The sequence below is a fragment of the Plectropomus leopardus genome, chromosome 18 (genome assembly GCF_026936395.1).
Source record: "Plectropomus leopardus strain MGB_pleo_1.0 chromosome 18, ASM2693639v1, whole genome shotgun sequence".
NCBI classification, from domain to species: Eukaryota; Metazoa; Chordata; class Actinopteri; order Perciformes; family Serranidae; genus Plectropomus; species Plectropomus leopardus.
In genome coordinates, this window is record NC_142193.1 from 12,214,706 (window position 1) to 13,359,148 (window position 1,144,443).

At 40.0% G+C, this 1,144,443-nt stretch overlaps 42 protein-coding genes, 5 long non-coding RNA genes and 3 other non-coding genes across 83 annotated transcripts; 21 read left to right on the forward strand and 29 right to left on the reverse strand.

The window, feature by feature from the left end:
• Positions 1-1,904: 1,904 nt before the first annotated feature.
• On the reverse strand, positions 1,905-11,742 carry kat2a (K(lysine) acetyltransferase 2A). Its single transcript, XM_042505468.2, has 18 exons — positions 11,465-11,742; positions 11,023-11,146; positions 10,700-10,845; positions 10,462-10,551; positions 9,557-9,738; positions 9,254-9,445; positions 8,365-8,471; positions 7,559-7,663; positions 7,184-7,320; positions 6,880-7,088; positions 6,683-6,809; positions 5,951-6,061; positions 5,721-5,864; positions 5,506-5,620; positions 5,389-5,425; positions 5,038-5,101; positions 4,875-4,959; positions 1,905-4,006 (listed from the first exon to the last, which is right to left on the reverse strand). The coding sequence occupies exons 1-18, from the start codon at positions 11,687-11,689 to the stop codon at positions 3,813-3,815; spliced, it is 2,394 nt and encodes a 797-aa protein (XP_042361402.1). The 5' UTR covers positions 11,690-11,742; the 3' UTR covers positions 1,905-3,812.
• A 1,842-nt stretch (positions 11,743-13,584) lies between these two features.
• On the reverse strand, positions 13,585-27,708 carry rab5c (RAB5C, member RAS oncogene family). Its single transcript, XM_042505002.2, has 6 exons — positions 27,556-27,708; positions 19,642-19,980; positions 16,486-16,637; positions 16,146-16,268; positions 15,908-16,001; positions 13,585-14,868 (listed from the first exon to the last, which is right to left on the reverse strand). Exons 2-6 carry the CDS (start codon positions 19,805-19,807, stop codon positions 14,741-14,743), a joined length of 663 nt encoding a protein of 220 aa, XP_042360936.1. The 5' UTR covers positions 19,808-19,980; positions 27,556-27,708; the 3' UTR covers positions 13,585-14,740.
• A 3,300-nt stretch (positions 27,709-31,008) lies between these two features.
• kcnh4a (potassium voltage-gated channel, subfamily H (eag-related), member 4a) lies at positions 31,009-59,357 on the reverse strand. Of its 2 annotated transcripts, none has more exons than XM_088069357.1 (16): positions 59,132-59,357; positions 46,282-46,515; positions 45,887-46,018; positions 45,627-45,760; positions 43,155-43,407; positions 41,295-41,452; positions 39,241-39,448; positions 38,662-38,856; positions 38,373-38,572; positions 37,013-37,262; positions 36,700-36,914; positions 36,489-36,527; positions 34,642-35,009; positions 34,469-34,548; positions 33,033-33,109; positions 31,009-32,880 (listed from the first exon to the last, which is right to left on the reverse strand). In XM_088069357.1, exons 2-16 carry the CDS (start codon positions 46,409-46,411, stop codon positions 31,897-31,899), a joined length of 3,423 nt encoding a protein of 1,140 aa, XP_087925483.1. In that variant the 5' UTR covers positions 46,412-46,515; positions 59,132-59,357; the 3' UTR covers positions 31,009-31,896. The 2 variants fall into 2 exon arrangements, with proteins under 2 accessions (XP_087925483.1, XP_042361170.2); XM_042505236.2 differs by lacking the exon at positions 59,132-59,357 and adding an exon at positions 54,751-55,082.
• Positions 59,358-60,341: 984 nt separating this feature from the next.
• hcrt (hypocretin (orexin) neuropeptide precursor) lies at positions 60,342-62,474 on the reverse strand. Its single transcript, XM_042504727.2, has 2 exons — positions 62,376-62,474; positions 60,342-60,833 (listed from the first exon to the last, which is right to left on the reverse strand). Exons 1-2 carry the CDS (start codon positions 62,457-62,459, stop codon positions 60,465-60,467), a joined length of 453 nt encoding a protein of 150 aa, XP_042360661.2. The 5' UTR covers positions 62,460-62,474; the 3' UTR covers positions 60,342-60,464.
• A 2,237-nt stretch (positions 62,475-64,711) lies between these two features.
• Positions 64,712-147,051, reverse strand: LOC121956483 (inactive phospholipase C-like protein 2). Its single transcript, XM_042504726.2, has 6 exons — positions 146,261-147,051; positions 98,407-100,893; positions 88,433-88,636; positions 84,030-84,105; positions 72,284-72,393; positions 64,712-66,579 (listed from the first exon to the last, which is right to left on the reverse strand). Exons 1-6 carry the CDS (start codon positions 146,561-146,563, stop codon positions 66,127-66,129), a joined length of 3,633 nt encoding a protein of 1,210 aa, XP_042360660.1. The 5' UTR covers positions 146,564-147,051; the 3' UTR covers positions 64,712-66,126.
• Positions 147,052-158,184: 11,133 nt separating this feature from the next.
• stat5a (signal transducer and activator of transcription 5a) lies at positions 158,185-222,127 on the reverse strand. Of its 3 annotated transcripts, XM_088069537.1 has the most exons (21): positions 221,972-222,127; positions 181,228-181,291; positions 177,707-177,720; positions 176,444-176,578; positions 176,024-176,180; positions 174,310-174,399; positions 173,218-173,392; positions 171,648-171,778; positions 171,412-171,563; positions 170,834-170,989; positions 167,676-167,855; positions 166,823-166,910; positions 165,637-165,759; positions 165,417-165,509; positions 163,773-163,979; positions 163,011-163,105; positions 162,582-162,724; positions 161,262-161,417; positions 161,058-161,109; positions 160,510-160,620; positions 158,185-160,312 (listed from the first exon to the last, which is right to left on the reverse strand). In XM_088069537.1, the coding sequence occupies exons 3-21, from the start codon at positions 177,718-177,720 to the stop codon at positions 160,189-160,191; spliced, it is 2,382 nt and encodes a 793-aa protein (XP_087925663.1). In that variant the 5' UTR covers positions 181,228-181,291; positions 221,972-222,127; the 3' UTR covers positions 158,185-160,188. The 3 variants fall into 3 exon arrangements, with proteins under 3 accessions (XP_087925663.1, XP_042360119.1, XP_042360121.1); XM_042504185.2 differs by lacking the exon at positions 177,707-177,720 and having other exon boundaries at positions 221,972-222,126; XM_042504187.2 differs by lacking the exons at positions 177,707-177,720; positions 181,228-181,291 and having other exon boundaries at positions 221,972-222,126.
• A 4,794-nt stretch (positions 222,128-226,921) lies between these two features.
• On the reverse strand, positions 226,922-245,204 carry stat3 (signal transducer and activator of transcription 3 (acute-phase response factor)). Of its 3 annotated transcripts, none has more exons than XM_042504189.2 (24): positions 245,098-245,204; positions 240,939-241,088; positions 239,556-239,799; positions 239,271-239,363; positions 239,088-239,169; positions 237,555-237,655; positions 237,070-237,221; positions 236,102-236,260; positions 235,696-235,788; positions 235,489-235,548; positions 235,345-235,374; positions 235,144-235,237; positions 235,003-235,050; positions 234,707-234,790; positions 233,093-233,191; positions 232,291-232,426; positions 232,143-232,195; positions 231,961-232,055; positions 231,680-231,819; positions 231,360-231,581; positions 231,164-231,206; positions 230,537-230,596; positions 228,751-228,848; positions 226,922-228,070 (listed from the first exon to the last, which is right to left on the reverse strand). In XM_042504189.2, exons 2-24 carry the CDS (start codon positions 241,064-241,066, stop codon positions 228,030-228,032), a joined length of 2,355 nt encoding a protein of 784 aa, XP_042360123.1. In that variant the 5' UTR covers positions 241,067-241,088; positions 245,098-245,204; the 3' UTR covers positions 226,922-228,029. The 3 variants fall into 3 exon arrangements, with proteins under 3 accessions (XP_042360123.1, XP_042360122.1, XP_042360124.1); XM_042504188.2 differs by having other exon boundaries at positions 244,968-245,203; XM_042504190.2 differs by lacking the exon at positions 230,537-230,596 and having other exon boundaries at positions 244,968-245,203.
• Positions 245,205-245,644: 440 nt separating this feature from the next.
• On the reverse strand, positions 245,645-270,198 carry cavin1a (caveolae associated protein 1a). Its single transcript, XM_042505677.2, has 2 exons — positions 269,373-270,198; positions 245,645-249,974 (listed from the first exon to the last, which is right to left on the reverse strand). The coding sequence occupies exons 1-2, from the start codon at positions 269,871-269,873 to the stop codon at positions 249,213-249,215; spliced, it is 1,263 nt and encodes a 420-aa protein (XP_042361611.1). The 5' UTR covers positions 269,874-270,198; the 3' UTR covers positions 245,645-249,212.
• A 1,320-nt stretch (positions 270,199-271,518) lies between these two features.
• LOC148186444 (uncharacterized) lies at positions 271,519-272,858 on the reverse strand. Its single transcript, XR_015779677.1, has 3 exons — positions 272,462-272,858; positions 271,668-271,737; positions 271,519-271,585 (listed from the first exon to the last, which is right to left on the reverse strand). It is a non-coding gene; the product is annotated as an uncharacterized LOC148186444 (long non-coding RNA).
• Positions 272,859-272,986: 128 nt separating this feature from the next.
• atp6v0a1a (ATPase H+ transporting V0 subunit a1a) lies at positions 272,987-290,089 on the forward strand. 4 transcript variants are annotated; one of them, XM_042504296.2, is made up of 22 exons: positions 272,987-273,120; positions 274,888-275,060; positions 275,756-275,834; positions 276,062-276,159; positions 276,248-276,376; positions 277,294-277,376; positions 277,857-277,983; positions 278,078-278,160; positions 278,251-278,344; positions 280,935-281,147; positions 282,497-282,647; positions 282,860-282,999; positions 283,156-283,322; positions 283,427-283,517; positions 284,033-284,151; positions 284,257-284,473; positions 284,580-284,687; positions 284,778-284,885; positions 285,810-285,854; positions 286,366-286,483; positions 286,613-286,784; positions 289,117-290,089. In XM_042504296.2, the coding sequence occupies exons 2-22, from the start codon at positions 274,944-274,946 to the stop codon at positions 289,208-289,210; spliced, it is 2,553 nt and encodes an 850-aa protein (XP_042360230.1). In that variant the 5' UTR covers positions 272,987-273,120; positions 274,888-274,943; the 3' UTR covers positions 289,211-290,089. The 4 variants fall into 4 exon arrangements, with proteins under 4 accessions (XP_042360230.1, XP_087947424.1, XP_042360232.1 ...); XM_088091298.1 differs by having other exon boundaries at positions 285,837-285,854; XM_088091297.1 differs by having other exon boundaries at positions 273,018-273,120; positions 274,897-275,060.
• A 13,606-nt stretch (positions 290,090-303,695) lies between these two features.
• Positions 303,696-317,210, reverse strand: stk17al (serine/threonine kinase 17a like). Its single transcript, XM_042504882.2, has 7 exons — positions 316,860-317,210; positions 313,477-313,689; positions 308,567-308,711; positions 307,374-307,500; positions 307,231-307,279; positions 306,741-306,920; positions 303,696-305,385 (listed from the first exon to the last, which is right to left on the reverse strand). The coding sequence occupies exons 1-7, from the start codon at positions 316,970-316,972 to the stop codon at positions 305,094-305,096; spliced, it is 1,119 nt and encodes a 372-aa protein (XP_042360816.1). The 5' UTR covers positions 316,973-317,210; the 3' UTR covers positions 303,696-305,093.
• A 28,069-nt stretch (positions 317,211-345,279) lies between these two features.
• On the forward strand, positions 345,280-351,281 carry hsd17b1 (hydroxysteroid (17-beta) dehydrogenase 1). Of its 2 annotated transcripts, none has more exons than XM_042505461.2 (6): positions 345,280-345,455; positions 346,098-346,259; positions 346,337-346,516; positions 346,681-346,774; positions 346,879-347,062; positions 351,146-351,281. In XM_042505461.2, the coding sequence occupies exons 1-6, from the start codon at positions 345,359-345,361 to the stop codon at positions 351,155-351,157; spliced, it is 729 nt and encodes a 242-aa protein (XP_042361395.2). In that variant the 5' UTR covers positions 345,280-345,358; the 3' UTR covers positions 351,158-351,281. The 2 variants fall into 2 exon arrangements, with proteins under 2 accessions (XP_042361395.2, XP_042361394.2); XM_042505460.2 differs by lacking the exon at positions 351,146-351,281 and adding an exon at positions 347,321-348,110 and having other exon boundaries at positions 345,281-345,455.
• LOC121956997 (coenzyme Q-binding protein COQ10 homolog, mitochondrial) lies at positions 351,262-355,840 on the forward strand. The gene is made up of 5 exons (XM_042505462.2): positions 351,262-351,403; positions 352,605-352,760; positions 353,261-353,453; positions 353,574-353,675; positions 355,306-355,840. Exons 1-5 carry the CDS (start codon positions 351,300-351,302, stop codon positions 355,456-355,458), a joined length of 708 nt encoding a protein of 235 aa, XP_042361396.1. The 5' UTR covers positions 351,262-351,299; the 3' UTR covers positions 355,459-355,840.
• A 1,317-nt stretch (positions 355,841-357,157) lies between these two features.
• LOC121956705 (complement C1q-like protein 2) lies at positions 357,158-359,110 on the forward strand. The gene is made up of 3 exons (XM_042505069.2): positions 357,158-357,509; positions 357,598-357,732; positions 357,817-359,110. The coding sequence occupies exons 1-3, from the start codon at positions 357,254-357,256 to the stop codon at positions 358,095-358,097; spliced, it is 672 nt and encodes a 223-aa protein (XP_042361003.2). The 5' UTR covers positions 357,158-357,253; the 3' UTR covers positions 358,098-359,110.
• A 648-nt stretch (positions 359,111-359,758) lies between these two features.
• On the reverse strand, positions 359,759-370,463 carry mylk5 (myosin, light chain kinase 5). Its single transcript, XM_042505067.2, has 17 exons — positions 369,961-370,463; positions 367,948-368,097; positions 367,221-367,373; positions 366,257-366,430; positions 365,777-365,812; positions 364,648-364,775; positions 364,054-364,207; positions 363,652-363,963; positions 363,457-363,559; positions 362,867-363,070; positions 362,532-362,749; positions 362,218-362,341; positions 361,507-361,659; positions 360,902-361,028; positions 360,729-360,816; positions 360,516-360,656; positions 359,759-360,274 (listed from the first exon to the last, which is right to left on the reverse strand). The coding sequence occupies exons 1-17, from the start codon at positions 370,082-370,084 to the stop codon at positions 360,069-360,071; spliced, it is 2,595 nt and encodes an 864-aa protein (XP_042361001.1). The 5' UTR covers positions 370,085-370,463; the 3' UTR covers positions 359,759-360,068.
• Positions 370,464-376,861: 6,398 nt separating this feature from the next.
• Positions 376,862-396,693, forward strand: meioc (meiosis specific with coiled-coil domain). Of its 2 annotated transcripts, none has more exons than XM_088090986.1 (9): positions 376,862-377,365; positions 379,700-379,792; positions 389,617-389,694; positions 391,056-391,228; positions 391,975-392,079; positions 392,280-393,807; positions 393,998-394,132; positions 394,990-395,167; positions 395,242-396,693. In XM_088090986.1, exons 2-9 carry the CDS (start codon positions 379,712-379,714, stop codon positions 395,460-395,462), a joined length of 2,499 nt encoding a protein of 832 aa, XP_087947112.1. In that variant the 5' UTR covers positions 376,862-377,365; positions 379,700-379,711; the 3' UTR covers positions 395,463-396,693. The 2 variants fall into 2 exon arrangements, with proteins under 2 accessions (XP_087947112.1, XP_042360293.2); XM_042504359.2 differs by lacking the exon at positions 376,862-377,365 and adding an exon at positions 377,399-377,550.
• Positions 385,260-387,675, reverse strand: LOC121956756 (frizzled-2). Its single transcript, XM_042505129.2, has one exon. It carries the CDS (start codon positions 387,468-387,470, stop codon positions 385,836-385,838), a length of 1,635 nt encoding a protein of 544 aa, XP_042361063.1. The 5' UTR covers positions 387,471-387,675; the 3' UTR covers positions 385,260-385,835.
• Positions 396,694-396,788: 95 nt separating the features above from the next.
• Positions 396,789-401,845, reverse strand: ccdc43 (coiled-coil domain containing 43). 2 transcript variants are annotated; one of them, XM_088090987.1, is made up of 5 exons: positions 401,618-401,845; positions 399,717-399,810; positions 398,810-398,945; positions 397,861-397,916; positions 396,789-397,705 (listed from the first exon to the last, which is right to left on the reverse strand). In XM_088090987.1, exons 1-5 carry the CDS (start codon positions 401,840-401,842, stop codon positions 397,512-397,514), a joined length of 705 nt encoding a protein of 234 aa, XP_087947113.1. In that variant the 5' UTR covers positions 401,843-401,845; the 3' UTR covers positions 396,789-397,511. The 2 variants fall into 2 exon arrangements, with proteins under 2 accessions (XP_087947113.1, XP_042361064.2); XM_042505130.2 differs by having other exon boundaries at positions 396,789-397,699; positions 401,618-401,842.
• A 73-nt stretch (positions 401,846-401,918) lies between these two features.
• Positions 401,919-587,486, forward strand: LOC148186445 (uncharacterized). The gene is made up of 13 exons (XR_015779608.1): positions 401,919-402,059; positions 407,652-407,730; positions 433,485-433,544; positions 433,848-434,057; positions 472,447-472,531; positions 525,237-525,307; positions 525,417-525,576; positions 526,934-527,131; positions 528,563-528,707; positions 534,528-534,784; positions 575,909-576,064; positions 578,372-578,589; positions 587,403-587,486. It is a non-coding gene; the product is annotated as an uncharacterized LOC148186445 (long non-coding RNA).
• On the reverse strand, positions 498,841-518,460 carry c1ql1l2 (complement component 1, q subcomponent-like 1-like 2). Its single transcript, XM_042505414.2, has 2 exons — positions 517,334-518,460; positions 498,841-500,730 (listed from the first exon to the last, which is right to left on the reverse strand). Exons 1-2 carry the CDS (start codon positions 517,940-517,942, stop codon positions 500,551-500,553), a joined length of 789 nt encoding a protein of 262 aa, XP_042361348.1. The 5' UTR covers positions 517,943-518,460; the 3' UTR covers positions 498,841-500,550.
• LOC121957095 (uncharacterized) lies at positions 565,559-567,912 on the forward strand. The gene is made up of 3 exons (XM_042505607.2): positions 565,559-565,719; positions 566,076-566,184; positions 567,218-567,912. Exons 2-3 carry the CDS (start codon positions 566,081-566,083, stop codon positions 567,642-567,644), a joined length of 531 nt encoding a protein of 176 aa, XP_042361541.1. The 5' UTR covers positions 565,559-565,719; positions 566,076-566,080; the 3' UTR covers positions 567,645-567,912.
• On the forward strand, positions 569,046-570,828 carry apnl (actinoporin-like protein). Of its 2 annotated transcripts, none has more exons than XM_042505505.2 (3): positions 569,046-569,197; positions 569,734-569,857; positions 569,962-570,828. In XM_042505505.2, exons 1-3 carry the CDS (start codon positions 569,086-569,088, stop codon positions 570,416-570,418), a joined length of 693 nt encoding a protein of 230 aa, XP_042361439.2. In that variant the 5' UTR covers positions 569,046-569,085; the 3' UTR covers positions 570,419-570,828. The 2 variants fall into 2 exon arrangements, with proteins under 2 accessions (XP_042361439.2, XP_042361438.2); XM_042505504.2 differs by having other exon boundaries at positions 569,053-569,197; positions 569,731-569,857.
• Positions 580,355-585,909, reverse strand: ramp2 (receptor (G protein-coupled) activity modifying protein 2). Of its 2 annotated transcripts, none has more exons than XM_042505368.2 (6): positions 585,735-585,909; positions 585,087-585,149; positions 584,985-585,014; positions 583,109-583,141; positions 582,803-582,980; positions 580,355-582,696 (listed from the first exon to the last, which is right to left on the reverse strand). In XM_042505368.2, exons 1-6 carry the CDS (start codon positions 585,892-585,894, stop codon positions 582,447-582,449), a joined length of 714 nt encoding a protein of 237 aa, XP_042361302.2. In that variant the 5' UTR covers positions 585,895-585,909; the 3' UTR covers positions 580,355-582,446. The 2 variants fall into 2 exon arrangements, with proteins under 2 accessions (XP_042361302.2, XP_042361301.2); XM_042505367.2 differs by having other exon boundaries at positions 585,087-585,152.
• Positions 587,487-590,777: 3,291 nt separating the features above from the next.
• Positions 590,778-607,962, forward strand: ezh1 (enhancer of zeste 1 polycomb repressive complex 2 subunit). 4 transcript variants are annotated; one of them, XM_042505241.2, is made up of 20 exons: positions 590,778-590,926; positions 593,532-593,715; positions 593,887-594,012; positions 594,592-594,714; positions 595,243-595,360; positions 596,230-596,466; positions 597,042-597,144; positions 597,442-597,605; positions 597,766-597,857; positions 598,389-598,545; positions 599,740-599,924; positions 601,959-602,050; positions 603,298-603,326; positions 603,428-603,553; positions 604,721-604,899; positions 605,772-605,867; positions 605,973-606,054; positions 606,143-606,226; positions 606,328-606,412; positions 606,544-607,962. In XM_042505241.2, exons 2-20 carry the CDS (start codon positions 593,536-593,538, stop codon positions 606,602-606,604), a joined length of 2,319 nt encoding a protein of 772 aa, XP_042361175.1. In that variant the 5' UTR covers positions 590,778-590,926; positions 593,532-593,535; the 3' UTR covers positions 606,605-607,962. The 4 variants fall into 4 exon arrangements, with proteins under 4 accessions (XP_042361175.1, XP_042361177.1, XP_042361174.1 ...); XM_042505243.2 differs by lacking the exon at positions 590,778-590,926 and adding an exon at positions 591,070-591,507 and having other exon boundaries at positions 606,328-606,454; XM_042505240.2 differs by lacking the exon at positions 590,778-590,926 and adding an exon at positions 591,071-591,507.
• Positions 607,963-608,851: 889 nt separating this feature from the next.
• cntnap1 (contactin associated protein 1) lies at positions 608,852-634,372 on the reverse strand. Its single transcript, XM_042505239.2, has 24 exons — positions 633,505-634,372; positions 628,280-628,381; positions 626,523-626,716; positions 626,079-626,232; positions 625,517-625,720; positions 625,019-625,203; positions 624,591-624,740; positions 624,185-624,446; positions 622,972-623,121; positions 622,702-622,876; positions 622,187-622,293; positions 621,945-622,067; positions 621,384-621,587; positions 621,134-621,290; positions 620,924-621,051; positions 619,800-619,973; positions 619,485-619,703; positions 619,133-619,372; positions 618,798-619,037; positions 618,473-618,600; positions 618,215-618,308; positions 616,848-617,078; positions 616,716-616,760; positions 608,852-613,778 (listed from the first exon to the last, which is right to left on the reverse strand). The coding sequence occupies exons 1-24, from the start codon at positions 633,563-633,565 to the stop codon at positions 613,579-613,581; spliced, it is 3,927 nt and encodes a 1,308-aa protein (XP_042361173.1). The 5' UTR covers positions 633,566-634,372; the 3' UTR covers positions 608,852-613,578.
• A 345-nt stretch (positions 634,373-634,717) lies between these two features.
• On the forward strand, positions 634,718-688,777 carry plekhh3 (pleckstrin homology, MyTH4 and FERM domain containing H3). Of its 2 annotated transcripts, XM_088091024.1 has the most exons (14): positions 634,718-634,833; positions 645,875-645,996; positions 655,795-655,850; positions 666,967-667,061; positions 672,350-672,532; positions 673,749-673,906; positions 676,877-677,000; positions 677,575-677,872; positions 680,588-680,795; positions 681,503-681,630; positions 682,231-682,351; positions 682,795-683,283; positions 683,431-683,622; positions 685,485-688,777. In XM_088091024.1, the coding sequence occupies exons 4-14, from the start codon at positions 666,995-666,997 to the stop codon at positions 685,653-685,655; spliced, it is 2,139 nt and encodes a 712-aa protein (XP_087947150.1). In that variant the 5' UTR covers positions 634,718-634,833; positions 645,875-645,996; positions 655,795-655,850; positions 666,967-666,994; the 3' UTR covers positions 685,656-688,777. The 2 variants fall into 2 exon arrangements, with proteins under 2 accessions (XP_087947150.1, XP_042360753.2); XM_042504819.2 differs by lacking the exons at positions 634,718-634,833; positions 645,875-645,996 and adding an exon at positions 649,709-650,365.
• A 395-nt stretch (positions 688,778-689,172) lies between these two features.
• tubg1 (tubulin, gamma 1) lies at positions 689,173-699,205 on the reverse strand. The gene is made up of 11 exons (XM_042505732.2): positions 698,999-699,205; positions 698,528-698,640; positions 697,875-698,042; positions 697,709-697,777; positions 696,356-696,435; positions 696,134-696,260; positions 694,413-694,499; positions 693,436-693,585; positions 692,042-692,194; positions 691,782-691,943; positions 689,173-690,417 (listed from the first exon to the last, which is right to left on the reverse strand). The coding sequence occupies exons 1-11, from the start codon at positions 699,045-699,047 to the stop codon at positions 690,220-690,222; spliced, it is 1,356 nt and encodes a 451-aa protein (XP_042361666.1). The 5' UTR covers positions 699,048-699,205; the 3' UTR covers positions 689,173-690,219.
• Positions 690,340-691,905, forward strand: LOC148186446 (uncharacterized). The gene is made up of 3 exons (XR_015779627.1): positions 690,340-690,474; positions 690,749-691,132; positions 691,784-691,905. It is a non-coding gene; the product is annotated as an uncharacterized LOC148186446 (long non-coding RNA).
• On the forward strand, positions 692,384-697,983 carry LOC148186447 (uncharacterized). The gene is made up of 4 exons (XR_015779626.1): positions 692,384-692,447; positions 696,059-696,232; positions 696,337-696,451; positions 697,847-697,983. It is a non-coding gene; the product is annotated as an uncharacterized LOC148186447 (long non-coding RNA).
• An 810-nt stretch (positions 699,206-700,015) lies between the features above and the next one.
• retreg3 (reticulophagy regulator family member 3) lies at positions 700,016-709,240 on the forward strand. Its single transcript, XM_042505569.2, has 10 exons — positions 700,016-700,135; positions 700,364-700,639; positions 702,808-702,914; positions 703,914-703,944; positions 704,038-704,164; positions 704,457-704,541; positions 705,052-705,189; positions 705,856-705,935; positions 706,610-706,742; positions 706,833-709,240. Exons 2-10 carry the CDS (start codon positions 700,392-700,394, stop codon positions 707,384-707,386), a joined length of 1,503 nt encoding a protein of 500 aa, XP_042361503.1. The 5' UTR covers positions 700,016-700,135; positions 700,364-700,391; the 3' UTR covers positions 707,387-709,240.
• A 775-nt stretch (positions 709,241-710,015) lies between these two features.
• psmc3ip (PSMC3 interacting protein) lies at positions 710,016-714,677 on the forward strand. The gene is made up of 8 exons (XM_042505664.2): positions 710,016-710,173; positions 711,468-711,568; positions 711,910-711,999; positions 712,521-712,632; positions 712,791-712,936; positions 713,043-713,096; positions 713,871-713,930; positions 714,068-714,677. The coding sequence occupies exons 1-8, from the start codon at positions 710,155-710,157 to the stop codon at positions 714,122-714,124; spliced, it is 639 nt and encodes a 212-aa protein (XP_042361598.2). The 5' UTR covers positions 710,016-710,154; the 3' UTR covers positions 714,125-714,677.
• A 3,683-nt stretch (positions 714,678-718,360) lies between these two features.
• On the reverse strand, positions 718,361-755,287 carry mlx (MAX dimerization protein MLX). Of its 3 annotated transcripts, XR_006106725.2 has the most exons (9): positions 755,170-755,276; positions 753,708-753,747; positions 753,475-753,564; positions 752,522-752,631; positions 752,297-752,399; positions 751,001-751,100; positions 750,369-750,570; positions 750,075-750,268; positions 718,361-719,103 (listed from the first exon to the last, which is right to left on the reverse strand). XR_006106725.2 is itself a non-coding variant. In XM_042505360.2 (8 exons), exons 1-8 carry the CDS (start codon positions 755,206-755,208, stop codon positions 750,212-750,214), a joined length of 738 nt encoding a protein of 245 aa, XP_042361294.1. In that variant the 5' UTR covers positions 755,209-755,287; the 3' UTR covers positions 747,523-750,211. The 3 variants fall into 3 exon arrangements, 2 of the variants coding, with proteins under 2 accessions (XP_042361294.1, XP_042361293.1); XM_042505360.2 differs by lacking the exon at positions 718,361-719,103 and having other exon boundaries at positions 747,523-750,268; positions 753,708-753,744; positions 755,170-755,287; XM_042505359.2 differs by lacking the exon at positions 718,361-719,103 and having other exon boundaries at positions 747,523-750,268.
• A 1,683-nt stretch (positions 755,288-756,970) lies between these two features.
• fmnl1a (formin-like 1a) lies at positions 756,971-773,365 on the forward strand. Its single transcript, XM_042504264.2, has 25 exons — positions 756,971-757,388; positions 761,245-761,328; positions 761,713-761,799; positions 761,894-761,967; positions 763,235-763,318; positions 763,420-763,563; positions 764,363-764,471; positions 764,763-764,839; positions 764,922-765,015; positions 765,375-765,449; positions 765,534-765,644; positions 766,873-767,022; positions 767,109-767,210; positions 768,383-769,058; positions 769,171-769,295; positions 769,433-769,635; positions 769,742-769,976; positions 770,065-770,133; positions 770,221-770,301; positions 771,092-771,221; positions 771,313-771,476; positions 772,246-772,347; positions 772,433-772,528; positions 772,732-772,846; positions 772,955-773,365. The coding sequence occupies exons 1-25, from the start codon at positions 757,203-757,205 to the stop codon at positions 773,017-773,019; spliced, it is 3,438 nt and encodes a 1,145-aa protein (XP_042360198.2). The 5' UTR covers positions 756,971-757,202; the 3' UTR covers positions 773,020-773,365.
• A 1,218-nt stretch (positions 773,366-774,583) lies between these two features.
• srcin1a (SRC kinase signaling inhibitor 1a) lies at positions 774,584-856,747 on the reverse strand. 2 transcript variants are annotated; one of them, XM_088091227.1, is made up of 23 exons: positions 856,488-856,747; positions 830,896-830,925; positions 829,655-830,001; positions 822,970-822,996; positions 811,941-812,136; positions 809,881-810,176; positions 806,538-807,361; positions 805,374-805,475; positions 804,831-804,958; positions 802,777-802,797; positions 801,918-802,078; positions 798,823-798,998; positions 797,725-797,855; positions 797,246-797,393; positions 795,302-795,608; positions 794,917-795,178; positions 794,438-794,577; positions 794,130-794,275; positions 791,941-792,034; positions 790,791-791,723; positions 788,040-788,177; positions 782,797-782,841; positions 774,584-779,960 (listed from the first exon to the last, which is right to left on the reverse strand). In XM_088091227.1, the coding sequence occupies exons 1-23, from the start codon at positions 856,510-856,512 to the stop codon at positions 779,442-779,444; spliced, it is 5,196 nt and encodes a 1,731-aa protein (XP_087947353.1). In that variant the 5' UTR covers positions 856,513-856,747; the 3' UTR covers positions 774,584-779,441. The 2 variants fall into 2 exon arrangements, with proteins under 2 accessions (XP_087947353.1, XP_087947352.1); XM_088091226.1 differs by lacking the exons at positions 790,791-791,723; positions 791,941-792,034 and having other exon boundaries at positions 794,123-794,275; positions 856,488-856,727.
• A 59,633-nt stretch (positions 856,748-916,380) lies between these two features.
• arf2a (ARF GTPase 2a) lies at positions 916,381-924,967 on the reverse strand. The gene is made up of 5 exons (XM_042504300.2): positions 924,833-924,967; positions 921,315-921,469; positions 921,112-921,222; positions 920,849-920,973; positions 916,381-918,549 (listed from the first exon to the last, which is right to left on the reverse strand). The coding sequence occupies exons 2-5, from the start codon at positions 921,457-921,459 to the stop codon at positions 918,388-918,390; spliced, it is 543 nt and encodes a 180-aa protein (XP_042360234.1). The 5' UTR covers positions 921,460-921,469; positions 924,833-924,967; the 3' UTR covers positions 916,381-918,387.
• Positions 924,968-927,113: 2,146 nt separating this feature from the next.
• wnt9b (wingless-type MMTV integration site family, member 9B) lies at positions 927,114-933,345 on the forward strand. Its single transcript, XM_042505420.2, has 4 exons — positions 927,114-927,344; positions 927,801-928,054; positions 929,751-930,016; positions 931,381-933,345. Exons 1-4 carry the CDS (start codon positions 927,259-927,261, stop codon positions 931,840-931,842), a joined length of 1,068 nt encoding a protein of 355 aa, XP_042361354.1. The 5' UTR covers positions 927,114-927,258; the 3' UTR covers positions 931,843-933,345.
• LOC121956072 (uncharacterized) lies at positions 931,684-943,590 on the reverse strand. 2 transcript variants are annotated; one of them, XR_015774842.1, is made up of 5 exons: positions 943,327-943,590; positions 942,762-942,892; positions 941,973-942,091; positions 937,000-937,142; positions 931,684-931,826 (listed from the first exon to the last, which is right to left on the reverse strand). It is a non-coding gene; the product is annotated as an uncharacterized LOC121956072 (long non-coding RNA). The 2 variants fall into 2 exon arrangements; XR_015774843.1 differs by lacking the exon at positions 931,684-931,826 and adding an exon at positions 936,525-936,790.
• Positions 943,591-944,069: 479 nt separating this feature from the next.
• gosr2 (golgi SNAP receptor complex member 2) lies at positions 944,070-949,355 on the forward strand. Its single transcript, XM_042505820.2, has 6 exons — positions 944,070-944,259; positions 944,486-944,550; positions 945,329-945,437; positions 945,940-946,072; positions 946,314-946,454; positions 947,898-949,355. The coding sequence occupies exons 1-6, from the start codon at positions 944,231-944,233 to the stop codon at positions 948,057-948,059; spliced, it is 639 nt and encodes a 212-aa protein (XP_042361754.1). The 5' UTR covers positions 944,070-944,230; the 3' UTR covers positions 948,060-949,355.
• A 484-nt stretch (positions 949,356-949,839) lies between these two features.
• On the reverse strand, positions 949,840-984,719 carry gpatch8 (G patch domain containing 8). 7 transcript variants are annotated; one of them, XM_088069100.1, is made up of 11 exons: positions 984,568-984,618; positions 979,653-979,730; positions 978,701-978,736; positions 974,590-974,608; positions 970,841-970,913; positions 964,161-964,202; positions 960,960-961,027; positions 957,343-957,429; positions 956,999-957,142; positions 956,735-956,865; positions 949,840-954,712 (listed from the first exon to the last, which is right to left on the reverse strand). In XM_088069100.1, the coding sequence occupies exons 7-11, from the start codon at positions 960,984-960,986 to the stop codon at positions 950,854-950,856; spliced, it is 4,248 nt and encodes a 1,415-aa protein (XP_087925226.1). In that variant the 5' UTR covers positions 960,987-961,027; positions 964,161-964,202; positions 970,841-970,913; positions 974,590-974,608; positions 978,701-978,736; positions 979,653-979,730; positions 984,568-984,618; the 3' UTR covers positions 949,840-950,853. The 7 variants fall into 7 exon arrangements, with proteins under 7 accessions (XP_087925226.1, XP_087925225.1, XP_042361750.2 ...); XM_088069099.1 differs by lacking the exon at positions 964,161-964,202; XM_042505816.2 differs by lacking the exons at positions 964,161-964,202; positions 974,590-974,608; positions 978,701-978,736 and having other exon boundaries at positions 984,568-984,719.
• Positions 984,720-987,248: 2,529 nt separating this feature from the next.
• On the forward strand, positions 987,249-1,003,652 carry map3k14a (mitogen-activated protein kinase kinase kinase 14a). Of its 3 annotated transcripts, none has more exons than XM_042505189.2 (16): positions 987,249-987,373; positions 994,920-995,189; positions 995,276-995,357; positions 995,478-995,697; positions 996,026-996,415; positions 996,498-996,632; positions 996,717-996,846; positions 997,219-997,347; positions 1,000,360-1,000,464; positions 1,000,557-1,000,714; positions 1,000,806-1,000,956; positions 1,001,422-1,001,715; positions 1,001,796-1,001,905; positions 1,002,756-1,002,894; positions 1,002,984-1,003,084; positions 1,003,183-1,003,652. In XM_042505189.2, exons 2-16 carry the CDS (start codon positions 994,934-994,936, stop codon positions 1,003,342-1,003,344), a joined length of 2,562 nt encoding a protein of 853 aa, XP_042361123.2. In that variant the 5' UTR covers positions 987,249-987,373; positions 994,920-994,933; the 3' UTR covers positions 1,003,345-1,003,652. The 3 variants fall into 3 exon arrangements, with proteins under 3 accessions (XP_042361123.2, XP_042361121.2, XP_042361122.2); XM_042505187.2 differs by lacking the exon at positions 987,249-987,373 and adding an exon at positions 992,448-992,603; XM_042505188.2 differs by lacking the exon at positions 987,249-987,373 and adding an exon at positions 992,677-992,820.
• Positions 1,003,653-1,005,032: 1,380 nt separating this feature from the next.
• LOC121956673 (apoptosis regulator BAX-like) lies at positions 1,005,033-1,008,723 on the reverse strand. Its single transcript, XM_042505027.2, has 6 exons — positions 1,008,618-1,008,723; positions 1,007,675-1,007,723; positions 1,007,422-1,007,580; positions 1,007,161-1,007,296; positions 1,006,535-1,006,639; positions 1,005,033-1,006,424 (listed from the first exon to the last, which is right to left on the reverse strand). The coding sequence occupies exons 1-6, from the start codon at positions 1,008,688-1,008,690 to the stop codon at positions 1,006,326-1,006,328; spliced, it is 621 nt and encodes a 206-aa protein (XP_042360961.2). The 5' UTR covers positions 1,008,691-1,008,723; the 3' UTR covers positions 1,005,033-1,006,325.
• Positions 1,008,724-1,012,167: 3,444 nt separating this feature from the next.
• Positions 1,012,168-1,014,588, reverse strand: rps11 (ribosomal protein S11). The gene is made up of 5 exons (XM_042505028.2): positions 1,014,485-1,014,588; positions 1,013,849-1,013,989; positions 1,013,548-1,013,623; positions 1,012,774-1,012,903; positions 1,012,168-1,012,362 (listed from the first exon to the last, which is right to left on the reverse strand). Exons 1-5 carry the CDS (start codon positions 1,014,497-1,014,499, stop codon positions 1,012,239-1,012,241), a joined length of 486 nt encoding a protein of 161 aa, XP_042360962.1. The 5' UTR covers positions 1,014,500-1,014,588; the 3' UTR covers positions 1,012,168-1,012,238.
• On the reverse strand, positions 1,012,467-1,012,551 carry LOC121957347 (small nucleolar RNA SNORD35). The gene has a single exon (XR_006106764.1). It is a non-coding gene; the product is annotated as a small nucleolar RNA SNORD35 (small nucleolar RNA).
• On the reverse strand, positions 1,013,012-1,013,095 carry LOC121957329 (small nucleolar RNA SNORD35). Its single transcript, XR_006106747.1, has one exon. It is a non-coding gene; the product is annotated as a small nucleolar RNA SNORD35 (small nucleolar RNA).
• On the reverse strand, positions 1,013,692-1,013,776 carry LOC121957346 (small nucleolar RNA SNORD35). Its single transcript, XR_006106763.1, has one exon. It is a non-coding gene; the product is annotated as a small nucleolar RNA SNORD35 (small nucleolar RNA).
• A 35,641-nt stretch (positions 1,014,589-1,050,229) lies between the features above and the next one.
• On the forward strand, positions 1,050,230-1,058,504 carry lfng (LFNG O-fucosylpeptide 3-beta-N-acetylglucosaminyltransferase). The gene is made up of 8 exons (XM_042504977.2): positions 1,050,230-1,050,771; positions 1,054,827-1,054,875; positions 1,055,088-1,055,190; positions 1,055,270-1,055,423; positions 1,055,528-1,055,613; positions 1,055,713-1,055,878; positions 1,056,705-1,056,790; positions 1,056,884-1,058,504. The coding sequence occupies exons 1-8, from the start codon at positions 1,050,358-1,050,360 to the stop codon at positions 1,056,948-1,056,950; spliced, it is 1,125 nt and encodes a 374-aa protein (XP_042360911.1). The 5' UTR covers positions 1,050,230-1,050,357; the 3' UTR covers positions 1,056,951-1,058,504.
• Positions 1,058,505-1,069,147: 10,643 nt separating this feature from the next.
• Positions 1,069,148-1,097,526, reverse strand: ttyh3a (tweety family member 3a). Of its 2 annotated transcripts, XM_088091337.1 has the most exons (16): positions 1,097,189-1,097,526; positions 1,096,541-1,096,723; positions 1,092,109-1,092,278; positions 1,089,719-1,089,830; positions 1,089,347-1,089,567; positions 1,087,966-1,088,061; positions 1,086,948-1,087,020; positions 1,085,960-1,086,035; positions 1,080,256-1,080,311; positions 1,079,499-1,079,591; positions 1,078,540-1,078,632; positions 1,077,624-1,077,760; positions 1,075,586-1,075,759; positions 1,075,044-1,075,119; positions 1,073,327-1,073,428; positions 1,069,148-1,071,402 (listed from the first exon to the last, which is right to left on the reverse strand). In XM_088091337.1, exons 2-15 carry the CDS (start codon positions 1,096,664-1,096,666, stop codon positions 1,073,348-1,073,350), a joined length of 1,584 nt encoding a protein of 527 aa, XP_087947463.1. In that variant the 5' UTR covers positions 1,096,667-1,096,723; positions 1,097,189-1,097,526; the 3' UTR covers positions 1,069,148-1,071,402; positions 1,073,327-1,073,347. The 2 variants fall into 2 exon arrangements, with proteins under 2 accessions (XP_087947463.1, XP_042360406.1); XM_042504472.2 differs by lacking the exon at positions 1,073,327-1,073,428 and having other exon boundaries at positions 1,097,189-1,097,523.
• A 2,123-nt stretch (positions 1,097,527-1,099,649) lies between these two features.
• On the forward strand, positions 1,099,650-1,113,642 carry snx8a (sorting nexin 8a). Of its 4 annotated transcripts, none has more exons than XM_042504691.2 (14): positions 1,099,650-1,099,918; positions 1,100,017-1,100,083; positions 1,100,767-1,100,894; positions 1,102,918-1,103,047; positions 1,103,893-1,104,083; positions 1,104,954-1,105,074; positions 1,106,750-1,106,886; positions 1,107,047-1,107,127; positions 1,107,223-1,107,383; positions 1,107,580-1,107,709; positions 1,107,806-1,107,874; positions 1,108,769-1,108,918; positions 1,111,047-1,111,196; positions 1,112,151-1,113,642. In XM_042504691.2, exons 2-14 carry the CDS (start codon positions 1,100,047-1,100,049, stop codon positions 1,112,229-1,112,231), a joined length of 1,566 nt encoding a protein of 521 aa, XP_042360625.1. In that variant the 5' UTR covers positions 1,099,650-1,099,918; positions 1,100,017-1,100,046; the 3' UTR covers positions 1,112,232-1,113,642. The 4 variants fall into 4 exon arrangements, with proteins under 4 accessions (XP_042360625.1, XP_042360626.1, XP_087925176.1 ...); XM_088069050.1 differs by having other exon boundaries at positions 1,099,736-1,099,792; XM_042504692.2 differs by lacking the exon at positions 1,100,767-1,100,894 and having other exon boundaries at positions 1,099,651-1,099,918.
• A 1,090-nt stretch (positions 1,113,643-1,114,732) lies between these two features.
• Positions 1,114,733-1,119,059, reverse strand: nudt1 (nudix (nucleoside diphosphate linked moiety X)-type motif 1). The gene is made up of 4 exons (XM_042504693.2): positions 1,118,872-1,119,059; positions 1,118,593-1,118,749; positions 1,117,314-1,117,459; positions 1,114,733-1,115,553 (listed from the first exon to the last, which is right to left on the reverse strand). Exons 2-4 carry the CDS (start codon positions 1,118,742-1,118,744, stop codon positions 1,115,381-1,115,383), a joined length of 471 nt encoding a protein of 156 aa, XP_042360627.1. The 5' UTR covers positions 1,118,745-1,118,749; positions 1,118,872-1,119,059; the 3' UTR covers positions 1,114,733-1,115,380.
• Positions 1,119,060-1,119,999: 940 nt separating this feature from the next.
• On the forward strand, positions 1,120,000-1,124,093 carry mrm2 (mitochondrial rRNA methyltransferase 2). The gene is made up of 2 exons (XM_042505613.2): positions 1,120,000-1,120,344; positions 1,122,883-1,124,093. Exons 1-2 carry the CDS (start codon positions 1,120,056-1,120,058, stop codon positions 1,123,311-1,123,313), a joined length of 720 nt encoding a protein of 239 aa, XP_042361547.1. The 5' UTR covers positions 1,120,000-1,120,055; the 3' UTR covers positions 1,123,314-1,124,093.
• Positions 1,124,094-1,144,443: the final 20,350 nt, after the last annotated feature.

The window sequence follows — 1,144,443 nt, forward strand, 5'->3', positions numbered from 1 at the left end:
CTTTCACAAACCCTCTCTATTCTAGTTACATGCAATCTCATATTTATCTTGTGGTGTTGTATTGAAACTGAAATGGAGAGGCCACTACAAACATTATCGGCTTTTGAGCACAGTGCACCCCCAATGGGCCCTGCTTGTGTGTTTTTGTAACATCACTTAGGAAAACGAAACCTAACACCGGCTGCTACAAACTAAAGGAGAAGCACTTTTTGGCACTAAAAATTTCATGCAGATGCATCATATAAGAAGCACCCGTTTAGATAATACTTAGTATTATCATATTACTTACTCACTTACAGGTACCAGTAATCCTCTGAGGTAGCCTACACATGTAGCTGCTCAAACTTCATACCGAAAGCAGTTTTTATGGGGTACTGGGGAACAGGGGTTTCATGGGAGAACCTGTAATACTGTAACACGGGTTTTCTCCATCCATCCATCCATCCATTTTCTTCCGCTTATCCGTGGTCAGGTCGCGGGGGCAGCAGCCTAAGCAGGGAAGCCCAGACTTCCCTCTCCCCGGCCACTTCGTCCAGCTCTTCCTGGGGGACCCCAGGCGTTCCTAGGCCAGCTGTGAGACATAGTCTCTCCAGCGTGTCCTAGGTCTTCCCCGGGGCCTCCTACCGGTGGGACATGCCCTGAACACCTCACCAGGGAGGCGTCCTGGAGGCATCCTAATTAGATGCCCGAGCCACCTCATCTGGCTCTTCTCAACGCGGAGGAGCAGCGGCTCTACTCCGAGCTCCTCCCGGATGACTGAGCTTCTCACCCTATCTCTAAGGGAGAGCCCAGCCACCCTACGGAGGAAGCTCATTTCGGCCGCTTGTACCCACGATCTTGTTCTTTCTGTCACTACCCAAAGCTCGTGACCATAGATGAGGGTAGGAACGAAGATCGACCGGTAAATCGAGAGCTTTGCCTTTCGGCTCAGCTCCTTCTTCACCACGACAGATCGGTGCAGCGTCCGCATTACTGCAGACGCTGCACCGATCGGCCTGTTGATCTCCCGCTCCATCCTTCCCTCACTCGTGAACAAGACCCCGAGGTACTTAAACTCCTCCACTTGGGGCAGGATCTTGTCCCCGATCTGGAGGGGGCACTCCACCCTTTTCTGGCTGAGAACCATGGCCTTGGATTTGGAGGTGCTGATTCTCATCCCGGCCGCTTCACACTCGGCTGCAAACCGATCCAGTGAGAGCTGGAGGTCATGGCCTGATGAAGCCAAGAGCAGAGACCCAATCCTGAGGTCACCAAACCGGACCCCCTCAACAACCTGGCTGCGCCTAGAAATTCTGTCCATAAAAGTTATGAACAGAATCGGTGACAAAGGGCAGCCCTGTGAGAGTCCAACCCTCACTGGAAACAAGTTCGACTTACTGTCAGCAATGCGGACCAAGCTCTGGCACCGGTTATACTGGCTTGTGGTGGCCGAGCGTTCATAGCGACACCGCTTTTTGATCCTTCGATGTCAGTCACCAGGGTCATTAACAAAAGATGTTCACACTTTATGGATCAAGAAAACAAGCAATAATATTGACCACAAGTTAGACGTATTTACAATTTAGAAGTAAAATTTAATTAATGCAGAGCTCAGATGGTGAGGCTTCCAATAGGCAAAACCATATTTTGACATCATTTAATAGTTTTGGAAATATGTCCAGACATATATAGTTGTTGTGTTTGCAGATATGCATATCATAGAAGACTGGACTACTAGCGGAGGTCTGTGTTCGCAGAGTGCCTCTCTAGTTACACATGAAATGAGGTAGAAATGGTTTTATTATTATTTTATTATTATTACGTATTACCTTAAAGCAAAAGTGAAAACTCGTCGTCTTATGTCATCATTTCTAAAATCCCCAAAGTCTTTACTAAGTTACAACTGCAGTCCCAAGTCAAGTGACTCATGTTCACACCCATTGTTTATTTTTAAAAAAAAAAAAAAAAAAACCAAACCTTTATTGTCATGAACAGTATTACAGTTACAGCCGATGGCATTTATACCATAACTAGAGACAGTAGCCATCCTCAAACAGGTGGAAAGTTCACTCAGACTGACCTTTTTAAGAAAATCTGAAATGCAGCATAGGTAGATTGAGGGAGAAGTACGCAATAGACAACCCTGAATAATGCAACACTGACATCACTTCAGTAATTCAAAGCTAGTCATGATTCAAGTACAAAATAAACACACGCTCACACACACATATTCACAAGTCATGGAACATTCAACAAGCAGGCTCAACCAGCAGCAGACAGTTAACTTCTGATAAAAGAAGTGGATGCATCTCAGGAAGCACTCCGTTTGACACTGACCGCTGAACAGTACAATGTGTGTAACACTGTAAAAAAAAAACAAAAAAACAAACAACTGCAACAACAGTGGCTTAGAGCTCGATGGTTTCTCTGAATTTAAATTCAGTAACTGTCCGCCATGCATTATAACACGCACTACAGCTTGTGTACGGTGTGATAAATAAACCGGTTATCTTCTCTCCACACAGAATCACTATGAGGACTGCTGATTAGCTTCCTCCCAACATATTTATATCTTACCAACATAAACTATCCAGTAAACCTGTGAACACCACAAACAAATGTGGCTGTGCACTAAATAGACTACTTAGCATATGTGTGCAGAAGTGACTGAACTACAGAGTCTAGCAACATAACAAATCAATGCCAACAACTACAGTATCACCTGCAAGCGTGGTACAAGCTATACTAATGTGACCTCATCCGAAACGGTTTGGAATAAAACCCTGCCGGTGGAAAATGTATAAACAGCATGTATCATATTTACTGTATAAATAAGTATCTACTATGTTGTTGTCAACATGAAAACAACAGTTTTCTTGAAGGCAACGATGGGGGAAATTATTTTGTTTAGCACGCATGTGCTGGAAATATTTGATGCCCAGTCCATCACTAGCAGTGTGTCCAACTACTCAAGAGGAGGGCTGAAAACAGTGATTTTTATTATTGGTTGATCGGCGATGTTTACCATTATTTGTTAAGAATATAGAATGTTAAACAATTGCTGCAGCCTAAATGATAAATCATTTCCTCTTTTCTGAATCTGAATCTGAAAAAAATACTCCAACACTGGAGCTAAAATCAGCAAATGTTCTGTATTTGCACTCCATTAACAACTTTAACAATCGCATTTGATTAATTTGTCACCAATCACCTGATCAAATCATTTCAAGACTACCCAAGAGTCAAAGTACTACCCACTTTCAGTCAAGTGTTTTGAGGACTTCACCCCTCAAAGAGTGTATTTCTTTTTATCCATGAAGATGGCTGGGATGTTCAAGTGTCTGTCAGTAACGGAAGGCAACGTGGCTTTAGGTCCCGAGGTCCAGTTTTCTGTGAAAGAACTCTACACTACGTAAATGTCCGCTCGGAGTTTTAAGCAAACTGGAATGAACAAATGTAATTAAATGCAACAAAACCAGGTATACAATAAATAAAGGTGAGAAATTGTTATAACTTGGACCTATAACTTTGGTACACTTAATGAGACATGTAAATGCAGAGTATTGACCCAATGAGTATTGGAGAAGAGAAAATGACAACTTAAAGGGGAAAGGTTAATGCCATTTTTACACTTTGTGATGCTCAACATGATCTGATATTTCCAAACAAACTTCTTATGTTTGTTCACGCCGAACAATCCCTTGTATATTGTTTCAGTCATGTACATACCCCTTCATTAACACAGATAAGACAACAGCTAGTGATGTTTTCCTTGTCCTCTTTGTGTCAAAGTCACCCCCTGTCTGTTAAGAAATCGGTAACCATTTCTGAGTTCATTTCTCGATCAGGCCTCCATCTTTTAATTTGAAGTAGAAGAACTTTTCCAAGGTGTTGGCACTCTTGCAGTACTCGCTGTCTGGAGGGTTGTACTCGCGACAGTTGGTGATGATTCGCTGCAGGTCGGCAATGAAAAGCTTCTTGGTCACATAGTATCTATTTTTCAGTCTTTCTGTCATGGTCTTCAGGTCTTTGGAAACGAAAAAAGGAAAAAAAAAGTGCTCAATGTAAAATAATAATACAGTGTTTCCTCTGTTATCGTACAGTCATGGAAGGAACCCCCGTGGGACTAAAAACAATCTTTTTTTAAAAGTCATAAATTGTGCCACATATCTATTCCAGTGTTTCCCCCGTATTCATTCAGCAACGGCAAAATGCCGTGAACTGTGGCAGCACACCCCCGTGAGTCCATGATTGAGGCCTTTGAGTCGGTGTGGTTAGTTCACGTCAGTGGTCACAGCAGGACAGTCGGGGTCTGTTATCTTTACCTTTAAAGTCAGTGGAACGGTTGTTGTGGAGATAACGTTGGTAGGCTTTAGGTTACAAACAGGTCTGGTGGTTAAGATTAATTTGGCGTGCAGCACACACAAGTCATAATTTTGTTTTAAAGAAAAATCAGTTCCTGGCAATTTCTCCTGGTGTTCTTAACCAGTAACAGGTGAACCAGCATGAAAAGTGTTGTATCTTCCCTTTAGGTAGGTGCTGTGCCATAGATCCATGAAGAGAGGTTCATGTGAACTTCGAAAAGTAACTGATAAATATTGAACGAAAATTGAAAGAAATGAGTTTGATTTGAGAACGGAATTTGGTGGGGGTTTTTTTTCAGTGAATTTTGGTGTTTAATTGTGTCAATAATTTTTCAGCCTCCTTTTAAACCTCATATGAATCTAATTATAACTTAACCCCTCCCCACCTTCTTCCCAGTGACCTGAGTTGTTATGTTTTTTCAGTCTATAAAATCCTAATTAGATCTTATAGATACGTAAGAATAGTATCTATGAATCGCATGTGTGACAATAACCGCAACTAAATGTAATCAGGAAGACATGCTGACTCACCGATGGGAAAGCGGATGATCTCGTAGTAATCTGGAGCCTCTGACTTTTTCACTGGTTCCATGAAGGGCCAGGCGTCAGGATGAGTCTGGTGAAGAGATAACGTCCTAGTTAGTCTCTGTTCTTGTTACCACTGTGGTGTCCCGTGTCAACAGGTGAGCCTTACCTTAATCTGGGCCAGGAGGTTCTTCAACATGTTATATAACACATCAGGATCCTTCACCTCTTTCCTGCAAAATGTGGAATGATAGATGAGTGAAGTATTGACTAAACCAACATTCAGGTGCGTGTATTGAGACTGTGCTTTGAGATCAGGGCAAACTGTGTAACCTGTTAACGGCCAAGTGTCCATGTGACACAGAAACAGAAATAACATTGAATCCATTATGTGTGAAAATTATAAATGTCTTGATTTACTGACGCTCCCCAGTGGTCGTATCAAAACAGACACATCATCAAAAGCACAAGCATCTAAACACTACAATAATGAGTTATATTGTATATGCTAAAAGCTTACCCTTTGTCCTTATTACTGGGTTTCCAGCCGGTCTCTCCTGGAAAAAAAGACATGTAAGTAATATGATAATACTAATATTACAAATATGTTTCCATCTAACACAAAAAAAACACTCACTTATGCCTGGGATGCTCTCCACTGGGATCTGTCGTACGCCCTCTTTGAAGCAGGTGAGACCTGGATAAACCTTTCTGATCTGACTCTGTTTCCTCTCAATCAGCTTCTTAATTATCTGTTATGACATTTAAGATTATGTAATTATCAACAACACAAAGATTCACAAAAGAAAACATGGTTTGGCTTTTATGTGAGGTTGGCTGAGCCTCACATACCTCCTTCTGTCTTTTAATGATGTGAGAGAGCTCGGTGTAGGGGATTCTCGGGTTGAGCTCACACTCCATGAGGGTCGCTCCCTCGTAGTCTTTGATGTATCCAAGGTATCGACTCTTCGGCACTTTGATGTCTTTGGAAAAGCCCTGGGAGGAGAGACCAAATTACTGAAAGGACGCAGTGGGGGGAGAGGACAGGGCCAGAGCGAATGCACAGGTCATGCCTGCAGTACCTGCTTTTTGAAGTAGCCAATGGCATACTCGTCAGCGTAAGTGAGGAAATACAGGATGCTGTGTTTGATGTGGTACTCCTTCAGGTGGTTCATCAGGTGGGTACCGTAGCCCTGACATTAAAAAGAGCAGTGAAAAGACAACGTCACGAAGGGCATCTCAGTACTGCTATGATCTTTTTATATGATTATGCTTTTTATGATTAAAGGTAAGGTGGATGAAAAAAAGGCTGATTTGGAAACAGGATCTTATAGCTGTTTCTTTCTTATGGAAATCAATACATTTTTTAAGAAAAGATGAAAAGGATATTATATTTTCTATGAGCCAGGCAACCTACATACAGAAAATCCCCTCCAAGCACAAAATACTCAGTCGTGTGTGTGTCCCTCTGTCCGCAGCTAAGCTTGCCGACTTCTGGACCAGTCAGCCTAATACTCTAGTGCACATTTATGACTCTGTGCTCGAGGACCTGTTGCAATTGCATTCATTCACAATTGTTTAAAAACCTGTTTTATTAACTTTTAACGTCATTGACTGTTGAGTCCTCAATCTTTCTAATCGGCTGGTAGAGGCTGCAAGTGATCAACAAACCACATAATTCCTAACTAGGAGTCTTCTCTTTCGACAATTTTATACCAGAAGAAAAAGTATGCTATGAAGAAGCTACTACAAATGAAAAAATGTGGTCATCTGGACCACTACAACTTTCAAGAGAGTAGATGATCATTCTGTACCTTAACTTGCTCGTTGGATGTGACGGCACAGAAGACGATCTCTGTGAAGCCCTGAGTGGGAAACATCCTAAAACAGATGCCTCCGATGACGCGGCCATCTTTGATAAGGGCTAGGGTCTTGTGCTTCCTGTGAAAGTTGGAGATGTTAGAGCAGTGTGCAGGCATCCCGTGTGACATGTGATATGGCATCTACTTACGGGTCGAACACCAGTCGTGTGATGTACTCTTTGGGCATGCGAGGTAATTGATGAGAGAAGACATTCTGCAGGCCAACCAGCCACATCAAGATCTTTTTGTTGGACTTTTGGGAAAGCGAGTTTCCAATGACGTGAAACTCTATGATTCCCCGCCTCTCCTCCAGTCTGGCAGTCTCATCACGGGCAGCGTTTGGCGTCAGCAGATTAGTCTAGCAATGCAGACATGAAACTGTGAGAACTACGGCTTAAATTTGCAGTTTAATAAGGCCTTTTCCATGAAGAAATCACCAGACATTGAATTTACCTCTGGTCCGAGCATGGCAGCAGGGTCAGTGATTGTCATCATGACTTCATTGACCAGCTCCATAGGAATGTCTCCCATCACACGGATACGCTTGGCATCCTCCAGGGTCAACGCCTCCGGAAGTTTACGTTTCTCTCCTGAACAGACAGGGACATTATTTAACACAAAGCAATGACACGACACAACTAACTGCTGATCTCAGAGCCATCAGACAATTGTGTTAGCCGCTGCAGCGTGTGGGGTAAAACCCTTTGGACTGTAGTTTGGTAGGGTTTATTACTATTAGAAACCATTAATGTATGTATATGTATGTGGTCACAGGTGTGTGTTGGGTGCTCTCTACTTTCAATACACTCCAAATAGTAGCCGACAGACCTGTGATGGGCTCTGCACCTCCAGTGTCCATGCTGCCCAGAGAGGAGATGCTGCTCAGACCTTTGGGCAGTGCAGGGGAGCCAGAAACTGCAGCAGGACTGATCACTGCAACAAGAGATACCAACATGCAGGTAACTAAAAGCACCAATATTTACATATGTTTTTATGTGCTGTATATTTATCATCATACCCATAAAATATATGTGTAGATGCTGCCCTTTATATGATGTACGATATATATACTGAAGAAACCCATTTATGACTCTTAAATTATAATACTACCGATTTAGAGTTGCACTATCAGACTAGATTATTTCACATCAGGCGTTTTTAAACTGGACAAACTTTTTCAGAATTCAAAGAAACGCTTTTTTTAATATGTCCGCATCGCCAAAACAGCATTGTTTTGAGGGACTTTTTTGGCCTTTACTTCAGATTAAGTACTCTCCAAGCACAAGAGAAACCTTAAGTAATGTAAACGCACAGAGATTAGGCAATCACATGAGCCAATGTGGCACTGGCAACTGCATTTTTAAAAACCTGTTAGCCAACACAACACAAAACACAAACAACAGCTCGTGCCAAAAAAATAAAATAAAAGTCATAGTTAATTCCTGCTTGAGAATAGCTTTTTTTTTGCCACCATCAAGTGACCTGATGATGATTTAAAGAACAAAACTTATTGTTAAAAGCATTTATACAGTCAAAAAGCTAAGGCACAGGACGCTGTGTTTTTTTTTCAGTTTGGTCCCATCCAACTAAAAACATCGTAGCGAACTGACCAAAACACTGAACATCTGTCTCACCTGTCTGATGTCCCAGCTGTGTGCCATCAGAGGCGGGCATGGTGAAGTCCGCCTCCCAGATTGGGGAATTCTCACCATAGATTTCCTCCTCCAGCATGGACAAGAACCTGATGACATTCAGCATAAAATGTTTTATTTTTTATTTTATCATCTCAGTTTACTACTTTTGTTTTTTCAAATAGATATCTCATTCTATGTAAAACATCTTTGAGGACTTTGAAAAGCGCTATAAAATGTGATTATTATTATGAATTTTATTTAAATGGCTAATATTAACGGGAGCAGATGGATACAGGCAAAGCTAGAGCACCCTGGGTATGAGACAGAAACTACAGTAACAAAAACCCCCCCCATTTTTTCGCATAACTTAATGCAAACTGTAATGTATTGTCAAAAGAGACCTATTTTATATATGCTATGGAATCCTACTGCGTTTTTTTCCACTGCAGTGCGACTGGTTATTATCCATCTATTGAAATGATTTGTGAGCATTTCTCAATATTTTTGAGAAATTCAGTTCAATTTTTGATAATAATGAAAGCATGCAACATGACCTTTTATCCAGGGATGTGCTGTTTGATTACTGCCCATTATGCTCATGTGCACAAATGCAAATCCACAATAACCTTGTAAAGCAGTGCAGTGACCTTTTCAAACACATTATCTGAGGCAGATATTCTGTTTGCACCAGAATTTCTACAAATACAGGTGCAAGACCAGTGAAAAGCGTGGTATTTTGATTTTTTTTTTCCTATCTGAAAGAAGTACCGACACCAAGGATTGGAATAAAAGATAAAAAGGGATTCATGCTCTATTGAATCTAAACATTTTTCAGCTATCATTAAAGCTCTGACACACACACACACTATTTCAAACAGCCTGCCCTTACTTGGGAAAGTGTGTGAGGATGAGTGTGCGTTTCTCTGGCAGCAGTTTGTCCTTCTCCACTCTGAACTTCTCCAGGAGTTGGCGTCGGGTCACAGTGAAGATGGACTTGAGCAAACTGCGGCCAAACACATGAGTGGTTTCATAGCGCGGTAGGCTGTCGTTACTCTGGGGGACGTGGCAGTAGCACAGCCACCTGGGAGTCATAAGAAAAACAACTTACTGTAGACACTGATATCAGCATCCAACACAGAAATCTAACAAATAAAATGACCTGTTTTCTGAAACAATAAACACACCCACACACCTGGTATAGTCCACTTTGTATGCTGTCCCATCGTCTTTCTGGGTCCGCTGGCGGTACTGCGTTGGTGTCTCCAGCTTCCAGTAATTTAGGCACAAGAGGAACATCTTTGACAGCTCAAACATGGTCTGCCTTTCCTTTGGTGCAAGGTGGCTGAACTTATACTGAACAAAATTCAAAACACCCTTTGGAGGAAAGGGAAACAAAAGATTAAGAATAAGAGGAAGAGGGGAAAAAAATGATTAAATTAATGCATCTCTGATGGAGACACAGTGGTGCCGAAATACGATTCTGTTTGCACAATTAGAGGCTGTAAATAGATCACTGTGCTCTAGTCCTTTCTTCTCCCTTTAAAAATGTGAAATGGGAGATTTCAGCATCCTGGCATAAGTTTGTTTGTCCTCACAAATTATTTTCCATTGGTTGCGCACACGGGGCAACACCTGCTGTCACAATACAAAAGTATGGCATGTGTAATAAGAACAGGGAGCAGAATCATGTTGCTGTTTCAAAGTCAAAGTAAAAAATACAGAGACCAGTAAAAAATAAGATAACTGATCTAAAATAATAAATACAAGAATTACATAAATTAAAAGACAGACTAAATGCATATATTTTCAGTTGTTATTTAAAAATGTTAACAGAGCCTGCTTATCTTATAGCTTTTGGAAGAGTATGCCATAATTTTGGAGCATAGCTCACGAAAGCCGCGCTGTTTTCTTGTGTGTGTAACTGCATGTAATTAAAAACCCAGGAGCAGAAAATCTGAGAGCTTGTGAAGAATAATAGAACGACTGATAGTCTGCAATGTAGGTCGGTCCAAAACTATTAAAAGCTTTAGAAACAGGTGAGAGAATCTTAAAATCTATTCTAATATATGACCTGCAGCTTATTTCAGTCATGTTCACCTGCTCGATGTTGGGCTTTTCAAATGGCGGACTTCCAAGGGACCCCTCTACGACTGGCTGGCTCATCTGCAAGATGCATTTCCTCAGCAGCTACAGGAAATAGGGTGGAAAATAAAAACAATATTGATTTATGAATGATAACATATGTTATACTATAAAAATATACTACATGTGGACTCCTGAGTATTGATAGGACTGCTTTACTTGTCATGCTGATGTGAGATACACTTTTGCTTACCTTAAACAGGTAGAAGTAGACCTGTTTGGTGTCAGTGTCCTCCTCTTTGTGTACGGACATAAAAAGATTCTCCACGTCCACCACCATCCCCAGCAGCCTGTTAATCTCATCCTCAGACACATTTTCCAGGTGGGACACATGATCAGCTGCAAAACACCAAGTCCCATAATAATAATGTCAATAACATAATGTGTTAAACAACAGTGGATAAGAATGAGTCCCTGGAATACAGCTTTAGTTGGTGTTAGGAGAAAGGCTGGTGTGTGTGTGTGTGTGTGTGTGTGTGTGTGTGTGTGTGTGTGTGGAGGCTGGTTAGTTTGTACCCAGAGCATGTCCACAGCTGCGGCACGGCTCGCTCAGGCTGGCTGCTTGCTGCTGCAGGTCCATACGTGTGGCTGATGGTGGATTTGGGTTTTTCCATCCATTGCACTTGCATGTGTCACTAGCCTGAAAATAAGCAAGAAATATCCTGAAATAAAGCGACTTTAATAGTGACAGACGTGCAGTTTATGCTCGCCAATGAATGACTAACCAGTTATATTAAGCTAGCTGATAATGCATGTATCTTCAAAAAACATCACTGTGAATAATACAAGTATCCGGGAGTAAAGCTAGCTAGCTGCAGAAGTTAACAAATACGTCAGGTCATTACGCTATTTGTTCATGTTTTTGTGTGAGGTGCCTGAGCTGAGCCCTCATATACTAATGCTAACAGTACCGAGGTGTGCTTTGTTGTGGTGAACTTTGGCTAGCTAAGCTAGCTACCTTGCATGCGGAGAATACGCCAAGTTTCTCGAGCTTTTTCGCCCGTGGGAAAGCTCGGACTTGGGCTTTCTTCTGGCTCGCACGTTGTTGCTGGCTTAGTCCCGGTCTGGCCGGGTCACTATTCCCGGTCCCGGAGCCGGTCGAGGCAGTACTGGACCCAGCTGACCCAGCAGACTGAGCTTGAAGAAGCCGGGGTTGTAAGGCCTGCGCCGCCGGGTCCGACATGTCCACGCTGCTGCTCTCTTCCTCTGCTCCCGTTTACCTCATCTGCTGCCTTCACGGACTGTCGGAAAATGTTGATTTAAGAGGACCGCGTTTGTGTTTACAAGTGGAAATTACTTGTTTATTTTTTTTTTTTAGATTTTCACATGAACGCAGGTGTTAAGAGCATACATAGTATACATCAGTTATTTTAGGTCAAGTCATGTTTATTTATATAGCACATTTCATACGACAGGCTAAGATTCCGATGGTCCAGGCAGGGTTTAGTCATAACGTATGTACATTTATTTATATATAAAAAAAAAACTTCCCCAGTGACAAGACAATATTGAAAACAAAGTCCATCATCTTTGTCTTCAACACAAACACTACAGTTACATCTTTCCAATCCATCATGACAACACAATCTCCCTGCACTGTAGCCAGCGCTGCATATCACTTTAGAAGGACTGCACTGAATCAAAATAGAAAAACACGTGTTTCTAACTTCCAATTTCCCTTACAGACAAAATGCATAATTATTTGCATCAAAATGAAATCTCCCCCCCTTCCTTAAATCTCATGTGGCTGGTGCGGGCAACTGTCTTCATGAGTGTTCAGTGCCCTCCAGTGGTCACAGTGCGTTACTTCATCTCTGACTACAGTACTTTATATTTAAAGATATTAACCAGTATATCCCACTATAATTGTGTACTATGGTGGAGATATCATGAAGACGTTTATAGTCGTGAATATTCACTAAAAGTCGGCACGGCTCGGTGGAGGTGACAGTAGACTTGATGCTATTCTTACGCATACTGCATATTTACTGTCCTCTTGCGGACAAAGTCATGAGCTGCAACATCATTAAAAATACATACTACCACTTCCGGTTGTGAGTTTTCAAAATGACTCAGAATACAAGCTTCTTTTTCTTTTGTGTTTTTTGCCAGACTACAATTATAACTTTGTGTATAAGAGCAGGAGTGATATCGATATTTATTGTGATTATTAATATTCTTTATAGAAATTAGTAATTGTGTTATGTCGTGTTATATGTCAGTATATCTGCATTATTGGTTTATTCTGTTATAAAACAAAACTCTACTCCATGTCACGGATTCCGATTAATAGCCCCGCAACAAATACTGCCTTGCTAACTTACCAATAGGATGCATATTAAAAACACTACCGTCATTTTAACCCTTTTTTTTTTTTTTTTTTTAAAAAAAAAAGCTAATTAGGAATGTCAATTAAGCCTGTCTTGAATAGATTTGAATAGATAAATTCAAGTACCATGAACTGACTTGCAATACAGATAATTTGTAATTAAATAAATTTTCAGGCGGAGCAATATTCCTAGTGGACATGAAAGCAACATGCCTGGCCTGTTGTGGGGATTATGGGTAATGTAGTTTATGGACAAGTAGTAAAACTCGAATATACCGGCGTAAACAAATGCCTTTTAATGTTTTCACACTGGTTAAATCTAAACATAAGTAAAATTATGCCACTTAATTTATATATTATATAGATCTAATTATAATATTTTATGTTTTCTGAAACTTGTTTGAATAAAAGATTATCAATCGTTTCACTGTTAGCTGACAAATGATTATTATTTGGATAAGGTGAAATGATTAAACAGGCATACAGAAAAGATACCTTCCCCTTGTTTATTGGTAAAATTACATTTTGTTTTTTCTCTTCTGTCTCCACCCATGATCCCACCCTCCCCACCCACCCCCACCCACCTAACAGCAGCGGCTGCTGTGCAGGTACTGTTGTGCTAGTTGTTGATGCCATAACAGGATGACAACACAGTTGAAAGCAATCCCTCCCTGATATGAAGAGTAAAAACAAAGAGAGAGAAAAGAAAAAGGAAAGGAAGCTGATGATAACATCTCAATTCACAAAGATGATGAGACAGAACCAGTGCATTTAATACCATAGATCTTCAGAGAAAAAAAAAAGATTAAGACATAAAAAAAAAAAAAAATTCATCACAAAATAATTAAGGTTGACAAAACATCCTGTAGAGATTGGGAAGATATTGTTTCGACAATAACTACTGATTGATTATAAACTTGAAAAGTCTGATACAAATACAGCAATGTTGTCAATACACAGTTGTGATTTTGGTCAAGAAATCTTGCTTTATGTTTTTATCATTGTACACTGATGATTCCAAAACATTACATTAATGCTAAAATTACTTATGGGTGACAATGTTAAAGTACTATTCACTGTATATGGTTTTATAACATAGATGGATGATTGTAAAACCTTGAAGGCTTTAAAATCATACAGAACAGCCTGTGTCAAAAGAAGTAATAATAATAGTGATAACAATAACAATGTAATAATTCAATCTACACAGCTCTATTAAGAAGGAAATATCTGTCCATTCCCGTTCTCCTGTTAGGAACCTTCTCTCTTTTCATCTTTTCCAGGAAGCTCACCAGGAACAAGACAGAAAAGTGAAGGACTGCTGCATGCACCTGGAGTTTAAACAGCCTCATAAGACCACGATGGACATACTTATGAATTGTAAGGTGCATGAGAAAGCAGGGGGCAGAAGAGAAAGGACAGGGCCAACAAGCCTCTTTTTATTCCTTCCTGTTGCTTTCATTTTTTTTTCTCTCTACACAAACACAGAAACAAAAAGGTGAGCAAGATGGCCCTATAAAGTGCCATTGGTAATGACCGATTTTTTTTTTCCTTCTTCCACGAATGGGACCTTTTTTTTTTCCCCTCTAAAGTGATGTCAAGTGTCCATCATCATTAGAGAGGTCATGGATTGGCAAGTCCAGGGGTTAAAACATGATTCTGTAAATAAGCCTGTGGGTGGATTTCTTGGTCTGTTGGTTGGTTCAACCGTCAGAGGGGGTCTGGCAGTTTACTGGCCAGTGGACTCGTTTGCCAAACAGTTAATTGGTGCTGTTGTTGCTCATAGGGTGGTTGGTCCGACCGTGGTTTGGTTTGACCAATGGGGCATTGTTTGACAGCTGGCTAATATCTGGTCTGGTTGATCGAAGCTGTAGATTGGTTGGATCAGCTGACTCGTCGTGTTAGTTAGTTCCCGCCCCCACAGCACTGGCCGCTTCTGCCCTGTGGTGCAGCTTCCTGTAGGTCCACGCCGCCTCTGGCTCGCCCACCTGGGCCCGCTCCGCCCTGAGGCTCGTTCTTAGGAAGCTTCTTGGCTGTTTTGGGTTAGAAGAAGAACTTATCAATTTCTGCACTTAGGCAACAAATAACTCTTTTCATTATTGATGATTCTGATAATTACTGTTAAATTTTGACTCTTAAAGTGCAGAAAATAGTGAATATGCAAAGATATTCAATTCACTGTACTGCAAGACAAGAAAAAGCAGTAAGTTCTATCGTCTGTAACAAGGGTTGGACGATACGCAATTATAAAAATGCGTCCAGTTAAAATTTGGCAATACAATTTCTACAGCAGAAGATATATGGGGCAGGCCATGTAGCAGGTCAGGGCTGGTATCTCACATTTTCAAAGAACTTTATTTGTATGAGTCCTTGTTTTTAACTTAAAGTGTCGTCAAATGTGTTTCTTTATTTCATTGTTTACATGAAAAGAGTCAAATGTGATATGTCTGACAGACAGTGTGGTATGTTTTTTTCAAACTATTTCCTAATTGAGTTCCCACAACAATTACTGTATATGGATATTTACCGTTATCGTGACAGAAGATTTTGGCCTAATTACCTACCCGTATATCAAACTATTAAACATTTGTCATTTTACCTTTGATATTCTTAAAAAGAGCTGAAATTTAAAACAGAAAAATAATTGTTAACTATTTTAAAAATCGTCATTTCAATCAAAATCTATCAAAATCAATCATTTAAGTAATTTTTTAAGCAAACACTCTGGTTCCTGTGTCTGAAGTGCGAAGATTTCCTGTTTTTTCTTGTCTTGCATTACAATGAAGTGAATTTTAGGAGGTTTTGAGTGACGGTCAATTAAAACTGAATTTGAAGACTGCACCTTGAGCTCTGGCAAATAACATTCCCAGCATTTGACACGCACACACGCATGCACTTTTAATAAATAAATCATAAACATAAATTGTCATAATCAACGATGAAAATAACCTTTAGTTGCTGCCTAAAGTTTAACATTAACAGACTGACTGATAATTGCAGTTTTTTTTCTGTTGATCTACAGATCAATGAATACTGATCATCGTGTCCCTGTCAGTTTTGGGGAGCACTTACCTATAGCCATAAAAATCTCATTGACATTCATAGCAGTCTTGGCTGAAGTCTCCATGAAGAGCAAACTGTTGTCATCTGCATATGCTTGTGCTTCCTAAAGAAATAAATACAAACGGCAACAAATACATTCTCAGCTTATTTGAATTTATTCAAGAATTAATTTTAATAAATTTATTTTTAATTTATTTGTAAACTCTGACATCAGTCTGTAAAAAAAAAAAAAAAAATCCCGTTTTACCTGGAAATCTATGGCTCTCTTGTTGGCCAGGTCTGCTTTGTTTCCTGCCAGTGCAATAACAATATTTGGGCTGGCTTGTCGCTGGAGCTCCTTCACCCAGTTCTTTGCACGTGTGAATGTATCCTTAAAAAAAAAAACAAAGCATAAACATATAATGCTGTGCTTTTAAAGTTTAAATCCCTGACGTAACTTCTACATGTTACATATGACTGTCAGAGCAAAGGTCTGGAGTTGTCTCTTGAATTAAGCAATCATCAACCCAAACTGGAAGACAAGGGTTAGCAAACAAATGACGTAAGACAGTCATGGCAGATGTCCTGTCCTTGGCCATGTGACTTACTGTGTTGGTGATATCGTAGACCACGATGGCGGCCTGGGCTCCCCTGTAGTACATGGGCGCCAAGCTGTGATACCGTTCCTGTCCTGCAGTGTCCCAGATCTCAAACTTGACTGTTGTATCGTCCAAACAAACCGTCTGTGTGAGAAAGGCAGCTGGAAAGAAAATGACTCAAATCAGAAAGCTGATAGCAAATATTCAAGTTTAACAACTTAAATGAAATACAGGGGGCTATGGTGCATGGCACAGCACTATTCTGGCTGGTACTGCCTAGAATTACAAAAACAAGTAAGAAAACATGTCAGGAAAGGGTAATAATGCAGAGTCATGGAAATATACCACAGAGAAAAAAGAAATAATGTGTATAGTAAAAACATACTGCAGCACATAATGAGCAGGCACAAGTGCATACAACCTGCTTACTCAGCCGACTGTCACATGACAGAAACTGAGCACTCGCACATACTTTAAAGCTTTGTAATCTTTGACCAGGCATGTAGCTGACCACAAGGCTCAGTAGAATATAAAACATGCTGACTCGTTTGGTGAGTGCAAGCACTGAGCATCCTGTCCCCACATCCTACAGCCACATTACTCATAAAACATCGGAAACGTGGAAATGAAATGTTGCTTCGAAATAAGGCAAAAAGGAAATGAGACAAAAAGTTCTGCTGCTACTTCAAATATAAATGTCTTCATAGCATTAAACCAGACACATAATCTCAGTTTACCAGATTAAAGCTGTACTTGGTAACTTTTATTTTTTTAAAACACCATATTTGCTGAAACTGTTACTATATCTACAAAGCACAAAGTGAGACAGAAAATCTGTGAAAAAAAAAATTGCCCTGCCGACTCTACTGTCTTGTAGCACTTCAATTGGCCTTACCACTAAATGAAAACAACCAATGAGAGCGGAGGAATCTGTAATGCAGCTGTAAGTTACTGCTAGTGAGCTGCAGTCAAACTGTCAAACTAGATAGTGCTGAGCAAACATCAAGCAAACTGCACTGCCTATTTCTTGCTACAAATGTTTTCTGAAACATATTTTAGTGTACTGTTACGCTGTAAAACGAGAAAGTGTGCGACCCGGCCGCCATGTTGGAAACAGTTAAACGAAGTGCCGAGCCATGCAGTCAAAGACTTTTCCTTCACATCTGATCAGGGCTGCCTACTTTGACAGTTTGACTGCATTTCATGGAGCGACTGAAATGATTGTTTTTGATGGTTTGTTTTTGGTGCGCTGTGATAGCTTCTCGTTAGCACCATTAGAGGCAGTTGTAAGAGGCACTTTTCTTTTTTCGCAAACTATCTGTCTTGCTTACTTCTTTAAGAAAAAAGTGATAGTTCCAACAAATAGGGTACATAATTATTTTCATAAAAATTACCAACTGTAGCTTGAAGTCTACCATTACAGCTGAAATAATTAGCAGATTATTTAATTTGTTAATTCATTATCCATGACTGCTTATCCTGTTAAGGGTTGCATGGAGGCTGGAGCCTATCCCAGCTGACATTGGATGAGGGGCGGGGTGCACCCTGGGCAGGTCACCAGAGAATCACAGGGCTGACACATAGCGACAGACAACTACTCAGGCTCACATTCACACCTATGAGCAGCGTCAGAGTCACCAACTAACCTAAGGTTAGATTAGGTTAGTTGATTAATATCAACAAAAATGTAACCGATCCAGTTATTTTTCAAGTCAAGAATGTCAAACGTTCACTAGTTCTTGCTCTTCCATCTGCTGTTTTCCTTTGTTTTACATCAATGTTCATTAATTATCTGTCAGATTTAGACTGTTGTTCAGTCAAAACAAGCAACTTGAAGACGTCATCTTGGGCTCTGTAATCAGCAGATTAATCATTAATGAAAAGTTGGATGCAGCCCAAGATCCTAGGGACACAAATAATAAGCAATTTCCTCAACTGATCATAAACCACATTAATGATCAATAATAAGTTCATCAATAAGTGTTTGTAAGGGTTTTAGACTTCACACTTATATTTCAAGTCAACTTTGAAAAAAGGCTGCACTGATCCAAACCACAGCCTAAGTGTTTCAGCGTCTTTATGTAAAAATATGAGTATACTGTATGTACATGGTAAAACATATTAAATGCAGCATGTTGAAAAAAAAAGAGCAAATTATCATTTACGGCAATAAGCTGAAGGACTCAGACACTTCTGAGAGTTGAGACTGTAGGAGGTCAGTGGGCGAGAAGCAACGAGCGCAGTCTCAGAAGTCAGCAGCCCCACTTTAAATCTGTCACTGTTGTTTTCCCAGCTGGAAAGAGCACATACACTCAACATCCCAGTTAAAAGTTTACTCCTGAAGCCCTCTAGCTGCAATCACCATAAAGCAGAAAAACAAACACATGTAACCACCACACTGCAAAACGTCAAAGATACAGATTATTATATTCTTGTTTTAAAATGTAACAATACTCTTTCACCAGCTTCAGTGATCTAAAGGAGGTCCAGGAAATCCCCATTGTTGTCTCAATTCCTTCCTGTTTCAATTCACCTCGCTCCTCCGCTGAAGAACCGGTGTTTACAGACGACAACCTAAAGTCATTTTCTGTCCATTTGCAGCTCTTTATTGTCTAAAAATATTAAGAAATTCAATTTGTGTCTGCAAATCAATATTTATGTCTGCCATGTGTGAGGAGCTCGGTGGCTTAAGGGGGAGTCAGGTGATCAGCTGCAAAGAACTGGTTCTGCCACTCCTTCCCCTGCACAGGCTCTGACAACAGAAAAGATTAAGACCTGCAAGCAAGCAGTTCCTCTGTACTGGCAGAGACATGTTTTTTTCTGCTTCAGCATTCATGCTTTGTCCATTGACATGCTGAAATCGTTTTAGAGTGAATACAAGAAAGTAGAGTAGTTCTGTAGAGCCACAAGATACACTTATGAAAGTAATACTTTCTTCACAAAACAGAATGAAAACTGGACGGGTCGTGTAATAATTCTGTTATCATTGTTTGGGTGTGAAAATTCATATGAAAGTTTTGTAATATAAGTTTCAAATCATTTAATTTCTACCCTTTCATCCCTTTGAGCCATGAATTACAGCTGAAAAGATGTACAGCTATGATGCTGTTAAAGCATAACAGAGAGCAGATGCAATCCTGGTAATCAAAACACAAAACCCCTCACCTCCAATGGTGCTCTCCTGGTACTCGTGGAACTGGCCTTTGACAAAGCGCAGCACCAAGCTGGACTTCCCCACCGCTGATTCCCCCAACAGCACGAGCTTAAACTGGCAAATCTTGTTGCTTGCTGCAGTGCCGTTGGTTCGTGCTGGTCCGCCTCGCCCTGCCATCGTGCTGTGTTGAAAATCTGTAGAAAGAAGAAGCTGGAAGAAGAGGGAGGATGTCTGGTTGACTTTAGGCTGGGGCTTGGTGCAGGGAATGGGTGAGGCTGAGCTAGACAGGGGGCAAGTTCGGATCAGGCAGGTAGATGTGCCAAAGGAAGAGGAGACCTCACCAGTGGGAGCTGGAAAACACAAAGCATGCAGAATGTTAAGTTTAACTCCGTTAAAACAATCACGTTATCTGCTGAATATTATAGTCAGTGTTGCCTTAGAAAAACAAACAAAGCTGAATTCTTTGATTTCCTGTGTCAGTGGTCAATAACAGTAATAAATCAAGTAAAAATATAGGTTACCTGTAAAATATGTCTGCACTAAAGCTTTTGTTTTAGCTAAGATTACCATCTGACGATTAAGAGTTTAAATTGTTGACATGCATCACACTGGGGCTGGGCCTCCACTTAAAGAGTTTATTATTTAACCGTGTTTAGAATAAACAAGTGCTAGAAAAGAGCACCCAAGTGTTATGTATAACTGAGCTTGTCCTAATAGAGTATGTTTTTTGACATGTGAATTAAATTCTTACTTTTTGCTTTGCTTTAGCTGCTTAAAAGAACTGTATATACCGAATAAACAAGCATGTCTAAAAAATCAAATATATAAATTATAAAAAGAAGGTGTCGGAAGCATGTGTACATTAAACAAAAGTAAAATTAAAGAAATTGAAAAGCTATATAAACTATACAAAAGAGAATTAAATATTGCCCAAACACTCCCGCCATGCCTAAGCCTCCACACACTTGTTCCTATGAGTCATCTCTGACAGATATCTGGCCACAGTCAGAAACCCTGACTACACGCTGTTAAGATCTTTGTGGCGGTTTCTAAGCAGCGATACCAAAACCAGGTAATGAAACATTAATCAGTGAGTCAAAAATAAAACATTTTTAACATTGCAACCTCTGGCAACCACATTTTTTTGCAAGGATTTAGTCTTCTTGTGGATTTTAGGTACTTAACAATCAGTACAAAGAGGAACCTGCGCCACAGGTTGTCTTCAAAGTTTCCACGGTATTTCATTCATTGTAACTTGTCCCACAAAAGTCACATATCTTCACATGATAACAGCATTCAAAGCCAACGCTTTCTTCTCTTAACTTGGGTCTGTTTTGCATACATGAAATCTTGCCCAATCTTTTTTTTCAGTTGGATGATACTCATGAGGTCAGCTAGCTTCTGCTTGGTCAAAGGACAGGAAACACAACTCAGCTCAAAGCAGGAAGTGAAGATTGCAGAAGACTTTTTACTGCTGAGCATGTAAAAACTTGGGATAGCCTTTGTGTTGTCACTTGGACAACTTAATGCAGAAACACAATGCATACTGAAGATAAGAGGAGGTGAGACTATTCCTGAGGGAGAAGGGAAATGTCGAGAATGAGGAAAACTGAAGTTAAGACGTCACCAGGGATAGTCTTAAGAGTTTGGTTGTACTTTTTCTCAGCTCGTAGCTTAGCCGGACTTAAGCTTCAGCATGTGACAGGAGATAATGGCTCTGACCATAAAATATTCAGAACTGCCATATTTCATTTGACGGTATACCAACCATGCTGCATATGTTCATTATGTGACCAAATTTCTGCTCTGCAGGTCTCCCATTATGTTTTGCAGTTTAAGTTGAGAAATCACTGTCACATAGCATTATGGGAAATAAAAACAAATACCAGCAGCCTGCTGCACAAACTGTATGTAAGTTCAAGCTTAGCCTAGTTATACCGTAAATTGTAACCAAGTTTTGATTCATGCATTTTAAAAATAAAACTGGTTGCATCACAAAGATAAATGACAACACAAGTCTGAGTAACAACTCATTAAACATGCCCGTAGGGTACATGTAAAGCATAAAATGTCACATAATTAGACTCAATAATCGTAAAACTGAAGTTCTTCTGCCACAAAGCATCTTTTTTTTTCATTACCTGCATGCTATTTTGCAACACATTATATGACACATTACATTTCAATATTGATCTAGCTTACTACTATGTGCAACAATGCCGAGTGGCTCATGTCAGTTTGAAATGTGATGCACACTTGCCTTTGTTATGACTTTATGTCGATAATAGTTAAGCTGTACCCAAAGTAGTCCTGGTGCAACTAATACTAGTAGCTGGATTAGTAACTAACTGGTGCACCTCGAGTGTCAACTTTTTGTCTTAACTTATTAGAGAACTTACACATAGCTGCAGCAACCCAGAGCAGTTCCTTTACCGTTTTCCCTTTTTACCAAATGAAAAACCAAGTTGGCTTTACATGTTGTGATTTAAGAAGTATTCTCCAAATTCAGCATGTTACTAAATCTGTTAACTTTTGATAAAGATTTTACGTAGGGTACATGCAAGTACTCCTTACACAACTAGAGCAGACATCATCAGCCGGGCACTTAAGGTCTCACTGGACTCTTTAACTAGCAGACACACACTGTCACAAGGCCTGGGAGAGCAGAGGGAATCCTTCACAGCCGCAGCCGTTGGAGAAGGAATAAAGGCACTCTGTTCACTGGGTCGCACAGTTAGTCTGAACTCATTTGATTGCAAGCAGCAGAGCCGGGCTCTCACCTGTTAAATTCCTCAATAGAGAAAGAAAAAAATAGAAGAGGGTAATTGAATGGGTCTTTGGAAACAGACCTCCAAAACACACTGACAAGCAAATGCCGAGAATGTGGCCTAATTGCTTTTCTTGAACAGAAGATGTGAAAAGAATGACATTTTGTAAACAGTTAGCCGGAATTTTATTATAAATAAGATATGCAAGTCATGCATGTACATTTTTGCAGAAAAGTAAGCCTTCATCACACTGACAACTTTAAAAATTGTTAATTTTGCTCAGTGAAATTGCTAAGGACAGTTGGGACAAAACAGATGGGTAATATAGACCTAGAGCAACAACGGGCCAACAAGGTTTCGTTATGAAGCACAATAATTTTATATTTGTGGTCACTGTTTTCAGTTTTGGCCAGCACAAATATATTGTACTGCAGCCATTCATGGAAGGAATACAGTGCAGGGGGGTTTAACTGACAGAAAGAGTCGCCTATAGAAGATAAAGCAGAATATGTGTCCTGTGTTGATGATTTGTTTTTGCTACTAATACACTATTAATAGAAAAATAAACATTTGCTGTGTCCTAATCCATACCCACACTACTCACATACTAACTGATGTTGTCAACTGTTAAGTGCCAAAATATCAACATTGATCAAAAAGTTAAAGTGGCTGTCTATCATGCAATCAGAGGCTCTTTGTTGCACTGAGACAGACCTGCACACATCTTAAACAGCCTGCGACAGTCGCTTTGATGGCATCCCTAATGGGCTCTGAAGACCTCCACAGGGAAGTGGGTCACAGAGAGACGGTGGCACATGGGTCAGTGAAAGGGGGAGGAGAAAAGGCAAGAGGAGGGAGCAGACTAGAGGGAGAGCCTGTGAAATATTCATCGTGGCCTCCTGTATACTTTGCTGCAAGCATGATATCCAAGCACTTAGCAGAGATTGCAGCACATTTAACACCTAAATATGAGAACAGGTGCACAAATTAAATGACTACACAGGTACACACAACTTATGGCAGTGTTATTCAAATTCAAAACCTGTTTCAAAGACTGTTTTTAAAAAAGCCAGGCTATTTGAAATATAAAGATGCTTAATCAAGACCTTTGTTGCTATTTTCAGTTGGGTTGTATACTGCCTGCTGTTGTCTGCCTGTTGTCTCTTTGGGTGCTGCTGGACTTGATATTCACGATTATCCTAATAATGGAAATTCACCATGACTAACTTATTGTGAGTGCTTTTTTTTTTTACCACGACCTGCAATAGAATTGCATTTGTTTCATCTTTATTAATGATAGTAATAATGAGTCCTAATTTTTTATTTTGGCACTTCTGGTTCCGTCATCTTGAAGTCAGTGGGTTTTTTGAACAGGTTTTTGGTTAGGTACCTGAAATAATGTCAAAGGTTAACACAGGCTTAAGTGACTTTTAAGTTTTGTTCTATGACATAAAGAACATCAGTAAATACCCTACTCGTGAATATTGAAGCCTTGATGGTTCTTTAAAAAGGCTGTTGCTAGCATGTGGTTAAATGAGACTGTGGAACGACATCATGGTGAGCACGGCTTTACAGCCTTATTGTGGTTGGTGACATTAAGTCATGCAACTGCAGTGTAGTTTGTTGATTGCCTAGCATTAGCTTTTTACTTCTGGTGATTGCATTTAGGCTTCAAAAATCCTAAAATGGAAATCCTTCTAAACGAGTGCACTCATCAGTAATCCAATGGAAAGATCCCATTGGATTACTGATGAGTGCACTCGTTTAGAAGCTTCCTTTTTTTGCAATATTTAAAGAAGAAAAATATCTAGTTATTTTTTCCTTTGCAGCAGGCCACTCAATATAAAATCTATTGCAGGATAAGTTCTTTGCAAGGAACTTAGGTAGCTATTGATTACAAAAATAGGCTCAACATATAATTTGCAAGCTTAAGAGAGCACATGTAATGAAAAATATGAACTCAGTCACACATTCCTTTTAAGTAGCTTTCAAACAACCTTTGCAGCTGGCGTCACTATTCCAGTTTTAAGAACACAGGCTGGGACTTGTGCTGCTCACTTAATTTTAAGGGTGGGGTCCTGGAGGAACTGCTGGTGTCTGATATGAGGGGCTGTATCACCATCCTCCTTTTGTCTATTACACCAAATGGTCAGGCACTTGCATGAAAGCAGCAGATTTCCATGTAACTGCAACCAATGAAACAATATATTTAAGACCTAGACATTACTGGTGAAAAGCTTTCATGTGTGACATTTTGCCCCCCAGACAACAACAACAAAGACACTGTAACAGAACAATCCTTGGGATCTCTAATGAAACAGGAAATGCTCCTGATCTAAGGTAAGCCATTCACCAATTTAAGTTTCTAATAAAGAATGGCTTTGGAAGCAGTGACAGGGAAACTGGGGACGCAACACAGGAAAAGCAAACATGATACTCATCTAGCAGTTAGCCAGGCCAATAGGAAATCACAGGGACTTCCTTTTCTTGTGACTTATGTGTGAAACACTCCGTACCCAAGCAGACAAATATAGCAAATTCATAGGTTCAACCAAATCCTGTACCTCCCTGTGAAATAACAGCAAAACATTCAAAACTAAAACTGTTTACAAACTGAAAAATAAATTAACAATAGTAGTTTAAGGTATCAAGTTACATAATTGCTCACCAAATTACCTTACAGTATAGACTAAGTCTTGCAAAGTTTTCCTATCTAAACATGGCATTTGAAAATCCAAAGGAAGAGATTATCTTACAATATCTTCCTTTATGCATTAAAATCTAGTTAAAATTAACACAAAATCCCAACTGCACACATGCATGCACTCTAAGATATGGTCCCACAACTTGCCTTTGTGCCCATCTTGTTTTTTTCAATGAACACCTTTAATGAATCATAAAAAAATGTGCTCCTTTCTGCAGATACAGAAAATGTATGGATGGCAGCTCACCGCCACGGTCTTAAATACATATATGCAAGACCATAATACACTTTAGAAAACTAAAATACATCACTAGGCCCTTGTTTTCAGTTCAACAGTACTGACCTACAATGTCAGACAGTGCTGAGACATAGCCTGAATAAAAAAAAAAAAGATGAAGGGTGTCCTCAAGAAACAAAAACACAAATATTATGTATACAGATGGGGGACAAATTCATAGTCCTTCTCAGGGCGTAAGGCTGGTTCTTCGTGATGCGTCACCACTTTAGAAGGACAAGGTCCATATGCCATAAACCTGGCGAGAGCTCAAGCAAGTAACAGTAAATCCCTTCTCTGTCTCAAAGGTCCAGGCTCTGTTCCCCTTGTTCCCCCATAAATAGGAGCTATGAAGACACATACATGTGCGAATATATTCCCTGTTAAATGTAAGGAGACACACGTGCAGACACATTATAACATATGCAATGCAAACTGGCAGAATTACAACACAGATGCTGTCAGCAGTAATGACATCTTTATGACACTTAATGTGTGAAAGTACAAGCTTGCTGGCATTTACTGGCCTGACTGTGAGAAACTGTGAACCCATGAACTACCTCAGATGAGTGCCTAAGTTAAAGCATCAAGGTAAACTTGTAAATTCCAACATTACAATGATAGCAATTCAAAAGAAAGTTAAAAGCTGTCAAACAACATTTTTTAATGTATACCTTTTGAAAAAAAAAAACAAGTAGCTTGAAAGTTACCTGTGACTTCAGGGTAAAAGCAAAATATTAGCAACTGGATGGACTCAAAATGAGCATAGCAATGTCCTACTAAACGTGTGCATGCCACAAATGTTGTCATTTATGGTTAAGTTTAGATTAGATTTAAATTTTAAAAGTCAGTATGTTAAAAATGTTTACCTTTATCTGGTTGAGACAATGTTAGCTTTAGCAGAGTGATAAACTGACTTAATTTGTTGGAGACAGGTTTGCTGTTTGATGATATGAAAATCATTTATCAGCTAATGCATAACCTTACTAACCCAAATATGGACCTTCTCAAGTGTGTACATTTCCTTTCAACATTAGGGGAAAACACATAAAAGGGTGGGTTTGGGTGTCGTCTGCCAGAATATTTTGAGCATCAAACACAAATTTGTGAATTTTGGTGGATTTTCATGCACTAATTTGTTCCTTTCCTGCATCAATTGTTGATGTAAATGTATTTTTTTTTCAAAATAAAATTCCACTGCTACTTTCATGAGGGAGGACACATATAAAAATGGGTGGTGTGGAGTCCTCTACCAGAAATTTTTTAGAATCAAACATTGAACTTTGTGAATTCCTGTGGAAATACGGGCAACAATTTGTACCTTTTCTGTATTAATTTATGGTGTAAACGTAACTAATTTTGTCAACACACAAATCCTTCTTTCATGTTGTATTGTGGAAATAATTCCTACTTCCAATCCAGATGCACTGGAAGAGTAGAGGAGCATCAGGTGACAGTATTTTAGCTTTTTAAAATTATTTTCACATTTTAAAACCTGCACCTATGCTGGTTAACAAGGGTAACATAAAGTTATCGTTAGCAAAGGTTAGCCGGCCAAAATAAAGCGAACGCAGTCAATTACTTAGCGTGAGAAAGCAAAATAGTGACTATTGTTATTAGCACTTTGCCAACTAACGTCGACAAGCTAACGTCAGTAATAGACGTTATCGGTTGCTTTAGCATTAGCACTAGCTTGCTAGCATGAATTTTCGACAGAAAAACTAATGCTAAACTCTGGAAATTGAAAGTTGAGTCCTGATACCGTGAGCTAACGTTAGGTTAGCAGCTATAGCCCAGTGTCGAAAACGTCATTGGACAACTTTCCTTTTCTCGGCCCCACGTCGTCAGCTGTTTGACATTTGACAAAGTCGGACACTCAGGTTTGTTATTGTGTCTGCTGCTGGCTTAAACATAATGGCATATGCTTCTCAGTCATTTTCGCGATGAGGCTTTTTGGATATGTTAGGTTGTCTCACAGGGCTAGAAACTCGTAGCCTCTGTCGATCCTGTCTGATGGACATTTCGACTGAACCCGGACTTACTGCTTGGCTGATCGTTTGACCAAAATTTGACAACGCGTGTATAAATACGGTTAACAGCTCGTCGACAGAAAAGTGCAGCATGCGACCAGTGTTCCTCTTTACCCCCATGTTCTCTTATTTCAACTGGTTGGACTTACAGTACTTTTTCTTCTTTCGCTGGTCTCATCGGCGGCGGCTGTCTTCTTCTTCTGAGGCTCCGGCCTTCCTTTCCGGTTAGCGATTTTTCCGGGAACGTCCCACTTTTTGTCAGCGGCTGTCTGACCAATGACAACAGCAGTCTGCACGAGACACCACTTTCTGCTGCAGAGGGGAGGCGTGCAGGGACTCCCAGTGACTGTCTGAAATTACAAATGTACAAATATTGCACCTAGGCAAATATTAATCCACAAGGTTAATTTTAACTATTATTTATATGAGTTATGATTAAAAATGAAAGCCTTTACAAGCATCAGAGCCTAAATAGGCTTCTAATAGTCAGCTACATTTTAAGTTGTATTGTAGTAAGTAAGCAAGGTAAATACACCTAGAAATTCTGGAGGGACAGGTACATTCAATTGTATACTGGATTCTGGGTAAACTCTGTTGTAAATAAATAATGGAGAAAAGTGGTGAAATATAACTAGATACATTTATCCAACCGTACTCAAAGGTACAGTTCATCCCCCACTCAAAATTACATAGGCTATCTTTCCTCATCTTATTCTTGCATATTGATTGTGATGTTACTGTAATTTATATTTTGTATCAATATGCAGCCAGCCAGTAAGGTTACATTTGGCTTGATTGTTGATGTCTGTTTTCATTTTTTCATGAGTTCTGGCCTTTGCTTTGTCTGTCAAAGCCCTTTGTAGACAGCTGTTTTTAAAGGTGCTCAATGAATAAAGTTATATTATAATTATGATAATAATAATAATGATAATTATTATTATTTCTGAAAAATCTTTCTGGACCAAATAATACATTGTGTATGAAACTGCTCACAACAAGGTCCGTGGAATACTTGTGGTATTCAAAGTATCTTTTGATACTAACACTTTTACTTGAGAAAGACTTTGAGTGTGTGACTTTTAACTTGTAATGCAAGATGTTTACACTGTTGCCACTTTTACTTAGATAAAAGATCTGAGTAGGCCTACTTCTTTCACCTTTGCTCGAATAAGATGGCACAGTTTTATCTAACACCCAGATCCCTTTCCAGTTGTCTTTTCTTACCTACCAGTTTCTTCAATTCAGCTTAATCAGTTATTCCTGGATGGATGCACTCACCTTGCTTCTCTTTTCCTCACTTTGTCGCTGCTGTACATGGTTTTGCCAGTAGCTCTTTGCTGCTAGACTACGATGCTGATAAACATGCAGAAAAAACAGATCAGACTGAAGGAGGGATCTATAATTCACTTTAATGAATCAAATTACAATAAAAAAAAAACATTTCCAAAAACGAACAACTAAACAGACATTATAATCATGCTTTAAGTCTGGAAATCTTTCACTCTGGCAAGACGACACAATGACGCAATGCAGTTTTAAAATATTGTCGTTAATGAAGTGATAATTTAACAGACCTCCTCTTCTTTATCATTATGTCTCTGATGAACATTATGTTCCACAGGATGTTCTCACCTGATTTTAATAGCTGTGTGAGAGCTGGTTAGAAGAGGTCATAGAAGGTTAAAACACTGCTAGATCTTTAAAGCTATAATCTATCTCGGATACTTTGATTTCTTCAACCAAGTTCAGCCAAAACAAATAGAAAACTTGACTGAATGGCCTGTTTTGTTTGTTTGTACAGATGACACACTAATGCTACTGTGCACATCAGAATTATAAATAACAAGCCACAACACAACATTCAAAGATTCAATGTTCAGTGCTACAGGGATGCATGTGTTGCAGAAGACCAGTCGCCTACGTCATGAGCTATTCCAAATATCCTCTGAAGTTGAAATAAAAACAGACTCTTGTTCTTATTTTTCAGAGTGTTTGAATGTCCTCTTGTGTTCAAAAGTTACAGTAAATTGTTCATCATTGTTAACATGGGAAAAAAGATGTTGAGCTTAAAAATAAAGAATAAAGAATGTCAATCCCCCAGGAAAGAGGAGGTCTGCTTTAAAAAAATTAAGTGGCAACTACTCTCAGCCTTATAAGCCTACTTTGCACGCATTTTGATTCACCACAATTAAATCTATATTTTATGTGAGTGCAATATATTTCCGCTTCCAATATAATAATATCTACAATCACTATGAGTGTAGCTCCTGGAGGGACATTTCCATGTAGTAAAAGGGAATCTTTTATTCCCTTAAGAAAGTCCCTTTGGAGTATGTTTCAGCTTGTGTGTGCTGTAAAGAATATGCATACATGGGTGCAGGACAATTAATTGCTACATGAATGCATGACAATTTGTGAGCATGTCTTCCAAAAATGAAATGAAAAAAACAAACAAAAAAAACCCCAACCCAATGCCCACAGTCACGCTGTTTGTTTTGTTTTGTTTTGTTTTTGTAAATGTGGGCTAAAATAAAAATATAGAAAAGATCAAATCAAAATAACGACTGGTAAATATCTAGTGCAAAATATTCTGATTTTCACTATCAACTGTACAGTTGTATTTTTGCTTGTCAGAGTTTTACCTCAGTTTCAAGATGAATCATCGGATGAGCATCATATTGAGGTTTGTTCCACCTGTGCTGGGTGCAATGAAATGTCAGCCTTTGTAGTTGGAACCACATGTCACCACTGAGTGGCACTGCTTACCCATTGCAACTTGCACCTCAGCCCAGGCACACTGAACTGGTATAATAAGTGTGATGACGGCAGTGAAATCATATACAGTAAATTTCCAATATGCTAATGCTTTTCAGTGTACCTGAGAACTTTAAGAAATATCCAGATAATCCTTATAGAATGCTATAATACAGGGGCAGAGCCAGACTAAGCTATTTAAGACAATGCCTAAAATTCTGTACATAGTTTGGGAAATACACGACAGATGCCAAAGCAAAAGCAAAACAACACCAAAAAAAACATACTATAGAGACTTTATCCTATTTTGTATCTAATTGTTCTCCAACCATCTTCATTATTGTGAAACCATAACACCACACATGTTCAGGATGACTTAACTGTATTCCTGTCACCTTAAATAAGGCAAAAATAGTCTGTTGTTAATGTTAGTTACATTATGTAGAGTGGGAACTTGAAGTAAACGGCATCATTAATCTTGAAACCTATGTTTGTTGCTGGTGCAGAATTCACAGAGTGAATGTTTAACTGACATATCTGCTACATTTGAGATCATACCACAATAAGCTGGGCTAGAGCTGTGATAAGGACCAAAAATCCCCAGGCTCTACCCTTCATGAACCCGACAGTTTCGATTTAAGCCTGACCTGAGGCCAGACCAAGGCACCAAGTTAAGGTCCATTAAAAAATAAATAGATGAATTAAAAAAAAATGAATATGTATATATATATATATATATATATATATATATATATATATATATATATATATATATATATATATATATATATATATATATATATATATATATATATATATATATATATATATATATAAATAATAAAAAAATTTATTACAAACTTGGGGCTGATGTGTTTCCTTGCACCACTTCTTCTAATATCAATAGTCTGTTGTGTCATGCACAACAGGTTCTGCAGAGCAGGCTGTGCCCCTTGTTGCACACCTCTTTTATCTCTTTTTTCTTCCCCTCTCTCTCCCCTGGTTCTCCACTACGTTGCTAAAGTGTTCTGTTACTTTGCCTCTCTAAGCCACAGTCCCCCCCTCCCCTAGTCTGTTTTCTTGTCAATTACAGACAAGAGACGAACTGCTCATTTAAGAATAATAATAATTATAATAACAACAACAAAAAACACTGGTAAAGCCTGAGGGAATATTGATAACTTACAGCACTGCCTGGCCTGAATCTAGCAGGTCGCATTGGACTCAATTGGGCTCAGGCAGATATTAAAGCTCTAATGTGGGCTGATCTCATTGTAAATCAAGGATCTGCAACAGTGGCAGGTAAATTTATTCTTTAATACTCTAAATATGAGGCTAAAAGAAGAAAAGTTCCTAAACTGTATGAGATTTCTTTAGGGGATTGCATAGAATAAAACATTCAAGACTGGAGCCCCAAAGGCCACGCCACGCTCCGCCCCTGCTATGAGAGAGTGTATGGTGCACATCTTGGTGGATATTACAGCTTTTGCCAAACAACAGTCTCAAGACAGGAAAGCAATCTCAACCAATTTAACAAATAATGCCATTATCCTATAAAAACACGAGTACAATCATTTACAAAATGTTCATATAGTCGTGGCAGAAGAATTTCAGCAATTGTTCGTGCATTTGGGCAAAGAAAACTTTTTGATGGACACTTTACACTAAAAGTCTTAAACGGAACAATTAAGTCATAATTATTATACAATACGATACAGAGGTCATCAGTTTGGTCCCTATATTCGTTCTACGTCCAAGAGAGGAGGTTTAACTTCTACAGTTGGAGTAATGCCGCTCGTATCCTGAGATTCAGTACTGTTTGTCCTCTCTTGATAGAGTGAATCTCTACAGTCTGTGTCTGCTACCTGCTCCAGTAGAGAATATGCACGGCCCTGTGTGTGGTGCACAGGGCTGGATCCTACAAGGTCATTTTGCCTGGGGCCAATGGGAGAGCCCTGTTGGCCCTGGCTGTGTCCTGTGCATGTTGAAGTGTGAATTGCTGGAGGGGTGAGAGAGCTGAAGGTAGTATGATACTGCAGCTGGCCAGCATAAGTGATGGAGGAATGAATTGGCGTCTGGGAGCTGGTCTGGTTATGTGTGGGATCAGACTTGGTTCGAACACTCAGAGGTGGATGGGAGTAGCTGGAATTTACTGGGGAACATAAAGGGTGAGAGTTGCTCATTGTGGGAATAGAAGCGTTGTATGCCACCTGTGGGGCCTGACAAATCACTGGGAAGCCACTATAGGCAGGACTGACACCCAGGAGGGATGGACCTCCTTGGGCACGCGAGTGGATCATGTAGGGGGAGTTTGGGGTTGTTCTGGAGGTTTGGAAGGGGCTACACTGGCTCTGTAACCTATGTGCTGTGGCCCCTTCTCTGTCAGAGCAGCACAGGTGTAAACAGGATGACACAGGGCTTGAAGAGTGCAGCAAGGTGGGACTTCTGCCCTGGGAGGGCATCCCACTGCAGCCCCACACATTTCTGGCAGGGTGGCTAATTGCTTCATGGTGAAGGTGCAGCCCGGTAGCAATTTTTAAAGGTACATGGGGCTGCCAGCTGCTGGAGACAGTTACACTAGGATTGGGGACCATCTGTATGCCACAGGAATATGAGGAGACTGGAGGGGCATGGAGCGTGGCCATATGAGACTGTAAGAAATGCATTATATTGTGGAGCTCCTTGGCTAAGTTGGATACTTCTTGGTTCAAGTTGTTCACCTGTAAAAAAAATGAGTATGAATGAGTATTCTGGAAAAAAAGATAAAAGCAATTACAAACTGGAGCACATAGTTTCTTTAAAGGTCAAAAATGAATGCACTGATATACTCTATAGCCAACTGATTCATATTTGGGTCTAGTATAGATGATACCTCTTTGTTTAGTTTGCTGATGTTTTGTCTCACTTCCTCTGTCTCCAGAAGCAGGTTAGCACTCACCTGGAACCGGTCTGAAAATGGATTAAAAAAAAGAGCTATGTAACATAGCTTATCTGAGATAACCCCCTATATGTCCTATATAAGTATGAAATCTAACCTTTAATGAGCAGGATTATAAGTAATGCTTGAGTAGAGGGAATCAAAATGAGTCACAAAGTGTTAAAATCTGATATTTTTCTATGTTTATTTAATCTTGCATAATTTAAAGGTAAAGCTGGGGTACGCAGTTTTATTTTGGCTCTGGGCAAAAATGCCATAACAAACATGGAGCATATTGTAATTCAAGTGGACTGTGGGAGCACTAGACCTCTGCACCTCCTCTTGTCTCTGTTCGCAAGCTTGGAAAATTTAGCCCGTGATGGGAGACTTTGGCCAATCACAGGCCATTTCAGAGAGCAGGCGTTCCTATTGGCTATACTACAAATATTGCAGACTGTCTACATGATTAATAATTGTCTACACAGCAAAGCATAAAAAAGGAAGAAAGACTTATCAAAAAGTCAGTCTAAAAGAGAGTCTGACAATAAACAAAATAAAACCTGTAAAAATTGGCAAAGCATTTCAGATATGCATAGAAAATGTTGCTGATGGTTTAGCCATCTTCATGTTGTGTAGCTAACATTAGTGAGAGCCTCAAATTAGTGTGTCCTCACTCCCCACACCACCTCATTGGGAGGGCGGACCCCTAGCCAAAGGCCACAACAACCCAAATTCAGACAGTGCAAACCACAGCTGCGGGGAACCTGACAGCCTTGACCCCTCGCCAGATCAGCAAACTTTCTGTTGCTGTCTTTACACAGGTTAGACTTGTGGCTATTGCCCTGACACTTGGCCCTGTTGCTGTGATACCTGTCTCCGTGGTATTTGCTCTGGCTGAATTTGAGCCACTACAGCTGCCGTCAGAATGTCAGTCTCCTAATCTGCTGCCCGCCCTCCTCCCTGGAAAGCAGTCCACATCCGTGGGGAGTGAGGTAGAGAGACGGTGGAGTATCTAGTTAGCTAATTCTTGTCTCTTTGCTTTCTGATGAAGAGAGGGACAGCGAGGGGCTGAGCAAATTAGCTTTGTGCAACTGTACAATTAAAAAGGATTAAATAAATCAATCTATGAGTTACTGTATAAAACGCAAGCATATACCTGTGATCAATGGTGGGAGGGACAGAACAGAGAGGGGAGAAGAAGGAGCTGCAGCAGTTCTGGAGTCTGGAGGTCAGGAGTCTTTTTTTTTTGGTTTGTGTGTCTCTACTCTGGATTTCTACCTACCCCAGCTTTAAGCAATCACTCCTGAAAGGTGTTTTTAAATCAAGATTTTTGCTGGCCCAATCCCACATAGTTCACTTTTCATCCATTGCGCAGCTTGCAAAGACTTTACCTGTTACATTAGTCTTTGTCTCACTCTGCTCTACATTAAAATGAAATGAGTGACCATTGTCCTCAATTCCGTCCACGACCCTATCAGAGACACAAATCAGTGTTACATCATTTTAAATAATAGAAAAAATGATTACTGAATTATACTTGGGTAAAGCAGGATGAGCAGAATACCTGGGACTGAGGCTCAGTGGACTAACACAAGGCAAGGATGGCATGAGTAGATTGGCAGGCCGATGGTTTAAGCCTTGGTCACTGGTAAGACTGGGCATAGGAGAAGGAGTGAGCTCCTGATTGGAGAATGGCTGAGGGGAGGGGCTGCAGCCTCTACTGCCTTGGACAGGTGACCGACAGAGTTGGAGTGCATTGATGTGGCGGAGCTCCTCTCCTAACAGGCTGCTGAGGCAGGGCTGTCGAACAGGGCTGCCCATTCCATGTAACAGAGGCACTCTCCTGTGCTGAGAGTGTCTAGTGTCTTCACCACGATCAGCGTCATCTGCCTCAACAATATAAGGCAGATTACGGTCCATAGAGCCACGACCCTGATGAGATGGGAGACGGAAAATAAGATGTTTTTTTTATAAGTGGAAATTGATGGAAGCTGCAAGAGTCTTAAATATTTTGTTTCTTTTAACAACACACCCATCATATCAGTGCATAATAAGGGATTAAACATACAGTAGTGGAGCATCCTATTTAATGAAAAAAATCATATTGGAATCCATTTTAATTTCTGGTGTCAAATATGATAAAATAACACATATCTGCATACAGAAAGTGCTGAGTGGATATATAAAAGCAAAGCTGCCTCCTCTGCAACAGATGGAAAAAAAAATAGAAAACAAACAGCCACAGTCTTGCTACACAAGTAAGTGAACTGTAGAAATTATTTTCATTCCTACTTTTTATCAACATGCAAGCAGACAGACAGGTTACATTTCTGAAAACAATCTTTCAAGGGCAAACAAAACATTGTGTGCACACAAGCTTGAATTAATGAATGAAGCAAAGTCTTCTTAACTTCTTAGTACAAAAGTGTTATGATATGTATTTTAACAGTTTTATACAGTACAGGCTTCTTTTAGGCTCCCCTTGTAAAATCTTTTAGTTAACCTGCATACTTGTAGGGATAGTTAACCCATTAATCAAAATATACATAATTTTATCCTTACCTGTAATGCTATTTATCAATTTAGATTCTTTTTGTGTCAGTAACCGAGTGTGAGGAACTATTTTCTTTTTACCTAACTACACCCACTAACTGTATCACCTCACCTAGCTTCACTGAGATAGCTAATGTTACAGCTCATCCGAGGACGACGTCATTAATGTTTACATTTTTCACTATCACAAGTTGAGCCGCTCGTTCATGAGTAGATGCAGGCTTCCTTCTGCATGGTAATACTGTTAGCGGGTGTAATTTGGTAGAAAGGAAATGGTTCCTACAATAAGTTGCTAACAAAAAGCTCTGTGGATTATCTGGAGTTACTGGGCCATTCTGTAAAGACACATTGCTGTTGAGCTTTTCAATAGTATTTTTTGGGAGCTTTGAGCACCACAAGCCAAGTGCCATCTAGTTCCATTATATTGCAGAGAAGGCAGGCATCTCTATGGCTGATATCTTAACACTCAGCAACTCACACCACATCATTCTAAAATTATAAATAGCACTACAGGTAAGAGGAAAAATATGTGTTTTTGATTTTGGGGTGAACTGTCCCTTTTAAGTTTAATCTTGAGTATCTAATTCATCTCACCTGTGTTGTCAACATATAAGCTGTTTCCTTCACTTTTCCTGTCTTTTAATTAGCAGCATCATAATCTATAAGCATCTTTATCTCAGCTATAAATTCAAGCAGTTAATGTGACATTTCCCCCAGTTACTGTGACAGTTTTAAAAATTTTCAGTAAAGCAGACTGATGCCTCATGATGTAAACACAGATTGTGCAGTAATAGGCCGCCAGACATATCAAGCAAATGAAGTAATGAGGCAGTAATTACCTTAGTGAGGCACACATACCTGAGACAGCCTGGAGGACGATGGAAACTTGGTTACTCCCTGGAGATATTAAAGTGAAAATTAACAAGGCTTTACATACACATTCTCTGTTTGATGACAAAGCATGGATATGCTGCTGTTAGTGAGCAGGAGTAAAGGAATAAAACACTGGTACATTTCTGTCTGTCTCTGCGGTGTTTTGGCTCTTTAAATGTGTTAAAAAATGTCTTACATCAGAGTCATTGCCCTCCCTCAGATTGTAAGTGAGGTTGTGGTGGATGTCGGAGCTGAACCGGCTGCCGTACTCTGGGTACAGCCCAAGGACTTCCCTCAAGGCCCTAACACTGATGTACTGCAAGTCACAGTAGGTCAGCGCCTTCACGTCTGCATTGGTCTTGATCACTTGGTCATTTTCTGGGAGATCAGCCCCAATGAGGTCACCTTTGCCTGTAGATGAAAACAGAGGGGCTACAACAAGGAGCAACACATCTCAAAGGTGCAGAATGAGTAAGAGAGGACATGTTTCACATTTGGTGCACACTGACCCAGGATGGCCAGGACCATGCCATCTTTCAGAACCTCCAGGGAGCCAGAGCAGACAAAATAATTGGCTTGAAGGGCATCTCCATGGCGTATAAGGTATTCTCCAGGTGCACAGAAAGAAGTCTTGATGTGCAGGGAGAGGGAGCGCAGACACCCTCTGCTGGCTCGCTCAAATACAGGCAGCTGCAGGATATCTTTGTTCAGGTGCATGGCGATGTCAGCTCGCAGTTCATCTGGGAAGTCATGCAGCAGCTAAGAAAGAGGACAAAAAAACAAACAAAAAAAACCCCACTAAATGCTAAAACTCAGTTAATGGTTTTACACAAAACTGTTGAACAGAAATCTTACATAAAAAATATACTCCAAACAACCCAAAAATGTTTTTAAAAAAAACCAACAGATTCATACTGCATACTGGTTTCAGGTTATAGTTTTGTCACAGTGCGATCGATGCAAATTTTTCCCCAAAACACATTAACTGAAGTTAATTCAACTTTACAGAAGTAACGTTAATTTTCATAGGCCATCAGTTTTTAAGACCAATGTTATAAGATTTTTAATCGTATTGACATTTTAAAGCCTAAAATTGAAACTTTCTAAAGATTCACAGAAACCTTGTAGGGGGAAGAACAAGAGCTACTGTGAAAGACACATGACTACATCAGGTGCCCATAAACAAAACTACAGTGGATACTGATGTTGCACTATTTAAAACTTAATTCTCTCCATTTCTTGTAAAAAATCAGCTCAAAAAAGCTGCCCATAAATAAGACTTCTACTTGAAATTAGACATATTTACCTCAAGGTACTAAGAGAGAAAAGATTAAAAAGTATAGATTGTGTTAATAAAGGTTGATGCACGATGTGACGTGCCAAGCTGTGTGGTAAAAACAGACAGGAGGTGTTAAAGCCATATTCTCAGAAACCAGTGGCTGTGTCTGTTACCTTCAACAGTGAATTAATTATCAACAGATGGTGGCAGTGAGGGTGTTAATGAATATTCTCTCTGTTTCAACTCCTACTCTTGTAATTACAGTGAACTTCTCCTAGATCAGTTCTGGCATTGTTACAGAAGTTCTATTTGCAACAAAGTGCCGTCTACTTAAGGAAATGGAATAAGACACCAGAGACTTCGAGGTGACCCACATTTTAAGGATGACGTTACTGAATCTGGAATCCAGCACCCACACAAAATGTATTATTTCTTCATGAAAAATACATTTCTGCAGCCCACACATTCAAAATTTCACATAGTGTACAGCAACTTATTAAAAAGAGATTCACTTTTACAGGAGAAACATCTTGATAAGGATTAAGTGCTTAAAAAATGACAAATGGTTGCTAATATGAGTCTTCACCCACCTCATTGGCGTTAATGCCATTGTTGACAGACCATGTGGCCTGAAAGTACTCCAGCATCCTCTGCTTCAGCAGCTGAGGCAGCCGATGCACACGAATAAAGTCTTTGAGATCCTTCATGCGGGTGTGGTAGAGAGAACGCCGTGAGTACATGCGCTGGATGATGGCTGTTACATTGCCGAAGACCACAGCATGCATCAGGGCTGGAGGTGGGAGAGGGATGTAATATTAAGATATTCCCACAGCACTTATTTAAATTCTGAAAATTGTCTGTGATCACCAGTAAACTCACCACCCATGAGCATAATGCAGATGGAGAAGATTTTCTCGGCGTCTGTGTTGGCGCACACGTTGCCAAAACCGACACTGGTGAGGCTACTGAGAGTGAAATAAAGAGAGGCGATGTAGGCGCTAGGGATAGAGGGGCCACCTGTAGTGCGGTTGATATACGGTGTCTCCAGGCGCTTTCCCAACTCCTGAAGCCAGCCTGGTGGATGAGGTCAGGATAAGGTTGTATAAGATGTAACCAATAGAAGAAAATTAGCGTTTTCATGTCTCCTCCAATGAATAGGCCTTTGTCCTTAGGTCGATTATATGATGGGTGATATAATGTAGAATGATATAATGCATTACTGGTGACATAATGGGATTATTCTGTGAACTACACTTCCTCTGGCCTGAGAGGAGGCAGGCTTGAGGTTATAATGATGCTGAGGCATTCAGGCATGACTAGAGATGTGCAGTGCTGGCCCTTTGGGGTTTCCAATAGAGATACTAAAAATGTCTCAGCAAAACTTAATGAGTGAGGAAAAACATTATAGTCTTGATTCAGTGGTGTTGGAGCTGTCACACACACACACAGTGTGCTCACCTATGTCCCAGGTAACGGGGTCAATGCTTTCTATCTCCTGGCGTCCGATGACGTACCAGACACAAGCCATCCAGTGAGCCAGCAGAGCAAACACAGACATGAGCAGGGTCAGGACCACGGCGCTGTACTGGGAGTAGCGATCCAGTTTCTGCAACAGGCGCAGCAAACGCAGCAGACGTACAGTCTTCAACAAGTGCACCAGTGAGGTCTGGGCGAAGAGAGGAAAACCAGAGAGTACAAGATGGATCATTTTGTATCACTTTTGCTGTGTTTTCTATCACTTCTTTAAGAGTATGTAGTTTTATTCCCCTCTTGTTCTATTAAACAGATTTGTTGGTATAACCTGTGACCCATCCTCTTTTCTTTTCTAACCTTGATTCAGAGTCTTTTATTAGTCTCTACTGAATAAGAACTTTTGTGCCACACTTGAAAAAATACCTTGAGGTGTTCTTGAGGTATCACCTTCATAACAACGAGACCAACCCAAGGTTATAGTGACCTTGAACTTTGACCACCAAAATCTAACCACTTCATTGTTGAGTTCAAGTGAATGTTTGTGCCAATTGTGAAGAAATTCTCTCAAATTCTCTCTTCTTCTCAATATCGTGTGTACGAGAATGGGACAGATTAGTGGACAACCAGAAAATATGATGCTTTCAAGCCATGGCTGTTGCCGGCGCAGAGGCATAACAAAACCATGACCATAGTTGGAGGGAAGGAGAAACGAAGCATGTTAATTTGTATAGGATCTTTACACAAGGACAGCATGAAAAGACATACATAAAAGGGTTTGAAAAAGCGTCAGACAATATAAAGACTTACAATAAGACAAATCAAACAGTAAAAAATGATTAGCGCAGCAACAGTACTGTGAGAATGATACAGGCTTGCCAACATGCACATAACAGCTATGAAGGTTAGAGGTAGGAAAGAGTATGAGCCCTAACAGAGACTGTACGAGCAGGCAGTCATGGAACAAACAGCAGCGGACTCTCAACATCCTCTCCTCTCTGAATATGAACCTCTCCCATTAGACAGAAGATTGCGTGCCAAAGTGCAAATCAAAGTGCTTGAAGCTATCGTTTTTAAAGCCTCCATCAAGCTGCTGAACCTAAATGCTAAATCTCAGTGTAATAGAGTAATGTTTCTCTCCATCTCTAATAGGGCTGACCCAAATGCTTTGCAGCTTAAACTGTTACCATGGTAATCAACTTCTAATTCAGTATTTGAATGCTTCATTTTTGTTAAGTTTCTTCACCAGTGTACTAGTGGAGGAAACTGAAAGGAGGGGGTCAGTGACCTCGGCAGTGTCACTGAACCCAACTTCAATTTTAAATCGGTTGTCTGATGAGGAAAATGAACAGGTGAGACGAATTGCAGAGGTTATGTGCAACTGGCAGCTGAATCAAAGTGCTTGCTTTTTATTGAGTGATGTGACCCTACCCAAGTTGTTCAAAGTTATCAATATCTTACATAAACATTGCATGCAGTAGTTCACTTTATATTCGCTCTTTCCATCACTCTTCCTCACACACGCAGCAATGCTAAGTCCTGCTGAAGTCAAGTTGCGTTTGGCTGGTTGATTAGCGTATATGAATATCACTTACTGATTACTATATCTCCTCACCCCCTGAGTCCCGTTGAAGGCTTGAATATATTTCAGGTAATTATCACTGAAGCTTCAAAGCCCCAACAACGGATTTTGAGGCAGCCCTCATCTCTAAGTAAAAGTTTAACTTAACAAAATGCCGAAGTTTAAAGCCCTAATAGAGGGACGTCTTTGTGTGTCATCTGAGGCCTGTGGCAGAGTAAGACTGATCCATGACAAGCACTTGTGTTTATCTGGAGGGTAAAACTGAAGCGAGCAGACAAACGAGAATGCTCAGTGAAGTGGTTGAATGTAGAGAGATAATCATCTCCAGTCCAGCGCTCAGGGAGAACAATACTAAATCATTAGTGACTGGTCTAAAAGTTAGTGCACTTAAAAGAGACAGGAAAGTATAAAATCCTCAGGCACACCATGCTTTGAGATATGCGATAAAACTTCATCTTACCACTGTGATGTTGAAAGCATAGAGGAGGTCAAAAGGCAACGCTGCTATCAGATCCACAAAGAACCAAGTGGTGCAGTAATGGAGGTAGATGGAGCGGGCGTCATACACGACTTGGCCTGACTGACTGACATAGGTGGTACGGAAATTCAGGATAATATCTGAAAAGGAGAGAAGTACAGTCAATGAGTCACAGAACAGAAACAAAACACACACACACACACACACACAAACAAATCTTCCATTGGCCTAAGACAGGCAGTTTGTGAGTTTACTTAGACTATAGCTCAGGCACATATAAAACAATTAAGTATTACATTAAATTAACAAGTCATTTGTAGCTCACTGGGGAAAATAATAAACTGTAATACACCTAACATAATTTTATCTGGTTCTACAGCTACAGTTGGACATTTTTATGAAAATAACTTTGTGTCACATTTTCTGAAACTGTCACTATATTCAGAGAAGGACACGAGACAGCTAACTGTGAAAAAAATAATGTCATTACTCTTCTGAACCAAACAAACAAAAAAAACAACCAACAGCTGTCAATCATGTTAACCTCAGAGGTTTCTAGAAACACATCTTGGTGTAGCATTTAGCTGTAACATGAGAAAGTTTGTAACCTATGCCACTATGTTGGATACAGTTGACTGAAGTACCAACCAAGTACCAGCTTTTTTCAATTCACAGTTAAACAGTGCACTTAACTATGTTTTTAAAAACACACCTGCAATGCAGTAATAGAATCTTTATTCATATTTGATCACCAATGCAGTTCATAGAGCAATAGACATGATTGACAGATGAGTCAAAGACTCCTCAGCTCTGGTTGTTTTTGTTCATATTTAGTAAGAAAATTAGAAATGCTGTGAGGCAATAGAGTAGGCAGAAGACTATATGATTTTTCCATAGATTATTTGACTTATTTAGTGCTGTGTGAATATTGTGAGAGAGAGGTTCAGCTAATATGACAAAAGTTATTTCTTATAAAACAACTGTTTCTTAAAAAATAGCTACAGTAACTATAATGGATATTTGAAAACTGAAACATTATGTATATATATATATACACACACACACATATATGAAATGGATATTGAAAGCAGAATAAGTAGCTGGAAGAGGTGAGTTAAATGAAAAAAGCAAGTGTTTATTTGAAAAAACAAAAAACTCATCAGTATTATTTCTTAGCAAAAACATGGCCCAATTAATGCTATAAACCCCTGACATCCCTGTACATAGCTTCTGAAAAGACAAGCTCTTCTCATGTTTATTACAAAACAACTGAAAAGTGAGTGTTCATGAATGTACATGAAGCTGGTTCAAGGACAAGCATCTATAGCACTACTCCACAACATCTTCACCCCAAATGATTTACTTTCAGAGAAAGATAATATATAGCAATAGCACATACCAGGCACGCTAATTTTGACCTGACAGAAAATCACAGAGCCTCGTGACAGATGTGCTATCACACTTCGTTTGAAGGAAAAGTGGGGCGAAGTGAGAGAAACCTAATTATGATTCGTAACCTGGGGCAACAGAGACACCCTGAGTGGGTGAGGAAAGGTAGGAGTTGTAGCTGTGTTTTAGCTATTGCCAGGGAAACAGCTGCACTGAGAAGTTTAGTTGATTGTATTTTAAACTGCACACTGCTGTCTATTCATAACTCTACTCAAGATGCTTCAACAGGAAGGTCAGCGGGTGTGCAGCATGCAGTCATATAGTGGTACAAGCTACCAATTATTTTACAGAAAGAAGAGTACACCCGCCTACCATCCGGAGGCTTTACTGACATGAATGCAAACATATACAGTGATAGCAAAAATACTTTATTCAAATATAAACATATCATACCGAGTATAAACAGCATCTCCACTGCGATGTCACTGCCCATAGTACTGCGGCTGACAAGTGAGTGATAGTCACTGCCCTCCTCATGACTGACAAAGCAGATGTCATAAGGCACAGCCACAGCAACATAGAAGGTAGCCAATAGAATGAGCCAGTCCCACAGTGCCTTAGAGATGCTGTAGTGTAGCAGGATGAATCTTGACTTCTTAACAGCTGCCACCTTGTACTCCGGTAGAGAGGGTTTCTGAAACACACTCTGAAAGACAAAGGTACATATAAATCACATGAAATTGCGGAAGAAAATATCTGCACACCTGAATGCTTGACAGGTGCGTCGGAGAAGGGAGCAACACAGAAACAAAGAGAGAAACTCCTGCAAGCTGTCCCGGTTACTGCTGACATATTTATTGAGTGAAAAAGTCGACGTTTCGGACTAATGGACCCTGCTAGAACACAACTTTTTCAGCGTGTGTGGGAGTGGGATATTGTGCAGGAGTTTCTCTCTTTGTTTTTTACATATGAATCACATGAGAATCCTTAAAAAAACTGTATAAAATTTAAAAATGTGAGATTTTAATGTGCAGAGCTCTTAAGGACATCCCAGTGCTGATGGTGCAGCACCGCCATTAATCAGTTCAGCATGAAACATCGAGGATATTGAGTGCACCTGCCTATCATCATCACTACAACAGCTTGACTTAATTTTGAATAACCTTGAATAAACAATTTATGCTGATGAGACAGCAGTAGTTTAAAGCTTCTGTATGTGACAATCAAAGCATTACTGTAGCAGCCAATAGATATATGTTTAGTAAAGATATTTAGTAAAGATATATATGGAGTAATGGCGTCCTGAGCAGAGAATGAGGTAACCCAACCACTGCAATCCAAGCTTCTCTGTTCCACGGCTTCATCGCAGAGGCATGGTGCTGTTTCCATATTCCATACATTAAGTACCTGCAGTGAATTATAACTGAGTACTCGCAGAAAAATGCCCCATAAGAATAGGGTCTGGAATGGATACACAAGCAAAAATGCTAGCAGGGATTCGGTTTGGCCTAACTTTCTGAACAGCACAGACTAAAGAGATAAGCTATATATATGAGAGTTCAACATTACACTTTTTACACTGTGCATTCATATCATTTATTTTGTCCAAATACTTGCAAACATCACTCCTATGCTGAGTCGCCATTCTGTCTGTAACATTAGATTGCGTGATGTCAGACAAAAACATGAAAAACATTATCTGTGGCTGCACAAATCTATCAAGGTTGTCAATAAATCAAAGCAAAACACAGGAAAAAAGTATTTCAAAAAGTGGGATTTTTTTTCACTTTTGGGACTTCAACACTAAAATATATACCGGAATAAATATATCTAAATTTACTGTAGATTAACTGATTCAGCTGGGAGGACATTAAGGTCTGTTGTCATAAATTTAATGTATCTCACGGATTTTACTTACCAACTACTTTATGATGCAGGTGTCTGCCCGTATTGTATAATGCTTCAGAGATATGGGATTCAAAGAATGTGAAGTAGCAGACTCTAGAGAGCAGAGCTGCTTGCTGTTGTGTGTTTATAAGTTTGCAGCTACTTTGTTATTCAGGGTAATATGGGTTGGATTCTTGGATCAATAAGGTGAATATGTAAAATGAAACGACTGTGGAATTATTTGTTTAATGTGTCAGAAAACAGGGTCAATAAGAGGGTTTTTCTTTGGAGTTAATTGCATAATTCTCTATGGACTACAGACCCTCAGGCTGTTTTTGAGGAAGCTGATGTACAATATATATGTCTAGGAATTATTTATCATGCAGTGTTAACACAGCAAGAAGACAGTTTTTAGCTATATTTGAAGACCAAATGTTAAAAGAGATCTTGTTACAACCAAAATTATAAACATATATTCAAATCAAGTTACACACAGCTACACATTTTGTTACACAGCTGGTAAGAGAAGTCTTTCCTCTGGCCCTTGAAACTAGCAGATTTAAAAACATCCAGGAGTAAAACAGGTTGTGTGAATTACACAAACGAGAAGAGGCTGGATCACATTTTCTTCTGCATTGTTGTTATTATGGTAATTTAAGAATAGCTCCTGATATTTATGTTAAAAACCCTAAAATGTTCTGGTACCCTAATGATGATGACAATTTGTTGGGTATTTAATCTTAATGTTTATAAGTTGGCAACATTTGTCTTTAAAGCTTGTAAAATATCAGGATAGTGTATTATTTTAGTGTTATTATTAATTTATGTCTGTTTCTGGTGTCTATTTTGTTTTTAATTTTTTGTCTGTCATGTTTTTGAAAGACATCAAGTCAATTTGCTCAAGTTTCAAAGGTTTAAAGACAGCAAATGCTTTGATTCTAAGGAAAAATAGCCAAACATTGGCTCAGCAATGTCATAAACTAATAAGACTCATTCTGTATGTATATATTGTGGGTTTAATGAGGGTTTTGCACTCACATTAGTTAGTTTCCTTTTCCCCCTCTTGCTGAAAAGGTTGGTCAGGTGGTGCAGAATAGTCCTCCCTCGTTTTCGAGCTTGGGAAAAGTGCGATCGATTGCTTTTCCTGCTCTGGTGAGCAGCCTCTGACACACCTGTGAGCAAAATCACCACACTCACTGAATTAATACAAGTGCCATATTCCATTTAACTTTAAATTGTATAAATAAATATGGCAGCATAACATTTTCAAGATGAATTAGTCTAAAGCCAGGCCTCACCGCCTCCTTGGCTGTAGTGATGACTTTTCCCGTATGATTCACTGATGTCTTTGAAGGACAAGAGGAACAGCACCACCTCACCTTTCTCATTTTTAATTGGCACAATATCCAGGAGGCACCAAAATTGATTTCCTAAGGATATTAAAAAAATTATTACACTGAGATTATTACTGTAGTTCTCCCATAAAATGGTGATTGGATTTCTATTAATGCTGGAATAACAACGTTTTTTCCCCTTCATCACCTCACTGTCCCCACAATTAAAAAAGGTTTAAATACAGCATATAATCATCACTTCTGACATGTAGAAATACTTTTTTGGTTAGGTTTAAATACAATATTAAAAAGTGTGTGTTTCAGAGTGCATGACCAACTCAACTTTGGGGTATCCTCACCATTTTTCCGATAGAAGCAGACTTCTCCCTGGTACTCCTGCTGGCCCTCCAGAGCTTTGTCAACCTGCTGGATTACACTTTCGTTGGTCTCACCTCCATGGAGGAAGCTGCAGGTGCAAGTTTTCTGCATCACCTCAGTCCGAACAAAGCCGGTCAGCTCACAAAACCCATCAGAGCAGTACACAATGGGGTAGCCATGACGACCCTGAGCATTTCCCAGCAGGAAGTTACTGTCTGCAATAGAAATAAAGGTAGGAGGTAAAGCTTCTGCGTGACCCTGAGGATGAAAAAAAGACTGATTGAACAACAGGCAATATTTTGTGCTTTTCCATCTGCACAGCTTGAGATAGCTACAGCTCTGAAAGAAAGCTCTGAAACATTCAGACAAGGCGACCAGGTTGTCTTCTCTTTCCACAATTCCTCCACAGATTTCACTCCAGATTTGTTTTGTTTGTTGATGCACCAACAGAAAACAACTTTTTTTTCCTTTTTCTGAGTCACTCCATCTGCCTTCAGCTCCGAGCCCTGAAATCATCGAATGTACATCAGAGAGGGCTTTGAAATAAGCTGGTGGTGTGTATGAAGTCTAAGGATACATGTGGGGGTCCAGCTGGCTCCATAGGGGACCCGTGTCTCAGTGAGGCTTTGGCCCTTAATTAGCATGCAGGGCATGTTTTCATCTCTCCACCAGTTGTGCAGTGGATGTTAGTATTTACACAACTACACACACACACACACACATGCACACAGTTTCTTAACATAAAATATTCATCCATTCATCCCTTTCCGGCTGATTGCGCGGGTCTTGTTGCGGTGGCAGTAGGCTAAACAAGGTCCAGCCATCCCTCTCCGCAGCAATGTTCTCCAGCCTCTGGACTAAGGCAGGAATACTCCACTTGTTTACTTAGGAGCTACATTGGAAAATGGAATGCCAGTCACAGCAGCCCCATACGTGTGTAGGATTTTAGGACGTTTCTAGGATTTTATGTTGTTCCTAGGACTTAATGACGTTTCTAGGATTTGAGGAAAATTATTTTTGTTTGTTGTTTAAAACATTTTAGAAATTTTCTCAGATTTTAGGATGTTTCTAGGATTTTAGGTGATTTTTAGGATTTTAGAAAGTTTCTAGGATTCTGGACATTTCTAAGGTTTTAAGACATCGGGGGCTTAGCAAGGACTTCTGCCAGGGAATGCAGGAGATCCTCCACTGGCACTTTTTAAAAAAAAATATATATATATAAATAAGCTCTATTTTACTGCTGTTTTATGCACTCTGGCACCTCATGAATACTAAAAGTGCAAAAATTACCTGTGTGTATCACTTTACTATTACTGTGAATTAGATAATGCTATGAAGGCCAACCGGCACCCTATCGGGGGACCAAATCTGCTGGGGTGGTCTCCTTATTATATAATATATTATTTATCATAAGCATAAAGAACAGTTAACAAATATGCAGTACATAAAAGGCTACTGCTGTCTACATAAACTATACATGCAGTGCAACATAAATGATTACACTTCATAAATGATTCAGACTTCACTTGAGCTATTTGACAAATATAACAGAATATGGGCATTAATGTAAGTTAAATAAGCCCACAAGCCTTTTTCTAGGCACAGTGACACAGATTGGACAAACCACATACAGAACTGCAGAACACCATTAACCTGGCTGCCATGAGGAAATGGTTGACTGAGGTACCAACAAAGAACCAAGTGTCTCATTTTACAGCTAAACAGTAAACTAAAATATGTTTCTGGGAACATTTGAGGTGAGAAATAATTAAATAATAAATAATTAAATAATTAAATTAACTGTCGTGTACTTTTTTATAGTGACATTTTAAGAAGCTCTGACACAAAGTAATTTTTATAAAAATGTCCACCTGTAGCTGTAAGACCACCAAAATTATGTGTATTACAATTTACTATTTTCCTGAGTGAGCCACAAATGATTTAGCAGTTTTATAAAACTGAAGTCTTTATTTTTAGTCAGTTTAATTTAATTTGCTTCACTTAATTCATATTTGATCAACGCTGCCTAGCTGACAGTTTTACTGCAGTTCACCAACAGTGACTGACATAATTGAAAGTTACGTCAAGGACTCCTTATCTCTGATTGGTTGTTTTTGTTCATGTGCAGTATGGCCATTAGGAATGCTACAAGACAATAGAGAAGCGAAAGGAATATGACAGATTTTTTTCCACAAATTGTAAATGGACTATACTTGTATAGCGCTTTTCTAGTCTTATTGACCACTCAAAGCATTTTAACACTACATTGTCACATTCACCCATTCACACACACATTCACACACTGGTGGCCGATCTACCATACAAGGTGCCACCTGCTACTCAGTAATCATTCACACACACTCACACTCCGATGACGCAGCATCAGGAACAATTTGGGGTTCAGTATCTTGCCCAAGGATACTTCGACATGTTGTCCAGAGGAGCTGGGGATCAAACCGCTGACCTTCTGATTCGAGGACGACCCACTCTACCTCTGAGCCACAGCCGCCCCGCCAGTCTTGTGAATACAGAGGCAGTGTCAGCAAATATAAAAAAAGGGATTTTTTAAATTAAAGTTACCAACTGTAGCTTTAAAATGTTCTAAAGTATGTATCTATGTATTAGTATGTGTGGGGAATTAAATAAGCTGAAGATGCTTGTTGCTGTTAAATTTGTTTGCATTAAAAAAGCTATATTTATTTCGAAGATTGATACTTTATTCTGGCAATACTCTTGATAAAAAAAATCATGTAGGCCAAGGAAACATTTTCTTTTTCACACAGCCAAGAAGCATACTATTACTAAAAGTTCAATTTCACATATTATATAACAGCACAAGGTCCTATAAGGCAAGCGAGAGAAAGCGAATACTTCATTGATACTTGAAAATGAAAGTTTAGTTTAAAAAAGAAAGATATATTGTTGCTAACTGCTGGAGCATTAAGGAGTCATTGCAGGTCAGGAAGCGTAGGTGGTGAAGCAGAAGAAAATGATAATGAAACTGCAACTAGAAAAATGACTGAACGTATTCTGCAAGATGCTGTAAAACGGAGCTGTTCCATACCATGAGTTTCTTCATTTCTTCATGTATCTATTAGGAGGATTTGACAGACTGCCATGTGAACAGAAAATGGGTCAACCATGATGCTATTGTTAATGTAGGCTATTATAAGACTGTTACATACACAAACACAAAAAAATTATTTGCATGCTTTCTGTCCATGGAAACCTGACAAAAGATACCTCCTTTTTGATGAGCTATCATATAAGGAATTTAGAGCTTGAAAGGAACCTGCCTAATATAATCCTTTATTTATGTGATGTAAGAGTAAATAATATAGGGCCATGCACTATAGGGTTTATTGTCAACAAATATAAGCAAAATCTCATTCACTGCTATCTGCTTTCACTCACTTACACATAACCTTAAATAATTGTTCAATATTTAGACAGATGGACTGAGTGTCTACTTTCATTTATATGCTCATTTTCACTGAATGCCAGCTGATTCAATTTCAAACAAACATCTTTGTTTAACTATTTTTTTCAAGCACTAAAATGATAATACTGCACAGTCAACACCTGTACAGCAGCCCATTTTCATGTGAGTGTTGCTTTGTTTTGTCCCTAACACTGAGGAAATAAACACAGGCTGATAATACCACATGCATCTGTTGATTCACCTGATCCTTTTCAGATTATTTTATACTGGAACATAATTACCGAGCAGAGGCAGCACGGAGGGGGGTGTTAACAACTGTTTGTTCCAGAGGAAAAGACATGCAATTAGTGATGTGTGTGGATATTATACCTGATAAGTGTGCAGTTAATCTCACAAGAAACTAAATTAAGATCTTTCCACGCACATGTTGCCATAGCAATTTGTGTAGGAAAGACAGAAAACATATGCCAACGCTGCACTTTGCATCTGCAGGGACACCAGAAACTGATCCCTCTGAAACGCGATTGTAGCCAATAAAGAATCTGCATTATTGGCTCCACTCTGATTCATACTCAACACATTTAACAGTTTGATAGACTCTAATTGTTCAAGTGCTTACAAGTGAGGATTTAGTACCAATAAATTACTACTTAGCTAAAACTAAAGCCTTTTGCACAGATTTTGCTAAATTAACTGATCTTCTACATATAGTAAGCTATATAATGTACTATTTATCATATTATAGCTGTTGCTCTGATTTCCGTATTTTTGTTTTGCCTCCCATCCATGTCACCACTGCAGACACAAAGACTATACAAGCAGATCAAGAGCCCGACCCAGCTCCTCTTTGTCTCAAACTAGGACCAAAATCCAATCAAGTAGTAAAACTAGGGGGTGCTGATCAAATATATATCACATGTTGATGCACCGCCCTTTTTTTGCCTGAAATGTTTTTATTAACATATTTTCACTGCAGTGTTTAATTGTAGACTAATAGCTGAATTTTGCGAACAGGAAAAGAGATCACTCTCAGGGCTAGTGCCAGCCAATCTCGAATATTCTCGAAGATTACAGTAGTAAATTTACAAGAAAAAATCACAAAGTTACTGGCAGAAACTGCATAAAGAATAATAGTTCATAGAGGAAGTACGATGTGTTGGGTGAATTGGTCAAGCACAGACTGGTGTGAGTCACTGATGGCTTATTACTTTTAGACTTAGATGACTCATTATTTTTAGTCTTAAGAATGTATAAAGCTGCCAAATGCACACAGTGTACATAAACTTCAGCAGAAAAGCTGAACAGACCCTTTAGTGTCAACGTCATTTTTGTCATTTTTGCTAGGTCGCCCAAGATATAAATGCAGAATGCAAATATAGCATTGTTGGCTACAGATACTTAGGTACTACTAGCATGTGCCTTTATTATATTTAAATTGATGCTGTGACCTTCCCAAACAAATGATATCTTGCTCAGATGCCTTACCACTATTTGGCAAGTGCTGTCTCTAAAATCAAAGTCTTCCACATCTCTCCTGTCTTTTTTTTCTTTTTCAGCCTGTTTTAATGGCTTCATGTTCACGGCTGAGTGGCCAAAGAAATTGTTTATCTGTGAAACTTACTCAGAGTAAATTCTTGTCAGTAAATGTTTCATGTCTATGCTAGATGGAACACAATGTAAAATAATTTTAAATGTCTTATTCATCTGTACATCTCCAGTTCCACTCAGCATATTCACCTAATGCTTCTCTTCAGTTCAACTGCAGTCACTCAAACGCAGTGATTATCACTGATTATCCATGACAGCACTACAAGGAGGACAAAGATGTAATTGTCAATACACGCAATTAGCAGAAGAGACTGTTGAGGAAGGGTTTAAAAAAAAAAAAGCTACAACTTTCTATGGCTGCTACTCTACAATTATATCAATTACTATGATACTCCACAGTTTTCGAAGAAAAATTAGATAACATAAATGTTACCCTAAAAAACTGATTTAATTTTGTCTTTAGCTGACTATAATTACCAATATTTGGAGGTGACAACTGATATGAATAATTTAAGTATTTTTTTTCTGCTTTCATAGACGATGAGCAAAACCTCTGATGATGTTTGACTGGCTTTTTGCCTCTGCATTATTCATTTTAATTAATTTCCCTTCCAACATCAGGGCCGTGTGAATACCACCTCTATTCTCCTGAGCCTAGCCTCTAATTACATTCACACTGTGGATATTTGTATTATTCCTCCTGCAAAGAGATAGGAGTTGAAATAGTTTAATCCCCGTGTCCTCATAGAGATGTCATCACACAGAAAAGCTTCCAATTAAAGTGAGACAGATTCAAGGCAGTTCCTCAGACTGAATATTGCTCTGCTCTGAAGACATCTCTTGTCAGTTGGCCCCTTCACCTCCCACTCGGCTCCTTGGTCAATCCGCCCACTTTCAAATCTGATGCAGAGGTACTGTAGCAGCTAAGACTGAGAAAATGTCTGCTCCTTCATGTGTGATTCTATGTATACATGTGCATGTACAGAGAGCGAGGGCGAGACAGCATGAAGACAAGGTGGAAGATCTGTTTGTGTGTGTGTTTGTGTGTGTGATACAGACAGAGATAGTGCCATCACACTGAATTCATGAATCTGATAAGTTGTAAGGACATGGACAGTCTGACCCAAACACATGCTGTCACACTTTTCATCATGTTCTGGAAAAAGCTGACAAGTGCTTGCTGACTTTCTACTCTGCTGATTCTGAGGCATGGTGCACACTAACAGATGTGAACTTAACAAACATAAAACAACAAAGCAGGGGTCAAAATTAATGAACAGTGGGTGAACATCATTACTGTCCAAACCACTATCTAATTGTTAGACTACTCAAACATAGCAATAGCACTGACTGGTATGGTTCATGTGTAGGTCTCTGAGGGAGCACCTAGGTACGTCAGCTAATATATATATTCAGGTACAGCATGTTCTGTGCAAAGCTATGGTGCTGAGTAAAACACTGCATAAAACAAGAAGCATGGAATTTTCAAACAGGGAATAAATATTACTATCTGAGAGGTCCAGAGTTCCAGCGCAAGAGAAGAACCAATTTGCAATTGTGTTTTATTTAAAAGTTGAATTTACTCCTGTGGAGATATTGAAAGCCCTGCCATGTCAAGTTTGATGCACTAAAACAGTAGCCTACACAGCTGCACTGTGCAGCCACAGGCAACTGTTGTTTTAGAGCAGCAAAAAAGAATTGATTCCTGGTAAACACTTGTCCATTAGCAAAAAAATTTCAACAATTCGGCAACATTTTACACAAAAAGATCCACCAGTTTGAGGTTTAACCTGTGCCATGCCAAACAACGATTGTAATCATTTTCTATCCATACAGGGTTCACCGTATACAGGTATTCATTTTTTAAATTTTCTTATTAATGCAGTGTATTGGATCGGTACACAAGTTCAAGTATCAGAATCAGAATTGCGAGAAAAATAGTTTCAAACATACCTAGTTCTTGATGCATAATCTTGGTTAAAAAATTAAACAATAATGCTCAAATAAATGGTACAGATAAAAGTAAAAATATATTTTTTTTTTACATCTTGTAAATATTACTTTGTTTCTTTGGGTCTAAAATTTCTTGCCATTGTAGTGTTTAACTGCAAGTTTACAGATAATTCTGTAAAAACTGTCATACATTTCAATTAAGTTTTTTGTGTCCTGTAATGACCTATTCTAGTTACATAAAGGTCAAATAATTTTTTTAGAAATGTGCTTGCTTGTAGAATCACAAAGGCACTAAATGACTGATGCTGTGCTGAAAGAGATCTGGTCCTGATTTAGACTGATCTATTTTCAGCCGCAAAAGCCAATTTTCACCAGTTAACACCTCCGTGGCCTCATTGTCATGGACAATCCATTTTGTTGTGCCTCTCCCAGGGTGTCTGCAGATAATTAGATAATTTAGATCAAAATAGATCAGATATTTGTAATAACCAAATTTAAGACAAACTTTTGGACAAATCATCTTTATCTTATTCAAGCAATGCAGGTAAGTATAATATGTGGCCCTGTGCAGAATATAAGTGGTATAAAGTAAAAAGGGAAACATCAGAAATGTAAGCTTTCCCACAGAAGGGCTTGACTGATTTTGACAAAAGAAAAAAAATGGATACATGGCATTAAATCAAATGTTTTTGGCAATTACGACCTTGCAATTCAAATGTAATTATATATATATATATATATACACACACACAAACTAAGATCCTAACGCATGAAGCAAAACACCAAGCAAAAAAAAAACCACACAGACATCTTAAGACAAATGTATAGTTATAGCATAATTTGTAAAATAAAATAAAATAAAAAGTTAGATAGCTATGTTGCTGTTGAAGTATTTGTTTGAAAAAAAGACTGAAACATGCATGAATCTCAAGAGTGAACATTCCTAATAAGCAGCTCTGTCACTCAACAAGTGGCTCCTCAGTCCCAATTCATCACCCTGGACTGCACCGTCCATCTCCATTTCTACTGTAGTTCTGCTTTACTGTCACAGCTTGCAGTCTTATAATTGGATCTCACTGCTGTTGGACACATTTGTCGACAGCGGTGATTTTCAGCGCCAGTCACTCACAATTCTGAACTGGGTTACAAAAGTGCCAAAGGCTAAACTCCTAAAAGCTTTGAACGAAGAGCAACCTATTTGCACACATCACAATTTTAATTTGATTATGTGTATCTCTGGAGAAAAAGTGTGAAAGACACTGACTGCAGTATTGTGACCATATGATATGCCAAAAGAACCAGCAAAGGCAATGATGTCCATCACCCAAAAGGATGCACTTAATTTGTTGTTCGTCCCACACATTACAGTTAAATTGTAAGCTTGGAATACTACCAGTTGGCATACGCAAGAATTATTCACCGTGACAAGCCGCACAGATAAAAGTCATAAATATCCAAGGACAACAGTGGGGCAGCATGGAAATCTCTTCCCCAAAAATATACTCACGAGTGCCATCAAAGTGGTTTGCGATGGTGTCCAAGAAGGTGTTTTGTGGAGCGAGAAGGCCTTTCATCACAGGCATCTTGTAAAAGATTAGGAAGAGACTGCAGACTCTCAAACAGCACTTTCCAGCAGTTCCTCACCATTCCCCAAAGACAACCTGAAAGAAAACCCAATGCCTCTCCTTGGGCTTGCTTCAAACTCTTCCAGAATGTTTCAATGAGAGTTGTTTCTATTTTACATTGAAACCATTAACTTGCATTATTTCTTCTTCTTTGGAGGAGGAGAGCTCGGAAGCGTTGCAGTTCCCTAAAGCTTCTCTCTCAGTATTGAGTCGGTTGCGCATCCCTCTGCTCTCAGCACAGCTCCAGTATCACTGTGAAACCTCAGCTTCTCTTCAGTCAGTGTAACTCTGCTCACCATGGTTCCTGCTATCTCAGAGTCCCCTGCCTCTCTCTCTCTCTCTTTCTCTCTCTGTCATATAAAAAGATTGTACCATCCCCCTGTCCACACAGTGAATTTATGAGTTGTACCTCTATCATTTTTGAAACCACAAGATGCTGTGCTTTTCCTCAGGCTGCTGGTTTCTAATTGTTGATTATTATACAGTATATATCCAAAGCCTCAGCACATGTTGGTTGCCATGGATACTCTGCAACACATAGGACAAGATGTCGTGAAAGTCTGTATTAACATATAACCTTTTCTTTCACTCATGGGCATTTGGAGGTCAGAGGTCAGGGTGAATAAAGCGCAGTAATGGATGATGATACACAGTCTGGCTCAATTAAACTACAGCACATTAGTAGTAGATGTCTGTCAGCAGCTTAAATGATCTATCAGCCTGCTGTCTGTATCGCCATCACATTTTCTTTGCTGCCTATACTGCACATAAACAAACACCCACACACACAGCCGCTAACGCACGGAGTGCAAGCCTACATGCACACACACAAACCCACTGATGGCATTTCTAAATAACAGCACACACTGGTTCTTTACTAGCATCCTCGGCAATTACTGCCTTCCTTCAATGTTTCACGTGGAGAGGGAGGGGAGAGGGAAGCTGTTGTGCACAATCACACATCCACTTAGATATGACATTTCATTAATGCATTGGTGATCTTCACTTATTCATGGAAAGGTCAAAAACTCAGCCTATTAAAATACATTTTCATTAAAAAAAAAAACGTTGTTAAATACTATCTAGTTTTTTTGTAGTTTTTTAAAAAAATTTACAGTACTTTTTCTGCACTTATCAGTGGCTAATGGCTTTCCGTAACATGTAGCTGAACAGCAGTCCTTAAATGTTGCACATGTAGCTTACATGTTAGTCTAGCTTACTGTTTGCTAGTGGTCCAGTGTGCAGGATTTAGGGGGAATATATTGGCAGAAATGGAATTTAATAAAGTAGTATGTATGTTTTCTTCAGTGAAATTATAATATAATATTAATATTATTAATGGTGATTTTTATCTAAAAAAAAAAACTCAAATAATTTAGTACTTTATTTTACCTTTTATATTTTATCTCTTTACTCTTTCATTGTAAATCTGCATCCTTAATTATGTTTTTATATTTTGAATGAGCGGTATTGCACCAAAATGCTTATACAGTAGCCCAAAACAGAAAAACCACACAGTGGCTCTAGGGCATTCCCATTTTTGCATCGGCATCTGAGAAAAACTGACTTGTAATATGAAACTGCTTAACTTAGTTTTTGTTTTGTTTTTTGTCATTGTTTTTCCTTTTACTGGTTTGAATCACCTGGGTCTTTTTTTTTTTTGAGAGGAAGAGACCTCTGCGGATGAATAAAAACCTTCCTAACAATGAAAACCGAAGGAATTCTAACCAGGAGAAGTTTCAGCTGGTTGCAATCCGCAATCCTCACCGCTAGATCCCATTAAATCCATCTACACTAAATCCATCCAAACTTCACCTTAAACTCCAAGTCTATTTGCTTGGTCAATAAAGCTGCTGCTTTAACTGCTGCAACTCAATTCAAGAACATTTCTACAATAGCAACAGCCTCTCACTATTTTTCTATAATACTCCTCAGTCAAAAAAGGCTGAACGCTGATAAAGTGATCAAACATTGTTTACCTTAGATTGTGAATAGAAAACCCAAGTATCGTTCAGCATCATAAAGAATCTCTCAGCAAAAACAAGCCAAAGCCAATGGTCTCAACCAGGGTCAGGACTTTGAGTCTACTAAGCAAACAAACAATGAAAAAGAAATATGATTATATCTAACATTTTTAATTCAAAATGAAAAATTCACAGGGGTTATTTTAACATCTGAGAGTTGCTTCGTAAAGTTCAGTTCAATTCGTTTAAAAAAAAACAAATATAGGCTAAAAAGTAAAGAAGTAGTGTGATGGAGAGAGGGCATGTAAAAAACAAGGTAAATGAGGAATACCTACAGAATAATGGTAATACTTTTATTGCAGAGTTCTGAAGTATTGAACCTGCAGGATTATCTATGTAAGGCTTACACAAAAATCATTCATTCATTAGGTGTAAATACAAAGACGCTATTGTACTGATAGATCTGCACTACCACAACAGGTCACAGCAAAGCAACAGGTCAAAGCATGCACAGGGCATTCGATTGGACAATCTATCATCTGTATCACTACACTTCTCCTTCTTATCATATCATATGCCATCTTGTGTTCCAATTTATTCCCACTCCTACTGTGTGTGCAAGCTGTACTAAATCAAAATAGAAGTCCAGGCATGAGCTGAGATGCTGGCTTTCATTCAGTCTCAGGGACTGGGCAAATAGTAGTGGGGTGGGGATATGGGTAGGGGATAATTCAAGGAACAGTTCACCCAAAATATAAACTACCTCCCTTGGTTCTCTCTCTCTATGGTCAATTGAATGGAGTAAATAAGAGCAAAGCTTTAGAAAAATGGCAGAAATCAGTGCAAATAGACTTTGACAGAATCACAATGAAAGACAGAGAAAAGGTACAAAACATCCCCATCCCCATTTTGCTAAAGTATTGCAAAACAAAGCATTTCCAAAGCATAATCTGGAAATTCTTCCCTTAATGCCATTCGAAAAACATTCTGGGAGCCATAGAAGAGCCTCGGGAGGTGAAATCAAGGGGCAGAGTTCTGCTCAGGACTTCTGCATTGCACAGGCCCTGGGCATGAGCAAAAAATTTAACACTAATACCGTTTTTGGTATAATTGTGTCTTGGAAAAAATATTCAATGTAAATGTATATGAGTGTCATCGTGTATTACAATAGTAACTGTATGAATGTCTGATTCATCTATGGCCATGATTTAGTATTTTCAAAGGCCTCAGTATGTCTGCATGCAGGATGTCAGGAGGCTCTGATGGTTGAAGACGATCTTTCAGATCTTCAGACTCTTGTGTTAAACAGTAGGGGTAGACAGATTATAGACCTGGCCGATTATTGGGGCCGACATCTGGCATTTTGCTGATTATCTGTATCAGCATTTTATTTTAATAATCAACAATAAAATTGATTAATTAAAGAGTGCAAAGAAAGTGTCAGCATGGGAGGAACTTAAACTTTGTTTATATTTTTATTTAAATTTTAAAAAAAAAGTTGCTGGGAACTTGCTGTATACGATGTTGAACGTATCAGTTTTGATCAAACATTTTCTAAAGGCATTTAAGCAAAGTTTTGTGTTGAAGTTTGTCATATTCCAAATTCTAAATATTGACATAAAGATTTCCATTTTTATTGTAAATACATAGCAGTTCCAAGTATCAGTTATTGGTCTCACTGATAACTAATAATCTGTATCAGTCCTGAAAAAAACCCCAATATTGATCAACCCATTAAACAGGTTGGACCAAGGGTTGCACATGCTTCTGTGTGGCGTATGAAATACACGTCAAACATCTGTTCTTCAAGTTTTTAGTATGTGTCCATGTACACATTCTAAGATCTTCTCTGACGCCAGATGTGTATTGTATTAAACATATATTCGAGTAACATCAACCGTGGCTCATTGTTTGTATTTTATTATTTATTAAAATTGAAAATCGAAGTTTTCAACACCAAAAGAAAATCCGATGATTCTGAAGACCAAAGACGCATCATCTGCATTGAATCAAAACAATGTTAGGCCAGGAAAGCCTGTATACTGCCAACCACAGTATATGGCGTGCAAAATACTCGTGCTCACACATGTATGCACATTTAGATACTCGGTGTTTTTCAAAATATCATCAATAATTGCAGTACCATTAAAAAATAGTAAAGTGTGTGTGCGTGTGTGTCACAATAGTTAAAAACAAGCAGATTATTAACAGCAAAGCAACTATTTGGAGACAGAAAATCAACCTCCACTATGCAATATAAACCTACTATCAAACCCCAAAACAAACTGAGACTGCCTACCTCACGTCAGCAGCAAGTACTCTCGCAGTCCAACAGTCATCAGTGTCCATCTGGCTCCTCCATCACGGAACAGACATGTCACCTCGGCGCAGATAGCTGCATCTTGCACCAACATATTTTGCTTTGTAGAACATCTTTTTTTCCTGCACCATACACTGATTCTTCAGCGCCCGTCTTCTTTCTTTCTCACCGTTTTTTCTAAGTGCCTTCACCATAAAAATAGAAATAAAACTTTGCACAGGTGGAAACTTATCAACATGAAAATGACTGAGCCAATCAGATTTCAACAGAACAAGGCTCAGTCCAAAATGGGAGGGGCCTGTGGCTTAGGTCAATAAAGTTACTGACATCAAAAACTGAAAAAAATGGGGGTCATCCCGAAATTCCTTAGGGACAGTTCGCCCAAGATGAATACTAGGCTATTTCCTTTTTTTATATTATCGTGTTAAATGAACAACATTATTTACACAACACATATTGCACAATAAAAGTGGACTCTTCAGTGCGAGAGACATATAAAGTTTCTCAGACATCAAACGAACAGATTGATAGATAGACAGATATATAAATAGATATTTTATTTGAGCTTCTACTAACTAGTTAATTAAGTGAAGCAGAAAAACAGATATGATTATTCTCTGCATATTGTTAAACTGTTATGGTCCATAGTAGTTTTTATGTAACTATTTTGATCTTTATTTCAGTTAATTTTGCAATGATAAATAGACCTATATGAATCTCTGGAAAAGAAAGAAAAATCCAATGACGCTCCCTTCTATAATGAACATTAGGCGATAAATAATTAATTCTGTGTTTTCATCCTTCTCCTATATATTTTTGATTAGGCTCTGCTTTAAGTTTTTTAAACCACAGCCTTTTAAAAGGATGAATAGATACATACGTAAGATAGAATTAACATAAGTTACATGATGCAAGTTATCTGGCTCATGCAAGGCTAGCTTTAGCCATGATAGAATCATTACTGCATTTTATTTTTGTCAAATGTTTCAGTCAACAGAGTTTGAGCACTTTCTTTAGCTATAGAAAATGTAAGAAATATTTAGTTCTAACCCTAAACACCCACCCAAGAATGATTTTTTGTCAGCTTTAGATTTTTTATTACACCAAGGCCTTTTTCATATATGTACAGTGTCTTTAATCTGATAGGTCAGTGCACAGTGCATCACATTCATAAAGGTACAATAAAGAAAACAACACAAACATTTTGTATATGAGCAAAGAAATGTACACTTTGTTTACTAATGGTCACCAAATAGGTGCATTTTTTTCCACCTAGATTTGAACAGAGTCTCATATTTATACCATGAGGTATTTAGCTTAAAACAGGCAGTGGTGTTGTGATGGTTCCAGACTGAGACATCCAGTCCATGAAGTGCTCTCCAGCCATCTCCTCAGTCCTCTTCCCCATCGTCAGGATCCCTGCTGCCTGGTTCCTGGAGCCTTGGAGGAGCTGGTGGAGTCGGCTCTGTAAACGATGCTCATCCTCTCTCCGTTTACCCAGAGTGAGGATGCCAGCAGCGGCGTCTCCTGTGAGCACCCTCCCCAAGTTCTTGCTGCCAGAGCGGCACAGCAACACATGGAGGCGACAGAAGCGTGGTGGTTGTCTGCAGCACTCAGACACGCTGTGGGCATCACAGGCCAGTTGAGAGAGCAGCAACATCAAAACCAGAACCAGGACTTTCTGCTGGGCAAAAAAGAGTAGTTTACACCCAAAAGAACTGATACAAGAGTACTATCTGAAGGCATAAAACATAGTGATTATGAATCACTTATTTTCCAATGAGAGGATGCTGACATTTAGTCTTTAATTACAAAATAAAACCCTGACCTCTAGTCAAGGATTTAAAGAGTGTCCCCATGAGAAACTGGGATAATCCGTGCATAAAGGATATGAGTAACTAAGGAGCCAACAATATCATACTGACATTTATTTTACATACGCATGCTCAACCGTTAATCTCTATAGTCAACGGGATTTTACATAAACAAAATCACATCAGTCTAACAGAATGCAGTTTACTTTGTAAAGTTTGTATCATTGATAATATGCAACCCTAAATGATTATCCGCATGCACTATTTTATTATTTATTTATTTATTTATTTATTTTATTATATAGAAGCAGATACATAAAAATAGAGTGACATGTGGCACCTTTAGTCATTTGCAAGCCTTGCCCTGATATACATAAAAGATGATATAGAAAAAAAAAAGATATAGAAACCAGGGGCAGATGTTGTAAACATTCAGGGCTTAGCCCAAATCTAGTTGGATCTGGGACATGCTTTTCCCTATTTACAGCAGCTAAGAACTATTTTTCAAGCTATTTGAGATATAAGAATGCTTTAAATATTTGCATCATTTGGTAAAAACATAATAACAGTCAAGTGGGAAAAAAATTGTGCTGTAAAACCTTCATCCTATTTTGTATCAACATTTTCTTAGACTAATTTTATCATTCTGAAACCATAACACAACAACTATTAGGGATGACTAGTTTTCACTCCTGTCACCTAGAAAAACTGTCTGATGTTTTTCTGAGTTACATAATATAGGTAGGGTTGAAATTTGGAGTAAAGTTGTTATATTATGCTGGAGCCGAGATAATGTTTAGCTGACAAGTCTGCTACATGTCATTCAGTGCTATAGAAATTTGCAAATTGCACAGGATCCTCAATAATGTCAAAACATTTATTTAATAATATTATATAGATTTTGGTAATAAAATTTGGGAATGTCAGAAGCCATCCCCGCTTTGGCCCTGAAAGAAAATAGGCTACAAAATACATTGTAATAACACTGATTGACTGTTTACCCCTCAGAGAGTGTTCCAAAATGTTCCAGTTATGATCCATATCGAGCCCCTGACAGAGAAAAAACTCTGTCCAAAAGACCTTCTTACTAGGATGCCCTAACATGTCCCCATAAATGCAACACAAGTTGTGTTCTTACTAAGTGAACTTGCAACTTAGGATCTCAGTGACATGGTGAAGCAATGTCAGGCATAAAACAAATGCAAACTTGCACATATTCTTCAAGTAGTTTATAAAACTTAACATAATAAATGTAACAAAATGCCTTGAAGTCTGCTGCCTCTGTCTGGGTGAGGAACTGAAAGGATATGAAAATGAATTGTAAGTGGAAAGACCATAAATCACAAACAAACTCATAAATGAGTAACCATCCTGATTGAACTTTGTGAAATACAAATTTGCTGCCTCACCCTGTTATGCGTGTCCATCCCAGCAGCTCTCTGTAAGTTGGCAGGGAACCACAGTATCCTCTGACTTGTGTGAGTGGCTGTCATCTTCTTATCTGCTCAGGGGAAGAACAAATGTCTTTTATATTGTTCTGTGGAGTCCACGCCGATGGACGTCATTCAGGCCAACCACAAACATGACATGAAACTACTCACTTGCTCATTTGAAAGGTTGATGTCACGCTCGCTGCCATTAATTAGTCTTTTGCGGTGGATCATCTCCAAGACTCTTCTATGGTTCTTTGATGAACTACAAGTATGTCTTTGTGGATGCATGCCGAAGGTCTATGAAGACATACCTTTATGATGAGTGGTGACTGACGGAAGTCAATTAGCTAATGTGTCCTATGAATTCTAATATATAAATAAATAAAAAAAGCAGAGATGCCCTTTTCTCTGTGCTAATGGCATTCAAAAGTCATGCTAATGAGGTTCTAGAGGCTTTATTCTCTAATACAAAGGTGTGACATATCAAGAACAGTTTTGTCTTGCTGTTAACTAGTGGGGTAAATAGTGTTGATCACTCCATAGGCCCACAGATGAAAAGGATCCCCAAAACTTCAAGTAGGATTATTTTAAATAGAAAAAAAGAGAAAGTTTTAGCAATATTCCTTTGGGAGGCTGGTAACCACTGCCCTCATATGACCTGCTTTATAAACTGGACATTACTGGCACTGTAAACATGACAAAAATCACTTGAAAGCAATTATTGACTTTTAGATTGTTGTTTTTCACCTTTTCATCCTCGCATCCTCACTTTCTTTAATATCTGTTGCCATCTTATGGACAACAGGAAGCATTGCTTTAAATAGACTAATTTATTTATGTTAAAATTAATGGCCTCCTTTTTGTTTATCAATAAGAAGAGAATTTCACATCAAGAAGAATTAACAGTGCATCATAGTGCATCAAAAGCAATCAATAAAGCCTTTGGAAGGCTTTATTGATTGTTCACTGCAAGAGCTGCTTTCAAAATGCTCTGAAGAGCTGCCGATGTCAGTTTGAATGCAATCCAAAAAAGTCACTTCACTCACAGTTATTCTCTGACATCAGTTTCAATGTTATATCAGTTCAGGCGCTAGCTGATACATTGTGGAAATTCCAGTCTAATAACAGAGAATAAACAAATTTAACATTCTTGTAGACCTGTACTACCTCTGTACATTCACTCCACTAAACCTCAGAATGGGATATTGCCCTTTTTACTCCGCTTCAATTATTTTATTTATTTATTTAATTTGGTCACCGGTTTCTTCTTCTTCTTTGATAAAAACTATTTTGAGTCATTTTTCATGCAAAATATTTCATGCTTTCAGCTTCTCAAATATGAGGACTTGCTGATTTTCTTTTAAATTATTTTAATGTATGAAAGAGATTAAAAATGCTTCTGCATTGTGTACTTTTACTTTTAATACTTAGAGGAAGTGTGTAGGATTTATCGATATCTAGTGGTGAGGATTGAAGATTGCAACCGGCTGAAACCTCTCACGTGCCAAGCATCAACTCCTAGTTAAAATTCCTTTATGGTTCATTATTCGGGGGGTTTATACCAGGAGCTGAATTATCTGCAGAAGTCTTTTCCATTTCACAAGAAACTGACCATGCATTTAAAAATTTGTGAAAACACTGAATGAAGCAATTTCATGTTAAAAAACAGTGTTTCTCTGATGCTGTTTTGTCTGCAAGCCCAGCACCTGCCAATATGTGCTCACCCTTGTTTTCTGATAACTTTATATCCAGACGCTCAGGAGGTTTTCACAGGAAAGCCAATCTGCAGAGGTCTCTTCCTCTCCAAAACAAACATACTGGTTGATTTATACAGGTAAAAAAACTCTGAAAAAAGCAATTTCATATTAAAAATCTGCGTATTTCCAATGCTGTTTGGCTCATTGTGGAAGGACTGGTAACTACATTGGCTGGACAAAAGTCTTGTCTATCTAAAATCAGTGTTTGGTTTGTCCGTTGTGGGCTACTGTAGAGACATGGCAGACTCCGTGGATAAGATCCCGATCCCTTTTTAGATATAAACGGCTCCTTCTAATGTAACAAAAACACAACAAACAATTCTTATTCTCTGGTGATTATACACCAAAGAAAACATATCCGTTATATTCCATTTCTGCCTAAATCCTACACACGGGACCTTTAACCACTGTTACATTGAACAATTTTACAGCGTGGTATTAGTTTTTTTAGCCTGCTTAAGAAAAGGATCTGTATACTTCATCCTTGACTGCTTCTAAATCACACTTGCAGGTTTGAAAATCTTAAAAGACAAATGAATGAGAGGAGGCAGGATAAACAATGAAGCCAGTTTTAATGGGCCACTTAAAGGAGCTCTTACAGAATCCACACTCACTTTGCAGTGAAACACACATCAGGTTATTGTTTAACCCCGTGTTGTGGTGCTAACCAGTGATCCTGCAACTTGTTTCAGTCCCACGTGCACTGGTTGTCCTGATCTGCACCACAGAACAACAGGTGTCAAATCACTGTATATGTGGAAGTAATGTTAAAAAAGAATCAAAATATCAATAGAACTAACAACATTTATTATAATATCAATCATTAATATCTGTGTCTGCAAGATTTATTGTAGCAATATAATATATGTTCCCTTCGTACATTTTACATACACTTTACATCTATTCATTTGTGGTTTCATTGACAGCAGTACCATGTTCCTGTTGACCTCCAACAAGTCAAATATTCCAGTTGTGACTGGCGGGTGAGCTTACAGATGTGGGCAAGCTCCACCCTGGGGACCAAAACACTGACTCACGTGACGTCACACACACAGCCCCTGGGGAGGAGACAAGGAGACCCTGTGGGGAGAGTGCAGGAACGCCGAAGAAATTAATTCCTGTGGAATGACGCTGGAGATGTGTGGGGGGGCTCGACACCAGCAGAGGATGCAAAAAGGGCATCAATGTGACATCAACAGCAGTGGTTTGTTTTCCTATTTTGGCTCTACGGCTTCCTGGTTTGTGCTGAAATGGGCATCTGTGAGTGACGCCTACAGAGCGCAGCCAAGTCTACATTGTGCACTTAAAATGAAAATGACACCCTCTTCACTGAAAGGATTTGCACTTAGCTTTATGTCTAAGATGGAAGAGGAAGAGTGTGGATAAAAAATAAAATTCAAATTAAAAAAACCCTCAAAGACATGCAGAGGAGTCTCTGGAAATGAAAAGGCAAATTTGTGGCAGAAAACGCCAATGTGAGGTAAAGCCTGTACCCACAGAGCTAGAGTACATAATGGAGGGGCGCGTTATTAGCACTGCCCAGAGAGAGACAGGGACATCTAACTTATTCATCTAGCAGAAACACACACCAGAGGTTTGTTTCCAGGTGTTACCCTTTTGGCTTTTCACAAGAGAGAAGACAGAAGAGACCTAAACTACCTGGCTCAGATGGAAGATTATCTTCCAAATCCATTACAGAGAAGAGTAAGCATCATTTTTCCAGTTTTCCATTCAGTTAAGAAATTATTTAAGAGTGAGGTCTTTTCTCCTTCAGCCCTTGGACCAAAACAAACCTCTCAGACTTGGGTCTCACTGCGAACACGACGAGTCTTTCTCGCCATCATCATTTCTTTAATTCTCTCGGCCAATTGCTCCATTTCCCTTTCGTTATTGGCCTCCTGCTTTTCTTCCCACTTCTCCATCTCTCTGTCTCTCTTTGGGTAGGATTCTCTGTGGGCACAGGCTGCGGGTCAGCAGGATCCCGCCGGGTCGCCACTAACCGTCTCTGTCTCAGGGATGGCATCCAGAGGTCCTGCTGCCCTCTGCTGCTGGCTCTGGAACTGAAACTGGAGCTGTGGGAGAGGCGGGGGTTGAGTGTAAGCGGGCGGTTGTGAAACAGTTTGAACCAGAGGGAGAGCTGGGAGAGGGGGATGTTGCTGTGGAAGGGGATGGAGGTAAGCCTGAGGTGCTGTCTGGGACTGGGGCTGAGTTTGGGACTGGTGCAGTGGTGCAGGTGGTGGGTGGGCCCTGGTCTGCGGCTGCTGCTGCAGCTGGACCTGCTGTGGCTGGTGGTGAGGATGGTGCTGAAGCTGTGGGGAAGTTGCTCCATTCTTACTGAGGCCGCAGGACTGAGCTGCACAGTGGATCTGACGCAGTGTGTCCAGTGCCTCGCTCTTAGCGTGCTTCAGCAGGTCTGCCTGGCCCTGAGATTGAGACAGAGAGGAGACAGGAAGAGAGGCCGCTTTGTGAACAACACATAATCATATCAGATTTTAAGGCAATAAAAGTAGCAGGAAACATATTTGATATCCATTCCCTCTGGGCTGCTTTAACTTACTGTATCTGGGGGCTTGACAATGGTCAAGCAAAAAAAGCAAAAAAAAAAAAAAAGCAGCCTTGTATTAGCATTTTACATTTACATTTTACATTTTTTATTTCTTATTTTTGTACATACATACATTACATTTATTTAAATTTATATTATTATATTAATTAATACATTTTAAAATAAGATCTAAATCACTTGTTTTACACAAATACTGCAGTTAATTGCATTCATTTGTTAGGCTGATTGCACACAATTAAAAATTAGAAATAAAAATTAAATAAGGGAGAAAAAAATCAGGTAAAAGTGGTGCAGAACATCTCCTTCTTAGTGCATTAGCTTATAAGATGCAGAAGGGGGCAGTATAAAGCCACTGAATGAGGGCCTTTGGTTGCCTGCCAGCCCATCATACTGCTCCTCTCAGCTGGTGAATAGTGCTGTCATATGGTGATAATGTTATACTACATTTCTGCTCTTTATTTGGGAGCACCCCAGAGATGAATCCCTGCCATATGTGGAGGAAGTGGTCAGGGCAGGCATCCTGCTTTACAGCACTGTCAAGTCAATCTGGGCCACTGCCATGGCTGCCTGCCACTTTAAGCTAGCCATCTCTGCCATGTGGAAATGTGGTGGAGTCTTCTCCACAGGCGGTTATTTGTGTGTTTGAGAGGTGCTTATATTATTAGAACTGGCTAAAAGAAAAAAAGAAAGGAAATATCTGACCACATGCTTTAACACACTCTCTCCACTTCTACAGTCTTTAAACTCTTCCCCTCAGGCCTCGCAGCCTTGCCACACACACCGCTTTCTTTCAGTGTGTCTGGTCCAACACTTTCTTTACTCCTCCAACATCTGCTCACAAGCAAGTTGAAAGCAGTACTTATCTGCGAATCTGTGTATTTTCACTCCCTCTCACTGGACCTCACTCTGGAGTCCGACTGACCCGCTGTGACAGCTCGTTAAGTTAACATCCCTGTGAAGAGGCACAGGCTGACCCATTCTGCACCAGACCCAAGTGCACTGTAAATGGTGAAAGGCAGGCACGGCACAGTCTGACATATTGCACAATGAATAAAGGTGCTGCCCTGCACACAACTCCCCAACGTTCGACTCCCAGGTGACGTTGATACGCTGCAAGAGACCTTTTTACCTGAGCCACTCCAGCACGCAAAACATGAGCATGAATAAGTCATATGTCTGGAAAAAAAAAAGAAATTATGTAAGTCATGACTCACCAGGCATAAAATAAGACAGCGAGAAGACGATTCTGTGCTGCCAGAGCCAAATCACGACAGGACTTGTATTCGGGTACATTTACCCCTACAGCTGGCCAAAAGCTATCCACGGGGGGCTAAGCCTCAGCAAGGGCAGTCACCAAATCCCACCACTACATCCTCATTAAATTCTCTCCTGATCCCATATTTACCAAAATCAGTCTGTCCCTTTGATAGAAATTAGGCAGTCAATAGGCAGCCTTTGTTTAATGTATATTGTTTTAAGGTTGTAGACCTAGATATAATGTGTATGAAAGCGGAGCACGAGCAGGAATAAAGGCCATGCATCTTTAACTTCACTTTAACTGTCATTTATGGACTCAATAAATGCCCACGTGAAGCATCATATACATAGAACAAACAAATCTACAAGCTCAGCAATGAACAGTGCCAGACTAAGCAGATTCAGTGCCCTGGGCAAGCTTCCCCTGGTGCCCCCTTGGATTAGTTGCACAAGGTATGTGCAAATTTGTATCTACAATTTTATCTCCTTGTTTTTGTACTATGCCCTGGATGGATTTTTCTATCCATCCATCCATCCATCCATCCATCCATCCATCCATCCATCCAGGGCCAGGTAGCAGGGGCAGCAGGCTGAGCAAAGTATTCAAGGCATCAATCTCCTGAGCAATGCTTTCCAACACTCTTTGGGGCACCCTGAGGTGTTCCCAGGCCAGTTGAGATATTTAATCCCTCCAGCATGTTCTGGGTCTGCCCCTACCAGTTGGACGTGCCCGGTAAACCTCTAACGGGAGGGGCCCAGGAGGCATCCTGATCGGATGACAGAACCACCTCAACTGGCCCCTTTCAACGCAAAGGAGCAGCGGCTCCACTCTGAGCTCCCTCTGGATGTCTGAGCTCTTCACCCTTTCTCTAAGGCTCAGCCCAGCTATCCTCCAAAGGAAACTAATTTTGGCTGCTTGTATCCGGAGTCTCATTCTTTTGTTCACTACCCAAAGCTCATGACCATAGGTGAGGATCGGAACGTAGATGGACCAGTACATCCAAAGCTTTGCCTTGTGGCTCAGCTCAGTCTTCACCAGTCTGGCAGATGCTGTGGTTGGCTTTTTGGCTTCTTATTTTCTCTTACTCTAATTTGCTCCACACACACTCCACTTAGAAATTTTCCCTTATGGTGCAGGGTGGATGGGGAGGGGGTAGGAGGAAGGGGATATTGGGCACCCCATATGCGGCTTTCTATGTCGCCTATAGGAAGATCCGCTACTGAGAGTGAAACAGCATAAAATGTGTGCTGGCAAGAAAAAAGGCAGTCAGCGTTGCAATGCTAAGGTGAAAATCTGAGCTACTTTAGCAAGGGCGTGATGAGTTATGTAATGCAGTGCTTAAAACAACAGTTAATTACAGTGAAGCTGACAATGGTGAGTGATTTGAACGACAACAAGAATCAACATGTTTTTGGAGCTTGTTATTCTTCCTAAAAAGCAGCTACAACATGCGTGACACTTGTCTTTCTGTCTCTCTGGTTTTGCTTTTCTCTTGACAGCGAGGTACGATGAGTGACAGGGTGGTATCACCGGTAGAAATGGGGCAAACATCCACATTCACAATGACAGCTCTGATGTGACTGTAACTGTCAAAGTGAGGGCGTTGGGGAGTTGGGAAACGGAGAGAATACACAACGCTTTCTCTGTCTCACTCTTACTTCCTTGCAGCCTCCCCACCATCTACCAGCGAGCGCTTCCAGGCCTGCTGAGAATCTGTAGAGGATGACAGGTGAAATAACTGTGCATGGCTGCCAGCCTTGGCAAACATGCACCAGGCTCTCACCAAATGTTCAGTATGAGACACAGCTTTACAACTGAAGAATGGGAGGAGGAAGAGGAGGAGGAGTCATGTGCATGCCAAGAAGCCTTCATGTTGAGATTGTGGTTCATCAAAGAAATTAGAGGACTGGGGAAGAACGAAAGAGGGTAGTATGTGTTTGGAGAGACAAGGCAAGGATAGGAGGAGTTCAGGGTGTGTGGGTGAGAAAGGGATTATGTTTGGGCGCCCACCTGTTATGCTGTTTAAGCCAATGCGTTTCCCAAATCTACAGAGTGTAATGAAGCTTAATTAAGATAAATCCGGCTGTTGCACATACGGCTGCTGTATCAGCGCAAGAAACAAAGCAAGAACACATATACTCTAAACACTGGTCTATAAGTGCTACAGCTATTACCTCCACTCGTGCTGAAACGTTTAGTTATTCTGTAACGTATCCCAATTTCCCCCCGAGGATCAATAAAGTATATCTGATTCTGTTTATCAACCTTTTTGTTTCCTGCATCCTAAATTTAAGGATTTGCTGCTTTTATTATTAAATGTTTTATATCATCTCCACTAGGCTTAGCCTTGAAAGTATCATTCGTTTGGTCGTATGTTTGTGTGCAAGAGTGTTTGTATTTTTCTGTCCACAGCTAATCTTGCAAACTACTGGACCAACCAGCCTAATATTTTTGTGTGTATTAATTACCGTATGCCCACGGACCTTGCAAGGTTACAGTGATTCACAATTGTTTAAAAACATATTTAAGTGACTGTTTCAACCTCACCACTCTTAACCAACTGGAAGTGTCCAGATGAAACAACAAGCCTTTTTGTCAGTCAAAGGCCATATTTTTGGACTTTGTGGCTCAAAAACTAAATGATAACTTTAAAAAAGTTTGGTCTTAATTTAAACTAGAGCATATCCAGATTAATTCCACACCTGAGATGTTTTGATCTAATGAAGTGAAGAATGTCATAAAAGAAATAACCATGTTTGTTATCCTCATTGCCATTTTGACTTCAGGAGCCGAGAGGGGCAATACCAACAGACGCTGCCGTGATGAAGTTTTGTACCGGCTATTGCACAGTATCACACTACACAGGGAGTATTTCAGAAGTGGAGCCTTTTGCCTGCCCCATTTTGTAGACTTTGCAGATCATCATATTATACACCCTGGTAAGTAAGTAGGCTGGAGATAAATGTTTTTTTCTTTGTCTGTTTTAATTGTGTTAATTGTTGTTGTTCCTTATTTTGTTATGCTGTAGCCTACCAATGCCGTTAATACCATTAATAGTCCAGTTAATAAGGATGTGGATCAAAGATTTCTGGCCGTTTTAGTTATTAAAAATACATTCAATCTTTCAATCTCAGGAAATCTCAATCTGCTCTGTGCAATGCACCGTGGCTCTGTCAAAAATAGATGAGGCTGAATTTTTTTTGGCTTCAAAGATGCTTCTGAAACATGCTGGGGTGTGTCTGTTGAAATTACAGGAATTGTCTAGAGTGGCTATGATCAGCTCAGGTAGCCACCTGGCGGAGATCTGCACTCTACTGAGTGCACTTCTAGTGATTAACTTTCTTATATCATTTTAAATTAATCTATTCAGACACTAAGACAGAAAAAAACAAGCAATGTAAAGATGATTTCAGAATACTTGTAATTTTTTTCTATTCTTTTTTTCTTGTTGAAATTTTATACATTGATCCGTTATAATCACTTCTTTAAAAAATGATTGGTAGATCTATTTTTAATAAACTAATTGTCATCATTATTGTATTCCTTTCTGAAAGACAGGTATGAAAAGGCAAAGAATAATCAAAGCAATCAAACATCTACCTAACCTGACACTCCAGTAAAAAGCTCAGCCAAAGGAGCTTCTTCAGTCAATACTAACTGATTTCAGGGCGATGAGATGAGATAAAAATATCCTGGCTCCTCGGTCCTTACTGAGCAAAACAGGCCCACTGTGCTGAGCACAGTTTGAGCAGCATGTGGTGTTTTATCAGTGCTGGTATTACCACTGGTGCTTATAGAGGCAGTGAGATGAGGGTGATGGGCAACCTTATCTCTCTGTGTCATGTGGCAGTCAGAGACAAGAAAGCATTTTGCAGAGCATCATCTTCAAGGCATGTCCAAGGGACCCAATGTACCCTTTTGGGGAATGATAGCACAGCATGTGTGTGTGTCTACAAACAAGTGTGAACAATCCTATCATGTCTCGTCAAAATAGTTACATGAGCAAATAAATAAAACAGTGTTTAGCATCAACAGTAATTAATTATGAGATTAAGGGATTAGAGAGGAGGCAAATACAATTAGCCCCAAGAGCTTTCTTAAGACACCATGTAGTTTAATCATGGCAACAGATTCTGGGAATGCTTATCCAGCTGATGATAGTCTCTAAAATAATCTCACATGTTGACATCAACTAAAGCTATCAGCCAGTTCTTTACACAAACTAGAGGTCTATAATACAATTATCAGGGTCTTTATTATGCTGAAGGCCACATGCCACCAGGTGCGGTTCAGTCTATCTCACCTTGAGGACAGTGATGTTCCAGGCGTAGCTCTCCATCGCCTTCTGAAGTTTGCGGCCTTTCAGACCCTCCTTTGCTCCAATGCGATGCAGGTCCTCATGGAAGTCCAGACCTGGACACAGACAGATGAAATGTAAATTATATATAAAAAAAAACCACACATCATAAAGTTTATATCAGCAGTGCCTTGCAAAAATTAAGTTTTAGCAATTCATGGTCGGTCTTAGAGTTGAATTTATATACAGACTTAACTGTGTACAATGTACAACTTGTTTAGACACAAAGAAATGTATCTATGTATTATTTCTACTACTGTACTATTCTACTATTGTATATTGCTTGCCCCAGACCTCCCTTTATTTACTTTATATAAGGATGCACAATACATTGTTTTTTTTTAAATCGTCATCACAATGTCAACTTGTGTGATAAACACATTGCAAAAAAAAACTGCGTTAACACACTCATGTTTTTTCTGGACAATTTTTCTCAAGTTAGTTGAAAGAGAGTAGGCCCGTAAATATAAAACTGCACTTCAAAAGGGTTTGAAATAATTTCCTTTAATTTTTAAAAATTGCCTTTAAGCCAGAACTACACTTTATATCTATTTATACATTGCAAGTAACATCACAATTGCAATATTTAATAATGTGTGTGTCTATGTGCAATTCTGACTGTGTGCATGCAAATACTGTACATATGTATATCCTCTATACATACTGCAGAGACATGACAGGGTACATCACAAATATTTGTATTTCTTGTTTATGATGGCACATTTTTTGAGCATTTTTACATTTTAACAGGAGTTAAAGGAATAGTTTGGATTTTCTGAAGTGGGGTTGTATGGGCTTCTTATCCATAGTTAGTGTGTTACATGCAGTAGATGTTTTCTTTTTTATTTTTTAGGAGAGACCTTTTTTTAGCTGGCCAAAATACATTTTGTTGCAGACCCATCCACAGCAGTAGATTACTTAGCTTCCATGTTGGACTCCAGTCTGCCTCTCCAAACTGAGAAGTGTGCGGATAGACATCTACAGTTTGTAATATACAATCTATGAATAATTACTTCATACAACCCCACTTCGAAAAATCTGAACTTTCCCTTTAAGAAGAAAGTGCATATCTCCGACAATGATGGACAGTCTCTTCTTTTATAAGATATAACCCAGACATCAAAATACCTTTTTAACCTCCAGAACATTAACAGAGAGTAAGAATAAAATATCAAAATATTTTCAATAATGAAAAAAGTTCAATTAAAATCTGTTAACCTCTATGTGTTAACTAAAAAATAGTCAGAGAAAACAGAGAACATAATATCCTTAATGAATGGAATAATACAATTATGTCCTTGTTCTTAGGATAATTTTTCTCTTTTGCAGTGTGCAACACATAGTCTGCAAAACAAACGACATCTAGCCAGCTCTTCGCACACACCCTAAAGGCCACAATAGCAGTTCACCTTACAATGTGCTGCATTGCTAATGGGGGTAAAATTGAAGAAGTGCAACGCAGACTAACCTTTAATTAGTCTATCAGATGGTCTGGCTTAATTTAGCCCAAGCAGACCATTACTAATCCTCTGGGCTTTAAGAACAAACTCCACCTAGAGTTGTATGTCTCAGCCTGCTTGTCAGTCTGTCCCTGACAACTGACCTTCTGCCACTCCAGCTTTGATTCACCGCAAAGACACGTAATACCGCCATAATGCACAAAAGCCCATCATCAAAAGGCATTCATTCCTTAGTCATCTGCTTTTTCAGTATCTAGTAAGCAGATACTTCCGCTGTTGTCAAGAGAAGTCTTTAATTAAACTGATTTTCATTGGAAAGCAGGAGAATAATCTCAGCCCAGTGGCAAACTCTTTGTTTGTGTGATTTTTATTTTTTAATTCTAGACTCCAATCCTTGTTCCAAGAATACAGATACATGTAACAGAGCTATATCATATCAAATAATAAAACAATTTGGTCTAATATTCAATGCTGTCCTTATAACTGGCATTATAAAAGCATCTAGTCATGCAGTCACATTGTCTCCCACTACACAAAACCATTATGTTGCTCTTAGAGAGCATGATGCATGCATCAGGGCTCAAATGCACAAATGCCTCCAAACATGTTCACATGTACACACATATAAACGGGCCTCCTCATCTGATTCAAAGCATCGAGGGAAGCTCGGTGTAGTGAACAAATGATAAAGAAGAATTTCACCGATATAAAGAAGGTCCTCACATAAAAATGGGTCATCTATGCAGAGGTAGGCGTCAGTATTGTGGAAACTGGTGCTATATGACCAGAGAAAACAGAGAATTAGGACTCTGGCATTCGCTTTTGCTCAACAGGTTGAAAACTACAACTGCCAGAATGCACAGACCAGAAATGCTCCTGCTGGTGACATAATGTGGGATGGTTTGTGTGGAAAAAAAAATGGCAGCTGGCCGGATCTCATATTATAGTTTAAAGCTAAGCTAAATCATGCAAACATGACAACATTTAAGGCGAGAATTAGGCAATGCAGTTACAGAATCTTGTTTCATATTTGATCAGTGCTTCTTAGTTTTTCTGTTTTTCTGGCTTCTGGTTTCACTGTGCAGGAACCAGTATGACACCCACTTCCTGTTCATGAACTGTCACTATCACAGACAAACAGGGCATCAAAATATGTTGAAAACATTTTAGGAGAGAAATTGGCAGTGCAGAGCATAGTTACCATTTATAGTAAACTTTAGTTTAGTTGTACCGTTTAAATGGATTTTTGATTTTTGTTTTTTTTGGGCTACTAGGTCTCCTAATTCAGGCCTATACTATTTGTGACTGCGGTGGTGGCATGGGTAGTAAACAGTAGAAAATGCGGAAGTACAGTATGTAGTTTGAGCAACAGCCCAAGAGCAAGTGAAAACAGTGAGTTTCACTGGAGGGGGAGGAGGGATATCTAGACACTGGTTAGACAGAGGAAAGTTAATCATAGTTAACACACACGTACTAACCACATTGTTGTGATACAGAGATGGATGAAAATCAGTGAAATATCCCTTCAAACATGTAAAGGTACTACAAACCCATGTTTCTCCAAACCCCTGTAAAAAAAACCCAAAAAACAAACCTGTATTTTAGGCTATATCTCACTTTACTCACATCATCTACTGTGTCACATGTCGACCCAGTCTAATTTGAACCACACCAAACATATAAATAAATAAATAATCTGCAACACACTTAAAACAGATCAAGAGGTCAAGATGTGAAGACAAGAAATATGATCTCTGGCCTTCAGTGCACAAGAGACTCAACCTCTCATAAAAAAGAGCCAGGACCCCTGTTGTGCTTTAATTTCCATATAATTGCTGATGTGGAGCCAATGTGGAATATCTCTCTCTGAGCCTGAAAGTTGTGTTAACAGGGTTTAGGGCTGATTTGATCTTGTAATCTGGTGTAGTTAATGGGCTGCTGCTGGTGCAGAGCTGAGCCATGGTGATCGCAGGACTTGTGGAGAAAAGCAGACAGAGAGTTGAATAAGAGATGAAATTAGCTGGAGGCGGCTCGTCACAACACAGACTCTTCAAGCATTTAATTTCCCAATTATTAAGCATTTCCTTCCCCCAACAGTCACACAGTTGCTGTTCCTTACTGTCACTTAAACTAATAATAATAAACAAAACGTGGCCCCCTGGCACACACTCTGATGAGACGGGATCCTATGCTTTGCTCCCCCACTGCAAAGAGGAAGAGAAAGAGTGCTCAGACAGACAGGAGGGACAACATGTCTTTTCTGAGGAGACACACACGAAGAATCAAAAACACTGACACACACACACACACACACACACACACACACACACACACACACACACACATCAGTAAAAGCTTACAGTCTTTCCATAGAGCGTTTTTTTGCCTTTGTAATGAGTACTGCAGCAGCCCCTCTTATGCTCCAAATATGCACACAAAAAGAGACAGAGAGAGAGAAAGAGAGAGAGAGATAGAAGGTAAGTAAATAATAAAATCAAACAGACTCTGATGAAAAGAAGTGATGAAAACAAAGATGGGAACGGGGCTGAGGAGGAGATGCACACAGTCAGATCAGTGTGTCATTAATTTATCACGTCGTCCACACTGCAGAGCCCAGGCAGAATATCATCATTGCAAACAGAGGACGGGATTTTCCAGCTGCTGATGAGGCGGGAAAACAATGACAGTACAAAGCCACAGAAGATAAAGGACAGGGAGATGCCTTTATTCCTTGGATTTCCATGGTAATGGAGTCCACACGGAGTCAAACAATGTTCCAAAGTCGGAGTGGTCAGTTCGAGCAGGGAGTCATGAATAAATAAGCACAGTCGGGCTTGTAGAAAAAAGGTAGCAGCTCCCTAACTCATTCAGTAAGCGTGCACCTGTTCAGGGCATGATGCAGGGCTAAATTCAAACCAGACACCTGAACGCCTCACAACCTAGATACAGAATACACAGAGATGCATGGTGTATCTATAAATTAATTAAGCCCCTGCTGCTGTTCTACTAGCATCTATAACTCAAAAGGATTTCTCAGTCCATCAGATACTTTGTTGATTTTCAACCAGCTCTGTATCATAACTACTGTATGTGTTTAACTGAGCTATGGTAAACTTCCCTCCATCTTACCAGCACCGAGATCTCCCTGCTCATCTCTCAGCTCAAATGTTCTGCCTTAGGGCTGCCGTTCCAACTATAGATAATACTTCTCCATTTTTGTAAATACTATACAACAAAAGATGACGCATTACAGACTGCATCAAGTGCTAGGCTATACACTTCCAGTTCACTCCAGTGAGTGTAGTTGTCTCCTCCCTACGTACCTCCATCTTTGTTTTGTGTTGTGAATGTCTTGAGGATGGATGAAAGCAGATTCAAAACAATACCCCATTATAGAAAGTATTTAAGCTTTGTTCCTTACCTCAATTTTAGCTGCTGGCTCTATAGGCTATCTGATATTAACCCACATCACATGTTGCTAAAACAGAGACATGTCTCCAACAAAGGTCATTTTATCCTAATTTGTGTGTCTGAAAAATGCAATTTTAGTATCAGAATGCTTCCAAGTATTAGGACTTATGAAAGAATGGGTCAAATATTTACTTCAGTGATTTAGGGTGAAAGAATCAGTTTAAATACATGCTCACTTTGCCCACTGGAAGTAATAGACTCAGGACCTGCTGCTAGAATGGAGTGGTGGCAAAGCCCGTCTGACACAGATACAGGAAATGACTTTAAAGTGAGCTGTCTGCCTGTCACCATAAACATAAAGACTGGTCCCGCTCACACTGAATAAATCTTCATGTTGAAAGGCGTCGTGGTACTAACTTTATGCTAATGAGCCGGGTACTTCAGAATAAAAGAATCAGTGGTCCTGCTTTGGTTTATTTCATGATAACAATACTTTATTTAACTTGATTATAACTGTATAATATCTAACATTATTACAGATAGATAGATAGATAGATAGATAGATAAACACTTTATTGTAATTGCAGGTCATTAAATAATTTTCTATTTTAATAGTCCCTAGTAGTTCTGAGAAGATTTCAAAATATTGAGATATAAATTGTGTATCAAGACATAACCTTAAAATATTGTGTTATTTTTTTAAACCATGTTGCTCAGCCCTATTTGTAATTTCACATAATTTGTTTTCAGCCGGCTGCCATATTGTTGTTGGTCAAAACAGCTAAGCTGCATTACATCACACACCGAGTGCATTTATTGGTCCGATGTGAGGCACTGCATTCTGGAAGTTGTAGATTTTCTACCTTTAAAGCAAAAACAAATGTCACAGCCATTTAGCTAAATCTAGTTAAGAGAAGGAGTGGGAGTTGTGCTCTCATACACAAACAGATTAGATATGCATGCAGACATATGAGATAGTGTACAGAGTACACGCATGCACACAAACACACTGTGGTAGCATCTGGAGGTGCCAGAGTGTGCATCCCAGCTGTCTATCTGGTCCCCCATTAGCGGTGTGTGTGAATGCGAGCCATCAATAGTGCCCAGGGGGGATCATCCAGCACCTCTCCATCCTCATCAACACGTCAGCTTCACTGCCCAAATTAAACTGATTAGCTGCAATAATGACTGGGCATAAACTGCACACAGGAAGGAAAGAGGAGAGGGAGGAGGGAAGGAAGAGTCACAGCAACCTAAAACTGTCCCGCATTCTCGTTTGTCATCCCTTACACTGTGTGAGAAGTGAATCTGCCAGCATGCCACTCATTCCACGTTGCTTAAATTCAAATTGAAAGGCAATTTAGGAGGTAAGAGGTTAGCTCAGGTTGCTCGTTTCAGATCACAGCCAGTGTGTCATTGTGATTATGGCTTTGTCACAACAGTGTTTTGCTGATGAGCAGAGCATACTTCTAATAGCTGGGGCAAATGTGTCAGGTCCAATCAAAGGCCTTAAATTAAGCTTAGATGCAGCGTGCACACACACCCAACCCCATCCAATATTCTCTCTCCCATCCTGACAGCCTGTCCTCTAATAGCACCTTTTTACACTTCCCACACAGCCATTACACCAAAATTATACCTTTGGCTTCCGGATCGATCATAGGGACAAAACCTTCAATTTCATGCAAATCCACCATTTTGCTTTTCCACTCTCTGACTCTCTGTCTATGTTCAGGCTGTTGCTATTGTCATCCTTAGTCTCTACATAATCATGTGGCGTATGAGATGGCTTCTGAAGGGTGCATTCAGTGCCTGTAAGTCAATCAAAAGAGATGCTTTGCCAGTCATCACAAAGAAGCAGCGTTTTGTTGGGGAGTCGTGAGCTCATCCCCAGTGTCCTCCCTGGATTTTCTGCTCTCCACAGGATAAAAATGTTCATAATGAACGGAGACACGGGACAAACAAGACAAAGATGACAGGAAGAGGGAAAGCCCATTTAGGATGGAGGAGAATTGGTTGTTGTTGCATTTGTCAGGGAGACAGGTGAGTCTGTGCGGCATTTCATTAGATCCACTGATTGCAAAATTAGATTGAAGTAGCTTCGCTCAACCCCTCTCAACCTTTCTATTTGTCATATATTCAGCTTGATGAAGGTCAAGTTCAAGCACATTTTAGAGCAGTTTAACACTGAATGGTACAAGTTCCCCAGCAGCTCAACAATTTTTAAGAATGACAGAACACTATCACTTTAGTGCTCCTTATTGGGCTAATTTTAGCCTATGCATTTAATTTTCCAGTTGCACTGTACCATTCAGCTACTTCAATGAGCAATATGCAATTTTCGACCACTAGGAGTCCTTCAATAAAAAGAATTAGAATTACTGTGAACCAGTCAAGTTACAGTTAAAGTTTACATTCATGTCTGTCTAGACTCACATGTAGTCATAACAGCTGATAATGCTTCAAATCTGAATGTTTCTGCAGAGAAGCTACAAATTCTATGACATGGATGTTTCACAAACATCTTCAACCTGGCAGCACAGTACATCGATATAATCAGCGCAGTTTTAAGGGGGTCCCTGATTATTGTCACCAACTCAGTATCTGACCAAATGTCTTCCTTCTGCTGCTTACTTACAGTGTGGAATAATTGCCAGAAAAGAGTTTTTTTTAGAACATTTTGATGTTGCAGTGAGGTTGACATTTGACCTTTTAGGTATAAAATGTCAGCAAATAATTTTTTAGATATTTGTGTGATATTCGGCATAATAACAGTGTGAATTATAATAAAAATGACACATTTCTCTGGGTTTGAACATACCTAGAAACATTTGGGATAATGTAAGCACACAACTAAAAAAAGAGTCATTTTTAGGCATTTTAATGCTCAAAAGTTACATACACTATATCTAAAATGTGATGGTCTATTATGAAACAATTCTAGTTATATCTGAGCAACAACAGGGACCTAATAAGTCAGGAAGCAGATGGAGGGGACAAAGAGCATTCCGAGAGGAGGGGCGGGACAGAAGTGTCGGAATTAATATGAGAAAGTAATTACTTTATTAATGCAGAGGGGAGATTATTATAGTAGATCTAAAAATGTTGACTCACAGAGGCAGCACAAAGCATCATAATTTCTCCATCAAGCCCCATTATTTCCCCATATTGAAACGCTCTTGATATTCAAGCATAGCAAGCACAGACACAAATTCATATTTGCTTCTGTAATCATAAATGGACAATATTTTTTTACTTTGTGCTTACTTGTGCAATGTTGTGTGTAATGGAAAGGGGATATTATAAGAATTTTGAGTAGAAATAATTGCACATGTACTTTAATAATTTGAGGAAATATTGCTGTTCGACTCACTCGGTTCTATATTCTAAACTAATCTTACTTTATATTCCCTTAGGCCAACAAGGTTAAACTTTATTAAAGTTATTAGAAATATTAGAACTGTTATTCCCAATTTTGATTAGCGGCAGTGGGTTATGTAATGTACTCTTTTACAAATAAAAGCTGAGTAATTTCAATTTTTTAAACAGTGTTGGGGCATTTGTTTTTTTGGCAGCCTGCTGGAAAACTGCACTTTGCTATTTGTACATTAACATTCACAAATAAAACTTCAACAACTTCACTCAATGTGTGGAAGCATGAATGAACAGACCTGGCAGTTATGTGTGTCTGAGAATGGCGTTGGTTTGGATTGAGGCGTGTGTGTTAGTGCTGGGGGCAGGAGAGTGAGAGTAGGCGATAGGGAAAGAGCTATGTTTGGCATGCAGCTGAGGCCCCTCAGGGCTGTTGCTCCAACCCTCTGCCTCATTGTATCATTCTTACATAATGCTACACTTATGTGAAGAACCCTGTAATTCTAAAATTTAGATATGACCGTGTTTTCACTTTCCTGGCTCTTTAGCAGCTGGAAAATCCCGTCCTCCATTTGCAATGGTGATATTCTGCCTGGACTCTGCAGTGAGGCCCTTTCTAAATTAATTACTTTAAACAAGCACACTTGCTAGGCACAAAACAAGGTGGATTTTCTGAATGTAACCTCTGTAAATGTGACATTTTGGAAGTACAAGGTTTTCACCAGACAGCAGCAGCTGCTGCATCAGCCTCCGGTATCCAGCTACTGACACCGTTGTGAGTGTGGCTGTGGCTGTGTGGGGTTTAAGCTCTGCTTAACTTCACAGTCATCGCCTTTGAAGATGCTTCCAGCTCCGGGCTGGGGAACCTCGAAGCCAGGGGACAGCTCTGTGATTGAAGCCCCGGCGTTCAACCTACATCCCTGGGTAATTGCACAGCAAGAGTATAAGCTTGGCTTGTTGTGGTGGGGTGAGTGAAGCATATGCCTGCATCTGTGTGACACCAGGGAGTAATGCTGGGCATAGCAGGCTTAAATTGGCTTATCGGCCTCAGGATATTTCAGTTGGCATGTGCCAGTGAGTGAACATTCCCTGTCTACTCTGGGTTTTCACACAAAAGCACACAAACAACAAATGACTTTCCATGTTTACACCAGCTATTACAAGCTCTTTAATAGGTCTGGATCTGTAGCAAGACAGTAATTAAAATGTATGCTCCCCATACCCCCATATACCCCCTGGATATTAATAAAAAATATTACTGAACAAGGCTTCCTGCCCCAAGGTTATATAACTCCATGACCTAGTCAGGTTGCAGTTACAGTTTACATCAGTGTTGGGCCTCGAGGCTGAAAAACCTTACTTAAGACTTAAAAACTGGAATCAACAAACCAGTTGGTGATGTTACTATCGCTACATCCAATATTTTAGGCAGTCTTCAGCTGTCTTCAACACAGTTTCAAGGTGGACACCCAAGAGAGTGTCACCAATTCAGTATATGACCAAACGTCTCCCCTTCTGAACTTATATTATGACATTAAATAAAGGCCACAAACGTGTATTTTAGAACATAAGGATGTTGCAGTAAAGTTGACCTTTGACCTTTTGGATATAAAATGTCATAGCATCATCTTTTTATTATATTGGACATTTGTGTGAAATTTTAATGATTAGTGTATGAATTCTAAAATTATGGCCGAAAAATGTTTCAGGCCTTGATGTTCGACAACCAAAATCTAATTGGCACATTATTGAGTCTAAGTGCACGTTTGTGCCAAATTTGTAGGAATTCCTTCAAGGCACTCTTGGGATATCATGTTCTTGAGAATGGGATGGATGGACAGATGTAAAGACGGAGGGCAGACGTACAACCCGAAAACACATTGCCTCCATCCACAGCTGTCACTGGTGCACAGATATAAAAATGAAGCACCATGCTATGAAAGGCAACGCTGCACTGCTGACTGAGATAATTATGAGCAAATGTAAATATAATCTAAAATAAACTACATGTTGTAATTACTACTACCAGTTTTAGTATTATGATTTACAGCAGCTCTGCATGTGGACTCTTGTGGGTAATTGTAGTCTATGTCAAACACTGTAGTGTCTCTATATTTTATTACTAACAAATGCATAAAAAATGGAAAACTAGAATGCAATATGAGTATTAAAGCATCAATCATTTATGCTGCACTGCATGTGTAATTTCTGTAAACAGTAGAATCTTTCATTTATTGCATATTCATTTAGTAAACTTTAAAGTTGTACATGCATGTGATAAATAGAAAACCCCTAATAGGACATAATTTTTTTAAGTTTTTTTTTCTCCCCATTGTTGCTTGACCATCTTATGTTTTTACATTTGTTTCAGTTATGTCTTTGTCTGCCACAGAAAGGATGTGAGGTATAAATATTCAAAATGAAGATGTCAGCATTCAAACTATGAGGAGCTCTTCAGCAGAGGCACTGTTGCGTAGCAGAGAGGCAAAGCAAATGAGGATCAATTAGCGCCACTGAATGTAAAAGAGGCTGGAGAGGACAAGACACAGGATTTCTTGATTTGAAGCCAATTCTCTCCTAATGATCGCATTATGGTTAATTTTATCCTCTCCCCTTGAAAGGCCGGGCCTCTTCCATCGAGCACCCTCCTTAAAAATGCCGCACCGATGAAACACTTCTTTAGTTCCATCCTTTTTCTGTCTGTTTTGCCATCTCTCCTCCTCTCACTCCACACTCTGTCAAACCTTCTCTCTCCTTCTCTCAAAGGATGTTGATGCCCTGTATCCTCTCTCTCCTGTAGCCCTTTGTTTGTGTGGCTGGCTGATTGTTTTCACCTGCCCACTGACATGATAACTACTCGGTGCTGACTCACTGATGATGGCCTGTTCCATCGACAGCAGCTACTGCTGTTGATTTTGATGGAGATGCTGTAGCGGCAGACACACTACGCTCATTCTATTAGGCAGGAGGACACGACACATAATACGTTTGGAGGCTGCAGATGTCTGTTCTTGCAGGACATGATTCATCTGGACCGTAGGGCCGAGTAGCTGAAAACATTCAACTCCTCAAATGAATTTATGTTGCTTTGTTTCTTACGATCTTATTTCTCTTAATGGAATCAAAGTAATATGCCAGTAAGATAATTTAATTTGTGCCCAATGCAGTCATTTTCCTTAAAGTAGCACACATACCTCATTCTGCCTTGTTTCAAAGTGCTGCTCCTTATTTTTTTTAAATGTCACGAAATAAGAGAATCTTCATCTAATAAAGCATATATCATGTAATGATATGTGTGTGTGTGTGTGTGTGTGTGTGTGTGTGTGTATGTATGTATGGATGTATGTACAAAGACAAAATCTAAACTTTGATTGAGCTGTGATTAACATGTCCTGTAGAGTAGAAAATGTAGAGGATGAACAAGGATCTTATCCCATAATGCAGCGTACCTGCTCGTTGTGCTTGCGTGAGCTTGGAGTAGACGACATCAGCCGACTCGATCAGTGTTCTGCTGGTTTGGATCATCTGGAAGACAAAGAAGATGTGTCGTTAATTTGCGTCACATCTCAGCATCACACCTGAGAGGCATTCAGCAGAGCCAAACAGAGGAAACAAAGATAAACACAAAGAGGAAAACACTTCATATAAATTGCTGAGCTGTGTTTATCTTGCCAGCTTTGTTCCAGTCAACAGCCAGGGTTCATTTCTAAAGTATTTGGGCTCTTAGTCACTATGTCTGCAAGCACACTAACAATTCAGTCTTAACCCCATCAGTGCAATGCAGCTGTCATGTAAATGTCTTTATCTGATTACTCCACTGTTTAATTCTATTATACTTGAAAAAAGTACAGCAGTCCTTAAGATTTGCTTTTCAAACAATCTGAAACACATGGCTAACACTGGACCTGTCTTCCACTGTGGCATCTCACCCAATTTAATTAACTATGTAAACTGTACTTATACTCTCCATATGCACATAAAATCCCCTCTGTATAAAGAGTAACTCATTATTTACAGTGACTTTATTAAAAGATGGACAGCATAACAAATCCTCTCAAGTGAACCAAACATCTTGATTGCTCCCTGGTGGCTGTCTACAGTACAGATCATAAACCCTGCTCACTCTTTGTTAAGCAGATTCGACATGAGCCAAACTAACAACTAAAAGTATGTCTAAAATATGTCTAATCATTTTTTTCTCAAAGATGGTGTCTGTCTCACACTGGTGCACGTTCAAGTGTTCATTTTTTAAATTTGGTTACAACATGTAATTTGATGCTTTTAAAAGGGTCTGTGATGTCATGATTGATGGCTGTGTGAGCCAATCACTGTGCTCGTGATCAACTGCATTGTTCATGATTGGGTCAGGATATTGAATGGGCGGAAACTTTCCAGTCATGACTGCGCAGAATCTGGCTCCAAATGACACCACCAGTGCAAGATGGCAGCAGGATCCACGGTATTTTAGCTTCATTTTTATACAGTGTGAGGCAGTGGAGACGGATCGCCGACCTTTATATTTAGTTTATGATTTTTTATTAGAGCTGCTTCATTTAGAGTCGATTAGTCAATCATAAGAAAATTACACTGAGGGCTACTAAGAATCTGAGGTAAATCAATCATATGTGTCAATGTACAGTCGATTCTGAATCCAAATATCTGTACCACAAAGAAACAAAGAGCGGCTGGGATGCAACCTCCTATTATCATCTCTACTTTTACATCTGAACAAAAACAAAATCTGACAGTGCTGTGTAGTTTGAGCTCTAAACATCATCCCACAGGCTGAGGAGGAGCAGCTGGAGCAGTCCTGCAGCACTGAGGAGGAAGCTAATGAAGTTTCACACTCCTTGTTAACAGAGAGACAGGAAGTGCACTCTCACACAGTGTGTGCGTTTGCTATATCCTTATGAGAACTGGTTTGAGTTCTGTAAAGTGAGCTCATTTTGGATGGCCCCTTTTTAGTACATTTTAAATTGTTTGTTTAATGACTTCATTCATTGTCTATTTTGGCAGTAAAGTTTGGCGTCTAAAACATGGGGGTCTGCAGGGATTGGCTTGGTTTTGGAGCCAGCCTCAATTTTTTATGCAGTTCTGTGTTGGCTTAATTTTTTAGTCCTCAAGGTTGCCCCTGGGTATGCATAGGCGACAGTGAAAGTAACACAAAGGTATACAGAAATGATAAGCAACAGTCTTGAAGCTGCACTGCATTCTGGTTTTGAAAGTAGCACCTCTGCCTCTACGGATTTCTTCCTGTATGACTGTTGGTGGGTGTGAGTGTTGGGACACACATGGGTTGAAAACAAAGCTCTGAATCTCACTTACCTGACATCAGCTTCTCATTTAGACAATTTTGACTATTTTTTCCTCTAAGTGCCATTTTAACTGCACTGTGACTATATCAACACACTGTTGCATTGTACATATTTTGCAAATAATTCATAAAAAACACAACACTAATATGGACACAGAATACATGTACCTACACTATGGCTGTTTTATTTTCAAGAAATTTCCTTAACCCTTTAAAAACTGAGAAAATTGGCATGTGTTTTTTCAAAAACAAGAAAAAACAAAAAGGCAATGAGCAAAGACGAAATCACCCAGAAATTAGCAAGAAATTACAAGTACATAAAAAACCCAAAAAACAAACAAACAGAAGGAAAATGACCTGGACAAAAATGCTTAAAAAGTATACTTACTTAATTCTTTTAAATTTGCAATTATTATTTTTTTTTTTAATAAGAATTGTAGTTTCTTGGAAAATTTTGCTCCAGCTTTAGAATTTTTTTTTTCTAAATCTAATAATTTCTTACAATTTGGAAGACAATTCTTGTTAAGATGCTCATTGCCTTTTTTCCAATGTTGTTAAAATAAATCAAACCAATCAGCTCAGGGTTAAAAGTGTTATTGATCCTGGTTTCAAAGGGTTTTACTGGTTATGGATCAAGTCTTGTCAATGAAAAAAATATATCTGTGTGCATAATATTAATGTACATATAGTTTGAGTATATATGTGTGTATAAATGAGCTTGACTGTCCTCTGGAAACAGAGAGTCCAGTGTGCTGACGCTTTGTTCAGCTCAGGGTTACAAAATTGACTGGCAGCAGCCCACATGGGGGTAACTGAGGACACACACTGCACACTGATATCATACAGTAAATGGCCGGGGGTTGGCAGCCATGAAGTCACATGCATTTACACACATGCGCACACACACATATACACTGGGCCCTCTGTTCTGGAGCAGAATGTGTGCCAACTGCCATCTGACCGGGCCCATGCCTCAGGATAAGACCTTAGGTTAATGTACATAGATCATTTCATTAACTCCTCAGACCAGGAATACTCAGCTTGCTTTGCTTGAGGGCTGATTTGTAAAATGACAGGAGCCAGTTGCAGCAGTCCTATACATATTTTTAGGATTTTAGGACATTTCAAGGATTTTAGGACATTTCAGAGACTTTAGGATGTTTCCAGGATTTTAGGACATTTTTCATATTATATCACAATTCTGGCATTAAAGGATGTTTTCAGGATTTGGGAATGTGTCTAGAACTTAAGGACATTTCTCAGATTTCAGGACATTTCTAGGATTTCAGGACATCGCTCAGATTTTAAGACGTTTCTAGGATTTAGGACATTAAGGGCTCAGCTAGGACCTCTGTTGGGGGGTGCAGGGGATCCTCCACCAGCACTTTTTAAAAAAAAAACAAACTATTTCTATTTTAACTGCCTTAGACCATAATATCTTCCTTAAAAAATGCCAACAACTGTTATGGTTCAACACACAAGAGTATTTGTACGTGCTGAGCAATTAAGAGTTTGGGAAAACTGACGGGACTATCACGGTAATTTCATCAAACTCATTTTGGCGTTAAAATCCTGAAAATGCATGTTCTTATCTCTAAAAGTCTAAAATATGGATTCTGGGTCTCTGCCTGTCCCCAGAAAGGTATTTTGTGGACTGGAGCGTGAGAGTCGCTCTGACAGTGCCAAACCTCCCGCCTGGTGCAAGGCCTCATAAAAGTCCAAACAGATTCTATTTGGAGCCTCTCACGGCTTCGCTCGTGATGTCATCGCACTCCTGTAGGTGTCAGCAGCAGAAGCACAGATGACCCGAGCAGTGTGAACGCAACAACCTTGCTCTTCGTTCATGACCCACTTCACTAGCTCCCACCAAGCCTCACAGGAGGGGAGAGGAAGCAGCGGGTGATAACTAATTACAGACGGAGTCCTCCAGCCCCCTTTTGGGCCGTGCCAATGTCAAGTGGTGAAAAATGCAGTGTTCTTGTAGAGAGGAGGCTGGATGGAGAAGAACATGTGAAACTATACAATGAGGAGCTTGCAGCCTGACAATCTGACTGGTCAAATAGGTGGTTTTAGCCATGTGGAGAAGCCTTGTAAAACAAACCCTGCTGTGTGAATCAAATGATAAGCAAACAAGCATTAAGAGAGGAAGCCAGCTAATTCCCTCTTTGTTTTTTCCTGTTTTATTTTAGTAAGTGCAGCACCTATGAGGATCTGCACAGAGCAGGAAGTGCACACTGTTATCGCACTTAATATGCCTGAGTGCTTTGAAATTGTATCTTTAGCTCAAGTAGATCTTTAATGAGATATAGCACACTATAATAACAGTGTTGTTGTCACACGAACACTGTATAAGATGCATATCAGTGTGTATGTGTGTGTGCTGAATTGCACTCCAATACTGATTTTTAAAATGTCTTTGTTTGAAAAAATTGCTCATATGTGTGATAACACATTCAGTCTTTCACAGCAGCTGTATTAACATTTCTGTTTCTCACATGCTGGTACATGCACTCATTTGTACGTGTGTGTTTTATTTACCATGTCGTAGGCATTGAGCACTTTGCGCAGCAGCTCGGGGACTGGACCCTGAGCTTCCATGGTGGGGTAGGTCTCGCTCAGGTCCACTGTCACTCTCAGTGACCGCTCGCTGTTCATCAGCCAAGTTGACACTGTCAGGATACACTGCTTCATGTTGGCCGCTGGGGTCAGGCCACACAGCTCTTTAAAGGACACCATGGCATTCTGGGAAAGAAAACACCAACAATGAAGGAAAGCAACTCAGGTAGGAACACATGAAAAAGCAATAAATAAAAATAGTCAACTCTCTACACCACACGTGTCAAATTTTTCTCTACTCAAAGGATGGTCATTTTAAGTTGCTCTGGGAAACAGCATCAATTAAAAGTATGTAAGTGTATAAATACACAGAAATATCCCTGCGCTTAACCACTCAGGGCATAATTATTCATGCTCAATATTAGATATGATTACAGTAGTGATTCTCAGGTCAACCACAGCTGGCGGGTCCCAGAGGTTGGGTGGTTTGGTTGAGCTTGTTAGAAAATATTGCGGGTTTCAGGCAGGGCATGTTATAAAATGACATAACAGCATTCTGTGTAAGATTTTATAATTTAAAGAATCATAGTGCAATAATCTGGTTCACATCGTCTTGCATCTTCTTATCCTCTCTGTCTCTCTCACACAGCAAGCAGCTTTCTCACCAGCAATGCTGAGCTCAGACATATCTCTCCGGTCATAATGTCCTGTTAAAATATTTTCCTCTGCAAATATGTGTTCTTACCGCAAGCCAGAGTCTCTGTTCACACTGTCTCTGTTAAATATGCACCTCTGTAACCTCATGTTAAAAACCACTGTACTGATCAGCTGTGAGCTGATGTAAACAAACCACGCAGGTTATCAGCCGTGCACTTGAGATCAAAGGCTTAAGACATATACATATATTAGACATAGCCACTTAGATGGGTGAGCACTTTCTGTCATTTGTACTTTTTTAAACAGAAAAACACATTTTAACTTGGTATGTTCATGTGGGCGGGTCGGGTCGGCTCTCATGGCGAGCAGGGCTGGGTCAGGTTTTAAAACACTCTGACCCACGCATCACTAGTTTACAGACATGGACAGAGCCCGCTGTTAATACTCTGCATTCATTTTCATGAAATGGAGTAGTAGCACTGGAAATTGCGAGAGAAGTGTAGCATGTTCAAGCGAGACACAACCATAGGACAAAAACAGTGAGAAGACTCAAAGACCACAGACGCCTATAATGCTGCCTCTGATAAAAGGTAGATCATTACAACCTCCTCCAACGTCACCATGTTTGTCTGAAATTTGCATTTGAAATGAACGTATCTTTTTTCATATGTAAAGAGAGTATAAATAAACCTTTAGCTGTCACTTCAGTGCCAAAATAACCAAAGCAGCTAATGCTCATGACTTTCTGGGCAATTTCCCATGAAGGCCTGTGGTGAGTTAAAGCAACAAAATCAAATGTTTATCTTTATGGATTATATTGATGCGGAATTATAATGTCAACATATGATGCCTTTTATCTTGAATTTGTAGAGTTATATGTCTTTACAGACACAAAGGAACTGTTAATATGCACATTTCTTAAGGTGGTTTGGATAGGAAATAATCTCAAAAGGAATCTACCTGTAGTCTTGCCAACAGTAAGTGTGTAAGATCCCCAGTCTTTGCAAAATCTTAAAGTCTTTGAATTGAAAAATCACATTTTCTTTAGATGGAAGAGGGGTCAGACATAAAAGTGTTGTGTATGGTAGGCATCAGACAAATTACTGTAGAGTTATTGTGCTTGCCAAATGAAGAGCCTGTGTTCCTAATGGTATGGCAACTATTGCTCCCACTTTTTGAATATGGCCTTGAGCGAAGAGATTTAATAAGAGGGATTGTTATACTCCCCTCAGACCAGAAACTAGATAAGATAGCAGTGAATGTTTGTCTTGGTGACAGTAAGACTATCGGTTTCCCATAATGTCAGGCTGCTTACTCAACAGCCCAGAGTTTTTGGAGCCAATCTTCTGGCTACAGCATGAAAGTGCTAAGTATGTTCAGCCACTCATCCCTTTCTCTCTCGATTTCTTCTCTTTTCACACATTTTTCTATACATATCTGTGTATTTATCTTTCCTCTCTCACTGCAAAATATCCATCTTGATTATCAAAAATTAAGTCATCACCAAAGCATTCTCTGTTTCTACATGAACTGTGGACCCTTCTAAATCACTGCTGTAAGATAAATAAAGAAATCCAACGTGTCCCGTTTATTTAATCTAGTACTGATAGCAAATCTTATTTTTCATCAGGCACAGCTGCAGCTCAGTTAGTAGAGCGGGTCTGTCATCAATCACAAAGTTAGTGATTCGAACCTTGAGCTCCTCCTCAACACATGTTGAAGTGTCCTTGAGTAAGACACTGAACTCCAAACTGATCACAAAATGTGTCAAAAGCATCTACCAAACTAATTAACTAACTAATGTAGTTTTAGCACTAAAAGTGACAGTGAGGCTGTGAGACTCATGAACTCCTAACCTAAAGTCTGTCCTCTGCATTCTGCTTCACTGCTGCTATGTATTAACATGATGCTTGGTTTTTACTGGTGTTTTATTTTATATAGTTTTTTTGGTTATGTATTACTATTTATTTATAAGGTATATTTTAGCTAATAATATTTATTCTGTATGCCGCTGGGAACCTGGGAAACGAATTTCGTTCCTTAATGTTTTGAATGACAATAAACTGATAAACTGAATCTGAAAAGCTCTGCGGGCTAATTTCTCTTGTTTCGTCAGTTGAACCTGTAAGAAGAATTTGTTTATCACACCTTCAGTTTACAAAAGCCTAATTTGGCATTTCTGACAGGTGAAATTCAGAGCCAAAGCAGAGAACAGAACACAGTTTTTAATTTATTTCACAACCACTGATGATGCCTTAAATCAGCTAGGGCTGTGGACCCTTTTAGTTGCGGTTATGTTGAATATCTAGATAATCATATTACTTGTGATAAACAGTTATTTAAGTGAACTCAGGTCTGTTTTTCTGCTGTTTTCAGTAAAATACAACAAACTGCTTGTTCAATAAAAAAAAGTTAGGATATTAGAAGTTTACTGCAGCTTTTTACTGATACTCTCTCAGGCTGTTCTCATGCACAGTTCTACGTACCTACGTATTTTGGAAGGCTGTAATCATCAAACCTGTATAAATGTGAATTTCAATGTAAATATCAATATATATCTTGCACTCCAAACATTCTTGTATATAACTTTAACTCCATGGTTCTGTTTCTTGCACTGTTACACTGTTACTTGTGTTACTTGTTTTGTTTTGCACTGTAAGACTCGTACTTTTTATATTTTATATTTTATATTTGTATCTTCTATTTTATCTGTTTTCTTTTTCTATATTTATGTTGCACCAACCCACCAGAACAAATTCCTCGTATTGTGTTAACTATACCTGGCAATAAATCTTTTTCTGATTCTGATTCTGATTCTGATGTGACCAATATGTTGATGGTAACACAGAAGAAGGCTTTCCTTACAGGCCCAAAATGCGGAACTTTCCCAGAGAGAGAGAGATGTGCAGAACCGTGTGAACTTTTAGTGAACTCTTGAGTCATTTTTAGTTACCTCCTTACCATGTTTCTTTACCTAAACCCTTACTACACTAACTTTACCAGCCTAAACCTGACCTCTGTAACTTTGCGTTAATTATGTAACTCTATGTTTGGTACGTAATGTAATTCGTGGGGTTCTATGTTGTGGGATATCATCCAAACTCTTGTGTGTGCATTTTCAGAGAATATTATACAAACTTTATGTGGATATGTTGACTCTCTTCCAACCTGCTCAAAAAATCTCTCTGTGCTATATCGCAGTCTGTTGCAACGTGTCTATCGAGTAAGTTAACATTTTCATTAGGGCTGTACCAAACTCAGAATTATTTCAGTTGAATCAAATTTGGCTTTTCAATATGCTGTGCAATTCATTTCTTTTCTCCATAAAGGGTCTGAATTGGGGCAGGACATTCAGGGTGATAGTGCAGTTCATGTAATATAGTAAAGAAGCCAAGTTAGCCCTCCGGGCGTGGTAACTACACTAGTGACAGATCAAAAATACCAAACATTTTTTTGCTGAAACAAGATATCAAACAAAAACAATAGAGACTATCATATTAAGTTGCTGTGAGCTGTGAATTCACCACTTCTAAGCAGAAGGCAGAAGATAATGAAGATAATGTTATCTCAGAGTCTGACCAGGAAAAGCCTCTCTTCTTTGGGGCAGCTGCCTCTGTCTTACTGAGACTCACCCTGGGTCTGGGTCTGCAGCTGCCTGTACCAGAGAGCAGAGTGAAACATCTGAGGACTGAAACATCCCCAGTAAGCTGCATGCTGACTGACAAAAACCTGACTGCTCCACGTGAAGATTATCAGTGGACTTAGAGGTCTCCTGAATGTTGATGATACAAATCATCTACATTTGGGTTGCAGTCTGTATTGCAATGACAATAAAAAAACACAAAAACAAACAACAACTATATACTGTTCAGTCTTAATAGGAATCTGAATCTGTTCTCTAGTCCGCTGAAGCTTAAGTTTCTGCATGTCTGGGTTCAAAGGTTTTGCAGTCCAAGCAACTGGGCAACTGCCTCTTAAGGCATTCATTCTTCTGCCAGCATGGGAATTTAAGCAGCCAAGCCAGGCCCACTGTTTTTCACAAGGCACTTCATCAGTTAGCTTGGCTAAAAGGCAGCCAAAAAAAGGAGAGCGTGACAGAGTGAGGTGAGAGAATAGTGAGGGACAGTGAAAGAGACAGAGTGAAAAAGAGCAGTCTAGGCTGAGGAACGAATAACAGAGTCTGGAAAGAGACAAGAAGAGTGAGGGTGACTGGAGACAGGTAAGTGTAAGAGAGGATAAAAGTGCCATTGTTGGTATTGGGAATCCATCCACACACTCGGCACTCTGCAGTGTGGGAACCAGCTGTCTCCCTGGGCTAGCCCTCTAGGCCTGCAGAAAAATCCCCAACACCACCCGCCTCCCCCAGAGGATGTGCTGTCACTGCGGGGCCCGACCTTCCTCTAGACAGAGAGGGTGGCCAGGGGACGCAGTCGGCATCTGTATGCGGAGCCTCAGCCATGGTTTCCACCTCACGGGGCCAGTGAGCACAGCCACGAGAAGAAACACAATAGAGGAAAAGGGGCAGCTCTGAGGCTCTGGATTAAAACCCAGTGTGTGACTGTGTGTGCGTGTGTGTGTGAACTATGAGCATGTGTGACTGCATGTGTTTTTGTCTCAGTGTGGTCTGAGCCGAAGCTATTAGCATTCATTATGCTTTGTGTAACTCCACGCATGTGTGTACAGGACCACATGCGTCAGTGTTTTTACCATAATTGTTGTGCAATAAAAGCTATACCATTTCCAAGCTATGGTGTTAAAAAAACCAATGAGAGGCTTGTGTTTTTAATTACTCCCTCCCCCGACTTTACTCCCCCTCCAGCATTCCCCAAATGAATGTGCGGGTCTGGTTACAACACTGCTTTTGTTTCTGTTTGCTCCTCTCTCAATCAGTGTATCTTTCTTCCGTTCTCTCTGGCCCATGGTATTGAGTGGTGGTGCATGTGCCTGTGATCACACACACACACACACACACACACACACACACACACACACACACACACACACACACACACACACACACACACACACACACACACACACACACACACACACACACACACACACACACACACACACACAGGCCACACATACTTTTCAGCAAATAAAAAGAAGCTCCAGGCTGGCAGCTCTCCTCCACCTCTATCAACACTTAAAGTTCATAGGCAGCAGCACTCCAGAAACGACTTCATTCAAGTCTCCAACTGAAGTAATAGCTGATTTGCTGCCTAGATCCACATAAAAAACAACAACCTATCATATGTGTCCACTGGTCAATGTTCATGGATCTCTTTGTGGTCCTTGTAACAGTCGAACACACTTGTCTTCCTGTTATTATTCAAAGCAGACCACCTGAGAGCTTTGCTGTTTGAGGATAAAGGAGTCCTGTAATAGCTCAGTAAATTGAAGGGATGCTTTTGACAGTGACATCTGAAGTGTGCTTTAATGACTGAAGTTGTATGCCATGATATGTTGGATTTTGAGTGCAAAAGGTATGTTTTTCTCACATTAATCTTGGCTTCAAGTCAGACAGCTTCCAGAGCTGCCCCGTTGTTGGCCACCGGCCCTGCTTCTGCCCTCCAGATCAAAGGCATCAGACAGCACACAGCTGGCTTCAACAAAGCTTTAACGACTGTCCATTTTTTACATTTAAAAGGCAAAAGCCTTATTCTTCATTTATCCTCTTTAAAGCTTTCCTCTCAACTTCACCTCTTTAATTTATTTCATCAACTTTTATCTCTTCATTTCAAAAAGAAAAATTTACATTTCAAACCCGAGGATGTTGTGGTTCGGGGAGCGGTCGTGGTGCCAGTGTTGTTTGATCAGGTTAAAAGGCACCGATTCAAATCCAATCATATGCTGCCCTTTTTCAATATAAGTCTATAGACTCATTTTCAAAGCCATTTGTCATGGGAGATGACTCAAAGCTTCAGAGCAGATGAAAGTGTCTGCTTTGACACATGACATGCCTGTGATTATTTCATATGTAGTGTGAGTTAGTTGATTTTAGTTTTAGAAAAGTTAGGATTTACATGGCTGTCTACACAGTGATCCATGTTTCATGTGTAATTCATGAAACATTCCCATGCTGACTCACATACAAAGATTGGGACCTAATCACGACAAACTGTTGAGGTATTTGCCACTAATTCAGATTATTCAAACAAGCAACACTTTGATTGAGTCAAATATTCGTATCTTTTTCTTGCTGTGAAAACACATTTCGGTCAGGATTGTTCATTATTTGCTTGTATTAACACTTTTATTTTCAGTGATTTTTCTGAAATTACCTTCCTTCCTCCTGTCCCATTGAGGCAGTAATTTGCTAATGCTACTACCTCTAGAATTACAGGATCAATTTCACCTCCCAAACATAAACATATTTCTTTGTGTTGGTGTCTCGGAGAGGAAAATGATGTTCTCTTTGAGAACACTGCTTGTTTCCACAACTGAAAAATGCATGACAGCATGCCACAGGATCTCTAATCACATCTCTGCTTATTTAGTTTGGTCTGGTCTTTTGTTTGCTGTGCCATTAGAGTGAGGTTACTGCTTACTGAAGACAGATGGACAGAACTTGGTATTTATGACATTGATACATAAAGAGGACTGTGCTTCATTAGCTTCTGGAGGAATGCAAAAGAGTCATGTAGCTGAATGTTTTTTTTATACAAGGATTAAGCGTATTTTTGATTTTTATAAGCAACACAGGCTATTCGTGCAAAAAACACCAGGTTTAACTGGCAATATCAGGTTAAGGCAGGAAATCAGAGAAGATAATCAGTAATAAGGTTTGTCAACTACCAAAGTTTGAGTAAGTAAGTAATCTTTGTTTGGTTACTTGATTGCCAAAGCACTTTTGGAAGAACAATAAAAGTAATTTGCATTTTAATACTAACCAGCTTTTTATGAGGGCTTATTTGGATCATTGTGGTTAAAACAAAAAATTACAGAGCCAGTGGAGGGAGTTGATTTCCTGAGAAAAATAGGAGTTGTGGCACAGCAGGAAACAATATGACAGGTCATCAAATGAATCAATCCTAAAGATGTGGAGCTTCAAAGAGCACAGTTTCTTAGGTGCAGTGTAACTCTAAATTGAACTGTCTGTAGATGTAACCAGTGATATCCTTTCATCTGTTCATCATGTTGTAGTTCCGGATGCACAAAAGTTTTCACTTCATCCAAATCAGTACATTATTTTGTTCAAATAGTCAAATTCATGGCAATATCTCTTTGAAGTCCAGATGATTATAATTACATAGTGATTCTTGACTAAAATCGAAGCAAGGCAAGTTAAAGCAATGTGGTTCCTTAGCAAAATAACAACACAAAACGTAAATTTATGATTTCAATTAAAGAACATTTCTGAATTTTTGTTTTTATTGAGAGAAGGTTTTTTCTTGCAAACTTCTGACTTATGATCTCAGAGAAAATTCACATTTTTTTCTTGTATGTTTATCACTTAAATGTAAGAGACTATCAGATTATTTTTCTTGTAAATGTATGACTTTAATATCGGAAATAATTTTTTTTGTCAGATTATCACTCTTCTCCCCGGCTCTGTATTTTTTTTTTTTTTTTTTACCTACAATGGCCTTAATATGCCACTGTAACATTTTAACAACATTCACACTTTTTTAAGTTGACAAAAACATTGCTGGTAGAATCACTTCAGTGGTTTGAACATGATTTAATTTTTTGTGTTTTTTAGCTGTAAGAAAAGACAGGAGCCTGCCACTCCACACTGGCAACCAAACAACACGAGGTGGCATTTAAAGGCTCACTGGCTCTCCCTGTGTTGTAATTTGTAGACTGAGCAAATGAGACAAGCTTCATATCACAACTTCAGTCATCACAAACAAAATGACTAAAAGGCTTCTGGCTACTGGTCATCAGCCAAATGCACTGTGGTTACTAATATTCATTTTCTCATCGAGAAGAGTTTTAAAGAAGTGCACTAAGTGCCTAGCAACCCAGCCCTCTCCCCTGGGCAGTAATTGTCCCTCATTAATGACTACACTATTCATAAACTTCATAATTGTACAGCAATGACACTTTACTACTGTTTTCCTCTTAAACATTAATGGAGCACAATTAGAAAAAAGCCTCTGTCCACAACAGCAAGTGAAATTGGTCCAGTAACACTTTGGACCTACTGAAGCAATACAGTAAATTAATAAGATTATGCAGTTTGTTTTTTTGTGGAAAAAGCTTGTCTGTCTTTTAATATCTCAAGGGACAGTTCACCTCAAAATAAAAATATACTCTTTTAATGGTAATTCTATTTACCAACCAGTCTAGGTGATATTGGCTGCAGAGATCCTTCCTTTTCTTGAAGATACTGGAACTAGAAGGCACTTGACCCACCAACTGCATCACCACACTGCAGGAAGCATGCATCTACTGCTAGCATCACCCAACACTACTGAGCTATCTAACATTACAATTAAGCCCAGGAGGACACCACCAGTGTCTACATCTTGCTGCCACAACCACAAGCCTCTCAGCCATGAGTAGATGCATGTTTGTGCTGTGGGTCGGTTGGTGGATCGAGCACCATCCAGTTCCATCATATTCAAGAGAACAGATACCTCCAGCACTCGGCAACATGCACCAAAACAATCTAAACTGATAAACAGTACTACAGGTATGAGAAAAAAATATGTATTTATATTTTGTGGTGAACTGTCCCTTTAAAATCCAATCGTACATACCTATGGAAGTTACTGTGTAAACTGCTAAGCATGTTTGAGATCTGCAGATTATGAACATCTATGATACTGATGATCCAGCTGTCTTTACTCTGGCACTGCATTTACACCAAAACATCTGTTGTACTTGCAAGGACTTAAAGATGTTGGATTTAGTTCTGTGAGCATATCCAGCAAAGCTTCAGTGGTTGATCATGCTGTGTAATTAAAAAGTTTTGTTACGTTTTCTTAGGAACAGATCTTTAGTATTGCCTTATCTAAGCCATTTACAACATCCACTCCACTTGGATCAAGTGCTGAGTCTAAAATAAAGTAGTTAAAAGAAACAGAGTGAAGTAAATGGTGGGAACCAAATAATCAAAACTGAAGGCAAGGAGTGCAACCAAAAATGTTGCAGTGCAATGGGTCTAAAGTGTTACCATTGCTTTCAATATGAATGCCATTGCTCTATAGGATAACATTTTTTGAACATTTGGACTACAACACATGAAATGAAAAGACGTGATTTTTTTTCATTATCAACATCATAAACACCATGGTTGTTGTTTTGAGATTTTGTTAAACAAATACTTTAAATATGTAACTACGTACCTGCCAATTTTCTCTGAGGTCTGTGGCCTCCCTGAGGGGCTGGGTCGAAGCTCTGAAGAGCTCATCCACTACTTTGATCCCTGTGGTCTTGGTGGTGGTGTATTCCCGGGCCTTCCTACCCTTTCTGACAGACAGACCCCTTTTATGAGCCTTTCCTCCACCCCGCCTGTTGGTGATGGCTACATGAACAAACAGGGTGGTGTTGGGTAGGAACTCTCCCGTCAGAGATTGCAAGGGGACATGTCTATAGCCTGGCTGTAGGCACTCAAATGGGATGGTGTACTGGCCAATGAACTCGTCTCCGATGTAGTCGTCATCCAGCACCACAAAGCGCAACACTGCAAGTTCTGGCAAGTTGATCTGGAATTCAAAACTCTCATCAAAAATGGGGTTGTCACCATTCTGGGAGACAGTTTTGGTTCTTTGCTCAGCACAGTCAGCAGGGATGCCGTGGATCTCAACATATATGTAGGGCTCCACCACATCACCCTTGGCTGCAGAGCCACGTGGCTTAGGTAGATTCTGTCCACTGATGACCTTGATGTGAAGAAGCTGTGCAGACACCCCTGGCAGGGAGTCCCGAGCATTGGCACTGAAGTAGGACACCTCCTCTCTCATGATAGCTGGCCGCAAAACATACCCGCAGTTGCCATTCTGCCTGAACCAACCTAGGTTGAGATCCATCATCAGGCCTGGTGTTTGGTAATTCATGGCCACAATCTGGCAGCCACATTTCCAGAAATCCTGGGGATTCATGTTGCTGGCATCAATTCTCATCGGTGTGGGATATATCCGGGAGATAAAGCGCTTGTTATAACAGACAAATTCCTCTGGGAACTCATTGGCAAACCTGTTTGCATCTATCTCATTGAAGGAGCAAATCTCCCAGTATTTCTGGTCCCTCTTAGAGGTCTCAAAGTCCCTAAACTGGACAGACTTGCAGAGAGATACAAGATCAGAGAGCTCCCTGCACAGTCTGAGTCTCTTGTAGCCTAAGCCATTTATCTGGTCCTTCTCATCAGCTCCCACTCTTCGGGACATTTCCAGACCCTCCTCTTCATCTGTCACATCTCCCTCGGGGTCAGTGCAGTTGGGTGGTAGCCTCTTACCCTTGACGAGGATTTTACCTTTGAGTTTCTCAGGGGAAGGTAGGTAGTTGTCCTCCTTGTTGGGGGGTTCAACGTACAGCTTGTCCCCAAGAATCTTTTTCATGTGCTGTGCCATGACCCTCTGCTGGGGGATACAGCAGTGGGTCACTAAGCATAGAATCAGGGGATACTCTGAACTCTCAAAAGCATATTGGTTTATAATGTCCAGGACTTTAGAGAAAGCTAGGTGTGAGGCAACAGAACTACCCACATATACCACGGGTTCATTATCAGGGCCATCCCATACAATGACCTCAATGCTGCGGCAGCCCATTCTTAGAGCTCGGATGTAGCTGCTGATGTCTGACGAACCCCAGAAATGGTCTTCCAGAAGGGAGGCATTATGCGATGAGTTGATGTAGTAGTGGGACAGAGGCTGGGTCATATCCTGGCACACACGTTTGTGCTGGGGGTCAAAGATGTGGCATTCAGAGGAGAGGAGGTAGTGTGTAAAACCATCAATGGAGAGGTAAGCCCTCTCCCTGCCTTCGGCAGATGGCTCAAATTTCTGAACAATATCCCTGCACATGTCCTCCGTTACACCTTCAACACCTTGCTCCACCTCCACAAATAGCATCAGATCTTTACTGTCAAGATACTCCTTGTTACTGGAGAACTGCACCAGTAGGAAGAAGATCTCTGGTCGTGTGCAGAGCTCACAGTAGGCCTCCACAAAGGTGTCCATATTAATTGCCTCTCCATATTGGTCTTTAGCTTTCTGGAGCTCCTTAAACTTCAGCTCTATCCTAGACTCTTTCATTCCAGGGTTGAGCCCTTTGATGATCTGGGTGGCCCTGAACAGGTCTATGTGTCCTTCCTTTTCCATATCTGCTAGCTCAAACACTGAACCAATCCAGGATGTTCTTAGACTCGGTTGACTGGGTTCCACCATGTCTACAGGGTGCCGGCCATAAGACACCAGATACCTCAGGCCCATCACCCAGGTGCTGACAACATCTGCTGTGCTGGCTACCAAATCTAATGACTCATAGTTATCCCCATAGATGATTGAGAAGGCGCATTCATCAGGGAACTGATCTGAGAGACCATTGCTGCGCAGAACTGGAGTCTTCTTTCCTAAACGGACCTCTTTAATGCCCTTGATTTCCAGTTTGGCCTTCTCTGAATCCTTCTTGGATGGTTCCCAACGGAGCCAGTGCATGTCTGGATCCAGCAGGAAGTAGCGGTTATACATGCGTGAGTTGGAGCGCACCTTCTTCATCTCACAACCCTCCATCATGAAGGCCATGCAAGCAGCTGTGCTGTTGATCTTGCGGTCACTTGGCATTGAGCTGAAGGACACCGTTTTCTTCCTCACCTGCCTCTGTTTGGAACCATCCTGGAAACAGAATGGGGTGGGGGAGGAGAAGGATTTCTTGGTTACACTTTGTATTAGAATTCAGGAAAAAACAGTGAATATTATAGTGGGATGTACAGAAAAGGAGAGGGGAGAGAAAAAGCCGAGTTAGCCATTTCATCACAGAGTGGCTTCAGACTTATATGCACATTGAATCCTAAAAGAAAAAACCTAAATCTAAACACAAGCTGCTATACTACTTAAATGTTGTAGTGGGCACGATGTACTATTACCATCAGTTAATTTTGGTGAGCTGCTGAAGGCATAAATGTGTAACTAAAACTGCATTAACAGGCTGTCATTACACACCCAGTTATCAACTCAGTGGAAATCCTTCTTTCTCTCTCCCCAGCAGTGAGCCAACATGCTAGGGCCCATCGTATGGAGAGGGGACACAGTGGTGAATGGGCACAACAGGGGTCTACTTTGACATTTCACTGATCAAAAGGCAAAAACAATCAGTAATTTTTATTATATATCTATTACAGGCCAATAGCCTCAGAGATAATTATATGCTTATTTAAAATGCACATCCCCTTGGCTAATTATTCTGCTCGTGTTTTTAAACTACATAACGTCATGTGGAGGGCAGAGTAACTTCTGGGGTTTTCCCTTGAGACAAATTGTAATACACTGTAATGCATGCCGCATGAGGTCTGTTTCTTTTTTAAAACAGGACTGCTTGCTGTAATGATAGGATACGAAGCTGGAAATACGATTTCGGCTTGGCTCAAGTCACAATGGTTTCATCTCTCAAACAAAGTTAAGTGCTTTAAATTCAGTTTCAAGTTACCTTATGAGATGAATATTTATCCTGTGGGAAACCTTTCATAAATACATTTCTTGCCAGCCAAATACACCAAAATATCTTTGAAAGCTTTAGTCTGAGGAGACTGTCACTCTACAACCAAGACTAATACCAAACTTTTGAAAGTAGTAAAACAGATGTGCAACACACCACCTGCCATGACATGGTTGAACTTCTGCAGCTTTTTTGGTCGTGAGCTTAGCTGGCAGAAAGCAGACCGACAGCGCTGCCCTACTTCCACACAAGGCTGTGGTTAGCTAGATAGCCTGAATGCAGATGGCCTGGTTAAGGGCTTGGAAAATAGGCTTGTTGAATAATGCATATCACATAGTACAGTACATCAAAATCAAAACTAAACCAATACTCAAATTGCTGTTACATATTAAAGATTTTACATAAAGCCTTGAGACTCCTTGTTAAAACAGAAGACAAACACTCTTTAAAAATAAGAAATTATTAAACCATGTCAGTGGTGATGTTTCATTACTTGTAACACCTCCAATATGAAATAAATGTAACCAAAGCCTTCAAATCTCACTTTCCCTCCTGTTTTTTGCCTTTCGATCGTTTTTAGAAAGAAAGCTTGAAATGGTAGAGGACCCCAGGGCAACACAGAGGTGAGTATGTCTTTCCCCAAAGACAGTGACTGCATGTACACGTCTGATGGATCTTCCCTGAGCATGGTTCAACTCCAGTCACAGTGAAATCCCTCAGGGCCATCCATCTTCCACCTGACGGTCAGAGGCAGATGACACCCAGCACCTCATCACGATTAATGAGCACCACTTGATGCAAAGCTAAAGAAATGACGTGATCATCACTCTCGGGTTTTGCCCTTGTTTTACGACCTCCATTTTTCTCAATATCATAATTTACAAATCTGCAATCTGTAATAGAGGTACAAATCATTCCTTAATGTGGATTAAAGTACCTTTTGGACATTCTAGTCCATAGTCTTACACCAGATGGCGTGTTGGGGCCCGACAATGCTGGGACCACCCAGGCCAAAAGGGTTGCTCACTATGTGTTAAAATAGAGTTATTCAAGCATTTACTTTCTCCCCCTCCAGAAGAACTTGCATACAATTGTTATGAGAGTCACTGCCAAGACCCACAGGCACATGGTAATGCATGTACCCTTGCCAAGACTGTGAGGGTAAGGAGGGTGCTGTCGGTTCATCTGGGGGATAATACAATTCCAACTCTTCCGCAGAGGTAACCTTGGAGTGAAAATAACTTGTCAACCACTTCTCATGAGAGGCAGACAGACTGCAGCATGGATTCTTACCCTATCTTTGTCTCATTTTGTCAAGCTTTTGCTTTTGTTATGTTCTCGATTCCTATAACAAATCATCTGCCCCCGACCCATTATAGTGCTGGTAGAGGGAGATAAATCTGGACGCCGTAATCAAGAGATCACATTTCAACCTAAATGTCATGCTCTTTGATTTCACCAGCCTGTTTCTTTCCCCTCAGAGATAGAAAAATACAATTAACAACTCTACCCTATTTTTTTAAAATCCAAAAACACACTTGCTCTCTCATCTGATTTGCTCTTTTGCTATTTGGGAAAAATCAGCCAGACGGACATTTAGTAGAGTACGGGAGATCTGTGAAGTAAGCTCTGTGAGACACAGAGCAGACTGAGCAAGTGGCAAGAGGGGGAGATGTGTTCAGGTCTGATTGTTTCCAGGCCTTCTTTAGGAAAGTGCTGTAGCCACAGAGGGTCAAAGAATGCCAGGCTAATCTTGTGTCTCATTAATATGCTGTTACAATTAGCGGGACAGCCAGGTTGGATGTTCACCTCTCAATCAAAAACAAGTAGGCATAATGTTTCTGTCAGGGGTCATTTCACACATTATTGAAACTGAATTCTATTTTTTGAAATTAAATGCAAAATCATAGGGCTGTTGAACTAAAGGCGAAGGGATTATTCTCTGCATGAATTATATGTGCTGTGGATGTAGAGCTGCTCAATTTTGGCAAAAATCCTAACTATGATTACCCATTAAACTGGCAACACTGAGGGCACTGCTGTAAAGGAAACGGTGTGCGCTGGATTTATAACAGCAGACAAAACAAGAGCAAATTGTAATTGAAAAAAATAATAATAATTGCCTACTCTGCCTATGTGCATGTATACATGAATAACAAAGGGTTAAAGAGGAGAGAGAAAAAACATTTTCAATAATAATTTTGTGAAAATCTAAACTCCCTATTTTTTTTAAACCATTTTTTACAAATTCTCCCTTTGTATTTTCCTACATTCAGCTGTCTTTTTCCCTTGATCAATCGCACTTCTATCACACTTTCTCACCATTTATTCACAGCCCCTGGGGATTTTCCTGGTAGAGATGTCAGTATTTCTGTTTATGTGTGTGTGCTCAAGTGCTTCTGGCATGACTCCCTGTTGCCAGTGATGTGGAGGTATTTCAGTAGTCCTCCACACCTCCCCCATCCCCTTTCCTGTGGTGAGGCTGGTTGCCCTGGGCTGGGTCAAACACTCCCTGATGGAAGGGTGAAGCTGCTTGGGGTGTCGACGGCTGCGAACCGAGTCCCCTCAACATCCTATGAAAGGCGGCAGCATGTCACACTCGCTCTACCTCCCGTCACTGTTGTCACACCCTGACGCTTGGCGCCATAAGCAGTAAGACATGGGGAACTTAACTCCAGGGAGGCAATTAATGCAACATGAGCTCTCAGGTTGCCTGTTACACTGCAGTGCCCCACTGAGGGGAGTATGCCAAAACAATAAGTCTTTAAAATGGTACTTTAGGGCACAATGGACAAGCTATTTTCATAGACTCCCTGTCTTTGTATATTTTATAATCATTATATTTCCAATGTTATGGTTATATCATCTCGAAAACCTATATACATCTAGTTGGCCTTGCTGTACTCCCTCAGTCTGCTGTGTATCCTGGAGTGCAGCTCCATCTGACAAGCTAATGCCTGCGTCATCTCTGGAGAGTGTGTATGTTTGTGTGGGTGCAACACAAGCACCCCAACAAAAAACCCCAAGGGCTTCCTTTACAGCATGAACTCTTGTTATGTGAGAAAGCAGAAAACTAAAGTCTACTTACTCAGACTGAAAAAAAATACAACACTGCTGTGAATCAACATTTGAAGGCTATATGTGGAAAAAAAAAGAAAAAAAGGCACATGTTTCAACCACTGGACTGTCAAATGCTCAACCTGTTTTTGAACACATGGAGGATGAATCTCTCTCCTAAAGGTCTTCCTGTGGGACATACTGCCTCTCTCACTACCCACTTCCTCCCCATCCCACCAAACCTCAAACCATCCCACCTCCTTGTCACGGCTGGGTTGGCTGCCTTCCACTCGCTACTCCCTGCTCCTATCATATCTCAATGCTAAAAAGGGGTTCTGCACAAAGTAGTCAGGCACGGCTCAGTTCCTCTCGCCCACAGAGCCACTGTGTCACTTGTGTGTGTGCGCAATGTGAATCGGTGAATAAGGCAACTGGGGAGCGTGGGTAATGGGGAATGAAGACAGAACAGAGTGGAGCAGACTGGAGCCCTCTTGATGCAGGCTCTCCAATATGTGAGTCACAGTATGTATCATGTGTTTGCATGTGTGCAGGGGGGATCATAGGATCAGTGTCTACATACATATAGAGCAGCATGACAGACAACTAGTCACAACTGCGCCACATTACACATCAAATGCACAGGCTTTGCAAAACACTGAGGAATCAAACAGATTCAAACAGACAGACATCACAAAGACACATGCCTCCTGCATACTGATGGTGAAGCGTTACCATTTAAGTGCTCTATGTTAATTTGTGTAACTAATTACTTTTTCAGTCTCTGATAATATTACAGCCAAGGCAAAAATATCTTCCCCTCTAATTAACAGATTAATGATTTTCATCATAGTGGCTGTCGTTCTATTAAGTGTTGCCTGTCTGAATGAAAAATGAAGCAATAATTCACTGTCTACAGGTCAAATTATTCTCACCATCTGAATTTTTATACAAATCTTGTACATTTGAACATCTTTAGTTAAAGGTCTATTACAATGGTTCCCAACCAGTGGGTCGCTGGTCCATTCTGAATGGACAGCAAATGACTCGAGAATGTGTCAAATTTGTGAAAAACACACTTTTGAAGTAAGGTATATTTCCAGCACAGTGCATTTATTTTGAAGCATCATTTATGTTTATTCTTGCAATATGTTTTATATCTTTTCTCTGAGCAAACTTGTTGTTTGCATTTTGTGAAATAAAATTGAATATGTGGCAATTTATAATGTTTGGACCTTGAACCAATGACTGTGGAGAAATCTGGACCCTGTGACTGGACCTGTTGGGTGCCACTGGTATAGTGCATTGGATTTAGTGGCATCTAGCTTTAAGGTTGCAAAACTGAAATTATTCCTGTGTGCTAAGAATGTAGTCGAACTACAGTGGTCAAAGCAAAAAAACCTGCAAAAACGCAGAAACACAAAAATGGGAATGGCTCCATGGTTCATACCAGCTTGGTGTGTAAATATACACTGCTCATTTTAAGGTCACGGAAAATTATTATAAACAAATGAAAACATAGTTATGGTTTATTTTATTAGGGCTGACACTCTGTGGTCGATTGGTCAATTGGTTGGTCAATATGCCCTTGTTCGAGCATATTCTCATTGGCCAGACAGTTGCTGGTGTTATTTTCAAAAGGATGTATTTCACTTAAAGGTTTTAACTCACAGCTGAACACATATCAGAAGGTATTCTAATGAATTATCTGGGTATTTCTGAGAACACACATAACTGAATCGATATCGAAGCAACTGGATCAATATCAAATCGATTCGAAATCAAGCAGCAACACTGTTCCCTGCAGAAGCAGCAGACCCGACCTGGCTTTTGCCTTGAAGGATTTCACAGCTCAGTAAGCCCCAGCGTGCTTGGATGAGGTAGGTGGGAGGTCATCTTTTGGAGCACTCCCCTCCCTTCCCCTCCTTGAGTCTGGGCTGCCCACCATTACCCCAAGGCACCACACTTCCACGAGACAAGATGGTTACACAAACTGACATCTGAATCCTGCCACACAGAGCTTAGGGCAGACATAATTCAGCCTCTAACAGACTCCTACTCCCTAAAACTGGGAAGAAAGAGGCATCCACAGAGAGTGAAGAAGATGGAAGGAGAGGTTAAGTGGATATAAGACCGTGTATATGCAAGAAAGAGAGACAGAAGGAGAAACTGACAGAAATTGAGAAAGAGAGCAAGTTTAATGAGCTTAATCTTAACTTAATTTGTTTAGATGTTTCACTGGCGCTGTGCTACCTCAACGCCAATAAAGCAAATTAAATCAAATTGCAAAACTAAATCCTCATAGGGGGAAAAAGACAGAGAAAAGAAGAGGGATGGAGAGATAAATACAATGCCAGTAACATTTTGCCTAGGCAACACGGCATTGTTATCTGTCATGCTCATAATGCATCTCCGAATTGAACACAGATTTTGGAAATAGGAGAGGCGAGGGAGGAATGGAGAGAATAAAGAGAGACAGATGAGGGAAAGAGAGTCGGGGGAGTAGGGCCTGTCACCGTTTGTCACTGTAATCTCATGTGGGCGACTGCTTTAATTCTTACAGCGGCACCCTCAGCCGCACATCATGCAACTCATCGCACCATCTTTGTGCAAGTTTCGCACAACACAAACATAATGTGTGAGTAGGCGAGAAAAATCAAAGGTCTGAGAGGGGACGTGAGATGCTAGTGCGTGTGTTTGTCCGGGTGCAAGAATGGATTTACATTTTCATCCAGGTGGTCCTTCTGTATATGCTGCTACCTTGAATGTAAAGCCCAGTTCTGCTGTTAACACTCTTCTCGTGCTTGGATAATAAGTTGAAATCCCCCCAGAGGACTCTGAACAAGCTAAAGAGCCCCAAACAGTCTTACTAATTACTGGCCCACAGAGAGAGTGGAGGTCAATGCTATCGAGCTGTGGAACCAGAGGGAAAAAAGTCCTGCCGCCCAGCTTAGATAATTCAGCCTCAAAGAGTTTGTGTTTAAGAGTCAATTTATTTCCACTATCAGTCATGAGACTGCTCAATACATTTAGTATGACCCGTCTACAGGTTTGGTCATAAATCGTGTGGTACTTTTCTGAGTTCACCACACATTTGATTGCACGAACGCACACACGCACGCGCGCACACACACACGCGCGCACACACACACACACACACACACACACACACACACACAAGCACACCGATGTCATGCTCTCCTGTGGCTTCTCCATCACGCCACCCTCGTTCTCCCCAGCTGTTTTCCTCATGCTTTCCATTGCCTCCCGTCACCAATGGGGCCAATTATTTTGTGCAGAACCTATTTCATAAGCTCAGTTCAGGTGAGTTAGTGTGTGTTCATGCGTACATGCTTGTTGCTAAGCATGTGGGAGATAGACAGACAGCTGAAGAGACCCAGAGAGTCTTGATTTTTTCACAGGGTCAAGTCACATCCAACTCAAGATTCCCTCATGGTCAGCTTCCTGTCTTATCAGTCTGTGGTTGTCCGCAAGATGTCCGCTGTCAATCTCTCGCTCACTCTAAGCGATTGTGTGTGTCTGTTAGGTCATGTAAGTAATTCTGTAGAAGCTGTGTTAAATAATAACACAATAATCCTTGTCTACAGGTGTGGGGGGGGGCACAGGAAATGGTTGTTTGTCCCTGGATTCCCTTACAATCTGCCGGACATATTCCCTGCGTTAGTGGACGATGTTTGAAGGTTGTTTTATCACACACCTCCTCCATTGACTGTGCCGACTCTGTACAAGCTCTGTGCCCCCATTCAACTAATGTGTTTGAGTGTCCCAGAACAAAATCTGTCAAGATTACAGGGTTCAGTTCTCAGTGGAGACACCCATACATCTAAAAATGCATGCACCCATGGCACTGTCAGGAACTTTGGATAAAACTATTCATCAAATGGCATGCTGTTGCTGTCAGAGGAAAATCCTTATCTCCTAAAGCATCCAAACCTTTTTTTACTGGTAAAAGCTGCACTTGGGACCTTTGGTGAATGACAAGAAGTAGACAGTGACAAGAAATAGTTTTAGAGTTTTGAAAGAACTTTAAATTTTAATACTGAAGCCGCAAAAGGGACAAGAGAGATCTGGTGAATATTTGGCTTGGCCTCTATGTAATTGGTTTACTATATTGCTTTAAAGCTTTGATTAGTTACTTCCTCTGCATAAAAATACTAGAAAAACTACTTAATTTTATCCGGGGCAAACAAGCTGAGACTATGTCCTCTCAGTTAGGAGTAGGTTGCTCTTGTCCTTTGCAGCACTTCTTAGGGTGAGTGGAATCAGTCATGTTAGTCTGAGTTTGTACAGTCCACTGTCACAGTACAGGGGACACAGTTCTTTGCAAGCTGAATACACAGCATGTACACCAATGAGCCACAACATTACAGGCAACATACATTACATACATGTGAATAACTTTGGTTGTCTTGTTAGAGTGCTATGTTTTGATGGAAAACCTGGCGTTCATGTGGATGCCACTTGACACACAACACCCACCCAGTTGCAAACCAAGTACACGTCCTTGTGGCACGAGCAACATGACAAGTGCTCAACATATCACCCTGGCTTCCAAATTCCCCAGATCCCAAACTGATGGAGCATTTGTGGGACCTGCCAGTACCCAAATTCGCAACCCACAGGACTCAAAGGATCTGCCCTGGTGCCAGACACCACACGACTCCCCCAGAGGTCCTGAATCCATGCTTCGACTGGTCAGAAGCATCACCGTGGATCTGATTTGCCTGTGAACAGGGACACATCTCATGCCTGTACATAATGCAGATTGAAAGTTCAAGAATGTGAATTCCACCAGAAACTTTTAGCTGTACGCCATTTGCAACACGTGCTGATGCTAGTTGGACTGTCAATTCAAATCAGTTGACTGAGATTGGTTCAAGTTGAGCAGTCTTTTTTTTGGCTAGTCAGTGTGCTTTGCAGTGTACCTTTTGGGAAATTTTGGACCCAAGATTTTGGGGTGAATGCAACTCTTTGGTACAAGCAGCTGCAGAAATGCAGACACTGGCACTGAGGGAGAGACAGACAGGACCATAAGGTGAAGAAGTGGTGAATTTCTCTCTGCAAGTTAATATGATACAGCTTCTGGCTTGCTTGTTGTAGCACATTTGCGATCTGTTGTTAGCACCGTTATCTTGATTATCCATATTACATGAAATCCACTGTCACACTGAGCCCCGTTCAAACATTTTATGGCTTTTCAGTTTTATAGCCTGTTGTGACCTGTTGTCTTTTGGGAAAGTGTTTGTTCGGTGTTTACACAATGTAACACAAATGTGTTTGAAAGGTTTCTTATTTTTGTAATGAAAATTGCTTACCAAAGTTACCACAATGTTACCTCAGTCCTGAGCAGGAAGATTGTGTCTGTCTTTAACATTTACACTACTGCTTGTTCAAAATAAATGAAAAGTAAAATATAAGTAAAATATCTATGCATTTTTTTTCTTTAGCTTTACCAAACTTGACTGCTAAACCAGGTCTTTTGTGTACCATTATACCCCTATTCATGAGGCTTGGTAATCATTTCACAAGCCAAACACTCGAATTGAATTTTGCAGCACATGGACAACTGTGCCTTCTTCCAACTCCAATAAAATCATGAGAGTCAATAAAAATGGGGGTTGCAGGGTTTTTATCTGACAACAGCCTAATGCTGACAAACTTATAGCTGTGCGCCAAGTCCCTCACAGCTATCCCTACTGGACGCACTCATCGACTCCTATCAGATAAAACTATGTGTAATACTCCCTCATGGTCTGCATTGCTTTAATTAAACAGTGTTGTCTGATCTCAAAGCATTCCTCTCATTGCATTCATTACCGCAGTGTTTTCTCATTTCCCCAAATGGTTCTCAGCCACAGGCTCCAGATCTGTTTGCGAAAGATGTGGGGGATGTGACATGAAAGTGTGTTTGCCCAAATCCTGCTGATGACCAATGAAAGGATAGTAGCTGACATTGGTACTTTGACACCTGGGTCTTGTCATCAGTCCTCTGCTTTCTTTCTATTGCTTGTCCTTTCAGTCTCTCACTACTGTTTGCTCTCCCACTGTGTTTCTCTCAGTCTTTGCAACTCTTGGTTCTTAAATTAATTCTTTTTTTCATGCCTCAGTATCTCTGACTGTTTCTCTACATATATCCCTGTATATAGCGCCAATGAAGAGATGCGATTGCTACTGGGAAACAATTAAGGTCAGACTGGCGGTGTGCTGAATGTTTCTACCCTGTGGGAAATGATCTATCACTTCCTCAATAACATCTGACAGAGGCAGCTGTTTTGAACCGGCTCACAATGACTTGTCTGCTTGAGCCTTGGGCGCAACTAAAAGGGGAAGCCAGAGGAATTCTTATGGGTACATGCGCACACACACACGCAGGATGTGGACATTTGGCTATCCTCTCCTCTGTGTGTCTATGTAAGCCTCACTTTGAACAGGAAGTGAGAATGTTGCAGTGGCTGTTATGCACAACGCTACCAGATGTGGCCTTCCTCTGATCCACTTCCAAAAAAACTTTGCACAGGACCTCTGTGAAGCGCTGACCAAATACACCCTTTAGTCCTCAGCGTTGTAGCGTGGCTGAGAATGACATGTTTATCACAGCCAGACAGCAGAAACTGAGGAGGCTGATTAACAACAAATGTCACCCTGCCAGTCCATGCGCCACACATCTCCTCGGCATTTACCCTCCACCTCAGACACAATGCTGGCATGAAATGACAGCCTGCCAAAAGATTTCAGTCAATTGTGTAAGAACGAGCAAAAAAAGAGAGATGTTATCTGCAAAAGGCAAAAAGGCGGTCTTTTAAAGCCCCAGAAACATCAAGTGCTATTGAAAGAGTCGATATGGGATTTGCAAGTCTGAGCATGAAGGTTCTATAAATAAAACCATTTCAGGACAACGAGGCTGCAAGTTTCCCGAAGCTCAATCTTTGTCTCTCGGACTGCACGACCCGGCATCCTCAATACTTCAGTTTGTCAATGCAGCCACGCAGGCATAACCTTGACTGCCGTCTGCAATGCAGCGAATGGCGGGGAGAGAAAAGTGCCCCTGCCTGCCACCAGAGAGCTGTGCTGCTGCAGTACAGGACACCTCTGCTACACTCCCCTCCTCCACCCTCCCTACACCTCACCTCGCTTTTTCTCTATTCCCTGAACAGGACCAGAGTGGAGAAACATCCTGCACTGTTCTCTCACAGATGTGCCACACACACTCACACCACTACAGGCTGTTCTTGATAGCTTTTCTGTGTTTGTCTCCGTTGCTTTTGAGGTGTTCATTGAAGGGAAATTCACAAAGGGACACTAAATCTGAAACCAATGCCTGCAATTGTTGTGGCACAATCCTAAAAAGATGCTCTGTTTTCCCTTCTACACCTCCTCATTTACACCTACACACACCTACACACACACACAGAGACACAGCTTCATTGTAAAGCCCACACATTTTTGTGGAGGTACACACCTACCTCCAGGTGCAGCACACTCACTCTCCAGACGCCCACCATGTATGTATTTTAAACATCCAGGGCCTCGCAGCTATTTAGATGCCACAGTGGAGCAAGAGGAGATAAAGGCTAAAATTGGCAAGTGTTCAATGAAGTCCAGTCACCTGTGTAGGTGCTGAGGACTCTGTGTGGGTAGATGAGCAGGCAAGCTTACTATAGCTCAGCACACATTGAGCCTTTGGTAAAAGGCTATTGTTTTCTTCCAAACCCCCCTTTTTGCTCGGTGTTTGGCAAAAATAAGACTACATCTCTGAGCAGGCTTTGATCAATGATGCATTTTCTCTCTGACACATTCCACGCCTGCGTCCGTGAAGCCCACTCAACTCTATAAATAATCCCCGTGAGCCTGATCCTTGGCTGGGCTCCTTCTGTCTCGTCAAGAGGCTGGCAAACCAACTCATGGACTGTTCCTGTGCCAGTGGAAAAAACAAGAACTCTGGTTTGGTATCTGCACTCGCTTCTATTTGATCTGCTGGACGATGAGCCTTATTACACAGCTCCTTCCTTCTCCTTTGCCCTCTACTGCACGTAATTGGTTAAGCATACTTGGACTGTGCCTTGAATGTTTTACATTTACTCTTAAATGATATTATACCAATTTACTCCAGTTCTTCACTTCTGACGTACATTACATGCACCTTACTTGAGTATTTGACTTCATACTACAGCCAACCAGCTACACAAAATTGCTGCTTTCACATTAACACATCAGTATTCATAATCCAATTATGTAATATGTAATAATGCAGTTAACACTGCCTCACTCTGAACAATGAGGTATTTGACTGTAGGATTTGAATAATTTATCTCTGTGATGTGTAATTGCTACTTTTAAGTAAAGCATACCACCACTGGTTAGGGTAGACTGGGGATAACTGGTAAGAGCTGGGAGCAGATCTCTGCTGAATAGCTGTTGAGATGAATAACAGTTTCATTAGCTTTTTCTCTCAGTAGTAGGGAGACAAATGTAGGACATGAGAGGAAGTGGGTGTGTTTGTGAAAATGTACAGTGAAGGGAGGGTGGAGGACACGGGAGCAGAATGGTTCAACGTGCCCACTTTGCAGAGGAGCTCTATGTGAAGGTGACCTTTGTGTTTGAGCCTGAGTGACATGAATACAGCGAGGAGAATCAGGACCATCCTGCAATGAGTGGTAGATTGATGCTAGTGTTTGGATTGGCAGAGGTAAAGGATGCTAGAGAAGGGGTCTCTTTAGGAAGGAAGAAGGTGGTTGGCATGTGAGGGAAGAGCAGGTAGAACAACGGTTCCTATTTTTAGGTCTGGCCTCACTCCTCTACTGAGAAAAGAGGGAGTTAGGATTCCCTTGGAGAGAACTGAACAGCAGGAGGGGAGGTGAATTTGACGAGGATGCATAAGAAAGCCAAGCTAATATTCAGGCCTTGATACAAGCTGACCCAGTTTCACTATAAAGCCCTGGCCGCCACTTTAAACTGAACTCATCTCTCACAGCAAGGACGTGCTTTTGTGGCTAAAGGTCGTGTGAAAGTGATGGAGAGAAAGAAAACAAGGACAAAGTCCTACATCTCCTGAGCTGTTTACTCATATGAACTCCAGACAATGACTGGAAAATCAGGCCTGGCATTGTCCAATTTCCTTTTCAAACATGCAGCACACAACAGGAGATTGTCTGTCAGAGGCATCCTGCCCAAACGAAAAAACTCAACTATTCTGTAATCTTGATCTAAAGTAAGTTCTCTGTAGCATCACCTCATCTCCGTAGCACAGTTGCAGCAGGGCCAAAACAATCAACATACTATATGTAACCTCCTGCAACATAATCCTCAGTTCTTAGGTATAAACTGCTGTTTGAGGGGATGTACCTGGAACCCAATATGCTGCATTAAAAGGAACATCTAGTAGTGACATGAGTACCTCAGCCAGGGCTTCTCAAAGTATCAGAAAATCTCCAGGTTTACTTTACTTAATCACAAAGTCTCTTTTGTCTTTTGGAAAAAAAAACAACAACTTTGAGCCACTCCTTCTGGCTGCCTCAAATGGAGTCAAATTCACTTTGAGATTATTTGTAACCCCTTTGTGTTTGTATGACTTGTGCTGCAGCCTTACAAAGATCTTGTTAGCACTACTACACTTCACAGTAGATCTACTTATATCCCAACTGCACCCACAGCTTCAGAGAGAAACTTAAATCCAAGTGAAGGAGGCACCAAATGAGTTTGATAAGAGAGTGAAGCAAGGATGGGCTGTTTTGGTTCTCTGTTTTGTTATCTCCTCATGCGGTTGACTTTACTGCTCCCTGTGGAGCACAAAAAAACCTTGTAAGCCTTCAACCAGCAGCTACAGAAGCAGTAGTTCCGGCAGCAGAACCACATCAGTGTTTAAAGGAAGGACGTGACAGGGCTGGGCTCTCAGCCCTGTCATTAGCGCTCTCAGTGGGGAGCTATAAGGCCCAGTTCCTGAAGACTTGCCCCAACCAGCATCACTTCAGCAAACACTTCCCAGCTTCCCTGCACCTTTCTCCCATTCTATGAGCAACATTTGTGTTAACACTCTTTAGAGGTGGAACACAAAACCCAAAACTGCACATAAGCAGAGACAGGGGCCTTGTTTTCAATGGTAGGAACTATGCCCAGAGTCAAAGCATTACTCACATCTCTCCAAGGACAATAAAGGCTTTTGTTGGGCATTTGCTTAATTAATTATGGAGAGAGAAAAAAGTGCAGCGTGCGGTACTCAATGTCCTTCAAAAAGGAAAAATAAAAATCCCACTGTGGAGTGGCTGCTTTGACATAGCAGGCTGGAGTGTGTGGGTGTTACAAGGGCATGGAGGGAGGGGGACCAGGGTCAGAACAGCTGTTGAGGGCTTTGGGGGGGTGGGGAGTGGGGGGTGCAGCAAGAGGGAAAAAACACACAACAAAGCCCCATTAATTCAAATAAACAATCTGCCCCTGCAGGGACGAATCAACCACAGCTTAGAATAAAGTTTATGCATTTAACAATGGAAGACCCTGTAATTCTTCCACCCCGAGCAAGAAATACAGTGTATCTTTGCTGTATGCTAACACACGTGGTTTAAAAATCAATACTCTCACAGTGCAGATGGTTTTGGTGAACTCAGCAGCATTTGAGGCGGCTCCACCGGACGGTCACAGGCAATTGGGATCCTACAGGGCACTCCTATCCTCATCCATCTGCTGCCCCCCCTCCCCCTCCTTCCTTCCCTTCTATTGGCATCTATTTCGCAGGTCTCAACAGACTCATCTGCAGGATGCATCCTCATCAGTGCTAAATATGACCATTATTTGAATGGTGTCCTTGTTTTTTTCCCTCCGCCTGCGTTGTTTACCAGGAGTTGTTCAATCACTGGGCCATCCGAGTTGAAGCTCCTTTGTCACTTCCTGTACAAAAGGCTTATTGTGATTTAACGTGCTGCATCTGCGAGCATCCTGGCTGATTTAATACACTCATTAAGGACAACAGCTATGCCAGCTCTGCCCCGCTCCACTGTATGGGCTTAGTGTGCAAGTGGGACTTAACAGTATTGTAACACTGCAGCAAGGTGATAATGATGCTGAAAGTTTTATTACATGCTTGCAGTGGATGATAGGAAGAAGTATGTGAGCCCACTGCTTTTCATCTCTACATTATGTTCTATGAATATATGTTAGTCTCCTCCCTTTAGATATATTTGCATTGTGAGGGCACCTGAAGGACAATAGGTGCCACACACTTACTTTAGCACACATTGCACACAAAACATAATGCAAATGCTCAGCAGCTAATCTAATCAAACATAACGTAGGTAGAAAAAAAAACATCTCGCTGCATAATCCTATGAGATTGTCATCAGTGAGCAAACATAATGCTTCTGGGGAGCTTTGCAAAATATCACATACATATACATACATTTCATACAACACTTCCACCAGAGAGTAGCAGAGGGTACGTGCTCGCAAAACACAGAGCTCTGCATTCTATTGATTTCACAAATGCTCCTGAGCTGTGCCCACACCCCAACCGGCTCCATCTGCATCCCGTCCTTCACACACAGACATTTTCCTGCGCTGTGTTGTCAATCAAAATGCAGTAGACTACGTTTGAACCAAGATTACAATCGACTGCCAATTTCTGGCGTGCAAGTAATTGAAATTCATCAGTGGTGACCTTTTTTTCCCAGGGAAGTTAGCTGCGTCCAGCATTTTTATTTTATTCACAAACCCGTCTGTAACAGATAACAGTGAAATGACGAGCAGGAAAAGGGAGCAACATACAAAAAGTGACTGTCCTTTTGCATACTGTCAACACATTAATTAAATGATAATTCATAGATAGATTGTGACATGATATGCCAGGCTAATGGAGTTCAGCAGAGGTACTGCAGATAGCAGAGCTCATCAGGTGATGAACGAACAAGCTTTGTTACACATGATAATGCAAGTATGTTGGCAGGCAGTGTGCTGGACTGATAAGTCTTCATTTACATCTAATTGCAAAGTGAAAATTTAGACAAGAGACGACATTTTGCAAGACAGGAAACTTTATAACACACTCTGAATAAAGGGGGCTTTCCTCTGGCTGCTGCTGATCTTGTCCTCTCCAGATTACAAGGTCATGTAACAGAAGGGAGCCTCGATTTGGGGAATCCCTGCATCTCATTAAACCTATCAAAGCCCATTTTAAGGCCTCACATGAGTGTATACCACAACAAAATGACAACTGGCCATGACCCTTTAGGAAATTGAACACAAGTACATTTTCAAGATTAAATAAAGGGTGAGTAGAGCGCTGAGATGGAGTGATCTGCTTTCCTCTGTCATGAGAAAAGAGAAGCCTTTAGAGATAAAGTGTTTTGTTGTTTCTTTCTTGCAGAAGCTTAGCCTATTGGCATTCATACAACTATTCAATGTAACAGCTTAAGAGCTTACATGTTTTGTGCAGACTAAGAAGCCTGCATACCCCCACCCACCCCCCGCCTGCCTCCCCAAATTCTGTGAGACTGAACTCAATACCTTTTTTTTCCACCTATAGTACATTGTTTTTCTCTCAGAGTTTTAACAGCATGCAGATCATACAACGATAAAGGATTATTGGTCTAAAATTAAGCTCATTTGTCTAAATAACAGAATCAATTATAAGATTTTTAAGTCAGAACGGCAAATATTTTGACTTACAGGTGTATCTGATAACATGAATAATAGCTCTGGTGCATTTTCAGAGACATAAACAGCAGCAGCAGACAGCATTAAGAAAATTGAGAGTCAGCACTAGTAAACCATGCTTCCAGTAAAGAAGAAGGAATGGGAAGTTGAAACCCAATTTGCAATATAGTTCTACAAGCAGTCCTGTATTTGATTAGCTCACAAAATTAATGAGACTGCTCATCAAGATAAGACAAGAGCTAAGACATGGATGACAGAACCTGCAGTGTGCCTTGCTGCTTTACAATCTGGCTATATCTTTTAGCAGCTAATTTGCTTTACTTGCATCTGAAAGCATCAGTGCTGCAGCAGTCGCAACAATTACATAAGATGAACCAAATGGCAGATGCAGTGCTACAGTATAGGCGGTTTATGGGAACAATTTCAAAAAACAAAAACACTGCTGTCACGGCAAGGCTGAGAGGTTTTAATTGTCCAAACTGATGGCTTTTCTAAAGCAGGAAAAATAAATGTTTGAGCAGCAAAGTAGGGGCTGATCCACTAACTGTGGGAACATGGGAAGTGGCCTTTCCCAAGGACACAATTAAAAAAAGATCCAGTAAAAATAATCAAATCACAACACTTGCGAGAAAGGAATATTATTGTCAACAGCACTGTTAAACACAAAAAAAGAACTAGGTCTGTTTCCTGATAAAAAAAAAAAAATTAAAACAAATGCCAGCTGTGTGGACTTTAAAGGTGCTTGTATGCAGATTTTCTTTACCTGTGGTCATAGTCAGACTAACCATTTCCTCCTGTTTCTAGTCTTTATCTTAAGATGAGCTAACTGTCTTTTGGTTAGCTTAATGTTTGCATTACAGACATGAGATTGGTATCCAGTTTAAAAAAAAAACAAAAAGCCATTAAAATTACCCATTGACTTTGAGACCAGGTACTAGCCAGAGGTGCTGAAATGCTAAATTATTTCTAGGTTTTAGGAATCATATCTGGGGATCTCTATGATGTCACGCCCAAGTTGACCACTTTCCAGTACAAATCAGAGCAATACCTGTTCATGTCAGATTAGCCATTTTTAGCAATACCAATTGATAACAAGGCATTACGCTGTGTTTTGTGCACACCAAACTGTCTTTTTGCTAGCAATAGAGCAACATTTCTACAGACAGAGGTTGGGAAGGACTGTGTATGACTATCTTAGTAGGACAAATAAGACAGATGTGCTAATAAGCATTAAAATCAGCTTGCTGTTAATAAGGGGAGCAGCCATATTAGACTTTGAGGTCGACGTTGGTGAGCTTCCTCTAACTTTTCGAGTTGGAAATCCGACTTCATTGGGTGTCTCAGTTGAAAATTTTTGTTGTTTTTGTAATAATTTTTTTTTTCAGATTTGTTATCACTACAATTAAATTTGTTGCAATACTTTTTTTCCCCACAGTTTCTTCAGGTAAAAACTCCAGGTTTTTTAGCTTGCTGCATAGCTGTGTGTAGTTTCTAGCGCTGTTGAATTCTGTTGCATAATATGTTTATGTGTTCGTCCAGCATTCCTGGTATAATTCATTAATTTGAGATGAGGAGAAATGTACAAAGAGGTTAATAGAGTGGCCGGGTTGCCTAGCAACTCAGGGATGCCTTTCATGTGTTAATTTACACTCAAAGAAGGTCAGCAAATCAAGGGCCAACAGAAGAAGGAATAACTTCGATGTGACACAAAAGCACAAGCAGAGTCTAGAGTTGCTGAAACACACAGTCAGCCAGAAAGCATTCCCTAACTCTTTGTACCTTACCTTATATCACCTGCAATCTTTAAATACATATTTAATATTCTTATATAACCTTTATTTCACCAGTTTAAAGTATCGCTGAGATTGAAATCCTCTCTGATGTATATTACATATATCTGAATATATATATATCTGAATATTTGACACAGGCCTTGAAACTTATCATTGATTTAATATGGAATAGTTATGTAACGTTTTGGCACATTCAGCTGCATATTTTCAATGAGCATTATGTTTACATGCAACACCTGACTCTACAGGGGAATAAAATTGATTCTACGGAGATATATAGCTGCATATGATGAGCAGCATCCAGGAAAAAAAGATGTGGGTGAGAGACAGAAGCCCAGCTCACTAACACTGGGGAAGAGAGGCGAGAGCTGCTGTGCACCACTCACTGAGCCTGGAACATGCAGTTCCTGAGCTGTGCAGAGGTGGTCTGAAGGACACCAATCTCAGTGTATACCGTCGGTGCATGAGGTAAACAATGGACACGGTGAAATGAGTCATCCTGTTTTAACTCTGTCCAAACAATGTGAAAATGCAGAGGGGAATCAATACACAGGTTGATGGGAGTGTGAGAGGAGGTGAGTGAGGCTGTGGGTGTTTGCTTCTGCATTTTCCAGCACGGTAGCTAATTTTGACAGCGTCGAAAAGGGCAGATGCCAGAAATATTGAAATGTTAAAAAGAAGAGGGGGTGGGGGATGGGGCAGAGTTACAAAAAAAAAGCCAAAATAAAACATAAATGAAATCTCACTTTTATTCCCCCTTCACTCTCTTGATGTGCTCATCAATCTGTCAGGATTCATTTCAGTTTGCACTCACGCAGTTCTTTCATATCGTATTACATCAGTGAGGATGCAGGGAGGACAGGGTGATGGAAAGCTGTCTTTAGAATAGTTCAGCAAGGACATTAGTGCACTTACAGACTCTGTCTCTCCCGCTCTGCTTCTTTCTGTCTGAGTGCTGAGTCAGCATGATGCAAGCATGCAAAGCATAAATATCACATCAGCCGGTCAAAAAATATTGACCATCAGCCTCAGAGCATTAGTGTTTAGTTGTTGTTGTTTTATTTTGTTGGTCTTAGTCCTGTGTCAAATGTCCTTATCAGTTTTTATCATATTTTTTTTTACCTCAAAGTATTAGTTGATTAAAGTTGGGTTTCTATTCAAATGCTGTGCATGTTTTGACCAAATTTTCAGAAAATCAGCAAAAGAAAATGCAAATTTATTAACCTTGCTATCTGCTATCAGTAGTCAAACTTACTTCATATAAGATTTTATTTATCATTATCTGATGAAAAACATAGACTGAATGATTGAGAATGCAGCTTTGCAGAAAGTGTCTGACGTAGTGGTCTGATGGTATCAATTAAAGGAATAAATCCACACATGGATAATACTCTGATTTGCATTTTGTTTTTGATGCAATTCAACAACTGGTCTAGGGCCCTTAAAAACTACTAGTATTATTATTATTTTACTGCATTCTTGTTAACAATAATGCATGCTATAATCAGTGTTGTTGGTTTGTCGTCTTTGTCATGGAAAAAAGTGGTTGTTTCCAAGTATATTTTTTGTTAAAAGAAATTAACACTGCAGAGGATGCACATTTTTAACCTTATTTGCCTTTGGGTTGTTGTTTGTCATTTCAACCAAGGTCCAGCTGTTTTGTTTGTCTCTTCCTCTGCAGGCCCTCCTCCCTACAACATTCCTCATCCCTCCAAAACAAAGCCAGACGCGCAGAGAAAACCTTATGAGGCATTACTTCACAGATGTCTTGCCTTCTCCACGTCTCTCTATCACACACACAAACACGCGCACACAGATAAAGCCGACTCGCCACTTTTTCCGGCTGATTGTTCAGCTTTCAGCTTCTGCTTTTTTAAAGTGAAGAGAAAACAATTTCCAGCGGTACATCCTCTTTCACTTTCTGTCATGCTCTTAAACCAGACAAAGCTCTAACTAGACACAAATAAACAACCAAAAATATGCCTGAACTGGAAACAACGAGCTGACATCATGACTCCAATGTGAGCATTTTAACTGTTTGAGGCTCAACATTTTTGTATCACCAAGGTGTCAACTGATCCAGACGTTTTCAGTTTTGTCAGGGATATCAACAAGTCATTTTTACATTTTTTTTTAATATAATAACACATACCACTATTACAAGACACGATTACCTTAGTTTGCTCTAGTTTCAAGAGGACCTCATACTTGTACATTTATGAATCGAATGGCCTTCTCCTTGTCATAAAGAGCATGCAGGAGTTGCTCTACTCAAATGACTGTCTGAAACTCGACAAGGCTTCCGTGTGTCTAATGGGATCATTTTCCCCACAGATAACATTAATGACACAACAGCACACACCACAGCTGGCTTGATACAGATGAGCTTTAATCAACAGCAGAATGAATTTTGATGGATGACTAAAGTGGAGAGTCACAGTCAGGTGGCACTGCCAGTCTTCCATCAAGGAATAAATCAAATTTCTGGGGGAATTGATGAGAACATTGACACACAATAGATGTTTGACTAGAGGTGTGAAATTACATCTCTCCTTCATCAAACATTTGCAAATGTAAGGAAATTTAGGAGAGATATTTCTCATTCATATACAAGCATGCAAGCAATCTCTAAGAGCAGACGAGGCTATAAATGGTTTGGGAAATTTACCTTTAGTTGCAAATCAGACCTGCTCCATATCTCCAGCTGCTTTCACAGCACTACTATTTAAGACCCCCTTTAAGATTCTCATTTTAAGATGCATTAGCTGGAAACAACAATCAACCAAAGTCAGCCAATTTTAACAAACTTAGGGAGCTAACATTAGATAAAGTAGCAAGCAAGCTAATGAATGTTGTGCCGGGCCATTGTTCCGAAGGATGGAAATTCTTAAGCCCAATTCGTCAGATAAATGTCCCATACATGTCCCAAACATCCATTGCTCCAAATACACACTCCATGTAGTTAGTTTCAGTTTCCCAGCTACGTTTAAGCCACCAATCCCAGGTGTTTTTACCATCATTGGAAATGCTTCCCAGCGACATTTGATCCACCAATCCAGGGTGTATTTACTGTCACTTAACAATGTTTCCTGTCAGCGTTTGAGCCACCAAACCTGGGTTTCTCTCACTGACCCCTCCCTGCTTTTCCAGTGACTTTTTAACCAACAAACATAGGTGCTTTTAGCCAAAGCATCATATTTTCTCAACCATAACCAGGTGTTTTTTGTGCCTAAACCTAAGCACAATTTCATCACAGCATTGTTGACAAATGTAACATATCGTGGTTTACAGAATCATACAATGTGAACATTTTTTCTCGAAATCGGGTTGTCTAATCACAAGAAAAGCTTGAATTCATAGAGATGGTTGTTTCGTTTTGTATAATGGGCTGTCTCAGAAATGGGCTGTAGAAGCTTCAGAATTTGGGCTGTAGAAACAATGGACAGTCCCCTTTAATTCTGCTCCCAACAGCTGTCATTTCAGCATGTAAAATCAACAACTGTTGGGTCAAAATGAGAAGCCTGCTTTTGTTGATGTCTGTCTGACATTTAAGGACCCATTGCTTCACAAATTTTTACGAATTTTGTGGCAAGTCTGTGACCATTGAATTACTGTATGTGCCATATGAGAGCAGAGAGCTGACAGATGTATCATTATAGTAAGGGGAGCAAACAGTACAGCTGTTGGACAACAGTTTGCACATCTTTTCTTTTTAAGATGTTAAGGACACAGTTTTTGCTGCAGGAACTGTGACTACAACTGTCTGACAGCGTCTGAATCACAACAAGTCAATGCTGCACGGAGAACTGATCTAAACTAATTTTATGTTCCGCCATCGGTGAGCTATTAAGTTAATACCTGCTTTCTCTGATGGGCTGCAATTTTCACAGCTGACAGGACGTGCCGTTCCAAACATTGCTGTTATTTTAGGAAGTTTGCCAGTAAATTCTACAGTTTCGTGCTTGTCGTGTCATTGCTCTATTTTCTTTTCATCATGGTTGGCTCATCTGTTGCCAACATACATTACACATTTGCCACCTGATGTGTCAAATAAACTGAAGGACACAAATATGATTCACATAAATTTGTCTCTTTAAAAACATTATTATAGAGTGCAGCCTATTTATTCCTCATATAAATCATACAGGGTCTGTGGCCCTCTTATTCGGCACTGCTGAGAGCTGGGGGCCTGTGGGCGTGCATGGCCCCTCCACCTTGTGTGGGCTGCAGAGATATACTTTATGTGACGGCCCAGGCTACATCAATTCCAACACATTTCCACAGCCTCTATTTCAATTTATTTCCAGTCAAGAGCTTCATCAATAAGGGATGTAGCAATTGACCTGATACGACAAGCACACTAATGGCCCTACATACATGACAGCCATAACATACAGGCAGGCCAGGCAAACAGTGCCACATCTATGCTGGCGATCACTACTCCTGTCAGTCTGAAATCAATACTAGAAGTGGGGGAGGAGATTGTGGAGGTTCTTGGCTTGAAGATTCTTATGACTGATAGCTGGCTGCCAGGTTTCTATATCACCTCTGCAGCATTGACTCTGGGAAATGCGATCCTCCTTCCTCCCCTCTTCTATCTCCCTCTCGTCTGACAGGGAGCTGGGACATGCGGAGGGAGGGGCAGAGCGGGAGAGGAGAGAGGAGAGAGGAGGAGTAGCCCATCCTCTTACAAGGACAAACCCTGGTGTGGACAGGAAAGCATTTAACAACATTAGCAAACAGTGCACGTGTGTGTGTGTGTGTGTGTGTGTGTGTGTGTGTGTGTGTGTGGAGGGGTTGAATGTATGTTTGTGCTTTGAGTCTGCAGGCGCCCTGGGATGTGCAGTTTGGCCTTCACCTGTGTTCCACTCCAGTGCACCTAGCATCACCGTTTAATAAACTAGCCTTTAATCGGATTGCTGCGCAGTTATCTGCTAATCGAATGGCGCCTGGCCAGCCTCAAGATTTACCTGACCATCACGTCAACCCTTCCAACCTGAAGTTCTCCTCCGCCTCCTTCCCATTTTTCTTCCTTTGCTCTCCAACTGTATAGCTGCCTGCCTTGTAAACACCCCTCACTCCCTCCAGCTTTCACCTTGACCTCACCAAACTCGAGCCAATTCACTCTTTTTTTTCAGTGATACCTGCATTTTTCTGTCTCATCCCCTTTAAGGTGTTTGTTTTCCTCGTTTCTGGAACATGAAAATGCATCCCACCACAAAAACAATACTGCTTTTCTTTCTCTCTCACTGTCCCTGCATTCTCGGCCAGACCTGCTTCTTTCATCCTTTCATCTCCTCTCTTCTCCTCCCATCTCTCTGCTCTGTGATAGCTGGCTGCTCCATTATGTGGGCTGGCAGTGGTGTTTTGAAACAACACAAACACACACACACATTGTGGGTCTCTGGAGTCTGTAGTGTAAGTGGCAGGTAGGAGAGGGGCTGCACCGCAGGGGCTTACGTTGTCGCCAGCACCATGGATTCTTCCTCCATAGTATACACAATAATGCACACACAAACACACACACACTGTCTCCTCCTCACAGCCACAAGCAATGTAAACAAATGAAAATGCGCACCTGTTTCCCACACTTAAACACACACGCACACATATGCAAGACCTGAGGGAGTTTTATCAGTCTCAGCAGGAGGTAAGCACAGTGTGAATACTAATTACATGAAGTGATGGAGATGACAGACATGAATTCTTTTTAAATCCCATACTTCCTCCTGACCTGACCACTGTCACCTGACCGCCGTCACCCAGCTGCTCACTTCTTCCCACTTTGAACTGCTTTACTTTTCCGGTCTGATCTCTGGGTATTTATTTTATGTATTTATTTAAAAGAATCTCTCCCTTAGCTGATGCCAGTGACAACAGCTAATCTTCCTGGGGTCCAAAATTCAGTATGTCACATTTATATCACCATATCATATACACATTAATCAGAATGGACACTGTATACATCCTTGCATCTGTGTTTCCCTAATAACATCACATATGCACCTCAGTTTATGTTATCGTAGGACTTCACTGATGCATCCATACTGATACACATTCAATAACATTCACATTCATTAGTCTTGTGATCAGTCCATGATTTAGCTTCTAGGGCCAACATTAGAGAATAAGAACAAGTTGTGACAAATGCTGGATTACTGATCAGCTGCTTAGGTAATGCAACTATAAATGACATCTAAATCATTGGTGGCTAGTCTGATGATTAATGGCACAATAAATGTCTTTTTTAAAGCATTAGATTTTGGGCAAGGTAATATTATTCACTTGCTGTTCGGGTCAAGTTATCATATTTGGTATTTTGACTGTGAAAAAGTTGGGTCCTGTGGAATAAATGCTATTACTATAGAATGTGGCTGCGCTTAGGGCAAGCCTTTGTTTCTAATGGTAGCCATAAGAGTTTATGATGCATGTTATCTTATCTCTTATGGGACAATGTAGGACAACTCTACCTGCTCTGTTTAGGGCAATCTGGGTGCAAACTTAGTAATACTGAGCTATTACAGATTCAGCGGTTTCCTGAAATATTTCCTACATTTCTCAGAAACCGAACTTCAGTTTGTCACAACACTTGTGATCTTTGCTCATCTGCAGTCACACCACTGAAAACACACACACACACACACACACACACACACACACACACACACACACACACACACACACACACTCCGGAGGTGACAAAAATAAATGTTATCAGATAACATCAAGTGAAGCACCTATTCTTTCACTATTGAAGCCTTAGACAATGGTAGATTTAGAGAGACGAGGGTCTTCTATTTACCTTTAGTAGGCATGCATGGCATACTTTACTCACACTGGCCGGCCCTCTGTTTATAATGTCCTTGATGAGTCATTCAAGATTCAAAGCTTTATTGTCACAGGTAACACACACACTGTTATAAAACTGTACAATATCAGTTAACTGTAACTGTTAACTGTGCGTGTGCTCAGCTGAGAAAAAAAGGAGCTCTGCTGATATAATAACAATAACTTTATACATATAGCACCTTTTGAAGAAAAAGCGGGAACTCGGGGAATAATAAAAATAGACATCAACAATCAAGCCAAACAGAGAAAGCAAAAAGGCCATATGATTCATAATTGGTCGTGGATCATTCTGCATATTAGGTAAACTATTAGGGTAAATTGTGTGACTTGGATAACATTTTGAAAACTAAATGAGGAAAGAAAGAGAAGTGAAATTGGGCACAGAGACAAGATTCCTAAAAGCACAAGCAGACAGTCAACCGCCACCCGGTTTCTTCATCAGCAAGTCTTTCAAATATGAAACTAAGAAAAACAAAGAAGAAATATAAATAAAACTACTACTGATGTCAAATATTTGAGGGTTTTTAGCAAACTTGTAAACAGATTACTTTGCTGATCAAACTCAACCACAGTTGACTGTCATAGGAGGAATCTGTTTTATTTATCCAGTCATTGTTTTATGTAATTTCTTCCCAGTAAAAATGTAAAAAAAATTGTCTGGTTTCAGCTTTTCAAATAGGTAGATTTGTCTTTACTTGTCTTATATTAAACTAATTTAAATATCTTTGCATTTTTGAAGGTTGGTACAAAACATAAGCATAACAGTATATTGAAGCTTCTGATAGGCTACAATTACATGGCCAAACAAGAAAGATAAAACAATAAATTTGGGCTGCAGATCAGTAGTTTGTTGCAGGTCTAAACAAGTCTCAACACAGATTCATATGACATGTTCTAACCCCACTGTAGAAATAATGTATCGAATATGAATCCTAAAACAAAGTCTTAATCCTAAAACAGGCCATTAAAGAAGTGAGGACTGGCGAAAATTTCCTCACTTTTCAAAAATGTCCCCATTCTGTTGGTCAAGAAATGTTTCCGTCCTCACCATGTAGCAAGTACAAATACACAAGCACACACACATACTCACTCACATACACATACACATTCAATCCCTGTGACTGACTATCCCAATCTGCCAGACACACACACTTTTGTTTTGTCTCAACAACCACCTATTACATTTTATTTCAAAGTGGAGCCTTACAACTGCCAAATAACTCACACATTTGTGACAGTCTCGAAGCAAACAGGGCCTGCCCAGTCCTCACACAAGCAACATTTTTCAGTTGGAAACAATTGTCAGAGGGAGCTGCCTTTGTCATCTCAAACCTCTTGTGGACGGGAGAGACAGGGCCTATACTCAGGTGAAGTGACAGGAGGAGCACCCTCATGGCTCCACTGAAGCAGGTACATGCAAAATGTATGGCTTTGCACCATCATACTGTCTGTGTCTCTCTGCATCCTCCTGCTTCGTGACTGGGCTGCTGGGAGAAGACTGCAGTCCTCACAGCTCAGGATGACTGCCAACTGAAGGTGCTAATGGCCTATAGCTGTAGAACACACAGTGCCCTCCCAGTTTTTCTATTTCTCTATCTCTATCCCTTCTGCCTTTTCATACTTCTTTCATCGCTCACTGACTTTCTCCTTCTCCCTCCCCCTTTTCTTCTATTTCCATTGGTGAGCAACATTCAACAGAGCAGCCCGATTACAAATCATTATCTTATTACAACATTTAACATCCAACAAAGTGCTACTTTTAAACAGAGCAGGCTAGGTGTTTGCTCGTGCTTCCAGTTCTTATGTTAAGCTGAGCTAACCAAAAGCAGGAGGTAGCTTCATATTTAGAGTGGTACGAATTTTCTTTTCTAAAGGCCTTTGCACACCAAGTCTGTATTTTTATCCAAAATTGTTGGTTGTTTAAAGCTAGCTACTACCTAATATTGTGTCAATCATATCTACCCATCAACTCCCAAACCTTCGTCTGGATTAAAATTTTTGGAAGAAGTGGGCAGAGAGTAGTGACAGCAAGGAATTGTGTCTTTATATTGTGTTGTGTATTGTAAATTTAGGCTATGCAACGACTCAGTGTAGAAAAGCATGCAAAAACTAAGGACTTAGTGAGAAAATGCCTTAACTTACAGCAATAAAGCAATAAACAACCTTTTCCTAAAATATCAAACTATTCCTTAAAACCTGGGTCATCAAAAGGGGGTCCAGGGGGGACCTCTAGGGCAGGGGTGTCCAATTTTTTTGAATGAGGGCCAGCTGCTTCTTGCATGGGTTAAAAAAAGGGTGAGAATGTATTCAACTTCCCACCACTCCTGATGCCGTCTTGCCCTTCTGTATATAATGTCTGATCGCAGAGAGGGGGGGCAGAGTGGTCGTAACAGTAACCGTTACGGGGTCTGTGTAAAACGTAAAGGCGGAAAGACGTGACCGTGGGCAGCACGGCGGTGACGTTCTGACAACATGTTTAGGTGTGCGACCCACCACGGGAGATCTAAAAAACAGCTGTTAGCTTGGCAGCAAACTCAAAGATGAAGAACAGCAGCCATAAATGTCTGCAAACTGGGAAAACAATAAGATTCAGGAGCTCCATACCCTCCTAGAGGACAAGATCAGCCACCTCACAACAGAGAAGGTAACTGATTGTTATTAACATGTAGAAAGCACTGCAGATGAATATATTATGTGTCACACTGGGGGCGGATGCTCATGTGTTAAACGTCCTGCCTCTTTTGATCATGTGTACAGTGAATAATCACACGCTAGAGCGGAATGATGGTTCTGTTTAAAAATGCACAGGAAGTGTAAAGGGGGGACTTCGTTGTAGCCCTATAGCGTGATCTCCATCTTAAAGATGCCACTTTTGACTTAATGCTTCTTTGCTGTGGCCATGTCTGCTACCTAGCAGGAAATATTTGCTGTTAGGTAATCGCCATTATGAGGTGAAGGGAAAAATGCAAAGTGATCATGCTTAATTAACCAATAATGTGTGGTGGGCCACATATAGAAAGTCAAGCCAAGGGCTGTGTAAAATTGGTCCATGGGACATGATTGGCTCTTGGGCTGGACTTTGGACATGCCTGCTCTAGGAGGTCCTCAGATTTACTATAGAAGGGCCCCCACTTTACAAATCAAAATTTAACTGGAAATACATGATAACATGAATCCAACATATCTTGCCTTTGGCAGTTTCCTTCCTTACCTACCGGAAGAGCAAATACAAGCTAAGACTGCAGCCTCAGGCTGATCTGGCCTCCTGCCTGACAACCTCCATCTGCACAGTTTATTATGCAAAGCAATTTTACACTATATATGCAGCAGGGGGTCCCTGCTTCATTTCTTTTCCACCTAAGGGGCACTTAAGCTGAAAAACACTTAAGACTCCTGCCTAAAGAGATACCTTCCGTGTTTTATTTCTCTTATTAAGTTCTGTTCTTTATAAAATACTTTAATAAAGTGTTCTTATCCCCTAAAGGGAATAACCTTCAAAATAATCAAGTTTTCACTGTAAATTACTGTGATCAGTGCCCTCTTGCAACAGGAGATTTAGATGTGCAGGAAAGTTAAATCCACTTGAAAAACAATCTGTCAAAAATTATTCTCCTTTTAAATGATCTGGTTACATTCAAATCTTTCAAAACCAAAATTATGACCTTCACTCATAAACCAGCGATGCCAAGCATGAAGTTAATTATTGTCATTCAGAGTTTCTAACTCATGCATCACTGTTATTTGAAAACTGTAATAGCTTTAAATGTGTCAGACATGATGCTTTAAGACACTTGTATCCTTTGTACGGATCAATGCTGAGCTCTCAATTAATTAGACTGAGATTCTCATGTTTATTTTTGGCCCATGCCACCCACACCCATCAGCATCCAGCAACCCGCTGACAATCAGAGCCACACACTGACCCTAATTCTGCCTGATTACCAAACAGACTTTCCTGTTGCATGAGTGTCTGACCTTTTCAAACAATCATACAATCATGCACTCAAAATTTAACTTGCTCATGTGTGTGCATCCAACCCTGTACAAGCATTCAAATAAAATTAGATTCCTGCTACCATGGGTAAACTGTCTTTCCTCCACTGCTCCCATCTAAAGAAGGCACATGACAACAAGTGCTCCTCTCACACACATTGTCAAGGCTGTTGACAAATGGGTCACCCTGTGCTGAGAATTTGTACCCACTTACGCTGACTGACCTGCTCTGTTCAGGCTAATTGGAATCTGACATTATGTAATGGCATTAACAAGGTGCCCACATAAAAAGTACGCATTGGCAATAGAAATTAATTCAAAGGCCAAGCTGGTTATTTGGCATGTTTTTGCCCATTAACTGCAAATTGCATGCACTTTTCAGATTTTAGATTCATTCGCCTCCAAGCAGCCATTAGTTTTTTGTTTTTTTTCCATTTCACCACAGTATGAATATCTAATATAAAAAAAATGGTCTATTTAAATGTTAAAAGTCCCATTTTTGATGTTAAAAGTCCCATTTTTGACATGTTACTGTTGTTATAAGCATAAGTGGTTTTAATACTATTCCTTGATGATGCATTTAAGTACTTTAGGATTTTATTTTAAATTTTAAGACTTCAAAGTTAGCTGCAAAAACAGCAATGTTTTTGTTGGAGGGACAAATCAAACCCTGGTCATCATATTCACAGCATCCGTTTGTTTAATGTTGATCTTCCGGTGATGATTTTCAGACAACAGAGCTCATGAATGATTAGTTTTATTAGTAGTAGTTTTATTTTATTTTCAGGACTGTCAAAATCAGAGTTTCCTTGAATGGACCATAAAGGAGAGTTGCTGCTCCCAACCACATTACCTCGCAATGACAACCAAAATTTTGACAAAAAGTGGAGTCAATATATAATGGATTCAGGTCTATGAATGCAAAGTGCAACTAATGGCTTTATGGAAGATTGGAAATCCATTGAGTGCCCCAGTGATGACACGGAAGTTAGCTTCACCCGGGTTCCTCGTCAAAAAGTCTATGGGATTTTTCCATTGGCTTCTGGATTACTCTAAAAAATAAGGTTTTTGGCAAACAAATGTTTATGATACTTACATGTTTTGTACAGCAAGATAATCTTCACAAACAAATGCTACTTTTCAGAATTTTGAAGCCTAAATGTAATTGCCAGATGCTAATATTAGGCTATAAATGAACTTCACTACAGTTGCATAATTTAAAGCCGCCAACACAACAAGACTGTAAAGCTGTTTGCCACAGATCAGGGTGATGACGTTCTGTATTCTCATTTAGCCACTTGTCAGCTACTGCCTTTTTAAAGACACAAAAAAGCTTCAGAGTCTGCGAGTGGGGTATTTAAAGACATATTTCAGGCATCTAACCAAAAAAACATTTTAAAAAAACCCACTGACTTTGAGATGAGGGAACTGGAACTGGAACTGGAAGCGATAATGAATTTCCTGGTTTTGGGATGGATTCCTGGGTTTCTCTAAAGGTTGGGCAAGTGGACAATTACATAGGCTATTGGCAATTAGCTGAGCACATTGTTGGTTGTTTGTTTTGGGTGATTTTTGGGGAATTTTGGTCATGTTATTTTGCTTATTTAATGGTCTGCTTCCAAATAATGAGAGAGACCTGCTGTGTGTGTACAAATACAGTGTGTGTGAGAGAGACAGCAAGGAAAATAACCTCTAAAGCCAGCATATGTTCTCATCTACTCTGGTGAATTAAGGGTTTATTTCAACCAAACCAGAATCAGAGACACAATGCGTTAACAAGGCAATTAAGCAAGTATTGCCCAACACAACTTACATTAGGCCTTTACTATTAAAAATGGTTTCTAGTGAAGTCTAGTTAGAGCTCAAATATGGAAGACTTGGTTGTTTTTTGGGGGGAGGAATATGAGAGGGTGGGGTGGGGGGTAAACCACAGGGATTCTGCTGTTCTGAAAGGATGTGGGTTTTTCACCACTTGTTTAGTCACTGTTCTGTGACTTTTATCGACCCTTTCCTGACTCATTTTTCCTCTTGCTGTGAGGGAAAAAAGGTGTTTGCTCCTCGCTGAGAGGCTCAGCAGGAAGTACAGCAGCCGAAGAAGCAGAGATAAACACAAGTTGGTGGAAATAAAATTCATTCCAGTTTAGCATTGCAGCGTCAATTGTCAAAACGTGTTGCACGTATGCAAAAATGTTGGTTGCAGCAGCATTTGCAAGTAGTGTTGGAGTCCTATAGTTCTTTGACTTTGGTGCAAATCTTGAATTTTCTTTCTTTAGTGAAGTGTAACCACACTTCCCACACGCTTTTTATTTTGCTCTTTACAAGATGAAAATTTAATGAGGGAATGAGGGACAAACAAATCTAAAATGTTAAAACGTACCTTCTTTTGACTATGCTTCTTCATTTTTGTCAAGAAAACCAACATCAGTGAACTTTCTCGCTGTCATCACCCACTTTTCTTCCTCTCTTATTTTCCCAGCTTCAGGGGAGAGCTCACCCTACAGTATCAGATTTCACACTGTAAAGTCCCGATCTATCTCTCTTAAGACCCCTACACATGCAGTGCAAAGAACACACATGAAATCACTCACTCCAAAGTCACAGCAAAGCCCAGCCCACTCCCCGTACACACACAAACTGTATACTGTTAAAGAAAACATACATATACAAATTGATAGGCAGAACATTGAGCGGCCAAGGCCTGGTGGACCAGAGGCCCAGAGCAGATGGAAAGCTGGGATCGCATGTGAACGCATGTGAACGCATGAGATCGCATGAGACCGCTGAACATAAACCTCCAATCCCCAAACTCATTTCTTACTTATTCTCAAAGATGACTGAAGGCTTCCTCTCTCAGCAACACATACTGTTCACTATTGCAAACATACATAAACCATCTAGATGCATGTGTAATACACAAGAGATGAACACACACACACACACACACACATACACAGAGCCTTCCCTCACTGTGCTGAAAACACAATTGTAGATTGTGAAAAGAAGTGATTTAGTAAAGCCCTGAAGAAGAAACCGTAAATAATGTATTCAGTATAAGCTGCAGAGAAACAAACTGACGCTGCAAAGGAAATGCTAGTACTGTGTGCATGTGTGAGCGTGTGTGTGTGCGTGTCTGCTTAGAGCGTAAGTGGAATGTGTGAGTGACATGCCCGTGCTTGCAGTGTAACCTCTGGAAAAATGCTCCAGGGTAACACAGGTTCAGGTCACAGGCATCATGAACAAGGACACGAAAGGAACAAGAAGCAGCCAGTTCAACATCTTTTTTTTAAAAAAAAAAAAAAAACAAGCAGATGGTCTCAGTCACATCTGTGCAAGAGTTGGGATGAACAGTAATTATTAAAAATATAAAACTGTAGTGCCAACCAAAAAAAAAATTGTGTTTAGAATATTAAAAAACTGGCCTAATAACCTGCGCCCTGATGATTCTAATGTGATGGAAGGAGCCTCAAGCTCCTACACTGAATATGTGGAGAGTTCAAATTATGGAAACTACTACATGCAAAAAGATGTTGGTAAGACTGGACTTGAAAACTTACAAGTTTAAGGAACAGTGGGACAGTTTCATATATGTCTGGAGGGAATAATCTGACCATGTAAAGATACTGATGACGAGGTATAGTACACTTATGTGTGACATGTTGCACTAACACCTGGCACATGATTGTGACTAAATCTGCCTTTTTTGTATCAGTGTCTGTCACCTTTTAGTTTACCTGCCTGCTTGTTTGTTTTTGTGTTTGTTTCACATTTCTCATTCTGTTTCTGATTTTCTTGTTAAAATTTAGCATCTCTTGCGGAAGAGGAACATCTAATGTGAGAGATTTGTGGTACATTTGATTTCATCTCGTGTTCAGCCTGTGTAGGTGTTGCAGTTTAAGAATAGCTCATCAATAAAGGCACATGCGATTTCTTCTAATGTGTGGGCAGCCACCACAACTACCGGTAAATTATAACAAAACATTAAACAAAAACACAAATGCATGAACGGAAGAGCTTAACCAATAGCATTTTTCCTCTTATACTTTTGTTATACAGGCAAATACTAAGGTTGAAAAAAAAACCCTGTCAGTTATCAAATCAAACAAGACAATTAAATTGCACTTCATATCCCTTTCCAATCAAAAACCCACTCAGATCCTGTGCTTAAAGCCCCAAAATGTCCTTATCTTGTGCCATCTGTACTAGGACAAAGAGAAAAATGGCACCATCTGTGAATCCCTGGCAAAGTCTGTGTACCAGTGGCTGGTTATCATCAACCAGAGTGGTAAAAAGACGTCAGAATACAACAAGCATCTCCGCTATTGTTCATGAGCATCACTATTCATCAAAAAGCCCAAAAGCTAGAACACGGTATTGAACACTGAGATGTTCCTCTCATAGCCGTGTCACCTCAGTGCTACAATTTAAATAAACCTGATCACAAGTTTTTCACAGGTAAAAGATTTCTATGGTGTGCTTTCAGTATCATGCATAATCTTTGCATCTGGCTTTTGCAATGCATTGAGATGTATTGCGTTGTGATACGGGGAGATACACAAATTATTTTTCACTTGCTTTAACATTGCAAGATAAGACATTCGCCTTGGCAGAGCTATGAGCGCTCGGAGAGCTCTTGTTGTTTGCGCATGTATTTGTACATGTACACACAATGTATTTGGTTTAAAAATTGAAATGGTGGCCTGTTGGTGGTGGTAGGGGAGTTATTAGGATTCATCTATAGCATTAGCAAAGCTCTATATTATTTGTGCATTTATATGCACAAATATAAAAACACTGAAGTCTAAAGTAGCACAATGATTTCATGTTGAAATAATAAGAAAACAAAACTTTGCTCCAGAGCTTTCAGTATTTGACAGTTTTGATATGCCAACAACACATTTCAGTCAGTTCCAGTAAAAGGATTGAGGTTTGACACCCACCACGCCAAGTTACATGACTGAAACCTGCAAACTGATCAGAGGATAATCTTGTTATGATGTCTATCAATAACACCTTGAAAACACAGCAGCCTGCTTCACTTTGTAGACCTCAAAAACAAAAATAAAAAAGCACTTTGTGCTGTTCAGCTTTCAGAATAGATGACTATAAGATCAAACCCACGATTACAAATCTATAAATAAACTGAGGTCTGTGGTCTGCTGCTGCTTGACATGGCGCGAGGTTAGACAGAATGCAAGGGTGGAGGAACGCAAAGTTAAAAAAATAATAAAATAAGAAATAAGAAAGCAAATATAGCACCGCAGAGTAGACAGAACCCAGGAACGACACTGGCACCCACACTGACAAGGGAGAGAAAATACAGAAACCAGACAGCAAAAGAAAGCCAGAGGGTTTTTTCAGTAGCTCCACAAGAGAAGTCTCCACTCATATCTGTGGAAGTTCAAACCTCCTAACACAACCTTACACTCTTGCATAACCACTGTATTTGACCAGTGGTGAAACTACCAAAAAGTGCAGCAGAATGTGCCTTCAGTTAAATTCGAGATAACTGTGGTGAGCGATCAATATTTGTTGCCCACAATGAGGTCTGACACACACTGATGATAACCTGCATGTCTACATATATGTATGGAAAAAGCTGTTAGACAGCTTGACTTGTATATGACTCAGACTACACACACACACACACACACACACACACACACACACACACACACACACACACACACAGCATACTGAAACACCTAATAATATCCATGATGTCCTAACATCTCAACCGCTCTGGAATGCCTTAATGCACATCCACCCACAAGGTCATATGGCCAAGTTGCATCACTTCCTTCCTCAATTCTCTCTTCTTCCTCAGTCATTCGTTTCTCCTCATCTTATTGCATTCTCTCAGGAAGCAGGTCTGAAACATTTAGTTTTCTGTTACGATTAACTATGCGTGAGGTATTTCCTCCCTCCTTTGCAAGAGTCCTGTAACATTCACCATTAACGTCCACTGCTGTCACTTAAAATACTGGACTGCAACTGAAAATGACCACACACATGCACAGAGGCGCACAGGTCCTAATTCATCCATCACACCGTTCATTCTACTAATCGTCCTCTCTCTGTTCTGATGTCAGGCACAGAGATAGCGGCACCAGACCACCTTGAGCAGCAGCAGGAGGAGGAGGAGGAGGAGGGGGAACAGAAGAATGAAATGGTGCGGACGTGAAGACAGTGCGCTCCCTCCGGCAGGCCAAACCAACAGATTGACTGTCTGAGTAAATAAAGCCAGGCCATTGAGGACTTGGCGCTGGTCTTACCTGTTACCCTCCTTTTCTGCTCTTTTTAATTAAGTTGCGTACTGAAAGAAACCCTAAGAAAAAGAACCGCCTTCATCTCCTGTGTTGCCCTCCCATCAGCGGGATTACCTGGGGAAAGCTTCGGATTCACACATAAATCTGTAATATAAACAGATGTGAGACTTGAAGCACGTATGCTACACGTCGTGACCGAAAAAAAATAAAAGAACGAGAGTAGCACAAAATTAAACATGATTCTTGTGAATAGTCTTGAGTGTTGAACAGGATGCAATAAAGCAATGCATTCTCGGGTAATAACAGATTTGATATTGCTGTCAGACGTTAAAAAATGAACAACTTTTTATTTTGGTGGGCTGTTTTGACTATTGCAAACTGTTTCATCACCCTCAGTCACACAGTACTCTTCAGATGGTACATTCCCTTCCTGTCTTACTGCACATTAACAAGAGGAAAAAATGTGACTGAGAGGATGTGCCACATGTTCCAATACAGGCTGTAAAAAACATGTCAGAGCAAAGCCAGGTGGAGCATCTTTCACAGACATGTTGTACCTTTCATCCATCAGACTCTTCTAGTGCAGATGAACCTGGAAAACATCCAGCCTGACAAATCTGAATATTACTTATCCTTACTTATGTCCTTGAACAGCTATCCTGGGAGACCCTTCAGGTTTCATCTCCCGATGTGTCCTGCCCAGAGATTTTTCTCTGTCACGAGGTCGGACCACACGTACAATAAAACGCCCGGCACCCTGCCCCCGCTGTGGTGTCATCACTGTCACACGCGTCCCGCAAGCATTATCAAGATAAGGCATCACCCTAAACACACCCTGGCGGTGTCCAATCAAATCAATTGTTCTTGTTTGAGAGAGTTGTCTTTGTCTGGGGCCCAATTTGACACATGGGTAATTGAGGTTCCAGCTCAAGTCATTATCCTTTAAGGGAATAAAGGCAGAGGACGGATTAAGAGGCAACTTTAAACAACCCAACCCCCTTTAAACAAGAGGTGGAAGGCCACAAGGGCAAGAGGAACTCTACTGGTCGGCGACGTCTCTCAGCAAGGGGAAGAGTTCAAGGAAAGTTAAACACATCAAATCCTTGTCAGGGCAGTTAGTCTAGTCTAGTGTTTGCTAATTAGCATTACTAATCTGAAACTGTAGCTACCGGTTAGAGATGTCATTTTGGGTTCATTTTGCTTTCAATAGGTTGACACCCATTAACCAGTAACTAACCAGTTACTTTTGTAGAAAAAAAGAAGACATAAATACAAGAGGCCTTTCCTTGTAGTCTGGCATACCCACTTTTTTAACGCTGCATTTCAAAGTGCTATCTATTTAGAGGCAGTGAAAGTTTAATGTTTTGCAATATAAATGATTATTTTTATGGACAAAAATTCAAAACCTTTCCATGACCCTTTCCATTATCTGCTTTAAAAATGAGTTTCTACCCTAGTTGTCCAGCTTTTTTCAAACATAAAATTAAACTCAATTCAAACATAATTTCATCTAGTGGGCATACATAAAGGGAGAGATGGAGCATGGGAGAAAATGAAGAAACACAAGTGATGGTAAAAAAAAAACTTGTCACATACTAACTCATTTTCAGGCCACATTATGTCATCAGCTCCAAAAAATAAATTTAGAGTTATTTTAGAGTACGTGGAAGGTTATCCAAAGAAGATTACTACCACAATTTCATTACACAAAAAAAAAAATTCCATTACTTTTTCAGATCTTTGGATTATTTTTTACTATTTCCATGACTTTTACAGACCTGGAAAACATAATTGTGGAATTTCACGACTTTTCCTGGTTTTCCATAACCCTACTTATAAATGTCTTGCCTTTTAGCCTGTTTTATTTTTCCGTTGACTTTGCTGATAGACAGCCAGTCAGCTGTGTTATCACGTGGAAGCCTGCCCACTGCCAAACCTCTGGTCTCAACTCCTCGGCTGCTCTGCACTATGCACCAGCCAGGTCAGTCAGAAGCTAACATTTACTCACTTATGGTGCTGCTCATTCAGTGATTACAGCCAGTAATGCTGTCCCAGTAGAGAAACGCATTAGTGGGGAAACACTGTACTCACCCTCCAGCTTTCCCCTGGTCCCAGTGAGCAGCTTCATCTTGAGCTGAAAAAATCCTTTAACATTGTGAACTATGTTAGCACCATAAGCTGTGCTGACACTGCTAATGGCACTAACAGAGCTAACAGTGATAATATAGTCAACAATGCTAAAGCTCAAATTTGATCCACCATATCGGAGGGAGTGCATATTGTTTTCATAGCAATGCTGTTGGGTCAGGACGGCATCACTAGCGGTAATCCTTGAATTGCTAGCTATGTAGCTCCTTCCAGACCTGGAGGGTGCGCAGTGCAGTAAACTGAGTAGTAGGAAAATTAACCTATAGATCAACATATGTAACCAGTCAGAAATATGCTCTGCGGTTAACCGATTTATTGGTTAATGGTTGACCGTTAACCAGTAAATCAAGGGTCCTGGTTCCTATCCCAAACAGAAGTTGGAGAGATGACACATTTCAGTGCCAGGGGTTTTTTCAAAGTCTGACACAAATTACAGTTGTAAAAGGTGTTCGAAACCAAGCTTAAATATGTCTCAATAGAAACTCAGAGTGTGACTGATCTATTTGATTTTCCCCTTCTTCCAGATTCCTCGTCTTTTCCCTACTTTCATCTGATAAATAACAGCGATGCAGCTTGAAGAGATAACATATTTTGGAGAGACAAGAGAAACTTACAAGGTCTATCAAATAATCTTGAACTAACAAACCAAACAAAAACATAAAACTAATACTGTAAATCACAGCTCCATCTGGCTCAACTGAGAAGATAATCACTCTTGTTAATGTATTTGGGCTCCTGAGTTCAGTGTTTCTTAGTGTTTTAGTGACCTTTATAAAACTTGCTCCCCATTTGACATGAAACCGTGGATTCAGATGCAAAGAGGCCTATTTGAGATGTTTGTATTTTGCAGATTGCTGCTTTGAGAAAGGCAGCCAAGAGAGCAAGCGATGATTCAGCAGTCCCAGACGTCTGTAATCACCACTTCACATCTTCTGCTGCCTCCTTCCCAATGCAGTGCAGATCTCTGTTTTCCAAAAATATCTAAGCGTTCAGCATGGGGTGCTGCTGCAGGAGACATGGGAATTACTTTAAAATCCTTAGACACATGCATTTTATTCCACATTTTTGGATGTCTTTCCATATTTCATTACTTTGAATTAATTTTTTTGGATGAAGCTCTTAATCTACGTAAGCCTGTGACATGAGCAGTGAGGCGTGGACACGCTCTTATTCCAGTTCTCATCATCATCATCTCAGATCATCCCACTAAATGTAATCAGTGTTATAAGTTCAGGCTTGTACTGAGGTGTCCTAAGTCCTCGACAGGATCAACCAAATCTCACATTAGCCAAACAATAGTCAGGGGCAGAGGCAGCCTGATGGGATCCATCATAGGGCAGAAATAAAAAAACAGGGGTCTGTGTTGGCAAGAATATGGAGATCTGATACATATCACAATACAGGGGTACGATTCAATATAAAAAAAATCTTAATTGGAAAACTTCACTGTATTAAGAACACACTTAAAAAAAAATCATTAAGTTGCCGTGAACTGTTAATTCTTTTACGCAGAAGGTAGAAGGTACTGTTATCACCTAGCCTGACCAGGAAGCAGCCTCTGTGTCTGCAGCTGTCTGTATCACAGAGCAACATGGAAGCATGGAACTAAATGAGGGGACTGAAACATCCTTAGTAGTAAACTGCACACTGACCGACAAAAAATAAATAAATAAAAACAAAAGCACAACTGCTCAACTTTAAGAAATCTAACTTGTTTACTTTTTTATGCTACCAGAACACTGGAATCTTCATGAGTATTTATCACAGTCTCTAACACGCTAGCGACATGCTGTTACATTGGATTGGAAGAGTCAGATGGCTTAAGATATATTACATCACTGAAGGATCTTACAGTTTGGGGATATATGCAACACAAAATTATACAAATGCATCAAAAAACATAATATCGTGGTACTTGAAAGTATCAATATTTTTCTACACCCATTGTTAAGATGCTCCTGTCTCACAGATCCCAGACAGCTACATCATAAAACAGGTTTTTGAGTAAATTTTTGAAATGTCACAAAGAAAAACACACTTGAGTTTCCTTCACTGGGAGGCTTTCTGAAAATATAATACACTGCAGCTAAATACAAAAGTAGAAAAATAATTACTATTGAGCACTGCTTTTGACTGTCCGCTGGCACTACTGACATAAGGCAATTTACATATACTGAGAATGTTGATAATATTCACTTTGTTGCTGCTGCGAGAAGATAAAACAAAGACATGCACTTGTAATTGATAAATGCATTGATAAATAAGTGAATGGCCATACAATCACACCTGCCTTAAACATATAAAACAACAATATGTCAGTACCTAAAAGCAACAGTCGATAAATATTTTGGAACATCAGCAGTCACTTGTTGCAACTACTGAGCAATTATCAAGCTGAGCTTGCCAGCAAACAAACTGAAAATTATTGACAAAATAATTTCTAATTTAAGTGAGTTTAAATGCTTTGGGTGATACTGAGGAAATAACATCATCATTTGGTTACAAATACCAGTTTATGAGATGTGTGCAAACTCAAGGATGCACGGGGAGCCGATGTGGTTGAGTAAGAATCTATATTCCAGTGGAAACAACATGTTGTGCTGAGGGAGTGGGGCCACCCTTTCTATTTGCATAAGTCTATGCATTAATAAATAAACAAATGCATGCATCAGCAGCTTCATCTCCACACTTGTTTTGCATGTGAAGCGGTATCTGACAATTTGCAGAGAAGTGTAAAAGAAACAGATAAAGTAATATCTGTGGATGCCTCAACTAATTTCCATCACAGAGGACAGTATCCAACTCTTTTCACAGGGTCTATAGAATCAATGACTTGATACCAGAGTACAGCTTCACATTATAACATGATCCACTTTTATTAAGCCCCAGACGACAGATTTTTTTAAAACAGTAATCTAGTTTATTATAATGAAGAGATCCTCCAGATTCTAGAAATATTAACATAAAATGACTAAGCGGCCATCCATGATATCAATATCAGTGAACCCATGTGGGATGAACTCAGATGCACCATAATAAAGAATCCTCTATCCATCAAGTTTGGGCAGTTATGAAAGACACTCATGTCTGCATGGCCAGCTTTAAGACTGGGATACTACAGGTCCTCTGTTGAGTCTGTGGCATGATGCATGGGAGCTGTTATCAGGGCCAGAGGTGGTCAAACACAGCACTGAACTGCTTTTTCTATTTATACTGTATAGTCAGTGAATAAAAGGAGGGTTGGAAGGATAGTGGCAGAATGCATCACTTCACAAGAGGCAGGTTTGGATATCAAGTTACACCTCAAGTTTCTTGCTTTCAACCCCGGAATTGTCTGTGCTTTGAAAAACAATAACAAGGTATTCTCAGAAAACACTTTTAAAGCTGGTGGAGGCAGAAACCTGGAAAATGAAACAAGCAAAAAAAAAAACTGCAGATTATGAAAATACACCCTCTTCCTGCAACCTTCCCTTTTCTATCCTAAGTCCCTCCCACCAGATATTCATGGGCATATGCATGCACTTCATACAGAAAACCAGTGTTTCCCATACATTAATTTATTAAGTCTTATTTCATTAAAATAAAAAAAGAAAGAAAAAGAAGAAAATGTGGTCATTTCAGTGTTTTGTATGCAGCTACAAGCTACCTTGCATTTCTGCCAGTGATGTTCACTGAAGCACCTGCTTGTCACTGCATTACTAGCAGCCGCTTTTAAAAATGCTTTGCTTTTTGGGGGGATGTTCTTGCAGGGCAGCTGCCACACATCGGTGTGAAAGCAGCTTTAGATTGATTGAAAATCAAAGTATCACCTCCTCCTCTAGGATGTTCTCTTTCTCACTCATTCTGAAAGGCTTTAGCTCTCAGTCGACAGGATTGACCCCTCCATAAGTCTATCATTCATGCCCCTTATTGAGCATCCCGGTACACTCTTGAGCTGATGAGGGGCTCACTGGGTCATGCTGGCACTCAAATCTATTATATGAGGTCATGTATGAGAAGATGAATTGATATCCTGCCACTCATGGAGGCTGAGAGCAGAGGTGGATGGGAGAGAGGACCTTATGCAAGACAGACTGATAACTGTGTCTGATCTTTATTGATCTTTATTCCAGATAGACATTAACAATGTTACATCATTGATGTCTTTCCCTTGTTTTGTTTTTTTGGATTCCTTTTAACCTGACCATGAACTGTTGTCTTTTTAGATCTCTGCAAATATATATTTGACCTTTAATCTGCTGCTAAGGTTAAGAGCTCTTCGGATTGCTGGGAATACAGGGAGAAAAGAGTGAATAAAGGAAGGAAAGATATGGCAAATATTTGGGATAGGTGCAGTTATGAGAGATACAACAACATCATCCTTAAATTCTTAGTAAAATCATGCTCCGTCTCTTGTCGTGTTGGCTGTCAGTTCCATCCACCCAGCAGCCAGGCTGGAGCCGGCCTTGCAGCTGTCCACAGTCCAGCATTACATAACAAGGCTGCATCACAAACCCCCCTCTAGACACTTTGCAGCCTCTCCAACATGACTCTGTCACCTCGCTGAGGAAATGGCAAGAGGACAAAGTTGCATTCCCGCTGAAGGGATGGACGCAGAAACTCCTCTCTTCTAAAGATTTGCTTGTCAAGGGGCCAAGTTAATGAGGTAATGCAGTGCAGTAATTGCTCATTTGCTTCCCTATTCCCATGGACCGATGGCCCCTTCACCTTTTAAACCTCCACTCAAACACACACACACACATAAAGCGAAGAGTTGCTCAAGTGTGGGCGGCTGTGCTGAAGCTATACATGAACCAAGTCTACAGAATGACTGACCCAGTTTCCCGCCATACTCTGCTCGAACAGTGCGAATCAATTCGTGACTATAATGTGCGATGCATCATTCTGGAGGTGCTTGAGCAAATCAAACCCTACTTAGACACACCTGGTGAACATGAAGCAGTATCAAATGGTACAAGACATATTTCAGGCTGTGCGACAGGAGTGTTTCACCTTGAATATCTTAAATGCTCAAACCTGTTCTACAGGGCCGTGTGACCAGCATAAGACAAGTAACTGAGGTAATATTTGCTAACAAGATATACCTGAGGGACTTTGTCAACTTGAAATGTTCCTGAGAAGAAGAAGCATCAGACCGGTAAAATGTTTGGGAAACGATCTGTTGAAGTCTACTGATATTCTATTTAAAAAAAAAAACGCAGTTTAATAATTGTTTAATCTCTGCAGAAGTGTCTGAAGTGCAGCTGAGACATAAAAGAAGGGAATTCCTCAAGCTGTGCACACTTTAACAGTGCAGTTTCCCTGTTATTCAGCTGATCAGCGTAAAATACAAATATGAAGAAGAAGCCTTGGAAATGTCAGTGCACTGAGGGAGAGTATAATTGATCTCTACTGGGGTCATAACAAGCCACCGTCGAGAGTCATTCAAGGGACAAGAGTCCACCAACTATTCATGTCATTCCAGTATGCTGATTCTCCTGAATTCAAACTATACCACAGAGGCCGTTTCATTCCAGCGCAGTGAGCTCAGGCCTCGGTTACATCGACACAGCCTCAGGTACAGTTAATGGGTTTGTGCATCACCACTGATGAACTCATTTTCAGAGCTGTCCCTGGTTATTTTAGGAGACAATGCATGAGAATTCGCCATTCTTCATCACACCATGCAGGCGAAGTCCAGCAGGATCACTTTCTGACACCGTGTGAACATGATATTCACAGAATCGACCTTTGAAGATTTGTTATCAATCACATTCAGACAGCACAATCCCCTCCAGCTTCCCTGTCATGTTTTGCTCATGAGTTTCAAATCTACGGACTTATTGTTTTGGAGGCAGAGGAGGGATTTAGGGCTTTCGGGATGTGATATTTCAAGATTTTTTGTTTTTGTTGTAAATACCAAGGAAAAGCCTCAGGATGAAAAATTCTACCTTTATTTTTATTCCACTGCGTTGACAACAGTCGACATGAATGTCAGAGTCTGTGTCCATACAAACATACATATTGTTTGTGGAAGAGCGCACTGTAAGGCCCACATCCAAAGGGAATCCAATAATGGGGGTAACAAACAATTAGCCAATGTTTTGTGTCAGTTGCTAAGCAAGCAAGGTCTGATATGACAGCACGCAACTCTCCAGTGTGTCCCACCTACGCAATACTTGTATCTCCACCAAGGACCCCATGCAGTCTGTCATGCCAACTGCTTGCACTCGGTGTTGTAAAAACAATGCATGCGTATGCACTAAAAGCATAGCATGAGGTAAAATATGAGAGCAGTTGCCATTCTGCCTATCTCAGAGTGTGGAAGACCAGTTGATTAACCTCCAGTAATGGGAGCACTTATTAGGGCTGGGCAACCATTAAAAATATTAACATCATATCGTCCATTTACTGAAAGAGCTGTTTAGGAGAGAGATGCCCCACAAATCAGATTTTTATTAGGCAAAAAAATCAAAGTGTACCAAATTACGTGCACCATCTGTTTCAACAAAACCTGCTATAACTTCTGCATTGCCAAGTGTTAAAAAATTACCCCAGGTGTACAGCAACTCCTCCAAAAACTTTATTATTCTTGGAATGTATTCTAACCCAGATACCATAGCAGAATATTAGGTATCCTACACTCGGGATGCACGATATTAGATTTTTTTTGCCAATATACAACAACTCATTTGGCCAATAACTAATACCAATATCGATATATCAACTTTTTTCCCACCTAATTCTAGTGCTTTTAGTGGAGTGGAATTAACATCATATTATGCATAGTCTTATCGTAATGGCCGACTGGCAGATAGAGACAAAAAACACTGCTTTTTAGTGTATGTAATAGTCATTCATTGTGCAAAATAAGAAAAGTACTTCAACTTAGGGTCGATGTTTTGTACATGTTCGCTTTGTTGTTAAAAAACACAAAAAATCACGTTGCTGACGACATCCTGATATTATCGTGCATCTCTATGTTACACATAAATCCAAGGGTGTAAGTTGTTGTATATGCCACCCCAATGTTGGGGTGGCAAATACAACATGGCATGGCATGACCTAGCTCATTTTGCTTCTGTTTGAAGTGACTGTTAAGATGCAACCTGCATGTCTAAAGAGTTTAGGACCTCAATAAAAATATTAGTTTTTCAAGATGATGATAGCACAGCTGACTTCATGTCAAAATGTTCACTTCATCAGTAGGTTTGACACACAACATGCAGGGACAACACAGAAACGAAATCCTTTGTTCCCTCTGCAATGAACACCCTGAACAATCTATCATAGACACTGCAAGTTAATCTGCTTTTATCTGTTGCTGTTTTAACACTCCCTTTTTTAAGTGTTTTTACTGTGTGTTTTAAATTTGTTCTTGTATGTTTAAAATGTGAATTGTGTTTATTGTTGAGCCCTGTCAAATGAGATTTTCCCTCATTGTTGGGACAAACAATAAAGTTTATCTATTCTATTCTATTTACATGCTAAGAAAATATAGAGGAGCCTAAGTGAAGATTTTGAACCATTGTATTGTATATCTGCTGTTGGTTTGAGTGTGGTGTATAAGGTGGGGTCATTCCCTTATGCATCTGGTTGTGTTAAACTTCTAAAGAGATTTACTAAAACAAATCCATCTTAATCCTGATTTTTCATGGGTGAACTCTAAGGACTCCTGGAAAATGTGTGGACCACTCTTGTGTGTCTTTTCTCACACTGTTATGTAGTGCTGCCACTTAGCAGATTCCCCTTGTGTCACCTTGACAGTGGTTGACAAGGAGAATTAAGTGTTTCAATCAACCAACCTTCATGATGCCGCAAGGTGTGTTTCCAGCTCCCTGACTTCTCTCGGCGGAATTATCACGGCTGCCACTCCCGATCCGTGGACTGCCGTGCTCCCTGTACCGTCCATTGGTGTAAACTCCTTCGGCCCCGTAGCCCTGGGCAGCGGCCGACACCTCCAAGTACGCCCGGGTACCGGTCAGAGTGACCGCCGCCGCATCGCCGGTGATCCCCGCTGTGTTAGTCGCGCCCTGGGCTGGCGGGGCGCCGATGGTAGGCTCCAGAAAATGTCCCGACACAACATCTGAAGCGTGTACCCCTGCCATGATCCGCCGGTGTTACAGCAAAGCCCTCCCCTCCACGGTGGAAAAACAGCCCATTTTCTCAAAGCACGGTGGACTTGTTGACGTCCAGGGCGGCTGTGCTCCGGATCACCAGAGCTGGTCCATCATCAGGGCGCACCGTAGCGTCTGAAGCCGGGCAGCGGATGGTCACACTGAGCAGTCCTGGTCAAACACTGAGCAGACGGCGAACACCGCACGAGACCTCCTCCGATTAGCTTTCTGGAGGCGTCTACTGAAAAACACTGAAGATACTGACTTATACTGGGAGATTTTCTGCTGCCGTTATGTTTGCAGCTTGCACTTTCGTCTCCTTGTCCTCAAAAAACTGTTTCGCTCACCACGTCCGCTTCTGTGGACTCTCCTCTGTGCGCACCGCCTCGCGTCCTGCTCACTTTTGCAGAGCTTGCAGACGGCAGAGAGCTTCCCCTCACATGCATCCGCGGGACAAATTCAAGACTGCCAGAGCGCAATCGCAATAAGCCCCAAAACGCAAGCACACAGGAGCGCGTGCGCGTACAATTAAAGCCAGCATCTCCTGCGCGCGCAATCTCAGTTTGATTCCACTGACGTGCGCGCGCATCATCTCCTCGCTGTTAAGGCGAACAGGCTATATTGAATGTTTGTGCGCTCAAGGCCAAACATTGGCTCGTTACTCATTCTCTGTAGGCTCAACAGTTTTATTACAGAAAATAGCAAAATTATCTTTGATGTAAAAAACAATGTTTAGCTCTAAACTCACTCTCAAACTCACTCTCTACCGTTTAACATGCTCTCCATAGGAGGGCGCTACAGGAAAAGATAGTTAAACATATGATTTAAAAGTCTTTAACCCTTGAAAAACAATGGATTTTTTTGTTTGAATTTTTTGAAGCACTTGGAGTAGTATATATATATGTATATGTATATATATATGTATGTGTCTGTGTGTGTGTGTGTGTGTGTGTGTGTGTGTGTGTGTGTGTGTGTTTTATTTAAACATATCCATTTTTTAAAATTTTAATACAGGCATCTACCAAATGATTGAGATGGCCATTCATGATAATGGTAAAACAGTAAGAAAAAAAAAATCAAACAAACTGAAAAGGCATGCTGTGTAAAGAAAAAGGGACATACCCAGACCGAATAGTAGAGATGGCTTAATCACATTGAGTTGAATTGAAGATATAGTGACTGAAAATGTGCTCTTGCAATAAGTTTAGCAGGAAGTTATAATACAAACATCTACATGAAAATTATTATATCCAGGTTGTTTTTTTTTTTTTCTTATTCTTTTTCAGGTCCTGATCATCCAGATTTACTTAAAAGCTACAATTTTCTCTTGGAAAATGAATCACCACCACTTCAGTGCTTAATAAATCACAGATAAAAATCAATATAACTCTGCTTCTGCTAAAATTATGGCAAAAGAAATACAAAACAACTAGTCTTGTAGGCAAGTAAATAGTTCTTTAGTCTGTCAGTCACCTACAGCCAGGTCAAGTAACTACTGCTGCAGTAATAGGTGTAGATTGAGGGGGGCACACAGGGGACAAGTCCCTCTCATTATTTAGAACATGTGCATTTGTCCCCCTCAGTAAATACATTAAATTTTCAGAGGAATTTTGTTATGAAAAAAATCACAGACATCTACACCATGAACTGATGCATATAAGGCACAAATTGGTGCATAGAAAAAACAATATGCAGGAAATTAAGTATTTGATTCTCTAATCTTTTTAAGAACCAAACCTGCCATTTAATATAGTGTACGTCCCTTAAGCGGCAACCTCTTGGGCTAAAAAATGAAGCCAATGCAGCAATGTCAAACTACAGTTCCTCTGATGGCTAACTCCAAAAGATAGTCAATAGACTTGCATGTGATAATGTCCAACTTTATAGCAGGAATAAAAATGTTTACAGTCTGGAACAAAAATGGTTCTGGTCTCTATAGCCTTTTTCAACATTTATGACAATTGCACTTGTGTGAATTTTTATATAACTCACCCATTTACATTTTACAAACTCTTAAGGATGCACAGGATTAAGAGTGGGGCTTCTTGGGTGACAGGACGGCTGTGAGGCATCACAACAGTCTGAGCGTCAAATCTGCACCTCGCTTCTCTAAAGCTTCACCTACTCGCCCAAATAGTCACAGTAGCTTCATCCGTCATGGTTAAGGTTACAAATACATATGTGAATTATTTGACCAGCACACACATTTATAGTTTAGATATTTGCTTTGTTTGGTTTCTGCTTCCCTCTTTTTCCTTTCCACAAAGAAAGTCTCGCTCGGACCCCCTCTCTTCAGTCATCAGGAGGCAGTGATATATTAAGGACAGTTCACTTGTGGGTGAACTTGATACTCTTCTGTTAACAAACTTCTTTCATTTTATAGGTTTAAATTGCAAAAATGTACAACCTGAAACAGCAACAACCCCATAACCACAAATAAACACTATGGAAGAAAACCCAGTTGCAAGAGTCAGCTGTTTTTGTCCTTGCCCATAGGTGGTGCAGGTTGGATTGAAACAAGCTCCATAATTGCAGGTCTGAAAATTGCTGGTGCTGCAACTCTGCAACTAGATGATACTGACTGAGCCAATAGGTTAGATTAAGCCCAGTATTTATAGTCCATGTTTGTAATGCTGGTGAGACAACTGTAAACTTTCTAAAAAGCTACTGCATCTCTTTCACCCTCTGTTTGTTGACCTACAAGCACATGGGTATCCGAGCTGTGACTCCTCTCTGTTTTCTCCCTGTCCTGTCTGCTCACTCAGCCCTCTCTGTGCGGGATCATCAGCTGTCCTGGGACCTCTCTCTCCCCTCAGGCTATTGGCGCCTCATTCCAGATGTTTCAGCTCTTGATCCCCATCCTTCAGGACATTCAGACTCTCCTCTTATCTCTCTTTGCCTATGTTTGTTGCCCTTTTCATATCTGTGTCTGAATGGTGTGCTTGGGTTTTGTCCTTGTTAGTTTGTGTTGTCGGTCCTCTTTCCAGGTCTCGGTGGTGCAGAGGAGGGCATTTGGCTCAGGTCCTGTCTGTGTTGTTTCTGCCATTTTTCACTGTTAGATGTTTTTTGGGGTTGTTTTTTTCTTGTCTGAAATAAAGGGATAGTTAAGGGATAGTTAAATTTTTTGAAGTGGGGTTGTATGGGGTGCTTATCCTCAGACAGTATTTCTGTCAGTCAGCACAGCCCCAGTTTGGAGAGGCATTCTGACGTCCGATATAAAAGATAAGCAATGTACTGCTGTGGGTGGCAGTCAGCAACAAAATGTATTTTAGCCACCTAAAAAAAGATTCAACTAATAAAGTCAGTATCACTTTAAGTGCATTGAGAGTATTTTCACCACTTAACCTTTCTGTCAGACAGCCCACTCTGACAGGGAAACCATTACTGCTTCAGTTCCCAATATAGGCTCTCATCAAAACCACCAAACTCCACAGACAGTGTTTTTGTGTGACTTTGGAGAATTCAAACTAATCTTTTTAAATGTCAAAGTCACATAATAACAGAATAACTATTTAAGGCAGCAGTAGACCAGCAGCTTCTGTGTTCAGAGATGTTAAATCACTGTTTTTCTCAATGGAGTCTGGTTTTAAAGAGAGCGATGTAACGGCTTCATTTTACTATCAGAAATCACTGTCTGTCGTTATGGTAAAGGAATAGAAATATTCTAATATAATAGACAATCAAACTGTTTTTTTTTTGAGATGGTCCTTTTTTATGTAGCTAAAAATATGTTATTGTTGGTGATGTCATATCCATGTTGGACTCCAACTGGGGGTTTTTCCAAACTGGGGGTGTGCCAACTGGCATCTACTGTATGTAATATACTGTTATGGAGTTTTTTAAGAACTCCATACAACCCCACTTCAAAAAATCTGGAGTATCACTTTAAGGGTCAAAGATCAGAGAGTGTCACATACTGTACAGATTGTAAAGCGCCTTTACTCAAACTTGTGATACTGAGCTATATAAACTTGACTCAAGCCTAGCTTCAGGTGTGTCACGTCAATGACACAGTGTGTCCTTGTTTGATCAAGGCAAAGTTCTGCAGTGCAGTACAGAGAAAAGACTCACCAGCTATCTCTCATCATTTAACTGCAATTGTAGCTTTATGATGGTAATCCTGCTCACAATGCACTTCAAATACTGTTTTCACCCACCTAATGTACCAAGGAGAATATTAATGGTTAACCTGAGAAAATTTGTCTAATTTCTTTCAAAAACATTAGGAGAAGACAATGAGCAACTTAACAAGACATGGCCCAAATATTAGCAAAGAAATAGTAAGAAAGTTACTATAAAATTACCACAAAATAACCAAAAAAATAAAAACATGAAAATGAAATAAAATGTATTTATTTCATGTATTTTACTTTATTTGTTATGTAACATAATTTTAATATGATATAATTATAAATATAAATATAGTTTTCAGAGTATTATTTTTGATAGCTCTCTAAAAAATAATTTTTAGGTTATTTTCTTGTCACCTTTAACTAATTTCTTGAAAGTTGTGGTACATTTCCTGCCCTGTTGCCCAGTCAAATGGCTTGTAAAAGGTGTCTGAATGCAAAAAAACTGACAGCGAACCAGGTTTCCAGGGGTTAATACAAAACACATGCACTGACACTCCTCCTTAATTTCACAGAATCACTCTTCATCAAAGATGCAAAGACACTCTTCCTCCACTTCCCCTCTTCTTGGGTATCGATTTGAAGACAATCATCAAGAGGAAACAACAGAGTGGAGACTGTAAATATTAGTCCCACTCATTTACACTCAGAGTAAATTGGAAGGACTGCAGTTGTGCAACATCACTGCATGCAGTGACCTTGTGACCTTGGCACCCCTGTTTCACATAAAACCGGGCATCTGCTGACGCCTCTGAGGCCTGGACAACATAAACTACAACAATGGTGCAACACTCAAAGTCAGGCCAACTCGCATCATCAGACAAGACATGACCAGTAAGCTGGGATAATGCAGCCCCATTTATAACCCACTGAGGAGGGAAATCAAATCACAGTCAATTTGTATGAAAGGAGTCATGTGCAGCAGAGAGCGGGAGCTCAGCATCTGTTCATAATTGTCAGATATGGCTGGACTAATCAAAGCCAAAGCAACGTCTTTACATCATGGACAGACTTGATTCTATATTGGGATTGTTATTCTTTGTGTAAATGCTGCCAACAATAGGGAAATTTTTTCTGGCAAACAGCAACACCCACATGACACATAGCGGATTGCTGTACATAATATGTTGTAATCATCCAGTATGTTTTGTCAGAGGGTGAGGCTCTCTGAAGAAGCTGAGGGTCTTATTCAAGGGTGTTTCCACGTGGATGTTTGCACAGACCTTGGCGGTGATAAGTGGCTTAATCTGCAGCCAAAACACAGCCTCTCTAATCACATTCAGCCCTATGAATGAGGATGATTTACAGAAACATGAGCCGGGCTTCATCTTAAGGCTGGGAAGGACAGTGAGAGGGAGAAGTGAACAACCTCTGTGAATGTATGATGTGACAGAGTGAAGGAATGGAAGGCTTGCTGGGAGACAGTAAACGTCTAGGAAGAGGAGGAGGGGGGCTGGAGAGATCTCATACCCCCCTGTGCCTTTCCCTCGTGATCTCTCACAGGGTCATGTATTATGCATTCTCAGAAATAATTTAACAAAAGTTCTGCTTTTAAAAGCCTCCCCGCCTGGCCCAGCTGTCTCGCTTTAATGTGAAAAGTCTGACGGCCAGTCTCCAAACTTCAGCTCCACGTGGATTCAAACCGAGGAGGAGGGGGTTGGTTGGAGTAGTTCACATGAGTCCACATGATGTGACCACTGTGGGTCTTGTGAGAGAGGCCTCTCAATGATCCACCCACAAATACTGTATGTTCAGTGCTCTGTAAAGCATTGCATTACTCGGTGAAAACATCAGGGCCTGATGAATGACCAGATCAGGAATGATGGAAAGAGCAAAACATATTTTAGGTTCGTCTGAGGCTAAAAAGAAAAAGCAAGCAAGAAAGAAAGTGAAATGCAGAGTGAGCTGTATCAGCACTCTTAAACACTGAAATGTCACTCTGAAATAGCATTCTTGTTGTTTTCCATTGAGGTTTGCTATAGTTTCCTGCGGCAGGATGTCAGCCATGGCTATGTACGGTTAGGCACCGCTCCCTCTTGCTGCAGCTTCTGTCAGATTCAGACCAATGGCCCTCCATCACCATACCTTTAGGCCTCTAACGGCCCCCTCCTCCCACCAGGGCCCATCAGTAGAAGCCAGGCCATCTTATTGATGACAACAGGCTATTGATCAAGCCTCTTAATCCCAGCTGGCTGCTGAGGGAAAGAAGCAAGGGTCACTTGGTCAAACGTTCAGGATTTATTGCCTCGTGAGATTTTTGTAGAAAGCCATGTGTTTGACAGTTTATCACCTCCTACCTTTTCTCATTTACAGCATCTAGGTCAAAAGTCCAGCCCGGGTGCTTATTGTGGCCCTCGAACCATTTCTGAATGCCCCTTGGCTTGATTTTCAAAATATGCTATATGTGGCCCGCCACTCAATATTAGTCAATCAAACAATATCAATTTGCATTTTTCTCTTCACCTCATGATGGCAAGACTATCATACAATTTGTGGATATGCACCAAGTAGGAACAATGCAGGCAGAACTGATGTGTTTTCATAAATAATTTTCATTTTGAAAGTGCATCTACATATTGTTGTTCCTTGTTGATCCTTGACCAGTCACAACCCCTCAACTTACACTTACAAAAAAAAAATCAATGGGGCCACATGGGCCAACCCCCAGGGGACCCAGACTGTTATTAGTGAAGGTTTGTCTCTGTCCACACTGTTACACCATATCACATATATACATTGACTGGGTGTGAAAAGTACATTTAAATGATGACATCTATAGAGGAAGTTCCTTCTGCTCACAGCTGGGGAGCACAGGGTGTGTCTTCCTGAGCTTTGCCACTGTACTTCCTGTGCCTGCTCATGTGATCATCAGCCCAACGGGAACAGAAATTTTGTATAAAATCGTTCCTACCAAGACTTTTCGTGCAGCCTAGTTTTTAAAGTTTAATTCCACATTTATGGTTACTCTCTAAATCCAAACAAAAGGACAACCCCACCACTAAAGATGAAAACACAATTATGTAGATTATGTTGATTTCTTCACAGCGTCTGTTTAGAAAACAAGCCTATATTTTGAATGATTTATTTTAAAAGATACAAATTGCTAATTTTACATTTATAACTCAAACATGTCCAATTGTATGTAACTTTACCCCAATTTACAGTATATGGTCAAACAGCAATTGGAAGTGTGTAGATTTCAGTCGGAGAACAAAGTGACAGTCACATATACAGTTAGGACAGACAGCCATGAACATCCAATTATTTATTATCTAAATGTCAAGGATTTTCATCATTTCCGTGATAAGGCTAGAAATATAGGTGATTTATTAAAGCAGAAAGCAAGAATGTTGTTTACAAATACACATTCTGTTTCTTTAATTAATTTCCAGGAGGACATGCTTGGCCGGTCACACCTGTCCATTTTGGTAGCACCAGCGGTGTCACGTATGTATAGAGCTGCATTCCAGTAATGAAGAGGTGAAGAAAAGCAGGAGGCCACACTACACTGCCATCTTTGCTGTGCCAATCAAAGTGGTGCATTTCTTTTTATTTATGCAAAATTATATCTAAAACAGATTAAAATATATATATTATATATTTTGACATGTTGAAGCTTTTTGCTCTCAAGTACAAATCACGTTTTGTGTTAAATCATCACTGCGATTTCAGCCCATGTCTGCCCAGTCAGTGCATGACTCCCTATCTGATCCATTGATCTTTACTGACACCTGGTGGTGACATGGCATAGTTCAAATATCTATATGCTCCTTTCAATACCTGCTGTAAAGATTACCCTGTCAGCTAGTAAAATCCAGTTGCGAACTAGTCAAGTGATGGATGTGATATGAATTTCATACTGGGCTGGCCATATCTGGTAGATTTATGATGTCAGTCTTCAAAACAGCTTCATTTGACAAGAAAATTATATTTTAAGACACTTGTCTGATACCACATCAGCCGTGAAATAGTTACCATCAGTATTCAGATCACATAATTATGGCTGTTAGACTTATGATATTATAACTATTACATAACAGCCGGGTCCTACAACCAAGGAAAGGCAGTGAGGCTTATTCTATTTTGAATTAAATGATCAAATTGAGCAATACGAACTCTCTCTCTCTCTCTCTCTCTATATATATATATATATATATATATATGTATATAATTGTACTTTGACCCAAACAACCACAGCAATCCAACTGCCAATGGCAACCCAAGACTATGAGAAAAATGATAAGTACACAACTGAAACTGCGCAAACTGATGAGAACACCCTCAAGTGAGCTACTTTTCATTAGTACAAAAAAAGAGACATAAAATTCTGCAAAAACCTTAAACTAGTGAGTCCAGCTGCTGCTGTCTTCAGCTCCCAGTCCACGCTGTGTACTGTGGTACAACATGCACTGAACACAAATTTAAATGCAGCACTTTTAGTTTTTTCACCCATTTTTTACATGTTTATTTAAAGATCTATGAGGGTTTTTTCATGAACTGATCATGAAAGATGGATTTCTCTCAAACTGTGGATGCTCATTTGTTAAAGTCTGTTTTAATAAGCACTTCTACTTTTCCAAGGTCCATCCACCTAACAGGTGTGGCATATCAAGATGCTGATTAAACCATTAGTGCATGTGTGCTGTGGGAAGGTCACAATAAAAGGTTGCTTCTTCATAAAGAAGAAGAAAGAACTACTCATTAACACTGATTTTAATACATTTGTGACCAAATTTTAAGAGAATTATATCTATTGAACGCATAAAAAAATCTAAGATCTTTAACTTGAACCTGTGAAAAATGGATGGATTTGTGTACAGTATACATAATAAAAGACTCAGGAATGCACATCAAATCGTGTATATCTTTAACAAAACTAAATGTAAACTGATACTGTGTGGGCACTACAAAATGAGAAACATAATATCCAGTAGACTGATATACCAAAGCTTAGATTAGTCTAGACAGATAATAGCAACACTTTTGGCAACAATGCAAAATAAATAAATAAATAAATAGATGAAATAAAATACAATTCCAAGAGACAAACAAAGCCCTATGCTTACCTGAAGAAAACAAAACAAACAAACAAACAAAAAAACACGTATTCCAAAGCTTGTCACAGCCTTACTACATGAAAACTGTTTCATGTTACAAATAGTTGTGTACAAATGTTACTATAGCTGTTATAAATTACTTATATGTCTCATTTAGTATTCTGTATTTTTATGTTTTAACCTTCTAAAATATTAAATTCAAATGAAAGACTTCTGCTTTTGCAGTTCTGCACTTTGTTATGGTAATGCTAATTAAGTGAGATTGAATTTGAAATTATGTTTTCATTTCATGCTGATAAATCCACTACATTCTTTTAACAGCAGAGCTTTTGTTGCAGAGAAATCTCCCCATGAGTCTTTTATCACTTCAGGTATTAATCACAGAGCTCATGCTCTGCCTTTATTTAAAAGTCCTTGTAATGGATGCAGGTTGGGTATCTACGCAACAACCCTCCACCAACCTCCAGGCATCCTTTACATTGGATTACAATCACTGACCTGCACACATTCTCAGCCTTTGACACAGCAGCCTGTAGGTAATGTATGAATGATTAAGAAACAATAAGCATTCAGGACACAATCAACCATAATAATTAGTTTTTCTCTTCAAGACACAGCCAATGAATTTCTAAAGGTACAACCTGATAATAAAAATAATTTAAGCAATAAGTGGTCACATTTTATTAAATTCCATGCAAATTAGATTTTCTTATCAGCTTTCCCAGGCATGACACATGGGCAGGCAATTAACATTTGGGCTTCAGCTCAAAAAAACACACATAAATAAACTTTAAAAACTGTTATGTTACTTATATCCACCAGATGGCAGAAATGGGCTCATTCATGACCAAGACAAGAGCGGTGCTATTATGGGCTGTGCTGCAATGTATTTGAATACTGCGGTAAAGCACAAGTATGCATATAATCCAGCTGTACTATAATCTTTTACAGTTGGCTTCCTCTCACTTATGCACACATTCTTGGGCGACCACATTTGACGGAACATTAAATTTTGAATGTTGAGCTCATTTTACTATGAAGTTTAATATGACCTCCATTTACTTTGACCAAATATACCAAACTGTATATCTTCTATATATACATTTTTTAGCAACATCTTGGCACAAACATTAGTTTACATTCATTATAAAGTAAGTTAACTTAGAAAGTCCAATATGTTTCTACCTATTGCCCATAATAAACAATCTGCAGTTGATATTCATATTGTATTAAAAAGGAAGGTAACAATACCATTCTTTATACAAAAGTCTGCAGTGGGGAAAGGTCTACTACTGTTGTACTTTGGATATCAACAAGTTAATTAAAGTAATCATTTATCTTTTATCACCTCTCAATATTTGGGGTTCTCAAGATGATCAAAATAACTTTGTTTTGCAGGAAAAAAAAATGGGCAAAATGCTCAAGTATAAATGAATATGAGATCCTGACAATCTCAAAAATGCTAGACTTCGAGTTATCATTAATTTATATCATAACTTAGTAATATTTGCCCCTTTATGTTTCCTACTTTAAGACAAAATATTTAATTTGAACCGATGTCGAAGTGTTGTTGTTGCATTACATTTACATAGTTCTTTACATGTATGTACATGTATAGTATATGTGTATTTTCTGTTTTGAAATTGAATATTGGTTAATTATATATGATGCAGGTTGTATCTGCCATTTCTTTTGTGTAAATACTAAATGAAAACTAGAATTTATATTATGCTGTAATAAGCATTTGAATTCTAGGGTTATGGCCAAAAACATGTTTCATGAGACTAGAGTTACCTTTGACCACCAAAATTGAATCACTTTATTGGTGAGTCGAAATGGATGTTTGTACCAAATTTGAAGAAATTCCCTCAAAGTATTCATGAGCTTTTGCATTGATGAGATTGGAAACAATGGACAACCTGCCAACATAATGCGTCTGGCCACAGCTATCACTGCCACGGAGGATTAAAAATATATTGCTTTCATATCAAGTATCAGAAAGTCTTCAGCGGTCTAGATGAAGGGTCTTTGCAAAATAAGTGACATTTCCATGTGAAACACCTGCAGAAGACATTTGGCTCCACTGAAAGCCAAGTTTGTTTACTGGTAAACAAAACAGCTTGTTGTATGTTTAAATATGAAATCCTTTTCCACTTAACTGCAGAGGAAGTCATTTCACATGATGCAGAGAATTAATAATGTAGCAGTGTACATTAGCTCTTTTGCATAAAACATATGTGCCTATAGAGGAATTCCCATAATATAGGAATATACAGTACGTCTCTACACACTCCTGTCAGATCCATATGAGCTTCAAAACTTTTGACTCTGTTGCTCAGGGATCAAATTGTTGGTGTTGACTGCCCACATTAAAAAAAAGCATTTCTTTATTAGTGACATCAAAACTGTCTGCACGTCTACAGGCTGAGTTAAAATTATTTATAAAACTTTATTTTCCTCTTTTCAACTCAACAGCTGTTTCTCTTGGAAAACCTCCAAGTGATAAACCCAAACCACAAACATGGTACATACATCGAACAGCACACAGCGCCATCTACATCATCATAAGAAAAAAGAAAAAAAAAAAAAAACAGTCTACAGTGAAACAAAGCTTTAAAAATGATGAGAATACCGGTAATGAAGGACATATCACAAGACGGCCCATTAAAGCTTGAGATCTCAAAAACAGGAAATAAAGCAAGATACAAAAAGATGTTTGCTGAAGAAATGAAAAGATAGACGAGGGAATATATTTAATACTGTCATGTCTGTCGGACCAAAACAAAAGCACGTCATAAATTCGTGTTTGATTTCCAGTTGCTATGTACTTTTACTTTTTAACTGGTGCGTGTGGTGATGGGAGACTTGAAACACTTACTGAGGAGGTATGTAAGTACAAATCCTCAACAGGGTCATGCAAAGGGGTTACATTCAACAGGGGAGTGCCAGAGAAACAATATTAAAATAGAATTATGATAGAGAAAATAAATTCATATACTCTGTATACAATGATCATTTTCTATTTGGCTTATACATCAGCTAAGCAAAGCGATTCATTCCTGAGGTGCAAGGCTGTTGACATATTTTTACTATTCTGCATTGTGTGTTTGGTGTGTAAGCAGAGAGAGTGGGTTAATAGTTTCAACCTTTTTCTATTTATCTGATGTATTTGTGTGTATGTGTAGCAAATAACGGATGCACAATGACAAACAAGACACAACATCCTTGAGTTCTATACGTGGCCCACTGGCTGGTGAGTCTGTGCAAGCATTCAAGGCGTGCATGGTTCTATCTATGCCCTGCAACTTCAGCTGCTGGTGAGGTCATGTTGTCATACAAGGACTTGCACATGCCGATTATGCCACAGTGTCATGACACAGCTACAGGGAGAAGTGGACGGAGAGGCAGAGAAGGAGCAGGATATTTAGAAATACCGACACTTAAGGTCTTCAAGCATAAAAAAGCCAACAGAGTTAGCCATCGGACAGAGAGGAGATCTTCACACATAAGAACAAAAATCACAAGAACAAAAATCCAATAGCCGTACCTACTAGTGTGAATGTGGTGCAGAAACAACAACAGAACCAATAGTAACGACTGTCAGTAGAATAATGCGAGGTAGCATTGATGAGGAGAACAGAGGGACCTGAAAGGACAAGCAGGCAGCGCTGGGTAGATGCTTAGATTTGCATTTCTGTGTACAAACAGAAGACAAATAGCCCTGTGAGAGCGAGGAAGGTGCATGAACCCCCCTCTTCTGGGTTTCAGCTGGTGAACAAATCAGAACAAATACATCGTACAACTGCATGTGTGTACTGTGTGCTGATGTGTGAGCTGTCAGTTGCAGAGTTACTCTGCCTTTACGTTAGTGTATAAGGATTTGAAGAAAAAAAACTGTAACTGCAGAGCAATGACTGAGATTATGTAAAGAGCAAAAGCAAAAACTCTTCATAACAGTTTCTTCTTTTTGACAAAGGGCAAACTGAAAGTCACTTTCAAAATACTGATAACCCATTTACAAAGCAGAAAATATAACAAAATAAAAACATCCAACTGTTAAAATGACTTCATACAGTAGCATTTTTTTAAAAATCTGTTCAAAATCAATTGGAAATGCATGCACAATTTGAATGAACATGACCTTTTCTTTTCTTTTACACAATACTGTAACATTGTAGGTTTTGCATTATACCTAGTCTGTTTTTACAAACACTTATGGACACAAATAAAACTAAGAGAAGTCACTGACATGCATGCTCTCATGCTGAACAGAAAAATAAAATCACAATCATTATTAACATTTCACATTATAGCTATCTGAAAAAAAAAGAAAAATAAATGGAATTAAACCATCAGAAATGTCAATGCAAGCTGGATAGGTTGGGAGGCAGGGGTTGTTTGGTGTTGTCACAGGTTACAAGGTGAAGGGTCAGGACTGCTGGCCGCCCCACTGGCTCTCTACAGGCCGTCGGAGGAGCTCCTCTACGTGCCTCGCCACGTCCATGGTGTCGTCCAGGTCAAAGTCTCCGTCAGTGTCTAACATAGAGTCACTCCTGCGACAGGACACAGAGTGGGGTCAGACCACACTCAGATTAGCTGGCAGCACACTTCAAAACCAAACAAACAAACAACAACAAGCAGGAGCAACAATACACTCTTTCCACACACACACACACACACACACACACACACACACACACACACACACACACTCATACAGAGTATATGTTGAAAGGACTTGTTGACTTACATTGGTGGGTATATGCCATAGGTATGGGGGTGATTGACAGGTGCTGGTGAGGCACCGTGATCCATATAGGTTGGATTCCCACTTGCTGGGTCTGGATTGGCTGTAGTAAACCTGCACACACACACACATACACACACCCACACCCAAGATAAAAGCCTATGAGTCTGTGTTCAGCAGTTGCCTAAGCAACTACCCTCAGCATGTTTTCCAGGCCTCGCTGCATCATTATGGCTATTCTCTGTGCTGCCGGTGCACCAGCCGTGGACACAAGCAGGGAGCGGGGCTGCCTAACTAACAAGCCCTAACTCTAATGATGAGCGGAGGACAAGCTCGCTCAGGAACCCTGGCCATCTTTGATTGGCCTCCTCCAACTGTAACAGCTACTTAATAGCTGATCTGAATTCAGGGTCCAATATTTGGTGATTAATGCTAAATGTTGCAGCAGAGGAAAAACTGGTGGGTGGACGGCAAGAAAGAAAGAAATGAGAGGCAGATCAGGAATGAATTGAGGAAGAGGAGGAAGGGCAAACAGGAAGCTTGGTACTTACTCGGGCACAACTTGTTTGATTTGCGGTTTCACGTAGCCATCCACTGCTTTGGCTTTAAAACAAACAAACACAGGGAGAGAAAGAGAATCGGCTCAGTGTGCTCGTCACACAGCAATCAATACATCCGTTCACTAAGAAACTTTTGTGGGTGTGATATTCGATTTTTAAAGCAACAGCAGCTTTTGCAAACAGAAGGCTACTTACAGAGTGGAGGGGTGTAGTATTTTGAGAAAACCTCGTCCTTGGGTCTGTCGGGGTAGAGGAACAGGAGGTGATTGAGATCGCTGATGCGGTCAGCCAGAGAGCGAATGGAGAAGTCTTTGGTTGTGTAGGGCATGAGGTTCCAGACCATTCTCTCACCTGGAGAAACGGAGCACGCCACAGCATCAGCAAGAAGAGCGACAAAATCAGTAAATGACAGACAGCAGAAGTTGCAAACTTGCAAGAACAGCAAAACATGCTCTGAACATGATCTGCAATGTGGTCATTCATTTGCGGTTGTGTTTCTGGCCACTTGATGAATGCAAGTCAGACACAGTTTGACTTTCTGCCCCCTTGTGGCCAGTAATTACTATATGCAGCTTTAATTAAATAACTTAAAAATTACAGGAGCCTTAAAATGTATCTAGCTTGATTCACACTTCACACTTCACAGGAGCCAGCTCAAGGTTCAGTTTAACACAGATTGAAATGAACTAGTTCATGTTCATAGTTTACAATTTAAATTTTGAACTAACTTTGCAGTCCCAAAAATGAACTAGTTCAGTTTAATTCTTCTGGGTTTGTTTTTTATTTAAATAAAATATAATTTTGTGATCATTGCTCACTTCCAGATGTTTCCTAAAACTCACACGGTATAAGTCCAGGCATTGTTTGAAATTAGTTGCTAACGTGGCTGACATTCAGACTTGTTTTTTAAGAACCAGCTGGCATACTTTGCATAAAAATGTGTTCCCCCTCCCCTATTAGAATCTGTACTGATATGGTAAAAAACTAAAGAATAATTCCTTAATTCCTCCTTCCTCCTCCTTGTTAAAGGCATACTATGCAGGAATTTCTGTTGAGTGTTTTTGAACAATATATTTGTATTTTAGGTATTGTATCTGTGATTTTTGTAGCTTCCCTTTTGGATACATGCTGCTTACAGTCTGACACCTGGTCTCTATGTTTTAATTAAGTCCTGATCTGACCTGCATGCTGTACCCAGCAAAATAAGAAGAAAATGAGAAAATACAGACAGAGACTCTGCCAAAAAAAAAAGCTCAGTGCACGGTTAGCAACACCGGGGTGAGTGGCGTTGCAGGTGCAATTTGAGAGACCACGGAAAGTGCATTAAGTTCACAGGGGTTCACGTAAGGCCTGGTTCCTTTATTGATGTTGGCAATCAAAGCAATCAGAATACGATGTGGCTGGCTAATAGCTGGTACATCAATATAGCTTAGCTGTGATTAAATCCCTTCGACCTTAAAACAAAACATTTTACCAGTACTATCTGTACCAGTAACACGCATTTACATGTCATACCTGCTTTGTTAGGATTTTCTGCTACCCAGGCGATAGTAATTCCTCCGATCTCAGAGTCACTAAAGCGTAGAAGGAAAGTACCGTTGGGTTTGGACATTAGCATGTCCTGAGCCTGCTGCTTGTTCACAAAGCCCAATATGGCTCTGAGAAAGAGGAGAAGGATAATTAAAAATTGTCATTTGTATTCCAGCACCACCCCCCGCTTTTCTATTTCAATGCTAGTTTAATGGGGAGTGCAGGTCGAGCTCTTGAGGTTAACATGGAAAATAATAAAAGTGAAGCATTGCCTGAGTTGACTGACAAAACTGGGACAGTAAGCATTTACTTTCACAGAATTGAATAAATAAATGTATTGTTTATATTTTTCCATTCTGACACATTTTTTCAGTCAAAAATTGAAACTGACAAAAACCAGAGCAGTTTCCTTACCCGTCATTCCAGTGAGGTTTGAGATGCTTTTTTGTGAGTTCCATCACACCATCAAACCACTGCCAAAATGTGAAGTTCCTCACTGGCAAGCTCTCCTGTATGCAAAAAAAGGTGGAAAAAATTAAAAAGCACACAGAATATGTACATCTTTTCAAAGGTTTTCCCATCCCCTCATCCAGTCCATAAATGCAGAGAACATCATGTCCTCATCCCAGTTGTTTATGATTTAACCAAGTGTGCAGCTGTGTGTGTATATATGTTGTGTGTAAAAAAGCGGGTGAAACTGTGCGTATGTGTGTACACCAGTCTGTGAAGCGGCTGAAACTTGATGTTCCTGTAATCTAATGAGACTGATGGTGTGTGGTGAATGTGAGTGCGCTTTCTGCCATGGCCAGCTGCTTTGAGCCAGAAAATGAGGCCTCCAGCCTTTCACTGTGTGGACAAACAGGCCCATTAAGATGAAGACCTGGCCACCAATGAGGCGCTCTCACTCAAGTCGATTACAGAATAGGGCTGTAGGAGCGCTGCAAATGGAGCACGAAATATTTCTGTGTATGAATAACCAATAGTAGATGACTCTGTGGAGAACAAGTCTGACACCTCCACGCAAACTGGCCTGCAGGCATTTTAAAGATGCAAAGGAGGAAAACCTCTCTAATTATAATAGAAATGCACACATTTACACACATGATTTTAGATGAATATAATCTTCTTTATGTAAACAGCAAACAATGGAGAGAATCACAAGAGACTGGGGCTGACCCTGTTAAACTGTGACCAAGTCATAGTCATGTTGCGGTAGTCGTCAGGGTTGTTGCTGGAGCTGCTGAAGGCCTTCTGAGCCAGGAAGACCAGGTTCTCCTCAGACAGTCCTCTGTTACTCTGCACCTCAGCTTTGTACTTCATGTTGATGGCATCACACAGCTGAGGCCAGAGCACCTTATCTGGTACGAGAAAAGGCACCCGTCCCTGTGGACGCAGAAGAGACAGCAGAGGATTTACATAAGCTCTATCGACACGAGCGAGGCTGCAGCAGCTGAATACAAAACACAGTCAAATATAAAATGTGCAAACGTGAGCAAATAAACAAAAACACTTGAAGCTATTTCTGAGAAGTGGAGTTTATATATGGCAGCACCTTTTCTGCAAGGATTACAATTTTTCATGAATTGAATTTGTATAAAAAAACTTGTTACCACATGGAGAGACGAAACATACAGTGCACAGAAATTAACCTAATTTGTAAATCCACCTTGTACAGGGTTATTTATATGCATTCATATTTATACATGGGGGAGCAACTATTGATTATTTTTATTATTGTTTAATCTACTAAGTAGCTTTTTTGATTTATTGATTTATGGTTTATAAAATTTCAGAAAACAAGAACAAAACGCCATTGAAGGGTCTTCAAACCCACAGTATCATTCTTCCAATTGCCAGCAACTTTCAATTTTTTTTGATCAAATATTTATTTAGTTTCTGTGCAGAGTATAATAATAAATCATATATACATAGTCACATCTCATCCATATGTGTCTTTATGTTTTACAAATTCTGCAGGTACTCCAGATGGAAAATAACTTTTCGGCCTACGGTTCTTACCAATCTGAGCCTGTCAGTGACAAAAACGAGCATTTTTATTGGATGTACAATAATGGTGTGATATTGCTCTGAGGGACTAGTGTTTTTTGGCTGCCAGACAAATTTCAAAAAGTGTTATTCCCATTAGTCATTTAGATACAAAACACTGGTAAATAGGCTTCAGGTAAAAAAAAAAAACCAAAGTTATCCTTTTAACCCTTGGCTTGATTTCTCTCAAGAACATGGGAAGAGGGTGATGAGCAACTCAACAAGAAATTAACCATAAAATAGCAAGAAATTAGTAAAAGGTCACAAGAGAATTACTTGAAAATAGGCCAAAAAAAGGTAAAAGACAAACAAGAACAAGAAAATTACTTTAAGCAAATGCTTAAAATGTGTAATATATTTTTTCTTTTTCTGTATATTTTCTTCTTTTTCCTGTAACATAATTTTAGATATAGAATTAAAAGAATTATAACGTTTTTCAGCATTTTTTAAATAATATGTATCCAATAATCCCCCTCCAGCTAACTTTCAGGTCAATTCCATGTCACTTTTAACTATGTTTTTGCAGTTTGCAGGACATTTCTTGCCAAGTTGCTCATTATTTTTCTCTGTGTTTTTGAAGGAACTCAAACAGAGGTTTACATGCTCGTGAAAGGTGCCAAGATTCAGCATAAAAAACTGATGTTGATAGAGGTTTTAATGGCTTAATCATCTTTAAATAAAATTTTGAACACACTCACTTATGCACACACACACACACACACGCACGCACGCACACACACACACACACACACACACACACAAACATTTACTCACTGGCTCTGCAAAAGCGTTGTCCCACAACACTGTTGCTGTGGCGTTATTGTCTTGGCTACCGTGAACTATCACCACTACAGGAAGTGATAACGTCTGTTCCGATAAAGAGGAGAGACCATGATTATAATAAAGCTGTGACAATAAATACTGCAAAACATGATTATTGTATTTCTAATTGCAAAATATCATAAAACCACTGGGACCACTGCCCCACTCTTACCTTAACTTGGAAAACGAGCTCATTCCCTCCGACACTAAACTGGGACTCGAATAGAATGGTGAACTTCTCTTCTGTGACAGATTCTGCTCCTCGCCTGTCCGATCGCTTGATCCTCTTCAAAGACTACATGATAGACAATGTGACCAATGGTGGGTACATGGTACAGTTAGGCTGACAGTGCACACATCATACATACAGTACATGCAAGAATAATTAACTTCAGAGTCAGACTACAGGGCTGACATAAATAATCCATGTATGTCTCTGAGGATTGTTGCCAACAACATGTGATGTAGAGAGAGGCTCCACTGAAGCTGCAATGTGATCGACTGATCCCCCCAAACACTGCTGAGTTGCAGTCATTACAGTACATACTGTACTGTAAAATCCACACTGCACAGTCACTAGCAGTGGCAGTTCTCCCTATAGGCGACATGGGTGGCTGCCTAGGGTGCGACCCAGAGAGGGGGGAGGAGGTTACAGTTATTATAGGAAATTATTGTTTTAAGCATAGCTAACATACATCCACTTTTGCCAGAGATTCCCATTCTAGTGATGGACATTGTGTTTAAACACATCTTTTAATCATCAATAGGTTCACTTCACCCTTTAAAGCCCAATGCAAAATTTGGCTTGATTTCTTTCAAAAACATGGGAGGAAGGCAACAAGCAACTTAACAAGAAATAACACAAAGTGTAGCAATAATTTAACAAGTTAGGAAAAGTTAGAAAATTACCTTCAAATTATCTAACGAAAGAAAGGTAAAATAACAAAAGCAAACAAGAAAATTTAAAAAAAATGTGGTAAAAATTATTAAGTTTTCAACATTTTCCTTTAATACATTTAAAAATTAAATTTTTATTTATTGATAATTTAAAAAAACAACAACAAAAAGAATAGTAACTAATTTTCAGGTTGTTTTCTTGTTACCTTTTACCAATTTCCTGCAGTTTGCATGTCTTTTGTTGCCAAGTCACTTACTGCCTTTTCCTCCATGTTTTGGAAATAAATCAAGTGTTTCAGTGATTGTGAAACGTGTCTAAATGCAGCACAAGAAAACTGATGTTATTTCAGGTTTCAAAAGGTTAATAGCGACCTGTGTCGCATGCCAGGATGAGCTGCAGTCTGGCACAGATCCTTGGTCACAGATAAATCCAGCTCAGTGTAGACTTCAGGAGCACTCACCATGTTCCTAAAGTGGGCGCTGAGAGTGCCTGTAGTCTGGTGGTACTCCATCACACAGTTATTGTTGAGAATTTCTCCACTGCTGTCACTGAAAGAGAGAGAGACAATCGAGAAGAGAGTCAATTAGCTGTTATGTCTTCCTTCCACTCAAGTGCTTAGAATTATATCATTCCCAGAACAAATTTAGACCAAATGATGCTTGTTTGGATGACAGCAGCTGAGTTAAACATGCAGGGTGTAGGAATGATGCTCATACGTACTTTCTATATAACTGGACAGTTTAACTGCCACTATTTTCTCTACATGTAAACAAAACACCAAGCAGATGTCTCCGGGCCATGGGCTGGGCACTGCACTGAGTACCTCAGATGAGAAATAGCAGATGATGGCTGAGCTGTTGAATTGCTCACCCATATAACCACTGGCTGCCTGGCTGACCTACAGTCTTGGAAGGTTTCTATTTGTCAGGAGGAATGTGGAACGAGGCTGGGGAACAGGCTAAATGTGGATTCTGCATCCACACCATAGATTCCTCTGAGGCATTGTTCAAGTTCCAGCCATGTCTCTGTGGTGAGGGCTGGAAACACACTAGGCCAGAGTTCACCCTGGGATCATGTAATTCCTGTAGAAAACTAACAATCTGTAACTTAATGGCGCCAGGGGAGTTTATGGCAGTGGCCCACTATATGAAGCAGGGACATTTTTTTTTTTTAAAAATGTGTATACTTCATAATTTCTTAAAATAAACCATGTTGCTAAAGTCTAAATCTCCAGAAAAAAAACTTTTTGTATTTGTTTTCTAGTTTCCTCTGTATTTAAATCTAAAATGACATGCATGGGACACCTGACTTACTTCCTCGTGTTCTCGTTCTTCAGCAGAGCCTTGGCTTGCTGCTCGCTTATGATGGTGGCTTTGACTTGCGGAGGGTTCATGTGCACATTCAATTTTCCACCCACAAGGAGTCGGACTGTAGCGGCAAACTTGGTTTGGGTTTTTAGCACCTGTGGAGGCTGCTTCTCAATGATGAAGGTGCTGTGGAGACAAAAAAAAGAAGTAACACTCAGTGACAGAACAAAGCTCATTGGATGACTCAGTTAATTTAATTGCAAAATGTCCGTTCTGTCTTTACTGTCTTTTAACAGTCAGAATCTTTTAGCTACATTTAAGTTTTTTTCCTCACTGTGTCTCAAACTACATTTGGATTGTTTTGTTTTATACAGAAATGTATTATTATATTTTGTCAGATGCAAGTATTGGTAACTTTTCATTATGGAAATATAGTTGTGATAGTTACACCAACAGATCATAATGGTTTCTAAATAATCTGCACGTTCTTCTCTAAAATCATAATAAACACTTGCATCATAAACCCAAGAAAGCCAGCCATTTTTATTTGAAAATGTCTTCATGTAGTTTGCAGTAAAACATCTGGGTCATGATCCAGCTGACTGTCAGTAGGCGTGCCCTGTTGTAGGTTTATGCTTGAGGACTTTTTCCAATGACGACAGTTCCAAATATGAATTAAGGCAGCTTCAAAGAACAAAAAAATCCAGCCTCGTGTCCAGCCATCAACACTTTTATCTGGATAACTCGGTTATCCACGTATGAAGAAGCTGAACTAAGTGGTGATGAGAAGACAGCACTCTCCTTTTCTCAGCCTGAAACCTCCTGGGGCTTCAGTGCATTACTGTGTGGGTGCAGGCTTGTCTGTGGCCAATCAGAAATCGCTGTGACAGAGACACAGCTTCTCAATGTGTTTTAGGTCCCTGCAGGGACAATCCTTAAGAAAAATGGAAGAAGATACTGTCAAGAACTTCAGGTTGTTCCTGTTCAGAGATGCTGTAGGGCTAAAAGACCTTGGCAGAGGTGCCTTCAGGGCCAGAAAGAATGTACCGCAATGAACTGCATGTGCCCTCACTTTCCTTTAATCTTTCGTACACAGCACTCTCTTTGTCTCTGCAGGTCTCTCTAGATGCATTTAACTTCTGTCCTTTGCCTCTGGGACATTTGCATTCAGTCTTAACTCTCTGTCATCTCCGTCTTCTTCTCTCCCCTATGAACACTGTCTTTCTCATATGAGGGCTACTTCCCTCCTCTGTTTATGTCTCATTCTGCACTGACGGGGTTTGAGTCGGAGCTGTGTGTGATGATATCATGTGTTAAATGTGATCTCTAGTTGACCAGAGGCATCAGAGGGAATTTTGCCTTGGCTCAGACTTTAACACGTGCAGACATATGGCTTGGCAGTGTACGGAGACAATAAATTTGGGGGAAATGTCTCAAGTATTATATCTAAAAATATTGACCAAATGGTTCCCAACTCACAGTGTTAGCTATTATTAATGACACCTCCTATTTGGGACCAGCTACGATTCATGACAGCCTCATGTTAGCTAACCTTACAGCTGCTAAAAGAATGATAGGATGTCTCTGGAAACCACCACATGCACTGTCGGAGAGGGAATGGCTCTCTTTCTATGAGGATGTTGCACAACTGGAGCTTTCTACAACTTGATTATATTTTGCCAAAGCACAAAATATTATCTGCTGGTTAAATCTATATGAGCAAGTACAAATATCTGCAGTTAACTGTCTTTATCAGTTATGTTTTCATGTATTTTGCTTGTTTGTTTACTTGTTGATAATACCATTCATACATACACATACATAATATAGCCTACTACAGTATGAGCTTATTCTTTGTTTACTTCACATACATACGTGTACATATGCTGTGTATACTCTTAGCTATTTCTATGGATACCATCATGGTTGAAGGAGGAAACTGATATAATCAGAGGAAATTGATGTAATTAATTAATGTCTGTTGGTCTATTTCCATAATGGTCATGGGATTCCTGGGTAGCAGTGGGATGGAGTTGGGAGGAATGGCTTGGTTGTACTGTTTTTTGTGTGTTTGTTTGTTACTCCTCTCTATGTTCACAGCCTTTGGTTCATCATTTCAGCGATTAGTGGGCGGGGTTGAGAAAGTTGGCTGAAGAAAAACAAGGAAAGGGGGGCAAAAGAAAGTGTGGTATTACACTTTCCCCTTGTGTGTCACTTTTATGACTGCAATGGTGATTCCCTTCCCTTAAACAATTAATAGACTCATAATTAATCACAAAAATAAAACACATACAGATAGGACACACACTAGTAAAGTCTACATAGTTTTTTTGATTGTTAGTGGCGGAGTCTGCCTTGCCTGCGCTCAATAAAAATTGCATTCACATGCACAAGAAGAATTTTATCTCGTTATCATCAGTCTTACTGTTTACTGTTAACTTTTTTACCTTATATCAGAGCTGCATTAAGTCACAGCTGGTGATCAAGCAAACTTAACATTTCCTACTGCTGCTGCGTCACATTAAAATGAGAAATGAATCTACAAAACAACAGTTTTTCAGAATTTTTTGACAGCAAATCAATTATAAATATAACAGGGAGTAATAGGCTGACTTCATCATGAAAATAATTTCAGCTTGTTTGGCAGGACTGTAAACGGATAAACCATTTGCTGGGTTATACTTCTGACAATGCTGAGTGAATGTTTTCTGCAATATTAAACTGCACTTGCTGTTAAGTACCCATACAATAAAATAAATACATATTATACATATATTCTCTACAGTGTACAGTAGCTTCACTCAAGTGGATTAACTGAATGCCTGAGTAATTTAATTTTAGTAGAGATGATATCTCGCACTCTGTTGGCTACAACAGCAACTGAAGCTGTTCAAGTAGGACTTGCTTACATAAAGGCCAACAGTGAGCACAGGAAATGGCGATGCCTCAATGTACATAATCCCCCTTGTACATACATGCTGGGGTGGATATACTTGTATTGACACAATACTGACCTACATTCATGTCCTTGAAATGGCTTTTTTAGATGAGATTCAGCCTTTAGGGTTGTAGATAAACCTAAGAACACACACACACACACACACACACACACACACACACACACACACACACACACACACACACAAACACATACACACACACACCTTGTGACCAATGCTGAGATGATATCTGTGATAGTACTGTTGAGTTCGTTGAGGAGCTCTTCAATGGGGCCGGGAATGGGCAGCTGTTGTCTGAGGTGCTCTGCCCTCCGAATCTGCTGCCTGTTTTGCCAGATGGTTTCTGCCAGCTTCTCACACCTGACACAGACACACACACACAGACACACGCACCCCATAAGTACGCATTTAGGCCTAGGCACAGACATGGTCAGAGGTATTATCCTTCAACATTTCTTACAGACAATTGGACCGCAGAAGGTTTTACTCCAGCAGAACATTAGCAATTATAATTGAAACAAGATAGTTCAAAAACAACTATGAATTTTTTGACTGGATACGCCAAAAAAGGAAAAGGGAGCACAGCCAGTGTGCAAATAAGGGACTGAGAGTCTAAAAAAGAGACATGTCAGACTGGTCTGCCTATGCCTCTGCTGTTAGGAGCCATAAACTTTGGAAATAAACCCCGCAGTAGTCAATTGAAAGCTTGTAAACCTGTGACCCTTTGCTTTGTGAGGGAGTCCAGTGGCTGTGATCCTGGTGGGAGGTGGAAGAGAACTCACCAGGACTGCAGGATGTCCAGGCCCCCCTCTGGTGGGCCCCCGTTGCCAGCCAGCTGTTGCCGTCTCTTCCACTGAATCAGCTCGTCATCCAGAATGATGGTCTGCTGCTTCCTCAACAGCTGCAGTGTTTTCTGATGCTTCTCTGCAAGGTCCTGCACAGAAACAGTGAACTTGCAGTCACACAGAAGCACTCTTGCACATGCAGTTTTCTTCAAGTGTGCATGTTCACGTCTTACCAGTCTATATTTCTGTAGTGTGTTGGCCTCTCTGGTCAGCCATGCCTCCACTGTGGCTCTCTTGCTGAGAAGGGCGGGCTCCCGTAGCTGTCGGTCAGCAGGGGGCAGCGTGGCCAGGCTGGTCAGCTGAGCTGAGGAGGGGTGGGGTTGTTGCCATCCAAATGGGGGAGGGGTGGGGAAGAGTGAGAGAGGCAGAGAGGAAAAGAGAGAGGAGGTGAAAATCTTTAACCTGTACACATACAGTGTACATACACGTATACTCAAAAGAAATAATGATTTACTCAGGATAACCTGCTTTAAGCTAGACGTCACAACAGCAGTGTTGTTTTCTGAATGGTGCAACATACTGTATAAGCAAAGGTTGCTGGGTTATGGAAGCTGTTTGTTTTCCATTGCTGATCTACAGCATCCAGAACATTTCAGACAGCTGTGACGTGCATTTTCAGGCCTTGATATTTCAAAGCTATTACATATAGTGGACTCAAACCATTCTTTAAAACCTTTATAACTTTGATTCAACATGAAGCGGCACTGCAGCATCACAACTGGGAACAGTCCAGTTTAATCAAGCTGCACAGCAAACATCTCAAGGCTTTAACTCATGATTAATCTAATTCATCATTCATTTCATTTCTTCATTGATTTTGAATTTTCAAAATATTAGAAAAATAGTGAAAAACTGAACTTCAAAAATCAAAATGTACTACAATAAAGAGAAGAAAACTTAAGTGATCCAGGTCCGGCCACTAAAAATGGTTTAAAGAATATAAAAGGCCTTTATTTCAACGAGTTGGGAACTTTGAAAAATACCAACGTGAATCAGCTTGCGCCTTCCTCAGGGAGTAGTGACACACAAAAAACGTAAAATAAAATACTTTTTTGTTAGTTTCTGCATGTAACTACACCCCAAGGAAGGCACAAGCTGGTTTCGCATTTGTGTATTTTTTAAGCTTTTTTTAAAGGTTTCTTTTATATTCTTTAGCCCAGTGGTTCCCAACTGGTCCAGCCAGGGGGTCCAAATTCTCCTCAGTCATTAGTTTACGGTCCACACATCAGATAAATTAACACATATCCATTTTTCCCCCCACAAAAAAACACAAAGAAACAAAACATACTGCAAGAATAAATATAAACAGCACTTCAAAATCAAAGCTCTACTCTGAAAATTCACTGTGCCTTCAAGTAAAGTGTCTTTTACAACCTTGACATGTTCACAAGGCACTTGTGGTCCATTAAGAATAGACCCGGGATCCACTTTTGGACTGTGACCCACCAGTTGGGAACCACTGCTTGGAACCACTTTGAGCACCTGGACCTGATCCTTCTAATGGCAGTAAGTTTGGAGCTGGACCTGGATGTGGATTGTTTTTTGGCAATCAGCCTTCCTCTGTTTTTTTTGTATTATATTTAGAATGAAATAAAACAGAAACGCACCAAACAAATTTGGCATGTATGACGAATGGTTGTCGAATAACTAATTATCAAAATTGTTGACAATTAATTTTCTGTCTCCTCATAGCCAAAACATTTGCATTAATTTAAAGCAGCGACAACAAGGTGTGAGCCTCACCCTGGATGCGGAGGCTCTCCTGGTACTGGATGATGAAGTACTCCTGGTTGTGCTGGAGCTTGCGCAGATCATTCTCAGTGTCCTGGGTGAGCAGGCGCAGCTCCTCAAAAGCTTGGTTTATCTGTTGGTATTTCTGAGACATGCTGTCCATCATCCCACCCACCGGAGAGCTTGACTGTCAGCGACAAAGCGTGATTGAGAAACAGAGAGAGAGGGAAGAAATGGGAGGTGTGGGAACAGTAATTGGTGAGCTTGCATGGCTTCTATATTGTCTGTCACTGGGTTGTTTATGACAGTTGTCGGGTGAAATGGCCGGCCACTGGTGAGGTGAGCTGCTGGAGATATCTGTGGGGGATGGCGCAGAGGTTTGAAACCAAGCTGCATTTGATCTATTGACCTCTGTATGTGGCAGTTTGGTTATTTTGACTGTAAAATCACCAATGACCAAAACTGTGATGACAACACAGCAAATGGAGAAGGAAGCAATGCATTTGCTTATCACACTCCAGCACTCGTGGTCAGTTAAGGTCTGAACGAGAGCACTATGGCGCCTAGAGGTTCAGAACAAACAGGGTGAAATTCAATCAGTCCAAATATGCATTCCACTAATAGAAACGGCATGTAGTGACTGGAAATCAATTCACCGCAGGAGTTGCTGAGAGTCACATGTTTTACGCACTGCTGGCTTTATGGTTTTTAGAAACCATGAAATATTTCCCTCCATGGAGCCTGCGTTGCAGTAACGAAATACCAAAATGTTTACTTCTTCATAACTATTTTCCAGCATGATTATGGCGGTGTGAGTCTCCGTAGGTATCACATTCATAAAAATGCAAAGGAAGTGGCAGAGCTTGGGAGGATAAATGGAGGAAAACAGAGAGTAGTTACACAATTACCCAACCTCTGAATCAGTCACCATTATGTAGTTGAGCTTCTGTTTGCTTTCAGGCTTTGTATAGGCTATGAAATGAATAATGCATGGAGAAGCCACAGGTGTTTGTCTATGCAAGTTTACATTTCAGTGGGGATGTCTGTATGTGTAGACCAATAAGCAGCGCATGCAGGTACAGCACATGCATGCATTCTACTCACATTTGTGGCCTCTCTGACGAGCCTCTGCTCTGTGTAGAGGATATGTTTGATGCATCGGACCAACTCCAGAGGACAGCGGTCATACGTGCTCTGAAAGACAAGGAGCACATGTGCTGTGTTAAGGCCTGTTAGCCCCTGACGAGCAGAGCAACCGCTGCACACAGGACTCTTCAATTTAGTCGCATCAAGGAAGCTCGCTAAGTTCTGGAGCCAATGCGGCGTACACTCTAAGACCCATTAGATGAGCCTAATGAGACCCATCTCTGGAGCACGGCACACTTCATATAGAGACATGATTCATTAGCATACGCACATAACATCAAGCTCACCCCAGAGTTGAGTGGTTTATGTGCTATAGTAATATTTTTTTTCCCTCTGATAAGAAGTGTAACAAACTGCGGTTTCACTTTCAGTTTGCTGTGAGTCAGTTTGTGATATTCTTGTTGTTTCCTGTTTTGCGTTAAAGAGTGACATTGCATTTACAGTTGAACCAAGTTAAGTTTATGAAAATGATTTTCATGTATGACAATCATCCACATCAACACATGTACGCACACACTCACAAAAGGGAAAACAGAGCGGAAGGAATTCGGGATTGCAGTTTGATGTTGCACAGCCAGCTCCCTTCACCCTGTTTCTCTGCCTGGTTTCAGGGAGGGGAGAAGACAAACAGAAAAACAAATCTGTGAGCAGGGAGCTCAATCATAAATAGCAGAGCTGGCTGGCTACCAAGGCCCTCACTTGGGCTGTCCTCTTGTTTTCCTCTTGGTGGATACAACCTGTTCTTAAAAACATATTATGCACAGTGTGGTCTAAAAACCATAGCAAACACATGTATTTTCCAACCATTTGCTCATCATTTTCTCACACTGTTTTGATGAAAACAATTTATTTTAAATTTGTTCTGGGTTGTTTTTGATCACATTAATGGCAGTTCATGCTCCATTCATTATTTGTTTTCAGGACTTTTAATAAAGTATGAAAGTAAATTTTAGGACAAAGAATATTATGGTGTCTTTCACTGATAAATCTAAAACTAGAATTATCATCTCATTGTTGTATGCCTCAGCCAAACCTTTTCAAGTTGCAGTTTATATCCATGTCTGTCCAGACTAATGTGTTGCCATGACAGAAGACCATGCTTCAAATATGAATGTTGCTCCAAACAGAGCTACAAATTCAAAAAGCTTAAGGCTCATCTTCAATCAGACAGCACAGAGGATCTATACAATCAGCACAGTTTCCAGGTGAACACCCAAGTTTAGTGTCACCAATTGAGTATCTGACCAAATGTCTCCCCTTCTGTTCCTGAGTTATATTATTTAATGGCAAGAAAAGAGGTTTTGTAGAACATAATGATGTCACCATGAAACACACCTTTTAGATATAAAATGCCATCACTTTATAATTTTATCCTATTAGACATTTGAGTGAATTCTGGAGTTGTGTCTAAAAACCTGATGTCACAGTGAATTTTGACTACCAAATTCTAATCAATTCATCCTTAAGTCTAAGTGGAGATTTGTGCCTAATTTGAGGAAATTCACTCAAGGCGTTCTTAAGGAAAGAATAAAAATAGAAGATTTAAATAGAATTGGACATATGGACGTATAGACTGACCCAAATGCAATTGCTCTCTCTCTGCAAAGGAAAGACAAAAAAACTGTCAATCAGACAGGCTGTTTGAACGGGAAAAGTTGGCACTTAGGTTTACCTTGAGCTGGCTGGCGTAGTGTCCCAGTTTGATTTTGAGTAGGAAGCCATCTTCTCCCACCTGGTGCTCGGCCTTGTTCTGCAGCTCCTGTATCAGACTGTCCAGCAGCCGTTTGGCCTTGAACTCCTCCTGTGGGTTTTCCAGGTCTATGGCATCCCTAATAACACACAGAAAAAAACACACATGCACGCATGCCAGACACATACAAAAAATGAAGACACGTATAAATTTGCACATGGTTAATAAATGACGTTGAAAATAGCAAACAAAAAGCAACTGTTCAAATGTGCTCTCACAGACAAACATACAGCACAAACATTTGTGCAAGCATACATGTTGGCATAACCGTACACACAAATACACACACACACACACACACACATACAAACTCAATCACTCACTCACTGCAGAGGGACTCACCAGAGCTGGCCCTCGATCCACTGGGACAGATAATGTCGCACCTCAATGGGAAAGTGCTGACCGTAAAGAGACTGCATCTGGTGCAGAGCATCTCCCTGGAGCTGCTGGGCCTGGATCCACACTGCCATCTTCACCCTGAGGTTGAAAAGGAGAGCCAGTTATTAATTTTTATAGTGAGGAAAAAAGCTAAAAGAAAAGAGCAACGTGACCAGGCAAAGAGATCATTTGAGTTAACATTACGTTGTGCATGGGGCCATGGTAAGACTGATGCTTGGTATTCAAAGAGATGAGTCTATTTTTAGATACAAAAGTAAAGGGAATGGTTAAAAATTGTTTTTATCTTGTATAATTTAAATGGCAGTTGTTAGCTTTTTCAGTTAAGGGTCACATAATTAACTAAACATTAGTTTGTCGGTGAACATATTATATAAATTGTGCATAGAGGTCAGTCCTGAATGCTATCAGAGTTTAGGGTAACATTAGCGGCTCTGTCCTGACCTTCATTAAACTGGGGTAGGTTTACACTCCAGAAACCCCAGACAGTGTTTTAAGCTACTTGAGATTGCACTTCTCTCCACACACCTAACGAACACATTGGTGTACTCTTGTAGCTATAAACATTTAAACACTGAACATCATGATTGAAAATTAGAGACAAGCTAAGCAACCAAACAGGGTTATGTCACAAAATAAATCTGATCTTGCATTTTTTTTAATCATCAAGACTAACTGCCAGGGCCAGCTCTGGTCTAAATCTCTTAGTGTCACATTATACATATAGCCATCATGTGTATATCAGGGTTTCTGCAGATGCTTAAAAGTTTTAAAATGCACAGATTAATTAATCTAAAAACGAGGCCATACTTGGTATTAAAATATCTCAAATCAATCAATGAAAAGTCTTACAAATGCAGAGACATTAAAAGTATGATCTTATGTTTTTTTCTGATGCTGCATTGTAAAATCTCAAAATAAGCGGTGACTTAAAAAAACTCGACCAAATGCCTCTTGCATTAATGTCACCAAAGAATTATGTTTTGTCTTACAATAAATATGAGATTCTCTGTCACCTCGTGTAATTGATATTTGTATGTATATATATATATATATATATATATATATATATATCTGCCTACAATTGATAAAATCTGTTACCAACAGTTTCCTTCTCTGCTAGTAAGAGGTTGCCAGTTAAAAATAAAAAGACTGATTTTGTCTACTTCTGTATGAAATCAAGAACCAATTGTTTCAAAAGTAACTAACCTCAAGTGGTACATCTGCACCAATATCATCAGAAAATGCATGTTTGGAGCAAAAAACAGGATCAGTAATAAAAAAAAACCATCAACTTTCTGACTTAATGAAATGTCAAAAGCATAATTTTTTAATTTTTAAGGAAATGCAAAATTTGAATTCACTAAATCCTCACTGAACTGAACCAAACTCCATGACATAACCAGCTCAGAGTAGGTTCAGTGAAAGGAAACCTACAGTAAACAGATGCTTCTGGTTTCCCTCTAAGGCTCCAAGCCTTAGTGGTTGAGCTGGTCGTGTGTCTCTTCTTTGATCATATTGAGGGTTTTAACTGCCTCTGCTGTGGAGCCAGCAGCTCCAGGATGAGTGTAACTGTGTCTTGGTTTAAAGAATTTGTGTGTTGGGTCACTGCTACTTCTTCCAGTCAACACACCCACTCACCCTTCTCAAAAGTGGTGCAGTCACTGTCAGTAAAAGACTGAGTGATATGAGTACACTGGAAGTTTGCGGTGCTTGTATGTGTGCATGTGTGTGTGTGTGTGTGTGTGTGTGTGTGTGTGTATTTGTAGGTGCCTGTGGTGTCAGTGGTTCTGCCTAACTGTGTGTGCATCTTAATGTATCAATGTATATGTAATTGATACAACAGAAATATCTTAATCATATTTCCATAATCATACCTTTAGTTTAAATTGTAAACAAGGTTGTGCTGCTGCTAAACTTAACTTTTCCCATTCTAAGCCTTTATTTCCTCTTGAGGAACACAAACTATACTCTGTATTTGGACTATAAAGTCATTTTACACATTGCATGTAAAAACAGGAAGCCACTTCCCTGCACAAAAAGAAACTGCTTCAAATTTAAGAGGTTCCCATGACTTGCACAACTGACCTTCAGTCATCCGTCTGATGACGCCACATGCTGGATAATAAATCACTTGCGCATGTGTGTACATATCATGGCATAAATTATTCCTCATAGCTGTGTCTATATGCGTGCTTGTCCACCTAGTGTGTATAGGTAAGATGAGCTTCGAAAGATCATTCCACTCTGATATTTGTGCCTGTAGACACTAATCCCATTGGCCCATGATAATACTCCTGCGCTCATATTGCTCTGAACGTGACCTGCACTTTGACTTTCCAGTTTGTTGGAGACTTTACACTATAGAGCACAGACTTCAGAAAGAAGGCACACTCATGCTGTTACCATAAAGTGTTCTTTGAGTAGTTCTATGAGCCACTCAGCTCTCTGCAGACAAAAGCCATGATCCATAAATTTAGACAGACGGTGTCAGTCAACTGTGTGCTGAAATTACAACAGCTACACTTGGCAGAAGATTTTAAGGGACTCAAAAAATGTTATGACGATAGGAACTTCGCCTGTAGTGATCAAATAAAAGGCACAAAGAACTTGGTTAGAAATATCAGACAAAAAGTTTGCAAAATTACTTTAGAACTTCAACATGAATCAACATAAGGGAAGAATAAAAATAGAGAATTTAAATAGAATAGGACATAAGATAAAAAAATATAGAACCTATTTAATAATATGAAATGAAAAATTGAATGTACAGAACACAAATGGATGTTCAAAGGTGCAATGGAGAGATTGTACAGTTTTGCAGAAGTAAAGTTACAGTGCAAATATCTACAGTCTACATAAATAAGTTAACTACAGTGTGCAGTGTAAAGAAATCCAGTCCAGTGTGCTTTAATGTAACACATAAAAACTGATTTAGCCTAACAGTGTCATGTTTTCATGACTCTGGGGCTGGGTTGGAGGGGATAGCACCAGAGAATTCATGATGTTGACAGCAGAGGGAAAGACTTTGGTCCTGATGGACCACAGCCTCTTAGGGGGGTCTCAAAAAGTCTGTGTCATTGCTTTAAAGCTATTTTTTAATATAAATAATATATGATTATAATATTTATCTGTAGAGCTGAATATAGAGAAAATCAAATATTAAGACTTCCCCCCTGAAAATCAAAGATTTTAATATGTTGGACACTCCTCTGTCGACTGAGATTCAAGTTGAGCAGCCGTTTATTATTTTTTTTGTCATTCAATGAACACTGTACTTCAGATTCAGCTGCAGGGTTCTTGCTTTCACACTGCTCTCAGAGGGCTAACTTGGCTTGTTTGCGATAGCCTATTAGCTGAACGTCACTGTCACCCTAAAAGGCCTGCCGAATCCCGCTCACACTCTCAAACTTTCTATGTAAAAAAAAAAAGACACTAATGGATAAATATTCTTATTTGATAGCCAATTTATTTCAGAATTATTTGATTCAACTGACATAATTCAGAGTCAGGTAAAGCCCTAACATTATCACAATAGTTTTGACTAAATACCTACAATATATGTCGCTATATTGTAGGGTTGACTATTAGTACTTTCACAAAATATTTACACAATGCAGTCTTTGATAAATAATCATCAGTAATGTGGATTTAATGACTAAGTAAGTAAAAGCAAATTATAGAACAACTAAAACAACCTGGTAAGTTCAAAAAATTAAATCACTTTACTGTAATGTAGCCTTTAAAACCCAGAAATAACAACAGTTCCAATAATATGATTACAAAAATTGAAGATGATATCTAGTCGCATATCCAAATATCTAAATAATATTGTTATATTACCCAGCTCGATTTATGCGTATGGTTTAAAAGGGATAAAGGATTGGAGATGCTCTTTATCCTCTGTTACGACTGTGTGCTGATCAGTTGTACTGTGTTGCATCTGTCCAGATAAACAAAGACAGTAATGTATAAATAAATCATATCTGTTAATATGTCACGCAGCTGTTTGATGAAACTTTTGCCACCTGGAACAATGAGGTTAAAACACAAACATGACACCAAATGCTGCTTTAGTTTGAATATGCAGATTGCTGACAAACTGTGTGTATGAACACATTTTCAGAGCGTATTTTCAAAAGACAATAAAATGCTTCTCAAATGAGTAACATCCATATGTTTTATCTGTGAGGGCATCAGCAGCGAGCATCAGCACTCGCTCACTCAGCTGATTGGAGGAGGAACCGAACAGGAAGCACCCAAAACCTTTTCTAGCACCTTTTTCTATAACACCCATTGTGGGTACACTACTGTCTCTCTGTACCATCCTGTATTACAGAGACACATAAAACAGGCTCAACAGAGCATGCTGGGAGCTAAAACTTTAAACAGTGTTTGTTGTGCTGCCAAAGACAGAGGGACAAATTGGGGTTTAATGGTGAGTCTGTCTCTTTAACAGCTCTTTGAGGTAGAGGCTCCAGGGGCTGTTTGCCCACCATTAGCGCCTCTATTCTCACTTCCAACCAGAGAATGAGATGCTTCCCAGCAGTTGTTTGACTCTAACCACAACATCCAAATGTCCTGACGTGAACTTGAGATGTGCTGTAAAAACCGAAAGATCTCTTGTCTCGGTTCTCTCTTGACAATAAATGATCAAAACTGTAACATGTTACTTATTTTACCACCAACATCACTGCAGAATAGAAAAAAAGAACTAAAATACACCTTACCTCTTTCCTTCAGCTCTGTGTTACCATGTAACAGCAGGAAACTCTAAAGAGGAGCACCACAAACCTGAGACAGCCAGAGAGAGAGAAAGAGAGAGAGAGAGAGAGAGAGAGAGAGAGAGAGAGAGAGAGAGAGAGAGAGAGAGAGAGAGAGAGACACACACACACACACACAGAGAGTCAGAGAGAGAGAAAGCAAAAGGAGGAAGTGAGTCAACCTTGGGTGCTTCTGAGGAAGCTATCATTTTTTTTCACAAGGACCGGAGCATTAACAAAAAAGCATGAAAGGTTTTGAGAGAGCTGAAAGGGTGAGAGGGAAAGTCCACTGAACAGATTTCTATTTATTCCAGTTGTGTTGGACACGTCAACATCATGACAAACTTTATGAAATGTCCTAAGGCTGAGCATTAAAACAAAGGCTCTTAGTAATGTTATGTGCAGATTTCAAAGATGCTGCAATTAAAAAGACATTTGAGATGTGGCCAGAAAGCAATTTTAAATGGAACTGCATGAACAGATATTCTCCAGTCTTACATATTTAAGTCTGATATATAAAACCACAACAACAACAAAATAATATTGTTAATGAAAACTCTAGTTCCTTATTTTATTGGTTTTATCCTATCGATAAAGTATTTGATAGTTCTCAAAAAATGTTGATATAAAAATTTAGTCATCTGGGGGAGGAAACAGTCAATCAGACAAGTTGACCATCATCACAGAGAACAGTATGGCCAAATTAGCTACTGCTTTACTTGGAGATAGAAGCGAAAGTGTGTCCCTCATAGCACAGAAAACCTTTGAGTGTGCACAAATACAGCAAGTACAGTAGTTAAAAAAGTTTATCCACATTAGGCTGGTTACATTTAAAAACACAATAAAAACACAATTTTCTCTCAGTCCTCACTGAACGATACGACTTCATACGACTTGACTCGAGTCAGACAGCGCAAATTTAAAGACTTAAGACCTGCTCGCCTAACAGTGATAAAAGATTTGACTTGGCTTTCACATTTCTAGTTATTCAGAAGTTGTGTTTTGTTTTTGAAACATCAAGGTTTTCCAACACATTCATTTATTTGTGGTGGCCGTCTAGGATAACAGCATCTGCTGCCATGTATAGATTTTATATTTTTAGAGCTTGACCATTCATTAAGAGCACTTTTGGAATAAATTTAGGCTACTGTTCAATTATTCATTGCACCATACTCTCAGAGTGCAGAGCGTATTCTGGGCACAGGTGGAGCAGTAGAATTCCAGGCGCAGTGAAAGTAAAACTTGACCATTCATCATGCTGGGTCTAAAAGTTTGCATTTGCTCACCGCTGCAGTAGCGGCTCTTCTCATCCATAAATCTGACCTGATCAGCTCTGATCTTATCAGCTTATTAGTTGTCCACCCTGCGACTCAAACTCTACAAACGGCTGGTGAGGAAAAAAAGAACTCATGAAGCATTCCGCCCACGCTTCATTCAAAGATCCACAAAAACCTTAAAAATTTGGAGAGGGGACCAGATTGATACAATATAGTCCACCCCACCACAACAGTGAACATGATTGGTCAGTTTCTGGAGCAAAGCCTGCACACCTGACAAGGCTGAAGGCTGAGACTTTAGACTTGCATATGTGTGATTTCCACCTCGGCAAAACTGATGTTTTTCTTAACATTTCTGAAACAGTCTCCGAAGTGAAAATATATCAGTCACTACGTTGTGAGATATGACCAATAAACTTGGTGAGTAGCCCACAACCAAAAGAACCAATGGCCACTACAGAAATAAAACCCATGTTGTAATATGCAGTGTTCCTTTAGGTCTTGTCTGTTGAAGATAAGTCAAAGCCTTGTTTTTTGTCTCTTTCTCAGAATTCATCTTAGGAAAAAAAAAGATCAATGTGTGCATATGTGGAGTAACAGGACAGTCCAATTGAAAACAGACATCTTTAGAGATACAGAGAGTATTTGGCCCGATCAAGAGCCTAGAAAGCTTTGAACTACAGCCTGAAAGACGGTCATGACCGCCATCATGATGCACACAGAGCCAGAGACTCTGACGTTCGGCTTATTGTGATCGAAAGGGGCTCTCTCTCTTGGCTGGACTCTGAAGACGCAGAGCAGCAGGAACCCACATGCTGGCATAACTCTCCAGACAAATATGTGAGTATCGTTATTTTACTGTCTGGATCTGTCTGCCTTGGCTCGACTCTTCTTAGCTTCTCTACCATCCGGCTAATTTGTTTGAGTTAACCCTCTTGTTACTTAATAAATTCTCTTCCAGTTGAGACTGACTGAATTTAATCACTTGGGAGGACCTTTGACCTTTTTAGCAGGTCTGCATGCTCTGCTCACACTGAGAACCTGTTTAGATATCTTTCCTTGATCAGTGATTGAAGTGACATGTCTTTGTACTAGCAGTGAGAGTAAAAATGTATGAATTAGCCAAAGTAATGACACACACAGCCCAGAGGTTTACTCAACCAATTATCACATGTTCACAGTAGGTCAAGATGAAGTCTCATATTAATGTTCACTAATATGTTTCTCTTCCCATAACAGAAGAAGAAGCACTGTTAGCTCTGTTTTCTGGAAACAGAATGACGCTACTTGAAAGGAAGAGCCTCCTGACTCTACACAGGAGGTTATCATGTCAGCTGAACAACTCACACGTCTTCACCATGTCTCAGAAGACAAGGATGGGCACATTAATAGTACAATATACTGCAATCAAACACAACAGACTGGCAATAAACACTCCAGCTGTGAAGTGTGGATTTAACTCCATCGTCATTTTTCAGACCTTGGTTTGTGGTGTTATATTTGGATGGCAGCACAAGTGTCCCTTGTATTTTGCACTCTCCCTGTATCTATGAGCATAAACACACACAGGGTGGGTGATATGGCCACAATCCTCTATCTGGCAAACTGTGGATATATGCAATTTTATATCAGGATAATGATATATATCAGGATAGAGTAATTGCTCTGCAAAATTCAATTGAGAAATTTGATCATTTTATGAAAATACAAGCTTTAAGGTCTCTGAGGATAATAATTTCGAGTGGTTTGTGTATTTACAACTCTTGTCTTCTATGTCTGCCAAAATTACATGAACTTGCGAGTAGGGCCGCAACAGTATGAGATTTTCATGGTACGATAACCGTCTCAGCATACAGTTTACACAATTATTATTATCAGTTCAGTTCAGTTGAACAAATGCTTGATTACTAAAAGTGAAACTTGAAACCATTTTCAAAGGAGGAACGTGTAAAAGTCTCTCTTTTAAAAATAACTAAAATAAAGATGAGATTCTCCCGATGTAATTTTCTTAACAATACCGTAGAAAAGCAAATGTACATGATATAATAACCAACAATTTTTCATACTACAGCAGGCATGACCATGGTTGACCGATTTTTAGAGGGCCATGGCTTATCTTTCACATTTTGCTGTTCATCTCATGATGGCAGGACTATAGTACAGTTTGTACATATGCACCAAGTAGGAAGTATGCAACTGATGTGTTTTCATAAACAGACATCAAACAAGCAGACAAGCTAGCAGCAGACATTTCCTGCTAGATAGGTATAGCCACTGAAAAGAAGCATCAAGTCATCAGCTAGTGTCGCCTCTTTCAGGAGCAAAGGAATGTTGAATATTTTTTCGAGGAATAGTTGTGTTTGTCTCATTTTAATGTGATTTTATTTTTTAAAATTACTCATATGTTGCGAGAAGTCACTGGTCTCCAGGCCTAGCACCCATTAAAAAAGGTTTGGACACCCCTGTCCTACAGTATGCCCTGAAGTTGTATACCGCTGCAACTTTACTAGCGAGGAAACTGGATTCGTCAGATCACATCAAAATCATGAGATCATGGGAAAATTCGCCCCTGATTTGCTGCAGCCTGCCCCAAACAGCTTGCATGGTACAAATGCTACTTCCAAATCTCTACCAGATGACAAATTTCTACTATAACAAGGCATAAACCATCATACATCTCAACCCTAAAGCATACACACCTGCACTTATATGCCTGTTAAGACACTCATTGTCATAATGCATTCCCTTGCCTCTCACCCTAACCTTATTTCAACCTGAACTTTAAAAACTAATTCTGCCCCTCAAATAGGCCTTTGAAGGTCTGTCTGAAGGTGAGGACTGACCAAAATGTCACCACTGTCCAAAAATGTCCTCAGTCTCAAGGTATAAAACTCAAATTGGTTCTTACTAAAAGTAGACACAGACAGAAGCAAACACACACACACACGCACACACACACACTCACACTCGCACAGACTCGCACACACGTGACTTCTACATTGGCTCAACTTTCAAAGATCCTTGCTTGTTGTGCTCTTTTACCTTTATTGCCATTATTTTCCAACTGAGGGAAAGAGACCACCATCTCGAAAGCCGTTCTCACACTCACACATACTTTTGTCGTCCATATTTGAACTGACTGCCAACAGATTATTCTCTGTCTCTCTTTCTTTCTCTCTCTCTCTCTCTCTGTCAGACAAACACAAATGCTGCACTTAAACCAATTCAACACCATGGTAACACCAGGCACTCACTTTGCTCAACTGATGAATTGCCAGTTAAATGAATGAATCCACATTGGCTTCCACTGTCTGATTCCTCTCTCTCAGATACCAAACAACGCACACTTCGACATAAAGTCCAAGCAAAACCAGTCCTCTCCCTCAGTTCCTTTACAGAACATTGGCAAAGATGCAAGGAACAGTGGTTTTCTTTTTCACCCACTGTGCAGAATCGTGGCATATTTATGAGTTGAGAGTCACTGGATGAGAAACCAGGAGAATTGGTTCCAGCTAGCATTACGCAACTAAATACAAATCAAAACCCTGTCCTAGCACAGCCGCAAAGGATTCTCCATAAAGCAAAAGATGTCTGCTTCATTTTCACTCTCAGATTATTTATCTCTTTTTAAGTGCACAGGTAGAAATCTTACCATACTGAACAAAACTATGTTATTCAGAGGAGTTAAAATAAAGGTGCTTGCTATTTGAAACAACGTGAGATGATGCAACAGCAGCCACTTCGCCACTAGTTCTTTATTCAATACTAGTTGCCTCAAAGGTGAGTTATCCTGCGAAGAATGTGTATACCTCGGACAAATTCTTGCAAACACACACTATCTGTCAAAACAGTGCATATATCCATGCCAACAACAGCATTTGGCCACACACAGTTCCTGTGTTCAGTTCAGTTCCTGCAGCAAATGAAATACAAAATGAGTCAATCAATAGAAAAGAAAGAAAATGAGAAAAGGATAAGTCAACAAAAATAAAATTGTTTTTTTTTTCAGCCAAACCTTCACTGTTCTGTTCTGCCAGAGAGTCTTCAGTACACCATGCACTTCAAAACAGGGAGAGGTTCTGGGTGAGTGTGCTTGTGTGAGGAGAGGCCAAACAATCTAAGTAGCAGACTTCCTCCTCTGCTGACTGATATGTTCCTATGATTTTCACTTGTGAGCAATAAATTACAACTTTAGCCATCCAGGCAACAGGAACAACACTACAATCCCCCGTGTACTAGCCCTGAATCATCATCAGCGTCTGTCGTCCTCAGTTGGCTTGCAACAATCAAAGCGCAGCATTTGCAGCGTGTGGCGTGTGTATTTAAAGCCCAGCTGAGATGTGTTTTTTTAAAATTCCCAAACTGCATGTTGACTTAACCGGCTCTAATGTGAACAAAGTAAAATTAAACACGCAGTTGTGTCACCCACTCTTTCCTTTGAGGAAAAACTGCCATTCATCAGCGTAAGCACTTCCTGTTAGAAAAGTGAAGTGCCACCCACAATTCAAAGCAATCTTACCACTCTCCTTTACACCAAAGCTCTGTGAACGCTAGAATCGAAAGGGCACACACAAACATCATGCCATCTGATGCTGCAGCTAGTTTTTTGGGGTTTTAAAGTATTTAGTATTTAATATGTTAATAATATTAACATATTTAAAAAGATGGTTCACTCTGAAATCAATAATATATATTTTTCTCGTCTTACCTGAATTGCTGTTTATCAGTCTAGATTGTTTTCGTGTGAGTTGCCAAGGGTTAAAGATACTGGACCAAGAGATGTCTGCCTTCTCTCAAATATAAGGGAACTAGATGGCACTTGGCTTGTGGTGCTCAAAGCACCAAAAAATACATTTGAAAAAGTCAACAGCAGAGATCATCATTTCTTTCTAGAAATCATGACCTGCTTATTAAAAACGACCCACAGACCTTGTTGTGCGTAGTTTAAAGGGAACTTTTTTCTTTCAACCAAACGACATCTGCAACCTTTAATACTGCACAGAAGGAACATTACTGACTATTAGCCACATCAGCCTATTGGACTGATGGATGAAGTTTCCTCACATCTCCAAGTAGGTGATGGTTTCAGTTCTTGTCAGTACAGAATTAAAATGAAATTACAGTCACCCAATTAGTATATTTTTACCGTATGAATAGCAAGAATACAATTTTTACACAGAATTGAAGACTGTGATTTACGATAAAAAAATAAGCCTTATTAAACTGATTGAAAACCTTCTCTTTTGTTACATAAACATTAAAGCACAATCAATATATCAGTCAGCTGATAAAATCAGCCTTTATAATGGCCTGTCACACATATCAGTATTGGAATATATGTTGTCCTCTATGCACCAATATAAAACTGAAAAAAAGATTTAAACAAAAAGTAATGCAAAAAAGATGCTTGGGATAATTTCTAATCATTAGGTTTTTCATTTTTAAGATTTCCTGCCTCTATTATATATCTTTGTCACAAGTGTTTGACTGCAAAAACAGTAAAGTCCGTCTCTGTATATATATATATATATAGGTAGATAGATAGATAGATTCAAGTGAGACGGGATGGGAGGGATGGGACGGGACGGAACGGGACAGGATAGATATAACTTATCATATCAAATTTGAAATTTTGGCAATAAATTGCACATAATCAAAACTGCACATGCAAAAAAATTCATATTCATTGCACATAACACATATTGCACACACCCCCTTGTTAAAACATCATGGAACTATTGTACAATCCCTGCAGCATTGTTGAAAAGTTTGATGGAGGTAGGAACAAATGAGTTTTTAAAATGGTTGCATTTGCTGTGGGGAACTCTGTATTGTCTGCCAGAGGGCAAGAGCTGGTATTGTGAAGGGAGGATATGTAATTGGTTAGTCATTATCCTCTGAGCTTGCCTGAGAACAGACTGCTCATACATCAACCGGAGGGGCTGGCATTTATTCCTTCCCATCACTTTCATGGCTTTTAGATGTACAGTGAGGTTTCAATACCCTGCTTCCATAACCAAGCACTCTAAAACAGCCCGATAAAATAAAAACATAATCCTCTGGTCGATACCAAGCACTCTGAGTATCAGTCGGGCTCTAGTTAGCATACCTTTTTAGGCTAAGAAAAGTTACAACAATCAAACACATCAAAATACCTTATCAATTTGACGTGATAGTGAAAGCAGGTTTTAAATTCTTTTTCTGCATTTACAACTAGAAATAGACAATCCATCCCATCCACACAGAGAGCATTTTCCTGTCTAAGTATGTCTATCAAGGCCATGCAGTGCTACATTTCAAAGTACAGACTCATCTGGATGGTTGTCAAAAAGCTCCAGTTGAGATTTTGACTTAGCTGTGTCACAGTTTGATAAAGGAATCTGCCAAATCATAATATCAATTTCACAGTGTTGATGTATAAATATTTTGTCTGGGTCTGATTTACACATTTCATACAGTAGCATATGAATGGGATGCTGTTCAGAAACTGGCTCTCAGATCTTACATGTTGGAACTTGCCATCGTCATATGCGTAAACCACCTGGAAGAATCAGCGCTTTACACTTTATTTCATGAGAAAAGCACAGAACTCAAGTCTGTGCAAGCTGATTTTCATTCTTTACTGACATGACACATTTCTATTATTTGGCCAAGTATCAAATATGTTGTAGTTACAATAAATCAGTTATTATTAGCTTTTATTGAGACACAACAACTTACTGGACATAGTTGGAGGATTCTATTCCAGTCTGGGCCAGTTGCTGTTGACAGTCAAAAGGTAAAATTATACAGTGTGTTGTGTTTCAAAGTTTATCTACTGATTTAGTTACCGCCTGTTGTTCTTGCTAAAATTGTATCACTGGAAAAGGGACTATCTTGAAAACGGCAGCCGGATGAAAAAATAATACAGTGTGCATAATCCAGTTCACTCAGGTTTCATCAGCAAAAGTTCACTAACCTACAGCTCTTTGAGCTCTTTGTCCTCATCTCTTCATTTACCATTTCAGCTAAATTTGCTTTTTTCCTTTCTTTTCCATGAATCGCTTGACACTAAAAGAAACTTTTTTTTTTCCACACATAGCCTCACAGGAGGTTGGCTGCACGACATGATCCTAATGATATGATTATTTTGCATTCACTTTGTTGTCCATTGCATTTACTCACTCATTAAATACTTGCATGTTGGTTGAAAAAGGTTGATATGGAGGGTATAGTCATCTAGTCATAGGTTTTGAAAATAGTCAGAAGAAGTGGTTATACAACATGATAAAATATAAAATATAATGTCATGATTAAACTGGCAATAACATGCAAAACACAGTATGGTCCTTTGAAATGAATGTTTGAAGTGCTGACATGGGTAAGTTGTATTGTATCCTGGTCTGAGCAGACTTACTGACTTTCTCGATTTGACTTGTCTTAAATATATTGCTGAATGGAAGCCAAATAAATCCTGGTACCTGGACACCGAAAAGCATCTTGACTGGTTGACAATGGTCATGATCAGGGTTTCAAGCTGAGCAGATTTGTTGTTGTACTATGAACAATTTACTCTGAAAACCAGTTTTCAAAGAAACAAGAAATTGAACAGTAATGTGATAATATAATGACTAAGTAGGCGAAGGTAAATAATAGAACAGCTAGAACAGTTCAGAAAGATCACAAAATTACAACACTTTATTGTAATGCAGCCTTCATAACCAGTAAAAGACAACACATATGATATAACAAAGTCCATAATTTAAGACGATATCAAGTCTCATACTGCAATATCGATTAGGATTTGACAAAAATTAAAACATTTTCATAGAATTTAAGCTCCTGTGATTTTGATACTCCACTTGGCCGTTTTGCAATTTTGCTAATAATTCGATTATGTGTGCAGTCCTAATATTGAACAACTGTAATACTGATAAACCCTACTCCTGACTCTTCATGTTGCCCTGTGAGAAGAGATGGACAGCTGCAGCAAAAAATACATTTCTGTAACTATGACAGATCTGTCTTTAAAAGACGTCCTAAATAAATAACTGTCTTGCTGTGTGTCTTCTGCTCTGCCTCTGTGCTCCTCTATTCTCCTCCCTCCATCTCTCCCACAGTCCAGCTGCTCCATGACAGAGGCTATGCATTAACACACCCACCCTGAGCCAGCATTTATAAATAACACCACAGAGTAAATCTGCCGAGAATAAATTAAGCCCATAACTTACTTCCGGTGTTGTGTCCACTGCATGTGGTTGCATCTATTTCCAAAGCAACTTAGGCCCATTCAGGGATATTTTTAAAGAGACACAAAAGCAGCTTTAAATGCTGGTCAAACATGTCATGTGACTGCAGGTGCTGGACACACTAACCCCCAGAGCAGCAAGAATGTGAAAAAGGACAATGTTTGTGAATAGTTTAAACAGAGGGATTGTTTATTAAAAGATTGAGGGTGGTGGCGGTGGGGTCAAGGGGCAGGTAGAAACAGACCTGGCTCACTAGTCTCCTGGATGCAAACACTACAGGCTGCCCAATTCACGTCTTGTCAACCCATTAACTTTTACAGCAGACTAACAGAAAACCCAATAATTGTTGTTAATCATCTCATGTTTGAATTCCCTAATTATGTTAGATTTAACGAGGTTTGATTTTAAATTAGCTGCTGGACCTGTTCAGTGAAATGTGACTCCACTTCAGTCTGACAGCGTCTGTCTGAAGCACATGAGGGCTGGAACCTTTAATGACTTGCACCTCCATCTAATCTGTGGGCATGGAAAACATGCTGGTGCAGCTGAGAGGGGGAAGTGAAGAATGAGTCTGACATACACAAACCTGACCACACACAGTGACTACATGAAAATTTCATGTCATGATTATCCTGGCCAAAATAATTGTGATTCATGATATCCCAATAAACATCAAAAATGCTTAAAACTCTTAAATGGCATTAAAATATAATGGCATTACTTAAAATTACATTTCATCAAGAAACAAATATTTTTATATGACCTACATCTTATTTTTAGTGGCATCCTCTTTAGTGCAAAACAATGACATAATCTTAAAAAGCAAGGCATTTCAACTATTTGAAATGGCATCATATTTTTTATCATGAAAAACATAAAAGATTAATTCTTAGGGCTTTATTGCATTTATTATAAAGCAAATGGAGAGTTAAAGGAAAAGTGGGAGAGAGGCAGAGACAGGATAACACAAAGTAGAGGGCCACATGTCTCTCTAATAAAAGCAACAAAAGCCCTGAAAAATCTTAAAAAGAAGCATTATGTGGCCTGTCTTTTGATTGTTTGTATGTTTTTAAAATTCTTTTTTTAGGGCTTTTAATTGCTATTATAGAGTAACTGGTGAGTGACAAGAATGGGGGGGGGGGCAGAGGGAAAGGGGATGACACACAGCAAAGGGCCGCAGGTGGGAATATATATATATATAAAAAAAAACAGGCTTAACAGCCTTTTTTGTGGAGAGTCACTCAGCAGTCTCTTTGGGTACTGCTGAACATGATATTTAAGGTTATCCCAATAATGTAGATTCACCAGAATCAACTTATTGTGGTTGTTTTTTAACGTAGTCTGCAATAACATCGTCCCATCCCTAACCAAAGGTCAAACAAATGTGAGTCGCCTCATGTTGAAGAATGATAGAAGAAGAGGATGTGGATCTGTGGGAGACTTGTTGTCACAGAGGAGCACATGACAAGCAAAAAGCACCAGGAGCTAAAAGAGAGGGACAGAAGACTACAAGAGTGTCTTTGTGTCGTCCAACCTGCCCTGAGGTCCTGTTGCTATGCTCCAACCCACATCCCATCACGCTGTCAACATGAGGAAGATCACTTATTAGCTCAGTAATGTGCGCACACACATTACTGGGGGTGGGGGTGGGGGGTGCAGATGCTTTCACGTGGCTCATGTATTGTCTCACATTTGATTGTTGACAAACTTTAATTAAATATGGCTCATAAAACTAAATTAACACTAAGTGTCAGCTCCCGCTGTTATTTCTTCATGCAACAAGTTAAACAAGGACCTGAGCTGGAATATGGCTGTCACTGTCACATCCTCATAATAGTAAGATTGGCTTTTTTTGTTTAGCTGTTACTGACGTGATGGACCAAACAACTGTGCAAATGCGTGCACCATTTGGAAGCAGTTGGGGGCATGTTTTGTGTGTCTGTTTATGTGGCAATAATAGCTACAGCTTGTATTAGGGCTGGGTGATAAATCAATTTTACTGATTAATGCAAATTTGTGGTTCAGGACTATTTTTAAAATGAAAATCTAGATTTTCTTTTTCACTTCCTTCGCCTCTCTCTTTGGGCTTCAGCAGTTCATGGTGAGCTACACCCTCCGCCTGCGCTTACCTCCTAGAGACACACATGGCAACTTGACAGCAAGCATTAATGAGAATGAAAGAGTCTCGTCAGTTGTTTGGAACTGGTTCGGTTTTTGGGCATCAGATCTCAAACAAACCACAGTCCACTGCAAATTTGTTTAAAGCTGTTGCAACAAAAGGCAGCAGCACAACCAATTTATTTCATCATCTCAAACAAAGGCATGAAGCCGACTGTGTCAGCCCATAACTACGCGGTAAAAAGCAGCCGACATTCGTGGAATAATTTTCCCACAATGTCCTGTTTGACAGGAAAGCGAGTTACTGATGCTGTATATCACTAAAGATACAGTGCCCATATATACAGTGGAAAAGTCTGGGTTTATCCTCATGCTGAACACTATTGACCCCAGGTATGTGCTACCAAGCTGCAAGTATTTTGCTGAAGTTGCCCTGCCTCATATGTACACCGGTACATATGAGGCACCGGAAAAGATCGCTAGAGAGCTGGAGGGGATGTCGTTTTACTCCACAACAACAGACCTATAGTCCAGTAATTTGAAAACAATGAATGACATCATTTGTTAAAATAGACCTAATACTGAACAGTAGATTTCAGGATTGATCATGTTCAATACTCTACAGTTTCAACTGCAAAACTGTACAATATGCAATACTGACTTGAAGCCCTCTACATCTTTCAGTTTGTCTTTGTTCATTCTTATTGCTGAAATTGAAGTAAAACTTGTTTTGAGTAATTCCGTTGTCATTTGTGGTTTGCTTTATGAGGGCAAAAGATCCATTAGGAGGCTACATGGCTAACATGTGAGACAGTTTAGGAGCCTGACTGAGTCATTCTTTAAAGGAAATATTACACCCTATGACACAGAAGCACTGCTGTATAACAGATACTGTTCCTAGCTGATCTGTTCAGGGGTTGCTAACTGAGGATCATAATTGTATAAATTTTGTTCAATTAAATCACATTTTTTGAAAAGATACTTAAGAAATAATAATATACAATACAAGATGAGAACTCTGCATACAGCTAGAAATAATCTCTAAAGACCACACACACACACACACACACACACACACACACAACAATTAGACTGGAAAACAAACCATGAGGAATAAAGAACACTGCTACTGGCATGGATAAATGAAAATGAACTACAAGGCACTTTTCAAGCAGCCTGCAGCCACAGTATTATGTGTTCGAGCTTATTTCTTATTGTGAATGATTTCTGAATACTCAACAGTGAGATGTGTCAAAAACACTTGTTACAGGGCCAGAAGGGTAATGGAATAAAAAGGACAGAAAATGTTGCATGTCAGTATAATGCAGCAAGGAGCTCCTTGTTGAGGTTCTGCTGCAACATTTGGTGTAAGAGCCTGTGTTAACCTGACAGAAGACACTCCCACTACATCAAATATTATAGTCTTTAATTTCTGCAGAAGCATATTAGGTACCTATACGAAAAATATACTTTGGTAGCAGTCCAAATCGTATTTAATTGAAATAAACACACATTCTAAATTGTGTTGATTGTGTCTAACGCATTGTAAACATTGTCAACAGCTGACAAAGTTAAATAAAGGACTTGACATAAAAATAATCACTGACTGCTTCATGGATCAGACGAAACAGACGGCAGAGCAACCCGCTGTTATCATGTCCAAACACAAGCACTTCTGTACTTGACAGCTGACATTCTGCCTTTTGTATTGTGTCCTCTTAGACACACACTTCTGACCAACAGACCAGCTGTAATTGTGTAAAGAAGAAAAAGAAGCCAACACATGCCCCCAGGTAGCCAGTTACCCACAGTGCTGCAGCGGAGCCTTGAGGATACGCTTCGTGTGCTTACTGTGATGATGAGCCGCCAGAAATAAAAGAAGATAGACTCTGACAGACCACTATCACACAGGTGATCAATGGCCCAAGGGGGGGTATTACGTAGATATCACTGACACTGAGACATAAACTAATTAAGTCTTGCCAACAAGTGAGTATTTCTTTTCACTTAAATAACAATTACTGAGCACAAATACGCTGCATCTGACAAGTTTAACAAGGAAATCTGGATCGTTTTCAAACCAGGTGGTGTGAATTGTTTGCATGGATGAATGCACCCCAAACCTCAACTTACTCTTGTCTACCATCTTTATAGATGTAAACATGATGTACAACGTTGCCATGCATGTAGTCAGCTGCGTGCTACAACATGAGCCATCTTTTTTTTGTAGCCTGTATTTGTTTACATTTTGTCAAAAAGCATGCTGAATCAGCTCTGAGCACTTCTGTCTGCAAGGCACTTGCACAAATATCACTGGATTACTTTGATATGGAAATTCTGTAGTTATAACAACAGTCTATTTCTTATGATTTCTAAGCTGCATTTTATGTTTACTTGCCATAAAGATAGCAGATAATGAAAAGTGTAAGTTAGATTGAATCCGAAAATGTGTGTATCGTATCTGTGTTTCTGTATAGGTCATATTTTGAAACCGTAACCAGAATCTGACAAATATGGTAAGATGGAGAGGACTAAATCACACATGAATTTATGACCATAGACAGAATTATCGCTGCAGTCTCAATTATTGCATTTCAACAGTAAACACATGTGTACACACATGAAAGCAGATTTTCACTGACTATGAGAGCAACCTCTGTAAAGCCAGTGCAGAAGCTCATTCCTGAGAGACAATAAAGTTATTACCCGCGAGCTTACAGAACCTCCCCTGGGGTTGTGGGACCGATACATTATTATGGTGTGATTGCTAAAACTCTCAGAGGGGGCAGATCAGCCAAGGCTAAAAGAGATACACTGTCCTAAGAGAGAAGATGAAATCCTCCTTCAATTTATTTTCTTGAACACAACAAGAAATGAAAACGAGAAAAAGGTGCATCTCCATGTCACTGTAAGCCACACAATGCCAAGAATAAATGTATAAAATGTGCTTTTGTGCTTAAAAAGTTACTGAGGCAAGACCAAATAAAAATATGATGAATATTATGTTTTCATTATTCCTTGATTATCATTTCAAATGTGTAGCCCACTAATGGTGTGACACTGGTTGCAACTTCAAGAGGAATGTTCTTCCCACATCCAACTACCAGAAGACCACAGACAAACAGTCGGAGGAACTCTCATTTCCCAGAACATTAACTTTCTAAACTCTGGCTGTTAAATGATCGTCAAGAGGTCATTGTTGATGGGTGGTATTTGAATGCTGTTGTATGATTGATTGTGCTCTTGATCAATCATGTTTTGTGTCATGTGCTACAATTTATGTTCTATGTACTTCAGTATATCTGTTAAGGTTAATGAGATGTCTGTTATGTATGAAGAATTTAGCACCAGACAAGCATGGGGAGAATATATCAACTGTACACAGAAACAAATGGGGTTGAAAAATGAATAGAAAGTTGAACTGCAGTGACAATACTGAAGGCAAAGTGAAAAAAACCCCCTGCAAAATCAATACCTGTCTCAGTCAAAGCGGACCTACTTCTTCGCTGCTCCTACTTGCTCCTCTCTTGCCTCCCTAATGAACCACCAGATCTGAGCAATCTGTTATTTCTGTGTGACCGGCTAGAGCCATGACTGAGCAGGGTAGCCTGCAGGGTGAGTGATGGAGCAGCAGTCACTATGAAGTGGGATCAATCAGGGAGCCATAATATACTGCAGGTGACAGCCCCCTGCCGGACTCCAGCCTGGAAAATAACGTGTGTCATTGCCTTACGTGGACAAGCAAACTGGTACATTGCTGCATTGTATACGACTCTAATACGTGTAGCAAGTCAAGCATTTTGGCACGAGGTCGTGATAAACTTTATAAAGAAGTACATTTGACGAGCCTTTTTTTGGTAACAGAGAAGCCTTACTTCACTGGTGATGACATGTTGCAATGGTGGCCTTTTGCAACCTTGTGAGAGCAGTGGACTATTTAAAGGCCTGGCAGATAGAGGCAGTGATATCTTTTTATTCTATTGTGATCACCAGTTTAAGATCCCCAAGTGACTTTTTTAAGTCTACAATGAGTGCTGTGAAACACAAAGTGTTCCTATGCATTAATGAAAACTGCAAATTTTCAGTAAATATTTTTGAATGAATCGCTTTTTACACTTAACCAAAGTTGTTTTGGATAAAACAGTATCCTATAAATACTGGCATCCAATTAGTATAGCTATATTTAACATAGTTACAGATGCACACACCATGTGTTGCCACTCAGTGCTTCATGGGGAGGGAAATGAGTGGCTCTTACAGATCTCTATTGCTGTACTCTCTGTACTCGCTGTGTGACCTCATTGTGCTCAGCTGGCCTGCTGGCCTCTGAAACACCCGCCCTAAACCCCTTCCAGCCAGAGCTCGACCAGCCAATGATCTGCTTTGTTCCCCCAGCTCATGCTCTCCAACCATCTGCACAGACGCCTAAGAGCAAGTCAGGGTATTTGAGGTAAGAAAGGCTGCAGCCTATATATGAAAAGGAAACTGTGCAGCTTTAAAAACACTTTCACATGTAAGAACGAATCTATTGTTTGTTAAAGTGCAGCACAAAGTCCATATTGTACAGTAGGTGCAAAGTAGAACAGCTGTACTGGGGCAAAATAAACTGCCTCAAAGCATAAAAATATTTAACATCATGAAAGCTGAATACATGGAGTGCACACTGACCATTTCACCTCCATTTCTAGTAGCTGTAAACTTTGTTTCGGAGCATAATTTGGCACCGTGTGTCCTGCAGATAGAGATCTGTTAATGTACTAATATAAACATAGAGTCGTGCAGAGTTGACCCAGCAACCACTTACTGTGTGTTTGTGTGCATTTTTGTTTACCATAAAGCAACAGATGCAGACATGCAAACAGGTGAACAAATTAACAGCTGAGCTCTGTTGTGCTGTCATTTCTTTCTCCTCTGCAGGACCTCCATGCATGCATCCCCCAAGTGTTTGCATTTAAGGCAGCGCTCAAGTAACTACAAAAAGCATGTACTTAGAATTACTGCTGAACATTTTCTACAGCTTATCATAATTTTTAAGATGATTTCTTGTCACCCAGACATCCACTGTAATCCAAATATATTGATATTATACTGTATGAAAATCAAATTGCAGACTGAAAACGCTTGATTGAGTATTTCGTCATCTTTCTGTGGATTTTTCCCAATAGAGTCCTTGAATGCACCACAATAAGAGTTTTTAAACAGTTCTTCCTTACCAATGCATGGACTTATGAAGATTTTTTAATTAGGCACAATGACAAATTGTTTCAGATCAGCCTGTTGATTTTCATTTTGTATGAATGGAAAAAAAAAGGCTGCCGACCAGTTCTTTGAAAAGTAGTTGTCATTTGTACAAAGTTCACACGTTCTCTACTCTAAGCATAAAATACTAGAAAAAAAAGCCCACCAGTTTAACTTCCTTTTTTTAAACAATTGAAGCCACAAAATTAATAGGTGCATATATCAAGGGGAATTATCTGTCATTATTGTCTGATATCATTCAGTCCTATATTTATCTGTAAGTGTATACATTTAATAAGTCAGTTTAAAGTCACTTTCCCACCTTTGAATCTTGTTACAAAAACTGTAAAACCTGAACAATAAAAACTACACTGTACATAAGTGATGAGTCATGCTTGACATTACTTCTGTATTTGTCTTCTTAGTCTCTGTCTTGTCTGCAACAGTGACAACCCACTGATCTTTGCCTTGTCTCTTCTGGACATTGAAAGCTCCATTTCTACACTTATAAGTCTCCATATGCAATTGTGTCTGCGCATCTGAGTGCATTCATGCGCATTGGTGTCAACTACAGAGAACCAGTGGGTGACATTATATAATCGGAGCCCCAGAGAGAGTGTTATATGTGGACCTGGCTTGAAGCTCAAGTCCAAGGCAGCAGGAATGCCAGCTTGCTGGAGTGGAGCCACTTTTGGAGCAGAATCCTGTGGCCAGAAAACCACTGAGCAGACACAGACAGCAGGACAACCAGCTAGCCAGTTGTCACTGTCTAGCAGTCTGCTATAATGAGACATCAGCACAGGATAGTGTTAGTCCTCTTGTAAAAACAGACAGGAATTCTAAGCCTGGCTGCAACCCTTTAAGCTGCCACTATGCTTCATCAGAAATGCTTGTCGGATGACCGAATAGCTTCAAAACCCCCCTCCTTCCACACCTTTTAGATGTCATAATTGGAGGGGGCTTGTTTCTGATAAATTCTGTAACTTTTCAAAACACACAATATGACAATGATACCCATTCCATGCTGTGATTAGCCAGCTTAAAAAGGAGCAAGGGTCTGAACAACTCTCTCGAACTCCCTCCTATTTTCATTTTTCACTATTTGAGATTCACTTTTCATGTGAACAGACAAACAATGCCTTCAAGGGGAGACTGAAAATGTGCGCCATTATCCTCATATATTGCATGTAATGTGAGAGGTCAAGAAGCACATGAATTAAATCAAGAGAGAAATTGGACTACGTTGAAAAAAATACAAATTAGATGGATAAAGGAGCTAAAAACAAAAAAGAGGTAGAGATGAAAAGGTCAGTGACCAGTGGAATAAAGTACTCAAGGCCGATGCAGAAATCTTGGCTGCATTTTGACAAATTGCCACAATCCTTTAAGAAGGAAAATTACACTTCAACACACATTCACAAGTGTGGCGAAGCCAGCCCACAAATTTTGGTTTTGCTCATCGCAGTCAGGCAAGCTTTAAGAGGTATTTGGTAATCTGGGCTGCTCAGTGGATGATTTATTGTCATGGAAATATCACTCATCAGGCTATTCCTTTTGACCGTCTTTGTTTCCAAATTTCATTTTCTTTGGAAAACTGCTCACCCCCTTGAATATGAGTGGAGAAAGAATAGAAATAACTGTAGCCCAATATCCAAATTATATAATTTAGCAAAAATCCAAGCAACCATTCTAAATTGTCAATTCTCACTACAAACTCCATTCTGAGCCCATGTCAATCTGGGTTCAGGTCTCTGCACAGCACTGTTTCTGCCATCACCTTGGCTTTGAATTACAATGTCAGTGCCTTGGATCCAAGAAAATGTTGTGCTACCATCTTTATGGATCATCCAAGGCATTTGACATGGTCAGTCATTCCTTACTTGTACATACTTCAGGGGTTGCACAAGGTTCAACCCTAGGTCCAGATCTTTTAACAATTTTTACATCATTCTATTTTGAACTAACTGTCATGCACATTTGTATGCTGATGATACTATAATCTACTGTATTGCTGACTTGGCTCAGCTAGCTGTGCAATGTTTTCCAAGTTCATTTAATGATCTTCAGCTCATTAAATGTACATAAAACAAAGGTATGTTGTTCTCTAGAGCTTGTGGTAGTTGGAACTTTCATATAATCACTTTGCAAGAGAATAAGAAAATATAAATACCTGGATTGATTGCAAACTCACATTTAAATAGATAATGTTGTTAATAAATTACAACAAAGAATTCTACTTCTATAGAAGAAAATTCCCAATGATTTGCAGGAAAAGGATAGTTGAAGCTCATTTTCCCTATGGTGATGTGATTAATAAGACTGTTTCTGCCTCTACTTTTAAGCCCTTGGATGTTGTTTATTATTCTCCACTTAGGTTTATTACTACTGATGTTTATATCAATCATCATTACATCCTGTATGACAATGTTAGTTAGAATTCCCTGGAAGAGTGGCATAATAAACATGGCACTGGTTTATCTATCAAGCCCTCTTTGGTAAGCTTGGTAGCTTACCAAAAAAGGCTTGATAGATAAATCAATAAACCAATAACCTTACATCACAGCGATGCTGGTTTGGAACTCTTAACGTTATCTAACGCACTCTCATGACAGTCTTGTGCTTAAGTCTCATGAACATGTTTGGCTCTTTGAATGTTTTTTCAATCAGTGCTGCCAACTCATGGAACGACCTCCAGCGGATTGGTACTCTCCCAATATGGACAATTCACAGCCATGGTCAGTGCCAAATGTGTGTCCGTGTGTAACCATTTTAGCTCATTTTACTGTTTTTATCGGTTTTTATATTTGTATACAGTGTTTTAACTGATTTCTTTGTTTTGGTTCTACCAACTAATTTGCGTTAGTTTTTAATTGAAAACTCTGCATCATTATAAATGAGGTCTGCCTTCAGTGTTTTCTCCATGCTATAAATCAAGGGTGATTGATTGATCCAAACTTTACAGACAAGGAACAAGTGGTTCTGCCAAACTTCTCATATCAAATTCTGATTAGAATTTTGTTACAGAGGAAATCGAGAAGGGACAAATCGCATCATCATGTCCAGACATTCCCAACATATCACTGATCCATCTGGCTTCCTGCTGTTGGGCTCAGCTGACTCTCTGTGCATGTTTTCCAGACTAAAAACTTGTCAAAATTTGCTTCAATTCATGTCCTACAAAATCCAGCTCACTGCCTTCCATTAACAAATGGGCTGTTGACATCTTTTGTTATTCATTGTTCTGCAATAGATAACCAACAGGAGGGCTTTTCCATCTGAATACCCCACACTCTGGGATGACAACATGCATGGAGCAGAAGGCTTCAGACTGACTGGTAGGAAAGAAAAGCGCTTTCCAAAATAATCACCCAACAAGAAGCTTAACCTACATACAGCATGAATTGGAAACAAAGAACATGCAACAGATCCAGACAAATAAGATCACTGGTCCATGTGTTAGCTCAGGGCATTTGGGGTAATTGTAATAACGTCCCTTCCCTTCTCTTCTTCACCAAACACGTGTTGGGAGCTCTAATCTGCAAACACAGACCTTCAGCATCATAGTGGTTTGACACCCGAACTGCTGTGTCACTTCCACATGCATGCAGCATGACTGGCTGTTTCTGCCTGCTTTCTGTTTCAAAGGCATGTAAAAAATTAATGGTTAGATGATCTATTAATTTGCTGATATAGTGCCAAATATATTAATTTGCTGATATAAAGCCAAATATTACCCTTTAATTCAAGTCACTGCTGTTCAATCTCAGCAAAATCGATAATAACGTACGGCTGTTACATAAAAACAGTCTGCAAGTTGATTTATAATTATTTGTGGGGAATTCTTGTTGGGTTTTTTTATTTGGCTTTATATTATTTGAATCTTCACAGAAGAGCAAAACTATTTTAATTATCCTGCTGAGGTAGTGGAGCAGAGCGAAGCATTAGCGTTAAAGCTATTGTTCAGAGTCAGGATCTGCCACAGGGGCCCCCTCCTGCCACCATCGTTTTTTCAGGCCTGGTAAGAGGGGCCCCTGAAGAGAAGACCAAGCCAAATTAGTACCTGGCACAACCACAGAGAGAGAGACTTACATTTCAGTTCAGTTCACAGCACATGTCCCCACAGGAGCAAAGTTAATACTGAAAAAGAGCTCTTTTGTTCCTTTGCCATATTATTATATTCTCTGATTCATACTGACAAATAGCTCCGACTTTGTATGACTCATTAACAGGAAAGACTTATAGGCCATTTATGTAAAAGGTTCTATGTCTAATATATCCAATAGTATGCTTTTAAGAAATAAGCCTGATACTTTTTTGAGCAATATGAAAGCTACATTTTATAGTACGTATTTTCTATATTATACAACATCACAATATCCACTCTTCGAAGACCAGAACACAAGATGTAAACTGTACCCAATAAAATGGAAAAAAATCCATTATAGCACAAATTACAGTAATAAATGATGTCTATTAACTTCATTTTAAAATAGAGTGTTGCTTTTTTTAAAAAGGGTAGGTGCAGTTTTTTTTTTCACCTGGACCCTATTTTACTATGTTTTTTGAGCCTAAGGGCCTGCAATCCTGAACAACAATTTTTAAAATTGGTCAAGTAAATTGTGCAGCAGGGGGGCTGCAGCCAGCAGCCTCAAAACAGGATGCAATGTAACCACTTACGTTCATTAAGTGTTTTTTGTTTTTACCACTGACAAGCTCAGATTGTTAAGTGTCTAACAACCAAATGGGAGGTCTTTCCTACAGAATTCAACCTGTTTGTTAAGAGTAAGATATAGAGTCAAATAATTTCTGTTCTACCCAAAATCACTATCGGCAAAGCCACCAGACTCCATTTAAATAAACAGTAATTTTATCATCGTAAAAAGCACTTCATTCAGATTTGACAGAAACAAAATAAACTCTCAAGACTGTTTTGGTTTTTCTTTCCATTGTTCCAAAAATCAACAACTCTGGTCTGACTGAAATAAAACCTTACTTCACTCAGTTAGATGTAAAAATAGACTGCTATATAGAATTACTGTATATTGATATGGAGTCTGGTGGGTTGGGCACTAGCAACTTCTGGGCTCTTTTTGGTGAAACAAGTTGAATTTAAAAAAGACCTAAAAGGTCTAAAAGCCATCCTTTCTGTAATGTTGCAGCCTGTTTTACAGCTGCTTGCTGCAGCGCTCTCGCTCAATACTGGACAAATTTCCAAATTTTTTGTTCCCATTAGTCACTTAAACACATAAGAAAAGGGGATCCAGGTTGAAAATTACAGAAGTTATCCTTTAAAGAAACTGTTTCGGGATTGCACTGACCCTTATCAATGTATAAATGGAATGGAATCTATAGTGAAATGTACAAATGTAAGAAAAATATTGATATTAGGTTTGATCCAGCATAGAGACTTGACACGTGACATAAACATCACATTCCTTTATAACAGTTGGCCTTTATCGACAATACTTGGACCTTGCCCTACAGAAGTGTCCATTTCTGGAGAATCACTTAATGACCAGAAAAAACATGTTTGTCATGAGCAGCACCTGGCCTTCCTGTGCAGCACCTCTGCCACACTCTGCCGTTTATCTGGGTTCTGACGTAGTGATAGGGAACATAAATAACCAATTCTGGCTCTTGGTCTGCTGTTCCTCTATCTGCCAGTTCACACATTGTTTGTCCAACAGTGTAAATAAGTGGACAGCTTCAATCTTACAAAAATGTATAAACTATACTCTTGTAGTTCAAAAAGTATTCTGGTTGGCTGGATGAAAATACGTAAAGCACTACAGATTGATTGGTAGTTGCAAATGTTTAAAAAGATGTGATATTGATAAAATAATAACTTATGCACTGATGATTATATGAGACAATTTGTGTTTGCTTACCTACATGACATTTCTGTTAATACTTAAAGCATATGTACAAGTGCTTTTACTGGATTACATGACAGAGTCATTTTATTTTGTATACAGTTTTCATTCCCATCAGACCTCCCTGAACACCTCTGTTAGTCGACCCCCTTCCTCTTTGTCGTCTTCCCAAACACTGTGTTAAATGCCATCTGACAAGTGAATAAACATCACAGGGGCCCTCCACGCTTCACTGAGACCAGGGAGCTGGGGATGCCCCAGACAGGACCGTGGTGACAGTCAATGAGGGGTTGTGATGAGGCCCCAGATGAGGGTGTTGTTTACATATTTCTGCGGTAGGGCAACTGCCGAGGTCCAACCGTAAAACCCCCGGGCTTACAGAATGCTGAGACTGGATTTTCAGAAGCTACTGTCTGATCATGAAATAAAACCCAGGAGGAAATGAAACACTGAGGTAAATCTCAGAAAATGGTATTTTGTCATTATTTGAACTGGATTTAAAGTGAGCAGGAAGCACATTCAGGTATGGGAATGGGGAATTCTTTACAACTGACATGTTCAATATGTGCACATTTTAGTTTAGGTATGTACAGCGGTACAGAGATGACATTTCTTATAGGCCGACGTGGAAGTCATCATCGCTTAAGCTTCCTAATCCAAAAAACAATGGGATTTTGAATTATTGCAGAAAATAAGCTCTGGGGGAAAAAAGTATGATACTCACATTTTATTCAGCGAGACTATCTTTACAAATTAATACTATTATATGATTTATGCAGCATATATGCAATTGCCGGAGGAAAAAAGCTAACATTAGCATATAAAGAAACAACATACGGTTGCATCCCTTCTATGATGAGGCTGCAAAGCCGTGTTCAGTGCATGTTCGCTCTTATTTAGCCACTTGTTAGCAACTGCCTTTTTTGAGACACATAAAAGTTTCAAAATTGACAAGTCAGGGTATTTATTGACATATTTTATGTCATAGAACAAAACGTTAAAGTCTCTTAAGCTTGTGTTAATCACAGACCTGAGCTCAAGCATCTTACCAAAAACCCTTTCAAAAAAATCAATTTACTTCAAGAAGAGGGAACCAGGAGCACTAAAATGCCAACTCATTTCTGGGTTTTATGACTCAATTCTGCACCACTCTATCATATGTCATATATATATCCAAATAAATATCATAACAAACTCTGTGATTACTTTGGGAAAATAGGCAAAAGCCAAAACATGGAGTCAGAAATCTTTCCAAAGAAGATGCTCCTGTGGGATTAAATCAACAGCATTATGTTGACATATGTTGCTGCTTATATCACTAGAGTGGCTGAATGAACCATGACTCGGTAACAATGACTCACAAATGCAGTTTTACACACACACACACACACACACACACACACACACACACACACACACACACACACACACACTTGACTTAGTTTGTTAATTTATAACGTAATGTTTTTCCACTGACATGTTGCTTATCAAGAGGTCAGCCTGTTCATTATCTCCAATATTTTATATCAAAGGCCTTTTCTATCCTCTCTACTCTGCTGAATAGCATATAACTGTCAGAGAGCCCAACCTGACTAAATGTGAAACGTATAGTAAGACAATCGCCGCACAACCCTGGCTGGATAGCTGTCCTGCTGTGTGAGGAGCATGGAGGAGACGGCTATGCTCTGCACGAGCTCACATCCATATGCCTGATTCAGGCAGTCAAATCAATGCTTTTCAGCTGGAATAAAGAGTGTGCTGCCGAAATTAGTTAATAAGAGCCAATCACTTGATATGTACATGTGATTGGATACTCACTTTAACAAAGTCAACCTGAGAAATTCTATTCAAAGTTCATTTACTTGTGTTTGAATGCCATAACTCTATTAACCCTTATCCCAGGGGCTCTTTTCTTTTTTTTCTGTCACGCATGGTCAATCTGTGTGACACTTTGCTCGGACTGGGAGGCACATCGTGCTGTAAGAATCGAGGAGAGAGTGTGTGTGCATATGTGTGTTTGTGTGTGTGTGTGTGTGTGTGTGTGTGTGTGTGTGTGTGTGTGTGTGTGTGTGGCAGGGGGAGCAAGGGCAAATATGGGTTATGTACTGTTTCAACATCTTCAAACTGGTCTGGCAGCACCAGTGACAAGCAGTTTTTGTTGATATAAAATGGAAACAATTCCACTGTGAAATAAGTTTGTATTGAAAATATTATAATTAAAAATATTTTAAATATTATAAAATATTACTTTATATTTAACACAACCTCTTTTAAGTTTAAATCTCCTCTTTCTACTTGCCATCAGTGTTCCTGTAAACACCAGTGCAGGCAGCTTTTGAGAGCTCTGCCCCTTGATCTTCCCAGCTTGTCATGTGTCAGAGGTCAGATGGCTGCATTTTCTCACATACAGTATCTGAGCAAGTCACACCCCCCTCTCCCCCCGCGTTGGTGCTCCCCTTACCGTGTCTCCCCTCCCTTCATGGCAAGCTCAGAGCTTTCAGTAAAGGTCAACCCCACCTTTACGCCACACAGTGAGGACAGCACCGCTTCACATTCAGACAGGACTGAGTTCAAGAACTAAACAGGGCCCAGAGCTGAGCACTGGGATCCTGTGCATAACCCATACTTAAAGGTGATTTGCAAAATTCAGAGTCTGGACCGTGATTGCAGAGATGGCGACAGCTAGCAATGCTAATGGCGCTGGCACCAGTGCTGGCAATGCCAGCAGTGTTGGGGGGGGGGGGCAAAAGTGGTTCAGCGACAACGCTATCCCCCCACAGTGGGTCCAGGGGTATTCAATCATTTTTGCCAGGAAAATCTGCTGAAGTCTCGAATATTTAAATCCTCTCTCTTTCCCCTTTCACGTTCATAATCTGTCCTGTCACATAAAGGCAAAAAAATGCCCCAAAAAATATTCACTATGCTTAGAAGACACAGAGGTTTCTTAACTGCAACTTAATTGCTAAATTCTACTGGGTAAACATTTTTTGCAGGAAGCTGTCTCGAACCACAGGGCTTACAGAGCTTCCATTTATTTAGCATTATCTTTACTTAAATCTTGACAATAAGCTTGTGTCAAGTCGCTGGAGGCATAGCCACGAGCTACCCGGGTGAGCAGGCGGGCGCACCAACATTTGAACATGAACACAAGCACCGTACACATAACTATGTCAACGCAGTTTTTACATGTTTATGTATGAGAATTGTGCTCGAAGCTGTGGCACTTGTTTGACAAGAGTAGCATACACAGTGTGGGCTCTGAGGGGAGCGACGCCACATTAACATACCAGAGATGTATACGGTATCCTGACGCCTCAGCATTTCAAGCTGTTACTTAATATCCTCCCTGACATCAACAGATCATTGTTGAATGCCACAAATTATCTTCCTTCATATCCATTGGATTCAAAAAGCATGTGTAGACATCATGACCAGAGGCGGACCACCACCAGACAATGGCGTCCACATCCCAATGCCGCAACCAGGTCTGAACTTGGTTTGGCATTGTGGGACACCAAAATGCTCACAGCCCACTGTGGTTGTCCCTAAATTGCCAAAGCAATCTCCTCTTGATGAAGAGAAATTTTAACACAAACTCTGCCTTGTTGACAATCAGAAGCAGCTATCAGTCATGTCTAAGACATGAACCAACTCAGTCAGTCCTCTAGTTTTAGGACACCCCTGTCTCAGATGAATCCAGACTCCAATTATGAATGAAAGAGCAGAGGTAGGTCAACAGCTAAAGGGGCCTATCAGTCCATCATCATGTCTTGACATCACTGGCTTGTGTCTCCTTTAAATAGTCACACCCAAGATAACATATTATTACCTTAGCCATGGAAGTCAAGTATTCGGCCCAGGCTGTGCATTTGTCTCTCTGTTTGTCGGCAGGATTATAAAAAAAAACCCTAGCATAATTTTCAGGAATTTTTCTGGAAGGGTGTATGGGCCAAAGAGGGATTTTGAAGCAGATCCAAATTACAGGGCAGATATGCGGATCATTTTTTGCTCTGCAACATGACATTCTGCGCTGGGATTGGGAACGGCTCTCACCTCGGACATCAAAAGCTAACATGGAGATGGCTAAGCCATAACCAGTGACAGTTAGCAGTGCAGTGCTACAATAGCAATAGTGCTGACAGAGCTAACAGTGTGATCGTGCAGGTACTCTAACTGTCCCATATGAGCACCGTTTGTGCTAAGCTAGGGCTGAACAATTGGTTGAAATATTATCAACATTGCAATATGGCATAGTGTATAATTTAAATCGCAGGTGCTAAAATGTTTTGATTAAGCTAACATGTGTCACAACATAGCATTATAAATGGAACATTTTGGTGCTAGAGATAAACCACAAATCATGTTCCAGATGTAAAGGAACATGCTTGTTTGACAAAGGCACTAGCTAAAATCACATTATTATCATTTTTTTCAGTGAAAATGAAATGCAAAAATTAGCATCCCCACTTCACTCACAACTAATTTCTCAATGTCTATCAAAGTAATTGAACTATTACTTTTATTGAACATTATGCAGCCCTAGTACGAGTACCGCTTTCCCTTGCATGGCTAGCCCAGGTATTGTGCAGTGCAGAGTGGCAGCGATTAGCTGACCCATGGGGACATGGATAATAGTACTCTGCGGTTAAATTAATGCTCTGGATGTTGGATGTTGCACCTATAACATTGCTAAATGGGCATTTAGCCTGTAGGTGTACGCTCTCCGAGTGCCCCTCGAGTTGGAGCTGAGACACAAAACACACCCCCCATGTTCTTTTTTTTTTTTACAGTGACTCACAGGCAACGTCTCCACAAATACAAAACTCATCATTCAGTGATCCAAATGCCTTGCAATTGCTATGCTGCATTGCTAGTCCAAAGTGTGGTGGAGATGCTTGTGATAGGAGGACAACCAGAAAAACAGAGAGAGATCTCACTCTTCTACATTTAAGAAGGAAAACAAAGGCATCAACCTTATGGTGCTGTATGCATGGTAGTGTCTGGGTGATTATGGTAGTGGCACAGGGATAATCTGGATAAGCTGAGCATGGACACTGAAGTAACACAGAGTGCCACAGCCACCCCCCTCTCACCCTCATTCCCCTGCTTTCCCTACATGAGATTATTTCCTGATTTACTCCATATTCATGCTAAATCTATGCATTGCTACAGTGCTCTTGGGTCAGGTAACGCATAATGAAAACGCTCCTGTATCTGCCTGCCTACTCAATGCATCCTTCCTGAATGCATGTATGGTCATCAATAACAGTCGCGCACATTTAATTAAAAATCTGTGAATTCAGAAAATGTAATATCCAAGTATCAGAAAAACAGAAAAGAAAGGAAGGAATTCAATCATCTGTATACAGGAGATAGGGATGGAAATGTATTTAAAGACATCCGTATATTGGGGGGAAAAAGGTACCTTGCATTGCAAATAAAGCTTTATTCATTTTCCTGTTATTGTCCTATTTGACTATTCAGTGATGTTGGAGGCCATATTTCTAAATAGCTAAACTCTCTTGTTAGCTTTCACATTTGCATTTATGAGAGGACTTTCATGGCATTTTATTTTGCATATCAACAAATTTAAGAATAGATGTTCCACAGTTCAAAGTCTTTTCTGTAAGTAACCCTATTAAATTGAACATTGACGAGAACAATACACACCCTCCAGTGCTGGGCTAACTATTTATTTACACCTCTATACACATGCTTCCTCGTGGCTCTGCTGTGTGCAAAACAAAGAGCAGGGATAACACATCTTGTGATGATGGAAAATGTGTTTAATGAGCTTTGATGGTCATGCCACACACCATGATAGCCATGGTTAGATATGTATTTACACAACCCCCACACCTCAAACGAGGCATAGGGGTCAGTGAAGACAGCAACAGATCGGATCTAATGATCAAAGATGTTAAGTAGGTTGGAATAATTGATGTTTCTGAAAGTTCTAGTCTGCACCTCCATAGATATATTTGAAAACATAGCTTTTTGTCTGCATTTTGGCCACACCAGACTGAGTTATAGGTCATTGGAAAGTGACCTTTTGTATTACTCCTTCTAGGGTGAAGACTTTCAGAAACTCGGTTTTCAGTGTTGACATGTGGACAGGGAAAACAGACTTCTTGGCATGTGACATTGGCATGTGCATGGTTTTATCCTTTGTGAGATACCAAGTGAGCCATAATTTCATGCAATGGTGGATGTGACCAAAATAGTGCTAGTTAGTTATTCCACTGTTCCAACAATCACCAGCTCGGGTTTGGTTGAAACTACCCCCTTGGTCACTGAGTTATGTGTGAAAATATTATGTTTTTCCCAACTCTCTGATGTTGCCAACTATTTCGTTATAACGTTATCCCCAGTCGCCATGTCTATCAGCGCAGCTACCTGTTCCCTCTGTAAAAACTGACCTCTAGCGGTCCTTGATGTGCACTATAGACATTCCGCCATCATTTTTTCAGGCTTCTGATTGGCCAATATCTTCTTCTTTGGTTGGCTTTAGGGTTCAGGTTATATCACCACCTGTTGGTTTGGCATGCTCTTAACAGTGCTTTAATTGCACTTTTGCCTTTTCATTTGGACAAAAAATAATTGATTTTTTTTAAGAAAGGTAAACATGGGGGCCAATCAGATCTCCAGCAGCTTTATAGTGAATAAGAAACTTAAATTTCTTGGACTTAAATAGTTAACATTGATTATTTGTTCCTTAGAGGGCACTATTAAACAATGTATTGTTTTATTATAGTTCTTGAGTAGATGGGATTTTTTTGTTGAGGAGAAACCCTTATTCCAAATACCCATGTTTTGTTTCGGACTAGACCTAAAGATGACTGTGCTTTTGCCATCAGGGCTCCTCGGTTTTGGGACCACCTGCCTGAGGAGATAAGGCTCGCAGAATGACTTCTTTTATATCACTTCTTAAAAAACATTTTTATAGACTTGCTTTTATGTGTTGTCATCTTTTATTTTTATTTATTTATTTATTTATTTATTTATTTATTTATTTATTTATTTATTTATTTATTTATTTATTTATTTATTTATTTATTTATTCATTTATTTTATTCCCTTTTATTTGTGGTTTTATTGCTTTATTATTATCAACATTATAATTTTTATCATTATAGGTGAAAACTAAACTTGCACAAAGTCGAACATATTTATGAATAATTACACATTGACCTCATCAGAGACCACTCAGTTTGTGTTACTGTAGCAACTGAAACTTGACACTACAAACATGTGCACACATTTGCAATGAGACACTTAGCCTATAATGCATCCGCAAGTGCAAAAAAGAGAGAATCAGCATATTGTATACCATCTAATAAACTGAATCTAGATTGTTAAAATCATATTACTTTCTAATAAATAATTTTACAGAAAACAAAAATAAACTTTTTTTTGTGGGAGTGGCAGGGTGGCTGTAAATGCCGTGCACAGCTCATCTGAGAGCCTTGTTAGCCACGCTGCCGCGGGCACAGATGAGCTCACAGAATCGATATAACAGCTCCACAAATCCAAACACTGACTTTGAATTATATTGCACCAGTGTCTCTACAATCAAGACAGACAGAGATAGAAAGCATTTGCTATCCTGTGATGCTGGTTTATGAAAGATCATGACGTGTATGTGCAAAAAAGGGAAGAAAATGCTGAAAATAACACACTTCTAAAATAACAACACTGAAAGGAATAAGGTAATGGTTTTTGTCAAAGAAGACACTATTTGTATTCAACCATCCAGCTCTATTTATTCTCTAATCCAGCACACTTTAATCCAAAGTACATGACCCCACAAACCACATATCAATTAGATATAAGCATTAATAATGGAGATATTTTTTTCTCTAGTATGGCATAATATTTTTTTAATCAAATGCTCCTTACAGTAATCTTACACAGATGTTGGCTCTTTCCCCAGACACATGGAGCATCCATGACCTAAATCTAGTCGAACAAAACACGTGCATACGTCACACACATACACACACACACACACACACACACACACACACACACACGCACACACACACACATTCATTCTATCAAAGGTCATGAATAATGACGGCACAACTGAGCTAAACTGTCCCTCCCGTGTGCATTGATGTGTTACTTGCATTGCCACTGCAGACAAATTTAGTAACATTATTTTATTTACCAACAACATGCTTTCCATTTATAGAACCTCAGACTGTTTTTATCCACCATCCTTCCCTGCAAACATAGGTGTTTATTTGTGTATGAGAGATGCATTGGTTTTCCAGTCTGTCTCATTTGCTGTAAGCCTGTAATAGGCTTGAACATGGCAGTGACAGCAGCAGCAGCAGCTACCTCTCATCCTGTTCAATTAGGACACAAGTGTCTCTGTGCAGACCCTACAGCAGAAAAACTATTGCTGTTATGAAAAAATCTCAGCAGGACTGGTGTTTCTTTAAAAAATAATTAAAAAAGCTATCACTGAACTTATATCTACATTCAGTATGTTAAAGTTTCAATATGTCTATCTCATGTTAGAGTAACAATAAATAAAACATATTACTCATGGCTAGTTTGCAACCCTATATGACTTCTGACCATTTGTTTGAATTTGCCATGGTGAGGCCTACATAATTTCCATCTTCTTTCTCCTAAGCCTCACACTCAAACAATTCTCCAAATGCTATCAATAATCTAAAGGACACTGCAGTACTGATATGCCAAAGATATGCTTGAGGTTATTTAGAAACAGCATCACCATTTTCAGCCAAAGGATTGACTGCCGGTTATCTGTCCTCCTGATCTGATAACCTGCCTGATTCTAAATGCCTGTTGATAACTAAGTCTGGACATTGACCTAGTGAACTTCCTTAACCCCACTGCTGAGTTTTGAAGGCTGCATTTTGGATCTGTTACCTGAACTGTTGTAGAAACTGGCCAGTAATGAGCGAGCTCATGGAAAAAGTTATTGTCAACTAGAATTACTGCCTCACGGTTGAAAGCCTCCACCAACCAGTCAAGTTGCAGTTTACATCCATGTCTGTTCAGACTCATATGTAGCCATGACAGTAGAAAATGCTCCAAGTATGGCTGAAACTAAAAAGACGCTACAAATTTTACATGGATGCTTTACAAACATCTTTAACCCAGCCACACAGAAGATCTATACAATTACGGTTTCAAAATTAGTGTAACAAATTCATCCATTCATTTTCTTCTGCTTATCCGGGGCCGGAGCAGAGCATTCCAGCCGTCCCTCTCCTCAGCAACACTTTCTAGCTCCTCCTGGGGGGCCCCAAGGCGTTCCCAGGCCAGACGTGATATGTAATCCCTCCAGCGTGTTCTGGGTCTGCCCTGGGACCTCGTACCAGTTGGACATGCCCAGAACAACTCAAACAGGAGGCGCCCAGGAGGCATCCTGATCAGATGCCTGAAACAAAACAAAGATGCACTGAATGCCTTTCGATTTAAAGGAGCAGTGTCTCTACTTCGAGCTCCCCCCAGATGTCCGAGCTCCTCACCCTATCTCTAAGGCTGAGCCCAACCACCCTCCGGCGGAAACTCATTTCAGCCGCTTGAATCCACGATGTCATTCTTTTGGTCACTACCCAGAGCTCACGACCATAGGTGAGGGTTGGAACATACATTTGTAGATGGACTGGTAAATCAAGAGCTTCACCTTCCTGCTCAACTCCTTCTTCACCACAACGGTCTGGTGGAAAGCCCGCATCACTGCAGATGCTGCGCCAAACCCCCTGTCCTTCTCACACTCCATTCTACCATCACTTGTGAACAGACCCCGAGATACTCCGATAACTCCTTCGCTTGGGGCAGCATCTCCCTCCCCACCCAGAGGGGACAATTCACAGTTTTATGGCAGAGAACCATGGCCTCAGATTTGGAGGTGCTGACCCTCATCCCGACCTCTTCACAGTCGGCTGCAAACCGCTCCAGTGCATGCTGGAGGTCATGGTGTAATGAAGCCAACAGAACCACATCATCTGCAAAGAGTAGGGATGCAATTCTGAGATCTCCAAACCAGACCTCTTTGTCCCCCCGGCTGTGCCTTGAGATCCTGTCCATGAATATCATAAACAGGATCAGAGACAAGGGGCAACCCTGGCGGAGGCCAACACCCACCGTGAATGTGTTTGGCTTCACACCAAGTATGCAGACACAGCTTTTACTTGGGTTATACAGGGACCGGATGGCAAACAGCAGCAACCCCGCTACCCCATATTCTTCCCTTTTCAAGTCCACAAAACACCGTAGGATCAAACTCCGATCTACATATGTGTAACAAATTCAATACCAAGCCAAATGTCTCCCCTTCTGTTCCTCAAGTTACTACTTTGAATAACGGCCAGAAGTGTTTTTGTAGAACATTATGATGTTTTCACTGAAGTTGAGAAGTTGACCTTTGACCTTTTGGATATAAAATATCACCAATCTTTCATTTTATCCTATTAGAATTTGTGTGAATTTTTGTCATAATAAGCATAAACTCTTGAATCATTGCCAAAAACATATATTGTGAGGTTGCAATGACCTTCGACCACTAAATTCTAATCAGTTCATTCTTGAATCTAAGTGGACATTTGACAGATAGAACTGAAATCCCTCCAAACATTCCTGAGATATTTGTGATTATAAGAACATGGACAAACACACATATGGATAGACAACCTAAAAACATAATGCCTCCAGCCACAGCTATTGCCAGCACAAATCCATATAAAACATGATTTAAAAAGCCTGACAATGTCCTCTTTTCCTGTGGTGACGGTCGGATGCAGTTACTTCAGCCTCAGGTAACACTGCAGATCAGAATGGACACCTCATTAAAGTGGCAAGTGTTGAGGTGTGAAAATGAACATCTACCGATGAGGAGAGCAGGATCAGCCTGCGCTTTTTGCCTCACAGTGATAAGTTGCACATTGCAGCTTTAAAATGGACTCAGCAAAATACTTTCACCAACTACAACCTGATATGGTGAGCAGAAGATTCGAACAGATGGAGAATAAATAATTGAGCTCCCTTGTCTCCCTGCTGCTTCTGTTTTTTTCTGTATCAGGACACAGTGTCTCAGTAAGTCAATGCTTGGGTCAATCCTAGCATCCACAAAAACAGCCTTTTCCTTCAGATCTGAGAGACCCCCCATACCTATGCAAATGCACATCAACAATGCAGCGCAAAACAAAGATGCACTGGCAATAACTTGCTGTTGATTCTATCTTGACTGGCTCTAAGTTTGGGAATTGAGTCACACTCTCAAAAAAAAGTTTAAAAGTGTGAAAGTCTCAGATTCTATCAGCATTGGCTACCTCATTTAAAGAAATACATCACCCTCAAAATGATCATTTGTATGTTTTGATTGGTATGTCAAACTGCATTACCTTGAATTCATGAATGAAACTCCGTCTTGCATGCCTCCATGGCAGATGAAGAATCAAAAAACAATTCTTGAAGAGGGACAGGAGCTCCATTTAAGCAAAACTATATCAAAATTTAAAGGGATACTTTGCTGATCTTCAACCAGCTTTGTATAAAACAATGTGGGTAGTATGTGCAGATGAGACATGGTATTAGAACGTTAGTCCTCCAGATGATCATTTTTTGGATGGAGTATAAGTGAGGGATGAGTGTTTGGGTGTGAACATGATCAAATGAGACTGAAGAGGGTGTGAGGATATGGGATGAGGCTACAGTTCTGTTTCAAAGCGAGGACATTGACCTGAAATAGTCTGCAGAATATCTGAAAGGTGGATCATTGTGGCAGAATTTGTGAGGACTGAAAAGTCGTCTGCAAATCCCAGCAATGCAGAAGAACCAAATACGTAGTTTGCACTGCATATTATACTTGGGAACAGACATTAATGTCTTTGCTTAAATAACAGCACTCCAAACTTCTGTGTGTATAAATGAGTTTGCAGTTTTATTATGCCAAGTAATGTTGGCATTAACAGTATCACATTCCTTAATCCATTTCAAGAGCCTATAAAAGGTTCACCGGGAGCATTTAAGGACAAGTGAATTGTGTTTTTTTTCCACCACTAAGCCTGAGACTTAACTGCTCTCAGAAGCTTTTCTTAACAGCTGTGAAGTGTACTGTATGGTCCTATAAGACACTTCAGACTTAGTTTATTTCATGAAGTCAGCATCACAGAATGCTTCACTTTAACTTGACACATACTGTCAGATGGCTGCATGCTTAATACAGCTTCCTGGTCACTTCATGGGTGAAAAACTACACTGCCATCTAAAGTAGGCCAGCAGGTCAGGCTATATAAGGTTACGGCCTGTGTGAATAGTGTGAGTGTGAAAAGAGAAAATAAACTGTGAACACTGCAAACAGAGATTAAGTAAAAAATGTGATGCCACACAGAGACGTAACACTATACTTTAAGTATAAATATGAAAAGGATTTTGGTATATTCCTGCATTTACAGGTGTATTTTTAGTCTGCAGCACTTGTCAGAACTCATGTAAAGTTAGATCCCACAAATATAAATTGATACAAGATAACTGCAGTAATTCACTTAACAATATGTCTTATGTGTTTGACAACTTAAAAAACGGTCTTTCCCCCTTTTAGATTCAAGACTTCACATGATACACTTTCCTTTAGGGCACAGATGAAGCAATTCATTCACATAATGCATGCATGAGATAAAACATAAAGCATGACACAGGGCCCAAAGGCACTCATAAAACACACAAGAGTTTGTACAGTGTTACTTTCCAAAAACACTAAAGAAGTGTCAGAGATTGATAACTCACCATAAGACAAATCAAAGATTCTAGCATAAACCATCCCTTTATATTCAACTCTAATTTAATGAAACCATTTAACTCAGGCACATGTGCAGCAAAAGTCTGAGAAGATGTAGTATTTCAATGACATTCATATTTCCGAGCTTCAAGGCACAGCCAAAATTGTGTGCTGTTAGTCACTAAGTTTGTCCTGCAGTGATTCTGAGGTTAAGATTATAACTGAAAGAGCACACTGATGCTAGTTTTGGAAGAAAAAGACCTTGCTTTTCTCAGTTTCCCAAACAGCTCTAGGGGGAATCTAGAGAAAAAGGGCAACTTGCCAGTCGCTCACAAGCTGGCTTTCGCTAACCTCTGAGCTACTGACTCTCAGCTGGGTGTGTGTCTCTACTGAAGCGTAACGCCTTGGATCGAGCCACGGGATGAGATATTCTTTAAGACTTGCAACATATTGTAATACACAGAAATCTAAATAACAAAGTGAGCATCTGAATGATGAACTGCAGTCTTTGTATACACAAGATAGTGTTTTCCAGATAATACGTCACTGCATTTGTCACTAGGCTTCTAACCCAGTCAGAGTCAGAAGAGATATAAAAAGATTTCAATGCAACAGAAAAGTTTAAAACTGAAACACAATAACCTCACTAAAAACAGAAAATTACCTCAAAGAGGCACAAAACGACCACAAAAAGACACAAAACAACCACAAGGAAACACAAAATGACTACAATGTGACAAAACAATCAAAAAAGGCAAAAAATTACTTCAATAAAACACAAAATTACCAAGAGAGGCAAAACAACTACAAAAAGACATAAGACAATCAAAAAGGACCCAAAAACACCTCAAAGAGACATCAAATAATTACTGAAAGACACAAAACATAGGAGTAACAAAATGACTAATCAGAATTCCATCAATAAAAAACAAAACAACCTAAGAAACACAAATTAACCTTAAAGAGACCTAAAACGACTAAAAAATACACCTTAATACACCAAAGAGACAAAGAGTACAAAAAACTCCACAAAGTTTGTGTGTCTTGCTCCTATAAAGGAGAGGTGGGAGGACCCTTTGCATGTCTGTGCCCAGGGGTCCACTGTCTCTTTATTCGCCCATGCTCAAGGCATGACAGAAAGGGTGATATTGAGCCTTGTAGGCTAGGCCAGCAAGTAGCAACAACCTTTTTGCTCCTGTGTGTTTAGGCTTGCAGAGGGGTATTGTGTAAACATGGGAAAATGATTAATCCAGACCATGTATATCCATTCAAAGTCTTTTCTGGGATGACCTCTGTCTGACGACACTTTACACAATTCATGGGAATTCAAGCGCACACTCTCTCTTCCTGATTTCCGACTTTCTTCATATGGCAAACTCGCCTTTGAGCGTTCTCTGTTGTGTCACTGAGATAATAACCCAAGGCCTTATCATGCTCCTCAGTGTTTTGACTGTCATCCTCCTCCCACTTACTCACTGCACTGAAAAGAGGAATTCAATGCAAGCCGGACAAAGAGAGTGATAGAGGGAGAGTACAGGATAATGGCAAAGTTGGTGTCACAGAGAGAAACTGCTGATAACACCATGCTGAAGTGGCTCGCTGATGGCAATCAAATTTGAGTCTTGTGTGGGGCAGGCAGCGATCATGGGACGGACATACACGCTGCGGATGCCAACAATCAGCAACACTATTCGACAGATGGATCAGAGCGCTCCTGGTCTAGACCAAGCTAAAAGCTCATGGTCACGTGACCATTGGATTAGCGTTAGCCCAACTGAAAGGGGGAGGAGGGTAGGGTGCATGTCGCCACATGCTTCCTGATCACTTCCCTTTGAATGTGTTTCTCTTTCACTCTGCATCTCCCCTCATCCCCCTCTATGTCTTTATGTTAAATTAGTCACAAGATCATTTTGACCACAAGATTTCAGCAGAGAAATTCTTGGTCTCATTCCCGTTATCTTCCATCCTCTTCTCCTCTGTCTACGGGCCTAAGCACATTCATTAGGGCGCAAGTGATTCTAACACCTTTGACTCCTGGCTCAGTCAGATCAAAACCACTACTCTAATCGGCTCACTTCCAGCTACTCATGATGTCAATGCTGAAGAACATATCTTACCTAACTAACCTCACTCCCCGCCCCTATTTAGAGTACTCATCAGCCTTCCCAAACTTGCTGAACCCTACACTTGTCTAGCAGTGGGGAGTGAGAAAGTGAGATGTGCTGAAGGACATGCCATGTACTGAGCACATGGCACACTGGGATGACACACTGGGTTTCCCTGTCCCTCCTGCTGCTCCTCCAACATCTGGGTTCTCTGTCAGGGACACGGTGTGCCAGCCAATTCATGCCTGACCAGCATGCAATGTTCCCACACCGACCCTAAACACACGTGTTTTCACAGAAACCTGGGAAAACCCTGCCTTCCTGACAGTGCACCACGCACGGCAGTGACAGAGGGAGCATGCAGGGTAACATTGTGTCTGCCAACCAGGTTAAATGTAAAAAGGCACTGACCGCTATTTCCTGCAGATTACAGCTTGACTGAGGTGTTTTATTGATTGAGAGAGCAGACATGCAGAAATGAGCAATTGCAGAATGGGAACTGACAAGGAAGATCTTGAGTCATACACTAAGAAGCTGAAAATTCAGCTCCTAAAATGTCAAAAGGTGAATTGTGTCCCTCACAACGAAAACATTTCCAAAGATATAAAGCAGAAAATGTAGCAACCGTAAATGTCAAAATGATTAATCTAACATCAGAATTGTTGATTGATTAATTGACTCATTTCAGCACGACTAAAATAACATCCCAAAGCCAAACAGGAAGGTGTCAGCAAACTAACCATTCCTATTGCTGTGCCAAAGGGGAAGGACTTGGAGAGTAATGATACAGGGCTCATCCAAAGTTTTCACACAGTAACCGAAAGGGGGAACATTATCACAGCGGGCAGAGGGCGTTATATCACAACAAGTAATTCTCAATTACCAGAAGCCACAGGGGACAGAGTCAATGCCAACTAGAAGAAATGTTGCCCAAAAGAAAACACAGAATCTAATTGCTGCAACTCAGCATTCAGCGCAGCAACAAAACGACAAAAGATGCATATCAGGTAAACGGAGGTACAAACACACGAGGACACATGACACACACAGCACACGGAAATATCAAAGCAACCGTGACATTTCAGTTCTGTTTGGAAGTAAACACTAAGGTCTGGACTCAGGAGTGGCGCCTTTAAGCTTTGACTGTCAGCTTTGTATAGTGACCTTTATGAATGATTTATTTCATGCTTTTCAGAGCACATATCGACAAGCAATTGCAGAGAAACCATAGATCACATTTACAGTGACACTCAATTAGAATAGCTAATATGAATGGCACAGACCTGATTGGAATAAACCAAACTTACTCAATTTCAATCAAATTCAGAAATCAGCTTTTGTGAGAATGGAGTATTGGACACATGAACAGAGCTGACATTTACAAAAGCCTACTGAGCTTCTGCAGATATAGTAATTTCTTTACTCTTAAGTGACTACTGTATGAACTAGGCCTAAGCAATAAATGAATATTGTATCAATATTATGATATGAGACAATATATTGATTTTGGATGTTTTTATTTATGTTGTTGCTGTTTTTAGCTTGACAGTGTATACTATTTTATTGTCCTGAGGCACTTTGTTACTATTTTTTCAAAAATGCTACACAAATACATTTATTATTATTATTATTATTATTATTATTATTATTATTATTATTATTGTTATATTAGCATTTGCCCTCACAGTCATTATATTCAGATTACTGATGATTATTTATCAAATATTTTATTGTGTCAACATTTTGTGAAAGCACCAATACTTAACCCTATCATTGGGTCACAATATTGATATTGAGGTGTCTGGTCCAAAATATTGTGATGTTCGATTTTTTTATTTTATTATTTTTTTAATTTTATTACTTAGTTCTAATATAAAGATGTTCTGTGTGTCTGTGTGGAGCTCTAGCTCTGTGATAGTGAACTTTTTGTGATTTCGAGGATGGAAATCTTCCCACATTGCCATAGGGACTGCAACTCCTCATAATAATCAATACTGAGTGACCTTATTGTTCTTTAAGGTTGTTTTTAGTTTCATTTACACAACAATGTTCTAATTTTTTAATGCTTTTTTTAATTAGGATTTTGCATATTATCTTCCTAAAATGTACTATTATTATATTATTATTAAGATATTTGATGTGGTATTTGTTACATCCAAATCAGTGGTGTAAAAATGTCTATTTTACTTAAATAGTAAAAATAAAATAAAAACAAATTGGTACTAGAAGTTGAAAAAGTATCAACAGAAAACTGTAGCAATTTGTTGATGTGTTGACATATAAGCAGCAGCCTATTTCATGTTACAGCTGGTGGCAAAACTACTAAACTGTTTAAACTATAATAATGCATCCATTTTATGATGACTTTTTTAAAAAGTCTTAATCTGCAAGAAACTGCAGCAGTCAGGCAATTTGTCATGGAGTTCAAAGTAACAATATTTCTCTCTGGAGATGTGAAGTAAAAGCAATTCCACAAAGCGGATATCCTCAATTAAAGTACCTCAAAACTGCACTTGAATAGAGCAGAATGGAAAGCAGAGAGGCAGTCCCAGAGTGACGGAACAAAAGCTCTCAGTCCTGCTGTCAAACTTGTGAAGCATGCCCATTACACCATCATTGGACTCATGAGGGCTGTATAACGCTCATTACAGCAGCAGGTTATCTTTATGGTCCTGTTCCACCTCAGCTGACACTTAATATCACATGTAAGTTACATTAGAGTGACAGGAGGAAGGCTACAGAAAACCACAGACATATAACAGTGAGTGAGTGATTGTTTTTCTGCTACAGCAGTGACAATGCAATAAGGTGACAGTAAACTCATAGCTGTCAGCTGAAGCTTAGTGCAGAAACAAAACCTGCCTGTTGATTCAGCCGCGCCACGAAAACCACAAAGAAGCGAGAAAGTAAAACAGAAATTCTACAGAAATGTTGCCACTTGCGTCCAGACAGGTTTGCACACACACGGAGCAGCGCTGCCAACGCTCGCAGTTTGTTTACAAAGCGCTGTCAGAATGTTGTTTCGCAACGCGGACAGTCAGCCGGGACGAAACGAGGACGTCCACGCTGACACCAAACACATTTTAAAGACATTAGAAACTGTCGCACTCACCTCTGCGGAGAGACTCGCTGTCCGTTTTCATAAAATGTGGGGACGCGGCTGCAGCGACGAGGGCAACATACGACAGTAATCTCTCAGTCAGTCAGTCAGGCAGGCAGGCAGGCAGCGGTGTAGTTTCAACAGTTCGCCCCACAGTTCACCGCTCGCTCGCGCTCTCTCTCTCTCTCTCTCTCTGACAAACCGCCCACTTCCGGTGGCTCTTACACGCCTGTGAGTGGGAAACAGTTTCTGTTGATTTGTGTCCTGCTCATGATGACTGATGTCAGACTAAAACTGGACTCAGACTAAGTGAGGGGGTAATGTTTGACACAGTACATCTATTATCATTTGTTGTTATTTGCTCAAATATCATGCCATACATAATTAAATTTATATTATATATTATTATATATAGGCTATTTTTAAAATTCATCGGCTATTTTTTTTTTTTTTTAATTATTGCACATTTCTTATTATTATTTATTTTTTTTGCCCAGAACAATACAAATTACTAAAGAGTGACATTTACAGATACATTCATTAAGAAATGCATAGAGCAAAATTACTACTACATCATCAACAACATCATCACAACAATACTAGTAACAATAATACATATTGTGTTAATTGATATAAGATTTTTTTCCCCTCTTTTTTCTCTTTCTTTTTTTTCCTTTTTGTAAAACAATTGATGTCTTTAATTTTGTATTCATAGATTGTTGTCAATAGTGCGTTGAATGACCATAGCCCTTTGGAACCTGAGGAAATTGGTTTGATATCTTTCATAAAGATGGAAAGACGGCAATGAGCAACAAAAGAAGAAAATACCCCCAAATTGCAAGATTAGTAAAAGATGTAGGAGCAAAGTACCCGAAAATTAGAAAAAAGGCACACAAAAAACTGGAAAACCTGCTTAAAGAATTGTAATAATTCTGTGACATTATTTTATTATTATTATTTTATTTATTTACGAGAATTATAAATATAGTTTTCCATAGTTTTTTTGTTTTTGTTTTTCCCCTTTGACATTTTTTCCCTAGCTTTTATCTTTTTACTTTGACATTTTTCACCAGATTTTTTTTTTTTTTTTACCAGCTTTAAAAAAAAGATTTTTCCAAATAAAACTACTTGCGATTTTTGAAACATTTCTTACCAAGTTGGAGAGAGGTGAATATGCAGCATATGCGGGCTATAACGAAAAACAAAGAGAGATATGTTACTGTTTATATATTAATTATATTTAATCTTATTTTGATACTAGGTAATTTTTCGTGAAACTTTCATGCCATTAAAGCCCTTTGAATTGAACTGAATGGAGTTGCTCTCTCATTGCTGTAGGTCATTAAACTCGGACTCACTTTTCTCTGACTGGCTGTGATCAAAGCTGTTCTCAGCAGCGCAGAGTTATCAGCACACCGGTTGATTAGATTAAGTCTAATCTGCTGCACAGTTCATCTTCCATCCAACTCATCATGTCCCTCCCAAATCTGTCGCCTCGATGTGGACAACAGCGACGCATTGTGGTACAAAATGGAACTACATAAATGGGAAATAAACGTGTCATCGTTGCGTTTGTATACCATTTTAATTTTAGATAAATTAATTAGGAGAGAGAGAGAGATATGAGGTATCCGGGACCATACATAAACCTTCAAAAAAATAATTACAATGTGCACCTGAAGCAAATATCTATCTATATCTGCTATAAGTAAAACAGAACATACAAGTTCCCCTGAATTTCCAGTGAAAATTAATTTTCTTGACCTTCACTCATCTACAACGTTAAAACATGTAAAAGTCTCCTTTTTTTTAGTGAGGGAACATTTCAGTTTTATAGGATCAAAAATTAAAATAAAAAGTGATCTGTGGAGTAAACTACAAAACTGCGTTAGATAAATGTACTAGAAATGTGTTAGTTCTAGTAAATAGACAAAGGAATCAGCAACACTTTGATATAAGATTTAAAAGTCTGCGATGGTAGCTAGCAAACAGAATTTCATCACAAATCTGGGTTAAATGTAAGCGGCGTATCGTGGCATGCTACCTTTGGGTTTGGGTGACCCATTTGAATGTGACAAGTTAATTAAAGAAATATTTTTGTTGGGGTATTTTGAGAGATTATTAAAAATAAGAAGATTTTTAATTAATTAGATATATTTTTTTAATTTTGTCAATGGCAAAGACAAGTGGACATTCCAAATGATGAATTGCTTTAAAATGTTTTGTGTTAAAAATGGGCACATATTCAATTAAATGTACAATTGACTTCTATTAGTTACTTGTATTGTATTGTATACTATTGGTTACTCCTTTTTTGTAGATTTCTTAACACTTGTGTTGGGCCTCATTCATCCATTATGTGTAAGCACTTATCCTGTCCAGGGTTGCCGGTGTGCTGGAGCCTATCCCAGCTGTTATTGGATGAGGGGCGATGTAGCCTACACCCTAGACAGACCTATCCTGGTAACCAGACTATCACAAGGTTGACACATAGAGACAGACAACCATTAACGTTCACATTCATTCCTACGGGCAATTTAAACTCATCAGTTAAACTACCCTGCGTCTCTTTGGACAGGGGGAAGCTGCAGAACCTGAAGAACACCCACGCTGACACGAGGAGAGCATGCAAACTCCACACAGAAGGACCAAAGGGTTTCGAACCTGGAAGTCTCCTGCTGTGAGGCAACAGTGGTAGCCGCTGTACCACCAGGCCACCCCATGATGGTGCTGGTTGGCACAAATACACAACATGACTTAGATCACGAATAACCTCATTCAAGAAAACATTTGTGTGTATTTAAGCATATTTTTTTATAGCCGAGACCTTAACCTTTCATTTGCTACTGGTTATTTTAACATGAACTGTGCCAGAGAAAGAGTAAAAGTGTGCCAACCAACCCCAGTCTCCCCTACTTTAAAATTGTAGAAATATACTTTGTTACAGCAGGGTTCAACTGTGTTTAAAGAAACAAAACAGTTTCTGAAATCTGTAATCTGAAAAGTCCCCTTTCATTCTGCAAAAATAAATGACTTCATTTCCCCACATCCATGTAAAAAAGATATCATTTACATTAACAGTCTCTCTCTCTCGCTCTCAAACACACACACACACAACCAGCCGAGCCAATCACCACACTGCACCCTGTTGAAGTTTCATTGATCCTCCAAATTGATTGGCTGCTAGCCAGAACTGTAAGGATGACAGTTGCTTCCTCAGACAGCTGAGTCAGCAGCTGCTGACTGACGGTAATAGCTGTTCATCACACCCCCTCTTCCTCTCCTCAAACCAGTCTGGGTTCACTTCCCATCAAGACAAACGAGGCATGCGTGAGACACAGAAAGAGAGAGAGCGAGATAGCACTGTAGAGAGAACCAGAGGCCCAGTGATGCAGCAACTGCTTCCTGTCTCTGCTTGTTTATAGCTGCTTCATCTTAACTGTCACATGCTCTCCATAGGACTTGTGGGAATCCTGGCAGTCACACTGCTGCTGTTCACATCAGTAGCACGTTATCGGCTGTAGACATGCAGCATGGGGTTTTCAGGTGGGGAAGTCTAGTGATCCTGTGTCAAGAATCAGTGCTTATTGGGCTTAAATTGAAAAAAAGGAAGCATGACATCATTCTGTGTATAATTAAACCCCAGTATGTACTGTGTAAAAGCAATTCTACATTATTATCACATGATTTCACAGAACTGGGTATTTCAAATCAGCAGCAATTTTACCTCTGCAGGGTCCTGGATGATTCAGCTATACTGACTTTCTGCACATGGAAGGACCACCAAAAGCACTATTACCACAATTTCAATGTGAAAATACCCGAGATCATCTTATGAACTCAGTTTTATTTAGAATTTAGAGAGGCCTCTGGGTTACAAGTTAGCTATGGGGTTAGATAGGGACAAAAGTTGAAAATTACCTGTGCAGCACATCAGTTTCATGCTCCGTGTAGGAACTAGTGCATCATCATTATCAAATAAAATCAAATTCAAAATTATTTTCTATTCACCTCCAGCAGGAAGTGCCACACCAACACTGACCCATATATTTAAATGGTTTACTGCTTGCATTTTGTTTATCGCATATTGCTTGTCTTAAATCTTTGGACTTCCTCCTTGTCTGTCGTCTGGTTTTCCCATCTACAACACTGCATTTCAGCAGATTTCCAGTCATGAACTATTTGTTGATGTTGCAGCCTCAGCCAGTTCCTCCAACATTGCGTCATCAGCCCTCGGTTTACTCTCAGAATTAAGCTCTCTCCAGTGAAACCTGTTTTACACTTCCTCTAGCTTGATGAGAAGAGTACTGAGGGCTGAAAAAAAAACTTCAGCTTGTCACCTCTTGTCCAGTTTAGCAGCCTTACAGTGTCCAGATCAAAAATAGTAATGTCCTCATGCAGCACTATGTGATCTGGTATCTGTTTCTCTTTACACACGTCATCTTTGTCTTTATCTGCTTTATATCTGAAAGGACAAGCTGTCCTTACATAAATCACTAAATGATACATAAGTGAAAGAAAAAACAACCTTGAGTCTTTGCATAAACACTAAACTGAGCATTGACCCAAGTTACACATTTAAGAATCATTTCAGCTTCACTTTCTTCTATTATGTTGAATCTTAATTTGCTCTTCTCACCACTTTGGAGCATAAAGGTCAGTCAAGACTGCTGTTTTTTTACTGCCTGTTTTAGAAGTTATTAACCTTGCAGGTGTTGCCAATCCTCTATGTTTTCAGTTTGTATGAATCCTTATATAATTCACAGATTCATCTGGTCCTCCTGTTAAAGCAGTTACATGGTAATATAATGTTGTATATACTGCACACATCATCTCTGTCACGTTCTTCGACTGTTCTAACTCCTATTGTTCAGATATTGTTACATTTACATTTTTTCATTCTTGAACACATTTGACATAAGTTACATGCATGTCACCAATTACACAGATTACTATACAATGTTTAGTGCTAACTTGTTTTTATTGCCTTTCGTCAAACAAATAGTGACAGCGTATTTTACAGAAATCCTCGACATTTTATGGCATGGCAGACAAATGTGGCCTGCATGAAACTCTACTGATGGGTTTTACTGAACTGAAAGGTTAAAATTTAACTGCAGCCCACCTTACTGTGTGCACTCTGTTAGAGTGGAATATTTCACTTACAAAGCATCCATGGTTATTTTGATAACAAGTTTGTCTTAAAACAATTCATAAAGTGATTCATTTTATCTGATATCTGAAAAAAATGAAAACTGCTAATTTCAAAAGCAAGTGCAATTCACATGATCACAAATGACGATATTTAAGTGGGAGGGACAAAAAGCATTTTCAGAGCACCACTTTTGAAGGTTTCTCACAACACTTTGCTGGGAAAATTGTTTGTACAAGAAAATAACCTCAGCAGTGTCTTAAACAAGTCAAATAGCTCAAAGAAATAATAGAAATATTCTATTTTGAGTAAAATCTACAATCAAACAGAAACTGTTTTAAATGAAACCAAGGTATTGAGGAACACCTGTGACAAAACATTTGGCAGGGATTCAAAATACGGCAAAACATACTTAAAAAGGACCATTAAATGCATCAAAAAGTACAATTACAAAGCGGCATAGCTTATACAACAATTATTCTTTTTACATTTTTCTCATTCGAAGAAAAGAACATGAATTCATAACCATTTAAAAAGTCAATAACACAAAAATACAATGTTCTCAAAAATATAATTCCAAATACTTAAAAGGTACACGAGTCATGTACTAAGATGAGGAAGTACTGAACAGGATAGGATGCTGCTTACAATACAACAGGTTGGTATTAATTAACAGTTTCACACACTGAGCAACAAGTGGACAGTCAAAAGTTAAATGAGTGGGAATGCTCTTTTTAAGAACATTTTTAAAAATCAATCCGTTTCCTCTGGTGTGAAAGTGAATCATTTTTACGTAGGAACAAGAAATGAACTATACAGACAGATTTTGTGATCAAAAGGAGAAAATAAATCACAAATTCCCCTGTCTCAACACAATATCCAATTCCAACAAAGAGAAAGAAGAAACTTGACACGTGTTCACATTGGTGATGCTACATCCATGTCCAAAGTGAGTGACTCTGTGGAAAAAATCCAAATACAGGCTATTAATACTAGTTATTGATCAAGCTATTTCTATGAGTGCCCTATGAAAAGTACAAGTAGTGTGTGTATGTGCACTAGGGCTGCTTAATTATGACAAAAATTATAATAAAAAAAAACTTGCATCAAATAAGAATGGTGCAACAGTGCATCTCCTACAAAAAAAAAATATATATATAAAATTGTATCTAACACATAAGCTAAATAAAAATAAACATGATGAAATATAAGTGGTTTAACAAGTTAAGTTGTGTTGTGGTGCAGAAATGTATTATGCACTCTTCCCATATTATTTGTCCTACCCTAAATCCAAAAAGCTCAGTAACGGGTAATGATGGTGATGAACGAATTATTTTCATATTGCCCGTATGCAGTTTCAACATTTGGGAAGGTTTTTCACAGGCTGCAGCTACGGGGTGCACGGGCAGCGACATGAGAGCTGTCATGTCGCTGCGCATCAAGAGGAGATTGATTGTCACTTTAGAAGGCGCTAGATTTTGATATGCAGCAGAGTTTTTAATAAGCAGAGCACACAATTTTAACATCATTATTGCAGTCAATCAAGTTCATTTAATTTTGGGAAACCAAAATTGTGATCATGATAAATATTTGATTTATTGTGCAGCCAGAACGTAGACCGTGTGTGTGACTGACTCACCCAAATGTGCTGGATTGGCTTCAGCTTCATTGTGCATCAGGGAGTCGAGGGTGCGGGGCGACATGGGGAACAGGTCACTGGTGTTTCCAGAGTTTGTGCTGTGAAAAAAAACAAACAAGAAGAGACAAATAATTAAATATTAGACACTGAAATGCCCACACATACACTTACACGTGGATTCCTGACATACTGTTTGTGAATTAGTCAAAATATTTTCAATATAACTAGAGTGACAACATCTTCGTCATCCCACTTTACCACAGGTGATAAGCTTAACTAGTAACTTGTGTACATCAGTTTTGTCGTCATCACACTGACCACAGGGCTACTACAAGTAAAAGGGCTGTGGTGAAGCTGCTTTGATGGAGTAATGTTTTTACTCAGTAACCACCGATATGTGAATTAAACAGACTCCTCACAGAAAGATAATTCAACATTTGTGTCAGCGTGCACAGAAGATATAAAATGGGAGGGATCTGTGGTAAAATACTGATACATATACAGATATTAATAATACAATCCATGAATTAGATCAGGAAACAGAGGGCAGATGAGTAGATTTCAGGCAGTGCTGAGCATACTAACACAAAATGCTTAACATTAAATTGATGTTAATACAATGTGACAACAGATGTTGGTTAGTTAGCTGGTGGATCGAAACAGGCCGTTACTCAGGCGTAACCATGTACAATATTATTTTGTTTTTGTCTTTGTTGAAATTGACATGGCTTTGCCTCATCTATTTCATGGAATAGAGGACAAAGTCAACAAAGTTGGGATTTTACAATGCAACATCAGAAAAACATGATTCATAAAATCCTGCTTCCATTATCTTAACATTTTAGACTACTGAAAGATGTATTTATTTAAGACGTCAATCAAGGTCTTATTTTATGATTAATTAATTCAATGACTTTTAAGACTTTTTAAGGATGCGCAGAAACCCTGAATATATCCCATGAATTATACATGTGATGTCAATTTAAAAAACAATTTTGCAAATCAAGATAGTCGCAGTTTGTCGTAATACTACTTAGTTTTGTGTGAAACTGCTCAGTAAACCACATCTCTCGTCTTGCACAATATACTTCACAAACATGGCTGTTATGTTTGCAAAAATGTAACATTATCTTATTGGATATGTTTTATTCATCATCCCCTGATCTTTATACAAGACTCATTGCTAGTGTGAGTACATCCTACTGTGAAACACACGGCCATCCTAGCTTCAGCAAGAGAAAGAATTATGACATCACGTGCAATGTTTTGATGTGTAGTCTTTCTAATTATGGAAAACAATCATTTAAATTGTCAATCACCATATATGTAATTTATGTCATATTTCAAACAGAATCAAAAAATTGTTCGTCTCTCATTGTTGACAACTGTACATATTTTTTTCTAAAATAAAGTCCTGTGGTGGTACATGGGAAGAGGAGAAACTTCTCTCTTTTACGCATCAATTATTTTCCATTAATGATATTATTCTCTGAACAATCCGGTCAATCAATTTTCCTCAAAACCATCAAAAAGAATGTCGTTGACAAATTATGACACATATGTTTGGGAAACGGTGCGACCTGAACCAAATGAAAACTGATGAATGGCAGGTAGATGCTCTTGTATTAGGACAAGAAAAAAGTGGTGGTGGGTTTTGAGAAACAAACAAGGAATAATGAAGGTGGGCGTACTGCACCTATGTCCTTGACACCCACCAAACACACAAACAAAAGTGACAAGATGCACAAACAAAGCCCTACATGCCACCCCCACCCCGAGCGCCTACCCTGGGAATCCGTTCCCAAGCAGCTCACTGTCCGGCAAGTCCATGAACACGGAGGGACACCTACGGAGACAGGTCAGGATCTCACTGAGAAACCTCACAACCCACCAGCACACCATCAAACCCATGACCAACCAAAGCACACATGGCTGACTGGCCTGCGGATACACTCCTCTGATTCACTCCTCCCAGCTCCTTTATTTTGTTGGTTTAGCTCAGATAGCCAATACAAATAACAGTTTGCATAAGAAGCATGGAAGTGAACTCTGGTCAGAAACGCTTGGTGAAGACACAACCTGATGAAGTGTGAACTGAAGTCTGTCTGAATTGAATCTACACATAATCGGGGTTCACAAACCCAGGTGATAGCTCTTCCAGTAACAGAGGTGACTCACAGTGAGAGTTAAAACAGCTTTGTTCTCTTTTCTTTGAACACCTCGCATTGCTTTCTTTATATTTAAAAAGAAATTTTAGAAAAGGAGGTGCAGATCTTTAATAGGAACACTGACAGGGAATCGCTTCTTTTCTTAAATATTTGCTAGAAAGAAGAGCCAGCATAACAGGAGGTCACCGGGTGGCATGAGATTTTCCCCGAAATACTGTCGACTTAAAAATAAGACAGTTACTTACGGAGTAACGCAGATGAACTTTGTCTTCAAGTATGGCTGAATAGCTGTCAGGGAAAAATAAAATGTTAGCACTAAAAAAGGATGACCACAATAAAAAACAAAACAAGATATAACATGCATACTAAGCATTATTTGTTCTTATTGTTATTTATTATTATTCTCTTAAATGATGCATAAAGAACATGGTGGTGACTTACAGCTTGTAGAGTCTCCTCCCATCTCCGGTTCAGGAGCCGCTTCTGGCCTGCAGTACTTTCCAAAAGCTTCATCTTTGGGGATATCAGGGTAAAGGTACACTAGAGGTGAAACCAGGATGTTGGTGGCGTCCATGATCTTGTAGCCCATGATGATGTCGGCAAAAGACATGCTGTTGAGCTGCTGCTTGGTGTAGGGCTCCACTGACTGCATCTGGGTCTTTCCTAGAAACATACAAGAAAGCTTAGTTATCACAAGAGGAAATAAAGTAGATATTGGGAGATTAATTACACAGTAAAAAAAACAAACAAAAAAAACTTACCACTGATGTCTTTCTCCACCCATGTAAATGTAATGCCGCCCTCCTTGCTGCTCTCACTGAAGCGCAACAGAAAAGTGCCAGGAGGTTTAGGACTAAGAATGGCCCTCTCCCTCTCCTTACTGATAAAGCCCATGATATACCTGCAGAAAAGCAAAAGGAAGTTATATGAATAGAGGGTAAATTTTAAAATAGTAAGCCTATTTTAAAGCTGTTGACTACAGCATGTCAAAACACTTAGAGGCGATGCTCGGGGATTTGTACAACAAAGGGCGACCTCTCACCCTTCATTCCACAGTGCCAGGATGTACTTCTTCACCAGGTCAATGATGTTGTCCAGCCACACCCAGAAGGAGAAGCCTTTGCCAGCCATGTTTTCCTGGGAAGAGGAAGGAGAAAAATAACTCGCACTGCAACACAATGGCAAGACAGCAGATTGATCCATATGTGTTTTTTAGTTCAGTACCTTACAGAACTTGGCCCATGTGATCTGACAGCCAGAGTAGTTGACACAGGGTCCTAAATGGACAATAACAGAAAATAAAATCATACATCACTTTATAACACAGTGTTAAGTTAAACATTTTTGGAGATTTTAAGGAATGACACCCAACCTAGTAATTTCTCAGCCAGTGTGGTGAGCTGTTCAATGGTCAGGCCTCTCTTGGTGGTGGAGGAGAATTGCCAGCTTAGGACCTCAGCCACCTGGTCCCATGTCCCCACAGGAGGCTTGGTGAAGAAGTTTACATTCTGTACAGAGACACCCAAGCCAACATAGTTTAAAAACAGCTCTTTTTTTCCCCCACCATTAACAGATATAAAACTGTGAGCCTGTCTGGACCCAATATTAGAATGAATTTCTGTGATCAGAACTCAAGTGGACAGCTGAGAAACATTGCCGTTCAAACCTATCATGTGTCTCCAGCTGAGCACTTGTGTTCAGATTTTTTTTACTGCCCCCTGAAAAGTTATTACGTCCACAGTTTTGTTAGCTGCACTGTAGCACGCTTGCTGCTCATGTTAGCAGTTGTGTTGGTACAGCTGGAGATGTCACTGTCTGCAGAAATTAAAATCATCTCTGTCTATAAGGAAAAAAGAAGGATGGTCACAGAATACTTTGTCCAACTCAACATAAAACAGGTAAGTTAAATAGCACAAACAACCATCACATCCTGCATTGATGACGTTGTTTACACTACAAAACATATGTGGTCAAATGCGTCCCAGAGTACCCCGCCAAGTGGTGTCATTAGTCGGAAATGCCTCTTGGTGGCTGTTCACACCTGTATTAAGTGCTATCCAGTTGTGATCGGATAACCCGAGACACATGCTGATAGCAGGTCTTTACAGGGTGTTTGATGTGGAAACATTCCCCCTCAGAGTTCAGCCCCTTACCACTAGAGTGTGCTGTCTTACCTTTGGGTGATTTGTCAGCATGTTGTACCACAGGATGGAAGCCCAGGCGTTGGGCATCTGGCAGATGTTCGAAATAACTACCACAGGCAGTGAATGAGTCTGCAAAAAAATGTATACATATTATATATAAGCATATAACATTAAGTTATATCATGGCTTGTCAACATTGACTCTTGCACAAATTAAAAAAACCCTCTGCTTCTATTTCAGTACACAGGGCCTAATGCAGGAAGCAATATAAGACAGATTCTTCTTGGTTTTGTTCGTATCTATAGCAGCTCTTACCCTTTGGCAGACGACACGGAGTTCCCCACTACAAATTCAAACTTTTTAAAAACTCATTGGTTCCTACCTCCATCAAACTTTTAAACAACACTTAAGGCTGCAGGTATTGTGCAGTGGATTCCATGATGTTCTAACAGCACAGTTTGTGCAACATGTGTTATGTGCAATGTATGTGCAGTTTGGTACAGCTAGTGCTGTTTTGTTCATATGGGGTGTGTTTTATTGTGACTGTAAAGGCATTTATGGACGCAGCATCTAAGTCCAAGACAAATTTGCCTACGCAGACATTAAAGTATATCATATCGTATCGAATCATATCATATCGTATCGCATCTCATCGTACAAGTTGGGCCTATCTTTCTGGTACCACACTACTTTCTGAATTTCACCAGTGATTTTAGAGTGGTCAAGAGTCCTGTTACCAAGTTACAGAAAACACTCCTTATCATGACAATCCACAAATTGTTCGTTAAGTGTAAAGAAACCAACATAAAAGAGACACAAGAATATCATGTTATCAAAAATAGATTATTTTATGTCAAGAGTAATGACTATGAATAGATTATTAAATTTGTGGGCTAAAGAAACATTATTCAGCTGAATGACATACATACTGCTCTAAGATGCTTTGGACAGGCCTCCTGTCATCCTTCAGTTGTTGAGTGCTTGGCTTGGGCAATGAATTTTTGTTTCAATTTTCATGTCAAACCACTGTATTCTAATTTCAGTAACTGTGCGTTCCTGTGCTGACACAGCATTTACAGCACCACAGATGCTTTGAATTGCTGGGTATTTGGTTTTCCTGTCACACCACTACTGATGCTCTGGAAAATCATGTTTACTTTGTTTAAGTTTATTAAACCGTACGTCGATTTCACTACTGCAGATGCATAATACTACTTTTACAGCCAGAGGACATGCTGTTGTTCTTAGCATAAGATATTATGATAGTGTAAGGTTTGTACTTTCTCTAGAGACCCAAACAGACATTTCACACCAAGATCTGGGCTGGATTTGTGAATATGATGAATGATAATATGTCTAATGGCCACATAAGATGCATGTTTTAGTGTTGTTAGTTGTAGTGTTAGTTGTTTTGGCTAAATGTTTAAGTTCTTGCTTAGTTTCTTACATCTTGGTCAAAATAAACAAGAATAAATGCAGATTAACTAGTTTGTATAATAATCCTGGGTCAGGTCAATGACTCATTTGTATACAGGTGTCAAAGAACAAGGCTGCTGTATCTTTACATTTTCGTCCACTTCTGGTGTTATATGAAAATGAGAATCCGGAAACAAGTTCATGACAGAGATAGTGACTAATACTGACCTCCAAATCGATCTTCAGGCCTTGATGATAGACTTCTGTCTCAAACGTGATAAGATGGAGCTCCTCTGTGACGATCAAAGAGGCCTAGAGAAAACAGATTATTCAAACCTCTACAGGACGAAACATTAACTGTATGGATACACTGCTCATGTGTATCAAATTTCAAGAAAACTGTTTACTGTAGATGTTAAACCACAAAATGTATCATCCCCACAAATATAGGCTGAATATAATGCAGATTATTTAACAGCATTAATTTACATTATTCTCGTGAAATGTGTCAAAATAGTACTTACATCACTATTGGTCCGACCACCATTACCACACCTCTGCTCTCTCAGGGTCTGTAACAAACAGGAAATTAGTGCTCTACAGCAAGCTTTTATCGGAGAGCTTCATCACAGTCATGCTGTAAGAGCTGTGCCTCTATATCTCACCAAGTGTTTAAACTCTGCTGACAGGCTGCCATTGTTGGATTCTTCCATGTTCATAACTTTTGTGTTGGTGCCGAGGATGTTAAACTTTCGTGACCTAAGAAATTAAAAATAGAGCAGAGAGTGAGACTCTTTTCTAATATAACACAAAATAAATGCTCTGGACAAAAAAAGTGTTGTTAAAAAGTGTTATCAAATTCATACCCTCGAATTGCAGCCACATCCCCAGATTCCCTGAAAAACAAATACTTAAAATCAGTCAGTATTTCCTAAAATCTTTATCCATATCAGTGTCTTATCCATAAACACTTCATATAGATGTTAGAAAGGCAGATAAATACAACTCACTTGTCAATGCAAACTTTAATTTTCAGCTGGTAATTGAGTTCAGGAAACTTTACGAGTAACCTAGAAAAAAGAAAAAAGATTTCACAAGAATATACTGAATATATTTTGCACTCTCCATCATATAGGATACACAAAATGTTGCCATTAAAATGTGTAAAAATACGTATGCTCTTTGTGATGCTTAAGCGATGCAAGCTTGCATCTTACCTGACTTTATTTGTGAACTGCACGCCTGTTTTTATAACCAGAGGCCTGTCTGGATGCATGGGCATACAGGGCTGTCTTTCAACCACAAAAGCACTAAAAGACAGAATAGATTGTGTTAGAAAGACAAATTCCAGTAAATATCCCAACAACAACCTATGGTGGAGAAACCTGAAAGTTGATTTACAATTAATTGCAACTTTTAAGAACGTCTCACAGACTCCCTTCAGAGAATTGAGATGGCTCAGATGTCATCACAGTTGCTGAATGAAGACAGTAAGATGCGACTAAAAGCTCAGGATCAGTAATAAGTGTGACTTTTATTGTTCCTTGTTCCTATGTGACCACAATAATGCTTGCAAAAAAAGGACTGTATGGCGGCACGGTACATTTTTGTTTCATACGGTACCTCTTCATCAGGTTTCTGAACAAATCCACTATCTTCTCCTCCAGGGCGGGCCGGTGCTGGATGATGGGGTCTCCTTTGTAGGACACCTTCTGCTGAAGCTCCTCCAGCTTCTTGATCTGCTGACGGATTTGAAGCTGGGACTCAGCCAAAGATGTGATCCTGGTTGGAAAATTATACCCAGTTTAACATAAAACATAAAATAGAGAAGAGCAGAGCCCAAACTCCAGAGTCAGTGTTAAGCAAAATATTATTTTTATGGTACAAAAGCCCAACAATACTTATTAGATACTTTGATCAGAACTGTACTTATACTACTTCTTATAATGACTTGATGATTTGGCCATGAAAAGATTACTGCCCTTCTTAAAGTTTGTATAAACATCTCGACCATTTGTGCTCAAAAGATATTTTTCATATATTTTAATGTATTCCATCTGACTACAGTCATCAAAATGAACATTTAAACATGTTTACTTAAGCAGGAAAAGGAAATGCACATGCAGAATGAAAAAATTAATCCCTGAGGGGAAATTCCATTTTTTTTCACTTTGTCATTTTTACACAGGCCCGAAATACACACACACACAAACAGGACAAATTCAAATTAATTAAATTAATTAAAAGGAGGGATCGCAGAGTGAGAAGGCTGCCTTTCGTTCCCAGGCCAAGTCATTTAATGATATTTAAGAACTGAGCTACTGTCGCCCCAAGAAAAGGAAAAAAAAATAAGGGAAATGTTCTCTTCCAGCAAAGCATTATATTACTGGTGCATCCAAAGACAACAGTTGCATCTGCTCGTATGTTATCAGACACTTCACAGGCAGAATGATAGTATTTGAACTAACTTGTTTAAATACAGTTATAATTATCAGAAAACACATATTTTGTTTTTTTAAAGGCATTTTAATATAATCGATTGATTACTCATGTGACCAATGATTGATTTAGCAAATTGCAAAAGTGGTTACCATGTTTCGAGGCGGTCCAGGCAGATGTTAGGTGGACCTCCAATACAGGCAATTTGCTGCCTTCTCTTCCAGTCGGCTAATTCTTCATCCGTCAGGTTCTTCTGTACATAATCCATGGCGGTCAACAAGCCTCCCATCTCTGTCACAATTTGCTACAAGATAAGAAGCACAGAACATATTAAACAGTTAATTACACATTGAGGCAGATGTAAATGGTAGCTGCACCACTGCACGGTATGTTACTGTTTCTCAAACGTAACTAAATTTTTAGCATGTAAAATGCAGAATGGAAGACAGCAGTACTTCCAGTTTCACGGCGGTAACGGCATACAACTCTACAGCAGAGTTTCTTCTGCCATTTGTGCTAGTTGACAACCCCAAGGTAGGTGTGAACCTGAAACACACCACCATGAAACTGAAGGTGTTGTTCCATTTGCCAAAAGAAACTCTTCATTAAGTAACAACCTGGTAAAGCAGACACCCACCCTCCTGAGCTGGTCCAGGGCGCTGAGCATCTGCTCGAGCTGAGCCATCTTCTGTCTGGTGGCAGCTGCTTGACTATTTCCATTTAGGTCCTGGGACAACTCTGGACAGAGAGTGGACATGTCTTAGGATTGTCACATGTCATTGCATGTGATTAATTTAACTATTTAGAAAGTGTGCAAATTGGCTTGATTTCTTTGAAAAAAATGGAAAAAGGCAATGAGAGAATTATCAAGAAATGACTCAAATATTAGCAGAAAGTTAGTAAAAAGTTACAGGAAGATTAAGTGAAATTATCCAAAAACCAAAAGAACAAAAACAAGAAATGACCTTTAAAAAGTGCTAAAATAAATAAAAAGAACAAATATAAATGATCATATTTTTCTGTACCTTGATTTTAAATATATAATTATAATAATTCTACATTTAGTTTTCTTGATTTTTTCTTGTTATTTGATAATAATCTAGTAATTCTCTCTATTAGCAAATTTTCCGTTAATTTTCTTTTCACCTTTTACATTTTTTTTTTGCAATGTTCCAGACATTTCATGCCTAGTTACTCATTGCCTTTCTCCCCATGTTTTCGAAAGAAATCAAACCAATCTGCTCACGTTTCAGAGGCTTGAATGCTTATGAAAAGTGTCTGCATGCAGCACGAGAAAACTGATATCAATGCAGGTTTCAAAGGGTTAATCTGTACCAAAAAGCCTTAAGAGTTCATCTGAGACAGGGTTGACCTGAGTTACAGTTTTTCTGGATTGCTGAAACACGCTATATGAAACTGGCACAGCAGAAGTCTGCTCTGCTAAATGCGCTGACACTTTTTAATTTGGTTTCACACATTTTTCACACATTTTTCACACATTTTTCAAGAAGGTTAACAGAGATCTCATGCGAAGACCCAAAACTCTGTATTGGATTGACTGCGTAAAACAAAAATAAAACATTTACTCACAGGTCATAGAAATCACTTGCATTTTTATTGCATAATGATGAATCTCTAATAGACCTGCATGGAACTCGTTTGCACACCTCTTTTATCAACAAACAAAAGAAAAGATGCCACAGCGAAAATGTCTTTTTTATGTAAAGTTTATAAAGTGCAGAGCGCTGCAGGGTTTTATTATCTCTACCAAAATCATCTTTGAAGAGAAAAAAATATAGCTCATGCTATTACAAGCTTGCTTGCCTCTTTTGGCCAAGTATTAACAAATATCATAGGCATACAGCACAAAATCAGGTTGAAGTGGTTCATATTGATGTATTTTTTAATTTTGCTGTCCATTGTGTAATTATTGATTGAAAGAATACTTTAATTGGACAAGTTGTGTTGTTTGATAAAAATATCTGCTTCTGTTGCATGTTTTTACTGTTTTTTTATGTGTTAGGGGACATTTTGCAAACAACATGTATCAACAGTTTTCAAAATTTAACTTCTGAATAGAAAAATGTGTTCAAACAAGTAAGAAAAACTATAGAATGTTACCAACAAATCAATATCACTGTTAAAGCTGAGAACAAAAATTATAACATACCTCCTTGGCTTTTCAGTGTCTTATAATTGAAGTCAAAGTCATCCTGCAAGTTCTCAAGCATTTTCATCTTCTGCTCCATATCCTGAATAAAAACAAGACCGAGTCATGTGGCACAAATCAGTGTTCAGAATCTTTATAATGCATATCTAAATACTTATCGGGAATTCTCTGACGGAAACTCACCTGCACCCGCTTCCTGATGTCTTGGAGGTTGTGCTCCAGGATCTGCTGCTTCTCTGTCACTACTGTCCCAGTGGGATGTGCTGCCTGACCATCCTGCAAGAAGATAAAACACACATTAACATTTAGAACCATGGAGCCAACCCTTTTATGACTGACATGTATCTATAATTTGATTCAAAAGGTATAATATATCACTGCTGTAGTGCCTAAAATTCCTGAAGTAAAGCTATTTGATGTAAGATGAAGATGAAGATGATGCTACATGTTGGTGTAGCTCTTCTTTACCTGTGCAGCAGAGGTGGCAGTCTGCAGCAGTCTTTGCTCCTCCCACAGACAGCGGGCAACAATGCGGGCAATATCCATTGGCTTCTCCAAGTACTTGCTCTGCAGATGCTGTTTAATCCTGCGCAGGTTATGCTGGTAGAGGACATTGTTCTCCTGCAGGAAACGGCTATACTGCTGGTCTATTTCTCCCAAGAGGTTGTGGAAAACAAGTGTGGCATGTGACTCCTTATTGGCAGCATAAGCCCTGATGAACAACAGGATAAGATAATAAGGATTTGATCATTTCTAGTTCCTTCTAACAGCCAAACCCCACTGAAAGTATTTTTAGAAGCATTTTTGAAATCCCTCACTTGTGCCTCTCATCAAACAGATTTTTTAAATATTATTTTATTTTACATTTATATAATGTTATATTATTAAGTGAAACAATCCACAGTAATTACACTTAAAGACTAGTTTTGTTGCACTGAGTGAAGCACAGATAGCTTGTCACAAGTCACATAAATATCCCACTGTATATATTCTGGACCTATTATCTACATTACGTGATCAAGGCTCCCAGTGTGAGCCTTTTTCACTACAGGCAGGATTCCCCCAAGGTGGGAGGGTTAATAAAATCGATGTATCAGTACATAAAATTGCAGTTGATTTCTTCCCATGAAGCCAACATCAAACCTATTCTGTTTCAGTAAATTTCTGCTCCTAGTCAGCCTGGTGAGGGCAGGTTAGCACTGTCACTCAGCTTCCTAAGAGCTGCTGCTTACAGATGGCTGCAGAAGATGGAGTCGGTATTGATTGAATGGCAAGAGGCTTACATTCTGCTCATTTTTAATGTCTTGCTTCAAATGTTGATTCCCCTTAACAGGAGGTAAAAGGAGAATATGCAGTTTGTCACATTCACAGATGCTTTTTGTCTCATAAAAACATTCTGTATCAAATTTGTGGGAGATCACTTCGAGGGAAATTTTTTTTTTTTTCATGATAATTTAAATACAAAATGGAGAGAAAACACTCTTCTGCAGTGCAACTACTTCTGCGATTCAGCCCTCAAAACATACATACACATATCTAAAAAACATCTTAGAAGAAAGCGTCATCACTCCACCCAGAATTGTTCAAGAGCATAATATGTGATACATAATATGCATGGGCTCCCTGTAATGGTGTCAAAAGTGAGGGAGAAGTCATGATAAGGGAGAGGGTAACAGTGAAAGCTAAAACACAATAGCTTTCTACGTGACAAGCTATCAGCAAGTCATGGTAAGTGGCCAACTGCCAAACTGGAGAGAGTGGAGGATAAGAGCAATTTCATGTCAAACGTTAGCAGAGAGAAGAGACAAATTAGTTTTCATAAGAGAGCCCAGGAATTTAATTATTTCTCACCAGTCTTGACTCTCAATCCAAGGGGCCAGGAACTGCCGTAGCTCCATGGGGAAGCTGTCGCTGTACAAGTGGTAGAGCTGCTCCAGATACCTGGTCTCCAGCTGCTGTAACTGGTTCCACTGGGCCATCCTGACTTATACCTCCTCAAACCTACACAAAAAAGATGGGGTGACAATAAATAAAGCCAAGAACATCTTGGAGAAGGCACACCTTTGATAATTATTTTTAAATAAGCGTCAAATGTCATATCTGAATATCACACTCACACTGACCTCAGAGAAATAGCTAAATGTCAGATTTTCTCTGAAAATGATGACAGGCTCTTGGGAGGCCTCCTGTTCAGCACAGCCACTTCCTGTTCACTGAAACACAACGCCTCCACCAAGAAATATAGGCCAACATGAACAGCTGTCAACTCCCTAAGCAGATAGGAACTAATGATCTTTGGCTGAGGATTTGCCCCAACTGCTTTTGCTAAAAACAATGAAAACCACACTTCCTTTTCCCAGCTATATTAGATACAGATATGAAACCAGAGAGACATATCCTTCTATGGTATACAAGACATTTTCATCATACACATTTTCTGAGAAGCAGCTTAGACAATAAATTCAGCTTTCTGCAGGGACACCTATTATTACTGATCAGATCCACATTGTAGGTTCTGCTAGCCGTCTCATCTTACCAACAGCAGGCTACAGTGTCCCCTGGAGAGCTCTAGACTGGACACTAACAATAACCAGACACTCAAATAATCCAACAGAAAGTTGTCTCCCCTTTAGCATCATCCATATTAAATGACCTACTGAGGCATTTGTTTAAACCTCTTACATAACTTCTGAATACTGCTGCATTTTCATCTTTAGTCTCATTAGTCACTAGTTAGGTGCCAAGTGACACTGCTCAACAATGGACAGAATCCCGATTCGACAACAGAAGTGTAGCAAAGCACTGATGACCCTTGACAGCTGATGACTCAGACCTGTTCTTGAACTCTAGTTCTTAGTTCTGTTTCCAGGAGCTGAGGTACTGCTCTTGCTGTCAGAAAGATAGTACTGATAACAAACTCATACAAAAAGTTAAAACAAGTACCTAAATTTGAATTTGACATCTCTCCATGTTTCTGATTCCTGTATAGTGAATTTGATAAACCCCTTTATCATTAGTTTAAGCTTTTCCCGCCTCATTTATATAAATGCGGGAAAAGAGAATTTAAAGCAGCTCTCAATTTAATAAATTTCAAGGTAGCACCACCGTGAACTACAGCCTCAAAATTACAAAGGAGTTATTCACTTTTTATCTAACATAACCTCAACAAAAACTCAACATTATTACATTTACAAAAGATCAAAGTTTTAAAAAAGATGATATCTAGTCTCATAACAGAATAATGATAGAATATTGGGTTATGAGACTAGATATCATCTTAGATTTTGGATATTGTAGTGTCTTTTCTTGGTTTTAAAGGTTACATTACAGTAAAGTAATTTTCTACCAGAATATTCTAGTCGTTTTATTTGACTTGCCCTTATCCACATTACTGATGAATATTCATGAAGAATACGATTGTGTAAATATTTCTGAAAGCACAAACGGTCAACTCTACAGTATTATTGCAATACAGATATTAAGGTATTTTGCTCAAAAATATTGTGATATTCTCCATATCCACCAGCCCTGCACCACAGCAGACACTGTAGCAAGCTTTACCCCAAAGAGCATAGGTGTTACTAATAATATTGGTGTTGGTCTCACACCATTTAGGTGTGAGGCTTAAAATGGCCACTGTGGAAATGTATTACCTAATGTAATGGCCTGTATAATTTTGTACAGATATACCTAATAAACTGGTAACTCAGTGTAAGGTTCAATCTCATACAGATTTGGATTTAGGGCACCCTGAAACAAAAGTATACTTTCTCTCTTTTACCTTTTTTTTGTCCCATGTGGGCAATTTGCAAGGTTCAAAATCAGCATCATCCACTTGCCAAATGCTGATAAAATATGTAAGTGGATGGTACATATGCCTCTCTCACCAGCCTAAAAACAATGGTAATCTATTGGGTGTCAAAGTGTAAAATTTGAACATTCGCTATCCAATTCTATTGATGGAAAAAAAAGTTAATTGTGACCCCTGGAGAGTGAAAAACAAAGCGAAAGAGAGACTAGGAGGGAGAGAGTGAGTATATAAGTTTTACCTATATTAAGTCAATGCCGTGGGAAAACCACAAGAATTCAGTTGCAAAAGTTATTCTCGCTGAAATCATAGGTAAGGGGTTTTATAATATGTAAGAACCATAACACAAATTGTCCTTCAAATGTTACAGTTTCTTTATGACCCATGTTCCTCTTTCAGCGAAATGTGAAAAAGGTGCATCTACTTGGTAAGAATTTCTGGGCATGTGAAAACCCTGAGAGGATCACATCAAAGAGCAGCTGAGTCACTGTCAATGATATGAGGATACACTTCATTTTCTCATCATTTAAATTAGTATTTCCTGCTTTCAAGTGTTGGTGAATATGGGTTAAAAGGAAAAAACAATCTCAAGCTGGTATTTCATTTTCTCTTTCCTTCTCAAGAAACCAGACAAGCCAAGGAAGGAGGAAACTGGGATGCTCACGAGGTTCAATTTACAAACCTCTTCACATAGTGAGATTTTTACCGAATCATCTACTTCCTTAATCATGACTTTCCATGTCTTTCATTTAATAAAGAGTTAATAATAAACTCACCACCTACTGTAAAATAAGTCTCCTCTCTAGGATCCATGCAGGATTACCCATGACCCAGTACAGTTACAGAAGTGGCACAACACTTTTTAATTATTGATTAATAATTATTTAAAACAATGTTTGGTACGAAGTTTATGTCCCATTATTACTGGCTGCTCAATATCAACCACATAATATCAAATGAAAGGGGACAAATATTTAGACAACAAGCTCAAAATGGATCCACAAACTATTTACACATTTTGTCTGGATTACATCAATCTTTAAAAAAGGCATTAGGGAACTTTAGAACAATTAGAAATACTCTAATTTTGCCAAAAACATTGATCCAAATGCCAAGATTAGGTGTTTGCGCAAACATCTCATCTTAAACATCTCTGTCTGAGTTTTGATAGTCAGTGTCTTCGTATACAAGCAGACTTGACCAGTAATTTGCCAGGCCACCTAAACATGTGCTTTTTGTCCAACTTCCAAAGCTTGGTATCACATGACGTGGCCCAAACTTTAAAGGATAATGTGATTCCTTAAATCATGTCACTGAGATTCCAGGAAGTATTTACTTGTGCAAACAAAGAAATCATTAACCATGAATGGCCTCTGTGCACACAGGGGACAACAAAAGTACTACTGTACATGTCATTAAGCAAACTCCTAATGTGTTGCAATACAATCACACTTTGACTCTAATAAAGATTACAGTCAATAGTGTACCAGCCTATCTGACGCACTGTATCACAAAGACTCCATCCCAGTGCAAGTTGTCAGACATGTTGCCCTGCAGATGGATGGGATGGGATGGGCGTGACAACTTAAGGCAAAGACAACAATGACCTGAATTTCATTGGTTCCAAACATGCATCTTAGGCAAGTTTGAGCTATTTTTCAGTCCTGTTTAACGACAAATGACGCATATATGACCATTACTAGACTAGGCCAAATCATACGAGGAAAAAAAAAGAAAGAAAGAACACACAGAACAACCAAAAAAGACGTCCAGTCTTAGTTATAATATAATCAGCCCCATTAGGAGCGAGCAGAACTCAGAAGCTGCAGTTAAAACGCAGTAAGACTTTAACAACTTATGTAACATAGTGGACACAGAATGGCTTCCCCAGCATGAATAACTCATAAGCTACTCACAATGCTGCAATTGTAGCTCAATAGCGTTATGGCAAATAGAGCTTGCCATGCTTTAATGTGGTCTGCAGTAACTTTTTAATGACACTCCCGCCTCAGGTGTAGAAAATTCAGCTTAATTAAATGCCAAAAGCAGAAGTCGCTTTAATATTCGCTTACCTGGCTCGTGGTTAGCTTACTCCTTTGGAAAGTTTCTCCGAAAAAAATAAAAGCTGTAACCCTTTAAACGTTACTTAAAAACACTGACAATATCAGCCAGTGACGACTTTTACGAAAATTTAACACTCACACGCGGGGGAGACCACTGAGGAAAAGGTCGTTACTGTGTTGCTTTTCTTGCCACCACGGGAAACACTTCTACCCTCTCAACGAGCCCATCTCCTACATTGCAGTCTTTCCAGCCAGACAAACCCCACAAACTACTTAAATGGCAGCTCCAACGGCCAATGTGAATCTGTGATTCTGTATTAGCCAATCAGAATACATCTTATACTCACGAGAGGCGGGACTTCACGGTAAGGTTGGTTGAGAACGTCGTGTTTATCGCTGTCGCAACTGCGCTGTTCCCGCCTGTAAACCCTCCCCCTGGGTGGACAACAGAGTGAACCCGTGAGCGCATTTAGTGCGGTGGGAGGACAAGCAATTCGACAGAACAGCCAGCCTGGAAGTCATCTGAGTTACTGGCAGTGTCGACGTCATCATGAGTTTAATAACACCAGCGCTGGATGTCCACTACCCCTTCTAACCTTAATTCAGTGTTTGATTTACACAGAACACTTTACACTTATATTGAATGTTCATAAAATTCGACAAATATTAAAAAAAAGGACAGAATGTAAATTTCAGTAAGCTTTTATTAATACTGAAGTGGCAAAAGGGCCTTAAACACATCAGAAAGCTCCATTAGTTGAATATGAATCCATAACACCAAGAGCAATTATGTGTAACATTGTGTTGCAGCATTTCCAAAAATGACAATGTCTCTAAGCTATGCATGACCCACCTCATGCTTGCAGCAGGCTGGTTCTATTAAGGTAAAAACAAGGCAAAATATACATGTTAACAAAATCACACTTAGAAAAAGGGACCAATATCTTACAAGTGTTTTAATGTTTAATGTGCAAAACAATGTAGATCACTAAAAAGATCGTACATCTAAAATCATAAGCCTGTGTGAAGTCACAGGCCCATAATTGATTTCTTTGTTTCTTTGAAATTTGCACTTGATGCTGACATAAACTTTGATAATGATATCACTGCGGGTATATGGTATGCACATACCAAATCTTCACAATCACACAATCACAAACACACAGTTTTTCTCTGTCCTTCTCATTGTTCTCTACCCTCCTCTGTGCTCCGAGGGAGCACTCTCCTTAATTACATTCCCTAGCCCATTGATTATTTTAATGGTGCTGCTCCATGCTACACAGTGGGCGTCTGCCTGCCTGCACCATGTCAAGATCAAACACAGTCTCTAGGGAGGAAAATGGAAGCCGTACATTCACCTTCTCCCTGTCCGGAGCCCTTGTGTGTTTGCCTTACATGATCAAAATGACATTGGTAATGATAATGACAATGGCATAGGTAACATCAGACTGAATAATTACAATTCAATTATTAAGGTCGTCTCTAATGATGGTCAGCCAGCTTTTTTTCCCCATGACATTTCTTTTACAATTCAGAGGATGTACACCAGATTGCACCTGCAAAAACATTTGTTGACTAGATCATGTTGTTCTAACATTTATTAAAGAGCCATGCCATTCCTAATATTTGGCATTGCACGGTGTCACTTTCACTGCATTTAGGATGACATTTGCATCTCCACGTGTTACGTAGTCAGTCATTAAACTGTCGTCTTGCTCTTCGGGCCATAATTTTTCCGCCTGCAATTACCTTGTGAAAATTTTATGGAGACGTGGAAATGTACTGTGATGAGCCGTGACCATGGTGACTCAGTCATTTTTCTTTTCCTCTGTGCAGAGGTGTGCTATGTGGCATTTGGTAAGTAGAACATGTCCAGATGCAACAAATGTAGCATGGTGAATACACAACAAAACATTAAAGTAAATGACAAAGTGTTTTTCAAGCATGCATTGGAAAGATAGAAAAAGGCTACATTTTAAATTTCACTGCAGCTATGAGATATTATGTAGCTGACATTTTGAATGAGTGACCCAGAAGAGAGCAGACAGACATTTTGCCACATAATCCTACTTAAAACTCAGGGGCGTTGGCGCACCTGGTGGCTCAGTGGATAGCATGGCGCCTAATATTCAGAGCTTGTATCCTCGCCGCAGCGGCCGTAGTTTCAACTCTGGCCTTGGCCCTTTGCTGCATGTCACCCCCCCCCCTCCCCCCATACAGGATATTCCCTTGCAGGCTTGTTTTCAAAAAGATAAAAACTTCAGAACTTGAAATTATTTCTTATAACACTAACTTTAGCTTTAGGTAACTGTAAATGCTTAAATCTTCTACAAGTAGAATTTGTTGGTTTTTTATTATTTTCGATATAACTGATTAGTCTTTCTACTTCTACATCTTATACATTTCTAATCTAAGCTGAGAAACATTATATTGCCTGAGTGCCTGGCCCTAATACTTTTTGTATGTCACGGGTGAAGTTTTTGTAAACTCTTTAGTTACGAAGAAGATTTTCTAATGATGTGTGCACATGGAATCAGCAGATGGTAGACGGCAGATGAAAAACACACTCTGAGCATCACAGGAAAAACAAACACAGCCCGATGGAATGGCAGGACGGCAAACATGAAACATGCTTGGCGATATGATGCAATGGTGTTACCATATTGTTGACAAAGAATGTACTAAAATATGTTAGATAAAATTATTTTGTGTTTATTACTTTATATCATTGCTAGTACTGTCCAGTAATAGTGCATTCAGTTTGTACTGGGAAGATGAAATATCCCAGTTCCCAGTTCCCAGTTGGAAATTTCAAGTGGAATGCTTCCTGAAGTTGGATTTCAAACGCAAAGTACAGCTTAGTAAGTGTTAATTAACTAGTAATGCTAACAGTGGCTAACCTGACTTGAATAGGTATTGCTAACAGCATTTTGGTTTTCTGACTTGTTGTATTGGAAGGCAATCAACTCAAGTGTAATGTCATTCTCCGTCAACGTCAACTCCGACTTCTGAGGTGAATTGAATCAAGTGCATCGCCCATGTTTGAGGGAACAATGTAACATCCAGTAGTAAATTTCATTGTGAATGGTGGTAACAAGTAAAAATATTTTAAACTGAATGGCAATGCCATCTACCATTACTGTTGCCTTTATTCACCGCCAGCCTCTCCTAATTTAACTGTCCCTATCCTTATCTCTCTAGTTAGCTGTCTACCATCCCTTTAATTCCATGTGAACGCAGCATTAGGCAGTTCCCTTTCTTTCTTCTGTAGGCCTAAACCTTGCCTACTTGTTCGTTATCTGTATCCCTCATGCACATAACATCACTCAAACCATCAATCTAAGCAAGGGTGTTTGGTGGGGGGGGGTTATAAATGGAAGGTTTGAGAGACTATTGGAATAATTTGAGCGTCAAACACTTAAAGGTTCAGTGTAAATGTATAATTGATCAATAATTACTGATCAATAATTACCTGAAACTAAGAATCAGGTTTTTGTGACCTTAGAATGAGTCATTTGTATCTACATAGGGTGTAAACCAAACACTGGCTTGAGATCTCCTACAAGCTTTGTAAATGGAAGAAGTTTCAGTTCAACAACCTCACCACTAGATGTCACTAAATCCCCCACTGGACCTTTATTTTTTTTATTGTTGCGATTTTTTTGTATTAATTTGTGTCTTTTTGCATCCATTTATGCTGCAAATGCCTTTCATTTTGATTAATTAAAAGTCCTTTGCATGTTTCATGTTTTTATTGAGAGAGACAAATGCACATATTCTAATTACTGTATCCACCCCAGTAAATCTACGCCTATGCATTTAAGCATATATCCTGCCATCAACTTCCTGTTACCATACCTATTAATGTGCATATCATACATGGCAAATAGTAGATAAAAGATAACATCTCAATGGCAAAAACTATTTATATCTTTTTTCATTCTTATAGCCACTCATTTTATCAAACCAACAACAAACAACATACAGGTCTAAATTAACCAGTCAGCCTGCAGCATGTTTCAAAAGCGAGCTTTGTTTTTGTTTTTTTCTTATTTGTATGCTAAAGAGGAGCAAATATGAAAGTCATCCCAGTTGGGTATAATAAAAAGAGAACAGAAAACAAATTCGATGTCATAGATTGTGATCACGACTAGAAAGTCCCTACGACTAAAATTGTGTCCTTATGATTAGACTCCATTCCCCTCTTCATCCTTTGGATCTCTCCCGTCATGGTTTGGCAGAGGCTGGGACGTTCTATTCGGTTTGGGCCTTCTTTAGGTGGTCTGGCTCCACCATGACCAGCTGGGAGTCCTCAGTCACCTCCAACAGAGTCTCCATCTCTGGGCTGTCTACACTCACCAGCTCCCCTTCTTCCACCTCCACGTGCACACCACCCAGCCCATTCTCCTCTCCCCCTGGCTGACCCTCGGCCTCGGCCACCTCCACCATCTCAGTGTTGTGTACAACCTCCTCCTCCCCTTCTCGGAACTTCTTGACATGGAAGGTGAAAGGGGGCACGCGGTACACAGTGGTCTTGTTGCGAGCGTAGATCGTGTGGTCAGGAGTGAGGGACTTCTTCACCTTGTCTTTGGAGCTCTTGATCTTCGCCCTGCGCTCCATGTTGGGGGTCATGCGGGTCCCAAGCTTGCCCATCTTCTTTTCCAGGTTGTGCTTCGTTTTCTCCAGGTTGTCACGGGTTCTCTGTCTTGTCTTTTCCAGGTTCTCGCGGGTTCTCTGCTTGGTCTTCTCCAGGTTCTCCCTTGTCTTTACTTTGGTCTTCTCCATTTTCTCCTTGGAGAAGGCTTTCTTTATGTTGTCCACTTGCTGCTTGGTGGTGCGTTGGAGGCGCTTGGTACGAGACTCCTCAATAATCTCCTCAATCTCCACCTCCTCATCTGAATTGAGGTGTTCTGGGTGTCCCTCTTGTCCCTCAGGTATCTGCTCAAGGCCCTCCACAGCTTTGCCTTCAACTACAGTCTCTCCTGTCTTGGATTTGGATGGCAGCTTCACTTTGTCCTGTGTGAGCAAAATAGAATGGAGAAGGAAAACAGAATAGCATTATGTTAATAAATCACAACATGTGAACTGAATGAAATTTTCAATTGGACATTAACTACAATATTAAATGTGATGCTACACTGATTGTATTGTATGACTCATGTAAATTATGGCTTTCCATTTGATGTTGTGAAAATTATTAGCCAGAGAAGAGTTAATGGCCTTTAGGTGAGAAATTAAATTAAAAAATATGGGCATGATTATTCACAGATGCATGTGCCATCTACACACATCTGCACACAGCATTTCACTGCTTGGAGCTGGTGCAGAGTGCCATCTAGTGGTGTCAATCATATGCCAACAATCAAGTACCAGCATGACTGCACCCAGTTATCTTATACTTCCAGCTGGTGTGGTCGGCTGGTGTGGTCACATATACCATCCATCTTAAATACTCATAAAACTTTGTGTCTACAAGAAATGATCCACAACTCCTCAGTCAGAGTGAAACCTAAGACAACAGACTGTCACAACTAACCACAGGTGGGTTTCCTGCCCTTTTGCTAGCATTTCTCCAGAAATGCTTCAACTTGTACACTTTCCATGTTGTCACTTTAAGGCCTTAATTTTAAATCTAACAGAAAACAACAAAAGTGATTTTACACATAGAAATGTTCGTAAAATTATAGATGATCTATTATTTATAGATTTTTTTTCAAGTTAATAATGCTGCTTTCGATTCACTAGAAATACTTGGTGGGTTGTACAGTTTCAGTTTAGCGATATAATATACAGCACAGTAAGGCAACAGTTTCGCACTTGGTCAAAAACATATCGATACGCGTAAACCTCTATGTAGGGTTCTGCATACAGCAATACAGAAAAAGTGTCCCTAAGTTGTAAAACCAATTGCACAAGTTTACATTTACACTTGTCTTTTACTTTACTTTGTGGAAAAAAGTTTGCAATTCCGTTATGGACACAGTGGAGTTATGGAGTTAATCCTGACAGCTGCCAATCAGTCAGCACTGCAGCAACTATATTTTCATGCCCACACTGTCAGTGTGGTACCAGATATCCACACAGGGAGAAGCACTACTATGCTATGAATGTTAACGCCCTATGAGCATGTCTGTGGCCCCGAGAGGGATTAGAAATCCCACCCTGCTGCACCTCAGTACCACACCTCACTGCTTCACCACTGCCATCTTTGTAGATACACTTAATGCTGTTACAAAAAGCCCTTTCTCTTTCTTCACTCCTCTAAAATCAATTCTTCATCTCACTTCAGTCATTTTCATTGCAGCAAAATGTAACTATTGGACTGAAAAAGCAGACTGAAAAATTAATCTTATTAGATATAAGATGTTCTTTGAGGATAAGAATTGTAGTCGCAAAAAGGTATCAGATAATAATATACAGCAATATGCAGTATTGCAATATTCAGCATATCCCTAAACTTTTAAAATCACAATAATATTTGTACAGCATACCACTGGACATTTCAATCATTTATTTAAATTCTATTTTTATAAGGATAGGAATGTTTAAAAAACAGCTTTTAGACTTGCATGCAATGTAAAGTCTTTGACTAAAATATTTAAGGGTAAGAAGCTATTTTCTGCAAAGAACTTCAAATATGAAAAGTGAAATGAAATAAAATGAAAGCTTCCTTTGCTTTATGCCTGCACCTTAACCATGTTATTAAGTTTGTCTGTGACTGCGCTCACAGTGCAGATAATTCACACATTTGCAGGTTTGAAAAGAATGTTCACAATCAGAATTTTACCCTAAAGTTAAAATACATGTGGTTATTGCCACATGCAGACTGAATCTCCTGCAGAAACAAATTCAACAGATCTAGTGTACAGCATGGCTGAGTGACAGCAAAGGGCAAGACATAAGGACATGGCACGTCAGAGTGTGTTTGATGGCTATTAATGTGAAGTATAAATGAGACACGTCTTAGTGTGTCACTGTCAATATCAATGTTGTCAAGTAAAATAGGAGTTTAAAAACTGATACTGGGCCAAACAACTTGAGAAGGTTGGTTTTGTAATGTCATGTGATTAGTTACTTTTAATATTGACAGTCAAATTTCAATGTTAATGTCAAACTTGTGAAAGACAAACACCTGTCAGATCATGTGACTGCCACATCTTCCCGGGCAATTCAAATATTGCCATATGATCCTATCATAAAACGGTCATTGCGTCCTTATCTAGTGCTGTGTATGGTGTGGGCCCGGCCGACCCGCTCTGTATGGGTTTATTTTGAGCTGGCCTTTCCCTCTCTCTGGATTCCATCTGCCATTCTCTGGCTGTGGGCCACTGCAGCCTTCAGTGCTACCGACAAGCCCCCACCACACGCCCTCCTCTTCGGCACGGCAACAGATAAACACAGCCCTCTGTCCCCATGGCAACCACCTGCTCATGTTATCTCCGGTGGTTGGTGACGTTTAGCTGGATAAACAGCTGACATCTCTACAACAATATACCAACAAGAGAGTGTTAAAATTAAACTAAGTATAGAGCAGCTGCTTTGCAGAAATGCATACTGAGTCAAGTACTTCAATAACATAATTGAAAGATATTTTTGAATGTATGAGCACATAGCTCTGCCACTCCGTTAGAATGATGTGATATGATGAACTAAACCGAATAGGAAAAATATAAAAAGTCCTGAAATGTGACCAGGTTTGTGATTAAAAACCACAACTAGTAAATAGTGTACGCACAGTAACATTAAGTACACACAAATACTGACTAACTGTCTAAGAGGCTGTTCAGTTGACCTCATATGTCTCCAGTGAAACTTGTTTGCTGCTGTCGTGTGAGTTTGGCTGGTGGACTAAAGTTGAAAGCCACTGTGTTAAGCTTATACATAAGTCCATCTCTTGTGTTCCTGAAGTAAACAGCCCTCATGAAAGACAACCTCTGTGTACTATAAAAAAAACACATACACAATTGCATAGCTATGCATTGAGTATATGTATTGATGCAGACACGTGTACACCCACCCACAGAAATGCAGACACATTTTTTTCCATGAAGCCAAACTGTGAGCACTTTTCATGAGAAGTTCTGACGCCTGAACAGGAAGCTTTTGCAGCCAATGGAAAAAAAGCTTTGCACGGCAACCTGGGAACAGCTGAGGTCATACTGAGCAGGGAAACCAAAACATGGTCCAGGATCACATCAGCTCTGTACCTCACTAAAGCTATGTACCACTTAATCAAAATTGTCACTGCCCAACTGACTAATGTTTTTCTGGAAATTATACTGATATAAAATTGATGGAATACAAAGCACACTATATATGGCAAGGTATTTTCATACAGTATTCATGTGAGGTTCTTTTAAAGCTGTTGGTAACTTTTACAAAAATAACTTTTTGCCATGTTTGCCAAACACGTCACTATATTCACACAGTACTTTATGAGATAGATAATCTGTTAAAATGTTTCTCTGCCCCGCTCCAAAAGCTTTTAGTGGCATTTTTGAGAATCCAGTGAGCATAAACAAAATCAATCTGTAACGCAACTGTAAATAATGTCAGTCACTGCAAATAAACTGCAGACAAGCTGTGAAACTAGGCAGCGCTTAATAAATATGAACCAAGATTCTCTTACTGCATCATCTATTTTTGCCTGAAATGTTTTCAAAAACATATTTTAGTGCACTGTTAAGATGTAAAATAAGAAAGTTTGTGGCAAACAAGCAGGGTGCAGGGTAAAAACATTTACAGCTGCTGGATTCCAAAATCAAACTAAGGCAAGAATCAGACAGGAGATCCATACACTGTATTACAGGTTCCCAGCAATTTTATTTGTGCAACCTTTCAATATAACAGAGCTCTTCGTCAGCCATTATCAAATCAAATTTTGACAGTTTTCATCAATCAATCATCGATTTGATGATCTGACAATGCTAAACAAAGATCTTTGTTCTCTGATGACTGACAGCTGCATTAGAGACTCCTTGGCTTGTTTTTTTTATTTGTACTGTGTAGATTTAGTAACGGTTTCCTCAAATATGACAAAAACATTATTTTCATACAGTTACTAACTGTAGCTTTAATGACTTTAAAGGGTCTTGATGGCCAATTTTGACAAATGCCATGTTTTCCCACTCATAAACTTATGAAGTTGTAACCTTATGATCCATGAATATTTCTTGTTACATATCAGCCAACATACACACTGATAATGATATATCTGCAATAAGATACCATCAGCCAATGTATCAGTCTAGCTCTACAGTTATATTTTAGTAACATTCTTAACATGTTTCAGTCATGAGACAACCAAAGACTTGTGGGAACCCAAATGAATAAACAGACATTGCATGTTGGGACATTTTGTTATTTACATTCTTAAATCTTGACTCAGACGAATCTGTGGAAATTGTGATAACAGCATTGAACACTGTTTGGGTTTTCTTGCCTGATTACTAAGTAGGAGACTGGGAGCTTGAGGGATAAATGGTAAGTCCATTAGTGTCCCTGCCTTACCTTCCACTCTCCTCCCACTTAACAGCGATGGAAAAGTCGGCTCTATGTGTGTATGTGTTTACTGACAGGTGCCAGGGGAGTGGTGACTGAGTGTATGTGTGCTCCCCTCAATGAGAAGGAGGTCTGTTGCTAATGTGTCTTTCCTCTAAGAGTGGTGTGAATCATACCTCATGGAAAAGTTGGCTAAAAGGAGTGGGAACTCTCTCTCTCTGAGTGTGTGTGTTTGATTAGCTCAGACAAGCCAACAACTGTCTGTCCTTCAGAAGGCGGCACAACACAGGAGATGCAATTAAAAAGTCCCTGCACACTGAGGGGAAAGATTTTGGTAAACAGCAAAGGCTACAAAAAAGCAAGTGAGACAGAAATGTGAGGACAAGAGGCTCTGTGATAGATCAGCAGTACCTCCAACTTTGGCAATCTGTGTGTTATTAGAGATTAGACCACAAATTTTTTGACCTGTGTTGAAAATGATGTCCCACTAAAAATAAATCCTTAAATTTAAGGTGTTTATGTAACAACAACACGGCTTTTCATTGTCTAAACATTATCAGCAAAATGTTCTCTGTCTGACTCATACGGGGGCTGATATAACCGACTGTTGCCATGGACGACAGAGCAAACAGCGCTCTCAATCAGCACTATACAAAGACCACAGCAGCTCCGACTAAAGCTGCTGGCGTCTACTTTTCTCTGTCTCCCTCTCTGTCCGCCCATCTGCTGTAACAAGGCCTTGACTAACCCGCCTGTTCCTGTTTTCCTGCTTAGTTATTTAAAAACGTCATCATGTCGATGATTAGTAGCATTAGTAAAATAATTAAATGGCTGTGTCAAATGTGACGGATTATTACAAGCCAAATTGTCTGTTAAAAAAAGATCTAATATGACCATGTTATCCATGCTATTAATTGAGAAGTGCAATGGCGCCTCCAGAAATTTTTAATGGGGGCAGTCAGATAGGGCCATTGACAATCTTGAAATGGTAAATTAAAACCAAAAGTCATAACTGAATTTCAGAAATGCTTTTATTCTTTTGACATTCACAGGCTGGTTGAAAACTGTATCATTGATGAGTTAATAAATTGCATGCTGATATACTTTAGTTTCATATTTTACAGTTAATTGTAATAGTTATCTGATGTACGCAGACTAATCCGGGAACAGTAAACATTTTGAGTTCCATAACAATCCTGTTTTATTGTGTTATGTATGTTAGGCATTGCTCTCAAAATAGGCTGGTTATGCTTTTTCCTTTGAAGGACAAATCTGCAGCTTTTACTTGAAGGAGTACATTGATTGTAAGCAGCAAAGCATTTATTGGTAACAAGCTTACTCAACTTAAGGGTAGACTCCTTGGTATTTACCCCCTTAACGATAAACTATGCCAACATTGTTGTTACCAATGGATGCCTTAGGCTGTCTAGTTTCAAAACATACCACTATCTTACTGCGCCACCACCTCTTAACACAGTAAAGTTGACCAATGGCCACTGGTGAGGTGGCTGTGTGAGGTTCAGTTACTATCAAAATACACATTATTGAGTAATGTAATAATGTATTACATTAAAATATATATAATTTGCCTCATCACTCCTGTTCCTAAGACACACTTATAACACCTGTTTTCAGGACAGGCTTACGCTTTACGTTCCTACAGTAATTAGTAGTTTCGGACAGACAGCCTTCAGATATTTTGCCTTATTTGTCTGGAGTAATTCACAGAGTAGTGTGAAACTTGACACACTAATATCAATAGGGCAATTTAAAAAATTTGGCTAGAGGTTTTATCATTTTTAGGTGTGACTGTTTTTATATAATATGCTAATGTTTTTAGCATTTACAAATATTTTTATATAATATGCTAGTATTGTTTATCCCCTTTCATACCTACATCAAGGATATTGATATCCTTGATGTAAGTATATATTAAAGATATATATATATATATATATATATATATATATATATATATATATATATATATATATATATATATATATATATATATATATATATATATATATATATATATATTAAAGTGTGTATTTAATCTTGACTATTTTTTAAAATATTACATTTCTATGTTAGTGCCATTTTTAGATTGTACTAAGGACTCACTTGTAAATCAGATATTGATCTCAGTGGGACTTCTTGATAAAAAACAACTTATGAAACTTACATAAAATAAATACTCTGTATTTATCACAACAGTGTTCCTTGTAGTAACATAATGCCAAGCATTTTCAAGAAAAATCAAGGAATACACTATAATGCATATATGATATTTCTGTTAATCAATACCCAAGCAGTTAGGATGAGCTGCAAGGCTGACTTTTGTATAACAAATCCATGTGCATTAACATTCACAATCCAAGCACATGCAGACAGACATTTAGCAACGTGCTTGCTTATAGATAAACACACACACACACACACACACACACACACACACACAGAGGCCATTCCTTTTGAGGCAGTGTGATGAAAGGCCTCTCCGGTGAGTCACAGGAGCAGCTGTCTGATCCTGTCCAGTCCTTGCAGCTGTGCACTATAGCTTTCACAATGAGTGATATCACTGACCCATGTGTCCCTCCAGGATGGGAGAGGGCCAAACGAGAGATTGACATGAAACAGAGGTGGAAGTTCGTGTGTAAGAGCCCCGTGAGCCCTGAATGGCGATGCTTTGATCCCTGAAGAGAAGTTGGGGGCTAAAATAAGGACGCTAATGTACTCTGGTCATTAACATTGATGCCTCCCGCACTCTCCTAAATAAGACTCAAACAATTCACAGATGATTGGTCCAGCCGCCTGCTACCTAAGGCCTTCTGAGGTGACTCTTGTGACTGAGGACACAATGCAAATTCTGTTTCATGAAGCTCTCTCTCAACCCACTCTAATGGTGGCATGTTTAAGAGTCTAGTGGGCAGTGGAAATATTAACAAGCAAACCCACTCCGTCTATAGACAAGAGAGGGGCTCTGTATGCCACATAGCCAACACAGCGATGTCATGTTACAGCGCGCACCACAGGAGGGGAGTTCCTTGGTTTTTCTGTCACAGTGATTTGTGATTTCACACGCAAGGACCTAAAGGGGGAAGCCCTTTCCACAGCTCAGCCTTCCCACATCCATGAATCAGAGACTGCTGCAATCCCACAGTTACTCCCATGCAAAGATGGAAATGTACTTTTCCATTTACATCTCTGTGTGAACTGGCAGCTACAGTGCTGGAATATATTATATAACTACCCATTTCTCTGTAACAGTGCCATCCACATTGACACTAAAGGGCTAGCCAGCCAAATTTAACAACTCTTCACGCTCATTTTCCATTCATGCGTGTTGAAGACTGGAACTAGTTTAGGCACAAACATTAATTTTCTGCAGGAAGCATGAAGATTTTTTACATTTTGTTTGTTTATTTCAATCCTTTACTTAAATAAAAAAGTGTGTTGTAATTATTCATTATTCATATTACTACATTACAGGATAATGTGACATGTGGATCAAGTGAGGGCATGCATTAGCTGCCAACATGGATAGAGCACTGGGCCCCAACTATAGGAAACTATAACTACTGTATTACTTCAGGCCAATATAATGATTAATGACTTATAACTTCTGGAAAATAATACCTGAGGGTATGAGGGGGAAGGCAGCCAGCCAATCACCCACACTGCTTTGCTTTGTTCTGAATTGAGCTGTTGTTTGTGTGATGCTGAATAAAGTGACTGAAAAATTGTAGATGGAAAAACTGACGGAGCTTTCATTTTGTATTTGTTAATCAGGTGTGCACCTTGTTTTAATCTAACACTGCACTTTAATAAAATGCCTTGTCATCCTAATGGAGGTTTTGTGTAAGTAATGTGAAAATGTGTTATACCCTGTAAACAAAACTGTGTAAATAACTAAGAAAACAGGCCTGCAATGGGAAACCTTTAAAATATTATCAAATGTTTCACCTTCAGAGTTAACCTCTCACATTGATGACATAATTCAAGTATAATTTCTATTATTTATAGATTAATCATCCTAAACATCCATGTGCATGCAAAATCTAATCCCAAGGGTACCCAAAAAACTTGGCGCACGCTCAGCAACAGCCTATAACTCAAATGCCAGTGACAAGAACAGCGAGCCGCCACAGCAGCAGTGGGAAATATACCACCAGAGTAACCTGACTGTTGCACTTCAGACTGACGGTTTGAACATACCAGACTTTGCTCTCACACGCAACCTCTAAAGTTACAGCAATAACAGTCTCTTATATTATAGGGAATGTATGGATGTTTTTTTTTTTGTACTGAAGGACTACTTCCACCACAAAGTGATAATTTGTGTATCAATAACTCACTGTGTGATACTTTGAATTTGTGACAAATCTTTGTGTTCAAAAACAGAGACAATTCCTGATAAATCAAAGTCACAGGGGGTTCACATTTAACATTAAAACATAATTTAACATCATTTATCCAGGCATTTGCTCAGTTCTTCACAAACACATGCTTTTTTGCTAAAATCTCACTTTTTAAAACACTTCCACATTAACAGTCTTACACATGGATGACTAGCATGTGCATGTGTATGAACTGTGTTCAACAGAGTGTACGAGCAAGCACTTTGAATTAAGGCTTGACAGATTATCAGCATGGCTAAGTGTTGGGGCTGATATTTGGCATTTTGCTGATTATCTGGATCTATGTTTTATTTTAATGATCGCTGACAAAAAATTAATTGATTAAAAAGTGCAAAAGTGTAAGCATGAGAGGAACTTTAACTTTCATTTTTTTAATTAAAATTTTCACTTGACTCTATAAAAAAAGCTGCCGGTAACTTGCTTTATTCGATGTTGTAAGTTTCAGTTTTGATTAATCATTTGCTAAAGGCATTTAAACAAAGTTTTGTGTTGAAGTCTGTTATATTCCTGATTCTAAATATTGACAGAAAGATTTCCATTTTTATTGTTAATGCATTTCAATTCCAAATATTGATGATCAGTCTCATTAACTACTAATAATCAGTGTCGGTATTGTCCTTGAAAAACCAATATCGGTCGACCCCCATTTTAAATAGTAAGGTTTTAGCAAAAACACGTGTTTGGGAAGCACTGAGCACAAGACGTGCTAAATGAGACTTGGATTATACTGAATGAGTTGTGTGGCCTCCCTTACACTCCAACTCATTAAGAATGTTCTGGCATTTTTCTTTGTTAACTGCCAAGGCATGCAAGAAAAACAACGTTCTTATCCTAGCACAGCGTGAGTAATGAAAATACAAATGATCATTTTGTGGATGAAGTATTCCTTTAAATTTTGAGATATCCACCAACGCTCTCTCCGGGGTCTCCGGCTTCCTCCCACAGTCCAAACACATGCAGGTCAGGTTGATTGGTGACTCTCAATTGCCCTTAGGTGTGACTGTGAGCGTGAAAGGTTGTCTGTCTATATGTGTCAGCCCTGCGATAGTCTGGCGACCTGTCCAGGGTGAACCCCGCCTTCACCACGATGACAGCTGGGATTGGCTCCAGCCCCCCCCGTGACCCTTGCAAGGACAAGCGGTTACGGAAAATGAATGAATGAGTGAATGAATATCCACCAACGGTACTGGAATTTATTGTGGAAAACAAGTGAAATTTGACATATTTAAAAGGTATGAGGTCACCATGTTTCTTTTCCTAAACCTAACCTATGTAACATTATTTGCCTAAACTTAACCTACGCAACTTTACATTAACTAGGTCACTTGTGGGGAACAAATCCATATCATAAAAACCGTTGTACTTGTATGAAGATACATTGATTGTGAACAGTTTTAATTAGGAAATCTTGTCAAATAATGGAAAAAATAAAAATAAATAAATTGTAAGCAACTCATCTACCTTTAATTATAAATTGCAGTAAACCAGCAGCATACAGAGTACAGTATGAACCCAACAACTAAGGCTACATGTAAACACACACACACACATTTGCCTGGCAACAAGCCCACGCAAACACATATACAATGCCGTTAATCAATCAGTTGGTGCTGCTGATCACTAAATTCAGACCCACTCAATGAAACGAGACACGACAGTATTCCATTGCATTGCTGCTGGTGTATTTATAATCAACAGCAACATATCGGTTTCCTTTCATACACCAACTCAGATCATTTGGCCAACTCTTTATTTTGGCTGTGGCCTTGTAGGTGAAGGGTGTGCCTACAAATCTTGGAGTAAACAGCACCGAGGGTATCAGCAGCTTCCACAAAGTTGCGATGTGGTATGAGGACACATTACTGTTCGTCGGCCAAGACGCTGGATGTCAAGTATAACTGTTCAAATCGAGGGGTGACCAGATTGGTCTCCCAGCCAGTGAATCCTATCTGCTGCTGTGGGACGGGAATGTTTGGTGAGACAGGTCAGTCTTGTCTTATGGACCTGGAGAAACAGCTCTCACACACATCTGGACTATATTATACTATAAGGTGCTGCACACATGCAGATGTATGCAGATGTATGTATGTGTACACACGTGCACATGCTCACAGGGATTGATTGAGAACTAGTTCTGGGGTGTTGAAAAGCTGATGTGCGACAAAAACTCATACATTTCTGCCTCTAAATAACTCAACAACATATGGACATGTTGGAATAGCGGGGATCATGTTTCTGTTGTACCAGACGGGAGCACAAGAAAGGCTACAGTAACACTGTCAGCAAATCCACCTCCAATATCTCAAACACACACACTGCAGTGTTGTACACCCCATCTGATGAAGCAACTGTATGTGAGCTGACAATATAGCCCTAAATTACACCTTCCCTCATGCTTAGTGAATTGTCTTGTAAATGGTCAGTCTCTTCAGAAATGTTTACAGTATTTTAATGACTATGTCAGCTTGAAAACACATCTTTACAAAAGCGAAGAAAACAGAAACATGGTTAACAATAGCAGAGGATGCTGGCCATTGCACTCTTGTTCAAAACACACTCATTTTCCACTCTTAACATCAGAGAGGAAAGGCTTTTTACAGCAAGGGGAATGTTTCTGATCAATAAAAATATAGAAGAATTAAAAACCAATTGAAAACGATTGTTCTTGTTTAGGGGTTGAACTCATTTGTTCCTTGTGGCATTAAAAAAACAGAGAGAAGATCTGAGTATTACAACATCCAGACATGGGCTAAATTTGCCAAAAGTGACAAAGCTCTGGCTCCAAAATGTTGTTGGTGACTACCAAAACAAATAAAAGATAAGGGGAGGAGATAAGCAGAGGACATAAGAGCTTGACTTTAAAGAAATAGTTTCAAAATTTGGGAATAACACCTGACGCATATCTCATCTGAAACACATAAACCTACCACTAGCTTAGCCGAGCACAAAGACAGGAAACACAGGGAAACTGGCTCTGTCCAAAATCAACAAATGACTACCGGCACTTCTAAAGCTTACTAAAAGGACCCGTTTTATCTCATTTGTTTGATCTGTACAAATATTTTAAGTGCAACAACAATTTGCCATGAAATGGAGGGTTATGCACCAAACCATGCTTTTTGACTGGGAGAAGGAACTTCCTGGAGTCTCCTCTGGAGGAAATGACTGTGTCCGGCCAAGACGTAGTCAGCAACAAGATTCGCTCTTTGGTTTTTGTGCAGATTCAACAAACAGGACATAATGATCATGTGTTTGGTTGTGTGTGTGTGTGTGTGCATACGTGGGTATGTTGTGGTAACTTGTAATTTTTGAATACCCTATTTTATAGTTTGTTTTATACCATCATTGACTGGTGATTTCTCTCAACTGGCAGGTAGGGGCCGAAAGTGATCAACAAAATCACATAGCAAAAGGCATTTCCAGCAATTAGCTATACTGAACAAACCTTACCTAGTCTTTTGCAGGCCACATTTCAGCCTTCGTCACGCCTCAAAAACTGACGTGTAGAAAAGTTTGTTTTTATTTTGAACTGTGACATCTGCGGATTAATTCCATATCCAATGTGTTATGATCCAAGAAGTTAGGCACAATACAATATAAATAAATCCACTTTTTTGTTATCTTTATGGCCACCTTAACTGTAACCCCTGGATTCCACCAGACTGTGCCGCATTTTGGTCGCAAAGTGGCCACTGGAGCTGATTGCAGCCAACTCTTTGTTGTTTGGGAGAAAATAAGGAGGTAGGGAGAGTTTTATTATTGGTGATCTTGTCCGAGGTTTGTCTCCATATACTATGTCAACTCTGGTTACACATGTCACCTCCATATCGTCTTCCCTTCATTCCACCACTCTAATGCACTCCCTGTTCCCCACCCACATGCCCCAAGACCTGGCAAGATCTGCACTCTACTGAGTGCGCTTTTCTGGTTAGAGATTTATTAAGGCTAATTTAGAGATGCTGGTGAGCAGTTTGTTGTTTGGACAGTGTCAGTCTAGCTGTTTTCCCCTGTTTTCAGTCTTCCTGTTAAACTAACAAATTTGATGGCTGTAGCTGCATATTAAGCGTACAGACTTTAAAGTGGTGTTAATCGTCAGTCTTTTTTTTTTTCTTTTTACAACACTGTATATCAGATTTTCTTGTCATGTATGACATAGTCTTGCAACCCACAACCCCATGATTTTTTTGACAACTCTTTACATGCAGAGACTCACACGCTACTGAGCATTTGAACTCCGAACTGGATCCACACAGTAGCTGACATGCAATAGTGAAATGTGGAGCCTGCCAGATATCTTTCCATCAGCCTGGGAAAGAGGATGGCAGCAGGAGAAAAGGACAGAGAGGAGAGACAGGAGGAGAACAACATAGTGTAGCAAACACTGAATGAGTTGTGCCCTTGGTTGTGGATTAGACGTCTGAGTTGGAGTAGGAGTGGGCTAAGTTGACAGTGGGAGAGAAACAGAGAAGGAGGGAGGAGAACAAGTGGGCATGTTGGCAGGAGAGGCAGAGAGATACCAGCAGGATGAATCACAGCACTAACTTTGTGCTGCTGGTTGAGTGCTTTTTGGTCGGGTTAGTTGGGCTGCTAAGTGCTTCATCATTACCCTCTCTGTACTGAGGCTGAGATCAGATCTGAGTTATGCCTGAAAACAAATATTTAAAGAGCTGAAGTAGCCAAAAAATCCTTGGCTGGATGAGTATGTCTGGAGTAAGTGGAATAGAGTTATTACAAAGTCTGGGTAGGGTTAAAAGCTATTAAAGACAAGTGGGCTGGGGCTGGTGGCGAGGCTTGTTGGCCGTGATCTGAGCTCTGGAAGGTCTATGAGGTTGACCTGGAATAAGTCGACTGTAACTGAGAAGTCTTACATCGCCATGATGGAGCTGACCACATGGCTATTGCTGTCTTTGAGCTGCAGCCAAACACTCCCTGATTCCAGACGTACATCAGTGCTGTCTCACATCCTGATGGCCATGCACTATCACGTTGCATAAACTGGATTAATCCCAGTAATTAAGTGGATAATGCACATTATGAAACACATGTCGTCCCCAGTTCTGGTGGACAAAAGCCACACATTTACCCTCATAAAACTAACTAAAGCGAGGACTCACTAGCAACTGCATCACATGGAAACCATGCTGTTTAGCTACTGATTCCAAAGCATGTACATTCTCAAAATTGTGATTTTTTAAAGGAAACTACAGCAGTTTTACACATTAGATCTTGGGAATTACAACTGCATTTGAAAAAAACCTAAAAGTCTCTTGTGGCTCCAGAGAGAGCTAAGTGAAATCTGATGAAATTTCCTAAAGTAATGTCACTGAGTCAGAATCGGGCCAGCAACTATACGGTTTTTAAAAAACTGGGCCTGTGTAATTAGAAAGACGTGAGGTTACAAGAACTCTGAAGAGCGCTCTCTTCATTTCTGCTTGAGGCTAGCAGCTTAAGGCTGCATTAGGTGCTACTTACATAGCACACTGGAATCTCCGACTGAACTGTTGGTGGTCGAGCTGGTCCAGACGTGTCTGGTCTCCTCTAAGGACGAGCTGGAGGCTCAGCCGTTGAGGCAGAGCATCACCACTAATGCAGTTCCCTGGTTTCTCCTACCATCAGGCAGATGAGAAACTGGAAAAATATGACTATAACTAAAACTATTTAAATTGAGGGCTGCAGGGATGAGTCCTAAAATATCAATTCACATTTTGGCGCTCCCGGTTCCCTTGTCTCCAAGGAAATGGGTTTTCTGAATGGGTTTTTGGTTTACTTCCTGAAATAAGGTATTTGATCTACACAAGCTTAAGAGATTTTCACTTTTTCTTCAGTAAGACAAAATGCGTCAGTAAATACCTCACTCCTGAATTTCAAGGCTTTTAAGAGTCTTGCTGTTGAGTGGCTGAATGAGACTACAAAATGTCATCATGCCAAACATAGCTTTGAAGCCTTGTTGCGGTGGCAACATTGAAGTCACGGCATTCTTCTGTGGAGATTATCTTGCAAAATGTGTAAATCTAAGTTTTTGTTAGCTGCAGAGTTTATTTTCTGCAATAACCCAATATCCAATTGAAAAATTCTATTGGCTTTTTGTTGAGGTAAACAGGGCGATGTTAACTTCTATGTGGGCCTACAATTATAAGTCACCGCTGCACCACTATATGATTAGTTATCTGTTTAGTCATAAAAAAATGAATCATGTGTAACAGAGGCTAACATCTTTTAGCTGTTTAAAAAGAAAAACTTCCTTACTGCTTTAATATGGAGTAGAAAAGAAAAGGCCTTTATAGAGGGACATTTACAGTCATTATAAAACAACCATCATGAGGCTTCATTATAAAAGCCACAACATTATCTTTAAACTACTTCCATCTGATTTCAGCTATTAATGTTAACAGCTTGGGGCTAGGCCTATTTCCTGATTATTACTATATTTTAAGCTACTGCTATTAGAAAACACTTCTACGGGAAATTATAGTGAAATACTTGGCTATATGAGACTAACGGGAAATTAGGAAAGAAAAGTGTGACTCATTTAGAAGAGGAAAGACAATTAGTCTATAAAAGACATTAATATTAGAGGCAATACAGTCAGCGCAGAGAAATGCAGGGAGGGTGTGAAAGCAAGGTCCTGTTGGATCACAAAGTCCTGATGACAGGCTGGTTATACTTTGTGCAGCAGGAAGACACTCAGCCGCTGCAAGGACACTGGCACTACGGGTCTATTATTCTAATAATCGAGTAATACGCCAAATTAGAAATTAAATTTGCAACATTTCAAATCCTAAACTGCCATCCTTAATTTAAAATTATGTTTATAGTTCTAATGAGGATTGCCGTTACTGAGGTACTTTACTTTCTACTTCCAGTCCACAACATTCTGGAGGCAAATGTATTTACTGACAGTTTTAGGTACTTTGCAGATTTGAATTATTGATACAAAATAGAATCAACTAATTAAATATGATTATTACTAAAGCTTATGCTACCCGGCAGTATATATCATAGTTAGTTCCTCCTTGTAGCACCTGCAGCATGAGTTATGCTTATAAAAGATTCATCAAAAATTATGATACAATAATACATATTTCGAAATGGGCCTTTTTTTTATATTGTGTACTGTATTCAGGCAGGAGTATGACAAAAAGAATGTGTTTTTTGAACATTAAAGCATGTAAACATGTTCTTGTAGAAATCCTAAATGCAAGTAAGCAGCAGAAAATTAGCATTATATGGGACCTTTAAGCAAACATTTAATATGCAGGACTTTTCTACAACTGCATTGCTACTTTTATTATAAAAAATTCTGAATACTTCTTCCACCACTGCTGATATGTAATGAACATTCAGTAAACATATCTTCATTGCCACACCCTGTTGCCGGGGAATCCTACGTGCCGTCATCTTTGCAGGTTTAATTATAAAGCATCACTGTCGAAGTCTTTCCAGGCTAAAAATCCTGAAGTATGTGGCTATTCTCAGGGTGCAGAGACAGAGTGACAGCAGAGAAATTGATGGCACCTAGTATCAGTTTAACAAAGCAGAGGATAAGTTCTGACACAGCAAAGGTAATGCTGTGAAAATGTTTCACTTGTCTTACTCAAATTCTAGCTTCACTTGTTATTGACACTGTGAGTGAAAACTGATATTGGTAAGGAATGGCCACACACACACACAAACCCACACAAGTTGGCATTACTGTCTGTGTGAGCACACAGCTCTTCCTTACTTTACTGCCCCGGATGGTAACCGTAACCTTAACCCCAACCCCTACATGCCTAACCTTAACCCTGATCTCATCCTTAACTTTAAACTTATCCCACTCTAACACATTAACACACAAACTAACAGTGGAAAGTGGTGAAACCTGACTGACAGCCAGTGTTGATTTGCAATGCTGCCAATATCTGACCAGCCTATCCGTCAGTTAATTAAACTAGACACGGTGCAGCCGTCCCTCTGGCAATAAATAGATCATGGGAGCCCGAAACAGCTACTGCAACATGGAAGCTACAGCTCCTACAACCGCTTTGAAACATGACAGTAACCAAATTTAGACAGTGATAAGATTGTTACGGCTGAGATAGCACCAACAGGATTTAATTCAGAGAGATTCCTGTTTGCAGAAACACAGAATCGTAATAAAAACAGTAAAATCCTCCGTTTTATAAAATAGCGGAAGCTCTTGAAAAAAGATCCACTTGTGCAAACAGGTTGCTGCTTTATGTACAGTGTTCATGCATTTAAAAGGGCTTGCAGCGTCAAAACCAGCAGGAGGCACCTGCTTTGCAGAGTAATTTATTAAGGACTAGTGCCTATGATTGGATTTCTGCTACATGCCAATAGTGTAACCTGCTCCCACAGTGGACATCCCAGGAGGGGGAGGTGAACAAGGTTGCCTGCCAATACGGATCCTAAAGTAAGCTCTACTCACGAGAGGCTTGCAACTGTCAGATTCACTGTTACTAATGTTTTTTTTTTTTAAAGAAAATATTCTTTCTTTTCCAGATAGCATATTGCAGAGATTATGATGTGATGTGCATAACAATAACATTTTCCTGAGCTACTATTTGATTCAAACAACATGTACTGCACATCTGGGAGAGACATCACTCCTCGGCAGCTCTTCCTGAGTTTACTCACATTTTTTTCCCATTAAAAGGGATTTTTTGGAGTTTTTCTTTATCTGCTGTGACGGTCTAGGGACAAAGGTTGTCATATGTTGTAATGCTCCCTGGCACGAATTGTGATTTGTGATATTGGGCTATAGTTGTATAGCTGAAGTTGACTGAAATTTGATTTGTGACAAATTCCAGATCAAAGGACATGAGACCTTTTTACAGCCCAAACAAACTAAAGCAGGATTGCTGCTGTGCGTGCTGCAAGCTGTGAATATACCAGCTAGACATGACAGCACATGCTACTGAACTAAAAAGAGCTGCTAACCTTGTCTCAAATGCACCAGTCAGTGCACCACTGTCACATTATAACATGTGATTTCTTTCTATATTATATTTTTTAACCAGGAAGCTACCATGTTCCCATAAAAACAGACCCTTGACCCAATAGAGTGTCCCAGGGATGACATTTCTCTGTAGGCAAATGCAGAAGGTTCCCTTTGTCAAAAGCCCTATGGGATATTTCCATTGGATTTTGAATGACCACAGAAAATAAATTCTGTGGCAAGCAGACCTTTAATATACAGTACTTACACATTTTTGTTCACCAAGATAATCTTCACAAATGAACACCACTTTAAGGATCTTTAAGGCCTAAATGCAATGGCCAGAAGTAAAAAGCATAATGTTAGGCTATAAATGAACCACACTATGTTTGATTCTATGCCGCCACAACAACAAGACTGTAAAGCCGTGTTCGGCATGTAATGACTCATTTAGCCACTTGTTAGCAACTGCCTTGTTTTAAGACACAAAATATTTACTGACGTATTTAATATTATAAAAAACAAAAAAGTGAACGTCTCCTCAGCTTGTGTAAACCACAGACCTTATTTCAGGCATCAAACCAAAAACCTATTCAAAAAACCCACTGACTTTGAGACGAGGGAACTGGAGGTGCTGAAATACTAACTCATTTTCCGGGTTTTAGGACTCATGACTCGGGCACTCTATACTCGGGTATTAAAGTGCACGTTTGTGCACCACGGATGCATCATTGCCAGTGAGTCCCAGAAAATCTTAATAATAAAAACTACATCTTCATCTCACATGACAGCACTCTGCCAACTATCTGCCCTCTGAGTCCTCAGAGGTGGGGGCGTTGGTTCTGTCTCAAATAGCCCTTCATGCCAGTGTTTATAGGCCTTTTTTATTTACACCCGTTCGTCTTTATATAGTTTCACTCGGTAATCATGAGTGGAGTGGGAGAGGTCACTGTCTGCCTTGTTTTTTCCATGGAAGCTACTTCCTGCATAGGTGAGAGGAGGTACCCACCTCTCAATCAACATGAAAACAAACCATACAACAGCTTCTACATGGCGCACTGCAGTGACTGATTCTTTGTAAATATTACAGCCTCATTTAAATTGAAGGAAAAAGTGATTCAGACATATATGTCATGGAAGGCGCAGAGCCGAGGCTTTGGCTAGCACCATCTTCAGAAACTACAGCACATTTCGACTGACAAGGGGTCAACTCAAGCCACGGCGTGACTCTCGCTCGCTCTGGTGAGATGATGTCAAAAGGTTGCTCTGATGGTTTGATAGATCTTCAGGTGCATTTCACACTCCTCTCCCAACTTTCCTTTGCACTGTGAGGAATGCAGCGCACCCCTTTGATATGTACTGTAACTTTAACAGCCCCATGTAAAGCATTACCACACTCTCAAACAAGGACTTGCTGTTAATTAGTGCATGGACACAATTAAATGTGAAGCTCTCTGTCTCTCTCTCTCACACACACACACACACACACACACACACACACACACACACACACACACACACACACACACACACACTGCAGGCCTCAGTATTCACCTGGTAGATGAGGACTTTGAAGTTGCGTCTCTTGAGCAGCTCGTTCTCGTTGCTCTCCAGCTTCTTGATCTGGCCGGCCTGCTTCTCCAGGTTGCTGCGCACCGTCTTGACGTTGACGCTGACCTTGCGTACCTTTTCCAGCATTTTGTTGACTGTGTTGGCTGTCCCGACGTGGTTCTTGGACAACTTAGCCAGCTCCCCTTGGATGGTTGACACTGACTTCTCCATGGCCTCCTGCCGGGCCTCCAGCCCATTCTGGGTCTGCTGGATCTGGTCCACCACCCCGATGATCTTGTCTAGCAGAGACAGAACCATGACCCCATTCATCTGCGCTTCGCTCTTGCCTCCGGGGCCAGTGGCCAGCACCAGGTCCACCTCCTCGGCAGGGTCATCATCATCCACAGCCGGCTCTGTGGCGGCACTCACCAGAGCTACCTCGTCATCATCATAAGGCACTTCTGCTAAGCCTGCGTGCTCGTTCTTGACACCTGTATCCGCCATGGCTGTCAACTCCAGCTACAGAACGCCTGCACACTCACTACAGACAAAAATACACGAGTGAAAAATGACCTGCAGGAGCCACGCTGCACACAACTCAGTCCCTAATCCTTTCTGTGTCCTTTCACACAACTTTCTCAACCACTTCTTTGCCTCTTTCTAGTCTACTTTACACTTAAACCTTCTCTTCACCCTCAGTCTCACGCTCTCAGCCTTCTCTGTCTCTCTGCCTCTGCTCTGGGATGCCAGCCAGCCAAGGGGAGTAGGGCCTCTCACAGCTGAGGCATGTGTGCCCTGACTCAAATGCCTCTGCTCCCTGTGAAACCACCCAGTCAAAGTTTTCCCTTCTTACACCCGGCCCCCGCCCCCCGGCTCCCCCTGCTGCTGGGGCTCCACCCCAATCTGTCCCCAAGCACAGGGCAGCATATCTCCACCACAGGCGAGATCCAGTACCAGAAAAAAAAAACAGGGAAATGTGATAAAGTTCACAGTCTCTGAAATTATGATGGGTTGATTGTTCCACAAAATAGACAGAGGGGTGTTGGATTTATGCAAATGTTTGACAGCAATCCTCCATGTGTCCTCTTTATGGAAAATGGCAAGTTAGTACAGCAAGTATAGTATAGCAAAAACTTTTCAGCTACCGTACAGATCAAACAGCAAGAAGAAAATGGAAAAAAAAAAAAAAACCCCTACAGGAATTGTTGTAAGCTGAGCAATGTTTCACCAACTAGTCTTACATATATTTTTAATGATGTGGAAATCTAAAGCATTACAAACACCTCCTCAGCAAAGTCTGATCGGTGTTTCCTCTTTCAGAGACCTCCATACACCTTATATGTATGTTGGAACACAGAGAAATGTTTGTGCTTTAAGAAAAGCCACACACCAATTCACAGCTGACACACTCCAATGATAGACACCATTATTACATTTCATGGGACACTAATTCTACCTAAAACTAATAGTTTATTTGAAAAAAAAAAAAACCTCTAATGCATAACTTGATGTCAAATTGCAATGAACTATCACTACATTTACTGTAGATTCAGTGCCTCACCCTGCACATTCAGCACCCTAAGCAAGCTTCTCCTGATTTTTTTTTTACTGATTTTAGCACTGGTGGAAATGTCAACTGAGTGTATTTACAATCATGCGTGTTCACTCCCCTCTAGTGGCAACAAATAAGAACTGCAACACTTCATTTAAACGATGGAAATAAAATATGGCACTAATATAAAACGTAGAGGGAATAATAGGGAGTGACCATTATCCATTCTTGTGCAAAGTTAATAGTTCGTATAGATCACAGAAAACAGGGGTGAGAAATAAGTATCGCATTGATTATAATATGATCATGGAAACATTAAACAATAAAATACAGGTTTAATTTCAGCTGCATTAGAGTTTATGTCCTACTAGCAAAGGCAAAATAAAAGAGGAAAGCAGAGCCATGGTGGGATGACAAATGTAAAGTGGCGGTGAAAACAGGAATAAAGCATTTAAAGTAGTAAAAAAAACATATTTTCCAGCATATGATTGAGTATATTGAGGAGGACAAAGTTTGATAAATTGAGGAATTTGTCAAAGAATTTTGAACACACTTAAAACTTTTTAGTGACACAGCTATAGAAAATGCTGCTACTCACCAGGTAGAGGCAACGAGTTTCCTTTGGACAGCACATATTAAACGAGGGACTTTGGGGATCCGCCACCTGAAGATTTTGAGCATTTTACAATTAATGTCCTGCCGGCCTACCGGATTTACCAATTTGTGGCTTTTCTGCACACACTTACTGTGTAAATGTCAGACGCAGCTGTTTGACTGTCTGGTGTTTTCCTCGCAGAGATGCCACATAAACCTACGCTGTAATTTATATAATGACAATAAAGTTAATACTAATTCAGGTTCCTACTGCAGTGGACATTTCGGAAGACTACATCCAGAAGGGGGCAGTAATGCAGCGTTAAGGATATCAACTGCCAAAAAACCTCAAAGAAGAAGTAGAAGAAGAAGAGCAGCTGTCACTTAAAAAGTGGTGTTTCACCCGGATGGGCGTGGTTAAGCAGGACGTAGTCGTGCACGCGTTGGTGAGCCCTGTGATGTACACAGGGTAAATAGCTGTTTGTCCTGCATTATCTTTGCTTTGTGATTTTGTTTTACTTTCTTCGCAGTGTGCTATTTCCTTTTTGTTATGCTAATTCCATTTATGGAATACCAGATCAAAACGAATTAAATAAAAAAGTAACCGTCTCAGCCCTGTAGACTGAAGGTAAAGATGCTCAACTTGTGCTTTGAGCGCGCACATGAGTTTTCTGATATGGAGGAAAAAATTAAGTTACGTTAAAACAAGTAATGTATGATACAACTTAAATTTTCACTCTCCAGTCATGCTGACATTAGAATTTGGCATCAGGTGCTTCAGATCATGTGCCATATAAGTATTGGATATGACAGTCTTACGTTGTTTTGTTGTGAAGAAGCTAACTTTACACTAACAGATTTCCTTTGGAAATAGAATTGTTAATTCTACTGCTAAAATCATAAAAACCCCAATGTCAGTTTTTCACCAATTTTAAGTGAATCTTACCTTATCAATAACTGGTCCAGTTCTAACTGAGCGTATTAAAGTTGAGAGTGACTCTGGCCTGTTAGCATGGTGAAGGGACGTTTCACAACTAAGGTACATTGGCAAACACTTTAATAAGGCTATTGAATAATAACCCTTTTTATTTTAAATACTTCGTTTTCTTATCATTGGTGCATTTGGTCTCACACCTATATACATGGAAACTGATAAGCTGCAGTGTTTCGGCTGGGCATGATGCCAGACTACACTGACTACAAAGACTCCATTTTGCTAGCAGTACAAAGAGCAAAAAGGTATGTTTCTTCGTAAAAAGATGACCATAAAATTTACAAAATCATCTCTTTTTGGAGCTACAGTTGGCATGAGGTATCCTGTAAGTTTAGTCAACTATCAAATCGTTAAAAAAAACTTTTTAGGTCACGGTTTTGCTAGTTTCATCAACAGGTGACAACAAGATCTTAATGCGAGCAGACGAGAACGCGCATCAGGCTCGCACCACTCACTGTGACGCAGGACATAAAGCCCCGCCCCCCGGGCGAAACACCACTTTTTTAGAGTCCCGTCAACCGTAAGCTACCGAGCAGCGTAGTCCATCATCAACAGCATAGAGAGAACCAGGAAGGAAACCAAGGAGGAGAGAGACATCTCCCCCTCAAACAGTAAGGACAATGCTGCTTATTTACACAATAATCGATGCTATTTATTCTTTAGACTACTCCAGTGTTGATGTTTTTATTGTGGGCCAAGTCAGATACTGAGCAACAGGTGCGCTAAGTTAGCGTTAGCTCTCTTGTTAGCCCTAATACACCGTTTAAACTGTAAACTGAGCTAACGTCGAGTAACTGTTAGTGCTTAACTATAAACGATCGACAACCGATGTCAGAAAAAGTAAATATTACCCACACAACGGTTAATATTCAGTTGTATAACGTTTCGTATTCTCAGCATTAAAGTTTAACTAACGCTTGCTAATCTGACGAGCAAACGTCGGCTAATATTGCCTCGCTAACTTGAAATAACCTTAGTTAAATGATTATTTGGCTTTGCTGGGTTATTTAGTATGCGATGTTAAGAGTTTTGGCAGATCGATGACAGGTAGCTGTGACAGTGACATGTTCATTTGATTTGCCATTAGCTATCTGACATCAGCTTTGACAGGTGGAGCTCCGGTATTGATAGTCGCTATGATTGTTATAAGCTGCCTCACTTGTTGATCTAGGAGATAAATACAGTTTTTTTTTTAAAGAAATGTTTTATTTGATCAAGTGTCAGTGTGTTATGTAAACCTGTTTTGCTGTGTTTTAATCAGTTAACGTGCCCTCTGCGTTGCTGCAGTGGGAGTGCTGAGGCTTACTAGAGCTACTGATCACATGCTACCCTGTAATCCACAGATAAGCCCTGTGTGGTCTTTTACAGCATGAGGCTGTGCTGTTTAGCTGAAAGATATTCTGAAAAAAAATCTTCAACTTTTAGTGTTAAATGAAAAATATTACAGGTACTGCATTCTGCTGACATTGGCTGATAAACTGCATCCACAATTAAAAAGATACTGCCACTTTTAAGTAGCCTATTTTGTAATGTTTAGAGAAACCTTTTTTCAAGCGTAACCACATTCCTGTTCTGATCATGAGATCAGCATAAGGGGCAGACTGATATTTTTTTTTCTTTGTCACACTTGTGTTAAACTAACACACAACTGATGCAGGCAACCCCCATTAGTGATCTGACACTGCTGTGCCATGCACAGAAATGTGTTGAATGTAGAACTTCTCTCTTTTAAACTTTAAAAAAAAATAAATTGTCATAATTTTCATGTATCTTTCGTATGATATAGCTCATGTATTGATGACATTTCTTTTTAAAATAAGTATTACGTGAGTAGGTGTGTCACCAAGTGGTCCATCATAATAACAGTCTATATTTAATGATAAATAAAGGTGTATAACGACAATAAAATTACACATGATCAAATTTTATGTGTGAAATTTTGCCTGCTATTTCATAATTCCACACATTTACCATCTATCATAAAATCAGCCACCTTGTACAGCAACTAAACAACAACAAAAAGCATAAATAAATAAATTACAACATGCCATACATGGAGTAACATGGTAATACATAAGTATATGTATATACACGCGTGTGTGTACTCTTATGACTAACATATAAACATACACATAAAAAGAAAATCAAAGCAAAATATATATATAAAGTGCAAATACAGGGATTAAAAGAGAAAAGAAGAGGGAGGGACAAAAAAAAGAGAGCTCCACTAGATGACTGTCACACCTAATATACAGAACCAAATTACAAGGGCTCCAATTCATTATTCTTTTCCCATATGATACTAACTCGACCACTTAGATCATCTTTTTTCAAATAGTTTCTTTTGAGTGTGTCTAATGGATATTACTAATATTCAGATTCCACAGCCTCTGGTTGATTTTAAGGGTGCTGAGCGCTCCCATCCTTTGGCAACATGGGGGAACTCTTCAGAAGTCAAGAGATGACGCTGGCTCAGCTCTTCCTCCAGTCAGAAGCTGCCTATTGTTGTGTCAGTGAACTGGGAGAGATCGGGATGGTGCAGTTTCGGGATGTAAGTCCACTGTTACGCTGTTGTCCTCTGAATCGTGATCACTCTGTCATCTACACATTCTGCTCTGGTTTGCCATTTTCTTACAAACTTGCTTTCCAAAGCTGTTGACCTAATGTTAAAAGGTTTTGTTTTTTTTTTAAGTCATCCATGTCATCTGTCATGGTGATAGAAATGACCACATCAATGACAACATTGACATTGCTGAGAAAGTGCGTGCCTTCAGCATCATGTTCATCATGTGCTCACAGCTGACCCCTCATTCCACACATGAGAAAGCCCATTCCTGACGAGCCCTGAGGGAAGCTTTGTGCTACAATGCAGGATGAGCTGTAACACAGTCGTTCTGTGCATCAACAGTGGTGTCTTAATAATTTTATTAAATTATACATTTTCAACCAGTTAAACAAAATATAGTATTTTTTAAGCAACAATACTTTATAAAAGAGTTTATTGTCAGAAAATCCCCAGTTTTAATGGCAGGGTATTTTATGCATACTTATGCAGAATTTGAGCACATATTTAAAATATTGACCTTGAAACAGCTCAAGTTTTTGATTTAAGTGTGTGTTCCTTGTTTTGAACCCACTCGGATAACATTTTACACATTTTACTTACCTGACATGTTTTTGTAAACACGACACTCTACGTTCTGCTGTTTCACTCTCACGTTTTTCTTTTTGTTTTTTTCCTCGCAGCTGAATCCTGATGTTAATGTGTTCCAACGGAAATTTGTCAACGAAGTACGACGATGTGAGGAGATGGATCGCAAGCTGAGTAAGTCTGCTCAGATATGTATTTTGCCAAAACTGCCTCTGATCATTGCAGGAGCTCTGGGTGGAAATAATTTTGCAATGACAATATCGTTTTATTTCATTTTTTTCACCTTTTAAGTTGCTGTAACGGGCCTGTAAAAATATAAATGAGGTGTTTCTTATCCAGCATGAACAACTACATGCACACACCTGTACCTCTCTTTTTACCTTAATACTCCGCTCTCACAGGATTTGTGGAGAAAGAAATAAAGAAGGCCAACATCCCGATAGTTGACACAGGAGAAAACCCAGAAGTCCCCTTCCCCAGGGACATGATTGACCTGGAGGTGACCGCTCTCTCTTTGTTAAAGATATACACTGAGCTTTATCATCTGCTGTGTCCCTCTGCTGACCCCTCTATATGTCTCACCACAGGCCACATTTGAGAAGCTTGAGAATGAGCTGAAGGAAATAAACACCAACCAAGAAGCCCTGAAGAAAAACTTCCTGGAACTTACCGAGCTCAAGCACATCCTGCGTCGCACGCAGCAGTTTTTTGATGAGGTCAGCATGTGTGCCTTGTAAAACGATGAGCTCAGCTCTTGTTATTTAACGAGTATTGTGGTGGCCTGTAAGAGAGAAGTGGGACTTTTACTTTTATAACTGTTTTTTGTCATGTTTGTAACATAAACACAGCTTTAGTAACTTATGAACTATTTTATATGTATTGATGGGTTATTGTTTAACCACAACTTTAATTTTTTTATGTATTCACTGTGGCAATGGGCAAGAAAAACAATGTGTAAGTCTAAAGGCAGCCTTTTCTGGTTAGCATTGCTGTAATACAGATTGTGCTGATAAGCTGAGTGCACTCACACACACACACACACACACACACATACACACACACACACACACACACACACACACACATACACACATACACATACATACACAATTGAGCATTTTTTTTGCAGCTTGATTTGGCAGAAGGTGTTTCACTCGTGATCGCTGATAGTTGCTCACATGGCCTCGGCACCTTTACATCAGCCAGTCACAATGCTTAACATGCTTTGACTCCACTTCTGTATCATACTTTGCACAGATTTGATTCCGTGTTTACTGGTCATTTGCCAGAGCAAAGCCTCTCCTGCCCACCTTTGCCCAACATCCGCTCTACTTCATTGCCCTCACAAACAAAACTGTGTCGACTTACAATGTTAAGTCATCTTTTACAGGTTGTTATGAGCTTTTATTGAGGTGAATCATTGAGCTTAACACGTAACTGTCAACCATTAACTGAGAAAGTGGCTGTCTGTGCTGGAAACAAACACTGACGCTCGCGTTTCAACTTTTATCCTGTCAAAATCTCAACATTTATGGCAATAAAGTGTTTGAGAAGTTGTCTGTGTTTACAAATATGTACATATGGTAATACAGTTGGAGTTATAAGAACTAATCGTTAACTGACTCTCATGCAGATGGAGGATCCCAGTTTACTGGAGGAGTCATCCACCCTCCTGGACCCCAATGAGCCCATCCGAGTGGCTCCTCTCAGACTGGGGTGAGTCTGTTTTTGTGGTCTTTAATCATTCAAAAGGATTAAGCTTTATTTACAGATTTTTATTCTGTGCACTCCTGTCATCTGTGTCAGAAACCAGAGGGGTACAAATAGCCAGTCACCTCCCACACTCGAATCTGCTCACAGTCCACATTCATAAATGTAATTCCCATCAGTGACGAACTTTCCATCAGTGTCAGCTCTTCCTTCTTACAGAGCCAAAGAAAAGACAGACTTAAATATTTAACATTATTAGGGAATCTGAATGACTATGGGAAGATTGCCTCAACTGTCCATTGTCACTGAATGGTATTAAAGCAGAGGTTATTAATCTTTCATTTGATATTTTGTCTTGTAAGAATGAGGGTTGCTTAGCATTCACATAAGGACTATTCCAAGCTTAAATTATAATCCAAGCTTAAAAACAATAAAAATACTTGACAGCACTGATGACAGCATTTTTCCATTATTTCCATGTTATAGATTTGTGGCTGGAGTCATTGGCAGGGAACGCATTCCCACATTTGAGAGGATGCTGTGGAGAGTTTGCAGAGGAAATGTGTTCCTGAGGCAGGCAGACATTGAAGATCCTCTGGAGGACCCGGCTACGGTCAGAACCGTTGAAGCGCTGATGTCCTGTGACGTTGATAATACCTGTTTCAGTGTTGTCTTACTTAAATCCTAACTCTGTAATGATTCCACAGGGCGATCAAGTCCACAAGTCCGTCTTCATCATCTTCTTCCAGGGAGACCAACTTAAGAATAGAGTCAAGAAGATCTGTGAGGGGTGAGTGGCTGGCCAACATTTGTATAATTTTATGAAGTGTTTTTGGTCAACAGATCCTGAGATCTGTGCTTCTTCCTCGTCTGTCTTCAGGTTCAGAGCAACCTTGTACCCGTGTCCAGAAACACCGCAGGAGAGGAAAGAGATGCTTGCAGGGGTGAATGCACGCATCGATGACCTGCAAATGGTAAATACAGGGAGGGAAAACCGTCACAAAATGTTGACTCATTAACATCAACTTCCACAGAAACACACTTAAACAGTTTAGTTCTCTCTTTTTTCCGTTTCTGCCTTGTCAGCAGCACATTTCTTTCTTTTTTTTAATACACTGCAAAGTGTCATTAGAGGAAATTTCACAAGGCATGTAAGACATCTGCTCCATACAGTTTATTCCTAGTTTCCCGCCTCAACTCTGAGCTAGATATTATATAAGCGATAAATTCATTTGATTCAGGTCGCACAAAAGTCAGCTGATAAAAAACATTTCCATGATAAGATTTGTGGGCCTATAAATGAGCTATTCTTGCTTTGTTTTCTTTAGCCACTGATTTATACAGGCTTTCTATGGATCCTTAAGAGTCTTAAGGCATTTAATTTATCATTTTAAAAACAAGACTTTATTGGTAATAAAATGCCTTAAATCATTCTTTCAAAAGTCTTCAAAATGCAAAGACATGGGAGGTGAGATTTTGTGAATTGCTTTTATCCGATGTTGCATTGCAAAGTCTTAAAATAATTGGTAACATCTCTTGCCAAATGTCACATCAGGATAGCAGAACCAACAAACCTCATATTTTGATCCACTGTCCTCCAGCTAACTGTTGCACTGAGAAGTGCAATTTAACAGCTATATAACTGAGATATTGCGGCATGGCTGAAACTGCTATGAGGCAGTGCATGCAAGGCTTGGGTGTCTTTTACGCAAAAAAGTTTTTCAAACTTGGTACATTTTCTAATGGTGAGAGAACAGGTCCACTCATCTCATTTGACCTGCAACCCTCTTCTGTTAATACCTGAATTTGTGGGAGATTTGCCTTAGTTATTGATTTGTTTCAGTGAACTTTAGCTGCTGCTGGTCATCACTTGTCAAGCTTCAGCCTAGAAGCAGAATCTTTCCACTACAATGTTGTTATTGTGTCCGCGGTGTTGCATTACTCCTCAGTGACTTGTTATCTAGCACAAGGTAGAATCCCTCTTTCCTTTAGCTTCGCAAATGAAAAACATCTTATATGGTTGTGAGGATACATCCGCCCATATGTGTGTTTTACATCATGTCACACAGACTTGCATATCACAGAAAGATCATATTTGTTCTAGCCGCAGACTCTTAGAAGTGATGTAACGTGAGATATACTCACTTCTGTCAGCCGGTTGTGTCAATTGTGTTCAAGTGTATGCACTCCGATATTAAAGGACCACTGACATTTGCCACAGAAACATCTTGCACAAGACTGATAGTTGATATGCCTCCTGTTTGACAAATTGAATGATATCCTCTCACAGCTCTGCGTCCAGAGGAATGTGGATCTTGGTGTTAAAGGATGCAGCGTTATGCTTGTCGCTACGTGTGCATGAGGGCTGAATGACAGAAAGGCATGGCTGATGAGGAATGCCAAGCTGTTTGGACAGCAGTCCGCTATGTGTGGGCCATTAAGCCTCTCGACAGCAGGCGAGACTGTGCCCGACAGACAGCACAGAGCTTAGATATCCTGCTATTTGCTGATCATGGGACTCTGCTTTAAATGTGAGTCATGCAGCAGCATACCTGGGAATATCCTATATCTCTTTCGGAAAAAAAAAAACCTAATGGATTAAACAGCCCGTTGCTCTTTCACGCATGCCTTACTGCTCACTAATCACGCCCGGAAATCTAAACCCTTTCTATCAATATCAGGGAATGTATGATTCAATGTAGGCGTGGGAGATATTTTGAATATACTCAATGTATTTTGGCATGTTCCACATGGGATGTATAAAATGACTATATCACAAACATCAAGTATAAATTGTCACATTGTTTTAAGCCACTGGCATGAAACTTTCGCCTTTCCCATCCTCTCCTTTGGCTCTCTCACTCTCACAGACACACACACACACACACACACACACACACACACAAAAAAAAGACTTGCACACATGACACCTCATACACAACCTAAGCCTATCCAGTTATTTCATCCAACCTTATTGTAACTGTAGTTCATTTAATATTTTGTTTATTTTTTTAGTTCCCTTTAGTAGTTTGGAGGAGATTTTAAAATCTCTTGATATATATTGTCTCCTAATATAGCCTTGTAGTGGACATATAGATTTATAGATAATAAATGATATGACTGAAAGAATTTTAGTTAGTAATTGCTGGGTATTGTATCAAGAAGTCATTTATTATTAAAAGAAAAATAACTGACCATCACTCAGATGCACTTGTAGTTCATAGAAAAGCACGGGGTTAATTAGAATGGTGAGAATACATATTTTTGGCTCCCACAGCTGACATTTGTATCATCACTTTTTGACTCCAGGATTGTAAAGAAAACGTTAATCTTCCACAGTTACTAGTATCTACTGTTACAGGCATTTTGTTTTTACCAGAAAAGCTTTAAAATGTATTTTTTAAGTGTCAAGATCGGCAGCAATGACATTGAGTTACAGACAAAGGGCATGAGATAAAATACACAAAATATGGCAAAAAAATCATGAATCACGAATAGCACTTATGTTACAGTCATGTAAAAGATTTCACTCTGATCTCCATCACCACTCGTCTCCCTCTCAAGGTGCTGAACCAGACTGAGGATCACAGGCAGCGGGTCCTGCAGGCTGCAGCCAAGACGATCAGAGTGTGGTTCATCAAGGTGAGGAAGATGAAGGCCATCTACCACACCCTCAACCTCTGCAACATTGACGTCACTCAGAAGTGTCTGATCGCTGAGGTGTGGTGTCCCGTCTCCGACATGGACTCCATCCAGTTTGCCCTCCGCAGGGGGACGGTGAGTAACTGAGCAACAGGCAGTCTACTTTTTAGGAAAATATCTGCCATTTAGTAATTTTACTTTTTGTGTAAGTTTACTTGGTCATGTATTCAAAGTAGAGGAACCAGTTTGAAACAAACAGATCTAAACTAGGTTAGCGCAAACAGGATGTTTGCAGTTTACTCCAGCTTTTGTTTGTACTCACATATCAGTTTATTCATTGTTACACTGTGGTGTGTTTATTTTACTGTCTAATCCCCAACCAGAGGAGTTTACAAGTCATTGTGGCAACAAACATACAGGTTCCAAAAATAGATTTTTCCAAAAACATTTTTTTTAAATAAACCAAAAGTTTTGCTGACTGCAACAAATTCCCATCATGGTGATCAGGTGCAGACAGACGTAGGAGGATGAAAGGGAGGTGGTGAATGAGGCCAGCTGCTCACGCTGCAGTGATCAAAGCCAAACGCTACACTCGTTTTGGTTCCAAACTGGCTATTCTGTCTGCCTTCTACTAGCATAACACATCCGAATCTCTGACTGAACTGTCGGTGGTTGAGTTGCATTGTGGGTAATGAAGGCACAGCCAGTTTGCTCAGGTTTCAAAGGGTTAATAAACAAACATTAACAGTATTTTATCAGTAATTTAACTGTCTGTTTTCAACCTTTTGACCTTTGCTGTCACTCATTTTCGGCAAGACGCAAATCCAGTCAGAGCAAGCCTGCATAGGTTAGATATATAGTATACAGAGGCATTTCTAGAATTTGAGGACATCCAGGACTTAGCCCGGATCTCTGGCGTGGGGATCCAGGGGGATATTCGCCTGGCACTTTTCTTTTAGTAAACAAGCGATATTTTTGATGCTTTTTATGCACTTTGGCACATTACTTGTAAAAAAGACATTTCCAGTGTGAATCAGTGTGTTTGGTCTTCAGGCCACATAGCACCCTATCATGGGCCAAATCGGGCCCACGGGTACTGGTGTACTGCATCAAGATCTCATCCGTACCACTTTTTCCACCTTTTTACAAAGTTGTCCTGTCAGGTTTTGTGAACTCAGCTAAGATAAATCCATAATCATAATCAAGTATCAGTGTATTTTAAATTCAGAATTTAGGGAAGTCAGAGGTTCAGTTCAGAGCAGTGACAGGCTCAGTCTTATGAATGGAGAAAGCAGCTTGATACGGCTCATTTACAGCTGGCTTTCAGCATTCTCAGCACGTGGTCCCATTCTTGTAAAGATTAGAAGGATTTTCCAATATCTCAAGGGTGTGTCCGGCTTATTGCATGGTTAAAATGGTCCAGTGTTTCAGGTCTGTGAAAGAAACCAAATGTGCATCATGATAATCTTGTGGTTGCTCTTTAGGAGAAGAGCGGCTCCACTGTGCCTTCCATCCTGAATAGGATGCAGACCAAGCAGACTCCGCCCACCTATAACAAGACAAATAAGTTCACCGCAGGCTTCCAAAACATTGTGGATGCTTATGGAATCGGCAGCTACCGCGAGGTTAACCCAGGTAAGCATGTGCCAGCCTTCTCATCTGTACACCCGAAAACTCTGTCTGTCATTATATCATCAGTTTTATCTCGGGATCTGATTGGGACCACCTCATCAGCCATTATCAGTTTGTGTGGACATGCTCTTTATCGTGACACTCATTTGTTGTTTCACCTGCCACACCACCCCTCCCCTCATGTGCTGCCTGCCTCCCTACCTCGTCGTCTCCAGCGCAATTCACCATCATCACCTTCCCCTTCCTATTTGCTGTTATGTTTGGTGACCTGGGCCACGGGGTGCTCATGACCTGTGCCGCCCTGTACCTTGTGTTGAGAGAGAGCAGGCTGATGGCCCAGAAGAACGATAATGAGGTATGGATCCCATCATGACCGTCTCATCTGCCCCACACCATCTTTATTAGAGACCCACCAGCCCCACAGATGTGCAGATTTTTTTGTGGATTTATGTTCATAATTGAAGCTTTTCTTGCTTTATAACCTCATTACTTATTGATTGTTCTGTGGCAGATGTTCAACATGGTGTTTGCAGGGCGCTACATCATCCTGCTAATGGGAATATTCTCAGTCTACACTGGGATGATTTACAACGACTGCTTTTCAAAGTCCCTCAACATTTTTGGCTCTGGCTGGAGCGTCAGGCCCATGTTCGACATTCGACGCGGGGGCAACTGGACGTAAGTATTATTGGCTACCACTGACTGGAGCTTTGACTCAGTGACTGCTGTGGATGTTCAGTCATTCAAGTCACAAAACTGATCAGTTTTCTTATCCTGTTCAGGTTTGAAATACTGCAGGAAAATAAACTTATGCAGTTGGACCCGGTTATAGATGGAGTGTTCACTGGGCCGTACCCCTTTGGAATCGATCCGGTGAGTATTTATCTTTGTCATGTGTATTCTTCTCATTCTACTAAAATCAAATTAGCTTACATGCTTTTACACCAAGTCTTGGCAAATGATTATAGATCTGTTAAAATAATTAAATTCCATCGATTAATGCTTTCCCTAACATCACTTGGTTCATGTGTGAATTCAACTGCTTAGTTTTACCGTTTGATCCGAGTTTAGTCTGAGATTGAAGTAGAGACAGAGCGAGGCAGGTATTGCCCTAAATTTGCTTCTATATTCTCTGTGTCCGTGGTGGCAGGCGTTTTAGAAACGCAGAGGTACAATCTGTAGTTGGAGCAACAGCCGTAGAGCAAGCAAAAATCTGGATTAGAGCTTGGAGATGAGCAGAGAGGTCTGGGCTCTGGTTAGATGGAGGAAGTTAACACCAGTTTATTTGCACATCCTACCCAAATTGTTATGATATAAGGACGATTGAAAATTGGTAGTATCCCCTTAATTATTGAACGCTCACTATCTTTGACTGTCTTGTCTCCAAGATATGGAACATTGCCACCAACAAGCTGACATTCCTGAACTCATTCAAGATGAAGATGTCCGTCATCCTGGGAGTCATCCACATGCTGTTTGGAGTGACGCTGAGTCTCTTAAATCACCGGTGAGTTTTTTGAGAAGCGTTTATACTTGAATATCTTATTTTGTTCTCTTTGTCACCATGGCAGTTATGCACAGATTTAAAGTGATGCTTTGTGGTTATCTGCAGGTATTTCGATAAGCCGCTGAATATCTACTTGGGATTCATCCCAGAGATTATCTTCATGTCCAGTCTCTTTGGCTACCTGGTCATTCTGATCTTCTATAAGTGGATCGCATACGATGTCAAGATTTCAAAGGATGCTCCCAGTCTCCTCATCGCCTTTATCAACATGTTCCTCTTCAACTACAGCGACCCCAGTAACAAACCTCTCTACAGAGGACAGGTCAGATACACTTTTTAGTTCCATACATTCACTGTTTTGTTCTGAAATGAACCACAGTATGCTAATCATCCTTTTTTTGTTTCTGTTGTCTCTCCTGAATATGTAGATGGTCGTACAATCACTTTTGGTGGTAATCGCCTTGGCCTGTGTTCCCTGTATGTTAATAGTGAAAACTCTAGTTATGCGGAGACAGTATTTGTGGCGGAAGCACCTGGTAAGATGAAAGCAAGCACTTGAAATAACATATTTTATCTGTGTTATAATCCCCTTTTAATTGTGTCATTTTTCCCATCTTCTATATCAGGGTACGCAGAACTTTGGAGGGATCAGGGTGGGCAACGGACCCACTGAGGACGAGGCTGAAATTATCCAGCATGACCAGCTCTCGCAGCACTCTGAGGAGGAGCCTGAGGTAAAAGAAACATGTCATCAATGTTTTTTACAGGACAACATTTCTCCCTCTTGCTCACAAAGCTGGAGAAAACAGCAGTTTGAGGGAGGGTGGGGGCTGGGACACGGTTATAGGATCTACTCACATCTTGAATAATTCAGTCACTCAGCCGCAATTGGAAACAAAAATCGATACCTCATGTTTCCACTTCCACTGTGGCAATGAAAAACATCAATTATGGATGAACATCCGGTTGGGCAAACAGGTTTAACAAGCTCCACACTGCCTCCCTTAGATTATAGTAAATGCTGAGAGTTCACTTTATGGAACAGTTCTGTGTTTCATATTTCAGCTCATAATGTGTGTAGTTGCTTGTAGAATATCCAGGCTGGATAACACAGGAGTACCACTGGAGGTTGTTGGATCGGTGTCTCGTGGTTCCAGTAAAATACAACTGTAGGTGGCAACAAAGAAAATTTTTAAAAACTGCCGAATGGAATTACTCAGGAGGCTTTGACATTTACAGGCAAATCTATTTTCATGCGTATAGGGAGTATAAATGAACCTAAATATGGAAAACACATCGACCAGGGAACAGGCTACTATGTGGGAAAAAAAACATGTTACACAAATTATCGGTATTAGAATGAGTCTGCATACTTACAAATTACGTCTGGAGTCACACCTTTAACTTCTTGTGTTTTTTTTGTACATCTTGAAGAGTTTTAACACTACTAGTCAACTTGTGAACCTCTTAAAGAAAAAAACAAACTGATATTTTTGCCCCTAATTTAATTCCAAAATGACCTGACCGCCTGTGTGAGCAGAGTGTTGACATCCTGTAATGTTCACCCTCTTTCCTTTTTAAGTGACTAACTGATTTCTCTCGTAACTTCTCTGTGAACTGATGTCTGTCGATCTGTGTGTGTGCTGTCGATAACCAAGCATTGCCTTTTGTCACCTGCTGTCAAGGCTCGCGAGGAAGAAGAGGTAGGACAGGAGCTCACACTGCACCTCCACAACCTATCCCCTCCCGTCAAAGTGCATGTCTAGCAATTCTCTGTCTTTCTGCTCCTCGCTTTGATGTTTACGTATGCTGTCAGCCGCTGCCTGCTGCTCTTAGCTGTGTCGGTGTGTGTAGGTGTTAGTCAGTGTGTGGTCGGTGTTTTTAATGGCTCACTTGTTGAAACGTGGGGTTGCAGGGATTCCTCAAGCAGTTGGTGCCAATATGCCAGTGTTTCTGTACAGTCCCGCTGATGTGCATGAGGAGCAGGGCAGGTGATACTTTGGGTTCACAGGGTCCTCAGACAACGGCCTCTTCTAATTTAAGGGGCTTTGCTGGTCTACATTGGCAAATGGCTTTCCTATTAATTACCTGAATGATCTTGCACACACAATGAACCAGACTACTCTTTTGTGGACATCAGGACCTGCTGTTGAGTTTTTTTTAGAGATTTAAGCTGATGTGGTGACACTTTGATGTCATTTCTATCCCTCACAGTTTAACTTTGGGGATGTGGCAGTGCATCAGGCCATCCACACCATAGAGTACTGCCTGGGCTGTATCTCCAACACCGCCTCCTATCTGAGGCTTTGGGCCCTCAGTCTGGCTCATGCACGTAAGTCACACTTTTTAATATCAAGGTTTGACTAAATAATATACAAACATTTATTAATAGAAGTGGAACTATAATGCATGCACCCAACACAGCGCTGAAACCTGTGTGCTTTCTTTTTCCCATGCACAGAGTTGTCAGAGGTGCTGTGGTCCATGGTGATGCGCATCGGCCTCTCGAGCAGCAGCTTGGGAGGTTTCTTCCTTCTGTCCATAGTCTTTTTCTTTTTTGCTGTTCTCACAGTTGCCATTCTCCTCATTATGGAGGGCTTATCAGCCTTCTTACATGCACTGCGACTGCACTGGTAAGTCGAGTACTTTTTTTGTGGTGTGTGTTTTTGTATGTGGCTCATTTACTTTTTTGTTTTTCTCTCTCCATGTTTTTGTGGCTAATTGACTAATGGGAATGTAATGTACACAATGTAACATTGTTAATGGGCAATTAAGCTCTGACAATTTATTTCCACTAAAGGTGCTTATTTTTTCCGCCTCCGAGTGTCTGACCTCATTATGAAGAAACAGAGATAGACCTAATTTAATATAGAGTCAGATCCTTTTTGTCTAACCAGAAAAGGCCCAGAAAACGTCACCGTCATTTCATCATCATCAAACACACTTCATTCAAAGTCAACAGAAAACAGATAAAACTCACAAAAGCCTTGTTATCTAATGTTTTACAAGCTACGCTGAATTTGGTATTTTAAAAGAGGACTTTACTCTGTGACTATAAGCAACATAAACTATAGACCTACAGCACCATCTGCTGGTGATCTGAAACTGATGGGAAGCTATTGCTTCTGTTTGTAGGCGATTACACACAGTGGGTGACCACATCAGCCTATTTCTTTCAACATAGGTCCAGCTCTCCTCTTTCTTTGCATCACAAAAGAACAACGGTTAGTTCAAACAGTCACAATTTGTACCAAAAGGTGTAAACCCAGTGTTGATGGCAGCCATATATTCACAAGGTTCCTGCAGATCCTTAGAAGTCTTAAATGGCATTGAGTTCATTAATTTAAATATAAGACCGTGATTAGTATTAAAATCTCTTAAATCAATCTTTTGAAAGTCTTGAAAATACTAAGACATGGGAAGTAGGATTTTTCTGAATTATTTTCCAACGTTGTGTCATAAAATCTCAACTAAATGGTAAAAAAATACAATAATTTACTGAATGCCTCTTTGCATTAACGTCATGAATAAGTAATGTTTAATGTTACAATAAATATTCGAGTAAAATCCTCCCCAATATTAAGTAATTGATTTTCGGTTCATGTGTTTTTCCATCAGTTTTGTGAAGTTAGTGTTAAATTTAATTCGGAGTTGCATCAAAAAAGTCTTAAGCTGCAGGAACCCTGTATTTAGGAAATTGAAAGTCTAGTTGGGCACAGGTTCAGATTGTAAAGATGGTATCAGAGAGAGTAATTAGTTGATTAGCATCACCTAAAAAAACTCCAGATTCAGATGATCCATTCAACAAGTAACCTGTTTCTTTAAATAGTTACACAGTTGAGAATTTGCAACAAATTATAACCTTACAGTGGGCGCCACTGCACCACAGGTACCCATCAGCACCACGAAACTAGTCAACAAGGGTGTGTCCCAATTAGAAGTTAACAAATTACAGTTTCCCGTCGCCCGCTCCCTTTCCTGGCCCGCGGCCTGGAACACGTCTGGCTCCAGTGAGCGTTATGGTTTCCATTTTTGCTGCGTGTGTGGCGTACAGAACAGTCCATGTCTGGGACTCCTTGCTATGTTACCCTGGAGCCTTTGTTGTCTCCCCATCTCCTCATTCTTTGTCAGGCTTTGCTGAATGTCATCCTGGTTTCATAATCCGCTGGAAGTTTTACAGAGCATGCCTTTTGCTACAGCAACTCTTCTGTATAATTATCCTTCACACAGGAATGCTGAGTCACCCAGCTTTCACTGTCAGAGACAATAAGGTGCAGTTTTGAATGCAGGGACGCTAATATAAAAACTAATAAGGAGATCATGTGATTATGTAATGTCACATGTAAGGTCTGACTGCCAAAGTAGAGATGGAGAAAATAATAATAATTATGATGATAATGATAATAATGCATTTTATTTATAGATTGCTTTTCAAGGTACTCAGAGACACTTTACTTAAGTTATAACAGATCATAAAAAAGACTATGCTAAAATACACACAACATCAAAATAAACACAACATTATTCGCACATTAAAAGCACTTTTAAAAAGGTGGGTGTTGATATGTGTCTTGAACTGGGGGAGACTGGTAATGACCATCTCCCCTTCGACTACTTTCCCACGCCAGACAGACTACAGAATGGCAGGTATTCATGGCTCCTCAGTCTAAAGGTCATACAGCCGTCACTTAGTATTGGCCCTTTTAAAAATAGAGCCTGATCATTTTCCAGAAGGGAAGAGGCTTATATGTTGGACTCTTGGCCCTGGTCCAGGAGCAGGGATGTAGGCATGAGTGGGTTCAGGAGGGTCCAGGCTGTGTAATGAAGAGCAGGGGTCATCAGTCACGACTGCTCTGCTCAGCATTACCCAACCTGGACAGCCATCATCACTATGAGCCTGTTATTGTGTGAGAGGTTTCCTGGTCATTGTTTTTTTTTTTGATTGGATCTTTATTTTCTTTGCAGGGTGGAGTTCCAAAACAAGTTTTATTCAGGCCAGGGCTTCAAGTTCCTCCCCTTCACCTTTGAAAGCATCCTGGATGGGAGATTTGAAGACTGAGATCTGACAACTCTGCTTCTATGAATGTCACTCATCCCTTAAGAATCTGTGGTGTTGAATAGTGATTTTTTTTCTGTGTGTGATGAAGTTTCCATGAGTGACACTCCACAAGATTATCTGTCAGACTGCCATTTGTTTTAAACTTCTCATTACTTTTTAGAATCCAAGCGGGAACATCTACTCAGAAATTCATTCATTCCTCAGAAAAAATATCATTATCTGTAATCTGTTGTGTGTATTGTCATAGTGAAGTCATTTTTTGTTTTACCCGTGTTTTATTTAGTTTAATATTATTTATGCAAATCTTTCCTTCATAAAATGTGCATTTTCCTGTGGTAGTGTTGCTCGATCATAAATCATAAATGGGGTCTTCTCTGCGCGAATGACTGATTATGTTGAGTGATGCTTATTCAGTGAAGTGACAACTGTTTACAACTTATCTGTGTGTCCTCTCTGTACTGTTCTTTATTGTGCACAGAGGATCTCATCTGCATGATTTTGAAAACACAAACCCACCTTGCACACTGCAGTCACTGACCTCGCACACAAATGGCTATAAAGGTCTAAAGGGAAAACAGTTAAACTTATTTCAGAATGTCAGTCTTTGAAGAGGGAGATGAGCTGGCTCTTTAATCCTGCATTTTGTACTAACATTGCCATAAATGCCCTTTGTGTTGAGTGATGTGTTCTCTGTTAGTCTACAGGCAGAGACTGAACGGAGATCTAAAGGAAGTGGATGTTCTGTGACAGCATGAGGTTTAAAATGTTATCGTCACACTTAGAAGGGAGTGACAGCCACAGCGCAAAATTAATTCCTCAGAAATCATTTACCACCCACATTAATTGTACATCTGTATCAATAAAGTGGAAAGAGCAGGATCAAGTTGTGGTTTGCTTGTTTTGTCCCTTTTATGTACTTTCTGTATTTAATCTGCAGCAGTGAAAGAAGAAGTGTCCACCAAAGCCTTTTCTTAACCCTTTGAAACTTGGATTGACATCAGTTTGCACTCGGACACCCCTCACAAGCTTTTTGATTTCTTTCAAAACATATAGGGTAAAAGGGAAATGACCAACTGGGCCTGTGGGGCAGCTCTATGGAGTAAGCAAACCCAAAATAACAAAGTAAGATGTCTTAAAAACAATCAAATCCATGGGATTTGGTAACATAAAATAAGTAAACGAGGTAAGAAAAATACTAGGCAAAGGGCCAGCAAAACCAGCAGTCCCAACACCAGAAGCTTCTGTCCTCTGCTGCTGGAAAAGGAGCTTTTAAGCAGCTCTTTCTCAGGCCGGGTGCAGCTCGCTGAGCAGTGCACCTCGTTAGGTGATGCAGCACACCTGGGCACAGCTGCAGGAGAGAAAAGTGCAGCACAGAACACAAAACACCTGAGACATGCTGTTTAATCAGCATCTTGATGTGCTGCACCTGTCAGGTGGATGGATTATCTTGGGAAAGGAGAAGTGATCACTAACATGGATTTAACAGATTTGTGACCAGAATTTAAAGATATATATCTATTATGTACATGAAAAAAAGTCTTACAGCTTTAAAACTGTGAAAATGGGAGCAAAAAAGTGTTGCATTTGAATCTTCGTTCAGTGTAATTAAGTGCTAAATCCGTCTGTCTTGGCATTAAACATAGTTTTGTTTGTTGACTTTTAAATCAACTTTTTTAATTTAAAAAGGCTCTCTAAATATGTGGCTTGAATAAAGAAAGAATAGAGCAGATTGCTACATAATTATTAAAAATTCAACTTGATTTTGTAAAATCCTTTTTTGAAAAAAAAAAAAAGGTTGGAATATCCATGCACAAATTAAGGTCTGAAATTATTTAATAAATCGATTTTGTGCACTGAACGATGCATCGTATTTTATGAACTGATCCCACTGTGTGTTTTCGACTGTAGGTTATACAAACTTATTCTGTCAAATAACCAGGGACTTCATATGTTAAATGAAGTGGAGAATTACCCTCTGAAATTAGTAAAGTAGAAGCAACAAGTTCCTCAGTGTTGTACTTAAGTACAGTATTTGACCTGATTTGTGTTAGGAATTTAAAAGCACAGTGTGATGGCCCGCTTCTGTGACTTTAACAAAGAAAGGAAGCACAGGTGGAGTTAAACAAGCAAACAAACAAAAAAAGTTATGTTTCACAAATGTAACAATAATAACACTAACAAAAGAAGCATTGAAACCCAGAGTGTCAAATAAACCTTAATATTGCAAAAGGAACTATACTGCAACACTAAAAGAACTACAAAAGCAACATGAGGGAGGACAGAGGAAAAGGTGAATGCCAACCGGAGACCAGGGTGGGGCGGGCTTTATAGGAACATGGAGGCAGTGGCCAGCTGCCTCCTATTCCCTTGATTAACCTTCAGCTGGATCCACTGAAGTGGGTCTAACACAAAACGCGTCACTGGAGAATCATGAGATAAAATTCTCACAGGATAGCACTTAAAGCATTACTAAAAATATCTTATTTCCAAAGTGGTTCTTGGTAGAAAGTACTTGAGTAAATGCAAAAAAATCATCTGTGTTGCTGATACTGGGGGTTTGAGCTTGTCATCACTCCTCTTGGTGGTGCTGTTGAACAGGCTGTGGGTTGCAGTGGTCCATGAGGAAGTAGTGTTGTTCCCCCCCGTATGTTAGAGGTTATAATAAAAGTACATACAGTGGTCTATGACAGATGAATAAATCTTGATTACCTGCTGTGCTGTTGAACTTTGTGCCCGAAATAGGATCCCGGCCATTTATTTGGCAAACGAAAAGGAAATAACCCTTAAGGGCACTTACAAGTAGATGTATAGTAATGTATTTTGTGCATAATGGGGCTTTTCTTTAACATGCTACTTATCATTGTGTAATCGACCGACTTCTCTCAGTCTCGCCGTCTACGGGCAATTATGTTATAATGAGTCCAAACAGAAGTATCCACTTGTGTCTCCACCCATTTTTAAAGTTTTTTTTTTTTTTTTTACTTTCTCAGCCCTGTCAAAAGCAGCAGGAAACATTTATCTTTACACAATATTACATTTTCACAATTCAGTGGCAGTGGAAGAAGGTAAAAGTACAAAAAATGTCATTAAAATATGCTTACAGTGCCAAAAGTATACATTGAGAATGATTCTCTATTATTGTATAATGATTACTGATGCATTAATGTGATGATTACTTTAGTGTTGCAACAGATAGGTGTAGCTCATTTTAATTACTTCATATTCTGCTGGGTAGCTTGTGTTCTTTAGTAACATCAAAATTATATCAAAAGATCTGTTTACAAACTTTCACAACTCATGCAATATAATCCATGTTTCATTTTTTTTAAGTCATATGTTCATTACTTCAATCACTTCACATGTATTTTCACTTAAGTCTTAATTTTTAAAACTAAACTGAAACTGAAACTTAACTATCCTCTCTTCAAAGCCAGACTTCATTGAGAAAAACAGTAATTTTACCTTGCTGAACACTACAGCTGCTGGTCTACCACTGCCTTGTTTGTTTGTGTTATTCTGCCTGTTAAAAGAATAAAAGTGTAACATAAAAGAGAAGGTTTTTGGAGGTGTAGAACAGTGTTTCTCCGGCTCTTTGGGAGGCCTCACTGTAAAAAAAAACAACCTTCAGCCACTGTGGGATGAGGAACATCATGTTCTCTATCCTGTGTATTTTTACGAGGGGGGTGGCTTCTATTGGCCACAACAGCCCAGAGTAATAATAGAGCTCTTTATTTATCTAGCTTTTTTTTTTAAGACAATCTCATTTAATTTGATATTTCCCAGCGTGTCATGTATAACCAGGGGTGAGAGCGCGCTTGCATAAGAGCCCCAGAAGTCCTGCTGTGTTTACACTAACAGGGACTTTTACTCTGCAGTTTCAAAGCATGAACCCCAAAGAGGCTGAGCTATTATTTTGCTCCTTTATCTAAGGCAACACTAAGTGCACTTTAGCTTGGCAGACAACTATCCCGAAGAATGTTGTGTTTTTCGTAAGGGTAGAGTAGATTTTTCTCTGGGATAACAGAGATGCTTTTGCAGCTGTTCTAGTGCATTGGGCTTCGGTGGACACTGAAAACATGAGTTTGGGCTGGTGTCTTTGGTTAGGAATAGCAAAACCAATGGCAATTTATGATCCAGACATATCACTGGAATGCTTAAAGAACAACACATGCCTTACTGTATGTGACATGTGTGTATAGTACTGGGACTGAGTCTGAAAAACACAATCTATACTGTCATGAACCTGCATGAAATCTGGATTCACTGTATTTTTGCTGGCATGACCCAAACATCTCTGTGGGATGACAAATTCACAGACAGATTTCTTTCCCTTCGAAGGTACTGTGCACTTGGCAGATGTGGAATAATACTGATGTTCTGGTCTCTTCTTCTGTTTTCCACCCACACTCATTTTCATGCCCAGTGTTAGAATTCCAGACAAACTAATGATAACATATTAAGCTCAGACTTCATGCCACTGTACTGTTGTTATGGAAGAAATTATTAATATTGTGTCTTTTATGTTATATTGCGATGTCTTTGAAACAGACAACACAAATTATTTTTTTTTAGAATAGAATAGAATAGAATATTCCTTTATTGATCCCCCATTGGGGGAAATTCCAAATGTTACAGCAGCATGAAAAAAGAAAAGTGAAATGTAACAAAGAAAATAACAATAACAAATAACAATAAATAAGTAATAAAATAAGTATGTACATAGAGGAAATAAGGTATGTACACATAATAATAATTAAGTAATAGAATAGTATGTACACAAAAGATGGATTAGAGAATAGTACAAAAATTTGTTGTGCAAATTACTCTGGGATGAATTTTGGATGAAGCCAGTTTTGTTCCCATCAGCCAGTGATGCTGATGTTATAGAGTCTTATTGCAGATGGGATGAATGACCTGCGGTAGCGCTCCTTCTTGCAGGGTGGATGTCTCAGTCTGTTGCTGAAGGAGCTGCTTAAAGCCCCCACAGTCTCATGCAGTGGGTGAGAGGGGTTGTCCATGATGGATGTGAGCTTTGCTAACATCCTCCTCTCACCCACCTCCTCAATGGAGTCCAGGGAGCAGTCCAGGACAGAACCGGCCCTCCTGACCAGTCTGTTCAGTCTCTTTCTGTCCCGATCTGTGCTCCCTGCTCCCCAGCAGACCGCTGCATAGAAAAGAGCAGATGCTACCACAGTGTCATAGAATGTCCGGAGCAGAGTCTTGCACACTCCAAAGGACCTCAGTCTTCTCAGCAGGTGGAGAACACAGAACAAACACAGAACACAAGAAAATACATTTCTGTCCAGTGAGTTACAGGTTCAGTCTGTAGAATTTGTCAGTGAGGTTGCAGAACTAATACTTTCCTGTGTGTCAAGTGTGTAGGAGAATTACAATTAATGACGCTAAAACATAAATGACCCTATCTAGGGTCATAATTTGGTTTATCTGTTCTGGACTACTGGAGAAACATCATGGTGGACAGGACCCACTCCTTATGTAGATATAAATAGCTCATTCCACGGGTAACAAAACCAAAACAATTCATAGTTTTTGCTGATTAAAACTAACAAAAATGGTTGCTAATAGATCATAAATAATTCGAATATGGAAATGTTGATCAGAGAAAGGTCCTCTTGTCTATTTTAAAATCCCCTTCCAATGTTAACCCTGGTTTTTATACACATACACATTTAAATAAATAAGCTAAGAGTCTACAGACATGCTAAGCTGAGACGTGAAGCTGTACAGCTTTGAGCTTCATGCGGACATTTGCATCATAACCAAGGTGTTAACTTTGTCTGAAAAGCGACGCCAATGTAGAAGTGCCTTAAACATGTATTCTCTCTTATGGCCAGCAGGGACTGACTCCACTGGTTGGAAAAAGAAGTCTGATTGTAAAGAAAATGAATCAAATTTTTCACGTTTTTCTTATGAGTTCATGGTTTTAATCACTAGGTGTAAGTTGGTTTTTTTTTAAATACAGCATGATCTTTATTTAAAAAATTATAGTTCGATTTTAGGTTAAAAAAAAACAATACAGCAGAGTATGCTTATGTGTGTGTCTACATTGTGATTAGCAAGTTGCTACCATGGTGGTTTCCTCGGGTTCCTAATCAGATCCACCCTTCGCTTCTCCATGGCTCCACCCTCTCGTCCACATAAGGTCACTTCTGGTTCCAAAAAACAACATGTCAACACCCAGATTCTAAAACATACAGTTCACATTTCTTTTCTGCGACATTTAAAAAGTTCACTTTAAACACTTAAAATTTCTTGGACAATTTCACAGACACCTGGCTTATGATGCTAACATGCTCATAACGACAGTGCTGGCATGCATATGTATATCAGGTATACTGTTCTCCATCTTTAAGCATTAAAATTAAAATTAGCAAATTAACAGAAGGTACTGTCAAATAAAGATTGGAATTATGGGAAAATATTTTGTAATGTCAGCACAAAATTTCATGACCATCCATCTCATAGTTTTTGAGATATTTTAGTCAGATCAAAGTGGTGGACCACCAACCTACAGTAGCTGTGTGGATTTATGGTATCTTGTTTGAGTTTCAGTGTTCAAAGGGCTGAGACAATCTGTTCTCACTAATATTTCTAGGTCTTGATCTCTCTTGACATTCATCTGCAACACAGTAGAAATAAATCCTGCCATGCTGTCAGAACAGACTGCCACAGGCTGACACATCAAGAATTATTACTTCTGACAGAAGGGGTAAACTTTCATGCAGACGTGACTGACAGGCAGGTCCATTTGGTTAATAGACAGCCCAGGTGAGTCTGGGAGAGCGGAAGCCGCTCTTTACTCAAAGGGCTTGTACCTTTCTACACCACTGGGATTTTATTACCAGGTCTCCAGATAACATTGTTCTTCAAACAGTTTTCCACGACCTGTCTGACCCCCAGCTATTGTTTCCAGGCACTTTTTTCACACTCGGATTTGGCCGATTACATCAGGAAGCATTAGACAATATGAAAATTTGACAGCATGACGATGTTCAACACACATGCACACACGCAAACATGCACACATCTCCATACCTCTGTGGAAGACAGTTACGTAACACAAAAAGCCGTTAGAAACGGAAAACAAGGAGAAAAAAAACCAAGTGAGAATCACATAAAAGGATGTGACAGATGACTTTTTGACTAATTTATTATTCCAGGCTCCAGGAAAGCTTGAAAATATTCCTGGAGGTAACAAACAATTTCCACTGAGAGGGACATTTTTGCTTCTCTTCGTCTCAAAATCTTTCGTCACACTGACAGAGCTCATAATACTGACGGGTCAACAAGTGGCAGCTCACACTGCCAACACAAACCAAACAAAATTTACCTTAAAGAGAGCCTTTATTACAAATACAGACATACTAAGATATATCAGCTGCTACTGGATGTGTTGCAATTTTGCACAGATATTCATGTTTCCCAGAGGATCACTTAAGCGGACTTTTCCCCTAACACCACCATTAGGAGTTTTGCAAAATATTAATCGGTGCCATAACATTTTGTACATAACTTCGTGTTCTCCTCAGTATAAATTGTAAGAACTTGGTGATCCCCTCACTTTTCATCCAGTGTTTTTATTGAGTCATAATTTCACAATGTCCAATATTTTGGTTTATGACCAAATACTTAGAAAACTGGTGACTCATACTTTTTGTTAAGGGCTATTTATCACATGTTTGCATGCTAAAATGATAAACTAAGATGGTGAACATGGTCACACCTGTTAAACTTTGTCGTCATGAACATGTTAGCATCATAGAGTCACAAGAATGGCTGTAGACCTTCAGTCTTGTTAAATGCTCATTTGAATTCTAAATGTCTCTTCAAAACAGTAGAGCTGCCTGTCAAAGTTGATATTATCTGTGTGTTTAACACAAAAACAAATGACTTGCGATAATCATATTATTTTATAAATAAGTATGGATGCAGTTAAAGAAAGACGGAAAAAAGTAGACTGATATCTTAACTTTGGCTATGCCCTAGAGTACTACAGTAGCTGACAGAGGCAAAATTGCTGCAACATTAAAAAACATTTCCATTCAGAGAGAGTTGAAGCAGCTGTGGATATATTAATAGCAAACATGTTGCAAATACAGAAACGATACAAATTCAAAACATCAAAACACCTTAAACAAATGCAACAGAAAAACGCAGCAAGTCCAGTCAACTCAAAGGAAGTTTTCTGGGCCTCTAGAGGGAGCACTATGTGCGCTAAGTAGCTATGTAAACCTGTTGCTTTTTCAGAATATCATAAAAGACAAGGCAGATTGGAAAAAGAATGCATATCTATTTATGTTGCCTCTTTACACCACTGTTTGTCCATCCGATTGCTTTCTCTGGAGTTGAAAATCAAGCTGATCCATTTAACTCTCCCCCTAGAGGCACAGCGAATTTCAATTGTGTTGACTTGATGTGCAGCATTTTCTATGCATTTGTTTTAGAGGTTTGTGTGTTTTGGATTTTGCATTGTTTCTGTATTTGAAAGAGTGTTTGCTGTAAATGTGTGAAAGATGCTACATAAATAAAATGAATCATTATTATTATTATTATTATTATTGCAAGTTTTTTCATACATTTTTTTTAATTTGTACCATGCTTCAATTTTTTTGTTTGTATTGGTTTTTCATATATGTTTTTTTACAACTAAAATCGTTTGTGAAACTGCAACATGTATCTCCTCATAGTAATGTTTTGGGACACTGCGGCGCATTCGCCCTTGTCAGCCACCATACTAGAGTAAGACGTGTCTTAATCCTGACTGTAGGTACTTGTTGTCTGTGAGTTTGTGTGTGTGTGTGTGTGTGTGTGTGTGTGTGTGTGTGTGTGTGTGTGTCTGTGTGGGTGCTCTAAATAACTCCCTAATCCAGTATCGTAGTAAACAAGCTGAGCGTTGCGGGCTGAAAATCAAGCGCTCGAAATGATCCAGACCACCAGAATCTGTTCCCCGTCAGTCTGAAAACCTGGACTCCGTCCCAAGATTGTAGCGAGTCAGCGGACAGAGTTCACTGCGGGTACTCTGGCGAGTGTGTGTGTGTGTATGAACTGCAATTTAAGTACATGTGAGTGGGCATTCATGTGCACCAAGTCCTGCAAATCCAAACAACAGAACTGGCAGTGTTTTTGTTTCTTTCCATGAGCTTACCCACACTGAAATTGAACCTTTTAAGGATTAACTTAGCAATGTCCCTTGTTTTGGTTGGGTTCCTTACACAGCTTTTGAGTTGAAAAGTTCTCTCTGAGCAGAGTGTGCCTATTGTGCAGCTTTTTGAGTACAAAGTGTGTGCCAGTAGTGCCCCCATGTAGTCACCACAGACAGAGGAAAACAGGCAGCAGCATCAGGTCGTGCTACTCTTTGTTGAAAATACTTTTGTTGTTCTTCAACCGTTTCCAGGGACAGAATAAATAGCTCTGCTTAACCAAAGGCATTTGCCTCCCTTGCTGCTATGACTGCACCGCCATGAGAAACATATTACCAGTGGTTACGAGTGTTTCTGTAAGTTCTCTGTCTTTCTGTTTTTCTTTTTCAAGCATTGCAGGGACACGTGAGAGAAAGAAATATCCATCGTTTGTCCCACTTAACATCGAAGTGATCATGGAGAATTTCAGCCAGGCTTTGATTTGGCATGGTTGGTCTTATCTCTATGAAATACTACAGCATTTTGGCTCTGAGTCCAAGGTAACACTGAGGATTCTGTCCTTGTTTTCGTCCACTTAATGTCCACTTGTACCAGCCTCTGATATCCATCAGCATTAAGAGGCCTTAGTTCTTGCACTTTATGTGGGCTTTACATGGATTTTAAAGATTTTAAAGGTCAACGCTGGAATGTAACGGGAGTGAACTGATGTGGAGGGAGTGACTGAGAGGTCAATGTTCAGGATGTCAATTTAGCAGATTCCTAAAGAGATGAAATAAAAGTGATTTGATTAGATCATTGACCTATATAGTTACAGTGTAAAGGTGAGCTCAGACTATGCACACACACACACTCTCCTGGGTTCTCTGACATCAGTATACCCTCCGCAGTATAATCAGGAACATAAGCGTTAAGGAATTTCCCCGTTATGTAAGGTGCGAGGGGAACTACTTCTGAGAAAACTGGTGCATTGAAAGAGATCTAGAAATAGTAAGATTGAGAGAGACATGGAGAGCGAAAAACATGACCGTTAGTGGAGATGAAGAGAAACAAACAGAGCGGACGGTCAGGATGAAGGAGGGAGAGGAATGTTACGAGGAGCTAGGAACACTTCATTTGTGTCAAACTAGTGATGGAAACTGAAAGAAACAACACGTGTGTCTGTAATCCAACACATTCTCACTGACAACTTGTCATATAGTGACGCCTAGTCAGTGCCCCTAGCGTTAAACTGTGATGCTCTAGGTATCCCCATAGCGTAGTATTAGAGGCTCAGGGATAAACCGTCACTTTCCACTCATAACACGAACACTGTTTTTTTCCACAAAGAATCTTTAGTTGCCTTGAAATACAGTAGGCACTATACCATGACCTGTTAACCTTGTTCTTGTTGACTTTAACAGTTTGAGTTCAATTTCATGTGTGTGTGCACAGTTTTGAATATGTTCTAAGGTTCTATGTTTTTTGCCTGTTTTCCTTAGCCTTGTTAGCCTCTTTATATGAGGCGCCCACTCTACCAGGTGAGCTACCGGGTGCCGCTTGAAAAGATGCTTCAAATGTACATTGTTTGATGATGCTGAGCCTTGTCAAAGCAAAATTTCTGTCGCTTTATGACATACAAAAGAAAGTTAATCATTTCAAATTAAACGCCTGTTTCAGAGGTGATGTACCGCTTGTCACATGGATACAGTCTCTTTTTAAAATAGACTGACATAGGTGTACTTTGTTTTTAGATTTAGATAACAAAAGTACTTGGCTAGACTTATGAGAAATTGGAAAATTGAAATATTGAAATATTTTGATTTCATGTGAGGCACAAACACCAGTAATCTGGGTGAAAGTTTGTTTGTAGGTTTTTTTACCCATTCACCACCACTACCATATGTAGATTTTCTCGTTCTAGAACATCAGTTACTCAGAGCACCTAATAATGATGCAGCCTTTGTGTGTTGGTATCTGACAACAAAGGCTACTGACCAAGTATTTGACAAAGTGGGTAAGAGAACTGGGGGGATTAAGGGGTGCAGATATGTAAAAGTTGTCTCCACCTGTCCTTCATAGGAGCAAAACACACAGACTTCGTCATGATTTTGCTTTTTGTTTGTAGTTTTGAGTTTAGTTTTATTGTGTCTCTTTGTGTGTGTTTGTGTGTGTGTGTGTGTGTGTGTGTGTGTGTGTGTGTGTGTATGTATCTCTTTGCAGTAGTTTTTGTCTCTGTGTGGTTATTTTGTCTCTGTGTCTCTTTTAGTTGTTCTGTGTCGCTTTGTGTTTTTTTTTTTTTTTTTTGCTGTTGTAGTTTTGCGTCTTTTAGATGTTGTTTTGTATGTATTTTTTGTCATTTTTTATTCTTTGTAGTTTTTTAGTTTATCTTTGTAGAAGATTTGTATATCTTTCTGGTTGTTTTGCCCTTTTTTTTATAGTGATTTGTGTCTGTTTACAGTTCCTTTGTGGTCATTTCGAGTCTCTTCCTGGTTGGTATATTTTAATTTGAGTCACATTTTTGAGTGGAAGGCCAGGTTGGCCACTAACACTTTTGGCATGTTCAGTAAACCATCTACTGGTTTGAGAACACCTTGTCTAATCCTTTTCATATGTGTGTAGATCTGTGTGTAACAAAGTTAGAATACAAAGACAAATGGATTCCAGTTCAGACATCACGAAAGGGCCAAATTATTTTCTACAAAGTGGCACAAAAACCATCATAAGGTGGAATGATTCACAAAGTATTGCAGTGCAACACAAAGTATCACAATGTGTGCCAAACAATACATACTCCATTAAAGCCTTACGTGTTCTCTCGGTTCACTTAGATAACAGAAATCATTTGACTATGACGAATAAAAGTGCTTTACATAAACAAATATTTGATTAAAGTCACAGTACCGTTTGTGTAGTGTGTTCCCAAGCTGTCAGTGGCCCATAGATGGAGAGAGGAAGGCCACAGTGAAAAATTTCACCCTGCTGTCAACAATTTTTGGTTATATAACTGATCGCTTTGACCTATACAGTGTAGAATGTAACGCTTCTAGCTTCCCAAGAGGTTTACATTTTCAAATCCCAGCTCTGGATTTTCACAAACCTCAAGGGATCAATGTGTCATGGCTGGAGGCGCTGACAGACTTGTCTGTGGTCGATTAGCATGAGATGAAATGCTTGCTGACGTCCCCTACAGCAAAGACGTCTTACAGCCCAGCAGATGTCAAACACCAGGTTTCATATAGTGCAAGAAAAATCTGTATTTGTTACATTAATGTTATCTGTTTTGACTACATAGACTCAAGAGAGACGAATGGATTTTTCAAAGTAATGTGCCTCACCGGGATGTTTAAAAGCAGGATTTGTTGCTTGATTATCTACAAAACCCATTAAGCAAGACCCTAGTTTCACTCCACAGAGATTGTTAAGAGCAGGTTATCTGGATGTCACATCAAACCTTTCGACCACTCTTTGTATTTGTTTGGATCTGTAGGAGCCAAGTGCTCTTTTACAACACAATCTGCCCCACATCTGTCTTCAATCATCCTCTAATGGTCACCTTAAATATCAAAGTCCATCAACTGATCCTGAGAGTCCTTCTGAGAAACAGGAACTTCATCAACCACTTCAATAACTGCGTATGTTTATGTGTGTGTGCTGTATGGAAACAATGCTACCTCCCACTGAGAAAACAAACCCCACACGGAGGGAAGACATGCATAAAGGACGACGTTTGAAAAAAGGAAGGAGGCCAGCTCTGAACATTTCTGGCATTCCTCAGCTCCACGCAGCAGCAGGATTTTCTTTAGAGGAAGCGATCGGTCCAGCCAAGAGCCACCGGAGCAGGACCCTGCAGGGAGCCCTGCTTTCTCCTCATTGGCCACCACAGACCTGAACTGGCTTGGTGCCGACTGTAGGAGGAAGAGCACATTAAAGCAAGAATTCAGGATATTGTCAGGGAAGCGATATTGTTTAACCTGACACAAGTAAACAAGCACAAGAATGTGTGCAGGAGAGAAAGAGATTTTACTGCAGTGGAAAGCTTTACTCTGTGTTCCTCTTCCCAGGATGCTGGCATTTCCTGTTCAGAGAGTCTGCTGGATATTTATGGAAGGCTGACTCCAGAGAGGACTTTTATTTTCTTTATGATACTCTGTTTCTCTAAATAGACATGCTGAGAAGAAAAGCAGATGCTTCTCATGTCACCTGGTAATCTGTTTTGGTATTAGATCTGCTTTTCATTCCTGACTGCTTACGCAGGTGAGTGATCCACACCAGATTATCAGAAACACGGAAAGGTATCTGTCTTTATCATCAGCATTATAGGATAGTGAGGCGGATAAAGGGATAACTATATGTGGTAGGATGATAAAAAGCAAAAAAAGTCACAAGGTGATTAACAAGTCCCTCTATTGTTGCTTTTTACTATAACATACTACAGAGTTTACCAATGAACGCCTTTAGAAATTCTTATTGAGCATGGCATATTGATCTGTGGTTAAGTCACTCATCAGTGATACTTTAAAGGGGTACTTAGCAAAAAAGTTTAGTTAACTCATTTAATTTACATATACTTTCTATCCTGTCTATGATTTAGATCCAATCATTGCTCTTCCACAGCTCCACCCTCTTGTCCAAATATGGTCACTTCTGGTTTCAAAAATTCAAGATGGCGAAAACCAAAATGACAAATTCAAAGCTTCAAAATGGGAGTCCACCAACCAATGGGTGACGTCATGCTGCCTACAGCCAGTCTATGGTCTACAAACATGCTAGCATGCAGCTTTGAAACTTTATGTAGAGAATCCCAACATGCTGAAATAGTTCTTATAGTGCTTATAGTTCAAGGATGTTAACCTTTGTGCATAAGCACTAAACTCAAAGTACAGTAGAACCTTATGAGGATGTTGGAAGTTTTGCAAATTAGACATGACCAAAAATATAGGAAAAATTAAGTTTTTGACCTGCTGGAAAACTCAGTGCATCGCCAAATAGGACTTATCCATTGTGCACGTGGATGTCTGTCAAATTGCAAAGCGATCCTTGCATCAGTTGTTGAGATATTTCAGAATGACAGCCATTGCCATCCCGGGGCCATGACAGTTTTTTTTTTTGTTTTTTTTTTTTAAAGGCAAGCAATTTACTGACAGACATCAAAAACAAGCCATGATTTGGTTGTATTGCTATGTGTAAATCTAGAATCATTATTAAAGTTCATTGTCATTGTTAAAGTTTTTGATGAACCCTTAAATTAAATGAGAAAGGGAAAAGCTAATTTAACTGCTTGTAAAAACAAAAATTTCATAGCTATTGTTGTTGTAAAAAAACAATAACCGACACATACAGAAGAGTTTGATACAAAATGCACCTGTATTTTTACTTTGTTACATTTTGCAACGCATGCCAACAACATTTATTCATTATATCATATGTCCACAAGGACAAGTGCAAACCTGCCTGAAATTCATGAGCAGAAAACAACAGGAATAAGTCAAAGTTAACATACAAAATAAGATATGGATGTTAACGTTCATACACTGGTAAAAACAAACAATTTTTTTTCAGATTAATCTTAATACTATAACACACGATATACATTTCAGTACTTTTTATTGAGATATTCCTCCCAAGTTCTCTGCTCCCGAGCATCTGAAGGCAAACATGACATATTAATACAATTCTTCAGTTGACAATGTCATTGTTCATCTATTATAATAATAAAACTGAACTGTCGCTTTCAACACCCACCATTCCCTCTTTCCAAAAGACTGTTTTCACAAAGTTTGAAGAGCCTGAAATCTTACGGCAACCTTGCAGTTAAGTACAAAAATCTTGTGCAACTTGTGCAATCGCCGACAAAGCAAAACTGTAAAATGAACACAGAAGTGAGGTTGAAAAAGTGGCACTTTATGTAAAAAAAACCCCCTCAAAAACTGTGGGTGGTGAAAAATTGCTAATATGTACAGTACATTTTGTGACAGCTGACTGCACTTGATGAGCCTTTGGTTTCCTCACAATAAAATGCATGTCCAATAACAAAATAAAAAGTGCTTAAGATTGTCCTTTAAAAAAAAAAACAAGAATGCTACTATTTCCAACTTAAACTCAAGACATTGATGTGGCTTTGTGTATTTAAGGGGGTGAAGTGGTACAACAAACACACATAAATAAACATAAAACAGCGGAAAAGTCTTTTTTAATTCCTTAAGTATAACCATCTGTCAAAACCCTTCACTTCCTTCAAAAAATCTCATCACAGAAGGTATGTCTGGGTCAGCTGAAGCAGAACTTGTTTTGATGTGAGCACACACAGTGAGTGAAGTCATTTCCCAAGGCCGCCTCTCCTCTGAAACCCAGTTCAAAAGGCTAATTGGGTGAAAAGAAAAACCAGTGTGCGTGCAGGGGTGAACTAGCCACAGTGTTAAACTGAGCTGTGTCACTTTTAAAGGCAGCAGTGCAGTCCTGCGACAATATCCTTCTCCCACGCCTCTCTCCCGCATCTTTAGTCCTCTCACATTCCTTCTGTACAATCATAAATCAGCACGGGGAAGAATTCACACACACTCAGAGGTATTAAACTACACACAGCCCAGCTCGCAGACATCACAGCAGTAGAAGCAGCCAGCGGCAGGCTTACAGCATCCATATAGCACGGCTCTGAGTCAGATCAGGACCAAGAAGCTGCAGGCTCGCTGGCTTTCAGCGTCTGCTCCGTGGAGTTTGAATTGAGTCTCTCTGCAAAACGTCATTCAGCAGATCAGCTCCTGCTTTATCTCAGGCCGCGTTGGAAAGGGGGGCTCACTGAAGGAGAAGGCGTCACGCCCCGTCTTCAACCCACCCTGGCCCGGGCATGTGAGGTAAGACCCGATCAAGTCCAGCTCAGGGGAGGGAGCCGGGCTCTCGGGCTCCGACTCCGACTGACTCGTCTCTGGCTCATCCAAAGACGAGGGCAACCTGGTGTGGAGGTGCGGGTGAGAGTGGGGATGGGGGAGCGGGTTCAGCCAGGAGTGGTTGAGGCATTCTTCTGCCGTGGCTCTCTTCCTGTACACACAAACACAATAACACTGCGGATGAGTGGAAATTCCCGGAGAGTTTACATAACCGACGGATTGCCCGGATCATCCGATTCACTCAATCTCAAAGACGGCGGCCATATTCCTTTTCAACATTTGGTTTGGAAAACCGCAAAGAAATAACACTTTCTGCTCTCAAGATTTTTCCCCCTCCGTCTCTTGTCGATTACTCAAACACTGAGGAATCTTCCACTTTTTCCAGTTCTACCAGTATGTGCTGCATTTAAATGATACTGACTTGAGATCAGGGCTCTGGATGTGAGACAGAAGCTGCTGCTACTTTTCATCAACAAATTGTGGTGACAAAGTACGAGCTCAGTGTTGGACCTCTCAATCTGGATTAGGGTTAGATTTAAATTCATCAGACGTGTGGTTACATAACATCCCTTGAAAATCACCATAGTTTAAAGTTACAGTTGGTAACTTGTATAAAAACAACTTTTAGTGATATTTGTTAAATAAGAGCATTTCCTCCTGCTGGTGGGTTTGTTTTGGCTTGACTGTTGTCAACTCGGCGACCAGGTCACCATCTCTCCATTTTACAGCTAAACAATACACTAAAATATGTTTCTGAAAACATTTGAGAATAGAAATGGGCAATGCAGTAACAGAGTCTTTATTCATATTTTATCAGCACGGCCTAGTTTGAGAGTTGACTGCAGTTTAGGGGCAGTGAATGACATGATCGACAGCTGCGTTAGAGATTTGCCTGCTCTTATTGGTTGTTTTTGTTAAGATGTGGTGGATTCTAGCAAATGCCATTAGGGAGAAACCAAGGAGAGGAACGTGATTTTTTTTTTTTTTTTTTACAGATTATATGCTTTATGTACTGGTGTCTGGATATATTGTCAATTTCATAAATTCTGACAAAAACTTATTTGAATAAAAGTAAGTTTTTATACAAATAAAATCATCTTTCATGGAAGCAAAGTCTAGTGTGCTGACTTTTTTTTAAAATTCCTTTCCCATGTAAATAACCAACTACAGCTTTCTTTCTTCAACATGGTGACACACAAAGCTAATGCGTCAGTGTTTGGTGTAATGTCAAAATTCTCAACTCAATATTGACAGCAAGTCTCTTCTTTTTTAAAAATGAGGTCAGTTTACAGCCACCGTTTGCAAGAAAGGAAATGACTTTGTGTCTAAGTGACGCAAATCTTGTTACCACATACACTCATTTAGACATATGCAAATGTACTTCCGTGCCGATGTGAACCTGACTCACATCCTTTGTGTGTAAATCAGCTCAAAATGATGCTGACGGAAACTGCAGTTTTAGCAAGAATTAGATCTTATCTCCATCTTCCCAGTAAACTGTCTTACCTGGGGTTTTTAACCAGCAGGGACTTGATGAAATCAACTGCCAGGGCAGAGATCCCCTCAAATGTGTCCTGTGAGTAGTCTACGTTGACTTGGGAGATGTTGAGGAATGTCTCCTGCTTGTCGCCACCCAGGAAGGGGGACTCGCCCGTCAGCATGACATAGGTCAGGACACCGATACTCCTGGTAGAGGAGGGGAAAAAAGGGAATGTTTATGAGGCCATTTGTCATCTTTGAACGTTACGGAATGTGTTTTGCGCCACATGACAGATTTGGCTTTCTTCCACTGTGCTGCGGTTACTCATTAACTAACTGCAAGTACGTAGAAAAGATGATCTTGTGGTCAAAGGTCTAGACTGTCTTATGCATGTTAAGGGAGGTGATGTCACTGTCCTGAATACGTCTTTTTTCTCAGATGTTAAGCAGACTAAATGAGTTCTACATCCAGTTAAATGAGTGGAAATAGTGTCATTAAGTGTAGTAGCACACTTACCACATGTCTGTCGCAGTGCTAATGGGTTCATAGTTCAGAATCTCTGGTGCTGCAACAGAAACACATGGCCCCAATTATTCTTGATAAATGGTACTCACATTGAAAAGACACAGGTGATTCTGGGGGCTAAAAGCGACACTCACCAACATATTCTGGCGTTCCCAGGATCTCCCTGACTTCTGTGATTTTGTCCATGCGTCTGGACAAGCCAAAATCCACTATGCGAATGTCCCCCAGAGGTCTGGCACAGGTCAGCAAGATGTTCTGGGGCTGGAGATTAGACGCAGGTATGTTACATAATGATTATCTGAGAAGCCTGAGGTCTGACATCTGAGGTCATTAATTACACGGCACTGTGAATGAGTCAAAGCAGTTTGAGGTAACTGGTTCCAAGAGGATTTGGGGTCTGGTTTTGTCAGTCAGCATCGAGCTGCTCCTCTGAGATCATCCTCTAAGCCAATCAGATGAGACCGAATGCAGGTAGGATATTCCTGCCAACCACTGGCACGGCTCTGTGCTTCATTCTGGGTTACACAGACCTTATGTCTTTTTCACTTTTAAACAGTGGTGGAAGAAGTATTCAGTTATTTTTATTTAGGTAAAAGTACTAATACCCCACTGTGAAAACACTCACTTAAATGAAAAAGTCCTGCATTAAAAATGTTACTAAGTAAAAGGAAATTAGTGTTTATTGAAAAAGTTGCCAAAGTACCCAATTCAGAAAAAAACCTCAAACCATTCAAAAAAGAAAATTACATAAATGTTTATCAAAATGGTTGCCAATTAACTTTCTGTCGATCACTTATGTGATTAATCATTTCAGCTGTATGCATCATATTTCATGCACCCTTCTCATATTTTTTATGTAAAAATCTAAATTTGTTAAGTAACCAAATAGTTCAGATAAATGTAATGAAGTGAACAATATTTCCCTCTGAGATGCAGAGGAGTAAAATTACAAAGTGGGGTGAAAACAAAAGACTCAAGTAAAGTACAAGTACATGAAATGTGTACTTAAATACAGTACTTAAGTAAATGTTCTTAGGTACATTCCACCTAAGCTTTTAAAGGAGTTGTGTAATGAGAAAGCAGATACTTGGTTAATTTGTGAGATAGAAGGAAAACCTCAATGATGGCCGGCTTTTTACCTCAGGGACCATTAAAGAAAACATGATAGCTCAGTAGTCTCCCTTTCCTGTCTAATTCCTCGTGGGAACAGGGTCGTGCCACATTGACTGAGCTTGTTGCATAACAGAAGTCATATCTCATATCTCCAACCTGCAACTCGAGGGAATACACTGTCCTATATTTTCATATAACCTTTCAGTGTACTCACTTTCAGATCCAGATGCACCACATTGTTGCGATGCAGGAAGGCCACCCCACTCAGGATCTGTTTGGCCAGCCGGATCACATCTTTCTCTGTGAAGGCCTCGTCATTATCGGCTACGCACTGGTTAAAGATTTCGCCACCGGCAGCACTGGAAGGAAAGCACAGGAAGGAAAACTGAGAAAACATAACAAGATGAGAAGAAAAGAACTGTGTTGCCACCCCAGTGGAGTTTAGTTGGGCTCACTTTCATTTTTGATTATTCACTAACTTATCATAATAAATTGCAACTTAAACTGTACACACACACACCCTTCCTCTCAGTTTGAATCACACAAGCGGACAATAGCTACTGGTCCCATTTTTGGACAATTTGACTAAACAAACCAGTCATTTCCAATTTCTTTAAAATTACGTAACAAGCTGTCTTCTCATTAGTGTACTTTGGCTTGGAGGCACAAAGTCCATCCACATCTACACACTGTATGAATCAATATAGTTTTAGGTACCCTGCCTGCGCATGTACCTTCCCTTTCTTGGGAATTTTACAGGAGATAAGAATGGTCATATCAGCTTACAGCAGGTTCAGATAAGGTCTTAAACAACCTGATACCAGGTTAACCTACTAAATCAAAACAAAGCAAACACTAACTAACTAATTAAAAGCCTAAAAACTTAGTAGTAGTAGTAGTAGTAGAAAGGAACAGCCACAGAAGGTGGCAGTGGAGCAATGCAAAATTGGTAACTAGATGCTGTATGAGCCTCAGCCTGCATAGATTTTTGTTTGTCTGGTCAAAACACCTTACGTGTAAGGGATTAGCCTTTTATGGAATTCAATAATTAGACAACTCATGGTGACTTCTCACATTTTTTTGGTGGAAGGAATAGTCAGATTCCTGCCTGATCTTGTTGCGCTTGTGTAACAACGTTCAGTGAAGTGGAGACATGGTGGATTTATGTTGGTGCTCCATCAGTCAGATCAATGCCTCAAGCTGACAGATCACCCCCCCAAAAAAACTAGAACCATGTGTGGGGGATTTAGATGGCACACATGCTTTTTATCTTCAGAGGGAAAAACTTTGTGACTAGGGCCCTGGGCACGACTGTTACATAACCTGCACCGCCCAATCCGCTGTTAGCTTCCTAATGCTGCGCTCCTTACTAGCTTCAGCTGTGAAAATAACACCCATGTTTTTGGGATTTGGGGGATATCCGTCATTGGTCCATAAAATCTTATTTTTTTGTTTTGCTGCCAGCACTGAATACTTGACCTGCCACCTACCCCGCTTGCTTCAAACATGAGAGCAGCAGAGACAAATGTTGAAACTGAACTCATCTGTTTACATTGATGTACACATGCACACTTAATGCAAGCAGGCCTGGTGTTAGCGTTTTCATTCAGGGCAGGAAATGAAAAACATGAGTGAGGTTTGACGACCACTTTTGCTTTTAATGTTGAGAACTGGGTGAATCAAAAATGAACTTGAGCTTGAGTGTGTCCAACTCAACATGGACTTGAACTGTTAGCGTACCTGTCTGAACAATTAACGGCTTGACATGACAAAGTGCTTCAAAAGCTTCATTAAGTTGTCAGCAGTGCGCCTGGGAGGATTTAAAATCTCTATAAAGACCATATTGTTTAAATTCAACAGACTGCACACATTCTGGCCAAGCACTTAGGAATGATCCGATACTTCCCCTGAAGTCTAAATGTTGTCTCTACGCTCTTCCTCCTTGCAGGAGAGTTAATGTACACATTACTTTAGTGCGTAGGAGACGTCCTCCCATGCTCCAAGCTGCAGGAAAAAACCCGCTGCAGCCAAAATGAGTGTGGGCACGGAGGAGCTAAACTGAGCTGAGAACATGGTAAGCATTTCTCTATTTTAAAGCCTCCTTTTGGTTTCTGAGGGTAAAACCTGTTTGGCCAAAGCCCTTTTTGGCTGACCACCAACTGAGCAATCATGGACGTCACCTTAGAACCTGGTCAACCACTTTCCTCAAGTCCAACCTGTTTGTTGGCTGAATTTTCTGGACAGCACTTGTACTCCAGTGTAGTCCGATTAAAGGCCGGTGAGGTCATTAGTGCTCTGGGTTACTGTATGTTAAAAAGGTGAGGAAAGAAACATGGCAATGCGCTCAGAACTAAAAAAGGTCAAAAAAGGAATTGGAAAAATCTTAAATTAAATTTCCTAAATTAAATTAGTCATGCCACAGTAAGGGGAATTATATCGTTAAGCAAAAATGTTTATTCTCACAATGTGTGTTTGCTGTTAGGAGTCAAACGCCAGTATGACGGTAAATGCATGAATGACCTGACTTGATGCTGAAAGCTAAATAAGATTCATAAGTTGCAAATATATCTACCTGAATTGATACACTGTGGATAAAAACACATTGGAAGGGATAGTTCAGTTGAAGTGGGGCTGTATTAGGTACTTATCTTTTGTCAGTTCATTACATGCAGCAGATGGATCGGCATGCCCCAAGTTTGGAGCATTTAACGTCATCAGTTCCCCATCTATGCTCTTGTCAAAACTGCCAGATTCCACTGACAAAAATGGTAATTTTAGTTCGCTGAATATGAGAGCTGCTGGTCTACCACTGCACTGATCAGTTAGTTAGACTTATTGTGTGTCTTTTGTGAGTCCAAACAAACAATTTTAAACACAAAAGCCACACAGTGACTCAAACAAAATAACCATTCGAGGTAGCTGTGCACCAGCATCTCCTGCGTTCAGTGATGTTAAATCACAGTTCTTCTCAACGGAGTCTGACTTTGAAGAGAGCAATATAGCGATTTCATTTTCATTTTTAATTGTCTGACATTAGGGTAAAGCAATGAAAATACTCTTAATATAGTGTATATTTAAACTAATATTTTTTTTCTGTCCGTTTAAGCTCAACATGGATTTGAAATAAATGACACATTAGTGAACTTGAAGCCTTTTAACATAGCACCTGGCATTTATGTTGTATCTTGTTGTATCACTTTGGCTGCATTTCCTGGAATTGAAATGCATTAGCAAGTTTGTTTTTACTGTACACTTTCATTTGTGCAGAAAAGCAGGAAATGAAAGACTGTGCTTCCTGGATCACCCTCATAGTGATGAATTCTCCAGGAAGCAAAGCTACTGCACACACACATAAAAAGTGATGCACCTTCATTTATCATCAAAGTGACCACCTCTCAAACTAGTCATTATGCTGGGGGTTTCTGCGGTACTGACGCACGCTGGAGCTCTCAAAGATGATTAGAATTCAACTTCTCGCTACCATTTTTCTGGCATTACCAAGGATGTGGTTGTGGCTACGAGAAATGTGTGTGTGTGCATGTGTGTGCACAACACTTTAGACCAGCGTGGTGGTGTGTGCTACTTTTGGGAGCCTTGCTTGCTGCTTACATTTAAACCCACAGGAAATGGAAAATGGTTCGCATTTCTTGAAACTCATGCTGAGGTCAGAGAGCTTCTTGGTGCTCGCTGTGAGTGCTGCTGCAGCTTTTAGGATGGTGCAATACATAATGACTCAAAAAAGGGCTGACATTTAAAAACTTTAAGTGCTAAAATATTGTGCATGTGCTCAAAGTCTCCCAGCTCTGATTGGAAGCTGAAGAGGAGCTGTGTACCAGTGCCGACTGACCTCCTGCTATGTTTTCTCTGCAGGCATGCAGGGGTGAACTGTGGTGCTACTTCCCCTTTCACACTTCAGTCAGAGGTCAAACACAGCCCCCCTGCACAGAGAGACCTTTGTTCTGAGGAGGCATTCATGTCTGGGATGGGGATGACCACCGAGGGCCAGGGAGGGGAGGGCTTCCTGCCTTAGCAGTTCAGGCATAGGGTCAGAAGAACATGGTTCAAGCGTGATTGCCCCGTGTTATCTCCCTGTAATGAGGCGAGTGAGGCAATTAAAATGCTAAGTATCCTTTCCAAATCCTAATTAGAGGCCGTCATTAGAGCAGTCAGTGGATATGCATCATGTCATTTAACACCCAACCACAACAGACGAGAGCCAGACAGCCGGGATGACCTCGCCGGGTCACTGAACGAGCAGCTCGTCTCAGCTGCCGGACGCTTCACCTGCATGTTGAGTCTGGAGCAGTTCTCACACTGGGGTGAAACTGACTCATTTGTAGCTTGATATTGTTATTTTCACACAGTGAGCTCGATGAAGCTCTGCTGACATTTAAAGCAACAGTTTCTGACAGATATTTCGCATAACAAGAAACCGAGGTGTCGAGGCTGCAACGAGATGAACCACAGAGAGTGAGAATTTCCATTTAAGGCTGTGCTCGTGTCACAATTGTGCAACGCTATGCATTTCACACGTGTTTTTTTTTTTTTCCTTTTTTGTTGAGGTGAGAAAGACTTGAATGACATGCAGCTGTACTCTCTGCAGCACATAAAAGCCAGGACGGCTCTTTTTACAGATCAGACTGACAGATATAGGCTGACAATTCACATTAAAGCGTTGACATTCTCGTCATGCAAAACACAGGATGTTGCATGACGGGTGTATGTGGTTTTTCTGGTTCAAAGATTGTTGCTCATTAGGTAGAAATGAATAAATATGTTCGGGAGTTTTTCACTTTGGTGTCCTCAAATCACTCAAACATGCTGCATGAGAAAAACTCCAACCATGGAAAGTTTTTAGCAAGGAGTGATGATTAAAGGATTTTCATCTCTCTAATGATTGAGGCCCTAATCATTTTATCCCCAGTTTTCCTGGCATGGCTCAAACACTGACAAGTGAGGAAAGTTTAAAAGGCCAATTAGATTACCGCCATCACTTTCTTCTCAGATCCATGGCGGTGGAAGTTTGTGTGCACAAAACTTTGAGCAAACTTTGGGGTGACAGACAAGTCTGCTCAAATGTGAACTTTCAAAGAACTCTCTGTAGTGTCTGCAGTATTGTCTTACCACTCCAGAACGAGGATGATTTCGTTGTTGGTTTCGTAGACCTCATGCAGCGCCACCACATAGGGGTTTGCCTTGGCTGACTCCAGCACGGCGATCTCGTTTAAGATGTCCATGCGGCAGTCCTCGCCCTTCCGTCGCTTTCGCAGGAACTTGGCAGCGTACTGCTTCCCCGTTGCTTTCTCGATGCACTTTTTCACCACCGCAAACTTTCCTCTGGGAAACAAAGAGGGGGGGAGAGAGAGTGATTAGTGAGGAGACAGAGTAATCGCAACCACATTACTGGCTTTTTCAAATAGATTTGGTCAGAGATGGTTCTGTTCTGTGTCCAAGCAGCCAACGGGATTAAATTTAGGTCATTCAAACTGCAGTGAGTGAAAGGCTAAAATTACTGGACACACTTTTGACAGTTAAACTGCTATGAGGTGAAACCTAGATTACAGTGTAGGACGTTTGGAAAAGCCCGCCAACTAGCCACGAGTGCAACACTGTGGGCGAGGTTAAAAAACAGTTCAGAGATAAGAAGGTGAAGTGGCATCATTTGAAAGTACAGTCACCGCTATTCATGCTCAGCTGAGGAGGCGTCAGCAGACATTTGGTGGAGATTTCCCCCTTTCTCCTCCTCTTCCTCTAGCCTTCAGGAGGGTCTGACGGGAGGCAGATAAGGCTGACAGTTTTGGCAAGAGCTGCTAAATAGTGGGCAGGGACCCGATAAAGCTGAGGTCAAGCAATTACAAAGAGATGCACTGGTAAAACACGAGATCAAGAAAAAGAACATCTACTTTAAATGCTCATTTTCTGCATATACACTGATGGATTCATAAAAGTGTTAAGGGTCAGCGGTGGGTGTGGGCAGGATGTCCGATGGGTGCAGAATTGCCTCTCTGTGTGTCAAGCCGACCACCATCGCCAGCCGTCCCTCCCAGGCTGATAATGAGGCCTTGTCCACTTCCCTTTCTTCACAGCTGACAGCTACAGGGACAAATGGGATTGTGTTGACACCTCCGCCCAAACCCTCGGCCAGAGCCTGCTTCTTTCCTTTGACAATCGTACAAAAGCTGACCAGTCGGCTGACACAGCAGCCCCGAGAGCAGGACCACCCACCTGACCATGGCTGGGTAGACCAGGCAGGGGGTCACTCCTGTTACAGTCAGGTTGGAGCCTAAGCTAAAACAGACATCTCGACATCTACGTCCAACTAACATCTCAGCGTTTTGATGAGTTACACAATACAGAGGGCTGAGGAGGAGTGCATGTGAAAAGATGGCCGAGAACTGGGCAGAATTTAAATGAAGTCAGAAAGGTCTGGTCAGCATGGTGCCGGTCATTTTCCCACACAGCGTTACTCTAAGCCCACTGTGCCGCGGACCAAAAACAGCAACTGGTCTGGCCGGAGCTTGATTCTGTTTTGGCTACCGCCTTGGCTGCTGTGAGGCCTGGTCCCTCTCTTTTTAACCCCCCACAGGTCTCACAGAATGGTGACGACTCATTGTTCATAGTGAAAAGGCAAAACCCGTCAGAGCCTTTTCATCCTTAATTAGCCAAGTTCAGAGCAGCTCGCTGTGGGCTGGGAACTACATACGGAGTGAAAAGGAATGACCGCTGGCCTCGGAAAGGAGCAGCAGGAGGCCCTTTGAAAGGCTGACAACAGGTCAGAGGTTACTAAACACAGCCATCTTCCAGCCGGCTGCGTTCACACTCTGCCATGTCAGTAGCATCACAGTGCTTTAATGTAACAATCTACACATTTGTTTCACAAAAACTCAAAGTCAGACTCTAATGAGTGCTTTCTCAACATCCTGTCTGGATCTACAGACACAATCATGCAGATCAAACAGCTCATTTGCAGGGTAGAGCCTGTCATCAATCATCAACTTCACCGTGACACACAAAACTAACTCCTCACCAGCCCAGGAGATGGTGATAATTTGATTGAGAAGTTGGGTTTCCTGTGGAGTCTGCGTTTTGTCTCCCTCAGCGGGGCACTGACTCATGTCTGAAGCACGATGAGATATGACAGCCCTCACTGCTCTCATTTGCCTGTTTCACAGACAGACCGACACACAACGTGAGTTCCTCTTCCTGCTTTCGAGTTGGCCGCAACACATTTTTGTGTACACCTCTGCAGGGGACCATCACTCACAACGCACAGATGCTTGATTATGAAAATGTTGTGTAAATAAGCCCAATGAGCCTTATAGCTCCTTTAAACTCACAAGATCTAATATGGCCAACATGTCTGCTAATACAGACTATATAGCTGATCTGTTGGCATCCAGCACTGCATACATTCCTGCACTTAATGCGATTATGAGGCCTGATCTCAGGATGTTGTCGGGTCGGACTCATGGGAAGAGGAGGGAAGGAGGCTGAAGGGTTGACAGGGGGCATTTAGAGGCTGCTACACTTTATACTCCAATCCCCCCCCCCCATAGGTTCTGGCTGCTGTCCCAGGATGTCCCAGGGTGTCTGACAAGGAAAACTGGCTGTTACCAACTGACTCTTTATTTAAGCTGTCCCACTGCTCCCTGCAGTTAAGATTAGAGTTATGGAGACAGATGCAGAATTGGCACAAACGGCAGTGAAACAGCTGTCGAGTTGAAACTCAAGAAGTCAACTGCAGATCATTGTGTTAATTCAGGATGCTTTTTGAGGAAAGTTATTATAATCGGGCACATTTGGGAATCCCCGATTAAATACTGCAGCACTTCTGTTGTGAGTTTGAAATGCATTTGGCTAAAGAAAGACTGAAGAGAAAATATATGAGTAAAAGCTTCAGAAATATATGATCAAGGAAGAGTAGGGGGCACTGTCATATTATTGTCTCATTTGCCTCAGACTTCACCACTCATACTGTGATACAATAATATTACTCCAAGTTCAGCTCCTGGTGTTGGGGGAAGTTTACATTTTCACCACCACATGCAGCATTATCTCACAGACCACAAAACCCAGAGTAAAATATACTTTCACCCCTTAGATGTCATACACATAATAATAGTGTGAAGATCCTCCTCATCTCACAAAACTTTCTGACTCTGGCATTTTCACATAAGTCATTACTAACCACCTCATTTCTTAACTGAAATTTCAGAAAGTCCAAAAACTTTTCACAAACCATCACGAAAGAAGCACAAAAGCGCATTGCCGTTGCGCGTGCCAAAGCGCGTCTCCAATCTGCGCCTTTCCCCGGCGCTGGAATGCGGGACTGGAAATATTCAATTAACACGCTTCTCATTAGCACGTGCAGAGCGCAAATCTAATATGATTATCAGATTTACATAAGCTCATCAACATATTCCTGCAAATTCCAATTTCCGCCAGCGCACGAGCAAAGTCAGCACGGGGATTTTTTCATCAATGAACGCTGCAGCAAACACACTCACCTGCCCAGCTCTCTGCCGACCAGCTCATAATTGGCTGTGAACGGGTCAGATCTTATCCTCGTGTGGATTTTTGTCACCATTCCGTTTTTGCTCATCTTTGCTGAATCTGGCATTGAAGTCGTGCTGAAATCGAAACAATCTTCCTCCACCAAAAACAAACAAAAAATACAACAAAGACGATTTTCTCAAGTAAAAACTCGCATGATAAAAATAAAAAGTCGATTACAGAGCCAGCAGCAGCTGTGTCAAATCACCGGGAGATAATCCAGTACGCGCGTCCCAAACGAGAGGATGATGCCCTGCGGGAGTGAGGCACAGTCGGTGCGGTAAATTAGTTTGACTGCTACTACACATTCCTGACAATAAACTCCTTGTCAGGGCCGCCCCCCCTGCGCTGACGCTCCGCGGCGGAGGCCAATGAATGAGCTGGAGAGGAGGTGCGAGTCAGCTGGCAAGTGGTGTGTTCAAGTGACAGGAGCTTATCAGAGCAGGTACACAAACACAAACAGTGACCTACCATTAGCTTCAGTTGAATAGTTCCCATGATGACTTGAACTAATAAAATTATGTAATTAATTGTGAATGATTGACAGGAGTTATGATGTAAGCAACACTACCAGTTGATATTTGTTAGCCTTCACTTTCAGGAAACTAAATAAGGTAGACAAAGAGTTCAAATATATGGAGGACCACAACTGTCACAAAAGTTGTAATAAAGCATTTAATAAATGAATTAACAAGTAATTATTCAATAAAACAGGCATTGATAGGTTTGTTTGTAACTAATTGATTAATCTGTAAATATAAATAAATAGACTAAATTACAAAGTTATGAATTATTTGATATTTAATGGGCAATAAAAGGAGGAATTATAAAAAATAATTGCAAATGAAATATTAAACCATCAATGAATGGTTCAATTTCTAAAAGGAATTATCAAAAGCAACATGAAAAAATACATTAATGGGTTCATAAATAAATAATGGAAAAGAAAAAAACAACTTGATTCACAAATTGAATTAAGAATTCAGATTTTAATCAAAGAAAAGGGCAATTTCCTTTGCTACCTGCATTTCCATTTCCAGATCCTTTTCATGTTTGCTATTAAATTTGCATAGCTTAGTTTTTATATTTGCACAATTTAAAATACACAACATGACAAAAAATAGCACGTAGTATACAGTGCAGTGAGAGGCAGAAAAACGGAGTGGATTTATTTAAAGCCTTTACAACAAAAAAGTTAAAATTTCACATACACACACACACACACACACACACACACACACACACACACACACGTATGTATATCACAACACCAGCAATAAACACGTATTTTACCTTCTCCTTTCAAGCTCTCCATTTGTCCTTTTCTAATGTTTTTGCTTGGCATAATTAATATGACTCTCAAAGGTAGCTTAACCTCAACATTGACTGTACTTTGCTGTGATGTCTTGTTTTGAAATGCTGAATTTTCCTTCTGCACCATAAATTTACCCTTGGTCACTAAAAGGATATAAAGGAACCTTGAACATTTGTTAACCCTTTACTTCCTCACTTGTAACCCCATGTTGTACCCACTGTCCCCAAAATATTCTCATGACTGAAACACAAGGGCAAAATCAAATCACATTATATTCACATGTACTTACATATGCTCACAAACATTTCAGGCATGATTGTTATCATTGTTATGTGTTTTCATGCTACTTGTTTCTAGGTGTGGTTTCGCTACAGGTGAGACTTTTTCTCACACTTGTTGTGAATGTGAGGCTGCCCTCGGGCTATGAGAGCATTCTGCACAGCTTTTTGTTTTCTCATCTGTGGGAGAGTTGTTGGTCTGCACATTGAAACTGCATGTCATTTCATAAGAATTCTAAACATCCCATGAGACAGCTCATCAGCATGCGTGGCACAGCTGAAGTAACTTAGAAGGCTTGGAAGGGAAAGTCCAGGTGATTCAGACTTTTTTTTTTAATATAAGGTGATATAACATTTAAATCAGAAATAGAAAACTTATCATCACAAGTCACTCTGCAAACTGGATAGTGAACATTAAGAGAAGCTGATGAGGAAAAGTGATTGGTATTTATGGCCTGCAGAGCGGGCAGATGTGATGATGACGTGGACTCTATGGGAAATGTGTCACCTAAGCTCCAGAGGCTTGCTGATGCTAAAACTGTGAAACTGTGAAGCTGTTAGAAAGGCCATGGCCTGGACTGACCCAAAGCAAACAGAGCAGCACACACACAAATACAGCAAGTCTACCCCAGCTGAGAGTCAATCCCAGACGATAAAGGAACTGCTGGTGGAAGCTGTGGTTTTCTGCCTCAGTTTACACCTTGTGTAAAGGAGACCATACGGGACTGCGTGAGACATTTGCCGTCCTCAAAAGCATTGTTATACCTTATAGTAGTAGGCAAAGAGGCCAGTCTCATGCTGGATATCAGCAGTCAAGTCATTAGTAAGACACAAGTCTTTGCACTCAAGTCCCAAGTCAAGTCCTAAACTTTGAGTTTTGAGCTCTTCAACAAGTTTAATGCCATTTTAACAATAGAGTAACATTGAATTTACAAAAATTATGCGTGTTTTTTGAAATTTGCATTCATGTGCTAAAACAAGTTTGTTAAAAATTTCCTGAGCTAACACCAGTGGTAAGTGGTAGTTGATGAGGTGGCCGTACTCCTGGGTAGATGGGACAGTTACCAAGGCGATGGGAAGGATTAACTGGCTAACTATGTTACCCTACTGTTCTATGTGCAACTTCAAATGTTGAACAAAGTTGCTAGTTGTTGCATCTTTGTCTGCAACTTTCAACATGCAAGTTTTTTGTTTTTGTTTGTTTGTATTTTGACAACTGCATAGTTTTTGTAAATTAACAAAATTCTCTTTGGTTCATTTTTTCCAACTGACACTGAGCAACATAATGTTAGTTATCCATAATTCTCTCCTGCGACTTTATTGGATGCTGCTAGGCTGGTTCAGACAAAGTGGGTCTGGGGAAATTAGTGTAGATTTGCTCGAAATGAATAACGGTAATGTTAGTTGATTCAGGAGATGAAGGGAGTGACTTGATCTCTGGCACACTATCTAAATAGGAGTTAAGTTTTTAATTAAAGATTAAAAAGTCCTGGTTTGGGGCAATTTTGTCAAGCCCAGTCTAAAATTTTTAACTCAAGTCCAAGTCATGTGACTCAAGTCCACAGCTCTGGATATCAGTCATTGCCATTCAGGGCTACAACGATCTTGCTGATTCATTTTTAGGTAAGAAGAGAACTTATGTTGTTTGACAAACCACTTAAAACCAATAGATTTTTAATTTACAATGATATTAAAAGTAGAAGAGCAGTTTTAGCGTTGAATTAACTTTTATTTGAAAAGCTTTTGTTGATGGCTTACTTATCTTTTCAGCACTCTTGCTCATACAAGTGGCCCCATCATTTTCCTGAAGAGGAAAGAGACTCATACCAGTCTGTATTCTTCATGTCTCTAAATGAGGACATGAGTGTTTGTGCGGCCTCGAGGGAAGGGAGGGGAAGGAGTAAGGAAAAAGAGGGGATGACAGGTCCCTCTGTACTGGTTTTATGGCCCAAGGCTGAGCACATTGCTAGTGGTTTGTCACATGCCCTACATGACTGTTATCTAGCACACAGAGCAGGATTTGTCCAATCTTACCATCCCCAAGCTAATTGTGTTGCCCCAAACAGCAACTGATGTAAAAGAGACCTATTGAGCATGGACATTCCTCAGGCCCTACCAATCATTAGTGTCCAGCGAACAAGGTTACATAACCTGTTACGCCTCCTCAAATTGTTACCTTAAGTCTTTAAGTGAGCCCACTCCGAAACCTTGACCTTCTTTTTCTGCCAGCCTTCCCATTAAAGTCGGGGTCAGAGTTCAGAGGAACCACGTTAGTGAGGGAGCTCTACCTGGCCCCAGAGACCTAATGAAAACACATACCAGCGAATTAGCCTGCCAGCCTGCAGTTTAGCGAACATAAATATGAGAAGTTCAGCCACGACCCGGGGAACGCAACGCTTTCCGAGCCACTGGAACAAATAGGCCTTGTCGTGACTTCATCAGAAAACACAGCTCTTGTTTTTTTTTAAAAGACCCCGGCTGTAAAGTAGCTTCTGGGTCTGGTCCAAAAAAGTGTCCAAGATATGGATCTGATTGATGTAGGAGTGGGGTTTTGATGGCGGAGTGTTTGATAATGTCTCAACCTTTGATTGTATGTATGATGGTGAAGTGCATAAACTCTTGCCCTTTAACCAAAGAGCCAGCAGAGGTAAAAAGGTTGCTGGCGGCGGGACGAATGAAATGACCGCTGCAGGATCAGGATAAATGTACACTGTTAAGCTCTCTTATGACTCCCTTAGGTAAATGTGTCGGAGAGACAGACAGTCTTTTGTCCACATTTTCAAAGATGTCCTTTCTCTCCTCTTTTTGTCGTCCATGGGTGTGTGAAAAGGTAGTGGGGAGAGGAGGGGGGTCTCATTACATAAGTGTTTTTTTTCCATGACTTTGTGACACAGTGCTGTTAAATTCACTGCTGCTCTTTTATGAGTCTCCTCGGAGGCCTGAGCAGTTCTATTTAGATGTCCTTCTCTGATAACATCCCACTTTTCCTTTCTGTTTGAAGGACCACAATGATGTGTTTCCCTTGTTTTTGACAAAAAGAAGGTATGCACCACTAAATGTCTGCGTGATGAGGTGTCCTTGTTAGATGAAGTTTTGAAGTGAAAATACTCTGTACGTTTACATGCACGGTTAAGTCAAGCTGTGGTTGTATGTCAACTAGGCCATTTAATTGGACCACTGTCCTTGTCCCAGTATACAAGCACCAGGGGAGAATTGCTTTATTGACGGAAGTATGTCCCACTCTGCCACAGTAGTTGGCGATATGCCCCCTTTCATCTACTTGCTACTGGCATGTCTTCCGGTTGACCTATTATGTCACATACCAAACAAGTAAGCAAGCAGCAAATAAGTTGCATGTCAATGGGTGACAGTATTGACAACTTTTGGCACTCATGCGTACGTTACCATTTACTTTTTACTTTCATCTTGTTTTGTTTTCTTCCCTTCTTCTAGGCCAGCTCAGGTCTGACTGACGTGTTTACATGAAAGAGTAACTTGACCCCTAACAGCAGCCTTGTTAACAAGACTACATCTGCAAAATTGCAAAATGCTGAATCCTCAAAAATGTTTACTTTTATCAATCCAGACAAGAAAAAAAGGCTGATTAAATTCAATCACTTACAAATAACCCCGAACTTCATATAGGTTTAAGCCTCTGTTCCTGCTTGCTGATGCCTCACCTAAGTAAGTGAACATGTTTTTGAGTCTTCTCCCTGGTTTCCTTTGTTCAGCTCCACCTCTAAATGAGAGCACCTGATGACTTTTGACAGTCGGTAACATTTCGTGAGAATGAAAAAGCTGTCAACCCTCCTTAGGAAATTTGCCTTGTTAACAAGACTACATCTGCAAAATTGCAAAATGCTGAATCCTTACAGAGCATGATTGCAAGCTGTATAAATTCTCTGTTTATGGTTCTTAGTTGTAAACCATTGTTTATGCAGAAAGAGGATTCCATGTAATGAACGGGTTGAGCGTGAGGAGGGCTACTTGGTAATCTCACCTCAGTCGATAAGTGTTCCCTGCCTTCTTTGGTTGCTTATGCAGAGCTTCAGGACGTATCTCATGTGTCATGTGTTGTGCAATTTGTAATTAACAAGCAACCGATGGCGAAAAAAAGCTCCGTGTCTGTGCACAGGCAGACCCTAATTTGCTCGGGTAGATAGTGTGCATGTTACCACTTACAGGGTTAGGGAAGGCTACCAGTAGGCCGATGTAATATATGATGTCATGCTTTCATTAAGTCTATAAATCATTCCTGCAGTGGTGAGCCTAGGTCACACACTGGTGTGATTTCTAATCTGTTTGCGGTGACCTCAGTGTAAAGCAGTCTGAATGGAGCAGCAAAGGTCTGGCACCTCATAAAACTAAACAGCCCAATAGCTCCAGTTGATTTAAATGCTTAACACGCCACCCACGTCTTAACCCTTTCTCTTGCTGCTGGTATTTCTGCCACATCAACTACCGTGGTTAACAAAAAGGACAAACAGCCTCCGCGGGTTCCCAAACACTGGTGCTGAAAGTCATTCATTCCAAGTCTGCAGGATGACGTGCAGAGTTGACGCTCTAGTGGTATTAAAAGATAAGTTGCTAATCCTTTTTGGCAACAGAGAAAAACACTGAAGGAGGGATAAAAATAAGACATCAGAATAGGCTTGAGATCTCATTGCCTTGTTTGTAATCTAAAAACAGCACTTGGCAAACAGGCCTGGAGGGGAAGCAATGTGTGGCCTTGTTTAGAATCCTCAGATTGGATTTCATTAAGGTATCACATTATTTTATGATGCAAAGTGACAGTAGCTTTAGAGCCCTGCATGATGTTTAGCCAAAGGTTATTTATAACGTTTGTGAATAAAGTTCCCACAATTCTCTGTGTAAAGAATGCAATTATCTGCATAAGGAGTCTTCTTTTTATTTGATTTATTTAGTTTATTTCATTGAATTGAACACATATCTGTAATTTCAGCTTGGTAAACTTAACTACGGATTAAATTTAAAAAAAAGAGAATGAAGACAATGGGCCTTCACAAATGTTTATTTTTATTGATCCATACAAGAAAAACTGACCAGGCATTTTTCAGGTAACTCTGAACTTAAAGCATCTGCATCCTGATGCCTCACATCAGCAACTGAACATGTTTATCATCTCACATCTATCTCAGTGGAGCCTCATCTGTCAAACGCATCCCTCAAGGATAACACATGTAGTGTGATGTACTCGGATTGAGTAATTTGTTACAAATCAGCCCAAAACAACAACAGTCATGCTCAAGGGCACCCCCGTGTCTCTTTCATGCACCTTTCCTTTTTTCAAATAACTTTATATTATTTATATTTATATATATTTTTATATTATCACATATATTTAATAGCATTTCCTATCATATTTAGATAAGTTGCCCGATAAAAATCGGCTGCTGATATGTGATTAAATCTGCACTTTGACAGATCACCATATTTCAGCTTTGTTTTCTCAACATAACAATTCCTGTGTTATATTTTTACTATGGTAATATGGGGTGCAGTATTATGCTTCAGAGAACATCTTTTTGCCTAAGTATCTACAGAATAATACTAAATTAAAAATTGCCATTAATTTAGTGGAAGTAAACTCAAATGCAGGAGACTTTTAGGCAACTGGAACTCAGATAATTCTAGATTTCAGGTCAGAGCAGAAAAAAACAGAAAATCACAAAACCTAAACAAGGAAACAAGAAAGACTGAACTGAAAACCAGGACTTATATGAAAACTAGACTAGCAAGGAGATGAAGTGCAGGTGGAGATCAAAGGCGGAGAAGCTCAGGGAAATAAGGTGACCAGGCAGAAGAAAAGGCAGGAAGCTGATTGGCTGAGACAAACTGAGGAGCAGGTAGGACTAATGAGGCTGATGCAGGGCAGGTGTGTAGCTGGTATATGAGGGAAAGCAGCACAGGAATATAAGAGGGAGAAAAAAAAATCTACTTTATGACAAACCGACCGTGTGAAAACAAAGTGAGAAATGAACTCATATGAGCAACTTAAATGAATGTTTTACAGACACTTAGTCCAGTCTTCACAAAAGGCTGAAGGCAGCAGGACACAGTAGACACTGACAAAAATACAATATCATGTAACCTCTCTAACCCCTACTTTGAGAAAATGTTTACATGCACAAAATAGTCTGTTTTTTGCCTTTATTCCAAAAAGACAGTATTCCTAACAAGCCGTTTACATGTCTAATAAAGCTAAATATTCCACAAACACTTCCATTTACATTCTCTGATTAACGTGCCTTAACATGTTGTTTAGTCATGTCAAAATATGATAAAGTAGAACAGCTGGAGCCGCTTGTTATTTTGTTTCTTTGCATCAAAATAGGATTTTTCACAGTTTCCTACCAGTGGCAGACTTGTTTGACTCTTTCTTTCCTTCCTTTATCTTCTTGAAAAGGTCAATGCTGTGATATTTGCGCATATCCAAAACCCTGTAGATATCGTTCATAATATTTAAATGTAGGTGTATTACTCATTCCGACCATAGTGTAGGTTTTTCTTTTGCATTTATCTCTACCTCATAGCTTTGCAAACTGTTGACGAGTTGGTTTGTGTACAACATATCCATGACATGGCACAGTGCTGACTGTAACCAGACAAGAGGCCATGTTTCTCAAACTGCAGTAAAAACCCCAGTTGAGGTGAATATTCTGAATTTGCTGTGTACATGCCCAAATAATACTCCTAAAACCCGAATAATACCGGCATATCCCACATGTCTTAATCTGAAAATGCTAAAATCAGAAAATGGCCTGATTTTGACAGAAAACAGAATGCGCTGGTTAGATGATCCACATCATATTCACAATACTGTTATATTTGTAATAACTGTAGCCACTGATCGTATTGGCAGTGTGCAAGCTTAAAATCTGAGCCCTCTAAGGGCAGTAATATTAATGACATTGCAAGCGAACTTTTAATTCCAGGCTTTTCAAGGCCTCCTAGCCCCTGCCACTGGGGCCCCTGGGTAGCCCTGCTTTTACTAAGAACTATGACGCCCTTGGCCATGTTTAACACCACTAGTGCAACAGTGGGAGCAAAGTCAGTCATCTTCAGTGTACAAATATTTTAAAAGGGGGCAACACATCTGGGTGTTAATCAAATTGGAACAGCTGGTTTTGGTTCATCTCTCATGACCAGAAAACCAATAGGGGAAAAAGTGATGTTTAGGATAAATGCAACAGATGGGAAATACTGAGGAAAGACAAAGTAAAGCACTGGGAACGCTGGTGTTAGAATTGCAAACCGGCTGTTGAAGTGGAAAGCTTGAGTGTGAACTGTACATCTTTTTTGCCCACAAATATGAAATTGCCTCTATTTAACAGCTTTTTCCCCTGGTTGCAGCAACTGATTTTTTTTCTTGAACCTCACACTGTGTGGGTTGATGCAAAGCAGCAGCACAGGAAGAGAAGGATGAGACAGAGAGAGGAGATGAAAGCTGCAGGTAGAGGCAGCAACAGAGACGTTTTGCCACATCCTGCCTTGTTTTCTGGCAACGTTACCTCTCAGACCAGAGGAATTCATAACTATAGCTGTGCACATGTCTGCTAGACTCTGTTTGCACGTAAAGGCAGTGATTGTGGTAAAGTGCTTATTTCCTTCAGGCAAAAGGGAGGAAACATGTTCAACACAGACGGATGAATTAGTAAGACTTGTGCAATGATACAGCTTTGCAACATTGTATTCACGTAGGATGAAAAGGTATTAGATCATCTCTTCATCTGTCTCAACAAAATAGAGAACAGAGGCATGTTGCTCGCTCGATGACTCCACATGCAAGAACTCTCAGATTAACAAAACGTGCCTCAGTTAAAATACCAACATGCAGATTTAGATATTACACCGCCCTACAGGCCACTGGGGTGTGGCCATTAACAGATGCAGCCAGGCTTAACCATAGACAGACAGACCAATTTTAGAAACTGAAAGGGCTTTCTCAGCTGTTGCTTCTGTCTCCGGTCTCCTCCCCCCCTCACAGCCACAACATTGTCTCATTAATCCAACAAAAGGCAACATGGATCCTTTCACAGCTTAATTTACTGTACTGCCTACACAACACCAGCATTATTCAGATGATATCAGACGGGATTAAACACAAGTTTGGATGTTTAAGAGGCTTGACACCTTCTTGGAACAGATGAAAAATACTCGCCGACGCAGTCCTGCACCCGTGGACCATCCATCAAAAGCTTATCTGTGTGGGTTGATTGCCAAAACAAATTACTGTTGTCTCAGTTGGGGCTTGATGACATGAGAAAATAAAGTTGCTTGGAAAAACAAAAAAGCAACTGCAGTCTGACAGTAATAAACATGATTTCCCAGCAACCCAAGATAAAAATGGAATTTGGCAGAATCTGACTGGAAATGCCGCTAATGTCTTACTGAAAATCAACTGGTTCTGTTGTTTGCTGGTGTCATACAATGGTCTGCAGTCAGGCTGGCACCGTATTGGTATACTATACTATTCTACACAATTACTGTGGCAAAAAGAGTTCAAGGATTTTATTGTTATAATTTATAGAAATTTTGAGAAAAAATACATGAAAGATGCTATCAGCCAAATTTAACTTACGAGGCTTTTGGATCAGCACACATTACAAACTACAAGACACATTAAACTACTTAAATCAAGGAAATTTCTACTTTTTTGCTATATCAACAAATGTACCAAACAGTGAAACTATTGTACCAAATAGAACTGAACTTTGAATTTTGTGAACCTTTACACCCCTAGTAGGGAAGCAAAGAGAGAATCGGTATCCATAACTGTATAAAACTGTTTAAGGAGAGAAAAACTCCACTTAATGAAAAGTGTAAAGGCAATTAGATGGTGTTCGGTAAGGAAGACAAGTGAGAACGGAAAGAAATGGAAATGATTTAAGAGGAGCTGGATTATTTACTATTTTATTTTTAAATATTGCAATTATTGTCAATACTGGTATATCGCAACACCCCTTGTGCAGCTTGGCAGCTGTCTCGCCTAAGTGTCAAGCCATACACCATCCCTTTCTCCTATAATTACAAATACACGCAATTATAACTACACCACATTAAAAATGTTGATATGATATAAAACATACAAATGCAACACATCCATGGTTTGCAGAAACATGCAATGTCAACATTTTCTTCTTGCGAATGGGCTGAATTTGGCTTCTCACTCCTCTCTGCGATGGTTGGATAAGCCTCAAACTATCAAAGGACAGAAGAATATACTGTAAATGGCACAAATGTGAAGCAGGGTAATAGAAGAAGACATGCCAGTGGGTAGAAGAAGGATGACAGAAGGAAACTGAGGAAATGGGGGAGCAGGGAAATCAAACTGGAATGTCTGACTCAGGAGAGAAATGGAAAAAATGTATTTTAATTGGCAACTGAGCATGAGGAGGTGGGATGGTGAGTATTAAGAAAAAGAATAGCATTTGTGTAGCAGACAAAAACACCAGTGAGAAAAAAAGTGGAGAAACAAAGCCAATTTGAAAGAGGACTGAAGACAGCAGACACACAAGCACTTGAACACACAAGATGAACGTCTCATTTACAAACATTTCAGTGATGTTTGTTGTGGCAGGCTCTTGCCAAGGGAATTTCCTGATTATCTTTGAAAAGTGGGTTTGTTTCATGAAAGCAAATATTCACCCACACAGCAATTGGAGAAGAAAGACACACACATGATACCTCTGGGAAAAAAATGCTGATTATAAACACAAGCCGTACTCCTGCTACTTGAAAAATCATGTTTTGCACTGTAATCTGCACCCTCCGCTATGGCACCTACAGACTACACAAAACAACATATTGGAGCTGTAGCTCAATGAATTTACATCACACAGGGTAACACAGCCCAGTGACTCCAGTAACAGCAGGTAGACGCGACCATATGTCATCTGAGGCATGTCAGCGGTCAAAGGTCGGCTTGCTACTAATGATTACCTGCTGAAGCGTGCTACTTTGCTTCTGTTTGTTTGCGTAGCCGTGGTGACAGCGCAGCATGCTGCACACACACTTTCCATCAGCACCATGCCAACTTTTACTATCCTCTGGCCATGTGCTCACAATTGAGAAAATATATTTAATGTAAATCATTAGAAAGCTATTTTCAAATTAAAAGAATCCAAATGGCTCCGTTTTAAGTCTTCAAATATTATATATTATAATATTATTCAAATATTAGTTTTTTTCCCCTCTTCAGTGTGTGGGCGGAGGAGTTTGCTTTAAACCGTAGCCAAGTAGATCTGTAAAGAGGCTAACCTCGGCCTTATATCCACCCAAAGGCCATCAGGGAGAGCTTTGTGGTTTCAGTTTATGGGAAGGTCTCAACCTTAAATGAGGTGAAAAAATCATAACAGGCCTCATAAGAAGTACAAAATGCGCGATTTTGTAACGTAAAAAATGCACAAGGAACAGTAGATTTCAATTGCAATACACCCCTTGCCCCTACCATTTACCCCCTACCTTCTGTTTTAAACTTTCATATTTTTTGATGGGGTCCTGATACTTGCTGGGATTCAAGGGAAGGGTAAAGTGTGAGGGCTACACGGTCCTCAAAATGTAGGTTTTTCAGAGACAGAAACTACCTGCAAGATGGCCTCACAATAAAAGAAACCTAAAAATTTGGGCCTATTTTCATTGTCAACAAATATTTTAAAAATAAGATAACCATCATATTATTTAGGCTATTTAATATTGTTTTGATGCAGTATCTCTGAGTTTCCCAAATATCTCCCAGAGTACCACTTTTTTGGATCACTCCCTGTTTCAGCACATCTGAAAGAAATGATCAGCTTGTTATCCAGCAGCCTCAGGAGTTCATAATGTGCTGATCTTTTGAATCAGCTGATTTGGAGCACAGAGAGATCTTAAAACAACCTTAATAAAAAAAAAAAAAATGGTAGTATGCTGATGTCTTGGTAGCCAACCAATTAGCAAGCTACGTTGCATTGATTTGTGCATGACAGCTCTGCATTTTGACATATTTTCATGTTAAGATTTTATCCGCTAATCCTTGTAACTCTCATCTGAGGTGCAAAATGAGGGGAAGGAGCTAAAAGGAGCAGTTTGTATCCCAGCACTCCACTGTGCATTGATACTACTTTTACTAAATAGAGTTTTGTGTATATAAGTGTGTGTTTGGTCTTTGTGTTTGCCGGTTTGCCTTTCGTGTTTGAATTCATGTAATCAGCTGGCAGCTTGCTCTGTCACTGTGTTGCTCTTTGAGACTTGCATGAGGAATGAGGTGAGGGGAGGTTTGGGTCAAATGTCAAACAAAAGGGATAACCTTTTTTTTTGCTGCAACGGTTTCACTTCATGGCCACGCTTTTATTCATACTGTGAGCAGGTGCACCACATAATGCCATAATAAGTCTTTTGTTTTTGTACTGTGAAGAAAAAAAAGAATAGTTCAACATCTGGGCAATGCAGTTGTGCCCTTTTGGCAGAGAGTTACATAAAAAGAACTTTCACATTTGTCCATCAGAGCCAGTAGCCGATTAGCTTAACTTCCGTACACTGGAAACAGCTAGCCTGGCTTTGTCTGGAGGTGACAAAAAAACTCAAGTAACTTCCTGGAGTCTCCACTGGTTACCAAGAAACAGTCACTCATAGCACATACCAGAACATGAAATAATTGTTATACCTCAAGTGGCAGGTGAATTTTGTTTTATTTGTGGAAGAGCCAGACTAGTTGTTTTTTCTGTTTACAGTTGCTGATAGACAGATATGTGTGGTATTAACAACATCTTATCAAAGAGTTGGACAGTTATGCCAAAAGGCTAATAATAATGATAAAAGACAGGCGATGGGCGATATGCCATTTAGTCATAAAATTCCAAAGGATTCATGGGCACTCATCAAGTTTCTAAAATACAAATAGTTTAACCTCTGGTGAAACTGAATGTGTCGAAAATTAATTTGCATTTCTCGTTCATAAGTATAAAAATTAGCCTCATGGAAGTACTAACGGGTAAGGTAGCTGGTCACAAAGATAATTTGGAATCACCCTGTTCTCTATAAATAAGATTATTATTATAATATTGTAATTATTAAGAATATGTAAAGCAACTTTCATGAAAATCCAGCTCTAAGATTTTGACCCACCTGAAGGTGTAATTGAGTCCTGAGAGTGGAGGCAGAAGGTTAGGGGGGGTCAACAAAATATAGAATCAACCTCTGGAGACCATACATAGCCAAACCAAATATCATCGCAGTTTAAATATATTTGCAATGGACAATTTTTTTTTTTTTGACTTCTGCATTGTGTCAGAATGGTGAAATACTGGTGAGTAGGGTTCGGACAATGGAAGTAATGCATACCATTTTGTAGAGATCTGTCTAGGAGTCTGCTACTGTTTTCCTGTTTTTTGTTCTCATTCACACAAACAAATACTTCTTCGGCCTCAGTAAATCCAGAGGCTGCCTCAGGACCCCCATGGTCGGCTTCCTCACATAATTTCCATAAACTCTGGTTATTTTTTACCCTTACAAAACCTCCCAGGGAGGTACCTAGACTTAAGTGTATGCACTCATATGTGTGTGTTTCCACCAGCTTAGCACTCAAGGACCCCACATCTATGACTTATAGCCCACGTCGACAGCCAGTTATTCATGTGTCCCCTCAGGCCTCTGTGTTAAAAACTGCCCTCTTTATCACCACCCTCAGCTTTTCAGCTGATCACATCACAAATCAGACCAGTGACCCAAAGTCGCCATGAAACAAACATTTCTCAACATACTTAACGCCAACAATGTAATTTTCCACATGAAGGAATTCATTTGGTTGGCTCTTAACACACGCAACTATTTTAAATCCCTGTTTTACAGCCCTGTGAGGGATTTTTAAGTGTATATATATTATAATATTCCAACAGAATGTGTAAAAGTAAAATACATTTGTCTTTAAATAATATGTAAAAAGTTGGAGGGGGTCCAGCTGCCAGGGGTCTGCAGCTCTTTCCGCAGGCTGAATAGGAACGTAAAACACTTTGGCAGGAATTCAGATTGAGTTAGCCGCCCTCCAGAATCAATGTCTGTGGCCACACTGAGGGCGTTTCCCCACTTTGATGGGACAGTCCCCCATCTAATTTGAAACCCTTTAACCCCACAACTAAAGACAAGCGTCAGCGCCTTCTGTTAGGTTTTAACATAATCTTCCTGATCAATTCCAACAATTTGTCTGAGGATATCTTTGAAACTGGAAGGATTTTCATGTTTCAGGTCACAAAGCCTACCCATCATTATCTTCATTCATAGCCTAGTATTTATTATAGACAGGGCCTCTTGTGTTAACAGACACTGAATCGCTCCTTTGTCTTTCCTCCTTGTCTATTGAGTGGAGTGTCTGTTGGAGAAGGGGACCATCGTCACTGTGGGATGGGGTTATTTGCTTCTTTGCTGCCATTCGCCTCTCTGGCCATAACTCTGAACTCAGTGAGCTTGTTTCTCACACCCCTCACTCCAGCTGGGGGACAGGAAGCGACTCTGTCTGCGACTGTGGCCATTGAGCTGTTGTGTCTCGTGAGCGTTGCGATGGCAATGTGTAGGGACAGCAAGAATGCAGCACCCAGATGCTGGATCTCAAGGAATCCCCCTGCTGACGCAAAGCTGGGCCAGAGGAATCTGCTACCACATCAGTGTTAATCCAGCAGAGACTGAAGACGATGAATCATTTCTACAGACTACAAATCTCTTTATTGTATAAGTAAAAGCCTCAGGGCCGTCTCTCCTTTTTATAGATGAAGGGACTGGTGATGTGAGCAACAGCCCTTAAGACATATCACTTATTATCATTACAAAAATAGCTGTCAAACCAAGCTTATTGCTGGACATTGTGCATCTTGATGTTTTTGCAGCAATGGTAAGATGTATAAAGAAAGACAAGAAACAACACAATGTCTGACACAAAGGAGAACACTGCAAATCTTCTCTGATATCTCTCTCATGTAATAGTTTTCCAGCACCTTTGATGTCATTTCACCTTTGTTTTGAATATAACATTAATGAGGAGAGGTGCATATGTCAACTGCAGTGTGTGATCCGAAGCACTGATCAAAGACCCTAGAGACAGATCAGTCATATGATCTGGCTGAGTTGCTGTGAGACTAAGAAAGCTGAGACAATTCATGAATTAAATACATTCAAAGCTCTCGAGGATGAGGAAAAGAAGTGTGTTTCCTCATGGCTTCCTCATGGCGAGCCAGCCAGGAGGTGATGTGGTGGTGCCAGTGTGGCCGAGACCATCTGGCTGAATGAGCTGCTCAAAGGTAGTGTGTGCTTGATAAGATCCAACCATACTTGTATGGGAAGATCAGTGTGACTGTGAATTTTGCGTGAATGGTAAGCCCATTTGAGGTATGAGCATATCTATCCAAGTGAGTCACTTCAAACAAGGGGAACGAAATGGGGAAATTAAAAGCCCCTCCTTCTCAAGAAGCACACCACCCAGCAGCTGAAAAACCTAAGAAAGACTCTGAAGGGGAAGAAGCTTCATTGTACCCTGACCTTTCCACACTCCATCTGATCTCCAGAGAGATAATGACTAACCTTGCTTTGCCCAAAAAGTTTGTTTCTCCAATGGCAGCATCTTTTGATCATTGGTAGCGGAGCCACGGGACAAAGGGGGCATGCACTAAATGGCGATTTTGAGTTTTCCCAATCACCAGCCATGACCAATGGGGGACTGAGCACAGAGCCACTGGGATCCAGAAGCGTTTGTGTGCAGGCCATGGCAGCCAGATGAACTGAAGGGGGTTGCTGAGGAGCTGCCTGACCCACAGAATGACTGGAGGATTGTCGGTGATGCAGCCATAGGAGACAGCGGAGGCAGATGCCAGCAGACTCCTGTTGACCGGGAATCCAGTTCCCCGCAGGCCCCTGACCTTCAACTGACTACCAAAAAGACCGAAGACTCCGACCATGAATAAGATAAACACTGAACACTACTGATCCCAAATGTACTATGGTTTGGTATCTGTCACAAGGAATTGGAGATCTTATGCAACAAAGAACAGTTCAAGATTTTTAACGTTGGCCGAGTAGTAACAGGACCTGTGGATGATCCATTTAATGAAACACTGTAATGTTGTGAAATTTCCCACGTTCTCGAGTCAATCCCATAGAGAATCATAACCCTGCTTTATGATCGCTGCATTACTGATGTTTTGTTGTTTATTAAATGCCTTATCAGGCATTTCTCATGTTAATCACACCAATATCTTACTGTATGCTTTATGGATTATTACAAGTGAATTGTTTAGTATATAACTATAGTCATTTCAGGAGGTATCGTCAAGTCCAAATGAGAGTTGTGTGTGCTACTGTTATCATGGGTGTTTTTCACTATTAGTCGAATCAAGTGAACAACATAATCCTGGCAGGGTGCCCAAGTGTGCTGTTAGTTTAGGCTTCAGTTTCATTTATCATGAGAGTGTGGGACTTTTTTTTAGTACCAGCCTGAAAACATATTTATCTCTGCTGTAAAGTTGGAAATTTGAAATGGGTGTCAAAAGGGACTGACTGGCTTCTGGAGCCAGTCTCGAGAGGACGTTCAAGACAATTCAGTTTTTGATACTTCCACATCAGCTTTATTTTTCAAACCCAGAGGCAGGTAAGAGGAAAATAAACTTTTGATTTTTGGGGTGAACTGTCCCTTTATGAAATATTTTGAATGCAGAATTTTTACTTGTTGAGATGGATTTTTAAGCATTAAAACATTAATAAAGCCTTTACTTCAAACATATACAGTAAACACTTTGTAAAGTATAGTGACACCTGCTTTAGGACACTTGAGAATCTCATAAGTTGGGATCAAACTACGGCATTGATTGGTGTCAGTTCACTGTTAAGTGAAAGGGCGTGGAGGTAAGTACACCACCCATGCTTTCAGACATACTAATCCTGTCACCTTCCTGAAATGAGCCGTAAACAAGGAAGGAATGTGAAGGTGAGCTCATACCAGTCTGATGAACAGAAACTGAGAGGAGCTGTGATGTCTGACAGTCCAACTGGCCCATCAGCTCTGTGCAATGGCCTTATTTGGGCTGCGATGCCATGGCATTCCCTGCATGCCTGTCATGAAGATCGCCATGCGTGTCACTCAATTCAACTTAATGTCTTAGGTTGGAGAAGTCACGGAAAATACCATCTTATATAACCAGCAGCTAATAGTCATGCATTTGGGATGTTAATGTTATCTGCTGCCTCCACAGAAGTCTGCTTTCTAAAACCCAAATTATAGGCCAAAAAGTTCTTATGTAATAATTACTAAGTATTATAAATTATCAGGGAAAAATGTTTGCCCCAGATACAGCTTAGTGACGTGCTTATGTTGGCGGACTAACAGTTCTTGGAGGACCATGCAGCACAGCACATTTCCCAGAGCTTTCTATTGACCTTTGCTCTGTCATCTCATAAATGTGAGACAGACTGAACTGAGAAATTCACCAACATGTCACTGTGACCCCAGCCTCTATCTCTGTCAAAATGTACCTTAACCTTTAATTCCCCTTCTAATCATTTCAAAACACTACAGCATTACGACATGAACAAAGTAATCAGTTCAAGAGGAGGAAAACAGATTCACATTAGCAATAAAATGAAGGGCCGCTGACATGACAAAACAGGGAGCGATGTGTGATTAGCACGTAGCACCGTTTACAGCAAACACAAGCACACTTAAGGGACTTGGCTCTTGGTCTTGGTCATTTAATGTGAAGGAAGTGATGTTGAGAGGTGATAAGAGCCAGATGGTCCTTAGGAATGTTTTATATTTGCATCCTCAGCTCAGACTGAGAGGTTGTGTAGGAAAAGTACATTTACATAATCCAGCGTTGATTTGGAATAAAAAGTCTGTGTGATAGTAAATAAAGTCTAAGTGCACGAGGGAGCCAAAAAGTGTTTTAGATTTTAAGAGGCATATTATTCTTCTTTAATTTGATATTTTTTACTCACAGTTATGGTATTTGACTTTTGACTTGTACAATCTCTTTCATGTGGCACGACATTATGAGCATCATATTTCAATTTCTGGACTAAACACTAAAAGGAAACTGAATTTGTGTACAAGCAAGGGAGTGCCTTTAAGGAGATAGATTCTAACGTCCATTACATAGGAACAAGGGTGTTATATTTGCAGAAATTGAATATGATTTGGAGTTCAATGGGATGACGGGGTTTGAGGGGAAGAATGAAAAGAGGGCCATCAGGGTCTGATTGGATGCTCGTATGGAGTCGTGGAAAGGCTGGAGTGAGTATGAACCCGGGGGTTGAGACTCAGTTTAGTGGACACGTCTTGATCAGCACTGTGCTGCGGAGTCCCCCTGAGGGAGGCAGCGGTGCTCTGACTGGTCCGCTTGAAGCCATGCTGAAAAGGAAAAAAGGAGGAGAACAGACTTTGGGGGGGAGGAATGTGAGAATTGAGACAAATAGAGGAGAAGGGGTCAGACCCACCTGTGCATATGTCAAAGCAAGTGATTGAATTGATGGGGCACAGGTGGTTATCTTAACGCGGTGCAGCTGATTTGAATCAGTGGGAGAGAGAGGCACGGTCTTGTTCCTGAACCTCAGCTATATTAACTACACTTGATGAAACACTGATTTGTAACTTTATTCAGTGTTTTTATAGGTTTTAGTCAACTGGTCCATTTGTTTTAGAGAGGATTAGCCCTCTGTGGATAATTTGGCTTCCCACAATAACCTCTTGAACCAAGAAAACTCAAGGGATAATTCTAACCAGGAGAAGTTTCAGCTGGTTGCAATCTGCGAGACGCCACTAAATCCTCTTAAATCTTACACAATGTTCTTTTATGTCAACATGTCAAACATCCAATTCCAGAAAAAAAGAGGAAATAAAAATAAAAAAAAATCAATGAAATCTCTTAAAGCAGCAAGTTACTTCTGTTCAAATGTAGTGGGACAGTCGCACACAAAAAGAGAGGGGTCATAAAGTAAGAGATCTGACTTATAATCATCAGAATGAGCTGTGATTTCACTACCAAAAGGCTAAGCAATTCATATAATATATTTTTGCATTAAGTACTGCTACAAAATTTCCCTCAGCCATGAAAATTAGTTCATTTCACCAGCCACTCCATCCACAGATTAATAGCACTTGAAAGGCAGGAAGTGAAACAGAAAAACAAACATCTCATAAAGCAAACAGTTACCCAGAAACACTTAGCAGTTTGACTTGTGTAAGAGATTCTCGGTGGAGTCTTATCTTAGGTTTTATTATAGGTCATGGTTATCTCTGTTTAACCGCAGCTTCTTTTGTTTTTTTTTCAAATGTACCCTGAACAAAAATTGTTTAGGCATCAACCAATGAGAACACTCCAGTGTTGGAAACAAAGCAATGACAAACCAGAGCAGGTATGTTAGAAATGAAGACAGGTGGCATTTCTTTCTATTCAGGCGTGTGAGAGAAGTATTTGTTGAGGTAAGATTAACTGTGGGACATAATGTGCCTGACCTGGGAGTGTGTGACAAAGGGCGCCGACGAAATATGATCCTCTCAATGCTACAGTTTGAGAAACCCTGATTAGCACTTAGTAGGTTTGCCAACCACAGGTGTAAAATTTTAAGCCATTGTGTTCTTCGTTCCTGAGAAATGATTGTCAAGGATTATGCAACTGTGGTAGAGGCTGGTGTAATTTTTTTCAAGGTGATGGCACAGACAGACTTTCTGCCAGAGTTTCACCAGAGCTTCCTTTTTTACAGTAAGCTTATGCAAGCTAATCTAATAGGTGGGATATCCTCCAGAAGCAGCACACAAAAGAAGACTGCAACAGTGTAGACACAGAGACAAATATCAGGACAAGACTTCATTATTCTGGTCTAAGCACTGCATTCCTCAACTGCAGAGCGCTTTAACATCCTATGGTGTGATCTGTCTGTGTTTGAGAGACAGGGGAAGTGGGTTTGCTGGGGACTGAAAACACAGGAAAGAGCTTCAGAAAAAGAGAGGCAGGACTGCAAAATGCAAATAAAGATGTGTGCAGTTGTTTTTAACGCGTGTTATTTGTGGTGTGGTGTTTATGTTTGTGAGGAGGTATGCAGAGGAAGTCTTGCCACTTACTGACAACACAATGCTTCATGTTATGTCTAGGCACAGTGTGTCCATCTGTAAACAGAGGGTTACCAGGTAACCAGGTGGTGGGTGGAGTATGCCACTGATTTCATCAGTGTCCATTAGAGGGCAAGAGGATGCATGGAGAAACATTATTTGGAAATGAATCAGGCGTGAGAACTGAACAGAGTCAGAGTGGTAGTGCTAAAACATGTCTGCATTTGCTGCCCAGGAGTGTTTTTTATAAGATAGCTGGTAAATACCAGCATGGCTGAGTCACTTGCCGTGCCCCGACACACCACCCAACACTTCATTTCACCACATAACAGGTGAGGCACTGATGCATGGAGCGTTTGGCATTCTCCGCCTGCACCTGGAGCAAAGAGACAGAGAGCCAAGAAAGAAAATGTGAAACACTGGAGTGTGCGCTTGGGAAAAAAATTAAAATACAAAAATGCCCACCCAATATTAAGATTTAATTCCCTGAAACATATAAGGCTACATTGTCTTATCCTCTGATTATGACCCACAGGGGTGTTTCTTAAATTAGCATCCGTAGATGTGCAAGCCGTAACAGCTTGTGCATGTCTGTTAATGGTGGCTTAGTTAAGGCAACAAAGGTACTTGGTTAGATTTTGAAAAAAAGATACTGGTTCAGATTAAAATAGGTATGTTTGTTACTAAGGTAATGTAACTTTATGTATCTCGCATGACATACTACGTAAAACACCTCAAAACTGACCTTTAGTTTCACGTTGGATACAAACGCCTGGATGAAAGTCAGGTTGTTAGTTTCGAATTTGACACAAACATTCAATTGGATTTAATGATAAACTGATTAGATGTTGGTGCTCAAAGATCAAGGTCACTGTGGCCTTGCATCTGTCTTATCTTCTGAACGCAATATCTCAAGAGTACCTTGAGGGAAATTTCTCAAATTTGGCACAAACCTCTCAACATCTAGACTCAAGGGTAATCTAATTAGAATTTGGTGGTCAAAGGTCAAGGTGACTGTGACCTTGAAGATCTCTAGTCTTTAGTCTTTAATCTAATGTCCCTCCATGTTTCACATCAAACCAGTGATCCCTTGAAAACTGTAGTTGTTTGTTGTCTCCATTTCTGTTTTCCCAGCCAGATCAGGGATTTCACCCAGCAAGCTTCTGCTGATGAGATCAGCACTTTGACAGTCTAAATTTTCCCCTATATGTTATCTAACCAACTGGATTTCGCAATGCAACAAGCCTCGATACAAAGCTCAGATATGATTGTGCCTGTCGACCGAACAAAAGTCACCACGATGGTGCAGCTGCAGGGGGAATGCATACACTCTGAAGCTGTCCTGTGTTGACCTCCATGACTAAGACAGCCATGCTCTGAGCCAAATGCAGGTCAGGTCTTATCCCAGGACACACTGGAGTGCATGAAGGCCGAGAAAAGAGCAGGAACAGGATGTCCCTGATCTAACAGAAAGAAAGAATGCCTTAAGCCGTTGATTCAAGACGGAGGGGACGTTTCCCATGACAAAGTCATTGTCACTTCCTGGAGCTCCGCAATTTTGTATACAAACTGGTTCTGTGGAATGTAAGACCAGCAGGTCAGACTGTGACTCTGAGGGTTTCAGCTGACGTAAAGCCTCATGTCCAGCAGGCAACCATAACCCCTGCATCCCATATATCAAAAACTCTAGGAAAATATACAAGTTCAAAAATGATGCCCTAATCCCTTCTGATGACATGACCTGAGTGATTTTTGACTTAGTCCTGGGATGGAGGTTTTGCCAGACCTTGGGCCCACGACAAGACTATATAATATTCTTATTCATGATATAGTCATGACTCTTTACCATCTTGGTCTTACATTGAGCACGATGAATTATCATACAGCTTTGTCATTTATAATGGTTTCAGACAGACTGCATTGCTCTCTTTTTTAAGAATATAATTTGCAGTCAAGGGCATTTCTAAAATTCTACAGGGTTACAGCTGATCCTTAAAAAGTTGTAAATGGCACTGAATGCATTCATCTTAGTATATGGTCTTAGTTTTAGAAGTCTTAAAAATGCTTAGACATGGGAAGCAGGATTTATTTTTTTCTGATGCTGCATTGTGAAACCTAGAAAAAATGGTACCATCTATTTTTTTGTTAAATCATTTAATACATTCCTCTTCTTACACTCAGCATGATGGGAATCTAGGCAGTACTTACCAAGAAAACTGCCCAGAAATGCCAGATTTTTCACAGTTTTGTTGGCAAACCAAAACATACTTTTATGATAAGACAATATAATATTAATTGTCTTCCATGTGTTCCATTCTAAAAGAGGTTGTTTTTGATAGCAGTTGGCATAGATAATCTAACTTTTTACTGGGAAAACAACATGTTTCATATTACAATAAACATTTGGGCAAAATAAAATTGTCCTTTTTTAATTTTGGTCCATGGATAATTGGTCTTAAACTTAATTCCAAGTGATATTAAAAACGTCTTAAAAAGTCTTAAATCTAATCTGCCTTAAGCTGAAGGACTTCTTATTCGAAAATTATTTTAATAAAAAATTGAGCTGGTTGTACCTAAATGGTTTCAGGAAATTCTATTCTGTAGATTAGAAATTCAAAATGTGCTGATTCTGCCTCTGTATTCATGTGTTCAAAACCATTCATACTTTCCACACATCCTCTCCTGTTTCAGCCATGATGATTTTACCAGAGAGGACCAAGCCCCACTCCTTCTGTATTACCTTGTGAAAAATACACTGTGCATTTCTCAGGCTCTCCCTTTACCCTTTATTGAAGTAAAGCCACCATCTGTCGTCAGAAGAGACAGAACGATTAGTCGGAACCTCAGCTCACATCAGTCGGCAGTTTATAAGTAGGCATATAAAGTTATAGCTTCTTGGTTTGGGTTTTATATCATCCTGGATTGAATTCTCAGAAGAGGGAATTCTTTCAGTCTTTCAGTCCAGTCCCTGTTGTCCTGTAGGCTGGATGCATTTCACAGAACAGGAGATAGTTTCTATTTTTACGATGTATCCCTGTAACATCATACATAAGAACACCATATACTACTGCAACACACACAAGCATCAAACCTCTCTCAAACATTCACAGTTTACTTGGAAATTCAATGTTCCACTGAGCAAAGATCAACATACTGTACATACATACACTAGTGAAACAGAAGAAGCTCTGGAGAGACACCATTAATAACATGTCTCCAGGCAAATCGTTCACGAGTCGAGAGGCTGCAGAGTTTGAAAAATTATGACAGACGAAGAGAAGGATATGGTTTTGGAGTGTTGAGAAGAGGGTGAGAAAAGGTCACAGTCACAGCATCTCTACTTCATCAGATTCAGACTCATTGTTATAATCATAAAATCCATCAAGTCTAGACCAAAGCAGTCACATGGTGGTTTTATGAAGTGAAACAAAATCTCTCAGACAGATAGAGAGAAATTCATCTGTTATCAGATGAATGAACTCACTGGCATAAAGACAACAGACAATAACACCATAAAAAATCAAAAATTTCGGTCACATTTCTGTCTATTAAGCTAAGTGCCGAAGCACTAGTTGTCAGTCAGGTTTCTATGCCACTGTGGTGAGTGTTTTAGTGTTCTTCAAACAAAGATGACTGAAACTGAGGGGATCGTGTTGGAGCTCATAAATGTTAGAACTACTTTTACTGATAGTACTGAAAAACAAAGCAGTTTTTCTACCTCGGCCCCTGCTCCTCTCAGCAAGTGTTTTTTGGAGGCGAAATACGCAGGAATACGGAGGAAATAGGATGCTACCAAGTGGACCAGTGACTGTGTCGCCATCTACATTGCTGCGACGTGTAGTTGCATTTCAGCATGGGTGGGTAATGAGCAAATCGGTCCCTGGGCACAGACAAGCATCAGGCCTCACCATCCCTCTTCTTTATAGGAACAAGACACACAGACTTTGTGGTTTTGTGTAGTCATAATGCATCTTTTTATGGTTTTATTTTTTGGGTCTCCTGGTGGTTATTTGGTGTGTGTTTGGGGTATTTTGTTATTGTTATTATTATTATTATTTGATCATTTTGTGTCTCCTTATGCTTGGTATGTGTCTCTGCTTGTAGTCAATTTTTAACTTTGTGGTTTTTTTGTCTTTCTCTTGTGTTTCTTTGCAGTTGTTTTCCCCATTTTGTTTTTAATTTGTGTCTCTTGGCAGCTCCTCTGCATCTCCTTGTAGTTGTTTGGTGTCTCTTTGTGGTTGTTTGCTCATCTTCTAATCATTTTGTATCTTTTAGCAGTTCCTTTGCATCTGTTTCTGGTCTTTTTGTGTCTCTTTGTGGCCCTTTTGAGTCTCTTCCTGGTGATACATGTGAATTTGAGTGGCACTCCTTAAGTGAAGGCCAGGGGGCCCCTTGACACCCTGGGCCCCTGGACATGCCTGTTCTGTAATCCATCAGTGCATTTCCAGACAGAAGCACAACAGCCTATGGCTAGGGGTACAGATCTCTATACAGAAATATAAACCGGCCTTTAGTCCGGAGTCCAGGTGTTACATCTAACTCAATATGTGAACATGTTTCTTTTATTAAAATGAACACTGCTGGTATTAGCTGATCACAAGAATGACAACATTGGGCTATTGGGTATCACCTTTTATTGAGATTAAGACCAAGTTTTAATTGTTTTATCTTGTTCCTGAAAGTGAGGCAACATCTCTGAGAAATGCAAGATCTGCATTATTCAGTTCACCTGAAACACCCTCAGTTAAAAAGTTGCCTCATTTTACTTTGTTGCCAGGTATAGCGTGACATTTCTGTTTCACCACATCCACCGCAGTACGTCGTTAGCTGTTTCACTTCTGCTCATCACTCTCACATGGGACATCCTGTCGAGTATACATCTGCTCCAGCAGACACTCTGTTATTACAAACCCTGTATTGTGTCTGCAACATGCTCTCATCACATGTGTTTACTCTGGAACACATACAGCCCAACATGACCCCTGTGTGGCCTGGTTTTCCACAGGGTGAGTGCATGAATGGATTGACACCCACGAGCTGTTATGCTTTCCCTCCTGAGGTAGGAGCAGATACCTCCCTCACCGTTGGCACAGAAGTCACAGTGCAAAAAACCATGACAGCTTCGTCTCGTGCATTTCCCACTTGAGCATGAGGCTGGCCTGCTGCCCCCACCACATTCAACAAACACTTTACTATTCCTCCAAAAATGACACAAAGACACACAGCTGTGCACGTGGGATGTTCTTGCTCTTTTCATTAAGAACTGAAAGGTCTTCAGATGTCTGTTTACTGTGGGTGCTGGGGGCCAATCTTGTCCAGGAGGTGTTTTAAAGGCTTTTCCAGACCACTGTGCACCTCCAAACGACCTTCTCTTGGTAATCACTGGCCCTCAGGGAGACTGTACGCAATGAATAGCAGGAATTAGCAGGAATCTGTGCAACTATACTAGACCATGAACCACAGACTGCCAGGATGGATCCAGAGACAACGAGTGGATGAAGTGCAGCCAATGCCTCTGAGTGTTACTTGACTGTGCAGGATTGTCAGAGAGGAAAAGATGAGTTTGATTTTTTTTTCTACTGACATTTGCTGTTTCACTCAAGTTAAAGCAATATGTACTCAGGTTTCATGACCCAGGATAACATAAGCTTTCAAAAAAAAAAAAAGGTATGCACACTGGACTTCATAAAATAGCTAAAACTCAGTAGTCTCTAAGGTTCAAGCAGTTCAAGATTTTTAACAATGCCTGGGAGTCTTAGATATGTGAAAGAGTTTCAAGGCCTGCTGTTATCTGTCCCACAGACTCTGGGACAGCAGCCAGGCTGATGCCATCTCGAGGGGAGGAACACAACAAAATGGCAGGAAATTCCTACTTGGTTTGCTCCCATCAGCAGAAGAAACTCTTTCAAATGAGGCTGCTGAAATGTTGCACAAAGATGCAAGTTCATTGACTGGTCAGAAACTCAGCTGTAGGAGAATGCACATGGGACTGTGACCAGTTAAAATGCAAAAAGATGAGTAGGTAGAGGACCATGACATAGAATTAACTTTAATTTCTTGAAAATCCATCACAATGTCCAGTATTTCTTGACAGCTTAGAACTGATAGTTGCTATTTTCATGATTACTGGACTTTACACAAGCGCCATTAGATGCATTGTTTGTATCTGAGACTTCATTGCCACCTAGTGAAAACTCACTCACATGCGCATGATGATGCCTTGTAATTACAAAGCCTGTTTTCCAGTCACTCCTCAGAGCTTGCGTGATGGATGACTTAGTCCTGAATAACAGACATTTCTGGGGCTGGGCCTTGGTTGGAATTTATTGCTTTGAAATGGGCCAAGTTTCCCCAGTTTCCTCTCCTTGGAATTACTTTCTATTTGCAGATTTGCAATATTAAAACCCTAGTGATCACAGATGACAAAGCTTAGTAGGATTAATTTAGACACTGAAAAGTATTTTGGTGAAGAACTCGAGTCTTCTGAAACAATTGTTTAGCAAGACTCTATTTTAAAGTAACTGTGTGAGGGATTAATAGGATTTAGTGGCATCTAAATGGCAGATTGCAACCAAATGAAACTTGTCCTGGTTACAATTCCTTAAGTGCAAAAAAAACCACTAAATAAAGCAGTTTCAGATTTCAAATCAGTGTTTCTCCAATGCTGTTTGGCATGTAGGAGACAGGCTGCTAGTCTAACACCTGCATGTGTGCTCACCTTTTTTCTCTGATAACTTAAGATTCAGACAATATACCTTGAGCTGAATTATCTGCAGAGGTCTCTTCCTCTCCAAAAAAAACCTCAGTGTTTTTACATGAAATAAAGCAGTTTTACATTAAAAACAAAAAAAATATCTGTGCTTTTCTTCTGGCCACAGAGAGGATGCTTACTATAATGTGATAACTCAAATGGCCTTATCTAGAGCCGGCATTTGGTTTGTCTGTTCTGGGCTTCTGTAAAACATGGCAGTGCAACATGGCGATCTCTGTGGAAGAGGACCCCCTCCCTATGTAGATATAAACAGCTTATTCTAAGATAAGGAAAACACAACAATTCTTATCGTCAGGTGATTAGACACTGAATAATACATATTTATTATATTACATTACAGTTCTTAACAGTATGTTTGAGGAAAATCATTGCAACTCAAAGGTGGTCCAAATATTACAATATTGACCTTTGACCTGAGACTTCATCACATATTTAAAGAGTATTATAGGCACCAGCAAATGACAACTTTCTCAAAGGCATGCATAAAATAACAATTTCTCTCAACACAAGCTTGGGAAGAGGATGAAGGGTCTACAAATCAGAAGCCTTATGCAAGACCGTATCATGTCCCTCATCGATCCCTTGAACTCAAACCCATTGTACCCTTTCAGTCTATTTTCAGCCTCATTGTCTTAAGGTGGTCCGTGGAGCAGCCAGAGGTCAGCGCGGCTTATATTATGATGTTTTGCTGCCACCTGGCGCTTAAAGTGGTGGTGCAAGTCAGAAGATAAATATGTAGATGTTTCTGAGCATTGTTATTGTCCTCAAAAGCTCCCCCCAACACACACACACACACACACACACACACACACACACATCCCAACAAGGACAAGGACATGTGAAAAAAATCGAGTGACTCCAGGTGGCCGATAACAGGAAGATGTTTAGGATGAACTGGCCTTGTGTTGGCGAAATATTTGATAACACTGAGAAAAAGAGTTTTCACACGCCTCCATCTTAACGTCTATGCTTGCTGCTCTCTGTTGAAGCAGACAGTTGGCTCCATGGACAAGAAGGTGGTGCTGATCACAGGCTGTTCCTCGGGAATCGGTCTCAGCCTGGCTGTCCAGCTGGCCTCTGACCCCGACAAAACATTCAAAGGTAACGATAGATAACATCCTTTTATTGGATTCCTTATGTAATGATACATGATACTGGATTTAAAAAACTGGATTGAAATTGAAACCAGTTAACCCTTCATAACCTGAGAAAATTGCTTGATATCTCTCAAAAACATGGAAAGAAGGCAATCAGGAACTTATTTAAAATGACCCAAATATTAGCTGAAAATTAGTAAAAAGTTACAAGAAAATTAATTGAAATGATCAAAGAAAAAAAAGAACAAAAACAGGAAATGATCTTTATAAAGTGCTAAATTAAAACAGAAAAATGTTTTGCAGAAAAAAAGTTAATGTTTATGTTAAACATTTTTCATATAATTATAACAATTCTAAATTGAGTTTTCTTAATTTTATTGTCTAGTTATTTGATCAATTTCTCCTTACCTTTCACTGATTTTCTTGCAATTTTCCAGACATTTCATGGCAAGTTTTAGGAAGAAATCACTTTACTCACATTTCAAAGGTTTAATGCTTGTGAAAGGCATTTGGACACTGTACAAGAAAATTGATACTGACGCAGGGTTCAAAGAGTTAATCTGCAATATATATGAGATTTGTATAGACAGTGAAATATCTAAGAGCACTGTGGAAAATGTATCAAGATGTGTTACTTTCTGTTTAGTGTATGCCACAATGAGAAACCTGGCCAAGAAAGAACGGCTTTTAGAGTGTGTGAAAAGCCTGCACAAGGACACCTTAGACATACTTCAAATGGACGTGACCTGCCGGCAGTCCATCCTGGATGCGAGGGACAGAGTTGTGGAGAAACGAGTGGACATTCTGGGTACGCTCTTGTGTCAGTGTGTTCTCATTAAGACTGTAATTTGTGTGTGTTAATGGACTTATCCTGACTATTCCCAGTGTGCAACGCTGGTGTGGGTTTGATGGGGCCACTGGAGGTGCTGTCTTTGGACTCAATGAGGCAGATTCTGGAGGTGAACCTCCTCGGTACCATCCAGACCATCCAGGCTTTTCTGCCAGATATGAAGACTCAGGGCCAGGGGCGCATTCTGGTCACCGGGAGCACCGGAGGTCTTCACGGTGAGACAAGCACGTGGTTGAGCAACCACCGAATATAACAGTGTTCCACATGTGCAGTTTTTGTAATGATTTGATGGAAATCCCAAACACAAATCATGTTGATGCTTGCTTCCGTGCCTAAAATTGCCAAAATAGCCCTCTTCATGCTTCATGCTCTCTTGCAGGTCTCCCCTTTAATGAGGTGTACTGTGCCAGTAAGTTTGCTATAGAGGGAGCATGTGAGAGTTTGGCTGTCCTCCTGCAACACTTTAATATCCAGTGAGTTTTCAAGTTTGCTGCATCTTGGTTCCTCAATTTAGCTATAAACTAAAACAAAGAAATTAACAATAAACTGCAAATGTTGATTATGCTCCATCCTGCAGCGTGAGTCTCATTGAGTGTGGTCCAGTTAACACCAACTTCTTGGTCAACCTGCATAAGACGGAGCTCGGGGATTCGTCTCTGCAGCAGGTTGATGCCCTTACACACAGCCTCTATGAAAAATACCTGCAGCACTGTGGCTCTGTTTTCCAAAATGCAGCGCAGGACACGGATGACATTGTGAAGGTATATTGCATCCCTATGTCAACAGTAGATCATAAATCATCAGTAACATATATTAATGATGCTGGTGGAATCAGTGAAGTTTAGATTTTTTTGTATTAAAGGTACTGTATGTAACTTTTTACATACTTTTATTTCCACTTGGTTTAGTGGAGGATCAGAATATGGAAAGGTCTGAGATTGTATTTAACACAACAAATTGACAAAAGTGTTGTCAGTATAACATCTAACTGCTGTGGTGTGTTTGCTTTGGTCTCCAAGGTATTTCTGGATGCCATCCAGTCACCTTGCCCTGCGTTTAGATACTTTACCAGCGGTGCCGTGCCACCTCTCACCAAACTGAAGATCACAGAGCCAGATGGCTCACAGTACATCAGTGCTTTGAGCAAAATCATGTTCTCAGCTGAGGGACAATAGTTTTGCCTTGTTTTCAACTCAGCCACGACTTGCTCTTCTTTTTTATGTGCAGAGGTTTATATTTTGGCTCTGTCAGTGTTCATTTCGGGAATAAAGTTGACGTACTGTGACTCACTGGGGTTACTCAACTAGAGAGGGCAGTAAGTTCAAAGTTTTGTGAGTTCACAGAAAGGATTGACTCCATGCTTCTATTTTAGTGTGTTACTTATCTAAAGTTGTATTGTCACAATATAAATATATAAATATAAGATTTTAACGATTTTCTGGTTGGTTGAGAAATATTATATAAGGATAATGTTTTGAGTGATACAGCAGCTTTTGCATTCCTGTGGTTGACAGTGTCCTTGCCACACTGGTTGGAATATTTTCACAGGGATCGGCGTGAATGAACTCCAAGAATGTTCTTATGTAATTTCTGATTGGCCGATTTACACAAGCAGGAACGACTTCTTTACTCCAAAGCATTAAATTACAAATTAAAAAGACGGTTCCCACAATTCTCTATACTGGCACTGAAAGAAAAATATGCAGGATTGTGTACATTAATTGATGATATTATATCTAGTATTTCTTTTTTAATGCTTGTGTTAGGGGTGCCCCTTTAGGGATAAATGAATAAAACATTTGGACTGAACTGAAAGGACTTTGGGTGATATCTGTCATACACTCACTGCAGATTGTATTTAGTTGCAACTTATTGCCTCTTTTTGAATTCATAATAGATGAAATGTATTCATGGCAATGTCAAATTAATAATCAGTACTTTGTTGATGTGGAACAAGCACTTTTAATTTAAAAAAGGAAAAAGAAGAGAAGAAAAATACTGTTTGCAACTGCTAGTTTAGACCGAGATATCCTTTCACCCAGAATTGGATTCTCTCTGTGTCCTCTGGTCCTGTAAATATTGCCACAATGAACAAACAAAGAGATGCCATTTAATTTGTGGTGGTTCAGTTTTGTTGCTTTTTAATCCTTGAAATCTAGCAGGAATCCTGGCTCTTTATGTGTGACCTTTCTTATTCATACTTTGGGTGACATACAGTGTGTAGACACAAACTTTAACACCAATTAAATTAAGAAATGATTTCCATGGCCTAGAAAAGTTCAATAAATATTTGTGAACATGAGCTTCTCTCTCTTAAAGCCATAAACCAGACAGGTGAGTTTCAAACTTGTGATGTCATCAAGTATAAAGTCTTGATCTGCTCCATAGACAATCAATGGGAGCCTGATTTTGTGGACCCACATTTTTTTTTCTATTTTATACCCTAATGAGGGGTATAAAAGTTCTATGATACTGTTCTCAGTTCTTAAACAGAAAATACCCATGGTGATATCAGTGACTTCTAGAGCATCTTTCTCAATTAACTGACCATGGAGTATTTTTAGACTTTGTACCCCATGACATTACAAATTTGATCACTGTAGCGTCTGGATATGGTAGAGTGTTATTAATGTACATACAGTTTTATAGAATGTCGTAGACCACTGAAATAAGATGAATTTTGAAACATGCAGTAGTTCCCCTTTAAGTTCTTTAGCTGGTTAAATGAAGGCCTGTCAATGATTAACACACCTGTTAAAAAGCATGCAAACTGATATATAGTGACGTCTTCACAAATCAGTGACATCAATGCAGTGATGTCCACGGTAGTCCCGAGACAACAGATTACATTAACAAACAACAAAGAGATCCAATAGTTGTACCTCGAGTACCTTTCTCTTTTGCAGGTAAAAAGGGTCATTTAGAAACTATTAAAAGTTAAGAGATGTCTGTCTAGTTTATTTTAAGTAAATTCTTAGAAAGAATTTGAAATGCTGTGTTGGGCTTGTGAATCACTGAACTGTATAAAGACTGAATGAGGGCCAGCTGGAACATCGTCCATCCCCTGTATAACGCTTGGATCAGCCTGGGGTTGTTAAGCCCATGAGAATGTTCTCTTATAACCTGAGACAGGTTAACTTGTCTGTACATCTACTCGTTACGTTTTCGGCCTGACTTTGATAGGATTGACTGAGGTTCCTAAATCCCTCCCTGATCAAGTGCCCTAATTCTGGTGTGTAGATCCTGAAATGAATCCAGCATTACCAGTTCTGACTGTGTGGTAACACTTAATACAGTGTCAGCCTCTCAGGGCCTGCAGTATCATGCAGAGTATAATGAGAGTTAGTTAAAGGCTTTTGATTTTAAAACTAATGTAGTTATCCCACTGTCCCAAATTAAACATTTGAGTCTGTGGAATAGCTTAGATTGCTGTTTTGATACTTTGCTCTGTTTTAAACTTTATTACGGCTGATTGCCTTAACTCCACAGAAGTACCAAAGTCCAGGTGAATCACGCGCACAGCATGTGCTTGCTCGTTCACTCAACCACAGAGTATTATTTAGACTTCGATTGCTCATAGAAGCCTCTCAAAACCCTGTGAACTCAGCAATCAAAAGCTTGTCATGTGCCAAAATTGGCAGCATATCTGAATTTCCTCATCATCTACTTCGGGTGAAAAAGGTTAAGATAACTTCAGTGTTGCATAATAACAGTACAACTTATATTTATAAATTTATTTGAAAGTCATAGAAACAAGCTTTAAAATGTTCTACAAATAGACATAAATTTTTTTAAAAAAGGCTCTGATTTTTGAGGTGGTGTTGTATGAAGTACTTATCCATAGTCAGTGTATTACATGCAATAGATGTTGTTCAGCACGCCCCCCAGTTTGGAGAAGCAGTCTGAAGTACAATACAGAGAATAAAATATGTAGCCTACTGTTATTGATGGGGCTCAGCAAGAAAATGTATTTTAGCCAACTAAAAATGTCTTGACCCCCAAAAATATATATTGATTTAAATGTATGCCATATTGAGAGCATTTTTTAAAATCACTTTACATTTTGGTCAAACAGAGCATTTCAACGGGGAATCTAGTAAAGCTTCAATTTCCCATCTGTGCCACCAGACTCTGTCAAGAAAAGAGCAATTTTCAGTTTTTTTGAACACTGGAGCTGCTGGTCTACAGTGAATCCAAACTAACCCTTTTAAAACACCACAGTCACAAAACACAAACAAAATAACCATTTGAGGCAGTAGTCGACCGTAGACCAGCAGCTTCTGTGTTCAGCAATCCTAAATTACTGTTTTTCTCAATGGAGTCTGGCTCTGAAGAGGAATACTATATAACAGCCTCATTTTCCTTTTTAGAATCACCATCTGACATTAAGGTAAAGTGGTGAAAATACTCTTAATATAGCATACACTTAAGTTTTTGTTGTTGTTGTTGTTGTTGTTGTTGTCTGGGGTTTTTTTGAAGGTGGGACTTTTTTATGTGGCTAAAATATACTTTGTCGCTGACCCACATCCAGAACATTGCTGAGCTTTCATAATGGACTCCAGCCTGTTTCTCCAAACTGTGGGCACACTGACTGGCATCTACTGTTTTTAATATAGTGTCTATGATTAACTCAACCATAAAACCTTTTTTTTAAAAAAATAAATAAATAAAAAAATAACAGCACCTAGACTAATACATTTTCAATTAAAAAAATAGCCGATTCATTTTTCAAATAATTTCATTTTATCATTAGGTCAGTCAGTAAGCCATGTTCATCTGAATTTCCCGGAATCACCTGTGTGACAGCTTTTGAACTTGATCAAGCTTTCTCTCTGATTGGCTAGAGCATCCCGTGACGTCACTGCTGTCCTTACCGGGCCAGTCAAGAGGAGCGACTCCTCAGTCAGAACAAAGCCGGGCTCCTGCTGCTGCCACCGGGCTGGAAATAGCGACGTCTCTCCTGAGAACGCGTGCTAGTCTTCAAACATAAACTTCACCATGACCAACAAAACGACTCCTCTTCTCTTGAAGCTGCTGCTGGAGATGTCTGAAGCCTACTCCTCAAAAGCTGTCCGAGGAAACAGTAAAAGAGCAAACTTCAGGTGAGTGACAATGGAGCTTTCCCGCAGAGATGAGTACAGGTAGATGACGTACTGTTAAATTGTACTGAATTACTCGCCATTGTCGAAATGTGGCTTTTTAGATGTTTTATTTCATATTGTTAATATTTATATATATATTATAAATATTTCGTTTTTATGAATGGACTTAGTTTCCAGGAAGTGTTTGAGTGAAGCAACACCTGGCAGAGAAACCAGCAGTCATGGGACTCTGTTTTCTCTCTCTCCTGTGGTACCTCTGACACTTGCATTTAATAAACTGCCCGAGGTTTCCTCAGTGGGCAGTAAAGAAAATTTGATGCGAGCTGTCTGTCTTCAGAAAACTCTTTAAAAGATGCATGTGTTTTGTATACTTACATACAGATATATTTATATAAAGTACATAAGCTATGACTGGATGCTTATACATTCAAACTGTGTGAATATACAACACAAACACTGTCATCATCATTCTTAACTAATGCACAGAAATGGCAAACTTTGTACATTTCAAACAAACCTATTTCTGTCTCCCCATATAGTAGGGTTTCCACAGTCATGGAAAAGTCATGGAATTATTAAAATCCTTATAGCTTTTGGAAAAGTCATTTTGCTAATGAGATTAATTAGTTTTGTTTACTATAACCACATTTCCTCATTTCCTCCCAGTGTTCCCTCTCCCCCTCCCTCCCTCTCATGTATGAGTAGAGTTTAAATCTGATAGGTCTATATTTAAATAATGCTGGGCAGATCATGCTGTGACAATGTGATTTAACATCCCAAAGTTTCCATACCTTTGCCCTACTCATATATTTACAGCTTTTTTTAATTTGACCACTTGATAAAGACAGCCTATGGCATTCAATTGTCACTGGAAGTGCCAATGTGCTTTCACTTGGTCTCACTTTAAGTGCTCTGAAGTACAGCATGGTGGTTTCGAGGTACAGATAGGGTTATTTTGTTTGTTTATTTTGATTTTTTTTCCAAAAAAAATTATGGTAAACTACAGGTTTACCGAACTGTTGGCTGTGACTCCCCCACTCTGGGAGCTCAGTTAACAATAAAATTTGACATAAAGTGTACTACACAGCTCTGTTTGTGTTATACATTGTGAATGGTCATGGAAAAGTAACGGGAAAGTTTTAAAATTTCATGCATGAAAATGTGTGGGAATCATGATCTATCTATAATCCCCTCCCTTCAGACACTTGTGGGGCTCCTGTGGGGCCCTGGCAGCCAGAAGAGCCAGCCTCCCTATCTGCCCCGCTGTCCCTGTCAGCACACCCAGCCGCAGCTTCATCAACCTGGCTGCCCCAATCAGCACACGCAGGATGGAGTACACCGAATGCCGGACATTAGGGTGAGCGCTCCGATGTGATATTAGACATAAAAAACGCTGACATGATAAGAAAACAGCCTCCAGAAACATTTAACTGAAATCAATGTGTCCATTAGAAAAATGTTGGCTACATGAAAAAAAATTACTTTTATTTACTTTACTTTTATTTATCTATTTGTGTAACACATGACTTGATCTATTTGGGTTTTGGAATGCCGGTTGAAAAAAACTGAGCAAGTTAAAGGAGTCACGTTGGGCTCTGACAAAATATGACAAGTATTTATTCAATTTACAAAAAAAGAGAGCGTAGGAGTTTATTAAATATTAAATAAAAAAATGCATTCAAAATTAAACCTGAAATGTATTATATTTATAATAAGAAATTAAAAATGAAAACATGAAATATTTAAAATTGAGCATTAAATAGCCAAACGACAGCGGCTCATCCCCTTAGGTGACATCGTCATTTTAATATGGCTCTGTGAATTTAATTATTGAAGTTTCAATTTCTGTGTGCTCAGGTTTACTCCAGAGCAGATGTACAATGTGGTGGCCGGTGTGGACCACTACCAGCAATTTGTCCCGTGGTGCAAGAAGTCTCGGGTGACGAGGGGACGAAATGGTGAAGTCTTGGCGGACCTCGAAATAGGTTTCCCCCCCATTGTAGAGCGCTACACTTCTGAGGTCACTGTCGTCCCAAACCATCAAGTCAGGGTAAGTCCTTGTCTGTCTTGGTAGCTCCAGACAACAACAATCACATATACTTTGACCCTGCATATGCTCCCTGCCTTTTGTCATTCAGTAATATATAAAGAGTAATTTCTTTTGAAACAGGCTGTGTGTACCGATGGTTCCCTCTTCAGTCATCTTGAAACAATATGGAGGTTTGCCCCCGGAGCCAAAGACCAATCAGCATCTTGCAAAGTGGATTTCTATGTAAGTGTAAGAGATGAAATGAATATCTGACCTCGAAAGTCATGAGGAAATCAGGTTTTTGAAGCACCCTTGTAAGCTGGAAACATGGGGAGAAAGCTGAATTCTGCAGTGAAAACAGACATAAGTAATGAAAAGAATAAAGCACCGGTGACACTATTACAAGTAACTGATTACAAAAGAATAAGTTAAGACTCAGGTTGTATGCTTATTAAAGAGAGACTAATTCCAAGTCTTTGGTGCTGGACTATTGTGGATGGATTACAGATTTAAATTAAGTGTCGGGTAAAATCTCATTATGCTCTAAACTTAGTCATGAGTAGCATGCTGGTGTCCCCAGAGGCCTGAAATAGCTGTCAGGTCAAGGAACAGTGTTAAGGAGCTGCTGACAGGCGGTATGACCTTAATGTGGGCTCAGATTACCGCAGGAAGTGGATGGATTTCAGCAGGACGTGTTGGATAAGACTTATTATTGAAGAACATCTGAAGCTGTAGGTAGAAATTTTTATAAAAATAACTTTTTGTCATATTTGCTGAAACTGTTACTATATCAGAATCAGATGAGGATTTCACATGCAAGGGATTTGCTTTGGATTTTTGGATACATGGAACATATTAAAAGGAATGGAAATAAGTTCTGCAACACTCAAGACCAATAAATATATAAATATAGAACAGAAATAATTTGAATAAAATATGACAAAGATACTTTTAAATAGTGCTAGAACATAAATATGTACAATAACATCCGCGCAGTGGTACATAAGATAGTCTGTGAAAAAAAGTCATGTTCCTTTGCCTTCTCATAATGGTATTTGCAAGAATATATTGCATGTGAATGAAAACAACCAACTAAAGCTGAGCAGTCTCTAATGCAGCTGTCAATCATGTCAATCACTGCTCTTGAACTGCAGTCAAGCCAAGCACCAATCTAAGCTGAAAAACGTCCCTTCACGGCTTCAGATTTTCACAAACCAATGGGCGACGTCAGGGTAGCTATATCCATTGTATATAAAATCTGTGGATAAAACCATCAAACTAGAAAGCGCTTAAGGGATATCAATAGAGATTCTGTTTCTACATTGCCTATTTTTCACCTTAAATGTTTTCAAAAAAATATTTTTGTGTACTATTTAGCTATAAGTTTGTGACCCAGCTGCCATGCAAAACCAAGCAAATCCCCACAGCTATCACTTTACAGCTTAACTATAAAAATGTTTCTAAAAACATTTAGGGTGAGAAATAGGCGATGCAGTGATAAAATCTTAAATTCACATTTGATCAGCGCTACCTAGTTTGAGAATTTTGCTGTATTTAACAAGCAGGAATTGACATGTCTCGTGTACTTACTAAAAATGTGTGGATATGGAGACAGCAAATACTAGTCATTTTCGTTTAAGTCACTAATTTTAGGCTTAAAGCAAGTAAAAGTCTGACTTTGAGAAATGATTTGTCTGTTAAACATCTGAGGTTTTGATTTTTGTGATGATCTGCAATTTTCACCCCTATATAAATGCACGGAGACGTGAGTCTATATTCAGATGATTGCAAAAAATCTATTTAACAAACATTTTAATGAACTAAGAATCTCCCAATCTAACACGTTTGTCTCCATCCTGGGTTTCTTCTTCAGGTGTCATTTGAGTTCAAGTCTCTTCTGCACACTCAGCTGGCCACCGTGTTCTTTGACGAAGTGGTTAAAAAGATGGTCAATGCGTTTGAGTCACGGGCAGGGATGCTTTACAAAAGCCAGCAGGAGGCGCTACTGAGAAGGCGGTCGACATGAGCCGATCGCGCTTTGAGCTCCCCCTCCAGCCACATCTACTTGGACCTTTAACCAAACTTTGCTCTACTTGTTATCAACACTTGTCTTACAAAGGAGACTGGATCTTCTTTTGCATGCACCCGTATCTAATTCTTGAATTCATATACACATTGAATATAATTAAAACTATTTATTTATGAGCCACAAGCTAATTTATTTACTTTCTTGTACATATTTATTTACATTAGGGATAGAAATGGTTTCAAATGATCATGTTTTTTGAAACCGTGGGATAATGCACAGACAAGTGACTTCTGCTTGGTGCTGAAACATTTAAGAGGGTCAAACATTGTTTTAGCAATTTTTTTTGTCAATGGAATTAAAAAGCTCTTATTTTGGTAAACCTTTGTCCAAGTGTCATTTATTGCATCAATTTTTTAAATGTGTTGTTGATTTTAAGGCAAGAATTTCTGGTGTAGTGGACTGTGCCTGTAACTGTTTACTCTTTGTAAACAAGAGTATGAAAAAAAAATGCCTCCAGGAACAGTTACATAACACAGAACCAATTATCTGAGCTGCAGGCAATACTAGCCTCCCATCCAGCTATTCAGCCTCTGAGAACAACTAGCTTTAGTTGATAGGTGATGTTTGTTTTCTTAAGCATCTTTTAAAAGGCTGTGCACCTCGTACAAACTGAAAGTATTTGATCAGCTGCTCAGTCGATTATTACAATAACTTGTGCCTGGTTTATTTTTACTTCCCCATAACAAGCAGAGAAAAAATCATGTCTGCTGGCCTGATGATATTACCAACATGAAAGTAAACAGGAGTTAAAGGGTAACTCTTGACTTTTTTTTTTTTTACCTTGACCCTGTTTTCCCATGTTTTTGGGAACAAGTGACTGAAAACTGTTTAATATTGATAGAGAAGGCTGCCGCTGGTAACTACGCAACACTCGCGATGTAAACATATGGGGCAATTATGCACTGTCACTCATGTCCATTTGAAGCAGTTATTTTTGCCACAGACACTCAGATTGTTATTTTAGATGTCTGAAGTGTCTCTTTGCCTTTCGCTTGATCTGGTCTGTTTGTTATTGTGTCTAAGTATGGCTGAAGTAGATGTCTTGCTGTGAAATGTGATGAGAAGTGACATGTTGCAGGAAGACAAGGCTGGAAACAAGAACCATTGTTTTTCCTTTTTCTAATTTTTCTAAAGTACACCATAATTTTTATACTAAAACACAACAAATTACTGCTAGCACTATAATATACTATACTCAGTTCCTGTGCATGTTTGTGTGTGTGTGTGTGTGTGTGTGTGTGTGTGTGTGTGTGTGTTTATATATATATATATATATATATATGGATATATATATATATATATATGGATATATATGGATGTATATAACTGTAATCATACAATAGAACTGCAAGACAGTCAGCAATCACAAACTGTTGGTCTGTAAGTGACTCAGCAAAATGAGTCGTGCAAAATTCATCATGAAAGTTAGCAACATTTACTGCACTCACATGACACAAGAAATGTCAAAAACAAAACATTGAATCTGAGTGTTGTCTGACTTTAATGGGGCAGTGCTAAGGTATCTCTGCATGTTTGAACCTTCACAAATCAATATTTATACTGGCTGGACATTTGTGTTTTCCAAACTCTCTCAATGAAGATGAAAGGTTTTATAAAGGGGTCTTTCTGAATCTGGAGTTTCTCGTTTTGGCGCAGTGTCAGGTCAAGTATAAAAACGGGTGGTTTGAGGGAGAAAGACTGCAGGAAAGCAGAAATTTCAAAAACAACAGGGATGAAGACAGTTGCAGTCCTGATTCTAGCGTTCAGCTGCTGTCTATGTGAAGATCAAGCCAATGAAAACAATGACAAAGTCCATCAGTGCTTGGGGTCGACCGTCTGCTGTGACATCAATTCCCTCACTTCCCTAACTCAAAGCCTGGGAGCACTGGAAGAGAAGGCTGCGAACATGGCAGAGAAAATAACAGTGCTGGAGGATAAATTGATAAACACAGAAAAAGAAGTCCTGGAGCTGCGGAGCCTGACTGGAGGTAGCATAGAGTTAATGTAGGATCTAATCATTTTTCCCTTTAACATTTCTTACCTTTAATGTGTTATTTGGTGATTTGATGCTCTCAGGCACACCTCAGGTGGCCTTTTCTGCAACTCTCAGGGAATCTGGATTTGGGAACACTGGACCTTTCACCACTGCTACCCCACTGAAATATAAGAAAGTCTTCTCCAACGTTGGCAATGGCTACAATTCCTCAACAGGTAATTTATGTTAGGAAGTGAAAAAGAGAAAAAGACAAATAAAAGCTTATGAAATTTAAACCATTCTCTTTATTATTTTGGCAGGAATTTTCACAGCAATTGTTAAAGGAATGTACTTCTTTCGATTCTCGGTGTTCGTCAGCAGTCCTCCCAACACTGTTGTGAGCCTCATGAAGAACAGCAAGCGGCTTACGTCTGTTTGGGACACCGTAAAATCTGATAGCCATGACATGGGCAGCAATGCTGTGGTCATCCCTCTCGAGGTTGGAGACAATGTGTATGTGGAGCTCTGGGCAAACAGGACGGTTTATAGCAATAACATGAACTACAACACATTCAGTGGGTTCCTGCTCTTCATTACATGATTTAAATATGATTTCAGTTTTTGGTTTTTTTTTTTGTTACAGTCAAATGAATAGCTGACAAGATCAAATTTTTCTCTCCCAGTGATTCAAATCACCTGCAACTCGTGAAGTTAACCACCTGTGCTTCCTTAAATCAATTACCTACTGCAGCATATATAGGTGTGTCTAACCCCTTCTCCCCTTTTTGTCTCACTTCTCACAGCCCTTTCTACCCATGAACCCTCTTCCTCTAATTTTTCCCTTCTCTGCAGGCTCTGCACTCTCCTCATTATCTCCGATCCTCCATCTATCCAATAAAGCCACTTTCCTACCATACATCAAGCATTATCTTGTTGTTTGGTAACTATTTATGTGACCAGTGATGTGCTGTGTATCATTCTGGTGAGCAAATGGAAAATTAGATAAACATGTACACGTACATAAAATTTATTTTGAGACATTGGGTCTAATTCAGCAACATGCTCTTAAATTTCTCTCATGTTTTCTCTTAATCTTCTGGTAAGAGAAAAGAAGTCAACCTCAGATGCACCAAAACCATTTAAATCTGCTCTTACCCAGGTGTGCTCAACAATGACCCCCACCTGGTCATAAGTCATTCATTAGCACAGGTAACGCCCACTAACCACCATATAAGGGCAGGTTGGTGCCTGTGCAAAGACTCAGGTACATGGCACATGACACCACAAAAGGCAGAGGTGCTTGGTAATAACTTGTAGCCTGTGAAAATGAAATGTTTTTGTCTTATCTTGGTGATAATGTCTCAACCAGTCATAAAATTTTCTCTTACCCAAGAGAGAAGCAAAGATAAGAACAAATTGCAGATACGAGCAAAAATAAGAGAAAAATTGTTTGTATTTTGTTTCTTGTGTGAGGCCCATTGTATGAATAATAAATATTAAGCACAATGCCTGCATCTCAATCTTTATCTCATACTGTTTTAATTCATAATTTTAGTAGTGTGGTTATTTGAATTGAAAGTAAAAATGCAATAGAAATAAACCTTAAAAATATTATTACATTTGTGGTTATTATTTTCATGCAAACACATCAGACTAATAATTCAGCCTGAATGCGTATGAGTAAGGTTAAACATGGACAATAACGTATGTACATTTTATTAAGAGATGAATCTCAGCAACATCTTTTCTGTTTGTGACATTATTAAGCTTTCTCGAGACAGAGTGCATGACTGGTTAGTTACAATGAATATAGTAGCTGTTTTTTAATATAACCAAAGATGTTGAATTTTGTGTAATTATATTTTGATTATTGGTGGGGGTTTTTTATAAACAAATGTAGATTTTTTTCTCAGTGGCTCCAAGCTTTGTGGCATTTAAAATTTTTGATTCATTGATGGGTTTAGTCTTTTCACAGATCACCAGAATTGTCTTTTAATGATAGCAGTCTGCTCATTGTAGCAAAACTCATATTTTGTATTAACTGAAGTTTTTAATGCTGTGGTTTGATTTTTATATTTACTTAAGTTTTCCCAAATCTGTTTTTTTTTTGTGTCAGTACTGTTAAAATAACAAGCATGTTTTAGTACAGTATGGTTCTTTTCATACCATCAAAAAGTAGCATATTATCACTAAGTGCTGTTGTCATTCAAACAAATGTTTTGAATAAGAGGTTTTACATTAAAGAAAAATCTTCTCAGTGCATCACGAAAGGGATATCTCAATTTATTTGTACTGCAAGGGATTATTAAATAATTCCCCCATGAGGCAAAGTAAGAAAAAGCTGGAAGATTTTAGCTGAAAAAACAGGTTGAAAACAGTATGCCTATGAAGAAATATCAACCTAATATGCTTGTAGCTCTGTAACAATATTCATCAGTCCATACATTCTGTACAATAATAAATGTATTATATATTTCCAGCCACACAGGATGTACAGTTTGGTCCCCATTTGTATTAAAACTAGAATGTACAATACTACTGTTAAAATTTTATGTCTGTAGTTTTAATAAATCTACTCTTGAACAGTGAGTTTGGCTGAGCAGAATGTCTCCCCGTGGTCATTGGTGGCTCGACAGGTGTAAGTATTGGTGTCCTGTGGGTCAACTTTGACTAAGACCAGGGTACAGTGGCCATCTTCCTCGTACTCTATCTGTACTGTGGGTGACTCCACCAGAGGCTCTTTACCACACAGCCACACCACCTCCGGGTCAGGGTATCCTGTCAGAATAGATGTGAGGGGTGAGGACAGGCTTAAAAAGCATAACGTCCAAAATTGAACAAACAGCTTGATTTGAAGTCTTTGGGAGGAAGTTATAGTCAAGATACACGCATGCTTACGTTTTAAGGCAAGGCAGTCAAGCAAGTCAAGTCTCAAATCATTGCTTTGCAACAAAGCACACAAAAAAAAAATCACCAAGATCACATGTACTGTTTGGGCTCTTGAATGACTTGACTGTACCTGTGAGGTGACATGAGAGACGGGCAGTGGATCCCCGAGCTACCGTCAGATCCTCCAGGCTCTGGGTGAACTGGGGTGGCCCCTGCATCTTACGCTCCAGAGACTGCAAGGCATCCTCAGCTTCCGGGCTCAGGGGTGAGTCTGGGCGAGGAACAAACAAGTAAACTAAAATGATCCTGATAATAAGATATTAAAAGAGTGTCAGTGTCTTACCTTCTCCAGGGCTGGTAGGAGATGCTGAACTGTCACTTTTAGACAGCAGAGCCATTCTCTTCAGGGCTAACAAGGCTTTTCCTGCTTTCTGTGTAACAAACAAATGAAAAAGTCTGGACCAGAAAACAAAACAACAACAGACAAAACACAAAAGTGCAGCACTGGGGGGTTACCTTCCACTTCTGCCTTGCTAGAAACCTCTTCATCTTCTCTTTGGACAGACTCTTGGTGGAGGCAAGCGCTTCAGAGTCTAAGGTCATCCAAGGGTGGGCAAGTGCCTCTTCACAAGACATCCTTCGCCTAGGAGACACATTGAGTGTTAACCCTTTGAACCTGGATTGACATTGCTTTTCTTGTGCTGCTCTCAGACACCCTTCACAATTATTTAAACCTTTGAACCCTGAGCACATTAGTTTGATTTCTTTCAAAAACATGGGAAAAAGACAATGAGCAACTTGGCAAGAAATTTCCTGCAGATTATAAGACATTATTAGATCTGGAAAATTATTTTTTTAAAAGCTAGGGAAATGTCCAGAAAACTGAATTTACAGTAAGCATGACTAGATATTTATAGTTATTTCTAGAGAATAAATCAATTTTAAGGTTATTTTCTTTTGCTAATGTCTTGCTCATTTCTGGCTTACGTCTTCAGTAGTCTATTGTTTTCTTTCCATGTTTTTGGAAAAAGTCAAGCCCATATGCCTTAGTTTCAAAGGATTAAAGGTGGTTAGGTGAAGATGGGACTATTTGTGTTCCAGCTGTGCATTTCTGAAATCACCTGGTGTCTTTGTTGAGCAGGGAGCTGATAAAGTTTTTGGCTTCATCTGTAATCTCATCAAAGCTCTCCTCATCAAACTCCCACTGGGCAGCTGTGACCAAGGCCAGGGTCTCTGCATCGTTGTTACCCTGGAACGGAGACTCACCACTCAGTCTGGGGACAGATGAAGAGAGAGAGCAGTGTTAATACATTGACTCTTTACACCTGCATCCACTAGATGGCATTATACGTCTGAGACGCTCAAACAGCAGGCAGGCAGATGTTGCTTCTCAGGGGTGTTGTCAGGATTTGATATTGATTGACAGCCCTTCTAATTCGAATATTCCAATTTCAATGAAAAAAAACAAACACTGGATGTGCAAAACACAACATATATTAAAAGGAAAAATTCTATATTTTGGGCAAAAATGTGTTTCTTTGCTATGAGTTCGATGAGAATTTTGCTATCACTCTTATGTCTGTGTGATAAATATGAAGCCCAGCTCAGTTAACAAAATAAAATACTGGCATTGTACATTTCATATGTATAATGTTGATCACTGGTTCCCAACCTGGGGTGCCGGACCCCCAACAGGGGTCTCTAAAGCTTCACAAGAGGTTTTAAGACCTTCCTGATTTTAAGAAGTGTAAGAAAACTTTGAAAGACATAAAGAGTTTTATACACAATTTGTTAAAGGGAGAAAGGGCTACAGGAGTGATAGTGTGACTCACAATATGTAGCAGATGACTCCGATGCTCCACATGTCAGTTGCCAAAGTCACAGGCTCGTAGTTGATCACTTCAGGTGCCACAAACTCTGGAGTCCCATGCATCACCTTCAGAGGTGTTTTCCCATCTGTTAAACAGAAATCACATCATTTAGAATTGAAACGTTTAGTACAACTGCAGTCTTAAACATTTTTAATGTAATAATTCACTAAATATTTTCTCTCATTTGCCCTTGCTTAGCTGCTAAGTCAGAAGAAGATTTATATTATTATTTCATATTATTATTTTTACTATTAAGAGAGTTTTATTTCACATACCGAGTCTGCTGGCCAATCCGAAATCAATGATTTTTATGGAGGTGCCATTGGTGTCAACACATACGATGTTTTCAGGTTTGAGGTCCAGATGAACAATATCCTGCTGATGCATGTAGGAAATCCCCTCCAGGATCTGCTGCATGTACCGCACACTGGTGGGCTCTGTGTGCTCAAAGTTGTCATCCACAATGCGTTCAAACAGTTCCCCGCCTGCGATACTACAGCCATAAAAAAAAAAACACACACAGTTATATTACATGAGTCATTGCATTGATTTATACACAACCAAAATTTGCAGGTTTTAAACCACTTTGTGTTTTCGCAACGATACCCACAACTCCATGACCATGACCATCTCAGGCTTGTGATCATATGCAGCGAGACACTGAACCAGTTTGGGGTGGTGGAGGTCGTTCATCAGCTCTATCTCTTTGCGAGCAGCCTCCCTTTCCTTGGCACGTCGTCCTTTGTAGAACTTTCCTGCACACACACGTCCTGTCTCTTTGTGGGTTAGCTTAAACACCAGGCCGAACTTTCCCCTAATTAAGAGAAAAGTTAATTTTTTAAAAAATTTCTGAGACCTTGAGAAGGGAATAAATGTAAAACAATCTCCAATCTGTGGTTTGTGACTCTTTCTCTGTCAGGGGAAGAGCGCTGTACTGACATTATTAACTGCATTTACAGGTGTTCTCAAACCTGCATTGGTGTATATCTGTTGTTTACTAGAGTAGAACCGTGCCTCTACATGCATTTTAATCCTCCCTCTGCTGCACTTGGCAGACTTCCCTTCTTTTACACAACTCACTAATAAAAGGCAGACTTTCCCTTCAAAGGTCAAGTTTTCTTGTTCATCAGCATTTTTGGGCTAATGCATTTGAAGCTACTTTGAAAAACTTGTTTGGGTTTGCTCCTGACAGATACTTACATTCCCAGTTTCTCCTGCAAAATGTAGTGATCTGTGACTTTCTGTGAGGAGTCAATAGTGACACTGAAAAACGCCTGAGGGGCCTCCTCTTCTTGTGGTTTGTCTAAACATACACACAAAGACACAACAGCTGTAATACAAGCCACACTGTATTTGCTTTATTTCCAGATGTGCTCTTATTTCCCCATATCTCACCTTTCTGCTCCATCAGAACCACTGGTGACACTGGTCCAGGCTCACTTACTCCCACTGCGTTGTAGGCCCTCACTCTGAAGCAGTATTCCTGTTGAGGCTGCAGCTCAGAGCACACTCTGTACGAGGTGCTCTTACACTGGGCAGTGAGCTCAGTCCAATCCTCACGCTCAACACTTCCTTGGTTCTTTACCTCGACCACATAACCCAGGATGGCACTGCCGCCGTCGTAGCAGGGGCCCGACCACGACAGCACAAGGCTGGTGGTGGAAATGAGTGAGATCAGCGGAGAGGAGGCTGGAGGCTGAGGCCTCTCTGTTAGGATGATAATGATAATGTTAAATTAAGTGCTCAAGTAAGGAAAAACTTTCTGCACATGGTCATATTGAGTGTGTGTTGTCTCACCTATGACAGAAAGGGTGAGTGTGTGTTGCGCTGAGCTCTTGCGGTCCTTTACTACAACAGTATAACGGCCTGTGTGCTGTGGTTTAGCCTCTGCTATGACCAGTGTACTGCTCCGATCAGTGTTTTCTGTCCACAGCTCTGGACCATCCACGATCTGCAGATATAAAGCGTGTAAAAGACAGAGGAAGAGTTTACCTTAAAAATCAAACACACATGTTTTTACTTTTAGTGCTTCTTATCAATCCTGATTTTTTTGGTGTGAGTTGGTGAATAGATGTCTGCCTTTTCTTAAATATATTGGAAGTAGATGGGACTTAGTTTGTGGTGCTCAAAGCCCCAAAACAATACATCTGAAAAACTCAACTAGTTCAATTATATTGGAAAGAAGGCAGATATCTCTATGGTTGATATCTCCAGCACTCAAACTCACACCAAACCAATCTAAACTGATAAATAGCACTACAGATAAGAGGAAAAATATGTAATTTTAATTTGGGGGTGACCTATCCCTTTAATAGTGAGAGCCAGTGGAGACACTATCAAGGTAAAATGTCTGCAGTGGATATATAAAACAGTGTTTATAAATCACAACACCTGTTCTTTGTTTCTGATCCAACAGGACACTACAGGAGGACTGCCGGTGAAAACACAGGTCACTCGTGCAGTTTGTCCCACCTTCACTTCGAGGTGCTGTGGAGGGTTTTCAAAATGTAAGGCTGGGCCTGCAGAGACAAAACAGAGTGAATGTTTTGACTGAGAGCCTGCATGCTCATAAGGCTTAAAACATCCAGCTGAAAGGAAACTATCCAGTGTGGTGTTTGAGATAAAGACGGAGAGACGGCGTTAGCGGGCTGGTATTGCGTGACGTATGGTTTCTGCTTTAGGACTGGAAGTGTGTTATTTCCCTCGAGACCCTTATTATTGTAGCATACAGCAGACCAAGTGCCTCAACTGGAAACAAATGCAAAACACTGATGGCCTACTTCACACTAGTATAACCAGTCCTTGTGTAATCAGCTGTGTTAAACAATGCTTAACTAATTCACCTGAAGACACTCGTTTATCCCAGTTCAATATGTTGCACACACTATTTACTTAGACAAATATCCTTAAAGAAAGCAAACACACATTTGAAGTCTGCTCTGTATCCTGTTGTCACTGTTCATATGCATTTAGAAAACCCCATATATGAGCTGAAGTCATCTCTCACAGTGTCAGTATTCAAAATTGCGGCATCATTTGACTAGAGACAATCTGATAAAATTAGGATTAAATGGCTTTACAGTTTACTTTCTTAACAGGCATGTTATCTTATTGCCTTTCCCCTTCTAGCCAACACTTATATCTAATTCATAAAACCATAAAAAACAGTGTAACACATTCTATGCACTTATAACACACATTCAGACCCTATTGTGCAAGCATTGCATGCTTTTATTGTTGCAGCCTACACCCTAAGGTTAAGTTTCTCAGTGTATTATAGCACAAAAGCTTAAAGCCAGACAACATTATATCAGAACAAAGGCTTGCTCCGGGGCAAACCACAACAGCATCAGAAACAACATACACACAAAAACAGTCTCTAATGGATATTAACATGAACAAGCAAAAATCAGACAATATAGGAATGAAAAAAGAGTAATGGAAAGGTGAGTGGATGAGGGAACGATAGGAGCATTACCTGGTTATTTTTGCAGAGATAGTGAGTGAGTAGAAAACTCACCTGTGCCTGAGTTGGCTCTCCTCTTTGGGATGACCTCTGCAGAGACAGATGAAGCGCAGGTAGGTTTTAGTGAGATAGAGGTGTGGCTCTGCTCTTCTGTTCTTTGGCTATCAGTTTACAGACTCAGCAAGTTCTACTGTACTGTGCACTGTCCACTTCCCTACATGGTGTTCACTTAGGACTGAGAACCTATAGTGGGTGTATCAATGTTGTGGGAGTCCTGCATAATTCCTGTCTGGTACACATGTTGGCTGACAGCCAATCATGCGATGCCTGGAAGTAACGTGCTTCCTATTTGTTTAAAAATGTAACATGGATGTCCGGAAGGCGTTCAAACAATGGTCAAGAGGCTGAGATATTTTTTCTGGTGGATCTAAATATGTGAGGAAGGAAGCTGCACTGTTTATGTTGATTATAAAAAATAAATTGATTCCTTTACTTAAATGTAGCTATATGTAAAATTAATAATGAGTTGATTACCTGAGACTGGGCTAAGCTTATCAGAGCCTGAAGGGGAGGTATAAGTGGATTCACTCATCTTCTGTAGCTCGTCTTTGGGAGACTGTGGTGACCTTCCGTTCTCCACAAAGCTTTTGGACGTAGAAGCGTGGATATTTGAAACTCGATTCTGGACACCGCAGATAGTTTCAAAGTCTGGATTGGTCGTCAGTAAGAGGAAGATGGAGAAGAGACCACAGAACATCAGAAATGAAACTCTGACTGATTGGAATCAGAGTAACTTACACAGCTAATATTCCTTTGAATGGGGAACTCTGCGTTACAACATGCAAGAAGCAGAGTTTATAAGCGGCAGCTTATTGTGTAGTAGACTAATTTCCTCAGAATTTTAAGTTCCAGTGTGTATGAATTAGGGGGATAATATGGCAGAAATCAAATATAAATAATACAATAAGAATGTCTTCATTAGTGTATAATCACCTGGAAATCAGAATTGTTGTGTTTTCTTTACCTTAGAATGTGACAGTTGTATTTACATAGGGAGTGGGTCCTGGTATGTGGAGATTGCCATATTTTTCCAGTAGCCCAGAATGAACAAAACAAACATTGGCTCTAGATAGGACCATTTGCATTTTCATGTCTGCCACCATAGTTAAAAGCACTTCAATAATGACAGCTCTAGGAAACAATGATTTCCTCTTTTTTTTTTTTTTTTTTTACATAAAACACTTTATTCTGTGCTTTTACCAGTTTAAATTACAGGGTCCATTTGTTTAGAAGAAGAAGAGACCTCTGTGGATAAGTTGGCTCTCAGTAAAATCCTCCTGAACATCTTGACCTTATGTTATAAGATTCTAACTGGGAGAAGTGTCAACTGATTCCAATCTGCAATCTCTCCGCTGGATGCCACTCAATCATACACACTGTTTCTTTACCTTATTTCCACCATGAAGCGGTCTCCAGTGTGTCCCACTGTCTTTCTCACCTCTGACAAACACAGCAGCGCAGCAGGACGTCTTCCCTGCACTGTTCTCTGCCAAGCAAGTGTAGGCGCCAGCATCTTCCGGCAAGCATTCCCTCACCACAAAACTCATCTCCCTGCCATTGAAGGAAGGATTCCCAAAACGGGCCACTTCACCTGCCCATAGGAGCAAACAAACAAACTAGAAACACTCTCTACTGCTGATGTAATGTTACAGAGCGAACCACGAGGATAAGGCCTGTGAGAAGGAAAGGGCTAACAATGATGCCGGATATACGGAGGTTAAATATGCAGTTAGCCCCCTGAACCCTGTTGTGGATCCGTCATTACAAATTATTGTTGCACAGCCAGGCATTGTTTAAACCCACACTTTTGTGTTTGATTTACACCAAATGTTCCAAATCTCCAAAAATACAATGTCAGGATGAATAAAGGGAAATATGCAGAGAAAAAGACAAAAGAAAACTTGGAAGCTTCCATTTGATGTAAAGATGCGGACATAAAAATATACATTAGCATCATTTGTAGGAATATAAGCTTCAGTGTGTTGGAACACGTACAGAAGTAAAATGCTACAAATAGTTGATTTTTGCTGCAAAATTTGCAGCCATTGTAAGGGTTCAAGGGGTCAATTGTGTAGATTAAGACCTTGCTAATTGTACATACCAATGTCAGTTTCTGCTGCTTTTGCAAACATCAAGATGCAGAAGTGTAAATTGTCCCTGCTTACCATTGTGCAACCATGACACTTTGATCGGTTGACTTCCGGTGAGAACCCCCCGCAGTGTGATGTCATTTCCTTCGTCCACGCAACAGTCCTGCAGTGGTTCTATGAAGACGGGTTGATCCAGACATTTACGAGCAGAGAGGTTAACAGATCCTGAATGCAGAGGAGAGGGTACGAGTTGAGAAGTTAACAGACTCTGAATGTGGAGGAGAGGGTATGAGGTGAGGAGTGAGCAGCACATGCATATCAAGAGTTTATAGACCTCCTGTAACTGCATCTATAAAGGAGTTGTATTCGACATTCAGAGCAGCAGAACATAACTGTTTTTTCTATTTAAATTGAAATTAGGAATGGTGTCCTTAGTGAAGTATAAAATCATGCTTTCTTTTGTGTGAGTTGTTTTTTTCCCGTAGTTACTTGCAGTACTGCAGCAGGGAAAATCCCCTGCGGGCCATATAGCATTTTCCCCATAGATCACCATTATAAAAGAGAAGTCTATCAAACTGTTGACTGGATGTCTCAGACTGCAAAAAAGGTAAATTATGACTCTTTCTATCGTGAAAATTGATCCAAGAAGGTTTTATATTGGAAGCTTGGTAATCTACTGCTGTGGAGGGGTCAGCAGTGTAATAAGTTGACATCTACTGTATGCAATACTTTTTAAGCATAAGCATCCAATACAACCCCACTTCAAATAATTCTGAACTGTCCCTTTAAATAATAAGTAACATCTGCTAGAAGTGCCTTTTTGCCCATCCTTTCATCTACCATAACACCACTTCATCTTTTTTTTTCACTTAAACATCACGTGAATGTTGTGAAAACACCAGTACACAGAAAACCACAGCTTTAAAACTGATGTTGTGCCTCAGTATAGCGTAGATAGTTCATGGTAATTGTGCTGTTTTCCTTTTTAGATGCAGTACTGATACCAGAGGTGACACTCCTTTGAAGCACAGGGGTGGGTATTCCCAGGAACTGCTCTTCCCTTCACCCAGTAAAGCTTTCTAAATTAAAATCACATAATCGGCAGCACAGGATGACATTGAGTGATATATCACCAGGCCTGTCAGGCCTCTGTAATACTAAAACATTGAGTAAAAATGGACCAAATCGAACTGTTGTGTTGCTGCAATGCCATACACCATATACTAGTTATGGTTTAACAAAACGGGTGTTTTACCATCAACCTTTAGCCAGTGTTTACAATACTTAAGTCGTCACTGTGAGGTTTGAGGCACCATTCAGTCAAGCAAACTTCTTTGACCTGCACCTCTGAGATGTGGATTTTCACACCCTGGTCACACCATTACTCTCTGACCTCTCTCTCACTCTCTTTTTTTAAATTATGTTTATGCAGATCTCAAGGCTTTTTTTAGCAGGTTGGTGATAACACAGCTGAACTAAAGGTCTATAGGTTGCTTTAAAAAAAACCTGCTTATGGAAATGAAACTTGCAAAACATGTGCTCTGCAGCCAAGCTGACACAAGTCGGTTTTTATCAGCTCCCGATGTTTTGTAATGCAAGAAATCTTAAATCTTCTCTGAAATCTTAATCTGCTGGACAGATGTGTGTGATGCTGTCTTTCAGATCACAGATTACACTGAAATGATTTGATTTAGAAGATAAATATAAGTTTAGCACAAACTGAAAATGATGAGAAACAAAGGAAATGTTATCTCAAGCATAAGAAATGTGATCAGTGTGGGCTGACATGAAGTGAATGGCCCACCAATATACAATAAACAATCAGATGTTTGGACACTCAAATCCAGGATAAACATAACACCGGATATGAACTTTAAAAGCAACAAACTTGGAGTGCGTGGTCTATGTTTTGGGAAACAATCTCTTGCATCTATGATAAAAATTAAAGCCAAGTTCCTCATGTTCAGGCTTGTCTGTTTGAACACTAATACTAAAAACATGACGTAGCCTATGCTACCAGCTGAGCGCTCTCCACCACACACCTCTAGGTTATTAATCTCCTCTCTCAGTCTCTCATTCAGCACTTACCTGTGTCTGTAAATTTGGTGCAAGTAGTTCCTGGTCCATTCCCTGGTGTAGGAGTTGCATGGGGTGGCTTGATGTGCATCCTGAAGGTTGACACATAACGCTGTTTGCTGCCATCACTGTTCATTTTTGATAAAAAAAAAAACAAAAAAAAAACAAAACACCCCAGCCTCTGAACGGAACAACTACAAATAATTCACACTGTCATTTCTCAAGCTGATTATCACACTTCCTTTCTTTGTGACAGCTGTGTGGTGTCTCTGCAGCCTGATCTCTCTTCTGTAAAACACTCCCTGCTAACCCAGTGCAGCTCTGCCCTCACTCCTCACACTTCTCTGCACATGTTCAACTCTCTTTTCTCACCCTCCCCTGATCTATGCTAACTCCACCTACATCAGAAATCTTTCTCTTTTACTTTGGCCTTCTCAGGCAGGGATCTCCTTATCTCTCCAGACTCACTATAAGGCCACATTCCCCACCCACTGCTCAAACCCCTGTCATTAGTATAATGGCTAATAGACACACAGTCTACATAAACAAAGAAAGACAGAAAGTGGGAGAGAGGAAGGAGGCTGGGGGAGGACTTATCTACCCACCCAGCCAAAGGTCGTATTGTGTGCTGTTTGTTGAATGCTCTGCTGTTTATCGATTTCCCTGTTTGCCTTCTCACTTATCAATGCTGCCACTGAACTTTGTGATGCCAGTGCTGCAAAGGTTCATTTCAGCTGTGATTGTGAATGACTCATAAATCCTATGTGGCTTTAAGTCTGAGAGCCGGCCCTTGGCACAGTATATCCCAGCACACGCACAAGGTGTTCATTACCAGGGTAACAGCGTCACTTCAACAGATCCACTTGCTGCTATGGCAACCAGGGATGTCTCAAGAGGAGGGCTGCTGTTTTCATGATGACAGTGGTGGAAGGCCTAAACAGATCCTTTAAGTAAAAGTAGGAATAAAAAACACTCCACTAGGAGTAAAAGCCCTGCATTCAAAACCTTACCTAAATAGTACTTACTTTAAGAAGTTTGAAATGTGGTATTTTCATAAAACTGGGCTCTCCATGCAGTAAAAAGATGAAAGTTTTTTTTTTAATTGGTGCTACATGACATGAGAATTCAGAGAAAAGGGGCTGTAGCATTAGCTTTTGCTCCAGAGATAGAAAACTTACAACTACTAGAATACACTGCACCACACTGGACCAATAAACACTCTAACAGATAGGTGACATAATGCTGTTTTTTCACAGAAACATTTTAAGCTAAAATATGTTTCAGGAAGCATTTATAGGCAACACAGTAACATAATATTAATTCATATTTGATCAGGACTGCTTAATTTTAACATTTTATCCTTTTTTTTTCAGCTATCATTTTTACAATACGGGAAACAGTATGGCACCAACTTCCTGTTCATAAATTCTTGGTATTACAAACAGTGCACTCAAAATATGATGGAGACATTACCCATTGTAGGAGAGAAAAAGGGACTATAGTAATAGAATCTTGGTTTACATTTGATCAGCACTGCCTAGTTTTACAGTTGGATATCAGCAAAGTATCCCTTTAATCTGAAAGTATTTAAATATTATCAGCAAAATGTACTTAAAGTATCAAAAGTAAAAGTACAAATTGTGGTCCTTGTCAGTGTTTTACTATTATATATGACGTTTTTGGAATAATACTGCTGTTGCGTTAGCGTGCATGTTGCATTTTAGATGTTTAAGGTTGCGCTAACTACTTCATTTACTGTTTGGTGGTTTAATCTGCAATGTACTTTAAAAACTGCATGATGAACATGTGTTGTTGGGATCCAATAGAGCTAACAAATTACAATATGTTTAATAGGAGACAATCGTGAGGGAACAAATATCAGTCTCAGTGAGTACAACAGAAGCCCACTGAGGTCATTATAACGTCTCTCTCCACTCCACTCCCATCCCTGATCCCTAAATTCCACATCAGTGATCACACAGAAAAGCACTGTGAGAGGCTTGTTTTAGTTTCTGTGTGGGAAGAATTCCCAAATCAAACATTTACCAAAAGGCTGCACACTTAGAGAAACCATTGTAAGGACATTTTTGGGATGCAGATTCATCGAAACATACACTTGTAGTATTGGTCACATGTATTAAATTAATCCGTTTTAAAAAGTAGAGCTTATATTTCAGAGAGTTCTGTTGTGAATATACACTGCAAAAACTGCCGATCTAACCAAGTGTAATAATCTTATATTTGGATTAATAAATCTAGTTAGTCTTGTTTTAAGTATAAATGGATTATCTAGTGCTGACTAGGAAAGATCATTTGACTTAATTCAAGTAAATATCACTTGCCTGGTCTTGTTGAGCATCTTTGTCTTTTTCTGAGTTATTTTTAACTAGATACAGGAGACAAGTCTGGAAACATCCACTTCAGGTCTATAGAAACCTTATTTTAAGCACCAGTATGTCCAACTAGGCTTAAATAAATTGCTTGAAATTAGTGTTTTTGATCTTATTTCAAGATTTTATGGGCTATAATGAGAGTCACACAGTTTTACTGGTTTTAAGACATCTTAACAAGCAAAATTTGCTTACTGCACTGGCAGCCAAATTTGCTTCTTTTAAGTGCAAGTATGCTTAAATCTAGGGTGTTTGGCCTTAAATTTGATAGGCCATTTTTGCAGTGTAGCCCAGTCCAGTCTCTCTTAAATATCCCATCATTGTTCTAAGACCCAGGGATGGGATGAAACCACAGTGGTTCCCTAGAACATCTATTAAAATAATAAATTCCCATGTATTACTCAACAGTTTACCCTTTTACCCTTTTACTTTCTCATTTGCTGGAGACAGACATCCTCCATGCCTTCTTTGGAAATACCATGTAACCAGACGCTTCAACTTGCAAAGGTAGGACTGACTGATGATAATCTGTCAAAACAATCATGGCATCTTACACTGCTCACATTGTGTGAGTGATTCAATTGAGGGACTCCAGTTTGATAGTAATGGTGCTCATAGGCCCTCCTGAAGCTAATAATTGTTGTGATATTAAGAGAAAGTGTCAGAGTACAAAAACATGTCACTATTTCAGATGTGTTGCACAATTTGATAGACACATTATCTAATAGGGTGTGACTAAAAGCTTTCAATAATATGTGACAGTTTCCTGGGAAAAAGAAAACATGCAGAGAAAGTTGGCAGAGACTATTGAGCAACAGAGCTGCTCATTAAGAGGAAACAGAGTGAAAATGCTACATTTCTCCCACAGTGCCTGACCTGTGGGAGCATAATTAATGTAATTTAGGCACGGGGCCTCTTACTGTACACAATAGCGTCTAGAGCAGAGGGAGACATGCTGACTGACCCATTATTATACCTCCCCTTGGCCCTCCGCAAGCTGCAGCTTTTACCAGTTGATGGTATGCATGCAGATAGTTTGCTTTCTGCCTTTGAGCGACTGATAAAACTAAAAGGTCCCTCTCTCTGGAGCCATTCACCATCACTCCTCAGTGAGGGGATAGATGTATACTGAAGATAATCACAGCAGACTGAAGAAAGGTTTTGATCTGTGGATAGAAATCTTTGAGCCTGTTTACACCTGACATTAGAATGCATCTCAACATGTATCACAATTTGAGATCGGATCTCGATTCTTCGCTCAACATGCAAATAAACACATACTTATTTCCGTTTGCAAAGACTAAATGCATTGTTGTTTTGAACAAACATGAGGTTTATCATGCTAAACTTTAACTGGTAAGAGTCTGCTTGCATAAGCACAGTCACAGGGTTAACTGTTAGCATCACAAGGTCGTTACCGGGTATTAACAGGTTAACAACAGAGTCGAGCCATTTCAGCATCGGTGTGGGTGTCTTTGGACCATTTAACAGCTGCTGCTGTGTTAGAATGCTAACCCGGCAGATGCTGACCTGACTGTTTGCTGGGAGGAGAGCGGCTCCAGGGATGGTCCTTTGTCGCTGCATCAGCTGGTGAGAGTTGATAAGAAAGCAAGTCATCTGAGTAGGCGGTACTTCACTGTGGCCTCAAGTGTGCACACTGCTGAAAGAACGTGGGCAGCAATGTATCCTCATACAACTGTTTGTATGATATTCTATGAATAAGCTTCCCATGAATGATGTTACATCCTTAATGTTAAATTATTTAAAAAAGTTGCGGAGCTTGGATTTACGGAAGCAAAGTTATTGTCGTGTGGTTTAAGAAAAAGAAACATGGTGAGGTCATACCTTAAAATGACTCAACGTTCACTGAAGTTTCACGCAGTGCTGTCTCCAAAGTATGGTGTTTTGTGACTCATCCACCACCCCAATCTGCCTCCTAATTGGACCGCTCCTCCTCTACTCCCATCAGTGCACTGGTCACATGATCACAGCCTTTCAGAATATGTGGGTTATGCACAAATTGCTGGTTTATCATTGTGTGGGATACGGAAGACTTTGGTGCATTCATTTCTGTAGCGAGAGCTGTCCACTTGTGATCAGATAACCCAAGATGTATATGTTAATGCCAGATGTAAACAGGGCCTTTGTCAGGCTTCAAAAGGAAAACAGATGCAATGTGAGTGAACTTTTAACAACAAAAAATACATTTTAAAAACAGTAAATGATGATTTCAGACAGACTGAAAAGCAGGACAACTGACATATGACAAGAAAAATACCCTGAACACATGTGCAATGCATGAATTTGACATATTGCTTCAGAACAAATGAAGACTGCATGCTGTGACAACAATTTAGGAAGTAAGATATGATGCTGGAGCCATTTCTGATTGGTGAAAAGACATGTCAGCATGTTTCTTGGCATCTGTTTGAGGAAGCTGTTTCAGATACAAAACTTCTGCCATTAACCTTATTACAGATAAAGACACTGAAACATTTTTTTCTATTTAAAAAAAGGAAGATGGGTCATTCCTACCATTCATTGCCATTTCACCCAGGTTCGATTTGATTTAAATATATATATATATATATATATATATATATATATATATATAATTTTACATGATTTTATTATTTTATCTAAATTAGGGCTTGTTAAAACTATAAGAAAAGTATATTGGTCCTGCACAGGAAATTAAGATCTAATAATTTTGACCAAATTCTTTGCATGTGACCAAATGTCCCCCCTGTCACAGGACATTCTTATCTTTATCAAAATGTGTTTTGAATGCAGTTATTGTAATATTCATATTTTCTAAGAGTTAGAATGTTCCTTACTTTATCCTTGAACTATTGTAACAAGTATTTACAAACAACTATCATTTTGAAAAAAAAGTTTTGCTCTATGGTATGGCACATCTAATTCCAACACATTTTGTTTTGATTCAGAAGGATATTCAATGGAATTTGACCCAATTTTGAAGTGATTTCAGTTTGCCAATTCATATGCAAGTAACCAGTATGCCACGTTATCCCCCACCCCAACGTCGTTATAATTTTTATGTTCTATTAGAATAAACCTATGCTGATTTTTTTATTTATTTTTTTGATTTTACCTTACATACTTTTATCTGTTTTTGTGCAACCTTATATATCATCGTGAAATACTAATGTTGAGCACAATGAAACTAAAAAAAAAAAAAAAACAACAAACTTTTTTTGTGAAATAATACTAATATTTATGACATTATCAATATATTTATATTAAATGTAATAACAAATCATGTGTTTCCTCTTTGCTTACTTTTTGCAGAAACCTGCTGCCGTATGAGGTACTGATGTGACAGCCAGGTTGCATTAGGATGGGTATTCTAGCAAAGGGCAGACATTAAAATGGGGTCAACTATGTAGTTGCAGAAAGCAGCCAAAGGGTCAGAAAAGGAATCATAATGTCCTCTTGACAATAATGATTCAGAACCACATGGTTAATTGCACCACTTCAGCGTGGCTGCTGGCAGTATTTACTGATAATCAAGACACCAGCGCCACCTGGTGGGGCAGTATATGCATGCAAGCAGTAGCCTATGTGGGCCTTTTTCACTGAGGACAGTTTGGCTTGCAACATTAGGAGAAAGGTGTGAATTATGAAGCTAATTATTACAAAGCCATTGTTAGTGTTATTAGTAACACCTGCGCTATTCCTATTGTGACAAGTCAAATGCCTGTTTTGAGAACGGCCTATTGCTTTCCACCTTCACTTATCTTCCCACATTTCTATTTCTGTGTAGACTCTAATAACCTCTTTCATGCAGCATTTCTTTTGTAATTCTTTATTTTCTGGATTGTAAAAGTGTTATGCGACAACCACAACTATGTTCGTGGTTCCAATAATCTCTCTTTCCTTTGTCAAAGTTTTTGCTTGAAGGCTATGTGCTATTTAAAATGTTATTATTGATGTCCTTAATTTGTTTCTCTAGTACATTTACTCAATAACTGTACTTAAGTACGATTTTGAGATACTTATACTAAGTATTATAACTATTATTACTAAGTGGAATTTTCTTTATATGCTACTTTATACTTGTACACCACCACATTACGGGGGCAAATATTGTAGTTTTTACTTCTACAAAATGAATTTGATAATGTTGGTGTCTATTAGCCTACTTTGCAGATTCCGATTATTAATACAGAATACAATAATTTAATGAATTATGTATTAACATAGATTAAACTACCAGGCAATATGCAAAGTAACTGAGCTCCATCTTGACCTGCTGCAACAATAAAGTGAAGTAAACACATGAATGTATCTGGAACCATAATGCACTTATGAATCTGAAACCAACCACTCAACTAATGAGTACTTTTTCTTTTGGTACTTTGAGTACATTTTGATGTCATTACTTTTGTACTTTTTCTTGAATACAATTTTAGCATTTTTAAAATGCAGTGTTGCCACTTTTACTTCAGTAAAAGAGCTGTATACTTTCACTGCTGCCTACCATCAGTTAGTATAAGCTACATCTTATCAAGGCCTGGTTAAGATACACACTGTATGATTTTAAGGATCCATCATTACTGAAATATAGAAAACATTTTCAAAGGTGTACAGAACAACTGAAGGGGAACCTAAACCTGCACTGTCATGCCCCCCCGTGGCCTCATGTCATCATCATCACCATACCAGTGGTGGAAAGTAACAAAAAACATTTACTGGGGCCTTGTACTTTTGTACAATTTTGATGTACTTGTACTTTGTTTCCATTCCATGCTACTTTCCACTTCTACTTTATTACCTCTAAGTGGAAAATATTACTACCTTTTATTCCTCTACATTCCATTGATACCTTTAGTTATTTTGATGGTTTAATTCTGATTACTGAGTGTCAGAAGTATTCATCATGAGGTCACACGATCATGAGGCAGCAATGACAACGCAAGTACTCCTGCCAGGACTGACACGCCTCCCTCAGGTGCAATCACTTCACCTTGATGAGAGGTTATTGTTGGAGATGACTCAACTGGGTAAGTTTAATAAAATCCATGTGGCTACACAGATGACCTTACTAACAAACTTTTTCATTTCCCATAAACAATAAAAACAAACTGCATGAAATAGTCAACATGTCCAGTAAGATTGCTGGACAGCAGCAAAACAGCAGGACGGAGACCTGTGAGTCCCAAGTAGTGAGGAAAGGGCAGATAACTGAGTGAGTACTTTTACTTTTGGTACTTTAAATATATTTTGAGGCTCATACTTTTCTACTTTTGCAAGTAATATTGTGAATGTAGAACTTTTAATTTCACCAGAGTATTTTTGTGCAGCATAGCTATGTTAAGGTAAAAGCAAGTACTTCCCCTAACACTGCACCACATACTGTAGACATTTTCTACACAGCTAGCATTGTTTTGGCTTGCAAAACCTACTGACATTTCATACTTTATAAAGCAACACACACATACACATGCAACTTTTCAGCAAGAATATTATAAAGCTTCCAAGGCGCCATGAAAAATGTAACACTTGAGCTGACCAGTGACCCCTGACTTCTCCCACAGCAGCTCCCAGGCTGATGGCACAAACAGTCATACATTGCCTCAGGCTGTAGAGCTGATAGGCCAAAGCTGCTGTGTGGCCTGCCGGCCATACCAACACTGACTATTCCCTCAAAAGTGGAAGAGTCTCTGTAAAGGGCTGTCTTTTGCTCCAACTCCATAACTGCTTATTTGAGTCATGTTTTATTGTAGGATGAACTTTTGTGTTTATTGTAGAAGTGTGTGAGCTGAAACAGCAGGGGGTGTTGTTCTTCCTTAAAAAAAATCAACATTTTAGTGTAATTAGATCTTTGAATGAAATGTTTTAAATGCCAAATGTTGATTTCAAAAGTAAGTCTCAGTTCAGATAGCTTTCTGTGTCTTGTCATTTTTTGACTTGTACATTTTGTGCTTTTTAAAATACCCTCTCTCTCATCAGGATTTCTTGTTCTTTTTATAGTATCTCTTCCCTGTAGCTCAAGAAGCAAATGAGCTCTGTAGAGGTGTCTTTAAAAGCTGACCCTGTTGTGCAAAAGGACCTGTTGTTTTCCGCTCTGTTGGTTTCACACATTGACCGTGACTGTCTGGCCCTGCAGTCCTTAGGGCATCTCAGGCCGACAGCTCAACATGTGTCACGGGAAATCATTACAAAAAAAAAAAAACACCAACTAAATCTCTGAGTATAAATTAGGCATACTGGCCTTTCTGTTTTACAGATTGGAAATGAAGAATTTATCCTGTTTGCACACAGGTCTGATACATTACATATGTGATTTGATGTGCCACTGGCAAAACAGTTATATACAGTATTTTTCAGTTTTTGAATCCAAAAATCCTTCAACAAATTGCAACACCCAGTCAGAGATGGTTTTTAATAACTGCACCAAAACTTCCACAAAAAAATCTTAGTGAACAGGCTTGGCAATCCTTTTCCATGAGAGAGAGAGAGCATTTGTGAGTCAGTATGTGTCTGTGTTTAACTCCCACCTTTGCAATGAGGCCCCTCCACCACTCTGTTGTTGGTGAGGGCCCACATGGAAGTGATTACACCGTGCAGAGAGTGAAATTACAGAGAGAACCTACAGAACTGGAGCCCTCCTATAACCACTCACTTAGATATACACACATGAACATGAACTCAGAAAGCTTATTGAGCCAACTGAACACACACACGGATATAGAGAGACAGATGGGCAAACACACGCTCACACAGAAGCTCTGCTGCCACCTTGCCTGAAGCTGTACATTTCCACTGCTGGCTCTGTCGGGACAAGGCTGCAGTGTGCTTCCCTCCCTCTCCTGGTCGAGAGTGGGACGGGGCCAGGGCTGTAAATTCCTCAGAAAGTGCTGTTAAGAGCGCCTCCATTAAAACAAGGGGGGCCAGCGCTCGCCAGAGAGGAGCCGACTCAATAAGTCATCGTCGAAGCCTGAGGCCTCACTGGGGCCTACGGGAGAGTCACTATAGCCCACAGACTGGATCAGAGCTACGTCGTTCTGTTTTACACACCTTGTTTACCTGGAGATGCAGGTGTTCAGAGTGCTGCATCATTGCATTAATGGGCCAATGAGGATGATTTTACCGCCCTGTAATGCATCTGCAGGGGGCTGATTGACTCATCAATTAAATGCTCACTGATGATTCGCGCAGCTGTTGAATTGTGAGGCTTTTTAGACTCACTTTGTAGCCCCTGACTCCACTTTTTAAAATCTTACATCCACTGTATGTAATACACTGACTATATAATAAGTAAATAAGTACCTTATACAACCCTGCTGAAAAAATCTGAACTATCCCTTTAACTGTCATTTGTCCTTTATGTGCAGGACAAGGGACAAATGAAGGATGTCTGCGAACAGATCATCAAGCAGAGTGGACAGAGTGGTGCAGATCAACAGTCGAAACTGATGCTGATGATGGTAATTATGTAAGATGTTTTTACCATGTCAGGACAGTAAAGGCCAGGGAACAGGCTATTAAGGCTGGCAACACTTTGAGAAAATCGGCATAAGCTACCAGTTATATTACAACCAAACCATAAATTAATTAAAATAAAAACAACATAGGAACATATATAAATATATATATATATATATATATATATATATATATATATATATATATATATATATATATATATATATATACAAGTTTCATTACATTTTATTCCTAAAATACACTATGAAACCACCCTTCTGCTGGGATCAGGATAATCCCAGTTTTTTGGATCAAAGGTATCTCAATCCTTCTTAAATGTTTTGAGCAACCCATACTGACAGTTTGATCCAGATCAAAATCAAAACTGGATTATGTGATCTAATCCGCTCCTCAGAACCCTTTGTTTTTCTTTTGAACAACCCCTTTTCAAGACTTGATCCACACCGAGCCGCTACTTCCGAACAACTGGGCCCTGCTGCATAGAAACAAAACTCCTGCTGGTCGGCTGTTATTTCAAGAAATTATAACGTCTTGCGTACACATTCTGACTATTTGGATCCGAAAAGGGTTTGTTCAGCTCAGATTTTTAATTTTTTATTTGTCAGTATTTCACAGCAACATTGTGCAGGAGGTGAGAAGAATGGTCAGGGTGCTGGTTTAAGAGTTTCAAAGTAAAAGCTTGCCATGATATGATATCGCACATGTCTGCATATAAGTCAAAATAGGACATGTGATATATCATACTGAGTAGTGGACAACATACTCTAGATTCATTTCAAGACATGTGGATGAAACCTGACACATCAAACAGCTCTGGGCTATCAGTGTATTCAGACTATGAAAGGTGATCCATCTCTGTGACTCCATGACTGAGAACCAAAGATATTGTTATACAAAACTCTTTCATACCCTGATTTTAATATTTCAGCAGGTTAATGCTTGTCTCGTTTCTCTGGCTACTAAACTGCAACTTCATAAACCATCATCCAATTTCAAAAAAAATAAAAAAGGGACACAACACAGTAGCTTTAAACCCCAGACGCTTCATCCCTCCTTGTGTTGTCATTCACTACTTGAACCATCACCCTGAAAGTTTATGAGAGTGGCACTGTTGTGTACACACTGTGGTGTCTGGATTCACATTAACCATTCCCTCCCCTCCACACACTCCTCCCAATCAAGCCCATTATTATCCTAGGCGTGCTGCAGACTCCCAAAATATCTGTCACGCAGCTGTCGGCACCTCTCTGCTCAGCAGCTGGAGAGGCTCTGAAGCATTCCCTCACTTTCTGCCCCGATACAGAGTACTACACCCTCACCCTGAAGGACAGGGGGGCAAAAACAACATTGCAGAGTCAATCTTTACCAGTGTTTGTTTTCTTGTCAGAGCCACCCCTGAGTGGTCTGTGCACATATGAGCAATAAAACCCCAGACAAATGGTGTGCATGAGGCATGAAAATGAGCCACTAAGAATGTGAAGTTAGGAAGCTTTGTGGACTGAACTACTCCCACTAATTCTACTACATTTGCTCTCTGCTGTGAGGATGTAGCCCACATGTTGATCTGATTATTTAGGCAGTAAGGTATGAGAGGCCGTGCTGGATATCTTGTACTGCATGATGCAAGCCTAACAGAAGAGGACAAATCCTCATGGTAATATTATAACAAAAGAAAAAATCCTTAAAGGGACAGTCCTCCCCAAAATCAAAAATACCTTTTCACTCCAACCTGTAGTGTTATTTATCAGTCAAGAGTGTTTTGGGGTGAGTTGCTGAGTGTTGGAGATATTGGCCCTAAAAATGTTTGCCTTCTCTCCAGTATATTGGAACTAAATGCAAGCTTCCTTCTGTGCAGCAATACAATAAGCTGGTGTACTTTAGTAGAAAGAAAATAGTTCCTACATGAAACTGCTCACAACAAGATTTGTGATTTCTAGAGAGCAGCATAGCTGAGTTTTTCAAATGTATTTTTTCTGCGCTGTGAGCACAACAAGCCCAGTGCTGTCTAGTTCCATTATATTCAGGAGAAGACAGACACCTTCACGGCTGATATCTCCAACAATCTCCAACTCACACCAAAAAAATCCAGATTGGTAAATAGCACTACAGGTAAGAGGAAAAACATGTCATGTTGATTCTGGAGTTAACTGTCCCTTTAAGATATATGTTTATATATATATGTATGTATTTTTTAAATCTTTGAAGCAGTGATGTTAGTTTAGTAATGTAGTTCTTCAACAGCAAAAAGGTCTTCAGTGAAAAATATGGCTCTGAATTCAACGAGAGTGAAATGGCTGTCAAATACAAAAAAAAAAGAATTTTAGTGGACACAAGATAAATGGAAAAAAGCAGGACACCTCCTCATGGTGACTGTCAGGACCAGTATTTATGGCTGGAGGCCCTGAATCAAAGTCAGAAACTGAAATGCGCATTTAAACCCTTCAGTCTCCTGCCAACTTGTTACGCTCCATCCCACTCACAGTGGCCGCCTCTGAAAGCAATGATAGGAGGAGAAAGAACATATTGCACTTCCTGTTGAGATTTCAAGGGAGAGCGAGACAGATAGATATAGTATGCTCTCTGGAAAGTCTCAGCTGCTCTCCTACGGTTAGGATAATGTATGACTGCAACTAATCCAGTGTTAGCCTTCAGAGCAGGAGTTCTTCTTGAGTTAGTGCCAAGATTTGATTAGAAACAGGCTTACTACATGTCTGAGTAGTTTTTCCTTTCTTTTTTCCCTTTTTCTCTTCTCCTCGGTCCTGATTTCCTTAGTCTGCTTGTAAACCCCTTCATCATCCTGATTTCATTCCTATACAGTAAAAAACAAGTTAAGGGTATATTTACAAACTTAAACAATGGCTCTAGTGAAAACGCTGGTGCTTGTGACTAACAACATGATCCTTTTCTGACATGCCAAGGCCTTTTCCCAAAAAGAGCGACATCATAATATCAACTCTGGGAGCATTCTTCCTGTCTTACCCCCAATCCTCGGCTTGTCCCTTCTTGCCTTCAAGCAAGCAGGAAATGGCTGCATGCAAGATTTAACATCTGAGATCAACAACATGGGAGATGGCTGCCACTGAAAACTGGGCACTGACTTAAAAGAGAAAATAATCTCATCTAGAAAGCTACCGAATCATTTAGTCAGTTAATATTAATACGATGTTTGATACAGAAGGTTTGTCACAGTGTTTTAATTATAAATGGGAAAGTCTGTTAGTTCTCTGTGTGTGATGACAAGGCCACCAGGTAAAGTTTTTATAAAACTTCCCCACAATGCATCAAGATTCACTGAGAGAAAATTGCTTTGTGAAAAGCTTTCATTTTCCTGGCATAAGTTAAATGCAGAGCATCTGATTCCATTTAGTTTTAACGGTCTGCGATCCAAAGTTTTAGCTGAAATATTCACAAAATCAGTCACGTCTTCTCATTTGGATTTTCTTCCTGCCTTTGTTGTTTTCCCCCTTGGACAAAGACAAAAGCAACCGAATAATACCGAATTTTCCATCATGCGCTCCAAACCCCTCCTCCCCTTCTAAACCCTAAAACAATCTCACTCTCTTTACCACCAGCACCCCGCCCCACGCCGCTTCTCCTCATTCTCTTGCTTCTCGTTCGTTTCTCTGCTTCGGTTGCAAAGCCAAACAAGCCAGCCATTAAGTTGAGTTAAGCGCAGGAAGTGGGCCTTCGGGCCAGGCGGCACTGTTTACAAGGAGCTAGTCAGGTTTCAGCGGCGCTTTGAAGTGAGCAGCACACAGGAGACTGTCTGTCACTAGGCAAAGGCCCAGCACCGCTCCACTGACTCACTCGCATTCCCCCCATTCATCTGAGCAGAGAGAGGGAAGGAGGGTGGAGGTGGAGGGGGTGTGAGAGGGGAGATTTATGGTTTTTCCCCCCTCGGAGTATCTGTTTCTACCTTTAATCACTCCTACCTGTCTGTTATTACAACCTTTCTTTATTCAACCCCAGATAAGGAGACAAGAAAGACAAACATCAACTTGTCCAATAGCTCACGAGATTTAAGAGAGGCTGTGTGTCAGTACTTTAAGCTAGTGAGGTGCAAACTAGTACAGTATATTGTGTGGACCTTTAAACTTTTACAGTAACAATACACACACAGTACTGTATGTGCGTGCAAATCCCATACGCCCGCTTCTAGCCCAGAGCGTTTGCTCTGAGGCAAGAGGATCAGCTTTCTCCAACACACCCAGACTTCATGACATCACCACAGAGTAGGTTCGGTTTCAGCCCTGCATGGCTTGGGGGATTCCAACTTGGCAGCAAGCAGCAGTGGCTCCAGAGAAGTAACACCACAGCAAACCCGAACACCCTTGTTTTCACTTCAACACACACACACACACACACACACAGGCGGGGACATTTTCACACCTATACAACAGCACAGACTTCTCTTGCCAGATGAGTCCTGTTGCTTTAAACCGAGCCCTCCTCTAACAACAGGCTAGAGACATTTTGTTTGGCACTTGAAGGCGATGTTATCGTACATGTGTGAGGAGGCATTCTTGCAGGTTGGCACCGGTTTCTCAGACCCAAATCACGTAGATGTGCAATATTTCAGGGTATATTGACAATATGGATAATTAACAGGAGAGGTGCGTTCAATTGTCTCAGTATGAACACACTTGTCATGTTTCCACGAGGACCGCAGTCTTGTGTAAGAAGCTTATTTTCTGATGAGAAGCCTAATTATGTATTTTACTGTTGCCTGCCAGTTTGATGCAACATGTTCAGGTGTGACACAAGCTTTGAAAAAACAACATGGCAAGATCAATGGACTGAAAACTTTATCTTATTAGTTATATCAGAGGTCGACAAAGTTTTTTTTGGGGGGGGGGCGGGCATAATTTAAAGTTGAAAAAAAAATCACAGTATATTGTAATACATATTATCGCAAAACTCAGCGTATCGCAACATATTTAAAATCGAAATATTATATCATGATTTAAGTATCGTGATAATATTGTATCGTGGTGCCTTCCTTCCCCTGGTTTAAAATCAAGCATTTGATTTGTGGTAATTTGCAGTCTCTCATTTAGAACTCGGCAATATATCAATTTTATATCAATATCGCCATGTGAGATTAAGGATGCTCTTAGATTTTTGACATTGTAATATCGTAATTGCTGTATTTTCCTGGTTTTGAAGGCTCTATTACAGTAGAATGATGTAATTTTCTGAACTGTTCTAGCTGTTCTATTATTTGCCTTTACCTGCTGAGTCATTATATCCACGACTGATGATTGTTTATCAAAAAATTTAATTGTATGAAAAAAAACTGTTTGTAAAAAAACAAAAAGACAACCCTACAATATCGAGGTATTCAGTCAGAAATCTCAGATTTGATTTTTCCCATATCTCCCATCCCTTGTCTCATTAGGTTTTTTGTTTATATGAACGGAAAAAGCTTCTTGAATATCACCCAACAGAGACTGTAATGTTCTTTTAATCCATAAAAAAAACAGTAATTCATAACCAGCAATTAATAAAAAAGAAGCATATCTAGATCTACAGTATGTGGCATTCTTACAGTGAGTAAAGTAAGTAAAGCAGATACACTGACAGATACAAAAAATGATTTACTTTCTATAAATACAAATATATAATTTTGTGTTTTTACAAATACTATTTACAAGTTAATTACACGTGAAATGTTTACAGAGAGAATGAACTCATTTTCCCCTGCTCTCTATGTTCTTGGCTGCTGGATCATCACTGGTCTTGAGCTCATGGTGGCTTTAAGGGAGGGGGAGGGAGAGCATTTCAGCACATGGCATCCATGGCCATGCTTGTTATTTGTTCAGACAGTCAGGCTCAGTCCTTGTTTATCCAGCTTGCCCTTTTGTCAAGCCCTGACCCTCAGTTTGGCATGCATGTGTGGCTATAAAGCTGAGGCGAATACAAATGTTGCAAGAACCTATGGCTACTCACTTACCTCTCACTCACATGAGCAACAGGTAATAATGAAAAGAATTAGTCCCAGCAACATTAGGATGTCTCTTAATTCTACACAGTGGTCTCTCCATGTTTACCATTTGTCAGTCTTGTGTAAAACTTATGCCAGGAGTGTAAAGTCTTTCCAGACCAGATCCAGAAACCAGAGGTGATACCCACTATCAGTGTCATGAGGTACTTGATCATGTAGACAGTGAAGTCTGGAGTCATGCGGGGCCCGGTCTGCATAGGGCAGGGGATGGCCAGGCCCCTGCAGTTATGGCTGACCCAACTGCGCTCCCAATGGGGGCGGAAGGCCTGCTCGTAGAACACGCAGGCTATAACAATGGTGGCAGGGACGGTGTAGAGCACGCTGAACACCCCGATCCGCACCATCAGCCGCTCCAGCTTCTCCGTCTTGGTGCCATCATGTTTCATGATTGTGCGGATTCGGAACAGCGACACAAACCCGGCCAGCAAGAAAGAGGTACCAATGAAGAGATAAATGAAGAGAGGGGCCAAGACAAAGCCTCGCAGAGGGTCCAGGCTGCTGAGACTGACGTAGCAGACACCACTGAGCACGTCACCCTCGATCTGCCCAATGGCAAGGATGCTGATGGTCTTGACGGCCGGCACTGCCCAGGCCGCCAGGTGAAAATACTGAGAGTTGGCTTCAATTGCCTCATGGCCCCACTTCATGCCTGCAGCAAGGAACCAGGTGAGAGACAGGATGACCCACCAGATGGAGCTGGCCATGCTGAAGAAATAGAGCATCATGAAGAGGATGGTGCACCCTTCCTTTTTGGTGCCTTGGACGATGGTTTTGTAGCCTTCTGGGGTGAAGCTGTCGTTGCACACCACTTTGTCTCCCAGGAAGTAGCCAGCTATGTAGGCTATGGAGACCATTGTGTAGCAGCCAGACAGGAAGATGATGGGTCTCTCAGGGTATCTAAAGCGCTGCATGTCCACTAAATATGTGGTTACAGTGAATAATGTGGATGCACAACAAAGCACAGACCAGACAAGAATCCAGATGCGGGAGAAATGGATCTCTTTGTCACTGAAAAACATGTTCCCACCGCTCCTGGAAGGCTCACAGGGAGCTGCACAGTCCTTCTCCTCTAAAAACTTATAATTCAAATATGTTGGTACTTTCAGAACAGGCGGACACCGAAAAGGCCTGTCATGTGTGGGGACCATAGAGAAGTCATCGGTGCCTTGAGGGGTGATGGGTGGGACGGTGGCGGCGGAGGAGTCGTTTTGGCCCACACAGATCAGTCCGTCTCCAAGCACAGGGAAGTTCTCGCAGCGCAGGCGGTCCGGCCACTGAAAGCCGAACTTGTTCATGAGCGCCTCGCAGCCCTGCTTGGCTCTCTCGCAGATTGACCTGCAGGGAGGTATGGCCTTCTCCAAAACCGTACACACTGGCGCATACATGGAGCAAAGGAAGAATTTTAACTCCGGCGAGCACTGTACCTTTACAAGGGGGTAAAACTGGTGCACTTCGAGCCCTGCGTCCTCCTGGTTATAATGGCCCACTAAGTTTGGCATGATGGTTTGGTTATAGGCTATGTCCGTGCACAGAGGGATTGAAATCGGCTGACAAAACCCATGCTCCGGGACCACTATTCCATTGTCTCCTTGATACTGGGCTGATATCAGCAGAGGCAGCAGGAGTGCAACAGTCCAGGTTTTGCAAAAAGTCATCTTTCCAAGTTTAAGACGGCAACTTTTGTCCGATGAACTTGCTGTAAAGTTGTTTAGGGTGTATCATCAGTTCTGCAAACAGCTCTTAAGCGAGAGTAACTTAACAAAAAGTAAAAACTCTGGCGGTGAAGACCTTAACGCTGCTGTCTGGGTGCTCGGGCTCCGCATTGAACACTGCTGGCTGACTTTTTTTTTCTTTTCCACAACTCCGATTCCCTCGACACCGTCAAGACAGGCACAATAACAAATGTAACTTCCGTAGTAGCTTTCAAAATAAAACACCAATCACATGTGACCCTAATGAAAATGTAGAATTTTGTGCCAAAGTACCAGCATAGCACAAATATTGAATATAACAAAGAACTGATATGTATTTGTCTTTCTTCATCAAGTCATAGTAGTAGTTGATGGTTTACCACAAAACCTAAACTTATGTAATACCTACTACTACTGCCACTAGCCTGCTGATACTACTACTTAGGCCTAGAAAAAAAGAACAGATAAGTTAAGATAAGATAAATCTTTATTTAGGGAAATTAATGTGCCGCAGATGCAATGCAAAGTTAGAGTGCAGATACAAAGCATGCAATATACAAAGGTTAAAATAGCAAACTAGAAAAGCAATGCATGGCAAATATAATGTAATCTATAAGCAAATATAAAACTAAATATAAACTAGATAACATTAGGTGCAAAATATAAGAACTAGCCTACACACAGTAAGATGGGATCAAAATATAAAAACTAGCGAACAATAAGCTGCAAAATTATACAAAAATAGCAAGCAGTAAGATGCATAACTAAATAAAGTACCCTATCGAATTATATTCATTAGAGGTTATCTAATTCTAATCAAAGTAAATGGTCTTATTTATGTTGTATGTACACCAAAGTCGCAAAGTGTAGGATATGCTTTTATTTTGAAGGTCATGACAAAGTTGTGTTTTGCTCATATAATCAAACTTTGCTCCACAGCTGGATTGCGTGGCCCCATGGACGTATTATAGTGCAGTTTTTATTTAAAATCATAGTATTATAGTGAAGTGCGTGGCCCAATGAGACTTTCAAGTTCCCCTATGAAGTAATGTGGGAGGAGGAGGAGGGGGTATACTCTCCCACCTCGTGTACTTTGAAATCTATGTCATGTTTGTATTCCACAATTTATTGAGGCACTTAATCTATCTATCTATTTCCGTAATTATGTTTGCAATCCAGGGGCTATTAAACTGCTGTTGGGTTGTTTTGATAAAATAACTCTATTCGTTTAATCTTGTTATGGTGCATTCTAGGGGATATTAATCAGACTGTTAGTTTATTCATTTTAAAATGGCCTTTATCTGTTTATGAAAATTAACACTTATGAGTATGTATGTATGTATGTGCATCCATGCATGCACGTAGTTACCAGTTGGCATATTTCGTAAATAACGTGAAATACATTTTATTTGAGTTGAATCTACTTCTGTTTGAAGTGAAAAAGCTAAAAAGAACTAAGAATTAAACAAAAATATACAAAATATTGCAGATAATGCAATAATTAAAGTGCAGTAATTTACAGTCTGTGGTTGAACCAACGTGACACCTGTGCCGTTATGCTACACAGTGGCCCGAAATATTAGGGGAGGGTGTGACAGCAGATGTTGCTATGCGCTTGGACCCCCTGCTTGATGTTAATTGGATGAAAAGCAGAATTCTCCAGGCTCAGCCAATGTGATTTTAGGTCGCGAGGGCACCATCGAATTTCTGTTTCTGGGCTCGAGCTCGGGGGAGGGGATGGGGGGCACGAGAGCATCTGAGGACAATGTACCGTCAGTGACGAAAACTTAAACTTCATAAGTCCCCGTTTCCTTATATAACGGAGGTAAGTTAGTCTCGTATTAACCGGTTAATGTGATTTATTTATGTGAAGTTAACCAAATTTCAGTTTCGGTAAAGCAGTTTATAATTTGGGCGAAAGTTTGTTTAAATTAGCCAAGGCAGCTTCGGCAGCTTGCTAGCTTAATCCCCGAACGTTAATGGCGAAGTTATCTAGTTGATTTGCTCCTCTCTGAAACAGCAGTTAGCTTCCTGATATTCTCTGTTTGATCCCCAAACCCCGTGATGTAAGCTTATATAACAATAACTCGAGTAATTTGTGTTTTGCCAGACCATTAAGTTCAGAATGGCTTTTGACGGGCATCAGAGCACATTTGCAAATTCACTCTCCCCCCCATACCAGCGTCAGGTAAGATATAATTTAAGGGTCATATGTAATGTATTTTATATTATTGCTTTTTTGCTGTAGTCATACAACTGTGTTAAGGGTTTGTGATAGGGTTATTAATGGTAGAAAACAATTGAGTTATGTGTCTTAGTTATCATGTTCATGAAGTCATGTCCTTGAACAGAAGATCAGGCCATTGATACTTCTTTTGGTGTTCATACTATTGTTATCTCAGTTCATAGCAGAAGTGTAGCTCAAAGAATATTTGCGATCATTCTTTCTGAAGCTGGAATACATATTTATTATTGTACATTTTCTAGGTCAATTGTATTGCCTTTGAAATACCAGAAATTAGTAAAAATCAAAATGTCATAAGGCCTAAGGTTATGTCTTGAAAATTGGTTGATTTGTCTGACTAACAAAACCTCCAAAAATTCACTTTAAAATGAGATATGTTAAACCTTAATGATTTGGAGATAAAAACATGGTAAAGTAAGATGGTGATAAAGCTATGCTGGTATATTAACCCTTTGAAACCTGAGCGAAATGCCTTGAAACATGGGCTCAACGCAATGAACAATGAAATAAGAAAAGACTCAAAAATCAGAACAGGAAAAAAGTGCGTTAGAATGATTTTCATTTTGTAACATAATTCTAAATATGTAATTATGATGATAATAAATATGTTTTTTCCTATTTTTTTCATTTGTTCCTGGACAATTTTCTCTAACTTTCTAAAAATAATTTTTGAAGTCTACTAATTTCTGAAATATGTATTGCCAGGTTGCTTGTTTCCTTTTCCCCATGGTTTTGAAAGAAATCACATAGATTTGCCCAGGGCTCAAAGGTTTAAATACTTCTTAAAGGCATTTGAAAGCAGAACAATAAAAGTAAAAAGTGATATCACTCCAGGTTTCAAAGGGTTAATAGCAGTGGGATCAAAAAGTCTATGTAAACAGTGTTCACCAGACTAATATATGATATGATCAAGTAATTGTACTCAGTGTTTGTCTTTATTAAATGCAATAGTCAATAAAACATAGTATAATATGGCACATTTTGATTGTATAGGGTACTAAAATATTGAAAAAAAATCAGCAAATCCTTTCAATTTAATTGATTGATTTATGAAAAATAATAGTTGCTGATTCATCATTCATCAGTTGACTAATTGATTATCATCTGAGCATTTCACTTTAATATTCTCGTGTATCTTTTTATATTCTGTCTTAGCAGTACTCAAATAGTTTGAAGCTCCTGTGGCATTTAAAACAAAAGTCTTTTGCATCAATCTGCTATGTGTAAGGAAGCAAAAATGCAGTATATAAGTTTTTTTTAAAGTGAGCTTCATTTTGCTTGATCTCTGCTCCTCTATCTTCCAGGCCAGTGTCCATATAGGAGGAGGGAACAATGGTAGCATGCCATTTCCCTTCATTGCTATGCCCAGTGTCTCACTACAGGAACAGGAAACAGCAACCTACATGCCCTGGTCTCACAATGTTCATGATGATTCCTATGACCTTATTAGCTGTACCGAGAACAGCATTAAAAGCAGGTATTAAGTTTTAACTATATTCTGACTAAATCAATCAATCAATCAATCAAATCTTTATTTGTATGGCACTTTTCATACAAAGAGTAACACAAAGTGCCTCACAGAGATTAAAAACAATAACAGAAATGAAAAACATCAATGAAAATCAAGAAAAATACAGACAGCCTGACCCTCCCACCCCCACATATACGTACGCAACAACACACACACAATCATGTAGATATTCCCACACATATTCGCAAAGGCACCCGAACATCCACCCTTACCACCCACACACACGCACACACACACCAACACACACCAGCTGTTACTAAAGAGACATGGCTAATGTGTGTTTATTTATCTGTAGTATAGTCAGGCAATCACACTGCTGCTCTGGCTTATCAGAAAAGGTTTGGGATTTTATTCTTTTTTTTCAGAGGTAGTTAAAGGCCAGTGTGCTGGATTTAGTGGCATTTGATGGTGGGGATTGTAGATTGCAACCAGCTAAAACTTTTCCCATGTTCCAACAATAACTCCTGGTTAGACCTCCTTCCATGTTTATTGCTCAGTAGGTTTTTACTGGGAGCTGAATTATCCACAGAGGTTTCCCCCTTAAACCTACACACTGGACGTTCACATGTACTTGGTGCAAGTTTTATTGGGGAAGAAAAAGCAAACTTGTCAACCACACTCTTAAATGAATGCTCTCAAGGAACAAAAATAGACTGCAATTCTTACGTGTACATGTTTTCTTTTCCATACAGGAAACCCACAGATAATACTGACTGTGATGGGGAGACTGATCTACAGGGTCTAGTGTCAAATATTTTGGATGAAGCAGATTCACAGGACAGCTACTTCAGTGAAGGGTATGTCAAGCTTCACATTTTCACGTTTTCTTTGATGTAAATTACAGTACGCATTGTAAGATTTATGGCTGTTTCACCGCAGTGTTGAACAGTCAAATATATATCTGTAGTTTTTACTTGCTATTTTGAAATAATGAATATATTTCATATACAGTTCTGTAAACACTTACATTAAAGGAAATCTTCGATTCTACTTTTAGGGGCCTACCTACATGTGATCCTGTCTGGTCTCCAAAGACACTGAGAGAGGAACTGCTACAGTATTTTAAATCAGAAACAAAAACGCAACATAACAGTATCTTTCCTCCAAACTGTGGAACACGTGAGGCTTTAAGTAAAGCACAGTCAGTGAACAAAGATGTTGAAGAGTTTTATCAAACGTCCAGTGGTCTTTCTGCCAATCAGAAATGGCTTTTTAATGTGCCTAATAGAGACCAGGATAGCTACACCCTCTGTCCTCAGAAACTACCACCAGGTCTATCAATACCCAACACAGGAAACACCTACTTGTCCCAAGTACAGCGAAGCAAAAATGACAACATGCCACCTGAGAAAGACAGAGGAAATAGTCAGCCCATGAATAATTTCTCTGACTTCAGTGATGTCTTTAGACCTCAAAGCCAAATGAACAGCCCATGCTTTCATCCTTATGAAGAACAGTACACACAGAGCAGCACAAAGCCCATCAGTAACGAGCAGTATGAGCCACAGGACTATAACCAACTGGTCAGCAGTTTTCAGGCGTTCATGGCTGGTGAGCATGATAGCTTATGTCGTGGAGACTTTCCAAACATTCACAGGCAGACAGTGGGCATGCAGCATGAAGACAGCATGGCTGAACAATGGAAAATCACCAGTCCTGCAAAGTCAACACAAAGTACTCCTGCGATGCAGACCCCGAAACAGCTGGTGGGAGATTTTGGGACAGTGCAGATGGAAAGAAATGGAGGAGTGAGGAAACAAACATTTAAGGGTGATGCCTTTCAAGATCCACCTGGTTTCAGCCCACAGAACACTGAGTACTTCCAGCCACCCAGGCCTTTTTCTGCATCTTTAAACCTCCCAAACCAATACCAAAGCAACACAACCCTGCACAAAGAGAAAACAGCACTCCCCATTAACATGAGCATGGACCAATATTCAAAGAATCACATCCAGCCGGGCCTTACACAGAGCAAGCTTAAGACACAGATGCAGAGGGAAAAGAGAAGGATGCATATGTCTGGCTTTCTGGGAGAAGGCTTCTCTGCAAGGCCTCTAACCAACACTAACATGAGAGGAGGAGATAAGAAACAGGCCCTCTCACAAAGCCAGTACTTTGACCACTTGGGGAGCGTGCAGTCTCAGAGATTTGATGCAGAAAACAACGTGGCCAGTGTCGGGAAAACACAGCAGCTCATCCCTTTCATGTATCCTGTGAATGACCTCAGACGGTACTCCAGTGTGCCCTTCAACTCCTCAAACTTCAGCTCTCAATCCACACTGACGTACGGAGGCGGTGTTCCCAGCATGGATGTGAGTGACATGACGTCAGTCAGTGAGCCTGCAGCTTTTAACTCCTATGCCGGTGACATGATGACCTGCAGAGTAGAGAGCCGTTATCATGGCATGGCCTCAGCCACGACAAATTCAGTGGTGATGAATCAAGGAGAACTTAGGACCCATCTTTACCTTCACCTGGATGAATGTTACGATCAGTTGAGGTGTTTGGAGAGGGAGAGAAAGAAGGTATGCTTTTGAATTCTGATTTTGTGTCAATAATACATTTGTCACATATCATTTATGCAAAGATAAGCTCCGCAAATTAGACATGATAATTTTTGTTAGCTATGGGGTTGCCTAAAAGTCCGAGTTTCAGAAAATAAGAAAGTATTTTACAAAATGTTGCCATTGTTCAAGTGTTATGTTTCTATTTCAGACAGAGGTGATCCTTACCAAGACTTTCCCCGAGAAAAAGACTGCAGCAGTGGCCAACACTAACCTCCCCAAAACTCCACCCAATGCCACAAGAGTCGACCATCTCATTGTTAATCAGACGAGAGAACAAGCAAGGGTGAGTCCCTTGAATCAGTTGCTTCCATACTGCCATCTAAAGGTGAATTTAGTCACAGCAGCCTCGTCATGTTCTGAGAGAACTATTTACAGCATTATTTTGCACACCCATGACTTTTATCAAGACAATAATGCCTCCCTTAACCCCAGATAACTGGAAAGACATTGTTTTTGTTTTTTGGGTTTTTTTTGTGTGTGGTGGTTTTGTTTTTTTTAAGCATTGGTAAGAAAGAAATGTCCCACAAATGGCAAGATATTAAGAAATGGTGACAAGAAAGTGCTTAGTTTTTAAAAAAGACAGAGAGAAATGATTACAAGGTAATAATCATTTTAAAAAAGGGAAAAAATGTCCACAAAACTATATTAATAATTATCATAAGTATTTTTAACTATGGGTTTATTTTTTACACTTCTGTGTTTTTTTTTTGTTTTTTTTTAAACTTTTCTTCTCTTGTCTTTTTTAATTTTTTGCTTAATTTCTGATAACATCTTGTAACTCGTAACTTAAAAAAAAAAACAGACTGAAAAACACAGCACAACTAAGACCAAAATATGACCTAGATATAATTTTTTGTAATGTCTTGCTGGTAAATGAACTATTTCTGTTCAGTAGTGTTACACAGTAATCATTGTAATGAGATCACAATATTGGGATTTCTCGCTTTGACATCATACCTTGCAAAATATAGACAATCTGTACCATTTTTAATGCCATCGAAAGAACTGACAGCGAGGGTAAAATTTGTTTTACAAAAAATCAAACATTCAGAATGTATATGTATTGAAAAAATCAATATTTTTGGCAACACTACTGTGCAGTATGGGAATGTAAGGGTTGAGTCTGTTGGTGTGTTGCAGGTGGCAAACCTTCTGGACCGAATGGACTGTCTGTGCCACACTCCCCTCCATATGAACATCCACACAGCACTGAGAAGGAATCATATGGCTATTTGCATCACCCAGGTGAGACGCAAGGAGGAGATGGCCAACATGTCCAGACATCAGCGGCAGAAAGCTCATTTCACAGAGGACAGAGGTAACTCATAAGACAATGGGAGGCAAATGTTCCTTTCTCTCGAATGCTGCTACTATCTTGCTTCTCTTTCGTAGACACCCTGCTGTTGGTCATTGCACTGAAGGATCTTGCCGCTAGCACGATGAAACTCCGCACTGCCCTGTGGTGCGCTCTCCAAACACTGCCGCAACCCGTCAAGAGGCAGGACCACCATGTTACCAGAAAGGTCGCACACACACAGAGGGGCCCCTCTCCTTTTGAGGTATACTCTTTTGATATTGCAGACGACAAGCATGACTTTAGAGGTCTTGATTAAATTAAAAGCCCTTAGAATGCCCTGATTATAATTTCCCATAGGCAACAGGGTGAAAAACCAGTGTTACCTGCGAGTCTATAGTGACATTTTACTTGCAACACAGTGATCACTGCAGAATATCAGATAAGTAATTTGAAGCTTAATGATGGCTGCACCTTCTTGGCACCCAGGAGCTTCAGGTGGCTAACTTCTGTTGTGTAGGAATTGCATGAAATGTAACGTATCCTGCTGCATCTAAACGTAATTTAATTAGTGTCAGTTCCAAATTAATCTCAATCTTGCGCCGTCACCATTGTATTTAAAGACACTATTTATGAGGAAGATTTCAGTGAATTCTTCATTCTTTTACTTATTTATTGGAATGTAATGGAACCTCAGTTCTGAGTATTCCCAAAGCAATAATTGAATCATAAGGGCAGTAGTTTAAACCATTAATTAATTTCAGTTATTTCTGCAGCTTCAGTTTTACTTGTGTAACCTTAACATGCTGTAATCAGAGTGTTTTATTTATCTGCAAGTTTGTAAAGTTTAAACTGTGCCAAAGACTTCTGAAAAAAAGGTTCAGTGTTTTAAATTTAAAAGTATTAATCACATTTTCCATTAGAAACATTTACAAATATTACTATCAGTGAAATCTAATATTGCTAAGTTAAAAAAAAAAACTAGTCTTTTAAGACTTATTCAATATCCGTGGTTTTATATGAACATGCAGAACCATAAAATGTTCTCTAAAATCTTCCAGTTCATTTCTTAAACTTTTATTTCTCATTTTTTAGTTATATTTCTTTAATCATACTTCCTCTGTTTAGTCATCTTTCAATTTTACTCTGTTTCTTATGGTGAACTGAGCTGTTTTATCGTCTACAGTTTATACTGTAACCAAAGACGCAACGCTCTTCCTAACTAGATGCGAACGAGCAAACGTTAGATTGTTTCATGTTTTTCTAATGAAGATGTTCTAACCTGCTCTGTGAATCTGTAAAGCGATGCGTCGCTTGCTTGAAAAGGTGCTCTCCCTGGCTGTATTTTCTCCAAGTTTCACGCACCTCCAACCTATTTTTAGAGCAACAGCTGTAGTGCTCCTCAGGCTCAGTCAGGGATCGATAGGCTTCTTGAATGTTGTAGTGTGTCTTGACATTTTTTTGCACTCCATCCGCCAGAATTCGCTCGCTGTATGTTACGAAGCGAAGTGAGTCTGCAGACTTATTCCTTGACTATGCTTTGTGAATGAGTTGTTTCATCTTCTCTCATTTTGATGTTCATGTTGCGTTTTTTTCTCGTTACATATTCTGTAAACAGAAAAGTTTAAAAATAAACCAATCCAAATTGTTGAAAATGGTTTTTTTTTTATTAATTTCAAAAGATGAACCTCATTCTAAACATTCAAAATATGGTACGTGATGTATTTGAGGTAAAATTTAGCAACCTTTGTTTTCATTCTCAGTCAAAATGCATAGACAGTAAAACAAAAAAACAACATTAAAGTGAAAGCATAACAGTTGAACATGAAAACTCACCTTGGAAGTTGTGCAGAAGTTAAATGCATATTGGCACGGAGAATAACAGCAGAAACTGTGTAGACTGAGACGCTTCACAGGCATTGCTCTGATTTTACCATGAAGAATCAAATTCGTGTTTTAGGTGTACACTTTGATCATTTCAGGGTTAACTGCGTCAAAGCTCAGCCAAAGCGTGTTTCACACTTGCGGCAACAACATACTGGCAGAGACTTAAATGAGTAACAGTTTGTTTGATCGACCGACTGTTATAATCATTGTCATGTTAAGATTTGCAGCTTCATTCCGAAAATCTTCTGTATCTGCTCCATATCAGTACCCAAGAAAATCAAAACAGGATTTTGGGCCTGCCTGATATTCAGTAAATTATTCTTTACATATATGACACGATAATTAACATAGATGGCCTGATGAAGACATGACATACTAAATGTGTCAATGAGGTTCATCTAAGAAGAGGCAATAACTACTGTTTTTAATTTCCATCTCATGACAAAACCTTTCCACATACAAAGTGTCCTTTCTCTTGGTTTTATCTTTTGCGTTCGCCTTTTTGTGTACGCCTCTTCTCCTTCTCTTTTCTGTCTTGTTTGGCGAGTTTGTCTTTCTCCCGCTGCATCTTGTCCCCTTCTTTCTTCTTCTGAGCGTCTTCCCGAGCCTGTTCCCGCTTCTGCTTTTGTCTGTTCAGCACCTCTTCCACGTTGGTGTTCTTAAACAGGGCTGACACTCTTTGAGTTAAGGACAAGTAGATGAGAGCAAAACTTTGTATCGTGTAATCAGGATTGTGCAACTACGGCTATTCATTCATATTGCACTTAATAACACTGATTTCCATGATTTTTTGAACAGCCTCTGATTTTAAACAGCATTAGAAAGGATACATTTATCATTTCCAGTGAAGTTATTTCCACTTGTTGGATCCTCTTCTTCAGCTTCAGTGCTTTTGTCAAGGAAACTGACATCTTAAAGAAATAGTGTCTACATTTGAAGGGGATTTAGAGGTGTGAGGACTGCAGATTGCAATCACCTGAAACTTCTCCCAGTTAGAATTCCTATATTGTTCAGGACTTTGTTACTGGGAGCTGAATATCTTCAGCAGTTTCTTCCTCTCCAAAGCAAATGGACCAGTTCAGTACAACCGGTAAAAATACTGAATTAAGTAGTTACAATTCACAAATCAATGTTTCTCCGCTGCTGTTTGGCTCGTCAGAGACACGCACCTATCAATGTGTGCTCACGTTTTTTCAGATCCAGATGCTCAAGAGGTTTTGACTGGGAGCCAAATAATCTGCAGAGGTCTAATCCTCTTCAAAACAAATGGAGCCAGTGATTTAAACCGGTAAAAACACTGAATAAAACAGTTTCACATCAGCCTGTCTCCGATGCTTTTCGGCTCAGCAGAGACAGGCTGTTAACCCAGCGCCTGCCAATGTGTGCAGAACACAAATGGTCCTATCTAGAGCCAGTGTTTGGTTTGTCCAGTCTGGGCTACTGTAGAAACACGTTGGACTCTTTAGATATAAATAGGTCATTCTAAAGTAACAAAAACATGAAGACTCTTATTTTTAGGTGATTATTAACGAAAGAAAACACATTTGTTATATTATATTCAATTTCAGCAAATATATCCCCCTAAATCTTACACACTGAACGTTTAAGGATCACAGAAAAATCCCCGGAATCCAGCAATGTCAAATAGTTGCTTTCTGCTCATGAAAATGTTCATGAACAGTCTTTCTGCATGGTCAAATAAAAAAATTGGTTGCTTAGTTGAAACACCAGTCAAGCATTACTGCATTATGATTTGCAAAAAAAAAAAAAAAAGGATATTCCTCTTCGTCTGTCACATTAGCGTATTGAGCGAGGAGCGCTTCTTTCTGTTTCTTTGACTCCTCGGACACCTCTTTGTGTTTCACCACAATCTGAGCTTGTTTTTCTATCATGCTGGCGATGGCCTGGACCTCAGCTACGGAAAGGAAATAACAGAACAAAGACAGACTGAATAAACCACAACAACATTTAGCACCTTTGCTTCCTATAAAAGTACCTGCTCCTTACTTCTAATAATATGAAGGTACATTGACAGAAGGCGCCACTAGGGCGCCCATCTGAGCTTGAGACTCCAAACAGCATACACATCCTTATGGATATGTACACAGTCAACAATCTCTTTCTAGTAATAACACTGGCAAAACAAACTTTTGGCATAAACATTTCTTCCGAACTTTCTGCTTTCTCAGGAACTGTTTTTGTTTATTTTTTTTTCAGGAAATGTTAATCTCTGCAAGAAAAAAGTGTCTTTGTGCACTCTGCTCCAAACTCAAAGCAAATTATTTAAAACTCAAAGAGCTAATCCCTGTGTATGTTTAACTGGTATTAACAACAGACTCCGTGGCAAGCTGTCTTTGCTCTGTTTAGTCAAGATTTAAACGAGCTGATGAGCCTGCTGGCTTTTTTTTTTGGACTTTTGAAATACTTATACGAATTTTTATGACTATATTACTTTATTCTTATGTGACCATATCAATTTGCTTTGCACCTTTGGACTACATTGTCACTATGTTGTTCTTATTTCATTGACTTGTGGTTGCATGATAACTATTGTACCTCGTGGATTTGTCAAAGTGTTGCTAACCTTAATAACTTGTTTCCTGAACTTTCACTGTGCTCACATGATCAAAACATCTTATACATCAACGACATTGGGTATTTATTTGAACAAAAGTTACATAATTACCATCATCAGCATCAATTTTGGCTGCTGTTCTGTTGCGCCACTCTGTCCACTGATTGATGATCTGTTTGCAGACATCCTCCACGCTGTCCTCCTCCTGTACACAGAGGACAAATGACAGTTAAGGGATAGCTCTGATTTTTTGAGGTGGGGCTGTATGAGATACTTATCCATAGTCAGTGCATTACATACAGTGGATGCCAAGGGCCGACACAGATGCAGTATTCATCATGACCGCCAGATTGCACAAGTAACAAAGAGAATTCTGTGCACAACAACTATTTAAGCTAATAAGTTAAGCTAATAAGGGACTGTTGGTAATGTGTGTGTGTGGGAGGAGAAGGTGATGCAAAACAGGAGAGGCATGCCAAATAGTTTTGTAAGCACATACGTTTTTTAAGCAGCACTTTTAAAAAAATGCATTTTACTTTATTTTGTCTATGGGGAGAGACATACTGCTTGAAATGTTTTTGTTTTTTTTTAAAAATTCCATCTGAACCCCAACCCTTGTTTAAAATGCTTGAAAAAAAAAAATCCCCAAAATGACACTTTTTCACATTTATCATACCCAGAAACTATAAACATGTGAATATGTACAAAATGTCAACCCTCAGTTGCAGTATTTTTCCTTACATTGCTCAGTGAATGAATATGAGATACTTAGACTTAGACTTAGACTTAGACGACTTTATTGATCCCCGGAGGTAAATTTAGTTGTCACAGCAGCTTGGCACGTAAGACATACAGAGACATACACAGAAAAATAAGAAGAATAATAGAAGATAGAAATAAACATAAATATATAAGATACATAAATTAGTTTGCATGTATTCGCAAAAAAATCAATATTGTGCATCCCTAGTAATAAGTCTTGTTCAGGGGTCGGCTGTTTATCGGCCTGGCCAACTATGGGGGCCAATATTTTGCCGATTATCTGTATATGCGTTTTATTTTAATGATCCCCGCTAAAATTAATGAATGTAAAAGTGTGCATATAACACTTAACCAACATCAGCTAAGCAGTCTGCAATACATGCAAAGAAAGTGTAATACCTCACGGAGCTATTTTTATATATTCATTTTTTACTAAAATTTTCACTGAACTTTATTTTTTTGTAAAAAAAAAAAAAGTTGCTAGAAACATGCTGTTTAGGATGTTGAAAGTTTCAGTTTTGATTAAACATTTTCTAAAGGCATTTAACCAAAGTTTTGTGTCAGAGTTGTTTTTTTTCCAAATTCTAAATTTCGTCGGAAATATTTTCACTGTTATTGTGAATGCACCAAATATTGGCTATCGGTCTCATTAACTACTAATAATCAGTATCAGTTTTTTTAAAAAATCAAACAAACAAACAAAAAACAACAACATACGATTTGGGCCTATTTACGGTGAAGGGAGGGTCATGTATTTTCCGCTAATCACTCGGGAGACTCTAGAAAAATATTTGTAGCTTCGGAAAGGGTCACGATCAAGTAAACAAAAAAGGCCCACCCCAGCCACCGTCCTCCTCGGATAAATAAAGAACACTCCCTAATAGAATGACAGGTTGTTCGCGCGCGCGCGCGCACGCACAGTTCCTGACATGTATCTTTACCTGTTTACACTTTTTCGTAGCCGAATTAACCAAAGACACCTTAAGGAGCGGATTTTATTTTAGGTTTTGAGTCACGTATTGCTAAATATGATTTAACGTGGCAGCGGAGAGCAGCTCATATCACTGCCGGCGGTGTTGGGACCTTCGTCGAAGAGACACCGCCGCGTCTATCGTCGACATTTCGCTCCATAAATGCCAGCTGACAGCAGAGCTGTCACTTGGCACCGCCCGGCCGGCTCACAGGACGGACAGCAACAAATGACAAACAACCTCGACGGCTCAGCGCGACATGCCGCTTCAGATATTCACCAGAAATGCGGATAAAATCCCCTGAAGCGCATCTTCTTTCTCCTCGTCACTCTCCTCTTCTTGCAGGACCCCCAAAATGTACGCCCCATACACCTCACGGTCCACTTCCAGCGAGTCTAGCCGATCATTTAGCCAGCTTTCAAACTCCCCGGCGTCTGCCACGGGCGCAGCCATCTTGGCCCTTTGGGGTCTTTCGGCGGCGTACGCACGGCTGTCCTTTCTCATTGCCTGTCGAAAAAAATCCCAGAAGAACACGTGTTAAATATGTCAACTTTTTGGACAAACGTCGAGGTGACCGTACAGGTAACTGTGCCATGTTAGCAATCATTTTGTAATATGCTTAAATACACATTTAGCAACTAATGGGTTGAGAAAAGAAATGTGGTGAAGAATAAAATTTGTAGCTGTCAAGCGCCAACACAAAAAGCTCGAAGAAACCGCTGTAAGTAATTGTTTTAGCTGATTAAACATGCTAATGTAAACTTTTTCATGTTTCACGTGTTGACATTCCCAAACCAGTGTTTTCCACAATTATCGCATTAGTTCGTGCTTTAATGCAACACATTATTTCTCTGGCAAAAGGCCCAAAGTCACTCAAAACGTTAGAGAAATTTTAAAATGGTTTACTTTTTCTGTATAAATTCAACCGGTATGTTTAATTTCCTCAACTGTCATCGCCTCCATTCGTAGTCTTAAGGTTTACAGCCTATACTACAGTCAAATAGTGTCTAAAACTGACGTTTTTATGGATATTTATGGTTAAATCCCCCGATACAACAGTTAGAGTACACTATACAGTAACATCTTAGAAGATATCGCGATGTCACGGTATCATGGCGTCACAGATTTATTTTTACTATCAGTAACAATGACCTCTAAAGAAATCAAAACAGAAGTGCTTTTTCAGGTCAAACTTTTTAATTCTATAATTCAAATCTTTAATCAAAGTATGTGTAAAAAGTATTCCTTTTGAAAATAAGTAAAATAAGTTTGAGATTCTCCATCCAGTTGCCTTTTTAAAAATATTGAAGATAAGAAAATGTACACAGTATGATAGCTGTCAATCTTGATAGTCCTTGAAACTAGTATATTGCTGCAATCTTACAACTATTAGTCTATATTTGTGAAAAACAAATTGTAACGTTATCCATGTGAATGCTCCCGACTGTCCACAGCATTTAACTTACCTCACATCTAATATTTTAGTTTTATTTATTTCCACATAGGCTAAATATGTAAAGAAGAGACAGATAAAGAAAATGAACAAGTTCAAACGTTGTGAGGGAGAGGTTAGAAGCCAAAAATGGCTTATGGATATACATCCCTATTAAGTAACTACAAATGTTAAATAAAAAGATAAAAACTAAGATTACATAATTGATCAAAATGTTTAAGACAAAGCAGTAATACAATGTAGATAAACAAATACAAATGAAAAAAAAATGTGGTATTTAGGTCAAGTCAAGTCAAGTCAATTTTATTAATAGAGCCCATTATCACAAAACATAGTTTGCCTCAGAGGGCTTTACAGTGTATGACATCCCTCTGCCCTTAGACCCTCGTATCACCTGAGAAAAAAAATCCTGAAAAAGAACCCCTGTAACGGGGGAAGAAACCTCAGGAAGAGCGGCAGAGGATGATGACGGATCCCTCTTCCAGGACGGAGAGATGTGCAATAGATGTCGTAAATGAACTAATGTTTGAGTGAACAAATGAAATACAATCGTGGCAAAGAAGAAAGAAAAAGAGAGAGGGGGAGAGAGGCACAGCAATAATGGAAACAGACGCATGTCATATTACAATAATGATAGGTGTGAAATTATGAATTGCACTCTATGATGATATTGTGGGTGTTGATAAGAGTCTCATGCGTACATTGATAGTGTAGGTGTCCAAAAGCATGATCACGGCCACAGCGCAACCAGGACCAAGACCACGATCAGGGCGAGCGGGAGGTACAGTATCAGTGCAGCTGCAGCACAAGAACAACCAAATGCAGGGTCACAGCACCAGCACAGCTATCACCATGATCAGGCACAGCCAAGGTTGCGGCCACGATCCAGGAAAACTAGGAAACAAGGGAGCAGGATTGCTCCGGAGAGGCAACGGGATTAGCATAGTACAGTTCAATAAACCCAGGCTCCATAATCGCGAAGGGAAATGCATTAAAAATGAATCAATGAAGAGCTACGCATCTTTGGAAATTAGAGTCCTTTTCAGATATTTTTTTTTACATAATGTAGATGTAATTTATGTTCCTTAAAATAGTCAAAATAATTGGCCAGTTACATCCAATCCCCATGTTTCTGCTGCGATGTCCTCACCGGCAGCTTGTATGTTTAATCTTCCACTGTCTCTTTACGAAATCACCACATGTGCTTGTATCTTCTTCTTGCCCTTCTCTGATGTCTACCTGTTCCACATTAAGGGATTTTAGTACCTGCTTTGCTCCCTGTAGAGTGAATACACTACATTACAGCTTGTAGTGGATTGACACAGGTCTTGTCAACTGTCCATTTGAATGAAAATGGCTGCAATAACTTTATCATGCTGCTAGTCTGGCTTGATAAATTAATTTCAGCAGCCAAAATTTCAACCAGTGCTAAATGCTGAGCGTTGGCAGTCACATAAAGTGCGCTGGGATACTGCCACATATCCCAAAGTTCTTGATTGAAAAGTAATGCACGATTGTCCCGCAGTTAACAGAAGTACTTGTGCTCTCACTCACAGGCTTTGGGCACCGGGCATGCCAGGAAGAGTCTAATTTAAATGCTGATTTCAAAATAATCAGCTATTCTTTTTAAATTCAGTGGGCAGCTGGCATTCAAACAGCTCTTGGCAGAACACAATCATCACAACATTTCAAAATACTGAAAAACTATTTGTTTTACATTTAAGCAAGAGGATGACTTCTTTGAAGGGTTGTTTGATTGTGAACCTTTGAGAACACTGATGCATAGCATCATTGGCACTGAGTGAAAGGGACACTTTAAGCATATATTTTAATGTTGGTTATAATAGCATTTTTTACCAAACGTTTTTTTATTTATTTCTAGGGTCTTTACCAGTGCACCTGGAGGCACAAATAACTTTAAAAAAATGTGTTGTTATCAAGAATAGCATTAATAAGTGTGACATTCTGCTTTCAGCCACTGGGTGGAAGTAGAGGACACTGATTTGTTTCTCCCTCTGATGATGGAGACAAAGCTGACTCTTGGATTTAGTTGCATGGCAGTTAGTTTGGAGCTTATTTAGTATGTGATTCATTGCAAATTGCTCCATGCATGTGCATCAGACTCCGTTTGTTAAACTATAGTTGTAAGCAGAGCTGTGGAGCAAGAAACTGCCCTGCCAGCTGTTTGTTCGTCCTCTTTCGTTTGACACTGGGACAACAGACAACACCTCCCAGCTGTTTGAATACATTAAACAATGTTTCCATGTGAATGGCTTGATCCTGCTTCCAGAGAGCACTTTGAACAAGGGGGGTTATTATTTGCCCCCCCCCCCAGACGCACTCAAACACACACATACTCTGCACCCCCTAGTTATACCCCCAACGCACACATGCACGCTCCCTTTCCCACTGCTCCTACATAATGGCTTCACACGTCGCTGGCCTTGCAGTAATGAAGTGTGAAGCTTCTGTGACGCCACGGGGAAGCTATTGGAACTGTACTCTCTATTTTGGTGCACCACCTTCAGTTCCTTACAGCTCAGACACATTTGCTCACATATTTAGCCCACGTTGTACTTTCTACAGGCAAAATTCATCAAGTTCAAAAACTTAAAAATACCCCCGAACTATGGTGAAAGCAGACTGATACATTGCTGCACCTTCCTCAGTGCCTATTACGCTTGTGCTTTTGTGCTAATAGTGTTTTGCAGTGATTTGAAATTTGACCAAAACAGATTAACTATGCTCTTCCTACCTGCTCAATTCTATCCATGAATTCAGTACTGCATTTGAGTTGTGGCTTTTTTTTCCCAGCGTACTTTCCTTGACGTGTGAGCAGGCCCCGAGGAAACGTGTTGGACTTCAAAGCTAATTTTTGTAGTGGCAAAAGAGTGCAATTACATCTGTGGTGTGATGCTATTTGGCCCAAAAAGACTTTATCCCCACTGATTTGGTAAGAGATGTCTGTAAATTAGTGGATATATTTTTTTTTAGAATCACAGCCCTGTGGATTGACTTGTCTCACTATCAGGATTTGATTCATTCAGTTTAATAACATTTGAAAAGTCTAGAGGAACGGCATGATTTAATAAGGTTAACCGTGTTTGAGTTAACAGAGTGCTAAACCAGAAGTAGCAAGCTCGGATGGCAAAAGTGTTAAAACGACCTGCTCTTTGTCACACAGTGTGGAAGCAGTGACAGTTGAACCGGAGGCCATTGATAAACCCAGATGGCTTACTTTGGAGTAATTTTCAGTGTTTGTGTCATGTGTGTTTTGCCACTGGCCCCTTTTGGAGACTAGTGGCCATCCCACATCTACATATTCTGATGGGAGAAGTGAACATGAGCACAGATTATGAATGATTCTTGCGACAGAGTCATTGAAGTAAATATTGGACCTATTATTGGAAGTTACATGTCGTCCAAACATTCTGACTCTCAGGTGAAAATTAACTTTGTTCGAGACCCGTCTGTATCTCAGCAACACACTCTAGAAGATCCAGCAACAACTGACGTGATCTTACACTGGACTGAGATCAGATATTAAGCAATCAGATAAAAAAAGTGGCAATACAAATTAAACAATACATTTGTATTAAATATATTGTAGTATTGAGTCTGCTTTCATCCATCCACACGATGTTCACAACATTTAAAAATGAGTTGGTTGGGATGCGGAGGAGAGATGATAGCACCCATTTCGGAAGTCTATATCATTTCACAGCATTGAGCTTGTGATGTGTTATCTTTTTGTCATAAAGGTATCTTTGGGTGAACTTTTTGGGTTTCATGTGCCAATGAGTAATTTTCATTGGAGCTCAGCCCTGACTCCAACGCTGTATCCAGTTCTCTTTATACATCCATGTGATTGAGATGCGGACATGAATGTCCCACAATGAAACTGAAGGTGCAACCCAGTGAAATGTGTTAATTGTATAGGGCGCAAAACTAAAAAAGAGTCATAAACTCTTTTTTGTTGTTGTTGTTGTTTCTAGGTAAAAAAAAAATGGAAGTAGATTTCTACAGTAGCAGTTTCACTGATGTCCGCTGGTGCTCACTTGCCTTTTATTATTGTAGGCAGTACAAGTACATTCATTTCACGTATACTAACTGCCAAAATAGTGCCCTGTTAACTGAGTGGTGTGCAAGTTTAAGAGAAACTGCCATTACAACAGGCTGGCGTATAGTCATATTTCAAGCTGAGGGGCCCAGGGTCGATGCATAATGCCATTGCCCCTCTTAGTACTGCATAGCTTTAGGACGCCTGTCCTATTTATATTGAGGGGCTGTGGATTGATGCGAAATGACGAGGGCCGCGAGGCTGCTGAGTGGGTGGGCATCCACATGCTCCGCTCCACAGGCAACCCTTTCCTTCTATACACGCACACACACTCACACTCACAGATACACACTTGTCTTCATGTCCCAATGCCACCAGCCTTAGAAAAGCCCTACAGTCTCAATGTGCAATGTCCTCTCTCTGTCAACATATCCTCTATCCCAACGTTAATGTGACAGAATATAACCAGAGCCCAGAACAACACGGCAGTGCAGAGCTATGAAGAGCTGCATGTGTAACAGGCATGTTTCTTCATCTTCTCGAGCAGTTCGCTTCCTCATCACATGGTTGCTCATAGTGTAAAATTCTGGTAATTTTATTGAATAAACAAGTTAAATAGTTTCTTTGGGGATTTCTTTGGGGTGTGGTAGTATAGAGAGCTTCAAATAAACAACATCTCAGTTAACTCTGTTACATAGTAGGAGATCATTGAGGGAAATCAAATAATGTTGCAGCAATGTAATAGTTCATTGAATAGAATTGACAGCACCATGAAAGTGATTCATTTTTTATCATTTCAGAGTTGTAGAAGACTTCTGTGATCCAGCCTGAGAGACATGACGTGTGGGAGGTGACCAGACGAAGGACAAGTCACTAACAGTAATTATGACAAAACACAACAATTCTGATAATATTAATATGTGACGTTGTTTTTGTTAGTATTGACTGTAAATGTTTTGTACGTCTGTTCTTCTATGTTTATTTCCTTCAAAAAACTCCCTCTCGCACACATATACACATACTAACACACACCTATTCTTCTTTGCCCCCCCCCACACACACAAACACACACACACACTTTGACAGACACACAAACTTTTACTCTGTTGAGTAGAGAGAAGTAATAAAAAGCGCGAGAGAGAGAGAGAGAGAGAGAGAGAGAGAGAGTAGCCAGTGAAGTCAGTGGTCCTCAGTAATGTTTGAGTCCTTGCTGTCCATCCATCAGTGTCAGATTGCCATTATTAAACATTGCTGATTGCTTATTGATTCTGCAAGACAACATTAAGGATGTCAAGTCTCCGTCGCCAAAGTTGTCTCACCACATTTACTGTGTGAAGGGCTCACATGTTAGAAAAGTTGTGTAAACATAATCGGGAATTGTTTCAAGTGGGCCAAGAATTACTCAGATCCTTTTATTAAAGTACAAGTACCAAGTACCAGAAGTACTGTATTTAAAATCCTAGTAAAGTACAGAGGAATTATCAGCCCAAATTGGCAAATTAAGTAAATGATGATTGCACAATGTAATGGCTGTAGAATAATGACACCATTCATGTTCAGATTGGTTCTCTTTAAGCCTCGCTCTCTCTATGTAAATCTGTCTGCCACCGGCTACGGTCTCCTGGGAAAATGAAAGCCAAATGGCGATCCAGTCAGGCTGGCAGCCTGGCGCTATTTCTATCTGCTTTCATGTCTCCATTATAGACTAAATGAATGAATAAAGTCATGTTTTTGTCTTGTGTTGTAGTTGCTACTCTGAGGAAAACGGAAAGCAATAGGATTGTTTTGGTGACAGTGGCACCAACAATAATACTACTTTGAAATGCCACTTTAATGTACTGATAGTATAAAATGAAAAAGTACTTGCTCTGCAGAAAATCTGTCTCTGGCTGATATATAATTTACGGTTGGGCGATATTGAAATCCACCTGCTGACGATATTGCTGTAAGAAAAATGATATATGAAATTATTATCCAAAAAAAGCTTAAGAGAGAGATGGACATAGACAGAAATATGTGTGGACTGGAAATGCATATGTTGCAATAAAAGTTGCCAAAGTGTATAGGCAGTAAATGCTATTTTGTATTACTTTTCATTTAAGCTCCAGTGACTGAGGGTTGATTGCTCCCCTTGGTAGGAGTTTTAGTCCGCCTGCTGGAGTCAGTGGCAGATGTTTTAAGTTGACCGAATTTGAGACAAATAATTGCAAACCTACCTCAGCTTGTCTTCTCAAATTCATTCAACTTAGAATCTTAAGGCAGCCTTGACACTAACATTTTCAAGGTAAAACAAGTAGTTTAGTTTTTGCAGTGTATTAGTAGGGCTGCTATTTCTTGGTTGCAATTATAACAGTCATTTTCTTGATTTTTTGATAAATTGTTTAATTCACAAAATGTCATGAAATCTAAATAATACATAACCAGGTGCCACATGTGGATACTGCTTTGTGTTTGAGGTCACAAACAAAAAAGGTCGGGAACCATCTGTTTAATCTGTTTTTTAAGTAAAGTCTTAATCTGAAAGTAGCTGTCAAATAAATGAAGTGATATGAGAAGTATAATATTTCCTCCTCAAATGTAGTGGAGCATCAAGTAAAGTTTTGGTTCAGGAGATGGTGCCAACTCATTTCAGTTAAAAAGTTGATGCCCAAGTGAAGATATGAGTCAGTGATGTTGAAGCCAAATTGCTTGTTCTTGTTGGTTTTGTCCCGTGCAATCTGAAGTCACCAGACTTGCGACTCTAGTCTAACACCTCTGACGGATAAAGAGGCGTCATTAAATGAAAGATGTTTTTGTTTGACTTGTTTAATGATCTGTACAGGGCTTGGATTCCAGCTTAAGTGGCTACACAGCAGTGAAGCTCGCTGGTTCATCAGTTTGCCAGAGCCCAGTGACTGTGAGTCTCTTTGGAGGAGAAAAAATTAACTTGAGCTGATAGCAGAGGGAATAATCTGGTTATGCGTAATGAGGGCTCTTATTAGTAGTTATGCGTCTATCAGGTTGAGTGTGCTGGTGGTGGACTTCCCACATCTCCCTCTCAGGAGGCACGGTGCTTTCACTCCGCTCATCTAGCTTTTTAGTCTGAATTGTAGGCAATTAAAACCCTGCCATGTGAATGTGGAGAAAAGGTAATGAATATGGAACACTAACGCGGAGAAGTCCGCAGAGACCGCTCGTCGAGTTCTGAGGGTTCCTTTCTCCAAATCATCGGGAAGCACAAAGACCATTTGACAGCGTTTTTTTTTTTTTTTTTTTCCTCCCGTCCCTTGCTTGGTGCGCGTGCGACTCCCCAAATGGTGGCCCAGAGGTTTTAAAAATGCGAAACCCATTCTTTCCAGGTTGTTGAACTTCCGTGACCTCTGGCAGCGAGGAGAAACTTTTTGTCGTGGGTTTGGCGCCTTGCCTGGCTGACCGTGCCAGCTCTCGCCGCTTCTGAGCCGAACAGAGGAGTGATGGGAAGGGGGGGGGGGCTGAGTGGATGCGTCTAGACAGCCAAGTGGAAGAGGGCAAATATTTAGCCATGCCACTTGGGGAGGGGATCCAGGCCTCTCCCCCCCACTAAAGCATGCCTCTTAGCCACAGAATCAGGCCATGTCTCCATCCTGCTCCCTGTTCTGCTTCACACTCTGTATTCAGGGTCACGGATCTCATTTCTTGGATAATATTTCAAGCTGGCCACAGATGGGGAATTAAATTGAAGACCTGGCTTGGTATGGGGCATAAAGGATGGATTTGGGGGGCTTCTTAGAGAGATGATATAAAAAGGAAATGGATGGTGTAGATTTAGCTGTACTTAGGCTACTTTTCAGGGTCTTTGTAAATGAATGCATGAAACGCTGACTGAGTTGTCTGCTTACTGACAGCGGAACAACCCCCACAGTCATCACTTATTATCCACTGTGACACATCAGTCACCTCATTTTAAAATGAATTGTTATTTTGCTGTTGATAGCTGAATGCAATTTCCCTCCTCTCTCCAGCACAAAACAGTGTCGGGTGATATTTGACAGTATAGTTGTTTACATGCAAGCTCAAATATATTCCAATATTTCCCCCAAAATGCACTGCCAATCTACACAAATTCCCACAGATTTTCTCCCCGCCTTTGCCACATTTGAATAAGTCCGTAATCAGATGAATTGCTGTCAGATGACTGCCTAACAAGGCTACTCGATACAGGGTAAATATTGACTCAAGCGAATCAGCACATGACAGTTTATGGTGACACCGCGTTGCCACGTTGACAACAATACACATCACTGTTCTGGCAGGATGCGACACAGAGGGGAAAGTAAAAGTTGGAGAGAGAGAGCGGGAGAGCAGTCCGGCGAGGCTTATGCTCATGCTGATTGTTGGTCGGCGCAGCAGACTGGCGCTGGTGTCGCGTCTGCTGACGGGCTGAGTCAACCCCGCTCTACTGGTAGCCGTCACTCACCCACACATCAGACAGCGAGGCTCAGTCTCATGCCACCTGTGTCTTTATGATGATCTGTCTCTCCGGCCCTCTATTCTTCATCTGGTCCCTCCGCTCTGTGCCAGTAAGAAGAGCTTTTTTTTTTTTTTTTGTTCCGGTGGGAGAGAGCTTAACACACACTCATGCATGTTGAAGAGGAAATCTATCAAGAGGTCCTTTCTCTAACCATCAGGAGCCACAAAGCAGTGCTGAAACGAGCATTAATCAATAGTTTGATCAGCAGAACGTTTACCTGCAGCAGTTTGGATAACTGATTAATCAGTGAAGGTATTTATTAGTGGAAGCGCTTTCTCTTTCAAGTCATTATAATTAAATATCTTTGGGGTTTTAAAATTAAATAAGAGAGACTAAATGATGCATTGATTAATCAAAATATAGACCATACAATAATCAGTTTTTGGTTATGTTTTTGCAACAGTTAAAGGGACAGTTCACACCCCAAATCAAAACCGCAAATTGAAAAAACATCTGATGCACATTTAAACACAGGATCCAGGGAGCCATTTCAACAATTTACTGTAGACATGGTGAATGCAGAATTGGATGGTCGTTGCCAGGTCATTTTTTTTCTATTAAGATGAATTATAAAAGAAAACATTTATCTATTCATCAATCTAGATTATTTTGGTGTGAGTTGTTGAATGTTAAAGATATTGGCCATAGAAATGTCTGCCTTCTCTTAAACTTAATGGAACTAGATTGCAGATTATATATATATAATTTTTTTTTAAAACTCAACATCAATGTCTCTTTCAAGAAATCATGACCTGTTTCTTAAGATAATCTACAGACTTTGTTGTGAGCAGTTTCATGAAGGAACTATTTTTTGTCTCTACAGCACTACACCCACCAAATCTATCACGGCGCAGAAGGAAGCGTGCATCTACTCATGGAAGAGAGGCTCGTTCTTGTGACAATATAAGATGTGAACATTAAAGGTGCCCTCCCCGGCTGAGCTGTAATGTTATCTAGCTTACTGGCGCTACTTGAGCTAGCAGTAGATGCACGCCTCCTTCTGTGCAGTGATGCGGTTGGCGGAGTAGGTGTGTAGTTCTGTAGAAGGAAAATAGTTCCTTCATGAAACTGCCTTTAACAAGGTCTGTGCGATATCTTGAGTAACTGGCTTGTGATTTCTGAAAAGAGACATTGCTGTTGAGTATATTTTTCTGCTGCTTTGAGTACCGAAAGCCGAGTGTTACCAGTTCCGTTATATTTAAGAGAGGGCAGACATCTCTGTGGCCGATATCTCCAACACTCAGCAACTAGATGAAAAGGAAATATATGTATTTTCCTCATAATTGTCAAACTATGCTTAAAATAAGAGCAAAGCTTGCAGATTTTTAAATCACTGCCCTCTAAAATAAATGAGCTCTAAACAACCAAATAAATTCCACAACAAATCAACTTCCTTGCAAATGTATTAATGCACCAAGGATTTTTTTTGGTTCTCAGATTGAGGCATCTCAAAATAACTTTTATTTTGACAGTGAGTACTACAACTTCGAACATTTAGCTATCAAAATAAAACTTTTACACCTAGTATGATTTTCTTGAAATAATTCTTCACTGTCACCTATTTCATTGCTTTTTTTTTTCAGAATTGTTGCTTCACATTCACCAAGTTTGTGCTGCAATCATCACAAAAAAATGGGACTGCATGATGACATTTGTCTTCCTCTCTCTTCTCGAGCACAAGTGTGCACAATTGGCGAGTTTTGAATATGTCACGCACAGGCCTGATATTTTAAACACTGCATGCATATTTGTGGATCCTACCATTCTGAGTTAATAAAATAATTAGTGTAACATTCATGTAAAGCCTTGTAGGGCTCTCCATCTGTCTGGTTGTGCTGTTGCAGTGTGTGTCATCAGAGTCTACAACAGCAAATTACAGCTTATTAGTACCAATACCAGCAGTGACAACATTTATCAGGGAAAACATCTCCTGCTATCCCTAATTGTCCCCCTCAGGGCCCACTGTTATGTGGACCGGTATCGACGGCCAGGCAGTCATTAGGACATCACACTTGAGCTGACGAGCAGAGAATTCAGGGGACATGTCCACCCCGATTGGTTAATTTGATGTGAGTAGACTGACACCACGTCTGGAGCCGATGAGGTATTTATAGTCGGGGTGATGAGATCCAGACACCCACCGTTAGTTTGCCTCTGTTCGTGAACCCCTGATAGAGCACTGCCCACTGGGGGCCCGTGGCAAAAGCGAGGCGGGCCGGGATATGAATAGCTGGCAGGGAACAGGTTGCCGGAGGTGGAAAGGGCAGTGAAGTTTATGTGTCAAAGAACAAGAGCGAGAAGCTGATATTCAAGTGTATCTGTCAGTCTCTCCTGGCCTGTGAGAGTGAGTGACAAAGGGCGCCAGTCAGCCCGGCCTGCCTGAGCTTTTCTTTTTATTTGTCTCTCCTCCACAATGGGATCTTGTCTGATACAGATAGGCTGCCTGTCTGTCACTTTTACTAGCTGATATTTTGTCACTTTTGTCTGTGCGGCCAGTGCTGCGTGAGGCCACCTCATGAATGCCCATGTGTGTGTTGCTGTTGTCAGATTGTGATCTCCAGTCAGGTAGAATCGTCCCTGCTGCTGGCGCTCGTTCATGGTGATACCTCCCTACTGCCACCTTCCACTTCACGCTGCTAACATCCTCTGGGAGTGACAGATAGAAATCAGAGCCTAAGCCCGGCTCTCAGCGGCTCACCGCCCGCTCAGCGTGTGCAGTGTATGCTGCGATTTTTAAAAGGTTTTTGCCTCGAACCCCTCGGCCCACATCTCCTGTTCTCAGGTTCTACTACTGTAGGACTGCACACTAAAGCAATTTGCCTCCGGTGTCCACAGGCTTGTCTCTTTCACCCTCGACCAGGATCTCACATCCCGTCATTTTCCACACCGAGGACCGTGCAAGTAAATCATGCTTTTATCCCAATAGTTCTGGTGATCAAGCCCAACTTTTCTTTCCCGCCAATTAGAAGGCTTTGATGTCTATCTGTGCAATGGGTGAGGCTAGAGAGGCATCTTTCTTCTGCTGCCTCTTGGCTACCAAAGGCCAGACTTGTGCTGGCAGAAGATAATCAGCAGTTCTCACACAAACAAGATAAAAAAAAGTGAGAGAAGGATTTACTCCCATCCTGCCTGTCAGGCAACCCACTGAAGACAGGGGAATTATTTTGGCAGCAGCACTAATGTGGTGACGGTTGTTGTTTCCTAAACTGATTTCCTTAATCCTCCACTTGTTCCACGCTTTGTAAACATGGGGGCTTGATTTTGTAATCTGGGAGGTCCCATTGACGCACAGGCACACATGCACACGCACACACCGACAACTTGTCCCTCTCACCCCCTCCTCGTCAGCCGCTGCCCTAATTAGTCTGAATTAAGACGAATGCCTGGGCCTCCCACGATCAATTGGTATCGAGCGGACCTTCGCTCGCCCCTGCCTGGGGGCCTCTCTCGGCCGGCAGATCATTTATATCAATCGTTTTTGTTTTTCTTTCCTTCCCCCCCTTTCCCATTCTTCCATCCACCAAGTGCAAGGTTCGGTCTATTGGTCGGCGAGCAGAATGGACGGCAGGCAAAATGGCAAAGCCTGGCACATTAACAGCTACGGTTCTATCGATGTCGCAGGGACACATTCTTCAAGAATACTCAGGGACACACGCTGCTGTCACAAGAATATGTGTGGTGTTATATCCATTTGTGTTCGAGCACGTGTTCAGCGCTTCTTACGCCATCTCCTTTCTCTAACAAGCTCACCCTTTAGAAGCAGCAGTCCCTCTTCTCTGCCCTTTGCTCTCCTTATTGCCCTTCTCTCAAATATCCCTCACTTGCTCTGCCTTTATTACTTGTTATTCTCAGTGAGGAGAAGGCCGTATGTGCTCCATGCTTTTATTGATGTAGCCGGTTTAAACCAGGATAATAATCAGAACAAAGGGATGTATCTCACCTGCTTATGTCACCTCCTTTTTCTTTGCCCACCCACATTCTCTCTGTCGCTGATCTTGTGCCGTCACGATTCCCGGCACTGATTGAGGACAGAAGCAGGGCATGTAAAACTGGCTGGTGCAGAAGAACAAAGGAAAACAGGGTTACTTGAGATATTAGAAATTAGATACACACTGCAAATCACAAGTTAAGGCGTTTCCTCTTTTTGAAATAGAAAGAATCTGCTCTACTTGTAGCTTTGCTTGTCAAATTCAGCCACTTTTACCTGCATTGCTGCTGGATAACAGAGCCATGCCCTATTTTTGCTCTTCTGTGGTGCGTTGCAGTGATGCGGCAGGCCAATCATGGCCTACACTGAAACAAAAAAGTGTTGTGAAATTTGGTGACTTGCAGTTTTCAGGCACAAATGTGTGTATGTATGGTGAGGTCGATGGAAGATGGAGCATTTTTATTTTTAGATGGATTTTCAAACCATTGTTTACTGGCAGGCATTATTTCTTTGTTTCTGCTATAACCTGCTTTCCTTTTCTTTCTTTTTTTCTTTTTCAACTCTGCATCGAGAACCTACACACAATACCAGTGAAATTCTTCTGTTATTTCGGCATTAGTCTTAGGTCTGCTCAGGCATAGAACCTTAGGGGAATTTCATTTAAAGGACAAATTAAATAGAGACAAGGAAAGGGTACAAAAGCACTCTTTTATTAGTTCCTTTCTCCAAGGTTAATGGTACAGTAGTGAACTGCCACTTACAACATACATAGATCCAGTTTGTCCTCTACGGATCCCCCCTCTATGGGTCACTGAGTGTGTACTTTGGTGTACTATATGCTAGTAGTACATGAGAGCGTTAGATACTGACTGCTTCTACCCCTGGAGGCAAGCTCAAACCTCTCAGGTCAGCTGCCTCTTCATGTTGCACGCTTTGTGTGCGTGCCTGGCGTGTTTGTGATGTTGCAGAGACCAGTGATGGCAATGCTGCACATACAGGCTTGGATAGTACACCACAGTACTTCAGCCATCCATGAGTTGGCAACTGGCTCTTTGGTTAGTGGCATCTATTCTGTGCACCAGAGTGTAGCGGCATGCCTTTAGTCTGATCCACTTGGAGTTCGGTCCAGAGGAGTAAACCTTGGCTAACTGACTTAAGCTATGTAGCTAAGCTAAGATGAACCCGCAGGCTGCAGTTTAAGCTCATGAGCACCGAGTGTGGCAGTGCCAGGTGAACTCTCCCTATCTGCTTGAGCGTCCGTTTTTATGCGCGTGTTTTGTGCATGCATGTGGTGTTTGAAAGGGTGAGAGTTTGTTTTTATTTGGGCACTCTGAGTCCCCGTCTCCCTGACTCATCCCTGAGGCCCCGGCTGTCCTGGCAATAGACCCTCCGTGTCTTTTCCAGTGTTGTTCTCTCTGTTTCTTTGCCACCTGCTATTTTGAGACAAGGGCTGACAGACTTCAACTCTGCCTTCTCATTTCCTTCAGAAACTGCTGGAGAGAGCCCTCATCTGTACAAACACTAACCCTGCTCTGTATTGCTTCTTTGAACTCCAGGTCATAGGGGATATAACAGACAGAAAGAAAAACACGGAGAGGGAGGAGGAGAGTAGCTCTATAGAGTCTTTATGGATTAATGGGAGAAAAAGTGGAACTATTAATCCTCCTTTTTTTACTCTATGCTGTAGAGGATAGGATATGATGGAGACAAAGTGCCATGTAAATATTAACCAGTGTATCCTTTAACAATTTTGTCCATTCACCGACATTTTCTTGTTATTATCAGGTCTATAATGAGTCACAGAGGAGAAACACACTCTCCTGCTCCTTCTGTGTGTGTGCATGTGCTTGATTGGGTGGGACGGCTGGCAACCACTTCTGTATTTCTGCCTAATTTGCCATTGTGAATACTATTTAGTTAAGTGGCCGAAGTTTGTTTTGCTCCCCAGCTCCCTGCTGCGCTAGCATTACTACACCACTCAGACTATAAGCAATCAGAGAGAGAGGGAGGGAGAGGTACAGAGATTTAAAGGAACAGCGACTGCAGTGTCATCTTTTAAGTGAGGAGCACACCAAGTGATGCTGATGAAGAAGGATGTGGTGAGGGGAGACGAATGCCTGGGCCCTGAAGTGTTGTACCAGTCTGAGAGATGGCCCCCCATGGTGGAGAGTCAACTGTGGCCAGTCTGAACTCCTGCCAAGCTCATTGGCTGTTTGAGCTGTTGCAAATGGCACAGGCAGTAACGCTGATGTAGCAGAGTACACATTACGGAAGGTGAGAGAAAGCGATGTGTGTTGATCAACTTACCCTTCAAGAGATGATTGCACATACTAGAATCATCAATGATAGATTTAAGAGCTGCCCCCTGAAAATCAAAGATTCGAATCATCAGTCGGAGAGCCCCTCAGTTGACTGAGTTTATTCAAGTCAAGCAGTCATTTTTTGTGTGTGTGTGTTTTTTTTTTGTCAGTCAGTGTGCAATGTACTATCTGGGACATTTTGGTCCCCAGATTTAGCTGCAGAATGAGCGCTACTCACTTTCATGCTGCTCTTCGGTACAGGAAGCTGCAGACCCAGACCCAGGGAGAGTCAAATACTGCTTTCCCAACAAAATTAACATGTGCATGTGTTTTTTTTAAACAAGGGTAAACCCACTAAATACTGCATTCCCACTACCAGTGAGCACCGCAGGACTCTGCCTCTCTGTCAGCTTTTGTGTGTGTGTGGGTTGTTATGTTGGTGTGTCCATGCGATGTCACAGACAGGCAGGAGAACAGGTAAACAGTAGACAGCAGCAGGAGCAGACGTCTTTGAAAACTTTTCAGGGGTTTCTTCTCTTTATATATATCTCTTACCTATTCAGTCTGTCTTTCAAAGTCGGTGCAGATGTATTTGGATATGTGTTTTATTGCTGCTTAGGAGGAGATAGATGGTAATTAGTGATAGGCTGTCATTGCATCTTGCTGGTTAAGGAGCTGAAATTACCACGTTCACCCCAGTATTGTGTTTTCATCAATTCCTATTGGAGCCGGAGGCAATAAAAAACCCATGTCTACTGTGGAGTCATTTGACCTGGTTGTGAATTCTGATCATTGCATCCTCATTGCATTAAAAAGCCAGATGTTAGCAGGTGTTAGCGGTTTTTTTGCGCAGTGGGAATGAGACAGAGGCAGCTGCTGGAGGAAGAGAGCCTTTGCCCTGTCAGGCTCAGAGAAAATGTTATCTTCTGCATTCTGCTTAAATGCGGCGAATTTACAGCTCACATCAACTAAATACAAAACATTCTCTGGCTTTTGTTAAATATGTAGTGTCAGCAAAAAATGTTGGTGCGCCTTTTCCGATCTGTCCTTAGTGCTATCAGCATGCATTAACTCAGACTTGGCTTGTTTACTGTATTACATGAACGTCAATGTCACCCCGAATGTCCCTGCCGAGCCCTGCTCAAACTCTCAAACTCTATATGGATAAAATGAGTGAATCGTGAAATATTTGTGTTGAACAGTCCGTTGAATTTTATTGGACTGCTAAAAAGTGTGCAGACTTAAGGCCCAGACACACTAAACCGACATCAAAGAAGCAGAGCTACAGCTGACTGTTTGCTCCACACACACCTCCCTCACTGTAAAATCGGGAGGAAGAGAGAGATGAATGAATTAGACCTCAGCCACATTGTTTAAGAACTGGAAACAAAGGTTTTGCCCACTGACATCCAAACACGTATCTCTCTCTATCTCTCTCCATATTCCCTTTGTTAGCTACAATGACCCTTAAACAATGAATTGTGGTTTTATATTACCAGTGATGTGAGCTAGTTGCCCAAAGTCTCATTTCATTTGATGAACTTTTGCAAACACCCCTGGGTGCAGGATGAGTCATTAAACATTTGAAACAGAATTACAGAGAAAAAAAAAAGACAGGGATTTGATGTAAAAATACTTTGATACATATTTTTTTGTGCATATATTTGGCATATAATGAGAAAAAATATCAGTTAACACAAGGACACAGGATTAAAACTGAATTCATATTTTTAATTTCACTGGGACTTTAGCAGATTGCTAGCCACAGGTATTAAAAATAAAAACACAAAACCTGAATCATGAGGACTTGTTCATAATATTCCATTTTGTGTGACATTTAGACAAATATTACATAATCATAATAACAGAAATACAAATAATAGGGTCTGTCTGGTTTCAATCTAATTGTTGTGTAAGATGGCAGAGAGACAAAAACAAACCTGATTGCATCCACTACTGACTCTCTAGTGTACTGTCCACTTTATAAAGAATGTTTAAAATTGCTAATACAAGGACAATGTAACTTCCATAACATCTTTTTTGAGCATGAAAATGAACAATTAAACAAGGATGTGTTGAAAATTTGGTAAAGATTGTCTCATCAAACATACATACATTATCATTTTTTTAACTGTATATAGTAAATACATATAGTAGGTCGTCTGGAACTTTAATTAACAGTGGGAGAGGTCTGCGGATGATGAAGCAGCTGTATCTCACTGTATGTTACTGTGAAACTTCTCCACAGTGCTCTCTACAGTATATGCCTGTGCTGTGTGGACCCAGTTGCAACAGTCAACAGTCGGGTTTCAATCCTCCTACCTGATGAATCTGCTCAGCAACTGAGAGTGCAGCACATCCAGTGAGGAAGAAGCCGAAGACAGCCTGTTCCCCGTCCTTCATGATGTATTCACAACCAGAACGTGTTGTTTCGATCCACATGACAGTTTCTTGTTAGCCTAGATCCTGAATAATCATTGTTGCTGGGGCTCCCAGCAGCAGCCTGTGGGGCCTCAGAGACGTGCCCGGGGAACATTTGGGGCCCCGGCTGGGGGGACGAGGGTGCTGTTTGACTGCTGAGTCTGTCTATCAGGAGATTTGTGTGGAGGCTCGGGGCACAGAGTGGAGACAGTGTCAGGGCGATACCCTTGACGGTGATGTGATTGAGTAGACAGCGGCGACCCGCTCCTTTCTTTACCCACCACCCATCTCTTTTTCCCCCTACATCTCCACCCACTGCTCCTCACACAACAGCTCCTCGGGAGTGAGCGATCACTTAAAACAGTGCTGGTTATTATACCTAAGCACATCCTAGTAATTTATGCATGATTGCCTGGCAATCTGAGGCAATTCATCATCCTCTTTCCTATCTTTCTTTTTTTAATCTGTTGGTGTCTTGTTCCTCTGGACTTTAATCTATAGGGCTATTAAGAATGCCTGTGTAATAATGGCTCAGCTCAGGTGACAGCATGACATTGGCGCCGTCATTGCCGTGTGGGTTTGGGATCCTGCAGGGAGTGAAAGAGGCCAGGTCTTGCTTTTATAGCTAAGAAGCTGTTATACCATTTGTTGTTTTGTTGGTGTGAGACCCCCACTCCTGTCAGGCATATGGAAGAGCTTGAGCTGTGTGAAATGAAAACATTGTGTCGTATCAGGGTTTTTTAGATGCAGTGAACCTATATGTCTTTCCAAACTGTCCAAGCTTTTAAAAAAATGTTCTTTAAAGTTTAAATGTATGCACATATATACATTTGGACGTGTTTCTAGAATGTAGGCATGGATGCTTGCAGCTGCCTCTCTGTCAGATCTGCCAAATTTGTGCTAAGTTTGTGCTAAATTTAGGCTCTTATGTCTATTTTAGAAGCCAAAACTGCTAGCTAGCCAGGTTAAGGTTTTTAAATGTAAACATCAGTAAACATTGCGGAAAAGACAGAGAATATGGGCACCGGCCAAACTAGCATCCAGCTAACCATGGCACAGACATTTAATTAAAACTGTATGTCCTCCGTACCATGTCAGTTTCCAACGGGATATCAGAAACTGTAATATCCTTTAATTAAACTGAACTTGGCTAAATCCTAGACAGCGCCATTCAACCAGGTGACCCTTTTTTCTATATGCTGATGTGACGGAGCAGAGGACTCTCACAAGAGAAGGAAAGGCGGGTTGTGCTTTTAGGTCATTTAACGTCTTCACTTTTTCCCACCGATCTCTGCGGCATTAAGTTCCCGCCGTCTGGTCAATTGCGAGTGGCGCCATTAATCACGGGAACTCACTTAGCACATACAGCTGTCCATCATGACATTAAACCCCCTTTTCATAGCATCAAATAACTAATTAAAACCAAACAAAAGAACAACCAAAAATGACAGAAACAATCTTTGAGAAAAATGTATTTAATGTGTACTTCTAACATAGAGGGGGCAGACTTTATAATGTGTGCTGCAGCCAGCCACCACGGGGCAAGCGAGAATTATGGCGTCATTTGGAGCTGTCATTTTGTCCATCTTTATTACGCAGCTGACGTGAGGACCTTGTAGTAGTCATTAAAATGTGATGATTCTGTAAATTTTAGCCACAGAGATGGTGAAATAAAAATATTACATAAGAAATAGTTTCATTTTACACCACGTTGTTTTTCATTTTGTCTTGGTTTGTTTTTTCCTTCTCTTAGCTGGTTTAATTGCTTAATGCGGTGAAAATAAATTGAGCAGTTTAATTAAGATTCTTTGTTTGCCGATTGTGTTTTGACAGAATGTGAAGAAGTAGAGCTTCTTGACAACATGTGGCAACATTTTTTCATAACTGCCTTGACTGGCCCACTGGCATGCACGTCGTACTGACTGTCAATGACGATGACTATATCGTTTGTGGAGGACAATATGTTTATCACTGTGTATGTTTTGTGAAGTTTGCTTTTCACACAAGAGCAAGTAGTTCAAGTACATGACATCAGCACGAGGAGGCAGGCCAGCTCCTGTCTGGTGCACACGTGTTTGTCGCATGTCTACATGCTTCTCTGCGTGCTGGCAGACGCCATGAAATATCCAGAGTGAGACAGAGCTGTGAACAGCAACAGCTCAGGCTGACCCTTCTGTTGTGGAGTTATCCATCTGTGACTTAAAGGCATGGCTAATGGATGCCGACCTTGCTCCATGTTCTCTATCGGTTCCATTCAGCATCTATCAACCCAGGGATGTATCTTGATTTACCCCCCTGTCCCTCTTTCACTTCCTGCTTGTAGAGTGAAGTGCACCTTGGCCTGTTGCAGGCCATTGTAATCTTCCAGGGCTCAGTGAAGGATAAATTAGGAACCGAACAGCATGAGCAAGAATGAGACAGCTGAAGGCAGCAGCACAGGAGACAATCAAATAGGCAACCTGGCCACAGATACAGTAGAGACCCAGGCTTATCTTCATCATAATCTTCACTTACCTAATTGGTCCTATTTCAAGCTGTTTCTTCACAATATAGGTGGCAATATCTCCTTGTTTGGCAAATACTGTATTACAATCATGAGATTACTGCTCAACAGCCTACTTTTTTTTATTGAAGAAAATGTAATTTCTAATAAGTAGGGCTTTCAGACAATATATTTTTAAAACTCCACTTAGTGCAGAATTTCAGTAGTTAATTGTGATTAACTGTTCAGCAAAGCCAACAGAAAAAAGAGACACTGCAACACAAAGCATTTACAATTTCACCACCTCTAAATCGAGAACACCAATCAATGGAGAATGTGATGCCAAAGCTCACTGAGGCAATAGAACGCCAAAATAAAAGTAAAGATCCTCTCGTATTTCACGTCATTTTGCATTGTTTCTTTAAGAATAATTGTTTAGTTACCTGTTAATGGATGTTGGACTATTTAAAGAGGAATTTACTGAAACTAACATACCTAGTGTATTACCGCACAGTCCCTGATGATGTCATGTCCTTTCCTTTTCTTTTATTCATCTCTTGTTGTGCTGTTTACCTCTATTCCCCTCTGTTTTAAGGCTAAAATTTACCTCAATCATGTTTGCGTCTGTAAGTCGAATTTCTCTTTAGGGACTTGTGTGCTGACACAGATGGTTGGGGTTATGTTAAGAACACCCAGATGGTATATTCAGAAATATATGAGTCATATTTCAGTTGAGGTGTTACAGTACAGAGCTGCATCTTTCATTTACGCTGGTGTGACAGTGAGGAAAGCCTCACAAAGTCAAGTGAAACAGGTAACATTTTCTCCCTAAAACTTTTTCGTGTCACTAGTTTTTTTTGTCTGTGGATTAACATTGGTTTCTTGTGTCTTTTCTCTTAATACAAAAACGCTTAACGAAGACTATCTCATGGGTCTGAAAAACATCCCTGGCAATGAAGTAATCTGCCTAAAAGACACCCTGTTGATTTGTCTCTTATTTAATTGTCGTATTTGTGTGTGTGTGTGTGTGTGTGTGTGTGTGTGTGTGTGTGTGTGTGTGTGTGTGGTTGTGTGTGTGTGTGTGTGTGTGTGTGTGTGTGTGTGTGTGTGTGTGTGTGTGTTGGTGCAAGTGTAGGTGTGCGTGCCTGTGTGTGTGTGTGTCCTCATTTGCTTCTGTTTGTCTGAGTGTGAAGCCATGTGGGTGCGTTTGGTACATTTCATTGACACTCACAGCAGCAGTCAGTGCATTGATTTCCCATTGGTCGGTGGCAGTTGAGTTTACAGAAGGAGGTGCAGAGGTAAATGTCTGCTTTCTTTCTTTTTTCCTTCCATCTGCAGTGGTCACACCATTCTTTACTCCTTTCAAAGAAAATAGCAAGAAAGTAACTCTGGAAATTTTGACAAAGGTGACTTTTGTCTGCAGCTCTTTAAAAGTCGTTTGGTTTTAAAACATCAACAATATGGGATCACGTGTTGATCTGGTGTACATGTACTATGAAATTCTGCAAATACAGGGAATCATACTTCTCACTCATTACAATAAACAGGATTCAGTCAGTGACTTTTTTTGTTTGTCATCACACTGATTTGTATATCAAGTACTCACCACGTGTTGCTTGAATTCACAAATAAAACTTTGTTTTAGGCATGCCTCCACGCTGAACAGAAAATCCCAAAAAGGCAAACATTCCTTTAGAAATTGAAGTAATCAGGGACCACTTTTAACAGCAGCAAAACTATATTAAAACATCTGTATACAAACTCTCGCACAACTTGTGCACATTTATTCAGTTGTATGCTCATTACTTACTAAACGTGCATTTTTGCTATATGCAACTCTTCCGCCTACGAGTAGCATGCCTGATCACACGCATGCATTTGAACTCATGCACAGCTCATACACACGTGTGCTCAGGCGTGCTACTGGGCTGTGCACGAGACTGTTTGTTGGTGAAGATTCTCAGTCATCCAGGTCATGGTTATTCTAGGTACTTTATCGAAGGCAACTGGACTTGTTTGAGTTTATTGAAACTTGAAGTTTCAAGAATCTCAAGCAAGTCCAGTTGCCTAAAAACATCAGTTTGTACTGATGTGTTTTAAATCGCAATTTTTTAGCGAAAATATTTTTTGCGAGGACTGAGTATGCGGTTGATAAATGAGACCTGGATAACACTGCACAAGTTGTATGAGAGTTTGCAAACGGATGTTTTGGTATAGTTTTGCTGTTGTTTAACCCTGGTCCCCATTTACATCAATTCATGAAGAATGTTTGCTTTTATTGGATTCTTTGCTCATTGTGTAAGCATGGGAGAAAAACTTTTAGTGCAAATTCAAGGTAACGTGTTGAACAATTGATACACAATGATCATTATGTGGGTGAAGTATTCCTTTAAATCAGTTCATGCTGTTTAGATTTTAGCACCGTACCAAATCATGTGTTTTAGCTGCCTAGCCCTAAGCATACATTTACCATAGTATATTTACCATATTCATCCTCTTTTCTCAACCTTTATGATGCCATTATTTACATTCACAGTTCTTCTAAGCGAAAATTAAAAAAATAATGCTACCATTTGATGTAGAAATGTTGATTTTATTATGTAATATGGAGTTTTGCAAAATCCTCCATAGCGACATTATTGTCTGGTGACAGGGTTGGTTTAAGTTAAAATAAAAGGATCTAGGCTTTGTCTCCCAAATAAATAGTTGACAGTATATGAACTGTGCCTTGTGAGCTAGTTCAGGCAGCCAACCACCTCTACACCCACACGGCATGCTCCTCTAATGACAGCACATATCCAACATACCCTTTTAAGCAATCACTGCTGCTGCTATTTGTAAAAGATTTCAAAAGCCTCAGCTCCACTGCAGCATCCACCTATAGGCTCTGAGTCTAATATCTCTCCCAAGGGGGGTCTTAGTATTGCAGCTCTTTATTCCTTTGCTGCTTTCTTGAGAGTGCCATTTTCAGGATATTTTTTTTGATATTATATATAGTTATTTAAATCTACATTTTAAGCCTTGAGTTTGGATTTATATTTACTGTTTTCCTCCTCTGTCAGTTTTATGGATCTAGGAAGCTCAGAATCGGTATAGGGGTGAGAGGCAGAGCAGAATAAGAATCTGACAACCACCAAGGCCAAACATACCCCTTGTACTAGGGGTCGACCAATATTTTTTTTTCAGGGCTGACACCGATACAGATTATTAGTAGTTAATGAGACAGATAACTGATATTTGGAACCGACATGCATTTACAGTAAAACTGAAAATTTTTTCTGTCAATGTTTAGAATTTGGAATATGACAAACGCCAACACAAAACTTTGTTTAAATGCCTTTAGCAAATATTTAATCAAAACTGAAAGTTCCCAGCAACTTTTTTTTTTTATAAAGTCAGTGAAAATTTAAATTAGAAATGAATAAATAAAAACAGCCTCCTGAGATTTTACAAAGTGAAAGTTCCTCATGCTGACACTTTCTTTGCATTTCCTAACTAATTAATTTTGTTGGGGATCATTAAAATAGAATGCAGATATAGATAATCAACAAAAGCCAAACATTGGCCCCAATAATCGGCCAGGCTGATAATCTGTCGACCCCTACCTTGTACATATACAGTCCTTTATCATTTTCATGGAAAATTAGGAGTTTTTATTGATGATGTACTAATTCTAAAGGGATCTTAATTTCAGTACAGTCAAGAGTTTTTGGAGCCTATATGAAGCAGCTTTAAGGAGAAAGGCATCTTTAGGCATTGTTTTCAGAGTTACTGCCCATAAAATGTACAAATAAAAGACAGTCACAAGTTTCTTTTGGGCGCTGAAATGGCCTGGACATGCAGAAGGCCAGAGGGGCTCAGCTCTGTTGGGATTTGGCTTCCTCGCTGCTGTTGCTGCCCTCAGAGCATGGCTCCTCCTCAGAGGCCATCGTCGTATACTTCATCATCTTCTCACATGGAACACCAAGCCTGCTGGACATGCATGCCTGTTACATGGTCCCATGACAACTCAGTGTGACATCTTTCTTTCATCTGTGCCTGTGCCGTTTCTTCTAGTCCATGGCCTTTCATCAAATTTTCCCTTTCTCTTTCTCTTTCCCCCGGGGCTCTCTGTCATCACTTGAGGGCCTCTCAGTGGTTTAAAACTGTTAGATAGAGAGGAGAGCAAAGGAGGTTTGGGGGTTTGCTGAGAAATATATATATATTTTTTATTTACACCTACTTTTTCCCCCCCTTCATGGTTGACTTCAGCTGACAAGATCTTTGAGGTCACATGAGCAGTTTTGGTGCTGGAGACGGCCCAGAGGTTTTAGGTGTAAGTGTTTGTGACAAACTGACAAATTCAGTGGCTCTGTGTCACAGCCTGTCTGATCGCTTCTCTTTCTAACAATCTCTTGATGCCTGCTTTCCTACTCGGACAGAGCCAGCTGAGAGGGTCCGGCAGACAGCTGTGTTTAGGGTTTAGATAGAAGACTGATAGTACAGAGGTGGGAAAGGAGACATGCTGTAATCACAAAGATGGAAGGATGATGTCAATCATGGCATCTGGTGGCCTGGTAGAGGAAGGAGGGATGAATACGGACAGAATTGAAGGATCTTGGGTGTCAGAGCAGGAGCCACCCTGTTTCCCCTTAGTCTCTCAGAAGAATCAATCTCTCCTGGCTATAAATGCACTCACTCTTCTGCTGTCATTCAGCATCCAACTTTATCCTCCCACCCATCCTCTTTGACCCCTTCTCATCTTAATCATTGCCAGAAGTTGGACTACAAAGTGCCAGACAGTGTAGTCAGGGTCAGAAATTTTCTTCGGTATTTCAGTGTGGTTTTCATAAACTCTTTCACACAGAGAGGAAGTTTTGAATTAAGATTTATACTTTAAGAAGCATATGCGGCCCAGCCTGCAGCACTGTGAGGCAGAATGTGAATATGACAAATACAGTGCTAAAATGCCGATGTTTAACAGGTTTGAAGTTTACCATAGTCACAATCTTATCTCAGTTTTGTTTGTTAGCATGCTGACATTTGCTAAGTAGCACTAAATGCAAAGAGTGATGCTGGTGGGTGATGACTGTTATTAGTAGGGCTCCCTCTTGAAAGTCTGAGATTTAAATCATCATCAGTCAATCATCAACAGTTTAAAAACACAATACAGCTGTTTCATTAGGCTACTGGGATGTTACGGGGCATTGCGTGATCACCAAACATTATCAATCCTCCTGATGAGGGTGGCTTCAGCTACAGGTACTTCATCATCATCATGTGCAAAATAAACATAAATTCATGATATTTGAAAAAATTTAAAGTTTTATTACATTTTGTTCTGAAATCGACCCTGAATTGATCCACTCTGCTGGTATCAGAATAATACTGACTTTTTGGATGAAGGTATTCCGATCATCCTTAAAAGTTTTAAACAACACAAACTGATGTAATGATCCAAATCAAAACCACAGCTGGATTTTATGATCAAATCCAATTTTAGAATCTTTTTTTTTCTTCTTTTGAACAACCCATTTCTAAGATATTATCCAATTTTATATCTGATGTCTAATCAGATTACCTCTGCATTACTTTGCACCAGGACCAACCCACCAGCTGATTGAATGACCAACATTGCCATCCATTTCTGGTTTGGAATTTTTATTGACCATTATTTTAAGTCAGCAGTGTTTCAACTTCTCCCCAGTTCATGAAAGCTTCACTGTTGTTATCTAAGTACCTGCGGTGCACAGGAAGTGATGCATTTTACATTAGCAGCAGCTGCATTTTGTTTCAAACACATAGACTCATCAATACAAAAGAACTCAGTAGGTGACATTACCAGCTGTGGCCACAGAGCCTGAAACACAAAAGAAAAGCTGCATTAACAAAACGGAAAAAGACATCAGAGAACTGGACACTTGTTATTGACATTAAGAAAATCATTGCCCACATGCCTCAGCAATGACCATTCAGCAGCAAGCGAGCAACAACAGTAAAAAGACATACAAATCCTACCACAAAATGCCAACTGCATTCATCGGACGTGCCACGGTGCTGCAAGTTTGCAACACACAATGGAGTCCCTTGTCTTTGCTCCTCAGTCTCTGGGAGGCAGGCAAATAAAAGGGAATTTGATTTCAGACAGGTGTTTTACTCAAGAACCTCTGAGGGGCCTCTCCTGACAGTGTTTCTTCAAAACCCTCTGTAAAAAGTGAGGTGGGGCTGTCACCAGCAAGTCCCCACTGATGTGTCATAGAGCTTCAAACTTTCAAGTGTTTATTTATTCATCCATATCTGTTTGTTTGCATATTTCATAGTCTTCTTTCCTACTTTGGAGCTGTGGGCAACCTCCATAATCAGAGTTCTTCTTCTGTTAAGTAATTTCTCAGAGGGTGGTAGTTTAATTCTCAATTTGTTTCCCCTGATGGCTTCACTTGGGATGCGTATAATTTTACTTTTACTCCCAGTAAGAAGGTCCCAAGTTCATTCCCCACTAGGGCCACCATTGCTGTTGGATGTTAAAGATACCCTTAAATTTATTGAAGCACCATCTTTCAGCTAAAGCAAACACTATCACATTTTCCTCTGAAAATGTAGCCTTTTTCTAGTTTTACTGATTACATTTTGATTTGTTGGTTTGATAGATAGGCCTTTGGTGCCAGACAGCCTCATTTTCTCTTGCTCTGGCTGAGTGTAGTAATTTATCGTCAACACTGTACTTTAGAAATTATTAATACCTTAATAATAGACAGTTAATTCTTGCAGCGGAGACAGGATATCATGCTGATTTCAGTGAGTCATTTCACTGGCTGCAAGATATTGACTGCCCTTATCATATTTCATCAAGGGTTCAATCTGTTTTTTTCCTCTCTTAAAATTACGCCTGGTGCTGACAAAATTCCCAACACAGATAGATCTTCTTTTTTTTTTACTCATGTATCAGTTTTTTTTTGAAATACTGTTTACTCTCCACACACAAATGTGACTTCAGTCAACATATTAGTTTCCTCCTCCCATTTTTCTCCCCTCGTTTTCTGTTTTTCTGAATCTTTCTCTAACCCTGTCTTTCTTTCCGTTTTCACGCATCAAAAGAACTTGATGGTTTGACAGGACGGGCCCTAGAAACTTGCTACCTCCCTGCAGACCCTCCAAAGTCTCTGCTCCCTCATTGAACTGTTATCTGCCCCATTTCTGGGCTTTTCCATGGCAACTAGGAGCCAGCGAGCGTGTGAGCGAGAAGAGTGAGGTCTCCAGTGGAAGCAGCATCTTGTCTCAGACAGCTGTCTGCTGAAAAGACAAAGGAAAGGGAAAAAAAAAGTTTGGGAAAGTTGTATTTCCCTCTTTAGCATGAAAAACATCCTAAATGGATTCAATTTGCTGCACAATGATCTGCAGCTGCATTCAGTTAAATCGCTCTCAGTCCTTGAGTCATGCGTCTCTGCCCAGCCTTTAAAAAAAAAAAAAACCTTGTATTGCAGAATTTCACTGCTGGTTTAATGACAGTACTGTGCTGACAAACACATAAAAATAGTGGTCTCCCCTTGATCGGTTCCTAAGCAACCTGTTCACTTGACGCAAGCTGCAACTACTGACTGACAGTCCTCAAAGTTTCATCCATGGGACCCCCCCAGTGGAAGTAACCCACATTTCACTCTATTTTAGGCTTAATGTCAGATGTAAGGCATTACCAAAACATATGGGTCTCTCCACTCAACATGTATCAAATAGAGCCAGGTTCCCTGGAAAGCCAACATGTACATTTTCTTACATGAGAGCCTCTTCTCACAATCCTTAGCCTCTCCTCTGCAGGTTCTTCACTTGGATGTGGAGCGACAAGGCGACTTTAAAGTCGGGTTATGCCTGCGTCTTCCGTAGGATTACACCAGAATCCCAATGGTTTTAAACAGTCACACTCTGCCACTCAAAGCCAGACATTTTCGTTTGGAGCGTTTATTAAAGGAGCTTGGGAGTCTGTGGTGACAAGTGAAGCGTTTTGTAGAAACGGAATGAGGGATAGAGAAGAACAGAATTTAGCAACTAGGGTTTTTCCTTTTTAAAAGTTTCACTCTCAAGACTTTCACAGCTTTTGTCACTGTGTTTAGCAATACAGTCACAAACATAGCCCAGGGACACAGTGGCCCTGAGGGCTGGGAGGGAACAAGCAGTCGGAGGCAATCTGTGAGCGGCGATAGCCACGTCTTTATAGGAATGTTTTCTTATTAAGATTACTGTTTGGGTTGGAGGAAAGGGGCCTGCTCATCTTTAGTGCTAATAAAAGGTCGATGTGAGGGCTTGGTTTTTTTTCCTTCAGACATCCAGCATAATCCAAAGGGAGGGCGGGTCATGGATGAGTAAAGAGAGGAAGCATCACATGATTAAGAGGCGAGGGAATAGCAAAAAGAGGCACTAAATTTGCAGGAAGGTCGGTTGTGCTGTCTTTACATATTTTCCATATTCTTTCTCAATGCAAAAGTCTGGGATGGTGAATTTAAGACAGGTATTTTATGGTTTATTTGGATAGGGTGGGTGGATGGATGGTGTCAGCAAACGTCTGTTTTTTGTTTTTGCGTTGGAATGCCTTGGTTGAAATGCTTGGAGCCCATTAGCTATCTCCTGACAACAATGTAGTTTTAAATCAGCTTTTTTAAAACAAATCTGCATTCATTTGTGGAAATTTAGAGATTAGCTGAAATGACTGGCGCACAGAGGAGGAAGTCCTGGCCCGGATATCCACTTGTTACACTAAATCTCCTGAAATATTGGCCATTCACTCAAGAGTCTTACCATCGTCAGACTGATTGGGCCCCCTGACCTTCATTTGTAAAATATCCAATGTCAAATTAACATGAACTGACCAGGAAGAGACTCAAAATAACCACAAAGAGACACAAAACCACAAAAAGATACATAATGACTACAAAGAGATGCAAAACCACCATATAGTCTGTATGTTTTGCTCCCATGTAAGCGAGGGGATCAAGGCTTTTGTATATCTGTGTCCAAGGGACATTTCCTCATAATCTACCCAAAATAAGACAAAAGGGTCAAATTGACCAAAGTTCTGCTGGGTACCAAGCTTGCTCACTGTTAATGGAGTACAGAGCGGAAAGGGAAGAACTCGCTCCTCTCTGGTAAAGAACTCTCCTTAATGCATTCTCCTTTCCATCACTGATCATTACTATTAAATCTATTCTGGTTTTAGCAGGCGAACAATAAAATGGCAGTGTATCACCTTGCAAGAACAACGCTAACAAAGACGGAGGTTACACAGCAACATCTTTTTCATCTGTCCGTGTTTTCCTCAGTGTAATCCAGCTTGTGAAAACAGAGAAGCGCTCTCTCACAAACTGCCTCCTCACCATGTTTATCTATTCCTCCTGTCACTCCCCGCTCATCGGCGAAATGGTTGGTGAGAGTATGGATCCGCTTCATGACAATCCATCATTTATGACAAGAACACACAGTAATCTGTTTTAAACAGCAGGGTATGATGCTGATGATGCATGGCAGAAGAGGGTATACAGTATGCACACTTATGGGCGTGTATATTGATAATCAATTTTCCTCATTTTAAGCACTGTAGGAAAAAAATGAATCTTTCCAGGAGCTGCTCTGTGTTGCAGTCTTTGAAAATCTTACGTGCATTGTGATTTTCTGTATTGACACCTCTCACTGTTTAGAAAAGTGGAAAACTGGCTAAATTGATACACGATGATGGAAACACTTCTAATTATGTCCATTTAGTGGGCATCCATCTTATTAGTCAGAGCACAATACATACCAAAATAAGTAATGACGCAAACACGCCCAAAGTCTTATTGTATATTGATCTGTCAAAGCCAGACAGGAGTTGTAGTTACACAGACACCGACAGCTGCAGGATAAGTTTTAACATCGATTTAACATATATTGCAACGTGTGTGTACATTTGTAATGGTAAATAGGAAGACAGAATAAGTGGTGATCAGAGAATTAGCCTCCTATGCTCAGCCGCTGCTGCTTCATTCAGGGATCAATAATACAAGTGAATACATTTTCTTCTTGCAGCCTTTCCTTGGTTTCTTCCTTGTTTTATTTTTGCTTGAATTGTTAAAGGAAGTGGCAAATATTACCATAGCAACATGGCAACCATCCAATCACACTGAGCAACAGTCCTTGATGTTGCCCACGACATTTCAAAATTTAAGATATGTGTGGCCTGCAACACTTTTTCAGATGAAAATGTGTCATTTATGTTGAGAGTGTTAAAAATCTATATGTGTATATCTAATTAATGAAGTTGTCTCAGAAAACATCCCTCAGATTCGGCTCATTGTCCGTTAAGCCTCCATTCCTCCTACCCCATTTAGCCTCTTTTTCCTGCCTGCCTCTCCTGGTATCCCATCATCACCCTCTCATCCCGTGCTCTTAGTGGCAGTAAGCCCATGAATTCCAGACCATTCTTTGGAGATATCTGTGGGCTTTCTTCTTGCTCCCAGCCCCTGTTGCTACAATTTCAATCTGCCTGCTGGTTTGAAGGGGCTGCCAGGTGCTTCTGGCTCAACCATATGTCCTCTGACACTCTGTCTTGGGGATGGGGGAGCAGGGGAGCGAGGGGGAGTGCGGGGAGGGTTAAAGATGAGGCTATCTGGAGCTACCTCTGAGAACTACTCTCCCTGAAACTCAGTTGGCTGACATGTGGCAAAAACACAGCCCACCAAAACTAAATCCTGTCCCTAATTCTCTCTTCGCGCTAGCCCTGAGCGGGACTCAGATATAGGGATGGCAGCGAGTTCTTCAGCGGGTCCCCACGGGGTCGGAAAAACAGATCCTGTTTCAGCAAGCCAGTTGGCTTGGTGTGGCGCAGTGACCGCATCGCCATCTTCGGCTCAGAGTCTGTCAGTCAGTCACAGTCTGCTGGTCTGCGGCTCCAGTGGTCAGGCAGGAGTTCATTCTTTTCTGGTGTCTTTGTCTGAATGTTTCTCTGACTGCCAGACACTTCCTCCAACTCTGAAACCTCAGTCTGTGTCTCTTCCTCTGTTTCCGATCCAGGGCTGTGATTCTGCGCTGAACCGGTCACACCCTCGGTCCAGCTGCTCCTCCTGCCTCGAGGTAAGGCCTGTGAGCCCGGTGATAGTTCTGCTTGCACAAAGGCACAGTCAAACACACATTTATGCTCAAATGCACGTGCATACACACATCAGAGCTTGAAACCACTTGACAGGAGAGTAGCAGCATAAACAACAGCTAAATTTCCCCTTTGATTTGTATCCTAAAACTCTCCAGTGCCGGAAAAGCTGTTGTTTAGAGCTGAACAGAACCAACAACAGCCACAACAGGGGCTCTTACTGACACTGACATGCGGGACTCGCTGTCCCTTATTAAGTATCTGCCATGCCCTTTCTTGTGTCGCAGCAGCAGACGCACATTCTCCCAGAGGTCCGAGCAGCCCAGCGGTGTCCTGAAGTTACCAGGACTGCGAGATGTATTGTGACAGACTTTAAATGTGAGGAAGAGGAGCCCTCGTCACCCATCACCTCTGTGAGATGAAAGGCCCCGAAAGCAGCCAGCCACCCTGCTGGACACAGCTCAGCTGTTATAAGAAGTGTTTGACAGGAGTGGCAGGTACTTGACCTTCTCACTGGCTTTTTTCTCTCTCTCACTTCCTCTCTTCTTCTTCTCTCTCTTTTCTCTCACTCTCTTGCTCTGTGTCGCTGCTTCGCCACAGGCTGACCACTCTTGCCCCCCCAGCCTCTTGGGTGTTGTCAGGAAGCTAACAGTCCCAGTGCGCTGAAGTACAGCTGTGTTTGTTGTATGTTTATTCCCTGTATTTCCATTGAGTACAACAGCTTTGTGGTAGAGGTTTTTCACGGGTCCAAAAATGGCAAACCGGAACTCCAACGAACCTCGGAGGTTAGAGAGATAATCAAATTAAAATTGCTACCGAACACACAGTTCTCTATATCACTTTTCAATGCCATTTTCAATACCGTGGAGAAAAACTAGCATTTAGGGTATAAAAATTAATTTTTTATTAAAATGTAAATGTAACAAAATGGAAATAAAATGATGACAGCATCTTTTTTTCCTGATTAGTCATAGAGGGCAGCAGACTGTAGGAAACATTAGAAGTAGAGAAAGAGAAGCTTGTACCAGTCTAGTGATACTGTGGAAAATGAGTACTAAACCATTTCAAATATTCATTATCAACATGTATCAATATATGGATATTTTTGACAACTTTGGATGTGATGTGAGCTGCTGTAGTGCCTCGTTAGGACCAATGTATGATTTAGGCAGTCTATTACAGACATACAATATAAATTTTTAAAAAACCATCAATATTATCACATGGTAGACATTGTTCAGTTAGATATTCCGGAATTCAATTGTTCAGTCCCTTTTAGTTAAAAGAACACCAAAGTATATGTCCAGATTTAGCAACATGGAAAACAAGACAGATGAAAAAAGTGGTAATTTTCTACCTTTAAAGTGGTAAGTAAGTCAAAATATGTGTCCATTTCTCAATTATTAATGTTCTTTTAATCCATAAGGGTCCACGGATCATAAAAATCACAAGAAATTTTCAAAAAATAATATTGTCGGGCTCGCAATCTATCTCTCCTCCACTTTACCTGAACTTATTGGCTATGTTTTTTTTTAAAATTTTTCCTTTTGCACTTGTACCATGGCCATAATAAAACATGCACTGAGCCTGTACGGGTCCTGGGTCACTTCTTGAGTCCAAGGCTCTGGGTAAACCCATGCAGAACTCTATATTGTGTTGTCGTTGATCTTGCTGGTGTGCAGTTTGGCGTGCTACGCTACATTACTGGTGAGGTGAAGGTTCCATGTCTGAGGAGAATTTGTAAGTGACTTGATGTCAAAGGTTGGAGGAGTAGGAGCGGCTCAGTGGCTGAGTATAAGCAAAAGCAGGAGAACTCAAATTGCATAAACATCTTGTTACTGATGTGAAGTTACATGAAGATTATGACATTATATCCAACGGTTAGATCACAGGGGACTCACACTGGCAAACATGGTAGGCTGCCTACTGTATTCTGAGCCCAGATCTGCATGTCTGGATGGCAAAAGGCAGTTGAATTTTTAACAGCCTTGATGCACATTTCCATTTCTCCGGCAGACAGTGTCCCATGTATTCATCTCTCCTAACAATGGTGAAATGTCAGCATACTTTCAGGCTGCTCTAAATTAAACATTCATCCCCTCTGAGTATACAGCTATAAAGCTGTTCTTGCCATCCCCGCCCACACTATTTTTCTATTTTCACAAAGAATACTTTGGCCAAATGAGACACTTTCTTTCACTTTTGGACCAGATGGTAAGAATGTAGAGTATTTTTTAAAAAAAAAAAGGTTTACAAATATGCCAAATGACAATTGTCTGGCATACTTTCATGGTCGTATCCCAAATGTCCCAGGCCTCGATATGTGCAATGGCCAAGAAAGTTGGAAGACAAGACTTAAGATGGGGAGGGGGATATTTTATTAATGGGAGCTATTAATATTCCATCGCAATGGGACGATGGTGTGTTTCTTTTTGCAGAAGCATAATGAATAACTGAGCGCCTCAATGGTACCCGATTCCTCAGCATGAATATTCAGGCGCTGGTGGTGTATCATGGGAGCGTTGAGAGCCTCTTCTCTACCCTGTAGTGGATCACACCCGAGCATTTAGTCTCACCTCTCTATTCCTCTCTATTTCCTTCTATGCACACTCAGGCATGCGACTAAGGCCAGGAGCATCTGGGGGCCGGCGCCTATAGATCTGATGCCCAGCTCTCAATAACAGCCCTCCGCAGAGGCTGGATTGATTGATTACACCACTGTGGCTTTGTGTGGGTTTTTAATTGATTGATTAATTGTGGGCCTGGGCTGAGATGTGATTGATTATGAGTAGTCAGCAGTGGGTCGGAGACGGACTGTCAAAGCCAGCAGGGTGAGAGGTGAGCTCTTGTGGCTCCTGTAATATGCTCGTCCTTTTGTCCAAGAATCCTACTTTCATCTGACGCTTGGTACAGCCACACTTTGTCCTTGCCCCGATCACCTCTCTGGAGCTCTTTTTTCTCCCTAGTTTCACTGAGTGTGTGTCTGTGCTCACATTTGCAGTTGCCTGGAGCTCTGTATGTCCTGTGCTTGCCAGGAAGAGTGTTCAATAATGTCAGGTCCGTGGTATTCAGCAGATACAACAAATGGTTCCCTTGCAAACCTCAAAGACTTATCTCTTATAGAGCCCACGCAAAGAAATGGGAGAACAAAGAGAAGAGCAACAAAGAGAGGCGAAGAATAGAGAACGTATGTGACAGTGAGGAACGACAAAGAAAAGAGTGACCCCACTCCAGAAACCCCATTCAGATATGATGTCAATAAGAAAGAATCAAGTTGACAGCATACACTGGGAAGGGCAAACGTTATAATGCGTATGAACAAACATCTCAACCATAGATGTCTCATTCTAGACAAATCATATACTGCCTCACTCGGCCAATAAAAAAAAAAAAATCTTTGCTTAATTCCACTTGTAATTCTGGCTGGCTGAGAGCGGTTGTGGTACTATGACTAACACACAAAGCTTACGTCATTTCTTCAAGTTTCATTAAAATCTGAGCAGTGTTTTTTTTGGGACACGCGACAGACAAACAGATGAATGAATTAACCATAAAACAAACAGGGAACAAATGAATTCACAAACAAAAGAACAAGCGAGCCAACAAAAACAAAGCAGCAAACAAAGAATTGAATGAACAAATAAATGAATGAATGATTGGACTGCAGACCCTTAGCGTGGGGGTGGGCTGTGTGCGCACAAATCGTTCACAATCTGTTTGTCTGTCGTCTCCGCAGACATAATCTCCATTCAAAACCAACGTTTACTCCCCTCCTTTAGTTGCTTAAAGGGCAGCACGAGCGTATTGACAGTTAAAGGCTTTGTCTCATCAGTTGTCAAATTTGGGATAAAACAGGAACATGCGCTTTTGCTCTATGTGCTGAATATATGTCTCACAGGGAAATGTCAGAAGCAGTTGGCAATACACAAACATTTTGTTTTGCTAATAAACATCCTAAAGCCTGTTGTAGGTACGTTTAAGATTAAAGAATAAACTCAAACACAGACACTGAATGTGTTGATGTATATCTGTTAAAGACTACAGTTTTACTCATGAGGCCAAAAGCATGAAAGCTCATGCATCATAACATTATCAAAGAAAATAAAAAAAAGTGTGTACTGTAATACGACTTCTGCCAATATGCTGCAGAAGCCCCTAAGATGTATTCTTAATTAAGGAAGTGACAAAGATATGCTCTCTATAAGGGAAACATATGCTGCTTTATAGGCTAGTTTACTTTGCACTTTGAAAAGTCAACGTGGAATAAAAATAGTTGCACTCTTAATCCTTTTTTGCGCATTGAATTGAACATAAACATAAAAAAACCCGACTCAAATGAATTTCTGAATTACAGTGTGGGACTCGCTTTTCTGATATCCTGAATACATTTGCTTAAAGTAATGCTTCACCCACAAAATGACCATTTTTAAAATCAATAAGTCATGCTGTGTTACCTTAAATTCGTGAGGCATTACGCTAAAAAAAGAAAAATATCCGAATCTGGTTTTGAAGTGCATGGATAAGTTTCACTTGCAGTTTAGTTATAAGTAGTAAGGTTTCAGTGAAACTTCATGTGTTGGAGAATTAATAAACATACCACTAGATACTTGGTACCAATGAGACTTAGGCTGCGTGAGTTGTCTGAGTTTGTCAGCGGATGTTTTGATGTTGTTCTGCAGTTGTTATAAGCAGACCCTAATAATTCAATATGTTTGCTGTTTTGCTTGAAGGCATACAAGAAAAACGAAGACTTTTTTTCCCCGGAAATTCAAGGAAACAAGGAATGACTCATTGATATAAAATGGTCATTTGTGGGATATCCTTTAATGGATACATCAAAGTACGCTATGATATGAAAGCCCAGGAGCATGCATTCAAACTGTCAATGTAGAGTGGTCGAGGGCATAGAAAAACAGAATCTTTAAGGGCTAAGAGTCGCACTCATCATGTGCTTGACTGTTTTTTTTTAATTCTCTGTGCAAAATCCTCCAAAATGTCCTGCTGCTGCCCCCTTCCTGGACAGTCCACAGAGAGATGTGTGAGTGTGCTGCATATCACAGCCATCCATCAACCGCACACTCCCAAATGTGGTGGATGGTATTATGAAGGTGGCACCATAATATATCAAATTCCCATAATCTGCAGTGGAACAGACACAAATCAAAAATAGTAAAAGATCATATAAGACAGTACACCTGTAGATTAAAATGCATGAGTCTGTCCGTGTTTTAAATGCCAGTAGTCATGCAGTCATATGAGAGCCCCAACTTGCTTACTTCTGGAGATAGCACAGGTAATTTTCCATCAGCTGAATGGAAGTAAAGCCCCTGAGAGCATGCCTTCATATCTTGGGTATTTCTCAATAACATTAAAACAGCTGTAGTTGATATTTTCGTCATAATAATGTATCAAATGATAGTGATAAACAAAAAACAACTAAAAATTAAAAAATTATGACTCGCATTGCCAGCAACCCTCAATTTTAAAGAGCTTTATAGTGAATTTCAGAGCAGACAGACATAGTTATGTTTATGTCCTTGGGTTTTTCATTTTTATTTTTTATTTTTTTGGCACATTTCAATTTGCGAATAAGAAAACCATAGAGGAAATGCCTACAGTAAAAAGAAAAGAAAAGTTAGAATCTGGAAATATCACAAAAATAAGGTTTCACTCTTGAGAAAGGTGTAAAAGTCAGTGTATCAATAAAAGATAAATGCCACTAAACAGATATGGCGTATAAATTATGATGTACAGTCATTGCATAGGCCACTGCAAGCTCTCTTTGTTGTCTCTGATGTCTACACACATGGCTGACAGCAGGACTCTTCCAGAAGCACATGACTGTAAAAGTACTTGTAAAAAAAAAATGTTCTTTCCATTGTCTGGTATTCTCTCTGCATTTGTACGGAAACCAGACTAACGTGTTCACAACTTGTTTCTGCTACCCTGCAAGTGGTAAAAAGAAATCACTTATTGCGGGTTTCAGTGAAGTTTAATATTTATGACTTTTAAAGCAACAATCAAATTTAAACATATTTAGGTATTATTTATTAAGAGTTAAACTCTCAAAAACTCAGCCATGGCACCCGACAAAACCCCAGGGACCAGATTTGGCCTGCAGGTCATAAGTTGATTATCAATATTGTACGGCTTTGGTTGGATCAAATTTGATTGACAACCACCAAATAACCCACCCAAAGTTGGCACATTTGATTCAAATGTTGCTAAATCCTGATTGGTACAAGGGGGTATGTGACATCATCAACCCCCCGCCCCCCTCTCCACTTTTAGAATACAAAAATCTCTAATATGAAATGACATATGAAATGAAACCTTTCCAACATTTCTAACATTGTAATTTCATGTATAATACCATTATAGCTCATAGAGAAAATAAAGTTTCAAGGCCTCTGAAGTACCCAGGCTCTCACAGCTGGCAGGTTTACATACTGTATGTCGAGGTGATAGAAATTATTGCCTGATCACATGGCTGATGACAGCCCTGACCCACACTTGGACCCCTCTCTTGCGTGTAATTTTCACTCTGTCACAGAGTGCACCGCAGGTTTCACGGACAGCTGGTGGAGTTGGTCGGACACTGCAGACACGAAAGGTCCTGTCATGTGCTGCAATTCAAATCAACACCATCAGTATATCGCCTTAGGTCTGACGAGCTCTGATGGATATGCTGCTTAAATTAAATGTGTGTCTGACTCTGATAATGACACTTCCCGGCCATCCATCTGTGGCTAATGAACAACAGTTAGCCTGTATTGAGTTCTCAACAACATTTCCTGTCGACGTTTTAACTTGAGGTCAAACTTGAAAGTTGTGGCTTTGTTGTTGCAGCACGGGCAACATCAGCAGTTTATGCATCAGAAATTTTTCCCAATTGCTGTCACCTTACTGCTTACACTGTTAAAATGATACACAGATCGGGTTGCCATTCGTCCCCTAGTGGTGCCCTGCATGTGTCACTTTCTTTCTGTGGGTTCTCTGAGATGTCTATTCATGGTTATCAATATGAATTATCATGCATTAGATACACCTATAACAAATTAAAGTCCTGTATTCAAAATCCTGTCTTAGTAAGCTAGCAATAGTATTATCAACAAATATACTCAAAAAATCCTCTCAAAAGTACTCGTGCTTATGTAGAATGATGCATTTATTATGTCATTACTGTATTTTATTTTTTGCAGAAATGTCGTTCAAAAATAAATTGATAAATAAATATATTTTTAAAAAAAGATAAAAACAGAGATTACATAATTGATATTAGTATTAATTGATATTGAAACAAAAGATTCAAGACTGAGCTGTAATACAAGGTTGATAAAAATGGCACAAAGTTTGTATTTGGAAAGCCATTATAAATTAATCAGTGAAGTGCTATGAGGCTTTGTAAATATGAGTCCTTTTCAGATGTTTTTTAAGTAATGATAATGTTGATATTAATTGTAGTGATGGAAGTAGGGTGGTCCTCTTTATTTAATCTATATTGATTAAGGAAAGTCTGACAACATGGAAGATAATGGTCCTTACAGTGTCTTGTGGGATGAAGAAGAAGAAGATTATTTTACGTGTTTCTATATCAAATCTTAACATGGAAAGTACAAAGTAGTAACTATATCTGTCAAATAAATGTAGCGCAATAAAAAGTACAGTTCTTGAGTAAATCTACTCTCTAGCACTGTCCACCTTTATCCAGAACTTGTGTCAACAACAACTTATGTCAAGTGTGATCGAGCCCTGTGGTGTTGTTCGTGCCGTGGAGCTGGAGGTGCATCAGGCGTTGGCTTTGGGCAGCCTGTAGGTTCCCTATGGGGCCCAGCAGTAGAGGCAGTAACGGAGTGAATGCTACTAACCCTTCCTGCTTCCATTAGAGACAGAAACTAGAGGATTACTGCCAGGGGCAAGGCTAATGACTGTCATGGCCACAGAAAGCCGATTTACTGAAACCGTGGCAGGAAGGCGTGAAGCCAAAATCTCCCACTAAGACCCAGTGTGAGGGGCCTTAATAAAGGAGACACTCTGCTCCATCGTCTGCTTTCTTCAGTGAAAAAGTTGTAAAAATCACAAAGAGGTGTATGTAATATATGCATCGCACATATTCGTTTTCTAGCAGTAAATAACTAAAGAGCAGAAAACAACAAAAACATATGCATACAGGAATATTTTTAAATATAAAAACAAAAACTCCACACAGATCCACAAACCCAAACCCTTCAAAACCTGAGCAAACTTGTGTGACTTCTTTCAAAACATGAGTAAAAAGTAACATGCAGCTTAGCAAGATTAGGCCCAAAAATTATAAAAACAAACAAACAAACAAACAAGAAAATTACCTGAAAATTAGCAAAAACAAAGGGAAAAAAAGAAAAAACAAGAACAAACAAGAAAATGTCCCTAAAAAAAATGACAAAAAATATGTCATCATTTTCTGTAACATAATTTTAAATATGTGGTCAAAATAATTATACATGTATTTTTCTGGACATTTTTCCCTAGATTTTTTTTTTAAATTTTACTCTCTTTAAGACCAATGTTTCAGGTCATTTTCTTGCGATTTGCATTACATTTTTTCCCAAGTTGCTTTGCCTTTTTCCTCATGTTTTCCAAATAAATCGAACCAGTTTTCTTTGGTTTCAAGGGCTGACTACCCTTGTGAAAGTCATTTCAACACAGCACAAGAATAGTGATGTCCATCCATGTGTCAAGGGGTTAAAACTGGTCTGCAGTCCCATCATCATGACGAACTCAAAAGACATAAATCACTAAAAATGGTAGTATTATCAGTGAGTGGAAGGATACACTTTTACAGTAATAGTACAGTTGGGAGAAGAAAGAGGTGTTTAAATGTTAATGCTATTTGAGGCTCTGCAGGAACTTGACGACGTTCATGTTTCCAGTGAATGGATTTGGTTTTGCTAAGCGTTTTCCATAACTAGAATGTAATCTTTGAAAATAGAGGTCACATGATTGGATGTTGTGGGGGGGACTTTATATTAAAGGCTTTTTTTGGTAGCACGGAGCCATACTCTGTGTGAAACACAATGAATGCAACGACACAGCTAATGCCGTCCCCAATGCTAAGACGCCTTTATATTCCACGCGACACCATCGAGAGACGCTCCAGCTTGGTGACATTTAAGAATATCTGATCTGAGGAATTTCTTATTGTTTACTACTGCTTCTCTTTTTCTCTCCATTTTCTCTCTCTTTACTTCTCCTCCACCCTTGGAGTTGTCCTCCCCTGCTCCCTTTCCTGTCTAAATAACATGCACACACACAAACACACATGCCTGGGCATTGATTTGGCTAGTTCAGAGTGTACAGGGGCAAGGGAGAGCACTCATGGAGAAGTTTGTACAATTGATCTCTGGAGGGCTTGAGATGCAGGATCCGCTCTCTTCTCTTTCTCAGTCTCTCTCTCAAAAACTCTTATTCTTGCTCTCTCTTCCTCTCTCTTCTTCTGTCCCTTTGTTTCCTCTGGCTGAATATGCATTTTCTGGATTAGAGTGAAGGCAAGGAGGAAGAGGAAAAGGGAGGACATTGCTGTTGTGAGTCTGCGGGTATGGGATCACGACTGTGGAGTTTGTGCAAAAAAAAAAGGGGGAAAAAAGGAAGGAAAACTCTTTTATCCTCGGAGGAAGTATCTTGGTTGACTTGGCAGTAGGACTTATGGATGTTAGACAATGTGTGTCAGCTTGCAGATTTAGTGCTCTCTCCAATGCCCCTTCTTTTAGGGAATCCATGGTGCTGTAGTTTTAGATTTTAAAAAAGGGAGAGATTTTACCTTAATATTTATTTTTGTGTGTCCCTGCTGCTCTCTGTTTATTTAAACTTATGATCTTCCTTTTTGTTGGGTTCATTCACAATATCCAAATATGTTTCCTGCAACATTATCCTGCAACTATGTCTCTGAAGAACCTATTATTAGATCACATTGATACTTTTATGTAAAAGGGTTCACTCATAGTGATGAACCCACACACAGCCACAGCAGTTTCCAGCAGCTCTGCTGAGCTTCATAGCATCTTTTAGCTTAAGTGTTTTAGCTTCCTAGCCTGCAATTAAGGGCCCAGTGTCAGGTCATCATTGAGCATCTCTCGCCTTGGTTTTTGCAGCACCATTGGCACTAGTTGGCCCTTGTCAGCTTTTTTTTTTTTTTTGGGGCCAACCAGAATTGTTAGCAGTTCAGCTCAGTGCGTGAGCAGAGGAGCGGAAGTGAGGAGAAACAACAAAAGTCATGTGAGTGTGAGACTGTGAGATCTAAACTAACTTGTTGTAAAATGTGAGATTTCTTTAGCAGTGGAGCTCTTTTGCAAAAATGGTTTATAATTGTTTGTGTTGTTGTTCACTACTGCACGGTAAATGTTCTTTGTTCTTTAACTTTGGGTTGTGTTGTTAACGTGACTGGTTAACTAGCATCTTTAATCTGTCCTGTCTGTCTTTCGGTTTCCCCTTTTTCAATGGCGAATATAAACTACCGCCGCCTGAGTTATTTCCTTTCACATAGGTGCAGAATTTACATGCTAGCTGGCTGATGACTATAGTCTTTGTGGTGTGTTCAGGTGCAGCGTTTTGGCCAGAACAACATGAGGTGGTACAACAATTGACGTTTGTTGCCACTAGTTCTCTGATGTTTGTTTAGTGTTTTTGGGCCTTTAACTATCTTTGGTTCACTGTCATAGCATTGCTTTGGGTTGCAGCATACAAAAAGCTCTAAAAATCAGCTGCACCAAAAGTTACGTGCTCAACACCTTAAGTTAACGACTATCTGGCTAACAAAATGGAGAATTTACTAACTAAAGAGCCAGATTTTTCCCTGAGGAGTTGCTGAAGACGGAAAACAGAGTTAAAAGCATGGTGAATGCGACTTGCAAGATGAATTTAAGTAGCACATAAAAAAAAAACTGACAGTATGTGCAAATTCATAGTTTGCTAAAATAACTGTTAAAACCCCCTCAGCCTCCCAAAGTTCAGAGAAACACTCTTTTATTATCTCAAGCTTCGGTAGAAGTCACAAAGCATTACTTTGTTACTATTTGCTATTACAGATATATAGCACTTTCAGTTCCATGAAAACTATATGTGAAACAGATTTTGGAATTACATTAAAAGACTGGGTCAACATGGTTGGTGCTTTTGTGTTTTTATACCTGGCTTCTGTAACTGTAACTTTATTACTTTTATATAGTACTGACCTACTTTTTATACTTTTTCAATTTTTTTGTTTGTTTGCATGTTTACACTAAGGCTCTGGGGGAAACAACATTTCAATCCTATGTATTCTACACATGGTAGAATTGACAATAAAGTTGTCAGGTGATATTCGCAGTAGGTTTACATCATTTCAGATTCAAGTTTTGAATGCTCTGAAGATTGTATAGGGCTAAGCTTAAAAGTGACCCTGGGTGCTGGAAGTGCCCTGACGAGGGTACGTTAAGTTCCTCTGGTATTGCCCCAGAGAACAGGACCTTTACACACCAGTTTATGATTGTTTCCGGGGACTTATCAGGAAGTCCCCTTTTGCATTTATTTCTCTTGGGGGACCGTTCCACCCCTTAACACACAGTTCCCTGTATCTGTATTGAATGGGTCCAGATGACCGTCATGTTGGGTTGGGGACTTCTCATCCAACAAAGAAAGTCAGCTCATGCACCATCAATCACAAACTGGCATAACCTGTGTGATATGGGTGGCGTCATATGAACAGATTTCCTGCAGTTTTTTTTTTACTTTTACCTGTCATTTGTTTTAGTTTTTTGCTACTTAAAGCTTAATCCACTGTTTTTAAGTTCTATATGTTTATATTGTCCTTTACTTCTTGTTTTACGTTTGCTTGTATTCTTTTTTTCTTCCTAAATTCAGTATAGAACAGCAAGGGAGGACACACACACTGAGAGAACAAGAGATTCAGAATAATGTCTGGATTTTAAATGCTTGTATTTACATATTAGGGCTGTATGGACCAAAGTGCAGATGTTTTAGTCCATGTTGGACTTTCCTCAGTGTAAAATGAGACATGCAGGATGAGTCACCCTGTATGCAGGGAACTCTACAGATGCATCTAGTCATTGATCAGAGCTTGATTGAGGAACTGCCAGTAGGTCAAGTCATTACTAATTTATCAGAACAATGCAAATCCATAACAGTGACACTTTCTCATACACAAATACACAGTGCTTTCTAAAGTTTAATAAAATGTATTCAAAAAGAAAAGCATGATGAATACTAGGTTTATTTGTCAGGTGGGCAGAAACACAAAATGAATCCAAATTAATACTTATATTTCTTTCTTTCTGCTGGTGATGTAAATATGTGTAAAATAACAATCGCCGTTTTCGTAGCTTTCTCTTGGATGCATGCTGTTTACAGTCTGGCACTTGGTTGCTACCTTTTTATAAAGCCGTAACCTCACATGCCCACAAACATCCCAAACACAAAAAATAATAAAATAAAGAAAAGAAAAATACATGTAGAAGTCAGAGTCAAATACTTCATAAGTGATGATTAAGAGGGGTTATTTTTATATGAATCTATACAGTGTTTTTTTATCAAACAAATAAAAAATGATTATTTCTGTATCTCCGTTGAGACTGTTAAATTAATTTATGTTTCAAATTGATCCAAATAACACTTTAACGGCTTCTATTATTTGAGACCATCAGCTGGATGTTTCATGGTATGGAGTTACATTATTTTAACATTTGTGTAACAGACTGCTCCTTCTGAAATAACCTCTAGCCTGTGATCAGGGAACTGACTTCTTTATTGCTTCAGGGCTTAGTTGCAGCTAACTTCAGGGCTAACCTCCACCTCACAATATTCAGCTGTTGGTGAACAAATCTCTTTACATCGTGCTTCCTGAGGAGCTGCAGCATCTTCTATTTTCTGAGGAACTCCACAGTAGCTCATACATTCCTATACCGTTAGTCATCTCATGAGCCTTTCTTGTGCCTCCTTTTTGGAGCCCAACACTGGCTGACCAGTGTTGGGCTCATTACTCAGAATAAGTATTGAATATTACTTGTTCTTTTTACTTTTACTTTTTTACTTTTTATATTAATTTTGCAATACTCTACAACATTGCCTGTGAAGCACTGTCATATAGCTAATTGCAAAGTAACAATAACAACATGCTAAACCTAACATATGCCCACATATCAACTCAGGAAAATCAAGACAGCACTGCAGGAGGCTGTAACTGCCTCAAAATGAAACTATATCAATATATAAAAGAGGTATGCCCTCCTAACGCCGCATTGTAAAAATATGAATATGTATAAATATCCCAAAATAGTATATTAATAGGTATAGATAAAAACTTCTTTTCAGATGATTAAAACTTAAAAGGGGAAAAATATCATTTGACGTATTCGTTGTTTAAACAGCAGTTATACCTCATGAAGAGGAGTCTCTCAAATCATTTGTCACATAGATGCAAGCTAAGAATATAGAGTAATATCTCACTTATGCCCACGTATCAGCTCAAAACAAGGCTCAGGAGAATCAAGACTAAATTGACATGCGCTATTACTGGCTTACAATAAAACCATTTCAGTATATAAAGAGGTTGGCTTATCTGACACTTCATATTAGAATTATTAACTGTATCACAATAATATATCAGTAGGCTTCAATACAATTATATAAAAGACAGATATAAGAGAGAAAATATGTATTTAAGCAGCATAAGAACAGCATTCAAAATCCCAAATACACTTACGCAAACTCTCTTGAGTTGCATGCTTACCACACCATGGCTTTATAGCAATTTAGTCTGTTTTGACATGTTTATCATTAAAACCGTGATTTTACCTCATAAAAAAGATACGCAAATATCCAAATGGAGACCCCCAAATGGATGGTATTGTCGACCAGTTCGATTTTTTTTTCTATTCCCTCATAATGCAAACTATTAAAATACTTGTGTAATGCATTGTGATATACTTGTTTGATTAATAACTATAATGCAATTGCTAAATTAAGAACAGTAATGCATATATTTACTCATACAGATGAATGTAATGTGATTATGAAAAACGTTTGACAATGTAACCCAACAACTGACCCTGAGCCCCAAGGTTATCATCCACAAAAGTACTCCTACACTTTACATACAATTTGCATATTAATATTGAATATTAGGACATATCAAAAATGATTTTTGGTCTTTCATTCTTGTTTCTTAATTAATCATATACTCCAATGTGTCACAATATAGAGTATAATGGGCTCTGCTTTCCTATTATTTTTCAATATCAGGACAATAGCTGACTTCTTTTTTTTCTTCACAATTTTAAAAACTGTATATCACAAGCTGGAATGTCTTTGTGGCCATCTGATGTCTGACTGCATTTTCTCTGAAATCCTTGTATATTTGTGAAGGAGGAAAGTCTGGCGGAGGATTAGGGGAGAACAGCAAACTGCCAAAATCTGCACAGCCTGTCAGAGTTTGGAAAAGAAAGAGACAGGAGAGGAAAAAATGTCAAGAAGGAGACTGCAAATGAGGCTTGTTTCAATAAGGGGATCGATGGGGATGCGGGAAAAGATGTTGTGTGCATCGATGATAAGTGTCCACGGGCAAACACAGGAAGGTAGGTTATAAAGGTGGATATATATGTGTGTGTTGGGGAGGGAGAGTTGAGCAGTGAAGCTAGTGTGAGAGAAATGAAGAGTATGGCACATGAGGCTGTACAGATACAATACTTTATGTGGACTGTTTTCCAAAACAGTGGTTGTTTAAAAAGCTTGAAACTATTATTTCTTTGTTTGATAATGACATTTTATTATTTTTTCCCCACAATTATAGCACGGGGCTTAACTTGAAAAGACATGCACAGATGAATAATACTGCAAGTATGACAATTAAAACATGAGCAAACAACAACAAAAACACAACCAAATGAGCACATATCAAATAAAATTCAATGTGAGAAAAAAAATTAATAGAAATAAGGGGGTGTGGGGGATTTCATATACACACACATTAATAATAAAAAGATGCATTATATGCACATGAGCACACTGCTCTTATTGTACCATTATTTACCTTTAAATCACTAAAAACATTATTTCTAATGAAAAAGAGGGAGATGCTTGATTAAGGAACAGGCACAGTGTGAGACACATTAAAAACAAATCAGATTGAGATATCCGTCTTTCAAATCGCATTTGCGTTTCATCCAAAGCCTTGATGATGATCGTTCATGGCTACTGTATTTAGTGGGGAATCTCCACAGGCTCGGCAATTATTTTTAGACTGCTGCCCTTTGTGTTATTCATTTCCCTAGCCTGGACCTTTTGCAGGAAGACGTGATTGTTGGGGACAGCCCTTCAGCAGTTGTCCATGTCACCGGGCCTTGTGGGGGATGCACTTTTCACCGCAAGACCCATCATGGCAGACCGTCTCCAACAACTGCAGTCGCTCTATTTGTGATAACCTTCATTCCAGAAGTATATTATTTATTTGCACTTGTCTCCTCCAAGCTGCCTGAGTGAGCGTGTACACAGCGCAGCCTTTTTTATATGTTGAAGTGCAGCCTTGAGAAGGAGGCAGAGAAAGCCAGGTATATCCCCAGCCTTGATGTCAGCTGTGTTACTCAGCCGCTTTTGTCGGTGCTTCCAGCTCATATGTTGAGAAGCTGCTGACCCCGGGCTTATGGATGAGCTGCTGAGAGGTTCTCCCTTTCGTCTAGTCATGATGCCATTAGTCACTGATAGCTTCTGAAGTTGGATCTAACGACGTCTTACTGTAGGCTGCGTGAATCGTCTGCAGGCTCAGAGACCAAAGAATTCCTGTCACCTGTTATGGTACCTATTTGATTTCCTTTTTGTAATGATTGAGGCCAGATGTAGAGGGCTTTTATATACAGTATATATAAGGACACTGCACTGCTTTAGAACAATGGGATATTGATTCGTTTTAACAGAGCAATAGTGCAGATATTCAGACACTTCTTGATAGCTGTCACTGCATGTTTTTCAGCATGTGCTGATGTGTTCACGCTGACAATAAGACAGATTAGTTGCCACAGTGGCAAGGTTTTTTTTTAATGCTGATGGCAGTAGGAGGAGATCTCTGCAATGTTTCTCACTGCATGCCACCCAGTGTTAAAAATAGTCACATATAAAGGGTGACACTGAGCCATCATGGCATGTCATTTTTGGGATCGGCTATGTGCTGAGAAATGACTGGAACCCTCCTGTCTTCTCATCAATACAGAGGAGAGAAATGTTCGTCATCATTGTCCGCCTGGCTCATGAGCTCGTCATTTGGTGATTTTGTATCGCTAAGACTTAAGGTGAAAGAACACAGTAGAGCTGCAGCAGTCAATTAAGTACTTGTCAACTATTAAATTAATCACCAAATAATTTGATAATCAGCTGTTCGTTTTGAATCCTTTTTTTCTTCATCAGAAAAGTAGGGCTATCAGTGTTAACATTTTAATCGCAATTACAGTCCGTACATAAGAACATAGACCACAGGAACATGGCGATCTTCGTAGATGAGGACCTTGTCCCCATGTAGATGTAAATGGCTCATTGTACTGTAACGAAAACACAATTACTCTCATTTTCATGTGATTAAAAAACAAAGAAAACATACTAAATATATTCTGATCCATTCTGACGATATTATCCTAAACGCAGTCTTGTATCTTTACTCCTCTATGACAGTAAACTGAATATCTTTGAGTTGTTGACAACACAAGATATTTGAGTCCATCATCTTGGGCTTTGGGAAACACAGGTTGACATCGTTCACCATTTTCTGACATGTTGTTGCCCAAAACAACTTGATTAATCAAGAAAATAATTGACAGAATAACTGACAAAATGACTTTAGTTGCAGCCGTGGAGTACAGACGCAGGCCGTAATCTGTTGGAATGACATTGTTTAAAGTCTGAGTCATAAGTTTTACTTTTACTGGACTGACTGGACTGTTTTGGGAAAGCACAAATATCATAATTTAATGTTGTATACTTTAGGGTCAGGCCATGAGGGCCACGAGATCAAGTGCTATATGTACAAAGTCTTGAAGAAAGTTTGAATAGTTTCTGCTTCATGTGCTAAAAACATTTCCAACACTTCTCACTTTTCCCCTGTGGCTTTTTATTACAAATACAGTGTTGTTTCAAACATAATGATTTTCTGATAGTAACATAGCACCTTCAAACTTTTGCATCTGTTCTTTGCTGTTAATTGGTGATGGTCGTTGCCTATTCTGCAGCAGTAAAACCTTAGTAGCACAATGTGACCCTGCTTGAAGAGCTAACACCACCATCCTTTAAGGTAATGTTTGCTAAATGAAGATAGAGACAGCAAAAGGCTCTAACAAGCCCCTAACCCAAAGGTCCTCTCCTCTCCGTCTACTGTCTGCAGCAGGGCTCTTGAGCATGGTGTTCACACCAAGACACATCCATCTTCTTTTTATCCCAAATTACTCGCCGTCTTTGATCCTCACTCCCTGTGTAAATGAAGTGGGTGTGAGAGGGCGGGAAAGCGATGGGCTGATGGATCTTATTAGAGGTGTTGCATTGATAATCAGTGGAGAGACAACAAGATATGGAGTGTGAGAGGAGGTGAGAGAGAGAAAGAGGGAGGTAGGGAGAACAATAGCGGTTTCTCTGTTCACAGTGCAAGGTGCCCTTGAGAGGAAGGAGACGGAGAAAGGACGAGAAAAGAGATAGAGGAGAATGTTATGCTGTGGCAAATGTAGCAGTGATGTCACTTTAGTTTATCTCCATCAGTGCGTCTGACTGACCGGAGAGGCGATTCCACATGTGTGAGCTGAGTGAAACTCCATGTTTATGAAGGGATAAACGTTTGTAGCACTCTCCCTCCCTCTCCCTCGCCTTCATTCCTTTTCCCGGTCTGTCCTCTGGCGCTCCATTTAGGAAGTGAGAAAGTACACATCTTTATTTATAAATCATGGAACTCCCATATCTTCCACTTGGCCTGTTTGGTTACAATAACTGTGATATTCATTTGCTTTTTCCTTTATTCCCTCTGGGATTCTTCTGTCACTACAGAGGGAATGTTTTTCTCTATAATGATCGTCTTGTTTATATTGAATAGCGTACATGCAGTGCACACCGTCACCAATGACAACTCCAAAACATCTAGTCTGTGCCTTTCTTCGCATTGGATCCTGTTCAGCGGCACTGCAGGTTATGCTTCATTACATACACTGAACAGAGCAGCACTTTGACAGGGGACTGGTTGCTTGAAGGGGACAGTCTGTCTGTCATCCCTCAATAGGATCATCTCCACCTGCTTGGCCTAGAGGAGGAGCACAGGGGAGGAGGAGTGATGAAGGAAAGGATGAAAGGCAGGTACATGCTCACATGATGACAGGGAGAACTAAGATCATTTTCTTTTTTAGAAAGCCATGTTGATGGAGGGGATTGGATTTGATTCTCATAGCTAAACTATAGACTGTATGGAAAACTTGGACCTAGCCACTGCGGCATTACTCATTAGTTTGTGGACTCCGTTTCGAAGGCTTGAGTTCAGCATTTTTACCTCAACCACCATACATTTTTGGAGCAAGAAGTGACTTTTTTTGGATTAGATGGTGGAGCTAACCCTAAAGCTAGCTACTGGTCTGGTCAGCACAGTGCATTACAGGCTGTGATTAACTGTGATAATGCTAATGCGAAGTTTTGCTAGTGGAAAGAAAAACATTCAACAAAACAAAAACCATTCAAACAAAGTATATCTACTGGAAAAATGAAGCATCTTTGACTACTGACAAAAATCCAATGTAAAAGGCATAATAAATAAATATTAATGACTCTGATATTTGCTACTGGTCTTCCATCATTCTTTGACCAGTATAACCACGAAACAGTCCTTTAATTGCCTTCAGTGTACTATTTTTTTTTTTTTTTAAAAAAAAAGTCTTGAAAAGTGACAAACACTGCAGAATAAACTAACTTTTTAGGTTAACAAAATAAAATAAAAATAGAAACAATCAGTATCTTCTTTTTTTCTTGGTGCAGAGTAGTCTTGGAAACATTTCATTTATATATATAAAATATGAATGCACTATAATTAACTGAATCATTAAAAAAAATGAATTCTGAGGGGTTATGGACTCAAGACCTCTGTATTTTTAACATCCTGTGTGAGATGGTGGGAGGTGAGCGTACTTTGTCGTCACTTGTGTTGCAGCTCTCACAAGGCTAACTTTTGCGAGTTAGGAAGTTGAATTGAGGTGATGTGGGATCAGGGAGAAAGGAGAAGCATTTGGTGCTTGTACAGAAGGTATTATACACACCCTGGTACACTGCATGCTAGAGGAAACACACTGAGCCTATGAGCTTGGCTTTATTAGATCCAGGCATAAAGCGATGTCGGATACAGCTGGCGTGCAGACTTTATGTAATCACAGCTTGAGACAGTCAAGCAGCTGCAAACACACACATACACCCCCAAAATGACATATATATCCAGGCTTGCATATTTGTGGTTACAGTAAGTGTGGAATAAAAACCCTGCCTCCAGTTATGGTCATTAATATGTTTTTAGATTAATTAAAGGAAAATAGTCCTTTATGACCATGACGTCATTCTTTAACCTGATAAGCTTGTAAAATCCCATCAAAACCCTTTGGAAGACGTCACAAAATGTGCCATCCAGTTTAAACAGAGATTTTCTTCTCAGTGTTTGAAAAGTTGACAGTTGACAGTTATTCGCCCAGCAACATTGTATCACAGTTACACACTGATGGTGATTTACACCCTGATACTATTGCCAGCCCCCCTCCCGAAAATAATTGGAGACCTCTGAGTGGTGTTCTTAAACTTGAATAGGCTTGTTCCTTCCTATATTTGTCTTTTTAGGAGAAGAACAACCAGCGTATTTTAAGAACAGTGACCTGCATATATAGAAACATAACACACAACCAGTACAGTTATTATCCTGTTAACATAAGAAACCAAAGTATATCAGTTAGAGCTGGGATGATATGCTTATCTCCCAAAGCCATTTTATCACGACACTTGGGTGACGATTCTATTTGTATTGCAATTTTTAAGTATACGGATTCCACAAGTACTGTAATTCCTTAGTACAATTTATGTTTCTTTTTTTGAAACACTAGACAACGGGAAAAAGTAAAAGCTTGAACTTCTAGAGACTTCAAGACTTCTAGAGACCTCTTGACTCAGCCTCTTTGACTTTTATTTTAGCCGCATCGTATACTGCATAAAACATAAACTAATAATTGCTTATGTGGTCTTATTTTTAACAATTTATTTCCGCTGAAGCACTTTTATGACATTTCTCTGTGAAAGGTGTTATATATTAAATAAACTTTGCTTACTTATTTGATAATATATTTCTTACATGTACAGTAGAATTAAAAAAAACAAAAACTTTTTAAAGTATACTTAAGTTTGCTTCATTTATCTGTTCTTGCTCATCAAGCATGGACTGTTTCCAACACATTGACATTCGATTTGTTTTATGTGACTGACTAGAAAACCAAAATAAATGTGACAACTTCTTTCCATCTTTCCATTTGAATTATTTGATTTTGGGTTTTTTTCAACCTCAGTACGCTATTCCTTAACTTTCACATTTTAACTCTTTTTTTATACAGCATAGTAGAATCCTTTAAATTCAGTTATGGCTTTTGGTTTTGTTGTGCCACCTCAAGATTTTCAGTTGCCCCATCCGGCCACCTTTATGAACATTTCTGGTGAGACCACTGCTTTGGGCATTTTCTTGTTGCTGAAACACATGAAATCAGTATGAAAAGGGAAGAAATTACCAAGGGATTACAATTTATTATGAGGTGGACATGAATGTGGACACCAAATTTAATTGGCATTCCAGCCAATAGCTGTCGATATATTTCACTCAGAGCCACAGTGGTCCAGCTCCTCAAACCCCTCAACCACCAGGGAGCCCCTGACTCGACACTGAGAGAGAAAGCAGAAGGGTCTTGATCTCATGCATGAAGGATGTTGTAAATAAGGCGTGAAGACAACAACAAGGCCACAGATATAGCACAGTAGGAAAAGTACCAGGCATTAAAGTTTCTCTCACATCAAACATCTATGCACTATATCTCCCAGGCCCCAGTATAACAGTGTTTTCTCTCAGTAAATTACACATGAAAATGTAGGGTCATCTTATATTTGCGCACTACACATAAATGTCATTACGTATTTAACACAGTTTCACAGTGTGTCTCTCTGACGGTTGCTATCTGTGTCTCTGTCTCTGTTGTGCTGCCTCCCTCTGCCTCTCTCTCCTCCAGTATTTTTTTTTTAATTCTGTCCTCCAGAGGAGATTAGAATAGCAGTAGTCATGAGGGAGTTGTTACCTGGATTTAACTCGACCGGCTGCCTCCATGATTATTGATGATGGTTACTTAAAACGCTAATCCACCGGTTAATGCCGATTCTCTCGAGACGGTGAAATGGAATCAGAAACACCAGGAGGCTATGTTTTAAATGTGTAAATATCATTATTTTTATAGCTTTGTTTTGTTTTATCTCTTATATTTAGATGTCTTAATACAGGAACAAGTGCTGCAAATATGTTTGCCTTAGGTTGGGCCAAAATTGTTAACTACATGCTTTTTTGACAGTGTTGGATTGTATTCTAGTCATCATTTAATGATCTGTTTACACTCTGACAGGAATATATTTTGTCTTGCTTCAGGGTTGTTAACTGAAGATCACGCTGCTAGTGTGCAACAATGAATGTGTTTTATACATTTAAAAACATACCTTATCAACACCATCTCTCATTCATAGTCACCAGCAGCTGTAGTTTTCTTGTCTGTCTGTGTCAGTGAAAGAGGGTTTATTGTGTACGTCAAGCAGCAGAGACAAATATTTCCCATGCATTTTTGTTTCTCGTGGTTAAAAATCGATGCTACATGGATGGTCCGTACCTTTCAAATAATGGAGCGAAATGTCATCTTAAATCTTTCAGTATTTTATAGATTGATTAGAATAACTGAGGCGCAGAAAGCAAGCATTTGCCATTTTCTCCCTCTCATCCTGGATACAAGGATTCTAATTACAGAATGATGTAGCAGATAAGTCAAGGGCACTTAAATATCTATTTAATTTGATTAATGGGCCTTGTGACATTTGTGTGAAGTTGATAGTCAAGAATGTCTTCAAACGTTGGCGGATGAAAACGTGTAGGCCGATTGATTGCGCTCATTGATTTTTATCCCCGCCGCTCTTCGCTGTCTCCACAAGTTGCCCATTAACTGAAATGTGTGAGCATATGCGTTTGACTCTGCCGAGTGTGACTGCAACTTTTCTTTTTCGAGGGGGGAAAGAAGCGGCCCCTCCTGAGTCAGTGGACCGTGATGCATGTGTACGGCAGCAAGTTGTGTCTCGGCGCTGACACAAATGCTACGACACCCTGCTCTGCAAATGTCAGTCCCATCCAATTAAATGGTTGAGTGATGCCATTGCCCACAAGGGGATCCCACCAATAAAGTTCTCTGTTTGTTATCAGCTTTGTTTCCTGTTTTTCCCTTCTTTTTCCGGAGACACTTCTTAGACAAGAGTGTTGTTTTGTACACGCCCCTACAGTACACTCGCAGTGACAGAAAACCTGTGAGCCGTTACAGTACCATGTTTCAAGCTGCGGCAGCCTCATGCTGTTTCTGTGATTCTCCTGGGTCATGTCTGTGCTTGTTATTCATTTGCAAGCAGTTTTGACCACCTACACATTGGCTATATTTACAACAATGTCAGTCTGTAGTCTGTAGTGTTGACTTCACTTTGATTATTGGTTGCTCTACTTGCTGTCAAGCACCCACATTATGCTGCTCGGCCACAGTGATGAAATTCATCCTTGCTGTTCAAGAGCAACCTACAGTCATGGATTTTAGTCCCCGCTGCCTGATTATACATTAGCGAACATTGCACACACAGTTATTTTCCATTACTATATATGCTCTGTTTGTATGTTGCTGTCACCAGTAAAAACACTGCTGTTATTGCTGTCTTTTGTTGCCTTGGAGATTGAGCTAAAAATTAACGTTTGCCACTGTTTGTGGTAGACAAGCTGTAGAATGTCTTTCTTTTGAAGACATGTAGAAAACTTAATATTGTATGCTAACATTGCTAGGTGCCTGGTGGTACATAAATGCCCTAAAATCCAGGTCAGTTACACGGGCATCTTTGAGCACACACTGTAGATCCTCTGATATTCACAAGGATAAAATAATTTCACATAGACTATAAACCATAATGTGTTTGTTCTTGGCTGGCTGTCAAACTAAAGAGGGGTTATTGGCTGAGGAGGAACGTGTGCTTGTGTAAATCCCTCCTTACCCGCCACAGCCATTTCCACATATTAATTAAGCCAACTTACAAACCTGCTGCTTCTAGTAACTGTGCCAATCTGCCACTCTAACAACGAGATGATAAGGCGAAGGAGAAATGTGCAGGCTTTCTCTCTGTTTTACGAGGGAAGTTCTTAATTGGTGAACGTACGTAAATGATAACTTAAGGTGCTGCTTGGATCTCCAGGCAGACTGTACAGATGCGAGGCCCGGTGCTGCCCTTTTCTGTCGGAGGAGGATACACTTCTTATACCCTCACTAAACTCATTAGCCAAAGTCCCTCACACTTATGCATGAAGAAACTCTGCAGGGAAATTGTTTTAGCTCCATCTTGAGATATTTCCTACATTGGGCTTGGTTTACTCACCATTTATTCCCCTTGAAACTAATCCTTAGAAATAGATTCAGATAGTCATTGAAGGAGGACAGGACTTTATGGGACCAGTGACGGTTTTTAGTTCTCTAAAAGGAATTTGATGTTCATTCCAGCATGTTAACAGTCGCTCTCTCCAAAGGCAGCTTCTGCAAAAAGCTGAGCACTACATTACAGGGAAATGTTTGGGAGAGGGGCTTCTCTATGGGTCAGTGGGTAATGCCAAGAAAATGTTCAGAGTTAGACATTTATTCAGGGCTCGTCTTCCATCTGCTCAAAGCAATCCCTATGTAAGAGGCCACAAATGTCAGTATTTAAGAATCTGTATTCGAACCAATTTGTCGACAATGCAAGCAGATTGAACTGCTTCTTTAAGGCTGGTGTAACTGTGGGTATTTTAGGACTGATATTATGAAGATGTGTGCAATGAGCCGACCATGGCAGACATTAAATGCTCCAACACTGTTGGATTTTTCAGGCTCAGCTATGAAATGTTTGCTAATTGACAGTGCAAAGGCCATGTTGTTCTTGGCTTGGAAATGCTGAAACACCTTGGGACAACTTAGCTCCCTGCTAATTCCATGCTTGAGCTAAATGAGAAATTCGGCACTCTAGTCTGTTTTTCTTAAGCTTCGCTGCAGCACTGTTACAACTGGATAAAAAAAAAAGGGAAATGGACATTTGAATAACATTAAAGGACAAATCCACATTTGAAGAGATCAGTGAATTAATAAGAAAGATGAAAATATGTTTTATACATTAATCTTTAAATGCCATTGATGACACGTACTGTTTTTTCCTGACCAGAGTTCTTATTTCAACAAATATTTTACAACTGCCAAGATAAAAACATTTTCATTTGTTGAAGACTTAACAAATAGAGATCATATAATATCAGAATATAAGTAATAAAATTGTTCATATACGGAAACCTGTTTCCACAGTTTACATAATTAAATAAATATAATCAGGAACGATGATAAGGTCTTACAAAACAAGACTCACCTAATCTCTCTCTCTTGATCCTCTTCTGTACTCTTTGTGTCCGTGGTGGAGGCTTGCATACAAAGAATAGGCAGTCCAATAACAGCCCTTGACCTTTTGCTGGCAAATGAGTGGGGAAATTTGGACACTACACCCACTTTTGTTGTGCTACAAATCTGGTCTAAATTCAGCAAAGTATCCCTGTGGGTGTCAGTTTTGAGCAATAATGTAAATAATTACATTAGCAATATACTGCATTGTTAGAACTGCAGAGGACAAATCATATACAGTAAATAATCTTGCACATCATACCTGTTCTCTAACTTACTTGTGCTAATGGTCACATAGAACTATTCTTTTTTTTTCAGAAAAGTTCAAATTAAGCTGTAAAATATTCTTCTAAATTTGTTATTTCAATAATTTAAAATATTTAGAATTTATTTCAGCTTTCAGTAAAAATAAAAATCCTTGGAGTGTGCTCTTAAAGACTGACTCAGTATGTCAAATCGGGGCTTTTTACATAAGAGGTGTCTTATGTTCCTTGTTTACCAAAGCAGATGCATTATCGCACTGATTTTTAATTATCTGAGAAACCTTGACTGCCGAGATATGCTGGTTCCACTCTTCATGCACCAAAAACCTCACAGCAGGGTCAACAGTGTTTCTTCCCTCTGCTAGTTTGTCCAGAGAAATTATCGTTGTGCATCTGTGCGCATCTGTCCACCTCTTTCTATTCTTGTAGGTTCATTTCTTATTTATGGTGCACAGCATTGTTATAGGAGGAGGTTTAGTTTTTACTTTATAACTCATGATGACAGGCATGTTGGGAGTGGGAACACAAAGTCATTAGGAGAGATGCAGCGCTTTCAAATACAAACGAATACAGAAATAGAAAAGACATTATTTTTATGTGTATTTATGACCTCATATGCCTCCGGATCCCCCTCACTGCCTTAAAATTGTCTTTTCAATGATGTTTCAGATTTTTTGGGGCCCCATGCTCATCATGATCAATGTGTCCATGTGTAAAAAACATTAGCTTGATGTTCCTGATGTGATTGAAAGAAACCATATTAGGTCTGACTTCAAGATTAAAAAGCAATGACTTGTACAACAAGCTGAAGTAGACAAATGCAGCGAGTCCCTAAGGGCTTAAGAAGTGTCCGTCAACTGTCTGTCTGTGCCTCACCCTCAGGCCTTTCCTATCCGTTATCAGCTCGCCTCCCTTCAAAGTGTCAAGTCAGTAAAAAGTTGCTTTAGACAGTTGAGAGTTTACTGAGTGAGTGCAGTCTTTGCCTAAGGAAGATTTATTAAATAACAGTCTTTATTTTCCTCAAAATTGGATGCGACAGAAGGGTAAAAAAGAAAACAAATTGAGTATCAAAGCAGTGTTCAGTGGGTTATGTTTGCTTATGCATATATGAGGATTGATGATAGAATAGAATAGAATAGAATAGAATAGAATAGAATGGAATAGAATAGAACAGAATAGAATAGAATAGTCTTTATTGTCATTGTACTGGTACAACAAAATTGAGGTGAATTGGTGCGATAAGGATAAATAACATAAAAGATGACATAGAAATAATTCTCATGTATAAGCATTTCCCTTGTGAATACTGGGTCGGCTTTGTTTTAGAAGTTTTAACAAGGTATTTTATTGTATATCACCAACATTCAATTGTCTGTTGGTGTTAGTATAGTTTTTATATATACATATATATATATATATATATAGTTTTTGATAAATGGTCTGATATTAGTCAGGTCAAGTCAAACTTAATTGGTGAACAGTCATTAAATACAAAAACTGATAAATACCGTAGTGGACAGCAGTAGGAACAAAATAATAGAAAATAGACCATTTTAAGCCTTAAAATCCAGCAATAAAATCTTAAAATCAATCCCATCGGGCCAGTGGTCGAAGTATACTGGTGGTATATACTCCCCAATTTGAAGAGGAGAAGCTGCATTTTGTCTTAACTGTAGACAATAAAGTGACAACTGATCAACGCCTACACAGAATTACAGTAGTTTAGTTGAGAGGTAAAAAAGCATGAATAACTCTGTTTAGGTCTTTTGGTAGGGAGATAGGCCTTTAGCTTTTAAGTCTTAACTGAGAACAGCTAATTTTGACAACTGAACTGATTAATTTATCAAATTTAAAGGAGCTGTCAAATATGACACCAAAATTTTAATTTGATAATTTCTATTTGATAATTACAACATTTTACACAAGGCCAGCTCAAGTCTTTGAAACATACTTTAATTCATTTTTTACAGGGAATGTACACTGATGGATAACTCTCAACCGTCAGCTGTTTGCCGTGTGTTATATCAGTTCATTTAGATTACATTTGTTTTAAATTAATTTTCTAAGCGTCCAAACATTACATGCACTGAATCTGAAGAAACAGGAGCATGAAAAGGCCTGTTGTTGTAACAAGCTCAGCTAAACCAAGACACTCAAGGTCCTCTCAACCGTTCAGTGTGGCCTCGTCTGAAACCTCAATGAGTAAAAGTACTTAGCAGGATCATCAACATTTATTTTTTGTGGAGTGTGTCTGCGGTCTTCTGTATGCTGCTGTTTGTCCTCTGCCCAGAGTGTGTTTGGGGAAAAAAGAAAAAAAAACCTTGAACATTGATAATAGATGTTTCAAAACAGCCTGAGCAGCATAGCATTGAAACCTTTGTTGACATGCATAATTTATTTGAACATGCATCTCCAGGACATGTCAATTATTAGTCTATAGAGGCAAATGTATTGATAGAGTTGGGTCAAATGTTGCCCATACCAGGTGACAGGATTTGCTGTTGCAAGGAGACAATCCTGTCTAATCAGTGGTGGAGTATCTGCGTCTTTGCCTCGTCTTGATCAGCATAGATTTTATGCAGCTGTCCCTGCAATTCTTGTTATGTTACACTCTGTTACATAAATGGCTATCAGATGTCAGAGACTGTGCTGTGTTGCTTATCAAAGACTTCAAAGTCTAAATGTGCTTATCATGGCGGGACATCGCTCCTGATAGCGGCACTGAGTGGGTGAGATCGGACTTTAGATAGAGTAGCGGATAATGTAAATAAACCCATGGCTGCTGCAGTGCCGAGCTTGTTTGTTGTTTTGCAAAAATTTGCAAAAATCATTTCAGCATGGGCTGTTAAATCTACACTTTTGTCGCATGGATGTTTTACACTGATGGACCTGAACTCAGGGAGGAAGGTATAACAACTGGGCTGTAGGAGCTGCTGAATGAAGTATATGGCAATAGCTTTTCTGTCTATTTGCTGCACGAATGACTTTAAAAGGGCCCTAGACTTTTCTTGTAAACAAACAAAAGTTATGTTTGCATCCAGTATTACTCACCAAAATACACTGTGTGTATCATTGAGGTCTCATAAAAGTGATGAATGCATTTCCTTCCTCATAAAACGCTTAATGTTAATTACTCTGTTTCCCTGTTTCCAGTCTTTATGCTAAGCGAAGTTAGCGGGCTGCTGGGTGTGACTTCATATTTAGCTTACAAACAAAAGGTGTGGTATCGATCTTCTCATCAACTTTCAGCAAAAAAGCTAACAAGAGTATCTCCCAAAACTTTTCCTTTATTGAATGACAGGTTGTGTTCCTTAAATCTCAGAGAAGAGGGAAGAAGATAGTAACCATGTCTATTATTAGGTATTGGGTCCAGAAGCACTGTTTGTGGATTGTCAATTCGTCCATACGTCCATCAGCCCCATTCTTGTGAACGTTATATCTCAAGATATCTCCAAATTTGGCACAAACGTCCACTTAGACTCAACAATTAACTAATTAGAATTTGGTGGTCAAAGGCAGGGTCACTGTGACTCAAGTTCATCTGCTTCTTTTGAACGCAACATCTACAATAAAGCATTGAGGGAATTTAAGCAAATTTGGCACAAACATCCACTTGGACTCAAGAATGAACTATTGTGGGTGTTTAAGAACATGACAGATATCTAATAGTTAAAAAAATTGTCACATGGAAAGAGTGGCAACCCAGGGGGTAACAAAGCCGTATAAAATAAGAAGTAAGTCAGAAGTAATAGTTACGGTACATAAATGCAATGTTCCTTAGTTAGCTTGACTTTTTTTATCCACTGATTATTTTGTTTGTACTCCCCCTGGCATTTCAAAGCATATTGCAACAAGCAACCTGTTGAGCATAAATAGCTCTGTGCATGCTCGTAGTTTTCCTTCCACCGATAGAAGCACATGCCTCGATGATTCATGCAAGTATAAAGAAAGCTTGAGTCCTCAGCAGCAGCTCGGGTTTGATTCTGACATGGACCTCTGCTGCATATGGTCCTCTCTCTCTTTCCCCCTTTCCTGTCCGTCTTCACCTGTTCTAAAAAAATGAAGGCAAAAACAGCCCAAAAAATAAACTTAACAAAAAAAAAAAGGTATTGTGGGTTTAGAAATAACGTGGATGCATTTCTTCAGTTTGCTATCTTTGCTTCTCAGGTACATAAAAAGGCAGTCCTGACATGGAGAAGCAAGAGTGATCTCCAAGTGGAGAAGCAAGATAGTTGAAAGAAGCAGACGATAGAGAGGGAGGGTGAGAGAAACGGGGGAAAGAGACGGGGAGACATGCCTTAGGTAATGGGAAAGCCCTCAAGTGAGACAGTAATCTGGATAATATGTCAGGCTGCTCTCAGCTGGGGAGCTTGACGTTTTCCCAATTAAGCTCGGGCGCAAAGGCAGCTTTTTCCCTAATTGTTTAACATGTAGTCGAATGGCCGAGTAGCATGACCCCTAAGCGTGCTCTGTAGATCACAGCGTTGGTGATTGACACAAACGTCCCCCGGGCTGTCTACACAGTGAACTTCATCAGCCTCCAGTTCAGCACTTACACATGTAAAGAGGAACCTGTGGCTCTGTTTAAAATGAGGAGCTGAGGAGGGGAGAGGAGGAGGGATAATGAAGCTGTTATCAATACTGAAGGTTATCAGACATGAGTAGTTTTGAAGGAGTCCATTTATCTTCATTATGGCTCTAAACATGTCATTCATAGATCAGTTACGCCCCTGTTATTGACCATATGGACCAATTCAAATAAAGATTGCCTTATCTGAGCTCCTCATTCAAGGTAACGCTTCATCTCCTGTCTGCTCTGTCTGTTCCTTTAAGTCCTGCAGTGTGTGCAGCCATTGTCACAGACACTGTAGGACTCAAAAGAAGAGAAATGTCCAGTTTTTGTCTTTAGCAGTCCTCCACTGGAGTGGCTGATCACCACTGAGTTTTACTGTGTTTGGCCAGCTTAATGAAACCTTGATTTCCCAAACTCCCTCTCTGTATGTTTCTTCTCTCATCTCTCTACCCAAAGTCTCTGTGCCTCAGCCAGTGCCAGGAGCTGCCATTTGGTTTTGTTTGTAGAGTGCTCAGAGCCAACTGAACCAACAAGCTGACTGATTAAAATGAAAACGGGCCCTCACTCTTGGCCCTCTATTTCTGTCTCTTGTTTTCTCTCTGCTCGGCTGAGGCGGCCTCGCTACATACATTCTCCTCTCATGAATAACGGTGATAAACCTCAATATCTACAGCTCTGCCACTTGAAATAAGAAACTCAATAAAATATAAGAATTGGGTGGTTGTCAGAGTGTGGAGGCTTCTGTATTTGAGGTTTTGAGCTCCAGCACTTCAGCCAAGATTTAACCACAGAAATAGGCATACAGTGCAGACTCAAACATGCAGAAATCCCCTCATCATCATCATCATCATCATCATCATCATTTTCTGTACTCTTGATTATGCAATTGCTCTAAAGTTAAGTATGTAAAAGCATGTGATCAGAGAGGTGCAAATTGGATCAAAGGAGCAGCTGACAAGAGGATCATAACATAACAGTGATAGTCAACGTTGTTTGAATTGTATGCAATTAATTAAAATATCTAAATCAAGAGAGACTGATATATGAATCTAACAATCTCTAGTTAGTTTTTCACTGTCAAAACAAAGAAATAAACCTTGTAAGTAAATACATGACATTTGGAATAATACAAATATTTATTTTCCTGAACATTTTCTTTATTATCTCCATCAGGCGTGAGCTATTCTCGCTTACTACTGGACCAATCAGCCTAAGTTTTTGTTGTCTTATTGACTATTTTATACTGTCAGTGACTGCTGACGCCTCACTCCTCCTAACCAGCTGGTAGAGGCCGTCACTTTTCCAGAAATCGACTCAACTTAAAAACCACTCAACTTAAAACAACAAGTATTTCTGTCTGTTGTAGGCCACATTTTGGCCTCCATCATGGCTCAAAAACTGACATCCATAGAAAAGTTTGGTCTAATTTTGAGCCGGAGCATCTACAGTTGAATTCCATACCTGTTTATTATGATCTACTTAAGTTAGGCAAGACATAGGATAAATAAGTCCCCTTTTTTGTAAACTTTGCGGCCATCTTGACTGTAAGGGAGCGACAGTTCCACCACGTGCAGCTGTGGCGAGTTCTGGCTGTCATGGCTGCGACCCGGCCTTGTTCTGTCTTTCGTACGGCATCATACCACACCAGGAGTGTTTCAGAAATGCAGTGATTTGCCTTTCTGATTTTGTAGACTTGCAGATTTTGTTGTTTTGGTTTCATTTTGTCATTTTTCCTTGATATTTGTTCGTCAACAATAAATAAGCTAGGAGGCTAGTTAAATGGTGTTTTTTTGTCTGTTTTAATTTGTTTTTACTTGCTACTTTGTTTTGCCGTAGCCAATGTTAATAAACTTAAAAGTCTTGAGTGGCGTCCCAGCTGGAACCGGAATCTGCACTCTACTGAGTTATTAGTGATGGGTTAAAATTCAGCATCATTGTTCACAAGAGGAGCACATTTGGCAGCCTCTACAGACACACAAATCAGTGGGACTTAATATGCCAGATTTTCAAGCGTCCTCGTCGCATTCGAATGATAGGATATAGGTTGAAAACTGGAAGAGTGGTGTTTTTAAGTCAAACTTCCGCCTCAACTCATAGGCTGACTCATTACGAAGAACCAGGGTCTGTGTAGGGATGAGTAATTTCACTCTTTTCTTTTCGATCGCACCTGACTTTTGTGTGTCTAAACTTCACTTTGATGCCTGGACAAACACAACAGCCACATGGCATCAGCTGCTGAGGCTTTTGTAATGACATTTGGCTAAGTCTGTTGGACTCAGTAAAAGGACTGCAATTGGCCCGAGTCTGTACCACAATACAGAGATCTTGATGAGTGATGTCAGTCTTTATCCACACCTGAGAACACGCACGCACGAGTCAGTTTTAGCACAATGGCTGCAAAACAAAAGCAACTGTTTTCATGTCGTCCCTGATTAGATGTTTGTGCGTCAGTGATTTAGACTCACATGACTGGGTCTAAATAATCAACTCTGAGCACAGAACAGGAGATTAGAGGAGTTAAAAGCTAAAGTAATGAAAAAAGCAAAAGTCAATCTACATAATCTATAATAATATTTAATCATCATCTAATATCTTTTTCTATTTTTACATAAGCACCTCTCTCTAGAAGGGTCTATTGGCTTATAGCCACTCAGGTACATGCTCAGACAATCACAATGAGCCTCTTCAACCCTTCGGGATGCTGACCTTATAAAAGGACAGCAGCCGCCCACTTTTCTTCAGTGACAGCAGAGGATGCCATGGATAGCTTCATCAGACCACTGCAGAGTTCTGTGGCTCCTGACACAGTCGACTGCTTTGGCTACTGGCTACTGTATGTGCAATGGTGCTGAGCGCACCCCTGCTGGTGTCACATAACAAAGTTTTGTCACACTCAGAAATATGCCACAGGTTTGCAACTGAGGATATTTATCTCTGCTCTTCTATTTGATTGTACACTTTCTTTTCTTTTTTTGCACCTGGAAAGCTGTTAGATTTGACAAACATGGCAGATGCAAAGGAGAAGGTAATGAGGCCAGCTACATCGCTAGTTTTGATTTGCATACTCTGTAAGACAATTTTTTTTTTTCTTTTCTGCATGTATATAGATTAAATTGCAAACTCTGATGAGAGGCATAGTATTTATCTCAGCATGTCTTGCAGATATTGATTATATACTCACATGGCCATAACATGCATTGTTTCACATCAGTCTATGAAAGAAAATACGTTTTTCATCTGTCATAACAAGGGAATAGGTTTTGTTTCACCATTGAGGGTCTTCTGTCAGAAATGTTTTAGCCTTGAGCACTAAATTTCCTGCATTTTGGTAACATTTTATGCACATATTTGTGCTTTTCCTGAATAAATTCATGGTTTAAATGTCTTTAATTTTGTCAAATTTCAAGTCTTGTGCTACTATCATTATTTCATTGGGTGGAACAAATGCACATGGTGTAGATATTTAGGGGGGCATGCCCCCCCTGTGTCGTACTTGAAATCTACTCCTATGTAATTTGAAATGTCACATACTAATTATTGCACATAATGCTTAAGATAAAAAAAAACACCCATAACTCAAATCTGCATTTTAGTCTGTATTACAGTCCTTTTTTAATACCAGAATATTAATTTGCTGGTAAAGATACCTGTCATGCATTTTGTTATTCTGCTTTTAATCCAAGCCCAGAGAAACACCAATATTGAGATACTGTCTTCATTTGCATGTCGGAGAGGCCTGCCAATGCTCTTGCTGGAGCACATCTTTTTTCTCTGCATTTTTATTTTTGCTTGACTTGCTTAGAGCTGTCATTCACCATGATTATCCAGAGAAGCCCCCAAAAGGCTGTGATTGCATTTTATTCGTGTGTACAGAGGTTTGGCCTGTTAACTAGATGTCATAGTAAGAGGGTGAAAAAATAAATCTGAGAGACAAAATCATCATTTGTTCAGAAAACAGACAGGAAGTGTTTCTACTTGTGGGTTTCAGGGTTGGGATCAGAACTATTGTGAACAGCATCCCACTGTTGAATTTAGAATTGCCATCTCATGTTCTCTGAGGGCTTGGACAAGCATTTATAACAACAACATTTCAGAAGGAAGTCCATTCATTTCTGCTGAATGGTCATGATCTGTGAATTTGTTTGTGATGGCAGTTGTTGGCCTAGTTACTCAAAAAATGTCATTAATCACTTATTACTTGTTAATCTTTTCAAAAGTGATGTTATTATTTACTACTCTCTGCCAATAATAATTGTTTACGCTATTCGTTATATTACTTTTCTGTTACACCCCACAAAATCAGTATTATGTCTTTCTCTTCCAAATTCAGACTTCGTATGTGGCCTATTTGTGATTGTCAGGGGTAATTACTGGCAAGCACAGCTAAGGCTAGATAGCTTGCACATGATTTTTCACATGTGGGGTCTTCTGTTGCCTGTGACCAGTTTTTTCCCAAGGATCTATCTGATAAACAGAGAGTCTAAATTTAATCCACCGCATAATCCACAAGCTTCATTAGTTCTTTGCTGCTTGTAGCCTGCAAATGTCCACAATTAAAATTCATTTCTGGTTGTTAAGCCACTGCAGGGCTGCAGCCTTTTTCCATGGCCGCAGGGTTGTCACCTTTGATTGGGTGTATTTCAACGACAAACTGCTTGTTTTGCTGTCCGTTGTATGTTTTAGTAGGTTTAAGATTGTGTTTTTCGCAGTTGAGCAACAATGTTCTTGTCAACTTTCTTCCTGACAAAATCAAAGTCATGGGAATATTTCAAGCCACTGAATGGACTCTTTGTAATGTGCACGTGCAATGATTATGAAATTATGAAAATGAGTCCGGGATGTGATTAATTGTTAGATTTCAAATCAGTAGGTGGGATGACAACTTAAGTAAGGGTGTAACAAGTTAATATTTTGGGGGATAACGTTAATATGATTACTGAAATTTTATTGGTTATTCTTTTTGACTGGTTGCTGGGACAAGTAGTATATTTACTGTTACTGCCCACCACTGATAATGGCAAAGACAGTTTGTGTGATCTTCAACAATGATGTTCAAGTTTGTTTCACTGACCAAACCAAGAAGACACTCGGGCAGATAGAAGCAACAAAAAAAAAAGCTGTCTTAGTAAAGATATAGTATGCAGGAATTGTCTGTTACTTTGTAAACACATCATTCAAACCTGGCCCCTCATCCCTACACTGCCTGTACATACACTTCAAGCTACTGCCGAAGGAACGTTACATTGTAGACGAAAACTTGATGCTTAAGCAACTGCCAGCACTTTACCAACAGAGAATAGGCCAACTTGACATCATTCATTCCCATCTTTACCTTCAGTGCTCGTCAGCAAAACACAAAGCCAACCAGACTCTCATTTTGGAATGAGCATTGTCCATATGGCCATTTTGCCATCTTAGAATTATATGGTTCTTTCTGTGTTTTGATCAGTTTTGAGATTTTGAGCTTAGAAGTTTTGCACACCAAATAGCAATAATGATTTGAACCTTTTTGTTTTCTAAATAAAAAGTCCAAAATGGATGTAACTTACAAAATGCCTCATGTAATGTTAATTTGTTGTCAAAAAATAAGAATATATATGACTATATTTTGACAAAAAAAGTCTCAGATGGAACCTTAAAATTGTAAGGTGACAGTTTTCCTCTCTATAATTAAGTTTTTTTGGTGCTGTGTCTGCGACTTTCATGGCTTCCTCTTGGATGCGTGCTGCTTATGATCTGGCACCTGCTCCCGACCTCACCCAAGGACTGTTGTTGGCTGGGGGCTACACATCACAAAGATTGACATCCAAAAATCTCTTGAATACAGTAAAATAAGAGGAAAATAAGAAACTACAGGCAGAGGGAGAGAGAGTCCCTGCCCACAAATACACTTCACCACACTTCTAGTAGGTCATAAGTGAGAGGCATTACTTTTTTGTGAGTCTATTGTTTTTTTTTTAAGAAAATCCTGCGTAGTATACCTTAAACATCATCATATTTTACACAGTATATCCCTTTTCTGCAGAATAAGAAGCAACACCAATAGAACTTTTGTTCCTCTATTAACTGTGGTAGCTGCTGCGGGTCATACACGCAGTCTTTACACCACCGAGCTTCCAGCACCACCTATTTCACAAGGACGTAAAACTCACTTCTGATGTGCCACTTTCAGGTTTGACTGTGCACAAACTCTCCTTTGCTTTTAATATGTCAGGAGTTTTAAGGAACTTTCACCCATACGTTAGACATCACATACTGTTCAGACAGACACAAAGGCAAACGATTAGCTCGCAGCATTACCTGAATTACAGGTTGTAAATTAGGCATCTCTGCGGCTGAACGTTTCTCCACTCAGTAGGATTGAGCGCACACTGCGAGTTTCTGCACTCGACATGATCACAGACCTTTGTGTGATAGCGCAGGGCACAATAGGTGACATCCTTAGTAATCAGCACCTGCTGCCTGTGACAACAGAGGTATATCGGCAGATGACATGTCATGTGGTCACATACTGTGTCATGATGTGTGGGTTTGAGAAGAGAGAGAAATAAAGGTGTGAGTCTAGACTGGAGAGGGAGGAGATCTCAGTGGGAGATGGAGAAGCAGTGGCTCCCATGCGGCGCTGCTAGTTTGTGTGAATGGCTAATGACGAACAAAGTCATCCGCAATTCTCATATGGGATAGGAAGTCATGGGCGTTAGCTAGCACCCTTCCAGATGCACCAAAGCGTGAATGTCTCCTGTTGGCAAAGTGCTACAACACCTCCCACTGTTTGAGGCAGATTTGGCTATGGATGTGTGTCTGTGTGTGTGTGTGTGTGTGTGTGTGTTATTTAGGAAGCTAAATTATATTGCCAACTCAGACGTGCTATTTTGACAGTAAATCTGCACATAAACCAAGTGTATTAATTATAAAAAATAGTGATCCGCTCTTCGATTTCAGCACTCCGCTCTATGCATTGTTTCCCATACTCCTTATCTATTTCCTCTCCCGTGCACAGGGGTTCAATTAAATCCTTCATTATCATTTTCTGCTTACCTCCGGGTTGTCAGATGCAAATTGATCCTCTCTCTTTTCTACACTTTTTAATCAACATCAGCCTAAAGAAAAACAATGCCTCCCACAAGGTAACACTGTTTGTCTTCGATACGTAGAAATCAATGTCTTGCATTACTGCAGTGTCCGTTCATGGCAGAGAAGCTGCAGGATCTCATAGCTTCCAAAGGCTCTGACCCTTTGTTATTGTATATCCCGGGGTGGGAATGAAGCAGTTTGCTCCGTTTGAGATCTGAAGGAATACACGCACACACACGCACACACACACACACACACACACACACACACACACAGACACACACACACACACATTCACACACATTGTCCTTGAGCATTTAAGAGAGCGTCTTGTTGAGACAAGGAAATTTCTTACCATTCTGCATTTGTTAGAAGTTTTCTGCAGAGGCAGAAAGAGGTTTTTTTCTCCCTCTTATACTGTACATTTAAGCTGTTATTTTTTTCCTGTATTGTTGTTGTTTGAAATGTGTTAAGCTTTTTCTCAGTCTCTTAAAGGCTGTATACAGCTGATAGTAAAATAACTAAACCCTCACAAAGTTTGTAATCGAATAGAGGAGCTGGCGGGTTGGGCTGGTGTGAAGATTTTCAAACCAGTTTTATATTAAGCCAAATACCAGACAAGCCAGGTTATCGAATGTTACCAGGTGCCCACTTGACTCATCAACCACTCTTGAGTGGAAAGTAATGACACTGTGTTTCAACCAAAAAATAGCATCTGACTGTTGTGTCACATTGGAGATCTCTATCCGCATTGAATCAGTTAAAATTACACAAACTATATAATGTTAGCTGTCAGCTTTGTGTTTGAGATCAGACTGGAGACGTAACCACAAAATGTGTGAGAGGGCTACTTTCTATCTTCCTGCGCATTTCTTTTTAAAATGAAAAAACACACATTGTGTACTGTGACATTTACTGGAAATTACATAGAATATAGCAAACACCAAGTTGCCTGATGTTAGCTTGTTATTCGCAGTGGTCATTTAGCGTAACCAGAAACGTTCATCTCCAGTTTTTTTAGTAAATAAAGGAGACATTGTGTAGATAATTTTTCATTTTAACTGAATGAATTAGCCATTTTGTATCCATTGGAGCACATTAAAAGTGAGTGACAGATGTAAATAGAAAAGTGGTGTTAGGCTCTTGTGAGCCTAACTCTGCTATGTCTCCTCTCGTCACCCCAAAAAACACATGAACTCTAGTACTCAAACACAGCATGGTCGCTCCTCCCACCTCTGCCGAAATTCTCCTTCACGTTGCAGAAACCAGCCTGGGAGGGTAAAATTCAAAAATGTCTGTCAGATACTATAGTGGCTCTGTTTGTCCATTTATAAACATAATATCATATTAACACACTGTAATATTACTTTTGCAATGCACGTTGGGTTCAGCGTTATGATGCAGTTGCCACAGATTGCTGATTTAGGCTACTTTTCAGTGTGCCAGAACGTGTCATAATGACAAATACCAGTTCAGCTGCTTTTCATAAAATCGTACCAGTTTAATCTCCTACGGGGAGGCAAAACCAGAAATCGATCCAACACCGACGTGAACATTTTTTTTTTCAGCCAGTTGCTCTCAAAGGACTTTTGTGATGCAATCAGACATTATCTTTTAATAAATAGTACTGTACAATACAGTGTTGTGTTGTGCCAGTTCACACTTCTGAAGAGCTGGCTCAGAGTTCTTTTACACACATTAAAATGAGCTAGCTCATGTTCATAGTTCACAATTTGAATTTTGAACTTAGTTAACAGTCCCAAAATATGAGCTAGTTTACGCTTGTTTCTTCCATGTTATTTAATGAGCTGCACTGAGCAATTATTTTTAAACAGAATGTCCTCCAACCCACACATCCATCCCCAGCCCCCAATCATTGCCGCTTACTGTATACTACTTACTTTATTACTGTATACTATTGTGTACTTACTTTCAAAAGCAAAGAAAAAACAATGTGAGTCTATGTTTTACAGCTTAAACCGTGAACCAAATGTATAGCTGTTTAAAATATAAAATGTATTTGTTTTCAATCAAGCTGGTACAGCCTCCACCACTGGCTTCATTGTAGACAATAAAGCTGAAAGATTTGTTATTATTTCAGTTCTGCAGAGCAAACCATTTAGAAGAAGCAATAATGAGGGGGAAAAAAAGAGCAGGCCTTTGTGGCTGTTAGTTTCTGGTATTACCCCTTTGTTAATGATTTCTTGGGATCATCATTTACCTGCAGATATTTCCCAAGACTGGGCGGATGCTTCAACCCCATGTGTCGTTTCAAATCCATTGCTGATGATCTGACTTGTTTCTCAGACCCGGTAGGTACAATTTGCATTTTAATTATGTGATTTTTTTTTAATGTGATTTTTTTTTTTTCTTCTGTTGTAATCTGTACTGATTTGTGTATAAAAGTCAGTCAAATGTCCATGTGACCTGGCTTCAGCAGTACCAAAGGTTGCATTGTCTGGAACTGTCAGTAAGAGTCAGCCATGCCAATGTTTTGCTGTGGCATAAGTTGCAAACTGATAGGTTAAGTTCACCGTTTACTCAAAATCTGAGGATGTTCAATGTGAGTGCTATTTTAGCACATTCATGCACAACACTGACAGTATGTATTCCTGAAATACAAAACAAGACATTTAACTCACATTTTTTTTCCTCATATGAAACGGTGATAGTATGTCCACTAAACATATATTTCTTATGTATTCATTGTTAAAACACTGCTTTTGTAGATTACCTCTATACTGATTCAATAGATGAGCAGTGTTTACTGGAGGCCTGTGTGTACGGATGTGCTTCACTTTTTGGCTCACTGAGTTCCTCAGCAATTACTTAAACATGTACATATAATTTTTATGGATTGTGCACTGATAAATTGAAGCATCATTTCCCGTGTGAGTTTTTTGCAAAGGCTCAACCTGCAACCAAAGCTAGTTTTCAACCACTCAGGCTCGGGTTGGCAATTTGATCATCATGCATCTTATTCTGTGACATTTGGGAAGTTAATGGTAGACTCCAGTGTTTGAAACCCCAAGGCTAATACAGTGTTCCTGTTTGGACTGTTGGTTTTTATTAAATTTAGAAAGTGATCTGCTATAGCGCAACTGAAATTCTGTTGTTTTACGAAAAATGCCTCTGTAGGATTCAGTGAACACACACACACACACACACACAAACACACACACACACACACACACTTTAACAAGGAAGACAGTGAGTCACTTACCAGTAGCATACATTAAGAACGAGGCATAATACAAAGGGCAGCAGGTGAAACTTGGCTGGGAAAATGCCAATTTTAGAGTTAGTCAGGAGGAGTGAAGGTGAGCACAGATTTTCTGGTAGTACAAGTTTATATTGTCACGACATATTAACTCTGCAGCGGTTCTGAACAAGCCATATTGTGTACGTCACACATGAGGTGGTAAAAAGTAAGTCAATAAAAAGACTTACCTTCAGTTCTAACTGGAGAATGTGCAACCTGTCTTTACTGCATCTCTCCAGCAGAACAAGTCCTCCAAATTGAATGACATAAAATCTCAATCTAGACCGACAGGCAGACATAACAAATCTCTGTTGAAAAATAAATAAATTTTATGGTGCGATAAGGTAAAAGTCAAGATTTGGTTTGGTTTAGTCACAAAGACAACTTGGTTAAGTTTAGGGAAAGAGCATGAATCAGGCCAGCGCTAAAATAAAATGTTTGCATTGTACATTTCTCCAAACTGTGGATTTGTTACATTGATGATTTTCATGCAAATGTAGTTCAGATTATTCAGATTACATGTGTATAAAGTGAGTTCTCATCAGGACGGGAAGAGGACTTTGTTAAACCGAGGACAGACAGCTGCCAAGCGGTTTTATTTATTGACACATTTGGAAATTTCCAGCCATGTTTGTACCGAGAAATAACTGATATTTTGATCTCAAACTTGGGGTTTTCTAACCCTAACCCTAAGTGTTTATGTGCCGAAACCTAACCACACGTCAAACGTGCTGTATGTAACTCTGCAGAAAGATAGTTGATTGTTGAGTTTCATTCTCACGTCATCAAATACCAACATTGAGGCTGACGCAATCAACTGTCTTTCTCCAGAGTTGCATACAGCACCTTTAATCCTAATGTTGTCACAACACAAATTCAAACCTAAAGAAACCATAAGTTTCATTTTGTCTGCAACATGATAGTACAAATTTAACATATCCATGGTTTGCAGAAACCTTCAATGCCAACATTTATGCTGTTGTTTGCGTTGAATAACTTCCTTTGTTGAGAATAGAGTAATATCAAAGCAGACTTTCTCCTTTTCTTCCATCATAATTTTCATATCAATCTTGCAATATCCAGATACTTACTGCCATATTAACTGAGGATCTACATGTTAAAAGGTGTGTAGTGGCATCCAGCAGTAAGAGTTGTAGATTGCGACCAACTAAAACTTCCCCTATGGAAGGTTGGGTTTGCCCCTTCTGGGCTACTGTAGAACAACATGGCGGACTGTGAGGGAGAGGACCCACTCCATATCTCGGTATACACAGCTCGTTCTAAGACAACAAAAACACAACTGCTATTATTTTAAGGTCATTATAAACTAATGAAAACATAGTTTATGAATATAATATGCCATATCAGCCAATAAATGCCCCTACATCCTACACACAGGATCTTTACTACGCACTGGCTCAGCATGGGTCATAACAGTTCAGTTTCAGGTCCTGATGTCAGTGGAACTTCAGCAGGAGAATATAAGCTACAGTATGCTGTGAGCTGCGTCTCATTATCTGCTGAGTGTTTTTCCTCCAGAGAAACAAAAAAACTGCAGTGCATATTCAACACTGGCTTGTTTTTTTTTTTTTTTTAAATACTTCACAGTATAGCCCCTGCCTTTGTTGAGTTTAGTTAAATATTTGGTTCTGTGTTAGCACTGCAGTGTGTGTAGCTCGTACATGCACCATTCAGCAGCAGCGCCGCTAATTCAAGTGAATAATTCGGCCATGTCTGGCTCTAAAAATGATCCTTCGAGCATAAGCAATCATTTTTTATACGAGATGTGGTCTCAGTTGTTTGACCATTATCGTGACGCACGCAGTAAGAGATACAGCTGTCAAGAGGCCAAATGAAGACTTTAAGTTCAGTACGAGGTCAACCCTGAAACAATTCATGGTTAAGTGACAGTGCTGTCGTCAAAGCTGCATTTCAGAGACGCATTAGAGAGAATCATTAGTGAGCCACGCCGAATGTCATTTTAGAACCCCTTGTATTTAAAACACATTGCAGTGTTGATGTTGTTGTTATTGTTCAGTGTCACCTTCAGTATTTATTTTCGGAAGACAATAAAAAACACCGCCAGTTAAATCATGTATTAGTTGAAATTCATGAAATAAGACAATAAGTCTTTTTCCCTCTCTGGTGAGTGATTTTTTTTTTAACTACAAAAAAAAAAGTTTCCTTTTGAGTCAGCTGTGGAGCCCAGAAACGAACGCGTCCACATATTGTTGAGTGTTAATGAATACCCAGCTGTCCCATGTGTTTGCAGTTTGAATTATAGGAAATGGGGCCAGCTCTCTTCTCAGTGGAGCTGTACTTTGGTTTTGATTGTTGAATAGGCAAACATAAATTGAAACTGTCTATGATGGTCATTGTTGAACTATTCAAATAGCTATGTGAGTGTTGAGGTAATGAATGGTGACACAGTCAGCTCTTGATTACATATCACACTTCAGACACAATGGGCTTTGAAGCAACCCACTTTTTTTTTTTGCTGGATTGTGTTTTTATTGCTTATGCGTAGCGGCCTTTGATAAAAGTAGTATAAAAATGAAATTCCACCGAAGCACAAAACAATATGTGTTTATTGTGCACAAAACTTCAATTACAGTAGATATGTTGCATTGTTTTATCAATACATATTTATTCATTTGAGCCACCAAGCCTGAACACGCTGACTTTTATTTACACATTTCCGTTTTACGCTCAACATATGTTGCCACTATCACAATGAAACAAGGGGCTTGAAGATAACCAGAAAGCAATCAACATTTGGCGGCACTTGTCAACCTGCGAATGATTTATGTCCGATCGCAGCTCTTGGTTTGCCTCTCCTCCTGCCAGTCAGCGGCTGGCATGTTGTTGTGAAGCAGAGGTGCTGCTCACGGTTTGATTGGAGTGGCGTGGAGCTGCAGCACATGAAAAAAGAGCCAGTGTCACCTTGTCACTCTCGGGCACCCTGCCAAACTGCTGGCGGGGGGTTGGAGTGGGCATGTTGCCGAGGAGGGGTGTGTGTCGAGCACTGTGGTGATGAATCATTGTGCCACTCTGCGCTCTCCCCGTATCCCTCCTCTCCCCCTGTCTGTCCCCGCACCCCACCCTCCACCTCACCCCATCACTAACACTGTAATTATCCGCCTGTGGAGGGTGGGACATCTGCAATAACACTAGGGTTTGATCATTTGTGTGTCGTGTGTGTGTGTGTTGAAGACGAGGACGAGGGTGACTCACTGGGAAAAGGAGAACAGTGTTGAGGAGGGTAATTTAGGGTTGAATTGGTAATCCTGTTGTTCTGCGTAGCTAGCAGCTCTATCCTGTTTCTTGAGTCATTTTCACGGCAAATTCACTGAATCTCAATCCCTGCTTGTCAGGAAGTTTTTAGCAGGTGGACTTTTCTTGCGTGTGTGCGTGTGTGTGTGTGTGTGTGTGTGTGTTTGTTCTATTGTTTGTTTTTTGTTTTGGTTTTCTCTTTTTTGTCAATGGCTTGTCACTCTATCTGCTGTAGGTTGTCATATCTATAATTGCGTTTCTATTATTTTACTAATTTTTATCTATTTTACATTCCATCGTTTCTCTGTTGTTGTGTAATGATTGTGATAAATGTTGGGACCCACTCGTAAACCAGTTGGCTTATCTTAAGGGGTTTTATCCTTATAAACAAATTTGAAATATATTTCATCACAAAGTTTGGTCAGAGGACCTGTGCAGTTCACCTCAAGCTCTCTCCGAGCCATTCGAGGCCCTCTCCCACTCCTCCACACAAATCTCCACTTACTCGAGATCTTGCAGTTGATCGAGCTGGGGTTTATGTGTGGCAGATCTGATCAGAGACTGAGGGTTGAGTGTGAAGTCACCCAAGATCAAGGCCTGCGCCAAACTAGATGTTCCCATGGCAGCAGGGCTGTCACAACAGCCAAAGCTCTGTGGTGGAGAGGAGAGATGGGTGGAGGTGACCCTGAGGGACTCGGGGTGTTGGCGACACACCTGCTCAGGGGCAGCAGTGGCTGCTTGCGATCAGGAGTGAAAGTTATGGTTATGATGCTTCAGCAACTCTGGACTTATACTCAGTAGTTCAGTGATGGAGCGAAAAGTAACTCTGCTTTTTCTGTCAAATACTACCATGATATAAGTGGTTTATTGACTGTTGATAATAAGAAAAGAATTCATTGACTATTGGTCATTTAATGGGTGATTAGGTAAATGTATATGTGAATGTACTGAAAGGTCTTGCAGGCTCTCAATCCTAAGTTCTGTTTTGTGCCAGATGGTAGATATAGTTTGCAGTAGGTTTGCCTGTAAGGAATTTGTCTTGGTGCTTTGATGCATGATACAAAATACAGTGCAAAAGAGACATATTATATCATCGGAAAAATTACAATAGAAATTATGTAAAAAAATATATTTAGGAACTACATAAAATATCAGTTTTCAGGTGTAAGAGCTATACAGTTTTCATGCAGGAATGTGCAAAAGTTCACAGTACGAAGTATGAAATAACAGAAAATGTGTGGGGAGTTATTAGGGATGTGTTAATTGATGCATCACATTCCTAAAGATACACAACAGTACAGACAGGGTGCAAACTACAGAGAAGCCAGGTGGAGATTTATAAGAAAGGAGCTCCCCGGATGATGATGATTTGTGAAATTTTGGGTGGTCTCCAAAGTATTGACAATATGCTGTTTTGCCATGCATTTCCATTCTGCTGTATTTTGATTGTCATGAATCATGTGTAAAATGACACTATTGATGTATGCTGGTTTGTTGATATGTGACCCTTTACATTTAATATCCTAAATGTACCAAAAAATGAGATGGGTAAGTTTAATTGTTGTTGATGAGGACTTTATTCCTTGTTGGCAGCGTGGTGTGCTCTGTTTTTGAATTAATGCTTTTACATGTGCGTTCATAGGCTGTTTTGTTATTTGACATACCCGTGTTTTATTTGTGCTAACAAGCTTTATAATATAGTACATCAATCTACAGAGTATTTAGTTGGTCATCATATCATCAGAGCCTACTCTGATGTTTGGTTTTGGTGAATTAACTGATTATTAAATATCAGATGTAATAAGCTAAAGCAAGCAGGCCTTCGTGTTTGCAGCCATGACTGTTTCTTTTCAATAAGGTTTACAGTCAGTCCAGACAGAAAATAAGATTATTTTGATATCTCTAATAATTGACATTTATGAAGGATAAAGGGCAAACTTCTAAAATGTGAGGATTCTTTACTTTTCTCTGATTTTGTAATTGTAAATTGTATATTTTAGGGTTTTGGACCGTGAATTTAAACAACATAAGGCATAAGTAACTTCACTTTGCCCCTGAGAAATCTGCGATTGGCATTTTCCCCTTTTATAGACTGACTTATTAATTTATTAATAAGTCAGTCAATAAGTCAGTCAATAATCCTGTCCGTCTGATTTAAACAAGTATCTGCTGTACAATCTGAATTCAAACAAAATTTTGAAACACAAAATGTACAACTGGAAGTATGGGAGAACTTACCAGAATAGTCAGTTTGACTTTTTCCTGATATAAAATGCTGTTTCACATCTGAAGCATTCTCTTTACTTTATTTCTCTTTTGCTATAATAGACATCAAACCACAAACTCCACATAGTCTGTATTTCTACCTTTCTACAGATTGTGAGTGAGAAACAATATGTGGGACTGAAACTTTCAGTGCTCTTTTCTTTTCGTGGCCGTGCCTCAGCAAGGTCACTGAAGTGCACTGCTAATTATCACCTGAGGGCGCCGGCTCTTCTCCGGAGACAAGGAAACCCCCACCCACCCTGCCACCCACCCAGCCTATGCATTCATGTGCCTGAGGCGAGTGGCGTGTGTGTTGGCATGTATGTGTTTGCTTATGTTACATCTGTTCATGCGGAGTGCGTGTTCATCAGTATGTGTGTTTTCTGTGTGAGTGATCCCTTGTGGATCGTCATGGTGCTGAGGTCTAGTTAAGCACTTTTTAAGACAGCTGCGCTATCTGTCTTGTTTCGCTGAATTCCCCCCCTGATTTCTGTGAAATGAGACTATATGAGAGACCAGCCGACATCTCATTTGAAGACTAATTAGGTTATTCAGAGGGCGGGCGAGGGCGTGCATTGTGTTAATGGTTTAATATGTGCTCTTTGAGATGATGAATATTGACTCACATTTTTGCTGCATGGGTGAATGAAAATACTGTGTTATTATGTGTGTAGGGTAAATGTTCCATTCAGGTCCTGGTGGAGGCAATCTGCAAATCTCAGCTTTAAAATACTCACAGTATAATTGGCGGGATAGACTGTATATCACACTGCACCATGTTTGCTGACACACAGTTGATTTCTCAAGGATGAAAAAAAAAAAAAAACGATGACGGTGAAATGCATTCAGACAGCAGAGGCAGAAACATCTGTGAAGTCAAGAGTGTGAAGATGAGATAAAAAACCCTGTCTTTTTGTCTCTCCTTTCTAACTCTCTCTCATGTACGCATGACAAGGTTAAGAGAAGGTTGTAAATTTAAAGAAGCTGTAATGTGATGGCTGACTTGAGTTTGCGACACGCTGAGTGTTTTTTTCCACTTGATGTGTGTGTTGTTTAGGCCACACTAGGGGAGATGACACAACATGCCATACATGTTGTCCCCACTCAGCTTGCTCCTGTTACTTAGTCACCTCTTGAGGAGTGGCATAAGATACTTGTGTGTAAACATGTAGAGAAAGATGGAGAGAGCTTTAAACAAAGGCTACATTCAGTGTGGTGCAAATCCTTTTTTCCCTCTGATGTGACACAGCTGGGGAGGTTTTACAGAGTAGTATGGACACGGAAATCCAACTTTTTCCAATCAGATTTTCGCCATTTTCATATCTTGTCCTAAATTCATTATCTTATCCAAATGCTGGTCATGTGACTATTGTGAGAACTGTCCTATCAGATTTAATGTGTGTTTTTCTCAAACTTCCATGGTTTTTCCATGTCATACTTAACTGCCAAGGTGCAGATCACTCACCATAGAGTGTCGGAGCAGTGCGTTGAAACTACAGAGGACTGCCATAACCATACCGTTACTGCGGTAGACTGTCCCAGTCTCCAGCCAACAGGACATAACTGCCAGAAGCTTTCTGACAGGGACAGCTTGCCTACATTATGAGTCTTGCCGTGACTGTGTTGTCGTGAGGCGCAGACAGAGAAATTGGAATGTAGCCCTGGACATCTTAAAGTTTTGAAGAAATTGTTGATCTGTGAAACCCTCTACATCACGGCCCCACCGGTCTCACCCAGCCACACCTCTCTGTCCACAGAACTACCAGCGAGTATGGGTGGGTATCACCAGATACTTGATTGGCACAATACTGAAGTCACAATATTATTGTGATTAAAACATTTTGCGATACATTGACTATTGAACATATATATAACAATTTATGACATTTCTCAATTAAAATTACGCCGTAAAAAGAAAAACTTAATCAACAAAGTTTGTTTTATCTAATAAAATAAGAATGTTTTCAGTCTACTTGCCCCCCTTCAATAATTTTTATTGCAGCAAAATGTATCTGATGGACTGAAAAAGCAAATTGTTCAATTTTTCTAGTAAGCTACGACAAAGCTCTTATTTGTAATTGCAATATTAATCATTTACATAATCGATAACTACCATCTGTGTATCAATATTGGCCTGCGAAATATCATACTACTATGCTGTATCAATTTTTGTAACCAACCCCTAACCATACAGCTATAGCTACAGCTTTTGTGTTCCTTCGTCTTCTCACCCTCATGCCATTGTTTCTATGGCTCATAATACCAAAACTACAATCATATGAAATGTGTCCCATTTCATGAGCCGGTATCCCGAAAATGAATGATGTTATTCTGCATAACAATTAGCCATGTGCTTCTGTTTGGGAGAGGGCAGTCAGAGAAATAGTTGGCAGTCCCCTCCTCAACATGCAAGAAATTGTCGTCCGATCTCCACAGCAAATCATTTGGGAGACATTTGCACCACATTATCATTCATTTATTTTTTCTCCAAATGCCCGATTTGCAAATTTGAAGGTTTTTGTTGTTGTCGTCGTTGTTGTTGTTGTAGTTCAATGTGTGTGATGTTATTGGATGCATGTGAGGTGCCAAAGATGATTCTGACTCTCTCCAATTGTAAAAATGTGTCGCCACTACACAGAATTGTGATAAAAAAGGTTTAACATTCCACCTACTAAAATTTACATCTACCGCCTGGCTCCTTTTCCTCAATATTTGGCCAAACCTCAACAGCTGTGGATAGTCTTGAGTCTCTCTAGTTAGACTTAATATGGATTTCAAATCCATTAAATGGAAAAGTCTCAGAGGAAAATAGAGAATTTAACAGTGCATATAATCAATAACGCTGTGGTAAATCATATCAGTGAATGTTTATTTAGACCTATCAGTAATGTTTAGGCTAATTTCAACTTTAGGGGTGTGTTACTTCATTTATAAAGTGTTGTGGCTCCAGACAGATTTTTGATTTATTTATTTGGGGCTAAAAATGACTTTATTGACAGTAAAGGCTGTCGACCCCTGGTCTTGGCTGAATGATCTGATCTGGGTAAAATCCGAATTGAGGATTAAGCCCTGTAATGTGAACGTAGCCAAAGACAGAGACATAGTAAGAGAGAAACCCCCTGAGGGACAGAAGGGAGAGCAGGCAGATCCTTCACATGACCTCCATGTGCATCCAATGGTGCTACCTGGAGCAAAAAACATCGGCATGGCGAATCACTCATGTCAGACTTTATCATTTATGGCAGCTCATGGATTAGAAATTTCTGGTCAGGTGAGGTGGTCTACTCATCCAAGAGTACCCCGTGGAGAAGCAGAAAAGCCTGAAATTAAAGACAAAAACGGAAAAGTTTAGAGGATAAGGAAGACTGAGAGGGAGTCGGACAGTGATAACCTCATCTTCTAACCTTCTCTGTTAAGCCATCAGTCTTTCTGACCCTTGTAATTAGCACACAAAGCACAGGGATGGAAAGAGCTCGCTTCAATTGGTCCCTGTGAGACTCTGGTCTCAGCCTACAAAATAAGATATTGCCGCATAGACAGTATTTTACTGAAAGCAGAGAATAGATTTGTCTCCTGGCAGACACAGCAAATATTTCATCCAGGGTATGCCTGCGGCTTAGAGCCTTGTTGGTATTAGTGCGCCTAAAAGTTGTTGGGAGCTTACAATCCACATGGGAATACTTTCACAATATCAATTACTTCAAACACACACAGGCACTCGCAGGGGTTTACACACATGCATTCACCGCAAGCCGAGAGACAAAAAGCTGAGGAAACAGGTTGGCGGTAGTTAGGGAAATGATATGGCAACTGATTCTTGTTTTTCTAATTGGTTAATTCTGTTCTATTAATGTGGGAAATGAGCGTGAGACTGCAGGGAGGCGCTGCCGCTCCCCCCGCAGGGTGCAGGCGGCACACCCATCTTCCCTGGTACCCCCCACCGGCAGCCCCAGGGCGTGGAGGCCAGTCGGGTGAAGTAATTGAATAACTAACAGCAGATCACTATTTGGCTGACTCCAGCTCATTGGACAGACAGGAGTGCTTAGACAGCGCTGCGAGGCAGGCTGGCAAACAGCGGACTGTATGGAAGCTCGCTGGAGAAAGCTGCAGACTGGAGCTGACGGTGGGTTGTAGACTAAGCTACAGCGCAGATAGTATAAGAGGAGCGGATAAGGCGAGGGGGGGTGTAATCTCGCAAGGGGCCGATTTACCACCATTTCTGAGTTCTTCTTATCATGTAGCTTAATGACTTTAATGACTTGTAGAAAAATTCTGAAAGCAGTTAAAAGGCTTCGAGAATCAAAGAAAGGCTTTTTTGAGGTCAGGGAATTTTTTTTTTTTGGGGAGAGAGAGAGAGAGGCGAAAGCCTGCACAGTCTGGTTTGTGTGGAGTCCACTCAGGGCTGTGACTGCAGCACCGCATCCCAGCTCTTTTGTCTTTGTTCCTGTGAAAAGGACAGGAAGTGTGTGGCAGTGTGGAGGAACTAGTTTACTTATTCATCAGGTTTTCAAGTTCTAGCGGACGCAAGGTTTCTCAGGGATGATAAATGGCATCCGAAGGCCCAGGTGGATGGGGAAGGGGAGGAGGTAAATAATGGAACAGCCTGACAAACAAAGGAGGCTCCATGATGCATTGTCTGAATGTGAATCAAAGCCACAGGTGTGTGTATGTGTGTGTGTGAGTGTGTGTTTGTGTGAGGAGGACTGATGGTTTGCTGAAACTTTCCTTGTCTCTCCATCGCTGTCAAACCCCTGCAGGAGCGTTTAGGTGGCTTTTGAAGTGAGGCTTGCAGCACCACCTCTGTGAAGTGACTGCGTGGATGAAGCCAGTGCATTTGGGCAAGGATAGAAAATAGAATAAATAAATATATAAAAGAAGGAACGTCCCCCCAGAGTGGAAATGTAACTCTAATGCAGCAGGAGGAGGTGGACAGGAAAGCTATTAAGGCTAAGCGAGGGCCTGGGGTCCACTCAAGTTTTACACTCCTACTCAGGGCTGCATCGTATGTATCCCTCTCTTTCTCTCTCTCTCTCTCTCTCACACACACACGCACGCACACACGTCCTCTCAACCTCCTGTTCCAGCTCCGTTCCGTCTGAACTCTCTCTCAGCGCTGAGCTGAGCAGACTCAAGGAAACGGTTCATTTAAATGTACATAATTTGCTCTCGGAGGCTCACTCTTGGTCTCACTGTTCCCCTGTGGCGCCACAGAGAAACAGCCCAGGAGAGACAGACAGAGAGAAAAGATTTTATCCTGGAAGAATCCAGTGGCCTGGACAGAAAACACAGGCTGGTAAAAGCCGGGCAGAGTGAGAGCTTCAGGTACACTGGACATTTATACCCTGAGGACTTTAATGCCAACACGTTCTCATCTTGTCTCGCCACCAGATTTCTTATAATGGAAAAACCCAAATACAACGCGAGGCAAGGTGAAAAAAAAATTAGCATTAAAAAAAATAGCATCTAATATGTCGGGGGGGTTTTGTTTAGTTTTTGTTTTTTTTAAGATACCTTTTTATGCTAGGGACAGAGCTCCAAATGTTGATAACTTATGAATAATTTGAGTCATTTTCCAGGCATAATTGTCAAAACAAATTGCTGTTTTCAGCATCTAAAGTATGACAAAATTCTGCTTTTCTCTGTTGTATCTTTGTCATAGCATCATGAATTGAATATCTTTGTGTTTTTGAATTTTGTTTTGCCAAAACAAACTATTTGGGACAACTTTGACAGACATTTTTCACAATTTTCAGACATTTTATAATTTGAATGATTAATGGATTAAGTGAGAAAATAATCTAAAATTAATCCGAATTAATAGGAATTTGCATATTTGCGCACACATTTTTTCAAATGCAGAAAAAAGAAAAAAACAACAACTGGTACTAAAGGTAACAAGATGAAAAGAGGAAGACAGGAAAGAGGGGGATTTGAAGAGAGTGAGAGGAGATTTGGCCTTTGTCAAAGTCAACACTTGGCCTTTTGCGGATCAGGATTGTGTTGGCTGTGTTGCACAAGCTGGTGTATTGTCAGAGTGTGTGTGATTCACGCCGTGTCAGAATTACTGCCAGACGTCAGAATATCAGTCTTCTGTTTGCTTGTTTCTGTGTGTGAGGGTTTTCATAACCTCTGGATTTATACAGGCTCTGTCTTTACCCCAACACTGACCCGTATTAGCCAGGGGAGTGGCAACGCCTTGAGCATTTGTCTGTTCTCCAAGAACAAAGTAAACAAAGCAAACAAATCCTCATAATTGATTCTATTTGGGCTGAGTCAACTCATATCAAATAATGAGTAAACAACAAGAGGGATTTGAGGGATAAAAGACATGCTTTTTGTACATCTTGTCAGCGTGACTTTCTGTCATTGTGATAGGAGTAAGGATAAAACATTCTTCAATACAAACTAAAAAACAAAGTCTGCTGGTAATCAAAATTGTGGACAGATAAATTGCCTGAAATTGACCATAGTACAAGTATATTTATTAGACTCAAGGCCCAAGGAAGTGAAGGGAAGAAATAAATTTGTTGGTAAGTGAAAAAAGTTCAAGAGGTAATGTGCTGGTTCACTGCCCACAACTTTGCAAGGTACAGCTCAAATGAAACATAAAGCGGGAGAAAAATATTTTCTCATGTGCTGTCAGACATTTAGACTTCTCCCCTGAGCAAAAAAAACATATTTTTATATAGCACACTCACCCTCTGGACTATTGAGATGGTGTAATTTTGAAAAGATAAACCCATTATGATCAGATTTCCGTTGTTGTGTAGCTTCTCTGTAACATACTAGTGTTGTCACGATACCGGAATTTCAGTTCCTCAAAAAATATCGATACCATTTTCGATACCACTGGGAGGGATATTAAAGTTTTTTTATCAAGAGATAAACATCACAAGGCTATAACATGGTGACGATTTCTTTTCTTGGTAAGTAGCAGAGAACAGCAGAAAGGCTAGTAACGTTCACAATAAAACCCTCTTACCACTAGACAAAAAAACAAAAAACACCCGCTAACATCTGGCTTTTGTATTTAATTTAAGGTTACAGTCAGCATTCACTCCTGGGACAGATGACTCTGTCACTGGTATTTATCGGCTCCAGCTCAGAAGGGCTGTGATGGAAATAAAACACAGGTGTTGAAATGCTTTTTTTTGGTCCTTTTTCTGGCGTGATGCAATGATGCACCATCACAAAATACCATCCGTCTCTGTTCAAGCAATGGGACAAGGAGGCGCTGAGAAAAGCAATATGCTGTGTGCAGATCTACAGTTTAATAAGATTTTGTTAATTTTAAATAGTAAAAAAAGAGAAAAGTCATGTTCACATTTTTTTTTGCATACTTTCATACCTACCTGGTATATGGTACATGAGTGTATCATTTTGCGATGCAACAGCTGCACACTGATACCGTCACATATTTTCCTGTTTCTGCCTGAAAATAAAAGCCCTCTTACAACGTTTCTGTTAACAGAATCCCTTACATTGATGACACATATATTCATAAATGAGTGGAGTGTGTATTTAATTGTGGACAGACAATAGTGATAACAGTAGGCAGCTCTGAAACAGCGCAAAGACAAGAAACGCTTTCAGTGTGATCACACGCATGCAGTGTGGCCCAGGCGTAATCTCTAGGGCACACAATGCGCACTGCATGCAAAACATCCTCAATTCAGCCTCTCCAGTATAAAGTTAATAGAAAGAGTAGAGTCTGTATTTTTGACAGTATTTAAAATCACACCGTATTACTGTATTACTGAATACAGTAATACTGAGATACTGTCCATAGTTCACATGTTAGAGCTAAGGCAACAATTACTCAATACACTGAACAAATTCTCACATCCCACCAAAGTACTCAAATATTCAGGTAGCAGTTTTGGTGCAGCAGCACATAAAAGTCACCACAGACAACACAACTCCGAACTACTGCAAAATACTGAGAGTTTCCCTGACAGCGAAAGGCTTAGTCAGCATTGTGTGAATTGTTTTTGCTTTTGGTTTGAATCTAATGTACATTAATTTTTATGTAAAAGTCATGCACTCTAGCTTTAGATATTTCCATTAAGACATGTCGCACCTTAAATATCAATATTCCTTGATTACAGAGTGAAGAGTGTTTTTTAAAATACAAAACAGCAGGCAGACAACTGATTTTGAGGCTGTTTACAGCTGTAATTGCCGATGTTTGCAAATGTTTTTTTGAAAGCTGCAGAACAAGTTTTGTCTTCAAATTCCACAATAGCTCTTGACTTTCATGTATTTGAATTATTAATGAGCACATTAAGTCATGGATTGGGGCTTAGATAGTATTATTACTTAAACTTTATGTAAACAAAGAGGACAGAGCAAAAGCAATAACCTTTTCTACCTCTGTGGATGTGCTTGTGTCCAGAGACGCACAGTGGACTACTGTAAGAGACGCTTGGTCAATTAATGAAGATTCATTACCTTTGTTTGGAGCTTTAGGGCCGCACATCAGAGAAACTTGGTTCCTCTCTGTGTAAAGATGATACATGATAATAATAATCTGGAGATAATTAAAGCAAACATAACACATTAGGGTTTAAGAGCAGCATATATTGGTTGGGGGGCGGCATACATTTTGAGGTAAATACAGTCTGTTGTAATATGCGAGATCTTGGTGACCTGTGAGAACTTTTGAATAAAAATCTGAATTCATATGTTTTAATTTTCATGAAGTTGCATTTACCAATTTGAGAGCTCGCAGCCACCGAGTTGTGGCACTGGAAAATGTACTCAAGTTAAAAACAAATAAATACGTTTGAGTAAATGTTGGATTGCAATCTTGCAGCTGTCATTGTATTTAAAATATGAATCTATTTAAAATATCTACATCTGCACAATGTAACATTAACAAATGCTGAAAATCTTAATAAAATATTGATTTTACTAGGTCACTATATACCTAAACATTTCTTTTCTGAGCCTCTTTGCCCTGGTGCAGTGCGCATGCAGCATGAACTAGATGTATTTAGGCTTATGGAAGGCTGTTTGCACAGACGGGGCGCAACGTGGAAGAGAGAAACTGATCCTTATTTTTAGTATCAATCCTGTTGACCATGGAATTAATCTTCAAAACTGAAATATAGTATTTGTAGTATTGGTATCAGTCCGCCCACCCGTTCCCTTATGTATGTAATCTTAAGACACAGACCGCTAGCAGCTGTCAGCTTTGTTCCACCAGGTGGCTTTCCAACCTGGTCTCAAGGGTTTGCACAGAGCCCAAGGAAACAAGTATACTCCTACTTTTCTCCCTGGATTTATAATAATCTGCAGAGCAAACTACATTTTGATAATCTCATACCATTGAAAAAATGATAGCCAGGTTAAAAGTCCTACTAACTGAGAAAAGAAACTAGTTTTTTTTTAGCTGGTTTTAGTCTCCTCCTGTGTGCAGTCTTAGCCAGGTCTCTCCTGATAAAAAGGAGTTTCCTGTTTCAAGGGAATTCATATTAAATAGAAAAATAAAAAAAAAGAACAACTGAAATATCACATAGTGACTAATATTGTAAAAACAGACAAGGTATGAACCTAAAACACACCTGCAAACTAATTCCAAAAACTGAGATTCAGCCTCTTAAAACTTGTGACTTAATTTAAATTATAAAAGATATATTGCTTTTAAATACCCTGATCTTAACACTACATTCGTAACTGTTGGCAACCACAAGGTTTTAGCCAAATAAAGTAATTTATCACATTTCCATAACAATAAGTCAACTGTTAGCCTCTTATCCGCCTCCAGGAGCAGTCAGCAGCTGCTTCACACAGCCAGAGAGCACCAGCAAAACAATTGTGACTTCAAAATACAATTTATCATTTGGAAAAAGAACAATTACATTCGCAGTTTGGGAAAATATCATCAATACCATATTTGTTTATTACAGATTTTTTTATTTAATACTCAAAAAAAAAGACTGGTGTTTAGACCTGTTTTTTTTCTATTTTGCATGATCACTTGGAGTGTACATGTTCATGTATTGTGTGTATTTGGCTGCAATTGCACATTGCGCTACAATTATTTGGCAACAAGTTATTTGAAAACCGGAATTTTTTTTTTTTTAAGAATGATTTTTTTTTGTGAAGATTAGAAAGAATTGGAGTTCCCTCCTTGTTTTGTAGAGAATTTAAAATCCATGTTGTCAGAAATGTCAGTGGCCTATAAGGATAATTACATGCCGTGACAATTTATCCTTCCTTCTGTCATTTAATTTATCAGTTCTGGATTGGCTGACATCTGTGGGTGGGGATCCTGTGACATGGCTTTAAGCTCCACAACAAGCGAGCAAGTGGTGCCTTAGTTGGGATTGTTTTGTCAACTAATCCTTTTTTAACTTTTTTAAAACTTTTTTTTGGTTTATGAAGGGGGACAGAAAGCGTTTGAGAACCACTGTCTTCATGTGATGTGACCTCATGACCTTATAATCATATGCAACTTAAAACAATACAACTTTGACTTTGTCAAGCGGGACACAAACCCTGGTCTCCAGGGTACAAGTCCTGTGTTTGTGTGACCCAACTGACAACCCAACCAACCACTGCACACAAAACACTCCTGACAGCCTACAGATCATAGGTCATGTGATCCCAGTCTCCTAATCATAGGTTTAAGTATGAACAATGAATGAGAACAGCCTGCAACATATCATACAGGTGTTTCTATATTCCTTGTCCCTCAGCATTATGAGATATTACAGATAGAGAAAAATGTGAACCTAGTTTGCTACAGTTTCAATAGTGCAACTTTGTCTGACCTTGGTTGGACCAACCAGGCTGTATTAAAAGGTTTTACATGTAACTGTGGCCTTGGGGTTGGTTTACTGATGACTGATCAACAGGAAGGACCACTGAGACCCCAAATGTTCCCTTAAATAGCTTTCACCTCCTTCCATCTGCCCACTTCCCTCAGGTTAGTTTCTAAACAACTCTCTTCTCCAACACCCTGCTTCTGCAATATGTTTCTGAGTGTTTGCTTAGTTTGATGTCTCTGACTCATATTTTCTGAATGATCACTGTCACTGACAGAGTCTGATTAAGATATGTTGGAGAGTCATTTTCTTTGTTTTTTTTTTTTTTTCATCAATACTGTGAAGTGCAGATTTTCCAGCATCTTTTTATAGCACACGCCTGTATATAGTCATACTGAAAACCACAAGCTCAATTAGCTGTAGCAAATAATCTGGCCTTTGGCTGAAGCACTCTAGTCCTTGCCAAACTTTGCCGGCTGTCATGGCAACGGGTGACACTCTGACATTTTCAGTCGGGTGCGTTTATCACCTCACACCCTCCCCGCCATATACGCCTCTGACATTTTGGAAGGGACGTAGCTGGCACTGGATACAGAGGCAGCTCTGCTGCTTGCTAAGGAGCCTTTGTTGTGTCTTTATGTGTTTGTTAATGAATAGAATCTACTGTATGTTTGTATGCTCATGTATGTAGATCAATGTTGACATGTGTTTGTTTGCCTCAGGGGCTGATTTCTCACTTAAGCTGTTGAATCTCATTGCTGTGCATCTTCATGCCAAGTGTTGAATTTAAAAAAAAAAAAACAAAAACTATTTGTACCATGTAAGTTATCCATTATGGAAACATTATGAATAAGTAAGCTGTGTTTGCATGATTCATCTTATCTTATATTGGATGCATGTGTGAAAAAATATCTATTCTGTTAGTGTGTGTATGTGCTCAAAAGTGTCTATACAGACCTTGTGCTTAAGCCTCTAGCCCAGTAATTGAAAATTGAATAGAACAGTGAAGTTGTGGGCTCATGGCCTAATTTGGCAGATGGCTCACTGAATCTCTCCGCGGAACCATTCCCTTAAGTGTGTGTGTGTGTGTGTGTGTGTGTGTGTGTGTGTGTGTGTGTGTGTGCGTGCGCGTGTATTTCTGCTTGTGTAACTCCTCTGAGACAAAGACTCCTCAAAGCGTCCTCTTAACGATTCAAGTTTACATCAGGATCAGCAGTGGAAGTTGGATGCCGGAGACAGGTGAGGGGTATTATTGTTGGTTTAGTGTTTTGCCCCTCTGTCCTCCCATGTGGTCTTCTTCACCTTGCAGGGGCTCATTACCTCATCTGTTTATATGACACGTTGTCTTATTCCCAGCCAATCACTGGGTTAATGTATTCTGTTAAAGAGATGCCATCTTGAACATTTATTGTTGCCTCTGCAGCTGTATGAGAGAATCTGGCCTGGTGGATCAGCAACAATCATTTAGTCAGATTATCCGCAGTTAAACAGTTAAACCTTGCCCACAAGTACACATATGCTTTTGTATTTCTTGTAGTGTGAACTATAGATCTTGCAAGGCCAGAATTGGGTTTAGTTTAACTTTAAGGTTAGACATGTTATGTGATGGGTTAAGGATATTTTTGATATATTACAAATTTTTTCTTAGTTTTAACGTCTTGTTTATTATTTCTGTTGGTTATGACCATGTGTGCTAAGATCTGGAACATCATGACAATGAGGAATGGGCATCGGTACTCAATTTTTTAAGGTATTGACAGAAATAACCCAGTACCAAGTCATAGCAGAATGTTTCTCGTTGAGTTATACATGCATTTGATCGTTTTTGTGAAATGGTCTGATTCGGGACCATCCTGCCTCCCTGCCAAATCAGCAAACTTTAGTTGTTGCCGTCTCTATGGTCACTCTTCTTCCAGCGAGTAGTTCAACATCTGCCCAGTTAGCACAAGCTTATGCAGCATCAGTGGTTAACATCCAACACTAAGATTTTTAATGGTCCTAACAAATTCACACCGACAACAAAATGCCTTGTTTCTGTCATTCAGCCCAATAATAACTGTTGGTAACTTTAGCTATGTGGTGCTAACAGTTAGCCCTGTCACTGTGTGTGTACGGCCAGGCAGGCTCTCACAACTGGTGCAGAGCTCACTCTCCTGCTTCAAGAGCTTCTCCCCATACAGTCTGTGATGTGGTGAAGTTTAGCCCAGTGTGACAGAGTTAGCAGTTCAGTGTGCCAAGATGCCACCAAAACGTTATTTTGGTGGCATTATGGCTGTGCTACAAGCCACTCCATTCACATTATGGCTATCAATTGCAGTACTCTTATGTTGTCAGTATCACTTCAAGGGTACTGGTACCAGAACTAGGGCTGTGTGTTATGCTAGTCGAATCAGATTTGGATATTCAAAATGAATATTCAATGCATTGTTTTCCAAACAAAGTTTTAAAGTTTAACAGGCTCTGTTCAGCGTGGCAGTCACCTAATATAGAAACAAGCTAATGGCGCTAACAATAGGGCTTGAATGTGCAACAACATTTTTTGCTGATGCTAGATATCAAACAAAATCCAGAGACTGTATCGTATTAAGTTGCTGTGAGCTGCAAATTTACCACTTTCAAGCAGAGAAGGTCTCTCCTGCAGCTCCAAAGAGTAGTGTGAAAGTAAAGAGCACTTACTCCACAGCAAAACTGAGTAAAGCAAAGTACACTGCACAGCACTCTGACTAGCAAAAAAAAAAAAAAAACACCTGCTCGACTTGAAGCACTCTCAGTCGACTGAGGGTCTCCAGCTGATGATTTCGAATCTCTGACTTTCAAGGGCTAGCCCTTAGATCTTGTAATTTTTTTTGAATGACACAGCATTAATGACAACACAGTTCTACAAGGCAAGAAACATGAGTCATCAGATAATCAGACAGGTTGTAAACCAGCCAACTCATAAGACTATTAACACTATTAGATTATCTAAACCACTTTATTTGAAGGGGAAATTGGCAAGAATTTGACCATTCACCTTCGTTTTCACTACAAAATGCATACTAAAACTGTATGCTCATTGGAATGCTTGTTTTTCTTCTTATCCTCGCTCAACACTCAGCAATTAACTTGTTGAGAGAAAGAGAGACACAGAGAGAGAGAGAGTACTGTGTGTAACCTGAACATATGGTATTAGAAAAGAATAATGGAATTGTGTTTCCAAACCCCCAAACCATCTTAAATTGGCATGTCTCCAGAGGTCCTTTCATGTCTGTAAATAACACTACAAACAATTCATTGTTATTGCACATGCCAAAGGGTGGTGTGAGACACATGCTTGTATCTCTGTGTGTGCGTTTATGAGTGAATGTTGAGCACATGCACCTGTGCAGGCAGCTGCATGCCTTCATTTCAGCCTGACATGTATTTTTCACTCAATGTATTAATTAATGTCTACTCACTTCTACGTGAAAGTGTTAGTTGGCTCATCGCAGCATCCCCGCATTTTCTCCTCCTTTTATCTGTGTCTTTATTTAGGCAAACTTCTGCTGTCAGGAGCAGGTTGTGTGTGAGTGTCTCCCAGCGCGCCTCCCAGCGAATGCTCCACACTGACACGTGTCTCTATGTGTTAATCACAGATGTCTATTTCTCCTCCTCTTTGGCCTCCTCCAGACCTCCCATGGCTCTCTCCCTGTCTCAATGCCCGGAGCGAGTGCAGCACAGGTGACACAAGGCGGCATGACTAGCATGCCACACATCCATCAGACTGTGAGAAGCAGCAGGAGAGAGCAAACTGAGCTAAATTTGGGTAGCTATTACTCAGTACAAGCAGACTGCTCAAAGTTATGCAAGAATCTGGTGGCTTTTATATTTCATTAGAAGTTTGGCATGATTGCTTATTTCCTGGATGCACTGTTTTCCCTCAGATATCTTGGAGAGGTTTTATTTATTATTCACAATATCTTAATTTGCCAGCCAAGGTGACTACTTCTCTTGCCTGTCGATATCTATTTTATCTGCATGCTAATGTCTGAAATACACTGTGCAGTGGCCTATCCTGGTTGAGTGGGAGTAATGTGGAGGGTAATATCTCCTCTTTGACATCTGCCCTCTGCAATTCTGACCTTATCCACCTCGCCGCAGTGCCGTAGGCCCTGTAGCTCTGTCTGATGTCCGCTCACGCAAACACCACTGCGCTCCGTACACACACTCACACTCAGATACAGATTCGCTGCAATTAGAGTCATATGGTGTGAGCTTACTGCCTCCCACGATTCTAACCAATAAGGTCATTTTGTAGATAAAGAAAAACAAATTTCTGCAAGTTGTGTGTTTCAGATGTACTCCACAACCCTGTGTTTTCCTTGAACCAAACAGTAAATTTAATCTGTTTTTTTACTGTATTCAGTGTCCTCATCTTGTTCCGTGTGCATCGCTGTTATTTCTAGCTTTTTATTTCCCATTTGTATGAGAAGTGAACGGGAATGAAAAGTCATGGATGTTGTTTTTAGATGATGGAGTAGATCTAAGGTGTTGTCAAAACTATAGAACAATGAGTAACTGCAGCGTCTAATACTGTATATAAGGGCAAAACAGTATTTTTACATATTTGCAGTCGTCATTCTGCTCAAATCTTTACACATTTGGCTGCTGTTTGCCTACAAAGATGTTTGTTTGTCTTGGCTACATAATTGAATACCATTAATGTAGCACGCACTGCCTCACAGCCAAGAAACGGTTTGATCTTTGTTTAAAGTGTGTCAGCTTTTTAGCCCTATTAGTAGTTTGTTCTTCTTTGGGGTGTGCGCAAAGCACTAGGGAGGCAGCACTTTAAAAGGTCACTAATGCACTCAGCCTGCTGAAGGGAAAAAAAGGCACGTTGGATGTTTGTTTGTGCTTTTTTATCTCTCTTTACAGTGAGTTCTCTGGAGATGCGGCACTACAACATGCGAAGATACCATAGTGTCTTCGCTGTGAGGGAGGGAGGAGATGGAGAAACATTTACCGCATTGCATCCCGTCTGTTTCTGCCCGCAGCATGCAAGGGCCAACGCAGGCCGTGATCAGACATTTACAAAAAACAAAAGTACAAGGGGTGTAGAGCGTGAGCGAGCGGTTGTGGCGAGTTAAAGTCAGAAAAAAGAATGAGGGTCAGAGGTATACGAAGTTCTGCGAGTTAACTTTCGTTCTGCTGTGCCCAGGAATATGTTGTAGCAGTGTTAAACAAGTGTATACAAGGCAGTGGAGCGGCGAGGTGGGGTCACGGTGTCACACGGTCTGAGGGTAAGCCTGCAGATAAGAGCCTGGGCGGCTCAGCTTAGCCGGCTCCCCCGGCGCAGGGAGTGACTGCAGAGTACACCTGGCCTGGCAGCTTCAGACCGTCCATGGACAACTGGGAAAGGCTTCTGCCATGGCCGCAACGCAAACTGACAAAGGGAATCATGTGCGATCGTAGGAGCAAACAGAGCAAGGCTGACAGTGTTAATGTGTGACTGCACTATCATGCAGAGGTTTCTGTGTGTACATTTATGCTTGTGTGTGCGCGTATAGGAAAGGCTCTGGGGCGGCAGGAGGAGGCCAGTCTACTAACAGCTGTCTGCTTTTCTAACCTTTGTGTTTGTCATGCCAGGTTAAAGGCAGGGCACTTTAAGGAGAAAAGAAATGGGTGGGAAAAAGTAAGAGAAAAAGGTCAAGCTTGAACATAGAAAGACGATGATGGTGCTTGAGTGCATTCCAGTCAGAATGATAAAGTTATTGCTGGATATGGAAACCTTTGTACATTGCAACTGGCTGCCAAAATACTCTAAAGTAAGCCCAACCGTTATGTTCTGCCCACAGGGTGCTGCTGTGAAATGTTGCTGTTTAAGATGCTTCATAAAATTGTATATCAAGTTCACTTTAATCAATAATTCTTAGTTTGATTATCACAACATATGAGTCCAGGATTTTTTCTCACTTTATTTAACTTGCAGTGCATTAAAATAGTTCTAAATAAACACTATATTGAGCATTAAACAGAGATTTTGGACACTTATGAATCATCACCGTTTTGCGTCATCAGTGGCAGGAGTAGAGTTGACGCACCTGGGCCCAGTTTCCTCTCACGAGGATATGAAGGCAACACAAAAATCCCCACAGTTTCTCCTTTTTTGAGTGGCAAATAAGCAAATGTTCAACATCTGCCAGGTGCATTCACAGAAAAAAAACACTGAAAACACTGCCAAAAATGTTAAGGAGCTTGTTAAAACATCAACTGTGCAAACAGATTCAGGGAGAATTAAAGCACTGAGGTCTGATAGACTCCGGAAGGTTAAAGACAAGAGAGACAAATGGATCACCTCATCTTAGTGAGACAGTGCTGTCCTTTCATTACAGGAGCCAGCCCTTCATCTTGAATGGCCTTCAACTCTTTGGTGGCTTTTTAGTGTCAGGAAAGTTGTTTCTGGTCCCTGACTGTCTGGTACATCATGCAGATCATTATCAGTTCTGGTGGCTTGGTTTTTCTTTTCCTCACTCTTTCATGAGTGTGTTTGGCCACACAATGGTGTAGTGTTGTTGCTGCATAAAATGTCAACCCATAAACTTTGTGTAAGACCAGCCTGGTGTCTCTCCCAGGTTGTCAAATACTGAACATTTCTCTCACCCCTTTGGCATCTAATACTGACTCACAATGCACCATTTAGTGTCTGTATATATGAGACTCAGCACGTGTTTAACTAATGCCAATGTAAACCCATATGTGGCAATATTAGACACCCAGAGCAACTGCTATGAAGAGCAACAAAGTCAGCAAAAGGAGGAGACTGGGGTGGATGGGTCGAACAGATCCAGGATTTTGACTCAGGAGATTGATGTTTGTGTGAGACCAAAGCTCCACGATGAGTGAGTCATTTTAACAGAACATTATGTAAGTTCTATCTCACACAGGCTCCTTCCTCCACTGGACTGTATTGGTAATGCTCTTCTCCAATCACAAGCGAGCATTCACTCACTGAAATTTGAATAAATGCAGCTGGTCAATCAGGACGTGAATTCCTGAATACGTGGAGAGACCACAGTTTATGTAGGAGTAATTTGCCCTCTGTCTTTTTAACCAGTGCAAGGATGGCATTGGCTCCACCCAGTACAGTTGCGTACCACCTGGCTGGGGCCCCGTACAGCTCCGCTGCAGCGGCCTACGACAAAAGGAATTAAGCGGGCTACAGGGGCCAGCTTTAAACTGGTTAGAAACAGTGTGGCTGGGTCGATGTTATGTCACAACTGGGTGTTCATACATTTAGCTTCAACCACAATACCCACAGAGTTCAAAAGAGGGCGTGTGAGAGAGAACCATGCCTCCAATAGCAATAGGGTTACAATATTGTAACTTTTGTTACGTACCTCATGTACTGATGTCAGATCCTGTCTAACCATAACCCATGACAGCTGTTGTATGAGAATATGTTGTGCATCTCATACAGATGCTATAGGCCTTATGCATTGGTATCAGATGCCAAAAAGGCAAGACAAAGTGCTAGTATTTAATGAATGGAAAGAGAAAAAGGGGTGTGTAAGACTGGTACAGCATTTAGGTCGATAGAGATATCGCTACACTCTCTCTACACACACTCCAGTTCCATGTTTTCTGATTTTTTGGCACTGCATTGACAACAGCATATTTTACCTATAGGCTACACACACACAAACACACATGCACACTCTATTATTTTTTATTCTAGGAGCTGAGCAGTGACAATGCGAGACCCAGTTTTTCCATGAGCCATGTTGCTCCCTTTTGTAAAGCGGATGCCTCTTTTTTTGTCAAAAGCCAAAAATGAACAGGAAATCAATTTTCCTTTCGCCCCTTTGCTTCTTTCATCATCTGTGTTTGCAAGAAGCTCTGACAGCTTCAAGTCCATTTGTGTTGAGGAGCAACCACTATCCCACTTTGTGCCGTATTGTGTAAAGCAGAACATTTCAAACAGAATCTGACCTGGTGTCAAACAGTAAAATGCAGCTGGTAGATGCTTCTTTTCAGCGACGGTTCTTTTTTTTTTTTGTAAAAATGTCTTCACAAATCACTGTGGAAACGATTTACAGATGTTAGTGCCATTTAACAAGACGTTCTCATTTCCACCCGCGTGCAGTAGCTTGTCATATGCTAGAGGGAAATGGATAAAATGATACAGAGAGGGGTGACTGGCTTTCTTAAGAGCAAAGTAGTGTGGACCATCTTAGCAACCAGTGTCACATCCCATTCCTGCCAGCTCTGAGGAATGTCCAGACCTTGACACTTGTCCAATCCAAGCTATCTCAAGCTTTCTCCTCCAGCTTCACGCCGGCTAATCTTTTCTGACACCTCACACAGCCCCGACAGGGAATCACTCTACCCTGAAAACAATCCAGCCCCCCTCCCCCTTCACCTCAAATCAGCACCAGCCCCCCTCTCCTTCTGTCTGTCTTCCTTATATTTCTCTTTACCCTCTCTCTCCCTATCTATCCCTTCCCCATTACTCCTCTCTGTGGCCTACTCTTTCTCTTGTGTCTCCATCTGTCTTTGTCAAACCATATTCCGCTTCTCTTCTATCTCGCTCAATCTTTCCTCCCCCTGTCTTTTCTCCTCCGTCCACACTTCCTCGCTGGGTATATCATGCCTCTGTTGATGAGAATCTGTGAAAAGACGCCGTGATTGCCGATTGAGGAATAGTCCACATTTCCTTAAGGACTCATCAGCATTCAGGAACTGCATTTTACTCCACTGGTGGATGTTGCTAAAGTTGGAGGGTCTTTATCTCCGAGCGCACCTTTACAGACGGAGAGAAACCAGACATCTCTCCCTCGACACCCATCTCCCTAAATATACTTTACTTTTTGGAGAGAAAAGAGAGATGAGGGACTTGCTGTTAAGATCTTTTTTTAATGTTAGCACCGACAGGCCATTGTTAAAATTCTCAGTTTAAACAGAACAAAAAAAACACATTTGCAGTCACGTTGTTTGCACTGTAGTTAGTTAGTCACACAGAGCAATGGAGATCCTTTACAGATCATTCTCCCTAATTAGCGTATTTGGGATACAAGAATTCTCTCGAGACAAGTCACTCAAAAAATCCCATTTATTATTTAAATGTATTCAACAATTCCAAAAGATAAGATAGACAAACATGTCATAGATTTCATTTACAAGCTGTTTGTTCTTCTCATCATATCTATAGAGGCTCCCCACCCTACAGAGCACAATCTCATTGGCTGCTGAGGAAAATATATGTCATTGGCTGTAGCACAGAATAACTCTGGAAAAAGAACGATGTTGCTATATGGCACGGCACATGCTAAGATGCAGACGCTCACCAGTATGCACGGACACATACATACTCACACGTGCAGACGCACACACACACGCTCGCGTACACGCATTCACACAAACGTGCAGTCGTGATTGACCACTCACCCAATCAGTTTCATTCTCAAGCAAGCTGTCAGGCCGCCATGTTGAGTAAATATTACCATAATGCCTGTGTGTCAGTGAGTATGCAGCTAATGAATGGATGACATCCAGTGAAGCTCAGAGACACTGAAACAGAAAAATTGCCCACTCACTGTTGCTGTGCCTGAACACCCCCTCCACCTCCCCACCATCTCACTCACTTCTCACACTCTCTCTCAGTCTCTGTGACTTTCTCCCCCCTCGCCCTCCACTTCAGAAGTTTTTTTACAACCCGAGAAGCCTCAGAGGTCAGCGCAGCAAAGAAGAAGAAAGAACTCCTCAACTAGGTCACCTCTGAATCTGAAGAATTTGCTTCATCACATGGCTGGTGGTGCTGAGTAGAGCATCTACATAAAACTAGAACATCGAGGAGACGATTTGAACTCTACTTTTAATCTGAACAGCAGCAGGACATTGTGTGTGTGTGCAAACAGTGTGAGGTGGCTTCCTGGAAAAGGATCTTGTCTACATGAGATGTTTCCTTTTTCAGATACATTGGAAGGTACAGTGCAGAATGTATTGTTATTCTCCACATGAACAATATATAGTTAACTTCCTGTACCCGGCGATGAAGAAAAACACCCACTGCCATGAAATACTGACAGTCTTAAAGATTTCTTTTCCAGCTGTTAGACGTCTGAGCTGCATCACAAATAACATCTCACAAAATCCGCTCTCTCAATCAAACAGGATATCTTCACAAGGGACAAATATATTCTTCTTTTTTTTTTTTTAAATCTCATCTGTGTAGAATATTATGCATATCTACAAAATAAAAATACACTCTAAGGAAAATTGCACGGAACAACACTACGAGTTTCAGTCAATCGAGTCCACTGACAGCACAGCCGACTGTTGCCACTGTGGAGAGAAGAGGTGAAATCATCCACTTTTGCAGGGTTTTTCATTTTTGTTGTTGATATTTCTGTGCAATGGAGCAGGGCTGAAGAGGAGAGACACTGAAAGCGAGGAGCTTCTGACACGTCGGCATTGTGGTGAGGAGTGTGGAAAAACCAGCCCACCTCCACCCTGCGTTCCACTCCTCCCACGCCTCCCGCCAAGCCCCTCTCAGTGTGTCCTCAGGAGCTTTGCATCCAGGCTCGGCTACAGAGCCTGGATGTCTTGGCTGATGGATACGAAGCAGAGGTGTCCGTGATGATGGAGAGAATTAGGAAAACTAGAAAGCATTCTGGCTTTTAACACTCATACACACACACACACACACACACACACACACACACTCGCACACCTTTAACCCCCCGACTCTTTCTCTCAATCTCTCAGTCTCTTCCTGTCTGACTGTCTCTGTGTCTGTCTTTTCTCAGTCTGCGTAGAGGATGAAGCCAGAGAAGGTGCTGTACTTGTTGTTGTTTCCTCCATGGGCTTTGCCTCCATCTAGTTTGATGTAAACCTCGTCCCCTGCGTCCAGATGGAGGATGACGCTGTTGGAGGCGTAGTCATAGTTCTGGTCAGCGTCTTGGGCGATGGCACTGGCACGAACCTGGAAGAACAGGGACAGACGAACATGTAGGAAAATGGGTAGGCATGTTAGCTACAGCATGCTGTATATTAGCACTTTAACTTAATTTATTTAGGAAATGCCTTAAATAAGTTATCATTCTCTGATACTACTGAAATTGTAAATCAGAACTGAAAGCACTCAAAGGATGCACAATCTTTTGCATTTTTTATTTTAATATTAGAAAATTAGCTCAATTTTTGTAAGATCAAGACCTGTAGTGAAATATACTAGTAGGAAATCATGAGGAAATTAGTGGTTGATTTTTCTGTTAAAAAAAATACATGAGATTATGAGAAAATAGTGAATATATTTAAAAATAACCCATTTGCCAAAATGTATGTTGGACTTGTATATGTTTCATTGAGCTGGGTGATTAAAGCTACAGTTGGTAATAATTATATAGAATAATTTTGTCATACTGTCAAAACTGTCACTTGATCCTGACAGTAGTACATGAGACAGATGATCAGTTTAAAAAAAAAACATGTTCCTCCCTGTCCTCTCTTCTAATGGCATTTGCTAGAATCCACTGTTCCTGTCCCATCAGAGCTGAGGAGTCTCTAATGCAGCTGTCAATCATGGCTCATGAACTGCAGTCAAACTGTCAAACAAGGCAGGGCTTATCAAATATGAAATAAGATTCTTCTCCTGCATTGTCTGTTTCTTACAGCATAATTTAGTGTACTGTTTAGCTGTAAAATGAGAAAATTTGCTCTGGTCAATAGGCCATGCGTTATTTTGTCTTGATTGTTTTCAAGATGGCGGCTAGGTCACAAAATGCGATTAGAAGCACTACCAGAAAGCAGACCATCAGTTTTTGTTTTTTTTCTCACAGATTATCTGTCTCATGTCCTACTATTAGAATATCGTGGCAGTTTCAGCAAATATGACATTTACACATATTATTATAGAAGTAACCTACTACAACTTTAACTTGTGGTTATGTTTAGGCACAAAAAACACATACTAACGGCTTACAATGCCCGCTTTTGATGGCACAATCACAGTCAGTATATCTGTCGGTGTCTTGCTAAAAAACAACCGGTTTAGTTGTTTGTCGGTCTCAAACAGTGGTCTGCAGTCTCGGCAGTCATCTGGTCTATGTGTTATGCCATACACGACCAGATGACAAAGTCAGCTTATATACATATCAGAACCACATCACTAAAAACATTGATATGATATGTATGAAATGTACAAATGCAACATTTGTGGTTTCTATCAAAGTATAATGGCAACTTTTTTTCTGGCAACTGTGCTGTCAAAAGAGTCTCACAGATCCTTGAGAAAAATTTCTGAAACCATAACTGGATTCAGATCTCAAACAAAAACTACTCTTCCTTCTGCCATGGCCTCGCAAACAAACAAATGAGACCAAAATTGTTCAGATATGAAAAATATAACCGGTAGAAATGTTGATGGGCCAAACAAAGAAAAGTCATTTAAAAAGAACAAACCTGTCACTAGTCTGAAAAACCACTGTGATGCTGCACCAGAGAAACATTTGCTGCACTGAGGGAAAATGTACCAAATTGAAAAAAATACATTTCAGTATATTTTGTGAAATATTTAATGTCACAGAGTTCTTCATTTTGAAGTTAAATGAATTACTGGACACAATAATGGCACATATAGTTCTTCATATTGAAATTAAACCTACAGGACCAACCAGGGGGTCAGTCAAACCTCAGGCCTTTCTGTCAAGCAGATTTATGGGTTCAATCAAGCCAGCAGTCTTCCACAGAAGACCTAACATTCAGCCTTGGAACAAAAGGTCCACAGAAATAGAAACTCTCAGAAACTCAACAACAAGGCCGGCTCTGAGGGCTTTGCATTGTGGTGGAACTTACTGAGAAATAATAAAAGAAACATGGTGGATTCCCACTGAATATAAGCAGAAATGCTTCATAAAGCATAGTAAGGAGTGACAAGAATCTTTAGATTGAGTTTGCATATAATACTCAGTTTTTTACCTCTATGTTGCCTTTTGCTGAGTGTATGTGTATGTATGTGTACGTGTGTGTGTGTGCGTGTGTGTGCGCGCGCGTGCGCGTGCCTGAGTGTGTGTCCTGCCAGTCTGGCTATAGGACATTTGGAGCAGTTTCTAAATAACCTGTCCTGGCTAATTAAGACCTCCACCACAAACATGCTTTCTCTCTCTGGGGAGGAAAGTGTAGCTGCGGTGCCAAATGGGCGCTGAAACAATAGCTGTGTTATCAACCCTGAGTGTGTGTGTGTGTATGTGTATCTATGTGACAGAGAGACTAATTGCACATGTTATCAGCAGGAATGACTTACTCTAAAATGCTGTTTCTCAAGTTGAATTTTTAATACATGTTACTGTTAGTAGCCTTCTCTTTATCATATACAACATGAATGAAATCTAAGGAGGCTGAGAACAAAGTTAGAAGAAGTCAGCAGTGACATACAATGAAGGTCATAGATTGGATGTTGCCAGCATATACTGCGTGCCTTCGTCCTCTGCAGCCCAATTAAATCTGATCCTCCAAAGCATTCATAAAGGAAAACCTTATTTTGTAAAGTGCAGCGTTTGGACAGAAACATACAGTTCTTCTGCCACATTGGCTCTAAATTATAGCACATCAGATTTGGAATTAAAATACTGAAGACAGAACCAGTTTGTTTTCTTATGCATTATTCTTCCTTGCCAAGACCTGGTGCCTACAGTACCCACAATGCAACTCCATCACCAACAGTTCAGTTGGACATTTGAGTTCGTAATGCTTGTAGCAGCCAATGTAGCCCTGAGCAGAGATGAGGGGGAGGCCAGAGGTCAGCTCCCTCTGAAGTGTCAAAGGCTTTAAACAACTTTTTGAAATATGTGGCAATGTTCTGCAAGATCTGTAAATACAGTTTGATGAATAAAATTGGCGCAGTTCCCCTTTAAACAATGACTGTGAGCTTAAAGCTCTAAGCATGTGTTCACATTTGGATTGTGAACAGTATTGGAACCTTCCCAAATTTAAGATCACGCTGCAGGATGGAAACATGCAGATAACTAATGGCTTGTTTTTACTCAATATCAGATACATATATGGACAAAGACATGGATAGAGCCTTCTGTTTGTATTCTGCATTCATTTCATCCTTATTTGTGCATGATTAATTAAGGCTTACAGATACGGATGAAACAGAGTAGTACCACGATAGTTCAAGCAAGACGCGACCATAGAACATGATTAAGACATTTTAAAAATGGCAGAAATGGAAAGAATTGGGTATAAAGTGAATAGAGTTGTCCATCCGCATGTCGCAGTGTATTTACTGGCCTCATAGACCACTGCTGTCTACAACAATGCCTCTGTTAAAAGTAAATGATTACAACCTCCACCATCACTGTTTATTGCCAGAAACTTTTGACTGTGCCCTCTATTGCCATCTTGTAAATATTCATGTCTATGCCAACACAATGTAATGGATTGCAAAGGGTTCAAAACTAAACATTAGTTTACATTAATGTCAATCTGTCAGGTAATTTTGGTCACCGAAAAATGACTTTAAAAAGAGTTACAATTCGTGAACTGTCCACCCAATATAGATGCTAAATTAAAATTTACACCCTTTACACCTTGCATTAAAATGATGACCAGATTGCAAAGGGATAGTGCTTGACCACATGAAAGTACAGGTGAAAATGCATCCAAAACGCATTGAGAACAGATGTGATCCGATCGGCACAACCACTGGGGGTTGTCAAAGAGGCATTGTGACCACTTTGAAAAAAACTGTAAATGGAATTGGGTTTTCAGTCCACATACAACAATAACATGGGCAAAAATACGTAATCCCATTTCAAACCAGCAAGGTAACAGCCATCCATCAATTAGCAAGCCAAGAAAGAGTAGTAAGAGTAGTAAGTAGCAAGAAATATGAATAGTCAAAACAAGACCAGGTGCAGGCCTTCAGTTTGGTCTGACAAAAGTGTACAAGAAAACTTTTCAATTCATGTTGCAGTGTAGCCATATGACGCAATGGCTAATGGAAACAGCTACAACTGCTCAGTTGGAAAGGGGGCGACCAGATCTTAATGTTGAAACCTGGATCCAAATACATTTTAATACAAGGTGTAAAGTGATCCGAGTTGGGACTTTAACCTAATAGGCATTGTTTCAGAGGGAAACAACAAAAAATGCTTACAATTCCTCAGTGCCATTAAACAGGTACTAACAAGGAGAACTGCATCAAACATAACTTAAATAGAATCGAACAAAAAGATCATTATTTTCTCTTGAGATGATAAAAGAAAGCGCTGTACATCCTTTAAAGTATCTATTGGTTAAATAAGCCAATTAGTCACTTAGTCCGGTCAGTAAGGTTGGATCAAAATCAATAGTTTACGTGCATTTGAGGTATTTTCTTGTGGCTCATTATCGGGTCTCCAAAGTCCATTCTAGCCCTTACCTTGGCTCAATGTTTGTCCACACAGCTTTAAATTGTGGCTTTTCGAGCTGGTGTCGACAAGCTGGCCCAACAGGCGGCACAGAGGATGCCCAATAATTAGTTGGCCTATTTAAGGAGTACACACAACAGGCATATTGACAAATGTTCAGAGGCCAGCTACTGACAGAGCTCTCCTGCACAGAAAGCACAACTGTTGCCAAAAATAACAGGGAGCCTGGAACAGGTTCTCTTGACATTTAGATATTATTATTAAAGTCATAAATTATATATTTTTTTAAATACTTTTTTAATTTAAATCCTTTCTTTTTTTTCTTTTTTATTATTGTAGCATTTCTACTTTGCACTTCTGAAGCGACTCTTCAGTCAATTACTGTGTTGCTTTGGTTTCTGTCCATGAAGCAAAGTTTCATTAGGACTTTCCTTGTTTACCATTTCCATAATGCATTACAAACATTTTTATCTGCTTATAGCACCATTTAATTATAGTTATAAGCACTTATACACAATAATGATACTCAAAAAAAATAATAATATCATATTTTAAAGCATTTTATAATGACAGTTCAGATAATGTGGTGTTTAGAGTGAGGTTTTTTGGTAAACATTAAGTGAAATGTCAATGACCATAATTTATTTGTGTTAGGTTGGAGTAACTTAATAGTGCTAGTTTAGTAGTTTCTTTGACTCATCATATTCAGCTGCTGGTTAAGTAGAACTATTTCAGATATATAGTATAACTGAGTCAAGTCTGTAGAGTGAGTATTTTGGGGGGATCACTACGTTAGTGGAATTTAAACGTCATTCAGTTGTTTATGATTTAAAAGTTGTGTCAAATTGGAGTATTCAAACTGTGTGTGACCAGTTAAACAAATGAATTAATTGACAATGTTTTGTGATGTTCTTGCATAGGTCAGATTTTTTAATTGACTTTACTAGTCCCACCAGCATTTTGTGGGCTGTTTATCGGATTGTTGCTGCCTAAAAATGCCTGATTTCTTGGCAGCTTTTCTTAAAAATTGCTATGCATGTTGCAGTGTTTATGGAATTTTTTGCAATGAAAATGCAGGAGCAAGTGAAAATTGCAAAAGTAGCTGTGATGCTGTCATGTAGTCTGAGCTTATTATTATAAGCATTTGGTGTTTCTCACAGAATTAGAATCTGTTTATGATGTTTGGGGAAGGGGGTGTGATCAGCAGTTGCTGCTGTTCAAAGGAAGGAGCTGCTCTCTCTGCCCGGTTAGTGAGAGCTAAACCAGAACAAAGTGATCTTATACCCTCTCATCATATTTTGGCACTTGGGTAGGAACCCTGCAGCAGCGGTTAACATCCCACACCAAGTGATTAATCTCACATTGACACTGAAGCAGCTTGACAGCGTTGTTTAACGCTGACAGTTAGCCCTGTCATTGTATGCAACTCTGTTCGCATAGCAGCAGTTTCATTATAAACAGAGAGAGAGGGTTGAGCGAATCAATACACTGTACACAGTTCTAATAAAATTATTTTATCTGTTTTATATGACCATATTTACAGTTGAAGTGATTGGACAAAAATTGCAAGGTTGAACAAAATTCTCAGGGTGTGGCTGAATTTGATAAATGTTGTTGGGATCGCATCATCCTGAAGAGACTGCTTCACTTAAAAGGAAACAGTGACCACTTATAGTGTCTCATAACCAGCGCGTGATGTTGTAGCTCCCTATACCTCAGAAATTTAATTACTTTACTTAAAGCACCTCGTGACCACTTAAAGTAACTTATAATCACATTATAATGCATTATAAAATGATTATAATTGTTTAAAATTATGAAAATTATAATTCACTGTGATCACTGCAAAAACACTGATTAAGTGACCAGCCATTATTAAGTATTATTTTACTTGACCCTATAAATCATTATTAAATGCTTTCTAATGTGTCATGACTTTTGTTGTAAAGCATTGTATTTATTTATGGGTGCGTATAACTAAATTATATGCACTGTAAGCAGATTATAACACATAATAAGTATGTTTGTATGCAATAAAGACATGGGCATCATAGAAAATGTAAAAGGAGGTTTTTCCAATTGTTTTTTCTGCCATAATAGCTGTCGCTGTTAATGCTTAACCCTCAGCTTGTCCTGTATTGATTTTCAGCAACCTGCTGTTGAAAACATTATCGTGTAGTTTGAGTCACCGTTACAGTGATAGACCCAAGAAACAGTAAATTACTAGTTACATTTGTATTTTTTCAAGCTATAGCTGTTAAAAGCCTGTGATGGAAACCAGAACATTTCTAAGTAAAGGCATGTAAGAGTCTTAAGTGCTTTTCTCCTGAGCAACACAATGACAAACAGACATTTACACACCTAGGCTAGAGTGAGTCTCTCCTGCACCACTAACTGTAAAAAGCATTTAAGTGGTAAGGTGCCATATCTTATATTGAATCTGGCCAAAGCAGACTGCATGCCACAGTATGTCTGTAGCGCTGAATTAGAGAGCATCTCTTCACAACACTTTGTCTTAGGTGGGACAACATTTCTGCTAATATCACATAAATCATCAGGGTGAGTGCTGACACAGTGTTTCCTGTGTGGCTGGGTGAGATAAACTATGTATGACTATTATTAACACTGATCTTCTGTGATTCCATGTCAAATACAGGAATCCAGCATGGCTTGCAAAATGTTTCCTCATACGTTTCACCATGATGGTGAATTTTAATTGCTTGCAGAAAACTGTGCCTTTAAATCATTATTAAGCGTTTAGTCATACGCCAGTATTTTTTGCCAGTGTTTCTTGTAAAGTCCTCTCACAACCCATCAGACACTCTGTGAATGATTTTCAAAGACAGAGCTGTTCTTTGCATTGCCTTCAGCCCAGCGCATTGAGTTATGGAGCAGAGAGGAGCAAGGTTGACACTTCTCCAGCCATCTCAACAGCGTGATTTGAAATAAAAGAACTCAATTTTGTAATGGAAGGTGAAATGAACAAGGAAAGGGGATAGACAATACTTCTATAGTGAGCCAGGTGAATTCAAAAGAACATCAAGCGTGGGCACAACATTTGAAGTAATCTTTGTTCAGAGAGTCGTTTATGTTCAGCAACATTTCAGTCCTAATGACCTTCTTCAGGCTTCACAGAGAGAAACTTTACTATATCTTTAAAATCACACTGCTTTGGAGGGCGTTTCACTTCTTAACAACATGCCACGGACACTCAAAGTCACGTTGCTGTGAAACGTGCGAGTGCTGTAAAGGCTAATCCGGATAATTAAATTCTGAGGAGAGGTTTTTAAGATGCAGGAGTAATATATGGAATATTGTACATTCTTTCTTGTTGTTTATCCTCCTGATTAAATCTAGCACAGCTCATATCGATGTGCAAACAAAGCCTCCTGTTCTGATTCTGAGATGCCGGCGTCCAGAGCATATTAATATGATATGATGTGCCCCGAGCGTGCAAAGTCAACACCATCCTATTAGAGGGTTTGCGCCTTGGGTTGGAGAGGGAGTGGGTGATGATGGCTCAGGAGGATTTGTCAGTTGGGATTTTAATGAAACTTTATCAAAATATTTGCTTTCCAGGTGCTCACACTGAACCTCTGGCAATGTGATAGATATGTAATATATATCTAAAATTATTTTTGCTCTTTAAGGAGTTAAATTTAAGCCTTATTCATGTGTATGATTTATGTTTTTTTTTGTGGGGAGGAGGGGCAAAATACAAATATAACATTTTCCTCTAGCAGAGACAGAGTGAGCAAAGCCCTGGTGAAAGCAAACTTCCCTGAAATCCTTCTCCACAATGATATTTTTGTTTTGTTTTGTTTCTTTGCTCTAATGGTTTTTATCCCCTTCTGAGATGAACCGCCGCAGTCTAGGCCTCCTTCGTTTGCTTTCAATGATAAGCACGCATGAATAAAGCTTCTCACTATTTTTGAAATAATGATCAGGGAGCTCCTATTGGAGCCATTTTTTTCTTTTCTTTTGTCTCCAGTGCACACAAGAAACTTGTTAGGGATATGAGGTTCAAATGCAGGGTATGGCAGATGTATAGCGAGAGATGAGCAGGACAAACAGCCAACTGGCAGTGCGTGACCTTGACGCAGAATATGTAGAGGAACTTTGACAAGACAAACAAAGCATGAGGCTGTAAGCGCCGGCTCCGGCGATGGTAAATGAGGTGTCAGGCGATGTTGTCTTCCTTGTGGCTGCTCGTGCGTGTTTGCATCCGTCATATCGTCAACGTGATGGCTTTGATTGAATAATACTCCGAGTGGAGACACTGAAAATCAAGGGCTGTGCTTGGGCATAATAGATAATGCGTGCCAGGGAAAGTGAAGTGGGGATTCTCTTAACTTGTGCACTTTGTGGGAATATGAACATCACAGTTATCAATAATACAGCTGTGAGAGATGAATTTGTGGCACGGTTTAAAAAACTGTCACCGCTCCACAATAAAGTGGTACGTCTTTTATAGTGAGCCTCTATTAAAAAGTCATTTTACATTATTTCCATCCAGCAGCTGTAGTGTGCCCTTAATAGAGTGCTGTTTATGAAAATCACGACAACTTGAAGTTTTATCTGTTGTGTCTGGTGCAGGAGGAGCCGGTAACACCCCACTGGGACATCTTACAAGAGGCTTTGTCACTGTGACAAGGACATGTCTCGTGGCTTCTCTGACAGGGATTTGTTGACTTGATGTTGAGCCTCCATTTTGGATCAACGAGTCTATTGGTCCTCTTTAAATCAAAGTGTACTGCCGCCTAATTGTGTTTGAACATTCTAGCCGTGAACTGCATGTTTAATAGCAGCTTAGATAGCTTGCCACCGCTATTGAGCCGGGTCCAACATTTCACTGCGGCGCACATACAAACACAGAGTGAAGGAGAGACGCACGTACAGCCAAGTGCGCACACATACGCATGAAATGCAATTTTACTAAAATAATGAGAACAGGAAACTACGACTGATTGCGAGAGAATTGTGGTGTCAGAAAGCGCCGGGTCTCCCATGTGTTTCAGGTTTATTTGTCGGAGGAACCTAAGTGAAAACATGATAAGAAGAATGAAATGGTAACAGGAGATTTGCCATCTGTCAGACGAGAGTAGGAAAAGGCTTCCTGAATTAATTTCACCAGCTGTTCTCTTTGTACCTGCTCAGCCTCCTTTGAAACAGAATGACTTTGCAGCACAAACCTCTCACTGTTTATGAAAATGCTAAAAGTAATGCTAAAGGTGAGTCTGGCGTCGAGCATTAGTTCATTAGTTCATTAGTTTGAACTTCTGATGATTGATCCATGACAATATTATCGCAATCAAGGGCAAAGGTTTCATTTCAGCATTTAGGGCAGCACACATGTGAAACAGGGGGTTTGGGAATAGGGTGGGGTATCATTTGGGTTTTTTCCATCCTGACAGAGCACTAGTGCTGAAACGGTGCCTGAAATGATACTTAAAAAAAAACAAAAAAAAAACACAAAGGATGGTAAATGAAATTGAAGAATAGCTTTTTTTCCACTGAAAAAGCCAACTTAAACCAGATATTGAACAGTATATTAGGCCTCACTTTAAACAGTTCAAGTATACTTAAATATATAACAACTTTGGTTCCTCTAGGCCATTTTAAAGCACTGTTGAAGGACTTCTGTATGTCATCTTCTACATGCCAACGTCCGGGTGTATCGTAGATAGTGTTTTAAATTTTCTTGTTTTCATGGTTCACTTATAGCACATATTAATGTACTTTTAATCCGTCCTTGTAGTGACTTAATTTTGGGTCCTTTTGTGTTTTATATTGTTTGTTGTATATTTGTAGTATATTTTGATTTTCTTATTTTTTGTTCCATGTTGTCTGTCTGACTGTAATGTATGTTGCTGCTGGTCTTTGCCAGGACTCTTTGAAAAAGAGATTTTTAATCTCAAGAGGTTTTTTTCTGGATTAATAAAGGTTAAAATAAAAATAAATACAATAGGAATTAACACCTAACCTGCACCTTAGAAATAAAACCCAACCCGACTACAATAATTTGATATTAGATAATAATAATAGAGTAATAATTGAACAATAATTGTTTTCCTAACTCAGGAGAAACTGATATTTCACTGTTACTATCTATTTAAGGGCGGCTGAGATTGTCACTATCATAGCTAATCTACCTTAAAGAAAGCCTGCTCAGGTTCCAGTGGGACGCTAACTTAGCTCACTAACTTCAGGGCTAACTCCCTTCACTTTAGTCAGCAGGTGGTGAGAAAGACGTGGAAAATTGGCTTGGCTCTTGAGGTGTTACAGCATTTATTCACAGACAATAGCCTAAACTGTACTCACACTGCACTGCTATGTTTAACTTCATGCCCTCTTCTTGGTCACTGTAGCCTGACACACACATACACGCTCACTTTCCCTGATGCTCGTGCGATCAGTTGTGCGCGCACCAAAATCTGGGCAGTGATTTGGTCCAAATGGTAGGCTACCAGTCATACATCGTTACAAGGTGGATGGTACTCAAGCCTATTTTGGTGTCCTCCAATGGAAAATTTGGAGCATCAAACGCTTTATCCTGCATTCTGGGGTATTTAATGTAGCACTTTTAGCATTTCCTGCATCAATTTTTGGTACAAATAATAAATAATGAGAGAGACATGTTCCCTGCATCCCGCCCCTGAATCTACGGCCATGTTTGAGATTGTAGCAGTGGTGACAAAGAGAATGAAATCAAGTCAGAGCCAGTGAAAGAGGCTTGTCAGAGGAAACAGTGGTGGGGAAAAAGAGGCATCAACTTTGACCTGCAGTCCAGACACTCTTTTCTTCCTTGTGCCCGACTCATCACGCTCAGTTAATTACTGCGATACACAGCACCGTGTGCCTCTGTAGCCCCAACACCAAAACCACAATCACTGCCCCGGGCATTGTCTGAAAAGAGACTTTTACTGCAAAAATTCCAACCTTTGTTCACGCTAAGCCTGTTTTTCCAGTGTGCTTCCTAGTAACCCTGAGGCACTGAGATTTTTTTTTTCCTTAAATGAAAAATACTCCTTTAAAATGAGACAGAGAGAGTTTCTGTATGTGTTGGACAAGCTTTGCTTTAAGACATGCATTTTTCATACAGTAGCCGGTTGATCCTCTCTTACTGGTTGATTTGTTACCCATATTCATTTTGAGGAGGGCTGTGGGGGGGCAGGAGGTGTTAAACACACTGATTTATGTATCAGACTGTGAGTCATTTGAAGCCATTGACTTGCTGCTTTCCTGTGAACAGGGAGAGGATAATTGTGGCTATCACTGAAGACTGAATTCGGGGGACGGCTAAATGTCAGGGGCGTGGGGAGAGACAGAGAGAGAGATGTTTGCATAAGAGGGCCAGGGGCACTTGTCTATCTCCCATATGGCCCTCATTATAATGAAGAAGACTTGTGAGTCAACACCATAGCATCCTTGAGTCAGCCAGCCACAGGAGACAATCCATAGCCTGTTTTAGACCGTATGTTTCTGCTCTCGCAAAACCACGACACATTATAGCAGTTTTTCATGAGCTACTTAATCTGAGGTGCCAGCACAGGGAGTGCGTGCACTGCTGGGCTCTAATGGCTCTCTATTTGAGGAGCTCAGTGCAAAATGTTTTAAAGTAACAGGATTATTAATGACAAGTGGTGGGCAGTTCTTGAGCAAGTTTTGAAACTTCACCAATAAATGATAGATTTTCCCTCCCGTGCTTGCAGATGACAGCCCGATGTCATCTTGACATTTCCAATCTGTGTGGTATTTCCTAACAACATGGGCCAATCTTCATTTGATAGCCCTCGCACCTAATTAGACCAGCTCTAATGTTCCACTCGGCAGAGTGTCAAATCCAATGTCCAATTACACAGCAGATCAAGGCCAAAGGTCCGCCTCCACTACCTCTCGGGCTGATTATAGAAGATATGTCACGGTATACATCACACAGGAAGAAATGGGTCTGTCAGAAGAAGGGGAGAGACGCACACACATGCACGCATACACGTAAGGGGATCAATACCGCAGGCGAAGAGGCTGAGGGACTGAGGGTGGCTCTCTCAAACCCTGTCTGTCTATTTCAGACAGAGTCTCTCTGTTACACCAGGCACACACACAGAGGCCTCTCAGTGCTGAAGTCAGACCACGATGAAGAATAGCAGGTCTGAACATTACCAGAATGTTAAAATTAATCAAGTCTAAGTATTGCTGTATGTGTGTGAGGATACCTTGTGTGTTTAGCGCTTGAGATCACATTTCTTGGCCTAAAAAAATATGAAAAATGAACCTTGTAAAAAATGAATAAAGACCACAGCCCATCTTGACTGACAAGCTATTGAATGGAATCTTTTTTTTTGTTATTCACACCTTTCTTCAGAGCATAGAACCTAATCAAACAGCAGGCCCTCATCCAGATGGCTCAGCTCCTATGTTTAATGTTGGGATTGACACCACGTGCTAAACACAATGCGTGGGTTTCACCTGTATACACAGCAACAGGATAAACAGTTTTGTGTTCATATGCACCTGAACTGAAGACCCCCCTGGAGGTGTCTATGATGGACCAGGGCGAACAGTTTCAGAGGGAAATGACTCGTGAACTTGAGCAACACAGATCTTGTTTCTTTGAGGCGAGGTGAGCGCCAAAACAAAATCTAAGAAAAAGGATGGCACACTCTAACTCATTCTGCTATAGTGCAATGCATCACTTGAGAGCAATGAAGAATATTGATGGCATTGTGTGTTGGCAAATCGATTCTGTGATACCGCAATCTGGATTCTGTTTTGCTGCTTTTTTTCCCACCCAAAAAAGAAGTTTTCCTTTTAAGATGAAAACTTTCAGCTCCTTCAAAAAAGTGAGCTCCTGTAGACCTGACATAGAGGAGAGATGGAGGGCAGTGCACAGTCGGGGTGGGTTGAGGCAGCGGGTTAGGAGAGGGGGGGTGCAAGCATACGCGCGTGAGTGTGTGAGAGCATGTGTGAATGTGTGTGTATGTGAGGAGGAGACTGCGGCGGTAATTGCAAAGGAAGAGCCATGTGCACGAAGGACGTTGAAGCTTATTAAAGGAGGAGACAGAGTGATTATTCACTATGGTCCTCTTGAGAGACTGACGCTGAAGTCATTGCTTTTAATTAACTCTGAAACGGTTTTGCGGATTAATAACAATATTAAGAAGGGAATGGAGAGGGGAAGCGCAAACACATCCTGGATCTGGTTCAAGCTTTTTAATTACAATTAAATAGACTGGATGGCACAATAGCACAATAACTATGTCTTTTCTGTCCTCTTTTCTTCCCCCCTCTTCCACTGCGTCGGCCGAATTTGACTACATTGTCCCTGCTGTGTCTCTCAGGATGTGTCCGAGACAGGTTATTGCAAAGCGTTGATTTACTGGAGAGAGTTTAGGATTGGTTGGAATATTTGGCACGGGGCTAAAAGAACAGGCGATGAGGAAGCCAAAAGAGTGTGTGGAGAGAGGAACTTGGAAAGCGGATAAAGTGTGCTGTGCTGAAAATAGATTTCTTATTTGTTTGTTTACCAGGAAGCTCACTTTTTGGGCTTGAGAAAGTATCAAAGTTGTGGGGACAGTGTTGCGTTGCACTCTGGAAGTGGAAGAAGAGGAGAAGAAATAAGCCGTGGATGCTGATGGTAGACACAGCTTGTAAGAACCCCTGGAGTGGGAGGAGCACATGCTGGAATGAAACAGCACTGCAGGGCCTGGAAACCCGCTGCTTCGCTAAAGCCAAAAGATGATAAAATACTAGTATTGTCTGCAATTCCCTGGCCTCCGCTGTCCCAACTCACAGTGTAGCTTTTTGCAGCCTTAATGAGCTGAGGAAAGCACCAGTGTGACTGTAGGAGCTCGAGTTTGACTCTCAACACTTCATCAATGATGTAGCATAAGTCGGCCCCAACATTTATAACCATTCACAGTCATTTACACAGTCTGAGGCTCTGGGGCCTTCTCCATCAGCCAAACACCAAACCTAATAAACACCTCAGCAAGGGGACAGCGTGTTTATGCATAAGCTGTGCATAGGACAGAGGATGAGACGCACTTTATAAACATTACGCGGGTCTCTGGAGATGCTCACTGTGTGCGTCTAACTTAAGTACCACCACACCCTCCTCTTGGGAGCACAACGAAGCGGGAACAGAAGGCATTTTATAGGAACATATGTTCTTCTTCCCCTATTATATATCAATGCTTTTACGCCCACCCATAAACATTACTGTTGAGTGAGACATTATATATAGAAGGCGATTGCTGTAACTCTCTTTTGCTGGGTGTGAACTTGGCCAGGGTAAAAGAATTAACCTCTGGCTGCCTTGGTGAGACTGCAGGTTTACTTCACAGAGCCCATGCCAGCTGTTATTTTATCCCCATGCTGCACATATATACTTATAGAGTACTCTGCTGTACTTATAGTGTAATAGCTTTGAGCTTTAACTCTGTGTTTATTAATAGATTATTTTATGTTCCACCGGCAAAAATGTGAAAGACATAAGAAAAATAAAAGTATTTCACAGCAAGCAGATGTGTCACAGGTCAAAGAGGCTGCTGGCCTATGATGTGAAATGTTCAAGGACCATATTTATTGGATTTTAACTCAGTAGTTTTATTTGCCTCTATTGCAGGGATGTGTATCTCTATAGAGCAAGCTGATGATGGTGAATCAGAAAGTCCAATGATGTATTTCGTGTGTCCTGTAAGTGAAATCTCACTCATACAGTAAGAAAAATGTCTGTTACCATGTCAGCATAACTCATTACAGTCCTGTGTCTCCATGTGTACAATACACTTTGAGTGTAGAGATTATTATGGTCGCGAGAAATAAAGTGCAGCTGAGCATGTGAAGCAGGCAGTTAAAATTAGAGAAGCATGACAGTGTGTGAGAGGCAATGCACCTCTTAAGTTCTGCACTATCATAATTCCTTAGCATATTATACACTTCAAGACAGAAGTGAAGTATTTAGAAAGCCCCCCCAACATTATTAATTTTTCATGTTTCTTAGAAGAATACTGTCGACAAACTATATGAAAGACCCGCAGTTGCAGCTCGAGCAAACAAATCAAAACAATATCTGCAATAACTGCAGCATAACATCCTTTTTTTTTTCTTTTTTTACGGGCAAAACGTTATTTCCGAGCCACTTTGAAGATAAGAGATCTGACGGCTGATCGGAAGGCTGCAAACTACACTTGCACACATTAACCAACCTGAGAAGACCCTCCGGGGCGCAAAATAAAATTAGAGCCCCATTAAAATGATGCATCAAAGAAGCCGAGAATAGATCATGTAGACGTCCTAATGCATTTAACACGACTGCCAAGACAGATGGGTGCAGCGGTGGACAGACAGCACGAGCCGGCGGTTGTGCACAGACAGGTATGGTCCAAATATTGGGAGCGAAAATTCTAATATTTCCCCTCTTTACACTTCACACACAGAGAAAAAGTTTCATGAGACATTTGTAAAAAAAAGAAAAAAAAAAGAAACGGGAGGTAATCGGTGTAACTGAATGTTATAATATTATTATTAAATATAATGATAAAACAAAACTAGATATATAGTATAAACGCTCAAAATAGTTAAAATAAAATTAAACGCCAGACGATCATATCAAATATTAACTCAGGCAAATTATTATTTTTTTATCATCACGCTAAAATCCTCAGTAAACGTCAACACTTCGGCATGAACTGCCGCTAAATTCCTCTACATTAATCGTAATTCATAAAAAAAACAAAAAACAAAAAACGAAACGCTGGATCGATTCTTAAATTTTACAGTCTAAAGGCAAAATGATCGTCGCGCTCTCCCACTTCTCTCCCACTTCAGTCCAAACTGTGACCGTCCTCTGGATCGCGGGACGCGGCAATGTCAGCACGCATCATGCAAAGAGGGGACGCGGGTTGCAACCAGTCGACACATCTTTTTCTCCGGGCGCGCTGGGTGCCACAGCTGTGCGCTCTGGGCTTTGGAGGCGCACGGCAGATGCGCACGCTAGCCTTACAATGTCACTTTTGATTCACTGGCTTTTATGGAAAAATCAGCTTCAATCAGTGTGGATTTTTTAAGAGAGAGAGCCATAGAGGAGGAAGTGAGGAAGAGGAGGAGAGTGAGCATCCGGGGAGACAGGTACACTGAGGAACTCAGAAAAAGTTTCAGAGCACTAACCTGGCCATTCTTGCAGAGGTCAGCCCACATGCTGGTGCCATCCCCTCCTCTCATCAGCACATGGTAGATGAAGAAGTATGTGCCCGGTATGCTGCAGATGAACTTGCCAGAAATGCCATCATAGTTGTTGCCTAGGTTGGTGACCACGTCGTCAAACTTGAGGATCTCATAGCCTTCATGGGGGTTCTTAAGCCCTGCATAGAAGGCCACCCGAGGCACCGTGCTGTAGGTGGCCGTGCTGATAGCTCCGTTCCCCCCCAGACCCAAAATCCCAGTCCTTCCCTGATCGCCTCTGTCACCAGGAGGCCCCACGGGTCCTGGTGGCCCCGGTTCTCCTGGTGGTCCGGGTGGTCCGGGCTTGCCTGGCCTGCCAGGCTTCCCCTGTGGGCCCTGCAGTAAGGTGGAGGGTGGAAGCACGTTGCTGTGGTCGCTTAACGCCTCTGCCTCAGCCTGGAGACCGGTGGAGCTGGTGCTGCTGGCTGGAGTGCCCTTGTTTAGGTAGGGGTCGCACACCATACGACAAGTGCCCAGCATCTCATAGTGGCTGGCATCTGTACCCACAGAGCTGACGAGCACGGGGATGAGGACCACCAGCACCAGGACCAGCATAACCCCTACGGCAGCCGCCACCAGGGTCTTCCTCCCGATGCTGAGTCGGGGAAGGGGCTGCGCTGCCAGCGTGGGTCTCCCGGGGGCGGAAATGGTGACTGCTTGGTGTGGGGAGCCTGTCACCGTCGAAAGGGATCCAGAGATCCCGTGAAGACTTGCAAGAGGACCGGCGAGTGTGTGAGGGTGAGACAGAGACCCACATACACTTGATACTCCTCACTGCTCTGCTCAGTCACACTAAAGTAGGCAACCAGTCACTCATACATACAAAAAGACCCAAGCATACACAGGGAGACATTCAGCCCGTACTTACAAACACAATCTGACTTGTGAGAAGAAGCAAGAAGGATGCAGATCCCAGAGGAATGGAGTGAGAGACAGAGGGAGCGAGACAGAGAGAGAGAGGGAGAGAGAGAAAATGATGAGAGTGGGTGAGTGTGAGAGATAGAGAGCAGCCACTGGATCTGTGTGTGCGTGTGTGTGTGTGTGTGTATGTGTGGTGAGTTTGTGGTGCCGGATTCTCAGGCTTGGCTTTTTATACGGCAGTAGCAGCGGAGCCCCCCTCCCCTCTGCTCCCCCATCGAGTGCGAGGTTGGTGTGGTTACGTCCCCTTCTCTCTCTCTCCGACTCACTCAGAGGAAGGACTCTCATCACATTGCATTTCTTTCTAACACTCTCCTGAACCAGCAAGGAACCAACACGACCTCCCTGACCACCTCACTCCCCCTCTTTCATCCCTCTCTTCTTCTCTCCTTGCTCTCCCTCTTTCTCCCCACTTTTGATGCCGTTTCTCACTCCCTTGCTTTCTCCACTCTCTCATCAGCATCCAGACTCTAAAAATAAAGATGGAGCTGTGGAAAGACAATCTTTTTTTTTCTTTTCCTGGAGGTGGGTTCTAGAGATTCATGCATATATGTGCACAGACACAAGACAACACTTAAATCTGCTTTGCCAGGAAATGCTAGCAGCTTCTCACTCAAATAAAAAAAAAGGTGCTAATTATAAAAGTTAATGCCAAGAAGGAATTCATGAGCCAACAGCTTGAACTGTATAATGCAAATTAAAAATGCAACCACACATGTAGAAGAAGTGCTTGAAAATTTTTAAAATGATCTTAGTGACACATTACATTGGGCCACTTTTTAGGGATAAAAGCAGCCCATCTATCCTTCCGCTAAGGGCCACTGACATTGACTCTTCTGCTGTTATTTTATTCCCCTCTTTGCCTTTCCCCCGTCAATAACCCTGTTTCTCCACCTGAATGCGCTGACACCATTTCTTATTGGTGTCTTTTTTTAGGTATTGATTTCATGGTTTTTATCAAATCAAGGGTCCTGGTTGGGAGAAAAAAATCTATATACAGCAGTGATGTCATTTGTTTGACATTTTCATCCCTTAGAGTGATGAATGGTAAAGTAAGAGAGCAAATGACAAACTCTGTAGATGGCAAACAAACATAGTCATCATGTGAAATATGTGTTTGCAGAGAGGTCTGCCTTCAGTGTCTTTGGTCTTAATACAGTTCAGACTACAAAAATGGACAGCTAAATCAGGTTGGATGGAGAAAATATGGCACATCCATGTGAGTGTAATCTGCCAACTGGGGAAAAAAGTGCTCATGTCAGCCTCACAGAGGCAACGGTAGAAACAGCAGAGGCGGATTTGCACTGATATCTCTGGCTTTGAATCACAAAACTGAAGCCAATACAGCTGGTAGCTCAACACCACACAATCCAATGATGTGCTGTTCAAGGTCAAAAAGCTCTAAATTATTGGTTAAAATATTCGGCCTGTTAAAATAATGTCTGAAAAAGTAACTCTCTGGAGCTGCTTTTACTTAGTAGGTTTGAAATAGATTTCAGAACGGTGCACAGTGGCTCAGTGGTTAGTACCGCTCACCTCGCAGTAAGAGGGCTCTTGAGCCGTTCTTTCTGGAGTTTGCATGATCTCCCCATTTGAGCATGGGTTTTCTCCAGATTCTGCAGCTTCCTCCCACAGTTCAAAAACTTGTTGGTTAGATGCATCAGTGAAATTGCCTGAAGGTGTGAGTGTGAGCGTGGATGGTCATCTGTCTCTGTAGCCCTTTTTACATTGTGTGTTCAAGTTAAGAATTTTGCAGTGTTATTCTGCCTTGCCATTTTATATAAAAGGTGCAAAGTAAGGTGGCGGTGGAGGTAGTGACAGCGCAGAATTGACATCTGTGTAAAAGGGACAGCCAGCAGGATGGGACCGTGGATGAGATGGCTGTTACATTTTACGACGTGTTAAGTGTGCAACCCACTGCCGTAAGATTTAAAAGACAGTTTGCAGCAATTAGCAGCTAACTCAAAAAAACAGCAATCAAAATGTCTGCAAATCTGGGGACAGTGAATACTAGAAACTCCTTACCCTACGAGCAAAGGACTAGATCAGCTGCCATATGACAGGGACAGTAAATAACAGTTATTGTCGTGATGCCATTGTGATTGTTTCGGAAAGCGCTTTGCCAATGCATGTGTCATATGTCTCATTAGAGGCCGATGCTGTTGTGTTAGATGTCATGCCCATCACGTCTATTTTGTTTCCGAACGACTGGCATGTTGTCTAAAATCTTACTCTGGAGCAGCATGATGCCGTCATTTTTTGGTTCTGTGTAAAAATGCAAAGGTAGTGTAAAGTAGGGACTTCGTGGCAGTCCTGTCACGCAATCTCCATGTAAAAAGGGCTTATGTGTGAGCCTTGTGATAGTCTGGTGGCTTGTCCAGGGTGTATCCGATCTCTCGCTCAGTGTCACCAGGGTCACCTGCTCCAGCACCCCCACGACCCTCAAGGGGTAAGCACTTACAGAACATGGATGGATAGAAAAAATATATATTAATTTTGAATGCTTTAAATGTATAGTTGTTGGTCTTTTCTTCAGCTTTTGAAGTCATGACGTGAACATATTTTTGACTAAATGGGCCATCGTGCCTTCAAGGACTGAGAGTCTGCAGTTTTTTTCCCGTTCATCAGTTCCACCTCTCTGTTTAAACTTGTGCTAATCAGTAAAATCAGATGGTGCAGTCATCGGTTGGAATAAAAATCTGCAGATTCTTGGCTTTCCACGTCACACTGTTGCCTATTCCTGGCTCAGGCAGGACTGTTTTGTGCCTGAGCTGGACCGAGCTCTTGTGACGGATTGAGATGGATCAATGAGCAGGATGCCTGACTATTTGTCACCACTACACTTGACATATCACCAGTTATTTTGCTGCATTTCTCTCTCTTCATCATCATTAAACTTCAGTTGCAAACTGATGGCATCACCAGTTGGTTGTCTAATTTATCACTGAGCAGAGTCTGTGAGACATACCCAAATAACTGGCACACCAGGTGTGCCTGCAATGCATATTTGCCTGTTTTGTTTTATTCCTCATAACAGGCATTGCGTTTGCCTATATGGGGGAGCACACAAGCCCTAAATTGGTTTTGGGGTTTGTTTAGGGGGCCATTGTTTGTTCTGCACACCTGTCGGCTGTAACTGCCAGTGAGATCACTACGCCCCAAATCTCTAAATCTCTGAACCACAGAGATCAATGCACACCAGAGAGGACAAACAGAGCGATAGCGATGAGAGAAAGATGAGAAAGATGGGGAGACAAGCAATAGCAAGGCAGAAGGTGGGCAAGAGGTGCAACATGGAGAGAGAGTTAACTGCCGTGACAGCTGAGCTTTATATCAGTGGAGCTGGTTTGTTTTGCTTGATTTGTTGGAGCATATAGGGAGGGAATCCATGAGTGTCAGTGACAGTCGTGGTAACACGTAATTTAATGGAAGTGACATCTTATGAAATCATGAATTAGTGCATGTGGTAGAGACAGATTTTCAAAATCTGAGCTGCATTCCTTTTGATGTCTTATAGATTTTTTAAAACAGTCAGGGGGTCACACGAGTGGTGCAGAGTTACAGTTCCTGTCCACCGCAGCGGTTTGATTCCCAGTTGTGGCACCTCAGGCGTGATGCGTTCCAGTAAACACATTTGGCATTGTTGGTAGGTGGGAAACCAGACAAGGGTTCTCAACATTTTCTTTGCGCTGGTTGGCTGTGGTACTGCTCGATGGGGAGATGAACTGTGGTGATAGTGTGACACACCCATGTGTTCAGGAATTAGGCAGTACAAAATAAAATTAAAAATAGCAGAAAATGTTTGAAATACATGAATAAGTTGTCCTCGTATGGTATTAACTTTTGTGGAAATTATTTTGATAACTGATCCCATTTCAGTGCTGTAAACAGATTTTTGGCCAAAGGCTGCGAATATTGACATATCATCACCCTTTAAGTTGATCTGGTTAAGCAAACAGTTGCTTATTTACACATCTAAGAGTCACTGAACAACATTAGCATTTTTTTGGAGTCATGTCTCTGGCAACCTGATTGATGTAAGCCCAATATTCACACTCCTTTTAGCTTTGTTTTTGGTCTCCACCAACTCCTGAGAAAGTATTTTGCTATTTAGCTACTAAATGTCCTGCTGTGTTCAACAGGAAGTTGCAAACTATTTCTGTCTGCTGTTTGGCCCTGAACAGCTGGTGTATTATTTAGTGAGCTTAAAAATATCAAAACACTACATAGAGCTGAGGGGACTTGCAGAGATTTTAATTTCCTGTGGGTTTGTTACTATGATCAACCTATTTACATAAGTAGTGATGTCACCTGTTTATCAGCCCATTAAATGGTCATTATTGGTTGTATTTATTGTAATGCTTCAGACAGGTGCACCTGCGCCATATTCTGCAGAGTGAAACAATCACAGCTTTAGGCACAGAAACTATGTGGTTAGGATTAGGAACAGATCAGTGTTTTGCTTAAAAGAATTACAGTTGTTAGATAATAATAAAGGTACATAATTTCGACGTTGACTTTTAGTCTCACATGGCTCCCTGGGAGCGAGTGTTTTTTGACTCATCCATCCACCCTGACCTCCTCATGAGGACTTTGTCTCTCTTTGTACTATGTCAACTGACCATTGCTTCCATCATAGTTACTACAGCTACAAGAAATCGCCACCTAACAATAAAAAATAAAAGGTTGAATATGGCCAAAGTAGCTTAAATCTATGCTCCCAATGATTAGTGAAAACAGCCATTAAGTGGGCTGATGACATTCAGACTGAGTGGTCATTTGATCTATTGTTAATGTAAAAGTATTGATTGTACAGGAGCTACTGTAAAGTACATCCGTACCTTAAGTCTTAGTCTAGTAAATATTCTTCTCACATATATGTTATCTTGTGATTTGAGAAAAACAATTAAAAAGGTTTAATTCTCAATCCCACAGAACATGATCACATTTCCATTTACAACATACCCTCTGCCTCAAAACAGACTCCACCACTGACGATCGCTTCTTTCTTCCCACCTCTCACTCAGTCTGAAATAATAGAAAAATCATAGTTTGCACAGGAAGAAGACTTCTTTGCTTGCTCTCAATCCAGTATTAATTGTTTCTTCACTTAAAATTAACCATTAACCTAAACTCCTTATATGTCAGCCTCTAAAATTCATCTGTACACATCTTGGATTACACTGATGACACAAAATATCTGATTATCTGATGATGTTAAAACGTTATTGTAGCATATCAAAAATAATGATGAAGCTAATCCTTCAAAATAAGACATGTTTTACTGTAAAACAAGGGATTTTTTTTAGGAATTTACTTTACTAATTAATTTAACTAATTTACTTTACTCATATTAAAGAAGATATTAGAAAGGTTTGATACAGCTCAGCTGATCAGACTGTGATGAATGAAAGCTTTTGAAATACAATAAGCGAGCGGAAGCGAGGACAAGGCAAGAACAGGAAACCACAACCTCAGTAGCACTGTGTCCAGGCATCTGCCACATCCAAACACAACTCAAAAGCTTTTAATCACTTTGTTGTTCTCCCTGGTTACAAAGAGATGGGAAGGCAGAACAAATGTGTTTCCAAGTGTTTCAAAAGTACACAAGGGAAAACCACAAAACATGGAAGAGTAGAAAAAAAGACTTTCAAGGATTTGATTTTTTTTTTTTCGAAGAGAAAAGTTTAACAGGTCAAAGAAACAAAACAACATCACAAACACACAAGCAAACACAGTATATGCCTCATCTCTAGTTGAGTTTGTGTCTCTGATTGCTTCCCTTGTGTTGCTCCTGGCCGAGGCTTATCAAAGAGCTCCTTTCATAAGTGCCAGGATCAAGCCACTGCTGTGACTGCTTGGCACCCACTGAGGTGGTTTGAGATGGGGAGGGGAGGAGGGGGAAGCAAAACAAAGAAGGCAAGGCAGAGGAAGTCAAAAATTGAAGATGGTGAGTGAAGGGGAGATGGCGCATTTGTGCATTTAAAGGAAAATGGGAAAGGAAAAAGGCTGAGTTCGGAGGGGAATTGCCCTCGGCTTCTGCAAAGTGTCTGTGGAATAGGGATGTGTGTGTATGTGTGTGTTATTGTTCATGACAGAGAGAGAACGGAGAGGAGGGCAATCTGTGAGTCTGGGGATGAGTTGTTTTATATATGTGCGGAGAAAATTAATATGTATTTGCTTTAAGCCTTCTCTGCCTCAGTGATTTCTTGCTGACGCGCTCTATAATGCACAGAATATCCAGGTGAATGCAGAAACAGTGAAGGACATGACTCCAGAGGAAACGAACAACACACACAGACACGCACACACACACACACACACACACACACGCACACACGCGCACACACACACACACACACACACACACACACAGAATACCCTGAGGCCATGTGTTCCTCCTCACTACAGCAGCCATGGTTCTATCAAGCCTGACGTCTGGCCTGTTTACTAAAGCATGTGACAGCGCTGCATTTTTACGAGACATAATAACTCTGACTTTGTCGACCAGAGCTCATCCACTTAAAGGTGAGTCAGCCTGGTGTTCCTTCACTCTCAGACGTTTGTGTTTGCACGGCAGACCCTGATACCAAAGCGATTACAACACGTTGTAAACACTTTGCACGTTATGTCACATGTGCAGTCATATCAGCCTTATTGCATGCACTTTTCGGTGCAATGAGCCGATTACAGTTGCATGCTCTGTATGAAATATTTATTAGCTGATTACACAGACATGCTATCAGTGTCTGCCAAGAGTGGGATACTGTATATCCAATTTGGTGAAGATGTTCAGGGTAGCTGAATTTTGTCACCCTTGAACATGGCTTGATCTTTTAGACTCTGTTTACACGTTGTCTTTTTCTCCCTTGACTGAGCAACAGAGCTCCGGGGAAATTGTTGTTTAACTCTTTGTCCTTTCAATCTGCAGGATGAAGAGAAGTGAGAAATCGCAGACTTGCTCTTTGACTGACCCACTGTGGGGCTGGCTAACATATCCAGGTATCCTAATGAATGTGTGTGTGTGATTCATGTGTGCGTTCCCTACGGTCTGCCTTGCCTGCGGCGAGCTGGTTGTGGCTTCACTCGGTCTTGACTCCTCTCCCTCCAGGCTCCCAAATGATGGGGTGACCTTTCCACCTCAGCCAGGACTGCAGCGTCACTCACAGCATGAAGTGAGAACTCATCTCCTCGCTAAACACTTTGCATTGCTCTTCACTCTGCCTTCCTCCTCCACTTGCATCTAATTTGAATCCTGCTTTACAAGAAAGGTCAGAATTCCATAGTCCTGGGATCCATCATATTTGCAATATTCATAGAACCACACACAACCATTACCATTTGTCATGTAGTGGTGTAAGTTATTCAGGAATCTCATTTTAGTCTCAGAGTACCTGTAAAGCTGTAGCCGGTAACTTTTATTGATAAAATAAGTTTTGTCATATTTGCTGAAACTGTCTGTATATGCACTCAGCACTAAATGAAATAGATAATCTCTGAGAAAAAAATCATATTTCTTTGCCTACTCGTTCACCTCATAGCATTTCTAATGGCCTTATTGCATGTGAATAAAAACAACCAATCAGAGTTGAGGAGTCTCTAACGCAGCTGTCAATCAAGTCAATCACTGATCGTAAGCTGCAGTCAAATGTCAAACTAGGCAGCACTGATTAAATATGAATCAAGATTCTGATACTGCACTGCCTATTTCTCTCCTTAAATGCTTTGAGAAAAACATTTTAGTATACTGTTTTGCAACATGAGAAAGGTGGTCCGACCAGTAGGCGATGCTCTGTACGTAGGCTTACTGTTTCCATCATTGTAGCAGGGTCATGTTTTCAGATACATATTTTAGTGTACAGTACTATACAACTATAAAATGAGAAAGTTTGTTACTTAGCTGCCTACCAGCTGGACCAGCTTTCTTATTAACAGCTAAACAGTACACTAAAATGTGCTTGAGGTGAGAAATAGGAAATGCAGTAACAGAATCTTGATTTATATTTGATCAGCACTACCTAGTAAGACAGTGTAACTGCATTTCACAATGTTATTGACATGACTGACAGCTGGGTAAAAGACTCGTCTGCTTTGAGTGGTTGTTTTCGGTGCAATGCGGTAGATTTCGTGTAAATACTGTTTGAAGCAGAAGGAAGAGGAAGTGGGACGTGATTTTTTTCAGAGTATCTGTCTCATTACTTCTTTTAGAATATAGTGACAGTTCAGCAAATGTGATAGCGTGTATGTGTAATGTGTAGCTTTAACTAATGTGTTCTTTGATTTTGGTTGTGAAAGTAAATTATTTAAATTACAGTGTGTGTGTAAAATTTCGTATACACAAAAGACATTAAATTGTCATTTAAGCCCCGACAGTGTGAAAACTATCTCTGTGCGAGTGTTTTTTGGAACTCCACACTTATCAGAGTTAATTGAACATTTAATGATCCCTCTGATAGGCTATGAATAAACAACCTGTTCAATAACCTTTCCTGAACAGACACAACACTGCAGTATTGAAACCTGAGTGATGTAAATTCATCTTTTCTTGCATGATAATTAATATAGATAAGTGATGATTTTTTTTGTGATCTCTCTCTCTGTGTATGCTCTCTGTTTTGTCTGACCCAGGGGAAGTCCCAGGGTGGTTCCTTCATACAGGAATCCAAGACAAGAGCCTGTCAAGACCTCAGCTGGAGTCCAGCGAAGGCTCTCTTTGGCCTCCTCTTGCTCCCAGCATGGCAGGGCTACAGCACGGAAACCACAGAGGAATATTCTGTCCTCAGGGGAAAGATCTTGCCTTTTGTGAAAGAGACAACTTCCCTAGAGGTGAGGTGAAGTGTGTTAGGGGTGAGGCGTTAAATCTCCATTGTTCTATGCAATGATTACAGTAAAAACAAACTTATATCTTGTGTTGAAGAAGGTGTGTGTAAGGTTTTTTGGGAAGTGCACTAGCAATACTGTGACAATTTAAATCTCAACAATGTGACCATAGTAAGATTCAGGGGACAGTTCACCTAAAATTTTAAAAAATATGTATTTTTTATCAGTCTTGATTGTTTTGGTGTAGGTGTGCCTGTTGGCTCAGTGGATAGAGCAGGCTCCCCATGTATAGAGGCTGTGTCCTCGCCACAGAGGTTGCGGGTTTGATTCTGGCCTTGGCCCTTTGCTGCATGCAGTTGTCTTGTTTACTGTCTTACTGGTAATTGGGCTGCATGAATCAATACCTGTTATCTTGTTTGTTTGTTTACTCCGCACAAAAAATTACATGTAAAAATCACAGTTCTCTTTTTTATTGAGGGTTATGTATTGAATCTTTTTTTGGCCAGCACCACAAGCCTTGCAGCCAGTGTCCTTTTTACATGTTTGTTTTTGTATGGACTAAATTAAGATACATGTAAATTATTATGCTTTGGGGATGCTGCTTTAAGGCCAGTTAGCTCCCTCCCCTTGTTTACAGTTTTTATACTAGGCTAAATTTGCCGGCTGATGGAGGTAGCTTCACAGTTGGCATACAGACATGTCAGTGCTGTCAATCTTCGGATCCGTGTTCTCAGCACTTGGCAAGAAAGCGATTTTTAGCATTTGTGCCATTATATGGAACTTTCCTTCTAAAAATGATTGCCAATATTGATTCAAACATCTTTCCCTCTAAACCAACGTACCACTTGATATGATGTAATAATGGAAACAATGCTGTTTTTATGATTTATTCAGATTTTATTTACTCATTTGATCACACTTTCATTTACATATTTATTGCTTTGTTTTGTCCTGCTATATTGCCCCTGTCCTTAAATAGCATTCTTAAGTGAAACACAGTAAACTCATAATTACTATAACTTATTCAGAATGATAAATGTATTGCCTTGTGTTGATATTAATATTAAAATCACTAAGTTATAAGGCAATAATTGCATCCCTCTTTTAGCTTCGCAGCAAGAAAATTGCACAAGTACACAAAAGGTCAAGGCTCTGTATACAGGAAACAGATGCATAATGAAATCACCACATATTTCACTGCGAGCCTGCAGGAGGAAATCAGGAGGTGTGTGTGTGTTGGTGCAGTGTGTGTGTGTGTGTTTCGGGGGGTAGAAGCAATAAAGCTGCTGGGAAAGCATCTTCTCATCAGCATGGAGGGATTAATACAGCAAAAGTAAATGTTGACTCAATCTACATATCTATCCAAAATAAACTAAAAATAAAGTGGATATGAATGCATATTCACAGCACTAAGACGTCATGTCAAACTCTCTATAGGCTGTACAGTGCGATGTCATGTGGAGTCATCCTCACCCCGCCATGCACCCTCTTGCTGCCAGGCACCCCATAGACCCTGTGACCTCCGACCTGCGACCCGTGCCAGCTACCCTTCCCACCCTGCAGGCATCATCTTCACGCAGCGGTAAGTATGATGCAATAACTATGTATTTATGTGTATGATGAAACATGATGAATCAAGTGCATGAACTCTGATGAATTTCCTGTCCCTTACACTCTCATGTCACACCGTGGGCCTGACTCCCAGCTTAGTTATATATCATATAGCCATCAGGGAGCAGAGAGTACAGTACAAAACATCATTAATATGAAAATCATTAATATGGATCTGGGAGCAGGGAGAGCACATCCTGAAATAATGAGAAACCCTTGATTAGTAATGCTGTATCCCCACATTTGGGCACACATTTATTATTAATCATTTATAAACAAGTGTGAGAAACACTGTGTTAATCACATTTACATTCAAAGATGCATACATTTTAATGCTTTTAATGCAGTCTTTGGACAGCTTTATCAGGAGTATTATGCTGGTCCGTGAGACGCAGCACCTTCTGCAGAGAAACCGCCGACCTTGACCTTGCATGCCTTTTTTATGATTCAGATTTTCTGCTCAATTTTTTTACCTTTAAGAAAAAAAAATGTTTTCATTTGGCCTGGCTGAGCATATTTTTCAGTGAAATCTTCCAAGATCCATGACTGAGCTGACCACCTGACAACACACCTGGATCCAAAAAACGTTCCAAATTTCTCCCATGAGAGAGAGAGACAGACAGTAACAGAGAAAGAGAGACAGGCAGAGTGCGAGGTGGAGTGCAAAGGGGAGCAACCCAAAAAGCAGTGGTACCCTCCCTCCCCTCTCCATACAGCATGGCAGTTAATTTAAATTCTGCAAGGAGACAACCCATAAATCACCTCCATTCTGACTAATGGCTTCTGCACTGAGGGAAAACTCTCGCCTCTCTACCTGGAGACATTCAGCACTGCAAAAAATATAGGCTACACTTGGTTTGTGTGTACCGAGTGTGTGTATATATACAGTATATATACTGTATATATGAGTGCTTCACTCAGACAGACAGATTTTGAAAGAGTCAGCAGCACGACTAACCCCTCTACGTGAGCAGCAGCTTTCACTGGAGGCAGAAATCCCCCTGTGTTGGTCCATAATTAGCCCCCATAACTGCAACTGTCTGACGTCAGAAGTGTGTGACACCAAACTAACCTTGGACTGGATTCCAAAAAATCACCCCGGGTTAGCGCACAAGCACAGCTCACCCAGATTTGTGAGTCATGTGAGGCATAAAAGCTTCTGTGTATTTGTTTTCTTATACTCAAAGTGGAAGGACCTCAGGGAGTTTACAAAGTTTTTTCTGATTATTTCACAGCAAATGTTTGCTTTGTGTGTGACTTTTTGCAGTAATATTCAAAACGTTCTTTTTTTAAAGAAAGTAAAGTAGTGGAATTATTTAAAGTCCAGCAGTGAGTAAAAATGGCCAACACTTGCTGATTATTTATTTGTTTTAGATATAAATCTTACAGACACAGTTAGGTTTTAAAACAACTTCATCATAATCTATCTAGAAGTCTAATTTTTCTCTCATTTACTTCCGTCATAACTCAGATTGTCGACGTCTGTATTTACCGCTTCACAGACTATGAACATCAGTATGAACAAAAAAATAACCCCAAAAAGTATATTTGGAATTTGTTGTGTTCATTGAAAAAATTATTGTTAAACCAGTTTCCATAGACTGTTTAAATAATGGATGTTGCTGCTATGACGTCACCCAAACGAGGGTTGGATCTGACTCACTGGAGCAATGGCTGGGTTATAAAAACTCTGTACAGCTGTCGTGAATGTTGAAATTAGCTACAGAGACCAAAAGTCTGCCACTTCTGTCATTTTTCAGCCTCAGAGGTTGCTGCTTGGTTGTCTCACAAGAGAGATTTCTGTATTTTTATTTTTCTATCCTTGGTGCTTTGAAGCAGGCAGGGCTCAGCTGACAAATGGTGAAGTCACACACTTCAGTGAACAAATCAGGATTTGACAGCATTGATGACAGCTTTAATTTTGTCAGCTACTCTAGATTTAGTCTTGGTCTTAGCTTTTGGGAAAAATTACATATTGTTTTTTTTTTTAAGTCATTTTTACCCTTCATAGTAGTAATCTAAGGGATTTATTTGATGACAGTTCAAAACATTTTAGTCCAGTTTTTTATGTGCATAGGTAACATTAGGACTTATCATTAAACAATGTATTAAGCTAACTTTGGTACCCCTTCAATTGTCTCTTCAGGTTGATCGTATTCTTCCCATATAATTTTTTTTCCTGACACAGTGTCTGTCTGGCTCCCGTTGCAATACCATGTGTTTTCTTATCTTTGAACTTGAAAATGTGTCCATGGATCTATTCTTTTTTTTCCCCAACCAAATCCTTTTTTGCATTGAAGCCATGTTGTTGTTATTAACTCGCTGTTGGTATGGGGCATCATCACCTGTATGGCTGGGAATCTGCACACATCCCTCAACCAATTCAACTAATGACATCATTAAATGTCGTGTTTAAATGTGTATTTTCATGTCCAGTAGCCCACCTCCAAAATTTTAGTCCTGTCCCGTCAAAGAAAGCAAACATACATTTTGTCATCGTTTTCATCAATATCTTATCTTTGAAGAACTTTTTCCGTCGCAGTTTTTGTTAACAAAATTAACACTGGTTAATAAATCATACTAAAAAAATTCTTTTAAACTTTAATTGTTGCTTATTTAGCCAAAATATACAATAGAGAAATACGTAAGATTTGAAGCATTTGCAGGAGCTTTAAGTGCAGGCATTTAACAAGTGGAGCATTAATGTTAATGGTGCATCAGACTGACACAACCAGACTACCCATTTTTCAAAAGTACAAGTGTACTGTGCAGAGTAGACCTATGGTTTTCAATGGCCCCCTTTGACCATATTTCTTTACACCGTAGTAAACTGGCACTGCTAAAAGTGCACAGAATTTGTTTGTAATGTAGCCATGGACGTGCAAACAAACGCCACTGCGTTTTTTGATGCTAAACACATGATGAATTCCAGGCAAGTTTTAGATTTATAAGAGGTGTGTTTATTCTGTTATCTCAAAGTGGATTTATGGACATTTATTCATGATGGACAGAGATAATTAAATCCTTGGAAGGACTAAGTCACGATGAATCTATAAATATGTATTACATGTCTGTGAGTTTGGATTGTGCCGAGTTATGACTCCAAGAGTGAGTGCAAATTTTGCAGATTGGGGTGGTGCACCTCATAGTTTGAAAACCTGAAACCTGTAGTAGACCAAGCATTTTTTGAGTGTATGCGGAGGCGTGTGTTTCACACAGTGATCTCCCCTAGTAATGTTGGGGGTATCCTGACTGCAGTAGACAGGGTGGGATGGGGACACTGTGTGACTCCTTGCTGAGGGCACCCGGTGGCTTGTTTGCTTTTTTAGTGGTTCACAGTTTCCTGTCAGCAACGCCCTTTGCTCTGGCATGAGACATGTTACCTCAGGGCCCTGTTTGCTTCTTCATTGCCCCCTCATGACCTGTCACTACTCATTTCAGTACAGTGGTATGATACGAAACATGCACCAAAGTCTTGCCAAATAAATTTGCCCTATAATCTGTCTACATGTCTCATGCACATAAATAGAAAACAATCTGGCCTTGTAGAAATACAGTGTGTCTGTGTGTGTGTGTGTGTGTGTGTGTGTGTGTGTGTGTGTGTGTGTGTGTGTGTGTGTGTGTGTGTGTGTGTTTGTGTGGTTAATTTATATTTATTAATAATTTAATATTAATTTATTAATTTAAATATACAAACTTTGGAATTTGATTGAATTTGATCTATTTATGACCTATGGCTTTCTTCCATTCATTGTTCAGTGATAACTTTCTTGTTAGAATAGAATTGAACTGAATTGAATTGAATTGAATTGAATCAAATTGAATACTGTACAAATGGACAACCAAATTTCAGTGCATCTCCTCTCAGTGGAAGGTAAAAAAAACAGACAAAAGTTAACAAAGTAGCATCAAATATTTACACAAAACAACAGTGATAAACAGTCAGTAATAAATAGTCAGTAAATGCACTTAGTCTTGAACTGCATTTTTCCAAATATTATAAACACAGTCATAGTGTTGTAACAAAGAGCAGCTGTGTTTGTAAAAAACACAGCAAATATCATATACAGACACACACACGCTATGTTGTTGGAACTATAGATCCATTGAAAGGCCAGAGAAAGATTAGAGAGTGTGCTTTCCGCACTGTAATCTGTCACACTCTGTAGGCATTTAGTCTATACACTCCAAATGAAATGGGGCTATCGCTTGTGCATTGACCTGGAGTAACCAGCTTCAGCCAGCATCGCTTTTTATTCCCACCCAGTAACACGGATGACCTCCAGCTGTGATTGGGGCCTCTGATCCCCCCTGTGGGTCATACATGTGTTTTAAAACTCAACGACACGCTTTCCTTCCTGCTCCTTCCCCTCTAGTCCATCCACCTCCTTCCTCCCCTCTCCACCCCAGCTTTAGAGGAGGTTTGAAGCTGTTGGGTGTGACTCAGATCACCCGTCTGAGGGAGAGTTCCAGTCCTCTGGACCACGAGAGTCACAGATTCCCCTCTCGCGTCCATGTCCAGCTGTGGAGGACAGATATGAGCCTTAAAGGCCCCACCCAATATCAGCCGTTCCCTCCAGCCTCAAACAGCTGGTCTATGTGGGACACCCAAATGACCGTAGCGGCCGCAGTGGCTCGCTGCAATGATCCTTTGCACTGCTCACCCGTCCCACTGACTAATAATGACTATGATCAATCATGTGTGAGACTTCACTGTGAGAATATCACACAAGTTAAGCTCTGAGGTATGAACCCCCATCAGCCAAGCAGGTGTTGAGTTTTTAAGCGAGAAGGGTCACTCGGACGGCACACCAGGCGAGGTCATTCTATACATGCAACCCTTAGCACCAAGATGTTTCTCATCATAAATCCCTTTTCCTTTTTCCTAACCTATATCCCATTGGACCCGAGTTTCCTCTCGTGAGTTTTCCCTCTCCTCTCTGAAGCCCCGGTCCTGTAATCCAATCTCATTAGCCCTGTGAATGGAAGGCTCTCTGTGTGAATCCATTAAGAAGGCTTCTCTGTGGCTCCCTCTCTGTAATCTCTCTAACCCTGTGGGATTAATCACCCACAGAGAACAGAAATCGATCCATTTAATCACTAAAAGATGTGACAAAAACGCTGTAACTGGGGGATATGGTGGAAAATTATTGGCCAATTGAAATTCATTGAAGAGAGAGTGAAGAGAAGGAGAGCGAGCGGGGAGTAAAACAGTACTCTGCAGCACCTTAATGAGGCAATCATTCCAGTTATTTGTGCTATGTATTTGTGCGTAGAATGGAGGCTTTTTATTTGTTCAGGAAGTTAGCAGTGTAGAAAGTAATACACTAAACAAATCAATGATTAAGAATTTAGAAGAAAAGCCCTGGCAATAAGTTTGACCAAGACAATCCTGTCATGTATTACAAACAGGCAAGGCTTTCTTGAGTGAGTACATCGTGTTTAGTGCCACTCACTTTGTGTATCTGCATGTTCAGCAGCGGTGTGTATTTGAGAAATGAGGCCCGGGTCCACTGAGGAGTGTTGTAACGTTTAAGGTTTGATGATGCCTCCATGAGCCAATAATGAGAAGGAATGAGGGTCGCCCGGCGACGTTAACCCACTAATAAAATCTGCCTCCCTTTAAAGGGTGTTAGAAAACCACAATTACCCCCCTGACATTTTTTTACTGCATGATTTATGAACTGAATATTGCATCTCCCTCTCTAACCCCTATTCTGGCTGCGGAGTAATAACGGGAAGTTAAGGGGCACTATTGATCGGCTAAAAAGTAGTCTTTGATTTGCCACAGACCTGCGGATGAATGGAGAGGAGAGGAAAGGAGAGAAGAAGAGAGGAGAGCTGAGCTATTGATGAGTTTTTCTCTCCCACGGCCCTCCACCATGCAGCCCCTGGCCGTCTGGACACCCGCCACGTGTGAACAAGCTTTCAGCTCACATCATCTTCTCCACTTCCACCTATAATTGGCCATATGTGTCACCAGCACCCTGCTGCTGCCGCCGCTGCTGCTGCTGGAGGGAAGGAAAGGGAGATCACAGCTTTGACAAGGTGATTGTTGGATGGCTGTTTCTTTGACATGTCAGGTGAGCCTTAACTTGACAAACACTTCTGAATTCCTCAGCCCTTCTACCACACAAATTAATGGTAACCTGATGTGTAATGACAGTCTGCCTGATTATAACTTTTTGCTCTGGCAGTAAAGTTGTTGTTAGGACATAGCAAAGAAAAAAACACTTAACTTTAAGCGCTTGTCCTTCACATGTAGTGCGGACATAATGAGATATTATTACTGTCTCGAGAGGATATTTCTAGTAGCTCTGCTGTGGACAGAAAATGTACAGTAGATCATCAGTAGGCCAACTACTGAATAAGCTGAATACATAATGCCCCAAAGCAGCCCATGGCATGTGGCATTCAATGAGCATTCATTAACCTTTACTGCTGCTGCAGCAGTTACCTGCATTAAATAAGGCAGTTAGGTAGAGTGTTCAGACAGGTTATCAGGTAAATATCACTGGGTAGAGAAACAAGCTCAAACAAACCCAAACACAAGTGAATTACATACAATATATGCAATCAAGTGATATTTGATTTCCTGAATTTTATTTTTGGTCTCTGGAATTCATTGGCAGTGAAATTGGCAGTGAATGTGTCAGTGACGCCAGAGAGGGAGAGGGGGGAAAAGGTCAGAGATTGGATAAGGGTTTGTCCCTCTTCCCTCGTCTAAATGGCAAATGTCACAGCAGCCAGCAGAGTGCGAGAGAAGGGTGAGCGGAGGGGCGGATAGAGTGAGCAGGGAGAGCAAAGGGGAGGCGGAGAGGGGACGAGAAGGTGGATAAGTGGGGAAGATGTGAAATTTCAACTGAGATGCTACTGGGCAGATGTTAAGTGGCGAGTTGTGATAGTGATCTCGCCAAGCAGAATAGCCGAACAGCGAGGCAGCTGGGGGTTTTGCCACGGGGGAGTTGGGAGGCAGAATAGATGCGAGCAATGACATGCTCATACAGCAGGTTTAATGTGCTTCCCCCAAGGAGGACCACTAGTGTCACTTTATCCAAACTGCATCATAAACAACTTTCAGGCTTTAGAGTTGTTTTTTTTTTTTTAGTGTCAACATCGATTTTCCATAATTATTTTTGGTACTGAAGTAAGATTAAGCGATTGTTATCAGAGGTATAGATTGTAAAGACACACTTTTTTTTTACACTTTTTCCTATTTATTTTTTTAATCAATATAATTATTAAAGGTATAATTAAAAACAATATAAAGACTGATACAAAACTAATCCTTCTTTTAAGTAACATATGGGCTACTTAAGGTTTATGGCAGTGTATTTATCCACAGAGATCATGCTCTCTGACTCGATTTTCAAGAAGGGTCCAGCAGTGGACATGGTCATTGCTCTGCTACTCCTTAGAACCCTCTCCCAACAATACTGTGCCGTCTGTCGTTTCTCAAAGCGTCTCTTCTTTGCCTTCTTTTCTCTCTATTGTTGTGTTAACTAACAGCTCTGTGGAGTGCATAGATATATTGTAAGAACAATGACATTGTGGCTATCTAAGGTTAGCTGAGATGCTAGCAGAGGTAGTTTTGGGGGATGCTTAAGATGCTTGAAGATGGTAAAGGCACGACCCACCCTACTCTGCCTTACTCTGTCTCTGATTGGCTTCCCTAACCCTCACCAATAGGTCAGTTGACCCACTGGAAGCTGTTTGGTGGTGTATTTTCTGCAGAGATGCTGCCCTCTGCATGGTTTTTCTTATTTTCTGTGTTCTGGAGGTTTATGGGTATGTGCCTCCACAGCACGCAGATGAGGCATGCATGCATCCAAGAAGCACAGTCCCGGAAAAAAAAGCAAAGCTACACGCCAGACGAGAATGAATCTCGGGTCTGCTTTTACCTTTACTTTTACTTTTGCTCGCATTTTCAAACAGTAACCGGCAACTCACAATAGCATAGCTTTAGACTTAAGTCTACAGTGCTAAAGTTTGCTGAAATGCTACGAGAGAAAAGTTGGGGGAGGGCTGTGAGGTTCGGTGGAGCCGACGCCAGATGTACTTGAGTTCTTATTTTCTCCCTCTTTTGCTATGTTCAGGAAATGCACGGGTTGTAACCTGTAACCAGTCAAAAACAGGCTTCAGGTGAGGTTGGTAATTCTTAAAAAGGTAGTGAACAGGTGGCAGACTATAAGCAGCACACATCAAGAGAAAGCTACAAAAATAACACAAATATACACAGATATAATGAGGTGACACACCAAGAGGACAACACTTGTTCCAAAGCAAACGTGAATCAGGGGTTGGCTTTCACTTTCGCTTGCACTGACAGAGAGGATGGGGATGAAGAGTTGGCCTATTTTCTGTTGGAACAGGTAGCTTGCTAAAGTATCAGCTTTTCTCACAGTGTTATAATAGCTTGCAGTGTATGTACAGGCAGTGTAGGGAGGAGGGGCCAAGTTTGTGTTTTCAAACAGTGAGCAGCAATTTCTCCATTGTACATCTCTAATAGATGTAGTTATGTGATTGGATAAGAGTTTGTGCAGATTACAACAAATGATGTTGTCCTCACTCCCTTTTACCTTGTCAGACAGATAATATCGCAAATAAAGAATTGTGATTTGCATAACCATTTAGGATAACAGTACCCATTTGAAAAGCAGTGACAAAATAACCCAGTTATTTTCTGCTATTTCAGTACTTCCACAAACATCTGGCAGCAATCTTAAATTCAGATTGCTTTAATTTTCAAAAGATTTAGAGAGAAAAAAGAAGCACACGACCATGGGGGCAAGAATACAGGTTCCACATGACAAACTTAAAAGAGCAGAACAAACAAACAGTCAGGTGGGGTGACTTCATGGTTTGACACTGTTTATTTGTGCCATCAATTGCCTGTAATCACAGTGCACAGAAAGTCCTGTTGGGATGATGAGGTGCTCTTTGTGCCACAGCAACACATGTCTCTTCATCCCACACATCAGTGTGTTATGAAGGATGTTGTGATGCCGTGTTTGTTGTGTCCCTTGCTGCTGCTAATCTCACGATTATCTAACAGCCTGGTGCCACGCGTCGTGACTACCACATAAGTTAACAATGTTAATGAGACATTTTGCAAGAGGATATTAAGATCATATCTTCATTCTCTGACAGGATGTCAATGGCACAGTGTGTGATGAGCTGGTGTGTTCAGTGTATAATTGTGGATGCTGGTATCTCAATAGCTTGCCTATTTGAAGAACATACCACGTACTTGTGACTGTGAAACCTCTGACTTTCAGTTCATGCACTCCCTTCTTATACTAGCTTTTGTGTAGTTTCTGTACACTCAGAAAATACAATGCTTCTGTGAATTTCTTGTAGAGTTTTAGTGGGATTAATTCTACATCAGGCAGCCTTTAATAACGGCAGACAGCCCAAGTCTGGGCCCAAGTCCATTTACCATTTAGTTTTAATGCATCCCAACATGTCCTAAATGTGTCTTGAGATCTGATTGTTCAGACCACATTCAGAGCTGGTCTGGGCCGCGTCTGGCCACCCAGATTTGCACTAGACTTTTTTTTCACTGCCAATATGGCCGGTAACATCCCAGACTTCCAGCTATGCAGAACAACTGATGGCCATATGTTATAAATAGTCCTATTATAGCCATTTAAACAGCAATAAAACACTTGAATAACTGGAAAATAACTGTTGAATAGAGTGACTAATCACAGGTTCTGTAGCAGAGGCAAAGGAGGAAAAGGACTCGGTGTGCAAACCGTCACCGCCACACTGGATGCCAAAGCACCCTGTTATGTTGTCACGCAGCCGCCAGCTAGCCTACTATTATTAAAGTCTATGGTTAGCAGTCGCCTGGCCCTTCGCGCCAGAAGCTCATTTCTCTGCACAGGACAGTTAACGATCCTGCTCCTATTTTTATAATCACATGCAGAGATCTGTATCTGTCTGCTTGTGTGTGTGCGTGTGTGTCTTTGTGTCGTCTCTTGTTTAGACACAGCTGACAAATACATTGATGGAATGGGGTACATATTTGGTAATTTATCACAATGAGATCATTCATGTCATATTTAATATATGCTTTATAAGGTTCACAATACTTTATCAGTTTATTTTCCTGCAAGATTCACTCGCAGAAGAAATAGCTCCAATGCTGAAACTATTGCTGCAGATCGCAAGCCGGCCACTCAGCTCAGGGCTAGCTTAGTGAAACACCGAGCCCACTATCCACTGTCTGTCTTGCCATACTTGAGTGAAGGATATCCTTGATCTGTTCTACCAGGAGACCTAATAGGGGTTTTCCTGAAGAACGTGATCCAAGAAGCCGCCAACTAACTGCATCAAGCACGCTAAGATCCCCAGCTGTGCATGTGTCTTGTTCTTCTTATTTTGGTCCTGGTTTTGGTTAATTTCTGGTAGACTAAGCAAGGGGAATGCATTTGTTCGGACTTTTCATACATAATTGATGTAGGTGTTCATTTGCATAAAGAGCTGGGAAGTGGGATGCTATCACAAGTGGTTACTCGAGACACATATGGGGACGCATTCTAATGCCGGGTGTTAACAGACTCAGAGATGATGATATTACCCACGGTACATGTTAATACCAGGTGTAAGAAGGCCTTTGTGACTCCGGCATCTTTAGATGCAGTACTTCCATTAAGGGGACAGTTTGTTCACCATATAGCTCTTGTTTCAGTTTGTCACCTCTGAGTTGAGAAAAAAACACAGCTCACTAAAATGTCTTCTGTAGATCAAATCTCAGAAGTCTCTGTTGGTGTTTGAGCAATCCCTGTATTCAGAGGCCAGCTTGTTCACATATTCATTAAATTGTTATCATAGAATACAGGCAACCTGTCCCCGAATAATCAATAGAAAGTAAGTAAACACCGAAGAGGGTTCAGTATGAATGTTTTTGTCTTGCATTGTGTGTTTCTCCCACATCGATGATGAGTCAGTGTCTGGTCTGCGAGGCTAGCTTCACCATGCAACCCTTGAACATGATGAATTAAGACTATTATCTTTCTTTTTCTGACATAAAGATGAACAATCTCGGGGAGTTACAGCTTTATTCTTTTAATGATGGACATAAACGTATGTTTTGTCCTTAAAAGGTGTACATATTTGCCTCTTTTTGTTGCCTCTCAGTTTCTCTGTGAGCAAACAGCACCTGAGAGTGTCCAGTAGCTTAAGGAGTGGAACGAGGCCGAGGCATCGGGGAGGCCGAATGAGGTGGCTTCGTCGCCTTCTAAAGGAATAGAAGAGGAGGGCACTGGCTCAGTGTCTGGCCTCATGACTTAGTGAAACACATGGGACCTCTCGAGACAGGCCACCATCTGGTGTCTGTCAATGAACTAGCTTGACACCACGAGAAACATGGAGGCTTTTACAATGTATGTCTGCCTCTCTTTCCGTCCTCCTGCGTCAGTGACTTGGACTCACAAAGACTGGCAACTGCCACCACCTCTCCTTCCTCTGCCACTCTCCAACCCCTCCCCCTCACTCCTCATCTCTCTCTATATATCTCAGTCTGGTCTGGAGATAGACGAGAATCTGCTGTGGGATTATGTACTGTGAGCTGCTAATAATGTTGAAGAGCCTCCTGGGCTCCCACTCCCGAAGCAACGGTGCAATAAAGCCAGGAGCTGAGAAATACATGGCTATTTAATGGAAACCGAAGCTTCTGAGCTGCTGTGCTATATTTACAGGTAGCCTCTCTGCCTCAGCTTTTTGCATCCTGCGCTTGTCTGCCGTGCCTGCCTGCCCGCCCGCCCGTCAGCCACCTTGGAGGAGACCTGGCATCTGCTGTTCCCTGTGACTCCCCTACAGCCTCCCACGCCACTGCCACACACTCTGTTTGCACAGGCAATAAAGCAAGAACTGGTGCAAGCGCAGTCATTCTGATTGCTGTTAAAAGTGACATTTGGTTATAAAGCACAAAACAGGTGACAAAGAAAGAGAATGATGGTGTTATTCAAAAAATGCGGAGAAAAGGAGAGGAATTGAATTCTCTCCTCATCACAGTTTGTTGTCTGTTGTGCTTAGTGCTCCTGCCCAGTTTCCAAACTATTCAAATCTTGCCATTTAGTTTGTACCATCTGTCTCACACCGAAGTCAGAATGGGTATGACACAACAGGGCCACTGTTTTGTTGTCTTGTTCTATTTATTCCCCGATAATGAGAAATCAGCAGAGGGACTGGCATGGTGCTTGCTGCCGCACATATTCACCCATGAAACTCTTCCTAGGCCATATGGCTTGTCTACAGGGGGGCTACTTGACTCTTCTGACTCTGTGGCACCAAAAGCACAGATCTTGATCTCTCTTCTTCAGAGAGTTGTCATGAATCCGCAGCATCATGCATCCTGGTTGAAACAGAATAACTTTTTTTGCAGTGACTCCACTGGAGACTTGTCTTCCAGAATGTGTTTTTACAGTAATTGACAGGTGGCTTGATTGTTGAAAAGCAGCAGCAGCAACAAAATTGTTGAGAAAAAGTCTTGGACAAGTGATGGCAGCCACGGGGACATGCTGTGGGATTTAAGCTGTCATAATTGTCCTTCCTCTTTGTGGGACACTTTGTCCATATGCGGTAATCCTGACTTTAGCCTCGTGTGTGTTCAGCGTGTCACGTCTCCAAAAGAGAAGACAGCACCGTGTGACTAATTACACACTCTTGGATTGTTTGAAGGGGTGCAGATTGAGGATGGCATGCATGCAATGTTTAATTCAACATCCCGGCATGAAGACTTTTAAATCTAGTGTCGGCCCGGCTCTGCAGCAGCAGGCTCTGGCACAGACAAGACTTACTTGTAATCCCCAGTGTCGCAAACAACAATGCACGCTCTCTCCCACAGTGCAGTACAGTAGTTTGAAAGTGTTGAACATGAAGTAATGCACACTCCAGTATACTGTAGCAAAGACACATTTCATTTAATTAAAAATTCAACAAACAAATGTCGATAACACAGTTAGCAGTGCAGCAGCAGTGAAATCAGCCCAGTTCAGTCACGCATCTCTCTGATTGAGCTTGAGTGTTTTTGTTCAGGAGGAAAAGTCTTCAGAACAGGCAAGGGTGACAAGGGTTAGTAATTGAGGATGACATCATTACACAAACCTTTTGTCATGCTTGCTGCATCCATTCCCCGCATGCTCCTTCTCTGGTCTCAATCTCTCAGTGTATTGTCTTGAACAGAGCTCCCTTTTCAATAAATCAGTCAACCCATTTCCCAATTTCTTTGTCTTCATCACGGCCAAGAGAAATGTAACATTACCCTCAGGAATCAATTATCTTACAGTTGAATTAATTAAAATAAAACTCCTACAATACAATAATGCAAACAATGCATCAGTGGGTGGACGTTTTTATTCAGCTCTTCACAATTCTTACTTAATGGCATTTTTTTTTAAAAAAAAACATTACTGCAGGTTCAAGATAACACAAAAAGGTTAAAAGGCATATTGTTTTTCTTATAAAATCCTCTGCAAATGAAGTAATTTTAAGGACACAATAAGTCTTTAGAGGACTGATTTAACAATTAGAAGTAAACTCATCCAGAAAACAGCCTCAGCCGCTCGTTAACAATGGTAGGGTCATGTGTTGCAGCAGTCTAAAATGTGCCAACTTTACTCGAAGCAGAGCCAGATTCCAATGGTAGCTGTCACAATCAAACAACTTTGCTTTTCGCAACCTTGAGCCAATAGAACACAGCTGAGAGGAAAATGAAGGATTATTGAACAAGATGAGAGATGCCAAAACATGTATTGCTCCAAATCAGTGGAAAACATCAGGCAAATGGCCCTACTGCCAGAAACCACCTAGTTCAAATGGTAAATGGACTTGCATTTGTATAGCACTTTTGTAGTTTTCTGACACACACACATTCGTACACTGGTGGCCAATGTTACCATGCAAGGCTACCAAACAAATTGCCAACTGCTACGTAGTGAAACATTGAAACACAAAGCCATTGGGAGAAATTTGAGCTTCAGTATCTTGTCCAACGAGGCTTTAACATGCAGACTAGAGGAGCTAGAGATACTGCCAACTTTCTGATTAGTGGATGCATACACTACCTCCTGAACCACAGCTGTCCTGCTTGAATGATGTAACTCGATAAAGTGCATTGTGAGTGGTTATCAATATCATAGCAATAAATTAAGGTTCCAGCTATATCAACCAGTAGGTTCAGAACGCTGTTAACAGAGCAAGAAAGTCTGCATTGACAAGTGGTTGGTGTGTGTCAAACAAACACAGGACTTTTGCCCAAGAGACCAGAGTTTGTGTCCAGTGTGAAACTGAAAAGTCATCATTTAGCTGTGACATAAATCAAAATGTACTTATTTTAAGCCAAACCATAATGTTTTTTTCTCTAAAACTTACCATGTTTAGTATTGGTGCCTAAACTTAACAAAAGTGAAACATAACAGACTGCTTCTAATGCCATAAGGCATTTAATGTGCTGATAAAGGTGTTGTGTTTGTGTAGCAGGCCTTTCTCATCCATTTCAATGCACTGATGACCACTCATGCTTATTTAATCATGTGATATCATTTGAATTTGGCGCACACGCTAAAAATGACCATTTTTTAAAACTCAGAGCTTTCCAAAATCCTGGAGGGTTAAAGGCCAGTGCCAACAGCCATTTTTCGTGCCATTTACTATATGTACATGATGCTTTCTACATGTTTATCAGCTTTTTGTTATGAAACAAAATAGCTTTGTCCAATGGTGTTTTATATCCAGATAAATGGCTTGTATCTCTGATCCTCATCAACACTTATTTTATATTATAGTCTTGAGCCAAACCCTATTTCTACCCACGCAATGCAAACATATGCATTCATCCATGTAGCCAGATCATAATTTAAATTTGACAGCATCACGCGAATGCGGCTAGACATGCAAAGGAACAAAACAATGTAATACCCTTAGATAATCTCCTCCTTCGGTGCTCAACCATTGGTGGAATATGTAGAAGAAGAGAAAAGGCGAGTTGTTTTTAGCTTAACGAACATTCACCTCACTCCCTCACATCTGGGAGAGTCCAAATCCCAGCGGGTAGCCACTTCAGGCACAGACACGCTGAGCAGCACGGCCCAGCAAGACCAATACCATCACAAACAATGAGTGAGGCCCCACGGAGCACACATGTGGAGAGAAGGTCACAGAGCGTGCTGAACCAGCTGAACACAAACAGCATCATCCCGCCTATCTGAGACCACATCTTGTAGAGCTGCCCCTGGTTCAGATTCTGGACGTCCACTGGTCGCTCCGTGCCTGTCTGGATATATTACTGTCATTCTAGCACTGTGTGGCCTTACGCTCACTTTAATGAAAATGTATGGAGACATTTAAGCTGCATGAAATCTATTTTTCTCACAGGCCTTGAGAGTATGCGTCCATACATTTTTCATGCTCATCAGCAGTGTTTTCCCTGAATTTGATATGTTAATCCTGATTATCTCAGATGTACTTCAGGGAAGCTGCTTGGATTACAACCCCACTCAGACACATCACAGAAGGCTCGATGTCTTCAAGTATGGCTCAGTGTCCTCAAGTATGGAAGCCTTGAGTTGTTGACATTGAGTCATTACAGCTTTGAGCTGCATTGAAACCTTGAATTTTCATTCTTGTCTTAAAGTAAACATGTCTGCTATAGTAGCTATAGGATCTGTTGCATGCGCTTTTCTTTGAATCATATCCTCGTTGTCTCCCACATAAAAAGGTGGCACATGGCTCAAAGCATCCACCACAACGTCTATAACAATGTCACCTTAGTTCAGGAATACTCAACTTGGTTTGTTTTGGGGCCAGGGGCCAGATGCAGCAGCCCCATGCATGTTTTTAGGATTTTTTGAAGGATTTTCAGACTTTGCTAGGATTTTAGGACATTTCTAGTATCCAAGGATGTTTTCAGGATTTTGGGAAGTTTCTAGGATTTTAGGACATTTCAAGGATTTCAGGACATTTCTAGGATTTTAAGGCCTTTGTAGGATTTTAGGACATTAGGGGCTTAACTGGGACTTTTTTTTCTAAGCAAGAATTATTTTAATGCTGTTATATGCACTCTGTCATCTTATATATAGTAAAAGTACAAAGACACTGCCCAGTGTTAATAATCTATGTGAATTAGTAAATGATTGGGGGGCCAGATTTGGCCCGTGGGCTTTAAGTTGCGAATCACTGCCTTAGTTCCTGCATTGCTGACGGTATAATCATGGCCTCTAGAGGGCTTTGTCATTTGAACATAAACATATCTCATTTTGAGGCATATAAATATCTATATACTGTAATATTAGGGCTTGGAATCTCTAGGCACATCCTGATGTATTAAAATGTTTGATTTCTATACACAATTTATATTTTCCTCATTGTGTGGCTACTTGCTACTTTAAAAGCACAGCATATTTGTAATGATCAATAATTAAAAGAAACTTTCATTCCTTCAACTTCATAAAAGCCAATTAAATTCTTCTGTATGCTAACTTTAAAAGAGGAGTGACAGTTGGATTGTGTCCATCTCTAGTTACTATGTGTAAATCTGTCCACCATTGTTATAAAACAACAGAACTTTAAGCTCTGTGTTATTGTCCCTCGAGAGTTGTTGATGTCTCTTCTTACGTCATCATGTGCACAGACATTTACCTTTTAAGTTTTTCTTTTAGAGAATCAAGTACTGGAGATTCAGCTGGGAGTTTCATGGCTGTCCAGGCCTTGGAGGTTCATCTAACAGTGTCAATGCAGAGAAAAAACTGTCCTGAACCCCAAAGCCCTGAAAAAATTTATCCCACTTTACAGCACTACCATGCACATTTCAGTCTCATATCTCATTCATGTGATATTCACTCCCCATACTTTAAGAAACTGCTGCGTGAGCGTGACAGCGTGTGAGCAAACAGTGAGTGTTTGCAGCACTGAGCACATCTAAGCAGGTGCTAAGGAAACATCAAAGGTGTTGTGGGTATGCTCAACCCAAATGCTCTCCACAACAGATTTGTCTTGCAGGCAAAGCACAGACTTGACCAGTAGCCAGTTTTTTTTTATTAATATCAAAAGAGGTTAAACTTTAAGGTCAGTTGTATTCTTTTTTTTTTGTTATATGCAAATGTGAAAAAAGTCCCCCTTCATTCCAAAGTGCAGGTGTTTAACAAAGTGTCAGGATCCTGCAGCCTGACAGCACAGAGATGAATCTCCCATTCAAACACAAACTGCGCTGATGTGTGGATGTTATACACCCAATCAACCGTCCCTCCTTTTTTCCTCTGCCATGTGAGACAGGTGCTGCTACGTGCGGCGTAGTGGGACTGAGTGGCATTTTAAACTGAACTCACCATTCTTACCTGCACCTGCATTGTGTCTCCAGAGCAACTGCTTTCCCATTTAGCGGCTGACAATATCCAAGCTTTCTATTCATTTCCCGTCTTTCAGGCAGGAGGAAATGAATCACAGGGCTGTCAAGGAGAGGCACAGGAGCAATAACAGGAGTGTGAGAGAAAAGAAACTTTGATATGTGAGGTTTACTCACTCTTTATTCCTTACGGACCCTTGGGGTATGTTATGGGACACCACACCGCTCGACTCTGGCTGCTAAAGCTAACAGACCTGCAGGTGTAATTTCATCTGCCCATCTTTTTTTTCATCCCTGCCTCAGCCTGCCTCATACGCTCTCTCTCTCTTTCTCTATTTGCCACCTTCTACCTCTCTTTTTCTTTCACACAGGCTGCCAGGCTGTCTGTCCTTTGTCACTTTCGTTTAAATCACAAACATGCTGCTGATTCTCAGTTCAGGCTGTTTAAGAAAATACATAATTTACCTCAATATTTAAAGCATCATTACCTCTGCAAACCTAAATCACACATAGAACCTATGCTCACATCAAGGGTACTAAAAAACAAATCATTAGTTGATATCGTCACACACACACACACAATAATGTATAATGGGACCTGAAAATATGATGTGTAAATTTTTAATGAAATTAGGTATGAGATATAAATTAATTTGTCCTGATAAAAAGTGTAACCTTTGACCTGTTGGTATAACTAGATGAGAAATCAGACAATCACCAAAATTCATAAGAATCTCTGTCTGTGAATCACAAATGACTGCACCAGATTTCATGGCAAAACATCAATTACTTACTTACTTATTACTTAAATATTTCACCGCAGCCCAGTGGCCAGTTGAAAATGTAGGCATTGTATGTTCCTGCCAAGCTGCAGACCACAAACAAACAGCAAAGCTGGTTGGGATTTGGTGAACTGTCACTGTTTTTGCAGCTAAGACAATGCCACAATAGGCAGTAGTTTTTTATTGAGACATATCTGCATTTCCTGCCAGGATAGTGTCACAAACGGCCTTTTTTTTTCTTTTTTACTGAGACATTGCTGTGCTTTTTGTTGTGCGGAAAGCAGCTGTTTCTCATGTCATTGCTGCATTACCTACAGGGATAGTAGCATGAAAGGCACTTGGTTTTATGGACACATCGCTGCATTTCCAGTGAGGGTAGTGTCTCAAAAAGTGGGGTTTTTTTTACCGAGACATCCCTGAATTTTACAGCCGGGGTGCTGGCACAAGAGATTGTCTTTTAAATGACACATCGCTGTGTTTCCTGTCGTGATAATGTTTTGAAAAGTGATTGTTTCTTCCCTGAGACATCACTGCTTCACCCACAGGGATTATGCTCTAAAAACCAGGTATTTTAAGCCAGAATGTGACCTTTTCATAACTATAAACAAGTGGTTTTTTTGCCTAAACCTAACTCATCGCTTCAACGTTAATGCAACATATCCATAGTTTGCAGAAACAGACAATGCCAACATTTTTCTGGCAACTGATTATCCACTCCATATGCAAGTTTTGGACTGATGGGGCGACATTGCCGTCCCAGAGTTACCTCGTTTCTGTAGCTAGAAAGACACCACATGGACAAAGGGGTGGAAGGTGGAAGAAGTTTAAAAAAACAGCACTGCACAATTGTGATTAATTAGCTGCCCATCACAAGGGTGAAGATAGTCGGCACAGACATATTGCCTATTAGACCTGAATAGGAAAGATGGAGTGGGGGCCAAGTGAGGTGTCTGAGGCTGATGGCAGAGGACAATTCACTACAATGTATCTCCGATGTCAAACACAGGCCAGAGTCTGCAGCACCTCCTCCTCCTCCAACACTACCACACAGCTAAAGAAAAGGGCAAGGTATACTTATACTCAGCTATAAAATACTGTCTTTGATATATGCAATGAATACTTTGTTTACTGATAATTTGATATGACCAATACTTGTAGCTTAAATACAAGTTAGTTTACAGTGCTTGATTGACAATAAGGTGGATGATAGGGACAATCTATTATTAATCTAATATTTACACTGTAGAACATTGTTGGATTATACATCCTCTACACATTTCTGAATAACTTGATCTCTTAGTTATGACTCGGAACATCAGCCTCTCTTTGTATCAATATTTCAACTGAACTGCTTTGGATGTTTCTTTTATGGTAGCTTGAACATTGTAAAGCATGTACACAGTAGATGTATGTGTGTTGTATGGTAGAAATGATACAATATACAGAGTGGAGTGTCTGGAGCTAGTATTTTTAATTAATTAAACTTACAGTAAATATTTCTGATTTTATTTTCCGACTATTTGATATGATGACGCTCTTTATACTTAGTCTGAACAAGTAAAAATCCCCAGCAATGTCATTCTTACAGTTCCTGGCCACCACACTGCATGTTGTTCTCGCTCTCCCTTGACAATGTGTTGGTGTGAGTTTTATGGTGGAGCCTGGTGCTTCACTTTCTCGAGCTCTCACCTCAGTGACGATACTGATATTTTAAGGTCTGCCATCTGCACAGGTGCCAAAACAGCCCTGGAGTTCTATACTGGATGTCTATGGATCCGTCTCTGATTATCCCCCTGGTTCCTTTGGCTGAAAAGATGGCCCGTCCACTCTCACACTCACACTCACACACACACACACACACACACACACACACAAACACAAACACTTAATGATTTTTTCTGAAGTGAACAAAACAATTAAGTAAAGCCTGCAGCATCAAAGTCCTCCAGATAAAGCTCAGAAGCCTGTAGGGAGGTGTAGTGGAGACTGCAAGACAATCAAAGAAATCAAACGGCAAGTGAGTAAAAAAGCACTGCGTATTTATTCTCTAGCCTCAGGCATTTATAAAGAGGTTACCTCTGAGGAATCTCTGCGTGTTCTTTGTTGAACACCTTTGTTCTCCAGCATAAGCACGAGCTTTGAATAAGAGGCTAAAGACCTGTGAAACTTCGCAATCTCAATCATCAGTGAGCGATGTTGCACACAGTTTATCTGTCCTGAAAACACTTAAGTTTCTTTTCTAAAAAGAAGTTCATAGTTATGTTTTCATTCCATCAGTTTCCTCTCTGCTCTCTGCGGCTCTGTAATATGCACCAGTGATTGTGAAAATACATAAAGGTACATTTGATAAGAACCTAAGGGGAAAAAAACGTGCAGTTATTTAGAAGATGAAAGAGAGTTTACAGATTTTCTAAGAATTACATGTACATTCTTTAGAATTATTTTACAAAATGTATTAACACCACTCTCCAATGTAATTAAAATGTAATTTTAATTATATTTTTGAGTAAATCAAATACATCAGGAAGTATTTATTGACTGCACTTTGTTACTTTTTGTCTGTTGCTACTATCACTTCATAATGGCATAATCCTTTCAAGCAAAAATATGATTGTAAGAAGAACTCCCATAATTGTTAGGAAACCATAGGACAGAAACCAAAGAGCTGCATATTTTTAGATTTTATTTCTTTTCTAATGAATTGTTACCTTATGGCCATTGTGGTCCTGTGACAGCTGTATTTCTAGCGCCAATCCGACATCCACTCCTGGAAAGACCTTGTTCTGTTTTGTCTATACCCAAATAGCTTCCCTCACAGTGTCTGCATCAGCTTTATCCTGCAGATCTCAGGGAGAAACACACAAACAAAAATGAGCGAAGAGCTGTTTCAGTACCTCTGTGTTTGCTGTTTAACGTTTTAAAATACTAGAATAACTCGGATCATGTTCACACCCACCAATTAATTTGTATGACTTTTACACACCCATGATTTTTCTGACCCGGGGTCTGCCTGGCAGTTGAAGTCATTTGTTGATGACTAAGTAGGTGATTACGCTATCAGGGAGATCAAGCATGCAGGGGTAATCCCTCAGTTTTAGTTTTGATGCACATGTTTTGCTGTTGTTTTTTGGTGGAATAACAAGAAAGTTCCTATTTGGAGTTGTGACAGAAAGTAATAAGTATCTCACAGATGTTAAATTCTGCAGAGGATAAAGATGTGAACATGCACTGAAGAAGAGGTGAATGGAATGTGTTTTTTTATTTACTGGAATTGACCAGATTCATTACAAGTCACCATGAGAAATAAAAGTTTAGGTACAGTATATTGATTGCACTTGAGATGAATCACAGGCCCAAATGTAGCCTGAGAGCTGCTTTCTGCAGCTCATTCTCAGCTCACATAGACCAAAGTCTTCGCCACCAAATCCTGCCAGCAGTAAGGCCAGCGTGAAATTATGATGGCACTAAAAGACTCTTGCATACCATGCTTGCATTCTTGGACGGATCACTGTGTGCGTGTGTGTGTGGGCATGGCGCATCCTGTGCACTCCCACCCTCCGACTGTATTATACCATTTCAAAATCTTTTGATAAAAAGAAAAAACGGTTCTCCATTTGTGTTTACATTTGATTATACTGATTAAAATGTGGGGCATTATTTAGTTGTGGCTTTCACAGCTTTCACTGTTATCGATTCCAAGGGGATTGGTTGTGACTGTCAATCTGCAGCTGATCTTTGAATGCTCTCTAAAAGCCCAAACACACCAAACACACATCAAATAGTTGTGACAAAGGTATACTGTTGCATTACCTGACATTGCCTGTGTCTGGGCTAAAACGTTGCATATGAACACAGGACAAAGACTACAGCCAACAGCTAAAAGCCAACAAGCACGCTCTCGACCTGCATGAGAGGAAATAACTCAATATACCAACAGTTGGTGGTAGTCTGTATTCTTCATTCCAAAAGGGAAACCTAATGACCAACAGGGTGGATTAGAGATGCTAGTTATCCAGTTAGCACATTAAATACACAATCCAATGTTGATGTTGAAAGACATGCACATCCCAGTGTCTATTTATTTTTTTCATCATGAGACCCTATACTGTAAGTTACAGTATAGGGTCTCATGATGAAAAAAATAAAACAAATAAAATACAAAAACGAACAAACATTGAAAGACATACAGGAATACAAATGGATTGATTTCCATACATCAGAGGGGAAAAAATGTGAGACACCAATGTGTCACACAGAGAAACAATATTATCCAAGACAGCCCAATAAAACAGCAGCAAAGGTTACAGCTGGCTCAGTCCCCATAATAAGGAAATATCCAATTGGAGCTATGATTTGGGAGAAAATCTGTTTATTCATTTTTTATTTTTTTGGCTTCTGTGCCTATGAGATCATCTTTTCTGGACAACATACAAGTTTAGCCAAACTCTTCGTCATTCTCTAAACAAACAAAACACATGTTTCATAAACCTCTTACATTAAATGATAATTTGTTGTTAAGCTAATTGTGCGATCACAGTGCTGCACATTTGTTTGATGAGTCAGGTTTGCTCGTTGCCAGCACTTCTTGGATCAATCTATTATATTTTCAACCTCTGCCCGTGTTAAAAGATATTTTTCTGCTATTTTCTGCCCATATGGAAATGAATTTCTGTTACCCTCAGAAAGTGGGACATTGTGTTTGGATCTGAAGCCTGAGAGCCACCTGATTATTGCTGACTGGGAGCATTGGTAGATCAATGGCCCTTACTGGTCATGTTGGTGTCTGATGGATGGCTTGTGATTTCTCTATTAATTAAATTGACAGAAAGTATTCTTGCATACAACTTGCATACTGTGTTTGGGGAGGCAGATTGTTTCCATCTCTGCTTAATTGTGAATCAAAGAGCTTCTTCTCGCCCATTGTGTGTCGGGTCATGGGTCAAACTGGAAATAACAGCTCTCTGTGTGTGCGCAGCACGCACCTTGGACCACAGCTAACCCCATTTTAGAGCAGATTGAGACCCGCTGATCTCTGTGTATGCAGCATTTTTGGCTTGTTTGTGACATTTTTACAATCGGTGAGGCAAAGTGGGACTAGAAGGAAGAGTTGGGCTGAATGTGTCAATTTGGTGTTGCACATTTCAAGTAAGAATGCACACTGTACATGCTTGCTCAGTGTCACTCTTTACAAATCTGTGAAGCTGATTATAATCAAGTCCATAGAGAGGTGTGTATTAATAAATGGGACTGTATACACACCTGTGTGGTAGCCGCATTTGAACTCAGTTTGGTTTTGCCTAAAGAATCCAGAGATGGAGAGTTTTCATGTGGGCACACACTTTGTTAGGGACCTGTGTCAGAAGAGTTCATGGTGTCAGTATCGATGCCACCTTTTAACTGTACAGTTTGTTTTGCGGGTCATTAACAAGAATGAGCCTTTGGCCTTAAGGTCTCTGTTGGTTCTGCGGACTGTTCCAATCAATACTGTGGGTGTGTTCATGAATGTGCCAACATCTGAGTGTAGATGAGTGTTACTGGTCTGCACTTGTTTTTCCTGCAGATTTGTGGGTGTTTAGTTAATAACAATAAACTTCATTGATTTTTCAGCGAAATTGTATGTTTCACTATTACTATGCCTGCTGCCAATACAGTATGCCAGTGGTGTAAGAAGTATTCAAATTATACTGAAGTAAAAGTAGTAATACTGCACTAAAGTGTAGAAATACTCTGTAACATGTAAAAGTTATGCATTCAAAATCTTAGGGTTTTTTTTGGCTTTTATTGCCTTTAATGGATAGGACAGTTTAAGCGTGAAAGGGGGAGAGAGAGAGTAGCAAAGGGTCGAGGCCAGAACTGAACCCGCAACCGCTGCAGCGAGGATACAACCTCTGTACATGGGACACCGCTCTATCCACTGATCCACATGGCACCCCCATCTATTAGATTAAAGTACAAAAGTATCGGCATCAAAATACTTTGCAGCTGGTAAAGGTGGGAGCTAATTTTACTTTCTTTGTATTAGGGCTTGGCAATATATCAATTATTATTGGTATTGTGATAGGAAACTAAATATTGTCTTAGATTTTGGATGTCGTAATATCGTAAGTCTTTTCAGAGTTTTAAAGGCTGCATTACAGGAAATAATAAAAACTCACCAGACTTTTCTTGCTGCTCTATTATTTGCCTTTACCTATTTAGTCATTATATCCACATTACTGATGATTATTTATCAAAATCTCATTATGAAAATATTTTGTGAAAACATGAATATCTATATTTAGGCAAAATATTGTGATATTTGAATTTCTGCATATGGCCAAGCCCTACTTCATATACTTATATCTGCAGGGTAACTTGTGAATTTCACCAAGGGATCAATCAAGTCTTATCTTAACTAGAAAATATCAAAAAATCATGTGTTTATTGATAATGCTTTGTATCACTAATGTGAGTCTGCAAAGTAAACAAAATATCAAATAATTTATGAAGTAAAGTAATATATTTGCATGTGAGCTGTAGTATACTATAAGTATAGAGTAGCATAAATGTACTTAATTAACACCCATGATCGTAACATCTCAAGCTTAATACGATGTTTGTCCGATGACTCTTTTAGTGTAGAAAAATTGTATTTTAAGTGCACAATCTGATACGAGAGCAGTTTTTGACGATGCATAAATTTCACATTAATGCACAGTAAGTATGAAATTAAGTGTGAGTTCTGAGAATTTTAATTCTCAGGTTGTGACTCACTTGGATGTCAGCCTTTTGCTGCAGCATTTAATGCTCATTTCTTAATGTTTCTTCTTCTTTTTTTTTTACATTGACAATGCAAGTGACACTTTGAGGCGTCCTCTAAAGCTACAGAGGGATGCTCTAGATCAATATCCTGACTACAAAAAGCCATTACTGCATAAGCGTCCCCCACCTGTGGCTAGAGATGGTTCTTGTTAACCCAAGTTCAGTTTAGATTGAAGAGGTAAATCCTGTATTGGAGCATGGAGGGACTGAAATGACACCTCTGACTGTACTAAAAATGTATGCGATCAAAAACAAAAGCTAGTTTTGCACCTCTTACACATCAGCCAACAAAAAAACCCTCCGTCTGGCCAGAGAGTGTGTGCTTCACTCTCAGTGACAAATGACCTTGACACATATAAGCAGCGTAAGTACAGATAGACCCACTCACTTAATCAAAGGCGCAAAAGAGAAAAAGGGTTAAGGGAAAGAAAATAACCATGGAAACACAGAGAAAAAAAGCCATCCATTGCTTTGTGCCCTTTTAAACTGTCAAGTAATGATTTAGGATGAGGTGGGGTGTGGGGCACACTCCCTCACAGCTAGGCCCCATCAGCTCAGGAAGAGGCAAAATAAGACAGCAGGGAAGGCAGAGAGCATAGAGGAGGGAGTGTGGGAACATAAGGGAGAAAAAATAAATCCATATCCATGCCTGGATGCGTCTGTCCGGCCCGTCACTCCGGATTCATCGTCAGTCAAAAGCAAAATGTCACACCTTTCATCTGTTCACCCTGAGCTGCGGACTTTTAATTGCACGGATAGAACATAGTTTGATCGAAGTGAGGCCGCGGCAGGGATGGGAGCGAGGTTTACTGGGAACAGGAGGGCCAGGTGAGGGGCGATGGCAGCCAGCAACAAGACAAGAAAGCAATAAAACTGATAAATGATGCCAAGACACACAGATACGAGACCCCCCCCCCACCCCAGCTACCACCACCACCACCTCCACCCTCTCTCCTCTCACAACAGCCCTTCTCACAAGCACACCTCTCCAGTACCAGCTGCAGCTCAAACACCCCCCCCACCCACCATCCCTCCATCTCCTCTCTGGAGGACTGGACAGCTCTTATTGAGCACTCGTCTGTTTACAGATCAACGCTTCCCATCGGGTTTTGGATCAATGGGATTATATTTCTTATAAAGCAGGACGGAGCAGAGGAAGGTGGGGGCGGTAGGAAGGGCGGCGCAGGGTTGTGGGTGTGTGAGTGAAAGGCAGAGCATCGAGCCATCAGAGAGGCTGCACGAGAAGAGTGTTGGAGGATGTGATGACAGAGCGACGATTTGGGGAAAGAGTGGGGCTGGGTGAGGGGGGAGAAGGGGGGGTTGAACAGAAGAAAAGCCAATGCCTACAGATGGGATGGAGGGTGGGGAGCTTATTGATCTCCTGTCCGTCTTCTCTTCAGAAGATCAGTGGCAAACAGAGGCCCTGGTGTTTATCATTTAGTCAATGCGAGGATGAGGACGTTCTGTCTGGGGATATGGAAATGTATGGCAAACTCTGCAACACAGCGTGTTTGCATGATGCAGATATTGTCCCAAAATGTCTTTGAAAGAAAACGCTGTCGCAAAGGGCAAAAGTCAAGATGTTTTTCGGAAAACACAGCAAGCTGTTAGAGGACAGAAAAGCATTAAATATTCACATTTGTTAATTAGCAGAATTGTGGCAGAATGAGCCCGCAATGAGGCTAACAGATTTGTTTTCATTTCAGTCTTTTGACATGCTGTTGGGGAAAATAAGAAAACACGCACACACTGGGTTCATCCCAGTGGAATTTCAGTTTGTGTTTGAAATCTCTTTTTGTTGCACGTGATGTGTATGTTTTTTGTGTACGTGCAATCTGCTCTCCAACAGCGCCTTGTGTTTACAGGCATCAGTGTGTGAGTTTATGTACACAAAGTATGCTCCCTAAAAATTATTATAAATAGAGCAAAATAGTCCATCTGCCATTATACAGATCACTAATACAGGGGTCGAATGTAAGGGAATGCATGGCAAAAATGAGATGGAAAGTGCTTACTTGAACAATGAATGATGAATATGATGCATATATTTGCATATTTATAGTGATCAAATGCTGGAGCTTCAAAAGTTAAAGATTACACAAAAAAGTGTTTAAATCACATCGAGCTGTGAGATGGAGAGAGAGTCTGAGAGACAAAGAGAGAGAGACTCCTTAATTACTGGCAGCTCTCCAAAATGAGCCTTCTAACCAGTTTAGTTGTTGGCTGGCTTTTAGTCATTTTGATGTGTATTGTCTAAACCTTTGGAGCTGTGTTTTCACTCCCTTGTCCCCACGAGGTGACACAAATGTATTCCTATTGCACACGGCGATATTGATTTTTCTTAGGTGGGAGAATTAATCCGCTGTGAGCACAAATCATCTTTGAAGCAGGCATTTATTCCCACTCTCACCTCCAGTGCAACACCCCGGATGCGTTTTATCGCGTGGTAATTTGAGCGGGTGGATGCACTGGCATGCTCTGTCAACTTAAAGCCCCCCATCTTCAGTCCTTGCCCTCTTGAAAACACACACCAGCCTACATAAACATACACGCTTGCGCGCATGCATGCGCAGACACTCGTGGACACGCAGATTAATGTCAAGGACTTTCCTATTTAGAATTCTAAAACATTATACATGCAGATTAAAACCACATTCCTCCGTGCACCTACTCTGCTGTGGGATATTCTGCGGGCTTGTCCCTTTTATTTCCTCCCCTCTTCAAAGTGGCACCAAATGTAATCCTCCTTAATGGATGTGTAATATTTACACTTATACCATAATCGCTTAAACATTCATTTACGGAGCCATATTTGGTTGTTCGTGTCCCTGACAGCCTATTCATCAAAAAGTAAATGTGCAGAACCTCGCGCCCCCTGCAGCAATCAATCAATATGCTCCTCTCCCGGCTACCATCAGTGTAGATACGTCTCAGGCCAAAATTAATCACTGTGAAGTTTGCATAATCCCCCTCTGCCCCCCCCCCACCCATTACCCCACGTTTGAGAACCTTTACCTTTGAAGACCATTTTGATGACTGAAGGGATTAATCAGAATCTCCCATTCTCAAGGCTGATGAAATTGTAAGAGTTTATGCGGCGGTAATATGATGTATAAAAAAGAGGGTATTTATATTCAGTGATTGGATCTAGTTTAACTGATTGTCTGGAATTTTACATTTCTACTTTTGAGAAACTGCACATGGCCCTACATCATAAAATCCTGAGCGATGCTGCCTTGGGCCATGAAAGACTGTCGAAGCATGCAGGGTTTCATCAGACAATGTGAAGTGGTCATCTTGTGTATGTAGGAAATAAATTAGAGTATCAAATTGAATGGAATTAATTTCTTTTTTTAGATTTTTTTTCAAACTCAAAAGAACCTGCTAAAATGAAATGTTCTCATGATAATGTGCACCTGTTAAATGTGCAATAATTCTTGATGTTTACGTGCACAAAACATTTGCTCAGTTTGTTTGCTTGTTTGTTTAATACAAAGTTAATGGCAATAGTGGCAGTATAAATCAGAGTGCTATGAAGGAAATTCTACTAGATATACTCCAATGCAGTTGGTAAATACTGTAGTGCCCTGTGGGCCATAGCAAGACCCCCAACAACAATGTAATTCCCCTGGTGAAAACTAAACTTTTCTGTTTCATAATTTAAATTGAAGCCTTTATATATTTTTTTAAAATAAATCCACCATAGATATAACTGCAAAGCACCAGTACATCACCATAAATACAACCATTTATCATCTAACATTGCCCCCACATGAAGAGAGGTATGCAAACAGGGGTGTCCTTGCCTCGTTCTACACCAGGCTATTGGTACAGAGCATGGTGCTAAAATTGAGTGTAATTAATTCACCAGATGAATAATGTAAATAAACATATAAGGGATAATGTACAGCAAGCGGGGTATTATTGTGGAGGTATCTTAAATCACCCTGAAAAGGTTCATTTTGCAATGAATGACCTACATGTTGTTAACTATTCTGCTTATGACAATGCTTGTTCCTAAAAAAATATAATATAATAATATTGATTTAAAAATGATTTTGTTGATTTAAAAATGATTTTACTGCTTTGTTGCATCTATAGAAGTGGTCTGTTGTTTAGATGTAGCAAACTGTTGAATGCCATATTTGACCAGTGAGAATTGAGTATTCAACAAAGCCCTGTAATCTAATAATATATAACGGATTTAATTAAAATAAAACAAGTCTCCTTTAAATTCTAAAACAGTTTAACTCCAGGGCTTTAGCCTGTGTGACCATAATGCAAATACAGTAGAAAGCAAAAAACAGTTCATGTCAACAGTACTTCAATGAACCATAAAAGAAGCACACCACTATTTATTGTGTGAAGATAACCTATAACTGACCTATAAACTTAACGCCTTACCCCCTAAGCCCTAAGCTGATATGGCAATTATGGTCTTGAAGTGCAACACAGAACATACAATAAGATATATGAATGTGCGTTTGCTGACGTCTCAGTTTGCTGACGTCTCGGTTTGCTGATGTTGGTTGCCATGTCCTTTTGTTGCCTAAACATAACCACGTTCAGCGTAATCCCACCATGTCCTTGTGTTGACATCATGGTAGCAGCATCCCGGGACAAAAAGAGCAGACGCTGAAGGATACCTAGAGTTTAATATGTGGATGGGGAAGTCCACTGCAAAGCGGCGATCTGTGACGAAGGGGATGAGAATGTGTTTGGGGAGCCTACGTGGTGCTCCCAGAGTGCCCCCTGGGTAATACAGCTTATGTAAGCTCTGTCTACCGGCATACAGATATTTATGAACACCAATATTTTTGTCCATTTTAAAAAATGATTCTGTTATTCTGTTAATGCTGTGTTGCGTAAACAGATGTGACTCCTCTATGGGCACCCATATGGAGATAAAACAGAGAATGACTGACAACAGCAAAACATAGTTGTAACAATATAAAATATATCTTCATAGGAGAACTTATAATTGTTGACAAATACTGCACATTAGCAAATACTTTAAGTGTCATTATAGTATTATAGTATATTTGTTGTTAACCTTTTAATAAATGTTAAAATGCTCTTTATAAATGCTTAATGGGTGAACTAAAAGCAAGATAAATATCTCTCCATCTTCCCAGATAGTTAATGGGGTAACAATTTCATACTGATTACCTTTAAGTCATTGTCATTATTATCACAACATTACACAGTATTACACATTTTAATAATGACTAAGTTTATTATGTGTACCTCAGAAATTTGAAACACAAATAGAATGTAATACTGCATCCTGGAAACAAACAAACCACAGTGACATGCCCTTTTCATCAGGTACCTTGTTCTTTTTATACTATTATGCAAATTGTATGAAAATAAATACAAAATAGTAAACAGTATCCTGTGCAAGTCCATAATGAAAGGCAAAACAGGTTTGCATTTGTGTGTGTTGTTGTTACATACGTACATTATGGGGTTTTTTTCATGTTGAAGAGGAGTATATTTTCTAAACATTTTTATCTCATAGATAAAATGCAGTATGGCAGCTTGGGAAGGGCACTGCTTTATAAAATGATTGGTCTTAAAAGTGGCAATTAAAAAGCACTGCATCAAGAAAACTGTTATCCGGTATGACAGCAAAAAATGAAGAGATTAAGATGGAGCTAAAGTGTGCTTACGAGAGAGAGGTGTCACTAATGTTACACATCATTAGAGCTGCAAAGTGGTTGACTTGCAGTGCAGAAAAAAGGTTTAAATGGGAACATGAATGTGTCCATAAATCATAAGGTGTTAGTGTTTAAAGCAAAGCTCACTTTACAATTACCAGATTTTTAAAAAGCATTTATATCTTTCATGTGCTTCATGCACTGCTTTGTCTCCACACAATTAAATAGCAGCAAGAATGTAATGAGCAATGCATGCTGTAGTATAAAGTCATATCAGTCTCAACTCAGTCTGGCACATCTGCCTAGCGCCAGAGGAGCAATTTACGATCATGGTTGTTTTTCCACGTCCTAAGTGGCCAATTTTACATCCCAGGGCTCCATAATGTCGATATTACATTTGGTCGTGAAAGAGTGTTTCTGGGAAAAGGTCAAAAAAAGAGAAGAATCGTACATCAGGCACTGGAAGATGATGATTGTGATGTGTGTCTGATAATGGATATAAGAGGTAGGAACATGAAAAACAAATGCACATATTACAGGTTACACACACACACACACACACACACACACACACACATGCAACAACAACAACAACAACACATGAAATCCAAAAGTCATCTTACTAAAGTGTGTAATTGTTTAATATCAGACTTCTTAATTATGCTGCCTCTCATCAGAACTAAGCAGGGCATTTTAACAGATTTGTGCATTTGTGGTATTTGTGTTTGTAAGTGTTTTATTGTCAGATATGCTGTTCAAAAAACAATCCTCTAATATAAAAAATGCTACAAAATGCTCTAATAAACGCTACGGGGTCAAGTTGTAACCATGTAAATTGAAAATTAAGGATGATAAAATAATTCAGTGAAGCTGAGTTAATCTCCTGCTAAGAATCAGTGTGGGAGCAAATTATTACCTCTGGGTATTCAAATACTGATTTTCTAAAATCCACCATTTTTCAGTGGTATATTAGGTTCATACAGTATTTGACTTCCTCGATATATATGAGTGGAGGAGGCTGCTTTCCTGTTTTCTTCTTTGTGCCGTGAATCAGAGGATTTCTGACGTTTGATCTGAGGGCAAATATCACAAACCAGATTAGAAACCCTGTGACAGTCTCATTTTTCTACACATATTATTACATGCTATCCAAATCATTTGTGAATGATTTACTGACGTTGGCATGGCAACAGCTGCTCCATCCTCCTCATTCCTGCTCCTCTCCATCTAATTCTACTTAGTGATTCATTTTGCTGTTTACCAACATCTTCTGCTGTCTCACACATGCTATTCCACACCTGCCCACCAGATGTCTCCAGTCTGTCACCTAACACATCACCCGCTTTTCATTGCTGATTAGTGTCAATAGATACTAGTTAGTCTTAAAGGATGGCCACACAGGGCTATCGTCCAATTCTCCTCTTTTGTGAACTGACTGAAATTACCAAGAAATATTTAAGATCTGGTTGAAGTCTTTGAATGCTTTCTTTCTGATTTGTTCCTTCCTTGGTAAAACTTTAAAACAATGCTGCCTGAGAAATTGTGATATGTGGTCTCATGGTGTTTTTATTACTGGGCATGTGCAATATGTGTTTTTATTACTGGGTGAGTGCAAAAGGTGTCGTGTGCAATGCGTGTAATTTGTACTAAGTGAAACCGTGACTATGTGCAGTTACATATCTGGTGTTGTTTTTGTTCAGGCTTTTGTGTTTTTAATGTCATGGTGTGAAAATTTCTTCTGTTGTAAGTTTGGAGACTTTGTCTGTGCAGTCCAAGACAAATTTCTCCTGCAGGGACAATAAATATTGTATCGTATCATACACTAGACCATCCTTTACAAAAGGAAAGGAGATAATGCCGCCCCAGGACACACAGGACACGAACTATGATTTTATGGATCACAGTCCGGTTCTGTTTCACCCATCCACCTCTCCTCCCTTTCCCCCTGCTCTGACTTTCTCACTCTTTTTATCATGTCAGTCATCAAGTATTGCTGCGGATGGGTGTATACTGGAGTTACATGAAAGCTGGGTGTGTCTTAAAAAGACGCTTAAGGGTGCCTTTGGTGCTTATATCACCGCCGAGGGTCACGACAAAGCATCAGTATGGTAATGAGAACAGGCTGGACAACCATTTTGTTTCACCCTTGTGACTGACAGCCTATATTCCTTTTTTTACATTTTAATTACAAGTTTGCGAATGAAGTAATATTTTTTACTGAGTTGTCTGCTTATATTGCCTGCATGAAATATCACGGTGAAATCACAGTGAAATGTCTAAAACACACTTTAGGTAGTCCATCTTAAGAGTAGTCAGATTCTTTTAGGATTGCAATTGTCTTTTCTGATGTCTTATGGACCTCCTTCCTTTCTTTCCATCATTCCAAATTTGCTAACTGTCAATTTACGTTAATGAGCAAATGTCACTTTGTGGTGTGACTGCTGCTTTACTGCTTGTTATTTAGTATTTCATCCTTTGTGCTGATGATCTATTCACTTCTCATTGCTACCTTTAAGTTTGCATCCGACAGAGTAAAAACTGTTTTCACCCTGCCAGCTCTTTCTACAAAGTGTGCTTCTGGGCTCAAGCATTGTGTTTGATTGTTACAGAAGTGTAGTTATCACACATAGTGGTTACAAAGTAAACAAAAACATGGTAATTCCATCAAGGTGTTGATTGCGTTGCAAGCTTTACTGTTGTGTAAATATACTTGCTGTATCTGAGCTATTTTTCGTGCACTAAAGCCATCGCTGGTGACAACATGCTGACATTACACTTCACTGTACAGTTTAATCCAGGCTGAATAGACAAAAGCATACACAAGCAGTCTAATGTAAACAGAATGTTCAGTAATATTAAATCTTATATCTGTTCAGCTGTTATCAGATTTGGGGTCAGTGGTAGCTGCTACAATAGTCTGCATGATTCTGACAAAATTATTTACATTTTTGTTGTCAACAAACCATTAAACTGACACTTACTTTCCTCAGGTCAAACAGACAGAGAGGCATGTAAGTGAAGGTGTCCTACAGACTAAAAAGCAACATGACTGACATGAGGTGGAGATACTGATACCGCAGCCACTATAATTAAATCTGGTTTCCTCTGTAGCATACATTTATCTTTGTCACTGTAACACTTTAAAAGCCTCAGTAACTTACGAATAAAGATTACTGACATTCTGTCTTTTTGTCACCTTCTTAATTGCCTCTTACAAACTGTTCTCAGAAACTGCAAAGATAACTCCACAGTGTGATTAAACTTTACACACCTGCTTAATAAACTGAGGAGGAAATTTAAATACATTATGACATAAATAAGTTGAATAGGTTCTTATGCATGTTACCGTGTAGGTCTTGATGTGTTACAGTAAATACAAAATTAACTTATTTTGTTGTTTTAAAATCCATTAAAGTGCAGTTCAGTTTTTTCAGTGGATTAGAAATTGCCAACTTTACTATTTTTAGATTTCTTCCTCTACTGATGCAAACCTGAGTGTACAAAATCATTCTTGACGGACTCCTATGAGTTTGTTTATAACTCTTTTTAAATCTTCTCCATAAGACTTATGAAGCTCTTGATGTAGAGTATTGTGCCTATGACTGTTTGAATGCAGCCATGCCCTTTTCACAGAACATAATGAGGGGCATGCTGAATATGTAATGTTTGAGAGAGATTTTCTGCCACGGTCACTGGCTAACCATCAGAAAGCAAACATTAACTGACAAAGTCTGTGTAGTGCAAATGTATTTTTGCAAATGCATGTTTGGTGCCATCTGGTGACTTCAAGCATTGGAGTTGAAGGATTTAAATCAAGTTCCAGGCGCCTGATGTATGGAATAGAACAGCTGCCATAATATTACTTGAATTGGTTGGTGGTATAATGAATACATCTCGAAACACTCTAAGTTTGCAAAACAAACTTAATTGGGAAGACCCTCAGGCCCTATAATCTTATGGATAAATATAACACTGCAGTGTACCATGCTGCGGTTACGTAATGCATTGTTTTTCCTAAGTTGCTCCTGCATGGAAGAAGGGAGTGTCTCCTCTTCGACTCCACACTCCAGTGGGAGCAGAGAGAAAGAATCAGTGATCCAAGAGTCTGATGGTGTGTTGAAATTTGTGAAAGCTGTAGGGAGGTTCCCACAGGAATTTGTCACTAACCATCACCTGCAACTACAACAATAATAAGTTGAGCAATGCTCGGGGGATTGAAGTTACATTCCAAGCGAGTTAGAACATGAAATGTTCCATAAAGATCTGATCTGAGCTGCAAATTGTCCTGTGGGGCAAAGATCATTGAAAAATGACAATCATTTAGACTAACAAAATAACAGTTGAAATACTGTTGAAACCACAGAGGAGATAATCTGACAAGATTTCACAACAATGTGTTACATTGAATTAAAATTTTAAGTAAAATTGTTTTTCTTGACATCATCATAAAGGTCCAGTGTGTAGAAATTAAGGGAATCTATTGGAAGAAATGGTTCATAATATTCATTACGTTTTTATGAGTTTATGAATAAGCTGTTACCTTAGAATGAACTGTTTATATCAGCATATGGAGCGGGTCCTCAACCACGAAGTCCACTATTTTTTTATATAGTAGCCCAGAATGGGCAAATCAAACAAAGACTCTAACAAGGGCCATTCCCATTTTTTGCATTTTAGCCATTTACCTTTTTCGGCTACTGTAATTCTCCTACACACTTGGCACACAGAAGAAGTTTAAATTCTTCAACCTCACTGCTAGATGCCACTAAATCCTACACACTGAACCTTTAATTCCTTATTAATCCTCCATGAACAGAGGTGATATCAATACTTTGTTTCTGAGGTGAAGGAAATTGTGCTGACACACAGATTTTGTCTCGTTAATATATTAATTAGTTGATTCACTTACCAGTATTATCAAAGATGTTTACTATATCTTTTGATGTGTTAAGGTTTTTCTTCTCAAAATGTATGTTATGTAATTAATGTCATCTCACAAAAAAAACCCCAGAAGATTATTAGGATTTTAGGAAAGTTAATCAATAAGAATATTGTATAATACGAAAATGTATTTTTCTTTTTATATGAATTGCAGCTTTTATCCCACATATAAGCCACATTAGTACTTAAAATATTATACTCTAGTATCATTGTTAATAGTTCCCTTTAGTGAACATGATTCCTGTTATATTCATACTTTTATCTGTGTGTAACAGAAAGAAATGTAAATCACAGGTGAACAGAAGAGGCCCGAGAGTGGAGCCTCGGGGAACTCCATACATGTTTTGTCCATGCAGATTTGTCAATAACAAAAAGTGGTTCTTGCCCTGCAGACAGGACCCCTTTGGGTCTGTGCCAGAAAATCTCAACAATTTTTCAGACAGGCTAGTCTGTCTTGACTGTCTGGTCTTTCGACATATTGTTAAGGTAGTAACAACCAGGATGCCTCTGCTTTACTTTGTCTGTCAAAGCACTAAGTAAAATTACTGTAATCAAGAGTTAAATTTTTTTCATGCAGGGACGGCTATTGGGACTGTAGTGTTTCCCATCAGAGCAGGGGACTCCCTGTTCCTGTAAGCTAAATAAACAATTTAAAAACCTTCTCGGATTAACTGAAAAATGCATCACAACAAAGCTGAAAACAGGGCTGTGTTTCTGACGTCATGAAAAGTAATCTGTATAGAGATAAATGGTTCTCACAAGACAGCCTCACAACAAACATTACGATCTAAGAGAATATGATGCATTGCATAATGCATGGAGTAAACAATAAGCACTACCTTAAACATCTACATTAGTAAAAAGGCAACATTAATGCAGCAGTAATATTTTTCCAGAAACCTCATATATAATAGTATGAAACTGACAGGCAACATTTAATGCACAATTAATACTTTCACTTTATATACTTTAGTGCATTTTGCTGATAACATATTTTTACTGAAGTAAAGGTTTGAATACAGAACTTTAACTTGTAGTGGAGTCACAATTTATTGTCACAATTTATTTATTAGTACTTTTATTTAGGTAAAGCGTCTCAGTATATGTTGCACAATTGAGCAAATATGTCCTATGTCCGGAAATAAGAGGATGTTTCGGGTCTTGAATAAACCTACTCATGTTAGCAGGATAAAGGTTAAAAAAAATTAATAAATAAAACAAATTAGCTCACATCAAGTTTGACAAGATTGAGTGTCTCTTTTGGAGACAGAATTTTCCATCAGGGATGGTGTGTGCTTACTTGCCTACTGTGGACACGCCCGTGCTTGTGTTGGAACAAGCACTGCGGAGGTGTAATCACACAAGGGAGACTTCCCACCTCTGTGCAGGATCTGAGAGAAAGGAAACTTGTCACTGCCGTCTAACACAACTTGTGTGTCAAACTCCAAAAAGGTGATTTTAACTACTCCTACTATTATAACTTAACTGTGATCTATAACTTTGATTACCATGTACCAGATAGGAGCAGCTCTGATATAAGCTATATTAATACTTTAGATACACATTCTTTCAAACATGTACTGGTAAATTCTTGTCAAGAGTTTTGTAACTGAGAGGAGAAAAATCAGCTTGGTTTTTTGACTGGGAATTTGCTACAATAGTAAAAGATGTGTTTATTTCATTTGAGTCAGTATAACTTTTATATATGTATATAACAGAAAAGTATTCATTTGCTGCACAATACCTGTTGAATGATGAGCTGTTTGTGGATTTGTGGTTCTAAGCTTTCAGTCTTGTTCTTCTTGCAGCCAAGATGCCAGAAACAGCAGAAGCTGTGTCAGCCACTCTCACCACCAACAGAAACTGCACCATAGAAATAACCAACGTCAACAGTAGCTACTGCCTCATCAACCCCAAGTAAGTTTGTAAATGTATTTACATGTAATCATGTAATAGTGTTTCAATGAACATAGAATTGATAAAAACCAGATTGGATAATAACTCAAAAATGTTTCCTGAAAAAAGTACAAATTAGATGATGATGTGATGAAAATGTATATGTATGGGAAAAAAATAATTTTCTTCTTCACTAAATTGGGTTCTGTGCATTTTGGCTCAGTCTATTAGTCACCAGCATCAACGTTGTTTTCTGCACTTAAGAGATACTATCTTAAGAGATAGATTCTGCATAGTATCGTAGCTTGTGTATGTACTTGAGTTTGATTGGTTCCAGGGAGAAGTATTCATTTTCAAAAGGCTTAATGTTTTGCTTTGGAGTGTTTTGAGATTGCAATGCCTGATTACAGCTCTAAATAAGCACCCTGATACAAGCATACCTTTCAGAAAAAGTACTTTTTTTTCTCTTTCTCTAATAGTTGTAGGAAAAAGCATACATTTTCAGCATAAAAGTCTAAGTTGATTTAATGTGGTTATACTGCACTTAATTTCAAGTAAAGCAGAAACATGAATAAATTATTAGATTTGGTCGCCTATTTCTCAATCTGCCAGCATTTTCCACTTCTGCTAATAAAATAAAACAATAAAATAGTTAAAAATTGACCCACGTCCTATGGAATTTCCACCATGCTTCTACATTTATCTAGCTGTGGCAGGACAGACCATATCTTGGATGGGTGGTTTTCATGTGTGACATCACTTTGCTGAGAACATCCACCTATCCATCATGCAGTGACACACACTGCCTCATTGCACATCGCATGCAGTTACACTCACTGTTGCTTAGAAGTCCGCAGCAGTACTTGCACAGTCACACTCCATCCATCAGCATAAGGAAGTTCAGGTACCCCAGAAAGCCCAACACTTGAAAAGTACACTGACAGTCTCCAACAAAACTTGCAAAACTGTTGTTTTTCATCAAAAGTCGAGGAAGTGTGACATAAAAGTTGATTGGTAGTGATGCTAAGGATTTATCTCCTGCTCTCTTTTACAGGGTGTACATGTCAAGTGGCTTCTGTCATCACCCGCCCCAGCCTACAATTAACAATAAAACTGAAGTGTGCTCCTTCACCAAGGACGACAACACTGCCACCGGCGCTGTTGGCCTGCTCACCTATGACCTGTTCTGTATGCGGAGCCGGGTTTGCTCAAAGCGCATGGCCATCATGTTCTCTGTGCCCTATGATCGCAACCTGTACAAGAACCGGCTGGCTATTGGTGTGGTTGAGCATACCCGTGCCTGCGACAAATCTCTGTACAACCAGCTGTATGATGGGAAAGACCTGACTGACTTCACCCGCTCTGACACACACGGCTGCGGGCTGGAATACAAAACTGAGCATGTCGAATTAAGGGCTACAATGTCTTCTATCGGCAAAGCCATTGTAAAAGTGGAGCTCTATGATAAAATGGGTCGTTAGAGTCTGGGTTGTTGTGTCTTTTTGCACTCTGTTGCTTTTATACCCTACAGAATAAATAAACTTCATTTGATTTGACTTCTACTGTCATCTAGAGAAACATCCAGAGGAGAGAAAGACTGATTTTGCTGTCATCTGTGTTTTGTGTCCACTGAAAGATATCAATATCTGACAGCTAGCTCATTGATTCCCCATTAGCTTATTTCTTGGGCTTATGTATATTGTACACTCCCTTTGTCTTTGATTATGGTAATAAAGCATTCAGACCCAATGCTTGTGTTGTGTGGGATATGTTTTCACTCAGTATGCTTTCATTATTACTGATGAACAGTAATCATTTTTTAATCTCTTAGCTGGATCCATCCAATTCTAATGAGCAGCAACAGATGGAATATCTGCATAGATGTTTTTTTAATCGGCACGATAACAATATTGTTCTTCGCTGGCTGTGAGACTCTCCATCTTGCAACAAAGTGTGTAGTTCTTGTGTGGCATTTGGAGTGCAAGAATTCCCACCAAATGAAAGAATAGCTTCAAAGATGTCTGTCTCAACTTGTTTAGTTTATTCTTATCACTGTTGCACAATACCAGATGACTGAGATTCCCAAACCACCTCAGTCTTTCAGTAAGTCACTCTGACTGTGGCTGCATTTACATGCACACTAATTTTCCATTATTATGATTATTATTACCTTTTTCTGAATTAAGCACATTCATATTAAGACATGTGATATGCCAGTATTAGTTGGGCTTTAGAAGGGTTCTTTGGACAGAAGAGAAGTCCACGTTTCTGCTTTGAAGGAGAAACACACCTACTTTTAAACATTGCGACAAAGTTAAAAAGCAGCAAATTTTTGGATCTGAGCATATATTGCAAGTTCAGCCTTTTTGAGAGGGTGGGTGATGGAATCAAAGAGGGAGGCTGTGTTTTCTGAACAAGTGCGTCACTGGCAGAAAACTTTGAAAAACAAAAGCTGTTTTAAAGCATAAAAGCAAAATGACACAAGCAGCTCCACTATTACATATATTGACTTGATAAACAATATGTTTTATATGTTCATTAATGAGTATTCAGGGCTACATATAAATGGGAATATAAGTGGAATGAATTTATTTTATGAGTCATGTGAACTGTTTGTAGGAGTGTGAACTGCTGGTAGAAGTTTTTTGAATAAGGGTAAAAACTTGAATATTTTGTGTGTGTAAATAATTTCAATCATGTAGTAACTGCCAAATGATCCCGGCTTACCTTACAGGTTGGGCATAAGAAACCGTTGGAAACTCAACCACCAAACGTGGCAGTTGAGTCCCACAGGGGAAAACACAGGAGCATTTGTTCTCCTGGTCTGTTTTTTCTTTTTGCGTGTGAGTGATAAATGTGTGTTGAAAGAGGGCGTGTGCTGTCCAACAGGGGTTATGTTGCAAGTGGGAGGGTCTCCTTGTGATGGCATGCATCCTTGTAAAAAAAAAAAAAAAAAAGAAATCTACCAGCACCTCCCTTTCAGGTAACTTTTCTCATTTTGTGACTTGGGAGCATCAACAGAGGTTCTCAGCAGGTAAGTTACTTAAAACATTTGTTCAAAAAAAACGACTTTAATAAAATGATTTGATAAGAGAGACTTTGGTTCATTAGCTTAAGAGAAAAGCTATTTATAGAGACATAGAGAAGCCTGGTAGGGCATTTGTTTGATTTGTATCTCATATCTGTTGATAAAAGGGGTGATCATTTTCTCTACTGTTTTCACTTCATTATTGCGTGCTACTTAGTGCTGTAATTAAAGAAATACACTCTCTAATGAGGCAAAGAGAGTCTGCAGCTACTCTCTGATTATTCAAAATTGTTTCTGAGATCGCATTAGCCTCTTATATGCATCAGCCACACCCAGTGCCAGTTTATTCACATTTTTAAAGGTTGATGTAATGACAATACAGCATGTAGGCAGAGCAGAGGTCAGGGTTTAATATTGTAGTTAATGTGAGTGTCGTGATTCCCAGTATGTTTCGGAGTGCAAGGAAGTGCTATTCACAGCTGCGATGTTGTTTGGTTCATATGCTTAACACCTAAATTACTGTGCCTTTCTTTTACAAGCAGATCTCACACCCCCTTCCAACATGACAGAGTCAGCAGAAGCTGTGGCAGCTGATGTGGACAGTAAGAGAAGTGTCACCATTGAAATCTCAAATTACACTAACAACTACTGCCTCCTGAGCCCAAGGTAAGCCCTGACTGTGTTGGAGTTGTGCATGTTCAGGCATTTTTGAGTGTTATAGTAGTATAGTGAAAGGATATGTGAATACATGTGTTTGTATGTGTGTATAGGGTGTACCTCGAGAATGGGGAAACATACAACCCACCTCAGCCCACAGTGCACCGTCTAAAGACAGAGGTCTGCACTTTTGCCAAGTCCAGCAGCAAAGCAACCGGCAGCATCGGCGTGATGACCTACGACCTTTTCGAGAGGTCGCAGAATGACTACATTGAGACTGTGGCCATCATGTTCTCAGTTCCCTGGGACTACAACCTGTACAAGAACTGGTTTGCCGTGGGCATCTATAAAAAGGGCCGTAATTGTGATAAAGATTTGTACAAAGAAATGTACTATGAGAAGAATCAGCAGGAGCATGGGTTTGTCAGGGAGGAAGCCAATGGATCAGGAATCAGTTATGTGGGCAACTATCTAGATATCAAGGCCACCATGAGTCCCATGGAAAAAGCCATCATGAAGGTGGAGGTGTGGGATAGGATTTTTACACCTGCGGGCCAACAGACGTACTAGAGACCCCGCCTAACAAGTATTTCTGTTAAGAGTCTCAGCAGCAGAATTCATCTCTCCACCTCAAGCATTTACATGTCAGAGTGTTTCAAATACAGTCAGCACACATGATTTTACAGATCCATTGTTGCTGACATGTGCCTGTATACCATGGGGATTACCCTTTAATAAATCTTCTTAAAATCATAGTTTAGTTTGTTTATAAATCCAGGCGGCAAACCCACCCTTTAAAGCCAAAGCCTCTGTCTGTTTCTATAGCATCTGGTTTTAAAATGGCATCTTTAGAAATGAAAATCAAAGGATGACTCACTGGGGGATGAGGGCACATAGCTTAATAAAACAAACTGAGAGCTTGTCTGTATTTACCTTGACACTGTAGTCTGAAGAATAAAATAAACCTGATTTGCTCGGGCTATTTGTGTACATGTGTGTCTTGATTAAGTTCAGAAAAGTGCTAAAAAAAATCAGGTTTCATTTTTTAATACGAAATTATATTTTTTGTGCATGCGTACAATCCAAAGCATTTGCTTTGTGTTTGCAATTGATTCACAAGGATCATTTTAAAGTAATATTTAGATTTGCACAGAGACAAGGGCTCCATTTTTCTTCCTGTAGAGGGCTGTAAGGAGCAGCAAGGGGACACACACTCTGTACAGTGTTGCCCAACTTCAAAACATATAAATCACACAAAATACAGTTTACCAAACAAAAAACATAAGAAAAAAAACACTAAGTGGAAGTTGGTTCAACATGCATTACATTAAGACTTTTTGTGTAATGCAAAAAGTTAATAATGTCGTTGGCATTTTATTTAAAAATCACATATACTGGATGACTTTTCAGAGTATAACATTATGATTTTTTTTGTACTTTTACTGTTGTAGATTTCTATTAAGATATTCTTAGGTAGTAATTATGATATATATTGGGAGATGATATGCAATAACAGTGCAAAAAAAAAAAAAGAAAAGTCTTGCATAAAATGTTTTACAAATGTATGACAATTTTTAGAAGAGAAAGCTACAGCGATTTTTTCAATATAAGATAAGTTTACAGCAAGACAGAAAAACACACAAAAAATGTATTCTGTCGTGGAAGGCTACTGGTTAATAGTCCTGTGATCTTTAAAACTGCAGTCTAAACAAACATTTTTTAGAAATAACAACATTTATTTTAAAAGAATTTGTGTTATTTGTAAATTTATATTATTACTCTGTTGTTCAAACGGCATTACATTTGGTGAAGAGCACATTACAGCTTGTTTCGTAAACTCAAATTTTGGGACTTGGGACTTGTTAGCCTTGACTTGGCACTTTACTCTGGACTTGTAGACTTTAGGCCTATTTGTGATTTAAAAAAAAATTAATTGGTCCTACCTCTGAGCAAATGTAATCATAAATAGACTTCACAAATTATTACATTATTACTACTAGGTTTAATATTTTGATGTTCTTCAGTTCTGCGTGTGGTTTGTTTAAGTCATGTTAAAAAGTGGAAATCTTGAATGCAATATGAGCATTGCATAAGCTGTATCACTGTCTCCTGTTTTAGTTCTTGTAAAGTGTTAGTATGTCATTAGAAACTATCATAAAAAAGTGGAAGTGTGTGCACTTTTCTTGTGCGACCCTCTATCATATGCTGGCCTCTTAAAATGGCACACAGTCATCAAAACCTTGAGGACCCCTGATCTGGGATTTTAAGTTCAAAATGCTCCCAGTCAACAGTTTTGCTGTTAAGTTTCTAAGAATTTCTCCTGGGTAGAATTCCCCACCCTGTACCCTCAGAGAGTAAGGTCACACAGTGTTAAATCAGTGATTATGGCCCAATATATTCCATTGTTTTCTTTAATTTTCTTCTTAAAAGCCATCAGCTAATAGATCAGATAATGTACAAAGCAGTGAAGACAAAAGAGATTGAACAGACTGATCTCTACATATCAGTTTTAGTAATAATAATAACAATAATAATATATATATCCTTAATTATGTCTCAATGAACATACACATGAAAACAAACAGTACATTGTTGGTTAAATGAAACCTTGTGTCATTAAAATCTGTTTTTGAGGGACTCAGTAGAACAGTTTTTGCACCCAGATTTTAGAGATAAAGAGACTTTTAATTGCCTGCTTTGCCATCCAAGCAGAACCAGAGGGAACAATAAAACGTCTTTAGTTATGTGGTTATTGTTCAAAACTGGCTCTATTTTATGAACCAGTAAACTCAAGGAGAAAATGAATACATTTGCTTTTTTTGCAATTATGATCTTGGCAGGGACTATGAAGCAGTGGTAGTGAATGAGAATGGATTTGGGTGACGACCCCATTGTTATGACTGCTCAGCAATTCATTACTTAAAGCTTTGTAAATTCTTTAATTGGGGAAAAATGACAATCTTGACTTGTTATCTCTTCATCTAACAACTTGTTTTGCACTAATGCCACAGCCAATTCTGTGTAGATACAGTCATTAACCTCAGGAGGATATTGGGTTCTAAGGCAGGAGGCAGAATCAGCTCTTAATTTACATCGCAGGCGAAGTTATCAGGTTCCCCCGTTTCTATTCAGAATCTCAACGCTGCATTTCCCATTCTGTTTTCCAGTTAGATTCATGATGCTTTTGCTGCATTAACTGTTCCAGCCACAAAGACGCCCAGATCAAAGGTTTTTGCTCACTGTCACCATTGCATTTGCATAAAAGCCATACATAATATAGAGGCATAAACTAGGCCTGTTTAGGCTCAATCCCTGGAGTGCTGTTGAGTAGTGTATTGGAAAAAATGACACATGGCCCTTATAAACAGATGAGGGACACTGAGCTCCAACTTTTGTTTGTCACAGCTTTAAAACGGGGATAACTTCCCACGATTCCTTTCATATTTTTCCATTGAGTCCATCATCTTTGTTTACTACACCTGCACATAAGTCTGCTTTCATGTTTTGTGTTATATTGTTCACTGTGTGTGTTTGTGAGTGAGTGCTTGTGTGTTTATACGTACAGTAAATGCGCTGGCTTTTGTACTGAGCATCTCTCACTGAAGGTACACCTGTGCGTGCAGCGATGGAAATTTCATATCAAATGCATTCTTTTGTGCTTTATGTGATTTGTATTTCCCAAGTCTGAAAAAAATCTTTCAAGAGCAGATTATACTTCTTAAAAAGGAAACAAAAGATACGTAAAAATGTATTTTCCTGTGTAGATAAACTTAAGAAGCTCAGCATTTGTGGATTGAAACTGATGCTTTTTTTTAAACAGGAGTGAATCTAACTGTTTGTCGTGGTAAAATGCTTCTGTCAAAATCCTGCCAGGGTGTTAAGAGGAAAGGGAGATGGGTGAGTGCAGGTGCATCATTGAGGTTATGTCTTTTCATGAGACAAAAATCAGCTGATCACACAAAAACAACAGCCAGCTAAAGCCACTGCACTATGAGTGGAGGTGAATGAGAAAAAAAACCCTGAAAAACATGATTTTACCACAGCAAAGAATCTCACACAGCCTGTTACAGCACACACACACACACACACAGTTGAACTGATACAGTAGTTTTTGCGCTATGAATAGAAGCAGGCTGAAGAGTGAAGTAAACAGCAGCATCTCTCTTTGTACGTGAAGTCTCTATTTACTTCCCCTGTTATCATCACCACCTGTTATCAGGACCGTACGGTGGCTGTGTCTCTTCAGTGCATCAAAAAATCACAAGAAGGTTTGAATTTTTCAGCCTCTCAACAAAGAAGGACTGATCAGCACAAAGCTCAGAGTGCATTAACTGAGTCAGATCAATCATAATGTTTCTGCATTACAGGTTCATCTTCCAAGTTTGTTTGAGTTTCAGTCATTCTGTTTGCTTTAAAGCGTAGCCTAGAAGACATAAGAGCTGTGTATTGACTCAAACTGGGAGTGTCCAAACAGAAAAATAAAGTAATTGAATTTCAGTGACCCGAGGTTTGGGTGTGTACTGTTCTTAAACAGCCCACACCACTGCATGCCCACGTACAATCAACACTTTAATACATGTTCTTCTCTCATCCTAGTGAACAGAAGCACACTACAAAGGTGCAGTTTTTGAGTGCCTTTAACTACTAAATATGCTCTCAAAGACTGCCATCTAGAGGCCACCTCTGATATCAAGTGTGCTCACACAATTTACAGCCTGATTTCCCTTAGCACTCGAGGCAAGTCTGTAAGAACCACTCCACAGGGATTCTACAGTGACAATAAAATATAATGCATTCAAGAAGTGTTCAAGAATCTGGAAAAGACTGGTTTTATGCACAAAGGGTACCCTTACCCTCTGTGTGTCTTTAGAGAGCCCATCATTATCAGCAGCAGGGATGGGCAGTATTTTGATTAAATGGTTTAAAATATAAATTTAATTACTTTTGAGTATTTTGTCATTTGTATTTTGCTGGGCAGAAAAAATAATTTGTAATTTGTAAGAAATTACTTTTATAGCTTGAATTTGTTTATATTTGAAATACTCAAAATGCATTTTTTTAGTCCATTTTGTAGGATATTGGGGGATATATCAGCAGAAATAGAATATTATTCAAAAAAGAAATTGGTAAACAATTTTCTTAAGTGTAAAATTACCTTTCAAATGAGCCATTTATGTATGGCTCAGGTCATCATCTACAGAGATTGCCATGTTGTGTGTTTCTACAGTAGCCCAGAAAGAGCAAACCAAACACTGGCTCTAGTTAGGGCCAGTTGTGTTTGCCACTGTAGTTAGAAGCCCCTTTGAGATGAGGGCGTAGGAAAATGTTTCAACATGAAACTCTTTATTCAAAGGTGAGCATGTACCGGGCTTAACAGCCTGTCTCCAGCATGCCAAACAGCATCATAGAAACACAGTTTGTTTGTTTTTTTACATGAAACTTCCTTATTCAGTGTTTTAACTTGTTCAGATCCCCAGGTCTGTTTGTTTTGGAGAGGATAATTCAGCTCCCGGATAAAAACCTCCCGAACAATGAATGTGGATGAAATTATAACCAGGAGAAGTTTCAGTTCGTTGTAATCTGCAGTTGTCACTGCCAGATGCCATCAAATATCTACATACTGTAAACCTCACTCACTGGATCTTCATTTCATTTTCGCTCTGACTGACAGAAACCACCCAACATGCACCCCTGAATTCATAGCCTCCTACCTCCAAACTGATGGCAACTTCAAAAATATGATGTAGGAAATTAACAGAGCTCATCTTTTCATTGTAGGGTGGTTCAGATCAGACCAAAATGAAAGCTACTACAAGCTTAAAATGTGATAATATCAGCTTGTGTAGAATGTGTTTTTATATTTTGAAATGACAACTACTTGTTTTGTAATTAAATACATTACCTCATACCAATATTTGTATTTTATTTTTGATCAATTTGACAAGCAAGTATTTGTAGTTTGTAACAAGATACTTCTTGATGCATCTGTGCCCAGATTAGCAGATAGTTGAATTAATGTGTCTCTCTCTCCTCTCTCCTGCTATTTCTGGCTCCAAACAGGTCTTGACATCCAGCAGTTCCTGGCACTCTCAAACAGTTCACTCTGTGTCTGTCCTGATGTGTGTCAGGCTGGCAACAGGCTTCTGCAACCCCGTCATCGGAGCTCAATTACAGGCCTCAATCTCAGTCAGGTTCCCCTCCAGCAAGTCTACAAGGGTAAGACAATAAAGTCAAAAAATAAGATAAAGTCAGATAGCTGGGGTTGTATTGTTCTGCATGTTTGTTTTTCAAACATTTATGTGGGTCGTGTTTCGCAGACTGATCATAATTCCTGTGGATGAGATGTGAGAGTTGAAGGTCATGTTATTCCTAGCAGGCTTTGGAAATTGTCTGATCATGTTAGTTTGTTATTTTGAAACTTCTCATTGCGCAGATGTGTATCATGTAACAATACAGATAACCTGAGGGCGGGCACTCAATGTTCTCTACAGTACTCTTATGATATTACAAGAAACTGACCTGCCATGATGTTTCTTTCTAAATGCCTCTAAGGCTCTGAAGTTGGTGAATCTTGTGATAAACATTGTTTTAAAATGTCAGTTTGTATCAGGACACAAACCTCATTTCATCTTATCTCCTGTCCGGCATTAAAGTATCAAAAAATGGTCTGTCATCACCCGTTTAGATAGACAAAAGTTTGAGCTGTACAGAAACTGTAATCAGTGCCAACCTCAAGTTTGGTCATACTTTTTGTCTGTTCTTATTTTGACAAGGGCACGTACTAAGTCGACGTATGTAAACCGCAGTACATGAACAGTAATCATAAGTATATATCGTGTAAACTTTTTTCCGCCTTTTTTTTCTTTGGAAGATATGAAGTAATAATGCAAACACCCACACAATGTTACCACATAAAGTATCTATGATCAATATTTATATGTTAGTTATGAATCACAACGTGCCCCTGCTGTTCCTGCACTCCAGAGTTTTATTACAACATTCAGCTCATTGTTTCCATATTCTGACTCATTACTTAACTTTTTGTTCACTCCCATGTTTCAGCAAAAAGAAGCACCAAAATTCTGCTGTGTGCTATATGCACATTACAGCAGGTAGACTATGTTAGGGTCAAGCTGGTGAACAAAGTAGAGCATTTCAGAGCTGAAGAGTCAAATATTTTCCTCAGAGACAGAAATCTGAACTAAAAGAGAGTGAATATTGGATTTGCATTTAACGGGTGGCCAGAAACACATCTCGAACTGCATGCTAATGTTGCTGTGTGTGTGCTGGATGTGTCAATAGGCAACTATTTGCAAACAAGTTTGCTCAGTTATATGCAGGGGAATATTGACATGACGCTGTATCGAGGAATTTTAATTGTATTGAACTGTGGCTGTGTTTGATACATTTATGGAAAACCATGAGTTTATCATGTCTGGTTCCTTTTCCATTGTCTCCTCATACATGCATACTGAAAAATCTACTCATAAATTGGCTTTGTATTCAAAGAAATGGTAAAAAAAAAACTCAATAATTTCAGACACACTTTACCCCTGCTTTCATGCCATAATTTGCCTGGATCGGAGTTAATCCTGAACTAGCATCTATACTTTATGCACTGAATTAAGAAATTATTTTTCAACCATTAATCATTTTTGATTAAAAATCTATTTTATGTAATTCCAATAATCAAATCCGGAGATACCTATACTATAGTACATGCTTATTTTGCTGTTGATTTGTCATTAGTTGCATCTTTTAGGGAAACTCTCCGAGTCACCAATGCCTGTCATATATCGTTTTAATTTTCTGATTCTGACTATCCCAGTTCATGTTGGATGTTTCTCAGGTAGATCTTATTTCAAGCTGTCCAGCTGCATGTCCAGGTCTTGATGTCCCAGGTCTAAATCTCTCAGGATCTTCATCAAACCAATCACGTTGACCTGGTGCAGTCCCTGCTCCTTATCCATCAAAGCTGAGGAACTGCAGAATATTTCTGCCTCTTGTCACTCAGACTTTCAGCTGGCGTTGGAACACGACTGTTCATGCCCTGTATTTCTTTGAGTTTATTCTGACTGATCGAGCAGCAGTTTTGATGTCAGACCTACTTGAACGTAAAGTCATCTGCTGCCAGCTTGGTGTCATCCAGCTGTAGGGTCAGCTCTGACACAGCAGTGCCAGCTGCCTGGATCTCACACAACACAGTAATTACTCATGTCACACTGAATGACTCGCATCAATGGATGCAATTTTTTAATTTTCATCTAGTCTGGCAAAACTCCACTCTGCAGTAAACTAGTCAGTGAGAATAAACGTGTAACGCAAACAGATATTTGTGAATAAAGACATCTACAAATCCGATGAGATGTCGATAACTCACCAATAACTTGGCAAAGTTCTCACTGGAAGCTGACTTTCTCTGGCCACCTGTGGAGGTTGACCAGCTGTCATTGATGCTCCTGAATGCTCCGTCATGCGAAGCAGTGTAGCTGACACTGTGAATCACCTCTGTTATTTCCACAGCCAAAGTCCCCAGGTGCACTACGAAGTCTGCCAAAGTAACCAGCAGTGGATGTACAGATGCCCTTACCCGCTGTCCTTCCAACCACTCTGCCAGATCTCTGGGACATAACAGCCATCAGCTCCCATGGTGAGAAGACCCAGCCGCCCTGACAGAGGCTCCAGAGCCAAAACTGGAGACACAGCTGTGGCTCGTGGGTGTGATCACTTCTGCAGAAAGAGTAAGAGCTGGTATCTTCTGAAAACACTGTCTCAGTTGTAGAAAAATGTATCCATGTATCCACGGGTGAGCCATTACTAATTTTTCACATCTGAGCTAACTAAACATTAATGTAAAAATTTCCATCTTGGCACTGGCAGGTTTTGAGTTTTAATTTTTTTATTTTTTTTAACAACACGAGAGCAAAGCAAAGCTAAAACACTCAACACCTCAGTTCTTCTTTTACTCTTTTGTTCATAATCATCATTATTTAATCATGCCATAATAAAATGGGTGTATGACTGATGCTTTTGCGCTGTACAACACACTGTACAATAGAGCATGATATATTTTCATTTTAATTAGTGTAAGTTATCCTCTTGTATCAAAGTTTGTGTTTTAAGCTTAGTTTAAATATACTTTTACAATAATTAAATCCATCGATTGCACCTACAGTGTATTATAATGAAAATCTTGTGAGCAAATGTCCACAGTTCAAAAGTATTCCTGGTCCCCAATATTCCTTAATTGGTTATCAGAACTATCTACCGATAACTACTTCATCAGATTTTACATAACAACATAACTGCAAACATGCTCCTCGGTCCTTTTCAAAGAGATTTTCCAACCCCACAGCATCAAGTCATCCCATTTCAGTGTCAGCACAGATCATTGAAACTGAGGTTCATGAGATTGTGTTCAGATCAGATGATTTATATAAAAGCTGAGGTATCTCAGAATGTTACATAATTGTGCTGTGGCATAGCTGAAGGACTGGAGAATAAGCTTTTGACCTCATGTACTCCCTCGAAGGATTCCTCGTGATAGCATATGTCATCGTGCTGCTGCAAAGAGATGCCTAAGCACAGTAATTTGGTATTATCAGCTCTTACAGTAACTAACATTACTGTGCTCTCACTAACTTTAAAAGTATTATTGAAGGTCTTTTTTTTTTTTAAACTCCCCTAAAAACTCCAGAACTTGTTGAATTTTCAGACTTTCAAGTTTTCCTCACAAATTAAAGTAATCCAGTGATATTTGTCTGTATATCAACAGCTGCTAATAGCTAATCTGGTATACTTTTAATGGTGCCTGTTTGTTAAAGTGAAAGCAATGTAGGTTAAAAAAGAACTCTGATGTTGTAACCCAGCTAACTCTCTTTTTCCATGGCAAGAACATATTTCCTGGGTAGCGTGGGATACAGTGTTAGACATTGAAAAGCCCCTGGTCTGTTTCAAAGATTGTTCTGCGAAGAATGACCTGACATACTACACAAGGTTTTTTTGAGGAGGAAGCCACATGTTCTAAAACTTGTGGTAATTCAAAGTTCAAATTCAATCTCGATATGTCAAGTTTCTTATTGACATTTTGACTTAATTCTTGTAATTCAAAAAGTTATTTTTTTCTTATTTCTGGCACTAATACTTAAAGATAGACTTTATTCTTGACATTTAAACTTAATTTTGGTGATGCAAAAAAAAGGTTCCTTCTCTCATTTTTCCTCTTATGTCTGGCCCTAATACTTTTGCTTAGTTATGGTGATACCACTGTTCCTCAGGGGGAAAAAAAGAGGAAATTTCTGGTTAACCTTTTTTAACCTTTAACTTTTTTTTAGACACAAAGGTCATGTTGGTGAGTTCTAGTATGAAAAAACTGGGTCATAAAGCAGTCTCCCACTGCATCATATTAAACCACTAGAGGGCAGGGTTTCCTGTCTGAACACAGCCTCATGTAGTGTAAATTAACCATGGCTATTTGACTGTTTCACTGAAACACACACAAACACATTGTTTGCAGAGACAATTGCTGTAATGTGACTAATAAAAAGATGATAAATATTCTTTTCACAATCACATTTTGCATAATAGCATCAGAAAACGGTTTCTGTCTCGCTGTAACAATAAGGAGTAACACAGAATTGGATGAGATCAGAGGGGGGTGGGGACGAGGATGACCCAACATCTAGAGAGGAAGAAGGTCACCGAACACACTTTCCCACCCAGACGCACACACACACGCACAAACACAGGCCCACCCTGCAGGGTTATGTTTGCCAGATGAGGGTGTGATACATGACTGCTGTCACTGCTTCCTTCACTACATCAGCACTTGCGCAGCATAGCAACTGCACCACAATATACTGCTCACTGAAGATACAGTGAAACACTACCTGAGGCACAAAGTAAGGCCATCTGCACTACACTCAGGGGAGAGGGGCGTTTAATCAAAAACTGACTGAGGTTAAAGGGTAGTTTTGCCAGAATGATGCCGCAACTCTTCTAATGTATTCCTGTGAATATGAGATGAACTGCAGTCACATGTAATGACTGAATGAAAAAGAACCTGTTTTGATGGGTTTCATTTACCTGACAGCTAAATGATTAAAAGTAAGCCACAGCTGACAATCCAACTGCAGATTTAATTGGATAAAATATACAAAAAAAAAAAAAGTATATCAAAATACATACAGTAAATAGTGTGAGAGCGGACAAAATGTGTTCACTCAGATAGTACAGTAAGTCCTGACAATGGCAAAAACATAACACAGTATATAAATACACATTTTGCCCCAAATCCGGAAGCACATTTTCATTTAAATTCAAATAAGATGAGTGTGAGAGCTCAAAAACGGTAGTTTTTCACATAGAAAATTACAATGCAAAAGGTCCAGGTTCTATCTTTTGCCAGATGTTTTTTACATTTTGATGACCATTGAGCAAACTTCATCTGTTGTGATAGACTGTGAGATGTGGTTGAAAGCCCTGGAAAAAAATAATAAGTGGACCTTGAGTTAAGACTTTTTGTCAGATCCAATGAGGTTCACTCAAGACTGAACGCTAAATAACCACATTATCATGATTCAGGTGAAAGATAACACGTGTATCTTCATGGCGTTGCTCAGTGTTTATCGCTATGCTGCAAAGACAATTGTGCGGCTGTCTTTTTGTCTGATCTGGATTAAGATGTTAGATAAACTTCACTTCAATTAGCTCATCATGTGATAATGAGCATTGTCATTGTTTGGACAGGGTGGAAAGTGCTGAAGGATTTCTTACTGTTCAAAAATAGACAATACCAGGAAAGAAACCCTTCTTCTCTGGGCGTACCCGCTCATTGTGTCCCATCTGTAACCTCTGACCTCAAACCTTACACACACTATGGCTCACATAACCAGACCCATGCATCACACTATACTCATTTCCCTGTCCTTTCTTTTCACATATTGAGGACCCCTCTCATAGATCAAAAACGGACACATACTAATCAAAAACAGTTTAGGTTGCACATGTCCTCTGCATACATGCTGTATACTGTCGAATTAGTGGCTCAAAGCAGAGTAAAGTTTGAGTGGCAGCAAAAGACAAAATTGCATAAAAAGAGTTCAGGGATCAGTAATAATAATTACCTTGTCTTTTATCAACACGACTGCTGTCCAACTTATTGTAGAGAGTCAACACAAATACATTTGGACTTTTGCAAGCTTCAGAGCTTTTGTCATTATAACCCTGAATACTGGGTTCTCCAGTGAGAAAATATCAAGCTCTGTTTTCTGTATAGTGTGCAAATTTGATGTGACGTAATAGATAAATGTTCAGATCTCAAGTGGGGTGGGTGAAAACAAAACCTTTGTCACAGTACAGGAATTTATAACAGATTTTGTCACAGTGTCATCTTCTCGGTAGGTTTCCTCTGTGCCTGATAGCTCAGGATTCCTCTGAATTGTGGGGGTAAAACTGTCAGAAAGTTCAGTCCTCTGCAAGGTCACTGCTGAGATGAAAGCGCAGCTGCGGTGTGTAAACAAGCTGTGGTCCTCAGGCTGGGTGAGGAGGGAGATCGCAGGTCAAAACATGATATAGGAAGAGCTGTGATTCAGGATTTTCAGGAGCTGCCGTCCCCATTCTTGGTCTTTAGAACCACAAGGCTGACCATTACAGGGATCAGGCAGATGGGAGTTATCACCAGGGCAAATATGATGACTGGCGGTGGGTCGCTTAGCTCCTCTGTGGGACAAAACTGGAAATACTTGGAGTGAATGTTCACAAAGGTCTGCTCCACCAGAGGGTTGGGCCATGGGATCACCAGACAGTCTGATATCTCCTCTGTGCAAAGGCTTAGGTTACTGTACAAACTGCAGCATGGAGACAGGGAGGGAGCAGAAGAGGATTCGGCAAATATTTAACAACATTTTTAGTGTTACAGAGAATGAACTGTTAATATAAATGCACGTTACTTACCTGCTCACATTACTCCAAATGCACCAGTCATTGCTGTGTAGTGATGCCATTGCAATCTCAAAATTTTTCAAACATAGGTGTTCTAGCAAAGTGGAAAGGCACTGCATTGATGGTTTCCCAAAAAAACGTTTGCAAATGCTGCAATACTCCATGCAATTGTGAGTATTATTCCCACATGCTGCAAGAATTACAGTTTGAGAAAGAGAGATATAAAGACAAATTAGAAAAATGGGAATGAAGATGTGTTTTCAAATAAATGATATGATGCTGTATGTCTGTGCATTAGGGTTTAAAGTAATAACCTACCAAAGGACAAGGCTGATTCTCCATGAGAGGCATCTAGAACAGATAAAAATAAGATTTTTAGATTTTGAAAACTTTACAGCAAACAAGAGACTAAGCAGCTCACATAAAGCCTCTTTAAATCTGCTTTGTAATATCTTTCTGATTCAGTTCATCAATAAGTTCATCATAGACATACATCCTAGCAAAATTCAATGCAGAGAGTGTTTTTGTCTATCTTAGCTCATGAGTTCCTTTACATGTCTAGTACTGAGGCAGGCATTTGCAGCTGTAGAAGGAAGACCACACACTCACCGCAGAGAAAGGAGAGGAATACCCCAATGAAACCAAGTGCTCCCTTCATGTCAGAAAAAATGAATAAAGGTGCGTTTTCCCCAGCCGGTGACCATGTATAATAAACCTAAACTTCTCAGGCTGTGTACAGCGAGGCATAACAGGAAACCCGACAGGATGGAAGAGACGCAGTGTAACCTTCGGTTACCAGATGTCCAAACAGTGTTACCCGCAGTTACCAGATGTTCTTCGAAGATCTGTCTGACGGCCCTGCGCCTTGGCAGCAGCTCTTCCCCTCTCCAACACACGTTTCTTTAGGATTTTCTTCCTTTTTTAAAGGGGTGGAGGCAACAAAGATTGTCCTCTCCATTCTCCCAAATAAAAGGGAGCACACCCAAGCTGGGCTGGACTCACATCTGAAAACCCTTTACTCTTTAACTCTTGTTCTGCTTTTTAGTCTCAGTTTCTCACAGTCGAAAGGCCTGGCCAGCTCACAGCATGTGATTTATTTGCCTTTTGGGCTGCCTCTGCCAAATAGGAAACATAAGTAAACATTTAGGGCTTAGCATTTTGGGGTGGATGTAATCATGACTCTGCAGGGTGTGCTGCGCAGACAGCCATGATTTCATATTTAGGTTAATTTAACCAAAGCTGGAAGAAGTTATTAGTCAGAGCTGACCAGCTGTTTAAAAGGCCAACTAACTGATATTTCCACCACAAGTTTGGGAAACATTTTATGTCATAAGGAGCTTGTGAGTGTGCTGCATCTGTAAGGTAGTTTCTCACCGTCACCACTCACCACTTGAAAGAGCAGTGTGCGAGAGGTGGTTTCATTGATTGAATGAAAAATAAAATGTACGGTTCATGTTTTCTCACGACCAACTTGTTAATTTATGTCACTGAATCCACATGTTGGGCCTCTCACAACATCTGTTTGCCGAGCTGCATTTTGATTTAGTAATGACATCAGGAAATGTGTCTTTTCAGCAGAGGAGGAGCTCAGAGTTGGGGGGAGTTGGCAGGGGAAGGAGGGGGGACAGTCAGGGGAAAGAGAAAGAAAAAAAAGGGAAGGCACAGGAGGAGGAACAGTGAAAGGGGCGCTGCTCCAAAGTTCCAGTTGTTTCACAACCCGGAGTTCATGCGTTGATCACAGACGTTGCATGGGGTGAATGACGAACAAATTCAGGAAGTTGAGCCAGGTGGGGGCTGCTCATAATGAGGTTTAAGTTAACCTTTAACCCCAAACCACTATGGGCCTCGTGTCTACTGCTGTTGACCCCTCACTGGTAGAGACCTCCCCGGGAGTTTGTCTTGGATTCTCATGATAGTACACACAAGGAGATCTTGGCAGAAACCAGGATCTCTGTGCTCTGCTTTCTGTGTTTGTCAGTTCCAGGCCAAGCAAATGAGTTTGAGGGACTGATCCAAAGCAATCCCCCAGCGGACACAAATACATAATCGCAATTTATAACTGTAAAATATAGGATGTGCAAATGGGATTAATGTATTTCTGCAAGGATTCAATTGAAACCTGACCATAAGCACATTTAACTTGCTAGGGAGACACAAACATGTGGTTAACAGCAGAACAAAGTTGTAAACTTACTAGCAGTCGTCATCTCTATTGAGTGATATCCTGTAGAGAAAAGAGGTCATGTTAGTCCAAGTATTTGTGGTCATGTATTTTTCTTCTTTAAAATACACGTACCTATTGTTGGTGCCGGTTGTGCCGCTAACTTTTCATCAACCAGACAAACCACTGTTGTGCATCCTGCTATAAGAGAAATGAAATAATAGGAGAGTGGAATTTTGCGTGGAAAAGGTGTAAAGTAAAAAGTAACACTTTAATTTGTAATAAGAGTTATTCAACTGAATTATAATACATAAACATGTTTACAGTTGAGGTGGTAAAGGAAATAACAACGTGGTAAGCTGTGGGGAGTGAACAGGTCAGTGCATCCTCTCTTTGTCTGCCACTCAGTTGAGGAAATTCTAACTTAAGGATATTTACACTTACAATACATTACCCTCCAATGAGAATAAAAGATCTCCTTTGATAACTAAAAATATTATGAAATAATAAGTACAGCATAAATCACAAAAAAACTGTAATAATATTCTTAACAACCTGTAACAGAAAATTCTTCTTTGAAAAGTGAATTTGTTGACACTCTATAACCCTTAAACTAAACTTTTTAAGTATAAAACTCAATCACGAGACTCACTAAGCTTCTTTCCAAAAGCCACTCAATCACTGAAAGCCCCAAAGCATTCCACTTGAGAGGTGAGGAGGAGGGCAAGTAAAGAAGTTATATCATAAGAGTGAAGAAATGGACAATATAAATCCTCTACTTACCCCAGATGAGAAGAGTCAAAAAATACCCAGAAAACATAAGTGAGGAGCTGGTGGCTGTCATTTTGCCTGACAATGCTCTGTCCGTCTTCCCTGGTGGGTAGGGATTACATATCTCAACCTTTTTGCAGGAAGGCTCTATAAAACAACAGGAAGCCCTCATTTCCTAGGATGGGCGGATTTACACAATGGGACAGGGAGCCTCTGATAAGGTTAGAACTACAGTGGTCCACTGGTGCACCGCCATCTCTCTCTCCCTCTCTCTCTCTCTCTCTCTCTCTCTCTCTCTCTCTCTCTCTCTCTTCATCTATTTCTTTCTCTCATCCCACCCTCTGTTCTCAAATAGAAAGAGGGGAGAGCCCACCTTCTCTTTACCCCTCTCCCTCTTTGTCTTAAATTCTTTAACAATAAAAGTAATATTTAGATGTCAATAATGGGTTCACACCAAGTGGACAATCATGTGTGAGCTGGAATACACTGACAACATTCATGCTGCTTTTTGAACATCCAACAACTTCTTCTTGTTGTTTTTTTTTTTAATTTTCTGCTCTTCATGTTTCGCTTGAATGGTAACTTGGAAAAGTCATTTTTGTGCTGATTACATTTAATTTATGAGGAGCCTCAAAGCTAACGCACAGTGTAAGAGAGATACATGCTTGTTAATCACATGTATTATTGCTACTATTATAAGATATTCGTTTTTTTGTTGTTTTTTTTATCCAAAAGTATCTTTTAATGAAAATACAAACAAACTGTTGTATGAATTTGTCTGATAAGGTCCAGTGTGTAGGATGTGGGAAGGATATTCTGGTAGAAATGGGATATGATATTTTATAACTAAGTCTTCATTAGTTTATAATCAACTGAAACTAACAATTGCTGTGTTTTCGTTACCTCAGAATAAGCCGTTTATATCTACACACGGAGTGCGTCCTCTTCCATGGAGTCCACCATGTTATTTCTATGGTAGCCCAGAATAGACAAACCAAACACTGGCTCTAGATAGGTCCATTGGCTTTTTTGCATCACTCACTGCAGTTCTCCTACATTCTTGGCACATGGGAGAAGATTCAGCGTGCAACTCGCCAGTCCTACACACTAGACATTTAAAAGAGAACTCTATAAAAATGTATGCAACAGCAAAACCAGGGATATCATCTTTTTTTATTCCTCACATTTCCTTGTTAAAACATGGTGCCTACAATAACCACAATGCAACTCAACCACAGACAGTTTTAGGAGTCAGGTATGTTATGCTTGTAGCTGCTAATGTAATTAGCCCTCAGACGGAGATGAGGGGCAAAAAAATGTAAAGCTTTATATCTGCCCAAAATTGATTGAGCCTGGCCAGGTTGTTATTTCACAAAATTCCTTGGCTTTAATTGGGTCAGGTTATCACCAATTTTCTGTTGTTTCTGGTGTAGATACTTTTTTTAATGTAGACCTTATAGTCTTTGTAATGTCATGAATGATTTATGGGCATTAATAAGGAAAATCTGAATTTACAGTCTCTATTAATGACATAAAACAGTTTTGGGGCTGAACATTCAGTAGAGGAAGGCATATTTTGGATATCATGTCGATAATGTCTGTTACCACTAAAAAAGACGTAATTTGCTTAACTCAATGTTTTATTTTATTTTATTTATTTATGTTTTTGTTTTTTTCCAGTGGTCTTTAATTGGGCTTGGTCCTGAAACTGCTGCAATGGTTCTGGCTCTGGTCAGACGGGCATCAATCATAGCTCTTGGATACTGGTAAGCTGACTTCTTTTTAATTTCACACCCCAAGATTTTTAAAACTTGCAGTCTTTAGCCCCACCAATCACTGACTCAAGTGACATCACTTAAAGGGAACTTATCAGATTTTGCGCAGCTCCCTGTGGAGTCACAAAAGGTTTACAGCTTTAATCACATATGCAGTAGGATTCCCCAAGACCTGTAAACGGACTTTTATGAGTTTCTGTTTTTGTTGCTGTGGGCCAACAGTACAAGATTTACTATACCGCTGGAAACTAAGGGGTGTATGTTTTTTGTATCTGTGCTGTGTTAAACCATCAGTGTTGATGACAAGCACCCCCTTCCCACCACCTCTGGATCTCACGTCACACTGAGCCTCTGTGGTAAGGAGGCGGCAGGGATCTCCAGTATGAAATTGATGCACTCATCCACGTCACTAAAGGGTGAGTGCTCTTTCTCAGCTGCTGGACTTGGGAGGGAGCCAGCTAGCTTAAGGCCAAAATTGCTTCCACATTTCATTTCAAGAAAAAAAAGACAACCACTCTTTTTTTTATGTAACAGACTGGATTTTAAAGAAATCCCACAAGCAGGCACTTAAACACATCTGCATCAAACTTTCAATGTGAGTGAAGTTAAATAGCTGAATGAATTTGCCTGCAAGGAGGAGCTTAACTTGTTTCAAATGGTCTGCTGAGGGAAGGCGGAATAAATGAGTTAATGTCTCTTCTATGAATAAATTAAATAACTGGAGGTAAGCGTTTCATCAGCTGCTTTGTATATATTTTCATCTCTAAGCTTTTGTCACAGATGATAAAAACTGCACCACATCTGAAGACATGACTCCCACAATGACAGGTGCCAAGACCAACACAAACTATTTACACTATACAGAATTAAAAACTTCCTGCTGATAACGCCCAGGCTCCCCAAGATTATCTTCCTGTGTGTGTTTGCTTTTGGTTGACAGGTTAGTATCAACACAGCACGGGCTACTTCAAATACCACTGCAGACACACCAAACATGCTGTATTGTCTGAGATACTTTTGCTCACTGAATGCGTAATTAGTGACCAGGAATGCACGACATGAACCACAGAATCCCAGAACCACAGAGCAGAAAGGATCAACAGCAGCAAGTTGATCAGAGGGAAACACACTGAGGCAGTCGTGTTGGTACAGCGTATCAGACCAAATCATGTCAAACCATGTTTCTTTATCCCAATTAGATGTAGTATGTGTGAGCACATGATGTGTCATGGGATGAAAAGTAGCTGAACAGTGCCATCTTGTGTGCTAGAGGAGGAGCATCTCTGTGGTTTCCTTTTATCCATTCCTTTTTTTTTTTAAACAAACAATCAAATAAATTCAGCTAGGGCTAATATTAAACAGAAATGTCAGATATGCCCTCTTTCTAGGTCTATGTTTGTTATCAGAGAGCCATTAAAGATTTTGAGTTTGGGACGTAACCTTTAGACTAGAGCATGGGTCTTCAGCAGGGGGGCCCAACTCCCCAGGGGTCCTCAGAGATACTGCACAGGTAACATTCTTCAAACATTAGAATAAAATGTTTTCTTAAAAACATTATGGCAACTTGTACGTAACATTAGCAATATTGTGGGCAAGAGAGAGAGAGTAATGTAGGAATGTTCCCTGCTAGCTGGGAAATCAGCCTGTTAATAAAAACACAACGCATTTAATTTATAGCAGACAACACTGATGATGGGCTGTTACACCTGTAAATCCTCCTGCTAATATGAGAGCTAGATAATCTAAAAAAATGTGTCTTCCAAATGTATGTTTAACATTAAAACAAAATGTATAAATACAAAGGTATATGAATGTCAATAATATATTAATAGCTTAGTGTGCACATTAGGCTGGCATACACATTACTGTTGGTCCATTATAATATGCAACTTAATTTTATACAATATAGTAAGGGGTCCCTGCTCCATCTGTCTTTCAACTAAGGAGTCACACATACATGCATCCATCCCTTTTCTTTATTGACAGGGATACAGGTAGAAATGCCCCCAAATATTGTCAAGTTATATCTTAAACACCCCTGAAATGTTTTGTTTTTCCCTTTGAGCTATAAACCTAAATATCATCTTTTTATAGTACCCTGAGTTGATGTCCGTGAATCAGAACAAAAAAAAATTTTTTTAAATTGTGAGAAGTAATAGAGGCAGCTATACGTATTTCAAGTGTTCACTGATATTTATTCATGCATTCTAACATGCATAATTTTACTTAAGTGTATTAAATGGCTTTATATGGAATGTAGCCCATGTTGATTCCTAGACATTAAAAAATATATATTTATTCCTTTTCTCACACATGCCACTTTGAATTGTCTACATTGTTAAGTTTAAAAATACATAAATGAATGAATGAATTATTATAATAATAATAATAATAATAATAACAATAACAATAATGAATAACTTAATTTATATAGCACTTTTCATACAAGGGATGCAGCTCAAAGTGCTTCGAAATAAAAATAGATCTCAAAAGTAAAAATAATAGACAACCAATAGACAGTTGCTGATGATGAACAGAAATCAGTCAGAAGTGAAAGTTAAGGTAAAAAGTACAGAGACCAGTAAGAATAGTAAAGGTGAGAGAATTGATTTTAAATGATAATTCCAACTTTTAATGACATTAATTAAAAGCATTACTAAATAAATCGGTTTCCGGCTGTCGTTTAAAGAATGTTCAATAGATGTATTGTTTACGGATTGCTTCATTGCGGATTGTTCACCCGACAATGCGTAGCAAAATGTTCATATAAACAAAAACGGTGGTGGGCACTGCCTTTTTTAAGGGCTTTATTGGCATGGTAGACATGAGTTTATATTACCAAGGCAAGTGTGAAATGTAAACAAAAAAATGTAAGTACAACAAATAAAGATCACAGACTGCTTCTTTGTATTGTTTACCTTATTATACAGTCTGTGATAACGATTTACTAGGCATTTATTTATGTACACATCGCTTCTGATTGGGTAGCACCTCTGACGCACCCACCAAACGACAGAAAACGGACCTCAAAGCCTGTTGCACACCGTGTCAAAGAAACATGTCGTTAAATCCGGAAACCACAGCAAAACGGTGCACACCGTGTTTGAGACTGAACGTACCTTAGCCAGATCGATTATTTATAGTAACTCAACACAAACCAAAAACCTTAATTTGTCCTGTTTTTAACTAAAGTTGTCTAAATAATAATTTTACGCGTAGTACATGAACGCATCAGTGGCTCCTCTCTCTCTCTGTGTGAAAACGGCAGATAAAAAGCGTCGGGCTCTCCCTGGAGGAGGAGAGCAGAACAGCAACTCAACTGTTTTTCATCCGATACAACTCCACTGCAGGAGTTTTCAACTATTGATCATTTTTAATTCTTATTATTTTTGGACAGTTTATTTTATCTGCACACTCTGCACAACTGGGGTAATTAGTCTTGTTATGTGAATATATTTCCAGTTTGTGAGCATAACGTTTGTTTTGCTATTTCAAAAAAAAAAAATCACTTAAATATTCCAGTAAGATTCCTCTATTTTAAACACTGCATTAATATGCGGGCCGAAACCCAAGAGCGTCATTCCCTCACGCATTTAGATGGCGATCTAGCACTCTGGACAGTTGCATCAGTTCCTGTGTGTGCGTGTAAATGGCTGTGCTGTGGCTGCTGCTCCACGCCACTTTTTATTCCCAGGACGCAGAATAGTAATAAATCCTCCTCTGCTAGGAAAGGCTGTGATCATAATAAAGACGTCACCCTCCTGCTCGGGTTGGCTCGACCAAGCCAAGTGCGCAGCTATTTGTAAGCTACAACAACAACAACCTCCAGCACCATGCCCATGGATAACGTAGGGATTTCTCTGAGATCCCCTCGCCGTGCGGAGACGATATCTGCGTCAGATCCATAGCAAAGACAGCCTTTTATTGCTCCGGATCTCTGCTGTAGCTAAAAACACAGACAGCGTTGCGGTGTCTTCGCAACAAATAGGACGCACGCCGTGGATTTGAAGGTATTTAATAACTGCGACACTGGATGTAGATAGAGGCAGACGTGCACACGCGTCCGCTGGAATAACGTGCTGTCATTGTGGTGCTCGGTGCGCACGTCTGTAAAGTGTTAACACATTTAAATGGATACTGTGTGGCTCTGTCTCTACGGGGCTGCAGCTACAGGACGTAGCGCACTTCATAGCTGTGGCTGAAACGTGTGCACGACTCATAGTCCAGCAAAAAATGCTCTGTAGCAGTTTCCCGAGCTCAGTTTTATCTGTGTACTCATTTCTGATTTTGTTGCAGCTCATTCGTTGAAGTTGGTGTTCACTAATGTGATTATGAAACACAGAAAAACTGTACTACGCACTTTTCTGCTCCGCTTCATATTGCTTTTCTGGAGAGGCACGCCCACTCCCGAGCAATGTGGATGCCCCGTGCTGTTAAATTCACGCAGACTTTACTTATTTGTGTACACGCGATGAGCCTGTTTGTTAATTATTTGGTCAGCTGCCATCCATGATTTAAAAGGAGTAGCGGCAGTCTTGCCCCAAGCAGTTTAAAGCTCCAGTGTGGAAGACATTTTTACATGAAATGTCAGTTTTGTTTTGCCAACAGAGGGGGGCACTCTTTCTGGTAGACTTCCAGTGAGGGTAAATGGGGAAGTTTTGTGTCTGTAAGAGGCAGAGGGAGAGTATGCTGTTCTAACTATGAGCTACATAGTAATAAAAACTGAAGTCATGTAGTTGTGGCATAAATTCTAGAAAAGGACTGATAGTTTTCATACCAAAACCTATTAGTTTAGTCATTGAAAATTGTAGTGATAGAATAAGTAGTGAAAACTGATACATTTGCTGTACTACTGTTAAGTCCCACAGATACTTTTTAATGCCATGTAGAATTATTATTGGAAATTCCCAAAAACAAAAGAAAAAGAAAGAAAGAAAGAAAATAAAGAAATAAATTCTGTAAGTGCAGTCCCTTGTACTTTTTAATAGCAATGTACAGGGTACAGGGGTGTTTCAAGGATTCTAGGACATGGGGGGAAAAGGCCCGACCTTGGCTCGGGGGATCCAGGGGCTCCTTCCCTGGGTTTTGTTTTTTTCAACAACCTCCATTTTGATGGTTTTTTGTGCAATTTGGCACCTTATTTAACCTTAAAAACATTTTTAAAAATCTTTTTAGATCAATCATGAATTGTGATTAGATACATATTGGTAGTCTCGAGTGCAGAATACTTTACAAAAGCTATCATTAAAATGTAATTGAAAAAGTTAAATGTACATTTTTATGATCACATGGGTAATGTAACTAAGTACATTTTTTTTCAAGTACAAGTATGAACAGAATGACAGATTATTAAATCTGGGGCTTTTTTATTAGTAGGCTTATTCTTTTTTTTGGAAAAAAACAAAACAAAACAATGAAAGATTCAGGGGCTGAAGCTTCAGATGCCAAACGTAACGACGCCTCTGGGTGTGTAAATCACAAGTTTTATCATAATACGATGTATTGATTATTTGGGCAAATATATGATATTTGCTGATCTCTCAAAATCCACCACGATACAGGATTGATTTGATTCATTTCAGCGGCCTGCGATAGATATGAGACATCGATAGTAAATATTCTCATTGTCCTTTTTCTTTTCTTTTTTTCCCCGGCTTCTTACCTTTAGCTGCTTGGTGCTAGTCTGCTAGCATCATGTATGGATATATATGTATATATGTCTACGGCTAGCACTTTGTTTCAGAAGAAGGTGTGCTCGGAATAAAATAGTGACAGACGTGCCATTGGAATTTCAAAATAATGGCGTGACTTAAGGAGGACAATATGAATGGATGATTTTACTTTGCATCGAAAATATGATTGTTGGTCACTGAATATATATTGATCAAAATGAATGCATCGTTACATCCCTACATTGTGAACACCTATTCTGGGACCTAAAGGCTTTTTTGACAAAAGAATCTTTAGTGATATTGATACTTCGTGTACCCCGGTGCTGGACTGGTTTGCCAAATATTATCTTTGTCTTTTAAAGAGTCATGGAAGAAACAGCTGCCGCAGCTCCGGCCCCTGGCACCGGGGTTGCCCCACCAACCCCAAGACCTCAGCCTCCCTCCTTTGTGCCCTCCCGCAGCCTGCTAGAGTGGAGACGGAGGGTCAAGTCTGAGTATATGCGCCTTCGCCAGTTAAAACGCCTTAAAAAAGTAGAGGAGGTCAAGGTGGGTCAACACAATTACATTTTTATTCTGTTTTTTAAAAAAAATGTTTGATTTATGATTTATTTGTACTGTATGCATGGTGTGTAGTAGGTGTGTGTTTTACATGCTGCACTTACTTTGTGTGTTCATATGTCTTATGTGTGACATGCTCTCTGTTGTGTTTGATTCCAGACCCTGTTCATGTCCAACAGGCAAAAGATTGAGGAGCAGACAAATCTCTTGAATGCAGAGTGGTCCAGGCTCAGGATTCAGTCCATCCCTCTGTCAACGTCTGGTGGAGCTCTAGCCAACAAGAAGGTGTGTGTGTGTGTGTGTGTGTGTGTGTGTGTGTGTGTGTGTGTGTGTGTGTGTGTGTGTGTGCGCGTGCGCGCTAGACAGTGTAAGATAATAGCCATTGCAACATATAACTTAACATCCTGCCTGCACTATTCTGCTCTGTGTTTGTATTCCTGCCCAGGCTGCTCTGGCTTTTAGTAATCCAATCTATTATTACTGTATGTATGTTTTGTGAGAAAACTCCCCATCTCCATCATATAGCGTCCTCTTCACCAGTTACAGTGTTCTGCTCTGATTCTCACCTGGCTGTCAGGTGTTACAAAAATAACTCGGTGCAAAGCTGTGTGCCAGAAATGGATCATATGGCAGCCTAAAAAGTGGTCTCTAGGCCTGTGGGAGCTCATCATACAAACAGCCAGAGGGCATAGCTGCATCTTTCTCTTCCCACGTGCTGTCAGGATATTGTGTTTACTGGACTTATTTTCCTCGCTGGGGGTAGAGCAGCATGTGTATTGGATTATGTAGTTATAAAACTGTCCAATAATGCTGAGGATTCTTCTATTGTTTGTCAACCTAAAACCAATACTTGTGCTCTTACAGATGTGTACAGTGGAGTTTGGTTTCCCAGGATTCAAAGCTCAAGCCACTGCAATGAGACCACTGTCAACAGTGGCAGGGATCCCCTTCATGTACTCTTGGTCACCTCTGCAGCACAATTTCATGGTATGACATTAACCACATTGAGCTGTGGAGTTGTAATGCAATTGCAGTGTTATTACAGGTGCAGAGCACACTGTACCTATTAATTAAATCACTCACCTGTTTACAATTGTTGAGTTTCATGCATTCAATGGACATGGACATGTGAGTTGATTAAATGGATGAAACATCTAAACCACTTGACGAAACTCAAGAACAGATGTCATTAAGCTACAAGCACCCTTTGTTCCCAAAACATTTGATTTTGAAAATACATAGTTTTTACTAGCAGATGGCAACATACTTACAGAACATAAACACACGCTGCTCTTGCAACACAACTTAGTTTACATTTCTTCTATTTGCAGTCTGTGTGTGTATCTTTGTTGGACTGTGACTTGTCCACAGCCAGAACCACGGGAACAGTTTGTGAACTGTTACTTGTTTGTTGATATTTTCAGCTGTAGACGCTCCAAAGCTTCACAGATGGTGGTATGACTTGCTGCATCAGCTGGTTGCACGCCTGTCTTTATAAGAGTTTTTGTTTCTTAGGTGGAGGATGAGACATTCCTTCACAACATCCCATACATGGGCGACGAGGTACTGGAGCAGGACGAGGCCTTCCTGGAGGAGCTCATCGACAACTACGATGGTGTCCATGGTGACAGAGGTGTGTGTTGAATGCTCTGTCTGTTATGGGATACCTTACGTGCAATATGACCATTTCTATATCAGTCACTCACTCTGTGTTACATCGTATTCGTGAAGAAAGTTTAAATTTTTTTTGCATGCCTCAGCAATGAATGAAGAATCCAAAAATGGAGAAAATGCGTGATGAATTGGTGAAAAGGGGATCACGTTTAACTTACCTCCCAAACCACACTGTTCTCATGCACCGTTTGTACATTTTCCTATTAAAGAAATGCAAAAAATTGTACATATCCCATGTAATTGTGAGTCAGTAACTCCTGCATAACCCACATGTTTTGGAAGGCAGTGATAATGTGACCAGAGCAGTGGTAGTGAAGAAGGAAGCTGTCCCGAGCGGTCCAGTTAGGAGGCAGGTCTGGAGCTGGGATTTTTCCCCCGAGACTGGCACTCAGAACCATAACTTTACATTAAGGACATAACGTAATTTGTGGGGCACTTATTTGTAAAATATCATATAAACTGTTCATTTTCATAGGATATCTTACGAATCGTTGTATGAAGATAAGCTGCCCAAACACATGCATTTCTGCTAAAACCTTAACATTAAAAAAATATTAACATAAACACCTCAGGAGCACTCCTTGCCTGTGCCTGAGAGTGTTTGTGATTTGATTTTATAGATATCCAGATGGTCATCTGTGGGGTGAATTATTCCTTTAAGATGTCTGTACAGAGCCCATAATCTAACACTTTTCATAGTGTATACCACTGCAACATTAAGCTCAGACTTTCTCTTACTATATGCTGATGGTGCAGCTGTGAGAAAAAAAAATGTTATTTCAGGGATTTGCAGTTGTTAGGTTCTGACATGTGACCTGTGTGTCCCAGAGGGGGGTTTTATCAGTGACGAGGTCTTCAAAGAACTGGTGGAGGCCTTGAGCCAGTACTCTGACCACGAGGATGAGGAAGAGGAGGAAGCAGCAGTGGTGACGGTGCCGACGACGGAGGTGACGGGAAAGAAAGAGGATGAGAGAGTGATGAGGAGGAGCTCGGTGGAGGGTTCAGAAGAGACTAAACCTGGTACTGCGGCATTCATCAGGAGGAAGAGGAGGAGCACTACTGAGGGTGAGCCAGCCTTCAGCTGTGCATTTGTGCGTGCAGACTTTGCCCTGCGCGAGAACAAGTGGGCTGCAGCATGAACAAGGCTGGTACTGTTCCTCTCATTACATTGTACAGCTGCCACAAGGTCGCCCTGCCACAGCAGCCCTTGCATGGGCATTGTTTACTTTAAAGCTGCCCCTGTGTCCCTGCATGGGTACTGTGTGTGAGGGAACCTGTTTGTCCATGACACTGATATGGCCCAGCTCTAATTACAGAACTTAATGACCTCTCGTACCAGGGTTTATGGGAAACTAGGCTGTACACAAACTCAGCTTACCCTTTGTGATAGTGAAATGGAAGCACACCTGGCTACACAGTCATTCAGGTAGACAAACATAGCCATGAATGGAAGATACTGAAAAAAAAACACTTTTTGTAGTACATCTTGATTTTCACTGTTTTCCAACCAGTTATTTCTAACTGGCCTTGAGCATTGGGAGAAAGAACATATTGCATAAGATTTGTTTGTGAATCTGTATCGAAACCTGATGTGTGGACAAAACTGTTTGTATAACCAACTTTCTCTCTGTCTCCCAAAGTGAAGGACATGTCCAGCAGCAAGAAAGTCCCCAACGATAACATATTTACAGCCATCGCCTCAATGTTCCCTTACAAGGGCACCACGGAGGAGCTGAAGGAAAAGTAAGAAAAGTGCAGTGAAACTGGGGATCTATGTGCACAATGCTGAACAGGCCGTTGCTTAGTGTTCACCATGGAGACGCAAGCTGTCAGGGAGGAAAGTAATAATGGTGGCTCCCTCTCAGGCTCTCTGACTCAAAAGGAGCAGTTGCACCAGCATCTGAAAGAACTTTACTTAAAAAGAAACACCTACAACTTAACCAAGCACCAAAGGCACCAAATAAGCGGACTTATATTGTGGTAAAATAATTGTACACGGGTGATATATCACGACCGAATCTCTCCCTGTCACCTCCACAGGTATAAGGACCTCCTGGAGCCCCCCAGCCCAGTGAAGCTGCCCCCTCTCTGCACCCCCAACCTGGATGGACCCTTTGCTAAGTCTGTACAGCGGGAGCAGTCGTTACACTCCTTCCACACCCTCTTCTGCAGACGATGCTTCAAATATGACTGTTTTCTCCACCGTAATGGCTCAAGTTATCTTCCATTATTATTGTCTCTCCTTCAGTTTGTAAATTTGCGATTACATTATGACTTCCCAACTCTTTTTTTGTGTGTCTTGTCGCTGACCACTAATGACCTGATTGTACAATAGTCAACTTGTGTTTGTTTCTATTCATAAAGCTTTTCATGCTACACCCAATGTTTACAAGAGGAAGAGTAAGGAGATCCGCATAGAGACTGAACCATGTGGTGTCGACTGCTTCCTGTTACAGGTATGCCAAGCTCACAATTATTTCACTTATTCATGCATTTTGTACGCTGTAGTTTATGCCGTGCATGTGTGATTGTTTACGCTAGGATTGTCCACACACCAACATTTTAAACTTCAGTACAATGCTAGTGTAAAAAAGCAATACTGGATACATATTTGGTACCACGGCAAAAAGAAAAAAAATTCTTTTTCTTTGAAAAAATGTATTAACAACCTGCATACAGTTTTGGTACGGAAAAAAAATCAATGAACAGAGTCACATGGTGGGTTTGTTGTGGGAGAGAATGCCGCATCAGCTGCAGGTAAAGGACCAGTTGATTTTCTTCCACCTTGTTTCACTGTGCAGCCTTTGGCTGAATATCTGATTGTGGATGTGTGTGGGTTTTTTTTAATAGCTTCAATATTTTTTATGCTAAAAATGTTTAATTAATGGAGATTGTATCATATTAAACACTTTGTGTCAAAAAAGTATCAATGCTTTTGACATTAGTTTGAACTGTGTTGTTTTTAAATCTCTTGTCCGCTTCTAAAGAAAGGGGCTAAAGAGTTTGTGGATCAGAATATGTTGCGGTCACAGAGGTCTCGGAGGCACCGAAGGCAGCAGCGTCCCACCAGCTCCAGCTGTCCTGGACCATCTGCATCTGCTGAGGAAGGAAAAGACAGTGACCATGAAACCACCTCTTCCTCAGGTAGGACTCTGATCTCACAGGAACTGGGTTAAGAGCTGATTTTGATATCAGCAACCGTTTTGTCTACTTGTGGTGTGATAAATAAGGGAGTTGTGGAAAATGTTCACTTTAAGTTTCTTATTTTCTAGTTGTTATATTTACTTTTGTCTTAAATTTTCTAACTCCAGCTACTCTTTCAGGCCTCATACAGTATAAACACAGAAATGTGTTTCTGAGTCACTGTATGACTGAGCAGATGCATCATTTACCATAACCTCCCCCAAAATCCATCCCTTTCCTGGAGGCTGTGTGCCTCCAATGACTGCAGCCCTTCAGAAAAGTGAAATTTGGCCCATGATGATAGCTTACAAGTCATGCCCGGCTCTCTCCTCTGTCTCCCTCCTTCCATCTCCTCTCAATATCAACTCTCTCTTGCCAAGCAAAATAAACCATTAGTTTTGCATGCTTCAACCCCAACATAAACACTTTGTTCCCTTTCCCCTTCCTCCTTCTTGGTTTTTTTTAGCTTTTTTTTCTTTCATTTCTGTTAACATCTTCATGTGGAGAGCAGCGGGAGGGAAATAAGAGCAATCTCCTCTGGCTCTTTATCGTCCTCTCCTCCCCCAGAGCTCTCAGGTTGTTGCTCGTCGCCATCAACGCCTCAGTGGAAGTCTCTGTTAGTGTTGGAAACCGCTCGTGCTCAGCCAGTGACTCAGCAGACTCTCTCGCACGTGTTGAGATAATGTGGAAAAAACAGATTGTTGAGCAGATTAATAAAGATACTCAGTGCTGGAGCATGTGGCCACAGCAATGCTGCATTCAGCCTGTTGCCAAGCAACATTCGGCTCTCTGCCTCGAGCTGTGGGTGTGCGAGCATCAGTCTTGAATATCCGAAAAGCTAAATCAAAGCCTTGGTCCCCAGTGTGTGTGTGTGTGTGTGTTTGTACGTACGTACATGCGTGCGTGCGTGTGTGTGTGTGTGTGTCCGCGCGTGCATGCAGATGCACCAAAATGGCATCCAGAAATAACTAAGTGTGTAAGTAGAGGGTTAAATTAGCACAACTGATGTGTGTGGGCAAATCAATAGCTGACAAAAACCTTTTGCCAGGACAAAGTAATACAAAGGCATGCAGGTGCATCTGCATGTATTTAAATATGAAATGGACTTTCTACCAAGATTAATTGGTCAGTGATTTTTGTCTGTGTGTGTAACAGAGGGAAATTCGCGATGCCAGACACCCACTAAGCTGCGTCCAGGGGATATTCATGGGGAGCAGCAGGCGTGCTGCGTGGTCCAGTGGAGTGGGGCGGAGGAGTCACTGTTTAGGGTGCTACATGGCACTTACTTCAACAACTTCTGCTCCATCGCTCGCCTTATCGGCACAAAGAACTGCAAGGAGGTAAAATGCTCACTCTGAACAGTTGTCCCGTCTCAACATGTTTTGCTCTGGCACCATATGCAGAAGAAACTGTGTTAACTTTGATGTTTTCATTCACCATTAAAATGTTAAATATGCTCTTACTAACTGAATAAATGCACCTAACAAATTATTGCTTCGATCTAAAGAAATGTTGCTACATATAGCGCAAAATATGCCACAGATTTAGCACTCCTACAACATTCTCAGACCCACAATGAAAAGTTTCAAAACAAAACCAGAGATATTGCCTTTTTTATTCCACTTTTTCCTCCTTCTTGTTCAAACCAGGTGCCTACATTACCCACAGTGCAACTGAACAGCCAACACTTCAGTCTGAGTGTGTAATGCTAATAGTGGCTAATGTAACTATGTGCTGCTAGCCATAAGGGGAGATGAGGAGTGGGCTTCACAAGTCTGATGATCTCACTTCTTTTTAAATCTAGACCTCTAGATTTTTTTCATATTCAATCATTGTTGCTTCTGGAGCTACAAAAGGCTCATACAGCTTCTTTTTAACCTTTTGTCATACAATGGTTTGTATCATATCTTCACTTGGACACTGGACACAAACTCCAGTCTCGTGGGGGAAAGTCCTGTGTTCGTTTGATCCATCCACCACTTCAACCTGTCACGCTTTGTGGTCCTTCACTCTTTATACTACTTCCCTCTTTACTCCTGTCAGTGTATTGATCACACAATCGCATCCTTCCCTGATTAAGTGAGTTATAATCACATTACTGGTTAATGATTATGTGGGTTATATTCAAATTGCATTGCATTACTTTTCATAGGTATATGTACAAACAGTGCATAAGAACTGCCATCTTTTTTTCACATATCCAGTAATACTACCCAAGACCTTTAAATAGATTTTGTTGCACAAAATCAGTTCAGAGGTCTTCTTTGAAATGCCAGATGCTGGAGCGAGATAAAGGCTGGAAATAGATGTAACAATTCCTAAGACTTCAGTAGAGCAGAAAATGAACACATAAAACAAGTCCATGGAAAGGGAATAGTGACAAAGCAGGAGGATTTATGAGAAATGAGGTCTTAATTTTAGAGACAGCACTAAAATACACCAATTGTGAGTGGTCAGCTGTCTCAAGTGTTATTTACTTGCTATATTAGCTTTTAAATGTGGTTTAAATGTTTAATAATGAACTCTGACAGAGACTGACTGAAAGTGATGCATATTTGTTCCAAAATGAAGTAGACATACTTATGTCGCTGATTTCTGTTGCATTTGCGTCAGTGCAAGTTCAGTAACACATGCATCCTGTGCCTGTGGTTTTATGGCGTGGATAATTGGGCTGACTACAGAGAGAATGGCATGTGGCACCATAAACGCGGATGCTTACCAGATGTGACGTCTCTCATGTTCTCTCATGATGCAGTCATACAGCCTTAGACACTCCCAAACATTTGTCAACATAGTGTCATGTGTGCTGTACATAAAAAGGCTTGTAGAGGACATATGATTTTTGAGCACAGTACACATAATGAAGAGCAGTAAAAACAAATGGCAACATATTAAAGTGGGAGCTTTGCCCATTTGCATCCAACCCTTGCAGTGCCTCCTGTCACATGGTAAGACTAGTCCACAATCTGTATTGGACTTTCTGTCACGGTCTTGCTGTTATCCAGAGGGCCCCACCCACTGCTTAACCGAGTGGAAATGCTGAAACCAGCTGCATCATTATGTATGTCTGTGTCCTGGGGAAGAAGCCAAATCTGGGTTTTGGCAGCCAGAAGTGGCTGAGTTGAATGTGTGTGTGTGTGTGCGAACAGATGCATGTGTATGTTTGGCCTCTGCAGAGGAGTTTTGATAACAGGCGACGGAGGGGCCAGGATGTTCTATGGCGTAATCGCGGTGATGTGCTTTTCAGCTTGAGTGGGCACAACATTACACAATATAATAATTACAATGAAGATAACAACAGAATTTATTCTCAATAGTGTATATGATAAATTAGCAGGATGTGTTTTTGTTTGTGCCATTTTGGTTTCCCATAGGTGTATGAGTTTGCAGTGAGGGAGGTCCTGATCCATGGTGTTCCTTTGGGTGATGGAGGCATCGTGCCCCAGAAGAAGAAACGGAAACACAGGCATGATATTTCCCATTATCCTTCCTTTGCTGAATGATGAAAACATGATCATAACATGATATCTTACAAAAGAGAGCTTTGCCCACAGTAACTCCTTTGAATATATAATAGGACCCCCTAGAAAATAGGATGGTTCATCTCAAGGGGTTTATCCTAATGATTAAACTTGTACAACATAAAGGTTAAAATAATCAGATTTAAAAATATGCAGAGATATTCTGCATTGTTGCATTAGTATTAAAACTGCATTTTGGCTTCCTGTCACATTTCAGATTTTGTCCATGAAAGAAATACTTACCACCCTACAAATTATTGTTTATTTATCAGTTAATCACACTGTGTTGCAATTTGTGAAGAAAACTTTTTTCCGTTTCTCACATGCCTCTGGTGATCAAGAAAAACAAAACCAGACAAAATTCTTGATGAATTGATATAAAGGAGGCTGGCACTCAACAACAGCTAAACTTTAGCTAAAACATTTGTGCACACACTCTCACAAAACTTGTGCAGTATAATTCAAGTCTCATTTATTCAGTTATTCACACAGTACTTTTCCAAACAGACAGCCCTTTCTGACAAGAAACTGAACTGAAAGTGAAACTTATCTATGCTCTCCTCAGGGACAGACTCCATCGACACAGACAGTAATTTTGCCTTGCTGGAGCTGCTGGGCTCAATCATTTAGTTTGTTTGTGTTATTGTGTGACTTTGGAGTTTTAAAGTGTTAGTCCAGAAATAACACAGTAACATGAACAGACTGCCAATACAGGTGGCGGTAGACCAGCAGCTCCTGTGATCAGCAAAGTAAAATTTATGTTATTTTTTAAGTATGGCCTTGAAGACAGCATAAATGTCACTTTTAGTTCAGTTTCCTGCTGGAAAGGGCTGTCTGTTTGGGGAAGCACTGAGCATATGACTGGATATACGAGACATGGATAATACTGCATGAGTTGTGTAAGAGTTTTTAAATGTTTTGATATAGTTTTGAATTTACTAAACACAGATTTCTTTCACTGCAATTCATCATGAGTTTTCTATGTTTCTGGATTCTTTGTTCACCGTTGAGGCATCTCGGAAAGACAATGTTTTCTTCACAAATTTTAACACGGTGTAAGTAATCGCTCCACAAAAGGTCAGTTGTGGGGTGAAGTATTCCTTTAATAAGTCATGAGAAGTTAATTAACTGATGAGGTTAGGGACAAGTTAGAGGAAATCTTGACTCTGTGTGTGTTTGTTTAATGTTGCAGGTTATGGGCAAAGATTCAGCTAAAGAAAGGTACGGAAAACATCACAGCACAAATATTACTACACTATGCCATCTAAAGTACAACACAGTCCACTGTGCCAGTCTGAGGGCTTTGTCCTCTGTTGCTCCAGATAACTCGTCCAATCAGGTGTACAACTACCAGCCATGTGATCACCCCGACCATCCATGCGACAGCTCCTGCCCATGTGTGATGACCCAGAATTTTTGTGAGAAGTTCTGCCAGTGTGAGCATGAGTGTGAGTTTCACCTTTCTACGTGATGCACCTGCGTGACCGTGCTCTCATAAACTGCATGCATTCTTTCTTTCTTACACAAACAAAAAGGCATAGGCAGCTTGCTCTGTAATGCTAAGGGGAAATTGTTTGTCATAACCACATTTTCCACAGAAAGCTCTCTGTAGCTTTAAAGCCCTTTTTCCAGGCCACAATAGAGCGGGGCAGCAGAATGTAAAACGATTCTGCAGCATTCTGGCAGCGGTCAGAGGAGAAACTGTCCTCTGGCGGGGATAGGTGGGTGTCTGTTTAATACAGAGCTGTGTTCACAATGAGGCATTCGTTGCAGCAGCAATGACCCAGAACTGTGCTTTCCCAAAATGGCCACATGGTGGAGGAATGCGTTATGTGTTTTTCCCTATGGAGAGTTTACAGCAGAGAAAGAAGATAAGTAGAAGTAAATATTTTGCTGTGGTTTAGAAAAGATGGTTTTGCCTCATTTGTTCATCCGTTTTGGTTCGGTCACCTTCTCTCCCCCTCCTCCCCCTCCCCTCCTCCCTCCCCTACCCGACTGCTACCTCGCCCTTTCCCGTAGCAGAGGAGAGCCGGGCCAAACAGGAAGCAGCCCCCAGTTGCACATGTGTGTGCTCTGAAGACTTGGAGGGGAATCAAAGGGATGTGACAGGCTCTGTGCCTGATATACAACATCATCTCCAACATCAGTATGAGTCAGACAGCTCCAGCTAAACAATGCTTGATGATACAGACACATAAAACCTACTCAGGCTGGGAATGGAAGGTTAAAACGGCACAACAGAGAGGACAAATGCTGCTTGGAGCTCCTGCTATGGATAGTTTTTCCTGAGAAGAGGCTGCCATAAAGACATTTCAGTTATTCTTGCCTGATCCTTCCGTTCATCTGCCCGGAGGGTGTTGTGTTTCACTCTGCAAAATTGTATTTCAGCATATTTGCCAGCAGAGGTCTCTGAGTGATGGGGCTTCTCAGCATTACTCAGCCATTGAGCTTCTGTGCTGCAACTGCATTTTCAGATAGAATTATATATCATACTGATATTGTGTTCTGCCAAATCCTATAATGCATTTTCTTTTTGTACTCCCACATGCAATTTGCACATAAACCTTCTCAGCACGTCCCCTTTTAGAGCAGCTGTGTGTCTAAATGTTTTCCAGGCCAGAACCGCTTCCCAGGCTGCAGATGTAAGACACAGTGCAACACTAAACAGTGTCCCTGCTACCTGGCTGTGAGGGAATGTGACCCAGATCTGTGCATGACCTGCGGCGCTGCAGACCACTGGGACAGCAAAGCAATCTCCTGCAAGAACTGCAGCATCCAGAGAGGCTTAAAAAAGGTACACAAGGACACCTGAAGGTCTAAATGTTAAAAGGGCCAGTTCACCCCAAAATCAAAAATACAGACTTCTGGGGCTCCCAGGAGCTCAACTAGTGGAATTGGCACCCTATGCACAAAGGCCTTTGTCCCTGCTGCAGGGGCCGCAGGTTCAATTCCAACCTGTGGCCCTTTGCCATATATCATCCCCTTTCTCTTTCCCCCTGTTATACTTGTCCTATCAAATAAAAGCAAAGGCCAAAATTTTTTTTTTTTGAAAAAATATATTTTCCTCTTATCTGTCATGCTATTTATCAATCTAGATTATTTTTGAAGTGAGTTTCAGAGTGCTGGAGATATTTGACATAAAGATATCTGCCTTCTCTCATATATAATGGAACTAGATGGCACTCAGTTTGTGGTGCTCAAAGCGCCAATTAAAAACATTTGAAAAACTCAACAGCAATGTCTCTTTTCAAAAATCATGACTTAGTTACTGCAGATTATCAGGCCACAGACATTGTTGTGAGCAGTTTCATAAAGGAACCTTTTTCTGGCTTCTGTCTATGCGGTGATGTGGTGGGTGTAACTCTGTAGTAAGAAATTTGTGGAAAGATGCATTGCTTTTGATTTTTTCAAATGTGTTTTCCGTGCACTTCGAGCCCCAAAAGCTGAGCGCAATCCAGCTTTATTAATTTAGAGAGATGTCAAACATCTCTGTTGGCGATATCTCCAACACTCATAAAAAGTCATAGAAAGCACTATAGATTTTTGATTTGGGGGTAAACTGGCCCTTTAAATATTTCACACCTGATGGTCTGTTTTTCTGGAGAAGCGGTGTTTAGATCACTCATATGACTCCTGCTGTTCTAACCTACATGTGATGTCTCTCAGCACCTGCTCCTGGCTCCATCAGATGTCGCCGGGTGGGGCACCTTCATCAAAGAGTCAGTTCAGAAGAATGAGTTCATCTCTGAATACTGCGGAGAGGCAAGTCCATGCAGTTCAGTCGTTTTTTTAAAAAATATTTATGAGCTCGAAGCTTGAAGCTGTATACTTACAGTGTTCATTATTCCTGTGTATGTGCATGAGAAGCTGATCTCCCAGGATGAGGCAGACCGGCGTGGAAGGATCTACGACAAATACATGTCTAGCTTCCTTTTCAACTTGAATAATGGCATGTATTCCCCATTCCTCCATTTTCTTCAAACCATTCCATTGTTATTGTATATTAAGTAATCCTTAATGCTCTCTATGTCTCTCAGCAGACTTTGTTGTGGATGCCACACGGAAGGGAAACAAAATCCGCTTTGCAAATCATTCAGTTAATCCCAACTGCTACGCAAAAGGTAGGTCTGAGTCTGCTTGATTATGAAGTCAAATGTGAGAATTTTTTTGCAGGATGAAGGCAGTGTTAAGTTGGCTGATGTTACATTTGCTGCCATCGCAGTGGTGATGGTGAATGGAGACCACCGCATTGGAATCTTTGCCAAACGAGCTATCCTGCAAGGAGAGGAGCTCTTCTTTGACTACAGGTAGAGTCACTGGCCTTTTAGTGACTCTCCATCAGCTTCAAAGTAAAAGAAAAGGCCACTGTACATTGCAACTGCTTTACTAGTCTATGCAGTTCTAGTATTCTAACTCTCACTTCACCTTCCTTCCACAGATACAGCCAAGCGGATGCCCTCAAATATGTGGGGATAGAGCGGGAGGCAGACATGGCTTAGCTACACCTCCTGCCTACCTCCATAACCTGCCCCTAGCTCCTCCGCCTCCCACTAATGCTTCTGTCCCTCTCTGTAGCGTCACATCTAGCTGACAAGTTTCTCTGAACATTCACTGTCTCTGCCCTCTCTGCTGCACTTCTAAAAATAGAGAGTCCCTCCCTGCCGTGTGCAGGTGCTCCTCCTGCCCTGCACCTCCCTCAGTGACAGCAGTCAGCGCTCCCTCTCATCTGCCCAAACCCACCCACCTACCTGCTAGACTGTATACGCCAAGCTTATGAAACTAAACTATTTAAAGTGGAAATACTATTAATCGCTTACTGCACCAAGAGGATCACATGGTTATCTTTTTCTTTCTTTTTTTTTTTGTTCCATCTTGTCGAAGCCAAGAGGTTGTGATTACCCATCATACAGTGTGTTACTCTCTCAGCAGTTTTGTTACTGTACTTATAGTCCGGCTTTTGTTTGACCTCTCAATACGTAATGCAAGCTTTTACAACGTACCTAATGATGATCAGTGAAATGCATGTGCTGTCTCTTGGATAAACAAACCCATCAACATGTTAGCCACAGCATTAGCCTCAGTCAGATAATGCACTGTGCAGTCTCTCAGTGCTGTAGTGTGATGTTACCCACTGCTTGTTCCTCAGAAGACCCAGTTTGACAGCTTTTTGTGTTCTTCTTTGAACCCGTTCAGCGGCTAGCATCATCAGCACATCTTTATGGTGAAGTAAGTTATTGTGCATTTATATCATTGTTCTGCAAAAATAGGCAACCAGACAAGAAACCGACTGACTGAATGTAACCTGTAGATGATGGTGAAGAGATCTCATCCCTCTTTTCATTTCACACATTAAGCCCATCCTGTTGGTACTCTGAGCAACGTGCATGCACATCAAACATTACTCATCATGTTTACATGACCTTGAGGCCTTCACACTTTGTGAAGGAAAGAATTAATGAAGTCACACAATAAGTAAATGTCTTCCTTTAAAAATCATACAAGTGCCAAATGATTCCACACAGAAAAGGCTGAAACAGTGTGGATGTGTTGCATAATTAACAGTGGAGCGTCAAAGGTGACCTTTAACCTTTGCCAGGTTATAAACATGAGAAAAGCAAAATTATCAGTGTTTGACCAAAAATTAAATCCCCCCACATGTGAATGTAAAATATCCTTTATCATCTTTTCTTTATTTTTTTATATGTCCAGATTTGTTACTCACCCTGTTTTTCATTTGTATAACATTAAAGCCCACATTGAAATGAGATCTTTTTCAATAGGGATGAACAAAATGGAGTTTACTGCTATGTACAGTGTATGCCTATAAAAAATTAAAGTTTAACTTTATACATTAAAACATGTTGTAGTCCTTGAGTGTTAAAGGTAAGTTATGCAGGATTTTCCCTTAAAATAAACAATATGTAGACTCATACAAATGTAATAGCTCTCAGTCGTCACTTGTGACCAACTGGAGGTGTGTGCTGCTGTGTTCCTCTGCTCTTTGCCTGTATTTTCTTAGTTTCTTCTTTTTTGTGTGTAAGGGACATCTATGGGCGTGTTCCCCCACTGTGCTCAGCTCGAGTGGGTATAGCTGCTGGAGAAGCTTCGTGACCCGCCCACCTGCTATTTGACTCACCCACAATCAGCCCACTTTTCTCCTTGAACCAGAATTGAAAGCCCCGAAAAAACATTCTAAGTATTTAGCAAGCTTTGAAGTTTTTAAAGAGAGGCAGCTAAGGTTAGGTCAGGTTAGGTTAGGTTCGCTTAGGTTAGGTTAGGTCAGGTTAGGTTAGGTTAGGTTAGGTAACGGCAGGGGTTACACTTGGTTACTTGTAAGATAAATCACATTTTCAAGTATAATGAATCAAGTAAAAGAGTAAAGTGAATTTTTGCTATGTTTGTCCTTATAGTTAGTTACTACAAGTCGTGTTGCAGCAGAGTCTACCCTTCAAACTGAATATGGCTGCAGCTTTACATGTCTCACTCAGATGAGGTCTTGGCTTTGTAAAAAGGTAGCAACCAGGTGCCAGACTGTAAGCAGCAGGCATCCAAGAGACAGTGCTGGAAAAAAAAAACACGCAAATATAGCAAGGCGAAATGCCAAACAAAAGAGAATCTGGGGTTACCTTTCAATTTAACTCTCGCTGGCGAGCATGTTCACTAACAGTAACTGACAACCTGCGTGGTTTACCTTCAAAACCCCTTTGTGTTTAAATAGCATCTCACCTAAAACAACACAATGACAATTTCCTTCAAGCTTCTTTTATTGAGGTGACAGTTTGGCTTTGCCTTGATTTACACAGTAATGGTCATTTACAGTGAAAGTATTACAAAACAAAATCGAGCGGACTTAATTAAAGAAAAATTCCTAAATTTCTGTGTGATCACGAACACAACTGTAATGATCATTTCTGGTACCTTTCGTTGCAGAAGGATTTGGTTTGATGGTGCAGAGAAGTGGACTAACCTGCCTGCTACTCACTCTGGTGCTGTTGACAGGGTATCTGCAGATTCATACAAAGTATGAAAAAGTCTTAAGGCCTTTGTAAGTATTAAAATCTCTATAATAAATGTTCATAGAACTCTAGAATACCATGCAAATCATGACAATCTCAATTTAACCTTATGCTCCTTTACATTTTGTTTAGCATTTTAATTTTGTTTAATTTTTCCTAGGAAGCATTAAGCAGAAATCAGCAGATAGCCTGTCTGAGCTAACAACATCCCTCTGACATACTCCCTCTATTGGCTGCTTTATCCTAATCCCTTTTATTTCACCCTCACCTCTGCTAATAGGATGCTGGACACCTGATGGACACCTCAGGATTAGCTCAGCACAGATATGATATGATACCTGATACATACATCCAGGCCTTGTTTCTGTCTCACTCTACTACTGTTGGTGCACTACAATGAGTGTGTTGGTTAGTTGGTTTTAGTGCACGTTTGTTTTTTTAATGATAGTCATTTTTTCACATTGGTAGGTTGTATCTTGGTGGGCTAACTATGAATACACAAACATCTAAACATCCAATCAGTCACACACACACACGCTCCAGGGACCACACATGATTAACTAGTGAGAGGCAATGAAGTGACAATGCTAGGCCGAATGGTAGTAGTCCATTTACCAGTGAATACAGTGAGGTGTATACATTTATATGATACATGAGTCGACTCTTTCCTAATAGGCAACAAAGCATATTTGACACAAGTTTGCTGGCTTGCGCCTAATATGAACTTTGAATGGTGATTGTCCATTTAACAAAAACACAAACTATTCTTTCAAAAGTTTCACTCTGCTTGCTCACTTTTCAGTACCATTCATCTCATCACAGCATTCTTAAAAATATAGCCAGTTATGTCCGAATCTATACATCTTCACACATTGGTAGCAAGTCATGCCTTTTTACAGTAATTGCAGTTTTTACATTTACTGTACATCCTTTCAATGTACAATTTTGCACAGTTCTGCCCATCTGTAACGGAAGACACCAACAGCAATGTTGAGTTTTGGAGGTGTAGTAGTGCTACAGAGAACAAATACTGCACTTTCTTTATCCTGAGCATTCAAAAGCTATCATGAGTAAGTTTACTTTCAGTGCTAAGCAGCCTACAATGAAGACATCCTGTAGTGTCTGCTCATACATTACAGAGTCAGAGGATTTACATTCAAAGCACTCCATTCAACTGTTTTATAGAAACCATATGAATTAAAAAGTCGCCTAACACATTATTCATATATTCACGTATACACTCATTACATCCTACCTGTTATTATAGTGCATTTGCAAATTAAACATCATTGGTGGCTGAAAGAAGCTCCTATTATTGCATGTTACTGCAAAGTGAGGTCATGCTCTATTAATGCATAGCTATTATGTTACAGATGTTTTTTCCCCTCTTTTTTTTTCTACATACACGATACTGCTTTAGTATCAAGGAGAGCTGCGGTGAGTGATGATTGCCTGAAGCTTTGGTTGCATCACACATCAAACAAAATTTCATCTTGCCAGAGATTTCACTTGACTATATAGGTAGATTTTTTTTTAAACTTTTAAACAAGCAGCAGCAGTAGCGATGATGGTGTGGTCGGCTACTGTCCTACAGCAAAATTATTCAAGCTATATGAAGAAAGATTAGCATTTACACTCTTGTGGTCCTCTGTACATATGTTTTTGTGTGTGTACATGTGTGTTTACATGTGTGCTTCCCCATGTGGCCACAGGGAGCAGCTGTTTCCTGAAGGATGCTTATTACTCCAGATGATAGGATCGTGAGATTCTTTGTAATTCTGTTGTTAGATGTGTCTCAAACTCTGTAGCACCGAGCTGTTGGCAGCTTGACCATAATATAAGCAACCAGAAGTAAGACAGAAGAAATGAGGACTTAGACAATAATGTCACCCTGTCCCTGGCACGCTTCGTCACCTCAACTTTTGTTTTGATTCTGCAGTACACCACCAGCCTGTCAGCCCTCACACCTAGAGGAGTATCTTCTTATCATCACACTCTCATTCCCAAAGCCCCTTAAATGTGTTAGAAATCTGAGCATACTGTGATCGGCAAAGCTGCTATCTACTGACACTATGGCAATTCTGAACCACTTACATGTGCCATTCTGTATAGGTAATGCACTGTTATAGGCTGCAATACAACAAATATAAGCGTATACACCTTTTACAATCTTTATATGTATCATCTCAAAGCTCCATGCTTGTCAATGTGTTCTCTCTTCAGTTGGTTGTATTTATTCATGGACACCAGTTTTGTTTCAGGGATTTTTTTTGGATGGGGATTTTTGTGACACTGGTTAAATTCACTAGCTCTCAGATGTGTTCACTGCTCAACCCCAAGACGGATTATAAACTATGGTGTCATGATGATGTCCATGAGAGATTGTCATCAAAAGGTATGTCTTAGATGGCAATAAATCTATACAGTAAGATATTGGTAGCTTTAATCGGTCTCAAAAGTGGCTCAGAAAACAAATAAATCAATAAAATGTTTGGATACTTTAAAGGAATACTTCATCCACAAAAATGATTATTTGTATATCAATTACTCACCCCATGTTACCTTGACTTTGTGAGGTAAGATTGTTTTTCTCGCATGTCATGTGGGGGCAGAATCTAAAAGTAGGGTCCACATTTGAGAGAACTCATGCATTAAAAAGGCTCAAAAATATTTTCCTTTTAAATGTCTACAAACAGCTGCGGTCACGCAGATGCACATGCAGTTAAATTCAGTTAAACACAGCTAAAGTTAACTGGAGGGCTGGGGGATTTTGCTACTGCCGACATTATGTAAAACTGAAACTAAGAAGATACCGCTGGGTCTAGTCGTCTAATACTGTCGCTTTTGCAGGGATTTTGGCATAAGATCACAACACCAAAAGCCACGTTTCGTGGCTATATGACGCATTACCAATTGGCATCAGCTGAGAACACTGCCGGACAGAACCAGTCGCAGTGTTATGGATACACCACTGCACAAACCTGTCATGTTCCCCATGATACACCACTGGGCGATGCTAGGTTGAAAAGCTGCCAGTAATGATATATATAAGGAGCACGAATGTCCCTATATGGTGAACGGAGTGGGGTGGGCAGTGGATGGGTCTGACAAACCCAGGACTTTGACCCAGGTGTTTATGGTTTACTTCCCATCTGAATGTGATGGGGTTCTTTTTCCTACATCTAACCATGTACCATTTTTGCCTAAACCTAACCATCTGTACTGTTGTTGCCAAATCATAGGTATGTGCTTCAGTTTGCTCCTGGTGTTGGTTGTCATGTGCTTTTGTTGCCTAAACATAACCACATAGCCTAATCCCACCATATGCTTTTGTTGATCCAGGTATCAGTAGCAGTATCCCAGAACATCAACAGCAGATGCTGTCAACGCAAAAGTCCACTGACAAAGCAGCAATATGTGACGACTTGTGTGTGGAACAAGAGATTGGAGAGAACAAGAGATTGGAGAGATTGGAGCACACCCATGTCTGCAGGTACAATCCCTGCAGACACTAAAAATGGGCTGCTTGAGGACATCCACAAGTCCTCGGGATTGTTGCAGACATGGGTGGATCACATGGTAATTGTCATTAATCCAAGTTTCATTTATCCAGTTCTACGCTCAGTACTTCTCAAACAAATTCCTAGTAGCTAACACCTTACTTAAGGACAGTCTCTCACAAGGACGAGTAGCACACTTAGGCAAGCGTGTGCTTTAAAACTCTGCTCAGTAGAATACACAAGCAAAGTTTGTTTTAAATAGAAAGGTTTTAGCAAAAATGCATATGTCTGGGAAGTACTGAGCATATATCTATGAGACTTGGATTATAATGCACAAGTTGTGTAAGAGTTTTTATAAGGATATCTTGATATATTTTGCTGGTGTTTAACAAGGCCCCCATTTACTCCATTTTGTCAAGAATTTTCTCTGTTTGTGGATTGCTTTGTTCATTGTGGAGGCAAGTGAGAAAAACATTTTCTTTATGAATTGAAAGTAACACAGGGTGAGTTACTGATATACAAATGGTCGTTTTATGGGTGACGTATTCCTTCAAACTGATGTTAAAACTGTAACTTAACATCCCTTAAAATCCTGATCCCACAGTGTCTAATCTAAACCCTATCTGAATAAGCTATAATGGTTACTTCAGATCAAGCTTGTTCAGATGAGGCACTTCAGTATTTCACCCTGCAATACAGTGTGAGACTTGTTGGCTACTCACAGCAACATGGGGCTTGATGTGAACTTTTAAGCCTTACCAAAATACAGACTATGTAGAGCACCAGGCATCTGATCCCACTCAACCCGGGGAAAGGAACTCAAATGAAAATGTAAAAAAAGAGAACGAAAGAATTATAAAACTTAATACAGGTATCTGTGGTTGTTGTAAGTGCTGTTTCCCTCTCCCCAACCCCCTGTCAAATCCCACCCGCTGTCCCAAAGGTCCTGTTGATGTGCTAGTCGCTCCTGAACTCCTCTTCAATTTCTGGGAGGTTCTTTTTTTCTCTCCTCAGGGTCTCAGTAAGCGGCCTGGCGCTGCTGGGGGACTCCAGGTTCTTGGGTTCATTGGTGCGGTAGCTGCCCTTCTGCTGGTACGCATAGACATAGATGCTGTACAGGCCTCCGAAGAGCAGCAGCAGTGCCAGGATGACAATGACTGAGGGATAAAAATAGCACAGTCAGAGTTAATCTGCAACACAATGAGGAAAGAGGAGCTTCTAGAAATACTGATGAGGAGCAGGAACAGACTGACTGCATTTTAAATGCTACATTTTCACAGTCAAACTGTTGTGTGTATTTAGGTCTGATGCTATCTATAAAGATAATAAGATAACTCCTGTGTCTTAACGAGCCGTCTCTAACATCCAAGTCCGGTTTCTAATAAAACGTCAAAACGTCACAAAGAAGCTACATCAGCAATACTTAAATACATAAATCCCGTTGTTTGTATTTCTGCAACATCTTTGATGCCATGTGCTTTGTATCTAATTTTATTTTTACAAACTTCACATTCCCACATTCTTCCATCACTGACACTGTCATTTTAAACGTCTGCTCAGCCTATGTATCCCAAGCTACCAAGTTCCTAAAATGTGGTGCTGAAAAATAAGGCCAATGTGAGGTGCCAAAACTGCAGTTCCTCGAAAGGCCACTTGAGGCTGGCTCCAGAAGCACATCAAACACCTTCACACCGATGTTGAAATAAATTTGTTATATTAGGTAAGATGTAAGATGATTTTTTTAGCCATTGAGCTCTTAAACAGAAATGGTTTGTGATTGTGTAATTGTTCAGTGGCGCAGGGTAAAATGGTTGTGTTTTTCATTTTCTAACTGGCTAAGTAGCATCTTAAATCCATCCTGTCAGTCTTTCCTTTTTTGAATGACATACAGACTGATGCTGCCTGTTGGTATGGAGAGTTATTTCCTCTTACACAGGCACAGAACGTACATGCTAGTAAGCTGTTAGCTGTAGTCTTTGCGTTGTGCTCAGGTGCAATTTTTTGGCCAAGACACAGGCAATGTAAAGCTATGCAACAGTCAGCCTTCTTGTTCTTTATTGTCAATTTGATGTGTCTGGACCTTTAGAGATACTCCTCACATGCAGCTAACATGATTGTTAAGGGTCATGTCAGCCTCCAAAATGATTCCCTAGATTTGTGATGTGGTCACTTGTTTTACAAGATTGTGACTCTGAGTATTCACAGACCAGCTGCCTCTGAGCCTTGAAGCTGTTGAAGCTGTTGCTTCACAACTAAAGGTTCAGACTTCCTGTCATTTCTGGGTGAAGTTTTAATGTTGCCTCTGTGTTTGCTTGGGTTTCCTGTCACACACCAAAGCAGGTCAGCTGAACTGGTGACATTAAATTGCCTGTAGGTGGGTGTTTGTTTGTCAGTCTGTCAGTGTGTTCACTGCGTAATGGACCGGCAAAATATCTGCAGTGTCTCCCAGCCTTTTCTGCTAATGCATGCTGGGACAGGCCTCAGCCCCTCAGGTTCATACTCTCAATAAATGTTTATAGATAGAGAATGGATCGATACTGCTGATGCCCTTCAAAAGATATACAGCACCAAACACTGAGCAGCAAAAAAGCACACATAATATTTTAAGTAATATTGTCAAATGAAGGATGGATAATGTAAAAACAGATGTCTTTAATCTCCCTGCAACAGAATTTGCACACCAGCAGTTTTGTTTTACAGCCACATTTAAACAAGTGGTGTCATTTTATCCCGAGCAGTATATCAAACAAGGACGATGTCTGATAACCAGGGGGGACAATTGTTTGGATGATTGAAAGGCACACCAATCTTTAATGACACGCTGATGTCCTGCATTAGCATAATACCCCTGAATCTGAATGATCCATTAAGCCGAAGCATCTATCAATGATGAACAGTAAGCTGGGGCCCATGCAGACTAAATATAGCTGATCCGGTAAAGGTCTCAGACAGGGATGGAGCAGAGAGTCTCTCTGCCGCAGTTTAATCCTGAGATTCCAGCCTCTCCTGCTCATCAGGGAGACCTGCTCTAATTTTTCCCTTCGTCTGTAATGCTGCGCCGCAAACCACTCAACCAGTCTCAACACTCCTCTTGTAATAAGGTGCAGCGTTGTCACAGGGATTAAATAAGTGAAGAAGTATATTAAATATTGATGTTTTACAGAAATCCATAGATATAGAGAGGAAAAATGCATTTGTCATATTTCAGCCTCTGTTTCATGCTCTTGTTTTAATGCATTTATGTCTGTGTTTACAGATATGGTCACTTGTTTCACATGAAAATGATGAATGACAAAAAAAAACAAAAAACAATTTCCTAATATTTCTAACTGTCTCATAGCATAGGCAGCTTTTTTTTAAAAAATGATCAAAATATGTTTTATTGTATTGTAGTCTTTCTTTGTTGTTGCCTGTTGCTTCTACATGATTCTATTGCCTTGCATTTGGAAATTTGTATCATGTGATAAAGGAATAGAGGCGTAATGCACTATTAAAGTTACTGAACTCATTGTAAATGATCTATTTCTAGATATGGTTTATGTATACATTTGTAAGTCTAAGTACATAACAGACATTTTAAAGCGACAAATCATTGGTCTATCTCTTGATTAATATGCCTATTTTACTAAAAATGCATTTTATTCATATACTTAAGTAGATTAAAAAGATATTCTGACTTCAGTTAAATTGAATAAAATATAATCTTAGTTTAGACTAAATAATGCATTAGAAATTACGGACTGTTAAGTTTTCAATGGATGTTTTCTTTTTCTTTTTTTGTCCAACAGACGTTTGAAATTACGCTCAAGCGCCCACACTGGAACCTGACAACGCTGCTCTAATTTAGGATTAGAGGATTTTAGGAAAAAAAGGAAAGAAAATTTCAAACGGCTGATTTGTGTCAGCTGGGAGAGGAGTGAATAAAACAGAAGCAAGGCGGAGAAGCAGTTCTTCAAAATGAACTAAATAAACAGCTAAATTTCACATTAGTAGTCTGATTTCTTTAATGCAGCCAGTCAGATATGCAGTATGTGTGTACATAGGGCAATGTCTCACCAGAGAGTAATAAAGAATAGAAAAAACAATAATCTTACCTGTTATCCAAAACAGGCCCAGGTCATCATGGATATAAAAATACTCTGAAAGGAAGAGGTACACAGATAAGTCAATCTCAACAAAATAATATTCTTTTTTGTACTGATGCATTATGGGACATATAAACTCACCTATGGTGGTAAACCAGGGGTCAACTTCCCAAGGTACATAACCCAGGATCGGAGGGAATGCACCACAATTGGACTCAGATACGTAGCCTTGTGTCGTGACAGGAGGGTCTGTTTCATTTGGACGGAATAAGGCCTTTAAAGGTGCGTAGACGTTGTATCTCACCCCAGATATGCAGCCTATGAAGCCTGGAGCATTATGCCTCTGGATCTCATAGTCAATGTCACCGACCTCTGAAAGAGCAAACAACAATAAAACACCAACAACATTCCCACTTAAAATAGCCACAGTATGCCATTCTGCTAAATCTGTGCCTTTTCTGTCCTCAGGACATTATATTCATAAATATGCATGAAAAGTATTTGTATAATATATTCTGTCATTAAGCAATGGGTCCTGTACTTAGTCCTAATTGCAACATGAAGATATATCATATAAAACTTCTATAAAAACTACCTAGAACGCTAAAAAAAAAAAAAAAAAAAAAAAAAATTAGTATTACGCTTTATCATGAATTTTTTTTTAATCTTTCATAAATATATGTATTACTGTGTGCCACTATTTCCATTTTAAATACAAAATACATAATCTCATTGGATAAGATAATTCATATGTTAATCAAAAAGTACATTTTGGTTGTGTCCACAGCTACATTCGGCCCTGACAAAACATGGCAAACGTATTCAAACAAAATTGTTATGTTACACAAGCACACTGCATTTCAGTAGGGCATTCAGTTCATTCAGTTTAATTCAAAGGGCTTTATTGGTATGGGAAACATTTGTGTTGCCAAAGCAAGTGTAAAATATAAACAACAAAAAAAAGTACATTAAATAAAGATCTAGCGGACTGGTTTTCAGTCAGTCCTGTTGCCCTGACCCCTCTATATAAATTTGGAACATTCCAAAAGTCACCTGATAAACAGGAAGTAACATTGTTTGAATCTACTGAAAGCCATGGACAGAAAAGTAAGTGCACTCACTCTGTCTTCTGTCCTGTTGCCTAAATTACTTCTTAGATGGTACTGGTTTTTTAGATAGTTGAAAAAGTGCTGATGATTTCATGCATTTCCATTGATGTCACGTGACTACATTTTGTGCATTTACTAATGCTCTGCAAAAAACTCAGTCCTGTTTCTCATATGAACCGTCTTCCATGTAAAGACCTTGTGAAGAAAAAAAAAGCCTTAGATCGACCATTACACATTTTTAACAGTTGTGCAGTGCTGAAATAAAGATAAAGAATGAAGTTTAAATTTTAAAATTTACAAAATGAAAAAGACACAGATTCTGCAGAAAGGCCTGCTGGCAGCACAATAAAAACATAAGGCTTCGTGTTTTCATCAACTCATTGTAAACTAGGTGTTTACCCATCACTCTGCCCAGGAACATGGACTTCGGAGAGTCAAATCGTGCGTCCTCCACTAAGGTTATCTTTTCCACTATGGGCTCCATGTAATCCACCTGTGGGTAGGGGATAATAAGGTAAGATATGGTTATGGTCTTTATTCTGGTGAAGGTGAATGCACAACTGTCAATCACTTTTCGACACATAATCCATTATTTGACTGAAGATAACATTAACCACAGATCAGAGTTTACAGAGTGACAGCAGTGGCAGCATGAACCTGTGTTTTGATGGTTCTGTTGTGTCTGGTTATGTTGACATAGTGGGGATATCCATCTGCCAGGTTTCTGTGAGTCAGCTGGTACTTATGTGTGATGAGCCCCAGCTTATACCTTAGATCTACACTGCCTGTTGGGAGAGAGACAGCAAAACATATCAATAACATGTATTGTTTTAAACAATAACTGCATTACATCTACTAATGTCTTAGTTTTGTGAGTTTCTGAGTCTCTAATCTGTGAAATAAATTAATTTGCTGCCCTAATTGTACTTCAGAAAGTCCAGCTTTCACATTCTCAGACAAATTGTTTCTGAGCTTCTCCTACCGTCGGTCTTGAGGATGATAGCAATATAGTCTTGGACAAAGGAGCTGATGTAGAGCAACACGGCTGGCGTGTGAACGGTGCTGAAGCTGAACTCTATGTCATCTGCTGTGTCATTGTAGCCCAGGCTGAAGTTGTCGTAGTGCGGGTCGATCCAGTTGGCCCACGCTGCTTCGTCTGTGACCGGCTTTTTTCGTATGTTGTATCTCATCCATGAGCCAATCTCAAAGTATGCTCCAATGTCTGAGAAAAGATCATTGTGGAATTAGATATTTTTTGCAAAGTACTGCTGCAGATGATGTTTATTTGATGGTTTTGTCATGGATCTATGATCTCACCTTTATGGCAGTAGAAACCATCAAAAGCTGTGTTGTTGCAGTCACAAGTGTAGGAAGCATAGCCCTCTATACACTGGCCGCTGTTTCTGCATGGTATGGTAGCATTGAGACACTGTCCAGTACAGTTCCTTCTTATACCCTGTTCTTCATTTACTTTGCTCTCGAGATCAAGAGGAACACCGTTCATTCGTAACCCTCGAAGACACCCCAAGAAGGGTCTCAGGGTGCGGTTGGCTGCACCTAGTACAAAGAATACTTTTATCAGCGGTTTTTCAAAGTTTAGAGGGGATACATTAGATATACTGTATGGAGTGCCAGTTTAAATATCCAGAGTTCACCTCAGGAAACTTACCTACTAGGACAGGATGCGTAAACTTCATGGTGACAAAGGTCTGACCTGGAAAACGTGTGACAGCCCAAGGCTGATAATCAACCTTAATCCTAGCCAGCTTCACATTTATCTCAGCCTGAACAAAGTGCCACTCATTGTCATTGAGAGGCACAGGGGAACGTAGTGTCACATTAAGGATGCCGTCGCCAACCATAAATATAAACACAAGGTTATGGGTTGCTGGAAGAGAAAAAAAGAAAAATTAAGAATTTGCTGTAATTCTTTGATAAATCTTTCAAGTGTAGGAGGAGAGTAGCTCCCTGCTAGTCAACTCACTATTCAACTCTATACGTATGAAGTTTCTAAGTTGGTCATCAGAGTTCTCCAAAAAGACGCCAGGTACACGATAGGTTTTGAAGTGGAAGGAGATGTCAGCACTGGAACCAGGCCTGAAGGTGGGGAAGGTTATGTAGGTGGGCTTGGTGAAGGCAATGGTGTTCCAAATATTTCCTGTGGAATACATTGAAAAAGAAATATATATATTAGAGGTGCGATGATTCCATATTGTCGCACCACTTTAGTAACAATACAATGTTACTGTAATTTTAAACATTTTGCAGTGAGTATTATAATGACATGTATTGCTATTTATTACCATTTTTCAACCATAAATTATGTCCCCAAAGAAAAAAATTGTCAACATCTACGGAGATAAAGTGTCTTACTTCAATCATTTTTATTACAGTAAAATGTGTCTAGTGGAATGAAAAGGCAAGTTTATTACTGTAGTAGGTTACCAAAGTCTTATTTGTAGTTTTTAATATGAATAGTTTAAATAATAAAAATCGAAAAGAAAAAAAAATCATACCAGGTGTCAGTCAAGGGTTTGGATAAAAAAATGATACAGCTGGTATCACAGTATTTTAGTGTGGCAGTGTCATACTGATACACTGATGCCAAGTATCACATTTTTATTACAAATACAAGTTAACGAGGTCAAATAATAAAATAAATTGCTTCTTCAGTCAACTAAATACATTTTGTTGCATTAAAAACAATTTAAGTGTGATGAACAGACTGAAACTTTGTCTTATAAGATAAAACTGATGTTGACAAAGTTTTCCTTTGGGGACATAATTTGCATTTTAATAAAAGTAATAAATCACAATGTATCCCAGTATATGTTATTAAAAATACTCAGCATATTGCAAAACTTTTAAAATCACAATCATATTGTATTGTGACTTAAGAACTGTGATAATATCAAATCTTGGGGCCCCTGATTTCCACTCCTAGCATCTGTGTATCAATGCAATATATATAAAACTACACAACATATCACGATATGAAGCTGTATCAATTTTTCCTTCACCCCTAATATATATCAAAAAAACTTCTTAACCCTTCAACAAGGCTAAACATCACACTGTGCAGGCACAACCCATAATATTTAAGCTCACTGTCGCCATGGCAGCGGAGAGGCCCGACAGTGAAGTGTGCTTCTGAGCCGGTCCTGTTGGTGTCCCCGACTACCACCTTCCTCACAGGCAGATGGTCTTTCCAGTCCAAATAGCCCTTATCTGAGAACCTGAAAAGCCACAGCAGAGACGTAAAACATTCATCCTCAGTGCAAATACAAGCTAAACCTGCACAATGTGTCCCCCGCTCACCATTGTCTATAGTCAGCATCACAGTTGCATTGAAACTTGGGGTCAATGCAGGTTTGGTTGATAGCACAGCCGCACTTTTGGACTTCTCTGAATGTTCCGCCCCAGTAATAGTGACTCTCATTGTTACGACCGATCCAGTAACCAAAAGGTCTTCCATCTGTTTTGAAAAAGAAATATTGAGTTAGTTTGCTATTTTTCTCCTTTCCCATGAGCACAAAACCAAATCAATAAGCTGAGTGATGCCACTCACTGGGGGTGTTGAGGAGACGAGACTTGTAGCAGGAGTAGTCAATCCACTGCTCACAGTACATGGAGGTGTTGGCTAGAGCAGTGACTTCATCCCAAGAGGCGTTCCAGTAGTTGACGTCTCCTATATACGGCTGGTCTATTGAACTCCCAGTCACTCTGGTACCATCCACACGGTCATTCAAAATAACTGTCCAAGCTTTATATGCTGTAAAGAGGCATGACAGATACAGGTCATAGTGATTAAATGTTAAAAGGAAGGATGGATGGGAATATTAATGTAAGAAAAATGAAAAGAAATTGAAAGCCTGAATGTGAACAGAGAGGTTAGAGATAGAAAATTCACACTTTCCAACACACACGCAGAGCACAGGGAGAAACAGCTGAACCTATCTTGTTTTATACACCCGTTTTAATTTCCCATGAAATTTCAGCACACATTTCTCATTACAGAAACACGATAACCTGACTCCCCAACTTTTCATTAACAACCCACAGAGGAGCCAGCAAACACTGAACACAGTGCTGATGAAGCTGTATTTTGTTAGTGACAGTGATTACTTACACTTCATTTTGCAGTACACTTCAAATGGTTTCAGCGGTCCGCTCAGATCAGGATCGATGGTGTAGTTTCCAGACCAATACTTGCCACTGAGTCGGTAGGCCTCGCATGACTCTTTATAAACCGCTGTTGGAGAAGTGAGATGATCGATTTGTTGTTATTAGGAAGAAATATGGCATGGGTCAAGTGTAATCAACCGTAAAGAAATACTTATTACAGTTATAAGATTGCCAGCCAGCACTTACACATGTGACACACTTCTCCTTTATAGCCTGTGTTCTCACACACACAGATAAAGTCATCCCAGGACTGGATGCATCTGCCTTCATGTTCACAGGGATTTGGACTACACCTGAAAACAAAACATGCACTTATACTGAGTATTTTGATGTTACAAAATTGAAAGATACAAAAGTGTGTCATTTTCTTCTTTTCATTTCCACATTTTCTACTGTCTCTGTTAGTTGCCACCAGCTCTAAACAAGTGATGTTTCAATCTTAAGACAATTACGTGCCAAAAGCTGCACAAACATCTTGAATGACTTCACATTACTTTGAGGCAATAAAAAAGCCAGGATGATGTAGAAATAATGAATCCTCATAGGAATATGTGTGTTTATATAGGATTATGGTATGATAGCGGCACATAATGACTCAAACAACATAAAAAGATAGATGCAGTTTTTTTCTGCTATTAATTAAATCATTTCAGTCATGTATGCTTTATGCTACATATTGTAAATTAGGTTTTATTTCCTACCTGTCAGTGATGCCACAGGTGCCCAGCAACAGCTCAGCATAGCGCCCCCACTGTCGCTGCAGAATAATGTCGATATCAAGCTGTTCATTGTCTATGAAGATATGCTGCATACAGCCATGGAAGCGGTTCAGTTTGGTTTCACACTTCCTTATTGTGTTGTTGGTTTTCGGACAACCTATGCGCAGGATAGCAAATGTATGAAATTGACAATGCAGACTTGTCAACTGATTTTGTAAGTTGTCAGAAATTATTTTGAAGTCATTGACTCACCTCCAAAAAAATAGCGGTCCCCTGTGCGAATTGTGAAAGGGTTGGTGATCCTTAGTGGAGAGCCCTCCTCCTCATCAAGTGTGAGAGTCAGCAGGTTGTCTCTGGCAGCCAAATCCACTGTATGCCAGTAGCCATCATTTAGCCTGTAGCCTAAGATTGGAGAAATGATTTCATGTGATATTTCTACTATCAGATCCATTACAGAGATCACATGCATAATGTAATGCACATTTATCCAGACCATTACTGCAATGTGATGCTGTAGATGTTGGCTGCAGTAAAATGTATTTTTGCCACCTAAAGAAATCTATATTATTTTGAGTGTTTGCTATATTTGAAATATTTTCTCGTCATTACCTTACACAATAACCAATCAAGGCTGCACTAGACAAGCAATTCCTGTGTTTTGCAAGGTAAAATAACTAGAGAAAACAGCTCCAGTTCTTCATCGGAAAATGACATGGGAAAGCAGAGAAAATATTCTTAATACAGCGCACACTTAAACTGATATAGATGTCAAATTGAGGCAGTGTTTGCTTTTATGTACATGACACATGGGAGTTTCTACCTGAAGTTCTTATTTAAAAAAAACAACTGATTTGGTCAGTAGCTATATTGGTCATCTAAAGTGTTTGTTGCTTTTTTTTCTACCCATATTAAACCAAAAGCACAAGAGCACAAGTATAGGCTAAAGTGTGTGTTTATCTGCTTTAACATAAACTGCAAATGTCAACATGTCCGGCAACAAGTTAAGCCTCAATCTTTTAGCACAATATGTGCTATGCAGCCATTAAAGAGAATGCATGTTTAAGACCCCTTTTACAGGGTTATCAAATCAGCTGGAAACATTACATTGTTAGATGGAGACAGAGTTTTAAGCCATCTCACTAAATTGTAGCATTAACATTAGCTTAGTTAGCTAGCTACAACTGATGAAATCTGTTAGCGACAGTATTCACGATTGTTGGCTAGAAATCAGAGGTCTTCTTTGTCTTACTCTGTCTAAAATCAAGGACCCACTGTTTGAAGAAAATATGAATTTCCAGTAAAGTAAATCTGCTTTTATCACTGTATTGCATATGTGTGTGAGCAGAAGGGAAAGCTTGACAGACACAGCAATACTGACTAGGGGGCAAGGCATAGCAAACCGTCAAAGCCTTTAAATGTATCTTTTTTGTCATTTCTAGTGTGTTAAAAAATTGCATAAGCCCACCTGCAGCAAACTGGATTTTCTTCTTGCCGGGCTGGAATATAGTGACATTGATTTGTCCCTCACTTAGGCCTAGCTCAAGGGCACCCAGGTCATCAGCAAATCTCGTGAACATCAGCAGCCCTGTGTAGTCCCATGAGCGGAACTTAAACTTAACAAACATACGAGTCCTCCTGAAGAAGCCCGGCACCTGCAGGTAGTTGTTGGGCCCAGCGAAAGTCATCGGTTTGAGCAGAATGTCCCTGCAAGCGTAATGCATCTTTTTCTGAGGGTAAGAAAGAGAAATCAGAGCTCATTTACAATGAAAAAAATTTCGCTGATTGCTATTTTTTGTAAGCATTAATGGTGATCATAAGAAACAGTGATAGTGCTGGAATGTTGTACAATGGTTTTTACAGTGAAGCCCTACTTTTCGTGGGATGCGGATATCAGGGTCTTCTCTCTTAGCTTTGTCGATGATGTTGATGCCATTGATAAAGACATTCTCCAGGCAGCCACGGAAATTTGGTGTAGTGGGCAAGTGAGGCAAATTTTGCTCTATGACACCTCCTACATATAGCTAGGAGAAAGGTATTAAGGCACTCAGTCACCATAACCAACCAGAGAAAATAAATAAATAAATACATGCAATAGGTAAATCTTTAGCGTTTAAGTTAGATCATAACCAGCTTGTAACAAATATTTGGAGAACAATTACTTAGTAAAAGTCATTTGAAAGTGTCCTTCAAAGAACCATTCACTAAAAGAATTCAACATACCGCTCAGTGATCATTTTCTTTGTCTTAGCATTAAGTTTATACATTATAATTAGATAGATATGACCCCTATATGAGGTACCTGATTGTCCAGATCCAGGTGTGTGAACTCTCCTTTACAGATGGCTGTGACTTCATGACTGTCCACTGTGAAGTTCACCTGTCGACCAACACGCTTGATGGTGACATAGTGCCAGTGTAGATTATCAAGAAGGCTGCCAGCAGTCAGCGTAATGCGACCATCAACTTTGTGTATCACACTGCTCCCTGGGAAATAGAGGGAAATAACGGAGAGGTGGGCTAAATATATGGGGGAAAAAAACACAAACCAGCTCTAAAGAATGTAAAACTGAGAGAAACTTCAAGGCTACAGTCAAGAATGAAACCAGCAATGTTGATATCTCTCCCCCACACAACTCAGCTTTATTTCAGGATTAAGAAAAGCCTTCTTCTTTTTGAGATGGATGTCACTGTCATAATTGCCAATGACATCTCTTCCATAAATTCCAACTTTATGGGTCATCCCTGTGGGAATGTCTGTGTGCAACTTTATTTATCCAACAAACAACTCAGGCTGTACCTAGGCTGATGTGCAGGTAAAGACGACCTTTTTTCAACTCCAAGGTGAAGAGGTCTCCTTGAATCCCCTCACTGTGTAACAACAGACCATCCTGCTCGAGAGTCTTGAAGTTTATGGCGATATGGTCCTCTTGTGTACGGGACCTCTTTCCGGGGTACATGTAGACCACTGAGTCATCCCCATTGTACTGCAGCACATAGGAATCTGGAAGCAAAATTTCAAAAAGGGGTTCACTATTTCAGAAAATCACTGCAGAGGGTGTGAGGGGCATGTTAGTCTTATGTAGCATTTGTTTGAAAGGTTTTAAGAATTATCTGAGTAAACGCCACATGGCACATGTTCTTAGCTCATCGATGTGTTTGCATCTAGGGTATGATGTTCCTGAATATGAATCAGGTGACACTAAGCTTAGTCATTTATTAACAAGGACCATATTGTGGCATATTTTGCGCTTGGATTTAGTGGCATATTATCAAATGATTAAGCACTGTGATTGCAGAATGTCCCTGGATGTGAATCAGAGACAGTAAATCCCTGGGCAGTGTCCATCAGTCATGTTTACCGTAAGAGCAGCCATACAGCTCCAGCCTCACACCGATCTTCCCTCCATTCTCTGTGTTCCAGGCCAGAGGCAGCAGACGAATGTGTTTAGCAGTAAAGGCGTAATGGAAGACATTCCTCTTCACCTGATAATAATTCCAGTTTGCAGGCAGCGTCTGCAAACAGATGAAAGCAGGGATATAGGGAAGAGAGTTATTGAGACACTGCAATGGTGTTAACATCTTATTAAGGGACTGGAGATGAACTGATGATGAGATTAGCTTTGTCAGTGTTGAGAGAGATAATATGCTGTGGTGTCTTTGTTTCTGTGCCAGTGACAATGAATTTAATAGAACACCCACTGAATAGGATCAGCTGTAAAGATTACATTTGACTAGTTAATCCACACTTCATCCCTGTTATGGCCCTCATCCCGCCCCAGCCATGCTGGCTCACTGACACCTACAGAGTTTCCTCCTTTCATGATGTACGGTGTCCAGGAATCTGGTCGGTCTCCATAGAGCAGGGTGTACTTGGTGATCCAGTCATAGGAGTTGAAGGTCCCCTGGGTGGCGATGGCCACCAGTCGATACTTCCTGCCCAGGTCTACCTGCAGCCATGGCTGTCTGTCCCTGGGGGATGGAGACCACCCACTGCTGCCTGAGGGAGGGAAGAGGAGTGTTTGACAAATACAGTTTGATTGGGATGAGATCATGAAAAAAGGAGCTGTGACATCAACTGAACTATTGGCAGCCATTTTAAACTGCTGTCAATTTTGGGGTGAGTACCTTAATAATCAAACAAATTTAGTATTCTGCAGATTACCCAATATAATTCTAATATATTTATCTAATTGTGGCTACATACTTATACTAGTACGAGACTCAGATGAGGAGTCTGTTGTGAACCACAATCAGCGACAAGCAGCTGTTTTAGAATAGTAAGTGTAGTGAACATCTTTTATATTATTTTTGTACTTTTTTATCCCGCTCTTTGTAATGACAAGTCCGCTCTGTGCTGGAGGTTTCAGGTTTCTTTGCTGTTGTTGTGTCAAAGTCTGTTTACCCTTTGATTTACCCTTTACCCTTCCCATATTAAACAGTGATTAAATTTTGTATTAGTGATGTACCTAATATAGCTTCTCTGGCATCATTGAATCTTAGATTTTGGGGAAGTACACATGCATCGCCCCCCTCAGTACAGTAGAGGAATGCAAAAATACCTCTCTATGACAAACTTTGCTTGGATACAAGTCAGTGTGCTATAGCCAAGTTCATTACTTTTAGGGGACAAAAACATAATAACACTTTATTTAACAGAGGAGGACTTTAATTAAGATCCCCGAGGCATTTAACAAGTCCCCAACTTTGACATATAGTACAGATACTGCAGTATCTGAAAGTTTAGTTTTTTCCACTGGAGGAATAACTCTTTGACATAATGAGCACTAATAATATTATCATGCCTAAATCGACCAGAGTTGCTTTTCCTGAAGTGCAACTGAATGCAGATGTCCACCAACAATATGTCAGTAATATATCAAAATTCTGTGCAATTACTGCAACAGAGCAGCTCAAAATGGCATTAAAAGTAAAACAGATCCTGTAAAAAAGGGTATTCATTGAATCATGCCCAGGCGGGCATCACATTTGGTGGTGTCTGGATACTGTTAGAGATAGAAACACTAGCCATGCAGCACACCAGAACCAAACCCAATATCAGATCTCTGTCAGCTTTATATTTAGAGTAAAAGAACAAAAGTCTATACACAGACCTTCATCTTCTATAGACATAGATTTAAGGTTTATATATTAATAATACATGTATTTGTCTGTAGCACAGGGCTTTCATTTTGATGCAATTAGAGACATTTCCATCTTAAATTGATGCAGAAAAGGCACAGATTTTTGCATAAAAATTCACCAGAATCCAAGAAAGTAAGTGTTTGGTGCTCCAGATTTCCTTGGGAGGATCCCCAACCCCTATTTCATATGTGTAGAACCCCCAAATGTTGAAACAAAACCTACACCCTCGCTAGATGTCATATCAGTTCCCCTCACATGGACCAAACTGTCAGTCTCCTGCTGTTTAGACTGCGAACCATGACAGAATGCACAAACCATAAACTTGAGATACATGATAAGTTAAAACATCCACAATTAGAATGTCTGTAAGATGAATGTTGTGAATTAACTCAACAACAATTAGGAATTAGGAACTTACCGTATAATTTGGCAAAATTTGCAGAGTACAGAAAGTTATATCTGGAAGAGGCCAGGAAGGAGGAGGCATAGAGGTTGGAGATCAGCGGATCAACACATTCTCCTGCAGTGACAATGAGGAAGACATCAAGGTCAGGAGTTATTTAACACTTCTCATAATTCAGCATCCATACATTTCTTTCAAAATGCTGCGGTTCTTGGCAACAAAGACTGGCCCAGCTGCACAGCTTGATAAGAAAAGAATATTTGCAGTTTAATTAGAAGCTTGTGTATGCCCCATTAGACATAAAAAATTTGGTTGGATCAATCCAATTGAATTCAAAGCGTAACACAAACATGTTTACTCTTTCTGCTGGTGAAGTTATACAGATCGTGAAGTCATAGATTAATATTCCACAGTAAAGCACAGTTCATAAATAGCCTCCTTATAAGGTGGGGGGCCAAGATTTATGAATCTAAGTGTCCTGACATCCGCATCATCTGCATGCATCATCTTTGCATCTCTTCTGAGGTTGGGTGGATCGAGTGGTGAAATATGAGACTGACAGCTCGTGATTATGCATGCTATCTATGAGATAAACTATTGTGAATGTCATGCGGTTACACAACACCCCCTTCCTATTTCAAAAGAGGTCTGATCTTGCACCGTTCGGTGTTGCAGAGGCAGAATAAAAATGACGCTGCTGCGTCACATGGATGTCTTTCTGTGTGTGTGTGTGTGTGTGTGTGTGTGTGTGTGTGTGTGTGTGTGTGTGTGTGTGTGTGTACGTGCCTGCCTATCAGTGCCTGCATGTGTGTATATTTCAGTGTGATTTCTTGAAAAAGTATGCAGTGCCATGGGCAGGAAAGTCGAAAGGCAAACTGAGACTGTTGCTTTGTCATGCTGAGATCTTGCTATTCTGCATGTGGCTATGAGACTGATAGGACCGTCACCCATCTGCTCAGGCTCGCTCCCCAGCCCACGGCTATTAAAACTGACCATAATTCTACCTAATCTCACTTGTGCCACTGCTGAGGATGAATGTGTGATGCCCTCACCTCAAGCTGCAAGAGAAACACTGTCTCATTTTAAGTGCCTAAGTATGCTCCCAAAAGATTTAATATAGATAGGCTAAGAAATACAGATGGATTGGGTTTTGCTAGAATATTAATGTAGGTAGATTGAAAGAAATTATCTGTGAGCACAGGACCAGCTTAAATAGGAATAAGGTATATTACAGAAGCTCTGATCTGACCTCTTCCTCCTCCCTGAATCAGTGTAATCCCCTCTAAATTTTTGGAGTTGTTAACCAGTAAACAGGAGGTCTGTCATTCTAAATTCCTGTTCGTATAATCACAGGTCATGGAGCACAAGAGAAAAGGCATTAGACAGTGACTAGAAACACAAAACGTTAACAGAATTAGTATGCAGTCTGCAGATGGAGCAAGATGAGGAAGGCTACTGCTGCATAGACTCAAAATTTAAATAACTTTGTCAGGGGGTTAGCAAACTGAGTGATCACACAGCAACTCCTGCAGAAATGAGGAAGTAGAGGGCTTTCATCCAGCGCTCTACGCTACCTTAAATAAAGCATGAAACACTCGCTAGCAATTTTACAGCACGAATACACCATTTTCTGTCTCATTCCATGAGAATGAGTTTGTCACATGAGCATGAGTTCTGTCACCTTTCGTGCAAGGACACGCTGCACATTAAGGTGGAGGAAATGTGCTGAGCAAGTGAAATGTGACCTTGACTTTGTGCCTCCGTGTGCCTCCCTGAAAGGCTTTCTCACCATCTCTGCCGTGCTGCAGTTGATTGAAAAAAGATTTCTGCCGCATCACTCCATTACACTGTGGAGGCTTTTCAAATGATATCACTGCTCCAGTGGCTTTCCAAACAAAAATGTTTAGTTGCTTTGTGCTGCAGTTACACAGGCAAGGCTCATTTGCTGCAAATGTCTTAAGGTGCACTGATTTGTTTTAATTCTTCAACTGCTAGTGAAAGGTGAAGAGTTTGACTTTAAATGTGGAGCTCCATCCCAGAATTCGGCAGGTTAACCAAGGCCACGAAGCTCCTCCTTATGGCAAGACTGTCACGCACTCCACACCCCCACCTATTCAACATCTTGCTTCGTCTCCCTCACTCTGAGTCCTCTTTCTCCTTTTATCTCCAAAAAATAATCCACTCTCTCTTGCTCTCACTGCATCCCATTACCTCATACTCTCGCTCATCATCTTGCTATTTTTTACTTCTCTCTGCTCTCTCTCTCTCTCTCTCTCTCTCTCTCTCTCTCTCTCTCTCTCCCCAAGTGGGCGTTGTCATGATGCAGTAGCTTAAGTGTACCTGAAGCCTGTGCAGAGCATCCAGTCACCAGGTTTTCACCCCTCTCCTTGTGATCCCTCCCTCTCTTCTCTGCACCACACAGAGTCTCTTTCTCGGTTTAGCATTAAGGAGCTGTGGGGAACAGCGTGGCTACGTAGAGCTCTAGCACCACTTGCTGAATCATCAGTCTGCTGTAAGTGTAGGCTGGCCCGTCTGGGCTGACACGTCATTACTGCTGGTTACATACAGTATGCAGAGACGCACCTCCTTTGCCTGTCACTAGCCTGTGATGCATGACAGCTGAGGAGTCAGACAGCAAAACCCTGTATGTGTACAACTGAATGCAGATGTCCACCGACAATATGTCAAAATACTGTTGCCATTACTGCAACAGAACAGCACAAAGGGGCAGTAGCAAGTGTAGCAGGCTCTGTTAAAGGGGTTTTAATAATTCAGTCATCCCCGAGCAGGCATCCCAGTGGGTGGTGTCTGGATACTGTTAGAGATAAAAACACAAACCATGCATCACAGCTGCCCAAACTCAATTTCAAATCTATCAGCTTAATATTCTGAGTAAAAAACAGAAGTCTCCACACAGAAAAGCATGTGCTAGATCAGGGGTTCCCAACTGGTGGGGTGCGGTCCAAAATTGGTACATGGGTAAATTCTGAATGGACTGCAAGTGACTACCAAATATGTCAAGTTTGTAAAAAACATACTTTATTTTGAATTTCTGGCACAAGGCTTTTAATTTGAAGTGCAATTTCCTGCTGTTCAGAGATCCTACTATTTTATTGCCCTGTTCTTGGTATTATTAACATGATGTGCCTTTGCAGCACTTTGATGTTATGGATCTTATAGCAATAAGATGCACTTTTTTGTTGCAGGAGTATTACTAAGTTTTAAGTAACTGTACTTTATTCTTGCAATGTTTTATTCAATTGTGTCCTGTGCCCACATGTTGTGTGCATTTTGTGAAATAAAATTGAATTTAATTTTTCTAATGTGTGGACCTTAAACCAGTGGCTAAGGACAAAATCTGGACCCCATGGCTGGACCAGTTGGAAACGACTGTTCTAGATACCATAGGCATAGATTTCAATATTTAGGACATGAGCATTTGCCCCCCATTCAAGTAGCAGAGGACTTGTATTTTCATGAAATTAAAGTCATTTTCTCATTAAACTGATGCAAAGGAGTATAAAACAATGCAGAAAAATGATTAAAATGCAGGATATCAAGTTTTTATTGCTCAACATTTCTTTGTGAGGGCCCCCATCCTCCATCTTTATGTGTCCCCCCAAATGTTGGATCAAAACCTTACACCATTGTTACATATCATATCAAATCCCTTCACATGGACCAAACTGTCACTCCCCTGCTACTTGGACTGCAAACCACGCATAAACCATCACAACCTCCTCATCCACATCCAAACACGCACTTTGTAGGGTGTGCCTCAGCCCCACCCCAGGCTGGGTCACTGTCCTGGGAAATTTGAGGCTCCATTTTAATCTGGCAGAGCTCCACTGTGCACTTAAACACAGCAGATATACAGTCAGCCTGGCCAATAAACAGGATCTACAACAAGCCAAACCCACAGGCCCCCACTTACTGGATAGTATTTGATGATCCAATGACGTTCACAAACTTCCACTCAGTTGCAGTCTTTGCTGCTCATTCACTTTTTAAATCTCTTAACACTACAGTAAGATACTGCCACTCACTTCCCAGCATGCCATGTGGCAGATCTCAGTGATCAGCAGCAGCATGGCATCATATGTAATGCAAACCACCTCAGGAATGTCATTCCCCTGCAATAACTTCTCAGAAAGAGATCAGAAAGTGGATCCATTTTCATTAAGTGCCAGAACTAATGCTGTGAACCTGCTTAAGTTTGTTTAACCAAATTGCAGCTATCAATAAGAAGTCACATGATAAAGCATCCCACCTCTCTGATCTCCCACTGATATAAAAAACTAATGAGTCATGCAATGCACTGTTTGGGGTAAATTAAAAGTAAATACCCTGTGAGGTCATCCTGGCACTGACATCACGCTCAAAGCTTATTTATATGCACACAAGCTCTGTGATAGAAGGATGGATGGCACCCTCATCGAACCCCAATTTTAGCCCCCAAACACAGCCCCACCTCTGTCCAGCTAAACCCACCACATGACTGCTTCACTGATCTTACAGTGAATAATGACTGCCTTGCCAGTTGAATCCACGCTCGTCGTGTGCAGGATGCGGGGATTTTTAGGGACAGGTGGTGGGAACACGGGCTTCCCAAAAAAAGTACTGCAGTGGGCTGGTCCCGGTCAGGACGCTGTGCCCTGCTCTCTCAACCGCCACTTTGAAAATCTGTTCCACGGATTTTTCACCCAACAACAACACACACGGTCAAAACGATACGGATATTATTATCAGAAACAAAATATACTCTGCATGCATCGTGCTTGGCAAAGAAGTCGAGACTTCTTTGCGGACACACGGTGCAGAAACTTGCGTGCTGCAGCACTGCAATGCAGACAGTCCAGCGCGATGGGGACAACCATGCGCACCTCCTGCAGGACCGACTCGCTTTGCCTCAACACTTTTTTTTTGTGTGTGTGATCCCACAAAACAACGCTTTACTAAAATCGCAATAGCCAAGACAAGCAGTGAAATTTCATGACCTGTGTTTTAAAGGCTGTCTGGATTTATCGCAACGTGTGCTGCCCTTCAACGATCTCAACACCCCGGGCTATACATTCTGCCCTCCGGTGGTATTTTCCGTTTATAATCTTGCAACTTTTTCTAAGCATATTGATCAGACGCTAAACATTATGCAGATAAGCCATGTATACACACTTTGACATATTTTAATCATATCATAGCAGCCCATAACACATGAACAATTGCTGTTTCACAAGACTTACGTGATGAGCAATGTTGAAAACCCAAAAATAAGAGGCATATGCTCAGTATTTTGCAAGTCATCCTTCACTTTAGGACACGTTTCTCCGCACAGGCTATTTTAATTAGATCGTAGATTGTTCTGCAGCATCCTCTCAACCCCCTTTTAGCCCAACTTTAACTCGCGCAGCTCCAACTCCTCTTCCCGGGATCTCGGGCAGCCTCTACCGGGGCGGGGACGCGCATCGGATGCTGGTGCTGATGCTGCGCTTCGCCGAGAGCGCGCACTTCTTCTTTTATATCCTTTAAACTGTTTAATTCACATGACCGTCATGTAATGGTGAGGCTCCTGTTTGATATGATCTAATTCAACATAGAGCAGAGGGCTTGTAGGCCAGGCGGAATCTGTGCCGTCCCCTCCGTAAGATGCTGGATGCAGTGGAGACTGGAAGGGAGGAAGGGGGAAAAACTTTTTCAGTCCGCAGTAGAGTGATGGTATTTTTCCAGAACAATTAACAATCATACGAAGTTGTCTCCAGTCTCAAAATAAGTCTTGTAGAACTGTTCAAAAACAACAATTTTCCATCTGGGATTTGGATCCTAGCATTAGCTGACTAAAGATATATTCCTCTTCTCTTCTTCCTTGGCATCTCATATCGTCCTCTGGCACACTTTTCGTGGCTGCCAGCTGGAGTGCACTGCACTAGTGAGGGGATGGTTAAGAAGTTTTTCTCTCCAGGAACAGCAGATCTGAACTTGAACCCCAAAATAGAGTCCGTAATATCCTATATCAGCAGCAGAAGCACATAGAATGACAATCACAGCAAACCAGCCGGCTGCACAGTTCTGCTGGGTGTCTTTATGACCTTGTCCAGGTACTCTGTCTGTGCCAGTGAATTCACAAACATGCCCAGAACAGAACAGGTTACAGGATGATGATGCCAGCTGTGCCTGAACTTATCCACATGCGCACACGCACACACACACATGGGGATGGGGGCGGGGTGAGTCTGAGGCAGAGGGGGATTTGTGGCAATGGGTGGCACATTGACCACAAAATAAAAAGGCTTTGGGATTAAGAAGTGGGTTTATGGGACGGCAGTGTGTCAGTGATGATGTGAGATTGAATGCCTGGGCCAGCGTGGGATTTACCATGTTTTCAATCAAATCAGATTGTCAGTTTGTAAGCTCCCTGACGCTGGCTTCCCTCTTGAAATACCGTAAGAGTATAGAATTATGTCTGCAGAGAGAAGACAATGGCAAACAGAAGAGAGTGACATGGGAGAGAAAAGTAGGACATCAAATCAGCAGGGAAACTGGCTGCAGCTGTGGCTTATTCATGCACCGCAAAGGTATTTACCTGACAAGAGACGGGTACAAAAATGATTTGGTATTCCTCAAATGTTCTGGATATTTAGTTTTTTTTTAATCAATAGCCTACAGTGATCCATATAATTTTACAGATGTACTTACACAAAGAAGGTGCAATGACATTTAAAGTGTGTGGTTATAGTTTGTAAATAGTCATTTTGCTGTGTTAAAGGTAAAAAAAAAAAAAAGCAGGCAAAGAGCATTATTTTATTTCTTAGGTGGGTTGTCTCTGTCAGAATATGAGACAACATTCAAAACAAATGTAATCTTCTGATATCTGCTCTTCTGTTGCCTTCTGATAACATGTGCAGTCAACACAAACACATGCACGCCCTAACTCCCACACATCTGCACCTAGCTTATAGTTGTGAGGGTTTGTAGGCCTTATCGCCATCTGTTTCCCAATTGACCTTTTATTTTTGACCTTCAAGTAACCATAGAGACCAGTTCAGAGGAGACCTAATAAGGTCTGCTGAGGTCAAACTACTCATCTGGGGAAAAAAACAACAACACAAAAGCTCATGCGATGAACTGATTACCAAGAGCAACCACAGGCAGAATTTCCAGCAAATATTATGCAGGCTTTCAAATGCCAAGCTCACTCAAAAAGTCATTTTGGCATCATTTTTTGCTGCAAAATATACCCAGCTTATATGAAAATCAGTCTTATAATGCTTGTATTTTTCCTCATGAGAATAGCTCTGCCAAAGGGTGATTATATAATAATTCCACCTACTCACAATGAAAGCTGAAATGTATATATTTATTTTTTTTATTTAACAAACTCACACATAGTATACTCATTTAACATCACCATCAACACCTGAAAAAAGTGCAGTATATATACACATTTATATACACACAACAGAAAAATCCTACCTCAAAGTAACAGAAACTATATACGTATGCAAATGTATAAAAATTAATTGTATAATTGTATGTGGGTATGACAAAAAATAAATAAGCCAGCGCCTTCCAGGGACAAGCAAGTTAGAGTCCATATAGGAAGCAATTAAAGGGTTTCCAAAATCCCCCAAATTTATTTGATTTGTGAATGAGTTGATGAGTGATTTTCTCCAGAGTGAGAAGAGCCCATATCTGTGTTATCAGACTGAAGTGCTTAAAAAATATCTTAAAATAAGGCAGAAGACTAAATGAATTCACTCTGCATTCAGCTGTAACTGTAGGCAATATAAATTACTTAATACTAAACTAATTATATAACCTCACGGGTGGACATTTTTAAGAATGAAATTTTACATGTGAGTCAATACAGGATTAAATATCTTGTTTAAACCAATTAATTAAATTTTAATGGAAACAGAAATTCCGATGAGAAGTAGTAATAAGGAGTAATGTGAATCAAAAGATTGACAAACTTTATCTTTTTTTTTTTTTGCAAATTGTGAATCTTTCTCTCTCTCTCTTTTCTCTTTCTTTCTTGTGCATTTGAGCTATATTTGCATTTTGTAGTTTGCAGCAGCAGCTTCCGAGTCAAACCGCAGCCCACCACTAGATGTCAGATAAAGCTCAGACATGGATCTCTGCTTCCCACGCATGACGTCAGCTTGCACCACTTGACTGATAAGCTGTTGTCCAATTCTCCCTGGCAGTCTATTCATCACTTAAGTTTAATCTGCAGGTCTTTTAATCATGTGTCATGTTGCCAAAAATGCACTGAACTAACACATACATTATAAATGGGTTAATGGAATTAGGCTGACAGGACAAGATGCCACATAATTTGTGAATAAATTACTAAAAGGTAGCTGAAAATATGCACATGCGCCAAGAGATACAATCTTCTTTTACACTTTATCTCTTCATACAACTTTAAACTAATTGAAACACAAACACACACATCCCATAAAAGGTCACACCCTCTGCATCTTCCTCTAAATTCTTTCAAAAACACACACATGCACAAACAAACCCACAGGTGGAGACCTGCGATGGCCTTGTTTCTCACAGGGATTTTTTTTGGGATCAGATTGTACTTTGGTCTGCCCCCATTAGTATTGTGTGTATTTTCCATAGGGGTGCCACTGTACACTGCATAGGACATGTGCTGAGAGTAGGGGCATGAAAACACTCATGGATACGCAGACATTCTCACACATAGACATTAACTGCCAAAACCCACAACCACCAGCACACAAACACTCCTGCTCACAAACAGGGGTCAAGTCATGATTCATGCCCAGATGTTTCCAAGAGATAATGTTGCTGATCTGTTGTCATGGCTGAGTGCTGCTTGTCATGAAGATGGATGAAGGAATCTGTCAAGTTTTGTGTGAAGAGCACTTGCTTTATTTGCATGTATCTTATATGTCAAACACAAAACAGTAGTAAGTAACGCTGACAGTGGTTGGTTTGAAAATGTGTGTTAGATTCAGCAAGGTTGTATTCTTGTTTGACTTTAAGACAGGTGTTTAATTTTGCCATCATGCACCAACAGTATGGGAACCTGATGTCCCTGCATACTGGCGGGTGAGCTGCAGTAGACAGGGCTATTAAAGCAGCATGCTCTCAGGTGTCCATACACTGGTATGACCCCCTGCTGGCGAGGGCCAATCCTGGCTGAAAATAGGCCTAGATGGGGAAGCCCAGACTGGGAACCCACCTCAGAAGATCTCCCACCAATGTTAGCTCAACTGGTGTGTCTGAGACAGCTGCTTCAACCTGTTGGACCACTCACACTCTAGAGTGGACACACCAAATGACTCAATTTAGGACACAGACCAGGGGTGATGTGACTGTTACAAAACCAAGTGACATTGGCTTCTGCTCTCTTTTGATCTTACTTTAAAGGAATATTTTGCCATTTAGGGAAATAATTAGCTTTCTTGCCTGGCAGTATATGGGAAAAATAATCTCAGTCTCATGTCAGCATTTTAATTTTGCCATTTTTATCTCTTTTGTACCTTTTTTGATCGTTTGAGTTTTAGTATTTTCTGCACTAATTATTTAATGTTTTATGATTTTATTATTTAGCTAACAGAGATATGGACTTGATTCCCATGACCTGGACTTGAGTCACAAATGATTACTTTTGACTCAACTTGACAAATTCAAAAAAGACTTATTACTCAACTTGGACTTTACCACCAATGACTTGAGACTTCACTTGGACTTGAGAATGCTTGATACTTTCCCCCAAGCTCACAGATAAAAAGTGTGCTACAAGTCAGTTTATTGCCAGTATGACAACACTTAATTCCCAAGATCTACTTTTTTAACCAATTTGACAGCATCCAGTTAAGTGGGAAGAGAGAATCATGAAGACCTAGCTTTGCATTATTGAGCACCAGTTTTTAAAAAAAAAATGGTACCAAAGGTAGTTTTGTTGCATACAAAACCAATGTGTTGGTCAACAAAAAAAACTGCAGTATTTCAAAAAAATAAATACAATTTTTAACAGCATTCATGATTTTTGTAAATTTATACGCTATTATTATTCTGTTGTTAAAATGACATTAGATTTGGCAAAGAGTGCATTCTGACTTATCTATGGCTTGAAACTCAAAGTGTAGTGCTTGGGATTTGACGTGGGACTTGTCAGTCTTGACTTGGGACTAGACTTGCGATTTGCCTGTCTTCTGTTGGGTCTTGAATACAAAGACTTAGGGTTAGGGTATGCTGTGTTCACACTACAAACAACAACACAACAGCATGGCCAGCTACATTATTGGCGAATCACTGTTGACGTGTTGCTCATGCGCTCATTTACGTAGTTACGTCGTCACAGGCTTATGTATCTACTACTTGTCACAAAACACCTCGACTTAACGTCTGTTAAGTTTGTGTTTGGTCAAAAAATATCTATACCTTTTTTCAATGTCTGAGGCCCATTTTACCACCACATTTCACCGCCCCATTGCATTCCTGTATACACCGTAATGCACAGAAAATGCTAGGTAACTGAGCTAAATACAGCTAGAAACACAAAAACATGATTGATTGACACTTAACTGCATAATTCGAGCACTGAAAAAAGATCAGATCAGATTCCACTTCACTCAGTTAAAACAGCTGAGTGATGCCTGCGTGTTGAAAGTCATGACACCTACTATTGCTGTGACTGACCCATCTTTACACACATAAACAGACTGCAGACTCTTGTTTTTGAACATATACATGCTCACATACATTTATTTATTCACAGATGTGACGTAGAAGATATACGCACAATGACAGCACCACAAAGACAACAGCACTGACACCTGCATTAAGTTTAAATACCGAAAACAGCTGCAGCTTAGTGGAGATGCATGGAGCTGAGACACTTTTGTTTCTCATGTTTGCTGCCAGCTTGAACAAACACACACACACACACACACATACACACACACACACACACACACATACACACACATTCACATACACATACACATACACATACACACCACTGGGTTGTGTTTCTCTCATTCAGCAGACAAGCCGCAGTTATTTAGTCTGCCTCCCAGTTTGTTTGCACACTGTCTTCTCTCTTTTGTTGCTTTGCCTTGGGCTTTGTTTGATGTTAACTGCTGACTGTAGCAAATGACAGTTGCAGCTGGGAGGATGATGAGTGAGGATGAAAATGGTCACGCCAAGCGACAAAGTATGAAGGTGGTCAGGTTGGTTAAACAGCACTGTTTCAGTGTGTTCAAAAAGCGACAATTGAATGGTTGTCTTCACATCCAGTTACAAGAGGACACTGGGAAGTCATCCAAACTATAGTAACTTGGAAAAGTTAAAGGGACGGTTCACCCCAAAATCCAAGATACATTTTCTTTTTATCTGTAGGGCTTTTTTAAAAATGACTCTAGATTATTTTTGGTGTGAGTTGTCGAGTGTTTGAGATATTGGCTGTAGAGACGTCTGTCTTCTCTCAAATATAATGGAACTAGATTACACTTGGTTTGTGGTGTTCAAAGTGCAAAGATAAAAACATTTGAAAAACGCAACAACAATGTCGCTCTCCAGAAGTCATGACACGATACTATAGATACAGACCTTGTTGTGAGCAGTTTCATGTAGGAACTCTTTTCTTTCTACTTAACTAAACTCCCACCAGTTGTATCACGACACAGAAGGATGCATGCATCTACTGCTTACTCACCTCGAACCACTGAGCTAGCTAACTTTACAGCTCAGTCGAGGAGGATGCCATTTATGTTTACATCTCTATACAAGCCTCTTGTCCATGAGTAGATGCATGATCTTTCTGCGTGTTGTTAAGATTGGCGAGTGTTGTTGAGTAGAAAGAAAGTCATTTCTACATGAAACTGCTCACAACCTGGTCTGTGGATTATCTTGAATAACTGGGTCATGATTTCTGGAAAGAGACATTTTTGTTAAGCTTTTCAAGGGCATTTTTTGGGCGCTTTAAGCACCACAAGCTGAGTGCCATCTATTTTCATTATGTTGGAGAGACGGCAGACATCTCTACAGCTGATATCTCCAACACCTGGCAACTCACACCAAAACTAAGCTGAAAAATAGCACTACAGATAAGAGGAAAAATATTTTGATTTTTGGCTGAGCTGTCCCTTTAAGGTCAGTAATTTCTTCGAAGTTCTGCTGGCCTATTTCTACAGTGTACTGTGTTATGCACACACGCACGCACGCACGCACGCACACGCACGCACGCACGCACGCACACACACACGCACAATGAGATATCAATCCAGACATGCAAACTGTGTCCCTCCCCTCCCAAGCTCAGTTCCTTCGAGTTGAGCTCCAGTAAAGTACCTTTGGCAGCAAGGCAACAGAACGGCTTGTCCTCTTCATACTGGGCCCCACTCCACTCACAGCCTGCAGGTGGGGTGGGGGTTGAGGGATTTGGAGGGCAGCGATCAGTGCAGCTAATGGAATGGAAGCTTATTTCTTGTAACACTTGTAGTGTAGGAAGTGTTTAAGACCAGTTTGCAATGATGTCATACTAAAACCTTTTTTAAAAGACTGAGATATCCTGCCTTGTAAAATCGTAAACTCCTCTGCTTCCTCTTGTCACAAAGAGAGCTCATTAGTTGTGGTAGGATTGGATATTGTGCCCGATGATAAACCACTGGTTGCAAGCCTAGCCACAGGCCAAAGCCCATGGGGAGTTTGTGGTATACAGTGTGTGAGTGAGGATGTGCGTTTGGGGTGGGGGGAGGGTGCAGAAATGAAATACAGCCCTACTCCTTGCAGGGCTCACCCTCTGCATCCATGAGAGTTGCTCGTGGAGGTCACGGCACCTAGCAACAGCCTGGATCGTGTCCTAAAGGAAACACGAGACAACACGCAGGCACACACACACACATACACACTTTTTGTAATAGCATACATTTTCCTAAACACACCCAGATTAAACTAACTTTGGCGGCAATGTTTTTACTTGTGATATGATGTTGATGCAGTGCAGTGTGGTGTAGAAAAACAGTTTATAGTGTGTATGTGTCTGCATGACTGATGTCATCTGAGATCAAATCGCTATTTTATCTAAACGGTGGAACACATTTTCTTTTTTTCACATAACCTCTTAGTTATATTTGTCTATAGTCTTTGTTGCATGCTGCACTGCTGTCTGTCCTCTCTCTGTCTACTTTGAACTTTGAAGATCAAAATGCCTCAAAGACTCCATCTCCTTTATAGTCTCTCAAACTAGCATATTAACTATGAATAGCAGGCTTCCATTGTGTGCGGTGTCATATTATGTTTGATGATTTCCTGCTGATATAAATGCCGGATCCTTTTTGAACTTCTGATTTAAACTAATTGAAGCATGAAAAATTCAAACAAGATAAGTAATTATCCAGGAGATTAGCTTTCCATTCATTGTTGCTGGCGCCTTGGTTTTCTTGATTTTTGCTTAGAGAATTCTTGTTTACAATAATATTTTAAGTGCGGGAGATCACTGGAGTGCACAATTATGTTTTTTGGGTGCGTTTCCCTGTAAAGACACTCAGATACATCCTCGCAAATTGGACCAAAGGATTAGAAGTTCACTCAGTTGCTCTGTAAAGGGCTGCAGCCCAGACTGAGGTAAAGCAGTGGGCACTTTTTCCATATTCAGTAATTATACTGCTTGTACTGCTAAGAGCCACTCTCAAGGCTGATATCTAAACACAGGAAACAAGAGCAAGACCGAGCACAGACGCGCAGGACTAGACTCCTTTGCAAATGGCAGATCATTTCCAAAGATTCCACAAATCCTTTTGACATGTCCATCTGTCAGGAGTTCTCCGTGGTGACCACCAATACACAGGCTCGACCATTGATTTGGTTCTGCATTTTTGGATGCATATGCATGCATATCCCTCTGTGAAAAAGAGCACTTATGCACATGTACAAATGCAAGTGCAGGCAGACACCACTAATCCAGCACAGGTTCAGATTTTGGCAACGTGTCATCAATTTTGCATTCAGTGTACTTTCACACAGTCAGCATCCTAAAAATAGCTGAAGGACTTTGGCTCTCTGCCCAGACTCCCTAACTGTCAATAAGTGATCTTCTCCCTCGCGCTAACACTCAACTTTAAAACCTACAGTACCACACACATTAACCATCCCAAACACCACAAGTTAACTGTACATTATTCTCAGCTGGACTGCATACATTTTGTGGTGATACACATAATAATAAAATCAAGGACACCAACTAACTAACCAGAAATAAGAGGATGTATTTTTTTTTAAATTTCCTCTTTGATGTGAAAATACCAGACAACATGTGGGCATATCTCTGCAGTTCATTTGCATTGTCATTTGTTGTGTCTACTCTGCAAGTTTTAGCCTCAGCTCTCCTGGCTTTTTATCTGCTCTGGTTCTCTATCCATTGCCATCGGTCCCCCATCTTTCTCTCTGACTCGCTGATCCAGCACAGCTCCTCCTTACTTGGCTTTTGATGATGGTTGCAGATAACAAGGCTCTGGTATTGTGACTCCTCTTATTTACGTTTTCTCCATGCTGAGGAATGTCTGCTTTTATGTGATTTGTGGTGCAGAGTTGTAAAATAGATAATTTATGTAAATACATGAATTTAATGGATAGCGTGAATGATGTTCCTGGCATATCTAAATGCTTGTAAATCATTTTAAAGAGGGATAATATGATATGTTGTTTTTGCAGTTCTAAGTTGCAGCACTCATACACTCAACAGCTGTATTAACACAAGAACAGCCAAGGATTGCTTTATACCCAAAACTGCCAATAGGTAAAATTTACCTCCTCTTAGAATGCATTTATTTTCAAGGTACAAGATGGTGGAGAGTGACAAATCATTTATTTATTATTCTACAATAAATGCTTGTGCAACAAAATGCCATAACTGTAGTCCAGTTATGCTACTCAGAAAATGAGCATATGACAATAAAATAATATAATAATAAACTTGCACAGAAAAAGTCGACGCTTCATGAACATTTATAAATCTCTTTTCTGTGTCCATAGTAAAAATTAGCCTCTAGCCCCTTTAACACTGCCTGTTAAAAGTAGGAATAACCCACCATTATGCTGACTTGCTGTTCCATATGAAAGGTACAATCATGAAATTGGAGGACAGAGTTGTCTCGCCTTTAAGCCGGCAGGTAGTCGTACGGGCGCCTAATTGAGATCTGTGTAACAGGGACAGTCCTACAGAATGGGTCCATGAGTGGGACAGGTGTGACATTTTGATGGCGCATTATGCATCCGACCCACCGTGTGAGACTCAAAAAGCAGCTACCAACTACAAAGAACAAGTACAGCAACTGAAAATGTCTGCAAATTTGGAGAACAGCGAGATTTGGGAGCTCCTTGCCCTTTGTTGAGAGAATGAGATTAGCCACCATATAACAGAGTTGGTGAATTATTGTTATTGCCAGGTTATGCCATTGTTATTGTTTAGAAAGGGCTGTCAACATGTATGTTGTGTCACACTAGAGGCCGATGCTGATTAAATGATTAAATGTCACCCCCGTAACGCCTCTTTTGCTTTTCTGAGTGCTGGCATGCTGTCTAAAATCACACTGGAGTGGCATGATGCTGCAGTTGTATGGTACTGTGTAAGAATGCAAAGGTGCCATAAAGGAGGGACCTTGTGGTATGATCTCTGGTAAAAGGGGTTGTGACTTGGCATTGCTTTTACGTACAATACAAATGGTTTTGCCAAAGCAACATATGATGTTTACTGAAATGCACAAAATGAATAGTGCAAACCTGACTGCATTCTTCATGGGGTACATTTTTCTCATTGGCGCATATAGGTAAAGCAGTAGTGATAAATGGGGTACAAATGGCCTTTAAAAAAAATAAGTCCTTGTGTTTTTGCTGCACTGCAGTAGCAAACTGGGAAGGTGCTGCAGTCAATAATGGATCCATAGTCTAATGGTGCCCAAGACAGATGCCTTGGGTTTAGGATATCACTCAGTCTCTTAAAACTTGAGAAGCCTCCTTGCAACACAATTATTTATCCATTGCACAAGTTCTGCAGGCAGTTTATGTGTTGACAGGCTGAGCCCGTGTGCAAGAGTCTGGAGTGTTAAGGGTTACTGTAATGAAGCCAGGCAAGGAGGGGAAAGGGGGAATGCATAGGGTTAACTGGGGCTAGAGGGTCAGAAGTTGAAGCTGGGGAATGTTTTCTCCAGCCTTGTCTTTGCTTGACACAAGCCTGTGTGCCACACAGGCCCCGTACAGGAACAGATGTACCCACAGCCAGGGCTGGAAACACCTCCCTGTGGTGTCCCTGATACTGGTGAACAGTTTTCCTAAGGAACGGTGCAGGAAGACAGAAGGTTCTGGACATGGTATTGATGAGAACTCAGCTGCGTACTTAAGAATCCCACTGTCTCTCTTTTTATTAAGCTTGTAACAGTTTGACTCTGCAGCAGGGTGTGTGTGCAGATCTTAAAAATTTTTTTTATCATTCTCTTAATTAAATTTATCTTCCATCATCAGTTCATCCCATTTTCCATGTATAAAGCACGTTTGTCACAAACGATCCACATGCACAGCTGGATATTTCACAGTGGGAACTTCAGGTCAAGTGGTGCAGTAGTTAAAGGGCTCCACAGCAGTCCTATCCCATTACATGGGCCAACAGCCGTCAAACAGCAGTCCTCTCTTCACCAACCCATAGCCTAAATCTCTGCTGAACCTAAACACAGTGGCCTGGTGGCACGGCAGGGTGAGGGTTAAGTTCAATGCTGTGCACAGTGGGGAGGAAATCCTGTCTAAGTCTAGGGTGAGGGGTCACTGGGGTCAGCAACTATCCTAAATCCTTAGTTTGGGGTTGTCAGATAAACTCTGACCTTGGGCCAGTCCTCCGAAGAGAAACTGCCCAAAGACAAAGCAGCTGTCTTGAGATGACTCGGAGCTTCTCAAACCGCAGTGGAAGCACAGTTTCAAACAAAACCTCAAAAAAGCAGAAATCCCACAATACTCCTAAAAACATATCAAAAGATTTGATCAATCAGAAAACATGCAAAAGAAAACCATAACATACAGCCACCCAAATGTGAACCAGGCAGGGAGCTCCTCGGCTAGACTAGATTTCACATCCCTTTCTGTTGACAATCAATCTGGTTCACCAACATGAGAGTGTGGCTGCGATGTGGGCTGCAGTGAAACAGGATCCTGCACGACGAGACTCAAAGGGGAAAGAGTGAGTGACACAGAGAGAGAGAGCATGGAGTCAGAGAGAAGACAGAAAGAGAGAGAACGGAGGGAACAGTGCACTGCTCGGCTCTGTCTTCCATCAACTTGACATGTGCGTCTTGAGTCTGTGTCTCCGTTGGAAACCCCACATGCCAATCTCAACAAGCGGTGTTGTGAGGAGTGGCAGGCGTGGGTTTAAAAAAAAAGGAAAAAAAGATGAAAGATAAAGTTTTGTTAACACCATAGTTAAGAAGGTGTAAAAGCAAAAAAGGCTTCTTTGATTACCAAGAAATAAAACCTTATTCCTAGTGTTGTGCTTTCACGGAAAGATATCTAAACAGATTGCACAGCTCCACCACATTCAGCATCAACATCCCATCATGTTATAAAGCTTCAACAACTTCTCTTTTCTTGCAGATTCACACTTCCCTCTCCTCTGCCTCGAGGCTAGCCAGCTTGGCTTGTGATCACAGTGGGAGCCCAACCAAATCATTTGCCCTTCTCCTGATCTGGAGCCTCAACCTGACACACTGTATCAGGTTATCTTGCGTGTATACAAATGTGTGTGTGTGTGTGTGTGTGTGTGTGTGTGTGTGTGTGTGTGTGTGTGTGTGTGTGTGTGCATGCTCCTGTGTGTTAATGGAGAATCATGTGTCATCTCCTGGAAAGAGGGGAAGAGAAGGACAGAGGAGGGGGCAGAGGAATACAGTGAGAGAGGCTGAAAGACTGGGGGAGAGTTTATAAGAGATATTATCATTGTAGTGTTTCTAGCTGTTTCTCTTCTCACTAAATAATAATGGAAAGGCAATGGCAAACAATATTTGAGTGATGGCTTCTGCTGCTTTTTTTTTGTAGCACTTTGAGAAACCATATAGGGAGGGAGGGCTTTTCTCTTTTTTCACTGCACTAGCGTGGGCTGAGGGAGTGAGCTCTAAAAATAAAACATATGTTCCTACAGGTCTGTGGGAGCTGGGGCCCCCAGCGTATTGTTTTGGGATATGGGGGAGGACAGGGAAGATCTGGCCTAGAGAGAGAGATACTGCAAAGTGGATACAGACAGAGGGGGCAGGGCTGCTGTACAGTACTTTCGGGAAAAGAGTTGAGAAAATATTCTTGCTTGCATAAAAATATGTGCAAGCTCTTTTGTAATGTATAGCTACATGTCAAAAGGGACGGATATTGAAATAAAGTCAATGCTATTGCACAAATAGCCTTTTCTTCTTTCCTGGAACCGCTGGAGGTTCAAATGTGGGGCAGTGTGTTTGTGTGACTTAGTTGAAAGTGTGTGAGAGTGTCTCAGATGGGGTGAGGGGTGGTCAGGATTATTATCCATATAGTGCTGAGTACACCCAAGCTGAAAAGGTGCATCCATAAGCCCTTTTATTGATTGACAAAGCCCTCAGGGGAGCAGCAGTCATAAAGGTTAACAGTATCTGGAGGGGCAGTGTGCTCATGCATGGACACAGAAAACATATAGTGTGTGTTTTGTGGGGATAACTGAATCAAATGAACATATCCATCAAGCTAAAGTAGGGAGAAGAGCAGCTAAGAGCTCTCCTTGGTGAGGAACGAGTTAAAGCCAGCTGACTGAGATGTGTGGGGGGAGTTTGCACAGAACAGAGAAGGGGAAATGAAGGGATATTAAGGGAGAAATAAGCCTGAGTGTGCCGAGGGGGCTGGATATATCACGTGTCTGGATTTAGCACCAGTCCTCCTACCTCCTACTGCTGTATCTTTGTAGACTGTTCAGCAAAGTGGAAGAGGAAAGAGTGGGGGAGGAGTGTGTGTGCGTGCGTGTGTGTGTATGTGTGAAAAAAGCAAGAGAAAAAGGGTGAAGTATGAGAAAGAGAGCATGAAAAATCTTTATCCAAATACCGGGGGTTATTTGTGATATCATGACACTATCAAATCTTATCTCCAATTAAAATAAAGTTTGAAGGGTAAAATACACATTTTTTTCTTACCTGTAGTGCTGTTTATCACTCTAGATCGTTTGATCGAGTTGCAGAGTTGGAGAAATCGGCCGTAGAGATGTCTGCTTTCTCTCCAATATAATGTCACTATATTGCACTTATCTTGTGGTGCTTAAAGTGCCAAAAGTGCATTTGAAAAACTTAACAACAACTTTTCCTTTACAGAAATCATGACCTGGTTTCTCAAGATAATCCACAGACCTTGCTGTGAACAGTTTAATGTAGGTACTGTTTTCTTACTACCAAACGACACCGGCCAGCTGTATAATCAAATGGAAGGAAGCGTGCACCTCCTCATGAACAAGAGGCTCATGCTGTAACAGGAGATGTAAACTTTAATGGCGTCCTCCACGGTTGAGCTGTAACATAAGCAAGCTCTGTGGTGCTGGTAAGCCAGTAGTAGTTGCACGCTACCTTCTGATCGGGGATACAGTTTGCAGGTATAGCTTGATAGAAAGAAAATAATTCCTACACGAAACTACTCACAGGAAGGTATCTTGAGTATCTGGGTCATGATTTCTGGAAAAAGACATAGCCATTGAGTATTTCTCATGTATGTTTTGGCTCTTTCAGCACAACAAGCCGAATGCCATCTAGTTCCATTATATTGGAGAGAAGGCGGACATCTCTACAGCCAATATCTCCAACACATGGCAACTCACGCCCAAACAATCTAGACTGATAAACAGCACTAAGAGAGAAAATAAAAAAAATATATTTTGGGGTGGACTGTCCTTTTAAACAACCCAACAAGTAATCAGTTACAATATTAAAGTAGCCTCCTGCTCAACTCTTAATGCATCAGTATAATAATGATAGAATAATATAATACTGATAGAGAAGTAGCCTGCTCTCACTTTTGATACTACTTAATATTTGATACTAATAGGCTCTCTCTATACTTTGACTGAAACAGAATTCTGAATTGCAGGACTGAATATGTCTTTCACTTTAAGGTGCTGTAAAGTAACTACACACTATTGAGTGTTATTATTAGGCTACATACAATTTCAGATTTAAAGCACTAGTGTGGAGAATTTAGTGGTGTTTTGTGGAGTGACTGAGAACTACACAGCGGCCGATGTGAAAATCCAATTGGCCATATCTAGAACCAGTGTTTGGTTTGTCAGTTTTTGGCTACTGTAGAGACAACATGGCAGACTTGGTGGATGAGAACCTGCTTCAGAAGCAGACAGCTACATTTTAAGGTAATGAAAATACAAACTAGTTTCAGGTGACTATGAAGAAAACATAGTAATGAATGTTATATTAAAGTTCTGCCAATATATCCCCCTTAATCCTACACACAGGACCTTTAATCACACCTAAAGGCTATTTAGATAGTCACTGTACTTTCAATTTTAATAGTATTATAGCATAATATGACTATGAGGGGATAAGGCATTTAACCCTTTCAAACCTGGATCGAGGTCACTTTTCTTGTGCTGCATTCAGACATCTTAAAGTCATCTTAAGTATTTAATACTTTTAAGCAAATTGGTTTGATTTATTTAAAAAACATGGGAAAAAGCTTAAGAGAAGCTTTGCAAAAAAATGTCCCACAAATTGCTTTTTTGGATTTATAATTTAAAAAAAAAGAGAAGCTAATACGAATGTCCAGATAGCCATATTTATAATGATCATAATAATATGATAACATTATATAATAATAATAATAACAATATGACAATATTTAAAATAGTTTTCAAAATTATTTTAATTTTAACATAATAATAATAATAATAATAACAATAATAATAATAATAATAATAATAGTTAATGACATAATTTCCCTTCTTTTTACTTTTCCATTATATTATTTATTTATTGCTAATTTTGGGGGTAATTTCTACTTTCTTTCTTATTGATTTCTTCTCACATTGCTCATTGCTGCCTTCTTCTGTTTTTGAAATAAGTCAAGCTAATTTGCTCAGGTTTTAAAGGGTTAAAAAGACCAAGCCCAATTTAAATGTATTTACACTGTTTATTATAAATCCCTGTGTGAAAACTACAGCAGTGATTTTGAAAAATGCCCTCACTAATGAGCACTACAGACAGATGTTAAATGAGTATTGCTGGGACATTATGGTGATCTGGATGATTTGATTACTATCATCTACATCTACCACCAAAGGTCATGTGACGCTTTGTCAGTGTAGATGGGCGTGTGGAGTGGGCGTGTCATTTCGAGGAGTGTCTGTGTTCAGCCAATCCCAATTTAGACACGAGGTCTGTGGGCGGGGCCACCCCTCCCACTCTATCCAGTCCCAGTTGCAGCACGCTTTTGTTCAAACTCACAAGTCAGACAGTCGGTGCTTCACAGAGGTGCACTTTTACGTCACTCAGACTACCAGATGTGTTAATTAAACGCTGACAGCAATAGTGTCGCTTCTATCAGGCGCATTAAACTCGACGTATCTTTAACCGACAGTGCCAGTTTTGGAAACTAAAGGTGTTTTTGTTGAACTTTGGCCGCGTTAAGTTGTTCAAGCAGGCACAGCAAGGTGTCCCGAGCGAAGGACTCCTGGAAGAGGGTAGGATTTTTCCTTGAGCCACTTCTCCGTTGTTGGTTTTGTGGGAGTATGACTGCTGTCATGCACAGTTTTAAGACATTTTCTCTGCCAGAAAGCAGAAAGTAAGCTTATGCTACCCTTCATCCTCCTCGCTGGATATCTATGGAGAGGGTGTCCTGTATGCTCTCACGCAGCTCTTGGAGTTACTCGCGGCCGAGACAGCACCGTGAATGTTGAATTCACCGACCTGGATAGCAGAAGAAGACACACTTAACCTCATTTGAATGCCTTTGCAAGGAGTTTGCTGGTTTCTGTGCTGCAGGCAGGGCTTCAGTTTGCTCGGACGGGGAGACTATGGGGAGAAAGAGGAGGAAGAGTCTTTTGAATTGCGCAACAAGGAGGACTTGACTCCCAATGGACGGGTAAGACCTCTCCACCTGCACTAGACTGCAGCTCCTGTGCATTTACAAACACGCTTCATAGCACTACTGTATATATGCTATTGAAACCTGGGTCGACATCATTTTTCCTGAGCTCAGGCATCTTTTACAAGCTGTATGACCCTTTTAGAAATGTCCTACAAATTGCAAGAAACTCGTAAAAGGTGACAAGAAAATGACCTAAAAAATAGTTTTTAAACAGAGGGGAGAAAAAGAAAATTGAGCGAAAATTATTTTGGAAAATAGGGAAATTGTCAAGATAGAAAATTACATTTAAAATAATGTTGCAGAAAAAAATATTAAAATATAAGAATAAAATATACGTGTATATATATTTCATTTTCAGCACTTTTTAAAGTCATTTTCTTGTTTGTTTTTTACCTGTATTCCCCAAGTATTTTCAGGTATATATTTCTAACTGTGTATTTATTTATATATTTATTTATTTTTTACAATTTTTTTGCTATTTTTGGTGCCATGTCTGTCAGTTGCTCATTACCTTCTCCCCATGTTTTTGAAAGAAATGAAACCAATTTGCTCAGGTTTCAAAGGGTTAAAATGTCTAGCAGTGACTGTTAGGTAGACATGCACATTATACCTTGAACATATCATACACAAGCTCAACTTCGGGAGCTTAAGTTTCAGTTTTCAACAATAAGGTTACAGTTCTTGATATGAAAATAATACTTTTGAGAAGTAAATAAGGATTGGTTACTTCATGGTCTGATAAGCAATGCAAACTGTGTACACAAGATTACCCTTATTTAAAGGTTGCAAGCTACAGTGTTCACGTTCGCTGTTAACTTTGTAGTGTGTGGAATTAAATTGTTCAGTGCTAGCCTCAATCACTGATGCAGGATAGAGAGTGTGCTGCTGCTGCTGCTGCTGCTGGCCAATTTTACGTTTGCACGGTCTTGGAGGCTTGGGCAACGTTGAGCAATCCCACACACACTCACACTCTCTGATGCAAGTTGTAAAACCCAGTTTGTTGAACTGATCCTGTGTGTTTGGCCTCCGTCCGCTCAATTGCAAATAAGACTGCGGCCTTGTCTTCTCTGTAATGTTAGTCATCTGATCAGGCACAGAGAGTTCAGCATTGTCCACCCACTTGTGAGGGGGCATTGTTGCCTCGAATTGAGGTAGGCTCTATCTGTATGACCCAACGCACAGCTCTTTATCTGCAGTCTCTTAGGAAAATCCAACATGTAATATTTATTGAAACTGTGGGCTTTTCCTCACGTCAGACTCTTTTTTTAAAGAGCATAATGTTTTGCCTCTCGTTTGCATTGTATTATTTTGTCTCGTGAATATTCTGTGCTGCTGAGACATGGCTTACACTAACACCATTGCCGTGTCGATTAAGGTAACGCCACCTGGAGCCACTGCTTGCTTATCTATTTCCTAGCCCTTTTGTCTTCTTGCAACCAACCAGTGCGACACCACAGCAATTTGCATGAAAACGTTGGGAACAGATACGTTTTGCACAGTTATTACCTCAACAGAAGTCTACCAGCAGCCACCAGATAAGAGCAGCATCTGTTGCTCAGGGGGGATACGGAGAGGTGTTGGTGTGTAGTGCTCTTCTTCTTGGCAAACATCCCTTTCTTGGTCATAATGTACCATCTGCCTGCCCATTGGTGGTCAAAGGAACACAACTGTGCTCCATATTCACGATCAATAGGAGATCATAGTAACATGTCCCAAAGGAGACGCCTGATGGCCTTTTAAAGTGAGACACAGAGATCTCCTTTTCCAGTAACTTTCCCGGATCCCTCATTAAGATGTAACCTGTGCTCCTCTGGGTGGCTTGGGTTTAGTGTTGGTTTATTGAATTGTTGATGTGTTGTTTGGAGAAGAACGTGGCTCGTGTAAAATGATGACTTTGATGGAGGGATTGCGTTCTGGCCTATCTATTGTCTCTCTAGAAGATAAGTCGTACAGGATACTGCTGCATTTCAAATGAGTGAAACTGGTGTCGTTTTTACACAAGAATAATCCCTGAAACAAAGCTATCATTTTTTGGTTTGGCAGTGAAATACAGACTCATGTGAAGGTCATAATGCTTTTCTGTCTTTATCAGATCCCGACAGTGGTGTTATATCACTGACAGGAGTCATGGTTCTACAAATTTCTTGCTCATAGAAATTATTCATAAATATAAATTGACTTAAAAAGCCATGACATTTAATAGTCTGTTTCAAGGCTATTAATTTCAGCGATTTCTTTAGGAACATTTTGTCTCAATCTGTCATGTTCAGTTTATCAGACTACTTCTTAATGGGAGGAACCACTTTATCAACTGATGTAATTGATGGTGTTTTACCCAATAAGCAATGTAAACTGCTCTTTTGGACCAAACAAGGCATTTTTTGTTATAAGTCCAACCAGGTGTTGATTCCCTGATGCTTGCAGATTATCAACCCACTTCCCCAAATCCTGTTTCCTCCTGATGTGTATCAATGTTTTACGCTGGCTATTGTAACCCTGTGTCAATAGTTCACACTGAGCCAATAATTAAAACCACAGCTGAACCACTCTGAGCCAATATCATAAGCTGACCCACTCTTAAACAACGCTATTCGTTACGCCCCCAACAGCCCCTCCCCTCAGAATATACAGATCTAACTGATACTGTTTGGCTTTCCGTGGTGTCAGCGGGCTGAGGGTTGAAGATGGTCCACAATCACTCCCAGAGGGAAAGCCCCTCAGGGCTACGCTCCATCGTTTACCCAGAGAGCTCCATTTCATCCAGAGCTTGACAAGCCACATTTTCACAGAGCAGGGCAGACCTCCCTGGGTGTATGTGTGTGTCTCTTTTGGGCTTTGTAACACTGAAATAACCCATTTAGTAGGCCCCTGTCCAGCTCCTGCCAGGGGTGACCGCAGTAACCCACAGTTCTGGTGGAGTCTCCCTCTCACTCAAGACATCCAAAACCTTCACCACGGTCTCCTGTGTTGTTTTCCAACACGCTGCCAGAGTATGCCACGATGTGTAGCATCCGCAGCACCAAAGCCATAGGCGACACACTGTTCTTTGCCAGGACTCTTTCTTACTGAGGTTGGAATCATGAGTCAGTGCTGACGTTTGCGTAGGCTTGGTCCTTAAGAGCACAGGGCCATGTCAGAGCCCTTTTCCCTGCATGTTTACAGTCCTCATTCAAAAGAAACTGCTCTCCAACAGCTGCCCAAACAGTCACACTGAGCTGAATGCCTCCAGTGTTGGGACAGCAAGGTCCTAATTTTAGGACAGGACATCCGTCATTCTCTCTTCTTTCCATGTTTCCACTCAAACTTCATTCAGTTTGAATGCAACGTGAAGTTAGATTTACCAATAAGCTACCACCGCAGAGTGTTTAGGTCTGTATGGTTGTAAACATGGGCAGGAGCACTGCAGTGCATCCTGTTACTTGGAACAAATGGGCCTCGCAGAGAGCGGGTCCCATTAACCGTCACTGCTGCCCTCTGTCTTCAGAGGTGTCACGGTACGCTGGTTTATATTTGGTTTCCGTTGCGTCTCTGCCTCACCACCTCCAGGCCACACATCTGGTCTTCAGGCCGACACTGGCTGAGCCCAAGCATTTCCTCCTGGTTACTCAGCCTCCCTGGAGAGCTGAAGGGAGAGAGAGGGAGAGAGGGTAGAGGGGGGGGGGGTGAGAGCGGAAGTCAGCCACGGAACGAACACATCACGGCATCTTTCCCTCTTTCCCTCCATGCTCTGCTCTAGTCTGGAGTGATTCATCCCCTGCCCGTCCAAAGGCAGAGCTTTTGCCAGGGCTCTGCATCGCACGCTATCCTTGTTCCTCATCCCACAGCCCATTAACTCTATTGGAAAGCTATTTTTCTATAAATTGTCACGTTTTGTGGAAAATTACTCAAAATATTCTAACTTGATCTACCTGACCCATTACCGTATCGATCCTCTGATTCGTTTATATCATGAAATTATAGCTTTGTAATCATTGATGTGATTAGTATTGATCTGGCTGTTTTTAGTCGTGGCTGTCTGTCTGAATTTTCATCTTTGGGGCTGTTGGCTCGGTTAAATCATTTATGGTTAACGGGCAGGGATAGGAAATTACCGTACACACTCTCTTCCATTCACAGTTTACTCTCTGAAACTGTTCAGTTATTCTTGCCTGTGTGGTTTGACTTTTACTGTACCTCACCCGGAGTTAAACATTAATCGGATCTCATAATCCAAGCCCTCATCTCTCCCCTCATTTCCCAGAGTCTGTCAGTCTTGTAAATATAAGGCAGATTCCATACTAGCCTTTAAATTTGCAGTTTATGTTTTCTTTGTTATTTTTGAGCAATCCAAAAAGAAGCAGTAGACTTTTTTTTTGCAGGGCAAGGGCTATACTTAGGCTGGTTTGCTCAGTAGTAAAGTGTGGTGTGTGAACTGTGAGGGGCCCAGAGCTGACCTGGATAGAGTTTCAGGTAGGCCACCACCCCCGAGCTGGGCCGGGGCAGCCACAGGAGCTGGCTCAAGGCTGTGGCTCACAGAGACAACAAGTCAGGCCACGGGGACAGGCAGTGCTGCCCTGCACACTAGGGAATCAGTCCAAATTGCACACAGGCAAGCTCTGATGTCTGATGGGGTTTTCCAAGGTCACACTGGGAATCCAGGGGCCTGGAGTGCTGTGACAGGAAACATCCTTTCCCATCTTCTGCTTAACAGGGGAGTCCTGGAATGAAAAGTCCATTGTTCCACCCATGAAATTTGATTTTATGTGTCCGCCAGTGGCAGCCCCATTTGTAGTCAGTAGAAGCACTAACTGTGATTTCCAAGACAGAAGAGTTGATATGAGTTGCTGGCTTACAGTCCAGTAATGTGCTTAAGAGTTGTGGCTGAGTTCATCTGTAAATCAACATTAGTTCGACACCATTTGTACTGTTTTTACACATCTCCCCTGCAGAGCTCTCTTTATCTTTCCCACTTGTTTTCATCAGTCCTTTTACCACCAACTTGTGACACTATAAACATGCGATTGAAACGATGAAGGCAACAGTTCCTGTTATGAGTGCAAACTCAAAGCGTAGGGTTATTTTTAGGTTAACAACCTTTCCCCGAGAAATCACTGATCTGAATAAAAGCAATTTGGGGGGTTTGCTGGTCGGGGTGCATTCAGCTATTACACAAATGATCCCTCTGTTCCCCACTCCTATATTAAATGAGCCTGGTTTGCATGCCATATTTCTCCCCACCAGCTAACCCCTTGCAAGTGAAAGCCAAGCATTACAGGAACAGAGCAGCTATGTGCTGAGACTGCCAAGACATGCTCTACTGTAACATGGCCACTGAAGGCAAACTATTGAGGGATCACTCCTACCTGTTGACTAGTTCTAGGGACAGACTGCTGTTTGTGTTGCATTATCATCTATTTACCCTATTCTCTCTCTTCTGTTGACAGAGTCCAGCTGAAGTGACTGTTTCTCAACCAACTTGCACAGCCAATGGAACTAATGGGTAAGGAGAGATAGAAACAGAATATTTCACCTGAAATTTAGGAAGTAATAGTTCCTTATTTAACTCATTTACTTCCCCTGATTGCTGGGAAGTTGTGTATCTCCTGGCAGACACACGTGTAGCCTAATCACTTGATTTTCACTTGTATGTTTTCTCATGGGGCTCTCCTCATGTGCCTGGTCACGACACATGTGCCTAACCTCAAATCCATACACGCGCTCACATGACATTTTCAAGCTGCAGGGGTACTTTGATTGCTTATGGATCATGCCGCCATCAAGTTTTCACTCATTGACCTCTTGACTGTTTAGTTTTGACATTCATAGGTTGTTATATGGGGCCAAATTGGCCAATAATATGTCAATCTTCAGCCTAGATGATTGTGACCAATCACAGGTTAACTCTGTCCAGCCTCCAGAGCAACAAATCCAATCAATTTGTTAGTTTTGAGGCAGAACACTCAAACTACCCGTCACAAGGAACCACTATGCGTCTCACGAATAATGAAATTCAAATGGTCATGTGGTTGACAAGTGAATGCTAGTGCCAGTGAATAGGACTGATTCATGGAGGGCTGGATCCAGATTATTAGTGCAGGGCTGTGATCTCAGACAGTGATGTAGCCAGGCTCTGCTCCGCTGTGTCTCTGGCATCATGCCCTTATCGCCCCCCCCCCAACAAACACACACCCCTCTTCTCTCAATCACAATCTCTACTGTACATCTGCCGACTCAGAGGCGATGAGTCACAAAGCTCGACTTGTAGGACTATCATACACCACAAATGAATAGACGAGGATCTGCAACAACTCTCAACACGGCGAGAGCTGCATCAGGAAACGGGTAGGGGAGCTGAAGTTGTGGCATGTGTGCATGTTGCAGTCATACAGGACGTGCTGTCTCTTTAGGCTTGAAGGAAAGAAGGAAGGGAAGAATAAAGGAGAAAGACAGGCAAACTGAACTGGGTGACTCAGTCCTACCTCAGCAGCACTCCCAGAAAAGGTGTGGCTCGGATGTGTGTGTGCGTGCGTGTGACATTTCTACATTATAGTGGAGGTGGCTCCAGGCCACATGGCATAATTAACTACTGGTTTTGAAGGGAGTGCGTTAAAAGCCTGGCTGTAATCATCACACTGAGTGCAGAGATTAGAGAGTGTAGTGCTTGGTCATTACCTTGCCAATGAGTGGACACGCCCAGAAGTTCATCTATATGGAGGGAAAGCCAAGCCAGGCGCTGATAAGTCGGGGCATTGTGATGTAGCAAACGGTGCCATATCATTTTATCTTCAGTCTCGTATAACAGGCAGGGCCACTCCGGTTGGCTTTGTACTTTTATTGAGCTGTTGCATTGAACTGCCCAGAGGGAGACAGTAATCTCAACTATTAGTTTGAATAACGGCCCCAGATGTGATGGTGATGAATTGGAGGGATTTATGTTTGCCTTACTAGACTGAGGTTAATATGGTAATTGTCAGATAATTTGTCATGCTGCCGGCCTAATGTGGTTAGAGAGGGAGATAGGCCGGCCTCTGTTAAAACAGAGTGGTGGGTACAGACATAACTAAGCGTGGGCCATCTCAGGGTCCTCCCAGAATATCTGACTGGCTGGAGTGAAATATTACCCATGTATTTGAGTATGTTAGCATTGTATACATTCACAGCCAGGCTAAGTTGTAAAAATTCCATTTGTGTGTTTTTTATGCATTTTATCCTTCTAACACAGCTGCAGGGCACATACACAGTCAACTCTTCTCATTATCAGTTTTTTTCCGTACAGGAAGAATTACACATAGACACAGTGTGATCGAAGCATCTTGAAAATGTGACACAGAAGCTAGTGTACACTTTGAGGCTAAAGGGGAAGAGTTTTGGATGATTTTGTACATTTTTAAAAAATATTTATTGAAAGATTTCCTTTAAAAGATAGACCTTTACAGTCGTAATAACTGACACTGGTCTGCGTTGGTTTCAAGACACTAGACAGCTCTTTGACAAGTAACCTGACAGCATGAAAGGGGGAGAGAGAGGGGATGACATGTGGCAAAAGGCTGCGGCGAGGGCACAGCCTCTGTACATGGCACCCACTCTGCCAGGTGAGCTACTGGGTGAGCGTCCAGTGGATTATGTTTTAACCTGGGATAGAAAAGCTCTTTAAGATAGACAGATTTTAAATTTCTTCCAATTGAGAGTGAAGCTTTCTTTCACAGTATTGTAAAAAAAAAAATAAATAATAAATACAACACAAGAATAAGACAATCAGTACAACAAAACAAGTAAACCTCACAGGGTCAAATCAGACACATTAAGAAAAACAGGACTATTCATTATAAATAAGCATCACTCAGTAAAAGCTTTAACTGTTGTAGGGTTAAAAACATTTCCAATTTAAGGGAGTGATGAAGATTATTCCACCTAAGAGGAGCATAATAGCTGAATGCTGTTTTCCCCTACTTCTGTATTCACATTTTGGAGGTCCAAGGTAATGCAATCTTGCGAATGAAAATGGTATCCCACATTTCTAAGGCTTTGAAACGCTGATAGATATAATGGTCAATTATCACAGATAGCTTTGTAAATTAAAAAAGGCATTTTTTTTCTCTTCAAGTAGTAAGTGATGTCCACCCGGCCTTCTCAATAGAATATACTATGATGGTTTCAAGGGGTTTGATGGTATGTGCAGCAGCATGCATGCACTGCTGCATTCATGAGTTCTTTGCATTGTCCTGATTCCCAAGTTGGGAAGTTGTTTTTTGTTGAAGTTTTACATTAAGAAGCACTTTGCTCCCAGACTTGTTGCTGCACCACTTCATCCCCTAAAACTACAAAATTTTGCTTTACTGACTACAGCTAATATAATATTTTAGGTCTCTCTATGTGGACAGCAACTAACAGTGACAACCTAATACTGCATTACTAATCACATGTAAGCAGAAAATTGAGATTCAATATGTGCAGTAATAAAAAGTGTATAACCATCAACTGAACATCCACTTTCGTCTGCTATGTTTCTGCATACATGACGTCAACTCGGCAACTAGTTAGTCGTCTTTCTTGTTCCAACTTGAGGGGACATTCATGTGAATTTTCTCTGACAGGACTCAATTTTTCCATTTTTTCTGACACCACATGAATGCAGGATCATTTACATCTGCATAGTCAAGCACTGATAAGTTGGCTGATGAGTTGACTGATGTGTAACAGCAGAGACTGATCTGGAGAGGCTGGGAACACATTTCCAAATGATAATATTAGTTTGGCCCGTGTCAAGAGTCCTGTAATAGATTTGTTGTGTGTTTGCGCTGACCTCACGCAGTTGCAGGCGGCTTACTGAGATTGTGGGTGATGGACATATCTCTGCAGGCAGACAGTGCGGGGTCTCCCCCGTCTGTCTCTCAGTCAGCACAAAGTGCCAAGCAGCTTGCCCCCTCCTGCTGTGCTCTCGCTCAAATCTGTCTTACATCATCACTATTTTTTTATCCCCACTTTTCTGACTCAAGTTTCTTCTCATAGCCAGAGCAGAGCGCTGTACAAACTGTACCAGAAGGAAAGTGGACACTTGAGGGCCTCTCCATCACCCTTTCTCACCATTTGTTCCATTGGCTTTCTCATTAGCACACCTTCTGCTTGACAGAAGCATGGTGTGGTAATGGCTGAAAGGGCTCAATGTTTCAAAATGTATTTCATGTATGTGAATTTATATGTGTGCACGTGTGTGTGTTACATGTGCGTGAAAAGCTTAGAAGTGGGCCCTTAGTAATTGCCTGTCTGAGTGTCTGTCGGCCTGTCTGTCAACCATCCAACCATCACAAGCTGGCCCTGCTTACATCAGCAAATACAAAAAATTTTAATTCACGTTGCGAAGTCTCACCATCAGAGTGACTTTATTCATACTTAGAAGTCACTTTACTCTCAATCCTAAAATTTCTTGCTGATCAACACTCTCTCCTTCACTCACAAACTCAGACTTCCTGTCACACACACGCACCCCTCCTCCTCCTCCTCCTTTCTCAAAACATGACTTTTTTCCTCTCCCCTCTGCCGAGTCCAGAGTTTCTTGGCAGTGGTCTTGAGTAAACAGCGTATTTTTAGCTGGGAGGTCATATAGGCCCAGTCTTAATCACCACATTCCCATTTTCCCACCAGCCCAGCTTCAGCCAGAGGCCCATGCAGTCAGCCCAAGCAATGTGGGGGAGGGGGTATAGAGAGTTGAGAGAGAGGAATGGATTTCTACAAAGAGAAACTGGTTATTTAGTGCTACAGTTTGACCAGCTGTATTTTAATGAAGGTCATCTGAAATAGTGTTATTTATCATCAGTGCTCCTCTAATAAGCTATTAATCTGTGTAGCTTGATGTATGGCTGTCACTTGTATACAGTTATATGAGCCTGGACATCAACAAAAAGGCAGCTGCTTTGAGGTCATTTGTTTAAATGCCTTTTTGGAACCATCCAGGCATTTCATCCATCACATAAATCTCCAAGAATTTCTGCGACATATCCGCACAAGGGTCATTTTTGCAACCATGCATGTTCTTGTGGTCACAAGGACCCACTTTGTATGCTCAAACATGTCTCCACTGTTTCCACTGCGGTCGTCCGAGCCCTAGAGCAAGGACACCACTTTTCTAACTTTAATTAGCGTCTCGGCGTTCTGATTAGACCCTGGGATGAAATCAATTACTCATCGCTCCAGCAGCCACCACCAGACAGAAAAACTAATCAACTCATTGTGCTGCTCATGCTTGGTGGATTGATGTGTGTCACCATCTTTGTCACCATGAAAGGGCTGCAGACAGTATGCTCTTGTGATGACCTTATTCAGAAGTACATTAGGAGCAGTCCATATGCTGGTGATTTGAGTCAGTCTGTAGCTTTGGTGATGATGCATTCACACAATGTTAAAAAAATTGGAAGAACAGGTAAACCTCCAGTTTTTCAGACTTGGCTGTGTTTACATATGGTTACCCCAATGTTAGCCTGGGCTGCTTTTGCATCGTTGTACTTTTGTTAAAAAGTAAAACGAGATACAATAAACTGTATTGCTCCTTTTCAAATTTCTGAATCTAGAGCTGCAATGATTAATCAGGCAACAGAAAATTTATCAGCAACTATTTAGATAAACGGGTGAACATATTATGTATTTTTTAAGCAAAAATGCCAAACATTTGCAGCCTCTGTCTTTTTAAATGTAAGGGATTGATGCTTTAAACTGAATACCTCTAGGTTTTGGTCTTTTGAAGACATAAGCTTTGGCTCCGCTAAATCAAAACTGCCATTTTCACTTTTTAATGGACCAAACAAATAATTGATACATTGAAAAAAATAGGAAGATTTAAGTGGAAATACATACATTTTTTTGCTTGAACTTTAGTCAGTTAGTGTTGATTGCACAACAGAATTGGTATTGACACCACTGTTGTTCAGATTGGTTCCCTCAGATCGGTTCCCTCGTTTTCACTGCAATTCTTTCTGCCACCAGGTACGATCTCTAGGGAAAATGAAAATTCAATTTATGGCACACAGGAAGTGCATCAACCATCAAAACGGGCAGAGGATAGTACTTTTTTTCCCCTGGTAACAGTGTGTCTTGTGTTGGTAGCTGCAAGCAATCTGGTTGTCCTTGCTACACTGGCGCCAACAATAACACAAATTGGAGGTTAGAAAAGTTGTCTGATTTCATTTTAATCACTATGAAAATAATTGCTAAAAAACTGATGTGAACAGTTTTGCTGGCCGGATTGCTTGTATTTATCGTATAAATGATCTCATGTGAACATGGCATATGCAGGCAGAGCCATGAGCTGTGTTTCCATTAGCGTATTTTCTATGCATTTTAGATAATCTGTAAGAAAAGCTGTTGTTTTGCTTTCTTGAGATGGTTTTTACTTCAGTCGAAGAGATTTTGAGCTTGATGGGATATAGAAACGCCTTTGCCAAATAAGTTCTGATGTAGAAAACTTTTACATTTAGCACCATCTTCCCAGATATTTCCATAATTATATAATTTGTCTTCATCTCCTTACAGCACGAAACATAGCCCATACCAGCTAAAATGAAAGAGCAATCAAAAATTGCCCAGTTGAAATGAATTCCAAAAGAACAGTCTCCATTTTTCTTTCATAGATGGGTAAGATAGCCCAAATGACTTTTTTGTTTTCAGTTTGCAACCTCTACTACGCATAAATGGTAGTGACAACTTCTGACAAAACTAGGCTTTGCATTGGCTAGTTTATTCACTCCAAACCAGTTGAAAACACGCCATATTTTACTATTTTTTTTAGCAACATTTCAAAAGTTTGCTTAAGATTTGCCTGACAGTTGAATGGAAACACAGCTACTGGTTCCTGAACTATTTTTTGACCACTGGAAATTGTACTCAATATAACTGCATAATCCCAGTGGAAGACAGAACAGGGTCGAGGCTGGCAGCACGATGGAAAAGATCTACATGTAGTGAGGTTGCTAAAATCCCACCAGCCTTGAGTACAGTGGCTTTGAAATTAATCAGTTTCATGCTGATTAAAAAAGCTTACTACCTAACCTCATGGCCACACAGGTGCATTCACCTATTATGGCGGAACTGTGTGGGCGTGAACAAACTATACTGACGTCTCCTGTTAGTTTTGTCACAGGGTGGGACAATGCACACCTTTATCACTCTTTCATATACAAAGAATTTGGTGACCTCATGCAATTATTTAACAGTACTGTAAATCTCTACCCAACGAAACCTAACAGAGGTCAACCAGATGTAACTAAAGACACCTGTGTGGATGCTCAGGACGTTTAGTGATGCAGAAATGTATTTTACAGCGTCATTGCTGAGTTTTAATTACCATTGTTTAATGATATTTAATGATGTATCATTATTCTTATTTACTGACTCAATCATTCATAAGATGAAGAATAGGTGGCGAATTAAAATTAATTTATTGGATGGAATGGTAATATTGTCTGTGCAAGATTGACAAAGTAGGTCACACACAGACTAGTAGTGGTGACAATTAGTGATGGCAAGATGAGAATCGAACAGCTCCTCTTCTCCGCAGCCACATATCTATCACACAGCATCAGAGCGCCTCGGTGACTTTCCACCACACACTTTCTCTCTGTACAGAGGCTAGAAAACATTTACACTCAAATAACAGGACAGGATGTAAGTTTGTTCTTCAGATTATAGAATCAGATGTATGTGGTTTTATGGTATAGATAAGTATTTCCCATCCTCTCTCCGATCGTGGTTTTTTTTTTCACTTCCCCCCTCCCCTACTTTGCTTATAAACTGGGCTGATCTGATCAGTGCAGTCTGAGCTGCTGTTGGTCACTTTCAAAAACAAAAAATTGTGAAGGTTTTGTTTCCTACACTACATTGTTTCCTTTTAAAGCAAAAAAAAAACAAAAACCCAAAAACAAACAAACAAAAAAAAACCTGCCCTACAATGTGTGGATCTTAAACAAAACACAGCAAAAGAAATACCTTGATTTTCAACACATCTCAAGCTTCAACAGTTGAACAGTGTGACATTGAAATGATGCTTCGCCTCTGCAGTAGCTGATGTTTGGTCCTGGGAGGGCGAGAAAGAGAGACAGAGAGAGGTGCTGTCTGTAGATGAGCACTTGCTCTATTCTCCGTGCTGTCTAATCCCCATGTCAAATTGTTTCCTGCACTCCACAGGAAGTTGCCCACTAAAGGCCCCATCGTCACGGCCTCTGCTGGGGCTTCTGGGAATGTGGGGGTGGTAGCATGGGGGGGCTGGTGGGGGTTGAGTGAAGGGAGGGTTTTTCAGGGCTTCTGGACAGCTGTGGAGATCCAGAGGCCCCACATCAACATTAGGCTGGGTTTTTGGACACAATAGTCAAACTGACTCTGCTAAGGCAGCAGTTAAATTGAAAGTCAGGCTGGTTTGTGCTGGTAAAGGTCAAAACCTTAGTTTGGATCTGTACTTCTGTCCCTTTTCACACCCACCTTCTCTACGTGGCCTAAAAGAAGCACTGAAGTCAACTTATGAAGTATTTCAGGTTAAAGATGGGGGCAGACCAGTTCGGGGCAGAAAAACAGATTTCTGTCTGTGCTAGCGGTGTGGAAAAATGCCAACATTTCTTAGAAATATGAATTCAGGAGAGCCAACTTTCATTTTGAACTCCAAGAATATTTCTCCAAGATGTAGCACAAGACCCATTCAATAAAACTCTAAGTCATTGCTTTTATTTCCTTAAGCTGAAATCCTGAAGCGAGTTACACCATTTTTTTTTACAAGTTCAGATCCTCTGAACTGGCTTAGTTGTGTTATTAGTGTATACTAAATTGAGATTCAGACACAAAGTCTAAGGATTTTTTTATTGCTCTTGACATTTTGGATACAAGCCCATTACAGATAATAGCAATAATCCAAGGAACATAAACACCTGCACAGCAGGCTATATTTTTCAGTCGATGCATAGTTTTTCTATAGATCTAATCCCTCTCTCGTTAAGGTAACATTTAGACTATCTCTGCCTGTCTGCATGCATGTCTGCGTTATGCAGCGTGGGTTATTAACAACCTCAAATATGAGATGTCGTCACATTTCTCTGTTTATTTTAATGCCTTTAAGTGGGGTCTGTGGATGCAGAGACTGTCAGAGGTCCCCAAAGACTGCTGCTGCAGCAGGCAAGCTGGCTTAGTTAGACGGCATGACTGAGTATAATGTGACAGAATCCTGACTCTCTCCTTCTCACTTGTGCTCTCTGGTGATGCCCTGAACTAGTTCACATTCACATACAGAAAAACTAGCCCGCAATATAGAGTTTCACTGTGTCTGAACATTAGCTTAAATTAGAGACTGATGCCAATCCATTAGGATCTACAACTCCAAATACATTTCACAAACTGTATGCATTTAATGGGATACTTTACCAACTGTCAACCAGCTTTGTTCCATAACAATGGAACAATGTGTAAATGAACTTTGGTCAATTTCTCTCCATCTTACCAGAGCCCAGATTTCCCTGCTCAACTTTCAGCTCAAATCCACTGAATCTGGCTCTGTTGCACCAACCACAGATTGTATTTTTGCATTTGTGTATGCTGGACACAAAGTGTATAGAAGCAGATGAAGAGACAGACCTCTCGCTCTCTCTCTCTCAAAAAGTCTGGCTGAACTCAGATCAAACGGTAAAACAAGGCAGTGCTGATCCGAGATTCTGTCACTGCATTTCTATATCTCTCCTAATGTTATCAGAAACATATATTTATCATAGTCTTTAACTGTAATTTGATATTTTTTGTTACCAGCTGGCTGCCATATTGTTTTCTCTGTCAAAATGGACCAACTTGCATTACAGCACCCACCCAGCAGGAGTGTGTATAGAGTACCTGGGAATGAGTCTGAAAACTTTGAATGGGTGAATGTGACTCATAGTGTAAAGGTGCCTTCAGTGGTCAAAAATGACAGGAAAGCACTATAAGTGCAGGTCCATTTACTACTCATTAACTCTGAAGCTTCTGTTACTCAAAAAAAGCTGTTTGCTAACAGGTGGCTAAATGAGACTCCAGAACATCGTCATGCCGAGCAGCACTGACCACAGCTTTACAGACTTGTTATGTCGGTGATGTTAGGTCATGCGACCAAAGTGTAATTTGTTTAGTGTCAAACGTTAGCCTTTTACTCCTAGAGATTGCATTTAGGTTTCAGAGATCAAGAAGTGAATGAATCATTTGTGAAGATGATCTTGCTGAACAAAATGTGTAAGAATCAAAAATGTTTGTCAGCTACGGAACTTAGTTTTGGCAATAATCCAAAACTGAATGGAAAAAATCCTGTTGGCTTTTGACAAGGTAACCAGTGAGATGCTAACTTCCCCGTCAGTCGACAGAAAAATGTCGTTCCAGGGGCACTCTTATGGTCCCCTGCAGTGCGGTGCATTCTGTTGTAGGTTTTCTACCTCTTGAGCAAGAGCAATGCCACAGTCCTTTTCCGCTGTTTTCTTTGGTCATCAAGCATCAATGTCAAAAATATTTGCGTCCTTCTATTGCATGCAGCCTATTTTTATGAAAAGACCATCTTTCCAGGAGTGAGATATTTGTTTAAGCAGCACTGTTTGAGAGCAGTGTCACAAAGGTCAACATGATAAACCATGGTATAGACAGGATCAGTTCAGTGCACACAAAAAGAAAGGAAATGGCTCCCGCAGCCATGTAAGCTGAGTCAAAGCAGATAAGGCTATATTTAGACTCATTGATTATCGCTGCCTTCCGTGAGGAGGAACCATCCGGAATTATCAGATCAATAAGGACATAAATCAGCTGGCGAAGGAGTCTGTAAGAGGAGACCAAATATCCCTGGAAGGGAGGGCTTGATTCATTTCCTGAAAAATCATCCCGGCAGGAGGAGGACAGGATGGAAGGAGAGGACTGTCGCTTGTGCCTCACATGCTAGTTAGACCCAGGAAATAGAGAAAATAAATGAATAATTAGACAAATAAATAAGGAGAGATAAAACCTCTAAACAATCTAATAGAGTGGAAATGAGCCTCGGCCTGAGATAACAAAGTCTGAATTTGTCCATTACATTGCCTGACCAGATGTTGAAGCATCACTGTGTGTGGAAGTAGCTGCAAACCCGATCACGAGGCATTAAAGAGAGAAAGACAGGACAGTGGTTTGGCAGATTTACAGATGTTTTTGGTTTTTAACTACCTAGGGGTGTGACCTTTTGAACCTTCTGCCTTCCTCTGACCGGCGTGAGCTGGCTGGCCGGGAGTCAGGCCGGCGTCGCTCTGTCACGTTTATTTTCAGTCGCTCGCTCGGCACGGCGGCCAAAGTGATAAAAGAGAGACGAGCTGTCCACAGTGGCGTGGTATGTATCAGTGTGTGATTGCGTGCTGCTAGGGAGGGAAACTGGGAGAATGTTGGAGGACAGATATTCGTGGCACTTCTTCCAGTCCCCCCTGTGTGACCCCCCCCACCAAGAGTATCAGAGAGGCTTGTAGTTGGCAGGGTGTCACATGGAGGGGGTTCACAGCCAACTGTGTGTCTCTGGGCCAATTAGCTATCCAATGGGAGGGAGTAGTCAGGGGAAGACTTGAGTTGAGAGGGAAGCAGAGTTATTTACATTCTCTCTCTGCCGCTCCACACAGGCACACTGTCTCAGAGACACCTGAAGAGATGAAGAGCCTGATCATCGAGAAGAATAAGATGGGCCTGGAGGAAGAGCCTGAGCTGCTTGTCAAAGGTGAGTTTGACTCTCAAAACAAAGACAGCACGTAACAGCGCCATTTCTCTGGTTTCCCTTGACCTGAATTTGTCCATCTGCCATTGTGTTCAGTTGTGGTGAGCATCGTCATACAGCTGCAATTCACTGATTCCAGCTTCTCAAATGCTGGAATGTGCTGTTTTGTTTTCTTTTATAATAAAGATTTACTATGTAGGATTTGTAAAAACAAACAAACAAAACCAACAACAACAAAAAACTTTGTAAAGCCTCACATTAAAATAATCCCTCGCAATCATCGGTTATGACCCTCTGGAGTGTGTGGTGGTGTAATTATTGGCAGATACTCTGGCCTCTCACTGCATTTTCTTATTGTCTTCTTATTTGTTGGGATCAGTATGTTTTTGGACCCCCCTGGCACTGAGGAGAGGTCAGGGCTTTGTAAAAAGGTAGCGACCAGGTGCCAGACTGTAAGCAGCACGCATCCAAGAGACACAGGGCCAAAAAAAAATGCAAATATAGCGAGGCGAAATGCCAAATGAGAGTGCATCTGGGGTTGCGTTTAACTTACACCTTCGCTGGTGAGTGTGTTTACAAACAGTGAGCGACAATCCTGTATAGTCCACCTTTAATGCAAATTTAATATCTTTGCGTTATGGACTGTTGGTTTGATAAAACATACAATTTGAATACATCAACCCGGGCTTTTGGAAATTGTGATGGTCATTTTTTACTATTTCTTTTTTTTTTTTTTTAACTTAACACACGCTTCCTTTAATACTACAACTTTGTCCTTCAGTTAGTTAATGGGATCCTTGCAGGGCCAGGTTGGTGCTGTTCCTCTAATTAATTATAATATATATTTCATCAACCTGATCGTGTCCCAGTAAGAACGGTCCAGGGTCCCCATGGTTACTGAAAACCTGGAAAAGTCATTGCTTTTCACAAACACATTTTCCAGTCCTGGAAAAGTCATGCGATTTTGTTGTGTGTAATGAAATTGTTACAATAATTGTTTTTGGATGATGTCCATGTAACATAACTGCCAATTTATTTGCTGTAGCTGTGGATTCAACGTTGCTGTGTGTGTGTGACATTTTGTTTTCAACAGCTGTTTCTTTACTTTCTCCCTGCATTATGACTCTTATGTCATTTATGTCAGCTAGCTAATATTATGTTTGAAAAGATTTTGAATGTAATATGGTTGAAAAACGAATTATATAATTTTCCATTAATTTTACGTCCTTAAAAAAAATCAGAAAAGTTTTGAAATTTTGTCTATGCAAATGTGTGGGAACGCTGACTGTCACTGCTCCACGCTGTGCTGTCGCCCCGTAGTCAACTCCTCTCTGACCACATGTGGCACAGCTGCTCCCACTCTGTGTCTTCATGTTTGGATAGCTACTGGCATCACGAGCGCCTTCTTGGGTGTCTGATGTTTTTGAGGAATGATCTCATAGGATATTTCTGTATGATTTTTTTTCCTTTTTTTCTTTTCTTGGCCTGCTACTGAAAGGGAGCAGTAAAATGCCAGCACTTGTATAAGTTACGTCCAGTTTGGAATGGCGACAGTCAGATTGCCTAATTCTGACAGCAGTTACTATGCGCCCTCGGCTAGTGCCCCTCCCTCACTGCTTACCCCTCGGTGTCCCTGCCTCGCCGTTTGAGGAGAAGAGTTTCCTTCCAAAACACAGGGCAGCTACCTTTCTTAGGTCACTGATTACACTGTCACGTGGGATTTCAGTTTTTGCACCACCACACCCCCATCCTTCAACCGACCACTCTGTCAGAGCCACCACAACACCTCAGGGCACCAGATAATCCCTCTCATTTATCTGTGTGTGTTGCACAAGGATATGTTTTCAACAGTTCCTCCATTAGGCCCTTGTTCAGTATGTTTTTCCTTTTTTTAGCAGGATGTCCTGAGGCTACATGGGCTTAATATTGCCCCAGTATCTAAAATAGGCCACAAACATTGCAGATATAGACTGATGATGGGAGGATGGATTGTAAAAGCCATAGAGTGGTGACAGAAAGAGATGTTAAGATGTCGCTGTATTGCCATACTTTTGTTGATTTACAGTTAAAATGAACTGCTCCTAATATCATACTCTGTTTGATCCCAAAGGGATAACAAAATTTAGTTCTGAGTGTCTTGTACAAAAAAGTAAAGTTCAAGTCCAATTTATAATTCATAATATTTAAAAGGAAAATCTGCCTTCCTTTTTAAAGTGCTCTTTCATCGTGTAAGTCCATTTACAGTGTTAAAATTCCAAAATGTTAATCCAAGAACAGCCAACATTAGCTGACCTATAACTCTTGGTCATCACCAGTGTTGATATAAAATAGACTTAAAAGAAACAGCCTTACTGTCATAATTTCTGTCTGACCATCTGACTGTTTTTGCATGTAAGCCTGGGGATTTTTTCATGAAAACAAGTTTAAGAAGTGAACTTTGAAGTGAGGTGTCTTGCTTATTTTTCATTATAATGTCATTAAAAACTTCACTGCAAAAACATTCAGTACTTCGAGACTGACAGGAGGCTTGCAGTAAAGAGATGGAAATGCACAGAGAGAGATTGTTTGCACAATCTGTGTTTGAGGGGGCAGGGTGCTGGGGGTCAGGGGTCACAAATGAAACAAATTAAGGGCGAGCCGTGGCCCCCAGGGGAGACATTAGCAGGCCACGGAGATGGGATCCAGATGGGAGACCATGGGAGGCGTATACAGGGGACTGTGCTGCTCTTTCTGTCTCTCTTCTATTTTGCCTTTCTTTATCTCACTGTTTAAAGTTCCCAAAAAGAGCAGCATCTGTAGGCCATCTCATGTCTGTGACAGAGGCGTCAAGGTAGCAGGCATGCCCTTCTCTCCATGCCTCTCACCCAGTCAGCTTGTCTGCCTTCCCCGCCGCACATCCAGTCTGTCAGCAAGCTCAGCCCGACTTACCTCATGGTTTTTATTTATCCGTTTCACGTTGGGTTTTGATGCTGCGCCCCTCTGATGTGGTGTTAAGTACCTCCAGGGTTTCTGCTTTGGGCTATATTGGGTGGGTTTATGGTGGGTTCAAACCTTCCACTCATATCATATAGAAGCATTCTTAAACAGGAAACATAGCCTGAGAGGCTGAGCTTTTGCCCCCCTCCTCTCTCTTTATTTTTATTTTGTAGCCGTGAGGCTGCAGAGGCTTTGCACTGCCTGGGAAAACCACTTTGAGGCAAGGATGAAAACAGGCAGAGAAGAGAAACAGGGGAGATGAAAGTAAATGGGAAGTAAGTGAGAGCAGAGGGAAGAGAGAAGCCGGGGAAATGAGCGCTGTCTGACAGGTGGCACCCAGCTTTGTAACCACAGAGGAAGCTGTGATGCCGGCTTGGCGTCATTGCCGTTCTCACAGGGTAGGAAGCTAAAGGTACATTGCCTAATTGTTCCTTTAAAACCACTTTCAAATATGCATGCAGCCATATGAACACACATGCATAGCCACCCTACCATTGGCACACTGCCCGTGTATTGCAGCGCCCTACCCCCATAGATAGTCCCACCCACTGCCTAGTATCAGCCCAGGTGGACTGCCACAGCCCTCTGCCAGCCTCACCATCAGTCCTCTGAATGAACTATGACCCCCTGTCTCAGGACACCTCAATCCCCCTCCGTCTGTTTTTCTCCAGGCGGCATCTGGACAGAGCTCTGCCAAAGTGGTTTATTTATCCACTCTGAGATTAAATATTTATTAGGAACAATTTGCACACATAGCTGAGGGGGGGAGAAGGAGTTCACAGCCGTGGAACAGTGGATCCGGGCTGTTGCAGTCTTTCCAAACCCTCAGGACTTTGGGAACACAACAGTCTTGCATAGTAGAGCCAGGCCTGGCAAGACCAACGGGCATGCTTAACTGAGCCGAGCTGGCTGAAGGCATGTCTGCTTTACTCTTTGTCTCTCTCTGTCACACTGTTCAGTACATCGCTCTCTCTCTCTCTCTCTCTCTCTCTCTCTCTCTCTCTCTCTCTCTCTCTCCTTTTCTCACTCTGTCAACCTCTAAAGTGGTAATTATGTTGGCTGCATGCAGGCTTTAATGCCTATGCCATTAGCTGGCTGTATTTTTATCCCCTAGTATTTACCCCAACAAGGCAGTCTCATACAGACTGCTACAAACTTTATGGACAATTACATGCCTTGGGGATTATTCTTAGTGAAGACATGGTGCAGCAGCTCTGGTTTATTAGCTCCATGAGTAGCCCACCTACCGCCCAGACCTTTTAAGGGGAATGGTTGTTGTTTTGTGTTAATGTGCACATGCAGTAAGGCTTTCTCTGATAGCATAGTGTGCCAGAGAGCATGGGTTAAGTTCAATTAAATTCCGTTTTTATAATTGATAACTTTCTTGCTGCTGGATAAATTGCCCCAAGACTCAAAGCAGGTGAAAACAATACCATAAATTGCTATAACGTTGGCTTTATTTTGTAAATTGAAATAAGGACAAGTATATTTCTCAAAATAGGGCTGGGTGATATGGAGAAAATTAAGTGTCATGATAATTTTGAAATAAGTAAGTAAGAATCTTCACTATTGGTGATTTGTAAAATATTTACACAGTTAGTTTTTTTGTTGACCATCATCCATGTTATGGAAAAAATGGCGAAGTGGGTAAAGGCAAATAAAAGAACAGCTAGAACAGTCTGTTAGGTTCATAATATTACATTACTTTACTGTATTGCAAGCTTTAAAACCAGGAAAAGACAAGATGATGTAATGATATCCACAATCTAAGACGATACCTATACGATACCTACCTATCTATATATTAATATAATACTGCCCAGCCCTGTTTCAAAGTATTGGGGATAGTATTGTTATGTCATCAGTGCCTAGTTGCAGTGATGTGTGGAGCTTACGCTGTCATGTAGAGCTACAGTTGAGTCAATTCTGCCAGTAATTTTCCTGATAATTGTTTTATCTAATAAAGATCAGATAACAGGGAAAGATGTCCCAAATCTAGAGCCCTTTACATCTTCTGGTGTCAAGTTTTTATTCAGGCAGTAGTCCAAACCCAAAGATATTTGGTTTACTATAAAGTAGAAAAAGAAAAGCAGCAGGCTCTGATATTTAGGATTTTTTAACCATGAAATGTTTAACTTTTTTGCTTTAACCAGACTAACTAAACTAAACCACAAATCTGTTGAACAGTCGCTGATTCCTGTTTTGATCAATGATCAATAAATCAAAGAACTATTTCATTGTTGCTGGTAAGAGAAACTATGTTATGTCATTTTGAGGTTGAATTGTCATATGACACGTGTGTATCTTATTTTAAGGGTGGCTGTTGCGGGAGGTGCGAGGCAACTGGATCAAGCAGCGTCGGTACTGGTTTGTGCTAAGCCAGGACTCCCTCGACTACTACACCGGACCAGAGAAAGGATCCCGCAGACTGGGCACGCTGGTCCTCACCAACCTCTGCTCTGTTATCTGGCCAGACAAGCAGACATACAAGGAAACGGGTGAGGGGCAGACAGATGGGCTGATGTATAGTTGACTCACGCTCATGTATACTTACTTGCCAGTAATCTCTACACCAGTAGGATCTGTGTTAATTCACTATGTAATGTTGTGATCCTAGACACTTTTAGTATCTTGTTCCGTTTTTTTTTTTTATTTGTAAGTGATGTTTTGTGGTCTCCTTTCTTTTTCCCATGAGTGCTGTTATTCTGAGTAAGTTTGGGAAGCCCCAGCTGTGTTGGTCTAGAAACCTTACATTTGAGTCGTCAACAGGGGCATCTCCCCTCCCTCTCTGGGATGAAAGAAACAAAATGCGTCCAAGTCTTTGCTGTATGGTAAGAGACACAGGGATGACTTGTCCTTTTTAAAGTCTCTGTGTTACTCAAACATGTCGTTCTCTGTCTGAGTCTGCCTGTCTGTCAGTGGAGGGGATTATGTCCTGCTGACTTTACCAAACCACTTAAAATGTCCAAACCATTGTATAAACCCAAACATATTTCTTACTAACTCAATATGTCAGGGGACTTTTCTGGACAGAAATGCGCTTTCAATAGTGGCTTTGTCACAAGCTCTCCTGGCTGTTTCACTACTGAATAACCTTATGGTCCTTCTAAACCACTGAGAAAGTTGCATGAAATATTTACTTCCCCATGTATTTACTGGTTGTCACTATGAAATATTAGTTCCCTTTAAGGGCTCCATGTTTGACACCACTGACCCAAGTAGGCAATGGTAATACAACCATGTCATAATCTCAGTTGTAAAACCTCTTTTTTGGGGGTTTGTACTTCACCAAGAACCTAAACAAAGAAGGATGTGGTGCCAAGTCACGTAGCAGGAAAGGCTGATAACAGACGTGAGGCTGCAGATCAGGCCAGGCTGCCTGGGGTATGTCTAATGCTTCCTCTGCACAAGGAGGAAGCACGCCTTGTTTCACTTTTATTGCAGGTTGTTCAAGGGGAGACTCACTGAGGGGTTTAACACTTGTGTCCTAACTCATCTATAGCATAACTGATGTTGTTTGGTTTTGGCGTGGTCTGAGGTTCCTCACTGGCTGACCTTTGATCCTCAGTGAAACTGAGAGAGGAAGTCAGGGAGAGGGAGTCACGCTAGATATGCGGGGTGTCCCATGCAGAGAAAAGTTCACTGTTCTCTTCCCTATTTACTTCAACTACAGTTTTAGATGAGATGTACATGTAATTTTTTTGTTTCTCTCAGGCCACTGGAGCATCACAGTGTATGGGCGGAAGCACTGCTACAGGCTGTACACCAAGCACTTCAACGAGGCTGTGCACTGGGCATGTGCCATCCAGAAAATCATTGATACCAAAGCACCAGTGGAAACACCAACACAGCTACTCATTCGAGACATTGAGGTGGGCAACGCAATACCCCCCCCACACACACACACACACACAGTTACTGTGGAAACCACACGGCTTCATTGAGCCAGGAGTCCAAAGTTTCCATTGCTTTCTCTTTTGAATGATGTCATCTTATTCAACCACACTGGGACAGGACATAGCAGACCTGAGGCTGAAAGGTCATTTCAAGATAAAGATATTTCCAGTTATTGAGTGCTCAGAACATGTGGATTTGAAAAAATGCCTTTTGCTTTACTTTCTCACATGGCAGGAGAGTGAAGTGTATTTATAAGAGATGACCATATTTTTAGACCTAGTGTTGCTTGAGAACACAGCAGGCTGGAATCTCATTGAGCAGACAGATGACTTGTCTTGCATCAGTCTGCGCCTGGGGTGAAAAGAGGGGCAGTTTTGGCCGAGGAGGGTTTGGTGTGAAGCAGCAGGGCCAGATAAGCAGTCCTGTGCCTGGCCTCCTGTCTCCGTAATCTCCCAACGAGAGTCTCTAATCTCAAAGAAAGTGGTTAATCTGCTTGCCTCCGTCTGCCTCTGTCTGCTTTGCCAGGAGGGGCCAAGCTTATATTTTAGAGGGCCTGCTTTCAAAGTGCTCCTCATTCAGAGTTTGCCCCCCCCCCGACATAACTTCCTCAGTCTTTGTCTCTCAGGTGTATTGCTCTGTCATTCCCTCACCTTTACACAGAGACACACTTTCTCCAACAGGCAAAGTGTGAGTGTGAGATTGGGACTGCTGCAAAAATCAAACAGAGACTGAACAGAGGAGGCTTTGTGTGAACAGGACTGCTGGCTTATCTTTAAAGCATAGATTCATGTTCCAGCCACAGAGACAAGGGAGAGCGGGGATTGCAGTGTTAGCCTTGGACCTACAGCCAGAGGACTTGAGAGAGAAAAATGGAGAGAAGATCTGAAGAGCAGATTAGATTGGTGAACTGATCATAAATCTTATATCTGCCTCACGTTACACTTTAAGGACAAATAGTGAAATTATTACCTTTACTTTTGCAAATCTCCATCACAGTAAACATACAGACAACTCAAACCTACTGGAATGTAGCTGAACATTTTTTCTGCGCACTTTTTTCTGCAGTAAGGGTTTACTTGTGACATCTACTTATTGTAACATGAGTGCTGTTGCTGGGTCACCAGATCTTAGCAATTACTTTGCTGAGCACAATGTTATCATTAGTGATAGAAATGATTGACAAAACTGTGTAAACAAAACCCAGATTGTAATATACAAGAATTATCCTCAAAGGAGACGTTACACATTTTCGCTTTCATTCTGAGAAGCAGATTAGAAAGCTGAAAAAAGTCCACCAGCACCTCTACAGCTCACCAATTAACATGTCATATCTCATTTGTTAAACTGTACAAAAATCAAAGTGTAAAAACACTAACTTCACGTCATTTTATGGGAAGTTATGTGCTGGACTATTTCTTGGCAAGGACCAGTTGCCAGGCGACCAGTGTAGCCTCCAGGAAGTTTCTGGTCCCAGCCAAGAAATGATCCTGTAATACACTGAAATGTCATATTTATGTTTCAGTTTTTAATTAGTGAACTTCAGAGCCGCTGGTAGGTAGATTTGATTGCAGTTGATTCGAGCTATTTCCCTGTTGGGACTCCTTAACAACACAAGTGTGTTGTGTGCCTGTGCATTCTGGTCGGCTTGCATTAGGTTGTCTCGTCACTTTTGCAAAAGCTTTTGCATAAGCTAAACTCGCAAACTAAAAAGCTTTTAATAACCTAATCTTTGCCTGAATGTAAAGAGTAAACCGACAGAAGAGCTCATGCCTAACTGTAACTTCAAATAGAGATGATTTTTTAAACTGTTTTGTGAACATCAAGATACAATCAAGGTACTGTATACTTTTTCTCCTTGTACTGCTGGCACAACTGCAGCTAGACTACCCTGCAGATTTTCAAATGACTTTTCACTGACTACCACTAAATTCTTAAATTGATCATCAAAACATTATACTGGAAAATATGTCCAACTATATTGTGCTAAAATATTGACATTTAGGTGGACTCAATTATGTTAATTGAAATGGAGTTCCCAGTTTCCGGCCAACCAGTGTAAAATGTCAATTTTACAGTTCAGTTTTTAATTAGTGAGCTTTACAGCTGCTAGTAGGCAGATTCGGTTGCCTATGGATAGGCTAGCTGTTTTTTCAGTCTTTGTGCTAGCGTTGAGCTGCTTGCTGTGGCTTTATATCCACCGTGCACATTTGAGAGTGGTATCCATCCTCTCATCTAGCTTTTGGCAAGTAAGAAATAAGGGTATTTTCCAAAATGTCAAACCACTGCATGTGCCTAACCATGTATGTATAGTGTTTGAAATTTATCTGGGATGTTGTGCTGTTTCCAGCTGCATGTGATTCACAGAGCAGCATCTCATTCCCACGTTTCAAACAGACAAGCCTGTCACTAGTGTGCACCAAACACTTCAGAAGAATGTGTCAACTTTGCCCCACTAAGGAGGGGGGAAAGCAGGCTTGTCTTGTAGCCAGAGAGAAGGGGTGGTTGGTTTGAGGGGGCTGCAGAGGCAGGAGAGAGCCAGAGCAGTGGCAACGTTACTAATGAGCAACAGGTGCTGGAGGGCAGTAGCATGGAGGCCATCTGTACCGCTGGAAGGCATCTATCCACATAAGCAGCGAAAGACACAAACACACGCACACTAAACTCATTGACACCAGCGGATAAAATATAACGTGTCAGTCATGCTAGTGTGGTTTGCTGGGTCATCACTTGACCTTTCTGCTGCTTTGAAACTTGCCAGAGCTGAATTGTGACCCTTGTCAAATCGACCTCACTAACCCCTTACAGACAAACACACATAGTCAATCAACCCCTCGCTGACTGACTTGCTTCCAGGTTGGCTGCAGGCGTATTGAAGTCATATGAAAGTTTGTTCTTTTCTGTGTCTATTGACCTTATCACAATTTTTTTCCACCTGTGTGCTTTAGGAGAATAAGTTCAACCCTGAGGTAGTGGAGCACATCTACCAGCACAATCCCATCCTGAAGTACACCCAGGGCCCCCTGTACGCTCCTCTGCTGCCCTTCCCCTACGGCAGCTTGGAGCACACATGTAAGTATTTAACATGTACACAACATACATGATCATCACAACAGTGTATGAAATTGCAGATAAAAATACAAAGAACGATAAACACAATTTTCACAGACAAGAAAGCTTAAGCTAGACCATAAAACAAGTAGGTTCAGTCTCAGTGCTGATGGCTGAGTTTTTCTTGAAGCTGTTATTTATATTATCTAACAGAAACTGACCACTTAAGCCTGTATATATACTCAGTTGGCAATGATTTTCTTTAACTACCGTTCAAGGGCTTTATTGCTAATTGCGACAAAGTGTTATCGCTGTTCTGTTTGAACTGCTGAGAGGCAGCAGAAAGCACAATGTAATGTACAACCCTTCTTGGTGTGGCTATTTCATTAAAACAAATGCAAACAGAAGCACAGCACAAAACAAATAGAAAAGAGACAGAGCAATATTTATTATAAATTGCTGTATTATATTTAAATGTCCACTGCAACTTTTTGATGTTTACACAACAAAATGTTAGCATCACTGTGATGTCCTTAAGAAGTAAAAAATAGAGAAAACGAAAGAAAAATCGAATTATACTTCCTCCTCTCTCCAGACCACAGCGGGAAAGGCTACGGCTCAGTGCGCGAGGAGGCCGTGAAGCTCTTTAATTGCCTGCAGCAGCTTGAATCAGCACGGGAGCCGGTGCCCATCATCCAGGGTGTGCTGCAGACCTGCCTGGACCTGCGGCCTCTCCGCGATGAGGTCTACTGCCAGCTAGTGAAGCAGACCAGCTACACGCCTGCCCCGTACACTGCTGCACACCTCCGCTACTGGCAGCTTCTCACCTGCATGAGCTGCACTTTCCTGCCTGGGCCAACTGTGCTCAAGTACCTGCGATTCCACCTCAAGAGGTGAGATTCACACAAAGGATAGTCGAGTGTTGCAGAGGGGATACAGTTGATTTTCATGATATAACATATTCAAATCAAATATTGGCCACAGATGAAACATCTATTGAGAAGTAATGTGCTGTGATTGTATTTACAGGTATTTTTATGCAGACTTTTCCTAAAAACACGGTTTAGACTCATACAAAAGTTATCTCTCTCAGTCATCACTTATGACCCACTTGAAGTGTAGCTGTGTATTTATCTGCGGAGACTCCTTTGCCTGTGTTTTTTTTTTACTTTCTTCTTCAGCGCACAGGTGAGGTCAGCTACCAGGCTGTAGTGGCATGCATCCAAGAGGAAGTTACAAACTCATAAAGTATCGAAAAAACACAAAATATACCAATGTGCAACACCAAGGGGACAAGGCTTCTTCCAAAACAAGAGCGAATCAGGGGTTGGCATACATTTTTGCCAGTGATACCATTTTCAAATAGTAGCTGGCAATTCCTGCATAGTATACCTTTAAGTTGCACAATGTAATGTAAATAGTTTGTTTTGTTTACCTCAGCTGTGTTCTTGTTAGAGCTATATATTAGTTTGGAAAATTAGAAATGACATAAGCCACATTCAGGTTGGAATTATTAGTGTTAAATTTTGAAAAAATAAATCCCAGAGAAAGCTGTTCACATCATTTCCTACTTGTTAATTACAAATGGAAAATGTTCTTGTTTTTGCTGGCTTTGATTTATCCCAAGGGGAAATATGACAGGTGGAAAACACTACAGCTAATCCTTATGTTGACAGTTTAAAGTAATAGAAGCCACAAGTGTAACAGGCCAGTGTTTTTTTTTAATTCATGAAAGAGATTCTATTTTTTATTAGTGACAGTTTTTTTTCTTTCTGAACAAAATACAAAATAATCTGCATCACAAATTAAACATACAACCTCCCACTCTAAACCACATATGTCATTACCACATACACAGTTTGTTGTCAAGACATATACATTTTGAACAAGACAAACTCAAACTATCGCAAAACAAAGATGTAAGAAACAAATATATATTTTTTATACGTGCATAGATTAAAAAACTTAACATGCAACTCTCCGCATATAAATATTTGTTTCTAATATGTTCACTACATTAAAATGATTTTACATGAAAGTGATAAGTGATCTGAGTCAAATATGAAAACAAGTTGTAGCAACCAGATGCAATTCCCAGACCCATAAGAATAGTACCTAAGACCAGAAGTCAGTTGTTGGTCATGAGGTAGAACAGGTTGAATGCTGAAAGATGAAGGTGAACCAGTGGTGTGTCATAGCAGGGAAAACACGAGGTCCAGACAGCGAACAAAAAGCAGGCGCCGGCACCGCAAACCACCAGTTTAGATATAGTAGCGTGATATGCCTTCACATTGTTAGCGTGTTCTCCCAGACAGATCCAGTGTTTTAGGGTTGGATTTACAGGTCTGAATTAGTCCCTCTGTCAAGCATGCTAATCTAAATTATTAGCAGTGCTAATCTCCTGCTCCAGATTTTCTGTCTAACACCATTCCACCAAACCACTACAGTTTTCTATCTATATGTTTGTACTGGGAATCACGCCATAGCTAATGGAACAGTCGCATGCAATGGCGATTCATAAGAACTTGCTGTGAAACTCGCTGCTCGTGTGTTTTGATACGCATTGCCATCGCTCTCACGCACTCTCTCACTCTGTGGATCTGTGCTGAGGCTGCAGATAGGCAGAGCTAAGACTGGAGCTGGGAATTGAGCCCAGAAACCCTCCAGTGCCCTGAGAAAACCCCCAGGGAATGTCTGCTGTCAGAGAGAGCAGGCTAGAAGAAAGAAGGGGGGTGGAGGGCAAAAAAGGAGGAAAGAGCAGAGAGGAGTGAGGACCAGAGAGTATAGGAAGGATCACATAGACTCAGTGGAACATTCCTAATTATGTTTCAGCGGGACAAATCCCACCCTGTGGCCATATAGTTATGAGAGAGGGAGACATTTGAGGGAATGAGAGGGCCTCTCTCTGTCTGGCAGAATGTTTGAGCCCCCCGCCCTCTCTCTCTCTGTCCTCCCTTTTGTGTATTTTGGGACGAACATCGCAGTATAATTGTTTCCTTCCTATTTTTCCATTTGTTTACACAGGGCTGAGCTCATAACTCCTTCAGGTTGTATTTCACACCTTTCAAACTCCACAAAGTGTGTGAGACTTCAGGCTCCAGTTGAAGTGTGTGTCCGCTGGCTTTGTGTCCCCTCATTTAAAACAACAGCACACACACACTCACTTACCACTCCTGGACACTCTGTTGGGAGGAAGTGGCAGGTCACTCTGGTTCACAGGAGCGGAAATACCTTTTCCTGTTTCGTGCACTACCCAAAGTCAAACATGTTTTCTTTGCCATTTTCCTTTTCTTTGAAGGATTGAGGGATATTGAGCCTTTTAAGTCCCTAAGAGCTAAAGTGAGAACATTTGTCATTCCTCGCCTCATTGACTTTCGAGCATTACCAGCCCAAAGAAAATAAAGAACTCACTTGAATCAAAAGGATGACGCAAAGTCCATAATCGTAGCGTAACACGTAACAGACTTTGAATTGCTGTTGACATCACGAGAATTAACAAGTTCTCCCTTTTAAGTATTGAATATTTTAATTTTGCTGCCAAATATCTGGAAATTTTAAATGCACACGCAGATGGTACGTTTCCACCCGTCTCACTTTCACTCCTGCAGGATCCAGAGCCAGAGTCCCGAGTCTGAGATGGATAACTATGCGTCATTCATCAGTGAGGCTCTTGAGAAGACCAAGTGTCGGGAGTGTGTGCCATCCTGGGAGGAGATCCAGATGCTCATGAGCCGACAGGAGATGCTGTGCACTGTGCACTATCCTGGCCCCTTATCCTGCCAGCTGTACATCAGCTCACACACTACTGCCAATGAGGTTTGGGAGCATTTATCTGTATTCTGCTACAAAGCACAACTTTCTCAAACTTTCAGCCTCTGACATGTTCACAGCATCCTTGCCTAATCTGGATTCTAGTGACATTACTAAACCACAATAAGCACAAAAATTGCATGTCTGCCTCTTATGTTTCCACTTTTAAAGAGACAGGTCACCCCAAAATCCAAAAATACATATTTTGCCTCTTACCTGTGGTGCTATTTATCATCCTAGATTGCTTGAGTTTGAGTTACTGTAGTTGCTGTAGAGATGTCTGACTTATCTCCAATATAATGAACCTAGATAGCATTTGGCTCTCTTTCCAGAAATCACGACCCGGTTACTAAAGGTTATCCACAGACCTTGTTGTGAGCAGTTTCACGTAACAACTATTTTCTTTCCACTGAGTTACACGCACTAACCATATCACTGCACAAGAAAGCGAGCATCACCTCATGGACAAATGGCTCGCGCTCGTGAACATCAATGACGTCCTCCTCGGCTGAGCTGTATGTTAGCTAGCTCAGTGGTGCTAGTTGAGCTAGCAGTAGAGGCACTTTTCCAGCTGTGATACAGTTGGCAGATGTTGTTTGGTGGAAGGAAAATAGTTCCCACATCAAACAATTTTAAACAAGATCTGTGGATTATCTTGAGTAACAGGGTCCATTTGTCTGTTAAAATCTCACTTTCCTTTACCTCCCTACCAGGTGGTTCGAAGGATGCAGGAGAAGCTCGGCCTGCAAGACAGCAAAAACACGTTTGCACTGTACGAGCAGAATGCACTGTGGGAGCAGCCGGTTGCAGGCAGCGCTCTGATCGCAGACATCCTGACCAGGTCCGAAAAGCAAATCCCTGTCTTCACCCTGTAAAAAAGAACAGACAGACACGGCGAGGAAGTCAGACACAATAAAACCAAGCAGACAGCGCTATCAAAACACCTTGTTTAAGTCTGGCAGGAATCTGAGCTATTTGTCATTCATTAGATGAATACCAACTGAGCAGTGGATTGTATATTTATCTTTACTAGCCCAACTCCCATGCTGAACATTATCCAGTAGCCTTGATAACTGCTGACCTTGTCTGGTCTCATTGGTCAAACAAGACACCCTGCTGGGAAACTAGGCTGGTGTCACTGTTTCTGTCAGCAAAGCCAGCCAAGCCAAGGTAAAGCTAATGTCACTCGGCTGTAAAAGTCAAAGTCTTGTATGAAACCATAACGCTGGAATAAAAGAGACCAGTGCGTTTTTTTGTTTTGTCTGTCTTTACAGTGCTGAATAAAGATCAAACTCAGCAAACAGCCAGGTTACAAAACAACAGTATTACACATTGAAGAAGCAATATCTTGTTACATATTAACTTCTAGGCTCAAGACTCATGGTATACCATTTTTATTGGTGTATCTCTTCCTAACCCTTTCTTTTCCTCTTCTGTGCAGCCTCTCAGCCAAAGAGTCAGAGACTAAATCCCAGTGGAAACTGTGTTTCAAGCTCTACTGCCTGTTGGATGCCGACAGCATATCAGTGGACAGCATTGAGTATCTCTTCCTCTTTGAGCAGGTAATGGAGCAGAACGCAACTCCTCAAAGGGCAGAGTCCTCCTTTGAGAGCGTCTCTTATGAGTGACCGTTTCAATGCTGATAATGAGATATAATTTATTGTCCTGCAGCTATTCGTTTCTTGTATTTCATTGGATTATTATGTCTTTACTTAACAATCATTAATGTCTTATATGGGCTGTGATTGCAATAAAGCACGGTGCATAAAAAGCGTGACTAAGAGCACTGGCTGTAGTGCAGACGGGGCAAAAGGCAGCCAGCACTGGCTTCATTAGAACATTTTTCCTGAGGACTCCCATAAAAGAGTTATGGGACAAAATAAAACAGGGTGGGGTAGAAAGGATTGATGGCAGGACTGGGGCTATTACTGACAAATTGTTCCTTTTTTTTTTCAACCCGTTCTGTCTCTCTCTGTTTGTCCTGGCTGTGGCCTTTCCGCTGCAGTGCCATGAGATGGTGGTGCGTGGCCAGCTGCCAGCCTGTGAAGAGGACCTGCAGGCCTTAGCTTCCCTGAGGCTTCAGTGTCTGATGGGCGACTTCAGCACACACGCACCCTGCCCGCCTCTGGACGAGCTCTTCCCAAGTCACGTGCTTGAAGCTCGAGTCCTCATGTCCCTTTCTGCACCCCAAGCTCTGCCGCCTTGTCAGGTGGCTGCTCAGGGCTGCCACACAACGCAGCGCTTCCCCACAGGCCTCCTGGCAGGGACGCTGTGGAGCCACACAGCCACAGCAGCGCACAAGCAAAAAGTGGAGCAGGACTTGCGCCTGCGGAGCCGGCTGAAGGAGGAGGCAGCGGCTGTCATGGGATCCATCTTGGAGCGTTGGAAAGGTCTCGCTGGCTACAGCCGCAGGGACAGTATGGCTGCCTACCTCACAATTGCACGCCAGTGGTCGGGCTTTGGATGCACTCTTTACGAAGTGGATTTTTATATTGTAAGTATGGAGAAGCCATGCATTGGTTTTATTGTTGGACTGAAAGATTTTGCTCCCTCAGAGCTTAAGAGTCACTTGGCCTCTTGAGGTAAATTAAAGGATAACTGTGAGCTGTTCTGACATCTGCTTACCTCTTCCTCCCTCCAGAGTTCGACAGGGAGTTTTTCCCAGAAGTTGTGGCTGGGTGTTGCCGCTACATCCGTGTCTCTGTATCGGCAGGGAGAGGCAGAGGCCCTGGAGTCCTTCCCTTATGGCCAGATCTGTTCTTACGGCGTATCGGATAGCAACACTTTCAAGATCACAGCTGGGGATCGGGATCTACTGTTTGAAACCACAAAGGTATAGTGGCTCACGGTTAGCATATATACAGGACTCCCACGCTCATGGTCACATTTTCCAGACCTGGAAAAGTCATAGGATTAGTAAAAATCATTGAAAAGTCGTGGAATGTTTTTGATTCCACAGAATGTAACTTGGTGGCATGTTTATTTTCGGCAGTAACATAGCTCAAATATGTGTGCGCATTACGTTTTGTTTACCATCACATACTTTTCTTGATTTTCTCCTCCTGTTCTGTCTCTTCTTTCATGTATGCTAGCTGGCTGGATTATGTTTGAATATAGTTTGAATCTGAAATGTCTGAAAAAGGCCAGCAAAGAAGAAAAAAAATATTGTGGGTCCTTATAAAGTCATGGAATAGCTTTGAAATTTTGTCAATGAAAAAGTGTGGGAACCATGTACATAGGCTGAGGGCTAAAGCAGGGATACTCAACTTGCTTTGCCTGGGGGCCACTTTTGCAAAAAGACAGAAGTCCAGGGTCTAATTTTTAGGAATTGAGGACATACGGGGTTTATCCTGGATTTCTGTCAGGGGGTCTGGTGAAACCTCCCCTGGCACCTTTTTTGATAAACAAACTCCAGTTCGAGGCTTTTAATGCGCTGTGATACCATATGTTTATTAAAAGTACAAAAAAATTTCCAGTGTGAATAAACGTATTGTCATTGCAAATTAGAAAATGGTTGGCAGAACACCTGGCACCTTATCGTGGGCCAGATTCGTGAGTAAAGTATCACAGAGTAAAAGGAAGTAAAATCTCTTATTACTGGATTCAGGATTCAGTTTGTGTACAGTGCATGGCCAAGTGGCCTTATCACCATGCAGTGTTCTGCAGAGTAAGTGAAAGAAGCACGCTGTCTGCTCATGATACCCCCCCCCCTCCCTCCCTCCAGCTCTCTGACCCACTTTAAAAACACTCATTAATTTGGTCTAAATAGAGAGCACACAACCTGCCCCTGCTCTCCAACCGATGCTAACCACCAAAAGTCTAACATCCTGGCATTAAATGGTAACTGGGGGGTGAGTTTTATTGCCGTGGTTAGATTAAAATATTAAGCAACATTTCTTAGAAACATGGATGTTCTTCCAAACAGACATTTTTTGTTTTCAGTAGAGAACAAATCTTGCCTTTCACGGGGCAGATTTGCTTGCATCTTCCCACACGGAACAAAAAATCCCTCTGTGATCTCTCATGAGGCACAAAAGTGGCTTTTATTTATTTATTGGACGCACAGGCGAATTGAAGCAGAGCCCAGTAAGGCTCCGACTTTTATGAACTTAAGGCCTCATATTGCTGTGACATGAATGTGCAAGGTTTTGAGGTCCTGGGCAGGGAAAAAAGAAGACTCATTTGCAGGGGATGATTATGGTTAGGCCTGGAGTTAACGGTGAGGGCGAGATTAGCTGCTCATTTAAGGGTTTCACTTAAAGCTGAAGAGTAATGTAGGTTGAGACTGTTTCAGTCCATGTTCTCCCACACCATGTTTAGGCAAGCATTAGTAGGACTTAAGTAAGGGTAATGGTCATGGTGGCTTATGGTGGTTTGGTGGTCATGTCCACCAAGGTCAGGGTGACAGAGAGACAGATGAAGTGCACTGACTTTTTCTGCAACAGCTGCTGGACAAAATATGTCAAAGTGATGAAATATCCACACACATGTAAGGCCTCTTTTATCCTGATCAAGGGGTGTGTATGTCAAACCCCATCATCCTCTGCTTCTGGGGGATCCAGGTTTTCCAACAGCTGGATGACCTCATCCGTCTCCACCCTCCTGTGACAGTGCCAGACAGACACTGAGACTGCCACCAATCTGACCCCCCTCTCTGTCTCTCTCTCTGTTTCTCTGTCTCTCTCTCTGTCACAGCTGACTGAGATCATGCAGCTGATGAATGCGTATTTCAGTGCCATCCGTCGCCAGCGAGGGAAAGGGGAAGATGCTGACATCAGCATCACAGACAGCACAGAGGTGGGATTCCATCACCTGGCCTCGACACACACACCCACACTCCTGGAGCTGCCCTCGCACCCAGTTTGAGAGGGACCCATACCCGGACACCCCCAACCCCCCACCGTCCTCCTCCACGTGGCCCCTATGAGGCCCTGCCCCAGTCCTCAGGACACCACGCCTCCTCCACTGGGAACGGCACGGCAGCCAAAACAAAGAGAGGGCTGTTTTCGCTCCCCATCCGTGAAAATAAACCCTCGCTGAGCTTTCCAGCTGAAGGAGCTGGCCGTTGGAGGAGGGGAGGGGACTGGAAGGCAAGGGGGTTCTGTTTTGCAAGTGAGGCCAGAAACCCACAGAAACCAATGTGGTTTCTGATGAGCTGTCACACACCCTCCTCCCCATCCTGTCACGCAACCACCTCTGTTACCCTACATGGCAACAACCCCCCCTTGACAATGTGAGACGTTGGCGGAGACGTTAGCGTGAGCCTTGCGACATCTGGGAGAGATAGCATCACAAGAGTTAGGACTTATGGCAACGATAAGCTGTGGTACTCCCCTCATGAAGGTATGGCTTAGAGTGAAAACACTACTCTATGTCTTCTCTCTTTCTCTCCCTCTCTCTCGAAGTGTGCCATATTTGTATTGCCTTTCCTAGAAGGCAGTCGTCCCTCATGCACTGCTGGAATAGTGTTGAGAACATTCAGTGACACACACACACCCTCCCCTGTCTTCGGCTGTCTCTCTTTTACACACACATACACACTCACACTCTCACACGTGCCCCGATGCTGACATGTTCATCAGAGACGGTCAGTTTTCATAAGGTCCCGGCCGGGTTTGCATTACCTGGAACTGTTGATGCAGTGAGCCATGTGAACTTGGAACTGGAAACAGATGTTGAACTCTGTAGCTAAGTCACTTTGGCTGCCATTGCCATATAGACTCTTACCTATGGGATTATTAGTGTGTGTGGGTGTGTGCGTGCGTGCTACCGTGCGTGCTAACGTGCGTGCTACCGTGCGTGTGTGTGTGTGTGTGTGCGTGTGTCTGTTTGATCAAGAAATCCATTTCCTGGATTACACATTCAGGATCTGAGTTAACTGTGTCTCACAGAAACCAAAGGATTTTTGAGCTGTGTCTACGCTGTTTCCACCAAATGCTCTCATGTGTCCTTTTGTTGTGCTGCTTGTCTTGGCTGTAATCCTCGACACGAAACTTGGTTAACACTTGACTGATGGAATAATTTTGCATATGTCAGTTACTATCCTAATGCAGCTCTACCCTGCTGAAAATAACAGGTGCTTTTCTGTTTATTATTGTTATTTTCACAATGTATATAGAATGGAAGAAATTATACTTACAGTACACATAAAACCCCCTAGTCAGAGATCTGGATCTGAAGTGATGTCATATTTACCATTTCCCATATGTCCCCTGCAGCAGTGTGTTGCTACAATAGCAGAAAAAGAAAAACAGATCAATATCATTATCATATTATAAAATGAAAAGTTTGTCGTAACAAGATATTTTAATGTTATTACAACATACGTAACAAGACACTTCTCCTAACTATGCTATTTATGTTATAATTTCATTCATTTGCATTTCACATAATAATGAGATAATAATGAGACTTACTAACTTACATTCTTATAACATGAAACGTTTCAAGTTCCCCTCAAGCTGATCAATGAGAAAGACACAAGTTTTATGTTATAACCATATTAGTTATCACATTATAACGTAAAACATTTTATGTTATAACATTAAATTATTACTTTATAACATGCAACGTTCGACAGTATAACAAGATTAACAGTATATTGCTATACCAAGAAAAGTTTGTTGTTATAACACAAGCCCCCAAGATCAGCGCCAGGCTTTAAAGACGATTTTTTAAGTGGCCAGGTGGGTCCATCACATGATGCTGTTGGACCCAATACTTGTTTCCATAGACTTACATTCTGAAAGTGATGTCTGTCTATCAGTGGATATATTTTTTTGATTCACAACCCCAACAAAATGAGTTGTGTCACAATTGGTATTGGATCCATTCAGTCTGATAACATTTACAAAGTCGTCAAGAGCTGAACGATTTAAGTTTCTGGTGCTTTTGCTTCATGGGCTCAATGATGCAGAAGTTCCACTTTTTGACTTTATGCACAACTTATAGAAGAATGAATGTGGCCCTGCCACCAACGCTGTATCAAGTTCTCTTTATACATCCAGTGTTCTAACGTGATGAATTTGTACGTGAACAACCTGAAAACATCTTGTTATAACATGAAAAACTTGTTATAACAAACTTTTCACGGTGTAACATGATATTGATCGATTTCATTTTTCTGGCGTGGCAGCACTATGCTTCCATTGTAACCTTCTGTTTAAAGAGAAACCTTTTTAATCAGGCCATGGATACTTGTGTAGTATTATTTATGCAAACTTTTTTTGAACTCTTCTTTATGTCTTAAACGCAGACCCAGACGTGTTTTGATACAAGGTTAACCAAAATCCATGGTTCTGCTCCTTAAAGCAGTTCAGATGTGTAAATCCTGTGTAGCTCCGTCTTTGTGCTCACTGTTCTGAGTGTTCTTATGAAGCCAAAGTTTCGCCAAGTCATGGGTTTGAACATGGACCAAAGATGTGTGTGTTCTGTTTTTTTTTAAATAAGCTTTTCTAACAAGAATTTATCCCAAAGCAGACGGATCCCCCAATTTGTATTTGATGGTTTTCACATTTACTTATTTTTCTTTAAACTTGAATGTCAGAAAAATATGAAGACATCCTGTTGTTTTATACACCCTATTTTAATGTAGTAGATGAGACCATAGATAGGCTTTGTAAATATCATTTTAGAGTACTGTCTTCTACAAAACTCCATGTGATAACCAGCCTCAAGACTTAAATCTTCTCACCATGAAAGGCCTTGACGAGTCATTGCAGTCAGCCCCGTCTCCTGCCCAGAAGCAGGTCTTAGCTTTTTCTACTGCAGCTGCAGGCAGCTCCGAGCTACAAATATGAAAAGAAAATAAATCAAACTGCAGATGATGTTGCTTTGTATTAAGCTTGTTTGTACGCTGCATGGTACCTTTTTATGTAATGTGTATAGTTAATTGCACTATTGTTTGTTTTTAACTAACTTGGAAGTGCAATAAAAACTATAAATACTGTATGTAATTAATAAAAAACAGCACCATTTTACCATATTTACTCCATTGTGCAGCCTTAGGCCTCATTTTCTTTTTATTTTCAGCTTTCTTGTGCCTTGACTAGTGAAGCAGTTTAAGACTATTGTTTTCAACCAGACATTTTATAAAAGGCTGAAGTTTGGCACCAGCAGCTGAGCCGAGGGCTGCCTCCCCTGAAGGTTTTCTGGTTAAAAACAATAGCTGGTTGAGCAAGCGTTGCTAAGTACCTTTACGTTCCCCTGTGGTAATGAGGCTTAACTGAGTTAGATGAACAGCCACTGGTTCGCTGCAGCTCCAGGTGAGGGGAAAAAAGTGGTGCTTTATCATTTTGTAGGTTTGACTAATGGGAAGGAAAATGACCTTTACATAAAACCAGCCAAGTGTACCTCTAACACAAGAAACATTTCAAATGGCAAATGGAAAGCAATAGAAAATGTGTTTATTCATCATTTCAACAGGTCCAACAAGCAAAGCAACGTGAAACAGTATATTCATTTTAGACGATACAGCCAGTAAACCTGCTGTTCTTTAAAGTATATTTACAGGCATAGAGATGTTAAAGTGTGTTAAAATGAACTCTATCCTCCTACACCATGTTCATCTGTGCAAACTTTCTCTACTGTAGGCGGCAAATGATGTCAAAATGTCAACGTCGTTCTTATGGCAGGTGCTTTAGCATTGTTTCTGACACAATCCTAACTTCAACTTGACATTCCTGTTGGTCATGTACAGCGCTAACAAATGAACAATGTGTATCAGCAGCAGACAGACTGTACAAAGCACCTTGACAGAAATGTCTTGGATGCAAGAACCTGCATTAACCACCATGCATCAAACTTTCAATAGCACTCCCATTATTCAAGGCAATCAGTTTGTAGGCGGTGGATGTTTTACTGTAAATCAACTGCACAAAGTACTTTACTCAGTATAAAAATAGACACAAACAAGGCAACAGGTTGTCTTAACATTTCTGAAAAAAAAATGGCTAGAAGGTGGGAAAGTTGAATTTAGGAAAAAAGGAAAAAAAAAACAACTATCAACAGACATTTATAGATTGTTCTGTACAATATATTTTGATGCGTTCTGCACAGACGTGCTTTTACATCACTGCACTATTAGGTAAGGATTGCTTATTTAAACTGGGTTTGAGAATGTCCAGTATGTGATATAGTCCAGTCCATTATACTTTTTGGTAAATGTAATAACAATAACAGTGGCCATTAACACCTATCCCGAAGTTCCTTTTCAACTGTGAGACACAAACACACTAAACTATTTAATGCTACAACAACCCAATAAATATTTCTTTCAGAGAAGCAGCTATAGCCAAATACCTGTCTATTTTGGGACACCTACATGTAAGAGGAAATATTCTGAAAAGTGAAGAAGGGACATAAACTGAGTTGGGATAAAGCAGCTAAGCATGTATGCTGACTGAGTTGTAGTTGAGACAAAAGTTTCAGTTTACTGTTCCTGTGTGCCCCAGGAGATGTAGTCAGGTCGCGTGGCTGCGCTGTACTCATCCACCAGCTGCTGGACCACTTCACGAGAGTTGTCCAACTCATCAAAGTTGTCCTTGAATATGTCCTCTTTGCGGAATTGCTCCAGGAAGGCCTCACGCTTACGCAATTTGTCGTATTGCCGGCACGTCCGCTCAAACAGCTGCGGGACAACAGAAGAGAGGACGTCAGAATGAAATCTGCTGCTGGGAAGGGAGTGGTGAGATACATGTTTTTTTCTGTCTTCTTTATAACTGGCAAAGTTTTTTCTTAACTTCCATGTAACCAGAAAGGAAAATGAAACCTATGACTTCACTGAAACTTCCTTGGATGACTGTAATTTCCCCTTACTAAAATGTAAGACCTGAAATAATGAGGAAAAAAATGCTGAACTTGGGCATTGTAATTTGGCTGTCTGTAAAGGGCCTTCTCAATCATCTCACAGGTAGTAATTTAATGACATCACAGGTCTGCATTTTCCCTCGACTTCACAGCTCACGTTCATGCTCACAGTTTAAAGGATGGCGCTGTGATCACAGCTCCAACATCAACAAGAAATCAAGATGGCTGCTACTGCTGTTTACCTGCTGTGATTCCTGCGGAGCTATCTGAACTCTATCCTTTTAACATCTGTTGAATCCTTGATTTGTCTTTGGTTTACTCATCTAAACTGGGACAAAGAGAGTGGTCATCTGTCGCATTATCAATCTGGCGCAGATATCCAGCTGTGGACATGTTATTTTGTTGGACTAAGATCACCCAGGCTTTTTGCCTTGTAGGCCTGATTCTCGGCCTAGTGGTTCAGCAGACCAGATTTTGCCATCCCACCTAAGGAAAATCCCCACAGCAACTCGGAGGAGGCCATCTCCGTGGCTCAGGTGTGTGAATTAGTTGAGCAACAAAAGGATTTTATAAAACTCAACAGCAGAAAAACTTAAAATCTGTGTGAGAAAAAACTCCAAGGCGCTCTCTTGAGAGAGCGCCTTGGAGTTTTCCTTTTTTTCTCTACACTTTGTACATTTATTTTGTTAGTTTTCTTTTTATTATTATTATGATTCACTTTTTCCCATGTAATTTATGTTCTCTGCTATATCATGTGAACATTCTCATTGTACTTTATTGATCCTATGCCTGCTTTATCTTATTTTCTTTATTATTATTTTATAGTATAATACTTTATTTACTTTTGTAATATGTTTTGAAGTAAAATTCTCTTATAAGCTTCTAGGGGTTTTCTGTATCTCACCTGCACAATCTCCTTCTATTAAGTTGACATTTTGCTGTTTTGTTTTTTACTGATAAATAAATAAAAATAAAGTAAGGAATTTGACAGGATGACAATCCAAAACCCAATTTTGTGGAATTCCCCTCTAACTGCTGCAGTAGAGACTCAACTTCAGCTTTAGGACAATGCATATCCTCGAGTATTGACTCAGAGCAAACACAGACAGGTCTCAGCTGTGTAAGTAAACACTGGAGGAGAATGTTACTGAACAGGCTGAGTGATGAAACTTGAACATGACTTACAGAGGAGATGCTTGTGTGGTTGGCCATCATCAGGCCGCTGACCCTGTGGGCCGAGGGCAGGTACGGGGACTTCCTGGACAAAGCCACCTGGATGCTGGCGGGACCCCAAGGAATGAAGCTGGCAAGTTTACGCTCCCGGATCCTTTGGAGGCTTTTATGCACCTACATTGAGTGTAATACATTTGAGTACTCTACAAACATCTTAAGTTATTTGGAATTCATACAGACTGACACCTCAGAAACATACTGTGCAGTCGTACCTGTGTTGGGTCGACTTCTCCCTGGATGATGTTAAGGATGGCGATGTAGCAGTGGCTTGGCTGCCTCTCCCTTCCTGTGGACACCATCACGTTTTTGGGCTGCAGAAGCCTCCTCATCACATCCAGCACTGTGGTTTTCCTCACACTAGCAACCTGAAACACAGCGAACGTACTGATTAATAAAAAATTAATAAAATAAATTCAGTATTTTAAATATTTAAGTCCCCATGAAATGAAAAATACACTTTCACAGTTGTAATGCGTGTGAACTGATCATTTATCTCTAAAATACTGTACCAGAGTATTTTTTTCACTAAATCCCTGTCTTTTCTCTTTCTGTACAACCAGGGGCACGTTTTTCCAGGTTGAACATGTTTCCTCAAAACGGTGTGCAACAGGCCCTGAGGTATGTTTTCTATCACATGGTGGGTGTGTCAGGTGTGTATCCAATCAGCAGCTACATGCGTGTAAACAAAATTCTGGTAGATTTTTGCAAACTGTACACACATTTTTTGTTTTTATTTCCAACTCGCTTTGGCAAAATAATCTGAAGTTTTCAAAAGCCAGTAAAGCCCTTTAAATTGAATTGAATCAAAGCCTGCTACGTTAAAAGGCAGTGTGCCTACATAAACTTTAATTTCTTTATAAATAAACGTTTTGCTAGATTTTGTTGGGGCTGAATGTAGCTCTAGTAAACACTTCACATCAATTCGTATTCTGTTTTGATTTTATTTTATTTTTTCATGCAGGTTTGATTATGTCTTTTTGTCTTATGTGTTTTTGGTGCTTTCTTGTAAAGCACTTGGGTTGCATTTCTTGTATGAAAGGTGCTATACAAATAAAGTTTATTTTTATTATTATTATTATTATTATTAAATGAGACTTTGGTCGACAAGCTAGCCACACCGCTCTTATAATAGCACCTTACCATGTGTTTGTTTTAGTAGTTTACAGAACAATATGGAGAGATATAAGAAGAAATGTTTGTTTTTAGGCAAAGCCTTTGTTTTTATTTACAGAACGCGGTGGCTGAGGTCTAATTCATTTGTCTCTCCCTTATCCTCCTCCTGAAACAGCGAGAGGTTGTGGGAGGTGTAGGTAGAGCCAGCAGTCCACTCAGCAGCGAACTCTCTGTAGCTTCGTATGCCACTAAACTATAAGCCTGCCCACTCTTAAGTGGTCCAATCCAATGTGAAGGATTTGATTAAAATCCCCTCAGTATCTGTACACAGCTCAAACATTCTGTTTCACTGGGAAATTTATAACAGCACAGAAGTTAAAGACACTGACACTTTAAAACCAAATGCAAAAATACTTTGCTTTGGGATGCACAGATGCTGGTTTTGAGCGTATACATGAAAACATTTTTGCACCATTTGCAATATTTCACTCACTGACTGATCAGTAGTAAGTGGTGTGTAGCCAGTCATAAGGAAGTGGAGGCGAGGTGTGGGGATGAGGGATGCAATCAGGCCAATAAGGTCGTTGTTCATGTAGCCCGGGTAACGCAGGGTGGTTGTGCTTGCAGACATGATGGTAGAAACCTGCGTGAACAAAGTTTGATTAGAAACAAAGCCTTAAATGGATGAAAATCTGGAAAGAGCTTACAAAAAAGTTAGATTGTATATGTATTGTTGTTATACTGTTCCTACTGTATATTTGTTCACTTGCCCAGGGACTGGGGATGAAAATCAGCTTTTAGCAATATATTCCTACATAATTCTAAGATTTCAAGTGTTGAAATGTATGTTTATTATCTCAAGTAAACTTGTAAATAAGTAAAAAAAAAACCAAACAAATAAGGAGTTTGAGCTGGGTGCTATATCAAAATAATTTAATCCAAATTTGTTTCAGCACATCATTAAAAAACAAAATCATTCGTCAAAAAGTAACTTTGATGGATTGCAACATTGTAATGTTTCATTTCAGTTCTTCCTGCATTTTACTGAGAAAAAAAAACTATGCAAAGGGTCATGAATAGATCCTAAGCTTAAACATTCTTCAGATTTCATTTTTTTGGCCACACCGACCAGACCTAAAAAAGGAGTGCAGCCTATATTCAAACTCTCCAAGTGTAGCTCCTGTCAGGTAGGCTGACATAGTTCTTAGAAAGCGCAGCAATGTACATCTCCTTTCCTGGAAAGCTTAAATCCAGTCTGACATGCAACCGACTCACCCAACTAGTTCCCAAATCTTGTAATTATTTAAGTGAGTGATGTGCGCCTAGTACAACCTGTCTCAACATTAGCCTTTTTTTTAAATACAGTCAGGTAAACTGCAATCGAGGAATATAACGAAAACCTGCTGACTAACAAGCTGAGAAAACAACCGGAGACCAAGGTTATAAAACTGAACGACGCCTCTCACTTACCAACTGATTGATCTGGGAGAACGAGGGGTTCTGGATATGCAGCCTGTCTGTGGCGATGCGATTTAAAGCCGTGTTATCCAACACCACCTGATACACACACACAACACAAACACACACACACACACACACACACACACACACACACACACACACACACACACACACAAACACACAGGGCAATTATTAGACAAATGAAAAGAAAACAGAAAGGGAGAAAATTCCCTCCAGCAGAACATTACAGAAGGTCAATTCACTGCTACAATGTTAATTAAGAAAGAGCGAGAGGGTATCAGAGTAAAGACGTAGTCAAGGAACCACTCAGGGAGCAGCACAGTGTGCTGTTGTTAGCAGAGCTGAACATAAAAGACACTGTGCAGTTGCAACAGGGGGACCAATTCTTGGGCAGATTCTATTAGCTCTCAGGCTAATTTAATCAACGTGAGGGCCTTACGCAAGACCCGGAGGAAGTAGGTATTAGAGAGGAAACACCATTAGACTGTTGGAGCATCTCAGACTAATACAATCACCAATTTAAGACTGAGGTTTATTAAGTTTGATTGGCGGCACTGCAGTTTGCTCCTTTGTTAGTTTGCTGCCTACGAAATGCGGCGGCCTAAAAAGTTACGTTTTTTAACAAAAAAACTTGCAGGAATGAAAAAAAAACCAGAATACATCTGTAATGTAGTTTAAAAAGTAGGTCTGTGGATTTTGAAATTGACTGAAGGTACATGACCTTACAAAATGGTTATCATTATTATTTTAAGTAATTATTCCAACACAAATATTTTTGTTTTCTTCTACGGTGCTTTTGTTGTTTTGAGGAGTGTCGATTGATAGGGTATTATGTTTGTAATATTCATCCATTCTTTACACATCTGGATGCCCGTGTGAATGTGCTTACGACATGTATGACAACTGAACTGCGACCTGCTACGCCCCGCATAGAAAAAAGCGAACGTTATACTGTCATTGTGTAGTTGGTGCTACGTGTGCTTAATCAAATGATGGTTTGTGTGTACTGTATTAACATAAAAACTTAAGGAACTTTCCAAGAACAGTTTGCTTTTGCAAGAAATGTATAATGTTTCGCTGGTTTGGTGTGATATTTTTGGTTAGTGTGTAGAGTTTTGAAAAAAAAAATGGCCCGCAGTTTCAAAGGTTTCGTTAAAGCAATCAAAAAAATTGTGATCACTTGAAAATGACATTTGACAAACCGAGCCAAAGCTAGTCTGTTACAGTGTGGATTCCCAATAATAAAATAACGTTGATGTTTTTTACGGCACTGTGTAATAGACCTGTGAGACGTAATCAAACTTTATTCATGGAAGAGTTTCATAAGCCTTTGATGTCTTAACAGCCTGACATGTGTACTTGCTGCCTTTTGACCCATAACATTTACGTCAGAACACAAGAGGCCAAATTTATTTAACAGTCTGACATCATATCGTAATTTTATGGGCAATGTAACTGAAAGCTTTTTCAGTAAAATTATTTTCGTTTCCTGCTCATTGATAGCGGAACAGTTTAGCGACCATGTTTTAGTTTGAGTGTGGTTTGTGCAAGTGGCAATTTACAAGTGAACCGGGGCTCGTATAAAAATGTGTTTTAATCTGATGAGGTTTTGTTTTTTTTGGGGTTTTTTTTAGAGCCATGGCTGCGTTGTGAAGGAAAACGGGAGAGACAAGGTAAATCAGCATCCATTCATGAGTGCTGCTGCTCACCACGCAGTCTGCGTTCTGGGTGAGCCTCTTAAGTGTGAGCAGCGAGTTGTACGGCTGAACGACCACATCACTCATCTCATCCTGGTTTGGGAAAACAGAGTAAGTCTGCACCAGCTTCTTTGGGTACCTAAAGATCAGAAAACATATCATTAATGTACCTTATTTCAACATGTTTGGCTAAAAAAAAAAATGTTTTTTATCAGGTTGCATGTGTTTGTCGACCTGTCGTTGAGTTTCTCCAGCAGATAGGATCCCAGCCCAGAACCTGTGCCCCCTGCAATGGAGTGACACAGGACAAATCCCTACAAAGACAAAGAGGTACTCATTATTCTCAGTTCACATTTACAGCTTCAACATGTGCCACGTGTGTAAAAGCTCACTGTAAACGCTACTGATGCAGAAAGCTGAATGTGTGTGGGTGAGCCTCTCTTCCCTGGCAGTTATATAAATGGGAGTGCAGCAGCCCCACCTCACAAATAGGCTCCCTCACCCCCTAACACAGCCCTGTAATACCTGCCTTCTACGCTCGCCCGGCTATTATCACCAGACGTTCTACACGCCACACCCTGCCAACATACACACGCTCACGGCAGCTCGGCCCACCTTCTTATCCAACGCACACATGAGTGCACACACTAAATAATAATGTGGGGTCATGATGTGAATGAGTTACAGAAATTGCAGACCTTAGAGGGGAAATGCGAGTGTTATTTTATAGGAGGTTGGCAGCTGAAAGAAGTTCATCCAAAAAAAGAGGCTAAGAATAATAGTGAGGCATGGCTGAGGCTCTGCTAGTTTTAAGATGAGAGGGTACTGGCACCATTTGAACATAGTTTTCAAGTCATTCATTTCTACATTTCTTCATTTTACCACAACAAAGATACAAGAGTCAAACTAAAAGGCATTGTTTTGTACAGTTTAGTATTACCTAATACTATTCACACTATTTATGGATTACTCAGCAGGCCAACTGAGTGCCACCTGCGAAATATCACTGAAAGAGACACAAAATAACCACAAAGTGACACAGGATGATGTCTAAAGGACCACAAAGAGACGTAGAATGACTGCTAAACACAAAGCAAATCAACAATAAAGAGACACAAAATGACCACAAAGAGACAAAAGACAACCTTTAAACGACCACAAAAACACACAAAATGACTACAAGAAGATCAAAAATGACCACAAAGAGATGCAAGACACAGCTGTGCTATTCTTTGTCATTTTGGGTCTCTTTCAGCCTGGGTATCCTGCTCCTATGTAAGAGGAGAGAGGAGCCTTTACAATGTCTTTGTCCCGTTGTCTCATAGTCTGTCCATTATTCTGACAAAATTCCTCTACAGGTTTAGTCTGAAATGAATTCTGTCACATTAATAATTACAATAAACAAATATTTTCAGGCTGTTTAGGCCTCAGTTGGGTTAAGAGTGTCAGTTGGCCTTACTGTGTAATATTTCTATACACGGCCGTATTACATTACTTTGAAATCAGTTTTTAAAATTCCACACAGCCTCCGCCCCGATCACTCCCAGCTCCAGGGGGCGGTCTGCATGTGATAAATGACAGACTTGCCTCCAGACTGTCACTGCCATCTGCCTCCCGGTCAATGATGTCAAAGATGTCCTCTTGGATTTTTTTGCCCTAGCGGGGACCAGAACACCAGAGCTTAATTTGAGATGCATTCAGGTTTTTTTCTTCTTATATTTACAGAAAGAAACATGGCACTGGCAGTGATTACCTGTGAATATCCACTTGCCCAATTGTTCCCAGCACCTCCACCGTGCTCTGACAGGTAGATGTTCTCTGGGTTGTACAGGTTGGCATAAGGAGAGTTGAGGATGGAGTGGATCACCCTTGGCTCCAGATCCAGGAGGACTGCACGGGGGATGTAGTGCTCATCGTCAGCCTGTGAAGTTTTATTAATAAATAGGAGTTAGCTGGTGATACACTCCAGCGGGGATACTCTACTTGCTTTGCTCGGGGGAAACTTTGGCAAAATGTCAGAAGGCCGGGGTTCAGTTGCAGCAGTTGTTTATTTTTCAAATAAATAAGCTTTTGATGATTCTTTATACACCCTATCTCCTTATGTATACAAAACTTACAACAAACAATTCCCAGTGTAAACCACTTTTTTTTTTTATTGTGAATTAAATAATAGTTACGGGCCGTAAATTGAGTTTCACTGCTGTACAGTCTGCAAGTTGCTTTGTTTACTTGCAGTCTCATTTCAGTTTACAATACAATCTCTCCATCTAGTGGCACATCATGTTGTTGCACTTTGAGCATCACCCAACGAAGACTGAACATAAACTGTACGCAGAAATGGTAAGCTTTTAAACCTTCAGATGTGAGGGATAATGAAGTGAAGCAGTCAGTGTTTGCAGCACTCACCTGGTAGAAGAAAACGTCCTTCCTGTCGGTCCCTTCAGTCGCAAACTCCTCAACAATCCCCTCTGGACTAATGCCATGCTCTGCACACAGCTGCTTCCAAAACTCAAAACCGACTATGAAACACAATGGAGAGCAGGTCAGCAAAACGGTAAGACACGTTAACTATCCGTTTGTGACATTACAAGCTTATTAGACAAACAGTAACCACGTTAACTGACATAACCTGCAGCGTTAAATGACTGACACTGCACATGTAACGTTAGCTAGCTTATATTAGATTACATTTGCTACGTAGATCCTATTATCCACATATCAGCTAAGCTATGTTACACTGTCGCTAACTGTTATATTTTGTTGGCCTGGTTTGATATTATCGCCTAGCTAACGTCGTTACATGTCAGATCATCTTAGCTAGCCAACTTTCAGTGTTGGCTAACGTTATGATGGACATTAACTCAGTCTTTCACCTACTTTGATTTCCACATTGTCCGAGCTGGAGCGTTATGATTTCCCTCGGCATGTTCAGTCTTCGGTTGCTGCTTATTTATTTAGCTAGCCCGCTAGCTGCTTGCTAGCTAAATGATGAAAGAAAAGTAGACAGCAGCTGAGACCGCTTCTCCAGCAGCAGCCCGCTCCTTCCCGCTTGGTGCTGATGTGACGCTTCTAGAGCTCTTCTTCTGCTGTTTATTTTCGGGTCACTAACAGAGAGTAATGGTGCAGCCGCCGCCTACTGTGTCGGAGTGTGTTGTGTCACGAAGAAGACTATTTGAAACATTCAAGAAGAAAACACAGGCAATATTTTCGGGTTTTACGAGCCAAAATCCCGTGAAAACCAGAAGGAAGGGTCTGGTTTTAGTTGAACGATTTATTTTGGAGGTCTTTGCTGGAAGTATTGTCAGTACACTATAAATTGACAGTGGGAGCCCTCCCTGGTGACATTGCGTAACTACACCATAAAATTGTATGAGCAAGAAGGTGGATAGATAGATAGATAGATAGATAGATAGATAGATAGATAGATAGATAGATAGATAGATAGATAGAAACAATACAGCTGAAGAGGCTGATGGACATTTAAAAAAAATGTATCACCCCATCCTCCAACTGCATATCAAAAGAAATATAATAATAATGATAATTGAAATAGATAGATAGATAGATAGATAGATAGATAGATAGATAGATAGATAAATAGATAGATAGATAGATAGATAGAAAAGAAAACAAAAACAAGTGCAAAATAGAGAAAATAAAATAATGGAAAATGCTTATGAGAACAGAACAGATACAAATAATATAAATACTTTTCAACTTTATTTGGTTTGTACAACGTCAAACAAAACTACGAAGGAAAAACAGAAAATGGATACATGCATATTTTAACCTAAAAGAGGTTGAAATTCATTACGGCATCCTGAGTGTTCGTCAATGCACTTCATCAAAGTAAACAAAAACAAAATATTCCTACTGCACGTGAATGCAGCATGACGCGAGGGGCTCATGCAGATTCTGATTGGGCTGCTGACGTTCTCAGAAAAACAGGTTACGCCATATTGTCAGTTTCCGATGCGAGCGCTAACGTTACATTCCTGCAAAAATGACAAAATAGTAAGTGTCATCTCATTTTAAAACCTTCTAACATTTTCTCTGATAACACGCTTGCTTCGAATACAATGATATGTTTGGTGTTAGACGCTAACACGATGATTCAGCTTCCGTCGCTAGCTGTTAGCTTAGCTTAGCATAGCTGTGCTAGCTGATTTTGTGAGTGGAGCTGCTCTGTGGCGCTGTGGTGCTCCTCATCTACCTGTTCCCACTTATGTCTGTATTTTGCAGGCTGACTTTATCGACAGCAGACGCTAAGATGGCGCACACAGGGGCAATGGAAGACGCACTCGTGGATGATGGCTCTGCCCAGCAGGGGTCTGGTATCTGCCTGCGAAGTCGACCATGCTCCAGCGAGAGAGACGGTCAGGTACGAGCTGTCAAAGCTGCTCTTCAGTCCAGGTTGGGGCCCTACGAGCGCGTCCTGACCTACCTGCAGTCCGTCCTAGTGTGGGAGAGACCCCTACAGTGTGTGCTTCTCTATACTGTAGTCAACGTTGTGTTTTGGTGAGTTTTAGCTCAAACTTTTAGCAAATTAACTGCAAACCCGCTCTGTTTCCTCTGTGTTTCTGTGTTATAGCAACCGACATTCAGACAATGCAAGACTGTCTGGTCGTTGGGTGAGAGCCAGTTTGACCGCAAGCAGCTGGTGCTTTTACACCATGCAAATGTTTCACCTGTCATTTCAAGACATGACAGATGGCTGGCTAGTGGCTCTATTTATAGACACACTCCACAAACACTTCTGCCTTTATTGTTGCTCATAATTGAACTGTTTTCTCAATAATGAAAACGGCTTGTTGATGGGGGCTATCGTCATTAACAATTTCACTATTGCTGCTTGAGTGTGTGAGGCTGTAAATAAGGGTGAATCTGCAATTCACAGGTCACTGTGTTGTCAGTTCACGAGTTATTGGAAATCAGTTTTTAGTGTATGTATTGGTATTTATATTGGCCTACAGAAGGCTATAGATCACAGCCAACTTGTGAGAAAGTTGGAAAAGTATGGGATAAGAGGTATATCTTAGTCATGGTTAAAAGCGAGCTAATTATAATAGAAAGTATTGTTTGCAAAGTGCAAATGAATGACACTGTGTAAGGACTTAGGAAGGTCACTTGTGGAGTACCTCAGGAATCTGTAATTAGGCCAAAACTCTACATACTGTCTGTGCATCAATAATATTTGCAATGTTACTGATTTTAATAAAATGTATCTTTGCAGACAATTCAAATGTACTTTGCTGTGGGGGAAAAAAATGAAAGACATTTTATATGCTACTGAAAGGAAGTTGGACAATATAAAGAAAATTAATCATTTTTGGAAATTGAATTAAAAACCTTTGTTGTTGGAATTGAAAGGCTTTTTGAGACAAATTTTTTAGGGGTTGTGATGGATCATGAATTAACATCGAGAAAATATAATGATTATATTGAAAGAAAAATTTCAAAGTCAATAGGATGCATTTGACTATTAAATTAAAGGTCTTGTATATAATTTGACTATTTCAATATGTTTCTGTTTTACCATGTAAAATTATATTCACTCAGCCCTTCACTAAGAAACTATGTACACAAGAAAATCATATTTAGAAAAGAGAAACCAATAGGAGAAAATGTAGGAGTAGGACAAGATTTGTCTAAATTAGGTGACCTTAATATTGTTTTAGGGCAAGAATTACTGACCTGGGAAACAGAGAGGGGAAGCCAGCCTGGCTTGCGGAGCTCAGGCATTCAGCCTTTATTTGATCAGACCACTGGGCATGTTAGGCCACTCTGTCCTGTTCCCTCTTACTTGTGCTTCAACACACACTCAGTTGCACGGGCTAGTTTCTGCCCAAAGATGTGCACTCATGATCAAATACATGAAGCGACTGATGATGGCAAGTAACATGGAGATGGGAGGCAATATGGGCAACCTTAATTTATGCCTGTAGGTCACTGAGGTCGTCCTGACTTTTACTACTTAAACTTAAAGCACCAAGTGGAAAACAGGTATTGCGTAGTAAATAAACATGCAATTTAAGTGAGTTAAAGCATTTGTACTTGGGTCCATTTTATTGTTTTGTTTGAATTCATAGCACATGGCTACAGATTATTGGGTTCATGTTGTGCTATGGTTTACGCTTACGTTTGCATTTGATGTTTTTAACTGACTGTAGCTACTAATTGCACTGCCACCCCAAATACCAACATACCTCGCTCTGCCAACAAACTCTTTGTTAGGTTAATCTCTAACTGCTGATTGGCAGAATCCTGTAACATTGTTGTTTGTTGTCAACAAATTTGGAGGTCTTGTGATCTGAAAGTTGAGCAGTACTTGGGGACTTCAATTGTTGTGGCTGAAGAAAGTGAAAGTTGACAACACAATGCTCAAAAATGTAAACCACCTAAAACAACACCTGTGCTTTCACAGTCTATCTGAGGCTTGAACATTGTTTAGAAAATATAACATCCTTTTTTATTGTATTGTTATTTTAATAACTAGCGGGTTTAACATACACCAGAGGGTAGGATAACAGCCTCTTTTCTTAGCTCTGATTAAAGGGTCGTAACTCAAGGTTTTTATGGTTTTATGAACCAGAACAAGTTCTTGAATTGTATAACTTTGTTTATCAGTTACTCATGGGGTAACAGGCGTCTGCTCATGTGTTTGCTCTGGTTTTATTCCCCTCCAGGTTCTTCGCCCTGACCTCACTGCGCCTGCTGTTCCTGCTGGCTTCTGGTCTGGCTATAGTTGTCTGTGTTGATACCTGGAAAAATAAGATCTGGCCTGAGATTGGAGGTATAAGTTGCTCTCTATAGGGGCCCTTTATGTCTCTCTAGCAGACTCTGACAGGTTCTGTACTTTTCATTTATATTCCTTCTGTCTTGCATTGACTGTACTTTAGATATCCCCCAGTTTATTGTGATTGCAACAAATATACTTTGTCAGAATAGATATGCCATCAGTCAGCAGCCCTACACTCTGGACTTTGTAAGTGACCTGTATTACATCTGGGACAGATAATCTCCCTAGCCTGTTTTTGGACTTATGTTACATACCAAGTGTGCAAAGAGTAGAAACAAGCAGAGATTACTACGGTTACATGCACATCAATATGACCCCATTATTCCGAGTATGACAATATTCTGAATATTATACAGTCATGTAACCAGCATACTCCGTTAAAATAGTCGGAATCAGGCCAATTTCCAAATTTAGCATCATTTTTTAATTAAGACGTGGGATATGCTGGTATAATGCAGGATTTAGGAGCTTTGTTTTTGCTTGTATGCAGCCAATTTGGAATAAGTGTCTCAGCTGGAGTTTTTACTACAGCTTGGGACACACAGCCTCTCGTCTGTTTATGCATTGTCATGGATACGCTGTACACAAACCAACTTAACATCAGTTATGGGGTTGAGATGCATGCAAAAGGAAATCTCACATTTCTGGTTGGAAGGAGAAACACACCTGCTTTTAAACTTTATGAAAGACTTGGATATCAACAGGTATTTAGATAGCACTGATCTTTTCAAAAAGGTGAAAGAAGGAAAGAGGGAGTCCCACAAGTCTCTCATTTGAACGAAACTGTGAAAAAAATCCTTTTGATGAGAAAATGAGAAGCAGCTCCACCTGTTCTACTTTTCCATATTTTGTTGCAATAAAAGGCATTTTACAGCACAATGATCAGAGTATGCATGGCTGCATTGATTTAAAATAAAGGCAAAAACCAGACTATTCTGTACATTTAAATGTACTCACTGTTCTCGCTCTCTCTCTCTCTCTCTCTCTCCACAGTCAGAAACTTGGATGAATCAGAAAATGAAAGGTTTGTTACTATAGCTTCCAACAAGTGGTCTTTTAAAGATAATGCCAACAACCGTAATAACAAAGGTGTTAATAATATCCTCTTTTTGTCTAGCTGGGGTCTGGTGCAGCCTGACATCCTCAGTGTGCCTGAACTTTGCCACCACATCGCTGAGGCCTGGGTCAGCGGAGCAGTCCTCGCATCCAGTGTGGTGCAATACAAACAACAAAACCCTGGCAAGGTGAGGACCACAGTATGGAAACGCGCCCTTTGAATTGTGTACAAATGTACAATGTTGGTGCAAAAATCCAAATCTCAAGTATTTTAGAAAACGTCCAGGAAAATCTGGCTAATTATTTTTTCACATCTCATTTTTCTCAAACTTGGAACCATAATCCATCCCAAATTATAATTTGGTTTCTTGTTACTAAAAGCAAATCTTATCCAGCCCTATTCAGATTGTAAGCATTGGATACATGCACCATAGTCAGAATGGATTGTAGGTTCTGACTTGTTTTGTTCCTCTGTGGAAGTTCTGCATCCTGACCTGTGGAGTGTTCACCTGCCTCGCTGTTGTTGGACGCTACATTCCTGGAGTGGTGCTCTCCTACTCTGCTGGTGAGTCCTAACTACAGATCCAGGCTCCTGCACAGAACCACGTTAGCAGGGAAACTCAGCCTGACCTGTCCTATTAAAAATACATTGGGGGTGAAACCAGATCTGTGGGGCCCTGGTACCAGGGCCTGTCGTGTGAGGTGATTAAAGCCGGGAGGAGACACACAAGCAAGGAGTGAGTGAGGGAGGGAAGGGAGCCAGGGTGAAAGCTAAGGAGGTCAGACTGAGACCAGGCTAATCTGCTCACCTCCAACCAGTGTTGGCTGGAGCGCCGGGGAGGTAAGAGCTGCCAATGAGCTCTACTCTGACGTCTGACACAATCCACAGCAGCTCTGTGTTAACTCCCTGCTGCTCCCTCGTCCTCACCTTGTCTGCATTTCTGCTGAAGCTAACACAGACTTTTGTCGACTCGACTGAAACGAAAACAGCTTTTGTCTCACAGTGTGTACCAAACAACCCCAACAGAGTTCCCTCCTTCTTTATAATGACTATTATTCTTTTCCTCTCCACCAGTGTGGGCTACTCTTCTGGCTCCTCTGGGGGCCTATCACAGGGTTTTTCAGCATGTATGCGTGAAGCTGGAGCCGGTCCTGCAGCGACTGGACTTCAGTGTTTGTGGATACATGATGTCAAAGCCCATTGATAACCAGTGTAAGTAGTACAGTATTTTACTCTTCTTTTTTTTTGACAATTTTAGATAGTTAAAACTTTCTGCATGCTGATCTGACACTACCAATTAAATTAAGGTAAAGTTAAGGCCACATTTGAACTTTAAACAAATACATGTAACTTTAAGATAACTTTCACCGCTGCCAGTGTTTTTCTTCTAAGGGTCAGTGTTCATACAACACTTCAACACGGTACTTGTTCCTACTGCATAAGACTGCTAATTTTTAACCAGGATCTCTTTAATTTGGGCTGAAATCTCAGATTGTTAATGATTTAGCGCCCTCTGGTGGCACAACCAGATTTGTTAAACCAGTGTTTCTCAAACCAGGCTATGGGTACCCCAAGGGGTACTTGTCCTGTAAAAAATATTGGTCATGCATAATGCACTGTAAAAACAATGTAAAATGTAAATTCACCAAGCCACATTTTAGATCTTTCTGTTTTCAGTGCAGGTGTTGACTGCTGTAAATTGTCAAGTGCCGTGACACAAACAATCCTATTTTTCTTTGTTCATTGTGTATTTCCACCAAAAATGTTTTGTGCTAGTGAAGGGCTACTATTTTTAAAACGTTTAAGAGCCACTGTTTTGAGCTGGTCACATGCTCCGTTTGTTACAAAATGTAAAAATGTTGTCCTTGTTCTCTGCAGTCCTGCGGAGGCCTATCCGTGGTGCAGCCTCAGGGGAAGACAGTGATAGCGAGGAGGAGTTGGCTGCTTTCTGCCCAACGGTAAGTCTATTTGAACTCCAAAGTCTCCTGATATTTTAATTAATCTGTTGATGACTCTGTTGACATTTGTGTTCGTGAACATCTTAGTTTCTGTTCTTTGCTGAAATTCACCAGTAGCCTGTCTCACTGTTCTTTATAATGCGGGACATCAGAAAATTGTTTGCCAAGGTGTTCTTTATATTGTGCTCTCAAATAATAATTGTTACTTAAAGTAACTTAAACATTAATTTAACACATTCATTAAATACCTTTAGCTTTTTATTGCAGCACAGTGTTATTAACAGTGTAACAGTAGCACATCGGAGCAACTTCCTGTCATGGTTAAGAATTTCACATAATGTGCTGTCTCTGTCATGTGCCTGCGTGGTTTTGCCTCTGTGTGTGTGTGTGTGTGTGTGTGGTAAACCATACAGAAGGTATGAGCGCAAAAAGAGAGAGAACAACCACACAAGTCAAACTTTATTTGTAGAGCACATACAAAGCACAAACAAACCACAGTTGACTTAAGTGCTGAACAGGCACAAAACATCAAATCTGATGAGTGCAGAACTTAACGGAGTAGAACAGAAAAGGTTTGCAAACTCTTTACAAAAGAGAGCAAAAGAGTAAATGTCTTTAAACAGACAATACAACTTTGAAAATGTTAAACCTTCACAATCTGCTGTCTCTTCTAGTTTGATGATGCTGTTGTTGCGAAGGAACTTGCATTGACCGACTCTGAGCACTCTGACGCTGAAGTTTCCTACACTGATAATGGAACATTTAACATATCACGTGGCCAGACCCCGCTCACAGAGGGCTCTGAGGGTAAGTATGCAGATGTCAAAGATTTTTTATTCCTTTATTTGTCTCGTTTATTCTCATCCCTCACTGCATCCCTGTCTTAATTTTGGTCAGATCTTGACAGACACAGTGATGCTGAGGAATCTTTTGCTCAAGACCTCCCAGACTTCCCCTCCATAAACCCCGATGCCACTCTGATGGATGATGATGATGACACGAGCATAGGTCTGCCTAGTCTGGGTATGTCTGGGCTGACTAGTCATCGGGCTTCAGTGCTGGATGTAGATTCACATCTGGACTCAGATCAGGAGGATCTGGATGCCGAACTTTCTCTCAGCGGCCTGCCACCTGCTTCTGATTTCTCTGGAGAATTGGCCGGAGTCATTGCCAGCAACATGATCCAGGCAGCGCTGGCCGGGGCGCTGCAACCTCGGCCTCCCGCTTCTCAGCGCAGAGAGGGCCCCCCAAGAGCCGGGGCTCACAGAAGTTACCGAAAGCAGTCCAGTTCAGAGCTGGACACAGACTTGGATGGAGAGGATTTTGAAATGCTGGATCAGTCTGAACTGAGCCAGATGGATCCCCTCGGAGGAGGAGGAGGGGGGGGGAGTAGACGGGGAGAGAGCCAGGGGTCTACCTTCTTGTCCAGCCTGCTGGGTAAACCGCAGTAAAGTGTGCATGTGTGCGTGCGTGTGTGCGTGCATGTGTGAGTGCGTGTGGGTGTAGGTGGGCGCATGTGTCTGTACGCCTGTGTTCAACTTCATGGGCAGTGTTGGTGTTGATGAGCTGTGATTGTGAGAGAGGATTTTTAGGTTCCAGCAGCCCTGCTTCTGATTGGCATCAGTTTATCACTGTGAAGAACTTGTTTCAATCTTTTCAAACTTTTAATTTGAAACCCTGATCATCCAGAAAACCTTTTACTTTGTAGGCTGAGCAATAGGAGGTGCAACAACAAAACATAAAACACATTCAGACATTTAATAAACCAGCATTATAGAACCTCGTTGCAGTCTTGTAAGTATATGCACCCATAAATTACAAGGGTACTTAAGTCAATAACAACAGTGCCCATAAAATCTTTTCTACCTGGAGGTCAAGACATACAGGGCTATTTAACATGGGACCAAATATGACATTCCTGTTGGTTGAGCTGAGCCATGTTACTTTAAAAATAACATTATGGAACAGAATTACATCTTAAATTTTAAAGTTTTCTTTCTTCAGTGAAATAGATGAACAAACTGTTTTTCATCACATTTTATCAAAGAACCAGCAGTTGTTGCTTTCGATAGTCCTCTGCTGTCCTCTGATGTAACATGGCTATGATCTTTTAGGAGATGATATATTTAATGTTACAGGTTTACAGATTTGAATTTACATTTTTTTTTTAAAACATTTGTCAGCAGTTGTGGATTTGGACAGCAATTCTCATTTATTAGCAATAATATATGGATAAAAGTTTCCGTTCTCTGTATGATTTTATTTTATTTTTTAATTTTATGCTGTCTAACATCTTCATACATTTTTTGAGCCTCTTTTCTTGAGAGTGTCACATTACAGTCTTAAGTTCTCTGACCTGGAGGAACACTTGATGTTATGTTTGTTGTTCATCGTATTTCTCGTATTTCTCGAACTCGTGCCCCAGGGGGAGGTCTGTTTCTTTTTTCTGTGTGAGTAAGTTCAGAATATTTTTCCATTTTCCTGCCCTTTAATACAGCTCAGTAACATATTGTGTCCATGTTTAATACCTTGAATGAGCCCTCTGCTATGTGTGTCCAGAAGTGATATTTAAGCAAATTTCTTTGTATCTTCTATCATCCTTGTATTTCATGTAGTTGAGTCATACTGAACTTTTTAAGAGAAAAATCAAATATTCTTCAGTTCATAGATCTTTTACTATTTTAATGGGGAAACAAGTTTACATCAAAATTGGGTAAAGAAAGTTATCCTAATATCCTTTTACAAAAAAAGTGTTAGTATGTAAAGGTTTAAAGTGGCTTTTGTTTGCAGGTCAGCCTGATTTTATTTGATGGACAAACCATGTCAGTATGTCAAAACTTAGCTGTGGAAAAAGCACTTAAAACTTAAATGAGCCACAGTTGAGATTTATTGAAATAAAATATATCAAGAGTCTAAAAATGCTGGGGTTTTAATAGAGGGGGGAAAACTCTTTAACTGTGTTATTTTGAGAGGAAAATCATAGCTGCAATAGATTTAGCACAATAGAAAAACTGCTGGATCCACATTCATTGAGGTGGTATAGAAAAAGTGTGCACTGATAAGAAATTGCTGGGAGTTTTAGGCTGAAAACAGGATTAGTTTTTATTAGTTTTTTTACTTGGTTTGGCCACCTCATTTAACCAGAGTGTTGCTCATTGCTGCTCCATGAAGAGTCAGTTCCTCAGTATGAGTGATCTGTAATCAGTTTGATAATGTAATGTGCATAGTAGTGTATTTTCTTCTCTGTAACTGGTTTTGATATGTTTTGATGTGCAAATCATATTGAATAAAATGTTTGCAAATAAGTCTTTTCAGGCTGTTATTTCATGTGTAAGGAGGTGAAAGATGTTCAGTAATATTAGATGGTGGATGAAGCTCTTTCTAAAGTCTCTGATTTGAGACAAAAATCGACAAATCGACCCATGCATTAAAATGACTCCGAAACCATGGAAAAACATCCTAAAGGAAACGATTCACTATTCAACACACATACATATATGTGATATTATCAGATATGTTTCTGTATTGCCATACAGATGATATTTGTTTGCATTTCATTTCCAACATAATCTCCCACATAACAAAATATATTTGTATTATTTATCAAAATGTTTAGACTTTAGACTGCTTTAGACCATGTAAGTCCAGTGTATGATTTTGTGGCATATTGAGGTGAGGTTGCAGAACTGAAACTTTTCCCATGTGCCAAGTCTACATTAGAACAACATGGATTCCATAGAGGAGGACCTGCTCTGTGTGTAGACAAAAATGGCTCATTCTAAGGTATCAAAAAACACAAATATAAAATGTTAGGAATAATAAATACGATTTCTGCCAACAGAAGCCCTGAACACACTGGACCTTTAAGTGGTTCTGAGATCAGAAAAAAAAGAGAGGTCTCACCCGGCTCTTCTTTCTGAATATCACACACTCAAACAACAGAGCCAATTTATAAATAAAGATTAATTATTACAGGGCAATGAAATACAGTAATAATGCAAGCGCAGTTGATATGCAGATGTATTTTTTTGTTGTTGTTGTTTGTTCATTTGAAGCAAACGTTTTCCACACAACTGTCGTAGAGCAGGGGAGACATTTCTCACAGTGTGAAGCATCTTAATGAATAAACGATCTTTTCCGTGACGTACATCTCGCGCGAAACTCGGTTTGTGAAGCTGAAGCATACATCCATGAGCTGAAGTGAGTGAAGAAATAAGCTATGAGTAAGAAGGATAACGGTAAGAACGAGCTTTATGTCAAGATGTTCTGACTGTCGCAAGTTAACAGTTGTATCTTGAACTCGTGTCGAGCGAACGACGCTTGTTTGATTTCACAGATGACGAAGCTATCAGCTAACGTTAGCCAGGTTACGTAGCCCTACTGCAACGGTTAGCATGATGAGCTAGCTCTCAAAACTATGCGAGTCTTTTAAAAATACAGCATTTTTACAACATGATATGATGATGTGACGATGTCCTAAAGCAGCGTATGAGGGATGTTTTACTATTATCTTCCGTAAAATACACCTTCATCAGTTCACCGGTGTCTCAAGTTTACTAAAAAGGTAAGTAGTAGGTACCAGGTGCTTTTCCTAATGGAAAACCAACGTAGAGGAGAGTAGAGCCGGTACCATGTCCTGGAAAAGAACCATAAGATCTAAAACAAAGACGGCACAAGTTACAACATTAAATATCGGTACAAAAGTAAGGACTAGGGAAGAAGAAACATGATTTAAAAATCACAACATAATTGAGAGGTTTGTGGCCCTTACATTGAAAATTATATGTAGCTGGTGAATCTGAAAATTAACTCTGCCATGTATGGTTTTATGTCTTCTGAGAATTTTACCTCTCATCCACATCACTTTCTAACATATTGAAAAGATGTGTTTGATACTCTTTTTCCTTGGTTGACAATTTGTCTGTTTATTTATGAATCATCTTGTTCTACGTCAGTTAAAATTAATTAACAAAATACTCAACAAAGAAATCTTTAACATATGGCTAACAAAGAAATGCTTAAAATAAGGAAAAATAACTGATGAAATGGTTGAAGTTGAAGTTGTAGATTTTACGCTGATGAGGAGAAGGACATTATGTGTTTTGGTATTGTTTTGTTGTTGGATCGTTCTGGCAGAAGGCGGCAGATTGGCTACCTAAACAGGCAAATCTGTTCACCTTTATATCCTTTCTATATTATTTTGAGATTTCAAGAAATAAGTTGTTGAATATCATTGTAATACTTGTCAATTTTTATTTTCAATAGAAGCCTATTATGAAGAATGAAGAAAAAAGTTTAAATAAAAATAAATGGGAGATTCTCAGATTATCTAACACCTGGAATACACAAATATGATTGTCTAATGTAAGTGATGCATACCCTATATGTATATTTATGTGTTAATATAAAAAGTGGATTAATGCAGTTTAAAAGATAAAAAAGACCATACAAATTTAGCTGTCAGTTCGAGCTTTGTTTGAGGTTTATTTGGAATGATCCCATATGTTCCCATTCTCCTGCTGTCATCTGCAGGCGCGACTGTCATTCTTACGTATCTGAATGAGAAGAACAGACCCTACAGTGCTCAGGATGTGTTTTGCAATTTACAAAAGCAGCATGGATTGGGCAAAACGGTAAGAACAATCAATCATATCAAGCACAAACACAGACACACACATGCACACATGAACATGGATTAAAAAAGTAAGACTTTGTAATGTAGTAGTTATTGATCTAAGTTTGATTATTGATCTAAGTTTTCTGTTAAAACTATCTTCAATAAAATGGTAAGAGGAAGGTAAAAAGTACAGGAGTGTCACTTAAAAGCTCAAAAAAATGTGCTGTCACTTTAGTACAAAGGTAGCATATCATGACATTTTTTGCAGATGATTGAGTGTGTGTGTGTGTGTGTGTGTGTGTGTGTGTGTGTGTGTGTGGCTCTCATTTAATGATTGATTTCATTGTGATTCACCAGGCAGTGGTCAAAGCCATGGAGCTGCTCGCTCTAGAGGGCAAGATAAAGGAGAAAACATATGGCAAGCAAAAGATTTATTTTGCTGATCAGGTTAGTCTGTTCCTTTGAAATATAGTATTATATGCAATGAAAGTAATTTAATTCAGTGTAATTTAATGTAATTTAATTTGATTTGATTTGATTTAACGTCTTGCCCAATCAACCAGATGGGAAATGAATAATAAATCTACCTTGTACCTTGTACCTAAACTGCTTTTTAGAATAGAGATGCATGATAATATTGGCATGTCATTGGTATCGGCAGACATTGGTTGAAATATTTTTCTTATCTTACACAATGAATAAAAATTACATACACTGAAAGTGTATTTCATTTCTCCATCTGCTGGTGGGCCATCATGATAGGAGTATGCATAATATGATGTTAAATCCACTACAGAAGAGACTTGATGATAATTAAAGTTAGACTGGGAAGATAAGTGGATATATCAATATTGGTATCGCCCATCGGCCAAATGAGTTGTTATATATCAAATATCGGGTAAAAAAAAAAATCCAATATTGTGCATCCCTATTTTGAAATAATCCTCTACTTCTCACCTTCTTTGCAGTCCCAGTTCAAAGATGTGAACGATGCAGACCTGAAGGCGATGGACTCTCAGATCTCTCAGCTCAGCGCAGAAGTGCAGTCCCTCACCCAGAGTTGCAGACAGCTTGATGCAGGTGTAGTAAACTTATCTTTACATGAGCATTTTGCACAGTTTTAGGCCTGAGTAAGCAGGTTGCGTGCGACTTCTCCTCCAGCTTAAAGGACATGTTTTTGTTGTATTGCATTATGACGGGGGACGTTGTGTTCATTTGTGTGAAATCTCTACTTACAGAGCTGAAGGAGCTCAGCAGCTCCCTGACAACAGAGGAAATGATGTCAGAAATCAAAGAGCTGAAAGCGGAGTGTTCAGGGTACAGGGCGCGCGTGGAAAAGATAAAGTCGGCCACAAATCACGTCACACCAGAAGAAAAAGAGAAGGTTGAGGATGCAATCATGTTTTCTAATTAGCAGAACATCTTAGACACCGAGTGAATAGTGCTGTTTTTTTTCTGGCTGTTAATCATCATAATGTTTTGATTTACAGGTTTACAAAGAGCAGAATGTTTACGTCAAAGAGTGGAAAAAAAGGAAGAGACTGGTAATATATTTGCATATAAATATATTTTGATTGCATACTATACGATGACTTTCTTATGACATACTCAAACATTTTTATGACGTACTATACTCTGGCTTTTTATGACATTTTTTATGGCATACTATACTATGGCTTTTTTTAAATTACATTTTTGTGACATACTCGACTAAGTCTTTTTAATAATTTTTTTATAGCATACGAAACGATAACTTTTCAATTTTTTTTTAATGACAAAGAAAACCATAACTTCTTTATTTAATGTTTTTTTGTGACATACACTACTATGATTTTTTTATGGCTCACTTTATTATAACTTTTAAACAAATATTTTGTGGCATATGATACTAGGACTTTTTTAATAACTTTTTTGGGACATGCTATACTATGACTTTTAAAATGAATTTTATGACATACAATACTATGCCTTTTTAAAGCAAAATTTTTGTAACATACGGGACTATGACTTAAATATTTTTTTATGGTTAAATATACTGCCTTTAAAAATGTATTTTTTATGACATACTGTGCTATGCCTATTGTAAAGGCAAGCTATACTTTTTTATGTTTTTTTTTCAAATGACATACTATACTATAGTATATAGTATACTACTATACTATATATACGACTTTTTTAATGACATTTTTTGTGACAAACAATACCATTTTTGTAAGTATTTATGACATGCTATACTATGACGTTTTCATTACATTTTAAAACATGCAATACAATGACATTTTTAATAAAATTTTGTTATGATTTTGTTTTTTTATTAGGCTTCAGACATGATCAATGCAATCCTGGAGGGGTATCCAAAGAGCAAAAAGCATTTCTTGGTAAGTGAAACATGTTCATGAAATCCACTTTCTAGTAATTAATTTAATGCCACCTTTGTGTGTTTCACCTCTGTGCTAGTTTTTTTTTTTTATGTTCCCACTACTAATGACTAATATCAATGGTGTTTTCCTCACAGGAAGAAGTTGGAGTGGAGACTGATGAGGACTGTAAGGTGGTTGTTCCAAGTACTTGAAAGAATAGGAAATGCTCGTTCATCCACTTCATTAATATAAGCCAGTGCAGTGCCTAGCAAAGAAATTAGATTATTCATCAGAGCGGTCTGAGCCACAGCACATTTGTTATTTAAATCTTTTCTCTTGAACAAAGAGTACATCCTTAATGAAAGTTTCACTATAATTAAAAGTATATTTATACAAAAATAACTGTCATTACAAGACACTAGGACTTTGTGGCATCATTGGACAACAGCCCTGACAGAGGCTTGTGGCCGGATTTCTTCCCCTTTTTAAAGCAATATAACTAATCCTGAGCCTTTGATTAATATGTCAACAATTTAGTCATTATAGCTTTGAGAGCTGGGTTCTTTGTTCATATATCCTCAAGTTCATATTGCTGACATGTTGTTTTAAAAAAAAAACTGTGGATAAAAGAACCACAATGTACAATGTATCACCTTCAGGTATTATGGGGGGTTGTCTTGTTTTATACCTCCCCTTTGTTAATTATCTTTTGTACTGCTTCTTCACTCAGTATTGCTTTCAAATTATTAAATGTTCATGAATCACTTTTGATGCTTTCTTCAACATATTAATGTCTTCCTCGACTGTCTTAAAATAATTAAGATATTTTCAAGGGTTAATTAGCTGCAGAGATCGGATTTGTCCATTTCTGCTGCACATCATTTCCATTTCACTTGGTGTGTAGCAAAAAGGAAATTCATTCAATATGTCATTACCTAGGTTGACAGCACTCTTTGGATAGTGATATACAGTAGATGGCTATTTAAAACACGGTACTCAAAAATGAACATCTCCCTTTTATCAAAGCCACAACAATAAAGTAAACTAAAATATACATGCCATGTGTATGATGGATTTTATTTATTGAGATCCTGGAAACTGTGAAAGCCAACACAACAACATTTTTATGTCTAAAAATCTAAGAATGGAAAAAAATTAATTTAGTACAACAGCTGTAAGTCTCGTCTTGTTGGTAATTTTACCATCTACAAAAAAGTCATAGTATAGTATTTAATCCAAAATAGCAGAGAAAAGTCATTGTATAGTATGTAATTCAAAATAGAAATAAAAAGTCATAGGATAGTATGTTGTCTAAAACTGTCAAAAAAGAACAGTATAGTATCTCACCCAAAATAGCATTTATAAGTCATAATATAGTATGTTGTTCACAATGGCAATAAAAGTCATGGAACAGTATGTCATCCAAAATAGCATAAAGGAGTGATAGTGCATAATGTCGTACAAAGGAGCATTAAAATTCATAGAATAGCATGTTGTCCAAAAAATCATTAAAAGGGCGTAGTACACTAGCGTTACATTAAGTGATAGCATTGTAACCCCGGTCCAATTCACAAAGTGTCACTGTGTGCCTTTTACCTGTCTGATCTCGTGCGAAAAATATCGCGAGGCTAGGGTGACCAATCAGAGCAACCACAGGGCTTTAACCGATTTAAGTAAAATACATCCATGGCTTTAAGCAGCACTAGCAACAGCAGACTTCCCTATAATACATGGATTGATGCAGCCTGCCAGCTTGGCAATAGAAGAAGAGGAAGACGATTAATTTGATGACGGGCTGGCTTTCTGAGGGTGGACGTGAGAGCACAGTGGTCCTGCTATGGGTAAATAATATTAGACTGTTTACTAACGTTATTCACATTCAATGCTTTCAAACATGCAATGCATAGGCTGTCTCTTGTTACAGATCTCATATGTCCCTGGACGTGGTGCCACTGCACAGAGAGAGTGAGAGAAAACAGAATCCTGAAATTGGTGAGTTGTGATAGTGCTATCGTTGTTAGCATGTTGCTATTGTCGATTTAGCCCTGGCGGTGGTCTGAGTACCGCGGCAAACAAATGCAGTGAACAACTTTGACTCTAGAATACAGCTGAGTGCTACCACAGCGTTTAATTATCTAATTATCTTATTTAATTATTATTATTATTATTTGCAGAGATGGAAAGTGCCTACATCCACAGACTACTTTTTGTTAGTTTGAGTTTCAATCAGACTTTTGATGGAATTATTTAGAAACACCAGGGAGCATCGCTCCATGTCTGATCCAACTGCTCACCCTGAGCTCTCATTATTATTACCAGCGGCACATGTAATGTTTTTGGGACCTGGAGCCACAGGCACATTACCTTATTTTCACCCTTTGTCTAACCAAGAATGTTGGCAAGCTGTTGGCAGCTAAAGGAGAAGTAGGCCTACTCAAAAGTTGTTGTTTTTTCCTGAATAAAATGATTAATAGCACAGACGTTTCACAGTAGATTCACAGAAGTTGAAGTCAGAGTCCTGCAGTCAGGAGAGGTCGGCCTATTATCAGCACATGCTTAAATTTACCTGAAGTTTGTTTAAGATGGAGCTTTTAATTTCTATATAATGCTGGAAAGTTTAATGAATAATAATAAATCATATGTTTATTACAAATAACATTGACGTTATGCTGATCCGTAACGCAATGTTTTGCTATAAAACGTGTATCTATACTGTATATATTTCAGTCATGTTGATTGTTTAAATAAATGTTCTGTGACAGTATGATATTTTACATTTTGTTTGTTGATTATTGTTTGGAAGTAGCACAGCTATGAGTTATTGGGGAGTCTTTTGTTATTGGAAACGGAGGCATGTATATTAAAGCTGACCTCATCTGTTTCTAACAGGCCTGTTTTCTTTTTGCACACAGAAACCGTGAAGGCGAGCTGCAGGAAACCGAAGAACCATCGATGAACCGAACCAGCCGCTTCCGCCTTTGTGGTAGGATGTGCCCTAACTGAGGGTTTGCGCCCCTCACTCTGCACTGAACTCTGTTCAATCCCCCACCTACACAATCACACATATATACACACACACACACACACAAGAACACGCACACTTTCCTTAGCCCAACCTCTTTCCCCTCTTTTTTTTGTTGTTGGATTGACTGACTTCTTTATTTTTGGACTTTGTACCCTGGATGTGGACGGCTGATTTCTGGTGCTGGAAGGGAGTTGAACTGAAGGGTTGTGATGTGGATTTTCGTAATGTAACTAATTAACGTGATATACAGTGTATGTGGAGGGAGCATAAGTTAATTTAATCACTGGTGTAAAAGTAATTGTTCTTGTAGACTGGTTTAAAGACATGGCCATACTTTTCATATGTTGAGCTCAATTGCTTTTGTTTTGTGTTTTTGTTGTTTCTGTTGTTGTTGTTTAATACATGGTACCTTTTCATCACACTTTCTGTGTACAGGGTTTTCATTTAATTCTGCCTTCAGTCTACAAGTTCCTCCTGTTAAGTCCTTAGAGTTAGAGTTATTCCACTCTACTTGTCCTGTAACTGTTAGCGCGTTGACCTTGCTACAATTCTATATCGTCCAAAACGGCATAAAAAAGTCATAGTATGATATATTGTCCAAAAACTCATCAAAAAGTCAAATAGAAAAAGGAAGTCATAATATAGTATGTCATCAGAAAAAGAACAAAAAAGTCATAGTATTGTAGGTTGTCAAATAACGCATAATAAGGAATAGCATAGTTTGTTGTGAGGAATACAACAAAAACATGATAGCATAGCATGTTATCTTACATAGCATAAAAAACCCTATATAGTATGTCATTCAGTAAACTCTGTATAGTATGTCATTCAAAACAGCATAAAAAAGTAATGGAAAGTAAAAAAAAAAAGTATGGCATCCAAAATAACATAGTACACAGTTCATCCTAAATAGCATGAAAAAGTCATATCATCCACATCAACATGAAAAAGTCGAAATATGTTGTCAAAAAAATGTATTAAAAAAATCAAAGTATAACATGATGTCCAAAGCTTAAAAAATCACAGCATTGTCTGTCATCAAAAAGGTTGTTATTTCAAATGAAACAACAAAAAAAAAACACAATATAGTATGTTGTCCAGAATACCACAAAGGAGTCATAGTATAGTATATCATACAAAATAGCATCAAAAACACAAAGTATAGTATGTTGTCCAAAATAGCATTAAAAAGTCATTACACAGTCATACTATAGTTTGTCCTCCAAAACAGCACAAAACAGTCATACTATAGTATGCCATCCAATACAGCATAACTAAGTCATACTATAGTATGTTGTCCAAAATAGCATAAAATAGTCATAGTATAGTATGTAATCCAAAAACCATAAAACAAAGTCATACCATAGAATTAGAATCAGTATCAAGTTTTATTGCCAAGTACGTTTACATATACAAGGGATATGACTTGGTGTTCGAATGCAAAACAGTTAACATAGAGGAAGAATAAAAATATTGAATTAAAATAGTGTAAGACATAAGATAAAAATATTGAAGCAATTTAAAAATATAAAATGAAAAAAAAAAGATTATAAAGAACAAAAAATCTATGTGCAAAAGGTACAATGAAGGATTGTACAGTTGTGCAGAAGTTACAGTGACTTACAGTGACTTACAGTGCACTTATGTACAGTCTAAAATAAATAAATTAACCTGTAGTGTAATGTAAGGCATAAAAACTGATTTGGCCAAACACTGATATGATGTCTGGGGCTGAATTAGAGCCTGTATCATGTGGGTGGTGGGGCAGGGGGAGGAGGAAGGGCCCGAGTATTGTTCATGATGGTGACAGCAGTGAGGGAGGGGAGGGTCTCGAATAGTCCGTGTCCAGGGTGAGAAGGGTCAGCCACAGTTTTAACTGCACGCCTAAAGGCCCTGGAGCTGTACAGGTTTTGGTCCTGATGGACTACAGCCTCTTGCCAGGGGAGGGTCTTGAAAAGTCTGCCCAGGGTGAGAGGGGTCTGCCACAATTTTGCCTGGATACCTTGGGCCCCTGGAGGTGTACAGGTCATAGTGAGATGGCAGGTGGCAGCTGGTCACCCTCTCTGCAGCGCTGATGATACGCTGCAGCCTGTTCGTGTCCCTCGTAGTGGCTGCAGCATACCAGACTGTGATGGAGTAGGTGACGATGGACTAGAGTTGCAAAACCTGACATCAACACACAAAAAAGACATAATTAAGCATGCTGAAAAAATTGCTGAAAAAGACATAGTATATTATGTCAAAAAATCTTTTTCAGTCTTCTTTTTCAACACTGTATATTACAACATGCCTTTACACACTATATTAAGTGCTTTTCAGCTTTTTTTGGACATGTCAAATTTTGACATTTTCGCCATACTATAGCCTTGCTTTTGTTGTCATTTTCTCAACATACTACTTTATGGGTTTTTGGGCCATTTGGAGGTGTTTTTTCAGCACTGTACACTATAACATGCCTCTATATGTTACACTAAGTAGTTTTCAGCTGTTTTTTGGACATGTCAAATTTTGACATTTTTGCCTTTCTTTTTTGGTCATTTTTTCAACATACTATTTCAGGAATTATGGAGCTGTTTTTGGATGTTTTTTCAACACTGTACACTATAACATGCCTCTACATGCTATACTAAGTGGTTTTCAGCTGTTTTTTGGACATGTCAAATTTTGACTTTTTTGCCATACTATAGCCTTGCTTCTTTGGTCAATTTTTCAAGATGCTTTTTTATGGGTTTTGGGCCTGTTTTTGGATGGTTTTTCAACACTGCATGCTATGACATGCCTCTGTGTGCTATACTAAGTGGTTTTCAGCTGTTTTTTGGACATGTCAAATTTTGACAATTTCGCCATACTATAGCCTTGCTTCTTTGGTCAATTTTTCAAGATGCTTTTTTCTGTGTTTTTGGGCTGTTTTTGTATGTTCTTTCAGCACTGTACACTATTACATGCCTCTACATGCTATACTAAGTGGTTTTCAGCTGTTTTTTGGACATGTCAAATTTTGACTTTTTCGCCATACTATAGCCTTGCTTCTTTGGTCAATTTTTCAAGATGCTTTTTTATAGGATTTGGGGCTGTTTTTGGATGGTTTTTCAACACTGCATACTATGACATGCCTATATATTCTATACTAAGTGGTTTTCAGCTGTTTTTTGGACATGTCAAATTTTGACAATTTCGCCATACTATAGCCTTGCTTCTTTGGTCAATTTTTCAAGATGCTTTTTTATGGGTTTTTGGGCTGTTTTTGGATGTTTTTTCAGCACTGTACACTATAACATGCCTCTACATGCTATACTAAGTGGTTTTCAGGTGTTTTTTGGACATGTCAAATTTTGACAATTTCGCCATACTATAGCCTTGCTTCTTTGGTCAATTTTTCGTTTTTGGATCGTTTTTGGATGTTTTTTTCAACACTGTATATTGTAACATGCCTCTACATGCTATACGAAGTGGTTTTCAGCTGTTTTTTGGACATGTCAAATTTTGACTTTTTTGCCATACTATAGCCTTGCTTCTTTGGTCAATTTTTCATGATGCTATTTTATGGGTTTTGGGGCTGTTATTGGATGTTTTTTCAACACTGCATACTATAACATGCCTATATATGCTATACTAAGTTGGTTTCAGCTGTTTTTTAGACATGTCAAATTTTGGCTTTTTTACCATACTATAGCCTTGCTTCTTTGGTCAATTTTTCAAGATGCTATTTTATGGGTTTTGGGCTATTTTTGGATGTTTTTTCAACACTGTCTATTGTAACATGCCTCTACATGCTATACTAAGTGGTTTTCAGCTGTTTTTTGGACATGTCAAATTTTGAAAATTTCGCCATACTATAGCCTTGCTTCTTTGGTCAATTTTTCAAGATGCTTTTTTATGGGTTTTGGGGCTGTTTTTGGATGTTTTTTCAACATTGCATACTATGACATGCCTCTGTGTGCTATACTAAGTGGTTTTCAGCTGTTTTTTGGACATGTCAAATTTTGACTTTTTTTCCATACTATAGCCTTGCTTCTTTGGTCAATTTTTCAAAATGCTATTTTATGGGATTTGGGGCTGTTTTTGGATGTTTTTTCAACACTGCATACTAAAACATGCCTATATATGCTATACTAAGTTGGTTTCAGCTGTTTTTTAGACATGTCAAATTTTGACTTTTTTACCATACTATAGCCTTGCTTCTTTGGTCAATTTTTCATGATGCTATTTTATGGGTTTTTGGGCTGTTTTTGGATGTTTTTTCAACACTGCATACTATAACATTCTTATATATGCTATACTAAGTGGTTTTCAGCTGTTTTTTGGACATGTCAAATGTTGACTTTTTTTCTTTACTATAGCCTTGCTTCTTTGGTCAATTTTTCAAGATGCTTTTTTATGGGTTTTTGGGCCGTTTTTGGATGGTTTTTCAACACTGTGTATTGTAAGATGCCTCTACGTGCTATACTAAGTGGTTTTCAGCTGTTTTTTGGACATGTCAAATTTTGACAATTTCGCCGTACTATAGCCTTGCTTCTTTGGTCAATTTTTCAAGATACCATTTTATGGGATTTGGGGCTGTTTTTGGATGTTTTTTCAACACTGCATACTATAACATGCCTATATATGCTATACTAAGTGTTTTCAGCTGTTTTTTAGACATGTCAAATTTTGACAATTTCGCCATACTATAGCCTTGCTTCTTTGGTCAATTTTTCAAGATGTTTTTTTATGGGTTTTTGGGCCGTTTTTGGATCTTTTTTTCAACACTGTATATTGTAAGATGCCTCTACATGCTATACTAAGTGGTTTTCAGCTGTTTTTTGGACATGTCAAATTTTGACTTTTTTTCTTTACTATAGCCTTGCTTCTTTGGTCAATTTTTCAAGATGCTTTTTTATGGGTTTTGGGGCTGTTTTTGGATGTTTTTTCAACACTGCATACTATAACATGCCTATATATGCTATACTAAGTGTTTTCAGCTGTTTTTTGGACATGTCAAATTTTGACAATTTCGCCATACTATAGCCTTGCTTCTTTGGTCAATTTTTCAAAATGCTATTTTATGGGATTTGGGGCTGTTTTGAATGGTTTTCCAACACTGCATACTATGACATGCCTCTGTGTGCTATAATAAGTGGTTTTCAGCTGTTTTTTGGACATGTCAAATTTTGACTTTTTTTCTTTACTATAGCCTTGCTTCTTTGGTCAATTTTTCAAGATGTTTTTTTATGGGTTTTTGGGCTGTTTTTGGATGTTTTTTCAACACTGCATACTATAACATGCCTATATATGCTATACTAAGTGGTTTTCAGCTGTTTTTTGGACATGTCAAATTTTGACAATTTCGCCATACTATAGCCTTGCTTCTTTGGTCAATTTTTCAAGATGCTTTTTTATGGTTTTTTGGGCCGTTTTTGGATGTTTTTTCAACACTGTACACTATAACATGCCTCTACATGCTATACTAAGTGGTTTTCAGCTGTTTTTTGGACATGTCAAATTTTGACTTTTTTGCCATACTATAGCCTTGCTTCTTTGGTCAATTTTTCAAGATGCTTTTTTATGGGTTTTTGTGTCGTTTTTGGATGTTTTTTCAACACTGCATACGATAACATGCCTATATATGCTATACTAAGTGGTTTTCAGCTGTTTTTTGGACATGTCAAATTTTGACTTTTTTGCCATACTATAGCCTTGCTTCTTTGGTCAATTTTTCATGATGCTATTTTATAGGATTTGGGGCTGTTGTTGGATGGTTTTTCAACACTGCATACTATGACATGCCTCTGTGTGCTATACTAAGTGGTTTTCAGCTGTTTTTTGGACATGTCAAATTTTGACTTTTTTGCCATACTATAGCCTTGCTTCTTTGGTCAATTTTTCAAGATGGTTTTTATGGGTTTTGGGGCTGTTTTTGGATGGTTTTTCAACACTGCATACTATGACATGCTTCTGTGTGCTATACTAAGTGGTTTTCAGCTGTTTTTTGGACATGTCAAATTTTGACAATTTCGCCATACTATAGCCTTGCTTCGTTGGTCAATTTTTCAAGATGGTTTTTATGGGTTTTGGGGCTGTTTTTGGATGGTTTTTCAACACTGCATACTATGACATGCTTCTGTGTGCTATACTAAGTGGTTTTCAGCTGTTTTTTGGACATGTCAAATTTTGACAGTTTCGCCATACTATAGCCTTGCTTCTTTGGTCAATTTTTCAAGATGCTTTTTTATCGGTTTTGGGGCTGTTTTTGGATGGTTTTTCAACACTGCATGCTATGACATGCCTCTGTGTGCTATACTAAGTGGTTTTCAGCTGTTTTTTGGACATGTCAAATTTTGACAATTTCGCCATATTATAGCCTTGCTTCTTTGGTCAATTTTTCAAGATGCTTTTTTATGGGTTTTTGGGCCGTTTTTGGATGTTTTTTCAACACTGTACACTATAACATGCCTCTACATGCTATACTAAGTGGTTTTCAGCTGTTTTTTGGACACGGCAAATTTTGACTTTTTTTCTATACAATAGCCTTGCTTCTTTGGTCAATTTTTCAAGATGCTTTTTTATGGGTTTTTTGGCTGCTTTTGGATGTTTTTTCAACACTGTATATTGTAAGATGCCTCTACATGCTATACTAAGTGGTTTTCAGCTGTTTTTTGGACATGTCAAATTTTGACAATTTCGCCATACTATAGCCTTGCTTCTTTGGTCAATTTTTCAAGATGCTTTTCTATGGGTTTTTGGGCTGTTTTTGGATGTTTTTTCAACACTGCATGTTATGACATGCCTCTGTGTGCTATACTAAGTGGTTTTCAGCTGTTTTTTGGACATGTCAAATTTTGACAATTTCGCCATACTATAGCCTTGCTTCTTTGGTCAATTTTTCAAGATGCTTTTTTATGGGTTTTTGGGCCGTTTTTGGATGTTTTTTTCAACACTGTACACTATAACATGCCTCTACATGCTATACTAAGTGGTTTTCAGCTGTTTTTTGGACACGTCAAATTTTGACTTTTTTGCCATACTATAGCCTTGCTTCTTTGGTCAATTTTTCAAGATGCTTTTTTATGGGTTTTTGGGCCGTTTTTGGATGTTTTTTCAACACTGTACACTATAACATGCCTCTACATGTTATACTAAGTGGTTTTCAGCTGTTTTTTGGACATGTCAAATTTTGACTTTTTTTGCCATACTATAGCCTTGCTTGTTTGGTCAATTTTTCAAGATGCTTTTTTATGGGTTTTTGGGCTGTTTTTGGATGTTCTTTCAGCACTGTACACTATAACATGCCTCTACATGCTATACTAAGTGGTTTTCAGCTGTTTTTTGGACATGTCAAATTTTGACTTTTTTTGCCATACTATAGCCTTGCTTGTTTGGTCAATTTTTCAAGATGCTTTTTTATGGGTTTTTGGGCTGTTTTTGGATGTTTTTTCAACACTGTACACTATAACATGCCTCTACATGCTATACTAAGTGGTTTTCAGCTGTTTTTTGGACATGTCAAATTTTGACTTTTTTGCCATACTATAGCCTTGCTTGTTTGGTCAATTTTTCAAGATGGTTTTTATGGGTTTTGGGGCTGTTTTTGGATGGTTTTTCAACACTGCATACTATAACATGCCTATATATGCTATACTAAGTGGTCTTCAGCTGTTTTTTGGACATGTCAAATTTTGACTTTTTTGCCATACTATAGCCTTGCTTCTTTGGTCAATTTTCCATGATGCTATTTTATGGGATTTGGGGCTGTTTTTGGATGTTTTTTCAACACTGCATACTATGACATGCCTCTGTGTGCTATACTAAGTGGTTTTCAGCTGTTTTTTGGACATGTCAAATTTTGACAGTTTCGCCATACTATAGCCTTGCTTCTTTGGTCAATTTTTCAAGATGCTTTTTTCTGTGTTTTTGGGCTGTTTTTGGATGTTCTTTCAGCACTGTACACTATCACATGCCTCTACATGCTATACTAAGTGGTTTTCAGCTGTTTTTTGGACATGTCAAATTTTGACTTTTTTGCCATACTATAGCCTTGCTTGTTTGGTCAATTTTTCAAGATGCTTTTTTATGGGTTTTGGGGCTGTTTTTGGATGGTTTTTCAACACTGCATGCTATGACATGCCTCTGTGTGCTATACTAAGTGGTTTTCAGCGTTTTTTGGACATGTCAAATTTTGACAATTTCGCCATACTATAGCCTTGCTTCTTTGGTCAATTTTTCAAGATGCTTTTTTCTGTGTTTTTTGGCTGTTTTTGGATGTTCTTTCAGCACTGTACACTATCACATGCCTCTACATGCTATACTAAGTGGTTTTCAGCTGTTTTTTGGACATGTCAAATTTTGACTTTTTTGCCATACTATAGCCTTGCTTCTTTGGTCAATTTTTCATGATGCTTTTTTATGGGTTTTTGGGCTGTTTTTGGATGTTTTTTCAACACTGCATACTATAACATGCCTATATATGCTATACTAAGTGGTTTTCAGCGTTTTTTGGACATGTCAAATTTTGACAATTTCGCCATACTATAGCCTTGCTTCTTTGGTCAATTTTTCAAGATGCTTTTTTCTGTGTTTTTGGGCTGTTTTTGGATGTTTTTTCAACACTGTACACTATAACATACCTCTACATGCTATACTAAGTGGTTTTCAGCAGTTTTTTGGACATGTCAAATTTTGACTTTTTCGCCATACTATAGCCTTGCTTCTTTGGTCAATTTTTCATGATGCTATTTTATGGGATTTGGGGCATTTTTTGGATGGTTTTTCAACACTGCATGCTATGACATGCCTCTGTGTGCTATACTAAGTGGTTTTCAGCTGTTTTTTAGACATGTCAAATTTTGACAATTTCGCCATACTATAGCCTTGCTTCTTTGGTCAATTTTTCAAGATGCTTTTTTCTGTGTTTTTGGGCTGTTTTTGGATGTTTTTTCAACACTGCATACTATAACATGCCTATATATGCTATACTAAGTGGTTTTCAGCAGTTTTTTGGACATGTCAAATTTTGACAGTTTCGCCATACTATAGCCTTGCTTCTTTGGTCAATTTTTCAAGATGCTTTTTTCTGTGTTTTTGGGCTGTTTTTGGATGTTCTTTCAGCACTGTACACTATAACATGCCTCTACATACTATACTAAGTGGTTTTCAGCTGTTTTTTGGACATGTCAAATTTTGACTTTTTTGCCATACTATAGCCTTGCTTCTTTGGTCAATTTTTCAAGATGCTTTTTTCTGTGTTTTTGGGCTGTTTTTGGATGTTTTTTCAACACTGCATACTATAACATGCCTATATATGCTATACTAAGTGGTTTTCAGCTGTTTTTTGGACATGTCAAATTTGGACTTTTTTGCCATACTATAGCCTTGCTTCTTTGGTCAATTTTTCAAGATGCTTTTTTCTGTGTTTTTGGGCTGTTTTTGGATGTTTTTTCAACACTGCATACTATAACATGCCTATATATGCTATACTAAGTGGTTTTCAGCTGTTTTTTGGACATGTCAAATTTTGACTTTTTTGCCATACTATAGCCTTGCTTCTTTTTTCAATTTTTCAAGATGCTTTTTTCTGTGTTTTTGGGCTGTTTTTGGATGTTTTTTCAACACTGCATACTATAACATGCCTATATATGCTATACTAAGTGGTCTTCTGCTGTTTTTTGGACATGTCAAATTTTGACTTTTTTGCCATACTATAGCCTTGCTTCTTTGGTCAATTTTTCAAGATGCTTTTTTCTGTGTTTTTGGGCTGTTTTTGGATGTTTTTTCAACACTGCATACTATAACATGCCTATATATGCTATACTAAGTGGTTTTCAGCTGTTTTTTGGACATGTCAAATTTTGACAGTTTCGCCATACTATAGCCTTGCTTCTTTGGTCAATTTTTTAAGATGCTTTTTTCTGTGTTTTTGGGCTGTTTTTGGATGTTTTTTCAACAAAGTACACTATAACATGCCTCTACATGCTATACTAAGTGGTTTTCAGCTGTTTGGACATGTCAAATTTTGACTTTTTTGCCATACTATAGCCTTGCTTCTTTGGTCAATTTTTCAAGATGCTTTTTTTCTGTGTTTTTGGGCTGTTTTTGGATGTTTTTTCAACACTGCATACTATAACATGCCTATATATGCTATACTAAGTGGTTTTCAGCTGTTTTTTGGACATGTCAAATTTTGACAGTTTCGCCATACTATAGCCTTGCTTCTTTGGTCAATTTTTCAAGATGCTTTTTTCTGTGTTTTTGGGCTGTTTTGGATGTTTTTTCAACACTGCATACTATAACATGCCTATATATGCTATACTAAGTGGTTTTCAGCTGTTTTTTGGACATGTCAAATTTTGACTTTTTTGCCATACTATAGCCTTGCTTCTTTGGTCAATTTTTCAAGATGCTTTTTTCTGTGTTTTTGGGCTGTTTTTGGATGTTTTTTCAACACTGTATACTATTACATGCCTCTACATGCTATACTAAGTGGTTTTCAGCTGTTTTTTGGACATGTCAAATTTTGACTTTTTCGCCATACTATAGCCTTGCTTCTTTGGTCAATTTTTCATGATGCTATTTTATGGGATTTGGGGCATTTTTTGGATGTTTTTTCAACACTGCATGCTATGACATGCCTCTGTGTGCTATACTAAGTGGTTTTCAGCTGTTTTTTAGACATGTCAAATTTTGACAATTTCGCCATACTATAGCCTTGCTTCTTTGGTCAATTTTTCAAGATGCTTTTTTCTGTGTTTTTGGGCTGTTTTTGGATGTTTTTTCAACACTGCATACTATAACATGCCTATATATGCTATACTAAGTGGTTTTCAGCTGTTTTTTGGACATGTCAAATTTTGACAGTTTCGCCATACTATAGCCTTGCTTCTTTGGTCAATTTTTCAAGATGCTTTTTTCTGTGTTTTTGGGCTGTTTTTGGATGTTCTTTCAGCACTGTACACTATAACATGCCTCTACATGCTATACTAAGTGGTTTTCAGCTGTTTTTTGGACATGTCAAATTTTGACAATTTCGCCATACTATAGCCTTGCTTCTTTGGTCAATTTTTCAAGATGCTTTTTCTGTGTTTTTGGGCTGTTTTGGATGTTTTTTCAACACTGCATACTATAACATGCCTATATATGCTATACTAAGTGGTTTTCAGCTGTTTTTTGGACATGTCAAATTTTGACAGTTTCGCCATACTATAGCCTTGCTTCTTTGGTCAATTTTTCAAGATGCTTTTTTCTGTGTTTTTGGGCTGTTTTTGGATGTTCTTTCAGCACTGTACACTATCACATGCCTCTACATGCTATACTAAGTGGTTTTCAGCTGTTTTTTGGACATGTCAAATTTTGACTTTTTTGCCATACTATAGCCTTGCTTGTTTGGTCAATTTTTCAAGATGCTTTTTTATGGGTTTTTGGGCTGTTTTTGGATGTTTTTTCAACACTGCATACTATAACATGCCTATATATGCTATACTAAGTGGTTTTCAGCTGTTTTTTGGACATGTCAAATTTTGACAATTTCGCCATACTATAGCCTTGCTTCTTTGGTCAATTTTTCAAGATGCTTTTTTCTGTGTTTTTGGGCTGTTTTTGGATGTTTTTTCAACACTGTACACTATAACATACCTCTACATGCTATACTAAGTGGTTTTCAGCTGTTTTTTGGACATGTCAAATTTTGACTTTTTCGCCATACTATAGCCTTGCTTCTTTGGTCAATTTTTCATGATGCTATTTTATGGGATTTGGGGCATTTTTTGGATGTTTTTTCAACACTGCATGCTATGACATGCCTCTGTGTGCTATACTAAGTGGTTTTCAGCTGTTTTTTAGACATGTCAAATTTTGACAATTTCGCCATACTATAGCCTTGCTTCTTTGGTCAATTTTTCAAGATGCTTTTTTCTGTGTTTTTGGGCTGTTTTTGGATGTTTTTTCAACACTGCATACTATAACATGCCTATATATGCTATACTAAGTGGTTTTCAGCTGTTTTTTGGACATGTCAAATTTTGACAGTTTCGCCATACTATAGCCTTGCTTCTTTGGTCAATTTTTCAAGATGCTTTTTTCTGTGTTTTTGGGCTGTTTTTGGATGTTCTTTCAGCACTGTACACTATAACATGCCTCTACATACTATACTAAGTGGTTTTCAGCTGTTTTTTGGACATGTCAAATTTTGACAATTTCGCCATACTATAGCCTTGCTTCTTTGGTCAATTTTTCAAGATGCTTTTTTCTGTGTTTTTGGGCTGTTTTTGGATGTTCTTTCAGCACTGTACACTATAACCTGCCTCTACATGCTATACTAAGTGGTTTTCAGCTGTTTTTTGGACATGTCAAATTTTGACTTTTTTGCCATACTATAGCCTTGCTTCTTTGGTCAATTTTTCAAGATGCTTTTTTCTGTGTTTTTGGGCTGTTTTTGGATGTTCTTTCAGCACTGTACACTATAACATGCCTATATATGCTATACTAAGTGGTTTTCAGCTGTTTTTTGGACATGTCAAATTTTGACTTTTTCGCCATACTATAGCCTTGCTTCTTTGGTCAATTTTTCATGATGCTATTTTATGGGATTTGGGGCATTTTTTGGATGGTTTTTCAACACTGCATGCTATGACATGCCTCTGTGTGCTATACTAAGTGGTTTTCAGCTGTTTTTTAGACATGTCAAATTTTGACAATTTCGCCATACTATAGCCTTGCTTCTTTGGTCAATTTTTCAAGATGCTTTTTTATGGGTTTTTTGGCCGTTTTTGGATGTTTTTTCAACACTGTACACTATAACATGCCTCTACATGCTATACTAAGTGGTTTTCAGCAGTTTTTTGGACATGTCAAATTTTGACAGTTTCGCCATACTATAGCCTTGCTTCTTTGGTCAATTTTTTAAGATGCTTTTTTCTGTGTTTTTGGGCTGTTTTTGGATGTTTTTTCAACAAAGTACACTATAACATGCCTCTACATGCTATACTAAGTGGTTTTCAGCTGTTTTTTGGACATGTCAAATTTTGACTTTTTTGCCATACTATAGCCTTGCTTGTTTGGTCAATTTTTCAAGATGCTTTTTTCTGTGTTTTTGGGCTGTTTTTGGATGTTTTTTCAACACTGCATACTATAACATGCCTATATATGCTATACTAAGTGGTTTTCAGCTGTTTTTTGGACATGTCAAATTTTGACAGTTTCGCCATACTATAGCCTTGCTTCTTTGGTCAATTTTTTAAGATGCTTTTTTCTGTGTTTTTGGGCTGTTTTTGGATGTTCTTTCAGCACTGTACACTATAACATGCCTCTACATACTATACTAAGTGGTTTTCAGCTGTTTTTTGGACATGTCAAATTTTGACTTTTTTGCCATACTATAGCCTTGCTTGTTTGGTCAATTTTTCATGATGCTTTTTTATGGGTTTTTGGGCTGTTTTTGGATGTTTTTTCAACACTGCATACTATAACATGCCTATATATGCTATACTAAGTGGTTTTCAGCTGTTTTTTGGACATGTCAAATTTTGACAGTTTCGCCATACTATAGCCTTGCTTCTTTGGTCAATTTTTCAAGATGCTTTTTTCTGTGTTTTTGGGCTGTTTTTGGATGTTCTTTCAGCACTGTACACTATAACATGCCTCTACATACTATACTAAGTGGTTTTCAGCTGTTTTTTGGACATGTCAAATTTTGACAATTTCGGCATACTATAGCCTTGCTTGTTTGGTCAATTTTTCAAGATGCTTTTTTATGGGTTTTGGGGCTGTTTTTGGATGGGTTTTCAACACTGCATGCTATGACATGCCTATATATGCTATACTAAGTGGTTTTCAGCTGTTTTTTGGACATGTCAAATTTTGACAATTTCGCCATACTATAGCCTTGCTTCTTTGGTCAATTTTTCAAGATGCTTTTTTCTGTGTTTTTGGGCTGTTTTTGGATGTTCTTTCAGCACTGTACACTATAACCTGCCTCTGCATGCTATACTAAGTGTTTTTCAGCTCTTTTTTGGACATGTCAAATTTTGACAATTTCACCATACTATAGCCTTGCTTCTTTGGTCAATTTTTCAAGATGCTTTTTTCTGTGTTTTTGGGCTGTTTTTGGATGTTCTTTCAGCACTGTACACTATAACATGCCTATATATGCTATACTAAGTGGTTTTCAGCTGTTTTTTGGACATGTCAAATTTTGACTTTTTTGCCATACTATAGCCTTGCTTCTTTGGTCAATTTTTCAAGATGCTTTTTTATGGGATTTGGGGCTGTTTTTGGATGGTTTTTCAACACTGCATACTATAACATGCCTATATATGCTATACTAAGTGGTTTTCAGCTGTTTTTTGGACATGTCAAATTTTGACTTTTTCACCATACTATAGCCTTGCTTCTTTGGTCAATTTTTCATGATGCTATTTTATGGGATTTGGGGCTGTTTTTGGATGGTTTTTCAACACTGCCTACTATGACATGCCTCTACATGCTATACTAAGTGGTTTTCAGCTGTTTTTTTGACATGTCAAATTTTGACAATTTCGCCATACTATAGCCTTGCTTCTTTGGTCAATTTTTCAAGATGCTTTTTTCTGTGTTTTTGGGCTGTTTTTGGATGGTTTTTCAACACTGCATGCTATGACATGCCTCTGTGTGCTATACTAAGTGGTTTTCCGCTGTTTTTTGGACATGTCAAATTTTGACTTTTTTGCCATACTATAGCCTTGCTTCTTTGGTCAATTTTTCATGATGCTTTTTTATGGGTTTTTGGGCTGTTTTTGGATTTTTTTTCAACACTGCATACTATAACATGCCTATATATGCTATACTAAGTGGTTTTCAGCGTTTTTTGGACATGTCATATTTTGACAATTTCGCCATACTATAGCCTTGCTTCTTTGGTCAATTTTTCAAGATGCTTTTTTCTGTGTTTTTGGGCTGTTTTTGGATGTTTTTTCAACACTGTACACTATAACATACCTCTTCATGCTATACTAAGTGGTTTTCAGCTGTTTTTTGGACATGTCAAATTTTGACTTTTTCGCCATACTATAGCCTTGCTTCTTTGGTCAATTTTTCAAGATGCTTTTTTCTGTGTTTTTGGGCTGTTTTTGGATGTTCTTTCAGCACTGTACACTATAACATGGTTCTACGTACTATACTAAGTGGTTTTCAGCTGTTTTTGGACATGTCAAATTTTGACAATTTCGCCATACTATAGCCTTGCTTCTTTGGTCAATTTTTCAAGATGCTTTTTTCTGTGTTTTTGGGCTGTTTTTGGATGTTCTTTCAGCACTGTACACTATAACCTGCCTCTACATGCTATACTAAGTGGTTTTCAGCTGTTTTTTGGACATGTCAAATTTTGACTTTTTTGCCATACTATAGCCTTGCTTCTTTGGTCAATTTTTCAAGATGCTTTTTTCTGTGTTTTTGGGCTGTTTTTGGATGTTTTTTCAACACTGTACACTATAACATGCCTCTACATGCTATACTAAGTGGTTTTCAGCTGTTTTTTGGACATGTCAAATTTTGACTTTTTTGCCATACTATAGCCTTGCTTCTTTGGTCAATTTTTCAAGATGCTTTTTTCTGTGTTTTTGGGCTGTTTTTGGATGTTTTTTCAACACTGCATACTATAACATGCCTATATATGCTATACTAAGTGGTTTTCAGCTGTTTTTTGGACATGTCAAATTTTGACAGTTTCGCCATACTATAGCCTTGCTTCTTTGGTCAATTTTTTAAGATGCTTTTTTCTGTGTTTTTGGGCTGTTTTTGGATGTTTTTTCAACAAAGTACACTATAACATGCCTCTACATGCTATACTAAGTGGTTTTCAGCTGTTTTTTGGACATGTCAAATTTTGACTTTTTTGCCATACTATAGCCTTGCTTCTTTGGTCAATTTTTCAAGATGCTTTTTTCTGTGTTTTTGGGCTGTTTTTGGATGTTTTTTCAACACTGTACACTATAACATACCTCTACATGCTATACTAAGTGGTTTTCAGCTGTTTTTTGGACATGTCAAATTTTGACTTTTTCGCCATACTATAGCCTTGCTTCTTTGGTCAATTTTTCATGATGCTATTTTATGGGATTTGGGGCATTTTTTGGATGGTTTTTCAACACTGCATGCTATGACATGCCTCTGTGTGCTATACTAAGTGGTTTTCAGCTGTTTTTTAGACATGTCAAATTTTGACAATTTCGCCATACTATAGCCTTGCTTCTTTGGTCAATTTTTCAAGATGCTTTTTTCTGTGTTTTTGGGCTGTTTTTGGATGTTCTTTCAGCACTGTACACTATAACATGCCTCTACATACTATACTAAGTGGTTTTCAGCTGTTTTTTGGACATGTCAAATTTTGACAATTTCGCCATACTATAGCCTTGCTTCTTTGGTCAATTTTTCAAGATGCTTTTTTCTGTGTTTTTGGGCTGTTTTTGGATGTTCTTTCAGCACTGTACACTATAACCTGCCTCTACATGCTATACTAAGTGGTTTTCAGCTGTTTTTTGGACATGTCAAATTTTGACTTTTTTGCCATACTATAGCCTTGCTTCTTTGGTCAATTTTTCAAGATGCTTTTTTCTGTGTTTTTGGGCTGTTTTTGGATGTTTTTTCAACACTGTACACTATAACATGCCTCTACATGCTATACTAAGTGGTTTTCAGCTGTTTTTTGGACATGTCAAATTTTGACTTTTTTGCCATACTATAGCCTTGCTTCTTTGGTCAATTTTTCAAGATGCTTTTTTCTGTGTTTTTGGGCTGTTTTTGGATGTTTTTTCAACACTGCATACTATAACATGCCTATATATGCTATACTAAGTGGTTTTCAGCTGTTTTTTGGACATGTCAAATTTTGACAGTTTCGCCATACTATAGCCTTGCTTCTTTGGTCAATTTTTCAAGATGCTTTTTTCTGTGTTTTTGGGCTGTTTTTGGATGTTCTTTCAGCACTGTACACTATCACATGCCTCTACATGCTATACTAAGTGGTTTTCAGCTGTTTTTTGGACATGTCAAATTTTGACTTTTTTGCCATACTATAGCCTTGCTTGTTTGGTCAATTTTTCAAGATGCTTTTTTATGGGTTTTTGGGCTGTTTTTGGATGTTTTTTCAACACTGCATACTATAACATGCCTATATATGCTATACTAAGTGGTCTTCTGCTGTTTTTTGGACATGTCAAATTTTGACTTTTTGCCATACTATAGCCTTGCTTCTTTGGTCAATTTTTCAAGATGCTTTTTTATGGGTTTTTTGGCCGTTTTTGGATGTTTTTTCAACACTGTACACTATAACATGCCTATATATGCTATACTAAGTGGTTTTCAGCGTTTTTTGGACATGTCAAATTTTGACAATTTCGCCATACTATAGCCTTGCTTCTTTGGTCAATTTTTCAAGATGCTTTTTTCTGTGTTTTTGGGCTGTTTTGGATGTTTTTCAACACTGTACACTATAACATGCCTCTACATGCTATACTAAGTGGTTTTCAGCTGTTTTTTGGACATGTCAAATTTTGACTTTTTCGCCATACTATAGCCTTGCTTCTTTGGTCAATTTTTCATGATGCTATTTTATGGGATTTGGGGCATTTTTTGGATGTTTTTTCAACACTGCATGCTATGACATGCCTCTGTGTGCTATACTAAGTGGTTTTCAGCTGTTTTTTAGACATGTCAAATTTTGACAATTTCGCCATACTATAGCCTTGCTTCTTTGGTCAATTTTTCAAGATGCTTTTTTCTGTGTTTTTGGGCTGTTTTTGGATGTTTTTTCAACACTGCATACTATAACATGCCTATATATGCTATACTAAGTGGTTTTCAGCTGTTTTTTGGACATGTCAAATTTTGACAGTTTCGCCATACTATAGCCTTGCTTCTTTGGTCAATTTTTCAAGATGCTTTTTTCTGTGTTTTTGGGCTGTTTTTGGATGTTCTTTCAGCACTGTACACTATAACATGCCTCTACATACTATACTAAGTGGTTTTCAGCTGTTTTTTGGACATGTCAAATTTTGACTTTTTTGCCATACTATAGCCTTGCTTCTTTGGTCAATTTTTCAAGATGCTTTTTTCTGTGTTTTTGGGCTGTTTTTGGATGTTCTTTCAGCACTGTACACTATAACATGCCTATATATGCTATACTAAGTGGTTTTCAGCTGTTTTTTGGACATGTCAAATTTTGACTTTTTCGCCATACTATAGCCTTGCTTCTTTGGTCAATTTTTCAAGATGCTTTTTTCTGTGTTTTTGGGCTGTTTTTGGATGTTTTTTCAACACTGTACACTATAACATACCTCTACATGCTATACTAAGTGGTTTTCAGCTGTTTTTTGGACATGTCAAATTTTGACAATTTCGCCATACTATAGCCTTGCTTCTTTGGTCAATTTTTCAAGATGCTTTTTTCTGTGTTTTTGGGCTGTTTTTGGATGTTTTTTCAACACTGCATACTATAACATGCCTATATATGCTATACTAAGTGGTTTTCAGCTGTTTTTTGGACATGTCAAATTTTGACTTTTTTGCCATACTATAGCCTTGCTTCTTTGGTCAATTTTTCAAGATGCTTTTTTCTGTGTTTTTGGGCTGTTTTTGGATGGTCTTTCAGCACTGTACACTATAACATGCCTCTACATGCTATACTAAGTGGTTTTCAGCTGTTTGGACATGTCAAATTTTGACTTTTTTGCCATACTATAGCCTTGCTTCTTTGGTCAATTTTTCAAGATGCTTTTTTCTGTGTTTTTGGGCTGTTTTTGGATGTTTTTTCAACACTGTACACTATAACATACCTCTACATGCTATACTAAGTGGTTTTCAGCTGTTTTTTGGACATGTCAAATTTTGACTTTTTCGCCATACTATAGCCTTGCTTCTTTGGTCAATTTTTCAAGATGCTTTTTTCTGTGTTTTTGGGCTGTTTTTGGATGTTTTTTCAACACTGCATACTATAACATGCCTATATATGCTATACTAAGTGGTTTTCAGCTGTTTTTTGGACATGTCAAATTTTGACAGTTTCGCCATACTATAGCCTTGCTTCTTTGGTCAATTTTTCAAGATGCTTTTTTCTGTGTTTTTGGGCTGTTTTTGGATGTTCTTTCAGCACTGTACACTATCACATGCCTCTACATGCTATACTAAGTGGTTTTCAGCTGTTTTTTGGACATGTCAAATTTTGACTTTTTTGCCATACTATAGCCTTGCTTGTTTGGTCAATTTTTCAAGATGCTTTTTTATGGGTTTTTGGGCTGTTTTTGGATGTTTTTTCAACACTGCATACTATAACATGCCTATATATGCTATACTAAGTGGTCTTCTGCTGTTTTTTGGACATGTCAAATTTTGACTTTTTTGCCATACTATAGCCTTGCTTCTTTGGTCAATTTTTCATGATGCTTTTTTATGGGTTTTTGGGCCGTTTTTGGATGTTTTTTCAACACTGCATACTATAACGTGCCTATATATGCTATACTAAGTGGTTTTCAGCGTTTTTTGGACATGTCAAATTTTGACAATTTCGCCATACTATAGCCTTGCTTCTTTGGTCAATTTTTCAAGATGCTTTTTTTCTGTGTTTTTGGGCTGTTTTTGGATGTTTTTTCAACACTGTACACTATAACATGCCTCTACATGCTATACTAAGTGGTTTTCAGCTGTTTTTTGGACATGTCAAATTTTGACTTTTTCGCCATACTATAGCCTTGCTTCTTTGGTCAATTTTTCATGATGCTATTTTATGGGATTTGGGGCATTTTTTGGATGTTTTTTCAACACTGCATGCTATGACATGCCTCTGTGTGCTATACTAAGTGGTTTTCAGCTGTTTTTTAGACATGTCAAATTTTGACAATTTCGCCATACTATAGCCTTGCTTCTTTGGTCAATTTTTCAAGATGCTTTTTTCTGTGTTTTTGGGCTGTTTTTGGATGTTTTTTCAACACTGCATACTATAACATGCCTATATATGCTATACTAAGTGGTTTTCAGCTGTTTTTTGGACATGTCAAATTTTGACAATTTCGCCATACTATAGCCTTGCTTCTTTGGTCAATTTTTCAAGATGCTTTTTTCTGTGTTTTTGGGCTGTTTTTGGATGTTCTTTCAGCACTGTACACTATAACCTGCCTCTACATGCTATACTAAGTGGTTTTCAGCTGTTTTTTGGACATGTCAAATTTTGACTTTTTTGCCATACTATAGCCTTGCTTCTTTGGTCAATTTTTCAAGATGCTTTTTTCTGTGTTTTTGGGCTGTTTTTGGATGGTCTTTCAGCACTGTACACTATAACATGCCTATATATGCTATACTAAGTGGTTTTCAGCTGTTTTTTGGACATGTCAAATTTTGACTTTTTTGCCATACTATAGCCTTGCTTCTTTGGTCAATTTTTCAAGATGCTTTTTTCTGTGTTTTTGGGCTGTTTTTGGATGTTTTTTCAACACTGTACACTATAACATACCTCTACATGCTATACTAAGTGGTTTTCAGCTGTTTTTTGGACATGTCAAATTTTGACTTTTTCGCCATACTATAGCCTTGCTTCTTTGGTCAATTTTTCAAGATGCTTTTTTCTGTGTTTTTGGGCTGTTTTTGGATGTTTTTTCAACACTGCATACTATAACATGCCTATATATGCTATACTAAGTGGTTTTCAGCTGTTTTTTGGACATGTCAAATTTTGACAGTTTCGCCATACTATAGCCTTGCTTCTTTGGTCAATTTTTCAAGATGCTTTTTTCTGTGTTTTTGGGCTGTTTTTGGATGTTCTTTCAGCACTGTACACTATCACATGCCTCTACATGCTATACTAAGTGGTTTTCAGCTGTTTTTTGGACATGTCAAATTTTGACTTTTTTGCCATACTATAGCCTTGCTTGTTTGGTCAATTTTTCAAGATGCTTTTTTATGGGTTTTTGGGCTGTTTTTGGATGTTTTTTCAACACTGCATACTATAACATGCCTATATATGCTATACTAAGTGGTCTTCTGCTGTTTTTTGGACATGTCAAATTTTGACTTTTTTGCCATACTATAGCCTTGCTTCTTTGGTCAATTTTTCATGATGCTTTTTTAGGGGTTTTTGGGCTGTTTTTGGATGTTTTTTCAACACTGCATACTATAACGTGCCTATATATGCTATACTAAGTGGTTTTCAGCGTTTTTTGGACATGTCAAATTTTGACAATTTCGCCATACTATAGCCTTGCTTCTTTGGTCAATTTTTCAAGATGCTTTTTTCTGTGTTTTTGGGCTGTTTTTGGATGTTTTTTCAACACTGTACACTATAACATACCTCTACATGCTATACTAAGTGGTTTTCAGCTGTTTTTTGGACATGTCAAATTTTGACTTTTTCGCCATACTATAGCCTTGCTTCTTTGGTCAATTTTTCATGATGCTATTTTATGGGATTTGGGGCATTTTTTGGATGTTTTTTCAACACTGCATGCTATGACATGCCTCTGTGTGCTATACTAAGTGGTTTTCAGCTGTTTTTTAGACATGTCAAATTTTGACAATTTCGCCATACTATAGCCTTGCTTCTTTGGTCAATTTTTCAAGATGCTTTTTTCTGTGTTTTTGGGCTGTTTTTGGATGTTTTTTCAACACTGCATACTATAACATGCCTATATATGCTATACTAAGTGGTTTTCAGCTGTTTTTTGGACATGTCAAATTTTGACAGTTTCGCCATACTATAGCCTTGCTTCTTTGGTCAATTTTTCAAGATGCTTTTTTATGGGTTTTTGGGCTGTTTTTGGATGGTTTTTCAACACTGCATACTATAACATGCCTATATATGCTATACTAAGTGTTTTTCAGCTGTTTTTTGGACATGTCAAATTTTGACAATTTCGGCATACTATAGCCTTGCTTGTTTGGTCAATTTTTCAAGATGCTTTTTTATGGGTTTTGGGGCTGTTTTTGGATGGGTTTTCAACACTGCATGCTATGACATGCCTATATATGCTATACTAAGTGGTTTTCAGCTGTTTTTTGGACATGTCAAATTTTGACAATTTCGCCATACTATAGCCTTGCTTCTTTGGTCAATTTTTCAAGATGCTTTTTTCTGTGTTTTTGGGCTGTTTTTGGACTTTTTTTTCAGTACTGTATACTATAACATGCCCCTACATGCTGTTCTAAGTGGTTTTCGGCTGTTTCTTGGACATGTCAAATTTTGACTTTTTGCTTTACTATAGCCTTGCTTTTTTCGTCATTTTTTCAAGATGCTTTTTTATGGGTTTTTGGGCTGTTTTTGGATGTTTTTTCAACACTGCATACTATAACATGCCTATATATGCTATACTAAGTGGTCTTCTGCTGTTTTTTGGACATGTCAAATTTTGACTTTTTTGCCATACTATAGCCTTGCTTCTTTGGTCAATTTTTCATGATGCTTTTTTAGGGGTTTTTGGGCTGTTTTTGGATGTTTTTTCAACACTGCATACTATAACGTGCCTATATATGCTATACTAAGTGGTTTTCAGCGTTTTTTGGACATGTCAAATTTTGACAATTTCGCCATACTATAGCCTTGCTTCTTTGGTCAATTTTTCAAGATGCTTTTTTCTGTGTTTTTGGGCTGTTTTTGGATGTTTTTTCAACACTGTACACTATAACATACCTCTACATGCTATACTAAGTGGTTTTCAGCTGTTTTTGGACATGTCAAATTTTGACTTTTTTCATACTATAGCCTTGCTTCTTTGGTCAATTTTTCATGATGCTATTTTATGGGATTTGGGGCATTTTTGGATGTTTTTTCAACACTGCATGCTATGACATGCCTCTGTGTGCTATACTAAGTGGTTTTCAGCTGTTTTTTAGACATGTCAAATTTTGACAATTTCGCCATACTATAGCCTTGCTTCTTTGGTCAATTTTTCAAGATGCTTTTTTCTGTGTTTTTGGGCTGTTTTTGGATGTTTTTTCAACACTGCATACTATAACATGCCTATATATGCTATACTAAGTGGTTTTCAGCTGTTTTTTGGACATGTCAAATTTTGACAGTTTCGCCATACTATAGCCTTGCTTCTTTGGTCAATTTTTCAAGATGCTTTTTTATGGGTTTTTGGGCTGTTTTTGGATGGTTTTTCAACACTGCATACTATAACATGCCTATATATGCTATACTAAGTGTTTTTCAGCTGTTTTTTGGACATGTCAAATTTTGACAATTTCGGCATACTATAGCCTTGCTTGTTTGGTCAATTTTTCAAGATGCTTTTTTATGGGTTTTGGGGCTGTTTTTGGATGGGTTTTCAACACTGCATGCTATGACATGCCTATATATGCTATACTAAGTGGTTTTCAGCTGTTTTTTGGACATGTCAAATTTTGACAATTTCGCCATACTATAGCCTTGCTTCTTTGGTCAATTTTTCAAGATGCTTTTTTCTGTGTTTTTGGGCTGTTTTTGGATGTTCTTTCAGCACTGTACACTATAACCTGCCTCTGCATGCTATACTAAGTGTTTTTCAGCTCTTTTTTGGACATGTCAAATTTTGACAATTTCACCATACTATAGCCTTGCTTCTTTGGTCAATTTTTCAAGATGCTTTTTTCTGTGTTTTTGGGCTGTTTTTGGATGTTCTTTCAGCACTGTACACTATAACATGCCTATATATGCTATACTAAGTGGTTTTCAGCTGTTTTTTGGACATGTCAAATTTTGACTTTTTTGCCATACTATAGCCTTGCTTCTTTGGTCAATTTTTCAAGATGCTTTTTTATGGGATTTGGGGCTGTTTTTGGATGGTTTTTCAACACTGCATACTATAACATGCCTATATATGCTATACTAAGTGGTTTTCAGCTGTTTTTTGGACATGTCAAATTTTGACTTTTTCACCATACTATAGCCTTGCTTCTTTGGTCAATTTTTCATGATGCTATTTTATGGGATTTGGGGCTGTTTTTGGATGGTTTTTCAACACTGCCTACTATGACATGCCTCTACATGCTATACTAAGTGGTTTTCAGCTGTTTTTTGGACATGTCAAATTTTGACAATTTCGCCATACTATAGCCTTGCTTCTTTGGTCAATTTTTCAAGATGCTTTTTTTATGGGTTTTTGGGCCGTTTTTGGATGTTTTTTCAACACTGCATACTATAACATGCCTATATATGCTATACTAAGTGGTTTTCAGCTGTTTTTTGGACATGTCAAATTTGGACTTTTTTGCCATACTATAGCCTTGCTTCTTTGGTCAATTTTTCAAGATGCTTTTTTATGGGTTTTGGGGCTGTTTTTGGATGGTTTTTCAACACTGCATACTATAACATGCCTATATATGCTATACTAAGTGGTTTTCAGCTGTTTTTTGGACATGTCAAATTTTGACAATTTCACCATACTATAGCCTTGCTTCTTTGGTCAATTTTTCACGATGCTTTTTTATGGGTTTTGGGGCTGTTTTTGGATGGTTTTTCAACACTGCATACTATAACATGCCTATATATGCCATACTAAGTGGTTTTCAGCTGTTTTTTTGACATGTCAAAGTTTGACAATTTCGCCATACTATAGCCTTGCTTCTTTCGTCAATTTTTCAACATACTATTTTATGGGATTTTGGGCCGTTTTTGGATGTTTTTTCAACACTGTAAGCTATAACATGCCTCTACATGCTATACTAAGTGGTTTTCAGCTGTTTTTTGGACATGTCAAATTTTGACTTTTTTTCCATACTATAGCCTTGCTTCTTTGGTCAATTTTTCAAGATGCTTTTTTATGGGTTTTTGGGCTGTTTTTGGATGTTTTTTCAACACTGCATACTATAACATGCCTATATATGCTATACTAAGTGGTTTTCAGCTGTTTTTTGGACATGTCAAATTTTGACTTTTTCACCATACTATAGCCTTGCTTCTTTGGTCAATTTTTCATGATGCTATTTTATGGGATTTGGGGCTGTTTTTGGATGGTTTTTCAACACTGCCTACTATGACATGCCTCTACATGCTATACTAAGTGGTTTTCAGCTGTTTTTTTGACATGTCAAATTTTGACAATTTCGCCATACTATAGCCTTGCTTCTTTGGTCAATTTTTCAAGATGCTTTTTTATGGGTTTTTGGGCCATTTTTGGATGTTTTTTCAACACTGTACACTATAACATGCCTCTACATGCTATACTAAGTGGTTTTCAGCTGTTTTTTGGACATGTCAAATTTTGACTTTTTTGCCATACTATAGCCTTGCTTCTTTGGTCAATTTTTCAAGATGTTTTTTTATGGGTTTTTGTGTCGTTTTTGGATGGTTTTTCAACACTGTATATTGTAAGATGCCTCTACATGCTATACTAAGTGGTTTTCAGCTGTTTTTTAGACATGTCAAATTTTGACAATTTCGCCATACTATAGCCTTGCTTCTTTGGTCAATTTTTCATGATGCTATTTTATGGGATTTGGGGCTGTTTTTGGATGGTTTTTCAACACTGCCTACTATGACATGCCTCTACATGCTATACTAAGTGGTTTTCAGCTGTTTTTTAGACATGTCAAATTTTGACAATTTCGCCATACTATAGCCTTGCTTCTTTGGTCAATTTTTCAAGATGCTTTTTTATGGGTTTTTGGGCCGTTTTTGGATGTTTTTTCAACACTGTATATTGTAAGATGCCTCTACATGCTATACTAAGTGGTTTTCAGCTGTTTTTTGGACATGTCAAATTTTGACTTTTTTGCCATACTATAGCCTTGCTTCTTTGGTCAATTTTTCAAGATGTTTTTTTATGGGTTTTTGTGTCGTTTTTGGATGGTTTTTCAACACTGTATATTGTAAGATGCCTCTACATGCTATACTAAGTGGTTTTCAGCTGTTTTTTAGACATGTCAAATTTTGACAATTTCGCCATACTATAGCCTTGCTTCTTTGGTCAATTTTTCAAGATGCTTTTTTATGGGTTTTGGGGCTGTTTTTGGATGGTTTTTCAACACTGTATATTGTAAGATGCCTCTACATGCTATACTAAGTGGTTTTCAGCTGTTTTTTGGACATGTCAAATTTTGACTTTTTTTCCATACTATAGCCTTGCTTCTTTGGTCAATTTTTCATGATGCTATTTTATGGGATTTGGGGCTGTTTTTGGATGGTTTTTCAACACTGCCTACTATGACATGCCTCTACATGCTATACTAAGTGGTTTTCAGCTGTTTTTTAGACATGTCAAATTTTGACAATTTCGCCATACTATAGCCTTGCTTCTTTGGTCAATTTTTCAAGATGCTTTTTTATGGGTTTTTGGGCCGTTTTTGGATGTTTTTTCAACAAAGTACACTATAACATGCCTCTACATGCTATACTAAGTGGTTTTCAGCTGTTTTTTGGACATGTCAAATTTTGACAATTTCGCCATACTATAGCCTTGCTTCTTTGGTCAATTTTTCAAGATGTTTTTTTATGGGTTTTTGTGTTGTTTTTGGATGGTTTTTCAACACTGTATATTGTAAGATGCCTCTACATGCTATACTAAGTGGTTTTCAGCTGTTTTTTGGACATGTCAAATTTTGACTTTTTTTCCATACTATAGCCTTGCTTCTTTGGTCAATTTTTCACGATGCTTTTTTATGGGTTTTGGGGCTGTTTTTGGATGTTTTTTCAACACTGTATACTATAACATGCCTATATATGCCATACTAAGTGGTTTTCAGCTGTTTTTGGACATGTCAAATTTTGACAATTTCGCCATACTATAGCCTTGCTTCTTTGGTCAATTTTTCAAGATGTTTTTTTATGGATTTTTGGGCTGTTTTTGGATGTTTTTTCAACACTGCATACTATAACATGCCTATATATGCTATACTAAGTGGTTTTCAGCTGTTTTTTGGACATGTCAAATTTTGACAATTTCGCCATACTATAGCCTTGCTTCTTTGGTCAATTTTTCAAGATGCTTTTTTATGGGTTTTTGGGTCGTTTTTGGATGTTTTTTCAACACTGTATATTGTAAGATGCCTCTACATGCTATACTAAGTGGTTTTCAGCTGTTTTTTTGGACATGTCAAATTTTGACTTTTTTGCCATACTATAGTCTTGCTTCTTTGGTCAATTTTTCAACATACTATTTTATGGGATTTTGGGCCGTTTTTGGATGTTTTTTCAACACTGTAAGCTATAACATGCCTCTACATGCTATACTAAGTGGTTTTCAGCTGTTTTTTGGACATGTCAAATTTTGACTTTTTTTCCACACTATAGCCTTGCTTCTTTGGTCAATTTTTCAAGATGCTTTTTTTATGGGTTTTTGGGTCGTTTTTGTATGTTTTTTCAACACTGTATATTGTAAGATGCCTCCACATGCTATACTAAGTGGTTTTCAGCTGTTTTTTGCACATGTCAAATTTTGACTTTTTTTCCATACTATAGCCTTGCTTCTTTGGTCAATTTTTCAAGATGCTTTTTATGGGTTTTGGGCTGTTTTGGATGTTTTTCAACACTGCATACTATAACATGCCTATATATGCTATACTAAGTGGTTTTCAGCTGTTTTTTGGACATGTCAAATTTTGACTTTTTTTCCATACTATAGCCTTGCTTCTTTGGTCATTTTTTCAACATGCTATTTTATGGGTTTTGGAGCAGTTTTTGGATGTTTTTTCAACACTGTACACTATAACATGCCTCTACATGCTATACTGAGTGGTTTTCAGCTGTTTTTTGGACATGTCAAATTTTGACATTTTTGCCATACTATAGCCTTGCTTCTTTGGTCAATTTTTCAAGATGCTTTTTTATGGGATTTGGGGCTGTTTTTGGATGTTTTTTCAACACTGCATACTATAACATGCCTATATATGCTATACTAAGTGGTTTTCAGCTGTTTTTTGGACATGTCAAATTTTGACAATTTCGCCATACTATAGCCTTGCTTCTTTGGTCAATTTTTCAAGATGCTTTTTTATGGGTTTTTGGGTCGTTTTTGGATGTTTTTTCAACACTGTATATTGTAAGATGCCTCTACATGCTATACTAAGTGGTTTTCAGCTGTTTTTTTGGACATGTCAAATTTTGACTTTTTTGCCATACTATAGTCTTGCTTCTTTGGTAAATTTTTCAACATACTATTTTATGGGATTTTGGGCTTTTTGGATGTTTTTCAACACTGTAAGCTATAACATGCCTCTACATGCTATACTAAGTGGTTTTCAGCTGTTTTTTGGACATGTCAAATTTTGACTTTTTTTCCACACTATAGCCTTGCTTCTTTGGTCAATTTTTCAAGATGCTTTTTTTATGGGTTTTTGGGTCGTTTTTGTATGTTTTTTCAACACTGTATATTGTAAGATGCCTCCACATGCTATACTAAGTGGTTTTCAGCTGTTTTTTGGACATGTCAAATTTTGACTTTTTTTCCATACTATAGCCTTGCTTCTTTGGTCAATTTTTTTCAAGATGCTTTTTTATGGGTTTTTGGGCTGTTTTTGGATGTTTTTTCAACACTGCATACTATAACATGCCTATATATGCTATACTAAGTGGTTTTCAGCTGTTTTTTGGACATGTCAAATTTTGACTTTTTTGCCATACTATAGCCTTGCTACTTTGGTCAATTTTTCAACATACTATTTTATGGGATTTTGGGCCGTTTTTGGATGTTTTTTCAACACTGTACACTATAACATGCCTCTACATGCTATACTAAGTGGTTTTCAGCTGTTTTTTGGACATGTCAAATTTTGACTTTTTTGCCATACTATAGCCTTGCTTCTTTGGTCAATTTTTCAAGATGCTTTTTTATGGGATTTGGGGCTGTTTTTGGATGGTTTTTCAACATTGCATACTATGACATGCCTCTGTGTGCTATACTAAGTGGTTTTCAGCTGTTTTTTGGACATGTCATATTTTGACAATTTCGCCATACTATAGCCTTGCTTCTTTGGTCAATTTTTCAAGATGCTTTTTTATGGGTTTTTGGTTTTTTTTTGGATGTTTTTTCAGCACTGTACACTATAACATGCCTCTACATGCAGTGGTTTTCAGCTGTTTTTTAGACACGTCAAATTTTGACTTTTTTGCCATACTATACTGTTTCTTTTTTGGTCATTTTTTCATGATGGTATTTTATGGGTTTTTGGGCCGTTTTTGGATGTTTTTTCAACACTGTATATTGTAAGATGCCTCTACATGCTATAGTAAGTGGTTTTCAGCTGTTTTTTGGACATGTCAAATTTGGACTTTTTTGCCATAGTATAGCCTTGTTTCCTTGGTCAATTTTTCAACATACTATTTTATGGGATTTGGGGCTGTTTTTGGATGGTTTTTCAACACTGCATACTATGACATGTCTCTATATGCCATACCAAGTTGTTTTCAGCTGTTTTTTGGACATGTCAAATTTTGACTTTTTTGCTATATTATAGCCTTGCTTCTTTGGTCAATTTTTCAAGATGCTTTTTTATGGGTTTTTGGGTCTTTTTTTGATGTTTTTTCAACACTGTACACTATAACATGCCTCTACATGCTATTCTAAGTTGTTTTCAGCTGTTTTTTAGACATTTCAAATTTTGACATTTTCGCCTTGCTTCTTTGGCCAAATTTTCACATTTTTGTCATACTATAGCTTTGCTTTTTTCGCCATTCTCTCAACATGTTATTTTTATTTATGGTTTTCGGGCCATTTTTGGATGCTTTTTCAACACTGTGTACTAATAACATGCCTCTACATGCTATACTAAGTGGTTTTCAGGTGTTTTTCGGACATGTCAAATTTGTACATTCTTCGCCATACTATAGCCTTGCATCTTTGGTCATGTTTTCATCATGTTATTTTATGGGTCTTGGGGCCTGTGATGTTTCTTTCTGATTGTTAGATGACAAACTTAAGTATGGCTTGTATGTGTAATTTTTGTCAGATTTAATTACTTAAGAAGTTTTACATGATATTTTTAACAACATAGCATAATTTGACCTTAAAAAAAATATATATATTTTTAAAGATTATTTTTTTGGGCTTTTATTGTTTTTAATTGATCGGACAGTGGGAGTGTGAAAGGGATAGAGAGAGTGGGAGACATGCAGCAAAGGGCCAAGACTGGATTCAAACCCCCGGCCGCCATGGCAAGGACACAGCCTTGGCAAGGGGCACCACTCTATCCACTGAGCCACCACACGCCCCTGACTTTTTTTTTTTTTTTTTTTACATACCATATGTAGGCTTTTTTTTTTTTTTTTTTTTTTATGATTTTTGAATGACATATTACACAATGTATATTTGCCATGACATACTTCATTGACATTTGTTATTTAAGAATTTTAATGCTTAAGCTACATGTTTAGTGATGCCGCTTTTTACATGACATACTATATTTAGGACTTTTTATGATTTGTTTAATGACATGTCATACTTTGACTTTTTAATTTCTTTCTTTAATGACATAATATACTTAGATATTTTTAATTACTTTTTCATGACTTTTTCATGACGGCCACAAATTTTTGACCATGATGTGGTGTTTCCCTCACAGAGTGAAGTTGGGAGTGGAGACTGATGAAAACTGTATAACAGTTGTTCCAAGCACTTGGAAAAAAAAAAGCTCATTCATCCACTTCATCATACAAGAAAAGATTATTAATTATAAATATGAATATAGATTTTTCATCAGAGCCACAGCGCATTCTTTATTCAAATCATTTCTCTTGAACAAATAATACATCTTCAGTAAAAGTTGAATGGAAAAACAATTTCCACTTTAACTGAAAATATTTATACAAAAATAGATGTCATATGCAAGACACTACCACTACGTCACATTGTTAGACAACAGCGCTGTCAGATGCTTATGGCCTAATAGGCAACCTAGGTTTTTCTTTCCCTTTTTAAAGCCATACAACTAACCCTGAGCCTTTGATGAATATGTCAACAACCAGTCATTATAGCTTTGAGAGCTGGGTTCTTTGTTCATATATCCTCAAGTCCATATTGCTGACATGTTTTTAGAAAACTGTGTATAAAAGAACCACAATGTACAACAAATGGGCAGCAATTTATCTCCTTCAGGTATTAGGGGGGGTTGTCATGTTTTATTCCTCCCCTTTGTTAATTATCTTTTGTACTGCTTCTTCACTCAGTATTGCTTTTAATTATTAAATGTTAATAAGAGTCACTTTTGTTGCTTTCGTGATAACATAATTTTTCCAACAAATTAAGTTCTTTCTCAACCGTCTTAAAATAATATTATATTATTTTTTCAAGGGTTAATTAGCTGTAGAGATGGAACCACAACACAGCAATATGATTTGTCCTTTTCTGCTGTGCTTCATTTCCATTTCACTTGGGGCAATGCAAACAGGACAAGCATTCATTGTCATTACGTAGGTTGACGGCACTCTTTGGATGGTGATATACCGTAGATGGCTATACAAAACAACTATAAAGAGACAGTACTTGAAGCAACAAGACAGGTTTGAAAATTAACATTTCCCTTTGACGAAAGCCACAACAATAAAGCTACTCAAATAGATTAGCCATGTGTATGACAGATTTTACTTATTCAGACACTGGAAACTGTAAAAGCCTTAATGAAAATTAGCTTTGTATCATATGTTTAAAAATGTAAGAAGGAAAACCTTTTTGAACTCAGTACAGCAGCTGTAAATCCCTCACCAGGAACATGTGACTGATGGAGGGTTCAGTCAGAACAGTCACAACTTTTTACATATAGTGGTGTATAATGTTTCACTTTTTGGACTGAACTGTTACTGATCATAGAACTCAGACATCCAAAGCCATCATGTTGGCATTCAAACCACTGAACTGTAAAGGTCTAGTGTGTAAGATTTAGTGGCATCTAGCAGCTGAGGTTGTAGATTGCATCTACAGCCAGTGCTGTGTTTGTCCGTTCTGAGCCAGTGACAACACGACATGGCAAACTCCATAGAAGAGGACGAACTCCGTATGGAGATATAAACAATCAAACACATTTTTCTATTTTATGTGATCATACCTTGTAGAAAACAAACTTATATTAAATTCCATTTCTGTTAATAGATCCACCTAAATCTTAAAACACTAAACCTTTAAGCTTATTGTATAGTAAACTGCAATCCAAAAGGTTCCTAAAAATCAACACTTTGTCTTTGACAGCTCCCAAAAAAACATAGAATATGTACAACAGCAACTGAACTGCCTGAACTTAAACAGTATGCGGTAAGGCTCAATTATTGTCAAAAGTCAGTGTATATAATTAATAATCCATGAATCTTAATGCTGCCTACACACGTCATTTTAACATTTTAGCGGCTTAACGCCACTGCTGTAATAAAAACCTTAAAACTAAGGCATTTTGTTTTTAAACAATAATAAAATGCTTTAGTGCCAAAGAGGCTATACCTGGTTGCACAATTAGAGAAAATGACAGTTACCCTGCAGTAGTATAGTAGGAGAGTGTTTGACATTGCTACGGTTCAGAGTGGTATGACTGACTCACAGTATTTGTGAACTGAAGCTGAGAGGAGCCCTTTGTATCAGCATTAGGCAGCAAATATGTGAGGGTGAGGGCTTAGAGTTTTTCCACATTTCTCATCACGCTTCTCTAAATTTATGTTAATTATTAGAATTATAGAGTGCAGAAGAAATGCAATTAATTACCCAAATCTGTGGTAGTCTTAGTTTTGATGTATCTCAAGGGCAACACCTGTTACTGCAGACAGTAGGCGGGTTTCCATTATAGATTTGTGCAAAACTTAAGCCATATTAGCCATAGTCGCATTGCTGTTGCCCAATGTTGCACATCATATGAGCTATAAAAGTGAAAAAAATGTTTCCATTGCAGTTTTGTGGAATATGGCCTTTTTGAATCGCCTGAGATACCACCTCATGTAAGCATAGAATTTTTTGTGCAATAAACAGGTTTTTTTAAATGATGTGTTTCCATTAGACATATTTTGCATTCGTAATTTCAATTTGTGCAATTTGAGGGTTAACGGAAACTCGCCTAGTGACTACAACTGGGTGCATACTACACTATGTTTTCTACCTGATGCATTAAATGCATATATTCACTGGCAAACTGTTATGTTTATTGTGAATTTCTAATTAGAACAATAGTAAGTAATATGAACAGTCATCAGAGGCTGACGAATGCTTAACTCTCCTACATACAATCAGAAAGTGATCCTTCTTATACATGCAGCTTCTCACCTCTGCCCGTACTGACAGGTTATCCAATTGCAACCGAGGAGTCACTGATGAGCTGAAGTGAGTGTAAATACTGTGGTGTGTGGCCTGAACAAGCTCAAAGTCAATTTCTGGAGGTTAAGTCCAGAGGTTTCACTCAATCAATAAAGCTGACCATTGATCTGCCGGAGCACCCTAACAACAAAGTCCCTCAGTGTCTACAACAGAAGAGAAGAAACACACAGATTGTTAAAATATCACTGACCATCACCACTGTGTCTGATCTGCTGTCCACAATGCATCAGAGGTATTTCTTACCTGTGGCTTGCAGTGCTCCTCAATCCAGCTGAAAACACAGGCAGAGAGTTCTTGAAAGCTGCTCACCGAAACAGAATTGCTGAAAGACTGGAACAGTGAGTCCATGATGCTCTGAAAGATGTTGAACTTGACCTGGTCTGACACCTGATCCTCTCCCTGCTGTGGGTTGTTCTGATGAGCCTTCACTATGTGCTCATAGTTCCTATCAAAAGAGAATATCAGTGTTTACTTGCATCACAAAAACCACAAATTAATTTTTGGCCTGTTTCATAAGCAAATGTTTTACTTAAGATAGATTAAATTATTTGCCTCCAAGGCAAATGTCAAAGAAAATCCAAACACAGCATTTTAAACTTTAATTTAAAGACACCTTTTTGCATCTTTATTTTTTTACTTCATTTTAGATCAAATAGTCCTTTCAGAATATGCTGTGTCAGGGCTGCGATTAAAACATTTCTAACTCAAGAGTTTCCTCACTTTGAACAAGATCAGCATTCATTTTTAAATCCATCTTTTCATCTGTCCTGGGTGCAGAATAAGTAGGAAGGTGTTAGTTTGCCAGCAATTGGGGCTGTAGAATAAATTACAGGTAAAAAAGCTTAGCTGAGAAAGTTTGTGAACCAGTTTCTCACGTTTTCATAATCTTCAGCGCCATCACTTCTTTCCTAAGTACAGAAACTTCCTCCTCTTGCTTCTTCTTTTCTTTATGAAGAAAATGGATGTAGTCGATTGCTGCAAACAAATACAGAAATGCATCTGTAAGGGGTTTCTCCACTTCAAACAGATATAAAACTTCCATTTTCAACGAGGTGTTTTCCATCCACAACCATTTTCTACTTATTAAAATGCTGCTACGTCCTATTTTCCCCCTAATAAAGTCATTTGAACAAGTGCAAATGTTTCTATTGTCTGATATTTTTGTCTAAATCTTTCTACTGAACTCTGGTTATTTGAACATGCTCATTTATATCTGCGGATGCCATATATTATCTTTTTGCTTGCTTGCTTTTTGTAATGTGCGCATGTGAGACTGGGTTTGTAATGGGGGCTTTAAGCAGCAATCAAATCTTCATAACATGACTGAAGTGAAAAATAAACCAGTGGCTGGACTGAACAAAATTGGAAAACGACTGGACAATAATGCCACTGCTGAAAGTTGGACAGAAAACTGAGTTGACATCTTACAGAGTTGACAAAAAGTTATATATTTTTACATTTCAAGATGCTACGAATTCTGTTGATGCTAATCAAAATACTAAATGATGATTCTTATTTAGTTTTGATCTCGAAAGACTATGTAGTTGACATGTTATGGCTGAGACGTACCCAATAGCAATTTTATTTAATCAATTAATCAAGAAGTGGAAAATTTACCGGTACTACAACAGCACACACCCCCTTTCTGGAAACCAGGAAATGAGACAGGAGTCCTTAGGATATAGGTAAGTCCGTTTTTGCCTTATTTAAATCATGTTTTTTGAAAAAAAAATTACAGAATTGACAAATAACTGGGACACATCTTTAAGGACCAACATTTTCGTTAAAAAAAGACATATTTAAATACAAAGATGATGAAACCTACGTTTTTTACACGGATGTTATCAGCACATACAGTTAGTTTTAGATATTGAAGACTTTTAACACATTTTTGATTGTCTGAAGTTGTGAATTCTTGTCTGGGACATGGGTATTTTCTGGCACAGAGGAATTTTAGAAATTAAAACATGGAGAGCAGATCCAAACATTTTAGAAATCACATATTAGTGTGTTGTTAAGTTATACTTTTAAAAGTTTTTTGGGTTGTTTGTTTTGGTAGGGTATGATTTGTCCCATTTCTCAAGAATGGGTGCTATTACTATTACTACTATTCCAAATGCATCATTCCGAGGACGACCGATTATAACTTATTCCAAAACATGACATCTTACTTTTCTGTAGCACAGTGGCCTTGCTGATCTTCTGTGCTCCCACTGCAAATTCAGACTGTTGCTGGCAGGTTGGCACTATGGACTGGAGGTCATCGTAGCCTTTCTGAAGTTAAAAAAAGAATTAGTAAGGACTGAAAAAATAAAATTATGGAACTATAAAACTTTTCAAAAGTGTATCTGTATTAAGTCACAGAGACCTAAATCCTATTTGCAGTCTAGCCTTACCTTGATAGCATCCCTACGCTTCTGCTCAGCCTGTGTGTGCGCTTGTCTCCGTCGATCTTTATACGAATCCTTATAAGACGTCTCATGTCTGTAGTCACTGTCTTCATCATCTGTTCAAGAATATACTGACAATCAGATTAGGAAACACGCCTCTGACTTAAGACACTGAATACCTGATGGTATACTGACAAATGCACAATGAACTATTTTGCTTTTAAACTGAACTTTTCGTAGAGGAGAAGGATTAAGCTATTTTTAAGTGGTTTAGTTGGTCTGACAACAAGCTTTCTTTTCTGGGACTGAAAGATGAATTTATAGATTTACTTACGGTACATGTCCTAGAGTAAATCTTCAGTTTATTTTCTTCCATTCCAGAAATTTAGCCAAGACTGGTACATCTCAGCAGGATTCAGACAAGCTGATTCATGCCTCAATCAAGTTCTATCGATCATTGTAATCCACTTTTCACTGGCTTACACAAGACATTATTCAACAGAATCTAAACAAAAGCTATGAAGATGGAAAACACTTCTCTATGCACTGAATTCTATTAAACTTATAATTACACAAAGCCCTCTGTTGGAATTACAGTGCTTCTACATCCTATTAGGCGTACTTACGTGCGCTGACTTTATATTGCACTGAGTAGCAATATTTTAAGAAGCAGGATGCTAAAATTAAAGGAAGCCGACTAAGGCTTGATTTAATGGTAAGGTTATACTTTGTATGAAACATGATAGAGTATTCTTAGAAGTGCAATCTCAAAACATTTGACATAATTTAGACTACAAGTACATTTGCTACAGGGAAGTCATTTGAAGAGAGGATCCATCAACAAAGCAAATATCATATCATATCATATCAAATCATATCATATCACAGTCTCAATGTAGCACAAATTCTTTCTCCAAACAGTCAGCAATCTAAGTTCCCCTTTATTCTAAACAACATACCTGTATTTGGTACTGAAGAGGCACTTGTCGAGCCGATGCTGTTGGCCCTGGACACAACTGAACCCTTTCTGGCAGATTCAGCAAAGAAACCTGAAGAGCAAGACAGACGACATTTTCACTCCGGGTCAGAAGAAGATTGACATGCTAATATCGGAAACACAATGTCACTATCACAAAGCCTGAATATCAAATGATATGACCAAAAACAGAATATGAACTGACTGAATACTCACTAGGGTCAAAGCCGCTGTCGCTGAAAGCGCCGTCTGTCTGCCGAGCCATCACCAGAAAACAGAAGATGGAAAAAGGAGAAAATAGAGGCTGAGGGGCTGGAATAAAAAGAAGGGAAATCATCCTGCCCTAAATACGCTGACAATAGACCAATAGCTAGCTTGCCTGATAGAAAACTCTAAACCCCCGCTGAGCATTGCCCTGATTTGTTCAATTTAAGTGTGCAGGAGGGTAAAGAGCTGCACCCTATTAGTCCTTAAATCACAGATCCACTGTTTGATGTAGGGCAACACACCACAATACTGGTGCGGGTCTATTTTGTTTTGTTGTTGTTGTGTTTTATAATGATTCCAGAGGGCATATCAACATTACGTCTTGCTCTTGACACTGATAGGGCAAATCAAAGAAATATTATTAAAATAATATGCTTGTAATTATCCCATTTTATACCTGTGCCGATGATATTTTAGAATGCATTAATTTATACTTTGTCATGCAATTGTTGAATAAATGCATATCTTTACGTTTACATATATATTATCTATGTGTGTCATCCTTTTTATTCCTTTTCATGCCAACACCAAGGACATTTTAGAATGTGGATTTTATCCTTGATATTTTATTACTATATTTCTATGTCATCCCCATTATAATATCTTATTTATTGTATTTTTTACTTTGCACTAAGGTCTCACTTGTAAAATCTTGATCAGTGTGACTTCCTGATTAAATGTCTCTGTCTGTGTGTGTGTGTGTGTGTGTGTGTGTGTGTATATTGCCACCTCAAAGACTTTAATATGATTAGAGAACAGTTTTACTTAGGGGTCCCTGACATAAGAAGAATTGTATTTGTCTAGATGATTTTCATGTTAGCAGCTATATTATTATCAGATACGACACTGACACATCGATTACACATGGTCTGCTAGAAAGCTTCAGTCAATACTTCTGGGATGTGGAAAGAGAAAGTGGACAGAGAGGACGGATATAGAATCTTATGATGATTAATCAGCGTATCCTGCAGGTTGAATTTATGTTATTTATTTGCTGCACATAGTAATGAATTTACAGGCTTGCTAATGGTAGATTTACTTTACCATTCTAACGGACTCTTCGACAAATCTGCACCTCTGTCACTTCTAGATGTTTTAAAGACATACAGACACGCAAGAACTGAAATGTACTTTTAGTTATAGAGAGTCTATTTTAAGCACAAACGAAGAACACGAGCTGTCCTTTTCGGGACGTTTTGTTTACTTAACTAGCTAACTGCTATTAGCCCTGTGACGTTAGCGAACGTCACAGGGCTAACGCTAGCTGTCAAGCTAACAAAGCCCTGCTCCTCCAAACGTTTACAAAACTTCAACTTATGGACATAGCAATTTGCGCAACATATCACGGATGCAATGGACGTACGAATCAATTTAACTAAAGGGTGGTGGTTAACTAGCATTAAGTACTTACTTTCCAGTGATCCTCTGGCGACGTTGTCGGGTCCGTCATTTTGGAATGTAAAATAACTAATAGCTGTGCTGCCTTCAGGTACGACTGGTTAATTCAAACTGTCTTAGACCCTGTTGTTTCAGGTGGTAAAACTTTTGGTAAGTCGTATACCGTTGAATTAATAACAATAAAACGGCTAGCCTCATACTGAAAGTGTTCCTCATAAACACAGTTAGTGTGGACAAATAATTTAAAGCAGGTAGGTGTCGTCATTAGGAGTGGTGCTGTGTAACTAAGTACATTTGCTCAAGCACTGTAGTCTGAACTATGAATTTTAGGGACATAGACTTTACTTTCTGGTGTTTTCATGCTACTTTATTCTTTTGCTTCACTACATTTCAGAGGAAAATATTTTACTTTTTACTTCACTTCATTTATCTGTCAGCTTTGGTGACTTTATAATTTTTATTTTTTACTTAAAAAAACCTAAAATGAGTTAGTAAAATTTATCATTTTAAGTTTATACAAGTACAGCTACAAAGGTTGGTTGACTTATCAATCAGTCAATTCAGAGAAAAGTACAAGTCTTTCTCTATTTTTTATATAATTTTATCTATTTTTATTGAGTCTGAGGGTGTTTTTCTCGTTTTCTAAAATAACACTGAAGTTTGGGGTGTTTAAGCCCATTTTTTTAAAATGTTTTTATAATTTTGAATTTTTTTTTTTTTTTTTTAAATAATATTGAGTTTTGGCAGGTATTTTTTTTCTTTTTTTTCTAATAATGTAGATTTTTCGGGGATGTTTGTTTTTGTTTAAGATTTTTCTGCATTGGATACTTAAATGTTGAACATTTTCCTGACTATAATTACTTTTAACTAAGTATCATTTTCAATGATGGACTTTTACTTGTAACAGAGTATTTTCATAGGATGGCAATTGTATTTTTACTTAAGTAAAGGATCTGAATTCTTTTTCCATCACTGGTCATACAACAACTGATTGCAACACTATATATTTTCTTTACAGAGTCCATGTTCATGTTTTAAAAAGTCTTGAATGTTTTTGAGCTGTGTGTTTTGATGTCGAGAATCAAAACTATCAATTTCCGAGGAGACCCTGAATACAGCAACCTTACATGTAGTAGTTGGCTTTACACACAGAGGGGCGCTGTTGGACAACCCTCTCTACCTTGTCACTCAGGCTCAGGACCTTCACCTGACTTCCACATCGACCTGGCCTCACGTGAACTACTGTAAAATGACAAAAACAAATGTAACCCAATGCAAGTTGAGCTGGGTTAAATGACGCCAGTGTAGTGAGAATGTATTCATGGGAAAGTGGGGCAAAGTTTCTTTTTCCTCTTGGTTCATCTGCACCTGCTGGGTTAACACGTTTCCTTGACCTTGAACACACTTGAACTCACTGTGCTATCTTCCACCTCTATGCTACCTTATTTTACTCATCATGTACCCACCGCTTACACGTTATGCCCAACAGTTACCATGTTCATCTTCCACTCTGTCTTCCACCTCAGCTTCTGTTGCTGTCATGCACAGGAAGTCACTCTTCTGCTTTTGTGCTTTTGTGGTTTCTGTCTGCGTTACATAGTGTGTCACACTCCCTTCTCCTTCCTCTCACACACAGCCCTGTGTACTCACTTACAAGAGGAGTTTTCGGTCAACAAGTGTAGAGAATAGCAAGCGGCACTTGGGTGGGTCTTTCCTAACAGCCCAGCAGGCCACAACAAGGTTTGTTACCTTATTCTCAGAGGTACTTGTATACAGAGAGAGAGGCAGGTTGATGAGAGGACAGGCATGAGGCCGAACTACCTTTTTTCATTACTCACCCTGTCCTCAGGACAAAGGCGGATTCAGTAGACCCGGAGGCTTGATGTTGCACTCATCAAAGGCCCAAAGACTTGGTTTGATTTAGGCCTGCTTCTTGTTTTCATTTGGAGTGAGCACGTTTTCTCACTCTGTTTTGGAATACACCGATTTTTCAGGAGAAAGGGTTTGTGTAAAGCTTTCCTCCTGGATTACTTGTGGAGATTAGTGATGGGGAATGCGGCTGCAGGGGGCTTGGAGCAGGAACCGGCTGAGGGACGAGAGGCCAGGAACTCAGTCGGAGGAGCTTCAGGAATGAGTGACCCCACTCCAACCTTGCAGAAGAAGCAGCCGGCTCCCCCCAAGCTGCCCATGCCCCCAGAGGAGGAGCTGGAGGAGCGCTTCAATGTGGTGCTGGTGAGTGGCTGTACAGGAGAAAAGAAGGCACACACCTTTAGTGCACATGAAAACAGATGTAATCAGCTATGGCTTTGTAGTAGATGCTAAATGTAAAGGCAAGGAGAATTATGCAGGTTTATGACTAAGAGGCACAGAAAAATAGCACGTTTTTATTAGTAGCAAGTGTTCTGAGCCCTGTTTTCAACACAAGCTCTGTGACTGATTTATGCTGCCATAGACTATTTCAGCTTAGTACAGACTGGATATGATGAATTTGTTGCTTCACATACTGTTATCGTATCTAGATCTAGAGGACCATTTGTCTGCTGGGTTCAGAGAGCCAAATGTTACAAAATATCTGCTTCAAATGTGATCTAGCAAAGATTTTGCCCAATCATATTCTGTTCAAAGGTCATAAACATCCTCTCCGTTAAAAGCAAGGATGAAAACGATTGTGTCAAGAAGAGCCCGGATTCACTGAAGTACTTCTTTACTTCAGTGTTAAATTTGAAAATGTCAGAAACAGTGTGATTAGTGCATGCTCAAGCGGCTGGCCTCAAGGGGAAGTTGAGCAACATATTTACATGAGCGAGACCATAAGACCGGAAAGCATCTGTTCCACCACTCTTTCAACAGTCTTAAAAGTTGAAACACATAAAAGCCCCATGATGAATACTTCAAGCGTTTGAGACATCACTAATAATAACACATCAAAACCTTTTGTTTAGTGTCAGAAATGCTGAGGCACTTAAGTCGTTGACTATTTTTGCAAGTGAAATAAACAACAAAATAGAATTTGTTCAAGTTTAATTTCTTGTGTTAATGAGCTTTAAAAGTGAACTGAAGACAAATAAGTATATATACTGTGAAGTCAAACTGACACGCTGCAGTCTGCACTTACTCTATTAACAGCAACAAGAAGTTCTATAAGCCTGACGGCCTCAACACTTTATCTAAAGGTTTACATCTAAGCGGGCTTAATATAGCCTGTGGTTATAACTTTGCTCTCTGCTCAATGGTGATGAAAAAATCTATCCCACCTTTAAATTTTTATGATGCTCCATGTGAGTGTAACATCATGGGTTAATGGGATGGTGCAAAATCCATAACTGTTCAGATACTCTGCAGATGTATAAATAATGAGCAAAGAGAGACTGGAGCATTAAATAAGATCCAATAAAGAGAAAACCATCTCTACTGTAACTGTAAATCAGTGTACCTGTGCTTAATATAAAACAGTGAAGCACAATTCACAAAAAATTGCTTACAAGAACAGTTGGGAAGTTGTTTCCTCTTCCAAGTATGGAGAATGAAAGCAATATTAAAATATCCACTTTACTTTGGGAGGTAGACATTTGTAACCTGTTTGAGAAACTTTTTTTGTAATGAAGAATGGAAGAAAGCAAAACTTTTTTTGCCATTAACAATTAATGCATTTGTTGCAGCTGACATTTAAACAACAAAAAATTCGCAAATCAAAAATGCCAATATCTATCCAAATAACTTATCTCAAAATTACTGAAAAAGTTAAGGAATTCTTCAAAGCCCGATGATCGCAGAATAATCAGAACTGACCATATGAAAACATAAACCCTTTCCTTATGTTAAAATTCATTGTGATATTTCATGTGAAAGTAATTTTAAGAACAGAAATGTCATTGTATGAAAAGACATGAAGTTTGGCTTTAGGGTTAATTATTTCATATTTTTCTCAGAAACAGTGGCCTGTGCCCTCACAGGCACTTCATGAAAGTATGACCTCACTTCCTCTTTTAGCAAAAAACTTTGAATGTAAACTTCAGGAAGACGCCGTACCCGTCTTCTTATTTTGAGAATTCAGGACTTAAGATTATCATAACTGACTAAAGAAAGAAAACAAGAAGTGCATGACATTGTTTCTAAAGTTTGGAAATTTATACTCATGTAAGTTCATGCATGTGCACATGTGCACAAATGCTCGTGAGGTTTTTTTTAAACTTTTTTTTGTAAGTGTGACAACACCAAAACCCACAATGAGACCCCTCCCTTACCCCACCAAGGATGAAGCGCCAGCTCCCCAGCAGCAAAGCAACCGTCCATTTCCGTTTTTGCTTCTCTTTGTTTTATTTTTTTGAGTTGTGAAAAAGAAACTTCAACACCCAGCATCAACTGAAAAAAACGAGTAAAACGTCACTGTTTGGAGGCCTTGACTCTGGTGTGTAACCTGTGATAGGGCTGGTGTCAAAGTCTTGTGAATGTGAAGGAAAACTGTTCAAGTTAACTTAGAGTTGAACATAAATAAGGATGTAAACATTTACTCATTGAACAAAAAAAGCTGTTGAACTCTGGAATTTAAGGCTTGTATTTGCACAGCAGTGATCAAGGATCATTCTTGCTCAAATTAATTTCAAAGTATTTTGCCTTTTAATAACATTTATGTCTTTTTTTTTCCCTCCAAACTCCCCAATCAGGTTCTGAATCATTCATAAGACTTTATTTAGGTGACTTAAATCATTCAGCTCTTTTGAATGCCATTTGAATGCGGAATTAACCTTTTTGTCGGGCATCTAAAACTTGATGTTGAGGGCGATACCTAAAAGTGAAAGTTTTTGGGCAATATGTCAACTCTTCATGATTGAGTCAACCTGCAGGAGTTGTGGAGGTGGGGGGGGTCCTAATCTATGTAAAACTCTACATACAGTTAAGAGGAATACAGAAATATGATGTTGAGAAAGGTATGAGATAAGATAAAAGTTCAATCTTGTTAGAAATAATTGCCACGTCTACATTTGCACTTTGATCATATAAATAAAAAAGTAAAGAAACAAACAAATAATGGTCATTAGTGTGGTGGGTTTTTCTAATTTTAAAGGTTGCACTATAGCAGTAAATTTGACGTTATCATTATCAGACCTTCAAACGCTCAAAAATGTCTTAGTTATGATCACAAATATTTCTGCTCTAAAGTGCCCACTGACAACCATCAATACATACACGTAAACACTGAGTCATTCGTGTTTCCGGCAGGTAGTTAACACCCTTCTGTTTTACCCAGAAGTGCATTTGTGGTTTGGTTGATTTGAATATTGTTGCAAAAGCAGGAAAGAGGAGGTAATTACAACATTCAATACAGGCTTCCTACAGTTTAAGGCAAGTTAGATGTAAGACTTGTTCAGAGTTTTTAATGCCAATCAGAATTTAATTAAAGACCACCTTTACAATAACCAAAATTGAAGAAAAAAACATGAACTGACATCAGTAATCAGGGTAAGGACATTTCTGCCCATATGTTCCATAGTGGAGACAAGAGAACAAGAAAAAAAATACCTGGAGTTTTTGGCAGGTTTTCTTGGTTACTTTGTTGTTTTTCACTCTGCATGCAGGATTCAACAACCTTAATTTGCATCGTGCCAAGTTTATAAAAACCTTGTGCATAAAATATAACAAACCTCATAGGAATTGCCTTCTACAAATTTCACCAATGAAGGACATAATCTTGGTCAGTCTAAATAGCTTAGCCACTTAATTGAACTTTTACTTCTCCCTGTTTTGTAGTTATGAGAAAGGCATCCAGTAAATCATTTCTGAAAAAATGAAAAAATGTAGCATTCTTTAAAACTTTTGAAAAATTGACTAAAGACATCTGAATACCAATTAAGGCCTTATTTTTAGATTAATGAATTCAGTTTTTAAGACTTTTTAAGGACCCGGTAACCCTGTTAAAATCATGTGTTGAATGACACTGGAAATGTTAAGAAGATTTGCAGGACAGAAAACGTGACAAATATGAAATTAGGATTTCTTTACCCAGAGTCATATACTTGCATATAAGATGTGTTTGATCTCTTTAGATTCTTTAGATTTAAAAAGCCTTTCTTTCATTCTCCTTTTTCAGAGCTACATGAACTTGCCTCCAGACAAACTGAAGCTGTTGAGCCAGTACGACAATGAGAAGAAGTGGGAGTTAGTCTGTGATCAAGTAAGACCTTTTTTTCCCCACTAATGATGAGCTTGTTTCACAGTTAACCTCCAAAATACACGTCATCACACTGAGCAGATTCTGACACCTGTATCCTCACTGGGACAGAGGTGACATGAAGTACATAAAATACCCAACGTGGATCTGTGGTAGAGAGCAGAGAGCAGAATGAAAACCTTGCAGCACAGTTTCTGTGGTGGCAACTGATGGCGTCGGCATGGAAACAGAGAGCGGTTTGTGTCTGTTGTGTTAACTAGCAAAGGCAATAACAGCTTCAGATACTGTGTGTGCTGGTAAATGTGTCTCCAGTCCAGTTATCTTTCAGGAGTTGTTAATAAAATGAAATAAAATTGCAAACTCAGCTTATGAATTTTTCCTCACCAGGAGCGTTTCCAGGTGAAGAGCCCCCCGTCCATCTACCTGGCTAAGATCAAGAGCTTCTACCAGGATCAGGGAGGGGTGGCACGCAGGGTCAGTGAGAAACATCACCCTCCCTTCATATTTGCCACGTTTGATTTTCTATCTGTGAATGATGTCTTGGTTCTAACCTCTTCTGTTTCCTTAGCTGAAGAAAAGGATTCAAGATGCCACCCAGGTCCTGAAAGATTTGGAGATTTCTCTTCGCACCAATCACATCGGGTGAGCTTGATAAGTTGGGTCAGGCCCTGCTTAATGTTTATTTGATTAGCTGATGTGAAATGTTATTTTACTTTTATCCATATAAATATTTTTGCTCATATTTTTCATGTGATGTCAATGTGTTTTTATGTTACTGTTTAACATTTTTGACTTGTTTTTAGTTTGTCCTGTCTGTAAAAGCCCTTTGTAAGGCTGGGCAAGTTTATTCATAAAGCACATTTTGACAACAAGGCAATTCAAAGTGCTTTACATAAAACATCAAACGCACTGAGACAAAGTGCAAAAGAAACACATTATAAAATGACACTTGAATAGAATTTAAAACATCATTAGTAGCTGGAGAATAGAACATATTAACAAGACTAATAAGGGACAGAGCAGTGTGAGAAATAAATATTTGATTTAATAAAAAAGCAGCAGCAAGAAGCATGATTTAATAATTCCCAACAGGGTTTTGTTTGAAACAAATCAACAAATAAAGTTCAATTGTGTGCACGTGCCTCTGCATGCATGTGGATGTTACAAATGAAACAAGGTTAACCGGTAAAAAGAATTGTTCCAAAGCATTTTTAGTGGTCAAAAATGCTGCAGAGTACCTGTAAGATAAATGCTGAGGAAACGAATTTTCCAACTATTGTTGCCATTATTGATTAATGGTCAGTTTGAGTTCAATGAGCATTCAACTATTTTGTTATTGCTAAATGTCAGGCCCTGTTTCCAAAAGCCAGCATTACAGGAATATTGTTATGCTTAAAATGTAGTGAAACAGTTGCACATAGTGTCAGCAGACTTGCACAGTAAGGACAGTTATAACATTGACTATTTAAAGTTTGCTAGCACTGGTCATCATAAGCTGCTGGTCACACCAGACCAAGTAAGACTAAAATAAAATTAAAAAAAAAAAAAAACACCTGTGATAAATTGAGCAACAGTGTGCTTCATTGCAATAAATTCAGCATTTCCTTTGTAAGAGCAAGATTGTGTTATTTCTTCTAAGTGACATACTCTTGTTTTAAAGGCTCCATATTGCGAGATTTCCTCATTTTTTAAATGCTATATGGATAATGTGAAAGTATCAAAATGCTCAATCCACAGAGAAATGCACACAGTCAATATCCAGGAATCTATGCCTTTAAACAAGTCGATACAAAATATTAGACCTTTAAGTCTCATCTGAGTGCAGAATCTGTAATATTTCATTTAAAAATATTTCTGTCTTTCAGTGTTTCACCCCTCATTCTTTATTTTGCTTTGGCTCTTTTTGTAGATGGGCTCAAGAGTTTCTCAATGAGCAGAATAAAGGTTTGGATGTACTGGTGGAATACCTGTCCCATGCACAAAGTGACGTCTCGTGAGTATCAGCAGGGTGTGAAAGACTCTCCAAAATTGATAATGCCCTTAATTAAGCTATTTTATCAATGTCATGATGTTTAATTTATATATACTTTGTAGGTTTGATGTGGAGAGTGTTGAAAATGGGGGTACCTTGTCAGAAAGAGGAAAACCAGCAGAGAGGTCGATGGAAGACTTGACCAAGAGCTCCAGCGGCTCTCACTCACATGGGGTGACCAGAGCTGCTCGGGCACTGACTGTAAGGTAAGAAGCATAAATAATTATTGTGGCATAGCAGCTGTAAGAAACAGAGACGTTCTATTATATATGATGATAAAGTCCACTCCACATCTTGAATTCTTATATGGAGGTACTTTGGGCTTATATAGTTACACATACAAGCTAAAAATAGCATCATGAAAGGCAGAAGTGGTGTGATGGTGGCATATCGTATTGACACAGAGATGACCAGATGCCATGTCTTTGTTTTTGATGTTTTTTTTTGCAAGTCACCTCTTTTGCATATTTAGGTTTACATCTATAAAATCTCCATTTTTAATATAAATGCTTTCATAAATAGTGACAGCCCTGATGAATTTATCATCCACAGAAGGTTTTAATGTTTGTAAAAAAGAAAACGAAGAGAGCTGCAGGTTTAATGTCTTTTAAATTAATCAATATGCCTTTATTTTTTATTGTAGCACCCTGTTTTTGCTGCCCTTCTTATCCAATTTCACGTCCATCTTATTGCTAGACAGCAGTTCCTCTCAAAACACATTCCAGACATTCCAACCATGACAAATACCTCCATTTCTCACATCATCAGTTATTTAAATCATTTGCTCATTTGTTGAGTATTTAAATCTTTATTTTCCTCTCCACCTGATGCCACAATTTCAGCCGTCAGACAGACAGGGGATGGCCAAAACATTGCAGGAAGTCTTGTTATAATTAGCTGACTATTCTGGGTCTCATCTTGAACCCATGTGCAAATATAGCAGCTTCTCTTCATTTCTCTTGCAGAATTCATTCATGTGTCTGCACACTTTTTCTCCATCTACAGAATAAGCTCCACTCTGGGGAACAAGATGCATAAGAAGTCCCAGGCATCCAACCAGAGAGATGATGTACATGTATGCATAATGTGTCTGCGAGCCATCATGAACTACCAGGTGGAGCATTAGCATACTCATGCTTCTTTTGCAGTTCAAAACAGCCACTTGTTTCAAAGTCAGTCATAAAAACATGCTCTTATAGCAAGTTTTTTGGGTTTTTTTTGCCTGCGGGCTGACATAAATCTACTTTTTCCCACTGCTCTTTCACTGCTCTTGTTGGAAGTAAAATACAATTTTAAATCAAACTAAAATGCTTATTTTTTACAGCGTAGTTTCTCTTTAACCAAACACAAACACTTTTCCTGCATCTCTTGGGGAGCAGATATTAATGCTTCCTCCTGCTTTCAGTCTGGTTTTAACCTGGTGATGACTCACCCGCGTTGTGTGAACGAGATCACCCTCAGCCTCAACAGCAGGAATCCCAGGTGAGTGCATTTGAGTGAGACAAAAAAGTGTGTTTTATCGATATGCCTGTAACAATATCTAACCCCTAATGTGCTGCGACAGGACCAAAGCCCTTGTGCTGGAGTTGTTAGCTGCAGTGTGTCTCGTCAGAGGAGGACATGACATCATTCTGTCAGCTTTTGACAACTTCAAGGAGGTAAAATCAGTTTTATTAGTAGTAATCTACTCGACTGCAATGACCTCATTTGACTTTGACTGTTGCTTGATCAGTGTTCCAGACTTCCCCTCTTCAATTATTAGTCATCTTATGAATGGCACAGTCCCCCCTCACATGCACTGTGGTTATAATTTTAGCACATATAGAGCAGTCATGCATGTGTGCGTAATTCTAAATGCAAGCACTGTTCAAGTTCAAGGAATACACCCTATTTGTGTGGCTGAGATCAACTACTAAATGTAACTTGTCAAAACATTTTGCATTGTTGCCTTCCCTTATGCCCCCCTGTGGGCAACAGTTAAAATGCACATTCAGATAAGTTTTTGTTTTTTTCACAGGTGAGCAAAGAAAAGAATCGCTTTGAAAAGTTGATGGAGTACTTCATCAGTGATGACAGCAACATTGACTTCATGGTAGGTCTACAAATGTTTTAAGTCCAAAGCGACTTTTATATTGTCTATGTTCTGAGAATTAACTGACATTGTGTCTTTCCTCAGGTGGCTTGCATGCAGTTCATAAACATTGTGGTCCACTCAGTGGAGAACATGAACTTCCGAGTTCATCTACAGTTCGAGTTCACTCACCTCGGATTAGACAAGTATCTCGGGGTGAGTATTCATGATGATCTCAGTGGTCATGGGTCGGTGTAAACGACGTGTGAAGCATTTAGCAGCCAAGAGCCAGATATTCTCCTCAGGAGTTGGTAGACCAAAAACAGAGCTGAAAGAGAATGAACAGACATTTATCAGATGGATGCAAACATAACTCCAAATAACTGCTTGTGTTGCTCCATGACTTCATGTATAAATAAGCAACTGTTTCCTAACAAGTTTGCTATATCTACTTAAAAGTCCAGTTTGTAGGATTTAGTAGCATTATTCTATTTAATACAGGCGAAAAAGAAAAACAAACGCATAACACTCAAAACATTATGACAACCTAACAATATCACCTCACAAAAAGGGGGGAAAATTAATGAAAAAAGTGCATAAATAAAAAAGGAGCCCTTTAGTAAATGCCACTTTTTTATGATTGTCATTTGCTGAGTTTAATGTAACTTTTGTTGTCCTAGTGGTCAGTTCTAATGCTTGTAAAGTGCTGCAGGGATGAGGCTTTTTTTTTTTTTAAGTATGCCGACTCGGACGTTCGGCATCGCCCTGGTTCTCTCATCAAAAAGCCAATGGTATTTTTCCTTTGGATTTGGGGTTATTGTAGAAGATAAGCTCTGTGGCAAGCAAATGTTTATGATACTTACATGTTTTGTTTATCAAGATAATCTTCAAAAATTAAAACCACTTTTATTATTTTTTAAGCATAAATGCAAATGCCAAAAGTAAAAAGCTAGGCTATGAACAACCTACATCACAGTCACAGGACTTCACGTCACCACCACAATAAGACTGTAAAGCTGTGTTCGGTGTGATGATGCTTTTTAGTCTCATTTTGCTGCTTGCTAGCAATCATCTTTTAAGATGTGTAAAGTCTTAAAAGTTTGCGTGTGGGGTATATATTGATGTATTTTATGTTGTGAAACAAAACATGAAAATCTCTTCAGCTTGTTATAACCAGACTCTATTTCATGCATTTAAAATGACCAGATTGATCAATACTAATACTAATAAGTAAATGAAAATGTTTGTTTATCAGACTTTTGCTGACACTTAAATATACATATTCAAATATGTCACATACATTTCTGAAATCTTTCTTTTGTAAATCTTTATTTAAAAGTTAACCTGAATCAGTCCCCGCTACATGTATTTTTTACAATTAAACATGGATCATATTATTCTATACCATATTTATACATGATTAATATATGTCCTTGTGTGTTAGAATCTGAAACAAACAGAGAGTGAAAAGCTGCTGGTACAGATTCAGGCCTACCTGGACAATGTGTTGGATGTCGGAGCCCTCCTGGAGGATGCTGAGAGCAGAGGAGGGGTATTGGAGCATGTGGATGAACTGCAGCACCATAATGTACAGGTCAGACACAAATGAAGAAACAGGAGTCTCTGTGAACAATAAGAGGCTTTGACATTGAAGTGTTAACAGTGTTGTATGTGTTGCAGCTGAGCACCCGGCTTCAGGAGATTGAGAATCAGACGGCAGAGAAAATACTGGAACTTGAAACTCAGCTCATGCAGGCCACCAAGGAGACCGAGCTGCTCAAAGTAAGTGCTGCACCATGGCGTGTATAATGTTTAACAGGATCAATTAGCCGAGCAAGTTGTGCCATTCTCATAGCGAATGGTTATAATGAGGTCAAAAGAGTGGCAGTCTGCTTTATTTTAATAATCTTAATATGAAAGTAAAATCTAATTATCTTCAATAAAAATAAGAATTATAAGAGTGTTTGCACTTGTCAAATAAATCTGTAAATGACCTTGCAATTTAGCCATCAGCTCTGGAGAATGTTAGTCTCTCAGTGGTTCTGTTCGTCCAGACTAGAAAATCTCAACAATTACTTGACAAACTGGCATGAAATTTAGTGGAGACAATCATGGTTCTATGAGGATGAATACTAATAACAATGGTGATCCCCTCACTTTTCCTCCAGTGCCAGCATCAGGTTGACATTTTTGGTTTAGCGCAGTGGTTCCCAGCTGGTCCAGCCACAGGGTCCAGATTTCTCCTCAGTCATTAGTTCAAGGTTCACACAGTTAAATATATTTAGCGCCATAATTGCATTTGGCCATGTCATCGAACTAGTTCGGTGTCTGTTAAAAAGTAGCTGTCTGTTATTCACTCACTCAACAGCAGGAAACAGCACATATAAAATAAAAAATAATAATATAAAAGCTCTGTGCTGGAAATTCACTGTACTTAAGTGGGTTTATAAAGTTGATACGTTCACAAGTCACTTGCAGTCCATTCAGAATGGACCTGCTACCCCTTTTTGGACCGCGACCCACCAGTTGGGAACCACTGGTTTAGAGTGAATAACAGTAATTTTTACAACATATTGTAATTGTATTGGTGATTCTCTAACTTTTCATCTAGCATCACTACAAGATCAAAATTTTATTTAATCCATTACTTAGGCTTTTTTACCAAATTACTGCAAAACTAATGATATTAACTTTGCATTTGTGCTGATTAGCAAATGTTAGCATGCTAACATGCTAAGCATTACTCACTAAACACTTGCATGCTAGCATTGTCTTTGTGAGCAAGCCGACATTAACTCTCAAAGCACCTCTGTACAGCCTCACAAAGCCACTACTTTAACTGTAGACTTGTAGTCTTGTTTAAAAATATATCTGCTTTAAAGCCTGAAGACTGTGTTTCAAATGTTCTTTGTGGAGATAAATTGTGGCTTTATATCTGCATTTGTTGTTAACAGCAAAGCCTGCGAGAGTCCTGTTCCCAGGTCAGCACATTGCAACAGAGAGAACGGGAGCGTGAGCTGGACAGGGAGAGGGAGAAAGACAGGGAGCGTCTGAGCGGCTCCACCCCTCAGACATCTTCAGAGTTGGAGCAGAAGATCCAGGAGCTGCAGGACAAAGGGCTGATCCAACTGGGACGTAGTGCCTCTGGAGGCCTGGACATCCAGGTTGTACCCGTCACAGTGGTCGAATACGTCCAAGCCCCAGCCTCCCAGCCTGGTGCTCCGAGCTCTGTCATTGATTCTGCCGCCCCACTGTCCAGCATTCCTGGCTCTGTTCCTTCCCCGCCTCCTCCCCCATCTCCTCCAGGTGGTCCAGTGATGGTTGTCCCTCCTCCTCCACCTCCACCTCCTCTTGGAGGCTGTGGGGCTGTGCCGTCACCTCCTCCTCCACCCCCTTCTGCTCCAGGAGCAGGTCCACCACCTCCTCCACCCCCACCTGGCCCCCCTCCTCCTCCTCATCTGCCTGGTGCTGGACCCCCACCTCCACCTCCCCCACCTGGTGCTGGACCCCCACCTCCACCTCCCCCACCTGGTGCTGGACCCCCACCTCCACCTCCGCCACCTGGTGCTGGACCTCCACCTCCCCCACCTTGTGGTGGACCTCTGCCTCCTCCTGGAGCACCAAACTCTGGTAATAAGGTTGACAGAAGAATGTGAAAAGCACAAACTGTCACAACTTCAAAGAAAACAGTAAAGATCTACATTTAAAAAAAAAATCATTTATCTTCATTTTGTTTCCTCAGGTGTAAAGACCAAGAAGACCATCCAGACCAAGTTCAGGATGCCGCTGTTAAACTGGCAGGCCTTAAAATCAAACCAGGTGACAGGCACCGTCTTCAACGACCTGGATGATGAGCAGGTCTTAGAGGTAAGAAGATACATCCTCTACTGTTTTGCACTTGAGCTTCACAGTTTATCCTGTCAGAAAACTGCAGTGTGAAAACATACTTTTCTATCCTTACCTTCTCATTGTCCTGTCTCAACCTCTAATTCTGTTTATATCAGGAGTTGAACATGGATATTTTTGAGGAACAGTTTAAGACAAGGGCACAGGGTAATCCAACAGGGCTGTCCAATATCAAGAAGAAGGAGGTCCAGAAAGCCCCCAGCAAGACATCCTTGATTGACCCCAACAGGGCCAAGAATCTGGCCATTACTTTACGCAAGGGGGGAATGAACCCGTCTGCTATCTGCACTGCTATAGAGACGTACGTGCTTAATGGACTATCTGTTGCATTGTTGACATTTCTGAGCTATCCTCCACTCTCTCTCACATACACGAACTGGTGTGACCTTCACTACTCTTTTGTACAGGTATGACCAGCAGTCTTTGTCCATAGACCTTCTGGAATTACTCGAGCCCTTCATACCAACAGATTATGAGTTGAAGTTGCTGGTAAATTATGAGAAGGATGGCAGGCCTCTGGAGGAGCTTACCAACGAGGACCAATTTATTTTCCGCTTTGGGAAGATTCCTCGTCTGAAGCAGCGTATAAGCACTCTCACTTTCATGGGCAACTTCCCAGATACTGTCAAACGCCTGCAGCCGGTCAGTTTGTCAAATGCATCATTTCTTGGACTGAAAGAGATTTAAGCTCTTAAACAGATGTATTGATTTTGTTTTCACTTCTCCACAGCAACTGAACTCCATCATTGCTGCATCCATGTCCATCAAGTCTTCAACCAAACTGAAGAAGATTTTAGAAGTAAGTCAAATAGAATACAACTTGCTGATGTACAACTTGCTCCAAATGTTTGATTTTGCATAAGTCATCTCATGTGCTCTTCTTCAGATTATTCTCGCCTTTGGCAACTATATGAACAGCAGTAAGAGGGGTGCAGCATACGGTTTTCGGCTGCAGAGTCTGGACCTTGTAAGTAGCATAACTTTAAAAAACAACAACGTTCTTTCTTTCATAAATCAAAAGCTTAATCAATAAGCAGTAAAATGAATCTTTTATTAATTCAATACACTTATGTTTTTACCATTACAGCTAGGGCTGAGTAGCAAACTTGGTGCTTTGAAAGGTACCAACCAAATAACATCAGTACTAACAAGTACCTATTCATGTCAAATCCAATGGGACCAAATGTCGATAGCTGATACTGCATCTGGGTGAAATTGACAGATTTAGACAATAGGTGGTTGGAAATGCTGCAAAACACCTTAAAGCCTGGAAGCCAGCAAATGAGCTCTGAGGCTGGTAACAAAGCTCCACAGAGCCGCAGGGTTCAAGTTCAGACTGGGGACAGAAGCGCCCCTGAGCTGGGAAGCTACAGAAAGACCTCCGCTCTATTGGCTTTACAGCAAGCCAAAGCTGTTGCAGCAGCACCAATCTACTGATTATTAAGGCACCTGGCCAATTGTCCTGTCAATATTATTGTATTAATTTGTTGTTACAGAGAAAGTAAAAAATGGTACAGTTGGGTACCAGTATCCAATTCCAGGCACTGGAACTGGTACCATTATCAGTTCAAAGGTGAACGGTATCCCACCCAAGTTACAGCCTCATCTGGTTTGGAATGACCATTAGCAAAATGGAAACTAATGTTAATGAACTTAAGATAGATTTACCATTACTCCATAACTGTCACTAGTTACTAGTCTTGATTTAAGAAAACTGGAATAACCAAATCAACTTTGTCAATATGTTTACTTTTCAGCTGTTGGAGACCAAGTCAACTGACCGCTCCCAGACCCTACTTCACTTCATCACCAGTATCATCCAGGAAAAATACCCCGACTTGGCCAACTTCCACACCGAGCTACACTTTGTAGACAATGCAGCCCTGGGTACATTCACACAAATGGTCAAGCTGTTCAGTTTTGTAGCTTGTGATTTGAATTGATAGCAGTACTTAACTCATTTCTGTTTCCCTGCCAGTATCTCTGGACGGCATTCTTCAGGATATCCGCTCTTTAGAACGAGGAATGGAAATGACCAAAAAGGAATTCCTGGTGCAGGATGACAGCCCGGTGTTGAAGGAATTCATCAAAAGCCACAGTGAGCAGCTGGAAACTTTGATCAAAGACAGCAAGACAGCACAGGTTAGCCCACAATTCATATCAACAATTTACATATTATTCAACACATTTACAGACATTTATACCGATCAGCCACAACATTAAAACCACTGGCAGATGACATGAATAACACTGATCATCTTGTTAAATCCAACATTCTGCTGGGAAACCTTGGTACCCTCCATTCATGTAGATGCCACTTGACACTCTAGGGTACACTCAGGTGTACTAGGTTTGCAATGGTGTTTGGTAGTGCTATCAACTGGCATCCTCTTGAATTCCAGGACCCAAGGTTTCCCAGCAGGACATTGCACCAAGCGAGATGATCAATGTTATTCACTTCATCTGTCAGTGTACATACAATCCGAGAGGTTTTTGTAATTTCTTTGCACCAAAAGTGAAAAAGAGGTTAAAAGGAGATGCGTTTCTGTTGTTAGGGTTAAAACGCAGAACAATGCTGATATAAAATTAAAAATTTGTAACTACTCAGTAATCATTTTTGGTTTCAAAAGAATGCCTTACAACATCATCTTTGAGGGTTACAAGTCTGATTTCTTTTTTTATTCTTGAAAGGGTAGTTTAAATTTAAACAAATGTAGAACAGGCATATATAAGCTTTTGCTTCTAGCAGTACATAGACTGCTGATTTTGTTCATGTAGTTTGCATTGTTTGTACTTATTGTAGTATGTGTGATGACTGAATAGAAACACTGAACTGAGCTGATGTTGTGGCTGATCGTTTATATTCGTGTATATTTTATGTTATTGTCTAACTTTACCCATCTCTGTCCAGGAAGCATACGGCTCGGTGGTGGAGTATTTCGGAGAGAACCCCAAAACCACACAGCCTTCCATGTTTTTCCCGATGTTTGGGCGCTTGATAAAGGCCTATAAGGTGAGGATGTGTGGTGGATTTCTGATAACTATCTATTACAGTTGTTGCATTGCATGTTCATTCTTTCGTCCTTGTCCTTGTGCAGACGGCACAGCAAGAGATTGAGCAGAAAAAGAAAATGGAGAGTGAGAGCGTTGAGGAAAAAGTGTCATCACCGCCGAACAAAGCTGGGGTGCAAAAGGTAAAATATTCAAGATCCTGTCTTCAGAAATTGTAATATGAAAACTGAAATATGTATTATATATTATATTGGTTTGCATCACTTTAAGGTTTTCAGAAGTACAGCCATCTAAAACAAATGTATGACTAAAACCCACCACAGTCAACTTTAAGTGGGTAGGAAATTATGAATTTACTTGATCTTGATTTCCTATGGGTTTCCAGGGGCCTATGATGCCTAAGATGCCCCAGATGGACCTGATAGCAGAGCTAAAGAAGAGGCAGGTGAAACCGCAGGTACGTGAGGGGAAGGACGGCGCCCTGGAGGACATCATCACAGGTGCGGTAACACTTTGCTTCCTGGTGGAGTCACATGGTGATACTTTAAGCAAATGTGCTGCATGTTTGATGTTTACATCCTATTAAAACCGCTCTTGCTTTGCCTCAGATTTGCGGAATACACCATTCAGACGGGCAGATGGTCGACGGCCAGCCCAGCGCCAGGACACTTGAGCTACTTCTGTTCAATTACTTTTTTTTTTTTTTTTTACAAATGTAACTGGAATCACACTCGAGTATAAAGACACGAGAAACATGTTTTGGATTGTTCTGTATATACAGTATCTCAAATTAGCCATATGGCAGTGTGTACTTTTGCCAGCATTTTAGTGTGGATTTGCTGTGTAAATAGAATTTGAAGTTGGAACTCTTGGATATTTTTAATGCAACAGTCCATGAATTTGATTACAAATCTAAAGCTAAAAAATTATTTCTGTGGCACTTCATGGCTTTATGTGCCCAAAACGTGTAATATTGTTACCTAATGAGTAATAAAACAAATCATGACGTTATTTTAAAACAGACTTACTGCATAATTTGTGTGAAAGCTTTGACATGATGCATGATGCAACATCCTCATTTTCTGTTGCTAAACACGATGGACTCAAAGCAGCAACATTCTCTTAAATTTCTATTGTATTTTCTCTTAATTTTTGTTAAGACATAAAATAAGAGAAGCACACTGCAAATTCACCAAATGTTCTTAGCCATTCAAACGCTGCTCTTACACATGTGCTCTGAACATGATATTGTTTATCAAAATAGGTAATGCCCCATAAAAATGGCATAAGGGCAGGTGTTGTGCCATGTGCAAATATGGTAAAAAAAAGAGAACCAAAACCCAGCAATGACAAAACTAATGCGATGTTAAAAATGTCGTGTCAGCAGAGGGTTGCACAGTAACTGAAATGAAAAGAAAATGGTGTCAAATGAAGATAGAAGCAAAAAACTTATTGCCCAAACCTAGCGCTCAATGATGACAACTGAAAGAGGACAGGAAGAGGTCTCGCAAGTAGATAGAAGAATTGAAAAAAAAAGGACAGGTGGCACTGACAGGTGTCCAGTGAAATGTTCCACATGACAGTGATGCCTCTCAAGGTGCATCAGTTTCTGAAGACCCCAACACAATGCTTCACTGCTAGGCACATCAGGGAATCAGGCCCCCACTAGCATTGCATTTACAGACATACCAGTTAATGAAGATGTGCATGCACGAGATGCATGTTCATGTTGAAGATCTACTGTTAAAACAGCTTTAAATTCATTTAAAGAGCAGTAATTGATTTTGAAGCTGAACACTGAACTCTTAATTGGGATCAATGGACCGAAAGTATTTTATATTAGCCCATGAATTTAATAATCCAATCATAAAAAATACCCTAAAACATAACAATCCAAATTTTATTCATGATTTTCCTTTTTTTTAGACTTAAAACATATGTTGCCTTGTGTGTGGCCTAAAAAAACAACAAAAAAAATTTCTCTTCAGTATTGGTAAGATTGCTTTCAGCCACTCATACAATGTTATCTTACCTAAAAGAACAAAAATAAGAAAACATTGGTTAATCCCAGAAACCAATAGATACTAACAAAATATGAACAAATTGTGGATCCGAAAACAAAAATAAGATAACATTTGTTTGTATATCGCTTCCTGCATGAAGCCCATTGTTGTCATTTTCTGACAACAGGACAACAATAACAAGTCATTATAGAGCAAGATCAGGCGTCACCACTGTACAAGAGAGCTGCACTTTATTGGACACACAATCACAGCAAATTATGTACAAAAGAAGGCAGGTTCAACTGCCAACTGTCTTCTCACAGGAAAAACACACACATTTCTCACAGAATATCATGGCATCCACACTGATAAATTAGTATCTCCAGTATCAGTAGGCTTTTAGATTTATATATTATATTATAGATCTATTTTCTGTATTATTTTTGTTCTTATATCACACTACTCTACAAATGGGAGAATCACTCTGTGGAAAGAGTACACCATCACCGGTGACGTCTCTGGTTGGGGTGCGTTCAAGCATTCTAAATCCCTCTAGACATCCAACACTTTTGTCATCATCATCGCCACAAAACATCACAGTAAGACTGAACATGCCTGTGTCACAGATACCAAAATAACGTCTCATTCTCCATGTCTGTAAACCTCTAACACAGAACCGCATATCCCTTTCTCTCTTTCTCATTTTTTTGAGAAAACATGTAGACAACATTTTTTTTTTCGACTGCACCGTGCGATTGCTTGAGACTATACATGCATTGTTTTGTATATACCTTTGTACCCATCATCATAGTTTATTAATAAAACATCTTCTTTTGGACATAACAATTTGTTGAACTCGCTAGGAATGACTCGGCCTATTTACAGGTCAATTTTTGTTTTTCTACTTTTGATGCCAAGATTTTGGAACATCCACACATTCATGTAAAAACCTCATATACATACTACAGAATGTAGGTTCGTTATAAAAAAAATTACAATGGCAAAAAGAAGAGAGAAAACTTTTAATTTGCACAACTAGTCCCTTATTGATCCATCTTGGTGGTTTTAGCTGAATTGCTACTTAAAGCCACTCAGTGCAACAACTGGGACTGAATACGCAACGAAATGTTCTTCCACCTGTTGTATCGATAAAGAGCCTGTTGTCTCTGAGTGCTCTTGCACTTCGCATAAGTTCACATTTCTACCACTCCAGTTCACATGCAAACATGACACAGAGGGAAATTAAAGCCATGTAACTTACTTTCGTCAAAGCAGCAAGGCTCCACATGAAGCCTTTGGCCCATGAACTGACCTTTCACAGTAGTTACCACAATATCTGTGTTTCTGACCAATTCACTAACACCAGCTTAATCACAAATACAGGATGGGGTGAATCCCAAAAAAACAGACCACAGATACAGAAAACAATCCCCTGGAATAAAAAAAAATAGTAGCAAAATAAGCCCCTAAGCACAGGCACTGGTCCAGTCTCTCGCACCTCAATAGTGACCCTTCACATAAGGAGGCAAAGATGCAGACGAGCTGGACGAGTATTTTCAGGGACAAGCTTTCAAACAAAAAACAAAAGAAAAAAAAGTCAAAATTACATAAAATTTAACTTGTAAAGAAAACCCTAAAATTTAAAAATGAACTTCAGCGTATATTACAGAGGCTAACTGTTATCTATACAGATATTTTTAAACAAATATAAAAATGTCTGTTTGCGTATGAATAAATAATCTCAGTGTGAAATGTAATATCTCTCTCAATGAATTAAAAAAGAAAAATCTGTACAAAATGGTCACTAATATATAAAACTGAAGAGATGATGACATTTTACAGTATATAATTTACTCTAGGCCTATATATATATCACACTTTTCTTCACAATTATAATATCATACACAAACATCTCACTTAGATATATTTATATATGTATATTTCTTCTATGTTTGATTTCAAGTTTGCATGAGTTTTTCTGATTGCCAGGGGCATCCACTGTGAGTGTCTGCGACATGCCCTCTAAGCCTCCGGCCATGTTGAAATCACAGCCCACTAACACTTGTCTTAGAAAAAAAAATCATTCCAGAGAGCACTGTCACGCAATTCTGGGAGGTTTCATCTCCGACTTTACTTGGGGAAGGCAGCCAAGCGTGAATACTTCCTCCCCAACGCTCAGCAGACGCAAATGCAGCAAATTTAACTCTTAGAGTTATGGATTTGAGTGTGGAACAGCATGAGTAAGTGAATTTCTTTCATTTGACTTCACTCAATATGAAACCCAGGGCTTGAACCTGCCTGGCAGAGCTACAGAGCACCCAGGGTGAGGCTTAATTCGCTGTGCTGTGAGCTTGCAGTTTCACATTGTTAGAACTCGGGGAGTGTTTAGTCAAATGCCACCACTGCAACCTGATACACTCTGTATTTCAAGTGCTGTTTTCTTTCTTTTCCTTTTTTTTTTTTGCGAAAAAATGGGAACAAGTCAATCCTCGCAGCCTCTTCTTTGGGTAAAAGTGTTATTCTGTCATTGCTGCTGATCTAATACTGTAATACAAGATCAACTGGGGAATTCCGGCAAGAACAAAGTCTTAGAGGCACTGGGAAAAAACATGGTAACAGGTCCTTGCAGACAAACAGGCAGGAGTTTCACAAAGGCAACAAGCACTGCCTTGGCAAAAATGCAAGAGTGCTAATTACATATTGCACACACTGTTAACTCGCCTATCAAACTCTGTCTGTGGATCACCTCAAACTGAGTGGTTTTTATTTCACAGAACCCCACACCAGAGACAAAGCAAAGTGAGAGGGGCAGGGAGAGAGCAGCCTCGTAACAGCTCTCTGACTGTCAGACCCGTCTTCTCATCTCTTTGGGTCTTTTATATCACAAGTGCTCTCGATGGAGACAAGGCAAGTCAAAGCCAGCCTTATTAAAGAAGCCTTCAAACACATGTCCCCAAACTAATCCCCTCTCCTCGAGCTGCCTACTCTTTGACACGATCCCCTTTTGCACATGTTTTAATCTCACGACCACAAAGAATCGATTTCACGCGGTCATTCTTGTGAACCATTGGAAAAAAAATTAAATCATTTTGTCTATGAGTGTCCATTCAACCCCATCATCTCCCCAGAGGGCAGCCTTAAGGCAAAAACACAGGACAGGGAGCTTCAGAATGGTTCCTTGTGCAGGGTTTACATTTAGGGAATTGCTGACAGGCCATTGATGTGCTTTAAATACTGATGCCGTCACTGAGGCGCACCAAAGGCCTAACATTTACAAATGTTTTAACATGCAGGTATTAACACCAAATGAGCCAACAGTAACATTGGAAATCTACAGTATTTTAAATATGCAGGCATTTTTTTCTTCCTTCAAGGAACATTTGTCGCTTTGTGCTTGTCATAATTGACTAGATTCACAAAGTCAAAATTAGAGGAAAGGGTCAAGTGTTTGAGAGAAAAACTGTGCTTGCTTCATGTGTTCATATTCTCATCGCAGACCCTTTAAAGGTCAAGCTGTGTCTGAAGTCTATAAATATGTGCTGATTAACTTCCTTTATCTTTCAAACACTATTCAAGAGTTTAAACTGTGTCACAGATGTTGAAGTGCGATTCACCGCAGTGAAAGATACATTTTGTTCAAAGAAGGCATTATGCTTTATATTAAGACCTGCAAATATGGCTGAAAACTTTCTGAAGCTACTTCCCATCAGAGTAACTTTGAACTTTAAAAGAAACCACTTGATCCGTCGCTTTGCAGATCAGATTCCTTTAAAGGGTGAAATCATGTTGTGGTCAATGTGGCATATTTTACCAGAGTGCTCAATATCAGTGGTGCAACAGATGTGACTTAAGAACTGAATCATCACACAAGATCTGCTGAAACAAACAACAAGTAGAGTCTGTGCTTTCTGCAAACAGCTTGGCTTGACAAGTGCAGACTGTGTGACAGAATGTGTGTGTTACTCATTACTGTGTGTATGCGCTCGAGTCTTTGGAAAGGTTTGTTATGTCAGGTGCCAAAATGCCAGAGCAACCTGTAAGATGCTACTGCAGAAAACATCCTGATTGTCATAATTAACTAGTTAATACACATATACAGAAATTCAACATAGCTATACAATTCACCGTTCTTCCCTCTTGTCTGTTTAACTGCACCTCCCAGTTCTTTTATAAATGTGCTGCTCCCTACAATGTGCTTTTGTAAATACACGGTCGTTTTTAATCTGAAAATTCACTAAAATTGTTCCAAATTTCCGTTGCAAGGATTTCGTTCTGCAGGTATGCATATTAATATTCAGTGTGATGTGAAAGTAAAGTCAGACAGTGGAATGTACACTTGCAACAAAGCGCAGGTCAGAGATCAGAGCGTGAGGACTATCATGTAAACTCTTTACACAGTGTGTACAAACGGAGGGGGAAAATATAGCACCAGTTCAGAGTTTAAAACACAGGTGATGCGGGAAAAGCCACAAATGCCCTTTTAACAAAAAACAGCTTGAAACCACAATCATCACCTTGATCTTCTTTTTTTCTGAACACATTCTGCCAGGTGATGTGAGAGCATTATCCTGAACACACACAACTACTGGACTGACTTGGTGATTATTGCAGCTCTATTTTCTATGATAAAAGTCACAGTCTAGAAATGATCTCTACTCCACTAACAACCCCACTGAGCGAGGGTTTATATGAGACTGCTACTGTCAGTTAATCCATCCAGACCACATCAGCTTACAGCAGGCAGCTGGTAGGAGGGGAGGGCTGTTTGTGCGCTCTCTATCTGGCAGGCTGGCAGTATGACTGCGTGGGAGAACTGCAGAGGAACTGTGGAGCCAGATCAGAGTAGGAAACTTGTCCAAGAAGATGATTGTGACTCCTTTTTACAGCACGGCAGTTCTTGCCATGGAAATTTGAGGACTCTGCATACTGGATTGAGGCCAAAAATAGAGAGGAAAAACAAGAAAATGCCAAAAAGTCCCAAAAGAAAATATGAGGCTAAAAAAAGGCTGGAATTTTCCATAATGCAGTTGTTTTCTCTTAATGGTTCATGATGTGATGGTGCTTGAATTCTCCCATGTCTTCCTCCTGTTCATCACTGAGAGTTGCCAGGGGCAAGGTCCTTTTTCACATGCTCGTTGTTATCCTCCTTGCAGCTGTTGAGGCTGGAGTTACAACCGCTGGGCTTGAGAACCCCAGAAGGTGGGGTGAGGGAGCTCAAAGAGGTGGGAGAGGAGGGAGACAGTGAAAGAGTCGGAGTGGTGGGCGAAGCGGATGAGGAAGGGGAGGTAGCAGTGGGAGTAGACGGGGTGGACTGGCTGCTGTGCAGGGGCAAGGAGGAGGCTCGCTGCTCACGTAGAAGGCGGCGATGACGCAGGGTGGAGGAGAGAAGCAGAGCCTCTGCGCTCAGGCCAGAGGCAGACAGGCTTGCCAGGAGGGCCTTCGCTTGGCTGGAGGAGGCTGTCAGGGAGGGCATTGCCCCCTCCTGGGGGTACTTCCTCAGGCCAGGGGCAAACGCTGCTGCATGAGAGGGCGCTCGGCCTGAGAAAATTCCCGTTTTGATACCAGAGAGGTATGGCTCAATACTGCCACTGGTGCTGCTGGTCCCCAAGGCCTTCAGGTAGAGCGGGGACACAGGAGAGTTGGAGAAGGGGGAATGGAGGTTTTCAGGGATCAAAGGCAAAATCATGAAAAATTAAATTCTTAAAATTGGCTGGGCACTGTCGCCTGCAGCACCTTCCTTCACCATTACAGTCAAACATGCCTGGTGTGCATGCATGCTTGCACACACACACACACACACACACACACACACACACACACACACACACACACACACACACACACATATGTTCACACACATCCACTAATGCACACAGATTGGGGTCCAGTGTAGATTTTCGATTAAACACTGGAGATGTGAAAGAGGCTGAGAAGGGGGCGGATGTATGTATGTGGCTCTCTAGTCACGTGAACAGGAGGAGGAGGAAGCTGAAGAGGCTGGACACGGACAGGTCGCTCACTGCTGCAGGGTCACAGGTACAGTGGGAGGTGCAGGGCGGCACGGGTTCACATAGGGTGGCAGGGTGGGTGAGGTTGATCGCAGGAGCAAGTGTCAGAAGAAATGTGTAGTGAAGGGGTGGGGGGTTGAAGGAAAGGTGAAAACAGAACAAGAGACAAACACAGGAGATTGTTATTCAGGTTGATACCAGCATGTGTGCTGCAAGCCATGAGACAGGCTGCCATCTCCACATGGTGACCAAACCACTGATAAACAGACCTTTGGTCATAGGATGCAACACTTTGCAACAATGCAAATTACACTGGTGTTAACCACCTTTATTTTGACACTTGTTTTAATGATTTTTACTCATTAAAAATGCAAAATATTTTGATGGATGGACAGCATCACATGTTCAGTCCCTTTGTGTAATGCTGAAATGAGTCAGTAGATGTCACTGTTTCAAAAGCGTCACATTCATGGGGTAACACGTTTGTCACAACATGTATTTGTCTCTCTTTTGCAGATAAATGCATCTGCCAAAAACAGTTTGTAAGTTTTATCTGCAGGGTGCAAACCACACAAAATACACCAGACTGATGACAGTGTTGAGATAAGAGAAAGAAAGAAACTATTTTACACTTAAAGGAGGTTTTATTGATGCTTTTCACAGGGAGCAACAGGAGGAGAGTTCCAGCAATGTCTCTAAAAGTTTTAAAAGGTGTTGGCTAAGAGTTAAAGGGAGTAGTTTGGTGTAAAAGGAGAGCAGGTGTGCTAGTCCACACTGCGCTGCTGGGAGGCTTTCACCTGCTCTGTTGTAGTTCCAGAGCCTGTGCTGCCAACTGTCCCCAGAGAGCGGGGCTGTTCCTTCTGCTTGAGGAACTCCTCTCAAGCCTAGCCGACACATTTATTCTGGTCTGTGAGTGCGGCAGAGAAGTCGCCCTTCATCTCACGCACACGTTTGCCTGCCAAACGACAGCCTCCCAGGGTGGGTCTGCACAACCCCCACCTCGTGCCCAGCACCTTTAACTAGCCTGTTTTACCGCCAGAAGTAATAAGAGGCCAAATGGGAAATGGAAATAGGGTTTTGCGGCGTGAAAGTGATTCACATTGTCATGCCCTCCTTGATCTGTGCCAAAGCAAACGGGTAGAAATTGTGGCTTTGAACTGTCTGTTCTTATCCAGCGTATTGATTCGAAGGATCCTCATGCCCTGAATGCTCTAATACCTCTGAGTAAAGCTTTAGTGAGCAGGCGGCCCGGGCTCAGCGGCGCAGAGCTCCATCAGAGAGGCTCTGTTAATTTTAACACCCACAATTAACACGCACACAGATAACATCAGAGCCTGAACCCACAAGAACCTGATGCTCTGCAAAAAACTTGAGCATTAAAGCTGCAGTTGGTAACTTTTATAAAAAAACACTTGTCATATTTGCTGAAACTCACTACATTCACAAAGATGTACATGAGATGGATTATCTGTGGAAAAAAAATCATATTCATCTGCCTCCTGGTATTGCTTTCACTTACATTTGTGCAAATGTACAAAAACAATCAATCAGTGCTGAGGAGTTTCTAACACAACTGTCAGTGAAGCCAGTCACTGCTTGTCAACTACAGTCAAACTATCAGTCCAGGCAGCGATGGTCAAATATGAATTGAGATTCTGTTACTGCATAGCATAATTCTTCCCAAACGTGTAGTAGTGTGTACTATTTAGCTGTAGATTAGAAAGTTGGAATATGTGTGGATGGAGTGAAAATTATTTTCATAAAAGCTTCCCACTGTAGCTTTAATGCTTCTTTTTTTTTTTTTTGGTCCAATGATAAAATATATTTGGACCACATTATTAGCATGTAACAAGAGTATAACCCCTGAAATCTAATCAGCCATGCCAGGTGCTAAAGCTGAAGCTGTTATCCCAAAATACCAAATTATCATTAGCTGAATGACACAATATTCATTCAGCCAGCAAATTTAATCTTGAAAAAAAAAAAACTAACTTGAAGTTGGCGATGTTAAATGCAGAACCCTCATAAAACCAAAAAGTGGTGCCAGTGCATCTTGTTTTAGCTGATTACAGATGGTACGCAGTGATGTCTTAAAATGTTTAACTGTCCCTCCAGCTGGCTTTCATGACATGTTAATGTGCACCAGCTGCCTTTTATCTGAACTGGTGGGAAATGTCATTGTGAGGATGATGCTACTGATGCTAAAGGTATTTACATATTTACATCCATTTACATCTTAGCTGGTGGGTTGAACCACAGAGAGACTCTGAGGTGGTGTGCTCATTCCTTGAGCTCAAAATGTCCTAGAAATGTCAGTAATCATTTGGCCAGAGGAAACAAAAGAGAAAACACCGTTGGGAACTGGAAGTAGGGTAAGAATTTGGGGTCACATATAGGGAGTTACATCCAGGAAAGATTTAAGAGAAGAGACACTTTTACCTTCATCTTTGGGCCAAGCAGAGAGGTCACCCACGGTGGGCATGTCTGATTGTCAGAACAACAATATCAGTCAAAAACGTGATCAGCAAGTGTGAGTTTGAGGGAAAAATGAGGGAGAGGGGAATCACTGCGGTGGCTTATTTTATCATTTTTAAGCTACTGCTCAATAATAAGACAGAGTATGTGAATCCTAGAAAAACAGATCCTGATGACTGTTTTGACACTTTCTGCGCAAATATATTCGTCAAAAATAAACTGTTTACTTTTTTAGAAGCTGAAGAGAAGTAGAGTGCTTATATTTTTTTAGCTGCCGTAATTAGGGTTTCTCTTCAAAAAGATCACGGACGCAATGTCACTGATGGGTTAAAAAAAACAGTAGGTGAAGTGAACATAGAGATTGCAGAAGTTCTTAATTAGCTCTTAAAGGCTGTATGCATATGAGCCAGCCGGCTTGATAATTTGATGAGATGAGCTGCAGATAATCAGTGCTTTTTCCAGGCATAGTCCGTGCTCAGCTGTTTCATTATACTGAATTTTAAATGTTTTAGTAGACAGATTTTGCTCCATGCTTCTGTAAGCTAAATTGTCAGGATCTGTGCTGTTTTCTTGGTTTAACATTAAAGGCATCAGCAATCTGACCGAGAGGAGCTGTTTCAAAAGCAACAGCTTGTGGAAACCAACAACACAGCAATAGATTCAGAGTATCGTGCTTCATTAAGGTTTGAATACAGTGCTAAAATATTTGTGTTGGTTTTCAACCCAGTTCAGACTACAGTACTGTACATGGCACTGCATGATTAACATGAAGTTCACACTTCCATTTCATTGAACCCCAAAGTATTCAATAATAAATAAAAGAAGACATTATAAAAGAATCATGATAATATATGTGAAATATTTAAATAAGCCTAGAATTTCTTTAATAATTCCACAAATAATTAAAACTCAACTCATTATTATGTCATAATTTATTGTCATAATATCAGAATTTTTTGTAGCATTGTCATTTTTATTTCATTAGTCATTTACATGTTAAGATGTCCTTTTTCAGCCCCCTCCCCCACATACAAGTATTTCAAGTCAATTATCTATTTTCACATGACAAGCGATCTCCTTTCAGGTGCCATTACGGTTCAGTTTATAATAGCATGAAATATAGCATTACATAAATACCACTTTTCATGACAGTGGTGTTATCACCACCCTCTCACTCTTCAGCCAATCACAGGGATTCAGCATTGATATAGTTGCTGCCCAAGCCAACAGCAAATAACTGGCTTAAACTGGCGGCAGTTGTTGAGCTTGCTGTAGGGATTGCATTTAACAACAGCAAAACTACATCAAAACATCTGTTTACAAACTCTCACATAATTGAAAATGTCCTTTCCGACTGGAAACTGCACTAAAAGTTAAACTTAATTAATTTTTACAACTTTTTAAAAAAATGATGTAATTTACACAATTTATTAATGTGCTTATTTATTTCACAATCATTCTTTGTTTTTAAATATTGAACACTGTGGGGCACAATACACGTTTAGATTTTGTATTTGTTAATATAGCAGTAATGAGACTAGTACAGTATCACCATGTTGGTTGGCAGTTGTATACTTAAGAGTCCTCCATTTTCCTACCCAATGGCCTGATTGTGCTTGTTTCTGTACAACAAAAAAACCCCAAACTTCTACCTACTAGTGCACTAAGGGACTACTTGACCTCTCAACTACTCACTGCACCTCATACTTCAAAATGCCACAAAACGCAGTTATTGTGAAAGCTGCCACAGCTGACAGTTTATTCTCTCAGTAAAAGTCAGCTGGGTCTTCTGTTTCTTTTTGTTATTCGTCATGCAGTTGTGGTATGTTGCCACCCTAAACGGCTTGGCACCGACTTCCCACGCTGACAATTAGCTTTGAGGGCCCACTGTCCCTCTGAGGATAGTGCTTTCACACATACAGCCTCTTTTCACAATGGCTGTTTTGAACAGTTTGTGGACAAAGAGAGTGTGCCGTGTGTGAGTGTCATGATGAAATAATGGCACTAATTTTGTTTTCATTAGACAAGCGTAGGAATCTACTCAGCTTCCAAATCGCAGAGAACGAGACAGACTGGTGGGGGACAGAGGAAAAAAGGAGAAACGGGCAGCATGCATAAATTGCAGAGTGCAGAGAGCAGAAGAAGGAAAGAGACATAGAGAAGAGGAAACGTGAAAGACTTAATGGTGGGGAAAGAGAGCTGTCCTCTTCATATTGAATAATCCGTGATTGCCAGCGACTCAAGGGGCGATTATTATATGGCACTGCAGAGATTCCTACCAATCTACTCTCAGTCTGAGGCAACCAAAGCTTCATTACGTCCCCATCTCTCCAATCTTTCCCTCTCTGCCTAAGACAGTCACTTCTCTGCAATCTTCAAGACTAAATTTGTATCTGAATGCGCTGTCAAATTCTGTGGGGTGTGGAGGTTTAGGTTCACTTCACTGCTCCTGTTATTTTTCAAATTACATTGACATTAAGCTTTTTTCCCCCTGTGCACAGGAGAGGTGCGAAAATCTTCTCTTGGCTTTACTGGACTGACATGCTTCAACAGTTCAATTTCCTCGCCTCCTGAGGCCATCAAGTATCCTTATGTCCAGTTCTTTACCTTATTTTATAACACAGAAATGCTGGCAAATTAAAACCAGGAAAAAAAGTTGTTGAGTCAGCCATAAGGCAAATGTATAACCACATATGGGCTTCAGCAGAGAGTTTGCAGTTTTTCTGAATTAAATTGAAGGCATTTTACATTTTTTATGCCTTCAGGTAACATTTAAATATAATAGGCTCCAGGCTTCAATTATATATCTTTGTAGGTCTGTGTGACCAGGCTGATTTCTCAGTCAAAACAAACAGGCAATTATACATTGTTTGAGACCAACTGAACAAGTTTCAGGACTTAGACAGATCTATTTTGGTAATACATAATACATAAAGGCGTTTTATAACTTTTTTAATTGGTTCAGATACTATAATTAAAGATAGCTCAAGACCTTCAGACATAAAACCACAGTTTGGATAATTGAAGTGCTAATCCTCCGCCACTATCACCTGTCTGGCACTCATCTCTCTGCGGGACAAAAAGCCTGCAGAGGATACTTTGATCTGTTTTGACAAACTTGTGATAATGAGACTGCCACAGCGATATGACTTTGCCATCAAAGAACTTATGATCATTAGCTTAACTGGATATAAATTCAATTAATCATCGCCACAGTGTTTCAAAAACAAAAAAAAGATATATTAAATAATACACATTATGTGAAATGTAAGCATAAATGTGGAGCACAATGGGGACATGCAGCAGTTCTGTGGGGCTAAAAGAGGGCTGAGCGGAGGTGTAGAGTGAGAGTAAAGGCCATTTTATGCTTGATCTGGTGGGAAAAATACAGAAGGGCTGCATGGCTATTCTGGAGACTCTGACCTCCTTCACACTTTGCATTAAAATGTATTTTGGGCGACTGGATTGCAATGGGATAGTACTTGACCTCATGAAAATAGTACAAGTTGGTACAAGCTGAAATGCATCAAAAATGCACTGAGGACAGATTGTGATCCGATCAGCAAACTACCTCTAGAGGGTCAGGGACACATTGTGACCACACTGAACTAGGGTTGCAGTGGTATACCAGTATAATTGTTGACTGGGGTATGAACAATGACAGTTATCATACCATGTTCATTGAAAAAAAATGCAACTGGATGGAGAATGTGCACAGACAGGTGCAAAGATATAGGCACACAGTTTCAGCAGTCTCCCTCACCTGACACTGAAGCTGCAGGGCACACTGAGGTCTCTCTCTCTATCATCTGATGCTACCACTAATGCGGTGTCTGTTTCATAATGTATTCCTGTCAGTCACTGTCTTTAAAATCAGGTCAGCTTATTTCATCCTCATCAACCTCACTGTTTCTTTGTACATCTCCCCAACTGTCTCTGACACATATTAAAAAATATCTTTGGTGGTCCAAAATCTTCTTTGTTATATTTGTTTTACTTTTATACCAATATTGTCTCCAGATGCAGACAGTATCATGATGTGCAATCTATGTAACTGTGATTTTTTAAAAATGAAAACATGTTATTTTAATTCTTATAGCTGTTGACAGGCGGGGACAGGCCCTGATTAAAATGCATGGTTCTTTGAGCTGGACAGAGCCATCAGATCGGATCTCTGTGTTAACATTGGAGACATACAATGTAAGCAGGTAAAATTATATCTAGATCAAAGTCTGCATAAAATAATGGATGTAGCTACCATGATATCACCCAGCGGCTTGTGGACTGCCTTTCTGAAGCTTCAAGTTTCAAAATTTCAGCTCTTGCAATCTTGACCTTTTGGAGCCTAAAATGACCATATTTTGACGAGAGGGTGGAGTTGTGAAGGAGTGAGGGATGGATCTGACTCAAAGACTGTAGCAATGCCTCGCAGACAGCCTCTCACTCAAGTGGCCCCTCCTTAAAAATGCATATCGTTGAGCCATGGATGGATGCATTATATAAAAATTCATCCCTCGTACTGGTTATCATGAATGTTGAATTTAGCTATAGAGACCAAAACAGCTTTTTTTCTATAAGGCTGTGAACATGCTGTAAACATGGCATTTTAGCATGGGGGTATACAGGGATTTTCTGTGTTTTGGAGCCAGCCTTAAGTGGTCATTCAGTGAATTGCAGTTTTTGGTGCTTTCACATTGGCGTCAGGTTTTAGCCTCAGAGGTTGCTGTTTGATCTAGATCCAACTCGGACACATACATACATTTTAATGCAAGGTGTGAAGAGGCTCTCTGTCAGCTTGCAGAGGTTCAGACATTCTTGCTGGAGATGTCTGAAGGTAACACCACCTTTATAACAAATCATGTTTCTATATCAAGAACAAGGTCATCAAATTTGCCTGTATGTGAAAAACTACCATCTTATTTGATTTTTAGCAGGAACAGATCATTACCTTTCTTTGCCCCAGTTTCAGACAGAGGGCATAGTAAAAATTCAATGTCTTTTTTTATAATGATGATCATCTTCACTTTTATGATTTTTATACCCCTTGTCTGTGCAAGACTTTTTTTTAATTCCTGAAAAACGGTTATGGTTTTGGCTGCCACCCGCAAAAGGCAAGCAATACTGTGGGCGCCTGAAAAATACCATACAGTTCTTCTGTACAGACAGCCAGCTCAAGCATGCATTTGGCCTCAATATAAAGATATTACCTGTTGCTGGCCCTGGCTCTTCAGAAAGTCCTCTCTTCTGCTACTTTTAGTCTTATCTGTGCTGTTCTGCTGCAGGTGCTTCAGTTTGGAGGCAGCAGAGGAGTGGAGGACCTTACCAATGCTTGAACTGTTCCCTCCCTGAAAGGAGAAGAGAGGACAGATGTGTTCATCAGACCTTGGATAAACAGTACATGGTCATCCATTTCATTTCTCCTCTTCAGTGCCTTTAGTTTACGCATCACAATCACATCAGACACACATCATCTTTGTACAGAAGTTGATTCCAGCAAGCAAGTCTGTCTCCTGAGAGACCAACAAGGTTTTTAAGATCAGAGCTTGTAGCTGATATAACTGAACAATCCACTTCACAGAGTTTCACCATCTATCAGTTGAAAATGACAAAGACGAGAATATAGAAACGCAGCATTAGAACTGACATTGCGTAGCCCAGCCTCACTGCAGGATCCACGAGGCAGTGTGCTTAATGATCTTTCCTGCTGAGTTACTCTGTCGACTGCCTCTAATACGCACAAAAACAAATAGACACTCAGGCAAATTTCCATCCAACTGTGCCTCCTCTGCACACAGAGATATTAACTGAAGGGAAAACTAATAAAAGATTAACTGTAGTAGCGTCAAATAGCCAATCTCTCTACGCTACGTTAATTCAAGGCAAAGAAACCTGCCTTTCTTCCTTCTGAGCCCATTCTGCTCTTGGTGTGAAGCTGAACTTTGAAATTCAGACATAAAATATACACTATATTTAATGCTTTATTTAATGTGCTGATTAAAAACTAAACTGTAATGGGGTTTGAAAGGAGATCACTTGTCAGAGTGAATTTGGCGAGTGCGCGAGCAAACGTTGGACAAGAGTAGGAAGAAGGGTCATGTAAAAACGATGAACGTGGTTGAAGTTGGAGTGATGAAATAATGTGTGAAGACACTGTAATCCTCAGCCATGCCTATGGGAATGCTCCCTGGCTCAACATCACAGGGCTGAAACTCACCATGACAGTGCGACTGTCAGTGATCGCAGCCCTGCCCTGAGTGGGAGGCTACATTCAGAGCAACAGGGAATACTATGCGAGCTGTCAAGACACCTCACTGAAGTGGCAGCTGACACAGAAACGCAATAAGTCTTTTGATTATCACTAATCTTTTGTTGTGTTACGGTCAACTGGAGGTGAGGTGAAAGAAGGCTACTCGCAATCTCTCGTAATAGAGTTCAAAACGTGGTCATTAGATATTAGCAAGAAGGGTATTAGAAGTGATTTTTGTCTTCGTTATGAGAGATATTTCTGTCCTCATACAGGTCCCTGAGTAGAAGGATTGATAATAAAGTTGCTCACAGTTGTTTTTAACCTTTTTTAGCTTAATGGACGCTCAATATTTTTAAAGGGTAATCAGTATTTTACAACGTTTTTTCCCATGTTTTTGTGTCTAAGTAACTAATGGGATTGTTTTGTTTAAAAGGTCCAGTACTGAATGAGACTGCTGCAGTTGGCAACTGTGAAACAGGCTACGATGAAACCACTTGGAGCACACACAATCCCAATGTACCGCACGTCCACTTAAAAATGCTTGTTTTTGCCACAGACAGGTTCAGATCATCAGTGTATTTGACTAACAACATTATAAAAAAGGTCCTGAAATCACTATTACCAAAGCCACCAGACTCCATTTAATATATTGTAATTTTAGCATGTAAAAAGCCAGCAGGTTTTCACATCTAACTGGTTGAGTTAAAGGTTTATTTCAACCAAACTGAAGTTGGTAATTTTTTGAACAAGTGTTTTCATGGTACTGGAATTTCTAACTTTGATATTATACCTGGAAAATATAAATATTCAATGCCATTTTTGATAGCATGAGGAAAAAATGAAATATTGGGCATATAATTGTATTTTTTTATTAAAAGACTAAAAACAACGCTATGAAATGACAATTACTCTTTCTTTCTAGGTCACACAAATGCCCTAAGTGGTTAAATTGCAGCTGGTTTCACAGCTACCAGCTGCAGCCCTCTCATTTAATACTGGACCATTTTGAAAAAATGATGTTCCCATTACTAACTTAAGCACAAAAACAGACACAAAACTATAAATCATATTTCTGCCTGAAAGTATTGACCCAAATTGTAAATCTCTGTGTTCTAGAAACACAAATTCACAAAGTACCTTTAGATATGTGCAATAACAATGTCACAAAGTACATAAAATATGCCTTTAAGCTCATTTAAATACAGCACAACAGCATATGTACCTCAGCACATCATTATTTTGTTTAAGAATATTTCTAAGGGAACGAGAGTTGATTTCAAGCAGAGCAAAAGACAAGCAGACAGAGCTGACAAGAGTAGAAAAAAGAAGAGGAAATTTAAGATGTTTGTAGTATCTATGCATTTGTTTTTATTGCATGTTTACTGCGACAAAAGGAGAAATTGGCTAGAATTACAGACAGAAAACAGATGCCAGGACGGATCGATAAAGAAACAATTAACAGGTCTGAGCTCAAAAGAATGGCAGCTCCAGCACTAATAACAGAACAGACAAGTAAGGAAGAAGTCTGTTGTCTGTCCCCTATTACATATTTTCTATTTCAAATACAAGTAGATGATGATTAAGTCAGGGAGCAGACATCAGACACTTGAAAGTGAAGTCCCAACAGTCACTTAGAGAGAAGCAATGAAGACAGAAAATAGAGCACGCTGCTTCAGAGCAGGAATCTGCACAGCAGGTGTGAGCAATGAACCTGGATCGATGCTGGGCTGAAAGAGGCCGGCTTGGGTGGGACCGGTGGCTTCTTCGTCTCTGATGTCGGGCTGCCTGTCATCTGTACAGGTGTGCTTTTGTTGGTTGCCTCAGCGCAGAGCGGCTCTGAGGATGGATGGCCACTGATCTCTATCAAGGTGTTCTCCAGCTCACGAATTGTCTCCTCCAAGCTGTCCAGCCTCCTGTAGGTGCTGCTTTTGATATCTTCTCTCATTGTCCTCTGGCTCTCCTTGGATAGACTGTCCACAGAGCTAGCTGACCCACTGGACTCAAGAGTAACCTTTACTGATGTCTGCTGTACCTCAGGAATCTTAATTTCAGTGTTGTGCTGAAGTGTCAGCACTCTATCCCCTGTCTCTATCCCTCTTCTCAGAGCCTCCACCAGAGAGCTCTGCTGCCTCAAGTGGCGGGAGGATTTTATTCTGGGTTTGGGCACCGGCTTGGATGACTCCAAAAGGGAATGCAGCAGCCTGTAGACATCGCTGACTGTTTTTAACCCTCTGAAGAGTACTAGGAGAGGCCGGACACTCAGCTGGACCTCTGGGACTTCATTAGTCAGTGGTGTGATAATCAGAGTCTGCAGGGCTTCTCCTATATTCCTGTTGAGCTCCTGGACCTCAACAGGAGACACCACCCTCACCTCCAGCTCTGTCAACAACAGGGCAACCTCTTGTTTTAACTCCATATCTTTAAAAGAACACTGCTCTTGACCTCGCTGTGGAGGACTTCCAACTGGATCTCTTTCTTTTTTAATTTGAGTCTGGTGGACAGCGTGATGAGCAGTCCAATCTTGTGATGGACTCTCATCCACTGGGTCATTTCCTGAATCTCTGACAGGATCTTCTGAGGCAGTGGGTGAAGCTGGAAAATACTCTGTCAACACGATGTGGGGGACAGGAGACAAACGGCTTCCCTATAAATGAGGAAAGCACTTGAAGTGTAAATTTAAACACAATGAACTGGTCATGGCTTCAGCACAATCCAAAAACTTACTGCATGAGGTCACTGCATACTAAGACAACCAAAAGAAAGAAAAGAGTAAGTGATTTTATCAGCGTCTTTGCAATGTTTGTCTAGATAACTTCCTTTTAACGTAAGAATTAGTTCGTAAGAATGTGTGGGTTCCCTACTGTTGCATCTGATGTGCTGCTTGTGTATTTTGTCCCAAGTAGCTCCCTCTCAAGTCTAGAGAAGGCCCCGATTAGAAAGGGAGGGTTTTGCAACCTGCAAAATGTGAGGCACATTGCACCACATTGCCTTTTTTGTTTAAGCCTGCCTCAATCAGGCAGAGTACTTATTGCTGTTTTTTATTGTTATTAAGCTAGAACTGAATCACATTACTAAGCTTAATTGTAATTTTTCTGTGGAGTAAACTCACAGGTCCAAGTGTGTGGGAGGCTGTTCCCAAATAGTATGATGGATACAGGGAAGTGGAGATCTGTGTGGGTACATGAAACTCAAAGAAAGAGAAGAAATCCCATGGTGTACCACCGATTGTCGTCGGTTCAAGGCTTATTTGGGGAGGAGTCAGGGACAGTTCGACAATCTTCTGTCAGTAGTCAGGCCTAATTATGGATGGTAAAATGTCAGAAAATAGTTGAGGCTGCAATTTGTTCAGATGTGTCTTTCAGCTTGCCTTATGTTGAAAGTGAGCTGAAATTAGTTTAACACGAACCATGTATATTTCTCTGCTAACTCCTAATGCTACTGCAGAAGGCCTGCCTCTCAATTCATCTGATTGGACAATGTCAAGGTGCTTTTTTGCTCTGAAATGAAGTTTTTTCAGCTCTAGCATTTAAAGCACTTCAGCAAAAATACAAGGCACATAGAGTGGAAAAACTGAAGGCACTCAGCAACGCAAAAGTTGCTCACTCAAAAACCATTTCAAAAAGCCGCCTCAAGCTGCTAAAACACACTGTCTTATCGGGACCTAAGGCACAGCGGGACAGCACTTTTTACTACTGGTCACACATAAGAACTGGCTCTCACACAACACAACATCAACTTTAAAGCCACTGCAGAAAACACACAGAATGTCTCTCATGTGGTTGTGAAGCACTGATGCATTCATATAGTTTTTTTGTCCAAATTGCACCAAAACTTGATGTCTCCTGAGGCAAAATGCTGCGTTGTTATTGAACAACACTGGGTTTTTTTTAAATTTGGTGTAAAGTTAAACTTGCATCAATCAATAATTTCAATTTCACATTGAATCAAATTGCGAATGATATTCAGTCTCAAAGCTATCAACAATACAGACAGCTTAATTTCCAGAAAAAAAGTAAAAAAAACAAAAAACCTCTAAAACTTCCTGCCCATCAACAACTGATTGTGTGTGTGTATAAACGATCACACTATCAAACAATTCGATTCGGTTTATGGTGTTCATGCATGGTTATTCAATCTCTCCACAACAGTTTAAATCACATAATGCAATTCGAAAACTGCAAAATTGATTACGGACAGGCTTTTGTGGAAATGCGGCTTTGTTTTGGTGTATTCTGCACATTTGTGGTTGGGATTCTTTAAACACAGCATGTGCACACAATAATTTGTGAGCAGTAGTATCTGCTGAAGGGAGACTTTGCATTCACTCAGCTTGAAGAGACAGCAGGATGTGGCTGGAGGCTGAGCAGTGGCTGGTGGTTTCTGTGTGTGCTGGACAGGTGAAGAGGAAGAAAAGGTTTAAGAGGGCAGCAACACAGAGCACTCAGGGTCAGATAGCCAGAGTGTTACCTCAGTGCCCGGGGCCTCAGAGGACCACAGGTCCAGTCTGTAGGGGCCAACACTTTTCCTGCTGCGGGGGCTAACAGGCAGGGAGAGGGGAGGGGGAGGAGCAAGTCTGATTGGGGCTCTCTCAAACAGCTGGGGAGTGAAAAGGGAGGTTCAAAAGTGGTCATAAATTGCAGAATAAAAGCAAAACAGCCTCTGAGTGATGAAAAAATCATTTTTTGTTTAATCTGTGTTCGATCAAATTTTAGGCAGGCCATCTCAAACACAGTCCAAGCAGCCATCAGGTTCCATCTGTCTGGATGTGATCTGTGAGCCCTGGGTGATGATGTGTGTGACTGAACAGTATGTGATCTTTGGGCTCTCCCAGTGCCCCGGGGCAGGGGGACATATGGCACCTGCTGCTTGAACATGTGGTAATGATGGTGAGCATGTCTGCATGCGAGAATATGTGCGCGCGAAAGCCAGTAGCAGATTGTGGACGTAACATAAATAATAAAAAGAGCGCAGTTTTCCAAGTCATTGAACAACAGCCTATTGAGGGTATAATCAACATAATACACAGCCCATGTTTTAGTTTACCTCCAACTCAGCAGCAATTTTCTCCTCCTCTCCCTCCTCCTTGTCCCCGGACGCAAGTGTTGGGGGTGTAGACGCAGGACGGGGGTTTTCAGACACGGCCCTCCTCAGTTTTACATGAGGCTTCTGGCCTTCAGTCTCTTCAGATTCAGACTTCTACAAACGAAAATACAAAACTGGCTTTAACCGTGTCTGGAGCTTGCAGCCTCAACATTTTATTGACGAGCACAAGAATATTCCTTGTTTTAACTGCACAATCCTTACTGTCAATATTACTGTGTAGATATTAAAACTGTACACCCCTGAATTGTCTCTTACCTTTATACTTTTTCCAGGAATGAGGGGCTCTCCGCTGCGGCTGGTTATGCCTGGAGATGACGGGAAACTGCGTCTGGGTGGTGGAGGAGGAGGAGACTTGGAGGGCTTCTCTGTGCGATACCGTGGTACTGTTAGCTCATCTGGAAAAAGACGTAATTGGGGTATCTTGAGATAGGACTCACACAGTGACTATGGGGATTTTAGAACAACCAACGTGGCATTTGTGGGAAGTATATTATGTATATTATGGTATGTAAAACCTACATTACACGACATTAAATGCCATGTTAATATTTTCTTTCAGTTTAGGAAACACATATTCTTGAGGAAATCTGATGACCTGCAGGGTTTGTAAAACTATCTAAAAGCTAATTTGACAGAATTTAAAATGCACACTGGTTACCCTGAATACAAGGCTGTTTTTTATAGCTCTTAAAAATCTGACCATTTAAAGAGGCAAAGTTTTCCCTTAAGCTCACCAGAGCCACGCCTGGATCCTCCTTCTTTGCCAGACAGCTTGTGCTGGGGCTTGCTGGCGCGGTTCTCTGGGGTTCCTGCCCCACTTTGGGGGTTCAGGGAGGTTGGTGTGTTGGAGGAGGGCTTGATCTGCTTGGCAGCAAAGTCCAAATCTGGAATAGCCTTCATTAGCTCAGCCTGGGTCTCCTCCAGCAACCGGTTGATGTCCTGGGCACTGTACTGGGTCAGACTGGCACGCTTCTCCTCCCAGTCCCGCTCTGCTGCCTGTGAAGAGGAGAAACTGATCTAAACCCTTTTTAAACACAAAGCCAATGTGGTGTGACATGAATTGTAATGACACATGAGCGGTAAAAAACAGAGAAAAGAAAGGTGACAAATAAGTCTTACCAGTCGGACCTCCACGGACAAAGCTTTGTCAGCTAAAGCACGGCGTTCGAGCTCCTCCAGGGCTTTGCCCTTGTGGGGAACAGGAGGATGATTGTCCTTGTGAGGGCTGGACATGTTTCCGTGGCCACGGCTGAGGCTGGTGTGAGGGCTCCAATTTGACAGGCTGTTGCCTACCCCAAGGTCATTGATAGTGAGTGGCGGGCTGGTGGGGATGTCAAAGTCTGAAAACTTTCGCAACTCGTCGTTGTGCTTTGATGAAGGATTCGAGAAGTCCTCCTGCTTCTTCCACACCCCCTCATTGGCTTGTCTGGAAAGACATGGAAGATGAATTCATTAATTTACTCTTTGAGTTGTAACAGACAAAAACATGAATAATCCATGACTTGAAGTGAAAACTATTGTTGCTGAATGCCAAAAATCATAAAGAAACCTCGAAACACTGTGAAGGACGCAAACCTCTGCCAATACTGAATAATTCTTTTACCCACAAAGATGAAAGAAAAAAATTAATTTGATAAGCTCTTATGAGCAGTGAGGTTAATTAAACCAAAAAGGGAGGTGCTTTTTGGATACACGGCTGATTTGGAGATAGATGACAGAACGCTGAAGGGCAAATTTTTAAAAGTCCAAGTCCACACTCACCATAAATTAAAATGTATTTATACATATGGCTGGAAAGTGTTATCCATAAAGCCAAGTGGTCACGTCAATATTAGCTGCTTCAATGCACCCTTCAGGACACCTTTGTTGTACATACGTTATGATTTTAAATCATCTATCCATCCCCAGGTAATTTTAAGATCCTTGTTTTAAAACAAAAAGTTTAATGAACTCTCTGAACTGATGCAACAACAATATCTAATCCAAGGCCTGTCTGTCCACCACATTTTATGAAAATCCTTGACGTTCTGCTGACACACAAAGAAGAGTGAAAACATAATCTCCTTGGCAAAGGTACAAATGGAAAGCCTTCCTCAAAATTGATGACAAATGGCTCCATTTTTGTATTAGCTAATGTCGGACACATTTATCCCAAGAATTTATCCCACAAATGCATTTCCATCAGTATTTCTCATAGACTATAAAAATAACACTAACCAGTGGTTTATGGATTCCTGTTTTGAAGCCTTAAATTTGGCATTTTGACTATTTTGGATTTTTGGAGCCACAGGCGACAAGAAGTGACCATATTTTGATGAAAGGGTGGAGCTACCGCTAGCTGCTAGCCTGTTCAGCTCAGTGCACTCATGGTTAATTGTGCATTTATGGTTACAGGGTTTTTTAGTACAACCAAACACTGAACAAGAACTTTTAAGTGACCAAAATGTTTAGATGAACTTTCAAGAACTGAAATAGTGACAGGTATGGCCATGCTTATACTCTGTGAATCTGAGGTTATTGTTACAACCAATGTCGCTGCCATGGTAGCAACTTCAAAGATGGCATCCACCTGTCACTCAAAATGGCTGCGCCCGTAACTACACATAACTTTAAGCCTTAAAAATAAACGGGTGAGATTTTTTAAAATAAAACCCCCATAGCTTTGTCATAATTGTTGTTAATTAGCTGTAGAGACCATAACTGCTTTTTGTAATGGGCTGTAAACATGTTTATTTCTGCTCTAAAGTTGGCCATTTTAACATGGGGGTCTGTGACGATTGCATGGCTTCTGGAGCTAGCCTCAAGTGGCCATTAGAGGAACTGCAATTTTTGGCACTTCTGCTGTGGCTTAATATTTCAACCCTGGAGATTTCAGCTTGATATTTACAGGATAACTTAAAACTTTTCCATCTCCAAGCTAATGTAAAAACATTTTATAATTAAAAAAAAATATATACATTTTTATTAGCTACTTTTATTCAGCACTTATTGGGTCTGTTTGACTGACATATACAGCATAAAGGTACATTACATCTGTTGCTCTCAGTCAGACCAGGTTCATACTTGCGCATAGTGGCGAGGGTGTCAGTTATAGTCTTGCAGCGTTTTAACAGGGCATCAAGCCTGTGTGGCTCTTCTTTCAGGAACTTGACAGCCTCCACCTCCACCCTAAGCACCACCCGCATCTTACTCTGCAGACCTGGGAACTGATCTGCAGGAGAGAGGAGAAGAATAACACAGAAAGCCAACTTTAATCCCCCAAACAAATCAGTTCTACTTACCAAAGATGTTGAAAGCCTTTTGTGGTAATCCAAAAATAAAAAATAAACAATTTGAACTACCGTGAAATGGTCAGGGAGTTTATTAAAGCAATGAGCATTCTGAGACTGATTAAATGTTTGACAGACAAGCTGTGGGTGACTAAAGGATAATCAGTGCCTTAGTGAGTAATTAGTGCATGATAAACTGTCTGCCTGAGTAAAAGACTGTGTTTTCTGTTCTGGGGTTGTGCACAGAATGTGAAATTCGCCAGCGTGACTCACTTTTCAGCTCTGTGAGTGTCTCTCCCAGCTTTCTCAGAACAGTGGCCTTCTCCTCCAGCTCCTGCACTGTCACCAGCTTGTGGTTGACAGACGACTCCTTCTGGATCTCCTCCACTGACTTCTCCAGGTCGCTGAGATGGAACAGACAGAAGGCTGAACACCAGGGATTCCTCTGCTACACTTAAAACTGAATATTTATCTCAGATTGTTCTATTTGAGTTACAGTTAAAACTTCTGCCAATAAACTGTCTCTCAATCAACTGGCAGCAAGATCAGCAGCTCTGGACAGCTGAAGTGGAGGAGTGCGGACAAGTATTTAAAAGTTTCATGCAACGACTGATGTAAACAGGAGAATCTGTACAAACTTAAATGTGAGTTTGTGCTGCTCGAATACGGAGTGTGTGTCTAGCCAGACTCATGTCATATAAATCTGCCTTAAGTTATGTAATGAATAAAAGTTCCATGTATAATTAACGAAAATAAATTGGCCATTAGCCAGGCTGAAAAACCGACATTGATTAGCAGAGATCATCTAACAGTTCAGCCAATTAGCCTGCAATCAGAATGCCGCTCAGAGCGAGATTCAGGAACTCTTCTGACGCTCAGAGTGAGATCTAGGACTTATTACCGCTGAACATTTCAACATATGAGACAGAAGCAAGTTATCTGATTATTAAATCTCAAGGTACCTCTCTGCTCTGGTTTTGCAGTCACTTCAATTAGTTATTGGACCGTCTCATACCTCAGATCTTAATAAGCATCTTGCTCTACGCCGGGCTTAATTACAGTTACAATTTCATCCTATCACTGCTTCACCCTGTGAATCATCTAATTATAAAAACAGATATGAATTTTGTCACGTTCGAAGCCATCATGAAAGACGTGATAGGACTCATCTTAAACAAGATAACTATCAACTTGTACATTCATTACATTAACTCACATTGGTACTGTAGTGGAATTACAAGTGCATTAATCTCACTTTTTATAACAAATGTTTGAATCAGTATTGATTGATACGTTTCGCCAACTATGTGCAGTGCTACATGTCACTGTCTGACGTTATTGCTTAATTCTTAGACTTATCGTGTCACTGACTGGAGCTGCTGGATGATGAGCTCCTCCTCATTGAGGTATTTGAGTCTCTCCTCCTCCACCAGGAGGCGCTGTCTCTGCAGAGGATCTTCCTGCTTCCTCAGGGCGTCGGCCACGCGCACACTAAGCTCCGCTTCTGTCCGCTTCAACAGAGTTCGCACTGAATCCTGGTTCTCCATCTGCACACGCACACACACACATTCAAACATAATGTTACAGATAACAAATAATGCTCTTACTTCTGCAGGGTATGTTGCACAGTATACTCAGCGACAGTTTGGAAATGAATTGTATCAATGTTAGCCTCCCTAGCCTCATGAGAATAGCTTGTTGAAGTTGTGAAATCTGCTATCAGTGCCAGTGCAACATAACAACGGGACAACGAGGAGGAGAACTGCATTCACCCAAGGCTTTTTAAAAACAGAACTCAGTGATTTACTGCATCTAAACAAATTGTTTTGCCCAGCCCTTGAGAGAGCAGGCTGTGTCCTCTTGTTTAACTGTATGACCTTCTCTGCTTTGTTTTATCAGAACATTTTGCTCTATCCTTGATTGCTTATGTGTTTTTCAGCGTTAAAAGCACTGCTAGACGCACCTCTGTGTGGTGTGTGTGTGTTTGTGTTTGTGTCCGTATGTATAATGCTCCTTAGAGCAGGATGCCGAGGAGAACGAAGGCAGCCCATGACAGAAGCACTGAGCCTGAACTTGGCTCCCTCTCAGCGTTATGAATGGAATATTCTACAGCACTCCTGCATGTAATACAACTCCCTGAGATGAAAACACCTGGTAAGCAAGAAAAATTAATAATTGATCAGCCTTGTGTTCCAGGAAGTGAAGCAAGGCAATACCACTAACTTTTAAAATAACCAATTATTCCATATTTTACTACCAAATAATGATGCTGCAGTGCAGATTATGATGAAATATTGAAAAAATATTAATATAAACATAAAAATGTTTATTTTTGTAGGGTGTTTTTTTTCATCTTGCAGCACTGTGCTCCCTCTCTCCCAGTTGCCTGTCTTTCCTGCACACTCCCTCTGCATAATTCATGAACCACATGTAAAATTTAAGCTGCTGGCCATCGCCATTGGCAACAACACAGGCCCAGGTGCAGAGGTCACATTTAGGCACACATACAGGTAAACAGCAAAACTGTCCTCTCTCGGTACAGCATAGCCCCTGGTGTCTGGCTCTCTGTCTCGCTGCTTTGCCAATTCAAGAAGCCCCTGTGACTGCTGTCGGGGAACAAATAAAAGCACTGCATGCCAATCATCCGTCACACCCATAACTCCTCCTTTCTCTTTCACCCTGCAAGAGACTCGAAACGTCTCCTCTGCCACTGAAAGCATTTAACTCATCATCTCTTCCTGCAGTAACCATGGCATCACTGGCATCAGAGATAAATGGAATAAATGAGGACCTCATCTCCACATTGCAGTTAACCCTGCTTTGTGGCATTTCATCAGACTCCGCATCCATAATGACATTTTGCATCTCTGTAGCATACCATACCAACTGCGCTTGAACTGCGCTTTTATCTTCCACTCATTCTTCCTCATTATTAATCCTCAGAAGGTATAATGCCCCCAATGTGTCATACAGTACAGCTATGTGAACCTGTAGCTGTTATTTACTGTAAGTACAGCACTGAAGTGAAGATCAAATAAACATCAAAGCAACTAAGCCTGCAAACGTGTGTTGAAATACTTAATAGTATACATTCTGCATTATAGAAATTTTAGATAATGACCGCATATGGAAAATATTTCAAATACTGGAGACCAATTTAGCCATTTTCTACAACTTTGAGGCAATCTGTGGGCCTCTGCGACACAAGCAAACCACTTAGAGTGCACACTGTGGTCTTGATTATGTATGACTTACTTGTCAACCTTAAAATAGGAGGGACCCTGCAAAGAATCACTCTCATTCTGTAAGACTAATCAAAATGATGCTACTCACTTCACTGAAAATTATTTCTCACAACCTGCTGGCAAAGAAATGCCAGTTGGCAATATAGAATTATGTTAAAAGAGGTTTAAAATATTCAATAGCAGGGAAAGAAAAATTACCATCCAGATTATCATAAAATGTATCTGCATGACTAGATACTAAAGCTGCAACAATGTGCCGGTTAGTTGATCGACGTAAAGTTATTGGCATCTATTTTTTCATTATTATTTATCAATCGTTTTAGTCTTTTTTTTTTCTTTTTTGAAGGGATTTGATGCGTTTTTGTCATAAAAATAATAATAAACTGAATCGCTTTGGATTTTAGTAATATGGGTCAGACTAGACATACCATTTGAAGATGTCATTCTGGGCCCCGGGACATTACACGGGGCATGTTTCACTATTTTTTGACATTTTATTGACAAACCGTTTAATCGAGAACACTAGAATTCTGGCCTCAAAGTTGTATGTCTCTGCCAATCAGTCGAATTGCACTTGCAATTTAAATCCATGTGTGCAGACTCACATGTAGCCATGACAGTTCACAATGCTTCAAATATGAATGCTGATGCATCAGTATCTGACCAGTAGTCTCTCCTTCTATTTCTGAGTTATGGTGTTGAATATGTACCAAAAAAGTGTTTTTTCAGGACATTATGGTGCCACGAGGAAGTTGACCTTTTACCTTTTGGATATGAAATGTCATCACTTCATCATTTTACCCTATTGGACATTTCTGTGAAATTTTGTCATAATTAATGTATAAGTTCTTGAGTTATGGCCAAAAACATGTTTGTAAGGTCACAGTGACCTTTGACCACCAAGTTCAAATCAGTTCATTGTTCAGTCCAAGCGGACATTTGTTCCAAATTTGAGGAAATTCCCTGAAGGTGCTCTTGTAATATTGCTCATGAGAATGGGATGTGCCCATGTGTGTGCAGACGGAGGGACAACCCAAAAATATAATGCCTTTAGTCATGGCTGCCGCCAGAGCAGAGGCAAAGTAATGGGCCACTTAACCAGTAATAAAAATAATTGTTGCAGCTACCACTAGTAGTAAATATTTTTTGTGTGATTTGTCAGAACAGGCTCATAAATTACCATTACAAAACCAGATTTTTCCTGATGGATATACTTCATACCTGTATCTTGCGTAGCTGGCTGAGCTGTTTGCGCAGGTCTGTGGCGTTCTGCTGCAGGCCATGAAGGTGGAGCTGCATCTGCAAACGGCCCACGCTGTTCACCTGGCTTGTGTTGGAAGGTGGCGGCGGCATCAGCGCAAGAGGTGCAGACGGTGTATGAGCTGCCAATCACAGAGCAGGACATGGAGGGGTCACCAGCAGGTCGTTGGGAAACAAATTGGTTAGTTTGCTGGGCCGTGCTCCGGTGAGATTTGCAGTCAGCCAGCATGACACACAGTACAAAACAGTAACACACACAAAGAATAAAGGTCCAAAGAAATGTACATATATAGAAAATCTGTGCACACACTGAATAAATACAGAGTGTGAATGCAAAAAAAGCGCCATATTCACAAAACTCTAATAGCCCACTGGGAGAAACGTGAGCTCATGCTATTAGTAACCCATATAGAAGTGCAATTAGTCTGTTCAGTAGTGACACACAGGGGGATAACCATGCTCTTATCTTGACACAGGGCTTTGTGAGTATGGCCATTGACTCCCTAGCTATTCTCACCCACACCTATGCATCCTGCACACACTCACACACACTCTTGTACACATTTACAAAGGAGAGCCTAGTCTGTGACAAAACAACCTTCTGAAATCCCAAAAGGAAAAAAACCAAGCAGAAATTCAAAAAGTAGAGACAAGAACAGGGGGAGGGGGTCCGCTCTCTGGGAAACCAACCAGGAGGAAAACATGAGGATAGACACCGCCCGCTACCCAGCAACACCACACACCCATACAGAGAGCAGAGAGCCACGAGAGATGTCTGATAGGAGAAATAAAAGTTGATAGAGTAGGAGATGGCAACTACCTTTCTTCTTCAGCCGTCCAGCTGGAATATAGAGAGAGTGAGCCAGTTACCGAGTAATTAATGAGAGGGTGATAGAGAGACAAATTTACAGAATGATGATCGCAGAGAGCATTTTTTTTATTGACTACACCAGAGAAAATGACGGTGATGGCTTAGTCTTTTGGCAAAGCATCAGTTTGTGAGGAAGCTTTAAAGAATACTGTGTCCTTGCACTGGCCCTGTGAAAGTCTGGACACAGAGAAGATTTGTTTGTGCCAAAACTGAGCTGCAAATTTATGATCATGGGAGGAAAAAAGGACAGAAACATAAATGAGAGAAATGAAAAAAAAAAGTAGGAAAATAAAGGGTATAATTCAGAGATGCTTCAGTATGTACAGGCTACACCTGTTGGAAAACAATTCCTGTCAGTGAATTCTATCCTGAAAAATATTAAGCTAAAATCTGATATTATGAGAAATATACTTAAAGATGTACTATGATGGATTTTACTATAAACTCGATATACAGACTTCCCTCTAAATCACCATTTACGACACAGTGTGTGGTAGTGTATTTAACTAGAGAGACACTGCTCTCTACCTGTATTTTCTTGTTATTTTATGTTTGTGATATTCCTGGGCACAGCATGCAGGTAAGGTTGGGACTTAGTATAAAGGTGGCACCCAGGTGCCAAACCAGAAGCAGCTCGCATCCAAGATGAAGCTACAAAAATCAGGGACACAGCGCCAAAAAAAAAACCTGAATACAGCAAGGCAAAATGACAAGCAGGCAAAGCTGGGGCTGGCTTTCACTTTCCCTGGTGTACTGTTTACAAACAGTAGCCGGCAATTCCTAAATAACATACCTTTAAACATAAAATTCAGTCTCTGTGCATCTAGTACACAGAGAGTAAAATAAAAAAAAGTGGGAAAAAAACCCTCCCAAATACTGTACTTCAAAGCTGTCTGTCTTATTACCTCGCCGAGAAGGTTTTGTTGACAGTCTTGTATGTTTGTTTGTTTGTTTAACACCTTTCAGCAGCTCCAAGCTGTTAGGAGGTATATATTTTCCTTTTTGTCAGAGATTTACCAGCCTTTTCCCGCTGCTTTCTGTGCTTGCGCTTAGTCAGATTATAAAAGTCACCATACTAAATTTATAGAATAATACTTTTCTCTTCTGAGTAGAACAATACTCAAGTATCTTTCCCAAAGAAGGGACTGTTCCTTTAAAGTCCTACAATGCCCTAAATGATTCCCAGTGATGTAAACAATGCTGTAAAGTGGATTTGACCAGTTATATCTTTTTTTTTGCTGTGTTTTCAAATGGTGAAGTAGTTATTTGTAATTTTTAATTTCAGTAGTTGGAGAAAGACAAATACAGAATTTGCACTGTATTCCTCTGCAGATAGTACAGCCTCAGTGTAGGGAGGTGTCAAAGCTGATAATCATGGCATGAAACTGCTGTGACATTATCTTTAATGTGACACAAACACCAAAAAAAGTGTGTTTTCATGTTGGATCCTTTCATTGGCAATAGAACAAAGGTACAGCTGTCCTTCGTCGATTGACCACTGCTAGCTTTTGCATGCTGCCATTGCAGGTTTGTGCAGGATGGCCTGTGTCGCTCAAGCATCAATTCTAGAGACAGTTCTCTCTGACCAAAAGCGGTTTCCAGTGTTTTAACTACATCTTATAGTATAGCCACAGCTCACTTGGAACCTTAACCAAGGTGATACCAAAAAAAGTACCAGGTGCCTTTTAAATTTTTGCCAGTTGAAAACCAAAAACCATTGCTTTGTACGCCGCGGTTCTGAGTTCACCCTTGCCGTACGATACAGTGGAAATGCAGCAAAACTTTAGTAAAGAGAAAACAGAAAGGGATGACTGAGGTAATAAAAACTTAACAAATTGGTTTAATCCTGTTAAGATGAACTCTAGTGTGTCTGTGTGCTCATTTTGGTTTATTTGGGCTGGTGTGGAATAAAACCTTCAGTAATTTTTAAACAGCAGCAATGTTAGTAAGAAGAGGGCTGGTGAGTAACAGTACACAGGTCACAGTTGGGCTGCTGTACTCACTTCCAGTGGCGGAGCCGTCGCTGTTGGTTTCGGTCTTGTCACTGGAAGAGAAAGGTAATGGCCGTGAGAACTCCGTCCCTTGGTCCGGAGGGCAGCCCGCCATCATGCAGAGACGCAGCAGGCCGCATCTGAGGATCAACGGCCACAGGGCAAGGCAATTACAGTGCTAACGCTAACAGCACCACTACTGGACACTATCAGACTGATAACATTAACAAGCTATCTTCTTGTTAATGAGTCCCTATTGTGTTCATGAGGCTGAAGTGCTGTGATAACAAGGTTGCATGTAAATGAGGAACTCAAAATCTACCAAAAGCTGTCTTAAACATTTATATGTATCAATAGCACTGTGCCTTGTAACGAATGTTTAATGCTCTGTAGTTGTGCTGTGCTCACACTAAGTAATGCACCACTTCAGTGCTATGGAGCTGATAATGACTCTGATGCTGCTGCTGTTCCTGTCAATAATGCTGCGTATGTGTCTGACCTGAAGCTGTATCTGTGAGTTTTAGAGGGTTAATGGGGTATAATGGAGAGCCTTACGTGCTGTCACTGTCTGGTGCTCTGGTCAGCACACTCTGGACCAGGCCAGTAAGGCTGGCGATCTGCTTCTCCATCGCCTCCATGCGCTCCAGGCGATGATCCCTGCAAATATAAGGTCTGTTTTAGTTAATATTATTTATTCTGTACGCTGCTGGACCTGGGTAACGAATTTCATTCCTTCATGTTTTTAACATGTTTTGAATGAAAATAAACTGAACTGAACTGTACACCATGGATCTATCACCAAATGTTCAACACATACAGCAGAGGCAGGTCGACACTTGGATGACATAAAAATCGACAAAATCTATTTTGTGCTGTAAAAATATGCAACACGGAGCACTGGAGAGAAAGCAATAAAGCCTCAAAAGTATTTGTAAACTTGGTTTTATATAACTGCTTGTAATCAAGTGATTCACAATCAGTTTTTAGGAATTTAAAAAAACATCTATAAAAGTCAGTTCAAAGCTAATCAAAAGTCTGTTGATCCTCTTAGATAGAGCTGTGTGATTGTGATTTAAAACCAGTAAGGACAAAACTGAGAAAACACAAATGCAGGAGCCTTTCATGCAAAATTATTTTTTTTCTTTTTTTTCAAACTCTTTTTGACAGTAACAGATTTTATCATAGTGGCCCGGCTCTTTCTATGTAACTGGAAGTGTCCACATAGGCCGGAGTTTACACAGTGGCTCAACCTCATGACAGAGACTGCTGGTTTTGTAAGTATGATAGCCAGGGTGAAATAATTTTTTCTGGTTTACATTAAAAGAGCAACCCCCTAGAGGTGATAGAGGGTACAAGGGGATGAGATGTTTATGTATGTATATACTGTATTGTATATGCGTATAATGTCTTAGAGTGACAAGGGTGCCTGGCTGGGTTCTGTGTGGCTGCCTTTTTCGTTTATTTTGGTTTAGTTTGTTTAATTTGGTCTAATTTGATTTCTTTTTTTGACTGTGGATCCTTCTATACGTGTATCATTTGTATTTCTGTATGAAGTCTAGAAAGCCAGTATGTTTAAATGAAGGTTAAAATGGATAAAAAAACTGAATGACAAAAAAAAAATTCTGGCATAAAGCTCTGGACATAAAGCTGTCTCAGAAGCTGACAAGAAAAATGCTTTCTTATACCTCAATGAAATTCACCTCTCAGACTCATACTGACCTGCTGCTGTCAGAGTCCTGTCCAGTCAATGAAGACCCAAAGCCGGGCGTGGCCCTGCCGCCCTCCCCAGGCCCAGCTGTCAGACACAGAGGCTCTGAACTGGAGCTGGGCCGCGATTTTGGGCTCTCCACAAACACCGAGGATGAGGCGGAGTCTTTGCGGAAGGTCTGCCTGACAGGCGAAGCTCTGCTGGGTGAGCTGGAATAGGAGTCCCTGTCTCTCAGCTGCATATCAGGGATTTTCTGCGGGGATGAGGGTGGCATGCGAAAACCCATGCCCAATGTGGCTGAGGAGTATGTGTCAGAGTAGAGCGAATTTCCAGGCTTGTAGAGGGAGTCCTCCAGGTCTCCTTGAAGAGCAGCAGCTGAGTAGGTGCTGAGAGAGCGCACAGAACCACGGCGGTACAGGCCACTGGAAACGGGGAAACTAAAGGGGTCTCCGATGGCAGCTAACGACTGGGTGGAGGCGATGCTGAGGCGGCCCTCGTGCATCAGGCTGTAGGGATCTGCGTACAGCGACTCATTCTTCATCAGGGCCATATTTTTTGCAGAAACTTCTTCATCAGGCTTCACGTCGCGGCGCTCCAGGATGGCGCTAGGCGAAGGAGACAGGCCTGCGTTGGCACCATGGCCGGCTGAAGGATGATGGGGATGTCGGGGCTGGTCATGCTGGGAATGGGACCCAGTGAAGGAGGGAGGACGGCCGCCACTGTAGGAGAGGCGTGAGCGGGATGGAGAGCCAGAGGACCCCGAGGCTGTAGAAGAGGGTAGGGTGTTGAGGCGGCGAGTTGGGGAGGAGTCGCGAGAGGAGTACACCATCTCCCTCTGAAAATGAACAAGCAGGGATGAGGGTTACCATGGAGACCTACGCATGATAGCGCTGTGTTCCCCATGTGTGAGGTTGACTGGGATCTGACTGACACTAGATAGTCTGTCACAGTCTGTAGATGCCAAGAGAAGATTTTCTCAAAAGACCAATTATACACTGAATTACAGATTGTATTTTCTAAAAATGTTCTTAAATGACTTTCTTTTTAATTGAGCCAATGAAAAATTGAAATAAAAAGAAACATCCGACCAATTTTGGTAGGTCATACATCCCAATTTACAGCTCTTGTCCCATATTTCTTTTCTGTCTTAGCTCCACAGGTTTTTGGCTTATTAATACATTGCTACAAGTGAAAATTGAGTCCAATCTCAAGTCCAAACATATACATTTATTCTATTTAGTAGAGTGGCGACAGGATACATGAGACAAAGCTACTCATTCATACTGAACTGACAACTGATTTTATCTAAGTTGACTTACTATTACTTTCCTTCTACCCTCCTCTCTTTGAGGCGCATGATAATGTTGTTAAACACGCTCTAATGCTTTTTTCAATACACTTCTGTGGTTTTACCCCTGTTGTGGTTTTCCTAATTTCTACAGTTTTAAAAGCCAAATACTCTGTTTTTCCTAGTCACAGAACTACTTTTGCTGCTTAACTCATCCCTGTTTTCTTCTTTTCACTCACTTCTCAGCATCCTAGCTAACCTCGTCATGCAGCACTGTGTAATACACAGAAAATACTGGAGCGTGAAGAAGGAATTTGCGCTGCTGAGCTGTTATGCCCAGGGACAAATTCATATACATGCTGTTTGTTAACAAAGCAATATGAGGTGGTCTGGTTTGCACAAAATGTATGGACACAAGTTAAACAAGCACAATTTAAAGGGATAGTTCTGATTTTTTTAAGTGGGTTTATATGGGGTACTTATCCATAGTCAAGTCATTACCCACAGCAGTCAGTTGGCACGCCTGCAGTTTGAAGTCTGACAAGGAAGTTAAGCAAGGTACTGCCATGGATGAGGAATTAGTAACAAGACATTTTTACACCTACAAAATAATCCCACTGAAGTGTGTGCTATATTGAGAGTATTTTCACCACTTTACCTTTTGGTCACAGAGCCTTTTTCGACTGGGAAGCCGCTAAAGGCTTCAGTTCCCCATCTATGCTCTTGTCAAAGCCACCAGACTCCATTGACAACAACAATCATTTTAGCTTGACTGGAGCTGCTAATGCTGCTTCGAAAAGTATGTTTGTACTGACAATAGTCTGATTTTAGTGAATCTGAACTAAACCTTTTAAATGCCAAAGTCACACAATAACACAAACAAAGAAACTGTTCAAGGCAGCAGTAGACCAACAGCTCCTGTGTGCAGTGATGTTAAATCACTGTTTCTCTTAATGGGGTCTGGCTTTGAAGAAAGTGAAATAGTAGTCTCATTTTCCCATAGGAATTCATTATCCAACATTAAGGAAAAGCAGTGAAAAATATTCTCCACAAAGCGTATACTTAGAGTGATAGTGATTTTGTTGCTGACCCCTCCACAGCAGTACACTGCTTCACCTCCATGTCGCTTTCCAGCCTGTTTCTCCAAACTGGGGGCATTCCCACTGACAACTTCTGTTTGTCATATACTGCCTATGCATATGTAACCCGATACAGCCCTGCAAGATGCTTGGTAAGATGTATCTGTCTCCAACCGTTATAAAGAAGAGATGGACTGTGCATCTCACACTCACTGTAGGAAATGATGGGTAACTTTGATTGCTTTTGCCTGATAAAAGTGTTGCTTAAAATCACGTCTTAAAGATTCCCTGTTATCAAACTCAGTTTGAGGGTGTGTCAAAATGTAGATGTACTTTGGCAGTTTATGGGTGCTGGTCAGCTAGCTTCCTACCTCATTTTCATTCTCTGTTGCTTGTATACACAGGCACAAACAAGCATGTAAGCGGGCACTAACACATAAAACATACATTGCAGTACATGCTCACACAATATGCACAGGCATAATCGTTTTTCACTGCCTGTTTGCATGGTTAATAGCAGTTGTATTGTCAGTATTGTGTGAATAATGCAGATGGTAAGCACGGTTTTGTATAAAATAATTAAAAAAAGGTCTCCCTCAGGCTTCCTTGATCTTCACTGAAGCAGAAATAGCGTTGGATGTTAAAATATGCTCATTTCACAGAGGAACATTGTTCTCTGGTGTCTGCACAGCAACAGATGGCCTACTTGAAGATAAGAAAATACATTTCCAGGAGGAATACCTGTTAAATTACTAACCCACATACACCATAACAGCCTGTCAAAGTTACCATTGAAATATAAAAACACTATTACCTTGCCAAAGAAACACACTCTGCCTTTATGTTGAGGCTTGGCATTAAAACGGTTCTCCCTGACAGCTCAGTTGTCAAACATAAGACTAGAAGGAGATCAGACGGCATTCTTTCACTAAGATAACCCAACATGCCCTCTTCACCTCCCCACTCCCACAGTTCCCTTCTCCTCACCCTCAGGTCTCCGTTAGCCAGGTGTGCAGCAGCAGGGTAGGAGGCGTAGATGGGCTCTTTGCGGTAAATCTTGATGATGCTGCGGTCCTGGATGTCCCGGACGTCCTCCAGCTCGTAGAAGACGTTGCGCGCCTCGTCTTTGATCAAGATGGCCGTGTTGGGTGACTTCAGCATACCTGCTGTCAACTTCTGAGGGAACATGTGCACGATGAGAGCGTGCAGCGTGTCCAGGCTGCTCAGCTCGTGGGTGATGTGAACCCGACGTGTCTCATCTCCATACTGCAGGAACAGTACGCCTAAAAGAGAGTGATGAGGGGGAGATGGGTGAGTCAGAAGGCAATGGCTTTTGTGGCTGGAAAAAAATAACTAGCAAAGAAGTTCTGTTAAATCTTGATGCATTTTGGCCATTTTGAAAGATATTGAGTCGTCAGTTATGATCAAAATGTTCTGCCTTTTGGCATACGAGATCCAAATAATGATTTTTTCATCAAATATCAGCATGAATAGTCACTGTCAGAGTAAACAAAAGTTCTTTCTTTCTGAATGTGAGTAGACTGTGGTAGTTGTGTGAGAATTTACAGCTAAGGTGCAAAGATGCACATTTAAAAGAAGTACTACTACTACTTTTCTTTGAATGAAATCATTTACCTCATATCAATAATCAAATTGCAGTAATGAATATTAAAGGAGCTGTATGCAACATTCAGAGCATATCTGTAATTTAGAGTCCAATATAGGACTAGGGTGGGATAGGGTGGGATTGTCTGCACTTGGCTCTCTACTTGGAGGTGGCTGGGCAGGTGACTAAGAGCTAGTGGTACTAAGTCAAGAAACAGCACTAACAACAGGAATAGTGCTGACAGAGCTAACATCGTTAGTCTGGGGAACCAGAGGATGTGGACTACACTTGTGCGATGTGGCTTATACGAAATCAGCCGTAACCACAGTATAAGCCCAGTGAATTAACTGGCCAGTGGCATTTACACACAGGGATTCAGATGCACTCACATGCACTAACACGCCAGCGCTGCCGCCACAGCTACCACAACAAACAACAGAGAAGCTCAGAGCGGTAGTGTGACTTTTGCTCAGGACACTATTACTATATCTTTACACAGCAAATAGTGACTTGCTGCTATATTAATGCTCTGAATGTTGCATAGAGAACCTTTAAATTATCCCAAAACAGCCCCACTTCATGGGAAACTTTGCCAGATGCTGCAACTCTTGATTTTATAGGTAAAGATGAATCTGACTCCTGACTAACCTGAAAATTCATCTTCATACACCCGTGGGACAAACAAAAAGAACAAACAAAGCAAAGAAAGACCAGTGATTAAAAGTCAAGCAAAATAAGTGAGATATTACAGACGAGTTTTGGAGAGAAGAAAACAAAGAGGTTAGTAAAAAGACATGGAGAGGAGAGATTTGCAGCTTCTGTCTGAAATCCTCATTCAAAATGGCCCTCATCAGTCCCTGCCACTTTGGTTTTACAGCTACTTTTTTATCTCACTATACCTGATGTAACACCGCTCCTTAGTCTTTATGAGTCTGGACTCCCACTAAGCTGCTCTTAATTCCCAAGGCCCTTTTGTCGTAAACCTGTCCTTTAGAAAAACATCCTCAATCATGGATGATTAACATTGGCATGCATTATTACAGCAACCAAATTAACTAAATAAACAAACTAATAAGCTTCAATAATCCTATAATAATAATAACCCCTGCACATGTGGTCTCACATTCTGCGTGACTATATTATGAATATACTGTGTCTACATATACTTAAAAAAAACAATCAGTTTGAGATAAGTTCTGTAACCATTCAAGAAAGTTGTGCTTTCTGAGGACTCTCTCCTGCTCTCTGTGGCAAAGTAATTAGACCAAAATAAAATTGTTACGGTAAATAAGGTGAGAGTTTGACACTTTCTCCCATTCTGTGTAAGCAGCAAGGTGGTGCGTATCAGCAGCTACACAAGATAAACAGGCAGCTGTAAATCTGCCTCCAGTCCAACCAGCATGTTGTGGCACAGCCTGCCAGCAGAGCTTCAAATGTTAACCTGGAGATCGTAGCTTATTCTGGCTGGCAGAGCGGGACAGCGGCAGGCTCTGGCGAAATCGGTTCATCCGGTTGAACCCAATGGGCATGTCGGCTTCTGACATGGTCTCCAGGGATTCAGCGGATGCAAAGGAGAGCTTGGCGGCCTGGTCGGCAAGCCCAGACTGGGTAGACTGGGAATGCCGTGGACTGCGGCTCTGCAGGGGGAGAGGAGACACACAATCGTTTACTGAGAGGTGAAATCAAGGCAGAGAGAATGGATTGGACAGGGCCGATGAAGTAAGAGCAACCGGAGAAGAGACAGTGAGCACACAATAAGACGCTACACAATCAACCACATAACAAGATTAACGAGCCCTTGACAATGGTTTAGCCACCAGCCATTCACTAAGAATTACCAGCGTCACAGTATCTGACATCGGCTGAATGCTGCAGCAAAAAAAAAAAACACAGTTCAGTTGTTCTCACATGGTACGGCACTCCAGGGCATCAGCCTTCATGAATTACCTATGGCGTGTAAGGACCAAAATTAAGCCGGAAACTTTGCTCCAGCTCACCATAAGTTATGTCATGTTTGCTCAACTTTGCACACCTCCCGCACTCTGGCATCCGCACTCTTGTCCCTGTGCTGCTATGAACTTTAAATGAGCGCTCGTGGGATGGGAGGAGAAGCTCATGCAAATCCCGGGCTGTCACTGTTGGTTTATTCCTGCTGGCCTATGCCCAGGCGTCTCTCACTGAAAGACTGTTAGTGCAGCTGGGGCTGAGCTCACTGAACTGGCTCCCTGATCCCCCACCACTGTAGCGTCTCCTCCAGCTCAGAGGCTGCTGTAATGAGCTCCCAGAATGCTGTCTGCTGGTTGTTTGGATGGCAGAGGCAGACACATCCTTAGCCACAGTACAGTAGCTCCTGCTGGTCTCCTCCTACTTGCACCATGAACACGTCAGTTTTCCCCCATTTCCAAGAATTTTGTTTTCTACCTTCTCTACCTGAATCAGACTGCAACATGGGTGGCTTTCATAAACTTAGTATCAAAATTAATGTGAGAGTCTGACAGACGCTACATATAACAAATAAATCCGCTAATGAGTTTTTAAATTGGACAAAAGGACAGTTAGTCATACTGCACAGTCAACTAGGGCTGCAACCACAAAACTTCCACATATTTTTTTTTCAATTAATTAATTTATTGTTTAATTCACAACATGTAATAAATAAGTAAGTAAATAATGAAGATAATTCCCATCCAAGTCTGTTGGTTTGTTAGTCCACCACTTTGGTCCTGACTGAAATATCAACAATTATGAGGTGGATTTCCATGAATTTTTGCACAGACATTCATGGTTAAAATTGTCCAGTACTTTGGTTCAAAAGTAAACACCTGCAAAATTAGCGACAGTCCTATCAGCCTCAAATTTACTTTGTGATTAGTGCTAATAAACAAACATTAGCAGAGTATATAGCTAAACTAAGGTCTAAAGTCTAGTTCTAGGGTCAGTCCCACCACATCAAATAGACCCTTTCTGATCTAAAGCTTTGAGAAGGAAGTCTGAAATTATGTACGCCTGCCAGAGATTATTGTCAGGATACAATAGCATGCGCTCATTAATTTGAATAAGACAGTGGTCTTTAATGTTTTTCAAGCCAAGGATCCCTTCGCTGAAAAAGAGATGAAGCACGGACCCCTACTACATACACTGTATAAAACTGCATTGCATAATAAAATGGGCGGATGGAGGTTGTCAGGAAAAGGGCCACATCAGCCTCAGGCAGCAGTTTTGACTTGCATCTGCTTTTCAGATAGGTAAGGGAGGAAACTCCACTTTTACAAAACATAAGCTGCTGCAAAAGACAAAATATGATGGATTCCTTTAAATGTATATTTTCAGACGTATCTTAATTTTTTTTAAAAATCAAAAATAATTAAACAGTAACTCTAAAGATCCCCTGTTGAAGACCAAGAGAAGGATCCACAAGCCTGCTCCCAAAAGCAAGTTATTTGCTGCTTCATGATTTATGTTTATGTTAAATAACTTCATAAGCCACAGTTATATCAAAGAATCAGAGTTATTTAATAGAGAGCGTGTGGCTTATTTAAACTAATGAACGCAACTTTTCTATCATAATTGTCTTCTAAACATAAAATACACTTAACATGTTACACACGTTAACGACAAGTGCAATAAACAATACATAAGTAGCCTACACGTGAAACCAAATGTGATAAGTCAGCTCATAACAGGCCACAGCGGCAGGGACATGACACAATGAATTAAATATACGCTCACTATGCCACTTAACTAATTAATGATATGCAAGATAAATTAATACACTGTGCAATATAATACAGTGTACAGTGTAGAATGTAAACATTATTTATTGATAGATGAGCAAAAAACACAGACACAATTTCCTACCTTATTAACCCACCCAATAACACGTGATCATGGGTCCAAGCACCCTGAGGTGGGTCCTAGCATGGCGCTCTGTAGCAGAACCGTATTTAAAAACTAAGGTCTTGAACACAGTAAAAAAATATACCTGCTTAACAAGAGCATATTGTCATTATGAGCCTGTTGGCATGCTGATTTAAGCATTAAGCTAAGAGCACAGCTGTGTCTAAATTGAGCCTCACAGAGCCATCAGTGTGGCTTTAGACTCCAAGTCTTGTTGCTTGATAAATGGGTTAACCATTTAATTGTGTAATTAATTTATCAGTGGGTTTAAATGATTACTGCTGATTCAACTTCAATCAGTTGATCAACAGATTGTTGCTGCACTTGCGTAAACTAAACTAAATGAGCCATGGCAACCTGTAGAATAACAGCTACTATCACTAGTAATTTGTACTTTAAATGAACTTTTATGCTATCACGTGTGTTTACAAGGCAAGTTAAACCCCCATCATGACTGAGAGGCGGAACAATCCTTTTTATAATGCACGCTTCCTTCTGTCACTATCATACATAATTCAGTCGCACACACCCACACACACACAGAATGATAGTGGTGGTGTCCAGTGATAGTGGTGGCAGACAGTGTCTGAGCACGCAGAGGGACGGTGATGCTGACAGATAACCCCCACCGTGTTTTCTAATAGGGTCATTTATCTAAACTGTGACCACACTGAACAACAAAACACCCAACAGAGGCCCAGAGGAGCAGCACATACTGCAGTGTGTCATATTCTAGCCAGATACAGTGGGATATAAAAGACATTAGAGTTAGATACAGTACTGCACATAGTGAGGTTGAGGTTAGATAGCATTTCATCTTGTCTCAAGACAGTATTACTGATTACTCTTAATGAATTAGATTCTTTTTGAATCCCTTCCTTTAATTCTATTTACAGATTTTAGAAATAAAAAGTTATGAATGCAGTGACTTTGTAATTAAAGGAATAGTTCGAAACTTTGGCAAACTCAGGTAATGGATGAGGATGCACATAAACTACTTATTCTGAATAAGACACAAGCCAGTACCCAGGATGCCAAGTGCCTTTAGAGTTCATATCTCTGCAGCCAAAAAGCAAGCATGTTAACACTTCAAAGCCATAGCAAGCAGCTGGTTAGTTTAGCTAAGGGGGACAGCTAGCCTGGCACTGTAAAGATATTTGAAATCACATAATTTTTGTCTCTGAGCAGTTGCAAGGTAGCCAGCAGAGACTCAAGGACAGTGATACTCAACTTACAGCCTGCAGGCTTAATCTGGCCCCAGATAGAGTGCCAAGTGGCTTTCCCAACTATTTTTTTTAATTCACAATACAAATAAATTGATTTACACTGGGATTTTTTCCCCTTCTTTTGCACTTATAATATTAATATGGCACCAGAGTGCAAAAGAAGGAATCAAAATTGTACTTGTTTATTTTTAAAAAAGTGACAAGAAAGGATCACCTGAAACCCCCTGACAGCAGTCCAGTCTAAGCCCAGAGTGTCCCTGTTTACATCTGACCTATGTAAGAATGCTGCATCTTGCCCCCTGGCCTCCTGTCATTTTGCAAAAGTGGCCTCCAGGCAAGGGAAGTATCTGCTCTGGTAAGTTACTGGTCCCAAAATAAAATAGGGAGACACATAACCCACCATAAAACAGCTAACTGTCATTTTTACACTTAGATTTTTGTAAGGATTAAACAAACAAAACATGGCATATTAACTACTGCATTTTAGGGCCAAGACACAGCAAGCAGACATCAAAGAGCTATCTGCGACAATAGCGGACTGTTGTGTGTCTGCATCCTGGCAAAAAAAGTTGCACTTGAATACACCACAAAGACTGTAGCCAACAGCAAACTAGTATATGTACATTCTGTGCCTGTATGAAAGGAAATACCAGTAGGTGGTCGTAGTCTAAATTAATCAGTCAAAAAGTGAAACCAGAAGCCTAACAGTTAGCACATTAACCACAGAAGCTGATGTTGGAAGAACAAATTATATCTATCGTGTAACAATAAGACAAAAAATTACCATCTATGTTAAAGAGCTCAATGCTTAAAGAAATTGTCTTACCTTATATAGCAATTTTGTTTGGATTTTTATATGCCAGTTTAATGATGCCAGCCGTGTGGGATACACTGCTAAAATTAGGGCAACAGACTATCACTGATGGCCCGACAGCCATCTCCCTGTTTTCTAGCATAGCTAATTGGCTTCTCACGGTAGCTATCATAACAGTAAAATCAAACTCAGATTTTTCTGATAAAAAAATCAGGGAATAAAAAATTTGATAGGACATTTGTTAGACTCTGAGCTTAACAAGCAGGTATTTACCAACTTGGAAATGGATCTGTAGTGGAACCAGCTGCCTGAGCCCAACACTATCACTGAGGAGAAGTAACACCCAGAGATATATTTGGCATAGAAATGCAACAACAGCTTTCAGTGTGAATGGGAATAGCTGAAAAGACCACCATGTCTAAAACATGTCAAAGGAGATTTCTTCAGAGAGTATCTGTTCATTTTTTTTTTCGCTGCATGGCTGAGAGGAAAAGCAGTCCTGTTTTGAAATCTTGAGTCATTCTACTTGTGCATGTGAGAATTTTATTTCAAGGCTAAATAACCTAGTTGGAGCTTTCTAAGAATAGGAAAAGGGAATTGAGAATACGGGGCTGCATGACTGAGCTCGTGTCTCAATGTTTACAGAGTCAAATTTAAATTTCTCAGCCAGCTGAAAAAGAAAAAAAAAATCTGTGTAGGGAAAGTGAATGAACAATGTTCTACTCTCTGGACAACTACTACAAATGTGCTGTTGAACAAGCCAATGAAATCCTGATGTATGATTGTGTGTAAGCTTACCGCAGCTGTCGATATATATGCTCTTAGTCAGTTTGCCTTGTTACAACACGCTACAAACATTGAGTTGTGACATATTGGTGGTTTATGTGACATGAAAACCGAAAAATATCTTTCGGCATGATTTTGCATTGTAAATATTATATGCCAACACACCATCTGGTCATGCATCTGGTCCTGCCAGACATGCCAGTGTTGTACATGATGGTGTTCAAAGCATCCTTTGAGGGAAACTGGTTCTCCTCCTTCTTATTTTCCTTTATAATCCTCCGTTGACACCTCCCCTCCTACCCTCCCTCAACCTCAACCTTTTCTTTGTCAAGGGATCCGGACTTTTTCAACAGCACTCAATTACTGTTGAGAACTCTACACTGTTATAAGGGCACGGCAGAAGAGAGGAACAAGTAGGAAAAAGAATGATCTTACACGGAACAGAAGCGAATGGAGTGGAAAGTAAGACACAACAGCAGCCTGACAACAGACCTAAGGCTACAAAATGCATTAAACTCAATGCAGCCTCCCACCATGTTGTTTCCTTTTTGCATTCACACACCCAAAACACACACACACAAGTGCCCTGTTTTAAGGTCAAGTGACGGTATATGGATTTTTTATGTTTGGAAGAGCATATCTCATCCAACTCTGACACTTCAATGTCTGCAAACCAACTAACTTTGCACAATAGGCAATGCGACTTTTTTTTAGGTTCTCCTCAATATAAATGTCAACTTAATGTTCAGATTGAGCCAGGTTTCAACTGTGAATTGGTCGCTTTGCCTAACTTTAGAGTCAGACTGTTATAAACTGTAGTGAGCTTCTTTTAAAATTACTATTTAATATTATTATTTAATATTGCTGTCATATAAAATTTAACTTTGACGCAGATCAGATACAGAGCATGTTGTCTGCTTCTTCTTGCCATCTGCGATTTCCTATTTTTCCTTTTTACTTCTAAGATTCCACTCAGAATAGAATTGCACAAAGTAATGGTGCTTTTCTCTCTTTTTTTGTCAACATTGTTGGGAATACAGTTGTCTCGTCTGAACTGTCATTGGACAAAACCAACTAGAGTTTCTGTTCTTACGTGTCAGTATGAGCAACCACCCTGTGGCCGGTCTATTGATGTGTTCAATATGAGCATAAAAGTTGTAGGTTCAAAGAGGCAGATTAAAATATATTGTGTGATTCACCGCAACACACAAGGCTGGGGTTGGCAGTTTAGTTTTGGCTTCATTGTCAAAAATCCAATGGTAAACTTTGTGCATATTGAAACTCAAGGCGACTGTGAGAACACTTCACTGATAGCATCACCTCATCTTTACTGTTTTCAGGCTTTAGAGACACTAGCTCACGACAGAACACTTTGGCCAATCACTGGTCATTTCAGAGAGAGTCAAAGTGGCTGTTCTACAAATGCAGATTGGGTGCACCTCCCTGCAGTGAAAGCCTGATTCAATGGCAAAGAGTCCTGCGGAGAAAGTTGTTATTCCAGCATTGGCAACAACTGTCTGTAAAAGGACCCAAAAAACAAAGACGGACTTATCAAAAAGAGAGACTATAAGAGAGGCTAAAAATAAATGCAATAAAATGTGTCATTGTTTGCGAAGCATTTCACAGATGGAGAGAAATTACATCTCAATGTAGCTCACAGCTGTGGCTTGAAGTTCCCATTTATGTAGCTAATGTCAGTAAAAGCCATTAATCACAGCGTGGCCTCTGTCTCACTCCCCACCGCTACAGACTACATAGGAGGGCAGAGGGCAGCTCTGGAGATCAACCTCCAGTCAGCAGTCAGAGCAACATGAATCCAGCCAGCACAAAGTCGAGCTCCAGGGGACCTGACAGCCCCAACTCCCCCTCTGTTCAAAAAAAAACTTTCTGTTGCTGCTGTTACACAGGTTAGACCCCATGCTGCCGCTGGCCACCAACCCGCTTTGATACCCAGTGTTTGGCGTTTGCATTTGTCGAATTTGAGCCACTGACCAAAGGTTGGTCTCCAGAGCTGCTACTCACTCTTCTTCAAGGAAGAGTCCACAGCGGCGGGGAGTAAGGTGGAGAGACTGTGAGGTGGATGGCTAGCTAATTCTTGTCTCATTTGTGGTCTCATAATCAGAGCAAGAGAGAGAGAGAGTGGGGCATCTTAGCAGATGAGATGCATGAAGCTGTACAATGAAATAGGACTGAATAAATCAATATATGGGAAACACTGAGTTACTGTATGAAGCTTGTGCATATGCCCGTGGTCATCTGGTGGGAGGGGCTTAGGACAGACAGGACAATTGCAGCTGGAGGACTCTTGAAGTAATTTCTGGGGCTGCACCCATCTCAGAATTATGTCAGTCAAATCATATAATGCTGTTAAATACGGATATTCAATGATTTATTTATTTTTTCCTTGTAAAGTTTTAAAGTTTGAATAGGCTCAGTGGGACATTCAGTGTGTAAACAAGCTAACAGTGCTAACAACAGATTGCAAATGCACAACATTTTTTGATGACACTAGATATCAAACAAAAGCCAGAGACTGTGTGGTATTAAGTTGCTGTGAGCCGTAAATTCAACACTTCTAAGCAGTAGAGAGAAAATAATGTCTTAGAGCCTTACAGTGCAGAGTCTCCTCCTCTGTGCTGCCACATTGCGTCCCCTGCAGCCCCTACCAAAGAGTAGTGTGACAGTCAAGAGCACTCACTACACAGCAAAGTCTGGGGATGAAAAGTCCCCAGAAGCACAGTGCACAACACATTGACTAGTAAAAAAAGACTGCTCGGCTTGAAGCCTTCTTTGTCGCCCGAGGGGTCTCTGACTGATGATTCGAATCTCCGACTTCCAGGGGGCAGCCCTCGCAATTTCCTTGTTAAGTAATATGAGATCCTTTTGGATTTGAGTGAAGACAGAATGAGTGTCAACCAGAAGTGTCAGCGACAGACTTGAGTATGAAATGACAATGAAGTGTTCGGCTCGTGGGTATTACTTGAGAGACAGGTGTTAAATGGTTAATATCACAATCCTCACGCCTTAACCACGTCTTCTATTACTTTTGTCTCCAGCGTTTTTTGTTTCTGCTTCTAATATCTTTCTCTGCTGCAAAAGCTTGGGTCTGTCTTAACCTCGAGTTATCTGTCTTCTCTTTCCTCTTTTATCCCCCGTCACTCATTTGTCCACTCACTCCACTCCCAAAGCTCTCCTCTGATTCTTGCTGAGCTGCTTTACGTCAACATCTCTGCCTCCACCTCGATCTCTAGAGGCAGATGCCAAAGCCGCATCCAGGTGCCATGATTGTGCTGTTGCTGTCTGCATTCGGGGATTCGGAGTCTGCATTCTCTCTCTCCACCTATAACCTGGCTCTTTTTCCACACAAAAGAAGTTCACAGCTCTCGCTTTCAGAAAATGGAGAGAGAAAACAGCTCCCCAAAATCGATCACATACGTACTTGCTCTTCCCCCACTATCATTACTTCACTCCATCTTTTTCAACTCTCAGGCCAATCTTCTGCCTGGACACACAATTCCCTACACCCAACCCCCCCAAGAGCCCCGTCTCTTTATAATACCTGAAGTCATCAATGCACGGAACAAATTGCTTTGCCAAATTGCTGTGAATTGTGTGTCAATGTAAATCAGTTTCCTCAGAAAGAGAAGAAGCACAATAGTGTTCTCTGGAGAGGAGAGATGATGGCTGAGATTGCTGGAAGAGATTCTCTTTTCTGATAGAAAACAGAGAAACAGAAGCTTGAAAACACAGCGAGAAACAACATGTTCCAGACAACTTTGTCTCAGATGTACATTTAACTGTGTGTTACTCCATAGCCAAAACCCACATATGTTGTTGGCACAGCTAAAAGTGTGTGTATGTTTTACATAACTGTGTGATAACATCCTTTATATGCATTATTTTTCCACAAATGAGTGTGGTGCAATCCTGATAGTAGTTTCATTTAGTGTTTATTTTCAGCAGGCAGGTGAATCGGGGTTGAGAGTCAAGCTTAGATTAAAGCTGGTGGGATGAGGGAGTAGGACGGGGCTTTCAGAAGCTTTACTGTGAAATGATGCGGATGAGGTGTCAACATAAAAGGTGTCAACAGCCGTGTTGTGTTGAAAGCAAATAGCTTCAGATCTGTTACCACAAGGACCGTTTTGGTTGTTTCATTCTACATTTTATTAACACTGCAGCACCTTGAGGAGCTAATAAATAAATTCCAACTCTCACTGTTCAGTGATTAAAGCTTCCTCACATGATGCAAGGTGCAGGGGCAGGGCACAAAAAATAAGAAACTTACAAATGCTTTTTAGAGCTGCAACAATGAATCAGCAGAACATTATTCTGCATTTGGTAATCAATTAAATGTTTTACTCAAAACAAAAACTACTATATACTATACTACTATATACACTATACAGTATATCAGTATGAAATGACAGCTTTGAGTTTTGGACTGTTAGTCGGACAAAAAAAACACATTCAAAGATGACAACTTGTGATATATTCATACTGGTTTAAAGAAAAAACATGAATTCAGTGCAGCGGCAAAGGCCCATGAGAAATTTCCACAATCAAATGTTTGTTTTTTTTACTATTCAATTACATAATCGTATTTAGGATATTTGTTGACCGCCCTAGTTTGAAGCTTCACTTTTACACTACCATACCCACAGGTGTTTTAAACCATCTAAAAGTCTTGCAGAGTTATATTGGTTTGGTTGTGTTACAGATTTATGTGATAGATAAGGCTCTAAATTCTATTTCATATCACTCTTGTTTGAGGTTGAAGTACTTGTGGGAGTGAGGGGTAAACTGCTTAGCCTTCCCCATGGGTCAAGGCATATGGCTATTAATATTCAGTGACATTTCCAACCTGTCCAAATGATATTGTAAGCAGGGATTCGGGGAAGACTGCACGGCAGATAAACCCTGGGCTCTTCCCTCTTTCACACACACAAACACACATACATCAATATGTTCTTTAAAGTGCTCTGTTTAGATAGCGCACCTCACTGCCTGCTTCTGTGAGGTGCAATGTCACAACAAAGCGATACACATTACAATGCAAACCAGCTAACAAATGGGCTTACATCTTTTAATTCAGCATAAGTGATGAACATTTTCAATACATCTCAATGCTGGCCTTCTCCTGTATAGTCAGCCTATATTTCCTCTCTGCAACCTGTGGATAAAAGACATTCAGCAGCCCAGCCATGACTCAAGCCTCTGTGCTAATGTCAAAGTATTATTTCAGTAATGCCTCAGTGGCACGTCTAAAATGTCCTCTTAATGTCTCTCAGTCAGTCTGAGTAATACTTCAGCTAGGTCACGTGGCTTCTAGCCATTAATGCCAGCTGCCTGAGGTATCATAAATCCCAAGAGAATCGTCTTCTGCAGATTAAATGGAGCTGGAGAAGTTTAAGCTGTCGCCACCCCTGACACCTCTGCCACCGCAACCCTACACTCACCACAAACACACACACACACACACACACACACACACACACACACACACACACACACACACACACATACACAAACACACACACACAGCCTGAAGAGCTGAGAGATGCCAAGTGTGCTGGATGTTGCAGAAGCAGAGGACTGGGGAGATAGGCTGGTGATGCCCGAGGAGTGTGACGTAATCCCACAGCAGAGACACACACGCACGCACACGCACACGCACACGCACACACACACACACACACAGGACTGGAGAGTGACAAACGCACAGGGACACTTAGACACGCAGCACTGACCTTAAAGCTCCAGTAGTTGGGCTGTTGCTGCAGAGTTTATGAAGGGCAAAAGAGGGAAGGGAGGGAGACAGAAAGAGAAAAGTTAGACACTTATTTCTGTAATAATGGCTCACTGACAAAACGTAGCCACTTTTTGAAAAAACACTGGTGCATAGAACAAGCCGAACTGGAGAAGAGATACAGGCTTTGAAACAAAAATCTGATGCATCCTCAGCATAATCAGTTGCATTTTCTAAATCATTTTCTCGTAATGTGTTTCTTTTTGACAGCTGATATATGAAACTCATTAATATTGTTGACAGCTCCATCTAATCTAAAGCACAATTATTACATTTGATTGGTATTAATGTAGGGGTTGGCTGTGTTTCGCAGGCGTCAGGTTACAGCGCACCTGAAAACAAGATTGCAATGCTGGCTGTAACTGGTGAAGGGGAGGAAATGAAAAGAGTGAAATCGAATCAAACAGCAGCCCACTCTGTTGTTCTGATGTTGGCCACAGTCCCAGACTTCTCCACCACAGGCAAGCCACTGCTCTGTCTCCTCCTCGCTCTCTGCCATCTCTTTCACTCTCAATCCACATCTGAACATTGCCACCTCACCTGCCCGTTTTCACCGGCCCATACTGAATCTCTTGTGTGTGCTTTCGCCCTTTCTGCTGCTGTGCCATGTACGAAAAGGTGCCCACATGTTTGGCCGAGGTCCCGGGAAGTGAGCTTTCCATTAAAACATAATTACCCCCACAGTCAAAACCGGGCCAAGCCACTGATGGCCCAGGAATACCTCAAAATGACATGGAAAATTAAAAAAAGATTGGGCAGAGTTCATGAATTTTAATTCTAATACAAACTCTTATTCTAGTTCTTATTCTTATCTGCAGGCAATTTTCAGCCCATTCAGCCTCCCTTCTGCAGGAACCGCATTACTCTTTTGGCGCAGGGATGAAAAAAAATGACAAGCAAGTTTTGATTTATGATAGTTGGTGGTTTTTCATCATCAGCCTTCCATTTTAATACTGTCTCAACAAAAGCCTAGATTATTTCAGTAAACACGAGCATCAGAGGGAGCTTTTTCGACTGATTATTACCCTATTGTAATCTAATCTTTCACTTAATGATCTCTCATTTAGCCTTGATGCCATTCTTGACAGTCTTTTTCTCTTTGTGCTCTTCTTTCCCTCTGTATTACTTTCTCTCTTTTCTTAAAATATTACGAACCGATTTCTTGCCTGGTTTTGGTCGTGTATTATGTGTTATAATTACAAGAATCAAAATCCATGCCTTTCAGTTTTGTACAAACAGGAGACGATAGAAAACATGTAGACTGATGTCAATCAAACTTTGACTTTGGAATCACAAAGTCAATAAAACCACAATCTAATTCCAAACTAAGTACTAACTATAAAAAGTTACATAATGCTTTGTCCGCAAAATCATCATTTGTTTATCAATTATGCTCCGCGTTAAAACAGAGAAAATCCGTAATGCATTACAGTAACAGGGGTCAGCGTTAAACAACAATAAAATTAAACCAAAATATCAGTTTCACAAACTCTAAAAAAACTCCTAGTCACATTTATCCAGTCCTAATGCTCAACACTTACCAAAGACATGCTTTTTTTGCTAAAAAACAAAATAAAAACAAACTACAGCATGAAACACTTCCGCCTATGAGTAGCATAGGTGTGTGTTTGAGCTCTGCTTAAGCCATGTTCAAAAGTGTACACATGACCAGGCTGCTACTCGGCCAAGCATTAAACTGTTTGCACTGATGTGTTTTAAATAATACTGTTTTAGTGAAAATGCATGTGTTTATAACTGAGAACTGAGCATAGAACTGGATATATGATACTTAGATTATACTGAATAAATTGTATAATTTTACTGTTGTTAAACTCATTTCCTGTTAAATTAAATTCATGAAGGATGTTCAACTTTTTTTTTGGATTCTCCGTTCACCGTGGAGACAAGTGAGAAAAATACAGTTTTCTTCATGAATTCAAGGAAACATGGGGTGAGTAATTGCTATGTAAATGATCATTTTGCGGGTGAGGTATTCTTTTACTAACAGGAAATGAGACAATACTTTGCCATTGGGTGTCAATTAAGCAGTAACTTTATAAGGACACTGCCAATTAAACTTCACAAAGAAACATCAAAAAGGTTACCCAAATCTGCAGTAGTTCTTTCTTGTTTTCAGATTTATCCCTGGAGCTGTTTTACCTCAATCTAATGACAACAAATGAGCAGCTCCTCCTCTCTACTTTACATTGCATTATGGGAAAACAGTACATAAACAGGATAATTAAAAGTCAAGGTTTTTTCACATAATACATTCTGACGGAGCACTGAAGCTGCTTCTCTGCTCATGTGGAGCTTCTGATCACATCTTTGAATAAATGCAACATATATGCAAAACACTAAAAATCAAGCAGATTTAGTTTGCATACTGGTATCTTTGAGGTAACTTGCTCTTCTCACTTTTCCAGTGTGAACACTACAGACTCAAACCTGCTTACCTGCTTAGAATTAATATTAGTAATATTATTAAATCAGTAGTACGGAAATGAGACAGCATAGTCCTGTTTGGACGCAATCACAGCAACATAATGCTACCTATTACAACTCTACAAACTAACATAAAAGTAATGTTGAATTAACACTTGTTTGAAATTGAACTTTGACACCTTCACTCTGAGAGGTAGAAGCTTGTTCAAGGCATTTTCTTGTGTATTACTCTTTCCACCAAATGATGTTACTGTGCCGCTTATAATTTTAAATGTTAAAAAACAGTGCATATATCTGCCTAGACTCGCTGGCAATGAGACAAGTGGGACACTGGAAATTATATGGAGCATAATCTCCACCCACGCTTCTTTTTCCCCATAGCATATAAATTTCTACCAACATATGTCAAAGCAATTATTATTAGAGAACTCTTTGAAGTGAAGCTGAGGAGAATTTCTGTTTCTTAGCTAGTTATTCTGTAGGTTTTCAGTTATTTTAAGTCATGTATAGTTGCTGTCCAGGAGGACTAAAGGATTAAATTCTCCATTGTGGGTTAATGTGATAATAATAAGAAACCTCTATGATCTCAAAAATGCTTCGTCATATAGCTTAAAACAAGTCTTACTTAATAAAAGTTCGCATTTTTCACAAGACAGAGAGAGAGATCTGATCTGAACATCTGCCCCTGGTTTTAAGTGGTGAAAAAGCTCATTCTCAGTAGGGGTGAAAGGTCATGGGTAAAGTGGGTCACTTTCAGGGATAAGATAATACACGAGGTGAGGCAAGACTTGTGTTGGCCTTGACTACCTGATCATGTGTCAGTCATTTATTCTGCACAGCCCGTCAGTCAAGCTTCGTCCTTGACGATCTGTCTGAGCTGACAGCAGCTCAGGGGCACCGTTGGTGCGTCATAAATAATTGCTGTTCACTTATTCAGACAATGTTAATGATTTTATTTTCCCACACAGCTAAATGACTCTGAGCGCTGGCTCTAATGGCGCAGAAGTGATTTGTGGTCTTGTGTTGTCTGTCTCTGCCAGTGTTTCTCTGTTTGTTGCTTTAATGAGGCTTACTCACAGTTTTCAGGTAAAGTAAACATTCATTCGTCACCCACTTGTGTTGGTTTAACCGTTGCTCCGCTGACAACAGCAGATTTACTGAACTTGGACTTTGAGCTGCAAATATTGCACTGAGAGGGTGTGAGTGCCAACTGAAGAGGGCCTATTTCACTGTATGTTATAACCTCATAACATCTCTCCATCCTGGCAATCATCACTGCAATCAGTGCTTTTCTTCAGTGCAGAAATTAAACACAAGACATTGATTTGTACTGTCTCACTATAATCCCACATGATGGACCAAACTCTTGAATGAAGCTCTTCTCCTTAGCTCAAATGCACATTAGTGATGCGCACAATTAGTCAACTAGTCGATTAAACGTTGCTATCTTCACTAGTCAGCACCAAAAATATTAGTCACTTAAACTTATTATAAAAATGACTATTACTTTATCAAAGTACACATTGAAATATATTCTGATGACTGAATTTATTTATATATTTTTTCTGAATTTGTTTTAGGTTTGGCTTTTTATTTTTTATTATTGATTTATTGTTGATATCTCTTCTGTGCTATATGTTGTATGTGTAGACTTTATGTTGAATAAATAACACATTTTAAAAAATATATATTTTGTGCTCAATTGTATCACTCTTAACCTCCTGTTGAATGAAATAGTGTTACTGATGTATGAGAGATTCAACCTGTGGCCGAGGGTATACATAAAAGTAAAGACAACCCTGTATACATTTACACAAAAGCGTGGATGTGCACTCAAGAGTTGGCCACAGAGCTCCAACAGAAGGACGTAGCCTCGCTGAGTGTAGCGCTGCATTACCTGACCAGCATGTAAAGCAGGCTGCACTCCCACCACCCCTCCTCCACCCCCGTCTCTTTCTCATGTCGTCATCCCTCTCTGCACCCCCCACCCCATCTCAACCATTCTTACTCTTAAATCCTCCTCCGGTCTAGTTTGGTGTCTCTACCGCAACCTCTCTCCCTTTCTTAAAAACACCTACACTTGTCTGCACAGCACATGAACGCTCACGCAGACGCACAAAAGGCTCTGATCGTCCACTCAGCCTTCGTCTTGCCTCCTGAGCATATGCACACCGTCACCACAACAACCACAATAAACACAACAGGCGTGCAATCTAATCCCAGCTGGCACATCCTTATCCCGCACACACACACACACACACACACACACACACAAACGAACACACACACACGCGCGCGCGTCTCTCCAACAGCCTCCAGCTCCAAGCTTCCAGTCCCGTCTCACCTGCAGTGCACCTGCGCCTGTCCACCACTCCAGTCATGCCAGGCTCTCCGTCAGGTGCAGCGAATCCTCACCGCGTTTATGCCCGTCTCTCCCTCCCTCTCCCTCACTCAGTCTACCTCTCTCTCCCCCCTCTCTCTCTCTGTCTTGCTCCCCAGTAGCACATGCGGCGGAAACTCTTTATTTAATTCATTACAACACCAGCCGATTAACTCCTTCGCAGATGGGTGGCTGGCTCCTGCTGGTGCTGGCTAATTGAGCAGCGAGCTGCTTGACTGGCTGCTGCGCTCCTCTCCTGCTCCTCCTCCCCCCCTCCCTCCTTGCTCGCTGTCCACGCTCTGCACATCCACGAGATGACAAGAAATCCTGCTGCTTCCTCCCTCCTCGTGCAGTGAAAATGCCCTGTCACTTTAGGATCTGTCCACGCTCTCGGCTGCTGCTTATCTATTTTTATTTTATTTTTATTTTTTTTTATTTTTGCTGTCTGCCTCGTTATTCCTCTCTCCGTTCAGTCTTCATTATTGTAACAATTCCTGCCTCTCTACACAACCTGACCTTTGCAACGCGATATCCCCACTTGCCATTTATGGGAGAGGTTGCCACGGAAACTATGGACTCCACCTGCCTTTCGCCCGCCCTCGCGCGCTCGCTCGCTCGCTCACTCACCCTCTCTCTCTCCCTCTCATTCTGTCCCCTGATGTGCTTCTCTATCACGTCATTACACCGAATTTACCTTTTTTTTTTAACCCTTTGAAACCTGGATCTACAGCAGCGTTGTTGTGCTGCGTTGGGGGAGTGGGGGGTAATTATTATAATAGTTTTGTATTAAAATTATGTTTCAGAAAAAATATAATATAAAGAATAAATCCTTATCCTGCAACTTTAGGATATTTTTTGTGTTTTTGCTCTTTACTTCTTTGTTTATTTTCAGATTTGTTTGTGTTTTTTTTGACTCTACTAATTTTTTGCTCATTTTTGGGGCATGTTCTGTTACGTTGCTTTTTGCCTTTTCCCTATGTTTACGAAGAAATCAAATTTTGCTCAGGTTTCCAAGGGTTACACACACGCGCACGCACACGCGCACACTCACACACCGGTGACGCTTACACAAAGACAGGCAATACAGCACGTGCATGTGTGTGTGGGAGATAGAGCGAGAGAAAGCTGTTGAAGCTGTGTACATAAACTACACTTGGAGGAGGGGAAAAGTTGATAAAAAGAGCAAAGGGGGGACATTATCCCAAAGTGTTCAGAGAACTGCATTAGCAGTTCAGCATTCAGTATCTTTACGTGTAAGGTCCTCCTTCACGCCTCAAAGGTTCCCCCTCTATGTAAAGTTCTGCACAAAGAAACGCGTGGCTGTGACAGTTTAATGACGACCTCTTACACAGATATAAAGAGCACCTGACAGCCTTCTCTCATGGATTTTCTCTCCCTTAATTATTTTAATGAGCACAATGTGAGGCACAATGTGAGCCATTGTGCTGCTTTCAATCTGGATGTTATCTGACAAGAGACGTTTTGTTGGTTGGTGTGTGTGTGTGTGTGTGTGTGTGTGTGTGTGTGTGTGTGTGTGTGTGTGTGTGTGTGTGTGCATGCCTTTCTGTATGTTCATGTGACGTCATTTTTTTCTGTCGTCACAATTAAAGTATTGAGCAGTTTGAAAAAGAAAAATGTGCTGAAAATCAAATTTCAAGTTTCTCTGATTCGCAGTAAATTGATAGGAGAAAAACAGACATGAAACGTATCAATTAATAAATGAAGATTAGAAATATTGGAATGAGATATTGTCAGACACAATTATTTTTTTAAGGATAAAAAAAATCCTCATGAGGCATACCTGTTCTCGTGCTGACCGCTCTGATGTACCCCTCATGCTGGCGTGGGAGGGGGAGGGCGATGGTGGGTTGTGGTGCGGGCTGTGGTGCGGATGCTGCAGCTGTTGCTGCTGCTGGTACTTGCTCTTCAGGTGGTCCATGAAGGCATCCCTCTTGCGTTCCATGTCGGCCTTGTGCAGGTTGGTCAGCGCCTCCAGACTCTGGGCGGCGCTGACTGTGTGACGGTGCTCCGATGTGTGCACGAGGCCCACATTGGAGAAGCGTCGGGCGCTGTTCCCCAGCGTCCGGTACTCTCGTGGATACTCCAAGTCATCTGTCGAGATCATGTGACTGCCACCACGCTCGGGATCTGAGGGGACGGGGACAGAGGGGCGGAAGGGAGGAAAAAAGCAAAAGGTAGAAAAGAAGGAAGGGGTGGAAAGTATGCAAGAAAGAGGTGAATCACCACCCACACAAGCATGCAGAAAAAATTCAGGGTGGAGACGTACATACACACAGAGCAGGCACACATAGGTGGAAACAAATGGAGCAGAGGGAATGAGAGTGGAAAAAATAAGGCATGGGGGGGACAGGAGAGAGAGGAAGAGAGAGTGGGAGAGAGAGAAAGAAATGGGATGTGATGTTAGACTATTTGCCACCAGGACAGAACAGTTCCCTGCAGAATTATTGATCTCAAGTTCTGAAGGGAAGAAAAATGAGAAAAGTAAAACGCTCCTGCAACAGATCAAAGGAAGAGGCTCAAACTGAATTTGTTTTGTTGGATATTCCATTGTGATATGCCTGCTTGTCATTATAAGTGGCTTTCATTGTTTTGTTAGGAAACAGAGAAAAACAAAACACTGAAAAATTGAGGTGACTGAACATCAGTTGGGAACACAAAGGATCACTTCTTTCATATATGTCCTTGTTCTTTTTCACCAACTTTTTGTCCATCTGTGAGCTTTCCCCTACATCCCTTGACACCTTCTGCCACTTTCTCCACATTCTCTCACTGTCTCTTGTCTGGAGGTTACTGATTCTGCTGTCCATTTTTAAGGAGGTGCGTCACTCTGACAGCCCTTGGCCTTTTATCAGCGCTCTAACTGACAGACAACACAGCCCGAGGTGGAAGGCACACAGGAAAGGAAGGGAGACAGCCGGGAGGAGACGGTATGGTTACACACACAAAGAAAATATGTGACTGGAAAACGAATGAACTTAAAGTGTGACAGTAAAGCGGGGAGCCATTCGCGCGGTGAGTTACCTTGCTTAGGAAAACAGGCCCCGGCGTTGGCTAGAAGAGAAACATGCCAAGGGTTAATTTGTGTGTTTGTGCACAGATGTGCAAGCAAACACACCAGGACACAGTCACATGACCATCAGAAAAGAGCTATCTTGAAATGATAGCACTTTGTCTGACTTACAATTAGTTAATGCATTATACATGCATTATAATGTATTCATAAGGGTTAACATATGGGGAAATGGTTGGCTATGAATACTAAAAATGTCTTACAATAACCTGCAGAATGGTGTATGATATTGTGCATGATGGATTTTTACACATAGCTCATATTTTATGTTTCTTAAAAATAACAAGACATTTGTTCATATTTTATCAAATAACTGTGTAAACTTCAGACTTTAACCCTTTAACACCTGAATAGGCATGAGTTTTCTTGTGCTGCCTTAAGATACCTTTCCAAAGTATTTAAAACCTAAAAAAAATTGCTTTGATTTCTTTTAAAAACATGGGAGAAAAGGCAATGAGCAACTTTGCAAGAAATTCCCCGCAAAGTGCAAAAAAAAATCAGTAAAAGGTGACAAGAAAATGGCCTGAAAATTAGGTGGGTGGGGGGGAATAGTATATATTATGAAATAAATAAGAAAAATGTCCAGAAAACTTTCTTTTTAATTTTTATAATTATGGATTTAAAGTTATGTAGTTTAAAAAATAGATACATATATATTTCTTCTCTTTTTTGGCACTTTTTAAGGCCACATTCTTGTTGTTGTTGTTTTTTTTTTTATTTGTATTTTTGCTTGTTTTTTACTTTTCATTTTTTGTCTTTTTTTTCCAGATAATTTTCTTGCTACTTTTAATACATTTCTTGTACATTTTTGGGCCATTTCTTGTGAGGTTGCTCATTGCCTCCTTTTTTCTGAAAGAAAGAAATCAAGTCAATATGCTTAGGTTTCAAAGGGTTAGGCTGGGAGAAAAAACTCTTAAATCAGAGATGGACAATAAAAAAAAACAGTGGTGAAACTAAAAGTATAAAAAGTGCTGAGACTTAACAGGGCTGAATGAAGTGGACCATCTGTACATTAAAGGCTCATCAGCAGCATTAGTAGGAGCTGAGTGAGTAAGCAGCAGAGGAAGGCTCCTCGGGGCAGGAGCAACAAATGGACTGTTAATGAACGCAAAGGAAGCTGGCCAGATGGAGGCCCAACAGAGCAGCACCGCTCTCCAGTGGACAAACCTTAACACAGAGGAAGCCTGTTAAGGCCAGAAGGTCTGCCATCATTCCAACGCTGCTGCAATCAAAGCCGTACGCCCGTCGTGAACCCATTTCTCACTCTATTCGTCCTCGGAGAGCTATCGCACTCTGAGTGTGATCAGCTGTTTCAACACCATGCCCTTACATCCACCACATTTATGAAGTACTGATAAACTGAGCAGGGGTGAGGCGAAATGGACTGACCTCCTGGCTAATAGCATTAGCATTGAGCTGCACCGCCAAGGCTACCGGCCATATCCGTCTGGCCCCCCCGCTGCCTCTCACATCTCTGGTTTACACTTCATTAGGCTGGAGCTTATTGTGCATCAGCTAACAAGGACCTGACTCAAGGGCCCCATTACAATGGCAGGCAAAGCTGGGCCTATGTACTAAGGCTTATTATTGTGACTGAGCATCCACAACGACCGTGAAAGCTGAGTAGGCTATGCTGCCTCTAGATAAACATAAAGCTGCTAAGAGAATAAAACAGCATCAAGAAAAAAGTACCACTATCATTTATATTTATCAATTGCAGAGAGTCCTAACAGAAGTTATAATGCTAAACAAGATAATGTCTTGCCAAAAGACAAGATTTGCATCTCTTTGTATGACTGGTTTGGAATATAGCCTAAAAACTTTCCCCAACTGCAGTTTGTGGATATACTTTGCAAAGCTGAGTACAAAGAGCTCATCTTGAACACAGCGGGTGTAAAAGTTGTGTGGGCAGGAGAGTAAGAATAGAAAATGGGAACAGGTTATTCATCTTTACTTTCGTCATTCGAAGCCAATATATTTCCACATAAGCTGGCAGACAATAACCCTGACAGCCAAAACAATCTGTGCAAGCCCACGCGACGCCGGCATCGTTCAAACCTACATAAAAGAGCCATGTTGGGGTGGGTTTCTGGTGACCACTCTATCACAAGAAAGCAACGTCTGTCAGCAAGTCTGGGTCCACAGCCGGCCAAATTGCAACTGCAACAACAGAGAGCCTCTAGGAAAAGATGCAGCATGTTGGTCAATGAAATAATGTGGGACCTGAGTGACAACAAGAGGCCGCAATCAGAACCGATAAGATCTCTGAGCCGAGCCAATGAGATCCGGGCTGCGCTGCCAAGATAGAGAGCACAGTCAAGAGCATTTACCTGCCTAAATAAAAAGAACTCGCTGCGGTGGGCCTTGAGAGATAAGACAAGACAAACAGGCAAGGAGGAATTACCTGTGTGGAGAAAAAGATACTGCAAAGCAAACCACTGAAAAAAAATCCCAAAAACCAACCTCTAACAGCCAACACAGACAGATTAAGCGGTTCAACTCTGTTTGGTGTTTTTAGGTGTCTATGCAAAATAGATTAAACCTTCCATCAGAGGAGGTTGATTCACAGATTAAAGATGAACCATAAAACAGATGACAAATGGATTATATTTATCAATTGTTTCATATATTGCATTTTTTTCCCTCACATTTCTTTCTTTCTTTTCTGCGTTTCACTGAGTCTCAACTTTTCACTTTTTGAGTCACCAGGCTCCACCGCCTTCAGTAGGTTATTTTTATATGTAAGGAAATTCAGACCGTGACATGAGGCATTTGCCAACCCACCTACAACAACTATCATCACACATACATAATAATATTCTGTATCATCACAGCCAAATCCTGGACCACATACTTCCAAATGCAAAGGTGTTTTTTTTTTCTTTACAGTCACCTGCTGAACTTCAACTCAGGAGAAGTTGCTGCTCATCATATGCATGGACATATGGTATGGAGAATTGGGAGGTGAGAAGGAAAAGTGGATTGGGTTTGCTTTGATGGATTTGGAGGAGGCAGGCGGTGTAGCTCTATATTTTCGGGTATGTTAAACAAGTGGGTCAGAGGGAGTGGAGGGTGTACGAGAGGCTTCAAGTCTCTCAGAATGGTAACAAAGCTGCAGATTGCACATATGCAAACAGAACTTCTTTAATAACCAAAAGTACAAGTACTTCGAACTTTTTTTACTTTGTTTGTCACATATGCAGCTACACCTTGAGGCCACATGAGTCACTCTGTATTAATAATGTATTTGAAAAGGTACAAAAATATTCTCTTATATTAGAATGCAAATATGCATATACTTTCTGTTCTTACATAAAAAGGCAAAGTGGCTAGAAAACACAGTGGTAACTGCAGCCGTCTATAGGGACTGTGATAATTAATTATTTCCATTAAGTGTTGGCGCATTATTAGATTTTCTCCTGATTATCATGACCAAAAGAGTTCTTCATATCTATCTCTACAATAATAAAATTCTTTTACTGTTTTTTGTGCTTTTTTGTCCTTTTTTGGCAAATTAATTGCACTCAAAATACAAGTGAAGGGAGGTGTTGAGAGTCTGTAACCATAACTGTACAAAAGCGTACAAAAAGAGCAGTTACACTTTTTGGAATGTGAAAAGGCAACCAGATGGTGTTGAGAGAGGAAGACAAAGAAATAACAGAAATAAATGGAAATGATTTAAAAGGGAATTGGATTATCTACACAATATTATCATATATGTATTAATTTATCTTAGTTCCAATTTTTGCTCTGGAAATGTACAAACAGTGCATATTTAATTAGCTAATGTGTGATACGTACATTTAAATTTTAAAAAATGGCAACACGCAACACTATAAATAATTGTCTTACTGTAAGTAATCAGTCAAGCTTTATGGCGACATCTTTATTCTAAAAGTGTAGTGTCCCCTCTTAACGGTCCAAATCCCAAAGTTATTTAGTATACTATATATGGCAAAGGAAAACAGCAGATATTTACATTTGAAACTGAATATGACAATGTGGCCAAAATCTATTGTCAAAATAATGCCCATTAATTTTATCTTGATCAACTACTCATTTAACAAAACATGTCAGCTCTACTATCTGTAAAAGCTGGAGAGAGTTTTGTAAAGCAGTTCCCTAGATGCCAGACAGATTGTTATTGAGACTGCAAAATGAAATTTTACTTATGTGTACTATTTTAAAAGTAGATCTATGAATACCATCTGACTCATCTCTCTGGCACATACAGTAAGCACAAGGTCTCAAGCTTTGACTTGAGTAGTCTTGATTGTGCACTGGCAGAAATCACGGTGAAGAAGTGGCATCAGGTAACAAGAAGGTAATAAATCAACAAAAGATAGCACTAGTTTGTTTAAGTCCCTGAAACAGAACTCTCTGTTCAGAACATGTCAAGACAATGTTGAAGTGTGTTTGCACTTTTGCAGATTTGCTCATTTTAATCATCAAGATGACAGCAACCAATTTTCATTTTATCAGGAAAACTTTGTATTAATAAATGTGCCACAGCCTCCAGCCAGATTCCTTAAGAAAGGCAAGCTTTTGTAAGTGTTTATTGTAGAATAATGTTTAGTGAAACCTCAAGGTGATACAGATATCAATAGAGCACTTCATTTGATACTCATAATGTAATGCTGAACTATCAAGTCCGTTAATATGCTGCACTTCACATCACCAAACCGCAGATTGTATGGGATGTAGCTTGAAAGAGTTTGAGCTGTGTGCCAGGAACAGTTGAGAGTCCATCCAGTCACACACACAGTGACGGGGCTAACTGTTAGCACGTACGATCTGGTATCACCAAGTAAGTGTAGTCTCTGGATCAATGACTAAGTTGTTTGTCCAGGATTTACATTACAACCAACCAATCAGCAGCACTTCTTGATTGTGATGTCATTTACAGTGTTTCGTGCAGATAACCACCCATAAAGAAAAAAACAAAAACAAAAAAACGCCCATTTCAAAGCCATTCAAGCAGCAACGCACAGATTTGCTTGGATTTTAAGCACATTTTTGGTGTGTGGGAATTACTAAATATATATTAAACCTCTGTTGGGTCTATTTAATGGGAAAGAAATATGTGTGAAAAATAGATGTTACAGGACTTATGGTAACATAAGAGTTATTAATGGGTTTAATAAAAAGAGTCAAGCTATTTCATTGTCGGTGTGAGTTTGTTAAGACTGTTTAACAAAACTGTGTTGGACGTAAGCTGCTCCTGCTGTGCTAGCTCCTGCTCAGTAACAATGCAAACTGAGGAGATGGCAGCGACAAAAAGTTTGTCGATCCAGCGGGAAGTTGGAACGGTCCTGGAGACCTCCAGTGCTAAAAGGATTGAATACAGGTATCATTTGACTGGAGACTTTCAATACTACTTGTTACTGAATGATTTTGGTTGATAACTTAAAGGTATCAAGTATACCAAGCCTTAATGTTTAGTAATGCCAAGTTGTTGAGTGTTTTCTTGTCTTCATGTAATACACTGGACTCTGTGTTTCACAGCTCTTATAAAGTGGTCCTCATCACTCTTTTTATAATGTGGCAAACACACGCCTCTGTATTTGAAAAATATTATTTGCCTGTTTATTTATACAGACATATGTAGGTGGTCACTGCCTTTAGCCACTCTGTTTGGTTTTGTTGTACATTTTTTTAACTGATAATTTTATCTGAGCATATGTATTTTGTACTTTTCTTTTGTACTTTTTCTTTGGCTATTGTTCCATTATCACTTGCCATGTAATGGCCTCTAATGTTTCACTGTTTAGTAAAATTAAACCAAGCATTCAGGCCTCTATCCTAATTATTCTTGTGACTCCTCTTTTATTCTTCCATGTTGAATTGTGTTATTAAAGTGAGCCACTTCCTCTGATAGTGCAGTGTCCTCCCCAGAAGGTCTGTCGTTATGCAGATGGTTTGGAAAGGCAGGGAAAGTCTCTTCCCTCTGATACACAGCCTAATTTACTGCAAGCATGGCAGGGCTCCTTGTGGGATGCCGGCCATGACAACACAGGGTGGATAGACCACCTGAATATTAACCAGAGGAGGCAAGAGGTAAACTCCAGGAGTGGGTGAAAACAGCAAACTGCTAATCCTGCACATCTATTAAAGCCTACAGGCAACAGGAAATAAGCCAATCAGCAAGGCCTAAAGCTGTTAGCAATTGTAACTCTGTGCGCTCCAGTGGGAACAGTTAAAAACAAATAACTAGAAGGAGACAGGGCCAGGCAGGATTAAATATAACCTTCTGAAAAACCACCAATCAGGTCTCTAAAAACCCTGCAGGTCACAACTCAAGAACCAACTAAGGGGCTGCAGCTCCACATGTATTAAACCTTAAAATGACAGCTGTGGGGCATAACACCTGCAGCCATATGAAGAGAGTTGAGAGCTGTTAAGGTTAATATGCTGGAACCAGCTCATGCGCCGGCTTGACTCTGATGTTCTTGCTACAATCACTTTCCCTACCACATAATTATCAATCCTGTAAAAGGACTGGCAAATGACTCGTCTTTTTGACTACACACTCACACAGACCTTGAAATTTACTACTGCAAATTGTAGACATTTGGATTCAACAGCCAGCAAAAAAAAGACAACTCTTTACTTGAAAAAAAGGCACATTTATTTCAATCTATCATCTCACTCTCCTCTCACTGGTCATGCTCGCTCTTCACTTAAAACAATGAAGCATCAGGTAAAAAGACACGTAAACCAGCAGCAGGCATGTGCACTCCACTTTTTTCTCTCCATTAAGGTAACCTCTGAAAGCTTCGAGGCACTGCTGTGCCAGGAGAGGAGAGTTAAAAGGGGTGAAATAGATGGCCGGGCAGCGAGAGCAAGGCATCAGAAGAAGGTCAAAGCCTACAAGTCTGTGCTGCTGGACAGGCGGAGACAGTCAGAAGGCTCCAGGCTGCCTCACGTAAAACTGGCAGACACAACTGCAAGGTGATGGGAACAGCCTCTTGATCATTAAAACATGTACAATATGAAGTGCCATGCTATCTTTTCACCTATTGCTCTCCTTTGTCTGTCCATCATCTGCCTCAACCCTTCCTCCTCTAAACTTAGTTTCCCTGGGCAACGCTGGGGAATTACTGTGGAGGCAGCCAAGTTAAAATTGCAGCAGTAATGTGAATCCAGTAAGGCATCTGTTAATACACAAAGGCATGCATTTGGACAAATCGAGCATGCTACGGCTCCACGGCAACATCTCTAGGGCCGTCTGCAGCTGAAAACAAAAAATGTGTGTGTGTATTCAACTACAAGAGATGATATATAAATGTGACAGAGACGCAAGGGGTTGGGAGTGGAGGTGGCGAGCATAATGCTCCTCTTTGTTTCACTTGTCATCCTGGTAAAAGCAGTCTGTCTTTTTCTGGAATAACAGAAGTCCAGCAGCAGGTGAGAGAGCCTCTTAATTACAGCCTAAACCACGTCAGTCAGCACACTGCTGCCACTGGGTGTGAAGACGACACTCTAGCCACACCTCATTACATCAGTGCTGCTCAGTTTACCTCACTGGGGAGTCGGATGCTACCTTCAATAAGATGCTAGATGGAGAAAAGCAGAGGTAATAGACTTTAAGAGATGCTAGATGTAAAATAAGATGTTTGTAGAGCGCAGGGACTTCATGCCTGCCTGCATACAGAGCTACTTCAATCAGTCGCACCTCCTCTGACAGTGATGCAGAGACCTCTGATCTCCACGGGGTGTATCATTGACTGGAAGTCACAGGTGGCAGATGCCTTAGTCAAAGATCTTGCACTGCATGGAGCGGGATGAAGAGTAGCATAAATCAACCTTCAGTTGTTTTATTCATTGTTTAAAGCACCATGCCAGTGTTCTTCCATGCTTAAGATTATTTAAAACAAATTAAATATGCTTAAGAGTCAATGCTAACAGTTCAAACTGTTTGATAATGTAATAAAATATTGCAGTTATCCAGCTGTATAGTTTGTGTTGACATCTGCTTTCTATTTTCTTGCAAAAAAAGAGACAAAAATAAAAGCAGACACTCTTTTCCATATGATGGATAATTAATCAAAAGCAGATTTTAAGATTCTGAATGTAGATTACAATAACTGGAAAATTAGAAGTAGGGTTTTCCACACATAAATTTATTTGTGGCTGCCTACCACAATTAAAACATCTGCGGCCAGCATACTCTGGGCAAAAATGGAGCAGTAGAACGCCAGGTTCTCTGCAGCAGCTGTTCCTAACATCCATCGATCTGATCAGCTTTGACCAGATTGGCAGATCAATTATTCACCTTACAACTCAGAATTTAGAGAAGGAACACACAATTTGATTTGGGATTTATAAGTAATCAATTGCTTACATTAGGCTTGGCCTGTTGGAGGAGTACAACAGCTATCAGTGATTCGCTGAGTACCTCCCTCTGTCATCCTCTGAAAAATGAGTGCTCGCCACTGGTCAGCAGTCAGAGAGAGACAGCAGGGATAAACAGCATATAGAGCCAGCATATTTTCATATCTAACACTGAATTAAGGGGTTATTTCAACCAAACCAGAGTCAGTGATTGCTGAAACAGTAGGCAGATTAACCAAATGGTTTTTTGAGTTTATTAGGTTTTTTTTTAAGATAAAAAAGCAAGAGAGATTGTGGAACACAGCAAAGTGGCTGCTTCAACATACTCGTGTAAATATATCGGCAACACTATGGGTAGGCATTAAATGGTCAAACCCTAAACGCTACACCTAGAAAAATAAATAAATAAATGAATAATAATAAAGATAAAGAATAAAACAGACAACACTGATGTAATAATTAATATGAGGTTATGGTTTAGCCACTTTCTCGTTCAGTTTCCCACATTGTGCCAAATCTTGCTAAAATTACAGCCAACGAACTAAAGTTGGGGTGTTGCACTCTGTGAGTATGAGTGACAGATGCATCGGATTCCAGGCCTGAGTCATCATAACATCTCAACAAGGCTGCTGCTGACAATACAACCAGGAGAATGTAACAACCTTGGTCCAATGCCACATGTACGTAAGCATCGACCAAAAACACACACACATTCACACACATACAGAGCTTGGCACAGAGTGGAAAGCAGCGCAGCTATGTGCAGACAAGGCAAATATTTTCTGAACTACTTACACATGTGCACTCTAAATGCCTATCCATTCTTGTTATTGTTAATCTGATATCTTATTGATCATATTGCTGGAAATGTCTCTTCTTGCCTGACCCCGCCCACATGGACATCAGAGTACAGTGTCAGCTACAGAACAGCTTCTGCCGCTGGTAAGTTAACCATTTAGCATCAGCAGGAAGGATTCTCCGTGAAATAAAAGTCTAAATCCTGGTTGTCTAATTTGGGGGCAGCTTACTCTAAACACAGCACTGTGCAGTAGCCACAGTGGACCTCCTGTGTGCTGAGTGAAATAAAGCAAGACTGAAGAAACAGCAACAGGAGGGTTACATATCCTCCACATATATTCACAACTTAACACACTAAAACAACAATATTTACACAGCAAGTACACAAATATTTAATGCTACATGTTAAATTAATCCTGCAGCTTTCAGAGATGCGGGCACTGCTTCGAGGACCCAGTGTGCTTTCAAGTTAAATCTCAGTGGATTCAAGCAGAGCAGCACGATGCAGCGCACTGCTGGGCCAGCGAGCTGAACGATGAAAGCAGCAACAAAACAAATCATGAGAGACTGATTTTGCAGTTGGGGAGCTCCATCACCTCTGGTACCACCCAAGTGTTTTTCTTGTCCCCACTAAATAAACACACTGGCAACAATAGACTGTGTTTTATAGATAGAGCCATTTGTTTTTATTTGAAACAATTTTGCGGTTATCAATGCTGTATTTTTATTCATTGTCAAAATGAAAGGTTGGCAACCAGGCATCAGATTTTGATGGCCGAACCTGAAGGTATGGTCACCATTTTAGTTACCTTATATCTTAAGTAATTAAGATATGATAAAGTTATAGGTCAGCTTAATAATGAAAATGTGAAATTAAATAATGTTTAAAAGCCTTATCACAGTAAGTGAACAAATTGTTCATCAAACCATAAGTGGGTGTGCTGGCTCTTGCAGCCTCAACATCATGTCATTAAGCTGTCTGCTCATGTTGCTTTGAGCTCCAGTGCTTGTCTAGTCCATTGATTTATATGATAACAAGATACCTGACACAAAGATGGCGCATATTGATTACAATTGAGTTGCTCACCTGACGTGCACCAAAAATTTAGAGTCTGGGTTTACTTCTGTGGCATGTGGCCCACTAAATATGTGCCGTAATGCTTCTCCCACTGGCCCCACCCATGAGTTCCCGCTCGGCTCATAAACTTTACAATGTAATGACATCAAAGATTTTTAAATCGCTGTTCTCAGCTCCAGGCTTCCAGTCCCTATTTTTTGTTATGCAACTGATGGCCACCAAAGGCCAAGGATTGGTTGCCAATTTCTCAAAATGGTTGCCAAGCGCAAGCTGGCAAGCATAACTGTCACGCCCTAACAAAAGGAACATCCATATACAGTACACCAAGAAATCACACACTAAAATAGCTGAAAGCACCAAATAGCATTCAAATGAACTGTCCCTTTCTTAAGTGCAATAAAAATATAAATTTATTTAGAGCAAACAAAAAACAAAAGCACTCAACAGACATCATTATGATGAAACGCTTACTGCAGATGAGCAAACAAGTTCTTTCTTTACAAAAAAGAAAGTAACTTCTTGAGGAAAGCCAGACTTTCCTGAGGGGCTGACCGTGTGTGGTTATCATGCAAACAGGCCAACTCTGTCGGACGCAGGTAGAAGAAAACCCTCGTTCTTTTATTTTGCTCACACATCGCCACATTTCTCTCTCAAAATACACTTGAACCACATGGAAAGCACTGCACTTGAAAAGCGCACACATTAAAGGCTACTGTACTGCACAGCACCACCTGATAGAAAAAAGGGAGCCATGGTTGTTAAAAAAAAAAAAAAAGCGAGCAGAAAAACACTCAGATGGAGGTCATCGTTAACAGAGAAACTCCTCTGAAGTCTGCCAAGGACCCCATACTAAATCACTCAAGCCTAATAGGTCATTATCTGTCCCATTCGCCCTATAATATTAGCAGCACATACACACACACAGTCATACTGACATTCAGATGCATGTTGGTTGGTAAAACGCTGCAACTGAAATGTGACTGATGGGGTGAAATTTGGTGGAGTAGCTTAAGCAGCAAAGAAAATCTTAGGACATAAATGGAAGATTTAAGAAGCCTTCCCTATCTGAGCTGATACATAGAGCGCTTGCATATTCATGAGATGAGCAGGGTTATTATGAAGGAGGGGGCAACGCCAGAGGAAAAAGGTGGTAAGGGAGTTATAAATCTCTTCCCAATTTCTGTGTTTCTGCTTTGCGTGAGCACAGTAGGAGTGTGTCTTCCCTGAAATACATACTGCAGACAATGGTGTAAAAAGCAATTCAAATGCATATGTAAAGCTGCACTATTCTATTTCATATGTTTTGAAAATGACAATGACTCAAATAACTACATGTAATGTGAAAGAAGTCACTTGCAGTGATCAACCTATAGAATTATTATCCAAATGCAGCTCAGCACCAGTTCAACAGCAGGGACGAAGAAGACTGCTGGCAAGTAAACAGGGATGCCGTTGGCGATTCAAATTTTTTAAAAAAGTTTTACGAGAAAGGAAATGCAGACATGTTTGTTAGACATTGTTAGGAAGAACACACAATAAGGTTTGGTAAATAAAACTAACTGTAAACAGAAACTGAAGAAAAGACTCCACAAGGGCACCTTTAAGTAAAAGAAAATATACCTCGCTAGTAATATGGCCCTCCAAGTAAAGACCAATCACACATTTATTGTTTATTAAAAGGACTGGGTATCGGTACTCAATACCTCTAAGGTACTGACCAAAATAACCCAGCACAAGTAGTATTAGCAGTATTGAAACGATACCTGCATTTGACCTTTACTGTACCCAAATCTAAAAAAAAATGACTATTTGTATGGTTTTGCTAGCAGCCGATTACCGCAAGCATTCCTGGATATGTCCTGACTGAGTGACCCATTATTGCAGCAGCTAGTACAACCCATACATGGTGTGGTGTGGTAATGTCAAACACTCTGAATTTGTCAGAGTTTGAAATTTGGCGTGCAGAAATGCAACCAAAATGCTCAAAAGTATGGCCGACGACACATCTGTAGCGTCTGGTGTTATTTTATGCAGCTAAACACTTTCATTGCCATGATGGGTATCAAATAAAGTACTCTATTAGTATCAGTATCACTTAACGTCTACTGTTATTGGTATCTTAATTTTTTTAACCGATACCCAGCCCTACAAAATAAAAATAAAGATTTATGTGATAATAATTCTGCTAAATGCATGTGACTGATTCACTTGGTCTACACTGTTTTAATTTCTGTTTTACCAATGTGTCTGTTTGTCCTTGTTACTTTGTTTCTGTAATATTATTTAACTGTTAAAGGGCATGTATGCTAAGCCAACTAGAAAAAAACAGTTTTACTGTCAAAATACAACGAAATTAAAGAAAAGGTAATTGCAAACAGGCTTGACCAACCAATCCTTAGAGGCCTATTTATGTACAGTAAGACAGTATTTCTTGTTACTGTACATCACCAGCTGCAGGTTCATTAAGCTGGCTCTGGACAGGTCAGAGCCTCTTACTGTTCCTCGCCTCCAGAGGCCAACATACTGACAGCATCAGGCTGATTACAAAACAGCCCTCTGCAGGCATGTTGCCAAAACTGTTGGTAGGAAACCAGAGGTGTCAAAACTTCCAAATTCTATATAGGAGAGGGAGAGCTTGCATGGCTTTTTAACGATACTGCAGGAACCAACTTTCAAGTTCTAAATCTCTTAAAATGCTCCCTTGGGCTAAACCAGCAGGTACATAATGAGACGAGGTGTGAAATAAAAGAGATGTAACATTAAAAAAAAAATCAAGGTTTGTGTACAGGATGGAAGTGTTAAGTGTTTTTTGTCCGTCAAGCGGAAAAAAAAGATCTTCTTATTTTGCTGCAACGAGCAGACAGGGTGGATAATAGATTAAATAAATTAACCGAGTATCAAGAGCTGGCAAAAAGCAGAAAAACAAAAATCAGAAGGTTTAAGATGGCATGGAGAAAACAGCCGTTATGATACGATCATACTTTAATTAAAATCCCCCCTCCTTTAACAACTGCAGTGTGAACTCAGATCTGTAGGACCAAACCATGATCCTGTTTAGAGATCAAAAGACATTACTCAGTTGTATTATCTATATGTTAACTTATCTAATATTGAATAAACCCTTTCTAATTGGCAGGTTCCACAACCAAAGAGACAAGCACAGCACTGCATTAGAAATGCAAGGTAATTGCAAATGACATCTTATGTTTTTTGCTGTTGTTCTTGCGTCTAATTAAACACTTAAGCAGCAAAACAAGATTATTATTATTCTAATATCATTTCAGTGGAATGAAAGCCAAAACATGATTTGTGCTGCTAAGATTGGGAGCCTAAGGTTTCCTAATGATCGTGTAATGATGTGTAATTTGCAGTAAATCTTGTCATCGCTGCCGGTTAAATGAGGGGATCTCCGCTGCTGGTGGAGCAGCACTGTTAAGGTTACTTCTTTCATGGGGCAGGATTACTGAGCTGGCTCTGACATGTAGTTTGTTGCTTCCACTCCCGGCAGACCTGCTGCCAAGCCTCTTGTAGTATTAGCACGCTGCCATTCTCATCCCAGACAGAGCCAACGGGCTAACCTAACAAGCACTCTCCCACAGGAGCACATCTGTTGTCAGATTAGTTAGGCTCTGGCCATGGGTTATCAATCAAAGTGGTGAATTACATTACAAACCCAAATTCATTCATCACTTACATCAGCTGATTAAACGATTTACCAGAACAGATGTAGGCAGCAGCAATGGAGAAGTGCCGAAAGACAAGGGGAATGTTAAGAGAGGACGTAATCGGCTTCAGCGGCCAAACAGAAGTGACTGTGGGCAGAGAAACTGAGAAAAATGAGTTTCGAGTTCATCAACGGTTGCGACAAAAGCACGGCTGGCACAGAATTTGGCTGCATTTCATTCATTAGCATTTTCATTTAATGGGTGTATAAGTATCATTGTACTTGTATATTATATCCAAGCACTAAGCCTTGATGTTTGACTTTTGCGTAGCGGGTGATGACAGCTTTTATTTGTGGCAGGCCAATAAGAATACAGAGATTTTTGATGGTTTATTTGTTGGAAACAGGTGTGCAGAAGTAGCTTGGCTCCTGATGATTAGCACTTAAAAACTACGCAGCACCAGCTGAGGCCTGCAAACAAGCCAAACACAAGGAAATCAGGGCGAGTGGCAAAGGTTAAACTTAAGAGCTTAAACTGAGATGATACTTGTTGAAGATGGAAAAAATAGTAAACTTAAACAAGGCTGGCCACCAATGTCTTAAGATATTAATATTTTGTTGAATTTAGGTTGTGTCAGTTAAAATTAATGTTAGAGTGTCAAATGCTAACATCAGTTTAATACAGAATACTGAGTAGAGATGACCTTGATATTTTGTTGTTTTTAAGGTGTGTCATTAGGAAACCAAAATCCAACCTCTCTCAGATGTCTTCTACAACCACAATCTTGACATATGATATGGAGAACGAACCCCAACAAAGTTTAACATCTACACAACCTTAAATTCTGACATACGACAATAATAATACTGTCAACCGAATTTTAATTCCAGCCAAAATTTAATGTCTGCTTGATAACGTCTTGCTGACGTCAAATAAGGTGCCCCAGTGATGACGATTCTCTGTAGGAACACCACTTTTTATGATATCTGAAGCGTTGATGCTACTGCCAGAAGTGAAAAGCTAACAGTAGGCTAAAAACTTTGCCTTTCTTAAGTCACATAAAAGCTTCCAATGTATTTTATATGATAGACCAAAATGTAAAAGTCCTTTAAGCTTTTGTTGAACCACAGACCTTATTTCAGGCATCAAACCAAAACGCCACTGACTTTTAGACAAAGGGAATGCTGAAATGCAAACTGATTTCCAGGTTTTAGGACTCATCCCTGGGGCACTCTGTAGCCTCAGAACAAGCCTGAACTGCTAAAAGCAAAACGCAGTTTCTTCAGCAGAGTTGTCCTGATCAGCACAGGGTTTTCTTACCCTTGGAAAATAAGCTGGGTTCATACGACTACTCTCTCTTGTCTGCTACCTGGAGGGAGAGACACTCACAGTCTCAGAAGTGCTGATTTTCTTTAAATAAAGAGAATAACAGAAGCAATTTTCCTCTTCATTTAATTGCAATCGCACTGCCAGAACTTCTTTTAATTAAAAGAGCAGGGGGTAAAAAACTACCTTCAACAAACTGAAAAATAAAAAGGGATCAATCAAAACTGCCAGACATTTAGCTGAGACAAGTATGACAGCCGTTTGCACTACAGATAGGTCGCCTTGGCAACAGGTCAGCTGTTCCAGAAAAGCTGTTTGCAGCCCAACACACAGACACACACACAAACACACACACAGACACACACACAGACACACACACACACACACACACACACACATTTGTCCGACAAGTCTAAAGTGCAAGGTTGCACAAGCATGATGGTGAGAGACACAGCCATCTGACAGATGTGGCACAAGCGGGGAAGTGGAGTTTACAAGTTGTCGAGTCAACATGGCACAGATCTGTGTTATGATGCTGATAGTCATGTGTCACGTACAAACTGCTTTCTGTCAAGTGGCATCAGAGACGAGACAAATGGAGAATCAGAGGAGAGGAGGTAGGTGGTGGATTTTCCTAAGGCTGCCTTGCAGGAAATGTAATTTTTTGTTTGTCTGCTTTACTGTAGAGGGCTGTGAAGTTAACAGAATCAAAATTAAAACACCCTTTTTATCTTCAGATCATGTGTCTTATATAATTGTGTTCTGTTAACACTAAATACTGATCTAAGAGGACAGTTAGATCAGAAAATACACATTTTGAAACAGTGTCACAAACACAAAGACGCCATCTGTGTTTGATGTACAGTGAAAACTGTGACACAGATGAGAGATGAAATCAAGCTTTCCAGCCTGTTTGGGAGGGTTTTGTCACGCCTTTTTATGATCCCAGAACAAGTGGGGAGATGAGCGGCACACAGCAGTCCCTAGTGGGGTGTTAGAGTAATTGCTTGTTTCACCAGTCCCCAGGGGATATCACAAAGTGGGCTCAGCAAAAAAACCTGCAAAACAGGAGCTCCACCTTCCACCTCACATCTCGTTTTACTCCGTTACAGAGGAGAGGGCCAGAGAATACCACAGACGTACATGTGTGGTGTCAGAACACCAACCACTGACAATAAAAATTATATTACACTCAGTGTCAACAGAAATATGGTGCATGAAAGGATTCCGTCACATATGTTTTGCAGGGTTTTTTTTTTTTTGTTTCCTTTTTTTGGGGGGGGGATTGCACACAAAAGGAAAAAATGTAGGAGTTCATTATCTGATATCCGTTTAGTCCATCAGTGTAGACAAAGGTTGGGACATAAATGCTGCAGTGGAACAAAACTGAAAACACTGCATTCACTGACGTACTGTATTTAAGTATGAATTTGAGGTACTTGTACTTCTCTTTAATCTGTCCTTTTCATACCCCCTTATACTTCTACTTCATAAAAAGCATAAGAAGAGTTTAGAAAATATAATGTTTTATTGTAAATTTAACCACCCAACAGTTAATGCAAGTACAAATGAAACAATTTGTGGATTAATCAATTGGCAGATTAACAGAAAATTTATTGGCAGCTGTTTTTGATTAATATTTAAGTTGTAGTATAGTTTAAATAATTTAATACTTTAATTACATGATTCTGATCTGGATCTAGGACCTGGATCTATATATATTTCCTCTGTCACTGCATACATGTGAGATGAACTGACTTGAGCATGGCTGAACAGCAGCTCAGTAGAAAGGTCTTTGACTTTGACACTTTGCCTTAAAATTGTCATATCAGTTAGGTGAAACTGTTATTTTGGATATTTGATTTATTAATTATCTTTTTAGAAAGGAAGGCCTTAAAAGACAGGCACTAAACAAAAAAGAGGCGTCATAGCAATTGATAGAGAAAAATGAAAGCACATTCACATTTCAGAGTCGACCAGCAAAATAAAAGTATAAACTAGAAAATAAGCTTAATATCTCCTCTTTAATGTCTGACAAATGTTTTACCACTACAAGAGTCTTCTAAGTCTCTGTGGGCTGGGCACTTGTGACACAATAAATACAGGATTTTTCAGAAAACTTTGATAACACAAAGTTTTGTGGACACTGCAGTTTTTAAATGCCTACTTTTTTTCGAGAAACCAAGAAAACTGCAGAGAGCTTTTGCTCAATTTCAAGTAATCAGGTTTGAAGTGTTTTGTTGCTGTGAGAGGCTTGTTTAGAGGGCATCTGGAACACTTTTCCCATGATAAATAATTGCATCTTCTGTAGCTTGTATTGCTTTTATTCCGTTTCACTTTCAGTATGCTGCAATAGTGGCACGCTGCCTTTTCTGCATTCTCCACCATTATTCTGTGTCCTTGTGCTTTTGAAATGTCTTATGCACTGCATTATTGTATAATCTTGACTCAAATACATAAGTACCATTTGTGCGGCCTGCTCATCCATCATTTATCTGCCTCTGGTGTGTATTATTGGCTGTCCTGCTATACACAACGTTGTCCAGACACTAACTGCCATGCAGTAATGTATGCCACATCAGGTTTTTCCATTCACTCGTCACACGTCAATTGATCTTTGTGCACATGCATCAAGGGTATCAGCTTCTCCTCCTCCTCCCTGTCATGCCTCTTTCCCTCTCTCGTCTCCATCGGTGCTGCATGTGTTTTGAGCATCTCATTTGGGTTGGTGTGCAGGGGGGATGAAGGGGCGGAGCAGCTGTACAGATGGATGTGTGGGTTTCTGGGTTGATGTAGTGTAGGTGATAGGGGAAGAGCAGCCAGTTGGCACGAAAGAGGAGGAGGAGATGACGAGTTAGACGTTAACAAGCTGTCACTGACAACACAACAAAGCGCCCACTGCAACAAACAAAAACAGCAAAGACAAACCCCTGACAAGCCTGGTGTTACAAACAACCAAAGAGGCGTACGCTCTGTTCCACCCACAGAGGAGAGGCACAAACCGCAGGTCAGACTCGGACAAGTTTAATAAAAATGAATGTGTTCAGAGGAAAATGAGACCTATATATCAAAGGGGCTTTTTGCTGTAAATTGCGTTTTGTGAAAGTTAGGAAAAACAGCTGCAAAGTTTCTGTCACCTCCCAGACAAACCTCGATGTCTCAGCTCACTCTCAAACGGCTTACCACAGCAGGACACGGATTAGCCAATGTTGTGACCCACCACTTCATCACTTTTCTTCAACTGCAGTAGTCAAAATCGATCCAAAAAAAAGTTCAAATGTATCCTGGGGCACTTTGGTTACTTTGCTTTGTTTGAAAATAGCTAAACATTTAACACAAGCTTCCCCTTGGTAGATTTAACCATAAAAACATTCAAACATCAAAACCCACTTCCTTTAATCCTTTAATTAATGTATCACTTTCAATCTCTATATGCTGCAATCAAGAATCTCCCCCATAATGTTCCTGGTAGTATATTTTTCATTACAGACTATATTGTCTGATTGGATATAAAGCTGAGGGCCTTTGATGCACACATGCCAACATTTCCTGGTCACTGATATTTAGAGCACTAATGACATTTACCCAAGTTAAAATGGCATTTATGATGAGTCCCAGGGGAAATCTGATTGGATGTTTATCTTCACTCCTCAGGCCTCATGCTGTCAATCACATCCACAGGAAAGCTGCCCCTCTGGACACAGAAACAGACGGGCTATCTATCACGTCTTTGGAGCTAAAGCGGGGCTCCTTCAGGGCATATAGCTGTTTAACAAGTAAGAACAGAGCACAACTTAATATAAATAGAGACATCAAGAAATGTCTCCATTAGTGATTGTTCCTCCCCTTTCTTCCTGCCACCTGCTGGCTGAATGAAACTGAAATCTGACAATTGTTAAGTGTTCTGCCCCAGAGCCCCAGAGCACTTGGCAGAGCCGCCCATGGCTAATCCAGTAAGCACTAGCACTGACTCACAACTAGCTGAGAGACAGAGCGAGATGGAGATTGACAGAGAGGGAAAACGGAAAGACAAAGGCAGCTAGTGAAAGAGAGGGTCTAAAAATAGAGTTGGATGACACTTCGAAAGCCACAGACGGAAATGGGAATGCAGAGGTTGGCAGAAAGAGGTTGGTGAAGAGGAGACAAATTGGCGGTTTAAGGTGTGTGTTGAAAACGAGTTGAAAAGAGGGGGAAGAGAGGGGAGAAGAAGTGGGACAGGTTGATTTTTGGACGCATGAGAGAGGGAAAGAAACTTAAGGCAGGAGAGGGCATTAGGGACAGATGAGTGATGGGAGTGGAAGAAGCAAAGGTGTGCAAGGTGTCCTCCAAATCCATTTGTCACCCAGAGACTCATTAGTGATTGTGAGTTGGCGTCTGGTTATAAATAGGCTTCGGAACGTGTGTTTGACAGGAGGGAGTCTAGGATTTGATGGCAGGACATTAATCTCACCGGAGAACTCCCGGAAGACGGACGGATCGACGAACAGACGGATCCCCCCAAAAACAAGAACAACATTTTATCAGTCAGCAACCCCGGTGGACTGTCTCTCTCCCTCCATCCTGTCTGACTCCATCTCTTCCTTTTGTGCACCTGACACTGGTGCCAAATTGACCTTGTTATCCTTTGAAAAACGTCTGTTTTTAACTTTTTAAAAGCAAACCCTCCCTCCATCCCGTCTTACCATCCTCTGCTTCTTTTTGGCCGCCTTTTCACTTTCTCTCCATGTTGTGACTGTAGAGCTCTTCATGCTTCGCTTGACGCTTTTGAGATATTTCCAGTTCCTGCTTAAAAGCTTGTCAGTCACTCACGGCATGTTCTCCAACTTCTTTGTCTCTCTCAGGGCTTGCTCTGCTCTTATTTGCTTTTCTTCGTTGCATCCTCTAAAAATGCAACACTCGCCGCCTTTAATTACTATATATATATCCAGTCTTGTCTCCAGCTGACATCTGGTTATTTTCTGTGTCTGACCCGCTGCTCACCCTCTGGCCAGTTGGAGCAGATGTGCTCAAATGCTCCATTTTCTCTGTCTGTAGATGGCGCCTCTAGCTACGGCTCTGCCCTCATGTTACCACCACCTCCTGCCACAAACTATTTCAAGTAATCCAGTCTCCCTCTTCATCAGCATTTGTCCTCAAAAACCTATGTTGTCCAGGAGTCCCCTGCTGACCTCAGCATGGCCCTTTCACCCTGCTGTGGATCATCGGGACATAAAACTGTCACTGAGCCCAGGAATGAATGGGGGAGGCTCAGAGCCACGGCTCAATCATGACCTGAAGCCATCTGCAAATAGCAGCTTGAGACTGACTGATCATTACTAATGACTGGTGTAATGATTCTGTCTGGTCTCCTCAGTCCACAAGGCCTCCTAATCTAGTGACATCTGATTTCCCCTGGCGAATGATTGAATGATTGAAAACAACAGTGACAGAATTAATAGCATGTGCAAGCCATATTTACAACAAGAGTTACTTGTTAGGCTTCAGATCGAGTTGCTAGAGATCCTTAATGCTAAGCATTTTTGCAGCTCCCCTTTGCTTTATTCAGTTTTACCACTGAGTTTCAGCTTGTTGTTTGGTTGTCGCGCCCAAAACTGTTTGTTCACTCTGATTTCACTTATAGTATGATTTTCAGTCGCAGCGAGAAATGTCTAAAACCCTGCGGTACACTACCTGCTGTGCACCAAAGAGCACACAGACAGATTTAGCACATAGTTTAGCATTTATCAGCACGTATTTCTCACAGGAGTTGGTAGAACCCAAAAACAGAGCTAAAAGGGATTGAATATTGCTCGGTGGCCAGAAACACGACCCCAGTCAAAAGTGATGCTGCTCAGTAACTGCTGATTGTAAAAATAAGCAACTGTTTGCCAACAAGTTTGCTTTTTCCACTTTGAAAGCGATGACACGTCAGTGTTGTGTTTACAACTTGTTTCTGTTTCCACCAAGTGGCCAAAAACATTAGTTACTACAGGCTCAAGCAGTTAAAATCTATAAATACAATAGGTTTCTTCAGAACGAGGGAACAAAAATTACAAAAAGTTGCATTTTAGTTCTAGTCAGACTGCCAGGTAACTCATTCACTGTAAAGTTTTGGTGACTGTCATCTTGCATCATCAGTGCTACAGAGAGCACGGAGGAGGAAAGAAAATTCTGCTGACTGACAGCAAATGATGGCACACATTACCGCTTAAGGTATTCTCTCTGATCTTCACAAAGAGCGCACAAAGAAATAATTGAGGACGGAAAGACAAGATTGAGTTTTTAAAAACAAACAGGTCCTTTTTTAATTAAGTAATGATCAATTAACATGTGAAAACACTGCATTTTTTAGTCTTCAAAAGACATTATTTTGTTAATTTGAAAACCTTTGGAAATTTGTACATTTTTGCTGTTATTCTGAGCATGAAAGTCCTTCTTAGTTTTAATTATTGAGGCTATCATATCGGATTATTTTCAGAAGCAAAGATTTTAGCTAAACAAATAATCTGCATTCTCATAATTCCCTGTTTAAGAGAGGTTGGTTTAGCTTTGAGGTGACACTAGAGACTGAGACGTTCATCTTTTTCATGAGACATAATGTTTGGCAGCTTATAACAAACAAATCCTTGTGGGGGTTCATGGACAGAAAGTTTTCCTCAACAGAAGAGTGAAATAGCGAGTTGAAGGCCCATCCTTCCTTATGTGATTTTGTGTGAGGCGCATGCATTAATGAGAACATCCTGTGTGTGCGGCAGCGGAAGAAAAACAGTTTTTCAAGAAAATTGCCATTGCTGATAGATTTCAAAATATACCCTGAACACTTGTGGTGAGAACACATCCCCGCAGAGAGCTAATGCCAGAGGTCGACTGTTCGTGTCGTGCCAATGTGACTGCACAGGAAATAGAAAATATATCAAAGGGAAACATCACTTTGAGGCTAAGATGGAGCTCTCAGAAATACTGCCACAGCCCTTTATCATCTCCTCTCTGCTCCTCTCTTCACGACCAATTTCACTCTCACATCTCGCTTCTCTTCTACATGGTAGTGACAAACAGTGCATATCCACAGTTTCGAGTTCAACCCGTGCCTGGAGGAAAACGAGGCCGAGCAAAGATGCATCTCTTAAAGCAAACCCTTGCTTGTTACCATACAAATGACAATGTAAACTTTGGTTTAGTGCACAATCACTTGGGTTTTGTACTGAATTTGATGTTATTTATACAGCATGCATTGAGAAGTTATCTCAAACTGTTTACTAATGCAGAAATCATTTTGCTTATTAACAGAATATTAAGCATTACCAGTTTTGATGATCGATTAATTGTCATTTATCAAGGAAAAATCCCAAACATTCAGTGTTTCCTGCTTATTTAATGTCAGAAACTGCTGAATTTCTTGGTTTTATGTCATTATAGACCGAGTATCTTTGTATTTTCAAGTGTTGGCCAGATAAAACCAAGCGCCAACCTCCAGGGCTAAAATGAAGCCAATGCAGAAGTGCCAAAAACTGGCCAGTGGAGGCTGATTCCAAAAGCAAGTCAATACCAAAATAAGGGCCTGTTAAAATGCCCAACTTGTGACTACAGGAGAAATAAACATGTTTCCAGCTGCGTATAAAAAACGATTTGGGGCACTATAGCTAATCTATCCATTCATGACAAGTTGTTTAAAATGTATAAAGGCTTAAATTTACGCTTAATTATCAGGGTGTCAGACAGTTAATTTAATGTGCTTTAAGACCTTCTAAAGATAACTTTTAACCAGACTAATTTTTGGACATTTTTTTTTCTTATAGCATTGCAGGTAAGTATCAAGGTAAGTGGTATAAATATGTAGTCCTGTGCATAGATAGGTTTTATGGAGGTATTGATAATCTATATTTTGCCAATGGGTAAATGCAACTTAAGTATAAAGTAAAAAGACAGTATTAGGTGCAGTGGCAGGTTTTGAGGATTTGTAACATTAGAAATGTTGGTTTTCATGCAGAGGAGCTGGACTCATTGAGAAATGTTACATAAATTGTTTGTGGCAATTAAGACATCACAGTTTCGAATTTAAGACTATTTAATGACTTTTAAGGCCTAGTACTTATTAAATTGAATTTAAATAATTTTAAACCCTGTTCAGGGGCCATGGCTTCTTTAAGTGACAGGCTGTCACTTCTGGCCTTTAATAATTTTAAGATGGCGTCAGCTAAAATGCCAAACTAAAAGCTTCAAAATGGGAGTCCACAAACCAAACATGACCAAGGTCTGTTATATAAAGATGGACAACGGGGCAACTCCCCACGAGACAAACCAAAACAGCCTGCTGGTTGCAGTATAGATCATATTGCCCCCCAAACCCCCCTGCATGTTACTAAATGAGACATAGGGCCAAACCAATTACTTAAAGTACATGCCAAATACATTTTTCCCAAAGATGGTTTCTGTCATTATGGGAAGTCATTATCACCCTGATGTATGTTCAAGTGTTTGCTTTTCTGAAGCAATCTGAAGACATAACTAATAATGAAAAAAACTGTGTAGTACTACAGTCCATGTTTACTGTATAAAAGCAGGGAAGGAGGTAGTAGTAAAGTATGATAGTAGGACAGTTTCCTCTGTCACACACGCCTACGTCTACATATCGTCTATGATCCATCACAGAGCATACGTGCATCTACTCTAAACAAATCCCAGCACAAACACAAGTGTCAGCTGCTCACTTTTGATCTCCCACTGCTTATTCTCTAGCTGTCTCGAATCCTTTAAACTCATTTTATGAAGACAACAGAGTGTGGGTGTGTTAAGAAGAGGTGGATGAAGAAAGTCATTTATGCAGGGAAAGTCCGCCTTGTTTTAATCTCTGAAGCTTCTGCTTTACTCCAAGTGTGTGTGTGTGTGTGTGTGTGTGTGTATGCATTAGATGGTCTGACTTTGTGAACCCTGCAGCCTCCTGGCACTGATCCTAAACGCACACACACGAGCATGCACACACACATTAACTCCCTTGCCAGTGATGGGATCGAACTGAGGGCATGATGAATAAATAATGGTTTAAGCTCTGGAGGTTCACTTGACTAATTAACGGTGGGGGGGGAGATTCTTCCAGAGAAGCAACAATACAAGAGAGCAGGAGAAGGCCAAGCAAGTAAATCAAGGATCACTGCACAGGCTTTACACAAACCGACACAAGCACACTTGAAATATATATACACATGCAGATACACACACACACATCCTAATTTGCGATTCAGTGCTGTGAAGGGAAAGACAAAAGAGGGGAGAAGAGGTGTTGGCCTCTATTGACTCAAAACCCTGTGGGCTAATGAGAACTCAAACACACACAAAAACACCCATACACACACCCATTACTGTCATATCACTGTGTCGGAGTGTGAAGGCGGTGTGTTTGCATCTCACCACAGTCCTTTTCATCTGAGGTTATCATGAAGGAATGTCTAGCGAGATAAATCCCACTTGCTTGTCAGTGTCTTTGTTGCTTTTTGAACATGGTGGTCAACTGACAACACACTCGCACACACACATGCTGTCAACGAGGTCATTAGAGTGGTATAATTATGAAGAATAACCAGTCTAGCTGGCCCAGCTGTCCTGCACACATCATCCAACTAGTTCTCCCAATTCATATGCTGTCACTAAATATGAGGCAACAGCAGAGGGACAGGGGGATAAAAATGAGGCACAGTTGGAAAAGGGAGTGGCAACACTGACTGACTGAGGGCTCTTTTTTTTGCCATGCTGACATCTCCTTGGAAACAGACGTGTTCGATACACAACGGATCGCAGAGAGCCCTTGCAGACAAGCTAAACAGTGAATCCAAATCAACAGCAACACAAACATTTCTCGCTTCCGCAAACATGCAAATATGAATCAGCGTGGCAGTGGCAGAAGCAACAATAGAAATCAAATGAACTAAAACTGACTGGCTACAAATGGCTTAAAAAGTCCCAAAGGGCGCAGGGGAAGCCATGACAGAGTTTGTGAAGAAGCTTGTCACGAATGAGGCAGCAGCGGCAGCAGCTTGAGTCCTGGAGGAGCCACCGAGCTCCATAGCCTTTGAACATACAGGAGGCAGGCAGAAGCAGACAGCAGAGCTACGTGACTCTAATGACAACAACGGCAATCACACAAATACACAAACATGCTGTCACACACATCCAGAGAGTCCCTTACTGCTGCAAGTTATTGAGATTAAAAAACACAAGCATCCACGCAAATGTAACAACTAAAAGGATACCTTAAAAACAAAGTGAGAGTGGGGAAGGAGGTAGAAAATAAAGCAAAAAAAAGAAAAAAAAGATAAGAGGACTGGGACATACAAAAGAGGGAAGAGGGGGGACCATCCCAAGTGCCCACCTGAGGGTTTCCCAGCATTCTCCATCCGCGCTTTTTCCAGCCCTCACTCTCACTCTCTTTTATCGTCTAGGTCACTCCATCCCTCCACCCATCTCCTCATTCTTCCCAAGCCGTTGCCACCTCACTGGGACACTGGCTTCGGCGGAATATAATGTACAAAAAAAAAAAAAATCAAAGAGAGAGAAGGCAGGGAGGGACAAAAGAATTGTGAAAGAGGTGGGAGAGAGGAGGAGTATGGAAAGAAACACAGCGAGGGTGAGTGAGAGAGAGAGAAGTAAGGCTGCCAGTTCTGAACATTGTCTCTTTTCTCTCTTGTGTGTCTCTGGCTGTCTGTCTCGCTCCCCTCTCTCTCTTTCCATTTCCCTCATTATATCCATCTGAGTGGTCGCGCCAAGCTAGCAGGAAAGCGGGAGAAAACATGGCTCTCCGTGGCCTTAAAACACCTTGCGGACTGGCCACCTCCTGCTGGCCACTAGACCTGTGTACACTGGTTGTGTGCTGGAGGCCATGGATGGAGCAGGAGTGTGTTTGTGTGTGACTGTCCTGTCAGCCGGCCAGAGCAGCAGATTACTGACGCTCCGCTGGCACGTCCCACTTCATCCTTTTCTCCTGTCACCCCGGCAACACCTCCGCTCCCCTGCCTGCTTCCCCCGTCTCCCGCTCATCATCCTTCCAGCCTTCCCCTTTCTCCTCCATCTGCCTCCACCTCTCTCTCCCCAACTCCTTCTCTCGATTTGACCTGAGAAAGACTCTTTAAATTTAATTTCATCCATCTCTGAAATCTATACCAGCAACTCCTTGAAGCCCACAGGAATATAAAGATTGTCAATCTCTGCATCTCGATCCGCTCTAATAAAAAGAGCCCCATCAAAGAGGTGTATATACACACACAGCCCCCAGGGCACTTCCTTGCTCAGATTAAGATAGCCAATCAGAGGCTGGGGAGGCGAGAGGAGTGGTGCGGTAATTAACAACCGGGGGGCCAGCCTGGGCTTAGGTCCATGTCAACACTCAGCAAATCTCAGAAACCACACTGACCAACAACCCTGGTTAAAATCAGACGTGTAGGAAGGCAAACGCTCTGCTTTCTGCTCTTCAGAGATAGCGAAGATGTCTAATTAACATGTTAGATTCAGTCCGGATCTGCACCTGAGAAGCCTTCGTAAAAAGTAGTGAGAGGTCAAGGCAGCCCTCGAGGTGAAGACTACTGACAGAAAGCATCACAGGGAACGAATCTCTGCTATGAGGATGAATCTGAGCTGAGTGAGCAAGTGTGTGAGTGTGTGTGTGTGTGTGTGTGTGTGTGTGTGTCTAGGATCACACTTAATGCTCAGCTGAGTCTTTATGGCATTTGGTTAAGTGTTTTTTGTTCAGCCACTGAGCTCTGATATGTGACCAAAATCAGGGTGTTTTTATAATCTTTCTATACTGATTAATATTGTTATTTGGTAAATTTATGTAAAATCTCATTCAAAAAATATTATATTTGATGTTTAGCTAAATCAATTCTATTTTACTGTTGCAACTTTAATAAGACTAAACTCTCTAACCTATTTAAAATATACACTTCATTAAAGGTCCAGTGTGTAGGATTTAGGAGCTTCTATTGGCATAAATGCTATGGGCAGAAACACGCCCATTGGCGTTTTTGTATCTGCCACTGTAGTTCTCCTGCATGCTTGGCACGTAGGTGAAGTCTTAGTTCTTAAACCTCACCACTAGATGTCACTCAATCCTACACACTGGACCTTTAAATGATAAATAACTTCTTGGGTACAATATGCTTAGAATCATTAATTTTGATAAAACAATGATCACTCAGAAGTAATCCAATTAAATGACACATTTCTTTGCATTTTACATTTAAAAATGGTCTGTTGAGAAGTCATGCTTGCAATTAGTGTGACTTAACAAAACACATTGTGTGCATCCTTAAAGGCCTGATAAACACAAACTTCATCATACACATCTGCAAAGCAGATATTTTAAATATTTTATATCCTGCATTCCTTATATCATTTAGCACTAGTAGATGGCTGAAAAACTTTAAAAAGTAGTTTGTATTTTGCAAATTTAATGGCCTGCCTCTGAAGAACGAGTTAGAGCCACTGCTCAGCTGGCAGAGAGACAACATGGGAAGAAAAGTATTTAAAGTTAACATATTTTCACATCTTACTCGATGAATGGGGGGTGACACTGCACACACAAATACGCCTGCACATATATCAGCACTCTGTTGCCAACATATCGCCTAATCCTACTGCCTGCATGTGCGTACCCACTCATTGCTCCACAGCCCGACTAATGGTAAAAAAAAAACCTTTAATGTGGAGTGGATGACTGCCAGCTGCAAGTTTATGAAAAAATAATAGCAGAGGAACACTCCACTCACACAATCCACCAACTTCCAAGACCTCACTGCCCCCTCCACACATTTTTGTCACTGTCATCCATACAAAAAAAATCTGTCATTTCCCTGACGTGTGTGCTTGTGAGACAAAAGCCCACCTGCTACTTCCACTGTACAGTAGACTGAAGAGCAGAGGATGACACCCACAGATATCTTACCCTATGCAGAGCTGCACCTGCTGAGTGGTGCAAGGTTAACAATGGCCACATAGGGCTTGACAACTGCTGAACATGCAGATTTACTTCCCACAGAGTTCACACACATGCAGGCACACCAAACACACACACACACACACACACACACACACGCGTGCACGCGCGCACACACACACACACACACACACACACACACACACACACACACACACGCACACGCACACGCACACACACCAAACACCTTTTACTATTAACTCCATGTATGTGTGGTTACGTGGGATATTTGTATTAGTGTGCACGGCATCTATATTTGTGCCTGTGTGGATAAGTGACACCCAGTAAACCTGTTCTTAAGCTAACGAAGTGAGCTAATGCCTCACAAGGACAAGTAAACAACAAGCAAACAAAACAGCATATCCTCTACCTTTGAATAACAACCCTCTACCCACCAAGCAATTTAGCACCTACAAATACATACAGATGAGATATTAATGGCTTACTACGTCCTCTTTGACCTTTTAATTATTCTGATTTGTGTACAAAGCAAGCATGCCGTAATTGCATTAGCATCTCTGCAGGTTTACTTAATGTTCCAGTAGAGGGGGAATTGCGATTCAGTAAGCAGATAGGAAAACACTCCCTTCTTTTTGTGTACACTAAGTGATCCACTTTGAGTGTGCGTCGCTGTTTGTGTGTGTGCCTGTGTGGTTGCAGTAAATCATTGGAGATTTATTAGCTCAGTTACCACTACTCAAACCCTCTGACGTGCAATTATGCTCTATCAGCAAATAAATGATTTGGCCATTACAGGCCATAATTGGTTATGGAACAAAGGGTACAATGTATTGTCCGTCTCTTTGCAGCTGTTTAACACCCGGTCCGGTTCTTTGCTGCTTGTATTACCAGAGAACTCTACTTGCCCCCTTTTTGCCCCCGCTTCCTATTCCCAACTTCCTCCTCTCCTTCCTCTGAGCATTTCCCCAGAGAGGACCCGCTGCTCCTTCTCTCCCTTTATCTTTAGAGCGAGGCATCTGGAAAACAGGCTCCATCTCCGCCTCTCTCTATCACATTCAATCATCCCGATGTTTATTCAGCTCTCCGCCCTTTCCACCATCCCTCCACCTCCCTTCCTCCCGCCTTCTGTCCCACCCCGCCTTCCTCTCAGTGCTCACCATGTCTCAGCTCTGAACCACGGCATCGCTTATCACAGTCGTGCATCTTTCCGTTTCTATCTCTCCCTCGTCAATTGTTTTCTTCCCCACCATCTTGCCTCTGCTTGACGCCTTTTCCTCTCACATTTCCTTTCTGCCTTAAAGTGCTTTTGTCCTGGAAGATGCTGTACCATTTGTTTTGTCAGAGGATGGAGGATGCATAGGTGAGCATTCTCCCCTCTGAAGCTATGCAGTACCTCCACCATTGATGATGTAGGAAAGCTTGGGGGTATCTACAGTATGTGCACTCATTTCTACAGGCTTGTAGATGTACAATAAGTAGCTTAACATGAGGAAGGCTACTCAGAGGCTCACTTTTAATCGTTCAATAAACAAACCTAGGGGAATTTTCATTTTGGGTTTGTTTGTTGAAGTCTGAATCAAGGTAAAAGGCTTATTTAATCCACAGCATGATTTATAATCCTTTATTATCAAAAATCTAGTGTATTTTTTCTAAGTAAGAGCAGGTAGTGTAGATAAAATTCTCTGTCATGTCTGTCACGTATAATTTTGTTTTGAGATGATGATATACAGTGGTAAAATTTCTGGAAAATCAACTGAGAATCGGTTTATGGATTAAAAAAGACAGATGGGGATGACCCAGTGAGAAAGTGTGCTTCCTTATATTCTTCCAACATCTAAAAGGTCTAATAATGCCATAAAAGAGTCCTGCTCATTTATTTGCAACACCCACAATGGCCTAAGACACCCAGGGACAGTAAGGGATATCTACCACAGTATAAACAGCATGGGAAATTCTATTGTCAACAAGTTTATATTGCTTAATCGTATATATATTGTAATATTACCCAACACTAAATTAGGGCTGATACGTTCTGGTCGGTTAGTTGATATTCTTGTGTGACAGAACTCCACTTTGTCAGACAATCGCTGGTGTTACTTTTATAATAACATGTGTCAATGAAGGCATTTTTCCCCAGTTGAAAATGACAATCTAGGAGTGCCAGAGTGCTTTGAGGTGTCGTATTTTTTTCAGCTGAGACGCTTTGTCTGTATCTGGTTGCTATGATACAATATATTTGCAGAGGTAAAAATGCTGTAAAAAATGCTCATATGCTATGAGGTAGAGGTCTTGCTCTGGCCCTAAAAGGAAGCACGTAGGGAGAGAGGACAGACATACCAGTCTATGTGACCAGAGTATTAATTTCTCTTTCTGTTGTTGTATCGCACTCCTACATGATGTGACAATTGATCTTTCAGGTATTTGTCCCACCCCTCCTTCACTGTGATTGGACTGTGGTTAAAAAGTGACAGGGCAACATGCAGCTCTCAGTACAGAATAAATGCTCAGTGGCTCGTCAAGCTGCTGGCGTTCATAGCATAAATATGCAGCATTCCCGAGTCACATTGTAATGCTGGCCTTACGAGAAAAACACTTAGGTTGACACATAATGCTACCAGGAAGAGTGCACTCAATGCATTGTGGCCAATTTAGTTAACGAAAAGGGTTTTTTTACCCATCGACCGATTGACCGGTTGAGAAGTAGGTAGAATTTTAGTCGACCAAGATTTCCTCTGGTTGACTACAACCCTTCCCCTAAATATACGCACACCATATAAATGTACACATTATTTTCTTCTCTTCTTTTGCACAAATTTTTTGAGGTACAGTTTGCACAAATTGTATTGCATTTGAACTCGAAACACCTTATTCCAATGGACTCGGGTAAAGTTTACTGGTCGCATCTCTGCGACCAGTAAACTGGTTCCAGTAACTGTGCTCTTATTACCAAATTTTTAGACAAACCATTTCAATATACAGACTAATGTGCTGGCGTTACAGGGTCTAAAAAACAGATATCGGGGACAGAGTGAAGGCAGCAACAGTAGGCTGGTTGAAGGAGGCAAAGAAGAGATAAAACACCCATCGGGAGTGGGTGAGGGTGAATAGTGTCTAGGTATGGGCTAACTGGGAGTAGATCAGCCTGCTGCCTTGAATTGCTCCCACACTGCAGATAATTAACGCTGCCTCGTTCCGGTTCAACAACCTTGCTGCTACTGACTTCAACTGAGGCATCCAGAGATGAGACAGACAGGGAGAGCGAGAGACTGTAATGACAACACAGCAAAAACAAGGGTGACCTTTTGGGCCAGATCTTATTTTGACACTTCACCTAACAGCCTGCCCCACACAGGGATACTGAGTTGGTGGAAGAGGGATAAAGCTAATATCTCTGTGTGGGAAGGTGGCTGAGGAAGAAGCACCTGTCTCATTATGCCCTAGCTTGGCCACACAGGACAACTCTCTACCCCGCAGGGCCGAGCTATGCCGCAGATAAGAGGAAGCCCAAAGAAAACCTTGAGCCGATAAGAACTGGTCTTAGAAAGCGCAGACACCCACAAAATGGAAGAAAAGTGCAAGGAGGAAGAGAGTTAAGAGTGCCAAGAGAGAGAGGATGGATGGATTTGCTGAGTAAATGGCTGTGAGCTAATCATGATGCTAAAAGTAATGGATAGGCAGGGCTGTCCAGATTGCCTCATTTAAGGACACTGGAGTATCGTTTAGGTAATCTCTCTGACGCTCTCACAATGGATGTGAGTCGAGGAGACAGAGTGGTCTGTACTGAGATAAATGGTTCTTCTGACTTTCTTATATGACGCAATAAGTCACAAAACAAAAAACTTCAACCTCACAATGCTTGACCTCAGGTCTGCTCCCGGGTAGTCGACGATGTGAGCGGTGTAGAAATATTGTAGCTGCGTTTGTCTCGGGGTGAGCTGACATGGAGTGAAAGCAGCAAACGAAATCAGAGGGAACCCAAAACGTGTTTTGCCCTCCTTTGATCCTCAGCTGGGTGCAGACCAGAGGAAAGAACATCGGTGACCCTGATACTTTTCAATTTTTATTTTTTACACATACACCCAACTATTTGCACACACTAAACACCATTATTGTTTGATATAGCCCTTTACTCTCTGCTACATACTACAAGGCAAGGACTCCTCTGTCAGCACTTACTCCCTTTGTTTCTGGTATTCTATTCTCTCAATGACTTTGTCCCTCTTCAATATTTTACGCTCATCTGTTTTTTATCTCTCCTTATCCCTGACAGCATCTTGGTTTTGTTTCTCCCCTCCCTTCCCTCAGTACCTCTCAGAGGATCCCTCAGAGGTGTTGTTGACTGTACTGTGGCCCACACTGCAGTAATCCAATGTTATTGGGGGTGTTATAACTCAGTTTTATGTGATCAGGAGCCCCACAGTCCCAGCTGCTGCACCTTGTGACAAACGACCCTACTCAGACATGGCATCAATGAGTCAGCCACACTCAGAGTCTGTGATGAGACCAACTTTTTAAAAAATCCTTTGTATTCCTGCTATTTTTTTCAGGCTGCGTATTGAATGTGCGTCAGTCACCATTTGACGCCATGTGGGCGAGTTTCTCTATCAGTAAAGAGTTGGCGCTGCAGAGTAACATTAACAATGAAAGTGATCAGTCCGCCAGGAATCCAAAACAGACAGCAGAGCCATGTTGGGATGTTGGCTTTTTAAAATGCAACAATGTAAAGACGCAAGTGAATCACAGTGCTGTCTGTTTATTCTGTTCTCGCAGTGGGAAATTCCCGGCAGCTTTTCCTCTTGCTTAACTAGGGGCTTCTGTAACCACACACACCAAAGCAAACGAAGAAAGTTGTTCGAAAGCTGCTTGTCATTGCTCGTTTTTGTACTAAGCCATGGGTAATAAGGCCATGGTTTTTGTTTATTAGCATTTCCTAGCTTCATGAACCACTCTTTAAGAGAGAAGCAGACAGCAGCTGTGAGAAGATCTGGATAAACGCTGTGTGTTAATACCATTCATAAACAAAGTGCATTATTTGATCCTGGATGCATCATTGACAGAAATAATCTGTATGTGGAAAGACCCTTCTCTCTGTTTGCTTCAGTTTGTCAATTTAAAAGGAGGCTGTGAATCTACTTACTATTTACTCCCTTTTTGTCTCCACACAGCCCAGATTTATTTCAAGGCTCCTATTGCAAAAGGACTTACCACCCCACAGTTAACAGTAATAAAGGAGGTCCTCGAAATATTCTACTAATAGAGTGAGAAAGGGGGAGAAAAAACAAATGAGCTGCTGATTATGCACCAGAGTTCCTCTAAGTAAGTGAAAAACAAACTGTAAAACTAAAGGGTGTTTGTACTGCAAATGGTATTTTTAAAACACTTTTTTGTATGACTGATTTCTTTTACAATATTTGTGGGTTTTAAAACCTTTTGAAAATAAACAGCAATCCATCCCTGGATTTTATTCTTTGAACCAAAATGAGCAATTAATGTGCTGTATAAAGAAACAGTAACCCTATATAACCCTTACAAAATCCCACCATTGTTACATAGGCTTCCAAATATAGACAGGGCTTTACATTAATCATGTTGCTGTACTACGTCAGCAGTTCTGTAAAGCTGCCCTTTCAAGGTCTATCCATCAATCCTCTGTCCCTGATGACCGTCCAGTTCTATGACGAGGAGGAAAGAAGTGTTCATCCTTGGAAAAAAACGCACTTATTGCTTGAATAGGAGATGGTCACTCAGATAGAGCCATCATTGTGTTTTCTATGAGAGAAAGCTTCCCTTTGCAGTTTAGTGACGGAGTTGAATTACCCGTATTTGTCACAAACCCTGCACAAAACCCCAAAGATGTATTACGGTTTATTAATTATGTAGATTTTGTTGCACAAAGGACTAAAAACCCTCACATCCAAATTAGCATCAATGAGGTTCGGAGGGAAAAAATATGGAGCGCAGTGTTCTGTGACGTCCTAAGCAGCTGTTTAAAGATTGTTAGATAGTGCACAAGGGCCCCTGGCACAGTGGACGAATTAGCATTCTGCACTGGATAACACAAAGACTCAGTCAGGTCTGAAGGAGATCCAAAAGGGAGTAGGCTGGCTCTTTTGTCGGGAAGCTGGACAGGACTGTGTGACATATCGATCGGCTATTGGCTACGCAGTACTGCACTGTGGGCTCCATCACCGTCATGGCTACACTCTGTCACTCCCACTTTTCAGCTGTTAATTTGTGGTTCTCCGGATCTTAACATTCTGCCCTAGACTCTAGCAGCCATCACAGTCAAGAGAAGACCACTACATCACACCGCTGCTATGACAACGAGATTTTTAACTACTCGAGTGGGGGGGAAATAGCGCAGCTTGAATCCACACTAATGCATTTTTTTGTGCATGAGAGTGTGTGTGTACCTTTACTGCATGTCTGAAATCTGTCCTTACCCTCAATCCACCTCTCCTGCTCTGATATAATGTCATACTTAAACACGCTCATCATCCCTTTAGCCTCCGCCCTGATATTGATGTGCTGCATTATTGTATTAATATTTCCAGAGTGGCAAATTATGAGCGCTTCCTACTTAAGAGGCTTTACGGCTTCAGCAAGCAACTGTTCTACTCGACCTTATCAGTGCAAATCCAGACGTCCTTGCAAGAAAAAAATAAAACAAGGTTCTGCTGACAGTAAGGCGCCAGAAGAGTTTTTCACATTGTGAAAGTGAAGTTTCTGCTCAGTCTTCGTCCGTGCAGATGTTGACTTGGATAATCCATATCCAGACAAGGAGACTGTATCACTAATGAAGTCACTAATTGGCTGTTTAATTGGCCGCAGTTAGAGACATCTGTATCAAGCAGCAAGTTAAAATATCAGCAGTAATGAGCTGTCCTATCTGTAGAAATGTAGAATACTATATGAGAGCGGATCAAGGTTATCGCAGGGGGGAAAGGGGAGAGAGAGGATGAGATAATAAAGGGGAAAAGTGTCTAATGGTGGCGAAACAGGCAAAAATACACCAGAGCATAAAACTGAAACACCACTTGTGTACTATATATGACAACATTTCTCATCCTATTTTGTCTATGAGAGCAGAAATGTGTGTTTTATGGAGGGTATTGGACGGTTTATGTTCTGCTCTCTCTCTCTGCTCAACAGGGCTGCCCTGGGCCTACTGGGGGCCCTTGATGAAATTTAATTTAGGCTCTTCATTCCTGGCTCTCTGTCAAGCATCAAAACACCCAACAGTGTACCTACAAAGCATGAGTCAGTTTCACTAAAACACATGTTGGCTATCAAGAGAAAAAATTAACAGTGGAATAAGCTACAACAACAAAGTAGTTTTTGTTCCAATATGTTTAATTTAGTCACTGTAAACAAGGATGTTTTGAAATGAATTAAATCTGTACGCCCAATTTGTTAACTCAATCAACAGAGCTTGATTAAATTAGCTGTAAAACATCCAGCTCTTTACATTTCTTAATCAATGACTTCATAATAACTGTCAGCACTGGCATTGTGTTGGCCATATTTTACTATGAAGGTTTCTTTACATGTTACACAGGGACAGCTTAATGGTTCCTCAGGTTGTCTGAAAACACTGAGCGGATTCAGCCACAGTCAAACCTGGTGAATCCTACCGACTCCAGAGGCCTGTACTACAAAGCAGGGTTGCAGGTAGGCGCGTTAAGTTCGAGGTAAACTGTGGGTTTTCAGTTCTACAAAGCTGGTTCACTTTATAAATCACTGTTGTACTTATAGTTACAGCTTACCTGCTCTGGGGCAGGTTAGCTTTAGAGCACTGGATCATAACCTGTAAACACTTTAACCACTAATCAATCACATCCCTAGGGAAAAAAAATATCCAAACAGAAGCACTTCATAAAAGAAAAAAAGGAATATATATTTTTATGGGTAAGTAGAATCATTTCATTTATTTTATTCCAGACTTATTTCCGCTCTCTTTTTAAAAGAGTTTTTAACAGACAAAGAGATCATTAATTACACTAAATACACAATGCTTATTTTAGCTGCATTTTAATTGGGCTAAATTTATTTGCATAGAGTGATAGCTGACTGTGGCTGATTTAAAACCCTGAGTTCATCACTGCAGTTCAAAATAACACGAGACACCTGTGTGATAAGAACTGGATAAATAATCCACACACTGTTAATTGGTTCTGGTGATTATAATTGCAACATTTCTGTCAGACAGACCTCATCAGTCATTAACTACTTTTGCTCTCTTTAATAGCAGAAACAGTCTGGCAACACGTTGAAGTGTGTTTATGTGAAATACAGGCTAGTTTCTTCATCAGCAAGCTAAAAAGCACTCACTCAATATGTAAGTCATATATTATAACACCCTATGTATTTTAAACATTAGCCTATTTTTAATAGGCTGGTTAAAACTTTTTGTACTGTTTCTACATCTTATTCTGTTGTATGATTACAGTCTTGTTTGTTAAATTTGCTTTGCAGCACAGCTCTCAAGTGTTCTGCAAACAGCAGCCCAAAACTAACAAAAATAAACTTAAATCAGGAACTGAAAGTAGAAACAGGTGTTTTATTACTCATTCTCAATGGACTACAAACTTCATCTATGTCATCATTTTTGTATGTCACATACATTTATTGCAGACATTTAGGCAGGAGACTGTCCTCCCCATCAGCATCAGTTGTTTCAGAAAAGACCAAAACAACAAAGTAAATTTACATTCAAGTGACAAAGTAGTCATTTTAACTCAAATCGCAATGTTTCCCTTATAACGTTTTTGTGCCTAAACCTAACCAAACCTTAACCTTATACTTGTCACACCCTATATTTAATTTTCAACATTAGTCTTTTTGAAGGGCACAGAAAAACGATGCCTTCTTGCTGATAGGAAATATCAGACTATCAGACAAGGGCCGAGGATAAAAACATGTATTACGGAGTGAGAAATTAGGTTCATCTACACTACATGCAGCCACATGCTCTAAGGGGAGGCTCAGTTTTGAAAAACAGCATGAACACCATTAATACAGCGTCTCTGGCTGATATATGGAGAGTGTAGTGTCATGTAGTGTAGTGTAGTGTAGTGTAGTGTAGTGTAGTGTAGTGTAGTGAGTGTGTGTGTGTGTGTGTGTGTGTGTGCGTTTTGGTGTGGACAGGTCAGGTCCGTTGTTGCAGAAAGCCATGAGTGTGGGTGGAGAGTCTGCCTCTTGAGTTGGTGCCTGGCTTCACATACAGCCATCTGGGAGAGAAATCTGCATAGCCTCACTGCAGCAGAGTGCGGCTCGCAATTAAGAGCTGACAAAAAGTTTTCAGATTTCAATGCTGCAGTTTTTCCTGCTACAAAATGAGCTAAATCTAAAATACAACAATTTTCCACTGCTGCCTTTACAGTGCCCTCTGATGGAGAGTCAGAGAGAGATGCTCTGAATCTTTGTTTCATTACCATAGATTCAGCAGGCAAATGGGACTAGCAGGGTTAAAAGCCAAATATTATTATTACTTTTGTCAAGTTGCTTGCTTGTTCCAGCTGCCATGCCACAGAAGAGTAGTGTGTATTGATTCATAATTAAAGATTTCCTGTGGAGCAGTGTTTTCATGTGTGGGTCTATGATTTGTTTGTGCATGAGGATGCACATTAAAGCCAATGATTCACATAATTCCAGTGGTAGAAAAGTTAAGGTAGCATGTAAAGAAACCCAGCAATGCACCACAAAGGAAACAAGAAAGAAGACTGCATACACACATACACACAGCGACATGCACTGTTGCACAAAAAGCATAAATCACAGACTTTGTGTTGTTGTTTTTTTTTTGGCTCTCAGATCTGTTGTCTCCCTGGGGATTTCTAGAGCTACTGCCTCAACTACAAATAAGTTCATGTACATTGATCATGCTTTTGATCTTTTAGTGTCATGAAAGTGAACAATTTTATACAGATATACAACTGAAGGCTACAGTCCTGTTATTCCTAAACTGAAAAGCAAACCAAAGAAAACTCCCCTGTTAACAGGTGGCCACAGAACAAGTAATCCTGGCCCTTTGTCAAGGGAGATGTGTGGATTTATTACTTAATGCCTGACAGATCCAAGAGGAACGCCAAGCCTTTACGGAAAACCCTGCTTCCAGCCTTAGCCTAGCCCTGGAATCCAGGTAATCATTTGCTCACTCCTTAAGCCTAACCAATAGTGATACTGAGTCTGTGCAATTTAAGAGAGGTGTGATATTCATTGTGTTTGACTTGCAAAGTGAATCGCATGTTACTAGTCCAAACTGAAAAAACACCTGTCATTAATTCTGCTTGAAAACTCTTGAAAATCAACTCCACAGTGCCTTCACATTAGCCATTACTTAAAGCTATGATGTTTTGTCTGTTTGAAGCAGACAATAAGAGCACAAAGAATTGTGACACACTGAATCCCTACGAAATCAGAATGAGGTTGCAAAATTGTCATGTTTTTGTACATTACTTATGGAGTTGGGTTGATTTTCCAGTTTTGCTGGTGCGGTCCGGTGTAGTAGCACCGGACAAATCATAAAGTAGCTTACACCAATTACCTGTGTCAATGGCACACAGCGCTGAATCCAGCTTGTACTGCATTTATGCTTATAACCTGACTAACATTACCACAAGTGTCTTACAGGCCATGAGCCGAGCACCGGAAAGAGATCAAATTATCAAATTTAGTTTTATTTGGAAAACTAACACTGGCAAAATTTTAGATTTGAGGCTGACGAAAGAGGTGTCATAAATAGCCAGAAGTCACATGGTGGTTTGTAATGAGCTTTTGTCGGACACCCTGTTTCTATTCATTCCTGTCGCTGTCGAGAAACGGCTGATTCATAAAGTTGAGATGAGGAATTATCCATATGACACCTCCTCCAGGGAGCTTAAGTTTCTGTTAATGATCATCGTTTATATCAGCCTACTTGCGGTGGGCTATACTGTGTGTAATTTTCAGTAAATATCACAAATTAAAACATGTTTTCTATTTAAAAAGTAACGATTCAAAATTAGGAATTAGCAAGTAAGCTACTCACCCATCTTTTAAGTGGATACATTTTCAGTATGATCATGAGTGGACAGCTGATAGTTATTTGGTTTGTTTACATTATGTAACAGAAGAGCATATTTAATAGTTTCAATTTTCCTTAATATGAAACAGGTTTGAAAACTTTTACACCGTGCCAACCCTACTTACTGCTATCATGACACTTTTAAATCTCTGGCAGTTTTCAAGGTTCATTGTCTTTTGGCCATGTAGACCCTCAGCAAGTCACATTTAATAGACTCTAATCAAATGCTGCTATCTACCCTGGTTAATCCTCCTCTCTAGTGTCGAGATTTCTCATCTGTCTCCATAAACCCTGTTGGTCTCTGTGGGACTCTGATATTCAGTCAGGTGAACGAGCCTATCAGGGTTCAGCAAGCAGGAGATCTGATTCCCATGTTGCTGCAGAGAAGCTATTGCAATGCAATGGAGCTGACACCAAAGAGATTCATGCATGTCTGCTGGGCATCCTCAGGAATATGGAAGTACACAACAACTGTGTGTGTCTATGTGAGAGTTTGTGTGTTTTCACCTGGATCACTAAGGCAGGTATAATCAACTCCCAATTCTTCAGGTCACAAGATAGGCTTGACATTTGCTTTGTTTGTCTCTTCTACCTGACTGCACATGAGTGTCACTGGCAGAACAAATTAGGGAGCATGCAGAATGTGCTGGGTGTTAATAATGACTGAGCGAGGGAAATAGAGGCGGAGTAAAAAGCGAGACGTTTAACACAGTTGAAGAGAGATGGAGAAGGAATCAAGAGAAAGATTTGTGAGAGTGAAAACGGCAGACATGAAAAATTCCAAAAAGGGATGAAGATGTTAACAGAGAGGAAAAGAACTGAGGGAAACAGAGAACCGAGGCTAGGTCAGGTCGCGACCGCTGTCATGTGTTGACAGTCTAGAAATAGAGTGGGGGCGCGTGCCCTTGTCATCTCAGCATCACGATGATGACAGCCCGAGTACTGAACCACACAATGACTACAAGTCAAGGCTATTAAAGTGAGAATTGGACAAATGAGAGCCTGCACTTACTAAACCCCAAGAAGACCCAGATCCAACTGAGCAACACAAACCGAAAGACATCATACACTCGTTGCTTTACTGACTCTCCTGGTTCAGTGCTGTGATCTTATTATGTGTGTCTGCATCATCCTCCAGTGTGAATGTGTCAAAGGGAGGAAGGACCAGATACCCATGGGAGGAACGTCCAATCCTGTCATCCTGCCAGAGGGAGAAGAAGAAGAGGAAAGCACTCTGTCCTTTTCCTCTCAATCAACCCCTCCTCTCCACCCTCCCAGCACTTTCCAGCTCTTGGCCTTTCCCTTTTGTTGTGTCTGAGTGGTGATAATGGCAGGCTGTCCGTCACGCAAAGTCTGACCCAGATTCACTCAGTGAGGAGAGGGACAGTGAGAGGGGCGATGGCGCTATCTCAGCCCTTCACCAATGAGCCCCACCCTCCCCAATAATAACAGTTCGCTTCCCAGACAAGGTTCTGCAAGAGGGAGCAAAGCCAAGGGCACAGTCTAGCCAGCATCTTCAGCCTGTACACTACCTGCAGGGAAAAGGTCTGACTGGATGCAAAGCAGCAGCAACCAGCTCATTAAGCCGGTAACCCTCAGTAGGGTGCTGACTTATTCATGGCCAGCTCCACGGAATAAAGGCCACTGAGACGTAGTTAACTGGCTTACCGATGTGTGCCAGGCGAAAACCGCTGAACTTTGGAGTCCGCAGTCAAATACGATCCTGGATCAAAAATGCCAACCTCTATGCCAATCAGAGAGTTTCTCCTGTGGCCCCTGCCTACACCTTGCTGCATGGATACGGTAACCAAGGAAGGCAGGAAGGAGCAGAAAGAGTGGCACTGAGAGAAGGCAGTGGGGGATAAGGATGGGTGGGGACATGGATGGGACATAGAAAAAGAATCAAGAGAAAAAACAAGACCAAAATCTGCCAAGCAATGTAGGCTACAGGGGTGGGAGTCACCAAGTAACTCATAATAATGATAGTATCAGGATACACTGATTCTGCCATACTTGATATACTACAATACATTGTTATGTTAGTGTCACCAAATAAAAAAAAAAAAAAACCTAAAGGCAAAATCAAGATTTATGTATTTATTCACTGCATTATGGTGTCAGCTTCATAGAATATGACAACTGAGATGAAACAATGTACAAAAAGTGTATAGTCTTAGCTTTGTACGTCTTCAACACACACACACACACACACACACACACACACACACACACACACACACACACACACACACACAGAAAAGACTTTAAGGACCAAAAAGGAAGCTTTGCTTTAAAGATTATATTCATAGCAGGCTGACTTATAGTTGTGACACCATTGCACATTTTTCCACGACAGTATCAGGATGATGACCACTTAAGCTGCTGTTTAGGCAGGGTATCGGCAAGCGATACCTTTAAGGTGTCAACCAAAATAACCCAGTACCAAATAGCATTGAAACTACTCCAATAAAACAATATTGTACACGGATCTAGTGGAAACAAAGACTATTTTTATGGTTTTACTCACTGCCAAGAAACGCAAAGGTAACATTTAGTTAAATGCTAAATGTGACTGACTATAGCAACAGCTACTCATACCGTCTGTGGTGCTGTGTATTTGATGGACATGGCATAATACGTTTGGCATTATGGCTATACTACAGGCCTGTGGCATCTGGTGGCATTTAAACAACTGAATGCTGCCATTCACATGATGGGTATCTTATGAAACTTTAAAATGTTACTTCATATTAAGTACTGTAATGGTATGGTTTTACATGATACCCAGCCTGAGAGGTTATGCATGTTTGTTGCTTTGCTTGTGTACTTGTTCATGCATATGGCTTAATCTTTGATTTTGTTTGTCCTATCTGTGTAGAAAAAACTGAGATAGGCCTTTAAAACATAAAACATGACATCACCTCTTTGATTTCTTTCCACTGCTGCTGACTCCACGCTGTCCACACTGTCACTGTCTGTAACTTCTGTTCACTTTACCCTCATTCATTTAATAAGTGCCACCAGGAGGAGTCATGAAGGAGTAACTCTGGTAAGTCAAACTGGCAGGAAAATCCATTTAGAGCATGTCCATGTTTAAATAAAAATATAGATATTGGGCGTCAGTGTATTGTTTACATATTGTATGAGAAAGTAACAATATATTACTGTGGTGATGTTTTGTCCAAGTGGGCAAAAATAAAAAAATGCAATTATAATAAAAGTGCAGCTCAGAATGATCACTTCAACAACATACTGCTTCAACATCCTGTTTCTTTAAAAAAAAAAAAAATCCATCAAGTTAAGAAGCGACAGCTGGGATTGGCTCCAGCCCCCCCCCCCGCGACCCTTACGAGGACAAGCGGTTACAGAAAATGACTGACTGACTGAAGTTAAGAAGCAAAAAATGCCATTTAATTTGGATCTGGATGGGAACAGCTGGTTGACCAAACTCATTTGAAATTGTCCTCTGGGGAGAATGAGTGTCTTTGCCAAGTTTAACGGCAATTCATCCAATACTTGTGGAGATATTTCAACCTGGATCAAAGGCAGCCCAGCTGACTGATCAACCGACTGACCTTGCCATCCCCACGGCAATGCCGCCAGCGCTATGACCCTGATACAGCATCTCACCATCACATGACCTCTTAACTGAGATTAATACTTCAGTCATGCTGAAGGGAACTAAAGAGAGCGATGGCTCACATAACCTTGTTTATTTTAACATTTGACATCTAATCTGACCTGATAGTTCTTACTGTAACGAAACTAAGTTATGCAGTTAATTTTATTATGTTAGAAAAATTGCAGTTGTATCTGAGAAAACACATGCACAAAGATGAGTATTGCCATGTGGAATGCTAATTAAAAGACATTTGGTGAAAATCAAGGTCTGAGCACTAGACAGAGTCCTACCAAAGAAGTGAAGACATTCCATCTGGAGGAAAGGTTTCGACATCAGTGAGGGACTTGTTGGATGATTCAAACTGTTCTCAAGGCTGAGAAAGGTTCTCTTTCTTGCATAATGTTCTTTTAATGCTTGCAGTCTCTATTGTTTTGTCCATCCCCTGTGGTGCGGCATACAAAATTGTATTTATGAGCCATTATAAACCACAGTACCCATCACTACTGTACAGTAGAATGTATTTAAAGCTAGTGTAAAGTGCTTTTGTTAACTTCTTTAAAAAGAGGATGGTATTACTTTTCAATTTGTCCTTTAAACTGAGCAATAATGAGGTTTTTTATGACAGAGAACAGGAGCTATATTACAATCATTCAATGCAGAAAAAGGTCTGTATTTCTTTCTCTCTTGCTCAGTTTGACTGCTCTCTGCCACAGAGGTACAGCCATCCTCCCTCTCCCTGTGTCCTTCACATGTCCTTGCGTGACAACACGACTGCAGTGTGCTTCACTGTTTCTGTGGGAGGTATCTCTGGGATCCCAGTGTGTGGGAGAGGACTTACGCCTGGCTCCCCATCTATCTGTCGCTTATCTCAATCATGCACACTCTTGCCATCCCTCCTACTGTCTACAATCTCTCTCTCTCTCTCTCTCTCTCTCTCTCTTTCTGCTTTCACACGCAGCAAAATATCACTCTTTCATTTCGCGCAGCTCTGCTCCGCTTTGTTTTTTCGAACAAAAGAGACATTTCTCAGTCTGTCACCCAGAGATGATGACTGACAGAGAAATGAGGCATTTGTTGCCTTAATTCCTCTCAAATCTTTTTGAAAATGAATCCTGGCTGCGTAGGGAACAGGCCATGGCTATATCTGATGCCTTGACACCGCTTTGTCATGGAAATTAAGGTCTTTGCATCACTATGAAAGTGCTGTCATCTCAGTGGCAGGCAGGTTAGTCAGGTTAATGCGAGATCTGTTTCCACTCTCAAGGTATTCTCTCACGCCAACCTCTTCAGCTACATTAATAACAATGAAATAAATATCTGAGATTGTTGATATAAACTACCAAAAGCGTAGGACAAAACTCTACTTCTCAAATCATCAAGGCTAATGATCATGATTAATAATTGTCATAATCACCATCTAAAATACTAATGAGGAGTTTGTCACATGTGCACACACCCGGACTTTCTCCATCACAGCCCATAGCTGCAGAGAATTTCTCCTGATTGAGAGTGCTGTAGTGCCAGGACTAATTAACAGCATTTGATTGTCTTGCCGCAGAGGTGGAAGTCATTACCATCACATTTCCATGCATATGCAGAACATGGGGGTTAAAAAACTTGAGCAGATGTTTGCTATGGGAATGCACTGTGATTGTACTGAAAAAGTGTGACATTAACATTGGTGCTGATTATTAAAGCCTGAAAGACAAGATCCTGGAATAGGGCTGCAATGAAGACCCTTCATAACACTGCCTTCGCTTTTTTATATAGAGCCAAACAACAGCAGCATAATGTTGTCCAAGTGTGTGATTTTACACAGCATGCTGGCATTACAGAAGCAAAAGAGGCGTGCCAGGCATGATGTGAAACACAACAGTGTCGGCCTCTAGAGTGCCATATAACGTGTCAGCGCTTTAGAAACAATAACAACAGAATTATAATAGTAATCATTAACCTTCACAGTTATATGGCGGCTGATCTCTTCATATCTCTGCTCAGAGGGTAAAGAGCCCCCAGACCTCATTGTTTCCCCAATATGCAGACATTTTCAGTTGCTGTTCTTCAAGTTAGTTACTGCTTATTCAATCTCCCAGTGGTGGGTCACACACACAAGGGCTCATGTATGCTCAAAGTTAGATATGTATACAGACAAGCATGGAGCCTTCTGTCCATACTTTTAATAATTTTGTTTCATTTTTTGAGCAGTACCACGGGAGATCGTGAGGGAAGTGTATGGCCTCACAGACCACCACCGTTCACAGTGCTGCCAGCATTAAAATGATGCATTATTGCAACCTCCTCCTGTGTTGCTTCGTTTGTTGTTGTATGACACTTTAGACTTTGCCTTCTAATGCCATCTGTTGACTGTATCTATATCAAAAAAGGGTGCATGGAAGTATGAAGGCAGAAACGCTTACAACGTTTGAAATTGACTTATCTATTTTCTTACGTAAAGGTAGTATAAATGAGCCGTAACATGTTGCAAAAAATCACACTAATACCGTCTTTCCGGCTATCCCTATCACATAGACATCGAATTGGCGTGTTATTACCTCAGTGGCTGGCTTGAAGGCAAGACAATTGTGATCATATCTTTTGTACTGAACAGCAAAGAGGAATAACAGCGTGACATTCCCGCCTTGAGCAGGCAGTGTAAACGGGGCTAAAGAGACTCTACACTGAAAGGAAGTGATATTTGTCCGGTCTCTTTCCTTCCAATCAATTCATGACAGTTTCCACATTTACCATTATAATAGAGGATAAGATACAATAGTTGCCTTACAATCGATTTTCATTTTTCTTACAGATATCTGACTGCACTCACTTCAAAGTCTTTTGAAGATTTTGAATGGGATTGAGCCAGCTAATTAGCCACCCTGCCTATACAATCCCAGCCTTTGATAGGGAGGGAGGCAGACGGTGAATTAAAAGTGAAAAGAGGAAAACAGGAAGTTGTACATCCCTTCCTCATTCCTTCTCCGATGATCAATCACAGCTCAGATTTCTACAGCCTCTCCCTCCGTTCGCCCCTGTACTCAAGCCTCGAATTATTCTCATAGACATCAACTGAGCTCCATAGCATACACGAAAAGCTGCCAGAGCATAAAAGACCACGGCAAATTTGCACACACACATACACACATAGTAATGACAAAGACACAGAGGGGTATGAATGCAAGAGCAAAGAGAATCCAAAAGCAAAAACTGTTTCACACTGCTGTGTGAAATGTTCTCCCAGGCTCCACTTGGCAGACAAAGTAGGCCTAAATGATTTATGAGAGGCAACAAAGCTTGCCAGTTGTTTGTTTTAGATAAATGCTACACAAAGCAAAAACTAACAACCCTGATGATGGCAAACAAAGAAAGATGAAAGTTTTTGGCACCAAAAAAAGCACCTAGTTTTCCTGAGCTCCACATTGCCATTTCGGGAGTGGTCCAAAGTTCAAACCCGGAGGCTGTGCAAACCTTGGCGCAGATAGAGGTTTTTGTAACAGTGCGATAGATTTAGAAAGGTGGCTTTCGAAAAGAAGTCATTGCCGCTGAATTTTAAGTTGGATGGATCCCTGCTTACCTTCTGCAGCAGGATCCCTGTGTCCCAGCACCAACACCTGGCCGACTGCCCGCCCATCAGACAGAAACACCTGGTAGTCCTCACCAAACATCCCCTCCCCCTGCACTGCCAGCAAACACCCTCTCTCCATCCGCTCAGCCTTCAGCTTTACTCAGCTAAGCACTGCAAAACCTCTACAGCCAACTGAGTGATGCATCGCAGAGCTGTACTGTAATGTACTGTACTCCACTGTATTGATACTGTACAACACTATTCTCCCACTGAAATATCATGCCTCAGTGATTATGTTTATAAGAGACACTGAAGTTAAAGCAGAGGCCAGATAACACAGTGAACACACACAATAGTAGAGCTCCACTAACAGCACCTCTCGGACTTGTTTTCTTCTTCTTCTCACACACATACAAACACACACACACACACACACACACACTACTATACATTCAACATCTGCGCCCTTCATCAGCAGCACGCTTATTCACAGTCAGGATTGGAGACGAGCGCTTGGGGCTGCAGAAGCACTTCCCTTCTCCTTTCCTCTGCACTCTCTCTCCCTTGATCTCCCTCTTTCGATCGTTCTCTTTCTCCGTCTGAAAGGTTTCTTGTGAAAGGCCTGAGATGAAAGGCTGCCCTCAATGGGAGCGTGATTGCAGAGACAGCGCTGGCGGCCCAAGGTGCAACCAGAATTGCTCACTCAGAGTCGCTCCGCCCTACAAAGATGCGCTGTGCCATTCTCCACAGTTTGTGAGCATGCAACATCAGAAAGATGCTCAGTTTAACAGTCTCTTTCTTACACAGATTTACTGTATATTCCAGCAGACAGTATTTATGAACAGGAAATCCTAGAAAAATAAACGACACATCATATGGAGATGATGTAATGTGCACTAATGCATCCAGGAGAAACAATGAGATACATACCAACCACTGACAGTGAAATGCAAAAATCTGGTGATACGTTACACAACACAGGAATTATGATTCAATATACTGCAATATATTGCCATACCGGATGGAGGTGATATGCTGAATTTTTTTAATTTAATCTGTCATAGTATAAAGAACACACAACCATATGCATAAAACTTTACTTTTAATACTTTGTTGCGATTCGAGCAAAGACATTAATATTTGCCTATATCAGTAAAAAATAATAATAAAAGTGCTTGCAGGATTCTTAATGTCAACAAATTAACAAAATTGTAAAATTCTGAAAATCAATAGTGTTTTGGAGAACTGATACAGTATCACTAAAAAATAATAAGTAATTTTTTTCTGGACCGCATCTTGTTGAGCAATAATTAATGGGCGTGTCACACACATACACAGTGACAGGGCTAACTGTTAGCATCACATGGCTAAAGCCTTAGGTGTTGTACAACTCCAGTCTGGGCAACAGTTGACTCCCCCTGTACCACCAGTATATAGTATTTGAAAATATATTTTAACTGTTTAACTGATGGATGAATTAGTCAGAATTCTTATTGACGGTTAATGGTCAATTATTAACATCCCTAAGTATCACAAAACATGTACAATATTGTGACACTTAAGTCTATCCATGTATTCTTACACCTCTAGTAAAATGTAGATGCACCTAATGCATAATATCTAGTGTTTTCTGTGATAAATCAAATTAGTTTCATCATTTTTACACACAGCAAGCATGCACACACACACTGACAAACACAAACAAGCACACACTTTTTCTGTTATGAGGAACTGCATCATAATCTGTTAGTCTGATAGCAAAAGGACTGAGGACTGGTGCGGAGACTAGCCACCGGGATACAAACATCTGCTTATGTAAAGTTGAGTAGAGAGAAAGCAGGACAAACCAGACGGGCGCTAGACTGACAAAACTGCCAGGAGGATGAGAGTTACTGTCAGAAAACGACCAGAAAGCTAGACAGTGAAAATCTATAGGCAACTCCGTCTGTGGTTTAGTGGAAATGTTTTTCAGAAATTGAGGATCACTTTAGCTTTTGTGGGCCACCAGAAAAGCAGAGTTTGAAATCAATGCAAAGGGCACTGTGATCTGTTCAGACTCTGCTCTCTGTGTTCGGTGCTTTGGCACAGGACTTATCATGACAGGCTTAGTATTAAGAGCATGCATATCATTAAAGAAATGTATCAGGAACATTAATTTCACTTCCTTTTATTGTTACATCTGAATCATATATCTGTAGATGCCATAATTGAAGCCACACTGGGACTCAGCAATGTTAAATTATAGTTTACAAGTGCTACTGCTCAACTTGATGTGAGCAGTCTGTGGATATTCTCTGAAACATTGAAGATTAAAAAAAGAAATGTGAAAAGAAAATATTGAAAGATTTAATTACACCCTTCAGTCATATAACAGAACCACAAAAAAGCACAGAGTCCTCCTCGATATGTCTTGGTTATAATAATAGCTCGTCCTTGTCTGTTCTATAATAAGCCAGGCTGCAGATCGATAATGCAGAGTGATGTTGCTGTAATGTAACCACAAACCTAGTTTTCTCCCAGCATCACGATGAATCCAAAATGTTGAAATCTACCAATGAAACTGCAGTGAAAGTGATTAAAATCAATTGGATGTGACTGAAATTAATTGACCGGCATGTCAGCTTTACAGCATGTGTGTTTCTGTCATGAGACATGAGCTGTAGAGTGTTGTGAATTAGATTCCCAGAGGCCACTGCCAGGCAATAAGTGAGAGAGAAACGAGTACGAAAATATCCCCGTCTCTGCTACCACACATTAACAAAATGGCTACAGCAAACGGTTGCTGTCAAATCTCCAGACAGACAGACAATTACCCCTCTTAATCCCAAAGATAATATGCAAACACACACACACGGACATAACCCCTAAACCTATTCATATATTTGAGGGGAAACAGAGGATTTTCAGCCCAGTTCTGCCAAATGCCTCTCTCCTCTCCTATCCATCACAAAAATTACCTCTTTTTGGCTTCAGTCCAATTAAAGTGACTATGTGTCAGAAAGGGAAGTGTAATATGATGATTATGATAATGACAGTGAAAACCAGACGTGACTTTGCGTCAATGAGGAACAGGTGTGAAGCTAGACCCAGGCAGCTCTATCCCCAAGCAGAGGATTTAGCACACAAGAGCCAGGAATATGTTGCCGTACGAGGGCAAAGAGACAAGGGATAAAAGCCAACCCTTGAACTCCCAGAGACAGTAATACACACTCGATGTGGAAAAGAGATACAGGTGTCACAGCCTAGTATCCCTTAATTGCTCTTAGGGTGATTTATAACTGCAGCTGGCACCAGCAGATTCCATTTAAGTGGTCTACTGGGTTTGAACGGTGCCTGGAATTTATTATGATGGTTGTGATATTAATTTACGCAAAGCTAACACATTTAACAGTGTTTCAGAGAGTGGACATTTACTTTGAAATCAGCATCTGATGCAATCAACTGCTGTGTCATCGGACTGCAACTAACTAATAATTATTTTCAGTATCACTTCATCTGTCAGTCAGTTTATAAAATATTATTTTAAAATTCCAATCACAATTTCTTAGACCCCAGAGTGACATTTTGACATTGCATGATTAATTCAACCAAAAGTCCTAAACAGACCCAGAGTGATTCTGTATTTATGAGGATGATATCTGTCGAAATTGAGTATTAAAAATCTGCTAAATTTTATATTTCTGCTGATATTCAATTTTCATCTAAATACATGCACAAACGTGTTTGACTAAGATTCCTTCATTTGTTTTTCTAAAATATAAACTTTACATATTTACAACTTTACACATTACAATTTTACATTAAAAAATAATTTATCAGCATCCCCTGGTGGACAAACCATGTGATGGTGAAATTACATTAAAATTATCTTGTCAAATATTTTCTATTACATATCCCCAGCAATAAGTTAACATCAGACAGCAATTTATCTGTTGAGCAGCAGTGAATTTACCAGGATATAAAACAGAAAAGCAGGAAATCCTCGTATTTGAGAGGGTTGAACCAAAAATTATTCAGCATTTTCAATGATGAATTGAATTGATAAAGGTTTTGTTTGTTTGTTTGTTTGTTTTGATCCAGTAATAAATTACTTATCTGATTCCAAGATATTAAAACACAGGAATGAAACAGCAAAAACAATGAGAGAAAGGTTGTTTTTTTAAAAATTAGGAGTAGAACATACAGATTTTCCAAATACTTTACTAATCTAGACATTAATGTACATGTCTTTACTACAAATTAGGGGTGGGAATCACCAGAGGTCCCCCAATACAATATTATCACAAAACCTAAGTTAGAATACAATATTATTGCAATTTTGAACAGTTTGGGATATCCTGAGCATTACAGTAACATATAATGCAATTTATTACCTATTTTAAAGCTTTTTGTTAGTCTGTTCATCTCATTCCAATAATCTAGTTGACTTAATAAGCAGTTCAAATTATTATTAAAATAGCCAACTAAATTTTTAATTTGTATTTAAAATATTAATAATTTATATAATTAAGAAAACTCAACACTTGGCGTCAATGTATTGACAAAATATTGCCACAAAAAAAAAGCGCTCTACTATGCTGTATCGATTTTTTTCCACCACCCCTACTAGAAAGTGACATAAATTATGTAAATTCAAACCTGAATTATCTCTTCTGCTTCGCTGATTTTCTTCCATAAAATACAGTTCTGTGTATATGAAGTGCGGTGCCTGTCTGCATGTGCTGCTCTCCACAACTACCAACAGTCTCCATCTTGAAGTGCCGAGAACGTGGTGATTGCTTATCCGGCCTTACAGCAGTAAACAGCACATTATAGGTACTCTTGCCTCTAATCTCAATTCAAGTAACTGTATCGACAGCCATTTTAAACTCCATTAGTCCACTACTGAATTCCCGCATTTTCGAACTGTTTAATATACATGGATTTCCAAGGCATTCTGGAGTCAATCAGTGGATATTTTCTTCACTATTCAAAGACTCGGCTGAGATTTTACTGCACCCTGCTGCTTTGGTGGAAAGTCCTGCAGGCCCTGTGGCCCCCAGACTGTGACATCAGTAAGGCCAGCGTACAGAGTGCGTCCTGTCAGGTGAGCAGCACACAGAGATCAGGCGTTTTTGTGATGTATGGATAGGCTGGACCAGAGTGAGAATGTGGAGAAAGGAACAAAGGCCACAACAAAGCGCTGTGTGTCCCTGAACTCCTGCGCCAAACACCCACCAACAGAGCAAAAGGAAGAGAAATCAATACCGACTCATGCTATGCCCAGGCAGCATCAGGTATATTCGACCATGAAGACAGACAAGAACAGAGAAGAGAGAGAAAAGGAGGAGATGAGGAGAGGAAGAGAGCAATGAGGCACAATTTGAAGGCCAACGCTGCTCCCCATTGTTATTAGAAAGCTTCCAGGCCTCCCTCCACTGCACAGCAGTGATGTTCTTTCTACCCGTGACCTTCTTCTGTTAGATCTTGTTGCACTCTCTTACCAAACAACCAATCTATTATAGAGTGCCTGCAGAAGCGATTAATCTATTTCAATCTGGCCTCCATATTGCTTTCAATCATGTATGCATTGTGCAAGTGTCACAAATTACCATAACAACACACAAAGTTAGAAAGGTTAAATTAAATCTGGAACAAATAGGAAATTAAGAAGTCGCTGCATCAGTTGGCATTTTACAGGAAGCTTCTGTTGGTCGGGAGAGCGAGATGTTCAGGTGACCAACATCCCTGAGGGCTGAGTGACACCTAAAGGGCACAGCTTGGCTTCTTCAAGACATCTGCAGCATGTCTCATTAGTATTCAGCTATGAATCATTCAAACACAGCCGGCTGTCATTATCAGCAGAAGAAGGGGACACACGCAGACACACACTCACACAAAAAATGTACCAGAAAATGCTCAAACAAAAATCTGCACAGTTATGAATACTAGATCTATCTGAATGAAGTACTAGAGCTAAAATGTCTCGTTAATCATCAGAAAATTAATTGTGTAAATCTTTTATAGAGCGAAAATGCCAAACAATCACTGGTTCCTTGCCGCTTTTTCTCCATTTTACATGATTGTGGGTTTTGGGGTAGTTTGTTGGACAAGAGTCATCTTAGGCTCTGAGTAACTTTGGGGAACATTTTTCACAATTTTCTTAAATTTTACCTAGAAAACAACTGTGATGTAATGATTTTTCAAATCAATTTTAAAATGATTAAAATGTTAATCAGTTTCGCTATTAACTATTTTGTCTGTAAAAACGTCAAACAATTTATATTACAATGTCCTATTGCTGAAAGGGACAATTAACCCCAAAATCAAAAATAAATTTTGTCTTACTTTTCGCGCTATTAATTAATATAGACTGTTTTGATTTGAGTTACTGAGTGTATGAGATATTGACCATAGAGATGTCTGTCCTCTCACCCATATGATGGAAGTAAATAGCACTCAGCTTGTGGTGCTCAAAGCTCCAAAAAAAAAAAAAAACAAAATTGAGAAACTCAACAGTAACATCCCTTTCTAGAAATCAAGATAATCTATGGATCTTGTTGTAAGGAGTTTCATGCAGGAACTATTTTCTTGAACTACATCCACAAACATAGAAGCGTGCATAACGAGAGGCTTGTGCTCATGACAGCATGAGATGTCTTGTCTGGTCTTTGGATTATCTTGAGTGACCACGTCATGATTTCTGGAAAGAGACATTGCTGTTTAGTTTTACAAATATATTTTTATACCACAAGTTGAGTGCCATCTAGTTCCATTATATTCAAAAGAAAGCAGATATCTCCCATTTATTCAAAACTCAGGAACTCACAACAAAATGACCTTGACTGATAGACAGCACTACAGCTAAGCTGTATTATTGATTTTGAGGTGAACTGTCCCTTTAAGGTGATGTCTTCAGTTGCAACTATCAATTATTTGCATTATTAACTGTTAATTATTTTCTCAATTAAATTGCTTGGTGTCTAAAACATTAGTAAAAACTGAAAAATGCCAAAAATGATGTTGTCAAATGTCAGTTGACCATCAGTTCAAAGCCCATAAATATTTAATTTAGTAATGGACGACAGGAGAAAGCAGCAAATGATCACACAAGAAGCTGAAAAAAAAAAATGTGACTTTACTGATTGATCAGTTATCAAAATATTTGTGATCTAAATCACATGATCAGTTAATCAACTAAATGTTGCAGCTCTAGTCTAAAAATGTGTTTTGTCCAACCAAAAATGTAAAATTGAAAAGATATTCACTTTACTTTCATAAAAAATGAAGAGAACCCGTGAATACATTTACATTTAAGAGTCTGTGTAGACAGTAGTACACTGGAGTGCAACAAGGAAACACATATTACACACAAAAAAGATCTTTGTTTGCCTGCACAAGGGGAGACCTCTCTCCTACAGAACCACATTTGCATGCTGTGCAACAACAGTTTGTATTTAACATGCTTATACACCAAACCACAACAGACTACTAATGCTGTAAGGATCATCTTCAAATGGAGATACTCTTCTCCATCTTTCTCCATCTCTCACTCTATTTGTGTGAGTCAGTCAGAGTGCACATGCTCAGTGAGAGATGCAAAACTACAAAAAGGCACAACTTTGTGTCCTCGACATTTCATCACTGCACTTGACATCGATTGTCTATATGCGTACCTTATAACAAGCATTGTGACAAACAACAGGACAGTCAATGATAACCCAGTGAGCTAAAACGTGTTTGTCGATTTTGTGCTGGACTTTGCCGGGAGTCAGCATTTATTTACCTTATCACATCTAATGTCTTCTGAGGGCTGCATTACAACAGCAGGTGTGTTTACACGCCTATATCTGCAATGTAAGTGAGCCGCAGAGTACTGTTGTTGTTCTATTGTACACAGAGATATATATAAGACACACGCATGCAGTTTACACGTTGATGTCAACAAGAACCCACATATTTATCTTTTTCTCCAAGCAATGCTTCAAAATGTATCCACGGGTGATTTTCTCCACTCAAAATGCGGTTTCACTGTCCTCAAGTTGCACTTGACACATTGTACAAGGTGAGAAAGAAACAAAGTAAGCAGTTGTTGCAATTTCAAAGACAACACCCGGGAAGACACAAAGCAATAAAGAGAGGTCCACAGTGGCTTCTGCAACCTTTTTCTGGCATTTTCAGCAGCACGTTTTAATAAAACCAGTAAAATACAAACTCCCCCCAGAGCACAAGATGCATTAATAATTCTACATAGATATTAATATTTGAAGCATTATTTCATGGTGAGTGTCAGTGAAACTTGTGAGTGCTGAAAAAATGAGTGACTGGTGCTGGTTAAATGAGCTGAAGCCCAGATACAGCCTGCATTATCTGAATAGGCATCAGATATGGGCAGGGGAGCAATTTCCTATGGAATAAATGGATAATAAATACCTGATACAATAATCTTCATAAACACTATGATTTATCTCTGACACCACCCACCCAGCATCATCCTGCATGGATGGATTACTGAACGGGCCCGCAAAGTATGTGAGAGATGCAAAAGCGTTACAATGCAATGTTCTGCTGGCAAGCCTTGGGTCCTGGCTTTCGTGTGGATGCCACTTGACACACACCAGTCACCTAAACACCGTTGCAGACCAAGTATACCTCCTCATGGCAATGGCAGTCTCCAAAGGCAGTGGAAATTAGGACAATGGCAATTAGGAGAATGCACTATACCACACAGAAAAAACTCAGGGACGGCCCAACAAGCATGACAAAAAGCTCAAAGCATTGATCTACCCAAGCCGATATTAGCTCATTGCAGATGTATTGGTTTTTGAGTATGTCAGTCAATAAATGAAAAGAAATTGAAGCACAGAAATAGCAACAATATGCTTTGAGCAATGCCATCACTCTATACTTGTCCACTAAAGAGTCATAACAAGTTGATGTGTGGACTTAAGAAGTCCTGCACAGTAAGTTTCTTGGTTCCATGTGTTAAAAAAAACTAATATAAAGAGACCTATAACCATGTTATGGGTTGTGTAAAAAAATCCATGTCATTATCATATTTTTTTAAAACTCAAAATATCACTATGGGTATCTGCCTCAAAAATCCTATATTAGGCAGGCTATAAAAATCTAAATCTTCCACAAGTTACTGCAAAATGACTAAAGAGCACAAAATTAAAGCGACATAGATGGTCTGCGAAGGGACACAAAATGACCCCAAATAACACAGTTTGCCTCTGAACAGGGTTAAGCTTCTTTTTTCATGTCTGTGTCAAGTGGCTTGTTGTCACATAATCCATGATGAAACCATCCCAAAAGTAAAAAGTTTAGTAAAAGCTAAAATATCTCAATCGCCTCCTGGTGGCTGGCTGCAGTACAAGTCATTAACCCCACCCCCTCAATGCTAGCATGGCCTAAAGTTAAAAAAAAATAATTTAAAAAAAATCAAATCACACTTCAAATACATTTTTCAAAAAGAGGGTTTGTGTCATTTAAAGTGTGTCTTATCACCGTGATCTTGCTTCAAGTGTTCACTGTTCTGAAAAGTTTGGTTTTAATCAGTTATTTGATGCTATAAAAAGAGGGTGTTATAACATGATTGACTCAGGCGGGTGTATGGGCGGAAATTCGATACCTTGGCTACACCCCTAATCACCATGCACAGACTGTGGCTCAAAATGACGTCAACACCACAAGTTGGCAGTGATGGAATCCAGATATTTTGGCATGTCGTTTTTGTACAGTGGGAGGAAGTGGAGACGCGTAGTCCATCTTTATATACAGTCTATGTAATTCCCCCATGCATCCCTGCAATATTCAACTAAATGAACAAATATCATGGATGTCTGAATGACAGGCAGTGTGCCATCTTTGCATGCTCCTCCATCTTCAGAACATCTGTTTGGCAGTAGGAGGGAGTGGGCCGGGCTGGATAAGACCCAGTGCCAAACCCTGGAGCTTCTCACTGCAGCTCTGCAGCCGTCAGTGCAACATTCCTGCTGCCATATAGAAGGTGGAGCTGATATTGTACTGTGATGGCCTTTGGCACCCTGATGTGCCAAGAGGAAGGAGAGAAAGCTGCAACACTGGACAAATAACCAGCCCCCAGTTTCTGGCCGAGCAAAAACACATTTGCCAAACAAAAAAAATGGAGCAGGCCACACTGCCGCACCCACTTCTCTGCAGAGAGGGAAATAATCCACACTAAAATCTCACACAAGAACTGCCACCACAAAACAAAATAAAAGCAGAAAAATACACATCTGCATCATGCAGATAAACCTGCACATGGGCTTGCATGAACAGAGAGACAGATAAGGATTGCTGCACTTTGTTTGTAAACATCTGAAGATGAGTTTCTTGATGTATGGCTAGGTGATGCAGCATGCATGCTCAATTAGATTAATACATTGTTTATCAATGTGAAAGAAGTGGTACGTAAGGGTTATTAGGAATGTGGACACATTTATCAAACAACAGCATTAATCTACAATGTCAGTGACTGTGAAGGTGTTTTTAGTGGGCAAACAGACCAGAAAACACACAGAATGCCTTTAAGAAAACTGGAGAAGTGAAGAAGATTGAGCTTATGTGTACATGTACAATGATATGTATTCACTGTCAGTGAGCAAAGCTTGAATCTAAAAACAGAGGGCAGAATGAGCACAGGTGTCAATGTGGTGATCCCAACTAACTTGATGACAGTGATCTTTTTAATGTACACAGCAAAGCCTTTGTAAAACATTTACCCCCAGAACCTCACTTCTCATAATCACATTACCCCTTTCTGCTGGTCTTCTTTGCAGCACCTCCACAGCCACAAAAGCCGACTCTGTCAGCCTCTTGTTTCCTAGTAACTGGAAAAAATGTCCAACTCAATAAACATGGATGTTTTCTAAACGTACGGTGTCTGTCAGTTGTGTGCATTCATGCATTTATTACCTTGTGTACGTGAGTATACATGTGATTTTTCATGCATCAATGTCCATGGTAACATGGGAACGTACCCTTTGTTGCCAGTTTGTTAGGCATCTAAAATAAATGCAATCTAATACAAAAGACCTGCAATAAATTCTAGCTTTGTGTAGGTTGTAATGTTCAGTTTATGTTAAACTGTTTTAAAGAGGTGTTGATTCAATTTTATGGTCATTTTGGCTGCCATAGTTATAGTGCAATTAAATTATACCGCTTTATAATGAGAAGTGTTCCTAATTTTGCTCAGACGATTTATATCAGTAAGGATAGGCTAAAATTACAAACACAGTTCAGTGTAATACAAATTGTAACATTAAATCAGCACCTCTCTAAAGCTGTTTTTACAAAAAAATTAACATTATAACCTTGAAGGAAGAAATTATTTCAGGATTGTTGTATTGCACTAGCACTAGTTGTACCTAATAAACTGGCAACTTAAGTTACTTATCAAACAGATTTGCCAAAAAATTATCTTGTTCCAGCTTCTGAAATGCAAGGCTTGGCAGCATTTCTCTGTTTTATATAACTGCAACTGAATAACTGAATACCCAAATAACCAAAAGCTTTGGACTTTTGGTTGGATGAGAAAAAAAACACAAATAATAGAAATGTTGGGCTCTGAGATAATAATCAACAAGCACAAATTTACAATAGCTGTAAATTGTATACCCATGTATCCATGCGTTGCCCTTTTTGCCAGTTGGCATGGACAGTTAATCAGCTGTCCTTTGACTCTTGTGAATCCAACTGGATGTTAGGCAGCTGACGTCAAAGGCCACTCTCGCTGTCCCCCCCCAAACAACTTTTAGCCAGTTGACAAGAAGACAAAAAGCCCCTTCACACAACCTGTTCAAGGCAAAAATGACCCACCTCGCTGTTCTTTCTGAAAGGTACAAAAGCAGAATGAGGGTACAGAGTTGTCTCGTCTTTGAGCCAGCAGCCAAGGTAATAACAGCACTGAATAGACATCTGTGTATAAGAGACAGCCGGCAGGATAGGACCCTGGATAAAACAGGTGTGACATTTTGATGACGTGCTACCCACCGCCAGAAATTTAACTTTGTCCGTAAATTGGGAAAACAATGAGGTCCAGGAGCTGCTTATCCTCGGAGCAGAGGACCAGATCAGTCGTCATATAACAGGGTTGGCGACACATATGTTACGTCACACTAGAGGCTGATGCTTTTGTGTTACATGTTTCTGATACGCCAGTATGCTATCTAAAATCACACATTATTCCATCATTGTCTGGTTATATACAAAAAAGCAAAGGTGGCATAACGGAGTGACTATGTAGCTGCCTTATCACGTGACCTAAGCACTGACCTTCCATACTATACCACATACACACACTTGACCTTCATACCCAATTTAAACCACCTAGGGCAAAAAATGTAACCATCAAAGGGTAGGAAAATTTTATGGACCAATCAAACAACAACCAAACTACCAACTAACAGATTGAGTTATAAACTCAATCTTACCTCAGCTAAAAATAAATGCTTGATGATGAAAATATTTGTTAGTTGCAACTCTAAAAATAAATTATAAATAGGGATTACCTGATCAAGTTTTTTTGCCCATGATCCCAATCCAAGTCATTTGATACTGAGAATCTGCCATTTTTGAGTCTCGATCCAATACTTGTTTTTACCTTGTTACAGCTGCACAATGCACACTTCAAGAATTTTAAAGTTTTCAAAATCCATCCAGTGTATATGCTTGACAGTTTAATGGCTCTGCAATACAATACAAGAAAAAAATGTCTGCATCAGCACAGAAGGGTTTTTCATTTTTATTTTTACAAAATAAAGTAAACAAACTAAAAATATTTCTGATATGGCTCTTAACACAATTCCTATTAGTGCAGCTTTTTTTTCCCAGAAAATAAAGTAAGCAAAGTAAATTGTGTCATCAGAAATTGCTCCAAAATCCACTTAGTGTAGTTTTGTTCTAAAATTACAGAACACTAAAAATGATTAATGTAATCATAATTTCACTTCAAAGTAGTTTTATGGCTTAACTTTAACATTTCCAGTCACAACAAATAAAAATCTGCCAGTTTCACTTATTACAGCATTACGGTAAAACTAATTCACAAAAAATAAACAACATTTCAAACAGCATTACAATAAAACCTGAATATTTTCTGCAAATCGTGCTGTGTGATGGCTGATGTAAAGAAAGAATCGGGCAGGGTTCGCGCTCAAAATAACTGATCCTGATCAATACAAAAATGCATTGATCAAGCCCTATACCCATCCTTCCAATCTGGACATCCCTCGCTATAAAACAAAATAAACAGTAACAAAACCCGACAGAGGAACATATTCACACCATGACAACCTTCGAACACCCTTGTTATAACCTACAGGCGGAGCGCAGGCTTTGGCAGTGATTACCTCTGTGTGCAGTCCTCAACAGAGCTCTAGTTATTGAACAAGGTCAAACATTAGCAGGCAACTCCTTGCTTCTGAAATTATGACCACCGAGTGACTCACTACCACCAGCAACAAAAACAACTCAACACACAAAACCAGACAAACAAACATCCAGTCATATTCAGCATTTTCCTCCCTCTTTATCACCACTTGCTCGCTACAGTCAAAAAGCCGATCCATCCTAACACTTTCCCAGCTCATAATCTTAGAAAATCTCTGCACGGCGTTCATATCTCTCCTGCCTGTCGGGTGTTTCTGCTTCACACTGGCTATGTTTCAAAAATGCCAATGTCATGCACTATGTTAGAGCCCTCGGTCTCCCATTAATGCCCTGGACTTAGGAGATGGATGCCACCCAGCTAATCAATAAGGAGACACAAAACGCAGGCAGCATCAAATGAAGCAGAGGCATACAGGTCTGTCTCAGGGGGGAAACAGAGCTGACCTTTTCATACTCACTGCTCTAATAGTTTATGGCAGTGGGTTTTGGCTCATCCTGGAATTTCACATGCAATGTTTGCAGCAGTTCCCGTTACAGAAAATCTGTCTTTAAAGCTCGGCTGGACTTCTGGATAATGCAAGTCGGTATCTGTCTCCTTGCCGGTTACAAGCCATTACATGTATATTAGTGGGCGATAACGTGGGAATTGGTTTCCTTGTCAGAAGGGTAGCTCCTAGTGAGGAAAATGAGGAAGAAAATGAAAAGTGATCCACAAGGTTGCAGCAGAGCATAGCCTTTCTCACTGCAGAGACTTTGCAATGGCATGAAGACAGGATGCGCGCTCGGGGATATACTGACATAAATGCGTGATTTAAGAGATTGAGACTAGCACAGTGACAGCACAACTGATCGCATTTACTGTACAACTGACAGCAAATGCGATGGAGGTTTAAATGTTGACTGAGAGCAAAGATGGGAATCTAAATTGTAACCGAGCCCCGAGGCAGTGCAGACATATTTGGTAGTTCAATTCGTGATGCTAAATCTCTCGTTACAGTTTGATAAATTAACCTTTAGTCTGGAAGCAGAGTGTCAAGCGCAGAAGAGGGGCACACGGCCGGTGAAGGAGTCTATTGAGACTGAGACCAGAATGAGATGAGGGATATTTGGATCCAGTCAGGAGCAGAAGGAGGCTAATCTGCCCAAAATCATCAGAGCCTGCGCTGGCTGCTTTGTATTCCTGCTTGAGCAGCTTGGGAATGAAAATCAGAAGTGATGGGAGGAGAACGTAGGAGGAAACGTTCTGAGTGAGAAGAAAGAGGACTTTTACGGCTTCTTCTAATCTGGCACCTCGCTAGCACAACCATCTTCATTTCCTCTAACACTCCCCTTTCTTCCCTCCTCTCTTTCTTCTGGGGAAGTTTGAGGGAACGACAGTTGATTCACAGTTCAGCCTCCTTCGTGAAGTAACACAGATGCCAAAAATAAATCTTTAGCCCAGAGGTATCTAAAATGTAAGCTAAATTAGGCTCTCCCTAATATGAAATGATGATATCTTAGTAATGATTCACCTCAACTATCTCTGAACCGTTTTAAGGATTCAAATGGCTTTAAATGTTCAGTAATAACCACAAAAACCTGTCCATGTAACAAAACACAACCTTGCGGGAAGGATAACAATGCAACATGATCTGCATCTCCTATGTTTAGACTACAGCTGTCCCGTTCAGGGAGGAAGCAGATGCATAAGAGTCTGACACTGTGTGCCCCCATTTCTACTGAATATTAAAGGCAGAGTGTATGTATGCTGCTATTTAAGGTACAACGAAACACCAGGTGAGACTCAAGTAGATGTTAAAATTCTTTGATCCACAAGAATAGATACCATCTGGCTGTACAAGTATGGATGCAGGGAGATACTAGCATCTTAAATATGACTTGTATTATTCTTTTTAAGGGCTGTCCAGACCAAGAACGATAACTATAACGATAACAATGCCAAGACCGTCCCAGCCAAGATCACACTGTGTGCTCCAGCTATTAAACCCTGCAAATACATATTCTGATTGGTGGTCAATGTTTCTATCGTTCAACAAGTCACTCTGAAAGTGGCCCCAATTGTATCGTTCGTCATTGTTGTTGTTATAGTTGCTCTGCTATCCACTTTAGGTAGAACGATTTTAAGAATGATGTATTTACAGTTATTGTTATAGTTATTATTTTTGTGTGGACGGACCTTTAGTCTCATTTCTCTTTGCAGCCCACAAGAGGAAACAATAACGACAAAAACCTACAGGAGGAAATTAAATGTGCATTTTTTTCCGTAATGACAAAAAACACACAGAGCAGATTTTTTTTTTTTTTTTTAAAAAAGCCCCAAATCCTTTAAAAAATACACCACAATAATAATACTGAGAGATGCTTCTGATGTTCTGGCAACCATGGTTACAAACATGACAGAAGAAGAACATTCATTGTATATACAGTACAACACCAACAACTACGACCCTAAAGTCGAATTAACACCTCAAACAACTGAGCATTACAGTCTACATCAACATAAAATTTGTGGCAGATCTGTTGTATTGGACTGCATATAAATTGTACAGATGTATGTAATATAGTGGCCAGGGAGTGTGTTTAAAGAAATATCCATATTACCTTGATATTGTATTTAATTTTTATATCTTGTCTGGGATGTGTGTGAGTAAAGAGAAAGCAATACAGGAGGCAACTGATTGTCAGCTTATGTGACAGAAAAGATGAATCTTGACTCGAGGGCAATAAACAAACACACAGATGATCGTTGTAACATAGCTGAGGTAAAAAAAATTGCCATTAGCAAAACCTATCATAGAGCAAGAAAAGTTTGACATTTTGGATAAAAAGTGTTTATTGACTGTCTAGCTGAGAGTTAGATAAGAACATTGTACATCTGTCCCATAAAATGTAGAGCCAGCAGCCAGTTAGTATAGCGTAGAATAAAGACGAGATCCCCATAAATCAGTTTGACATAATGAGTAGACATAGAGTGTTTTAGAGGTGCTGCCTTTAGACAGAAACAGGTAAGCCATTTCATGTTGTCTTGATACTAAGCAAAGCTAAGCTAATTGGCTGCTGACTGTGGCTTCACTGCACATGAGAGTGGTATTTATGTTTTTCTTTAAGTAAGAAAGCAAACACAAGAATTTCTTAAAGCGTCACACTATTCCTCTAACCTGAATTAAGCTAAATTATTGAATTGATGACTAAAACATGACTCATGTAGATTGCAACCAGAGTGGCTCTCAAGTTAAGTGTCTCCAGTGTTGAAAATCTTATTTCTGTACGGGGGAGTGAGTCAGAAGGTATATCAAATGAATTAATGTTTAATAGATCAGATTTTATTTGATTGCAAGACTGAAATAAAGTTTTATGAGTTTATGTCTAAAATCCAGCAAAAGTAAACTGTGTGAACAGAATAAAGTAAGACATATGATCCTGAAAACACTGACAGTGGGATTACTGTGCATCCTGACAATTATAATGCTGCTATTGTCTAATCAGCCTCACACATGGTGAAGTCTGCATTTCATATTTGCTATTTTAACTAAACTTCTGCAGAAAATACTGAAGTTTTTCAAAGACCCAAAAGGGCAAAATGTGACTATTAATCGCTGAAGAAAAGTTGAGGTTCTGAAGCCAAATAACTATCTTTTGCCTACCAAATTTGAATATTTACCTCATTATCCTAGATTTTCTCAAATTGATCTGAGCTGTACCAACTGTAAAGCAGAAAACAGATGCTGCCTTCAAATACTGTCTGGTAGTGTTTCAGTTACTGTTAGGATAAATTTAAACAGCATAACAAACTGTCAAATAACGAATAGAAACATTTCATTTAGTATTCTTAATACGCCAAGATGTGTTATTCTTATTGTATGACTAATGCTTTGTCGTTTTATACAACACCACTTACAAATCTTTCCCTCTTCTTGCTCCTGCTGCAGCACAAAGTAAACAGTCAGCAGAAAGCTACTTTTGATTTAGTGTCCAGTTTGTTATGTCTCACTACAGAACACCTTAATACACGACAAGTTGTTTTTATGACTCACAGGCTGGAGCTTTCAAGGAGCACATTAGGGCAGCAATACTTTTCCAATAGATCACTGTGGACCACTACAGCTTTGCGAGCAGGGAAAATCGTGAGGATAATGAAGTCAACATTGGCCCCCTGGACCCACACTGTAGCCGCTTCAGGTTCATGTTATACAAGCTGCTGTATACTAATTGTATTATAATTTGCTCTTTTTGGAAATCTTACCAAACAGCTGCAGTCACCTCACTTGTTCAAGAGAAACAATTAAAGGTCAAGTGTGTACGATTAAGGGGAATTTAGTGGCATCTAGTGGTGAGGGTTACAGATAGCTTCCGTACATGGGGTTCCCGCTCTACCAGGTGAGCTACTAGGTTCAGGAGGTTTTTGGCTAAAACATCTGCAGTCTATTCCTTTTTCAAAACAAACAGACCCAGTGATTTAAACCGGTAAAAACACTGAAAAAAGCAGGTTCACGTTTACGAATCGGTGTCTTTCCGGTGATTTTGTCACAGAGTAGCTGCTAACTATGGTGGCCGATGCGAAAATGTATAGGACCCTATCTGGAGCCAGCTTTTGGTTCGTCCATTCTGGTCTACCGAAGAAACATGCCTGTGCACCATGACAATCTCCACAGACAAGGATCCCTATGTTAATAAAACCAACAACTGTTATTTTTGGGTGATTATACACTAAAAAAAACCCATACTTAGTACATTACATACACACTCAACCTTTACCTTGATTGTGTAAGGAACTTTACCATGTGACAAAATCAGGCTTGGGCGACTATGATGAGATTATTGTTAAAACGATATTGACCATGATAACGATGCTCACGTGTCCTCGATAACAGAGTGAAATTCAGTTATGCCACACCTGCTATGAATTTTGCTCTATATTCAATCTCTTTCCCTTTTTGTCTTACTTTATGTTTCACGGCATTGCTGCTGCGTCTCCAAAGGAAACTAACAACATGCTCGCAAATGTCTGCTAGAATGAAGGGTGTCTGCATTGACAAAATGTATTTAATGTGGAGTGGTCACGTGATAGACAATAACTAGGCATCTCCATATTTTAGTGTTACATTTTTAGTTCTGCCCACTCAACTGGCAGAGAAAAAAAAAGTTTAATCAGAAACTGAAATGCTTAAAAAACACTATAAATTCATACACACACAAACAACAATGCAAAAGAGAAAATCTTTTTGAATTCCTGTTTTCTCTTAATTAAGCTTTTTAAGACAAATTTATTCAAGCATGAAATGCTTGACTTGATATTATTTCATATATATAGGAGGGTAAAATAACTAAAAATCAACAGAGTGACCAGTGTGCTTTTTGAGAACAGAAGGTCAAAAGCATTCCTACCAACAGTAACTGCTCGATTTATTTTCAATTTTCTCTGAAAAGGTCAAAATTAAATGAAAATAGAGGCGGGTTATTTTTAATTCTATCAGAGGCTAAAAACCAGTCTACTGATTTTACCATAATTTATACATCTATCACCTTCATAAAACAAGAATTTACATGAATGGTTCATATTATTCAGTCCATCATTATGCACAGATATCAAACTCTGTCCTGCAAATAATTGACGCACGGAAACAAGGACCTTTGATAAATGGATCTAATATTTAATCTCTTGCATCATTATTGACCTTGAGAGCTAACTAACTAGTGTGATTACCACTGCAGCTGTGAAAGGCTCATCATATACGCTGCAAAGCCCTGGAGTAAAAGAACTAACCATTCACAAGGAGTCTGTTTTTTTCTTTTGGCTTGCAACCTCAGTTCACATTAAAAATTCCCTCCCAAGTACAAAACTGGAAAAAGCGCAAAGACTCTTAAATGAAATGTGAAGACCGTCCCAGCTCTGTAGCGATCATTTTATCACAGAACTATTTTGTACTATTGAAGCATGCCTCAATCAATTCACTCTTAATATATTCTACTTACATCATTGCTTCTCTGTACGCTAACACAAAGCACATATTTGCACACATGCATGTGTGTGCACATATGTGAGCTATTGCCCTGTGCATTTACAGCTTGCTGTGACAAGGACACGGCATGAAGCAGATCTAACATAAGGACCAGCTTGCTGCTTTGGAAAGAGAAGTCTGGCATTTTCCCATCGTTATATGCGCAGAGCATATAATGATGGTCACTTTCCCTTTTTATGCACCAGAGGTTGTGCCCCAGAATGTGTGGAGTTTGTACATCATGTTAATATTTTGTTTAGCAGATTTACTTTAAATCAGTACAACTCTGGCAACGCTATTCCCAGCGGGGTCAATTACTTTGGAAATGCCCTCAAAACATGCGGCTCCTCTGCCATGAAACATTGCATCATCATCAGCCAATCACAAGGCGGCATTCATGGGGCTTTGTGTGGCACAGACCTAGGGAATAAGCAGGTGGATGAGTACAAAACAATGACTCTACAAACATACTGAGCTCCACACATAATTGCGTGCTGCTGTCAATAACAGATGATTAAAAGCTTTGATCAGCTTTGGATTTAGTAATACACAAATATTTCAACCAAAACACTTATGCATGTGATCTGATCCATACTAAAATAGACTTCAACAAAGGCAATGATATAAAGTGGTTCACTTCAGGTTGTGTCCTTCCATATTAGATAAATATCAGACAGGGACATGATGACATGACCCGGTAAAGTCCACCTGTCTATTGCTTTCAGTATTGTCCTTTGAAATGAAAAGACAGTAAACAGACTAGCAGAGCTCAGCTGGTTTGAAAACACAATCTGTTATCCCATCAGAAAAGCATTTATCTGCTTCTTTTCCTTAATGCAATCTTTGTGTGGCTTATATCTGCTTGGTATTAAGTACTATGATGTAAATGTCAGACTGAAATATGAATTGAAAAAAACTCCTACATATGGCTGCACAATAGGTAATTTCAGCATCAGCATTGCAACCTTCACGTGAGCCTAAAAATGACTGGTGGACGTGCAACGTCGGGAAAGGTAAATTACCTTAAAAACATTAAATGCTACAACATATTTGCTGCTTGATACAAAGGGAAAACTTGCATGGGTTTTCCATGAGTGATGTTACCAGCCAAGCCTTCCCCTTTTCAAAGGTTTTGTGTGATGGATTCTGGAGGCACTTGTTTTGGAGATTGAGATTCTCCTGCATGTGTGTGGGTAGAAATACATCAGAACCAGGCCAGCAAATACGGCAAACACAGTATGGCTCTTACAAAGCGTCAGTAGTCAACAGATAGCATTTAGATAAGCTCAGGTTCCAGTATAACAACTGTAAAAGGCGCGGTGCTCTGTGTTTGCTACACAGAAGAAAAAAAGCATCTGTTTAAAGCAACATTATCATGACATCTTCCAACCATTCTTCACTGCAGATTTGTGAATTGCAGGCTTAAGCTTATCAAATGAGCCTTTGTCAATGCTGGAAAGGTATAATGTTAACAATAATGTTAACAGTCTGTCTGATAAACTAACGAAGCAACAACGTGAAAATGAGTACAGAACAGAAGACCCCTTATTTTAGGGTAAGCAACACGTATTATTAATACGACATTGCATTGACTTTATCCTGGATTGATAGAAGAGTAATAAATGAATAAAATAGTGTCACGGTGACTCATGAAGTGTATTAAACTACCTAATTTCGTCGTCAGAGTGATAAGTCATTTTTCAGCTTTTATTATTTTTATTTTTATGCAGATGTACTCCTCTACACAATCACACATTTTTTTCTAGAATGATTCATCATTTCCGAAAACAGCGATTGAAGTCATGTGGTGAAAATTCATGAATTTTTTTAGGGGTGTCTGCATTAACGCACTAATCATGATGCGATAAAGATCCATACATAAAGCTTTTTTTGTTTGTTATTGCTTTAATCGCTGGTGAACATTCCTGTCTTTAAGAGGCTGTACCATGCTGCGTTTTAAAGATAGAGTGATGATACAGGTATCATCTGAATATAGAGGGATTCAGAAAAACACTGGTACCAACCGTGTCATGCTAGCTTCTCAGGAATGGCTCCAAAGTAAGGCTACATTTTGGCAATGGAAAAACGGTGTGGCATTTCACAAGGGTCCATTGACCTCTGACCTGAAGATATCTGAATGAGAATGGGTTCTAAGGGTACCCATGAGTCTCCCCTTTACAGACTTGCCCACTTCATGCTGGTCCCATGCAGTTTGCTGTCATTTAATACATTATCAAGATAATCTGGTTTGAATTGCTTTTCCTTGTTAACATGGACCTCAAAACTGTTTTAAAATGCAAAATAATGGAACTGAAAATGTGGTTTTAAAAAAATGTGGTTTATCTTGATTAACTATTTAAATTCTGCAATTGCTTGTGATTTAAAAAGTTAATCGTTTGGCAGATCTGGTATTTTTTTCATTTCGCAATATATGTATATATATATATATTTATCAGAGAAAGATTTATCACAAAGTCAGTTTTTCAATATCATGCAGCCCTACTCCTACAGCCTATCCATCTGCAGTATTTAGTGTTTCATTATGTTGCCAACATGCCTGTACCAATGTCAAAACTAAATCCTTTGCACTTTCTCTGATCAAATTCTAACATATTAGAGGTCAGTGCATTGCCTCAGACACTAAGTCTTAGTCCAAATGTTACTAAATTGAGTTTATATGCAGTAAATCCCAACGTGTTACCATAAAAAACAGCCCATTCTTCCTCACATATTATCTACACCCACACCATGTATATGTCCGCCATCATTTTCCTTTCTCACACTATAACATCACTCCAACATGCAATATAACAGGATCTCAGTCTCTGCAGGCCGCTCCCAGACACGGCTCTGCCTTCGCCTCACTGGAGAGGATCAGCAGATAGACAGACATGTGTGGTGACATAAACCTCAGCTGAACATACTAGGTATAGCATGGAGGCATAAAGCCACCAGGATCTGCCGTCTCTGCACAATAGTGACATTACGATAAGCATTAGCTCTCCGGCAGGCTAATACTGGGCTTAATGCTTGACTCTGCTTAATCTATTCTTTACGGTTTAGCCTAGCAGTGTGAACTGGTACAACTCTAATGGGCTTATAATGATGCTTCTATTTGCTGTGATAGGCAGTGGTTAAATGGTAACTACATTACCAAACGTAAAAGGTGTACCGGAAAACTTGGCAAAGCTAAGCCTGAGGTGTCTGGCACACTGGTGGCATGAGTGCACAGCCCAAACATTGGCATGGTTTGTGGCAGTTGTCTTTGGCTGCATTAAGTTAAATTAGTACCTTGATTGCCACTGACGGCTATGGCAATCCTGAATACTGCAAGTCCACACAGCTAGAAATCTCCTGTTCTAGCAGATTATTAAAAACTGTTAAGCTTCTATAGGAAATAGTCATTGCTTAAACATTCAGCCAACTCAATTCTCTGCTTTTAGGGAGGAAAAAAGACACCCATGGCTCAGTATTCAGCTTAATCCATGTCAATCCCTCTAAAAAAGACACTGACAACAGACAGACCTCCAAGGACAAGCTTTACAGTGATAAAGGAAAAAATCCAATAGACACACAGACCTCTAGCTAGTGCAAAAGGTCTCATGACACTGTAGCTTGCGTCTGCCTTCACCTGAGCCTTAAAACGATTTCCTCCACATTTAAAGAGACCGATAAGAGCGTCTGACAAGAGAATTCACATATCAACTCGGAAAAATGAGAAATGAAACCTTCCAAAGGTCATCCGGCAATAAGAAAGAAAAAAAAGCAAAACACAGCAGCCAAAAACTGACCAGACAAGTGGAGGGCATCAGTATTCCACGCGAAACACATCGGAGAAGAAGCTCACAAACAAACAGGTTTAAAGAGCTGTTTACTATTCCATTGCTGAGCCCTTGCAATCAGCCAAGTAATGGCCTCATTTAGACACTCAACACTGTTTAAAAGAATTATGCTGCTGCCAGACTTCAGCAATGCAACTTACCTGTCCATCTACGTCCAAACCATTTCTTTGTCTTTTGGTCTTTTAAACTTCCTTTCATTCTTTCCCGTCTTTCTTTTTCTCTATTTCTCGTCTCGGTCCCCTTTTCCCCACTAGCTACCAGACTGTCCCTGGGTGAGCGTCAAGCAAGGGATGAGGAGGAGGGGAGGAAGAAAGGAGGGAGAAATAGGTGAGGGAAGAGTTGAAGAGGGAAATGAATGCTGATGAATGAATTCCCCGAGCTGTGTGGCGCTGCCCTTTTCTCTAAAAAGTGTGCGTTTGCCAGCTTTCCCCTCCTTTTCTCTTCATTTCTTGCATCTTGGTGGTGGACACTTTTCCTCAGTTGCCTGTCAGAGAAGCCTTTCAATCCAGGGAGTGTTTCAACATGCATCCAATATATATTCCCAAATTCTTTACTTTAACTCCCAAACCCCTTCAGCACTCTTTTTAGTATTTGTCTCTACGTTTAGACATGTGCACAGGTGTCACAAATAGGCATATATGCAAATATGCAGTAAACTGTATGCAGAAATATAGTATGCACATACACACTGACAGAGGCAAATATGCCTGCCTCTCACCAGGAATCACAGATCCTCAGTTCGTTGTCAAGCACAGCATTTTCAGGCTGCAAAGCTAGCAACTAGTATTTTTATCAAAGAGGTTGTAAAAGAGAGTGAAATAAAGAAAAAGAAAGAAAGACTGACAGAGAAAAAGAGGGGTGAGACAGAAGAGAGAGGCCCGAAGGGAAAAGAGAGAGCATCACATGAAGGAGTTGACCCACCCGATCATCCATTTACAATACCATCCCCCATTCACTCAAAGCAAAGCTGTCTGGTCTAGTCCCTCATTAAGCGATCATGACACCCACCAATTCTTTTATTTGTCTTACTTATCTTTGTTTCTTCTCTGTCTTATTGTCTTTCACACACACACACACACACACACACACACACACACACACACAAACACACACACCCCTCTGGGCACTTTACTTCTAAGAGGTTGTCCATGTAGCTGACAGCAGCAGTTGCAACCAACACACACAAACACAAGCACAATCACACTTAGCACTCAACTACACATATGACAAAATTCTTCCTCACTAGTCACCTCCCTCTCTAACACACAGGCACAAACATGCACGCACGCACACTCACACCCACCAGCACCACCTGCTTCACTGATGGTACTTCTGCTCTACACCAGCCCCCTCCCATTTCTTGCTGCTCCCACAAATGGTGCCTCCACCCAGTGTTTCCAGCATCTCCAGCACCTCATCTTTGCATTCAACACCCCTGCAAGTCTCTCCCCATGCGCTCCTAACCTACAACCCACTGACGGATGCTACCTTACAGCATCGCTCTCCTCAAGCGATGCCGCGCTCCACGAGCCCTCAGCCCAACCCCCATCCCCTGCTTTCACAGAGTTGAACAGCCAGCTGGTTGGGTAGCACAACACGCAGAATCAAAATGATACCTGCTACACAAGAATGCAAAGAGATAGGGTTGACATGCCTTGGGATGGTGCATTGCCCATGCTGCGACACGGACCGCTGCAGCTGAAAGTGATCGCGTTTCCTGTTCCCCCTCCTCTTTTTTCCTCTCTCCTCCTCCTTCCTCCTGTCCCTTGCTTTCTGTTCTTCACAAAGCGCTGTGTCTCTCCTTCCTTGTGCCGGTCCCCGCGCTCCTATTCGCTCCTCTCCTTCTACCGTCCTCCTTCCCTTTGTCTCGTGCTCGCTCTGGCTTTCTCTTCCCTCCGCTGGAACCTCCTTCGCGAGATGGCTGTGGTCCAGCAGCGGCACTCCTGACAGCACTGCGCGTGTGTGAATGCGAGCACGTGTGTGTGTGTATGTGTGTGAGGGAGAGGTTGAGTGGGAGAGGCTGAGTGTGTGTGTGTGTGTAACAGAGAGAGTGAGAGAGAGAGAGGGGCGTACTCTTCAGCAGAATGAGTCTTGGGAGACTGTGCATGTCTGTGCAGAGATGCTCAGCACACAGCTAAGAATGAAGCACAAATTTTTGCCCATGACAAATTCACACTCCCTCACCCACTCTCTCTCACTTGCTCACTCCATGCCTTATTTCCTCCCCGTTACACATTATATTCTCTCTCTCTTAAAGACACAGGCGGCACGCTGCATTGCTACACGCCTAAGGCACATCTCATGATATGGTAATAAAGGGGAGTCCAGGGACATGGTCCTGTGTGAGGTTCAGCAGCTGAGCTAGCGGGGGGTGGAGAAATGCTTGAAGCATCCACTGTACCAGGAATGGAGGAGGACGGGAGAGGGTGTTGCTGGTGTTGCCAGGAAGAGAGAGAGAGAGAGGGAGAGAGAGAGGGAGTGGAAGGGAACGACAAGAGTGAACAGTTGAAATATCCCCTAGTGACAACAACAGCTAATGATGAAGCTGCGTTGGGCCCCAGGCGAGGTTGTAATGGATTGGCATGGCAACTGGAGCGCAGTGGCAGGTGAGAATGACGAGAAGGACGCCACAGGAGGGCAACCTCGGCATAACTGTGGCCTGTGGCTCTGCCCTGCTGGATGTTTGTTTGCAAGCATAAATTATTATTAATCCTGGTGACTATCATCTCCACTGAACAACAATCACACTCCAGAAGAAGGGCAGAGCCCAGCGTTATGTCAGCTATTCAAGAATGCCCTTGAAACACAACGGGGGAAATCTATACTGAAATCAATCCTGTACAATACTGTATCTTATAGAGGACCAAAAAGGACAAAAAATTAGCTACAAGTGGCTAAGGGAAGCAAACCGATGGAGTAAAAATCAAAGTTAAATAGTGGAGATCGTGGCAGGTGATGTGGATTAGAGAGATTCAGAGTATTGCTGTCAAACAGAGAGAGGCTACTCTTTGCTGTAGTAGCTAATGGGTGCTGATAAATTAAGAAAGTAAGAGGAGGGGGAGAGGGGGGAGAGAGAGTAAAATGCCAGGAGATGGAGAGATAAAAGAGGATGGAGGGCTTCTTCATGATGAGAGTGATGAATAATGTATGGTGAGGCTGCACATGACTTACACAGCACACTGGCCTGTCCGTCATGTCCAGCTGGCTCACAGGCTCAGGGAAAGGATACATCAGCTTGTCAGCTGGCGCCTTGTCCACTTGAGCTAAAAGCAAGCTGACAAAACCCTGCAACAGCACAAATTTACACGTTATTTTTTCAAGTTTAAAAGAAGGAAAGTTTACAAGACTCTTTTCTAGATGTCACTGTCCAATGCTGTAAAAATGCAACACTCTTTATTTGCATTCATTCATTCATTCATTCATTCATTCATGCATTCATTCATTCATTCATTCATTCATTCATTATCCATAACAGCTCATGCTGGTAGGGTTCGTGGAGAGGCTGGAGTCCATCCCAGCTGACACTGGGCGAGAGGCAGGGTACACCCAAGACAGGTCCCCAGACTATCACAAGGCTAACTCATCAAGACAGACAACAATTCACACTTACATTCACACCGATGGACAATTTAAAGTCACCAATAAATGTATTCATGTGGGAGAAAGAGAAAACCCATGCTGACACGTGGGAAACATGCAAACTCAAAACAAAATGACCCCCAACTCCCAACCCTGGTTCAAGCCCAGAACCCTCTTCCTGTGACGCAACAATGTTAACCAATGCACCAACATGCCGCCCTTTATTTACAAGTATCATTAAATGCATCCTATGTAGTGAAAATGTGATCATGTTTGGTAAAGATGCCAAATCCAGGTGTAACTGCACAAAAATAATTAACTTAGGCACCAGTGCAACAATGGATGGCCAATCTAAAAAAAAATAAAAAATCAAATGCCTAGAGAAATAAAGGTAATTCTGATTTGCCATTTACTGACAGTTAAGTACACATTGTAACGTACATAAATCCGTTTGTTCAGAGACATAATATTAGATCTAAATGTAATACAGCAAAATCATATGAAGACGAAAAGTAAGTAATGTGTGGACGTGCTGGACATGTTAATGTGCAATGTGCTGAACTACACTGTGAAAGACCTAAATTACAGCCATGCTGTTCTGGGTGCTGGTGCTGGAAATGATGTTACCCAGCAGGGGTCGGTTGCTATTTATAGCAAATGATCCCAAATGGAGATTGAAACATTTCTGATATCAAATTCGTTTTCAAAGTAGCAACACATGTGATATCGCGTCGCCTAAAGCACAAAGTGACACCTCAGCAGGGGGCTGAGGTTGGCTGTTAAGTACCTTAATAGAATCACAGGTGTTATTATTTTAGCAGTTTATACTCTCAATGGCAGCAAGCTCAGATCACTGAAATTTTCTCACACAATTGGTGCAGAATCTGAGGCTATGATAGAGAAAGACTACCACTTGAAAGTAGTAACTTTACAGGTATTTGACTACTTAATCTGTACCCAAATATCTGCCCACGAACCCAATATCCTATTATCAGTCAAGTAGAATTCACTTTTTGTGTTATCTTGCACAAGCTCTTCTGCTCACTTGCAGCAATATAGGACTCAGGCTGAGTCAGAGCTGAGGGAGTCTTTGGCTTGGCGCTGCCTTGTAGGGATGTTAATAATAAACAGTTTAACCATAAACCATATTTATACTGGTACTGAGGGGGGAAATGAGACAGTGGAGTATGCTGCTGCCCAGACCAAGCCATGCGATGACACCAGGGCAATGCTATGATGTTGCTATTTAAAGACAAGTACAGCACCCATCAAAAAGTTAATGACCAGAAGGCAAAGGTAGACAACTGTATGAGAGACTATCTCCTCTTCACTGGATACTAATCTTCTTCACTGCTGGAAAGGAGCTAACATCCCACACAGAGCCATTAAACAGTCAGAACAAACTCACAATGAAACCAAAACAGCTGGACTCTGTCGTCAGATGATCGTGGACACTTGAGTTGTCCTAATCAAGTTTTTCTGATCCTGATCCAATCATTTAATGTTGCATATCTTCCAATACTCAAGTCCGAAACGATACTTGCAGCGTAAGATATGCGATGTTGATTAATATCTGGACATTGAAATAACAGGTGTAGCCTACTGACTTTGGCACACTTAAACAGACACCTACTTGCAGGGAGAACTTTAACCGAACAAAATTCCAGTTTAATTATGGCTTGTTATCAAGGAACCACAGAAATGCTCACACTGCAGGCTGTATTAACGGATAACACTGACTGGGCAACAAAGCAGTGTTCAGTAAAGAAAGGCTTTATTTTAGACAAAACCACTCTTTTAAAGTATGCCCAGAATAACCTTATAATAACTGGGATCCTAAGACTGATGAAAAAACACAAAATAATTTATCTGTACTGGCCTGTTTTTTATAACTCAAGCACGCTGCGGACAAGCATATACATCCTGCTGTGGCTTTTTTATTGGTCCATGTCATGTAATACACAGTATGTTGACATGGAACACCTCACATCAAGCATGGGCACTTGGCAGGTGATATATATGTCAATTTTAAATTTGATAACTCTTTATATATCACTGCTGTGTGACCATATTTCAAGCTGTATACCCGTGTACAACTAGTGATCAAACACATAAAACAGCTGCAGCAGGTCTAACAGATAATCAGCCAAAGGACATTGTATTAGTCATATTGAGATAATTGCTATAATCAGCATCATTTGTGAAATAGCACATTACTGTCTGACCCATTGTTTAGGCAAATAATATTGGCCAATGTGTAGCGCTGATGGCCCGTTTTGCCTCAGGGCTTCTATATTTTACTGAGCACAAAGCTGCCCGTTGCAGGGGTGCATCTTGCTGAGTAAGTAGCTCTGCGGAGTTGATGAGCGCGCTCTGCCACTGTTTTCTAATAAAATGACATCTGCTGTTTTATTGTTAGCTCTGGAACTGACCATATTGCAGTCTGAATTATCAGGCTGCTCATTTTAAAAATGATTTGGCCTTTTTTCAGACATCATTTTACAAGTTTTAAATTCATGGTCTTAGGGGAGTTAAAGGAACCCAGTTTGTCCTGGTTGTCCTCCTTCTTTCTCTCCATCTCAGCTGTGCGAGCTCATCGACCCAGAAACACTTCGGCACATTCTGTGGCACAATAGATCTGCCCTCGCTTCAATGGAAACTGGCCATCTGAGGTTATTAGAAGGGGGCTAGGGATGAATGTCAATGACAGTGCGACCTGAGTGCAGTTAAACAAGACAACCTGGCAGAGGTGTGAAAAGGTGACTGTATCACATCACATCAATCATCTTTTAACCTTCCCTTCAAATGCAAAAACACCCTGTACACACGCACATGCACTACTGCTCTCCATATGCACGCGCATACACTACTGCTCGCGGTTGCATATGTCTCATTGTAACCTTCACAGCAGTACCCAATGACAGTGTACATTCAAAACTAGTAGTGCAGCATGTAAGGTCCTCTGGGTGAAAAGAGAACAGGTGAGGTAATGTCTAGGTCTTAATGTCCAAAAAGATGGATATCACTCCTCCTAATGTCCACTAAATCTCCAATACACAGTGAACCAAGACTGTTCCAATTATATGACAAACATTTTTCATCAAACCATTTTAAACTTTGCAGAAAAGCAGCGGAGTTACTGCTGCTGAAGCACTTATGCCTTTTTGTCCAGTGGAGGCAATGGAGAAAAATGTTTATTGGAGCCAATGAGCCTTATTCAGTCAGCCAACTCACGAAGAGTGATAATAAACGTCTGGTATAAAACTGCATTAGATACAGAGCCTGACACCAGCAGCTATTATGTGGAATCTACTACGATTGGGCGACAAATCCTGTGCGGCCATTTCTCTGCGTGGCACGGTGTGGGGGGGTACACGGCAAGCACCTACTGTATGAGAGGAGTGGGCATCAGCTGCTCATTGAGATTGAAGTCAGCAAACCACCTGAGGTGCAGCAGCATGCTAAGACACATCAGCTTTATTGGCCAAGTATTTTTACACATTAAAGAAATTAAGCTCTATTTTATAGTGGCTTTTAATGTTGAAATGTAAAGAGTGCTGAAATAAATACTGCATGCATGAGTAGAGTATAAGTTAATTATAGAGTGGGTGTTTTATTACAGTACACATAAATGCAGTATATAATGCCTGCTTAGATTAAACAATGATAAATAAAATGTGCATATTAAATTGGAATATACTGTATGTGATTTATGGTATCTGATGTTTTATTGCACAGGGATAGTTTTGAGACATTATGAATAATTTCACCATTGGTGAGTGTGACAGGAGGCAAGTGGGAAGAAACGGTTCTTGTGTGTGGTTGCCTTAGCGTTCGGTGCTCTATGGCACCTACCAAAAGGGAGAAGTTGAAACAGGTTGTGTCCAAGGTTAGAGGAGTCGATATATGTATAGACCACCACTTAAAATGATGACCATCAGAATATAGATATAAGCTTAAAGTTAGCAAAGAATTGTTGTTATGGAAACAGGAAAAAAGACAAAACATGAAGTAACACAACCCTTATTATTATTACCTTCTCCTTGACACCATCATTTGCCAATGGGTGAGCCAGAGAAAAAGGCAACAGCCCAGGGGGAAATTTACTGCAAAAGCACTTAAGCCAAAAACCAGTGATTAAGTTAATTTAATTTAATTTAAAGTGTTGTACAACTGTGATGCCCAAGTCGGATCTGGGATGACTGCCATATACATATTAAGGATGCAACATCTTAGAGAGAGCATTAGATTTTAGTAAACAAAATATAGGAAAATGCCAGTCTTTATTATTATTATTATTATTATTATTATTATTATTATCATTATCATTATTATTATTATTATTATTATTTATTGTTATTTTTATTTGTTTTATCTGTCAACTTTTGTCTACCTGTTCAAAATTATCTATGAATTATTAGCCTAGTGGGCTGTATCCAAACAAAATACAGGTATGTACAGTTAAATCTTATACTTTCTAAGAAAAATTAGAATGCAGAGATATACAAAAAAAAGAGAAAAAACAACATAATGAGGTGCTTGCACTAAAGTTTACATTTTCTTTTAGCTTTCTGCTTTTATTCCCTAACATTTTAGGGGGAAATGTAACAATAGTTGTTCACATTCATAGCTGCTGCTTGCTGATTTAAAGAAAAGATATGATTAGTTGAATTAATTTTTAGTCACTGACATAGCTCCTCCTGAACCAGTAACAGCATGAACATGCTTTAGAGTTTATACATCAGTAAAATAAACAAATAAATAAATTCAGTAAGATTATGCAAGTCTTGTCAAGGACTTAAATTATTCTGTTGCATTATGAGCACTTTACTTTTGCCACTCTGAGTGCATTTTGCAGATGATACATGTAGTAAGATTTTGAATGCAGAGCTTTTACTTGTAGCTGATGGAGTAGCCTTGTTAGTCTTACTGTATGTACTGCTGAAAAACGAGTAAAGCAACCACCTGAAATTAATTCACAGCTGATAAAAGTACAAATATAAAGTGGACAGCAGGGGCAGAAGAGCAGACATTAGCTGCTAGTTACTCAGATAGCTATCAGCCTAACGTTAGCTAACTAGGGTAACGTTAGCAAAGCACAAACTCATCATTAAAGCGACCGGACATCATTAAATAAACACAAAAACTTACCTTAGGAAGTGAGTATTCTGTTACTTGGCTTGAAGTGGGTTTGGTGTTGTTAGTAAACGTGAAGAATAACCGAGTTGGGGAGCGAAGCATCTCGTAAACACCAATTGGTTTTGTTTACAAACTTGTCCCTAAACAAGTGTTGACAGGTGCGCCTTCAGGCCGCTGATTTCACAGGGTGCGTTAGATTTATGTTACAGAGAGTACCGGATGTCCGGTGAGGGATGACTATTTCCTCTTCCCTTTGTCAAATAAATAACCCAACCTATGCGTTGCACTTAGCGTTCATGACAGAAAACTGCTATATATTATAGTTCATGTTGTAACGTTATTTTTTAATATAGGTGTTTTTGTTAATCTGGTAGCCCTTTTCCACTGGTGGATAAAGTACCTGAAAGCCACACTTGAGTAAAAGTGCAGATATCATTCCAGAAAATGACTTTGGTAGAAGTTAAAGTCACCTGTTAAAATATTACTTGATTAAAAGTCTTTAAGTATCTGGTATTTACTGTACTCAACTATAAAAAATAATTGTATAATATTAAATTTAAGTATTGAAAGTAAAAATACAAGCAAATGCTGCTGATAAAAATAAAATGAAAAAGAAGAAAAATTCGATGGTTTTTTTAGTTTAGTTTTTTTTTTTTTTACAATTTAAATGGTTTAAAGAATGAAATCCATTTCTTCTTCCCTTCCATGCCTTTATTCATCCATTCATCCCTTACTACCTTCCTCTCTGTCTTCTTTTTAGGCCTAAGTTATTAAAATGCTTAGGGGAATTGTAGATAAAAACCAATAATCTGAGCCTGTCAGTGTCAAAAACAAGCACTAAAAGCACTCTTTTAGTGGACATAAACTGATGGTGTATAAATGCCCTGAGTGGTTACATTGTAACCTTTTTTGCCACTGCTGGCTGCAGAGCTCTTGCTTAATAATGTACCACTTTCCAAAATTGTTGTCCCCTTTTGTATATTTTTTGACAAAAAAAAAACAACATAGGAAAATATGGGTCCAGCCGTTAACCTTTAATGGTTCAGAGTCTTGCTGACAAGAATTAATCATCATGTAAACAAAAAGAGATCGACCCACCAACCCTACAAATAAAGGGTGACCTACTGTGCACTACTGCTGAATCTATATGATTGTTCATATATAAGATATCAACAAAAATTTGTAGGGAGTAAAATGGAATTTATTTGTCACACATAGTAAAAGAGTCCAAACTAATACTACATAATGGTGACTGCATTTATTTGCAAAGCCTTATTCATATCAAACGATCTTGCGTCTTCTTTTTTCACACACGCAGCAGACATCTTTCTTAAACTACAACAGACTACAGATTTAGCAGCATTATGAAATCAAAGAGTTCTTAGCCTCAGTGTTAGTCCACTGCCAATCAGCTGGACAAATCCTGTGTTTCCATGGCGATGTGAAAGGCTAGAGATGACTTTGTCTTTATAGAAAGGTGCAGTCACTGATGAACTCTGTTTCCTTAGCCGTGTGTGGGTGGATGGACAGGATTTAAAATACCAGCCCAGCCACAGGCGCACTGCTGAGCACCTTCTGTGATTTCTGTACGCCAAAAATGCAAGTGACCATTGATGTTACACATGCATTGAGCTTGTACATAGAAAATGTTGTAGTGGACAGAAAAGATTTGCCTGCATTGTCAAAAGATGTAATTAGTAAACAGGACCACATATTTATATTAACTCCCATGAAATACATGTAAGCATGGTCTACAGCAACCTTTTACGCCTGTTTTGTTGCTCAGAAGAGATGCTGGATGCTGTGACTTCTTCTTCAACTACTCTCTCATACCATTTACGATTCATTACAAAAATCCTTTAATTGATCTTCAAGGGTGGATCATTGATACAGCTGGTCAATGACAAACAGCAATGCAACGCCTCAGCTCCCCTGAGAAGAAGGCCATCAGTGGTGAAAGAGGCCCACATACTACATATATAAGGTGCTTTACAATAATGTTAAAGTTTTAAATAAAGCTTTAGATATAAGATGACACTATTAGATTGTTAATACCAATGCATCATTGCTTAAGCAGCATTTTATTGTTGTATCAGATCAAGGTTTTACTACTTCATATAGGCAGTCCAGTGGCGCCCAACCTAAGATTTAGGCTCCATTCAAAGGGTCACAGGATGAATTTCGGGGGTTGTGAGATGATTAATGTGGCAGGAAAAAAAGAATCTGTATTTTTTGGGGGGACTTTTCTCTAATCTTTTCAAAAAAATATTGGATAATTGTTTAAATTAAAACATATGAGAAGTTTAGAGGGGTATCGCTAACAACTCATAGTCATCCATGACATAACAAGGGGTCCCAACAAGACATTGCTTTTTTTGTGAGGCACCACAAGTCAAAAATTAATGGGAACCTCTGGTTTAACCTTTAATGGCGCTCTATGGTTTTCAGAGAATTAAATAGAAGCAAAGAACCATTTAATAAGTAAAGATGGAGTGGAGTAATGGAGGCTTGAGCACAGAATGAAGTCACACTCCTTAAATGTGTGTTGTAATCTGAGCTTCTCTGTTGGTTGTTGTGGTAGATTGTCAGACTACATGTGCATGTTAGTGCATGAGTCCTGTGTGTGTACCCCAGCAGCATTTGAATCACCGATCCGTGCATTTGTAGTGACTATAGTGCCACCAAAAGTAGGTGCTTTAAGCCACGTCGTGGTCTTTTCGCAACCAACCAAGTGTTTTTTATGCTTAGACCTAGCTTCACATTCACCACAGTGTAGCTGGCAGATATAACCTATCCGAGGTTTACAATGATGCACAATGGAAACATTTTTTCTGGTGACTGGGTTGTCTAACTGCAGGGAGTGTTTATTTTCAGAGAAACAGGACTTCGGTGAAATTGGCCTTTGTTTTTGGGACAACAAGCTGTTGGAGAAAGAGGATTTTTGGTCCAATGGGACATTTCTCAGAAAAACAGGGATTATGAATTTTGGGCCAACGTAACCATGGACACTACCCAAAAGTAACAAATAAAGCTTCAGATTAAGTAAGCCAAGTAAAAACTGGCATCTAGCAGAGAGGTTGCAGATTGCTACCAATTTAAAGGCCTCCCAAGTGCAAAGCATGTAGGAGAACACTGGTGCAAGCAAAACCGTGAAAGGCAGCGTTTGGTTTGTCCATTCTGGGCCACTGTAGAACAACATCGTGGACTCCATGGAAGAGGATCCGCTCCATTCGTAGACATAAACAGCTCATTCTGAGGTTATGAAAAACACAATTCTTAGTTTAGGAGATTATGTACTGATGAAAAAAATAGGTATGAATAGTGAATACCATATCTGTCAATATTCCTCTTAAAACCTACAAAGTAAATCTTTAATTGTATAGGAAAGGTATAAAGTCGCATTAAATGAAAATACTTGACCTCAAAACTGCACTTGAGTAAATGTATGTGGTTACTTTCCACCACAGGAGATCATAGACAAATAGTGAAAATGTTAGTCCGAAAAGGAGAGCTGAAATGTGACATCATGGTGGGATGAGCAAAGGGTTAATGTGCTGTGAAGTCACACATCAAGGTGAGATTTAGTCGATCCGCAGAGAGCGCCTGCCATAGGTCAAGTGTAGCACTGTGTGTGTGTGTGTGTGTGTGTGTGTGTGTGTGTGTGTGTGTGTGTGTGTGTGTGTGTGTGTGTGTGTGTGTGGAGTGTTAGTCTACATATCCAATTAAAATTATTTGAGGTCATTTCAGCTTCGTTTGATAGTCAGTGTGTGTGTGAGACTGAGAAAGATTATGGCAGGAAAGATATGATGTCAAATGTGTTGAACCAGTGAGAGTGATTCAGATCCACAGCGCTGTGAGAAGATGATAATCACCTCAGCTCAACCTCAATTACAAAGTGGGATCTTTCATGTAAAAATATTACCAGATCAGGTCATCGAGCATCTTGTAAATCCAATATAAAGAGCAACCGGCAGCTGCTGCGAGGTGAGAGATGATGTTTCTACAAGGACGTAATCGTAGAGGACCCTCTGTTCAATTAAAGAGCCGTAACAAAATAAAAGTACATCCTCCAACCCTCTGCACCCCGACATGTGCACTCCACACTCGATGAAAACGTGTATCACAGTCCATGTCTTGTCTCCTGCTCTCCCTTCTCCATGTCTGCTCAGTCGCTCTCTATAAATACATAAGGTGCTGTTTCCAAGGTAACAACTCTATGGAGAATTGGCCACCTGAAATCTAGATGGGTTGGAAAAGGAGGGTGAGCAGTGGTCTGCAGGCTTTTCTGTTGTCAGGAAAAGACCCTCGTCTTCACTGCGTCACCATCTGTCCAGGTCTGCCCTGCAGTATGGCCCTGTGGACTATCAGTCTTCATTAACCCAATATGTCATCCCACCGGCTATACCTTAGGCTTTTGAGAGAGAGAGAGAGAGGTATAAAGAATGACTCAGATTAGTGTCAGGATGTGAGTTTGGTGTTTGATCTGTTGCTGAATTGATCATTTGTATATGAGCTATAACTCTAAGTCCAGGATGCTGAAAAAAAATCAGGTTACATTTTTTTGTGAAAAGCTGCTGCACACCAGTCTCATTTGCCCTTTGAAGCCATCGACACTTACTTATTAGAAGATATGAATGCACATATATTTAAATATTTAGTATTGGGAATATTACAAATAAATAAGCAAGAATAACATCTGCATTGGTCATTGCTGTATCAAAAAAAGAAGCTATTTTCTGATGTGAGATCAGTCTACCTGTTAAAGATGTTCATACCTGTGTCAAGGCAGACATGATAGTACACTGCCACTTCCTGTGAATACTTTTTCTCTTTTGGTGCTTTATTTTGAAAGTATATACTGGAGGTGTTACTATTAGTGACTCCTCTCCTCTCTCAAATTACCTGAGTGTATTTAAAAACCTTGAGTGTTTACCACCCTCTAGTGGTTACAGTCAGGAAATGCAGCATTATATTGTATTTGTCTATTTACACATTTAAATGAGTGAATTTCAATGATGTGATGTTCTTTTGTAAGCCTTGGAAAAAAAATAGAAAAATCCCTTTTAGGTAAAGGATGGTCTTTTAAATTATGTAGACAGACTCTAGGCTGGTTTACAAGATGTTCTTCCAAACTTGATCTATTATGCTGATGCCTCTGTAACCTGCCACTTTATGCCGCTTACTCCACCAAATATGTTTAACTCTCCCACCCCCCTTCTCTTTTTTCTTCTTTCTCTGTTTTTTTTCTTTTCATTTACTTTCCCCCCCTTTCTACAACTTCTTGAATTGTGATGTTATAGTTACAATGAAATACGGAGATACATAAATATATGTACATACTGTACCCAACCTGCTTTGACCAATAAATAGTGATTGTTGAATGATCCTTTTTATGTTTTCTCACAACTTAAGTCTACAAACCCAATAAAATAATCTGGAATTGTTACCTTTGATAATGTTTGAATTTTGTCTCCTTTGGACAGAATATAAGGAGTATTGCTGTCTCTTTTTGATGGTTTTATTTGGGAAATGTTTACCTGTAGTTCCAGCAGCAGACATGCTACCACTCCCAGTTAATACCTTTAAAATCATTTAAAATAAATAATGAATTAATCTATATATACATATTTTAATCAAGCATTAATTTTCATGTGGTCATTAAGAATTCAGTTTTGACATGTCTGTTTCTAGACAGCTTTGTTTTTTGGACAGTGTGTGAAATGTGTGAAGGCATCTGATATTGAGCTACACACAAGTCCATCATATAATGTTAAAAGGTTATGTTTGGTGTGGAAATATTCATTGACACCGCCCTCTCTTCATCAGGCTGTTTCAGAAATTAGCTGTCACCTAATTTCAGATGTGTTAGCGGACAGCATCCTTCTTTTTTTTTTTTTTTAAAGCCATATCCACATTGTTTCAGCCTATAAAACCTGGATCAACATCGATTTTCTTGTGCTTAATTTAGACAACTTTCACGATCATAAACCTCTGAACTGCAACAAAAAAAAAGTAAAAGATGACACATGACCTAAAAATTGCTGGAATGGCTTTTTAAAAAAATAGATATTTTTAAAAAATCAAACAAAAAAAAAAGGATTGTATTTTTTTTCTCGATATTTTATGTTGCAAAATGAAGAAATTCTTTCACTTTCCTGAGGCAATTTTTCTTTTTCTTTTCTTTTTTTTGTTTTCTTTTTTGTTTTTATAACTTTGCTTTTTTGTTGTGCTTTTCTTATTTTCTGGTATTTTTCTTGGAGCATTTTTACTAATTTCTTGCTCATTTTTGGGTCATTTCTTGTAAAGTTGCCCCTTGCTCACTCATGGTTTTAAAAGAAATTAAGCCAGCTAGTTCAGGTTTCAAAGGGTTAATCACTAACAAAGAAGAATAACTGTTATGTTTGAGCTTTACTACTTTAATAAACATAAAAGAAACCAGTCAACATTGCAATTAATATATCAGAGGTCATTATGATTTTTGCTGATGGCACACTTGCAGGAAAATAAAGATCAAGAGGTAAAGAATGACTTTTAAAGCTATAGAAGCTGTCAGATTATCTTCACATCTTAAAAAACCTTCTCATGAACAACTGCAATCTACCTGTGGATTTATTCATGTATTGATTCATGCATTTATGTCAACTGTCAGAGAAAATAAATTAGGATGGAAAAAAAACAGTTTGTGTTGGAAACAGTTTTTTACTGATCATATCGCCTGTAAAAATAGCCTCAGAGGACAGATCTGGGTTCTGATCCTGCTGATTGATGGGTGATGGGTGAGGACGGTGTGACAGACTCGTGTCTGTACATTTTACTGAGCAGGAAACAAGATCCGAAAGACATCTCACTGGCTGACACCTGTCACGTCTTTGAGAATGCTAAAAAAGGGGATTATTTCTGACAGAACGTGGCTGATTTAATACAAACTCAAACGTAAAACATGCCGACAGGTTTTTCATAGCTGTTATGATGATCCAAGCTACAGTATATGTGCATAGTCTTTTCCTTAAATCCTAATGCATTGACAACCAATTCAGTATTTAACCATCACTGTCTTTAATGACAACTTCACTTCAAAGGAATTTAAAAGGAATTTCTGTGAGGCGTTCATTTTTCATATGAATTTTTTTAACTTTATTTTTAAGTTTTCCAATGAAAATGCCAGTAGAGCAGAAGTACAATAGAGACCTCTTTATTATAGTGCATTAATCAGATGGTATAAAATGAGTTTAAAAAAGCTTAAGAAGGTAATCAAGACATACATATGCGCCTACCTTATCATTTGTACGGAAACTATCTTGAAAATTAAAGCTTCTCATTTGAACAAGGGTAGGTGGACAATGTCGAGTTTAAATACATTTTCTTACAAAACATTATATACATTTGTATTTCTCGCTGTAAAGCAGATCACCTTACTTATCCTATGAACTCTACTGATGCTAAAGAAACACCCCAACGTAAAGTTAACGAACACCCAAAAGAAAAGTTGATCAGTTACCCAAACTTGCCCAGAAAACCCCGCAAACAAACAAACAAATATTTAAATGTCCATTTGTAGAAAAACAGAAGGGACAAATGATTTTCCTTAAAAGGTCAGTGGATTTTTTTTTTTTTATCTTAGAGTCATCTTCTCTCAGTAAGGGGTGGGGACAGTTTAAGATTGTTTTTATATTAATTGAAGGAGCCTTTGGTATCAGTGGATGTGTTTGGAAAAACTACTCTATTACTGGGTTAACTGGTGCAAATCAATCTGCTGGCACAGAGAAATGGGAACGGCGATTGTCTACGGGTTCATTGCAAAGGCTGATGGACAAATTGCTGTCCCCATATTGGCCTCAGTTGTGCAAGTTGATGAGGTTGTGCAAAAGGCACCAGAGGGACAAAGTGTCCATGCTCTGGTTACATGCAGGGAAAACACCATAAAGCCTGAACCATTAAGGAAGCATTTGCAGTGCTGACTCATGTAGTAGGCCAGAGCAACAGGTCCAATTCAACTGTACCGTCAATCACAGCACTAAGTATGTCCTCTAGAAAACACAGGAGGGGGCAAACTCATGCTCTGCAAGCGAATCAAACAAACACAGTGAGCCCTTTCTGAATCAAACCAATTGGTCCCGAGAGCATTTTACTCAAAAGACTGCACACCTGGCACGTCAGGTCATGCTAAAGTAAACCAGGTCATGCGTGCATCAACAGTAACATTAAAAAAAAAACAAACAACGGACCTAAAGAAGACTATCAGTAAATAAAAAGCCAGAAGGGGAGAAACTCCCACGGCAAAAAAAGGCATCACTGTTCCAGTAACTAGACAAAGCTGCAACCCACACAGCACCACAAGGATACACACATCCACCAGCCGCTACACTCAATACACCTCCATATATGTAAACATACGCTGTAACATTTGTCTATTATAGATCGCATTCATGTAAAAAAAAGATGGGCCAAGTGAAAATAAAAGGCAGGTTATTGCTTTTCATAGGTGGGATGTAACCTGATTAAAACCTGAAGACACAATTAAAAAAATAGGGAAACTTATCTTTAGGAATGGATGCTAAAAAAGCATTTTGACCATTAACAGGACCTACAGTACACAGACTTGAAGTTTCAAACAAAATATTCTAAAACTATATGAGAGAATCAATAATTATCCAGTGTTTACTGCTGCAGTCATAACTTATATCTCCAAAACTCACAATTTTCTCAAGAACTTGTATGATATTATACTTTATCGCATCAAACACAGCATGGGTTACATTGCAATTATCGTGGGTCCTTGCAAGGTGAATAAACAGTTATAAAAAAGGCCTTAATGTCACTAGCAAATGTAAAAGCTGAATAACATGACTACACAGCCTGCGTCCTTAGTGGAGACCAGTGCCTTTAGATGTGCTGACACTGCAGGAATGTCAGAGTTAACTTGTGTTCAAGGCACGACGTGGCTGCTCCCACTCATATTCATCCATCCAAAAAACACACACACCCCATACAGAGCCCAGACGCAGAGAAGCACTGGCCAAAGGTCGCTTCAGAGGAAAGAGAAGAAAGGAGAGAATGAGCCCAGGACCAGTACAGTCTCCTGTCAAACCGCAGATACAGAGGAGGGGGGTTGATGGATCATTTTCCTTTCTTGAGCTGGTTTGACAGCCAATCGAGACCCTCGTAGAGACCATCTCCACTAGTGGCGCACGTGGCCTGGATATACCAGTTACGACTGCGCAGGGAGTGTAGGCCCAGCTTGTCTGTGATCTCAGCTGAATTCATGGCATTGGGCAGGTCCTGAAAGAGCAACAAACACTTCATAACAAGAGAAAAAGGAAACCTACATTCCCTGTTAAGGTTTGCACAGATCACTTTTACTACTACTTACTATTTACCTGTATAATACAGCTGCACAATGCACTCTTTAAGTACTTTAAAGTTATTAAAATCAATCCAGTGTATATGATTGACAGTTTAATAGCTCTTCAGTGCAATACAAGAAAACATGTCTGCATCCAAACAGTTCCTAAGGGTTTTTTATTTTATTTTTATGAAATAACAAAGTAAACAAACTAAAAACATTTTTATATGGCTCTCATCACAATGCAGCATTTTTTTATAAATAAAAAAAAAAACAATAAACAAATAAAATATGTCTTTAGAAATAGCTCTGAAATCCACTTAGTGCAGCTTTTTTTTTTTAAACAAAATAACAATGTAAACAAACTAAAATTTCTCTTTGGAAATTGCTCTTAAAGCCACGTACTGAAGCATTATAATTAAAGTAAAGAGCATTATAAATGAGTAATGTACTCACAATGCCACTTCACTTGTTATAGCTGAACTGTAACATTCCCATTCACAGCAAATAAAATTAGGTCACAATTCTGCTCATTACAGCATTATCGTTAAACTTATCCACTAAAATTAAACAACAAAATGTTCTTTTCCACTTCATGTGGTGTAGCAGCTTAAGTTAAACATAAAAAACTGTCTCTAATTATTGGAGTAGCTGCATTTCATTAAAACCTGAATATCGGCCGCACATCTTGCTCTCCGTTTAAAACTCCTGAGTGACGGCAGGCATGAAAAAAAGAATTGGGCGGGGCACATGCAAAAAGTTATTGAACTGAATCAATCAATACTAATCCTTCAGATCCGGATATCCATGGTACAAATTGTTATTTTTGTTTATTGTATTCTAATGTTTCTGCATACTAGAATTGCATAAATTGGGTATGACTGCAAAGCTGAGACTCTTGTGGATTCAATGAGCCAGAATTTTGTCCATGTGTGATGACATTTAGCCCCCACAGTAGCCATTTCACTGTGGTGAGATCTCTCTCATCATTGTATAAAATGAACTATTGTGACCTCTAGGATGGTCACATCCTCACGAAACTTTTCAACCACAAACTAGAGACCAACGGCATTCAAAGGATGTATGGCCTTGTATGTATGTATGTATGTATGGCCTAAGTATACTGACAATATGAGGGTTTCTCACTAGTTTTGAGAACAGAATCACTTGCCATCCAGTGAACAAAAAATGCATTCCTTACAGAAATCTCCAAATGTCAAAGGTTTTTCCTTGGTGTCTCCATGTGGTAATATGGGGAGATTTGAAAAATGCTTGGATTTAGCACCAAATCTGTGTAATAAAAAGTATCAACATAAAAATCGCTACAACAACTTATGAGACATAATTGAGCATGGAAATAACCATGAAATACTTCCATTATAATTTTCTAAGCCCCTATACACTCTAAATTGCTAAAGTTTAAATAGGCGCCTAATCAAAAAAGATGTTTATGACATATTTATGACCAGAAAAACTTGGAGACATGGAGTGCTCAGATGCATCTCAATCTCATCTTTAGGATCCCAGCTTTCAGCTTATGTATACCACTTCTCTGTGACATCTACTGTAGATCTGCTATCGCCCCCTAAAATCCCCTGTCTCCCTTAAAAAAAAAAACACAAAAAAAAACAAGTGGGTTTACGGTAAGGAGAGGTTTAGAAGTGGTAGTGTGACAATATGTAGTTCAAGATTAATGCTACACAAATTTATTTGGTCCTTTAATATTGTGTAGTTGCTGATACTGACTTATTGGACACTTACAGTATATTCACCTAAATGGTCATATTTACCTAACTGCTACTAAAATATGTATAGTCCAGACAGATAACTATTAAGGTTATAAACTTTAATAACTGATATACTATGGGCTGAGAGCACAACTCCTGAAACTGACGAGGCGGTGCAAAAGAAAAGACCTATTGTTCTGCTGACATTGTTTTAAAAACACCCCGGTTACACAGTGGTGTTACAGCAGGCCATCATAAATGAGAGCAGTGCTGCAACGCTAGCAGGCTGAGATGGACAAAAAACAGCAGAGTAGCCAAAACCAATACATTAAAATATGCCAACTCCTCTAAACCTTATTTCAATAATGCATCTGTAATCTTAGGGGTTTTTTTCTACCAATAAAAGGGTATTGGGCCAATGCCCTGTTAATAGATCAATAGCTAATTGATAGGTGCCAGGCTCACCCACTAATTATGCCTTATTTTAAGATCAGTGACAGAAATTCACCTGTTTGTTGGCAAACACAAGCAGCACAGCGTATGTCAGCTCCTCTTCAGCCAGCATTCTCATCAGCTCCTCCCTCGCCTCATTAGCTCGCTCCCTGTCATTACTGTCCACTACAAAGATAAGCCCTGAAAATGGAAAAGGGTGAGGTTTGTATGAAAGAAGGGGATAAAGGTGTCCACATGTAAGGAGGATTGTACGAGGATTTAATCAAAATTGGGTTTGTACAACAGACTTTGAGAGATCTGACATCAGAAGTCTCTCACCTTGTGTGTTTTGGAAGTAATGCTTCCAGAGTGGCCTGATCTTGTCCTGGCCACCGACATCCCACACTGTGAAACTGATGTTCTTATATTCTACCGTCTCAACATTAAAGCCTGCAGATGAAGGGGAAAACATGTTTTTTCAGTGCTGGCATTGGTAAGAAGATGCAGTGCGACAACTTGTAAAAATACAGAAGAGGACTCACCGATAGTCGGGATTGTGGTAACAACTTCTCCCAGTTTGAGCTTGTACAGGATGGTGGTCTTTCCAGCAGCATCCAGTCCTACCATCAGGATCCTCATTTCTTTCTTGCTGAACAACCCTTTAAACAAGCTTTGAAAAGCCCCCATGTTGGCTCACCTGCAGAAGAACAAATCAAGTGGTCAGGTCAGGATATAGTGGGCGGAAATGAAACAGAATATAAAGTCCAAATGTCTCGTCCGACCAATAGTCCAAATTCCAAGGACAATCCACTGACTAAAATGTAGGACAAACAACAGCAGCGTATTCTTACATTGAGGGACTCTCTGCATTTCTGCAACAACTGATTACGTGAACAGTGGTAGATTCATTTTCTGTCTATCCACTAACTGATAAATCAACTAATCTTTACATCTCTAAATGACTTCAACAACAATATAAATTGTCAAATTTCTGTTGCTCTGTGCCATAACATTTAGCAAATTATGCATCGACATGCTATGCTCCATGAGCAGAAAGATAAAACACAAAATAAACAATGCATTTTATTCCAGAAGTTGTTAAGCAGCCGAGTGCTGTAAATAATGTATGTGTTGTGTTTTCCTAACTCTAGGACTAGCTTGTGTTCCAGTTGCTGTTCCTGAACTGAAGGAATATGCTGTTTTTCACTTACATGGTAATCTTATCTCTACTGAGCTCATGGGCTACACACAGTTCACACAGCTGAGCAGAACAAGCTAAGACATGTTGTCTCTAGTTGTCAACAGAAAGTGTGTCCTCATAATGTAGCCTCAAGTTAAGTCTTTCACTGTCTGTAGCATTAAAATGTAATGCTGAAACAAAGAGTCTATTAATTAAATGAATAAATTGACAATAGACATTTGAATAATAGTTTTATTTACCAGATGCTCAGTTCATCCTCTAAAATTTGATGGTTTGCCCTTTTTCTCTGTTTTATATCACTGTAAAAAAAATCTTTGAAGACATTTAAAATATTTTTTCCCCTAACTTTAGAGACTCTGATACTTCCTGTTCCTTTTGTAAAAACACATTACATTAACTATTTCCCTTTTTTAAGTGAAAAATATCACTAAGATTTTGCACAGATCTGCAATTTCACTTCTTTGAAACCTCTTATTCTGTTTATGCCTTTAACCTTGGCAATTTTATTAGTTACTATGATAATCCAGATAATAGTGCTCTTGAATATATTTTGTTATGCTAAATGCTTTTTTTAATTCACAAACAAAATGATCTAAGTAACTCCTTAACTTTTCATCTTTTCTCCTACAATTGAAGGCTCTTCTTGAATCACTCAGTTTATCATTAAATATTGTCATTCATATTCATATATACTTATGTCATTCATATGTTTTTTACATGTGCTGTTATTCTTTACAAGGGGTTGAGGAAAAAATGCATTTGTGACAGTATCCCAGTATTTTTGCATGCCAATATCATATCTCGACACGAACACCAAGTACCGATTTTTTATATTTTATAAATAATTAATATTAAAAATACATATTAAGGTTTTGCCAGCCTACTAGTAAAACAGTGTGCTTTTTAGTCAGCTGGATACAATCGGCAGCAATAATAATGGATGAAGTGAGAAAAACAGATAAAGTTTTTTTCATATTTTTTTCTTTCTGGGGACATCATCTGCAATTGAAAAGGTAAAAAAAAATCACAATATATGTTATCAAATAACACATGTTGTCAACACATTGCAAAACATATTGTGTTGTGGCTTAAATATTGGCATAATAGTGTTTTGTGGGACCTCTGGTTATTCCCACCCCTATTAGGTCTATTAAACTGACGTTTTGGACATGTTTCTTTTGTGATTTTTTTTAAAGACATTCAAAATTTTCTAGGACATAATCTTAAACTCCTGAAATATGCGATGGGAATGTTTCAATATTTTCTCACATTCTATTGATTACTAACATTTTTTTTTTTAAAAAAAACAACTCATAGATCAATTTATAATGGATATAAGCATTACTTGCATTGCAGAACCATGCAAAGTATGAAAGAAAACCCTGCCTAATTATTCTTTTTAAACTTCTGTACTGATAAAATCCTAACATACAGGTGTTGTATCAAAGTGTGCTCCGCGTCGAATTATGTTTCCTCCTCCTTAATACGCAGCACTCCCCACTGTGGTTAGGTTTAGGGGGGACACAGGTGCACAAGGCCCAGGTGACTTAAACAAACTACCTACCTTTTTCCTTATAAAAATCATATGTGGTTATTTAAAAGAAAGGAAAAAGGTTTGGACAACTACCCAGGAGTGGCAGAGGAAGGATCCCATGGTTTGGGTGCACTGATCAAAGCTGTAGTTGTTAAAATGACAGTTAAAATATACAAAATATTTATATATAAATAAACACATATTTAAAAAAAAAACGAGTAGTAGTGGGGGAGAACAGAAGAGGGATTAATAAAAATATAATAAATATATAAGTTTTAAAAATTGATAAAACATAAAAAAAAAAAATACAAATAAAAAATATAAATAATCTAAAATAGAGTATGCAAGTGTTCAAGTAAAAACAAGTGCTAAAATAATACAAATACACTAAAACACATTCAGATTCATAATAAAACCATAAAGTTGTAAGGGTTATAAGGATCAAACCATAAAAATCTAAAGCTTTGGGTCAGGTTTAGATAGGGGAGAAGACATAACGATGGGAAAACTGTCTTCTGCACATAACCATTACATTCACCTGGTGTTTGGCCAGCTTCCAGCTCCTATGTGGAAGTGCTGTAACGTTAAAAAGCAGGTCCTTTTGAGTAAACACGAATGTCGGGTTCGTGTTTACGCAACCAGACACTAAATGTGTCATTAGAGGCTTTTGTTAAATGGAAGATATTTAGTTTGCTATTAGTGAGATAGTCGTATGTACTTAGTCAAACAGACTAAACAGGCATCATGTGTTTTGCTCTTTCCTGAAGCTCGTCAGCTGGCTCCGCCGCCCTAAATAAAAAAATACTCGTTAACTTGTTTTACATTGCCTTGTTTTAAATTATAAATGTGTTGACACTAAAGTGTTGTGAATGAAGTTTGACTGTTATTATAAGGTAGCGTTACATTAGACTTTAGCTGAGTAAATAACTAACAGCAGACAACTCTCGGCCGTAAACGCAGACGTTACCGCGAGCGGAGCAGCTCTTTGACGTTAGCTAACGTAAGCTAGCCTAGCTATGTTAAGGAAGTATGGATTAACGAAAACAACATATAGAAGTAAATCTGCCACGTACAGAGGAGACAGTCACTATTAAATTATCTTAATATTATTATGGACGACTTGTTATTAAGAAATTAACTGTTTAAAAACTTCCAGAGCAAAAAGCCGAACTTTTATACTAACGTTAACCGCAGCGTCTCTATGTGAATTCAAGTTTCCAGGACTTACAGTAAACTGAAAATGTTGACAGGTTGTTTATCTTCACATTTATTTTAATGGAATTTGATATTTATGGTTTTAAAAGTTTAGAAAACAATAGTTGTACCTTTACTGATGTTTCTCGAGCCTTCTTCCTGGTCCTGTCGTCTTTGGGGTTTTTCTTCTTCTTCTCTGTTTTGTGGCGGTTGCAAAGGTCAAAATACTAAAGTGGCGCCACCAAACGGTAGGCTGTGGATTAGGGGTGGTGCCGTAAAAATGCCTTACTATCCAAATAGTTATTCTAAATACAGAAAATAAAATAGGCTAAATAACACTGTTCACCTTGAAATAATATGTTAAATCAATGCCTCCTGAGAGGAGGGTGTAAATAATCAAAAGCCAATATAAAAATCTTAATAAAAAAAATAAATAAATAAGAAGAAGAAACAAAAACAGGTTCAAAGGTGCTCTTTCTATGGTCATATCATATCATTTGGACATGATTCATCTGTCTTAAGAAAGGAGAGACAGAGAGAAAAAAAATGGACCTGCTTACACATAGGTCTAACTGCGTAATTTATCACTGTGTCAGGTTAGTTTGGTTGCTTTTCACTATTGTAAAAAGACAACACGATCATGGAAAACCTGGGAAAGTCATGGAATTTAATAATCTCATCTTCAAGGCCCGAAAAGTCATGGAATTGGTAACAAAAAATCATGAAAGGTTTTGTGAAGTCATGGGGTTTAGATGTGTGTTATGAAATTAATTGTTACAGTAATCCTTTAGGGATAACCTTCCACATGATATAACAATATAATTATAACAATACAATTATTCAATACAATTCAAATACAATTATTAAAAATAATTTCAGCATCGACATTGTGATGCAAAATAGTCGCATCAAAAGATGTGCCATGTTAAGTAAGGCAGATTAATGCAAACAACTTTTTTCCAGCTTGATACGAAAGGAAAACTCACACTGTTCACATTTTCCATGACGAAAACCAAGCCTTCTCCTTAAAGAGAGGCTACGTTTTGAGATGCAATGTGCAGCATTTCGTATGGGAAGTGAGACTCTCCTGAGTGTGCGTGTGTGTGTGTGTGTGTGTGTGTGTGTGTGTGTGTGTGCACGCGCGCGCGACTCATAGTGACAACTGAATCTTAGTCGATTTAGTTGATTAATCAATTACTCGATCGCCAAAAACATATTCGGCAGCAGCTTCATAATCCATTATTTGGTTATTGTTACACGATTCTTATTAATAATATTTCTGATTTAAATGGCACATATTGTAATAATAATCATCATCAATCATTATCATCATCATCATCATCATTATTATTATTATTGTTGTTGTTGTTGTTGTTGTTGTTGTTGTTGTTGTTGTTGTTGTTAGTTGTTTTCTTTGTTTCATATGATATACATTTTGGGGATGTAGACTGTTAGTTGCACAAGAGCAGCCATATTTTTTTAATCACCCAATCAAAAATGATCTCCTATATCTCCTAAAATGTGATCTTAATCTAACTGCATAAAATCCATAAATATTCACCGCTTGAATTTCTATATTGAACCCACTAGATGGGGCTCCATTCATGTTTTTTTTTTCTCTGACGGACCAATGAAGTTTGAAAGTACATGGATTGTGTAGTTTGGCTGGGACATCGGGGTATAGGTCCTTTAATAACATACTGCATGTTTGTGTCCTTTAATCATCATGGATCATTGACTTCTCATCCATAGGGTTCTCCTGAAGGCTGTGCTTTAATTTGTTTGAAAGATTGGTGGATTTTGCAGCCTAATTGCGATAATTATAATGCAATAACATATATCTAAACGGAGGACATTCTCGTTTTGCTTTCTCTATGGTCAAGGACAGTTCAGAGGGGATGTATGCAGCCCTTGTGGGTTGAACTTGGGATCTGGTGAAGCTGCAGACTCTGATCATGAAACCATCTTGCTGCTTTTGAAGACGCCGAATCATATTTAGAAGAAGACTGATCAACAGAATGTACGCGGGGAAAAAAATCGGAGTGGAAAATCTTCGTAAATACATGATGTGTTGAGACAGTCTAACCACGAATAAAAACGAACAAACTCTGACATCAAAGAACATTATTTTTTTAGATGCCTTGTTTCCCTGATCATTAGATCTATCTCTCTTTGGATCTATCCTCTATCGAGCTTGTGATTCACGTGTGTAACCAGAATACCTGGAGACGTGAACATCCTTACGATGGGTACCCAGATTTTCTGTATCACAGCAGGTAAACCGAGCTCACTTTGCAGCTCCGTCCACCTGGGTGGCGTTGCAGAGGGAGGGAACATACAGTAACAATACTGAGAGACTCCAATGAGGGTGCAGCAAGATGATGCCCCCCCCCCTATTCCCCAAAGGGCCCTGCCTCCCAGCGGAGAACTGGCCCTGGCGCACCGGATTCAAAGTGTGTGTACATGTGGGGCCGCTTAAAGAGATGCGCCGACCAGACGGCACAGACTTTCTCCGTTGAAGAATCAGCGAGATGAAGAGCAGCGCCAACCCGGCACCATGCGCTCCAGGCTCCCACGGACCGCCTGCTTATTGCGACTCGTTGCACTCTGCATCCTTCTCTCCCACACTGCAGCTTATTTTGGGTCAGCCGATTTTTATTGATGCTCGTTAACTGGTTGCATTTGCTGTTTTAACCCTTACCGGAGATAATAAAGTCAGCCATTACAAACTTTAACCAAATTACGCACGCGTAATTGTGTGCAAACTATTGAGGTAAATTGTCATTATGTTCGAAACCTCTAAAATTTTTCAAATGGTCCTGTTAATTTATTACAATAAACAACAATCGATGTTGGCATGGTGGATGGTGTATCTCAACAGAATTAATCTTAACAGTTTGGCTATTTTTACGCTTTTCCCCTTAATTTATTGTATCACCGTTCATTTTTTCCCGTTTTATTGTATCAATCTAAAAACTTTTTTTTTCGTTTAATTTGATGGAATAATTCATGGGTAAACTATACCGTGATAGTATAGTTTATTTAAAAGGCTTAAAATGCAACTTGCCAGACATACGTGCTCTTTCTTTCTCCTCCAAGGCTGACAGGTCGGGAGCCCTTGGTATTTCTACCAAGTCCGTTTTCCAATGAAGCTCCGACAGGAAAGGCCCACCTGAAGCAGTGCGAGCAGATGACTCTGACCAGGCGACAGAAGAGGCTGTGTCGCAGGGAGCCCGGTCTGGCCGAGACGCTGCGGGAGTCGGTGCGCCTCAGTCTGCTGGAGTGTCGCTATCAGTTCAGGAATGAGCGCTGGAACTGCAGTCTGGACGGCCGGGGGAGCCTCCTGAAGAGAGGTTAGCCTAAAATTTATATTACTATTACTATTATAATTATTTATTTATTTTTACAGTTTTAGCACTTCGGTTGACCTCATTCAAGTTGCATATATTTCCTGATCTTTATTTATCTTTATCCTTATTTACCCTAAAATGTGACGAAAGTGCAAAGCTGCCTTCTTTTTAAATCTTCATCACTCTCTTGACGGTGACATGCACCATCTATTCTGCTAAAGCGTCTCTGAACAGCAAAATGGGGTGCTGAGACACATCTGCTTGCATGTAATTAATTTAATCAAAGACAAGTGACTATCAACAACAAAATAGTGAAAAAGAAAAAAACATAATCATTTTTTTTATCTTCAGTTGGGGTTGTTTGAAAAGTTTGGCCCCAAGACTGGAGACAATAATAAAACATTATTGCAGTCTAACTTGAAAAAAAATATTCTTATGTATAGTTTTTATTAATGTTGTGACATATAAGCTACATGTCAACACAGGGCTGTAATTAAATTTAAACATGTAAAGTTGAAATTTTTATATAATAATAATCATGTTAACTATTACAAAAAAACATAAAATTAATATCAATTAATAAATTATGTCAATCTTGAAGAAGAAATTAAAACAAACTAGTTTTTAGATGATCAGTTTTGTGTGTAGGCTATTGGTTGTCACTAATTAAACAGCATACAAATAAGCTTCAAATACTCAAATCACAGCAAACTGTTCTGAGTATTTAGCCAAGCTACATCTGGAGAGATCATTGTGTAAGTTTTGTTATTTATTAGAGTGCTGACAAAACAACTGTATCTTATCTAAAGTCACAGTTCTTACTGCATGCTTCTGTTACACCACAGCATTTGTAACAATGACGCCAGGAGACACTTCTAAATCACTTTTCTTTGATTTTGTGTCACTCAAGAAGTTCTGCACACCTCCTTGATGACACAACCCTAGAAAAAAGTTTCCAAAAGTTGTGCGCTTGAATACTTTTTTTTTCATGACCTGAAAGAACCATTGATTAGCTACACGTGTAAAAGAAATGCCCATACCAGACTAAATCACCATATTGGATATAACTCAAGTCCCCTGCAGGTCTGCTGTGCACAGAAAACGCTTTATGCATATGGATATCAGTGTGTGGGAGAACATGAACAGGTCAGCATGGAGGTAATGAGGGAGTAGAAAACCAAGAAATGTGGTGTGGTGGAGAGTGCTCAAGCCCCGTGGTTATTTTTATCTCGGGAAAGCGCCCATTCCCAGAGGAAAAGGGTGGCATGATTACCCACTTTCATCTGGGAAAATCCTTCCTAGTCAAAATAATAATTAATTGGATCAAAATATACCCTGGTGACGGCTCTGGGTGAAGCAAATAACAGTGCATAACCAAAAGGAAAGGTCAGAGGAGGAATTATGACACAAGGAAACTTGCAGAATAATGCTGAGGGTGTAGTAAACCATGACAACGTAGTGAGCTCTGTGTAAACATTTAGGCTTAAAGGCTTACTCTGTAGCGCAAAAACATCTTGATGATTGTAAACTGTGAATGAATCCCTTAAGCTATATACAAAGTTCTCACTCAGAACATGTTTTTTTAATGCTACAAATAGCTCTTAAGTTGAAAGCTGTGTTAATTCAGCCCATTAAAATTTGTCCTGGAAAAAAAAAAAACAAAATGCTCCTCCTCTAATGTGTTTTACATCTCTCCCAGCATTCAAGGAGACCGCATTCCTTCTGGCGGTGTCCTCTGCGGCGCTGACCCATGCACTCGCCAAAGCGTGCAGCTCGGGTCGAATGGAGAGGTGCACGTGTGACGACTCCCCCGGCATCCAGCATAGAGAAGCGTGGCAGTGGGGGGTCTGTGGCGACAACCTGAAATATAGTACCAAGTTCCTCAAGAAGTTCCTCGGCCAAAAGAAGGTCAGCAAGGACCTGAGGGCTCAAGTCGACGCCCATAACATCAACGTTGGAATTAGGGTGAGTGTGAAACAAACAACGAAACACCCCCCTCATCCATTTATGAAGCTGAAGGCATCTCAAAGATCACCACACCTGAGCTACACTTAGCTCAGTTAGCTGGGCTACGACTTAACATCATCCCCCTGGCACGCTCCAGAGGATACACAATTGTAATCCTCACCTGCATATTTTTCACAGAGCCAGCCAGACAAACGCACCCTTATTTGCAGCCGTCGTTGGCCTTGGTGGATAACACAGAGGCAGAGGGTGAGGCCGTGTAGCAGGGAGACAAGACGGCTGTGGGATCGTTGGAGCCAGGTGTTCTCAGACATGATAAAGCTTGCTGTGCGGGCCTACTGAAAATTAAAGGTCTCATGTCGGAGAGAACGATTATAACCGTGGCCTCTTTTTAATATACGAGCAAGCATTTTTTTCCACTTACTGGATCACTGTGCTCTTCATAAATCCACCTAATGTTCATAACCACCACTGTGTAGCTCTGAAATGATGGGAGGCCCTGGGGTCCCACAGCTCACACCTTGGTAGAATCAGTGGAGACTAACAAAAAAAAACAAAAAAAAACAGGAAGAAGTGAGGGCAATTATCTTATCTCATCTTTACCGAGTTAAATGTTTTTCTCACTTTGCACCGATGTGGCCGAGAGGAGAGCCGCGTTAACAAAAACATGAAGTGGTCGGCACCCCCCTCATCTCTCAGTAATGGTGTTCTGAAGCGCCCGAGGGGTTCATACCTGCAAAGGGAGGAACTGAGCAGCACTTTTCAACTCAGAAGTACCCTCTGGCTCCCTGTGTGTGACCTGTCTCTGGCCCCCGCCAAGACAGCAGCTCTCAGGCTGAGTGATCGCGCTCTCATCGCTGACCATCAAGCTCAGTGAACTATTAACCTGAATCAGGGGCTCCATCGTGAAAGCACTGCTGAATTTCTGTTGGCACTTCTTGCACAGAAATTCTTATCAATGTTTTCCATGAGCAGGCATGTACAAAGAACAGGGTGGAGAGATTCCACTGTCTGCACCGTTTGTCACCTTCGCCTCGGGCTTTAGGAAAGAGAGACAGGAGTGAGGCAGACATAGCTAGTTTCAACACATTGAGAAAAAATAAATTGCAAGAGCTGTCCAAGTGAGAAATGTGAGGGAAATGAAATACGACATTCTGAACAGCCCCCCCTCAATCCATTATGTCAAAATTTTTGACTGAGTTGGGCTAAAGGCACACTATCCCCAAACCGCCACCCCTAACCCCCTACCCACCCTGCAGGAAACTGTCTCACTCCGTCCAGATAGACCTCCCAGATAAGAGGCCAGGTAATGAATCAAACTGAAGGAACTGACATCTCTGCCTTTTTTTCCCCTCCCATCTCAGGCAGTGAAGAGCGGGCTCAAAACAACCTGCAAGTGTCACGGCGTCTCCGGCTCTTGTGCCGTACGGACTTGCTGGAAGCAGCTGTCTCCGTTCCACGACACCGGACGGCTGCTGAAGTACAGGTACGACACCGCAGTGCGAGTGCTGAGTGTCACCAACGCAGCCACTGGAGAGACAGAGCTCGCTGGGCCCCGTCGCCACAGCCAAAGCCTTCGCACTACTGACCTGGTCTACCTGGAGGACTCTCCCAGCTTCTGCAGGCCCTCACGCTTCTCCCCAGGCACAGGCGGCCGGTCGTGTGCCAAAGACACTAGCTGCCAGAGTCTGTGCTGTGGACGTGGTTATAACACGGCCATGCGCCTCACCAGCCTGTCGTGTCACTGCCAGGTACGCTGGTGCTGCCATGTGGAGTGTCAGACATGTGTGAGAGAGGAGGAGGTGTACACCTGCAAAAACGCATAACAAATGATGAGATAGAAGAATATAGGCTGAATGCAAAGGCTGGCAAAAGAATGATCCATTGGAAAAAAAAACTGAACTATAAGCTCCTGTAGACAATTCATACAGAGGTCTCACAACAGAGCGTGTCTGTGCAGATCTCCCCTCTGACCTGCATGTTATTTCGGGAGGAAAACACAAATGTAACTTTATAACAATGCTGGTTATTTGCTAATCATCACTGATTTGATATGCAGCAGCTTACTGTAGGTGAGTTTTCAAACTGCTCTGCTTTTCTTTCGCTGGATGCACTGAAAGCCTCTGGGACGGAGGGAAACAAGCTCTTAAACAGGTACTGGACTGAACTGGACAGCAGTATGATGCCAAACCCTGACTGCAAGGGAGCTCTGACAGAGACTTTGTTGTATTGTAATTGGCCCCTTCCACTTGACTATTTATTGTATCAGTCATTGTGTCTGTTGTACTGCTGCTTTATACTTTAACCTTCTTGTAATTGCCACTGAGGCTAAAATGGCCTTAAAAGGAATCCAGCTGTCTGTCTTTCTGTCTGCTGTGGAGAACTTTTAGGAGTTTGTTTCTGATTAAAAAAGCACTTAAGTTGCTCTTGTTACGTATTATAAAAAAGTGTATAATTAATCATAGAAAAAAAGTTGAAATATATGTTTAAACAGAATCACTGGAAGCTTCGAGGAGTGCCACTGATAAACATTGTAATATGTATTAACAGGGTTATTGTGTAAAGAAACAAGCTGGGTTTCAGTTGCTCTTATGGAAATGTCTATGGAAATCTCTACATGCAGCCTAATATGTGCTCAACAGAACAAAGGGAAATACCCGGGCTAATAGCGAGGGAACCACCAAACACTGTCTTTGAAAAGAATGAAAAACATTTCATTTCTAAACACACCAGCTCTATTTTTAGAAGCACACATTGTGATTTACTTTCAAGTTTAAATTGCCCTACTGAACCATTTCAGGGTCTAATTTAGCCACATCTTTGTTCTAAATGCCTTTGAAGAGGGATAATTATGCTCTTTGTTTTTTCCAAATTGCTAATCAAAGAAAATTCCCATGTTTACTCACTTATCCTTACATGCAAGAAAACTCTAAAGTGTCCATGTGTGCAGGTCAGAAGTGCACATTGCACCCCGGAGGTTTATTTTATTGGCCAGTAGATGTTTTGTTTGAGTGATTCTGAACTGTATATATGATATGAATATAACTCATGTCAGGGCTCCAGGCATATGACAATGTGGAATCGTAATTTTTCTACCTCACTTCATATTTTTGGCAAATATCAGCAAGATTTATTAGCTATGCAGAGTTATGTCCCACCCTTTGCATTTGTTTTAGAGGTCATATTTTAGATTTTGTATAGTTCTTTTGAATTTTGGTTATACATATCTCCAGATTTCAAATGTTTTTTGATGTTTTTTTTAAAAAACCTTTTTGCATAACATTCTTATTTAAAATAAATAAGATTAATAAATGGATGTGGATTTGTAATAGCTGCGTGTTTGTTGTGTCTTGCTCAGCTGCCTCAGGCAGTCACCCTCAACCGTGCACACACACTCCACACGCAACAGCAATACACCTGCCTGCAACTCTGTGCCCTTTATCTATCAAGCAAAACCACTTCCTGCTGATACTGCCCTGCCCCCTCTTTTCATCTGAAAGGACTGTGGTCTTGCTGCATCACCCATAACCACCTAGTAAAAGGTGGGTGAGTGGGTGGAGGACACGCATACAGATGTTGTGCCTCCAGCCTGCACACCAACCACTACCACGATCATAATAACGATGATGAGAAAGATGATGACTAAGAAGAATGCCGTCTTACTGAGCGTTTGACCCTAAATTCACCATTAGAAAGTAACATCAGGCCGCCCCAGAATGAGGATGAGAGCAGTTTACGCGCTATTATCCGTGAATCATAACTTTCCACTCATTTGCGAGGCATCAGTGAACCTGCAACACACAGAGGGCTATTGTATGAAGTATTTATAGTGTGCGCTCTGGTACTTTTGATGTTGCTCTCTAATTACTATGATTACACATTATTATTCCTTATTAGAACATCAACTAGAGACCCCAAGTATTGCAGTGAATTATAGGACAGTTTCAAAATTACTAAGTTGTTCTCATAGGTTTAATGAACTTATAATGGATGTACTGTATATTAAATTGTTGGAGCAAATTATCTCTAAGTGTGATGGGTATACTGTATGCCTCGTGGGCAAGAATCTGCAATTTGTATGTGATGAAAAAATGTGATGAAACTATAAAATGGGACAAATGTCGCTCAATTTAAACCATATGACAAGGGGTAAATAAGTAACCCAGATGTCCAAAGAAAAAGTTCTTTTTATATGCTTCTGCAAACTACTAATACATTTGCACATTTCGTATGCATAATATCAGCATTTCTAAAGTGACATGATACTGTACATAAGCTAAATTTTTTCAGTGGTATGTCAGCCAAGCTGCAGATCACTGTTCAAAACAAACAACACTTATTTGGTGACCCTCTGAGGCATTTCCAACTGTGTTTTTGGCACCAAACCTGAGGTGTTAGTGCCCTGCTGCAGGCCCCCGCAGAAGCCCGCCAAGCAGCAGACCACTTTCTGAAACCAACATCACCAACTGTGACGCTCCAACTGGTGACTCAGATGTTTCCCAGCAGCATTTGTGCCAAGCTGCAGACTGCTGCACACCACTGTTTAAAACCAACAACATTGGTTGTTTTTTGACAACGCTTCATGGCGTTTTGACTGGTGTTTGTGGCTCCAAACATGGGCATTTGTTACTGGCACATTGCACAGTTTCCCAGCTGCATTTTTGCCAAGTTGCAGACCACTACAGATAACTGTTTGAAACCAACACTACTAGCTGTTTTTTGACAACCCTTAATGGCACCACCACTGATGTTTGTCACTGACACATTGTGGTGTTTCAAAGCAGAGAATGTGCCAAGCTGAAGACCACCGTTCGAAACCAACAACACCAGTTGGCACCAAACCCCGGTGTTTTTTACCACCACATGACGACATTTCATCTGTGCCTCTGAACATTGGTGTTTGAAGTCAAAACATGACACTCTACCATTACCAACCATTACCAGGTGAATTTTGTGCCTAAACCTAACCACACCTTCAGCATTGTTGAGAAGCGTAAAGTTTCAATATATCCACTACAAAATAATGTACAAATGTAAACATCAATCAATGGTTTGCAAAAAAAATGATACAAGGAAAAAATATCAACATATTCCCTGACAATTGGGTTTAAGGTTTTTCTTGTATAACAAAGAGAATTTTTGTAACTGTAGAAAAGAAACCTTTCTTCTTTCTTTCTACATCTATTTAAAAATTCATTTGTACATTCATCGTCTTTTATGTACTCACAAAATTATTTAAAAGCTACTTTTTTAGATTCCAAAAATGCAGTGATAAGTGCTTTAAAAAGCAGTCTGTCCAGCATTAAAATTCTTATCTTTCCAGAATGAAAACAGTGTATCTGTAAAGTGATGGATTAATTGTTCCTTCGTGGGTTGAGAAAATTCTCCCACTTCTGAAGTTTAATACACCATTTAAAAACTTAACTGGCTTTAAGAAAATACCATCACAAAGCTGAAAACAATGTTGTTTTTCTTAGCCCACAAAAAGTTGACATTCTTGAGATATGTGGTTTTTACTAGACAGCAATAATATGTTTTTGTCTGTCTAATAACAACAGCATTATATTACCAATATAAACCTTTACTTGTATCCTTTGCTTCAATATTAATTTCCCCTCCTGGACAATAAAGTTGAAAAACGTCAGTTGAGTGATACATAAATGCGTCAGCCGCCAGGTCAAACAAGTTCATATTCTGAGATTACTGACTCACTATATTAACCTGTCATATTATAATATTCCAGATCAATATTTAACTTTATTCAACATGAATGCTGTATTTTTTTTAAAAAAAAAAAGTCATGTTCTTCTAAGCAGAGCTGTGGGATAAGAGGGAGAAGTGTGTCACAGAGAGCAGGGTGGACCGGGGTTGAGATATTGAGGGACATAAAGGAAAAAGATGAGGATGGAGGGATGAGAAGGGATAGTTTGTGGCCCCAGGAGGCCTATCCCCTGCTGCTGCTGTTGTTGTTTTATAATGAACTCCTAAAGCCTTCATTTCCCTCACTACCCTGAGTGGAGGGGGTACAGCGATGGGGGCTGCTGAGTCCACAGCCGGATTCGCACGCACAAGCCCTGAGGGTGGCTGTTTTGAGCGGGGTGGGGGGTTGGACGGAGCAGGGGTGCAATATGCAAGCTCCTCTGTGTGTGTTTGAGACAGTCCTGACAGGAGACAGGTGAGGGCAGAAAGGCTTTTGCATACGTGTGTGTGCATACTTGTCGTGTGCACACCTGTGGTCACTTCAGTGGGAGTGATATGCGTGTGTGTGTGTTTGTAGTCTGGTTTTCCTGTGCGGGCAGTCGGCTCGAGCTTCTCTCTGTCACCCTGAGACACTGAATGACATAAACAATGTAGGGTGACGCTGGCGGTAACACTATCCCTTGTGTCTGCATTGGCCTGGTTCAGGTAAAGGTTACTATGCCGTGCCGCAGCAGTGCACTGCGCTCTGATGGATGAAGATGAACTGGCACACCAGGGCTGAGGCTTTTTCTTTGAGATATGTATTATATTTGCTTTGCTTGGGAAAAAGACATTACCGAAAGCAACATACATAGCTTTGAGGTTTATACATCACTCATTTGTGTAAGAACAGTAGATGTTAACTGAAGCGTACAAGGCTTGGTAGATACTTTGCTCAAGGACACAAAGCGCAGCCCCGTCCTGTAATCGGAACCTCTGAGCCTCAGGTCAAACATCTAAACCCGACAAGACTTCCGCCTCTGAAGAGAAGGTGCTTAGATAGCATCAGCGCTGGGCCTAATCCCCACAAACACCCTGACATGGCATAAAGAGAAAATGAAATGATGAAGAGGATGAGGAGGGAAATGGATTTGGTGCCGAAAAAGAGGGAGAAGAGAGAGAGAGACGGAGAGTTGTGAATACGGCATGGGGTAGGAATTTGGAATGTGAAATGACTAATGCAATTGCTCAACCCACAACAAGAACATGCACTGCCTAGAGCTATGACAAGGCTGAGTGCATACCTCTATGGGGGGGCCTAACGCAGAGGCTGGGGTGGACTGGGACGGTGGCAGGGCTCCTCACAATGACGCACGAGTGCAGAGAAGGTGTAGACATGGGTGATGGTCAGTTGAATGGGCAGAGGGTTTAAATGATGGATTTTTGCCTGAGGACAGAGGAAAAAAGGATTTGAATAGAAGTAAAGTACAATAGGAACAGTAATGAAGTTTATTACACAAGATGTAAGCAAACAAAAAAAGTTTTCTACTTCCAAAAGACATGTGGTGTCAACCAGAGTGACATGAGTGAGAGTGACATTTTGTACAGACATTCATGGTCATCAGGTCAGGAATCCTACCGACTTTGGTGACTTTTTCTCTTTTATCAGGTCAAAATATTCACCTGCATAATTCATGACTTTACCATCAGTAAACAGCTGAAGCAGCCAGTTAGCAAATGTTAGCTTGCTAAGCATCCTAAGTTCTGGTGAACATGGTAAACATTATAACCCCTGAACATCAACATGTTAGCTTTGTCTAGAACTGTAGTCAAGACCAACTTAATCAGGTCCAAGTCAAGTCCAAGACCAGATCCAGTTGAGTCAAAACAAAGTCCAAAGGCACTAAAGACCAAGTCAAGAGTGAGTTTGAGAAAACTGAGTCCTGTTTAAGGAGCTTGGCTTTAAGGAGCTGGAGCCTATCCCAGCTGTCATTGGGTGAGAGGCAGGGTACACCCTGGACAGGTTTCCAGACTATCACGGGGCTGAGACACAGAGACAGACAACCATTCACGCTCACATTCACACCTCGGGGCAATTTAGAGTCACCAATTAACCTGCATGTCTTTGGAATGTGGGAGGAAGCCGGAGAACCAGGAGAAAACCCACACTGACACGGGGAGAACATGCAAACTCCACACAGAAGGCCCCCCATCCACCCAAGGTCTGTACCTCGCCCTAACACAGGTTCAAACTTGGGACCTTCTTGCTGTGAGGTGACAGTGCTAACCACAACACCACCATGCTGTCCTGACGCAGACCTGCAGCTTCAAAACATTGCTTGCAAAACTGGGGCAATGCCAGAGAAGAAGAGTCAGAGGTAGGGTTTTGTTTTTTTTAATCACAAATCATAATTAAGGCAAAAATCTGTGCATGCTGAATCAGCAGCCAGGGACAAGTTGACCAAGACAATTCCAAGTCTAATAACGCACGAGACCAAGACAAGTTCAAGACTTCTCGAGACCGGATTTTACACCTAGACGGGACTCGAGCACCACCGCCCATCACAAAGATAATCAACAGGTCGATCAATTAAACTGATTGTTAGCTGCAACTCTATTCAGTTCACAAAGAGATGCACACTGGTGCTTTGGCCTTCCTGTTTACTGGTCACTCTAACCACCCTCCCTAGCTGGCTTTGTTAAACAGTATTGTGTAAAATTAACATAATAAATAGATGTTTTTGACAAGTGAACCTGAAAAAAAAGCAAAAACATAAACAGACGGCTGGGTGCTCTCGGGATGTGGTTAACTGCTATCAAAAAGACAAAGCACAGCACATGAGATAGGGCAGCGCACTGCACAAGTAGTGTGCAGTGCGCTGTGAACTGATTTCACACAGCAAAAATGGCCTGCAAATGTTTACTGGAGCCCCCCTTGACCAGACCATGGTGAGGCCCCCCAGTGGGAAGCTCCTGGGGGAGTCTGTTCCCATGCTGCACCACTGAAACACCTGCAGCGCAAACGGCAGGGTTTACATCGCGGCTGCTGTGATAGGACATGATAAGACCTCACACACCTTCATAACTGACTCCTCCGTCTTTCTCTCAGCTGCGCTCATGCACACACACATGTGCACGCGCGTGTGCGCGCACGCACACACACACACACACACACACACACACACACACACACACACACACACTTTGACCTCCATTACAACAGAAACAAAACTTTCCCAGATCAACATTGTCCAATGGAGAAAAACACAGATAAAGCGAAGAGTTCTCTCTGTTCTCTCAACCAGCCACATCTCCAGAAAAAAAAGTCTGGAATGTCATCTGTGATCTTTTTAAATTTTTTTTTTTGAATATCTGCACAGTTATACTATCTGTCGTCTTTATGTCCAGGTTTGCTCTTACTCATTAAATCATCACTGTCATAAAATATACACAATGCTGTGCCATCAGAATCAATTATCCTTCAAACACTGTGAACTGCACACTGACACATACGATCTGATCATGAGAGTGTAGCTGTGAGTTGGTGCATGACTGTGGGTATGAAGCTGTCAGACAGGGGAAGCCCGGCAACAGCCCTCCGTGCCATGTTGCTGTTTGTGTTCCCATCCCTGCTGAGCTGTCATCCAACCGCAGAGGGTGGACGGCATCTCTCATCCACGGAGGTCTGGGTGTCACAGGTGGTATGGCCACAGGGCTTTGCATGTGTGTGTTTGTGTGTGTGTGTGTGTGTGTGTGTGTGTGTGTGTGTGTGTGTGTGTGTGTGTGTGTGTGTGTGTGTGTGTGTGTGTCTGACAGCTGTATGATCACTCTATCCTCTTTCAGGTCAGACTAAATAAAGCTGGGAGGAAGAACACAATCGAGAAACAACGAGGGTTGATCGCCTTCTGTCATTGGGAAAGACACTAATTTCTTCACTCAGTAAACACATACTGTAAAAAATAAATGCCAAATAAACACATTTACAAAATTCTAACATTAAATAATATCAGTTAATAACTATTATTTGTAACTCCAAATAACCTACAGTCATAGAGATATTATGAGACAACAGGCCCCTGGACACTGATAAGGTTACAAACCCCTCCCACAGAGGAACTACAAGAGATACAGAAAAACCACAGTAGTCATTCTGTGTCTGTTTGTGGTCATTATTTGTCTATTTGAGGCTATTTTTGCAAAATTGTGTGGTCACTTCACATCTCTTTGCGGCTGTTTTGCAACACTTTGTGGTGATTAAGCACAACATTTTGCATGTCTTTGGGATTTTTTTGCAACTCTTTCATGTCATTTAGCATTTTTGACGATGATTTTGCATTACTTTTGGGTCATTTTGCATGCCGTTGTGATTGTTTTGCAGCTCTCTGAAGTCATTTTGCATCTTTATATGGTCATTTTGCATCTCTGTTTGGTCATTTTGCATCTCTTTGTGGTAGTTTTAAATCTCTTTGTAGTCATTTTGCTTCTTTTGTGGTTGTTTTAGATCTCTAGTTGTTTTTTCCATTTTGTGGGTTGTTTTGCATCTCTTCACAGCTCTCTTGTGTCCCTTTGTAGTCATTTTATGTCTCTTTATTATAGTTTTACATCTCTGAGATCATTAAGCATCGCTTTGCAGTCATTTAGCATTTTGGAGGGTTGTTTTGCATGTTTTCGGGGCTGTTTTGTGTCTCTTTCTAGCTGTTTTGCACCTTGTTGTAGTAGTTTAGCATTACTTTGAAGTGTTTTCCCTGTTTTTTTTTTTGTTTGCATCTCTTTACACTTGTTTTGTGTCTCTTTGTAGTCATTTTGTGCTCTTTGTAGTAGTTTTGCCTCTTTCTATGATCATTTAGCATCATTTTTGCATTCCCTGGGACTTGTTTTGCATCTCTTTATGGCTGTTTTGTGTCATTTTGCATGTTTTTGTAGTATTTATGCATTTTTGCATGCATGTATTATTCTTTTGAGGCATTTTCCCTTTAGTTTATAGGACAGTGTGAGAGAGACAGGAAAGGTGGGAGAGAAGGGGGAATGACATGCAGCACAGGGCCAACAAGCTGGACTTGAACCCGGGCTGCTGCAGAAATTAATTTGTGTCTCTTTGAGATTGCTGTTTGCTGGCATTTCTTGTAGCCTTTTTGTGTGTCCTAACAGCAGTTGTGTCTCTTTGTAGACTGTGTGGTTGTTTTAATGGACTTTGTGGCATCACTTTATACAGAGGAAGCTGACTACCTATAATCTTTCTACTGAGATGGGGCATGTGCCACCCCTGGCCACCCCCCTGGCCCCGCCTCTAGACCCCTTTCCCACCAGAACCCACTGAGACACCGGGAGCTTATGAGTTTCTCCTGTCATCTCTGACAGGCCCTCATTTGCTTTCATTCAGCGTCTCATCACAGCTTCAAAGACGAGTGGATCATCTCCCTCGGGGGGAGTGAGAAGATCAGTGTGCCTTCAAAAAATGACTGGTATCCAAAAATTGTTGACCCAAGGCGCTTTTGCTCCTCATAATTGGCTTCTTCACTCTGTCTGTCTTGGGCAATCATTGAAAAGTTATGATGTATTATATTGCCTGGAAAACATCATTAAGTACGTTGTGTAAAAGTGATTCAATAACATATCATTTTCTCTTGATGAACAAAACAGTGTTATTGAGGGTGGTAGTCACGGAGTACACTGGGGGCATTCCATCTCCACCAAACAACAACGACTGCTGCCATATTGTCTAACCAGGACAGGGAGACTGATCCAGTGCTAAATTTTGTTTGGTTCCAGCTGGAGCCCCCAACGGAGCAAAGCCTGGAACAAGGAAATAACATTCTTTCACGATCCAGTGAGGCGGCCACACACGAACACACACACACAAACAAAAATTATGAATACCTCAATATTTCTGCAACTGGGTCCATCTGCATTAAAATAGACATAGAGCACAATTTTGGGATACACTTGCCTCTGAGTGTATCTTAAGTAAAGCACTTAAAGGTCATCAAGCTGTGAGGTTACAGAACTTAAACTTCTAGGAGAACGCAAATGGCCCTTTCTATCTTTTCATAACAACTTTCCTTAAAATTTGTAAAAAAACAAAAACAAACAAACAAACAAACCTAGAGATATACTGATAATGAACAACACACACACACGTGTCTACAATGTGCTTTCTCAGTGAAGGTAATTGGACAGGACCCTAACTTTGCATGTGCATTAAACTATGCGATGACAAACTAGGCGTAACCATGTGTGATCTCTCGGTCAGTCGGAGTGGCGTGTTCGTGCTCCACACCTGGAGTCTGGATTCCAGTTTGTGCCCGTGGTGCTCAGGTGTGGAGGAACACCAGTAAGCTCATCTCATCCTTTCCTCAGGGCTCAAAGATAAAGGACAGATGGAGAGAACCCCACGACCTTGAGAGAGAGACAGAGAAAGAGGGAGGTAAAGGTGCCTCATGCACTGTTTGGAAATGGTTTGACGGGGGCCTTATTTCTCCCTTCCTCTACTTCTTCTCGACTATGAGCAACAGGCTAAAGCTGTGCACATCCAACCAGTGCCCCGAGGATGTGTTATGACAACCGAAAACGGTGAACAGCGAGAGCAAGAAGTGGCATGAACAGATCTCAAGGTTTTTGACATGTGGGGGTGGGTGAAAAGGACCTCTGTTGAGAAGTGTCTAGCCTGAAGATACAACCATCAACTCAAGTACCATCAGGCAGCCGCGGAAAACTGTCTGGGCCAACCTCTGATTGCTGTGCTGAATGAGGTAAACAAACACAGCTATCACTGGCAAACAGGAGCTTGTAACAGCTCATTGCACTAATTAAGCCAAATGATGCTTGAATTTGCTTCGCTTGCTCCTGCGCACAACGATTCTCCCCTCCCAAATCGGTAGCAGAGAGTAAGATGATAGAAGGTTGTAGCAAGGTGATTGGGATGTGGTTTTGTGGAGATGCCAGGCAGCGCCTTAGGATGATTTTTCCTCCTACTAAATCACCAAGGAACTATTGTGAAATTTTCACAGCTTGTTCTGGGAAATCTAATCATGGCACTTTCACACAGTGCTCAACTTCACAAACAAACCTGTCTCCCTCCTCAGACATCCTTTCCGCAGTGACTCTCTTAAAAGTTTGATATCATTAGTTTCGGTGTCTCTGGCCGCAGGCGAGAAGGTAGGCCTCTGGATGGACAGGCAGGAATATTCTGACACCTATCTGTGGAAAAAGAGGATAGCCGTATTAGACTGAATCGGGTGAGCTGACAAAAGATAGCCCCAGGAAATGTTTTTCACAGTCTTTCCTGTCACATGTCTACATGTCAACAGATTATGCTATATGCTCTCAGAGCTTGTCTAGGGTTGGGGAAAAGGATCTCTGCTATCACACCTGTCAACTATTACCTTTAAGAGCATATCAAATATAATGGAAGATATAGCCTGCAGCCTAGATTTAAATTTGGGGAGTTTAGCATCAATTGAGTAACATGAACGAAAGGTTGACTTGAATACAATGGGGTTAGCCACCACAGCTGAATTCAGTGTCTACATGTAATTCAGTGCTAACATTTGGTGTCCTGTTTCCCCTTTGATTTGAAGTTAAAGACGATTGATAAACTTAAATAGTAATGGAACCTGTATACAGTTTCTTACCAGTACTGAGCGGTACTGACACTTGGTGTTTCTTCAGCATTTTGTGCAAGCCAAAGATCGTTTATTGTGAAACTATAGATATATCACACGCTTGTAATAAAAAAATATATAAATAAAAAAAAATAAAAAAAACGCTGTGGGGATTGTATGAACGACAGCTAATAATCCGTGTAACTCAAAAAATAAACACAATATAATTAATTTGCTTATTATTTTAGCTAAATCTTACATTTATAAAAGATATGTTTTAAAAAGTTACCTCCATATACCACTTTTAAAAATCAGATCTAGATATATATCTAGTAACATATACTGTATATATATATATATATATATATATATATATATATATATATATATATATAAATTAAGCAAAAAAAATTAATTCATGCAGATCTTGTAACTTTATGCTATAATTAACTAGATAAAGCCCTGTGTGTACATACTTGTGTCTTTCATCTATTTTATTTTATTTTTTTAGTCTGTCTTAATTTAATTAGGTAAAATTCTGTGTGTGTACATACCTGACCACTGAATGTACTGTTTTCAAAACTGTTTACAGAAAGTTGTTTTTTGTTTTTTTTAAAATCCGCATAACTTTCTTTACCTCACAAAAATGTCAGAGAAATAAGTGCTGCCGAAGCAGTGCAGCGCAGTCTTTCATTTTCAGTGTCCAAAAGTCGAGGCAGAGTGAGCACTCTTCTATTTTTCCCTCTTTTTCGGGTGACGCGACAGAACTTCCGCTTTCCTATTTCCGTACACAAACGCTCTGCTGATGACGTGTACACTCCACTACCGTCGGCTAGCTAGCTGCTAGCTTAGCCACCTGTCAGAATAACGGTGACTTAAATAAAGTAACGTTACAGCGCACAGTGAAACACAGGTTTTCAAGAGATCACGGAAGATGGAGACGCTTTACCATCAAACAAACAAGTAAGTGTGTTTGTAGTCTGTGGAAATTGTTCACACTCTCAGCTAATAGCTTACAAGCTACTTCCCAGTGATTTAACTGCAGACGTAGTTAACTGTAGCAAAATAACAGAATCGTGGTGGTGTTATTGGACACTGAAACCCTCACACAGCTATTATTCTGGCATCATGTCCCACATCTGGTACGCACATACTGGTGCGTCTAACGTTGCATTTTATTTTGGATCAGGCAAATCCAGGAGGTCCAGTCTTTGATGGGAAATCTAGAAAAGACGGATCGTCAGTCAGTACACTGTGAGTACAAAGCTGCATGATTTAAGCTAATACACATTCCGTGTATGACTGTTGTTATGGTACTGTCATCACCCCTCTTTTACAGCAAAACCGACATATAAAAATACAGATGTTTCATCTCCCCCCTCCCTCACATCAGGTTTCCCAACTATAACCCCATGCTACTAGTACAAATATGCGCACGCAGATGTCCAGTCCAGTAGGACCTACTCCTGGGTATAAGGAAAGCAAAAACAATTGCATCTTTTTTTGCTATTTGTTAGCCATATGTCATCACCCCAAAGATGGCTGTCTCCATCGATGGCACCACTTCTCCACGTTCCTCTGAACCGTGTCTTAAATTTCTATTCAGAGACTCCTTATTATGGCTGCGTCCCTGATATAATGACAGGAGGGGAGGTGGTGTCTCCCTGGTTGATTGTTTTGGTGGTTGGTGCCTGCACAATCAGTTCTGGGCCAGGCTGGTGCCAGGACAGGAAGACGCGGGGGTGGGTGCAGTGACAGAAGCTCAAAGGGCAGCAGATAACCCCCCCCAGATTTTTTTCCCTGATTTTTTCCCACATTATTCCAAGATTATAATCTCATTTATTTAAAAAAGTGAATGAATTACTTCTTCAAAAATAATACCTTCAAACATATGTATAACATCCAAAGGAGCATTTTTACCTTATCATTTGGAAAGGCTCCAAAAGGGAAATGTGATGTTTTCCTTCCTGCTATTATACCAGATGAATTGTGAATTGTTTCTGTAATGTTTTTCTTTTTCTCCTGGTTCAAGTGTTAGAGAATGAGCTACAAGCAAGAATCGACCAGATCTTCAATCAATTAGAACGCCTTGAGATCCTGGCCAGCAAGGAGCCACCAAATCGCCGCCAGAATGCCAAATTGTGAGTAAATTGATGATGACCCTAAAGCTCCAGAGCTGGCCAGGGTGAGCTGCATATCTCATAAATGCACAGGACAGCGTGTGGAAGATGAGACAGGCAGTCCTGTCCTGCCCTGTGGCGACTTGGCTCTATGAAAACATTTCCTCAGAAGCCCCGTCATCACCAGCATTCCTGCTGCATTGGGCGAAGACTCATTTCAGAGCTGGGTAAACAGGCCTTAGGGGACACAGTCCACCCCATCCCACATCACTCCTCTGATCTTAGTTGAGCTCTAGTGGGGTCTGAGTGAAGCTGAGAAGAGGGGGAGACTGTGAGGGACTCTTCATTCCAACTGCATGAGATTTGAAGGAAAAGAAATGTTCTCACCAGTCAAAACAAATATGAATAGTTAGAATTACATAGCAGATTTTGTGCAATGATCCGTTGTCATGAAATATATCAAGAAGGTGCACTTTTGTCCACTTGAATCAATATTTTTACTGTATTCTTTACTTACCTTCAGGCGAGTGGACCAGCTTAAGTATGATGTCCAACACCTTCGGACCGCCTTGCAAAACTTCCAGCACCGTCGCTACACCAGAGAGGCCCAGGAGAGAGAGAGGGAGGAGCTCATGAGCCGTACCTTCACGACCAACGTAAGTCTTTAGTACCTTAAAACAGGGTGAAAAGCTGATAATAATATTGTTGCTATCAAGCTCTGGTTGGGCTGAGTAAAGCTGGCAATCATTTTATCAGGCTCTGTGTCTTCTGATAAAAAGAGGGTTGGTATAACTGTGATAGGGCTCCATGAACTTTGACTCTTTGTCTGGTTGACACTTCTTCAGTGTAACATACAAATGCCTCAAGCTGAATAAAAAGTTTGTTCTTGTTCAATAGGACGCAGATACCTCCATCCCCATAGATGAGACCCTACAGTTAAACTCCAACTTGCACAATGCACACAGAGGCATGGACGACCTCCTGGGCAGCGGCAGCAGCATCCTCAACGGTCTCAGAGATCAAAGATCTACATTAAAGGTGCGTGCATGTAGTTTAACACAAGAACTAGAGAAAAGAATATCCATTTGTAGTAGGACAGAGGACCTTCAGCAAGGAACCGGTATAGAACTGCACTCAGTGAAACGAGACGTTTAAACATCTGATCAAGACGTCCCAAAAACAGTTTCACTGCTAAAGTTGTGCCAACGTCCAGGACGTTATCCGGCCAGGAGTTCAACATCCTTCCAACGTCAATTTATGACGTTAATACAAAAAATAACAAGCCAGCATTGACTCAGACATGACTCAAACTCTGGTCTCCGAGGTAAAAATCCTTTGCTTGACTGATTCATCCACAATTTCCTGACTACGTGGACTTTGTCACCCTTTACACTATGTCACCTGACTTTCTGACAGAAAGTTGTACCGTAAGCACTGTACCGTAAGCACTGTACCGTAAGCAGCCCCCCACACAACGAGCAGCATCGGAAAAACACTGATTTTTAATGTGAAACTACGCACATATGTTGTTTAAACTGTTTTAATCACCTGATCCGTTTGCTTTGGAGAGGAAGAGACCTCTGCGAATTATCCACCTTTCGGTAAATACCTCCTGAACGATAAACACTGAAAGAATTCTAACCGGGAGTCGATGTTTGGCGTGCAGGAGAAGTTTCAGATGGTTGCAATCTGCAGTCCTCACCACTAGATGCCACTAAATCACCCACTGCTCATTTAAAACAATGAGACAGGAACATCATTAACGTGTAGATTTGCTTTATTTTTTTTTATATTAAAAAATGGTGAATAATATTAGTTTTTGTACGCAGAGAGGATGTCAGTGTGGTCGTCTGATCACAACCAAACAATCAAATCGCCAGTGAAATGTTGAATTAACAAAACAAGAACCCCAAAGATGCATTTGATTTTTTTCAACGTAACAATGTGATCAATATTTTCTGGTTTGTAAGGATGGTCACCATTTGGCCTCATAGACACGTTGCAATATGTGGCGTGCAACTGGAACCATTTTTGGCCAGGGATACAACGCCACTATGCGACTAACGTTTGCTTGATGTGTTTCCTGGATAGGTAACAGGTTAAACTGTATGTTCGCTGACCCATTTTCTGGCGTCGACAATAGTCTTATTGTTCGTGTGCGTTTGCTCAGCTTGAGCGTGAGTCCTTTTTTTCTGCGGAGGACATGGTCTTCCTGGTTTCGCTTCAGGCCTCCTCTTATCAGGGTGTGTCTGTTGATCAGCACTCAAAGCCCGGTTGTCTAGCCGTGATCTGACAGAGTGGCGCGTCAGGGAGGGCGTTGGCACGCAATGTCTCTCAAAATCAGACGAATTAGTGTTGATGATTACAATGTGTCATGTATTGCTGGGAGTTTCCAAAACATTTCGTGTACTCATGGTCGTCACAGCCAAATCTGGCACATGACCATTACTGCTTACATGGCTGTGTTTCGGCTCTGCACAGGGGACCCATAAGAAGATGCTGGATGTGGCCAACATGTTGGGGCTGTCGAACACGGTGATGAGACTGATCGAAAGGCGAGCGACCCAAGACAAGTTCATCATGATCGGAGGCATGCTGGTGACCTGCATCTTCATGTTCCTGGTGATCAGATACTTGGGTTGACAGCTATCTTTCCGCAGCGGTCGTTTTTCATCACTTGTGGACATTTCTGCAGCACATCATCCCTCATGATATGAAAATTGGCAGAACTGAATTTTTAACATCAGATTTCAGTTGTTTTTTTAAATTGTGCCATTATAGTTTATTTTCCACCATTTAAATTATTTTGGGCACCAGCAAAATGTTAAGGTTAAAGAAGACCTTCATTACTTTCAGTATTTTATTCCACTTGAAGCTGCAAGAGAGTGTTGGACTTATGATAATGGGTGATAATGGGTGTGCTGTCGTCCTCAGATTACTGTCATTAATCCATAATCTAATTTTTTTTTTTTATCAAAACCACTCTGAAACTGTAAATCTGTGACTACCCAAATAGCTTTTTCATGAATATGTCAGATCTTCATACTCAGCTCGCTTTTGCTTCCATTGAAAAAAGTTTTGTTTTGCTCCTGAATCTGTCAGTAATGTGGTCAGTGTCATTCTGCCTCATAATTTCATAGTAAATAGAAATAGAAATGTGGAAATACTCACAATTCTCCATGAAAACTCCCTGAAGAATCTGTTTCATGATGTATGTAGCATAACGGTGGCAACAATGATCTGTTCAGAAAGACAATGAAAGCAGCAATTTGTAACTGTTTGTCATTTCTCTTGGATTTAAAGGTAAAGTTCACCCTAAAGTCAAATATATATATATATTTTTTTCCTCTTACTGGTAGTGTTATTTATCTATCTAGTTTTAGTATGAGTTGCCGAGTGTTGGAGATATTGGCTTCATGTAGGAATAATTTTCTTTCTACCAAACTACACCCACCAACTTTATCACCGGCAAAAAGGAGGAAGCATGCATCTGCTCATGGATGAGTGGCTCTAGCTGAGATGAGCTGTAACATCAACTAACTCAGTGGTGCTAGCAGTAGCTGCATGTTTCCTTCTGCATTATAATACGGGTGGTGGGTGTTGTTCGGTAGAAAGAAAGTAGTTCCTGAGGATTATTTTAAGTAACCAGGCCATGATTTATGTAAAGATACATTACTGTTGTATTTTTTGGTGCTTTGAGCACTGCAGCCCAAGTGCCATCTAGTTCCATTAAATTGGAGAGAAGGCAGACATCTCTACGGCCAATATCTACAATGTTGTGCAGCTCACACCATTACAGCCTGGACTGATAAAAAGTACTACAGGTAAGAGAAAAAAAATGTTTATTTTGTATTTAGGGGTTAACTGTCCCTTTAAGCTTGGGTCTAGTCTCACTATGTTAGTGACCTCTCTGAAATTAATAAAACATGTTTCATTGTCTTGGCACGTCTTCATCTAGCTGCTGGTAACCTGAGCAAAGTGAAGTTAAAACTGAGGGGTGTTTACTCGTCACATCTGTTGATTTACTGCTCTAACTCATATTCCAAGACAACGAGGGCACCATCTAGTGTTTCATGTCTGACACTGAACCACGCAGGGTTTTTGCTGGACTTCTTCCAGGTTAAAATTACCTGTTTTTTTTCCCCCATCCTTTAGGAGATTTAATGTTTACATGTGAATTTCATTTACCCTAATTTTTATGATAAAACACACATTAAGTCAAGATTTTTATTTGCTGAAACAGTATGTTTTTAGAAAATACAGAGTTGCTACTGTTTGAAAGATCACTATGCTTTGCCATTCCAGCCCATCTTAACTGGGCTCATTTAGAAACAAACTTGATAAAATACATACATGTGACCATCTTTGATCCATGTCGTCATTCTGCCCCCCCTCCTCCAATACCAAACATCAAAAATGTTACTAGGTTAATCTACAGCAGTTTTATTTACAAAATTACACAAAAGCAAAACACAGCCCTTCTTTTGAAGAGCATTTTGGAAAATAATTTAAAAACAGAAAAATACAATTATTGCAGTATACTACAATCTTATTGTTACATGATGCGGACGCACCATCGCGATGTACAGATTTTCAGTGCAATTTCTTCAGGTGCACCCTCACCACAGGGAACATTAGCCTCAGAGCATCAGGGATGTAACAACCCCTACATCACATTCCCCCTCGCCTACAGAGGGGGGTTCTTAATGTGACAATGTCATACCGATTTGGACACCATAGTTGTAATTTCATATGGTCATCATTGGTGGGATTCTTCACATTACACACTGATATATATATGTACAAGTTACTGCATTACAAATTATTTGAGGATCCAATAGAGAGCAAGTAGTCATATGAGAACATAAACAATATCTGTAAATATGTAGTAGTCCGTCTCTGAAGGTTACATTACAGAGTCAACGCCATTTGCCTCCCACATACTCCTTTTAACATGATTCAGCTTATAGCTTCAGCCATTATGTCTCCTTGGCTGTCAAAAACTGTGAGAATAATATTTTTTATGTGGAAAACAAACAAAAAAACCTCCAGTGGTTTCTCTGACTGGTCATTCAGAAAAAAATGGGTGGTGTTAATATACCTCAAGCTGGAATATATACCAGTGTCTCGAGGAAGTCTCTTTAAATCTACACCCTGTTTTAGAAATTCAGGGCAAAACATAAGCAAAAAAGTCTCACATGAGCCAGAAAAAAAATGTAAGTGTCCATTTAGAACCCAACACAGGCAGCACCACTTTGTGGCTAAACTTCTGCTCTGTGTTGGCCGGTAAAATGGTGGTTTACTGACAGCTTCCTGTCTTGCTGCCCGCATGTTGCTGCAAAGACTTCATCTTAAACCCTGAACAAAGTCAGTTTAGTTTGAGTCTTTCTTCCAGTGGTTGGGTGCTGTGACTTTACTCCTTCACAAGTATCATTACTCAAGAGCCATGGTTAGGTGGGTGCTGAAGGTCCTGTCCTGAGAAGATTGGGTGTAGCAGTGGGTGGAGCTGGAGAGCCGCCGCTGCAGCAGCCTGTGAGGGCCGGGGTGTGAACAGTGTGGGGTAGAGGGCTGTATGTGGTACATGGTGCAGAGCTAAGGGGGTGTGGTGGAGTGCAGAAGCTGGGATGATGTGTATCGGCTGACCAGAGAGGAAGGCTGTAGGGTGAGCTGGAATCAGCCCCGCGTGTCCGAGTGAGTGTCCCAGAGAATGGCCGAGGGAGTGGCCCAAAGGAGACAGGGAGATGGGGGTCAGGTGGTGCTGGGGAATGTGGTGCACCTGGGCCAGCTGGGCATGTGCAGGGTGTGGGTGGTGGGCATGTGCTGGGTGGATGCCCATGGCTGCAGCGGTGGCAGCATGGTGCTGCAGAATGGCATGCTGCACTGTGGTGATCGATGTGGCGGAGGCTACAGACACAGCGGGCTGCTGGATGTGGATCTGCTGCAGGGCCGGGGGAGGGGGAGCTGGGGCCAGGTTGGCAGCTGCTGCAGCAGCGGCTGCTGCTGCTGCAGCAGAGGGAAATGTCTTGACCTGTTTGGCTAAAAGCTGCTGCTGGATGTGCTGCTGTGCGGCCTGTTGAAGCTTGCTGTATTTCTCCATCTCTTCTGGTGTGAACGTGATGGGCTGACTCTCTAAGGGAGCCAGCCCGTCCTCCTCGGCCTCCATGCCATCCTCCTCCAGATTTGGTGGTGGGTAACCAGGGTATGCATGCATTGGAGGCTGCTGCTGTATTTCAGGCATGAGGGACTCCATCATGGGGATCTGAGAAGGGTCCTGTCCTGGTTCTCCTTGGTACTGCGGCATCATCATGGAAGGCTCCTGTTCAAACAGCGGCCGAGGTTCTTGGTGCACCTGGGCTTCTGCAGTGGGGTGCTGCGTCTCCTCTTGCACCACTGCGATCTGCGGGGCCTCCTCGACCCTCTGGACCGGTGGAGCTGGAGGTGGTGGTGGAGGGGGGAACTCCCTTATAGGCTCCACCAGAATATCCTCTGCCTCAGCCTCAGAGCACTTCCCTGCTCCGGATTTCTCACCCTCATCAGGTCGAGTTAGGGGAATCAGTGGTTTCTTCCCTGCCTGCAGTTTACCAAAAAGCGGCAGCATGGCTTTGTTTCCCAGAGTCGGGGGGAGTTTGGGTCCAAAGTATCCCTGTGGTGGATCCTTAATCTTAATCCCAGATTTTGTTCCTGTGGCAGAATCATCAGAGCTTTTTTTAGACTGAACTTTCTCCAGCAGCTGACGTGCAGTGAGGGTGTTTTTCTGTTCCCCTGCATCTCGGGACCCACCTGGCCTCAGAGACTGCGAGCTGGATGAATGGGTGTTGCGGTTAAGGCCTCGTGATGAAGATGAACGTGGAGACTGGGAGCGGTAGATACAAGAGCGGTTGAAGTCTCTACGGTGTGCTTCGCTGTCCCCTCTAGCTCTGGGGCCTCGTCGGCGAGGAGAGCCTTTGGTGGAACTGGAGGAGCGGCTGGCGGAGCTGTGGCTTCGGCTGTAGCTGCGCCTCCAGGATCTCGCGCTGGTGCTGCGACTCCAGCTACTGGAGCTTCTTGAGCTGCTCCGATGGTGCCTCCGGTGCCTCTTCCTGCGGCTGTAGCTGCGTGAGCGAGAGCGTGAGTCTTCTGAGGAAGAGGAGGAGTACTGATGTCTCCTGGATCGTCTACGTCCTCGGCTTCCCCTCCGCTCATACTCAGAGTCTGACGAACGTTTGGAGTGCCTCCGCCTGCGACCCCCTGTGCTGTAGTCGCTGTAGCTGTCTGAGTAGCTGCGACTGCGGTGGCTGTAGGCACTGCTGCCGGCTGACGAGCGCTCGGAGCTGCTGGAGTATGAGTGACTACGGGAGGTTTGGCCCCGATGGCGCCGACGGCTGCTGCCCCGTCTTTCCCCTCGTCTTGAGGAGCGGCTGCAGGACCGCCCTGATTCCTCGCTATGGTGGCGGCGTTGTTCCCGCGGACTTGACCTGTGATGACGTGAGCGCTGAGTATTAGAGCCCCCTTCTTCTTCGCTCTCGCTACTGGGAGGTCGACCGGGACCTGGACTCTTTTGGGCTGAGGTGGAGCAGGAGGCACTCTGAGATGCACTGGAGTCAGTCTTTTGTCGCTTGGTGCCACTGTGCTCCTCTGAGGAGTTGACCTTGTCAGTGCCTTTTCCGGCTCCTCCCTCCTCTGCTCCAGACTTGCAAGGCACTTCCTTATTAGTGCGTTTCCTCTTCCCCGATTCCACTCCTACATTTCCCGTAGCCCCTCCTCCTCCAGTTGTCGGCTGACCAGAGGAAGCAACGGCTTTATCCTCAGACTTTGGTTTTGCTTTTTCCTTTTCATCTCCTGCTGCCTCATCCTGATCTGGAGCTTTGTTTTTGCTCTTCTTCCGTTTGTGTTTTTTCTTCTTTTTGGGTTTCTCTTGCGTAACCTCGGTCTCGCCCTCCGCATTTTCTTTTGCTCCCTTGTCTTTTCCTTTGCGTTTTGAGTGCTTTGAAGACTTCTTATGCTTCTTCTTTTTCTTTTTCTTCTTGCCACTACTACTGCCAGTTGCAAGCTTTTGCTCATCACCTTCTGATTGGCCAGGCTCTCCCTTCACCACTGCCTTTTCTTTGTCAGTGCTGGTCCCAGGTTTAGTAGTTGCATCTACTTCAGCTGTTGAGGCAGCCATCTCTTGCCCTTTGTCATCAGACTCCTCAAATGGCTTAGGGGACTTTGCTGCTTTCCCACCACGCGCTCCTTTGTTGCGGGACAGCTTGAAGTCAAAGTAAAGGGGATTACAGCTGTAAGACAGGGAAGGCTGAGCTTTTGTGAATTCGAGGAGCTCAGAGGGCCACTGCAGGGTCGTGCTCTCGTCTTTGCTCAGAACTGGGAAGAAGGGACCTGTGGGGATTTTAGGACCAGCACTGGAATCCAGAGTTTCCGGTGTGCTCTCTGCTTTCTGTGTAGGGGAAGAGGGTACCGCGGGAGCTGCATCTGCTGTGCATGAAGAGACTTCCTCTGTGTTTGCTTTAGGCGATGGAGGAGCTGGCTCTGGGTCAGGGGATGAGTTGACATTTTCTTGTTCTTTTTCAGTATTGCACTCTGTAACATCGGGCTTCATCTGTTCACAACTATCTTCAACCTTCTCTTGTACCTTCTCTTGTACCTTCTCCTGCCCCTCTTCCTCGTCTTCCTCCTCTTTGCTCGTACACTGATCCGTGGCCTTCATAAACAGCAAAAACTGGAAGTGAGGCTTTACCCGACAGTGAGCTGGAGGTATGTAGTGATAGTACTGTGGCTCCTGCCCAGCATATCCTTCTTCTTTTTTCATCATCATCTTCAGTTTGTTGAGAGTGGAAGCCAGAGAAGTGCCATCATCAGGTTGCTGCACCTCTTCTGTTGCTGCCACACTAGCACACTCTCCTCCCTCACCTCCTCCTGATCCTCCCTTAGGGCTGTCTGAGCTGCAGCCAGATGTTTCCTCTTGCCCTCCAGCCTTTTCTCCCTCCTGGCCCTCCTCTTCCTCCATTGCCTCCTCTCCATGATCAGCAAACACTGCGGCTGCTGTTTCCAGTTTTACTGGGGCTTTCTTGGCGAAAGAGAAGGACACGCTGACTTTGGATGCACCGCTAGGGGTTGGCGACGAGGAGCTGTTCTTCCCCAGAGAGAAGCTGATAGTTGGGCCTGGCTTAGGAGAGACTTCCCCAGTTTTATCTGCCAGTGATCCTTCCAGGACACAGTCTGTCGAAGTGGTGTTCTCAGGCGTCATGTCGCCATCTTCTGATTTCTCTCCGTCCACAGCCACTGTGGTAGTTTTGAACATGGGCCCACTTCCTGGTGTACTGAAACACAAAAGCACGATAACGATGAGATGTGGGATAAATGAAGAAAACTGAAGAAACAGCAGATGTGATTTCAGTGACAGTTAATCAGGATAATCGCATGCTTGTTGCGTTTGTTTTCAATCACAAAGGCTACATTCAGACTGACGGCAAGTAAGATTTGTTTCTCAAATAAGATCTAACACAGACGGTCCGCACTGTTATTTGCAAGTGATCAGATCTGATTTGTGTGTCCAGACATCGTATCTACATAGGTTGCTGTGGCAACGATGTAGGCATCAGCAGCTACATAGCTACACTGGTAACGCAGCAGTTTATGTAGAAGAATGACCATCATTTTGCGCTTAAAAAATTGTACTATCAAGTCGCGGTGCAGAACTTCTCAGTCGCAGAGGTAAAGGCTGTGGCTCAGAGGTAAAGAGGGTCGTCCTCTAATCGGAAGGTCAGTGGTTTGATCCCTGGCTCCTCCACTCAACATGTTGAAGTATCCTTGGGCAAGATACTGATACCCGAATTGCTTCTAATGCTGCGCCATTAGTGTGTGAGTGCATATGAAAAGTTACTGAGCAACAGGTGGCACTAGGTATGGTAGCCTCGGCCACCAATGTGTGAATGTGTGTGTGAATGGGCAAACGTGACATGTTGTGTGAAAGTACTTTGAGTGGTCGAAAGACTGATAAAGCTCTGTGCAAGTACAGTCCATTTACCATTTTACCAACTCCTCCACAGCAGTCAGCTTGTAGCCGCACAGATGCTTCTGTCACTCTAGATTTGACGTTATTATTCTGACGCCAGTAAAGTATTAGACATAGCTATCTATAGCTATTGCTATTGCTACAATGACAGCAGCGCATGTAGATGCAGCAGCCAGTAGCTCCTCAAATCCTTGCTTTAGGTAGACTAATAAATCTGCCTTCTACCTTCTATTTTGAAATCCAATTTAAGCCGCCAGAACGTCCGAGCTGGGATGCATCTGTAGAAATCTGATTGGTTTATGCATTTTAAACCATGTGGTTTGGATTAGGTTTGAAAAAATCACATTTCATGTGGATTTTGTTATCCATCCATGCATTTTTATCAGCATTTCCGGAGCTGCGTCACAAGGGCAGCAGGCGGAGGAAAGTACTCCAGATGTCCCTCTCCATAGCAACGCTTTCCAGCTCCTCTCCAGGGAAACCCAATATGTTCCCGAGCCAGATGAGATACATAATTCCTCAAGTGTGCTCTGGGTCTGCCCCGAGGCCTTCTTAATGTTCTAACGGGCAGTGCAAAACACACATCCTGATCAGACATCCAAAACACCTAAACTGGCCCCTTTCGATGCGAAGGAGAAACAGCTCTACTCGGAGCTTCCTCCAGATGTCTGAGCTCCTGGCCTTATCTCTTAGGCCAAGCACAACCACACTCTTTTTGTTATCCAGACTTTCTTAAATTATATTTTTATCATATTTTATGGCTTTTATTATCATATTTAAAAAAAACTTTATTCATTTAGTACTTAAACACCCTTTAGAGATCTGCCTGCTTAATCACTTTTATTCTTTTATTTGCTTTATTCTCGTTGACCTTTTGTGTTCCTGCCTTTGCTTTGTCTGTTAAAGCACCCTGTAAACATCTGTTTTTAAAGGTGTTTATACAAATAACATTGTTGTTAATATTGTTTATATTGGTAGTAGTATTAGTGTTATTATTATCAATCTGAATACAATCTGGTTATGCCAAAACATGCATTCAGTCTGGCAGTCTGAACAAGTAGTTTCAGCATCAGAATTCAAGAATTATTATAGTAGAGTATTTGACATGTCTGTCTTTATTTTGGGAAAAATGTTGTCTAGATAAGAAACAAGTTTATAATTCTACAATTTATTAGAATACTATTAAATCTATATTTTTGTTTAAAAATGTGGTCTATGTTTGGTCTAACAGGTAGTACAATGCTTCTTCAAAACACAACAGACAAGCCACTGTTCCAGTGAAGATGTATTTCAGCCAGCAGAGGGCAATCCAGGAAAAAATTCTTACCGGTCCTGCTGTTTCCTCTGCTCAGCCAGCTCATGCAGTCGGCGCAGCATCTTTTCTTGCTTCTTTCCATCTTTCCGGGAACGGGATGACACGTTACGAGCAAATTCTCTCTGCTTCAGCTCTTTAAGCCTCTGCATTACACAAAAGCAAGACAGAGAGGAAAAAAAGCACATCAGGATCTTTTTGCTCACAGAAAAAAGACATTTCTGTTTTAAAACAAAACGGATCTCCATTATGACAGCAAGAATTGATAATCAGAAGTACCTGCTTGTGAGCGTGGTCGTAAGAGTTAATGTGGTTGTCAAACTCCTGGTGTTTGGTGTACTGCTTGTCACATAGCTCACAGTAGAAATTGGCTCTCAGGTCTTCCAGAGCCTTTGCAATGGCTTTCTCCTTTTCCATCTGGTCCTGATGATGGGAAATACAGGAAGAAATGAGTGAATGAATCTTAGAATGTGTTTAAAGAGTCAAAGACAAGACTTAATCACAGAACCAGAGTACTTGTCTTGTGTTTCCTACCACTTTTAGATGTACTACAGCGGTCCAAATAGAATAAGTAAGAGAAACAACGCTAATTATCAGAATGACACAAGGCTGAATGGCTTCACCTTGTATTTTTGCCGCAGCTCTTCTGTGTCCTCTTTCTCCACTTCGAGCACTCTCCTCTTCTCTGTGGCGTCCTCTGCATAGTCCAGCTACAAGGACAAACACAGCAGTTGGAACACACGCAGAAAACAAAGCACTCCTGAATCAAAGAGAGCTGTCCAAATTCACCTTATATATGTTTAATGCACTCTGTGGACAATTTGTTATGCTGTTGGCACACCTGGGTTACAGGGACTTTAATTTGTCAGCTTGGATTGCTTGTGATTTCTGATTCAAGTCTGTGACGCTGACAGAAGCCTGAACTAAACCTGAACCTATCTATGTAACTGGATTGATGCAAAACTAGGAGGTGTCATCATAAAACTAACAAAAAACAAAAAACAACAACAAAAAAGCCAAACATATATAAAATATAAATGTATCTTTTTAAATGTATGTATCTTTTTTGCAGTATTTTTTTCTCAAAGGAGAACACATGACAAGTGATTTACAGATCAGATAAGCATTCTGTAACATGTAAGAAATAATTTCAGTTGATTAAGAGATGATGGACAGCAACACGACACGACAGCAAAGAAACATGATTCCTCCTTGAGGCAGATGAATAATATTCGGTCAAAATTGGGAAGGTCAAATGCAAATGAGTTAAAGCATCTGCATCATTACTGAGGCAACCAGTGTTAGTGTCAATCTCAAAAGGTGTCTGGTACATGCACAGGATCACTGTCATTCTGAAGCAGTCACCACAAAGACCAGGATCGTGTAGCATGTCACTGTGTGCTGTAGCACTGACACTTCAATGCTAAAACACCTAACCCATACCATAAATCTTTCTCCACTGACTGATTTGCATCTGGCATCTATTCATTCATTCAGTTGAGTGCTCTCCTAGCATCCACCACACAGTTTTGTCTGTCAGGCTGCCAGTCAGTGAGACTTAATTGATTACTTCAGAGAGTGTTTTTTGCTGCACAACAATGCAATGATGCTGAGCTTCAAATGACTTCAGCTGGCACTGTGCATGATGCCCTGTGCTGTAAGGTACACTAAGACATATGCTTAGCATGTGCTATGCAAAAATTTGTCTGTGCAATGAAAGAAATTACACCTGACCGTGTAAGACAGCTGTGCTGCATGCGTGAGACAGAGCCACTTGTTGAAGGTTTGTGTGCCTGTTTGTGGTGAGGTGGACTGATGGCGCATTGCTCCAGTACTTGGCAGTTGTACTCTTGCGTGTGATGGTGAGGGCGCCGGAATGTGGGTGACAGATGTGTTAATAAAAATGTAGCACTCTGACTACTCAGACATTTCAAACACAAGACATACAATGCAGATGAAGTCTCTCTGCTATGTTCATAAATAATAATAACAAATATGTATGTTTATGTTTAAAACAATGTCTGCATTTTTTTTTCAGTTTTACATTTATTTAAAGGTAATGAAAAAGTTACCCTGAATGATTTGAATAGTCTCAAACTACAGCGGACCTCTGTGATACCTTTCTGTTACAATTTCTTTGGCTGCTCCTGTTTAGGTTTTGTGCAATGGAAATTAATTTGAAGCACCCAATGATTCTTCCAGAGACTGCTTGGAAGTCAGCACTGAGTTACCACATGTTTTTTTTTATTTAATATACCTCTCAGCAATGGTTGTAGTGAAATAAGATTCAAGCTCATGGTGGTGACAGCTCAACCAAGAACTAATCTTATCCAATATCAAAACAAGCTCAGAGCAGACGGGTCAACTTGCTTTGAGGGAAACTTCAGTTTACTACAACCTCAAATGACGAACATGTTGTTCATTTGTTTTTTTTTGGGTTTTTTTGAGTGACTAATGGGGACATCAAATTTTAAAACTGGACCAGTATCCTGCGAGAGGGCTACAGAATCAGTGGTGAAAGAGGCTGCAATGTAATTGCTGCGGCAAATTGTGCACCCTCAATTTACGTTTACTAAAAGTGATCAGATTTTTGCCACTGACAAGCGTCTGACTACATTATGGAAAAACCCTACAGAGAAATGAAATGTTTTATCTGACCATTCATTGATATGGTCCGTTTGTTTTTGTGTGCGAGTAAGTCTCACTCAAGGAGAGTTCTGATTCTGACATCTCGCAGACTTCTCTACATTATTGAAATCAGCGAAATATTCAGCCATGACACGGAAAAAACTTTTGACACTAACGAACAAACATTGGGCCTGATGCAGTAACATTCTCTTAAATTTCTCTTACACCAAACGCTCTTAACCAGCCAAATCTGCTCTTACCCAGGTGTATTCAACGATGAATCCCTCTTGATCATAAGTCAACTGTTAGCATAGGTAACGCCCCCTAAACACTATATACGGGCAGATTTTGTGCTGTGTGCAAAGACTCTAGCACATGACCAACACATGAGAGATGACACCCTGAAATTTAGTAATCCAGTCATTATAACCACTCTAAAACCTCAATTAAATTTGATGAAATGGTATTCATGCATTTTTTTAAATGTTCCTTGGATATAAAACTTATTTGTCCTTGTGTTGGACAACAATTTATGACCTGTGAAATCAAGATGTTTTTCTCCATTTTGGTATGAGTGCTCTCGACCACTCTTAGAATTTTCTCATACTGAAGAGAAAAGCAAACATAAGAAAAGATTGGTAAATCCCAAAAATCCATGGGTACTAACAAAATAAGAGCAAGTCCTGGAAACGAGCAAATATAAAAGAAAACTTGTTTGTATATCCTTTCTTGCATGAGGCCCATACATTTTTCTGGAACAAGTCACTCTTGCAAGATTTTAGAACCAGATTTCTTCTTGAGCGATACTTTGTCAAAATAACTAAGAGACCAGCGAAAGAAAAGGAATAAAGTTTAATTTCTCTTTAGGGTCTTTTCTGTAATATTGTCAGACACTTCCAACAACAATCTGAGCCTGTCAGAGGCAAAAACAAGCACTTAGAGTGGCTGTAAACTGACAGCGCACAACTGCCTGTAGGGATTACACTGCAGTCTGTTTCACTGCTTTGGCCTCTCTCAATGCTGGACCAATTTCAAAACCTGTTGTCTCCATTAGTCACTTAGACACAAAAACATGGGGAAAAAAAGAGTCCACACTGAAAAATAACAAAGTTTCCCTTTTAATCCATTTCAAACCTGTCTGATGCCTCTACTATGTCATTAACCCTTCCAAACCTGAGCAAACTGGCCTGATTTCTTTTAAGAAGATATGAGGAAAGTACTTCAAAGAAATTACCTTAAAAATTAGCAAGAAACTAGTAAAAGTTACAATAAAATATCCTGAAAATTAGCAAAAAAGGAAATGATCTAAAAAAAGTGCTAAATTAATATAGAAATAAATTTCTATAACATAATGTTAAAGATATGATTATATTTAATATATATATGTAGTTCTCCTTACATTTTCTACTATTTTTGTGATAATTTTCTTTCTAGTTTTTCATTGTCTTTTTCCATGTTTTTGAAGGAAATCAAACAAATTTGTTTTAAAGGTTTAATGCGTGTGAAAGACAAATGAACACTGCAAAGGAAAACCTCCAAATACTTCCAAAAGGGTTAAAGGTTAAAAACAACATATAAACAAGTGACACAGATAACATGAGCAGCATCTTACCTCCATCTCCATCCGTCCCATTCCCATGACATCATATTTGAGGATGATGGGCACAGGGTCGGTGCGTCCTGAGGGAAAAGAGACAGAGAGAGGTCGAGGTGAGTTTTTCAGACTGGGACGGAGGGCCAGCTCGGAGACAGCCTGCTTTTAGAGCATAGGGTGCTGGGGTTAGAGAATTTTGCCTTGAAGTGCAAAGAGACCAGAAAGCTACAGTGAACCAAACACAAGCTATTCTCACAGCTTACTGCAGCCATCAAGTGTTGACCAATTTATCTCACTTTCCTTACATTTGACCTGACTGCGATTGGCATTTTTAAATGAGTCAAATTAGCTGAATTTATTGAATGAAGTCAAGGGCAACTGGGTTGTTCAGCAATATGTCTTACTTGAGAAAGACCAAGTTCACTGAAAACAAGACTGCCAGCTTTGAGCCAATCTGTTTTCCCATCTCTTCAGTGTAGTTGTGCAACCCACCACCCCTCCTTCACCCGTTCATTGCTGCAGTCCTGTTAAACCAGAATGCCAAGTTTATCAAGGACGCTACAGCTTGAGGGACTATGTGGTGCGTCAGTGTGTGTGTGTGTGTGTGTGTGAGTGTGTGAGTGTGTGAGTGTGTGTGTGTGTGAGTGTGTGAGTGTGAGAAGGGACTTGCAATAGGCCTGCGCAGCTGCTGCCACTGCGACATCCTCTGTGAGGGGAACAAAGCCTCCCAATATTATCTAAGGCCTATTGCATCATCTCTTTCTGAACTGTCTGCAGGCTGGCTGACCCTTGCAAGCCCCTTCCACTGTCCTGAGGTCCAAATCTGTTCCCTTGTCCCAGGCCCCCTTCCTCATCATGACTAGAGCTGAGAGACTATTTTTCCTCTGTCTACTTAAGCTACGTTACGTAAGCTGTGAAAAGAGCTAGATCGGAAGGAAATTAACTGTAGTAAAAAAAAATTAAAACAAACCAAAGACATCCAAAAAAACAGAATGAAACATTAAAGATATAAAATATATAAAAAATCAAAACTACTTTGGAGATTGACACAGAATCGCTTAATCCACTCATAATCAGCCAAACAAAGCAGAGAGAAAGACAGAGTAAAATTAAAAAAGGACACAAGCACTGAACTACAGCAGAGTGACGTCACAGGCCAGGTATCGCCATGGTGACAGTGCAAGGGATGGGGATACTTACCTGATAAAACATGGGTATGGGTAAGGGAGAGAAGGAAGGGGGGGACAGACAGACAGATAGACAGGGGAATCTCAAAACAAAAGGCATAAAAAGAATTTGGACTAGTTCTGCTGCTCCTGTTGCCAGCCAGATACAATAATCGATCTTACTGATAGTGATTATCAGTTCAGTTTGGTTTCAGTTTTTTTTCCTTCAACATATTCAAGTTAGTTATTTTTTCAAGAATCAATTTTCTATGTATACCATTGGGCATATGGAATAACTACAAGCACTGGGCTTGCAAATGTACAATCAAAGTTTAAATGCTGTGATACCTGCACCAAGTGGGGCCAGTGGTTTAAATTTTCTAGAATCGACTCAAAAGTTAAGGATTTTCTCTGTTAGAAAGAAAAACTGGAAGGCTTACACCATACTTTTTTCACTGCCCTGCAAAAGTAATACTTTGAGCCACTAAGACACCAGAGAAAACATGTATAGTGTATTTAAAACTAATGCATTTGGAGGTTTTTAGCTCTCCTCAAGCAGGGCATACACTGTACAATCTGAGCCTGTTTCTGATTTATTTGAGCCACACGATGCATTAAGAGTCAAACTGAGTTTTAGCTTCATTTGCCGTACAGTGTATAGCGAGGAGCGGTCATGACCTGATCAACTGCTCCCCAAAGTTACTATACTATATATAGTTACTATATTTTTGTGTTTTTCATTAGTCTTAATTTTTATTTCGTTTCAGTTTTTTACAAGACAGTTTAGTTGACGTTAGTTTCCATAGTGGGTTAGTTTATTTTTTGAGATTAGCTTTTAATCATTATCAGTTTAGTTTTAGTTTTATTAGTTTCAGTGACAACACTATGCATTATGTGGACAGAAAATATGGAGGTCTTTGATGTTTCCTCCAGCTTCTGTCATGACTAATGTTAAGAAACGTTGGCAATAAAAAGTTATTAGCAATTGTCGTTATAATTGCCTCAATAGTCGACAGGGGCCAACAGGCCAATTAAATGACTTTTTTACACGTACAGTGAGAGCACTCAGGTCATGGTTTAATGATCTGACCGTATATAGTGTGAGCACATAAACTGTGAGCTTTGGCTTCACATCGTAGACGATGTATTCATACACTAAGAGTTAGAACTAAACAACATTTGTTAGTTTAAAATGGGCTCAAATCATACAGTGTGTGGCCAGCTTATAACTATTAATTCATTACTTTAAATAAAGTTACTTACTAGCACATTCTTAAATTCCTGGACAGAGGAAGATAAGAATATTATTTGATGTTCATATCTGTGTCATTTCTGTGCTTTCCTTTAGTAATTTAGTCATCACAGCCCAATGACATATTAATTCTGAAATCATTGATGCATGGGCATTGTAACATGTAATGGCCTGCCTGGACTCTCAGTCCCACTGCAGTGCCTGGCTTTAGCTGAGAACCTAACTCTGATTGCGTAACTGTGGCAGACTTACTCCACTTAGGAAGTGAGAGGAGCGGACTGATTGTGTGATATCTGGATCACAAGACTTTCAACTGATGTGTGTTCACGCTCTCTGCCTAACAGCAGCAGAGAAGTGAAACCAAAAAAAGGGGGTTGGTCTGTTTGTCAGCCACTGCAGTGGTCTGTCTGAATGGAGTTTCAAGCCAGGCCCAGAATTAAAGATCAATGAACAATTACAGACATCCCCAAACTATCACCAATCTTTAAACACAGTGACAATACTTCCACATTACCCATTCCAGTGGAAAAGAAAGGGACCAGACAAAAACAATGTGCATCTAAATCACAGGGTGTGAATCACAAGGTTTGAAAAAAACTGAAAACAAACAAAATGACAATGTTCTAAGAGTAATACATATGCATGATAATATACAAGCAGCAGAATGAGGACTTATACAGAGAGAATTGAAAGCCTATGTAGCATTGGTGCTCTGATGAGAGGAAAATGGAAAAAAATGGGAGAAATTAAAACAAAATAAAAAATAAAAACAATTCAATTGGGGGATAAAATAACATTTACCACTAAGTTTACCATCAGCACAACATGGGCAGGATCAAATCGCTGTAAAAAAGAAACACCAATTGGTTAAGCAGGAAGATTGAGGCACATAGAGAAGGGAGGGTGGGGTTGGGAGTGTGGTTGTGGGGTTTAGGGGGGTTTATTACCAGAGGGGCTTCAGTGTGTCACCCCCGTCCCCCACCCCCCTCATCCCTTCACTCAGGGCTAGGTGCTTACAGGGATTTCCTCTCACCACTCTCTCCCAACCACTTGTCCCAGTCCCCAGGCCCCTAGTCTGGCGCCATCTTGCTCTCTCAACCAGAATATGCCCCAAAAATACCAAACTACCACCCCTTGAAAAGTACCCCCAGTATAAACCTTCATTTTTACCTTCACTGAGCAGAAAAAAAAAAACAGAAACCCCATCAGATAAGTGTTTTTGGAGGAGCTGTGCTGGGTGAGGGATTGATGAAAAACCAGTTGAGCCTGATGGCATATTAACTCTGACAGGTAAAGGAGAAAAGGAAGCGTATTTTCTCACAAAAGTCGCGAATCAAAACTTTTGGAAATTATTGTACAATTTCTGTGGTTAGATATTGACTCTGAGATAACAGATGCCTCTAGGGACGACCACCATTTTCCCCCTTTAAGCTTTCTGCCTCGCAGATGCTTGTCAGCCCAGTTAGCAAATCTCCCTGAGATTCTGTCATTTCCTCGCCAGCCTACAGCCAGCAAAAGCTTGTTTTGGGATGTGCTTGACCCCGGAACAACACATGACACACATAAAATGTACCTGAGGAAAGAGCCAGCAAGGCTTTGAGCAGTGCTTAGAGTTGGGTCTGCATTGGTATGTAGCAGCAGTTTTACCACTTAAAAATGAACTGTGCAGCTGTCTGGAGCGCTACCTTTCATTCTATCATGTGGAAGTATATTTCTGAGTGTTACCTCCAACACTGCTTAAAGCCCCAGGTGAGTGTGACGGTTTGAGGCAGGCAGGAGTGCACCTCTGGGACAAACATGCTGTGCAGGAGGGGCAAAGAAAACAGGGGGAGGACGGGAGCGTGTAACCGTGGGGACAGAGACATTCGGGGTGTAGAAGTGTGGTGAGATTTTCCCTGTAAGTTGACACTATGGCCCGGTCAGTAACACAGACACACGCACGCACATACACACACGCACCCATGCGCGCGCGCGCGCACACACACACACACACACACACACACACACACACACACACACACACACACACACACACAGAGCTCAGTCCCACATAATGGCCACACGTACACACAAGTTTCACAGGTTTGGAGGTAGAAACAGGCAAACAAGCAGAGAGGGAGGGGGGGGGACTTGTCTACTCTGCAAGCCATTCAAAGTCTGAGCCGTGGTTACAGCCAATCAGATACCCGACAGCAGCAACGGAAACTCAAAGAGGAAAAAAAAATCTAACATACGTGGAGATGATGATTCTAAGGGATGTGATGGAATCATGGCTTCCTAAATCTACCTTGATTTAAAATTGATTTTTTTTTGTTCTTTGTTCAAATCGAAGCACTTTCACTCTTTGTGCAGATTGAAATAAAGGTTTAGTGATTATGAAGCAAAGAGGAGGAAGCTGACAGAGGCCATTAGCCTACGGTACACTGTAAAAGGGGTGTTACATTGAGGTCAACTGCCGAGTGGGAGAAAGAAAACACACACACACACACACACACACACACACACACACACACACATACTGACATACAGAGGGGGGTCCAACAAACCTTACCTAAAAAGGGGCAAAAAGGACAAAAGAAGAATAAGAACAAAGTCAATACAGTGAAAAACTTAAAAAGGGGACACAATGCTTTCACTTCAAAATTCAAAAACCTTCTCTTCTTGCAAGGAGGACAGGAAAGGAGAGGAAGATTATAATGATTATCCAGCAAACTTCAATGTGATGCAGGGGTGCGGTTGTGTTTGTGAGCCTAAGTGCATTTAGCAAATTTGAACAGAGATGGTGGGCTCCGACAGTGGGCCATCAATTCCTATACAACAACTGGACACACTTTGCCGCAGTCTCATCTGCCCACAAAGCAGGATGCTTACATAACCACACATCAGTGGTGCCAGCGGCAAAAACAAGAGCACAGTCAGCCCCTGCAACTTGTTCTCTCCTCCACACAAAGCGCACATCCTTATCACATCAAATAGATTGCTATTCAGCTTTTCAAGGCCAGATGAAAAGAAACAACGATGCACACCAAACGCTGAGCTCAGAAATTACTGCTGTGTTGTTGCTTTTCATACACTTGTCAGCCTGCCAAGAACGAAGCAGCTTCCTGATCTACTCTGGTCCCTGGCCATCGTCAGGCCAAGAATACCTATGAGACGACGCAGGGAACCAAAGCCATATATGTACATAAACAAGAGGTGCTAGGGCAGCCACAACACAGCTCAACAGCCAGTCTGCGTGTCTCTGAGGCTCACCCATAAACAACAAACACTTAATGTCTAAATGTCAGACCACAATATATCAAGGGCCCTACAATCAAACAATGTGGAGTACAGATATAAATAATTAGTGATTTACAGCAATACCTGCCTGTAGGACTATTTCCACACAGAGGCAAATAAATCTGACGACGCCATTTATTATGTGAAAATTATTTCTCAGACCTAGGTTTGTCGTGGCAGTTGGGTATTACCGGTGTTACACAGTGTTAAACAGTGTTCGGGCTTACACCAATTAAATTACTTGCCCACTGCCCCCACCGTCATTCATCTGGTTTTACTATCAATCCGATGGATCTTACTATAAACTTCAAGTGTCGGCTCCTTACAGTAGCAGAGTCGCAGCACAGAGTAGCACGAGTCAAATTTCACGAATCACATAAAAAGAGTAGGAAGAGTTGATTGACAAGACAATGGCGGTAGATTTGGTGTTAGACTGAAAAGCAAAAGCACATTATTTCAAATTCAAAACCTATAGGGAACCTATATCACTAAGAAGTTGGAGGCACCCTGCCTCTCACCTGCAGCTCTTCAGCCAACAGCTCACTGTGGTTGCTCCTGAGTGTTCCATTACTTCCTGAAATATTTCAAAATTATCAGCTGCAAATAATGCTGAAAATGACTTGTCTTGTTTTTGGTGGATAATAGTGGTACTGCTAATATTACAGACTAACACATTGCATTTCCTGTGACTACTTTCATAATTAACCATCTCATCTTTTGTGAGTAAAATTCTTTAAATGTGAAGCTTCGGCAGTAGAAAATATTTGGTTTGCATTAGCTGTATCAGCATCACCAGTGTTGTCACAAGTTCATTAACAATGGAAACATTTCCTCATCTTGGCATCACTACTCAGACCACACTTAAACAGGAGGAAAAGGGATCTATTTTTCTTTCTCTCCTCTTTAGGTCATCAAACAACAAACTTAACCCCCACAGCCATCATCTGGTAAAGTCAGGACATCTCAACAGGGTAAACCTTGTCAACATCTGCTCTGAATGAGCAGTGTATGTTTTAATATAGAGCACCACGAAAGTCAGGAGCTCTTATAGTTACCATTTTTTGTGTCTGTGTCAGCTGAAAATGTCATTAGCTGGACCACAAACACAATAATCTAACTATGCTGCTTACAAATCAAATCAAGCAGCACAAATCTGAACTCACTTACTCACTTACTTTACTAGCCCTGCCTACGCCCCTATACTCATGTGTAAGGCTGTTACTCGTCTTAAGTTTGGGTGTGTCCTGGAGACATAATGTTTCTCATTACAGTTCTGATATTGAGCACATTACTGCTGGGTTTACAGGGAGAGCAACGCACTTGAGCAAGAGTTGCAATTGAGCAATGAGGGTACATGAAGTGGAGGGAAATTACTCCATGAGAGTTATAGAAATGAAAGATTTGAGGTTAAAATAGTATGGACAGAGATGATAGAAGAGAACATGGTGGAGTGGGTAGACAAAACTAAATGCCAGAAATGATCTGAAAAAACAAGCTCCATTCTTAGGAAACTGCAAGGACTCACTGGCCTGCCAGTGATGACATCACTCATGGACAATGCTATACATCATCCTATTTGGAGGAAGTGCAGGGAAGGGTGAGGCTATGAAGAGGGAGTTAATAAAGTAAGAACGATAGAGAGAATAAAGACACTGATGAGGAGAGGAAAGGAGGTGAAGAGACAGGAAGAGGCTCAGTGGAAACATGCCAGGGCTCTGCACCACTGCCTCTGAGCCAGTGAGCCTATGAGCACAGCAGGGTTGAGCTAATGAGGTGCTGACGTTGGCCAAGACCGACCCACACACTCAGCTCTGTTCAGCCTGCTCCCTCTTACAGCAAGTCAATATCATCTGGGCCATCCAATAACAGATGTCTCCAGAAAGTAAACCTCTTTAATGCAGCTTTCTAGTTGAAAGCTTTCTACATCTTACCATAATTATGTTTATTCAATGTACAGAGCTTATGGAACATTTCTGTGCCACTGCTTTCACTACAATAATTTACAATACCATTACAATAAGTAATAATTTTAATAGATTATAGTAAATATTATTAAGACTACTGAATTCTGGACAGACACTGCAAGTCCAGTAAAACCTTAAAGGGGACCTGTTATGCTTTTCTTTATTTTTTTTTAATCTGAGTAATGTTATGTCAGATGTTCATCTTCAATGTGGCTAAAGTTTACATAATGTGGTGATCTTACCATTCTGAATACACTGTTTTTTTCACTCTGGCTACAGTGTGATGTCATAGTGGGCCAGATTTCTTAATATTGACATCTGCTCCAGGCATGCAACTGCAAATGTTAACATTACATAGCCTACATTGCTACATGTAGCTACATGCTTAAGTCAGGAGCCTCCTATACACCGAGATCGCGCTATAGGGCCACAACAAAGTCCCTCCTTGTACCGCCCCTGCATTTTTACACAGAACCAAACGACCGCAGCATCATTCCACTCCAGTGTGTGATTATACACCGCATCACGGCATCCCCCAATCAAAAAAGGATGGATTTGTCATTTAACACACAAGTGTCTGCCTCTAGCGTGACATAGCCTAAACTATTCTCTCTAAGAAAAAACAAATATATCCATCAAAATCATTTACCGTCTCTGTTAGATGGCAGCTGATCTTGACCTCTGCTCAGATGGTAAGGAGCTCCCAAATCTCACTGTTTTCCCAGTTTGCAGACATTTACGGCCACTGTTCTTCTTCTTTGTGTTAGCCGCTATGCTAAAAGCTGCTTTTTAAATCTCGTTGCAGTGCTGTAACTACCTCTTGTCCCAGCTCAGGGGTGAGAAAACTCTGACCCCACTTTCTGCAAAAGGAAGTTATATGCAGAGTGGCGAGGTGGCAAGGCAGCATACCGGCACGATATTCCTGCCTTGAACAGGCCGTGTAAATGCAGCTAGAAAAACATGTAATCCTTGTTGTTGATGTTGTTAATTTCTCCCCGATTTAAGGTAATATTCCTGCTGGAACATGTTCGGTTGTGTTAGGAGGCTTTGATTGGTGATTTTTCACAGTAGAAAGTGCCACTATTCTATGTTACAGTAACTCCAAGGCTGAAATGCAGAGAAGCCAAAATACAGAGGACCCAGAAATGCTGACAAATCAGAGCAGATTGGGTTTCCTCAAGAGGGGGGCTAAGTGACAGGCACTAAAATGGAGTGTGATTACAGGTGTTCCAGCACAGAAAGTACGATGAATGTTTTTTAAACATTAAAGCATGGTAACATGTTTTAATGAAAACCTAGATACAATAACCGAAAATAAGTATAATAGGTCCCTTTTAAGACAGAATCCAAACAGACACCAATCCAGACTGTCAAATGTGTTGGTTCTGGATTGGGTCCAACATCAATGCTTCAGGGGTTTGATCTGTAACTGCAAATGCAACTAGCCCATAAAAAGCCCAAGAAGACAAATCATGTAGCCTGTTACTTGAAGTGCTCTGCATTCCTGCAAAGACAGTTGAATGCAGTTCTGGCCAACATGTTTGATGGTTTGTGTTTCCAGAGTCAACCATGTGCTCTCAGTTACTACATGTGCCCCAATAGTGACAACCCATGTCTCAGAAGAGAAACTTCATTTAGCTCCTGTAACCTAGACATAAACCAACTATGTAAGTTGATCAAAAGGTATTTGTATTTAACCAATGGTTCAGAGTTAAATCTGGAGAAGGAACAAGGTCTGCTGGCACATCAGTAATCCCTGAATCCATAACTACTTTCTCTCACAGCTGGTCAGCTAAAACAACTGAAGATGAGCAAAACGGTATCCAAGATGGGTTAAAAAGCCTGCTTTAATCTTAAATGCTGTAAACTAAATGCATAATTGAAAGACAAATAAACACATCCATCTCCCAACCCCCAGGGTCCCTGCCCTCAGTCTTAATCCTTTACAGGGCCTTGGGAACATTCTCCTCCCTCTACAAGTTCGAGGGAACAGCACCATGAGAGCGACAGGAACAACTGGAGTGACGTTTGTTGAAATAAAAATCAATTTTACCCAGCAACAGACACAAAGGGAGAGATCAGAGAAAGAATGTGAAGAAAAAAGAAAATTTGTCGATCCAAAAACCAAAAAAAAACAAAAAAAATGGAAATGTGAGGGGAAAGAAAATGACAAGAGGATGGTGGCTCAAAACCACCAACATACATTGAACATAGGTGTGCAGAAGAGTGAGTCCTTACCCTGCATGGTTTTGCCAAGACCTTGCCCCAACTTCCAGCCATGTTTCTGAAGCAGTCGGTGCCCGATGTTATCCTAGCAGAAAGAACAGAGGAGAAAAAAACCAAAAATATTCCAATAATAAGAGAAGCTTTTCCCCGTTGGGTACTGGTCAAAAAACAAACAAACAAAACAAAATAAATCACTCAGATCACGCTATCATCATCAGCACAACCACCACCACCATCACCATCATCATTATCGTCATCCACATCACCTACAGCATGTAATATCAGTGTCTTCCAGCACAAGGAGTGGTAAGGGTGGTTGGGAGTGGGGTGGGGAGATAGAGGGTGGGAGACTGAGAGGAAGGGTAGATTTTCCACTATGATGATGAGGCTATGTGTAGCCTGTAAACTACAGGATACCCTCCTACAATAGGTGTGCAGTCTTTTTTTAGGTAAAGCAATTGGGCATGAGCATTTCTATAGTTTTTTGGATGATAAAGATAACACATCAAGTCACATCCACTAACTGAGAAGTTAAAGAGGAGTGGGAGGAAGGAGGGGGCAATATATGTATCACACACGCATACATATATGAACCACTACAGAGCAAGATCTTAGTACACAAAGAAAAGTGACACAGAACAGGTATGGAAATCTTGCATTAACAAAACGAAGACCAGAAACTCCAAGCTTGCTGTGATTCCGTAACCATGACAAGGGGGAGCACCATGAAACATAAGCAGCTGTCACAATAAAATACAGCAAGAGGAAGAGACAGAAGTGGAGCTAGTGGGCCTTGGATTACCATTACAAGGCCCAGGGTGGACAGAATATGCACGTGTGAGGGGATATGTGGGTGTGTAGGTGAAGAGAGGGAGACATTGTGTGCATGTAGCCCCATTAGATACACTAGAAACAGCTATTGTGCATGCTTTTGGACACCTCTAGCATCTCTGGTCTGTTATCAGTGTTCTGGTCCCAACCATGTGCACACTTTTGATTTTAAACAACTGTCATACACAAATTTGGGCTATTAGCATACCTCCAATTTGGCCAGTCTCATAGATATCATTAGTATTCATAAATTTGAAAACACACTTTACAGACAACATGACCTTTATCACACTGCAAGGTAGTTTTTAGCTAACACAAGATAAAATAACTGCAGTGGTACACATTTAAGTATTATTTTTTTTGTTTTTAATACTAATGATTGCTATGACATAGGGCTGGATAGTGTTACTCGAAACTTTTAAGGTATTGACAAAAACAACCAATTACCTACTATCAAAACAAATCCAGTCAAACGATACCTATATTTGATCCATTTTTGTGCCAGGGGTCTAATCCCAGACCTCCCCAACTTCCCGCCAGATCAGCAAACCTTCTGTTGCTGCCATCTCCTGCGCTGCACTCTAGATGGCAAACAGTTAGTTCAATGTCTGCCTGGTTAATAAGCACAAGCAAAAACAGCAGCAGCAGCTAACCTCCATCTAAAAGCTGTTTTAACAATCCCACACTAACACCGAAATGGCTCAACAATTTCGTCAAAGCTGTTAATAACTGTTAGGTAACTTTAACCATGTGATGCTTACAGTCAGACCTGTCAGTTGTTGCAGCTACAACCCCTACAGTCTATGGTGTGATGAAATCAACACAATATATTTGTCAGAGCTGTTGTATAAGCATGCCAAAATGCCACCAAAACATTTAAAAGTATAGCTTTTTTCCACTCCACTTTATGGTTATTGAGTAAAAAATATTCTATTGGTATCATTTAGAGAGTACTGGTATCTGTGCTGTTATCCTATTTTTTTTAACAATACCCAGCCCTACTACGCCAAAAGTATACAACAGTATACATGTGAACAAGATCAGGCAAATGATAAAAAATCAAAGAGGCAATAGAGGAATACAAGAACATACACAACAGGAATTCCTAGCACCCTCTGAGGCCAAATGTGCACGTCTGAGACTGTTATATCACTAGTATGGGTCAGCAAGAAAACAAAAACATTAAGTGAAATGCAAGACCGTCCCACCACTACACACTACAGTACATCCTCAAGCACAAATAAACAGGAAACAATGAGATTTCTTAATAAGCAGTGTTTTTTCTGTTGTGATTATAACTATTCCAGGCTTGTCTAACATTCACCAGAGTGCTGCATTCTACCAAAAAATAAAAAAAAAAAACATACAAACCAAACAAAAAGGATATTTATAATCACAAAGAGATTGACATCAACTTTCACAAACAGAAAGTGAAGGGGTTGGAACAAAACAGCATGCAGCTTTTTGTTAAAGAGTTTTTTAACAAAAAGGATCGTCGGTGTTAGTAGCGCACTGTGAATGGTACACATACAGAGGGGTGGGGCGGGCTGTGGGTGGAGGGCGGGTTAACAAAACTCCAACTGTGTTAGTCTCGGGTGAATCAGGCACAGAGAGGAAGGTGATGGCTCAACAGGGCTCAATTAGTTCTCTTAGACAAAAGAGGAGGTCGGGACAGAGGGGGCAGAACAGAGCAGGCTGAGCCATGGTGGAGGTGAGTTTTTGGGGTGGTGGAGGTGAGCTGGGCGTGAATGGGTTAGTGCATGTGAAGGGGGGTGGTAGTCACACACACAGCAGACACTGCATCTCCGCCCCACAAGGTTTTATTTGGGGTACATTTGGCATTTTTGCAACCATTGTTTCAGATCAAACTGTTGCCTTCCTTTGCCCCATTTAATATTTCTGGAATAAAAAAATTCTGTCCGTTTAGTGTGAAATGCTACTACAATTATGACTAGAATAAAGATATCCACTACATGTGGCTGATGTTTGCCTCCCAGGGGAAAGGCTGAACTATTTCACTTCCTCTTTCTGCTGGGGTTTGGTATATTTTTGCCCTCCATTTCACGGATGTATGAGCTGTGCTTACTCGTGTGACAGTCAGATCCTTTCCACTGTGGGATAAGATAAGAAAGGAATCTGTGCTGGGCCTGAACTGGGGACAGTCTGCCTTTATGAACTCATAACTGGGACATTAAAGGCTGCATTAACATGCAATCACCATGTATTAGATGTTCCTGCCTGGCAGCTCCTGGACATGTCACAAGATGCATGGAGATGTCCCTGGTGGACATCTTGTCCCCTGACTTCATTGTGTAGGAAAACACTGCAGAATTTGCTGCAGTGAACACCTCCCCTCCTGCCGACATTGGGTATGCTTCTGTCCCTTACTGCAGTATTATGGTGCAACACTCTGCACATGAACGTTTATATTGATTTGGGGGATTAGCTGATCTATGAGGCTTTGAGCAAGAAGGAAAATAAAATGCACCATAAACTAGCCACCGGAGAGTTACTCCAGATCAGCCTCTAAACAATCCCAGCTAGATGATTTGTTTATTTTTCATCACGAAAGTCAGATAGGTCTGACCAAGGGCTATACAATGATATAGTCTGAAAGCTTAGAGAACATAAGCCTTACCTTAAATTAAACATGTTTCCTCTCACAAAGCTTCCAATTTTTATCTCAGTGAGATTAAAAAATATTAAAAACGAGAAGGGCAGAGTGGATGAGGCACCAGTCACAAGTGCTGACACTAATAAAGAGATTAGTTCAAAATGGGCTCTGCAAAGGTTAGAGGGCGGAGATGAGGCGCAGACTGCATGTTGAACAACAGATGAGTGCACCAAAAGAATAGACAGACAGACGGATGAAAGCAACGACGGCGAGTCCAACAGCAGTGCAAGTGGAGTGAAGGCATTTCCATACGAACCTGGCTTTAAAATACTGGGCTGTCAAAAAAACAGTCACACGTGACACAACGTAAGAAACCGGCCAAACGCTTTCAACTGTAATTCTGCTAGCTTCTCTAAGTTCTTAAAAATGCAAAATCTCTCTCTGCTTTTAAACAAACATAATACTGTATACAAACAGAAAAGGTAGGCATGTCAATAAATCCACCAACTGACTGTTAATACAGAAGAAAGAAAAATAGAAAATGTTATCCAAACAAAAGAGATCTACAAGAGGGAGTGTTTTTTAAAGTGCGCATTGTGCCATCATCGGCACAGTGCATGGCAAAAGATGTGGGTACGGGAAGTGATATGCAGTGGACCCCACCTAGAGACCTCAGAGTGTTTAGGAATCATATTACTATGCAGCCAAATGTATACAGTATGGGTGTGTTCGTGTGTCCCTGTCTGGGTAAAAGAAATTGCTCTGGCAAAGATTACATGCATACTAATAAACTGCTCTCAACAACAGATCTGACATTTGGCATGTTCTGAAAAGAAAACTGAGAGACAGACCCTTTAGGGCTCTGTCTTGCAAAAAGTGGGCTGCTGCAGTTACTCATCATCCTCTCTCGTGTCCGTGAGGAATGTCTTTTGGCAAGTGCTGGTGGAGGACAGGGCTTGCTGTCTGCTGCTCCTCATAAACTCCCATAGCTCCCTTGTGTTTGGTGCTATGTACATTCCTGGTCAGATGCTGCAGGTGGGACTAAATGGAAACAACTGGCTCAGTGCATCAAGAGCTAAACGACTAACACAGAAGGCTCCCACTTCCCAGTAAATGAGGTGAAGTGTGCATGTGTCAGACTGAATGTGGGATTGAAAAGTGTGCATGTGTCAGACTGAATGAGGGGGGATTGAAAATTTCATTAACTAAGTGATGGGGGAAATGACAGAGAAGCAGAGTCCAATTCATATAAATGTTTAATAATTTAAAAATACTTACCTCATAATTCTGAAGCCCCAATTGATCAACTGGAAGTTTATCAAAGTGTAGTTAAGTTAAAAACACTGAAGGCCAAAGTTTAAAAGGGTCTCCAACTTTAACACTTCCAATTACCTTTGATTTTAAACTAAGGTGTCAGAGGAATGGTTTTGGCTATTTTCTGGTTGTTTTCTCCACTTGAACTCCATTGCTGACTTTAAAAGGAACATTTGGAGGGCCTCAGCAATGGCCTTAAACACATCACCCCTGCTGCTCCCTGGATTAAGAGTGGTACTAAATAGAGAGGTTGCAGTGTTGTAAAAATGTGGGCGGGGAGTTTAAAAAGGAGTTTGCTTGACCTTCCCCCTGTGTTGTTCTTCCCACCTTATAGGTAATTAGTAACAGTGACAAACAACTGCGTCACTGGATGTCTGTGATGCAAAAGGCTACACACTTCATGATTAAATAACATTAATACCTAAAATGCCCATTTCAGTTATTTTCCACTTAATGCAACCTCAGACACTGTGTCAGAGATAACTAGTAGTGACTACGATGTGGATACATAATAAACCTTTTACCAAGACAAATCTTCCTGTGGCCTGAATTTATGTGTTTCTTAGACTTCTTGTATGTATGTGTGGTTTCTGTGGCTCTGAGGCTGCCCGCTGCATATCGCTCTCAGACAGGGTCAGGAAGGGGAGGAGGGAGGGGCTGGAAGGGGCAGAGGACGTGGGAGGGATGAGTCTGGGAGGAGAACTGTAGTAGTGATTAGGACAGTGTTGAGATAAAATATTACTGAGTGCTACCAAGTTAACACATGCAATGCAAAAACAATGTTAGAGAATAAAGAGCAAAAGACCAAAGGGGAAAGACAGAAAGAGAAAAAAGATCCCAATAAAGTACCACAGACCTCTAGCTGCCTAAAGATCACACACAATAAGTGGCAGAGGAGGGGCTCCGAGAAGCTGGGCTGAAGCATTCACTAACAGATCCCAGATGTGACACTTGTGGACAACTGCCAGAAGTTTGCACTATGGAAGCAGCCTGTGTACCGAACAACATGGTTATATGCTATATGTGATTCTATGTGTTTTAACACTAAATGTTATGCACGAAACGTTTTTGTCATCCATTTAACTGTACGTCACAACTATTTTGAGGCTAAGCAGGTGTACATAAATTTCTGCTGTGAAGCATTTGAATAACATGTTGGTACGTCGCAAACATGTACTGTGCCATTTATATAATTAAAACGCACCTTATGTAACAATAGGTGTCATCAAATCCTCAAAAATGATCTTATGGATTAACAGCATTAACTGGTGGCAAACTTTCATGGATACCTGATAGAAAATCTGCCACCTTCCTTAGGAATGCAATTTCCAAAAAGAACACAGGTACATCGGGCATGTTAGTATTACTACTGAAGGCAAAGTGACAGTTGACAGCACCGCTGATGTGACCATGTTGCCACAGATGTGTGAGGAGCTGCGTGATGCTGCAGCGCGGCCCTCAGCACCCCTCCACAAATAATAGCGCAGGAGCAAAAGAGCCACTCAAGCAAGCCAGGTGAGCAGGCCACCTTTCTCCCTCTCTTTTCTTCCCCTCCACCACCCACACACAGTGGGATGTTTCTGTGCCTGTGAAAAAGTACGTCATACTTTTAACTCAACCAGGATATACAACTTTTAATGTTCTCTTGGCTCACTAGATTCAAGCTATGAAAAACACATGTTCAGGCTACAAATACAGAGTGAGAGATAAGGAAAAACACATGTAAACTGTGATCTTTGTTCAAGACAGACATATGAATATCACCATGGTCAGCTTTGCTGTTTAAAGCAAAGCTGACCATGGTGATATTCATGTCTTGAGCATCAACAAACATGGGCCTGACAACATTCATTTGTAGCCTTCAGAGTTTTTTATTGACATAATGATGGTTATAAATACAGTTTTTTAAAAGTGCCCTGAATATTTAGTCTCACAAAATCTGTGTTTTTAGATTTTCTTAGCAAACTATTATTCAGTTGGTAAAATGATTTATTTATCATGCTAAGAATTTACTTTTTTGGTTTTTTTTGTTTTTTTTTCATAATTCAAACATTTAATTGCCCTCTGCTGCAAAATATTCAATTGTTTAAATGTAACTTTCATTGTGGAAAAACATGCTTTTTCTCAGCTGTGATCTGCAGCTCTATAACTTGCTCCGTTGATTGGTACCCAAAAAAACTTCCCCACCCTTTTGTGGCCACAGTTTTTTCCTCGGAGGCCAAAATTTGGAGGTTGCAGATTGCAGGTTGTGAATTCAATTCACTTTTTTAAGCTTTTAATGATTAAACTATTATTAATCATTTACATGTTGGGCTGGGCAATATATTATTATTATATGGTTATCTTGATATGAGATGAGATATTGAATATCATAATATTTGTCATGTATTTGTCTTTTCCTGATTTTAAAGGCTGCATTACAAATAAGTAATATCATTTTCTGAACTTACCAGACCATTCTATTATTTGTCTTTACCCACTTAGTCATAATATTAATATTACTCATGATTATTTATCAAAAATCTCACTGTGTAAATATTTTAAGAAAGCAATCAAACCTACAATATCCTTGCAATACTGTAATACTTGATTTTCTCCATATTACCCAGCCCTATTAACATGACGACTGATACAGCAAAACTGTCGAAAAATTAATTCCAACTGCACCACTATTTTGATCGATACCTGGTTGTTGAACCTCTCTGATTTTAGCTCACAAAGCACATCCATAATGTTGAGGAGAGGTGACCTGACACTGTAGGTAAGAGGAGTTTGGGCCTGCTCACCACAGTGCTTCAGAGACAGAAGGGGGGATGGAGAGAGTGGGAAAGACAGAAAAAAAAAGAGAGCTGCCTGCGCTATTATCTTTGTGCCTCTTCAGCGAAAAATGCAGTCCCAGTTGCACAAGCACCATGCCAGCACAGAATGACAGAGGGTACTGTACACCGAATCACTGTGTAGTAGGGAGGGAGCGATAGAGAAACAGAGGAGGAGAGAGAGAATAGATGTAGAGTGTGACAGGAGTGAAACAGAGAGAGAGAAAAAGACAGTCAGAGAAGCGTTACAAGGACCCTAAAGATAGGAGTAAGAAAGCAGAGCGTGCAAATACAAACCGGGTCATTGCTGCTTAGCTAATAGGGGCCAATTCGCTGCAGGAGAGAAATGTCGAACACCCCAAGTTGTGTACAATAAGATAACTGTCCTATAGACACAAACACTAACACATAAATTCTATAGCTACATAGACACACACTCACTCAAACACAAATGTAGCCATTCACACCATCTTATTTATGTGCGCTCTCTTGTTTGCTAAATGGAGTGGAATAAGCACTGCCTGCTTTTCATTAACAGAAAGACTTGAGCAAAATGCAGTGCAAAATAATCCAATACATAAATGTGAATTCCACCCTAAATCAGGCTGTTTTTAAATCCAAATCTGCTCTAAAACATTTGTTTATTCTTGTTTAAGAGGCTTTTATTTCTAAACACCCCTCTGTATACATTTTAAATCAGTGAATCAAGAGTGGTTAAATAGGTAAATCACCCATACAAATAAAACGAAACTACAGCACTCTGTACAGCAACCTCCCTAAAAGCAGATATGTCCGCAAAAAAATCTTTAAAATGGATGAACAGCTATAATATTAAGAAAACAGCCATTAGGACAGTGCTTTATCCACTCCATGCTTTCAGAGTCATCTCATCTCATTGTGCTAAGATGACTAACAATGACTAATGGAAGACTGATACAAAAAAATCAAATGTTTATCTGTAAGCTGTACATTAAAACAGGAAGATCTAGCATATACATAATCATTTTAACTGTCACACAGGAAATGGAGTAGGCAGAGGACATGGGAAGTGGGAGGGACTTAAAGGGTATTAATGGACATGAGACAAGTGACTCTACAGGTTAGGTGGCGACTGGGTTCAAGAAAACACTGGATGCATCTACATGGACAGAATGAATGGAGTAAAAAGGTGTGGTTCTTATTCCTCCCTGGACCAATCATCCACTCTCACAGCTGGTCCAATGGTGCGGGATGATGGATGCAACCTTACCGATTCGATGGGCTTATCCAGGGACGCCTGCTCCAACTCCAACTGGCCCTCTTCATACTGGTCAAAGTGATTCCCACCCTGTGCGACACATTAGAAAAGCAAATGTTAGAACATATATCATTTTGTTAGTTGATTGGTAGTGAAGCTCAAACAATATGTTCACTGACAGACAAATAATCAGCAACTACCTTAACAAGCAATCAATCAGTTGAATCATTTTTCAAGAAAACTAATATCATCTTTGGGGTTTTGTTGAGTTTTGGTCGGACAAAACAAGCAATGTTAAGACAACTGGAAAAATGCAAATGTATATTTTTCACAAATTTCTGATGTTCTTATAGAACAAAAGAACAATACATTGAAAAAAATAATCATTATGAGCTAACAAAAGTTATCAGTAATCAAAGCCCTAATTGGTTGCAATCACAGAAAGAGTTCAAAACACAATCCTTCACTAAACACCAGTTTATACCATCGAAATCTGCCTTTTAAACAAAAGACAGTATGTTTACTCTGTTGCTGAACAATGAGACAGCACTGTGAAAGGAGGCGTACCTTCTGCCTGTCATTTGCTCTGAATAATAGTCATTCACAATAAATAATAGTCTAATAATAAAAAGTCTAAAGTAGTTGTATTACTCAGAGCACAAGATAGCATGTTCAAAAAGAGCCAAACTCAGGTTGTGCTGGGTTGATTAAGCTTTGCAAGAAGAGAAAAATAAAAATATATATTTTTTGTTGGGTTATCATGGTATATCTTGGCCATATTTGGCACAACATATACATATTTAATTTATATTAAGACGGAGAGAAAGTCTGAGTGAGTGAGAGAGAGAATAACATCACCATAAAGAACAGCATGCTCCATGCACTGGAGCGAAAAAGTACACACAGCAGATATATGTTACGACCAGAAGTATGTGACTGTTAGTCCATTATTCCCTCTTTGCCCATCCCAGTTTCAAGTTCTATTTAAAGGTTCTGTATGCGACATTCAATGCATTAATACAGCAGAAAACCACTGTTTGCTATGTGAAGATATAGTGGAGTAATGGCATCCTGAGCAGAGAATGAAGACACACTACCTTTATGTGTATTGTATCCTGAGCTTCTCTTTCTGTTGTGGTCAGTCAGTCCGGCTATGCTTGCATGTTAGTGCATGTGTGTATCCCACTGGCTAACTCATTGCAACCACTTTGCAATGCGCTCATGCAGGGGTTACCGCGGGTATTGGGACGGGATTGTCACGGAAGCGTCATACCCATGCTTCGGTTCCCACCTGGTTAACACAATTAGCTCTACCAGCATTGTTTTACCGTTGTTTAGCACTGTTTAATGAGTCAGTATCATCATGATCCACTCTGAATTCTGCATAGAGCCCTGATACAAGAACCTTCAATTTGAGATGTAGATTATATCTTACATTTCAGTTAGCAAACATTTTGGTTTATTCAAACCTCTGACTGAAAACATTCTTTTCAGAGTTGATTTCCTTTCCTTTATTTCCTGGTAAATGTATTCCAGGAGTGACGGCAATGAAGGATGACTTCGTCCTCAGCTATTTGTTATCTGAATTTGAAACACATCATTACTTACAAAAACTGAGCATTTATGTCTTAAGTATAAGCCCTTCTTGGGACAGAGAGTGAGTAACGGGCTTGCTACCCCTACCAAAAGGCGTGTGTTTATAAAGCAGTTTCTGCACTGAGACAGATGGCTTCCTCTAGAGCAGCAGAGGAGAGACGAAGGTCATTTTTGTGGGTTTGTTTGCTCCTGACCTTCACACAAACAGAAAACAGAAATAGTTCATGGTATTATATTATTTACTAGATACTTGCAGCTACTAGCAGTCGGACAAGTGTGGACAACGAAATCTAATGCAACTAGACATAGAGGATTTATTTCCCATTTCATAAGTTTTTTAGAGAGATGGAAGAGGCACAGCAGAATATTTGCTTGGTATCACTGAGGACTTCTTGCTCCACTGCAAAACATTCGACAGTTCACATAACTGTGCGGCACATGTAACTGTAAAAAGACAATGCTAAAAAGGGCTGGGCTATGCAAGAGGCTTTAACCTTCACAGTCTCTACGGGAATCTGGTTTTGCAGAGATAAGCAACTACTCAAATCAGCCCACAATAATGAGGTGATTTGATGCCACACTGGCAAGGCAAGTCATTAATTCAGATGAAACAGGACCCCTCATCAGCATGAGTGAAGCGGGGGATTATGAGGAGGGGAAATGCAGAGGAAGAGCAAAGGATTTATTTATGAACAAATCGATGGCTCCCTGCTCCTGTCTCTCCTCCTTCCGACTTTCTGCTCAGACCACTCAATGTGCGACCAGGACGACTCCGGTACACAAACAGCTCAGCAATGCTGCATAGTAATGATCTTCGCACTGTCCTCTGATGTACAAGAGTAAATTTCCATTTGTTCTACAACAGGGAAATGGATGCTCCATACTATTTCACATTAGGACACGAGAGAGCTATGGCCACCACCCAGCTCTGTGGATGCTCATAAAGTGCCTGGTGTGTTTCTGCAACTCAAGATCAGCTGCATGCTAAAGCTCCAACAACAACAATGTAAATCAATAGAGCAGGCAGAGCTGTTAGACTGGTTGTGCTGAAGATATTAGGTAGACCATCTGCGGGTGTTTCCTGCGCCGTGTTGCTTGGCAGCAGGCTTTAGTACATGGAGTCAGAGGGAAACTTTCTGAATACTGAGCATATGAATGCCTCCACAGCAGATCTCACACACAGAGCTCCACTGTGCTGAGCCGGAGCTGTCCTCAACAGACTCATTCAGACCACACAGCAATTCAACTCTCACTGACAAAAAGGCAGAATACTGAGTTCCCACTGGGCAGCAACACGGTGGGTTTAAAGCAAAACACACAAGCAATTTCACAAGTAATTACACATGCTTAAACTTGTAATGGGTTTCGTGGCATGTCTGGAAATTTCACCACATCATGCTACAGCAATGATATGACTGACTGCTTCCAACACAAACAGCAATTGTAACAAAGTTTAAAGATTATTCTACAAAACTACAAGACTCACAAAAAACCCTCAAGCACAGCCAGAGCATCACAATTCAAAACCGCATGCTATATTTTTAATGGGGTCCTCAATGACAGAACAAAAGGCTGTCAGAACAGGTTAAGGACAAGAGGCTGGGTGGAGTTAAAATGAGGCATCTATGCCCTTCCTCTGACCCTGAACATCTTTGTTTATTCAGCAACTGTCCTCCTCCTTTGCAAAGCACTGGAAAACTCACAATGTCATAACAATGGCATAAATTTTCCTAAGATAGGTGCCAATTGTGGCCACCAAATATGTTTACTATGTAGTAGTTATGTCCACATTCACAATACTGTCTATATTTATACAGTACCCTGACACCACAACTTTTCTAATTGGACATGAACTGTGGAAAGATGGTTCCTGGAGGAAATGTTTTGAAACAGTTAGATAAATTACATCTGTACATGACTGGAAACAACAGCCCCCAGGTAAAGCTTGTGACTGTAGTTTGAGGCTTATTCTATTTGATAAAACTACTCCGAAAACACCGCACTGATATTAAGAAAGGAAGGATATTAACACATTGTCTTGCTGCTGAGACAACATGAGTGGCTGAATGACACCTGCATACAGTTACTTATGATGTTCGCTTACTGTTAGTCCATATAACAGCCAACAACAATCATGTCAAACCTGTTAGGGGGCTTTGAAATATGCATCAACACAAAGTATGATGCTGAGGAAATTGTCACGTCATCTGAGGAATAACTGATGTTTGACATAATGTTTATGGCGAGAAAAAAACAAGGTAAAACATCAAATGCAGATTAATCTTATTTTCTCATATCAGTAATGTTGTGTATGGTTTTTACTGGGTGCGGTCTTAGATCACTGATAGGCATGGGAAAGACAAACAGCTCATACATGGGTTTGAAATTCAGCAACTCAGCTCTGTTGCAAAACAGCAACCTGAAATCATGTCATGTCACAAAAATAATGCTATCACTGCGCAGCAGAGACGGATTTATTTGTACAATAAACGGGTAAATTCACAAAAACTGAAGTAAAATAACACCCCCTTGTTATTATCGCGGTGTTTCAGTCTACTTTGTTTTCATTGAAGAATAACAGAAACAAGCATTACAGAAACAAAATCAAGATGTGCCAAATCTGTCTGGCAACGCTACAATAAAAAGCAACGGAATAGTGTTACTTTTACAAACGCAAAAACAAACGTTATTGACAGTTTTGATAATCAGCTTATTTACGAAAGTGGCCAAGAACACGTTTTGATCTCACACGATAATTAACGTCATGTCTTGGGTACATAGATATTGAGATAAATTGCTTCTAATATAATTAATTTACTGACCACCACGTAGCTGGCTATAACTAGGTTAATTTCAACGCGCTAACTAGCCGCGGTGATTGTATCGCACTTGTCAAAATGATACAGCCATTTCTTGTTACGTGCTAGCTAGCTACCAATCGTTAGCATATGTCGATAAATAACCAGACTACCCAAGGTCACTAACAAGCTAGTTACGCTTCAATATCTATTTTGAAGTAGCATGGTTAAGAAGGTGGCATAGTGTGCATTACGTTACAGCTCATAACGCATGATAGGAGCCAAATATAGCACGCAACCAAACACTGAGACGCGAGGGAAGTTAAATTCAAAAGAGCCGCAGTGCACTAGCATTATCCGCTAGCGTTAGCTTAGCTAGCTTGCAGTGCTAGCCAGCGACATCTACACCGAAATGCACGGCGCAGTTTGTGATAATTCAAAGCCGCCCGCGGCGTTTTATTCCGTGTCCGCATGCTAAAACATACAGACGTGATAAAATAAACGCAAACACGCGACAGTCGAACACGCATTACCTGGAAATCACGCTCTTCGTTGAACCTAGAAAATCTGTCGGCCATTTTCTGAACAGAGCAGCAGCTTCTCTATCGCTCCGTCTGTGTCCAACAGCAGCGCTGTGCTGATGATGATGATGATGATGATGTGCCGTGAACAAACGGTTCTGTGAATTGACCTTTCACTAACAATCTCCACCTAGATGTTACAATCTTCCTCTGGGAATGAATTGAGCCTATATCGGGCTGTAATCTCAGAACAATGCGCACATTCTCTTTATACTTTATACTGTGAGTGTTATTTGTACACTCCCTGGACAATGTTTTACATATTTCTGCACGAGTACCACTTCTGAAAACTGCGCAGCTCTCTTATTTGTATTCAGATTTATATTGAACATAGGTATTATGTAAAGTTGTTTTTTTTTTTTTTAATAATTGTATTGTACTTTTCTTCTGATTTATGTATCTTCGTTTTTACAATTATTATTTTTTTTTTTTGTTAATTTTATTTTCTCTTCATGGCATGCACCAATACTCCAAAGCAAAAGCCTTGTATGTGATAACCTACATGGCAATTAATTGAATGTCTGCTCAGAATTATTTTGTGTTTCGGCATCTTAACTTGTTTACAGTCTCTCTAAAAGTACTTTTTTCACTCAGTTGTTTTGGCTGATTTGCTTAATTGCAGATTTGTTTGGAAATTTGCACCAGTCAAGTACAATATCAGAAACTGATGTTAGTACTTCATTATTTTTATGGCCCTGTCTTGAATGAGGGAAATGTTTCAAAATCTACTTTTTAGAACCTTTATTATTATAGTTTTCTAAAGTCAGGACAGCTAAAATGAGTTTTATAGAAAATAGGAGCCAAATTGTACTTGTTGGCCAGTGGGTGACCAGTGCATTAGCTTGGATGTTATGAGTATAATGGAGTAAATCTCCTATAATATAGATCTATAAACAAAGCTTTTTATATATGTTCTATTTTAAAACATGGGCATCACAGGTGAAACTATGCACAAGATATCCACACATGACATGAAATGACATGATAAGGCCAAATGTTATATGTTTTAGGCCAGCATCCTTTTTGTTTTTTAAAAAAATAGCTACAAGAGCACTTGTTGTCTCTTCTATCATCAGAGCATACTGCAAAATTTTGTCCACTGCTTAGATGAAAGCTGCTTTGTGGAAGAGTCCATCCAATTTGCAGACATGACAAATGCCCAAATTTCTTGTTTTCATATTTTCTGCTCGAAACAAATATTTGCCAGGAGCAAATGGCAGAATGAAATCCACTCTTTTGCTTGCTTTGTTTAAAAAAATGCTTCATTGGTTTGCTTTGAAAATCTTTTGGCTTTTGTATGCATGAGTGTCACGGCAGGAAGATATCCAGGGATTTCACTTGGTATTGAAAAGAGGAAATTACCAGATCATCAATATAAACTGTAAGTACGCCATAATCAAAAGATGCAATAGTGTGAAAAGAAATAGCTGCTGAATTTCAATGTCACAGCCTACACTTTTTGGTCATATTCTGTGAGCATCAGTGCTAAACAACTGAACAACTGCTAAACAACTGATTTACACATTTGTAAAGTTGATGAGTATGAATGATACCAAATAGCCTAATAAATTAGGCCAATAAGCTAAATCATATTGCAGTGACCTATATTTGTTTTAGATTACCCATCAGGCAACCTCCAAATGTCGCATTTAAATATGTAGTGAAGCAGAAATGCCTTCAGTCAATAGTTTATGACTCCATCTTGTGGTGAATCTGTGTCACTACAGATATCCTATTTAGGAGCGACAACAGTTCTCTAGACATAGAAACAGACAAGAAGTGGCACCTAAAAAATAAACAACAAAGAAATACATAAACATACTCAAATAAAAATTGGAGACAAAATTATTCATGCAATTTATTACAGCACTGGCGCTTTAAAGTCAGTTCAGTTTTCACACCTTTTTCCACCTAAACTTAACATTAGGTTTTGAAACAGTACATCCAGTGGTCAATGCATCCAGTTTGTATATGAAGTGAAAAGTAATGGCCAAAATTTACAAATGAAAAAATGAGAAAATAATTAATCATTACTTCAGTAATAGCGATGCAATCATATAAAATCATACAAATAAACAAATAAAAAAGACACAAGTATGAACACACACACACACACACACACACACACACACACAAAGGGGTTACCTAATTTGTTATAAAGTTTATATATTTGCATTAATTACTATTTGTGGGTATTTTTTTTATTAGGCTACATATTTTTGTGGTTACTTTTTTATTAGGTTACATTTTTTAAAGTCTGGTATTGTATTAATGTAGGTTATGTACACAGATAAGATTTTTTGGAAAGTCGTATATGACACACAATTTCTCAGAAATTTTTATTTTATGAATGTAAAATTTAGCTAAAATAATGAGCAAATGAATTATATACGGTTCATTCTTGGGAGTTTCACACCACATAAGCATTTCGTCCTGCCTCGTCAGGAAGTGATCTGTCGCGTGTCAAATTAAAAACAGGCGCTTACAGGAAGTTCAGAAAGGTTATCTTCAAATTAAAAGCATATCTGTCACTTAACAAAATGCAAACATTGCCAGAGCGCAAAAAGCATTGGAAGATTAATAAATAATAATAAAAATAATAATAATGCTAAAAATAGATTTCGTGGCGTGGCATTGCGAAGACTACCATTGTACAGTTAAGAAAACACAATAGTTGTTTTGAAATTTAACCGGATATTTATATCCCAGCTAAACAGTGACGATATCGCCATTTGCCGACGCCTACAGTTGGGGATCGGTAAGTAAAGCATCTACTGTACATTCATTGTTAAATTAAATAGTTAAACCAGTTTCAGACCCCAGTCTTAACTGATGTCTTTTGAGACAACAATTATGTCAAAAGATCCGATTTCTCAACGCAAAAAAAAACGGTCTAAGTTTTCCGTGTAATGGCGGTGAATGTGGCCAACAGAAGGAAGTTATTATTTTAGTACATTGAGATCTCTTATACACGATCGAAGAACAGCGCAGCTGACGGATGGAGATGTAAAGCATGTTTCTATCGTTATATTTGGTTTGTGATAGCGAAACACAACAAAGGTCGGCTCGATAAAATTTAAAATAATGTTACTGTAAACTTTCATGTAACCAACTTTTTCAAAACCGCTAATACGCCCGTTGAAGCCAGATGTCTGTAATTTTAACAACTCAAGCTTGTACTTTTTTTTCCAGTGCGACTGACTGTTAGATCATAATAACAATGCTAGTGGTTGCGAAAAGTGCATACACAGTTATACACATGTAATACCCAACATGAGAGGTTTTTTTTTTTTATAAACATTTTGATCTCATTAATTACCAACTGTACCTAGTCCCCATACGAGTAGATCTTGTGTTTATTTCACGTTTTCTAATATTTATGTGTTACATGCTCTCATAAGCTATATAATATATGCCAAGTTGAATTGTTTTACATTAGTCAGTCTTGATAGGTATTGCATGTTGAGTTTAGGTCCTGCTGATTCTCCACATTACACAAATAAATGCCGGACCAGTCTTGGCCCAGAGTCAAACTCCAGGTCTGCATGTATAGTTAAGCAGCCTTGGACTGGCTCCATCTGCCAATGAGAAACCAATGGTGTCTTATCAGAGCAAATGTCCTCTCTACTTTTCTTTGCAAAATAGAGAGACACATGCAGGAAGGACATTTTATCTTTATTTCCTACACAGTACGGTGCCACACCTTAACACTTGTACACTGAAACGGAGGTAACTTCACATACATATATACATATATTTGTTGCTGTGTTAGACTGCAGTTAGTTATGTTTATTAGGATCAGTTATTGTTCTGGAGGTCCACAAGAGAGACTTCACATAGTGGCAATGCAGCCATGATGACTTACATCATAACACTTAATATACAGAATAAACAGGACAAGAACTAAACACACAGTAGAAGTTTCTGACAATTCAGTTATCAAAATATATGAAAAAGTCTGCAAATGATCCATTTCACTAAACATAATAATTTAAAATATATGAAATAACACTCCAGGGACTGTAACACATTTCAAATGATAATACAGTCAATTTCACCCCAGTGTTAAATACCATCATCAAAGTACACGTGTACTGCAGTGTAATCTAACAAAGCATGTAATATGTACCATTCATACCAGATTTCGAGTTGTTGCTTACGTGGTAAACTTAAATGAATCCACAGTGTTACTGCTTCATGAAATTTTGTGTTACATGAATTTTCTGATCTTTTCAATTTGTATGTTGACATTATAGGATTCTTTTCATTTTGGATTCATTTGAATTATTTTCTAGTGTAATTGATTCATCTCTTCATCTATAAACTGTAAGAAAATAGAGAAAAATGTTCATTATAATTCCTCAAAATTCAAGGTGACATCTTCAAATGTGTTGTTTTTTCCCCCGTCTAATACAAAACAAGAAGAAAAGTCGGCACAGTTCCCTTAAATGCAATTCATTAGCGCATTCACAAGTATGTCCACTAAAAAAACTGCACTTGAAGGGGATACAGTGACCTTTCTGCATGTTTTGTATTGCTCTCTTTTATTGGCCAAGCACCTGCTTTAAATGTTTTCATATGTGTATGACTATTGTGCTTTTTTTCTTTTGTCTGACCAACCATTCAGAATCCAAAGGAATCCAGTTCACAATGATATAAAACAGAGAAAAGTAGGAACAAAAACAAAACTATGATCATTTTGTCTCTATACCTGCATGGATACTGTTGAGGGAAATGATCATTTTCAATTCCCACAATGAAAAAATGCAGAAAACTCAGAGAACTCATTGTAATGACACCTTATTCTTTATTGTAGTTAACAGGGAAGTAACAGGAAACACGGAAGTGAGTAGAAGAGACGCGGAGAGGTGTAACTTGTAGAACTTGGAGTCACAGCATGCAGATGGTTTCTTAAATGCTCTGCATATGTAGTCCAGGACTGGGACATTTTCCTGAGAAGCAGCCGGCGTTTCCCTTAAGGAATGCTTGGCTGTGTGTTTTCTGTGGCCCAGACCAGGTTGAGTCCCTTTTCCCTGTCCTTACTAAAGGCTTTGGAATTTCATTAATCTGTGTGGGTGTACAGCAAAAGTCGGCTCAATATATCCACTGACTGACTGTGGAGTTAAGCTCAGGTTTTCTTTGCAAAAGTAGACCATGATTGATTGTGCCAGTTTATATTTAAGATATATGGTTATGCACTTACTTCTCTTATTAGGTACACCTGCACTATCTCATGTAATCCAATGCAACAGCCCACAGTAAATCCTATTTCTGTCAAATGCGTTACATTCAATTTCAGTTGACAATGGAAAAATGGCAAACCTTCATTGGTTCCAGTTTCTTAGTTGTGAGACTTTACCCCCTTTCCTCTGTTTTACGTCGTTTTAAAGTTAACATCTTTGAGTTTTGGACTGTCAGGCAGAGAAAACGAGCTAGTAATGTGTACACATTACTTAGAGTTTTAGGAAATTGTGATTTCTGGGGTTAGTAGACCAAACTAAATCCTGCAACTAGTGTTTTCTTCTGTTAATAGTTAATTCCAAATGAACTGACTCATTGTTTGGTCTTTATCAGGGATAGTCGGTGTGTTGGTTGGTGCCCTCGCTAGCCGGCACCAGAAAGTTGCGTTCACACAATTAAAATGCTGTTGCACTAATCAGGAATGTTTTTGAGGTTTTATTTTCCTAAAAAACTCTTTTTTTGTGAAAGATTATTTGGTAACTTTGATTATTTAAATTGTTATTTTGTTTTGTGGGATTATGTTCATAATACATGGTGCAAAGTGCATCACATTTTAACGTCATTTAAGATGCGATTTGGTGAATGAAAAATGTGGTTAATGATTTCAAATGCAGCTAATGGGTCTTGTAATATATATGTAGATTTTTTTTCAAGCTATATGTACCCCTATAGAGTAAATGTGTTTAATTTTGAGTGTTTCCTTACTTTCAGACTAGCCAACTAGTCTAAGTTTAAACAGCAGGTGAACTGGTCGATAAGAACATCCATAGTCTTTACTTTATGATGCTAACAATTAGCAAAAAATATCCACTGCAAATTCCCACAGCCCAAAGTAACGTCTAAACAATGTGTCGTTTTGTCCAATCAGCTGTCCAAAACCCAAAGATTTTCAGTTTTCTGTTATAGAAGACTATGAAAACTGGAAAATATTCTTATTTGAGAAGCATAAAGCTGGTAATGTTTGCAGTTTTTGCTTAAGAAAGGACTTATATGATCCATCCATTATCAAAATGTTTAATTTTCTGTAGAGTGACCAATTATTCATTTCCAAGCAATTGGTTTCATTTTTACATACTGTATCTTTTGATGAAGTTTGAGATTTGAGACCTTTTTATTTCCTGGGTTTTCCCATTTTAAGTCTAGCTGCTACTAATACTCACTATCAAGGTCCTGTTCACATTATGGTTTTTTTTTAATGTCAGAAAAGTTTTGAATCAGTCGGTGGCTAATAATCAAAGTAGCAAGATGTTGTTGTCATGACAGCAAACAGTTTCCTTTGCACTGAGGCGGCAGCGAGCAACTTGCATTTAGCTTTGTGTTCGTGGTTCATGGCGGAGCCTCTTAAGTGGTATTCTGAATTTCCTGTGTTCTGTGGTGGTTTTTATATGAGTAAGTTGTTGTGCTGCTGAAAAGAAAAGCAAGTGAGATAATTTCAGATAGATCAGATGATAGAAGACGCCTCAAATTTCAAGTGACAGCTCATATAATGGGCTCAGCCCAAATTCTCTTGGTGGCAAATGTTTTCCGTAAGATCCTCATAACATCAGATATCAGAAGTTTGCCGTCCGAAGATGTTTGATGTTACTTTTTATGAGATGTCATATAGTGGAGAGAGTATGTTGGGGTGTGACCAGACATGTGACAGGCTTTTATAGGCTGTTTTAGCTGACTACAGGGCACAGGCCCATTCAGATGTCGGAGCACATGAAAGGTCACAAAATTCTTCACATTATGTTCAACCCTTTGAAACCTGGATCGATGTCACTATTCTCGTGCTGTGTTCAGACACCACCTTAAACCTTTGAACACTGAGCAATTTAGTTTGATTTTTTTCGAAAACATAGGGGAAAAAGGCAACAGGCAACTTGGCTAGAAATGTCCAACAATTTGCTATAAATTAATCATTTAGAAAATTATAATTTTTTTTGTAGGGAAACATTTCTAAACCTAAGCTATAATTGTAGTTATTGTAATTATTATATTTAACAGTATCTTTGGGAATTATTATAATTTTATTATTTTTTAGGTCATTTCCTTGTTCCCTGTCTTTCAACTTTTTTTTTGTTTGTTTTACTGATCTCCAGGTCAGTTTTTGTACTTTTGACTATTTTCTTTCTAATTTTTGGGTTGCTCATTGCTTTCTTCCCATGTTTTTTAAAGAGATCAAACCCATTTGTCCAGGTTTCAAAGAGTTGATGTTGTGGATGTGAAGAAAAGGTCAGAAACTCTTACACAACGGGCTCAGGGGGATTTGACAAATCTGTTGTGTTTTTCGACATAATTAGCAAACATTGTATTTGTCCATATTCTGTTTTTAATTTGACGTGACTCTGTAATGATCACATCCTTGTTTTTAGAACAAAACCTGAGCGTATCCTGACAGACGGAGAGCTGATGTTCTCCTTTTCATCTGTCCAAAGTTCACAGTTGATCATCAAAAGCATAACCAAACATGTTATCCTTTAATCTAGTCAGAGGGAAGAGCTAAGAAGCCAGCCCTGTTGGAGGGAGCGGAGGGAGGGGGGAATATGGGGAAGTGGAGATGCATTTCCCATAAGTCATTGTCAGCCAGCTCCTCCCCCCCCCGGGTTGGCCGTGAGCCAGCATCAAGCAGAGCACAGCGGCAGGGACTGAGCAGAGACGTTACTGAGAATCAGAACATGAAGGACGAGGCAGACAGCAGCACCTAGTTACACTAATGTAGATGACAGAGAGAGAGAGACAGCAGCTCAGACTGGCATCTGTTGGTACGTCTGCACGCCCCTCGGCCTCACACATACACTGAGTTGTTTTTGTGGTCGTGTTGATTGCTGTGGGTTTTTCTCTATTTCCTTTCCACGTAAAGTCATCGGGGTGTGGTGTTGCGCTGGGCTCTCAGAGCACCGGCAGAGTCTAAAGAAGGAAGTGACAGTTGAATTGCTTTGTTCTAGATAATCTTTGCAGTGCATGAAGTCGGCACACAAGGTAATGATTACTAAACAGCTCTGAAATGTGACTTTCTTACCTCTGTTAGTACTGTGTTAGTATTGTTAAAGGCAAGAATATGCAACTTTCCTTTGGTAGCCATGTGATTGTTTTGATCAAGATGTCAGGATTAATCCTTGTATGACCTTTATCCAGAGTATCTGTATATGTGAAGGCTCAAAGGCTGAGCGACAGGGAGAAGCTGTGCTTAAGTGTCATGGACACAGTGATGCAACATGCTGCAACTGTAGCCCCACTTTGTGCTTTTCAAACTGTATTTAATGCATATAACCAGCGCCGACATGACAGCAACGTGTCTGATTATGCTGAATTTAATGTCATGCATTGTTGTGATGATTACAACCTCCAAGCCATCTGCAGTCAATCATGCAAATTTTTATTTTAAATTCAGCCTGGCCTAATCGTGCTGTAGTTTACTTCCTCCTGGGCGAAACAGAATACGTGTGCATGTAACGACACAGTTGCAATTGTCAAAAGAAGGCCAGGGTTGAGTTTCCTGTCTCATCTGCCCACAAACTTTCAAAGTTTCGGTTCAAGGCGGTGAATGCACTTGACGCAGTCAAATTTGTTAAATTTGAACGAGCTATAAAAGAAGCAGATTAATATTACTTAACAGTAAAGCCTGTTGTTGTTTTGTTGGACTGTGTGCATATTTCTGTCGACAAGAGTAAACATTTCATCTTGAGTTGAGTCACGCTTATGAGCTTTTTTCGCTTTGCTTGATGATCCTGGAAATAATGAAATTAACTTTTTAGCCCCTTAGAAATAAACAAAACCATAAGAACTAAATCAAGAATCAAATTAAAAAACCAACAAGTTAAAGTAGTAGGACTTTAAACTTGAAAATAAGACACATTCAATTGTCACTATCCAGTTTTTCCTCTTTTTAGCCTCCATTACTGTCACATTAGCAGACAGAAAAGACCTTTATTGCGTTATAAGGAAATAGCTTTCAGAAGAAAACTCTTCACAGCGAACATAAAGGTCAGTCGCTACTATTCATGATAGGCAACTACCATGTGATTAACTGTATGGAAACAATGCAGTGACATTGTGGTGGACTTCAGTGTAATAATTGAAAATGCATTTTATAAAGGAGACAAATATATTGCCATTTCATTTTCACCATCAAATATAAGACTTTATAGACTAGAGCTGCAATTATTAGTCGGTTAATTGATTAACTGACATAATATTAATCTGCAACTATTTTTTATAACCAGATAATCCTTTTTAGTCATTTTTAAGCAAAAATACCAAACATTTGCAGGTTCCAGCTTCTCAAGTTTAAGTATTTGACGGGATTTCTTTGTCACATATAATAGTCAACTCAGTGTTTGTGGGTTCTGGACTGCTTGCCGGACAACAGATTTGAGCATGTGCACTTGGGCTGTAGGAAATCACAAAGGTCATTTTGATACATGAACAGATTAATCGAGTAAATAATTGGCAGATGAGTAACCAGAGATGAAACACAGCAAGCATGTCTTCAGCAGAACTGAAATGATTAATCAGTTAGTTTTCAAACATGAAATTAATTCCCAACTGATTTGATAATTGATTCAATAGTTTTGAGGAATTTTTTTAAAGAAAAAAAAGTCAAAATTCTCCAAATCAGTATTATCTGGTTAAAAACCTGAGTATTATCTGGTTAAATAAACTTCTTAAATGTGAATATTTTCTGGTTTCTTTACTCCTCTATGACAATAAACGGAATAGCTCTCAGGTTGTGGAAAAAACAACACATTTCAGAAATTTGGGACATACTGATCAGAGTTTTTCACCATTTTCTAATCGATTCATTGGTAAAACAATTGACAGATTAATCAACAGTGAAAATAATCATTAGTTGCAGACTGAGTCTTAAGTCAACTCCACTCATCTACAAATGCGTTTGATCAGTTCAGACACAACGACATTGAGCATTCCCCCAAAAATGACATCAAGCTTTCCTAAATGAGCTGCATAGCAGTTCAGAAATACTGTTTCTGATCAGTCATTATTAATAATAATAATAATTTGACATGAATTTGGCACTCGACTCATCAGCTGCTTATGATCTCTCTCTTTCTCTCCAGATCCAGCAGATGAAATGGCGGTGAGGCAAAGGATTTTTAACTCAACAGCACCCTTCTCCGGGTCACCCCAAGCTAAGCTGAAGGGGTCATACCCATCCTGCTCGGCTGCCGACCAGGAGACGGAGGAGGAGGAAGAGGAGGGGAAGGACAACAAGATGGGCGACATAGCCCGTTTACACCCTTTGATAAACAAACTCCTGACACATGGAACCGCAGAGCAAGTGGGAGAAATGCCACTGAAGACCTCAACCTTCATTGCCCAGGCTGAATGTAATTGTCTTTTTGATTTTTTTTTTAAAAATAAGTAAAATAACTGTGCTTGGACACAAAGTTTAACAAAACTATGCTCCCCTCAGGTGAAACTCAGGACTCCCAACAGTTTAGTCCATCCTGCTTTAAACATTCCTACGTTCCCTCCCCGAACTGCTTCACCAGCAGGTATGACAAAACCTCCACAACAGTGCTTCTGCATTTCACCTTCATGTTTGTTTACAAAGGTGTACTGAATTGTTTAATGCCATGACTGGAATTTACACCGCTGCCAAACTTCTTTATCAGTCTTTCGTCAGAGCCCAACAATGTGGCATGCCCAACCACAGCCTCCATCCAGGAGCCGAGCAGCTCACCAGCGCCGCTTACCCCAAGAAAGAAGACCAGGAGGAGACAAAAGCGCAAAGGGAAGAAAAGAACAGAGAAGAAGGAGAGGCAGCGACACAGACATCGAATGCCTTCTGGAGTCCCTGAGCAGGAGAGTGGAAGTTCTCTAGTCCGCGTCCTGGTAAGAACTGTGATTTTTCCTCACAATAGATTTATGAAAAAGCCATTGAAACCCTAAATACGCAAGTTGGTCTTGCTAACAAACTAAAAGAGCCTACAGAACTTCCTTGTGAGTCACCTTCAAGGAAAAATTGCCACATTTTTTGGCATCCACAGGCTTGTCCTCTAGACGTTCCCATGCAAACATTAGCTTTCTCATGTCGCTTAAGTGAATCAACAGATTCAGACAAAGCGGCTTCTCATGACCTTGAAAGCTCAGCTCCAGAGCAAACTCGCCAAAAAAATGTAAACATCATGGAGTCTGATCACCCATGCTTTTTGTCCTCTAGGAGGAATCATCTCTTGGAGGGAGAAGCGACCTCAGTACTTCCTGCTGTAGCAGCGTTGAAAGCTCAGAAGAGCAGGACAGAGGGCCTTCACTCTACGGCTGCCAGATTTACAACACAGGCTCCAGCTGCTCTCCTCTGAACTGGGGCAACCAGGTCTGCGGCACCCTCTCCAGTCTCCGCTCTTATGGGCAGGACAGCGACTCAGACTCCCTCAGCAGTCTGGGAGACTGCTCGCTTGCTCTCGCTGGCCTCCGGGGCAGCGTCAGTCAGGGGGACCCGTGCTACGCAGGGCCCTTTTTCAAAGATGTGGAGAGGGATGTGAGAGAAGAGGAAGATGATTTCTCAGCAGATGATTCTGTCAACAATGAGGGGATCATCTTTTACAACGATGTACGTTCTGCTTCACTCCAGTCTGCTTTCTGTCTTTAATAATGGTTCAATCAAACTAACTTATTCTCTTTTATTCAATTAGAAAATCCAGCCTGTGGACTCTGAATACAAGGAAGGGAGGGAGTATGTCCTCTCAGAGTTCATCAAGGAGGGCTCCTATGGTGAAGTACACAGTGCTCATGATGTCAACACAGGCTTCAAATTTGCTGTTAAAAAGGTAACAGAGCATATCCTCCGCTTTGGGATTTTTTTTTTGCCCTGGTTTTAGTGCTCACTCTTATGTTGCACCGTCTTCTCACAGATCGCCCTGAAGAGGTTCAGCAGCGAGGAGGTGGGTGCGTGGAGTGCCCTCAGATCTCCTCGCGTGGTTGAACTCTTTGGAGTGGTCAGACAGGGGCCAAACGTCGTCCTCCTCATGGACCACAAATCTGGTAAACAAGCCTTACTCACTGCCTCTTACACACTGTGGAAATTGTTTGGTGCGATGTGAGGAATTAAGCGCAAACACATGAGAATAGTGAAGATTACAGAAAAAAACGGATGTGATAAGTGTCGAGATTTGAAAGTGGGCGGTTCTGGGACGCCAGAAATGACTGTTGAGCTTCCTTGAAGCGTTACGGTTTAAATTACGCCAAACACCTGTGATGCCTGATTGATAAACACAGTGACATACCTCACATTTTTCCTTTGTCATCAAATTCCAGACTGTAATAGAGGAAACGGTTGAATCAGACTGAATCAGTTTTAACATTAACAAGATGTCACCAGTCTTTATCCTGGTTTGACCTTATTTGTTAATCCAGGCTCCCTGGGCCAGCTGATAGCGGAGCGTGGCCGGCTGCCGGAGGACCTCAGTCTCCACTACCACTCGCAGATCTTAACAGCGCTGGAGTACCTAGGGAAGAAAAAAGTGGTACATCTAGACATTAAAGGTATGATACACACTGGGATATTTTGAAAATTGTTTTTTTACATATTTACAACAGTTAATGTACAAGTCTCATCTGAGTTTTCCCAAAACATGAATGGTGATACCATGAAGAAAATTGTTATTTACCACTTAATGTGTATCCTTTAGCCACATAGTTACTGTTGTTTGACATATGTAAGTCATCAGTGTCATAACAAAAAAATCCCTCCAACAGTTTCAAAAGACATTAAGACATAAAAAGACAAATACTGTCATAACTGATCTTAATTTGTCCTGAACCAAAAAGGCTTAATCTCAAATAAACCATCCTCAGTAATTTAGTCAAGACAGCTATCTTAAAAGTAGGGCTGGGCGATACACTCTAAAAACCAAACTAGATTTACAATTTTGATAGATTTTTTTTTCTTAAAAACTAACTATAAATTAGGGGTCGACAGATTACCTGGCCAATTATTTGGGCCAATATTTGGCATTTTGCCAATTATCCGCCTCTGTGTTTTATTTTAATGATCGCCGATAAAATTCATTCATTTAAGAGGGCAAAGAAAGTATCAGCGTGGGAGGAACTTGGACTTTTTAAAACCTCAGGGAGCTATTTTTATTTATTCATTTTTTATTTAAATGTTCACTGTTCACTGTTCACACAAGCTGCTGGGAACTTTCCGTATTTGATGTTGAAAGTTTCAGTTTTGATTAAACATTTTGTTTTGTGTTTAAATTCTAAATATTGACAGAAAGATTTTCATTTTTATTTTAAATGCATATCGGTTATTGGTCTCATTAACTACTAATAATAAGTATTAGCCTTGAAAAAAAACAATTCCGGTCGACCCCTACTACACATGACAGAAATGACTAAATAAGTTTTTTTTAAAATAAGTTTTACTTTGATTTTAGCAATAAAAATGAACAAATGCAAACTGAAAAATGTAGAGGGCTTCAAGTCAGTATTGCATATTGTACAGTCTTGCAGCTGAAACTGTAGAGTACCGAAAATGATCAACTTTGAAATCATGCAACGGTTGTTCAACATTAGGAACATTTTAACAAATGATGTCATTCATTGTTTTCAAATTACTGGACTATAGGTCTGTTGTTGTGGAGTAAAACGACATCCCCTCCAGTTCTCTAGCGATCTTTTCACGTGTACCGGTGTACATATGAGGCAGGGCAGCTTCAGCAAAATACTTGCAGCTTGGTAGCACATACCTGGGGTCGACAGGCTTTTCCACTGTATGTACTTTAATGTCAGTGATATGCAGCGCGACTGCTTCAGTAACAGCTTTGCACCGGGTCGCTTTCCTGTCAAACGCTACACAATGGGAAAATGATTCCGCTAATGTCGGGAACAAGCTCTTCTTTGCCATTCAGGTGTGCTGTCATGCTGTAGTGTGCGTGCATCTCCGGGAGGGAAGCGCGAGGGGAGGGCACGCCCCACTGTGATATACGGAAGCCCAAAGAGATCAGCTGAGGAGAAAATCTAGATTTGCATTTTAAAAAATTAAACCACAAATTCGATTTAATCGATAAAATCGATTGATCAGCCAGCCCTACTTCAGAGCTATTGTCAGTATTTCATATGAAATATTTTTGTCTAGTGCAACAGAAACATATTTTCTAAAATGCAACAAAAGCAACAACAACAAAAAGCAATAAATGCAAAAAATGACCCCCCCCCCAATATAATATTATAATATGTGGGTGAAACTATATTTTTAAAATATATTTATAATAATCAGAATAATAAGATGATAGATTTATTTACCTAGTACCCTTCATACACATTAAACCAGCACAAAGTGGTTTACAATAATGACATTATGTGATTGCTTTATATGAAAACAGACAGAATGGACATAAAAAAGGCCAGTCAAAGGTAATTTAAATATATCCTCATATTAAAAAAATAAGATTAGAATATAGCACATAGGCACATGAGGCACCATAGCTCAATATCGGAAAAACCATCCATCTTACAATCATTAATTAATTGATGGAATCATGTTCATTCATGAAGCACTGCCACTTGTTGATGTATATGTCTTGTAAATGTTTTTACACTGTCCGCTGCCTCTCAAGAGATATATTATCTAAAATATTAATGTAAATGTTAAAACCTATAAAAGCTCAGACATCAGATATTGGCATCAACCCATAAAAAACTTTCAAGCTGAATTTGAACAGCAGTTCAAAGTAGTACAATAGTAATAACAGTAAAACTAAATGTGTCAGTTCAACTTTTACTTGTTGCGGTAGTGGAAAACAAAAACATACAGAAAACTGTAAGTGAGATTTCTAATTAGTTCTCATCAGAGGATTTTGTGCAGCTGTTGTGTGGAACACAAGTGTCACAGATATAGCTGATTTGATCCTCGGCACCTGTGTTGTGAAACCAGACTGCCACAGAGAAGTCAACGGGCTGGGAATTTCCCACAGTGTGACTCACCGCTGCTCTTTAGAGGCGGCGCATGTGCACAGAATCAGGAGAGAAGAAAGAAAGGGAGAACGAAACAGAGAGGGGGATGGGATGAAGAGCAGGAAGTAGTTAGCGAGAGGACAAATGCGAAACACAGGAACGAGGCAGAATATGAAAATAAAGTGGAAAGAAGTAGTAAAATAAGAAGGAAAGAGAAAAAACAAAGAGGGAACTAATTTGGAGGAAGAGCAAAAAGCAGACTAAAGCATAAAGATGAACATGATTGTGCTGTTGCAGCTCAGGCGCCACCTGGTGTCTGTAATGCCTGAGAAAAACAAGACAGTGACACCAAATCTCTTTATCCACTGCCTGTTTGTTACCGGACTCCACATTCATTCCTTATTAAAGTGTTTTCTATAGCAGCTGTCTCTCGCTGATGTCATATTTCCCTCTTATTTTTGCTCTTTTGTTTGTAGACCGGTTCGTGTCTGAGCAGCTGCCCTGTTTCTAATTATGTCATCTATAAACTACACTGCACTCAAGTCATGGAAATCGGTGCTAATGCAGTGGATCACTGACTCTGCTTGTTTCCCACAGCTGACAATGTGTTGCTGTCGGAGGACGGGAGAGACACCTTTCTATGTGACTTCGGACACGCGGAGAGACTCGACAATCAAGGACAGAGCCTCAGTGGGTCCAAAGGTAAATACCGTTAAGTGGTTCAGTTAAGAAGGGTGGGTCATTTATCCTCATCATGTCTTAATGAATTGTTTTTCCAATGTAATTCAATGCAGATTTGAAGGGCACGGAGACCCACATGGCCCCTGAGATTGTTAAAGGGGAACCCCGTGGAGCCAAAGCAGATGTGTGGAGCAGCTGCTGCATGTTACTGCACATGCTCAATGGGTGTCAACCTTGGACCAGATACTACACCTGTAGACTTTACCTGAAGGTAAGGAGACACCAAACTTCGTTGTTCAGCCTGCTTGTCACAGTACTCACATCGGACTTTGACCTGAGTCGCTTTTTGTTTATGGTTACAGATTGCCAACGAGCCGCCGCCTCTGAGAGAGATCCCACCAGACTGCAGCCCTCTTACAGCGGAGGTTATCAAGGCAGGTCTTCAGAAGGATCCAGCCAAGAGAGCATCAGCATCTGGCCTAAAGGAAAAAACTGCCAGAGCTCTGAAAGAAGGTAATAAAATAAATAATGATGTAATGGCAGTACAACAATAAATAAAAACACTGTGTATTGTCGCCCCACTTTCCTTTATAGAGATCTGGTAATTTTCTAATACATAATGTTTTATTTAGATCTTCACTAGAAAAAGGTCTTTGCCTTACTGTCTTGTCTTTGACTTATATCAATTCCAGTGTCTTTTTATGACAATATTCACTGTAAGGGAACATAGCGACTTTTTAACCCAAAAAAATGTCCCCCTTGAATGCATCATCCAGAGCTGCAACAATTAATTGACTAGTTGTCAACTATTAAATGAATCACCAATTAATCTGATAACCAATAAGTTTGAGTAATTCTGTAAGGGAAAAGAGTCCTTTTTGTCTGATTTAGCTTTTTAAATGATAATATTTTGTTTTGTTTTTTTTACTCCTCTATAAAAGTAACCTGAATATCTGTATTGTGTTTGTGTGATTGCAGTGGGAGGTCTCACCAGCCCAGTGAAGGGACCCTACATGCCCCCCCTGCACATTGCCAACAAACCTCCTGACTCCCCGCAACTCATCAACAGCAGCGTTAACTGTGAGGATGAGGAGGAACATCAAGAGTCTGTTGAGAAAGTGATCACAGCAGGGAGGACAGTGGAGGAACCGGATGATGATGATGAAGAGGAGGAGCCTTTCTGTCCGCAAACACTGATCTCTGAGCCAAACTACAAGAGGGGCAACAAGATCACCACTGTGCCTGAACTGGAGCTGCGTAAGCTGGAGCGAGGTGAGATTTCTCTCAGCATTCTGCTCACTTGAATGTTTAAATGTTTGGACACTTCTCAGTGTTACCCTGCTACCCTGCAGATTTCTACCTGAGCAGTCTGTCTCAGCTCCACTCAGCCGAGATGCAGGAGCAGCTCTTGTCCTGTCTCAGCAGCGATCCTTATTCCACCTGGGAACCGTGGGACAAGAAGGTAATCCAGACTTCATAATAGAGAACATTTCAAATTCACTTCAAACTGTGCAGAAGGCAAATAGTTGTTGTGCGGTTGATAAATAGTCATACCTTCAGGATGTTGTAATGTTGAGATAGCAACAATGAATGCAAATTCAACCAGTTTCTGTGAAGTTTGCGTTACGCTGCAATTTTCTCCACTTTTCCACAAATTTGACCAATTGTTGTAGTCTCCAGTGAGTTTCACCTATTGAAGGAGTCACTAGGAGTTTTATTCTCATTGGAACAATTTTCCTTTTGCCTAATCATACAAAAAAATTGCAACATTTTTTAAACAATTATTAGCTCCCTAAATTTCATGGCAAAAAAAATTCACAACATGCATTGCAAGCTGCTGTGAAATAAAGACTTTTAGGCCGCAAGAATCCCAAAAAAGCACACAAAATCCTGGAGGGAGTGACTAATAAATTAAGGCCTGAGTTATCAATCAAGGCCCAAGTCATCACCGTCCTGCAACACATCCAAAATACTGGAATTTCTAAGACACTAAATGAATTTCTGTTAAACATTCTAATTTTAAAGCCATAAAGTAATCATGAGACAGTTCTGACTGATAATTTAAAGCCTTGTTTCATTTATCTCTGATATGTAGAAAGAGGCATTTGAAACAAGGTCTGGGGATGTTTTTGTAGTCAATTTAATATATTTCCATATAAAAATGGATCAGTTTGAGCTGTCCAAATACTCAAGATATTGCAAAATTGGGTCTATTGAAACAAAGAGCTTCATAGGTGTAAATCTTTTTTGGCTAAAGTGTTAACAGACTGGCTGTTTGGCTTGTGTTCCTCTTTTTCCATCTGTTAATCTAGGACTCTGGACGCTGGTCCCTGAGCCCAGGAGACGACTTCAGCTCTGGAGTCTTCTCCTACAACAGTCAGCCAGACGTGCAAGTTTCCAGTATGGATTTGCTGAACCACACACAGCTACCTCCCCCCTGCTGTTTTGAAGGTGAGATAAAGACATAATTGTCTTTTTTTTCCTTTAAACTATGCAATGCCGTACCAAACTATAACATGTCTGCTCTGTGATTGGCTCAGGGGTGGACGTCTGCATCAGAGACTTCAACAGGAAAAGCATCCGCATCAGAGAGACGCGCCGGGTGAAAGTGGGCCACATCGCCACTGGAATCAGTGATCAGGTGAGCAGCAAGCAACCTCACCTGCTCATTTGTTAGGACAGCTGTTTATGTTAGTCCAGTTCAGTTTTTAAATGCGTATATTTGTCTCGTCTTTTTAGATCTCTGAGAGGGTTTTCACCCTGGAAACCCAGCAGGGCCAGCAGGTCGCTCATGATGAGGAGGTGCAGGAGTCTGGGCTGGAGCTCTGCTGTGTTCGTGCTCCAGACTTCAGCTCGGCCTGGAGGTGGAGGATCAGAGATGGAGTGCTGGAGACGAGATAAAGCCTGTGGTTCTCTCCGTCCATCGGCCGCGGTGTCATCTTAACCGCCGTAGTTATGGCCTTCTGTTGAATTATTTGGAATATTTGCCTTAATTTGTCTCGGTGTGCGAGGACCATGCTTTCATAAGGGGCTTAAATAAATCTTTTTAGCACTTGTGTCTCATGTTTAAATTGCCATAATGGGGGGCTGTTGTGTATCTTTTTGTCTTCATCAACACTGAGCCTTTTTTGAACCACTGTGACATTTACATGTTGCCCCCTTTGTTATTGCATGTTTACATTGAGTCAATAAAAAGCTTATGAAACTTATCAGTGTGTGATACATCATTCATCTTTATTCACAATCCAGTCTGTAATATCACATTGATTACTTTTTGCTATGACCATTTCTGCTATATTGTAATTACCCTATCATGGATCTACTCAGTCTCCTAATAACATTACATGAAAATAAACTTAAATGCCATTACAATGTCATAAATGCTATTTGAGCACTTTTTCAGTATGCAGGATTTAGGTCGAGTAAGATGGACACTGTTAAGATTGTCATTATATTTGATACAGAAAGTCTTCCCAGAAAACAATTTGTAATGATTTGAAGGCCCTCTGACTTTTCCTCTATTGCCACCCTGGGATCAAGAATCCCTTGATGAATGACAAATTAAAAGCTAGGACTTATTCTCTTTGAGCTACTTAAAATACTGCAGTGCCTGAATTTTCAGGACATTTGCAGGTGATATTCATGACCCCTTGTGGTTAAGGTGATCCCCTAACTGCTCAGAGTTCCTGCATCTAAAAAGGCATTGCATTTATTTATCTAAAAATAAGGCCTTAATTAGTAGTAAAACGTAGTAAAAACGTAATAAAACGTAGTAAAACATCTTTCAAATGTTAATGTTACAACAAGGGAAGTAGGATTTTACAAATCTTTTTTTTCATACATTACATAGCAAAATCTCAAAATAGTAGGCAACACTAAAAGCTCGACAGCCCTGAAATCGCCATTGCCAAACACACCAGACTCCATACAAACAAACTGTAATTTTAGTGTGTGTGGAGCCAGCATATTGTCACACCTCACTGGGTGAATTAAAGGTTTATTTCAACCAAACCAGAATTGGTGATTGTTGGAACAGTGGAGAGACAAATCAATTAAGTTTTTTTGAGTTTTGTTTTGCTTCTCTCAACTTCAAAGTGTTTTATGATGTTAAAATGACTGTTTATTTAAATGTAGTCCAGTGGGTTTGACGATAATGAAATTAACCTCTGTAGACATCCTTTGCATAATGTTGTCAAACACTTGTATTAGAAATCGGCGCCTGTCTGTCACAAAAGCACTTTTGGAAGATGTTCCTTGACGGTGTGCATACTGCCCATAGGAATTACATCGCAGCCTGTTTCACTGCTGCTGGCAGCTGCAGTCTCGCTCAATACTGGACCAGTTTTAAAAAACTGCTGCTCACTTAGACACAAAAACACTGGAAAATAGGTTCCAGATTGAAAAGTACTCTAGTCACCTTTATGTTACCAAAAAAAAGCATTTTTTATTGCAATAAATATTTGGGTAAATTATCCTAAAGTAAATAACTGATTTTGGATTTTTTCAATCTTACTTGCATTAATAATCAAACACTTATGGTACTGCTGCAACCTTGTTATTTCACTAATCATACATCTCCATAGCCACAGTCAGAGTTAAAAGATTTATTTCCCATATTCCAACAGACAAGAACACAGCAAAAAAGATTTTCAGGGGCACTGGAAACTAATTTCAGCTTTACAAATGTGATAGAAAAAGTTGAAAATTTGAGACTATCAAAGTGATTTCATAGTAAAAAAAAAAATAAAACAAAAAAAAAAACAAGGCACTGACAAACAAGAAAAATGTATCAAAAGACATTTGCTGTTTTGAAAAGATTGCAGTCTGAATATCTCCAGTAAACGTACAGTACTTTGAATATGTGTGAAGTGAGGTAAGCATTTGAGAGGAATCCGATGCTTTCTGTGTCTGCAGTGCAACATCTCCCACTGTCCACAGGAGACGTTAGTTCATCAGATGTGGCACAATTCCCAACAAACAGTAAGTGGCAGGATTATTTTTTTAAGTGGCAGCCACATAAAGGTCACAATGCTGGTCAAAACGGCTGAAAGGAGCATATGATTAAATCTTATCTAATTTTCAGAGACAATGTGACTGTTTTACCATGTGACGAATCATGTTGAATGTACACAAAACTTTGTACACAAGTTCCTGTTGTGGCACTTCTGTTATCCACTGAAATAAGGATGAGCTTTGCATGTAAAGGGAGAAACCATTCGGAAGAGTAACTCCTCTTCGTGTAGATAATCTTCTTGGTAAATCTGACAACAATTGTTCCCAAAAATATCTTTTTTTTTTTAAAGCAGATCATTACAGTTTTACACCAGAAAACACTCACAAATACATTTGAAGATTGAGTCTCTTAGAATACAGACACCATGATGAGGTGGATGGAGATAGAGGGAAGATCAGAAAAACAATCTGTGAAACGAAAATAACAATGCATAAAGGAAACTCCAACTTCAACAAAATGATTCAGTCCATATATCTTTCAGGGTAGAGAACAGGATGCAGTAGCTTTTCTTTGTCTGTACCGAGTAAAAAATAAATTACTTAAAATGCATTCCCTGTTCAAGTCTGACAAACTCTCCACCCCCCAGCTCTGTGCATGTAAAAACGCTCTTCTCGCTTCCTCAGTGGCACAGGGATCATGGGTGCAACAGTGCGTACAGTCTATCTCCCAATCCTTGGAAATGAAAGGGAGGCAGAAACAAAGACTGTCTCTTCGTGTCCAAATACAAGCTCTGCCTGTTCAACTTGTTCCATCCGCCATAACTTCTTTCTGTTCTCCTTCAGATGTTCTTACATGTTCTTGTTCCCGTCCCCATTTCCCTCACTCGTTCTTCTTCCCATCTTTCACACGTCTGCTCTTCACAAACCCCTCACATCTTTCGAATCACTAGAACAGTGGTGAGAACACCTGCCAGGAAAACACCCACAGTCTGCCATGTGGGTGTGCCAAAGTGGGACCGGATACCATCCTAAAAATACACAATATATAAAACAAATACAAATATCAGAAAATAAACAATCAGAAGTGTGATTACTTATAAATGATGAGTGTTTTTCCATTTGTGGGCTAGTTTCTTACCCAGCCACCTTGCTCCCTGATCCAGTTGATCAAATTTTCCCGGAGGTAGTCCATGGTCCAGCTGATTATGGTTCTGATGATATCAGGAACTTGAGTCACAAGAGCCTACGAAAGTGTAAATGGGAGGTACTTCAGACATACTGATTTTGTTATTCAATCATAATTCCATAATATAGAGTTTCCACACATTTTTACCTATACATTTTCAAAACTTTTCCATATCTTATCTATAACATTTATCCCATTCTCATGGCTTAATTTTGCATTTGCAGATAAGTAAACAGCTAGTGCTTGCTAACTTAATTCACTTGTCAGACATTCCCACCAGCAACTAGCTGCATATGCCTATAGACCAGACCAGCACACATAAGTAATTCACAAAATGTCAGTTTGTATTACAAGGAGCATATTCACACAATATTTAGACATGTTTTGGTGTTTTATACAACAGCCAAAACAAGCTATATTCCAAACATTCTGTCCATTCTCTCTTCTTTCTCTAATGTTATAACTTTTCAAGGAATTCCATGACTATGGGAACCCTGATTATATGGCATTTGTCTCACTTTTCGTCGTTTTTAGTGAAGTGAGGTAAAAAAAAGAAAAAGAAAAGCATCATAACTCACTTTGATGACGAGTCGACAGGCAAAGTAGAACAGTGCAACCACCCTGCCCCAGTTGAATTTTCCATCAGAAAAGATCTCAACGGCAACTTTGATAAACATTTCCTTAGTGGGACTGAGTGAAGAGTTGTTGATCATCCTGAGGAAAACAATATTTAGCAATTAGGGACATGCTAATTACACAGCTATTAAAGGTAAAACCTTGTCATTAATAATTCTTCAGGCCTGATACTTGATGGAATAACACACGGACAGGTCTCTCACCTTTGGAGCTCAGCATTGCCATCCAGCTCATCTCCAATTTGCTGCAGGCATTGGGCAAGCCTCTTGGTGTTTGGGTCACACAGGTCTCCTCCACCCAGCTGCGCCCTGACCACTTCAGTATTGCCTTCTCCGTGCCGCTGAACCCTCTGGCAGATGAAACTACACAGACAGACAGTAGTGATACTAGTAAGTGCAACATGACGCATTTACCCAGTTCAACAATGAGAAGCCCAACTGTGTAGTGTATACTCACTCTTTTAACAAAACAGCTCCTACTTCCAGTATCTCATCTTTAGATTTGCCTAAAAGACAAAGGTCAGTATTAAATCATGCAAATACTGATACTGTTTTACAACCAGTTATCATAAGCTTTATAGCTCAACTGTTTTACTGTCCCTGAAGTGTGAATCTAAGGTCTCTTTACAGTGAAAACACTTAGATTAGCCACACCTAATATAACGGATAAGAGTAGAGTCTATGCTCACACTATTGCCGTATCCACCATATACATGTATACATAAAGCAGCGTGATACAGTACATAGTTATCAAATGTTTAGCTGTAAGTCTATGTTAAGTGTATGTACATTAGAAGGCAGTAAATGTGTGCACAGAACAGGCCAATAAAGCTAATTCTGACTCTAAGAAAGTATACTTTGTTGACAATTTCTTTTTAAATTTATACTGGCTCCTGTACTTAACACTTTATCTCCGTTATGTCTGCAGCTGACAAAGAAAGCACATGAGGTCCACAGCCTGTTAAGTTGTTTGCTAAGTTAATTGCCGCTAGGCTAAGATAATTTGACGAAGTTAGTCAACGGTGTTGCTAACTTATATAATACTAGACGTCTGACGAGCCCGAGAGAAATTTGACATTGTCGGAGTGAAAGGACTTCTAACATCTTTGTTTCGGTCTTGTTCAAACATATTTGCTAACTCATTCTTGTAAAGCTATCAGTTAACCAAGCTTCCTATTAAAACGCAGAGCAAGTGCTGCCTAGCTAACGCACGGCTAACGCTCAGGTTAGCTGTCTTGCTAACCTCAGTTCAGCTAATGTTCCTGCTAGCAAGAAAACGAGAGACAGACACAAAACAAGTGATAATTGTAAACGTGCGAGATTGTCTGTGTCCACCACACCGCTGGCGACACTGTCACAGCCCATTTAGTTTAAAAAATACTGATAATGCTAGCTGGTACCTTGATCGCCTCCTCCCGGGTGCGATGCCATCTTGCTGTCTGGTTTATTTTGCGAGCGCTTCCGTACAATCATGTGACAATTGTTTGTGTTAACTGACAACCGAGGGCGGCGGCACTGCTGATTATTTACAATGTGTAAAAAGAAATTCAGTGTACAGTACATGAAATAAATCAACGATAATAATATTATTATTTTTAATTATTTTTATAATAATGATAATAATAATAATAATAATAATAATAATAATAATAATAGATATTTAAATTGTAAATAATAAAATAATATATACACATTCATGAGTAGTTTAAAGGTTAGTACGTTAGCCCTCCGAAACGTGGACTGACATTAATTTCTTGTGCTGCATTCAGATGCTTTTCAGAAGCATTTAAACCTTTAAAACTGAGATTTGTTTGATTTTTTCAAAACCATAAACAAAGGGCAACAAGCAAGAAATTTGTAAAATGTATATATATATGCATATACATATACTGTGTGTGTGTGTGTATGTATGTATGTATGTATGTATATACAGTATGTATGTATGTATGTGTGTATATATATATATATATATATATATATATATATATATATATATATATATATATACAGTTGCAAGAAAAAGTATGTGAACCCTTTGGGATTACTTGGATTTCTGCATAAATTGGTCCTAAAATGCGTTCTGATCTTCATCTAACTCAAAACAATAGACAAACACAGTCTGCTTAAGCTAATACTGCACAAAAATTATATGTTTTCATGTTTCTATTGAACACATGTAAACATTCACAGTGCCAGCTGGGAAAAAGTATGTGAACCCCTAGGCTAATGACTTCTCCAAGAATTAATTGGAGCCAGGAGGAGATTGGAGGTGTTGGTTAAAGCTGCCCTGTCCTATAAAAAACAGAACACACCAGTTTTGAGTTAGCTGTTCTCAAGAGGCATTGCCTGATGTGAACCATGCCTCACACAAAAGAGCTCTCAGAAGACCTACGATCAAGAATTGTTGACTTGCATGAAGCTGGAAAGGGTTACAAAAGTATCTCTAAAAGCCTCGATGTTCATGCCTCCACGGTAAGACAGATTGTCTACAAATGGAGAAAGTTCAGCACTGTTGCTACTCTCCCTCGGCGAGGTCGTCCTGTAAAGATGACCGTAAGAGCACAGCGCAGAATGCTCAGTGAGGTGAAGAAGAATCCTAGAGTGTCAGCTGAAGACTTACAGAAATCTCTGGCACATGCTAACATTTTTGTTGACAAATCTACTATAAATAAAACATTAAACAAGAATGGAGTTCATGGGAGGACACCATGGAGGAAGCCACTGCTTTCCAAAAAAAACATTGCTGCACGTTTGAAGTTTGCAAAAGAGCACCTATTCTGTGGACGGACGAAACCAAAATTGAGTTGTTTGAAAGGAACACACAACGCGTTGTGTGGCGAAAAAAAGGCACAGCACACCAACATCAAAACCTCATCCAACCTCATGGAGAGGGCATCATGGGTTGGGGCTGCTTTGCTGCCTCAGGGCCTGGTCGGATTGCTGTCATTGATGGAAAAATAAATTCCCAATTATATCAAGACCATCTGTCTGCCAACTGAAGCTTAACAGAGGACGGGTGATGCAAGTGGACAACAACTCAAAGCACAGAAGTAAATTAACAACAGCATGGCTTCAACAGAAGAAAATACGCCTTCTGGAGTGGCCCAGTCAGATTCCTGACCTCAGCCCGATTGAAATGCTGTGGCATGACCTCGAGAGAGCGATTCACACCAGACATCCCAAGAATATTGCTGAACTGAAAGTTTTGTAAACAGGAATGGTCCAAAATTCCTCCTGACTGTTGTGCAGCTCTGATCTGCAACTACAGGAAACGCTTGGTTGAGGTTATTGCTGCCAAATGAGGGTTAAGTTATTAAATCCAAAGGTTTACATACTTTTTCCACCCTGCACTGTGAATGTTTACATGTTGTGTTCAATAAAAACATGAAAACATCACTTTTTGTGCAGTATTAGTTTAAGCAGACACACACACACACACACACACACACACACATATGTCCAGAAGCCTACAGTATATTTATGATTATAATCTTTATATGTTTTTTAATGATGTATTGAATAAATGTATGTATATGTTTTTAATTTTTGCATTTTCTTTTATATTTAAACTTTTCTTTTGTTCAAATTTTCAGGTAATTTTCTTGTAACTTTTTGCTATTTTATTTTAGTTTATTTATGCAGATTTTTGGGTCATTTCTTGATAAGTTGCTCATTGCCTTCTTACCCTGTTACAGTAATACTTTATCAGTTTGTAGTCTTACACCTCTTAGCAGTTGTTTGACTCTGTATTTCAGGGATTTACAATATAGACAAGATAACATTTTTTTTAAATCATTAAAACACCTAAGGATTTCCTAAATGTGTTTCTGTGTGTGCTTTAATATTTTGCCTCAATGAGGACTGTTTTACCCAGATTTTCTACTTTCGCTTACATGTTGTTTGTTTGTATGTTCTCCCCTATAGGCACTGCATAACAATGTTTGCCAAGCAGTGGTATAATGTAATGAAGTAATAATTCTTTGTTGCAGTACTTAAGTATTTTTGGGAGTATCTGTACTTTACTGAGTTTTTATATTTCGGTCATCTTTCACTTTTACGCCTATAAATTTCCTAAAAAGACTATACTTTTACTCTACAACATTTCACATGCACATTTTCATTACTACAAACAAGGGAAGGAGGGACCGAGAGAATGTGAGGGAAGAGAAATAGATTTTGTTCTTTAAATCCTTTCAGTTGCACAAAGACCTTGTTTTTCTAGTGTAATATAGATTCCATTTTCCATTTTTAAGGTGATGTACATGTTACATAAAAATACACTTCATTATCCTTATACTTTTAATTTAAATACTTAAGTACATTAAATATAAAATTACTTTCAATTTATATACAGTACATGGATAATTTCAGGCTTTTACTCATCATGTTCTAATAGTTGACTAACACCTACCAATGTCATTTTCCTGGATCATATATATGTATTTTTACTCAAGCATGGCTCTCAAGTACCTTATCCACCACTGTCGCCCAACTGGAGAGAGGGCCAGCGTCTTTCCACAAGTCCCATCTCTTAATAGTTCACATCATATAGTGTAACTAACCTTGTGACACCAAACATCACTTGTACTCACTGTATCTGTAAATTACATATTTTATAATTGATACTGTTTAAAAAACAGAAATATCACTGTCAATTAGTAAAAGTCATTAGTATGCTGTATATTGTTCCAAATCCAACCACCTCGTGCATTTGAAGGAACCTGTGACATTAATCGATTTAACCAAAAAAGCAGATTATTATTGATGACAAGGTCATCATTAAACCTGTCACTCACCACCTAGTAATATGCAGTGTACTAGTACATCTCATTATTATGCATGAGCAATAGACTGAATATACTTCAGAAATGAAAAAAATATAACGGAGCAGTGCCGATTACTTGTATTATATGGTGGCAACTCCAAAAGGGTTAATAAACAGAAAAGGCATTTTAAACAAGATTTTCTTTATTTAACTGTGACACCAGTTAGCCAACAGACTTCATTGTTCACTTTCAAACCTAAAACTTCTGGAACTGCTTCTTGGCTCCAGCAGCCTTTGTCACTTTGAGGACGTTGAACCTCACGGTCTTGCTGAGCGGTCGGCACTCTCCGACGGTGACAATGTCTCCAACTGTGACGTCTCTGTAGAGAAACACAAGATCAAGACATTAACAGGTGGTTGGAGTATCTCTGGAAAGGACCAAGTCGAGAAATATTTAGCTTTGTTTGAGCAGGAGGTGTGAAGCTAAGCTGCATCAGTGTTTGCCAAAGGCAGTGTCGTCAGAGCTTCTTGAGCTTGGAAGACCATCGTGAGAAAAAACATCATTTGCAGCAAACAGTGATCTACGTTTAATAACATCACATGAACTGACATTTAGACAACAGATCTATTATGGAGGCAAACTACTAACTGCACTATTTTACAAACTCGATGCATATAAATTTCTTGTGAAATATCCAGATTTGGGAGCACAAACCCAACAATTTATGACTGTTCCATGTTTTCTGTGACTTTAGGAAACCTAAATTAGAAGCACATGATTAGCATCGTACCTGAAGCAAGGTGACAGATGGACAGAGATGTTCTTGTGCCTCTTCTCAAAGCGGTTGTACTTGCGGATGTAATGCAGGTAGTCACGTCTGATAACGATGGTCCTCTGCATCTTCATTTTGGTCACCACACCTGCAGACCGCAAACAAAGGGAATTTGAATATTACAGCCGTGTGCAGCGCCTCTCTATGGACATTGCAGTGAACACTCCAATTAATTTATTCGTGTAAGAATTGTCACTCCACAACATCAGTGTTGCCATTAGGCACTGTCGTCAGAACCCAGAGGGCTTGGAAGACCATCGTGAGAAAAACATCATTTGTAGGATAGTGACAATAAAAAGGAGAGTTGATTAGAAGTTAATGGTAAATCAAGCTGTAAAGACACTGTTTATGGCTTGAGAAGTGTCACCTGTCAAAGGATGTTAATTTGAAGTCAGGATAATGGTTGAAAACTGAGGCATCAACACTCACAGTACTGAGGGTGTACATTGTAATCCATTGCAACTCACATTTAGGACTTAAAATCACCAACCTGTACACTATGTAGTCCTATTTCTTACCAAAAGTATCTGTAATCATGTGATCTGATATTATATTTCAAGATTGAGAAAGAATCACCATCATAGTACAGTTATGTATACTTTGAGGTACTGATGGGTCACTTTCAGCATATTATAACAGTGCTGTTTTAACAACAGCACATTTTCCGTTGCAGCATCACAAGCCAGTGCCACTGGGCTAATGTTTTATTATACTTTTAAGTGTTAGACTTACCAGAGAGGATACGGCCACGAATGGAGACATTTCCGGTGAAGGGGCATTTCTTGTCAATGTAAGTGCCATCAATAGCCTGGTGAAAACAAAGATAACGCTAGTGTCATCACTGCACATAAACCATAGCTGTAAAACTTAATTCCTGTGTCTGCATCAGCAATGCCATAAGGCACTTTCGTCAGAACCCTGAAGGCTTGGAAGACCATCGTGAGAAAAAACATCATTTGCAGCTAAAAAAGAGAAAAACAGCTCAGGTTTTCTGCATATGTTTGGATACTTTTCTTTATAAATTCTGATTTACCTCTCTTGGGGTTTTGAAGCCCAGACCCACACTCTTGTGGTAGCGGGGGAGCTTTTCCTTGACCTCCTTGCCACCATCTGCGACCAGAACACGCTTCTTGTTCTGGAAGATGGTGGGCTGTTTCTGATAAGCCCTCTCGGTCTGTGAAACAAGGAGATTAACAAGTTAAGACCAAGTAAAACAGAAAACGTGACAACTTCACCATCCACACTTTCCTCTACTGGGAGGACCCGTTCACATAACACCACCCGGTCTCGTTTCATTCGCTAGTTCTGTATTGTCTACCTCCTATGATCATCCTTAACCAAAACGACATGTCGTTAGGCAAGTTATAGGGTTATCGTCTTGATAGAAATCGCTACCAGTTGCAAACAACACAAAACAAGTCACTGTTAATGAAGAGAGTTAACTGCTAGCAGGCTAAGCTAATCAAGTTAGCACTCCGGCTAGTTACACGAGGGTATGCAGAACCGCAACAACAAATGCCAGATGTAACCGCCTCACTGTGGGTTAAACTGGCTCAGGGACGCGTAAGAACACCATATAAAGACACATACATAACATATACCGATAAATATCTTTATTTGAGTGTAAAAATATCGATTTAAAGTCACCACGCCGTTTTCCTGAACGTACTTGTGCATCCGCCATCTTTGCCTGCCGAGTCGTAAAGAGGCCTGAGGATGCGCGCGACGGACGGAAGACCACGAGACACGGGAAGTGACGCTGACGAGAAAGGCGAGGCTAAAGTAAAATAAAAAAAACTTAACAATTATCATAATCTAAAAACATTAATTTAAAATTGTATATAGATACTCCCCGCTGAAAAATAACATGTCATTTTCCCCAAATATGAGTAATAGATGCATTTTTTGTAATTGTAAATAACAAACGATTGAACATGTTTTTCACTATAATACATCCATGGTTTTTGTAGAGTGTTTTCATGTCACCTCTTTTTGGTTTGATTTACAAATGTAGTTTTAAAAACGGTTTCAAAAGATGTCACTCTTACAAAACAAGATCTATTACTACAAATCACAGCTTCTTAGCTGATGAAAAGTATGTAATTAATTAGATTTTTTATTTTAGCAAAATATGGTTTAAATAAAAAAAAACAAAACATGACAACAACTGAAAATTTAAAACTCATCAATTTTGAATTGGCAAATTCCATTATATTATTTAGACACGTCAGTTTAATGACTTCTTTATAGGAGACCCTTTTTTGTTATTTGTCTTTATTTCTGCCACATTTTATTCATTATGCGAATTAAATTTATTTTTTCATTATAAAATATGGAAATTAAAATATCAAATGTACATGCGCTTAATGTGACAATAGGGTTTGCGAGAGAAAAATAATCTAAAAAAGAAAATGAAAAAAAGAAGTTTGGGCAGGTAAACATAAACATCTGACCACTATGTAAATGTAAACTAAATATTAGTCAACAGGCTGCTGGAATAAATATGGATTTAATCACTCAAGAGGCTTGCTAAAAAATGGCTGCAATTTAATATCTGCTCTGAGCACCTGAGGAATAAGAACTTAATTGTATTGGTAAATTTAGAAGAAAATGGGTTTAACTTAATGTTTATCAAGGTGATGCGATCATATGGGGCACTAAAAAAGTAGGTTTTTCATGTAAATTGATGGTAAAATGGATATACGAAACTGCATCTACATTTTCCCTTCAAGGTCATGATGGATTGTTTCTGGCAACCTAATGAAATAACCTTTGTAAGAAACAATATTTTACTAATGGATCTGATACTGAGTAAGAAGCAACCCAACAATACTGTTTTGGCAACAATGATGAATTAGTAAAGTTATTCCTTAAACTGCTGTCTTTCTCACTAAATTGCCATACCCAATTACAAAAACAATTATACAAAATCAGTCCAAGCATAAGTAGTACCAAGACATACAATGACATACAAGTCCCCCTTTCACCCCTCCATCCTGATGCATTGAGTCCTGACGTGTGGTATGGTCAGTTTAAAACAATCAATTGATGGAAATCTGGAAAAAGTAGGCTATGCCCCCTCCATATTAGACCATTGCATGGAAAGACTATTAATTAGCTAACAGTGATCACATGAAACTAAATAGTTCCCTCACACTATATGTCCCAACAGTATTGGAATATGCTGAATTGACAGAGATGTAAAACAAACAACAAAAACAACAACAACAAATAAAAAAAAAAGATTTTAATCAGGATTTAATTAGGATTGAAGATACATCAAATTTAAAATCACAAGATACTAGGCACCATGCTTATTCACATCAGACACATTTACACAGAACTATACATTTTAAACCTAGCCATGATTATAGCTGTAGAAATAACACATGAGAGAGTGTTTGATTAAAAAAAACAGTATATAGTTTATACAGTATAAGATGAAATATCTGTTTTATCTTGGAAAACTGGACATACATACATTAACAGAAACTTTACAGTGGGTCCACAGCGCCCCCTAATGTTTCATAGGTTCACATCATTTTTGCCCCATGTATGAAATATGTCCAGCAGATGGCGACAAATAACTATTTGATGTTAGTAAGCAATCAAGACTTGAGATCAACCGGTGTAACAGAGGCTCAACAGAGGAAATCTGTGAAAATGTTAGACCTTTTGAACTAGAGGTTAAAGCCTCCTCTGGTAAACTTCTGTAGTGATACAATACATCATGTTAACATTATTACACATTGTCCTGTGGACACATACATGTGTCAAATATGTTATTCTGTGACCTAATGTATGTATTGACAATGGAAGCTTTGCAAAAAAGAGACTTATTTACAACAGTAATGAATCAAAACCTGATGATAATGCTCCAATCAGGAATGTGATTGAATGACTGGATTTCCAGCAAGTGTGACACTAACTGCTCACAGGATAATTGTAGAGAAATTGTAGCCCCACACTCTTTATCTGGTCTTAGTAATGTGAAACTATATTTGTTACGCTGTCAGTGAAATGAAGATACACAAGTACCTATGATTTTGGCAAACCAACCATATGCTCTAAAACTCACAATGCAGAATTTAAAGTATTTTTACAATTATGAATATACTAGAAACCTAAACAAATAGCAGTGTTTAATAAGACTTCAAAGTAAAAAAAAAAAAAAAAAGTCCTCCATTCTTTATTATAGTCTTCTAACATGATGGCCAACCTTTGAAACAGGTTAGCCACAGGTGACACAGCCCCCTCAGTAAGAATATGTGCAATTGTTCCCCTCAATAAAAACATGAAAGTAGCCGTGGACTTTTACTTTGATTTTTTTTTAAACATAAACTGACGCAGGAAAAAAAAGCTGTTGCATAAAAAAATCACCAGAATGCAGGAAATTAAGTGTCTGACGTTCATGTCATTTATTGGGATACCCATTAGCTGTCGCTATTTTTCCTGGGGTGCAAATATTATATATAATATCTTCTTTACATACTTTTTTTTGGCTTTTTCAACTTTATTTGATAGGACAGCTATAGCATGAAAGGGGGAGAGAGAGAAGGGATGACACGCAGCAAAGGGCAGAGGGTTTTAAGTGAACCTGCAGGACTTTGTGCATGGGATGGTCGCTCTGCCAGGTGAGCTACTGGAAGATACTGATGCTCAAAATATTCTGGCAGAGGGAGCCCAAAGCCCTAATTTCTTCTATGTCACCTCCTCCCCCTAAATGTTGAAACAAAACCTATACTCTTGGGATAAGAGATTATCAGAAAACAACACGATCGATCACTGATATGAAGCTATGTGACGCTGTGGCCACAGAAAGATATGACCTCCTTCTTTTGTACGGTGAAAGCTGTGATGATGCTCAACAGTGTCTCATATCCAAATAAACACATGCAAATACAAACGGCTTGTCTGCATCAGCTGAGCCATTTGCATGTGTCCTTATTTTAGCCTGAGAAGATGACAGCTTCTCTGTATGGGAATCACTACCCCCCCCCATCCCCCCATCCATCCATCCATCCTCCTCATTCTGTCTGCTGAGTGCCATGACAGAGGCGTCTCCATTAACATAATGATGCTGTACATGTTTTTTCCCAATGCTCCAGTGAATGTGCACCATATGGCGATGACGTAAAGAGGAGAAAGTGGTTGATGTGAGCTCAGCCGTGTAAGCAGTCCCATCATTTAATGATTAACAGGGTAAGCATCCTTCATCTGAAAGTTTGCTTTGAAATAAACCAAACATTTTCCTCAATTACAGTTTTCACTTTTGTTTTTGTTGCACTAACAAAGATCCCAGCTCTCCGCCCATGCTACAATATTTACCTAAACAGCAGTGTCTCAGCTTCTAACCACAAATTGTCCTCTTTTGTACTGGGGCTTTCCCAGCTCCTTCTCTCCATAGGCGCAGACACTGCGGGAGGGTGGGAGGGCCTCAGGATGTTCTCTGAATAACAGGCCCTCTCATGAGCAGACACCCCAGGGAGCAAGACAGCCTAGCAGGCCACCCAACCCACATGAGTACATGCATGCTCCCACAGAGTGTTTGTTTGAGGGCAGAGGTCTGATCCCTCAAAAAGTCCAAGGAACCATAATAAACCCAAGCTGACAGTGTTCAACTGTGATGAATGTGTGCTGATAGAGAAGCCAGTTAGAGAGACTGCTTGTAGTCTCTGTGTGTTAAAAAAAAGATAAAGATAAGACCATTTGAACCATTAAGCTGAAGAAATCAGTTTGTGCTCTTTAAAAAACTGAACATGTGATAGAATGAACAAAATTCATATGCATAGGTGATTGCAGGCAAATAGTTGTCATTGCCTACAGAAGTGATATGAGAGTCTGATCTTCAGTGTTTTCAGAGGGAAACATTGGTGTTACCAGGCAATAAAGCAAATACTGGGATCTAGTAAATCTAAACTGTTGTGACACAGTGGCGTTGTTATACACTATCTTGCAGCCACAGGATTTCTTGATACCACTCAGTTGAACTTTCTGTTGCTTGAAGCTAACCGGCATTACTACACCCACCATATTGTCAGATCTGTGACCAAGCAAATACCAAGAGAAGATTTTAATCTACTGCAAATACTCTTGCTGAAACATTATTTCTAAGACTGCTTTTATTTGTGCTGTTTTGTGACTTTAATTTTTTTTTCGTGACTACTTTACTCCTAACCAGGTTATCCATTATGCTATGTCTGAGGCAAAAATGTTGCTAATGCAACATTTAAAGCAACAGATGGGCTACCTGTAATAAAATAGGCTGTCTTTACTTTTACTTTTGTGGATTCTGTGCATGTTTTCTAGAACAATCACTATGCTGTTTTCCACATGGGAACAGATGTGAGGTGAAAAGTTGCATTTTGTTTGGTCTGAACACACCTTTAGTCTTCATTTTTTCATTTTTACAATTTGGGCCAACTCTTGTTATGGACTCTTAGAATTTTCTGTCTGAATCACAGTTTTAGGCCAACTGTTTGACAGTTCGATTTCTTTTATTAAAAACCTCTAAAACCAATTGTTTAATGCCCTTTTTTGGAAGTTTGATGAGTTCGTTGTACAGCAGCCCACCCACACTTGTAGTCCATAAGTCTATGTAATACTTCAGCTGGTGAAGTGAGATTCAGTGATGGAGAAGCCAGTCTCTCACGCTCTCATGCTTAATAACTCTCAATTTTCCATTTGGAGGCATTGCCAAAAGGTGAAGGTGAACAGGGATTGAGATTTAGTGCTTTCTCTGTCACAGGCCGACGACCCACACAGTGCTGTGGGGTCAGAGGTAGCGCTCTGTGTAAACAAAATTCTGTCAAGTAAAAAATGCCTGAACCAGATTTTTTAAGCATTCATGTGTCACGTATCAAAGGTCTGGATGGACGTCTCTCCTCTGTCTGTGCAGTCTATTGACCTGTCCCACTTCACATTCCTCCAGTTTGCCAGCATGTTTACCCAGTGTCATGGAGCGTACTTGCAGTCGTGCTTACTTGTGTATCTAATGGCAGGGATGTTAGCTCAGAGGGTCAGCCCAATGTGGGTAATGGCCACTATCAAAACAGAGGCCTTCTGGTGGCCCAGCGGGAGGTTAGGGCAGGAGGGGGTCGTAAAGTCCCAGGATGGACCCTTGTTCTGGGTTGTTTGGAGGCTGTCAGCAGCTTACAAACTGTTTTCCAGCAGAAACAGCAGCAGCAGCAGACCTGATGGGTTGAACAGATGGAGGCCATGTAGTGTTTAAGAGCCTGAGCTGTAACAGATAAGGATCTTCATCCTCTGGTCGGTTCTGTTAGCACTGAACAACAAGCCTCATCTAAGGCTGTGCTGCACACAGATGTAGGTTCTAGCACAAAAAATGGATAACATTTTTAAATGTATGTGCATGCATTTTTTAAAATTGTATCTATTTATCTTTCTATTGCTGTATATTAACAAATGGACTGAAATATGGTGAATACATAAATTAATGACTGAGGTGAAAGAGCTCAGATCTTTTACTTAAGAAAAAGTAGCAATACCACATTGCAGAAATACTTATACAATCATGGGTCATGCATTCAGAATTTTAAGTAAAGGTACAAGTATTAACATCACAAACATACTTAACAAACACATTAACAAAATATACTTAAAATACCAAAATTAGTACTCATAATCCAGAGTGGCACATTTCAGAATAATATAATATATTGTCAGATTATATTATTGATGAAAATATGTAAGCAACACTTTAATATTGCAGCTGATAAAGGTGGAGCTAATTCTACCTTATTTATAATACTTATAGGTAATTAAATCCATAATAACAGATATAAATCAAGTCAAATCAGGTTTATTCCAAAAGTAAAAAAAAACAAACTAAAAGAGACCAAAGACGGGAATTAAATAAAACGAAAGTAATTTAAAAATGGATAAATAATACAAAACAGCATTTCACAAAATAAAATAAAATAAAGCATGGTCAGGCTTGTCATCATAGGTGGATGAAGGTATTATGTGCTGCTGTTACAACAGACATTCTTCTAGCTGGTTTGTTTGATTTTAATATAATATAAAACCATCAAACCATCACTATTCAGCATCCTCACTGCTGGATGCACAACAGGAACACTGTGGGCTCCATCTGGGGTCGGTGCAGGGTCACTCTGCACATCTGGCCATGTCATCAGCCCTCCAGATCTGCACAAAGACTGTCAATGTTCCGGGACTGAAGACATACAACATCCTATTAAAAATATGTTCCATTACATTCAGTCAAAAACAAATGTGTATAGGCTGCAAACTGTACTGAAACATGTTGCATGTGATTTGGTATGGCCTGCTGTTGGGGTGTGGTGTCATGACTTTGTCAAAGTCAGTGAAAGCAGATATGATGGATAATAAGCATGTCAAGATCTATTTCTTTCAGGTTAGAGGTTGTGGTCACACTTATCAGTGTCTGATGACTGCAACAGCACCCTGAGCTTCTTAACTGATTTTAAGTGATTTAACAGATGTAGCTCCTGCTCTTCACTCGCCCAAACCCTTTGATTTTTGTCCCTGAAAATGTGTCTGTCAGTCCATTATGAAAAAAATGTGGATTTAGTGTGCTGGACTTTATTCACATGTGAGTGAAAACAATCCAAAGGGTAAAGTTTCAGTGCTGCTGGTTGATTCCTGCAGATAGCCAAGACTATCAAGTACAAAACCTTGATTGATTGTCGCTCACCTGGCTTGTCTGGTAAGCCGAGAGCCGTGCAACATATCTGAGATTTGCACGACAGCTCCTAATTCAATATTCTCATGCTCAGCCACGTTCATGCATGTCTGTCAGACAGCACTATGTGTCTGGCATGTGTGAGTGTGGTGGGCATCTCCAATTTTACACCATGTTGTCAGATCAAAGTGGGGTCTGGCGCTGGCAGGTCACAGGACAGGGTGTTGCGTGCAGCAGCGCTCTTGGGTCATGTGTGAAGCATCCAGCATGGCTGTCATCAGAGCATCCCTGGGGTGTGCTCTCGCTGACTGATGGCCTCACACTGGAGCCCCGGAGCTTACAGTTCAGGAAACAAGCAGGCTCTGGACTGCATATCTAACAAGTGCTATTTTTGGTATTTCATGGATGATGCCAGGTGACTTGGATCTACAGATGGAATACATTTATACATACTCTGTTACAGCTATAAAAAGCTGAAGTTGAAATTTTAAAGGACAGAATTTCTGCACAAATACCAGAAGTTGCAGTCTTTGTTTTTTGGGCATTCTTTGAGCTTGTTGTTGAGAGCGTAACAAAGAAACTGCAAAGTGTAACACTTCTCTCTGTAAAAAGGTAACAGGAGAAACTCAAAGCAACGCCCTACAGCAACAGTTTGCGCTTCTATTGAGCGGTTCCTCTCCAGCAGGAGGAATTCACCCTGGCAGATGGCGGGGCCGAGGCCCCCGAGGCCCCAGGCAATGCTACACCCTGGGACCCGGATACCTAATCGCGCCCTGTTGAGCCTCTCACCTGCTGCTCCGCCGCTCACAATGTTATCTCATCTCCCTGACCTATTGTGGCTCCCATCCGTGATAATGACAGTTGAGAGACCCACGCAGCGCCGCAGCAGAGACTCGCTCTCCCTGGAGAGAGGCAGGATCATGGGAAACCTCAGAGTAATCGATCTCTCCATTTTCCCTCCTCTGGTGGATCTCATTTCTTATCGTGACCTGCAGACAGCTACTGGATTGTTTGTGTTTACAGCACAGATTACTTTGATTTTAGGGCAGCTATTCTTAGAGTTGCATGTGTGGCTCTTTTTTTTTTTTTTTTAAATAAATTAGGTTTGGTTGGTCACTCTTCTTCTTTGCCCTAATTGTAGTGAATGTAAAGTGGAATAATGTTTTAGAGCAGAGGAAATTTGTGTACTCTATATTCTCTGCAGCAGAACACAGCAGTGTAATGGCAAATCTGACATATTAAAAAATGACATTTAATGTGAATTTTTTTTATGTTCTCTGCTGTTATTTCTCAATGGGAGAGCATTTCTTTCACCCTGTCTCCCCACATGAGTTCATAAACTGTCAGACCATAAATTTGCCGCCTCAGTCAACCACAGTTGGTTACAATTTGAAATCCCAGTCTTCGCAAAGCTACTTAACCAAACCACAATGTTGCGGAGAGTCTCCTTGTTGTTGTTGTCGCCCTCTTTCTTCTGGCTCTCCACTGTTTCGATTTCCACTTAGTCATTTTCCCTGAGAAAACACCATCCAGTTCCTGTGTGACCTCGGTTCCCACCATCTCAGTCAGATATTGTCACAGTGGCCCAGTTCTCACCGAGCTGTGTCAGATCATTAATTCAACTTTTATTGCGTTATGAGACAAATCACTTATTACTGTTTAAATAACAATTAGTTAGTTGGGTCTATGTTCATGTATATTATTATAATGGAACTAGATGGCACTCAGTTTGTGGTGCTCAAAGCACCAAAAACTAAACAAAAAAAAAAAAAAAGGGAGAAATCATGATCTGGTAACCGGATTACCTTGAATACCTCAAGTGCCATCTAGTTCCATTACATTCGACAGAAGGCAGACTTCGCTATGGCAGATATTAACACTCGGCAACTCTCACCAAAACTATCTAGACTGATAAGTAACATTACAGCGAAGTGGAAAAATAAGCATTTTTGGTTTGAGGGTGAGCTGTCTCTTTAAAGGGGTACCCCAGCAATTTGATATTGCGTCTCCTTAAAGTTGAGGAACTTTTTTTTTTTAAAAAGGATGATCAAAATTGAATAGTTTTTCATTAGATTCTCTATGCCTACTAAATGCCCACTTGTTATTTTTTATCCACAAGCTGAAACGTACTTTGTGATGAGTAAAATGAACTTCACGTGTAAAAAATGACGTAAAACTTTTAGGTGTTGTTGGAGTCTGTTGCTATCCCTCTATATATGTGATTAAAACATATATCGTTTACATGTAACACTCACGCTATCTTCACAGCCATGACAGTCTTAACTTATTAAGGATGCATTTTAACTCTGTTGTGCAGCAAAAAAAAGGGAAGGAAGAAAAGGGAGTTCAACAATGATCTGATTCTACATTAGGAGGAAAAGAAGTGTCTTCTTACCTCTGTAAAATGCAGCTGAAGTGAGAACAAAAGAGACTGAAAGGAAGAAGTACGCCCAATCACTGTCTGTGCAACATAAACTGTGTTCCCTTTGAAGTTATACAATCAGTCTCTGTAACCAATAGAAAGAAAAAGGAGCTCTTTAGGTCATCTCAGCGGTCCAAAGAGAAACATCATGTTTCTTTAACATGTTCTTGCGATTCAGGAAATCTGGAAGATATTTTCTGCCTTTCCAGCTTGGCAGAACAACACACTCTAAATCAAATGTATGCATGTCATGTGTTAAAAATCCCTCTATAATCAGGAGATTATGAATAATTTTCAGTTTGGACAAGGCTCAGCCAAATTCACAAAACAGAGACTTGAATACCTTTCCACTGACAGAAAAAGGGGAACTTTTTGTGACCAACATCACAGATACAAAGTTTGATTTTTTTTTGGTTTATCTAGATAAAAACACTGTAGCAAACTCAGTATTTATTGTCAAATCAAAATTTCCTTTTTATGACATCTCTTTTTTAAAACCAGTTCTCTAAATTGTTAACATGGGAGTAAGTTGTTCTTGTTGCACATGTTTAAAAAAAACATTTGTGGTTTTAATTTTGGAGGTATCTTCTTATCGATGGAGAAATAATGCAGTTAAGGGAGATTTGAGGTCACAGATCTCCATGAGCAGTCTGAATATAAGAACTTGAGAATATGATCTAAAGGGTGTCTTTGTGTGAAAAATAGAAATGGAGAGAAATGGAGATCACGACCTCCATGTCCTCAGTGGAAGTTATGACCCTGGCTGACGTGCCTCTTCGGCAAATAAATTTGTGGGCAGAACCCCCTCCCTAAGAAACAGAGTGGGGGGGGGGGGCTCAGAAGTGACACTGCTGATAACCCTGTGCCATTGTGTGCCTGGCTGCCAGAACATCTCTGTTTCACTGCTGTGTGTAAAACATGATGGAGATAACAGCAAATCCCAAACATTTGCCAAAAGAAAAAACAAATCCTTCATTTTCCCCCAACTAAAGCAAACAGCAAACCTCTTTATCTTAAGATAGATCGCATCTGTAAAGACCACCACAATTCAAAGAGATGTTTTGTAATGATAGGCCACTGGGGACAAAATGGCATTTTGTAACCTTTATGAAAATAAACTTCTTTAAAGAGAGAAATGGCTGATATGAGTCTGTGTTTACAGACATAATACAGCCTTAATGCAGGCCATTAAAGGAAAATCCTTAAGGCCTATTAGCTGCATCAGACGCTGGCAACTGGAGGATTTTAGCTAGATCAGCTAGCCCTTTAATTAAACTAATGTTAGCTCCATTAGTTTATCCCCGGTAATTAAAAATACTTACAATATAAGTCCTCTTAAAATTCCTTCCAAATGCCTGATTGTTGTTCCATACTGTTCCCCGTAATATTAGGTCACATCTACAATTATACTTTATCATTTAAAAATGGTGTTTTAAAACATAAAAAGTGTTTTAGCATCATTTCAGTAATAATTTCCTTAAAATGCATGGACATGACAATTCATGGGCACTGGACATATGCATGTCGATGTAAACAGGAATCCGATTCTGTCTGTTCTGCCCTCGATTGCTTAGCTACAGAAATATAGGAATGGTGAAAAGTAAGACAGATTTTTTTACTTGAACCAATGACGAGGTGAAACTGAAAGAAAAAGATGAGTGTAGGACTACATCATCCTAGAGTGGTACCTAAACATTTTTTCCATCATTTAAAGAAAGCCATGGCAATGGGAAAGGAGTAACAGCACAAGAAGGATAGAATCAGATGTGTAATGATAATGTTTTGGTTTGAAAAGTTGTGACTGATAAGAACCAATCAGGAACCAGTAGTGGGTGTCTGTTTCATTGTTTTCAAGCGTCTTTGTTTCTGCCCATCCAGGCTAAAAAGCAACTCCAGAGTTGTCAAACTAAAATGGGGTCAGCCTTGTCATCAGAAGTTTTAAGGCTTCCAAAATGTGTTTTAAAATGAAAAGATTTATTGTAAATGTAGAATACTGATATTTTAAAAAAAATCCTTACATTAAACATTATTTTAAAGCTCCCAGATTGTTGCACCTTTATTACCAACTTAACATCTTGCTCCTTTGTATTGTACGTACTGTACTGGTGCACCATTAGTACCTAAAAATGACATTGTAAAATGTTAAGAATTATATTGCACCATAGACTGTATGAAAATAATGGATGCAGTTACCGTGACATCACCCATTGATTTATGGACTTCTGTTTAGTGTCATGGATGTATGAAGCAATCTGTTTCCAGCATTCACAGTGGGGCCCCTTTTATTCCAATTGGAAGTTGCTCATGACGATGATGATGTCTTTTTTCGTAGTATGAAATTGAATGATTGGTGCTGCTTCCTAATCATTGAGCCCAGCAAGCACATTAAAGCCTTCTGGTTTAGTGCTCTGCTAACTTGAATAGGGATAAAACGATTTACAGAAATAGGGCCTCATGCTCACATTGCTTCAGCTTCACAAAATGATTAAGAGACAAGCTCTATTAAGAAGAGTTACTCTCTACAAGGCTATCTGTCTGATCTGCCATTGGTATTTGTTTGGACAGACTTTATATTACTTTGAATAATTTCCAAAACAATTCCAGCTGTTTTAGTTGTTCTGGTTCAAGCTGTTCTCTCTTTTTTTTAGAGTAATACACTGAACTGAATATACAGTTACCACAGAGCTGATTTCAGTTGCAGTGCTCTTATTACATAAGCTGACCAACCAACTGTCAGTGTATCGTCGCAGTAATGACAATAAATTGCCTCAATGCTTGTATGTGACAACACTACAGTAACAAAGGAGGATTCCCTGACACTAAACTCATCTCTGTGCTTTATCCAAGACTCACATCCTGCACCCTATCAGTAACAACAGAATCAATTTGTTTGCTTTTCACTTATCAAGTGGAAAAAAGTGACTCATTTAATGACACACAGATGGAAAAAAAAATCAAAGCTGCTCTGCATCCTAGCGAGGTGGCCCCAACATAAACAGAGATCTGTGGAGCGGGAATAAACTTCCTTTGCTTGCACTGGTGCACACACTTCCTGAGGGGATTGAGCGATGCATCAGACTGAACCCCGTTCTCCATGAAGGCTGGAAGCATTTGACTCTGCTGGCAAATGACCCATCCAGGCAAATTCAAGCCACATGCTGATCCACGTCCTCATGTTACTGTATGTAAAATACAAAATTGATGTTTTATTTGAAGCGCTATGGCATTATTGGTAAGTTGGTCCACCACTTTGGTTTAGACTAAAATATCTGAAGAATTATCACATGGATTAACATGAAATTTGCTACAGATATCAAATATATCTAGAGAATACTTCCAACTATTGATGGTCTGACTCGTCCCGTAGCTCCACCGGCAGAATGTTCTCTTATTCAGTGAAATATCTCAATATCCACCCAACACAATTTTGTGCAGATGCTTATGGTTCCCAGATGACATATTCAGTTGACACTGGTGATCCTCTGACTTTTCCTCAACCGCCAACCCAATTGCCAAAATAAATGCTGGCATTGTACATTTTATATGTAGCGGATACATCAATTTCAGTTTTATGTTTTGATAATGTTGTGATAATGCTGTGGTTAATGTGTGGTAAGCTTAAAGGCACAAAAAACACTCAGTCTGGGTAAGGAGAAAATCAGGTTTTGGCTACAGTGGTCTGCATCTGTCTGCTACTTGGCAGATGTCACGCCATCAGCCACCCACCACCCACCACCCACCACCTCCTGACGAGGAACTCAGTTCATCTACATGTAATGTGGACTACCTCTCTTTAGAAATGTGTATAAGATATGTGTGAAATGTACAAATGCAGGAATGTATAATGCGAACATTTTATTCTGAAGAAGGGGCTGCAAGCACAACAATGAGGCTGGCATTTCGATTGCTGGTGGGATTGTCATGAAATTTTTTTCCACACACTTATGGTTCCAAGCAAGTGACAACCTCTGAGGCTGAGAAATGGAGCCAGTGTGGAAGTGCCAAAAACTGCAGTTTCTCAAATGGCCACTTGAGGTTGGCTCCAGAAGTGAGTCCACTCCATAGACACACATGTTAAAGTGCCAGGCATTTCAGCAAGAATAAACATGTTTTACAGCCTGATACAAAAACAGTTTGGGTCTCTGTAACTTATTTTAAAATCCATGACAACTGTAGGGGTGTGTATGTGAATTTTTATTTAACTCCCCCATTTACATTTTATTTGGGCTTACAGTTATTCATATTTAAGGGCGTGGCTGCTTTGACTGACAGATCCAGCACTGGCTCCTCCACAGCCACACCCTCTCATCCAATATGGTCAATTCTGGATTCAAAACCAAGATGGTGACGGCCAAACGCTTCCAAACACCAGTCCACAAACCAGTGGGTAACATTACTGTGGCTAATTATTTTATACAGTCTTTTGTTTGTTGAGACTTGTTTTTAATGATTTTGATCATCTGACCTTGCATCAAGCACTGTTATTGGGTCAGCACTTCATTTTGTTCAATGACCTGCAAAATGAATGACACTGCCAGTTTCTATCGGCATCTTTGAATCTGTGGTGCTGTTTGCTTAAACTAAAGCAGCCAATGAAACACAGCCATGACTCGGTTTTCCCACACTGTCTTGTGTTAGGATGATTTCCCTCTCTTATATGTGATCTCAGCGCTAAGATGTTTGCTGAGAAACATGCCTATTATTTTACTGTTATGGAGAAAGTGGATTATTGAGCTGTTTCTACTAATTCAGTGTGTTCTACAGCTTATTTTTGATTTCCTGCTCCATCACTGCAGATTAATATCACCGGTGGCAGCAGCCCAACTGCAACAAACCCTCGACTACAAGGGTCCCTAACCTCAGCACCCTGAGAAACACTATATCCAGTGTGAGAAGGCATAGCACCGCATAATTGGAGACATGATTGGGGGAACAGTAGATATGTGTGAGTTTTAGCGGCCTGGGGGGAGTCCCACCCAGGGAGACTGGAGAGGAAGCTGTGCAGATGGAGGTCAGAGTTGGGCCACTCACATCCTACTCACTATTTGTCCTGTTATTCCACTCTCCGCCAACACACAGACAGGATTGAGGACAACGTCCAGGGAATCCTTTTTTTTTTTTTTTTTTTACTAAATCTGCTCTGCGGGAGATTTCTTTACAATCAACACAACAGACTCATGAAGATAAAAGCATGAAAAGACACAGCCACAGGATTTTAACACAAGCTGTAAAATGAAGTTATTAGGGTAAACTAAAGTCTTATAAAAGTCACATAAAGCAGAAAGATTCTTTATTCTAACCGTCCCCAACAAAAGACTCCAGATCCAACATTATACCATGAATTGGCAAGTGTAACGTCCTCAAAGGCTTTGAACACCCTCCAACTAATGTTTATTCTATCCATTCTCTGTGATTTCTTTGCAGGACTTGTGTTATGTTATTTCAAGGCTGCTGCTGAATTTGGCTTGCAGAAGCTAAAGCTGGCTGATGTTTTTCATGGCTTCAACCGGCAAAGACCAGATGTTAAATATACACCAAGATACGTCACTGTATTGCTAAAATATTTTAATATCTCCGGAAAAAATACCCTGGATGCTATTTTGCAGCATGCAGGCTACAAAGATCACAATGAGGACTCTTCCTGAAGATGTGAATCTGTTCTTGTTGTCTCAGATTGCCGAGGTCAAGGTGAGTCAGGTCAGGCCAACACCAATGAAGCAGCGGTGATGACCTGGGAAATCAGGATCTTTTCCGTCAATACTGCGGAGACAAAGACATGTCAGGAGACGATGACCCCAATCAGAGGGAGGAAAGGACTCCTCCCTCCACCTCTGCTCAGACAGTGATGAGGTTGTTTGTGTTGGCTCATGGAGGTATGACAATACCTGTATCCTTTTTGGCAGAAGACAGGGACACAGAGACTTATCTTTTGGCTTCGTGTAAAAGAGGAACTTGAGCTTCATCAGTCAAGATTGTTTATCATCCCCTAAATTTTGATTGAATTTCCTTTCTGTTGGTGATGTTTGATTTGTTTAGGCATGGTGCTCAAATAGTTGAAATAATTCAGTTTCCTCTTACATTGTTTTGCACACATCCCTGTATAATATAACACATAAACAGTTCAAAAGTTCTTGTAAACCAAAAGTGGCTCGCAGAATCAGTGACTTCTTTTAAAATCACTCCTTAAAACCTATTTTTGTATTTGTAGTGTCATCTTTTAATTTGTCTTTTAGTTTGTCTTTTTTCGTCTAATCTATTTTTTAACATATCTTTCTCTTCTGTCTTGATTCTTATATTAATAATCTTTGTCTACGGCCTTTATTTTGTTTCTGTATTTTTCTAACATCCACCTCAAACTCCTTTTTTATTCTGCCTTAACTCCTGTCTGGCCTTTGTCTGGCATTGTTTTATTTAGTCTTTATTACCTTGGCTTTGATTTGTTTCACAGAGCACTTTGTAAACTGTGTTTTTTAATGGTGCTATATACATAAAGTTATTATTATTATTATTACACTTGCACAAGCAATCCAGTTCCATACCTGTTTCCATGCTTAACATGCGTAGGGAAATGTATTTCTGTTGAGGGATGCTGCACAGGATAAATGTGTGCATATGACTATATATAAGCTACATGTGTCATCTAGCAGTTGTTAGGACTCACAGTGTAGACACGAGAAACATGTGGTAGTTTAAATGGTTTAATGATCCATTTGTGAAAGTAAAACAGGGCGACAAGAGGATCTCTTCTTCTCTTCAAAGTATGAGGGTCAGCAGAATCCAGGGGATGGCTGGGCAGGTGTCCCACAGAGAGAGAGAGGCGAGGCTGGATGTGGATGGACAGGGCTGGTGAGTCTGGTAGATCTGAAGCATAGAGAAGAAGACAGGTTCAGGCAAGTATCCAGAAACAAGGCAAAAATCTCCAAGAGTCTTCACAAAAAACTGATAAAAATGAAGGCCAAGGTGTTACCACAGAAGCATTCTCAACGTACTGACAAAAAGTGGAGAGGAAAGCCGGGCTTAAATCAGGCAGCTTGCAATCAAAATATATGACCAGCAGGTGTGAAAAGGAGCTGCAGGTGTGTGAGGAGTTCATCTGGAGAGCAGGATGTCGGTCAGCCATGCCCACCCGTAGACACACACGTACAGACAATGGATACAAACTGGGGACAAATAATTACAAGAAGGCAGGGGAAAATATCGAAGAAAGGAAGGAAAAAAACAGTTGCTACAGATCCCAACAAAAAGTGCATCTGATGACACAGGAGCTCAGGAAAAACTGCTCAACATCTGTGGTTCTGTCAGCCGTTAGTTCAGAGAATGTGCAATTCTCTGCCCTGTATGTGCCAAAATTTCTAATATTTCATTTTTTCATTTAGTTGTCACTTTGCTGAAGCCACTCAAGTGTTCTTCAGATCATATGTCTGCTTCTCTTCCAGTCTATCATTAACTGCCACAAAACTCCTTGATGGCAAAAAAATCCTTACTTTTGTGAAGTTGTTGCAATTTAAAAATGACAAGTGGAATTACATTGTATTAGCATCTTCAGTAAACCATGTTAGGAGATCTTTGAGTTCTGTTTTATTAACATGTTTAAGAAAATACAAATATGATTGACTAGTTTGCAACCAGCAGAAAAGCACAATAAACTTGGTTTACTGAAGTTGCTAAAACGTGTCAAGAGTGATGAAATCAAAGGTGTCATCTTTAAGGTCAACAAAGTCACAAAAATAAGTAAAAAAAATAACAAAATGTAATGTAAACTTAACAATTAGATATAAAACAAACATAAATTAAGACTGAATTTTATTTTTTAATTTTTCAAGGCAATCAGTTTCCTAGATTTAAAACAAAGTAAAGTCAACTAAAATCAACCTGTCAGATTTTACATTGTATTTTCTAACAAGCAGCTACTGCTTCAAATTTAAAACAAATGTTAAGATAGCCCAATAGTAAATTAGCCAACTATTTACGAACAATAATATCAATAGAGGGAGTTGCAGCATCCTCTGCACCCACTTTCATACACTCATTTTTACACCTCTGTGTTTTGCTTTTTAGTTATGCTAACAGAATACCTACGGCGTGGTGGTGTGTCTCACCACCACCTTGGTCTACACAGAAACATCTCAATAACTCTGTAGTTTGATTGCCAATAAATTTTGCACAGACATTCATGGTCCCCAGGGGATAAAGCCTACCTACTTGGTGATCATTGGATATCCTCTAGTACCACCATGAGTTTGAAATTTTTTGTTTTTAATGATGTGTATTGGTTTACAGTCATACATGAAAGGTAAGTAAAAAAAGTAAAAAAACAGGCGAATCATAGTCATTTGGGGCTTAAGGAAGTAGTAGTCTCTTTTTAAAGCCATTAATAATGTTGCACTGTTGTTGCAATGGTTGTTTAAAGAATTAAAATAAAGAGGGGAGTTTAGATCCAGTCAGTATTTTCAAGGCACAAATATCAAAAACTGCAAACATGCCCATATTCTTTTGAAACCCTTGATGAATTTATTGATATGATATGAAACCCTTTTTATCCTCTTTCCTTTAACTTCTTCAACAATTGCTCTATAGAGAGATGACCGGCAATTTTGAGGAGTTCTTTTCAAACGTTATGGCCAACCATTGGCTGAAGATGCATATCTAAGCATGACTTGACCTGTGCTTCCTTCATGCCGACTGAAGTTCAAGATTTTGTCCAGAGGCCTGACCCACTTTCTTTCATTCACCCCGATCATCTCGGCTGTGGGCCGTGACCCCGGTAATGTTATACAAATGTCATGCGTCACAGGACTGACAAACAAGCATTTGGCCTGCAAACATGGTCGCAGAGAGGGCCCTTTGTAGAAAGACAGAGAACCTTGGCAGAATGAACAATGGTGTTTTTTACGGACAAAGTCAGGAAGAAAATAACACCAAGACTGTTGGGCGAAGTTCGCTACCACAAACTCATCTAACAATTCTTCTGCTAGATCTATTGTAATCTTTGTTGCTTCTCTTATGCTATATTTATTACTGGAGTGAGCTCTTCCTTTGAGCAATGCTCAAGGGGGACAAAGTTCTTTGTGTAGCAGTGTCGTGTTGTTTATTAATTATAACACTGAGAGTTTCAAGATTCATCACATGCCCTTTATGGCCATTCATTCTGTAAGCTTTGATGTTCAAGGTCAGATGTTGAAAAGTTGTAATTGTGAAAGCTCAGTGGGTTACACCGTCTTTGGCAAGCTAAGCAGTAACATGCTTGGGTAACATGTTGCCACTAAGATGACATGAAATGCTGGCCAATAAGGATCTGAATAATAAAAATGATGGCCTCCTAGCTATCTGTTGCAATAAGGATGTGATGCTTAGCACAATCAGTAGGCCATCCTTCAGTCAACTGAAGCAACTGGTTTATTGCCCATTTAGTGCATATAGTACAGAGATAACCTGAAGCAACCAGGGTTTGATCAGACATCAGCAGAGAGTCACATTCCTCTGCAGCCGTCACCTCAGAGGAAATGACTCACAGTCCAGCTACAGTAAACAGTGAGGACAACAAGCTGTGCTTTTTTATCTCCGTTTTGCTTCTTCTGCACCCTGCGGCTTTGAAGCTCCACAGCTGAAACCGTCACCAGACATTAAAGTTTCTTAATATAGTCACTGTTTACTGGTCAAGATTTAGCATTGTGTTTGTGAGGTCTATAAAGGGGCAGACCAGAAAACCCCTCAATGTGGGCAAGGAATGATGGGAATGGTTCACAAATATTGTTCTTAAACATGAAAATACATTTTTCTCAAGTAATTAAGCTCAATTTTGATGTAAATAAAAAAAACCCAAAACAAATAAAAACTGAACATTTTAATGTTCAAATGCATCAAATTCACTCAGTGCATTTGATGCCCTTGGCTCGTGTCCCTTGGTGAAAATAATGATTATTATTATATTTATATTAACAGGAACAAGAGCTAATGAGAAATCAACATAAATAAACAACTTAGTAAACAAACAATTATAATAAATGTCAAAGAATAAGAGGATAAGGTATATACAAATTTGCAGATTTCATCTTGTTTTTGTACTGCGCCTCAGATAGCTTTTGCCTTTTCATTTTCACTTACTCTAATGCTCTCCATACACATTCACCATTTCCCTTATGTTTGATTTTTTTAAATATTAAAAAATAAATACATTGTTGCACTGCCCATCTGGTCGGCACCCCAGGCAGCTGCCCAAAAAAGAAAAAGTTCAGATACAAAACTGTTTCCATCTTTTGGACTTTTCTTTAATCTTTGATTTTTTTTTGTGTATAGAATATTTGTAAATTTGATCTCCTTGGGCCTCAAGCTGGAATGTCTTTTTGGAAGAAATGCTAACAACTCACAGACATCCGAAACATGACAAAGAGCCTCAACCACATATAGTTTTTTGTAGTGGTTCCCAAGGCAAGAAGTTTGGGAGCCACTGGTTTAATCTTTAGCATTTTGTGTTGTAAATACAATCATGTGTTTTTTAAATTTAACTAGATTCTGCGAGGTAAAGGCATAAAGTAGCATAAAATGGAAATAATATTGTACTTAAATGATATATTATTTTAAATGTAAGTGAGAATTACTGCTTGCTTGCCTGTTGGACTGATCTCATCAACTCAAACTTTCTTGTACATGAAAATATATTGAAACTAAATTTTATCCCGACTCTGATTGTGCCACCAGAGGCAGAACAAAGACTTGTTTTGTCATTGATTATGGAGCCTAAAGTCCTTTTTTACGTCCTCGAGAACAGACGGCTCAGTGATGCAGCAAGCTGCCATGGAAACCAGAGTTGTCTGTTGTGTTGGTTGTGTCAGAGATCCTCCCTTTTGCCCTGACCCCTTCCCTCAGTGGCGGCACACTTTCCCCGGGGGATTTCACATACAACATCTGCCCTGTCTCCCCCTCCTCCCCTGACCCATTCACTACAAAAGCCAGAGAGCTTCAGGACTGGCTTTTCTCAAAAAAAGGCCATCCATACACACCTGCTGAGAGGGTTAGAGGTCATGATCCGAGCGCGGACACAGTATGACGTGGCATGACATTCTTATACAATGTAGCAAAGCGGAAAATGTTCATTCTTATACTTATCGAGAAAGAAATGTAGAAAAATACCAAAACAAAACTCTTTTGGGTAGCAAAGTCTTCTATTGGTATATCTACTGAAAATGATTGGATTTTCTAAACATAACATCAGCTTCTCAAAACACTTTCCCTTTTCATTTTCCCATGTTGTAGTGTCTGGCAGCTCTGTCATGTGACTGCTGAGTGTGGAGACAGAAGGAGAGGGAGTTCCCTGTGGTGTCTATTCGGGCTCGCTGCGCTGCCGGCTGCCTCACAGGGCCCTAAAGGAATCACCCGGCCCTCATCAATCTGCCTCCACATTCCACAATAGCTGACAAAGGGACTCCACTCTCTCCGAGGCAGATGGCTTCGCCTCAGGCTCTCCACGCCAAGCTCCCATTGTTTAGGCTTCAGGGTTTGATGCAGGGACCTTTGCTCCCCCTCCTTCAGTGTCACAGAAGGACACTGGGGTGCAGAAGTTGAATCTCTCTGTGTTTGGGTGAAATCAAGAAAATATGTGATATTTTATGCATGTTTTAAAATAAGCTGCTCTGTTTGATGCAAAACATATAAGGATGTTTAGCTTGATGTGAAAATACACACATAAATAAAGCATTTGTGTGCCAACAAAAAGCCGTGATCTCTCTGGATTATCCAAATTCCCACAGGAATACTGGAGGTAAGCGTGGCCCCAGCAGGCAAACAGCAGGCTCTCACAGTTTGCTTTGGAAGACATTTGTTCTCTGCAACCAAGAAACATAAAATAACAGTTGAGGTGGGTGATTTTTGGTTATACTCTGATCCCACAGCCAGAATTAAGATCACTTTCTTTTCTGAAAATACTTTTGACGCCATAAAATTGATACTAAAACCACTTTCCGTCGGTGCGATGCAAAAATGCAGTGCAGCAATTTCAGAAAATCTGCATGCAAATGTTCTGCATGACAGCTATGGACATTCGCTGTGGTAATTATCTGCTGTGTTCCATTTTTCTACAAAGAAACAAAAATGAGAACGAGAGTTACAACTTCTAAACTCTTTTAAGTGGTGCCAAACAGATTTTTCCCACTGAACATTTTTGTCTTCATGTGCCACTGAGCAACTTTCATTGGAATGATCGCAGTCTCACCTCAAATATTGTATCCAGTGCTGTTTATAAATCCATGATCCAGACAGAGAATGTTAAAGTGCTACAGTTAATTGCACAATACTCACATTCTGTGACCAGCATATATGGCGATGTTATGCCATATATTGTCCTTCACTTGGTTGATGAGTTAGTCCTCATAGTGTTAGTTTTACAGCATTGGATGTTGAGAAACCAACATACGCCCGTTTTGGCAGCAAGCTTGCAATGTCCTCAAGGTATGACATCAGTTGGAACAAATGATCTCATTGATCAAATATAGGCTGAATTCTGTAATACTATTTTTTGCAAGCATATAATAACTCACAAAATCAGTTTTTATAAATTTCCATGTACATTTTTCAGACAAAAAATTGTGAAATGTCTTTTAAAACAAGACTTATTTGTAATGATTCTTAGGGTATCGATTTGCCTACCCCTAATCTATTTTACACTCAATTGAGTTACTCTGTGGGTTTTTGTGGGATCTTAAGATGCGGTTTGGTTAAAGGTAACAATTTTATGGCCTTGTCTTTGCAGCTCTTCTCTTCCTGATTTTGGAGGGAAGTGAAGTCTTCTTTATGATGGGGGATTTCTCCTCGAACATGCTCCCTAAAAGCATGCAGGAGCTTTGACTGACTCCATTCAGCAATTAACATAAAGCTGCCTCTCCATTAGAGAGCTTGCAGCCCCTGCGCTCTACGCTTTTTTTGTGAGGGAGCTGGCTATGTTTAACACATCTGTTGTCTCCCATGTCTGAGCAACCCACAGACAGGTCTGTTCACACTGATCCTTTTATTCTGCTCTGAAAAGACCTATAGGGGCTCCTGATAGATGGCCTTCATTCTAATGAAAATGGCAAGCCGGATAATGGGAAGAATGGGGAACCACCACTCCAGCATGCCCCCTGCTCCAAGCCCCTAAACATCCTTTTAAAAGAATCCTCTTAAACAGTCTGATGCTGAGCCTAATAATGTCGAATGGAGAAACCATGTTCAGCAAGTTGTATTTTCCGTTTCTGGAGCTGGTACTTTTTTGCTCTAACCTGTCAACACATTCAGAGCAAATGGTTTTATGAAATGCGCAAAAAGAAAACCTGTCAACATCAACATTGCATCCAGATTTAGAGCAAATGTTAAGAAGAATTTCCAGAAAAGACAAATTAATGCATGTTTCCATCCACGACTGTTATGCAAATATAACAAGTTGAGTGCATTTTTAGGAGAGCACAATAAGGTGATGCAATAAAAGAGCACCAGACTTCAAATGACTGAAAATGACAAAGATGGAAAAAAAAAAAAAAAAAAGAAGCCCCAAATGTGGAATTTATGGTCATTTCATGTATTAGCCCAAGGAAAAGTATCTAAGTTTCTCATCGGGTCTGCTGTTTTTTTTTTGTGTGTATTTCTGCTTTGGTTTTTTATGTGCAAAGACAAAAAGTTGCATAAAAACAACTATATGGACACATGCTTATAGATATAGTTAGTTTCAGTTAGTTTCCACTGACTCAAAATCGCCACAGGTTGGTATAAATGTTATGTTTCTTTGTTACATGTCTATTCAAACACATGTTTGAATGTTTCTTTTTCGTTTTTTAATCCTATAAGAAAAACACAGTTTATGCACTTTACTCTGGATAGTAACTTCTGTTTGGCCACTTTGGCCACATTTTTGGAGCACATTCCCCAAAACATAGAGATCTGGTCAGTGTAACTGAGGATTAGGAACATGAGGCCAGGGTCTATGGGAGTGTTGGGTTTGGAGGGTGAGAGGATGTTTACCGCGACGCTTCAGCATCAGTGATCAGGACAGCACTGGGATGGAAAGACAATAGACAAAACAATGTCCTATTTAAAGATGGGTCAGTGCTATTTATAAACCTGCAAAGAGGCCAGAGGAGGTTGAACAACATTTCATGCTTTCTGGTTAACATGTTTCTGGTTTGTTCTTGTGCATTTGCTGCATTTGACTGCTCAAATATATTGGATTAAACAAATCACAAATGAAATTTTCTAGGATATTTCATGACCTTTATAAGGCCTGCATGTCTGCCTTGTGTGTCAGCCGTTTTCTCACTAACGACTCCTCTAATGCTCTTATCAGAGTAAATCCAGGGATCCGGCAGTCTCATCCATTTATCATACTAAGCCCCTATTTTGACAGGTCTAAGGGGCCCAATAGAGCTCGTTACATTTGTTAAAAACAGAGATAAATTCAACCTGTCAAAACAGAGAACATTACTCTGCAGCCCAGGCAGCTGATGATATCTTTACTTCTTTGATAGCAGTTGCGGTGGACGTTATTCTTTCATGCTGCAGTAAAGCATGCCGTGTCTCTTATGTCAAAGATGATGCTGACACAAGAGGCTTGTTAATTTTCTGGTGGTGTGCAGTCCTGAACGCATCCTGTGTGTTGCTCCTGTCATCAGAGATATTCCCTTCATTGTCTGTCTACTTGTGAGATCCCCTTCTAAATCAAAATAGACACTTGTGGCCGGACACAATGGGCAGCATTGTTTCTGTATGAAAGGAGAGCATGTGCTTTGCTAATGCCGCACTTGCAGCAGCCAACCTCCGAGACAACTTCGACATTCAGCCTTTGATTAAGGATCACAGTTATGCATGGATGACTTCCTCCAAGGTGCCTGGAGGTTGTGGGAAAGGGCCAGTGAGTAAGTGTGGCCTCAGTTGAGGGGCTGGTCCTACCTCACTGAATGAACTACACAGACTTTAATGATACTGGGCCGAGTCCAGCTCACTGCTCACAGGGGGCTCACTGCAGATCACAGGACCAGGACTGTCTGAACCTGACGGGACGGACGTGTTTGTGTGGTTTGAATAGACATGTAATCTAACTGCCAAGCCCACCCAACAAACACATTCACATATGCATCAGCACACATACACTCAAACAGATAACACAGTTGGGTGTATGTTAAGTTCTTTGTTGAGCTCTAACTTATCAGAACTTTGAAGGGATAGTTCACCCCAATATCAAAAATGTACATCTTTCCTCATACCTTTAGTGCTATTTATCAGTCTTTTCGTTTTGGTGTGAGTTACAGAGTCTCGGAGATATCGGCCGTAGAGACATCTGCCTTTTCTCAAATATGATGGAACTCACCTTGTGGTGCTCATAAAATACACTTGAAAAACTAAACAGCGATGTCTCAGAAATCATGACAGGTTACTCAAGATAATCCATAGACTTTGCTGTGAGCGGTTTCATAGAGGAACTATTTTTTCTTTACCAAACTACACTGGCCAAACATAGAAGAAAATGTGCGTCTGCTCAAGGAAAAGACACTTATGACCACGTGAATTGTAAACATTAATGGCGTCCTCCTTGAGCTGTAATGTTAGCTAGCTCAGTTGTTCTAGGTAAGCTAGCAGTAGATGAACACTCTCTTCTGAGCAGTAGGGTGCTATCTGGTTCCATTATTATTTAGAGAAGGCAGACATCTCTACAGCTGATATCTCCAACCCTCAGCAACTCATACTAAAACAATCTAGATTGATAATTAGGACCAAAGGTAAGAGGAAAAATATGTATTTGTTGATGTTGGTGTGAACTGTCCCTTTAAGGCATCTCAGGACATATTAATATCATGTTAAAGAGTTTCATTTGTGCCTATTTAACTTGGGTCATGTCCGTGGTATTGTTGATACTTTTGGAAATTTCGAACATTTAAACCACCACAAGCCTTTGCAAAACATTTGCATGCTTTTTTGCAATGCAAAAAAACTGGGAAAAGAAGTCAAGATTTCACAGAAACTATTTTCTTTTTCTTTCTTTCAAAACACTAAGGATATACTGATTATGTTTGACATGTACAGTCTTTTAGTGTCAAACTCTGCACACACATAACTTTGCAGTGTAGTTCAAACATCTGAGTGAAGTAACAGTAAGCAAAGCACATTTTTGGGCCCAAGCTGGGCTCTAAAGAACTGTTTTAATTAAGTTTGGAGCAAAAATAAACTAATAAGGCCAAAAGCAAGAATATCACATGAATCTCAGCTTGGCTTTCTGCCTGCAGTCAACAGAGTACAAATTCCTAATGGCAGCGAAATCATCGTAAAGATCCATGATAAGGCCTGCTGGCCGGAAGCAGACTGACACAAGCTTATCAGTGCAGGGTCTGGTCCTCTAGCACGGACAGGGGGCTGATCTGGGGTCAGGGCTGTTTGTGCCCAGACTGATCTCAGCACATCTGTGGTGGTGTGAGGGCTCGGCCACAGACAGCCTGTTATACAGTTTGATTAGTGTGGCGCCTGTTTGGAGGCCTGAGAGGGTGACGCGTCGGCTGCCTTCTGAAAGAGATTAATATAAGAGGGCATGCAGGGAGGAGCACCTGCCATTAGTCTACTCAAAGACAGACAGGGCACGAGATCCAACACTATCTGTGTTTGTGGTCCTCGAGGAGTAGTACAAATGACATTAAATAACTTAATAAATTCAAACTTAAGAGGTACAACAAAAAGTAGCACAGCCATTCTTGTTCAATATGTCTGAGAATGAATCCATACTGATGCAAGCAGCAAAGTCCCCAACCAAAACATTAAACCAATCCGGTGCCAAAAACTGCAGTTTCTCTAATGGCCACTTGAGGCTGACTCTAAGGGCATGACAATCCTTAAAGACTAGATATAAAGATGGACAATGTGTTTCCATTTCCTCCCGCTACACAAAAAAGTAGCCAAAATATCCCGGATACAGCTGCTGCCATCTTGCGTTGGTCACGTTATTTGGAGTCTGCACAATATCTCTACGGTTCTGAGTTTCCACCCATGCACCAATAACTTTGGCTTAACCCCAGATTCACAGAGTACAGACATAGCTGTCATTATTTAGATTAAGTTAATCACAGTTAATTCATGAAGTTAACATTTTGATCATCTAAAAAGTCTTGTTGCACTAAAAGATTCTCTAAGGAGTTGGATGTTCAGTTTTCCAGCAAGTACATTTTGCTTTGATGATACGATATTAACCATATTAACCAGCTGGCGTTAGGGTTAACTCTGTCACTTCTGGCCCCAAAAATAAAGGATGGCGACAGCCAAAATACCAAACACTGCTTCAACACTGGACTCCATCAGGCCCCTAGAAAGTGCACTGGGCTTTGAAGCTAATTTTTATAGTGGCCAAATAGTGTAATTACACATGACCTGATGCCCTGTGGCCTGCAATAGACATCTGTAAATCAGTGGATTTGTTTTTTTTTGTTTTTTTTTTGCTTTTTTTTGTTTTTTGAGCATCACAAGCCCTATGAAATGATTAATTTCTCTATCAGGATTTGATGTATTGGGTCTCTTAACATTTTGAAAAAAATCTAAACACAAAATACAATTGAATAAGTTTAGTCCCATTCAATTTAGTGGAGTGCTAAACCAGAAACTGGGTTGTGGAAGTCTCTTGTGCGCTTGCTCTATCCGGAGCAAGCAAAATAACCTGGATGATGCAGGCGATCATCTGGGTTATTTCATATGCAGCAGCTGAACCATTTTGGCTTCATGCACTACTGAGCAACTTTCATAGAAAAGAACAGCGCTCCAGCTTGAATACTACATCTAGTTGTCTTTATCTATCCATGAAATCCTCAAACCAATGTATGACGTCACGATGACTGCGTCCAATTTTTTTACACAGTTTGTGGTCTGATGTGTAGATGCTGATATTCAGGGGGGAACCTCACACCCTTCATGTGATTTTTCCTGATATCTGTAACATGATCTCCTCTGTCCCAGTCCTAACCTGCTCCTGTCATGGATGTCTCCCATGGGAATTCAAAAAGGCTTGTAAGCAGCACTAATGCTACAGTTTCCCACGGATGCTACAGGAGCTAAACAGGGCTGATACTCAGAGAGGTCAGCTACAAATCATGTTTCTGCCACTAGTGTGCAGAAATACTTAAGATTCACTCACTTTAGAAGCCCCAGTGTGAGCAGGATAGAGGATTTCTTTTCAATAAGTACATGATTTACATTTAGAGTTTGAAATTTTGTCAGAAAAAAAACCCAACATGCTAAATCCCTATTCTTTTCATGAGCTCCTGACAGTAGAACAAGGACTCTGCTAATCCATTTAATATGAGAGGATCAGCCCAGTTGGACCCACCACAAGAGATAAACCGCTGCTCTGTGGGATGGAAGCTGCTCTTGTTCCCTGGCTGGGGCTGGGCCAAGACTGGTGCCAGGAATTAATCCCAGTCACAAAAAAGAGAAGGGATTCCCTCAGCTAACCAGGTTGGACAAGGTCTGGGAGGAAGGTGTGTGTGTGTGTGTGTGTGTGTGTGTGTGTGTGTGTGTGTGTGTGTGTGTGTGTGTGTGTGTGTGTGTGTTTGTGGAGTCTGTAATGGTGCAGGATATCCTGACAGGTGGTATGTTCAATGTATGCCATGTGGCCACCTCTGCTTGGCCCATTTACCCATTATCCTTTAATACTGAGTCCTGCTGTTGTCATTTAACACCAGATCCCTGATATTAATAGCAATTAACGCATCATGAAAATAAATAACAGCTGTCAAAGCTGTAAAAAAAAATGAAGAGTGATAACATGAAAATTAGGGACAAGATCGGTATGCAACTCTTGAGGGCTGAGAAAATGAGAAACATCTGTTCTAAATTGTATGTGCATAACATTAAGCATTATATGTTCACCCAATTACCAGAGTGGCTCCAGCAATTAGCCAGCATTTACTATATTGTTTGTAGCTGTTTCACATAGCCATAAAGTAATTCAACTGCCCTACAGTCACATCTGCTTTTCATTGTCATGGCTCCTTAATTTGTCTCGCCTCCCATGTTGCAGTATATCACCCTGCTCCCTGCGGAGCTCGCTCTCTGTAAACAATAAGCCATGACTGAACTTTGCCGCTCTGCATTACAAAAACATGAACTAAAATCCACACGAGTCTTAAAAACAACAACTAAAAGGCTGATTTCTTGTCGACTGTGAAATTGAAGGGAGATTAATTATCGTAGTGGTTGCTAATAGACTCCTGGCTGCAGAAAAAACATGTTTTCAAATCCTAAACAGATACAGATGGAGTGTATCGTGGAGGTGATTGACGGAGGTGTCACGGTATCGGAGGGGAATATTGTGATAAAAGCTCAGGGGGCACCAAGCATCTCAGAAATATTTGGGCCTTTCCTGATGAGGAATGTTTGCGGTAGTTTCCTTTCAGTCCATTGGGAGAGACCACAAAGCCCCAAGGCCCGGGAAATGAGGAGGCTGCTGAGGGTTGGCCGTTTCTAAACAGATCGAGTAATGGGATGCTCTGAAGTGTGACACTCAAGGGATTTCCCTCGTCTTTTTTTACCTGTGGTCACATAGCTACCTACAGAAGTCAGAAAAATTATCAGTGCACCAGTGTTCCATTTTTCTGTCCTTTTTCAGTGACCAAAACAGTGTCACTTGCTTAAGAGATGATCAGTAAGTTGCATTTGACAAGAATTTGATTTTCTTTTATTTTTAGTCTTATCAGCCAATTTGCCTGTATGGCATTATTTGTGGCATATAGCTGCTTATATCACTGCTTAAGAACCATTTCTCACTAGTGCCTTGTGAAAATGCGGTGCAGGAATATGCATTTCAATTATTGTCCTCATGATGGCTTTGCACTTTGGCCTGGTGCAAATTATATGCTTTGCTGTGTTCCATTTTTGTCATAAAATAGAGCCCATATCCACTTCAAATAACCAAAACCTATCCAGATAGAGAATATATAAACTAATCAAACCCCAGATTTGATGCTAACACTATAGCTGTTGTGGCTAGGCCCACTCAGTGAGAAAATAACATTAGCAAGTGTACATCAGCTATATTAGCAATTTTATTGTATCCCATTTTGGCAGGTGAAAATTTTGGTAATGTCTGCCATTGCACAAAATATTGCGTCATTTATGGTGCCTCACAAAGGAGATAATGGTGCATACTCTCATGTCTCAGAATAAAAACTCTACATGCCAACAATGACAACAGAGTTTCTGAAAATCCTGAAGGACTTTCACACAAAGTCTGTTTTTGGTGACCTAAATGCATTTTGCTTGAGGACAAAAGGCCAAAACATATAGAAAAGGCTACATTTTAAAATACCAGTGTCCATGTGGACAAGGCCGCGGATCTCCCTTTGTAAACAAAAGGGAAATTACACAATGTGTGTAACACCCATATCACACTCCCAGAGTGTAACCTCAGCAGTTTCCCACCGGAGCTCCTCTCTCTCTCTCGCTGCAACTCCTGCCGTCCCGTGAGAGTCTGACACATCAGACTGCTCTGTCATTTTCACAGTATCAGATCCCACAGCCCTATTCTTCCACCATAATAGACACACAGATCATATCTCTGCACTTTTTCATGTTCCACAACATAAAGCCTGCCCTGTAACACTGGTGAGAAAGGAGACAACAAGGAGGAAAGCATGCCAATCGCATAATGTGGGCCGTCCCACTAAATGCATAGAGACTGGAGTCTTCCCAATTTTAATGTGTCGATCACTTGATGTTCCCAGGACAACAGGAGCTGGCACAAAGAGAGAGTGCTGGGAAGCATTAGGCTGACAGAGTGGAAGTAGGGCAGGAGCAGGGGGTGATGAGCAGGTCTGAACAGTTATGCAAATAGCTCGTGTTCGCCTGGTTATGGAGAGGGGAGTGAAAGGGCAACAATTATGACGGGGGGAGCACTTTAAAATGGGACATCCACCACCAGCCGTGAATTTCCTGTTTTCATTGGATCTGCAGAGTCGTGTCTTTCTCCTCGCCTCGCCTCAGAGCACACAGCTTGTTTATTTTAGCCAAGAAATTTAGAGTAAACTTTATTGCTACTGATACATCCTGCAAAAGTCATGTAACTCTGACATAGTACAACTTTTTCTTTATACAGAGAATGTCCTGTAATCTCTGTCAGCAGAGAAAAACAAACCAGATTATGCACACCACCTCTGCAACGGCTCACACATTCGATATATTTAAATGAGAGAGGGCCTGTTGAGAGGACACAACAGACAATTAAAAGTACCTCAGTTACTCCTTTCTTTGTCCGCTGGACCTCCCATTGTCCCTCCCAGCTAGGTAGCTACAGGCCACAAACAAAAAGAGATTGTATATTGGTTGAGAAAATGGCCATTTACCTTGAAACAAGGAACCTTTTCACAGGCTTTTCTCAGGGACATACAACCACCACCCTCTTAAAATTCACATTATGATATGGAAATAACTCAAAGTTGTCAGCAGCTTTTAAAGTTCCCCCGAGGTTATTGAGCTCTTAGTGGAAATATAAACCTGAACAGTCTCCAGTGAATATCTTGTTCCCAGTAAAAAGAAGTGGTTTTGTACAATGTGGACAATTCCGAAACAAAGAAGAATGGCATGTGTAAGAAAATAAATAAATAAAAAGTTTTAATGACAGCGTTACTCACAGATGCTCACAAAGGAGATGGTCTGTAGGTCTCATTATGTTGTTATTGATGAAAAGAAATAATGTTCAACATGTCCAGGCTTGCCAGCTTGTAACCTGACACCTCAGCTCGAGGTTGGTCATTTACTGCAGCACAAAATCAAGCTGCTATACAAAAGTAAAAGAATTTGCCACAATGTTTATTTTTTTATTAGCTACGAAAATCTACCCTTTTTTAAACCTCCAAATTGGGGAAAGTTTTCTCAATACATAAACAATCCTTCTGCATATCTGAAAAAAATCAAAATCACCATATTTTAGGATACATTGTAGAGGACAAACAGTTATTTTTGATATTAAGGTGAACTGTCCCTTTAAGTAGAAATCTGATGTACTTTATTTGACTTTAAGTCTGATGAGCTGATATGATGTGCTTTTATAAATTAAACAAACAACAGTATGTAAAAAAGTTAAACTTCACTGACTCTCCAAACTATACACGTAGAATCACAAGTAAACTGATTGTGCTTGTATAATATACAAAAGTAAAATGGTCAGAGTGGGCATTATTTTAAATTATTAATTTAAATTATTATCCTTATGCAAAGCACTTTATAAACCCTGTTTATGGTTGGTTATCAATATTTGACTCATGCATTAGGAGTATTTTTCCCTCCTTTATCTTGACTCCGGAGCACTTCATTGTTTTTAACTTAAGGAAATCCACTTAGACTTCTGGGAACTTTCCCTGCAGATCAATAAAAATGGGTGCTATTTATTTGTCTGTGGAGCAGCTGAAATATTCACAGCCTGCAGTCCTTGGAGAGTTTCCTCTAATGTTGCATGAGGAGGGAAACTGAAGCCGAGTTCTGAGGGGGACGCTCGGTCCCCTGGCTCTCACTTCTGGTGTGACCTGTAATCCAATCAGAGCTGGCGTGTCCATGCTGGGAAAATAAACAGAACCAAAGCCTGATCCCATCGCTGGTTTTCATCCACTGGTTAACAGAGGGCAGTCAGTGAAGTCTCATTCAATTTGTTCTTTATTATAGCTCTTGCTAACACTTAGAGAGGCATTTGATGCTAAACTACATTGTGCTGTTTTCATTATTATGAAAAGAAACAACCACAACAACAAACTAAAGACACAGCAAGAGTCCATCAGGTGTATTTTCTTTGAACTAAAAAGAAAGAGGACTCTCTAGAGAGTTTTAACTGAATTAACTTGAAATTAATTTAAAAAAAACATATTATATTTTCCATCAATGATACAAGAAAATTCCTGTATAGTGTTTTACAGTATAGCTACAATTATTCTTACATTTACGTTAGTGCATTTATGACCCTATGAAGGAAGGAGTTATTGATAGAAGTTAAAATTAAACAGAGGAAAGAAAGGCTCAGGCACACCAAACTGACTGATCCAAGAACCAATGGTGACGAAGTCAAACTGTTGTGTTGCCTCATGTTGCCTGTGTCTGGATCAAACAGTTGCACTTAAACACACAGCGAAGACTACATCTAATGGCCAACTAGCACATATGTGCTGCACCTGTGTGAGAGGAAAGAGCTCTCCATAACACCAGGTGGCAGTCGTCTGTGTTTGTCTTAAAAAAGGAAACTGGAGGACCAACAGGACGGATCCAAGATACAAGCTGGCCAGTTAGTACATTAATAACACAACATGATGTTGAAAGAACAAAGGATATTTACCAGCACCAGCAAGGAATTGCACAAACAGTTTTTTTTTATTTTTGCCGAAGAGCTCTATGACTACAAAAATAATCTTAACTTATATAGCAATTATATTTCGATTTCATGCCCTCTTGACTTTAGTTATTTGCTAGCATGCTCTGAGCTGAATTGTCAATAAGAGTGATTTTCCTAACCGACAAGCTCCGCCGGGCCTGCTGCCAATTCAACATTCTGAATCGGCTAAAACACAGCCGATGAGGACTGACTAGTGCCAACGGTAGAGAACACACCACACAAAAAAAATGGGTGAAAGATGCTCCCTGAAGGCCTGGCCTTGACAGATGGCCGACCATTGGCTTGGTGTGTCAGGGCCCTAAGACTCAGTTAGATGATAGTGTGAAGGGGTGTAATTAGTAAATACATTTTCTAATCATATTCAAGTAACTAACAAGCTAGAGCTTCCACAAAAAGCAAAGACATTCAGGGAACCATCCTGGGGAATGTTAAACAGACTGAGCCATAAAATAAATGGAAACTTCATGAAAAGACAGATGTGGTTTTGAGATAATATCTTCCATGTTGGATCTAAATTTATATATACATTGTGTAGAGTATTGAGTTATAGCTGACATGTTACAGAGCTGAGTGTGCACATGTGTTTTTAGGTTTTTTGGCATGAAAAAAAAGAGATACTTAGTGCTGTAATGATGCTTTCTGGAGAGTTTGAAGGACGTTGTGTGACACTGTGGTCACAGTGTATTCTGGGTTACCTGCTGTATGTGCATCATAAGTAATCGTCATTATATAAAGCAGGAGCTATAAGTAGCAGCCCTTTAATTTACCATTTATCTGCCGCTCAGATCCCCAAACTTGCTGATACGATCAGAAGGAAAATCAAGCACATTGTGGTGTTTATTTGTGGGTTTGTGGGTACTATGGTGAGGAAGTGGGCCTGTCTGAAGGAGCTGGATTTAATCTCACTGGTATTCAGCTGTAATGTTAGACAGGGGGGGTTCAAAGATGAGGTGATTTCAAAAGGGACAAGAAAGCGTTTTTCTCTTGTTGTCCGTGGAGGAAGCAAAAAGCTGAAATAAACTGAACCAAGGGGGAGGTTGGAGCTAATACAACAGGAGAACTTTACTCTTTCACTTGCCATTTTAACAACTGACATTGTTTTCACAAATCCAAAGGCCTAAATAGAGTTTCCGAGGTGGGACGAATGCCCTGCAAGTCCGACAGAAAGAGGCGGTTGATAGAAGAATGAAGGCCACAGAGACAACCCCCTCTGCCTGGTTTCTAATACTTGCTTTTAGATGCCTTTTCTATGCACACTTTTTAAAAGGTGAACAAAAGACCATGTCAGGAGCAACAAAGCAGAGAGGTAACTTATGTCCTGTGTGTCACAGAATTTAAAACAGTGAAACACCTGCAGTGGAAAACAAGTTTTTATCCTGCAAAAGATTAAAAAAAAAGTTCTCCCACTAGTGCAAGTAAAAACAGAGGAGTTACGAAGCAGGATGTGTTTAAAATGTATTACAGATATGAAGGTTGTGACTCAGCCTACACCTTAACTCTTTGAAACCTGGATCAACATCACCTGTGAACTGCGTTCAAGCACCTTTCACAAGTGTTTAAACCTTCAGCAAATTGGTTTGATTTCTTTTGAAAATATGGGAGAAAATGCAATGAGCAACTTGGCAATAAATGTTCTGCAAATTGCAAGAAATTACTAGATTTGTAAATTTATTTTTTTGAAAAGCTGTGGAAAAATGTCCAACAAACTATATCAATAATTATCATAATTTTATATTTTTGTTACAGAATTATTATATATTTTAAGCACTTCTAATGTAATTTTCTTTTCTTTTTTTCTTTGCGTATTTTTTTGGTCTTTTTTTTTTGTAACTTATACAGAATTTCTTACTAATTTGGGGGTAGTTTTCTTCTTCTTTATTGCCTTCCTCACATGTTTTTAAAAGAAATCAAGCCAATGTGCTCAGATGTAAAAATGTTCAAGTACAACATTTACTTTTTGGGAGTTTATGCCACCCAATATCTGGACTGAGACTAAAATCATCTGTTTTCATTTGCCTTTGCACCAGAACCTAAAGGTCTGTCTTTATACTTTGGGTATTTAAAAGTGTTTTAGGATGAGGGAGCAAGAAGGTGTTTTTAAAAAGGCAAGTGAACAATAAGCCCAAAGCTCCCCAACAGTTTATTTCAGCCCTTTGCCTTCTCAGCTGACATTAACAGAAAAACTCTTTCATGTCTTTGGATAAGCATTTTGGCTTAAAGGATTCTGGCTTCAGTCTTGCACCAAACCTGAAGATTTCCTTTCAGATCTCTGTTTAACCCGACATTTGTTTGATACTGAACGGTCTAAATCTGGTGCTTGCTGGGAGTTGGGGAAGGTTATTGAGGCTCCACCAGCTGCATGTTGGTGTAAATGGGCTCTCATGTCTTTTTGGTCAGCCTCCCAGCACCAGACGGCACTCTCAGTTGTGAGAGCCAAAAATTTGAATAACAAGTGTTCAGGAATGGCCAACTGTTTAGAGTCCTCACAAGGTCAGCGGAGAACAATAGGGCCCCATTTCTCTGGTGAACACCCGGCTCACACTCAGCTGGATTCAAATAGAGCTCTACCTTGAAAGTTGCATTGCAAATTGAAATCTGGAGCATAAACCTTGTTAAAACAAAACAACAAAAAAACCTCGGTGTGTGAATGTGGCTGTGATTTTTTCTCCATGTGCATTTGGAAACACACCTTTCCTCGTGAGCACCTGCAGTTTGTTTTCCTAGGGTCAATCTTTTCCTTGTATTCTCTATAAAAGCTAAACTGCAAGTCACACACACTCACACGCGCGCGCACAGGCACCACAGGCACACACTGAGCTGTAACCACGCCCGCTGCTGCGTCACTGGGTGGCATGCTGCATTCAAGGACCTCCCATGAGGCGTGGCCAGCGAGGAAGCTTATATATTCCCCTTTGCGATAAAATATGCATTTGCGATTAAGCTATGCACCATAACGGACCCTCCGTTTATTTTTTTGTATTTTACTGAGAATAAAACACCACATGGACTTTGTATTGGGAATTCGTTGCGCCGCTTCATAGTTTTTTTTGGTCTTTTTTCAGTTTAATCATGTTGAAAAATAATGGAAAGAAGACAGCTATCTCTGTAGCCAGCACAGCATTTCTCTGCCTGCTGCTTCTCCTGGTTGCTGTGCAGCATCACCGGGTTCAGGTGGAGGAGAAAGAGGTGAATGGAGAGGACACGGGGACGCGCTCTCTCCTCCAAGATGCTGCGCAAGCGGAGCAGCAGGACGCGCAGGGTAATAATAATAAGAAAGGATTCTCGGCGTACTTCACCAAACTGACCCGGGGACGGAGAGAAGTGGAAAAGCCGGCACGAGCATCCGCGTCTGCAGCTGAGCCTCCTCCAGCTGAGGACATCAGCCCTGATGACATCTTCATCGCTGTGAAGACCACCAAGAAGTTTCATCAGTCCAGACTGAACCTGCTGCTGGAGACGTGGATCTCAAGAAACATGCAACAGGTAATTGCAAAATGGATTATTGATATCATAGTTGCATAATCAAACAATGTGCATGCTCAAGCTAAAAACATAAATGTTAAGGAATTGATTGCTTGTTTATAGGTGACATCATAGTTTCTGCAGGTCTGAACAATCATGCAGGTGATGCCTGCTTGATGGCTGCTCTCAGTATTCTTATTGTCCCCTCTGTCGTCAGATGACACACTGACACAGCAGCACAGCCCCTGTTAACCATGAATTTCCCTGGCTCTGTCACTTTTTATTCTCCTCTGAGTGATGTCCATGAGAACGGAGGGGAGCAGTTTCAGGACTCCCTCTTCTCCCTCTTTCAGCCCCCCTTCTCTCCCCACTCTCTATTATCCCTTCTCTTTCTGGGTGTCCCTGTGAATGCCCCCGGTGCAATGGATGCTTCACAGCACCGACTCCAGCGCTGTCCCCCTTCCAGCACTAACAAAGCGTCTTTCTGAAGGGGGGAAGAAAAGCTTTTTCCCAGCCCCTTGTCTCCCCGCTCTCCATGGGAACGTGGGAGCTGAGTCTGGGTCAAGCTTTACTGGAGGGATGGGAAAAAACGGGGGCTTCGTTAAAGGGGATGCCTGGGACAAAGGGGTGCATCTATAGGCAAGTTTATGCTGGGAAGCGGCATGCTGAGTGTGAAAATGTGAGAACCAAGCTCCTTCAGAGGGATGCACAAAGACACGGGAGAAAGCAGTTTTCAAAGTGATTTTCATCTGCACCCAGAGGTGTCACATGCAGTCTTTTTAATTTGCCACACACAGGTTCTACCCCCTTTTTTGGTCTCATTCTCTTTATAAAGTTTCAGGAGAGGTTTCCTCTTGGTAAAATTGTGATGATAATAGGCTGTCACAACCACTTAGCCCAGGCAGAATCACCTGCACAGCTCATGTTAATGTCCAAACCATGCTCCACAACATCTGCTTAGATGAGTAGTGATTGTGCTAATTGGTTGTAGTCACTGTACTGGATGATGATAGTTAACCCATCCCACAGAGTTAACAGCAGGGCTATACAGGCAGGCAGCTGGTGGGATGGCTGCGCGGACAAAAAGGACAGACTGAGCCCCCACAATGCAAGAGGGAGTTCCTGGAGGAAGGGTGCCAGGTGGTCAGGAGTGATGGAACAAAAGACGGCCTTAATGCCAGCCATATGATGCTCTGAGTTCCCACCATGTACATATGGCCGTCCTCAGTGTTCAGGTTTGATTCTCACGCTCAGCTGTTGGACATCTGTGGAGCTTGGATTGCTTATGTTGTACCAGGGACAAAAGTATTACTCCTGCAAAAGCTGATTTAGAGGACTTTTTTTTTTTTATCTCTGTTCTACTTTAGTGAGATTCTTTATGCAGATGGAGTTGCTATCTGCTGCTGTTTACATGAGAACAGGGGGAGATTATCTCTGTGATAGCTTTGTTGACACAGTAGTGCCTCTGGCCTTCTTAATCTTTGAGCCCATTCAGAGCATAAATGGCAACTTTTTTTTGTAAATCCAGCCAGTTAGTGCCTTTATGTAAAAGGTTGCCCTTTGCGACTGTTAAATGCCAGTCTTAATTCATCTGTGAATTCATGCTTTTGAAACAGAAATCCTACTTTCAAGCCATTATATAACTTAATGCACAATACTTCTTCCTGTTTTCTATTAATCACCCTAGAACAATATAGCTTTGTACTGCGAGGGGGGTTCATAAAACAAAAGAAGACAATGTATCATGACGTTTCCTGAGAAGTGATTTGTAAAACTGGCACGTAGTCACTGCTTTTATCAGAGCACAGATTCGTTTTGCAGCTGGCACCAGCGTCTGCATGGTGTGCCATGCATTCCTCTCTTAAGAGTATGATAATTAGCCAGCACTCCCAACAATGAGCGCTTTTAGAGTTTAGAAAAAAAAACACTTGGCAATGCAGTTGAGTTTATGAAACGGCTTCACTATGAAGTACAAGTGGTCAGAGAGTGGGTGAAGAGGACAGCCTTGTGTAAAAAACATGTGCATGCCATTCACCTCAATGGGCAACCTGATGGTGCAGCTCATTTGTGTTAATAAAAACGGATGAAAATGCTTTGAATCTCTGGAACAGAAGGAGGCAGGATGGAAGTGTTTGATGGAGGGAGGGGAGCCTGATGCCCTTCCTTCCCGTGGAGCTGGAGACAGCCAGCCAGGCACCACGTTCAGCTCAGACAGGGCCGTGCCAGGCCTTCCTGTGGTCAGGAGTGCCCCCTCCCCCCCTCGTTCTTTGCTCTCATCTTCCTCTTCTCACTCCATGCTCCCTCGCCTCTTATCTCTGCTCCACACATAGCCAGCTTTTTTTTCTCTGGTATGAATTAGTATTCCACGAAAGTAACTGTTCTTTTAAGTTTCAGTTAAGAAACAAAGACCGAAAAAAAAAAACTTCCCAGGGAGGTTTCTCTTTAGTTAACTCCTGCAGCTGTATGCAAATGCAGGCAAACATATTTAGAATTTACCCAGTGGAGACTTTACCCAGCATGAAAACTCGCAGCATTGTTCCATTCAAGAGGCTCTGACTATGTATGTGGCCTGGAGAGGAGGAGGGGGACAGGATAGGGGGGTGAAGTGGGGCTGAATGGCCACACACGGCTTTCGATTTACTAATCAGCAGTGAGATTCCAGCCCTCTCCTCCGTCCTCCCTCCCTCTCTTTCTGTCAGTGCCCTGGCAGCTCTGGCAGCTGCCTCAGTGATTAGGCTGTCTATTCAACGGGCTTTAAAGCAAACAGCGCCAGCCTCTGATCCCTTCACCAGTGAAACCACCACCCTTTCTTAAACAAATACCGTCTCATGGCCCCAGCATCCAGCAACATCTGCTCAGAGTTTGTCCCATAAACTGTTCAGGAGGCCTTATGCAGAAAAAGACGAGTGGAAAGTAAAATCGGCAGCCTGTTTCTGGTTGCAGATAACAAATCACAGTTGCCCGACAGCAAGGTGGCGATCTTTTAAGAATGAAAGACTAAAGAAAAAGGCAAGCAAGACTTGGAGAAAGCTGGCTTAAATATTATAATTCTGTAACATAATTACCAATATGCAATTTTGATAATAGTTTTTCCCTAGCCTGTTTTTACAAAAATAATTTACTACATTCTACTGATTTCTTGCAACTTGTCAAATATTTCTTTTGCTATTGCTTATAGCATTTCTCCCCATGTTTTTGAAAGAAATCACACCAATTTGCACGGTGGTTCAAAGGTTTCAATACTTGTTCAAGGCATCTGAAAGCAACACAAGAAAAGTGATGTCGCTTCAGGTTTCAAAGGGTTAAGAAGGCATCACAACCGAGCATGTCGAGACACGTGGCGCAGATAAGGTAGCGTGATGTTCGGCAGGTGCTGCCTCACCTGAGGTGAAGAGTAAACAGAGCGCTGGCGGTTACAGAGCTCAGGGCTCTTTCATCATCACCATTCAGCCGCTTGCACCTGCTCAGTGTGAGGCCTCATAAAGAGGAGTCTAATCTGCTCCTTTTAAAGTGTGTTCCTGTAAGGTGCCCTTTGTTGTTAACTTCTTTTTATGAGTAACTGCAACTGTTAACAAGCGCCTGCAGTCTCGTGGTGTTTTGAGTCTGTCAGTCATAGAGTGGCGAGCACACAGAGGGTTGTGTCTGTGGTTTACATTACTGTTTTAGCTGCATTCAACACGTTGAAGCCTGGCAGCAGGTCCAACAGAGCAAAGGGGCTCAGCCGGGGGGTAGGATACATGAATGGGGTGTGTGTGGGGGCGGACAGTCTGCCTCCTCCTTTGTTCTATGTCTGGGATGCTTCGGGGCGGCAGCATAGTTGCCATGGAGAGAGTGAAACGCAGGACAAAAGGCCTTTATTAGAGCAGGGGGTTGTTTAACTCACTGTGTTTTTCACTGCATAAAAGGCATGTTGATTGATGCTAATCACACCGGGCTGGATGTGAGGAAGGAGGACTTCGGACATACTGTTGATTCTGATCTTGTGACTGTTTCACATAATCACCCAAAGTGGTTTTGATTTTTTGGATTTATAGACCAACCCCACTTATGTGTATTCTCCTTTGTTTGGTTTACAGACCTACATCTTCACGGACGGAGAAGATGAGGAGCTGAAAAAGCAAATTGGTGAGTTTAATGAGGGGGATTTCATTTTGGGAACAGAGACATGCATTGTTTTAGTAGGAATGGAACTTTGAGTTAATGAGAAATCGTGATTTACACATAAAAAATCAGCTTAGAGCTTTTTCCATTAAAGATGGTATCAAAACACAAAGACCCTCCATTGATAATGTTTTGCTCTGCTCAAAATTGTCCTATTTCTGTAATTGTTGCCACAGGGAGTCATGCAATCAACACTAACTGCTCTGCAGCTCATAGCCGACAAGCTCTGTCCTGCAAGATGGCGGTGGAATATGACAAGTTCATAGAGTCCGGGAAAAAGTAAGTACTTACACTTAATTACTCAGCTGAAAGTTGATATTTAGTATGAAATCTCATGATTAATACCTCTGTTTCTCAGGTGGTTCTGTCATGTCGATGACGACAACTATGTGAATGTTCGGACTCTGGTGAAGCACCTGTCCCAGTACCCGCACACCCAGGACATGTACATCGGGAAACCCAGCCTCGACCGGCCCATAGAGGCCACAGAGAGGCTGGGGAACAATAAGATGGTATGTGGAGTATTCTTATTTTTCATGGATGATTATTTCAAGAGCAAACAGCTCATTTGTTTGGTGATTCTGTATATTAACAAACGTCTCTGTGTCTTCTATAGAAACCAGTCAACTTCTGGTTCGCTACTGGAGGAGCAGGCTTCTGTTTGAGTCGGGGTCTGGCGCTCAAGATGAGCCCATGGGCCAGGTAAAACACTTACACACATCTGGTGTTATCACTCAAAACATCTGTATATTAGTATGAAGGATAAAAATGGCAAAAATGTAATTTTTTTGGTCTTTCCAGTGGTGGTCACTTCATGAACACAGCTGAAAAGATCCGCCTTCCTGATGACTGCACCATCGGCTACATCATAGAGTCAGTTCTGGGGGTTCCTCTGACCCGCAGCAACCTGTTTCACTCCCACCTAGAGAACCTGCAACAAGTGTCAAGATCTGAGATTCACAAGCAGGTGAGAGACTAAACACTGTTATACAGTATTGAGCCGTGGCCCACGCAAGTGGCCTTCATCACTGTGATCATTTATGCTTTTCGCCCCTCAACTTTTTATTTTAGAAGCGTGTACAATAATCAGTAACAGTAAATGAATGAACATACAAAAAAACCCCAGTAAATCGAGTATCATCATATCCCCCATCACTCCCTTCAACCCACATATTCCCAAGTAAACAGACAAAGAAACAAAAAAAAAAACAACACAAAAAGTAAGAGCAGCGACAAAGTTGTAAATGATAACTCTATAAAATGTTTTTAATTCATGGCGCACCTATATCCACAAAGGCTCAAGGCCAGAAATTATCCAAGACCATTACACGATTGAACTTTAATATACTGATACACCTGTCTAACTCACTGATATCTGCTTTAAAACTAGCTTGAAGAAGATACATTTTTACTAAATAGAAGAGCACAGGCTGTTGGGTTTCTATGCCACGGTGTTGAGTTTCTTCATGAACAATGACGACAGACAATGCGCAGATCATGAAGGAGTTGATAAATTTCAACCAACGGTAACTTTTACTGAAAAGTTCAGGTCATAAAGATACATATTGAAGTACTTCCTCTTAAGCATTTGGAAATAGGAGGAAATGTGATGCTACCAAGTAGCCCAGGCACAGTTGTTGCAGTCTATATGTTTACGCTGTAGATTCAATGTAGTATGATTATAAGTACAAACCAGCCTCTATAGCTCAACGTTTTAATTTATGATCATTATCACGTATCCTTGGTGTTTTCTTCCTTTGTTACTCAAGTTTTTCCCCTGACTTTTCTTCCAGATCACACTCAGCTATGGAATGTTTGAAAACAAGAGTAATATCATCAATCTGAAAGGGGCTTTTCCAGTGGAGGAGGATCCATCAAGGTGAGAGATTGGTCTGCATTTAAAGACACAGATTGAATGTTAGTTTCAACACTTTTCAGCAAATCTAATCTAATTCCTTCTTTTCTCCTCCAGGTTCAAGTCTGTGCACTGTCTCCTGTACCCAGACACCCCATGGTGTCCCCCCCAGGTTGTCTTCTAGGGCGACCGCTCCTTTCTCATCCTCGTCCCCGTCACGCCTCGGTATCTGAAAGGCTTGTTGGGACCAGTGTTTGGTATTAGACCGCACGGCTGCTGTATTGTTGCTGCAGTTGTGTGCGGTCTTTAATAGTTTTACTGGGCTGCTGTGCGGCCCGCCTCGGGACTATTCCTTCCTGTCTGGAGTCAGGACCTCGCCCCATGATGTTCTGGTGGGAGGACCCCAGCTTACGGCAGGAAGTAGCTTTCAGCATTAAGCTTTGCAGGCAATCAGTTGAGCTTTGTGATGTATATGTTGCTTGTAAATGTATCTGCAATTCTCATAGAATGTATTGTCATATATTCAAGCATTTTTGCCAGCTTTACATTAACTCCGTGTTTGTTTTAGCTTTTATAAATGCAAAGCCATACAGGTCTTTGTTTGTAGACTTTTATCACATATAATTGGCTTTTTCAGGCATTTTTGTTTAGATCTTCTAACTCTGATGACTCCGGACAAATGCTCCAATATGAAGATATCGTTGTGCTTTTAAGTTAACAGTGTTATTTCTCCCGTAAACTGAGCTGGCAGGAAGCAGATTTCCAAATGCATCCTTGGGTGACCTAATCTGAGGTATTTCAGGACAACGCACTTTTTCCTTTTTTGATATTTTTTGGTGGACTGACCTAATTCATGTCCTTTAATGACATGCCTCAGATTGGTGTCCAAACTAACAAAACAAAACAAAAAAAGAATAACCCCTCAAATCTCTTTTCATTCTTATGTATTTAAAAAAAAAACACTCCTTGCATTTGTTACAATCAGGGAAAAAATGATGAGTGGAAGAGATTCTGATTTGGGGTTACAATCACTTTTTGTATTGCTTTTGAAAAGTTTTTTGTTTGTTTAAAAAAATTGCACAGCTAAGTTTCAAATGAGCTGAAGTTTGCTCCTGAAAAGACGCTCACCTCAAAAGGTCCAACAGTGAACAAATGGGGACTTTTATTTTGGAGAAATCCAGAATACTAAAAAAAAAAAAAAAAAGACCAGCATCTAAATAATAACCACTTGCGTAATCTGAGCCACAGTCTATAATAGATTGCACAAAAGACTGATGAGCCTCTCTGTTATTATTAACATATTTACACATTATATTGGCTGGTTACTGTTGAGGCCTATGAGGTGAGAGCTTTACAAGAACAACATCAGTGTTTCCACATGGAGGCGTTTGTTCCCTCTGTGTCGTCTCTCACCCATATTGGGTTACACTGTACATTCTGATGACAGTATTGTGTACTGTGCCTTTGTTTGAATTAGTAGTGATTGTGTAATGTTTAGAATGTAATTTCCCCTTCGTGGTTTACATATGCTTTTAATGACCCGGACATGATTTTTGTACTGCTTTGAACTGTGCTAAATGACTGTGGTGTTTATTCTCCAGTATCTGGAGGCTGCGAACAGTTCATTCCCAATACTGGCTTCTCAGGGATTATGAGCTGATCCTGGTATTAACTACCACGGGACCCACGGTGGGACCTAAACGTATGAATAAAAGTGCATAACCACTGAGAAACTTAACATATTTGGTCATGTTTTTATTTGACTGTGTTACCGAGTTCAAGATGAGGTATTTAATGTCCAAGATGTTCATCTTTTTCTTCTTACTTAGCTGCATCCTGTTAATGAGACATGGCACGTGAGCAACCAGTAATGGAAAGTGAAGCAACCTACAATTATTTAAGTTTGTAGCCTACTTAAGTACAGTTTTGAGGTATTTATAGCTCAGGCCTACTTTACTTGATTATTTCAATTGATGCTGCTTTATATATAAAGTTCTGCTACTATATCTGTTCTACTACATTCATATTTTAGTGGGAAATATTGTACTTTATAATTTACTCCATTGAACAGCCATAGTCACTATAGTTAGCTTTCAGATAATATCACAAAAACAAAATATAATAATCTAGCTATATGATCAAATATGACTGATTTTTTTTTTCAATTTTAGACACCACGCTTTCAGGTAACTTTCCATCCGGATTTCTCAGATGGTTTCATTTATAAAAGTGGTTCATGCTCAGAAAGTAAAATTATTCATATTTCATCATAAATAAATAAATATGATATGACATATAAGTCCACAAAAATGCTAATTTGTGTCATATTTTATACTATGACCTGGACTGAGATATCTAATTGTATAAAAACAACTGAAGCAGATAAAGCATAATGAAAATATGATTATTTGCCAGAAGTTTGTGGATAATGAGTCTGACAAAACTCTCATGTTTGTTTGCTAAATATATGAAGCTACTGCTTGCAGCCGATGTGGCTAAATGTGCTTATTTTAAATATGACGCTTAGTTTAGCACAGACCTAAAGCATGGAAATTCTGCCTATAAGCACCTCTAAAGTTCCCTTATTATCCCGTTATATATTCTTTAAGGAATGGGCAAAAAAAATGTTTTTATTCATTGGGATATGTGCCAGACAAATTCATGGGGTCTCTGCTGGTTGACGGGCAACAGACTGCCACCAGTAAATACTTCAGTTTATATGGTTTAAACAAACTTGTGCAGGCTGCTTTTATTTAAGTGACAATACAATCAGATGGTTAACTCTGCTAAACTAATGCTCTCACTACAAAGACACATTTAGTGTTGTTAAAGTGGTTCCTCCTCTGTCCTCAGTCCAAACTGTGTCCCCATGTTTGGGCCGAAAGCATTGCCTCCACTTAGGGTGTAAATTAAAATGCTAACCGCGTACACTTAAAAGCTCTGTCTGACTGTATTTATTATTCTGCAGCTGCTGGTATGGAAACAGGCATAGTTGCAATTGCAAACATTGAGGAAAGATAAACAGTGGAAAAGCACCAAAATAAAGTAATCACATGTAACTGCTGTTCATTCAGAGTCGCTCACTGATGTGACAGATTGCTGTGTTTGAAGGATTACTGATGCAGAGGGAAACAAATGAGCTGCAGGAAATGGTTTAAGGCTAATTTAAATCTCATATTGAATTTCCTCTCATTGCCATAGTGCACATGCAGCCTTATTATGATTTCCCAGTGAACAAAAGCACTGTAACACTGTGATAGAGTGCACGTCTCTTCTGTTATGACTTAAAAAACATTGCATACAAGTGACAGTTTTGAGAGTCTGATCTTAAATAGCTTAGAGAAAGATTAGAGCCACACTCTAATGATTTGTTATGTATGTAAAAACCTTTCTCTTTTGTTGGAGGAGATCAAAGTGCTGCAGATCCGATTACTGTTTGCACATTCACAGCTTGCCAGTTTGATAATACAAGAGTTTTATACTTAAGCCACATGCCCTGTTTTCCCATGGATACAGCTCCAGAGGAGGGATCTCTCTCTTCCTCTTCAGTGAAGCTGATCAAGCATTTGCCACTGAATACATGGCTACAGCTAGCTACAAATCAGACCACTTTGATTGTTGTTTCATATATGGTATGATTTGAAACCTCTGCACAGATTTATTGGCAATGCTTTATGAATTAGCGGAGAGGAGGCAGAAGGTGCAGATGACTGATATCTGTTTGAACTTGAGATTTAGACACATAAAAGACTGCAGTTTTTCCCACTATACGTCTCTGGAAGGCAAAGCTGTCATTATGGTTTGTGGTGGGGATGTTTGCTCTGAGTAATTTGTCTACAAGGCTTTGGAGACGGATCCTCCGCTCTGTATCTCCCAGAGTTCAGCCAGCATGTGCAGGATGATGATATTTTTAAACTGTATTTTCTGCTGCTGATTAAAATTTTATGTATTCAGTCTTTTTGTTGGAATTGTATTCTCGACAGAGAGTAAAGTCCTGTGTGGCAGCCTTTACCCCTAAAATTCACTAAGATAGCAGTTTTTCCTATTGTATGTGGGATAAAAAGAGTCCATTACAAGTAAAAGTCCAAAAGGGCTTTTGAAAGAGTTGAACTCATTTAATAAAAATATTACTAAATCAACATAAGCAGCATTTTAATGTTGGAGCTAATTTTTTACCAATTTTATACGTTGTTGGCTGATTTAATTTACTGTGTAATGACAATGACTCTTACTCATAGATATTTAAAAACCTGATAGGTGAAATGATTATTGCCGTGCATGTAGATGGACCTACATACAGCAGACAGCAGGTAACAGGAACTCAAAAGGATCACTCATCACTCAAAAAACACAGCAACTGAACATCACACCAACAAATCAAGAACCAAACAGAGACTAAAATGAAAATCAGGGCTTAAATACAAACTAGACTGACGAGGAGATGAAGTGCAGGTGGAGATCAAAGGCAGAGAAGCTCAGGTGAGGGGAGTAAGGTGATCAGGCAGAAGAACAGGCAGGAAGCTGATTGGCTGAGACAAACTGAGGAGCAGGAAGGATTAATGAGGCTGATGCAGGGCAGGTGTGTAGCGGGAAAATGAGGGAAAGCAGCACAGGAATATGAGAGGAAGAAAACATAGCAAACTGAAAACCAAAAACTATGAAAACACAGTCATCTTAATAATAAGCAAACCAAGTGAAAACAAAGACAGACTCACTAATGAAGGCAACTTAAATGCATCTTGAACAAGCACTCAGTCCAATTCTCCAAAAAACTAAAAGAATCAGGACACAGCAGACTGTGACAATTTTAAAGGAGCAGTGTGTTGGATTTAGGGGCCATTTACATGGTAACGGTTTATGCATTAAATGTTAAACTTTTGTTGTTGTTTGGCCTTTCGTTCACATGACAACAGCGTTTTGGGGGCCTGAAAATGCAAACTTTTGAAGAGTGAAATTTTTAAAAAACGCAACCCCTTCTGTCGAAGTGTAAACTGGAAATGTGCAGATCCGGTGAGAACAGTGACATCACGGCCACACTTCGCATATGCCCGTGGTGTCAAGTTACACTGCCAACTACTGGCCTGGCATGCATACTACAGCGTTTTTGGTTGTTTTTGCGCATCTGTGTACATGACGATCATTCTCACGATGTTATCATATGAACGCAGATTTTTTTTAAAATGCAAAGAAAAAACTTTTTCCGCTTTTAGCAGGGCTGTTCTCATCTAAACGTGGCCTGAGTTGCAGCCAGCAGTGAAGATTGCAAGTAGCAACCACCTGAAACTTTTCTCAAGTGCCGAGCATGAACTCTCAGTTAGGATTCCTTCAGTGATCGTTGTTCAGGAGGTTTTTATCGGGAGCTTAATTACTCACAAAGGTCTCTTTCTCTCCCAGACAAATGGACCAGGTGATTAAAATCTGTAAAAACACTGAATAAAGTAGTTTCACACTACAAATCAGTGTTTCTCTGACGCTGTTTGGCACGTCGCAGATGGGCCGCGAGCCCAGCAGCTGCCAATGTGTGCTAACCTTTAATCTCTGATAATTCAAGATCCTGACATTCAGGAGGGTTTTACTGGGAGCTTAATTATCCACAGAGGTTTCTTCCTCTACAAATGAAATGGACCCATGGTTATATTGGTAAAAACACTGAATAAAACAGTTTTCCATTAAACAAAACAGTGTTTTTTCGATGCTTGCTGTAAAAACATGGCGGTGCAAAATGGTGATCTCTGTGGATGAGTACCTGTTCTCTATATATGGGTAGATATAAACGGTTCTTTCTAAGGTAATGATTATACAAATATTTAATTATATTCCATTTCTTCCAATATTTCCCCCTAAATTTTACACACTGGATCTTTAAGTAAGAGATTTCAATAGTTCTTTTACTTTTAACTGCATCACTTCCACCAGTTGTGCCTTTACATAAGAGGTTAGTATCATGAATGAAAGTATAATTCAGGTATAATGTCTCCAGAGATCTGTCATTCACTGAAATGATTTTAGTGATAATAATTTGCATATGTATGGTGTGGCAACACGCGAGAGATTATAAAAACACAAACATCCAACTGCAGACAGACATCCACCGCTGGTCGACCACCCAGCTGTCGGTGAGCAGTGGTGAAATATGACTGCAGGCTGTTGCTGCAACTGATTATCTTCCAGTAAAAAAAACGATTCAGTATCCAAAATGTCGATCATGTTCTGTTTACCAAACATAAAAATCCTGCATGACTTGTGTCTGTCTCCATTTGAGTCATACCTGCAGAAAGATGCTGTCACTCATGTAATGAGCCGACAGCCTCAGCTTAAAGCCTTAAAGTGTTTTACTCCTGGTGTGACTGGTTCTCACCCCTCTGAATAAGACTGAGTTTAACTTTTAATTTTAAATACCACAACTGGATGTTTTGTCTATTATGCTGTCATTACATCTACATTTGTTTGTGTAAATATCAAGTCAATTCAATTTAGTTTTCAATTTTATTTTTAAAGTACAATATCACAAATCAAACATCTGAACAGGCCCACCAGGTACAGGCCAGGACCAGAGCCTCTGCATGAAGTGACTGTTAACATTTGTTTTTGCAAACTCAATCAAATGACCAGAAAGTCATACAAAGTGACTACAAAGCGTAAAACAAACATTTTGTGGAAGGAAAATGGCCCTCTCAGTATTTAGAACTTGTACATTTGATCCTTCCAATAAAACCCATTTCATGTCTTCCCTCAAACGTTGAAGGAAAAACTACGCCCTTGCCACAAATAGACACACAATAGCAAAAAAAAGTAATGGAAAATAACTAAAAACATAAATTAAATGACTGGAGAGATGCATGATGTTCTCTGAGTGACGCAAAGCATCAGCAAAGAGAAGCAAAACAGATAAAAAGGAATGTAAAATGACTGCAAAGTGACCACAGAGACCAAAAACAAGATGCAAAATGAGTTAAGAGAGACAATAAATGACACAAAAACGAGCTATTTCTTTCAGTCTGGGGGTTTTGCTTGACTTTTTTGCCATTATGTGATAATATGGATAGAGGGTTCAACTTTTCAAATTTGTTAAAAAGTGACATGAGATCTCTTTGGAGTTCAACTGTTTCAATTTGCATTCACAAAACACAAATGCAGAATTCATATTTATTTAGATTTGATCATACTTTCTACATAGTAAAGTGTAAGAACATCTTTAATATCACTTTCTGACATTCTATTAAAAATCTAAATATTTCAATCTTGAAATTAACCTTAGAATTCAAAGATGTTTGCACAGACTCTGGTGAGATGAACTGAATCTGCCTTAAACAACAGATAACACAAAATCAATCATTCTGAGAGGGGAAATAAAGGTTTGCCTTCAAATTCCTCAGGTCCTCCAGTCAAGTGCTGCCAACTACAAAGTTCAAGTCCTTGTGTAGTGGGGATATGTGATACCTGGATTATAGTAAACTCCCACTTGGTGTGCTTTTAGAGCACATGTTGAGCAGGATTAAGGCCTGTGTGCCAGTTGCTGTGCGATCTCTCTGCAGGCCATTGGGACTTGTCCCGCCGCTCCTAATCCTTCAGACAATGCAGCCTCTTAATTGGAGACTGACTGATATAGCAAAGGGAAGTCATGAAGACAATGCGCGAGTGGCCAGCGTCTCCGTAATCCCCTGCACTCTGAGGAATGTCCCTCTGTGGCAGCCATCCACACTTCAGCACATCTACACCAGCTCCTCACCTCCCACTCTGGGGTTTCCCATTTTACTGACAGTTAAAGCCGCTGTTTTGTTTTCAAGTCAAATGAACACAAAGAGAGCGACTTTACAGGGTTGTGAAATTTCACATCTTCAACTCAGAGCGCTGATGGGAGGTGCAAGAAAACACACCAAGGTGTTTGTGTTTTAATCAGCAGGCTACTGACTGTTAAGTGTTTCCTGTAATTCCACCTTAAGACAGGGCTGAGATAATGTCATAGGGTTTTTTTTTTTAACAGAGGACATTTCGACTTGTCACAGCAGAAAAAGCACAGGTGTAAATAATTATACGAATGATGGCTTAACTCCATTTAGCTGCTTTGATTCCAGGGTTCCTTGTTATCATACATGCTGGCTCATGGAGCCATCTTAAGTCTCATCAGTGTCACATGTGCTTCTCTTCAATGACCAAAAACTGTTTGCTGTTTTAAATACCAAATATGAAATATTATGTATTGTTTATGAATGCTAAATAGGAGTGAGGCGTCAAAATAAAGGGTTAATTTTGTACTTATCAATGCTTGGCAATATCACATTTGGTGCAGAGAGTGTTTAAGTAGCGAAGACAGTTTGACATATGGTTTATTTAGGTCAGTCAGTTTCTACGTTTACATGCACACTGATACTCCACTATTATCCTGAATATGAAAATATTCAGAGCTTGATACAGGTCATATAAGCATATAATTCCATTTAGATATTCTGCATTAGGCTTTTTTCAAAATGTAGTATTTTGTTATTTGTGTTTTCGGGGCGTTCTTTTGACATGTATACAGTGCATTCAAAACACGTGTCTCAATTGGAGTTTTTATTACAATTTGCAAACATACAGCCTGCTGCCTGTTTATGGTCAGCTCTGTGCTTTGTTATGGGGGAAAGTACACAAATCTACTCGCCAACAGTTTGCAGGGCCGGGATGCATGTCCCCCCCCCCAAAAAAGTCCACATTTGTAGTCGGAATGAGAAACACACTTGCTTTTAATCTTTATGAAAGATTCTGACGTCAACAGTTTTTTGGATATGCTCAAATATCGCCGTACCAACCACAAGAAGTTGGTTAAAGGAAAGAAAGAGGGAGGCTGTGTTTGCATGGTCCAACAAATCTGCCGCCAGTCGAAAACATGAAAAAATACGTCATGTTAGGGCAGTTTAATTAGAGTATGAACAGCTACATGTAAACTGGAATATTAGTGGAATAGTCACGCAAATAGCTTTATAGGAATGAAGTATTATTTTTTTGGTATGAGGATAAAAAACTGAATATTTTGTGCATGTAAAGACAGTCAGTTTTAGTTTCACTTTTATAAACTCTATTCATTGTGTAATATTCCTCAAAGATTTGTTTGTAAGAAAAGGTTAAACTGTTATATATAAATAAGAAATGGTCATTTAATGACATGTCTACATTAATGATGTTGTTAAACTGTCAGATAACTCTCACTTTTGATAGTTTACACACCAGCATAAGGTGTTATAGAGAGGTAATTTGCATTGAAGTTAAATAAATGAGTCATAGTGCTTTGCAGAAATGCAAATTGTCGTGCAAATGTGCTGTACAGCCTCAGACAGAGATAACCCATTGTTATAAGTTACACCATCTCAGTGACCCAACTTAAGAAAAGTCTAATTGCTGCAACACTAACTGGTGTAAAGAGATCATGGACTGAAAACACTGTCTGACTGGAAAAACTTTGACTTTCTTCTTGATTAATTTGTGTTTTGCATGTGTCTTGTAACCATGGTAATAAGGAGACATTAAAGGTCCTGGCGGTGAGCTGAGATAATGTGGTTAAATCTCTGATGTGGTTCATTTTTAAGGTGGTGGTGAACCACTGGATCATGACAGATTCTTTGCACAGACAACTTTAAAAGAACAGGAAGGAAAGGGGAAAGCCTTGAGAAAGTCATAGAGCATCTGAGTGAGCAGAAGGAGGAAAAAGGTGAGGCGAGGGATTACTGGACAGCTCCATAAATTCTTCACTGGGTACGTGCTCCCTCTGACTGGTCTGTGTGATGCACACAAAGGAGGAGGTGAGATGTGAATAATGTGAGCAATGACTCCCAGGACACAGCTGCCTCCCTCTGAGCCCGGCCACAAAAGAGAGGCACTTGGTTTCCTCGACTCCCTCTCCCTCGTAAGCATGGCAGCAACAAAGCAGAGGATTCCCTCCAGAAACGGGACACAAAGGTGCTCACGTCCTGTGTTTGCATTCAGTGTTGAGCTGCCTCATTTATCCTGTGATGACGGCGTGCAACGAGAGGTGAAAGTGAATATTATGAGCAGTCAAAGGGAAGAAAGCAGAGGTACTTATATTATAGTTTTTCTGTTTTCTGCTATATTATTATTTTACTTCACTACAGTTCAGAAAGATATTGTACTTTTTAGTGAATTACATTTTTATGACACTTTATTCATTGAGTTTGTTGTATAGGTTTATTATTACTTTCATTTTATTGTCATTTTTTTTGGGGGGGGGGGTTTGTTTTACATGTTTGAAATAAATATATCAAAAAATGTATGATGATCTAATGAACTATAACACAGCATTAAAGATTAAACCAGTGGTTTCTAATATTTTTGGCTTGTGACCACACAAAGAAAGCAGAGATGAGATGTGTGTTGCGACCCTTTGGAGGGGACGTGACCCATGGGTTGGGAACCACCAGAAGATACATGTAAATATTTATGGGATGCTGCTTTGGAAAATGCCAATCTGTAATTCTTGTGGACATGTTTTTGTTTTGCTAAACAAAAACATGCAAACCCACAGGTTTATGTTCTGATTTATCATGGCTTGTGGGTATGGGGAAATTTATCTCACCAGAAAATTTTAGCTGGCTAAAGATAAAGAACGCACAGGGCTGGGCTGCTGCCTGCTCTGTGCGTCAGGCTGATTAAACGACTGCGTTTTTAAATGGAAGTCTTGCCGCGTGCAGCTTTAACTCTATCGTGTGTCTCCTGGCCGTCGTGCAGCTGCCTGGCATCGAAAAGAAGCAGAGCTGTGGTCTGACCACCTGGCAGAGAGCCCGGCCAGACTCAGGAAGTATCTCTGGTGAAGGGTGGGGGTGTGAGGGTGCTGGCACCCCCCTCCTCCTCCCCCCTTCACCTCCCTCCCTCTCCATTCAGCTCCTCACCTCAAAGCATTAGTAATGCATTCCTCCAGTCCAGCAACAAGCAGGGTAATTCAATTTCCTCGACAGTGAGACCGTGTGAAATTTCATTTGCATCTCTGGGTCTCTGTGTAAGACGGGTTGTAAAAAGCTCTTTGCCTCCATCATGCTTTGTTTGTTTACTGCTTTGTTTAGTTCAGCCTTCACAATAAACAGCAGGGAGCCCAGGAGATGCTCCAGTCTCTATGGTCATCTTTGGAGGAGAAAATACCTCAAAAGATTAGAGAGTATTAGAGACTGAAGTATTGTTTTTACTGCCCAAAAATGAACGAATTTCAATATTGAAGTTGTCCGGTTGTAGTTTTTACTGTAAAGTCACATTTTGAATTAAAAAATAAAAGTTCAATGAATATTTATAGCCTAAATAAGAAAAAAAAACAGTAAAGCCTGGTCAAGATATGTTATGATTCAGAGGATAAACCAGTATGTTTTTAGGATAAAGAAAAGTCCGCTTCCTCTATCTTTTAATAATCCATTCTAAACCCCAGACTTTCACATGAGAAGTCAGTGTTCGGGGCGACAGCAGCTGGCTGGCGGTATAAAGGAAGTTGACAAAACCAGACTGGTGGCCCGGTGCTGACACTGACCTCTCGCCTGCTGTCGGCCCACGGAGGTCAGAAACACAAAACTGCCTTTCTGCTCCGCTCAGAGTCATCTGCATGCAAGCCTGAGGGTCCGTCACTGCACTGCAGAGGAAATAATACCAACACACACATATAATATCAAGCAGACATACCACTATGTCTTTCTACAGAAGCCACACACATTCTGTACAAAAGTTAGAGAGCATCAATCCTAAAATGTTAAAGGGAACTAAATTAGAAAAAGTGCATTCAAATCATCTTGAAATAAGAATTCATCAATGTTAGCTGGATCAACGTCAGTACAATTAGGCAGAAAAGTTTAGATGTGCCTTTTATATCACAATCTAGGTAGGTGAAAATGTTTATACTTAACCTCCTAAAAAATCTGTTTTGCTGTGGCGAGAAACCAAATTTTCCCACAGGTATTAGCATTTCATCTTATTTCATTTTTAAATTCTTCGTTCATGGGGCTTTTGTCATTTCTCTGTCTTACGCCTCACCGTCTCCTCTCTCCCCTCTGACCCGTTTTTGACCCAGAAATCGATCTTGCCGCACCATCTTGAAGGATGTCTCGATTCCTAAAATGCATTTCAAGGAGCGAGGAGGCTTGCTGGAGGAGCCAAGAGTGAGAATTTCCAGGTGTAATCTTTAAGGAAGTCTTTTCGTTGCCTGTGAAATACAAATACACACAGCTGATAATAAAATAATGTTTAAAAAACAACTAGTGCCTCTGTGAAGTAAATGTGTGTGAATACAGAGCTGACAGTGAAGTTATGCTGCTACCTAGTGTCCGTTCCGGGTCAGGATGTCAGGACGCATCAGCTTTACTACTGGAAATGTTTAAGTGCAATAACATCAAGAAATCCAAACAATCAGGTGAATTACAGTTATGGTTTGTTTAATTTTAAAACACAGCATTCAAACTCAATATAACCACAGGTTTTACATGTACACATTTTAGACGTTGCAAAAATGATGTATAAAAAAAGAAAAAAAAGATGACATCTACAGTGATTTTTTTTCCAGAAAAAAACTCAAAGAAAAATTAAAATCTATTTACCGTATTCACATTAACAAAGCAACACATTGTGCTTGCTACAGTCTAAAATGAATTTAAAAAAATGAAAAGCAAATCAAATAGAAAAAAATGTGGAATAAGCTATTTTTTTAAAGAAATTAAAAAATGAAATGTCGATTTCAACCACTTTTTTTTTTTCATTTTGTAAATGTTTATAATCTGTACAACTGCTTTGCATTACAAACAACAAAGAGAATATGACTACTAGCCAAAAACAGAAAGATTGCATCGGTGTAATAATGTTTTACGGAGGGTAAATGAAAAAAGTCAGGCTCATTTTCTCATTTGATCGCACAGAGTCAAGAACCAGGAGAGGTCAACTTTACAAAGCAGCCTCAAGTAAAGACATTTAAAAAGATAATCGGATAATAAAAGAGTCGTGCTTCACATGTTGGCACAGTTAAAAAAAAAAAAAATCACCTCTTGTACTGGTCACAAAGCACATCTAAGAGTAGCAACATCTCACTCCGCATTTGAAGGATCGTCACGCTTCAACAGGAAGTCAGCAGGTTTTCTTTGACAATATCCAGATTACAGAGAGCAGATTTATCACAATCCCTTCACAGCATCCACTCACTCAGATCTACTTTGTTATAAATGCTAAAACACATTTGTGAGACACAGCATCGCCTACGCATAAAGTTTCTGTTGGAAATCTTTTGAGAAACTCCATTTTGTCACGTAAACTTGCGTCGAGATTCTTGTGAGAGGAGTTTCTGACTGGGAACCGCTGCCTGATAGAGTGAAGGATGTGTGTGGACAATCCCCAGTTCTGTTAAGAGAGATGAGGCTTTAAAACCCAACAGGAACATGGAGGGAATAACAAGCAGTCCGGTGAAGAGGCAAATGATCTAAAAAAAAAAAAAAAAAAAAAGTCTGGAGTGTTGCCAAAGACATCACACACTACTCTGTCCTCCTTTGCTTTATCGTCTTTGTTTTCAAAGGACAAAAAAAAGTTTCTGTTTCCAGTAGTATAAAAACATCTCGTCTTTGTCAAACTTGTTACGGTTGCACTCATTTTTTTTTCTTTTTTTCCTGCTGAGACTCTTCTTGTATTTCCATCACCATCTTTGTCCTCATCAAATCCTCTGAGAGCATCAAGTTCACAGCTTCACAAGTTTACAGTCTCTGCTGTAGAATAGTGGCTCGTCAATGTTTTTTTTTTTTGTTTTTTTAAATGCCACAGGAAAAAAACAGTGTCAAAAAATCAGACCTGTAAGACGTGCAATACTGCAGGAAAACTGGTCCCAGACATCGGATTCAACACAGAGTTCAAAAACAAGCCGATGTGCATGTGTGATATACAGTATGGCGACCTCAGCTGGAGAATAATGCATGTCTTGTTGCATTTTTAGTTTCACAAGCAGAAAAAAGGGATGTTGCACTTTGAAATGAATCTACTCTACGACAGTTTGATTTACGCTGCGTGCGTTATGTGAGACGAAATGTCGACACTTCAGGTAGAAAGAAAAGAGATGGTTCCTCCCGTACTTCTGTGTAAGGCAGTTCTCTTAATTCTCCCATTGAGAGAGTGCGGTGCTGTACTTTAAACAAAAACAACAACCAGTAGTAATCAGTGTTAGTCGATGAGCACTTCCAGAGTCCTCAACACTGCAATGTCTTGTTAGACGTCAATTCAATGTGACACCGTACATGCTGCGGTGCATTCAGAGAAATAATAAGTCGGAGTGTAAAAGTAAGTCCAGTTGCAGATGAATTCCCGTCACAGATGACGCTTCTTGCAATAATAAACATCGGCAGAGGATTATGGAAAATGGAGAAAATGTGCACTTGGATTTGCAGGATTCCTCAAGTTTTGCTTCAACCAACTAATAAAAAGCACATTTGGTTTTCCATTTTAAGTCAAATGCGATGGTGAAGGAAAGCAGAAGGAGGAGTGACTGACAGGTTATGAGAAATAATAACTGACTGGATGAGACTTCAGAGACGTCAGCGCTGCAGACACGATGAGTCCAGTGTTGTCTAGTGTGCTGGAGGAGGGTTGTTTGGATCTGGTCGGCTGTTGGCCAGGTACTTTGCCCGCATGCTGGAGGTGTACTGTGGACGAATAATGACAGTGACACACAACAAAACATGAATCTTGGTTTCGCTTTTTACATTTACTTACAAGCAGTACGAAAAGGGTCAAATCACACATGTCTGTTTGTTTAAAACACGCCATGTAGGATTTTCTCAGGGTTTAAAAACTGGTTTCAAAAGCTCAGTTATTTGCTGAGTGAGAAAAAACCTTTCTGGTGAATAAAACATCACAAGCAGCAGTAGAGGAGCATACAGATATAAACCCTGGACACATCAAAGCTGAACAACATTCAACAGATCAGAGAAAATCCTACACAGATTACCTTCAAACTAGTTACTCCAGAGCGCTGGAATCTAAAGGGATGTCAAACAATTCAAATACAGAGAGAACATCACAGAAACAGCTACAGACGACAAGGACATGAGAGTACAAGGAGCTGCATAAATATATAACATAAAATTTAAGTCAACATTATTTCACTTTTTGCTTTTAACCTTCGTGCACATTCATATACATTTAGGATGCACCCATGCATTTTACAGGCACAAAAAGGCTGCATTTCAAACTCATGTGGAAACGTAAAATTGACTTTTAAGTTGTAATATATCTTCATAAGTTCAGAGCTGTTTGGACAGCCTGTCGAGAATGTAAAGTATTTGCACTAACACAGGCTGCATAATACAACATGACTTACCTTGGATGTAAAAAAACCTATGTGTTATTTGTAATGCTGTAACTATTTATGACGGATCACTTTATTGATTGTTTTTCCTATAATGTCAGAAAAAGGTAAAAGAAAAAATTGTTGTAATTTGCCACAGCTGAAGGTGGTCTTAAAATGTCATTTTGTCCAATTTCAGACTAAATAACTTCTACATTTACACACAGGGTTTCTACAGCTTAAAGGAAGTTTAAGAATTTAGGGCTTTTTACATTTGAGACCAATTTTACAATAACCAAAATCCAAGTAACAAGAACAGCAAATTATTTTCAAAAATTGATGCTACCAATCACCTGAGATTTAACGATGAAACATAAGAGAAAAATGATTCATAAAATCTCACTGCAAATCCTTAACTGAGCATTTTTTACTCTACTGTAAGTGAACTCAATGAGACAAACCTGGTTAAAAAAGGCTTAATGAGATGGATAGCGCCTCTGAAAATTGATTTAAGACATTTTGCTACCAATTAAGGGCTTTTGAAGATTATTTTTTCAATGACTGTTAATACTTTTTAAGGATCAAGGGGAACACTCTACACAGACTACCTTAAGTAAGGTAGTATTTACCCATGTATCCCTTCTCACTGTAAAGGTTCAGCTTCACTCTGCTACCACAATAATGGTGGCGGTGCTTTACAGTACAACACATAAATCAGCCGGCGGAATCGCCTATATCACTAAATGCAGTGTCAGTCCGAAACAAAATCAAAACTAAAAAGACACATCAGCTGAAAATATGCAAGGTCATACAAAGAAAGTGTTGCATTTCCCCCGTTTTACACATTCAATAATATAATGCTTAATTCTAAAATGAAGGTGTGACATATTTTACTCCTCCTCCATGAGTTCACCCTCTAACCCAAGAATCGAGACAAAGCAGATCCACATTATCACTGAAACAATTTAACGGCTTCTTAATTTGATGTTGTCATTAGGTCACAGTGAGCTCCGGGGCAGAGTTACAGCTTCACATGTTCCTCCCAATACATCTGTGGTGCAGGGGGTCGGGGAACATGCAGCCCAGGGCCACAGGAAACAAAAATCAGGTGAGACACCAGGTGGGACACTTAGCAAGAATCAGGACAGAGAGGGGAGTGGGGAGGAGGGGTCCAGCAGTCCTGCTGGGACTTGAATAGAGGGTGAGTAGAGCTGGGAGTTTGGGAGGTGCTACAGAGGAGGAACAGGCCAGCAGGTGGAGTAGGCGGGCATGTTTTGTACCTGTTAGCATAGCAGATGAGGTTACCAAAACGATCTTGAACTCTCCGAAGGCTTTAACTGCCAGCTGTGACCGCTGTTACTGTCCGCGGCAGTCAAATACAACTGTATGGATTCGCAGAAAACAACAAAAAAACGACAAGAAGAGAGTATAGAGAAGATATACAAAGCAGCGTCTAGGTCCAGGCAGACACACGACACCAGGGAGGGGAGGAGCTCTGGAGGTTCAAGGCGGAGGGGGGGCAGGTGGGAATGATTGAGGTTTGTTCCTAATACATGGTCAAAGTTTGTATCAAGTTGCAACTTTAAAAAAGTTCGTGCACACCATAGAGTCTTCGGGTCATAAAGTGCAGGGTTGAAAACTCATCAATTGGAAAGGAGACAAAGAATCCTGCGTGCTGTCCATCACGTGTGCTCATTTTATTGACAATGTCTCGAACCTCAGATCTTTATCAAGTTCTATCAAAGCTCTTAAAATATAAAAATCAGGGTTCCCACACCTTTTAAACACCAACGTCAAGGACTTTCCTGGCTTAATTCCCTCATTCAAGGTCCTAACACTGTGTGGTTTGAGAAGTGGATCGAGGTTGATTACTGCAAACTTGTAAAGTGCCGTCCTGTCTGATGCTCCAGCGGCGTGGCTTCACCCATAGCGTTTTATTGATCTGATGCAGGCTCTGCATTGGGCCATGGTGTCCTGCAGACTTATAAGGCTCTTACCCATGGGAACCCTGGGTAAGACCCTGTTGTCTATATACAGTATGTATGGAGCTTTTTTATCTGTAAGAAATTTACCTGGTGAAGATCTGAGGACAAAAATGTCGAAAACATAGGTACAAGTGATGGAGAGTGTGCCGGATTCTTGATTTTCCTTCCAACCTTCTATTGTATAAAAGACAGAAGAACCTTCTACTACAAAAATTTATATATGTTGTCAGGAGACAATTTGACACTTAACTGAAGCATGTAGGGAAATTTATTTTTGTTTTGCCTCCCTATCTATAAAAAGGGTCAAGTACAGCACTGCCAGAGCTGAAAGAGATACACTGTCACTCAGACTAGGCTTCCAGGGAGCCAAAAATCTTTTGAGGAACTCAAGAACTTAACCTGCGTTTTGACCAGAGATGTACTTCCTGTGGGACAGTAACATATGTGAAAGAAGTTCCTGCTCTAGAGGGAATTCTTTCGGGAAATATTAGGGCTGAGTGTCACTAATTAGACAAGCAATGAAACACTGTGGCTGCTTCAGGCTCTAATTTTTTCTTTATATCTATTGATATTACAATCAAAGTCAGGCTTTGTTGTCGAGAAAGAGAGAGAGAGAAAGTATGTGTGTGATCGAGACAGAGGAAGTTAGAGTCGAGCAAGCCAGAGTAGCAATAGGGGAAATAACGTGATGGTTTAATGGTGGGTTTTTTCTAAAGCAGAAAAAAATGGCCATCAAACACACAGACTGTCAGCATTTTTTAATCTAATCTGCCTTATATTTAAGGTTTTCCAGATGTGGTGGAAATGCAAAAGATGAAGATATAGAAGGTGTTACGTTCTTAGTTTAGTTCCTGATTTTAGTTCCTCTTATTCCAATGTTCCTGGATAATTTTGGTCGAAAAAGTCTGATGGTCAGTCCCTCACAAAAGGCTGCAAAATGACTCAAAGGTGTTTCTATAGTTCTCATGTTTTTTTTTTTGTTTTTTTTTTTTACAGGAAATGTGACACTTACCGAGGGCGGAGGAGACTCTCGTCCTATCAGAGGCGTGTTTTCGCAGCGAGAGTTTGGGAAGTTGGCGTTCTGAGCCCTGTTGAATTAAACACACAGTGAGATCACACACAACAAGCTGAGAAGTGCATAAACCTCTACACAGCTTTGCAGACGTGAAACAATATACTGTATACGTGAAACTCTCCACATCACTTTTCAGCATACCGAGGCATTAAAACAGAGAGCCAGAATACGGGGGGGGGGGATCCCCTCCCCCAGCAGTTTCCCCAACACTGAGCTTCACTCATGAGGCTGAGAGCTTTGAGTTTCACAGACTTCACAGCTGGAGAGCAACAGCTGCATCTGCTGTCCACTGCATGACTTTCTATAGGAGAGCTTAGCTCCTCTCGGGGGACGTAAAAACTAGCTCCTGAGAACATGACGTATCTAATATCAGCCACTACTTCAGGCTGGGTTGTGAAAATAAATCATCTACCACTTTTACCTTTCACTTAGTAGCTTTCTGTTCAAGTTCACAGCAGTTTGAAGCAGTGGCGACTTACATGTACTCTGTGACAGGTGCGTTGCTGACGGTGTGGGCTGCTGCAGGGATGGAGGTCTCGCTGCCGTAGCTGCTGCCACAGCTGTACAGGCTGGGCATGTGGACTCGGTACAGATTATCATGGTTTTGCCTTCCCCCGTGGCTCAGAGATTCATCCTCACTGTCGTCGTCGTTACTGCAAACATCCCAGAGCAAATTGAAACCATCACCACCAGAGGGAACCCCTGTCCTATCTGACTCACAACAAAGGAGCATGAAAGTGCCACATGGTCACGTTTTGTGTTTTTTCTCAGGCACATTTCGATTCACTTTCATCTCTGCTTAAAAGAGAAAAAAATAAGACGAATTCTCTGCTGTGAAGAAGATGCAGTTTTCCACTGACCTTAATGGGACTGAACAAAGCCAGTAAAAATAGCCTCATGTAATTGGTTCAGTTTCTGCAGGAAAATTATGGCCTAATTTTGCATCAGGACAATGAATGTATTCGTTGACGTTGTCATATAAAAGCAGCAGCCTGCTTCTGCAGAGAGAACATGATTCCACTTGATTCTGTTCAAACAATGAAGCTCAACAGTGTGTGAGATTACAACAATACACTGAACATGGTCTGTCAAAACAGAGCAACAATGACATCATGGAGCCTGTCTCCCTCTAGTGTTTATATGACTTCCATCCACGAAGTGAGGAGGTTCTCAAACTGGTATCTGTAAAGATGAAGGCATGTTTTTACAAAATGATGAATGGTTTAATACTGTAAATTTAAATATAAATATCAGCAAAATCTGTCATTTTGACAGAACAATACCACTAATTCTAGGGCAATACGGTCCATGTGCCATTATGGTTTTTTCCCATTTATGTTACCAAAATGCTTGATTTTCCCAGGAAATGTGTTTGTTTTCAACGTAACAAAAATGTTTCTTTCAATACTTTTTTACAGTGAAAACTAAATGTTTGCACATTCTGCACTAAACTGTAGAGCTTTCTTATTCTGAAGCAGCTAACGTGTACATATGTTATGTTATAGTACTTTTTAAAGTCTTTTTTAAGCATCTTTGTTGTGATACGCTGATATACACTGTTATGGATTTTATGGTCCACCGTTGTTACTATTGACAGTTTTTCACTCTAATTTCTATTAACTTTTTTTTTTTTTTTTTTTCAGTGCACAGGCTTTTTTTCGCATTTCTAATCCATGAGATTATAGTTTTAATCACAGCATCTTACAATACATTTATGTACTTAAGTATATAAATTCATTCATCCATTAATAAATAATAATAATAATCCTACCCTAGAAATGCTAACTATAACAATATCTATAAACCTTCATATAATATCTAAAGGAGGCAGAAGAAATTATGCAAAAACTGAAACAAAACAGAACAAGCTTAGCAGGGACCGCTGAGAAAAACAGACTGGTAGCGTGTAAGCCTTTGCTTTATAACAGGAAGCACCAGCTGAGATCAAACTGATGAACATGCCCCCCAATTGTTAGGAGGGATCAGTTAATTATGTGGTGCAGCTGAGCTGACTGACGGCTGTGCCTGGGAAACCACTTTCCTCGCAGCCATCCTGCAAACCTTATCTGCTGCTGATAGGACAAAGACATCAGAATGATTTCACCCCTCAGCTGCAGAAGACGACACCAGCTCAGGCGCTGGTTTATGATAGATTTAGGCCAACTCGGCACAATTAGGGGGGATAACAGGAAGCAATCTATTTGAGGAAGCAGCTGGAGCCTTCTGGACACGTCCCAGTGGTAAACACAACCGTACACAAAAATAATCGTGTTTCTCTATCTGTGTAGATTTATCCTGAATTACTTTGTCTGCTTCATTCCTGCGCTGCGTATAAACAAGTGCTGTGGAGGGTTAAAAGAAATGCTATAAAGCCATAATTAATTGATAGGCTTATCCTGTTAAATTATTTCTCACTGTATACACACTCCTGCACACAAACTCAGCTTAAAAGCTTTTGCACTGGTTCCTATGTGGACGTGAGTTGAAGAGTGTATATGTGGTCAGTGGATGTCTAACCTCTTGTTCTGCCAGGTGTGAGGCACGCTGCAAACAATGGAGCTGAACATGAGAGCAGTGATGAAGGAGAAGAGCACGAGGTAGATGAGGCCTTCCAGTCCGTCATAGCACAGTCCCGTCATGGCCTGAACAAAGTCCTGCAAAAAGGGGGAGACACCAGTTTAATTATGGAAGGTAAGACCAAAGAGTCAGCTTTCAAGCATCTAAAACAATCTGAGAAACCTACAAAAGAGAGAGTGAAAGAATAACAAAAAGGTAGTAAAAAGGCTAAATTGTTGTTTAAATTTCAGCCTGTAGATTCCAAGTCTTTAAAATGCATCTGCTGTATTTCCTCATTTAAATTAGGTCAAACAAATGAGCTCATGGTTGGTAAACTAGAAGGAAGGCAGTGCTTTTTCATCTGGGTTTGAAAAGAAGCACTAAAGCCAACAATATCATGATTGAGAATCTCCATTCAGTATGCGCTGCGCAGCAGAAACACATTTTGTATTCTATGGGAGATAATCAAATTTTTATGAAATAATAAGCTTTGGTGAGTAGATGTGTCAGAGAGAAGACTGAACAGAAAGCAAAAAGAAAAGTGCTACAGCTGCACGTGCACCCTTGGAATTTGGAAGCTACTGAGGGACAATCCTCCCAAGCATTTCGATAGCCAAGTGCTTGTCATCCAGCCAGCTTCAGAAATGGTACAAAGCCAGCATCAACTGGACAAGAACTCGCATACAGGAAGGCAAATGTTATTTATGGTGACAGGTGTACTCAGCTGCACAAGCATAAAAAGAGGGGTTGCTTTATGCAGCTAAGCTGCACTACGAAGATGTCAAAACAAATCAATTGCCGGGCGCTTTTTCATCAGACATGGAGCAACGCTACAGTAAGAATGTCTCAGTTTGTAAGTCTTCTCCTCGCTGCTCACCATGTGCAGGCTGCGACAGTCCACCAGGGCAGTGAGCTGATGTAGACTGATCTCTGTGGTGTTCAGTATCCCCTGGATCTCCTCTAAACTTCCCTGAGAATAAATGAGAAAAAAAACAAAATAAGCAATGCTGAAACAAGCTAAAGATGAAATCCAACTTTGGCAGTTGAGTGTGTTTGCGCGCCACAAACATTAAAAAAAGGCAGACATTGGAAACAAACCGATATAATACTTTAGAATTAGTATAGTTCTCATCGTGGTGTAAACGGTCAAGAATAAGAAAATGCAAACGTCCAAAAAGAGGTCAGCAGGTGAAAAGGAAACTGAAATCTTTTAAACGTTGATTAATTCACTGATTATCCATTCTGCACACATTTATCATTGTCTTACATCAATATGCAACAGAACGCAGGAGCTCCAGCTGAAAAAGCAGATTTTAATGTATGATACATTTTAATGGACTGTTTCCCTTCTTCCTCCAGTTCTCATCGCAGCTCCAGCGGAAAATACGTCTGATAGCCCGATATAAACATTTCCACAACCTCAGCACATTTCTCTGTGTGGGTATGTGAAGTGAAATATGCCTCTCTCTATTCCCAATGTCAGCTCTCATTTGTGCCTCTGTCAACACAGTGCAAGGACCAGCGCCGGACAATACCACACTGTTGTATTGACAAGGGCCAGTGAAAGCCTAATGCAGCTAAATGGACATAATGCAGGTCCCAGGTGGGCCGTCAGCAGATCTTTATGTGGACAGGTGCACTTCACTTCTCTGCAGGTTGCTCGTTTGGTCCCATTCACTGGGATATTCTGTCATCACAAACAACACAATAGTATAGGACAGGTTGTGGCCTGGTGGGTGGGTGGGTGTTTGGGGGAGGGGCGGGGGCAATGTTTATGGTACCAGCTGCCCTGTGATGCGGCATTTCTAGTAAAGAGTGTCGTGCCTGCAAACATACCTGAGTTTGTTTGTACTCTCTGGTGGCAGAGCGCAGCAGTTCAGACACGTCATCCTGCATTTCCACTAACGCTTTGTGGCTCCCGGAGAGCTTCTGAAAATGAAGAATGAACACTGTAGCAGTCCGCCCATCTCAGTCTTTCCATTATTTTAATCATTACCAAGCTGACTCTTTTTGTGATCATGTGGACGTCTAGTGGAAGAGCTGAAAGGCTTACATACTGTATATATAGCTTTCTTTTCTTTACAGTCGCTCTAACAATAGATGCCTGGACTTCAGCAGCACTCAGAAGTTTTGATTTATTCATGTGGTGTGCAAACTGAAATGAAGGTAGTCCACTAAAGCAAACTATAGATTCACAGTAAAAGTGCCATTCGTCTTCTCTAGCCTCTAACACACATCCTCTGATGTGAGCACACGTTATCAGTACGGACACACTGAAGGAGCTGCTCAGCATCAGTTTTCCAAAAAGAGAAGTATTGTACCACTGCATGGAAAAAAAGAAGTCCCTTTTAAGGCAGCTGGAGTGACTCATTGTGCCAACTTGAATTCTCACCAATGACAAGGTCATACATCATGCAGAGAGTATGTCTAAAATGTTGTGACTGCTGAGAATACAATTTTATCAACATCAGATTAATGTTAAACTGGTGAGCTACTAGTCAGACAGTATGTGGATATTCATCTGAAAGGCTTTAATTTAACCTGTTAACAACTCAAACATGCAGAAACACGTGTAGTGATGTATGCAACAAACCTGCTGGAAGGGGTTCGTTTGTTCCAAACTGCAACTAAGGTAGTGCTGCAAGATATCTGTGGATTAAAAATATGTTGAGAGAGCCACATAAATTCAAGTAGTGCTCCAACTAAAACAGTTATTTACATTACAAAATAGTCCATACTCCAAAGAAATTCAACTTAATATCCTATATGACAAAGTGAAACAGTAAAACCTTACATTTGAGAGGGGGAATAAGTGAATATTTGGCATTTTCACTACTTTACATACAACAGTTACTGATTGATTTCCTGCTTATTTGCTCATTACAGATATCAAAATTGAATCTAAGTTGATGGCACAGTTGCAATTTCGTTACGACTGCATATTGACAATTAGGTTCTTGAATCTTGAATATGGCCTTCTGCCATTTTCAAATTGTAAAATATTTATAAAAGGACAAAGTGTGTCCAGAAACATTTAAATTAAATATTATCTCATTGCACAGATGTCCTTGTCTACACATCATCTTCTGTAGATTTCAGAAAATATCTTTGTCTGGTTTAGGTCCCCTCAAAAATCACACCGTAATCATTTAAATATGTTTTTCAATAATAATTAATAATGAAGTTAAAAATATGATTTCCTCTAATAAAGCAAATCATATCCCAAATCAACATCGGTGAAAATAATAGCAATTAGATTATTTTCTCGAAATCCTTCAGCTCTATATTTCAGTCTTGTTATTTGTTTTGGCTGATAAGTATCAAGAAGTTGCAGTATAAAAATGCCAAACTATGGTTGAGCGAATTTAGAAACCTGATCACATCATCTTTATCGGTTTTCTAAATATTGATATTGGCCTAAAACTCCAGTACCAGTTGAGATATAATGTTTGGGTTTTGGGGTGTTGGTTAGTTGGGTGAAAGACAACATTTGAAGACCTCATGTTGGGCAGATATCGAGGATTTTTATTGACCAAACAAATAATCTTATAATGGAGAAAATAGTTGGCAGTTTAATTAATGATGAAGTATTTGCGAGTTGCAGCCCTACATTATTTGACAATTTACATGATCTGGTATGGGAGTTCGACAGAGCTTCATACAACACTTTTAGCACTAGAATAAGCACAGTGCATTACTTTAATACTGCATTCAAAAGCTGCATTTTCTGAGGCATATAAAGGTGAGTGACAGCATGACATCAAAGGTTGACCTCTACTTGAGGCTCGTTTGTGCATTTTGTCCGAACACGTTTAAAGGAGAGGTGTTCAAAGCGTGGTCCCAAAAGCAACAAGCAAAGGCCGGATCAAAAGCTTGCTGTCACAAATAGGGGCTTGACCTGAGAACCGCTGAACAGCACAAACTTTGGGTCAGCCTCTCCTTCTAAGACATTAATGGTGTTGCACTTCTTTCAACAAAATCTCAGAAATATGTGAAACAGACCTCCTAATACATTACATTGTGGTGGGCATAAAATGTGTTAAAAGTAACTGCTGGCCAATGCAAAGTCTATTATGAACAGTTCACAGTCCATTCTGTTATATTTAATCATATCTACGCATTCCTACATCAAAAATGAAAACATAGTTTTGACTCTTAATTTTAGTATCTCATTTCACGTTGTTATCTTTCCCCAAAGTCACTGCTTTAGGCACTACTCGAGGCCAATAGTCAGTTAACAGATGGATGCAGGCACATTTTATTTTGTTTTCCAGCTCTGTCTCACTGCGTTCCCTGCTTGCCTCGTTAGAGCTCGACTGTTACGGTAACTGTGCTCCTGCTGAGCTAATCCTGAGCTCTGCAGTGAAATGTTCCAAAAAGAATAAAGTTTACACGTGCTATTATAGTATGAATGAATGTGTTTTTCCCATGATGCAGCAACACTTCTTCAACAACAGAACACAGAGCCAGTGAGAGGCTTAGGTATAAACCTTGTTAATGTTCAAAGTCTCCTGCAAAACAGCCCTAACTATGTATTAATCATCTCTGGAGTTATTGTCAAAATTACAACATGACCAAACTTGTCTTCTCTTCACAGCACACCAGGAAGGACTCTAATTAAGGTTTTCAACGTTCACATGCTATTACAACGCACTCCAGCTACTAACTCACAGCAGTGAGTAGGAGTCTTGATTTTCTGAGTGACTCAAAAGCTGCATCAACATCCACTAATACAAGCTGTGAGAACACCACCGCCAACCGAGCACACGGTGCGAGTGACGTCTGCTCTCACTGCTGTGTCAGGAGCTTCTTTCCCACACAGTTGAGCAAACTCAGGAGGAGGATTTCCGGTTTAGAGAAGCACATATTAAGCATGCTTCTGTCTCACATTCACCCACGCACACAGATATCACGGAGGAGCACATTTCCTAGAGTCTGACTTTTGGTAATGGGTGGAACTAGTGAATTTTTTGTATCATTTAGTGTCAAGTGTGCTGAAATACAGAATAAATTCTTTAATCTTTCAATATACAGTGGGCCGAAGGAAGACTCAATTATGGCTCACACTGATCAAACAAATAAAAGTTTCATGAAATTCTCTTATTACTTTTGCCACTGTTCCATATAGCATAAAATTAAGAATTTGTTCTTCCCACGATTCATGATGAAACCTTAAAATAAACCTTCAGTTGCAATGATTTTGTCTGTTTTACAATCAGACAGATTATCAGTGAGCTGCGGCTTTGGGCTACAGTCACAAGATATTCTGTTTATTTGACAGAGATTTGGCAGCACCTTGTCCCACCAGGTTAAACATTTTGGCAGGGTGAGGGAGTCAAAACAAATCTGGTTCCAGTCTCTGGAGCTTCAGAAAAGTTGCTCTCTGAGAATTTTGTTAACCAGCTGTTGAGATTTTCCGAGCATGAGAAACTGTCACATCTTCCAAACTGATGAAGCAAATGTTTTAAAGAGATACTAACCTTTTTAAAACAAGCTTAGAGTGAATTAATACTCAAAGGTTCTGTATACGATATTCAAAGCATTAATGCTATTCCTGTCTGTACTGTAATCCAAGTTTCTCTGTGGTTTGATGACGTAGACACTTCAGCTGCTCGTACATGTGCGTGTGTGTATCCCACTTGCTGATATCCCGCCCACCGTCCGGTTCCCACCCTGGTTACCACCATTAGCTCTGTCAGTACTGTTAGTGTTGTTTATTACTGTTAAGGAGTTAGCTGCTAGCCACTGTGTTAGCCACCTCAATAGCCCCTGTTACACTGCCTGTTTATGGTGGGAATATCATGCCGTTATGCTGCCTCGCCATTCTGTATAAGAAGATACAATCATGGAAAGCCAGCAACAGAGGTAGTAATAGCCTCAAAAGGAGGTCTATATAAACAGTGAACAGTAACTTCTCAGGTAAGTCAAAGAGGAAGAAAAGCAGCCAAAAATGTCCGCAAACTGGGAAAACAGTGAGGTTCAGGGGCTCCTTACCCTCCGAGCAGAGGACGAGATCAACCGCCATATAACAGGGACAGTCAGTGATTGTTATTGCTGTGTCAATGCCATTTTTATTCTTTAGAAAGTATTGTGTAAAAGTGCAATGGTGGCATAAAGAAGGGAGTTTGTAGCATCCCTATAGCACAATCTCTTTGTAAAAAGAGCTCATGTCGAGAACTGTGTCCAGAAAACTCATATGCTCTGAATTTAGAATAAAGCCCTTATAAATAGTTGTTCCAGCTATTGACAGTTATCCAGGTTTACTAAGTTTGATTTAAACTTCTTATCTTAGAAAAATGCAGATGCAGCTCATCTTTCTTCCTGCTGCTACCATTTCATAAGTATTTAACAAACAAAACCCTGAAAAGACCAGAGAAATACACTGGCTGCAACATGACAAATCACACAGATTTAATCTTACTCTCTGTTTGGATTGAAACCATGTCTGAATATCTGTGCTGTGAGGAGAAAGCGGAGGAATGAAAAATAACATTGAGGGTTGTTGAAATGATGCATACTGAAGAAAATATAACAGTGATCCAGGGGAGGAAAGCAATAAATCCACTGTAATAATAACACTCTTTATTCTATCCAGGGATTTGTCTGGATAGAGTATTTGGGAAGGCATGTGCTGCAAAAAGAAAATATACAACTACTCTGAATAAGCTGTTCCCTTTCCAAGGTGGACATTTGTAGGTAAGAGTAGCCTAGAGTATATGTAAAGGCGTTACTCAAATATTCACTGTGTAGGGATTTAGGGAAATCAGAAATACAATGTAATATAATAAGTATCTTTTATTCAGTGTATAATCACCTGAAAACAAGAATCGTATTATTGTGAGCGGTTTATATGGGAGTGGATCCTCGTACACAGAGTCTGACGTGTTTCTAATGTAGCCCAGGACGGCAAAACCAAATTTTGCTTTAGATAGGGCTTTTTGTGTTTTTGTGTTGGCCACCATAGTTAGCAGGCCCTCCGCGCTGAACAGCATCTGTAAAATACTGATTTAAATGAGAAACTACATTATTAAATGTTTTTACCGGTTCATCTATGGATAATTTGGCTCTTGTTAAATCTCCTAAATGTCTTAAGTTATAGGAAAAAAAGGTGAGCACACATTATCAGATGCTGGGCTAGCAGCCTGTGTGCAACGAACCACTAGGCATCGGAGAAACTCTGACTTGTAACCTGAAACAGCTTTATTAAGTGTTTTTACCTGTTTAAATCACCAGGTCTGTTTGTTTTGTAGGGGAAGAAACTCCTGCGGATAACTCCGCTCTCGCTAAAAACTTCTGAACAATGAATACTGAAGGAATTCTAACTGTGTTAGCCACTTGGGAATGCAATCTGCAATCCTCACCATAAGCTGCCACTAAATCCTATACACTGGCCCTTTAAAACTTAGTTCAAAAATATTTTTTTCCCAACAGCTGAACAGTTAACATGTGTTACAGGAGGAGAAAATAGACCAGAAAACCCCCATCCTGCACGAATCAGCCCCGGGGCAAAAATGCAGCTTCATAGCTGCTGCATAATACAGTTTAGTGCATAGTTCTCCTCATGGTTCAGTTGAAATCACACCATTCACAGCTGACGCTCTGAATTTCTGCCTCGACTGACCAAAAGCTTGGTTTGTGTATTTAGCAACCATCATACTTTGGAGAAGAGAGCTGAAAAAGAGAAATTGTGAAGCTGATGATGGGAGGAAAAAAAAAACATATCAAGTTGGCAGGAAGTCCTTGGTGTTTTTATTTCTAAGCACCATCTTCTCATTTTTATTTCCAAGGACTGAGGGCGGATGCAGGAAATATATTGTGTGTCTGATCATCTTCTCCACTGCTCTTATCTCCCTCTTACACTCTGCTTCTCTCTCTCTCTCTCACACACACACACCCGAGGCACTATCATTCTTTCCCCTAACACGCAGCCCATCATGGGACAGATTGGGCAATTACTAAAACGAGAAGTGTTAGAGAGGCTTCTGTATTGACTAAAAAGGAAGCTCATTGCCCTCTTGACCCTGCCACAGATGTGGCAGTAATTTTTAGAGGCTTTTTATAGGCCATGCATGGACGAGATCAAGCCCCGCTCTTTAGAACAATGCCGCCTCACTGCTGCACAATAATCAGAGCATTGAGACCAGGAAGGGGGAGGGGATTAAACAATTCAGGCTAATGTGTCCTCTACAATTTCAGATGACTAATATTCACCATTTCAGAGAGTTCTCAGAGCGAACACAGAGCCAGCTCATGGCAATCTCAGTACCATGTGAGCGAAACTTGTTTACAATTCTTACCTTGGCTGATGACTCCATACTGGTCTGCCACTTTGGTGACATACGTGTCAGGAGCAACACAGAAGTCACTGGAAGTCTAAAAAAAAAAATAATAAAGATTTACAAATGATCTAGACACATTATTGTTTGATGGTCGACTGGAATGATTGATTGCAGTTTCGAAGACATGTTTACAAAGTGACAGGCTGACTCCGTCCCGGCTGAAGTCTTAGTATCAATGAAGTCATTTTTGTCCGCCATAGGGCAGCAAGATTAACTGCTTCAGTCTTCTGTGAATAATGGCTACAATAATATGGCTACAATTTTGGCTTGTGATCACAGGTCTCACCTGGTTCAAATTCAACATTTGTGAAACTTATTAGGACCTTCTTATTAGGACTACTATTGTAGTTTCAACAAAAAACGAGAACTCCCCTGCACTCAGAAAGGTGTTTTGCTTATTAGAATTACACTTGGAGGTTTGAGCTTCACAATGCAGAATGTGTAAGTTCGACAAGTGTGATGGAAACATTAAACCTCCTGTACACATAACCTAAGAAAGGACTTTACAATGAAGTAAATGACTTCTTGCATTTAGCAATCAAATTTTTGAAATAAAAATATAAACATATTCACAGACTCTAGGTTATTTTAATGAGAGAGGAGTAGATGCAATTTTGACAAGGTAATTTAACTTCTCTTGCAGAAAGAAAATGAGTATTTGTAAGTCTTAAGTCTGGAGGAGATCTTTCAGGCAGTATGTCTTTATTGCAATGTTATGTATTGCCTTGCATTACATCATACAGGTGTTCCTATTTCTCTTGTCACTCCATGTTACATTTCACATCTTAACTCTTCAACTGTGCAGTTTTAGAGAAAAAAATGCCCCTCCAAGGCCAGATTCTGGGGTCCTTGGCTGAGCGCGCAAAAATCGTGTTATCCAATTATACGAAATGAACTGTGCAGCTCTACCTGGAAAACAGGATCATGCTCTGGTGGAGACACTTACCGCAGAGACGGCCAACTCCAGCCCCAGGGAGACCCAGCTGATTACCAGAGCCACTACACCAAACAAGCACACCCTGGAGAGAGCAAGAGAGGAGGTGAGAAGTTTAAGTACCTTTAACCTGCAGCGTCAGAGCAATACTTTTCATGTGTACAACAACAAACCTTACACTGCAGGGAGAGATGCATTTAAACTAATTAAACTGCTCCATCAGGATGTATCAAGCCCTTTCCTGCATCACATCCAACACTTAAAAAGTAAACCAATTTTATCTCAAAATACTGAGGTGAAATTGTGCAAGTTAAGGTTAAACTTTGGAAAAAACAAAAGGAGAAAAAGCTTGATAGATCCATGAACAGATTAACGAAACAGACTGCATTACTTTTTTTAAAGTTATATGCAGCTGAATAACAGTGTGCTGAAAAGTGTGGAATTGGGAAAAACAAGCTCAGCAAACTACTTGCTAATTCAACACAGAAGACTGTGAGATTTTAAATTAAACACTGTTGAAAACAAAAACACAGGGCAATGAACTACAAGCACTGTAATCACTGTGTATGTAATTTACAAACAATAATTATGCATTTGCTTCGTTTGCCCTTATCTGCTAATAAAGGAAAAATGTGCAAACACTAAGTGTTCTTTGGCACACTATATTGCATTTACTGAATTATTTTAGTGCCTATAAAACGCAATAGCCTTTGTAGCTGCTCTGTTGAATATTTAACAGTAGCCAAACTATAAGGGCAAACCATCAAAGTGTGCCATAGTTGCCGTTAGTAATATCTTCAATATTTAGGATATCAGGGTCATCTTGCTAAATGAATTGTGACAGGACTGATATTTTATAAGGCATAAATGCATCCAGACTTAACTGTAATGACAAGATGGCCTTGATCAGTTGAAGGCTTCATGTACAATAATTGCTACTCATTCTGTGACAACAGCTAAAATAATTTCCCAGGGCAGAATCGTTTTCCCTTAAGTGTTCCTGTGGCCATGATTTTGTGATGAGACTCACCCTATAAGCGTTCCCTTGGAGTTGCGAATGAGGCCAAACAGCACCAGAAGGCAGATGAGGACATCGAACAGTAGCAGGCCTATGTAGCCCAGCCACCTGTGAGGACAAATGTCATTAACAAAAAAAAAGCCAAGTGCTGCAGAGCATACCATCTCCTAAAAAAGGGCTCCATCTGCAGTAATTGAAACATGTGTCTCATAAAAACAAAAAATCTCATTCTATAAACAATTAAACAGACACATATGTTGAAAAAAGGAAGCATTTTTTAAAGGAAGAGTTCATCCCCAAATTAAAAATATATACTTTTCCTCTTATCAGTAGCGCTATTTAGCAATATATACGGATTTGTGTGAGTTTTCGAGTGTTGGCGATATCGGCCGTAGAGAGATCTGCCTTCTCTTAAAAAATACTGGAACAAGATGGCACTTGCTAGCGGAGCTCAGAGCTGAATGACTCAGCAGCAACGTTTCTTTCCAGAAATCATGATCTGGTTACTGAAGATAATTCCACCTTGTTGTGAGCAGTTTTAAGCAGGAACTAGAAGAAAAATGTACATTTTTTGAGGTGAACTATCCTTTTAAGATCATTCAAAACAAATGCCAAAAGGATTACAAGAGACCTTTTTGCAGTGCCACATTGTGTTCACACTGTCATTTGATATTATTATAAAAACATCAATTATAGCCACTTTAAAGTAAGTGAGATGAACTTAAGTGACCTTGCAAGCCCTCGATAATAACTTACACTGTGAATCTCATATAATATCTGCTTTGAATTCATGTTGTGACACTGCATGAAAAACATAGCACACAATTATAAATATGTGGATGCCTTACCAACTGGTGAACCACTTGCATATTTATAATTTTGGACATACTGTACATGTAAGCAAACTCAATACAGCCCAGAGGGATTACCACAAACCAAACTCAGTGGAGGCTGGAGACTCTTGGTAAGTCAGCTGCTTAATGACATGCTGAATAAGTACGCCACATTCCTTGTTGTCTGTACTCGCATCTGCTTCCTACATCAGTTTCACTCAGAGATTTTCATTCAGAAACATATCCAACAGCGCTGCCTCAGCCAGCACTCGCCACCAGGGAAGAGACCAAGTAACTTTTCAACAATGAATGAACTCAGAGATGAGTGACAGCAAAGTCATCACAAGCCTGTGAATTAGTGAAGGAGTGTGTCTGCACTGAAGGTTTAATAAAAGAGATGTGGTACATAAATCACTGTCAAGTGTTGTCTGTGTTGCTGCTGCTGCTGCCACACCCTACTCTCCAGCCTCAGACAGGAGCTGAATATATAATGTGTTGAATTATTCTATACAGCACTCTTTGTCTGAATGATTCCTTGGATGGCACTGTTACTGTCTTACCTGTACCAGTCATACAGCTCAATCTTGATGGCCAGCTCCTCTAGGGAGATGTTGGTGTTGTCCCAGAAGGGGATCTCCACCATCTGCCTGACCAGCTCGTCCAGCTGGCCCTGCAGCTTTTGGATGATGGACAGGTAGTCCGCGTGCTGTGCATACTGGGCCTCAAGCTGTTGCAGATTGTTCTCTACCGTCTGGTTCAGTGAGGATGTACTGTCATATACCTAGAGCCAGTGCGGGGACAAAGAAGGTCATGTTGGAGTAAAAGGAGATTCACTACACAGCTCTAGTGGTAGCGGGGAAACAAGAGATTCTCATAGCAGAAGGGTGATGAATTATTAAATACGCTGGCATAATTTGTGCCCTCAGCCTTACCAGCTTCTCCACCCCAGTGATTGTACGGTTAGCATGGCGAAGGGAATACGTCAGCCGATTCACTCCATCACAAGTCTCGCCGTTCCCATAGAAACCGACGGCAATGCCAGCGCTGAGGGGAGACAAAAGGAAGGGTGGGGAGACAGGGTGGTGAGGAGGAGGGATTAGCTAAAAAAGACACAGAGAGGAGACAGAGAAGAGAGCGAGCGCGGGGGATAGCAAGGCAGGGAGAGAGGCGTGTGAACTCCACATTAACCCTGTCGGCTCAGACCCCAGTCAACAGGCTCCTTTCAGCTGCCGCAGAAAGACTCCATACAGAACCATGGAAACACAGAGGAATGGACCAGCTATGCCCCAAACCCCACACTACGGCTGACAAAGGCTGTACTGAGGCAGGAGATCAGCTCTCATTTGCACAGAAGGGCCTCAGGTTGCAGATAAATAGTTCCGGCAACTGCATGGGAAACAGTTTCCATAGGTGCATCAACAAAAACAAATATTCCGACAAGTTATTTGTGTGCAATTTGCGATCCTCAATCAATATATATTGTGTAGAGTAGAAGCTATTCACAGTGATATAGCTTTGTATATTTCACTGGCAGAAAAATAAACTCCCTTTTTGGTGCAATTTTTTAAAAAAGAACCAATATCTCTTTGTGTGTTGCAGCTATTGGTCTTTTTGCTACCCCTCATTCTATGCCAGAGCTGATTTTATCAAGCAGGATGATGATAAGCGAAACACTCCAAGCAAAGTCAGACCAAGTTGAACAGTGTTCAGCCTCCAGCACTCAGTGAATCAATGGGTTTTCCCCGCTTCCTGGAGGGCTGCTAATCTCTTCCTCTCACACTCTACAGCGAGAAAAGGTGAACAGGAGCAGAGTCACAGCAAAAAAAAAAACAACAACTCCCTGCTGTGATGACAAACATGTGGAAACTCTTTTAACACTTAAGAAATCAACACAACTGCAAAAGAATGAAAAAAAATAAAATTAGGATAATCACAATATTGTTAACAGCGGTGCAGCTCTTTGTGCAATGATGCTAAGCAAGGATTCCATCAAAGAACAAAAGCAAACTAAAACAAAGTGCAGAAATGTGTGATCCCACCAACTGATTTTCCTGCTTTCACTAAAACACATTTATGCGTGGGGCTACTTACACACACACACACACACACACACACACACACACACACAGATACAGTGATTGTAATGCAGTTCTTGTACTCATCAGGTCCCCAAGCTCTTTGTGCTACCCTGAATCAACCGCGATGGCTCTCCAGTGGCCCATCAACAGAAAGGGGAAAACAGGAAACAAATGCAGCGTTCAAGGATAGAAAGCATGTCCAGATGGTACAGTTCTCACATATTCACTTCAAAAATAATCTATAAAATAAAAATAACAAATCAGGAAATTGAAGCCAGTGTATATAGCACTACTATAGTCTCTGTGTTTTAAGTGTGCTCACATGGAAATGTAATTTCCCTCAGCACTACTGCACAGTTTTCATTTAGAAGTTTTATTTTTTTATTGATGTGATTTTGCGTCCGTCTGTCTGGTTGTATCTCTTGCCCTGGACGCTCAGTTTATAGTAATAAAGTCCTTTGGGTTTCTGCTAAGAAGCTGTTTTATTAAAATGCAATTTAATTTGAACTGGGCTCATTTTGTATGGCAATCTTCAGGCATTTGCCAAATATGCAAGCATGTTATAATTTTCTTTGCAAATTCATACAGAACTATATTAAGGGACTGACAAAATTTTAAACCTTTGTCAATTTTAATTATTTTTAATATTTTTTGGTTTGCTGTTTTAAGGGACATAGACTGTTTCAGAGTGGTTTTTGTCTCTCTGAATCAGTAGCTCCCCTTTCTGTTAAGTGCTGACCACATAATTTCCATAAAACTGCATGTTTAGTTAAGTTTGGTGAAATGTTGACTGGTGTCTTTCCCCTTTGTGTATCTTTGGCTCTGTGTGTGCGTGTGTGTGTGTGTGTGCGCAAATGCAAAGTAGCTAAAATCCAAAATACAACTGGTGAATGCCATTTGCAGACAATTCATACAGTATGCATCTAAGAGATTATATGCAGATATAGATATAGATATAGTTGACTTCTTCTCTTTCTTGGCAAGACATGAAAGACCTGTAGTAATCTTAAAAGACATGCAATGGGACAGTACAGGTGACATACAGCGAGATCACTGTGTGTTGCTCTGCTTCCTACTGTGGATGCATGAGGTTGGTCAAACCCAAATAACTCAAAACATGAGGATGATTTCAAACTTATACTTTCTGAAAGCTTTGCATATGTGTCTAATGTGTCTATTCTGAAATATTTTTTCAGGATAAAAGGAAACATGACCCTGTGATAATACCATGTGTTTGGACTCACCTGCAGACGAGTGTTGCAATGATGACACACCAGGCCGTGCAGCAGCAGTCAGCGTTGGGCTGGTCCTCATTTTTGTTCCGCCGGCAGCACAGACAAATGGAATAGAAGAGCAGGAACAGGAGGTCCAAGGCCAGACAGGCGAGCGCCACACCTCCCAGTAACAGGATAGACTGGTGGACAGAGGGACGGTGTTATGGAAACTTCATCGCTGAAAAACCTTTCACATCAATAACAGTTGGGGGATAATGGGCCTCTGAAGTGTCCCACAGAGAAACACCACAAAGCAGTCTTGAAGAAGAGCATCAACCTTCAAATACAATGCATTCCAATCTGCAGGATTTCTTTTTAAATTATTTTTGTGATTCAAAAGCTTTGATGAATGTATTTTACTGTTAAAAACACATGAGCTTACATCATCTTTGACCTAAATTAAACTGAAATCAAGTGTTGTGCACAAATGAGCGGAGTGCACACCACAGTCAGGATAAAACTTCTCAGAGATGTTCACTGTGATTGTAAAAGAAAAAGGTGTGCTTGGTTGTGATAAAGTACATTTACACTTTTCATTTAAGCACAATGAGCATGGTACTGATGGTGGACAGCAACAACAAAAAGAAAAGGCCTCTTCCAAGTGATATACAGGGTTTCCACACATTGTTACAAATACATTGTCAAAACATTTCAAGAACCTTTTCATAATATTTCATCCGATTTCCATTACTTTATTTAAGTAGTTTAAAATGGAGCAGACTGTGAACACACACTGAACACACATTTGTGGATAAGCAACCTGCGCACACTTGCTATCTTTACTCGTAAGTTCGATATTTCTGTCGCAAACTAGCTGCATATGCCAATAGACCACACCGGCATTTTCGTGTACTTCTCAGTGTGTCAAGGCTACGCCTCTTTTTTGGAGATAGAAAAACAAAGATCCAATCAACAATCACGCAGTGCAGCATTAGGTTTTTATAACATTTCTAATAATGTTCAACATGTTTTGATTATTTTATGAATAGAATTAATAAAGTAGCCAAAACAATTTCTAATCAAGTCTTTTCAAAACCATTCTATTACCTGCAAACCATTTCCAGGCCTGGAAAATTTTCTAATTTCACAATTTTTCCAGGAATTTCATGACTGTGGGAACCCTGGATATACTACTAAACTTTTCAGAGTGAGAGAAAAGCAAAGAAATAAATACTTCCTGAAATCTCATCAAGACAAAACTGGTAATACCTGATTGGGATTTTACAACTGTCAACACTGTACATTGGCAGAATTTCAAAGCTGGCACTTGAGCAATATACTATCATAGTTAAACCTCTAAGCCAACAGCAGCACTTCCTATGTAGGTCAAACAGAGGACCTCTGTGTTCACTGTATACTCCTGAGGATTCACGGCTGGGGCAGATTTCCATCCTGCCACTCTTGTTTTGTGAAAACCCAAGGTCGTTCTATTTGTTCAGTTTTCTCAACGATGCATCACAGTGACTGACACGCCCTGATGCAGTGGTTGTCGACTGGCTTCCCGGCAATGAGTAAACTCAATCTTGGAACAATTGCAGACTCAAAGCACAGTCTTGACAACATAATATTTGGTGAGAGCGTTCCTTTGAACCAATCCTTTTTAGCGTTGACTGTGACGAAACACAAATGACAAACTGGATAATAACACAAATACTATTAAATGACTTGGCTGCTGTGTATTGCTCTGCACAGTTCAACCAAACAAAGCTCACAGAGTGCATCCAGGAGTAAAAACTCTAATCCTCCTGCATGTTAGTTTTGGTGCATTGCTTCTGTATTATCTGTGCACGAAGAGTGACATCATCATTTAGTAGTCCTGTAGTGAGTCCCACTGACAGCTGACATGTCAAGACTTCCCCTGAAGCCTGAGTGAGAGCAATAATACCAGCCTGTCATCATCACAGTGGGTTAAAAAATGTAATTCAGTAAGTTTTCTAATGATGACTTCTTTATGTCTTATTGTGATAAAAGGAGTGACAAAATGTGCTCCTTCAGCTATATATGCACCCTAATAAATATGCATTAAGTTTCCACTGAATATCCTTATCCTATTAACAGTGAACTTCCAGCTGTACACCCTGAGTGCCAAACACATAGAGCTGCTGCCCTTATCAAGCCAATAAACCCTTTTCCTATCCTGCCAGAAAAGGCTCCCAATCATACCTCAGAGAGCTGGACAATAACAAATGTGAGGTTGTACAATCAGTAATGACCTTTTTCAGTAAATGAACTTCAGTGCCACCTCAGGTAAACAATACGTTCATTAAAATGCTCAGAACAAGATCATCCTTGCCAAGAATCAACTTTAAAAAAGACACCCATAAACGTTATTCAAAGTGTAAAGGATGCATATACTTTTTACCACTTGTATGACTTCCATTTAAAAACATGTATGCCTGTTCAAGCTTTGACACATCACCGCCAGTCCGCCACTTACAATGATGCATGTCTGGATCATCTTCCCGTTTCTCTGGAACCATAATTCACTTCTGCTTTTTCTGAGTCATACTTCCACAATAAAAGGGATGCACCATTATCTAATGTCTTCCACCCATGTCTGCCAATGTTTCACTTGTTGAAAATTACCCTCTATATCTTGTTTTTCGCTCTTCCTTCAGTGGTCTCTGGAACCAAATAGCTACACACTCATTACCCAGTCTGTCAGAGCCTTTTTAAAACCACAGCATCACAGCGGTTTGGGTAATGGTTTTGGAAAGGAAGAGCATTAACAAAGTCCATTGATAAATGAATTACGGACCATTGTTATCATGTAATGGTCAAATGATGGTGGTACATTTAACTCTTTATCATGCCCATGACAAAATAAACAACAACCCATTTTACAAGACAGCAGATTAAGTTAATCAAGCAGTTGAATCAACAGTTTCCACAGCATTTCTTAGGAGGATTTGCAGGATTTCAAGGATTTCTTTGTTGAATGTTAAACCAAAAAGGTAATCTGATGTTAATGCGGTGCCATCTGACACAATCAGTGATGCCTTTTTTCTATTTATTTTTCAGACAGGACATATGCAGAGCCATTGCGTTGGATCCTGTGGGTCACATCTAATAGGTGTCTGCGTCAATCATTGTTCTGAGAGTCATAACCTGCACACAAACTGAGGCTCAACAGAAACCAACAGCATCCGGATAAATAAGAGCATAGTAAGTGCTAAACACCCGCCAAAACTACTACTGCAATATAAAAACGAAGTACCACTTGACCTAAATTTAGAGAATCTCTTTAATATTTACCATGTGAATGAATGCCATGCTGCTCTCCCCTCCCCCAGTCTGAGATTTTCATTAGGCAATGCAGCCTACTTATGGCCCTATGTTACCCCCTGAACTCTTTTAATCTGGACATCCAGGGTTGATAAGGTAAAGATAGGCTGGATAAGGTCTTTTGCAAAGGTACTTCAGAGTCCATATGCAAAGGTACTTCAGAATATGCCCCTCATATTGTATAACAAATAAAGGTTAGAGTTACATCTTAAGGAAAATAAAATATGTGGAGTATGGCTGATAAGTTCAACTTAGGTCGCTTGGATCACACTATATAATGCCAGCTGGATGGTGTCTGGAAAAGGTCAAGACATGGATATAACAGCTACACACAGATGGTGGCATGGATCAAAGGGTGAGGAGGAGGTGCACATAGGTCATCTGTCATGATTATTTTAATTGCAGTGTTGTGCTTAAGTTTTATGCCACCTTAGGTTTGTTGTTTTGGAAAAGTTGTAATGAGGATATACATATGTTTATCAGTCTCTTTATGAAGATACAAACAATGCACAATGTGCAATGCATTAAAACACCAAATAAAAAGCCCAAATAAAATGGCTTTGTCTGACTGAAGAAAATACTTAGTGTGAAACGTGGAATCGTACAATTATAACAAAATGTAGCTCAAACAATCAATACTGAGCTTTGGACATGTCTTGAATGCAACCTGGTGTAAATACATCAGAAGATTCATGTTGTAAATCTCATATTGTCTGCCAGAGATATTTCGAGACATGCCGAGTGGAAAGTGAAGTCATACTAAATACTTGCTACTTTTCCATGTTTAAGTTGTTATATTCTGAAATATTTGTGTTTTTAACACTAAATATTTCCAGTATGTTCTACTTGTATTTTAGTAGAGACTGACTACAGAGAAATAAAAATGTGTAATTACAATAACGTTGATAAAACAATAAAAGTTTATGGTGGACTAAGACTTTTACACAACTGTAATTCAATCAAATTCTCCTTATTATCCTGCTCTTGTAAGTGGATCCTGAATTCAAACTATCACTGAAATAAACATTAGCAGTACTCAGGAGGATGCCTGGGAATCACAACTTCTAGGGTCATCTGATACGAGGCAAAAGGGGTCAGTCGGTGAGGTATATTTTACCTGTTGATATGTCCAGTCCTCTGGTCGGAAATCACTGCTTGTTTGCTCGAACATGAAGTTGAAATGGGGAAGTCTGTGGAGGAGGTTCACCCACCATGGTGGAGAGTAGCTAACCACAGCTGCCATGGCGAGCAAATATCAATGAGATCCACTCACCAAACAGGCAAGCAAGGATGCTTGAAACTGTAAACACAGAGGGGAATCCACTTCATAAAGTCTGTTTGCATCCGGGAAGAAATACATAAACAAAAGCAGTGCCGCTCATCTAGCATGAGAAGTTAGTAAGCTAGCTAACGTTAGATATTGAACGTTATTTTGACTGTGGCAATTAAAAAAAAAATCAATGTCAATCAATACACAATTTAAACATTGTTTACACTCCATTGGATCACTTAGTATTAAAAACACGATCAGGAAACAGTTGTCTAACTCGACAAACACTGATGTAGCTTGCTAACATTAACTAGTAGCTAACGTTAGCTGCATCGTTAACCCCGGGCGATCTGCTGCTAGTTAGCTTGTTAACATGTCACTTAAGTCAATGTTGTGCCGCTAGCGGGGATAGTGTTGTAGTGTTAGCTCTAAACTCCAGCCTGCCGTGGTCCATTTAAATTTTGTTCAGAAATAGTATTTTTTCTTTTGTTTTACCCGTGATGTGGCTACCGTTAACTCAGCTAACGTTAGCCGGTTTAGCTGCTGGTTAGTTCAGTCCGCTGAGACTCGAGCACGGAGGCGAATAACAACAAGAAGTCTCTTTTGTTCCACTTGACATTTTCAGCTCCGCGGTTAGTTACATCCTGTTTTGTTTAGTTGATAAGTCCTCGGTTCCTATCTTGCAGTCTTATTCCACCGCAACAGCTCAGACAAGCACCTCTGAGTAACACATCCATCCAGTTATCAGTGGAGAGCAGGGAGACTGTGCCCAATACAGCGCCTGTTCACGACATTCAGCCAGCTGGCAGTCCACCCGGCCCGGCCCGCACACAGCCCACCTCACCGGCAGCTGCATGACCCAGTAGCGCCACCCAGAGGCGCTACGGTGCTGGTGGTCAACAACAAAATTAACTTCTGGGATTTAACCATGGATTTAACCCTTTGAAACCCGGACGTTTGCTTGATTTATTTCAACATAGAAATCAAGCAATGAGCAACACAAAAAAAGACCTCACAATTAACAAATAATTCGTGAAAAAAATGGCATATGAAAGTTAACCAAAAAAGAAAGCAAAACGAAAAGTAAACAAAAGGATGTGACGTGAAAGCGTAAAAATAAATAGATATAAAAAACAAATTAAAATACAAATTTCTGAGAATTATAATGATAATAAAAATGTTTTTTTTGGGGTATTTTCCCTTTGTTATTTGAAAATGTTCTGATCTGATCTCTCTCTCTCTCTCCCTCCCTCTCTTAGCTATTTTTTAGGTAATTTGTTGTCACCTTTTACTGTTTTTACAATTTGCAAGACATTTCTCGCCAAGTTTTTTCTATGCTGCTGAAAGACATCAAACCAATTTGCTCAATGTTTCACAGTTTTCAAAGGCATCTGATTGCTGCAGAAGAAAACTGATGCCAATCCAGGTCTCAAAGGGTTAACATGGGCATGGGGACGTTTCCAGGATATTAGGACATTAGAAGCTTTGATAGGACCTCTATCTGGGATCACAGGGGGATCCTCCACTAGCAATTTTTTGATAATCATGCTCTTTTTTGATGCTGTTTTATGCACTTTGGCACCTTATGTATACTGAAAGTACAAAAACTCTTTATATTTATTGTAAATTAGAAATCACAAGCATCACAATATAGGACTAAAAGTAGGCTATAAGTAGCCTAGGCTACTCATTACAAAGAATGGCCTAACTCAGTGTATATAATATATTAATGGACTGTATTGATGCATTAATGTGTTCATCACTTTAATCTTACAAAATGTGGAACTCATTTTAAATACTTCAGGTACTGCAGGATAACCTGTGAATTTCTCCCTTGGGGTCAATTCGGTTGGATCTTAACCAATAATAACATACATATACCATAATTTATTTGGAAATTCAAATTGTATTAACAGTATAAATCTACAAAGTAACTACATTATTAAATAACAGCGGTTAAGTAAAGAGTATCTCTTTTTGAGGTGTGGTTGAGTAGGGTAGGAGTAACCTCAAGTACTGACTATAAAATGGAAATGCTTCCAAATTCTCAAGAAGAAGTGGGCGGACTCCAAACCGGATCTTCTGGCTCCACAGCGAAAGGCCTTAAGGATAAAAAGCCAATAAGAACTAAGTAGCCTACATGTTTGATAAATTCCCCATAAACCGAGGATGCATTGATGTTGATTTACATGATTTTTTTCTTTATTTTTCATATCTCTTAAAATTTGATTTTTTCATTTCTCTGTAGATACAATATGTCTCCACAATAAGGCTTTCCCACCACCATGGAGTTTATTTTACATTTGTGCACATGAAAAAAGGATTAAAAAAAAACAACCTCAGCTCTAGTCTAATGCATGGATGGATAGCTGTGCATGTACTTGTTAGGCTAATGTACAATTTATTAAATAAATGATAAAATGGAATTTTTTAAGTTAAATATAATTAGGCCCCCAGTAGGCTACTTGTAGAATTGTAATAATAATAATAATAATAATAATAATAATAATAATAATAATAATAATAAACTTTATTTATATAGCACCTTTCATACAAGACATGCAGCCCAACATGCTTCACAACAAAGGAATTACATACACCAAGTGCTTCACATGAAAAGACATAGAAGACACAAAAACATAATAAAACCTGCATGTAAAAATAAGATAAGATCAGAATAGAATACATGGACTGCATGAAACCCACCTGATAATACTAGTAAAAGTAAGAAAAAAAGATAAAAGTAGAATGCACGACACAAGATGGAAAATAAAATCCATTGAGATAATAATTAATAGAAAATAAAGCAAAAAATAATTAGCGTGTAAAATACATAAAATTAAGAAAAATACAACATTACAACAGTACTTAGTTACTTTCCACAACTGCCAAATACTCAAATAATGATTTCTTTTAAGTAGCCTATTGTACATATAGAAGCTGAAACTTACGAGGTGTCCTTGAAAGCAGCGTCAGTTTGGCAATTTAGTCGTGTTTTTAGAATGAGGACCAGAAAATTAAACCACATTTTTTGACAAGTGAAACCGGGAAATAAACAGGTTTTAATGAGACATCAGTTCCCAGGCTACTACGTGAAAAGTAAATTGCATTAAAAGAGCTGCCGATTGAGCTGATCTGATACAAAAGCAAGCGCTTCCTTACTCACTTTAAACTTAAATTTTTGGATTTCTGCAGGACGTGACATGCTCGTAACTGTCAGCGCATGTAGGCGTCAGTTTATATCGCTCTCCTGCACTCTTGGACTTTAACCAGCGCTCGCTACAACTTTAAGAAATAAATTACTTGTTTTTTCTTTTCTGCAGGAAATCACATGGAGGTGCTCTTGCGCTCACATGACAGTCAGTACCATGGCAGGAGAGATCAATGAAGGTACAGTGCGAAAACTTTCTCTACGCCTCTGAACACAATGTTGCCATATCGTTGATCAATTTGCTGCTTTGTTTGGGATTGCGCTGTCAAACGACTTAAAAAAATACTGTATTGGATGTTTTTAAACGTGGGTGCGTGTGCTCGGTGAAGTCGCGATGTGAACTGACCAATGAGAACTTTTGGGTACATTAAGATCTCAAAATGAAGTTACTTCAACTTAAAAAAAACCGTGAGTGGCTGATCCGATTTGGACTCGCCTGTTAATGTTTTCTTGATATACGATGAGCTACAGTAACACTAATATGCTGTTAGGGTGATACGGGTATATCAAAGTTTTGATGCTTTTTCCTGCCACGTGAAAGTCAGTCGGTTACGGTACATTAGCAGTGTAAACTCAGATTTCATATCAGCATTTGATCCAACTGCAAAGCTATGATAAGATCGATCATGCTTTTGATATATTGACACTATCAGAGCAAAACTGTACAATCTGTGTAGGGATCATATAAAGTCATATGATGGGAAATAAAGTGAGCATCAAAGGTAATAAAATCACCATAAATTGAGTACAGCTGATTTAAAGTGAGGTATTGCTGTGATTTTTCAGTAGAGGTATGCTGCTTATTAAACATTTCTTATGCTTGTAGTTGTGATGCTATATGTAGGTGTTGTTCCCCCTTTAGGCTCAGTTCCTGCCTATTACAGGGACGTGTATGAGGCCATCCGCTGTAGGACAGATGAAAAAGTGCAGGTTGAAGTTTTTCAGCGGTTGCTCCAAAGGACCGATCTCTCCAAGACGGTTTTAGGCCAGGTGAGGGGCTCACACTTTAATCGTCAAGAGGCTGCAGCAGTCTATAAAAAAATAATGATACAGAGGCACCCACCATAAGCAACAGTAAATAACATTTTCTAACAGGTGTCATTTTTGGCCTCTTGTCTTTTACCTGGCACAGCTTTCTACATATACCATGTGTATCCCATCTATGCATCCACATACTCTTATATCCACTTATTGGCTCTTAAAGACTTGGTTAAAAAAAGATGCTGGAATATTAAACTATCACTGATTGGTAACTTTAAAATGGCAGAGGCTCATGTTGTTCCAATCAAATGAATGAATTAAGAGTTAAAGGGGAACAACACCTGAATTAAGAGTTCCACTATATTCATTTCATCACCTTGACAGGTTTTGTCTATGTTGTGAAAATGAGCTCCTCTCGCTCAAAGCCAAAAATCCAGAGACTCAAACTTGTGTTAAGTAAGACAATGAATGGGAGTCCGACATTGTGGACTCACAAAATATATGTTTTCCTTTTTATATCCAAATAATTCTATTGTAGTATTTTCAGTTCTGAAACAGAAAATGTATCCATATAGACCTAATCCCAATGTTTTATTTTTCACAATAACTTCTAGGTACTAACTCCCATGCTTCTTGTACATAAAGTGAAACGGCACTGAGCAAGCGCTGCCTCATTTGGTTAATTTTTACCCGCACAAACCCCCCCCCAATCTATACCAGTTTATGTACGCTATATTTGGAATATTTTCACTGCTTACCTTGTCATCATCCAGCCGTTTCTGACAGGGAACTGAAGGTGTTATCTTAAAGCCATCAGACTCCTTTGACAAGAAACAGACATTTTAGAACACGGAAGGTTGCTGGTCTACGGCGGCCTCAAATGGTTTGTGTTAAAGATAAAATGGTGAAAATATTCCAAATATAGCGTACACTTACATTGATACTGACTTTTGTAGGAGGCTGAACACAACATAGAGCTGAATTCCAACACTATCAAACTTGCAAAAATCATTATGTTAATGTGGCGTTTCGGTACAAAAAACCTTGATAAGGCAAACAGTTTTGCGACAAAGCGAAACCCCTATAGGGAGGAGTGGCTGTGAGTTTGCAATCAGCCACTTACCCCTTGTGCAGTGTGATGGCATAAACTCCAAACATGAATTTATGTAACAATTTACAATTTTTATACATAGAAATAGAGAAGTAAAAAGGTAAAAACACACCATATGGCGACAATCATAAATCTTGGTGGCTAAAATATGTTTTCCCGCAGCCACAGCAGTAGCTTACATTGCTCAGCTTCTGTGCCAGTAAATATGTTGGCAAACTCTGCTGTTCGAAACAGTTGTCAACCTGAAAGTGTTGGCACCATGTCACGCTGATTCTGTTTTAGGACTTTCCCCTGAGTGCTCTCACCATCATCCATAACATTTTTCCCAATTCATTGTCTGTGGAGCAGCTCCACGCTTTATGACATCTCAGTTTGAGTTTCAGCACTCTAGTTTTTGGATTTGGATTTATACAATATTTTTGGACTGTCGTAGACCATAGGAATAACATGTATGAATTATGAAAATGGGTGCAGTTCCTCTTTAAACACTTGAATAGATGATATCCTTGTGCTCATATTTGTTTCATCCTGATAAGACTATGTTGTGAATTTACATTAGGCAATACAGATAATATATATATTATATAAACACACAAATATATGTGTAATGTAAACAGGAAATTGGTTCAAGTTTTGTGTTGGCTAGCACACTGATAAAGACATAGGCTTTACATCATTGGCCATCTGTCAGATGTTTAAAAAATATAAGCAACATACTACAACCCAGGAGTGTTATGAAATAGCTCTGAGTGTGTCACGTCTGTCATGGTTCAGTAGAATTTCCCTTTTCCTGACCACACATCATCACTTTTGCGTCTTGTGAGTTCTTTATTTGCGTATAGGGCTGTAAACCAAAGTTGAACTTGAATCTTGGACTGAAAAGCATCAACCTTCATGTCATATTGTCTTTTCCCCCCTCAGATTGCTGAGCATGTTGACACTACAGATGGATCTCTGAGCAAGTTGTCACTCTATAAAGCGCTTGCCTTGATTGCTCTTGCTCAGCAAGGAAAGCAACCAAGCCCCAAACTCTTGGAGAACTGCATACAAGGTAGGTGACAGCGACAGCGGAGCAGTAAAGCTTTTGCTTAATGAGTAGCTTGATGATTCCTCTGTGTGTCTGAAGACAACCTCAGTTATTCCCCTGCTGGGAGACATTTCATCTGCACAGGGCAAATTTCACTCTTTTATTGGCTCACTAGACTCAAGGTTTCATTCCTAACATAAGCTAGCTGGGATAAATCCAACTATTGTTCTAAGTTAGATCTAATATCATAATAATGGGGACATTTGAAAATATTTATACAAAAAGTATTGTGCAAAAATACCAGGTCATACTTTCAGTTTCATTCACAACAGAAGCCAGAATTTTGATTTAATTCATCTATTTCTTTCTCTTTTATTTTGGTAGAGAAGCCTTAGCTATGTTTAAGTGTTGCATTCTTTCACTATAGTCCCACAGTGGGAAGATGATAGGGGGAAGTTTCATGGTTTTCATAGAGGTAGCCATTATGCTGGCTTGACTTCGATGCATTCCCAACCTTCTGTGATTATTTAAGGCTCTCTCTGTTATTTCAGGTGTGGCCAGTATGGCAGCTAGCTGCATGCCACTTCCTCATCTGTGCAAGAACAAGTTTTCTGCATTTGTCGCAGTACATTACATTCAATTCCTAACCTTCTTGGAATGTGCAGAAAAGGGATGAATAACAGGCACCATGCACAATACTGTGCTGGCTAAAGACAAACATAGTGAGACACGTAGTAATCTGCTGAGAAAAGAAATGTGGTTTTAACACCAGCATTCCTCACAGTTAGGAAATTCATTTTATTTTAGATTTGTTGATTTTACAATAAAAGACAAATATTAGAAGCTGATGCTGGTTGTGTGCTTGACAGAGTTACCTAAACCTCAGCTTGGGGAGCCGAGGGACCTGAACGCGCTGAGGATGCAGCCGGCTCAGGAGGATGTTCTGACGATGTCTCAGACGCTGGACAAGCTGCTGATCAGAGACACAGTCCAGGTGGAGCTCATACCTGAGAAGAAGGGCTTGTTCCTCAAACATGTGGAGTACCAGGTCACCAGCCAGGCAAGGGACCCCATTAATCTCAGTGCATGCAAATGATTGTGTTAAAGGAACCTCAACAAGTGCAGTATTCTTCATGTTTGTCTTAACCTTTCTGTGAAGACACTGGGGACAAATTACTTTTACTCTCTTTATAAGCCATGTAACTACATTTACAACAGAAAATTAAATGTTCAGGATTCCCGCAGATCCTTAAAAAGTCTTAAAAGGCATTAAAAACATTAATACAAAAATAAGGCTTTAATTGGTATTAAAATGTCTTAAATTGATGTCAGAAGTCTTTAAAATGCTAAAAAAAAAAGAAAACAAAAAAACAAACAATTAAATTAATTGTCTTCTCTGAATTTTGCATTGTAAAATCTCAAAATAATTGGTGATAATTAACTTTCAAATAATTAATGGATTGCCTCACGAATAACCATCATGCAGATAAGGATAGAGTAACCAACAACACATATACCACATCCAATCAAATAACGAAAACAAAAGTTTTTTGTTTTTTTTTCCAAGGCAAACCAAATGGATACTTACATAATAATACATGTTTTCCGTGTGTAGAAGCTTTTTTTTTTTTTTTTGGTATTTTAAGTAGATTATCCAACTTTTTAACTTGAACCAAAACGTGTTTATGTTACCATAAACATTTGGTTAAAATTTGTTCCTCCTAACCCTAAGTGATTGATGTGGGTTCATATTTCTTTTTTTTTCTTAAATTTTTGTTATTGTAAAAAATGATCTTAAATTTCATTCCAAGTGGCATTAAAAGTCCTAAAAAGACTTAAATTCAACTAGTCTTAAGCTGTAGGAATCCTAAATGTTGCGTGCTCTTTTCCATTTTCTCATCATTTTCTGTCTCTGCTTTTTGTTTTCTAGCGTTATAAAATATCAGTTTACCGGCGCTATAGTGATTTTGATGTCTTCCATGAGGTTTTGCTTCAGAGATTCGCCTACAGAGTGGTGCCAGCACTGCCACCTAAAAGAATGCTAAAGGGAGGTATGTTATTCTGTCTGAACACCTACACAGTCAGCATTGTATTTCTTTCTTTCTGCATTTCCTCCATCTTTCCTTCCGAACTCATTATTGTTTCCTGAGCATTGTTTGAATTTGGGCTTATATGCTTAACTGAAAGGTCAGCTTTAAATACCCAGGTGCTCCTGGTGACTTTTGTTTGGTTTTTGTTTGATAAAGAATAAATGTTACATTTTAATACCAGCTGTAATCCCCGTAGGCTCTATTGTTTCAAACACTGTAATTGCAATTCATCAAAAATATTGCCTGAAAGAAACAAAGAAACTACTGATGCGTAAAATGAGCCTATTTCAGTTCACAATAACATATTGTTGCTTCTGAATGATAATTTTGTCAGCACACACACACACACACACACACACACACACACACACACACAGACACACTGGTGAATGTTTGCAAAACATCTAGCCGAATTAAACAATGTGTCAATAACAGATCTTCATCAAGTACAGAATATGTCAAAAAGATACAGCATAAAATGAACTTTTGGTCTCATATTAGTGATAAATGTAGCTCAAGATCTCCTTCATTATTCCTTTTTTTCAGTAATCAGTGCGGAGGAATTAAGAAGCAAGCAAATTTTCATGCACTACATTGAAAGTGTACTTAACCAATTTAACACTGTTGGACTCATGCAGGACAGTTAAAAAAGTATTAAAAAAGATGCAGCCGAAAGAACAAGAGATATATATTTTTTAGTTCTATGTATTCTTCTTCCTTGTCAAACGAAGGAAGTGTACATTTCCTACAATACAATCTGACCTATGATAGTTTGGTTTGAGATTCAGTGTATTATTTTAGTGGCAGCTAATGTAGCCTCAAGAAGTCAGGTGTAGAAGAGGCACGGACTCAAGAGGTTGCTTAATTCTAACTCCACACCGCCAGAAAGTTTGCATTTTTAATCATGTAATCTTAAGTGTTAACTGATGCTGGCTCAAATGTGATAACTTAAGGCAATTTATTCAATTTCGTGCAGCTCCCACTAGAACCACAAAATGCTTTATACACCTTCTTTTTACATAGTTCCACCTAGGACCAGTGAAAAGACAAACTCGTGGAGTTCTCCTTTGGTATTTCTATTTTTCAAAAGGAACAGTTCATCTAAAAATGAAAAACCCTAAATGTCAGATGTCTAGATGGCACTCAGCTTGTGGTGCTCAAAGTGCCAAAAAATACACATTTGAAAAAACTCAACAGTAATGTCTCTTTCCAGAAAGACACATTGTGGATAGTTCAATAAAAAGAAAATAGTTCCTATATAAAACTGCTCACAACAACATCTGTGGGTTATCTTGAGTAACCGGGTCATGGTTTCTGGAAAAAGACATTGCTGTTGAGTTTTTCAGATGTATTTATTTTGGCGCTTTGAGCACCACAAGCCGAGTGCTGTCTACTTCCATTATGTTGGAGAGAAAGCAGACATCTCTACTGACAAAATCTCCAACACCCAGCAATTCACATGAAAACAGATTAATAAATAGCACCACAGGTACGAGGAAAAATATTTATTTTGTATTTTGGGGTGAAGTGTCCCTTTAAAGTAATACAACCTTTCTGCTAACCATCTACCCCGTAACACTCCTGGTCAAAGTGCTTAATGTGTCCTCACGGTGTTTTCTTTGGCATCTGTCCACAGTTCTCACCTCTGTCTCTGAGCGTGACTTCATTGAAGGGAGAAGACGTGCTCTTGGCAGATTCATTAACCTGGTGGCACGGCATCCCTTCTTCTCGGAGGACGAGCTGGTCAAGACCTTCCTCACCTTTAGCGGCTCCGTATGTAGTGTTTTTGTAACTCGCCGCCTCCTGCTGTGTCACCAGCTGTTACACAATGAGCATTATCATCATAATGACCTGACAGTGAAATGCATCCTGTTCCAGTTACCTAGTGTCTTTTTTTTCCACTTACACGCTCCTCACCCGTATTCCCAAACAGGATGTTCAGACTAAGCTGCGTGAGGCTTACAAGAAAACGGGTGATGAGTTCATGACTAACAGAATTGCAACCCAGGCGAAGGTTTGTCACATATGTACGATGAAAAAAAAATCCTACTGCTGCAGAAACAATTTCCTGCAGTTAAAATGTAAACTTTTGTTTGAATCGTTTTGTAGGAATATCTCCCCGCTGACATTCAGGCTCAGTTTGCAACAAGCAGAGAGCTGATTAGAAATATTCACAACAGCTTCCAGAAGCTGCGGGACAGAGCTGAGAAAATGGCAGAGCGCTCTAAGGAAAATGCAACTGATCTTCTCCTGTTTGGCAGAGAGCTCAGGTATTTCATTATTATGGGTGTAGAGTTAGTTTCTCTGTAGCATCCAGAGGTTTTGGACTGCGAAAACAAATGTTAATAAGATTCCAAATCCTCCGTGTTGTTGTGTCTCTTCATGGCTGTTAGTTTGAAATGAGTTTGGCAGCGAAGAGGTCGCAATGTTACATCCTGGCTCTGTAATAACGCTGTTTTTCGACAGTACGCTGGGCTCAGATGCTTCGTCTCTTCCCTCTTTGGCCTCCTCACAAAGCACCTGGGGGACCCTGCGTCAGTCTCTGAAGAGTCTGTCTGTGGAGTTCGCCGTGCTGTCTGACAAAGCTGCTCAGCAGGTACAGCCCTCAGTCCTTCATTCCCACCACCTGCTCTGCTGCGCTTGTCCAAAAACTGGCACTGGGTAATAAATGTTGTTTTGCTTACGTCCTCAGGGCAGGCGGGAAGAGGATGATGTTGTGGAAAAACTGAATCTTTTCCTGGATCTGCTGCAGTCGTACAGAGTGAGTTAGTTTCACTTTGCTGTGCTCATTTAACTTGAGTCCACCTCCAGGGACGGGTGATTTGTTTTGATGTTTGCACATTTCACCTCGCAATCCAATGATGCTCTCTTTATGAAGCTCTGCAAAACTGTTTTCATCCATCAAGGCGGTAAAATCACTCTCCTGCTTTCTGACCGCGGGCTGTGTATTTACAGGAAATCAGGGTTCAGTTAGTAACTAAATGATGTAGTAATTCATTTTTACAACAATGCACCCAACCAGTCTATCTCAGTTAGAGATGTAGGTCTTACTAGTGGGAGGTCAGCAGAAATTAAAGAAGGGGACTGCTGGGCAGATAGAGTGGCATTTTCGATAGTCTCTGCCTGATCTATTCATAGAAATATGTATGGTAATTTCTTTTGTTGGTAAGGTTTTTATTGATGTTTTTGGATTACTCAAATGTCATATAAAGAAAAAAAACCTTCAATATAAACAATACAACCATCTTCAAAAAACCCCCCAAAAGAAACAACAAAAACAAAGAGCAGCAACAACATACATATAGCATGTATACATATACATACAGCACATAAACATAACATAAAGCACATCATCAGTAGTTATATACTAGATGCAGTTTCCCATATATCCTCAGCTTTTGATTGATATTAATCATGTTATGTTATGTCATGTTATAGGCACCTATTTCCATCTTTTATATAATTCAAAAAACGACCCTAAACCTATAAAATTTCCCTTTGTTGTCATTTAACCTAGCTTATGTATGGTAATTTCAATTCAGTTTCATCTCAACAATTCTCCTTTCGTCCTTGGCTGTTATGTATTACTGTTATTTTACGATGCCATTTTGAGGCCAATTAGAAGAGCTCTAGATGACTTGTGATTGTTCTCCAGGATCTCTGCGAGCGCCATGAGAAAGGCGTTCTCCACGAGCACCAGAGAGCTCTGCACAAGTACGGTATGATGAAGAGGCAGATGATGAGCGCCACAGTGCAGCCCAAAGAGCAGGCGTCTGTGGAGCAGCTGGAGTCCCGAATTGTTCAGGTGGTCAATCTCTTTGGGTTTCTCTCTTTTAGCATTTTTAGGATGTGTCCTGGTTGATAGCGGACCATTTTAGTTTATTATTTGATAAAGAAAATGCAAAATTTACCTGAAAGTATCTATTGTTTATACTGAAATGCAACAAGGACAAATCTTTTGACACTTCATCAGCCAGTTCTTAAATTCAGCACTACTCAATACCCTCATGCATATATTAAATGGTTAAATGGCATTCACTGGGTATAAGCAAAAGTGAGATATTTTGAGAGCTTTTTATAGAGTTTGTGTCAGAGAATTTTCACACAACCTTCATTTCTTTTCTAGAAATATTCAGTGTAACGTGGCAGATACAATATTAGAACTTGCTGATTAAGAGCTTTGAGTGAACCAAACCTCCAGTTTACACAAAGCCACATTAGGTTCAATATCAGGTGACAGCACTGGTCAACTTACGTCTTGTGACTGTAGTTCCTTTTAGTCAGTGTGGTTTTCAGTGTTTGGCAAATTAAGTCATAAATTAAAGGAATGGCAGTTGGCAGATTTTTTGCAAATGTACCATCGAACTGTAATGGTCAGTTGACACACCCTGTTTTCAACTGTGATACATTTATTTAAGACTTAAATTTCCCACGAAACCAAATTAGACCTTTTTTCACAGATGTGTCTTTTGCTGATCGTCTCCGATATGCCTGTATCTGGCTCAACAATGATGAATAAGTTGGCATTACTAATGGTATTTTTAATAATTCTAATGACTCATCCCATAATCTTGCGGGTACAATAATTTTGTTTGCAATTAAACACTTTAACTGTCACTGGGATGCAGCAACCCCAATGCAGGGATGAGCCTGTGTTTCTCGTTTACCAGCACCACTGCCGGCTTCAGATCTCAGCGTCAACATGTATTGTCTCGTCTTGTTCCTTCATTTCATCCCTGTCTGATTTGTTGGTAAAATCCACAAGCATAGGCAATGGTGGTTGTGAGAAGTCCTTGATAAGAGAGCAGGCTGTTCTCATGGCTGCTCTCCATTTTGAGCTGGTTACTACTGTCAATCTGAAATTTGCACATGAAATGCACATTTAGCACCATTGGTTACTGCCAAATGCCAGTTAATATCCCTGAAAAGTCCCCCCCCCCCAGCTTCCTGTTTTTACAGGAAACACATAAATATACAGAATCAAATAGCTCTCTGAAATGTCATGGGAACATTTACTGTAAGTCCTTTTTAAATTAAGGGTGTCTGATACACTGTCTGAAATGAGCAGCGTTTTGTTTTTTTTTTTTTTAAGGAAAACTTATCAAATAAAAGCTGACACAAATCTGATTCAGGCTGCAAAGCAGTTAGAAAAATGATTACTGGGTTGATATTTCAATATTAAATTATAGATGTGGGTCCAGTGACTGCCACAATTTTCATATTGATTTACAAAAAAAACTTTTGTTCAACCACTATGGGATGACACAATATCCACAAATAGATGTGCTACAGTATTCACAAGAAAGTGGGTCATTTCTAACCATCTCTAAACAAGACTACAGTCATGCTAGCAGCTCTATGACACTGTACTTATGTACAAAGATGCACATCCATCCACCCCTAAAGCCCTTTCTGAGAGAAATCCATTCATTTTAACCCAAATGACGGCTTTTCTCCTAACCTTAAGATTTCCCTTTCTGGCAGAAAAACTTGCCACAGAGGTGCTTTTGCCAAATTGCAATTGTCAGCATGCATGCTCACAATAAAAATGCTAACATGCTAGTGCATATAATGTCCACCATGTTTACCATCTTAGTTTAGCATGTCAGATTTAAAGATATCAGCAAATATCACATACATTAATATTATATTGTATTGTGATTTACACCCCTCAAACACACCAGTGTTGGTGTCAGTAACTGTGATTGAGTCGGTGTTGAACAGGGTTAAGCAACAGTTCACTTGTTAATCAAATCTAAAGCCAATTAAAATGTAATGACATGATTTACGGGCATCTCATTGTTTGAGGAGCGCTTTATCAGCCTCTTCTCTAGTATCATTGTCGGGAAATTTCCCCACAGAAAAATAGTATAATCATAAGATAAGTGGTGACAACTCCCCAATTAATTTTTTGTTCATTATTCTGTTAATAGCAAGAAAACGCCATTCAGACCATGGAGCTGCGTAACTACTTCTCCCTGTTCTGCCTTCATCAAGAGACGCAGCTCATCTTCATCTACCTTCCAATCACATCCCACATTCTGGGGGCTTTCGTTAACTCCCAGGTCCAAGGACACAGAGAGGTGAGGCTGCCTGTGCGGAAATCATTTTTCTACAGACCCTCCAGAGGGGTCAAATCAGTTTTAAATTGGCTTTTAAAGACCAACGAAAGAACTAATAATGATGGATGGTATCAGGATTTGAGTGGGTTTACATTTTTCACACAGGGGCAAGTGAATCATTTACCTTTGCCTGTTTTAAAATCAAATAAAGTACATTGGCAGTACATATTTATATACATTGAAATTCCTCTATCTGGCATCAGTGTGCACATATCTATGCCCTGAAACGCTTCATATGCTACAAATAACGTCACAAATGAATGACATAGCCTTGCAAACGTTCATCTCCTGCATGATTTGCTGCGGAGGACGGATAACAATTTGTCATAAGTTAAAGATGGGACTGCTCACTGTCCTTAAGGGCCATGTCTCAGACAGCGCTCTCTCAAACAGAAGCACATGACTAATTATCATGCAGAACGAAGTCGAAGGTGACAAATAACCGTGACTACTGCATTAGACTACTGCATCTGAATTAGATGGTTATCTTTCCCATTAAGTTAAAAAGCCAGATGCTAGTGGGTGTAAGCATTTTGTCGTTGTTGTGCAGTGTAAAAGATGCTAATGTTAAGCGATTTTTGACATAGAAAAACCATGCATGTATGGGAAAACAAATGAATGCCATTATGACTGCTCTCACAGTGGTCACATAGCTAATGATTGGATATTCCATTATTAAAGTAGCCATTATCTAATCGGACAAAAATGTATTTTTGTGTCTATTACTCTAAAAAGAAAAAAAAATGTGTTTCACATCAGAGCAAAAAAAAATCTGTTTTGGTCCACATTTGCTTGTAATGTGAATGTAGCCTTTGATGTTTCCTGAAAGCAATATTTTGATGCAATATATTGATGCAGTTTATTCTGTGTTTCATGGAAATCTATGTAAAGAGAAGTTTTTGCTCTCTATTCCAGATGGGAGCGGTGTGGAATGAACTCCAGCCAAAGCTCGGATGTCTCTTTGGTGTAAATAACGGATTGAAGCCCTCCATCTGAAACCTAAATACTCGAGGTGCAGGAGAGAAACACTGCAGCTGATGAAGATCACAAACTGGAAATGAACTTGCTCTGTGAGCTGAAGAAAAATGTAGATTACACCAACTTATTTTCGTCTACAGTCTTCTATTACACCATATACACTCATTCAATAAGAGGATTTTTTTTTAAATGTAAATTGGTTCTCAACTTCTCGACTTATTTCAGGGTTTTGATCATTAGCCATGTAACTGGAAAAGACAGTGGGCTCATAACTGTGTTGTTTTATGCTCTGCTTGATGAGGAAATAATGTTGGAAGGAAAATCCTCTAAATGTTATTTTACAAGGGACCAGTCAGCGTGTCAGACGGGGAGCACAACATATTCATGCATTCCAACTCATTTCCTACAGCACCTGTTTATAACTTTACCTTGTAAGAAGTTTTATACACTAAGAATATGGAGGAAAATTGAGAGGGACAGAAAGTTTGACTTTATTAAAGGATGGGATTATTTTAAATCTCCAGTCATGAAGGTTTTAACTTACTGAGTAACTTTAGACCAGTGTATTTTTGATACAGATTTTAGTTCATAAGGATGTGTAGCAGCATACTTTATATTTTTATGGATAAATGTGCTATTTCTCTTAAAGTGTTTACTTTAATGTAGAGCAAAATATTTGCTTTCTCTGCTTAAATTGACTCCCAGTTTTATTTCATAAGCTATTTTGGAAGGCCTGAGCTCAAAGTGCACAGTGCTACAAAGGGCAGAGATTTTAGATATACTGATTAAAAATGTCACTAGAGGCACAATAATGTCAGTAATAACACTATAAGCTATTGATTTACTACCAAAGATAAATGATATAAATTCACGAAAATACAAGAAATGCAATAAATGTGCAATAAATCATATAACAGGATTCCTACACAATTAAAATGTAAACATTTAATAATCACCACCTTTACCACTTTAATGTCACTGGAAGATTTTTTGCTGTATCACTTTATAGATATATAGGAGACTATTTTTTCACAGTTTAGAAAAAAAACTTTTAAGATTTGTATAATAATGGGCCTCATGCAGAAACATTCTCTTAGTTATTTCTGATAGTTTCCTCTTAATTTTCTATTGAAAACAAGAAAAGTTAACCTCAGATGCACTAAATTATCCTAACCATCCAAATGGGCTCTTACCCAGGTATGCTGAGTGATGAATTCCACTTGACATAAATTAGACAAACAGGGCAGATGGTAATTAGCGTAGGTAACGCCCCCACTAAACACTATGTAAGTGCAGATGTTGTGAAGTGTGAAAATACTCTGGCACATACCCAAGAATCAGAGATGCGCCACCAAAAAAGACTTTAAGAACAACAAGTTATGCAGTAGTGAAACTGACGTTCTGTTAAATAAACTTGAAACAAAATCAATGTGATTTTCGAGAGCTTCAGTACTGGGAAAATCAAATCGACAGCTATTGCAAGTAATCTGTGATGCTGTAAATGCCGTGTCAGCAGACGGACACACACTGACTCAAATTAGCGGAAAACGGTTTGACGTGAATATGCAAGCAATTTTTATGTTTCACCAAATTTAAAACCTATGTTTTGTGGACAAACTTTCAAGGACTGTGAAATCATGATGTTTTACTTTTTGTCTTAGTAAGATATCACATAGCCAGACAGTGCTGAGTCATTGCTAGGAAAAGTTCTGGAAGCACCCATTATAATTCTTGTTTTTTAAAAAAAAACACACCCTGGATTGTTTGTATTTCTCTAAACCAATCACAATCGTCTGGGGCAGCGCTAAGACCAAAGCTGTTGGGACACGCTCTTAGACCACATTGGAGCTATGTGGTATGACACATAAGTAATGCACAATGAGCTGTGATGCTGGAGGGTTACAGCAAACAGCACTAGAAGAAAAAGGGGTTTTGTCCACTCGGGTGCTCTTTGGCTACACTATTTTCTGCCTAATGTGAACTGGGCTTGACAGAACTTCTTGGTTATGCAGATTGGATGGCAGCAGATATACAACAGAGCATTACAACTTTAACTGTGCATGTGTTGTACCCCAGTGATATGATGCAATGACTTCTCTTCTTTTTAACCTCTTTGGCTCCGCCCAGGGTGCAGCGACGGTGCTGTTGCAAAATGGAATTTTGTCACAGTCTACATCTGGTGAGTCAGGCAAAATTTTCTTTCACCTCAGAGGAGAGCAAAAATAAGAGAACTGGTGAATTCCAGAAATCATTGGGTACTAACAAAGTAAACAAATGATGGATATTAGCAAAGAGATGTGAAATTTGTTATGTTGCTTTCTGCATGAGCCCCTTTGTGCATCTGGGCAAAAAACAGATCTGGATATTGTTGAATTCACTTTCCCTATGTTATTAGATTTTCTGCTTTTTTTTTAAAAATTTTTTTTAGATATTTCGGATGAAAACAATGCACACTTTTGTCTGTTCACACAGTTAATCGTGTATTTTCCTCACAAAATAAAATCAAAGGGACAATGTGGCACATATGAGTTCATGTTACTTCACAAAGTGTCACCAACTGTTAACATCTCAAATACACCGAAATCACTGTGGTATGCCAACATACAAATCAGGATTTGTGCACGTGGTTCAACTTTTATTTTATGAGGAAGCTGTAGTACTGCACATACAGTAAGAAACATTTGTTTTGGCAAGAAAAATATATCAGGAATCCAGTTAGTTTGAACAGAATATGGAATCCAATGAAATTATTATTACTGTAGATGCTGTAAATATTTTATGAAAGGAATCCTTGCTGAATTGTGTTAAATCATTTATCCCGAAAAATAAAATAACATAATGGATATTTCTGTCAGTACACCGCTGCTTTGATTTATTCATTTTTAAATTATTTAAGTGTGATTAGAAAAAAAAAGAATATATTCAGCTGGCAATATTGCTAAAGAAAACAGACTTTAAAAAAAAAGAAGCAACGGTTATTTTACATGTAAACCCTCTACATGTACAGCTGACATGGTTAAAGTCCTCAGAGTCTTGATGTTTCCTCCCACAAATGAAGCTGAACAATAACGCTGAAAAGTGGGATATCTTTCAAATTTAAAGAGGAAATTTGAATGTGAATGCTTTTTTTGTCAAACTGGCAAATGTCCACAGGAATGCAGGTTGTCTCATAGTTCCTCCACTTCCTCCAGTTTGCTACTTAGAATCACATCGTGACCCTGAAACTTAAAATATCCGACAAATTTCTTCTTCTGGAGCATCAGTGGGAACCACTGGATGTCATCAGCCCACATTTGACTGAAAGGAATTTTGTCATATTCGAACCACTGAGGCCGCATTTCTAGAAAACAAAAGAGAAAATATTTCATAGGCCACTTTAGAATTCAACATTTATTTTTTCATCAGCTAGCTTAATCTGTTACTGACTTAAAACAAAAAATCATACCTCCCACCGAGGCTTTGCTTATCCTGTAACTACAGTGTGTCAAAACATATGTCGCTAACTTTTGCAATCATGCCCTGTGGATGAATTTAAAAAAGTGATCTCTTACACCACTTGCTCAGACTGCATCTGAACGTAACACTTAAACCCTTTGACGCGTGGATCAACATCAGTTTTCTTGTGCTGTCTTGAGATGCCTTTCACAAGCATTTTAACCTCATTTAAACCACAGATCAGTGCAGGTCCCTGAGAAAACTGGTCTGACTTCTCTCCTAAACATGGGTACCAAACATAATGAGAACAGGAAATGGCCCACAAATTGCAAAAACATCTGTAATCATTAGAGATTATAAAAAAATAGAGAAAAATGTTCAGAAAACTGTAATTATAATTATAATTCTATATTTTAACTTATGTTAAAGAAATACCTATATATATACATATATATATATATATATATATATATATATATATTACATCTTTATTTAGCTTATTTTATTTGTTTTGTTTTTTACTTTTTTTTTTTGTGCCTATTTTCAAATAATTTCCCCATAACCTTTTACTTCTTTCCTGCTACTTTTACTCCTTATTTTCAGGTAATTTTCTGATAACTTTTCACTAATTTCTTGATAATATTTTTTTTAAAAAAAACTTATTTTCAGGTGATTTTCATGTAACATTTCACTAATTCCTTGCTAATATTTGTCACTTTTTTTTACAGGTATTTTTCATGTAACTTTTCCCTCATCACTTTCTCCCTTGCTCAGGTTTCAAAGGGTTAAAGTCATACTGTTCCCCGAGTCTCAGCCGATGCTCTCTATCTTGCCAAATCAGTGCAACAAGCTCCACATTCTCTCTTTTTTACTAACTTCAGCACATTTTATCTAAGCTTTTTCCTCCATCTCTTCACCCCGTGGCTGTTTGGCTTCTCCTGACCTCCAGACTCTTCCACTGAGTGTTGCGCTTTGCTGTGTGTCCCTTCACTTCACCCAGCTGACCTTGACTAAACTCTCAGGAAATACACATCAGTGCAGGTCTCTACATTCCTCCTGCTGAGGGCCTCTTCTTTCCTTTGTGTGTTTACAGACTCTTACACTTTACTACTGAGAGCCGACTCTTAGATTCCTCCTCTTAACTGAGGTGCTTTCCCTGTGAACAATCATGTCTGTGGGTAAAGTTGCTGAAAAATTGTTTCAGTAAGTTTACTCAGAGGGGTTGATGTGGTCTATTTGGTTTAAAAGTTGAACTTAAGATCGTTTTGACTCTCAGAAGGCCTCACTTTAAGGAACTTTAAGGGAAAAAAAACAGAACTATTACAGGCATGAAACCTGAACTGGCAGTGAGATAACGTGAAAGGAAGTCGAGATAAAGAGGAACTAAAAGTAAAAAGGGATTTTTTGCGTAATTTTTCCACTTACTTGGAATTACGTACATCCAAAGTGCACGAGTTTTAGTTATCATGGTAACAAGTGCCATGTCTATTTTGTAAGTGACTGTTTAAAGTAATTTTTGAGGTTATAGCTGTGTCATTCCTCAGTTATTCCACTATTATTAGGATTTTCTTATAAACATAAAACCCTCAGAAAACATGCTGGACTGATCCTTTACCGTCTGCTTTCCTCTCTCCACAGTTCAGCGTGCTGCTGTGGAAGTCATACCTTCCGACTCTGATGGTTCTCCGTTATAAGCGTCAGCTCTGAAAACATGGACGTCAAGCAGCTGCGTTTCTCCAACAAATTCAAATTTGATGTTTCCAATCTTCTCGAGAGCATCCACCGTGAGGCCGCTTTCCTCCTGCAGTTCTCTAAAAATGAAGACATCCAATGAATATTTGATCATGTGTATTTTTAGAAAATAAACTCACAGTACACTTCTCACACTCACACACACACACACACACAACGCAAGAAAAGTGATGATATCAGTGTTTCCTAGGCACAGGACCTGTTTGTGTGTGCGACGCATATAGACACAAAATTATTTCTCTAAAGGATCAGCTACATTTGTTGATAAAGACAGTGAGAAGTGGTTGAGAGTTACACATAATCCAGTGAGTGGATCTCACTCCTGATTGATTTTTTAACAAGCTTCCAAAATGGTGCATTCAACAACGATTTACAGATAATTTTTAATTTTCCGTGGACAACCCACTCTACCTCCTGAGCTACAGTGGCCCCATATTAAAAATGTTTTGGTATTATGTCAGTAACTTTTTTGGTACCAGCACAGTGTGCAGGTCGTTGATTAAAAAAAAAAAAAAAAAGAAAAAAGATTGCTTTGTGTGTCTGGGACTTTTTCTTTGGTTGTTCCAGTAAGCTAAAAGACAACTCAGCAATCACAATAAACAGCATTTCTTACATTTCTTACTGACACAAAGAACTAAGTTGGTCCTGTGTTCTTTTGTTTGAAAGTGTAACTAACATAGCCTTGAGGTATTACTGATTTATTTGGCCTTCAAGTTTTTTTTTTTATACGAAGCAGGGCTCTTTTATATTTGAGAGAAAACAGCTTGGGTCTGGGCCTAATTGCCTTCGGGGGTTTCCTTCCTTCAGCTTTGGAACAAACTTCCTGCTGATGACTGATGGTCTCAACATTCATTTATTCGCCTATTCATACTGTTACACAAAAAAATGTGTGTACATTGCTCTATTTTAAAAGCCAAAAGCAGCTCTTCTGTTGTGCTGTTTTTAATAAAGCATGTTGGAGGAGTTACGATTTGTGCTGTGATATGATAATGACCACTGTGGATTTGAAAAAAGATGGATTGTGAAATCAATCAAATCTAATCAAACTTGTTTTTTTCCCCATTTTATACATAGAGTGGAAAAATACAGCTTCTATTGTTGGTTTTGATTCAGCTTTATCAAAACTATTGGCCCTTTGTGCTTTGTTTTGACCATCACAGCCTCCTGAAGACAACTTGTGAGATGTACTTACCTCCTTGCAGCATCTTCAATGGTTTCTCCAGGTTGAACTTTGCCCCCAAACCCATTCCACTTCCCAGCCCCAAATCCTCTCTTCTTCATGCCGAGCAGCACTCTTCCGGGCTGCACCACCAGCACCAGCGTTAGCAGCTTGGGGCTCAACATCTCACCTGCCCGACAGGAAGTTAGCAACATGTTTATAAACACAATGCAAACACTAGCCTTCCTGAAACTACATTAGCTGCGGTTCTGTACTGTGTGAGTTCATTCAGATGTGCTTTGACATCCTCACCTGTCCAACCTCTGCTCCGTGACCCGAAAAAATACAAAAAAAAATGAGGAGTTTCTGTATGAAAACAAGCCTTCGCGTTCAATGAATCCCGCGTGCAGCACCACAGACGTCGTCACATGGCGCGCTGATGTGTAAGAGTACGGATTGGTCCAATCCACAGCAAAATGGATTCACGAGTCCCATCTATTTGATTTATAGATCAGTAAAATGTGTAACTTTGAAATATGTTCGACTATAAACTCACAACGTGTCCACATCATAGACTGTGTGCATGTCCTGCAGTCAAACCACTCACTTTAAGCATGTAAAATAATGTATTGTGAACATTTAAAAAGTTAAATGCAATAAAATAATATGTATAAAAACAAACGAACATAAACTATTGTCTATCTATCTATCTATCTATCTATCTATCTATCTATCTATCTATCTATCTATCTATCTATCTATCTATCTATCTGTCTGTCTATTTATGTATTGTATTTTAAATCATTTATTGTATTTATTTTATTTTAACATAAGTGATTTTTTTTTTTTTAAATGGGAGAAAGGTGTGCCCTGTTTCCACGGATGTTTTTACTAAGTCTAATAGAAAATTACTTTGATAAAGTAATTGAGTTAAATTTAGTTTTATTTGTTTTGTACACGTAAAATCAAAACAGCAATAATAAAAATAAAATTAGCAATATTAATGAAGCAAAGTCTCAGTATACACATTCAACACGGGTAAGCAGTGTTATTTGCACGTCCAAAAAGGAGTGGGAAGAAATGTAGGCCACACTTGTATTATCCCACCCCTTCTCCACAACTCAAACAATTTACTCAAAATTTAACATGTATACAACCCACATTTTAAAAATATTTATTATTATTACTATTACTACCACTATTATTATCATCATCATCATCATCATCATCATCATCATCATCATCATTAGCAGTAGCAGTAGTAGTAGTATTGAATTATAGCTGGAATAATGCATGAAAAATCGTTTGGTTTTTTTTTTAATGTTAATAAAGTTTTTTATTTGTGATTCTGAACTGAAAGAAACGTGACTGTCCCTGGTAGGAACTATTTATATCAGCGTTTTGCAGCAGGAGGACATATATAAGTATGGCACAAAATGCTTTCCGCGCAGGCGCAGTTTACCTTACACTACACATGACCCTGCCCAGCCAAAACAATGTGGTTCCTCTCCCTCCAGAGGAGATGTCTCCACTCCACAACATGTTTGATGAAGAAGTTAAAGGGGAAAAGTGTCGCCGAGCAGCGCTGGCTGCAGCGGCAGCTCAGAGACCCGTATGTCAAAGCTTCTCACGCTCAAAACTTCCGGTGCAGAAGCGCCTTCAAGCTGCTGGAGATAGATGACAAGTTCAGGCTGCTGCAGCCCGGCTTCAGTGTGGTGGACTGCGGAGCTGCACCTGGAGCCTGGAGCCAGGTGGCTGTCCAGAGGGTCAACTCAGCCGGGACAGGTGAGACACACAGGAGTGAGACACACAGGAGTGAGACACACAGGAGTGAGACACACAGGAGTGAGACACACAGGAGTGAGACACACAGGAGTGGTCCTCAGGTGTTGTTGAGCTGTCAGAGAGGATATGATGAGGATGAGCTTTTATTTAGCAGACAATCCCGGTAAATGCTACAATTCTGGATATGCTTTGAGCAAAAAGTCTGACTGCAGTAATCTGTGGGGGAAGACATAATACTGCAGAGACCATTTCACAGATAACTCAAGATAATCAAGTTAGTGTTTATATGTTAGGAGCTTGTGGTGTACACATGGACATTATATAAGGACATTTCTTTTCAAATTTTGTAATTCATTTTTTGAAAACATTTTTATCATTTTTAAATGTATTATGGCTTTTTATTATTTTATTTAGTGCCCATCCCTGTTAAAATCATGTAGTCCATGCTGTGTTATTGTGGTACTGCATGTCAGATTTTATGGACTGTTAGGGAACAAAATACTATCAGAGTTTAAAAGGCTAGAGCCGCTGTAAGTTATAAAAGGATGGAAAACGTGCAAAATGTTTAATAATCTTAACTAATAATTGTGTACAACGACTGACTGATTTTATGAGTTTGGTCATTATAAAACTCCACTGCAGTTAGCAGTCTGGATAGCCTCTAAACTATTATATAAATGCAGGGAACAAGTAAAACAGCCACACTGATCTTCTTTAGTTTTATATCAGATATTTTGAATATAATATGGCCTACATATGTAATAGATGTCACAGGTAGTGCCAAGTGTTTAATGTTTTAGTCCATGTATTATGAATGCAGTATTCCTTACCTAACTGCTAACTATATTTTTTACTATTTCAGACTTTTGATTTTAATTATTTTCAACCTGGCATTCAGCCTACAGTCTCCGTTTATTTGATTTATTTGATTCACATGAAATAGCCAATAGGAAAGACCTTTTTAAATCTTTACAAGTTGATTTTCATACTAACTAATGGTAACTAGCTCTTTGGTTAGCAGAAATAAATATAATAGTAGTAACGTTTGGTAAATTCTATATTAATATGCAGTAAAAGGGATGTTCGGATATTTGGAAGTGGGGTTGTATGAGGTACATATTCATCGACCAGGCAGGAGTATCACCCCGGAAGGGAATCAAAGTAGTGGTGTAGATGGGGGAAGTATCAAAATCTTTTTAACCACCTAAAAAAGACAGTATCAGTTTAAACCTGACTTATATTTAGAATATTTTCAACGCTTAACCTGCCATCAGACAGCCTTCTCTGGGGGGGAATTAAAGCTGTTGTATTGCTTTAAAGCCACCAGACTCCATTGACAAGAACAGTAATTTTACCTCCCTCAACACAGGAGCTGCTGATCTACCTCAGCCTTGGTGGGTAGTTTGTTTATGTTGTGGTGGATTCAAACTAACCATTTAAAACACCAAAGTAACTAGGTAGCATTAGACTGGCAGCTTCTGTTTTCAATAATGTTAAATTACTTTTTTTGTCAATGGAGTCTGGTGGCTTTTAAGAGAGAGCGTAGATGAGTTTAAATTTCAGTTTGATTCCTCATCAGAAGCGGCTGTCTAAAGGCAAGGTAAAGTGGTGAAAATATTCTTAATGTAGCATGCACTTAAACTTGACAATTGCCATGTTTTTCAGATGAGCTCTTTTAGATGAAATAAGTTTCTTCGCCGCTGAACTCCGTCCACAAAAGGCAAGGCAGCTTTATCTGTTCAGCACATTTCATACAAAAGGACAATTCAAAGTGCTTTACAGAGCAATAGAATATGAACAAAGGTAATAAGGGATACAGATTCACAATAAAAGAGTATAAAATATAAAAGGCAAAATTATTTACTAAATGATCTAAACATTTTAAAATAAAAAAAATCTTCATTAAAAATAGCAAAAGTGAAGACTTGAGATGCAAAGATAAAAAAAAATTAAAATTATTATTTATTTATTTTTTTTAAAAGGACACCAATCTACACTGTTGAAGGACAAGTACCTCATACAACCCTGCTTCAAAAAATCAGAACTATCCCTTTGATGTTGAACACTGAATTTAAAAGGACATAGAAAGGCTTTAAGGTCGAGGAACAAACCTTCAGTAACGGAATCATTCAGCCCGTCTCTCGTGTTCGAGGTGAGCTTTTGTGCGATCAGCCAACCCTGAATCCAGCCAACAACTACATTCCTGTCTAACTTCAAATTACAGCTTTATAATATGCAGGTAATATCAGTAAATGAAAGTGCAGGATGCTTTTAATGCATTTAGGTTGGAAGATGTTTTTTTTTTTGTTTTTTTTTACAATGGAAGAAGTAATGGCTAACAGACTGGTCAGTTATAAGGTGGATGAAACATCACTGTATTTTTGATATATTATAATTAGCTCTTATTTGTGTGGAAAGTTCATCACCTGTGGATTTACAAAACTACTACTGTGTCAGCTTGCAATACATCAAATATGTTTGAAGTAACACATAATATCTCCTTGTAAATTACAATTGACGAGTTTTCTTGCATCCTAGATCCAGAGTTACCACATGGTACAGTTGTTGGCATTGATCTGTTGCACATACCACCTCTGGACGGTGCCCACTTCCTGTCTAGTCATGATGTCACTGATCCCGTCACACACGCCAAACTGAAAGAGCTTCTACCCAATGGCCGGGCTCACGTCATCCTGAGCGACATGGCGCCCAATGCCAGCGGTTTCCGAGAGATGGACCACGAAAAACTCATCACAATGTGTTTGTCTTTGATAGACTTGGCTGAGAGGATCTTACAGCCGGGGGGCTCTCTGATTTGTAAATATTGGGACGGGATCCTTGCTCATAAACTGCAGGAGAAACTCTCAAGTGTGTTCAAGAATGTTCAGACTTTAAAGCCGAACGCCAGCAGGAAGGATTCAGCGGAGAGATTTTTCCTCTCTAGAATGTACAAAAAGCCAGTAAAATGATCATATTTGTCTTTTATTTTTCAAATGTGCGTCCTAAAATGAGCAATAGATGTCCAATCTAGCATTTTCTGGAGATTCACAGACTGTGTTTTTGATGATTGGACATGCAGAAGAGGCTTACTAAGTGTCACTGATCAAAAGGTGGCACTGTTGAGGCATCAGTGAGGCTCACAGCTGCAGGCGAAGACACATTATATACTGCCGGTGCTGATTTTTATCCTGCAAACTTAACACAGTAGCAGCCGTGGATCCGTAATATGTAAACCTATGCAAGAATCATCAGTGTGATATTCCTCAAGAGCCCGATGCTGTTTTCTCTCAAGTTATTGTTTGCCCCACAGTGTTTGTTCTACACAGTCAGTTTGGTATTTGCTTTGTTACAGAAAGTCATTTACCAGTGCTGCTTATGCTAATAATTTTCACTGCCAGCCATGTAGAAATATGTAATCATTCTCTCATTCAGAGCGTATGAAGGGACAACCTAATACAGAGTCACATACAGCATGACTAATGGGAAGTGGGATGATACTGAAGCTTGGCACACTGCAAGTGTTGTCAGGCTCTGCTCTCTGACAGTGCAGAGATGTCCATTTCCTGTGAAAATATTTCCAGCCCTGTAGACAGATTTTCTTTTGAGATTCTTCTTTACATCACAGTGTTGGACACTTTGGAAAGTACTATTTATTTTATTTGTTTCTGTGCTTTTTCATACTGATTTGACTCAGGTCTGACTAGAGCTCAGAGTCACTGGTAATGAAATAAAAGGATGTTTCCATCAAAGCTGCTTTATAAAAGACAGTTCATATATTTGATGTGACAGAGATCTATATAGAATTTCACAGCATGATCTTGCAAATATAATATTGTCTACAATGCCATATACAGTTTTTTTTTTAACTTGCAGTCTAGTGACTTCATCCACCAGAGGCGTAGCACAAAAGTGTGAGCCCTGTGCAGCTGCTGTCAGAGTGGCCCCCCTCCCCCTTTGGCGAGGTTTCGCTGACTCTTTGCCTGTTGCTTGAACTGCAGTTTGTATTTCCATCTTTTCATATTGCTCACCAACCAAGCCGCCACCAACGCGTTGGTCACACGGCTGATCTACAAACACACCCACCCCTCTCTCTGTCCCTCAAACTCAGACCCAAATCCAATCAAACGGTAACACTAAGCAGCGCTGATCAAATATGAATCAAGATAATGATCCTGCGCTGCCTGTTTCCTAAACTTTTTCCAGAAATGTATTTTAACATCTCTGTTATGTAATGGCGAGATTTAAAGACAGAAAGTGGGCGCCACACTGCTTCCTGTATAGTGAAAACGGAGGCCATAAAAACAGAGATCAAATGGTAAAACTAAGCAGCTCTGATCAAACATGAACCAAGATTCTGTTACTGAGGTGCACATTTCTCCCCTCAAACGTTATCACAAACCTATTTCAGCTTACCATTTAACTGTAATACGAGATCTGGACGCCTGCCATTGTTTCACAAGGACCAGTCCACATTACGTCAGGCGCAAAGCATTCTGGTAGTTGCAGGTTTTCTACCTCTTGAGCAAAAGCGTCCTTTTTCTCTGTTTTCTCTGGTCATGTAGCACCAGTTTGTTAAGTATTTGCATCTTTCTACTGTATAGACAGCCTAGTTTTATTTGAGGGCCATCTTTATATCGGTGAAATACTTCTTTAAGCGTGTTCACATATTTTTTGGGACATTTTAATGCCAACAGTAGAAAGATGACAGGACAGAGAGGGATGTGAAATGGCACCCTCTTATACAAACAGCTGAATAACAGCCAGACTCATGCATTCTTCGTGGTAATCAGTAACAGCCTTTTTTTGTACCACTTTTGAAGGGACATCCATCCATTTTCATCCTCTTATCTGGGGCCGGGTTGCGGGGGCAGCAAGCACTTTAGACTTCCCCTCCCCAGCAAGGCTTTCCAGCTCCTCCTGGGGGATCCCGAGGTGTTCCCAGACCGGACGAGATATATAATCCCTCCAGCGTGTTCTGGGACTACCCCGGGGCCTCCAACAGTTGGATGTGTCCGGAACACCTCTAATGGGAGACACCCAAGAGGCATCCAAATCAGATGCCCGAACTAGTTAAAATGGCCCCTTTCAAGCCGAAAGAGAAGCGTCTCTACTCCGAGGTCCCTCCGGATGTCTGAGCTCCTCACCCTATCTCAAAGGCTGAGCCCAGCCACCCCACAGAGGAAGCTCATGTTGGCCGCTTGGTCACTACCCAAAGCACATGACCATAGGTGAGGGTTGTAGACCGACCAGTAAAGCAAACCCTTTAAAGGGACAGTTCACCCCAAAATCAAAACTTCATGTTTTCTCTCTTACCCGTAGTGCTGTTTTAGCCGTAGAGATGTCTGACTTCTCTTGAATGTAATTGAACTAGATGGCACATGGCCTGTGGTTCTGAAGGCACCAAAAAAAACCCAAAAAAACTCAACTGCAATGTCTCATTCCAGAAATCATTCCATCCTTTTGTGCTGTGATTAAATTGGCAGGTTTTGTCTGGTAAAAAGAAAACACTTCCTACATGAAATTGCTCACAACAAGGTCTGTGGATTAACTTCAGTAACTGGGTTAGGATTTCTGCTGTTAAGTTTTTAAAAAAAAATTCTTGGCGCTTTGAGGACCATAAGCAGAGTGCCATTTTGTTCCATTATATTGGAGAGAAGTCAGACATCTCCACGGCTGATATCAGCGTAAACTGCTGCAAATGGTGGCTTGATTCATATTCTAGTAGCCGCTCTGAGCTCAGCTTGTCTCACATCCTCAGTAGTATGAGGATATGGAGGGGCCAGGGTACTGCTGCTTAATTCATCAACACGCCAAACTAACATTATCGGTACCTAGCCCCAAACTAAGAGCTAAACTATTCTTAAACTGGCAATAAATTGTGTTCACTTATATGTCTTTTGAAAGAATTTTGTTAACAACCGTTAACTGCTTTGATTTGTGATTTTTATGGTAAATATATTTGCATGCGCTGTGAAATGCTATTCAGGTATGATGCCATTTTGTAAAGGAAAGGAATTTTGGTAATAACTGTTTTTCATGAAATAATAATTATTAATTCTTTCTCATTTTCCTCAGACATGATTGGCTGAAAGTCTTTGAATCCCCCAGAGCATACAAATAGGTGTTTAACCCTATTGCTATTGGATTAAACCATCTGCAGTTCATAGAGGTGAGCCCACAAGAAGCTCCAACATTACTTTAGATACAAAAAATAGTCTGTGGAACTATTTTAATTATCTACCAATAATAATTTACCACAAATTAAAAATTGCAAATAGAAACAAACATTAATTTCAGGCTTCCTGAGTGCCCTCCTTATGTTTGGGCCCCAGGTTTGTTCCACTGTTCCCCTCACTCTGAGGCCCCTGCTGCCATTCACAGATTAATAACAGGTCTGATAATCAGCAGTTCGAGGATGTTATGCATTATGGATGCTTTGCATAATGCCTGGAGACAACCTTTTGAGAAATAGTGATTATAAATCTGTCCTATGTTTAAGAAGTACATTTGGGGGAAAAATCAATTAATATGGAATTTAAGAGAAGTCAGTAAGTAGTTTTGTGAAATTGCAGTGTTTTCCATATAGACCAAAAAAATCCTTGACACGTTTTCTAGCTGACTTCATGTTCGTTAAGGCAAAGCTGTAAAATCTTAATTTCTTGTGAAAATGAACTCCTTCAAAATTACTGATAAATTATCTGTGTTATTGAAATCAGATTATTTCTAAATAGATTTTTAACGTGTGATTATTCCACAAAAAGAAAATTAGAAATTTAATCAAGACTGAATTTGCATTAATAGCAGGAAAGGAGGAGATGGCACACATGAATAAATTAATAATGCTGCTATTTATCCTTTATGTTTCAAGAGGGATGAGTAATACAGTACGAACTGAAACCTCTGTGTCTCTCCGTTAAATAAACTGCACAGAAGGGGGAACTGACCTCCGAATATGATTGTTTGGATAAATGGGAGCGGCCATGCCCGCTGATGAAGCTGATCGTGAAGGATTTGAACAGATGACCAATTTTACTTCTCATTACTTGTTGATTATTCAGCCCTTTGCTATTTAGATTTAAATTATTCCAAAATTACTGTGGGATTTATGTAAATTCCACTGGAGCTGTGCACCTCGGCTCACGATGAATGATGATTCATTCACAGGTTAATTCATTCTTCTCTGGCCAGCTGCAGGTTCAGATGTAAATATTAGTAAATTAAGAGAGAAAACCGTCAGAGAGCCACAAATTTTAAATTCAGATTTGGCGCTGAGATGCTGTAATTAACTCTATAATTGTGTGGATTTTGAAAACAAATCGGCTGCGCAAAAACCTCTTTGGACTGCTTTGATTTGGGTTTTTTTGAGTAAACATGTTTGCATACACTTTAACAGTGAAATGCTGTTCAGGATATCAAAGGTGATGCATGCTAATATTCCTTCTAAATACATTTCTTTAACAGTATATCGCATATTTAAATATAAGCTGGGAAGTAGTTCAAATTTGCTTGGGCCCAGACCTTTGAATCACCCACATCCCTGAGTTGACTTAATCATCCGGTATCATGACATTAAACAGAGGTTTGAGTGAGCGCCACCGGGGAGGGACTAACAATCAGCCAATCAGAGCCACTGGCTGGGTTAATGATGATGACAAGTATTGTGAAACTGTGCACTGGAAACAATGAAAAGTACAAACAAAAAGATACAGTAGATGCTGTTACTGAGGTTGTTCTGAATCAACATCTCTTCTTAAACCGGTCTCATCTCCAACTCTTGAAATACTGAAGCTTGGTCAGTAGCCTGGTCACTAAGGCGCCCCTTAGCAGCGGTATGGGATGCACCAGGCAGCGACATTCCACATAGGGCTTGCAGGAGGTGAGGTGTATCGGTCAAGCAAACTCCTGACTTACACTCAGTTGACTGCTGTTCATTTCTGTGTGAAACCAAAAGTCAGTTGAATTATTTTAATAACAATGAGTGTGCTAGTACATGTATCATACTATTAACATATGTCATGTGATGTATGCGACATTACATTACATTTGTAACAAATTACTTATTTAAAGCACCACCAAGATATTTTTTTCCCTGAACCTAACCATATACTTTTGTTTCCGTAAATCCAAAGAACTAAACCTAAAAATGAAGTACTAATGTAGTATTAATCCACATGTAAATTTATTTTGAAGAGATTTTGCATTTCACAAGGAGAAACTGTTCCTGTGAAAAATGAATTTGGTTTTTTTTTAAAGCCACAACATCTAGTATAAATTGACACACCCTCCGTGAGCATCCAAAACTGACACTAGAGAGATATCTAGAGAGTGTGAAGATGGAAATCGAGTGTAATGAGTTGGAAATTCAGTCTGATATCTGGCAAACATCAAATATTACTAAGTACGTCTTTTATATATAGGAGGGGATTCATGATCAAATTATGAAGATGAAGATGAGTATAATTAGCCGCCACTTAGTGTCACCTTAATCAGGAATTACCCAGGAATTCAGTGCATAAGCACACAGTCTTTGGATGGGAGGTATTTCTTTTTACAGGTTATTTTGGATGAAATTGTGATCACTTGAGTGAGTTCTTAATAGGCACATCTGCCTCATCCTGTGCGCTCTGACAGTGTTTGCTCTGGTGTCAAAAGCTTGAAAAAGACATAAAAATAGACAAGCTCAGAATCAATTTATTCCCGGCGTGCATGCTTTTATAAAAACTACATTGCTGCTGGACTTTGGAGCGACTTAGAAACTGTTGTCATTTTTAGATGCAAACTGGCAAATGACGTTCACGAGATGCAACAAAACTCTAAAGCCTGGCACATTTTGTAAAAGAAGGAATGTTTCCTTTTTATATTTTGCTCCATCTCAATAATAAAAACAAACAGTTGCTCTAATATTAACACAGTGGAAGTCTCAAATTGACAGGAAATTAAAGAAATGGTAATATCATTTCTAACCATCGTGCTATTCATTCCCTTGGCTGACCTGAGCTGCCAAAATGAATTGCTTGTCTGACAACATTCATCATTCCCTGAGCCCATCCCCGAATGTTAGCAGACTGAGCCAAGCAGGCATTCACTGACACAAAGTAATGACTACTATTATGATGATAATTTCATACCATCTCCTCAGCTAAATGAATCTGAAATCTCAGGACGCCATGACGACTGCGACTCTTTTTATTGGTGCCACTTTCAGTTTATGATGTGGCTGTTTTGGCAAGCCATTTGACATAACAACACTGGGAAATTTCCCTGTAAACAACTGGGTTCCTCAGAAAATGTGGGAGTTTAAAATGAAGCATGCAATTAAAATATTCATGCCTGTTCAAACATGATGATGGAGCCTCAGCGCTCCAGTGCATCTCACACCATCACACATTTAAGTTTGCCGAAAAAACTTCCAGGTATTTTATTTTTATTTATTCATTTTTTGTTTCTGCATCTCTGGCGCTATCATACAAAAGGACCCATGTCAGTGAATGAGCAAGCAATCTCCTCTTGATCTTTGCTTTTTTCAAGGTTGCGTCAGTCCTGCGGAAAAATGTCAGGCGCATTATTGCACACAGGGTGAAGGATGGTTGTGGGAGGAGGGTTAAAGGGACAAGGGAGAAACAAAACAAAGGCTGCTGAGAACAAACAAAGCACAGGTTGCACTCAGTGGCACCATTTTGCATCCTTATATCAGCTTAACGTGACATTTAGTGAAAAGTATGGACAGTGACTGCAGATGGAAACTGAAACATGATCAGACCTTATGTAACATTCCTACTGCCAATGTAGATTTCTTGATTTCCTTTAGGTAATGTATCAGACTTCAAACATTTACAAGGTTTTTGCAAAGAAAAACATCCTCCAAGCTTTAAATGGATGTAAGGTAAAGGAGGATGGAGATTACACGTAGTAGCCCCTTTTTACACAGAGATTGCACTATAGAGCCACTAATAATAATAAGTCCCTTATTTATGTTGCCTTAGCAATTTGATACAGAACCACATGACAGCAGCATCTACATGATTCAGTGTGTGGGTTTTAGACAGCATGCCAGCATTCTTGAACTTAAAGAGGCCTGATGGGCGTGACATTTAACACAACAGTGTCGACCTCTACTGTGACATATAGCATACCCGCCGGTAACGCTTTCTAAACAATAACAATGGCATAACAAAGCAATAACAATCATTTTGCAAACAGTTGCAAACATTTATGATTACTGCTCTTCCTCTTGCAGTTAGCTGCTAACTTCTACAGCTGCTTTTTTGATCTTTCAGGTGGACTGCATTACACCTGTCCTGCCCATTGTCCCGTCCTTTTGCCGGTCCTTTTAGCTACCCCCTGTGGCAGCATAAAGGCAAGACAACTCTGTTCCTCCATTCCATGATTGTACCTTTTACAGAATGGCGAAGAGGCGTAATGGCGTGCAACATGTCCTCATTCCAACTCGTCACGTGTTGCAGCTTTGTCAGCGGACTTTGGCGTCTACTTATTTGAGATAGGTATCCTTCTGCATATTTACGCAAAGGGATGCTCCTTTTTTTGTCAACAAATGCACATGGAGGGAGGACACTACATGTGCATGTTTAGGCGTTACTTGTATTATGTCGTTACTGGCAGTGTTTCAACCTGACACCTCCTCACCGCATTCCACATACATGCGACAGGTTCCCTCCAGCTGCGTTCTTAAGTGATGCCGCCCATGTGTGTATCCAACATGTTCTCACTCCGAACTCATCATATGGTGCCACTCTGTCAGGACCTTCCGCGTCAACCTATGACGTTTTAGGTATCCTTGTGCATCAGCTGTTTACGCTCTGGGATGCTATAACCATGATGTCAACAAATGCATGTAGCAGGATGAAGCAGCACGGTCCATATGTTTCTACAACAGCGCGGACTGTCACGATGGTTAAGTTTAGGCAAAAGAGGTACATGGTAAAGTTTAGAAAAAAATAAATACACACACAAAACCACACAGGAAGCAAACTCTTGACTCCCACACGAAAGTCAGTTGTTTGTGGGACCTATCCACCTCCCCACCCGGCCACCCTATAAGCGCTCCTTATATCACGTGGTTATCGGCAGCGCTATTATCTGACGCTGTCCTTCAGTGTTTAAGGTGCACCTGACCGGTTTCATTCATTTGCTTTGTCATCTGATGCCATCCATGGGTACTGCATGTGGATGCAGAAGGTGGCTTTTGGTGTCACACTCCTACGCCGAAAGCACTGACAGAGCTGCGTCCTTTGACAAGTTCAGAATGAGAACAGGTTGGCGAATCATGCAGTTGCAGCAGGTGCCATCTGGCCATCCACCAGTGTATAATAACAACGCCACTAGTTCTGCCCGGCCACGTTTTTAGCATACATCATCCAGCAGCCTTCCATGCACATGCGAAAGTGCCCTTTGGCACAGAGCTTTTTCTCCCATCGATAAACTAACTGGTCGCTATTAGTAATTGCAGTACTTACTTGGATCTAAGCTGATGAAACATGGCCTAAAGTGGCAGCTCTCTTTTTCAAACCTTTTAAAAAAAAGTATAGCTGTAAACCCTCTGGAGCTCATGAATGATTATGCTTCATTATCATCGCCAGCTATCCTTTGAAGACCAGAAAGAAAAGCAGTTATCAGTCTGTAAACACTTCAAGCGTCTGTAATGGTTAGATCTACCATGTTTCTTATGAAAAAGCTAATGAGGAGGTATGAATTAGATTTTTCTTCCTCGTTTGTTACACCCCCTTCTTTCTTGTGAAGACATTGTCCATTTCTAATCTGTAAATCCAGATGACTTGTTTTGTCAAGATCCTGATCAGTGTACATCATTTACAACCTTTTGCAGTTGGTGAGTGGAATGAATGACATCACACTGTGAAGCTCTGCTGTTTCAGATTATGCAACTTTATCTGACGCCATGAAGGTCTAAATTTTTAATCATTTCATCCTCAACTCAGAACTACGGAAGAGTGTTAGGGCTAGGCACAAGGAACTAAATAAGAGGAGAGCTTTTGTAAATTTTGCATTATGAGAGTAGAAGTCAACATGTTGAGATTAAGTCAACATCTCTAGTCCATCGAATTGCATTAACTGACACAATTCATCCTATCTGTACTGCACACAGTGCATCTGTCCATTTCCAGCTATTTCTGTTTGCACTGATGCAGGCACCTCTTCCAAGTTTGTGTGGTTTCTTCTTCTGAATGGATCCATTTTTTAGGCACAAGCTTTTCAAAATCCCAATCTTTGTAAACACGCCATGTTTATGTGCTAAACGAGAAATATTTTGCTTATTATCAAAACCAGTTTTAAAGTACAATTTTACCAGTTCATACACACATAGCATTTTGTAGAGGCAGCTTTAAGCACTAATGCTGGTATCTGGAGTATTTTTAAAAGTTTGCCTTTTGTCTTGAATGTCAAGATTATTGTCAACATGCAAACTTCATTCGTGACATTTTCAGTGTAGACACCCCGAGAAAAATCCAAATTTCTTTCAGTAGTAATCATAATATGTCTTTAGATACGAAAATAAAAAATGCTAGCATGTGTTGCTGACAGAGATTTGTCATTTGGTAAATATAGGATGGTATTACAAAGAAATAAATGCATGGTCTTAATTTTGAGCTGTAAGTACGACTTCAGTGTGTTATGAAAATCTAATTTATCTAATGTAATTTCATTTCATCTAATTTTAACTCAGATCACCCACTATGTATGAACCAACCTCAGTCAGGAGGCAAAAAATAAGGAAAGGTGTCAAACAAACACATAAAGGAAGCCACAAAGACTGTATATTAATATGCATCTTTTCCACACAAAATGCATAGAAACATAAAGCGATCCCTTACATGTAATATAGACATGTTTATGGCTGTTCTTTAAAGGTATCAAATGAGAACCAGAGGATTTAACAGAGCTTGGCAGTGCCACCACAGCCATTGTATCTAAAGCTTATGTATTCAAACAAAATTAATGACATTTCAGATATTGGAAAATCCTATTCATACATATATGCTTCAAGGAGTCTTTCTTTCTGTTCCTACACAGCTTGGGTCAAAAACCACTGATGTTGTGACTAAATAAAAATGATTTTTGCCTTCATTTGGATCATGGATAGTAGAGACTTGACAGGAAATGTGGAGAGAGAGAGAACTAATGTCATGCAACAAAAATCTGTGGGCAGATGGGAGTTGGGTATGTTGCGATTACGTGGTCAGTGTCGTAAACCCCCCAAAGACATCGTGACGCCCCAGTGATGTTGTTCCGCTGAGACATTGTTTGTGAATTTGGGCTATACAAATAAACTTGACGTAAGCTGACATGGCTGCAACGACAGCAATTTCATCTTTATTTTGCATCTCCGTGGTTCCACTGTGTTTAGTGGTTGTGGGGCATTTTTCCTACCTTACTGATAAGAAACAGTGTTGTTGTGCTGGTTGTCAGTGCACAAAGAAAGGATAACTTATGGTGAATCATCATTGTGGGATGACATGCATGCAATATTTCTCACTCTAAGTGCTTTGAGCAAAGAGAGGAAGTATGGGAGAAGTTTTAATTGGGTTTTTGTTTTCTTTTGCATTTAATTAACTTGTCATGGGACAGGCGGGGAGCGATCTTGTGGGGAACGTGGGGCCGATCTGCTTGCTGGTAGAATGCAAAAATGAGAAAATACAACTGGGAATGAAGAATGGGCCCAAGGCAGATGGTGCAAGGGCTAATTGTATGACACATTACTTCATGTAACTTGTTTACATATTTATATATTGGACAGTGGAGCTTACATTATCTGTATTCCAAGTCAGGCAAAATGTCAAAGTGGCTGACTTGCAAAAAAAATTCCTATGATTTGGACAAAGCACTTCATTATTTACTCACAAATACACATTTTCTCTCAGCCAGTAAATATTTTCTCATTTAATTTTGAAAAATGTTTTAGTTGTTGGGGCAAAATTACACTTATGAATCTTATGGAAGTCAGCCGGGCTGCAATTATATAAATGAAAAATATTCATTACATCCAAGACTTTGAAGTCAAATTCACCCACTTAGCATCTCAGGTAATGACTGGAACCCCCTCTGGATTACTTAGAAAGTAAGAGAGGACGCAGGGGAGTCTTTTGGAGTGTGCTTGCTCATTAATCTTCCCAAAGATGCTGAAGGCAGAGCTTGACGTGGTTGTATAGCGGTTGCCCCGGGGGTTCATGTCAGCACTGTATGGAGAGCCAGTTGTTCGACCAGGGGCGCTGTGTTTGGTTTTGTTTTTCTCAAGCAGAATGGTAGAGAGATCGGACAGACTGTCTGCGTGCCCCCACAGTGCTTTACTGGTTGATATGGTTGACTTGTGTCATTCCTTGAAGGTGTAAAGCTTCACTTATTGGGGGAGTTGTCATTCTAGCAGCAGGAGTGGAACACAACACTTATGGCAACACATCTAACATTCTCTCAGAGCGAGGAGCAGCGGGAGGTTGATTAATGTAGAGGAAAACATGTCCTCATTGTCATGCAAGAGGATTGAATTATACTTGGTACCTTATTTTTTGAGGATTCAAGCTGTGATTTGAAATATTCATATCATTTGCAAAGTGTTAACATGAAGGACTTTTCAATTTTAAGATTGTGTGGATTATCAGCAACAGCAATGTATCAACAAACAAACAACATATCACTTGTACACTGAAAAACTGTCGTAAACCAACTCATGGTTGGACTCGTTTTAACAGTCCCATGTGTGTCTTTACGGTGGCCCCGAGGGTCAAATCAGAACACGACATTTCAGAAAATTTCAGAAAACACAATGACATTTCACAAAATAAAACAGCAACTCGAAAAACAAACATTTTCCAAAACAAAGCAAGACTTCACAAAGTACATTGTTTTGTGAAAAGGGGGGATGTGTTATCTGAAATATTGTTGTGTTTTGTGAAATGTTTAGTTCAAATGTCACTGTGTTTTCTAAAATGTTGTGTTTTCTGAGTTGTGTTTTTTTTTTTTTTGTCTGTCTTTTTCCTGTATTCAGATAAAACAGTTTAAGCATGAAAGGGGGAGAGAAAGGGAATGACATGCAACAAAGGGCTGCAGGCTGGAGCTGAATCAGCAGCCGCTGTTGTGAGGATACAGCCTTTACAGGGCGCGCCTACTCTACCAGGTGAGCTACTGGGCACCCCAAAGTTATCATGTTTTGTGAAATGTTTTTGTGCTTTTTGAAATGTCTTGTTTTCTGAAATGTTGTGTTTTTGAAACGCTTGGTTCTTTGAAATATTGTGTTTTGTGACATGTCATTGTGTTTACTGAAATTATGAAACACTGAAATATTGTTGTGTTTTGACCCTCAGGGCCACCAAAGTTTCTTTCTCTACAGTGTGAAATAATAACAAATTCAGAGTCTCCAGGGAAAATAGTCAGCTGGTATTTATATATTCTGTATGTGCACAGTGGTTGCTCTTGGATGTTTTTTTGTTTTGCTTTATCTCCACAGAAACCTGTGATAAGCCTTTGAAGTAAACAATATAAGATATGAAATGCTTGTCAGAATAAAAGTTAATGTAGCGGCCTGTATTGCAGTGCTGTGCAAAACAAGACCACGTGGCATCAAATAAGTTTCTGTTTAAGCTGTGAAACAAACTGACAATATTCCAATGCATCGACGTGAAAGGTTTAAAAACGCGAAAAGAAAAAAAGTCCACTAAAAGATGGATGTGTGTGGCAAGCAGGGCCGAGCTGGGTTGTTGGTCAGGAGACGGAGAGAGGTGAGGGGCGACCTGATGAGACAACGAGTAGCACCTGAGTCCCATTAACTCTCTATATCTGTCCCCGTCCTTCTGCGCAGTCACAGCCTATCTCCACGGCCTCACCGTATGGTGGCCTCATCTTTCTCTGTCTGGGTTCTATTTTATGAAAATAGTCTTTTGTTGCCATCTTTTTTCAGTTCTTTTCAGGTGCAGGAGAGCCTCAACAGGAGCCACCATTTTCTGAAAACTTCTCCTCTGTGACAGGACTCGCCTCCCCATGCAGGCTGAGCGGTCTCTTTGTTTCCAATTTTATTGTTCCGATTTTGTTTCAGAATTGCTCTATCATCCATTTTCCTCAGCCGTCTGTTAAATGAAAGAACATCTCTTGCCATGGTCCTTTGGTTTTGTGAAATAAAAGAGGAAAGAAAGAGCAAAGCTCTGGCAAAAAGAAAACATGTTGCCTGAAAAACAACTCTCTGTTTTTTTTGGGATTGTTGCTTTGCGCCTCTTTTTTTCCCCAAGGGCATCATTGTAGTTTTACTGGGCTTAGTCAAGGTTGCTGAGATAGCAGAAGAGGGAAAAGAGTAAATGTCAGGCATTAAGTGTTTACTGTCAGGACAGTTTCATATCAGAAGCTGTACAGGACATAATTAAATCAATGTCTTCTTTTTTTATTGCAAAGAAGCTAACGTACCAAACAGTTGATTTGAGTGTGTATCACTTGTGGCAATGAGAGATTATGGCTAAAGACCTAGTAAACACCTGGTATCTTAGTGCTTTAATGGCTACAAGAAAAGTCATCCACTCCAAACCCCACATGGTTAAGGGAATATGTTTTTTGTTTTATCATTACAATGCTTGTGGATGGTGAATAACAGTCAGGTGAGGTGACTTCACGGAGTGTTGCCATCACAATGAGGTCGCCAGGCAACCAGTGGTGAAGCTGCACATTAGTGCTGGGTGGCTTAACAAACTCTTAAATAGTTAAAGCATGCAACTCCCTCTTAAACCAAACTGTTTCTGAGTTTTTTTATTATTTTATTTTTTTCAATGAAATGGCTTCATTTTTCCATCCAGGAGGTTGCCGCTTGCTGTTAACATATGAATCTTCCCTGTTTCCACCATCCATCGCGTATGACGTGGATGAAGCATAAGCCAGGCTGATGACTTCCCAGCTCCAGCTCCATACTTTATGCAAATTTCCAAAACTGTAGAGCCGTTCCAATGCTGGGATGAGCAGTTGCTACGACTGTATTCCTCTTTGCTCAGCCGATCCTATGAGGCTACTTCAGTGTAACATGCCCACCTACACAAAGTACAGTCCCATATTTCTGTATGCATACATGCATATGCATCACATGCCCATCGTAGTGGTATGGATTTGATATAGGAAAGAGCAGAAAAGTCAGCCCTGCTATCTTACTTTATGTATTGTATAAATACATGGCAGATTAGAAAATTGATTTTTATCCATAACAAATGCATTTTAGCGGTCTTGTTTAGTCTTATTTTCTATATTTATATACTTTTAAAATAATACCCTATTTATTAATCAGATCTCTTTCTAAAATATTCTTATTTTCACTTCAGTATACCATGGTATTATAAAAGGCTGTCCTTTCTTTATATGACTTTTTAGGTCCTCCCACAGTGTAGACTCTGTGACAACCTCTGTTAGGACTGTTGTGCAACCACCTCACCGACATTTCTTACAAGCTGTGATAGCAAATTATGCCAAATAATTCCCTTTATAAAGTCTTAAACTAAAACTAATGGTAACTAATGGTGAAAAATCGCCATTGTCAAGGCAGCCAAAATGAAATGACTTCTCATCACGACAATAACTGCACAGGTCACGCTGTCCTTGTCTTTTTCTGCCTTTAGTTTGCCTTCCACATAAACTGAGCAGCTCACATGCACAGCAGCAGTGACACATCCTCTATAAGTGGCTCGTGCATTTGCATTAAATAATATGTGATTATGGTTCAGGATGTCATATGATTAGATGCATGTATTTCATATTTCCTCAGTCATTTTGAAATGCAAATGCTTCAATGTATAGTTTCCCAGAAAATGGTTTATTTTAATGTCTGGTTTAATTTTTTTCTCATCAACATCCTCTCTAGTTATATTGATTATGTGATGGTTTATGTAATTGTGTCGCAATTTTGCACAAGACTCTCAAAAACATAGATTTCAATGAGCTGCATGCAACTGTGATTAGGGTGGTTCTGTCTCAACCTCCAAGGTTGGACACCATATGAAAAGGTTTGTTTGCATGAACACTCTTCTGTAATCAATGTTTCTAACTTGCCGTGTGACCACAAATGATTCTTGTCACTTACACAGTAATGTGGATCAGATGTTTGCTATTAGAAGTATCCTATCTCCTGGTGAAAAACATCTCAGCTGGACTCAAGACACGATGAATAACAAACTTGCTCTGTGATACAATTTCCTGTTCTTTTTTTTAGCTGCTCTGTGCAGCAGGTGCAGGAACCGGAGGCTCAGTCTGTCCTGGAGGTTTGGTTGAATTTTATATTCATGCAAGTGCTCTGTAGTGACATTGTTGCCACTACATGTGATGCATCAGAATATGTGAATTATATTATTAATCAATTCTTATTACTTAGTACAGCTACCTGTCACATATATGATACTAAATATTAATATTTAAATCAACCTGTATAATTTTAACGAAATACCTCTGCAGTTAGATGGAAACTTTATATCTGAAATATTAAGTGTCAGCCATGCTAGTAGCATGGAGATAATTGTGGTCCAGAGAAGAGAAATCCACCGACTCTGACGATCCCCGACTTTTCCTGTTATGCCAACATGAGGTTGATATTTGTGGTTTTAATTAAAATGTCCAAACAACTGTTGGATCAATTGCTATGGCATTTGGGGCTTAACTTCATGTTAAACTCAGGATGAACCGCAAATCCTTAAAAGAATACTTCATCTCCAAATGATCATTTGGAGCCTTTATGGATTACCAAGCCTGTGTTATGTTGAATTCCCCCAAAAACCTTGTTTATCCTTGCATGCCTCTGGAAAATGAAGAATTCAGAAAATTCACAATAAATTTAAGTAAAATAGGTCTACGTTAAACAACAGCAAAATATCTGTTTACTATTTTTGCTGTTATAGTTTGGATTCTCAAAGTCACACTTAAACAAAAGCTAAGTGATCGAGTCTGGCTTTGATGAAAGCATAGGTCAGCATCAGTTCAGTCCTCTAAAAAAGGCTGTCTGTTTGGGAAGTACTGAGCATACGACTGGATCAATGAGACTTAGATTATACTGCACATGTGTGAGAGTTTGTTAACAGATGTTCTGATACAGTTTTTCTGTTGTTAAATGTGGACTCCTATGACTGCAGTTTTTCAAGAATTTTCTTCATTTTGGGATTTTTTTGTCCACTGGAGGCATTTCTGTAGGAATTCAATGTAACACAAGGTGACTTATTGATATACAAATGTTTATTTGATGGGTGAAGTATACCTTTAACTTTACATAGCAGACTCATGAGGTTGACATATAAATTTGGCTTACTCTATTATTTGTAACCAAAAATTCTCATCATTTAAAGCTATACTTTGCCTAATGCTAATTAGCAAATATAAGCATGGTGAACATGGCAATATTATACCTGTTTAACATCAGTGTGTTCGGGCCTTGACCCACCAATATGACAGCTGGCCGTTGGTAAATGTCTGTCACCCTGGTTTTTGTTGAGTCCTGCACCTTCAGCACTTGTCTGCTGTTGTTGGCTTTTGTGCGGCCGATTAGGCATGCTGAATCGGCGTTGCAGACTGCAAACCAGAAGAAAAGCTCAGTGAGTAAAGTAAACAAAGGGCTAAAATTCAAGAGGGTCTGAAACAGACTTATTATATTAGGTAAGGTTACTTTTTTGCTTGTAATTGTAATTGTTTGCTAGTGTGCGGAACATGTACATTCTGTCAATATCGGGTTGTGTTCTTAACGTGCTAACTGGCTAACTAGCATCTCGATTCTGTCCTCTGTCTTCCGTCTTGTCTTTTTGAATGACGAATACAGACTGCCACCTCCTGCTAGTATGGAGAGTTATTTCCTCTAACGCAAGCACATACGTGCCAGTTTGCTGTTTGCTGTAGTCTTTCTGGTGTGTTCAAGTGCAGCTTTATGGACAAGAAACATTGCCACTCGTTCTGTGATGTTGTATTGTTGTGTCTGGGCTTTTAGTCTTGTTTAAAATGAATCAGTTGAAGTCAATCTATGAAAATAAGACAAATTATAACAGCAATATCTGATCAATTTGTTGTTGTAACACAAATGTATCCCTGGTCATATAACTTTGCAGTTCTTTGGCTGATTTTCCTTTAAATCCAATGCTGAATAAACTGTGTCAGGAATAAAGTACTTGCTGCATGTTATTTGAGTTCATGTGGAACAATTGGCTGTTTTTCTCAACAGGAGATATGATTTGAGTGTGTATTAATGAAAACAAAAAATGGCTAATGAAGCAAAAATTTTGACCTCTGCTGAGAAAGGCCTCGTGTTTGTCTGGCTGGATAAATGATCAATGCAGGTCTATTGTCAGTTTGCACCAGCAGACTTGATGGCACGCTGCTGGAGGCCAGAATCATTGATGTTTAGCAAGACTGTTAAGTTTAATCCAGTTCCACTGCTGGTACATCAGTCATGTGTGGACTCATTTATCTTAACTCCTAAATGCCAAAAGCCGTAGAGCCGCTGCCATATGCAAAAAGGTCCATCTTTAGTAAAAACCATGGTAGTTATTGTTGGAAGTTATTGTCTCAACCACAGCTTTGCCATTCCTTCCAGCCTCTTATGCTGCTCTTAAGGCCGCATCCATCCATCACATTAAAGCGTAACTGCAATCACTGTCAATGCAGCAGTTTACCAGCCCTCGTGAGATTTGAAGATCTGTGGCTCCATCTGTAAGAGCGGTCCACATTCACACAGAATGACCTGGATCATTACAAAGTGGACTCAGTCTGAAAGTCATGGGAATTACGCATCTCAATTCTGAATGAGGGGTAGATTTTCTTTTTAATGAAGAGGACTTGTCAAAGTAATTGTCCTGCTTTATTTCCTCTCTATTACAAAACGAGTAGCTTATCAGCCAGTTGCAAACACCATAATCTTGAGATTCCAAAAGAATTACGAGCTTAGAAATGGCAACGGAAATATAATAGTAAAGCTTTGAATTAAGTGATGTAATATGAATAACTCAACATGGGGTTTTGGTTGTATAGTTTTGAAAATACCAATTCTGACAATAGAGACCATTCTTAACCATATTAAAACGCATACCAATGCCTAATGCCCATTGCTGCTGTCTTAACATTTTATAGCAGATGTAAAGAATTTACCACATAATCTGGAATTAGCAGGGAAATGCAATAAATGATTGCTGTGCCAGTGCTAAAAATACAGCTCAGGATCATGTGACTGTTTAATAAACAGAAAGGGTCATCGATCGGAAGTGGACTGAAACAAACCCACGAGAGTAGATCCGAATGAAGTGAGTTAATCAAAGGAGCAAGTTGCGGATAGAACATCCATATTATTGACGTTCCATAAATAAGAGGCATATATTTTTCCTTTTGACAGGCTTCCTACTTACTGAGCCATTTTAGATCAGAACATTATTACTGCATGGCCAAAATTAAATGCTGGCGGTGCTTATTGACATGAGTTTTAGTACTGTAGCTTTTCACATACAACTTGTTTTTCAATATGCTTGGAGGAATGTGTGTGTATAAATAGTAAAAAATAGTTCGATATTTGATTAAAACTCAGCAAATATGGGCATAGGCAGAATATGAGACAGTGGGCTCCTCAGAGCACTCATGCGAAAAACAAAAACAAACTCACACCTCCTACAGAGCAAGACTCATGGTTTTGTGTGTCTGTCAGATCATTTTGCATCTCTCTGCAGTTGTTTGTGGTTGCTGTGGTGGTTACGTCTCTCATTGTCCTCCCCCGTGTCTCTGATAGTTTTGCATCTTATTTTAGTCATTTTGCATCTCTTTATAACCATGTTGCATCTCTTTGTGGTCATCTTGTGTCTCTTTGTAGTAATTTTGTGTCTCTGTGATTGTTTTACGTTGGTTTTAAGCAATTTAGCATCTCTTTGTGACTATTTTATGTCTCTGTGTTTTTTTTGTACATTTTTAGTCTGTCTTTTAGTTTGTCTCTTTGTGGTCATTCTGCAATGCTTTGTGCACATTTTTTTTAATGATCATTTTGTGTCTCTTTGTTGTTGTTTTTTAGATAATTGTATTTGTTTTGCATCTCTTTGTTGCTTTGAGTACAATTGTAGTACTTTTTTTTCTGTCTCCCTGTGGTCATTTTGCATAACCTTGTAGTTGTTATGCATGTCTTTGTATTCATCATTTATGTCTTGTGTCACTTTGTGGTCATTGTGTCTCTTTATGACCGTTTTGCAATTGTTTTTAGTCATTTTGCATCTCTGCGCTCATTTTGCATTGATTTGTGATTGTTTTCCGCTCATTTTGCACTTGCTTTGCATCTCTATGTGTTGGTTTTTATATCTTTTTGTGGTTGGTATATGTATCTTTGTAATTGTTTTCCATCCTTTTGTTGTAATTTTTCTGTCTCTTTTTGAGACTATCTTATGTTTCCTTGTGATCGTTTTCTGTCGTTTTCTGGTCATTTTGTGTCTCTTTGTGGTCATTTTATGCCTCTTAGTAAACATTTGATTGACTTTCCAACAAAAAATGTAAACAGACATCAAGTTGAGACTCTGGTCCACGGACTCTGAAGCTCTGGACCCCTGGGCCTTTACCTGGTAGGTCAGTTAAAGAAGAGAATTAAAAGCACTAATACAAACTATTATTAAGGAAACAATACCAAAAATGTGTGTATTTCAGCATTATGGAGAGTGATGCACCTTCAGTCAGACTTAAGTCTTTTCTTTTCATAAGATGTGACCAATGGAGACATGCATGAAAAAGCCAAAATCCTGTGCGGCCCACTGCCTTAATTTATGCTACATTGTTAAGAACTCTGCTAAAGCCCAATTCAATCCCTCACTCAGGACGAGAAGAAACTGTTTCTAAAAAATGGCTGTACTTTCCTGGAAAATGGCAAGTATTGACTTTCTGTGTATTGATGAAACGCTGCAGCCTGGACCACTGATAGTAAACACAACAACACGATTTGCCTAATTAATTTGAAGCTTTATTACTCAAGAGTTAAAGTTTAGATGGCTTGCAGTCATGTTGATAACACAATTGCTCCACTGCCGAGTGTTGAAATGAGACTTTTTAGTCAATAATGCCACATTTGCTTCACATTTACCTCAGGAAAACACAGTTGATAGAGGCAGAAAAGTAATGATGAGAAACAAAACAGAAATAAAAGATAATGTTGAGTAAAAAGTGAAAATGGTGTGTATCAGCAACCTCATTGAACAGACCACAACTAACACACACAAACACACACAACACACACACACACACACACACACACACACACACACACACACACACACACACACACACACACACACACACACACACACACACACCTGAGTCCTATTCTTGCAGGGCAATTGCCAGAAAGAGTCACAGCTCAGTAGGACGAAACAGCAAACAACTGCAGGTACAGGTTTTTACATTATTGGGTTGAAGTCATTACAGATTTTGCAGTACACAGTTGTGTTTAATATGAGCTTTGAGTTATTTGAATGTTTAACAATAATTAAGTTAACCGTAATCTTGTAAGTAAGCACGGAAAAAAGTTGGAGTTATTGTTAAGGTGAAAAAACGTTTGATTAAGGTTAAAAAAAAAAAGTAATTTATCATTATGGTTAGGTATTATAGTAAAAATAAAGAGGTATATTCAAGTGAGGTTTACTCCTCCTTCAACTGTAGTATACTGTATATATGTAAAATATGTATATGTATATATAGATATTTGCATGTTATTATGTAGCGCTCTGTTTTATGGTTTAGGCACAAAAACTTCTTGGTTATGTAAAAGAAAAAAATCTTTTTTCTTAAAATATCCATTTTGGGAGCACAGTTACGGCTCAGGATGGCGATGTCTCTGTGAAAAACAATTGTTTTTTGTGGCCCTATAAAGTCAACAGAAACAAAGAACTGACTTGCTAAAACCAGTTGTTGTTTGTTGATCTTGAATAGTCGTCTGGAGTGATCTTCAGCCTGGCAGACGTCTTGCTTCTTAGTCATGAGCCATGTACCGTCCTCTCCGCCTCTTAATAAGCAAAGTCATTTCATGTGTTTCTCGTTTCAGTCATCAAATATCGCCACTTGGTCAGTGGACTTTCATGATTATCTATGACACTCTAGGTATCATCCTTTGTTGTATATGTT

Coding starts and splice junctions, on each gene's coding strand:
- kat2a (XM_042505468.2), bottom strand. CDS start 11,689: ATGTCGGACCCGGCGGCGCAGGCCTTACAACCCCGGCTTCTTCAAGCT. Junction 10,846..11,022: donor CAGCTGTGGACATGCTCTGG/GTACAAACTAAC, acceptor GGTGTTTTGCAG/CTGATCATGTGTCCCACCTG. Junction 7,664..8,364: donor ACAGCTGGGACATCAGACAG/GTGAGACAGATG, acceptor CTCTTGTTGCAG/TGATCAGTCCTGCTGCAGTT.
- rab5c (XM_042505002.2), bottom strand. CDS start 19,807: ATGGCAGGGCGAGGCGGACCAGCACGAACCAACGGCACTGCAGCAAGC. Junction 16,002..16,145: donor AGAGAGCCATAGATTTCCAG/GTAAAACGGGAT, acceptor TTATTTCTTTAG/GAAGCACAAGCATATGCAGA. Junction 14,869..15,907: donor TGAGATTTTTATGGCTATAG/GTAAGTGCTCCC, acceptor AACCCAAAACAG/CCAAGAAGCTTCCTAAGAAC.
- kcnh4a (XM_042505236.2), bottom strand. CDS start 54,826: ATGCCTGTGATGAAAGGCCTTCTCGCTCCACAAAACACCTTCTTGGAC. Junction 46,019..46,281: donor CTGCTTCTATCGGAAAAATG/GTGAGGATACCC, acceptor TAATATCCTTAG/GAAATCAATTTTGGTGCCTC. Junction 32,881..33,032: donor TCAGCAAACTAAACAAAGAG/GTATCATCTATA, acceptor TTTTTTTTACAG/GTGAACAACTTGAACCAAGA.
- hcrt (XM_042504727.2), bottom strand. CDS start 62,459: ATGACAGCCACTCACACAAGTCAGAGGATACTGTGGTTCCCTGCCAAC. Junction 60,834..62,375: donor GGATGGACACGCATAACAGG/GTGAGGCAGCAA, acceptor TTTGCCCAGCAG/AAAGTCCTGGTTCTGGTTTT.
- LOC121956483 (XM_042504726.2), bottom strand. CDS start 146,563: ATGGCAGGGGTACACGCTTCAGATGTTGTGTCGGGACATTTTCTGGAG. Junction 84,106..88,432: donor TGCTCAATGCCTACGACATG/GTAAATAAAACA, acceptor TTTGTCTTCCAG/ATGATCCAAACCAGCAGAAC. Junction 66,580..72,283: donor GGAACATCACTGTCCTCAAG/GTGAGATAGACT, acceptor TCTCAATCTCAG/GGCCAGGCAGACCTGCTGAA.
- stat5a (XM_088069537.1), bottom strand. Junction 176,181..176,443: donor TGGATCGAGGGCCAGCTCTG/GTGAGTCCCTCT, acceptor GTGTGTTATTAG/GGATGCCATAGACCTGGAAA. Junction 170,990..171,411: donor CTGGACATCCTGCAGTCCTG/GTGAGTTCTCTT, acceptor TGTCTGTGTCAG/GTGTGAGAAGCTGGCAGAAA.
- stat3 (XM_042504189.2), bottom strand. CDS start 241,066: ATGGCCCAGTGGAACCAGTTACAGCAGCTGGAGACCAGGTATCTGGAG. Junction 239,170..239,270: donor ACATCAGGAAGCGGGTGCAG/GTGAGTTTCCGT, acceptor GTTTTTATTCAG/GATATGGAGCAGAAGATGAA. Junction 232,427..233,092: donor TGCTGACAAATCACCCAAAG/GTAAGACAGCAC, acceptor GTCTCTGTACAG/AATGTAAACTTCTTCACCAA.
- cavin1a (XM_042505677.2), bottom strand. CDS start 269,873: ATGGCGGATACAGGTGTCAAGAACGAGCACGCAGGCTTAGCAGAAGTG. Junction 249,975..269,372: donor TCAAAGTCCTCATCTACCAG/GTGAATACTGAG, acceptor TTGCTCACACAG/GACAAAGTGAAGCTGCCATC.
- atp6v0a1a (XM_042504296.2), top strand. CDS start 274,944: ATGGGGGAACTCTTCAGAAGTCAAGAGATGACGCTGGCTCAGCTCTTC. Junction 276,160..276,247: donor GGGACATGATTGACCTGGAG/GTGACCGCTCTC, acceptor GTCTCACCACAG/GCCACATTTGAGAAGCTTGA. Junction 284,688..284,777: donor ATTTGTGGCGGAAGCACCTG/GTAAGATGAAAG, acceptor CTTCTATATCAG/GGTACGCAGAACTTTGGAGG.
- stk17al (XM_042504882.2), bottom strand. CDS start 316,972: ATGCCAGATTCAGCAAAGATGAGCAAAAACGGAATGGTGACAAAAATC. Junction 313,690..316,859: donor GTCGGCAGAGAGCTGGGCAG/GTGAGTGTGTTT, acceptor TTTGTTTCCCAG/AGGAAAGTTTGCGGTGGTGA. Junction 305,386..306,740: donor CTGCTGGTTAAAAACCCCAG/GTAAGACAGTTT, acceptor TTGTGTGTACAG/GAAGAGAGCCACGGCAGAAG.
- hsd17b1 (XM_042505460.2), top strand. CDS start 345,359: ATGGACAAGAAGGTGGTGCTGATCACAGGCTGTTCCTCGGGAATCGGT. Junction 345,456..346,097: donor CCCCGACAAAACATTCAAAG/GTAACGATAGAT, acceptor CTTTCTGTTTAG/TGTATGCCACAATGAGAAAC. Junction 346,517..346,680: donor GAGCACCGGAGGTCTTCACG/GTGAGACAAGCA, acceptor GCTCTCTTGCAG/GTCTCCCCTTTAATGAGGTG.
- LOC121956997 (XM_042505462.2), top strand. CDS start 351,300: ATGACCAACAAAACGACTCCTCTTCTCTTGAAGCTGCTGCTGGAGATG. Junction 351,404..352,604: donor AGTAAAAGAGCAAACTTCAG/GTGAGTGACAAT, acceptor CCCTCCCTTCAG/ACACTTGTGGGGCTCCTGTG. Junction 353,676..355,305: donor CTTGCAAAGTGGATTTCTAT/GTAAGTGTAAGA, acceptor TTTCTTCTTCAG/GTGTCATTTGAGTTCAAGTC.
- LOC121956705 (XM_042505069.2), top strand. CDS start 357,254: ATGAAGACAGTTGCAGTCCTGATTCTAGCGTTCAGCTGCTGTCTATGT. Junction 357,510..357,597: donor GCTGCGGAGCCTGACTGGAG/GTAGCATAGAGT, acceptor TGATGCTCTCAG/GCACACCTCAGGTGGCCTTT. Junction 357,733..357,816: donor TGGCTACAATTCCTCAACAG/GTAATTTATGTT, acceptor TTATTTTGGCAG/GAATTTTCACAGCAATTGTT.
- mylk5 (XM_042505067.2), bottom strand. CDS start 370,084: ATGAACAGTGATGGCAGCAAACAGCGTTATGTGTCAACCTTCAGGATG. Junction 361,660..362,217: donor GGAGTCATCTGCTACATATT/GTGAGTCACACT, acceptor ATCTGTCCCCAG/ACTGAGTGGTGAGTCTCCGT. Junction 360,817..360,901: donor TAGCAAGGCAGAAGTGGAAG/GTAACCCCCCAG, acceptor TTTGTTACACAG/AAAGCAGGAAAAGCCTTGTT.
- meioc (XM_088090986.1), top strand. CDS start 379,712: ATGAAGGATGTCTGCGAACAGATCATCAAGCAGAGTGGACAGAGTGGT. Junction 389,695..391,055: donor CCCCCCCATACCAGCGTCAG/GTAAGATATAAT, acceptor TCTATCTTCCAG/GCCAGTGTCCATATAGGAGG. Junction 395,168..395,241: donor TCATTTCACAGAGGACAGAG/GTAACTCATAAG, acceptor TCTCTTTCGTAG/ACACCCTGCTGTTGGTCATT.
- LOC121956756 (XM_042505129.2), bottom strand. CDS start 387,470: ATGACTTTTTGCAAAACCTGGACTGTTGCACTCCTGCTGCCTCTGCTG.
- ccdc43 (XM_088090987.1), bottom strand. CDS start 401,842: ATGAGAAAGGACAGCCGTGCGTACGCCGCCGAAAGACCCCAAAGGGCC. Junction 399,811..401,617: donor GGATTTTATCCGCATTTCTG/GTGAATATCTGA, acceptor CTCTGTGTACAG/GAGGAGGACAGCGTGGAGGA. Junction 397,917..398,809: donor AATGTGACAGACGAAGAGGA/ATATCCTTTTTT, acceptor TGACAAAAGCAC/TGAAGCTGAAGAAGAGGATC.
- c1ql1l2 (XM_042505414.2), bottom strand. CDS start 517,942: ATGCTGGTCCTGGTGCTGGTGGTCCTCATCCCCGTGCTCGTCAGCTCT. Junction 500,731..517,333: donor ACCTCTGCAAGAATGGCCAG/GTTAGTGCTCTG, acceptor CTGTTCTTCCAG/GTTCGTGCCAGTGCCATCGC.
- LOC121957095 (XM_042505607.2), top strand. CDS start 566,081: ATGCCAGAAACAGCAGAAGCTGTGTCAGCCACTCTCACCACCAACAGA. Junction 566,185..567,217: donor TACTGCCTCATCAACCCCAA/GTAAGTTTGTAA, acceptor TCTCTTTTACAG/GGTGTACATGTCAAGTGGCT.
- apnl (XM_042505504.2), top strand. CDS start 569,086: ATGGCATGCATCCTTGTAAAAAAAAAAAAAAAAAAGAAATCTACCAGC. Junction 569,198..569,730: donor TCAACAGAGGTTCTCAGCAG/GTAAGTTACTTA, acceptor TTCTTTTACAAG/CAGATCTCACACCCCCTTCC. Junction 569,858..569,961: donor TACTGCCTCCTGAGCCCAAG/GTAAGCCCTGAC, acceptor ATGTGTGTATAG/GGTGTACCTCGAGAATGGGG.
- ramp2 (XM_042505367.2), bottom strand. CDS start 585,894: ATGAGGGCTTCCTGTTGTTTTATAGAGCCTTCCTGCAAAAAGGTTGAG. Junction 585,153..585,734: donor TTTGACTCTTCTCATCTGGG/GTAAGTAGAGGA, acceptor TTTCTCTTATAG/CAGGATGCACAACAGTGGTT. Junction 582,981..583,108: donor AGAATCAGCCTTGTCCTTTG/GTAGGTTATTAC, acceptor TAATTCTTGCAG/CATGTGGGAATAATACTCAC.
- ezh1 (XM_042505241.2), top strand. CDS start 593,536: ATGGAAGAAACAGCTGCCGCAGCTCCGGCCCCTGGCACCGGGGTTGCC. Junction 598,546..599,739: donor TGAAACCACCTCTTCCTCAG/GTAGGACTCTGA, acceptor TGTGTGTAACAG/AGGGAAATTCGCGATGCCAG. Junction 603,554..604,720: donor CTGCCAGTGTGAGCATGAGT/GTGAGTTTCACC, acceptor AATGTTTTCCAG/GCCAGAACCGCTTCCCAGGC.
- cntnap1 (XM_042505239.2), bottom strand. CDS start 633,565: ATGACTTGCAAAATACTGAGCATATGCCTCTTATTTTTGGGTTTTCAA. Junction 625,721..626,078: donor GCTGTATGGCTGCTCTTACG/GTAAACATGACT, acceptor TTTTGCTTCCAG/ATTCCTATGTGCTGCAGTAC. Junction 621,291..621,383: donor TCGTCTCCTCAACACCCCCA/GTGAGTGGCATC, acceptor TTTTCAAAACAG/ATGGAAGACCTTTTGGTTAC.
- plekhh3 (XM_042504819.2), top strand. CDS start 650,228: ATGCCTTTGCAAGGAGTTTGCTGGTTTCTGTGCTGCAGGCAGGGCTTC. Junction 680,796..681,502: donor CACACACTACTGCCAATGAG/GTTTGGGAGCAT, acceptor CCTCCCTACCAG/GTGGTTCGAAGGATGCAGGA. Junction 682,352..682,794: donor ATCTCTTCCTCTTTGAGCAG/GTAATGGAGCAG, acceptor TTTCCGCTGCAG/TGCCATGAGATGGTGGTGCG.
- tubg1 (XM_042505732.2), bottom strand. CDS start 699,047: ATGCCGAGGGAAATCATAACGCTCCAGCTCGGACAATGTGGAAATCAA. Junction 698,641..698,998: donor CGGACAATGTGGAAATCAAA/GTAGGTGAAAGA, acceptor TGTGTTTCATAG/TCGGTTTTGAGTTTTGGAAG. Junction 691,944..692,041: donor GAGAAGTCGACCCAACACAG/GTACGACTGCAC, acceptor CACTCAATGTAG/GTGCATAAAAGCCTCCAAAG.
- retreg3 (XM_042505569.2), top strand. CDS start 700,392: ATGGCGCACACAGGGGCAATGGAAGACGCACTCGTGGATGATGGCTCT. Junction 705,190..705,855: donor AAAGCCCATTGATAACCAGT/GTAAGTAGTACA, acceptor TGTTCTCTGCAG/TCCTGCGGAGGCCTATCCGT. Junction 705,936..706,609: donor TGGCTGCTTTCTGCCCAACG/GTAAGTCTATTT, acceptor TGTCTCTTCTAG/TTTGATGATGCTGTTGTTGC.
- psmc3ip (XM_042505664.2), top strand. Junction 712,937..713,042: donor CACCAGAAGAAAAAGAGAAG/GTTGAGGATGCA, acceptor TTTGATTTACAG/GTTTACAAAGAGCAGAATGT. Junction 713,097..713,870: donor GGAAAAAAAGGAAGAGACTG/GTAATATATTTG, acceptor TTTTTTTATTAG/GCTTCAGACATGATCAATGC.
- mlx (XM_042505359.2), bottom strand. CDS start 755,208: ATGACGGACCCGACAACGTCGCCAGAGGATCACTGGAAA. Junction 752,632..753,474: donor CTCTTCAGTACCAAATACAG/GTATGTTGTTTA, acceptor ATTCTTGAACAG/ATGATGAAGACAGTGACTAC. Junction 750,269..750,368: donor AGGAGCACTGCAAGCCACAG/GTAAGAAATACC, acceptor CTTCTGTTGTAG/ACACTGAGGGACTTTGTTGT.
- fmnl1a (XM_042504264.2), top strand. CDS start 757,203: ATGGGGAATGCGGCTGCAGGGGGCTTGGAGCAGGAACCGGCTGAGGGA. Junction 767,023..767,108: donor TGCAGCACCATAATGTACAG/GTCAGACACAAA, acceptor TATGTGTTGCAG/CTGAGCACCCGGCTTCAGGA. Junction 769,977..770,064: donor CTGTCAAACGCCTGCAGCCG/GTCAGTTTGTCA, acceptor ACTTCTCCACAG/CAACTGAACTCCATCATTGC.
- srcin1a (XM_088091227.1), bottom strand. CDS start 856,512: ATGGAGAATGCTGGGAAACCCTCAG. Junction 792,035..794,129: donor GAGGAGAAAATTGCTGCTGA/GTTGGAGGTAAA, acceptor CACATTTTGCAG/GTTGCAAAACCCTCCCTTTC. Junction 791,724..791,940: donor GCAGCACATCAGATGCAACA/GTAGGGAACCCA, acceptor CCTCATTTATAG/GGAAGCCGTTTGTCTCCTGT.
- arf2a (XM_042504300.2), bottom strand. CDS start 921,459: ATGGGGGCTTTTCAAAGCTTGTTTAAAGGGTTGTTCAGCAAGAAAGAA. Junction 921,223..921,314: donor TACCACAATCCCGACTATCG/GTGAGTCCTCTT, acceptor CTTCATCTGCAG/GCTTTAATGTTGAGACGGTA. Junction 920,974..921,111: donor TTACTTCCAAAACACACAAG/GTGAGAGACTTC, acceptor TTCCATTTTCAG/GGCTTATCTTTGTAGTGGAC.
- wnt9b (XM_042505420.2), top strand. CDS start 927,259: ATGCGCTCCAGGCTCCCACGGACCGCCTGCTTATTGCGACTCGTTGCA. Junction 927,345..927,800: donor CACACTGCAGCTTATTTTGG/GTCAGCCGATTT, acceptor TTCTCCTCCAAG/GCTGACAGGTCGGGAGCCCT. Junction 928,055..929,750: donor GGGGAGCCTCCTGAAGAGAG/GTTAGCCTAAAA, acceptor CATCTCTCCCAG/CATTCAAGGAGACCGCATTC.
- gosr2 (XM_042505820.2), top strand. CDS start 944,231: ATGGAGACGCTTTACCATCAAACAAACAA. Junction 944,260..944,485: donor CTTTACCATCAAACAAACAA/GTAAGTGTGTTT, acceptor ATTTTGGATCAG/GCAAATCCAGGAGGTCCAGT. Junction 945,438..945,939: donor CGCCGCCAGAATGCCAAATT/GTGAGTAAATTG, acceptor ACTTACCTTCAG/GCGAGTGGACCAGCTTAAGT.
- gpatch8 (XM_042505816.2), bottom strand. CDS start 984,612: ATGGCCGACAGATTTTCTAGGTTCAACGAAGAGCGTGATTTCCAG. Junction 979,731..984,567: donor ACGAAGAGCGTGATTTCCAG/GTAATGCGTGTT, acceptor TGTGTCGCACAG/GGTGGGAATCACTTTGACCA. Junction 961,028..970,840: donor TCTTGGCAAAACCATGCAGG/GTAAGGACTCAC, acceptor CTTTTCCCTCAG/GACGCACCGACCCTGTGCCC.
- map3k14a (XM_042505187.2), top strand. CDS start 992,561: ATGACAGAGAGAGAGAGACAGCAGCTCAGACTGGCATCTGTTG. Junction 995,698..996,025: donor GTTCTCTAGTCCGCGTCCTG/GTAAGAACTGTG, acceptor TTTGTCCTCTAG/GAGGAATCATCTCTTGGAGG. Junction 1,003,085..1,003,182: donor CCACTGGAATCAGTGATCAG/GTGAGCAGCAAG, acceptor TCGTCTTTTTAG/ATCTCTGAGAGGGTTTTCAC.
- LOC121956673 (XM_042505027.2), bottom strand. CDS start 1,008,690: ATGATTGTACGGAAGCGCTCGCAAAATAAACCAGACAGCAAGATGGCA. Junction 1,006,640..1,007,160: donor CCTGTCGACTCGTCATCAAA/GTGAGTTATGAT, acceptor ACACTTTCGTAG/GCTCTTGTGACTCAAGTTCC. Junction 1,006,425..1,006,534: donor TCAGGGAGCAAGGTGGCTGG/GTAAGAAACTAG, acceptor GTGTATTTTTAG/GATGGTATCCGGTCCCACTT.
- rps11 (XM_042505028.2), bottom strand. Junction 1,012,904..1,013,547: donor TCGTGGCCGTATCCTCTCTG/GTAAGTCTAACA, acceptor TGCGGTCTGCAG/GTGTGGTGACCAAAATGAAG. Junction 1,012,363..1,012,773: donor CATCTGTCACCTTGCTTCAG/GTACGATGCTAA, acceptor GTTTCTCTACAG/AGACGTCACAGTTGGAGACA.
- lfng (XM_042504977.2), top strand. CDS start 1,050,358: ATGTTGAAAAATAATGGAAAGAAGACAGCTATCTCTGTAGCCAGCACA. Junction 1,050,772..1,054,826: donor TCTCAAGAAACATGCAACAG/GTAATTGCAAAA, acceptor TTTGGTTTACAG/ACCTACATCTTCACGGACGG. Junction 1,054,876..1,055,087: donor GGAGCTGAAAAAGCAAATTG/GTGAGTTTAATG, acceptor TTGTTGCCACAG/GGAGTCATGCAATCAACACT.
- ttyh3a (XM_088091337.1), bottom strand. CDS start 1,096,666: ATGGCAGCTGTGGTTAGCTACTCTCCACCATGGTGGGTGAACCTCCTC. Junction 1,079,592..1,080,255: donor AAACGAACCCCTTCCAGCAG/GTTTGTTGCATA, acceptor CTTCATTTTCAG/AAGCTCTCCGGGAGCCACAA. Junction 1,073,429..1,075,043: donor GAGAGTCTCCTCCGCCCTCG/GTAAGTGTCACA, acceptor GAATCCATACAG/TTGTATTTGACTGCCGCGGA.
- snx8a (XM_042504691.2), top strand. CDS start 1,100,047: ATGACAGTCAGTACCATGGCAGGAGAGATCAATGAAG. Junction 1,104,084..1,104,953: donor AGTACCAGGTCACCAGCCAG/GCAAGGGACCCC, acceptor TTTGTTTTCTAG/CGTTATAAAATATCAGTTTA. Junction 1,105,075..1,106,749: donor TAAAAGAATGCTAAAGGGAG/GTATGTTATTCT, acceptor ATCTGTCCACAG/TTCTCACCTCTGTCTCTGAG.
- nudt1 (XM_042504693.2), bottom strand. CDS start 1,118,744: ATGTTGAGCCCCAAGCTGCTAACGCTGGTGCTGGTGGTGCAGCCCGGA. Junction 1,117,460..1,118,592: donor ATTGAAGATGCTGCAAGGAG/GTAAGTACATCT, acceptor CTTCATTTTTAG/AGAACTGCAGGAGGAAAGCG. Junction 1,115,554..1,117,313: donor AGAACCATCAGAGTCGGAAG/GTATGACTTCCA, acceptor TTTGTTTTCTAG/AAATGCGGCCTCAGTGGTTC.
- mrm2 (XM_042505613.2), top strand. CDS start 1,120,056: ATGTGGTTCCTCTCCCTCCAGAGGAGATGTCTCCACTCCACAACATGT. Junction 1,120,345..1,122,882: donor GGTCAACTCAGCCGGGACAG/GTGAGACACACA, acceptor CTTGCATCCTAG/ATCCAGAGTTACCACATGGT.